Source organism: Scyliorhinus canicula, chromosome 4 (assembly GCF_902713615.1).
Source record: "Scyliorhinus canicula chromosome 4, sScyCan1.1, whole genome shotgun sequence".
NCBI classification, from domain to species: Eukaryota; Metazoa; Chordata; class Chondrichthyes; order Carcharhiniformes; family Scyliorhinidae; genus Scyliorhinus; species Scyliorhinus canicula.
Genome location: NC_052149.1, coordinates 26,421,692 through 27,575,124, shown reverse-complemented (window position 1 = coordinate 27,575,124; position 1,153,433 = coordinate 26,421,692). Strand labels below are relative to the sequence as shown.

Below are 1,153,433 nucleotides of genomic sequence, written 5' to 3'. Positions count from 1 at the left end.
TGGCTCTGTTGCTCAACAGGGGTGGGCAAAGTGCAGGATAGCGATAGTTATTGGGCACTCTATAGTAAGTGGCACAAATAGGCGCTTCTCTGGAATTGAAAGAGACTCCCGATGGTGTGTTGCCTCCCAGGTGCCAGGGTCAAGGATGTCTCTGAATGAACACAGGACATCCTGAAAGGGGAGGATGAACAGCCAGAAGTCGTAGTACACATAGGTACTAATGACATAGGCAGGAAGAGTGATGAGGTCCTGCAGAAAGTGTTCAGGGAGTTAGGCAGTAAGCTAAAAAGCAGGGTTGTAATCTCAGGATTACTCACTGTGCCATGTGCCAATGAGGCTAGAAATATGAGGATAGCGTAGCTAAACACATGGCTAAACCGATGGTGTAAGAGGGAGGGTTTCAGATTTCTGGTCCATTGGGATCTCTTCTGGGGCAGATGGGACCTGTACAAGAAGGATGGTTTGCATCTAAACAAGAGGGGCACCAATATCCTGGCTGGGAAGTTTGCGAGAGTCATGCGGGAGGATTTAAACTAGTATGGTAGGAGGTTGGAACTAGAGCGGTAGCTTAGAAGGTGTCATAACTGAAGGGGAAATAGAGAACAAAAATAAGAGAACAACATCGCCCTCAGGCAGAGCATAAAAAGTGATGCGTGTGAGAAGGGAGGTGGTCAATGCAGGACTGAGGGTGTTGTACCTGAATGCGCGCAGTATACGGAACAAGGTAAATGAGCTTGTTGCACACATTGAAATTGGCCGGTACGATGTTGTGGGCATCACAGAGACGTGGCTTCTGGGGGATCAGGGCTGGGATCTAAATATACAAGGATATGTGTCCTATTGAAAGGACAGGCAGATGGGCTGAGAAGGTGGGGATGCATTGTTAGTATGGAATGAAGTTAAATCAATAGCAAGGAGTGATATAGGATCAGAAGGCATAGAATCTCCATTGGTAGAGTTGAGGAATCGCAATGTACAAGCCCCCTAGCAGTAGTCAGGATGGGGGCAGAAAATAAATCAGGAGATAGAGAAAGCATATAAAAAAAGCAATATCACAATAATCATGGGGGACTTCAATATGCAGGTGGACTGGTTAAATCAGGTTGGTAGTGGATCCCAAGCAAAGGAATTTGTGGAATGTCTAAGAGATTTTCTTTGGAGCAGCTTGTGACAGAACCTACCAGGGAACAGGCAATTCTGGATTTGGTGATGCCCCTTCATGCTTAAGCGATTTTGAAGCACTGAACTGAAAATTGACAGCACTTAACTCTCTTTGATGTGGTTGATGTTTGTAAACATTGTGGTTACAGCAATTAGAGTGAAGAAGATAAATGAAGCAAAGGGTCACATATGTTTTGTGGATGTTGCCAATCACAGCCCACCAGTTGAAATTAAGGATTGGCTTGCAGCTAGAGGATCTGAGGGGTTTAAACACAGGTCACAGCTGTTCACTTTCCAGGAATGGACACGTGGTGCTTCCAGGTGAGTGTTGCAACTGTAATGTTTTTCACTGCCCATGTCTGGACTGCTCTGTAGCTTGATTTGATTTGATTTATTGTCACATGTACCGAAGAACAGTGAAAAGTATTTTTCTGCAGCTGAGGGAACGTACACAGTACGTGTATAATAGACAAAAAGAATAATCAACAGAGAACATTGACAAATGGTACATTGAGAAACAGTGATTGGTGACAGTGCAGAACAAGGGGCCAAACAAAGCAAATACATGAGCAAGAGCAGCATAGGCCGTCGTTAATAGTGTTTTTACAGGGAACAGATCAGTCCGAGGGAGAGTCTTTGAGGAGTCTTGTAGCAGTGGGGAAGAAGCTGTTCCTATGTCTGGATGTGCGGATCTTCAGATTACTGTATGTTCTGCCTGATGGAAGGGTCTGGAAGAAGGCAATGCCTGGGTGGGAGGGGTCTCTGATAATGCTGTCTGCCTTCCTGTAGCAGTGAGAGATGTATACAAAAGCAATGTGGGGTGGCAAGCTTGTGTGATGCGTTGTGCTGAGTTCACCACACTCTGCAGTTTCTTGCGATCTTGGACCGAGCAGTTGCCATACCAAGCTGTGATGCAGTCGGATAGGATGCTCTCTGTCACGCATCTGTGGAAGTTTGTGAGAGTCGATGCAGATATGCCAAATTTCTTTAGCTTATGTAGGAAGTAGAGACGTTGTTGGGCTTCCTTGACTGTTGCATCAACGTGAGTGGAGCAGGATAGACTGTTGGTGATGGTGACCCCCAAGAACGTAAAGCTATCGACCATCTCCACTTCGGAGCCATTGATGCAGACAGGAGTATGTGTCATGTTACGCTTCCTGGCAGAGGTCTCTTTTCTGGGATTGTCATTTAGTTAGGGGGTCCCTGTGGAGGGTCCCTTTAGTTCGAGGATCCCTGTGGAGGGTCCCTTTAGTTAGGAGGTCAATGTGTGAGATTGCCCTATTTTGGGGGTGCCTGTGAGACGTTCCCCTACTAAGGGGGTCCCTGTTGGAGGTCCTCTTAGTTAGGGGATCCTTGTGGGGTGTCCCTTTAGTTAGGAGGTCCATGTGGAGATTGCCCTATTTTGGGGGTGACTGTGAGACATTCCCCTATTTACTGGGTTCCTGTTGGGGGTCCCTTTAATTAGGGGGTACCTGTGGGGGTCCCTTTAGTTAGGGGGTCTCTGCGGGGGATCGCTTTAGTTAGGAGGTCGTGCCACTGAAGGGCTTCATCAAGGTGTCTGTGGAAGTTAATGAGCAGAAAGTGAAATTGCCTCTTCACATTGTTATGGAAACCTTTCAGCATTGTTTGGGAGATCTTGTTTCAGGATGATTAAACTAAAATTAGCTGTTGTGAACGAACGTGTTGATTCTACGCATACTCTTCAACCACTTCTGAGAAAGTATACATGATTAGGGTCAAAGTGAAACTCAAGATAAAGGCATACGGCATGACAGCAAACAGTGTTTGAAAGTGTCTACCATACCCTATGCTATTCGAATTAAAGTGGAGGAAGAACTTGAGAGGTTACTGAAGACAGGAGTCATTGAGCTTGTCACCACTAATGATTGGGCAACTCCGATCGTCCCCATCCAAAGAAGGATGGTTCAGTACGAATATGCAGAGATTTCAAAAAGTCTATCAACCCTGTGTTATGTGCTGATCCCTTTACCCGTTACCACTTATCGAAGATCTTTTTGCAGGACTCTCAGAAGGCCAAACATTTAGCAAAATTGATCTCTGCCAAGCCTATCTGCAAATGAATGCAGCTATTGAGTCTTCCAAACCTAATGAACTACTATTCCAAACCTAATGAACTACAGGGACTGGTTTAGCACACAGGGCTAAATAGCTGGCTTTTAAAGCAGACCAAGGCAGGCCAGCAGCACGGTTCAATTCCCGCACCAGCCTCCCCGATCAGGCGCCGGAATGTGGCGACTAGGGGCTTTTCACAGTAACTTCATGGAAGCCTACTCGTGACAATAAGCGATTTTCATTTCATTTCATTTATTGGGCGGTGAATATAGCCATGGTTAGGAAGTGGGTAGTGGGGGAGGGGTTGGTATGGGAGCGGATGGAGGCAGCCTCTTGTAAAGACTCAGGTTTTGGGCATTGTTGACGGCGCCTTTACCGTTCTCACCGGCCAGGTACTCCACAAGCCCAGTCGTGGCGGCCCTGAGGGTGTGGGGACAGTGGGGACTGTGGCGGCAGCACCTGAGGCTGGAGGGGGCCTCGGTTTGAGCACCAATCAGTGGGAATCATCAGTTTGTCTCGGGGGAGCTCAGTGGTGGCAACAGGCGGAGATTGAGCAGTTTGGACACCTATTCGTTGGGGGGCAGTTTCTCGAGCTTGGAGAAGTTAGTGGAGGAATTTGAGTTGCCCGCCGGGAATGGGTTCTGGTATTTGCAGGTGAGGAATTTTTAACCGTGTTATATTTTAAATAATGATTTATCTAAAATATATATATTACTCTTGAATCCAACAGGATGATAAAATGACCAATAGTCTTCTTGTTGAGAGATGAACTATTTAATGAGTAATAAAATAATAAACTGTGAGTTCTTTTACTCAATACTAAACTAACAATAAAGAATTAAAGTACAATACAGATAATTATATAACTATACACTATTACAACAAACTAGTTCTAACTTCTCTCACTCCAGCTATTCCATGTCTTGCTTGTTCACTGTTCCAAAATCATCCGTCATCTGACTTAGAAAAGGCGGGAACTGTTCTTACAGTATCTGACTGTGAGCCATCTAGTGTTGAAATGACTGTACTACATTTACATACATTGATCATGTATATTGATATCTGAATATCACTACATCCCCTTTTCTTTTTAACATTTTCTTTGAAACATTTGAAAAGAAAATTTACATAAGAAATGCAGTGTAAACAGTATACAGTAATCACTAGATTTTTGAAAAAATTCACAAATTCAGACAATTGGGTTTTCTTCTTCTCCTTGTCGATCTTCTCAACTTCAAAGGTGATGAAGAATTCTCCAGTTTGTTGTGAATCAGTTCATTGGATTGCATTCTTCTTTCAAGTTGTTTAGAAACAGTCTGGTTCAAATCAATATCTGGAAAAATGCGGACAGTATCTTTGACTTGAAGTAGGTTTCCTCTATTTCTTCTTAGAATGGTTCCATCAGAAGTTCTGATCAGTTAAGATCTTGGTAAGAATTGCCTAATTATGTGGGCTTTGTCAGACAAACCTCCTTCGGAAGTCTGAATCTAACTATATCATCATCAGATAGAGCAGACAGTTCTTTCGAATGTTGATCAAAATATCTTTTCTGACTAATTTTCTGTTGTTGCAACCTTTTAAAACAAAATTGTTGTTCTTGATCCGGAAAGTGTAATTGAGGTAATGTTGTTCTCAACACTCTGTTGTACAACATTTGAGATGGAAACAGGCCTGTTGATAGAGGAGATGTTCTGTAATTGAGTAAAACCAAGTAAAAATCAGAATCAGATTCTTTAGATTTGCTGAGTAGCTGCTTCTTGATGTGAACACCTTTCACAGCTTTTTCATTCAATTGCGGAAAGAGTGGGCTTGAAGTGACATATTGAAAATTGTATTTCAATGAGATATCATGCCATTCATGACTTGAGAAACAAGGGCCATTGTCAGACATTACGATACTGGGAATACCATGTCTGGCAAAAATCTTCTTGCATGCCTTTCTGACATTGTTGGATGTGATGTTGTTCAGTTTCACTATCTCAGGAAAATTAGAAAAATGGTCAATGACTACAAGATAGTCTTTTCCAAAAAAGTGAAAAATATCAGCACCAACGTTGATCCATGGTGATGTTACTAGATCATGTGGTTGCAGTGATTCTTTGCATTGCTGACTTTGATGTGATTGGCATGTTGAACACGATGAGATCGTGTTCGCAATATCATTGTTGATACCACGCCAATAGATAGACTGTCTGGCACGTCTTCTACATTTCTCAATGTCTAGATGACCCTCATGTAACCTCAACAGCATTTCAGAACGCATGCTTTGTGGAATTACAATACGATCTTGTCTCAGCAGAATACCATCTACAATAGTCAGCGCAGACTGAATGGATTGATATTGCGGACAATTGCCTTTGGGCCATCCTTCTTGAAGATGGTTGATAACTTTCATTAACATGGTATCTTTCGGTGTCTCAATGTCAATTTGCTGAAATTTGACATCTGATACAGGTAGTAATTATTTGAATAGCTGCAAATGTGAATCAACATCATTGATGGATTCTTCTTGGAGAATGTGAGTGTTGACTGACCCAGATAAAGTATCTGCAATTACTAATGCTTTACCTGGTGTATACGTCAGCGTGAATCATATCTTCTCAATTTCATCATCAAACGTTGAAGTCACGTCATTTAAGTTTTGTTCTATGATGTGTACTAGTGGACGATGGTCAGTTTCCACTGTGAATTTGGGTAGACCATATATGTAGTCATGGAACTTGAAAATCCCCGTGACTAACCCTAGACACTCTTTTTCGATTTGGGCATACTTACACTCAATGTCAGTCATCGATCTTGACACATTGGCAATAGGAACCCAATTATCAAAACGGTCTTGTTGCAGTAAAACAGCGCCAATGCCATTTTTACTTGCATTAGTTGAAACTTTGGTTGGTTTTGTAGGATCAAAGAAAGATAAGCCTGGAGCTTGTATCAATTGTTGTTTCGAATCAGTCCATTCTGCACTATGTTTGTCAGTCCAGATGAATTCTGTGTTCTTTCTGATCAATTGATGTAGAGCAGTTGCTCTTGCGGATAGATTTGAAATTAACTTTCCTAGAAAGTTGACAAATCCAAGAAAACGTAAGACAGCCTTCTTATCTTTGGGAATTTGCATTGCCTTGATGGCTTGCACTTTGTCTTGATCTGGTTTAATGCCTTCAGTCGTTATGTTGTCACCTAGGAATGTGAAAGATGAGGCTGCAAACATGTACTTGGCCTTGTTTAACATTAAACCATAGTTGTCAATTCTTTGAAAAACCTCCTGAAGACGCTTGATATGTTCTTTAGGTGTTATTGACCAGACGATTAAGTTGTCAACATAAACCCAAACTCCTTCTATGTTCTCGGTCATCTGTTCCATTGTTCTGTGAAAACTTTCAGAAGCAGATATGATACCAAAATGCATCCTATTAAAACAGTACCTTCCAAGAGGTGTATTAAAAGTATAAAGAAGTTTGCTCAATTCTTCCAACTGCATCTGCCAAAATCCTTGAGATGCATCAAACGTGGAAAATATTTTAGCATTTGCCATCTCAGCAGTGATATCTTCTTTCTTTGGTATTGGATAATGCTCTCTCTTGATTCTTTTATTGAGATCTTTTGGGTCCATACAGATTCTTATTTCACCTGTAGGTTTCTTGACACAGACTAGGGAGCTAACCCAGTCGGTAGGTTGAGTAACCTTAGAGATTATTCCTTGAGTTTGAAGTCTTGACAATTCAGCTTTCTGTCAATCTTTAAGTGGAGCAGCAACACGTCTAGGTGGATGGATCACCGATTTGGCATCCTCTTTCAGTTAGATTTTGTACTGAGAAGGCAACGTGCCCATACCTTGAAAAACATTTGGGTATTGCTGAAAAAGTTGCTGAACATCATCATTGAATGCACTTGATTGAGAGGTATTCATGAAGATTCTCTATATGAGTTGCAAATTGTTGCATGCTTGTGCTCCAAGTAATGACGAACGAGTATCATTGACAATCTCGAACCTTACTTGTTGTTGAATGTCTCTGTTTGTAATACTTAGATAGCAGGATCCATGTGAAAAAATGGGGTTCCCATTGTAATCATGCAATGAGCATTCTGGAGGAATCATTTCACAATGACTCTTGATCTTGGACAGGTCCTTGGAATTCAAAAGATTCGCTGAGGTGCCAGTATCCAATTTAAAGGTGATTGGAATTGTGTTAACAAACACAATAGTCATCCACTCATTGCTTACTATGTTGACTTTTTGTTCTTCTATTGCTTGAAGATTTTTCTCATACTCTCGATGAGGTAACTTCATTGTTTTAAGATGATCCTTGCTTGCTTGCAGATCATTCTTGATGGACAAATCAACTACACCAATGAAGAAAGTATTTTATATTGTCATCTTCCGTGAAATCTTCTTGAGTATTGATTTCTTCTGTTTTGTCCACAGCTCGTACTTTGTGATACTTTTTGTGTGTAGGAGAAATGTATTTAGCAGTTGATTGACATTGTGAAGCATAGTGGTTGAGTTTCTGACTTTTTAAAAATTGTTTGCCAAAAGCTGGACAATTCCCCTTTAAGTGGGCGTTACCACATCTGTGACACGTAATTACGTTGTCGTCATGACGTAATTGTGATGTACACGCATGCGCAGACTTCTTCTTGAACGTCTTGCATTTTGGTGCACAGTGCACATGTGCAAAGCTCGAAAATGCTTACAGAGGATAGCTTCCATTCCTTACAGATTTCTGCTTTGCTTGCGACACCATTTCAATTTTCTCTGCCTCGTGGTAGAGATTTGTGCTTATTTCCTTTGGATAAAATGCTAGATACTGGCTTCCGGTCTGTTCTGCTGCTGTACATTTGTCAATCACGATTTGTAGAGTTAAATCATTCTGACGAATTACAGCTTCTCTGATATTATCATCAAGTATACCATATACTATTTGGTCTCGCACAAGTGAATCATGCAGATTTTCATAGTTACACATTTTAGCTAAGAGCTTGAGATCTGTGATAAAATTATTCACAGGTTCACCAGTTTTTTGAATTCTCTGAACAAATTTCAGTAATTCTAAAATCTCATTTGTCTGCATTTTACAATGTTCATCAAACTTCGCTATCACTTGATCAAATTTGGTTTTATCTTCATTAGTACTAAAATGAAACAAGTTGAATATTTCAATTGCTTGCTGTCCTACAAGAGATAGAAATAACGCGATCCTTCTAGCTTCTGATGCTGCACTTAATTCACTAGCTTCCAGGTAAAGTTGAAATTGTTGCTTGAACAACTTCCAATTTAAATCAAAATTGCCAGTGGTCTTGAGATGTCTGGGTGCTTGAATTTGGTCCATTGCATCGTTCGTTGCATTGGTCGTTTGCGCCAAAGTTTTCAAAGTTGCGATGTTGCTGTAGTCGAATAGTTGAATCCGTTTCTGCTTTTTTCTTTCTCCCTTTATCATAGAATTTACAGTACAGAAGGAGGCCATTCGGCCCATCGAGTCTGCACCGGCTCTTGGAAAGAGGACCCTACCCAAGGTCAACCCTATCCCCATAACCCAGTAACCCCACCCAACACTAAGGGCAATTTTGGACACTACGGGCAATTTAGCATGGCCAATCCACCTAACCTGCACATCTTTGGACTGTGGGAGGAAACCAGAGAACCCGGAGGAAACCCACGCACACACGGGAAGAACGTGCAAACTCCGCACAGACAGTGACCCAAGCCAGGATTCGAACCTGGGACCCTGGAGCTGTGAAGCAATTGTGCTAACCACTATGCTACCTTGCCGTTCCCCCTTTCTATGCTAAATCTTTGTTAGTCTTTCTTAAAAGATTTATGACTGATCTAAAATATATATATTACACTTGAATCCACCAGGATGATAAAATGACCAATAGTCTTCTTGGTGAAATATGAAGGGCAGGATTCTCCGAAATGGAGGCAGTGTCCACTCCGTCGCAAATGCCATCGTAAAACACCGCTCCCACGTCGAATTCTGGCCCCTACAGGGGGCCAGCATAGTGCTGGAGTGGTTTGCGACACTCCAGCTGCAGATCCCGGCGGGAACTGGGCGGCGCGGGATCCGCGCATGCGCAGTTACACCGGCACCAACGATGACATGCGAAGTGGCGCAGGTGCCAACCGACGCATGTGCGGCAACCTCACAGAGCGCTCCAGCCCCTCACCAACGAGGTTCCGGGGTTCTGGAGCCGGTTGCGCAAGGAAGTAAGCCCGGGGGGGGGGGGGAGAGGCCAGCCCGCCAATTGCGGGCCAGACCCCATCGGAGGCCCCCACCTGGAACGGACCCCCCCCCCCACAAGCCTTCGCGACAAGTACCTGCCGGCAGCGGCCAAGTGTGGACGGCGCCGGCGGGACTAGGCCATTTACGCGCGCCCGCTCGGCCCATCTGGGCCGGAAAATCGCCACTCACCGTTTGCGGCGATTCTGTGAGCGGCCCAGCGCGATTTGCGCAGCGCTGGTTTCAGGGGGTGGGAGAATCGCGGCGGGGTTCAGGGCGGCGTGGCGCGATTCACGCAGCGCCCCGGCAATTCTCCAACCCGGCCCAGGAGGGGGTTGCAGAATCTCACCAGAACTATTTCATGAGTAATAAAATAATACACAGAGTTCTTTTACTCAATCCTAAACCAACAATAAAGAACTAAAGTACAATACAGATAAATATATAACTATACACTATTATAACAAACATGTTCTAACTTCTCTCACTCCAGCTATTCCATGTCTTGCTTGTTCACTGTTCTAATATCATCTGTCATCTGACTTAGAAAAGGCGGGAACTCAATTCTTATAGTATCTGACTGTGAGACATCTAGCCTTCCTTTTAGGAAGGATGTGGAAGCTTTGGAAAAGGTGTAAAGGAGAATTACCAGGCTGTTGCCTGGAATGGAGAGTAGGTCTTACGAAGAAAGGTTGAGGGTGCTAGGCCTTTTCTCATTAGAACGGAGAAGGATGAGGGGCGACTTGATAGAGGTTTATAAGATGATCAGGGGAATAGATAGAGTAGACAGTCAGAGACTTTTTCCCCGGGTGGAACACACCATTACAAGGGGACATAAATTTAAGATAAATGGTGGAAGATTATAGGGGGGATGTCAGAGGTAGGTTTTTTACCCAGAGAGTAGTGGGGGCATGGAATGCACTGCCTGTGGAAGTAGTTGAGTCGGAAACGTTAGGGACCTTCAAGCGGCTATTGGATAGGTACATGGATTAGGGTAGAATAATGGAGTGTAGATTAATTTCTTCTTAAGGGCAGCACGGAAGCATTGTGGATAGCACAATTGCTTCACAGCTCCAGGGTCCCAAGTTCGATTTTGACTTGGGTCACTGTCTGTGTGGAGTCTGCACATCCTCCCCGTGTGTGCGTGGGTTTCCTCCGGGTGCTCCGGTTGTTTCCTCCCACAGTCCAAAGATGTGCAGGTTGGGTGGATTGGCCATGATAAATTGCCCTTAGTGTCCAAAATTCTATGATTAACCTAGGATAAAAGTTTGGCACAATATCGTGGGCAAAAGGGCCTGTTCTGTGCTGTATTTCTCTCTCTCCAGTGTTGAAATGACTGTAATATATTTACATACATTGATCATGTATATTGATATCTGAATATCACTACATCCGGAAGCAGGTACTGTCCTTTCCCCACCTGCCGCCAGAGGACCTGCAGGAGAAGGTGGTGTCAAGAACAGGAGTGGGGGGGGGGGGGGTAAAGTGTCATAAATTCACAAGGAGTTGATGGATTGGGAGGGAGCCCCGATAGTGGCAGGGAAGCCTAAGTGGGAGGAAGTGTTGGGGAGGAGGTGGAGGCTGGGAGGAGGGTGGGAGGAGGCTTTGAGGAGGGTGACTGCATCCTCGTTGTGCACGAGGCTTAGCCTTATTCAGTTTAAGGTGATCCACAGGGTGCGCATGACGGTGACCAGGATGAGCAAATTTTTTGAAGGGGTGGAAGATAGGTGTGGGAGGTGTGCGGGTGGGCCTGCGAATCAGATCCACATGTTTTGGGCCTGTCCGAAGCTTGGGGGATTCTGGCAGGGGTTTGTTGACGTTATGTCGGAGGTTTTGAAGGTGAAGGTGGTCCTGAATCCAGAGGTGGTAATCTTCGGAGTGTCAGTAGACTCGGTGGTCCAGGCGAGAGAGGCCGATGTCTTGGCCATTGCCTCCCTGGTAGCCCGGAGACAGATCTTATTAGAATGGCGGAACTTGGGGCCCCCGAGACCGGGAGTGTGGGTGAGTGATCTAGTAGAGTTTCTTAGGCTGAAGAAGATAAGGTTCGTCTTGGGAGGGTCTGTGGAGGGGTTTGCCTGGAGATGGCAGCCGTTCATCGACTTCTATCCTATCAGAGATAGGATCTACGCACATTTGGTAGTGAATAGTCTTATTAGTGACAGACAGCATGGTTTTGTATGAGGGAGGTCATGTCTCACTGACTTGATTGAATTTTTTGAGGAGGTGACAAAAATGATTGACGAGGGAAGGGCTGTTGATGTTGTCCACATGGACTTTAGTAAAGCATTTGATAAGGTCCCTTATGGCAAAAGATTAAATCACATGGGGTCAGGGGTGAACTAGCTGGATGGATCCAGAACTGGCTTGGCCATAGAAGACAGAGGGTAGCAGTGGAAGGGTGTTTTTCCGAATGGAGGTCTGTAACTAGTGGTGTTCCGCAGGGATCAGTACTGGGACCTCTGCTCTTTGTAGTATGTACAAACGACTTGGAAGAAAACGTAGCGGGTCTGATTCGCAAGTTTGCAAATATTTTTACTAAGATTGCAGCAGTTGTGGATAGTAATGAAGATTGTTAGAAAATACAACAGGATATAGATAGGGTGCAAAATTGGGCCGAGAAATGGCAGATGGAATTTAACCACGACAAATGCGAGGTGATGCATTTTGGTAGATCCAATTCAGGTGGGAGCTATAAAATAAATGGCAGAACCATCAGGAGCATAGAGTCACAGAGAGATCTGGGCGTGCAGGTCCACAGATCCTTAAAAGTGGCAGCATAGGTGGAAATGGTGATAAAGAAAGCATATGGCATGGTTGCCTTCATAGGACAGGGTATCGAGTATAAAAGCTCGAGAATTATGTTACAATTATATAGAACGTTGGTTCAGCCACATTTGGAACACTGTGTCCAATTCTGGTCAGCACACTATCAGAAGGACAGTAAGAAGTCTTACAACACCAGGTTAAAGTCCAACAGGTTTGTTTCAAACACGAGCTTTCGGAGCACGGCTCCTTCTTCAGGTGAAGGAAAGGCTTGTTCCAGAAATGTTTATATAGACACAGTCAGAGATGCCCCGGAATGCGAGCACCTGCAGGCAATCAAATCATCAAAGATGCAGAGAGAGAGGTAACTCCAGGTTAAAGAGGTGTGAATTGTCCCAAGCCAGTTCAGTCGGTAGGCCTCTGCAAGTCCAGGCTTGTTGGTGGGGGCCGAATGTAGTGCGACATGAATCCCAACATGAGATCTCCACATCATATCAGAAGGACGTGGAGGCTTTGAAGAGAGTACAGAAAATGTTTACCAGGATGTTGCCTGGTATGGAGGGTGTTAGCTATGAGGGGAGATTGAATAAACTGGGATTGTTCTCCCGAGAGAGACGGAGGATGAGAGGCAATGTGATAGAAGTTTCTAAAATAATTCTGGGTATAGATAGGGTGAACAGGTGGAGGCTTTTTCCCAGAGCGGAAGTGACAATTACAAGAGGGCACAAATTCAAGGTGAGGGGGGAAAGGTTCAGTGGAGATATGCGGGGGAAGTTTTTTACACAGAGGGTGGTGGTGGTCTGGAATGCACTGCGAAGTGAGGTGGTTGAGGCAGATACGTTAGCATCCTTTAAGGCTTATCTGGATAGGCACATGAACAGGCATGGTATAGACGGATACAGGCGGTTAGTCGAGATTGGACATGTGATCGGTACAGGCTTGGAGGGCCGAAGGGCCTGTTCCTGTGCTGAATTGTTCTTTGTTCTTTGTTTTGTTCTTAGAGAACAGTTAAGGGGCTGGATTCTCTGCTGTCCCGCACTAAAATCACGTTTGGCGCAGTGACAGAGAATTGATGTTTATGCGCGAATCGTACCCGGTGCTTCTCCCATGATTCTCCGGTCCCTGGAGAATCGCTCTCGCGCAGATTACGCGGCGCAGCTGGGGGGCCATTGACAGAGGCTCCCCCAGCGATTCTCCGGGCAAAACTGGCCGGGTTCCCGACGGCGTGGTTCTAACCATGTATTGACAGTCGGGAACTTTGGGTGGCGGCTGCGGACTCAGTCCGCGGCTGCCCTGGTGGGGGGCAGGGGAATCGAGGCTCATGGGTGGTCAGGGCAGCGATTGGGCGGCTCGGATCCGCGGGCGCGCGCCATCTCGGGGGGGGGGGGCCTACATTGTCGATGTCGGTCCGCGGTCCGAGCCTGCCATGGTGCATGGCGGGGTCACTACAGGCTGCCGCTATGCGCACTCCCGACCGGATGTGCGGGGGCCTGTATCTGCAGCTAGAGCTGCGAGAAGCACTCCAGAGCCCTGCTATCCCCCTGCAGGTAAGTGAATCGCTCTTGACTTTTTTTAAGGAAAGTCAAGAGTGAAATGTCAGAATTCTTTTATGCCGGCGTGGGGACACAGCCCCATTTTTGGAGAATCCAGCCCAAGATGTCAGCAGTGGGGGGGGGGGGGGGGTGGGGGGGGAATACAATGGGGAGCTGGGGGGGGGAGGGGGGGGAGGCAGGGTGGTGGGCTGTATTTAGTTGATTTGGTTATTTGCAGCCCTGTTGGCTTGTTTTGTTTTGTGGTTGTGTTTGACGTGTAAATATATAAATGCCTCAATAAAATATTTTTCACAAAGAAAATTGAGAAAGAAGCTCTCAGCATTATCTTTGGTATTTAAATGTTCCACCACTATTCAATTTACTGTCAATTTACTCGATTGACTGACCATCGCTGCTTAACAACAATTTTCCAGCATCCATAGAATTTACAGTGCAGAAGGAGGCCATTCAGCCCATCGAGTCTGCACCGGCTCTTGGAAAGAGCACCTATCCAAACCCACACCTCCACCCTAGCCCCATAACCCTGTAACCCCACCCAACACTAAGGGCAATTTAGCGTGGCCAATCCACCTAACCTGCACATCTTTGGACATCCCCATTCTATCGCAGAAACAATGGAAGAGATGAAAGCTGAATGAGAAAAATTCCGGCATTTAATGGCACCTCAAACATTACAGATCAACATTTCAAAACATGATTTTAAGAGATTTTTTGGCTGTAAGGTTAGGTTGGAGAAGCTGGAGTTCTCCTCAGAGAAATGGGGTTTGAGGGACAACCGGATAGAGATTTACAAGATTATGACATGTTTAGAAAAGGGATATGAGGAAATACTATTCCCATTAGCTAATGGTATAAGGACTAGGAAGCACAGATTTAGGATTTTGAGGCAAAAGATGCGGGAAGGATGTGAGGAAGAACTTTTTTTGCACAGCGAGTGGCCATGACCTTGAACTCGCTGCCCACAGGGGCGGCAAAAGCAAGGATGATGAACTATTTCAAAAGGAAAATGGATGGGCATTTGGAGGAAATACACTTACAGGGCTACAGGGATAGAGCGGGGGAGTGGGGCTGGTGGAATTGTTCCATGGAGTGCTCGCATAGAGTCAATGGTCCAAATGGCCTCCTTCTCGACTGTAAATTGAGTCACTGAGTCATGTGAATGACTCTGTGAAAACAAAGCGAAAAGCAAAATACTGCTGATGCTGGAAATCCGAGGTAAAAACAGAAAATGCTGAAAAACTCAGCAGGGCTGGCAATATCTCCATAAGTACGCTGAAGACAAGCCATACTGACTCGAAACGTTAACTGTTTCTCTCGCCACAGATGCCGCCACACCTGCTGAGTTTATCCAGCATTTTGTGTTTTTATATCTTTAAAGCTTATTACTTCCTTTTCTTTTAATGACCTTGACCAAGGGTTGGATCCAAATTACAAAAAATATCCCTCAAAATAATTCACTAATTAACTTCAGATGCATCTATTTTAGATCAAATCCCAGCAGGGATATCAGAACAATGACCTTAATGATGTTAAATATAACTCCATCTTTATAACTATACAGCAACTATTCCTTCATATTTTCAATAGCCGATAAGCAAGAAAAGGGAATATGGTATGTGGTAAGTTTTTGAGATGAAGTTAACAGATATGCCAGTGTCACACTTTTCAAACATGCAAATTGCTCTGCCAAATTTGCTTTTTTTTTAAAACAAAACTTATTCTCCACCCAAGAGAAAACTAAACTTCTCCACGAGCAAATTATATATACAAACTGACTTCAGTATTGATGTTCTGAAGATTAATTAGCTGCTAATTAACCTCAGCAAAGGAACAGCAGTTAGACACTGGAACCTTAAGGAGATGGACAAAGTTACACACCAAAAATTGTCTATTCTAGCTGTATATGGAGCAATCTAGTCAATTCCATTCCCACTCTCTACCACCCCCACCTCACCATAGCCCTGCCTTTATTTAAAAAACATGTTAGAACAATGAACAAAGAAAAATTACAGCACAGGAACAGGCCCTTCGGCCCTCCCAGCCTGCGCCGATCCAGATCCTCTATCTAAAACTATCGCCTATTTTCTAAGGATCTTTATCCCTCTGCTCCCTGCCCATTCATGTATCTGTCTAGATATATCATAAATGACACTATCGTGCCCCCTCTACTACCTCTGCCGGCAATGTGTTCCAGGCATCCACCACCCTCTGCGTAAAGAACTTTCCACGCATATCTCCCTTAAACCTTTCCCCTCTCACCTTGAACTCATGACCCTAGTAATTGAGTCCCCCACTCTGGGAAAAAGCTTCTTGCTGTCCACCCTGTCCATACCTCTCATGATTTTGTAGACCTCAATGAGGTCCCCCCTCAACCTCCGTCTTTCTAATGAAAATAATCCCAATCTACTCAACCTCTCTTCATAGCTAATGCCCTCCATACCAGGCAACATCCTGGTGAACCTCCTCAGCACCCCCTCGAAAGCATCCACATCCTTTTGGTAATGTGGTGACCAGAACTGTACGCAGCATTCTAAATGTGGCAGAACCAAAGTCTTATACAAATGCAACATGACCTGCCAACTCTTGTACTCAATATCCCTTCCGATGAAGGAAAGCATGCCATATGCCTTCTTGACCACTCTATCGACCTGCGCAGCCATCTTCAGGGTAAAATGGACCTGAACACCCAGATCTCTCTGTTCATCAATTTTCCCCAGGGCTTTTTCATTTACTGTATAGTTCGCTCTTGAATTGGATCTTCCAAAATGCATCACCTCGCATTTGCCTTGATTGAATTCTATCTGCCATTTCTCCGCCCAACTCTCCAATCTATCTATATTCTGCTGTATTCTCTGACAGCCACCTTCACTATCTGCTACTCCACCAATCTTAGTGTCATCTGCAAACTTGCTAATTAGACCACCTATACCTTCCTCCAGATCATTTATGCATATCACAAACAACAGTGGTCCCAGCACGGATCCCTGTGGAACACCACTGGTCACAGTTCTCCATTTTGAGAAACTCCCTTCCACTACTACTCTCTGTCTCCTGTTGCCCAGCCAGTTCGTTATCCATCTAGCTAGTACACCCTGGACCCCATGAGACTTCACTTTCTCCATCAGCCAACTATGGGGAACCTTATCAAATGCCTCACTGAAGTCCATGTATATGACATCTACAGCTCTTCCCTCATCAATCAACTTTGTCACTTCCTCAAAAAATTCTCTTAAGTTGGTAAGACATGACCTTCCCTGCACAAAACCATGTTTCCTATCACTGATAAGCCCATTTTCTTCCAAATGGGAATAGATCCTATCCCTCAGTATCTTCTCCAGCAGCTTCCCTACCACTGACATCAGGCTCACCGGTCTATAATTACCTAGATGATCCTGCTACCCTTCCTAAACAAGGGGACAACATTAGCAATTCTCCAGTCCTCCGGTACCTCATCCGTGTTCAAGGATGCTGCAAAGATATCTGTTAAGGCCCCAGCTATTTCCTCTCTCACTTCCCTCAGTAACCTGGGATAGATCCCATCCGGACCTGGGGACTTGTCCACCTTAATGCCTTTTAGAATACCCAACACATCCTACCTCCTTATGCCGATTTGACCTAGAGTAATCAAACATCTATCCCTAACCTCAACATCCGTCATGTCCCTCTCCTCGGTGAATACCCCATTTTCTCTGACTCCATGCATAACTTTCCTCCTTTGTCCTTGAGTGGGTCAACCCTTTCTCTAGTTAACCTCTTGCTCCTTATATATGAATAAAAGGCTGTGGGATTTTCCTTAACCCTGTTTGCTGAAGATATTTCATGACCCTGTTTAGCCCTCTTGATTCCTCGTTTCAGATTGGTCCTACATTCCCGATATTCTTCCAAAGCTTTGTCTGTCTTCAGTCGCCTAGACCTTATGTATTTTTCCTTTTTCCTCTTAGCTAGTCTCACAATTTCACCTGTCATCCATGGTTCCCTAATCTTGCCATTTCTATCCCTCATTTTCATAGGGACATGTCTGTCCTGCACTCTAATCAACCTCTCTTTAAAAGCCTCCCACATATCAAATGTGGATTTACCTTCAAACAGCTGCTCCCAATCCACATTCCCCAGCTCCTGCAGAATTTTGTATTGTTGGCCTTCCCCCAATTTAGCACTCTTTCTTTAGGACCGCTCTCGTCTTTGTCCATGAGTATTCTAAAACTTACGGAATTGTGATCATTATTCCCAAAGTAATCCCCGACTGAAACTTCACCAACCTGGCCGAGCTCATTCCCCAACACCAGGTCCAGTATGGCCCTTTCCCAAGTTGGACGATTTACATACTGCTCTAGAAAACCCTCCTGGATGCTCCTTACAAATTCTGCTCCATCTAGACCTCTGACTCTAAGTGTATCCCAGTCAATATTCGGAAAATTAAAATCTCCTATCACCACCACGCTGTTGCTTCTACATCTTTCCATAATCTGTTTACGACGAGTCAGAATACAGGAGGGAGATAGAGAACCTGGTGGAGTGGTCTAACAACAACTATCACCAAGAAAGCACAACAGCGCCTATATTTCCTCAGGAAACTAAGGTAATTCGGCATGTCCGCATTAACCCTTACCAACTTTTACAGATGCACCATAGAAAGCATCCTATCTGGCTGCATCACAGCCTGGTATGGCAACTGCTCGTCCCAGGACCGCAAGGAACTTCAGAGAGTCGTGAATACCGCCCAGTCCATCACACGAACCTGCCTTCCATCCATGGACTCCATCTACACCTCCCGCTGCCTAGGGAAAGCGGGCAGCATAATCAAGGATCCCTCCCACCCGGCTTACTCACTTTTTGAACTTCTTCCATTGGGCAGGAGATACAGAAGTCTGAGAACACGCACGAACAGACTCAAAAACAGCTTCTTCCCCACCGTCACCAGACTCCTAAATGACCCTCTTATGGACTGACCTCATTAACACTACACCCTGTATGCTTCATCCAATGCCAATGCTTATGTAGTTACATTGTATATCTTGTGTTGCCCTATTATGTATTTTCTTGTATTTTCTTGAATTTTGTTTAATTCCCTTTTCTTCCCATGTACTGCATGATCTGTTGAGCTGCTTGCAGAAAAATACTTTTCACTGTACCTCGGTACACGTGACAATAAACAAATCCAATCCAATCCAATTTGTACCTCTATCTCACGCTCGCTATTGGGAGGTCTGTAGTACAGCCCTAACATTGTTACCGCACCCTTCCTATTTCTGAGCTCTGCCCATATCGCCTCACTGCTCGAGTCCTCCATAGTGCCCTCCTTCAGCACAGCTGTAATATCCTCTCTGACCAGTAATGCAACTCCTCCACCCCTGTTGCCTCCCTCTCTATCCCGCCTGAAGCATCGATATCCTGGGATATTTTGTTGCCAATCATGCCCTTCCCTCAACCAAGACTCAGTAATAGCATTAACATCATACTCCCAGGTACTAATCCAAGCCCTAAGTTCATCTGCCTTACGTACTACACTTCTTGCATTAAAACAAATGCACCTCAGAGCACCAGTCCCTTTGCGTTCATCATCTGCTCCCTGCCTACTCTTCCCCTTGGCCATGCTGACTTCATGATCTAGTTCCTTACAGGCTTTAGTTACTACCTCCTTACTGTCCTCTACCCTCCTCATTTGGTTCCCACCCCCCTGCCAAATTAGTTTAAACCTTCCCCAACAGCGTTAACAAAAGCACCCCCAAGGACATTGGTTCCAGTCCGGCCCAGATGTAGACCGCCAATTTGTAGTAGTTCCACCTCCCCCAGAACCGGTCCCAATGTCCCAAAAATTTGAACCCCTCCCTCCTGCACCATCTCTCAAGCCACGCATTCATCCTGCCTATTCTTTCATTTCTACTCTGACTACCACGTGGCACTGGTAGCAATCCTGAGATTACTACCTCTGAGGTCCGACTTTTTAACTTGGCTCCTAACTCTAAATTCTGCTTGTAGGACCTCATCCCGTTTTTTACCTACATCATTGGTGCCTATATGCACCATGACAACTGGCTGTTCACCCTCCCCCTTCAGAATATTCTGCAGCCGATCTGAGACATCCCTGACCCGTGCACCTGGGAGACAAAATACCATTCGGGAGTCTCGTTTTCGACCACAGAACCGCCTATCTACTCCCCTTACAATTGAATCCCCTATGACTGTGGGCAGCACGGTAGCATTGTGGACAGCACAATCGCTTCACAGCTCCAGGGTCCCAGGTTCGATTCCGGCTTGGGTCACTGTCTGTGTGAGTCTGCACATCTTCCCCATGTGTGTGTGGGTTTCCTCCGGGTCCTCCGGTTTCCTCCCACAGTCCAAAGATGTGCAGGTTAGGTGGATTGGCCATGATAAATTGCCCTTAGTGTCCAAAATTGCCCTTAGTGTTGGGTGGGGTTACTGGGTTATGGAGATAGGGTGTAGGTGTTAACCTTGGGTAGGGTGCTCTTTCTAGGAGCCGGTGCAGACTCGATGGGCCGAATGGCCTCCTTCTGCACTGTAAATTCTATGACTATAGCCCTTCCACTCTTTTTCCAGCCACGGTGCCATGAACCTGGCTACTGCTGCCTTTCCCTGGTGAGCCATCTCCCCCAACAGTATCCAAAATGGTATACCTGTTTTGGAGGGAGATGACCGCAGGGTACACCTGCACTGCCTTCCTGCTTTTTCTCTGCCTTTTGGTCACCCATTCCCTTTCTCCCTCAGCAATCCTAATCTGTGGTGTGACCAATTCACTAAACGTGTTATCCACGACCTCCTCAACATCGCGGATGCTCCAAAGTGAGTACATCCGCAGCTCCAGAGCCCTCATGCGGTCTAACAAGAGCTGCAGCTGGACACACTTCCCGCACGTGAAGGAGTCAGGGGCCTCGGCCACGTCCCTGAGCTCTCACATTCAGCAAGAAGAGCATAACATGGGTCTGAGATCTGCCATTTTTAATCATCAGCTTAACTTAGTCCAACTATAATATCAAATAATAGATAAATGAAAAAGGAAAAAAAAAAGAAAAATTGTTACCAATCACACGATAAAAAAAATAGAAATAGAAAAACCTTACCTTATTAACACACTTCAGGGAAAAGAAAAACTACTTACCAGTCACCAGCCAATCACTTACCTGCTGGCTGTGACGTCACGTTCCAACTTCTTTCTACCTACCCTTGAGTCTCCCTCTTGATCTTTGCTCGGCTGGGATCCTTACAGTGATTGTTTTATTTGGTTAGAGGAGGAGGTAGGGAGGGAAACACTGAAGAAGTGTTTGAGGTTTAACTGTCACTTGACAACAGCTCCTCCACAAACCACCTTCTGGATACAGTGACCGCAATGCACTGATGCAAATTTTCCCCGCAACAGCCAATCAGCGGCTCCGCTCTGCTGCCCTCTGCCTTCACTTGAACCTGGAGGGTGTTATCTGACTTGCCATGTAAAACAATGCATAGGATCTACACGTATTAAACAATGATATTCAGTCATTTGAACAAGTTAATTAGCAACCTAATTCCATTATTCCAGAGGATTTCCTTAGAATGTATAATTTTTTAAAACTTCATTTTACGGGATATGGGCATCGATGGCTAGGCCAACATTTTTTGCCCATTCCTAGTTGCCCTTCAGAAAGTGGTGGTGGGCTGCCTTCTTGAACCGTGCTAGTCCCTGAGTTGTAGGTACACCCACAATGCTGTTAGAGAGGGAATTCCAAGAACTTGACCCAGCGACAGTGACAGAACGGTGATATATTTCCAAGACAGGGTGTTGAGTACTTGGAGGGGAACCTCCAGGTGGTGGGGTTCCCATGTATCTGCTGCCCTTGTTCTTCTAGATGGTACTGGTCGTGGGTTTGAAAGGTGCTGCCTAAGGAACTTTGGCAAGTTCCTGCAGTGTTGTTAGAGCTGCACTCATCCAGGCAAGTGGAGCTGCATTCCTGACTTGTGCCTTGTCGATGGTGTAAAGACTTTTGGGCAGGGGTCAAGAGGTGAGTTACTCACCACAGGATGCCTTTGACCTGCTCTGGTAGCCACAGTATTTATATGGCTCGTCCAATTCAGTTTCTGTCAATGGTAGCCCCCAGGATGTTGATAGTGGTGGATTCAGTGATGGAAATGTCATTGAATGTCAGGGGATGATGGTTAGGTCCTCTCTTGTTGAAGATGGTTATTGCCTGGCATTTGTGTGGCATGTATGTTACTCGCCACTTGTCAGCTGAAGCCTGGATATTGTCCAGGTGTTTCAGCAATTGAACATGGACTGCTTCAGTATTTGAGGGGTCATGAATGGTGCTGAACATTGTGCAATAATATGTGAACATCCCCACTTCTGCCCTTATGATGGAAGGAATGTCATTGATGAAGCAGCTGAAGGTGGTTGGGCCTAGGACACTCACCTCAGGAATTCCGGCAGTGATATCCTGGAGCTGAGATGATTGACCATCTTCCTTTGTGGCAGGTATGACTACACCAGTAGAGGGATTTCCCCTTGATTCCCGTTGACTCCAGTATAGCTAGGGCTACTTGATGCCATACACGGTCAAATGCTGCCATGATCTCAAGGGCAGTCAGTCTTACCTCACCTCTGGCATTCAGTTCATTTGTCCATGCTTGAACCAAGGCTGTAATGAGGTCAGGAGCTGAATGACCCTGACGGAACCCAAACTGAGCATCAGTGAGCAGGTTATTGCTGAGGAAGTGCTAATTGAGAGCACTGTTGATGACCCTTTCCGTTATTTTGCTGATGATCAAGAGGAGACTGATGAGAGTGTAATTGGAGAGGTTGGATTTGTACGGCTGTTTGTGTACAGGACATACCTGGGCAATTTTCCACATTGCTGTGTAGATGCCAGTGTTTTAGCTGTACTAGAGCAGCTTGGCTAGCGGTGAGGCAAGTTCTGGAGCACAGGACTACTACTGGAATATTGTCAGGGCCCGTAACCTTTGCAGTATCCAATGCTTTCAGTTGTTTCCTGATATTACGTGAAGTGAATTGAATTGATTGAAGACTAGTATCTGTGATGTTGGGGACCTGCGAAGAAGACCGAGATGGATCATTCATTTGACACTTCTGGCTAAAGAGTGCTGCGAATACTTCAGCTGTATTTTTTTCACAGATGTGCTGGGCTCCTCCATCATTGAAGACAGGGATATTTGTGGCGCCTCCTCATCCAGTGAGCTGTTTAATTGTCCACCACCAGTCACAGCTGGATGTGGCAGGACAGCAGAGCTTCGATCTGATCTGTTGGTTGCGGAATCGCTTAGTTCTGTCTATTAGGGGAGGCAGTGGCATAGTGGTATTGTCACTGGACTAGTAATCCAGGGACCCTGGGCAATGCTCTGGGGACCTGGGTTTGATTCCCACCACAGCAATGGGTGGAATTTTAATTCAATAAATGCGTGGAATTGAAAGTCTAATGACAACCATGAAACCATTGTCAACTTGTAAAAACCCATCTGGGTCACTAATGCCCTTTAGGGAAAGAAATCTGCCATCCTTACCAGGCCTGGCCTACATGTGACTCCAGACCCACAGCACTGTGGTTGGCTCTTAAATGCCCTCAGGGGTTGGCAATAAATGCCCACATCCCATGAATGAATAAAATAAAATTACTTGTTGCTTATACTCTGTGGCACGCAAGTAGTCCTGTGTTATGGCTTCACCAGGTTGACACCTCATTTTTGGATGTGCCCGGTGTTGCTCCTGCGCTCTCCATTTATCTCGATAAATATTCTGTGTGTGTAATCAAATTGTTCCCATCAAATTGACTATGATTCCTGAGGAATTGGTAAAAAGAAAATGGCATGAATATCGCTTTCAGAACCACTTTACACACTGCTGCTGCCCAGAGTATATGTCTCACCATGGCAGAATATATCAGTCTAAATGGAAGTGGGTTATCATAGTGAATAGTGACATGCCATTATTAAGCTTAATACGCTCTTCTTCTGGTGTCCTGGTATTATTTGTACATACACAGAAATATACATAGGGAATAGAACCAGGAGGAGGCCATTTGGCCCTTCAAGCCTGTTCTGCCATTCATTATGATCGTGGTTGAATAGCAAGTTCAATACCCCGATCCCGCCTTCCCCCCATATCCCGTGGTCCCGTTAGCCTCGAGAGCTATACCAAATTCCTTCTTGAAATTACACAATAGATCACATTGCCGTTGTTTGCCCTGAGGTGATTCCCCACTGAAAATGTGCTCAGGGATTCACATGGGAGATACAGCCTTGCCATCCATGTGACATTTTCTGGATGGTGATCTCCCTGTTGTTGAACCCAGCAGGATACAGGGCCTTCTTATTTGTCAAGTTTGTCCTGCTGTCAAATTCTCATGATGGACCATAGGTGTCTTTGATAGGAGTGTTCAGAGTTAAAAAAAAAATAAATTTAGGGTACCCAATTCATTTTTTTCCAATTAAGGCGCAATTTAGCCTGGCCAATCCACCTAGCCTGCACATCTTTGGGTTGTGGGGACGAAACCCACCCAAACATGGGAATGTGCAAACTCCACACAGACAGTGACCCAGAGCCAGGATCGAACCTGGGACCTCGGCGCCGTGAAGCTGCAGGGTTAACCCACTGCACCACCGTGCTGCCTGAGTGTCCAGAGTTTTAATATGGCACTTATAACAGACCCATAAATCTGCACCATGCACCAGTGTGGTAAGGAAAATGGTCTGGTTGAGTTTGATTGTAGTCTTTAGTATAATGCCCTGCTGCTGTCAGCCATGTTCATGAAATTGACAGTAGGCAGAACTTGCTTTCTGATTGACGGACAGATATCTTCATCAATAGGGCCACCAATGGAGAGCACAGTACCGAGGTCGGAGACGTTAGTAGATATTCGAGGTTGTTCAATGGGCGACACAGTGGTTAGCACTGTTGCCTCACAGCATCAGGGACCGGGTTCAATTCTAGTCTTGGGTCACTGTTAGTGTGGAGTTTGTGCATTCTCCCTGTGTCTGCTTTCCTCCAGGTGCTCCGGTTTCCTCCCACAGTCCAAAGGGAACAAGCAGTCCAAAGATGTGCAGGTTAGGTGGATTCAGGGCCGGCTCAAGGCACCGGCAACTCGGGCAGTCGCCCGGGGCGCCATGTGCTAGGGGGCGCCAGACTCGGGTCCCGCGCATGCGCAGTTGGGCCGGTGCCAACCAGCGCATGCGCGGTGGCCGCCCCCCCCGCTCGGTCCGCTCCCCCGCTCGGTCCGCTCCCCCCGCCCCCTCCTCGGGTCCGCCCCCCGCCCCCTCCTCGGGTCCGCCCCCCCCTCGGGACCGCCCCCCTCCTCGGGTCCGCCCTCCTCCTCGGGTCCGCTCCCCCCTCGGGTCCGCCCCCCCGCCCCGCCCTCGGGTCCGTCCCCCCTTCGGGTCCGCCCCCCCCCGCCCCCTCCTCGGGTCCGCCCCCCCCGCCCCCTCCTCGGGTCCGCCCGCGCCCCCCCTCCTCGGGTCCGCCCCCCCGCCCCCTCCTCGGGTCCGCCCCCCCGCCCCCTCCTCGGGTCCGCCCCCCCGCCCCCTCCTCGGGTCCGCCCCCCCCCCTCGGCCCCCCCCTCGGCCCCGCGCCCCTGCCCCTCCTCGGCCCCGCCCCCCGCCCCTCCTCGGCCCCGCCTCTCCTCGGCCCCGGCCCCCCCCCCATGGCCCCGCCCCCCCCAAGGGCGCCGAAGTTCAGCTTGCCCGGGGCGCCAGCAACCCTAGGGCCGGCGCTGGGTGGATTGGCCATGCTAAATTGTCCCTTCGTGTCCACAAACGTGAGGTGGGGTTACTGGTTTATGGGGATAGGGTGGGGATATGGGTCTAGGTTTTATGCTCTTTCAGAGGGTCGGTGCAGACTCGATTGACCAAATGGCTTCCGTCTGCACTGTTGTGATTCTATGATTCTATTCTATGATACTGCAAGCACAAACACCAAGACAGGTTAGGTGAGAATGACTAAAACATCTCCCATCTTCTCAAGCACACACATCTCACTTAACCAAATCTTCCAGCAGCCTCACACTCAACAACCAAGCATCAAGCCTATCAAAATGCTGCACATAATCTCCTGATTTTAAGAGTTTAAGAAAGTTCCTCGCTCCACTCTCTTAGAACATAGAACATAGAACAGTACAGCACAGTACAGGCTCTTCAGCCCACGGTGTTGTGCCGAGCATTTATCCTAATCTATGATCACCTAACCTACACCCCTTCAATTTACTGCTGTCCATGTGCCTGTCCAAGAGTCACTTAAATGTCCCTAATGCTATGTTGTTGGTGCCTATGTGCATCACGACTTCTGGTTGCTCACCCTCCCCTTAAGAATCCTGTAGACTCGATTCTAGACATCCCTGGCCCTGGCACCCGAGGGGCAACATACCTTCCGGGAGTCTCGTTCACGACCACAGAATCTCCTATCCATTCCCCTAACCATTGAGTCTCCTATCACTATTGCTTTTCTATTCTCCCCCCTTCCCTTCTGAGCCACAGAGCCAGGCTCAGTGCCAGAGACCTGGCCGCTAGGGCCTCCCTCCTGTAGGTCATCCCCCTCAACAGCATCCAAAACGGTATACTTGTTTTGAAGGTGAACGGCCACGAGGGATCCCTGCACTGTCTGCCCCTTTGTTTTCCTTCCCCTGACTGTAACCCAGCTACTCTTGTCCTGTACCTTGGTGTTTGCTGCCTCGCTGTAACTCTTCTCTATTACCCCATCTGCCTCCCGGATGATCCGAAGTTCATCCAGCTCCAGCTCCCTAACATGGTCTCTGAGGAGCTGGAGTTGGATGCATTTCCTGCAAGTGTAGTCAGCGGGAACACCGGTGGTATCCCTCACCACCCACATCCTACAGGAGGAACATGCAACTGCCCGAGCCTCCATGCCCTCTGATCTTACAGAATGTACCAACCTGTGAACCAGGCTGTTGTTCAATGAACTCTTTTTTTTTAATTGAAATTTTTCAAAAATGTATAACAACAAAACAATAATAATAACAATAATAAACACCCCCCAGACCCGTAACAACGCATATAACGAGCCCCCCCCCCCAAACCCGATGAACAACAAAATAAATTTAAAATAAATTAGATTAACATAAACAATACCCCCCTTCCCCCCCTCCCCCCCCGGGTTGCTGCTGTTGCTGACCTAGTTCCCTATCGTTGAGCCAGAAAGTCGAGGAAAGGCTGCCACCGCCTAAAGAACCCTTGTACCGACCCCCTCAGGGCGAATTTGACCTTCTCCAGCTTAATGAATCCCGCCATGTCATTGATCCAGGTCTCCACGCTTGGGGGGTCTCGCATCCTTCCATTGCAACAAGATCCCCCGCCGGGCTACTAGGGACGCAAAGGCCAAAACACCGGCCTCTTTCGCCTCCTGCACTCCCGGCTCCACCCCAACCCCAAATATCGCGAGTCCCCAGCCTGGCTTGACCCTGGATCCTACCACCCTCGACACCGTCCTCGCCACCCCCTGCCAGAATTCCCCCAGTGCCGGACATGCCCAAAACATATGGGCATGGTTCGCTGGGCTCCCCGAACACCTAATGCACCTGTCCTCACCCCCAAAACACCTGCTCACCCTCGTCCCGGACATATGAGCCCTGTGCAGTACCTTGAACTGGATGAGGCTAAGCCTCGCACATGAAGAGGAGGAGTTCATCCTCTCCAGGGCGTTCGCCCATGTCCCCTCCTCAATCTGCTCCCCCAGCTCCACTTCCCACTTAGACTTCAGCTCCTCTACCGACGCCTCCTCCACCTCCTGCATCACCTGGTAGATGTCAGACACCTTCCCATCCCCGACCCACACCCCCGAAAGCACCCTATCCCTTACCCCCCGCGGGGGCAGTAAAGGGAACCCCTCCACCTGCCGCCTAGCAAACGCCTTGACCTGAACGTACCTGAACATATTTCCCAGGGGAAGCTCAAACTTCTCCTCCAGCTCACCCAGGCTCGCAAATCTCCCGTCAATGAACAGGTCTCCCAACTTCCTTATGCCCGCCCTGTGCCACCCCAGGTACCCGCCATCAATGTTCCCTGGGACAAACCGGTGGTTCTCCCGCAGCAGGGCCTCAACCGAGCCCCCCACTTCCCCCCTGTGTCGCGCCACTGCCCCCAAATCTTGAGGGTAGCCGCCACCACCGGGCTCGTGGTGTACCTCGTTGGAGGGAGTGGCAACGGCGCCGTTACCAGTGCCTTCAGGCTCGTGCCTCCGCAGGACGCCATCTCCATCCGTTTCCATGCTGCCCCCTCCCCATCCATTACCCACTTGCGTACCATCGAGACATTAGCCGCCCAATAGTACCCAGAGAGGTTGGGCAGCGCCAGCCCCCCTCCATCCCTGCCCCGCTCCTAAAAGACCCTCCTCACCCTCGGAGTCCCATGCGCCCAAATAAATCCCGTGATGCTGTTGTTCACCCTCCTAAAAAAGGCCCTCGGAATAAGGATGGGGAGGCACTGGAACAAAAACAAAAACCTCGGGAGCACCGTCATTTTAACGGACTGTACTCTGCCCGCCAATGACAGCGGCAGCATGTCCCAACTTTTGAACTCCTCCTCCATCTACTCCACCAACCTAGTAAAATTAAGTTTATGCAAAGTCCCCCAACTCCTAGCCACCTGAACCCCAGGTACCTAAAACTCCTCACTGCCCTTTTTAGCGGGAGCCTACCAATCCCCTCCTCCTGATCACCCGGGTGTATAACAAACAGCTCGCTCTTGCCCAGGTTCAACTTGTAGCCCGAGAAACTCCCAAACTCAGCAAGAATCTCCATCACCTCCGGCATTCCCCCCACCGGGTCTGCTACATACAGCAACAAGTCATCTGCATAAAGTGACACTCGGTGCTCCTCCCCACCCCGCACCAGACCCCTCCATCTCCCCGACTCCCTTAGCGCCATGGCCAGAGGCTCAATTGCCAACGCAAAAAGCAAGGGGGACAGGGGACACCCCTGCCTCGTCCCACGGTAGAGCCTGAAGTACTCGGACCTCCTCCTATTTGTCGCTACACTCGCCATCGGGGCCTCGTACAGCAACCTCACCGATTTAATAAACCCCTCCCCAAACCCAAACCTCTCTAACACCTCCCACAAGTACCTCCACTCAACCCTATCAAAGACCTTCTCCGCATCTAATGCCACCACAATCTCCGCCTCTCCTTCTGCCGCCGGCATCATTTTCACATTTAGCAGCCTTCGCACGTTAGTGTTCAGCTGCCTGCCCTTCACAAATCCCGTCTGATCTTCATGTATCACCCCCGGCACACAGTCCTCTACTCTAGTGGCCAAGATCTTCGCCAGCAACTTGGCGTCCACGTTCAACAGTGAAATTGGCCTATATGATCCACACTGCAGGGGGTCCTTATCTCGCTTCAGGATCAGGGAAATCAGCGCCCGTGACATCGTTCGGGGCAAAACTCCCCCCTCCCATGCCTCGTTAAAGGTCCGAACCAACAGGGGGCCCAACAGGTCCGCGTATTTCTTATAAAATTCAACCGGGAACCCATCCGGTCCCGGCGCCTTCCCCAACTGTATGTGGCCAATCCCTCTAACCAGCTCCTCCAACTCGATCGGTGCTCCCAGTCCCTCCACCTGCTCCTCCTGCACCCTTGGAAATCGCAGCCAGTTCAAAAAGCTCTCCATTCCCCCCCCCCCCCCCCCCCCCCCACCACCACCGGCGGCTTCGACCGGTACAGTTCCCTGTAGAAGTCCCTGAAGACCCCATTAACCTCTACCCCCTTCCGCACCACATTCCCACCCCTATCCTTCACTCCACCAATCTCCCTAGCCGCGTCCCGCTTGCTGAGCTGATGCGCCAGCATCCTGCTCGCCTTCTCCCCATATTCGTAGACCGCTCCCTGTGCCTTCCTCCACTGCGTCTCTGCCTTTCTGGTGGTCAGTAAATCAAACTTAACCTGCAGGCTACGCCGCTCCCCCAACAATCCCTCCTCTGGGGCCTCCGCATACCTCCTATCTACACTCAGCAGCTCCTCCACCAGTCTCTCCCTCTCCCACCTCTCCCCCCTCTCCCTATGGGCTCGGATGGAAATCAGCTCCCCCTAATCACTGCCTTCAGAGCCTCCCACACCATCCTCACCCGGACCTCCCCAGTATCATTGGCCTCGAGGTACCTCTCGATGCATCCCCGGATCCTCCTGCACACCTCCTCATCAGGCCAACAACCCCACGTCCAAACGCCAAAGCGGGTGCTGGTCCCGCACCTCCCCCATCTCCAAATCCACCCAATGCGGAGCATGGTCTGAAATCGCTATAGCCGAATATTCGGCATCCTCCACCCTCGGGACCAGCCCCCTACTCAGGACAAACAAATCAATACGGGAATAAACCCTGTGCACGTGGGAGAAAAAAAGAGTACTCCCGAGCCCTCGGCCTCCCAAACCTCCAGGGATCCACCCCTCCCATCTGGTCCATAAAGCCCCTCAACACCTTGGCCGCCACCGGCCTCCTGCCCGTCCTAGAACTAGAACGATCCAGTGGGGGATCCAGCACCGTATTGAAGTCCCCCCCCCATGATCAGGCCCCCCGCCTCCAGGTCAGGAATGCGGCCCAACATACGCCTCATGAAACCAGCATCATCCCAATTTGGGGCATATACATTTACCAGCACCACCCTTCTCCCCCTGCAGCTTACCGCTCACCATCACATATCTGCCGCCACTATCAGCCACCACCTCAGATGCCACAAACGCCACCCTCTTCCCCACCAGGATCGCCACCCCCCGGTTCTTCGCGTCGAGCCCTGAATGGAAAACTTGCCCCACCCACCTTTTCCTCAGACGAACCTGGTCCGCCACCTTCAGGTGAGTCTCCTGAAGCATGTCCACGTCCGTCTTCAGCCCCTTCAGATGTGAAAACACCCGGGCCCGCTTAACCGGCCCATTCAACCCCCTCACATTCCACGTGATCAGCTGGATTGGGGGCACCCCGCCCCCCTCCCCTGCCGACTAGCCCTAGCCCATCGACTGCTCACCCCTGGTCAGCACCCCCCCACTGGGCCCATTTCCCATGGCGATAGAACCTCACCACCGACCCCCCCGTCCCACACCAGCTCCTCCCTGGCCATTCCAGCAGCAACCCAGTATCCCCTCCCCCCCCAGGCTAGGACCCCTCCTAGCCGCGACACTCCCTCCATAGTACTCCCGTGAGCCAGCTGACTTCTGCTGACCCCGGCAGCTCCCGCCCTAACTCCGACCCCTCCCGATATGGGGTCACCCCCACCCTGCAGCAGCTCCTTGGCACCGCTCCAGCGCGGGAAAACGGAACTGATATCCGCGCCCCTTGCCTCCAGCTCCACCCCCCTCATCCCGCGGCGCAGGAAACCAGAGGAAAGCCCGCGCTTTCACACTGTCCCACCCCACCCCCCCCAACGCAGCTCCCAAATAGCAGTCCCAACCCATCCACCAACCCCGTACAAAATAACAGACCCCCAACACCCCCCTTAAAACACAAAACCATAACCAACACTATCCGAAAGCAGAAAAAAAAACAGAATAGCCAGCAACAGCATAAACAGTGATACAAAAAAACCCCACAGTCCCACACTCCAAAATCCCTAGTTTGAGTCCAACTTTTCAGCCTGCACAAAGGCCCACGCCTCCTCTGGGGACTTAAAATAGTGATGCCGGTCCTTGTAGGTGACCCACAAGCGCGCAGGCAGCAGCATGCCGAATTTCACCTGCCTGCTGTGGAGCATCTGCCTTTGTCCGGTTGAACCCGGCCCTCCGCTTAGCCACCTCCACACTCCAGTCCTGGTAGATGTGCACTACCGAATTCTCCCACTTGCTGCTCCTCACCTTCTTGGCCCATCGCAGCACACACTCCCGGTCATTGAACCGATGGAACCGTACCAGCACCGCCCGCGGGGGTTCATTCGCTTTAGGCCTCCTGGCCAGTACTCTGTGGGCCCCCTCCAGCTTCAGGGGCAGATGGAAAGATCCTGCCCCCACCAGCGAGTTCAGCATCACGGCCACATAAGCCGGCAGGTCCGACCCCTCCAGCCCCTCCGCGAGGCCCAGGATCTGCAAGTTCTTCCTCCTCGACCGAAACTCCATCTCCTCAAAACGATCTTGCCACTTTTTGTGGAGCGCCTCGTGCATCTCCACCTTCCCCACGAGGGCCGAGACGTCATCCTCGCGCTCAGAGGCCTGCTGCTGCAACTCACGGATCGCTGCACCCTGGGTTGCCTGGGTCTCCAGCAGCTTACTTGTAGTAACTTTCAAAGAGTCCAGCAACTCCACTTTCAGCTCCGTAAAGTAGCGCAGAAGGGCCGCCTGCTGCTCCTGCGCCCACTGCCTCCACTCTTCGGGGGCTCCACCGGCTGCCATTTTGTCCACCTTCCCCTTATTTTCCAGGGGAGCTGCTGCGCTTTTTTCCTTGCCCCACTCCGGATCTGCACCATAAATCCCGGGGGATATTACTCCAGACACCTTCACACACTGGGAATCGTTGAACCAGCGCCGTTTGGGGCCCTTAAAAGAGCCCAAAAGTCCCCCGAAGTCCCGTTCAATTAACTCTTGTTCAATGGCCTCACTTTCCCTGGAGGAGCAGAGTGCTTTATGCAAGGTAACTGTTTCTTTGATTTCTACCACTAAAAGAGCCTGTATAAAGCTGGTCAAGGCAATGAAAAACTAGTCCAGAATAGCTGAAAGGGCATCTTTAGCTGAACAAGTGAAAGGTATAATCAATAATTTTTCTTTCAGGTATTGGTCTTGTAATGTGTGTGGGCAATGACCTACAACTTTCCTGTTAATAGGCTTCCTGTCACACCTTTAGGGTCTAAGCAATAAATTGGCTGGAAGCAAAGTGAAACTCGAGAAGAAGCTAAGAATCTGGTGGAGCTGCAACCAATTGCGATCAGGATAAGAATCTTATTCATTGCTGCATGTTGTTCAGTATTAATTATAGTTAGCCTGAGTGGTAAAGTGATAGATCTTCTGCTCTTGTCCTTCTCACTTACTTTTGCTTCTAATCTTTTTTTATAATTTTCCCTTTCACCTCTGAAAATTGCATCTGGTGTCATTCCTGCTTTTTCTCTTTCTTACAGAAATGGTGGAGGGTGTTCATGACGATTGCCAGCCTTGAGGGTAAGCGAGGGAAGAGGCTTAGACCCTAGCAATGAAGGTACCCAGAGTGAGGTCTCTAAAAAGATATATTCATTTAATCCACCAATGCATATCGGTTATAAAGTGAGTGTTCAGGATACTGCACTATCTTGCACTGGTGCAGACTCCCAGCTCGCTGATACTCACCAGATGTCCTCAGAGCTGTGAGCTCCCTTGCCTCAAACAAATGTCCATCGACTCATGGCCAGGAGTTCACAGATGAAGGAAACACCAACATACAGTGGGAGTTCCTATTATTATGTACTGAAAAGAGTTCATTCGGCATTTCTAGCTTCATTTAGATTGACATTTCATCCTGGAACTTATGTTACGAAGAAACATCTGCATTTCAGCAACGGTTTGATTTAGAACTTGCTGTATTTAATGAAAAGGATATACAATTGGAATGGCTGTAGCACTTCACCGTGACTGTAATCCCCTCCTGTCTATATATTGCGCTTTGGCCTATGTCTCCTGTGTGGAGATAAATTAACTTTGATCCAACTATTGAGAACTTGATTTGGAAGTTAGGACAGGTTTGCAACTTTTGCGGTTTTTCAGAAAGGAACCGCGGCTGGATGGATATTTAATATGACGGATATTAATAGAAACACCTTGAAAACCCAAATTTCCAATGCCGCCTTGTTTTGATGTCCAAAGATTGCGGTTAATAAAATAAACAACCACGTTTTACTCTGATGCATGCTGACTGCAGTCAGGTAGGGCAACACTGGTCAGCGAAGAATAATAGAAGCTGAGGAATGGAGCCTTGTACCGGGTTATTTAATTTCAAAATTAAACACACACCAATAACAAGCTCAAGGGCAGTCTTGGGTTGCATTGAAATTGAACTGGTGGACGCATTGAATCACAGTGGGGGTGGCGCCAGGACTGGTTGAAAGGGGGAATCTGCTCAGATGTTCAATTCAAATGTTTCTGTCCCCTACTTCCTCTACCTGTCCTGTTGGTTCGCTCGACTACACTACAGCCACTCTCACTTCAGCCTCCATTGATTGTCCTGGGCGCAAAATGTGGTGAGAGGGGGGTTGTAATGGTTGTGTTGGCGTCAACTTGGCTTTGAGAAAGAAACTTAACTGATGCCTGGGATAGTGACTCTCGATCAATATTTCCACTGGAGTCCAAGGCAGATGTTTAGAATATTGACTGAATGGATGTTGATTTGAGGTGCGTGTCTGTGCCTCTCAGCCCAGTACAATGCTGAGCTGGCACCCAGTGTGGGCAGCAAGGGTGGAACTGTGCCCCAATTAATGGTTGAACTGCCACTGGTTGAAGGCGGCGCTCACGCCTCTTACCCTGCCTTGTTACCCCTTGGGCGGGATTCTCCCCTACCCGGCGGGGCGGGCTGTACTGGTGCCGAGGAGTGGCATGAACCAGTCCGGCGTTGGGCCGCCTGGAAGGTGCGGAGTCCTCTGCACCTTCAGGGGCTAGGCCGGCGCCGGTGGGGTGCGTGCCGCGCTGGCTGGCGTGGGTTGGCACATGCGCGGGTGCGGCAGCGTGTGCTGGCGCCATCCCAGCGCATGCGCAGGGGGGTTCTTCTCTGTGCCGGCCATGGCAGACTGTTACACTGGCCAGCGCGGAGGGAAAGAGTGCCCACATGGCACAGGCCTGCCCGCGGATTGGCGGGCATCGATCGCAAGCCAGGCCACCGTAGGGGCACACCCCGGGGCCAGATCCCCCTGTGCCCCCCCACCCCCCCCGAGGACTCTGCAGGCCGCCCGCAGAGCCAGGTCCCGCGATACGGACCCGGTGTATTTTACGCCAGTGGGACCTGCCGAAAAAGGGCGTCCACTCGACCCATCGCGGGCCGGGGAATCGCTAGGGGGGGCCACTGCCAACGTCCCCCGACCGGCGCAGCGCGATTCCCGCCCCCGCCGATGAACCGGCGCCGGAGAATCGGGCAGCCGGTGGTGGAGCGGGATTCACGTCGCTCCCCGGCGATTCTCCGGCCCGGCGGGGGGGGGGGGTCGGAGGTTTTTGGTTTCCTAATCAATTGATCTGATCGATTGGAGGCGTGTGTGAGGCCAATGATACATCTGCGCCGCTCGTTTGTGAGAGATTTGGAAGTAATGCCAGCCTTGGGATTTGTTAAAAATAAATCCTCCTAAAGAAACGAGATGCAGAGCTGCGAACTGGGGGTTGGGGGTCAAGGTTCACATGATAGTAGCGGCGGGGCTGGAAGACGCAAGTGCCCAACACAAACTGACACGACTTGCACTCAACTTGCGGAAAGGCAAAAGTGGCTATGGAGTGGGTGTTTAAAAATATTCACTGCTTTCGAAGTGACCAATACAATCGGCCGGAATTGATTCTAATTTATATCAATTTCACTGGTTGAACTTGGTAAAACAAACCAATAGTAACATTTAAATTCATTTCAGGCCCAATCTTTCGTGCCAGCTAAACTGATCATTGCACAATGGAAGCTAAAAGAACACTTCATGGAAAGTAACTCACCCGATCTCCACACCACACCCCCTCCGCCCACGCCACACCCCTGCCACCAAAACAATGTAACTCAGTTTGACCCAGATTGGTGCAAAGAGTAGTTGAAAGTTTATAAATATATACCTTTTCGAACTTTGGTGTCCCCCCCAATTGCTGAAAATGGAAAGACACCTGCCCCGTGCCAGACTCGGCAGTATTTTGTAAACTTTTGGTAAAATTATTCTTTTGTTTACTTAATGGGAGATAGTGATCAGATATGTTCAAAACATTCGAGTCTTGAGCTGTAACTTTATCTCCATTGGCAAAACTACGAACTTTGGATTTCTTGTCCGCTACCCGTTTCATCACATTTTGTGCAACTTTTATATGTCGTCTAGCCAATTCACCTGCTCTATTTAATCGTTCCCTAAAATTTGACTACAAAATCCAATAATGTAATTTCCGATTTCTCACTCACCAATTTTTCCTCAATCAATTTAAGTGATCCTCTTACCTCATGACCAAAAATTAGTTCAAAAGGACTAAATTTGGTTAACTCATTAGGTGCATCCCTAATTGCAAACAGTACAAATGGAATTCCTTTATCCCAATCCTCTGGATAATCGTGACAATAAGCCCTCAACATTGTCTTTAATGTCTGATGCCACCGTTCTAAAGCTCCCTGCGATTCTGGATGGTATGCAGTTGATCTAAATTGTTTCATTCCTAAGCTATTCATAACTTCTTTGAATAACCTTGAGGTAAAATTGGATCCTTGATCGGATTGTATTTCTGTGGGTAGTCCATATCTAGTAAAGAATTTACGCAACTCTTCCACAATCTTTTTAGTTGTAATATTACGTACTGGAATGGCCATTGGAAACCTAGTAGATACATCCATTATAGTCAAAAGATATTGATTCCCACTTTTTGTTTTAGGAAGCGGTCCTACGCAATCAATTAGGACCATTGTAAAAGGTTCCTCAAATGCTGGAATGGGTATTAAGGGCGCTGGTTTTATCACTGCTTGAGGTTTCCCTATCACTTGACATGTGTGACATGATTGACAAAATGTAACTACATCTTTGTGTAGTCCAGGTCAATAAAAATGTTTTGAGATTTTAGTTTCAGTTTTCCTTATTCCCAAATGACCTCCCACTGGTACCTCATATGCAACTCGCAGCACCTCCTTTCTATACCCTACCAGCAATAATACTTGATGAACTTCTGCCCACTTTTCATCCGCCTGCACATGTAAAGGTCTCCATTTTGTCATCAAGCCATCACTTTTACAGTAATAACACTCTGGTATACACTCAGGTTCCTCTTCCGTGAATGCTTTCTGATACATTTGTTTTATTTCTACATCTTTCTGTTGTAACGCCGCCAATTTTCCTGAACTAAAAATATCTGCCTTATCCTCCACCTGTTCTTTTCCAACCATCTGATCAAAAATCATTTCTGATAATTGCACTTCACCTTTATCTTCACTCTCTGATTTCTCCTCTTGCCTTAACCTGTGACTTTGCGACCTTGTTACTATGCAATCTGGAAAAATCCCAGGATATTCGTCCTTCAACACTTCAGTTGTCTGAATTTCCACTGGCTTATCAACCACCATAGGCATCACTCCCACCTGCGATCCAGCTATATCATTACCCAAGATAAACTATATTCCTGAACAAGATAGTTTCTCTATTACTTCTACTACCACTTCACCACTCTTCACTGGACTTTCCAACCTTACCTTATATAATTGAACACTACTCCTCTCACCCTGAATTCCACATATTACCACCTTTTCTGACAACATTCTTCCCAAACTACATAACTCCTCATCTCTTACCATTAAAGATTGACTAGCTCCCATATCTCTTAAAATTGTGACTTCTTTACCTGCTCCTCCTGATACACATGAGTAAACTTTACCCACACAAGTAAATTCTTTAAAGAGATCTGGCATCTTCTTATCAATCACCTCTTGATCAGGCTGTACATTCTTTTGGCCCTCCTTCACTTCACTTGGGTTTTCCTTTACCACTTTAACAAACTCCACTGTCTTATCCTGTTTTACCACATCAGCCTTCCCAGTGCTTTCCTTCAACCACCAACACTGTGACTTTACATGGCCTAGTTTATTACAGTGAAAACATTTGAAACTTTTCATTTCTTTTCCAACCTCCTGGATTTCTTTTTTAATCTGAGGTACACTCGCCTTATTATCTCCCAACAGATCAATTTACCATTACCATTTGAGTATTTCTCATGTCTCCAGTTTCTATCCCTCACAGGTTGAAACTGATGTCGGACACCAAGCTTTGATTTATCAACTAATTCATAATCATCTGCCATTTCTGCTGCTAACCTCGCAGTTTTAACCCTCTGTTCTTCCACGTGAGTTCTCACTACATCAGGAATTGAATTTTTAAACTCCCCCAAAAGTATAATTTCTATGAGAGCTTCATAGGTTTGGTCTATTTTCAAAGCACTTATCCACCTATAAAAATTACTTTGTTTGAGCCTTTCAAACGCCATGCATGTTTGACCAAATTCTTTCTTTAAATTTCTAAACCTTCGTCTGTAAGCTTCAGGCACTAGTTCTGCACCTCAGATGGATTTTTTCCCCTCCTGATATGACTCAGATACCGCCTCCGGTAGTGATGCAAACACTTCACTAGCTCTACCTACCAGCTTTGTTTGAATCAGTAATACCTACATGTTCTGTGGCCATTTTATTTGTTTGGCTACCTTCTCAAATGAAATGAAAGAGGCTTCTACATCCTTCTCATCAAACCTTGGCAATACTTGGACATTTTAAAATAGATTCCCACCAAGCCTTCGACTTTGACGCTCTTTCTCATTATCCTCACAACTATCATCCAACTATACGTTTCCCTTTACGTCTGCCAATTTTAACTGACTGTCATGTTTCATGGCCATTTTCTGAAGTTAAAACTCTCTCTTTATCTTTTTCCCTGATCTCCCTTTGTATCTCCCTTTCTCTTTCTTCTTGTTCTGCTAGGGCTTTTCTTTTTCTCCTTTCTACTCTCTCCTTTTCTTTTTCCTCTCTCTCTTTCTTTTTCCGCTCTCTCTCTTTCTTTTTCTTTTGTTGCTCGCTCTCTCTTTTTTCCCTCTCTTTCGTATTCAAGCTGCTTTAATTCTTTCTCATGTTCCATTTGTTTAATTAGTAACTGAATTTTTGCCATTTCCAATGAGTCAAACTGTATCTCAGGCAACTTTAAATTCTCAGCCATCGCCATAATTACCTCACCTTTTTGCATTTTGTCAGGTAATGTTAACTGCAATGTTTTTGCCACATCTAACAGTCTGCTTTTAGTCTATGTTCGTAAGGTACTGTGTGTGACCGTCTCCAACCCCAAAAACTTCTGAGCCTCTGAAAGAGCCATTGTCCACAACACGCTCCCCACTTAAACTAGAATACCACACCTGAAAAGCAACCACAATATGCTCACCCCTCACTGTCTTTAAGTTCACTAAGCCAATCCAATACATAGATTTTTATCCCCCATGCGCCCCCAATTTGTTACGGGCCACGGTTTAGAGAACCCCAAAGTGTATCATGGAGTTCACCTGACCCACAACTTTTAATAGATTGGTGTATGGGGAGCACACGGTCCACTCTACAGGTGTGGTACGGCAGAAATGGAAAAGTATTTTTTAAAGCAAAACAATGTTTATTCTATGAACTCAAGTTAACCTTTTTAAACATACAGTGAACATCTTAGCAACCATCAATTCAAATACAACCCCCAAAGAATACAACACTAAGTAATCCTTTAAGCTTTCCTTTTAACATCCATGCAACTTAAAAACAAAACATTTAACAGAAGCACGTTAGGTTAAAGTCACTACTCAGAACATTTATAATTCTGAAATCACCAAATGATCAAGAGACAGTCTTTTTATGGCAGAGAGATCACCAGTACTCCTGCTCTGTCTGGCTTCAGCTCCAACACTGAAAACAAAACTAAAACACACCCTTCAGCCTGCTCAAAAATGAAAGCAAAAAGCTGACAAACAGCCCAGCTCCACCCACTCTCTGACATCACAGCAGTAGTAAACACCCATTTCTTAAAGGTACTCTCACTCCAGATATTTATATGCACACCTATTTGTAAACACCCATTTCTTAAAGGTACTCTCACATGACAGAAGCTAAAAGTGTGCAGCTTGTAATTCTTTGGAAAACTGCATAGAAGCCAAAAAGTGCAGCAGGCGGCCATTCAGCACTTTGAGTCTGCACTGTCCCTCTGAAAGAGCACCCTACCTAGGCCCACTCTCCCACCCTATCCCCATAACTATCCCCATTCTGGGCATTCCATTAGACCATAAGACATATGCCATTTGGCCCATCGTGCCTGCTCCGTCATTCAATCATGGCTGATATTTTTCTCATCTCCATTCTCCTGCCTTCTCCCCATGACCCCTGATTAATCAAGAACCTATCTATCTCTGCCTTAAAGACACTCACTGATTTGGCCTCCACACCCTTCTGCAGTAAAGGGTTCTACAGATTCACCACCCTCTGGCTGAAGAAATTTCTCCTCATCTCAGTTTTAAAGGATCGTCGCTTTAGTATGAAATGGTGTCCTCTGCTTCTAGTTTTTCCTATAAGTGGAAACATCCTCTCCACGTCCACTCTATCCAGGCCTCGCAGTATCCTGTAAATTTCAATAAGATCTCCCCTCGTCCTTCTTAACTCCATCGGGTGCAGATACAGTCCGATACTAAGAATGTTTGTTAAACCTGCAGTAGTTTCGTACGATTCTACCATTCTGCATGATCGGTAGTGTGTGTGAAATTCATGCTGTATGGAGGAATATATATATCAATACATTATTTCATGAATTATTTCACGGGAGGGGGGCCTTAAATGGCTACACGAAAATCCACAGTTTTCAAATATTTCCAAGTAATATTGCTGTGTGTGCAACACGTGTGCTTTCCCGGCATTTAGATGTGCAGTCCACATTTAATTCACATTGACACATTAAGTTGCCCTTGCTTTTTTTAATGGCGCAAGTTCAATGGGGCATCTGTTGCAGGATTCAGGCAGCGCTTCAAGCCCTGCCCTGGGGAGACTTTGTCGAATATTTATTGGTCAGAATGATCGACGCCACTCAATCCGGTTGGGCGGGTAGCAGGGAAGCTTTTTCCCTCCCACCCCCCACCTCTCCTCCCCCCCCATTCCCTCCCTGAACCCCCTTTCCCTGTCCTTACCTGGCCCTACAGTGAGTAAAGTGCTGCTGTCAATCATATCAAGAAGTCTTACAACACCAGGTTAAAGTTTCTGTACCAGCTTCCCCGGACAGGCGGCGGAATGTGGCGACTAGGGGCTTTTCATAGTAACTTCATTGAAGCCTACTCGTGACAATAAGTGACTTTTCATTTCATTTCAACATGTTTGTTTCAAACACTAGCTTTCGGAACACTGCTCCTTCCTCAGGTGAACGCCGGCATCTCCACGTCAATCATATCAGCAGTAGAAAAGCAATCCAACCTTGGAGCAAAACTGCTGGCTTCCCTAACCCTAACCCTAATATGTGTGTGGAGGAGGGGGGGGGGGGGGGGCATTGTGATGGGAGCAAACGACGTCGAAGATAGGGCAGGGTGGAGTACAAATGTAATGACATTTAAATTCAACAATGCGGTGATTACGCACGGGGAGAAGGTGTTTACATTGGGTTAGCAGGCTCCAGGAGAATTCCTGCTCTCTGCCATTTGCAGCTACTTTGATTTTTTTTAAATTCTCCTGCAGGAGGAAACTAATTAAGGATTTAAGGCAGACAAACATTCGTGATTGAGGGACGTAAGCCACCTCCTTTATATCAGATGTATTTTGTTTTGAATGAATAATTTCCGTGCTTTTCCCCTTCTTTTCCCTGGGAAGGGCCGCGGCTGGGAGCTGAGAGAGACGCCAGAATGAGTGATTGTGGCGGTTAGACGCCATTCGGCCTGACTTTAAATGGGAGCATGGTGGATATTGGAATAGCTTTCCCCGTTCTTATGTAACTGTTACAGTGGAGCAGCTAAAATCCCCGCACTTTAATCTTTCCCGCGTTTTGGAGATGATGGGCTATACGATGATGGGCTATACAAAAACTTGTTTTTGTCTTGTGACATGGCCCAGAGGGAAATCTGTTTTTTTTTTCCTTTCTGTGTCAGTCTGCAAGGTCGTGTCAAATATCTTTAGGTTGGCCAATTACATTTTTGATCTCACATTGTTCCTTTAATATTAGCATTGTCATTGTGTGTGTTTTTTTTTGTGGGGTGGGGGATGCTCCATAGGTGCGCGAATGGGTTATTCACAACAGGTCTCAGTGCTGTAGCCGGGAATTTTACACGCAAGCGTTGAGTCAGTGACAAGAGAGATACATTTGTGATTTTTACATTGCCTGTGTCAATGCAGCTCCATTGCATAAATCTCCTGTTTTGCTGGCATCTTTTTCTTTGTACGCAGCGAAAAGTTGTAACTCGCCAACTAAGCAACATTGTCCGATTGATTTAAGCATTCTTGAAATAAATAACTTGTGGATTATGGTTGTGGTTTTTTGTTCTTCCTTGCTGATTGACCCGTGCAACATAAGGCAGGAAATCGCCTCGCTACAATGAGAGGAGCGAGGTGAGTGTGTGATCCTTTCAGTCCCCCTCTCTTCCTCCTCCTCCTGTGCAACCTTTGAAGATTTGGGGAGGAAGTCAGACTATCTGAAGCGCTGTTGTGAGGCGGGGCGGGGGGGGGGGGGTTCCGCCCGCGTTCTGCTTCGTGCCTCGGCAGCAGGGGGCGCCCGCGATCCATGTGAGCAGGACATCGTGGCCTGGCCGCTTCTCAACAAGGCTATCCTTTAAATAGCACTGCTGCAATTCAGCAAAGAGAAGCGAAATCCAGATCATATGGACCATTAGCTGACAGTTTATTTTATAAAACGCCACTGTCAGATGTACAGCCCATCGTATATGTACCACGTTGGGGTTATGTTAATAATTAAATGCTAGCGTGCTTCGCGATGGCAGTGAATGCTTGGAGCTAGTGTACCAATTGTTGTTTCAAACATCCAGTTCAACTATTTTAATGTCGCGCGCTTATATAATAAACATGCAAAGAATAAGAAGTTAAACATCTGCAATAAAATACTTAACCCGAGTTTTGTTGATAGAATTGCGTTTATGACATTATGTATTCAGATACAACTTGGTGCACCAGTTTGACAATTCATTACACGATGGAGTTACATTGTTGGTCCTCTCCTGTCCTAGCTACTCACACTTAAAAGGTGCGATTTAATGGAAAGGGGGGGAGGGAGGATTCGATAGTTGAACAGTTTATAGACTAACTAATATTTTGATGGTCTGATCCTTCTTCACTCTCAGTAGTTTGTATGTTCTCCCCAAAGGCTTGTACAGATTGTTGCTGTGTGTTCCTGGTAATTGGAATGGACCCGAACAACCAGTCCATCTTTAACGTGCAATCGATCAGGAACAATCTAATGGGCGATTACCAAGGGAACAGTGACACCAACTTGATTGGGGATTGAAAGGTTTGGGGAACGGTATGGCACACTTTGCGAATTGTAAATTAGACAGTGCCACTCCCCTTAATATTGGCTGGAATAGAAGGGATGCTCCGGGAATACTTACCCTGATGGCTTTGCTGGGCTGGATTCTATGAGACAAATCTTTATTCTAAAATTACAATTTATTGACAGGCACCCAAAGCCAATCTACTTGGATGTGAATTATTTTATCGCGCTTAAAATAGATTTTTGTGTGTGTTTTGTTTATTCGCGATGACTACACGGGGATAAAAACAAATCTGGACAAATGGAATGTGTCTGATAGCGTAATCCAAGGAAGCAAATCATCGAGTTCGCACACTCCAACCAGGGGGACGGGAGGTGGAGAGAATGCCTGTGCACCATGTTTATCAAAGTCATCAATCCACTTCTATGCACAAGATCCCTCGTGGTAGAGGAAACAATATATTAAATTAAAGCCGTGAATATACTGAATACATTCTTGGGTGTGAGGTTTCAGTGGGACTATTTAAGAATCACCGGGCCGATATCAATGGAACGAGACAAAACTGGCCGATAGGTGGCTATAGCTCCACAATGGTTAACATGCGGTGCACATGGGCCCCTGTCTAATAAAGGGCGCCAGGGGGATAAGGTTCTGCTAATTTGTTGCCTATTACGTCTGGAGATCAGGACTCCCTTTGCTGAAATATGCACTCCATGGACTGCAATATATTGTTAAAAATAAGACGTGGCGGTTAATTTCAGCCCAATCCGGAGGAATGACAGCCTCCAAAAGTGGACAAGTGTCAGATCGGAGAAGTTTGGGCTTGGATTTAGCAGCTGGAAAGGAGCAGAGTGTTCCACTGGGGGCTGGAGCTGCAGTTGCAATGTCAGGGTTGGGAGGAGGAGGAGGAGGAGGGGGGGGGGGGGGTGTAGAATGAGAGCTGCTTACAGCCTTGGAGGGCAGTAAGAAGTCTTACAACACCAGGTTAAAGTCCAACAGGTTTGTTTCAAACACGAGCTTTCGGAGCACGGCTCCTTCTTCAGGTGAAGAAGGAGCCGTGCTCCGAAAGCTCGTGTTTGAAACAAACCTGTTGGACTTTAACCTGGTGTTGTAAGACTTCTTACTGTGCTCACCCCAGTCCAACGCCGGCATCTCCACATCATAGCCTTGGAGGGAACATTGATTGATACAAAATGGGGAATTGGGCTGGCCCTGGGGGGGGGGGGGGGGCGGCCACATGCAGTACGGTAGCATAGTGGTTAGCACTGTTGCTTAACAGCTCCAGGGTCCAGGTTCGATTCCCAGCTTGGGTCACTGTGTGCGGAGTCTGCATGTTCTCCCCGTGTCTGCGTGGGTTTCCTCCGGGTGCTCCGGTTTCCTCCCACAGTCCAAAGATGTGCAGGTTAGGTGGATTGGCCATGATAAATTGCCCCTGGGTGTCCCAAAAAAAGGTTGGATGGGGTTACTGGGTTATGGGGATAGGGTGGAGGTGTGGGCTTGGGTAGGGTGCTCTTTCCAAAGGTCGGTGCAAACTCGATGGGTCGAATGGCCTCCTTCTGTCCTGTAAATTCTATGATTTAACCCCCGCCATTCTTTTAATTCCAGACGCTCCCTTTCCCAAACGGATGGAAACAACTTCTACGAAATTCACATCCAACCAGAGGGAGCGAGTTTAATGTTAATGAACTCGGCTGTCTGGGTCATTTCAGATATCAGACACACAGCAATGTTCGCATGCACAGATACCCAGGCCTGGCTTCTGCTCACCTGTGGCCACGTGACTGTCACAAATCTTTTTGCGAAGAATTCAAACAATAAAAATTAAAATAAACACACCATTTGCAGTAAGTAGCCCCCTGCCCCACCCCGGGAACAGTTGAAGATTTTGCTGCGGAATTTGCAAGTGTGACCTCTGCGCGCCAATAAATAAATAATTCATCCAGCATGAAGTTTGACAAATGTCTCTGAGTAGCCAGTCAATTCAGACCTTAAGGGCGATATTTGAGGGCTATTGGCTAAATAAGTTCGCATCTCTAATTTGCATTCCCCCCCCCCCCCCCCCACGTTCAGATTGGAAAGTAATGCATATGAGGACGCATTCCCTGTTAGATCAAGTAAATGTGAAAACAGCAAATAAACAATGGGAACTCAACCTCACAGATTTATTTTAGCTACGGAATCACTAACATGCGACTCCAGGTCCATTCAAACGCGCGATGACACGTCCCAGAAATGTCGAAATCTCAATTTCCAAATCTTTCCAATATCTGGAATCTGAAGTGTCAGATCCCTCGTTCCCACCCACTACTGTCCCTCACCTACCCCCTCCCCGGCAGACACACACACACACACACCCAAAAAAAAACCTCATCCTATTTACGATGCACCAATAATTTAGAATGAGGATGTGTCGGCGTCAGTCCTGATGGAATGGTGCACCCGCTGGTTCAAAACGGTTGTAACTGATGGGGCCTCATTATTGATTTCAAAAGCGAACATGTCCCATTCCGACAGGAGGGAGAAAGAGAGCGAGAGAGAGGGAGGGAGAGGAAAGAAAAACACTCGTTTCTCCAATACCGAGAGGGGTATCGTGCTTAATAAGAAAATGACATATTTGAAATATAAATCCATGTAAATAAACAGCACACGGCGAGGGTTAGAGGCGAATGTTAACTCTATACACAAGAGGAGGCGACTGGATTCTCAACGTGATGAGAAAATTCCCTGGCTGTTATTAAACTTCATTCGGCATATGTTAACGCTCAGTTACAGCTCAAGTCCTGCTCCTGAAGCCATTCGCAGCTGCCATTGACCGCGCTGTTTCGACATTTGAAGAGAGTCCCAAAGGTGCTGGACATTTCCAACTGGGAACTCATGAATAAGAGACTATGAAGTAGACGCGTCAGATCGTCTTCAATTAATCGACTATTAGCATGTTTGGGATCCACGAATTATGTTAAATGGTGCCTAGATCTAATCAGTTCTCTGGCAAATAAGCCCTTCGCAGAGCTGGTACCCTACTGATGTGTGTGTGGTTACAGTCTGCTTTGTGCCAAATGACAACTAGTCATAATTGGAGCACTTTGATTCGATATTTCTGTAAAAGATCTCTGCTGCCATGTAGCCCCCTAAAGCTCAGAGCAGTTAAAACAACCCCCTCCAGCCGCCAAAACAAAAAGAAAAGGTTAGGGGGGGGGGGGGGGGACGTGGACCTTCTACTCAAGGGTCGGTGGAGCTACAGGCAACTCCAGTACACCCAGCCCCCAACCAAAAAGAGAAAGAAGTCAGGAGGTAGAGAACACTCGGAGGAGATTGCCTTTGAAGCTCGGTGTAAGAAAGGGACAAGGTAAGATGTGATTTCACAGAGAGAGAGAGAGGTGGGGTTGTGGGGGGGGGGGGGGGGGGGGATTGAAGTATTAATAACAACCCGGAGTTTAGTCTCCCGTTACTGCTTTCTGTTGTTGTTGGAACCGCTGGTGGGCTGTGTAAGCGACGTTTACACACCAGCCGCCGCTCCTCTTCCAGGTTGTGTCATTGTGTGGAGAGCGCACATTATCGCGGCTGTTTGAAATGTATGATTCCTCAACCCTCCAGCCCCAAAACAAAAAATTGATCAAATCGCACCAGCCACCTTCTATCTATATTTGTGTTCTCTCACTCTGCAGCGAGGACCTGTTCAAATGGGCAATGTGGAAATCATTGCCCCCGAACCGCTCCGGATCATTGCCAAATGCGAGGAGCTGACAATAGGCTGCTGGAAATGCTGGGCTGTGCCGCGAGAGAGAGAGAGTGAGTGAAATGCGCCGACGTTGAGCCGGATTACGCTCGCCTCGAATGAAATGTGAATTTTTTTTTCAAAATCCACTGGCGATGGCTAATCGCATTATTGAAGGGTAATTGCAAATGCTATTCTGACTCGATGCAACGTGGGAATCAATGAACAAAGGTATTTAGCGTGTGGTGTGGCTGGGCTGCTACTGCCCGATATTCCACTGCTCAACATAAAGGGTTTGCCGTGCCCGCCCTGGCTGCCAGGGCTCTGCACAGTCATTTTTTTTGGGAATACCATAGCCTCGGGTGGGGGGGGGGGGGGGGGGGGGGGGGGTGGGGGAGGAGGAAGAGGAGGAGGATGGGGGGGGGGGGGGGGGGGGGAGGGAGGGATGGGGGTGGGGTATGAATATGCACCCAGAGGCAGCGGTATCATACCAAATGGTGCTAGTAAGTGGCTCGCCTGGTTCAGTTTCGATTCACAAGAGCTTTTGTTGAGATGAGCTGTTGCCTGCGTCTGTCAGGATTGAGCTGTCCATGGTGCTGAAACCGCTGGATTCCGCCCTCTCTTCCCCCCACCCCCCTCCTCCCCTCCTCCTCCTCTATCTCTGGTAAGATTTCTATCCACTTTGCTGAACATTTATCGACTCGCCGCGGTAATGTAGAAGGAAGCCAATTAAGTATTTTTGTTGTTGTTGTTGTAAATTGGTATCTTGGCCAGGCGGCTGTGTGAATACATGCGCATTCCATAATCTGTCGTGGTCCTAACTAGCTGGGGTGGATGGTGCCGCTCTCCTCCCAGTGATTAGCAAGGCGTAAGGAAGCAATCTTCCAGATATTTTCCTGTGAGTATCAGGGAAGCATTGATTTCTCAATGTAATGCTCCGATGTAATTGTCGTTCCGATTGTTAAGCCTGGTGTGTCCAGTGTGGTGTGTGCAACCAAGAGGCGCAACATTCCCACGGTCGAATCTGAGTGGCTTTAGCGTTTTAAAATTTGGTGGGGGGGGGGGGGGGACCCAATGAGAATGATTTCGGGAACTTACGGTGGGCAACACTTCTGCAGAAGAGGCTGGTCGACGGTCAACATGTTTGAATTGTGTTCGGTCATTGCTGGCGGAATTCTGCGAGGAATTCTAGATTTAGTGGGAAGACAGACCCCCTTTCAGTCGGTGTTAGAATTGGAGATAAATGAGCCCCTTCGTTGCTGTTTTGTTTTCTTATTTTGCCAATCTTGTCTGTTACGGAGCATTCAGTCAATAGGCATAAATGGTGACATTGCAATGAAGGGTTTTTTTTTTGTAGAATTAAATAACCATTCAAGGTTATTCAAGGGGCTCGTGGCTAGCTGTATTTTTTTCTCCCCTGGGTTTCACCCCTTTCACTAGCTAAATAGAAGAAAATACGGCGGACGCGAGTTGGCGATGGGCTGAGCAATATATATATATCCCCTATCAACCGACATGGAGAGAGGGATTATATTAGTAAATGTGCTTAGAGAAATGTGGTTTTTATCCCCCTATTTCCCTGCGCTGTAATGCAGTCAAGGGTCTCTGTCTGGAGGCCTGGGAGGGTTTCTTCGCCCTAACCACTGGACGATTCATCCTGTCGCCTTCTCTGCACATGTCGAATTGATGGTGGGGGTGGGAGTGTCATTATTCCTAAAATGACTGTTGAATCGTGGTTTTTCTTGACTAAAGTGAAGATTGTCTTCCAATATTTCGAGTCAATGCTCCCATTCCCGACCTTTCATAGTTGTAATACTTCCCCCTCCCTCTCTCTGACCCACACGCAGTTGTTCCTCCCACGCCTTAATTCTTTTAAAGCAAATGTATAATTAGATAAAGGGATTCACAACAAATGAATGAAATTATGTGTCCTTTGTTTTCACCCACCCCCCCCCCCCCCCCCTCCTCCTCCCCGTCCACTCCTCACCTCCCCACCCACCCACCACCACTCCCCTCCCTAGGAACTAAACTGTTGGGCGCCCTTCCGGCTAAATGGTCAAGAGGAATATTAGCTTTTAAGAATGGGAAGTCGAAAAATCGAAGCACGCTACGGACTGCACGACATTGTACAACCGCTTTGGTGCATCAGACAGGTGAGTCATTCAGCTCGGACACTTGGAATCCCTCAGATGGGCTGCGATTTCAAATGCTCTACATCTGCAAAACAGATATCAAATGCACTAATGGTCACAAATTCCGTACCAAGATCATGTACTTCAAAATGCGTTTTATTCATTTCCCTTTGCAGAATGGCACTGATGGAAACTCGACTTGCTGTGTACTGAGGGAAGGACTACTCAGATTCATTCTTTGGATGCCGTCTTTGTTGATAATGGGTGTGGATTTTTTGGCAGTGGCTAGATGTTGCTAGATTTATTCAGACTCTCTTCGGTGACGGGTATTCTTGGGTGTATAATACGGATTACGTTGTTATTGCTTAAGAATACGCGTAGTCGAGGAGAGTACAGTCTTCGGCACTTCAATGGACTGAAAGGCAAATGTACTTTTTTGCAGAAAGGAACTGTGGCTTTCTGATGTTCCACAGCAGCTCGTCATAAGGAATGGTAACGTGATCGCGAGACGTGTACTTTGTTTGAGTTGCAGGTTTTGTTTTGTGTGTGTTCATTTTGTAATATACTCGCTTTGCATCTCAGCAATTGAACATCCTGCCATCGCCACCACCCCTCCCCCTCCCTCCCTCCCACACCCCTCCTCACCTCCTACCAGTACCTCTCTTTAGAGCAATCTGTTAGAGAAACCAACTCCAACGTTTCGTGTCATTCGCTATCAATTCCGAGTGCAACCTTTGCGACAAAAAAAAGTGAGAAACTTTGACAAAAACGTGTTGGCTCCATGTTAAGTGTATTTGGATTTCAGAGCACACGGCGATGCAATGATGCGTTTTGAAACATGTATGTTTTATTTTTAAATGGCGGGGCTCAACAGATTCTAGCTGTCGGGTGAACCTTTCATGTCGTTGCAAGATCAATTTGCTGTTGAGAGCTTACTGCGAACTAATCAGGCGGATAACGTTAAATGATGACAAATGAAGCTGTGGAGCTCAGCAGTAATTTGTAGACAAGTCCAGTAGTCCTGTGTCGTCACCTGAAGATATTAAACTTCAGAGTACAGTTGTGAATTAACAACAGCTGTTTTCTGTCTAGACCGAGCGAATTTTAAACCAGATATTCACCATACCTAACAATGAGTTGCATTTCTTCGATACGAGCCCTCAAATGGAATAACCCCCGTACTTGAAGCTTTATTTTCACAGCGCGGTGAAAATCACTCGCCACAATCGCTGAATAATACATCAGCAGGCGAATATCCAGGAGGGGGTTACATTTGGTTTTGCACCGTCTCTGAGACTCATTTGCCTGCACATTTTCTCCCAGATGCCTCACCTCAAATCATCTTGGCATTTGCTGGGGTAAATAACAGCGGACGCTGAGAAGGCTAATTTGGACAGTAGCAGCCTTTAATCCCGTTTTGCAAACGATAAGCAGACACACCCTTTCATTTCAATCACGCGTCTGTGGGTTCGTCAGAATGATTGATTCTTCCTAACCCCTGCGACCCATGTTTTGAAGGAGTTACATTCTCTCTTTCCTAGTTTGTACCAGAGGGTGACAATGTGTATGGCAGAAAGGAGTGGGATGGATATGAGAGTAAAATGGCTTCTGATAATAGCTGGGAAATTGTACCTCACTCCTCTACACTGAGACCTCATCAGACAGAAATAGGCAATTTCCACCCTCTTTCATATCATGGCAAAAATGTAGCAGTCCCCACTACATGTGCATGCGCTGGAACAGCACAGAATATGGTTCCTCATATTTTATTAAAAGGATATGAAGTTGGCGTTGTGCTGGTAACTGCAGAACACTCGAGATTGTGTGGCAACAGTAACGAGTTGTTTGGAAACTAACTGCTTCAAATGTTTTTGTTTTCCGGGCTAATCTTTTCGAACAGATAAGTTTACCGCTGTGAGAGACAATTGTGTTATGTGGGCAATGAGATGGTCTAGGAACTGCAGGATCAATGTGACATTTGCTACCTGCATTTTCCTCTGGCATTTCCTACCCCGCATTTTATCTATCTGTAAACATATTTGTCCCACCTGTGCTTTCAACGGAGTTAAAGGTAGAGTATATATTAAACTGCTTTAGTGACAGATTTTATCTTGACCCTCTTTAGGGGCACCCGGATTTTGTAGTTGTGCCACACGCAGACCTAATGTGAGCCAAGACTAACTGAAGAAGCAAAGTAAATTGATCCATTAGAATGCACATTAGGATTAATTACCGGGTTATATATACCTCCTTAGCTAATTGAGAGAAAGGTAACTAACATTTCAACCTTGGTTGCTACATCTCCTCCATCTAAACATTGAACATTTCTGCAGCTACTAATGTGTTAACATGGGCCTGGCTACACATATATCAATGGAAACACATCACAGTCACGCAAAATCGCCTTGCGGGGTTCATTTCCAACGTGCAAAGTAGCATCAATTGTACGTTCACAATAGCCAAACTATTAACTGATTAAGTAACGTCCTGCCACCGCCTACTATTGATCGTGCAATGAATTCCAATCTCAGAAGATCGCATTTTGAAACGGGGGGGGGGGGGGGGGCAAGCTATCTTTTTCAGTCAATGAGCTTCGACTTTACTAAAGGGATCTCTCCACATACTATCAGTGACACCTCAGTACTTCCCTACCTACCAATGCCTCCGAAGCCTTTGTCTAATGGCATTGTGCTTCTGAGCAACAAATCTGCCCTGCACACTTCAAAAACAAAAAGGACGCATTTAAAATCAACACGAATTTCCACTAAGGGTCGCAGAGTTATCTGAAATTTGTTAAATGCAGGCAAAATACAATCTATATTGATTCCTCAATTCTATATAGCAAATTGCCAAATGTAGCATTTCGCTAAGGGACACGTGCGAGTATTTCCCATTGTATTATGCACAAGGTTTGGAAAACAAGTAGACTTGTTGCAATTAAATTTAAAAAATAGAAACCGCGATGCAACACTTTTCGTTAACATTTCAAGGCAAACCGGTTGGAAAATATATATCCGCCAGATGAGCACTAATACATCTCAAAAGATAACCATGTTAGCAATTTGTTAAAATCCTCAGGAAAAGAGATGGACTGCGTTACCAGGGATCAGTGAATGATTCGCCTTGGTCCACATGATCTCTTGTCCATTTGAGCTCTCTACTTTGATACTTTGCTTTTGGGAGATACATTTCACGTAAATTATCCCAACGGTATTCAAATGTTAGGACAAAAAAAAATCGCCCGCGAAATAAGATCCCTTTTCCTGGACAGAAAAACAAATTGAGACGACATTGTCAAAAAGCAAATAAAACTACTGAATTCAAAGGGTCCCTTGATGCTTCCGCTCAGAAGTTGCCTGAACCCAAATATCCATTTTTCATCCTTTGCCGGGATTAACACATGACAAACAAACCAACATATTACCATAATTCAGTTGATCTAATAGCTCACCAATATGCCTTGGTTAAAAAAACAGTAGCCGCCCTATTTATAGCATTTCAGAGCAATATAAAACATTTAAACATACTGGAGTAATGCAGAACAAAACATATGAATGCCCAACAAATAACTCTATATATATATATACCTATTAATACTGATACTTATCTATGTGATATCCTACCCACTAGCTCATGTATGCATGAAATCGATCATGCCTCTGTGGATTGTTGGAACTAACTTCAAGTGTCTCGGCTTTGGTGAATAGGAACCAAAAGATAAATGAAATTTTTATGAAGCACATTAGGAAGTCACCTTTCTGAAGTGGCAAGAGCTTTTATTTCAGTGTCAGAACAAATATCACTGCTGCCTCCACATAGTAACGGTAATGATAATTGAAACGAATGTATTGTTAAAAGGAGTGAATGATGGTGAAAGCAGTGCCCTTTGAGGGCTGCTGAACATTTCTACGCCAGGGTATAAATTATGAAATGATTTTCAGTTTATCTTTTTTCAGTTTATTCAAGAGAGACAATGAGTTGGGTACCATGCCCCGCCCCCCAACATTTATTCACTTTTGTTATGGCAAAAAAAAGCATTTATGTCCCATTGATGCGATTGCAAGGTTCAAAGGATTTTCAGTACTACAAAGGTTCACTAGATCAAGCTGAATCAAGGGCCTGTTCTGTTTTGCAAGGTGTCAAATCGCAGTGCCAAGATATTCATTTTTGTCCTATGTACTAAATATTTTAATGCAATACAACTTTCAAAATATTCAGATCACATTGTCAGGGAAAATTAAGAAAGCAAGAGTCATGATTACATTTTAATAAATGAATCCACTTTAAAAAAATATACAATACATAGCACATGACATTCAAACGTTACCGAATTGATGCACAGCAGTTTATGGCATATACATTGCTAATATCATTGATCTTTAATGACCAGATGGGCATTAAAAGCATGAGCACCAAACCAATTCTGATCATAAGAATTGTAATGTCACAGGAATTCTTCTTTGAAGAAAGGTACAATAGAAATATCTATCTAGCTTCAGAAAATATTTGCATGAATGACATCCATATAAATTATGCTTCAAGATTTGAAATAGAAAAATGCAAGTGAAGAATGGCATATGGAGCCTAATTCTTATCTATTGGTCTTTTGCTGAGCAGGTAATGTTCTGATATGATTCCCTGATGCTAAAAGATTGATGCCACAAAGGCATTCCTTTTGAATTTGATATAAATGTTGATGTTATCACGTAATAGGTAGAAAAAGTACATGAATTAATTAACATTATTAGCATATGCTAACTTTACTGATGACAGTTATAACCCTTTGGAATATGAAAGCGGCATTTTATTTATATTCCCACTGGCTGACTCCATTTTCCATGTGAGCAAGATATTAGATCTCCCTGATAGTTATAGTAAACCAATTTGCATCTTTACAGAGACTGGAATCTTTCATTAAAAAGTACAGTGATACAGTAATTATAATATTTCAGTTGGAAATATTTAGCACATTTACAGGAAAATGACTCCCCCTAATAAAATACACAGAATTGTCAAGTTATTTTACTTATGTCAGCTTTGAGTTTCTTGTAAACTGATTAAACCCCTGCCAATCCTTTGCCAAATATATCCATTGTATAATTATCATGAAGACACATTCAGAATTATAGTTGTAGTTTTGTCTTTTTTCTTTAAAAATTATTAATAAAAAGTAACACTTATACAATTTTATTTTGTGTTTATATTTGGCTCCCATTGTCTCAGAATTACATTGTTGGTGGTAATATAAATACATTTTGGAGTTAAATGGTAAAGAACAATTGTTAGCAATGTTCATTACTCTTGCTTATCTTATAATATCAGGATCTGTGGACAAACATCATTTAATTCAGATTGGTTAATGAGCCAATAAGTTCAAAAGTATGACACAAATGTGTAGGATTCGAAGAAAGCAACCACCTGAGCAGACTCTTATCCCTTCTTTCCTTGCAAATAGTACACCACTATGATTAGAAGGGAAATTTAAAAGTGTAATGAATTCACATAATTTCTATCGGAATACAATCTATAAATAGCCTGAAAGACACAAACTTTTTAAAACTGCAAAAAAAGTACTTGGATTTTCAGTTGCCTGGTTTTATTAAGACAAAGCATTTCTAGCAATGTGTTTCTTGTAAAAATGTAATTGAATAATTATTGTAGTTACAAGACTACTTTGAAGGAAACTCCTAATTTTGAACAGATCATATGGATGAAAATGAAATAACTATCATATGTTAAGATGGTTTTTCTTATTCTAATAACATTTATTACATAGCCCTCATTTATCCTGTATGGGAATCAAAATATTCTACTTTAAGAATGAACATTTCTAAAACCCACTCAACATAATTAACAACTCAATAATATACATTCTTTGACTAGCTTCATGAAAAAAAACCTTTTCTATTGCAAAATCATTTGAAATGTATGGAAGAAGGAAGAAAACCTTTCAGATTCTGCCAAGTATTGCAAAGTCACAAGAATAAGAGAACTGATTGACTGAATGGTTCTTTAAAATGTTGGTCCACCCAACCTGGGAAGTTGCTTCACAATATTACTTTGTCCAGTCATTGTCTGTCATCTCAATGTCCTGCTATGTTGCTGCTGAAATTAATGGGTACCAAAGTTTAAACACTGTCATCATTTACACCAATGGGAATATATTGTTTCAATTTTGGACTAATACAGAAAAGATTGATTTGCTTCAGCAAACTTGAAAGCATAAGGATATTGGAATGTTATCATAGCAACAATTATTTTAGTCTTTAGATGTACCTACGGTCAGAATCGATGTTGTGATAAACCATATGATATATAGGTAACCTTCCCATTTATTAATGATAAGCAATCTTATTCTAACATTTAAAGCTTTGTGTGCAGTATCTATCAGACATGCCTAAAGAGTTTGACATTTTCCTCAGGCATAAGGCCTGTTGATTTCACTTCGCTAAAATAAATCAATCCAAAATACTTAGGAAGAATTATTTCCCTGTCTACCAAAATGTTTATATTCACAAAAAGGCTGGCATCTCTGAAAAACAATTCAAAGTTCATGTAGCAGAGACTGTGAATTCTCACCAATCTTGTTCTTGACTTCTACACTTGTAACATTTTATAAATAAGTCAATTAGTCTGGAGAAAAGCACTTCCAATAGGTAAAATGACTTTATCTAAGCCCGCACAGATATACCTGTCTCTCAGGTATCTTGAATTTAATTTCTGCTCTCCTTCCAGAGCTTGCGTTCTTCAATTCAACCTTTAATCCCAATATATATTGAGGATTCACAACCTTGGTTTCCTTTAGTCTCACTGAGCATTCTGGTCTTGGTGCATATGCTCTGCTCATTATTTTCCATTTTCTCATCTTCCAGTTGTCTTCAGTTCCTGTATTTATTCCCACACTTCCATCTGGACGCACATATCCCCTTGCATATATGAAGCCTTACAGGCTTCAACACATTCTCAACTTCTTAGTACTCATGTTTTCAACTTTCATCACAGCCACAATTTATGATCGGATTGCTCATGGATCCCACAGATTACAATTTCCACTATGAACAATACCAGACCCAGATCTCCCCCTTTTTTATCAGGGTCAGTTCAATTGAATGTTTGCAAACACTATGTCCCAAGTTCCAGGCTGAATTTCACAGAAATAACCATTGGTATTGGTTAGGTACATGCTTAAACTCTGGATGCTCCACCTATTTTGTCCCACTCACCATTTTAATAATAACTGAATAAATAAATAATCTTTATTGTCACAAGTAGGTTTACATTAACACTGCAATGAAGTTACTGTGAAAAGCCCCTAGTCGCCACATTCCGGCACCTGTTCGGGTACATGGAGCAGGCGCCGGAATGTGGCAACTAGGGTTAGGGTTTTAATGTTCTACTTTCCTGCTTTGGTTCTCTAGGTACATAATGACGTCCATCTTGTTGCATGGCCCATGCTTTAAAAATTGAGATTGAAACTAACCATTACTTTTGTACAATGTTTCAAATTACACTTGAAACTTGTACATCTGATGTGTTAAATGTAATTTTACCAAGATGTAAATTTTAAATTTAATCTAAATTTAGGAGTATGAGAATCATATCCAGAAATAAAGGAATACTTTGCAGATGGAGTGAGAGAACTAATGAGGAAATGAGTGATGAGGCAGAATAGGAAAATTATGTGACAGCAATTCCACGAGGAAAATAGAAAGCAAATTGGATCTAGAATAAACCTTATGGAAAGAAATGGAGTAGGCTAAAATGAGAGATAATTGCAAGGAAAAGACTGAATTACATTTCTCTCCATGTACTGCCCAATGACAAATCAACTAGCGTAGATTAAAAGTTATAATGTCTATCCTGATCAATTTGGAAGACAATTGCTTGTGTAAGAAGACTTAGCATAATCTATGTATCCAATAACCCTGCTAACAACTATCTCGGAAAATATCCAGTGGATCATATTCATGATTCACCTGAGGAAGGAGCAGTGCTCTGAAAGCTAGTGTTTGAAACAAACCTGTTGGACTTTAACCTGGTGTTGTAAGACTTCATTAAGTGATCATATTTAAAAGCCAACAACCTGAATCTATAAGACAAGATGAAGATGAAAACACAGGGCAAGCAACAACTAACTTGTATCACTCTGTCCCACTTTAAATCCCTGTTGGTATTTTTGAAGCCATTTTTCTTGAACAAACTCCTCCATCATTGCTTCATTTCAGCCTATTGTCAAATATGTATAAAACTAAACTTCATTTTACTGAAATCAGTAAGAAGATCAAAAGCATTATATTGGTAATAATTTTTCCCTTTAAGATTGCTGACATACTGCCTGCTCTAGTGTGATTTTCCCATCTGAAACAGCGATAGTGAATTTGCTTACTCAGATATTCTTTTGTTCTAAAAATATAGCCGTAGCTGTTGAGTGAGACAGATTATTGATGAGAGTTCAAAGAGAATCCCATAATGCTGTAAAATTTCAAGAGAAATGTGATTAACTTTAATACCCTTCTGTGGTTTCTATTTCCGTTAATATTTTTGTATGAATACTTTAGGTGACAACATGAGGAATCAATCAGTAGAAAGATCTTGAGTCACCCGAAGTAGAGCAGCACATTTAGTCTCATTTCAAGTGCGCATGTCCTTTATTATATATATACCAGGGTGCTGATACTGAGTTATTATCAGAATTTGTACATTCTCACTCTCAGAGGGCATAAGCAGAGCTGATAAAGGAGATAAAAAAGATTGCACTGCCAAAGTAACAGGTGGCCCTCGGCTATTGGTTTCACTTTAGTCCCAAATTATGAAGAGTTTTAAGAACTGGAATTAATACTTGCCAAAAGTGCTTCATTAAGTCTCTCCCAAACATTAGGGAGGGATTTTTAGTCCATTGGAACTCAAATCACAGAGATACCGCACAATGTTCTGACCCATCCCCCCCTTGGATTGTTAGCCTCTATTATTTAAAATAAACTGAACTGATATAGACAGGGATGAGGATGCAACTCTTTCATTTTGCAGGAATCCAGAACAATCACTCGGTATGAAACAAAGGAATGCAAATTATGTTGTTAGATCTAATACAGGGTTAATTGTAGGTTATTATTACTCTTTAAAAAATAATTATAGAAGCCGCTCTATTAATGAAAAACACATAAGAATACATCACCTGAAAATACAGCCAGTTTATTCCATGGGAATTGATGAACTGGGGTTTAAAGTAATCTTTGTTCATAGGCATTGAAAAATATGCTTTTTTGGTATAAAATATCCTCAGAATTTGCAAAAGTACAAACTTTGTCAAGTTCTAATTGTTATTGTTTGATTTGTAGATTCCAAAGTTCATCACAGAATCATAGAATTTATAGTGCAGAAGGGGGCCATTCGGCCCATCGAGTCTGCACCGGCTCTTGGAAAGTGCACCCAAGCCCACGCCTCCACCCTATCCCCGTAACCCAGTAACCCCACCTAACCTTTTTGGACACTAAGGGCAATTTATCATGGCCAATCCACCTAACCTGCACATCGTTGGACTGTGGGAGGAAATCGGAGCACCCGGAGGAAACCCACGCAGACATGGGGAGAACGTACAATCTCTGCACAGACAGTGACCCAAGCTGGGAATCAAACCTGGGACCCTGGAGCTGTGAAGCAACTGTGCTAACCACTTTGCTACCATGTCTGCCTGGGTAAAAAACAATTTAAGATTAATTTACTGTAACCACAGCAAAGCTTGGCATCTCTAATTTGTTCATCACAATGTAGCAAATTAATTAGTAAGAGCTTTATTTTGGGGGAACAGACAGCAAATAGCATTTTTTTTCATATTGCTCCTTCATTTGGTATCAATCATTTCTCATGTGCTAATCCTCAACCGCTGATATGCTGTGATCAGCACTGATATGATCTCAAACATCCCGTGACTATTCCACTGGCTGGGTAATTTACCTCAGGACTGGCTGCATCAATGGTGTGGCAAAGAGTAAGATTTGAAATATATTCTTCAAAGATATTTCAATTCAAGTCAGAAGCATTTCTGTCAATACAGTACAAGTCAGAAGGGGCTTTTCACAGTAACTTCATTCAAGCCTACTTGTGACAATAAGCAATTATTATTATAAGCATGTCATAATTATGTTGCAGTGTCAAATGATAATCTTGATTATCAGCCTTGAAATTTGAGCCTAATCAACTACACTTGGATATGATAATGCACCAGCATTTTTATTTATTATAAATAATATACTTATGCCATTACATGTCAAAGTGCTTTACAGATGAAATTCTTTTGAAGAACAGATACTGTTATTGGTGTGAGATATGTCCGTGTTGCATGATGTAAGAATACATAAATATATGTATTACTGTTTTACCATATGTGTTGGTGAATCGTGCACAGGAATTAGAATTAAGATGATTCATCCAGATATATCAATCTTATTGTTGCACAATTATATTATGCTAGCATGTATATAAAAGAAAATGTCAGTCAAAAGTGGGAAAGGCAAGAAGAAACAATATGCTCGTAAAATACAGTTGACTTAGTATGTGGAGAAATAACTACAATTCTGAATGCTACCTCAATGTTATTTCAAAACGGCCAAGTAAAATAATAGAAAATATGCAATAGAAAACATTAAGACTAAGTCCCAGGTAAAAATAATTTTGGATAAAGGAACACAACCTAGGGTGGACTTTGTTAGAGAGGTTTGCTGTCATACCACAGACACTGTCACATCATGAGTCAATAGGTTTGATTTTATTGATTGGATAACCTATAAAGAGAACGGGTACATAAACCACAATGCAGATATTCCATGACTAATCACATTTCTTTGTCTTATTCTGATCAATGAACAATACTCTTTATTGGAGAAGAGGGAGAGATAAATGAAACAGTTCTTTTATTTGATTGTTTGATCTTCCAGGAGCAGCAATAGTGACCCACAATTTTATATAGGGACAAGATCCACTCTTATCCCAAGTAAAACTGTATATATTTATTCCATTAGATGCTTCTTACAAATGTACAACTTGTGCAGTTCTGCCATTGCAACAGTCAACTGTCAAATAGTCTTTATAAATGAATTGAGTGTCCGTCCAGTTTATTCCTAAATAGTAAAACTGCATGCATATTTTGGCAACAAACAATTTAAGAAACTGTGTAACACCACATAGAAAATATGTGACGTCAATAATTGGCTCATCTCGGCAGATGTTATACTACAAGTGTAAGAATTCAAAAACCCAACGTATTGTTCCTCCGTTCCCTGAAGTGTCTCAGGTAATGCACTCATTTGTTTAAAAACTGCAAAGGAAAGATGCCTTTCATGATCTTGAATGCAAGTTGACCTAAAGGATGCACTGGACATCAATGGTTGAAGGTGTCAATGACACGTACATGAAGGCTGCTACTAAAAGTTCCCTCAACTTCAATGCAATTTTTCTGATGCAGCCATTATAGAAGGCGAGGTGTCTCTCAGGTGACATTTAGAATATGTCCAATATTCCCTTGAGAAAACAGCAGATGAAGAAATAATTTTTGACATTTCCGACAAAGTCAAAGGGAGGAAATCACTGTAGTGCACAGTGACTTTTAAAATTTCATTGAGTTTATCTAAAATAAAGAATATAGCCAACATTCAAAGTTGAAGCTTTGAATAATTAATTGAGGCTCTGTGAGTAAAACAATATTGCTTAAAAGCACATAACAAAACTACTTTAGTGAAATAAGCCTCTGCATTTCATTCCAGAAACTCTCGAGACTGAATTTTATTCATAAAAAGAGCTGACTTTAACAAACAGCCCTCTGTTGCTCAGCTCATAACATACAGCAGCCCAAATAACACCTTCTGTCAACAGAGATGAATAAGTCATTATAAAATGGTAGTCTATCCTACAGACAACATTCTTCTTCCCTTTAGATTTCGCAATATACAAATACATTTCTGTGTTTTTTTCTTCCCTTCTCCTGAAGGCATTGATGAATTGCAGGAATATAATTCCACAGGTTCTAAATCAGCTCTCGGTACTTCAAGCATAATCAATTGGTAGTGAGTAACAACATGCTTTTAATCCATGATGTCCATCATGGCTGAACATGGCCTTGTTCAGGGAAAACATTTGCACTTTTTCACCTCCAGTATTGGTTGCTATCAGGAGCCAGAACACAAGTTGAATTCCGATTCACTAACTGAGGGGCCACTTGTAATAAAAACAGAACATGCTGGTAAAACTTGTTTTATTATGTAAATGCCGTTTCTTTCAGTCGACAGTAAGGTACATGCAATCGTCCATAATTTTAATATTTAATAAAAAAATGAGCCACTTTTTCAGATATAAAACCGATCATGTTTCTGAATCAAAAATACTCCTTTGGCCACAAGAAAAAGATACAAGGGGAAAATTGGTCAGTAGAAAATATATCTTAGTCAAAAATACCTGTATGGGCAGATCAATTACAAGCATAACCCTGGTTCAATAAGCAGCGCAGAAGAGCATGCTGGGAGCTGAAAATGAGGTGTCAACCTGGTGACATGACAACAAAGGACTACATCCATGTTAATCAGTGAAACCAGCATGCTCCAGACAGAGCTAATTAACTACACTGACAATGATCAAAACTCCGGAGCACCCTGTCGTGAATGGTGGTTTACAATTAAACCACTAACAGGAAAAGAAGTCTTTATGAACATCCCTAGCCTCAGTCTGACATAGCTCAGCACATGGGCGCAAAAGGTTGAAATATTTTCAACTATTACGGATAACAGTCATCAGTCAATATCTGTCACTCCATCATGTGTTTTTTCAATGAATTCACTGGATACAGCTAAGGCAACAGGCCTCAACCACATCTCAACTGTAGCACAGAAGACCGATGCTTCAGAACCAGCCACGCCCCTAACTAAGCAATTCTGCCACAGCTATAATACTTTCATCTACCCAACAATGCTCAGGTGTGCTCTGACCATAAAAAGCGTGACAAATCCAAACCATCAAATGCCACCTATAAGCCTACTCTCATATACCAGCAAAATAATGTCGGGAATCATCAAGAATGCTTCAAAGCAACACTCACAAATAACATGCTCACTGATATTCGGTTCGGATTTTGCTAGAAACACTGGACCTCATTACAACCTTGGTTCCAGCATAGGCATAAGCTGAATTTCAGAGGAAAGGGCAGAGATGTCTGACTACAAGGCAGTATTTGTGTGACATCCAGGAGAACTAGTAAAATTGAAGCAAATGTGGATCACGGTTTATGTGGCTGGAGCCATGCCTGGAATAAAGAACGATGGCTGTGATTATTGGAGGCAAATCATCTCTCCACTTGGCCGTCACTACAGCAGCTCTACAGGGCAGGGTGCTAGAAGCCAACATCATCAGCTGCTTCTTCAATGATCTTCATTCTATCATAAAGTTAGAAATGAGATTGCTTCCCTAATGTCATCGTAGAAGTACCTTCATCAAATGGACTACAATGGTTAAAGAAGAATGCCCACCTCACCTATTAAATAGCATCTAGAAATGGACATAAATAAACATTTTTCCAGAGATGCCAACATTCAAAATATACAAGAGAAGATCAACTTTTGTTTTTGTTCCCCTTTCGGTGTGCTCTAGATTCATGAAAGTGAGACCCTTCTGTATATGAGATCAAACAATTTGTTACCTTCAAAGGAGTACACTGCACAAGGGATACACAAGTCTCCAATCTAACACACCCAGTTGCTCCTGGGCAGTAAACCAAACTGTGGTGACACTGGCAATAAACGAGTGATGATATCGAGTGGGCGTTTTTATTCCCACCATTAAAATCTTGCTCTGTGAATCTGGAATGCTAACTGAGTATATTGAATACACGTTTTGTGCTGTGAGCTTGAAATGTCCAAAGTTCATGTTAAGCGAGACATGTAGACAATGGAGAGATAATTCCGTGATCAGTTAGTGATGGGAAATAAGTTTGATACTGAATGTATAATAATGTTCCAACGTGGTATGTAACAATTCCTTAGGGTAGCTGTAGTCCCAGGCTTAACTATCTTCAGATGCTTTATGGATGACCTTCCTGCCATCATAAGGTCAGAAGCAGGGTGTTAGCTGATGTTTACTCAGCATTCAGCCTGATTTGCACGTCCTCAGATAATGAAGCAGACTACCATTGTACGCAACAAGACCTACACAATATCTCAGTTGGGCTGATAAGTGGCAAGTAACATTAGCCGCATACAAGCACCCAATCAGTGGCCATTTATTAAAATAAAAAGTCTAACCACCACTTCTTAAGATTCAATGTCATTACCTTCAGCGAATTCTGCATCCACAACGTCTTCCACAATCCTGATTCCAGTTCTCTCCAGCTTTGACAAAAAGTCATCCGGACTCGAAATGTCAACTCCGTTCTCTCTCCACAGATGCTGCCAGACCTGCTGAGATAGTCCAGTATTTTCTATTTCTGTTCATCTTCAGCAATCCACTGACCAGGATTCAACTGCACTACCCGTGTCAATGCTGTGGCTACTGAAGCAGGTCAGTGGCTGAATATTCTGCATTAGATGGCTTTCCCTTTGACTCTCCAAAGCCACTTCCCTGCCTACAAAGCACAACTCAAGATTACACAGAATACTCTCCTGTTGCCTGGATGTTGTTAAGCTCAACAGCACCTATGAAACTCAACAGCATTCTGGACAAAGCAGCACTTGATCAGCACCCCATCCACCACCTTAAGCATTCACTCCTCCCACTAACGTCACACTGTAGCTGGAGTGTGTAATATTCTTGGGACATCACATATTTCCAGGCCGTTTTCAGTAGCATCTCTAGCACCCTACAAAGACAAGGGCAATAAGCGTATGGGAACATCATCACCTCCAATTCCGCCTCCAAGCCACACATCACCCTGACTTGAACTTATATTGCTGATCCTTCATTGCAACTGGATAAAAATAATGGAACTCCCTTTGCAACAGGATTGTGGGAGTATCATCAAAACATGGACTGGTGCAGTTCAAGAAGCCCCAACATTTCTCAATGAAGAATGGGCAATGAATTCTGGACTTACCACCAACACCCACGTCCTGAGAACGAATACAAAAAAACTCAAACCTGCCCAATTCTTTGCATAGTTTGAACAGTAATTGTAGGAACTTGAAGAGTCACAATCTAATGTAAAGAAAGTAGGGCAAGATATTGCAAAGAATATAAATTAGTAGAAACCTATGCCATAATGTTTGTGATATTTTTGTAAGAAATAATAATCGGTTCAGTAAGTTTATAAAATGAAGTTATTGGTTATGTATTTTTCCCTGAGAGAACGATGATTAATAGAAAGTTTTCTTTTGAAACAATAAAGGTAATTATATTCCATTTAATGTTCACAAAAAAACTAAGTGGCTGACAGAAATCCTTTGCTGCCTTGGTGTATCCTGCAAATTATTTTGTTTTGTGCATTAGGAAATGGTATTATGTAGAGGACGGTCCACCCGTTCTTTCATCAAAGTTCTTTCTCCATCTCTCAGAGCAATCCTAAGCCAAGAAAATCTGGAAGCAAAAGAACAAAAGCCACCAATGCCGCTGAGCTGGTTGCCACAGGATGCTTCTTGCCCTACAAACAGTCACTGAGCGACAATGATAGCTCCTCATACAGCACAATTAAGATCTAGAACCCCCAAGGAGGGTGTTTCAAATCTGTGTCCATGTACACTGAGATATTGTCTATTGGTTTTCCAATGCATTACCTTGCTGGCTGGATCCAATGTCTTTTGAAATGGGTGAGGATGGGAAAGGATTCATGGGGAGCACTCTCAGGGCAGTCCTGGTGCTATTATATAAGCTCTCAATTAGTCTTGTAAATGTATTTACTGCACAAATACTCCAGATTTATTAAAATTGAAATATATTGGAATGACACATAAAATATTTCTGTATTATGGCATCATGGTGCCATTACAAGACAGGAGATTATTTGACCTGTGAGGTCTTACTGGAGAGCAGTACATTCAGTCCTATGTCCTGTTTAATCCTCATAGCTCTATAAGTTTATTTCCTTAAAGTGTCCATTCAATTTCCTCTTAAAATCATCATAATCTTCATTGTCTTCATATATAATTAATCATATTTACTGATGATGGAATTGGAATTAAATATTTTAATTAAATATTGTCATAGGCCTCCGGAGTCCCGCAAGGATATTTTTTCTTAGTCCCCTCCTATTTCTCATCTACATGCCATCTCTTGGTAACGTGATCTAAAGACATGCGGGATTCTCCGCAGCCTCACGCCGAAATCATGTTTGACATGGGGGCGGAGAATCAATGTGTATGCGGGAATCGTGCCCGGCGCCACTCCCCGGAGAATCGCTCGTACGCGGATTACACGGGGGGGCCATTGGCAGAGGCTCCCCCCCCCACCCTCCTCAGTGATTCTCCGGGCAAAACTGGCCGAGTTCCCGACGGCATGGTTTTGATCACTTATTCATAGAATTTACAGTGCAGAAGGAGGGTATTCGGCCCATCGAATCTGTGCCGGCTCTTGGAAAGTGCACCCTACCCAAGATCAACACCTCCACCCTATCCCCATAACCCAGTAACCCCACCCAACACTAAGGGCATTGCCGGTCGGGAACCTCAGGTGGCGCCTGCGGACTCAGTCTGCGGCCGTCCTGGTGGGTGAGCGGGGGGATCGAGCACCGGGGTGGGGGGGTCCACATGGGCGGCCGGTGCAGCAATCGGCTGACTCAGATCTACGGCTGCACGCCATCTTGGGGGGGGGCCTACATTGTCGATGTTGGCCTGAGTCCATCATGGCGCACTGCGCAGGCGCTGGAGACCACCACCGTGCGTATGCGCAGACTCCCGACCGGAAGTGCGGGGGCCCATATCGGCAGCCAGAGCTGCGAGAATCACTTCAGGCCCCTGCTAGCCCCCTGCAGGTAAGTGAATCGCTCTTGACTTTTTTAAGGGAAGTCAAGAGTGAAACGCCAGCGTTTTTATGCTTGCACGGGGATATAGCCCAATCTTTGGAGAATTGACATTCATGACATTTGCATCCATATATTTGCTGATAACATCCAGCTCAACCTTACCTCCACCTGTTTGAAACCTCCACTGCCTCTGTCTGTCATTCAGTTTGCTTGTCTGTCATTCAGTCTACTGAGTCGAATTTTCCTCCAGTTGAGTAGTGGGAAAGCCATTGCCTTCTGCCTCCATCAGAAAATCCACCCCCCCCCCCCCCCAACCCCACCCCAACGCCAATTTCATCCGTCGCCCTGCCTTTTCCTCAGGTGAAACCTAGCTGTTTTCATCCAAGGCTGCCTAGTTAACCCTGGTTTGAGCTCCTGACCCCATAAGCTGCCCATTACAAAAGCCACCTACTTTCACCTCTATTATTGCACTTCTCTTCCCTCTGCCTCAGTCACTTTGCGATGGAAAATGTCATCCATGCTTTTGTTGCCTCCAGACGTGACTACTCCAATGCTCTTTTGTCTGCTCTCCCATCTTCTACCTTTCATATATTTGAGCTGATCCAAACGTCTGTTAACTCACACCAAGCTCCGTTCATCCATCATTCCTGGATTCGCTGACCTACATTGGTTCCTGGGTCACCAACGCCATGATATTAAAATTCTTACCCTCATGTTTAAATCTCTCAATTGCCTCTCCTCTCCCTATCTTTGTTCTTTGTTCCAAATCTGCCTTCCTCCAGCTCTTGCCTCTTCTGTATTGCCCAATCTCTTCACTACATGGTGGCTACACCTCCAGCTGTCTAAGCACTAACTCCCTTTCCTAAACATCCTGACCTCTTTATCTTTGTCATTATTTTAAAATCCCATCTGTTTGACCAAGCCTTCATAATATCTCCTACTTTAGCTTGGTGTCAATCTTTGTCCGATTCTACTTACATGAAGCACCTTGTCAAGTTTGCCTAACGGCATTTTAGAAAAGCAAGATATTGTTATTGGTTTTACTGACAGACTGTCACCGCCATTCCTTTTATAACCAATGGAAAATAATTCACAATATAATAAGAACATGACGACTATCATAGTTTGCATCATTGGTTGACAATATTATATGAAAAGTTTTGTTTTAACTCATGAATTACAACCTGCTTTGCTTTATGGCTCTGTCTATTGATAGTAAACTATTTTGAATGCATAGACATTTAAACCAACAGCTTGAAATCTGTTATGCAATGTTATTCACTGACGTCCCAGGTGGTTCAGGCATTCATTTTACATTAATCTGTACAATGTACAGACAGCAAACAGTTTCTTCAGCTGTTGCCCTATGAACATTTCCATATTTATGCATTTAAATGACAAAATGCATAAGTACTGTGATACAACTCATGCAAGTTCATTGAATAATTATTAGCAGTAGACTGACAGAAAAATTATGCAATCATATATTAATTCACAGCAACATACAATTAGCTACATTATATTATGTTAAAAATCAATATCGGAGTTAAAATTACATGTGACAGGTGTTAAAAGCTCACAACATAGTTAGCGGATAATGCTTCGTGTTTTTCAGTTGAGTTTAGCATTCATTCAACTCATATTACATATTAACTATTGTTTCCTGTTCTTTCAGTACTTCTCCCACTTCTTCTCCATCGGTTTCTGATTCTTCAAGTTCATGCTCATATGGTTAAATCAGCCAAGCAACTTCTTGCATTGAGGGATCTGACAGAACATCACAGTCACCCTTCATTGCTCAACTTAACGTGCAGGCCCAGAGGAATGAGTGTACCATCAAGGGATCTTTGGAAATTAACAAATACATGTGTGCATGTGTTATCTCCATCAGAGACTATTTACACTAACAGTACACATCCCTTCCAATTTGGAATATAATTGCATCCTGGGGAAGTGCACACATTTCAGCAGATTTGTTAATAGTTAATTCCAGGTCCTAGGGCTAAACGAGAAAAAAGAAGTGATGGCATGGAAATCCAGCTCTGCTCAGTGTTGATTTCTTTGTCACAAAAATTGATATGGTGATCTGCCCCCCGAAGTAAAGCAGCTGCCACCTGGCTCATACTATTAGATATGGTAGACTAGCTGAAGCTTGCAGTAAAAGCTACAGGGAGCTGATAGATACCAGAATGAAAGAAGGTGAGAGCAGCTGTCACCTACACAGGAAGGCTGTGTTCATTATGGAGTCTGTTTGCAAATCATGCCTTTAGTCCTGACAGAGCTCACGCACTGTTTGTTCGGACAACTGAAAACTCTGGAGATGATGGTCGGATGTCAATTCCAGAACACATAATTGGAACAGACCCGGCCGTATGGGAATATATCTCATTCTCCCCATATCCCCATGCCCTATTCTAACTTGACAACTCTTCAGAGAAATAAAGTTTTTTCCTCGTTGTTAAATGGTGCACCACAGATTCCCCCCCCCCCCCCCCCCATTCATTCAGGGGATGTGAGTCACGAGCATGGCCAGCATTTATTGCTCATCCTTAACTGCCTTTTGGGTGTTGATGGGGAGCAGCCTTCTTGTGCCGCTGCAGTCCCTAGGGTATGACATTAGTATTTAGGCTTGTTGGCTGCCAAAAAAGAAAATTGAGAAAAGAAATTACAACATAAACAGTTCTCACACTGTGAAAACCGGTCTCAGAAATAGTCCTATTTGTTGCGTTTTCCCGCCTTATGGAGGCTGGCCATTGCAGGTCTCCCCTCTCTGTAGGGAACCACTCAGTTGACATCTGCTATGAGACTCTATGGAAGCAACACTGTAGGAGTCCCACGGAACAACATCCTTTCGCGTCATGCAATTCGGAAGCAATGAGGAAAGCTTAAGTTCAGCCAAATACATAGAAGGAGGGGTTAGAATATTACATCCTGAATATATAAAAAAAAGATTTCTGACGGAGCTATTCCATGATTCTATTGTAGATTATATTTTTCATCTAAAAGGAGAATATATATAATGGTGAGCCTCCTTTAGACAGAATAATATGAGAAATAATGGCCTTTGCAGATGAAGGATTGCTAAAGGACTAAATATGGCAACAGGTCACAACATTTTAATTATTTTATATTATTTTGCAGCAGTGGATATTAAGACTTCTGATGGTCTGGCCATACATAGGTGGAACACTTCATTAAGATAACTAAATTGGGCTCCCGTAGAGCAATAGTGGGCTTTGATTAAAATTGACTGTTATTGCATTAATAAACAGCAATCAGGAAACCCAGCAAGAAGGTAAAAGATCTCAGCTTCATAAGGTATCTGTCTCTTTTATCACTCTTGCGGGGCAAGTAGTTGAAGGTGTGTGACCCACCAGGCCCACAAGGAGTCCCAGTCTTAATCACCAGCCTCTCCCAATACCCCGACCACCATCCCAAATTCTAATCTCACCCCAAACCTCCTGGTTACATGGCTCTCCTCCTCCCATTGCAGACTCTCTCCCCACCTTGATTCCCCAATTTTTCTCCACCCTTTCACAATTGCAGCCTCTCTCTCCTTTCCCAATCACAATCCATTTTACCACTCCTGATAGTGATCTCTGTCTTGCAGCCTATCCCTCCCCCACCTTGCTTTCGCTCTCTCCCCCTCCACATCACCCATGTTACACAGAGGCTCATCATGCGGCAAGGTGTTCCCCCCCTAGCCAGGTTTTTTGCTTTTCTGAAAACAAGGCAGGAAACTGATCTGGTAAATTTCAATGAGTTGCTGTTATGACCGGCAGGACCTCTTCTTCTCTGTCCTTTCCACGTTCTTTGCCATTTCAATTTCGCTCACCCACTCCTCACAACTATTGGGGCCAGTGCAACCCAGAGCTAAGATATTCTAAATCTTTTTACACATTAGCTACACGGAGGAAGTTCTTTATTCACCCAAAACTTTCTTCATTTGAGCTTGCGGGGCCCACGTACTTTCCCTCTCCTGCATGGCCTTGCTCGTAAATTTATTATTAGTGTTCTTGGGCATCACGGCGGCGCAGTGGTTAGCACTGCTGCCTCACGGCTCTGGGTCACTTACGTGTGGTGTTTGCACAGTCTCCCTGTGTTTGCGTGGGTTTTGCCCCCACAACCCAAAGATGTGCAGGGTAGGTGGATTGGCCACGCTAAATTGCCCCTTAATTGGAATAAAAAAATAATTGGGTACTCTAAAGTTATTAAAAAATAAATTCTTAGAGTTCTTAATGTGATTATGAAATCAGTCGCCAATATTGGTGGTAACATTCTAATTACTGTGTCCATGGAGCTCAAAACTAGCCATCAGTCTGCACAAACTCACTTGAGGAAAATTGTTCTGTAATGGAAATATATGAGGGTAACAATATTATCACTTACCTATGTGCAGAAGAACCACTAATGCATATGCAAACATTAAACATATATTAAGCAACAAGGGAAACCAGAGGCGGAATTTATCAGCCGTTCACACTGGTGCCACTGACAGCACACGGGGTTCCCGGCGACGAGGGGTGCAGTCAACGGGTGTTCCTGTTGACAATGGCGCGACCAGAAAATCCCACTCATGGGCCACCTCCTTTGCCAAAAGAACAGGCCTGTAATTCCCGTCCCAGATTTCAAAACATATTGGAGTACTTTTTACGTCATCAACAGGAATCTCTGTTGACTGCACCCATCTTCGTCGGGAAACCCATGCGCTATCGATGGGACTGGAGTATCCCGCCAGCGTGTACAGCCGGTAAATTCCGCCCAAGATATGTGCAGTGGGTTTATCAAAGATATAAACAATACATTCAGTGCATGAAGGTATACTTATACCTTCATGTATCCATCTCCACCACATGATTTTGCCTCACATCTCAAAGAAATAAAATGCTGCGTTATTTGGTCAACACTTAAAGTTATTCTTTACATTTTGCATGCACAATAAATAAATTTTAATTTGAAACCGATTGAAAAATTGTTGATAAATTAGTCGATAAATCGTTCAGTTCGTGCATAAAACATGCTGATTGTGAAAAGTAGCTTTGTTTTATAGACAGTAATGTAAATACACTGAATAACCAGTGGTGGCAGATCATCAACAACTGTAAACTAAGTAAACTTAAATTACCCACTTTAAGTTACATCACAAGAAATGCTGCACAAAAGTACAAAAGAAAGTCAATTTTTCCCATGCAGAAATTTGGCTGAGAATTTGACAAAAAAAATTAATCACGTTTCGTTGGATTGGAATGATTTTTTTTCACTTATTGGATTGGATTGGATTGGATTGGATTTGTTTATTGTCACGTGTACCGAGGTACAGTGAAAAGTATTTTTCTGCAAGCAGCTCAACAGATCATTCAGTACATGGAAGAAAAGGGAATTAAACAAAATTGAAGAAAATACATGAGAATACATAATAGGGCAACACAAGATATACAATGTAACTACATAAGCATTGGCATCGGTTGAAGCTTAAGATATGATTTAACATTTATTTCCTCTCAGAGTTCATCCTGTCTGGTAGAATTATGAAACTTTGTGTGATTAGTAGTTTTGCATAGCAGAAAAAGTCACGCTGAGAAGCAGAGCATTCAGAATTGTAAATGGATCAAAGCATTCACAATACTTGAAATTGTTTCTGTTCCTATATGCTATTATCTAGTGATCCATAATCAACAAATTGGAGAGGCTCAGACAATGTAAACATAAAAAATAAATCGGCGATACAGAAATATTTGTAGCACGTGCCTCACCAGGAATCAAATTCAGCTGACTATACACATCCAGAAATATCATGTTATTCTGAATGAATAGCTTTACTATGTCCATAACACCATACGATATAGGAGCAGATTTAGGCCATTCGGCCCATCAAGTCCTCTCCGCCATTCAATCACGGCTGATATGTTTCTCAACCCCATTCTCCTGATATTTCCCCATAAACCCTGATCCCCTTATTAATCAAGACTCCCATCTATCTCTGTCTAAAGACATTTGTTATGGGCCAGGGTTCAGAGATCCCCAAAGTGTGTCATGGAGTTCACCTGACCCACAACTTTTAATAGATTGTGGTTCTGGGGAGCACAAGGGCCGACTTTATAGGTGTGATGGAAACAGAGAACAAAAGTACTTTTAAATTAAAACAATGCTTATTTAGGAAACCAGTTAACACTTTATAAACCCACAGTAAACATCTTAACAACTATCAACACCAATCATCCCCACAGATACAATATTCTATAAGTAACCCTTAATCTTTCCTTGCAACATCCATAAAACAAAAGACCCTTTTCAACACAGAGATCAGGGGCGAAATTCTCCGACCCCCCGCAGGGTCGGAGAATCGCCCGGGACCGGCGAAAATCCCGCCCCCACCGTGGCAGAAATTCTCCACCAACCGGGAATTTGGTGGGGGCGGGAATCACGCCCCGCTGATCGGCGTGCCCCCCATGGCAATTCTCCGGCTTGGGGTCCTGGGGGGGGGGGGCGCAGGGCGATCGGACCCCGGGAGATGCCCCCACGGTGGCCTGGCCCACGATTGGGGCCCACCGATCGTCGAGTGGGGCAGTGCCGTGGGGGCACTCTTTTACTTCTGCCGCCGCCACGGCCTCCACGATGGCGGAGGCGGATAAGAATCCCCCGGCGCACATGCGCCGGTGGTGACGTCAGCGGCAGCTGATGCACCGGCGCAAGCGCGAACCAGTGAAGGCCTTTCGGCAAGCCCCGGCGCCGGGCGGCAGGCGTCAAAGGCCGCTGGCGCCAGTTTTGGCACCAGTCGGCGTGGCGCCATCCACTCCGGCACGGGCCTAGCCCCCAAAGGTGTGGAGAATGCCGCACCTTTGCGGAGGCCCAACGCCGGAGTGGTTGGCGCCACTCCGCTGCGCCGGGACCCCCCGCCCCGCCGGGTAGGGGAGAATCTCGGCCCAGGTTTAAATTCTCTACTGAGAGCAGTTACCACTTTGAAATCACCCAAATGATCTGGAGACAGTCTTGAGATTGCAGAGAGATCCTTATACAGCTGCTTGCTTTTCCTGCAGCTATCCAGCTCTCAAAATGAAACCAAAACACACTGTAGCTGTCTGCTCAAAAATGGAAGTGAAAGACAGCCAGCCCAGCTCCACCCACACTCTGACATCACTGCAGCTATTCGATAAACACCCATTTCATAAAGGTACATCCACTACACCTTTTTAATAAACACCCATTTCTTAAAGGTACTCTCACATGACACATTTAGCGTTTAGGCCTCCACAACCTTCTGCGGCAAAGAGTTCCACAGATTCAGTACCCTCTGGCTGACAAAATTTCTCGTCATCTCGGTTTCAAAGGATCATTCCTCCAGTCTGAGGCTGTGCCCTCAGGTTCTAGTTTCTTCTACGAGTGGAAAAGTCCTCTCCACATCAACCCTATCTAAGCCTTTCAGCGTCTTGTAAGTTTCAATGAGATCCCCCCACATCCTTCTAAACTCCATCAAGTATAGACCCAGAGTATTCAACCGCTTCTCATATGATACGTCCTTCATTCCGGGGACCATTCTTGTGAATCTTCCCTGGAACCACTCCAAAGTCAGTACATCCTTCCTTCGATATGGTGCCCAAAACTACCCATAATATTCCAAGCGGGGTCTAGCCAGAGCCTTATACAGCCTCAACAATACCTCCCTGCTCTTGTATTCTCGCCCTCTTGACATGCATGCTAACATTATATTTGCCTTCCTAACTGCCGACTGAACCTGCACGTTAACCTTAAGAGTATCCTGAACTAGGGCTCCTAAGTCCCTATATGCTTCTGATTTTTGAATCCTTTTCCCATTTAAAAAATAGTCTGTACCTCTATTATTCCAACCAAAGTGCATAATCGCACACTTTCCAACATGTATTTTCTCACTCTTTTGCCCACTCTCCTAGCCTGTCCAAGTACTTCTGCATTCTCCCTGCTTAATTGGCACAACCTGTCACTCTACGTATCATTGTTCCATCTGCAAACCTAGCAACAGTGCCCTCAGTTCCTTCTTTCGGCTTGTTAATGTATGTAATGAATAGTTGTGGTCGAGTCACCGGCTGCCACCCACTAGTCACCAGCTGCCATCCTGTAAAGTAAACCTTTATCCCATTCTGGCCTTCTGCCAGTCAACCAATCCTCTATCCATGCCAGTATCTTGCCCCGAACACCATGAACTCTTATCTTATTTAGCAACCTCCTGTACGGCACCTTGTCAAAGGCCTTCTGGAAATCCAAATAGATCACGTCCACTGGTTCTACTTTGTCTAACTTCCTTGTTACCTCCTCAAAGAATTCCAACAGATTTGTCAGGCATGACCTCCCCTTGATAAATCCGTGCTGACTCAGTCCCATTTTACCGAACACTTCCAATTACTCCGCAATCTCATCCTTAATAATAGACTCAAAAATCTTATCAACAACCGAGGTCAGGCTTACCGGCCTATCTTCTGCCTCCCTCCCTCCCTGTCTTCTGCCCTCCCTTCTTAAACAGAGGTGTTACATTAGCCATTTTACAATCCTCGGGGACCCTCCCTGCCTTCAGTGATTCCTGAAAGATCACCTCCAATTCCTCCAATCACCTCAGCTATCTTCTTCAGGACCATGGTCCATCTGATCTGGGTGATTTATCAATCTTCAGACATTTCAGGTTCCCCACCACCGTCTCCTTAGTGATGGCCACTACACTCATCTCTGCCCCCAACTCTCTTGAAGTTCTGGTATGCCACCGATGTATTCCACTGTGAAGACTGATGCAAAGTAACTATTCAGTTCCCCCGCATTTCTTTGTTCCCTGTTACAACTTCTCTTATTTTCCAGTAGCCCAATGTCCATTCTTGCCTCTATCTTACCTTTCATATGTTGAAAAAAACTCTTCCTAACTTCTTTTATATTACTAGCTAGCTTACACATTTTTAATCTTCTCCCCCCTTATTGCTTTTTTAGTTGTCCTCTGCTTACTTTTAAAGGCTGCCTAATCCTCAGCCTTCCCACTAATCCTTGCCACTTTGTATGTTTTTTCCTTTACTTTAATGCTGTCCTTAACTTCCCTTGTAAGCCACAGTTGCCTTGACCTTCCCTTAGCATGCTCCCTCCTCCTTGGAATGAATTTCTGTTGTGCTCCAGAATAATCCCCATAAACCACTGCTATTGTTGTTCCATCGTCTTCCCTGCTAGACTCCTTTTCCAATCAACACTGGTCAACTCCTCCCTCATAAGATCATAAGAACATAAGACTTAGGAGCAGGAGTAGGCCATCTGGCCCCTCGAGCCTGCTCCGCCATTCAATGAGGTCATGGCTGATCTTTTGTGGACTCAGCTCCACTTTCCGGTCCGAACACCATAGCCCTTTATTCTTCAAAAACTATCTATCTTTATCTTAAAAACATTTAATGAAGGAGCCTCAACTGCTTCACTGGGCAAGGAATTCCATAGATTCACAACCCTTTGAGTGAAGAAGTTCCTCCTAAGCTCAGTCCTAAATCTACTTCCCCTTATTTTGAGGCTATGCCCCCTAGTTCTGCTTTCACCCACCTGTGGAAACAACCTGTCCGCATCTATCCTATCTATTCCCTTCATAATATAATATGTTTCTATAAGATTCCCCCTCATCCTTCTAAATTCCAACGAGTACAGTCCCAGTCTACTCAACCTCTCCTCGTATTCCAACCCCTTCAGCTCTGGGATTAACCTAGTGAATCTCCTCTGCACACCCTCCAGCACCAGTACGTCCTTTCTCAGGTAAGGAGACCAAAACTGAACACAATACTCCAGGTGTGTCCTCACTAACACCTTATACAATTGCAGCATAACCTCCCTAGTCTTAAACGCCATCCCTCTAGCAATGCAGGACAACATTCCATTTACCTTCTTAATCACCTGTTGCATCTGTAAACCAACTTTTTGTGACTCATGCACTAGCACACCCAGGTCTCTCTGCACAGCAGCATGTTTTAATATTTTGCCATTTAAATAAGAATCCCTTTAATAATCCCTTTTGCTGCTCATGTCTTAGTAGTTACCTTTACTTAATTGCAAAAACATTACACCTGATTCCAGATTTTCCCTCTCAAATTGCAGGGTGAAATCTATCATATTGTGCATATTGTGATCATTGCCCCCTTAGGGTTCCTTCACCTTAAGTTTGCTAATCAAGTCTGCCTCATTACACATCACCAAATCCAGAATCGCCTGTTCTCTCGTGGGCTCTACCATAAGCTGCTCCAAAAAACCATCTCATTCACATTCCACAAATTCCTTTTCAGCTACCAACCTGATTTTCTCAGTCCATCTCCATATTGAAATCTGCATAATTATTTGTAATATTGCCTTATGTACCTTTGCTATCTCTTGATTTATTTTCTGCCCCAGATCCTGACTACAGTTAGGGGTCCTGTACATCACTCCCATCAGGGTTTTTTTTCCTTTGCGATTCCTCAGTTGTGCCAACACAGATAATAATAATCATAGAATCATAGAATTTACAGTGCAGAAGAAGGCTATTCGGCCCATCGAGTCTGCACTGGCCCTTACAAAGAGCACCCTACTGAAGCCCATGTATCTACTCTTTCCCCGTAACCCAGTAATCCCCATTTAACATATTTTGAACACTAAGGGCAATTTAGCGTGGCCACCTAACCTGCACATCTTTGGACTGTGGGAGGAAACCGGAGCACCCGGAGGAAACCTACACAGACATGGGGCGAACATGCAGATTCCGCACAGACAGTGACCCAGCCGGGAAGATAATGGGGGTGATTCTCTGAGCCCCGCTCCGAGCCGGAGAATCGGAGCAACCGTGCCATGACGCCCCGACGCCGGCGCGCGATTCTCCGAGGTGCGAAGAATCGGCGCCATTTGCGCTGGTGTGTTTGGCGCGGCGCCGGCTGCGGGCCACTGCAATCTCCGGCCTGGGTGGGCCGAGCGGCCGCTCCGACACGACAGAGTCCCACTGGCGCCATTCACTCCTGATCGCTGCCGGCGGGAACTTTACGGGATAGCTTTGGCGGCCTGTGGGGGGAGAGGGGGGCTCCTTTACCGAGTGGGGGGTCCTCCGTTGGGGTCTGGCCCGCAATCGGGGCCCACCGTTCGGCGGGCCGACCTCTCCCCCGGGCCTGCTTCCTGGCGCTCTGGCCCCTGAAACCGACACCATGTTGGGTTGGGGCCGGTGTGCAGAAGAAGTCCCCTGCGCATGCGCAGGTTGGCGCAGCGCAACTGCGCATGCACAGGTTTGCGCGGTGCCCATTCAACGCCGCGTAAGGAGGCTGGAGCGCCATGAACCGCTCCAGCACAGTGCCAGAATAGGTCATGCCCGGGACCTGTTCACGCCGTCATGAAATGCGACGGCGTTCATGACGGCATGTACACTTGGCCTCCATATCGGTGAATCGCCCCCAATAATTGCTTATTGTCAGAAGTAGGCTTCAATGAAGTTACTGTGAAAAGCTCCTAGTCGCCACATTCTGGCAGCTGTTCGAGGAGGCCGGTACGGGACTTGAACCTGCACTGCTGGCATCGTTCTGCATTGCAAGCCAGCTATTTAGCCCACTGTGCTAAACCAGCCCCTATTCTACATCTTCCGCCTCTATAACTTCACAGTAACTTAATTGCAGTGTTAATGTAAGCCTACATGTGACATTAATAAAGATTATTATTATTAGCGATTGAAGTTCATTTCTTACTAACGATACAACCCTGTCCATTCTGCTCATCTGTCTGTCCTTTTGATAGGACACATATTCTTGGACATTTAGATCCCAGCCCTGATCTCCTTGCAGCCATGTTCAGGGTGATTGTTTAAATAATAGGAGGGAATAACAGTCAGTGTAAAAATGAGGATCATGACTTTCGATATTAATCTTTATTACAGCTTCAGGCCGGAGACAAATTCATAACTGGGGAAGACTTTTGAAAATGGATATCTGATGCTGCGCATAATATTGCAATGCTCTACAAAGTCAGAATAACTCATAACAACTTCATTACCTGTGACCCTGGTATCTGCTTGTCTTTATTGATACTCGCTCAACCTTGACGGGCAACCTCAGTGAATGATCAATTATCTTACCCAAATTGTTTCCTAATCTTCATTCCACTTTTGCTTTTGGACATTCTTTCATCCTATGTGTGAGATATCCCCCATTTTACCTATGCGTCAAGCCATTGGTCAGGAGCATGGTTCAAATTCTTTGGGATACGTATCCTAGGCTGAAGCTTCATTGCAGTGCCGACAAAATGTTGCTTTGTCAGAAATGGTGGCTTTCAGACAATGGCCTTGATTTTCTTTCGATTTTGAGGTGGTAAATAGGGTTAATTATTCTCTTTTTAAAAAGTGCCAATCTCCTTTAGCATGATTGGCCTTATGCAAGTTGAATCCAGGAGGCACCGCTATCCTCTCTGACTCATTTCACCAACCTCCTACCTAAGCAATTGTGATATGCTATAGACATCGGTAGGGATATCTCGCTCAGGTGGACATCATATTGGAGCCATTTTGTTTATTGCTACCAAAAATTGTCAAATTGTCTAGGTATCAAGCTCTATTATTTTGGAAACGCAGTTAATATTTGTACTGCTCGTTTTATTCAGCTCTGTTTAGAGTACTGGAGACATCGATGTTCCTATCAGAATATCTCTACTCGATTACTAGAAAGAGAAAGCGGAGAAAAATATTGGAGGGAGCCAGGTCTTTTAGAGTCAGACTTTATGTCTCTTCCCTATGTACTTATACCAATTCACCAGTGTCTACAATCATGAAGATTTTCCTTAAAATTAATTGGCACCAGTAACATTATTGAAGGGCCCCATTTATTTGGCGTAGTGGGCTAAACAGCTGGTTTGTGATGCAGAACAGTACCAGCAGCGCGGGTTCACTTCCCAACCCGGCCTCTCCGAACAGGCATCGGAATGTGGCGACTAGGGGCGTTTCAACGTAACTTCACTGAAGCCTACTTGTGACAATAACTGATTATTATTATTATTATTTGATTAGCAAAGGACTTCCAAAAGGAGTTGAAGAAGCGCTGAGATGCAAAACACTCATCTTCCTCTTATTGGAGCTCCATTTCTCATGTGCTGCAAGGTGCAGAATATCGTTACAATTCGGGTTGTCCATTCAGGAAAACATGGCTTGATCACGGGTGAGATATAATTGTGGAAAGCAGATTGTGAAATTCCAGAAAATCACCAGCAGCTCAATGGAAGCAGCTGGGGTGTGAAGAAACGAAGGCATTGACTATCACTGGCATCGCATACATATCTGGTCCACTTCGAAGAAGCCTTCTTCCAGGAGGTTGCAATTGCCTGCGACTACCTGATGGGAAAGTATGAACATCCGGAAGGACTGTTGCTGAGCCATGCCAAGTGAGTTTATCCTCTGCCTGCATTCCTGTGCTGGAGTATTGCCTCCTTCAAGCTGGAGTTCTGTGATCATCCCCTCTATACTGTCGAGCAGTAGATAGTTGAGGGAGAAGGTTTCTGCTACTGGCACTGCTTTTGCGCTGTAAGCTTTACTTAAGTTCCTCTTTTTGTTCACAGGCCCAAGATAGAACTGTATAGAGCCTCAGCCCTTGTTCTTGTCCAACAGATTTGAGATTCTTGCTCCCTGTGGGAAAGGGAGTGGGGACTATAGGGAGAATGAGCAAACTGACCACAGCACCGTGGTACAGGGAGTCATTCAAGTGGGGAGAGAGAAGAGAAATGTAGTCATAATTGGGGATAGAATAACTTAGAAACTGTTCTCTGTGACCAGGATCTATTCCCGAATGTTGATTACCTGGTGCCAGGGTTCAGGATACCTCATCTGGGCTGTAGAGAAACTTGGAGTGGGAGGGTAAAGATCCAGTTGTCGTGGTCAATGTAGGTACCGACAGCACAGGTAGAACAAGGGTAAAGGTTCTGCTGAGGGAATATGAGCACCCAGGGGTAAATTACAAAGCAGAACCAAGATGATAATACTCTCTGGACAGTTACCTGAGGCATGAGCTAATTGGCACAGAATCAATAAGATTAAAGAGATAAATGCATGGCTCAAAGGTAGGAGAAATGGGTTCAAATTCATGCAACATCTCCAGTACTGGGGAAGGAGGGAGCTGTTCCGATGGAACTGCCTTCGCCTGAATCATGCTGGGACCAGAGTTTTGGCAAATCACGTAACTAAGGTTATAAATAAGGCTTTAAACTAAATAATGGAGGGAGGGTTTAGCTGCATTGAAAATAAAATCAAAGTTGTTTTCTGCTTATGGGGTCGATGGCGGATTTTTATCATGGGGACTGCACTACGAGGATTGTTTTATCCCTGAGCTGGGCAGTGACATTGCCTGTTTCTCTGTCCTGGGGGAGGACTGCCTGCTATAAATTGACAAGGCTAGCGAACTGGAGTGAGATGGGGCAAGGAACTACAGCAGTTGAACCGGTTTGGTCAGATTTGGCGGGCATAGCATTAGGGCTGGGGCTTGGGTGTAGGGAGGGGATTTGGATCTTGGGTTTGGTTTCAGATTGTGTATTTGTGCGGGACGTTAAGTGGGGAGAGGGGGAGGGGTTAGTTTGCTGATGGTGATGGTCGAACTTTCTTTGTTTTACTCAGGAGAGGTGTGTTTGGCGGCCATTTTAGGAGGGCCTCAGGCCTGTACTCTGTAAAGATTTGCCTCGTGGCTCCTGATGGTATAAATGGTTGATTCTGGGATGAGGAGAGGGTAGGTGGGGTATCCCAGTTTGGTTGATCACCTTGAACGTAAGGGGGTTGGGTGGCCCAGTCTCTGATGGGTACAATGGTTGAACTGGTAAAAGTCTATTCCACCAACTGAGATGATTTGTCTTTGTGGTGAACGTATTGCAGTAACCATTCACCATGTATACATACATGGTGAATGGTTACTGCAATACGTTCACCATGTAACTGTACCAGGCTGTTTCCCATGTGGGCTCCACCTATGGACCATTGTAAGGTATTACCTGTGATGTATCATATTGGTGCCTTTGTGGGCTCCGCCCCAGCTCCTCCCCTTGAGGGGAGGTATAAAGAGCAGTAGCTCTGTAGGCGGCTCTCAGTAGCAGAGCAGTCGCAGGCAGGCACTGTTCTTGTCGATTAAAGCCACAGTTTACATCTACACTCTGTTTTGCGTGAATTGATGGTCGCATCAATTTAATCGACGACAACACCACTATGGAATCTGCCCTCAAACCTGACCGACTGGAACTCGACCCGCAGGCCGCGGAGGCCAAAGGGATTTTTTCGCACTGGCTCCGCTTTTTCGAGGCCTACCTCACCGCCTCCTCCTCACCTTCCATCTCCGACGATCAGAAGCTGAGCCTCCTCCACGCCCGGGTGAGCCATCGAATCTCGGTACAACTCGAGGAAGCTTCCACCCATGCAGATGCCCTCGCGATGCTGAAGCGTCTATATGTAAGACCCGTGAATGAGGTGTACGTGCGGCATCTCCTCACTACTCGCCACCAACGCCCCGGGGAATCGCTGGAGGAGTACCTACGCGACCTCAAAGTCCTTGCGCAAAGTTGCAACTACCAGCCCGTTACGGCCACACAACATATGGACCTCGCAGTCCGGGACGCCTACATGGCTGGAGTCAGGTCCAACTACGTGAGGCAGCGCCTACTCAAGAAGGGTGCCCTGGACCTGGAAGAGACGGTAAAGCTAGCCTCCTCCCTCAAAGTAGCGTTCCAAAGCCTCAACGCATTTCCGTCTGATCACGCGACCCCCTGGTGGACCCCCGACCAAAGAGTACCCCAGGCCTGTGCCGCGCTGCTGCCCGCCAAACACGGGGGGCTACCCTGCTATTTCTGCGGCCAGCATCAGCACCACAGGCAGCGCTGTCCGGCCTGGAATGTGAACTGCAGCAACTGCGGGGAAATAGGACATTTTGCTAAGGTCTGCCTGGCCAGGTCCAAACCCTCAAAATCGCAGGCCCAACCCTCAGACTCACAGACCCGCAGACCCCTTCCTTTTACACATATATACATGGAATTTACAGTGCAGAAGGAGGCCATTCGGCCCATCGAGTCTGCACCGGCTCTTGGAAAGAGCATCCTACACAAGGTCAACACCTCTACCCTATCCCCATAACCCCATAACCCAGTAGCCCCACCCAACACGAAGGGCAATTTTGGACACTAAGGGCAATTTAGCATGGCCAATCCACCTAACCTGCACATCTTTGGACTGTGGGAGGAAACCGGAGTACCCGGAGGAAACCCACGCACACACTAGGAGGATGTGCAGACTCCGCACAGACAGTGATCCAAGCCGGAATCGAACCTGGGACCCTGGAGCTGTGAAGCGATTGTGCTATCCACAATGCTACCGTGCTGCCCAAATATGTGAGAAATATGAGAATGACTAGAACGAGGGTAGGTTCGATCAAAGACAGTAGCGGGAGATTGTGTATTGAGTCTGAAGAGATAGGAGAGGTCTTGAACGAGTACTTTTCTTCGGTATTTACAAACGAGAGGGTCCATATTGTTGGACAGGACAGTGTAAAACAAACTGTGGGGAGTAGGTCTTGCCTTACAAGTCTTATTGACTTCTTTGAGGAGGTGACCAAGCATGTGGATGAAGGTAAAGCAGTGGATGTAGTGTACATGGATTTTAGTAAGGCATTTGATAAGGTTCCCCATGGTAGGCCTATGCAGAAAGTAAGGAGGCATGGGATAGTGGGAAATTGGCCAGTTGGATAACGAACTGGCTAACCAATAGAAGTCAGAGAGTGGTGGTGGATGGCAAATATTCAGCCTGGAGCCTAGTTACCAGTGGTGTACCGCAGGGATCAGTTCTGGGTCCTCTGCCGTTTGTGATTTTCATTAATGACTTGGATGAGGGAGTTGAAGGGTGGGTCAGTAAATTTGCAGATGATACGAAGATTGGTGGAGTTGTGTATAGTGAGGAGGGCAGTTGTCGGCTGCAAAGAGACATAGGTAGGATGCAGAGCTGGGCTGAGAAGTGGCAGATGGAGTTTAACCCTGACAAGTGTGAGGTTGTCCATTTTGGAAGGACAAATATGAATGCGGAATACAGGGTTAACGGTAGGGGTCTTGGCAATGTAGAGGAGCAGAGAGATCTTGGGGTCTATGTTCATAGATCTTTGAAAGTTGCCACTCAAGTGGACAGAACTGTAAAGAAGACCTATGGTGTGCTAGCTTTCAGTAACAGAGGGATTGAGTTTAAGTGCCGTGAGGTGATGATGCAGCTGTACAAAACCTTGGTAAGGCCACATTTGGAGTACTGTGTGCAGTTCTGGTCGCCTCATTTTAGGAAGGATGTGGAAGCTTTGGAAAAGGTGCAAATGAGATTTACCAGGATGTTGCCTGGAATGGAGAGTAGGTCTTACGAGGAAAGGTTGAGGGTGCTAGGCCTTTTCTCATTAGAACGGAGAAGGATGAGGGGTGACTTGATAGAGGTTTTAAGATGATCAGGGGAATAGATAGAGTAGACAGTCAGAGTATTTTTCCCCAGGTGGAACAAACCATTACAAGGGGACATAAATTTAAGGTGAATGGTGGAAGATATATGGGGATGTCAGAGGTAGGTTCTTTACCCAGAGAGTAGTGGGGGCATGGAATGCGCTGCCTGTGGATGTAGTTGAGTCAGAAACATTAGGGACCTTCATGCGGCTATTGGATAGGTACATGGATTATGGTAGAATAATGGAGTGTAGATTAATTTGTTCTTAAGGGCAGCACGGTAGCATTGTGGATAGCACAATTGCTTCACAGCTCCAGGGTCCCTGGTTCGATTCAGGCTTGGGTCACTGTCTTTGTGGAGTCTGCACATCCTCCCCGTGCGTGCGTGGGTTTCCTCTGGGTGCTCCGGTTTCCTCCCACAGTCCAAAGATGTGCAGGTTGGGTGGATTGGTCATGATAAATTGCCCTTAGATCATCATAGAATTTTGGACACTATGATTAAACTAGGACAAAAGTTCGGCACAACATCGTGGGCCAGTCACCACCAGAAGCAGGCAGTATAGCATTCAGGGCAGGACTTTTATCAGGTCCAGCAACTCTTGCGGGAGGGGATCATCGAGGCCAGCAATAGCCCCTGGAGAGTTCAGGTGGTGGTCGTCAGGACCGGGGAAAAGAACCGGGTGGTTGTAGATTACAGCCAAACCATAAACCTGTACACGCACCTTGATGCGTACCCACTTCCCCGGATCGCAGACATGGTTAACCAGATCGTACACTACCGGGTGTTCTCCACGGTAGATCTGACGTCTGCGAACCACCAGCTCCCAATCCGCCCGGAGGACCGCCACTACACGGCCTTTGAGGCAGACGGCCGCCTCTTCCACTTCCTCCGGGTCCCCTTCGGCGACACAAACGGGGTCTCGGTCTTTCAAAGAACCATGGACCGAATGGTGGACCAGTACGGGCTGCGGGCCACATTTCCGTACTTGGACAACGTCACCATCTGCGGCCATGATCAGCAGGACCACGATGCCGACCTCCAGAAATTTCTCCAAACTGCCCAAACCCTTAACCGCACTTACAACAAGGAGAAATGCATTTTCCGCGCAACCAGACTAGCCATCCTCAACTACGTCGTGGAAATCGGGGTTCTAGGACTCGACCGTATGTGCCCCCTCCTGCAACTCCCCCTTCCCCCACTGCCCCAAGGCCCTGAAAAGGTGCATCGGGTTCTTTTCCGATTACACCCAGTGGGTCCCCAACTATGCGGACAAAGCCCGCGCACTAATCAAGGCCACCACCTTCCCACTGGTGGCCGAGGCCCGCCAGGCCTTCAGCTGCATCAAGGTGGACATCTCCAAAGCCACAATGCGCGCGGTGGACGAGTCCGTCCCCTTCCAGGTGGGGAGCGATGCGTCAGCACCCTCATGCACCCTCACCGCCTCTGAAATTTTCCACTCCTTGGTCGAAAAAGAAGCCCAAGCCCTCGTGGAAGCTGTGTGGCACTGGTAGGAGGTTTACCCTCGTCACCGACCAATGATCGGTAGCCTTCATGTTCGATAATACGCAGCGGGGCAAAATCGAGAATGATAAGACCTTGAGGTGGAGGATCGAACTCTCCACCTATAATTACGATATAGTAAATCGTCCTGGGATGCTCAGGACCTGTCCCACGGCACATGCGCCAGCGCACAAGATGACCGACTCCGGGCTATCCACGATGACCTCTGCCACCCGCGGGTCACCCAGCTTCTCCACTACATCAAGACCCGCAACCTGCCCTACTCCACTGAGGAGGTCAGAGCCATGACCAGGGACTGCCCGATCTGCAAATTGCACTTCTATCGACCGGATAAGGCCCACCTGGTAAAGGCATCCCGGCCCTTTGAGCGCTTCAGTATCGATTTTAAAGGGCCCCTCCCCTCCACCAACTGCAATACATATTTCCTCAACATCATTGACGGATTCTCCCGCTTCCCCTTTGCAATCCCCTGCCCTGACATGACCTCTGCCACCGTCATTAAAGCCCTACATAGTGTCTTCACCCTGTTTGGTTTCCCCACGTATGTTCACAGCGACCGGGGATCGTCGTTCATGAGCGACAAACTGCATCAGTACCTGCTCAGTAAGGGCATCGCTTTGAGCAGAACTACCAGTTATGACCCCCGGGGAAACGGGCAGGTGGAGAGGGAGAACGCGACGGTCTGGAAGACCATCCTACTGGCCCTACGGTCTAGGAATCTCCCAGTTTCCCACTGGCAGGAGGTCCTCCCCAACGCACTCCACTCTATTAGGTCCCTCCTAATCGATATATGTGTTTTCTGGAACCCACCTCTTCATTCACCTGAGGAAGGAGCAGTGCTCCAAAAGCTAGTGATTCAAAACAAACCTGTTAAACTTTAACTTGGTGTTGTAAGACGTCTTACTGTGCCTAGAAATGGGATTCTCCGGCCTCACAGCCACGTTTTTCTCGATGGTGCGCTGTTCGCTGGTGGCAGGATTATCTGTTCCTGCCAATGTCAATGGGAATTCTCATTGAATCCAACCCATGTCACCACGAAACTCATGGGCAGGGGTGTACTATCGATGGGACGGAATAATCCTGCTGCCAGCAAACAGCTGGAGAATTCTGGCCAAAAAGGAGGAATTAATGAGTCTTTTTCCAAATGGCAGGAAGTGGCAAGTGGGGTACCATAGGGATTGGTGTTAGGACCCCAGCTATTCACAATATATACTAATGAATTGGTGAGGGAACTGTGGTGGTATGATTTGCATAGCTGTCTGCCATTGGTGCAGAACACCGGCTTACTATTGGCCCTGGTCGGTCATGTCCCTCTCGACCGATTGGTAGAGACCAGTCACGTGACGGCTCTCCGATTGGTCGAGAGGCTGAGTTAACCACGCCTCCAGAGCGAGGTATAAATAACCAGAGCACCCGACGGTCGTCCATTTACTGAAGTCAACCGCAGGGCTAACTTCTAGCTTATTAAAGCCTAACTTTTGTACAGCAACTCGTCTCGCGTTCAATTGATGGTTCATCAATTTAATAAGCTAGAGTTTTGAAGATGGAGTTCCGGATCAAGCCTGAATGCCTCCGCATCAGCCCGCAAACTCAGAACGCTTCAGAAATCTTTCAACATTGGCTGGCATGTCTCGAGGGATACCTGGCGTCTGCAAACAGCCCCCCCCCCCCACACCATGGCACAGAAGCTTCACATCCTCCACTCCAGCGTGGGCACGGCAGCCTACGCGATGATCAGGGGAGAAAAAGATTACGATGCGGCCATGCTAAAGCTGAATGGACAGTTTCTTAAACCAGTCAACAGACTATTCGCCCGACATCTGCTGGCCACCAGACAACAGCACCCCGGTGAGTCATTAGACCAATTTTACCAGGCCCTCGCTGTCCTGGGGAGGAATTGCTCCTGCCTCCAAGTTTCAGCCACTGAGCGCATGGAACTGCTGATCAGAGATGCTTACGTGGCTGGGATGCAGTCCCCCGCTATCCGCCAGCGGATGCTGGAGAAAGACGACCTCAGCTTAACTGAGACACGGACTCTCTCCACCTCCCTGGAGGTCTCCGATTTAAACGCCCGCGCCTATGTCCCCAGCTGCGCTGCAGCACCCTGGGCCTCCTGGCACGCTTCCCCACCGCCATCCGCCGCTCCCGACCTCCCTCAGGCCTGCGCCGCGGGACACCCCGACAAGTCCGTGGGGCCCCGCTGCTATTTCTGTGGGTTTGCGAAACACCCTCGCCCACGCTGCCCAGCCCGCTCCGCCCTCTGTAAGAGCTGCGGGAAGAAGGGCCACTTCTCCTCCGTCTGCCAGGCCAAATCGGTCGCTGCTGTACCGCGCCACGCTGATGTCTCCCCCCCGCCCCCCGGGCCCCTGCGCCCGGCCTGTGCACCTCCCCCTCTCCTCCGGGCCCTTCTGGGCCCCCCAGCGCACTGCGCAACTCTCTCCTCGCCGCCCCCGGGCCCCTGCGCCTGGCCTGCACACCTCTCTGCCCCCGCTCTCAGCTGCTCCAGTTGGCCCGCCGGCACTGCTAACTCTGCCCCCCTCAACCACGAGGGCCCCGTGAGCGCCGCCATCTTCGGGCGCCGACTCCACGTGCGTGTCCTGGGCGCTGCCATCTTGGGGCGCCGACTCCACGTATGGGTCCTGGGCGCTGCCATCTTGGGGCCCCGACTTCACGTGCGGATCCTGGGCACCACCTTCCTGGACTGGCATGCAAGGTTCTGCCAGCTACTACTTGGGCGACGACGACTGCGACGATGGTTCTTCTCTACGGCTCGCGGCCATTCAACTTGACCAGTCGCGACCACGCACGCTCGCCAAAACAACAACGCTGATCCACCTCTACGGCCACGAGACGGGCTGCCTGCTGGACTCCAGAGCACGGAAAGCATCATTCACCCTGCCACGGTAAGACGCTGCGCGCTCCCTGTCCATCCTGTAAAACACAAAATCGGGTTAGCCTCAGGTTTGCACTCCGTCCGCATCACCGGCTGCTGCATCGCGGACCTCACGGTCCAAGGGAAGGTTTTTAAAAATTACAAACTCCTTGTCCTCCCTCACCTTTGTGCACCGGCACTCCTAGGACTGGACTTCCAGTGTAACCTGCAGAGCTTGACCTTCCAATTCGGCGGCCCTATAACCCCCCTCACTGTCTGCAGCCTCGCGTCCCTCAAAATGGACCACCCTCCTTGTTTGCTAATCTCACCCCCGATTGCAAACCCGTCGCGACACGGAGCAGACGGTACAGCGCCCAGGACCGGACCTTCATCAGGTCCGAGGTCCAGAGGTTGCTGAAGGAAGGGGTCATCGAGGGCAGCAACATTCCCTGGCGAGCCCATGTGCTGGTGGTCCGGACTGGGGAGAAAAACCGGATGGTCATCGGCTATAGCCAGACCATCAACCGGTTTACGCAACTGGACGCGTATCCTCTCCCCCGTATTTCCGCCATGGTAAACGATATCGCGAAATACAAAGTCTTCTCCACTGTGGACCTTAAGTCCGCTTATCACCAGCTCCCCCTCCACGCGAGTGACCACAAGTACACCGCGTTTGAGGCAGATGGCCGCCTCTACCACTTCCTTAGGGTTCCATTTGGTGTCACAAATGGGGTCTCGGTCTTCCAACGGGAGATGGACCGAATGGTCGACAAGTACGGATTACGGGCTACCTTCCCGTATCTCAATAATGTCACCATCTGCGGCCACGACCAGCAGGACCATGACGCCAAACTCCAGCAATTCCTCCAAACCGCAAAACTCCTTAACCTCACATACAATAAGGATAAGTGCGTGTTTAGCATCGACCGTCTAGCCATCCTCGGCTACGTAGTGCGTAAATGAGTGATAGGCCCCGACCCCGAACGCATGCACCCCCTGATGGAACTCCTTCTCCCCAATACCCTCAAATCCCTCAAACGCTGCCTGGGTTTCTTCGCTTACTACGCCCAATGGGTTCCCAATTACGCTGACAAGGCCCGTCCCCTCATTCAAACCATGACCTTCCCGCCATCGACAGAGGCCTGCCAGGCCTTTAGCCGCATCAAAGTGGACATCGCAAAGGCCACGATGCGCGCCATCGACGAGTCCCTCCCCTTTCAGGTCGAGAGCGACGCATCAGAAGTAGCTCTGGCGGCCACCCTAAACCAAGCGGGCAGACCCGTGGCTTTCTTCTCCAGAACCCTCCAGGCTTCCGAACTCTGCCACCCCTCTGTGGAAAAGGAAGCCCAGGCCATAGTCGAAGCTGTGCGACATTGGAGGCACTATTTGGCCGGCAGGAAGTTTCCCCTCCTCACAGACCAACGGTCAATAGCCTTCATGTTTGATAATGCACAAAGGGGCAAGATTAAGAATGACAAGGTCTTACGGTGGCGGATCGAGTTGTCCACGTACAACTATGAGATCTTGTATCGTCCTAGGAAGCTCAATAAGCCTCCTGATGCCCTGTCCCGCGGTACCTGCGCCAGCGCACAGATAGACCGCCTCCGCTCCCTCCACGCGGACCTCTGCCATCCAGGGGTGACCCGTCTCTACCACTTCATTAATGAAATGAAATGAAAATCGCTTATTGTCACGAGTAGGCTTCAATGAAGTTACTGTGAAAAGCCCCTAGTCGCCACATTCCGGCGCCTGTCCGGGGAGGCTGGTACGGGAATCGAACTGTGCTGCTGGCCTGCTTGGTCTGCTTTAAAAGCCAGCGATTTCGCCTGGTGAGCTAAACCAGCCCCTTTATTAAGGCCCGCAACCTGCCTTTCTCCATCGCGGAAGTCAGGACAGTAACCCGTGACTGCCACATCTGTGCAGAGTGCAAACCGCACTTCTACCGCCCCGAGCGCGCACATCTGATCAAAGCATCCTGCCCCTTCGAACGTCTCAGCATTGACTTCAAGGGGCCCCTTCCCTCTAACAACCACAACATTTACTTCCTGGCGGTAATCGACGAGCACGCCCGCTTCCCCTTCGCCATTCCCTGCCCCGACATGACCACATCGACTGTCATGAAGGCCCTCATCTCCATCTTCTCCCTGTTCGGCTACCCAGCGTACATACATAGCGATCGGGGGTCCTCAGTTATGAGCGACGAGCTGCGTCAATTCCTGCTCAACAGGGGCATTGCCTCCAGCAGGACGACCAGCTATAACCCTCGGGGTAACGGGCAGGTCAAGCGGGAGAATGGTACCATCTGGAAGACCATACTACTGGCCCTCCGGTCCAGAGATCTCCCTATTTCCCGATGGCAAGAGGTTATCCCTGATGCTCTACATTCTATCCGCTCACTCCTCTGTACCGCAACAAATCAGACACCTCATGAACGTCTTCTTGTTTTCCCCAGGAAGTCATCCTCCGGATCCCCTCTCCCGACGTGGCTGGCCGCCCCCGGACCCATCTTGCTCCGGAAGCATGTGCGGGTGTACAAGTCCGACCCATTGGCGGAACAAGTCCAGTTACTCCACGCTAACCCGCAGTATGCATATGTGAAGTACCCCGACGGTCGGCAGGACACGGTCTCCCTCTGGGACCTGGCACCCACCGGCGTGCGGCCTTCCCCCTCTTCACCACAGACCCCCCCTGTTTTTTTCCCCCAGCGCCCCACCCTGGCCACCCCTTCCCCATCCATGGTGTCTCCACCACCAGCTCGGGTGACGGAGACTGTTCAAGGACCATTGCTCCCAGACTCCAGAATGTCAGCGGAACCACCACCATCGGCTGAACCGACGTCACCTACTCCACTGCGGCGGTCTGCCAGAACGTCACGGGCCACGAAAAGACTGATCGAGTCGGTTTAATTTACAAAAACTCCATGGACCTTGCTGGGACATTTTGTACTATTGTTAATTGTCTGGGCCAGTGGGAAGCCAAAAAAAGAAGAAAAATGTTTTTTTCTCCCTTCTCTGGCTGCTACTCATACCACCAGTTCTCTCCCCCCCCCCCGCCCCCCGGCTCTCGTTCATACCCTCCCCCCCCCGGCTTCTTTCTTCGCAAGTGGTGAATGTGGTGGTATAATTTGCATAGCTGTCTGCCATTTGTGCAGAACACCGGCTTACCATTGGCCCTGGTTGGTCATGTGCCTCTCAACCGATTGGTTGAGACCAGTCATGTGACGGCTCTCCGATTGGTCGAGAGGCTGAGTTAACCACGCCTCCAGAGCGAGGTATAAATAACCAGAACGTCCGGCGGTCATCCATTTACTGTCGTCGACCGCAGGGCTAACTTCTAGCTTATTAAAGCCTAACTTTTGTACAGCAACACGTCTCGATTGATGGTTCATCAGGAACAAAATGTAATATCTCCAAATTTGACGATGACACAAAGCTGGGTGGGAGGTTGAGCTGTGAGGAAGATGTAGAGAAGCTTCAGCGTGATTTGGACAAGCTGAATGAGTGGACAAATGCATGGTAGATGCAGTATAATATGGATAAATGTGAGGTTATCCACTTTGGTCTCAAAAAACGGAATGCAGATTATTTTCTGAATGACTATAAATTGAGAGAGGGAAATTTGCAATGAGACCTGGGTGTCCTCGTACACCAGTGGCTAAAGGTAAGCATGCTGGTCCAGAAGGCAGTAAACAAGGCAAATTGGATGTTGGCCTTCATAGTGAGAGGATTAGAGAACAGGAGCAGAGATGTCTAGCTGGAATTATACAGGGCTTTGGTGAGACCACACCTGGAATATAGTGTGCAGTTTTGGTCTTGTTATCTGAGGAAAGATGTTCTTGCTCTCGAGGGAGTGCAGGGAAGGTTTACCTGACTGATTCCTGGGTTGGAGGGACTGACGTATGAGGAGAAACTGAGTCGGTTAGGATTACATATTAGCTGCAGTTGAGAAGACTGAGGGGGGATCTCCTCAAAACCGATAGAATTCTAGAACTAGACAAGCTGGATGTAAGAAAGATGTACCCAATGGTCCAGAACCAGGGGTCATAGCCCAGGGATAAGGGGTAACCCATTTAGGACTGAAATTAGGAGAAATATCTTCATCCAGAGAGTGGTGAGCCTGTGGAATTCACTGCCACAGAAAACAGTTATGGCCAAAACATTGTGGGGTGATCGAACAGCCACGTTGCAGCTGAAAGACATCTCGTCACGGTGCAATGTGGCCGATAGAACCCGGGAGACCCCACACCCGGGATCTACCTGGCTCGCAATGCCCAGCAAGATCTAACTTGATCTCGCAAGTTCTTGCGATGTGAATTCCGCCCATTATGGGCGGCATAATCTCCACAAACTGGGACCAGACAGAACGGCACTCATGGGGTATCCCAGGGGATTAGAGGCCCTCAGGTGCATGCCCTCTGGGCAGGGTGGCTCCCTGGCAGTGCTGGTGTCACCCAGGAACCCTGGCAGTGCCAGCATAGCCCAGGTAGCACTGCCAGCTGGCAGGAGCACTGCCAGGGTACCAAGCAGGCATTTTCTGTGCTGCGACGATCAGGCTGGGGGTGCCCTGGGCGGGTGTTGGGGGGAGGATGAGTAGAGCGGGTTCGGAGGTTGCGTCAGGGACTCAAGAGATCAGGGTGCCATTTAAAAATGCTTTTCCGATTTCTCGTTCCACTGAGGTTTCCGGCGAGCGGAGCAGCTTAGTGCAGAAAACGGAGCTATGTGTGGCCTCGGCTGCCCGTGCCCCACTGAGGCCCCCTATCTAACTGGGGGCATGTTAAATAGCGTGGTGCTTTCCGATGCTGTGAGAGCCAAGAAACACACGGCTAAACGCACTCGCTATGGGTCTTTGTTTCCATGTGGCTAAATCGCTCCGTGTATGTTTTCAAGAAGTTAGATATGTTCTTGGGGCTAAATAAGGTAAGAGCCCATGGTTTTAGGGCAAGGTACTGACATGGAGAGAGGATTGGTTGACTGTCAGAAGACCAGGAGGATAGAATGAGGATAAAGTGGTCTTTTAAAGTCTGCCAGCCGGTGACTAGTGGTGTTCCGCTGGGGTCACTGTTGGGACCATAACTATTCACGATATATATATAACTGATCTGGTATGAGGAAATGAGGACATTGCTGCTAAGTTTGCAGATGATACAATGACATGTGGAGGGACACGTGGTGTTTTTTAAAATAAATTTAGAGTACCCAATTATTTTTTTCTAATTAAGAGGCAATTTAACGTGGCCAATCTACCTAACCTGCACAGCTTTTCGGTTGTGGGGGTGAAACCCACGCAGACATGGGGAGAATGTGCAAACTCCACACGGACAGTGACCCAGGGCCGGTATTCAAACCCAGGTCCTCAGCACCTTCGTCCCAGTGCTAACCACTGCTCCGCCATGCTGACCTTGGGACACGTGGTGTTGAGGAAGCAGGGAGGCTGCAGAAGGACCTGGACAGGCTGGGAGATGGGCTAGGATGGGAATAGAGGGATACGGACCCAGGAAGTGTAGAAGATTTTAGTTTAGACACGCAGCATGGTCAGCATGGGCTTGAAGGGCCAAGGGGCCTGTTCCTGTGCTATACTTTTCTTTGTTCTTTGTTCTTTGAGAGTGGGCAAAGAAGTGGCAGATGGAATACAATGTGGAAAAGAGTGCGGTTATGCACTTTGGTGGGAAGAAAAGAGGCATAGACTATTTTCTAAATGGGAAAAGGCTCAGTAAATCTGAAGCACAAAGAGGCTTAGGAGTCCTAGACCAGGATTCACTGAAGGTTAACATGCAAGTTTAGTTGGCATTTAGGAAGCTAGCAATGGATTGCTGGCATTCATGCTGAGAGGGCTAGAATACAAGTCTTACAACACCAGGTTAAAGCCCAACAGGTTTGTTTCAAACTCTAGCTTTCGGAGCACTGCTCCTTCCTCAGGTGAAACTGAGGAAGGAGCAGTGCTCCAAAAGCTAGTGTTTGAAACAAACCTGTTGGGCTTTAACTTGGTGTTGTAAGACTTCTTACTGTGTTCACCCCAGTCCAACGCCGGCATCTCCACATCTAGAATACAAGAGCAGGGATGTACTGCTGAGGCTGTACACAGCCTTGGTCGGAGTCCAGTTGGAATATTGTGGGCAGTTTTGGGCCCTGTATCTAAGGAAGGATGCACTGGCCTTGGAGGGGTGTTGCTAAAAGTGTGCTTTACACTTAATTTGCTCTGTTTAATCACCTTGCTCTAGAGTCGCCTGGTATCTTTATGATACCACCACGAGGTTCAAGTTCAAGTGCTGATCAATAACTCAATACACCAGTTAGTAAAGTTCAAATCAAAACACATTTATTATATACACAGTCAATCGCTACTCATGCATAAAATACTATTCACTCGGCTACTTCTAACACTAACAGGCCAATACTTAGCTTTGGAAAAGGGACCCACTAGGTCAGGGGAACAATTGGCCTCTCGTTCGATCCTGAGTCTGCAGGCTTCCAGCTGGTATGGACTAATGGTTAGGAGCGCCTATCTCATAGCTTGTGTTGACTAGACACTTACTTGTTGGTACAGCTGCTAGGGTCTCTGTCAAGGGTTGTTTCGAGCTGCTGGAAGACCCTGCCAAGAAGGACGAATTGAACTTGGGGACTCTACTTTATAGTCCCCAGGGGCTTCGCGCCCTTTTGGGCGGACCCCGTACCTAGTTCCAAGTGATTGGACTGAGTTCTGATCACTTGGATCGATTTCTCCAATACTGGAGCTGTTCCCTGATCGCTGGGCGGTTCCGAAGTGTCCGTTGGCCTTCCTGTGTCTTGGCTCCTGCTGGCGCCAAGGAGTTTGGCTTGGCCTCGATTATCTTAACTGTTTCAATTGTTCCCGGTGATCGCTCATCAATATGTAGATGGCCGTCAGTTTCAGTGCTGTCTGGGTTTTGCAAGTTCTAATATACAGGAGATTTTGCACCTGCTTGTTTTTCTGTCCTTGGCTGAATTTCCCTGCATTCATAGCGAATCTCCATTTTAAAGTCGGGAAGTGGCCAACCTAGGCGGCTACAGGGGGTTCAGAGGAGGCTCACAAGAATGATCCTGGGAATTAAGGGCTCGCCGTATGAGGAATGGTTGAGGACTCTAGGGTCTGTACTCGATGAAGTTCAGAAGAATGAGTGGGGGATCTCATTGAAACTTACAGAATACTGAGAGGCCGAGATAGAGCGGACATGGAGAGGATGTTTCCACTTGTAGGAGAGACTCGAACCTCAGACTGATGGGAAGATCCTTTGAAACAGATGAGAAGGAATTTCTTCAGCCAGAGTGTGGTAAATCTGTGGAACTCATTGCCGCAGACGGCTGTGGAGGCCAAGTCACTGATGTCTTTAAGACAGAGGTAGATAGGTTCTTGATTAGTAAGGGGATCAGGGAGAAGGCAGGAGAATGGGGATGAGAAACATATCAGCCATGATCAAATGACAGAGCAGACTCGAGAGAAGTGAAAACTGGTATTATAGCCTGAGTTAGAGTTAAGCTGCATTGTTTCTATCCTTTGCAATGATGTACAACGCATGCAACGTGCAAAAGGTTGTGGTGTCCAAATCACTGAGTGTCTTTAAGACAGAGAAGCCAAGATTTGATTAAATGTTTCAGCAGAGGCACCAATGACTCCAACAATCAATCGCAGTCAGAAAATTATCTTTCCTTGAAAGCTGGGGCTGAAATATCAAGATCTCTACCGTCATCAGGCCTGAGTGGATAGAATTTCATCGCTTTTACGAGAGAGAGAGTTGGAGAGAGAGAGAGAGATGGGTAGGATGAGTCGGAATAGTTACATAAAGAGGCTGGGGTGGAAGCTGATACCGATGAGCAGGAGAATGATGTAGATCCAAAGACTCATCTTGCATCTAGCCCCAGAAAATGTCAGAAGTGCTTAGGGAAGAGGTATATTCTCTTGAAATTAGCTAATTAATTAATGCATTCGAGGAAACCTTCCCCAACATTTCTAGCTTCCCAATGACTGGCCAAACCGCAGCATCCCCCCTTCCCACTGCCGGCGCATGCGCGATGTGGGTTTCTCTTCCACTTCCGCCATGGCGGAGGCCGTGGCGGATGCGGAGGAAAATAGTGCAGCCAGGGCACTGGCCCGGAGTCTGAGCGGGGGGCCCCGATCGCGGGCCAGGCCACTGTGGGGGCACCCCCCGGGGTTCGATCGCGCCGCTGATCCCGCCGCTCCAGAGGTGGTTCAAACCTCGGCGGCGGGAGAGGCCTCCCAGCGGCGGGACTTCGGCCCATCCGTGCCGGAGAATAATTAAGCCTCAATAAACACTGGCATCCCGCCGGCGCCAGCCATTCTCCGAGGCGGGCGGCGGGATTTGAAGAACGCCGTTTTATGGCGGGTGGGAGAATTTTGAACATGGCGGGAGCGGGATTATCGGCGCCCCCCCGGGCGATTCTCCGACCCTGCGTGGGGTTGGAGAATTTCGACCCCTGTTTGGTTACACAGAGGGAGAATTCAGAATTCTCAGCTGGTACGGGAATTGAACCTGCCCTGCTGGCCTTGTTCTGCATCACAAACCAGCTGTCTTGCCCACTAAGCTAAACCAGCTCCTTTACAACAGGCTGCAAAGCTGAGGGTAACCAGGCCTTGATTATTTGGGGGACCCCAGATATACTTTAGGCCCCAACGGGGCTCTTGTCCCTTTAAGGGGCTGGAGCCCGTCTCCATGAGCCGTCAGCTAATCGGGGAGCCGGCTGTTTGGTGTCAAGCAGCGACACCCGGAGCAGTGGCAACAATGGACACTGTCCTTAGGAAGAAGGTGCGTGGTGTTGGGTGTCACCCTTCATGGGTCTCAGAAGGCCTGACTAGGAGAGATCCCTTGTGCCTGCAGAGTAGCCACCAGAATTTACCAGGCCGTCTCCTCACACGGCGTAGGGCCTACCTGTCACTAATAAAGCGCCCGTCCTTCAATGCAGAGGCTAAAGATTTCACTGGCAATTATGCCAAATGTGTCTCAGGAGTCTAATGAAATTCTGAAGGATTTTTCACACACATGTCCTCTGCATATCCTCCTTTAGTTGCCACCCTCTGGGTGCTGCAATCAGGAGAGCCGTCACACACTGTGTTCTGATGATGGAATCCTCCGGCAGACCAACACATTTTGGGATACAATCCACAGTGCTTGCTCATGAGCTGACTGATGCCCATGCATCCTTTGATCAGCAATTCCATTTTCCTCTTCCATCATCCCTCGTTCCTCTTGACCTCGAATGCACTGTGTAGCATCCACCGTGATCCCTCCTCATCACCAGTCTGAAGCCCCCAGGTGTTCCTCCCGAGGCTGGCATTTAAAAGTGACCTCAGACTGACGGGAAGATCCTTTGAAACAGATGAGAAGGAATTTCTTCAGCCAGAGTGTGGTAAATGTGTGGAACTCATTGCCACAGACAGCTGTGGAGGCCAAGTCACTGATGTCTTTAAGACAGAGGTAGATAGGTTCTTGATTAATAAGGGGATCAGGGAGAAGGCAGGAGAATGGGGATGAGAAACATATCAGCCATGATCAAATGACAGAGCAGACTCGATGGCTCAAGTGGCTTAATTCTGCTCTTATATCTTATGGTCTTAAAGGGATCAGAGGATACGGGGAGAAAGTGGGAACAGATTACTGAGTTGGATGACCAGCCACGATCATAATGAATGGCGGGAGAGGGCAGCACGGTGGCACAGTGGTCAGCACTGCTGCCAAATGGCGGTGAGACGAGGGTTTAATCCTAGCCTTGGATTTATAGTCTTACCCTATAAATGCAGATTCTTACTTTCAATGCAGAGGCTAAAGACTTCACTGGCAATTATGACAAATGTGTCTCAGGAGTCTAATGAAATTCTGAAGGATTTTTCATACACATGTTGATGCACAATCAATGGACACGAAACATAGATGAAGTCCGAACGATAGGCTTTAATACGCAAGAAGTGGACCCGGCAGCAGACGTACAGAAGAATGGTTGACTGCCGGGGTACATGGGTTCTTATACCCCGCCCCGAAGGCGGAGCTACCTTCCTCTCAGCCAGTCGGCTGAGAGGCACATGACATACCTGGGCCAATGGGCAGTGAGTCCTCTGCACCACTGGCAGCTCACACTCCCAGGTACTGTAATACCCCTAGTCATACTACCACATTCACCCCCTGTTGAGAAAGGAACCAGGGGTGGGGGGGTGTACGGGGAATGCGGGCATGGGGAGAGGGAGGTGCGGGGGTGTATGTCCCGTGAGTATGTGAGAGACTGGTAGTATGACTAAAGATGTTAGATCGTACCATTTCATTGATGGCTGCCTGCTGGCCCGCAACAAAATACAGAACACAGTAACTATGTACAGTTTGGGAAATGGGGAGAAAAAAAATAGAGAACAAGCAAAAACAAGAGTCCATCAGCAGATCACATGGATTCGATCAGCCGATCGGGTGCCTTGGATGTCCTGTGCGACTTGTGGAGCTGTGTCGGCGACGTTGGATTGGTGGTCGTCCGTGACTCCGGGAGCGATGATCCTGTTCTTGCGGTTGCGTCCGTACCCCTAGTTGGAGCTAGCGGGGGCCAGGCCGGGGGAGGGTCGTCCTGTCCACTAGGCAGCGTGTGTGAAAGTGTCGGTAGGGCCGGTGGGGGCGCGCCTGCTGGGGGCAGTTGGGGTTGTGGGGGGTTGGGGGGTGCTGGTGGTGGGGGGGGGGGGGGTGGCAGGGATCCGGCGGGTGCCAGGTCCCAGAGGGAGACCGTGTCCTGTCGGCCATCGGGATACTCCACATACGCGTACTGTGGGTTCGCGTGGAGTAGCTGGACTCTTTCGACCAGCGGGTCCGACTTGTGCACCCGCACGTGTTTCCGGAGCAGGATGGGCCCGGGGGTAGCCAGCCTGGTCGGGAGCGGGGTCCCTGAGGAAGACTTCCTGGGGAAGACAAGAAGGCGTTTGTGAGGTGTTTGGTTAGTGGATGTACAGAGGAGTGACCGGATAGAATGGAGGGCGTCTGGGAGGACCTCTTGCCAGTGGGTAGCATCCACCGTGATCCCTCCTCATCACCAGTCTGAAGCCCCCAGGTGTTCCTCCCGAGGCTGGCATTTAAAAGTGACCGAATGGATAATCGTCAGCAAACTTTTGCAGATGCCGGAACATCTGATGAAAGGTCAGTGACCTGAAACATTAACTCTGTTTCCTTCCACAGGTGCTACTTGCCCTGCTATGGTATGTTCTGTTTTAATTTTGAATATCTCTGCCTCTCTATCTCACCCGCCTCTTTGTAATAACACCCAGCAGGCCCACAGCGATATCCTGATTGATCTCTGCGTGGAACTCGTGGAATATGAGCTTCCCCGCTAGTGGGCAGAGCCCCGCCCAGCTGGGGCTCACAATAATATAGTATGAAGGCCGGCCCAGACAGGAACTGGCATGTTAGCTGTCCCAATGGACTTACTCTGTGTGTATATTTACTGCTGTGGGCAGATTTCGGATGATCGTGAAGAAACCAAGTGAGGACACATAGCATTGTATATCCCTGGGCCCATGGAGACAGTGTTGGAGTCATGAGTAGTTGCGAAAATAGTTGTATTATTGGGATGGCTACGTAACATATTCCTTCTGCCGGGGAATTTTTCCAGGGACATGTTGGGCACCGGATCAGCTGCCTGCACCCTCACCAGAGAGGCGGGCAGCCAATTAGGATGAGTAAAACCTCAATTAGGGGTGATTTGGGGGCCTTGCTGCTGATGGAGCTGCCCTCCCCCATTGCATGCAGGGGCTGCCATCTTAATGGAGCTGCCCAGCCTGTGGCAGACAGGGTGATCTTCCAAATAGGGAGCGTAATGCCCAATGACAGGAGAATGAAAGGTGGCACCCAGGGCCCAAACTAATCCACTAAAGGATTTTCACCTCCACTCCAAGCGACCTAACGGCTTCAGCCTTCTCATTTTTTTCATTTGGTCGACACTTGCAAGGGCATCTTGTTGTGAGTAGAGTCCACCTCTCCCAGTGCAGCTGCTGAAGCTTTCAAGCTGTCAATCCACTGATTTAGCCTGATTTTAAACAACAATCATGAAACTGCCTGCCATCCTTGATAGGACAGCAAGTTTGGAGGTGGCTAAATAGAGGGCTGGCTCCAGAAAGACTGTTCCGCTGGTCTTGCTGCTGGCAAGCACCAGTTCGGGACTCTCACTGGGGTCACTAAGCCCAGGGCAGAATACATCCCATAGTATCTGATGTAATTGGTGGCGCACAGAATATCATAAAAAGTCTGCTTCATAAAGAGAAGTGAGAATTTGCCGCAACTGGGAAATGACTGGTCATTATCTCCCAAGCAAAAATTTATCTTAACATGGAGCTTTACAAAGGCAAAAGAAACTGAAAGCAAGTTAAGATACTGAGACCAGAATCTTACGGTGCTCTGCCAGGCACGTACCTGACCCGAACATGCATAAAGTTGCACAAGATGACATGAGGCATGTGTCCCAAAGTCAGTAAGCATGTATCAAATGTTGAAGTTGGCAGGCATGCACGCGAGTCAGAGACACACCCACCGATAATTAAAGGGCCAATTACAGTTATTAAAAAGCCTGCTGGCCAAGATTTTATATTGCCCATGTGATTTTACACTCATTGCTTGGGAAAGAAAAGGCAGGCGGGCATTACATTTTTATCAATTTGTCATCCAAGGGAGAGATTAAAGGGTCCCCAGAACATAGCATGTTCATTTTATTTGTGATTTTGCTGCTGTCATATTTCTGAATTTGCCAGATTTCATTTTGATTGCACTAGCTTTTAAGCAGGAGCCCGGGAACCTCATTTTAATACATTAGCATCTCATTAGCAATCACTCACTGTAGGAATTCCCTGCCTCACTGAATATTCTTCGGCCGCTGGCGTGAGGTCACGCCGGAGCCATTTACATCAGCTTCACATAAAAGTTAGCCTGGCAACTTCACCTTCCAGGGGGATTTTGGAGGGTAGGGCTCAGGCAACCATCACCTTCTAGGGTGTTGAAGGTTATGGGGGCACCAGAGAGGGCACGGGGGGGACAGTTGTGTTCAACTCAGGGTGGGCTTCCAATATCGCAAACTGGGGGGGGGGGGCGGCAGGAGTCACTTGCATGCCCCTGCATTAAAGGCATTTGAAGGCTGGCATGCAGGCAGTGCTTGCTGTGTCCACTCTGCCAGGCTTGGGTTCAAATGACTGCTGAGGGAGTGGGAACTGCAATGTAAGTGGGAGGAGGTGAATGCAGAGGGTCAGCAGTGGGAGCAACTGTAAGGTACTTTGGTTGGGGGGGAGGTTCCATGAGCAGCCAGGCTGCAACGGCAGAGTGAGGGACTCAGGAAAGGTTGCATCTCTGCCTGATGAGACATAAAGACCCTCTCGCTGGAGGGAGAATGACTGCAGTGTGAGTTGAATACCACACTCGAGGCAGCACTGGGAGGACAAAGGGCTTAAGCTGCATGGAAGCTCAAACCCACTTGTCACGGAGGTTTGACTGTCAGGAATTGGTATTCAGTTGGAGGGCTGTGGCTGATGGAAGGATTGTCAACTCGTTGACGAATGAGGGTGCCCTCAAGGGATTTGCTAGTCATGCTAATTGCAGGCTTCACTCGAATCAGCTGTGATACCACAAGTGTCTGCCACAAGAGGCAGTCAGTTGCCTGATTAGCTAGCTCACCCTTCCTTGACTAATCAATTGTGCCAATGAAATCTGCAGAGCTGAATATCAGTGCCACTGATTGCAGCCAAGTTCTTAACCTTTTGGAAGTGTTGGCCCCATGCATTGAACTCAATACTCATACAAGCATTAACATTACAGAGATAACACTGTTGGCGTGATTCTCCCAACGGGAGACTGAGTGCCGACGCCGGAGTGAAACCCGGAGTGTTTCACTCCGGCGTCGGAGGCCGCTCCTTGCACCCTATTCTCCCCGCCACCACCACCGCCCCCCCCCCCCCCTCCAGGGGGCTAGGAGCGGCGGTTCGTGAATCCCAAAAGCCCGGCCTTGACGCTTGCGTCAAAGCGGCGCGCCGGGAATGACGCGGCCGGCGGCGCCGAAGTGACGTCAGCCGCGCATGCGCAGGTTGGAGCCGGCCAGCCTGCGCATGAGCGGTTGCCATCTTCCCCTCCGCTGCCCCCGCAAGACATGGCGGCTTGATCTTGCGGGGCGGCGGAGGGAAAAGAGTGCGTTGTTTACAGACGACGGCCCGACGATCGGTGGGCACCGATCGCGGGCCAGACATCTGCTGAGCACGCCCGTGGTGCTCGATCCTCCCTTCGCCCCCCACAGGCCCCACACTCACCTGTCGCGCTCTTTTTGACGCCGGCAGCGACCAGGTGTGGTTGGCGCCGGCGTGAACCGGTGGGTTTGGCAGTCCGCTCGGCCCATCCGTGGAATTCAGCCCTTATTTCAGCCACATAATTCTTGATATGGAGTGGTGCTTCCCAAGCCATAATCCCCTGGCGACAGACTGGCGACCTGTTCCAGGAATAACTATGCATCGAAAAGTATGAAAGTCTGCCTCAGTGCACCACTTGGTGTGGGAAAATAATTGAAATGAGAATAGATAAGAATGCCTGGAACTGAAAGCGAGTCAGTAACTGTGATTAAGAAACTAACATCGCTTGTCGTAAAAACCCATCTGATCGATTAATGTCCTTCAGGGAAGGAAATCTGCCATCCTTACCTGGTTTGGCCGATATGTGATTCCAGATGCACAGCAATGTGGTTGACTTTTAATTCCCTCTGAAATGGCTGAGCAAGCCATTCAGTTCAAGGGCTGTTCGTGAAAGACAATAAATGCTGGCCCTGCCGTATCCCAGAATTTTTTTTTCAGTCAGCACGTTAGTCATCAATCAAACTCTGGCCGGAATTCTCTGAGCCTGCGCCGGGCCGGAGAATCAACAGGGGAGAATCCCGCCACACCACTCCGACGCCGGGCTGCCAATTCTCTAGCGACCGGAGAATCGTCGCCAATTGTGCCCGCGCGGTCGCTACGGCGCCAGTCGTGGACTGCTGAAATCGGCCCCCGCGGCGATTCTCTGTGCGTGACGGGCCAAATTCCTGCTGAGTTCTACCAAGTCCCACCGGTGTGATTCAGACCTGGTACCACCCGGCGGGAGCCCGGACCCGCGGCCGATGTGGACGTCCTGGTGGGGGGGCGGGCGGTTCTGATTCCGGGGGGGGTCTCCACGGGGTCCAGGCCCGCGATCGGGGGCTTCCAATCAGCGGGCAGCCGCGATCTGGGGGGGGCCGACCTCCTGCCGCGCGGGCCCGCTGTTTGGTCGCTGACATGTTGCTCCGCGCTGGCATGGAGACGGCAACTATGCGCATGCGCAAGCGTGGAGAAGGCCGTGGTGCACATGCGCAGACCTGCGCCAGCCGTGGTGCGCATGTGCGGACCCACGCTGGCCATGTCCGGCCGGCTTTCGGCGCCGGAGCAGCGCACAGCACATCCGGCGCCTTTCTAGCCCCTGAAGAAGAGAATTACTGGGCCTGACGGCCTGTTGGCGCTGGCGTTGCTCGCGCCGGTTTTGACTCCGGCGTCAACACTTGGCCACGATATCAGTGAATCCCGGCCTCTGTCTTCCTCATGATGAATTTTAGCTCGCCCACATTTAGGATTTATCGTGATAACCAGCCAACAGCAATGCAAAGTCAACTTGAGTTTCGCAGGCACGGCTTTCACCAACAATTACTCCTCTCTGGAGAACCTCCTCAACTATACTGATAATAATAATAATCTTTATTATTGCCACAAGTAGGCTTACATTAACACTGCAATTAAGTTACTGTGAAAATTCCCTAGTTGCCATACTCCGGCGCCTATTCGGGTACACAGAGTGAGAATTCAGAATGTCCAATTCACCTGACAAGCTTCTCCTAACGTCTTTCGGGACTTGGATATTGGATCCTTTATCTGAATGGATTTCCTTTGATAGTTGATATATGGTAATATATTTAGTTAACTCCTCCTCAACCCTTTTACCTATAATATTTCATAATTGAACGGCCCTCCTAAATCTAGGTGATGCATCCATATGGTCAACAAATATCGATTTTCACTTTTCATTTCAGGAAGGGGCCCTAGGCAGTCAATTAGGACCATACTAAAAGAATCCTCAAATGCTGAAATGGGTGCTAATGGTACTAGTTTGATTAGCGTGAGGTTTTCCTATCACTTGAGATGTGTGGCATGTATAGCAAAATTCAAATACATCCTTCTGCAGTCCAGGCCAAGGAAAATGTTTTTGTATTTTTGCTTGAGTTTTCCTTACACCTAAGTGACCCCCTACCAGAAAGTCTCCATTCTACAACCCACCAGTAATACCACTTGATGAATGTCTCATCTGTCTAAATATGTAAGGTTCTCCTCTTCCTCATTAATACAGTATTTCTATGCTCTTACTTTTTAGAAATCCAAGCATATTACATCTACTTGCTCCCCTTTATCTCATTACCATCTCAAAGAATTCTAATAAATTTGTCAGGTATGATTTGCCCTTCATGAAGCCATGCTGACTCTGCTTGATTATGTTATGTATTTCTAAATGCTCTCCTATTATTATAACAGACTCCAACGCTATCTTGTAGCGATTTCCTTTAATACAGGATGTTGCCCATCAAGTCCAGGGGACCTATCAGCCTTCAGCCCCATTAGTTTCCCCAGTTCTTTTTCTCTGGTGATAGTTGTTGTATTTATTTTCACCCCCACTTTTGCCTCTTGATTATTTAGTGTTTTTAGAAAGCTGTTAGTGCCTTCTACCGTGAAGATAGTAAGCTGCAATGAGGAAATAAGACATTTACAAATAGATAATGATAAGTTAGGTGAGTGGGTCAAAATTTGGCAGATGGAGTTTGACATGGTTCAGTGGAGATTATCCATTTTGATCAGAAAAATAGAAAGGCAACTTATCCAAATGGATAGAAACTTCAGAGTACTTTGGTGCAGAGGGACCTGGGTGTCTTTGTCCATGAATCGTAATAAACCCATATGCAGGTACAGCCAGTAATAAGGTAGGCAAATTCAATGTTGGCCTTTGTAGCTAAAGTAATGGAATATAAAAGTAGGGAAGTGTTACTGCAACTGTACAAGGCATTAGTGAGACCGCATCTGGAGTACTGTTTACCGTTTTGGTCCCCAAAGGGAGGGATATAGTTGCATTAGAGGCAGTTCAGAGGAGGTTCACTGGATTGATTACAGAGATGAGGGGCTGGATTGTCCGTCTATTTCAGCACGCCGGCAGGATGCTCCGTTAGGCCGGCTGGTCAATGGGGTTTTCCCATTGCGTGCCAGCCCAATGCCATCGGGAAACCCCTGGGCTGCTGGCAAAATGGAGCACTCCGCCGGCAGAGAATCCAGCCCGAGGGGTTTGTCTCATGAAGAGAGATTGAGAAGTTTAGACCTATACTCCCCAGAGTTTAGAAGAATGAGAGTAAATCTAATTGAGGAATGTAAGATGATAAAGCAGACACAGAGCAGATGCTTCCTCTTGTGGGGCAATCTGGAACGAGGGGTCATCATTTCAGGATAAGGGGTAGCAGATTTTAAACAGAGATTGGTAGAAATTACCTCTGAAAGGGTTGTGAATCTGTGGAATTCACTACCCCAGAGTGCGGTGGTTGAGTAAATTTAAGGAGGTAATTTTAACCAGTAATGGGTTGGAGGGTTATGGAGATTGGGCAGGAAAGTGGAGGCTGAGAGGAGATCAGCCCTGATTGTATTGAATGGCAGAGCGGGCTCGAGGGGCTGAATTGCTCACTCCTGCTCTTTGTTCTTATGTTATGTTATTATCTATTCTGGCCTGGACGTGACTCTAGATCCACAGCAATGTGGTGGACTCTTAACTGAGCAGGCCACTTACTTCAAGTGCAGTTTAGGGATAGGCAACAAATGCTGGCAACACCCACATCACATGAAAGAATAAAGAAAATGAAGCTTGTAACAAAGTAATGGAATAATTGTGGGTGACCTTAATCTTCATATAGACTGGACAAATTAAATTGGCAAAGGTAGTCTGGAAGATGGGCTTGTAAATTGCTTTCACAACAGCTTCCTGGAACAATATTTAATGGAGCCAACTAGGGACAATGATATTTTAGATCTAATATTGTGTAATGAGGTAGGGTTAATTAGTAATCTCATAGTAAAAGATCCTCTGGGAAAATAGTGAACATAATACGATTGAATTCCATATTAAGTTTGAGAACAACATATCAGAGCTCAAAACAAGAACCTTAAACTTAAACTGGGCCAAAAACATAGATTTGATAGACGAGCTGGCTAAGGTTGTTTGGATAAATATACTGAGAAGTATGGCTGTAACTAGACAGTGGGAATCATTTAAAGAAATTTTCAACAATAACAAGAACAGAAAATACTGGACAATCTCAAAAGGCCTGGCAGCATTTGCGGAGAGAGAGGGGAGCTAATGTTTCGAGTCTGGATGACTCTTTGTCAAAGAACATAGAATATACAGTGCAGAAGGAGGCCATTCGGCCCATCGAGTCTGCACCGACCCACTTAAACCCTCACTTACACCCTATCCCCATAACCCAATAACCCCTCCTAAACTTATTTCAGACACTAAGGACAATTTTAGCATGTCCAATCCACCTAACCTGCACGTCTTTGGACTGGAGCAAACTGGAGCACCTGGAGGAAACAGCTTATATAGGATCAGATTTATACAGTTGTTGGGGGGGGGGGGGGGGGGGGAGAACGGTGTTGCACGTTTTGGTATGTGGGCAAAACGCGTTTATTGGGGTGTATTAACTTCCAAGTGCTTAACACCACTAGGCTCTGTTCTATGTATTTATTCAGCTTAGGAGTCACCAGGTGCCGTATAGACACCGTCACGAGTATTCCAAGGTCAAGTTCAAAGTAATAAAGACGATACACCGATTAGTAAGGTCCAAACGATAATATTTATTATACAGTTATAATAAATACTCATGCACACACTAAGAGACTAAGCTATGACTAAACTAAAGTAATCAGAATACTTATCTAACAGGAACAGGCAAGGTCAGGGAGCGAGGCCTTCGTCCTGGTCTTGGGCTGCAACCTTCAGCAAGCGTTCTGGTCACTGGGGGTTCTAGCGGGCTTAGTTCGCGTAGTGAGCGTCGTACTGGCACTTACGGTTCGGCGGCTGGTGCTCGACGGCTGGAGTCAGAGTGTATCTTCAAGTTCTTGGTCAGGGCCGGAGCACGGAATAACAGACCTTGATCGAAGTTAAGCCGGAGCACGAAAAACAGACCGGACAACACGAGGTCCCTGTCTTTTATAGGGATCCCATTGTCCTTCCCTCTTCTTGGGCGGGCTTTAACCTTTGGATATCTATTGGGTCAATTCCTCATCGATACTGTTTTAATTCCCCAATGCGAGGGGGTCTCCGTGATGGGGGGGGCGTTTCTTATGCCCTTTTGTTTGGAGGTTTCTGGTGCCTCGATGTCTGGGCCTTGATTCAAATGTGTCCATTCAGAATCAAATGTTTCTATTGTGTGGGTGTTCAGGTCTGATTGCCTCATTAGCATGCAAAGCGTTTTGCCATTTGCACCTAGCTAAGGTCTTCTCACCTGAGCCCAAACTGGTTTCTGCTACTTGCAGAATGCAAAATGCTCTCTTTGCAGACTGCTGTTCTGGCTAAACTGCCTGTTTCCCTGCAGTCTTAGCGCTTGGCTTATTTTGTAGCTCAGCGTCCATTTTAGGTGGCTACAACGGGACGGGGAGCAATGGGAATGGATCGAGGGCCAACGATAGTTAGAGATTGACAAAGATGTTGTGAACAGAAAGACAAAGGGAATGTAAATGGAGGTGATTAAGGCTAAGAAGGGGGCTGATAGTGGCACATAACGAGATTAGAATGTAGAAATGGCAGAACAAAGGTGAGCAGTGTGTCAAAGGGCAACTAGGAACAGGGAACATCTGATCCCAGTGGGGTGGAGGGAGGGGGAACAATGGTGAGGGAAATACAGATTAGTGGAAGAAATGGATATAAATTGATAGAAATAAAAATGGTGAAGGAGAGAGTTCACAGTCTGAAGTCGTTGAACTCAATGTTAAGTGCGGAAGGCTGTAAAACGTGTCTAATCGGAAGATGAAGTGCTGTTCCTCCAGTTTGTGCTGGGCTTCACTGGAACATTACAGCAAGCTAAGGACGGATATGTGGATGTGAGGGCAGGATGGTGAGTTGAAATGGCAAACGATAGGAAGGTCTGGGTCCTGCTTGCAGACGGACCGAAGGTGTTCTGCAAAGCGGTCATCCAGTTTGCGTTTAGTCTCTCCAATGTAGAGTAGACTGCATTGGGAGCAGCGATCACTGCGGAATGCTGACAGGGGGAGTGAGGGGAAGATGTGTTTGATGGTGGCATGATGTTGGAGTTAGCGAAACTGGTGGAGGATGATTCTTTGAATGCGGAGGCTGGTGGTGTGAAAAGTGAGGACAAGGTGGACCCTATCCTGATTCTGGGAGGGAGGGGATGGGGTGACAGCAGAGGAACTGGGCAAGAGAGAGCATGGAGTCAAGATAGGAAGAAATTAGTTCAGTGGGATGGGAACAAGCTGACGTGATGGGGCTACCAGGACAATCCTGATTGTGGAATATAAATCACAACAGTACGAATACAACAGTAGAAACAGTATAAATCTGACCCTATTTCCTGTTCACTTCAGCTTTGACAAAGAGTCATCCAGACTAGAAACGTTAACTCCCTTCTCTCTCCACAGATGCTGAGATTGTCCAGTATTTTCTGTTTTTGTGTCAGATTCCAGCATCTGCAGTCATTTTCTTTTATTTTCAACAATAATATGTCCCATTAAAAAAAACAGAAACACAGTGAGAAACATCCATCTGTGGCTTCTTAGGGAAGCAGTAGATTAAAGGAAGAATCTTTTAGTGTTGTGAAGAAGACGGTAAGCCTGAGGTTTGAGAGCGTTTTAGAAAGTAGCAATCAGTGACCCAAAACTTGACAATAAAAGGAATCAGTAAACTAGTTCAGAATATAAAAGAGGATAGAAGAGCTTTTGTCTGCGTGTGCCTCACCCCCACAAAACCAAAGATGTGCACGGTAGGTGGTTTGGCCATGCTAAATTACCCCTTAATTGGAAAAAGAAGAATTGGGTACTTTAAATTTATTTTTTTTAAAGTTCAGAACATAAAGCGCTTTTACAAGTATATAAAAAGGAGAGCAGCTAAAGTAACCATTGGTGTCTTAGAAGTAGAGAACAGAATAATTATCAGGGGGAAATGAGGAAATAACAGAGTCATTGAACAATTTTTTTTCTGCCTTCACTGTAGAAGACGCACATTAAATGGACAGGATTTTCCATGAAACTCACCTCGCATTTAGCCACGGCAGAGGGGTCTTCTGATCCTGCTATTGTCAATAGGGTTTCCCGTTGAATTCACCCCTTGCCTCCGAGAAACCCATGGTGAGAGTGCGCCATCGGTGGCACCAGAATATCCCGTGAGCATGAACGACCAGAAAGTTCTGGCCAGAGAGTAAATTAGGGGCTGATAAGGGTGAAGAACTTTAAGTAATTATTACCAGCCAGCAAAAGGTATTGGAGAAACTTGAATTATTAAAATCTGACAACCCTGAGGACTTGGTGGCCTACATTTTAGGATATCAAAAGAGCCAGTTACAGAGATACGTTGATCATGAATTTTCAAAAATTCCCAAGATTCTCAAATGATCCCAGTAGATTTGAAGTTCGCAAATGTAACAGGACTATTCAATAAAGGTAGGATAGAGTAAACATGGGACTACCAATCAGTTAGCCTGACATCAATCACCAGGAAAATGCTGGAACCTATGATTTACAAAAGTGTTAACCATAGTCTTAGGAAGTCATACTATAATTAGACAGAGTCAACATGGTTTTACAAAAGGAAATCAAATTTGACAAAGCTATTAGAGTTTTTTGAGGATGTAACGGGCAGGGTAGATAGAGGGGAACCAATAGATGTAGCATACTTAGATTCGATAGGCTACCACATAAAATGTATATTGTACAAGATGAAGACTCATGGATAGGAGGGCAATATATTAGCAAGGATAAGGGAATTGACCAATGGACTGTAAGCAGAAGGATAAAGGGGGCAATTTCAAATTGATAGTGAAGTTAAAACTCACCACTATTCTTAGAACTCCCCCTATACCAAAAAAAAGGTTGATATTCTAAATGGTGAACAGGGATTCTCACTCCCTGACTCCGATGCAGGCTTCTGTGGGTGCTATTCAGGTCAAACTATCTTTTCAAGTTATCCCCCAGTATAACCCATACCTTCACCGAAGAATTTTACCTACTTACCCCTTAATAGGATCGATGTCCTGGGTCCTGCGTTATTAAGGAAGTGAAGTAAGCTAATAACCACTTTTTCAGGTTAAGTTATTTTTATTATTATATTTTTTCTTTTAAAAGCTGAAAACACTTTCTTTACAGAAAGGTAAAAAGATCTTGCTTCTGGATGCTGCTGGTTGGTTGTAGAAACCTTCAGGCCCACCTTGGCAATCGATCTTCTTAAAATCTGGTCTTCTTGAGTTGTATTCGCTGGTGAACTCGGTTGCTGTGTCCTGTCTTTCCCATGCACCGAGCTGTGAGAGCTGGCTCTGCTAGCTATCTCTAAGCTGACTCTGACTCCTGTTTAAATTCTAGTCTCCCTTAGATGTATAACTGTTTAAACTCGGCTGCTTGCCTTGTCTTTCCCATGACCGAGCTCTCTCTCTCTCTCTCTCTGAGTTCTCCTCCCCTTCTCCCCTGTTGCTGTTGCTGTTGCTGTCCTGTCCTCTGTCCTTGTTGCTGCTGCTCCCTGGGTTTATATTCTCTTTCTGAGAGTTATTAAGTTTTAACGACTTTATTGTAAATGGGCTTGTTTCACTTTGATAGTTTAAAAGTATCTTTGATGTAAACATCTTACTACAACTAATTATTCATTTTGGGCATATCGTCTCCTCTCAGATCTGATTAAAAAATGCTTTGGTTTCAATAGTTAACTTTTATTTCTGTGATTTCGAATCGTTTAATTTTCCAATTGTCCCCAGCTCATAACTTTGCCTTTGATTTTGACTTAAATGATGTTTCTCGTAGACAGGTCGTCTCCAATTTCTTTTAATTGACTTGATGTTCGTAGAATTTTACACTTTAAAATTGACACCAAATTCGACTGGGCATCTTCCATCCTTTCCAGCTGTTTACTAAGAGAGTTTATTTCAATTAAGGTGTGAAACTTTGCTTTTAGCTGTATGCTAAAATTTAACTTGGTTATGACTTGAAAGACTTGCCTGTTTTAAACATTCGTCACTTAATGCAATTGAAACTCTCATCCATGCTTTTTCAGATGCTTCCTGAGATAGTTACATTCCATGAAGGTGTGAGCCATTGTTTTAGCTTACCACATGAAACCTGTGTGTTTGCTAAGCCTGTTTGTGAGCAAGAATCTGCATTTTACAACCCTGCTCTTTGCAGCTGCTATTAACCTTTTGTGGGATCTTTCCCTGTACCCTCTCAAACCAGATATTGCCAGACTTCCATGTTTCAAATGACACATTTTTCTGTATTTTCAAGAACAATAGGCTGTAACAAGTGGAATGTCACAAAGATAATTGTTGGAGCCTCAGCTATTTACAATTAATATTAATGGCCCAAATCTTCTGGTCTCCAGATTGACAGAGACCAAACATGTGTTGGAAGATGTGAATCAGGGCCCTGTGGAAGTCATGATGTGCAGACGTACCCTTATGCGTGGCAATAGGAAATGTCCCTGTTGCCTGGGACCCTGCACTCTCCAACTTTAAGACTTGGGACAGATCTGCAGACCATACCTTGTTAGTTACCCAGGAAACGTTGGACAATTTAAACCTGGCCTAACATCTGGGTAACTGCACAGCTGACCCCTCCCCTCCAATCACCCCCACCGAAACTCCCGATCATCTGACAATACCCCTGAAGCCCTTGAAACCCTCGACTGCCCAACTACCTCCCCAACCATCCAATTAACTGACCACACCCCAACAAGACCTGACTACCCCACTGGCCCAACTAACCCTCAACCAGAGACAACCATCCCTCACCTGCCAAACCACCCTCCTGACCATTCCGAACTCCCCCCGATTATACAACTAACCCCCTGATCTGATCACCTCCCGACTACCCGACTACTCCCTCAATCCCACAACTACCCACTCCGACTACCCACTTAATCAACCTTCCCACCACACCCATCTACCCAACTCATTCACCTACCAACGCCATCCACCGAACGGGAAATCAAGAGGAATGTAAAGTTTGGCGATAATATGTCAAGAGGGTACAAAGAGTGTTGCAGATGGAATTTAGTGTGGGGAAGTGAGAAACTATTGACTTTGGTGGTAAGAATAGAAAAGAAGAATATTTTTCAAAGGCGTGACATTTTAAAATGACGATCTTCAGGGAGATTTGGGTGTACCCGTACAAGGAACACAAAATGTTGGCATACAGGTACCACAAGCAATTAAACTCATAGAACTCATAGAATCTCTACAGTGCTGAAGGAGGCAATTTGGCCCATCAAGTCTGTACCGACCCTCTGAAAGAGTACTTCACCCAAGTTCACACACCCGCCCTATCTTTTGTAAGAAGGAAAATAGCATGTTGGCCATTATTGCAAGGGGACTGAAGCATAAGAGTAAGAAAGGAAGCATAAGAATAATAAATCTGATAAGAATAAGGGAAGCACGATGGCACAGTGGTTAGCACTGCTGCCTCACAGCACCAGGGCCCGAGTTCAATTCCAACCTTGGGTGATTGTATGAGGGTTTGCACTTTCTCCCCATGTCTGTGTGGATTTCTTCCGGGTACCCCGTTTTCCTCCCACACTCCAACATTTAATTTGCCCCTTCGTGTGCAGGGATTTGCAGTTTAGGTTAAGAGGTTATCGGGATAGGGCGGGTAAATGGGCTTGGGTGGCATGCTCTTTCAGAGGGACCGTGCAGACTCAATGGGCCGAATGGCCTCCATCTGCACTGTAGGGATTCTATGATTAAGTCTTGCAAAAACTGTTTGGATCTTCGGTGAGGCCACTCCAGGAGTTTTGCAGTTTTGGTCTCCATACCTAAGGAAGCATATAAGCATATATTTGCAATGGAGGCTGTTCGATGTATGTTCAGTAGATTATTTCCTGGGATGACACGGTGATGCTATGATGAGGGGCTGTGTAAATTGGCCCGATAAACGATCTCAAAGAATGATAAATGATCTCAATAGAACATAGAACATAGAACAGTACAGCACAGAACAGGCCCTTCGGCCCTCGATGTTGTGCCGAGCCATGATCACCCTACTCAAACCCACGTAACCACCCTATACCCGTAACCCAATAACCCCCCCTTAACCTTACTTTATTAGGACACTACGGGCAATTTAGCATGGCCAATCCACCTAACCCGCACATCTTTGATCTGTGGGAGGAAACCGGAGCACCCGGAGGAAACCCACGCACACACAGGGAGGACGTGCAGACTCCGCACAGACAGTGACCCAGCCGGGAATCGAACCTGGGACCCTGGAGCTGTGAAGCATTTATGCTAACCACCATGCTACCGTGCTGCCCAAATGAAACAGGATTCTGAAGGAGTTTGACAGGGCAGACACTAAGAGGCTGTATTCCCTGGCTGGGGCATATGGAACACAGGGACACAGCCTCAGAATAAGGTGTTGATCATTTAGGATTGATGTGAGAAAATATTTCTCTATTCAGAGTAATGACACAGCTCCACCAATTTAGGTACAAACCAGGGGGGTGGCATGGTGTCACAGTGGTGAGCACTGCTGCCTCACAGCTGTTAGCATTGCTAGCTCAAAGCATCAGGGACATGAGTTTCATTTCCAGCCTCAGGTGACTGTGTGGAGTTTGCATGTTCTCCACGAGTCTGCATAGGTTTCCTTTGGGTGCTCCGGTTTCCTCCCACAGACCAAAGATGTGCAGGTTAGATGGATTGGCCATGCTAAATGCCTCTTAGTGTCCAAAGGTTAATTGGGGTTACAGGGAGAGGGCGGGGCAATGGGCCGAGGTAGGGTGTTCTTTCGGAGGGTCAATGCAGACTCGATCGGCCAAATGGCTTCATTCTGCATGTAGGAATCCTATGAACATTCTCTGAACGAATGTTTTATTTACACAACATGCTATGTACTGAGTAGTGTAGCCACAATTTTGCCAGTCTACCTCCTTAATCGAACTGAGCAAAAAAAACACGCTCTGCTCACTGATTCTCACACTCTAACTACCCATTGGATGAGCATGTCACATGATCCTTCAGACGATTGCCCCTTAAAGGGGTCAGCCACTACATCTTACACCCTCCAAACTCCTTAATATAAACAATGATAGCTAACTTATACAGTTCCCCAAAATTTACAACAATTGATAATGTTTTTACCAGTCCATCAAAAATTCAGTCTTTCCGGTGGCTTACGTTTCCTCGTAGAGTGGTGCAATTCCCCGGCTGGGGTACGTCTGTTGGGGTACTATCTGCAGACACTGCCACACTAGATCTCTCTTCTGCAACTGAGGCTTCAACATCCTCTGTTTCGGTCAAATCAATGCTCTCACCTGTCGCAGGCTGATTGGTAATTTAATTACCCGGGTAGCCAACAGCACCTCCAACTGGCAACAATGAATTAGGCTGTAACACTGGCCCCTGGAATGCCTCTCCCGTACGCAGACAGTCCACAGATTTCTTAATCTGTCCTGTATACAGACTTCAAGAATTCCTGGAACCCAGCTTGGGCCATTCCCGAAATTCCTAACATAAACCGGTTTATCTATTTGGAAGGACCTTGCATCTTTGGTTGAATTATGGTTCCTCTTCTGGTTGCACAGTTATGAAAATACCAGGCTTAGTCAAGTCTTTAACCATTGACCCATCAATCGCTCTGTGGAGATAGACCTGTGGTCGAACAGGGGGTGGCCCTGTAAGCTAACAGGAATCAAGCTACCTTTGTTTCCAAAGACGCAGGTGGCTGTTTCTTTAAACCGACCTTGAAAGTTTGCATTGCTCACTCCGTGAGTTTATTTCCCATAACAGCCTCCCCGAAAGGCGCCTGAATGTGGCGACTAGGGCCTTTTCACAGTAACTTTGTTCAAAGCCTACTTGTGACAATAAGTGATTTTCATTTCGTTTCATTCATTTCATTTTATTTGATGAGGGAGGATACGGTGCAGTCTGACATATTTCATCCCATTGGATGACATGACACTTTGAAATTTGGTGCTTGGAAAAGCTGTTCCATTACCTGACACGAGCACTTCAGGAAAGCCATGAAGCCCGGAGCATTGCCGAAACTTCTCAGCTATAACGTGGGTGGTTTCGGAGCTCATCTCAAATAGTTCCAACCATTTGGAATGGGCGTCTATCGATAGTAGAAATACCTTGCCAAAAATGGTCCTACATAATCTAAATGGACTCGCACCTATGGCCGATCTGGCCACTTCCAAGGGTGCAAAGAGACTGAAGCAGGCAATTTCTGCTGTAACCGGCATCGATTGCAGTCCTTCACTAATCTCTCAATATCGACATTGCTGCCTGGCTACCAAACCTAGATTCTGGCAAGTAACTTCATTTTTGACATGCCCGGATGGGCACTATGCAACTCTGCAAGGAGCAATTCTTCCCCCACACAGGGGCTCTCCCTCCCCATAGGAAGATGCCATCTTCACAGCTTAGCTTGTCTTTTCTAATATGATATGACTGCAGGTCTTCAGAAATCCTCTCATTTTGCTAACCTACTAATATCTTGGGCCTCTGTTGGTCCACTATTTTATTTGCTGAGCTGACACGGGCAGTAAAGTGTCTGGAAAAGTCATTACCATCATGATTTCTTGCGACACTTGGCGGCGGGTGGGGGTGGGGGGGGGGGGGGGGGGGGGAGGGGGAGCGGGGGGGGGGGGGATGGGAGGTGGGGACTGCGGTGGTATACTCTCTGCCAGTGGAAGGGCATCAGCATTGCTATCTGTGCCCCTGGTCGTTCTTCAAATGTATAATAATAAACTGATGAGGTCAACGCCCAGTGCTGAATCCTGGTTGATGCAATTGGCGGAATAGCCTTGTCCTCCTTGAAAAGACCCAAACGTGGCTTGTGGTCCGTTACAACAATAAAATGTCTTCCATAGACACATGGGTGGAATTTTCTCACTCTGTGCACTACAGACGGTCCTTCTTTTTCTATCTGTGAATAACCTTGGTCACCTTCTGAAAGGGCTCTTGACACATGTGCAACAGTCCTCTCTATGAGATAAAACTGCTCCCACTCCTTATGGAAGGCATTACATATTAGCACTAACTTCTTGGATGCGTCAAAATGTACCAGTCGGCAAGATGCCTGTAATAGTCGCTTGACTTTATTAAATGCTTCTCACTGTGGTCCTTTCCAGAAACATTTCTGGTGCTTCTTTTTTTTTAACTAATTTAAAAAAAAAATTTAGAGTACCCAATTCATTTTTTCCAATTAAGGGGCAATTTAGTGTGGCCAATCCACCTGGCTTGCACGTTTTTGGGTTGCGGGGGCGAAACCCACGCAAACACGGGGAGAATATGCAAACTCCACACGGACAGTGACCCAGAGCCGGGATCGAACCTGAGACCTCGGCGCCGTGAGGCTGCAATGCTAACCACTGTGCCACCGTGCTGCCCGAATCTCTGGTGCTTCTTCAGTAACACATGGAAAGGGGCTGTTAGTACCGTCCCCAAGAATACTTAAGCTCCAAGCTGTTCCTGGAAGCCAATGCCTCTTTTATTGTACTTACTCTCTCCTCCATTGGATGCTATCTCTGGGCATCCATAAGGTAACCGAGGTACCTGGAAAGTGCATTTTTCTCTTTTTATGCAAACTGCCACCACCTGAAACCTTCTTAGTACTTATCAAGATTATCGAAACACACCAATAATCAATACATCATCCAAATACACAACAACATGCGACAAGCCCTGTAATAAACTTTCCATGGGTCTTTGAAATGTCACACAAGCTGACGAAACGTCAAAAGGCAAACCCGTACACTGATGTAATCCTTCATGGGTATTAATAGTCATGCATCATCCAATTCCAATTGTTGATATGCATGACTCATATCCAATTTTGTATATGAATGTCCTCCAGCCAGCCTTGCATATAACTCCTCTATCTTCAGGATAGGATATCTGTCCAGCTTTTCTGCTTGGTTTACTGTTAATTTATAGTCCCGGCAGATGCGGACTGTTTTATTTGGTTGAACAACTGATACTACGGGGCTGCCCATTCAGTGAACTGGACTGGGTGAATGATACCCAGGTCTTCAAGCCTTTCTAGCTCTGATTCAACTGTCTCCAAAAATGCATAGGGCACAGGTCCAGCGCTGAAAAATGTGGGGTGAAATTTGGGTCCATGTGAATAGCTCACAGGTGTTTCAGTCGTCCCGACTATCGGGCCTCCCCCTTATGGGTAGCCAATCTAACTGCTGTGTTATTCAGCCTCAGAAGCTGAATCCCTTCTCGAAGATATCTGTAGATCTTCTTCCCTCCTATGATAACAACCATTCCTGTGTCTACTCCCATTCTTAATTGTCAGTCATTGACCAGAAACACCACTGTAAAGGGGGTTACCTTGCCTGTCTTCACATTATTCATCTGAAGAACATTCCAATCAGTTGCAGAAAAGTCTTTTTCGTTATGCACTGGTGCTGAACTGTTTACTTTATTGCTACGAGGCAGGTTCTGCTTATTATTGCATCTGTGCCTCAAATGGCACTTCTGATAGCACGTGAAGCATTTCATTCCTTTGAATTTGCAAATCTCTGGGGAGTGATTTCACCTACACCTGTAACAATCTATGCTGATCTGAGGTTGTTAATTAATTCTCTGGAATCTCTGAATTCTACCAGCTTCTGTGCTTCCCTGTTTAACCTGGTATCCTTGCTTTTGACATCACTGCTGTCTGCAGCTTCCTAGCCGAACTAGTCAACTGGGCTATTCTGAGGTTCCTGGGCGCCCTTCATAGCACTCTCCATTGTGAATGTTATTTCCAACACTTTTAAAAAATTAATCTCAGTTTCTGCCAGGAACCTCCTCTGTCTGGCCTCATCATTAACTCCACAAACTAATCGCTCCCTCAGTATATCATTTAGTGTTGTACCGAAGTCACAATTTTCTTAAGCCTTGCTATGTAGTTTGCAATGATCTCTCCTGAGGCTGCTCCCATGCAATTGAATTAGAATCATTGCAAAATCATGGAAGGCTTTGGATGGTAGTGGCCTTTTACTAAATTCACGATCTCTATAAACAAGCTCGCATCGGGCACGTTTGGGGATGTAAGACTAAGAATCAAATTATAAATTTGGGTCCCACGTGCGTTTGGCAATGTCATTTTCTTAAACCCCGCTTCCTCAACTCGGTTTGCTCTGAAGATTGCTCTATACCGCAATCTTCAGCCGAGGCATCAAAGGGATCCACTCTACCGAAGACAGGCAAATCTGCAACCATCTTCTATTTTGCAAGCTTGACTTTGATTGGACCAGGTTCTGAGCTGCTGATTTTGCATGCACACTTGCAGCCTTCTTTTGCCTGATCGCCAACTTGGCTCCACCAGTTAAGTATACACAATGACAGTTTATTTACACAGCATGCTATGTACAGAGTAGTGCAATCACAATGTTGCCAGTCTGCCTCCTGGATTGAACTGAGCAAAAGCCCATGCTCTGCTTGTCAATTCCCATGTTCTAACTCGGATTGGATGAGCAGGCCACATGACCCTTCAGAAAATCGCCCCTGAAAGGGACCAGCTACTACACAGAGGTTGTGAATCTTTGGAATTGTCCACCCCACGGCATTGTGGCTTCTCCAGCACCAAGAGTATTCAGAGTATTCAAGGTTGAGAAACATGGGGCGGGATTCTCCCCTACCCGGCGTGACGGGGGGTCCCGGCGTAGGGGAGTGGCACCAACCACTCCGGGGTTGGGCCTCCCCAAAGGTGGGGAATTCTCCCCACCTTTGGGGGCTAGCCCCGCGCCGGAGCGGTTGGCACCAGAAGACTGGCGCAAAAAACTGCCGCCAGCGGCCTTTCAGGCCTGCCGCCCAGCAGCGGGGCTGGCCGAAAGGCTTTCGCCGGTCGGCGCATGCGCCGGCGGTGACATCAGCGACCAGCTGCCGCTGACGTCACCACCGACGCATGCGCGATGTGGGTTTCTCTTCTGCTTCCGCCATGGCGGAGGCCGTGGCGGTGGCGGAGGAGAAAGAGTGCACCCAGGGCACTGGCCCGGAGTCTGAGCGGGGGGCCCCGATCGCGGGCCTGGCCACCGTGGGGGCATCCCCCAGGGTCCGATCGCCCCGCGCCCCCCCCCCAAGACCCCAGGGGCCCGGTTGCGGCGCCGATCCCGCCGCCACCAGAGGTGGTTCAAACCTCAGCGGCGGGAGAGGCCTCCCAGCGGCGGGATTTCGGCCCATCCGGGCCGGAGAATCGCCGCAGGGGCCTCGCCGATCGGAGTGGCGTGATTCCCGCCGCTGCCACTTCCCGGGTGGCGGAGAATCTCTGCCACGGCGGGGGCGGGATTTTCGGCGGTCCCAGGCGATTCTCCGACCCTGCTGGGGGTTGGAGAATTTCGCCCATGATTCTTCATCTCTCAGGGAATCAAGGGAAATGGACAACAGGTGGGAAAGTGGAATTGAGGCAGAAGATCAGCCATGATCGTATAGGATAGCGGAGCAGGTACAAGGAGGAACATAGTCTACTCCTATTTCAATTTCTTATTTTAATCCTCAAAAGCCAGAAATGTTTAATCCATACGTAAATCTGTTTCTGCTACCAGCTCAGCAATCAATCAATCTTCAAAACCTTCTGCCATAGAAGGGTTAAAGCTTTCTTAATACATAACAGCACTGAATGCGTGCTGAATGCAAATAATTGTGTCAAAGCTGTTTTTAGGACACTTTGTAATATTTTCAGGTGTTATAAAAAGGAAAGCCTTTCTTAGTCGTGATGTTGAAAAACTAATTTATTCCCAATTTCCTCATGACCATATTTCAAAATGTTAGTTTTCAAAATGGCTGATGAAAGCTTAACAGCCCGCCATTCTGAGAGTCAGCATGCAACTCATCCTTGCCAATTCTGACAGACTCACAGCCATTTTCTGCTCAATTGAGCATTGATTGGCAGCAGGCGGGACTTATATCCACCTTCGGAAGAAAGTTGTGCCTCGGAGAGCTCTCACCCAATTAGATTGGCCGACAACTCTGCAGCCCCTTCCAGGCACAGCACTGCAGTGGTCAGAAGAGGTACTGCAGCATTGAGTCTGAGCCAAAGTCCCGAACCTCACTCCAGGTAATTACTGGGCATCCTGAGGCGGGAAGGTAGAAGACGCTCTGTGTGGTCGGGAGGGGCGCGATCTCCGTGTCGGAGGTATGCCGGCGAAGAAAGAGAGGGCCGAATCTCCCAGGTCCCAGAGGGGAGAGCACCCCAAATCTTAAGAGGTTTTATGATTAAGGTCACCCTTTTTTCCCACCTGAGATAGAATCATAGAATCATAGAATTTACAGTGCAGAAGGAGGCCATTTGGCCCATCGAGTCTGCACCAGCCCTTGGAAAGAGCATCCGACCTAAGCCCACACCCTATCCCCGTAACACAACCTAACCTTTTTGGACATAAGGGGCAATTTCCCATGGCCAATCCACCTAACCTGCAGATCTTTGGACTGTGGGAGGAAGCTTGAGCACCCGGAGGAAACCCACGCTGACACGGGGAGAATGTGCAGACTCTGCACAGACAGTGATCCAAGACAGGAATCGAACCTGGGACCCTGGTGCTGTGAAACAATTGTGCTAACCACTGTGTTACTGTGAAGACTTGCAACTTCTTCAGTTTCCCACCCTGCTCTGAATGTTGCCTGCCAGCCTGAAAATTGAGGCTGGGTGAGAATAGACCCTTTAACTGACTAGAAAGTGACTATTTAAGGGCCTTAATAGAGGCAAGGGCTGGCTTCCTGCTTGAGTCCCTACCTGCCCCATCATGAAATTACCCTTGGGTCAGGTCGGGCAGGTTCCTCGAGGGCATCCCACTCATGCAAATTACACTTCCCTCCACCTCAGAACCCGCCCGTGGGGGTGGAGAGGGAGCATAAATTTCTGGCCCCTGTTTTCACCTGTGTGCTGAATGTTAGTACTGTCATTTTACAGAGCCATATTTTCAAAGCATAAGTCAGGAAGTTATTATTGGTAATTTTAATGGATGACAATTTAACATGCTTATATGACATCCTGTTTGTTATTTCAGTACAGGCATTAACCTGTCTATTCAAACAATAAAATAACGGCGAGGATGATCGTATGAACGTATGAAGTGTTCATCCATTAATGTGAGCAATAATGATTTTCAGGTCATATTGTCTAATAGTTTACAATTCCTACGAAATTAGCAGGCTGAAATTTTACAATTGCAAGGCAGTGAATTTTTTCAGCATCCAGCAATGGAGATCAGCCATGATCTCATTGAATGGCAGGACAGGCTCGAGGGGCTGAATGGCCTACTCCTGTTGCTATGTTCCTAGGCAGATAAACAATTTGTAAATCATTTCTGCATTGAACTTGAAACATCCTCAACTAAATACTGCAAAAATGTTTGCTGTAAATGTAAGGGTTACAGACATTTTATTTTGCAGGTATGTTTTTGAAAGACTTGTACAGTATTTTGTCATGCACAATCCGGTTGTCCTCTTTGGCAATATTCTGAAATCTTATGATCTTTATAAGAGTGTTACAATTTGCAAAATATGTGGTCCTGTGTTAGCATGAAATGCATTCACTTCATTTATGGAAGTTATGGTTGGCAAACCATACAAAAAAATTACCATATGTGTAGTAAAATATTTCTAAAAAAAAGAAGGATAAATAATTGTTACCTGATAATGTGACATCTCAGGATTAAGTGCCATCTTACAACAATAATAGAAATAATTGTCATGTACAGTTTGGTTTTTGATTGATGGGTATTGTTAAGTTATTGAATTAAGTGGACATTATTATAAACTACAATTATACATGAGCTATTTCCACCTCATCATACTACAGGAAGATAAATGAAAGCTAGACCTACACATCTGCCTCTGAGTCATTAAAGCTTTGAAGGTCAAAATTGTACAACAGGACTAGGAACTATAGAGTCAAAAATTAGTTAAATATCAAATAAATAAAGGAACCTAAATTTTAAATATCTGAACTTGCATCAAAATGATCCAAAGTATATTTTGTAACTATAGATGAATTTCACTTAACTCTAACTAATGTGATTGTAAATAAAAGGTAGATAAAACACGGTGGCACATTGGTCAGCACTGCTTCCTCCCAGCTCTCGGGACCCGGGTTCAATTCTGGCCTTGGGTGACTATCCGTGTGGAGTTTGCACATTCTCCCCGTGTCTGTGTGAGTTTCCTCCGCACACTCTAGTTTCCTATGCAGTCCAAAGATATGCGGGTTAGGTGAGGTTATGGGGTCGGGTGACGGTGTGAGGGAGTGGGCCTGGGTAAGGTGCTGTTTCAGAGGGTCGGTGCAGACTCGATGGGCCGAATGGCAGCCTTCTCCACTGTAGGGATTCTATGAAGATAGTGATTATATTTACCAGTTCAGAACAAATTATCCTAAAGTTGCATTCAAGAGATCACAAATTTAATCCTGCAGTCATAATATTATAAATAGTATTGCAAACAAAATTGATTTAAAAATGTTAAACACATATAAAATATAAATGAGTGTGTGGGAATAATTGCAAAGGAAATAATTGAAACTTTAGGGTTAGGTAATATATCACCAGTTGAAAATCAGAGTTCTTTCAATTGTGCAGGCAATAGTTAGTCTCTATTTAAAACACTTTAATAATAAGCCACTGGATCTTATTTTAACCCATTCAAAACCCACCCACTTGCTGAGTTAAAATAGGGCTCAGCTTCAGTTTTCACAGGTTTGTTGACGTCAACCAGTTTTACATCATCACCATCATCTCTACCAACTCCTCCACTATTGCTAAATTGTCAGGTTGCATGCCTGACATCCAATACAGGATGAGCAGAAATTTCCTCCCATTAAATATTGGGAAGACTAGTGTCATCAGTCCCTTCTGCAAACTCTGTTCTCTCGCTACCAACTCCATCCTTCTACTGAAAACCTTTCTGAGGCTGAACCAGAGTTTGTTACTTTGGTGTCATATTTGAGGCCAAAATGAGCTTCTGTCCATCCATCCATGTCATTACCAAGACCAAGTACTTCAACCTACACACTGGGTCTCAGCCCTTGCCTAAGCACATCTGCCACTGAAACTCTCATCCACATCCTTGATATCTCGAGACTCGATGATCCAAACATCTCCCGGCCGAACTTCACATTCTACCCTCCAGAAACATGAGGGCAACCCAAACTCTGCTGCCTGTGTCCTAACTTGCATCAAATCTCATTCTTCCATTGTGCTTGCTCACCTACATTGGCTCCCATCTAAGCAATACCTTGATTGTAAAATTCCCATCTTGTTCTGAAGTTTGTCCATGGTCACCCCCCTCCCTATCTGTTTAATCTCCTGCAGACACGCATCCCTCCTGGACATCAATCCTTCTTAAATTCTGGTCTCTTGTGTATCCTCTCATTTAAATGCTCTCCACCATTGGCAGCCATGCCTTCAGCTGCCTGGACCTTAAGCTGCGGGATGATTCCCACTCTGAACTCCCTTCCTCTCTTTCCCTTTTTAATGATGTTCCTTGAAACCTACCTCATTCACAAAGTTTAGTCATTTGCCCTAATAATGCTGTTTGCAGTATTGCCTAACCTGGGTTAGTGTCAAATGTTGCTTTAGTATGCTCCAGTGCTATATTAATACAAGTTGCTGTTGTTACTACAATGATTTAATAGATATTGACAGTAAATTGTGTTATTCCAGGTTCTTTGATGGTGGTTTTTACTCAACAGTTTCATTAATTTGAATTTTTCTTCGTTTGATAATGTGCAAACTGTAATCTGTAGTTTCATCAACATTACTGGTAACAAGAGAATCACGATTAAAATATCAATAGGCCAGAATAAATAATTAGTGTGATATCTATTCTACCTGCCTCTTTCTTTTAAATAAAAGACTAATTGTGATGACATGAAACACATCGGCGGAATTTTCCTTTTCTCAGTCTAAATGCGTTGCTGGGTGGGATAGTTGTGTGTATTTTCCACCAATCGGCAGGACAGGTTCTCACCCCGATTTTCAACTTTAAAGTTCATTAATTATACATCGGCAAGCTGTTGGCTGAATCATGTGACCAGTGTGGATAGCGATTTGTCCGCACCACCATTACCTCATATGGTTGACGTTCCTGGCGCCATATTTAAGGAGTGCCCAAAACACATTCACCCTCTGCAGCCCAGCTGTGTAGTCAAACAAAATCAAAGGAAGGCAGACCACCGAGTATCTGGAGCTTAGGTCACCCTTGAAATAAGACTACACATAAGATCAGATGCATGAGGCATTCACACTCTGAGACGCTGGGTCACAAACCAGATGGTGTTTACAAAAGTGGCCCTCCTCTGGAGGCCCAGGGCTTGGAGGACCCCAACCTGCTTTGGATCTCCTTCTGTGGGCCAGGTTCACCCTCCTCAAACAAAATGTCCACCAGGAGAAGCTCGTCTTGTGCACCACCATTCCCTGGTGACTCTCTTCCAGGAGCCTCCGAATGTCCTATTTTCAAGAAATGGAATCAGGAGGGCAACCAGCATGCCTGGGAGGAGGTTATCAGGGCAGGCTGTGCCCGTGGCACACATAAAAGAAACTCCCTGTGGTGCAGAAGGAGAATGAATGATTTAATTTACTCCTCCAGCTTATGTCTACTCATTCTAGACTCACGCTCTCATAAGGGCATCAGGTACTCTAAGGGTTATAGTCCAGAGGGACCTCACTCACTATTAGAAAAAGGGACATCTGCATTGAATGTTTCTCAGTCACACTTTGACATCACCGCCATCTCATGTATCATCCTGCACAAAAAAACACCTTCTGCCCTTAATGGGAAGGGCACAGCACAAACAGCAGCCATGCTTGCTTCCTAAATTCTCTTACAACCCATCCCATTCCATTCCATCTGTCTTCATGGAGACAAAGCTAGCCCAGATCCCAGGCCAGTGGGGGAACACGCGAGATGCAGGAGCTGATTCAATTCGAGGAGGCGGCAGCCGATCTGGCTCAGGAGGACAGGGTTCATTCCTGTGCTGAAGGTGAGAACAGCCTCCCCCAGCAAATCAATATGGATGAACCCTCCATTACTGCAACACTTCATGACCTTCCTGCTGAGGTAAATATAAGGTTGGAATCTGACTACTTGGGAATTAATTATATTTCTCTGTCTTCAAAGCACCAGCAGAAGCAGGCTGTGACCGAAACTCCAGGTAGTCTCTCAGCTACCAGTCTGCCTTGTGCGATAATGCTGAAGACTCACTGAATGTAGAGCCATCACTATGTTCGCCTGCACCCTCCACCAATACAGAGACACACATCTAGGTGGGGCCTAGATCTAGGCCTAAATCTTCTGATCTCGCCCACCTCAGGAATCGTCGCAGGCAGGACAGATAATTTGACGGACTAGCATTGACTCCTGACGATAATTTTCTGTCCCGGGGGATACCGGAAAATCTCACCCCTAGATTGAGCTCGAGTTCACTATCTGGAGAACACCTCAGGGACATGTCTCTCCCGCAGCTATAAGCAGTGACAACCCATGTCTCTAGAATCTGGAGTACTGCTGAACATAAGCCCCCTGCTGAGTCCAAATCAGAAGATAAGACTTATTTTGGCTATTGTACACGTGCTGGAGATGCATTGGCAGCAGGGGATCTCCTTCCATGTGCACCTCCTTCTCAGGAATTCAGGGAGGGACACTAGGGCACCCATAACATCTGTTGGACACCCCAAGGCTCTCGATCCAGGTCACTCCAATAGTACCCAGCTATTCCCAATCCTTTCTGTCTGTCAGTCCATCAGTTCCAGTTGCTCAGACTGAGGAGAGTGAACCTGGCCCACAGCAGGAGATCCAAAGCAGGTTGGGTTCCTCCAAGCCCTGGGCCTCCAGAGGAGGGCCACCTTCGTAAACACAATTTGGTTTTGTGACCCAGCGTCTCAGAGCATGAATGCATCTGATCTTATGTGTAGTCTTATTTCAAGGGTGACCTAAGCTCCAGATACTCAGTGGTCTGCCTTCCTATCTCTCCGATTCATGTTATGTTTAACAAAATCATGTTAGCCACCAGCTCCTTAGGTCATCCAAAGGAGATGTAAGCCAGGGCCTGGGAGTGTAGGTAGATAGAGAAATGCTCTTGTCAGTCTTGCAACACAATTGAACAATGTGTGTCCTCCTTGTCTTAAAAAGGTGACATCTAATGTTGTGGCATCAGCACTGAGCTGAGTTATTTGTGAGTGCGAAAGCACATGCCCTGGAAGCATTATGTTCACTGCAATCAGTTCCAATTCTCAATGGTCACTGAAAGCATTGTGTTCTGGTGGCAAAGACTGTCCAATGCACAGTTGACTCAGACTGTGCACTGGTCTGCTGTTTTCACATCACACAGGTGCACATGCAACATTGGGTGCTGAAGTTTCCAACACTGATCGCTTCATTATCTTTCAGGGTGTTAGGATACCGGACCAGACCCCAACTTTTGTTAGGATTCCGGACCAGACCCCAACTTTTGTTCGGATACAGGATGAGAACCCCAAACAATTTTTCAATTTGCAAAACTGTGAGAAAAGGATACTTCACCTCAGGGATGATGACTCTGACCAATAAGTATATTTTATGTTAAAACCAACTTTAATTTAAACACAGAATTATCTGCATTAACATCAAAGAAAAAGCTTTACAATTATCAGTTAAATGGTTCTTAAATAAGAGGAAAAACTTTAACTTACTATTTATACCTGCCACTAATTCCAATTAAGCAACTCAACACAAGTCAAATGCCACTTACAAATAAAGTTAATAAAACAGTTCACTTGCTTATCTGTGTAGATGCTTTTAGAGAGAGAGACCCTTTCAAGAGGAGATCAAGTCCACTACTGTCTTGTCAGACTCAAAACCTATGGCAAACTGCTGTTCAACTTAAAATCTTATGACAGACTGCAAAATTACACACAGACCTGGCTCCTGTCATCAATTTCATAATCTGTATCCCTCTATGTTCCATGACCTGCTTAGCAAGGACTAAATACAATCTACACCCGAGGGAATCATCCAAAATCTAAACAATGTTCCATTTGCCCTTTATCTGTAATCAAGTAAGTGGTTGGAATGAATGTGTACCTCATTCTTTTACAACACATTCATTACATCTTTAGCAGACATACTGCCTGCATGTATTTTAAATCAGGGCTTTTAATAACATTACTGCAACATATATGGAACAATAATAATCTTTATTATTGTCACAAGTAGGCTTACAGTAACACTGCAATTAAGTTACTGTGAAAAGCCCCTGGAATATATTATATACCAAATTCTTGCAATCATCGCAAGGCTTACAAGTCCCAAGCTGGAGATGTCAATGATTGTAAAGGACTCCCTGGTTACTTCCATGCCTCGAAGGAACAGATGAAATGTGCACTTGTCCCACTGTTTGAACCTTACTCCTGTCGGAACCAAGTGGCAATCAGTGGCCAAAATTTTCCATTTTGTTTTCTAAGTGATGAACCAGGTGAGAAAACCAGGAAGCAGCTCACCAGCTCTCAGTTTCCCAGTGTTTGTAAATAAAATGCTGGAGGCGCACAGCACACCATCACCCCTGGCAGGTCAGGGCCTGATAGAGCTGGCAACACCAGCTTTTCAGAGATCAGCGTGCCATTTTTAAAGGGTGGTCCGATCTTAAAAATTAATTACTTTTTTAAAATCCCCTCACGAAGATGGAGAACCCCTCCCATGCCACCTCAGGGAAGCCCCCCACGAAATGGTACGCTGGGACATGGCCTCCACATGGGGAACCACCTGCATGGAGCTCCCCTCCTGAAACCAGCCCTTCCTCCTCGGTCTACCCCCTGATTCTGTCCTGGGAGCAGTGTCAAGATGTCAGGGGGCAGTGCGATGGTGCCAGGAGGTAGTGACAGGGTGGCAAGGCAGTGCCATGGGATAATACCAAGGTGCCAGTGGGAAATGCCATGGGGCAATGCTGGGGTAGTGCCAGGAGGCAGTGTCAGGGCACCATGAGGCAGGTGGTTCCCTTCACTGTTGCTCGTTCTGGGCGAGTGTGCTTTACACTCAATTTGGCTCTGTTTCGTTCCTTAGCTCTAGAGCCGTCAGGTATCGTTAAGATACCGCCACAAGTTTCAAGTTCAAGTTCAGACCAATAACTCAATACACCAATTAGTAAGTTCAAACAAGACACGTTTATTATAATAGTTATCTACTAATTATGCATATAAAACTACAAGACTAGGCTAATCCTACCACTAACAGGCCAAATATTTATCTGGAATAAGGGAACTGCCGGATTAGGGAACAACGGCCTCTTGCTTTGTCCTGGATCCGCAGGCTTCCAGTCGGTGTGGACTAAAGGGGTCAGGAGTGTCTACTCTCGTAGCGTGCGTTGTATGACACTTACTTGATGGCGGCTGCTGACCAGGCCTCTCCTTCTCAAGGTTCTTCGAGAGCTGTTAAGATGTTCTTGTTGGGAGGGCCGGCTGAGAGAGCTAGTCAAGGAGAGGCTGGCTAAGAGAGAGAGCTGGGGTCGGGGTCTCTGTCTTATACCTCTCCCAGGGTCTCGCACCCACCTGGGACTCTTCCCAATCGATTGATTTGAATTTCCCCAATAATGGGGCTGTTCTTCGATCACTGGGCGGTTCTTGGGGTTTATTGTTTTGGACTTCTCTTGGCGCCGAGAAGTCTGGCCTTCTATTCAATGTAGCGATTTGAGTTAACTTGTTTCCATTGTACCCTGGGAATCACCGGGTATCGCCTCATTAGTATGCTAACTTGTTTTTTTCACAGTGCTGTCTGGTTTCTGCAGCAGTCAGAACACACAAGCGCTTCTGCAAGCTGCTTGCTTTTGCAACATGTCCATTTTCCCTGCATTCTTTGTCATTTTTCATTTTGTGTTGGGCAGTGGCCACCCCAGGTGGCTACACTAACTTGTCCCATTTTAAAAAAATAGTTACAAACCTCGTTGACGTGATGTCACATCATTGCGGGGTGGGGATCCTCATGTGGGTGGACGAGATACAACTTGAAACTCGCTAATAGGTTGTTAATGTATTGAAATGACGTTCCTGACCATCCTAGGTGGGAACCTTGTTACCCAGAGGCAGGCAAATTTGGAAAATGAGATCTCGCCGGCAAGGTTCCCACTTTCCAGTTGTCATGAGATTTTGCACATGTGTCGCCATTTGCGGTCATGGCGAATGCAGACTTTTCTCTAAGCCCTGCCAGATGACAATGGCCATCAAGAAGGCAGCATTGTCAGCAGCCTCCATTCTGCACTCCTCCTTCCTGTGCATAGTTAGATAAAACACATGAACACAGCTTAGCCTCCCACTCCAAAGCTGAATACCCATGTGGAACTCTCGCTGTGCTCATTAAGTATGTGGCATTTCCAGATCGACCCTTGCAGCTGAGGCACTACCTTAAGGATCACAGGTGTCTAATCATCCTCCAGAAACTTGACAGCACAATCATAAATAGAATTAGAGTGGATTGTGCACAGCCATGGGACTTCAGAATCATCGAAGGCACTGGTATGGTCCCTGGCACCCTGGAACAACCCCTTCATTTCATACCCCCCTATCTTGCAGATTTTGAATGTTTGGAAACCTTGGGTGCGATCTGTCGGTCCCGAATGGGGTCACGCGCGGCCGGTAGATGCCAGGAGGGGCCTAACCTGGGCTTCCGATGGCCAGTACACATCATGAGTGCTAACCAGATCTTGCAGGGCTTCGCGATCTCGGTCCCGTTCACAACAGGTGGGACCCAGAATCGCATGTCTAAGTGGGTTTAAGAACCCACTTAACCGTGCTGAAGCTGGGTGTAACCGGCTCCCGGCATCTACCGGCCTCCCCAGGGAGATTCCAGCCGGGCATCATTTATTACTAGTCCATGCAATCCAGTGGACCAGGTGGAATGGCACCTAGGGAGTTCTCCCAGGCCATTGGACATCCCTGGGTGGTCAGGGGCAGGGCAGAGTGGCACCCTGGCTCTCCCCCTGGCACCTGAGCACCTTGGCACTGGCACTACCAAAGTGACCGGTGGCACTTCCTGGCTGGCAGGAGCACTGCCATGAGCCAGTGTGGCAATGCCTCAGTGTCTGGGCGCCAGGGTGTCTCTGCTCAGAGTCAGGGCCTGAGGATGCCATGCCTATGAAAGGAGGAATGGGGGGGGGGGGGGGGGGGGGGGGGAAGGACATGTACGAAGGAGCCTCCAGAAGGTTGGGGAGAATGGGGGCCCTGGAAGGGGGATGGGCTTGAAAATGGGCAAGGGAAGGCCTAAAAAGGGGGGCCCTTGGCGACCCCATAATAGGATGTTCTCACTTGTTGGGGTTTTGGGTAAGGCCCATGTGTTTGGGGGAGTGATACTGCCCATGGGTTGGGGGTGTGGGAGACCCTCAAGCTCACCTAGCGATCAGGGCACCCTTTTAAATGGTGGCCCAATCTCTGAGGAGCCGGTCTGGTCAGCAGGTTCAGCTCCCCAGTGATGAAACAAGTTCTAAGCATGTGCTAAACCATGGAGAAATTCCCCAGGGCCTGGAAAAGCGACTGAGTGTGGTTAGATAGCAGTGGAGAACTCTCCAACAGAGCCAGGGAGAAACTCACTGCCAATCCCACCTGAAATGACACTTAGAAACGTTAGATCACGCCCCTTGTGCTCAGGACGCCTTGTCTATTACACAATGCTACCTGCAAGGTCTCATGGTCCAAATTGCACATATCCTGACTGCTGTACTCCCTTAGATCACGCTTACCTTCTCACAATCTTCTGACATGATAAGCTCAACTCATGACTAACTCAAACAGACCTCAAGCCCTAGTGCGTTGTCGTGTCAAATCACACCATGATTTCACTAAATGTTGAATAAGATTTTATTGCTGTTTTCAGCTGAGCCGTGATCTTGATGTTCTTGTTTGTAAAATGTTTGGGTGGGCCTTGAATGGGCCCCTGAGCCCAGTCACTGACTCATCCCACACGAGGTGGTCACAATGGGAAACCCCATTGGTCGGCTGCAGGATCGGAGAATCCCTCTGGCGACGGAGGCGCGCTGTGCTGGAAAACGCGGCTAGTGGACCTGAGAATCCCGCCCCAAACTTGTAATGTTTTTTATAAAATGTGGAGGCACAGAGTCACAGGACCGCTAATTAGATTTAACAGCAGGAAAAAAATATGAAACATGAAAAGTTGGATTATGATACTCTACTCCAGGGGTGGGCAAACTACGGCCCGCAGGCCGCATGCGGCCCGCCAAAGGTCTTTATGCGGCCCACCAAGTCATTTTTTTTAAAAAAAAAATTTTTTTTAAAAATTTATTATTTTTTTTAAGGTTAATGGGGGGGGCTGTTGGGTTACTTACTGGTATAGGGTGGATACATTGACTTGAGTAGGGTGATCATTGCTCGGCACAACATCGAGGGCCGAAGGGCCTGTTCTGTGCTGTACTGTTCCATGTCCTATATGAGGCGCCCAGAATCATAACCGGGTGAAGTAATTATTTTACTTAATATACTTTGCGGCCTTTAAAATTGTGAATTTCTGAATGTGGCCCTTGCACGGAAAAGTTTGCCCACCCCTGCTCTACTCCTTCTTTAGCTTAACAACTTTAAAGATTTACATGGATTATAAAGTGTTGCATGAAAATATTCACAAGTTGACCTTTATGTGAGCAAAAGAAGCAACTTATTGTTGTAGAGCTCAGGGAGAAAGATGCTAGACCCCTCAGTCTTGCCGGCACACTTTCTCTCTGAGCTGTGGCTTATACTGGGTTATATACACTTTCAAAAGCAGAATTAGTTTGCATTCTCATTTACATACAGCCAATCAATTCTCTTAGTATCGCAGTTCATTCCATATATAGTTATCAATTCTTTACACAGTAGTTTACATTCGTCCAATCAATATGTTGCGCACGTGATTGCATAAGGTCATAGGTCATGAGTTGCCAGTCATAAGGTCATGAGTTGCCAGTCCTGGATTTGAACCCGGGACTTCTCGCAGTTGATTTGACAGCTTAGAATAACAGCTCCTGCAGTCCGTGGAGCATTCGTCATCACTGGCCTATTGTCTTTGGAGGATACATCTGTTAGAGTCGCTCTTAGTCCAAAGTTCACTGTTTCAGCATTCGTGGCAACTTAAAAGCAAGTATTAATTCATATAGTCAAGTATGTTATCAAAGCAGAAAGTTTACACCAACATAAAGCACATCTTAGGCTACATTGGTCTCATTCACACAACATGCCCTTTCCTTTAAAATAAATTTAGAGTACCCAATTCATTTTTTCCAATTAAGGGACAACTTAGCATGGCCAATCCACATACCCTGCACATCTTTGGGTTGTGGGAGCGAAACCCACGCAGACCGAGGAGAATGTGCAAACTCCACACGGACAGTGATCCAGAGCCGGGATCGAACCTGGGACCTCGGCGCCACGAACCAGCAACGCTAACCACTGTGCCACCGTGCTGTCTCAGCCCTTTTAATAATAATAATCTTTATTATCACAAGAAGGCTTACATTAATACTGCAATGAAGTTACTGTGAAAATCCCCTAGTTGCCACACTCCGGCATTTGTTCAGGTACACAGAAGGAGAATTCAGAATGCCCAATTCACATAACAACCACATTGTTCGGGACTTGTGGGAGGAAACCGGAACACCCGAAGGAAACGCACGCACATACAGAGACAACGTGCAGACTCCGCATGGACAGTGACCCAAGCTGGGAATCGAACTAAGAACCCTGGCGCTGTGAAGCAACAGTGCTAACCACTGTGCTACCGTGAAGCCCATCAAACACACAAGATGAAGGGTGCAAGTTAGTGTCTTTGGATTTCTCCTCAGAATCTCCCCAAATGATGATCTCATGAGAGTTTCCAAACTCTACTCCCCAAAACACGCTTTAATATCTTCTCTCATAATAATGCTTTCCCTTAACGGTTTGAAGATGGGCCTGATATTTTGATGTAAGTTTATTGTCACAGGATTCCCATGTTCATCTTTTGGATTCCCATTACATCAATAGCGGGGGGGAGAAGCAATTGAAATGGGAAATCCCACCAGCATAAATCACAACATGGACCGCTTGCAATATTGTGCACTCCTGTCGCCATTCTCACCTGCAGCGAATGGGAGCGCAAAATCGCAGTCACTGGCTTTGGTTCGCTGAGTAATTGGTTGGAGGAGGTTTTTTTGCCCATCCAGTACATGATCTTTAAAAAATATTCATTCAAGGAATGTGGGCGTTGTTGGCTAAGCCAGCATTTAATGCCAATCCCTAATTGCCCTTGAAAAGTTAAAGATGAGCTGTCTTCTTGAAGCAGTGCAGTCATTGTGGTGTAGGTACACCCACATGCCTGGATATTTGACAAGCAGAGATCAATTACAGTGATCAATAGATGCCATCAGTTGTAAGCAATACAGGCTATAGTCTCATGAACATAATGTTACTTGTGTTGCATTGTCCAGGCCAATGTGCTTTATTAATGCATTGTACAATTTTGGGGGATGTAGACAGTAGGTCATGGTGACCAAACTTGTTGTTTTTAGTTGGTCACGCTTAAATCAAACCTCAGTGTCAGATATAAATATGCAAATATATATCCAAATATGTGCAGGTTAGGTGGATTGGCCTTGCTAAATTGTCCCTTAGTGTCGAAAGATGTGCAAGTTCGGTGGAGTTAAAGGGAGAGGGCGGGGGAGTGGGCCCTGGTAGGGTGTTCTTTCATAGGGTCGGTGCAGACCCAATGGACCGAATGACCTCCTTCTGCACTGCAGGAATTCTATGTTTCTACAAATTCAAGTTGGTATTTCAGCTAATTCATAATGCGAGATGCGGATTATAATCAATGTCTCTGTTCAGATTTAGAACTGGTTCATCAATGGGACGATAACGCTGGGCCTTTTCCAACTTTCAGCCTTCAGGATGCACTCGCGAGTAAGAAAAACACAAGCAATTGTCCAAATTTAGAATTGAGGCATTAGGCCTTATTCGCCAAAGTATGTCAGAAAAATGCAAGTACATTGTCCATAATTTTGCATTCATTTGTTTTAATAGATTTTTAAAAATTGAAAGCAACATGTTTGCAACTTTCCAATGTGTACCACCAGGTTGGCAGAATAATTCAGAAAATAGGCCTTCAAGGTGCAAATAATAAGAGAGTTACTTTGACTTTCTTGGCCTGATTCTTCTTCCAAGGCTCAACGACTGTATCGAGTCAATGGGACAAAGTTTGAACATCTTTTCCTCCAGACAACAGAGACTCAGATTAAAGAGCAAAGACGATGGAACTGTGAGTGAGAGATCCAGAATATGTTACATTACTAATGCATTCCTGTTTGTTTCTCTATCTCAATCTGATTAAAAGAACCCACATAACCACATGGTGGCAGCTGGCCTGCTTTCACACAAAAAGATAAAATTGAAAAGAAAGGAACATTGTATATCCCGAAAAAGAGCCTTTGCTGGAGTACACCTGAGGCTGTGCTGAATAAGCAATGATGACAGAAGTAGAGAAAGGAGGAAAAATGTTAGTGTATTATTAAGTCAAAAAGCCTGAAGAAGCTTCATCAAAAGTTTGAATGGTGCAGAAAAGTTTCTGGTTTCTGTGACAAGGAGACATTCATATCTTCTCATTGCTTTAGGTCATTTGTGAATTTAAAAATATTACCATTTCTGCATTTCTCGTTGTCATTGATAAAAGTATTGAAAGTTAAAGGACTCAGCACCAGGAAATTCAAGCTATCATAGAGCCCCATTCCTTTAATAATTGACCTTTAGTTACACAATTACCAGCACATCCTAATCTATTTTCCAAGTTCTCCAATAATAGTGTGGAGTATATTTATCAACTTTGCACTCCCAGTGGGGAGTTGCAATTGAAAGATGCAAGGAGTAGAATCAGGATTGCGGTGCTTATCATAGTATTTATAGTGCAGAAGGAGGCCATTTGGCCCATCGTGTCTGCACCAGCCCTTGGAAACAGCCCACGCCTCCACCCTATCCCCATAACTCAGTAACCCCACCCAACTTTTTTGGACACTAAGGGCAATTTAGCATGGCCAATCCACCTCACCTGCACATCTTTGGACTGTGGGAGGAAACCGGAGCACCCGGAGGAAAACCCACGCAGGCACGGGGAGAAAGTGCAGACTCCACACAGACAGTGACAGTCAGTATTGTAAGTCTTTGTCCAACCATTTATTTTCTTCGTTCTTTCGTGGGACGTTGGTATCACTAGGCATCATCGGATGTACAACAGCACTTAGCCTATAAGAACATAAGACATAGGAGCAGATTTAGACCATTCGGCCCCTCAAATCTGCTCTGCCATTAAATCATAGCTGATATGTTTCTCATCCCCATTCTCCTGACTTTTCCCCATAACTCCTGATCCCCTTATTAGGCAAGAACTTACCTCTCTCTGTCTTAAGGACACTCAGTGATTTGGCCCCCACAGCTGTCTGCGGCAATGAGTTCCACAGATTCACCACCCTCTGGATGAGGAAATTCCTCCTCTCTCTGTTTTAAAGGATCGTCCCGTCAGTCTGAGGCTGTGTCCTCGGGTTCTAGTTTCGTCTACTGGTGGAAACCTTCTCTCCACCTCTACTCTATTTAGGTCTCTCAGTATTCTGTAAGTTTCAATGAGATCCCCCTCATCCTTCTAAACTCCATCGCGTACAGACCGAGAGTCCTGAACCGCTCCTCATATGACAAGTTCTTCATTCCGGGGATCATTCTTGTGAACCACCTCTGAACCCTCTCCAAGGCCACTTGTTGCACATACCCATTTGCCTGTGAACTGAGTGGCTTGCTAGGCCATTTGAGAGGGCAGTTAAGAGTCAACGACATTGCTCGGGGCCTGCAGTGACATATAGGTCAGACTGGATAAGGATGGCAAATTTCCTTCCCTCAATGACATTAGTGAATCAAATGAGTTTTTATGACAATCAATGGCAGTTTTGTGGTCTGCATCACTGGGGCCAGTGTAATTTATTAACTGCATTTAAATTTCATCAGCTGCTGTGATGGGATTTAAGCTCATGTCCCCAGAGCGTTAGCCTGGGCCTACTGGATTACTAAATCCAGTGACATTACCACTACATCATCATCTCCGCCTCCACATTGAATACAACTGCCCACCGGAAGCTTTGGATTGATGCCTTTGCTTTCGCATTTTTTGTCTGTCAATGTGTGCAAATCTTTTTCAAAATTGGAAGTCAACAATATTTACATGACCATCTTCACCCATTCTTTGTTCGTACCTTAAAAATCTTAATTTAGGTTGAGACACGGGGCTGGACTTTCCTTCTGGGACGGGTTTGGTGGAGGCAGGAACAGAGGCAGGCCAACTCCAGTGTGGGCCAATTTAAAATGACCACAGCAGCATTATTGTGGCTGCAGTTTCACTCTGCTGTTACTGCAGAGTGAAGAATCACAGAAGACGTGTTAAATTCCACAACTCGGAACCTGGGGCAGGGCAGCTGTTCACCCTTTTCATAGAATTTACAGTGCAGAAGGAGGCCATTCGGCCCATCGAGTCTGCGCCAGCTCATGGAAAGAGCACCCCCACTTAAGCCCTCGCCTCCACGCTATCCCCGTAACCCCACCCAACTCAACTTTTTTTGACACTAAGGGCAATTTATCATGGCCAATCCACCGAACCTGCACATCTTTGGACTGTGGGAGGAAACCGGAGCACCCGGAGGAAATCCACGCAGACGCGGGGAGAACGTGCAGACTCCGCACAGACAGTCATCCAAGCCGGGAATCGAACCTGGGACCTGGAGATGTGAAGCAACTGTGCTAACTTTTTATAGGGCCCAGCTAATTCGCTGGGGCAACCATGACTTGCTCCATGCTGTCTTCCATCCTTGTGCGCGGCTAAGATTTTCTGGTGCCGTTGAAAGTGAATTGAATTTTGGCAGGAACACCAAAATCTCCGTTGTCCCGCCATGGATGAGAGCAGAGAATCTTGCCCTGTGTGTCCATGACAGCAAGTGCAACCCATTCTCCCATCTGAAAATCCCAACATCCCCATTCGCAAGTTCCTAATCAGCTTTAACCAGTTTATTTGGCCTTCATCACGGATAGGGTGGGATTGCAAAATTGCTGTCCTCCCCATCCTAATGGAAATGGTCAGCATCAGGAACAACATTGGGAACTGTCATAGAACATAGAACATAGAACAGTACAGCACAGAACAGGCCCTTCGGCCCTCAATGTTGTGCCGAGCCATGATCACCCTACTCAAACCCACGTATCTACCCTATACCCGTAACCCAACAACCCCCCCCTTAACCTTACTTTACACTACGGGCAATTTAGCATGGCCAATCCACCTAACCCGCACATCTTTGGACTGTGGGAGGAAACCGGAGCACCCGGAGGAAACCCACGCACACAGGGGGAGGACGTGCAGACTCCACACAGACAGTGACCCAGCCGGGAATCGAACCTGGGACCCTGGAGCTGTGAAGCATTTATGCTAACCACCATGCTACCCTGCTGCCCATGTTGGCTGGCACCTCCATTCGCATCCTTGGTGGGATCTGAAGATTTAGTGATAGCTGAGGGTATATAAGGCATCCCCATTGACTGCAATACTCACCATCTGTCTTTTTTAAAAAGTCACTTTTACGGGATATGGGCTTCGCTGGCTGGGCCAGCATTTTTTGTCCATCCCGGATTTGCCTTGAAAAGATGGTAGTGAACTGTCTTCTTGAACTGCTGCAGTCCATGTGGTTTAGACACACCCACAGTGCTGTTAGAGAGGGCCACAGTGAATTTTGACCAGTAATAGTGAAGGAACAGGGATATATTTCCAAATCAGGGTGGTGAATGACTTGGAGGGGAACCTCCACGGGGTAGGGTTCCCAGGTATCTGTTGCCCTTGTCCTTCTAGATGGTAATGGACATGGGTTTGGAAGGTGCTGTCTCAGGAACCTTGGTGAGTTCCTGCAGTGCGTCTTGTACACGCAGCTGCTACTGTTTGCCGGTTGTGGACGCTTTAGAACATAGAACAGCACCGCACAGTACAGGCCCTTCGGCCCACGATGTTGTACCGACCACTTATCATAATCGATGATTAATCTAACCTACACCCCTTCAATTTACTGCTGTCCATGTGCCTGTCCATGAGTCGCTTAAATGTCCCTAATGACTGATTTGACCAACTCCGCTGGCAGTGCATTCCACACACCCACCACTCTCTGTGTAAAGAACCGACCTCTGACATCTCCTCTATACCTTCCTCCAATCACCTTAAAATTATGTCCCCTCATGACAGCCATTTCCGCCCTGGGGAAAAGTCTCTGGCTATCCATTCTATCCATGCCTCTCATCACCTTGTACACCTCTATCAAGTCACCTCTTCATTCTTCTCTCCAGTGCAAAAAACCCGAGCTCCCTCAACCTTTCTTCATAAGACATGCCCTCCAATCCAGGCAGCATCCTGGTAAATCTCCTCTGCACCCTCTCCAAAGCATCCAAATCCTTCCTATAATGAGACAACCAGAACTGGACACAATGTTCCAAGTGTGGTCTAACCAGCTGAAGCAAAACCTTGCGGTTCTTAAACTCAATCCCCCATTAATGAAAGCCAACACACCATATGCCTTCTTAACAACCCTATCAATCTGGGTGGCAACTTTGTGGGATCTATGTATGTGGACCCCAAGGTCCCTCTGTTCCTCCACACTTCCAAGAATCCTGCCTCTTACCCTGTATTCAGCATTCAAATTTGACCTTCCAAAATGAATCATTTCACACTTATCGAGATTGAACTGCATCTGCCACTTCTCAGCCCAGCTCTGCATCCTGTCAATGTTAGGGGGGGTTAGGGGGGGTTTAAACTAATTCAGCAGGGGCATGGGAACCTGGATTGTAGTTTTGGGGTACGGGAGATTGAGAGTATAGAGGTCAGGAGCACAGATTTGACTTCGCAGGAGGGTGCCAGTGTTCAGGTAGGTGGTTTGAAGTGTGTCTACTTCAATGCCAGGAGTATACGAAATAAGGTAGGGGAACTGGCAGCATGGGTTGGTACCTGGGACTTCGATGTTGTGGCCATTTCAGAGACATGAATAGAGCAGGGACAGGAATGGTTGTTGCAGGTTCCGGGGTTTAGGTGTTTTAGTAAGCTCAGAGAAGGGGGCAAAAGAGGGGGAGGTGCGGCGCTGCTAGTCAAGGACAGTATTACGGTGGCGGAAAGGATGCTAGATGGGGACTCTTCTTCTGAGGTAGTATGGGCTGAGGTTAGAAACAGGAAAGGAGAGGTCACCCTGTTGGGAGTTTTCTATAGGCCACCTAATAGTTCTAGGGATGTAGAGGAAAGGATGGCGAAGATGATTCTGGAAAAGAGCGAAAGTAACAGGGTAGTTGTTATGGGAGACTTTAACTTTCCAAATATTGACTGGAAAAGATATAGTTTGAGTACATTAGATGGGCATTCTTTGTACAATGTGTGCAGGAGGGTTTCCTGACACAATATGTTGACAGGCCAACAAGAGGCGAGGCCACATTGGATTTGGTTTTGGGTAATGAACTAGGCCAGGTGTTAGATCTGGAGGTAGGTGAGCACTTTGGAAACAGTGACCACAATTCAGTGACCTTTACGTTAGTGATGGAAAGGGATAAGTATACCCCGCAGGGCAAGAGTTATAGCTGGGGGAAGGGCAATTATGATGCCATTAGACATGACTTAGGATGTGTTGGTTGGAGAAGTCGGCTGCAAGGGTTGGGCACACTGGATATGTGGAGCTTGTTCAAGGAACAGCTATTGCATGTTCTTGATAAGTACGTACCAGTCAGGCAGGGAGGAAGGGGTCGAGCGAGGGAACCGTGGTTTACCAAAGAAGTGGAATCTCTTGTTAAGAGGAAGAAGGAGGCCTATGTGAAGATGAGGCGTGAAGTTTCAGTTGGGGCGCTTGATATTTACAAGGAAGCGAGGAAGGATCTAAAGAGAGAGCTGAGACGAGCAAGGAGGGGACATGAGAAGTCTTTGGCAGGTAGGATCAAGGAAAACCCAAAAGCTTTCTATAGGTATGTCAGGAATAAAAGAATGACTAGGGTAAGAGTAGGGCCAGTCAAGGACAGTGGTGGGAAGTTGTGTGTGGAGGCTGAGGAGATAAGCGAGATACTAAATGAATACTTTTCGTCAGTATTCACTCAAGAAAAAGATAATATTGTGGAGGAGACTGCTGAGACCCAGGCTATTAGAATAGATGGCATTGAGGTGCGTAGGGAAGAAGTGTTGGCAATTCTGGACAAGGTGAAAATAGATAAGTCCCCGGGGCCGGATGGGAATTATCCTAGGATTCTCTGGGAAGCCAGGGAAGAGATTGCTGAGCCTTTGGCTTTGATTTTTAGGTCATAATTGGCTACAGGAATAGTGCCAGAGGACTGGAGGATAGCAAATGTGGTCCCTTTGTTCAAGAAGGGAAGTAGAGATAACCCCGGTAACTATAGGCCGGTGAGCCTAACGTCTGTGGTGGGTAAAGTCTTGGAGAGGATTATAAAAGATACGATTTATAATCATCTAGATAGGAATAATATGATTAGGGACAGTCAGCATGGTTTTGTGAAGGGTAGGTCATGCCTCACAAACCTTATCGAGTTCTTTGAGAAGGTGACTGAACAGGTAGACGAGGGTAGAGCAGTTGATGTGGTGTATATGGATTTCAGTAAAGCATTTGATAAGGTTCCCCATGGTCGTCTATTGCAGAAAATACGGAGGCTGGGGATTGAGGGTGATTTAGAGATGTGGATCAGAAATTGGCTAGTTGAAAGAAGACAGAGAGTGGTAGTTGATGGGAAATGTTCAGAATGGAGTTCAGTTACGAGTGGCGTACCACAAGGATCTGTTCTGGGGCCGTTGCTGTTTGTCATTTTTATAAATGACCTAGAGGAGGACGCAGAAGGATGGGTGAGTAAATTTGCAGACGACACTAAAGTCGGTGGAGTTGTAGACAGTGTGGAAGGATGTTGCAGGTTACAGAGGGACATAGATAAGCTGCAGAGTTGGGCTGAGAGGTGGCAAATGGAGTTTAATGTGGAGAAGTGTGAGGTGATTCACTTTGGAAAGAATAACAGAAATGCGGAATATTTGGCTAATGGTAAAATTCTTGGTAGTGTGGATGAGCAGAGGGATCTCGGTGTCCATGTACATAGATCCCTGAAAGTTGCCACCCAGGTTGATAGGGTTGTGAAGAAGGCCTATGGTGTGTTGGCCTTTATTGGTAGAGGGATTGAGTTCCGGAGCCATGAGGTCATGTTGCAGTTGTACAAAACTCTAGTACGACCGCATTTGGAGTATTGCGTACAGTTCTGGTCGCCTCATTATAGGAAGGACGTGGAAGCTTTGGAACGGGTGCAGAGGAGATTTACCAGGATGTTGCCTGGTATGGAGGGAAAATCTTATGAGGAAAGGCTGATGGACTTGAGGTTGTTTTCGTTAGAGAGAAGAAGGTTAAGAGGTGACTTAATAGAGGCATACAAAATGATCAGAGGGTTAGATAGGGTGGACAGCGAGAGCCTTCTCCCGCGGATGGAGGTGGCTAGCACGAGGGGACATAGCCTTAAATTGAGGGGTAATAGATATAGGACAGAGGTCAGAGGTGGGTTTTTTACGCAAAGAGTGGTGAGGCCGTGGAATGCCCTACCTGCAACAGTAGTGAACACGCCAACATTGAGGGCATTTAAAAATTTATTGGATAAGCATATGGATGATAAGGGCATAGTGTAGGTTAGATGGCCTTTAGATTTTTTCCATGTCGGTGCAACATCGAGGGCCGAAGGGCCTGTACTGCGCTGTATCGTTCTATGTTCTATGTTCTAATGTCCTGTTGCAACCTGCAACAGCCCTCGACACTATCTACAACTGCACCAACCTTCATGTCGTCGGCAAACTTACGAACCCACCCTTCCACTTCCTCATCCAAGTCACTTATAAAAACCACAAAGAGCAGAGGTCCCAGAACAGCGGGACATCACTGGTCACGGACCTCCAGGCAGAATACTTTCTATCCACTACCACTTGCTGTCTCCTTTTGGCCAGCCACTTCTGTATCCAGAGAGCTAAATCTCCCTGTATCCCATGCCCCCTGACTTTCTGAATGAGCCTACCATGGGGAACCTTATCAAATGCCTGACTGAAATCAATACACACCACATCCATTGCCCAACCTTCATCCATGTGTCTCGTCACATCCTCGAAGAATTCAAGGACGCATGGGAGGCATGACCTGCCCTCACAAAACCATGCTGACTACCTTTAATCAAACTGTTTCTCTAAATAATCATAAATCCTATCTCTCAGAATCCTTTCCGGTATTTTGCTCACCACACACGTAAGATTGACGGGTCTGTAATTCCCAGGGATTTCCCTATTCCCTTTCTTGAACAGGGGAATAACATTCGCCTCCCTCCAATCATCCGGTACTACTCCAGTGGAGAGTGAGGACGCAAAGGTCATCGCCAACAGCGCGGCAATCTACTCCCTTTCTTTCCGTAGTAATCTTGGGTATATCCCGTCAGGCCCAGGGGACTTATCTATCCTGATGCTTTTCAAAATTTCCAACACAGCCTCCTTCTTAATATCAACCTGTTTGAGCCTATTAACCTGGTTCACACTGTTCTCACGAGCAAAAAGGTCCCTCTCTCTCATGAATACTGAAGCAAAATATTCATTTAGGGCCTCCCCTATCTCCTCAGACTCAAGGCACAAGTTCTCTCCACTATCCCTGGTGAGCCCTACTCTCACTCTGATCATCCTCTTATTTCTCACATAAGTGTAGAACACTTTGGGGTTTTCCCTAATCCTTCCCGCCAGGGCTTTTTCATGCCCCCCTTCTAGCTCCCATAAGCCCATTTTTGAGCTCCTTCCTGACTACCTTGTAACCCTCTAGAATGCTTTGAATGTTTGTGGAAGAGATGCCAATCAAGGGGGCTGCTTTGTCCTGGATGATGTCGAGCTTCTTGAGTGTTGTTGGAGCTGCATTCCTCCTAGCAAGTGAGGAGTCTTCCATCACACTCCTGACTTGTGGCGTTCCGGCATCTCCCCTGCGGGAGACACCAGCATGAGCCCCATTACCACCTCCTCCTTTCGGCCGCTGGGCTACTCCACGGGATGGGGGTGCGATAGGGGCTAGCCCCTGCGGCTCCCCCGCCAGCTGGCACTACCAGTCCTGGAGGCCCACTGCCGTCTCGACTCGGGTCTGCGTGCTCACTGCCATGGAGCACAGGGAGTGGACAACTTCAGTCTGGGACTGTGCCACATCACGCTGCAACTGGGCCACCTCCCTCTGGGTCTGTGCCACGTCAACCTGCACCTGGGCAATGCACCTGACGTTCTTCTACCACAGCAAAACTGGCAGCCCACCTGGACTGATTGCAGCCGGTATGGGTGCCGGCATTTGGTGCAGGGTGAGGGTTCGGCTGCCCTCCGTTGGGAAGGGTGGGGTGTGTGGGAAGGGGGTTCGTGCCAGGGGCACAGTGCTGTCTACTCATCCTGGCCCTTCTGAGGAGGTCATTCAGTTTCCTCCGGCACTGCTGAACAGTCTGGACAGTATTGCTCATGGCGCTGACGGCCTCTGTCACCTGCACCCAGGCATGGCGAACAGTGACAGCTGGCAGCTTCTTCCTGGGCCAGAGTACAGGGTGACCCACCTCTCCTCCATGGCAGAGAGCAGGGTCTCGAGCTTGGTGTCTGTAAAATGGAGTGCCGTTTTCCTCACTGCCATCTTGTTGGCTGGGATGGTGTGTGTGGGGAGTGAGGTGTGTCTATGGAACTTCAGCTTGTCAGCCTCCTGAGCTTCAGTCGTGAAACCGACGAATCCAGCACCGATTCTCATTGGAATCGATTGTGTTCCACGCGGCGCCGGTGCTAGCCCCTCAATGGCTGTTGAATTGGTCCAGGTGCGCTGCCAGTGTTGCTGTGGTAGAAGTCCACGAATGGTGCCCCGGTGTCATCACTTACTGTCAGGAACGGTGAACTCCGCTGAGTATGTTTTTCCCTCTTGTTGGTTCCCTCACCACCCGTTGCAGAACCAGTCTGGCAGCTACACCATTTAGGTCTCAGCCAAGACGGTCAGCAGTGGTATTACCTGGCCACTCTTGGTGATGGACATTGAAGTTTCCCACCCAGAGTAAATTCTGTGCCCTTGCCAACCTCAGCGTTTTCTCTGAGTGGTGTTCAACAAGAGGGAGTGCTGATTCAGCAGCTGGTGCGGGGGGCGGGGGGCGGGGGGGGGGGGGGGGGGGGGGTTACATGGTAATCAGCAGGAAGTTTATTTGCCCATGTTGCACCTGATGCCATGAGACTTGATGAGGTCCAGAGTCGATGTTGAGAGCTCCCAGGGCAACTCCGTCCTGACCACCACAGTGCTGCCACATCTGCTAGGTGTCTCACATGTTATCTGTAAGGAATGAATCCATGAGTCTGTGAGGCAGCTCCCCCAGTTTCGGCTCAAGCCCCCAGGGTTGAAGGGCTGGGTTTGCCATTGTTGTTTCCAGTGCCTAGGTTGATGCCAGGTGGTCCGTCTGGTTTCTTTCATTTTTATTGACTTTGCCAGAGTTTTCATACAACTGAGAGGCTTGCTAGGCCATTTCAGAGGGCATTTAAGAATCAACCACACTACCGTGGATCTGGAATAGGCCAGGCAACTGAGAACTGGAAATATCCTTCCCTTCAGGGCATTAGTCATCCAGCTAGGTTTTCTTTTACATTAATCGACAATGATTTCATGGTCATCAATAGACTTTTAATTCCAGATATTTTATTGGACTCAATTTCCACCATCTGCCATGGAGGGATTTGGCCCTGGGTTCCAGAGTACTACCTTGCCCAGTGACAGTACGCCACCCCTCCTTTTGATAATACCATGCACAATATTTTCTAATACCTTTCCTAGAGTCAATCTTAAGTTTGGGTGTCTATATATCCTCGGTCTGCATTGTGTCCTTCTTTAAATAAAGCAAATACAGGAAAATCCACACTAAATTGATCCAGGCTATTAATTTTGATCATTTTAATAATTATTTTAATAATCCCAGCAGCTCCCTCTGAAATGATAATTTGAATTTCACCAAAATACTTATCTGTCTCAGTAAAACGGAAGTTGTCCCATTGTATCGTCAAACCGTCTTTTATATACCTTTTACTGAACTGGAATCTATAAGCAGTACCACAAGTACAAACATGCTTTTACAATGAATTTTTTGAAGTGGATGTGACAGCTAGTTGATCAAAAAAGAAAGGAATCCAGTTCAATATTATCAGGAGAAATAGGGCCCTTTTAATTTAACCTAGAATGGTTTATCCCGAAGGTTCTTTGCAAATTTAATAACCCTGTTGCAGTTAAAAGAGTTTTATCCAGAATCTGGAATTAAGCTGAAAGTCGCAAATTTTATTACAAGCACGCAGGGGATTGCTTCAGCAAACTGAAGCATCTAACATTTCGCATGTTGGATAATTTTACTCTGCAAACGATTGTGAGAAAGTTGAAAGGTCATTTATGATTAAAGGGAAATTTCCATTCTCTGTCCAATTCAAGAAAATGACCTTTAAGCTTCTCTGCAATTATAATGATGACAGAGTTGTCCTTTTAAACCTGTTCCAGCTTAGAGTTTATCTTTGCTTATGCAATGGCAACTTGGAAATTATTGTTGAATGATGCTCGAATGTACACTTTTGGTCTTTCTCTGACTATTTCATTGAATTCTTTGAAATGGTACGCTTTCTTGAGAAATAATGTATGAAATAAACACCGCATTTGATCGTGGTCACATATTCAATGCAGCACAATAGAGTAGATCACATGGAGGTCATATTTTAATGAGGGCTCGCGTTAACAGCTATACTGGCAGAAGAAATGTTTTTCTTTAATTGTAATCTCCTTTCTGACGTCAGCCACAACTGTTTTTCTTTTCATAACTCCTGAATTAAAGTGAAGATTTGCGGCTTCTCTTCGGCGGTTAAGAGATTGATGTTTATGCCAAATGCTGAAGCTAAACCGCCATCTTAGTGGGTGTTAATTGCCCACGACAAGAGAAAGAAAAGTAAATTTCCCTCCACGGATATTACCAACAAAATGGCTGTAGCTGGAATTTAGACAGACTCAAATGGAAGCAAGTTGTTTACGTCTTATTTTCCTCATCCAGCAGCCCGGGATCCATCCATGAATAGGCAGCAAAGCTGGGAAAAATCCTGTTTTGGATTTTCGAAGTGCTACAGTGAGCTGAAATTAGAATACAGCAGTGAGTAAAAACAACTTAGCTCATTCAAATAAAGCCTGTTTTAAAGTATGCTTCAGTTAGTTTAGTAAATGTGGGTCACCCCTCAATGATAATTAAGGAATCACCATGCACCATTCATGCCACACAAATTCCAGGCAATGACCATCTCCAACAATAGAGAATCTGGCCAGCCCCCGTCCCACCCCTGCCCCTGTGATATTACCATTCCCCTCTGTCAACATCCTGGAGGTGACGATTGATTGAACTGAACTGGCCATATAAATACTGTGGACACAAAGGCAGGTCAGAGGCTGGGAATTCTGTAGCGAGTAACTCACCTCCTGTCTCCCCAAAGCCTGTCGTCATCTACAAGTCAGGAGTGTGCTGGAGGACTCTCCACTTGCCTGGATGAGTGTAGCTCCAACAACACTTAAGAAGCTCGACACCATCCAGGACAAAGCAGCTCGCTCGATTAGCATCCCATCCACCACAATAAGCTTTGACTCCCATTGCCGCTGACATGCATGGGCAGCAGTGTGTACCATTAATAAGATGTTCTGCAGCAATTCAGCAAGGTTCCATTGATGGCACCTTCCAGTCACCCAAAAGGACAAGGGCAGTAGATGTGTAGGAACACCACTACCTGCAGGTTTTCCTCCTTGCTTCACACTATCCTGACTTGGAACCATACATATAGCTAATCGTTCACTGTCATTGGGTCAAAATCCTGGAGCCCCCCTTCCTAACAGCACTGTGGGTGCACCTACACCAGGTGATCTGCAGCGGTTCAAGAAGGCTGCTCACCAGCAACTTGTCAAGGACAATTAGGGATGGACAATAAATTCTGGCCTGGCCAATAACAACCACATCCTGTGCAATAATAAATACATAAATAAATAATTAAATCATCTACAGGAAATCTGAAACTCAATAAAACATCTCCAAATCTTTGTGTGCTTTCAGCAACCAATAATATCAAATTTGTGAGGAATTTCTCTTGCTTACAATTGCCTCCAGTTGCATATTGGGAAACAGTATATTATAATGTAGATAAACTGTTATTGTCCTACCTAAACAAACAAAAAGTGCTGGGTAATTTTCAAGCTCAGTAAAATGAGAATACTGCTTATAGTTCCTATTTAATCAATGCTCAGTGGTTGACGTCTTGAACACAAATTCATATTGTTGTTTGGTGTACAGAACTTGAGTATTGCTGAACAAAGGCACACCTTGTTGCAGCTTTTCATCTGCACTCATCAGAACAGTACAAAATGTAAAGGGAACAACTGTTGATACTGCAGAAGAGAAGAATGCTGATTAGTTGACAAGTGGACTCTGATTGGTAGAGGTATTGCCTAGCTTTGTTTAAATTCAAACCAGGCAGGTTGAATCTGATTGGAGAAGGCATTGCCATGAGGTTGAACCAGAAAATGGCTGTTGCCTTTTTGTTTCAGTTATAAAGGCGCAATGTGTGTACATGTCCTCTTGTCTGCAAAGGATAGGGCTCTGTGGATTAATATATGTAGCTTCTAATACATATAAGTGAACCGAACTGTGAGCCCAACTGAGAGGCTTACATTGGCCATTTGTGTAATTCTCAGCACACTCAGAATTGTTCAGTAAATGTTGTCCAATTGTGGGATCACATCTAATGTTGAACACTATGTCCAATTTGCCAACCAATGAGCACTCTCTTCGCATGCAGTACAAATTATTGTTCCCTTTACATTTGTTATTCTTGCAAATTGCCGTGGTGAGTGCAAGATGAAAGGCTTTGACAATATGAGCCTCTTTTCAGCAGTACACAACTTAATTTATGAAGTTATATCTTGTAAAAGCAATTGACATAAATAAAACTAACTAAAGGTTCTGTTGATCACCTGAAGTGAATATTATAAAGGATAGAATCGCTACAGTACAGAATGAGGTCATTCTGCCCATCAAGACTGCACGACCCTCCAAAAGAGCACTCCTACCTAGGCCCACTCTCCTGCCCATTCCCATCTAACCCCACCTAACCTGCACATCTTTGGACACAAAAGGAAAATTTTAAATGGCCAATCCACCTAACCTGCACATCTTTTGGCACTAAAGGGCAATTTAGAATGGCCAATCCACCTAACCTGCACATCTTTTGGCACTAAAGGGCAATTTAGAATGGCCAACCCACCAAACCTGCACATCTTTCGACTGTGGGAGGAAACCGGAGGAACCGGATAAAACTCACGCAGAGACGGGGAGAATGTGCAGACTCCACACAGCCAGTCACTAAAGGCTGGAATTGAACTCAGGTCCCTGGTGCTGTGAGACAGCAATGCTAACCACTGTGTCACCTTCAGCAAAACTCATTTAAAGTATAAAGGAATGAAAAGCCACAAAGATAAAGTGCACCTGGTACACCGCAGGAAAATGGCTGAAAATGGTGGTGTTTCAGAATTCCCATTTTCAAATGCTTTAGAAGAAAGTGGATTGCTATTAAACTAACAGGTGAAAACCAAGAACACCTGACTTTAAACTAAATCAATTGAATAGTTTTATGCCATTTCCTTTCCAGTCACATATCCACTAATGTTTCTGAAATGGAAGTACGTGGAAATGCATAGATCTGGATATTAACAGGGATGGGTTGCCTGAGGTAGGGGGCAGAGGGTGTTGGTGAGGTACAGTGGGAGTCTGGTTTTCCTCACACACTGGGAAATTTTAACTCCAAAGTGTGCAGTTTGTCTCCTTGACAGATTCCCCACAGTATGCTGGCCACAGGCATTGTTTTGGAGGACTAAAGTAACTGGTAGTGTACAAAAAGTGTGCATAATTAATTTCAATTTTTTGCCAATTGTTTTATAAGGAAGGAAAGATAGATAAGGCAACATGAATTTAAAAAGGGGTATGGAAGGAAGTAAGGAGCAGAGTATTTGCATTGAGCAGAAATTGTGGGTACAAATTATGCCCACATTCGCAGCTGTTTGGAATATGTTACTTTTTCTTCCAATTTTCCACTTAAACTCATTCAGATAATAGAAAATCTTCCATGCGCCAGTGAAGCTGGGTGTTTTTCTTTCCTTTTACAATACTTTGAATAATTACGATTTGTTGAAGAGCAGTAGCTTGGTAGTGTTTGATTAATGCACTAAATATAACTAGCAATGATGTTTTTTTCTTCAAAGTTTAACATGGTTAAATATGGTTTTGAATGAGGGAAATGACCAGTCCAACGCCGGCATCTCCACATCGAGTCAGATGGGGTACAGCTGTATTACCTTTCAAGGGAGAAAGGCGAGACTGGATGGTCTCTACTTTACTGTCAGGAGCATTGTGGGTAAAACAGATGAGTTAAGGGCAAGGATTAGCATGCACAATTGTGATATAGTGGCCATCATGGAAACGTGGTTGATGGTGGGGCAGGATTGGCAGCTCAAAATTCCAGGATATAGAATCTTCAGGTAACAGAGGAAGAGTTAAGAGAGGATGAGGCATTGCATTATTAGTTAAGAAGTCAGATACGGCAGTAAGAAGAGATGATATCTTGGAGGGGGCATCAAATTAAGCTCAGTGAGTAGAGTTTCAGAATAAAACAAGGGACAGCCACATTGATAGGTATTTATTATAGACCCCCAGATAGTCAGCGTAAAATGAAGAAGCAAATATGTGCACAATTCATGGAGGTGTGTAAAAATAATAATAAGGTAATTATATCAGGTGATTTCAACTTTACCATCATTAATTGGGCACTCTTCATGTTAAGGGCTTAGATTGAGTGGTGCTCCGAAAATGTATACAGGAGAACCTTTTAGGTCAATGTGTAGAGGGTCCACCAAGAGGCAGTGCAGTGCTGGACCTAATTCTGGGGAATGAAGCTGGACAGGTGGTTGCGGTGACCGTGGGGGAGCATTTTAGTGATAGCGACCACGACAAAGAAATAATAAGTTGCAAAAAAAGGTTTTGGATTGGGGGGGAGAGTGGATTTTAGTAAAATAAGGCAAGGAAAGACCAAGGTAGACTGGGAAAAGTTACTTGTGGGAAAATCTACAGAAGATCAGTAGGGGGAACGAAATAGGGTGGGTACAGGCCCAACATGTACCCTCAAGGGCGATAGGAAGGAGTAACAAGCCCAGAGGACCATGGACAATCAGAGATATTCAGGATATGATGAGAAGGAAAAGAGAGGCAAGTACAAGGGGAACATACAGCAGAGATACTAGTGCAGTACACAAAGTACAGGTCGGAGCTTAAGAAAGCAATTAGGGAGCAAAGAGGGGACATGAGAAAGCTCTGGCTGGTAAAATTAGGGAAAATCCCAAGATATTCTATAAGTAATTCTCTGCTATTCACAATATTCCATGTGCGGCACGGTGGCACAATGGTTACCATTGTTGCTTCACAGTGCCAGGGACCCGGGTTCGTTTTCCGGCTTGAGTCATTTTCTGTGTCAAGTTTGCACATTCTCCCCGTGTCTGTGTGAGATTCCTCCGGATGCTTCAGTTTCCTCCCACAAGTCTGGAAAGATGTGCATGTTAGGTGAATTGGGCGTTCTGAATTCTCCCTCAGTGTACCCAAACAGGCGCCGGAGTGTGGCGCCTGGGGGATTTTCACAGTAACTTCATTGCAGTGGTAATGTAAGCCTTACTTGTGACACTAATAAAGATTATTATTAAAAGTATATAAATGGGAAGAGGATAGCCAGGGAAAGAATAGGGTCCATTAGGATCAAGGGGACAATCTTTTAATAACAATAATAGCTTATTGTCACAAGTAGGCTTCAATGAAGTTACTGTGAAGAGCCCCTAGTCGCCACATTCTGGTGCCTGTTTGGGGAGGCCAGTACAGGAATTGAACCCGCACTGCTGGCCTTGTTCTGCATTACAAGCCAGCTGTTTAGCCCACTGTGCTAAATTAGCAATCTGTATGTGAGAGAGACTGCGAGAATTTTGAGAAAATTGACATAGGAAGTGACAAGGTATTGGAGGTGCTGGCAGGCTTAAGTGTGAACAAATTTCCAGATCCGGATGAATTGCGTACTAAGCTGCTGTAGGAGGTGAGGGAGAACATTGCAGTGGCTCTGGCCCAAATTTTTAATTCCTCTTTGATTATAGGGGAGCTGCCAGAGAACCGGAGAAAAGCTGATGTGGTCCCACTATTTGAGACCGGTTGTAGAGATAAGCCAGGAAACTACAGACCAGTGAGTCTCACGTCAGTGGTAGGGAAAAGATTCTGAAGGAGATAATCTATCTTCACTATGAGAGGCAAGATTTGATCAGGAATAGTCAGTATGGCTTTGTCAAAGGGAGGTTATGCCTAACAAATTTGATTGAATTTTTCGAAGAGCTGACCAGTGTGTAGATGAGGGTTGCATATTCGATGTTGTTTATATGAATTTCAGCAAAGCCTTTGACAAGGTCCCATATGAGAGACTTATAAAGAAGGCAAATGGTTTAGCTCACTGAGCTAAATCGCTGGCTTTTAAAGCAGACCAAGCAGGCCAGCAGCACGGTTCGATTCCCGTACCAGCCTCCCTGGACAGGCGCTGGAATGTGGCGACTAGGGGATTTTCACAGTAACTTCATTGAAGCCTACTCGTGACAATAAGCGATTTTCAATTTCAATTTCAAATGCACAAGGGATACAGAGTAATTTGATAAGGTGGATTCAAAATTGAGTTCGTTTTGGGGCCAGAGGGTGATGATAGATGACTGCTTTAGTGACTGGAAACCAGTAACCAGTGGCGTACCACAGGGATCTGTGTTGGGTCCCCTATTATTTGTTCTTTAGATAAATGACATAGATACTATGGGAGGGGGGTGTGGGGGGGGGGGGGGGGGGGGGGGCAAGGATCAGTAGGTTTGCAGATGACACAAAGATTGGCCGGGTGGTTAACAGTGAGGCTGAATGTCTTGGGTTACAGGAAGATAGAGATGTGGTGATTTGTAGATTGTCAGCTGTATTATAATCTGTATGTAAATAATAATATCTGTATGACTGTTGTAGTTCCAGCATCTGACCACCAGGTGATGTGAGTATGCAGACGCATGACCCAGACAAACTGTTCCAGGAGAAACAGTTAGTAAAGAGTTTGTAGCAGTTGCATATCGAATACCTCTGTAGTATCTTAGTGTAAGTTGGTGTTACACCATTATTTCCAGCTGTATTAGTCTGAGACATTTTAGTAATTCGTTAGTGCAGTGTTAGTAATAAATAACTTTGTTTATCAAACAAAATCTAATGTTCTTTGTTCACACTACAATATCAACATCAGCCCAATCAAAGAACATTACAATCGACAGGTTGGTCAAAGGGACGGATAAGAGGCAGATGGAATTTAAACCTGAAAATTGTGAGGGGATATACTTTGGAGGGAGTAATTTGACAAGGAAGAATTCAACGAATGGCAAGACACTAGGAAGTTCCAAAGAACAAACGGACCTTGACGTGCTTGTCCATTGATCTCTGAAGACGGGAGGCCAGGTTAATAGGGTGGTGAAAAAGGCACATGGGACGCTTGCCGTTACCAATCGAGGCACAGATTACAAAAGCAGGGAGGTCATGTTGGAGTTGTATCGTACTTTTGTGAGGCCACAGTTGGAGTACTGTGTGCAATTCTGGTTGCCACATTATTGGAAGGATGTGATTCACCAGGATGCTGCCTGGAATGGAAAATGTAAGTTATGAACAGAGGTTGGATAGGCTTGGACTGTTTTTGTTAGAGCAGAGGAGACTGAGGTGTACAAGATTATGAGGAGCATGAACAGAGTGGATAGAGAGCAGCTATTCCCCTACGTTGAAGGGTCAGTCACAAGGGGACACATGTTCACAGTGAGCGGCAGGAGGTTCAGGGAGTATTTGCGGATGAACATTTTGACTGAGAGGGTGGTTACGATCTGGAATGCACTGCCTGGGAGGTGTGGTAGAGGTGGGTTGCCTCACATCCTTTAAAATGTACCTGGATCAGAACTTGGCACATCATAACATTCAAAGCTATGGGCCAAGTGCTGGCAAATGGGATTATTAGGTAAGTCAGGTGTTTTTCATGTGTCAGTGCAGACTCAATTGGCTGAAGGACCTCTTCTGCACTGTATCTTCTGTGATTCTGAGAGATAGCCAGAACCGGCAGGCAGCAGGGCGGAGATGGGAGATTTAGGGAAATGAGTGACAGTTGGCGGACGCACAATGGATGTCAGCAGCAGAAGAAACTATAAGTGTGCTGACAGATGAAATGGAAGCTGAGTACATGTTCCTATTCAGCAGCAGGCATTACCGTGTTAAAAGAAATAATCCAACTCCTTTCTAAATGTTAGTGTCCTTGCAGTCAAAAGACCCAGTTTAATTTTGGAGCCAATTTGAATACCTGTAAACATTTAGCCTAAATATCCAATAGCAATTCGTTCATGTAGGATAATGCGTCCGAATTCTTTTGTGGGCCCTGTTTCTGAAGCAAGGGGCTGGATTCTCCGGTCGCCGACGCCAAAATCACGTTCGGTGATCAGCCGGAGAATCACAGTTCCTGACCAAGTAGGGGGCAGCGCCACTTTCGCGATGGTCCGCCCTCTGAAAAGTAGAGTACTCTCTGAGTACGCCACGTCCCATCGACAGCCTCAGGACATTGCCTGAGGCCCGGGCTCTGATGCTCCACTCCCGACCGGCCGAGTTCCCGACAGCGTTGGTCTCGTGTGGCCTCACCCATTGGGAACTCGGCGTGGTGGCTGCGGATTCAGTCCAGCGCCGCCACTGTCGGGAGAGGGACGATCCGCGGGCAGAGGGGGACATTATTCGGGGCTGGGGGCACTGTGGGCGGTGGTTTGGGCGCGCGAGCCGGCCAAAGGGGGGGCACTATTTTGCGGGCCAGGTCTGCGAGCGGCCTCCACCATAAAGTGCAGCACCGCCGCCATTTTTTGTAGCGTAAAACGCCACCGTTCCCACGCAGGCGCAGTGTTTAGCTACGAAAAGCTCCAGAATTGGAGAATCCAGCCCAAGGTTTTTAAAGTGAGGGCAAATGATCACAGAAAATCCAGTTACGCTGAATGCACTTTGCACTGAGAATTCTGCCTACTTTTGCACCTGTAAAGCCAACATCAGTGAGCTGTATTACAAAAAATAGTGGAATTGAGTCTCCAAACTTCCAGGCAAGGTGGTTTTGATTATATATGGGGAGAAAGTGCAAACTCCACACAGACATTCACCCGAGGTCGGAATCAAAATTTGGTTCCCTGGCGCTGTGAGGCAGCAGTGCTAAACACGCTGCTACCCTTTTTTGCTCTATCCTCTTATTTCCGGCACTTGTGAGTCATCATTGTAAACAACAATCCTTTCCCTGACATTGGTCCAAAATTCTAACAAACTAACAATTCTATGGGGCAGCAGGGTAGCATGGTGGTTAGCATAAATGCTTCACAGCTCCAGGGTCCCAGGTTCGATTCCCGGCTGGGTCACTGTCTGTGTGGAGTCTGCACGTCCTCCCCCTGTGTGCGTGGGTTTCCTCCGGGTGCTCCGGTTTCCTCCCACAGTCCAAAGATGTGCGGGTTAGGTGGATTGGCCATGCTAAATTGCCCGTAGTGTCCTAATAAAGTAAGGTTAAGGGGGGGGGGGGTTGTTGGGTTACGGGTATAGGGTGGATACGTGGGTTTGAGTAGGGTGATCATGGCTCGGCACAACATTGAGGGCCGAAGGGCCTGTTCTGTGCTGTACTGTTCTATGTTAAATGCATAACAAAAATGAAATCACATGTTTCACAGCAACCCCAAAAACAAGTCAATAATAGGATGCTGCTGGCTCGGAGAAAAACAGAAGACTGATGCCGATAAAAGGGGAGACGTCAAGGCAAGGTAAGAGTTTCAGTAGGATGGTGGCAAATGGTAATACCACTGGACATGCACTCCAGAGGCCCAGGCATCCTGGTTCAAATTCTAGTATGACAGTTGGTGGAATTCAGGTTTGATTAGTAAACCTTGTCTCAGTAATGGTGATAATGAAACAAACATTAATTGTTGTCAAAAAACAGCCTGGTTCGTTAATGCCCTTTCGGGAAGGAAACTTGCCAACCTCACCTGGGGTGGCCGAGATGTGAATCCGGATCCACTGTAATGTGCTTGAATTTGAAGTGCCCACTAAAATGGCTTGGCATGAGATTCAGTTCAATTGCAATTAGGGATGGGCATCAAATTCACAACCCATGAAAGAATAATTTTTTTAAAAAGTACACTTACCAAGTTAATTAACTCCTTAGGCCTACTCTGAACCAAAAATGAGCCTCTCCTTTATCGTGTTCCAGATGAATACCGATGGTTATGCTCTCATCATACCTGCATGACACTGACCAATTCTGTTGATTTCTGTCCATTTCTGTGGGGCAAGCTAACAACAGGGCAGGATATCGGAGTGTAACTTGAACTTGGAATGATGCACTTTGGGGTGGAGCTCCCAGGTTATGTCCTGACATTGAGATTCCAGGTCTAGTATTTTACTTAGCCGTCAATTTAAAACACTCCCAGTGCTAACAAAAATAAATGCTTTGATAGGAAACATATTCATATTTCATGGGCGGGAGGAGGGGATGACCTGGAATAAAATATAGAATAAGAACATAAGAACATAAGAACTAGGAGCAGGAGTAGGCCATCTGGCCCCTCGAGCCTGCTCCGCCATTCAATTAGATCATGGCTGATCTTTTGTGGACTCAGCTCCACTTTCCGGCCCGAACACCATAACCCTTAATCCCTTTATTCTTCAAAAAACTATCTATCTTTACCTTAAAAACATGTAATGAAGGAGCCTCAACTGCTTCACTGGGCAAGGAATTCCATAGATTCACAACCCTTTGGGTGAAGAAGTTCCTCCTAAACTCAGTCCTAAATCTACTTCCCCTTATTTTGAGGCTATGCCCCCTAGTTCTGCTGTCACCCGCCAGTGGAAACAACCTGCCCGCATCTATCCTATCTATTCCCTTCATAATTTTAAATGTTTCTATAAGATCCCCCCTCATCCTTCTAAATTCCAACGAGTACAGTCCCAGTCTACTCAACCTCTCCTCATAATCCAACCCCTTCAGCTCTGGGATTAACCTAGTGAATCTCCTCTGCACACCCTCCAGTGCCAGTACGTCCTTTCTCAAGCAAGGAGACCAAAACTGAACACAATACTCCAGGTGTGGCCGCACTAACACCTTATACAATTGCAACATAACCTCCCTAGTCTTAAACTCCATCCCTCTAGCAATGAAGGACAAATTCCATTTGCCTTCTTAATCACCTGTTGCAATTGTAAACCAACCTTCTGTGACTCATGCACTAGCACACCCAAGTCTCTCTGAACAGCGGCATGCTTTAATATTTTATCGTTTAAATAATAATCCCGTTTGCTGTTATTCCTACCAAAATGGATAACCTCACATTTGTCAACATTGTATTCCATCTGCCAGACCCGAGCCCATTCACTTAACCTATCCAAATCCCTCTGCAAACTTCCAGTATCCTCTGCACTTTCGCTTTACCACTCATCTTAGTGTCATCTGCAAACTTGGACACATTGCCCTTGGTCCCCAACTCCAAATCATCAATGTAAATTGTGAACAATTGTGGGCCCAACACGGATCCCTGAGGGACACCACTAGCTACTGATTGCCAACCAGAGAAACACCCATTTATTCCAACTCTTTGCTTTCTATTAATTAACCAATCCTCTATCCATGCTACTACTTTACCCTTAATGCCATGCATCTTTATCTTATGCAGCAACCTTTTGTGTGGCACCTTGTCAAAGGCTTTCTGGAAATCCAGATATACCACATCCATCGGCTCCCCGTTATCTACTGCACTGGTAATGTACTCAAAAAATTCCACTAAATTAGTTAGGCATGACCTGCCTTTTACGAACCCATGCTGCGTCTGCCCAATGGGACAATTTCTATCCAGATGCCTCGCAATTTCTTCCTTGATGATAGATTCCAGCATCTTCCCTATTACCGAAGTTAAACTCACTGGCCTATAATTTCCTGCTTTCTGCCTACCTCCTTTTTTAAACAGTGGCGTCACGTTTGCTAATTTCCAATCCACCGGGACCACCCCAGAGTCTAGTGAATTTCGGTAAATTATCACTAGTGCATCTGCAATTTCCCTAGCCATCTCTTTTAGCACTCTGGGATGCATTCCATCAGGGCCAGGAGACTTGTCTACCTTTAGCCCCATTAGCTTGCCCATCACTCCCTCCTTAGTGATAACAATCCTCTCAAGGAGCATATTCAATTTTGATTCAGAATTGGACTGACAAAGTAGGCTGCCAACAAAAAGCAGATTGTACAGTTTCAACTCTCTGATTAATAAAGGCCATGCCACACCTTTTGAATCGGAAATGTGCATCTGTGCAAAGTATTGCTAACCACTTTAACCTTCACAGTGACCCATAGGTGCAATTTATGAACCTGCGAAAAATGAATTCAGCTGCCATATAACTCAATTAAGCTATGTTAAAATAATACTGTTCATCTATCAGAGATACGGTACTTTAAAATGACCACATTATGAAGATGTACCAATAATACAGTAGTACCACATGAATGACTCTGCATGTGTGTGAACTGCTTTGCTGCTTTTCATTGCAAGTAAATTGCAAGTGAATTGGGGCAGCACGATAGCACAAGTGGATAGCACTGTGGCTTCACAGCGCCAGGGTCCCAGGTTTGATTCTCTGCTAGGTCACTGTCTGTGCAGAGTCTACACGTTCTCCCCGTGTCTGTGTGGGCTTCCTCCGGGTGCTCCAGTTTCCTCCCACAGTCAAAAGACGAGCAGGTTAGGTGGATTTGTCATGATAAATTGCCCTTAGTGACCAAAAAGGTCAGGAGGGGTTATTGGGATAGGGTGGAAGTGAGGGCTTAAGTGGGTCAGTGCAGACTCGATGGGCCGAATGGCCTCCTTCTGCACTGTGTATTACATAGAACATAGAACAGTACAGCACAGAACAGGCCCTTCGGCCCTCAATGTTGTGCCGAGCCATGATCACCCTACTCAACCCACGTATCCACCCTATACCCGTAACCCAACAACTCCCCCCCCTTAACCTTACTTTTATTAGGACACTACGGGCAATTTAGCATGGCCAATCCACCTAACCCGCACATCTTTGGACTGTGGGAGGAAACCGGAACACCCGGAGGAAACCCACGCACACAGGGGGAGGACGTGCAGACTCCACACAGACAGTGACCCAGCCGGGAATCGAACCTGGGACCCTGGAGCTGTGAAGCATTTATGCTAACCACCATGCTACCCTGCTGCCCCTAAATATTCTTTTTGTTTTGAACCAAATTCTTCATTTGCATTATGAACTATGGACACCATGGGATTTGAAGTGTTCACGGCGTTATCTAATATTCTAGGATTTATTTTAATTAGAATGCCAATCCAATAATTACAGAGTTAAAAACTAGATAGAGAATTAGATTGAATGATTACATTTCCTTCACGTTTTCTTGATGGAGTATTTTGTTACAATTAAAGATGAAACCGTAAGTACATGCAAAGGTTAATTCATTTAAACAAACTGACACTTGGTCTAACCTGACAAGTGTTTACATATTTTTATCTGCAACATTTGAAAGCACTGGATGTACATCCGCTCAGGAAATTTTACTATAAATTATACATTGCAATTAATCCTTGGTTTACCTTGTCACTTTTATCCTTTTCACCATTGACATTTTCCTGCATTCGGGACCTCAGTGTTTCCCCTTGATGTCTCAATGAAGCAAAATTTTAATTTAGAAACTACTGTATTGGCAAATTCGAACCTCTGCACTATGGCTATATCTGAATAAAAATAAATCATACCGCTGCGCACAATTTCTGCACATTGTCAGTTTTATTGTGGTCACGGTTTTGGGTTGGCATTTTTTCCTTCATAAGTTCCCGTGTCCGTATTTATAGTGGAAATTTCTATGTAAACTTGTCATGTTTTGTAATTGTGCAATCTTGCCACCAGGTGATGTTGTGGAGTGACTGTTCACTCTCTTACACTGGGTCTGTTTCACGATTGCAAAATGGAGTTCAGGCTCCTCTGTTAAATTTGTTTGCGACTTATCACAGCGTACACCTTGAATGTTGTGGACACTTTTCTCAGGTAGTCAGCAGCCATTATGGCTGGAAGTTATCTCCACAGGTGTCCTTATTAAAGGAGTATGTAACTCGGAACTGAATTATTAGGATATAACGTTGTTAAAAATGGAAGATTAAGCTCTCTCCTTCTCAGTTTTTCTCCTGTCCCAACTTCCCCTCACTTTTGCCTACATTGTTCCTCTCCCCATCATTTTCATGCTTTCCCTCCTCCTCTGTTAATCACACTCCCTCTCCCATCCATTTCTTATCCTTCTAGCTCCAATCCATTGTCCTTCAATGTCCTCTATTCCTTCCTAGTCTGTATCTGTCCTCTAGCCACTTACTATACTTCCCCTCCATCTATTTCCCTGCCCTCACTCCCCCAGCCTCAAATTTTCTCTTGCTTTGACTCCTCTCTACCCATTTGCGCCTCCCCTTTGGCCTACTCCTTTGTGCCTGCCCTATCTCTAACTTCCCCAGTCTCTCACTCCCTCCTTTCCAGCATCCAATTTTCCAGTGTTTCTCAGCCCTAACTCTGACCCCACTTAAACTCTTTCCTCTTCCCATTGGACTCAGCTACCTCATCCCTCTCTCCTCTTCTGGACTCTAATGTCACCTTCTTCCTTTGGCCCAGGTTCAATTATTCCCTGCTATCTAACTCCACTGGACCTAAAGTCACCATTGAGACTTCTCTAATCACAGGCAATCTATTAGTTTATGCAGTGAATGAGAACAGTAGTTATTTATATTGATACAGCTAATTAAATGAGTGCTTGACTAACTTGTGACCATCAGAAGACTTTCATTATTGCATTTGAATGATCATGCTGATTTTTGTCAGTGAGTGAATCATAGAAGAATCAGAGAATTCCGACAGTGCAGAAGGAGGTAATTCGGCCCATTGAGTCTGCACCGACCCTCCTGTGGTGAATGTATTTCACCTAATGCATGAGCTGTCTGTACTGTCTGTATAATGATATGACCCATGACCTGGAAGTGATGATACGGGCTACTTCCAGGTACTGTACATATATAGTCCAGCCACTTGTGGGTGGCACTCATTTGTACAGCCGACTCTGGCAGGCAAGTTCATGGATATTAAAGCCTAATGTTCACTCGTTCTCACGGTCTCACAGTGAATTGACGGTATAACACCTCCAAAAGAGCATCATACCCATGCCCACCCTATCCCTTCAGCCCCGTAACCTCAGCTAACCTTTGAACACTAAGGTGCAATTTAGCATGGCCAATCCACCAAACCTGCACATCTTTAGATTGTGGGAGGAAACATGCAGTGTGTAAGAAAGAGAGATAACGAGAGAGGCAAAGACGTGGGGATTAACGTGGAGGTGGGTGGGATGTGTTGCTCGTTGTGTTCTGTCTTTAATTGGCTCTGTTTATGGCGGTTAATATGGTCGCCTTCCTTAATTCTAATTACGTTTGCTTAAGAGTCGCCAGGTATCTTTCGATACCGCCACAAGGTTCAAAACTGAATACTGATCAAAGACTCGATACACCAGTTAGTAAGTTCGAAATCAATGCTCATTTATTATTATTTTTTTTTTTTTTAATTTAGTGTATCCAATTATTTTTTTTTCAATTAAGGGGCAATTTAGAATGGCCAATCCACCTACCCTGCACATCTTTGGGTTGTGGGGGTGAAACCCACGCAAACACGGGGAGAATGTGCAAACTCCACACGGACAGTGACCCAGAGCCGGGATCGAACCTGGGACCTCGGCGCCGTGAGGCAACAGGGCTAACCCACTGCGCCACCGTGTGGCCCCAATGCTCATTTATTTACACACACAGACAAATATACTCATGCACAAAACTCTACCAACTAAACTATCACAACTACTAAAGCCTATACTTAGCTTTGGGCGCCCACTCAGTCAGAGGAACAATGGCCGTTGTCCGGTTCTGAGGCTGCTGGGGTTGAGCTGATACGGAATAGTAGCTAGGAGCATCTGTCTCGTTGCGTGCGTTGACTTTGGACTTACTTGTTCTGGTGCAGCTGCTAGGCAGGTCTCTCCTTGCTGAGAGCCAAGGCCAAGAGAGCGATTCTCTCTTGGGGGCTTCTTCTTATACCCAAAAGGGCTTTGTGCGCTTTTGGGCGGGCCTTGAACTTGGCCCCAATTAATTGGACCGCATCTTGATCATTCCTATCGATTTCCTCCAATAAAGAGGTGGGTGCCCTGATTGCTGGGCGTGTCCTAGGCGGCCGTTGGACTGCTTTGTTCTAGTCTCCTCTGGCACCGGGGTGTCTGCCTTAGTATCGTCTACTTAAATGTTACCTTTTTGTCCCCGGAGATGGCTCATTAGTATGGTAATGGCTTTGCAGTATCGGTCTTGTCTGGGAGCTACAGCTCCAATCAACTGACAAACCTTGCACCTGCTTGCTTTCTCAGCATTGTCCATTTTCCCTGCATTCTTTGCAAAGTGTCCATTTTGTAATTGGGACGTGGCCATCCCAGATGGCTACAGATGGTGGGTGTGGGAGGACACAGAATCCAGTGGAAAATTTAGCAGACCAGCAACTCCAATTTCACCAAGCCACACTAATAATTATTTCATTTCCAGGTTTCCTGTCTCCAGGCTCTGTGAACGGGTGTAATGTATATGTGCTTGGTGAGCTCGAGAGCCTGATCGAACAGCCTCGTAGAGCCCGACTGGGTGACGCGACGAGGTCGCTACATCTCACGAGAGGCCTCTTGCGGGATTTACGACGCTCAGTACACCTCAAGAGACCTAACGAGATTTCGCCTTCACTGAGTGGGACCCAGATTTGCATATTTAAATGAGCAGTTAGCTTCACTTAAATATGTCTACGCTGGAATCTCCCAAGGCCAGGGATCGAACACACATGCATGGGAAAACTCGCCGTGGCGCTGTTTAGTTCTGGTTTCCATAACCGTGTGACAGGACTGTCCCATGCAGTTGGAGGCCCCTGGGTTGTCAGGCTCTGGGCAGGGTGGCACCCTCGCATCTTGGATGCCGCCCGGACACATTGGCACTGCCAGCCTGGTACGCAGCCCTTATGAGGTGGGGTGAGGAGGGGCTCTAGGGTTATTAAGTTGGGGGGTTTGAGATTGGTGCAGCATTTAAAAATTGCACCCCGATCTTTTCCTGCATTGATGAGCTGAGCTCATCAGCGCAGGAAATGAAAAAACTGCGGACTTGGCGGGGCTATCCCTGCTGAGGCCGAAAGATTGTGGGGCACAGCCCCGGGAAACACCCCATTAAACGTGCCCAAAATAGGACTCTGTTTCTTTTCCATAAAAATCATGCCCCTCTTGAAACAGCCAGTGCAAAAATCGCGTTTGGGGAAGTCAGGTTCAGGAAGGAGCAAGTAAAAGTTATTCAAGGTGGACACAGGCCATGCAAGGGCAGCATTGAGATTTAACAATGCTTCCATTGAGTTACTGCTGGCAGACAAGAGGAAGATGATACTCCCCATCAATGTGAGGAGGAAGATACCACACAAAGATATGGTTGGAGGTAGCTCAGACAGTGAGCAGCAGGAGCATTTTATCCCATTCTTGGATGCAGTAGAGAAAGTGGCTTCTGGCTGAAGCAGATCAGGAAAAGTGAGTACAGTTACTGCTTGACATAAATCCATACAACACCAGCCCCCACTCATCATCGTCACTCTGATTTGGCAAGCACATAGCGTCACATCATTCCCCACACCTACATAGATTTCAGGAACACGCGTCTTTCGTTCTCTCGGTCCTTCTTCAGTTTTCGCTTCATTATTCACCCCAAACCTGATGATGCAACTGTGTCACAGTCACCCTTATCGGAAGCACTGAATTCATGAAACAAATAAACGGAGTACGGTCACTCGGTTTGTTCGTTTCGGAGACGAGGACACAAAATGCAAGGGAGTGAACTACTAATTGTGTGCGTTTGACAGATACAGAGAAGGATGCTCTGGAAATAAGTGCCACCTTCTGCATTTCCCTCAGTCAGAGATAGTGAGATTGGGAACTCATAGATACCTGGTGACGGAATTAAAACTGTCTCTGAAACACACGTTGACTTGATTTCATAAATGACTGAACAACGTGAAAGCTGAGCATGCTAATTGGCAAGATTTTAACTCTGTCAGGACTAATTTATATCCCTTTCCTCTGTTCCTCCAGGGCCTTCGCGAGAGGAGCAGCAGCCTGTGGACACACCTGTGATGATTCCTCAGAGAAACCCAATCAATCTGAGCGAGCATCATCACAGGACATACAGCTATGCATCAGTACAACCACTCACACTTGGCTGGCTCCAGTTTGTCAGTTAGTTGGTGATTCACAATAATGAGTGAGCTTGTGCAGATATGGATGGGAGGGGCAATACTTATTTATTCATTCACAATGATATTGACAAGGTTGTCAAAGCCCGTGTTTATTGCCGAATCCTAAATATCCTTAAGAAAGCAGTGGGAGGCCATTTCTTGACAACTGAGTGGCCCGTAAGTGTAAGAGAGAGTTACGAGTCAATGGCATTGCTTTTGGAGCCAGATATAGACCAAACCAGTTAAGGCCGGAAGATTTCTTAACCTAAAGGATATTATGAACCAAAATAGATTTTTATGAGAATTCAGTAGTTACCTGGACACCATTGCTGGCATCAGCTTCAAATTCCTCATTTATTTAATTAATTGAATTTCAATTCCCCAGCTGCCGTGCTGGGTTTTGAACTCATGGCCCCAGTCATTAGTCCAGGCCTTTGTATTACTCAGCTTGTAATGTGCTGGTGTTCTTGTTATGTGGAAAGTCTGCTTCAAGGAGATTGATTCTCTCCAAGCTGTGCTCAGCAGAACACCTGGAACCAACATTGGAGAGGCGATTGATAGAGATAGAGCAACAAAGTTTAGTGGTAAATGGGGATGTGACACACACACACACTCTCTACAGCATTGGAGTGGATACAGCTGTCCAACTGCATGGTAGCATTGTGGATAGCACAACTGCTTCACAGCTCCAGGGTCCCAGGTTCGATTCCGGCTTGGGTCACTGTCTGTGTGGAGTCTGCACATCCTCCCCGTGTGTGCGTTGGTTTCCTCCGGGTGCTCCGGTTTCCTCCCACAGTCCAAAGATGTGCAGTTTGGGGGATTGGCCATGATAAATTGCCCTTAGTGTCCAAAATTGCTGTTAGTGCTGGGTGGGGTTACTGGATTATGGGGATAGGGTGGAGGTGTTGACCTCGGGTAGGGTGCTCTTTCCAAGAGCCAGTGCAGACTCGATGGGCCGAGTGGCCTCCTTCTACACTGTAAATTTTATGATAAATATAAATGGATTGGGGCTACAGGTATTTGCAATTACCTGCAGCCCCAATCCATTTATAATAAAGTCAACCATGGACAGGGTGGTACCTCCATGGAATTTCACCTGAGTGCATGCCAGACATGACCAAGCTGCCCAGGACATATCTGCTGTCTTGATCAGGATATACTTGACTTTACAATCTATCGCAGACCTGTGCCAACCTGCTCCCCAGGAGAGTGGGAGAAGCGAAGTGGTGCTTGCCTAAGAAAGGAGTAAGGGCAAAAGGGAGCATGGAAATGAGAACACCACTCTTAAGACCTCACACAGGCCATACCACTCTAACAATACTCAACTTGCTACATCATCTCCTGAAGGCCTGGTCTGCCCTGTGCAGGTGGAGCAGCCTTGGTGAATGCTGAAACCCAGAGGACACAGGCCAAAAGCATCTCATTCATCAGAGCAGGATTGTGAACTGCCAGCCTCTACCTCCACATAAGCCTGAAGGGATATGTCATGTAGCAGTGTTAAGAAATATCAGAAAAAGCAATTGTTTATTCATCTACTGCGTGCACATGGGTGTTTGATAAACATTATGTTTCTAAGTTTCCTTTTTTAACTACGGCGCATAAAATTTAATGATTTGCAATAGGTCTGCATCTTTCCCATTATTGAGTCGTGAGAACAACCCACCCTTTTAATTGTTCAATGATGAATAAGCTTTCATGACAGGATGTGCAATGGGTGTACACTTGGTTGAATGATTCTTTTATGCAAAGTAAGATGCGGGGTGGCAGTGGTGTTAGGAGGGTGGGTGGGCAGAGGATTTTATTTTTTTTATCTTTTCTTGTCTGACTGACTAAGTGAATCTTTGAGCTCTGAGGGTATCCCCTTGGCATCCCCAGTAACAATCTCTGCAGCTGGAGCTGGCAATGAACCATTACTCATCATTCTCCTCCTCCACGTCTTCAATGGTCCCCTCATTTGAAAATGCTTGGTTGTCCTGCACCTTTAATCCTTGTTGCTGCGCAATACTGTGCAGACCAGGGCCGGCTCAAGGCACCGGCAACTCGGGCAGTCGCCCGGGGCGCCATGTGCCAGAGACTCGGGTCCCGCGCATGCGCAGTTGGGCCGGTGCCAACCAGCGCATGCGCGGTGGCCGCCCTCCCCCAGGGCGCCCCCCCCCCTCGGTCCGCCCCGCCCCCTCGCTCGGTCCACTACCCCCCCCCCCCCCTCGGGTCCGTTCCCCCGCCCCCCCCTCAGGTCCGCCCCCCCTCGGGTCCTCCCCCTCTCGGCCCCGCCCCCCCTCTCCCCTCTCGGCCCCGCCCCCCCTCTCCCCCTCTCGGCCCCGCCCCCCCTCTCCCCCTCTCCCCTCTTGGCCCCCCCCCCCCCCCCCCCCCCAAGGGCGCCGAAGTTCAGCTTGCCCGGGGCGCCAGCAACCCTAGGGCCGGCGCTGGTGCAGAGCACAATGATTCTGGAGACCCTTACTGGCGAGTGCTGAAGAGCACCGACAGGCCTGACGAGGCACCTAAAACACAGTTTCAGGTTGCTTGCTTCATTACACATTTGGTGATCATGTGGCTCTTGTGCTTCACTGGTGGATCGGGCAAACCTTGAGTTGCTATCACTTGCCTCCTCAGAGCCTATTCTCAAGTTGGTTTCCTGGAATGAAGAGGTCTGGACTGTTGGCAGTTTATAAGCATCACAGCCACTGCCTCAGGGATCCAACACACACATCCATGAACTTTGTCTCAAGGTTGTGCACCAGCCGTACATTGATGGAGTGAAAATGCTCGATGCATTTTCTTGTTTGTTCTGGTGGTCCGCAGATTGCCATTCTGTGGGAAGCCAGTCAGAGAAGCAAATATGATGGCCCACTCATTTTGGTTATTGTTGTCACAGGGATGAGTTGACATAAGGTAAAATCCCTGGAGAACAATCCATTCCTGACCTGCCTCGTACCTTGATGTGCCATCAACTGAACCCCTTTGGATGGTGGTGCTCTGGAGAGTGCTAGTGGCAAGAAGGAGGTCTGGGATGACTTTGACAGTAACAAACAATGCATTGTTGCCAGATCCAATAGACAAAAATTCTTTTTGAAGGAGGCTGCCAATGTCTGTTGACACCGGTCATGTCAATTTGATCATAAGTGGGTACTATTCCACAGGTAAGCCCAGGTATTGGGGCCTCTCCCTCTGCAAACCCTCTGTCAGTGCCTCTGGTGATCTCAGCGCCTGTTACTCTCCTGTCTGCTGTTTCCCACTCTGTTCTCAGCTTTGCCATTATCCACTCTGTAATCATCTTTACCGTCCTCCACTTTTCTCTCCTTTCTTCTGTTCTGCGCTCTCTTCTCCTTCCTGCTGTTCACCACTCTCTTTTCATCTTTGCTGCTCATCACCTCTTTACTGTTTTCCACTCTGTTCTTATCTCTGGTGCATCCGCAGCTCCCCCCCCCCCACAGCATAACAGTTCTGCGGTGGATGGTGGTTGTATCCCACTTCTGATGGCACCCTTTGTGACCCTCACCCTGATGTACATTTGAAAGCCCTGAAAGGTCTTCAATATATATATATTACCACGAGAACTTGGCTCGAAGCAACTGAGAAAGCATTTGTAAACTCCAAAACCTTTGTTCATTTTAGGGAATCAGAAGGTTTAACATTCACGTGAGTGCTGGGAGTGTGACCAGATAGACTGGCCTCCGGAGCCGGAAAAAGGTCAATGTCATGCACCGAACTGCACGAGTGAGTCGTAACCAACGTTCCCCCCCCCCCCACTCCGCACCGCCCCAGAGACATTTCCGCCCCCATGCGACCATCCACCCCCAAATCTGCATGTGAATCCCAACTCTCCCTCCACCCCCCTCACCCTTCAATCGCCCCCAACCCTACCTCACTCCCCCCACCCACCACAGTGAACCAGTCGTGTGGCCAATGATGCCCTCTCTGTGTCTCCTCAGGAAAAAGCTCTCCCACAATTGCCGGGATAGGACCCAGACTGGCGGTGGTGTGCCAGACATAAGAATCGTCACCCCCTTTGAGGAACAGGCTCTTGAGGTGACTGGGGTGGACGAGGGCAGAGTGGTCACCAATGCAGAGGCTGGCAGACACCACAGAGATGAGGAACCACCAGGCTCCACCTGGAGGACTTGTCAAACGTGAGTTGTTATTGCCTTACTGACTGATCCATCCCTGCCACTGACCACATGTCCATTTTCCCGCAGGTCCTCCTGCCGACAGCGCCAGTCCATCCTGGGTGACCCTCTCCAGCCTCCCAGGAGGCCGCCTCGGAGGAGAGCTCCAAGGATGCCACCATAATAGTCATGGCACAGCTGTCATCCCACCCACCAACAGTGCAGATACACACACCTTGGTGGGAAATGTTAGTGGTCAGGCTTCTGGGGCACAATCGGGTGAGCACCACACTGCTGCTGATGCACAGCAGGTAGAGGCATGAAACCCCAGGCGGGGCATCAGTCGGAGGTCTGCTGCATCTCTGGACCCAGGCTGGGTCCCAGCCAGATGCTGAGCCTGTGGAAGAGGGTCACCCTCTTCCTGATGGAGATATTAGGGTGCGCTGGGACATTCAGAGGGAGATGTCAGTGACACTTCAGCAGGTCCATAGCTGTTTGGAGGAGTCCCAGAAGCTGCGGGCGAAGGAGATGTCGCCTGTAATGCGTGGCACCGAGGCCAACACTGCTGGTGGCCACAGTGGAGAGAATGGTACCCGATGTCGGCACCATTATTGAAAGTTTCCAAGGCATAGCGCAGTCGATGACGGCCATGGCTGAAGGACTCGACAGAATGTCCGCCTCGCTGGGGGATGTCACAAGTACCAGGCTGATCTCTTGATGAGGTTCTGCGAGACATGCTTGTTTGCTTATTGTCATGTGTACCGAGGTCCAGTGAAAAGTATTTTTCTACGAGCAGTTCAAACAGATCATTAAGTACATGAAAATAAAATTTAAAAAAAATAAAATATATAATAGGGCAACACAAGGACACCAGCATCGGGTGAAGCATACAGGGGTGTCATATTAATCATCTCAGTCCACAAGAGGGTCACGTTCTCAGATGGGAATGACCGAGGCATTGCAGAGCATGTCCCAGTCACTGATGAGCATTGCCAAAGGCGCGGCACGATGGTGTAGACCATGGGGAATTGCCAGGGTTGGCAGAGCCAGGTGATGCAGGGGCAGCCTGTGCTCAAACCAACTACCCCTCCATCCCAAAGTGCACTCCAGGGCCCTATGGGCACTAAGCAGGAGGAGGGGGCGCCTGGTGCCAACCCAGACCCGTCCAATGGAGTGGAGATGGTGGTCACCAGCTCCCCCGAGTTCCACCCCACTGATGAGTCCATGCCTCACAGTCAGACGACAAGTAAGCCGGGGCCCTCAGGTTCCAGAGCCCCCACAGGATGCCCACCAAGGGCATCGAAGGCCACAAGACATGGTAAGCAGTTGGCTGCCTCCACCTCAGATGTGCATCCTGGGGACACACCTAGACGTAGTAGAACATAGAACAGTACAGCACAGAACAGGCCCTTCGGCCCTCAATGTTGTGCCGAGCCATGATCACCCTACTCAAACCCACGTATCCACCCTATACCCGTAACCCAACAACCCCCCCTTAACCTTACTTTTATTAGCACACTACGGGCAATTTAGCATGGCCAATCCACCTAACCCGCACATCTTTGGACTGTGGGAGGAAACCGGAGCACCCGGAGGAAACCCACGCACACAGGGGGAGGACGTGCAGACTCCACACAGACAGTGACCCAGCTGGGAATCGAACCTGGGACCCTGGAGCTGTGAAGCATTTATGCTAACCACCATGCTACCCTGCTGCCCCTGAGCTAGTGTAGAGCTAAGGAGACAAAGCACATCGAGGATCCCTGAGGTCACCGGGGGAAGGGGGCACAGGGTAGGTTGTGGGGAGGGGGGGGGGGGGGTGGAAGGTGGGGGGTGAGGGGCAGGGGGGTTGCAGCACCATCAGGAGAGTGGGAATTGTTACACACAATAAACACCCTTGCGCACAACCAGTATGATGCCTTTGTCACCTTCTTCTGCAATGCGGGCCCAACCTCTAAACCCTTGGCCCATCTCTCCCAGTGGCACTCACCCACCTTCCAGCCGTGGACTCGTCCCCGGAGCTGTGACCCATCCCCATGGTGTTCGAATGTTAGCTGCTGCATGTGTGGTGTTGCCTCCCGCAGTGTTCAGGCACAGTGTCCAGGCATCAAGGTGTGATTGGGATGCTAGGCAATGACTCCCACATGTTGCATAGCATTCCTACCCACTGGAATCCACTTGGGTTGTGTGAAGTGCTCACGTAACCACGATTGCGAATTCCCTGTTAGCGATAGCCTTCAGCCACATGGCCAGAGGCCTCGGCAGTCGATGGGGGTTATGGATGGTCGGTGTGGCAGATGGGCAGGGACAAAGGTTGCCCCTGGAACGGATACACACATCCAAGGGTTGGCATGGTGGTCCACGGGCAGTTGACCCCGCTTGACCCACCAGCACCTCCCACCCTCCCATGGCAGCCCACCCCTGCGGAGGGACTCCCACCCCCTGCTGAGAACTGGGGTGGCAGCCCAGCAGCCCCCCCCCCCCCCCCCCCGGCTCTCTGCCTGTGAGCAAAGATGGCCACTCACCTCCATGGTCCCCATGGAAGACCCTCCGCCAGGTTCACGTTTTTCAAAAGGAGTACTAATCGGCGCCAGAGTTACCACTTGCTGGGGAGGCCGCTGAATGATAGAAGGCCGTTGAATACGGGATCATTCTTGTTAATTGTTTGGAAATAGGCCTTAAGTGTTGATAATTGGTTTCTCGCCACGCTATGGCGAGTTCCCGATTTCACCCAAGGAAGCGGCCTGTTGCATCGCAAACTGTTTGGCGCCTGGCGCAGTCCTCTCCCATTATGCACAATCTTGTTTTGTTCGAGTGAAAGCGCAAGGAGGCCTATTGCCAGCCACGGTTCAAGGTACAAAAGACTCCATTTACATTCCCTTGTCTGTGCCTTAACACTCTTCACAGTTCTCTAAATATACAAAGGAAGTTCACTTCTTTGATAACAACCACAGTGTATAATGAATAAAAGCAAATTACTGCGGATGCTGGAATCTGAAACGAAATAGAAAATGCTGGAAAATCTCAGCAGGTCTGGTTGTTAATATTTATAATGAAGTCAGGGCAAAGCCCATACGACTGAGCTGAAGACAGCAGAAAGATAAATCAGAACAATTGCTGTAAAGCTATGAACAGACGTTCTTCATACGCTGGAGAGAAAATGCTGGAAAATCTCAGCAGGTCTGGCAGCATCTGTAGGGAGAGAAAGGAGCTAACGTTTCGAGTCCGATGACTCTTTGTCAAAGCTAACAGACAGAGAAAGTGGGAAATATTTATACTGCGGAGTGAGAATGAAAGATGAGTCATAGCCACAGAAACCCAGGGAAACCGGGTGCTAATGGCCACAGACACCAAGGGGAAAGAGTGTTAATGGCAGTCCCCAGAGAGAACAAAAGATGTGAAAGGCCAAACAGCAGAGAAACTAACATTAGAGGATGAACTGTAGATGTGGGGGGAGGGGAAGGGGGAAGCAAAGAGGAGAAAGGTTATAGAGGAGACCAAATTGGAAGAGGTGCCAGTAAAACGCTGCTTAACCTGGAATGAGTGTTTTGGGCCTGGGATGTTAAGCATTCCAGGTTAAGCAGTGTTTCACTGGCATATCTTCCAATTTGGTTTACTGCATTCGCTACTCCCAAGGTGGAAGGCTGCTGAGCTTTGATTGACGACATGTCGAAGACTGCAGCGAACATCATTGAGGTCCCATTACAAACTGCAACATTTCAGTGTGAGCTGGGTCGAATTGGCCCAGCTGGTTGTGTGGGACTAACCAGGGCATTAGTGGAAACAGCTGATTGGGGGCGCAACACACTGGCATCCTGAGTGAGGACATCAGGTGCCTTTCTCATGTGCCAGGGTCATTTGCCTGGAACTCTGCCTCAGCACCTCTATTCCTGACTGAGAACAGGAATTCCTATCAACACTCGGCACCACAACCTTTAGTACTCATGTTAGCTCCTTTGGCAGAATTGTAGGTTGCCATGGAAACTGTCAGCAGAGACTCCATCATGGTAAGCACCACTATCATGTTCATGGAGGTGCCTACTGGTTGGACAGAATGATTCCTATGCTTTGTGTGAAGCATTTCCACAAGTTGAATCGAACTCCTTTATACTCTGAGCTACTGTCCACAAACGTGCAGGTAGGTTATTCAGTTACTGAGCATTTCCTGTTGCATTCCTATCAACATTCTCCAATTGACGAAGCCCCCAAAGTCAGCATTTGAATTTTCTAAGCAGAGCTATGATAGTATCTCTTTGCCTGGCAAGTTGGCGCATGTGGCATCTAATCCCACTACCTTAGTTCCTATGTACCTGTGACTGACGATTCACCATCTGGTGTCACTTCCTCTAACCTATCTGCTTGGCAGCACAAGGTTTCAGACTCCAAGCAAGGCCAGATTGACTAGCACCTCTCCTTGAAGTCGCACAAGGACTTCAACATTTTCAGCAAGTGAAGTAAAAGAGATGGACAAGGATTCACTTTTGATTTGAAGGGAGTGTTGAGAGGGATGGGTGACTGCAGCTCCAGTTTGTCATGCAAAGTGTTCAGGGTGATAAAGTAAAAAGCAGGAAAGAGGCGTGGGTGCAAAGAAACTCTACAGGATGTTCCTCCACTGTTGCCACTCACCATAACCTTAACATTTCTCCTGCTCATTATGGTGAGCATGTTTTCTTCCAGAAGGTAAAGGGTGCAGAAAAAATTCCTCCAGGCACCATCTCCTAAAATAAGATAAAAGAACATAAGAAATAGGAGTAGGCTCTATGTCCCTTGCAGTCCGCTCCACCATCCAGTAAGACAATGGTTGATCTGGATTTAGTCTGCACTCCGATTTACTGCCTGTTTGCCATTCCCCTTGTCTCCCTTTAAGTTTAAAAATGCTTATCTGCTGCACGTTGAGTGCAATCTTCTCCTGGAATAAAATACCAAAGGTGTTAATGACACCATTACAAGATACTTTGAGAATGTTCCTGAAATAGTTTGATAGTTTGTTACAGAGCAAGTTATCGTGGAGTTTCTTTGTACTCCTCTGGAACTATACCTAGCACTACTGTTCACCTGTATGTCTTCGATCATCGCCTACAACCATCTGCTGATGGCCGGATGTGTCTCCATTGATATGGGAGTCATGATCACGGTCTTGAGTCCTCGTGCTGTGCCTGCACCACACCTGATGGTTGGAGGTGGCACACCAACTATCTATGATATTGTCCACAGGCATATCCCTCACCGAGAACTCTGCCTTGGCCTAAAAATTGAGGCTAGGTGAGAACCAGCCTCTAACTGGTTAATAATTAGCCATTTAAGGGTCTGAATTGGGGCAAGAGTGGGTGTCAGTCCAAGGCCTCGCCTGCACCATCAGAGGTCGGGATAGGCAGGAATCCAGCAGGAAGCCCATCTGTGATATTCTATGCTCACCACCCCCCACCCCCAGGCTAAAATCATGCCAGCGGGCGAGGGTAAAATTTAATCCCTGATGTCGCAAACAGGAACGATTAGTATTCAGGGAAAAACACCAGTTTCAGAAGGTCGAAACTGGATAAGAAGTCAAGTCAACCTGCTCTATTCTTAAGCAGCCCCAAGAGTCCAGCCGAAGGCCTGAGTGGATTGGATTGTAACTTTGATGTCTCTGATTCGGAACATCTCGATAAGTAAGACGAATTACCTCCCTAAGGAATGTAAAGTACAACTTCTGCCCCATCTTCTGTGTCTATTGAGATTAACTGGCTTGAGTCTGAGTGGAAGAAGCAAGGCCAAATAGTTAGGTAGCAATTTCCCTGTTGTCCAATGAGTTATATTTGCTCGTCTGAGGTGAACAGGCTTTAATGTGAACTAGTGATCATTTGTTTTAGCACTCAATGCAACATTAGACCCTATTCACTTTACCAATCCCAGTCTGACGCTAGTTTCCATAATGATTACATTTTGCTGTTCGAATTATTTTTGTTTTCATAATGCACTTAACTGTTTAAATGCACAAGTCATTTCACTTTCAGAAATATGTGTTTAAAACTTTATTGGACGTTTAATATTTTTTTCACCATATACAGCTTGTGAGTTGTCACCGATTGCAGTACAGCTGTCAGGCAGCAAAATTTCAAATGTGATCCTTAATAGTAAATGAGCTAAAAGCATAGACTAAATGTGGTATAATTTAGCTTCACTTTCCCACATTCAGTTCTGACGATCAAAGGTGTCTGCAAATTACTCAACTACCATAGTCGTTCCAGATATAATAACACGGCTAGTTCAGGCAGGATTTTGTTTTCACATTAAAGAAGCAATGAGTTTCAGATAATAACGCCTTAGAACTTTCATTCAACAAAGAGCACAAAGACCCCGATGAAGAGGCTCAATGGAAAGCGAGAACCATCAATGTCCTCTGCTGCACTCGTAGGTTGACAGGCTGCAGTTGAATGCCAATTTAATGGATATGGATTGAAGAGTCACCCATTTAACACATTCAATTGGTGGCACTGGAAAATTCACATCTGATTTGTGAAACGACATTTGGATCTAACATGAGGTAAGGTGATGTTACTTGGGCTTGAAGTAGATATATTGAATGGGTGGAGAGAAGGTTTAAATCTCCAGATCTTCAGCATTTTAGTTCTCCAGTCTAGAATGTTGTTGCAATGTTTAGGATTGATAACTGTATAATGATATAATGGCCGCGATCATCCGGAAGAATTTCCAAGTGTTGTAACGAGCGGGAATCGCTGCAGGTTTCCCAGCGTTCGACCCAGCAAGGCCTGCAACACTATTCAATGTTAATTGGTCCATTTTATGAGGTCTCACGGGCTTCCCGTCCCAAATGCCGGCTCGCCAGCTGATTTCCCGAGACCATACTCGCCAGCCCCCACCCCCTGCTAACAACGTTGAGCAGCACTTAAGCTGCACTTTCTCAGCCAACCCCAGCCAGCTTGCAACAATGGCGCTGAGGAGACCGGCACTCAGATTCAGGGATGCTGACCTGGAGAGGCTTCTAGATATGGTGGAGGCCAGGAGGGATGTCCTGTTCCCTGAGCTTCCCGGAGGGTGATCCACAAGGCAGCCAGTGCTGCCTGGGACAAGCTGGTGACAGCAGTGGAGAGCCTGGTGCACGACGACGGCACCATGAGTGAAGGTGTCCAAGGTGTCATGCAGTCGGTTACAGCCATGACTGAGGGTCTTAGCAATATGTCTGCCTCACTGGGGGGTGACACCGAATACCAGGCCGACCTTGATGGGGTTCTGCGTGGCATGTTCTCAGATGGGAATGGCTGAGGTGCTGCTGAGGTTGTCCCAGTCACAGGTGGGCATTGCTGAGGAACTGCAGAGCATGGCCCAGGCACTAGGGGATATGCCCGGGTCACTGAGGAGCATTGCCGAGGGCGTCAACACGATGGTGAAGACTATGGGGAACCACCAGGGCTGGCAGAGCCAGAGGATGCAGGGCAGCCAGGGCTTGAACCGCGTGCCACTCCGTCCCAAGGTGAACCCAGGGCCCTATGGGCACCAGCCAGGAGGAGGAGGTGTTGAGTGTGAACCCGGGCCCATCCTTGGGGCAGCGAAGGTTCCACCCACCTGAAAAAGGCTGCGTCTCAGAGTCAGCACACCCCAGATGTAGTGGTAGAACTAGGAGGGCCAGTGACCTTGTGCATGACTGAGGGCACCGGCGTGAGGGGAGGGGTTAGGTAGGGGTGGGGAGGGGGTGGGGTTGGGGGCTGTTGAGGTTGGGGGGGTAGCATTATCATGAATGGGGTATTGTACAGCACATTAAACAACTTTTTGCACTAACATTATGATGCCTCTGTCACTTTATTCCGTAAAGCGGGCTGACCCCCGGATGCTTCGCCCATCTCTCCAGGGAACCCCCCCTTCCCGTAGCACCCACCCACCCTCCGGCCGTGGTCATGTCCCCTGGAGCTGTATCCCATCCCCTGGGTGTTTGGATGTTGGCTGCTGCATGTGTGGTGTTGATTCCCACACAGTGTCCAGGCATCAAGGTGTGATCGCAATGCTAGGCAATAACTCCCACATGCTACATGGCCCACCAACCCACGGGAACCCACTTGGCATGTGTCAAGTGCTCAGTTAACCACAATTGCCAATTGTCTATTAGCAATAGCCTTCAGCCGTGCAGACCGAGGCCTCAGCAGTCGGTGGGGGTTATGGATGATCAGTGTGACAGACGGACAGCGACAGGGGATGCCCCCGGAATGGGGTTGGGATTCAGAGATTGGCATGGTGATGCTTTGAGCGATTGCCCCCCACAGTTGTTTGGCTCCTGGCGCAGTTCCCGATTTTGGCCTCTCCCGCTATTCGCCGGCTTTGTAATGCTTGAGTGCAAGTGTAACAAGGCCGGAAGATCATGCCCGATATTATCCAACTGCTTTCAAATCCTTGCATGCAGATTGATGCATTTATAAAGTACATGACAAGCTACATTAAAATATGGAACAAGAGATGAGTTTGTCAGGTGCCAGCTGGAGCTAACCTTCAAGTCGGAAGGTTACGGATTAATTTCCTACTGTTTAAACTTGAGCGCAAAATATAGATTGTCAAGTTAATGTAGTTCTGAGGAGGTGTATTGCACTGTAAGAGGTTAGGTTTTTAGGAGGTGATGTTAAAACATCAAAACAGATTATCTGCTTATTATCATTGCTGCCTGTCAGACCTTGCAGTGCACATATTGGCTGCCATGTTCCCTACATTTAACAGTAACAACAATCCAAAAGTACCTCATTGGCAATGAAGTGCTTTGGGAATTCATGATGCTGTGATAGATTCTATTTAAATGCAAGTTTTCTCTATATTGGGAAGGCATTTCTTTGCTGGTGCAATGCTTTTGAAATACATATGTGAAGCCATATGGGTTCTTTTTGTGTAACTTTCAATGTTTCTGCTTACATTATCCAGCTGAAGAACAACGCAAGGCCACAGAAACATGTCCAAAGATCAAAAACACGTCCATAAATCCAAAAAGAATGCCTTTCACAATTTATTGCTGGTACGTGCATGTTAAACGCGGGTTAGCTCCATCTAACTGAGGCATTGTATAACCCAAATTTACATCAAATTAATTTGTTTTAGAATTATAGCGACTGTTACTTTCTTGGCAAATGTAAAGCCAATTTTCATGAGTAAGGTTTACTAAATAGGAGTTACCAGTTTATCTGTTTTTGATATGTGATGAATATAGGAATTTCAGATTTATTGAGCAAAGTTCTCCATTTGGGAGATAAGGGCGCGATCCAATGGCCACGCTGCGCCTGAAAAGCAGCTCACCGAGGTGCAGCGTGGCCGATAAAAGCTGGGAGACCCGGCTCCCGGGATCTACCTGGCTTGCAACGCCTCGCGAGATCAAACTTGATCTTGCGAGACGTTGCAATGTAAATCCCGCCCATTGTGATCAGGTTCACTTTTTGGCAAATCTGCATATTCGAGCGAGACAGCTCGTCTCACTGTAATGTGCAGATTCCAGAAGTACCTGAGGTTTTGGGATTCATCCCCTTTGTATTGGAGGCTGCAAGTGAGTGCGATTCAGCACTGGTCTCCACAAACGGGGACCAGATGGAAAGGCACTTGGGGGGGTCCCCCAGGAGATCGGAGGTCCCCAACTGTATGCCCTTTGGGCAGATTGGTGCCTGGGTGTCAGCCTGACATGGCCAAGGTACTAGATGGCACTGTTGGCATGGGCACTGCCGTGGTGGCATTTGTTTGCATGTGTACGATCGGGCTGGGGGTGCCCTGTGTGGGTGGCCGGGGGTGGGGGGGGGGATGATCGATCTCTTTAGGGAAGCTTGGGTGAGTCACCATCTCTGTTCCCCTGATAACATTCCTGTTCCTCACTCCTCATATCACCTCCCACTCCCATAGAGGCCAATCAAAATCCACCTACCTACAACTCCCTCACATCCCACCCTGCACCAAATCCCAACACCTGTATCATCCTCTCTGGCCAGGTGGCTTGCACATGCATGCCACCAGATGCAAACCACCCGCGCCCCCCCCCCCCCCCATGTAACTTGCCTCCTTGCGTCTCACAATTTCCTTTATGTGTCTTCTGGAAAAAACGGCCCACAACAGAAGGGAGTGGTCGAAGACTAGAGGGGATGTGCCAGATCTCGGAGCTCTCACTGCTGCCGAGCAGAGGGTGATAGCAATATACAGGGAGGGTCAGGAGTGAGTGGGCTGTCTCAAGTCACAGGGCGAAATGCGCAGCAGGCAGCCTCCATGTCTGATTGGGGTCACACCGAGAAGGAGTAGCAGGCCACGTAAAATAAGAAAGTTAGACATCAGTAAAGTTAGCACAGGTGCAGCACATAGGTCAGAGGTTGGGGTCAAGGCACAATAACTGTGTATCGTCACGATTAAACACATTTTCGCCAACATTCCGACCTGCCTCAATCCTCTGTCTGATGGGTGTGAGGGACGGGCCGGACCCAGTTGGAGGGTGTGCCGGGTGGGGGAGGGGTGGGAGGCTGACGGTGTGCGTGTTGCAGGGCAGGGCCCCAGGGACAATTGAATGTTCCACCTGGAGTCACCTTCAGAGGCAGCAGGGAACGGAGCCATGAGTGTGAGGCCACCTTGTAGGACAGCTTACCCAGTGAGTAACACAACACCGTTCACCATCTCCATGACCCCAACCCCCACCACCACCACCCCAAAGAATATATAGGCCCTAAAGATGGAACGGCCAGCAAACATACAGGGGCCACCCGAGTGGACAGTGGAAGGTGATCCTGAGGCAGGAGTAAGACTTTGTCAAACAATGAGGAGCACCAGAGCTCATCTCACCGCAAGACTGGTAAGTAATTTTTCTTTTCATTGTCTAATTTATTTATTATTTTTTTCTTTCGTTTTTTGGAATTGTAGTTGTGTAAGTTAACCTAAGATTTAAGACATGGCAGGAGATCCCAGACCTGTGTCATGCTCCTCATGTGCGATGTGGGAGCTCAGGGACACGTCCACTGTCCCTGGCTCCTTCACGTGCAAGAAGTGTGTCCAGTTGCAGCTCCTGTTAGACCGCTTGACGGCTTTGGAGCTGCGGATGGACTTACTTTGGAGCATCCGCGATGCTGAGGACGTCGTGGATAACACGTTTAGTGAGTTGGTCACACCGCAGGTGAAAGTTACTGAGGGAGATAGCAAATGGGTGACCAAAAGACAGAGCAAGAGTAGGAAGGCATTGCAGGTGTTCCCTGCGGTCATCTCCCTGCAAAACAGATATACCGCTTTGGATACTGTTGAGGGAGATGGCTCACCGGAGGAAGGCAGCAGCAGCCAGGTTCATGGCACCGTGGCTGGCTCTGCTGCGCAGCAGGGCAGGAAGAAGAATGGCAGGGCTATAGTGATAGGGGACTCAATCATAAGGGGAATAGACACAGTTCTGCGGATGCAATCGAGACTCCAGGATGGTATGTTGCCTCCCTGGTGCAAGGGTCAAGGGTGTCTCGGAGCGGCTGCAGGACATTTTTTTTTGGGGGGGGGGCAGTGGAAGGTGAACAGCCAGCTGTCATGGTGCACATAGGTACCAATGATATAGGTAAAAAAGGGGATGAGGTCTGACAAGCTGAATTCAGGGAGTTAGGAGTTAAACTAAAAAGTAGGGCCTCAAAGGTAGTAATCTCAAGATTGCTACCAATGCCACAAACTAGTCAGAGTAGGAATGTCAGGATAGATAGGATGAATGTGTGGCTCGAGAGATGGTGCAAGAGGGAGGGATTCAATTTCCTGGGGCATTGGAAGCGGTTCTGGGGGAGGTGGGACCAGTACAAACCGGATGGTCTGCACCTGGGCAGGACTGGAACCGATGTTCTGGGGGGGTGTTTGCTAGAGTTGTTGGGGAGGGTTTAAACTAATGTGGCAGGGGGATGGGAACCGATGCAGGAAGTTGGAAGATATAAAACAGGGACAGAAACAAACGGCATTAAGGGGTAAAGTGTAAGGCAGAGAAGGCATAGTCAAAAATCAAAAAAGGTGACAGTTCAAGGTACAGTGACTGAAGGGAGCACAGTGAATAAGCCCATTAATACTAAAAGGAATAAAACGGGAAGTAAAAGCATAAATGGTAAGCGATGCGGCAGGTTGGTACATGAAGATATGGGTTCAACGACTAGGAAAATTAGGAGAAAAGTTAAGAGGAAATATAACTTAGGAGAGGTTACTGATCGAGGTGTTAAGATTTAAAACAGAGGTATAAAAGCCAACATAAGTGTACTTTAGCTGAATTATCGTAGAATTCGGAATAAGGTAAATGAGTTGATAGTGCAAATCATCGTGAATGACTATGATTTAGTGGCCATTACTGAAACATGGTTAAAGGATGCTCACGACTGGGAGTTAAATATCCGAGGGTATCAAACTATTTGGAAGGACAGAGTGGATGGCAAGGGAGATGGTGTAGCTCTGTTATTTAAGGATGACATCCGGGCAATAGTAAGGGATAACATCGGTGCTATGGAGGATAAGGTTGAATCCATTTGGGGAGGAAATCAGGAATAGTAAGGCAAAAATGTCACTGATAGGAGTAGTCTATAGGCCACCAAATAGTAACATTTTGGTGGGGCAGGCAATAAACAAAGAAATGACTCATGCGTGTAGAAATGGTACAGCAGTTATCATGGGGGATTTTAATCTACATGTCAATTGGTTTAACCGGGTCGGACAAGGAAGCCTTGAGGAGGAGTTTATAGAATGTATCAAAGATAGTTTCCTAGAACAGTATGTAATGGAACCTATGAGGGAACAAGCAGTCCTAGAACTGGCCCTGTGTAATGAGACAGGATTAATTAATAATCTCATAGTTAGGGATCCTCTCGGAAGGAGCGATCAAAATATGATAGAATTTAACATACAGATGGAGGGTGAGAAGGTAAAATCAAACACTAGTGTTTTGTCCTTAAACAAAGGAGATTACAGTGGGATGAGAGAAGAACTAGCTAAGGTAGACTGGGAGCAAATACTTTATGGTGAAGCAGTTGAGGAACAGTGGAGAACCTTCCAAGCAATTTTTCACAGTGCTCAGCAAAGGTTTATACCAACAAAAAGGAAAGACGGTAGAAAGAGGGAAAATCGACCGTGGATATCTAAGGAAATAAGGGAGAGTATCAAATCGAAGGAAAAAGCATACAAAGTTGCAAAGATTAGTGGGAGAAGAGAGGACTGGGAAATCTTTAGGGGGCAACAGAAAGCTACTAAAAAAGCTATAAAGAAGAGTAAAATAGATTATGAGAGTAAACTTGCTCAGAACATAAAAACAGATAGTAAAAGTTTCTACAAATATATAAAACAAAAAAGAGTGGCTAAGGTAAATATTGGTCCTTTAGAGGATGAGAAGGGAGATTTAATAATGGGAGATGAGGAAATGGCTGAGGAACTGAACAGGTTTTTTGGATCGGTCTTCACAGTGGAAGACACAAATAACATACCAGTGACTGATAGAAATGAGGCTATGACAGGTGAGGACCTTGAGATGATTGTTATCACTAAGGAGGTAATGATGGGCAAGCTAATGGGGCTAAAGGTAGACAAGTCCCTGGCCCTGATGGAATGCATCCCAGAGTGCTAAAAGAGATGGCTAGGGAAATTGCAAATGCGCTAGTAATAATTTACCAAAATTCACTAGACTCTAGGGTGGTCCCGATGGATTGGAAATTGGCAAATGTGACACCACTGTTTAAAAAAGGAGGTAGGCGGGCAGCACGGTGGCCTAGTGGTAAGTCAGCTGCCTCACGGCGCTGAGGTCCCAGGTTCGAATCCCGGCTCTGGGTCACTGTCCGTGTGGAGTTTGCACATTCTCCCCGTGTCTGCGTGGGTTTCGCCCCCACAACCCAAAAAAATGTGCAGAGTAGGTGGATTAGCTACGCTAAATTGCCCCTTAATTGGAAAAAATAATTGGGTAATCTAAATTTATTTTTAAAAAAAGGAGGTAGGCAGAAAGCAGGTAATTATAAACCAGTGAGCTTAACTTCAGTAGTAGGGAAGATGCTGGAATCTAAAATCAAGGAAGAAATAGCGAGGCATCTGGATGGAAATTGTCCCATTGGGCAGACGCAGCATGGGTTCATAAAGGGCAGGTCGTGCCTAACTAATTTAGTGGAATTTTTTGAGGACATTACCAGTGCGGTAGATAACGGGGAGCCAATGGATGTGGTATATCTGGATTTCCAGAAAGCCTTTGACAAGGTGCCACACAAAAGGTTGCTGCATAAGATAAAGATGCGTGGTATTAAGGGTAAAGTAGTAGCATGGATAGAGGATTGGTTAATTAACAGAAAGCAAAGAGTGGGGATTAATGGGTGTTTCTCTGGTTGGCAATCAGTGGTTAGTGGTGTCCCACAGGGATCAGTTTTGGGCCCACAATTGTTCACAATTTGCATAGATGACTTGGAGTTGGGGACCAAGTGCAATGTGTCCAAGTTTGCAGATGACACTAAGATGAGTGGTAAAGCAAAAAGTGCAGAGGATACTGGAAGTCTGCAGAGGGATTTAGATAGGTTAAGTGGATGGGCTAGGGTCTGGCAGATGGAACACAATGTTGACAAATGTGAGGTAATCCATTTTGGTAGGAATAACAGCAAAAGGGATTATTATTTATATGGCAAAATATTAAAACATGCTGCTGTGCTGAGAGACCTGGGTGTGCTAGTGCATGAGTCACAAAAAGTTGGTTTACAGGTCCAAAAGGTGATTAAGAAGGCAAATGGAGTTTCGTCCTTCATTGCTAGAGGGATGGAGTTGAAGACTAGGGAGGTTATGCTGCAATTGTATAAGGTGTTAGTGAGGCCACATTTGGAGTATTGTGTTCAGTTTTGGTCTCCTTACCTGAGAAAGGACATTCTGGCGCTGGAGGGTGTGCAGAGGAGATTCACTAGGTTGGATTACAAGGAGAGGTTGAGTAGACTGGGACTGTACTCGTTGGAATTTAGAAGGATGAGGGGGGGATCGTATAGAAACATATAAAACTATGAAGGGAATAGATAGGATAGATGTGGGAAGGTTGTTTCCACTGGCGGGTGAAAGCAGAACTAGGGGGCATAGCCTCAAAATAAGGGGAAGTAGATTTCGGACTGAGTTTCGGAGGAACTTCTTCACCCAAAGGGTTGTGAATCTATGGAATTCCTTGCCCAGTGAAGCAGTTGAGGGTCCTTCATTAAATGTTTTTAAGATAAAGATAGATAGTTTTTTGAAGAATAAAGGGATTAAGGGTTATGATGTTCGGGCCGGAAAGTGGAGCTGAGTCCACAAAAGATCAGCCATGATCTCATTGAATGGCGGAGCAGGTTCGAGGGGCCAGATGGCCTACTCCTGCTCCTAATTCTTATGTTCTTATGTAAGTCGTCATCAGCCTCTATCGTGTGGACAAGACCTGTGTGATGACTACGGCAATAGTGTTTTTGAAAAATCCTGGTTTGCAAGTCAGCTAGGCTTTTGGTGAGCCAGTTAAACATGTAATTAAAACATCATACAAGTTTGGGTTAATGGATTTTTGCTTATATTAAGAGGGTTCCTTCCAGAGTAGTTAATTAGAGATATTGTGGTCAGTTTAGTGAGATGCTGTAATTAATGGAAGGAGTCAGGGATTGAAGCAGTCAGTGGTGAGGTTCTGTTTTAGTCTGTGGCTGGAAGGCAAACTAAGGGGTTTCAGATGAAATACAGACAGAGATTCTGCATTGTTCTGAAAGTGCTCAGCTCTATCTTTTCAAACAATCTCAAAAGACATCTCTGACAAGCAAATATTCCTGAGGGCTAATTATTTTGGGATCAGAGATGGTTTTGTTGTTTGAGTGGAAATAAAGATAGCAGTTAAGGGTTGATAATAATACTAATCTTTATTGTCACAACTAGGCTTACATTAACGCAGGAATGAAGTTACTGTGAAAAGCCCCTAGTCGCCATATTCCAGCCCCTGTTCGGGTTCACTGAGGGAGAATTCAGAATGTCCAAAGTACCTAACAGCACATCTTTCGGGACTTGTGGGAGGAAACTGGAGCACCCGGAGGAAACCCACGCAGGCACAGGGAGAATGTGCAGACTCCACACAGACAGTGACCCAAGCCGGGAATTGAACCTGGGACCCTGGTTCTGTGAATCAACAGTGCTAACCACTGTGCTATGTGCCGCCCAATGTGCTATTGTGTCACTGTCTTGATTAGCAATCTTTAAGGGGCAATGGTAAGCTACTTTCTTGTGTAATGTTAAATAAATTTTAATGTTAAAGATATTTTAATACTGTGTTAATAATAAAGTTTGTTTTAATACACCATATCCCTATTTGGCATGAAATCACTCCTGGAGTGAGGCATCCTTTCCTCAAAGTCTTACGAAATGAAAATAAAATGTTGGAGTTTTTGTCTAGTATCCCAGCCACTGTTGGGGTCTAGTCTGGGATCGTAATAGATAGTATAAGCCAAATGGATACAAGTTGGTCATGACATCAGGGGAACTCATCTAACATTTTGACAGTGTCATGGCGTCTATTCCATCTAGATGATCAAACAAACGAAACCTCAATTTAGCAGATTATCTGAGGTAACATTTTTAAAAATGCTGTACTCCTTTAGTCCTACTCTCAGCCTAAAGTGCTCAATACCTGGAGTGGGGTTTGAACCTTTGGTTTTCTGCCGGACGTGCTGTTAGGTAATTTTCACATTCTGAACTCTCCCTCTGTGTACCCGAGCAGGCACCGGAATGTGGTGACTAGGGGCTTTTGACAGTAACTTCATTGCAGTGTGAATGTAAGCCTACTTGTGACAATAAAGATTATTATTAAGTTTTGATTTGATATGATTTATTATTGACATCCATCATCATGAAGTTCTTTGAAAGGTTAGTCATGGCACGAATCAACTCCAGCCTCCCGTATTGCCTTGAACCACTAAAGTTCGCCTGCCGCTGCAACAGGTCCACAGCAGACGCCATCTCCATGGCCCTGCACTCAACCCTGGAACACATAGATAACAAAGACACCTATGTCAGACTCCAATTTATCAACTACAGCTCAGCCTTCACCACCATCATTCCTACGAAACACATCTTCAAACTCCGTGGCCTTGGCCTCGGCTCCTTCCTCTGTGACTGGTTCTTGAACTTTCTAACCCACAGACCACAATCAGTAAAGATAGGCAACAACATCTCCTCCAGGATCATCCTCAACACCGGTGCCCCATAGGGCTGTGTCCTCAGCCCCCTACTATACTGCTTATACACCTATGACTGTGTGGCCAAATTCCCCATCAACTCTATTTTCAAATTTGCTGATGACACCACCGTAGTGGGTCGGATTTCAAACACTGACAAGAGAGAATACAGGAATGAGATAGAGAATCTGGTGAATTGGTGCAATGACAATAATCTCTCCCTCAATGTCAACAAAACAAAGGAGATCGTCATCGACGTCAGGAAGTGTAGTGGAGAACATGCCCCTGTCTACATCAATGGGAACAAAGTAGAAAGGGTTGAGAGCTTCAAGTGTTTAGGTGCACAGATCACCAACAACCTGTCCTGGTCCCCCCATGACGACCCCATAGTTAAGAAAGCCCACCAAAGACTAAGGAAATTTGACATGTCAGCTACGACTCTCACCAACCTCTACAAATGCACCTTAGAAAGCATTCTTTCTGGTTGTATCACAGCTTGATATGGATCCTGCTCTGCCTAAGACTGCAGGAAACTACAAAAGGTCTTGAATGTAGCTCAATCCATCATGCAAACCAGCCTCCCATCCATTGACTCGACCGATAATTCCTGCTGCCTTGGAAAGGCAGCCAGCATAATTAAGGACCCCACGCACCCCGGACATAGTCTCTTCCATCTTCTTCCGTCAGGAAAAAGCTACCAAAGTTTGAGGTCACGTACCAACTGACTCAAGAACAGCTTCTTCTCTGCTGCCATCAGACTTTTGAATGGACCTACCTCGTGTTCAGTTGATCTTTTCTCTACACCTTGCTTTAACTGTAACATTATATTCTGGAATCTCTCCTTCCTTCCCTCTGTATCGTATGCATTGTTTGTACAGCATGCAAGAAACAATACTTTTCACTGTATACTAATACATGTGACAATAGTAAATCAAATCAAAAGACTACCTAAGAACAAATAAAGATGCAAAATGGAAGGCAGCATGGTGGCTCAGTGTTTAGCACTGGGACTGCGGCGCTGACGACCCGGGTTCGAATCCTGGGTCACTGTCCATGTGGAGTTTGCACATTTTCCCCCTGTCTGTGAGGGTTTCACCCCTACAACCCAAAGATGTGCAGGTTAGGTAGATTGGCCACGCTAGAATTGCCCCTTAATTGGAAAAAAAACATAATTGGGTACTCTAAAAAAAAAAATTTTTTTTAAAGAAAAGAAGATGCAAAATGGGCAACAATGAAATGTGCCATATAAATTAACGATGTGCAGTGGTAAAAATTCCACTTGTGTCACGAGTACCCCAAGGGAAGGTTCTTGTCATGAAGAAGAAGTATTGGAAGAATATGAGGTCATTGCTCAGAGTTGAGAGAACTAAACTGAATTGCTTTATACCAATGAGACCCCATATTCTCATTTCCAAAAGACAGAAAGCAGGGAGTAGATTGCGGTTATGTTTGCATCCTTTCCCGGTCAGCAAATAATTGTTTGCTATCAAGATTGTACTATAAGGTGGAGCTTGTATAGAATCTACAGCATGGAGACTGGCCCTTCAGCCCAAACTGGTCCATGTCAACCAAAAAGCCCATCTAAGCTAACCCCATTTGCCTGCAATAGAATCAGATATAGATTATGGTTTATCTCTGAGCACACTCAAATTGGACGAAACCTAATTAAGCCACCATGAAATTGTGAAGGTTTTGGCTGGTACCACAAAGGAGGCACGAACGAATTGGTGTTCCACAGTGGTGGAGGCAGCCCGCCGTTTGCGGGATCTTCTGGTCCCGCTGCTGTTCATGGGATTTCCCATTAAATCCACCCCCTTGCCACTGGGAAACTCCGGGGTGGGGTTCGCCATTGACAGACTAGGGGTGGGCAGCACAGTAGTTAGCACTGCTGCGTCACAGCGCCAGGGGCCCGGGTTCAACTCCTGCCTCAGGTCACTGTCTGTGTAGAGTCTGCACGTTCTCCCTGTGTCTGCGTGGATTTCCTCCGGGTGCTCCAGTTTCCTCCCACAGTCCAAAGATGTGCAGGTTAGGTGGATTGGCCACGCTAACTTACCCCTTAGTGTCCAAAAGGTTAGGTGAGGTTAATGGGTTATGGTGATAAGGTGGGAGGGGGTGGATTAAGAATCCAGCAAAGGAGGACCTAGAAATTGATTTAGTGGGGAAAAATAGAGTATGAGAGTGAACTTACAACAAGTATAAAAGTGGACTGTAAAAGCTTCTATCATTAATGAAAAAGAAACATATCAGTGAAGGCAAATGTAGGACCCTTACAGTCCAAAATAGGAGAATTAATAAATGGCAAACAATGAAATGGCAGAGCAATTCTGTCTTCACATAAAAAGCGACTGACTTCACAGGAATGCTAGGAAATCAAGGGTGTAGTGAGAAGGAAGATTTGAAGAAAATTGGTAAACACAATAGTGCTGGAGAAATTAATGAGACTGAAAGCAGATAAACCTCCAGAGTCTGATAATCTACATCCCAGGGTACTAAATAGTGGATGCATTGGTTGTCATCTTTCAAAGTTCTATAGATTTTTGAACAGTTCCAGCAGATTAGAGGGTGAAAAATGTGACTTCACTATTTCCAAAAAAGCAGGCCTTGTTGAGACCACATGTGAAGTATTGTGTGCAGTTTTGGTCTCCTTACCCGAGAACGGATGTACTTGTCATTGAAGATGTGCAGAGAATGTTCACCAGACTGATTCCTGGGATGGCAGGATTGTCATGGGAGAGGAGAGATTGAGTCGGCCAGGCCTATATTCACAGGAGTTTAGAAGAATGAGTTTCGAACCTCATGAAACATATGAGGTTCTGACAGGGTTGGACAGTCTGGATGCGGGCATGATGTTTCCTCTGGCTGAGGGTGGAGTGGGAGGGTCACAGTCTCAGGATACGGGGTGGGCTATGCCTTCAGTCACTGAATATATTTAAGAAAGAAATAGGTTTCTAGACATTAAAGTTGCCCAAGGATATGGGGGAGAGCAGGAATATGGTGTTGAGATGCACAATCTACCTTGATGGCGGGTTAGGCTTCAAGGGCCAAATGGCCTACTCCTGCTCCTATTTTCAATGTATCATTCAGGCTGGCAGTAAGGCCACCCTGCTGACTTTATTTGGCTGATACAAGAATGAATCTTCAGGGAACTCTTGATAGAGATGCTTTACCTCCAATTGTATATATAAAGGGAACAAAATGACCATACCACTGAGCTGGACAAAGGCGAGAAAGCAATGGAGGAGAATGATGTGGTCAACTGTGTCAAGAAATCAGGGAGGATGAGGAAGGTTACTGCATCAAGATCATCGCAGTTAGAATGACATTTGGGACTTTGATGAGACAACCTCTTTGCTGTGGGAGGCCATACACCTTATTGGGGCTGAGGTTCAAACAGGGCGATGCAGGGCAGAGTTTCTGAGAGGAGAAAATGTGGCTAAGGACCTTGGGCCAGAGGAGTTGGAATTCACAACCACCTTTAAGGATATCCATTTCAAATTTCTTTTCTCCTGTGAATTTAATTTACGATTCTCTTTCGTAAATTAGAGACAGATATGGTATCGTGCTGGGAAGATTGACAAAAGCTTGATGTAACCGATGCCTGAAGATTGGCTAATCAATGAACAGTGACTGTATGCTTTACCCCCACAAAATGTATTTTTCCAATCACAGATTCTCATTGTAAGAATAACCTTGGCTCTGTTCCTGCTAGCGAACCTACTTCCATGCAGACCGATGCACTCTGTCAACGCTTATTACAATGTAATAACAATGATCACAGTTAGGAGATGTCCTTTGTGTTTCTGAAGCTGTGTTTCATCAAATATATCCTGACCCATCTGTACATCATTCTTGTTATGCGGTAATCAATAGCTGCTAGTGAACATGCTCCATAACAATCTTCATCATAAACCTCAGAGAAGCGTACATGGTCTGGCAACAGCTATGAAGCGGATATTTGCAGGATTATTCTTCTAGAGAGCGAATCTGTTAAAAACAATATCACAAGGAAGGTAAATATTCATATTCTATGTCCACAAACATTTTTTTTAGTGTGAGCCCTTTGATATTTTTAACAAAGAAACCGGCCTTGATATTTCCAGTACCTTAAATGCCAATTATAATGAATCATTATGACAACCGGATCTGGCTATGCTCGAGCTTTTTACATGCTGCTATATACTGACAGTTTTAAGATTATTTAGAAAATCATTTGTCTGCTTAAGATATCAGTTCAGTTTTACAGTCTTGGTGTGAGATGGGTGTATTAGAGCCCACTGTTAAAGGCTAATGGTTCCTTTATCTGTCGATCTACGATCAGTGACAGTGTAAAATTGAATCAAAAGCTGCATTGAAGTATCAGAAATATTCTGTTCATTACATTATTTGACTTCCCATCCTCAAACTTTTCATTACTCATCATTTTTCAGATGATTTTATTGCACTGAACTCCAGTAAGATGGTCCTTCCTCGTGAATATTACTGTATGCGTTGACATACATCGTTTCCGCACTGATAATGATGCAAACAATTCTGTTACATTGCAGAAGCACACGTGGATCTTATGTAGATTCTGATGAGTTGGCGGTCCATGAATGATAATATAATGACCATGTGACATTTCAGATATTGCACTGTTGCTTGAGAATTTTGATATGGGGGGGGGGGCGGGGGGTTGGTTTTGCCATTTGTTTCCATCAGTTTCATACTCAGACTCTGGTACAATCTGGACATCATTGGTGGATTTGCGTAAAACATCAAGAATATTAAACTTCATAGGTGAGCTACACACAAAATCTCTTCTCTTCAGCTTTTCCCCAATCTGTTGTGCCAGTTCAAGGTTCAATTCACTCAAACCACAAGACTCAGTTACAAAACAGGATTTGTCCCTGAAATTGTCTGTTGAAATTGCAAACCATTGCTTATTATTCTGCTCAGGAAGGCTCTTCAAATTAAACTGATGTTCTTAATAGAATAGAATGGTAGAATTATTTTTAAAATTCTAATTTGGTAAGAAACTGACAAGTTAATAGCAATAAAATTATGAACTGGTTCAGTACAATGTTTAATTCAAAAGTCATTTTAAATCAGTTTACTCGGAATGGGCACCCTTTCTTTTGGATGACAAGCCCATTTTCAATCATATTACCATATGTTGACCACATTACCACTTTTAAATACATAAGGAATACATTTTAGTGGAACGAAAATGCAAAAAGTTATTATTTTCTATTATGCTGACTGATTATACAAATAGTTTTTGGTGGAAACCTGAGGGAGAACGTGTCAGCACAACTTTGTGTGCAATTTCATGCAACCTTTTGTAACCTTGAATGGTTACAATTGAAGATTGTGCTCAGCGCCAGTGCAAGTTAGTGGTAGGCACCAGTCATCCAAACATCACAAAAGTTATAGTTTATATAGAAGATAGCAGTTATTAAATTATTGAAAATTTTGTTTTTAAAAATTCATTCAAGGGTGGATATTGGCGAGGGAAGCATTTTTGCCCTTTCTTAATTACCCTTGAGAAGATGGTGGTGAGTTACCTTCTTGAACTTCTGCAGTCCACTTGCAGGAGTAAAGAAATTAGCTCAAAAGTGGCCGTGTGTTGTACCAGTTTTCGTATAAAATGGAATTGTGAAACGTTGTTCAACTGCTTCTACTCAAGCCCTTCTATTTTTCATAAGACCATAAGACATAGTAGAAGAATTAGGTCACTCGGCCCATCACGTCTACTCCGCCATTCAATCATGGTTGATGTTTCTTCTCTCCATAACCCCGATCCTCTTATTAATCAAGAACCTATCTATCTCAGCCTTAAAGGCACTCAGTAATTTGGACTCCACAGCCTTCTGTGGCAAAGAGTTCCACAGATTCACCACACTCTGGATGAAGAAATTCCTCCTCATCTCAGTTTTAAAGGATCGTCCCTTCAGTCTGAGGCTGTGCCCTCGGGTTCTAGTTCTTCCTCTAGTGGAAACATCCTCTTCATGTCCACTCTATCAAGGCCTCTCAGTATCCTTTTTTTTCTTTTTTAAATTTAGAGTACCCAATTACTTTTTTCCAATTAAGGGGCAATTTAGCGTGGCCAATCCACCTAGCCTGCACATCTTTGGGTTGTTGGGGTGAAACCCACGCAAACACGGGGAGAATGTGCAAACTCCACACGGACAGTGACCCAGGACCGGGATCGAACCTGGGACATCAGCGCCGTGAGGCAGCAGGGCTAACCCACTGCACCACCATGCTGCCCGGGCCTCTCAGTATCCTGTATGATTCAATCAGATCCCCCCTCAACATTCTAAACTCCAACGAGTACATGCTCAGAGTCCTCAACTGTTCGCCATATGATAAGCTCTTCATTCCGGGAATCATCCTTGTGAACCTCCTCTGGACTCTTTCCAAGGCCAGCACATCCTTCCTTAGAAAAGGGGCACCAAACTGCTCATCTACCTCATGTTCCTTGTTGACCTGCTCCAGGGCCCAAACTGCTCATCTACCTCATGTTCCTTGTTGACCTGCTCCAGGGCCCAAAACTGCTCATCTGCATCTTGTTCCTTGTTGACCTCCAAAACCAGTCAGTTTCCACCACATTGCCAGCTCTGCCTCACTTCCACATCACTTGATCCTTCCATTGTCAGATACTGGAATAAGCACAAATTTGCTAAATACTAAATACCAGAAAGACCAAAATTATTAGGTTTACCAGACTGATTCCAGGGATGGCGGGACTGTCATATGAGGAGAGATTGAATAGGTTGGGATCGTTCTCACTGGAGTTCAGAAGAATGAGGGGGATCTCATAGCGACTTATACAATTCTAACAGGATTAGACAGGGTAGATGCAGGGAAGATGTTACCAATGATCGGTATGTCCAGAACCAAGGGTCACAGTCTGAGGATTCAGGGTAAACCATTTTGGACAGAGATAAGGAGGCGTTTCTTCATCTAAAGAGTGGTGAGCCTGGGGAATTCATTACCACAGGAAGTATTTGGCGCTAAAACATTGAATATATTCAAGAGGAGACTAGATATAGCACTTGGGGAGAATGGGATCAAAGGCTATGGGGAGAAAGTAGGATTAGGCTATTGAGTTGGATGATCAGGCATAATAGTGATAAATGGCGGAGCATGCTGGAAGGGTCAAATGGTCTCCTCCTCCTCCTATCTTCTATGTATCTATTATCTTCAGCCTCAAACTGAATTCCCTCATCAATGAATCTATTTCTCTCCCTGGCAACTGTCTGAGCCTGAACTAGACTGAACACCACTTGGTGTCATATTTAACCCTGAGGTTAGCTTCTTCATTCATGGAATGTGGGCGTCGCTATTTATTGCCCATCCCTAATCACTTGAAACGACTGGCTTTTCAGAGGCGGTAACCTGTGGATCTAGAATCACGTGTTGGCCAGCCCAGGTAAGGGTGGCAGATTTCCACCGCTAAAGGATTTTTACAACAATCGGCGAACATTGTCGTTATTATACTTTTATTTTATTCCGGATTTTTATTGAATTTACTTCACCATTTGCCATAGTGGGATTCGAACCCAGATCTTTGCCCGGAATCTTTGGATTACTAATCAAAATGACAATACCACTGTGCCATCGCCTCCCCATAATAACCACACATCCACACCTTCGCTAAGACCACATTTTTGCAGCTCCATAACGTCATTTGTCTCCAACCTGCCTCAGCTCATCGACAGTTGACAGCCTCGTTCATGCTTCTGTTACTTGTAGGCTTGGCAATTCCGATATTCTCCTGGCTGACCTTCCATGTTCATCAACTTAAAATCATGTAAAACCCTAACCCCTGTGTCTTAACCCATATCAAGCCCTGTTCACCCATCACTCCTGAGCTTTGGACCAACATTGGCTCCTGTTGAAGCAATAAACAGCTCGCTTTTAAAATTCTCACTCTTGTTTTCAAATATCTTCACCCTTCCCTCTGTCTGTAATCTCCTCCATTCTTTCAACCCTCTGAGGTCCTGCTCTTCTGAAATTCTGGCCTTTGGACCACCCCCAATTTTAACCACCTCACCACGGCAACAGTGCCTTCAGCCGCCAAGGTCTGAACTCTGGAATTCTATCCCTAAACCTCTCCACTCTCTCTCTTCTTTTAAGACATTCTTTAAACCTATCTCTTTCATCTGCCCAGTCATATATTTTTTGTGGCTCACTGGGACAACACTGAGGCACCAGATGAATGCAAGTTGTTGTTGTTTTCTGCAGTGTTTTATTTCTCGGGGGAAAGCCACAGGTAGCATAAACCTTAATTGTTACTCCATCATTCAATAAGAAGGTGATGTCAACCATTTAAAAAAAATTGTGTATGGCATCATCGGTGGGTGGTTGGGGGGGGGGGGGGGGGGCGGAAGAGACCACAAGAGTCAACTGAAGAAGTGGTTCACAGCAGACCTGGTATCGCAAATATGGTAGAATCCTATTCCATGTATGATGAATATGCCATTTGAGTCATCAGTATGGTATAAGACTCACGACATGTTTTCAAAATCAAAGGGCCTCTTTGATAGAACCCATGTGAATCTCAGGCCCCTGCGTATTAACGGAAAAGCATTTCAATTTTAAATGTGCACTTGTTCATCACATGAACTCCAAACTACAGGTCAATGTTCCTTTCTGCCAATGCAATCATTTAACGGCAGCTTGCAAAGCTGGGAAAAGAGGACAGATGTTTACTATGGTAGATTTGGAACTTGGAACACAGAATCCCTATGTGCAGTGGGAGTCCATTAGGCCCATCGAGCCTGCACCAACCTTCCGAAAGAGCTGCCCACCGTAGCCCACTTCCCAGCCCTATCACGGATACCCCACCCAACCTGCATTGACGGACAAGCGACTCTCTGCAAGCTCTTGCCCGCAGATCCTTGTCCTACACCTTTTATAACCGTCATTACCGTACGTTCTAAAATTATTAATTATTATAACATGTTCTATGTTTTCATGTATGGAATGATCTGTGAGTTGAACAATACTTTTCACTTTACCTCGGTACATGCAACGATAAATCAAATCAAATCAATTTAGCACGGCCAATCCACCTAACCTGTACATCTTTGGACTGTAACCCACGCAGATACGGGCTGAACATGCAAACTCGTCGTATATCCCATGTAGTCCCTGGTAAAAGAATTAAAGTGATGCCAGCCTAGTTAGGTTCTCATCCAGTTTCTTTTTGAATACGTGTAGTAATTCTATGCTCACTGCATGACGTGATAATTTGTTGCAAACCCTCTGTGAAAAGAAAGGTTTGTTGACATCTAACCTAGCACTGTGTCTACATTATTCATTCATATCTTTGATCCTCCCTCAGATATTTATCAGAAACCCCCATAACACAGATCAAATCTAATCCTTTCATTATTTAAAAAAAAATCAAACCTTTTCAAAGTATCAGCTAAAAGTTTTGTTTTAGTATCTGATCATCTTGTTAATAAATTGTAGAACTCTATTTGCTTTTGCCTTCTCAAATAATCCTTGCTCTGAACTATACTTTAACATCTAGGTCTTTCTTTGGTTCAACGGCCTTAAGTCCACAACCCTGTGTGGTGTACACATATTTGTCATTAGCCCCACTCATCTGCATAACATTGCATTTATCTCTACTAAAACATATCTCTCAGATACAAGCCCATTCCCCCACTGAAATGTTTACAATTATCCAAGGTTCCAATATATGGACATTTTTTAATATCATCTGCAAGCTTGCAAATAATTCCCCCGATACCTTGATACAGATTATTGATAAATACTGTCTTATGATCCCAGTCTATGTTACTACTTGTCAGGAAGGTCCGGGTTGGCACCGCCTGGCATGGGCACTGCCAGGGCCCCAGGATGGCAGTGCCAAGTTGCCCGGGTGCCAGGGATCGGACACAGGTATGCCTTGTCCTTAAGAGAGGCTCAAGGACCCTGTAAGTGGTATGTTTCATGCAGTGGGGGGGGGGGGGGGGGGGGGGGGGGATCCAAGACCACGGTGGGGTGGTTGAGGGGGGTCAAAAGATCAGAGCCACATTTAAAAATGGCCCCCTCAATCCACGAACACTGAGCTGAGCTCGACAATACAGGAAATAATGTAGGTGAGGCCTCAGCGGGCCGTTCCTTGCTGAGGCCTAAAAAGCCGGCAAACTACCGTTAAAAGTCAGTACCTCTCTCGCCGCTGTAGGCACCGAGAAACACCCCGCTAAACCCACCCAAAATGGGACTGTTTCTGTCCCATGAAATCGCGTCCATTCCCTCTCTCACTGGCTGAACTGAGAGAGCTGTTCTCTCTCTAGCTTCCCCGTTCCCTCTGCTATTAATTCCGCTTAAACTAAACTCAAAAAAACCTCCCTTCTCTTCAGGCTGCTAAGCAACAGCTCATTCTTTCTTCAATGCTCTTATTTACTTTTCACACCGTAAACTCACACAGAAACACTAATTAAACTCGCTTAAATCTATGCCTTATTTCTAAAATACAACAATACAAGAACAGATCACTTAAAACTACATCTGGTTCCTGACAAATATGAAGATCAATATCCCTGATATAGATCCATGTAGGATCCTCCTAGTAACATGGCAGAACTAATCTAATTCCTTATCCAACCCAAAATAACACGAGTATTCCCAATAGAATGAATTTTTTCAAATAGCCTATTCTCTGGTCTTCTGTAGTTCTTTTTCAAAAGACTTTTAAAAATTTAGGTACAAAGTACCTGGGTTAGATACACTCACCAGCCCATCAACTCCATCAGAACATGCAACCAGGTTAGTGGGGCATGACCATCTTTTCCAAAAGTCGTTTGAGAAGTTCGAACAAAATATTTCTACGTCTAGGTTGTCATGCAAAGTAACTCTAATGATTCCTTCAAGCAATTTGCCTTCATCCAAAGTCAAACAAAGAGGCTTGTAATTTTCTGGACGGCAAGGCAGCATAGTGGTTAGTACTGCTGCCTTACTGCTCCAGGGTCCCAGGTTCAATTCCGGCCTCGGGTTACTGTCTGTGTGGAGTTTGCACTTTCTCCCCGTGTCTGCATGGGTTTCCTTCAGATGCTCTGGTTTCCTCCCACTGTCCAAAGAACTACAGGTTAGATGGATTGGCCATGCTAAATTGCTCTTCGTGTCGAAAAGGTTAGGTGGGGTTACTGGGTCGCGGGGCTATGATGGGTGTGTAGGTTTAAGTGGGGTGCTCTTTCCAAGGGCCGGTGCAGACACGAGGGGCTGAATGGCCTTCTTCTGCACCACAAATTCTATGATTCTGTGATCTATTTCCGTGGGAACAGCTCCAGGTCCCAAACAACAGCAAGCTGTTAAAATTTGATTTGATTTAGATTTATTGTCACGTGTACCGAGGTACTGTGAAAAGTATTGTTCTGCATTCAGTCCAGACAGATCATTCCACACATGAAAAAACAGAGAACATATGATAAATACACAATGTAACCTACATAGACATAGACATTGGGTGAAGAAATATTGCAAGGGGTTTGCTGAGTTCAACTTGAGCATCTTGGGTGAATGCAGACGTGATATTTAACTGCTGTACAATCCAGTCAAAGTGAGCGGGATCATCACTGAATGCTACATATTTCACAATTTAGAAATATGAAGAGTGGAAGTATAACGGTCTGAGGAGGAGCAGAAGACTGCAATGCCTAGAAAGAGGAGGAGGTTGAACTAGAAGGAGCAGATGTGCAATAGATTGCATTAATAACCATTATTGCCAGTCAGTCACATCTCCTACCAGTGCTATACAAAGGATGGTGCAACATATCCAGTGTGAACCAGGTGCACAATCCTATTGCATTGAAAACACTCGACAGCAAGGTAACACAAGGCTAATATTTCAGCTCTATGATCCCTTATTAGACCAGGAAACTAACCTTAGCTTCTTGCTGCTTGACCTGCTGAATATTTCCAGAGTTTTCCACTTTCATTTTAGATTTCTAGCAACTGTAGTATTTTAATTTTTTGTTTTGTCTCTCATCAACTTGCATTGCCCTTAAATGCTGATTCAGAGCTTGTAATTTTCTGGTGACTTTATTCAACAATTAGTAAATTTTAAAATGCATCGGTATTTCTATAATATTATGTTTTCCAAATTCTAAGTCCATGCTTCATATTGGTGACTTGACATGAAATACTTGCCCTGATCATAAACTTATGAACGTTTTGAGCAACCTTTGCTGGCAGGTTTCCATTAATTACTGCATTTCTATTGTGATTGTAGTAGCCTTGAAATCTCATCTGAGTGATAGGCCATAACATACGCTACACCAATTAAATTGTTCTTATCTGGGCGGCACAGTAGCAACATAGAACATAGAAGATACAGTGCAGAAGGAGGCCATTCGGCCCATCAAGACTGCACCGACCCACTTAAGCCCTCACTTCCACCCTATCCCCGTAACCCAATAACCCCTCCTAACCCTTTTGGTCACTAAGGGCAATTTATCATGGCTAATCCACCTAACCTGCACATCTTTGGACTGTGGGAAACCGGAGTACCCGGAGACACAGGGAGAACTTGCAGACTCCGCACAGACAGTGACCCAGCGGGGAAATTGAATCTGGGACCCTGGCACTGTGAAACCACTGTGCCATCCATTTGTGCTACCGTGCAACCACTGTTCTTCACAGCGCCAGGGAACTGGGTTCGATTCCAGGCTTGGGTCACTGACTATGCGGAGTCTGCATGTTCTCCCCATGTCTGCATGGGTTTCCTCCGGGTGCTTCGGTTTCCTCCCGCAAGTCCCGAAAGACATGCTGTTAGGTGAATTGGGCATTCTGAATTCTCCCTCAGTGTACCTGAACAGACGTCGGAGTGTGGCAACTAGGGGCTGTTCACAGTAACTTCATTGCATTGTTAATGTAAGCCTACTTGTGACACTAATTAAGATTATTATTATTATTATATTAGTTCCTCTTTGTACTCTGGTATTTCTTCATTCCTTTCAAAGGCTCGGCTAGAATGGAAAGCTGGCTGCTTGAGATCAAGCTTGAGATCAAGCTGAAAACAGGTTTGTTTTCCTGTTTTGTGTGCTAGGTCACCCTGCCAGACTGTCCACTTCCACACTGTGATAGTATTTGTTGGCTCAATTCCTTCCTTGTGACTTAATTTTCACTGGAAAAATATATATTTTAGACTTTACTTTCATGTTTGAGGGATCCAGGGCTTTTAAAAAATCTGTGGACAGAGTTTTTCAATCTCTGGATGTTATATCAATTTTATAATATTCTTTATGAGTGACACAAGTAGGCTTCCGTTACACTGCAATTAAGTTACTGTGAAAAGCCCCGCGTCGCCACACTCCAGCGCCTGTTTGGGTACACTGGGGGAGAATTCAGAATGTCCAATTCACCAAACAAGCACGTCTTTCGGGACTTGTGGGAGGAAACCGGAGCCCCCGCAGGAACCCCACACAAACGTGGGGAAGACATGCAGGCTCCACAGACAGTGATCCAAGCCGGGAATCGAACCTGGCGCTGTGAACCACAGTGCTAACCACTGTGCTTGCGGTGCTTTGGGAACGTATTTGCAGACATGGGGCGAAATTCTCCGATATTCGTCGCAATGCCAGGGACCGGCGGGCAAAAACGGCGCTGATGACTTAGGCGTCGGGGCCCGCTAAACAGCGCGTATTCTCCGATCCCGAAAGGACCAGCAGCGGCATAACATTTTTCGTGTCGGTTTCAGAGAGAGAGAGATGGCAAACTGCGAGTGCAGGCGGGTTGGGGGGGGGGGGGGGGTGGGAAGAGAGAGTTATTCTCCGGCCATCCGGGCCGGAGAATAACGAAAGCTCATAAAACCGTGGCATCCCGGCGGCGCCAGCCATTCTCCCAGGCGGGCGGCGGGATTTGCGGAATGCTGATTTATGGCGGGTGGGAGAATTCAGGTAGTGGCGGGAGCGGGAATACTCGGCGGCCCCTGGTGATTCTCCAACCCTGCGTGGGGTCGGAGAATTTCGCCCACGCTGTGTAATCACGATGCACTCACCGATATCTTTAACGTTAACAGCGAAACTAAATCAATCTAAATAAAAGCTTTCAGTGACTACTTGACATGTTAAACCTGATGCTGTTATTTGTGCCAACATGGCTTATACCTCACATGTCCATGGCCTCACTGTGATAAATCAATGCAAATATGCAGCTGTTTTGTTGTGTGCTTTAAAAAATAGAGTGCAACCTTTCCCCTTACTGAACAAGGTTTACCTGCTGTGCATTGGAGCGCCGACTGTGGGAGGTTGTCAGCAGAGTGTTGCTGCGCCATTGACAGGATCAGTACTAATTGTAGCATCACGCGCCCCTCAGTGACTGCTCTCGCCTGCAAGAAGTTTCTCCTACTTCAACTTCACTTCGCGAGCGCAGCGCGATGTCCCGAATGCTGAGCTTTGATTTGCCAGATATTGAGGTAAGGGTGCTCGATAATCCATCAAGGGGTTTCGCTGCGACCTCAGATTGCAGTGTTTTTGCGGGTGTCGTTTACCACGGAGCAACGCCCCACTCTGTTCCCGAAAGTTTGGAAGGAACGAACCAGGCGGATGTTTTGGGTCCCACTCACGAATCTCCGATCAGAAGTGTCCTATTGACTTGTTAGGCGGAATTCTCCGACCTCCCCCATCGCCGGGGCCAGCGTAAATCCAGCCCCCGCCGAGCCTCCCACGGCGATTCTCCGGCCCACGATAGGGTATTTGGGGGGGTATGGGGTATTTTGGGGGGGGGTGTGGGGTATTTTGGGGGGGGTAATTTGGGGGGGCGCGCGGGGTATTGGGGGAGCGCGGGGTATTGGGGGGGCGCAGGGTATTTGGGGGGGTCCCGGGGTATTTGGGGGGGTCCCGGGGTATTTAGGGGGGGGGGCCAGGGTATTTGGGGGAGGGGGGGTGGGCCCCAGGGTATTTGGGGGGGAGATGGGCCCCGGGGTATTTGGGGGGCGTGTGGGGTATTTGGGGGGGGAGATGGGCCCCGGGGTATTTGGGGGGGGAGATGGGCCCCGGGGTATTTGGGGGGGGGGCGGGCACCGTGGTATTTGGGGGAGGCGTGAGCCCCGGGGTATTTGGGGGGGCGGGCCGAGCCTCCCACGGCGATTCTCCGGCCCACGATGGGCTGAAGTCCCACCGCTGTCAGGCCTCTCCCGCCGACGTGGTTTAAACCACCTCTGGTGGGGTGGGGGTGGGGCGCGGGCGGGGTAAATTTGGGGGGGGGGAGTGTGGGGTATTTGGGGGGGGTGTGGGGTATTTGGGGGGGGTGTGGGGTATTTGGGGGGCTGTGGGGTATTTGGGGGGTGTGGGGTATTTGGGGGGGGTGGGGTATTTGGGGGGGGTGTGGGGTATTTGGGGGGGTGGGGTATTTGGGGTGGGTATGGGGTATTTGGGGGGTGTGGGGTATTTGGGGGGGGTGTGGGGTATTTGGGGGGGGTGTGGGGTATTTTGGGGGGGGTGTGGGGTATTTTGGGGGGTGTGGGATATTTTGGGGAGGGTGTGTGGTATTTTGGGGGAGGTGTGGGGTATTTTGGGGGGGTGGGGTATTTTGGGGGGGTGTGGTATTTGGGGGGGGTATTTGGGGGGCGCGCGGGGTATTGGGGGCGCGTGGGGTATTTGGGGGGCGCGGGGTATTGGGGGGGCGCAGGGTATTTGGGGGGGGGTCCCGGGGTATTTGGGGGGTCCCGGGGTATTTAGGGGGGGTGGGCCCCAGGGTATTTGGGGGAGGGGGTGTGGGCCCCAGGGTATTTGGGGGGGAGATGGGCCCCGGGGTATTTGGGGGGGGCGGGCACCGGGGTATTTGGGGGTGGGGGGGCAGGCCCCGGGGTATTTGGGGGGGGGCGTGGGCCCCGGGGTATTTGGGGGGGCGGGCAGGGTCCCGGGGTATTTGGGGGGGGCGGGGCGGGCCCCGGGGTATTGGGGGGGGGGGGGTGGCAAAAGGCAAAACGGACGTTCTCTGCAACATCAGATGCCACTGGTCGTGTCGAAGCTGGCCCTATCTCCTCTGCTCCCTTCCACCTATGTGCTGCCATGTCCTGCAAGAGAGAATGCTGAATCTCTGGTTGTATTGCATCGTGTTTGGGTAAAGTGCTTCCCATAGTTCAATGGCTGTAAGTAGATGGAGGTAGTGGGAGGTGGGTGTGAGGCTAGAAGTACTGGAAAGCTTCGGAGGGTGAGGAGGGTTATATGACTGTTGGGCCTAATTCCCGAGTGTCAGGGAGTGCTGCTGGGGTGAGAAATTGGGTGATCCAGTGCTTCGAACATTGGCATTGTGGCAGGTAGGGGGGCGGGATTCTCCCCTATCCGGCGTGAGGGGGGTCCCGGCGTAGGGGAGTGGCGCCAACCACTCCGGGGTCGGGCCTCCCCAAAGGTGGGGAATTCTCCGCACCAGCTGCCGCTGATGTCACCAGCGGCGCATGCGCGATGTGGGTTTCTCTTTCGGTATGGCGGCCGCGGAAGAGAAAGAGTGCACCCAGGGCACTGGCCCGGAGTCTGAGCGGGGGGCCCCGATCGCGGGCCTGGCCACCGTGGGGGCAACCCCCCGGGGTCCGATCGCCCCCCCCCCCCGGGGTCCGATCACCCCCCCCCCCCCAGGATCCTGGGGGCCCGCTCGCGCCGCCGATCCCGCCACCACCAGAGGTGGTTCAAACCTCGGCGGCGGGAGAGGCCTCCCAGCGGCGGGACTTCGGCCCATCGCGGGCTGGAGAATCGCTGCAGGGGCCTCGCCGATCGGAGTGGCGTGATTCCCGCCGCCGCCACTTCCAGGGTGGCGGAGAATCTCTGCCACGGCAGGGGCCGGATTTTCGGCGGTCCCAGGCGATTCTCCGACCCTACTGTGGGTCGGAGAATTTCACCCAGGTGATGTCACATAAAGGTGCATCCACTGATGTTCACCACATGCAGGAAGTCATCAGACTTGTTGTGGGAGGTCCTCAGCTCCAGATTAAGGAGTTGACCCTTCTTTGGCCGCCTGCTTTCTCTGCCCTCTGTGGGTGGTCCTTGAGGCCCTCCTCGGACCTAAAGTATCACTCCTCCTGTCCACCTGCACCTCCAACATCATATTCACGGTAGCATGGTGGTTAGCATCAATGCTTCACAGCTCCAGGGTCCCAGGTTCGATTCCCGGCTGGGTCACTGTCTGTGTGGAGTCTGCACGTCCTCCCCGTGTGTGCGTGGGTTTCCTCCGGGTGCTCCGGTTTCCTCCCACAGTCCAAAGATGTGCGGGTTAGGTGGATTGGCCATGCTAAATTGCCCGTAGTGTAAGGTTAATGGGGGGATTGTTGGGTTACGGGTATACGGGTTACGTGGGTTTAAGTAGGGTGATCATTGCTCGGCACAACATCGAGGGCCGAAGGGCCTGTTCTGTGCTGTACTGTTCTATGTCTATGTCTATGTCTACTCTGGTGTTCACTTTGCAGTAGGTTTTATCACAACAATGTTTTTGTGCAGCTTCTCATTAAGATAGAGCCTGCCTTTAAGAATGGGCAGAATGGCTGAACCACATGGTCTGCAAACAACGCTATTAAGCCCTCCTGCTGTGCACAGAGGCCTCGGTCAGCAGCATTGGGGCTGCTTGGGTTAACCAATTTTGAGCCCAATGGGCGGGATTCTCTGACCCCGCGCCAGGTCGGCGAATCGCCGGTGGGCCCTGCGAATCGCGCCCGCCGCCCCAACACGATTCCCCACATTGGGGCCGGCATGGTTGGCACGGCGCCGGTTGGGGGCCGCTCTATGCGTCCCCCCACCCCCGCGATTCTCCGGCCTGGATGGGCCGAGCGCCCATTTTAAAAAAAAAACCCGAGTCCCGTCAGCGCCGTTCTAACCTGCTGTGAGCCGCTGGGACCTTGGCATTGAAGGGTCGGGTGGCGATCTGTGGGGGGGGGGGGGGGGGTGGGGGATCCGGCCCGGGGGCTTCCGATGTGGCCTGGCCCACGCTCGGGACCCACCGATCAGCGGGCTGGCCTCTCTGTCTCCTGGCCTCCTTTACTCTGCGCCGGCCCCTGTACTCCTGCGACATGTTGGGTCGGGGCCGACGCGGACAAGGGAGACACCGCGCATGTGCTGAAATCGCGCCTGTTGGACGGCGCATGTGCAGGTTCACGCCAGACCCACTGCGCATGTGTGCCCATTCCATGGCCGGATCAGCAGCTGGAGCAGCGTGAACCGCTCCAGCGCCCTGCTGGACCTCTGAAGGGGCTAGAATTTCTGATGCTGGGGCCATGTCGACGCCGTTGGGAAATGCGACGGCGTTTCCGACGGCGTCAACACTTAGCCTCAGGATCAGAGACTCCTGCCCAATATCTTTTGTCTGAGCATGGCCTCATTGGGAAATTCCTAACAATTGATTCTGTTCACAGTACATGTAGGTCCTGTTTTTGGTAATTTTGGGTAATGAACATTTATTAGTTCATCAGTCATAGAATAGAATCTTAGAATCTCTATTGTGCAGAAGGAGGCCATTTGGTCCATCAAGTCTGCACCAACCCTCCCTCCGTAAGAGTGGCTTACTTAGATCCACTCCAACCTACACATCTTTGGACACTAAGGGACAATTTTCTAGCATGGCCAACCCACCCAACCTGCACATCTTTGGACTGTGGGAAGAAACTGTGAGTGTCCGGATTAAACCGATGTAGACAAGGGAATAACATGCAAATTTCACACAGTCACCCAAGGTCAGAATCAAACCAGAGTCCCTGGCGCTGAGACAGCAGTGCTAACCACTGTGCCACCGTGCCGCCCATAAACTAAAGGCTTAAAAGTCAGCACCTCAGTTCTGTCAAACTCTGGGGCTACTCTGATGCCGATTTTTATTTTAACATGCAAATAGGTTGTTGTGAAATTTCTGTTTAAGCAAGTTTCACTTTCTATGAACAGAATTATGACATTCTGGGAAATGGGTATGTTGGATATGACCCAGGTTTTCTTGCCCTTTCCCGTTTCAAAGTTAAACTTTTTTTTTCAAACGTAAACTTTAACTAGAATCAATAGAAATGGTCTTAATCCTGACCTAATCAGGTGTCCTATCCACAATAGCCAATCGGTGAAAACATGAGAGTCCACCCGATCGCTGTTGTTGTCATTTGATGCGAATTACATTCGTTATTTAAACAGTGAATTTAAACAATCCATTTAATGTTTAATGAATTCCAAGGCTCCTTGAAGTTTTGTATTCAACACTATAAAGGGATTAGACTGAATGCACTTTGCAAGAATATATTTACAGAAACTTTTATTATGCATTGGCATATATCCATATTCACTTGCAAAATGTACCAGGTCATAGTACAGTTTGCATGGTCAGCTATCAGGTTAAGTATAATATAATCAAATGGAATTTAACAACTTTCTATTCTGCCCTCTGTAATTTATTTTTTTCACCTCTGATGAAAATAAACTTCTCATCTTACTTATGTAGCTGCTTTATATCGAAAGGAAGGTCAAGGACTTCGCATGATTCACCCACTGAAGCCTTTGGCAGATCTTTTCTTTGCGTAAAAAACATATTTGAAAGCCTTGACTCTTTTCTAAAGATTACTTTGGGCCCACAGAACTGAAAAAAATGTCTTTTGTTTGCTCCAAATCAAGTAATCAGGGAACACTGACTCTTACCAGTGCACCAGGCCTTGGAACCATAAGCGATTACCTGGAGTTTTCAAGCTTCAAGTGAGAGTATGGGCAGCACAGTAGCACGGTGGTTAGCACTGTTGCTTCACAGCGCCAGGCCCCGGTTAGATTTCCGTGTGGATCACTGTCTGTGGGGAGTCTGCACATTCTCCCCGTGTCTGCATCGGTTTCCTCCGGGTGCTCCGGTTTCCTCCCACAAGTCTCGAAAGTCGTGCTGTTAGGTGAATTGGAAATTCTGAATTCTCCCTCAGTGTACCCGAGCATGCGCCAGAGTGTGGTGACTAGGGGATTTTCACAGTAACTTCATTACAGTGTAATGTAAGCCTACCTGTAACAATCATGACGATTATTATTAGAACTTGCACTCTTTGTGGGTATTCATGGTATTTTTCTTGTATTTGGTGTATAAGATTGGATATCCCTGTACTTCACTGTGGAATAGCTGCATCTTGCCAGTGAATCAGTGATGTGCAACCTAGGCGAAAGAGTGGGCCGCATGACTAGCCCTCCTTCATCTCAGTGGGCTGCATGATTGAAATCAGGCTTGTTCACTGGCCATAATCCCATGAATAAGATTTAATACACTTAATACACATTGAATACTTCATAACAAGTTAGAAAGTGCTTACTATATTAATAGAGCTATAATCAACTTCAAATGGTCAAAGCAAAATAAGTGTTTGCACTTTGGACTCAGTGGGAGCGCACAGCTTTCACAGTCAATGTTGTGTGCAATCAGCATGCACCTCACTTCACATACTCTAGCTTCACAGGCATATCACTTCAGTCATACTGGTAGGAAAAATCTACGTGGGCAGGCTGCCCACCACTGGTGATGCTGATCTGATGTTCAAATCAGTTTCCATTTTCTAAAACCATACTTGATGGCTTTTTTAAACAGTGAATTCAACATTTTGATTTTAGAAAAAATTGGTTATCTGGGGCAAAATAATGTTTCTTACAGTAGGTTTAAAGAATCTCAATGACACATTTCGAGATCTTGCTTTACTCCACATTGATAAGGGGCATCCTTTAATCACACTCTTCCCGCACACCCTGCTTGCTGCGTACCATCTGTATGCCCGTCCGCCATTACTAACTTGAAAACTCAATCTCTTTTTAAAAAAAATTTTTTTTAGTTGGATTTGAACTAAACTTGATGAGGTGTTTACGTTTATCAATGGTGATTACTTTACAACATTATGGAAGATTAACCAAAACCATATATGCAAATGCGTGGAACAAAACTCGAAGTATTTTACAATTATAAGTATTCGATGTTTCCTATAACTGAATGGACAAGTCGATATCAATAAATAAGATGAACTTTGGGTGGGATTCTCCGAGCCTCTGCCCTGAAATCGCGCTCCGCACGGGGGCGGATCGGTCGGAGAATCATCGCCAGTCGCGTTCGGTTGACACTGTGCCGGTCGGGGGCCATTGAAAGAGGCCCCCGTGGTGGCAGCTGGCAGCTGGCCGAGTACCTGCCGACGTGGTTCACTCATGGTTCAACCCGGCGGGTGCTCGGAGTGGCGGCTGCGGACCCAGTCTGCGGCTGCCCTGGTGGGGGCAGGAGGATCCATCACTGGTGGGGGCCTACAGGACGGCCAGGCTTGCGATTGGGGCCACCGATCGGCGGGCATGCGCGATCTGGTGAGGGCCTATATTGTTGCGGCCGGCTTGCTGTGTTGCACGGACCTGCAGCCGGAAATGCAGGGCATGGTATTGGCAGCCGGAGCTGTGTGGACTATTCCAGGCCCTTGCAAGCCCCTTGCAAAATGGAGAATCACTCTGTACTTGCTAGAAAAAAGTCCAGAGTGATTTGTGTCCGTTTTCTCGTGGGCGTGGGGACATAGCCCCATTTTCAGAGAATTCCGCCCAGGATTTCCTTTTGCCAAAACTAGTGCAGACTTTGCTACTGTAAATTATTCCCAGCTCAGTACAAACTTACAATTTTTACTGCATTATACAACGGGAGCGATTCTCCGGCTGTGTTGTGTACTCGAGCGCAACACGGCCGGAGAATGCCTGGCGAGGCTTGCAGCGAGGCTCCCAACAGCCTCTGTGCCTCCAGGATTCACCGAAGTCCCGTGAGATGTCAGAGTTGGAACCCTGCCCCAAATGGGCATAACCAAATGATGCTCGTGGACGTAGGTTGTAAACCTACTTACGGCCTACTTGCGCGGGATCCAGCAGCCTCCTTTGATTCTTCGGCCTTCCCAGAGAGGCTGCAGCCAGGCGACAATCAGTGCTGGTTCACACAAATGTGGACCAGGTGCAACAGCACCCTGGGGTCTCCCAGGCAACCAGAGACCCTAGGATGGTCAGAGTAAGTGCAGGGTGGTTCCCTTACCCACCCCCTCGAACGTGGGTACCTTGGCACAGGCCAGCTGGCACCTTGGCACTGTCAAGATGCCCGGATGGCACTACCAAGGTGACAGTGCAAGGATTCCTGAATGCCAGGGTGGCACTGCCAAAGGCCAGGGGGTGAGGGGTGCCATGCCCATGAAATAAGGGTGGAAGGGTGTTTGAAAAGTGGGGGAGTGCAAGTCAGGTAAGTAGGGGCTTCTGGGATGTTGGATGGGTGATGGATGGTGGCCACAGAAGGGAGGGAGTGCTGTAAGGGAGCTTGGGGGGGGGGGGTCTGAAGAGGGAGGACCCCATTGCGGGTGTCTCACTTGGGGTGTGGGGAAGTGTCCATGTGTGTGGGGGGAGGGGTGACATTGCCCATGGGTGAGGGGTGTGGGGCGAAGATCGGGTCACCCTTTCAAAATGGCGGCCCAATCTCAGAGTTCAGTTCCCCAGTGCTTAGAAAAATTCCAAGTGTGGGCTGAACAAGTGAGAAACTTCCCAGAGCCCAAAAAAAGTGACTTGAGTGTCATTGAATAGCGGTGGGGAACTCGCCGGCAAAGAAATTCCCTGAACAACACGGCACCAATTCACTTCGACATTTTTCGGGAGAATCGCGCCCAAATTATCCAAACCTGTCAATGTCAAGTGGGAACAATTAGCTGATAGAAAAAAAATCAGTTTGAATATTATTGTCTGTTTATCAGTCAATTATACAATATTGGCAGTGGAGGAACCGTTAAGAGTCTCATCTGCTTGCTCACCTTAAATGTTCAAGACCCTGTGGCATTATTTGTATAATGTCAGAGTTCCGGTCAATATTAATTCAATGAGCCTCATAATGTAAATGGAAATATCTTGTTTCAGAATCATAGAATATTACAGGACTGAAGGAAGGGCCCGCTTGATCTGGGTTGCCTGTGCGGGAGCTTTGAAAATGTTGTCCAGTTACCTTCCACATCCATATATATCCACACGGACCCAAAAGAGGTTACCTTCAAAAATACATGTCCAATGCATTTTGAAAGCACCTGTAGAATGTGACTCTACCAAGACCCGCTGTGTAGGGGGAAAAACCATCTCTGCATTCTCTCTTTAGTTCTTTAACTACTTATTGTAAATTTATGGCAGCTGTATTGCCTGGAGAAACTGTTTTTCTCTCCTACCCTCGATCATCATTTTGAATACCTCTATTGGGTATCTCCATTACTTTTTCAGCTCGAAGGAGTCGGACGGTGTTGCTACCTCAGGGAGAGATTCTGGCTGCTTTTAAAATTATTATTAAAATATTTAAAAGTTTTTAGAACAGTTTTAAAAAGTGTCATAAATGCTTAAAATCATTTTTTTTTAATTAGAGACATGTCACTGGGCTAAATATAGGCCTGAAGGGACATGCTTTCAGCTCAGAGGGGAGTGGGGGGGGGGGGGGGGGGGGGGGGTGGCTTTGCTAACATTGTGCAAAGATCTCATGGTTTGCCCCAAAGCTAGGACTTGCTGTAGCTATGGAGAGGGTATCAGTCGATGTTTTGTACAATCCACAGCAAACACCAATGTGCCTGTCCATTTCGCTAGGCTGTCTCTGTCCTTTCATAGTTTTACTCTGTGTTTGCCCCATTTTCAAGGACCTTTTGAAATTGTGCGACATATACCCAAGCCCAGGTCGTTTGTATATAATGAGAAAAGCAATGGTCCTAATGATTCTGAAGGATCTTCCTTTTCTGCAGTCAGAAAAACACATTTTCACCACTACTTCCTGTGGTCAGTTATGTACAAAGTTACTACCATCCTTTTTTTATAGAATTTACAGTGCAGAAGGAGGCTATTCGGCCCATCGGGTCTGGACCGGCCTTTGCAAAGAGCACCCTACTGAAGCTCATGTATCTACCCTATTCCCGTAACTCAATAACCCCCACTTAATATTTTTTGGACACTTAAGGGCAATTTAGCATGGCCAATCTACCTAACCAGCACATCTTTGGACTGTCGGAGGAAACCGGAGCACCCGGAGGAAACCCACGCAGACACAGGGAGAACGTGCAGACTCCGCACAGACAGTGACCCAGCCGATAATCGAACCTAGGACCCTGGAGCTGCGAAGCAATTGTGCTAACCACTATGCTACCGTGCTGCCCCTTTCAATACCATGTGCTTCTACTTCCTGAATATGTCTGTGGTGTGATACTTCATCAAATGTCTTTTGAAAAGCCTTCATGAAAAAACACAATTAGGCTAGTTAGAGACAATTTGCCTTCAAAGTAAGAATTGAATTTTGTCCTTCACAGTCATCACCATGGATGATAAACCGATTTGGTCGGGAGTTACCAGGGTTATTCCTTTCCCGTTTTGTTTGAAGGGTGGGGAGTGCAACGTTTGCAATATTTCAGACTTCTTGCACCTCTCGCATATCCAAGGGGGATTGAAAGATTGTGGGCACAACTTCTGCTATCTCCACCCAGCTTCCGTCAGCAAAATAGAATGGACTTCATCTGTCCGGGTGACTTTGAGTTTTTTTTAAGCGTATCTTCAGGCATGCACTTTTTTTTTTCCTTTTGGGGAATAGTGGGGAAAGGATTCCCAAGCTCCTTTACAACCCGTTGTGTCGCATCATGAATGCTCTTTCCATGATGAACAAGTCTTGGCTTTGGACTTGAACTCGGAGCTTCTGGTCCAAGGGCAGGGATGCTACCACTGTATCACAAGACCCGAGTGATCCAAGCTAACGAGTGCTTGGTTTCTATTTTTATCCTATCCAATTTCTCTACTCCCACTGGGCCATGATCTAATGGCCTCGTTGAGCCAGACTCGGTGATGCGTCAAGGCCATTAAATCTCACGAGATATGCAATGCTCAGGACACCTTGCGAGATCTCATGTGATGTCGCGATTGTGAGTGAGATCCAGATTAACATATTAAAGTGAGCCAATAGGCTCATTAAGTATGTTGGCCCCTGATTCTCCAAAGGCCCGGGAATGAACGCCCAAGCCTAGGGAACCTCGCCAAGGCGCAGTTTGCCATCTGTCCACACAAATGTGAACCAGTCGTAACAGCACAGGAGGGGTCTCCCAGGCCATCAGAAGCCCCCAGATGGTTAGGCTCTGTACATGGTGGTATCGGGGCACTGCCATTCTGGCATTGTCACCCTGGAACCCTGGAAGGGGTGCTGCCATGGTGCCAGGCTGGCAGTGCCTGGTGTCAGGTTGCCTGCCAAGGATCGGACCTGGTGGTGCCCTGCCCTTAAGAGATGGGGTGAGGGGAGACTCGAGGACCTCCAATGAGGTAATTTGGGGTGTTGGGGATGTTCAGAGGCCACAGTGGGGAGTCTGGGGGGCTGGGGTCGCGAGATCGGGGCAATGTTTAAAAATGGCGCCCTGATCTCTTCCTCTACTGATGAGCTGAGCTCACCAGTGTAGGAAGTGAGGTCCAGTGCAGGAAGTGAGGTAAGTGCGGCCTGGTGGGTGCTGCAGACACCAAGAAACACCCTTCTATACATGCACAAAACGGGACTCGTATTTTGGGCGGTAAATTGCACCCGTTAACTTTGACCTCCCTTTGTGAAGGCAGATGTAATGAACTCATTTAGTACCTCAGATGTGGCCTAGCTCTGCCTCCACAAAAATATTTCCTGGTTTTGTTTCTAATTGACCCCACCATTCCTTTAGCTAGCCTTTATCTGTTCTGTGATGTCTGTTTAGAGGCTTTTTATGTTGCTCACTAATCGTTTCTCATAATGTCCTTCTATGTTTCTATGTCTTTGCCCTTCTATGTTTTTCCATTTCCCTCTGCATTCTGTACTTTGGCTGTTTACTGATTCTAACCTGACATTTATCATAAAACTTGTGGTTCCGTCTCATTTGAACTTTATTTTCTTTGTCATCACGTGAGCTCGAGCTCTGGATTCTCCATCTAAATTCCTTTTGGGAATACGCTTGGTTTGGACCCTAAATATCTCCACCTTTTAGGATTCTTCCTGCCCAATCTTTGCTTCCAGTTCATTGGTGTGGATCACTTCTCAAATCACTTAAGGTTGCTCCCTTCCATAGAATCATTACAGTGCAGAAGGAGACCACTTGGCCCATCGAGTCTGCACTGACCCTTTGAAAGAGCACTCTAGGACTTCCGGGTGCGGCTATGACTAGCTAGGTCGCACACTTGGAAGCTCCTGCGACAAAGGTGTTTTCGGGCCAACTGGAGGGCCCCAAAGGTGCAGTAAAGACGAATCCCGGTGGGGGAAGGTCCCCTGAGGAGAATTAGACCGATTTTATGGTCGGTACCCGGAGTGGAGCGGCAAGAAAAACGGCAGCAGCTCCCCAAAAAAAGCGGGGGAAGAAAATCAAAATGGCGGCCGGCGGCGCATCGGAGGAATGGAAGAAATGGGCGGAGGAGCAGCAGGCCGCTCTCCTCCGTTTTTTCACGGAGCTGAAAGTGGAGCTCTTAGAGTCCATGAACGCGACGGCCACCAGGTTGGTGGGAGCCCAGGCGACCCAAGAGGCGTCGATTAAAGAGCTGCAGCAGGAGATGACCGCGAGGGAGGAGGAGGCCACAGTCATCGGGGCAAAGGTGGAGGTGCACGAGGCACTCCACATGAAGTGGCAGAGCCGCTTCGAGGAGCTGGACACTCGGATGAGGAGGAAAAATTTGAGGATCCTGGGCCTGGAAGAAGGCCTGGAGGGGTCGGATCTTCCGGGATATGTGGCGGAGATGTTGAGCTCCCTGATGGGGGAAGGGGCCGGTCCGGCGCCCCTGGAACTGGAAGAGGCATACCGGGTCATGGCCAGGAGGCCTAGGGCAAACGAGCCCCCGAGGGCGGTGCTGGTGCGGTTCCAGCGGCTAAGTGATCGAGAGAAGGTCCTGAGGTGGGCAAAAAGGGAGAAAAGCAGCAAGTGGCAGAACTCGACGGTAAGGGTGTACCAGGACTGGAGTGCGGAGGTGGCAAAGCGGCGGGCCCGGTACAACCGGACAAAGGCGGTGCTACATGCGAAAAAGATCAAATTTGGAATGCTGCAGCCGGCGCGCTTGTGGGTCACCTACAAGGACCAACATCATTATTTCGAGTCCCCAGAGGAGGCCTGGACCTTTGTACAAGAGGAAAAGTTGGACACGAACTAAAACCTGGGAGCACCGGCGGTCGTAGCCGCCTGGGGACTCTTGATTGAGCAAATGGCCCTTTTCTTTTTCAGGCCAGGTCGGAACTGGGTAACAGTTCCGTGGATTGTCTGGGGTGTTTTTTCTCGAACGGTTGACTTTTCTGAATATCTTGAAGGTTTCGAGTTGTTGGGTGTTTCTGTATATTTGAACTGTTGAAATCTCTATTGTGGGTTGTTGGCTTCTTATGGGGTGTTTCTTCCCGTTTCCAATTTCCCTTAGTTATTTACCCCTTTTACCCTCTTCCTTTGGGTGCTTGGGGGGGTTTTTTTGTTCTTTCTTTCTTTTCGGGTTATGGTTATCTGCGGTTATTTATACTGTTTGATGGAGGGTGATGGTTGAGCACACTGTTAGTTGATAGCTAGTTAATTATTTGGTTATTTAAGTATGTAGTTAAGTATTTATGTATTTATTTGCCATTGGGTATTTATATCGTTAAGTTGGGGAGACGGGACGGGGGGGAGTGGGTTGATTATGCGGGTCTTTCTTTGGGGTTTTAAGGGGATCTTTCACGGGCGCAGATGGGGTGAACCGGGAGGAGTCGGAATGTGGCAGGAGCAGCCGGGTCAGCGGAGACCAGCTGACTCTCGGGAGTACGATGTTGGGTACATCGCGGCTAGGAGGGGTCCTAGCCCGGGGGGGGGGGGGGGGGGGGAAGGGGGGGGGGCTGGGGGGGGACACCGGGTTGCTGCTGGAAAGACCAGGGAAGAGAAGGGGAGAGCCGGGGGGGTGGGGGGTCAGAAAAGGAGGGATGACCCGGGGCGAGCAAGGGACAAGACATGGCTAATCGACAGGGAGTAGGGACGGGTCGCTCAGCGATCCGACTGATCACGTGGAACGTAAGGGGGCTGAATGGGCCGGTTAAAAGATCAAGGGTCTTCTCACACCTGAAGGGACTGAAGGCTGATGTAGCAATGCTGCAGGAGACTCATTTGAGGGTAGCAGATCAGGTCCGCCTGAGAAGGGGGTGGGTGGGACAGGTGTTCCACTCAGGCTTGGATATCAAGAACCGGGGGGTGGCGATTTTGGTGGGAAAGAGGGTGTCGTTTGTGGCGGCAGAGGTGGTGGCAGATAAGGAGGGCAGGTATGTGATGGTGAGGGGTAGGTTGCAGGGAGAGAATGTGGTACTGGTAAATGTGTATGCCCCGAACTGGGACGACGCGGGTTTTATGAGGCGCCTGTTGGGCCTCATCCCGGGACTGGAGGCAGGGGGCCTGATCATGGGAGGGGACTTTAATACGGTGTTAGACCCTGGGCTGGATAGATCGAGTTCCAGGATGAATAGGAGGCCGGCAGCGGCAGAGGTGTTAAGGGGGTTCATGGAGCAGATGGGAGGGGTAGACCCATGGAGATTTGGTAGGCCTAGGGCGAGGGAGTATTCTTTTTTCTCCCACGTCCACAGAGTGTACTCTAGGATCGATTTTTTCGTATTAAACAGGGGGCTGATACCGAGAGTGCAGGACACGGAGTACTCGGCCATTGCGATATCGGACCATGCACCACATTGGGTGGACGTGGACATGGGGGAGGCGCGGGATCAACGCCCGTTGTGGCGCCTGGATGTAGGGCTGTTGGCGGACGAAGAGGTGTGCAGAAGGGTGAGAACGGGCATTGAGAACTATCTGGGTACGAATGACACCGGTGAGGTGCAGGTGGGGATGGTCTGGGAGGCCTTGAAAGCAGTGATTAGAGGAGAGCTGATCTCCATAAGGGCACACAGAGAGAGGAAGGAGAGGCAGGAAAGGGAGAGGCTGGTGGGGGAGCTCCTAGAAGTAGATAGGAAATATGCGGCGGCACCAGAGGAGGGGCTATTAAGGGAGCGGCGTAGCTTGCAGGCCAGGTTCGACCTACTGACCACTAGGAAGGCGGAAATGCAGTGGAGAAGGGCGCAGGGTGCGGCGTATGAGTACGGGGAAAAGGCGAGCAGGATGCTGGCACACCAGCTCCGTAAGCGAGATGCAGCCAGGGAGATTGGGGGAGTGAGAGAGAGGGGTGGGGACGTAGTGCAGAAGGGGCAAGAGGTGAATAGGGTCTTTAGGGACTTCTATAGGGAATTGTATAGGTCTGAACCGCCGAAGAGGAGAGGGGGAATGAAGAACTTTCTCGACAAATTGGGATTCCCCAAGGTACAGGAGGAGCTGGTAGAAGGGTTGGGGGCGCCGATAGAGCTGCAGGAGCTAATTAAAGGGATAGGCCAGATGCAGGCGGGGAAGGCGCCGGGGCCGGATGGGTTCCCGGTGGAGTTTTACAGGAAATTTGTGGACTTGGTGGGTCCAGTGCTGGTGAGAGCCTTTAATGAGGCGCGCGAGGGGGGGGTTCTGCCCCCAACAATGTCGCAGGCCCTGATCTCCTTGATTTTGAAGCGGGACAAGGACCCGGTCCAGTGCGGGTCCTACAGGCCCATCTCCCTCCTAAATGTTGATGCCAAGCTGTTAGCAAAGGTCCTGGCAACCAGGATAGAGGACTGTGTGCCAGGGGTAGTCCATGAAGACCAGACGGGGTTCGTGAAGGGACGCCAACTTAACACAAATGTCCGGAGATTGTTAAATGTGATTATGATGCCAGCAGTGGAGGGGGAGGCGGAGATAGTGGTAGCGCTGGACGCGGAGAAGGCATTTGACAGGGTGGAGTGGGAATACTTGTGGGAGACGTTGGAAAGGTTTGGGTTTGGGGAGGGATTTATCAAGTGGGTAAAACTGCTCTATTCAGCTCCGATGGCGAGTGTGGTAACAAACGGGAGGAGGTCAGAATATTTTGGGCTCCATCGAGGTACTAGGCAGGGATGTCCCCTATCCCCCTTACTCTTTGCATTAGCGATTGAGCCGTTGGCGATGGCACTGAGGGGTTCAGGGGGGTGGAGAGGACTGACAAGGGGAGGGGAGGAACATCGGGTCTCGCTCTATGCGGATGATTTGTTGTTGTATGTGGCAGACCCGGAGGGGGGAATGCCGGAGGTAATGGGGATACTAGCGGAGTTCGGGGACTTTTCGGGGTATAAATTAAATCTGGGGAAAAGTGAGGTCTTTGTAATACACCCGGGAGACCAAGGGGAGGGAATTGGGAGGCTCCCCTTCAAAAGAGCAGTTAAAAGTTTTAGGTACTTGGGGGTGCAGGTGGCAAAGAACTGGGGGACCCTCCACAAGTTGAACTTTTCCAGACTGGTGGAACAGATGGAGGAGGAGTTTAAGAGGTGGGACATGGTGCCGCTGTCGCTGGCAGGGAGGGTGCAGTCAGTTAAAATGACGGTCCTCCCGAGGTTCTTGTTTTTGTTCCAGTGTCTGCCCATCTTCCTCCCCAGGGCCTTTTTCAAGAAGGTAACGAGCAGTATCATGGGGTATGTGTGGGCACATGGCACCCCGAGAGTTAGAAGGGTCTTTTTGGAGCGGAGTAGGGATAGTGGAGGGCTGGCGTTACCCAACCTTTCAGGATATTACTGGGCGGCAAATACATCAATGGTACGAAAGTGGATGATGGAAGGGGAGGGGGCAGCCTGGAAGCGCATGGAGAGGGCGTCCTGCGGCAACATAAGCTTAGGGGCACTGGTAACGGCACCATGGCCGCTCCCTCCCACGAGGTATACCACGAGCCCGGTGGTGGCGGCCACCCTCAAGATCTGGGGGCAGTGGAGGCGACACAGGGGGGAAGTGGGAGGTCTGATAGGGACACCACTAAGAGGGAACCACAGATTCGCGCCGGGAAATACAGAAGGGGGATTCCAGAGCTGGCAGAGGGCGGGTATTAGACAACTGAGGGACTTGTTTATAGAGGGGAGGTTTGCGAGCTTGGGAGAGCTGGAGGAGAAATTTGGGCTCCCCCCGGGGAACACGTTCAGGTACCTCCAGGTGAAGGCATTTGCCAGACGGCAGGTAGAGGGGTTCCCCGCGCTTCCCGACAGGGGGGTGAGTGATAGGGTGCTATCAGGGGTCTGGGTCGGGGAGGGGAAGATCTCGGACATCTATAAGATTATGCAGGAGGGGGAGGAGGTACCAGTAGTGGAGCTGAAAGATAAGTGGGAGTTAGAGCTGGGGGAACAGATAGAGGACGGGACATGGGCAGACGCCCTGGAGAGGGTCAACTCGTCGTCGTCATGTGCGAGACTAAGTCTCATTCAATTTAAGGTACTGCATAGAGCCCACATGACGGGGACAAGGATGAGTCGGTTTTTCGGGGGTGAAGACAGGTGTATTAGATGTTCGGGAAGCCCTGCGAATCATGCACATATGTTTTGGGCATGTCCGGCACTGGAGGAGTTCTGGAAGGGGGTGGCAGGGACGGTGTCGAGAGTGGTGGGGTCCAGGGTCAAGCCAGGATGGGGACTTGCGATCTTCGGGGTTGGGGTGGAACCGGGGGTACAGGAGGCGAGGGAGGCTGGAATATTAGCCTTTGCGTCCTTGGTGGCTCGGAGGAGGATCTTGATTCAGTGGAGGGACGAAAGGCCTCCGAGTGTTAACACCTGGTTAAACGACATGGCAAACTTCATCCAATTGGAAAGGATCAAATTCGCCCTGAGAGGGTCGGTGCAGGGGTTTTTCAGGCGATGGCAACCCTTCCTGGACCTCTTAGATCAGAGATAGAAACTGAGGCCGTGACAGCAGCAACCCGGGAGGGGAGGGGAGGGCGGGAGGGGGGGGGGGGGGGGGGAGGGGGGACAACAACGAAGGAAGTACGGTAGCGGTGGTGGCACGGGCAAGGCCTGCCCGAGGACACTGCCAGGAATGATAAATTGGTCTGACTGCCGGTTCGCCGGCGGGGGGGGGGGGGGGGGGGTGGGGGAGACGCGAGGGTAGGGGGTGGGGGGGACTTTCTTGTTAAGTAGGGGGGTTTGACTTTGTTTTGCTATACTTTAAATGTAAATGTAGGGGGGGTTAAAATGTTTGTATTTTGAAAAATTTCTTCAATAAAAATTATTAAAAAAAAAAGAAAGAAAGAGCACTCTATGTAGGCCCACTCTCGCACCCTATCCCCGTAACCCCATGCATCGATCATGGCTAACTCACCTGACCTGGACATCTTTGGACTGTGGGAGGAAAGTGAAGCAGGCACATCACATTAGATCTCGCAAGGTGTCCTATCATACCTATCATACCTTCATGGCAAATCATGCGTCCACGGCCACATGATGTCAGAATGGTGCTATGCACGACCCTGTCTCAGAAGGCATGCAGCTTGCAAGCAGCACTCCGAGGAGAGCAGGGTGGTGCCGGGGGTATACACGGGTGAAGAGTGTTTCCCGATCTGCTCGCTGCATGTAGGAACAGCCTTTAAATATGCCGCCCGGATAATCGAAGGACTGAGCTGAATTTGGGATGGACGAATCAGAGGCTGCCCGCCATTGACATGGAATCCCTGCCTGCCTTTTTCAACTAAGCCTCACACAATACGGCATAAAAATTCACAATCGCCGATGGTGGGCTCAACCTCGCTTTTCCCGCCTGACTTCAGACTTTGCCCATATCTGAGAAAATCTCTGCCATGATAATGAAGGAAAATCCACTGTAAACTTTCAGGAATTCTTCCTTTTTGCTTATTTTGTTTTGATTTTTATTCTAGATTCTAATAATTGATGTCCCCTCCTATTATTCATACCTGCTGAGAAATAGTGAAGTGAAGGTGATAGGCTTATGAGACAAAAATACTTGGGGCCCGAGCCAGGCATTTTCCCAGAAGGAAGCGTGGAGAATACCAAGCTAGAGTTATGGAGAATACGAGCTATGTTTTCCATGGCACCAGGTCACTGCACTTGAAAAGTCATTTGTCTTGTGAGACACGTTGAGATATTTTGACATGCCATTTATATAAACGTTGTAACCCTTGTATGTACATATTGTATACATCTCAGTATATAGTGGTCTTGGCACTGCTATCGACAAGCTTGATAAATTATCTTTTAAAAACAATTTCTGCTGTAAGGATGAATGGGATTTTAGAAATAAATCTGTATGATTTGACTATTTCTGATGAAAGAAAATCCAGACTGCTGAAATCCACTTATTATTTATTTCTTACTTCCTCTGCATGTCCTGATCTGACACCCTTGTTTCTCCAATCAGATGTAGCACACTGAAGCTCGAAATTAAAAATCAGTGCATCTTCTCCGATATTTATTGTGAAGCACGTCAATGTATCGTAAATGAAGTGAGGCAATGAATACGAATGAACAAATAAAGTGTAGTTTGGTCAGTATGTCAGCCACTTCACAACTGAATGCATTCCTTGGGAACTTTTGTGAGGGCCACGAAGAATCCAGCACAAGTTGTAGAACAGAAAGAAATAGCATTTATTTACAACAACATATATATACAACAGCAGCAGTAACTCCCTTGCTGCTCACTCCTCTCTAACTGGCCATACTGGCCAGCTCTATTTATGCAGAGACCTGCTAATAATTTCTCAGGCCCCCCTTATTGGGGAAGCTCATACTCCCTAAAGATTGTGGGATTTGCCATTAGTCCCCAGCGAGTGGTTAGCAGGCAGCTTAGAACAGGAACAAATACTTTTTGTTGGCAGGATATCTTGTATCCCTTGATCAAGCATTGTCAAACTCGGGGGCATGACCCACAGGTGGGTCGCAGGCGGGAGTTGGGAGGGTTGCGGAGCTCTCCGTCGGAGCCCTCCCGATCGCGCAAATCCGCGCCCAACAGCCGCAGCAGCCGGCTTTTAACAATGCCAGCTGCGAGTGGCCTTCCGATCATCGGCACGCATGCGCAGTGTGGCTGCATTTTTTTTGTATTGTCGCAGCCTTTTTTTTTAAGTTTTGGGGGCCAAAGGGGTCATTGGGGCCAAAGGGATCCAAAACCACTTCCTCCATTTTTGTCAGCAACAAACAAGGTGAGAGAAAATGATGGGTTGCGTAGGTAGGCCGGCATGGGCCGCAAAGGTCGGCCGGCATGGGTCGCAAAGATAGGCCGGGGTGGGTCGCGAAGGTCGGCCGGGGGGGGGGGGGGGGGGGGGGGTCGCGAATGTCGGCCGTCGTGGGTTCCGAAGGTTGGCCGGTCGGTAAAAATGGGTCCCCGGAAAAAAAGTTTCAATAACACTGCACTAGATTGGAAGTGATTTCACTTCATAATGGTCATCTCCTGCATTTCTCTGAACACATTCGGAGCAGTGGTTTGAGTTTTGGGCAATGCGAGCTGCAAGAACTTCAATGATCTATCCATAAACCAACGCCCAAAAGTGGGAATTTATTTTACAATTAAAACTAAGAGCACATTGAGATATTTTGTACAGTATTAGAAAAGGTGAAGAAAGGTGCCATGATTTCACTTTCTGTGAGTATAGATGTAACCACTTTCAATTTCTGTTTCAAATGAATGTCAGCCTAGATTGTTTCCATTAGCAACATTTGGTTGCATCTTTGGCCTGATGAAATTTCGCCCATTTAAAAATGATGCCCTCCTGACACTGGCTAATTTTTCCTGCCTTAGCATTTACTGTTTTCAGTGGAGTCTCCTATAGAATTCTGCCTGAAACGAGTGGACAGGGAAAGGGTAACTGGGATGTGGTACAGCGTGCTCCGATAAAAGACGAAAATGTAAGCAATTACAAAGCTTGACTGACTTCAATCGACTGTACGGGTTATGATGACAATGAATATGCCCACACAGGTAACACTGGGAAATTGGATGAAGGAATTGGAAATTAAAAGGCACAGTAGTATGCTTCTTCCAACAAGGAAGTGATTGGACTCTGTTCCACGAAAGGATTAATACGTGACGAGTGGCACAGTGGTTAACACTGCTGCCTCACAGCACCAGGGACCTGGGTTCAATTCCAGCCTTGCGTGACTGTCTCTGTGGAGTTTGCACGTATTCCCTGTGTCTGTGTGGGTTTCCTCCGGGTGCTCTGGTTTCCTCCCACAGTCCAAAGATGTGTGGGTTAGATGGATTGGCCATGCTAAAATTGCACCTGTCCACAGATGTGCAGATTAGGTGGCTTGACGGTGTTAGGGTGGAGGAGTGGGCCAAGGTAGAGTGCCCTTTCACAGGGTCGGTGCAGACTCGATGGGCCAGATGGCCTCCTTCTGCACTGTAGAGATTCTGTGGTTCTATGACCCACTGTCACAATGCCAAAGTGCATGTCTGTTGGAGACGGGGGAACGATAATGGGAAAGCATCATGCTCAAAGTTACAGTGCCTACTCCGACTAATGAAAAAAAAATCAGGGTGGCAATTGGCAATGCTGTACCAATGGCAGAGCTTATGACAGATCAGGGTGTTGCATGCAACATGTTTTTGCAGCGGTGTGGTACTGGTTCCTCCTGTTAGACCTGCTGATCCAGTCTTCTTCCACAAAGTACAAAGAGCTAATAAAAATCATTGTGACTCCTATATAATCCCTCTGTAGAATAATAAAGGGAAAGATTCTCACAGGAAAACAGCAGAAAGGTTGATATTGAAATTATGTTTTGATCTGCTGAACTCTCTGGTGTTACAAGATGGTTCATTGTCACTCCTGCTGCCCTAAAAGAAAAAATATTTTGTCTTTAAGGTGCAGCCTGGTAATGCTGGATGCCCATTTCACATGTGCACGATTAACATCCAGTCAAAATAGAGAATACAATTGGTATGACTCACTGGATAGTACCATGTTATTACTGCCTTATTTACATACACATGTAGGCCTATCAGCAGAAGTGGTGATGCTGGAGAATATGTGGGAAAAACTAACGAGTGCCCACACCACATTCCATCTCCTCACCATATTCTCTCTGCCCAAAATTGGGTGGTGCTCAGATTTCATTTCACCCCGTCTATTTCGCTTGGCAGTGAGATAGTTTGATGATGCTTTTCTTCCCCCCTCGTTAGTGATGAAAATGTAATTAATATTTACCCTCGGAATAATTGCCATCAGAGATAGTGATTAGCTTGTTCAATTTAATCCAACTTGGCTACAGCTCATCAAGTTCCGATCCAAGATGCTAAAATTGAAATCAATAATACAAATGGAAACCTGTACCCACTGCAGAGCAGGTGTGTGCTTGGGTGGTAGTGTGTCCCTCTTTTTTTTCAACATCCCCCCCCTCCCCCCCTCACCCTCCCTGTATTGGAGGAACAGCTTAGAATGCAAAATTGACGGTAAAAGGAAATGGTTTTGATCTCGTTGGATCTGGAATTTAAAGATTCCTTTTTTTTGTCAGGTGTCCGGAAAGAAATGCTGACATTTTCAGCAACTTGCATCATCATTTTGGTGTGTTTTTTAAAAAAAAAGTATATAATATAAATAAAAGATGACCACTTTTGAATATGTTACAATGGTCTTGTCTTCATTGAAGTGGCATTGTTCAATTTACTTCAGGATTTCCGTTGCAGAGCATGGGTGAATTGTGCAAAAATGACATATTGATCACACATTGTGAATGTTGCATTAGCTCTCTTGTTTCTCCTCCTTGCTCTGCTGAAGTTGCAAATCCACAGTTGTTGGCAGTTTATCATTGTGGCATGTGTGTTTTTCCTGTGAAAATCTTTCATCCGACAACTTGGAAACATTTTAGATCAAGATAACGATGCTGGAAGACCGGGTGCTTAATGGCACTGAACGTATTATAGACAACCTACTGTGAAAACGGTAGGCCCAGAACCCCTACTGGAGAAGGAGCTGTTTAGCATTCTGTGTGTGCCTCTGTGAGTTGTTGCCAGCTAGCTGTGTTTCAGTTGCGTTGAAATTTTACCACAGCTTCCTATTCTCCGCAGTCGCTTACTACAGTCTGTATTCTTGGTTATTTTGGACAGCAGTTTGTTTCTCTCTCACACACACACACATAGCAACTGCTGTGCATACTGAATTTGAGAGGCCTCGTGCCACTGATTGAAAAGTGGGCGGCATGGTAGCGCAGTGGTTAGCACTGCTGCCAATGGCGCCGAGGACCCAGATTTGATCCCAGCCCTCGGTCACTGTCCGTGTCATGTCTGCGTGGGTTTCGCCCTGACAACCCGAAGATGTGCAGGTTAGGTGGATTGGCCACGCTAAATTGCCCATTAATTGGAAAAAAAATAATTGGGTACTCTAAATTTATTTTTAAAAAAAAGAAAAGTGGAGGGGAGTCCTTCTGACAGCCCGTCCAAAATGGATCCCTCTGCCAACACTACCAATAACCGATAACCTGACGATTCATCCAAAAGGGGGCCTGATGACCTTAACTTTGTTTCTCTGCATAGGTCTCGCTGCCTGACCTGCTGAGTATTCCCAGCATTTTCTATTTTTATATCGAACCATTTATCTCATGGCTGTTTATAGGACCTTGCTGTGCATAAGCTGGTGGATGTATTTCTTTACATTTTTAAAAGTTGCAATGCTTCAAAAGTAATTCATTGGCTGTGAAGTGCCTTAAGGATGCGAAAGGTGCTAGATAAGATTTTTCCACCTTTCTATTTGTAATGCATGCACATTTGATGAAAAGGAAGCACTTATTTGATAACGGGTGCCATGCCAAGGGTGCCATGGGCCCGCGATCGGTGCCCACCGATCGCGGGCAGCGGGTACTTACCCCGCGCACACTTTCTCCCGCCGCCGCCCTGATGGATCCATCCGCGGGGCTTCTGCGGGGCATAACGGCCCGTGCATGCGCGGGTTTCACGCACAAGCGCGATGACGTCATCCGCGCATACGCGGGTTGGAGTCGTCCAATCCGCGCCTGCGTGGCTGACGTCATCTGACGCGTCAGCCGTCGCTAACTCTGGCTAGCGGGCTTAACAAAATTCGTTAAGCCCGCGATGCCGGAGTTCACGGCCGCGCGATACTAGCCCCGACCGGGGAGCTGAATCGGTTCCCGGTCGGGGTGGGCGGAGGCTGGCGTCAAACGCGCCCGTTTTTGACGCCAGCTTCCCGAGTTTTCGTAACTCGGGAGAATCGCGCCCTGTGAGTATGGGCTAGCCTGAAGAGAAACTCCGCAGGACCTGAAAAAGTGCCTAAGTGTGGTTAGATAGTAGTGGCAACTTGCCGACAGAGCTGTCGTAACAACTGTGGACTTTCATGCCATTAAAACTGGTGTGAAAGGGCCACATATTCCTCACCCTACAGGGGGCTAGCAGGGACCCGGCATAAAATCGCTGCAGATACGGGCCCCAGCACCTCCGGGTCGGAAGCCGCGCATTCGCACGGCGGCGGCCTCCAGCGGTCGCGCTCTGCTCCATGTCGGACTCAGACCGTGGAGCTGGACATTAAAAATAGACCCTGACCGCCAGCCCAAATATTGCCCGGCCGCGTATAAGCCCGCCCCATGCCCTCTGGTCGGCTTGCCCCCGACTAGGGCGGACGTGGACTGAGTCCGCAGATGCCACGCTAGTTTCCCGACCAGCAGACCAATGAATGGTCCACGCTGTTGGCCGGTCAGGGGCGGAGAACGGCGGAGTGGGCCTCCAGCAGGTAGGTGATCTCCGAGTACATCGCTTTCCGGGGCCCACAGAATCGGGGAACCGGCGCCGGCCGCGATTTCAGCATCGGGGTGCGGAGAATCCAGCCCATGAAGAGAGTTATCTTCAAATTCAGAAGTATTGCACCTTTAAATGGAACAGTAAACCTGATGGCCCAGTTTTTCCCACCTAAATAACAGTCTGTTATTTATGCACAAATGGGACAGAAACCTGAAGTGAAGAGAAAATATCGCTTAATTAATATAAATATTGCTGTTTGTGTCACATCCTTCTGCTGTTAACATTGTGGAAACAGCATCTCGGTGTCCGGCTTGATACTTATGAAATAGCATGAAGTTGCTGTATTTGGGCAATAAATACAAACTAAACCCGCCACAGGAAGTTTTGTCCATTTCGATCCAAGCATCCTTTTAACCCTGGGAAACACGGAAAGTCAACAACAAGTTCCTTGTGACAAATGCCTGTCAAAACGGCAGGCTCCGAACTGCCACCATGAGCGTGCTCCTTGATAAATAGGTTCAGACCTGCTACGGCTCCTGTGCAACCGATCGCGACCACTAGGGATTCAATACAAACCCCTTTCGCACTTAATGGAAAGGCACAAACAATGCTGTATATTACCAGGAAGTAACTGGTGGACTAATCACCTTAAACGCAACAAATGAGGAGGTTATCACTTGGCCTGGGGGAATTGCATTCCCTAAATATGTGAAAAACAAATTATGTGTTAATTGTTGCTCAAATAAACATTTTTCTGGGAATAAAACTTAACTCTAATAAATGTGGAGCCCAATCCATCTTGTTTCAGTTGTTGGAAATTTATAAAAGGTAACATTTATAATTTAAAGTATTTGTTTACTTTTCCTTTCTGTTTCTTTTTGCTCCCTCTCTTAATCCAATCTTTCTTTCTTTTCTGTTTCTTGTACCAGATTTGGCAATGTGTTCTCTCACTTTAAGTTACACTTCATTCTCCATTCTTCCACTGCCACCTTCACAGTCCATCAATTGAATTGGTTTCAGAAGATTACACGGATGCTTGCTCTGTTTCCCTCACTGCTCCATTATCGCTCACAATTTCAGCAACTTGCCACAGAAAATTTTAAAAATCCGAAGTATCAGGGACAAAGATAAATGGATGTGCTGTTAGCTGCCCTGCTACAGCAAAATATGGTGCAAAGTTCCCTGACCAATTATTTTGCACTGTGGTTGGACCGAACATTGTGTGATAATCTCAACTGCCCACCAGACTCTGCTTCCAGTCTCTTGGGTTAAAATTGGATTCCTCCTGCATTGTCTGAATATTTCACCCTCGACCGGAACTGTTCATTGGCTACAATTGTCACTCATAGGAATTGTCAATGTTACAGTAACACCATGCCCTGGTTATTTTTCTTCTCTGCCAATGGCTAGTTGTTTTATACCTCAGTTCCTTTCTCTACAGATTTTTATTTTTATTCGTTCATGGGACGTGGGCGTCGCAGGCTGGGCCAGCATTTATTTGCAGTTAAGAGTCAACCACTTTGCTGTGGGTCTGGAGTCACATGTAGACCAGACCAGGTAAAGATGACAGATTTCCATCCCTAAAGGGCATCAGTGAACCAGGTGGGCTAACGACAATCAACAAGGGTTTCATGGCCACCTTTAGACTTTTAATTCCAGATTTTTATTGAATTGCAATTTCACCACCTGCAGTGGCGGGATTTGAACTTGGGTCTCCAGAGCATTACTCTGGTCTCCGCTTTACTCGTCTAGTGACAATACTACTATGCCGAATTCCTCCCAAATTCCTCTGAAATTCGCCTTCCTTAGAACTGCTCTACTTTATTTCCATCCCTCCTGCTCCTCCCTCATGGTGCCTTCCCCTTCTCCTCCTATAATCATAATAATAATCATTATTATTGTCACAAGTAGGCTTCCATTAACACTGCAATGAAGTTACTATGAAAATCCCCTAGTCGGCACGTCCCGGCGCCTGTTCGGTTACGCAGAGGGAGAAATCAGAATGTCCAATTCGCCTAACAAGCATGTCTTTCGGGACTTGTGGGAGGAAGCCGGAGCACCCGGAAGAAGCCCATGCAGACGTGCAGACTCCGCAGACAGTAACCCAAGCCGGGATTCGAACCCGGGTCCCTTGTGCTGTTCAGCAACAGTGCTAACCACTGTGCTACCCTGCCACCCTCTGCCCTTTCCCTCTCACCACCTTTTTACTGCATTCAGCCACCACCGTTGCTCCCCCATATTGGTTCCGTTTGGCCAGATCTTTGTTTCCGAAGCGGGTATCTTAAGTCGAGAAAGTTCCTGACTTGGTGCACCCGTCGTGACAAAAAGTACCTCAAATGGCATGATTTTCATTTAGGGATGAGGGCAGGAATGGGAATGTGGGTTTGAGTTGAGCCCATTGCCAACCCCCACACCCGGACACAGATTAAAAGGTTGCCACGTGTCGAGGCAGGATGTTCAAAATCTGGGTCCTCTGAGACTTTATCTCAGTTGTTTTGTTGAACGTTGGACCCTCTGTGCCTTACCTATCACATCCTCTCACTCTGCGACCCACTTATCATGCCCATAAATGCCAATTAATTCCAACCTATGCATCATCACCCACCCAGATCGCCTCTCATATTTTCCATGCCAGCCCATATGCACCCATCCATCACTAATAGCTCCTCATACCCTCCATGCCAATTTATGGCACTCTTTTCCCCCCCCTCCCTCCCCCAACCCACCCTGGTGGTTCCTTATATCATTCAGTGCCATGACACGATCCCCACCTACCATACTTTGCTTTATAACACCTGTTGCAACTCACCTAGTATCCACCACAAGTGAATCTCAGTGCTATGCTGAGATTAAATAAAATATTATTCTTATTATATTCATTACAGACTTCACTATATATAAAAATACCAATCAATCCATTTAAATCCTCTCGGGTATTTAATCCTTATAAAAACAAATATTTGTATTCATAGCCCCACATCAAAGAGCATTTGCTAATCCTTTAATAATCTCATTGAGCTGTCAATCTGCCTGTGAGTTTGTAATGCCCCAATGTGATAACAACTTGGTTGTGGAAAGCTAGGTTGTGGCAAGTAGCCAAACATTAATAATGCCATGATGACAGTACTTGAGTTATGTCAACAAAACAGCTATAGAAGCTGCAAGAAAACGTTTGGCTGGAATTTTCTGATTGTTCCTGCCAACAGGATCTTCTGGTCCTGCTGATGGCTAACCCCCGCCAATGGTAGGCCACTTCCATGAAAGAGGCCACAGCCAGTGTGGAAAATTCCGCCCTTTTTATCAACACTCCGACACAGGCAAGGAATTTTTTCTTTCTCAATATTTAAAGGGGTGGCCATTTAAATAACTTGACAGCTTGATAGATCTATGAACCTTCTCTGTCCTTTGAGAGCACTTACGATTTCTCTAAATATTTGTAAATCCCACACTATGGAATAAGATTCAATGAAAATGGGATTTGTTGAACAAAGCATTGAGTAAAGATGGCCTTTCTGAGTTCAGGCTTTCCTTGCATGGCTGTCATGTCTCGCCACCTTTCTACAATCTGGCATGAATAGAAATGGGCATGGGAAAACTAGATCAGGGTCCCACCCACCATTTTGGAAGGTCCTTGGAGCCTCCAGGAAAATCTGGCCTATTATGACTTTTCCCACTACCCTCCCTCATGTTCCACCAACCCCGCGCCCACCAACTCTGCTTAATGTTCTCTAATTGGCCTAGGCCACTTGTGCGCAATGTTACCAGAGGTTGACTAGTATTTATTTATTTACATCTCTTTGCTGTAGAGTTTCTCAGCTTTGGCCTGTCTTCCTTGGTTACATTGCAGAGAGAGGTTACTTTGTGCTTAATTGCATACAATATTCTACTAACCTGTGGCAGATTATCATGTTACAGTTCAGTGTTCCAAATCTTTTCTTCCTTATTTGTATGTGTATCTGCATACGTATCAAGGAAACCAGCAAAACCTAACAGAATCCAGTTGATGACAAGTAATGGCACAAAGTACAATTGTACATAGATTTATAGGTTAATTGGTCGGTGTACCTAATAAGAACAAAGCAAATTACAGCACAGTAACAGGCCCTTCGGCCCTCCAAGCCTGCACCGACCATGCTGCCAATCAGAACTAAAACCCCCTAACCTTCTAGGGACCATATCCTTCTATGGCCATCCTATTCACGTATTTGTCAAGACGTATTTGTTAAAACTCGCCATCATATCTGCTTCCACTACCTCCCCCAGCAGTGACTTCCAGGCTCCAACCACCCTCTGTGTAAAAAAAAAAACCCACCTCGTACATCTCCTTTAAACATTATCCCTTTCCCCTTACACCTATGCCCCCTAGTAATTGACTCTTCCACTCTGGGGGGAAAAAGCTTCTGATTATCCACTCTGTCCATGCCTCTCATAATCTTGTAGGTCGCCCCTCAACCTCCACCGTTCCAGTGAGAACAAACTGAGTTTATCCAACCTCTCCTCATAGCTAATGCCCTCTATATTCCTTCACTTGTATTTGAGGAAGGACAACTCAAATATATGAAAAAGTGAAGCACGGTTTAAGCATTAAATGCATAATTCATTCTGATGTTTGACTCAATATTAGGACATTTTGAGCATTTTGCCGTTCACATTAAATATGGCCAATGCATCGTTCTGAAATCTAAAATGGAGCAAATGTCCTTTTTATGGAAAAAGTCTGCTTTATCATTTGGAAATGTTATTTTTCTCATATTTGTAAACATATCCCCCCCCCCCCCCCCCCCCCCACCTTCCCAAGTCTGAATATGTACTCTGTAGGTAGGAGGACAAAGAAGTTTATTTTAATGGCTCAATTGCTGATAAATACAATGGGATTTTGTTTTTATTCCAGTGAGGGTTGCAAGCGGTAAATCAGGAATACATTACCGTACATTTCATCCAACATTATATTCCACTCCGCCCAGTCCAACTCGTGGGTACAATTTGAGATGTATCCTCTTAAAAAGAAAACCTTGTGAATTTTGGTATCATAGGGGTACATGCTGGTTAATAGAGTAACAAAGCTAAAATAATGCTGGCATTATATAAGAAATAATTGGATACTATATTGCGGACTTTAGATACTTGTGGATTGATGAAACAAGTTGGGCAGAATAATCTCCCTCATTCTTAATTACCCCATGACATGTTTTGCAATACTCCTGAAGAGATGCTTAATCTCCTGTATGGAGCCTGCATGGATACTATCATTATGTATGTCCTGGAAATAAGTTGAGCAATTTATCATGGTAATTCTCTTGTAGAAGAGAAATCGACTATGTAACATGGTAAATTTATTGCACTATAAGGTATGCTCAGTATTTTTCCAGGCTAAAACTGGTTATTGTTAAGATATATTATGGTTTGTGGACCAGTTTCTGTAATCAACATGATAATATAGTCCGCCCTCAATGATTGCATTGATGAGACTGAATTGAAACACTGGGGTGCATTTTACTGGTGACTTGCTCACAATGCCCCCCCACCCCCCCACCTAAAAGACAGCCAGCACCTTGCCAACCCAGAAATCCAGCTGTCTCGCAATAGTATTACACTGGGGACAGCCTTGTTAGGGTGAGAATGGGACATCTGGGAGGATGTTCCACCCAAAAGAGATGCCGGCCAATCAGATTAACCGGTAGCGCTGTGGACCCCAGAGTGCCAGAGAAGGCCACAAGCAATCCCAATGAAGAAGAGATGTCTCCCAGACTTGGGGTAAGTCCAGGAATTTTGGGTGGCCCAAGCGAGGGGGGTGGTGTGGGATGCTGGAGGGAAGGAAGAATTAATGATCTTCGGTGATGGGGCATGTTGCCACAATAGGCACAGGGGACCCCCCCTTTCCTGCCCTTGTCTTGCCTTCCCCGGCAGACAAGGAAATTGTAGTGGAGGTGCTCTGAGGCCCTATTTGGCTGTTAATTGGCAGCTCCATGGACTCAATTTCCCTAAGGGTAGATGGATTGTCCAATATTTTACCCAACCTCCTGTAATATGTGTACAGGTGGCGGGCGGGCTGACTATCCATTTTATTTTACAAGTCTGAATTGAAGTAGGGGGTACTTCATACCGTGCTGTGGTGGCACGGTAGCACAGTGGCTAGCACTGCTGCTTCACAGTGCCACGGACCCAGGTTCGATTCCCGGCTTGGGCCACTAACTGTGCAGAGTCTGCACGTTCTCCCAGTGTCTGCGTGGGTTTCCTCCGGGTGCTCCGGTTTCCTCCCACAAGTCCTGAAAGATGTTCTTGTTAGGTGAATTGGACATTCTGAATTCTCCCTCTGTACCCAAACTGGTAGTGTGGTGACCAGGGGATTTTCACATTAACTTCATTGCAACGTTAATGTAAGCCTACTTGTGGCAATAATAAAGATTATTATTATACTTCAGCTAGTCAATGGATGCGGGGATCCTGTATCTAGTCTTGAATATGGTTATTCACAACAATATTTGCTCTCTCTCTCCCTCTCCCTCACTCCCTTTCTCCTTTGGCAGTATTTTGTGTGGTAAAATTTAGCAAGCTTTATCATCCCCTCATTTAAAAATAAGATCAGTTGATGTTTTGAATGGATCATGGTAAACCAACTGCCTGACAATTTGCATAAATTTCCAGTCTTAAGTCAAATTAGTGTTTGCTCAGGGTTACAATTCTTTGATATGACTTGGAGCATTTTACCATTAATTGAAGTTAATTAATTGAAGTTAATTGTTTATTTTTATTGTTTAGTGTCCCAGTGTCTGAGGTTCATCCAACTTCTGGTGCTTCATCAATGATATTCCCTCCATCATAAGATAACTGAGAATATTTGCTGTTATATGCAGCGTGCAGTATCATTTGCAACTCCTCTCAAAATGAAGTAGTCTGTGCTCACACGCAGCAAGACCTGGACAACATTCAGACTTGGCAAATAACATTCAAACCACACAGGTGTTAGGCAATGACCATTCGCAACAAAGTGTGTCTAACCATCTCTCATTGACATTCAGAGGCATTACTATCCCCGAATCGCCCATCATCAACATCCGGGGACCACCATTGATCAGAGCTGCATGAAAGCACTTGGGATTGGGGGCTGTGTACTGAGACGGATAGAAAATTAATTGGCAGGCAGGAGAGGAAGAACAAAGAACAAAGAAAAATACAGCACAAGTAGGAATAAATGGATCTTTTTCCAAATGGCAGGCAGTGACTATTGGGGTACCGCAGGGATCAGTGCCAGGACCCCAGCTTTTCACTATGTCAATTATTTGGATGAGGGAACTAAATGTATTGTCTCCAAATTTGCAGATGACACAAATATAATCCTAATCATTAAGGGTGAGGGTGAGCTGTGAGGAGGATGCAGGGGATGCTTCAGACTGATTTGGACAAGTTCACCGAGTGGGCAGATTGTCAGATGTAGTCATAGAGACTCATGCTGGTCCTCATAGTGAGAAGGATGACTTTCTCCAATTATTCAGGGCCTTGGTGAGACCGCACCTAGAATATTGTGTCCGTTTTGATCTCCTTTTCTGAGAAGGATGTTCGTGCTGTAGAGGGAGTGCGGGGATCCTGTATCTAGTCTTGAATATGGTTATTCACAACAATATTTGCTCTCTCTCTCCCTCTCCCTCACTCCCTTTCTCCTTTGGCAGTATTTTGTGTGGTAAAATTTAGCAAGCTTTATCATCCCCTCATTTAAAAATAAGATCAGTTGATGTTTTGAATGGATCATGGTAAACCAACTGCCTGACAATTTGCATAAATTTCCAGTCTTAAGTCAAATTAGTGTTTGCTCAGGGTTACAATTCTTTGATATGACTTGGAGCATTTTACCATTAATTGAAGTTAATTAATTGAAGTTAATTGTTTATTTTTATTGTTTAGTGTCCCAGTGTCTGAGGTTCATCCAACTTCTGGTGCTTCATCAATGATATTCCCTCCATCATAAGATAACTGAGAATATTTGCTGTTATATGCAGCGTGCAGTATCATTTGCAACTCCTCTCAAAATGAAGTAGTCTGTGCTCACACGCAGCAAGACCTGGACAACATTCAGACTTGGCAAATAACATTCAAACCACACAGGTGTTAGGCAATGACCATTCGCAACAAAGTGTGTCTAACCATCTCTCATTGACATTCAGAGGCATTACTATCCCCGAATCGCCCATCATCAACATCCGGGGACCACCATTGATCAGAGCTGCATGAAAGCACTTGGGATTGGGGGCTGTGTACTGAGACGGATAGAAAATTAATTGGCAGGCAGGAGAGGAAGAACAAAGAACAAAGAAAAATACAGCACAAGTAGGAATAAATGGATCTTTTTCCAAATGGCAGGCAGTGACTATTGGGGTACCGCAGGGATCAGTGCCAGGACCCCAGCTTTTCACTATGTCAATTATTTGGATGAGGGAACTAAATGTATTGTCTCCAAATTTGCAGATGACACAAATATAATCCTAATCATTAAGGGTGAGGGTGAGCTGTGAGGAGGATGCAGGGGATGCTTCAGACTGATTTGGACAAGTTCACCGAGTGGGCAGATTGTCAGATGTAGTCATAGAGACTCATGCTGGTCCTCATAGTGAGAAGGATGACTTTCTCCAATTATTCAGGGCCTTGGTGAGACCGCACCTAGAATATTGTGTCCGTTTTGATCTCCTTTTCTGAGAAGGATGTTCGTGCTGTAGAGGGAGTGCACCAAAGGTTTCCAAAAGTGATTTTTAGGACGCTGGGACTGACATTTGAGGTGAGATTAAAATTGATTATGATTATATTCGCGGGAGTTTAGAAGAAAGAGGTGGGATGTCATAGAAACCCAGAAAATTCCAACAGAAATTCATTTTCATTCAGAACTAGACAGGGTGGACGCAGAAAGGATCTTCCCAATGGCAGGGGAGTCCAGAATCAAAGGACACAGGCTAAGGATACGGGGTAAACCATTTAGGACAGAGATGAAGAGAAATGTCATCACCCAGAGAGTGGCAAATCTGTTGAATATTCTACCACAGAATGCCTTTTAGGCCAAAGCATTGTGGGTGCGATCCAGTGACCTTGTCATGCTCGACTTGATGTCGGGACGAGGCCATTGAATCCCATGGGAGACCTTTCACAAGATTCACCACACTCAAAACGTCTTACGAGATTCAACAAAATTTCACGAAATGTTGCGATCTGGATCTCGCCCTCACTGGACATGATTGGCATATTTAAATGAGCTGCATAGCTTGGTTAAATATATGTTCACCGTATTCCCTCGGTGTCCGTGACTCAATAGCCTTGCCTGGGAGACCTCATTTAGTACTGGTCCACAAACATGAACCAGATGTAACAACATTTGGGAGGTCTCCCAGGCCATTGGAGGCACCAAGGTAGTCAGGACCAGGGCAGGGTGGCACTCTGGCCCTCGCTCTGGCACCTGGGCACATTTGCACAGCCAGCCTGGTACCCTGGCAGTGCCACTCGGGCACCCTGGAAGTGCCATCATGTCATTACTATTTTGCAGGTCTGGTGGTGGCTGGGTGCCAGGTTGGATTTCCAGGTATCGGGTCCAAGAGGGGAGCCTTGCCAGGAAAAGGGGGCGGGGGGGGAGGGGTTGTTGTGAGGAGGGGTGTTTGGATGCTCCCCTGAGGGTGGGGGGTCAAAAACATAGAGGAGAGGCTGGAAGTGAATGGTGCCCTGTGTGCTTTCAAGAAGCGGTTAGATGTAGCCCTTGGGGCTAAAGAGATCAAAGGATATGAGGAAACAGGTTACTGAGTAGGATGATCAGCCAGGATCATAATGAATGGTAGAGTAGGTTCGAAGGGCCGAATGACCTCCTTCCACTCCTATTATCTGTTTCTATGACAAGTCATGAGCATGACATCATACTCTGCAAATGCCGGGATGAATGCATGTCCCACGAAATTCAAGAAATTTGATACCATGCAAGACATAGAAATCCACTTGATTGGACCTCACCCGACACCTTAAACATTCACTCTCTCCTCCACCAGTATGCATCACAGCAACCCACTAAGATTTCAACAAACCCGTGACCTCTTCTACCTGAAGGGCAGGGCAGATGACACATGGGAACACCACCACCTGCAAGTTCCCTTCTGATTCTACACCCCATTCTGACTTAGAACTACATTCCCATTTCTTCACTGTTGCAGTGTCAAAGCTCTGGAATTGCCTTCCTCCCAGTCCTGTGGGTGTAACTACACCTGATGGACTACCGAGGTTCAAGAAGACGACTCGCCACCACCTTCTCAAAAACAATTGGACAAGCACAATAAATGATGGCCTCGCATGTAACACATATAATTAAAATAAAAATGAAATTTTTTCAGCATTAAAAACATATTTAATTCCTTTCTGCCCACATCTACCTCTGTTCTGGCTTGCTTTCTGATTCATAATGAGAGGCAGTTCTTTTGGATTGGTATTTACCAATCCAGTCAGGCCTTGGTGTAGTTGGACTGTAAGGGAAACTGAGACCTCGCCACCAGAAACTACATCATGATTGGGTCTGCAAGCGTGTTGATCCCGTTGGCCATCACTTCCACTCGTAAAAGGATGGGCTTCATCTCAAAGCAAATCCAGGTATCAAGTTAGTGCGACACCGCATCCTTCTCCTTGATATCGACCACCTGTCTGGCTCAATTATGCACTAAGTGTTTTATTGTCTGTACCCATCAGCCATTTTCTGGGCATCTCTCTATTAAAGTATTCGTCTGAGTCCTCGACAGTAGAACCCGCATGTTCAAAAAGGGGAGTAGAGATAACCCCGGTAACTATAGGCCGGTGAGCCTAACGTCTGTGGTGGGTAAGGTCTTGGAGAGGATTATGAAAGATACGATTTATAATCATCTAGATAGGAATAATATGATTAGGGATAGTCAGCATGGTTTTGTGAAGGGTAGGTCATGCCTCACAAACCTTATCGAGTTCTTTGAGAAGGTGACTGAACAGGTAGACGAGGGTAGAGCAGTTGATGTGGTGTATATGGATTTCAGTAAAGCGTTTGATAAGGTTCCCCACGGTCGGCGATTGCAGAAAATACGGAGGCTGGGGATTGAGGGTGAATTAGAGATGTGGATCAGAAATTGGCTAGTTGAAAGAAGACAGAGAGTGGTAGTTGATGGGAAATGTTCAGAATGGAGTTCAGTTACGAGTGGCGTACCACAAGGATCTGTTCTGGGGCCGTTGCTGTTTGTCATTTTTATAAATGACCTAGAGGAGGGCGCAGAAGGATGGGTGAGTAAATTTGCAGACGACACTAAAGTCGGTGGAGTTGTAGACAGTGCGGAAGGATGTTGCAGGTTACAGAGGGACATAGATAAGCTGCAGAGCTGGGCTGAGAGGTGGCAAATGGAGTTTAATGTGGAGAAGTGTGAGGTGATTCACTTTGGAAAGAATAACAGGAATGCGGAATATTTGGCTAATGGTAAAATTCTTGGTAGTGTGGATGAGCAGAGGGATCTTGGTGTCCATGTACATAGATCCCTGAAAGTTGCCACCCAGGTTGATAGGGTTGTGAAGAAGGCCTATGGTGTGTTGGCCTTTATTGGTAGAGGGATTGAGTTCCGGAGCCATGAGGTCATGTTGCAGTTGTACAAAACTCTAATACGGCCGCATTTGGAGTATTGCGTACAGTTCTGGTCGCCTCATTATAGGAAGGACGTGGAAGCTTTGGAACGGGTGCAGAGGAGATTTACCAGGATGTTGCCTGGTATGGAGGGAAAATCTTATGAGGAAAGGCTGATGGACTTGAGGTTGTTTTTGTTAGAGAGAAGAAGGTTAAGAGGTGACTTAATAGAGGCATACAAAATGATCAGAGGGTTAGATAGGGTGGACAGCGAGAGCCTTCTCCCGCGGATGGGGGTGGCTAGCACGAGGGGACATAGCCTTAAATTGAGGGGTAATAGATATAGGACAGAGGTCAGAGGTGGGTTTTTTACGCAAAGAGTGGTGAGGCCGTGGAATGCCCTACCTGCAACAGTAGTGAACTCGCCAACATTGAGGGCATTTAAAAGTTTATTGGATAAGCATATGGATGATAAGGGCATAGTGTAGGTTAGATGGCCTTTAGTTTTTTTCCATGTCGGTGCAACATCGAGGGCCGAAGGGCCTGTACTGCGCTGTATCGTTCTATGTTCTATGATCTCGCCCTCCAGTGAGATGACACTTACTCCACCCTTATCCTTTGCAGTGGCTGTGCGTAGGAATCTAGCTGCAGTGAAGGGTTATAAAAAGATTGATTCTATGGATTAAAAAATGATTCTATAAAGTAGGGATTAATTTTTTTAAAAATTTAGAATATCCAATTCATTTTTTCCAATTAAGGGGCAATTTAGCGTGGCCAATCCACCGAGCCTGCACATCTTTGGGTTGTGGGAGCGAAACCCACGCAGACACGGGGAGAACGCGCAAACTCCACACGGACAGTGACCCAGAGCCGGGATTGAACCTGGGACCTCGGCGTCGTGAGGCAGCAGGGCTAACCCACTGTGCCACTATGCTGCCACGGGATTAAAAATTAAAAGCCGAGTTCATCTGCTGGTCAAGGGTTCAGGAGTTCATAGATGTGACTGGGTGTAATTGTGTGTTCAGGGACACCAACAGCTGTGGCGTGGGATATGTTGGGGGCGATTCTCCGCTCCACGAACCAAGTACCCGCGCCGTCGTTAACGCCGTTGCGTTTCACGACGGCGCGAACAGGGCCCAGGCACGACCTATTCTTGCCCCCACAGGGGGCCAGCACGGCGCTGGAGTGGTTCACGCCACTCCTGCGTACGGCGCTGCGCCAACCCGCGCATGCGCAGTTGGGGCAGCTCAATCCTACGCATGCGCGGGGAACTTCTTACGTGCGCCGGCCCCGACGCAATATGGCGTGAGTGTTCAGGGGCCGGCCGCGGTGGAATGTAGGCCCGGGGGGGGGAAGAGGCCGGCCCGCTGATCGGTGGGCCCCGATCGCGGGACAGACCCCTTCGGAGACCCCCGGTGAAGGAGTCCCCCCCCCCCCACAGGCCGCCCCCCCCCCCCCCCCCCCCCCCCGAGCGTTCCCGCAGAGTTCCTGCCAGCAGCGACCAGGGCTGGACGCCGCCGGCGGGGTCCTGTCGTGTCAGAGCGGCCGCTCGGCCCATTTGGGCCGGAGAATCGCTGCTCGTCGTTTGCGGCGACTCTCCGAGCGGCCCGGCGCGATTTGTGCACCGTTGGTTTTGGGTGGGGGTGGGAGAATCGCATGTGGGGATCAGGGCGGCGTGGCGTGATTCGCGCGGCGCCCCGGTGATTCCCCCACCCTGCGGAGGGAGAATAACGCCCGTTATATCCTCTAACAGGCAGTTCCTGAAAAAAAATAGGAAATGGCCGCTGCAACTCATGGATACCTCACATGGATGCAAGGCATCGATAAATTGTAAGATACCACATCCTCACAATGGATAACTTTAAATCTGATGAGACTGTGGGATAATTGTTGGATATGGGATGAAGTAGAATGTGTGAATGTGGAGGATTGGGTATGAGGTAAGGTTTCATCTGCGCTGCTGACCACAGACTCCACCATGACCATTCCAATGATGGATCCATTGGGGTGAGGACATATAGCTGTGCCTGTTCCTCTCTGCTTAGGCAGGTTCCTCTGGTTGTGTGTTGTCAGTGTGTGAGAGCTTTAAGTTGTGGGTATGAGGATTGCGGTAGTGCCAAGTGTGAGAGTTGCGGGGAAGCTGTGAATGTTCAATATGAGGCCTCCTAAATGGAGGTTGTTTGGACATGAATGATGCGGGTATTGTGCAAGGAGCAGTACGTGAGGCGAATGGTTCAGCTGGTGGGATATGGCATTTGAGGATCAATTCACTGACTTTGGCAATTCCTGATAAATTTACCTGCGATTATGGGGCTATCCTGCAATATGTTCTTCTGCCCTCACTGAATATTCATACTTGGTTCACAACAGATTTACAAAAACTAGAAGCAGCAGTTGAGGGGAATCTGCCAAGGGCACCAAGGTAAATATGCCCCCCCCCCCCGGGGGGCAAAACCCCCACCCAGCAGTGCCAATGTGATGGCAGTGCCCGGGGTGTGGCCCTTTGGAAGACTTCCCTTATGTGTGGTGGTGATGGGAGGAGTGTGACCCAATGCTTGTGTGGTGGTCGGAGGGGGAGGGGATACACCTATGTTTGTGGTTTGGTAGGGGGAGGGAGTACACCTATGCATGGGGGTTGGTGGGGAGTACCCCTATGTGTGAGGGTTGGTGGGAGCATCTATATGCGTGGGGGGTGTTTTTGGTGCACCTCTATATATAGGGGGGTGGTGGGAGCACCCCTATGCATGGATGGTCTCCCTGGTGCTTGTGTGTGTGTGTTTGGGGGGGGGGGGGGGGGCTGTGTCCATGGGAGGAGTTTATTTTTATTGCAGATCGAGGCGCACTTTAAAGATGGCAACCCGATCTCTCTGGAGCCAGTGTCGTCAACTCTCAGGCCCCGCCTCACCAAAGTAATATCGAAAACTGTGCCCCCAATGCAGCTCGAGAGCTGCACGTCGGGTTTCTGGCCTCAACTGGCACTCGTTGTGCATATATGTGGAATATTCCATCCTTTATTTAAGGAAGGACATAATTACGTGAGAAACAATTCAGAGAAGGTTCACGCGATGATCCCTGGGATGAGGGGGCTATCATACAAGGAAAGATTGGATATGCTTGGCCTGTATCCATTGGAGTTTAGAGGATTCAGAAGTGATTTTATTGAAACATGAATCATCCTGAGGGGACTTGACAGGGTGGATGCTGAAAAATGTTTCACCTGACGGAGAGACTAGAACTAGGGGACACAGTTTAAAAATATGGGGTCTCCCATTTAAGACTGACATGAGAAGAACTTTTTTTATATCCAAGGTCATGAGTTTGTTTAACTCTGTTCCCCACAAGAGTGGTAGAGGTATTTTTGAGGTTATTAAGGCTGAATTAGATAGATTCTTGACTAACAAGGGTACCATGGGCAATAATCTTTATTATTATCACAAGTAGGCTTACATTAACACTGCAGTGAAGTTACTATGAAAAGTTCCTAGCCGCCGTATTCCGGCACCTGTTTGGGTACACTGATGGAGAATTCAGAATGTCCAATTCACCTAACAAACACGTCTTTCGGGACTTGTGGGAGGAAACCGGAGCACCCGGAGGAAACTCAAGGGGAGAATGTGCAGACTCCGCACGGAAAGACCCAAGCAGGAATCAAACCTGGGACACTGGCGCTGTGAAGCAACAATGCTAACCACTGTGCTGCTGTGCCGCCGCGCTGGGACCACAGTCAGATCAGCCATTATCTCATTGAATAGAGGAGCAGGCTTGAGCGGCCCAATGGCCTATTCCTATTTCACACTATCGTATGTTAAATTCGGGGCGTATTATGCCAATATTGAGCATTTCTCACATGAAAATCACTTTAATAGTGACTCACAGCATCTATTCCAGCCACTGTGCATGTCCTATTTAAGAGGTGCAGGTTGGCTCTGAGTAGCGCAAGCTGCTTTTAACTCCTGCACGATTTGTGCGCCCCTTGCTCGGGCATGCAGCCATTTAACAGCGGGCTTGCATGAGCAGCAATAAGTACCGGATGTCCTAACATCATGAGCCCCGTGCCTGTTTTCAGGCCATGTCCATTTACAATTTATTTCTGACATAACTAGCATAATAATAACCTTTTATTGTCACAAGAATGAAGTGACTGTGAAAAGCCCCTAGTTGCCACCTTCCGGCGCTTGTTCGGGTAAGCTGGTGCAGGAATTGAACCCGCGCTGCTGGCCTTGTTCTGCATCACAAACCAGCCGTCTAGCCCACTGAGCTAAACCTGCCCTAACAGCATTCTGCAACAACATCCAGTTGTTGTAATTCAGCAAGCAAACCTAGTCGCTAATCTGATCAATTCAAGAAAACGTGTGGCATAATAGAAGTGCCAGCCTGATAATGGACCATCTTTAACCAACACAATGCAAGGTCATCTCGTTGAGAAAGCAGTCAGAATAAGGATGAAATCGATGAACTAAATTTAGCTTTTAAATTTTGCTACCTTTTTTCTACATTTTCTGGAGATTGGTTTGCAGGCAGCATGTATTATTTAGTTTGGGTTGTACCACACATGGTTCAGGAAGTGCTAAAGCAGTTGCTATCAAAGGATCTTCTTCCCTAGTCACAAACCCCCTCGTTCAGACGGGGTAACATTATGAGGCACTGTGCAGGTGGGAGGCCTGCAGCGTGGCTGTCAGCAATTTTGACACTTAACCAGTGGTAGGTTTGGCATGCTGCCTGGCAATCAATCATAGCTGGTTGCACAAAGGATATAGCTGGAGGCAGTCGGTAAGCAATTTGGTAACGATTATATGCCAGTCACGTCACCGATGAGTTGGGCAGAAAAGGTTGCTGTTGGATAGGATGTGGATTAGGATTCTCTGGATGCAGAGCGCAGCTTACAAACCTCTTTATGATCCTCACCTGTGGTATACACTGAAATGTCATTCATCTGCCTACTCTAACAGCATGTGTTCTTGCAGTTGGCAGATAGATTCCTCATGGTGAAAATTATAATCCGCTTGTATATAGAAAGCCCAATATCAGCTGCAACAATATTGTGACCAGCCAAGCATAGGCTTGAGTGTTAATTGATAATTGGCACATTTAGCTTCGTCGTGTAGTCAGAAACAGTTGGTGGTTTGGTTAATTAAAAAAAGAAAACTGAGAAATTAGTTTTTCAGTGCAGTAATGTGAAAATGCAAATTTAGAATTAACGTTCTAAATCATTCAACTAAAGTGGCTTCAAAATATCTTTAAAATATATAATTTAACAATAGTGCCTGAGTGTTATTAATTAGAATTGTTCACACTTTTGGCTATCATGTGATTTTAAAAAAAAAACGTCCCAATAAAATGCAATTAAATACATTGGTGCTTGCAAACTGGGCTGGATTTGCTGGCGGGCGTCCGGACCCTGATGTCGCGCCCATATGGGGGTTCTGCGCCGGCCCATGTTGTCAGCTTGCCTGCTGGCACAACGGTCCAGGAGGCAACATCCTAATTCGCTCGGCATCTTATTAAAAATAGCAGGTGAGTTCCTGATGCTGGAAGCCCAATCAGAGGCCTTCACAGCGATGACAGGCTAGCAGCTCCACCAGGATAGATAGGAAATGCTGAGACGGGCAGGCGTGTACCCTCAGTTTCCTGCATTATAATCCTCAAATAATTAGGCCTGAACCCAGTATGGCCATCAGAATGAAGGATGAACTCCTCTGGAGGAGTAGTGATGGACGTGGTTGTGGTCTTTTCTTCATGTGGCCCCATCAGTGGGGGACAGAAGTACCTGGCCTGCCGTTGGGAGGCAGCCTTGACTGAGCTGGCATCCGCTGCAGAAGGCAGGGAGAGATGGGGAAGGGGTGGTGACACAATACCGGCACCATCACAAAATGGCACCTAAGTGGAGTCTTCCTTGCCCTACTTGACTATTTTCTCCATGGAGTGGGCAACAAACCCAGTTTATCCCTGGAAAAGTTCACAGAAGGGAGGGAGTCATCCTGTCGTAGATCCCCATTGCATTCCATCCCACCCACCTCCAACCCTGTCTCCACAACCCTGCAAAATTCCATCCAATGTACACCCCAAAGTCAGCAGCCTGTCTTCAGATTTGATTGCTCAAGCCTCCAGATCTCCTTCCTATGAGTCAACAAAATACTGTTCAAAATGGGGTTTGGATTGATGAGTTTTCCTTTAATTAAATTGAGGTAATCTCTGGCGATTACACTTGGGCAGCACAGTTTGCTGCTTTAATCACCATTTTTTTGTTGCCCACCCACAAATCCTATGTGCTTAAGGAAGGACTGAAACAAATGTGCTCCAAATTCTCCTGCAGCCTGTTCCAAACAGCAGAAATCGATTAGGCCATAGTTTCCACCTGCTGATTGAGGCTGGTACTTCCTTGAAATAGAAGATACAGACAAATGAACATTTTTGCAAATGAATGTTTCTGAGCACGTTTTGTTTTGCCTCATTTCATTTGCAGGTTTGTGGTCTGCTTATTTATTTTCCTCATTTGTCGAACTCCTCAGACCATGGGCGGGATTCTCCGGTCGCCGGCGCAGAAATCGCGTTCGGCGATGAGCCGGAGAATCCCCATTCACAACCGAATCGGGGACGGGGCCGCTTTTGCGATGCGCCTTCCCCCTCCAAAGCGGCGTACTCTGAGAGTATGCCGTGCCGTATGGACGCTCTCAGGACGTTGCTTGAGGCCTCCTCCCCGATGCTCCGTCCCCGACTGGCTGAGTTCCCGACGGTGTCGGTTGCGTGTGGTCTCGTCTGTCAGGAACTCGGCGTGGCTGCTGCAGACTCAGTCCAGCGCCGCCACAGTCGGGTGAGGGCTGATATGCGAGCAGGGGGGACTTTGTCTGGGGCCGAGGGAACTGTTGTGGGATGGTCCGGGGCGCGCGAGCCGGTCAAAAGGGGGCACTATTTTGCAGGCTGGGTCGGCGAGCGGCCCGCACCGTGGTGCACGGTGCAGCCGTTGCAGGCCACGGCCAGGTGCTTGCGCGGCCACGGACCCAACAATTCTCTGGGCCGTATCGGCAGCTAGAGCTGGGTGTTCTACGGTGCTCGGCTGCTAGCCCCCGAGCCAAACGTAGGATCGGTGGCCGTTTTACGCCATTTTCTTCTTTCGTAAAATACCACCGTTCCCACGCCTGCATGGGGACATAGCCTCAAAATCGGAGAATCCTGCCCCCTGTGTCAGGTACAGCTGAGAAAGGAGGTGGACTATCTGGAAGTCAGTCCAAACCGAGCTGATCTGGATTGCCCATGCAATAATATGGTCACGAAACAAAATGTCCTTCTCCCCATGCGGATACATCTGACCTTGGATAGGAATGCAATGGAGTAAATGAACGTTCTGCATCATGCTGCTGTTTGGTTCCATTGTATTGCATCCATACATCCCATTATTCATCGCTCAGAAAGAGAACACCTGCATTTTTACATGCAGCTTAATCACATCATCAAGGTATCTTGACGTGTCTCCCAGTCAATTAATTGTCTACTTCTACCTTTTTTGGCAAACATGCCAGCCAGTTTGCACTTGCTGTGTGTTCTGCTTTGGAAATGTTTCATTTTGGGCATAAATAACAGTGTATATGCATTTAGGTGTGTATTATGAAGACAAGTAAAATGATAGAGTCCAACCCGCTTGAACGGATGGATGCAGAATTTACTTTCAACTTTAAATGAAGACAAGCCAGGCTGCCAATTCAGTCTGCACACCGTAACCTACAGTTCTAACTCCCGGAATCTCATGGAGACCATTCGGGCCGTTGAGTCTGCACCGACCCTCTGAAAGAGCACCCTACCTAGGCCTACTCGCCTACCCTATTCCTGCAACCCTATAATGTAACCTACCCACTTTAGACACTAAGGGGCAATTCAGCATTGCCAATCCACCTAAGCTACACATCTTTGGACACTAAGGGGCAATTCAGCATGGCCAATCCACCTAATCTGCACATCTTTGGGCTGTGGGAGGAAACCGGAGCACCTGGAGGAAACCCACGCACACACGGAGAATGTGCAAACTCCACACAGACCAGAGTTGATCCCAGGTCCCTGTGAGGCAGAGTGCTAACCACTGTGCCACCGTGCCGCCCTAACCTGTCCTGAAAATCTAAACATTCACCATCATAATGATCCAAGCCCCATAACCAAATGTGGTTCTTCAATTACAATCCTAGCATTCATAAACAAAATATTCAGTACCTCTGTATGCTAACCATAAAAAAGAGAAAGAGTTGCGTCTATTTAGTGCCTTTCATGACGCATGATGTCCCAGGATACTTTGTGCTTTTACAGAGTCTTAAGCAGTCACTGTTGTAATGTAGGAAATTCAGCAACCAAGGGTGCAATCTAAAGGAAAAAACAGTCAGCTCTGGGTGGGATTGGGGAGGATGTTTCTGGCGCGAGGTAACGGCACTCTGTTCTTTTTTTGGGGCCTCAGCAGGGAATGCCCCGTCGAGGCCGCGCTCAGTCACATTTCCTGCACGGAGGAGCTCCGCTCACCAATGCAGGAAGAGATCGGGGTGCTATTTTGAAATGGCGCCCTGATCCCTCAAGCCCCAACCGCCCCCCCCCCCCACACCAGCACCAACTTAGCTATAAGGGGACCCTCACCCCCCCCCCCCTCACCCCCCCCTCCGCTCACCCCCCCCTCCACTCACCCCCCCCTCCACTCACCCCCCCCTCCACTCACCCCCCCCTCCACTCACCCCCCCCCTCCACTCACCCCCCCCTCCCCTCTCCCCCCCCTCCCCTCTCCCCCCCCTCTCCCCCCCCTCCCCTCTCCCCCCCTCCCAGTGGCGTGCAGAGGTCTGGTGATGCCCGGGGCAAATCTTGATTGTTTGCCCCAAAGCCCCACGTAAATATTTCATTAAATATCACCAAAAAACCTATAGAAAACGTAGTTGCACCCGTTCTAGAGCTATTCACTGACCTCTTTATCTTTAGAACATAGAACGATACAGCGCAGTACAGGCCCTTCGGCCCTCGATGTTGCACCGACATGGAAAAAAACTAAAGGCCATCTAACCTACACTATGCCCTCATCCAATAAACTTTTAAATGCCCTCAATGTTGGCGAGTTCACTACTGTTGCAGGTAGGGCATTCCACGGCCTCACCACTCTTTGCGTAAAAAACCCACCTCTGACCTCTGTCCTATATCTATTACCCCTCAATTTAAGGCTATGTCCCCTCGTGCTAGCCACCTCCATCCGCGGGAGAAGGCTCTCGCTGTCCACCCTATCTAACCCTCTGATCATTTTGTATGCCTCTATTAAGTCACCTCTTAACCTTTTCTCTCTAACGAAAACAACCTCAAGTCCATCAGCCTTTCCTCATAAGATTTTCCCTCCATACCAGGCAACATCCTGGTAAATCTCCTCTGCACCCGTTCCAAAGCTTCCATGTCCTTCCTATAATGAGGCGACCAGAACTGTGCGCAATACTCCAAATGCGGCCGTACTAGAGTTTTGTACAACTGCAACATGACCTCATGGCTCCGGAACTCAATCCCTCTACCAATAAAGGCCAACACACCATAGGCCTTCTTCACAACCCTATCAACCTGGGTGGCAACTTTCAGGGATCAAAGTACATGGACACCGAGAGCCCTTTGCTCATCCACACTACCAAGAATTTTACCATTAGCCAAATATTCCGCATTCCTGTTATTCTTTCCAAAGTGAATCACCTCACACTTCTCCACATTAAACTCCATTTGCCACCTCTCAGCCCAGCTCTGCAGCTTATCTATGTCCCTCTGTAACCTGCAACATCCTTCCGCACTGTCTACAACTCCACCGACTTTAGTGTTGTCTGCAAATTTACTCACCCATCCTTCTGCGCCCTCCTCTAGGTCATTTATAAAAATGACAAACAGCAACGGCCCCAGAACAGATCCTTGTGGTACGCCACTCGTAACTGAACTCCATTCTGAAAATTTCCCATCAATTACCACTCTCTGTCTTCTTTCAACTAGCCAATTTCTGATCCACATCTCTAAATCACCCTCAATCCCCAGCCTCTGTATTTTCTGCAATAGCCGACCGTGGGGAACCTTATCAAACGCTTTACTGAAATCCAATACACCACATCAACTGCTCTACTCTCGTCTACCTGTTCAGTCACCTTCTCAAAGAACTCGATAAGGTTTGTGAGGCATGACCTACCCTTCACAAAACCATGCTGACCATCCCTAACCATATTATTCCTATCTAGATGATTATAAATTGTATCTTTTATAATCCTCTCCAAGACTTTACCCACCACAGACGTTAAGCTCACTGGCCTATAGTTACCGGGGTTATCTCTACTCCCCTTCTTGAACAAAGGGACCACATTTGCTATCCTCCAGTCCTCTGGCACTATTCCTGTAGCCAATGATGACCTAAAAATCAAAGCCAAAGGCTCAGCAATCTCTTCCCTGGCTTCCCAGAGAATCCTAGGATAAATCCCATCAGGCCCCGGGGACTTATCTATTTTCACCTTGTCCAGAATTGCCAACACTTCTTTCCTACGCACCTCAATGCCATCTATTCTAATAGCCTGGGTCTCAGCATTCTCCTCCACAATATTATCTTTTTCCTGAGTGAATACTGACGAAAAGTATTCATTTAGTATCTCGCTTATCTCCTCAGCCTCCACACACAACTTCCCACCACTGTCCTTGACTGGCCCTACTCTTACCCTAGTCATTCTTTTATTCATGACATACCTATAGAAAGCTTTTGGGTTTTCCTTGATCCTACCTGCCAAAGACTTCTCATGTCCCCTCCTTGCTCGTCTTAGCTCTCTCTTTAGATCCTTCCTCGCTTCCTTGTAACTATCAAGCGCCCCAACTGAAACTTCACGCCTCATCTTCACATAGGCCTCCTTCTTCCTCTTAACAAGAGATTCCACTTCTTTGGTAAACTACGGTTCCCTCGCTCGACCCCTTCCTCCCTGCCTGACTGGTACGTACTTATCAAGAACATGCAATAGCTGTTCCTTGAACAAGCTCCACATATCCAGTGTGCCCAACCCTTGCAGCCTACTTCTCCAACCTACACATCCTAAGTCATGTCTAATGGCATCATAATTGCCCTTCCCCCAGCTATAACTCTTGCCCTGCGGGGTATACTTATCCCTTTCCATCACTAACGTAAAGGTCACCGAATTGTGGTCACTGTTTCCAAAGTGCTCACCTACCTCCAGATCTAACACCTGGGCTGGTTCATTACCCAAAACCAAATCCAATGTGGCCTCGCCTCTTGTTGGCCTGTCAACATATTGTGTCAGGAAACCCTCCTGCACACATTGTACAAAGAACGACCCATCTAATGTACACGAACTATATCATTTCCAGTCAATATTTGGAAAGTTAAAGTCTCCCATAACAACTACCCTGTTACTTTCGCTCTTTTCCAGAATCATCTTCGCCATCCTTTCCTCTACATCCCTAGAACTATTAGGTGGCCTATAGAAAACTCCCAACAGGGTGACCTCTCCTTTCCTGTTTCTAACCTCAGCCCATATTACCTCGGAAGAAGAGTCCCCATCTAGCATCCTTTCCGCCACTGTAATACTGTCCTTGACAAGCAGCGCCACACCTCCCCCTCTTTTGCCCCCTTCTCTGACCTTACTAAAACACCTAAACCCCGGAACCTGCAACAACCATTCCTGTCACTGCTCTATCCATGTCTCTGAAATGGCCACAACATCAAAGTCCCAGGTACCAACCCATGCTGCCAGTTCCCCTACCTTATTTCGTATACTCCTGGCATTGAAGTAGACACACTTCAAACCACCTACCTGAACACTGGCACCCTCCTGCGAAGTCAAATCTGTGCTCCTGATCTCTATACTCTCAATCTCCCGTACCCCAAAACTACAATCCAGGTTCCCATGCCCCTGCTGAATTAGTTTAAACCCCCCCAAAGAGCACTAACAAATCTCCCCCCAGGATATTGGTGCCCCTCAGGTTCAGATGTAGACCATCCTGTCTATAGAGGTCCCACCTTCCCCAGAAAGAGCCCCAGTTATCCAGAAATCTGAATCCCTCCCGCCTGCATCATCCCTGTAGCCACGTGTTTAATTGCTCTCTCTCCCTATTCCTCATCTCACTATCACGTGGCACGGGCAACAACCCAGAGATAACAACTCTGTTTGTTCTCGCTCTGAGCTTCCATCCTAGCTCCCTAAAGGCCTGCCTGACATGCTTGTCCCCTTTCCTACCTATGTCGTTAGTGCCAATGTGGACTACTTCTTGGGGCGGCTCCCCCTCTCCCTTAAGGACCCGGAAAACACGATCCGAGACATCACGTACCCTTGTACCTGGGAGGCAACATACCAAACGTGAGTCTCTCTCGCTCCCACAAAATCTCCTATCTGTGCCCCTGACTATTGAGTCCCCAATTACTAATGTTCTACTCCTTTCCCCCTTCCCTTCTGAGCAACAGGGACAGACTCCGTGCCAGAGGCCCGTACCCCATGGCTTAGGGTACCTGCACAGACTGCTTCTTCCCAGTCCCTCTTACAGTTACCCATCTATCTCCAGTCTTTGGTGTAACTACTTCCCTGAAGCTCCTATCTATGACCCCCTCTGCCTCCCGAATGATCCGAAGTTCATCCAGTTCAAGCTCCAGCTCCAGGTCCCTAACACGGTTTTTGAGGAGCTGGGGTTGGGTGCACTTCCCACAGATGAAATCAGCAGGGACACTGACGGCGTCCCTCACCTCAAACATTCTGCAGGAGAAGCATTGTACTGCCTTCCCTGACATCACCTCTAGATTTAAAAAAAACAAGAAGAAAAAGAAACGAAGAGCTTACATGATATTCCCTCAAACCCTGCTCCCGGTGAAAGGTAAGCAAATTTAAAGGCACTCACTCACCTTCACGACAGGCCCCAAGCTGCCTCTATGTCATCTCTAAGGTATAGGACGGCTGCCTGAGGTTAAATTGCGCTGTAAGAGTTAGTCAATTTCCCCTTAGCGCTGGGATTCTAGGGATATTGTTCTCTTCTTCAGTCATTTTGCTTTGCAGCAATGGGTGAGATGTTATGTCTCGAAAGTTGTGCCTCCCTCCTCTGCAACCCCCATGGAGAAGGATAAGAGCAGCAACGTCATGGAAATACTGTTATGACCCTTGTGGAAACAAACTACAAACAACCCAACTAAGACCAATATACAAAACTTCACTTTTATATTAGCAATCACACCAAAATCAACGTAAATTAAACATGAATTAACAGGAAAATTGCAATAATATGACCGATAAATTACACATAGCAGATACAAAGACATATCTCACACATTTCTCAGTCAGCCCATTCAGCACGTATCACATTCATTTCAGCCACAATATCCTTCAAAACGTTGAACTTCTTCAAATCAAATTCCATCTTCATTTCTCTAAAGCTTTAGTACCAAGTCTCATCAAACAACGGCATTACTTCACCCAATTTCCACAAATATAATTTTCACAGTCGACACATTTCCAGATCCCTTCTTCTTCACAAAACCCTGGTCATGTGGGGCCTGTTTGTGCACTATGCCAGTGCATAAAGGGTCCCCAAATCCAGATATAAAGCTCTGTTCAAGATCCGAGCTCCAGCAGCTTGCAGTCAAGTAGAACATAGAACATAGACCAGTACAGCACAGAACAGGCCCTTCAGCCCTCGATGTTGTGCCGAGCAATGATCACCCTACTCAAACCCACGTATCCACCCTATACCCGTAACCCAACAGCCCCCCCCCCTTAACCTTACTTTTTTAGGACACTACGGGCAATTTAGCATGGCCAATCCACCTAACCCGCACATCTTTGGACTGTGGGAGGAAACCGGAGCACCCGGAGGAAACCCACGCACACACGGGGAGGACGTGCAGACTCCGCACAGACAGTGACCCAGCCGGGAACCGAACCTGGGACCCTGGAGCTGTGAAGCATTTATGCTAACCGCCATGCTACCGTGCTGCCCCTGTCTCTGAGAATCTCCCATTTATAGGACCCTGGGCTTTAAGTATAAAGGGTAAGAGGGCAAAAGTTAAGAGGCCATGATGAATCTTCATAAAATACTGGTTCTGTCCCAAATGGGTGCCCCTGGCCCAAATGTCAAATTCTGGGCACGACAGTTTAGTAAAATTGACAACTATAGAGAGGGTGCAGAGAAGAGTTTAAAATGGATCAAAAGATAAAGATAAAGAATAATAAAACTCACCCATGGTGGCATTGATTGCCGTTGATTCGGGAGATTTCGCGCCCTTTTTGTTCACCAGGCGCGCATGCGCGCTCCGGCCGACCGCGGTGCGCAGGCGCGCTCCGGCCGACCGCGGTGCGCAGGTGCGCTCCGGGTGACCGCGGTGCGCAGGCGCGCTCCGGCCGCCCGCGGTGCGCAGGCGCGCTCCGGCCGCCCGCGGTACGCAGGCGCGCTCCGGCCGCCCGCGGTGCGCAGGCGCGCTCTGGCCGACTGCGGTGCGTGCTCCGTTCTCTTCACGCTGCTGCCCCCATCCAATCGATGCCCGGGGCCAGCGCACCGTCGCCCCCCCCTCTGCACGCCACTGCCCCCTCCCCTCTCCCCCCCTCCGCTCACCCCCCCTCCGCTCACCCCCCCCTCCGCTCACCCCCCCCTCCGCTCACCCCCCTCCGCTCACCCCCCCCGCTCACCCCCCCCCGCTCACCCCCCCCCTCGCTCACCCCCCCCCTCGCTCACCCCCCCCCTCGCTCACCCCCCCCTCGCTCACCCCCCCTCGCTCACCCCCCCCCCTCGCTCACCCCCCCCCCCTCCGCTCACCCCCCCCCCCTCGCTCACCCCCCCCCTCGCTCACCCCCCCTCGCTCACCCCCCCCTCGCTCACCCCCCCCCCCTCGCTCACCCCCCCCTCGCTCACCCCCCCCCTCGCTCACCCCCCCCTCGCTCACCCCCCCCCCCTTCGCTCACCCCCCCCCCCCTCGCTCACACCCCCCCCCCCCCCTCGCTCACCCCCCCCCCTCGCTCACCCCCCCCCCCCTCGCTCACCCCCCCCCCCCTCCCTCGCTCACCCCCCCCCCCCCCCTCCCTCGCTCACCCCCCCCCCCCCTCGCTCACCCCCCCCCCTCGCTCACCCCCCCCCCCCTCCGCTCCCCCCCCCCCCTCGCTCCCCCCCCCCCCCTCGCTCCCCCCCCCCCCTCGCTCACCCCCCCCCCTCGCTCACCCCCCCCCCCCTCGCTCCCCCCCCCCCCTCGCTCACCCCCCCCCCCCCCCCCCTCGCTCACCCCCCCCCCCCTCGCTCACCCCCGCACCCCATCTTATAAGGGCAGGGCATCCTTGAGCCAAACCCTCAGCATGGGCAAAATGCCAGTTTAGCACTACCAGCCTGGCACCATGGCAGTGCCACCTGGGCTGATACAGGCAGGGTCACTGCCAGGGTGAAAGGCTGTTAGTGCCAAGGCGTCCAGGTGGCATCGGCAGTGCCAGGGTGCCATGCTGCCTGGAGCATAACCACCTGGGAGCCACCGATCGCCTGGGAGACCACCCCCCAGCGCCGTTCCACCTGGGACCCTGTTTGTCCCCAAGGTGAAGGGATTGTATCTCACCGCCTCGGTAAATCCAGTAAGTACATATTGAAGTGAGACCAGTTGCTTACTTTAATATGCTAATTTGTCAAATACAGAACCTGCTCATTGTGGGCTTGGTCCAGATCGCGACATCTCGCGAAATCCCTTATGACCACTCGCGAAATTTACTGGCGGCGTGACAGTTAGATTGCGCTCCAGATTTCACATAGAAAGCTCCCAGAAAGAGCAATGTGATTCTGACCAGTTTTTTTTGGTGATATTGGTTAAGAGACGATCAGCGAGGAGACGGGGGGGGGGTAACGCCCTGTTTTTCCAAAATCGTGTCATCCAATCTGCACCCACCCCAGAGAGCAAATGGGCCTTCAGGTTAACATCTCACGTGAAGGACTGCAGACTGGATTGTCCGTCCCTTCACGCTGGCACAATCCTCCGGTCCTTCCGAAGCCCCCCCCCCCCCCCCCCTCCCCTCCCCCCTCCCCTCCCCTCCCCTCCCCTCCTCTCCCCTCCTCTGGAAAACACGCGGTAAGGGAGAGGGGGCTGTTGTATCCCTGCCTGCGTCTCTGACCCTGCAGCGCTGCAGCAATGCTGTAGTGGAGCGTCGCCCTGGAATTTTGTGCTCGGGTTCTGTGCGACTTCACTTCACAGCCTGGTGACTCGGACGCACGAGTGTTACCTACTTGCACCATAACGTAACACACCTCCTTCCTCCGATAAAAACCCGACTTGCCGATGAAAAGGAGGAAAGAAAATAGCCCAGCAATGCAGTGAAGGAATTCTCTTTTAAAAAAAAGAAATCCTCCGCCATTTTTGATGCTGACCAGTTTTTTGATTGTCCTGGCGTGCATAGTCCACTATCTTCACAAGGCTCTTTCAGCCTCTTTAAGTTTCCTGACTATGGAAGGCATTTAGTCCACGAAAAGCCATGTCTTTGAAACAGCGAAGGAGCAGCTTTGCTACTCCCCAAGGCCCAGAACTGCTGAAGGAAATCTCTATTCTCTATTATGTACAAAGTGTTCAAACAGAAGAAAGGAAGCATGGCCTGCCTTGAAGGAGTTTGTGTGCTTGAAATATGTCCTGTGGGCTGCATCATCACTGCAGCATTTTATCTGCTGCTTTGCGTTTCAGTGCTCTGAAGTGAAAATGCATGGGGCACACTGATGGGGCAAAATTTTACCTGCTCCCCTGGGCAGTAAGCTGCTGGGGCCAGATCACACACCCTTTCATAAAACCCGCCTAATTTTCAATCCATTGGCTTTGATGAAGCGAAAATATGGTGAGCTCTATAAAGGGAAAGTCACATGGCTGCCACATTACTGGCCAGGGTCGTAAGGATAAAATACTAGCCGGCAGTCGTGAACTGTTGCATTACTATTCAAATCCTGAGTTAAAAATGGAATCTCTCAAATATTTACCTGAGTTTACAGAATGTTAATTCTGTACAAGATGTGCGAAGAAGATGCCACCAGCAAGCAATTGCACAGAAAATACAAATTTTGCTGTATTTGACACATTTTGCTTCCCTGTATTGTTAGCATTGGATTTTGTTTTGAGTGGAAGTTTTATTATGTGCTTCTTAATGGTGCTCAGGCGGTATCTCCTGAACATGCAACGGCTGAATGTTTAATGCTTCCTTCTCTCCTTGTGTTTGAAACCATAAAGATGTGCACACAGCCAGAGCTTTGTCCCAGTTGTGGTTGGCACATGGAAAAAGCCTGCCCGCTGCATAACTTGGAAGTATCTAGCTTCACTTTACTTTTAGACACCATTCTCTGGCTGATCTAGCATAACTGCAACTTGAAGTGGCCTTCATGTTGCAGTGTTTTGGATACTAATACAAATTGCAGTGTGTAGCTAGTGGCGATGCATATGCTAAGTAGTGATAGCACTTGGAGGTTAATTTGATGGAACAACACTAGTTTATCTCTCCAGTTTGTTTGACAAATGGGAGACGTTAAGTATGGTGATGTGAAGTAAATATTTTGCATCCTAATTTATGGCATTTGTGTGAGAAGGTGGCATAATACCTATGGCACAATTTCAGGGCAAGGTATTTAACATAGAAATGTTGTACAATGTTTATGCTTTTGCAAGAAGCACCCACTTTATTTTGTCCCCATAAAGGATGTATACCTGTCACATTTATTTTTCACAGCATTTCCTTGAATAAAGGATTGACTGATACCTGAAGCTCTTGTTAAAATTGAGGATTTGTTTTGAATCAGTGATGAGGAAGTTGCAGCAAGGGCTCAGATTTTGCGGTAAGAATAGCGATGAGGCCACCAGTGCTCAATTATTAAAGAGTCAATCAAGATAGCAACTTCCCAGGTCTACTGCATTTAAATGTGGCCCGCTGTCCCTAATTCTCCACAAAGGTTTACCACACTGGAACTTTGCAGGAAGATTCAGTGGTCATAAAAATGGAGCATAAAGTTGTGGTACTTAACCAATAGATAACCTATAACCTTGCCAGAAATCATTGGGGATTGTCCTTTAAAATATAAGTGAATTTGTAATGGTGTGATAAGTCTTAAGTATGACAAATTAATCTTGCGATCACAGAAAATTTATTTTTACAAGTGTGGAGTACCAATCTTGGTTTTTACTTATTGTTGGAGATTTTAAAAAATAATAAAATTTTCAACTTTTTTTCTGTTTCTTTCTTAATCTCATTTTTCTTTTCCTTTTTTGTTTTCTGTGCAAGATTTTATATTGAGTTACATATTCTAACTTACACTTCCTGGGGTTTAGACTCTGTGTGTCTTAGTTTGTACTTTTCAAATTGATTGGTTGCTTGCCTTGTCTACATGGGCCCAGGTCCCCTGCACAGGGCATCCCACTGTTTCAGGCTCTCGGTGATAGATGGAGACGTACTGCATGGTGCCGAAGGTGGCGGAGGAGCCTTGAAATTTTAAATAGTGTCCCTGAACACGACATCTACTTTTCCAAGGGTGGGACTGGAATCTGCCCTGAGGTTCACGCAGACGTGATTTATGGAGGCAGCTGGCCATTTAAATCATCAGCTACCTCCCCTGAAGTGGGATTTTGGTAGGCCGGGAATGTGAAACCTGAAGTGTGTAGATGAGACCAGGTAGGAGCTAGTTTGGATTGCCAGGGTACCCTTTGGTGAGGTAATTACCCCTTTGTATCGGATCAAGGCATATTTGGAAAAGATAATGGGCGCGATTCACCGATCGCGGGACTAAGTGTCCCTGCTGTCGTGAACACCGTTGCCGTCTGTTCATCCGCTGTCGCAGCGTCTGAATGGTATCGCCATTTTAAAGGTTGGGTTTGCAGAGCTTGGCATTCCCCTTTGAAAATCTGGGACTGTTACAAAAGCCCACTGGGCAGCTGCGAACATAATGAGCGGTGAGTGCTGTTCAGTTGTCATTAACGGCACAGGCCAGGCCAATATTCTTGCCTGGCTGGTTGCACAACCTCTCCTCCTCTTTATCCAGATGTATACTGTCAGTTTAATAATACAACTCCGATGTTTGGTTGTTTCTTTCGTTTGCCAAGTCCAGCAACAATAAGACAGTAGAAACGAAGGGGCGAGGGAGCAGTGCGGAGGTTGATCCAGTATTCAATCCGTGCACACCAGCATATCCTGTATACCAGCTCAGGAATGAAGAACAGTGACAGCTAAACTTCAAAACCAAAAGTAATCAAACCCAGCGAGCTATAAGAGGGCGATGGGAAGGCCAATGGGATAAGTGCAGGTGGTGGAGGCGAGGTTTATTTCAGAATTCAAATTTTACCATCTGCTGTGGTGAGATTAGAAACTGGCACCCCAAAGCATTGATCTAGGTTTGTGGTTTACCAGTTCCGTGATATATACCACTAGGCCGCAGGAGGAACCCAAAAGGAGCTCTGCGCTGCGCCACCTTTGTCGAAATGGTCTGGCAATACGACGGCAAAGTGATTGGAACTGAACTTAATAGGGACCATGTTTATTTTCAGACCGGTTGGATTACACCAGATGGGGAGAAGTATTTGGAGTTTAAGCAGTTAGACCAACTCCGCCCACTGGACTGAAAGGTTTTGAAAGACGCGTGCAGTCAGTCATAACAGGAATTAAGCAGAAAGCAGAAATCATTCAGCGGGAAGGAATAGAATCCAGAGCAGGATTGGAACAAGCTCAGTATCGAGTGAAAAATTCCCAGTGGAGCAGAAAATTGAGTGTGCAGAAGCAAGACAAGTTACTTGAATAGAGACAGCCCTGCAGTGAATATTGTGGTCGCAGAAAGTGGCAGTGAGATTAAAGTTCAAAGGCCATTGGAGAAAATGACTTTTGTCTCAAGAAATGGTGGCTTTCTTTCCTGGACTGACAGTCGTGTGAAGCTGAGAGACGAGCGGTACCCTCCAGTACAACACTGAAACTCAGCTGGGAATGGCTGCTCCAGATCCGGCTACCATTCCTGTTCTGCGCCTGGTTTTCTCTGAGCTGCTCATCAGACCATCTCCCTCACCGTCACTGATCCTGTAGGTGGGAGGGATGGACGACATGGGCTGCAAACGATTATGGACGGGTTCACCGTTTCGTGTCCAGCTCGCTACCGCTGCAAGCGAGGATGGAGAATTTGGTGCTGGGGCAAATCTTCATTCACTACAGCGGGACCGGAGATTCCCGCCGGTGTGAGGGAACAGAGAACCCCGCTGGTGTGAGGGAAGTGGAGAATCCCGCCGGTGTGAGGGAACGGAGAATCCCGCCGGAGCGAGGGAACGGAGAATCCCGCCGGAGCGAGGGAACGGAGAATCCCGCCGGAGCGAGGGAACGGAGAATCCCGCCGGAGCGAGGGAACGGAGAATCAATATTAGACTTGAAAGAACTGAGTGGCAAAGCAGCGTCACACTGGTCGGGCACACAGCGTACTTCAGCAGATGAATGCAGCCCCAATGACAGAGGAGTCCAGAAAATCAATCATTAACAGAGTTGCGACCATCCAAATGAAAACCATAAGCCCACAGACTCGGGTCATTAAATGCTGCAAGTCAAAATATTTGCTGACTATTTAAGTTGGGCTTTAAGCACATTACGAATGAATGCAACACTCAAGACATGCAATAGCAGCATTTTTATTTAATAAAACATCCCAAAGTGCTCGACAGAGGTGTCACCAGATAAAACTGGATGTTGAGCCTGTGGGCGGGCTATTAGATGGTGAAAGTGTGGATTATGAGATGAAATTGTAGGGAGGTTGATGGAGAAACTTCCAGGGCATGGAGTCTGGGCAGCTAGATACAGAACTGGCTCGGTCATAGAAGGCAAATGGTTGCAGTAGAAGGCTGTTTTTCTGAATGGAAGGTTGTAACTAGTGATGTTCCACTGGGGTCTGTTCTGGGGCTCTGTTTGTAGTATACCCTACTTGGATCAATATCTGTGCAGATTCTGCACGTTCTCCCCATGTGTGCGTGGTTTTCCGCCGGATGCTCCGGGTTCCTCCCACGTGTCTTGAAAGACGTGCTTGTTAGGCCATTCTGAATTTTCCCTCTATGCACCTGAAAAGGTGCTGGAGTGTGACAACTAGGGGTTTTTCACACTAACTTCATTGCAGTGTTAATGTAAGGCTACTTGTTAATGGAAGGCACCTAGGTTGGTGGAGTGGCAGATAGTGTTGAGGATTGTCAGAGGAAACAGCAGGACAGGGGCTGGTTTAGCTCACTGAACTAAATCGCTGGCTTTTAAAGCAGACCAAGCAAGCCAGCAGCATGGTTTGATTCCCGTACCAGCCTCCCCGAAAAGACGCCGGAATGTGGCGACTAGGGGCTTTTCACAGTAACTTCATTGAAGCCTACTCGTGACAAGTGATTTTCATTTCATTTCATTTCATTTCACATAGATTGGAGACTTGGGCATAGAAATGGCATATGGAGTTTAATCCGGACAAATGTGAGGTAATGCATTTTGGTAGGTCTATCATAGAGGAGAAATATACCGTAAATGGCAAAACTCTTTGGAATATAGAAAGTCAGAGAGATCTGGACGTATGGGTCCACAGATCTTTGAAAGTGGCAACACAAAGCTGGGCAAGGTAGTGTTATGGGCCAGGATTTAGAGAACCCCAAAGTGTATCATGGAGTTCACCTGACCCACAACTTTTAATAGATTGTGGTATGGGGATCACACTGCCCACTCTACAGGTATGGTACAGCAGAAATGGAAAAGTATTTTTTAAAGCAAAGCAATGTTTATTCTATGAACTCAAGTTAACCTTTTTAAAACATACAGTGAACAACTTAGCAACCATTAATTCAAATACAACCCCCAAAGAATACAACACTAAGTAATCCTTAAGCTTTTCTTTTAACATCCATAAGACTTAAACAAAACCTTTAAACAGAAGCACATCAGGTTAAAGTCACTACTGAGAGCAGTTATTAGTTTTAAATCACCAAAGGATCGATTTACAGTTTTTAGATTACAGAGAGAGAGAAGATTACCCTTTCTGGCTGTGACTGCAGCTCTCCAGCTCTGAAAACGAAACTAAAACACACCCTGCAACAAACAGCCTAAAGCGAAAGTAAAAAGTTGACAGACAGCCCAGCACCACTCACACTCTGACCACACTGCAGTAATAAACACCCATTTCCCAAAAGGTACTCTCACTACAGATATTTACATACACACCCATTTATAAACACCCATTTCTTAAAGGTATTCTCACATGGCAGTAGTCAAGAAAGCTTATGGAATACTTGTTTTAATTGGACGGGGCATTGAGTATAAAAACTGGTAAATCATGCAACAGTTTTATGGAACCTTGGTGAGGCCGCACTTGGAATATTGCGCACAATTCTGTTTGCTACCAAAAGGATGCAGAGGTTTTGGAGAGGGCACAGAGGAGGTTTACCAGGATGTTACCTGGTCTGGAGGGTGCTAGCTGTGCAGAGAGGCTGAATGGACTCAAACTGTTTTCATTAGAATAACAGAGGTTGAGGGGTGACCTGATAGAGGTCTACAAGATTATGAGGAGCATGGATAGAGTGGACAGGCAGGCACTCTTTCCCAGCGTGGAGGGGTCAGCCACCAGGGGGCAAAGTTTAGAGGATGTGTGCAAGGCAGGTTTTTTTACACAGAGGGTGGCGAGTGCCTGGAACACGTTGCCAGGGGATGTTGTGGAAGCAGATACATTAACGGTGTCCAAAAGCCATCTTGACAAATACATGGATAGGATCGGTATGGAGGGATATGGCACAAGGAAGTGCTGAGGGTTTTGGCCAAGGTTGGTATCATGACCGGTACAGACTTGGAGGGCCGAAGGGCCTGTTCCTGAGCTGTATTGTTCTTTGCTCTTTGAATGGGGAGTTGAAAATTGGGTTTGCATGCAAAGTTGGAAGAATCGGAGGGTTTCCAGGCTGAAGGGGATTATGGAAATGGGGAGGGCCATGGCATGAAATGTTTTATGGGAAAACCAGGGGCCAGTACAGGTCAGGAAGTACAGATGGATGTTCTGGACTAAGAGTGGGTTAGGGTACGAGTAGTAGCGATTTGGTGAAATAACGTTTGGGGTGGGTGGAGAATGGGAGACTGGGCAAGAGAGCATTGGAACATTCCCATATGGAGGCGACAGAGGTATAGATGAGAGTTTTAATGACAGATGGGCTAAAAAAAAAAATGCAGATTTAGAAATAGGGAATGTTTGTGTGTACTCGGGACCGAAAGCTCTGCTTGAGGTCAGATCGGACCACTTTCACTGAGAACAACCTTGTTCAGCTTTAGGCAATGGCTGGGGAAAGGGAAGGAATCGGTGGTGAGGAAACGGAGTATCTAGACCAAAGGTGATGGCATCTATCACCTTCCTGTTAAATTAGATGAAATTTCAGCTCATCAAGGACACTCTATCACTCGCCTTTTATCGTCTTGTCATTTGCACTTCTGTTTTAGCTCTCTCTATACATCCATCTCCATTTGTATCTCCCTGCCCTGAAATCATCCGAATTAAAGTTTTACGTAACATTGCCACCTTCTTTCCATCTGTGTTCGCTGGGAGCGCAAATAGCAACGCTGGCCCTCAAATCTCCGATTCAACCCCCCCCCCCCCCCCCCCCCCACTTCACCACCACCAGTGAATTAATGAGATTCCCACCCTGGATGGTCGGGAAACAAATTTCAATACAGTAATGGATCATTAATGGGCTTCCCCAGTGTATGGACCCTTTGCATTACGCGTTCCCCTTTCACCAATGTCAGCGAGGTTTAATTCCGGAGAGAAAAGCTGGTGTGCAGGGGTGATCTGCACACTGGTCCAGCACTTAAAAAAACAATGGAAAATTTTGCTCTTGATCTCTTCCAATGTTTTCTCATAATGGTGACATTTGTAACATAAAGGACAAACCTCTTCCCTGCTTTGCCTTTGACCAACTAAATATTTCAAGGGTTTTTTGGTGACCAGGTCAGACAGTATGTAGGATATGTTCTCACCAGAGCCCTTGTACAGTTTGATCACTATGTCCTCTGAGTTGAATTCTACTGCTTGGCTATGTATTTAAGCATTCCCTTTTTTAGATGTTCACTTGTGGTGCCATAACCTCTAGGGTTGTGGGCCAAGCGCTGGAAAGTGAGATTTCTGATTTGTGTAGTCAGACCTTTGTTGACCAGCATGGACAAAATGAGCCGAATGACCTCCTTCTGTGCTGTAAACATCTATGAATCTTATCCAGCAGCACTTGCTTAGCAATAAGCTGCTCACTTGGGTTCCAGCAGGGCCACTGATCTCCTGACCTTATTACAGCCTTGGTTCAAACATGGATAATAAAGCTGAACTCCAGGGGTGTGGTGTGAGTGACTGCCCATGACATCAAGGCAGTATTTGATCAAGTATGGCATCAAGTAGCCCTAGCAAAACTGGAGTTGATGGGAATTGGGGAAAACTTTCTGCTGGTGGGAGTCATACCTGGCACAAAGGAAGATGTTTGTGATTGGAAGTCAATCGTCTCATCTCCAGGACATGACTGCAGGAGTTCTTTAGGGTCGTGTCCTAGGCCCAACCATCTTCAGCTGCTTCATCAATGACCTTCCTTCCATCGCAAGGTCAGAAGTGCAGATGTTTGGGGATGACTGCACAATGTTCAGCACCATTTGTGACTGCTCAGATACTGAAGCAATCCATGTCCAAATGCATTTGTGACTCCTCAGATACTGAAGCAACCCATGTTCGATTCCCGGCTTGGGTCACTGTCTGTGTGGAGTTTGCACTTTCTCCCCGTGTCTGCGTGGGTTTCCTCCAGGTGCTCCGGTTTCCTCCCACAGTCCAAAGATGTGCAGATTACATGGATTGCCCTTAGTGTCCAAAAAGGTTAGGTGTGGTTACTGGGTTACGGGGATATGGTGGAGTCGTGGGCTTAAGTGGGGTGCTCTTTCCAAGGGCTGGAGCAGACTCGATGGGCCGAATGGCCTCATTCTACACTTTAAATTCTATGTCCAAATGCACCAAGACCTGGACAATATCTTTTAGGAGTTGCGGAATCGTAAAACCTTTATGGTGCCGAAGGAGGCCATTCGGTCCATCGGTCTGCACTGGCTCTCTGGAAGAGCATTTTACCTCGTCCCACTCCTCTAGCTTATTTTATTAACTAGGCACATTCTCTCTTCGCAAATACCTTCTGAATAACTTGATGAAACCTACCTCCACCATCCTCTTGGAAAGTCTGTTCCACACTCCATCTGCTTTTGCTTCCCATCACTTATACTCCTTTTGCCAATTATTTTGAATCTGTTTTTGATGCTCTCTTGAGTGGGAGCAGTTTCTCACTATTTACCTTGCCCATTCCCCTCAGGATCCTGAATACCTCTATCTAGTCTCCTCTCAACCCTCTTCTCCAAGGAAAAGAATTCCACCCTCTCCAATCTACCCTCATAGCTACAGTTCTTTATCCTTGGAATCATTCTTGTGATGCCTCTCTCCAATGCCTTCACATCCTTCCTCAAGTATGATGTCTAGAACTGGATGCAGTACTCCAGATGAAGCATAACTAGTGTCTTAAACAAATCATACTCTTGTACCCAATGCTGTTTTAATAAAGCCTAAGATAGAAATGCTTTATTAGCTGCTCTTTCAAACTGCCCAGCCACCTTCAATGACTTGCATATATAATATATATATAATATATATAGTGATATCCCTCTGTTCCTGAACCTCCTTTATAGTTGCACAATTTATTCTATACTCTATTCATATTCTTCCTGTCAAAATGAATCACCTCACACTTCCCTGCATTGAACTTGTTCTGTCACTTGCCTGCTAATCCACCAACATGTCTACATCCTTTTGAAGTTCAAGGCTTATCCTCATCACAGTTGACAACATTTCCAATCATCATATCATCTACAAATTTTGAAATGATGCCCTGCAAACCATCTAAATCATTAATATATATTGGGAAGGGCAAGGGTTCTAACATTAGCCCCCCGAGGAACTCCACTGCAAACCTTCCTCTAATCTGAAAAACAACTATTTATTTCTGCTGTCTGTTTCCTGTCACTCAGCCAAATTCTCATCCAAGTGCTATCTTTCCCTTTTATTCCATGAGCTAGAATGTGCACAAGTCTGCTGTGTGGCACTGTATCAAATACCTTTTGAAAAACTATATACACCACATGCGTGCAGGTCCACAGATCGTTAAAAGTGATAGCACAGGTGGAAATGGTGGTAAAGATATGACATGTTTTGTGAGGGCCACTAAGAATCCAGCACGAGTTGAAGAATAGAAAAGAAATAACATTTATTTCCAATAACATATATGCACACAACAACCGCAGCAGCAACTCCCTTGCTGCTCACTCCTCTCTAGCTGGTTCCAAACAGGCCAGCTTTATTTATGCAGGGAATCTGCTAATGATTTCTCCGCCCCCCTCAATGGGGAAGCTCATACTCCCAAAGGATTGTGGGATTGCCATTAGTCTCCAGCCAGTGGTAAGCAGGCAGGTTATAACACCATGCTTGCCTTCATAGGACGGGGTAGAGTATAAAAGCTCGCTAATTATGTTACAGTTATACAGAACGTAGGTTAGGTGACATTTTGAATACTGTGCCCAGTTCTGATCATCACACTACCAGAAGGATGTGGAAGCTTTGGAGAGAGTACAGAAAAGGTTTACCAGAATGTTGCCTGGTATAGAGGGTATTAGCTATGAGGAGAGATTGAATAAACTGGGATCGTTCTCTCTAGAAATATGGAGGCTGAGGGGCGACCTAATAGAAGTTTATAAAATTTTGAGGTGTATAGATAGGTGAACAGTTGGAGGCTTTTTCCCAGGGCGGAATTGAAAGTTACAAGGGGGCACAAATTCAAGGTGAGGGGGGACAGGTTCAGTGGAGATGTGTGGAGGAAGTTTTTTACACAGGTGGTGCTGGAGGCCTGGAATGCACAGCCAAGTGAGGTGGTTGAGGCAGATACGCTGGTGACCTTTAAGACGTATCTCGATAGACACATGAACAGACAGGGTATAGAAGGGTATGGGCGTTTGGTCTCGATAGGACACGTGAACGGCATAGGCTTGGAGGGCCAAAGGGCATGTTCTGTGCTATATTGTTCTTCATTCTTTGCTTTTTATTATCAACAGCATTGCCCTTATCAAACTTCTCGTTTGCCTCCTCAAAAAACTCTCAAGAAGTCTGTTAAACATGGTTTTCCGCCTAATGAATCCATGCTGGCTAGCCTCAAATTATCCTGCACTTGCCTAAGTGACTATTGATTTTTTACCCCGGACTATAGTTTCCATAAGTTTCCCGACCATTGAATTCAAACCGATTGGCCTGTGGTTGTCGGTTATATCCTTGCACCCCTTTTGAACAAGGGTGTAGCAGCTATAATTCTCCAGTCCTCAGGCACCACCCCTGTGTCTAAGGAAGACTGGGAGATTATCACTCTGCAATTTCCACCTTCATTTAGATAATGCCAACAGCTGTGACAAACATGGAAGATGTTCCATGGTTTAGGTGCTTGTTTTTTATGCAGTGGATTTTTAGATTGACAACACAGTTTTAAAAAAAACCTGAGTGCGTCCCTCAAACTGCCTGCTGTAGGATTACTTTGTACTTCCCGCAAAGCCAAAAGAATATATTGGAAAGCAGCCAATCGAGCCAAGTCTGTTGAGTGTTTTCCCAGATGCTTATGTCTATTAGTAATCATTGAACCTACACAAATGTTAGAGACAATTAACATGTATCACAAGGCTTTGAAGCAACAATACAGTTTAATTGGGTTAGCCAGGTTTTGACAGCCCTTGTCATGGGAGCATGTATCTCAAAAGGTACAGGAGCTGTATGGATATAAAGAGTGGACACTGAATATAGCAGGCAGCTGATGTAGTTGTAACATTTGATGAAAAAAAAATGGCCTTGTGGATAGGATTCCTACTTAATTCTGGAAAGTACTGCAAACAAGGTATATTGTGTAGCTATTCTCCTTCCAAGTCTATTTATTTGCTGTTTGACTTTACTTGTGAAATCTTTCATTCATGGGAATTCGACTGACTGGTTTGTCATGAGCAGTTTCAAAGGTGCTGTGTTATTTGTGCACAGCAGATTTAAAGCCTTGTTCATGAATGGGTTCAGTAACTTGACTGCTGCTATTTATTTCTCTGACTGATCATCTGTTCATCAACCCTTTTGGTAGTTCTTCTTATGAAAGAAGTTAACTGGTTGCTGAATTGCACAGGCACTAGGAATATATATTTTGAAAATAAATTTAGAGTACCCAATTAATTTTTTCCAATTAAGGGGCAATTTAGCTGGGCCAATCCACCTACCCTGCACACCTTTGGGTTGTGGGGGTGAGACCCATGCAAACATGGGAAGAATGTGCAAACTCCAGACGGACAGTGATCCAGAGCCAGGATCAAACCTGTGACCTCGGCGCCATGAGGCAGCTGAGCTAACCACTGCGCCACCGTGCTGCCAGGAATGTATTGATACATTAAAGCTTGCTCTTTCAATGAAAAGGTGCTTTGCAGTACTGCCAATACATTGGTAAGTGTAATATTCTTGATGAAGGGCCTGATTTACATTACAAGACCACCTGCAGCTAAAGCCATAAACGATTTATTAACATTAACTATGGGCTAGGGCGGCATGTTGACGCAGTGATTAACATTGCTGCCTCACGGCGCTGAGGACCCCGGTTTGATCCCGGCCCTGGGTTACTGCCCGTGTGGAGTTTGCACATTCTCCCCGTGTCTGCATGGGTCGCAGCCCCATAACCCAAAGATGTGCATGTAGGTGGATTGGCTACGCTAAATTGCCCCTTAATTGAAAAAAAAAAGATTTGGGTACTTTAAAAATTGAAAAAAACATTAACTGTGGGCCAACTATGTACAAAACAACGGATGAATAACAGTAGTAACCTGCACAAGCAACCTCTCGCATTCAGCTCTCCAGTCAGTCTCCAGTCACCCGACTCTAACATTCACTTATATAACAATGAGACCCCTAGTGGTCAGTTGTTGAATTACAACACAACCATGATATCACTACAGTAAGCAGCACTGGAAGTTCCTATCTATGGCAAAGGTACTTTTAGCTTTAAGTTTACCAACAAATCTTCTTGCAGCTGAATAGAGTTCCAGAATTGCTCAATGAAATACAAGCATCAGCCAAACTTCAACTTCAGTTTTACACTCCAGTTCCTGCCAGCCACAGCCGCTCTGAAAACTGGTTAAATATCTGTCTGCACTTCAACCGCCCCACAGTGCGTGGGAGTATTGCGACACAGCAGCACATGTTTGTGGACGACCTTTGCAGGGTTCGGAAAATTTTAAATCTCACTGATTTTAATCGAGGAATGAATACTGCCTCTGAAATGCCTGTTCTTTATGTACATGGAAGGGGTGGGAGAATGGGGGCAGCGATATTGTCATGGATGCATGTTGTATGAGCGCTTCTAGAGCTTGACCAGCCATGGTATTTTTATTCCACAATATTAATTTAAATATTGGTTTTCCTGATAACATAATGCTTTGGACACCTCAAGACTAAATTTGGCAAATGCGATTGAGCATAGCCAGAATATATCATAGAATTGTGGGTATTGTGCAAATGAATGGGCGGAAAATTTGGCAATGTGCTGGCTTTCCATAAACTCTTATGGAAGTACAGTATCTTGCAGAATTTATTCTTATGTACTTTACAAAATATAACACCAAGGGCAACTTAATTTCTGAGACATGAATTATGGTGCTTTGTGATATACTGCTATATAAAATCATCCTTAACTGTCAGAGCTACCCCACTACCGTTGCCTTGTTTCCTGTACTACCAAAATATTTAATGGGTACAATTCTCCCCCCCCCCCCACCCACGTGGGTGGGAGAATCGCTGGGGCGCCGGGCGAGTCCCGCCACGCCGCCCCGGCACCCGCACACGATTCTCCCACGCCCCCCCCCAAACCGGCACGGCGAGATTTACGGCTGGCCGCTTGATGAATCGCCGCTCGCCGTTTGTAACGGGCGAGCGGTGATTCTCCGGCCCTGATGGGCAGAGCGGCCTGCCCAATACGACGGGTTCCCGCCGGCGCCGTCCACACCTGGTCGCTGCCGGCGCGAACAGCGCGGGAACGCTGGGTGGGCGGCCTGTGGGTGGGGGGGGGGCGATCCAGCACCGGGGGGGCGCAAAAGGGGTCTGGCCCACGATTGGTGCCCACCGATCGGCGGGCCAGCCTCCCTGAAGGAGGACCTCCTTTCCTCCGCCGCCCCACAAGATCAATCCGACATTTCTTGCGGGGCGCCTGCGGGGAGGACGGCAACCGCGCAGGCGCGGATGAAGGCCCGGTGTGCGCAACTGACGCGGCGCCGCTCCTAGCCCCCCGGGGGGTGGGAGAATAGGGGGCGAGGAGCGGCCTCCGACGCCGGAGTGAAACACTCCGGTTTTCACTCCGGCATCGGGACTTAGTCTCCCGATGGGAGAATCTCGCCCCAGTATCTTTTGAATATTTTTTTTTTTTTATAAATGTTTTTATTCAGTTTTCGTATTTTATATTGAACAAATTACAAATTGTTAGGAGAGAGAAAAAAAAAAAAAACAAACAAAAACAAACACGCAAAAATTAACATACATATTTACAGGTAAGCATCTTCGTAGTAGTAACTGCGCCCCCCCCCCCCACCCCCCCCCCTCAACATGTTTATTTAGCTTGGTTTTGGGCCTTAGCTAGCCATCGAACCCCCGTAACGAACCTGTAGCCCCCCCCCCCCTCCCGCTACCTTCCCCCGACTATTCTTCCTCTTGTACATTGGCCACAAATAGGTCCCGGAACAGTTGCATGAATGGCTCCCACGTTCTGTGGAAGCCGTCGTCCGACCCTCGGATGGCAAATTTGATTTTCTCCATTTGGAGAGATTCCGAGAGGTCGGACAGCCAGTCCGCAGCTCTGGGCGGTGCTGCTGACCGCCAGCCAAACAGGATTCTACGGCGGGCGATCAGGGAGGCAAAGGCAAGGGCATCCGCCCTCCTCCCCAGGAATAGATCTGGCTGTTCTGAAACCCCGAAGACCGCCACTATCGGGCATGGCTCCACCCTCACTCCCACCACTTTGGACATTACCTCGAAGAAGGCTGTCCAGTACTCCACGAGTCTGGGGCAGGACCAGAACATGTGGGCGTGGTTGGCCGGGCCTCTTTGGCACCGTTCACATCTGTCTTCCACCTCCGGGAAGAACCTACTCATACGGGTTCTTGTTAAGTGGGCTCTATGTACCACTTTTAGTTGCGTCAGGCTGAGCCTTGCGCACGTGGAGGTGGAGTTGACCCTATGCAGTGCTTCGCTCCAGAGTCCCCACCCGATCTCCATCCCCAGGTCGTCCTCCCATTTCCTCCTTGTTGCGTCCAGTACGGTGTCGTCCCTATCTACCAGTCGGTCATACATGTCACTACAGTTCCCTTTCTCTAGGATACTTGCGTCCAGTAGGTCTTCCAGTAGTGTCTGTCGTGGCGGTTGTGGGTACGTCCTTGTCTCCTTTCGTAGGAAGTTTTTGAGCTGCAGGTACCGTAGCTCGTTCCCCCCAGCTAGCTGAAATTTCTCTGTCAGTTCGTCCAGTGTTGCGATCCTGTCGTCCGTGTATAGGTCCCTGACTGTCAGTGTCCCCCCGTCCTGCCTCCACCTTTTGAAGGTGGCGTCGGTCAGTGCTGGTTTGAACCTATGGTTGTTGCAGATGGGAGCCCTGTTCGACATTTTGGTCAGGCCAAGTTGCTGCCGCAGTTGGTTCCAGGATTGGAGGGTGGCTGTCACCACTGGGCTGCTGGAGTGTTTTTTGGGTGGGGATGGGAGTGCTGCCGTGGCGAGGGCCCGGAGGGAGGTTCCCATGCAGGAGGCCTCCTCCGCACGCACCCACTCAGCTTCTGGCTCCTGGATCCATCCCCTTACTCGCTCGGCTGTTGCTGCCCAGTGGTAGAATTGTAGATTCGGGAGGGCTAACCCTCCCCTGGTTTTTGTTTTTTGTAAGACCTTCTTTGGGATCCTAGCATTTTTACCCCCCCATACGAACGCCATGATGAGTTTGTCCAGCGCTTTGAAAAAGGCCTTGGGGATGTAGATCGGAATGGATCTAAACAGGAAGAGGAACCTGGGCAGTACGTTCATTTTGATCGTCTGAACTCTCCCCGCGAGGGAGAGCGGGAGTGTGTTCCATCTTTGCAGGTCCTTTTTAACTTCCTCCGTCAGGCTGGTGAGGTTCCATTTGTGGATCCCTTTCCAGTCATGGGCTATTTGGATCCCCAGGTAGCGGAATTTATGTCGGGCTTGTTTGAACGGCAGCCCCTTTAGTGCTGCCCCCCCCCCCCCCCCCCCCCCCCCCCTTGCGGGTGTAATGGGAAGATCTCACTTTTGCTCATGTTGAGTTTGTAGCCCGAGAAGGCTCCAAACTCTTTCAGGAGCGCGATGATTCCGTCCATGCTGCTTTGTGGGTCCGAGATATAGAGGAGCAGATCCGAGATATAGAGGAGCAGATATCTTTTGAATATTAAGGTCCTAGCATTGGCGCTGCTCCCAATTTCTCCAATACTGCTGTTTGTGCCCTATGAAATCATAACTTATTTCTTCCACACAAATCTTCATCAATTATTTAGAGATATGACAGTTTATTCATCTTTGGCTGTCTATCATCTCCAATTAACAATAGTTGTGGTTTCTCATACGACTACCAAGGCAGGTAGCTCATGTTAGGATTTCCCAAATTGATGGACTGGCCTTGTTAAAAATGTTCTGTGAAATGCGTGATTTACCCCCTGGGTATTGGGTGCAGGATGAAGCCTGACCCGCTGATGTTAAAACGACATGGGGACGGGTGAGTGCTGAGGCGGGCTGGGTAGGAGGATGGCCTTGGTTTTCTGGGACTCAGTCCCAGATGTTTGAAACGATCCTAGACCCTCTGGTCTTCACTCCTCACATCGGCTGACTCACCATTTCCTCTCTTACCTCTATGCCAATGTAAATGTCAATCCATGCTGCCCATAAATGACCCATGGCCCCTCATACCCCCATGCCAACTCAAGGCTAACACACGCAGTATGCACTATGGGCAAACCTAAGGAGCAATGTGAATCCATGTAATCCTTACAATGCAGAAGGAGGCTATTTGGCCCATAGAGTCTGCACCGACCATCCGAAAGAGCACCCTACCTAGGCCCACTCCCCAGCCCTATCCCCATAATTCCATAACACCAGCTAACCTGCACATCTTTGCACACTAAGCGGCAGTTTATCATGGCCAATCCACCTAACCTGTACGTTCTTTGGACTGTGGGAGGAAACTGGAGCACCCGGTGGAAACCGGCGCAGACACAGGATGAATGTATAAACTCCACCCAGACCAGAATCAAATCCGGGGCCCTTTTGCTGTGAGGCATCAGTGCTAATCACTGTGCCAATGTGCCACCTATAATATGCCACCTATGAAGATGAAGAAAAAACTTTTATAAATCTAATGCAGGCCTCCGTATACAGACTTATCATTTATGAAAGTATCAAAACATTTTAATCTCCCAGAGTGCCTAATCTCTTATCAAAACAAATAAGCTTCTATTCATGGGCCAAATCTCTAAATAGCTTCTTTGAGCTGTCTACCACCTGTGAACTCAGAGCCCCCTGCTGAAATTCTGCATTTTTATTACCTTAGACAGTGAATAATAGACAATTTGATTTAGGGAGGCATCAGAATTGAGACTGCGTTTTAGCAGGAATCATTGAATTGCAATCAGAAAAAAAACACTTTTTATTTCCAAGACCTTTAGTGCTCTACTGTTGAGAAACTTGAGATAGAACCAGACCCATGCAGTTCTTCTCTGAGTGTTCAGAGTGAGACACCTGCGTTTTAGTTTTTGACTTTTGTCTAAAAATGTTAAAGCTCTTTAGATTTGAGGAATGTTTTTTGGAAAATGTTCCTGTTTTCTCGGCTGTCGCAAATATTTTTAAGGTTTAGAATTATCTTGTAGACAAGTAGCAATTTGTCGGACGACTGAAAAGAGTTCCACAGGAGTTCCCAAGGGGAGCCGTATTGGACTCGAAACGTTAACACTCTTCCTCTTTCCACAGATGCTGCCAGACTTGCTGAGTTTTCCCGGCATTTCCCGATCTCCAGCGTCTGCAGATTTTAGCTTTTCACTTCAAGGAGTTGTTGTTCCTATTATAAACAAACTTCAGTCCGGGCGTCAATTTAAAGACAATTTCAACCCTGGAAATTAAGAAATTACATCCATAGCGTGGATTATAACCAGTTCAAATGCTTCATGCAGATGTCACTGTTGCTTTGTTATTGTGGCATTCTGCCAATAGCATGTGACTCCTTCCGGCTCATCCCTGGATTCAATTTGAGTTTCTCTTTGAAATTTCAACCATTTGTTGTTTTGTTTTCATAGAATTTACAGTGCAGAAGGAGGCCATTCGGCCCATCGAGTCTGCACCGGCTCTTGGAAAGAGCACCCGACCCAAGGTCAACACCTCCACCCTATCCCCATAACCCAGTAACCCCACCCAACACTAAGGGCAATTTATCATGGCCAATCCACCTAACCTGCACATCTTTGGACTGTGGGAGGAAACAGGAGCACCCGGAGGAAACCCACACACACACGGGGAGGATGTGCAGACTCCGCACAGACAGTGACCCAAGCTGGAATCGAGCCTGGGACCCTGGAGCTGTGAAGCAAATATGCTATCCACAATGCTACCGTGCTGCCCTTTGCACTTTGTTTGCTTATATCAGTTCCAGCTTTGCTGATATTCCCTTCCAAGGATAAGCAGAATGAATTGATCCTTGCGACTTTTAATTTTTCTGCCCAACTAATCGTGGAACTCTGAAAAAATGAGTGGGTTTGGAATTCTGATAGTAACGTTTCTTTAGAAAAAATCCAAGCCGTTGATTACCTTTGTAATGCGCGTAGGAGAAGGAATGAATTAAGATTTATTGGAAATTTTACACCAATTGGTACATTACTTCTTTGGACCACACATTAAAGTACAGATGCATTTTTTCCTACATAGGTCAAACAGTCTAGGGTGGCAGGTTCCATTTGTGAAACAGTCTTTTGTTATGACCCTCTGGCAGGTTTCCTGGTTACCTTTTCTTTTGTTACCTGTCCCACCATTGATCAGAACTATTAAATTTGAAATTTTTGATGGGCTGAATGGCCGATGTCTGCTCCTGCATCTTATAGCCCAGAATCAGAGCTACGAACTGCTCATTAGGAGTTAGAACACACAGACTTGTGAAAATTAGTCTCTGTATAAGGCTAACCTTTGCATGTTATAGTAATTTTGATTGAGCTATATTGACTGAGAATGCAGCAAATTTTGAGCTTCATCCTGCATTTTGAAATTTCTCAGTAGAAATTTTATAACAATCTTTATTATTGTCACAAGTAGGCTTACATTAATACGGCAATGAAGTTACTGTGAAAATCCCCTAGTCATCACACTCTGGCACTGTTTGGATGCACGGAGGGAGAATTCAAAATGTCCAATTCACCTGACCAGCACGTCTTTCGGGACTTGTGGGAAGAAACCGGAGCACCCGGAGGAAACCCACGCAGACACGGGGAGAATGTGCAGATTCCAAACATACACTGCTGTGAAGCAACAGTTCTAACCACTGTTCTACCCAAAGTGAGGTACAAGACATGACATGGCTGGATAAGCAGAAATGGGAGAGTGTTGATGTTAGCTCTATCCAGCATTTAAAAAAAAATCTCCCCATTCACCCTAATGCCTTCTTTGCGGTGGACGACCCAGGGACAGGTAACAATTGTTTATTCACGATACAAGCATGGAGAGCCCTCCCCCAGAGAAACCTCTGAAACAGCAGTCTGCTCTAAAGCAGCATACAGATCTCACAGGGAGATCATTCTAATACAGCTCTCTCCTCTACGTTGCAGATGCACACTGTCCTATCAGTACACAGAATATTGTTTAATTTCCAATCTTAATTATTAAACCTTTCACCCAAAAGCAGGACTGTTACCACTCCTAGCCAAAGATATCCAGAACGAGTAAACAACCTTGCTGGCGAGTTCTGCAGCTCTCACTTCCTTGGAGTGTATAAAGATCACAGGGTATAAGCATTTAACTAGCATGTGATTCTTGCTCTATGCAGGGGTGTTACCTCGATCCCCTCTTTCCAAAATCTCTTCATTCAATGTAACAGTTAAGAACCAGAACTTGCAATCGAACCTACTGCATCATCTGAGAAAAAGTGAGTGCGCAAACTAAGTCATGGCAGTTTGAAACCAGCCATGACCTATTGGCATCACATAGTGTGTTTGTTTATTTTCCAACTTTCTGCAAATAGTGAATTCCTTCCCATATTTATGTGCTTGTAGGGAGATGCTGAGAAGGCACGTTTCTTGCCATATTGGGAAGACGTGAAATATATAATGGCCAAGCGTGGCCAACTGAAACTCACCCAGACATGTGGAGTTGTCTTTGAATGACTGTTGTTTAAATAGATTCTTTGTAAAACCAGATTGATTGTCACGGCGAAGAGTGACACGTGGCAGTTGTGTGGAAAGGGGAAGAATGAGCAGAAAATAGACTTTGTCCTCTGGAGAGAAACAAGAAGTCATTTACAATCTTTGACAGGAGGCTCAAGAGAACTACAATTGTGCCAAATTTACAGCATAGAAACAGGCCGTTTGGCCCACCTGGTCTATACCTGATACTTCTATGCTCCACATGAACTTTCTCCCACCCTTCATTTCACAGTTTCGGTAGAACTTGATGATTTCTCCCTTATATACTTATCTGGATTCCACTTATGCAATTTTCTGTAACCAAACTATGTGGTAGCAAAGTCCTTGTAATGCTAGAAGTTACAATTTTTATAACAGTTTACATTACAATTGAAATAGAATTAGAAGAACTTGTGGTTGGTAGCATGTAACATTATTAATTTTAATTAGACTGCACTTCCTTTTTCTCAAGAACTATTTTGACATTTTATTATTTTTCATATTCCAGTCCTCCCTGTACAGTGCCTTTCATTTCCATTAATACTACAAGTGTAGGTCTATTTTCTGTTGTATGAAAGTAGCTGTGTATATTTTTAATAAATGTGTTATACACTTGAATTAAAGACAATGAAAAGGCAGATTTTTTTTTGCAACCTGATATAAGTAACGTGACACTGAAGGAAAATTTGGATAAGGCTCAAAAACAGAGGTGGGAGGGAAGCGTTCATTCATTGTAAAGCGAACAGCAAGTAAAGCATGAAACCCAGCACTAAAGGTGTTGCTGAGTGCCTCCCTACTGGCCCAAGTTAATGCAAGGCTAGCACCACTTCATTTAATTCACTTAAAGATAATCTGCACAAATTTAAAGTTAGTCGGCATTTTTTAAAGGGGAAATGCACTCTGGTGGCATGAGGTGCTGGGACTGGTTGTGGAAGAAAGCATGAGCAGGAAGTAGAGTCAAAATAGGGGGCTCACGAGAGACAATAGAAAAGCTGTGCAACCTGATAGCTATCACTGTCAATGCAAGCAGTGCAGGCTGGAGGACCTGGATGTCGTGCAGGAAGAAGTTTAATGACTTTGCACGAGTAACTAAGTGAATGCACTTTTCAAATCCACCTTCCATTCCAAGTCTTCCATTCACCACTTCACTTTTCCTCACCTCCTGACATTCTCCGCAAGTATGACTCATTTCATGTTCACAACTCTACCTCACACTCGCTTGGTTAGCAGTGCTGCATGCCCCACATCTCTCAGCTTACACACTGCCAGCTATTCAACCGTGACAACCACATTAACTAAACACATTTCTCATACTCACTGATCAGTATCTTTCTCTTTCAAGTCAAGGTGGCGCATAACTACACAAAACTGGATTGTCCTCCACAGGCCAGGCAATGAAGAAATGCACAAGGATAATTAGTTGAATATTATATGGAATATTGTTTTTTTTTAAAACAAAGTTGGCTTGGAACATTTGTTTTGTGGTGGTGGCTTTCATTTCAACATTGTGGCTAAAAATGATAACTATCAGGGGCGAATAAGGTGTGGGGATAATTTAAAATTTTGTTCGCTGATACCATATTTGGATGAGGTGGTCACAGACATCTCCACCATAAAAGTAGTATGTTGGTTGCCTCCTCTTCCTGCCTCCCGTCCACCTCATCAGCTCTCCATTTTGTTGGTTGCAAAGGCAGTTCCCTCGCGATGACAAGATTAAGCAGGATACAGCAGATCACAATAAATCATGATACACGCTCCAGCAAATACTGTAGAGCTTGACTGCAAAACCATTGCTTCAATACCCCAATGCTCCAGCACCACGATGCTCTGACACCCCAACGCTCAGTGATGTTGTGTGGTAGCATAGGTCTCATGACATGGGTGGGTTGCTCACTGGATTTATGAGTCAGGGTAGTTAGTAAATAGCCCATGCCACATAGCAGTCACCGTCTGCTTTGTCACGGAAACTCAAATACTCAGAACAGTGGACTGGCGCAGAATGAAGGTATCTTGACTGTTGCCAGGATACCTAGCTTTCAGCTGCATGAAGTGCTGAGCAAACCGCACAGACAGGGGATGGGTTCCTCACGATTGCAGGACACAACTTCATTTAAACGTGGCGCCTGCCAAGTCACATGTGTGCGCCGCGGGAGAATCTGTCATCCTGGCAGAGCCATGTACATGCTCTCCCTGCTTCTCTCTGGTCTGACAGGACATGATGTACTCATCTCTCCCAGCATAGAGTCAGTCATTTCCCTTTGCAGCAGTTGGAGATGTCACCTACTGTAGTCTGGAAGATCCTGAGGAGAGGAAATTCATGGCCATGGTCATCTCCCACTCATTGGCAGTAAAATCCTTATCCTGTCCTGAAGCAGCAGCTCTGTCTACAGGAGGTGGCAGGTTTCCATGACCAGCGTCTTTGTAAAACAGACGGTGTCCACACTCCCCAGGCTTGGGTTCCAGTAAGAGAAATACCCCCTGGAGACACTGAGTGGATTAAGCCTCACGCTGATACCTCTTCCCTTAACTCCTGTTCCTTTTGTGTGCAGCTTGTCCTCTTCTCTTTTAACCTCTGTTCAATCTTCCTGACATGCTACAAGCCACATGGGATGGTAACTATAGCACTGAGAGCACGTGGTTTGATGAGAACTCTTGGAAGTCAGTCCCAAGGCATTCAGCACATGTAGTACCACTCACTGCCTTCCACCTTTGGCAACTTTAACCAGTTCAGAAACCAATTTCACTTGTACAAACTCAAAACAGAACCAATAGAAATTGGTAAACAACTAAATTGAAAGTAGTCAATGATCCCTTTCAATTTTGTAAGTAGGTGGTTCCTACTGACTGCTGGAAGTATGTTCAGCTGTTTGTGTTTAAGAGAGGGCATTAGCAAGAGCAAAGAGGTTGAACATGTCAGTGCTGGGGCCAGATCAGCATTTCAAGCTGGCTGAGGCCACAATCTGCCTGTTCCACATATGTCTGGCATACCATCCTAATGCTTGTGCAAACACCCTCACCAAAATTGCATCTGCTGCAGGCCATGCCAGAAGTGAGTGAGTGAGTGAGTGAGTGAGTGCGTGCTTGCCAGAACTCATTTTGGTGCCAAACCACCCATCGCGCCTTCAGCTGTAATGGAGCTGAACTTTGTGGTCATCAACTTTACATAGATCTACACTTCACAGCTGAACTCAATGTCCTGTGCTAACTGAAAATCCTGTAAGTGGTGCTAAAATATACTTTTGTAACTTTTAGGTTATAAAAGAAATTGTGTAAAAACTATAAATTCCTGATATTCATTTCCTATCCAGCTTTATGACTATCTTGAATATTCACCAGAAAAGAAATTTGTACAAATTGTCAGTGAAGCTCAATTCAAATATTTTATCTATTTTTAAAGGGTCATCTGGGCATTGTTTGTACGAGTTTGTGTTTATTCTTATTCTTGCATCGATCCTTTTGACCACTAATATTTTGTGTGTCATTTTTTTACTTTGAGTTTTGAGAAACCCCTTCTCACAGCAATTTACCTTTTCCACTCCTGGCATCTGATGACAGTATGAAACATTCTTGAGTTGAATATTACACGAGTCTGGTACAGAATTAAACTCCTTACCTTGCCCCAGCAATATGTGATTTTTAATCTCTGCTTCACAACCCACTTAGTGATTATTCTGCTTCACATTGCAACCATGCTTTGGCCTTTTGGAATAAGATTCCCACTTCACTCCCAGAATTGAATTGCAGCCAGATTTGTGCTAAGAACATGAACTGACTCATAAGTGGGTCTATTTTGAACACACTCATTTTCCGTGGGTTCATTCCAGCTAACGTGTGCCGAGGTTTTCATTCCAATGTTCTGCCTTGATATTAAACCCAGATTCCAGTCGAGCATGGCTTTTCTATCCCTCTTCACCACCTGATCTGTTTCATCTTTTTCTCTGGAAGTTTTATTGATGTTTATCTATCTTTTAATTAGGTATTTCATGTGGGAGGTATGTTGGAAAATGAAAAATGAAATGAATGAAATTAAAATCGCTTATTGTCACAAGTAGGCTTCAAATGAAGTTACTGTGAAAAGCCCCTAGTCGCCACATTCCGGTGCCTGTTCGGGGAGGCTGGTACGGGAATTGAACCGTGCTGCTGGCCTGCCTTGGTTTGCTTTCAAAGCCAGCGATTTAGCCCAGTGCTAAACCAGTTCAAGTCGGCCGAGATTTTGCTGGAGGATTGTACATTGTGGCATGTCTTGTCAGTTAGTTGGTTCTGTGCAAGTTTAGATTATTAAAAATGTTTGTCTGCAAAGCTGCTGGAAGTATGGGCTGTTAAAGGAGTGGCGAAGGTCACTGGGTAAGAACTGTGTCTCCTCAATCAATGAGATTTAAAAATTGAAAAACGAACAGCAGGAGGATTGGGAAGGAAGATGAATCAGAATGGGTGAATTAAATGTAGAACCAGGCACAGAAAGAGGGGAAAATTCTGATTTGACACAGAGAGAGAGAGAGAGTGAAAAGGGGCAGAAAGGAGAAAAAAATATAAAACTTGACATTTTTAACATCATCAGCAACAATTAACAACCACACCTTTCATTGAAATGCCACACCTTTCATTGTTCATTTATTGGGAAAGTGAGATTGATTGACAGTCATTAAGAATTACCACATAGTTAAAAGAGTATTTAAGCTGTTCGTTGTGAGACTTAGCAGTTTTTGGGGCAGCATGGTGGCGCAGTGGTTAGCACTGCTGCCTCACGGCGCCGAGGTCCAAGGTTCGACCCCGGCCCTAGATCACTGCCCGTGTGGAGTTTGCACATTTTTCCCATGTTTGTGTGGGTTTCACCCCTACAACCCAAAGATGTGCAGGGTAGGTGGATTGACGATGCTAAATTGCCCCTTAATTGAACAAAATGAATTGGCGCGGGATTTTCCAATCCCGCGGCAGAGTGTATACGCCGGCGTAAACGGCAACGCGTTTTACGATGGTGTGAACGGGCCGCTCCCACAACTAATTCTGGCCCCTACAGAGTGCACCTCTCCAGCTGCAGATCCCGGCGCGAACTGTGTGCCGCGGGATCCGTGCATGCGCAGTTGTGCCGGCGCCAAGGAGGACATACGCAGTGGCACCGGCATCAACGCGCGCATGCGCAGTGGCCTCCTTCAACGCGCCGGCCCCAATGCAACATGGCGCAGGACCATAGGGGCCGGCGTGTCGGAAAGGAGGCTCCCAGCCACCGAAGCCGGCTCGCCGATCGGTGGGCCCCGATCGCGGGCCAGGCCACAACCGAGGTCCCGCCGGGGTCAGAGCAGGTTAGAACGGCGCAGTGGATATGGTGATCCATTAAAATCCCCGTTGACTTTGGGGGGACTGGAAGATACCGCACGTGGGTGGGGCCGGAAAACCCAGGCCACGAAATAGAAATTTGAAAAGTTGAACATTCGGAGATGGTGCATAATTTTTTAATGAGAAACAATACATCATCGGGTCATTTAATTACATGAAGTAACAAAGAACAAAGAAAAGTACAGCACAGGAACAGGCTCTTCGGTCCTCCAAGACTGCGCCGGCCATGCTGCCCGTCTGAACTAAAATCTTCTACACTTCCGGGGTCCGTATCCCTCTATTCCCATCGCACTCATGTGTTTGTCAAGATGCCCCTTAAACGTCACTATCGTCCCTGCTTCCATCACCTCCTCCGCAGCGAGTTCCAGGCACCCACTACCCTCTGTGTAAAAGAACTTGCCTCCTACATCTCCTCTAAACCTTGCCCCTCGCACCTTAAACCTATGCTCCCTAGTAATTGACCGCTCGACCCTGGGGAAAAGCCTCTGACTATCCACTCTGTCTATGCCTCTCATAATTTTGTAGACCTATATCAGGTCGCCCCTCAATCTCCTTCGTTCCAGTGAGAACAAACTTGAGTTTTTTCAACTTCTCCTCACAGCTTATGTCCTCCATACCAGGCAACATCCTGATAAATCTCTTCTGCACCCTCTCTAAACCCTAGTAAGAAGTCTTACAACACCAGGTTAAAGTCCAACAGGTTTGTTTCAAACACAAGCTTTCGGAGCACTGCTCGTGTTTGAAACAAACGTGTTGGACTTTAACCTGGTGTTGTAAGACTTCTTGCTGTGCTCACCCCAGTCCAACGATGGCATCTCCACATCATCGCTAAAGCCTGCACATCCTTCTGGTAGTGTGGTGAACAGAATTGAAAACTTTACTCCAAGTGTGGCCGAACTAAGGTTCTATACAGCTGCACAATGACTTGCCAATTTTTATACTCAATGCCCCGGCCAATGAAGGCCTTCTCCACCTATGTTGCCTCTTTCAGTGACCTGTGGACCTGTACACCAAGATCTCTCTGACTGTTAGTACTCTTGAGGGTTCTACCATTCACTGTATATTCCCTACCTGTACTAGACCTTCCAAAATGCATTACCTCACATTTGTCCAGATTAAACTCCATCTGCCATCTCGGCGCCCAAGTTTCTAAATGATCTAAATCCTGCTGTATCCTCTGACAGTCCTCATCGCTATCTGCAATTCCACCAACCTTTGTGTCGTCCGCAAACGTAGTAATCATACCAGTTACGTTTTCCTCCAAATCATTTCTATATACTACGAAGAGCAAAGGTCCCAGCACTGATCCCTGTGGAATGCCACTAGTCACAGCCCTCCAATTAGAAAAGCACCCTTCCACTCCTACTCTGCCTTCTCTGACCTAGCCAGTTCTGTATCCATCTTGCCAGCTCACCTCTGATCCCGTGTGACTTCACCTTTTGTACCAGTCTACCATGAGGGACCTTGTCAAAGGCCTTACTGAAGTCCATATAGACAACATCCATCACCCTACCTATGGTGACCTCTTTGAAAAACTCTTATCAAGTTAGTGAGACACGACCTCCCCTTCACAAAACCGTGCTGCCTCTCGCTAATACGACTCCTTGTTTCCAAATGGGAGTAGATCCTGTCTCGAAGAATTCTCTCCAGTAATTTCCCTATCACTGATGTAAGGCTCACTGGCCTGTAGTTCCCTGGATTATCCTTGCTCCCCTTCTTAAACAAAGGAACAACATTGGCTATTCTCCAGTCCTCTGGGACATCACCTGAAGCCAGTGAGGATCCAAAGATTTCTGTCAAGGCCTCAGCAATTTCCTCTCTTGCTTCCTTCAGTATTCTGGGGCAGATCCCATCAGGCCCTGGGGACTTATCCACATTAATATTTTTCAAGACGCCCAACACCTCGTCTTTTTGGATCTCAATTGACCCAGGTTATCTACACACCCTTCTCCAGACTCAACATCCACCAATTCCTTCTCTTTGGTGAATACTGAAGGAGTATAACATAGAAACGTAGATAGAAAATAGAAGCAGAAGGAGGCCATACATCTCTTCTAGTCTGCTCTGACATTCATTATGATCATGGCTGATGATCGTTCAATACTCCGATCCCAACTTCCCTCCCATATCCCTTGATCCCCTTAGCCCAAGAGCGATGTCTATTTCCTTCTTGAAATTATACAAAGTTTTCACCTCAACTACTTTTTGTGGTAATGAATTCCACAGATTCACCACTCTCTGGGTGAAGAAATATCTCCTCACCTCAGTCCAAAAAAGGTTTACCCCTTATCCTTTAATTATGACCCCTAGTTCTGGACTCCCCCACCATCGAGAACATTCTTTCTGAATCTACCCCGTCTAATCCTGTTAGAATTTTTTAGTTTCTATGAGATCCCCCACGCACTCTTCTAAACTCCAATGAACATAGTTCTAATCAATTTAATCTTTCCTTGTATAACAGTCCTGCCATCCCTGGAATCAGCCTGGCAAATCTTTGCTGCACTCCCTCCACAACAAGAACATTCTCAGATAAGGACACCAAAACTAGACACAATGCTCGAGGTGTGGCCTCACCAGTGCCCTACAAAATTGTAGTAAAACATCCCTATTCCTAATCTTAAATCCTATCGCTATGAAGGCCAACATACCATTTCCGTTTTTACTGCCTGTTGTACCTGCGCACTGACTTTCAGCGATTGATGCACGAGGATACCAAGGTCTCGCTGAGTATCCGCCTCTCTCAATTTACACCCATTCAAATAATAATGTGCCTTCCTATTTTTGCTACCGAATTGGATAACTTCACATTTATGTACATTATACTGCACCTACCATGCTTATGTCCACTCCCTCAGCCTGTCCAAATCCCGCTGAAGCATCCTTGCAGTTCACTCTCCCACCCAATTTTGTATCATCTGCAAATTTGGAAAAACTACATTTAGTTCCCTCGTACAAATCATTAATATGTAATGTGAACAGTTGGGGTCCTAGAAGAGATCCCTACGATACCCCACTCGTCACTGCCTGCCAATCGGGAAAAGACCCATTTATTCCAACTTTTTGCTTCCTATCTGCTAACCAGCTTTCTGTCCATCTCGAGATACTACCTGCAATCCCATCCGCTTTAACTGTACATAGTGGGGACATAGCTTTAAATTGAGGGGTGATAGATATAGGACAGATGTCAGAGGCAGTTTCTTTACTCAGAGAGTAGTAGGGGTGTGGAACGCCCTGCCTGCAACGGTAGTAGACTCGCCAACTTTAAGGGCATTTAAGTGGTCACTGGATAGACATATGGATGAAAATGGAATAGTGTAGGTCAGATAGGCTTCAGATGGTTTCACAGGTCGGCGCAACATCGAGGGCCGAAGGGCCCGTACTGCGCTGTAGTGTTCTATAGTAAACTGCTTTGTGAGACCTTGTTGAACGCCTTCTGAATTATATAATAGGGACATTTTTTGAGAGTTTAAAAATTATTTTAAGAACTCTTGAATCTTTATACTTGCTATGGGATTGATGAGGTGTGTCCTACTTAGAAGAAATCAGATCACCTAATCTGACCAACCAATTACCGTTCTATTGTTTGCTTTCCAAGTGAGGGAATGAGTCATCAAGTATCACCTACTCACTAATGCTCACTTCAGGTTTGCTTAGACTTACTAAAGCGTTTGGCCACAAGGCAGCACCTGGTTGAGTATAGCACTAAGATGTTGGAGGATAAGTGGTCAATGGAAGGGGCGATTGTGCCAAAAGGAATTCACTCCATTGACCAGAGTTATATCGAATCCAAAAGAAGATTTCTATGGCCAACCGTTGCGGGAATCATTGCAGGGGTTTTCTGAGGAAACATCCTTGACTCCATTATCTTCAGTTTTTTTCATTGTCACCATTTTTCTGCTCAAAGCCTGGGTGGCTGTTTTCTGACAATTAGTCTTTACCTCTATTCACGGACTTTGAAGATAAAGCAGTCAATGTCAGCTTGGAAAGCATCCAGGCTGAGACTGACAATTGATCGGTGACAATTCTGCCAGCTAAGCGCCAAGCAGTGGTAAAGTTTACACAACAGGATGTCCCTGGATCAACGCCAGCTAGGCCCGGACATGAGCAAGCTGAGGGTTGAAGCAGGGTAAAGGTTGCATAGTCTCCTCCACAGCTATGTATCCAGCAGCACTCATCTCGATGGGCATAGACAAACCACTCACAAAGTACAATACCATCTTGGACAGAGGCACTAACTTGATCAATACCTCTGCCACTGAACCCAATGTACACCCGGTCCATTAGTAACAGGCAGTAGGCTGGATTCTCTGCCACCCCCACCCCCCGCAAACCGCTTGTGTCTCGGTGGCACGCTGGTGGCTGGATACTGTGCTCCTGCCACTTGTCAATGGGATTTCTTATTGAAGCCATCCCAGGCTGCTGCAAATCCCACTGGCGAAGGTGCACTCCCAGCGGGAAAAGTGAATCCTGATGACTGTAGAATTCCAGCCAGGAGCTGTAGTAGGTACAGGACATGTTACAGAAATCATACCCGAGGAGATCTGAAGAATCCTCTTTCAGAAGACATAGAAAAATGCAAGGAAGTAATATTGTTGGGTTGAGATTTTAGATTAAAATGAGTGACACAGACTGAACACCCATTTAATGTTTTATGGTGGTTTTTAATGATATTTCATGAGTGGCTACATTTATAAAGACTTGCCAACTTTGCGACTGAAACTTGACAAGCTGAAGGAAAAGAAAAAGCTCTTGCAACCTCTTTCCTAGTAAGTCAAGAACAGGGTAAATGCAGCAATCAAACAGATGGCACTCTCCCATATGCTCCTACAGAGATGGAGAAAATCTGCAGCTACCTTCCACCTCCACATAACCTTCTGTTACAATCTTGGGTCTTTTGTATAACTGTAATTTCTCTTAATGGCTCAATAGCATTTCCCATGAGCGCCCCTCACTCCCTACAATTGGGGAACTGTAACCTTCAGAAACCCACTGAAAAATGTACCCAGTGCATTCACAATTGCCCTACACACAATACAATGGCGAATATGAACTCAGACCAGACTACATCTGTTAACATGTTTATAATTAAATGGAAATATGAAGTAATACAGCAAAGAAAGTACAAGCTACTTAATATTATAAAACCAAGAAAATACAAAATAAGGTTTCATTCGGACAGTTGCCCTTTGTAAGAACCTCTTGTGAAGAGATTTTCAGCTTAAATACACCCTGCTTTACTGTCAAGGAGAGCCGAGATGCTTTTACCACCTTGCACTATGGTATTTGCATACCATATCACATAGGCTGCTCGGAAACCAGGAATTTACAGAGAGCCCCCCTTCTGATAAATCTAAAGAAAATGCAAGACATCCAGCTCTGTTTCTGCACTTTTAAAAATGAGTTTTTAGACTATGATGTTTAACTGTTTTTATGTGGAGCACCAAAGTGTTTTTCAGGAAAATGGGGGTTTTACCCGTGAAGCAGTGATGCCTCTTTCAGTCTGCAAATATTCACTCCATTCACCTACTTGCAAATAAATGGCTCTTTTATTAAATGTGCTACCAGCAATTCATTATGGCAACAAAAAGAATAGATTTGTTTCTGCTTACTGGCATTACCTGCAGTTTACATCAGTTCAGCTGGCTACAAGTTAAATTAGTGAATTAATCTGATCAAAGTTCAAAAATCCCTTTTGAGTTACCGAACACAACTTTTTTAACACTGAAAATCCACTTTCCCAGACTCTAATTAAAATGAAAGTCATCACACCTTCTTGCAGTTCTGAGATTGATTCACAGATCCTAGGCTTCAATTCACAGCAGATCAGATACAAAGGTGAGTGTCATAATTCAGGTATTCACATTTTATTCTTTGCTGATAATGGAGAATAATATAGATTGGAGAATATAATGGAGAATAGGGAAATGGTGGAGAAGCTGAACAATTACTTTAGTGTCTGTCTTCACAGAAGAAGATACAAAAACTCTCCCAGAAATACTAGGGAGCTGAGGGACTTGTGAAAATGAGGAACTGAAAGAAATTAGTATTATTAAAGAGGTAGTACTTGGAAATTAATTGGATTGAAGGTTAATAAATTCCCTGGATCAGATGATATACATCTCCAAATGCTGAATGAGCTGGTGTTATGTTGAGCCAGTCAGCTCTCAGATTGAAATCTGTGTTGGCTGATCATGATCCATTTTTTTGTATTGTAGTAATGTGGTGGGATAGCTACTGAACACAAAAGCACAGAACTCCAGTGATGACTTCTAAAATTTGAAGGATTAAAAATATTCCTGCAAAGAAAAGATAAAACGCACAAAAGGTAGCACAGTGGTTAGCACTGCTACTTCACAGCGCCAGGGTCCCAGGTTCAATTCCCGGCTTGGGTCACTGTCTGTGCGGAGTCTGCACATTCTCCCCATGTCTGCGTGGGTTTGCTCCGGTTTCCTCCCACAAGTCCCGAGAACGTGTTGTCAGGTGAATTGGACATTCTGAATTCTCCCTCCGTGTACCTGATCAGGCGACGGGGGGACTTTCACAGTAACTTCATTGCAGTATTAACGTAAGCCTATTTGTGACAATAATAAAGATTATTATTATTATAAAGACATAGTTAGCGAAGATCTCACAAGGTTATCCCAAAAATGCCTTACAAAAGGTACACAATGAAATGAACTTTTTGGCAACAGCTAAACTGTAAAGCCCAGGAAATGTACCCAAATCAAGGAATTTCTTTTCATTGCATACAGAAGTACATTCTCCGACTTCTCAGAACCATACGCGCTGAAGTAGTTTTCCAAAAGCAGATTCAGAAAAACAGCTTCACAAGTTGCTTTTCTCCATTCCCGTCTTTCCCAGTTTTTCAGCAAACTCCAACACAAAGAAGCTGGTCTTCAGTGGGTTACCCCCACCGGAATTCCACTCTAACTGAAAACCTGTCCTCAGAAATAGTGTTTTGGACTTTCATGTTTGCTTTCACAAAATCCTTTAAAATTGGGTTTCCGAAATATTAGGACCTTTCCTTCTCCTATATTACCTCTATTTTTGGATTAATACAATTTTTAATAAAATGTCTGCCCCTGTTTACTCACGACTCCTGTAAGCTGCAAATGTTCCTTCTTTTTCTCCTTTGAAGCTCTTAAGTATGCAATAATTACACAATGTCAACACTTAACCCCTTAATCTAAATGTTCAACCTACCTGTAAACTAAACCCACCATAAGACCTCATTACAAATATAAAGAGGTAATAACTTTACTGTTTCACTCCTTGTATACGCCAAAGACAATTTGACTCTGAAAATCTCTCCTTTTCTTCACCTTGTACACGCACAGACAGCTTACCTTACCTACACAGAATCTATGCATAACACACAAATATTGGTGCGTAGCTTTCTCAGAGTGGCAATCTTCGGCGGATTGCCACTCTCGACAGACTTGCTCGGCTGAGATTACAAAACTTCCTTGTTCAGGCTGGGCGAGACAGCAGCAGCGAAGCGTGCCCCCAGCTGCATCGAAATGGAGTACCTGAGTGGCAGAAAAGTGAGAAATACTGGTTTTTACAGCACTAACTTTAAAGGGACAAATAAAAGGTACGTTGGTCAGGGAGGGGAGGGGAAGTGGGTGTTGAAATGGTGCAGGGAGGTGGGAGTGGGTGATCAGCCGGAGATTGGGGGGGGGGGAGGTGGAGGTGTTGGTGCCAGACTGGAAATGGGGGGGGGGGGGGGTGTTGTTTGCAGGTTGGACCAGAGAGAGAGAGGAGGGTAGATCGGATCCAAGTTGCGATCCCGGTGGAGGCCTCCACTGTGGCCTGGCCCGCAATCGGGGCCCACCGATCGGCGGCTGGCCTTTCGGGCTGGGGGCTCTTTTGTTCCGTGCCGGCCCCTGTAGCCCAAGCCATGTTGCGACGAGGCTGGCGCAGAGAAGGGAGCCATGGCGCATGCACGCATTGGCGCCCGTCCTGCTGCACATGCGTGCATTGGCGCCGGCCCCACTGCACATGCGCAGACTCGTGGCACCCATCTGACGCTGGGGATCGGCAGCTGGAGTGGCTTGGGTCACTCCAGTGCCATGCTGGCCCCCTGTAGGGGTCAGAGTCGTTTCTCCTGAGGCCATGTTGACGTCGTCGAGAAACGCGACGGGGTTTATAACAGCGTCAACAGAGAATCCCGGCCAATAGTTTTTTCAATACTGATGGCATCAAGGTATATGGGATAGTGGGGAAAAATGGTGCAGAAGTAGATGCTCGGCCGTGATAAATTTGAATGGCAGAGCACGTTAAATGGTCTGAATGGACTACTTCTGCTCCTATGCTGTGCATGCCCCACCCATATATGCACACCAGCAACTGGCTTTGAAGAGGCCATTGGGGGTCAACTCAGAAACGGCCTCTTGACACTGACTTCAGGTAGCGATGTAACCACTGTGCTGGCGTTGGAATACCATTTTGGGTGAGGTTAAAATTCACCTTCCACATCCTGACCAAACAATTGCTACCACTATCCTTCCAATCAACTACTCTCATCCATTAACAGGCCACAATTACATGTGCATTCATTCTGTACACGTGAGGACAAATGGTTATCTAAACTTCTGGACTCCTGAAGCTATTTATGTGTAATTAAAGAGATTTATTCCCTTCAACAAATTGACTATTTTATTTCTTGGATTAGAGACAAAAGAAGGAAATATTTTAAAAAACACTAATTATGTTTTGAGCAAGTTCAAGCCAATTTTTCTTGAACTAGCTTTGTTCTCTCACCATGTTGCATTTATTTATTTCCTTCTGTTACCAACATCTGATGCAACATGTGTGAGAGAAGTAAATTGTTCTGCCTCAATTTTAAAAGCAAGGTTCAAGATTTTCTCCCCTTTTAGATTTATTACATTGCTTTATTTAAATAGAATGCAGAAAACATTTCCCAATGATTGATGGTGACTGTACTAGCTGTCTCCTCTTTAGCTATAAATATGTAATCTGCAAGCTTTGACTGAGTATTTCAAACACAGCCCAGGAAACCAGATGCTCAACACTATCAAACTTAAAATGGTTCAACCGGGGCCTCTGTGAACAAGAAAAGGTGGACAGAAATGGCAAAGATCCTAAAATATTTCAGTTTGGAGAGCTACTTACCTTCTGCTGTAGACTAATCTATGAAGGGCAAATAATAGCGAGCTGCAGTTACTGATCGTAAAGGGAAAAGCTGCTTATACTGCCACCAGTAGATCTTGTAAATACCCTTTTGACGCATTACCTCGAGGAAAGCTACTTTCACTGCATTGTATGTAAAATAATTAAATTTGATTGATTCAGGATGGCTTTCTTCAAATGTTCCTGGCATTTGAAACTCCAGCAGTGGCTGTCGGTTTAAAATAACGTGAAAATACTCCACTTTTTAAGATCTATTCTTTCATGGGATCTGGACATTGCCAGCAAGGGCTTTATAAAAAATTTAGCATGCTCAATTATTTTTTTTTTCAATTAAGGGGCCATTTAGCATGACCAATCCACCTACCCTGCACATCTTTGGGTTGTGGGGAAGAGACCTACGCAGACATGGGGAGAATGTGCAAAATCCACAAGGTCAGTGACCCAGGGCCGGGATCGACACCGGGTTCTCAGCGTTGTAAAGCAGCAGGGCTAACCACCGTGCCATCATACCTGTCTTTGTCACACCATAGCACAATTGCTTCACAGCTCCAGGGTCCCAGGTTTGATTCCGGCTTGGGTGATGTTTGTGCGGAGTCTGTACATCCTCCCCGTGTGTGCGTGGGTTTCCTCCGGGTGCTCCGGTTTCTTCCCACAGTCCAAAGATGTGCAGGTTAGGTGGATTGGCCATGATAAATTGCCCTTAGTGTCCAAAATTGCCCTTAGTGTTGGGTGGGGTTACTGGGTTATGGGGATAGGGTGGCAGGTGTTAACCTTGTGTAGGGTGCTCTTTCGAAGAGCCGGTGCAGACTCAATGGGCCGAATGGCCTCCTTCTATTCCAGAGGGCAGTTAAGAGTCAACCACAATACTGTGGATCTGGAGTCACAGGTAGGCCAGACCAGGTAAGGGTGACAGACTTAGAACATAGAACATAGAACAGTACAGCACAGAACAGGCCCTTCGGCCCTCGATGTTGTGCCGAGCTACTTAAACCCACGTAACCCGTATACCCGTAACCCAATAATCCCCCCATTAACCTTACACTACGGGCAATTTAGCATGGCCAATCCACCTAACCCGCACATCTTTGGACTGTGGGAGGAAACCGGAGCACCCGGAGGAAACCCACGCACACACGGGGAGGACGTGCAGACTCCACACAGACAGTGACCCAGCCGGGAATCGAACCTGGGACCCTGGAGCTGTGAAGCATTGATGCTAACCACCATGCTACCGTGAAGGACTTTAGTGAACCAGATGGGCTTTTATGACGATCAGTGATGGTTTCATGAGGCAAGTGAGTGCATTGGAGTTCAAGATTGGCAGGAAAAACAGTAAATAATCAAAAAGTGGTCCTTCAAAGAGGAGATAGTTTGGATATAGGCTAGACACATTGCTGAGGGGGGGGGGGGGGGCGGCACGGGCACGGAGTGGTGGGGGGAGTGGAGAAAGGAAGGGTATCCAATGCCAGAGCGCCGTATATGATTAAAGATGTAGAGATAAAAATGAAATCGAAAAAGAGGCTTATAATAAATGTCAGGTTCAAACTTCATTAGAGAACCAAGCTGAATACAAAAAACACAGGCAAGAACTGAGAAAAAAAAATAGATAAGATGCTAACAGAAAAGAGAACCCACAATTCTGTTATAAACTCATGAATCTTAAAAAGGTAGACAAATGAAGGGTAGGGTCAATCCAGGGAACGTAAAAGAGGTGGTCTTGTGGAGGCAGAAATCGTTGTTCCCATCTGTCTTTTTTAACCAGGAGGATGCTGCCAATGTCACAGCAAAGGAGGAAGCAGTACAGAAATAGGATATAATTAAAATAAAGAGGAGGTAATTCAAAGGTCGGTTGTGCTCAAAATGGACAAAACACTGTCCAGATAGGCTGAGGGAAATTATGAAGGATCTGGTTTTCTAATCCTTCTTAAATATGGGGTGTTCCAGAGGGCAGGAGGATTCCAGATGTTATACCTGTTGAAAGGTTTTGTGGTGTCTCAGTGAGTGGTCTGGAGGATTGTATGATTGAACATAAACCTTGTTGTGGTGACTCATAACCATATATACATGGCCAAGCTACGCTGTCTCCATGCCGGTTCCTGAAGACTCTCTCTCACACAGGCTATCATGTGACTTTCCACATCGTATTGTGGGCAGTTCCGTTTCCCTAATCCCACATTAACCCTTTCACTGCCTAATCACGAATACATTGCACCTCTCCTCAAGTTCCTACCCAAATACATCAACAATACAGTCTTTGCTTTCCACCCATTCTACCCGCCCGCCCTCCACAACTGCCATTTCTTTTGTTCCATCCTTTCGTTCCCTTCTTTACTTCTTTCTTTATCTTCCTGTGCTTGCTGGGTACTGGCAGGTCCCATTGTTCTGTTGGGGCTGTTTTCTTCACATTATTCTCTTCACAGATAACCTTAAAAAGAGAGGTTTCAGCCATCAATTTGATTTTTTTAAGTATGGGAATCAAATGGGAGGTGATTTTTAAAAACTGCCTGTTTAAAAACGTTTCTTTCATTCCATTGAGTTCAGCCACTGTGTGTTATGGTGTCAGCAATGGGCCCGTTGCTGCAGATTCCTTTCAGCTGTGCTCTGGATGGGCTCACCTGATTGCTACCGATTTTAAGGTCATTTCTGCTTTTTACTGTATTTTACTCACACGATTTGTGATCTGGCTAGGTTCTTTGCCTTTACATTTACTCGGATTCTTCTTTTCATCTGCACAGTGAATTACTTTTCTGCCTTTCAGCCTTTTAAAAAAAAACTTTGCTCAGCCTTCTGTGATCTGGCCAGGTCCCTTGACTCTACCTCTGCATTCAATCAGGTCCGGCTTTTCATCTGCACAGTGGATAATTCTTCTGCTGCCTTCCAGCTTTTTTCCCTTTCATTTGAATTTTGTTCAGCCTTTTGTGATCTAGCTCGGTCCTTTGACTCTGCATTTGATCAAGTCTGTAAAGGATCTCCACAGTCCCTGGTGGAGTCCTTCAGCCGCACATTTGCAATATAACTTTTTAGGCAATATCCAACTGTGTCCTCAATTAAAGCACATTTCACTCTCAGTCAGGCTTAAGTTTCTTTAGTTTTTTTATGCTTTTGAGAATTTTAATTATTTTTTTTGGAAATCTTTATTGCTACAAGTAGGCTTACATTAACACTGCAATGAAGTTACCGTGCTGGTTTAGCTCAGTGGGCTAGACAGCTGGTTTGTGATGCAGAACAAGGCCAGCAGTGCGGGTTCAATTCCTGTACCAGCTTACCCGAACAGGTACCGGAATGTGGCGACTAGAGGCTTTTCACAGTAACTTCATGCTTGTGACAATAAAAGGTTATTATATTATTATTACGGCGCCTGTCTGGGTACACAGAGGTAGAATTCAGAATGTCCAGATTACCTAACAGCACATCTTTTGGGACTTGTGGGAGGAAACCAGAGCACTCGGAGGAAACCCATGCAGACACTGCGAGAACGTGCAGACTCCGCACGGACAATGAGTCCCGAGCTGGGAATCGAACCTGGGATCCTGGCGCTGTGAAGCAACAGTACTAACTACTGTGCTACCGTGCCGCCATTTGGAATCCTTCTCCAGCTTCTCTGGGACTTCAGGATCCATTCTTTAATGCCATCATGTTGTAAGGCTGTTTGTTGTCTCAGTAAGCCATCTGGAGGCTTGTTTAGTTGAACATAAACGATTTATTGGTAATCTGTAATAACATATGTCACCAAGGTACAGTCCTACATGGGTGCTGGCTCCCTCCAAACTCTTCAAAACACTGTCTACCATCATGTGATTCTATATATTGTTGATGGTACTGTTTTCCCCTGTCCCAGATTAACGCTTGCCCTAACACCCTTCTCCCACAATACCTTGTTCAAAAGAGGTGAGAGAAATAAACCTAGCTACAGATAGGCCTGTCAACATAGAAACATAACAAATAAAAGCAGGTTAGGCCATTCGGCCCTTTATGGCTGAACATCCAACTCAGTAACCTGTTCCTGCTTTCCCCCAATACCCATTGATTCCCTTAGTCCCAAGAACTATATCTATCTCTTTGTGAAAACATACAGGGGCGATTCTCCAATATTGGGCCCACGTGTTTGCGCCGTTGTGAACGCCGTCGTGTTTCATGATGGCGCGAACCGGGCCTGGGTACGACAGATTCATGGCGCTGGAGTGGTTCATGCCACTCCAGCCGCCTCAGACGGTGCCAAATGGGCGCCGCGCCAACCCACGCATGCGCAGTTGGGCCGCTCCAATCTGCGCATGCGCGGGGGCCTTCTTTAGCGCACCGGCCCCGACCAACATGGGGTTGGTGTTCAGGGGCCGGCCGGGGTGGGAGAGGCCGGCCCACCGATTGGTGGGCCCCGATCGCGGGCCAGACCCCATCGGAGGCCCCCACCAGTGAAGGAGGCACCCCCCCCCCCCCAAACAGGCCACCCCCGACCGTTCCCGCAGAGTTCCAGCCGTCAGCGACCAGGGGTGAACGGCGCCGGCGAGACTCAGTCGTATCGGTGTGGCCGCTCGGCCCATCCGGCGCCGCGGCAAACGCGCCGGCGTCGTGACGTCGTGGCGCGGTTGCAGCGATTCTACGGCCCGGCGTGGGTTAGCCTCAAATGCTTTCTGTGGTAGAGAATTCCACAGGCTCATAAATCTCTGGGTGATATAAAGTTCTTCTCATCTCAGTGCTAAATGGTCTACCCCGCATTCTCAGACTGTGACGCTTGGTTCTGGACTCCCTCGCCATCAGTAACATCCTTCTTGCATCTAACAGGACTAGTCTAGGCTATTCTGGTAAACCTTCACTGCACTCCCTCCACTGCAAAAACACCCTTCCTCAGATAAGGAGAACAAAACTGCAGACAATATTCCAGCTGTGGTCTCACCAAAATCCTGTATAACTGCAGCAAGACATTCCTGCTCCTGTACTTAAATTCTCTCACTGTGAATGCCAACATACCATTTGCTTTTTTCACTGCCTTCTGTACCTGCATGCATACCTTCAGTGGCTGATGTACAAGGACACCGAGGTCTCGTTGCTCATTCTCCTCTCTCAACCTATAGCCATTCAAACAATAATCTGCCTTCCTATTTTTGCTGCCAAAGTGGATAACCTCACATTTATCCATATCACACTGCATCTGCCATGCATTTGCCCACTCGTTCGACTAGTCCATGTCACACTAAAGCATCTCTGCATCCTCCTCACAACTCGCCCTCTCATCCAGACTTGTGTCATCTGCAATTCTGGAGATATTACATTTAGTTCCCTAATCTAAATCATTAATATGCATTGTGAATAGCTGGGGTCTTCACATTGATCCCTGCAGTATCCCACTGGTCACTGCCTACAAATTGGAAAAAGACCCGTTTATTCCTACTCTATGTTTTGGTCTACCAACCAGTTTTCTATCCATATCTATAGAATCTGTACAGGCAGAAGGTGCCAATTCGGGCCCATCGTGTTTGCATCGATCCTCTGAAAAAGGACCTTACCCAGGCCCATGTCCTATGTCCTATCCCCATAACCCCACCTAATCTGCACATTATGGGATTGTGGGAGGAAACCGGAGCACTTGCAGGCAACCCCGCAGACACGTGAAAAATGTGAAATTCCACACAGTCACCCAAGGCTGGAATTCATAGAATTTACAGTTCAGAAGGAGGCCATTTGGCCCATCAAGTCACCATCAGCCCTTGGAAAGAGCACCCTACGTAAACCCACACCTCCACCCTGTAACCCAATAACCGCTCCTAAACGTTTTGGACACTCATGACAATTTAGCTTGGCCAATCCACCTAGCCTGCACATTTTGGACTGTAGAAGGAAACTGGAGCACCCGGAGGAAACCCACGCAGACACGGGGAGAACGTGCAGACTCCGCACAGACAGTGACCCAAGGTCGGAATTGAACCTGAGACCCTGAAGCTGTGAAGCAACTGAGCTAACCCCTGTGCTACCATGCCATTCGGATCCTTGGTGCTGTGAGACAGCAGTTCTAGCCGCGGTCCCCCCCCCCCCCCCCCCAACTATCCATCTCCATACACTACCCCCAATTCCATGCATTTTAATTTTGGTCACGGGGAAACGTTTAGAGACAATAATCTGGGAGAAAATGAATACACTTGGAAAAATACGAGTTAATAAATAAAAATTAGCACGTATTTGTTAAAGGCAAGTCATGTTTGACTAACTTAATTAAGTCTATTGATGGAGTAATGGAGAGGGTTGATGAGGGTAATGTGGACACTCAAAAGGCGTTTAAGTGCCATGTAATAGACTTGCCAACAAAATTGCAGCCCATGGGATTTGAGTGACAGTGGCTGCATTGATGCAAACTTGGCTCAGGGACAGAAAGCAGAGTCCTTATATTCAGACTGAAGGGGAGTTTGCAGTGGTGATCCCTTAAGGTCAGTGTTGGAACAGTGATCTTTTTTGATGTGTCTCAATGAGCTGAATTTGGGTGTGAAAGGCATCATTTCAAAGTTCACCGATGACATCAAACCTGGAAAAGTAACAAACAGTGGCAAATGTACTCAGGGAGGTGAATGCGCAGATTGGTGAAATGGGGAGAATCATGGCAGATGAAATTTGACAAGAGAAGTGTGAAACACGACATATTGTTGGGAAGAATGAGGAGAGGCGATACAAACTAAATGTTACAGTTCCCATACCAGCCTCCCCGGACAGGCGCCGGAATGTGGTGACTAGGGGTTTTTCACAGTAACTTCATTGAAGCCTACTCGTGAAAATAAGCGATTTTCATTTCATTTTCATAAAGGGATGCAAGAACAGAGACCTTGGGATACACATGCACAAATCTTAGAAGGTGGCAGGATAAAGTGAGAAAGTTGTTATTTAAAATTAAAGCATATGCGATCTATCAATTTGTTAAATATTGTTTAAAGACAGGGAATTTATGATTAAGCTTTAAAGGACATTGGTAAGGTTCCAGTTAAAGTACTGTCGCCAATTCTGGGCTCCACATTTTAGGGTGTATCTTGATCATTATAAAGGTTACGGTGGAGAGTTACGAGAATGGTGTCAGCGATGAAAGAGCCCAGTTACATGGAGTGACTTGAGAAACTGGGGTGGCTCTCAGAGTGGAGAAAGTTAAGGGGAAGTGAGGACACACATTTAAGGTCATCAACAAAAGAATCAGAGACGACACGAGGACATTTTAAAAAAAATTACTTTGCAAGTTATGATGCTCTGGAGTGCACTAGGTGGTGAAAGCAGATCCAATGATTGTTTTAAAAAGACAATTTGATAAATACTCTCGGCGGAAATTTAAACGACAATGGGGAAAGAAGTGGGGAAGCAGGTCCAATTGAACCAGCAGAGGTAGGGTCGACGGAATGGGCCCCTTCTATGCTGTTTGATTCTACTTGTATCCTTGATAGCACGAACTAGCTGCATGCAGGCATTAGCTTATCTGATCTTCTGTTGGGTGGGTCTGCTTGTCAGACAGCATTCAAAGACCAAATGCAATCAATAGTCACTGGGGTATAGCTCAGAATGTACAAACTCTGCCATTTGTATTTGAGTATTATTTTGAGGCGATCCGTATTTGTTGTCACAATTTCAATGAAGCTACAGTGAATTTCAGCACCGTCTGTATTAACTTGAATGCACAAACATTGTTGAACCCATCACCCATGTAGCAAAGCAGCAGTTGCACTGCTTGGAGTGATCTGGTTTGCTGCTTCTGCACAGCTTGGTTGCTTTTGTACAGTTCAGCAAGTAGAGCAAGTTCTCTCCCCTGCACGCTTCACAATTTTATAATCTAACGTATGTATGCAGTGAAGAATGGACAGAATTCTGCAAGCCTGCTCTTTGGCATACCCACTTCATGGAATATGCAATGAAGAAATTATTTCAGTGAATAACGTGCGTTAGCATTCTGCAGCTCTGAGTCCAAAGTACAAAATTTCAGTGCCCATGAAGATGACTTACTTTCCATTCAGGGGAATGGTTCTGATGCTGTGCTAGCACATGCCTGTTTTTATTTTTGACAACTTCTCAATGCTTTGAGGGGTGTGGCTGGAGGGTGAACTTGTATGAACCTGAAAGGAGTTGGCTGTCTACCTTTGGACAAGGTTTTCTATCTGGATGTCTGTGATCTGCCGGAGAGCATTGAGCAGAATTTTTCCAAGATGGAGGACTGTCTTTGTTCGTTCTAGGTGGTTTAACTTTCGGGGTGCAAGTTACAGCTTTTGTGAGGGAATCCTGTGCGAGGCTTGAATGTTTGTTCTTTTGCGATTACCTGTAGAAAGTCAAATGTTAACTGGCACCCTGGGCAAAGTTTTCCAATCCCACCAGTGGCGGGGTGTTAAAATTAATTTACGGGCGTGGGTATCGCTGGCTAGGCCAGCATTTATTGCCCAACTCTAACTGCCCTTGAGAAGGTGGTGGTGAGCTGCCTTCTTGAACCGCTGCAGTTCATATGGTGCAGGTACAGCCACAGTGCTGTCAGGAAGGGAGTTCCAGAATCTTGACCTAGCGACAATGAAGGAACAGTAATATATTTTTCAGTCAGGATGGTGAATGGTTTGGAGGGCAACTTCCAGGTGGTATTGTTGCCATGTGTCTCCTGCCCCTGCCCTTCAAGATGGTAGTGGTCATGGATTTGGAAGGTGCTGCCTAAGGAGCCTTGGTGGGTTCCCGCAGTGCATCTTGTAGATGGCACACACTGCTGCCAGTGTGCGTCGGTGGTAGAGGGTGAATATTTGTGGAGGGTTGCCAATCAAGCGAGTTGTTTTGTCCTGGGTGTTAACTTTTTGAGAGTTGTTGGAGCTGCACTCATCTAGGCAAGTGGAGCGTATTCCATTACCCTCCTGACTTGTGCCTTGTAGGTGGTGCACAGGCTTTGTGAAGCCAGGAGGTGAGTTACTTGCTGCTGGATTCCTAATCTCTGACCTGCTCTTGTATGTCAATGGTAACCCCCAGGATGTTGTTAGTGGGGATTCAGTGATTACATAGAATTTACAGTGCAGAAGGAGGCCATTCAGCCCATCGAGTTTGCACCGGCTCTTGGAAAGAGCACACTACCCAAGGTCAACACCTCCACCCTATCCCCATAACCCAGAAACCCCACCCAACACTAAGGGCAGTTTTGGACACTAAGGGTAATTTATCATGGCCAATACACCTAACCTGCACATCTTTGGACTGTGGGAGGAAACCGGAGCACCCGGAGGAAACCCACGCACCCACGGGGAGGATGTGCAGACTCCGCACAGACAGTGACCCAAGCCGGAATCGAACCTGGGACCCTGGAGCTGTGAAGCGATTGTGCTATCCACAATGCTACCGTGATGGTAATGCCATTGAATGTCAAGGAACTATGGTTAGATTCTCTCTTATTGGAGATGATAATTGCCTAGACTTCTTCAAATGGATCCTCACCATCCTCCTCTGAGGTGGCCTGGGATTGGGGTTGATGTTGGATGTGCTGGACTGTCAGATCTCAGCGGGTATTTGTGGCTTCTGCACTGGCATCATCAGCCACCCACTGAAGGGAAAGCCGCTTGTCTCCGAGGAACCTTCTGCTACTCTCCCTCAAAGACTTCCAGGATCTGAGAGCACCAAAGGATTTAGTTATCCCCTGGAACCAGGCTCACACCTGCATGATACATTTGGCACTGCTGCAGACGACCTGCATATTGAGGAAGTGGAATCTCTTGCGTTTATGAAAGGTGCCCCATGCCACAATGGGGAATTCGGAGCCACATGAGTGCAGTCAATTCAATTCTGCACTTGGGGCAGGCCAGCTATGCAGCTGAATCCCATGGCCCTGGCATCTTTACTAGCCTGGCCGTGCAAAGAGCACATCGGTTACCTCCCTGATGCACTGATGTGCGGCAGACTATGAGATTATACAGAAGAATTCGGTGCTGCCCTGAAATGAACCAGTAGCGTGATTATAACTTTTCGGGCCACATGCAATGAGTGACCTTCCTGCCAATGTGACGCCAACTTCTGCATCACATGGCACCGTTGGTCTACCGTCCTTCAGATAAATGCAATGGCTGCCGGCTCTGGTTCTCCCTCATCTGGAGACATGACATTCACCTCCATTCAACCCATACCTGGTAGTGTCAGCTCTGAGCTACCTCCCTGTGTGGCCCTGTTCGCAAAACTCAGCCACCCCCTCCTCTGCAGGGTGCAGCTCTTGTCAATGTGAAGCTGCACATTGATGTCGTTCTTGGCTCACCGGCAATGAAGAGTACAGCGAACTCTACCAGCTTCACGATCATCACAATCTAATAACTGAAAGGGAGGATGCAGAATTTGAGAAATGAGCAATCCTGTCAATCCCCTGACCCATTACCCTAAAACGGCATGGGATAGCTACCCATGGAGATTCCTTCATATGAGGGTCTACACAATGAGCTCCACTCCCTTACTCTCACACACAACTGCCATGTCTCCACACGAGCCTCTCCTAACTCTGTATGACAGATGGTGTCTTGGATAGCCTGAGCGGCCCTCAGAATTCACCCAGGGTGAGGACTGAGCGCACATGTATACATTGATTGGCCACTTGTGCTGACATCCCCTGGGGGAAGGGGGTTGGGGGGACGACATTGGGAGACCACCCCACTGCTACCACACATGTCACATCAGGACTGCCTGGTGAGCTTTGTTACCTTTGCCTCTTGTATTGGGGGTATAAGCTGCATCACCTCTCTCATAGAAAGCTGAGTGCAAGCCATTGTGTTCAATGTTTGGGGCTCATCTCCGAAAGGGTTAACTAGTGGTTGCCAACTATTTTGAAGAAATCAAATAAACTAAAGGACAAATTAAAAGGGACAGCCCCTTGGAAAGGGATACTGCCTTAAACAAAAACAAGTTACAAATGAAACCTAAAACTTCCAATTGAAAGGTGATTAATAGGGGCTCAGCGGGTATGGAAGACCTCGATAGTGCCCATGGACACCACATGTTCCCTCTCCAGGGACATCCAGCTGCAAATGTAGCTGCGGTAGAGGGGCAGACAGTCAGGTCGGCCAACCGCCTAAGTCACCTTCTGCCTGGACCTGTTTATGGCAAGTTTGGCCAGGCCCAGGAGCAGGTTCATGAGGGAGTCCTTCTCTCACCCCATCCCCCTCCACACTGGGTGGATTAGTGGGTGTCTATCAATGGTAGCATCATCCATTACAATACTGACTTGAATGGGCACAATTGACTCATCCAGGAAGGGTCAAAAAAGTTATTAGACAAGTGGCTTCCTCCTGTGACAAGCAAGGCTCACGTGATTATTTTCAAGCCTCCAGATTGCACTCAACGTGATCATTAATTTTAACCTACTTTCCCCCAGCTGTAGTGTTTGCTGCTTGCTCCTGCTGGTGGCTGCAAATGCCTGGAGGCTGCGCTGCTGCTGTTTCTTTCCTTTTTCTGCAGCCTGAAAGAAGGACACTTTTTTTAAAGATACTTGGGTTCTGGAAGACCGGGTTCAGGGGTACGTATGGGTCCAGAAGGCAATCCAGTTTGAAGTAAGAAGACGCTGCGGGACCTGGTCCGTGACATTGATCCAAATGGACCACCTGCTAATGTCATTTAGGAAATGCTTTTGACTACTGATGCTACTTTGCTGGTGCAGTAAATGCTGCATGTAACTGGCATGTCACCACAGATTAAAATGCTGGAATTCCAGGATATTCAAGGTGGCTGGGTGTACAAGATGGAAGGCTTGTATGATACACTACCCTTGAGAATATTTTGTTTATTAAGCAGTCAACTGTAACAAAGATATGAAAATCAATTTGAGCACCAGTGGAATATGTGGATGCCAAGATTTGGTTCCGGTGAGATTGGGCGGTTTGGGAGGGGCCTGCACAGCTGCCACTCCTGGACAAAGAATGGCACTGATATGTGGAGCAAGTAATGCGTTAATGGACAGATCATTTCTGCAGCAAAGATCTGGACATGATTGCACATTCTCAGGCTTATCCTCCATTTCTGGTGAGGAATCTGCCAGGGGTGATACCCTGTTTGTTTGTTTTTGTGAAAATGAGCTGCTACAGCTTTGTTTTGGTACCAATATGGAACAGAGATGTTTCCTTGTTGATTAGTGGTGTGATATGTGGAATGTTACATAGTTGATTTTCATATCTTTGTTACAGTTGACTGCTTAATAAACAAAATATTCTCATCGGTAGCAGATCATACAAGCCTTCCATTTTGTACACCCAGCCACCCGTGATAACATCTCTGGCCTGTCTTCCCAGATCACTTGCAGTGCCCATCCACACTCATGCCCTACGGCTGTCCCTAGCAGCCTGAGGGTGGGGGAGAAATGTGAGTGGTGTCATTGTCCTGTCAGTGGCAGGGCCCTTCTGCCTGATGGAATAAATCATCACCCCCTATCATAGTCCTCCACATTACCCATTTGATCTGGCGTGTCACCAAACCCCACCTTGGGACATCATCATCGCCCCCTGTGCTGACTTGGTGGCTGTCACCCCCTTACAGCTGCCCACCGAGAAAGGCATTTCCTCCCAGGGATCATCGCTTAAACCCCAGCAAGAGTGACCCGAGATGAGCAAAGCACACACTAATGCCCCTGCCACACCCATTGAAGACCAAGAGCACCACAATAATGGAGGCCTCAACTAGGTTAACGAATGTGAGAAAAGCTCATATTTTAAAGTTTGTATTTAATATTTTTGCTGTGATTACAAAGGCAGAGAATCATTGATCTTTGCAGGGGTAATGTAACCATTTGTCACAAGACATAAGAATGTGGCTTTTGGATTGAAGTTGGTATAGCTAATGGGAGGGGGACAAGTTTGTCAGATGCTTCTGGAACATCCAAGGTGGGCAGATGGGGTTCAGATTGCTCTTAAAGGACTCTTTCTCTAAAAGGCCTTGTACCATTATTAGCAAGTGGAAAGCTTTGTCATTGACTTTATCCATGAGTGGCATTCAAGAGATGTTGGTTTGTTCAATTGGATGGAAATAACTGCCTCATGTCTTTTTTGAGTGTCCTTCCATGGCTCAGATCTCCCCTGCAATTTGAACACTGCATTTCTTGATTGTTTGCTTTTTTAGCTGACCTGTCAAATGTTACCTCTATGTCCGTCTGACCTAAAGAGGAATACTCTGTTTTGTTTCATTCCTCTTATCAGCATTTTGAAAGGACCAGGTCTAAATAAAGCTGTTTTCTTAATATTCTGCAGCTCCAAAATCTTGCCAGAAATATTTCCTCTTTACAGGCCAATTGCCAACCTTTTAAGAACTGTAGGATTTAGAGCCATTTCCCAATTTAGAAAAAAAAATAGGCTATTATCCAGTTTAGTCAGTCTTTGCAAACCTTTTATAATGAGTTTGTTCCTCTATTTGTTTTCCTTGATGCACCCTGTTGCTCACGTAACATTTTGCAGTTGTGAACACTATTACATTTTTCACTTGCATTTTCTAATGGTATTAATGCATTTCAGTTGTAGCTTTGATGAATTCTACATCTTTGCTGCTTTCCTTAGCATGCTTCCTTTCCTTTTGATGATTCCAGAGGACGTGCGTTGCACCATCATTTTTGTGAGGAATATACATATTGATCCTTTGATGCGATTTGAATTGACATGTGCATTCACCTGCCATTACAAATTAAAACTAGGCCATGTGATGCCTCCCCCCACCACTTTTTTTCAAATGTGGCTTTGAATCTTTTGTTTGAAATCCTAAACTCACATTCTACAAATCCCAAGGTTCAATCATTTGCACACATCTTGCTGAATTGATGGAGGATTGACATTTGTCCCCATTGCATCCCAAAATAGATTGACAGTGTTCACTTACCTCTGCTTCAAAATAAATAATGCAAATCATCTTTATCTGTACTTGAACTGATTGGCCTACTAATGTAACTAGTGCTGGCGAAGTGTAAAGATCCCTGTAGTGCCAATGACTTACATAAGAAATTCAAACTTTCAGTCAGTAGCTGAAAGGATTACTCAACATTTCAGATTTTAAGACTTTTACTGTTACAAACAAGCGAGGTGCAATACTTACTAAACATGATTTGTGTCAGCAGATTATATTTTAAAGTTCTGAACATAGCGTTCCCTTCTTACTTTTAGCACAACTGAAAATCCACTTCACTGATACATAACACAGTCCCTTTGATAGACTTCTGGAACCAGTCCAAAGTGATTCTAATCCCCAAGTATTTACTTCTGTTCTTTTCCTTTACCAGTCTGGTAACTTTCAACTCCAGAATTGTCTTTCATGATGTGGGGTTTTTCCTCGTTATTCTCCCTCTAGTTAAAGCTGGGCGAATCTTCCAGCCTTGTTTCAAATTCTCCTAAATCTTTTCAATTTGACCGCAAGTTCCGACCTATATTCCTGCATGGTGTACCATAGAGAATTTAGGCCTCTGCCTGCTCCCCCTCGCCTAGATCCTGGAGACTGTATCTGTAAGTTTTCAGGGATATCTTAGAAACCCTTTTCGTCTCAGAAATCCATCACCAAGGCAATATTAATCACATGGGCATTGTATCCAGGTAGAAATGCTGATTAGCTATCTTTGAGACTCCAACTATCCTTTATCTTAGAAGCAAATGGACATTTTAAATCAAAACTGTCCAATCCCAAATTCTCAACATCTTCCTGGGACTTTGGAGACGAGAGGTTTAACCACTGTAAACCCAAGCACTGCCACTATGGTCTCCCAAGTGTGACCAGTTTCCACCATCTTTCCAGCAAAAGAGCCTGGGCCTACCCTTAATCTTTAAAAGATGTGTCATCTAAGCCTGCTTTGTGGAGTGGCAGTTGGCATGGCCATCGGGGGTAGCAGCATGGTTGGGTAACCTGTACGACTTCCTGCGGTTGGAGAAGATAAAGTATGAGTTAAGGGTTCTGCAGGGGTGTTTGAGAAAAGGTGGGGGATGTTTGTGACCATGTTTGAGAAGCTGTTTGCCACGGGTTGGGGGGTGAAAAAGGGAATAAAATCTGTACAGAGTGTATAATTGTTTGCTGGGAAGTATGTTTCCTGGGGTGTTTTTTTTTACTGTAATCTGTTTTGATACATGTTTGTAATAAAATATATTTTTTAAAATCGAAGCCTGTTATGAGGCAGACACTGGAGCAGGTCACATGACTCCCTCTATTTTATCCTAAGTTAAAGTCACAGTCCCAAAAGAATCTTATAAACTTAGAAGGCAGACACAAGGCACAACAGCGCCTATATTTCCTCAGGAAACTAAGGAAATTCAGCATGTCCATACTGACTCTTACCAACCTTTATAGAGACACCATAGAAAGCATCCTATCTGGCTGCATCACAGCACGGTATGGCAACTGCTCGGCCCAAGACCGCAAGAAACTTCAGAGAGTCGTGAACACAGCCCAGTCCATCACATGAACCTGCCTCCCATCCATTGACTCCATCTACACCTCCTGCTGCCTGGGGAAAGCAGGCAGCATAATCAAAGACCACTACCACCCGGCTTACTCACTCTTCCAACTTCTTCCATCAGGCAGGAGATACAAAAGTCTGAGAAAACGCACAAATAGATTCAAAAACGGCTTCTTCCCCGCTGATACCAGACTCCGAAACAACCTGATTAACACTACACTCATATATGCTTCACCCGATGCCGGAGTCCATGTATTTACATTGTGTACCTTGTGCTGCCCTATTATATATTTTCATTTATTTTATTTTCATGTACTAAATGATCTGTTTGAGCTAGTCGCAGAAAAATACTTTTCACTGTACTTCAGTACATGTGACAATAAACAAATCCAATCCAATCCACAACCAAGCCAGAGGCTGGGAATTCTGTGGCGATTAACTCAACTGCACATTCCCCAAAGCCTGTCCGCCATCTGCAAGGCATGCGTCAGGAGTGATGGAAACTCTCCACTTGGCCTGGACAAGTGAAGCTCCAACAGCACTCAAGACTCTCGATACCATCCAAGGCAGAGCAGCCTGCTTGATTGGCATCCCATTTACCACATTAAACATTCACTCCCTCTACCACCAACACACTGCGACGGCAGTTTCTACCATATCAAAGGGTGCACTGCAGCAACTTACCAAACCTCCTTCATCAGCACCTTCCAGATCCTAGATCTCCATTGCAAAGAAGGACAAGGATAGCAGGTGCATGGGAATACCTACCACCTTCATGTCCAATCCACACATCACCCTAACTTGGAACAATATCACTGTTCCTTCATTGTTATTGGATCAAAGTCCTGGAACTCCCTTCCAAACAGCACCATGCAACATATGAACTGCAGATGGCTCACTATCATCTTCTCAAGGACAATTTGGGATGGGCAGAAATGCTGACCTATTTTTTTTTTTAAATAATTTTTATTGAGAAATTTTGATTTTATACAACAATAACGCACCTTAGTAAAATACCGAAAATAACAATAATATTAACAATCATATACATTCGCCCCATCCCCATGAACAACCCAGCATTTTAACAACAACGCAAATTAACACACTATAAAGTTACAGAATAAACACTACAATAATGCCCCCCCCCCCCCCCCCCCACCCCCCGGGTTGCTGCTGCTATTGACCCAGTTACCTATCTCTGAGCCAGGAAGTCCAGAAAAGGCTGCCATCGTTTATAGAACCCTTGTATTGATCCTCTCAGGGCAAATTTGACCTTTTCCAATTTTATAAATCCCGCCATGTCACTGATCCAGTCTCCACGCTTGGGGGCCTTGCATCCTTCCATTGTAACAGAATCCTTCGACGGGCTACTAGAGACGCAAAGGCCAGGACACCGGCCTCTTTCGCCTCCTGCACTCCCGGCTCCACCCCAACCCCAAAAATCGCGAGTCCCCACCCTGGTTTGACCCTGGATCCAACCATCCTCGACACCGTCCCCGCCACCCCCTTCCAGAATTCTTCCAGTGCTGGGCATGCCCAGAACATATGGGCGTGGGTCGCAGGACACCCCGAACATCTGGTGCACCTGTCCTCACCCCCGAAGAACCTACTCATCCTAGTCCCGGACATATGGGCCCGGTGCAGCACCTTAAATTGGATGAGACTAAGCCTCGCACATGAGGAGGAGGAGTTGACTCTCTCCAAGGCCTCCGCCCAAGTCCCATCCTCTATCTGCTCCCCGAGTTCCTCCTCCCATTTAGCCTTCAGCTCCTCCACTGACGACTCCTCCACCTCCTGCATTACCTTATAGATGTCAGACACCTTCCCCTCTCCTACCCACACCCCCGAAAGCACTCTGTCCATCGTCCCCTGCGAGGGCAGCAAAGGGAATCCCTCTACCTGCCGCCTAGCAAACGCCTTTACCTGCAGGTATCTGAACATGTTCCCCTGGGGAAGGCCAAATTTATCTTCCAGTTCCCCCAGGCCCGCAAACCTCCCGCCAATAAACAGGTCCCTCAATTTGCTGATGCCCGCCCTTTGCCATCCCCTGAATCCCCCATCCGTGTTCCCCGGGATGAACCGATGGTTGCCACCCAGTGGAGCCTCCATCGAGCCCCCTGTTTCCCCCCGATGCCGTCTCCACTGTCCCCAGATTCTTAGGGTCGCCGCCACCACCGGGCTCGTGGTAACCCTCTTGGGGGAGAGCGGCAACGGTGCCGTTACCATGGCACCCAGGCTTGTACCTCTACATGACGCCATCTCCATTCTTTTCCACGCCACCCCTCCCCCCTCCATCACCCATTTACGCACCATTGACACATTGGCTGCCCAATAGTACCCCAGACGGTTGGGCAGCGCCAGCCCGCCTCTATCCCTTCCTCGCTCCAGGAATACCCTCCTCACTCTCGGAGTCCCATGTGCCCACACAAAGCTCAGAATACTGCCGGTCACTCTCCTAAAGAAGGCCCTGGGGATAAATATGGGCAGGCACTGAAAAAGGAACGAGAACCTCGGAAGCACTGTCATTTTGACGGACTGCACCCTCCCCGCCAACGGCAATGGCAGCATGTCCCACCTCCTGAACTCCTCCTCCATCTGATCTACCAGTCTAGTAAAGTTATGCTTGTGGAGAGTCCCCCAGTCCCTGGCCACTTGCACCCCCAGGTACCTAAAGCTCTCCCCTGCCCGCCTAAGCGGGAGCCTACCAATTCCTTCCTCCTGGTCTCCAGGGTGCACCACAAACACCTCGCTCTTGCCTAAGTTTAATTTATAACCTGAGAAGGTCCCAAACTCGGCTAGTAACTCCATCACTCCCGGCATCCCTCCCACCGGGTCCGCCACATACAGTAACAGGTCGTCGGCATACAACGACACCCTATGTTCCTCTCCACCTCGCACCAAGCCTCTCCACCTCTCTGAATCTCTCAATGCCATCGCCAGCGGCTCGATTGCCAGTGCAAACAACAAGGGGGACAAGGGGCAACCCTGCCTGGTCCCTCGGTAAAGCCGGAAGTACTCCGACCTCCTCCTATTCGTAGCCACGCACGCCATCGGGGCCTCATATACCAGCCTTACCCATCTAATGAACGCTTCACCAAATCCAAACCTCCCCAACACCTCCCATAGGTACCCCCACTCCACTCTATCGAAGGCCTTCTCCGCATCCAGCGCCACCACTATCTCTGCCTCCCCCTCAATCGCCGGCATCATAATGACATTCAGCAATCTCCGCACATTCGTGTTCAGCTGCCTTCCCTTCACAAAACCTGTCTGGTCCTCATGCACAACCCCTGGCACACAGTCCTCTATCCTGGTGGCCAGGATTTTTGCCAGCACCTTAGCATCCACATTGAGGAGAGATATGGGCCTGTATGACCCACACTGCTGGGGGTCCTTGTCCTTCTTTAAAATTAACGAGATCAGCGCCCGTGACATCGTCGGGGGCAAAGTCCCCCCTTCCCGCGCTTCGTTGAGTGTCCGCACCAGCAAGGGGCCCACTAGGTCCACAAACTTTTTATAAAATTCCACCGGGAACCCATCCGGCCCCGGTGCCTTCCCTGACTGCATCTGCCCGATCCCCTTAACTAGCTCCTCCAGCTCAATCGGCGCACCCAGCCCCTCCACCTTCTCCTCCTGCACCTTCGGGAAAGAAAGCCTGTCAAGGAACCTCTCCATTCCCCTCCTCTCCCCCGTTGGCTCCGACTGGTACAGTTCCCCGTAAAAGTCCTTGAAGACCTCATTCACCTCTACCCCCTTCCGCACCACATTCCCACTCTTGTCTCTCACTCCAGCAATCTCCTTAGCCGCATCCCGCTTACGGAGCTGATGACCCAGCATCCTACTCGCCTTTTCACCATGTTCGTACACTGCCCCTTGTGCCTTCCTCCACTGTGCCTCAGCCTTTCTAGTGGTCAGCAAATCAAATTTAGCCTGCAGGCTGCGCCTCTCCCCCAACAGTCCCTCCTCTGGTGCCTCTGCATACCTCCTGTCCACCTCCAGCATCTTTCCCATCAGTCTATCCCTCTCACTCCTCTCGCTCCTCTCCCTGTGTGCCCGGATGGATATCAGCTCCCCACGAATTACTGCCTTCAGGGCTTCCCAGACCATCCCCACCTGAACCTCCCCCGTATCATTCACCTCAAGGTACCCCTCAATACTTGCCCGGACCCTCCTACACACCTCCTCCTCCGCCAACAACCCCACATCCAACCGCCACAACGGACGTTGGTCTCGCACCTCCCCCATTTCCAACTCTATCCAATGCGGAGCGTGGTCAGAGATTGCAATGGCCGAATACTCGGCCTCCTCCACTCTCGGAATCAGTCCCCTACTCACCACGAAGAAATCTATCCGAGAGTAGACCCTATGTACGTGGGAGAAGAAAGAGTACTCACGTGCCCTCGGCCTCACAAACCTCCATGGATCCACTCCACCCATCTGATCCATAAACCCTCTCAGTACCTTGGCCGCCGCCGGCCTCCTACCCGTCCTAGAGCTGGACCAATCCAGTGAAGGATCCAACACCGTATTAAAGTCCCCCCCTATGATCAGGCCTCCCGCCTCCAGATCCGGGATCCGTCTCAACATACGCCTCATAAAGCCCGCATCGTCCCAATTTGGGGCATACACACTAGCCAGTACCACCTTCTCTCCTTGTAGCCTGCCCCTAACCATCACATACCTACCCCCCTTATCCGCCACCACCTCCGATGCCTCAAACAACACATTTTTCCCCACCAGAATCGCCACTCCCCGGTTCCTCACATCCAACCCCGAGTGGAAAACCTGCCCCACCCATCCCTTCCTCAGGCGGACCTGGTCCGCCACCCTCAGGTGGGTCTCCTGAAGCATTGCCACATCCGCCTTTAGCCCCTTCAGGTGAGCCAGTACCCTTGACCGCTTCACCGGCCCATTCAACCCTCTCACATTCCAGGTGACCAACCGGATCAGAGGGCGTCCCGCCCCCTTCCCCCGTCGGCTAGCCATAGCCCGTCGACTGCCCGCCCCAGGCCAGCGTCCCCTGCTCGACCCCGTCCCCATAGTGAAATGCTGACCTATTGAGCAACATCCCATGAAAGAATATTTTTTTAAAATCATACTGCACCCTTTCCTTTTTGATAGGAGACATACATAACATTTCTGGACATACGTTACACGGCAAAGCTTTATGCTGGTTGTGGCATTCTGTTGCTGTGGGAATTTGTATCACAAAACACTGGCATCCTATTCCAAATTCTCTCTCTTCCTGACTGTGGGAAGCCAGGCTTTCATGTGACTAGTTGAAGATGGGGCTTGCGTATTGGGGAGTTGGAAATTCTTGACTTGGTTCATGTGGAAATGGCTTAGACTCTGATACATAAACCCTGGGCCAGATTCTTCGTTTCTGAGGCGAAGTGCGGAGGATCTGTGGCGTTTTACATGGAAATAACCGGTGGCGCCCCCTCACCGACCCTGCAACCGGTGAGGGGCTAGCCGCTGCGCCACGTAAAACTCCTGACCTCCACAAAATAAAATGGCCGGGTCCATGGCTTCACATGCGTATGGCGATGACCTGCAGTGGTCGTACCGTAAAACATGGTGCTGGCTGTGCGCAGACCCTACCTGCCAAATGGCCCTGGCCACCCCCCCCCCCCCCCCCCACCCCCACCCCCAAGTTGGCAGCATGGCTCCCGCCCGATTGAGACAGCGCTGGACACAGTCCGCAGCTTCCATGCCCGGCTCCCGCACGGCTGAGACCACACGTTAACTGCACGGTTGGGAACCCAACCCATCGGGGTGGAGCATCGGGGGGAGGGCCTTCAGGTGACACGCTCAGGCCGAGATGATGCCATTTCAGAGGGGTGGAGCATACGAAACCTGCGTCAAACAGACCCCACCCCAATTTCGGCGTCAAAAGGGATTCTCCGCTTCATCGCCGATTGTGAAACGGGACCCGGGGAACAGAGAATTCCGCCCCCTTATTCCCATGTTGCAAATTCTCCAGAGGGTTCAGTAACTCTTGAGAGCAATTGAATTATCCTCAGAAACGTGATTTAAAAATCTGTTCAAGACGTCATTAGAGAATAGACTGACCTTGAAGCTCATTCACTGTAGCAACCACCCATAGTGTTGTTTGCAGTGATTATCCTTGCCTACAGCCAGTTGAAAATCACTAATTGTGTAACTTGGTGCTAAACTCTAGTTCTGCACATACTTTCGTGTACCTGTCCCATTTTAGTGAGGCCTGTGGTTTCATGCAAATGTCCCAAATCAGTTTGAGGAACTCTCTCTTCCCTTTCCTTTCCCCCACACTGTTTCCATTGGTACATGTTTCCTGATTGTGAAAAGCTTCTTCAATCTTCCCTCATTCCATCAATGTAAATGGCTATACAGTCTCGGTCTTTCGATAGTATTTTGTAATAGAACGAGAGGATGCTCTTGCATTGGACAGTTGGGGCTCAATATTTACAGGAAGGTAGGACGGGATGTGGGTGAGTCCAAAAGTGGCTAAAGAACCTAGCAAGGCCAGCGATGGGGCGATCCTGCGGATCTTCCTACTGAGGGGCCAGCCAAATGGGGAGGCTGGCTGACAGGTGGGAGGGAATTCCAGCAGCAGGAGGCTGTAGGTATGATTCCTGCTGGGAGAGGCATGCGTGGTGGAGTTAGGCTGTCGGGATGAGGTAGAAAGCGAAGGTTGATGATTGGGGCTGGAGGATAGAAAGTTTCAATTGGGAGGTGGGATGATAGAGGCAATACATCAGGAGGATTGGAGGTAGAGGCTGGAGATCAGGACCTGAGGTTTCTGAAGGCTTCCCTGCCATGCCTGGGTGGATTACAATATTATTCAATTTTACATTCCGTCTGAAAGGGAGAAGAATGGGTCTAAAACCAAAGAGAAAATACAAAGAGAAATTATCAAAGCTCTGATAAGCCGGGCAGCACGGTAGCATTGTGGATAGCACAATCACTTCACAGCTCCAGGGTCCCAGGTTCGAATCCGGCTTGGGTCACTGTCTGTGCGCAGTCTGCACATCCTCCCCGCGTGTGTGTGTGGGTTTCCTCCGGGTGCTCCGGTTTCCTCCCACAGTCCAAAGATGTGCAGGTTTGGTGGATTGGCCATGATAAATTGCCCTTCGTGTCCAAAATTGCCCTTAGTGTCCAAAATTGCCCTTAGTGTTGGGTGGGGTTACTTGATTATGTGAATAGGGTGGAGGTGTTAACCTTGGATAGGGTGCTCTTTCCAGGAGCCGGTGCAGACTCGATGGGCCGAATGGCCTCCTTCTGCACTGTAAATTCTATGAAATCTATAAAGGGTCATCTGGACTCGAAACGTTAGCTCTTTTCTCTCCCTACAGATGCTGCCAGACCTGCTGATTTTCCAGCGTTTTCTCTTTGGTTTCAGATTCCAGCATCCACAGTAATTTACTTTCATTAAGAATGGGTCTAAGACGAGTATTTTAAACTTAAATAAGGACAGCTATGTGGGCATCAAAGCTGAGCTAGCTGAAGTGAACTGGGACACTAGGCAAGGGGGTAGATCAAGAGAGAAGCAGTGGCAGACATTTAAACAGATACTTCAGAATAATTCACATAAGTATGTTCCTCGTATGAAGAAAAGTTCTGAAGGGAGGACCCACCAACGATGGTTAACTAAAGCAAAGCATCAAATTGAAGGAAAAAGAATACAACTACACTGAACAGCTCATTTAAATACCCGAAGGCCGGATTCACTCGCCGCCCAGGACTTACTGGCAACACCTGGGGGACCTGACTAGGGTGGCATTTAGTACTGGTCCGCACAAACATAGACCATGTGATGGCACCTGGGGGGGTGGGGGTCCTCCCAGGCCATTGGAGACCCCCGGGTGGTCGGGTCAGGGCAGGGTGGCACTCTGACACTCTGGTGTTGTGGTACTGCTAGCCTGCAACCTGACACTGGCAGTGTGCCTGGGTGGCACGCCAGCCTGGAACCATGGCAGTGCCCAAGTGACATTGGATAGCGAGGTGTTTTTCGGCAATGCAGCCACCAAGAAACACGCGACAAAACGCGCCGTTCAGCGGATTTTACTGGAGTCCGCTGAATAGTGCCCTATTAGCTCCTAGAATCCCTACAGTGCAGAAGGAGGCCGTTGGGCCCATCAAGTCTGCACCGACCCTCTGAATGAGTGCCCCATTCCCCTGCCCTATGCCCGCAACCTCACCTAATTGTTAGGCACTAAGGGGCAATTTAGCTGGTGTGGCCAACCTGCACATATTTGGACTATGGGAGGAAACCGGAGCACCCGGAGGAAACCCACACCGACGCGGGCAGAAAGAACAAACTCCACACAGTCACCCAAAGCCGGAATTAAACCTGGGTCCCTGGCACTGTGAGGCAGCAGTGCATATCACAGTGCCACCCACTTAAACAGAGTGACTGAGGAATTCCGAGGTGCAGAGCGATCTAGGTGTTCTCATGCATGAGTCGCAATAGGTTAGTACACAGGTAGAGCGTGTAATCAAGGAGGCTAATGCAGTGCTATTCTTTATCATGAGAGGAATCCAACATACAAGAAAGGATGGTGTGCTTCAATTATGCAGAGCATTGGTGAGACCATATCACAAATACTGTGTGTAGTTTTAGTCTCCTCATTTAAGGAAGTTGTAAATGTGTTGGAGGCAGTTCAGAAGAAGTTTATTAGATTGACACCTGGAATGAGCGGATTATTTTATGACGATAGGTTGGAGAGTCTGGGCTTGTTTCCACTGGAGTTTAGACGGAAGAGGGGGTGACTTGATTGAAATATCTAAGATCTTGAATGGTCTTGACAAGGTGGTCGTTGAAAAGATGTTTCATCATTCTGGGTGAATGCAAAACCAGGGGACGTTATTTTAAAATTAGGGATCGCCTTTATGGGACAGAGAGAATGAGCGATTATTTTCTCTGAGGGTTGTGCGACTTTGGAACTCCCAGCTTCAGAAGACGGAGGAAGCGATGTCACTGAATATAGATTCTTGTTCGGCGAGAGAATGAAAGGTTGTCGGAGGTATGTGGGAATGTGGAACTCTAAACACAGACAGACCAGCCATGATCTTATTGAATGGAGGAGCAGGTGCGAGGGGCCAAATGGCCTACCTCTGCTCCTATTTCATATGTTTTTATGGTCGTAGGCGCTCCTGTGTCTGGGACACAGAGTTGTGAGAGCACCAGTTGTTTTGAGGAATTGGGGCTGCTGCTGCTGCCCTTTGGAAGGCATGGGGCTGGATTCTCTGGTCCCCGTGATTCCTGGCGGCACGCCGCTCCCTTGCAATGGGATTCACTACTCCCACTGCTTGTCAGTGGGGTTTTCCATTAAAGCCACCCCAGGAAACCCAGGGGCTGGGATACGCTGCCGGCAGTAACAGGAGCCGGAGAATTTCGCCCATGATTTCTGATCATGTGAATCCACTCAACTTTCAAATCAGGGGTGGGATTCTCCCACAATCGGCGGGCTGGCCTGTCGCTGGTGCCCAGAACGGCGCAGACCACTCCGGTGTCGGGCCACCCAGAAGTTGATGAATTCTCAAATTCTCTGCACCTCCGGGAGCTAGGTTGGCCCCGGAAGGGTTGGTGCTGCACCAACCTGCGGTGAAGGGCCGCCGTGGTCCCGTGCATGTGCAGAACCGCCAGCGTGTTCTGGCGCATGCGCAGAACCGCCAGCGTGTTCTTGCACATGTGCAGGGGGTTTCTTCTCCGCGCTGGCCATGGCTGAGCCCTTCAGAGGCCGGCGCAGAGGGAAAGAGTGCCCCCACAGCACAGGCCCGCCTGCAGATCGGTGAGCCCCGATCGCGGCCCAGGCCCCCCGCATGCCCCCCCCCTGGGCCGGATCCCCCCCCCCCCGAGGACACCAGTAGACGGCCGACAAGCCAGGTCCCGCCGTGATGGACCATGTCCATTACACGCGGCGGGACTGGCTGAAAACGGGAGGCCACTCGGCCCATCGGGGCCCAGAGAATTGCTGGGGGGGGGGGGGGGGGGGGGGGGAGCGCTGCCAACGGCCCTCGAGCGGCGCGGCATGATCCCCGCTCCCACCTGAAAACTGGCACCGGAGAATTCGGCAGCTGGCGTCGGAGTCGCGGGGTGGGATTCACATCTCTCCCCCAGCGATTCTCTGACCTGGCGGGGGGTCGGAGAAACCCGGCGCAGGTTTCCAATTGAAGTGTAGGATTTAAATGCTTTAATGTAACAGCCCAGTCACTCAATGGTCGTTCACACAAATATTTTACAGGCATACTTGTGGTGTTCGGTTGGGTTCCATGAATTTTACTTTTGACCCCTCTCCAACCAGTTATTTTTGTTTTAATTTAGAGTACCAAATTAATTTTTTTCCAATTAAGGGGCAATTTAGTGTGGCCAATCCACCTACCCTGCACATCTTTCGGTTATGGGGGCGAAACCCACGCAAACGAGGGGAGAATGTGGAAACTCCACACGGACAGTGACCCAGAGCCGGGATCGAACCTGGGACCTTGGCGCCGTCAGGCAGCAGTGCTAACCACTGTGTCAGCGTGCCACCCTTTGGGAATTGTAACGTTTATAGAACAGTCAACACGAAAAGTACAAGATGTTCCTGTGCGAGAAATCTGTTGTCAGCGAATGCAATATTCCTGTCAATCAACGGATTTTCTACAATGCAAAATTAATTATCAAAGTCGATTACGCTGAAGTCAATTTGTGATAATTATACTGTGTTCAAATTACCTTATGTTCTAACAGTCCAATTGTCGACAAACAGTGGCCATTCTGGACCCTCAGTGTAATTTGGAATGTCTTTTAGAGTCTTATTTAAAAATTTGAGCCCAGCCTTCATTTTGATTCCTTGTCTTTTCATTGTGCAACTCTGGAGATTTTTAAAAAATCTATAAAAAGAACTGCACTTTTTCTGTTATGAGCTTAGGTTGACACGGGGTGATATTGCATGTGTCAGGAGATCAGCTTGATAAAGGTCACATATGGCCATGAGACAGAAAATCCTGTTAACTGTTGTGTTTTTGACAAATGTTTTAATGGGTATTTCAGGATATCGGGAGGTTTGGTGACCACAACTAAAATTAATAAATTCCACAGGTATATAAATTGCTCCCTGTAATTGACAGAACTTCGAAACTGAAATGAGAGTTTGACCATTGAACGGGGCTGTCATTATCCAAAGTTTTCTCGTGATTGACGATTGCATTCCAAATATATGCAAATCAAAACATCCCAGGTTGTAGGCCTATTTTTTTATGCTTTGAAATGAAGGAGGCTGGCAACAATAAACATCTTGGTGGGAGTCCATTTTGCAAATCGTTGAGTCAGTTATAAGATATCAAAGTAGCTGGCGGAGCACATTTTCATTTGAACCAATTCCTCACTGTCTATGTACTAAAAAAAATTGTGGCCTGGAATTGACATTCTGTTGCGATGGTCTGCTCAATTCGCTCAATTTCGGCATAGCACTCAATAGTTCATGGAAATTTAAACGCAAATTGTATTCAAGGCAAATTGCGTTTGGAGAAGCCACTAAACTGGCCACACCCCTGGGTGAGTTAATCACTATTGTGAGTTTCCATTAAGGGCGCTCATTTGTCAACCTTCAAAGAGGTGCCAAAAATGATGATGTAAGGATACTAAGAGGTATGCTTTGAAAGTCTTTGAATGATTTTTAAATCACTGAGGAATTGACGATTGTTCCTCAATCAAACTGGAAAGTAACTTTGTGCGTGTTCCGAAAAGTTATTTTCAGTCATTTGGAATCAGGCTCACAGGCAGCAGGTTGACACTGTTTAAATCCAGTTTCATTTGTATTAGTCAAACTTTACCAAATTACAACACAAACATATCAATGAACATATTTGAAAACAATATAAAAAAATATGTTTTGAAACCCTGCACAATTGAGCTGGTTCATTGTAGACTTTGAGCTGGGCAATAAGTAAATTAGTTAGGACGGAATTTTTATGGGGGTGGGGGGGGAACTGTCATAATATACATCCATGTATATAATGGAGTGCAGACAGAGGGCACCAGTTTTCCAATGCTCTCTGGACCCAGCCACTGAGACAGTCTGAGCTCGTGAGCATAGCCAGTGTAAACACCATGTGGTAGCTAGTAAGTCTGGTCAGGCTAGCCTCAGGTCTCCAGTCAAGTCAGCATAGTGTCAACCCACAATTGAACATGTATAATAGTTTAGATGTTAAATAAAATCGTGTTGCATCTCATCAAGTGTTGGAAGTCTGTCTCTCGCTACACTGCATCAAAGGCAGTCCACATTGACCCAACCTGCCAACACATCAGGATCTTTCCAAAATGGGCTCATTTCTGGGCACCGGTTATGCTGGAAATGTAAATTTTGCACAAGGGGATCTTTCCAAAATGGGCTCATTTTTGGGCACCAGTTATACCGGAAATGTCAATTTTGCACAAAGTAGAACTTCTGCCCTATTTTGGAATAAAAATTGTTCAAGAACACATTATTTTTCTTCTGAATAGGTGGTCGTTTTTATCTCACAAAAATATACCCTTATTTGTTGTGTAAGGATCATCCTGATTAACCCCTGCCTGATCCCCTTTCCTCCTTTCAATTTCCGTAATTTTTTCCCAATTATCATTTTTTGTCCATGGTGGATTAATGCCTTTAAGATCAAGCAGTTTACCTTTAATTTAAAAACAGGAAACTCCATCAGGATGTGCTGTTTGGTCTGATATCAGTGATGACCTGGACTGACTGGCTTGGCACGTGGCTAATGAGCTGTTGCAAATGCCGGGTTCTTCTCAGGGACTGGTTCTGCTGTTTCTGGAATGTTCCTCAGTGAGACCAGCTTTTTACTTTCATTTTGATGTCAGAAGCCTGGTTAGTCAAAGCTCTGATTTCTCTCTCGTTGAATGTCTTCTTTCTAAAGAACAGAGGTAAAAAAACACTCTCTCTGAACAGCCAGACTGAACTGCAAGGAAACCAAAATCAAGACACCAGCTGAGGGCAAGTTTCAGATGTTTAAAACTCTTTTACAATCTTGTTAGGCGAACTCTGTTCTTATCTCAGTAAGGTAGTTGGTTACACTGGTGGAGTTGGAAACAAGTATGAATTAAACAGGCCTAAGGCTGTTTGACTGATGAAGGCCTAGGTTAATAAACGTTAGTGATTTTCAGAGGAAATCCTACTGTCTGGGAGTACTGGCTGAATGCAGATGCCAGAAGACCATCTTTGAAACTACACCGGTGGCTTTGATCCCTATGCATCCTGGGAGTACAACAACTTCAACATCAGATGAAAGGACACTAATCCTTCCTTTCATATTTATTCCATTAATATTCCCGCCCTCCCGTGTGTGTGTCTGTTTTGTGTGTGTTTGGGTAGAGGGTGCGACTGTAAAAGGGGGAATAGTAGATTAATTGGCCATTATTCCATTATAATTAATGCACATTACAACTTTGTTCTGTTATAAATAAACAGTTATTCTGTTCAACCTCTGCAAATTTTATACAAATTATTGGTTAATTCACTTGTGTTGGGACTCCGGGGTCTGTGGGTCTGGAATCGACCGTGCACTAGCCGAGGGTGTCATAACAGTAGGTTTATTTCTCATTGTGGAATTTGTGTGTTAATCGAGGTTAGAGATACTTGGCTAGTTTGGAAGAAAGTAATTATTTTTCTCACTGCGCATCACAGTGAATAAATCATGCATTTGGGTTTAAATGAAAATCAAGGCAATTGCTGAGGAAAGCTGTGCACATTTCATAAAAGAGTCGTGACTGGGTGGAGAGAGGACTTTCATCCATTAATTCTGGTTGAATTTAAATACCAGTGACAGAGCTGACAAGGAGACATTAAACTGCAACAACAATAACTTTAAGTTGTAAAGAACCTTTAAAGTAAAAAATGTCCTAAAGCCATTAAGAGGTACAATCAGACAAAATGGAGGTCAAAGCAAAGGAAAAGTCATTCAGGAGGGTGACCAAAGGCTTGGTCAAAGAGAAGGGTTTGAAGGATGCTCTTAAAGAAGAGGGATTTGGATAGCAGAGGGATTTAAGGGGGCAAATCCAGAAGTAACTAACCATTAGCACAACCCAGTTCCCTCTAAACTTACTTTAAACAATTAATGAAGAAATATGTTTTTTCGACATATTTACATTTGGTAAATTTGTCTTCTGATGATTATTCGTTTCCAAGCAAAGACGATTAGAGTTCAGAGTGGGAAGAAAGGTGACAGGCAATTAAAATAGAAATTAATAATTTGAAGCCTGCTGGTATCAAAAGTGATTGCCTGTCCAATCTGTCAAACCCATTTTAATTTTCTCCTTTAACTCTGCACTTCTCTTTATTTTCCTGAGCAGCCGTTAGCATATGAACTCCCCTGTCTTTCTCTATTGCATCACAGAATTGCTACAGAGCAGGAGGAGGCCATTTGGCCCATTGCATCTGCACCAGCTTTCCGAATGACACTTCCCCACCATCTTCCCGTAGCGTTTCAGATAGCAGTCAATTGAATGCCTCAATTGACCTTCCTTCACCACTCAGCCAACACATTCCAGACCTTAAGCACTCCGAGCATGAACATTTTTTCCTTGTATCGCTTTTGCGTCTGTTGCGAATTTATTAAAATCTGTACTCTCTCGTTCTCAATCCACGCATTAATGCAAAACAGATTCTCCCTATACTGTCCAGAAACCTCAAAATTGTGAATACTATCATCAGATCTCCTCTCCGCCTTCTCTTCCCCAAGGAAAATAGTCCTAACTGTCTTCAAAATTGAAGTTCCTCAAGCCTGAACCATTTTGGTGAATATTTTCTGCACTTTATATTATTTCTCCATGTCCTTCCTACCAAAATTAGTCATCTCACATTTCTCCACATTGAACATCATCTGCCACCTGTCCATCCATTCCACCAACTTTTCTATGTCTTTTGAAGTTCTACACTGCCCTCCTCACTGTTTCCAATGCTTCCAAATTTTGTTTGGTCCTCAAATTGTGAAATTGTGCGCTGTCTCTCTCTCTCAGGCAATGCAAGGATCCCTACACTGATCCCTGGAGATACCCACTGCAAACCTTTGTCCAGCCCAAAAAGCATCCATTGACCGCGACGTTCTGTTTTCTGTCGATTTTGTATCTATGTTGCTGCTGCCCCTTTTTATTCCATGAGCTATAATGTTTCCTACAAGTCTGTTGTGGCACTGCAGCAAATGTTTCCTGGAACGCCATGTGCCCCATATCAATAGCTCTTACCCATTAACCCTTTTGTGTTACTTCAGAAAAGGTTAGCTAAATATGATTTTCCTTTCGGAAAATTGTGGCTTTCTTTAATCAACCTGCATTTGTCCATGTGACTATTAATTTTGTTCCGAATTATTGTTTCTAGACGTTTCCCTACCACTGATGTTTACCGGCCTGTAGTTGCTGGGTTTATCTTTAATAAGGATATAATACTTACAGTTGTTCAACCCTTTGGCACTACCCTGATTATAACCAGGGGCTGGTTTAGCACATGGCTAAATAGCTGGCTTGCAGTGCAGAACAATGCCAGCAGCGTGGGTTCAATTCCCGTACTGGCCTCCCCGAACAGGCGCCGTATGTGGCGACTAGGGGCTTTTCACAGTAACTTAATTGAAGTCTACTTGTGACAAGAAGTGATGATGATTATTATTATTATAAAATAGACTGAAAACATACAGCCAGTGCCACTGCAATTTCCACTCTCACTTCCCTCAGCATCCTTAGATGCATCTTATCAGGTCCTGGTCCTTATCCACTTTAAATAAGACAATCTATCCAATACATCCTCTTTATCGATTGCGGAACCCTGCCAGTGTCTGAATTACCTCATCTTTCACCATGGCCTGGGTAGCATCTTCTTCTTTGGCAAAGGCAGATGCAACTCATTCACTTAACACTTCATCCTGTCTCTACGTCTAAGTCACTTTTTGGTTCTCTAATCTGCCCTACCCCTCCTGTTACCACATTCTTATAATTTATATGCCTCTGGAAGAGTTTGGAATTGCCTTCGATGCTAGCGGCCAGTTTCTTTTCATGCTCCCTCTTTGCTTCTCTGATTTGATTTGAAGCTCCCCGTGAACCTTCTATATTCAGACTAAATTTCAGTTGTGTTCTTCACCTGAAATCTGTCATAAACACACTGGGCAACAAGGTAGCATAGTGGCTATCACAGTTGCTTCACAGCTCCAGGGTCCCAGGTTTGATTCCTGGCTTGGGTCACTGTGTGGAGTCTGCACGGTCTCCCCATGTGTGCGTGGGTTTCCTCCGGGTGCTCCGGTTTCCTCCCATAGTCCAAAGATGTGCAGGTTTGGTGGATTGGCTATTCTAAATTGCCCTTAGTGTCCAAAAATGTTAGGTGGGGTTACTGGGTTACGGGGATGAATGGAGATAGGGTGGAGGTGTGGGCTTAAGTAGGGTGCTCTTTCCAAGGGCTGGTGCAGACTCGATGAGCTGAATGGCCTCCTACTGCACTGTAAATTGTATGATTCTACTTCGTCTTTATCTTAATTCCTATTTCCTTTGTCATCCAGGGAACTCTGGATTTGTTTTCCCCACCTTTCCGTTTTAAAGGAGTATACCTTCATTGTTCAGCTACAGTTATTTTTCATGCCGATCACTTAAAATTAGTTTTTTTTGCAGAATTATAATATAATAATCTTTATTGTCACAAGTAGGCTTACATTAACACTGCCATGAAGGTACTGTGAAAAGCCCTTAGTTGTCACATTCCGGCGTCTGTTCGGGTACACGGAGGGAGAATTCACAATGTCCAAATCACCAAACAGCACGTCTTTCAATTACTGAGGTATTAAAACACAGAGCCAGGGCACTTGTCCCAAACACTCCCATGTTGTAGAAGAACAGCAGTCCTAATCTCAAGTGCCCACACTGTCCCTCAAAATCATTTATTATCCTGCCTACTTGGGTATTAACTGCAAGTTTGGACACGATTCCCTCCAGCCCTATAAACACCCCTTTTATGTACAGAGTAAACAGAAGCAATTCCAGAACGTAACTTTCAACAACTTAATTTTTAGGGCAGCACGGTAGCATGGTGGTTAGCATAAATGCTTCACAGCTCCAGGGTCCCAGGTTCGATTCCCGGCTGGGTCACTGTCTGTGTGGAGTCTGCACGTCCTCCCTGTGTGTGCGTGGGTTTCCTCCGGGTGCTCCGGTTTCCTCCCACAGTCCAAAGATGTGCGGGTTAGGTGGATTGGCCATGCTAAATTGCCCGTAGTGTCCTAAAAAGTAAGGTTAAGGGGGGGGTTGTTGGGTTACGGGTATAGGGTGGATACGTGGGTTTGAGCAGGGTGATCATTGCTCGGCACAACATTGAGGGCCGAAGGGCCTGTTCTGTGCTGTACTGTTCTATGTTCTAATTGCCCTTATCTCCTGCTCCAATTTTCTATCTTACTTACCAGTTCTAATCCAATTTATTACCCTCTCCCTCTTAACCTACCCCTTAACTTCCTCTAATAGTTTGACTGCTTGTTACCTTGCCAGGTGTACCAAAAGTCCACGTAGATCACATCCACTGCACGTCCTTATCTACCATATCTGTAACTATCTCAGCATCACATACTAGCCTAGATACCAGTTAATGTACGGCTTCCACAACCATGAGTGAGGTAATGTGGAGGAAGCTAATGCAGTCTGACAGAAGACAAGTGTCTACATTCTATTAGCTTTAAATAATAATAAAGCTACAACGAATGATAGAGTGAGTCCTACGCTGGATCAGAGCATGAAGCAGGAGCAAACTATTTATGATCGGCAACATGGGCTGTCCAACGGGGAGCTGAAGCCTTACCGTCACTACTGGCAGAAAATGGTTTCCATAGGCAAAGCGTTCTCAACCGTGCACCCATCTGTTGTCTGATGACTCATTTGTACCTTCCTCACCTTTTATAAGTGTAATGAATTTCTGTGATAGACAGAGGAGGGGAAGGTGAATTTCCATGTGGGGTTGTCTTGCCTACTGCTAGAACTTCAGTGGAGAAGTGCCAGAATCTGGAGAAAAAGAAATTACAGAACCATATTTTTCTGCTGCTTTTCTGCTGTTTCTACAGCTCAGCAGGAGTGCTCCTGTGAAAATGCACCCCCCTCTGTTTCCTTTCATGGATGAGTATGCTCAAAGCCATGAAAGTATACAGTGTAGCAGTTCATGGAACAATCATCTGTCCCCTCAATATAACTTTAAAATCTTAACCAAACCTTCAAAGATGATGGACGTGATCTAACAGCCGTGTCGTGCCTGACTCGGGACACGATGCAGCCAGTAAATTACCCGGCTCGCCACACCTCCCGAGAACTAATGGGATCTCGAGATTGGATTGGATTTGTTTATTGTCACATGTACCGAGGTACAGTGAAAAGTATTTTTCTGTGAGCAGCTCAAACAGATGAGTTAGTACATAAAAATAAAATAAAAGCAATAGAAAATACATAATAGGGGGCAACACAAGGTACACAATGTAAATACATAGACACCGGCATCGGGTGAAGCATACAGGAGTAGAGTATTAATCAGGTCAGTCCATAAGAGGGGCGTTTAGGTGTCTGGTAACAGCGGGGAAGAAGCTGTTTGTGAATCTGTTTGTGCGGGTTCTCAGACTTTTGTATCTCCTGCCTGATGGAAGAAGTTGGAAGAGTGAGTAAGCCGGATGGGAGGGACCTTTGATTATGCTGCCTGCTTTCCCCAGGCAGCGGAAGGCGTCGATGGATGGGAGGCAGGTTCGTGTGATGGACTAGCTGTGTTCACAACTCTCTGAAGTTTCTTGCAGTCTGGGCTGAGCAGTTGCCATACTAGGCTGTGATGCAGCCAGATAGGATGCATTCTATGGTGCATCTGTAAAAGTTGGTAAGAGTTAATGTGGACATGCCGAATTTCTTTAGTTTCCTTATACTCCTGAGGAAGTACAGGCGCTGTTGTGCTTTCTTGGTGGTAGCGGCGACGTAGGTGGACCAGGACAGATTTTTGGTGATGTGCATGCCTAGGAATTTTAAGCTGCTAACTGTCTCCACCTCGACCCCGTTGATGCAGACAGGGGTATGTACAGTATTTTGCTTCCTGAAGTCAATGGCCAGCTCTTTAGTTTTGCTGGCATTGAGGGATAGGTTGTTGTCGCTGCACCACTCCACTAGATTCTCCATCTCCCTCCTGTCTTCTGACTCATCGTTATTTGAAATCCAACTCACTGTGGACGTGACAACAGCAAACTTGTAGATGGAGTTGGAACCAAATTTTGCCATGCAGTCGTGTGTGTACAGGGAGTGTAGTAGGGGGCTAAGTACACAGCCTTGCAGAACCCTGGTATCGTGGAGGAAGTGTTGTTGTTTATTCTTATTGATTGTGGTCTGTGGGTCAGAAAGTGAAATATCCAATTGCAGAGTGAGGAGCCAAATCCTAGGTTTTGGAGCTTCTATATGAGCTTGGCTGGGATTATGGTGTTGAAGGCGGATCTGAAGTCAATAAAAAGGAGTCTGATGTAGGAGCCCTTGTTGTCAAGATGCTCTAGGGATGAGTGTAGGGCCAGGGAGATGACATCGGCCGTGGACCGGTTGCGGCGTTATGCGAATTGCAGTGGATCAAGGCATTCTGAGAGTTTGGAGTTGATGCGCTTCATGAACAACCTCTCGAAGCACTTCATTATGATTGATGTCAGGGCCACCGTACGGTAGTCATTGAGGCATGTTGCCTGGTTTGTCTTTGGCACCGGTATGATGGTGATCTTCTTGAAGTGGGTGGGGCCCTCAGAGCAGAGTAGGGACAGATTAAAGATGGTCGCAAACATATCTGCCAGCTGATCCACGCAGGCTCTGAGTTCAAGACCAAGGATCCCGTCCGGACCCTTCGACGTCCGAGGGTTCACTTTCAGGAAGGCCGATCTGACTTCGGAAGCCGTGATGGTGGGTATGGGTCCCAGGCCACAATGAACAAGGTCTCCGGGTGTTCTGTTTAATTGTTGTTTATAACTGTAGTTCCTCCAGTGCCTTCTTCACTTCTGCCTGGGGTGGGATGTAGACCGCTGTGATAATGGCTGAAGTGAACTCAAGTGGAAGGTAGTATGGGCGGCACTTCACGGTCAGGTATTCCGGGTCCGGGATGCAGTAAGTCGCCAGGGACGCCACATCCAAGCACCAGGGGGAGTTGATGAGGAGGCAAACCCTTCCACCTTTTGCTTTGCTTGATGATGCGGTGCGGTCCGCTTGATGAATTGGGAAACCATCAGATTGTATGACACCGCAGTCGTGATCTCAATACCGGCGACAATGGGCCGGCCCTAAGTATGCATATTTAAGTGTGCAGTTGGGCACACTTGAATATGCACTCACCGGATCTAACCAGCAGCTGAGATGCAATCCCCTCGCTGAGGAGACCTTAGCCCGGTGTCGTTGAGCACTGGTCTCCACAAACCGCGACCAAGCAGAACCACAGTTGGGCGAGTCTCCCAGGCGATCGGAGGCCCCTGGTGCTCAGCCTCTGGGCACGGTGGCAGCCTGGCACAGTCAGCCTGGCACTCTGGAAGTGCCACCTGGTGGCCAGGTGGCACTGCCATGGTGCCCAGTTGGCACTGTCCGGCTGACAGGGCACAACGAGGGTGCCATGCTGGCAGTGCTAAGGTGGAATTTTGCCCACACTAGGGATAGGACCACGGGGATGCTCTACCCTTAAGAGGTGAGGTACAGGGACCCCAGAAGAGATAAGTTGGGACGTTGGGAAGGTCTGGGGATCACATTGGGAGATTGAGATAAGGACGCCATTTAAAAATGGGACCCTGATCTTAACCTGAACTGGCGAGCTGAGTTCCTCAGTGCAGGAAATGAAGGTAAGTACTGCCTCGGCGAAACCTGTCTGCTGAGGTTGAAAAAAATCAGAGTCCCGTTCTATAGTGGGCTTATTCTCACTGCTACAAGCTCCAGGAAACACACCCATTAGATCCACCCACAACGGGACTTTATTTTTTGTTAAATCGCGCTCATTATTTCCATTATTAAATGACACGAGGGATACTACTTTACTGATTTCTTGCACCATAGAATCCCTGCAGAAGGAGACCATTTAGGCCATCGAGTCTGCACCAACCCTCTGAAAGAGCTCCCCACCTAGGCCCAGTCCCCGCCCTATCCCCTTCCCGTAACCCCACTAACCTGCACACCCTTGGACACAAATAGCCAATTTTAACATGGCCAATGCACTGAGCCTGCACATCTTTGGACATGGCCACATTTGTTCTGTGAATGCCTGATGAAGCTACAAAGACTGGTGAAATAATGAGAAAAACAATGACGCCCCAGCTAGACATGATACCATTGCCACTGAAGAAAATCCTGATCAGTGGGAAGAGTAGAAACATGTACATTTGCTATCGATCCCCTCCACACCCATCTCCTGCACACTCCCAGCAGTTTGGGATATTTAGGATGATCCCAGACGACCACTGGAATTCTGCTCACCTTGTCCATGTTCAGCTCAGTGGAACCAACACTTGATTAAAGGCAAAAGAAGCAAAACAACAAAAGTAATCAATTGCACAGAGATCCTTCACTTGTCTGGGATGTTCAGGAAGTCAGGAGGAATTGATTTACCACCATAATGTAGGGAATTAAGACATTCTGGCCACTAAATGCAGCCACCAGTGCCCGTTTATTGAGCGCTAACTAATTACAAAACTATATGCTCTGAAGATAAAACAACTGTGTTTAACTGAAGGTGGGAGGTTGACATATATCCAGCTGGGAACTATGCTGTCTGCCTGTATTGGGAGTGGAACAAAAACTTGTGTGCAGTGAATGCCCATGCCTGAGTCCATATGACCTAAGGTCAGGGTTGGTTTGCCCTAAGGCAGCAGGTGCCTCTCAAAGCTTCTATCACACAAGCCAGACCCCACAGTCAAACTACACAAGCCACCACTTGCTGCCCACCACACCTCCTTTTTAATGCTGCTTACTCGATTTCTCCTTCCCAACCCCATGATTTCCCCCCTTCCTCAGAGTATGATCATTTTTGCTGTCCGCCACCATCCCGGGAATTTTTCATGGCACCATGAAATTTGCTTTGATATCTTTTGTCCCAAATGGCGTTTTATTTTTGTTTACCGTTCATTAAAGGTTGACTACAGAAGTTTGAATTGCTGTCTGACAGTTTTTAAGAAGGAACGGTGGTATAGATCAGCGTTTCCCGAACTGAGTTCCGCAGAACCCCGGGGTTCCGTCGGACTCGCCCAGGGGTTCTGTGAGTAGGTCTGGCCATTTTACATTTGGAAAAATGCTGTCCTTTTTGCTTGTCCAATCGAAGGTGGTTTTCACATTGCGTTGGTTACTGATGGGCATCTTGTACATGGTACACTCAGCTGCCACTCACCATCAATGCTGGGGGAGTGAATGTTTGTGAATGCAGTGCCAATCAAGTGACTGCTTTGTCCTGGATGGTGTTGAGCTTTTTGAGTGTTGTTGGAGCTGCACTCATCCAGGCAAGTGAGGAGTATTCCATTACACTCCTGACTTGTGCGCTGCAGATGATGTGAAGCTTTGGGAGTCAGGAAGTGAGGTACTCACTGCAGAATTCCGAGCCTCTGACCTCCTCGTGGATCCACAGTATTCTCTTTCTACACGCCAATGAAGAAGCTTGGAAGCACTTCCATGTAGAGAGCACCATCACACATTTACTTCCAAGTGGTATGAATCACTCTTTTCAATCCAGGTGGTCTTAGTGGCTCCAAGCGCCATCATAAAGTGTTACTGCAAGTGTTCCAGAATACAGTCCACGACATTTAACTGTAAAGTATGTATTATTCTGGTTTAATCTATGAACAACACAGAGCACCCTCCAGGCTGAAAAGAATGAAGAACACCACAGAGTGCCTTGGATAGCTGTAGTTAGATGACACAAAGTGTAATAATCTGCATAGAACACTTAGGGCGGGATCGATTTTTTTCCCTGTGTGGCTCGAGGAGTATGAGTTCCCCCACTAACTAAGGGGCTGATAACCATGTTGTATAAGGTTAGCCGGATAGGAACCGACTGACACAGAGAGAGGACGCGGGGTGGTTTAACCGGGCCCCGTATAAATAGTTGTTCTTATAAATAAACGTCTTCTTTTGTTTGCTTGTCTGACTCTCCTTGACTTTGTTGAACAAACGATTTCCTTTTTACTTTTAAATTTATTGTTAATTTTAGGAAGGAAAGATAGAGGGAGGTAAGGTCTTCCTTAATTTTGAGGTCAAGAGTGAGTAGGAGATGATGCAATGGCTGACATTTTACAACACTTCCCACTGGCAGGAACTTCCAGTCATGCCACTGGTGACCCCCTCCCTCCTCCTCCTCCCTCCGTGGCGTGTTACCTGACAACAGAGGGTGCTCGCAAAACCTCGTAGACACTGGCGGGGCTGTAGGTTCCTGCCGCTGACCAGTTGCGGCCCACCTCCGCTGGCCGGCAAATATGCTGCGGCGGGGGCATGAGCTAGGAAAATCCCGCCCAGACTTTTCATTCCAATGTGAGAATTGAAGGAGAAAGAACATGTTGGTCATTTAGAACTCAGCACACCTCGATGTTTGACTTTTGCTTTTTTTTTGGGAAAAAGAAATTGCGATTGACACAGAAAGCTGTTACAATTAAATGTTGTACAGGTTGAAACATAAATATAGAAAAAGCAATGTATTCCAAACAGCAGAAAATCAATAATTAGTTGCTTAAATTTAGCAACTAATACATTCACCTGTGATCTCTATTTATCACAATGGATGACCTTTGTTGCATTAACTTGGAGATTTTCATCTCTCTTGGCAATGTTTTACTCTATTCAAAAAAAAACATTTACAGCTACTGTTTAATACATACATACATGCATTTCAAAGTATTGTGGTCTCGTTTTATATGTGCAGGATGCTGTAAGAGAGGGTCAGCAATGAGGTTTGTTAACCATTTCCCAGAGCCGAGATGGACCATCCGGAATTTCTCCCCCATAAAATTTAAATTCAGTTCTGCAGAACATTTTGACAGAACAGGGATTATTTTTATGCAGCAGTTTGTTGCATAGATCGGAATCCCCCCCCATCACAGTGCCAACCTGGGCAGGGAAAGTGACGTGTAGCCCTCTGGCTGTGCTGCTGGCTTTTCCCACCAAATCTCTTAGAAACTCTCAGGGAGGAAAGAAATCCTGGAGGTGAGCCCCACAATGTTATGCTGGCAGGGCGAGCTCTGAATGAGCCCACCCAGCCAGAAACCTCGGCTCTTTACAGATCTGGGTACCGTTTTTAAAGGGCGTCCTGACCTTCAATTTGTTTTTGAAAAAAGGAACCCCACAACTGACACGAACCCCCCTCCCCCACCCCTTATGGGAACCCTTCCCCCACTCCGAACCTCTCCAAATGGAAGCTCCTCCCAGCTATGCCAGTGACATTGCCCAGTACCCCCCCCCCCAACCTTGGGCTGTACTTAGCTGTACGCACCTGCCGGGCTCAATTCACCAGTTCCTTGTTGTAAACCCCGCCATAGTTGTAAATGTATGCTGATAGGGTTCCCGACCTTTCATGGCAGGAACCCATGACGTCATTGGCAGGGATCGGGGACAATCTCAATGGGAAATCCCGCTGCTGTAAAAGCTGTTCTGGGACTTCTGCTGGATTTTCCTCCACCCCCCCCCCCCCCCCCCCCCCCCCCCCCGACCCCACTCCTGCCAAAAGCAGGGGTGGAAAATACGCCCTCCCATAATTGGACTTCCCAGTGACTATTGGGTGAAAGAATCACATCCATCGGAAGGGGCAGATTTCCAGCATAGTGATGGTACGGGAAGATTCCAGGTTCCGGCAGGATTCTCCATTTGGGAGATTGTTCTCTTGCCAGAGCTGAATTGCACATGATATGCGCTCACCTTACCCCCTCCACGCTGCCCCCCACCCCCCACTCACCCATGACCGAAAATCCAACCTGCAGGTAAACATGTTTAAAGGTCACCTTTGCCAAGCTGAGAACCCTCCTGACTTGGCAAAGCTGGTTCACCTGTGTCTCTCCAGGAAGACTGTCACTGACCTATAGACCCATGCTGCTGAGACCCACGGGCTTGGTAAGCACCCAATGGCAGTGGTGCCGAAAATAACTGGCTGTAAACGCCTGTGTCTCCATATCTTTCTGACTAAATGTGTGGGATCTCACAGTCTATAGTCCACCAGTGTGCTGAGGAAGTGGCCAATGCCCTGTTTCAGCTTTACTGATCTAGGCGCGAAAGAGGGGAAATCCATTGGATTCGCGGCCAACACTGGATTCCCCAAGGCGCCCGGTGTGAGGCATTCCGCACACATGACCATCGAGATTCCTAGGGACCAGCCATCATCAATAAGAAGGAACTCCACTCAATGTATAACTGCTCTGTGATCATGGAAGATGGACTCTTCAGGCTGTGCGCAAACCTCATGGGTAGCAGCCTCCTAGAAGGCAATCTGGAATATCTGGCAGTACTTTAAATATAGAACTGCCAGCTGCCAATCCTGACCTGGCTGTAACATTCTGACCATATTGTTCAGCCCATAAAAGTGAAAGGAATTTTCTTGAACTGGGTATGCCATGCCTGAGCTCGATCTACCGGATGACAAAACTAGATGTATAGATTGGAAAATGTCCCTGTCAGCAGTACTAACGCTCATTGTCATGATGTTTAAAAAAAACATCTTGGACTGGAAGACGTTTACTTTATGCTAACTGGTCTGCAGGATGAAACAATGGCTGTTGACCAAAAAATTCAGGGAGAGGAAAGTAAAATTTAGAATTTGTGAAAATAGACTCTTGCAATATTGATTACTATGGTTACAGGAACCATTAGAGCAAAATTAAACGGACGTATGAGCATAAAGTTGATCTTATACTGTAGGTCACATTAGATAATGGGAGGCAGGATTGGTGAAAGGGTGACCTTAGGAAGACACAGCTCCATAAGTTGATTTTAAATTGGGAGCATTTGTTTGGAGCTTCTTGGTCTCCTGCGCAAACCTGGTTGAAATCCGCTATCTTTCTGATGGCTGGGAATGAGTTGTCAGGAGGTAGGAGGCCATAGTCAAGTTCCCAAAGGAACGGTTCCTGCCACAAAGATAAGAGTGGTTAGATAGCTGGTCAACAGGCCACTGGAGTAAGTGCAAGGAGAGGTTTCCCTGATCAGGCCTGAGAAACACTCATGCCCTCTTGGCGCATAAGTTCACTTCACTGGGATTTTTCGGGCCCTCATTCGAGGGCTGCAGGCAGGTTTGACTTGGTGAGGAAACCCAAACTGCTCATCTTGTTCAGTCCTGGGGTTAACAATATAGTCAAGCCCCGATGCTGTAATCTGCATACTTGAAGAAGTTCCTTGCCAGCTTTGCACCGATGCCCATGCCCCCCCCCCCCCGGAGACCTCGGGCGAACGCTGTTCAGCACTGGTCCTCACAGATGGGGACCAGACAGAACGGCACTGCTGGGTGGTCTCCCAGGGCTTCTGAGGCCCCGAGGTGCTTGCCCTTTGGGCAGGGTGGTTCCCTGGCACTGCTAGTGCCACCTAGGCAACGTGGTAGTGCCAGCCTGCCACCCTGGCAGTGCCACCTGGCATAGGCACTGCTGGGTATCAGATTGGCACAGCGAAGGTGTTATGGGCTGGCATTTATTTGTACACGTGCGATCGGGTCTGCGGTGCCTTCAGAATGTATTGGGAGGATGCCGTGGGGGGGGGGGGGGGGGGGGGGTGGGGATGGTTCCCTCCTGTAGTTTGTTCGGGCTGTGGAGATCGGGACGCCATTTAAAATTGATGGCCTGATCTCTCGCTGCCCTGGGGAATTCCGGCGAGCGGAGTTCTCCACTGTACAAAATTGGGCTATGTGCAGCCTATGCCGCACGTTCCCCATTCAGGCCCCGTGTACAACGTGAGTTATGTTGAATAGCCATGTGTTTCTCAGCACGGGAAACACGCTTGCTTTGGGACTTTGTTCCCTTTTGGTTGAATCGAGCACTTTGCTTCATGCTGTTTCTGTGAGGCACCTTGGGATGTTTTATTACATTAAAGGTACTACGTAGATATAAATTACTAGTGTTGTTGAGGCATGTAATATTGTTTTAAATTACCTGCCATACAATTGAATGGTCTTGTAGGTATTTTTAAGTTCACTGATGGCAAAACAATTAAACTTTAATTATTTGTACTTCATGTGTGCAAGAGCACACTTTTCTCAGTTGATTTATTCCCATACAATTTGTGTTCTGTGAAAATTGCCTGACTGTTCATGGTGCTGGTTATGACAGATAATTAATTTCTGGACTGAATATCCTGTGCCATTTTTGCAACAAAATATTCTCTCACCTTTTGGTGAAGGTCAATAATACTCGAATAAACTGCGCCATGGTGTTGAACCAGGTGCGACAAATTACTTTTAGATTGAGACGAGCCAGTGACTGTTGACAGATTTTACTTCAAATTTTAACATTGCTCTCACCATCCACTCACTTTTTAAAATATAAATTACATTTCACTGTAGTGACCTTTACTACCATTCCCCTCCACAATGTTGTCTTTTGATTAAATGGTGGTAACTAATGAAATAAGTGGGAAAATTGATGGGAAAACTAAATCAGGGGCGAGATGTATCGGCCTCGCCGTGCCCGACTCTGGACGTGACGGGGCCGGTAAATCTAGCGTGATTTACCGATCTGGTCATGCCTTGCAAGATCAAATGAAGCCGGGACCCATATTTATATATTCGAATGAGCAGTTAGTCTCACTTGTACACGTCTACGCTGGATCTACCCAACGCCCGGGACCTAACAGCCTTGCCTCGGAGACTCTGAGCAGGCACCGGTTGGCACTGGTTTCCACAAACGTGAACCCGGCATACCGGCACTTGGGAGGGTCTCCCAGGCACCCGGATGCCATGTGGGCACCGGCACTGCCACCTAGGCACTGTGGCAGTGCCTGGCATCCTGTCAGTGCCACTCTGACAATGCCAGGGTGCCCAGTTGGCACTGCCAGACTGGCAGGGGCACAGCTAGGGTGTCAGGCTGACAGTGCCATCATGCCCATGCCAAGGATCGGGCCTGGGGGAGCCATGCCCTTATGAGGCGGGGGTGGGGCTTGATGACCCCCTTGTTGGTGAGTTGGAGCACTGGGGGTGGTCTGGACGACGCGGTGGGATTTGGAGAAAAGGCGCCCGGATCTCTTCCTACACTGGAGAGGGTGCAGGAAATGGGACTAAGTGCGGCCACGGCGGGACGTTCCTCGCCGAAGGCCAGAAATGAAGCAGAGTCCTGTTTAATAGTGGGATCGTTCTTGGTGCTGCCAGCGCTGGAAAACATCCGACTAAATGTGCTCGACATGGGAATCTGTTTTAATTCTGTTCAGTCGTTCCCCAGATGTAATGAAATTTATTTTTTGTCACTTGCTGATATTGTGGAAGTAGATTGGCAAGTTTAATAATATACCAGTGCGGACTAATAACTCAGAATATAAGGATTCTACACGTCTATACCAAGGGTACTGGATTCCCCGTTGGCGGGATCCCCAATAGCCGGCTGTCGGGATGGAGAATCCCACTGACAGCGGGGCGCGCCGCAACACAAAACGGGTGCGGCGGGACGGAGAATCCCGGCTAGGGTGTTTCAATAGGAGTGTTGTTGACATACCTTCCTTGCATAGCCTGGCCCGATAATCTAAACATTGTGCTCTTGATCTCATCAAACTATTTCATTTCTGCAAAGTACCACTCCAGAAATATATAATTGTTAAATTGTGCCATAAAATCTACTGTACAAGTTGTACTCTGCGCTCGTTCTCCTGGTCAGCATTTGTTACAATTTTAAAATAATATTTATGACCCTTTATATTCATGGGACATAAAATAGACTTGAAGGTTTAACTTGCATACCAAATTACATTTTTTTAATAACCATTCAGTTTTAAAAATGACTTTAAATTACAATTTGATGACAGATGACATCAATGCTGCTGTAATTTGTACTTTCTTTCATTTCAATAATATATTTTAACTGCTGCACCTACCTTAACCCAAAAACATTTCGCCGTACTGTGGAGAATTTACTAATTCAGCAGAAAGTTGAACAAAATTTTCATTATGCACGAAAATTAAACAGAACCAATGTTTTTCATTACTTATTCCCATTTCAATCTTCCTTCCCCACAACATAATGGAGTCTTTATTTGCTTATGGCCTCTTGCTGATATCCTAAAGTAGTTGAATTTCCATTGTTCGCCCTAAAAGTTGAAGTCACCTTTTTCTATGTCATTGGAGAACTTGAAACAATTAGCTGCCACAAAATGAAGTTGCTGTGCTGTTCGATGCCTGGTGGTTACTTCAAATCCCTGTTTGAGCTTTGAAATAATTGCACTCATTGTATTAATCTTCATATCTGCAGTGCTGTAATGTCAAGCCCCCCTGCTGCGTTGCCTTTAATTTTCTGCTAACCTTTTTAAAAGAAGAACGACAAGTTGCCCTTTACTGCTCTTGATTTGTTGTCGCTGTGTAACCCTGCACTCCAGCTGTACATGCATGTACATTGTTTTGGCCAATGCTTTGAGGGGAAATGTTTGTCCATTTTGAAGGCTTCTAAAAGAATATGTCAGATGGAAAGTTAATTAACTATATACAATGAAAGAAAAAAGATTGCGCATTTATATAGCAGTTTTCACAACCTCTGGATGGTCCAAATCGCTTTACATACAATAATGTACAATTTTGGAAGCATTATCTGTTTGTAATATAGGAAACGTGACAGTCAATTTATGCACAACAAAATTTTACAAATAGCAACGTGATAAATGCCAGATAACGTTTTTGTGATTTTGATTGAGGGCTATATATTGACCATGAGTTAGGTGGGGTTACAGGGATAGGCTGGGGGAGTGGGCCTAGGTAGGGCACTCTTTCAGAGCGTTGGTGCAGACTCGATGGGCTCAAACGCCTCCTTCTTCACTGTAGGGATTCTATTATCTATGAAATTGTGGATAATTTCACTGTTCTAAATTGAAACAGCATCATGGGATCTCTTCCATCGTCCATCCAGGGTCTTGGTTTAGTATCTCATTGGGCACTCCGATCATGCAGCTCACCTTCAGTCCGACACTGGAGCTAGGTTCACCACTCTGAACTGCGACTTGAACCCACATCCTTCTGACTCGAGGCGAATGCCAGTACCAGGTCTGACACAGGGACGGAAAATGCTTTGAGGCAGGGACACAATGGTGTAGGGGTGGCAGAGGACGAATGGACAAGTTGCAGAAGATAAATGGACTCTGCTAAATCTTTTCAACTATTATCTTTGATACCTGCTGTCAGAAAGAACTCACTGAAAATAATGTACCCATTTCATCTTTGTAGTTTTTATAATTGTCACCGGAGGTTTAGTTGAGTGTTTGGGTCATTGTTTAAATAATAAAGACAGTATGGTAGAAAGATTTACGTTAAAGACCATAAGACCACAAGAAATGGAACAGGAGTATGCTGTTTGGCCCCTCGAGCCTGCTCCAACATTCAAAAGATCATGGCTGATTTGACATTCCACATGACCACTTTCCTGCCCTTTCCCCTGAACCCTTGATTCCGTTACTGATCAAGAATCTATCCACCTCAGCCTTAAATATATACAAGGGGCGGAATTCTCCGCTCCCCACGTGGCGTGGAAGAATCGTGGGAGGGCCTCCCGACATTTTTTGCGCCCCCCACGGCGCCCCCGCGATTCTCCCCCCCCCCCCCCCCCCTTCTCGGAAAGATATGCGCTCGCCATTTTTCATGGCGAACGGTGATTCTCCGAGCCCGATGGGCCGAGCGGCCGGCCCTTCACGCCCGTTTCACCACGGCAGCAACCACACCAGGTCGCTGCATTTGTGAAATAGGTGCTGGATGCCCGTTTGGGGCATCCAGGGGCCCGATTGGGACGGGAGCACCGCGACTGTGCGCCGGAGGGGACAGGCCCGCGATCGGTGCCCACCGATCGTCGGGCCTGCGTCCAAAACGGACGCACTCTTTCCCCTCCGCCGCCCGGCAAGATCAAGCCGCCATGTCTTGCCGGGCGGTGGTGGAGAAAGACGGCACCAAGCATGCGCGGGTTCGTGTCGTCTGCGCGCTGATGTCATCCGTGCATGCGCGAGTGCCGTTCGGACGTAATTTCCGGCAGCCGAGGTCGCGGCCGGGAACGACGGGGGCCCGCTCCTAGCCACCCGGGTGGGGGTGAATTAGGTGTGGGGAGCGGGCCACGAGGCCGTCGTGAACCTCGGCCGAGTTCACAACGGCATCCACGATTTTGGCCACCAACGGAGAATTCCTCCCACGGACTCTGCCACCAGAGCTCTCAAAGGCAAGGAGTTCCAAAGACTCACAACCCTCTGCGAGAAGCAATTCCTCCTCAACTCAGTCTTAAAGTTTTATTGTCTTTGACTATGCCCTCTACTGGTCCTAGACTATCCCACGAGGGAAAACATCCTCTCAGCATTTACCCTGTCAAGTTAACTGGATATTTCTTCCCAAGTGCCAAGTTTTGATGCGTCTAAATTAGCAGTGTGGTCACAAGTTATTGATCAAAGTTACTTTGGCAAATTGAATATATTGATCTGAGAATGATATCGCTGCATGAAAACGTCTTTTCAGTTATTATTGGAGATTTTATTGATATTCCAGATTTTTGTTCAGGATTTTACTGAATGCTACTGGTAAAAAGAAATGATACAATACATTTTTAAAGAAGAAAGTAAGCTGAAAATAGTTATTATTTACTTATGAGTTAAACTAACATGAGACATATACTATTTTTTGTTGATTGATATATTCGTATTATGGTTCAGACTTTGTTTCAACAAAATAGCAGAACAATTTCAGAATATTATGTTAAATATTTATACACTGGTATCCCGTGGTGTCATTTCAAGATCCTTGTTTTTTTTTGCACCCCAAACTCTTGGCTCTGGTTGCTGTATGTTAATCAACCACTTTAGCAAACCAGCCATATGTTATTTGTCACTTGGATTTAAATATCCACAGGAACCAGTCGGAATTTGTGCCTGAAAATGTTTTGAAATTCACCTTACAAAAGAATTACATTTCCTGTGACTTTGGAGGTAATTTTAACTTATACCTGCCTGGCAAGAAACTAATGCCAAATATTGCTCCCCACCCAATTTTAACTTGCATTCACCACAATGGAAATTCCAGCCAGTTGCTTGTTCTGGTCCAACCAGTTGTCCTACTACAAAAACCTCTTGAATTCTACTAAATCAGTGATTTTGGAGCTCAAATACCCCACTTCTGTATAAAATAAAAATACTGCAGGTGCTAAAAAGTAAAAACAGAAAATTCTACAAAAACTCAGCAGGTCTGGTATCATGCCACTTCCGTGTCTCATTGGATCTTTATATAATTTTGTTCCGAAGCATTGACTTTCTTTTGCGGATCATACTTCTTTCTTGTCACTTTCTATTCATTCTATGGATGTGGCCATCATTAGCAAGACTGGCATTCATCGGCCATTTTGGCCTTAGATGGTAATGGTGGGCTTGCTGTCTTGAACTACTGCTGCTTTTGTGATGAAGGTGATCACCAGTTTCACTCAATTGTGAGTATTTTTTTAGATCACTTCTAATACTGCAGGACTCCACCATGAGCGAAAATATGAACTTGCTACTCAGAAGCGAGGAGGCTATTATCTTGCCAGATGGTCCATGAAGCTAACCCTGAAATACTTATTACATTTTGGGGGAAATTCTCAGCTTGGGAGACTTTAGTGTTGACTCCGGGACTGAATTGTGTGGGGTTTGAGTTCCCGTTGAGGACGTTAATTTTGGAGCTAATGGGCCTGCACTCTGTCCACATGAAGCTGGAGTAATTCTCATTCCCGCCGGCATTATGTTTGCTGGGGTTGGAATTGGCGCTGGAGAACTTGGCGAGCAGGAGCTGCTCATAAGCACCCCACTACCCACACACACTCATTCCAACCAAGAAATGGTTTCGCAAAGCGCTACCCCCCCCAGTTCACTGATGCAGAGCTGGACAGGATATTGGATGCGGTGGAAGAGAGGCTGGACACCCTCTTCCCCAGGGTGGGCAGGAGGCTACCATTCGTGGATGCCAACCGGGCCTGGGCAGAGGCCTGGTATCACTCCTGTCCTTCATGCTTAACCCCCCCCCAGAGGCCAATCAAAACACACCTACCTGCATTCCCTTTGCATCCCACCCTGCGCCAAACCCGAACACCTTATTGTCCTCTTTGGCCAGGTGCCTTGCACACTCAGGCCACCAGCTACAGACCCCCATGCAACTCGCCTCCATCCATCTCACCATGTTCTTAATGTGTCATCCAGGAGACAACCCATAACTGCTGGAAGTAGGAGAAGACGGGCCCTCACTGCTACCGTGCAGAGGGCAGTGGAATTAGCCGGGGAGATGGTAGCGAGTGCTTCCTCCCAGACGGAGATCGGAATGGGATAACCAATTGAGCCCCTAATGCAAAATAATGTCCCTAAAGCAAGTGAGTCCCCTTACCTGCGAGACCACTCCTTCCCGAAATCTCAGCACGTGTATTGTCTATTGTCTTGCAGGATCAGCAACAGACAAAGTGGGCCCAACTGGCCTCCCCCGCCCCCGGCCACAGCCCCAGCACACCCCGGAGGATCAGGCCGGGGAAGGCACTGATTTCTCAGCACTGCTTCACCTGCATCCTCCACCTTTGCAGCAACTAACATTTCGGTGGGGCATTTTAATAAAGAGGCTCCTGGGTCACACATGCTTCAGTACACCAGGTGGAGATAGGAACTCCTGAGGGAGTGGACGATCGGAGGGCTGCCAGGAACCAGCTGTCGTCCAGAAAGGTGTCACGTTTCTGGAAAGAATCATCTCATTACTGGTAGAGTTGCACACACAGTGCCAAGATTTGCAGGTGGGGGTGTCAGCAACCTTCCAGATCCTGCAGTGAAGCTGGATGAGCCCTACCGCCTTCAGGCGCAGGAGCCTGTGCCAACAATGCATGGTGCCCAGGCCAACACTGAACAGTTGGCATCTGCGGTGGATCATGGTGGGATTTGAGAGTTGGATTTTCTTGGTTCTGTCGCGATCCGATGCCGGGCTAATTTCCAAGTCAGAAACCCGGAATCGGCCTTTGTGGGCAAACTATTGCTCATGATCTTCCTGGAGATTGTCCATTAAAAATCCACCTCTTGGAGCCTGGTCTAACTCGGGACGCCGGGTGAACCAGGGAAGCAGGAAACAGTCTGGGATTTTTGCAGTTATTATGGGCCAGGGTTTAGAAAACCCCAAAGTGTATCATGGAGTTCACCTGACCCACGACTTTTAATAGATTGCAGTTATGAGGAGCACAAGGGCCTACTTTACAAAACCATGTTTATTTATGAATCCAGTTAACACTTTATAAACCCACAGTAAACATCTTAACAACTATCAACACCAATAATCCCCACATATACAATATTCTATAAGTAACCCTTCATAAATTCCGTAACAACATCCAAAAGTCCAAAAGACCCTTTTTACAGAAATACAGCAGGTTTTAATTCTCTATAGAAACAGGTATTACTTTGAAATTACCCAAATGAACATTCTTTAGCTTGTAGAGATATCCATACACATCTGTTTGCTTTCACTGCAGCTCTCCACTCTGAAAACAAAACTAAATCACACAGACACCCACCAGCTTTTTGCTCAAAGCGAAAGTAAAAGCAGTGTCACAGCTCAGCTCCACTCACACACTGACATCACTACAGCTATTTGTTAAACACCCATTTATTAAAGGTACATCAACTACAGCTATTTGATAAACACCCATTTCTTAAAGGTACTCTCACATGACACAGTGATGTCCAGGATGCAGCCCCATCAGGAGATAGGGATTCTGTCGGTCTTTACACAGCAACGCCCCAGAAATGAGATGTGCTGGCTAGGTGACCTGTTTTAGCTCTGGGAAGGATAAATGTGAGGCAGAACACTGAGGAAATTCCCTTACTCCTTTTTGAATAGAGTTTGCTTATAGCAAACAGAAAAGAGTAAACAAGACTTAACTTTAATTTCTAATACTGTAGGACACCATCGTGGGCTCAAACATGAGCTGTTCTACTCAGAAGCGAGGAGGCTATTATCTTGTAAAATGATCTGTGAGCTAAGCCTAAAATATTGTTTTGGGGCAGTACAGTGGCACAGTGGTTAGCTTTCCTGCCTACAGCGCTGAGTACCCAGGTTCGAATCCCGGCCCTGGCTCACTGTCCGTGTTGAGCTTGCACACTCTCCTCGTGTCGTGTGGGTTTCACCCCCACAACCCAAAAGATGTGCAGGATGGATTGGCCATGCTAAATTGCCCCTTAATTGGAAAAAATAATTGGGTACTCTAAAATTTAAAAAAAATATTGTTTTGTGTTTTAAATTTTGTTTTCCTCATTGATTTTCGACAAAATGGGCATTTTCTTCCAAACTGCTGTCGCTGTCTGTATTAAATTATAAATATTGTAACTGATATTAATTCTAACATCTGAAGGTAAATGGCGAGAAAGTTCAATTCTCTACACTTGGCCCTGTTGTCATTGTGACCAACCTCCCACTTTACACCCTCCCTAAACTTGAGCATGTCTGAAAATGTGAGCATGTCTAACGCTCCATTCCTAACGTGCATCCAGTCCTGGTCACCCAGCAGCCCTCTGCTCACGGAGTTGCATTTATTGAATATCCAGCAAAACCTTGATTTTAAAAGTCTTATCCTTATTTTAAATCTCTTCATAGCCGCGTCCCCTTTAATTACCAGGTCCCAAGCTCTGAATTCCCTCTTGAAACCTCTCCCCAGAAATTCCATAAATTTAGATTTAGACTCAGGTACATATTTATTGTCACATTTACCAAGGTACAGTGAAAAATATTGTTCTGTGTAGAGACCAGGCACATCGTTCAACACATGAAAACACAGAACATACGATAAATACATGAGGTTACTTAACGAACACAAACATAGACAGCAGGTGAAGTATATCGGGTGCGATTCTCCGCCCCCCACGCCGGGTGGGAGAATAGCGGGAGGGCCTCCCGACATTTTTCACGCCCTCCCGCTATTCCCCCCCCCCCCCCCCCCCCCCACGCCCGACCCATGCCACGAATCGGCGAGCGGCGATTTTCCTGGGCCGAGCGGCCGGGCCTTCACGCCCGTTTCAACACGGCAGCAAACACACCTGCTCGCTGCATCGTGAAACGGGCGCCAGATGCCCGTTTGGGGCATCTGGGGCCCCGATTGGCACGGCAGTACCACGGCCGTGCCAAGGGGGGCATCGATCGTGGGCCGTGTGTCCGTAACGGACGCACTCTTTTCCCTCCGCCGCCCCGCAAGATCAAGCCGCCACGTCTTGCGGGGCGGCTGAGGGAAAAGACGACAACTGCACATGCGCGGGTTGGCGTTGTCCAACCTGCGCATGAGCGGCTGACATCATCGGCCGCGTCAGCCGGCGTGACGCTTGACGTGCGGCCTTGACGACTGTCGTCAAGGCCGTGACGCACGGGGCCGCGCTCCTAGCCCCACCCGGAGGTGGGGGGGGGAGAATCGGCCCCGGAAGTGGGCGTGAAGGCTGCCGTGGGATGGAGAATCGTAAAGGCTGCCGTGGGACAGGCCGTGACCCACGGCAGCCTTTACGATTCTCCGTGCTACAACTGTAGAGAAGATACGAAGAAAGATCAGTTCCGTCCGTAAGGTCAGTTCAATCCACAAGAGGGCCATTCAGGAGTCTGGCAACAGCAGGGAAGAAGCTGTTTTTGAATCTATTGCGTTTTCTCAAACTTTTGTATCTTCTGCCCGATGGGAGAGGTTGCAAAAGAGAATAACCCGGAGAGAGAATTGACCTCTTTGACCAAGCTTTTGGTCAAATCTCCCTTGTCCTAATATCTCATTACGCCTCAGATTGTTTTACTGTGTTAAAGGTGCTATACAAATGCAGGTCATTAGCTTTCATCACTGATTGGGTGCGGCGGACACCTGGGTTGTGCAAAAGACATACCTTGAAGAAGTGCCACCTCTATTGAAAACAGAAACTGAAGGTTGAAATAATTTATACACTGGGAATTGGAAGGATCATACAGCCCTCCTGAAGCTCTCACAAACAAATTTCTTATAAGCTGAAGTTATACTGCATATATCAGTCTTGGAACAGCATGCTATATTATGCAGCCAGAAACTCTGAGTTACCCTGCTCAGTGCACAACACTTAAACTTGCCGAGTATGGCGCTTGAATACATGTGCAGAGGTCTGTTTCCCCAGACAGCTCATTTTTAATGTTATACGAGCACAGGCAGGAACATGTTTCTGCCATAACATTAAAAATCAAAGTAAGTTGATAAATTTTCCAGGAGGTTTAACGGGCTTTTGAAATAGCGCTTTCCAAATGGCTGGTGCTGTACAGCGGCTGGGCGAACGAGATGCGGTGTGAAGCCCCACATGGGAGGTTATCTCAAACTTTTGATCAATGCGTTTGGAAGTAAGACTGCTAACTTCACTCCTGAGTGAGGTTGCTACTCTTTTATTTTTATTCGTCTGCAACCGTTGCTACTTCACACCAATATAAAATTGTTACTATAATTGATGGGCTGAATGTTTGCCACAGTGGTGGTCAAAACTCTGCCTCCAGTGACTTCCTGAAGTCCTGGGGCTGGATTCTCCAGCCCGCCACTTTTCTGCCTCGACTCGCCGGCGGGATTCTCCGTTACGCCGACCGATCATTGGGGTTTCCCATTGTGGGGCAGCCCTACGCCGTCGGGAAACTCCTGGGCGCCGGCAAAACGGAGAAAACTGCCCCAGATTTTCACATGGGAAACTGTGCCAATGGGAGCAGCAATGACATTAGGCCAGGTTAGAGATCTCGGAGCAGCCATCACCAAGGCTGCGGTTGTCCAGGAGGCGCAATCTGCTGATTGCACGGTCAAAGTCTTTCATACACCCGAGGGAAGTGAGATGTGACATGAGAGCTGGAGGTCTAGCACTTGAGGCAGGGCAGACCCTTCCTTCATCAATGCTGTCCTGGGCTTAATGCTGGAGGTTGTGAGGGAGAGGGGGATGGTTCACTTTCCAGAGAGTGGCAGGAGGGCACCACCTCATCATGCAGCAGGGACAACTTCTCTATTCACCCTCTTCCCCCAATTCCCACCCCGCACCCTCCTGCTCTTCCCTTGATAAGCTTTCTCATTTTGGGATCTCACCATCTTCGAGGCCCAACTCTCTCTGGGTGGCCATGCAATCGAGAATACAGCAGGCCAGCACAATCCCCAAGGCCCTTTCAGGAAGCCATTGTTGGATGCCAACTGATTAGTCCAGGCAACAGAATTGTATCTTCAGGACCAAGTGGCTTGCTCAGTGGTTGTCCTGCTGAGCTTCTGGCTCTGGTTTCATCTCCTCTGTGCTTCTATCTGGGGCTAATGCAAAGTGGTGAGCAGCCATCACTTTGTAAGCTTTCCCTTATCCCCAAGGATCATTCAGACACTTTGGGGGCTTGGTATGTGGATCGGACATGGCTTGGCAGAGGATGAAGGAGCCAAGGCAGCTGTCAGCAAAGCAAGCAAAAATAGGGGAAGCACCCCGGGAAACACCCCAGGAAACATTCTTCCCAACAATCAACTACACAGTTTGTACAGATTTTTCTCCTTTTTCATTCCTCCCGCGACGAACAGCTCCTCAAACACTGTCACAAACATCCCCCACCTTTTCACAAACTCCCCTGCTGAGCCCCTTAACTCATACTTTATCTTCTCTAACTGCAGGAAGTCATACAGGTCACCCAACCATGCTGCTACCCCTGTTGGCGATGCCGACTGCCACTCCAGCAAAATTAGTCGCCATGCAATCAGAGAGGCGAAGGCCAAGACATCGGCCTTCCTCCTCTCCATGAGCTCCGGCTTCTCTGAAACCCCAAATATCGCCACCAAAGGGTCCGGGTCCATTCCCTCCTCACTATCCTGGCCAAGACTGCGAACACTCCCGCCCAGAATCTTCCCAATTTTTCACAACCCCAAAACATGAGCGCATGATTCGCTGGCACCCGTCCACACCTCTCACACTCATCTGCTACCCCCTGAAAGAACCCACTTATTCTCACCCTGTGCACCACCTTAAACTGTATCAGGCTCATCTTGGCACAAGAGGAGGTCCCATTTACCCTTCGCAGTGCCTCACTCCATACTCCCCTATTGATCTCCATTCCCAACTCCGCTTCCCATTTCTCCTTGATCTTCACCACCCACTTGCCTCCCTGCTCCCCCAGCTACTTATATATATCCCCAATTCTTCCGTCACCTTCCACATCCAGAAGCAGCAGTCGCTCCAGCAGGGTTAATCCCTGCAGTCTAGTGAACCCCTTCCAGACCTTTCGTGCAAAGTCCCTAACCTGTAGATACATGAACTCACTACCCCTCGGCAGCTCTACCCTCTCCCTTAGCTCCTCCAGACTGGTGAACCCTTCCTCCAAATACAAATCCCTCACCTTGATCAGCCCCACTTCTCTCCACCTCCTGTATACACTATCCATCCCCTCCGGCTCAAACCCATGATTCTCGCACAGCGGCGTTAGCACCGACATCCCTTCCACCCTAAAATGCCTCCTCAGCTGATTCCATATCTTCACCGTGGACTACACCACTGGGCTCCCTGAATACCTACTCGGAGTCATTGGCAATGCTGCCATCACCATAGCCCTCAAACTAGACCCGTTACAAGATTCCTCCTCCATCCTAACCCACTCTACCCCTTCTCGTTCCCAACACCGCCGCATCTTGTCCACATTCGCTGCTCAATAATAACGAAGCAAGTATGGCAACGCAGGGAGCAGGGAGGACCATGCTGCCTCTGCCTCTGTAGCAGGGTCCTCCCCACCCTCGGCACCTTCCCCGCCCATACAAAATCAGAGATGATTGTGTACGCTTTCCGAAAAAAGGCATTCGGTATAAAGATCGGGAGAGCCTGAAAAATAAACAAGAACCTCGGCAGAATATTCATTTTCACCGCTTGGACCCTCCCCGCCAACGTTAAGTGCAGTATATCCCACCTCTTAAGATCCTCCCTGGCCTCTTCCACCAGCTTCATTAAGTTCCACTTATGGAGCCCCGTCCATTCCCTCGCTACCTGAATCCTCAAGTACTTAAACCTATCCCTTGCTACCGTAAATGGCATCCCCCCTAAATGAGCCCACTGTGCCAGCTCATTCACCAGGAATACCTTGCTTTTCCCTACATTCAGCTTGTAACCCGAGAACCCTCCCAACCTCCCCAACAGGCCCATAATCCTTCCCATACTCTCCAACGGATCCGAAATATATAGCAAGAGGTCATCGGCGTAGAGCGACACCTGATGCTCCCTCTGTCCCCTCGTTATCTCCTGCCACTCTGCCGACCCCTTGAGAGCCATCGCCAATGGCTCTATGGCCACGCAGACAGCAGCGGCGACAGCGGACTGCCTCGTACCCCCGTGTAAGTCAAAGCTTCGTGAGCTCATATCATTCGTCCTCACCCTCGCTCTTGGCGCCACATACAGCAACCGCACCCATGCCACAAATCTCGGCCCAAACCCAAACCTTCCCAAAGCTTCGAACAAGTACCGCCACTCCACCCGATCAAATGCTTTCTCCGCGACCATGGACACCACCACCTCCGGTACCAGAGCTCTCGATGGATTAATCACCACATTCAACAGCCATCTTATATTACTCGTGAGCTGCCTGCCCTTCAGGAAGCCTGTTTGATCTTCTGCAACCACCCCGGGTCACATCCTTCATCCTCCCCGCCAACAACTTAGCCAATACTTTCACATCCGTGTTCAGTAGTGGTTATGGGTCTATATGACCCACATTCCACCGCATCCTTCCTTTTTTGGGGGATTCGTGTGATTATTGCCTGCTTCATCGCCTCCAGCAACTCCCTCTTCAGTGTTTCATTAAACGCCCCCAACAGATGTGGTGCCAGGACCGCCGCAAATTCCTCATAAAATTCTGCCGGGTACCCATCCGGCCCAGAGGCCTTCCCCGACTTCATACTCCTGATACTATCCAGCACCCCCCCTCAGCCCCAGGGGCACCTCCACCGCCTGCCTCTTGGCTTCCTCCACCTGGGGAAATTCCAGCTCATCCAGAAACCACCTCATGTCCCCCTCCTCTCCTCCTGGGTCTGCCTCATACAGTCCCTGGTAATACTCTCTAAATGCCTCATTTACCTTCGCTGGCTCTGACACCACATCCCCAGCCCCAGTCCGGATCTTCAATATTTCCCTGGACGCAGCCTGCCTCCGCTGCTGGTGCGCCAGCATGCGGCTCGCCTTCTCCCCATACTCGTACTGCACCCCTCTTGCCCTACGCAGTTGCCCTACCGCCCTCCCCATTGTCAGCCTGTCAAATTGCCCTTGCAACTTTTTCCTCCTCGCCAATCCCTCCACGGTGGGCACCCTCGAGTACTCCCTGTCCACCTCCAGTATCTCGCTCACTAGACGGTTATGTTCCGCCCTCCTTTCCTTATTCGCATGAACCGTAAATGAGATAATTTCCCCCCAGACCACTGCCTTCAGTGCTTCCCAAAAAATGCCCGCCGACACCTCCCCATTCTGATTGAACTCCACATAATCCCTAATCGGCAACTGCACTTTATCAGAAAAAGCTCCATCCACCAACAACCCCGAGTCAACCCTCAACTCCGGCCTCTGCTCTCGTCCCGTACTGAACCAAAATATCCAGCCAGTGGGGTGCATGGTCCGAGATAATTATCCCCACATACTCTGCCCCCTCCACCCCAACCAAAACCTCCTGACTCACTGCAAAGTAATCAATCCTCGAATACACCTTATAGATGTGTGAAAAGAAGGAATACTCCCTTCCCCCTGGGTTCTGAAAGCACCATGGATCCACCATACCCATCCTCTCCATAAACCCCCCCAGCTCCCTTGCCATTCGTACCCTACCCATTGACCTGGGGCTTGATCTATCCACCCTCGGCTCCAGGACACAGTTAAAATCTCCTCCCATGATCAACTGGTATTTGGCCAAATCCGGGATTGCTGCCAGCAACCCCCTCATAAAACCCACATCATCCCAATTTGGGGCATACACATTTACCAACACCACCGGTGCCCCTTCCAGTACCCCACTCACAATCGCATATCTCCCACCTGGATCCCTCACCTCCTTCGCACTCACAAATCCCATTTTTTTGCTCATTAAAATCGCCACACCCCTCGATTTCAAATCAAACCCCGAGTGAAAAAGCTGCCCAACCCACCCCTTCCTTAACCTAACCTGGTCCTTCACACGGAGGTGTGTCTCCTGCAAAAAGACAACCCCTGCTTTCAAGCTCCTGAGGTGCGCGAACACCCGCGACCTTTTAACCGGCCCATCCAGTCCCCGGACATTCCACGTTACCAACCTTACCGGAGGCTTGCGCCTCCAATCCCCTCTACCGTCCGTCATCTTCCCCACTTAACTCCTGGCCCTTTAATTCCACTGAACAAATGAATTATTTGTCCTTTGGTAAACATTGATTTTTGCTGTTCAGTAACTTCATCTTTTTTGGCAAACTTCATCATTAACTTCTTGTTGTCAGACCCGAGATTCATTTTGTAGAATTATGAACAGTCATGCACCTACATCTGTCGATACCAATTGTCTCAAAGCATTTAAACAGGAGTCATACATTTTATTTTTTAAACCTCTTATGAAAGCAATTCCAGTGCTCAAGAATTCTAAATAAACCTTTGGATACAATTTGCATTGCGATTGCTTCAAATTTCTAATGTTATTTTTAAAATGTATTTGTAAAGCTATTCGTACGATTTAAGCAAATGGGAGTAATTTACTGAGAAATTTCGAAATGAATAGAGCAAAACTAAATACTGGGGGAGGGTTCAGTTGCATGGAAAATTAGAAAATTGAAGGTTAAGGAGAAGGTAGGAGAGCAGGTTAGTGATGAGGCTGATTGGTACGAGAAAATAAGAAAAAGTGACAGACCGTGTGAACGTCATATTGCACCAACAAATCATACAAGAGCAGGGAAATTTGATAATAGAATACATATAAAAGCTTTGGGCATAATTCAACACCCAAAAAACAGAGTCTCGTCTTGGGCATGTATAGAGAAGTATGTCTCGGCATCTCCCGTGGAGAGAACGAGCCGGCTATCAAACAGGATGTTTTTTTTGGCCTCGGTTGGGAATGCGCCACCAAGGCTGCACGTATCTCATTTTCTGCACTGGCGCGCTCAGCTCGTCAGTGCAGCATAATATCGGGGTGCCATTTTTAAATGCCGCCCTGATCTCTTGAACCCCTTTGTACACCACACAGCGGCTTCCGGTTTCCACAATTCCCCAACTTACCTCTTAGGGGGTCCTCGAGCCCCTTTTTACCCCACCTCATAAGGGTAGGGCATCCCTGGTCCTGATCCCTGGCGCCTTGGCACTGCCAGTCTAGCACCCTGGCAGCGACAACCCGGCACCCTGGCAGTGCCAGGTTGGCACTACCAAGGCGGCACGGCTAAGGTGCCTGGGTGGCAGCAGGAGTGCCAGGGTACGACCCTTCCCAAAACCCGACACCTGGGGGCCTCCGATGGCCTGAGACCCCGCACTTGCAAGTGCTGTTACTCCTGGTCCACGTTTGTGTGGACCACTGTTAAACTGCGCCATACCATGGGTATTTGTTCTCGGAACCCGGGAGAATCTGGTGCCAACATATTTAAGTGAGCCTAATAGCTGACTTAAATATGGAAAACTGGATTTCGTCCAGTGAAGGCGAGACCCGAATCACAAAGATCCCATTGGATCTAATGAGGCGTTCCGAGCATCACACCAGATTTAATGGCCTCGTCGCATCACCGAGTCAGGCGCGATGAGGCATTTTCTGAATGCACAATGCATTTGGAATAAAATCAATGAGTTAACGTTGCAAATAGAGACAGAGGGGTCTGAAGGCCATTAATTAGACATGGTTACATGGATACCAGGTCTTGAAGTTGACTATCCCAGGGTACTCAGCATTTTGGAGGATAATCAGAAAGGAAAAGGAGCTGGTGTAGCTTTGCAGGTAAAGGAAAGGACCAGTGCAGTAATGAGAAATGATGCAGGCACTTGAGATCTTTTTTAAAATGTGTTCGTGGGATGTGGGCGGTACAGGCTGTGCCAGCATTTATTGCCCATCCATTGAGGGGGCAGTTAAGAGTCAACCACATTGCTGTGGGTCTGTCGTCACATGTAAGCCAGACCAGGTAAGGATGGCAGATATCCTTCCCTGGAGGATATTAGTGAATCAGGTGGGGTTTTATGACAATGGTTTCATGGTCAGCATTAGACTCCAGATATTTTATTGAGTTTAAATTCCATCACCTGCCGTGGTGGGATTCGAACCCGGGTCTCCAGATCATTATCCTGGGTTTCTGGGTTACTAGTCCAGTGGCAATACCACTATACCACCACCTCCCCTTAGTGGAATCAGTCTGAGTAGAAATAAGAAATAGCAAAGGAAGGAGGTCTCTAGTGGGAGTAATCTATAGGTCCCCAAACAGTAGTTCCGTAGTGCAGAACAGTATAAACCAGGAAATACTGGGGGCTTGCAAGAAAGATATGGCAACAATAATTGTTGATTTTGATGTGCATAAAGACTGGATTGATCAAATTGACAAGGGTAGCCTCAAGGAAAAGTTAATTGAATGTATTAGAGATTGTTTCTTGGGGCAATATGTTGTGTAATCAACCATGGAGCAGGTATTCTGGATTTGGTATTGTGTGATGAGGAGGGATTAATTAATGACCTCATAGTTAAGGGTCATCGAGGGAAGAGTGATCATAGCATGACAGGTTTGAGGATGAGAAACTGTAATCCCACAGTAGCGTTCTGGAGTTAAACAAAGGTGGCCACATAGGCATGAGACAGATTTGGCCCTAGTGACTGGGCAGGAAGACTAAAAGGCAGGAGCTATTCAATTCCTCCCAATGAAAATATATTCCAGAGAGGAAGAAATATTGGAATAGGGGTATAACATCGATGGCTGAGCAAGAAAGTTAAAAGATAACGTAAAGACAGAAAAACTAAGACATACCATATTGCAAAGGCCAGTGGCAGGATGGAAGATTGCAAAACTTGTCAAAGATCAACAGAGTTACTTTAAAAAGTAATAAAAAGAGCAAAGGAAAATTCTGATAGAAAACTCGCACAAAATATAAAAAAGGATAGCAAAAACTTCTATAAGTATATAAAAGAGAAGAAAGTAGGTAAAGTGAATGTTAATCACTTGGAGGATGGCACCAGGGAGTTAATAGTGGGGAACACAGAAATGACAGAGATACTAAATCAATATTTTGCCTCAGTTTTCATAGTGGAGAACACGAGAACATCCCATGAATAACAGGTAACACAGAAGTAATAGAAAGGAAGTAATTTAGAACAATCATCATCAATATGGAAAAAATACTAAACAAACTATTGGGATTGAAGGCAGACATGTCCCCAGGGCCTAGGGTCGTGACAGAAGTGGCAGCACAGATAGTAGATCTATTGGTTATAATATTGCAAAATTCCCCGGATGTGGCAAAGGTTCCAGTGGTTTGGAAAAATGCTAATGCACTGTCATATTCAAAAAGAGAGGAGGCAGAAAGTAGGAAACTATAGACAAGTCAGTTTAACATCTGCCATTGGGAAATTGTTAAAAACCATTATTAAGGAAGTAAAAACAGTACATTTAGAAAGTCAAAATGCAATCCATCAGACAGCATGGCTTTAAGAAGGGTAAATCATGTTTTACCAATCTGCTGGAGTTCTTTGAAGGTGTACCAAGTCAATGGGCTGCACGGTAGCATAGTGGTTAGAACAATTGCTTCACAGCCCCAGGCTCCCAGGTTCGATTCCCGGCTTGGGTCACTGTCTGTGCGGAGTCAGCACGTTCTCCCCGTGTGTGCGTGGGTTTCCTCCGGGTGCTCTGTTTTCCTCCCACAGTCCAAAGATGTGCAGGTTAGGTGGATTGGCCATGCTAAATTGTCCTTGGTGTTCAAGTTGGCCCTTAGTGTTGGGTGGGGTAACTGGGTTGTGGGGATGGGGTGGAGGTGTGGGCTTGGGTGGGGTGCTCTTTCCAGGAGCTGGTGCAGACTCGATGGGCTGCAGTCCCTCTGCAGACTTCCGGTATAATCTGCACTTTTTGCTTTACAACTCATCTTAGTGTCGTCTGCAAACTTCGACACATTGCACTTGGCCCCCAACTCCAAAGAACAGTGCTAAACGTGTTCTGCACTGTAAATTCTATGAACGCTTCTATTCTATAAGTGGATAAAGGGGATCCTGTAGATGTAGTGTATCTGGACTCCCCAGAAGACATTTGATAAGGTGCCACACAAAAGGTTAATACACAAGGTAAGATCGCATGGGGTTAAGGGTAATTTATTAGCTTGGATAGTGGACTGGCTGACTAACAGAGGTAAGAGAGTCAGGATAAATGTGTCATTTTCTGGATGGCAGGATGTAACTAGTGGGGTGCCATAGGATTCGGTCTTCTGGCCCTAATTATTTACCATATATATCAATGCAGGGTTAGAAGGTACTATAGCCAAATTCGCAGTTGACACTAAAATAGGATCTACTAGTGCATGCATCACAGAAAATTAGCATGCTAGTACAGCAGGTAATGAGGAAGTGAAATGGAATTTTGGCATTAATGGCTAAAGGAATAGAATATAAAAGTAGGGAAGTGTAGCTGCAACTGTACAAGGCATTGCTGAGAGCAAGTGGAGCTCCCCATTATACAAAATGGGGCTCTGTGTGGCCTCAGCCACACATTACCCTTTGAGGCCCCTTATACAGTGTGAATTGCGTTGAATATCCATATGTTTCTCAGAACTGTGAGCGCCAGGAAACACGCGGCTAAACGTGTTCGCTATGGGACTTTGTTGCCATTTGGGTGAATCGCGCCTAAGGGGTTTGTCTTATGAAGAGAGATTGACCAGTTTAGACCTCTATTCTCGAGAGTTTAGAAGAATAAGAGGAGATCTAATTACGATATATAAGATGATAAAAGGTATTGACAAAGTAGATGTGGAACAGATGCTTCCTCTTGTGGGGCAATCTAGAACGAGAGGTCATGGTTTTAGGATAATGGGTAGTAGATTTAAAACAGAGATGAGGAATAATTACTTCTCTCAAAGGGTTGTGAACTTGTGGAATTCACTCCCCCAGAATGCGGTGGATGCCTGGACAAATTTAAGAAGGAGACAGATAGATTTTTAATTAGCAATGGTTTGAAGGGTTATGGAGAACAGGCAGGAAAGTGGAGTTGCGGCCAAGATGAGATCAGCCATGCTCATATTGAATTTTCGGAGCAGGGTCGAGGGGCTGAATTGTCGAATCCTGCTCATGGTTCTTATGTTCTTATGTACTGTAAACTTTACAGTCTTTAAAGTGGAAACCTATGCTAATATAAACATCTGGTTTTTAATAGAATATACTCACGCTTAATCCACGAGTGAAAACTTGTGCTTCTCTGCGATCAACAGCAACAACAAAGGCCGATAAAGCTCATTGGAAACGAAACGCTAATAAAAATTGCTCAGTAAGTACAGCTTCCAAATGCAAATTTAATGATTCAATCAGTTGTGCTGCTGAAATATTAACTTATAAAGCATGGGTTTGTGATTTTATTTTTACAGAAGAGCATAAGAGATATGTGTGTCTGTGTGTGTATATAAAATATACATATCTATGCATTGTGTTGTGGAGCAGATTATTATATAAAATAATCACAAGAGCCCCGGTACAGAACAATCGTTTATTTTGCCAACAAGTTGGGATGAGTAAGTCTAAAGCAGGATCCTATCCAACTGAAAAGCCATGATATATACAGTGAAAGACATGTAGGCAGTACATTCCTTACTTTCCAACATTGGCTCTTTTAGGTTCATTTTAAACAATTTGTAGATTTTCCCAAGGCAGGGTGTCTGTTATTCCAAGAATTATCTGTTTTCCCATCTCTTCAGAGGCTCCTGCTAATCTCGGCCTAACACTGCTAGCATTGTTTGCTGAGTAAGTTCTTTGGGGTAGTACAGAAGTCGCCAGGCAATCAAGCTACAGATATGGGTCTTGAAGACATCTGAGGCTTACTGATATGAGCTGGTTGATTAACTATGTGAGCATCCAGCTAGCGATGCCTTTGTGTCCTTGCCACATCTACATGTTAGCTGGATGATATTTTATTTACCGTGAGTGTGGCATTTTACTTAACCATTCTTAATAAAACAACATAGGTTTCAAATCCCTCTAAATGTCCCTATAGTAAGTTACATATATTCCCTAGTCCCCTTTGATGTAATCATTTAACTCCTGTAAAGATCCCTTGGTAAACCATATTCTGTTGTCTGCCCTAATAAACCGTTGTAATAAACCATACTCATTATTTCCCTGCTACATATTGAAACACAGCAGAGGGCAGAGTTGAGAAGGGACTAGGGTCTCCTTGCATGTGTGTTTCATTTCCTCCAGGTCAAAACTACCCAGCAGGTCACCATGCACTGATTCCCAGAAGGCATCACACTGAAAGGGAGCAGTGACGGGTACAGAAAGATGAGGGGGCTTGAACAGAGGGCGTCCTTCTGTTGCTGCTGGTATACAGAGCAGCCAGCTTCCAATTGGCTGGTAGCTCTATGAGACAGAGCTTCCTCCAGTGGACAGACAGAAGTCCCGCCTCGTATTAATTAAAGGGCTGTTGCCTGACAAATCAAAATGGGTTAAGCCAGCTAAGTGGAGACGGACACGCCCCCGACATTTATGCTGGAGTGCATGGAGCCTGCCCTCAGCAATTAATCCTGCCCTACGAGTTAGTACACCATGGAACTAAACAAATTATCCTGCTACTGTAACTTCAGTTCTAATATTCTCAATTGGAAACTTCTCACATTCCTTCCCATTATTTTCCCTTCAGTGGTAAAGCCAAATTTGAATATTAAGCTAACAAAACCTTGTTTGAACACGATGTGGCGATGCCGCGTTGGACTGGGGTGAGCACAGTAAGAAGTCTGACAACACCAGGTTAAAGTCCAACAGGTTTGTTTTGAATCACTAGCTTTTAATATGGGTTTGTCAGAAGACAAAACACGGGACACAACTAATAGTACCCTTCGTCATCTAGTACTTCCCTGGAGCGGAGAAACTACGACACCTTCTTCGCAGCCTTCAACATGTCATCGATGAAGCCGAACATACTGCCAAGGCCACCCCCACTACTTGCCTTCAAACTACCGATCAACCTCAAACAGAACATTGTTTGCGGAAAATTACCCAGCTTTCAGGAGAACAGCGACCACGCCACCACACACAACCCTGCCAAGGCAACCTGTGCAAGATGTGCCAGATCATCGACATGGGTACCACCATTACACATGAGAACACCACCCACCAGGTACGCAGTACGTACTTGTGCGACTCAGCCAACGTTGCCTACCTCATACACTGCAGGAAAGGATGTCCCGAGGCATGGCACATTGGCGAGACCATGCAGACGCTGCGGCAACGGATGAACGGACATCGCATGACAATCGCCAGGCTTGAATGTTCCCCTCCAGTTGGGGACCACTTCAGCAGTCAAGGGCATTCAGCCTCTGATCTTCGGGTAAGCATTCTCTAAGGCAGCCTTCAGGACGCGCGACAATGCAGAATCGCCGAGCAGAAACTGCTAACCATGTTCCGCACCCATGACTACGGCCTCAACCGGGACCTTGGATTCATGTCACATTTCATTCACCCCTCCACCATCTGGCCTGGCCTTGCAAAATTCTACCAACTATCCTGGCTTGAGACAATTCACACCCCTTTTTAACCTATAATTAGCCCTCTCTCCAGTCACACCATCTGGACCTGTAAAGACTTAATTACATGCAAAGACTTGCATTCAAAGTATCATCTTGCATCATTGAATTTGTCTGTATATGTGGTTGTGGAACCCACCTCTTCATTCACCTGAGGAAGGAGCTACGCTCCGAAAGCTAGTGATTCAAAACAAACCTTTTGGACTTTAACCTGGTGTTGTAAGACTTCTTGTTTGAACACTACTGTGTACAGAGCAAAAAATTGTGATCCAGATTTTGTGGTAAAAATAACGGCGAAGCATATAGCGCTCATTGTTGTAAGGATTAAATCAGATTGCAATGTAACTCACACAAGTATGCACAATTAAGCACTGCAGTCAGGAGGTTGCTGCCCAGGTCTCTCGCTCCTCCAGAAACAATGCTATACCAGTATCTCACCCAAAGCATTGAAACACCTGGGTGGTATGAATCTGTTATGTGTGCATGATAGATACCCATTAAATTTGCCAAAGGAATATAGGGACTTCCCATTTGAGTGCAAGTAAACCTTTAATGGCAGTACATTACTGTCCAAACAAGTTCTTTGGTCACTGAAATTAACTTATATAAGTGTGGAGACTCATTCCTTCGGATTGTAATTATTGTTGGTGATGTTATGTAACTTTTTATTTCCATCTCTCAACTCCACTTTTCTTACGCTCTCTTTATTTCCCTTTATGTACAAGATTTTACAATGAATTAAATATTCTAACTTACACTTCCCAGATCAGAGTCCACATGCCTCAATAAGAGTTCTTTAGTCTGATTGGTTCAGGATGTATATCATAGCTTTCTCTGTTCACACAGATCCCAGATCCTCTGTAATGGGCACTGCACCAAAATGGATTTCTGAGCACCACAAGTTCCAATTCAAACTCTAATGCATGGCTGGAACTATTTACTCATCATTGACTAGAAAATCTGAACAACAATGGTCTTCCTAGGTTCCCTTCTTCATTTTTTTCCATCCTCAGCAGGGCAGCACACTGGTTAGCATTGATGCTTCACAGTGCCAGGGACCCAGGTTCAATTCCGGCCTTGGGTGTCTGTGTGGAGTTTGCACTTTCTCCCTATGTCTGCGTGGGTTTCCTCCTGGTGTTCAGTTTCCTCCCACAGCCCAAAGACGTGCAGGTTAGGTGGACTGGCCATGCTAAATTGCCATTTAGTGACCAGGGATGTGTGGGATAAGAGGGGTTATGGGTTTTCAAGGATAGAGCGGGACCCTGATTAGGGTGCTCTTTTATTTGGGCAGCAGGGATGAGCCATAATAGACTCCTTTTGCACTGTAGGGATTCTATGATTCCCGCTAATTGAACATCAGGCCTGCCACACTTTGACGTGGAGAAATATATTCATTGGTGTAGTATATCTAAGTCTTTCAGACTGAAATTGATTCTGAAATATGGTAGATTTAAATTCCTCTTTGTGCTATATTTAATGGACTTGTTTAGATGTTGACATGAAATTCCAGTCTGTGCTATTCTAACCCAGTCCTGGATTTGTTTTGTTTTAAATGAATTCATGGCTGTATTAAACTAGTGTAGACAGGGACTGATCGCTCATCAGCACGCATGAAAGAAATCAAACTGTGAACTGTCTGATAGTCTAGTGTCCGATGTTGTTACCTCTGTGTTTGAACTTTTAAAGTGATCTGTACCAGAATATCTTGGTATCAAATAAGCCAGCGGAAAGCTCAGTTATATTTAGCCACTCCAAATTGCCAATCTGAATTTCAAGGACATAATCAGAAAGGCTTGCGTAAACAAGGGACTATTATATAGAGTTGAACTAGATTCAGATGTACACAACTCTGTTAGCTGGTGCAGGAAATAGAAATGTCAAACTTATACGGTGGGGAATACGGCTATAAAGTGATGAAACAGGATTATTCACTGTGCTTTGTTTCCCATTACTTGACTTCCCTCAAGTACATGAATAGAAAGATCACCTAAAAACATGTTATTTTGAAAAAGCACCACTGCAGGGTTTATTATGCTCACATATTGACAGGCACTTAGCTGGATTCAAGTATATACATGCTTGTAATTTTTTGCCATCACCCAGAGAACAGAAGGGTTTAAACTTGAGGAAATGTGAACATATAAAAGCTCAAGCTAATCTTACTGCCCATCATGATCTAGATTCGGAATTAAATCACTGACATCAGGTTTCAAGCTGTGCCGAGCATGTGGTACCACAGTGCAAGGTGCTGACTTCTGTTTTATCCTTGCCGCTGTACCCAGAATCTTCACAGAGCTGCTGGAGTAGCCTCTCACTAACTCAGTTAAGATCCACATTTAGACAATAACTGCTAGAACATGCAGAAGCAGAGGACTGTGGGTGCTGAAAATCTGACACAGAAACAGAAAATCCAGAAGACTCTCAGCAAGTCAGAGAGAGAGGGAAAGAAATTTAGGCTGATGACTTTTCCCTTGAACTGAGCAAGGCAGCGATGTCATTGGCTTCCATCAGGTTCAGAGATGGGGAAAAGCAGGAATGGAGAGGGAAAAGAAGACGAAGAAGGGGGAGTCTGCGATCGGGTGGAAGGCTGCTGATATTAAAGGACGAAAGGGGTGTTGGTGCAAGGCAGAAGGGGATGGCAGAGAAATAAAAGATAGATCAAGAGCAGTGTAAATGATAATAACAAAACCATTGCCAACAGTTGGTGTTGGAAAAAATAGGAGCGCTGAATTGAAGGATGAGGATCAGAGCCTTATTAATAATTTTGGAACCTTGCACGGGGTTGCTAATGCATATGTGTTTTATAAATCAGGAATGTGCATCACTCGAATGGGAAGTTGGTGGCATAGTGGTAATGACACTGGGCTAGTAATCCAGAGGCTCTCAGAACATGGGTTCAAATCCCACCACGGTAGCTAAAGAAATTTGAATTCAATTAATAAATCTGGATTCCATTCCTTGTCATGATGACCATTAAACTACCATTGATTGTTGGAAGAAACTCTTGTGTCCATTAGGCAAGGAAATCTGCCATCTTTACCTGGTATGGCCTACCTGTGACTCCAAACTCACAGCGTGGTTGACTTTTAATGGCCAAGTACGAATGTGGTGAATAAAGAAGTCTTACAACACCAGGTTACAGCACTTCTATTCCCAAGTAAGCCATTGAGTTCATGGGAAATTCGGGATGGGCAAAACATGCTGGCCCTTCCAGCGATGCCCACATCTCACAAATTAATTTTTAAAAACCTATGTTAAGAGAACCAATCAACAGACCAGTGCCGAGGTGCAAAGACACAACAGGTGGCTGAGTTGATTGGAGAGGTGGTTGGAGGTGTGGACGCAGAAATGTGGGGGTAAACAATCCAAGAGTTTTGTGTTGTCTATCGCTGATACAGCTATCATGATTTTCTGGAGGGCTAATGCTTTACATCTAGAAGCGGGTCAGAATGGGCACCTGTCTCTGGAATTGGGGGTAGATTGGTGTGACAAGTGGCACAGGGTTATTGAGCTGTAGAATTGGTGGTAACCAAGGTCTGTATAAAGGTAAGGAAGTGTTGTTCCACCTATATAAGGCATTGATGAGACCACACCTGGAGTATTGTGCACAGTTTTGGTCCCCTTATTTGGGTAAAAATGTAGTGGCAGCGGAGGAAGTTCAAAGGAGGTTCATTAGGTTGATTCCAGAGATAAGGAGTTTGTCGTATGAAGAGAGATTGAACAATTTATGCCTGTACTCTCCAAAGTTTAGAAGAATGAAGGTAGATCAAATTGAGGTGTACAAGATGATAAAAGATATGGATAAAGCAGATGTGGAGCGGATGCTTCCTCTTGTGGGTCATTCTAGAACGAGAGGTCGTAGTCTCAGGATAAGAGGTAGCAAATTTTAAACAGATTTGAGGAGAAACTGCATCTCCCAAAGGGTTGTGAATATGTGGAATTGGCTACCACAGAGTGAGGTGGATGCTGGAGCAGTGAGTAAATTTAAGGAGGAGTTATACAGATTTTTAATTAGTAATGGGTTGAAGGTTTATGGAGAGTGGGCAGGACAGTGGAGTTAAGGTCAGGATGTGATCAGTCATGATTGAATGGCAGAGCAGACTCGATGGGCCAAATGGCCTAATTCTCCTCCTATATCTCATGAACTTATGTAGGCACATAATTCAGTGGCTGAATGGAGCCCGTGGCACAAAAGAGTAGGCTTAAAAGCAGAGAATTGTTCAACCTGTGGTGGAGGAAGAGACTGAATGGAGAGACAGAAAGAGGAAAGTGAGGAGGGAATACAGTCAGAGTTGGTGAGCCAATGAGGGAGGGGGCTTAAGAAGAAGTGGGTTGGAGCAGAGAGAAAAAGCCAGAAATTGAACAAGAAAAGAGGAATTAAATAAAACATTTAAAAAATATTTCAGGGCAGCCCGGTGGCGCAGTGGGTTAGCCCTGCTGCATCACGGCGCCGAGGTCCCAGGTTCGATCCCGGCCCTGGGTCACTGTCCGTGTGGAGTTTGCACATTCTCCCCGTGTTTGCGTGGGTTTCACCCCCACAAACCAAAGATGTGTAGGGTTGGTAGATTGGCCATGCTAAATTGCCGCTTAATTGGAAAAAATGAATTGGGTACTCTAAATTTATTTTAAAAAAATATTTCTCTTATTTTTTTTCTTCGGGGGTGGCGACAATGTGCAGAGAGGCACATGTTTAAGCCAGTTGGAGCTGGATTTTTCTAGTTGGGTCGGTATCCTGACATTGGCCTAAATTCTGGGTTGAGGACATGAAAGTGGCAATGGCAGGATGTCAGTGGTGATCTTACTGGAGGCAACCATTTCAGCAGCTACCTACAGGAGCCCTGTCTAATTCAGGATAGTTGGTGGACCAGAAAGGCTGGAGGCTCAATTGGAGTGCTCACATCGATGACCAGCTGGGAGAGGTGGATACCCCTGAGGCAGTTAGGCAACACAGAGGGCACCTCAAAATGGAGCAACATTGCAAAACAGTTAAATCATTAGTGGCCACAGTTGTCAGACCATCATTGTTAACTGTATCAGAAACAGAAAATACTGGAAGTTCAGCACAGGAACAGACCCTTGGGTCCTCCAAGCCTGTGCTGATCATGATGCCCTAAACTTTAAAAAAAAAACCTTCTGCCCTTACCCGGTCCTCTCTATTCATGTACCCATCCAGATGCCTCTTAATGTTGCTAATGTGCCGCCTTCCACCACATCCTCTGGCAGTGCTTTCCAGGGACTCGCCACTCTGCACGAAAACCTACCCCACATATCTCCCTTAAACTTTCCCCCTCTTACCTTGAACCTGTGCCCTCTTATAGTTGACACTTCCACCCTTGGAAAAAGCCTCTGAATATCCACCCTGTCTATGTCTGTCATAATTTTGTAGACCTCTATCAGGTCTCACCTCAGCGTCCGTCTTTCCAGTGAAAACAATCTTGGCTTATTCAACCGCTCCCCCGAGCCAACAGCTCAATACCAGGCAACATCCTGATGAACCTTCTTTGCACTGGAGGGAGCTAATGTTTCAAGTCTGGATGACTATTTGTCAAAGCTGGAAGGACTGGAAATAGGTTCAGATTTATCCATGGTGGGGCTGGATAGGGGCCCAGCGATAAGTGGAGTTTGACAAAGATGTTGTGGACAAACAAAAGGAATATAAATGGGGATGATTAAGGCTGAGAAGGGTGCTGATAGTGGCATACAAAGAGATGGAGGAACAGCACCTCATCTTTTGATTAGGCACGTTACAGCCTTCGGACTTGTTGTGAACTCTCTCCTCCACCTTCATGCCATTTTTATTTCTATCAATTTATCTTAATTTCTTCCATAGATCTGTTTTTCCCTCACAATTGTCCCCTCCCCCAATCCACTTGGGCCATCTGTTCCCCTTTGACACACTGTTCACCTTTGTTTGCCATTCATACATTCTAATCGCTTTTATGTGCCACTATCTTCTTGTTTTCAAGAAGCCATGAGATATATCACTTGAGGCAAAGGGGATGAAAGGATATTGGGGGGGGGGGGGGGGGGGGGGGGGTGGGGAGCGGGGTGCAATTCGGCTATTGAGTTAGATTATCAGCCATGATCATAATGAATGGTGGAGCAGGCTTGAATGGCCTCCTTCTGCTCCTATATTCTATGTTTCTTTATAAATAGTTGCAGACTGATAACTGTAGTTGTTGGATTAGGAGGTGTATGCTTGCAAAATGTAACTGTAAATGACGCTAAAAGTTTGGAAAGTTTAGCTCTATCTCTGGCCTTCACCATTTAGCTTTCTGGATTATAACAGCCTCCCAGGGTGACGTGTGACCATAGCTTTGGCCATCACATCCCAATGGGTCTGTGCTGGAGTAATCGAGTGCAGCTGTAGATGGCCCTCCCACCACCCCAACCCCCTATGCCTGTTGCCACGAGACTGCCTTCAGCTACTGCTGGGCTCTGGCCTCAGCAAGGGGACCATCTGCCATTGGGAAGATCCCCATTGTGCCATCGGCTTTCCTCAAATTATCTTATTAGTCTGCACAATTAGCGACTTGCCGCTGGCAGGCATGTGGCCTCTGTCATGTTTACTCTACTTCTCACAAAGCCACTTAGAAAACACACCTCCTTGGAACTGAGAAGATTCCATTCACTGTGTCATCAATGGTGGCCAAACTTGTCAGCAGATATACTATTTAAAATCACTGAAAGAAGGAGCACATCTGGGCATTACCAGTCCTACAAAATTCTCATTAAACTATGAACAAGAGGAAAGCTCACAAATGTAGCCAGCCCATTTTCCACGGTGTTAAACATGGGAAATCAAGATAAAGTGTAATCGTCAGGTGAAGTCAGGTTGGAAGGTGGATTAATTAGACCAGGACACATAGACACAATTGAGTCCTCAGGTTAAAATAATGGATTATGACACCCTGGGCGGGCGTACGGTCAGTTCCAGCCCACCCCCCCCCCCCCACCCACCCCCCCACCCACACAACCCTGGGTCGTAACATAAGTGAATTGACAAAGAACTTTTAGAAACTTGTCGAGATTTTGGCCCCAGACTGCTCCAATGACATGTAGACACCAGATTTGTAAATAAAAACCGTAACAAATTGTTTATTAATAACAAGAGGAAAAGATGAATATATGAAGAAATCACAGAACACTGGTCTAACACTCTACCTAATCCCGAAACCCCATCCCATCCTCCACCCAGACACAGGCAGTGGAAATGGGGTGGTCGGAAGGTTTAAAATGAATCAGGGATTAATAGGTATGAGATTGTTCTTTGTAGCCAGTGATCTCCTAATAATGTATTCAACCAGAACCTGCAGGCTGTAGATTGCTCTATAAATCACAGGCAGAGAGAGAGAGATGCCTGGATCTCTTCACAGGAGAGCAGACAAAAATGGCACACTTCAGAAGATCCGCCTTCTTTCTGGAACGTTCTGACTGGCCCCACCAATCACAGGCCCAAATAGGAAAATGCTGCAAATTGTACAATTTCCGATTGGCTGCTTGCCAAGTCTATCAAATCAACCTCACCGGTTCTACCACAGAACCCAAAGGGTGTGTCATGCCCTGGTCCATCACGATTGGGGTGCTTGAACTCCGCTTAAAATCTGTAGTTTAAACAGAAATCCCAGATGGTGCAGCAGCGAACCAGAACACTAGATCAAAGCAGGCAGCATGCTGGGGACAAAAAGCGGAACACAGGACAGACAAAAGGTTTGACAACAGTATCTTTAACAGTCCCAATTTTTATATTCCCAGGAGAATGGGAACTGCCTATCCAAATGCTTTCGGCTTCCTCCATCAGGAGAGGGTATCATTATAATAATAATAATAATAATAATCTTTATTGTCATAAGTAGGCTTACATTAACACTGCAATTAAGTTACTGTGAAAAGCCACTGGTCGCCTGTTCTGGTACACAGAGGGAGAATTTAGAATGTCCAATTCACCTAACAGCATGTCTTTTGGGACTTGTGGGAGGAAACCGGAGCACTCGGAGGAAATCCACACAGACATGGGGGGAATGTGCAGACTCCGCACAGACAGTGACCCAAGCCGGGAATCGAACCTTGGATTCTGGGGCAGTGAAGCAACCGTGCTAACCACTGTGCTACCGTGCTGACCCATTATGGTGCAACATGTTTACATGGACAATCTCCATAATAAATCCGGTCATGGACTTATTTGGGGGGGGGGGGGGAATTGACAGGAAGTACACAGAAATGTAAGGCTGTTTTTTAATAATAGATGCCCACTGAGAAGGCCAAGAAGGAAATAAATGTTAGTATGATCTTATGATTAGAATGGATGCGCCACTCATTGCATTCAAATATATTTATAAGTTTGAATTAAGTTGGTCCTAAAAAACAGCAAGGAATACATACATAAAAACGTACATAGAAAATAGAAGCAGGAGGAAGCCAGTTGGCTCTTCGAGCCTGCTCCTGGATGATCATCAAGTTCAATACTCTGATCCCGCCTCCCCGCCCCCCCCCCCCCATGTCTCTTGATCCATTTAGCCCCAAGAGCTATATCTAATTTCTTCTTGAAGACACACAACGTATTCGCCTCAACCAATTTCTGTGGTAGTGAACTCTACAGATTCATGACTCTCTGGGTGAAGAAATTTCTCATCACCTCAGTCTAAAATATTTGCTCCTTATCCTCAATCTATGACCCCAAGTTCTGGACTCTCCCAGCATCGGGAATATTTTTTCTGAATCTATCCTTTCTAATCCTGGTAGAATTTTATACGTTTTTATGAGACCCTCCTCCCCCACCCTCTCACTATTCTAAACTCCAATGAATATAATCCTAAACGATTTAGTGTCCCCTCATATGAAGGTCCCTCCATCCCTAGAATCAGCCTGGTAAACACTCCCTCCATAGCGAGAACATCCTTCCTCAGAGAAGGACACCAAAACTGCACACATTACTCCAGGTGTGCCCTCACTCAATGCCCTACACGATTGCAATAAAATGTCCCTATTCCTCTACTCAAATCCTCTTGTTATGAAGGCTAACATACCATTTGCCTTCTTTACTGCCTACTACACCTGTGCGCTTACTTTCAACAACTGATACACGAGGACACAAAGGTCTAGTGGGAGTATCCACCTCTCCCAATTTACAACTGGCAGGGTGATAAAGGGACCCCAGTGACAATTTATCTTGTTCCTGGCAGTCATGTTAACGAGGTATTGTTTCCTGGATCTTCTGAAAGCCACATAAACGGTGATCCTAAGATAGCTCAAAGCAAAACTTTATTCGGCTTCCTTTTAAGAGATGAGCTACGTATCTGCCAGTAGGATTTGAATTAATTGCTGAGTTTTAGCACACAATGCAAATAGCTTCTTTCAAATTAATTTTAAACAAGTTTTGCAAAAAGATACTTTTTATAATTTAAAAAAATCTGGCTGGAGAATGCATTAAAGATTTCAAGCCTCTGGCTACAGTAATCCTTTGAAAGCAGCAGCAATTAGATTATTGGAACCATTTTGATTTCCTTCCAAGAAAATGGTGTTATTTTTCATCTGCACACTTCTGAAGATCCAGCACGAGTATGCATTTTAATTGATATGGAAAATTATTTAAGCATTCTAAAAATGTTGCTTGTCAAACGTCTTCTGAGGAAAACGGAAAAGCATTAAATATAACATTTTTATTGAAAATACAGCTGAGAATTCATAAAGGACTCCGAGGTAACAGTTCTGTTCCTCCTTAGAAGACGAAAGTCATACAGAGATATAGATTGATCAGCAGGTTTGTAGACCCATTTGCTATGAAATGTAATTCTATACAGTTACAGCGCATAGTAAATGAGACTATTGTTGATTGTGTGTAAATCATTTACTTCCCAATGATTTCATAGATGACATCCAATTGAGAGTTTTGATATATCAGATTTATTTGGCAAATGGTGAAGTAATGAGCTAGAAAGGTGTTCATGAGTGGGGCAAATCCTATTTCTTATGCTTCTTTATTGTTGGATGCAAATAATACATGATGAATGAATAAAACATTTGTTTTATTCATTAGCTATGTATTTTTATGTAGCTTTAATGAGGGCTATTAAAAATGCGGAGGGCTCATTTATACTCATTAGGTTTTGTGAACTGCATCTAGTTACATAGAAACATTCAAGGCTATAATAGACCACTTTGGTCAGTCGCAGCACTGAATTTTCGAGGCAGGCGGCCTTGGAAAATGGCGGCATCATCGTGCGACTGGATGTACTACCTCCGTTTCTAGCATCACCAGTTTTCATGAGAGGGGTCGGGTAAGACTGTGCTCTTTTTAAGTCTAATTAACAGGATTAAGGGCTGGTTAAAAGCCCATCTTCGGAAAGTTTTGGATTTTCATGGAGTGGCTGGTGTCAGGCAAACATCCAGTCTGCTGTCGACTGGCTGAGGGCAGCAAAGAGCACGTTGGGGTGAGTTAAGGATGCCAGCCGTTTAAAAAGGTGCGAGTGTTCATGCTTTTCAGAGGTGAAAGGGCTTAACCCCTTCACAGATAAAGTTGCAGCAGCCCATCTCAGGTCAGGGGAGGAGGCAGCATTAACAACGTCGCCAGTGCGGGGAGTCGTCCCCCTCATGGCATCGCATGGGCATCAGGGCAGTGGGCTAGGCTGTTTGAACTCCACTTGAACACCAGGAAGGTTGCAGATGGAATTGGGATGCTGCAACCTCAGAAATCAAGGGTATTAGCAATGAGGGACAAAATCTTGCAAAGGGAGCGCAGAGCGCCAGACGTTAGGAGGCCAGAAGAGAAGGGAAGAGGAGCATTAATGGGATGGAGACATTACCTTGAGCAAAGGATCTACTAGCAGAGGTGAAGTTACAAGGGCATAAGTGAGAACCAGTGCTGAAAGAAACTGAAACTTCAGGAAGAGGAAATATCTCCTCTCCTTTCTGGGTACCTTTGGAACAGGCCTTCGGCTCCCCTGTGACATCTTCACAGAATACCTACAGTGCAGATGAAGGCCTTTCAGCCCATCGATTCTGCACCCAGTCCCTCGCAACCCCTTAACCTCACCTATCCTTTGGACACAAAGGGGAAATTTAGCATGGCCAATCCACCTAACCTGACATGGGGAGAATGTGCAGACTCCACCCAGGAGTCCACCGAGGTCGGAATTGAGTCCGGGTCCCACGCGCTGTGAGGCAGCAGTGGGAACCACTGTACCGCTGTGCCACCCTTTTTGTTTTCCTGTGGTGCAGTGGAAAGCTTTGGCACAAACATTCTCCCTTAGGACAGTCAGCAACCTCAGTGACAGCTGCTGTGGATGTCTGAATGAGTCCACACATCATCTGACCCACCTCTATTCCTGCTCCCATGAAAAACTGAACTTCAGCCAATTTCCATCGGAGGCGGGTTTCTGTTACAGAAACAGAGCTGGCTTCTTTCCCACTTCTGCCCCTAAAGTTCAAAGCATGTTTCCTTGCACTCTACTTCTTGTATCCTCAATTGCGTTTTTGGGTCCAGAAAATGGTCGGGATGCATCCTGAAATTAGTGACCTGTGAACCTGTACTCCTTCTTTGTTTTTCCATTTGGTTGCCAGTTTGAAAATTTGTTTGATCGATAAAATGTTGAACTTCCACCTGTTCACGCCACCATATATAGCAAAAGCAGGACGATTCCAATTGGCCAATTATCGCCCAAAAAAACTCCTCTTGATCATCGGCAAATTGTAGTCAACAGTGCTGTGATGAAGGATTACTGTACCCTTAACACCATGTCGGCGATGCCCTTCTAAGACCGGGTTTGGAACCCTGGGGGACTCCGCCTCTGGCTCCGCCCACCAGGGAGCCGTATATAAGGTGGCGCCCTGTAGGTGGCACTCAGTAAGCACACGTCTCTGTAGCTGGCTAATTCTCTGCTTATTAAAGCCTTCATTTATCATTCCACACTCTCATGTCATTATTGAGGGTACTACAATTTAATAAGCAGAGAACGTTAGAATGGACACCGGTCTCAAGCCAGAAAGGCTCAACCTGGAAGCATGGACACCAGAGGCCAAAAAATGTTTAAGTACTGGCTCCGCTGCTTCGAGGCCTACCTGGAATCTTTGGCAGATCCCGTCGAAGGGGCTTGCAAGCTGCGCCTACTCCACGCCCGGGTGAGCCATAGAATCTCCGCCATGATCAGAAGGCGACCACTTACGACGAGGCAATCGAGATCCTGCGAAAGCATTTTGTCAAACCCATAAATGAGGTACATGCAGGGCACCTGCTCTCTACCTGCCGGCAGCGCTCAGGAGAAACGCTAGACGAGTACATGGAAAAGCTCACCGCGCTCGCCAGGAACTGCAACCATCAGGACGTGACGGCGGAAGTCCACATGAACCTGCACATCCGAGACACCTTCGTGTCCGGCATCCGTTCGACCTATATCAGACAACACATCCTCGAAAATGGAGCTAAAGACGTTCAGGACACGGTAACGCTCGCCACCTCACTGGAAGTGGCCCTCCATAACATAGGCATGTACCCCGTGGGCCCTGCGAGCCCCCCTCTGACTTCCCCAGTCTCGGCCACGCTACGGGCCTGTGCCGCGCCGCGACCCGCCCAGACCGGGGGCACACTGTGCTATTTCAATGGGCAGGGCCAGCATCCACACCAATTGTTTTGCGAATCTCGCGATCCAGGGCGCCGAATACGCTCGTTTCAAGCTCTATATCCACCCTCACCTCTGCGCCCCCCCCTGCTGCTCGGTCTGGGTTTCCAATGCAGCCAATCCTGACCCTGAAGTTCGGCGGACCCTTGCCCCCCTCTCACGGTATGCAGCCTTGCAACACTGAAAGTTGCATCCCCCTCACTATTCGCGAACCTCACCCTGACTGTAAGCCCGTCGCCACCAGGAGCCGACGGTACAGTGCCCAAGATATGACCAGCTTTTCCACTTCCTCAGGGTCCCCTTCGGCATCACAAATGGGGTCTCTGTCTTCCAGAGGGCAATGGACCAAATGGTGGACTAGTACGGCCTGCAGGCTACTTACCCGTACTTGGACAATGTCACCATCTGCGGCCATGATCAGCAAGACCATGACACGATCCTTGAAAAGTTCCTCCAGACTGCCCGGGCCCTCAACCTGACCTACAACAAGGAAAAATGCATTTCCCACACAACCCGACGAGCCATCCTCGGCTACGTCATGTAAAACGGGGTCCTAGGTCCTGACCCCAACCGCATGCACCCCGTTAAGGTACTTCCCCACACCCGTAGCCTCAAGGTGCTCAAACGGTGCTTGGGGCGTTTCTCCTATTCCGCCCGGTGGGTCCCCAAGTACGCGAACAAAGCCCGCCCACTCATAAGACCACGACATTTCCCCTGACGGCTGAGGCCCGGTCGGCCTTCAGTCCCATCAAGGCCGACATCATCAAGGCTGCAATGCACGCGGTGGACGAAACCAACCCTTTCCAGGTAGAGAGTGATGCGCAGACATCGCCCTGGCTGCAACCCTCAACCAGGCAGGTAGGCCAGTAGCATTCCTCTTCCGGACCCTCACCGCCTCTGATATTCGGCATTCTGCAGTCGAAAAGGAGGCACAAGCCAATGTGGAGGCTATGCGGCACTGGAGGCACTACCTAGCCGGTAGGAGGTTCACCCTCATTACCGACCAACCGTTGGTCGCCTTCATGTTTGATAACGCACAACGGGGCAAAATTAAAAATGATAAAGTCTTGAGGTGGAGGATCGAACTCTCCACCTACGCGTACGATATTAAGTATCATTCAGGGGAGCTCATTGAGCCCCCAGATGCCCTGTTCCTGCGGCACGTGCACCAACGCGCAGGAGGATCGCCTGCGGGCTATCCACGATAACCTCTGTCACCCAGGGGTTACCCGGCTCATCCACTTTATCAAGTTCCGCAACCTACCTTACTCCACCAAGGAGGTCAAGGCCATGACAAGGGCTTGCCAGATCTGCGCGGAGTGCAAACCGCACTTCTACCAGCCAGACAAGGCTCGCCTTGTAAAGGCCTCTGGGCCCTTTGAGCGACTAAGTGTGAACTTAAAAGGCCCCCTCCCGTCCACCAACCGCAATATCTACTTCATAACCGTCATCGACGAGTTCTCCAGCTTTCCATTCGTGGTTCCCTGTCCCAACATGACCTCGGCCACCGTGATAAAGGCACTGCACAGCATCTTCACCCTGTTTGGTTTCCCCGCTTATATCCACAGCGACCTGGGTACATCGTTCATGAGCGATGAGCTACGTCAGTATCTGCTCAGCAAGGGCATTGCCTTGAGCAGAACGACCAGTTGTAACCCGCGGGGAAACGGGCAGGTGGAGAGGGAGAACGCGACAGTTTGGAAGGCTGTCCTTCTGGCCCGACGGTCGAGAAATCGCCCAACCACCTGCTAGCAGGAGGTCCTACCCAATGCCCGCCACTCCATTAGGTAGCTCCTCTGCACGGTCACAAATGAGACCCCTCACAATCGCCTGCTGCCTTTCCCAGGAAGTCCACCTCTGGGGTCTCGCTTCCACCTTGGTTGACGACTCTGGGACCTGTTCTTCTCCGGAGGCATGCGAGGAGCCACAAGACGGACCCCCTGGTCGAGGGACCGACTGCTACATGCGAACCCCCGATATGCCTACATTGTGCACCCCGACAGAAGGCAAGACACGGTTTCCCTCCGGGATCTGGCACCCGTTGGTTCCCCCACTGACGCCCCCCCCCCTCCTCGCGTTTCCCTACAGGATCTGGCACCCGTTGGTTCCCCCACTGAGCCCCCCCCCTTCCCCCTCGCGTTTCCCTCCGGGATCTGGCACCCGTTGGTTCCCCCACTGATGCCCCCCCCCCCCCCCCCCCCCCCGGCCCCCACACCGCCGGTAGACTCAGCTCTAGGGGACTTATCAGCCTTTAGCCCCATTAGTTTCCCTAGTACTTTGTCTCTTGTCATGGTTATTGTATTTATTTCCACCCCCCCCCCCTTCTGCCCTTTAATTATTTAGTATTTTAGAATGTTGTTAATATCTTCGACCGTGAAGACTGATGCAAACTATTTGTTCAACTCCTTTGCCATTTCCTGGTTCCCCATTATTATTTCCCCAGTCTCATTCTCTGAGGGGCCAATGCTCACTTTGACCTCTGTCTTCCTTTTTGTATATTTAAAGAATCTCGCGCTGTCCGTTTTTATATTACTTTCAAGTCTACCCTCATAGTTTATCTTCGCCCTCTATTATTTTTTCGTCAGATTTTGTTGTTTTTTAAAACTTTCCCAATTCTTTGGCTTAATAACTTGCTTGGTTGACCACTGTTGGTTTATTCCCTTCCTTGAATCCTTCTTTCTCACTGGGATACAACTTTGTTGTGCATCATGAACTATTTTCACAAACGTCTGCCATTGCTGATCAACCATCTTTCCTGCTAAACCCCTTACCCAGTCCACTCCAGCCAACTCTGCCCTCATTCCTTTATAATTATCCTTATTTAAGTGTGGCACAGTTGTTTCTGAACTTTCTGAACGACTGTTTCCCTGAACTACCCCCTTATCCCTTGATGTTTTTAATAGGTAGATATCTATCAATCTCAGTCTTGAACTTACCCAACAACTGACCCCCTCTGGGGTTGAGAATTCCAAAGATTCACCAGAGTGAGCAAAGAAATTATTCCTTATCTCAGTCCTAAATGAGTCTTATTCTGAGACTGTGTCCTTTGGTTCGAGACACTTCCACCTTCCACTTCCAGAAACTGAACTGGACTAGTCTTAAAAATAATGTGGCTGCAAGACCAAATTCCAAGCTAACTGGGGATTGTGTGGTGGGTAACGCACCCTCTGACTCCTCAGAGCCTGCCTACCATCTACAAGGCACAAGTCCAGTATGATGAAATACTCTCCACTTGTGTGGATGAGTGCAGCCTCAACAATGCTCAAGATGTTCAAACCATCCAGAACAAAGCAATCCATCTATCATCTTATACATTCATTCTCTCTACCATTGACACACAATGGCAGCAGTGTGCACCACATGCAAGATGTAATGCAATATCTCACCAAGACTCCTTTGACTCCTCCCAAACCCACAACGTTACCATCTAGAGGGACAAGGGCAGCAGAGGCATGGAAATATCACCACCTGCAAGATCGCCTCCAAGTCACACATCATCCTGACGTGGAACTATGTCAATATTCCTTCACTGTTTCTGGGCCAGAATCTGGCATTCCCTTCCCAACAGCACTGTAGTGTACTTACATCTGATGGACAGCAGCAGCTCGAGAAGACAGCTCACCTTCTCGAGGGCAATTAGGGTAAATGAAGTGACGCTGACATCCCAGGAAATAATAATACAAAATTAGTTATGTATCAAGTATGAGGGACTCAAGTGGTGCATTCTTACTGAAATGTTAACATTGCTGAAAAGCAATGTGGATGATGGCCAGGCTTTGGGAAGTCAGACAGAGAATTATTAGGTGCGAAATTCCTTTCCTTTGACCTAGTATTAAATTAATGCAAGAAGAGGAGAGGTAGGAGTGCCCAAAGCAAACAGAATCACTGACCTAGTCCATCAATGCTTTGATTTAAAATGTATATATTTTTGGCAAGTTCTTCAATGTTTTCTCCCTTTCCTCTCTCTCTGTTAGCACCTCCCAGATCTAAAAACCTTTGAGATCACTGTCTTTCCATTTCTGGCCTTGTACATCCCTAGTTTCTACCGTTAGTAGGCGAGGCCCTAAGTTCTGGAATTTCCTCCCTGAACCTCATCACCTCACGACTACCCTTTCGAGCTTAAAAGAGACCTTTTTGGCCAAGTTTTTAGTCGCCTATTCTAATGTGCCCTTTATTTGGCTTGGTGTCAATACCTGCCTGAAATGTTTCCTGTGAAGTACCTTGGGACATTTTGCTATGTAAATATAAGTAATTGTTGCATTCAGGACTTCCCGGCCGGGTAATTTATAGACATAGAACTGCTACAAAAAGTTTAATTTCTCACCCCAAAGTGTGTCACACAGTTACAGCCACCCAAGGAAGCATCCTGAGTCCACATTTGAAACAGGTGTTAGACCACTTATTTGCATTTGCAAAGAGACCAAATCAGGTTCCACATCAACCTTGAACAAATTGGCCGGCCTTGGCTGCAGCTGCTGCTAGACTAGCTGCGCTCAGTAAAGAACCGGTCTGGATTTTTGCTCCTGGGTAAGTGCGCAGAGCCGATTCATTTCTTGGCTTTGCAAACCCGAGCTGGGAAAAAGAGGTCCAGAAGTTGGGATTTTCATTTCAGGGGCTGGGGCCGATGACATTGGATTAGAAGTCAGACCCGTCACCCCTAGGGCTAAGTGCAGAGGCGGACAGACTGGAAGGGCTCCCTCTGTGCCCTGGCACTGTGTGAAAGAACAAAGAAAATTACAGCACAGGAACAGGCACTTCGGCTCTCCAAGCCTGCACCCACCATGCTGAACAAAAACCCCCTATCATTACAGGATCCCTATCCCTCTATTGCCAACCTATTCATGGATTTGTCAAGACACCCCTGAAAAGTTACTGGCGTATCTGATTCCACTACCTCCCCTGGCAGCGAGTTCCAGGCTCCAACACCCTCTGTGGAAAAAACTTGCTTTGTACATCTTTAAACCTTGCCCCTTGCACCTTAAACCTATGCCCCCTAGTAATTGACTCTTCCACCCTGGGAAAAAGCTTCTGACTATCCACTCTATCCATGCAACAGTAGTGAACTCGCCAACATTGAGGGCATTTAAACATTTGTTGGATAAGCATATGGATGATAAGGGCATAGGGTAGGTTAGATGGCCTTTAGTTTTTTTTTCCATGTCGGTGCAACATCGAGGGCCGAAGGGCCTGTACTGCGCTGTATCGTTCTATGTTCTATGCCCCTCATAATCTTGTAGATTTCTATCAGGTCGCCCCTCAACCTCCTTCATTCCAGTGAGAACAAACTAAGTTTATTCAACCTCTCCTCATAGCTAATGCCCTCCATAACAGGCAGAATCCTGGTAAATCTTTTCTGTACCCTCTCCAAAGCTTCCACATCCTTCTGGTAGTGTTGCAACTAGAATGGAACACTATATTCTAAGTGTGGTCTAACTAAGGTTCTATAAAGCTGCAATATGACATGCCAATTTTTAAACTCAATGCCAAGATTGAAAGAATAAAACAAAAACACCCTCCTGCCCCAACCTTCACCCTACATATGCCCCACCCCCCACCCATACCACCTAATGCCTCTGTACCCATCCTCATGGACCCCCACATCCTTCATGCCAACTTGTGTCCCTCATACACTGTGCCAATCCAGTTCCCACTCATTCCCATGGTCCTTTATAGCCCCCATGTTAACTGAGTGCCAACTTATGCTCACCACCCTTTTCCTTTACTCGCTCCATGCCAACTCACCTAGTATACACTATGGGCAAACCTCAGGAGCCAAGCTGAAGCAAAATAAAATTGCTTATTGATGTTGTCACTATTTTTTAAAAAACCTATCCGTTTGATGAAAATAAAACCTTTCCATGCATGTAAATTCCTTCAACTAATCAAACATTTCACTCAAATGCCTGATGGGATTTATCCTAGGATTCTCTGGGAAGCCAGGGATGAGATTGCTGAGCCTTTGGCTTTGATTTTTATGTCATCATTGGCTACAGGAATAGTGCCAGAGGACTGGAGGATAGCTAATGTGGTCCCTTTGTTCAAGAAGGGGAGTAGAGATAACCCCGGAGCCTCACGTCTGTTGTGGGTAAAGTCTTGGAGAGGATTATAAAAGATACGATTTATAATCATCTAGATAGGAATAATATGATTAGGGATAGTCAGCATGGTTTTGTGAAGGGTAGGTCATGCCTCACAAACCTTATCGAGTTCGTTGAGAAGGTGACTGAACAGGTAGACGAGGGTAGAACAGTTGACGTGGTGTATATGGATTTCAGTAAAGCGTTTGATAAGATTTCCCACGGTCGGCTATTGCAGAAAATACGGAGGCTGGGGATTGAGGGTGATTTAGAGATGTGGATCAGAAATTGGCCAGTTGAAAGAAGACAGAGAGTGGTGGTTGATGGGAAATGCTCAGAATGGAGTTCAGTTACGAGTGGCGTACCACAAGGATCTGTTCTGGGACCGTTGCTGTTTGTCATTTTTATAAATGACCTAGAGGAGGGCGCAGAAGGATGGGTGAGTAAACTTGCAGACGACACTAAAGTCGGTGGAGTTGTACACAGTGCGGAAGGATGTTGCAGGTTACAGAGGTACAAAGATAAGCTGCAGAGCTGGGCTGAGAGGTGGCAAATGGAGTTTAATGTGGAGAAGTGTGAGGTGATTCACTTTGGAAAGAATAACAGGAATGCGGAATATTTGGCTAATGGTAAAATTCTTGGTAGTGTGGATGAGCCGAGGGATGTCGGTGTCCATGTACATAGATCCCTGAAAGTTGCCACCCAGGTTGATAGGGTTGTGAAGAAGGCCTATGGTGTGTTGGCCTTTATTGGTAGAGGGATTGAGTTCCGGAGCCATGAGGTCATGTTGCAGTTGTACAAAACTCTAGTACGGCCGCATTTGGAGTATTGCGTACAGTTCTGGTCGCCTCATTATAGGAAGGACGTGGAAGCTTTGGAACGGGTGCAGAGGAGATTTACCAGGATGTTGCCTGGTATGGAGGGAAAATCTTATGAGGAAAGGCTGATGGACTTGAGGTTGTTTTCGTTAGAGAGAAGAAGGTTAAGAGGTGACTTAATAGAAGCATACAAAATGATCAGAGGGTTAGATAGGGTGGACAGTGAGAGCCTTCTCCCGCAGATGGAGGTGGCTAGCACGAGGGGACATAGCCTTAAATTGAGGGGTAATAGATATAGGACAGAGGTCAGCGGTAGGTTTTTTACGCAAAGAGTGGTGAGGCCGTGGAATGCCCTACCTGCAACAGTAGTGCACTCGCCAACATTGAGGGCATTTAAAGTTTATTGGATAAGCATATGGATGATAATGGCATAGTGTAGGTTAGATGGCCTTTAGTTTTTGACTTCCCACGTCGGTGCTACATCGTGGGCCGAAGGGCCTGTACTGCGCTGTATCGTTCTATGTTCTATGTAAGCCAGCTGTTTAACCCACTGTGCTAAACTAGCCCCTATGAAGCGGGTTCATTGAATATTTTTAAGGTGGAAGTGGACAGGAAGTGGACATCGATGTGTGGAACTTGAAACATAAACAAATCGGCCACGATCGTATTGAGTGGCAGAGCAGGCACGAGGGACTGATGGGCCTTCTGCTTCTATTTTGTATGTGCGTAAGACTTATTCCTAGTTCCCTGCCAGCACCAACTTCTGGGCCTATGTCGCAGTGTTGCTCTCTTGCACTATTCTCAGGAGTGATTTTTGCATTTCAGGCATTTAGTAACTGTGGAACAAGGATTTATTGAACTATGTATAATACTCTGCCCATGACAGTAACTCTCTCCCAACCCAGCCCCTGCTGGGAAAGCTCAACTACTCCGGGCCCTGCTTGGGCCGGCTTTATATGTGGGTCTAACGAGCTCCACCTGGGTGGCATCTGCCCCCTACCTGGGAAGTTTATACTCCAAGTGTAACAGAGGAAGCACCATGAGAGGGAAATGGAGAAGACTATGGGTCCATTTCCGTATAATCCCATGGGGCGATCGACAATGGTTCCCCTGTGGTCCTCATGGAGGTTATAACAAGGTCAGCTGCAGAAAATGCCTGTGGTGCACCACAAACACATCACTTTTTTGGTCTTTAAACACTTACAGTGACATAGCTCCCAATTAAATTGGGTTTCTTCGTACAGTACATCATGCGGACGTGATCATTGGGAAACGTCATCATTTTTCCATGACATTTAGCACAAGATAAAGAGTTCGCTAATGAAGAGATGTGGAGAACAGAATCTAATTTTAAATGCAAGATTAACAAGAGTGGTTATGGTCTGGACGAATAACTTGCAGAAATCTTCCAGCCTTGATGGGTTTAAAAACTTTATGCTAATGTGTAGACAGTTACAATTGGGTTCTGAATCTGTGAAAACTATTCTGGAAACAAGGTGTCAAGTGGGAAGTTAAGAAATTGGGTTTTTTTGGAATCAGCCTGTGGTTTCTTCGGATGTTTTTACTGAGGCATGGTAGAAAGGTGTAATGATAATGCAAGGTGCTTGTCAGTTGATTGAAGTAGGAGGCTTGCTGGTGTAGTTTGCGACTAATTATAACTTTTCCATTTTGTTTTATGTCTAAGTCCTCACAATAGCGTAGAAAAATCGCAAAAGCTGACAGCTTCAAACGAGCTGGCAAGGGAGGATGATATCTCGATGCTTGAAACAAGTAGCTTTTGCAACTTAAATTGTCGGCATATCCAGCAATCTATTACTTATATTAGATAGAAATAAATACACAAGGGCATAAATGCCTGAAGCAAAATTTGGAGGGACCACATTAGTGGCATTTAGGGCACCCAAAGAGCTGCTTCTCTCCAAAACCGTGAAGTTTAGTGTTAAAAGAGATGCATTCTGATAAATTCTAAGCACGTTTCCATTCAAATTCGATAGATTTTGTTTTTAACCTTTGTTTAAAGTTTTATTTAAGGAAAATATCGTGACATTTGGATTTCCAATGACTTGCATTTATTTATAAAGGCTTTAAAATAGATAAACAAAATTCAAGTTGCTTTGTGGAGTTGTAAGGGGAAAAAATAGATAGTGAAACATGAGGAAGAGAGAGCAGGACTCTTTAGAAATGTCTTGAAAAGGAGAATGAGCAAAAGCAATGGAGGAGTTCAGGCAGAATCCCCCAAACCTGAAGTTGCTGAAGAGTCAACCACTCAATGGCTGATGGGTGAGAGGCACAAAAAGTTGAAATCAGAGGTGTTGGGGAGGATTTATAGTACTTTGAGAGGAAAATGGAGAAGACTATGGGTCCATTTTAATTTTGAGGCATTGCAGGATTTAGAAATCAACACGAATAGGAGTATTGAATGAGTGGAGATTCTTGTGGGGTAGAATTTTTTAAAATTCATTAATGGGATGAGGGCATTTCTGGCTGGGATAGCATTTATTGCCCATCCCTAATTGTCCTTGAATAGGTGGCCGTGTGCTGCCTTTTTGAACTGCTGCAGTTCGTGTGTTGTAGAAACACCCACGTTGCTGTTCGGGAGGGAGTTCCAGGATACGGACCCAGTGACAGTGAAAGTACGGCGATATAATTGCAAGTCAGGATGGTGAGCGACTTGAAGGAGAACTTGCAAATGGCGGTGTGCCGATGCATCTGCTGCCCTTATCCTTCGAGGTGGAGGATGCCATGGGTTTAGAAGGATAGAATACAGATTGAAGAAGGAAGGATAAGAATGGCAGAGTTTTGGATGAGTCAACATTTATAACTATCGGCTGAGGCACTGGTGGGAGTTATCCACTCGATTGATTCAGTAGGTTGAAGAGTAGTTCCACCAGTGGCTTCAGGTATTAGCAGTGCTTACCAGTGGATCCGGTAGACCAAATGAGCCAGGATGTAACGATGGCGAAGACCAAAAGCAGTGATGACCAGAGAGCCAGGGAATCAGTGTAGGTTTAGGAGTTGGTTTAAGGAATAGCTGTTGTAATCTTCAGTTGTTTAACTGTTCTTTGTTTGATTATGTGAATTTGTTCACTATTTAGGCCCACTGGGCTTGATCAATTAACCCTAAGCGTGGATACAGAAAAACAGGTAAACAAACTGTTAGAAGCTGCTGGAAGCTGGTGCTATTAGCATGGAGCAGACATTTTAACGCACTCTGAATACATTCCGGTTACACACATATACTAGCTGGTGTGCCATCTCTATATAGCTCTGAGATATAAAATATATACCTGCCATAGTATGGTGTGGGGTACAAAATAGGTGTAACTTGTCCAGAGCAACAATTTCTTATGAATTAATGGCTGCACTGCTTCTTTGATCTTGCAAAAATGGCATTCAGAGCACAGCCAGGTTTTAAGAAGAAGCTGCCTTTGATGAATTGGTAATAATTTGGCGTGTCATTTGTCACTTAGAAAAATTGATCCTGCTCTTTTCAATTGGCCACATAAAATGTTCTTTGTCAGAGGAGGCAACTAACTTCATCTAAAAGATATCAGAAATGTGTAAGTTCCAAAAGAGAAGTCTTAAAATTTCTCCTTAATCTCTAAAAGGTAATTAACATGACAGCTTTGATTGCTCAGCGTTACTGATCGACCCTATTTCTTTGGTTTCTAAAGGACTCGACCCAAAGTGTTCCATAGAGTACTTTCCTTGCATGTGCACTTGTATCTATCAGTTTGTTCTTAATGCTGCATTTATCAATCACCTTTTTAAAAGGACCCACTCAATTACATTGGAAGGGAGTCAACTTCATTTGGATAAGATTAATTAAGGGGAAAAACTACATTTCTTTCACTTGGTAGTCGTATTAGAGGCGTACCAATTTTATATTTGTGTCCTGAAATTATATAATCAGATGAAATCACCATCGGCACCATGCATTTCTATAATGTCTTCATTGCAGTCAATTAAATAATGATGTCCATGTGCTTCTGAGTGTATCTGTTCTTTGATCTTCTTTAGATAATGAAGAATAAACATTATTTTGCATCCTCTCAGTCCCAGAGACAACCCTCCCATTCCTCTCTGAATGATCTGTAGTTGCAGTGATGGGCTGAATGTTAAGCTCTTTCTAGTTTTAACTGAAGCTGGAAGTTAGCTGGATGATTGACATATTCCAGGAAGGGGTTTACATTTTTTTAAATGCCACTGAAGCTGCAAGCCACACTTTCATGAAGCCTTGGACCTCTTACTGCTGTCACCCAGGTTTCCTGAGCTCTGGGGGATCCGGCAACTTCCTCACCGCGAGGACCTGGTGAATTTGGGAGGGGCGGTGTAACTGTCTTCACAAACCCTGTGGATTCAGATACCTATCCGAGGTACCATCGTGTCCGGAACCCAACGTGGCAGATGAAGCTCAACCTAGATAAATGTGAGTGATTAATTTTGGAAGGTTGAATTTGAATGCTGAATACAGGGTAAAAGGCAGGATTCTTGGAAGTCTGCATGAACAGAGGGATCTTGGGGTCCACGCACATAGATCCCTCAAAGTTGCCACCCAGGTTGATAGGGTTGTTAGGAAGGCGTATAGTGTGTTGGCTTTCATTAACAGGGGGATTGAGTTTAAGAGCTGTGAGGTTTTGATGCAGCTTTATAAAACCCTAGTCAGACCACACTTGGAATATTGTGTTCAGTTCTGGTCACCTCATTATAGAGAGGATGTGGATGTTTTGGAGACGGTGCAGAGGAGATTTACCAGGATGCTGCCTGGACTAGCGGGCATGTCTTATGAAGAAAGGTTGAGGGAACTAGGGCTTTTCTCACTGGAGAGAAGAAGAAAGAGAGGTGACTTGATAGAAGTGTACAAGGTGATGAGAGGCATGGATAGAGTGGATAGCCAGAGACTTTTCCCCAGGGCGGAAATGGCTGTCACGAGGGGTCATACTTTTAAGGTGATTGGAGGAAGGTATCGGGGAGATATCAGAGGTTGGTTCTTTACACAGAGAGTGGTGGGTGCGTGGAATGCACTGCCAGCAGAGGTGGTGGAGTCAGAGTCATTCAGGACATTTAAGCTACTTTTGGACAGGCACATGGACAGCAGTAAATTGAAGGGGTGTAGGGTAGGTTAGATTAGGGTAAGTGGTCAGCACAACATCGTGGGCCGAAGAGCCTGTACTGTGCTGTAATGTTCTATATTCTATGGTTGCTCACTTCCCTACCCACTACTGGGTCAATTGTCCCTTCCCTCTCCAAATCCACTCTCCCCCCCCCCCCCCCCCCCCCCCCAACCCTGGTATCTCTCTCTGGTTGACCACTCGCCCATTAATACTGCACTATGTGATGGTGGAGGAGTGGTGGGCTTTAATCCCAAGTGGTGGGTTTCCTCCCTTGCTACAGACTTTCATAGGAGGTCTTGTGGCACAGTTGATAGCTTCCCTGCCTCTGAGCTAGAAGCTCTGAGTTCGAACCCACTCTAGGACCTGATGGCCAAGGAAGGTGCATTCATAACACAGTCAAACTTGAGTTTGTCAACCTAAAAATCCTTCCTAACATGCCACTGGCTGGTAGTGAGAGCTGGAGAGACACCTGGTCAGCCATGATTGATGTGGAGTGCCCCCCCTCAAACTTCGTCCCTGGTGATAGACTAGCGACCTGTTCTGGGAATTACTAGGTATGGAAACAGATGAAAGGCTGCCTCAGTGCCCCACTAAGTGTGGGATGAGATTAGAATAGACTTTCTGACTGACCGGCTCCCTATAGGTCTGATTAGTGAAAATCACATCAACATGTCTGAATGTTTGTTTACCATCTCATCTGCATTCAAGAAGAGATCATTGCAATGCTTCCCACAACCATTAATCAGGACAGACTTGGACATTACTTTCTACTTGTGGGGGATGGAGAGATATTCAAAGTATTAATATAACCATATTCATTTGTTAATCTGTTATTTCCCATATAATGGCTTAATAATAATTTACACAGTGTAAAATATTCCTCACGGTTGTGGAAAGTTTTTTTTGGCTGTAACAAAACGACCGCACATTTTGGTATTGAATTCCAGAATTGAATGGAATATTGATCCTCTGGAATAGATTCTTGTCTGTACTTCAAACCCAATGGACGATGCAGACATCCTCATCAGATTGTGTTAGTCCAACTGGCAGTGAGATAATGGTTGCTCACAACCCAAAGGACGTTACAAAGGTCTTGATTTTCATTTATGAGAGACATGTGTACATTGATCCTGAACTAGGTGATTGCAATTTGCTGAAGTGAAGCGACTGAACTCAATATTGCTTTGAGGTGAAAATCAGAACAGACATTAGTGCCTCTGGCAATTCCTTGAATTCAAAGTGGAAAAATTACGAAACAAGCGTCGTTGTACTGTTCTCTTGTGAAAACAAACATGACTGATTGATTGTCTACCAAACTAAATATTACTGAATCCTGAAATTCATATACTTAAATAGTATGGGGACTAAAATCAGACGTTTGTCCAGGAGGAGTTGGGTTATTCATGTATTGCCTGTGAAGCGAAATTCTCCATAAATTTCAGGTACTTGAAAGGTTTTTTTCCCTCTTGTGTTGGAAAGTAAATGACTTGTGTGTGGAAATATATTTTGTGCATGTGAAATGGCCTCTGCAGTCTGTGAATAATCTTGTGTAAACATGATGGGCGGGATTCTCCGACCTCCCCGCCGGGTCAGAGAATCGGCAGGGGGGGGCGGCGTGAATTCCCTCCTGCTGCTCCCTGATGTCGGCTGCCGAATGTTCCGGTTTTCGGGCGGGGCGGGGATCACGCCGTGCTGGTCCGGGGCCGTTGGCAGCGCCCCCCCCCCCCCCCCCCCCCCAGCAATTCTCCGGGCCCTGGTGGGCTGAGCGGCCACCCATTTCCGGGCAGTCCCGCTGGCATGAGATGGACATGGTCCATCCTGGCGGGTCCTGTCTTGGATGGCGGCTACCGGAGTCCTCGGGGGTGGGGGGGGGGGGGGGGGGGGGGGTGGGAGGATCCGGCCCCTGGGTGGGGCGGGGCTCCACGGTGGCCTGGCCTGCAATCGGGGCCCACAATCTGCGTGTGGGCCTGTGCCGTGGGGGCAGTCTGTAAGGCTCCGCCATGGCCAGCGTGGAGAAGAACCCCCCCTGCGCATGCGCAGGAAAGACGCCGGCGGTTCTGCGCCTGCGCCAACTCGCACCGGCCCTTAGGCGCCAGTTGGTGCCACGCCAACCCCTCCGCTGCCGGCCTAGCCCACGGAAGTGCGGAGTATTCCGCAACTTCTGTGCGGCCCAACGCCGGAGTGGTTCACGTCGCTTTTGACACCGGCGTCGTGCCTTCCGGCCAGTTGCGGGAGAATCCTGCCCGATAGTTATCTAAACTATCCTAAATATAGACTTGTTGAAACCAGGGTCTGGATTCTCCGCCCCGCCGCGCCACATTTCCGTTTCATCCCGCCGGCAGGATGCTCCGTTATGGTGGCAGGCCAATGGGGTTTCCCATTGTGGGGCAGCCCCACGCTGTCAGGAAACCCCCGAGCTGACGGCAAAACGGAGCATCCCGCCGGCAGAGAATCCCGCCCCAGGGGCGCAATTCCGCCACCACGGACACAATGGGTGAATTGCACATGACCCCCAAATCGGGCTCTGCACTATGCGTAAAACCTTCCACGAGTCACCCGACTCACTGTGCCCGGCGAAATCTGGATCATGCTCTCAATGGGTGTGAATCAGAGAATGATATTAAATGAGCCTTAAATACCCGGATACTGTTTTCACTCGGCGCCTGGGGATCAACGGCCGCACCTGGGAGACCTCGATAGGCAAAGCTGGGGGTGGGGCAGGATTAGAAGATCTTCTCGTACCGGAGGGGTTGCACCCTACCGATTTTTGCTCAATGAGAGGCAGGACACCTCCATTTTAATGCACCCTCTCAAAAACTTTTGAAAAAGTTTGAATTGAAAAATGGTCACTGCCCATAGGCTAACATTGCTTTCTTTAATCTTTTCATGGGATGTGGTTGTCACAGCATTTGTTGCCCATCCCTCATTGGCTTGCGAGACCATTTAAGAGGGCAGTTAAGAGTCAACTACATGTAGCCCAGACAAGGTTCCCTCGGACAGATTTTCTTCCCCAGTAGTGAACCCGATGGGTTTTACAACAATCGACAATGGTTTCTTGAGCGCCATAGACTTTATTTCCAGATTTCTATTGCATTCAAATTTCACTATCTGCCTTGGTGGGATTCGAACCTGGTTCCCCAAATTACCCTGCATGTCTGAATTATTAGTCCAATGACACTATCACTATGCTATCGGCTCCCCATAGAGGGGTGAGACTCTGAATAGGATAGCCCAGGACGGCAGCTGTGGCCAGAAAGTGAAGAGTGCCTTCATGCCTGCTTCGAGTGACGCCCCACCCACACCCTGGTCTCCCTGCTGGTGAGGAGCCTGCAGGCCAATTGTATAATTCCAATCTGCCTCTGATAATTGGCCTTAAACTTACCTTAATTAGTCACCTGCTACTTGCGCATGGATAGCCTTTCCACCCACGATCTCGCTCTGGGAATGTGGCCCATGGGCAGCATGATGCTGGCACACTGACATGCTAGTCAATAGTGAAAGGTTATGTATCTGCCCACCTCCATTCTCATCAAAATATTCCGTCCCTCACTTTTTAAACCCCCCCCCCCCCCATCTGAACCAAACCCCAACCATTTCTGGAGGTTAATATTTCCCACATGTTCCAACTTGATTAAAAAAAGCAAATGCATTTGATCTGGCCCTGCAATTGCTTCAAAATAAAGAATACAAAGCTGATTTGCTGCACTACATCCTAATTAATTGTATTGTATATAATTGTTGATTATGTGGGTAATTCTGTAAAAGCCACGTGGAAATTCTGTAAAAGCCATGTGGACAGAACTTTAGTTACGACTAGACGTGACCTGTATCAGGTATTTAAAAAAAAAACATTTTAGCTCCTTGTCAGTATTACCTCATTAAGGAAAATGATTATTCCTGAATATGTCTTAGTTAAGCAGATTATTAAAAAAAAAGCAACAGCCATGCTCCTTAGAAATTGATTTTAGGATTTAAGAATGTAATTGTTGGATTAGCCATGAAAATGGGAAAGCGTTATTGTCCGAAAAAACAATCGCAATGTTGAAGGTGTTTTTCAGTTTGTGAATCCTTTTTTTTAGATATTTAGATTGAAGGTGGCAAAGTAATTAGACCCTTTTTCGAAAAGTAATGCTTGGAGCTTGAATATACGCAGTAACCACATGGCAGACACAAAATCGTGGATGCCATTTACACATAATTTCTTTTATCAGAGTGCTTCACACATCCGTCACTTGTTCATTAAGCATATTATTCCACACTTTGATCAATATTCGTGGTGAGAAGGATACAGATAATATGGATACAGACCTAGCCAAACATTTAAGTACAATTAATTCGGATGTAGTGCAGCAAATCAGCTTTGTATTCTTTATTTTGAAGCAATTGCAGGGCCAGATCAAATGCATTTGCTTTTTTAATCAAGTTGGAACATGAGCTAAGGGCAACTGCATGCTTTGTAGAAAGAACTGTTGCCCCCAAATCTACCCAGTGGCTGAAACTGAGTGAAGAACACCATTTCACATGTTACAAGAGTTCAGTTGGTTTCCAGACAGAGCTTTGAAGTTTTGTGACTGGAGGCTGTGCTATCAATTTATCTGAGACAACTTCTTCTTTCATGAAAAAGTGTGGAGCATTCTGACAAACTAAGGAAGTGCAGTGCAGCATAGTTCAGATGCAACTTCATGCTCACAGGTTTCTCCACACATACCATTTTCTTTTGGGAAAGACATTATAGGGGGATGAAACTCTTTTCCAATAGGAGAAAGTATTTTTTTCATGCGCTTCTGACCGGCTGTTTATTCAGTTCCCAGATTTTTCTCTTGGTGGCAAAGGAATGACACTCACAGTCCATCATCTTGACAGTGGCCTATGGACTTTTGCAGGGTTTTCAGTGAAGATTTCCTCCAATCCGGTGTCTATGCCAACACAATGTCCTCTACAGGAGTTCTATGGCATTTTTCAACAGGGAGTGCGATAGTGAGACTCTTCGACAGATCAGGTGGAAGTATTCTCACTGAGCCCTGCACCTGTCAAATGAGAAAATATAAAGCAGGAAATATAAAGTGAATTTAAATGATATACAGAAAACAAAACATTGAGAGATACAGATGAAATTAAGGGAGTAATATAAATGAGACAAACTGAAAAGGTTTTAAATATATTTATTTTTATTTATTTTAAACGTCCAAAACTAATTTTCTTTAGAGGGAATGAGACCGCATTCTTGTAAAATTGATTTTATAAAATTTATAAAATTGAACAACCAGAGATTTCAGAGATAATTATCAATCATTCGCCCCTAGATGCACCAGCCCCACTTTGTCATGCATTCTTCTTGCAGAGCCAATGGGCAAGTCCAGGAGGTTCATGCCATTGCAGTCAGTTTAATGCTGAGTCTAACAGCAAGGACTGTAACAGCCCATCCTGTGGAAGAGCAGAGTATCTCTGAACGCAACTTTTGGATTGCCTCACCAATATTCTCAATGCAAATTTTGGACCAAATGACATTGACAGAAACCTACAATTCAACTTATCCCTTGCCTTACTAAGCTTACATGCCAATGCAGAAGTGAAAGAAATTTATCCAACTGCTGCTAAAGAAAATTGTAACACTCAATTGTTCCCAAATATAATACAATAATCTTTATTGTCACAAGCAGGCTTACATTAACACTGCAATGAAGTTACACATTCCGGCGCCTGTTCGGGTACACAGAGGGACAATTCGAATGTCCAAATTACCTAACAAGCATGTTTTTCGGGACTTGTGGGAGGAAACCGGAGCACCCGGAGGAAACCCACGCAGAGACAGGGCAAACGTGCAGACTCTGCGCAGACAGTGACCCAAGTCGGGAATCGAATCTGGGACACTGGCGCTGTGAAGCAACAGTGATAACCACTGTGCTACCGTAAGCTATGTGAAAACATGTCATTACATTAAAAGTGCAATGGAACTTTTACTTGGCTTGTAGGTATACTCTATAGCCAGGATTTTTAATCATCCATGGAGGAATGATTAATGCAGACACGCTTTGGAAATTGCATCCACAGAAGGTGTGCCAGTACCCATGTGCTTCAGGGCATAGTGCTATGGAGCCAAAATATACTTCCCTCAAATTAACTGCCTATCAAGCTCTTTGGGGAGTTTGCTATCGGCCTGGGCAGGGCCAGAAGGGAATCCTGAAATTTCAGACTGGCAAATCCAAATGGTCTGGTCCACATTAATGCACAGTGCGCATTGGGCACAATGCGGGCAGCCATTCAGTCATGTTAATGCTGCAGAAAATATTTTGGAAAAAATAGTTAATTGTGTCAAAGTGGGTGTCGTACCTTCTCATTGGCTGGTTGGTTACCTTTGTGAGCCATGCGGCTTCTGGCCCTGTGATGTCCGGCCTCCAATTACAACCAGGTGAGGAAGGGTGAACTCTGACGTTGGATCTAACAGGTCCGGAAATGATTCCTGGGGGAAATGTTCCTGACTCCAGATTGAAAAAGAAGCCCCGTATCACTCCACATCTATTGAATGAAAAAGTACATAAAATACTGTAATAGAAAACCGGGTACAGACAGATTTTTAAAAGAAGCATTTTGTATTCATCCTTACAGTATAAAATCCCACTGAAATACCAGAAACTGAAAATAATTGAATGGCTGGAACATATTGCACTCAATATAAATTTTAATATTGGTAAGGGAGAAAGCAATAGTACTTAACAACAAATGAATCTTCAGGAGCTGACAGAGTATTGAAAGACATGGGTGAGGAAATTGCAGAGTCAGAATCTTGTCTCAAGGTAACGATATGGATTTAGCAAGTTATATCGGTTGTCTGGAAAGCTAATGAGAGGACTTGCTCTACTTCTGAACAAATACAGAGTGTTTGAATTGTTCCGTGAAGTGTCCGACAGCAAGTTTATTTTGAATTTGATCAATAATTATTCAAATTTAGGAAGTTCTGTCCACTGTTCCTATGGATATTTCAGGAATACAATTACTCTACATTATTTGTCTGGAATTTTATACCAGCATGGATGCTGAAGTAATGAAAATTAAACCAAAGGAATGAAGTATTGCGTTACTAAATTATGTACAAAAGTTATTTCCATTTAGGATCCAACTGTTTATTGTTTTCCTTATGAGGAGCTATATTGATTTCTAGTGTATTTGAAACAAATGGGTGGACTACCCGCTTGCTCACCCCTCTGGTCTTGAGCTGTCTAACTTTACAAGTAGGCTGACATGCAGTGATAATAAGCTGGGGGGAGGGTCTCACGTGAGCTGAGAGCAGAGCTACTGCCGCTCAGGGAAGAGAAGTCCCACCCTCGAGAGCTGCCCGTCAAATCTGGTTGGCCGGCAGCTGAGTGGTCCCAACAGCGCCAGAACCCAATAGTGGCCATTGCTGGGATCACAAACAATCCCAAGAGTAAAGATCATGGATGCTGGACCTCCAGGTGAATCCAAGGTTTTTGGTTGGGGGGTGCGGGAGAATCAGGGAATGGAGGGAAGAGAGTGGAGGTGTTGGATTCTGGCGGGTGGGGAGGCCTAAAGAGAGTTACCATCTTGTGGAGGGGGGGGGGGGGGGGGGGGGGGGGGGGGGGGGGGAGAATTGAGGAGTACAATGCAACACTCACCACCCCCTCCCAAATTCTAAAAAGGTAACTTCCTGCCAACCTTTTAGCCCAACGTTGCAAAATAATGGCTGGACTTGGCCGTTCGCCCTTCTCCAGCTGCACTTATTATTGTGGCGGATGTGGAAATGGTGAAGTCCTGCAATAGGCTGAAGGTGGGTAGACTGGCAGACACGTTGCCCACCCATCGTATTATGGGGGACAGCTTGGAGGTGGGTGTGAAGATAGGGCTTGTTCTATTTTATGTCCCCACCCACCTGCAAATACCCTGGGAGGTGTGGATGTTAACCCCCCCCCCCCAAAGGTCTGATGTTACTTTATGATTTATCATGGACTAGAGAGATCTTGGAGAGGCATACGGTAATGTCAGTAACCAAACTAATTATGAGGAAGGATGTTTTGTTCACTATCGTTGATATGTTCATAAAAAGCACACCTCTATATCAAAGTTTGTGAATGTATGTTTGAGGGAATTAGAAGCTGGGATTGAGGGACCCACATGACAAAAAGGTTATAGAAGCAAAGGCTCAAGTACAAAAGATGATTTACGAAGATGATATTGGAACCGAGAGTGTACAACTACCAGAAATGAATGAACAGATTGGGGTTCTGTTGTTTAGAAAAGAGAAAACTGCAAGGTGACTGGATAGAGGCCTTTAAATGCATGAAGACGTTTGTGAACAGAGATCTGGAGAAGATTCCACTGGGGAGATCTAAACTAAAGGCCATAAATATAAGATAGTCACTCTCACCCCAGATCTTCCATAAAGTAGCAATCGCCATCAGATTGCTGACCTGCTCAAACGTTCCCATGCTCCAATGCTGCTCCGCATTACTTGCCAGATCTTATGAGCCTGATTTCTCCAAAACTTCCGTGTGCAGAAAGTAGGGCGGCAGATGAGTGAGGTGGCTGGTGGGTGGGGGTGACTGGTGGGCCAGGTGGGTGGTTGGGTCAGGAAGTGGGCGGGTCAATGGGGTAGCCATATCACGGGGAGGTCGACTTGGGGGTGGATTGGTAGGGTGCGGAGTCAATGTGTGATGGGAGGTTGGGGTCAGATATGTAGCTAGGAGTTAGTCGGATTTTTCTGTCTAAAGGTTCCTGGGTATTTATTCAGTTATGTCTGACAGAACTGAATGATGTCTCCATTGGAGACATTCATGGAGAGTCCTCGGGAGCGGAGTATTGTCCATTCGAAGTTCAAACTTCCATGTTGAGATTTCCGCGGGGTCCGTCCTGGCGGCCATCTTGGGTCATACTTCCGACCTCCAATGATCCGGTGGCTCTAAATCAGGGCCAATAAATCCAGTCAGGAATTCAGGAGAAAATGGTAGGAATGTGGAACATGCTATCATAAACCCAAGATGAATGTATGGAATCCTTACAGTGCACAAGGAGGCCATTGGGCCTAACGAGTCTGCACCAGCCCTCCGAAAGAGCACCCTACCTAGGTCCACTCCCCCATCCTACCCACGTAATCCTAGCAAAGCTGCACACCTTTGGACACTAAGTGACAATTTCCTCCCACCTGACCTGTGGGAGGAAACCAGAGCACCCGGAGGAAACCCACGCGGACACGGGAAGAACGTTCAAACTCCACAGACAGTCACCAGAGGCCGGAATCGAACCCGGGTCCCTGGCACCGTGAGGCAGCAGTGCTAACCAGTGAATCACGCAGAGCCATTTTCAGGGAAGCTAAGTATATGATCCCTCATTAATTGGGGCCGCAATTTAACTGGAGTAGTTCTAAATGTCACATCGGCCATAATTTCCAGGGTGCTTCCTGACCTGGCAAGACCGCGGCCCATATTTAACGGCACTCGGTGCTGAAAATTATCTTCCACGAGCTTCATGGCGGAACTGGACATCTCGTCAGCTGATTCACCAGTATCGCACCTGGCAGCTCCCTACTAACAAGGAGGAGCTGCTCATAAACATTCCCTCAGAACTCACACCCAGGCAGCATGCGTCTATGGAATCACGTAGACCTGGTCCACGCATCAGATTCGCCAACCTGGCCAGGCTGCTGGCCAGGGCACTCTGTACCCCGAGGGGGTCAGACGACCAGCAACAGGGCTGCCAAAACCACCTGGGAGGCAATGGCAGCGGCTATTAGTTCGGGCAGCGTGACCAGGAGGACCCCTGTCTAATGTCAGAAGAAAACCAAATACCTCCATCACACCAGAATAATCGCCCCATGCCCAGGAGCAGTGCCCACACATTCCAACTGCCATAGAACCCCCCTCCCCTCGATGCATCCGGCATCGTGCTCCAGGTTTTCCACTGCGGTCACCACGCTAGCAGTGCTCACTCAGTGCCACACAATGTCGGCACCAACTCCTGCGCCTGTAGCCTTTGGGACCTCTCATGTCGACTATGCACTCTCTGGAATGTCACTGATATCCCCTTCTGAATGTCATGGCCATGCCCTAGCGTCTGCATCAGCTTTGGGATAATCTTTCCCAGAGGCTTACAGGGAATCAGCTGAGTACTGGGATCCAGAAGACCTCTGACTGCTGACTCCCATGGATGTTCCTGCCTCCACCTGATGTGCATACTAACTGTGTGCTGCTCACCAGATGGTGCCCGAGATGTTTGCCCACTAATGTCGCCCACCGATGTATGTGTCTCTGCGCTGGTGCAGGGCAGATGTAACCGCTGTGATGCCTCGAAGGGTTCCCTTGGATGGCGTGGGCAGCGACCCCGGATGGCCCAGCTCCACCAGTTAGAGATCCTGCGAGAGATTGGGCACATGGTCAGTGAGAGGGAAGTATCATTTGTCTGACATGAACAATTCACTTGAGACAGGTCTTTTGAGTAAAGGGGCAGTAGATCAAATCCCTTGGGATGCAGAGCAACCTCAGTGTAAGTGTCCGGTCTCTCCTTGGCCAACCCTGCGATCTCTAGGGTCTGTTCTTCATAGGGGGTGAGGACTCTGATGCCCGGAATCCCGCTGCCTGCCTGGGCCCTTTCCTGACTGTTTTGTGCCAACTTCTCCTGCAGGGACAGAGAGAGGGCATTGTAAGCTGCAAGCTTGCGGGGGAGGTCTATGGCGGGTGCATGTGTGGGCACCGCTCCTGGGCATGGGGCTGGTATGTGCCAGGGTGTGTTGGATACAAGCATGGTGATTGGGTGTAGGAAGTGGTTGCAAGGTGCCAGCCTTGGTGTGTGGGTAGCTGCTGGAGGTCAGGGGAGTGACAGGCGGGATTGATGGTAGGGGGCTGGTGATAACTTAGCCTTACGGCCTGAGTCATGAGTGGTGGTGTCCAAGGCTCGGTTCAGTCAGCTGCAACCATGGTTGAGGGTCTCGACATTATGTCCCAGTCACTGAGGGACATGTCCCAGACGCAGGTGGGCATCACCGAGGCACTGCAGAGTACGGCTCAGATGCAGGTGGACATTGTCGAGGCTCTCTAGAGCATGTCCCAGCCACTGAGGAGCATTGCCGAAGGTGTCAACACCATCGCGCAGACAATGGGACTCGTACATCCCCCGGAGCCCGGTGTTCTAAGACCCAGGTATCATAAAAACAATTGTCCTTCTTTCCTGCTACATAAAAGGAAGGAAACAGCTACAACAGCCTCCAGGCATCTGCAGCCACCAGCAGCAGCAAGCAGCAAACTCAACCTGCAGCTGCGAAGTGCTCTCACAACTAACAATGTGAATTACTTATGAGCAATAGCCTTCAGCTGTGCAGCCAGAGGCTGCTCACAGTCAAAGGGAATTAAAGTGAACTTCAGCAGAAAACAACAAATAGGGCTCGATCCTGAAATTGTCTGGGAGAACAGACAGGCAGCAACAGTAGTTGCCCTAATTATGGGTATAGACAATATTGGAGGATGACCTGGCCTGCAGACAGCGAGCCCCTCACTGCTCCCTAGCCCAGGGGTGATCCCTGACCTCTGGTACCCAGCCTTCCGCTCAGGCCTCCCCTCCTCAGGTTCCCCCCCCCCTGAGCACTGGAGCAGTAGTTCCAGTGTCTCAGGGTTGCATGCCAGGGATTGGAAATGGTTACTCCCCTCCTCAGCTCACTGCTTTTAAATAGGAGTGCTAAATGGCGCTTGTGTGACCTATCACTGGGGAGCTGGTTAGTTCCCGGGAGGCCGTTAGATTGGGCTGCCATCTGGCTAACGAGATGGAGATTGCTCTTAATTGGTCTCAATTGGTGCCTTGCCGCATCTGGGCGGGATCCGGAACCTGTCAACTGGAACGGGCCGGTTAGATCGTGAACCAATCTCTGCCCAATGCGGATCCCAATTTCGTCCTCTCCCATGATTTTACTGGCCTGCACGGACCTGCACTGAATGCAACATGGCTGTTAAATTGTGTGTAGAATATGTTGACAGGAAGAAACAAATTAATGTCGGAGGACACTCATGTGGAGCATAAACACTGGCACATTATGGAGGCTGAATGGCTGGTCTCTGTACTGTAATTTTCATGTAATCTTCTGTATTGTGTAAGGTTTGGAAACCAACAGGTCTAGAGTGGGACGGGTAGAAAAGATGAAAGGCATATCCCGCACAATGAAGGAAAATGAAGTGTAATGCGGCCATGTTGCGTTCTCATTGTGCTGACAGGTTATGTAACATCTGTGCCTGCTCACTTTACATTATGAAATCAAAGAAGGGCTCTTGAAATTTTGCTTGTGAATATTGATGCGGAAATGGTGCAGTCAGAGAATTAGCATTCTGTGTTCAAAATCAGCACCAACTCATCGAGTACTTTTTTCACCTTTGCATACAAACATGGGGCAAAATTTCCTTTCTGCTTTATTCCCACATACGCTTGACTTTCTGCTCTGACCAGAGATCAAATTGAGGTATATAAAATGATAAAACGTATGGATAAAGTAGATGTGAGGTGGATGCTTCCTCTTGTGGGGCATTCAGGAATGGGTGGTCATAAAAGGTAGCAAATTTAAAACAGAGATGAGGAGAAACTACTTCTCCCAAGGGTCGTGAATTTGGTGGATGGTGGGACTGTGAATGAATTTAAGGAAGAGTTAGACCGATTTTTAATTATTAATGGGTTGAAGGGTTGTGGAGAACGGGTACTGCGTTGGAGTTAAGGCCACGAGGAGGTCAGCCATGATCATATTGATTTGAGCAGGCTCGAGAGGCTAAATTGCCTGCTCCTGCTCCGAGTTCTTCTCCTGCCTTCTCCCTTTATCCCCGTCCCCTTATTAATCTATCCCTGTCTTAAAGACACTCAGTGATTTGGCCTCCACAGCCTTCTGCAACAGAGTTCCACAGATTCACCACCCTCTGGTTGAAGAAATTTCTCCTCATCTCAGTTTTAAAGGATCATCCCTTCAGTCTGAGGCTGTGCCCTAGGGTTTTCCTACTATTGGAAACATCCTCTCCACGTCCTCTATCGAGGCCTCTTAGCATACTGTAAGTTTCAATAAAATCCCCCCTCAACCGTCTAAATTCCAACGAGTACAGACCCAGAGTCCTCAACTGCTCCTCATATGACGAGCTCTTTATTCCAGGGATCATTCTTGTGAATCTCCTCTGGACTCTTTCCAAAGCCAGCACATTTTTCCTTAGATACGGGCCCAAAACTGCTCTCAATACTCCAAATGGGGTCTGACCAGAGCCTTATACAGCCTCAGAATTAGATCCCTGGTCCTGTATTCTAGCCCTCTCGACATGAATACTAGCATTTTCCTTCCTAACTGCCGACTGAACCTGCACGTTAACCTTAAGAGAATCTTGAACTGGGACTCCTAAGTCCCTTTGTGCTTCTGATTTCCTAAGCATTTCCCCAATTAAGAAAACAGTCTATGCCTCCATTCTTCTTACCAAAGTGCATAACCTCACACTTTTCCACATTGCATTCCATCTGCCACCACTTTGCCCACTCTCCTAGCCTGTCCAGGTCCTTCTGCAGCCCCCCCTGCTTCCCCAATACTACCTGTCCCTCTTCATATATTTGTATTATCTGCAAACTCAACAACAGTGCCTTCAGTTCCTTCTTCCAGATTATTAATGTATATTGTGAAAAGTTTAGGTCCCAGCACCGACCCCTGAGGCACACCACTGGTCATCGGCTGCCATCCTGAAAAAGACCCCTTTAACCCCACTCTCTGCCTCCTGCCAGTCTGCCAATTCTCTATCCATGTCAGTATCTTACCCATAACACCATGGGGTCTTAACTGATTTAACAGCCTCCTATACAGCATCTTGTCAAAGGTCTTCTGGAAATATAAATACCTTATGTTCTAAGAAATAATTATTCTGCCTAGTTCTACCTTCCAGCTCTTAGTCTGCAGCCCTGCAGGTAACAGCACTTCAACCACAAATCTAGTATTTTTGATTAATAAGGGGATTTCTTGATTAGTGAGGGGATCAGGGGTTATGGGAGAATGGGGTTGAGGAACATATCAGCAATGATCGAATGGCGGAGCAGACTTGATGGGCCGAATGGCCTAATTCTGCTCCTATATCTTCTGGTCTTATGGTGAGCATTATATTGAACTGGTTGGTTTTCAGATGCCCAGCATCCAAGTGAATATAATTGTGTGAACTAAGTTAATTAGGGGATCATGATTGATTGCTGACAATTTTCAGATAGACTGTTACACTTGTACAGTCACAATCGGAAGATGATGTCAGGTCAATGCAGCTCTTGTTTTATAATGTTTACAGTTAACAGTAACTTCAATTTATATAGCACCTTTAATGTAAGAAGATATTTGAAGATGCTTCACTGCAGCACAATTGGACAGATTTTGGTTCTGAGTTGAAAAAGGAGATATTGGGATGGATGATTAAATAAGCTGCTTCCAATGCATTTACATCCTTCCTTAAATCAGAAGACCAATACTGTAAACAGTACTCTAGGTATGGTCTCACCGGCGCTCTGTGGAGCTGAAGCATAAGAAAAAGAAAGAAAGAAAGAAATTACAACACAGGAACAGGCCCTTCGGCCTTCCCAGCCTGCGCCGATCCAGATCCTTTATCTAAACCTGTCTCCTATTTTCCAAGGTCTACTTCCCTCTGTTCCCCACGCGTTCATATACCTGTCCAGATGCTTCTTAAATGATGCTATCGTGCCCGCCTCTACCACCTCCGCTGGTAAAGCATTCCAGGCACCCACCACCCTCTGCGTAAAAAACTCTCCACGCACATCTCCCTTAAACTTTCCCCCTCTCACTTTGAAATCGTGACCCCTTGTAACTGACACCAAGCTCCTTACTTTTGGATTCAATTCCCCCCACAATAAAGGTTAACATTCAGATCGCTGTCCCAATTACTTATTGTACCTGCAGGCAAGCTTTCTGCGACTTCGGCAGTAGGACACACAAATCATGGCCCATCGCCTCTTCAAAGAGCAATTCAGTTAGTCCCAGTCCCTGGCCTTTTCCCCATAGCCCTGCAGTTTGTTCCATTCCCTTTGGAAAGCCACTATTGAATCTGTACCTTCCAATCTATCAGGCAGTGCATTCCAAACCCGAACCACGCTTTGTGTAAAAAAAAAGACTTGATTCCTCCCTTAATACAGTTAATACATTGTCAATACATTGCAGACTGGAATATTTAACTGATAATCTGGATTAAGGATTATCAATGCCTTTGGTATTACGGCATTTAAAAAAAAATTCACTGGAACAAGCGGCCAGGCTTTGGCTTTAATGTATTTTCTGAAGAATGAGAGAGTCGAGGGAGATAAAACTGGAAATAATGCTTGGACATAATGATGTTGTGAGGGATGATTCTTTACCAAGGTTAGGATTTTCAAAGACAGGGAAATCTAAAAGATTATTCTTTTCTTCAGGAGAACTAGCAATTGTACCACTGAGATGCAAAAGGTGTAGGGCGAGATCAATCGGCCACGTTACGCCCGAAAGGCGGTGCGGCGCGGTCGGTAGATGCCGGGAGATCCCTCTTCCGGGATCTACCCAGCTCGCTGCACCTCGCGAGATCTAACACGGGATCACATTTTAACAAATCTGAGATGTAACCAAGGTGTTGGATCTAACCCCTTCCTGGCTGTGTTAAAACAGTAGTGTTAGAGGATTGTGGACAGCTTTGGGTCATAATAGTTTCTCACCAGGTCCATAAGCTCGTCGAACATTTTAGTGTCCGGCGTCGCTGGATAGGTGGCTTTAGAAAATGCTAGCGTCGGGGCCCTGCAAGCTGTGAGGAGGATTACCTATTGTCTCTCATCCCCTTCAATGCCTGACACAAAGAAAATAGCGTATGCGCTCGGCATACTTGCCCCAGTCCTCTACGTTTGTATCATGTGACTCAAATCTTCCAAAGAAAGGCACTTCCGGGTTTGTCATTTTCCTTTTACCTGAGTTGTCTTCTGAAGTTTAAAAAAGGTTGCTCAGAAGCCCATGCTTGATCCTTATCGCCAATGTAATAACTCCAGGAGGGCAGGTTAAAAGGCAAAGCAGGTTTAATCTCTGACACAAATAAAGTCGCAGCTGTGACGTACAAAATAAATGTCCCAGTCCGGACTATCGGGAACTACCAGTCCGGGTCTGGGGGGTCTATATTTAAAGCCCCCCTGGTGAGCTCCTGTTGGGCTGGCCTTCACCCAGTCAACACAGGAACGCGTATTTTACGAAGCCCACGTAGATCAATCACAATCTCCCATGTCCTTGGTGAGGGTTATAACAATAGGGTAAAATCAAATTGCTGCGGGTGCTGGAATCTGAAACAAAGACAGAAAATACTGGACAATCTCTGCAGGTCTGACAGCATCTGTAGAGAGAGAAGGGATTAATGTTTTGAGTCTGGATGACTCTTTGTCAAAGCTGGAGATAACTGGAAATAGGGTCAGATTTATACTTTTGTGGGGGGGGGGGGGTGGTGGGCTGGATAGAGAACCAGCGATAGTTGGAAATTCACAAGGATATCATGGACGGAAAGACAAAGGGAATGTAAATGAGGGTAATCAAGGCTAGGAAGGGTGCTGATAGTGGCAAATTAAGAGATCAGAATTTGTTCAAAGCCGAACAAAGGTAAAGCAGTGTGTCAAAGGGCAACTGGGAACAGAGCAACGTGGAACGGGATTCCATTGCTAATTGGGCATTAGTTAGAGGTAAAAGCTGAATGTTTCAACAGCAGATGGCTGAAACAGAGATAGAGTCGGGCAATATTATAAAGGTCGAGATAGGTTGTTTTACTGATCATGTTGATATTGGTCAGACGTGAATCAGAGTGTCAAATATGACACCAAGTTTGGGAACAGTCTGATTCAGCCTCAAGAGTTCCCATAAAAAGGGATAAAGTTCGAGACTCATGAATGGTGCTTGTGGCTGGGTGAAAATAGCTTTGGTCTTGAAATATTTAATTTGAGGAGATTCTTGCTTATCCAACATCCTCCAGTGGCGCAGTATGGCCGTTGAAAACCAGGAGACCCCGCTCCCGGGATTTAACCAGCTTGCAACGCCTTGCGAGGTTCAACTCGATCTTGCGAAATGTTTCAAGGTGAATCCCGCCCACAATGGATGCGATCACTTTTTAGTTAGTCTGCATATTAGAGCGAGGCAGTAAACCTCGCTCTAATGTGCAGATTCTCAAAGTACCTAAGGCATTGGGATTCAGTCCATTTGCCTTGCGGACCTCGGGCGAGTGCCATTCAGCACTGGTCTCCACAAATGGAGACATTGGAACTGCACTCGTGGGGGTCTCTAAGGTGGTTCAAAGAGCCCCAGCTGCATGTCCTTTGGGCAGGGTGGTACCCTGGCACTGCTGGTGCCACCTGGATACCCTGGCAGTGCCAGTCTGGCACCCTGGCAGCGCTACCTTGGTGCCAGCCTGGCACTACCAAGATGCCTGGTGGTACTAGCAGGGACACTGCCAGGTGCCAGGTTGGCACTGCCAAGGTGCGAAGCTGGCATTTCTGCGCGAGTGATTGGGCTGCGGTTGTCCTGCGTGGGGGTGGGGGGAGATCGCCCCTCCCATATTGTCTTTGGACTTGGGGGGGACGTCGGGGATTCTTTTGGTGGCCTCCGAGGTCAGGACAACATATAAAAATGGCATCCCGATCTCTCGCTACAACTGGGAGATCTGGTGAACATAGCCCCGTTTTTACAATAGGGAGCTATGTGCAGTCTCGATGAAGAATGGACCCTGAGGGTCACTAGAGATAACAGTGCAGGGGCTGGAAGAGGAGCAATTGCAGGTGGTTCTCTGGCTATGATTGGATAGATAAGAATGGAATCAGGAAAGTATCGACCCATCCAACTGGATGACAGCGAAGCGGTGTTGGAGCCGGATGGTCTGGTCAACACATATTTGAACATATGGAATAGGAATAGAAGTAGGCCATACAGCCCCTTGAACCTGTTTCACCATTCTATAACATCATGGCTAACCTATTTGTGTTTCCACATTCCCCCTAACCTTTGATTCCCTTGCCCGACAAGAATCCATATTCATCAAATGGCGCTCCCACATCGGACTTCTGTGGGATAACATGTTCCACACCCTCGGTCTCAGGCCAATAACTGTGTAATCATCCTCTGGAGATTGATTGTAACCATGATGAATTTTATATTTTTACTGATTCCTGCTTTGTTTTCCCTACAAGCCGACCCAGAGGAACTGTATCAGAGCCCTTACTGAGTTCCAAATTGGAAAACAAAAACCTTCTCCCGAATTTGACCTTCGGTGAATAATGGAGGAGGAGATGGCAAACATGCTTCTATTTTTGTTCGGTAGTTGCTTGGGTTAATGGAAGTCAAGTTTATGTTCTGGTAAAGATGAAGAAAATAAGATTGGGAGCATTTTTCTATTATGAAGATAGTGATAAGCCAGATGCGGCAGGTCATTGTGATTGCTATGCACAATTCATGAGAAGTCATGATTCAGCAATATACAAATAAATGCAACAATTCATCCAGTGTCACCCAAGCGGTTGTGGAGGAGGAGGAGGTGCAACAAGGTGCAGTAAATCTGAATATTCCTGAAATTATTCTGAATTCACTGTGACCTCGTTGTAACCTCACCTATTTTGCTTTCTTCTGCTTGTGAAATGTTTTCGTTAAATAATGTGCTACTGCTTTCTCTTGCAGTCTTTTCTTTCACCCCTCTGTTCAGTTCCTTGCATGGTTTACTCTTTGTGTGCTATATCTTAAGTCCAGTTCTCCCTTTGCACTCTGCTTTTCCAAAATGTTTGCCATTTTCTTCTGTTTCTGTTTTCTGTTTTTTTAAAACAAACATTCACTCAAGGATAAGTAAAGCAACATCTATATGGGGATTTATAAATACCTGACATTTATCCTGATATTCAAAACTATGTGTAAGACATGAGTATAATCACTGTTATTGTATGGCTTTTTTTTTGTTGTTTACTTTATCTTTTAGATTCCTGTGATCTATCTGGTCCTCGGGATATTTACATCTTTCCCGGAGTACAAATACTTATTCAGAAGCAGCTAGTCTTTCCAAGTTACCAGACAAATGCCTTAGGGAAGACAAACTATTTAAATGAAAAGTAAGCAGAGCATAAATGTTTATTTCATGTTTCATACATTAAGGTTTGCATTAGAATGAGGTATTTGCAATCAGATATCAGTGGCTAGCTTCTTGTGTGCATCCCTCTCATACATGGTGAGTTAGTGATAAGATTTCCATGACAACCACATTGTGAATAAGATTGACTTTTGGCAGGTTTATAATGTCAGTTTTGATTATGCAACGGGAGCACTTGACAGAATATGTGGCTTGCAAAAGGATCTGTTTTAATATGTGAGTATGAAAGTAAACACTTACACGAAAAATGTCTTTACCTGGTTTATTCCAGAGCTATGAGAAGCGGGAGAATAATTTTGATGACATCAAACACACCACTCTCAGTGAGCGAGGAGCACTCCGTGAAGCAATGAGGTAAGTCCAAGTCGCCATGGCAACAATCACCGATTGGTAAAGAAAAAAGCCATTCTTTATTACTGGGAGGAAGAAATGAGTTCATTGCCACCATTCTGATCTTTTCTCTAAGGTATTAATTTGTCAGTCGAGCATCTTCCCTTGGGGCTTGCTTAGGTTGCAAGGATACAGCTAGTTCAGCTTGTGTGTGCAATCAGAATTTAAATAATGTTTTCACTTCAGCTCCCTGCCTCCACAAGACAAAAAAGCTTTTTTTTTGCTGGTCTTCTGCCACTTAAAAGGAACTCAATCATTTTAGCCCAACTGCTGATTGGAACAGTGACATTTTCTTCACCCTGGGAATTCTTTATGTGTTTAGAAATATTCTAGTCTCAAGTAATTTTGCCGGAAATTTTATCAGATCCAGTGCTCTGAATCATAAATTTCATAAAAAGAGGATTATTCACATTTAAGCTGCAATATACCATTTTTTATTAAACTTATATACATGTGGATGATATTGTAACTCAAACACCAAAGTGGCGAGTGATTCATAGGTTATTTGGTTATTTAGTTATTCAGTGAAAGTGATATTCAGTGCTTTAATGTATAGATCGATGTTTAATAATCAGTGTATTGTCACTTCTTTTCTCAAGATTTTACTTAACTGCAGATGTTAGTTTGAGGCCGAATTCTGTCAAAACAATGCACAGCCTCCGTTGAGCAATCATACTGATTGTTTGGCATGCTTCTCTTTGTAAGGCAAGGAGAGGTTGGCACGTGTATTGACTTTAATTGATTTATGCCCATCTACTGGTCAAGTTGTGAAATGAGTTGAGGAGTGAGGAATTGTTTGGCCAGCACTAAAGGGTTTTTCTTTTGAAAGTTCTCTTCGGTTAGCATGACTACGAAAGGTGCAGTGGAATTTCAAAGCATGTGTGACAGTACAGAACTTTTTTAAAAAGTCACACCACTTACCCAAACTCATTGCAGCAAGTCACTGATATGACCATATTTTTTATTGTTGACGCGACCCATTGCATTCATATAACTATTATGGTATAATTGGCCCATAAGATTAATAGTGCAGGTAAGGTGGGATATTTAGAAACTCAGCATAGATTGTGTTAAATTTTATAGCATTGGAAATGACTCACCTATAAAATGTTATGTTAATGATACAAATAGATCTGTCAGTGATGATATTAACAATGTTAATTCATGTATCAAAAATTGTTTCACATTTTTGGTGTTTTATTTTCATTTTGTAATTGTTAATCACTTTTGTGTCTGATTTTATTTTTTGCAAAGATAGTAAATCTGTGCCTGATACTTTTTGCCTTATCGGGAGTGAAATCCAACTTCAGCAATAGGCAAAATGGACAATAATGAATAGGCAGTTCTTTTTCCACGGTATATGTCATCATGGTCAAGAAAGTTTGGAAGGGTGTAAAACTGATTGCGATGACCTTGTAACCATTTTGTGGTATGGCCAGATTGGCACGTTGCCAAATTTGAATATATTTCTCGATTCTCTTCCTCGACGCTGGGAGGGTCAGCAGTTTACTCCAAAGGCAGAACCTTCCAGTAGCAACGATTCTGGTAGTGGCGGGATCAGAGGCACTTCCATCCGTAAGCAAAATGGCTGGCAACGTTCGGTCACGTGGTGGGCAGCAAATTAGCTATTCGTGCGTGTGGAGCGCGGTGACTCATGAGGTGGAGATGCTGCTGCCATAACGCATGGTGTCGACGGTCTGGGCAACACATTTAAATGGTATGGCATTCATTCTCTGCAAGCCAGGAGCTGTCTGAGAGGAGGTTTTGGGAACTGTAACTGCTGCCACTTTCTCACCACCTATTGATCCCTGTAAGTGCTGCCACCCCCTCTCCACCTGTCCCCTGATTCCCTGCAACTGCTGCCACCCCCTTGCCACCTGCTGCCATCTGTTGATCCCCGGAGGTATTGGCACTCTTACATAAGTGGAAAATATCCGAGTGCAGACAAAGAATGGTCACACTGTTCAGCAACTTCTCCCTGCGGGTTCCCATCCAGGCCATTCAGGAGGTCATGCTTCTCAGGGGTGGCAGTAGGAGGCCCTCCCCCCGTCCTGATTACTTTTAATCAAATTAATATTCTTATCCTTGGCATCGGCCAAACTGTGGTCTCCACCCACCCCACTATGATGAAATGAATAAAAATCGCTTATTGTCACAAGTAGGCTTCAAATGAAGTTACTGTGAAAAGCCCCTCGTCGCCACATTCCGCCGCCTGTTCGGGGAGGCTGGTACGTGAATAACTCTGTCCTCGAGGGTCACCGTTGGGAACTCTTCTTGTTAACATGGCAATGTTCGTGCGTGCTAGTGACTATGGATCTGGATTCATCAACCTGTACCCTCCCTCAATCATATTTTCCCTTCCTCCATCATCCGTGACTCTCACTTCATCATTTTTGCCCGACCTTCATTGACCCTTGACTAACATCCATCATGTTTGACCAGCTATCACTGACCCTTGAAGCTACCCCGGCACAATGGAACGCCCCCTGTTACCCTTGACCTACCATCCATCATCCTCAACCCTCCCCCTACCATTCTTGACCTTTCCTCTTTTACCCTCGACTCTCACAACCCGTATAACCCTTGATCTCTGAGCAATCATGTTCGACCTACTGTATTATGAATAGATCTTCCCTTGTATAGTCCAGCCCTCGCAAGACTTTGTCAAACTAGCATCTCCCTCCCTCCCTTGTTTGCTTATTACTTCATTGGAAAGGTTGCATTTTAATGAGCATGCACGACATGCAGGACGATTAAAAAGAGGGTTATGCGCTTGCCGTCAAGAAGCTCAATGCGCCCTTCAATTCCATAGTTCAATCCCACCATTGGCATAAGTAAGTGCCTGTGCCCACCTTGCTTTGCGCTCCCATGAGCTTCACAAGACTTCAATTGCCTTTTCACTAGATTACCAACTGCAGTTGTACATTCAGACTTTTTTTGTTTCAAAAATGAATAAGTTATACCTCCATTCTCAGGAGAAAACTGAAGTAGACGGTTAGCATCTCTCTGACTAGGTTCTAAGTGTTGGGAAGAACATGTATACATTGCCGATGTGGTGCCAAGTGTTAATATTCTAGTGCTCAGTCAGAATGGTGCAAAAATTTGGGTCCATTTTAATTTTGAGGATTTTTTTGCATGTTTGAATATGGCCAAAACATCACCCCTTTAATTTGCAAGGGGGGTGAGCAGCAGGCAGCAGCTTTTTTAAACCAAGAAAATACTCCAAACTTTTTTAGAAAAAACCTTCTCCCATCTCAATAGAATTGTTTACCTTTTATTTTTTCATCTTATTTATTTGCCATATTATTTGCATGCCTCCTGCAATGTTTGTGAGACAAAACAAATGGGAAAAAATATCAGGAGCCAGGGATTAAAAGGAAAGTAATTTAAGTTTCTGCAAGATCTTTGTTTTGCGTGGGTGACCCTTCAGGAAAATCAGGTTTACAGGGATACGGAAAGAGAAAGGGCTGTCGACACCATCTGTCAATTCCATTCCACAGACCATGTGCAATATGCACCCTTTTGGATCCTTCCCAATTCATTAAACAGCCAGTCTGAGTGTAATATCCACAAGTAAAGCATCCGGCATGATATGGTACTTAATGCCTACATTTTGAAAATCATTCTCTGAAAGTGATGGAATATTTATTCAACAGCACAGTACATTATTCAACTGGTTGTATTCATCAGGTTGTATTTCCTCCTTCCCAACAGGCCTGGAATCCCATTCTGTAGTATTTTGTCATCTATGCCTGTACTTATTCTTATGACCTTGGGCGGAATTCTCCCAAGCTCTGATCGGTGCGTTCAATGGCGGAAATATGGTGGTATGCTCGGAAACTGGATTCTCGCCGGCATTAATTTCCCACCGGATTTTCAGCTGGTGCCCGCCATGGCTGGTTGTAAAACCCGCCGGACGCCCACGTGAGACTCATTTGCATCCAGCTAATGGGATACCGCTGATATCCCGACTTCCATCCATGCCCAATTATCCGCGATGAGGGTCGGAGAAGGCGCCATTCCGAAACACGTCTGGAACAACTGCAGATATCAAGAATCGCCTGAACCATATCTGGGGCTGCCTCAGGAGCTTGGAATGGAGACCGGCAGCAACCCTGGATCCGGGGACACCACAGCAGTGATGGGAGGGAGCATCTACCGGTGCATCTTCCACATTCAGTGTCATTGAGGTAGTTCATCTTCCAGAACCGGAATGTTTCTGGAGATTTGTCTTCATTCACAGGAAGTCCATTATCCAGTCTCAGAGGTCCATATACTTTCCTGGAAGCCCACCTTCTTTCTTCAATAGTGATGTTGGGTGCCTTTTCAATATGGCATCTGGACACGACAATGAACCATCTGTCCTACACAGCAATGGAATATGAATGAAATGAAATGAAAATTGCTTATTGTCACAAGTAGGCTTCAAATGAAGTTACTGTGAAAAGCCCCTAGTCGCCACATTCTGGCGCCTGTTTGGGAAGGCTGGTACGGGAATCGAACAATATTGCTGGCCTGCCTTGGTCTGCTTTCAAAGCCAGTGATTTAGCTAAACCAGCCCATTACAGCGAGAACATTGCGAGTTTTCTCTGGCATGGCGGGTAAGACTCCATGGGCTGGATTCTCCGCACCCCGATGCGGCCGCCACGGTCGGGTCGAGCTGATCGGATGGCAGGGGGGCCTCATTCGGGACTGGGCCTTTATTGTGCGGGCGGTCCGGGTCAGGCGCGCGGCCGATTGGGGGCATTATTTCCGCGGTCTGAGTCTGTCATGGAGCGGCCTCTAACTCGGAAGTGCGGGGGGCCGTATTGGCAGCTAGAGCTGCGAGCTCCATGATGGATGCCTGCTAGCCCCCCGCAGGGCTGTGAATCTGTGGCCTTACGACACCAATTTTTGTGGCGTAAAAGACCACCGTTTTCATGAGGGCGTGGGGACATAGTCACTGAAATGGAGAATTCAACCCCATGTTCCTGCACTTAGCACGGGACTTAGATCCAGGATGGGAGAATACTGCCCAAGAGTTCATTTTGTCCCTATTTCTCACAGCATAGCTTCTGTTCAGAATGAACAATTAAGTTTTAATTGTGTGGACTACATATTAGTATCTCTCAGACTAGGTTCCAAGGATTGGGAAAAATCTACTGGGCTGGATTCTCTGATTCTGAGGCTGTGTCCCGTGCATCTGTCTAGTTTTATGACAGAAAAGTCGGCACTGCCCCGCACCGATGCGCCACCTGGCCCGCCACGTAAAATCCACAGTGTTCCCTGCAGATACGGGCAGAGAATTGCCGGGTCTGTGGCCTTGCATGTGCACGGCGGCGACCTGTAGCGTTTTCACCGGACAACATGGTGCCGGCTGCGCGCGGATCTGGCCTGCCATACAGTGCCCCCATGTAACCCCCCACAGTTAGGAGGGGTTATTGGGTTACGGGGATAGGGTGGAAGTGAGGGCTTAAGTGGGTCGGTACAGACTCGATGGGCCAAATGGCCTCCTTCTGCACTGTATGTTCTATGTTCAGTCCCCCCAGTTCCCACCGAATCCCCCCGGTCAGCGTAATGGCTCACCACCCCCCCCCCCCCCCCCCAACTGTGGCGGAGCTAGACACAGTCCGCAGTCCCCACGCGAGGTTGACAAAAATTCAAAGCATAAGTGATCCATGCTGTCGGTAAGTCGGCCCATGGGGGGTGGAGCATCAGGTGAGGGCTTTCATGGGACGTCTTGAGGCCGTCCCAACTGTGTGCAGCGTACTCATCGATGATGATGTTTTGGAGGGGGCGGAGCATCTGAAGACAAGCGTCGCCCCCAATTTTGACATCGAAAGGGATTCTCCACCCAATCTCTGAATGCGATTTTGGCGTCAGCATTCGGAAAATCCAACTCCTATTCTTTCAGAATGTGTGAGAATTATTAATATTCTAGTGTCCAGTCATAAAGGTAGACAAATTTTGATCCATTTTAATTTCCAGGATATTTTGCATGCTTGATTATGACTGAAACACTCTGTATTTGCGGTATCGTTCTACTTTTGAATATGGATACCAGGTAATGTTCGGGGTCCTATTGCAGATTGTTGAGCTTGCTAATGGAATGGAGAACAGCTTGGGATTTGATCTCCCTTGTTTTATCAAATCTGTAGGTGCAAATCGTCTCTGATTATGAAATTAGTTATGTAGCGATGGTCCTTGTTCACATGTCAGTTCTCCACCAGTAAATTAAAAATGTACTTCATAAGATAGTGGGGTTGATTTCCTGCTGAGTGGTGGGGTGTGGTGCTGATGTGAAAAGGGAATGCAAGGTCTACAAACTTGATCCGACATCCAGATTTCTGGGCAGCCTCTAAGCCAGTCTAAAGTGCTGATTTGCGAATTTATGCACAAGCATCATTAAAGTTCTGATTTCTATGCTGGCGAATCACACAATGGCGTGATTTCTTAATTTTCTTCACGGGAATGCTGTGAGCTTGGCTTTGTAAAATAAGGCGGACATCTTCTTTCCATCAGGGAGTGATTTGCAGTGCTGGACTTTCTGGTGCTACAATTTAAATCGTTAAGATGGATCTACATTGGAAGTAGAAGAAAATGAAAAGATTGATTGCATTGTGTTTCCGACCTCTGCGAGAGCTAATCAAACCGTAGGAATCCAACTAGCTCCAGATACACTCAAACTGTTGTTAGGAATTTCTGAATCTTGAATAAAGTTCACCATTTTGGAAATTAACTGGGGTTCAAATGAGCAAATCTATTTGTTTAAGCGGCTGTACGTCTTCCTCCAGCGTTTTCGGCAACTGATTGAAACTTGCAACCTTACTGTTGAGAGAAGCTTGGTGTATGATTATGGCTGCGATTGGCTCTTAACCACTTTATGTTTTCTGACTGTTTTTGAAAAGTAAGTTATCAAAACAAAACTAGACCAAAATTGTACTTTTTTTTTCAACACTCGCAGTGATGCCATTCCTATTTACGTTTGTATCTCCAATATTTGTAAGCCACCCAGCCAGAATGCTGTGCATTGGGGTCCCACTGCAGAGACTGAGCAAAGCTGACATTTCAGAGGAGGCATCTAAAGAATCAAACTGAAGTCCCATATGTCCACTCGGATGGGTATAAAAGATCCTCTGGCAATATGTTTGTAGAAGAGCAGCAGAGTTCGGCAATCTTAACAAATCGGAGCAGAAGTGGACGATCTGGTCCTTCAAGCCTGCTCCACCACTCAGTATGATCAAGAATAATAACCTGCCTCAAGTCCGCTCTCCCACCAGCCCTCCGCATACATTGATTCCCGAGACCAATAATGTGCCTATCCCAGTTAATATATTGAACGATGAAGTATCCATAGCCCTCAGAATGGACAGTTCCAAAGATTTGCAATCCTTTGAGTAAATAAATTTCTCCTCCTCTGAGGAGTAATTATTTTTCCTGAGACTGTGCCCCCATGTTTTTGATTCTTCAGCCAAGGCAAGCATCCTCTCAGCGTTGACCATTTCAGTGAGATCACCCCCCCCCCCTCCCCCGGGGCCATTCTTTTAAACTCCAAAGAGTTTATGCTCAATTTACTCAGCCTGTCATTATCGGACAATCCTCTCAACTCGGAACCAGTCGAGTGATCCTTTGCTGTGCTGTCTCCAATGCAAGTACATCCTTCATACGATATGGAGGCCAAAGCTGTGTGCACGGTACTTCAGGTGTGTTCTCACTAACGACCCGTACGGCTGTAGCAAGGCTCCCTTATTTTTGTACTCTAATTGCTTGCTGTACCTGCCTGCTAACTTCGTTTTATGAGAACACGCAAGTCTGTCTGAAGATCAACGTTTAGAAGCTGCAGAGATAATAAAGATATTCTGGGTGCGACACGGCCGGTGGATGCCGGGAGAGGTCCCCCCACAGGGCTTCCCAACAGCCAGTGCTTCTCATGAATTCTACACGACCTTGTGAGGCGTCGATCAGGCGATGGGGGTGACATTGCCCGTTGGTGGATCCTCAAGCCCATTTGGAGTTCATGGCACCCTTTCAAAATGGTGGCCTGATCTCTAAGCTGGACTGGCCAGTGGGTTCAGCTCCCCAGTGATGAAAATAATTCAAAGTGTGGCCTAGCCTGGTGAGAAACTCTGCAGCATTCAAAAAAGTGATTAAAGTGTGTTTGGATAGTGGTGGGCAAATCGCTGACAGAGCCAGGGAGAAACTCCCAGCAAAACCCACCATAGATGACACTTACAAACTTTTCCATTTGATTGCGCCCTCTGTTTCTTTGATTTTAGTACAAAATGCCAGTGTCTTGGCCACTACGTATCCCTTGTTCACTAAAACATCATGGGCTGGATTCTCCGTTCCGGAGGCTAAGTGCCGATGCCAACGGAGGATCCGTGGTGCTTCACAACGGGAAAATAGGTGCGAAACCCTCACAATTCCGCTACCATTGAGGGGCTAGCACCGGCGCCGCGTGAAACACACGAGGAATGCGCGGAAAATGGTTGGAGAATAACCCGGCCCGTGCTGCACATGCGCAGGGCTGACGATCTGCAGACGCGCATACGCCTACACCCCCCCCCCCCCACACACACGGTTGAGCCGGAAAAGATGGCGCCGGCTGTGCTAGACCCCATACCCGCCCACCCTGACCCTACAACCCACCTCCTGGTCACGCCCCACCATTCCCCCAGCCCTGGCAGAAGCCCTCCAGACAGCGGCATGGATCCTGTCCTAGCTGTGGACACTGTCGGCACACGTTCTCTCTCTCTCTCTCTCTCTCTCTCTGCAGCCGCCATGTGAGGCTCACGGCTGTTGAGACCACATGTGGTCCGTACCGTCGGGAATGCAGCCCATTGGATGTGGAGCATCGCGGGTCGACCCACTAATGACATTCCAATGGGGTTACTATTCCACACGGCGCGATCTCGATGCGCCGAGTTGGAAGGGGGGGAAGCATCGCGACCTGGCGTCAAATCGGTGGCTACTGCGATTTTGGCATCGGGAGCCATCCGCCGCCAGATCGCCATTCCTGATTTTGCCGACGGGCAATGGAGAATCGCACCCATCTCTCTGTCTTTGTAGGGTCTTTGTGTGTTTCCAACATCACAACAAAAATACCCACATTGGCTTTGGGATGTCATGAAAGGTGCCAAATAATTGCAAGAATTTGCTGCTTTCTTTCTTTTAATAACTGCATCCTTTTTGCAGGAGTTGATCGCCGGAAATCCTCAAATGTATTTGATCTGCTCAAAGTGAGACTAAGCCCATAGTTTTACATAAAGCAAAACCCATGGGGCTGGATTCTCGCCGGCGTGGGAAGTGGTGCTTTACGGCAGAACAAATTGGTGCAAAAGCTGCACCGATTCTCCATCTGGCGGGGGGGTAGCAGGCACGAAGTGTAGAGCCCCCGGCTTTAGCTGTGGTTATGGCCAGAGAATTGCCGGTCAGTGGCCACGCATGCACACGGCGGCGGCCTGAAGCGGCCGCACCGTGTAACAAGGCGGCGGCGGCGGCTGCACTTCGACCCGGCCTACCACATACTGTTCCCCTCTCCATCTCCGGACCACCCCCACCAGTGTCCCCAGAACCCATCAGAGCCCACCCTGCCCGTGGAACAGCTACCCCCACCGGCTGCGGCGGCGCTGGACTCAGTCCGCAGCCGCCACGCCGACTTCACAAAGACTAATAGCATGATTGACCCATGCCGTCGGGAACATGGCCCATCGGGGGCAGAGCATCGGGGGAGGACTTCAAGTGACGTCCTTCGAAGGGGCGGAGCATCGCAAAAACTGCGCAGCCACCGATTCCGGCGTAAATGGGACTCTCAGGCCAATCGGCGTAGGTGATTTCGGCGTCGGCGACTGAAGAATCCCATGCCTGTTCTCCAGAGCTATGCTCACAAGTAAGGCAGAGAATTCCAAAAAGTAAAAGCACAATTTTATGTCCTCCACATATTGGACTTTGAGGGGTAATCTTTGATGGGGCAGCTCGGCAAGGTTGGGGAATGATGTGGAGGAGGGGGGCAGTACGGAAGGAGAAAAAACCCTCTGAAGAATCATACAGCAGCTGTTGGGAACAATCTGCCAACGGCATTCTATGGAACAGTTAAATCTGGGCAATAGTGTTCAGTAAATATGTGAAAATAGTTCCATCTGGCAAACCTTGCATATGTTATCAATTGGAACCAATGACAGAATCTTTTTTTTTTAAATTTAGAGTACCCAATTAATTTTTTCCAATTAAGGGGCAATTTAGCGTGCGCAATCCACCTACCTTGCACATCTTTGGCTTGTGGGGGCGAAACCCACGCAAACACGGGGAGAATGTGCAAACTCCACATGGACAGTGACCCAGAGCCGGGATCGAACCTGGGACCTCAGCGCCGTGAGACTGCAGTGCTAACCCACTGAGCCACCGTGCTGCCCTTCGATGACAATCTAAGAAGTAGTCATTGAATGGGGAGAAAATGACTTTCACCATTTTCCTTGGGCTTTTTATCTGTTACAATCTTAATATATATGTAATATATATGTAAGGGTGGCATAGTGGTTAACACTGTTGCCTCACAGCGCCAGAAGCCCAGGGTCGATTCCGTCCTTGGGCGATTGTGTGGATTTTTCACATTCTCTCCATCTCTGCATGGGTTTCCTCCGGATGCTCCGGTTTCCTTCCACAGTCCAAAGATGTGCAAGTTAGGTGGATTGGCCATGATAAGTTGCCCCTAAGTGGCCAAACGTTAGGAGGGGTTAGAGGGATAGGATGGGGGATTGGGCCTCGGTAGGGTGTTCCTTCGGTGGGTTGGTACAGACTTGATGGGCTGAATGGCCTCTTTCTGCATTGTAGGGATTTTATGATTCTAATACTGCTGCTGTTTCTTGCTGTGTTGTTTGCAGACCGATTGATTTACCCATTGTAATTCAATTTGGAAATTTCTGGAGACCTGAGGTGGTACTTAGCCTATGCAGAAATTACTTCATCATCTTACCCTCAGCAGCCACCTTAGCAGCCTTTTAATGTCCATTTGTAAAGAAAGAAAATGAAGTTCTAGAAAATTCTTACTGAATACAGCCGCTGTTCAAAGTTCTGACTATGACATGCCTTTATTGGGCTTGACATTCTGTCAGAATTGGAAAACAAGTGGGAATAGTTTTTAAACAAGTACAGAGACAAGAGAAGGGGAGGGGGAAAAGAACGAATGGGATGTCTGTGATAGGGTGGAAGGTATCAGAGGCCAAATCTCAAAAGGGATAATGGTGCAAGGCAAAAAGAGATGGTAACGGGACAGGTAAAGAAGCAAAAAAGGGGTGTAAGCGAGAATATCAGAATCATTACCAGTTGCTGCTGTTCAATAAAAATAAAAGTGAAAAGGACATGGATGTCATCTGTTGAACTTGCATCATGGGATGGCTTGGAGAGTTTTGATGCAGGAGTGGCCCAGGTGGCACAGAGGAAATGGTGCCTTTTGTGTGTTGGGGAGACAAAAATGTATTTGACAGTCCAACAGACGGTTCTACAGACACGGGCAGCATAGCGGCACAGTGGTTAGCACTGCTGCCAGGGGCCCAGGTTCAATTCCAGCCTTGGGTCACGCTCTGTGTGGAGTTTGTACATTCGCCTCGTATTTGCGTGGGCTTCCTCCGAGTTTCCTCCCACAGTTAAAAGATGTGCGGATTAGGTCGATTGGCCATCATAAGTTCCAGGTTCGTGCAAGTTACATTATGTGGTTACGGGGATAGGACAGGGTGGACGGGGGAGTGGACATGGTAGAGTGCTCTTTTGAAGGGTCAGTGTAGACTTGATGGGCTGAATGACCTCCTTCTGCACTGTAAGGATTCTATGATTTTACAGTTGCAGCATGGACGAGGTGATAGAAATGGCAGACAATAATCCATTGAATGTGGAGGGCGGTTTGGTGGAAGATGAGGATAAGGGGATCCTTACTGTGGTTCTGAGGGAAATAAAAGGGATGAGAGGAGAAGTACTCATGGAACCAAAATAGGTGAGGGCTCCAATCAGCTACGATGTATAGGGACCCTTGGTTAAGGAAGAGCAAGATTTATTGGAAGTACTGGAATAGAGGGTGACATTGTTAGAACAATACAATGGATTTGGAAAAACTGGGAGGATGGAGTGGGATCCTCAATGGGAGTAGGGGGCAGGATTCTCTGATCCTGAGGCTAAGTGTTGACACCTTCGGAAAGGCCATCGTGTTTTCCGATGGCGTCAACATGGCCTCAGGATCAGCAATTCTGGCCCCTACAGGGAGCTAGCACGGCACTGGAGCAACCCTTGCTGCTCCAGCTGCTGATCCCGGCGTCAACTGGGCGCCGCGGGGTCCGCGCATGCGCAGTGGTACCGGCGCCAACGCGCGCACGTGCTGTGGCTCCCTTCTCCGTGCCGGCCCCGACGCAACATGACGAAGCGCTATAGGGCTGGCGTGAAAGAAAGGAGACCCCACAGCCCGAGAGGCCGGTCCATCGATCGGTGGGCCCCGATTTGCGGGCCAGGCGACAATGTATGCCCCCCCCCCCCCCCCCCCCCCCCCCCCGCCCGGGTTGGACCCAACTCCCCCACCACAGGCCGCTCCCGGATCTTTCCATGCCGAGGTCCGGCCTGCTAAGAGCAGGTTAGAATGGTGGGGCCCCATAGAGCTGTCCCCAGCTTGCGCTGCGCCGACCATGCCGGTGTCAACGGCACCGATTCTCTGCGGAGAAACGCGTCCCATCGTCGGGGCAGTCGCAGCGATTCTCCGGCCCGGCCCCGGGCTGAGAGAATCCCACCCAAGGTGTGAGAAACTGTAGTAAAGGTAGCTGTAGGAGGCAGTGAGCACAGAGCCAAAATTCGTCAATTAACTATCTACAGACATGAGACATGGGCTGGATTTTCCATTCCCCTTCCCTGTCCCATGCGGCGTGTTTTGTAGTGGTGGAGGCAGCCCGCACTTGGCCAGCAGTGGGATCAGACGGTCCCACCACACAGCCCATGAGGTTTCTTATTGTTTGCACCCTCTGTTGTCAGTTCCCCAGCAGTGGGGTTGGCTATTGGTGGACCGAAAGATCTTGCCGGTGCAGATAGCTGGAAAACTTTGGTGAAGAAATTGAAGCAGGGAAAGGAAGAGTTTGAGGTAAACAACGTGAGATGATGGAAGAGTGGAAATTGAAAGCAAAGTTGATGAGACGTTCTCGTATGGGATGAAAGCAGAAAACGGCTCTGATGCAATCTCCAGATACTGGGGAAAAATGTGAGGGAGATGACTCGGACAGGACTGGAACAAAGAATGTGCCAAATACCCCACAAAAAGGCAAGTCCCCAAAGGAAGCCCTTTGTACGGTGCAGGTCAAAGTCAAAAGAGTAGTTTTAGCCAGGCGAAGGATGGGCCTTCATTCGAGGAAGAAGTGGAGAGACCCCCAGGCTGTCCTGGTGGGATGTAGTGGTACAAGGCAATTGGACTTCCACGGTGAAAAGATGATGATGGAGGCAGATTCAATAACAACATTCAAAAGGGAATTTGATATGCGCTTGAAGGGAAAACCTTTCCAGGGATACTGGGAAAGGGAGAGGTTATGCGACCACCTAAATTGTTTTTGCAGAGAACTGGCACAGACTCAACAATCAAAATGGCTGCCTTCTGTGCTGTAACTATTCAGTGATTCTAGGTTCAGGCTAGGGGAAAATGTGAAATAGGTGATTCTAAATAGTCTGCATAAAGTGTTTAATCCAATGGATGATTCCTAGTGGATCCCTCATTTCAATTCATCCCACCAGCGATCGACATTGCTTCAACTGTTGAGACACAAAAGCCCTGAAATTTCCTCTGCACCTCCCAATCCTCCTTTCAAGCTTTTAGGTCAAGCTATTGGTCAATAGTCCCAATGTCTCCTTTGGCTCACAGATCTCTTGTCTGATTAAGCTCCTGTGTGTTTCTTTGGGATGTTTTACTATGTTAATAGTGTTACAACAGTGCAAGTGTTCTGTTGTTATTGATTGTGGAAGGTTTGAACTAGCAATAATGTGAGCTTTATCAGCACTTCCCTGCATTTGCCCCCCGCCCACCCCCCAACCGCCCACGGCAGGTTTCCCCACTCCAAATGCAGCAAGCTGTTAACCGCTGGTGGGGTCTTCTGGTCCCGTCGAAGTCTAGGGGTTTTTGTGTGGCTCACCTGCACCATGGCCGAGGTGCCGGGGAACCCCTGGGTGGGGTTGAATTCTGTCGGGCTGGACAATCCTGGTAGCGGGTGGGTCCAGAAGATCCTGCCCCAGGAGTGAGATTATCTGTCCCCATCGCTGCCAAGGTGGTGCGGTCCTGTAGAACGTCAGTGGCCATTTGGTTGGGTTGCCGAATCTCCCGTAGCCGATCCCACCATAATGGGGCTGGAAGACCTCGGCCCAAGTTTTGAACTGTTTCCAATAGCTGGGGTGTGTATGTGGAATACCCCATCAGATCAAAGCAACTAACTTGGCATCAATTTGAAGAATGAAGAAACTATCACCAAGTAGGCAACTACACCGTAGCCTTCTCGGAGCACAATAGAAACACCATTGGAACTTAACCAACCCCCAGACATACAAACACATCTGTCCAGCATGAATCCAACCAGAGGTTTTACCCTGCCTGGAACATCAACATTAAATTAAAACTATACCTTATTTCTAATGTTTACCAATACAAATATAAATCCCTTAAAACTACCTTTGTTTTCCCTACACATACCTAAATTTAATTAGAACATTATTCCCTATATCCTTTCAGAGTATGTTTTCAAGGAGGCAAACTGCAATCTCAGTGCAAATAACAAAGATTATGAAGAAATATGCTTCACATCATCAAATTTTTCCACATGCCAAATATTGAGAGAAATGTGCTATGAATTGATATATTTGTTGGACTTGAAACCACCACTGTATTAAAACTTGTGTTTTTTTGGCCTGGATATGAATTCCTGTTCCACCCAGCCTCACTGGGAAGTTTTTTTTTGGAAACAATCTATATTACCTGTTCAGTTTTAGCCTGCCCCCACTCCTCATGCCCCGCTCAGATGTTTAAAAGGGCACTTGGGGAATTTAAGAATAAAATGAATTCTGGTTAGAAAACAATCTCCAGCAACAATGGGTAAAACTGACGGCTTTTCTTAAATCTCCTGAACGACAAACATTTAATTGCATGCCCATATACGGCCCTTATCTCTGAAGGCAGGAAAATAAAAATGGTTATTTGCTAGTCATGGAAATGCGTTCATTTGTCAGTGCGAGTACAGCATTACTAATTTAGAAGCCTTCCATGTCCTGACTGCAAATGTAATTTCCAAACATTTCTTACAGTCATAAACACATCCAGATGTGGGTACTGCGACCATTCTGCTACCGATTAATGACATATTCAGGTTTATGGTTGGCCAGTGAGTTGATTATTTGCTTGGGAATTGTGGGCAAGCTACAGATATGCACATCCGTTTTCGACCATTAATTTTGAATGAATTTCTGTTTCAAACATTCAGTGGTGAGAAAATGGCGACCAACCATCGGATATTAACATCTGAAAAAAAGTTTTCTTCCACACAGAGAATTTAGGCCAGAATTCTCCAAGAACGATGGAGAGGCTTTAATTAGTGGTTTTAGGAGCTACACTTGAGAATTTCCATATGTTATCACAAAGCTCAAAGGGGAACCGAGAAGCAAACCAGTTAACCTAACATCTGTCCGGAGGAAGATGTTTGATAACATTAGATGAGCATTGATAGCTGGAGAGAGCAACGGCCAGAAGGATAAGTTAGCATGCATTTAAAGCAAGAGCTCAGAGCTCTCCCCCACCGATCTGATGGAACATGGAAGCAAGCAAACTGGCAGATAAGAGTTTTGTTGGACAACACTGATTGAACTGCCAGAGAACATTTGGTAAAATTGCCTGTCAAGAGATTTTCCGAGAAAATTGAGGTTCGTGACATAAAAATGAACCAGTTGGACTGAAATTAAAAACAGAAAACGCTGGATAAACTGGTCTGGCAGCATCTGTGGAGAGAAACAGAGTTAACGGGCGCGATTCTCCGGCCACTTTGTGCTCAAGCAAGAGCACAACGCGGCTGGAGAATCCCGGGAGAGGCCTGCAGCGAGCCTCCCGACAGCCACCATGCCTCGCGGGATTCACCGAAGTCCCGCGAGACGTCGGGGTCGGAACTCCATCCCAAATGGACGTGACCAAACGGCTCTCCCGGAAGTAGGTTTTAAACCTACTTACGACCTACCTGCCGGGATCCACAGGCCTCCTTCCATTCCCCACCCTGGGGACCTCCTTGGCCACCGGAAACCCCAGGGTGGGCAGGGTAAGTGCAGGGTAGCTCCATGGCCCTCCCCCTGGAACGTGGGCATCTTGGCCCTGCCCAACTGGCACCTTTTACAATGCCACCCTGGCACTGCTAGGTGCCCAGAAGGCACTGCCAAGCCAGGAACACTGCCTGGGGACCAGGGTGGCAATGCAAGGGTGCCCGAGTGCACAGTGGCTTTGCCAAGGGCCAGGCCCGGGGGGCCCATGCCCGTGAAATTAGGGTGCAGGGGATGTTTGAAGGGTGGGGGATTGCAGGCTGGTAGGTAGGGACCTCTGGGAGGAAGGGTAGGGGTTATGTACGGCCTTGAGGGGCCTGAAGAGTGGGGACCTCCAAGGACCCCATAGTGAGCTGTCCACACTTGGGGGTGTGGGGTAGTGTCCATGTGTGTAGGGCTGATATTGCCCACGGGTGGGGAGTGTGGGGGACCCACAAGGTCACTTAGAGATCGGGACCCCTTTCAAAATGGTGGCCCGATCTCTGAGTTCAGAGCCCCAGTGCTAAAAGAAAAATCTAAGTGTGGATTAAACCGGTGAGAAACTCCGCAGGGCCCAAAAAGTGACTCCGTGTCATTGAATAGCGGTGGGGAACTCGCCAGCAGAGCCGACGGGAAACTCCCTGAAAACCCTGCCACAAATTAACTTAGAAATCTTTTGTGAGAATCGCACCTGACATTTTGGATCTAAATAATCTTTCTATAGAAGGATCTGTTCTGTAGAATGATCATTTTGATCCAAATCGTTAAATCGGTTTCTCTCCACAGATGCTGCCAGACCTGCTGAATTCATCTAGCACTTTCTGCTTTTATTTCAGATTTCCTGCATCCACAGTATTTTGCTTTTAATTCAGCTGGATTGAAATTATTACCAGGAAAACCATGGTAATAAACTGATAAAGCTGGTGCAGTTCTCCCTTCACTTTGGGCATGCCAGCTGTGTGCTTTTCTGCCTAGCGAAAGCGATGACAGCAAAAGTGACTTCATTGCTTGTAAAGTGCTTTGGGACAATGTGCAAGAGTGCTACGTAACTGCAAATTTGTTCTTTTGGAAATTTTCCATGCATGGCTTGTCACCACTGTTGCTCTGTTTCGGTCCCAACAGCGTTGCCAATTTCCTTAAATCGATCCAATGACCACACAACCAGTTAGTTAGTTCAAAGATGGTTTATTTACATACACAACAGTTATCTCAACATGCAAACACAATATCTACTGTGAGTTAAACTACATCTATCAGCTATAATAACCTGTACTTAACTTCAGGGCGACCGGCACTGTGCAAATGGATAAGGCCTTTATCTGGATTTCACTTGGCTGGTTCGAAGAAAGTGGCTCTGTCTCTGCTGGGCTCATCTGTCAGGTAGCGATTGTTGGTCTTGAACTTAACTGGCTGTTCCTGCTGCAATTGGGCTGGCACTGGATGGGTCCAAAAGAGATAGAACACATGGCTGTATCCTCTTTCATCTCTCTGGGATTTTCCGCTCTTGGGGACGGTCCTTAACCTTGGACCCAATAGTTCGACAGGGCTGTGATCACTGTCTTTGATTTCAGCCAATAAAGGGGCAGGTGCCTTGGTGGCTGGGCAGGTCCTTAACGGTCATTGACCTTGGCAGTTGTGCTTTCTGAGTAAAGGGAGTGGCGCCGATCAGTCTGTGGCTGTACTGGTCGCTTGATTGGAGTTCTATTGTCCTGGGAAAATGGGCCATTGAAATGCAAACGAGCGGGGGTTTCGATCAGGTCTGGTTACCTGTGTTTTAGATACACATAGACTTTGTATCTGTCGGAGTCCTGGGTTGGCCATAATTCCCATGGTCCTTTGCAGGTGGCCATCTTGGATGGCTCCACTTCCTTCGGGAGGTTAAAATCAATTGGGTGAATCCGAGGTGGCACAGATTTTACATGGGAAACATTTTAAGTCTCCCTGCAGCCCCTTCTTTCTGTGTAAATGGGGCAGTCGCAAGATGAAAATTGCAAAACATAAATCTGCCATTGGCTTCCTGCCCAGGGTCCATCCAGTTAAGTTTCTGAGTGGGCCTCCGCTCAATCACATATGAAATATGGCAACAGGCCATTCATTCCGACCAGTCCATGTAGGTCTTTAATGCTTCAGCTGGCAATGAGCTCGTTGTTCTGCAAATCTTATGTAGCATTTATTCAAGGCCCTGATTTTGGTCCCCATTAATGACTATTGAAAAGTTGCCAGTCCAGGCTGAACAATGGGGAATGGTAATTAGGTATGCAAGCAAACCTGCTGCATGTTTTGCGGCAGTGGAGGCAGCCCGCCAGTGGTTGGCGGTGGCATCTTCTGGTCTCACTGTGGTCAACGGCTTAACTGGTGAATGTATCCCTCGCCGCTGTGAAATCCATAGCGGGTGTTGCTTCACCGGTGCGACTGGGAGATCCCACTGGCGTGAATGGTCGGAAAGTTCCGGACACTGCTTTTTCCTGTTGCTTGAAAATCTTTTGCAATTTCTTTTGATAGTTCGTCATTCCCATAACATGTTCAAGAAGCTCAGGTTGGTATTGACTACTGCAGAAATTGGGAATGATTTTGGCTGGTGGAAGAGAAGTAACAGCGACGACAAGTAGAGAATATCATGAATCTGCAGGGAGTTGATGGAGGAGGCGAGCAGTTTGTAGATGTCCATACACTACCCTGTGGCTCAAAGTCATCAATCTCCAGTTCTCCGAGCTCTCATCCTGAAAGGAGCCTGGTGCTTCTTCAGTGGAGGCTGTCACAGATCTGTATCATCTCTCTCAATAAGATCTATCCCACTGTCACAGCCACAGTGCATTGTCTGATGCAGTCAAAATATCAATTAACCTGAATTCTTCCAGGCAGCTAGATCTGCTGTGTGATTGTCACCAGTGCATCGTGCTGGTCCATGGTTGCTGTCCTGCATCGCACATATTCTCTGGGCCGACACGGTATGTCAGAGACTGCTTAAGGACTAGGGCGAGCCCCTCCAAACCTTCGCTTATGACACTTCTCCAAAACCCATGCTCATGAGCTGAACAGTGATACAACCAGAACTGTGGCCTACTAGAGTCTTCCTCAAGCAGACTGTTGGAGTACTTGAGCTATCCTTCTGTTGCCTGTGGTGATATGCATCACTGTAGATACACAAGGGGTTAATGTAAGTGCACGTAGACTAGCTAGACACTAGAGGGAGCACCAGAGACATGACACACAGACACTCAACCAAGAGGTCAGTAAGATAGGACACGACCAATGGGCATTCACGGTACACACAGAGGTGACACGACCACAGGGGGGCATTACACCAACCCATATATAAAGGACATAGCACACGTGATCTTGCTCTTTCCAGTGGAGACACTCAGTGAGTACAGACGCAGGGTTGATTCAACATCACACCCACCACGTGGATTGTAGCAGACTGGTTTGTCAGTCTGAGTAGCTATAGAAGGATTAACAGTAGAGGCGAATCCGAGTCGGAGAATTATTAATAGTTTAATAAACGTGTTGAAGTTATCTCCACGTCTGAACCTTCCTTTGTCAGAGTGAACATCAAGGAAGAAGCTTATGCTACGCCAAGAGCATAACACAACATGGTACCAGTGAGTGACTGTTAAATCCATATAGTTACAACTCAGCAAACAGTGACAACCAGCAACGGCACCCAGGCAAGATGATGTTCAAGATTCCGGTTCCACAGCAGCTCAGGTACCAAGGCAATCTCAGTGAAAACTGGCATTGGTTCAGGCAGAGATTCGAGATCTACCTGGTAGCGTCCGACCTAGATGGCGTGGCAGATGAAGAGAAAATAAAGCTTCTACTTACCATTGCAGGTATATATTCAAAGGGGCAAAAACAAGAGTGATTTCCAGGCAGCCCTGGACAAATTCCAAGAATTCTGCGAGGGACATACAAGAAAAAACGGTAAAGGAGGCGCCAAAACTCACCACGTGGTAGGCTTGCAGCAGAAATCTGCAGTTTTGAATTGCAGCCATCTTGGTAAAGGTGCTGCACATGCACAGTGGAGAAAAAGGCCCCAGGTAAAGGAACTGCGATCTGAGCATGCCCAATCGCTTCCTACGACCTACGTCAGATGCATCGTGACGTCAAGAGGCCCCAGACCACGCCCACTTAAAGGGGAAATGTCCCAAAACACAAAAAAAAAAATTTAAAGCCTTAAAACCCGATTCTTTCACCTGGAATGACAGCACAATGCCTGAAATTCGACCAGTAGCTGAAAGTAACCTCCGCAGAACCCTGCAACAAGCAGTTAACACCACCCAAAGAGATGATACAGTCCTTGAAGACTGTGACTCAGACCTTGAATTCTTCTTTGGACATCGCAAGCCCAATGCCAGCTCCGACACAAAACGTGATGATATGGTCTTGGAAGACAATGACTCAAACGAAGATTTCACCTTGGGAGGTGGCTACCCCAATGCCAAATCCGAACCACAACTAGACGTGTTGTACATTGACGACCTCGACAATGAGTTCTTCGGATTGGGGAATCTTCAGCCCAGCATATACGACATCCCGACTCGTGAGTGCAGGATTATGCTGCAGCCTGTCACCAAGAGACAGAGAGCGGTACAAGCCCACAGAGATCGACCTGCTGCCACACAGAGAGTGGTCCACGCACCACCAAGGGTCCCAGCCTCCACACAGAAAGTGATGAAAGACTCCACAGCGAGCTCGTGGACAGACTCCAGGACAGAAGCAATGCAAGACTCCAGAGCGCAGTCCTTGCATGAACAAGTAGTGACTCGAGTGACACAAGCCTCCACAGCGATCTCATGATCCATGATTGAAGGAACGCAAGACTCCAAAGCGCAGTCCTTGCATGAACAAGACCATGAGGGTCTAGCAACCTCCTCTGAGCAACCAGCAGCAGTCGATGCAAGTCTGCCACGCTCAAGTGAACAACAGAAAGACTATGACAGTCTGCCATGCTCAAGTGAACAGCAAGAAGACTATGACAGTCTACCACGCTCCAGTGAATAAGAAAAAGACACTGCGGCTCTATCCACTGTATGTAAGACAAGTGACGACGGCATCCCACTTCCCATACCAGATGTGCAATGTGACAGACCTCAGCTAGAATGTACAGAGGCACTCGACGATCACAGTGAGACCACTGGTGACTCCGGTGACACCACGTTACTTCAAACCTCATTCGCTCGAGCCTCTCCACAAGCAAATGCATTCCTGAATGTTTTGACTCCTGACGTGGAGCATCAAGAAACCTCAGCTGACTGAAGTGAACCTGAAATGATCCCGGACGGGGAGCATCGACAAGCCAAAACTGAATCAGCTGACACAGACCAGACTCCAGACGGGGAGCATCAACAAATCAAAACTGACTCAGGTGAAACAGACCAGACTCCAGATGGGGAGCAACCACAAGCCAAAGCTGATTCATGTAAGCTGGACATGACTCCAGAAGGGGAGCGCCGCAAACTCAGTGACGGCATGCTCACGGTGACAGCAGATGCCACAAAGCACGCTGACACGGGTAACTGTGTGAAGGACTCGTATTATCCAAAGAGTGTGGTCCTTGAGCGCAGCAAACACGGCAACAAAACCAACCAACACTACATCACAACCTATGAAAACCATATCAAAGACAATGACACGACGCATACCAAAGGCAACATCGTTGACAGCAAGCACGACAAAGACTACACCAATGGAACTAAGACTGGTACGACATGGTACAACGCTGCCCATGAGGGACACTGTTACTGCCCAGCTCAGTACAATGACATACCAAACAGAATGATGCATCTTCCCAATTCACGTGTGCTGCGCTACCAACAGGCAATCTGGCTTTCAGGACAGATGCCATCCAACATCGCTATCACAAGCATCAGAAGAAAAAAAAGACTCCAAATCAGACAACGAAGTGATTTGACCACTTCTTGGTTCCTTATGCACAGGGACACTGATGGCGTTCACAAGGACATGCCACCATCAAAATCACCAACTCACCAACCCAACAAGAAAGACATTCGACCATGATAATTGATGGGTTTTGGATTCATACATCTGAGTTGGACTTATTGTTTAATGATCACTGTTATAACTTTCACAGAGCGTCGCTTGTCTACCTGTTTTTTTGTTCAATTTTCTTTATTCAATTTTCTTTAACAGTGTACAGAAAATATGTAACACGCAAAAAGGGGGGATGTGGTGATATGCATCACTGTAGATACACAAGGGGTTAATGTAAGTACACGTAGACTAGCTGTACACTAGAGGGAGCACCAGAGACATGACACACAGACACTCAACCAATAGGTCAGTAAGATAGGACACGGCCAATGGGCATTAACGATGCACACAGAGGTGTCACGACCACAGGGAGGCATTACACCAGCCCATATATAAAGGACACAGCACACCTGATCTTGCTCTTTCCAGTGGAGACACTCAATGAGTACAGACGCAGGGTTGATTCAACATCACACCCACCACGTGGATTGTAGCAGACTGGTTTGTCAGTCTGAGTAGCTATAGAAGGATTAACAGTAGAGGCGAATCCGAGTAGGAGAATTGTTAATAGTTTAATAAATGTGTTCAAGTTATCTCCACGTCTGAACCTTCCTTTGTCAGAGTGAACATCAAGGAAGCAGCTTATGCTACACCAAGAGCATAATAAGGCATTGCCTAGATAGGTCTGTATGAAATATTGTGTAATACAGCCCAGCGTTAAAGTTTACAATTGCTGCATTTTCTACTCATGGATACATGAGTTCAAAAGAGTTATAAAGCTTTCGCTTTGGCAAGGAAGCAGGTGTGAGGTCTCAGTGCTTCAGAGATTTATTTCAGAGCCATTTGTTCAGCCCCTTAATTGCTGCTGTGTTTCGACTTGCTGTTACTGACAAGCTCCTGAAAGCCAGGAAACACATGTACCCACAGTAAAACTTGAAAGCCCTGTTAAAATAGTTGTCAATTACTGTTTGCTGTTGTTAAACTGGCAAAGTGCAACCTTGGAGGTTTTCTTGCACACAGCCAAATGTGTGCAGTCAAATGCTTCAGCTGATGGGTTGGAGCTGTTCAATCAATATGCTGTCCATTTCAGCAGTCTTAACCACCCTCTCTCTTCCAAACCCACTTGCTCTTTGGATTTTACATTTCTCTCCTTGATGCCAACTTGTTTACCATCCTGGCCTATTTTCTCCCCGTCCGATTGATGTGTTAGGCAGGTTGTTTCGAGGTTTACTGCAACTGGATGCAGTGAAGCTAGAAGCAGACCGTCTGACACAGGAGATGATCCAACAATGTTTTATTTAACTAGTGGACTGCTGTACATGTTCAGCTGTGGGTTCACACTCTACTAATCTAACTGATGACCTCTTACTGGCTTGACCAGACTTGCCAGCTACCGCATGGTGATAGTGCTCACTAGCTTGTGCACTCTGACTGTCTCAGTAGCTGGGTCCTGAGAGAGGGAGAGTCTTAATGCCCTGTGGGCTTTATGGTGGTGGTGTCCTGTCTGGTGATTGGTTGTTCTGTGTTGTGTGTTCATTGGTCATCCTGTGTGTCAATCACTGCCTGTCTCCATGTCATTATATACATGAGTGGATATTATGACACCGATCGCAAGACTTTTCTTGCCTATCTTGTTTCACAATGCGGTGACCAAACTAAACCAACAGTTGGGCAGCACAGTGGCGAAGTGGTTAGCACTACTGCCTCACGACGCCGAGGTCCCAGGTTCGATCCCGGCTCTGGATGACTGCCCGTGTGGAGTTGGCACATTCTCCCCGTGTTTGCGTGGGTTTCGCCCCCACAACCCAAAGATGTGCAGGGTAGGTGGATTGGCCACGCTAAATTGCCCCTCAATTGGAAAAAGTGAATTGGGTACTCAAACTGGTTTAAAAAAACTAAACCAACAGGCGTGAATTCAGCAGAAGCTACACATCAGCGTCTGGTAAATTGTACCCGAACACATTAAATCCTAAAGTATCCTGTGAATTAACAACTGTGGCCAAATCATTATCTGTGGCTCTCATACAAATCCACAAGCCATTTATAAGTGAAAAGTATGAGATTAAACCAAATATTAATCCTATGTCTATTTGTATACACAACTAATGTGTCCAGCGCCTGTTTAAAAAAAATTTGCCAGCCTCCACAGCAAATAATATTCAAAACTAATGATCAGCTTTGTTGTAAACTGGAACATTATGAAAATATGCTGCAAGCCAGACAAACAAGGAACTCTTAACTCAAACCTCAGAAACATATTTGAATTGGATACCGAGCATGAGGAGTGTTTATTCTGATCGAGCATTAATTTGTACGACAAATTGCATTTGTATCTAAATGGTCATAAATTTGAAAATACTCTAGCCACTGAAATGGATTTTCATATATCCAGGAGGTGTATTTTATGCATCATAAAGTCTATTTGTAAGTATTTGAGGGACCGCAAACACTAAGCACTAAAATAAGAGTGAAAATAGGGAAAATATTGCCCCCTTTGTCTACCCACTTAACAACCAAAAGGCAAAAAAAGCAACTTTGAAAAAGACGTATTGATACTATTTTACGATTGATTCAAGAATAACATTTTGGTGAGCATCATCAATTTGACTTGGATTGTTGTGGTGAAGTTGACATGAATCGCTTGATTAAAAACAGCTGTTTTTTTTTACTATAATTGGAATTATCTGTGGTCCCTGCAGTGTTGCAGTGATGTACTAATCAGCACAAGACCATAATGCAGTTTTCTGTTTGATCTAATAAGAAAAGCACAGCAGGAACTATAATGCTTCTCTTGGATAATGTATTTTATCCAACATACAAACTATGGTTTTATTGGAGAGAAAAAAATGTAATTTGGCTCTTTTCTGACTGGTTTATTAAAGAGGATAAAATAATCAGAATTACAAAATGTGGACATTTTTGCCAATCGTGTTTTTTTTAATCTACTTCTTTGTTTAAATATTTGCTGTGTAATAGTTTCTAGTATGGCATTGGAGAAAAATATATTCACGGTAAAACCAAATGGCTATGGCGGTTCCTCCTCACCTATTGCACTTTACTGCTTTTTATTTCTCGTCTTCCTTCTTTCTACGCATTTTTCTCTCTTGCTCATTTTCTTTCTTAATTTACTTCTCATTTTGCACTTTTTTCCTTCTGGATTTCTCGCTCTCTCTTTTTCCCCCCCTCTTCTGTCCCTTTCTCCCTCTTTGTCCACCTCCTTTCTCTTTCTCACTTTCCTTCCTCTCCTTTTTCTACATTCTCTCTCCCCATATCCATTCGTTTCTATTGTTTACTTTGCCTTTCTTTCATTACTTCTATATTGCGATCTTCTTCCTCTCCAGCTCTCTCATATGTCCTTTCTGTCTCTGTGTGTTTCTTGCTTTATCTTCTTTCTTGGTTCCTTTCTGTCTGATGCTCGCTCTCTCACACACCACCGTCTCATCCTCGCACTTCTGCTCCTAATTTCTTCCTTCCTTTTTTCTCTGTCTATCCTTACATGCTTGGACTATTTTATTTCCATCTCTTCCTTTTCCTCCTTTCCCCATTTCCCTTGCATGGGTATCCAATCCCATCCTCGGTGCACCTTGATCATTGTTTCCTCCCCTAGCCAAAGTTATATGCCTCTACCACAGTTCTAAGAGTAGACCAGGAAGCACGGTGCGTATAATGGAATACCAGGGCGGTGATATGCCCTTAAGTGGCCTTCCTTTCTTCACTGGTATTTTACCAACAGCAGGGGAGGAGTTGGGGGTCCCAGCCACCCTTGGGTCAGTTGAGGCCCTCACATGCCCACACCACATGACATAGGCTGTCCACACCAGATGACAATGACTCCCAATCCCCGCTGAACCTCACCCTCTTCCCCTGGTCTCTTCATCACCGCACCTTCTCTTCACCAGGGCCAGCCTGACTGGCATAGCTGCCCACTTACCTTGAAGTCTGACCTCCAGTGACCCTCCTGCTCGGGGACTGGCCAGTGGTATGGTTAGGCCTGCAGAGCTGCCAACCCTCTGACTAGCCAGCAGCTTTTGAAGGTGCCTGGGGGGGGGAAGGGGGAGGTGCCGGTGGTGGTGGCAGAAGCCACAACCTCCTGCAACTATTGGCCTGACAGTAAAATTGGGTCGTGGACCCCTGGGCCTGCTCATTCCTGATTTTTCAGCCCATGGGCAGAACGGTGGCACAGTGGTTAGCACTGCTGCCCCACAGCTCCAGAGACCCAGGTTCAATTCTGGCCTCAGGTGCCTGGCTGTATGGAGTTTGCACGTTGTCTCAGTGTCTGCGGGGGCCTCCTCCAGGTGCTCCGGTTTCCTCCCACAGTCCAAACATGTGCAGTTTAGGTGGATTGGCCATGCTAAATTGCCCCTTAATGTCCAAAAGGTTTGGTGGGGTTACTGGGTTACAGGTTAGGGTGGAGGCGTGCGCTTAAGTAGGGGGCTCTTTCAAAGGGTCGGTGCAGACTCAATGGGCCGAATTACCTCCTTCTGCACTGTAAATTCTATGATTCTACAATTCTATGATTGTATGGGTGGGGCCACTGTCTCCATATAAAATTTAGCCCTGTGCTTCTCTCTTGAGCTCTCTTTTCCTTATGCAACCTCTTTTTAATCTTATATACCCACTCTCTCTCATTATCATTAGCTCCACTCTATGTGTCTGTTTTTCTCTTTCCCTGACTTCCTAATCTGTGTTATTCTAAAACTAACAAATGTTAAAGGTACCTGTATTAGTAGGTAGAGAAATGACATGATAAAAATGGTTCCATATTGAATAAGCTTAATATTCTTATATATATCCAATAAATTTTAATATCTTCTTTGGCTTTGGTTGTTTATTAGTCAGCTCAACGAATTTCAGTCTGAAAGCCTCAAGACCATTGTAATAGATGTAGCTGAATGGTCCATGCTAGAATTCATCTTCTTTAATATTGAGCCAGAACATGTGCAAGTCCTTTGACGATTATCACACCATTGTTAGTATTTAAGCCAGACTTGCGCATTTAAGCATGTATGTGATAGCACCTCAGCATTCTGTTTTCTGAAGATGCCAGTTTACGCTCCCGTACATTTTCATCTGCACCCTGGCACTATACTCAAGTGGCTATTCTTCATGTTGTGTTTGGAATGAACAGCGATCAGTATTGTGGTGATATGCCTATGGGCCACATCACAGTTGAATGGTGTGAAACCTCCAACCAGCAGATGGAGGTACAGACACACCATGCGGTCATAAGACCGAGGTTATGTGACCTGGGGACCTGTATGTGAAGAGAGGCTCATCTGGCGAGCTCCAGAACACGAGGTAGAGGGTAATAAGACGTACATGTGACAGGTCAGCAGAAGTTGTAAGTTCCAGAGGAGTAATAAGACTCCATGATAATGTGCTCCGTATCAGATTGCCATCCTACTGTGCAAGACACAATAGAAGGATCTTGGTTGGACAGATCAAAGTGTTTGGTGAGTTCATGTTAAAGTACAAGGGTCCAAACACAACAAGCATCTTTCTCAATCCAATATGCTGCAGATGAAACTCCGAAATGTATGAACTACTGAATCCCTGTTCATGCCAATGACTGTTAAATGAAAGGTGACCATCAGGCATGTCATTGAGCAGATAAGAAAGAGAAGAAATCGCATTTATATGACAGAGTTCAATCCTCAGAACATCCCAAAGTGTTTTACAGGCAACAAAGTACTTTTTATGCACAGACACTATGGGCGAAATTCTCCCAAAACGGGAGAAATCGTCAAACTGCCGTAAAACCCGGGCGGGTTTTACGGCATCGCGCCCCTTCCCGACGGGGGACCGATTCTGGTCCCCCGTCGGGGCTAGCAGCCCGACGTCGGAGGCTCCGACAAGTCGGGCTTAACGAAAATCGTTAAGCCCGCTTGTCGGATTTAGCGCCGGCTGACGCGTCATATGACGTCAGCCGCGCATGCGCAGGTGGGAAGACTCCACCCGCGCATGCGCGGGTGACGTCATCGCGTTTTGCGCGAAATCTGCGCATGCGCGGTCCGGGTTGCCCCTCAGCCGCCCCGCGTATTGATACTGCGGGGCGGCGGAAGGACAAATAGTGCGCGGGCATCGGGCCCGCTGCCCGCGATCGGTGGGCACCGATCGCGGGCCCATGGCACCCTTGGCACGGCCGTGGTACTGCCGTGCCAATCGGTGCCATGGTTATTTTTTTCCAGGTGGTCACGACGTTTTTACGAACGGCAGGACCAGGTGTGTTTGCCGTTCGTAAAAAGGTCGTAAAGGGCTGGGACTTCGGCCCTTCTAACAGCTGTGAATCGCTGCCGGCCGTAAAAAAACGGAGGCAGCGATTCGTGTCGGGATTTCGGCGGGGGGGCGGGAGAATAGCGGGAGGGCGTCAAAAAAGTCGGGAAGGCCCTCCCGCTATTCTCCCACCCGTCGTGGGGGGGGGGAGAATTTCGCCCTATAGGTTTAATACAGAGCCAGCTTTTGCATTGGAACAAATAGGATTATACCTGCGAGGGAGGAGAGAGCTTGTTCAACAAATCTTTCCAGCGGAAACAATATACAACAAAGTACTTATCTCCGTTATGGTATAACCCATCCTTTAAAGGATCTGCAACAAGAGACTTTCAAGAATTCTAAAAATAGCTAAACATGCTAATTAGAGATGAATTGTAGATGTGAATGGATTTGGAGTTAGCTCTTTGCTATTTGTGAGTTATAATGGCAGATTTTTGTATAAATTTTGAACCGTCATGCAACACATCCATAATGTGGCTTGATTACATCTTCTGTTCAGATAGGTTTGCCACCTTCTTTTTGTGTAAGTCAGCCAGTAGTAGGTAGCGGCAGCTGGTGCACAAATAAAATGGCGGCATCATGAAATAGTGATTTTACCTCGAAAATTGTTTGCACCTTTTTTTGAGCAGGAGGCAAGGCAATGACTGCCATAAGTAAGCTGATGAGTGAGTGGACCACATGATATTGGACCTCAAGTAATGAGAAAGTAACCAGCCTTCAGTGGGAACCAGACATATACCAAGGACTCAATTTTCACCAAGTCAGAATTGCTCGGAAGCCCCTTACAAATGGCAACCAGGACTCGAATCCCCCCCATGCAACTCAAGACTGGGAAACTATGAGGCATTGTGGCCCATCAGCAGCAGCAGAATTGTACCTAACCACAATCTGTATCCTCCATGGCGTGGCATATAACCAATCTACCAAGCTTAGGGATCAACCCTGGTTCAATAAAGAGTGCAGGAGGGCATGCGAGGCACACGTACAAATGAGGTGTCAATCGGATGAAGCTACCACACAGGACGACTTGCATGCCAAACAGCGGAAAGAGCATTCGTTGGGCAGTGCCAAATGATTCCGCAACCAACAGATCAAATCTAAACCGTGTAGTCCTGCCTCATTCAGTTATGAAAGTTGGTGAACAATTGAACAGCTAACTGGAGGAAGAGGCTCTGCAAATATCCCCCATCCTCAATAATGCGGGAGCTCAGCACATCAGTGGAAAAGATAACGCTGAAGCATTCGCAACCACCATCAGCCAAAAGTGCCATTTGGATTATCCAACACGGCCTCCTCCTCAGTTCCCCAACATTACAAGTGTCAGTCTTCAGTGAACTTGATTCACTCTACGTGATATCAAGCTGAAGGCACTGGATTCTGAAAAGGCTATGGGCCCTAACAACATTCCAGCAAAAGTACTGAAGACTTGTGCTCTAGAATTGGCTGCACCCCTAGCAAAGCTGTTTCAGGAGAGCTACAACATTGACATCTACCCGGCAATGTGTAAAATTGCCAGATAAGTCCTGTATCCAAAAAGCAAGATAAATCTAACCTGGCCAATTACTATGCCATCAGCCCGCTCTTGATCATCAATAACATGATGTAGTCATCAACAGTGCTGTCAAGTTGCACTTGCTTAGCAATAATCTGCTTACCGATGCTCAGTTTGGGTTCTGCCAGAGGCACTCAGCTCCTTAGCTCATTATAGCCTTGGGTCAAACTTGGGCAAAAGAGCTGAACTCCAGAGGTGCAGCGAGAGTGACTGCCCTTCACATCAAGACAGCACTTGATCCAGTGTGGCATCAAGGAGCTCCAGTAAAGCTGGAGTCAATAGAAATCAGGGGGAAAAACCTCCGCTGTTTGGAGTTATACCTAGCACAAAGGAAGATGATTGTGATTGTTGGACGTCAATCATCTCAGCTCCAGGACATCACTGCAGGAGTTCCTCAGGATAGTGTCTAGTCCCAACAATCTTTAGCTGCTTCCTCAATTACCTTGCTTGCATCGTAAGATCAGGGGCGGGAGGGCGGGATTGTCCCCTACCCGGCAAGGTGGGGGGTCCCGGCGGGATGGAGTGGCGTGAACTACTCCTGCGTTGGGCCGCCCCAAAGGTGCGGAATCCTCCGCAGCTTCAGGGGCTAGGCCCACCCTGGAGTGGTTGACGCCCTGCCAGCTGGCGGGAAAGGAGCTTGGCGCCATGCCAACTGGCACCGAAGGGCCTCTGCCGGCCAGCGCGAGTCGGCGCATGCACGGGAGCGCCAGCGCGTGCTGATGTCATCCCCGCGCATGCGCAGAGGGAATCGCTTGCATACCGGGAATGGCAGAGAACCACGGCCAGGCCGGCCCGCGGATCGGTGGGCCACGACCGCAGGCCAGGCCACGTGGAGGCACTTCCTGGGGCCAGATTCCCCCCGCGACCCCCCCAAGAAACCGGGAGCCCGCCCGCGCCGCCAGATCCCGCCAGTAAGTGACCTCCTCTAATTTACACCGGCGGGACCAGCAAAGAATGGGCGCAACTTCGGCCCATTGTGGGCCGGAGAATTCGGGCAGCCCCGGGGCCCATTGAGTCGCGCTGGACCCCGCCATTCTCCGAGGGGCAAATTTTGGGGGGGGCGGGAGAATTAGGAGGACGGTGGGGGCGGGATTCACTCCGACCCCTGGTGATTCACCCACCCGACAGGGGGTCGGAGAATCCTGCCCCAGAAGTGGGAATGTTCATTGATGATTGATGATTGCACCAATCCCAACTTGGATACTGAAGTAGTCCAGATCTAGTCCAGTCCAGTCCAGATCTCATAGTTAGGGATCCTCTCAGAAGGAGCGATCACAATATGGTGGAATTTAAAATACAGATGGAGGGTGAGAAAGTAAAATCAAATACTAGTGTTTTGTGTTTAAACAAAGGAGATTACAAGGGGATGAGAGAAGAACTAGCTAAGGTAGACTGGGAGCTAAGACTTTATGGTGGAACAGTTGAGGAACAGTGGAGAACCTTCCAAGCGATTTTTCACAGTGCTCAGCAAAGGTTTAGGAAGAAACAGGGAAAATCGACCGTGGATATCTAAGGAAATAAGGGAGAGTATCAAATTGAAGGAAAAAGCATATAAAGTGGCAAAGATTACTGGGAGATTAGAGGACTGGGAAATCTTTAGGGGGCAACAGAAAGCTACTAAAAAAGCTATAAAGAAGAGTAAGATAGAGTATGAGAGTAAACTTGCTCAGAATATAAAAACAGACAGTAAAAGTTTTTACAAATATATAAGACAAAAAAGAGTGGCTAAGGTAAATATTGGTCCTTTAGAGGATGAGAAGGGAGTTTTAATAATGGGAAATGAGGAAATGGCTGAGGAACTGAACAGGTTTTTTGGGTCGGTCTTCACAGTGGAAGACACAAATAACATGCCAGTGACTGATAGAAATGAGGCTATGACAGGTGAGGACCTTGAGAGGATTGTTATCACTAAGGAGGGAGTGATGGGCAAGCTAATGGGGCTAAAGGTAGACAAGTCTCCTGGCCCTGATGGAATGCATCCCAGAGTGCTAAAAGAGATGGCTAGGGAAATTGCAGATGCACTAGTGATAATTTACCGAAATTCACTAGACTCTGGGGTGGTCCCGGTGGATTGAAAATTAGCAAACGTGACGCCACTGTTTAAAAAAGGAGGTAGGCAGAAAGCAGGAAATTATAGGCCAGTGAGCTTAACTTCGGTAATAGGAAAGATGCTGGAATCTATAATCAAGGAAGAAATAGCGAGGCATCTGGATAGAAATTGTCCCATTGGGCAGATGCAGCATGGGTTCGTAAAAGGCAGGTCATGCCTAACTAATTTAGTGGAATTTTTTGAGGACATTACCAGTGCAGTAGATAACGGGGAGCCGATGGATGTGGTATATCTGGATTTCCAGAAAGCCTTTGACAAGGTGCCACACAAAAGGTTGCTGCATAAGATAAAGATGCATGGCATTAAGTGTAAAGTAGTAGCATGGATAGAGGATTGGTTAATTAATAGAAAGCAAAGAGTTGGGATAAATGGGTGTTTCTCTGGTTGGCAATCAGTAGCTAGTGGTGTCCCTCAGGGATCCGTGTTGGGCCCACAATTGTTCACAATTTACATAGATGATTTGGAGTTGGGGACCAAGGGCAATGTGTCCAAGTTTGCAGATGACACTAAGATGAGTGGTAAAGCGAAAAGTGCAGAGGATACTGGAAGTCTGCAGAGGGATTTGGATAGGTTAAGTGAATGGGCTCGGGTCTGGCAGATGGAATACAATGTTGACAAATGTGAGGTTATCCATTTTGGTAGGAATAACAGCAAACGGGATTATTATTTAAACAATAAAATATTAAAGCATGCCGCTGTTCAGAGAGACTTGGGTGTGCTAGTGCATGAGCCACAGAAGGTTGGTTTACAAGTGCAACAGGTGATTAAGAAGGCAAATGGAATTTTGTCCTTCATTGCTAGAGGGATGGAGTTTAAGACTAGGGAGGTTATGTTGCAATTGTATAAGGTGTTAGTGCGGCCACACCTGGAGTATTGTGTTCAGTTTTGGTCTCCTTACTTGAGAAAGGACGTACTGGCGCTGGAGGGTGTGCAGAGGAGATTCACTAGGTTAATCCCAGAGTTGAAGGGATTGGATTATGAGGAGAGGTTGAGTAGACTGGGACTGTACTCGTTGGAATTTAGAAGGATGAGGGGGGATCTTATAGAAACATTTAAAATTATGAAGGGAATAGATAGGATAGATGCGGGCAGGTTGTTTCCACTGGCGGGTGACAGCAGAACTAGGGGACATAGCCTCAAAATAAGGGGAAGTAGATTTAGGACTGAGTTTAGGAGGAACTTCTTCACCCAAAGGGTTATGAATCTATGGAATTCCTTGCCCAGTGAAGCAGTTGAGGCTCCTTCATTACATGCTTTTAAGGTAAAGATAGATAGTTTTTTGAAGAATAAAGGGATTAAGGGTTATGGTGTTCGGGCCGGAAAGTGGAGCTGAATCCACAAAGGATCAGCCATGATCTAATTGAATGGCGGAGCAGGCTCGAGGGGCCAGATGGCCCACTCCTGCTCCTAGTTCTTATGTTCTTATTAGGTCCAAATGCTGCCAGACCTCAACAATATCAAGGCTTGGGCTGGCAACTGGCAAGTAGTATTCATGCCACACAAGTGTCAGGCAATGACTATCTTTAACAAGATCAAAGCGAAACATTTTCCCTTGATATTCAATGGCACTGCGGCCACTGAATCCCCCACTGTCAACATCCTGGGGGATACCGCTGACCAGAAACTGCACTGGATGAGCCACATGAACACTTGTGTCTATAGAAGCAGGTCAGAGGCTCAGAATCCTGCAGCTGGTAACTTGCCTCCTGACTCCCCAAGCCACCATCTATAAGGCACGAGACAGGAACATTTTGGAATGCCCTGCATGTGCCTGGATGACTGCAGCTCCAACAACACTCAAGAAGTTGGACATTATCCAGGGCACAGCAGCCCATTTGATTGGCACCCCATCCACAAACATTCACGCCCTTCATCACCAATGCACAGTGACAGCAGTGTGTACCATCTACAAGCTACACTGCGGGACCTCACAAAGGTTTCTGAAACAGCACCCTCAAAATCCATGGCTGCTACCATCTGGAAAGGCAAGGACAGTAGTCACATGGCAGTTCTGATGGACTACCAATTGGGGCAGCACGGTGGCACAGTGGTTAGCACTGCGTCCTTACAGCGCCAGGGACTCGGGTTCAATTCCAGCCCTCGGGTGACTGTCCGTGTGGAGTTTGCGCTTTCTCCCCGTGTCTGTGTGGGTTTCCTCCGGTTTTCTCCCACAGTCAAAAGATGTTCAGATTTAGTGGATTGGCCATGCTAAATTGCCCATTAGGGCGGGGTTGCAGAAATAGGATGGAGGATTGGGCCAAGTAGGGTGGTCTTTCAAAGGGTCAGTGCGGATTCGATGGACTGAATGGCCTCCTTCTGTACTGTAGGGATTCTATGATTCTACGAATTGGAAGTTCCCCTCCAAGTCACTTGCCATCCTAACTTGGAAATATATCGCCATTCCTTCACTACCACTGGTCATATTTCTGGACCTACCACCCTTACAGCTCTGAGGGTCCACCTGCACCATATGGACTGCAGTTCACAGCCACCTTCTCAAGGGCAATTAGGGATGATGAATAAATGCTGGTCCAGCCCGCAGCACTCCCATCCCATAAATGATTTTTTAAAAAATCCTTCCATCAACCCTTCCATGACCTCTCATGTCCACTTGGCAAATCTATGCCAAATTGAGGCACACCTATGCCCATCAACTCACTGTCAAGAGCCATGAACCCTGCAGTGACAAGAAGCTGTTAAAGAAAACTTCAAAATGATTCTTTCATAATATTTCCCAACAAAGTAATAAAAGTGCCAATCATTGAGAGCTTTCAAAGTTTTAATAGCTGAAACTGAAAGCACTTGAGACCTCTTACTTTTAAATGAATAAATATTGTGAAATTGACAGAAGAGATCAGGGAGCCAGGCAATGTTTTCTCTGGGGCTCAAGTGTTTCAACGGACAAATTGGTCGCTGGACTCTGAGCCAAACCTCATTACGTCTTCTTGGCTGAGAGACCAGACAGCCATTTGAGTAGTAAAACACCTGAACGCCAAACAATTTATTGCTTGGTTGATAGTTCTGGCTCGCTGATCTCTGATTTCACAGTGTTTATTTACACACGATAAAATCAGTTTCAAGTGCTTGCAATTTCAGCTATTGAAACTTTAAGGATCTGGATGATAATGTTACTCTCCTATGCAAAAAGGACTTTTTTTAACGACAGTGGAAAGTTATAAATGAATGGCTTTTTAAAAGGTACATAGGTTTATGCAGGGTTTTGTGATTCAGTGGGTATGGACGTGTCAGAGCCTGGCACATGGGGGTCATATTGCTGATATTTAGGATCACAGCTTGCCAGAAGTAGCATGAGGGGCAATGGGGGTTATATTCCTGATAGCCAGGTGCATAGCTTGGCATATGGGGCAAGAGAGATTGCATGGGGTGGGTACCGGGCATAACGTGGCATAGGGCTGAGTGGAGGGGCATGAGTTGGTCTGGATGGGGCACGGGGAAGGTGAGAGGTTTAAGGGGTGAGCGCTGGGTGGCCTTTCTGCTTTGATTGTAACTGATGAATTCCCACCGCACTGAGGTGAGGCTGTTTCACAGCTCACTTCGGCATCATGCAGCCCCTGTGTGCACCTTCAATTTTTTCTCCCAGGTCTGCATCCACACCTCCCCCACAAGGAAGATCCTGGGGGGGGGGGGGGGATTCACCCTGCCCAGCTCCGCGGAGCGGGGAATTGGCGCTGGCGCGTTTGGCGCGGCGCCGGTTGCAGTACGCTCTACGCGGCTGGGCCGCCGATTCTCTGGCCCAGATGGGTCGAGCAGCCGCTCTAAAAAGGCAGAGTCCCACCAGTGCCGTCCACACCTGGTCGCAGCCGGAGGGAATTCTGCGCACAGGGTCAGGGGTGGCCTGTGGGGGTGGGGGGGGGGGGGGGGGGGGGGGGGGGCTCTGACCCTGGGGGTGTCTCCGATGGGGACAGACCCGCGTTCGGGGCCCACCGATCAGCGGGGCCCTCTTGCTCCCAGGGCCTATTTTCTTACGCGTCGGCCTCTGAATTCCCGCACCATGTTGACTCGGGGCCGGCACGTTGAGGGAGGCCACCGCGAATGCGTGGGTTGGCACGGCGCACAGTTGACGGCAAAATGGGAGGCTGGAGCGGTGTGAACCGCTCCAGTGCCGTGCCCGCCCCCTGTAGGGGCCAGAATCGTTACTCCCAGCGGCCCGTTCACACCGTCGTGAAACGCGACGGCGTTTCCAACAGCGTGGTCACTCTGCTGTCGAATGGGAGAATCCCGCCCTCCAATCCTTACGGTCATTTTCTCCTGAGGTGGGCAGGAAAAGCCCACATTTTCCCAACTTCCATTCCCTGCCTTGAAAATAAAAATCCAGGCCCACAAGTGTTAATTGTATCAATTGAGGTTAAGCACATTCAGTCGGAGAGCATTGATTAGATAGTACTTGTGCAAATATGAAGAGACACTTACTGACACCAGAGTCGAGTATAATCTGGAGATTAGGTACCTGTAATGTTTCACTAGGTAAGGAAATCTATTTCAAGTAAAGACTGGCTCCGATTTCTTCTTTCACCAAATTGCTAACACTAAGAGGCAGTTGACCAGTCACAGGGGGAGCAAAGTTAGGCAGGTAAAGATACTGGCTGAAGGCCTATCGTAAATCTGGGGACATGGGTGATGGGGATTAGTGAGAGGCAATGATGTGTAGCTGGCAGACGTGTAGTTTTCATGTGGGCCCAGGAGGAGCCAACCTGGACTGTCTGGCTCCACTATACCAGACGAGGAGAAACATTTTGTTTCCACTGGTCTTTCTACACATGATTTGTTTTTAAGTTGTAATATTTTGTGTCTGTTTAAGGAGCAAAGTCTTTATCTGAAACAAATTTAGTTAAGTGTGGCTTGTGTGGCTGATTGATCTCCTCACTGACCATGACATTATATACAATTATTCACTGAAAGAAATTATTCTTCAATGATCTCCAGTTCATGTTGTGATCCAGAATATATTGAATGTTGGGGGAGCTGGCTATTAAATCATCGACAGTGATCAAAGAGAAATATTGTGAGGTATTGATAGAATCTTGCTGCTTTTAGACTCTTTTTACCATTTCTCACAGTGAGTCTTTGCTGTGGGTTTGAGATTCCACCTTGCATACAACCCATGTACATGAAGCTTTGTCTATTTAGTCAATGTTCCACCCTTTTATCATTCCAAATGCAGCACAAAATCCTGGTACTTAAAGCAGGTGTAAATGGCCAGGTATCAGCAGGCCAAACCCACATCGTGGAATCATAGAATCCCTACACTGCAGAAGGAGGCCATTCGGCCCACCGGGTCTGCACCAACCTGTAGTGATATGCATTAGCAAGTATGTATGTAAATTTGTTTAGCCTCCGTCCACTAGGTGTCAGGCAAGTAAAACACATGACGCTGTAACCTAGGGGGAGTCAGAAGGAGAATTCATCATGGTTATTTATGTTTGTAATAGTTCTAGTTTATTAGCATTAGTTTCCAACACACAGTTTGTTGTACAGTAATAAAATCGGCTAGTCTTGAACTATTTGTTCTTTAGTACGCTGACTCAATAATTGTCTCTGTACAAGAACATAACAGTGACCCTCCAAGGCACGCCCTATCCGGACATTAATTGGGAAATTCATCATGGCCGATCCACCTAACTTGCACATCTTCGGACTGTGGGAGGAAACTGGAGCACCAGGAAGAAACTCATGCAGACACAGGGAGAAAGTACAAACTCCACACAGTCACCTAAGGTGAGAATTGGATCCGGGTCCCTGGCGCTAACAGTCCTAAACCTTAAGCTTCATTTTAATTGATCCTTGCTCATGTGCATCAGTTGTTCCTGAACGTACAATTGGGAATGCTTTCTAAAATTTTAACCTGACTTATACGTACTCCATAAAAATATATAGAAAGAAAATAGACATAAGGGGCTGGATTCTCCCAAAATGGGACGATGTCCCCATGCCGGCGTAAAAACGCTGGCATTTTACTCTGGAGATTCATGGGAAAAAGTGGAGCTGAGTAATTCACACAGCTTTAGCTGCGGATATGGTTCTCAGTCCACGCATGTGCACGGCGGCGGTCTCCAGCGGCCGCGCCGAGCGCCTTGGCGAACTCGGAACACGGAGCCACATGTAAAAACTAAACCCCCTCCCCGATCAGCCGCGCACCCGGAGGTCTGACCACGCGGATCTGTCCCCCGGCCGCCTATAAGGCAATAAGGCCCCTCCTGGTGTCCGCAACCGCCACGCGCATCCCTATTGGCAATACCAGGTTAGTTCCATGCCATCAGGAACTCGGCCGGTCGGGAGCGGAGTATCGCTGGGCTGGCCTTTGGCAATGGGCCCCCAGCCGCGTGGAGTACTCCGCGATCACGCCGATTCTCGGGACCCAAGAATCGGCAGACTGGCTCCGGACCTGATATCGGCGTGAAATTAGATTCTCCGTCCCCGTGCCGAAATCTGCGGAGAATTCAGCCCAAGTTATAAGGAACAATTGTAATTGAGGAAGGAGGTGTGCATTGAGTACATGGAAAGGAGGGGAGTGCATGATATAGCAGAAAATGAAGTGATTAAGAGAAAAAAATTGAGGAAGGCCAGAAGAACTGGGAAATTAAATCATCTGCGAACATAAAATAAAATAGTAAAATATTTTACGGGCGCACCAGTAAAAAGAATTGAACGACTTGAATGGTCACAGGACCATTAATTAATAGACAGGATAGTACCACAAGTAACAGCAGAGAGAAATATTAACTAATTATTTGGCTTAAATATTTGCCTGAGGAAGGAGCAGTGCTCCGAAAGCTAGTGTTTGAAACAAACCTGTTGGACTTTAACCTGGTGTTGTAAGACTTCTTACTGTATCTTTTATAAATTCAAAGGTTCTTTTCACCCACAAACTTGGAAAAAAACAAATTGACTCACTGAAAATATTAATGCTTAATCGGGTTAGTTTATTTGTACCCACAATTACAGATTGAACACAGGCAGAGATTTGAAATGATAACAGAAAATGATTAAAAATTTAACAGAAGACAATTAAAGAAAATAATAATAAAAATAGCAGCTGCTTTGATAATTTGCTCCCAGCAATTCAACTCGTCACTGATACCCAGCATCAGAACACTCATATAATATATATAACATAATAATCTTTATTGCCACAAGTACATTAACACTGCAATTAAGTTATTGTGAAAATGCCCTAGTCGCCACATTCCGGCACCTGTTCGGGTACACAGAGGGAGAATTCAAAATGTCCAATTCATCTAACAAGCACATCTTTCGGGACTTGTGGGAGGAAACCGGAGCATTGGGAGGCAACCCACGCAAACACGGCGAGAACGTGCAGACTCCGCACAAACAGTGACCCAAGCCAGAAATCGAACCTGGGACCCTGAGGCTGTGAAGAAACAGCGCTAACCGCTGTGTATATGTTACTTTCAGCAAGTACATACTTTGTCCATATCTAGCTCAAATATTTTATTAACTGCGGTCATACAATCACTAGAAATGGCCATCTTGTGTGGTTATAGATTATTCTCCCAGTGATTCATCAGGCCTCTCGGTCTCTCTCTCCGTGTCTCTGTGTCTCTCTCTCTCTCTCTCTTTCTCTTTCTCTGTCTCTCTCTCTCCTGTCTCCCTCTCTGTCTCCGTCTCTGACTCTCTCTCTCTCTCTCTGTCTCTTTCTCTGCCTCTCTCTCACTCTCTCTCTCTCTCTCTGTCTCTCTCTCACTCTCTCTCTCTGTCTGTCTCCCTCTCTCTCAGATCTCCCTCCAGTGATTAGCAGAGTCTTACGCCTTCAATTGCAGTGCAGGTCTCTGAAGTATTTAATCTTTTATGCCTTTTTCAGGGGATAAGGTTGGGGTTAGTTTGTCATACTGGCAAGCTGTGCCATTCCATATGAAGCTTATTTTAAAGGCACAGTCCCCAGTTACATTCTGCATCTTTTGTATAAACCTTGAGGAGGTTTCTCATCTTTCTTTCACTTTCAGCATTTTTTTTTAAATAAAAATTTTAAATAATTTTTATTGAAAAGTTTTGAATTAATACAACAATAACGCACCATAGTAAAATACCAAAAATAACAATAATATTAGCAATCATAAACATTCGCCCCACCTCCATGAACAACACAGCATTTTAACAACAACACAAATTAACACAATATAAAGTTACAGAAAAGAAACTACAATAAGGAACCCCCCCCCCCCCCCCCCCCCCCCCGGTTGCTGCTGATACCAAGATACCTATCTTTGAGCCAGGAAGTCCAGAAAAGGCTGCCATCGTTTATAGAACCCTTGTACTGATCCTCTCAGGGCAAATTTGACCCTTTCCAATTTTATAAATCCCACCATGTCACTGATCCAGGTCTCCACACTTGGGGGGCCTCTCATCCTTCCACTGTAGCAGAATCCTTCGTCGGGCTACTAGGGACGCAAAGGCCAGGACACCGGCCTCTTTCGCCTCCTGCACTCCCGGCTCTACCGCAACTCCACTTTCAGCATTTTTAAATGCCATCCCGATCTCCTTCTGCACTGAGGAGCTCTGCCATTTTTAAATGGCATCCGATCTCTTGACCCCCGGACATGGTCCTCGGGTACTCCCACACTTGCAGCACAGGGAAAATTCCAATGTGGCACTGCAAAACTGTCAGGCTGGCTGTGCCCCTGCCAACAGGCAGTGCCACCTGGGCAGTGCCAGCTGACATCCAAGTGGCACTGCCCAAGTTCCAGGGTGCCACCCTGCCCAGTGGGCAAGCACCTGGGGACCTCCAATCCCCTGGGAGACCCGCCATTAGTACTGTTGTGTCAGCACTGAACGCACTCACCCGAGATCTCCAAGACATGGGGGTTAGATCCCACTCCTTGGGTACATTGTGGGAATGCATATTAAGAGGGAGACCAGCTGTCTCACTCTAATATGCAATCTGCTCATAAGTAATCCCGCCCACAATGGGTGGGATTCATAGAATTGGAGAATTTACAGTGCAGAAGGAGGCCATTCGGCCCATCGAGTCTGCACTGGCCCTTGGAAAGCGCACCCTACCCAAGCCCACACTTTTTTTACAACGCGACGTCTCTCAAGATCGCGTTAGATCCCAGAGAAACGGGGAGATCCCGGAAGAAGGATCTCCCGGAAGAAGGATCTCCCGGATTCTATCGGCGCACGGCTAAGCCTTTCCGGCAGTAAGCGGCTGGTAGATTGCGCTCTAAAGCTCCTAGGCTGGATGGATTGTATCCACAGGTTTTAAAAGAATCCAGGGAAGAGATGGTAGAGGCTTTCCTGCCCATATTTAATCATTCATTAGAAAAAGGTATAGTGCCAGAGGACCGGCAAATAGCTATTCCATTTTGGAATGGGGTCGGTACATACCCAGGAAAGAACAGTTAAAACCGGTAGAATGAAAAATGATGAAATCCCTGCGAAAAGTGTGGATAAAAGAACATCTCGGAAATAAAAAATATAATAATTGTTAGCATGAACTCCAAAGGGAAAAATCCCTCTTGACCATCCCGATTGAATGTTTTGAGGAGGTAACAGCGAGAGTAGACAATTTCAATTTAATTTATTTGGATACCCTATAATAGATTAACGAATAATGTCAGAGAATACAGAGTCAGAGGACAAGTGGCAGAATGGATTGCGAGCTGACTTCAAATCGGAAAGCAGAGAGTGGGAGTGAAGGGTATTTATTCAGAATGGCAGACAGTGGGGGAGTGATATTCCAGAAGGATCTGTGCTGGGACCACTGCAGTTCACAATTTGCATTAACAATGGACTTTGGAACACAATTTCTAACTTAGTGGCTAACTCCAAATTAAGTGCGACAGTCAATTCTTAGGTGAACTGGAACAACCGACAGGATAATAAACTTGCAGAAAGGGAAAATAATTGACAAATGAAGTTCAGCACATGAGGTGATACATTTTGTGAGGAACACTTATTATTTGGAAGGTGTGGGGCTGGATAGAGGAATAAAGGGATCTCTCTAAGCATGTACATCAGACCTTCAGAGTTCCACTACAGGATAGCAAAGTCATTTTAAAAGTTCAAACCAAGCACCAGGCTTTATTTATAGAAAATAAGAATTGAAAAGTAGGGAGGAAATGCTAAACTTGTTCCGACCCTTGGTTAGATCACATATATGAGTAGTGTGTGCCGTTCTGGTCAGCAGATTATAAAATGGATTTAGTAGCACTAGAGAGTGCAGAGAAGATTGGAAAGTATGATACAAGCATTGCATAGCTATACAAATCAGGAAAGGATGAACAGGCTGAGACAAAAGAAAGCTGGGGTGACCTAAACGAATGTCTTTAAAATTTGAAAAGGTTTTGATACAGTGGATACAGAGAGAATATTTACCCTTGCGGCGGTGAGGATAACTAGAGGTGATCAATATAAGATGGTCACCAGGAAGTCCAACAGAGAATTTGAAAAAAACAAACATCTTTACCCAAATAGTGGGGACAATGTGGGACTTAGTGCCACAGGGAATGGTTGAGATGCATTGTTTGGATGCATTTAAGGGGAAGCTAGTGAAGAATATGAGGGAGAAGGGAATAGAGGGTTACAATGATGGGACGCCATGGTGGCACAGTGATTAGCACTGCTGCCTCACTGCACCAGGGACCTGGGTTAAATTCTGACCTTGGGTGACCAGGAAGAGTTTGCACATTTCCCTGTGTCTGCGTGGGTTTCCTCCGGGTGCTCCGTTTTCCTCCAACCGTCCAAAATTGTTCAGGTTAGGTGGATTAGCCATGTTAAATTGCCCCTTAGTGCCCAAAGCCGGTTAAGTGGGGTTGCGGGATTTGGGCAGGGGAGCAGGCTTTGGTACGGTGCTCATTCAGAGGGTTGGTGCAGACTTGATGGGCCAAATCTGTACTTTAGGGGATCTATGTTTCTATGAATAATAGATTTAGATGAGGAAAAATAGAGGGGAAGCTCAAATGGAGCATAAAGACTGGCATGCTTTGGTTGGGCTGAATGGCCTGTTTCTGTGCTGTATACTTTGTGTAATCCTATGTAATGATGTAAATACAGAGGTTATCAGATTTGGGATAATTTTGAATCACAATTAAAAGACCAGAAAGATTATTTTGTTTTCTGCCGTGTCTGCAACTCCAGTTAAAATGTTGGAAACCCCACCCTGCTTCTCCCCAGAACAGCACAGGAAGTTATGCTGTAACTGGAGGTTACTCATATTTCAGAGTCAGTGGCCAGTTTTGTGAGTTGAGTTTCAGTTGATGTGGTTTGGATGTAACAGATCGAGGAAGCGTGGGTGGACTGCAGTTACACGCACAATCATTTATTCTCACATTTCGGCGATCTTTTAAGGCGCATGATTTGTTTACTCCTGTGTCACAGGTCTAACCAGGGCACAAATGTGGAAGCACTCTTGGTTGGGATAGGTATAGAGGGATACGGCACTCGGACGCATTGAGGGATTTGGCCAAGGGTGGTATCATGGTCGGGACAGGCTTGGAGGGCCGAAGGGCCTGTTCCTGTGCTGTATTGTTTGTTCTTTGTTCACTCCAGGCTTTGTACCTTGTAATGAACAATGTCTCATTTGAATAAGCTTCCTGTGCATGATCAACACACACAGGTGCCTCGCTGAAAGCTACTTGACTGAATGTTGAAATATTGGCTGAGCCAATAGCTCATGAAGGGCTGCTGCTCACTCTTAAGGCCAATTGCCTGCAATTATTTTGTTGAAGGCTGAAGAGACCAATAAAATCGGTTGCATCACATGAGTTTTGCGGTCAGTGCCTTCAGTCACTGAACGTTTTGTCGGCGGCATGTGATGTACCATCAATTCGATTCAAGACACATTTAGGATCTGAACTGTGGCTTTAATCAGCTAGTTGTTAGCCCGGTGGTCGACTAAGAGAATGACCGACTGCCGGGAACTCTGGGTACTTATACCCCGCCTCGGAGGCAGGGCCTACTTGCCTCGCGACCAATTGGAGAGCAGTCACATGAGTAGTCCCAACCAATCGGACGAGAGGCACATGACCAGCCAGAGCCAATGGGAAGCCAGTGCTCTGCACCAACGGCAGTGCTCATATCCATACCACCACAGCATGCTTTCTCAAGTAAACTGGTTACAAACCTTTGCTTTATTTCTGACCAAAGAATAGTGCAGCACGGTAGCGCAGTGGGTTAGCTCTGCAGCCTCACAGAGCCAAGGTCCCAGGTTCAATCCCGGGTCACTGTCTGTGTGGAGTTTGCACATTCTCCCCATGTTTGCGTGGGTTTCGCCCCCACAACCCAAAAGGTGTGCAGGCTAGGTGGACCATTGGCCACGCTAAATTGCCCCTTAATTGGAAAAAATGAATTGGGTACTCTAAGTTTATTTATTTTTTAAATAAAAAATTCTGACCAAAGAATATATTTGCTCATAACTGATTTCACCCAACTTGCATGGACCAAAATTCAACAGACCCCAAAATTGACTGGCCTACTGAATGGATGTCCCTACACCTTAAATGTATAAAAATATTTTGCAACATTCCAGATTCTGTCTGTGCCCCATACATAGAAATGTATGAAATAAATCAGATGAAAATGTTCCATCAGTAGCTTCAGAGAATATCTGGCCTCAGCCACAGGACAAAATAGGTAACTGTGACTGCAATCTAACAGCACTGGCCTCCAGAATCAATCTGCTGTTACCGGCAGTACAGGCCCACTAATGAATGCCACTGCATGTCTTCATTGTGACAAGCAGATATTGCATATTCAAGCTCTTTCATATGGATCAATTGACTTGGTGAGAGAAATGTTGGAAAAGAGCATGCAGCAAGGGGGCACTTATGATTGATGGGCATCATTGCATGATTGAAGACGTGCACAAGGCACTGTAGGTAGTCAACAACGGCTGCATTCAGAAAACCGTGAAAAACTATTAGCTTGTACGTTTTCTTTGTTTTCCACAATGAATCGTTTTAAAGTAGACAAAAGTTGTTAGTTTGCTCTGTAACAATAAGCTGATGTTATCCATTGCCATGATGTTTTATTGCCTGATTGGGATATGGCCATATTCTGTCTGACTACCACAAAATTCATGTCGCCTTGCACACCTGCAGAACAGGATGTGCTCGGAGAAACTCTTCATCTCTTTGTATTGCAGGAAACATGGGCAATATTCCGAATTAGATGAGAATTCACTGCAATAAAATATAAACGTTTGTTTTCTATTCATGGTCACATCTGTTCTGTCCTTTTCAAGTGCACTTAATGTAAGCACACATTCATTTAAAACAAAAAGCAGTTTTAAAGCCTATCTTTAGTCTGAGCCTTTCTCCCAAGAGGGAGAATATGACGCAAGGCTATTTGATCTTTCAGACAAAACTGCTTAGTTTTTAATCCTCGTTTTAAGAGCTATCTTTGTTCAGTCATTATTTTGTGACAACTGGATTTTACCCTCGTTGGACTGCACCTTTAGTGTTGTTGCAGCATATTGTTTTACCTCTATCCCAGTGCCAAATGTATAATAATAATGCTGGTTATTTTGCAGCAATGCGGGAGTGTTGGCACTTGTAGCAAGACCACCAATTTTGAACTCGTAATTCGTCCCTTTCTTGCATTTATCTGCAACTGTTGGAGAAACTTGCTAAAAAGGTGAAATATTTGTTCAAAGGAAAGTAACTTGCTCGACCATAATTTTGTTTAAAATAATTGATCAGTGCTGAGTAGTCTGTCATCTCTCTTCACTCATTGGGAATCTCAGGGGCTTTCAAAGGCCATAAACAAATCTCAATGCATGTATTCGAGTACATGTGCTTAAAGGTTTACCATCATCCAATCCATGGTACTGTAAAAAATGGCAATACACCTGTGGCTATTTGCTTAAATTTCTGCTAAAAATGTTGTACCAATTAACTCAGTGTAAGAACTGCATTAACTTTCTATCGAATATCATTGTTCAGCCTACAGCTAGCAGTGTTGTGAGCTCCCACTGCAGGACAGTATTCCTAACACAGGGGTCTCTAACAATCAAGAATTGTGGCTGTACAATGAATTACAAAACTCTCTCTCCCAGTGTCAATTAATCTTGGAAAAGTGGTGATAACTGTATTAAAAAGGCCGAAGTTCTGCTCTTAACTGATTGCTTTACACATTGCAGGTAAACTAATGATTCAAATTCAGTAGTTCGACAACTTCAAGCTGTTGAAATATAAATCAGTCGATCAAATTTGAAACACTATTTGAAAGTCAGGGGGAGGACAGAATTGCATTAATTTGTTATGCCCTGCACACCTGAGTAACGTGCTAGCTTTCACAGTGTTGGTTTGGAGTGGCTGCTTGGGCAAGGATTAAGTTTCAGCTTGATTCAGTTAGTGGATCACTTGCCTCTGGGTCTCGGACATTCTGGAATCGATTTCCCTACGGGTTTTAGCACAAAATCTCGGCTGACACTTTAATGCAGCACTAACAGAGTGCTGCACACTAGGAGATGTCTTCCTTCAGCTGGGGAGTTAACTGACAGCGAACTCAGGGAGATGTAAGAAATATGGTCATAAATTAATAGCTGTTTGGGGTACATGCTGTACATAAATTGACTGCAGTGTTTGCAAATAATAGCAGTGAGTGTATTTCAGTGGCTGTAAAATGGTTTAAGATGACCTGAAGCTACAAAGGAGTGCTATGTAAATATAACTTTGGGCAAGATTTTCCGCTCCTTCCCGATGGCGGGATCTTCTGGTCTCACTGAAGGTGACCCCCCCCCACCCACACGCACACACCCACAATGGTGTGTTCTCCGGTGGTGGGTCAGGCAACCCTCGCAAAGCACAGTAGACATCTACAGGACCTGAGGATCCCACTGATGGCAAATTACGAGACGGGGGGAGGGGGGGAAGGGGAGGGGAGAGACAGGATCCTGTCCTTTGCTTTTTAATTTATCATATTTACTTATTTATTTCTTGCATTGTTGGACTGATGACTCCTATTGGATTGTAATGTTTCTATGTAAACCTCTGTTATGACTTGCAGGCTACGATGGCAATGTTATTTGTGTTCTATTAGCACTCAATGGACAATTATTTATTGGGTAGTAAATCTCGCACAAATGTAAGTTAACAACAGACAATAAGCAATATTGCCCAAATAGAAATGTAACAGTTTACCTAATAACTGAAAAAAAACAGGGATCCTCAAAAGTCATTACTGTTTTGCATTCTGTTTTGACCACGACTGTGTTACAATTAATGCGTTATCATGCTTCTATGAAATTCCTTAGTCCACTGTTTTAATGACAGTAATTCATTTATTTTGAAGAGGTTGGCCCCCTTGATAAAGTAGCAAAGGCAAGAATGCGATACAAGTGCTTTAACATATTCGTGACTGATGTTGCAGAGTGTGCTGTATGGTTTTAACATCAAAATAAGGGTACTATTCAAGCCCATATGGGTTGGAGTTCCCTCTATGAAAAATATTTGCTTCCAAAGTTGGGATGGAACTTCTGATACCGTTCGATTTATTTGTAAATAACTATTTGCTAAGATATTGAGAGAGGTTGAGGGAGTGAGAGTCCTTGGAATGCATGTCCACAGGTCCTTGAAAGTGACAGGGCAGGTGGTCGAGAAAGCACATAGAATGCTTTCCTTTATTGGGCGAGGTAATACAAAAGCAGGGATTTAATGATGGAACTGTATAAAATGCTGGTTAGGCCACATCACAAGAAGGACATAATTGCTCTTGAGAGAGAGTGCAGAGGAGGTTTACCAATAATGTTGCTAGGGTTTGAAAATTGCAGCTGTGAGGAGACATTGGATAAGCTGGGGTTATTTTTCTTGGAACAGAGGAGGCGAAGGGGGGAGGCCCAATTTCAGGTGTGCAAAATTATGAGGGGCCTAGATAGGGTAGACAGGAAAGTCTTGTTTCCACTAGCTGAGGGGGTCAATTACCAGGGGCCATAGATTCTTTTTATTGATTTTGTTTTGTTTTGATTTTCTTTAGGGAGTGATATATCTTAATTTCACAGTGAGGCAGAGAGAGCAAGTGAACAGTAGGCTTTATTCATCATGAACTTGCCTAGCCAGAGTCAGTAGTACAGATGAATGCCACCCACAAGAGGCCAGCTTATATATGGCCCTGGTGTGGGCGGAGCCAGAGGCGGAGCCATACCGGGGTTACAGTACAGTACCTGGAAGCAGTTCATATCACCACTTCCAAGTCACAGGTTAAAGGTTATGGTATCATGCATACATTATGGTGAATACATTCACCACAGGGAGCATAGATTTAAGGTGATTGGTAGATGGATTAGAGAGGACGAAGAAAGATTTTTTACCCAGAGGGTGGTCGGAGTCTGGAATTCACTTCCTAAATTGGCGATTGAAGCTGATGTGCTCAATTCATTTAAAAGGTACCTGGGCCTGCACCTGAAGCGATGTAACCAGGTTCTGGAAAATGCATTAAACTGAGTGCTCGTTTCTTTTTCCTCTCTTTTTTGGCTGGTGCAGACACGCTGGGCTGAATGGCCTTGTTCTAGGTTCTGTGGTTCTAAAAATATATATTTAGGATTTGTAATCATTACGTGGTTTTAAAAACTAGATATAATTCTTAAAGTTAATATGTGAATAGATAAGTAACTTAGATGAAGGTAAATGACTGTTAATGAATTACCTGGTACAAGATGCACAACTTTCTATGTAAGTACCGAGGGCAAATGAGAACCCAGAACGAGAATTAGCCAAACATGCCAGGAAGTTAGAGTGTAAGACCACCTCCTAAGTTACTGAACACAATCAGTAGTTCTTTCCTTCTCATTTTATTTAAAGAAAGAGACAGCCTCTTACCCCCCAAATAACCGCCAAAACAAGCAAGTATTCTGATGTGGGATTACCTTGTGCCTGCTGCTTCCAAAGCGGATAATGTGGAAACATTATGGCTGCCTTCTAATTTAAATGACTATAGAGTGCAGCAAGTGCGAAGCATCTTCTTGAGTGGCTGCAAATCTGAGCAGGGTTGCAAAATCTTGAGAAGGTAGCATCAGTGAAAGCAGGTTTACAGAACTTAACAACAGACTGCGTAAAGGGCAACTGCATTCTGGCTGGGCAGGTGCAGGAAGGCATTCGATTGCTGATTCTGGCCTGGGAAAGACAGAAGAATGCTGCAACAGAGTGGAGGAGGGGGTCCAAGATTTTCCAATGTTGCATTAGAGGCTTTGATGTAGGAGGTGGAGAGAAGGGGAGGTTTCATCTATCCACAGGGGGCTACGATGCCTCCCAAATAAACTTTGCAAAGGCAGTGAGACACTGCAGCCATGGCAGTCGATGTGTTGTTCCTCGTGTCTTAATAAAGCTCGCAGTCTCAAGTGTGGAGAAGATGCTTTATTGTGAGTTCGTTCAGTTTCCAGAGCTCGACCTAGAACTACCTTCCAGTGCTAACTACGAGCTGTGTGTCCTGCTTGCCAGCCCGCCTGCTGTGAAGAGTGTGTCCTCACTTCCTGTCCTGATCTATTTATATGGCTCTCCCGTGCTCCCTCTAGTGGTCGCTCAGTTGTGTTGCATCTGGTTAACTTGTGATCACCACATCCCCCTTTTTCTCTTAACATATTTTCTGAACATCGTTAAAGAAAATTGTACATCCTGTCCCAGTGTATTTATAGCTCTCCCGCTCGTGTTTGCTCTGTTGTTTTTTTTTTTATCTGGTCAATCTACGATCACCACATCCCCCTTTTTCTCATTACATAGTTTCTGTACATCATTAAAGAAATTTTATACAAAACAGTAACTTATGATATGCGTATCTATACAAGTGATGATGCTATTGCCTTAGTTAACAAAGCCAATGTATTTATATGTCCAATCTTAATAAAAACATTTATGAGTCCAAACTTGATGAATTTGTTCAGAGCTTTTTTTTTTCTTTTTGTTGTTGATGACGTGGTGATATTGATATTGCAAGTCCGCTGTGAATGTTGTTGGTGTTCCTTGTTATCTTAAGTACCCAATGCGTCATCCCGAGGTGTCTGCATGGTCACATCACTGATGTCGACTGGCATGGACTTTTTTCTGTGCTTGTGGTGTTGATTTATTGTCTCATCCGCCTTGGATGCTGGTGTGCTTTGCCATTGTGTACAAGTTGTTGTTTCATTGCTGTTGTTTCTGTCGTTCCTGTTTTTGTTGTTTCCGTTGCCGTACTTGTCGCTGTTTTTGTCGTTTCCGTCTTTGTTGTTGTCGCTATCTTTGCTCCTGACTTTGTTGTGTTTGTTGCCATTCTTGTTGTTTCTGTCTCTGTCGTTGTCGCTATCTTTGTGCCTGACGTTGTTGTTTGTCTTGTTGCGCTTCATGTTGCTTTTATTCTTGCTGTTGTCGTTCTCGTTTCTGCTGTGCTTCTTGCTATTGTTGTTTGTCTTGTCGCGCTTCATGTTGCTTTTCTTCTTGCTGTTGTCGTTCTCGTTTCTGCTGTGCTTCTTGCTATTGTTGTTGGTCTTGTCGCGCTTCATGTTGTTTTTGTTCTTGCTGTGTTTCTTTTGACTTTTGTTTTTCTTGTTATACTCTATGAGTGTCCCGAGTGGATAATTTGAGTCATTGAGCATTCCGTCTCGCGAGTGGTGCGAATGATCTGATGTTGCATCGGTGCAGGTGACATCAATCAGTTGTGGAGAATTGGATTCCGCATCTTTGCTTTCTTGGTGCTCGTCTTCTCGCGAGTGGTGCGAATGATCTGATGTTGCATCGGTGCAGGTGACATCAATCAGTTGTGGAGAATTGGATTCCGCATCTTTGCTTTCTTGGTGCTCGTCTTCCGGAGTCAAAGTCTTCTCGATTACATTTGACGCGGTGTCTGTGGACTCTCGGCGCTCCTCTTCTGGAGTCCAAATCTGCATGATTTCAGTTGACGCGGTTTCTCTAGACTCTTGGTGCTCCGCTTCTGGAGTTAAAATCTTCATGATTTCTGTTGATGTTATCTCACTGGACTCCAGGTGCTCCTCTTCTGGAGTCAAAATCTGCATGGTTTCTTTTTGTTTGATGTCTCTGGACTCCAGGTGCTCCTCTTCTGGAGTCAGAATCTGCATGGTTTCTTTTGGCGTTGTCTCTCTGGGCTCCAGGTGCTCCTCTTCTGGAGTCAAAATCTGCATGTTTTCTTTCGGCATCGTCTCTCTGGACTGTTGGGTGGCCCGACTCTGTGCTTCTGTACAGACAAGCTGAGAACTGTCAGTCTCACTGTGATCCTGTACGTCGAGTGCGAGCACCTTGTCACTGTTTTCGCTCTGTGCTTCGGTACAGACAAGCTGAGAACTGTCAGTCTCACTGTGATCCTGTACGTCGAGTGCGAGCACCTTGTCACTGTTTTCGCTCTGTGCTTCGGTACAGACAAGCTGAGAACTGTCAGTCTCACTGTGATCCTGTACGTTGAGTGTGATCACCTTGTCACTGTCTTCACATGCAGTGGGCAGAGGTGCATTGTCTTCTTCTTGTTCCTGTGAGCGTGTTGGACTTTCATAGTCCGCTCTTTCTTCTTGTTCCTGTGAGCGTGTTGGTAGACTTTCATAGTCTGCTTGCGGTTGCTCAGGTACAGCGGGTTTACCTTCATGGTCTTGTTCATGCTTGGTGTCCGCCCGGGAGTGTTTGCTTGCATCCCTGTTGGCGTCTTTCATCACTCGCACTGTGGAGCCTGTCATCGCTCGCTCCGTGGAGTCTTCCTGTGCTCTCTGTGTGGCGTCGTCTTCGTCTTGGGTATTGCTGTCATCTAATGTATCGACGAGCTGCCATGGCACCATGGTGTTGGATTCATCCACCATGAGTAGATTCGTGTTGAGCTTTGCAACGGTGTCGCTGATGCTGTGATCAGCATGTCCAAATAACTCCTCCATGTCTGAGTAGTATTCTTTGAAAGCCATTTCATCTTGGTTGGCTTCTTCTACCACGAGTTGATTCGTGTTGAACTTTGCGACCGTGTCGCTGATGCTGTGATAAGCATATCCGACTGACTCAGCTGTGTCTGAGTAGTATTCTCCGAAAACCAAATCATCCTGGTTGGATTCTTCTACCACGAGTTGATTCGTGTTGAACTTTGCGACCGTGTCGCTGATGCTGTGATAAGCATATCCGACTGACTCAGCCATGTCTGAGTAGTATTCTTCGGAAACCAAAGCATTTTGGTTGGATTCATCTACCACGAGTTGGTTCGTGTTGTACTTTGCGACCGTGTCGCTGATGCTGTGATAAGCATATCCGACTGACCCAGTCAGGTCTGAGAGGTAATCGTCGAAAAACAAATCATCTTTTGTTGTTTCGGAATTCTTTTTGTTCGCTTCACTGTGTGTGGTGAAGGCAGCTTTTTCCAAGGTTTTGTGCAAGTTGTTTTTCACTGTTGGTTTAAGTTCAGGTGTTTTTCTGTGTTCTGAGGCAAGAAAATTTGGTTTTACCACTTTAAGTGTCTTGGTTTCAATTTTCGGGCATTTCCCTTTTAAGTGGGCGTGGTCAGGATTCTCAGACTTCATGACGTCACGCGTAGGAACGACTTGCACATGCGCAAATCGGCTTTCTTTCCTTGTGCGGTTCGGTGTCCATTGCGCATGCGCGGCTTGCGCATGCGCATGACGGTCCGCGACGAAGACTTTTTTTGACAGCGCATGCGCGGCTTGCGCATGCGTATAACGATCGGCGCCGCGATCTTTTGTAAACTGCGCATGCGCGACTTCCGGTTCCGGCGCATGCGCGACTTCCGGTTCCGGCGCATGCGCGACTTCCGGTTCCGGCGCATGCGCAGACGCGATTTGTAGTTCTTTGCTTACCAGAGACTGCAAAATGTGCTCCGACGCCATTTTATCGCGGATTTCAGCGTTTTTTCTTTCTAAAAGTTGTAAGTTACCTTTTCTTTCCGATCTGGACTGGATTTCAGCGTTTTGGCTTTGTGAAAAATTCATGTTATTTCTTCTTTTTGATCTGTACTGTGCATTCGCGATTTCCTGATCTTTTTGTGATTTTTTAAGTCTTGCATCACTCAGTCTCTGTGCAGGTTGGACTGTGAGCATGCCTTGCTGTTCAAATTTCTCACAGTACTCTTCAAATTTGTTTAGTAACGTTTGTAAGCTGTTCCTGTCTTCACCTTTTGAGTGTTTAAATCCATTATACACTTTCCTATTGACAGGCCCTTCGATGAGAATTGCTATTTTAATTTTGTCTGAGGCGTCTGCTACATCATTAGCTATGAGATAAAAATCGAACATTTGTTTAAACCTTTTCCAGACATTTCTTACATTACCAGTCGTGTCCAGCTGAGGTGGGTATCCATGCCACATCCTCGAATTAGCGATGTCTTCCCCAGTCAAATGTCCAGTAGGAGATTTCCATGCCATTTTGTGCTTTCTGTATCTGCAGCTGAGTTGTCCTGTAGTAAGCGTCTGAAATCACTGCTGGTACCATGTGTTGTTCCTCGTGTCTTAATAAAGCTCGCAGTCTCAAGTGTGGAGAAGATGCTTTATTGTGAGTTCGTTCAGTTTCCAGAGCTCGACCTAGAACTACCTTCCAGTGCTAACTACCAGCTTTGCTTGCTGTGTGTCCTGCTTGCCAGCCCGCCTGCTGTGAAGAGTGTGTCCTCACTTCCTGTCCTGATCTATTTATATGGCTCTCCCGTGCTCCCTCTAGTGGTCGCTCAGTTGTGTTGCATCTGGTTAACTTGTGATCACCACAGTCGATAGCAGGACTGGTACCTGAGAACCTGAATGTAGTGTCGCATAAAGTTCAATGACTGCACACGAGCGGTCAATGTCGATGAACATGTCATCAAATGCAATGTACCAGCAAAAGCCTTGTGCATTGCTCGATGTACCACCCCCCCCCCCCCTCCACACCACTCATCCACAAACAATCTCCCTCAATCATGGCTTATTCCTAACATTCAGGCATTTTTTGTTGTGGATGAGGCTAACAAGTCCAGCATTTGCTGCCCATCACTAATTGTCCGATAACTGATTGACTTGCGAGACCATTAGCCCTATGCTTAGCCCCCTCCTGTACTCCCTATACACACATGACGGTGTGGCAAACTGTGGCTTCAACTCCATCTACACGTTTGCTGATGACAAAACCGTAGTGGGTCAGATCTCAAACAATGATGAGTCAGAGTACAGGAGGGAGATAGAGAACCTAGTGGCATGGTGTAATGACAACAATCTCTCCCTCAATGTCAGCAAAACTAACGTACTGGTCATTGACTTCAGGAAGCAAAGTATCGTACACACCCCTGCCTGCATCAATGGTGCCGAGGTGGAGATGGTTGACAGCTTCAAATTCCTAGGTTTCACATCACCAACAATCTGTCCTGGTCTGCTCACGTCAACACTACGACCAAGAAAGCACAATAGCGCCTATACTTCCTCAGGAAACTAAGGAAATTCAGCATGTCCACATTGATTCTTACCAATTTTTACATCCATAGAAAGCTTCTTATCTGGCTGCATCACAGCCTGGTATGGCCCAAGACCGTAAGAAACTACGGAGAGTTGTGAACACAGTCCAGTCCATCACGCGAAACCTCCTTTCATTCATTAACTCTGTCTACACCTCCCACTCCCTTGGGAAAACTGGCAGCATAATCAAAGACCTCTCCTACCTGGGTTATTCTTTCTTCCAACCTCTTCCATTGGGCAGGAGATACAAAAGTCTGAGAAGACATACTAACAGGTTCAAAAACAACTTTTTCGCTGCTGTTACCAGACTCCTGAATGACCGTCTTATGGACTGAACTGATCTCTCCACACATCATCTCCACTGAGTAGTACTACATTCCATATGCTTCAGCCAATGCCTGTGTCTATGTATTTACATTGTGTATTTATCGTTTGTCCAATGTTTTTTCATGTATGGAATGATCGGTCTGGACTGCACGCAGAATATTTCACTGTATCTCGGTACACGTGACAATAAATCAAATCCAAATCCATTTTCGGAGGGCAGCTAAGAGCCAACCACATTGTTGTGGGTCTGCAGTCACATGTAGTCCAGACTGGGTAAGGATGGCAGATTTCCTTCTCGAAAGGTCAGTGGCGAACCAGATGGGTTTTGATGACATGGTCGCCTTTACTGAGACTAGCATTCCATATCCGATTTTATTAATTCGTATTCCACAAGATACCATGATGGGATTTATACCCCTGTCCTCAGAGCATTATTCTGGGCCTCTGGGCTACTACTCAGTGACATTACCGCTACACCACTGCCTTGCCCATTATCCACCCCCCCCCCATCAAGACAGTGGATACTAGCATTCAAAGGAATTTGCAGGGTCACAGCAGTTCAGCAATCTGTACTCTGACGCATCACTAGGATTGTTGACCCACTGCCCTGGGAAACCTGCTGGCCTCTCTCTCTTTCTCTCTCTCTGAGGATCACAGCATTCTTCCCCCTCCACCTTGCCTGTCAGCTACCCAGCCAAGGCTGGTAAGACCCATATTGAGATGGCGCAATCCGACACTGGACCATATAGGGCCGGAGCTGCTTGAGGTTGTCCTGGAAAGGTGATCTGCAATCTCACCCACTGAAAATCAGCAACCTTTCACTGGCCACATTGCACCCGCTTGGCTAACATTGCATTGAAGCACTCCGATGGATAAATATATATTGAAGACAGGCACAAATAGAATGCAGTAGGATGATATGTGATATTTGAAGGCAGTATAAATTTACAAATTTAATTTATAAATTTGGTTTGGAATGTTTGTTTTGTTGCTCTTATTTTTGCACTGGGACTAAATGGGTTCTGCGTTGGTCAGACAGAGAAAAGGTGAAAGGGGGGAGGGGGCACATTCTGGCCTTTCCTGCCAGTGGGATTGTTCGGTCCCACCAAAGACGACCCCCTGCGGTGGTTCCCCAGTGGCGAGATGGCGAGCCGTGCAAAGCACCATTGGCATTGGTGGAACCAGAAGATCCGCAGGAAAGCAGGCTGCAGCGTACTGGAAAATCCAGCCCAAAATGTGGGAATGTTGATGAATGCGGAATTGGGTTGAGTATATTGGTATCTCCATCAGGTAAACCACTCATAGATCATAGAATTTACAGTGCAGAAGGAGGCCATTTGGCCCATCGAGTCTGCACCGGCTCCTGGAAAGAGCACCCTACCCAAGGTCAACACCTCCACCCTATCCCCACAACCCAGTAACCCCACCCAACACTAAGGGCAATTTTGGACACTAAGGGCAATTTATCACGGCCAATCCACCTAACCTGCACCTCTTTGGACTGTGGGAGGAAACCGGAGCACCCGGAGGAAACCCACGCACACACGGGGACGATGTGCAGACTCTGCACAGACAGTGACTCAAGCCGGAATCGAACCTGGGACCCTGGAGCTGTGAAGCGATTGTGCTATCCACAATGCTACCGTGCTGCCCAGCTAGAAAGGGCGGTGTTAGTTGTCTTTTCAAAAATTCTTCCATAGGACATGTGTGTCGCTGGCTAAGCCAGTATTTATTGACCTTGAGAAGGTGGTGGTGAGCAGCCACCTTCCTAAACCTCTGCAGTCTATGTGGTGTAGACACATCCACAGTGCTGTTCGGGAGTTCCAGGATTTTAACCCAGCAACAGTGAAGGGATGGTGATGTAGTTCCAAGTCAGGATGGTGTGTGGTTTGATGGAGAACCAGCAAGTTGGTGATGTCCCCATGAATTTGCTGTCCTTGTTCTTCAAGGTAGTAGAGTTACTAGTTTGGAAGGTGCTGTCAAATGAGCTTTGGTGATTTGTTGCGGAGTATCTTGTAAATAATACACACTGCTACCACTGTGCATCGGTGCTGGAGTGTTTAAGGTGGTAGATGGGGTGTCAATCAAGTTGCTGCCTTATCTTGGAAGGTGTCGAGCTCCTTGAGTGTTGTTGGAGCTGTACTCATCCAAGCAAGCGGAGAGTATTCCATTACACTCCTAACTAGATGGTGGACAGGCTTTGGGGAGTCATGTGGTTAGTAATTCTCTGTAGAATTCCCTGCCTCGGATCTGCTCTTGTAGACTACATATTTAGATGGCTGGTCTAATTCACATCAATAATAAATTCCAGCATGTGGATAGGGGGATTCAATGATGGAAATGCTGTTCAATGCCTCAGGAAGAAGGTTAGATTCTCTCTTGTTAGATGGGTCATTGCCTGGCACTTGTATGGCACAAATGTCACTTCATAATTGTAAGCCCAACCTGGATATTTTCCAGGTCTTGAGGCATATGCATATGGACTGCTTCAGGATCTGAGGTGTCACGAATGGTGCTGAATATTGTGCAGTCATCAATGAACATCTCCGTGTCGACCTTATGATGGAAGAAAGGACATCGGTAAAGCAGCTGAAGATGTTTGGGCCGAGGACACTACTCTGAGGAACTCCTGCAGTGATGTCCTGGAATAAGATGATTAACCTCTAAAACCCCAACCATCTTCCTTTGTGCTGGGTATGACTCGAGCCAATGGAGAGCTTCCCTCCTGATTCCCATTGACTCCAATTTAGCGAGGGATCCTTGATTCCATACTTGGTCAAATGCTGCTTTGATGTCAAACAGAGTATGAACCTACGGCCACATTATTAGTTGCTGGAAAGGCTGTTAGATCACGGGGCGCTGTTGGATAGGGGGTTGCTCCCATTAATTGTATGGAGATTGGGCTTAATGGGTGATTATTGGTCTCTCACCATGCTACAGCGGCATCCTGATTTCGCTGTCAAGGGCGGGCAAGTTAGATCACAAACAGATTGGTGCACGGCGAGGTTCGCGATTTTGGCCTCTCCCATTGATAGGATGTGTGTGTCATTGGCCAGGTCAGTATTTAGCAACCTTGAGAAGGTGATGGTGAGCCGACCTCTCGCTTCAGCACAATGCGACCATTAAATCGTGCCCTTGGGCTAATGGATTTTTGTTTGGATTAAGGGGGTTCCCTGTGGAGTACTTAATTAGAGACTTTTGTGTTCAATTGGTAGGAAGATTGAACTAATGGGAAGAGCTACAGTACTAGGCATTTCTGCAGAAGTTCTGGAGATCGAAGTCAAACATGAAGATAGTTTTTGAAGACTTCAGCTTGAGATCCTGCATTGTTCTGACAGGATTCGGGTCTATCTCTTACAACAGTTTCAAAGAACATCTCTTAATCAAGTATGCCTGTGTTTGTTAACTGTATTTAAAAGTGGATTGAGAGCTGAGATGGTTTTGTTGTTTGAGTGGGGATAAAGATAGCAGTTAAGGGTTATTGTGCCACTGTGTTGATTAGCATTGTTTAAAGGGTAATTGTAAGTTATTTTGCTGTGTGACATTAAAAATATTTAAATACTGTGTTAATAATCAAGTATGTTTTAATACACATGGGGCGGGATTCTCCGAAATGGAGGCAGAGTGTCCGCGCCGTCGTGAACGCCGTCGCGTTTCATAATGGCGCGAAATGGGCACGGGCACTTCCGATTCTGGCCCCCACAGAGGGCCAGCATGGCACTGGAGCGGTTCACACGGCTCCAGCCTCCCTTCCCGGCGCCAACTGGGCACCGCGCCAACCCGCGCATGCGCAGTTGGGCCGCACCAACCCGCAAATGCGCGGGGTACTTCCTCAATGCGCTGGCCCCGACGCAACACGGCGTGGCGGTTCACGGGTTGACCGCATAATAAAATAGGGCCAGGGCTGGAGAGGCCGGCCTGCCGATTGGTGGGCCCCGATCGCGGGCCAGGCCCCCCCCACCGGTGAAGGAGCGTTTTTACCCGCCCCACGGGCCGCCGCCCCCCCCCCCCCGACTCAACGCGCAGAGTTCCCGCCGACGCCATTCACACCTACTCGCAGCCGGCGGGAACTCTGCCGTTTTCGCACGGCCACTTGGCCCATCAAGGCCAGAGAATTGGCGGCCCGGCCGTGCGGTGCAAATGGTGCCGATTCTCCGCTCCTCGGAGAATCTCCTGCCGGCGACGGACCGGCGCCACGGGAAAAAATGGCGCAAACGGCAATTCTCCCATACGGCGGGGCATGGGAGAATCCCGCCCCATATCCCTATTTTGTGTGAAATCACTCCTGGAGTGAGGTATTCTTTCCTCACAGACTTACAAAATTAACATAAAATATTCGGGTGTCTGTCCAGTATCCTAGCCACTGTTAGGGTCGGGTCTGGGATCACAATAATGTGCAGAGCTTGGTGGAGGTGTTAGCTGAACACTGAGCTTCAAAATCTCAGGGTTAACATCAAATCTGAGGTCACCAAAAGATGTGTTGAGCTCAACTAGCAGCAAATGTGCACACATTGCGGACACTGTTTTGGAGGCAAAATGGTGCTCATAACACCAAAAATGTAATCCATCGAAACCTGACATTGCTGAAGGAGGCCACAGTGTCCATTGAGTCTGCACTGTCCCTCTGAAAGAGCACAGTACCTAGGCCCACTCCCCTGCCGTATCCCCGTCACCCAGTAACCCTATTTAATCTTTGGGGATATTTAGCATGGCAAATCCACCATCCAATAAGCAGTAGGAGTCCAAATTCCCAGCCAAACCCTTTCCTTGCATAATGTAAGAATAAAATCCATTGATAAAAATGTAATGGTATTCTGGATTTTAATTCAATACATATGAAGTATGTGGGACCGGTTTAGCTCAATTGTCTGGCCAGCTGGTTTTTGATGCAGTGCGAAGCCAACAGCATGGATTCAATTCCCGAATCGGTGCAGGTTATTCTCAAACTTGCCCCGCGCCTGAGATGCGGTGATCTTCAGGTTAAATCACCGCCAGTCAGCTCTCTCCCTCAAAGGGGAAAGCAGCCTCTGGATATCTGGGACGATGGCAACTTTACTTTATATCAAATATAAAAGCAAACAATTTTAAAAAGATAACGTTTACATTGGATGCTTTATACAATTTGTAGAAAAGCTGGCAGCCACCTGAATCAAAGCACTGGGGACAAGGTGCTTAATCAAATGTGAGGCAGTATGGTAGCATTGTGGATAGCACAATCGCTTCACAGCTCCAGGGTCCCAGGTTCGATTCCGGCTTGGGTCACTGTCTGTGCGGAGTATGCACATCCTCCCCGTGTGTGCGTGGGTTTCCTCCGGGTGCTCCGGTTTCCTCCCACAGTCCAAAGATGTGAGGGTTAGGTGGATTGGCCATGATAAAATTGCCCTCAGTGTCCAAAATTTCCCTTAGTGTTGGGTGGGGTTACTGAGTTATGAGGATAGGGTGGAGGTGTTGACCTTGGGTAGGGGGTAGGGTGCTCTTTCCAAGAGCTGGTGCAGACTCGATGGGCCAAATGGCCTCCTTCTGCACTGTAAATTCTATGATAAATTCTATGATAATTCTTCCAGTCAGCCTGGGAGAGCAGAATGGTATTCAAAATGAACTGGGCCCTGACCTAATCTGACAAACATGCCAAACTGACGGTCAGAATACTCAGAGGAGTGGGGTTTGCACATTCTCCCCGTGCTTGCGTGGGTTTCGCCCCCACAACCCAAAAAAAGATGTGCAGGGTAGGAGGATTGGCCACGCTAAGTTGCCCTTAATTGGGTATTCTAAATTTATTTTAAAAAAGAATACTATGAGGAGGTCCGACGGGCAAATTCATTTGTGGAGAATGGTAGTATGGCAGACCAATGTGGTCAGTGGGTTGAACAATGGTAACTGGCACACTAAAATGCAAAGATATGCGATCCAGTGGAAGGTGGTCCAGATTACATTAAAAAACAATTCTCTGAGGGTCCCCCCACTTGACCATCATAAATTTGTTTATTGAGGCTCCATCTGCCAGAGGTCGGAACAGTTTCCAGATCATGAGCCTGCCGTCAGGGGCGAAAGTCACTCATTGCAATTTTCCCTGGGGAACCCCTTTAATTCGCCTAAAGACAGGCCTGCCAACCAATTCCTCATGAGACAACCCTCCCAATCCAGGTATTACAGAAACACGGCCGTGTTTCACGGCAGCCTCCGCGCCCCCTCCCGGGACCCGATTCTCCCCCCCAGGCGGGGCTAGCAGCGGGGCCCCGTGAACCACGGCATCGCGGCCTTAGCGACCGTCGCTAAGTCCGCGCGGCAAGCGTCACGCCGGCTGACGCGCACGATGACGTCAGCCGCGCATGCGCGGATTGGACGGCAGGGCCATCATCTCCCTCAGCGGGGCGGCGGAGGGAGAAAGAGTGCGTCCGTTACGGACGCACTGCCCGCGATCGGTGCCAACTGCCGTGCCAATCGGGGCCCTGGATGCCCAGAACGGGCATGTTGCGGCCATTTTTATGACGGCAGCAAGCAGGTGTGTTTGCTGCCATAAAAACGGCCGTAAAGGCCTGGGAACTCGGCCCATCGGCCTGGGGAGAATCGCTGTTCGGCGTAAAAAATGGCGAGCAGCGATTCGTGTCGTGGGGCGGCCGTGGGGGGGTGGGGGGGGGGAATAGCGGGAGGTCGTGAAAAATGTCGGGGACGCCCTCCCGCTATTCTCCGACCCGTCGTGGGCAGCGGAGAATCGCGCCCCTTATTTAAACTGCTTCCTTCCTTCAATAATGAGACCAATACTGTACCCAACAGTCCAGATGTAGTCGCACCAATTCCCTGTATAACTGAAGCATATCCCACTACTTTTAATGTTCAATTCCCCTCACAATAAATGGTAACATTCTGCTAGCTTTCCTTTGGCTTTTTGTAATTAAGGCATTGGGATACCCAGATCAGTCTGCACTTCACTGCTCTGCAATCTCTCGCCATTTGGATAATATGCTTCTTTTTTATTCTTCCTGCCAAAATTGACAATTTCATATTGTCCCACAATATACTCAATTTACCAAGTCTTTGCCCACTCACTTAACCTTTCTCTTTCCGTTTGTAGCATCATTGTGTCCCCTTCACAACTTACTTTCCTGCCTATCTCTGTGGCATCAACAAATTTAGCCACCATTGATGTGGTCCCTTCGTCTAAGTTATTTATATAAATTGTAACATGTTGAAGCCCTATCACTGATCCCTGTGGCACATCATTCATTGCATCTTGTCAGTCAGAACAATACTCATTTATGCCTACTCTGTTGCTAACAAATCTTCTATCTATGACAATATGTTATCCCCTACATCATGAACGTTTATTTTTCACAATAACCTTTGATGCAACACTTTATCAAATGCACCTGATCAAATAGAACTTAAAAAATGGATCCATGATCCTTGAGGCTGACTTCAAAATCCCAGTTGGCCCCCTTAAATTAAGTTGTCCTTAATAATTTACGTCAGCTACCGGTCAGAAATAGCCCAGAGACGTAATGGAACTGGGGAACCTGAACACTTGGGACACTTCCTACTCTTGCCTTCAGATGTGGAGTTTGTTTTTTTATGATGTTGAGATTCTGGCATTGGACTGGGGTGAGCACAGTAAGAGGTCTTACAACACCAGCTGAATTCACCTGAGGAAGGAGCTGTGCACTGAAAGCAGTTGATTCGAAACAAACCTGTTGGACTTTAACATGGTGTTGCAAGATCTCTTACTTTGTTTTTTTAGGAATGTTCCAGTCTTGTTAGGGAACAGTAACCTTTAGTTGAAAGTATACAGCTTGTCTGCGTGGGTCTCACCCCCACAACCCAAAAAGATATTGGGCGGAATTCTCCACAGGGGGCCGAATTTGTGAAGGCCGCCGTGAACTCGGCCGACGTTCACGACGGCCTCGGAGCCCGCTCCCCGCACCTAATTCACCCCCACCCGGGGGGCTAGGAGCGGGCCTCCGTCTTTCTTGGCAGTGACCTCGTCACGCTGAGAATGTGAAGTCATCCGCGCATGCGCGGGTTGCCGGTTCCAACCCGCGCGTGCGCGGATGACTTCATCGCGCAGACGGCACGAACCCGCGCATGCGCGATGGCCGTCTTTCTCCTCAGCCGCCCGGCAAGACGTGGCAGCTTGATCTTGCCAGGCGGCGGAGGGGAAAGAGTGCGTCCATTTTGGACGCTGGCCCGACGATCGGTGGGCACCAATCGCGGGCCTGTCCCCTTCCGAGCACAGTCGTGGTGCTCCCGTCCCAATCGGGCCCCTAGATGCCCCAAACGGGCATCTGGCGCCCATTTCACGAATGCAGCGACCAGGTGTGGTTGCTGCCATGTTGAAACGGGCATGAAGGGCCGGCTGCTTGGCCCATTGGGCTCGGAGAATCGCCATTCGCCGTGAAAAACGGCGAGCGCCGATTTTTCTGAGCCGGGGGGGGGAGAGAGAATCGCTGGGGGGCGTAAAAAATGTCGGGAGGCCCTCCCACGATTCTCCCTCGCCACGTGGGGAGTGGAGAATTCCGCCCATTGACTATGCTAAATTTCCCCTTAATTCGAAAAAAGAATTGGTTTGGGTACTCTAAAATTTTTTTTGAAGTATACAGTTTGAAATCCCAGTTAACCATCAAGGGAATAAAGCCATAGATTCCATTGTTTTAAACAAACAAAATAAACTTTATTGTACACAATCAGAAATGTAAAACAATCTACAATATTCATCTTATGCTCTAACATTCAGAATTTATATAAGGTAAATATGAATTAACAAGCAACCTATGGTCGAACACAGCAGACTGCATATTAAATGGCAGATGTGACCAAGACAGATCCCTCGGATTTTTCAGTAACCTACCCAAATGTCAGTGGCCACAGTCTAAAAAGCTTGTTAAACTCTGTCTCCCTGAGAAGGGATTTAAACTTCATTTTCGAAGAGCTAGCCTCTCAACTTTCTCAAAATCTGTTCTGACTCAGAGTGCCTGAACGACTGTCTACTTCCAAATGGTTTAGTCAGTACTTTTGGGACTGCAATCCATTAGATTCACAAAGCTGCACTCCCGCTTTAATTGCCAGCACAATTCTAATTCTTTTGCAGACCACGAACTTCATTAAAATGGCACTGCATTGGGTTCCTTGAACTCTAGTTTTCCAGCTGCACCTAGCTATAAATGATTCCCAGGACTTCTCTGAGCCCTAACCACCTGGCATGGAACCATTGACCTTCTGCCACTACCTTCTCATCTCCCCAGGACTTCCCTGACCTCTAATTGCCTGGAGCCTGGTAGTAGTTCCCTGGGATTCTCTGTCAGCTGCAAACCATACAAGGTCCAAACTGCAACCCTCAGCTGCACTGAACAGCTCCTCCGGCTTTTCTGAGCCCTAAATGCCTAAAGCCAGCTAACAGCAGCACCTTTTTGGTGTGGAGCCTCTTTCCCTGCTGCAGAACACTCAAATGAATTGAAGCCAAATAATCTCCTTAAGCTCCATCTACCTTCATGATGACATAGCCTTTGAGGGTTCATTGAATGCTTTTAAGCTTAATTTATTTTTAACTCCCAAAACATCTCTCTGGACTGTACTTCTTTGCAAGGTCTGCAGACATTATGGATGGGATTTACTGTCCATTTTCATGGACAGGATCTTCTGGTCCTGCCGACGCTGACCCCCACTATGTGTTCCCCGGTGGAAGAGTGTAATGAACGCCAATTGGCTTTATTGGTTGGCCAATTGGAGTATGAGCTCCCTCAATGATAGCTCATTGAGGGGGCCCATATAATCACCTGTGTAGGCTTTGTGAGCAGTCTTAAGTTGACTGGACTGCTAGCAGCACTGTTTGTAGCTGCTCCTGTAATATCGTTAATGTAAATAAATATTGGTGTGGTGACGGAACTCCTGCCTCCCATGGATTACTACACAGAGGGTGCAAACAAAGTTGACCGCAGCAGGACTGGAAGATCCCACGGCCGGTCAATGGTGGACCATCTCCCCCACCGCAAAACAGGGTGCAGAAAATCCCGTCCCATGTTTTCAGCTGAGTAAACCAACCTGCTGTTCTGTAACTCTTACCTTTCTAGCTGGCCACAACCTAATGGACTCCAAGCTATTTTAGTTACATTTATCTTATTTTCTGCATTTAAACATTATCCTTCCCAGAACTAAACACTAGCATGAACTAGATAATTTATCACAGGAAGCATTTTCTAACTCCCACTGCAGAACAATCCAAGTTAAGTACTTTGTTTATTTGAACCAGACCTTTCATAATTTTAATGACGTCAATCGTGTCTCTTTCAAAACCATTGTCTTATTTGAAACTAAATTTCTGTAACATTTTTTGCCAAATGTTTTCTTCAATGAACATCGTCGTCTGCAATACCAGGTGAATAAAATCTTGTGACACGATGTCGAAGGAGCTTTCCTGCTGACTGGGACAAAATGTCTCCCTCAACCAACAGCATTAAAGCAAATTATCCAGGCTTTACCTCACTGCTGTATGTGGGACCAGCTGTGTCAACCTGCCCACCATGACTACACTGCAAAGGTATCTCGCTGACTGTAAAGCATTTGGGGACATCTTGAGGTCAGAGAAGGATGATATTTAAATATATCCATTATTCTACCTGCCTGGAATAATCTGGTCGCACGGATATTTAAAGCATCAGTGACCTTGGTAGTACCCTCCTCGCCCTTGTGTTAGGCTGCAGGTTGTGTTGAATTACTGTGACTACGTCTTTGACGGGCCTCTGATTGGTTGCTGGGTGAGATGGAGGTGGAGAAGTGATTACATTTTGAGACCTCCAGATGTGATAATTCTTCTTTTTCAATTAAGGGGCAATTTAGTGTGGCCAATTGACCTACTCTGCACACCTCTTTGGATTGTGGGGGCGAAACCCACGCAGACACTGGGAGAATGTGAAAACTCCACACGGACAGTGATCGAGGGGCCGGGATCGAACCCAGTCCTCAGCGGCATGAGACAGCAGTGCTAACCACTGCGCCACAGTGCCGCCCCCTCCTTTTCAAAGGAAAATAAAGCATTGACACCAAAGAGAAAAATCTCAGCAGGTCTGGCAGCATCCGAAGGGACAGAAAAGAGCTAACATTTCGTATCCAGGTGACCCTTTGTCAAAGCTAAAAGACCGAGGAAGTGGGAAATATTTATGCTGTGAGAGAATGAAAGATTAGTCATAGCCACAGAAACCAAGGAAACAGGCTGCTAAAAGCCACAGAAACCAAGGGAAGGAGTATTGGCAGTCTCCAGAGAGAACAAAATGTATGAAAGGCCAATAGCAGAGAAGCTAACATCAGAGGGTAAATTGTGACAGATGTAGATGTGGGGGGAGGAGAAGGGGAAAGCAAAGGAGAGAAAAGGTAAGGAAAGGGGGATAAGATAGGAGGGGATAAATATATATAAAGAAAGAAAGAAATGGTAAAGGTCATTTAAACTGAAATGGGATGAAAACAAAGGGGTCGAGGTGGGGAAGAGCTAATCATCTGAAGTTGTTGAATTCAATGTTGAGAGCGGAAGGCTGTAGCGTGCTTAACTGGAAGATGAGATGTTGTTCCTCCAGTTTGTGTTGAGTTGCATTGTTCCAGTGAAGCTCAACGGAAACTGGAGGAACAACGTTTGGACTCAAAACATTACCTCTTTTCTCTCCCTATAGATGCTGCCAGACCTGCTGAGATTTTCCAGCATTTTCTCTTTGGTTTCAGATTTCAGCATCCGCAATAATTTTCTTTTATTTAGGAAGCATTGAGAGTTGACCTCTTGCAAATAGGGACCAGGTTCTTCAGTAATGGCCGATGATACCTACACAAAACAATGGTTCACTAGCAGGGATTATTGACAATGTGAATGACGAAGCCAGTAGCCTTATTGAGAACATAAATAGAGGGTTGGGGGGAATGTTTCAGATTGGACTTCGGAAGGAGAGGACCTTATCATATGCCCCAAAGAGGCTACTTGGCCAAAGGTGTGCGATATTTCTTCGAGTCGACAAGAAAGGCCAAGTGGACGGTGGAGTTACTAGCAGGGGATGAATCAATGCAGTCAGGAAGATTTGTGTAGAGGACGGTATTATTGCTCAATGAGTCTCGTAGGTTCCGCACTTGGATTGCATAAATTTGTATTGGATATTTATAATACTAAAAATCCCAGTTGTTTTACCTATTTATTTTACACTTTTGGAAACGTTTTTCTGCAAATAAAATGACAGACTAGCAGACATATTCAAAGTGACAATTTAATTTACTGAATGCTTGTGGCTTAAACCCTTTCTGTGCTCTTGTTGGTGTTAGCTTGCTGTGATTCTTACACTTCCTTTGCACATGTAAGTTATTCACAAATTACTACCGTGTGAAACAGTGTTGTTTGATCATTGGGCCAACTAATGAGTGACCTGTCATTCAGGAAGCCGATACCTGGGCCCAGCACTAACTCTAATGCATTTGCACTTTCTTTGGGCTTGTTTTTCTTTCTGATACAATGCCTTGCAGCATCTTATGCCGGACTGTGAGATGGCCCAGAACTGCCAATGACATTACTGTCACCCAGCTGCTTCTTTGCTTTTTCCTGTCTGCCATTACCAACAGTTGTCTCCACCCCCCACCCCCCTCCCCCCACGGCCCCCTTAATGTCATCTAACATGTTTGCTTGTAGAACAATGGCTCTCTGCTAAATTGAATGATCCTTACTTGATTGTTGTTTGTAAGTGCTGTATGAATGTTTTTGTGCAATTTTTGACTGACTTTGCAAGCTTGGACGCCACAGTATAGATACTGTCAAATCAGTTGGCATCTCCCACTCATGTCTGTCTAATCTTCAATCCCAAGGAGTAAAAGTTTGATTCACTGCCAGTCCAGTTCAACCACTCTAAATTTCACTCTTCTTAGTTAGATCTTTCTACTATTCCAGGATTATTCTGGCAGGAAAGGGCAACTCCTTTTCCTGGTAAAAAGATTTTTTTTCTCCCTCTTCCACGTCAAGAGCTCATGGGCTGGATTCTCTTATTTTGAGGCTATGTCCAGAGCATGTGCCTAGACTTACAACTAAAAAGTCGGCACCATCACCGCACCGATGCTCCACCCAGTGGGAGGCTAGCACCATGCCACGTAAAGCCCTAGCTTTACCTGCAGATATGGCTGGAGAATTGCCGGGTCCGTTGCCACGCATGCGCACGGCGGCGACCTGCGGCAGATGCCCCGTAAAACATGGCGCCGGCTATGTGCGGACACAGAAAGTGCCCCCCTGTAACCCCCCTCCCCATCCCCGGACCATCCCCCAAGCCCCCGCCGAATCCCCCCACCCAGCCAGCAGAACACCTCCCTTTGCGACTATGGTGGCACTGGACACAGTCCACAGCCACCACGTGAGGTCCCCGAAAACTGAGAATACATGCGCCCCACACCATCGGGAAGTCGGCCCATTGGGGGCAGAGCATCGGGGGAGGGCCTATAGCTGACGTCCTCAGGCTGCCCGAACATCGTGCAGCGTACTCACCGATGACGACATTTTGGAGAGGGTGGAACATCTGAAAACAGGCAGCGCCTCCGATTCTGGCGTCAAAACGGATACTCCGGCCAATCGCCGAATGCGATTTTGTCTTCAGCAAACGGAGAATCCAGCCCCATTAATTTATTCGAGATTAGAGGTGTTGGGCCAGACTTTTGTCGCCCTGGGGAAGTGGGAGTAAGGTGCAAATCACTGGATTTAGTTTATTTTTGCTGGAGAAAATACTTTTCTTCTGCCTTCCTGATCCTGCACCATTTGTGTGTGGTATTTTTGCGTGGTGGGGAAGGCCTTGGTTTCAAAATGCACACGGACCACTTCTGAGGCCAGGGATGCCATCCTGAAGACCGTGAGAAACATGATTTTTCTTCCCCATGCTATTTTAATGTGGTTTTGGAAGTCCCAAAAAAGTGCACCACCTTGGAGAGTTTGTGGCCACTGGGGGATGCCAGCTAAGGAGTCTGGCACATTCTGGCAGGTCAGTGTTAAATGTCACTTCAAACACCCCAATTAGATGCTGTATCATAATATAGTTGTATTTTTAATGCAGTGATTCATCATTAATGGCATTTTCCCCATAACAGATAAATTGGCCATTGCATTGACCACCATTGTGTAAGTGTTGACTTGCATTATAGTGTTTTTCCCAATGGAGAAATTGCCATGATGCATTCAAAACAGGAAACACCTATGCTGGGAGATTCTTCTGTTAGTTTTGGACTGTGATTAAAATGAGTCAGAGTCAGCATGGATTTATGAAGGGAAAATCATGCTTGACAAATCTGTTGGAATTCTTTGAAGAGGTAACCAGTACAGTCGACCAGGGGGAGCCAGTCGATGCTGTTATTTTGGACTCTCCGAAGGCGTTTGACAAAGTCCCGCATAAGAGACTATTGTGCAAAATTAAAGCGCATGGGATTGGGGGAAATGTATTGAGGTGGATAGAAAACTGGTTGGCGGAGAGGAAACAAAGAGTAGGGATTAATGGGTCCTTTTCAAATTGGCAGGCGGTACCCAGTGGGGTACCATAGGGATCGGTGCTGGCCCAGCTATTCACAATATATATTAATGATTTGGATGAGGGAACAAAAGGTAACATCTCAAAGTTTGCAGATGACACCAAATTAGGTGGGAGGGTAAATTGTGACGAGGATGCAGGGATCCTACAGCAAGATCTGGACAGGTTGGGCGAGTGGGCAAACCAATGGCAGATGCAGTATAATTTGGATAAGTGTGAGGATATTCACTTTGGAAGCAAAAGCAGGAAGGCAGATTACTACCTGAATGGTTGTAAATTGGGAGAAGGGAGTGTGCAGTGGGACCTGGGTGTCCTTGTGCACCATTCGCTGAAGGTAAGCATGCAGGTGCAGCAGGCGGTAAAGAAAGCTAATGGTATGTTGGCCTTCATTGCAAGAGGATTTGAGTATAGAAGCAGGGATGTGTTGCTGCAATTGTACAGTGCCTTGGTGAGGCCACACTTGGAGTATTATGTGCAGTTTTGGTCTCCTTCTCTGAGGAAGGATGTTCTTGCTCTCGAGGGAGTGCAGCGAAGGTTTACCAGATTGATACCAGGGATGTCGGGACTGTCATATGAGAAGAGATTGGGATGGGATTATTCTCGCTGGAGTTCAGAAGAATGAGGGGGGGAATCTCATAGAGACTTATAAAATTCTAACAGGACTGGACAGGATAGATGCAGGGAAGATGTTACCAATGATAGGTGTTTCCAGAACCAGGGTTCACAGTCTGAGGATTCAGGGTAAACCATTTCGAACAGAGATAAGGAGACACTTCTTCACACAAAGAGTGGTGAGCTGTGGAATTCATTATCACAGGAAGTAGTTGATGCTAAAACTTTGAATATATTCAAGAGGCGGCTGGGTATAGCACTTGGAGAGAATGGGATCAAAGGCTATGGGGAAAAAGCAGGATTAGGCTATTGAGTTGAATGATCAGCCATGATCGTGATGAATGGCGGAGCAGGCTCGAAGGGCCAAAAGGCCTCCTCCTGCTCCTATCTTCTAAGTATCTATATGTATCTATGTACCTTGATGGCTTACTTTGAAAAAAATAAACCTGCTGCGGTAAATAAAATCTAACCACCTGCTCCATTCCATTGATTACAAGCGATGTGCTTTGAAATGGAAAAGCCACCATTTGTTCTTTCTGATTCAGAAGGATCTGGAGCTTAAAGCTAATGCTTTGATAGTGTGGCTATTATGAATACTTGGCTGTGTTCCAAAATCTGTTGGTGTACTCTCTTAATAGCTCCTCCGGGGACTGATTGTCAGGTTTCAGAGGTTGCAATAACATAATCTGTCCATGTGGTTCTTGAATACACGTTTGATTATTTACACAATAGAACAGTACAGCACAGTACAGGCCCTTCGGTCCACAATGTTGTGCTGACTATTTAGCCAAATCTAAGATCAACCTAAACGACACCCCTTCAATTTACTGCTGTCCATGTGCCTGTCCAAGAGTCGCTTAAATGTCCCTAATAACTCTGACTCCATCACCTCTGCTGGCAGTGCATTTCACGCACCCACCACTCTATCTGTAAAGAACCTAATTTTGACATCTCCCCTATACCTTCCTCCAATCACCTTAAAATTATGTCCCCTCGTGACAGCCATTTCCTCCCTGAGGAAAAGTCTCTGGCTATCCACTCTATCCATGCCTCTCATCACCAGTAATGTTCCCTAAAGTGATTCACTTAGTTTTCGAAGGTACTGCAGTTTTTCTCTTTGCAGTACAAATGGCAAATTTTTGAAAGTGAGTTTTATTGTTACAAGGTTTTACTTGCACTCATTGCTGTTTCATGGTACCTGAGAACTATATCTGGTGGATACTGGGTGAGTGGCTATGGAGAGTACATGAGGGGACATTGAGGGAGTGTGAGGGGAAATGGAGGGAGTAAGGGGAGTGGGGTGGAGGAAGAGATCTACATTTGCAGAAGAACGATGTTGGGAGCTAGGCTGCTGTACCCAAGAACTGATGCAGACCTTTGAGCCAGCCCGCCACTGTACCCACACTCACGGTTTAGCTCACTTGGCTAGATGGCTGGTTCATGATGCAGCAGTAAGGCCAACAACACAGGTTCAATTCCCGTACTGGCTGAGGTTATTCATGAAGGCCCCTTCATCAATCCTTCTCAATCTTGCCCCTCGCCTGAGGTGTGGTGATCCTCAGGTTAAACCATCACCAGTCAGCTCTCCCCCTCAAAGGGGAAAGCAGCCTATGGTCATCTGGGACTATGGCGACTTTACCTTTCCTGCCATGTACCTCCTCATCATCCTCAAGCTACTCCAATCTCCAGTTACTATTGCAATTTGTAGATTGGTAGATAATCATTTTTAAAAATTCATGGAGGTAAAGATAAAAGTAAAGATATGCTTTGCCTTATTTTTGAAACAGAAGTTTCAATGCTCTAAAGAAAAAGGCCTTTGGGCATGAAGACATCTCTACTGAGCAGTTTGAATTATTCACAATTGGTCAGCTAAAGTCACCGTGTGGTACAAAATCAGAAGCAGACCACCCAAATGGAGCAACAATACACTGAACATGCTGCATCTACTAACTGTGTTACTCCAATTCGTTGCAAAGAAAACATTGGGCTGGATTCTCCGTTTGGGAGACTAAGTCCCCATGCCGGCGTGAAAACGGTGATGTTTTACATCAGGAAAACTGGCGCAAAACGGCCGCTGATTCCCTGCTCCGGGGGGGGGACTAGCAGCCAGGCAGAGTGGAACTGCCAGCTCTAGCTGCCGATACGGCCAGGAACATTGCCGGGTCCGTGGCCACCCTGTGCTTCATGGTAGATGCAGTCCGTGGACCCGCTACACGAAAATAGTCCTCCCATACGGCCGGCTCGTGCGCCCCGGACTACCCCCTCTCTCCCCCCACAGTGCCCCCAGCCCCGAATAAAGTCTCCCCTACCCGCGGATCGGCCCTCGCCCAACTATGGCGGCGCAGGGTTGAGTCCACATCCGCCACGCTGAGCTCCCGACGGGTGAGACCATGAGAGTCCCACACTGTCGGGAACTTGGCCGGTTGGGGACAGAGCATTGTGGGGTGGGCCTTCGGCATGCCATGGATATGGTTGCTCCAAGAATACGCCGCTTTTCACGGGACAGAGTATCGTGAAAGCGCCTCCGCCCCAATTTTGTCGGGGATTCTCCACCCTGTCACCAAATGTAATTTCGGCGTCAGGGATTGGAGAATACAGCCCATTGTTCCAAGTAACAAAAAAGGCAGCACGGTGGCGCAGTGGTTAGCACTGCTGCCTATGGCGCTGAGGATCCGGGTTCGATTCCAGCCCTGGGTCACTGTCTGTGTAGGGTTTGCGCATTCTCCCCGGGTCTGCATGCGTTTCACCCCCACAACCCCAAAGAAAATGTGCAGGTTAAATGGATTGGCCATGCTAAATTGCCCCTTAATTGGGAAAAAAAAGACAAGTAACAGAAATGTCTCACCATGAAATTAACATTGATTGATTACACATGTTTAAATCTGTACACTTAAATCACTAAGATTCTCTACCAGCCCGCTCCTGCCACACAAACTGTCCCCCACTGCCAAACATCAAGATCCACGGTGAGCCCTTGGACAATGTGGATCATTTCCCATGCCTCGGGAGCCTCCACTCAGTGCGAGCAGACATTGACGACGAAATCTGACATCGACTCCAATGTGCCAGTGAAATCTTCGGACACCTGAGGAACAAAGTATTCAAAGACCAAGACCTCAAATCCAGTACCAAGCACATGGTCTACAGAGCAGCCGTGGCCCCCAGCCTCCTGTATGCAACAGAAACATGGACAATGTACAGCAGACACTTCAAATCCTTGGAGAGATATCACCAACATTGCCTCCGTAAAATCCAGTGTGAACGTCCTCTCCCAGGCCAATATCGCCAGTATCGAGGCACTGGTCACGCTTGACCAGCTACGATGGGCGGGCCACATTGCCCATATGCCCGGCACAAGACTCCCGAAACAAGTGCTCTACTCAAAACTCTGCAATGGCACATGATCAATAGGAGGGCAGAGGAAACGCCCTAAATATATGCAACATCCCCATTGACACATGGGAAGCACTTGCCTTAGAACGCACAAAGTGACGAAAAAGCATTTGCAAAGGTGCCAATCACCTTGAGTGTCATAGGGTGGAGTATGCGGAGGCCAAGTGCTAACAGTGGGAGTGGAGTGCAGAATCCAGAGCAATACGGATTGGACTGTTCAGCCAGCGCAAACCCCACCTCCCCGGAATGGAAGCTAGTCATCCTTGATGCTGAAGGACCATTGTACACTAATAAGGAAAGACTTCCAATTTATTTTGAAATGAGAAATGAAATGAAAATTGCTTATTGTCACGAGTAGGCTTCAATGAAGTTACTGTGAAAAGCCCCTAGTCGCCACATTCCGGCACCTATCCGGGGAGGCTGGTACGGGAATCAAACCGTGCTGCTGGTCTGCTTGGTCTGCTTTAAAAGACAGTGGTTTAGCACCAGCCCCTTTTTGTGTCATTTACAGCCAAACACCATCCCAAAGTAATAGGGCTGGTTTAGCTCAGTGAGCTAGACAGCTGTTTTGTGATGCAGAACGGTTTTGTGATAGCAGCACGGGTTCAATTCCCATATCAGCTGAGAATTCTGAATTCTCCCTCTGTGTACCCGAACAGTCACCGGAATGTGGCGACAAAGGGCTTTTCACAGTAACTTCATCGCAGTGTTAATGTAAGCCTACTTGTGACAATAAAGATTATTTTCCTTACCTTTAGCCAAGCAAGTACTTTCAAGGTGTTGTATCTGTTGTAAAGTACACCAGTCCCTTTATTTAATAATGGTCCCTGTGAAATGGAAGGTAGTAAACATTATTCATTATTCAAATGAGGGGGAGGGAAAGCAGGGAATTCCAGGCCAGTTAGCTAGCATTAGCAAGGAAAATGCTGCAATCTATCATTCGGAATATGATAGCAGGACGCTGAGAAAATCATAACATGATTAGGCAGAGCCCATGTGGACTTGTGAAAAGGAAATCGTGTTTTGACAAATTCCTTGAGCTTTTTTTGAAGTTTTATCCAGCAGGGTAGAAAAGATACAACCAGTGGATAGTCTATTTGGATTTTGAAATAGTGTTCAGTGAGTTGCCACACAAGAGGTTGTTCCGCAAAATTAGGGATCATAGCATTAGGGATTGTTTATTAGCATGGGTTGAGGATTAATTAATGGAGACAAGAAAAACAGGAGAAACAAATGGGTCATTTCTGGTTTGGCACGCTGTAACTGGTGGGGTATCAGAAGGGTCAGTGCTTGAGTCTAGGATATTTACAATCTGCATGAGTGAAGGCGATATTGAATATAATATATCTACGTGCGCTGATGATACAAAGCTAAGTGAGAAAGTAGCTGTGAGGACACTGTAGAGGTTAGAATCATAGAATTTACAGTACAGAAGGAGACCATTCGGCCCATCGGGTCTGCACCTTGGAAAGAGCACCTCCACCCTACCGCTGTAACCCCACCTAACCTTTTGGAAACTAAGGGGAAATTTAGCATGGCCAATCCACCAAACCTGCACATCTTTGGACTGTGGGAGGAAAACGGTGCACCCGGAGGAAACCCACGCAGACACGGGGGAGAAAGTACAAACTCCACACAGACAGTCACCCAAGGCCGGAATTGAACCCGGTCCCTGGAACTCTGAGGCAGCAGAGTTAACCACTGTGCCGCCCAGTTTATAAGGAGCTTATCGAGAAATTAAGTGAGTGGGAAAAATATCGCAGATGGATTAGAATGTGTAACAATATGAAGTTAATGACATTGATAGCGAAAATAGAAGAGCAGAATATTTTTTAAATGGTGAAAAATTGGGAAATGTTGGTAGTCGGTATGGCCTAGGTGTCCTTGTTCATGAATCACAAAGTTAACAAGTAGTTACAGAAAACAAGTCGGAAAATAAAGGGCATATTATTCTTTGTTACAAAAGGTTTGAAGTAAATTAGTAAATTCTTATTGAAATTCTATAGTAAAGTGGCCATAGTCCCAGATGACCATAGGCCACTTTCCCCTTTGAGCGATAGAGATGACTGGTGGTGATTTAACCTGAGGATCACCACACCTCAAGCGAGGGGCAAGATTGAAAAAGCGGGACTTTCAGTACAGGAATTGAACCCGAGTTGCTGGCCTCACTCTGCATCACGAACCAACTGTCCAGCCAACTGAGCTAAACTGAACTGAACTGATCTATAATTTTGTAGTGCCTTGGTAAAGCCACACCTGAAGTACAATCGATAGTTTTTGTCTCTTTACCTATGGAAGGATATACTTACTTTAAGAGGGGGGTTCAATGAACGTTCACCAGATTGATTTGAAAACTGGGGGATTGTTCTAGATTGAATAGGTTAGGCCTAAATTCCCTCGAGTTTCTAAGAACGAGAGGTAATCACATTGAAACATTTGAAAGATAAACTTGCTTGGCAGGATGGATGATGAGAGGATGCTTCCCCTGGCTGAGGAGTCTTGATCTTGGGGGTCACAATCTCAGAATAAGGGTTTGGCCATTTAGGACTGGATCAGAGTGGGCTCAAAGGCCTATTCCTTCTTATATTTCTCATGTTCTGATGAAAGGTGGCAATACGTCTGCAGCACAGCAAGATCCCAAAAATAGGAATGAAATAATGTGATTTTAATGGTGTTGGTTGAGGGAGATCTCTCATGTTATTAGAGTCATACAGCACACGATATCTATGCTGACCATTAAATAGCAATCGATACCAATCCCATTTACCATAATCTACCATGTGTTGCTGATTTACGTGCTTGTCCAGATACTGCTTAAATGTTGTGAGAGTACCTTCCTCCACCATTCTCTCAGGCAGCACATTCCATATTTCCACCACCGTCTGGGTAAATAAATGTTTCCTCAGGTCCCCTCTAAACCACTTACTTCTTATCTTAAACCTTTGCCCTCTGGCCTTAGGCATCTCTGCCATGGGGAAAAGTTTTTTAAGATCTTCCCCATCTATGCTTCTCATAATTTTGCATACTTCGATCAGAACCCCCAACAACCTCCTCTGCCTCAGGGAAAACAAACCCAGCCTATTCAGTCTCTCCTCATAATAATTATAATAACAAGTAGGCTTACATTAACACTGCAATGAAGTTACAATGAAAATCCCCTAGTTTCCACACTCCGGCACCTGTTCAGGTACACTGAGGGAAAATTCAGAATGTCCAATTCACCAAACAAGCACGTCTTTCGGAACATATGGGAGGAAACTGGAGCACTGGGAGGAAACCCACGCAGACACTGGGAGAATGTGCAGACTCCGCACAGACAGTGATCCAAGTCGGGAATTGAATTGCTGAAACTGTCCATCCCAAGCAATATGCTGGTGAATCTCGTCTGACCTTCAGTGCATTTACGTCCTTCCGATGGTGTGACAATCTAAACCGCACACAATATTCCATCTGTGGCCGAACCAATGTTTTGTAAAGGTGAATCAAGACCTCCCTGCTCCTATATTCGATGCCCAGCTAATGAAGACAAATATTCCGTATGCCTCCTTCACCGCCCTATCTACCTGTGCTGCCACCTTCAGGGATCTGTGGGCTTGTACAGCAAAGTTTCTTTGTTCCTCAATACTCCCTAGTACCGTTCATTGTGTATATCCTTATTAAACCTCCCAAAATGATTCACCTCACGAGTATCAGAATTAAATTCCATTTGCCGTTGTTCTGCCCAACTTAGCTGATCAATATCAGTCTGTAGCCTCAGACTATCCTCCTCACTATCAACAACACCACCAATTTTTGTGACATCTGCAGACTTATTAATGATAGCTTTTACCTTCACACCCAAGTCGTTAATGTATATAACAAACAGCAAGGGTCCCAGCACCGATCCCCGTGGTACACCACTGGTCACAGACTTCCAATCGCAAAAGCAAACTTTGCTTCCTATTAATAAGCCAACTTTGGATCAAATATGCCAACTTGCCTTGGATCCTTGGGAACAATGCCGCTAAATATTTTAGATTCACCTGAGATGGCAGATGGGGTCTCGGTTTAAGTTTCTGTCCAAAAGCTGGCATCTCCAGCTTGTGGTACCCCCTCCTTAGCCTAGATTCTGTGTTAAAGTCACTATCATGGGTATGAAACCCACAACGTTATCATAGAATTATAGAATTTACAGTGCAGAAGGAGGCCATTCGGCCCATCGAGTCTGCATCGGCTCTTGGAAAGAGCACCCTACCCAAGGTCAACACCTCCATCCTATCGCCATAACCCAGCAACCCCACCCAACACTAAGGGCAATTTTGGACACTAAGGGCAATTTATCATGGCCAATCCACCTAACCTGCACATCTTTGGACTGTGGGAGGAAACCGGAGCACCCGGAGGAAACCCACGCACACACGGGGAGGATGTGCAGACTCCGCACAGACAGTGACCCAAGCCAGAATCGAACCTGGGACCCTGGAGCTGTGAAGCAATTGTGCTATCCACAAGGACACCGTGCTGCCCTCACAGATGGCGGCGTTACCCATTGAGCCACGGCTCATGTCTCAAAGTTTAACTCTCATGGTGACATCTGACAGCACGGTCAGCGATGCTTTTCTTGCACAGAAAATAACAAAATTACGCACCCCTTATTTTAATGTGAATGTTTTTCTGATTTTGGGGGTGGAGGTCAAACATTTAATCCATCCTTTCGAAATTGGTTTGGTTCTCAAAATTAGAACAGAGATGGGGTTGAGTCAATTTGGAAAATAAGTAATTCTTAGGAATTTTGATATCTGCTGCAGAAAACCCTCCCTCCACCCCCAGAAATCCGACTCTCTGGTTCATGTTGACCCAGCAGTAAATTAAATATGCTAAAGAAAAAGCATGACAGTAACAAAATTACCAAATGAAAATGAAGACTTTTGATAGGTGCATTACTGCAGGTAATCTTTGCGCAGGTCAAGGAGACACAGTCTGAGTGAGACACATCCAGAGTGGGAATTGGAACTTGGTAATTTGGTGCGGTGAGGTAATTCGGTGCAGAGTGGGAGAAGGTGCTTTTTCCCGACCGTTTTGTTCTCTTTCTTCTGGCCTGTAACTTTTAATCTGCAGGGAGAGAACCAGAGAGCATCTGAGAACCAGAGAAGGGAAGTGATTTTTATTTTTATTTATTTTTATTTTTGTTAACTTTTCAAATTGTGTGGGCCGGGGGGGAGAACTGAAGTGACATCACAGTAAAGCTGTGACCTGATTGGCTGGTTGGGAATCTACACTAAATTTAAAAATTAAGCATTGTTAAACTAATTAAACATAATTACTGAATTACTTGATTATAATTTAGAGTGGTATCTAAGCCAGAGATCGGAGAATACTGTATTTAGCTTTCGCATTTATAGTAGAAATCTATTGCTAGGAAACATATAGTTAACAGGGCAGCACGGTAGCAGGGCAGCACGGTAGCATGGTGGTTAGCATAAATGCTTCACAGCTCCAGGGTCCCAGGTTCGATTCCCGGCTGGGTCACTGTCTGTACGGAGTCTGCACGTCCTCCCCGTGTGTGCGTGGGTTTCCTCCGGATGCTCCAGTTTCCTACCACAGTCCAAAGATGTGCGGGTTAGGTGGATTGGCCATGCTAAATTGCCCGTAGTGTCCTAAAAAGTAAGGTTAAGGGGGGGGGTTGTTGGGTTACGGGTATAGGGTGCATACGTGGGTTTGAGTAGGGTGATCATGGCTCGGCACAACATCGAGGGCCGAAGGGCCTGTTCTGTGCTGTACTGTTCTAAATCTAAACAGTAACTTTAAAAAACAAAATTTTTAAAGTTGGATTTACTAATTAATTGACGCAATGTCAATTAGAGGGGTGCAGTGCTCTGACTGTGAGATATGGCAGGTCCGGGAGGCTTCCAGCATCCCGGATGGCTTCATGTGCAGAAAGTGCACCCAACTGGAGCTCCTCACAGACCGCATGGTGCGGTTGGAGCAGCAGTTGGATGCACTTAGGAGCATGCAGTTGGCGGAAAGAGTCATAGAACAAAGAAGAACAAAGAAAATTACAGCACAGGAACAGGCCCTTCAGCCCTCCCAGCCTGCGCTGATCCAAATCCTTTATCTAGACCTGTCTCCTATTTTCCAAGGTCTACTTCCCTCTGTTCCTCGCCCGTTCATATATCTGTCTAGATGCATCTTAAATGATGCTATCGTGCCCGCCTCTACCACCTCCGCTGGCAAAGCGTTCCAGGCACCCACCACCCTCTGCGTAAAAAACTTTCCACGCACATCTCCCTTAAACTTTCCCCCTCTCACCTTGAAATCGGGACCTCTTGTAATTGACACCCCCACTCTTGGAAAAAGCTTGTTGCTATCCACCCTGTCCATACCTCTCATAATTTTGTAGACCTCAATCAGGTCCCCCCTCAATCTTCGTCTTTCCAACGAAAACAATCCTAATTTACTCAACCTTTCTTCATAGCTAGCACCCTCCATACCAGGCAACATCCTGGTGAACCTCCTCTGCACCCTCTCTAATGCACCCACATCCTTCTGCTAATGTGGCGACCAGAACTGCACGCAGCATTCCAAATGTGGCCTAACCAAAGTCCTGTACAACTGTAACATGACCTGCCGACTCTTGTACTCAATACCCCGTCCGATGAAGGCAAGCATGCTGTATGCCTTCTTGACCACTCTATCAACCTGTGTTGCCACCTTCAGGGTACAATGGACCTGAACTCCCAGATCTCTTTGTACATCAATTTTCCCCAGGACTCTTCCATTGACCATATAGTCCGCTCTTGAATTAGATCTTCCAAAATACATCACCTCGCATTTGCCTGGATTGAACTCCATCCACCATTTCTCTGCCCAACTCTCCAATCTATCTATATTTTGCTGTTTTCTCTGACAGTCCTCGCTATCTGCAACTCCACCAATCTTAGTATCATCTACAAACTTGCTAATCAGACCACCTATACCTTCCTCCAGATCATTTATGTATATCACAAACAACAGTGGTCCGAGCACGGATCCCTGTGGAACACCACTAGTCACCCGTCTCCATCTTGAGACACTCCCTTCCGCCACTACTCTGGTCACACCCATAGTGCAGGCAGAGAAATGGGTGACCACCAGAAGGGGCAGGCAGTCAGTGCAGGAACCCCTATGGTTGTCCCCCTCTCAAACAGGTATACCCCTTTGGATACTGTCGGGGGGATAGCCTATCAGGGGAAAACAGCAGCAGCCAGAGCAGTGGCACCATGGCTGGCTCTGATGTTCAGCAGGGAGGGTCAAAGCGCAGAAAAACAATAGTCATAGGGGACTCTATAGTCAGGGGCACAGATAGGTGCTTCTGTGGACGTGGAAGAGATTCCAGGATGGTATGTTGCCTCCCTGGTGCCAGGGTCCAGGATGCCTCTGAACGGGTAGCAGGCATCCTGAAGGGGGAGGGCAAACAGGCAGAGGTCATTGTACATATTGGTGCTAACGACATAGGCAGGAAGGGGCATGAGGTCTTGCAGCAGGAGTTCAGGGAGCTAGGCAGAAAGTTAAAAGACAGGACCTCTAGGGTTGTAATCTCGAGATTACTCCCTGTGCCACGTGTCAGTGAGGCTAGAAATAGGAAGATAGAGCAGCTAAACGTGTGGCTAAACAGCTGGTGTAGGAGGGAGGGTTTCCGTTATCTGGACCACTGGGAGCTCTTCCGGGACAGGTGTGACCTGTATAAGAAGGACGGGTTGCATCTAAACTGGAGAGGCATAAATATCCTGGCCGCGAGGTTTGCTAGTGTCACACAGGAGGGTTTAAACTAGTATGGCAGGGAGGTGGGTACCGGAGCAATAGGTCAGAAGGTGAAAATGTGGTGAATGTATAATGCTTAATTCACACTATGTATCATTGTTTCCCTGTGGGCTCCGTCTGTGAGCCGTTGCGCAGCTCTGCCCACAGGGGGAGATGAGGAGCTTGTACAGGGCTCCACCCTTGGCTCTGCCCATGGCTCCGGCCATGGCCCCTCCCTCTACCAGACGTATAAAGTGCTGCGGTCTTGTGAGTCTGCCCTCAGTTCTTCTGGTCGCAGGCAGGCTCAGTTGTAAGTCTATTAAAGCCACAGTTTACTTTCTCTCGTGTCTCGAGTGAATTGATGGTCACATCAGAAAGCATTGAGGGAGAACTAGGGAATCATGCCAGTATGGCTCTGAGGAAGAACAGACAGGGTGATGTTGCTGAAAACAGCGGGCCTGGTGGCCTGAACTGCATATGTTTTAATGCAAGAAGTATTACGGGTAAGGCAGATGAACTTAAGAGCTTGGATTAGTACTTGGAACTATGATGTTGTTGCCATTACAGAGACCTGGTTGAGGGAAGGACAGGATTGGCAGCTAAACGTTCCAGGATTTAGATGTTTCAGGCAGGATAGAGGGGGATGTAAAAGGGGTAGCGGAGTGCACTACTGGTTAGGGAGAATATCACAGCTGTACGACGGGAGGACACCTCAGAGGGCAGTGAGGCTATATGGGTAGAGATCAGGAATGAGAAGGGTGCAGTCACAATGTTGGGGGTTTACTACAGGCCTCCCAACAGCCAGTGGGAGATAGAGGAGCAGATAGGTAGACAGATTTTGGAAACGAGTAAAAACAACAGGGTGTTGTGATGGGAGATTTCAACTTCCCCAATATTGACTGGGACTCACTTAGTGCTGGGGGCTTAGACGGGGCAGAGTTTGGAAGGAGCATCCAGGAGGGCTTCTTAAAACAATATGTAGACAGTTCAACTAGGGAAGGGGCTGTACTAGACCTGGTATTGGGGAATGAGCCCGGCCAGGTGGTAGAAGTTTCAGTAGGGGAGCATTTCGGGAACAGTGACCACAATTCAGTAAGTTTTAAAGTGCTAGTGGACAAGGATAAGAGTGGTCCTAGGGTGAATGTGCTAAATTGGGGGAAGGCTAATTATAACAATATTAGGCGGGAACTGAAGAACCTAGGTTGGGGGCGGATGTTTGAGGGTAAATCAACATCTGACATGTGGGAGGCTTTCAAATGTCAGTTGAAAGGAATTCAGGACCGGCATGTTCCTGTGCGGAAGAAGGATAAATACGGCAAATTTTGGGAACCTTGGATAACGAGAGATGTTGGCCTCGTCAAAAAGAAAAAGGAGGCATTTGTCAGGGCTAGAAGGCTGGGAACAGGCGAAGCCTGTGTGGAATGTAAGGAACGTAGGAAGGAACTTAAGCAAGGGGTCAGGAGGGCTAGAAGGGGTCACGAAAAGTAATTGGCAAATAGGGTTACGGAAAATCTCAAGGCTTTCTACACGTACATAAAAAGCAAGATGGTAGCCAGGGAAAGGGTTGGCCCACTTAAGGATAGGCAAGGGAATCTATGTGTGGAGCCAGAGGAAATGGGCGAGGTACGAAATGAATACTTTGCATCAGTAGTCACCAAAGAGAAGGAATTGGTGGATGTTGAGTCTGGAGAAGGGTGTGTAGATAGCCTGGGTCACATTGAGATCCAAAAAGACGAGGTGTTGGGCGTCTTGAAAAACATTAAGGTAGATAAGTCCCCAGGGCCTGATGGGATCTAAGCCATAATACTGAAGGAGATAAGAGAGGAAATTGCTGAGGCCTTGACGGAAATCTTTGGATCCTCACTGTCTTCAGGTGATGTCCCGGAGGACTGGAGAATAGCCAACGTTCCTTTATTTAAGAAGGGTAGCAAGGATAATCCAGGGAACTACAGGCTGGGGAGCCTTACGTCAGTGGTAGGGAAATTACTGTAGAGAATTCTTCGGGACAGGTACTACTCCTATTTGGAAGCAAATTGACGTATTAGCGAGAGGCAGCACGGTTTTGTGAAGAGGAGCTCGTGTCTCACTAACTTGATAGAGTTTTTCGAAGAGGTCACAAAGATGATTGATGCAGGTAGGGTAGTGGGTGTTGTCTATATGGACTTCAGTCAGGCCTTTGACAAGATCCCTCATGGTAGACTGGTACGAAAGGTGAAGTCACACGGGATCGGGGTGAGCTGGCAAGATGGATACAGAACTGGCTTGGTCATAGAAGGCAGAGAGTAGCAATGGAAGGGTGCTTTTCTAATTGGAGGGCTATGACTAGTGGTGTTCTGCAGGGATCAGTGCTGGGACCTTTGCTGTTCATAGTATATATAAATGATTTGGAGGAAAATGTAACTGGACTGATTAGTAAGTTTGCAGACGACAGAAAGATTGGTGGAATTGCAGATTGCGATGAGGACTGTCAGAGGATACAGCAGGATTTAGATCGTTTGGAGACTTGGGCAGAGAGATGGCAGATGGTGTTTAATCCGGACAAATGTGAGGTAACGTATTTTGGAAGGTCTAATACAGGTAGGGAATATACAGTGAATCATAGAACCCTCAAGAGTATTGTAAGTCAGAGGGATCTTGGTGTACAGGTCCACAGGTCACTGAAAGGGGCAACACAGGTGGAGAAGGTAGTCAAGAAGGCATACGGCATGCTTGCCTTCATTGGCCGGGGCATTGAGTATAAGAATTGGCAAGTCATGTTGCAGCTGTATAGAACCTTAGTTAGGCCACACTTGGAGTGTAGTGTTCAATTCTGGTCGCCACACTACCAGAATGATGTGGAGGCTTTAGAGAGGGTGCAGAAGACATTTACCAGGATGTTACCTGGCATGGAAGGCATTAGCTATGAGGAGCAGTTGAATAAACTCGGTTTGTTCTCACTGGAACGACAGAGGTTTAGGGGCGACCTGATAGAGGTCTACAAAATTATGAGGGGCATAGGCAGAGTGGATAATCAGAGGCTTTTTCCCAGGGTAGAGGGGTCAATTACTAGTGGGCATAGGTTTAAGGTGCATGGGGCAAGGTTTAGAGGAGATGTACGAGGCAAGCTTTTTACATAGAGGGTAGTAGGTGCCTGGAACTCGCTGCCGGAGGAGGTGGTGGAAGCAGTGACGATAGTGACATTTAAGGGGCATCTTGACAAATACATGAATAGGATGGGAATAGAGGGATACGGACCCAGGAAGTGGAAAAGATTTTAGTTTTCTCATTCATTCCTAACTGAATAAGAGTATAGTTCTCAAATAGGACTTGATATTGTTCAATTAATTGGAGGAAATGAGTAGTGTACTAAGACATTGATTAGTGCTGAGCAACCTCTTTGGCCCTGCAAAGCTAAGCTTAGAAGTCTTAAGTGTCATTCCTTCCATTCCATGATTAAATATTCCATCGTTAGAAGTGACATAGATTTTTAATTTTTTTTAACCATTTCTTTGTAGCACTTTAGTTCTAGCTTGATCTTGTGGGGAGAATTTTCCATTTCTTTGAGCAGGTTTCGACTTGGGCAGGAAATGCAGTGTGCTGCCCATTGGCACCACTGCCAACGGTGCAGCCAGTGACTGAGAGCTGCTGACTTCTGATTGGCTGGCAGCTCTCCAGGGTCAGGAATTTCCAGGTTTTGTGTGGCAACTAAATGTCCCTTGTGGAGCTGGGAGCCCCAGGGCAGGCTGTCAATTAGTGTCTTAATTCCCTTGCAGCTCCCAGAGATTGGGTTGGCAGGGGTGCTGCTAGTTTTGGTGATGGATATAGAGCCTCTGGCACCCTCATAAATTCCACCTAAAGATAGAGCAGTGAAGGCAAAAGCAATGGAATAGTTTAAGGCAGGGCTTGTGGTGTCTCTGTTACAGAAACTTCCTGAAACTCGACATAGTCTCCTCTGTCATCCACAAAGTCTCCTCTGTCATCCACAATGACATTATTGTTACGGGGAGAAAGCCTGTTGTGTACATACAGTACAAACACTAAGATGGCAGCAGTTTTAAAGAAGGCTCGTGTGTGGCCAGGCAAATGGAGTCTTGAGTTCAGTGCTCAGTCATTCTGGAGTGGCCCTATTTGGCTTGGCCTCATCAACTGTAAACTTAGTTGATGAGGCCAAGCACGGTTTCACAGTGGTTAGCACAGTTGCTTCATAGCTCCAGGGTCCCAGGTTCGATTCCTGACTGGGTCACTGTCGGTGCGGAGTCTGCACGTTCTCCCCGTGTCTGCGTGGGTTTCCTCCGGCTCCTCCGGTTTCCTCCCACAGTCCAAAGATGTGAGCGTTACGTGGAATGGCCATGCTAAATTGCCCTTAGTGTCCAAAAAATGTTAAGTGGGGGATACTGGGTTATGGGGATAGGGTAGATATGTGGGCTTCAGTAGAGCGCTCTTTGTAAGGGCCGGTGCAGACTCGATGGTCCGAATGGCCACCTTCTGCACTGTAGATTCTCTGATTCTATGAAACTCGGGGGTACTGAATGCATTGCTCATCTTCCTAATTACCCCGATTAATTAGATTGGTTTGTCAGCTCGTACCTGGTCTGTGAGTGCGTAGTCTCACCCTGTTGAAGCTGTTGCCCCTTCGCTGGAATGCCCTACACAGGAGCAGATTGGGCCAGCAATAGCAGGCAGTCTCCTTGGTCTGGAACTTTCAGGTAGTGGAAAGATGGGAGGATATCAAGGATGGCCAAGTATCTGCCGATGAACTGTGATTACCCGGGATCGGAGAACTTCCTAAAACTCTGCATTTGCCTTATCTCCATTCCCCTGAGTATACCAGTGAGACCTGGTACTGACAATGGTCTGGAGGACACAGTCAAGTCATATCATCAACTTAAACATCATTATTGGACGTACGAGTGCTGGGGAGGGTGCAAGAAGATCTAAGACTCTTTTTTTTAAAACATATTCTTCGGCTGTGATGTGAGCACCACACTATAGCAACATGGGTTATTATATTGTTATGCAATTCTTTTTTCCTTTCTTTTTAGCAATGCATAAGCAATTGTGCCTTCTATGAATTTAAGCAATTGTGCCCTCGGTGAATTTTAGTAAGGACAATAAAGTGTTTTGAAGTATCAAAGAGACAATTGGATGCTACAATTGGGGAATATTACAATCTTCTCCAAATGGATAAATTATTGTAGACTAAATGCTTTCCTCGTCAGCAGTTATCTTGTGAAGCGGAAGTTTGAAAAAGTATGAGTCAATATTGAACTTTGAGTATAACTTAAGAACATTTGACTGTATATTCCTTCAGTAAAATGGGGTTCAAAGGTAACTGGATTAAATTATATTTTATATTTTCAAGTACAGAGGTAAGAAAAACAAACGTTTTCAACTTGTTCAAGGCATGTGCGAGATGTGGAAAAGAGAAAATCTGTGGCACAGTGGTTAGCACTGCTGCCTCACAACGCCAGTGACCTGGGTCCAATTCCAGCCTTGGGTGACTGTCTGTGCGGAGTCTGCACCTTCTCCCCATGCCTGTGTGGGTTTCCTCCGGGTGCTCCGGTTTCCTCCCACAGTCCAAAGATGTGCAGGTTAGATGGGGTTGTGGGGGTGGAGTGGGTGAGTGGGCCTTGGTATGGTGCCCTTTCAGAGGGTTGGTGTAGACTCAATGGGCTGAATTGCCTCCTTCGGAACTATAGGATTCGATAATAACTGACCCTGTCCTAGATTAGGAACTTGTGATTGTATGAAAGATTCCGGTTAGCAATGGTTGAATGGTTGATGCACCTATCTGTGGAAGAGAATATAACAGGAGTATCAAAACTATTGAAGGCAGAAACGGAAATTTGTTCATTTGTCATGCTTGTCACTGAGGAAAAAGCAAGAGCAATATCAATCTGCAGTATTTGCAGGGAGCAGATCCACTTTCATAAAAGCATAGATTTAGTGTACTATATGTTGGAACTGCTCGTGTTTTATTTGCCTGTAATGTGAGCATTTAATAATAAAGGGAAAAAAAAACCCTGCACCCTACCTTTCAAATACGTCACTAGCTGGAATTTTAAACCCTTCTAGGGAGCGGGATGACAGGGCAGGGGCACACAAATTTGTGTGGCATGATGGGTTCTTCAGTGCATGTCACCTACCTGCCTCCGCTAATATTTTACCAGCACCTTGCTTCTCCTTGGGCCATTGAATGGCCACTTATGAACCTTTTCCCGCCCTTATTACCACTTTACCTGAAATACCGTTGGGAGCAGGGCTGCCAGTTTATATACCCTGTGGATTCAGGGGTGGTTTGGGCACCCTGTGACCCATCAAAGGGCCGACCCAGTGACTAGGGCTGACCCCCGCTAGAGGAACCTACCCTCGTATCTTGATAGGACCCCAGACCACGCCTTCCTTGTGGGGGCCTGTCTGACCTGTCTTGGGGAGCCCGCCTAACTCCGAGCTTGCACCGCTGCTCTTAGTTTAAAGGTTTCTGCAATCCCAATAATGACCACTGCTCCCGAAGGCGCTGCTGGAACTGAGAGCTGCCACATTTATCGGCAGAACATTCAACGAATTACATGAATAACTTATAATTCAGTACTGGCTTCCAGGGCAAACAGAGGCTGACTTGCCCCTAACATTCCAGCCAGTAGGCGGGGCCACTGCCTCCATGTTAAATCCTGGCCACTGTTTTTCTGGATGGTGGATTCTGCTTTGTTTAAAGTTATATTTTTCATGGGCCCCTCAGGTTGATTGAAATTGGGTTCTGGCTATCTTCATTTTGGGGTATACTCACCTCTGTAGTGTGTACTCCATTGTCTGTGGTCCCAGATGAAAATCTGCAAGCAATTGGGGTGGCATGGTGGCACTGTTGTTAGCATTGCTGCCTCACAACACCAGGGAACCTGGGTTAAATTTCAGCCTTGGGCGGCTGTCTGTGTGGGGTTTGCACATCTCCCCACGCGGGTTTCCTCCGGGTGCTCCGGTTTCCTCCAACAATCCAAAGGTGTGCAAGTTAGTTTCAGGTTAGCCTTGCTAAAATTGTTCCTTAGTCTCCAGGGTTACGGGGATAGAGCGAGGGAGTGGGTATGGTCAGGTGCCTTTTCAGAGGGTTGATGCAAACTCCTTGTACCGAATGCCTCCTTCTGCACTGTAGACATTCTAGGATTCTAATTTGTGATAATAATTCAGGCTTACAAATATATAATTAATGGTTAAAGTTATATTTACCAGATATAATAAAGTTGAGTTGCAAAAGTTGCAGTGGTATGTGCTCTGCATGCACATTTTGTTTCATGTAAGCTTTAGGATAGTCTTGACTTTTTTTTGCAGATGTTCATGTATATGTTGGGAAACTCTTTTATTCTCTGTGGAGTCGTGGAATGTGTCTTCTATAAACCTTAATCTTATGGTATGGGTTAAATGTAATTTCTGTCATGTATAGAAATAAAAGTGCCAGATATAGTTAAGCTAACAGGGTATCCTGTAAATAATGTATCGGGTAGAGTCAGAAGACTATAATTTAAAGAGCAGTAAATGAAAAATGTGGGCAATCTAACCAGATTATTCTGTGCTTCGAAGGCTTTTGTCAGTGGTGTCTGTGAGGTCTACAGGGATCAAAGGATATCAAACACCATATAACAGCTGTCTGATATTTGATAAAAGACAGTAGTTGTGGTAAGTAACATAATGAACCTGAAAAGAAAAACCCTCCCAGAGTATTGTTGGCATGGTGTGGTTAGACCACAACTGCTGGGGTCAGCAGATGGAATGAGGGCTTTCGGCGTCATTGACAGCGACAGGTAATGCTCACTCATTTTGCCACAGCAAGTCAATCATCTCACTTGATTACTTTCACAGCAGTATGTGTTTTTGCTTCCCCAGAGTACTTTTTTTTGTTGGATGAAATAAATTCTCAGGACAAATCTGATAATAACCTTTAACAAAGCAGGCAGGTTCAATTAGACATTGACTGGATGGTTACAAGGGGGATCCATGCCATTAGGTCAAGGAGCTTGTGCTCGTCTTAATTCAGAAACCTGCAAAAATGGATGCTGTATTCATAGAATAATTCATGAGCATATTGCTAAACTAAAAGAAGACCTTTAGTTGAGGTTGGGGGATTTGACTTAATCGATAAATGGTAATATATACATTGTGATAACCAGGAATAAAAGAGTAAGAATAAAAGAGTTTCTCAACATATACATGAACATCTGCAAAAAAAAGTCAAGACTATCCTAAAGCTTACATGAAAGAAAATGTGCACCCGCTACAACTTTTGCAACTCGACTTTATTATATCTGGTAAATATAACTTTAACCATTAATTATATATTTGTAAGCCTGAATTATTATCACAAATTAAAATCATAGCATGACTACAGTGCAGAAGGAGGCATTCGGTTCAAGGAGTTTGCATCAACCCTCTGAAAGGGCATCTGACCATACCCACTCCTTCGCTCTAGCCCTGGAGATTAAGGAACAATTTTAGCAAGGCCAATCCAACTAACCTGCACACCTTTGGATTGTTGGAGGAAACCGGAGCACCCGGAGGAAACCCGCGCAGACATGGGGAGATGTGCAAACCCCACACAGACAGCCGCCCAAGGCTGAAATTTAACCCAGGTCCCCTGGCGCTGTGAGGCAGCAATGCTAACCACAGTGCCACCATGCCACCCCAATTGCTTGCAGATTTTCATCTGGGACCACAGACAATGGAGTACACAGTACAGATATAATAACATAATAATAATTGCTCATTGTCACAAGTAGGCTTCAATGAAGTTACTGTGAAAAGCCCCAAGTCGCCACATTCTGGCACCTGTTCGGGGAGGCTGGTACAGGAACTGAACCCACGCTGCTGCCTTGTTCTGCATTATAAGCCAGCGATTTACCAGCAGATGCACACAATGGTTTGAGTTTGCATTGTTTGACAATCAGGAAAGTTTACATTTCTTCAGCATGGTAGCATTATGGTTAGCACAGTTGCTTCACAGCTCCAGGGTCCTAGGTTTGATTCCCGGCTTGGGTCACTGTCTGTGTGGAGTCTGCACTTTCTCCCCGTGTGAGCGTGGGTTTCTTCCGGGTGCTCTGGTTTGCTCCCACAGTCCAAAGATGTGCAGGTTAGGTAGATTGACCATTCTAAATTGCCCTTAGTGTCCAAAAAAGATTAGGTGGGGTTACTGGGTTACGGGGATAAAGGAGATAGGATGGAGGTGTGGGCTTAAGTAGGGTGCTCTTTCCAAGGGCCGATGCAGATTTGATGGGTTGAATGGCCTCCTTCTGCACTGTAAATTCTATGATTCTATGATTCAGATACGGGTTCACACTGAGCACAAAACTTTTAATTTAATCTGTAAAATTGTGACTGCAATCTGGGGCAAAAGATACATGGGTACATGTTGCAGGACGAATTTTCAGATGGTAGGAAAAGGGCCTCATTGTTGGGCTGTGTATGAGTTTGAAAATTGAGGTTTCAATATTACTTGTTGCATTCTTTCTGCACCCGTTTTGAAAATTAGTCCATTTTTGGCGAGGAGAATGTTAGCCTCTTCTTTCTACATGTGGCAATCCTTCTTTGGTTGACCTCGGGGTGAATTTTTGGATTCTGAGATTTTGCCCACATGATGAATTACATCAAAAAAGCACATCTGCTGGGGTTTTACCAATGGGATCTTCTTCAGTAGACCTTGTTGACAGCAGAAGGTCACTACTCATTTTTTTTCTGCTATTTTTTTTCTCCTTGCAGGTACCCTTGGTCTCATTGGCTTCCATATATTTGGTTGTTTTTTTGTATTTTTATGTAAATTTCTCCTGCCGTAGTTTTCTCCTTCATTTGTGTTATCTGCTGGTTTTAAAAGGGGACCTCATATAACGTAAGGCGCTTTTCATCACAACGTACAACTGAGAGGAAAAGGAAGCTTGTATTCAGCCAATAAAGGCAAGTGCAAAGAAACCCTCAGGACATTGAACCACAGGCGACACTAACTCAGGCCTGGCAGCTCAATGTCTCAGAGGAGTATTCTCTTTGCAGCCTCCATTTCATAAAAGACACATGTTTTGGCTCAGTAAGAAGTCTTACAACACCAGGTCAAAGTCCAACAGGTTTGTTTCAAACACGAGCTTTCGGAGCACTGCTCCTTCCTCAGGGATTCACCTGAGGAAGGAGCAGTGCTCCGAAAGCTCGTGTTTGAAACAAACCTGTTGAACTTTAACCCGGTGTTGGAAGACTTCTTACTGAGCTCACCCCAGTCCAACGCCGGCATCTCCACAACATGTTTTGGCAGCCACGAAGGACACGGGGAATCATCAATAGACCTCCCTGTGGGCTGTGTGGAGTGTGAACTTCCTTATTGAACGGGAAGTGGGAAACGAGCTGCTGAAGTTTAAAACCCGCTGCTTCAACCGAGGCTGGTGTTATGCAGGTGCCCGGGCTTGGATTTGTGTGCTGTAGGCCCAGCTGCGGCCTTTTCTGTTATGTAAATAAAAAGGTGCGGCTTTGGAAGTCTAGCGTTGGCGGGATTGTTACATTGGAGAAGGATGGGATTAGTGAATTATTGCGGGAAATTTATCCCAGGTTAGGGCTCCCCACTGACCCCCCTTGTATACCCTACTACGGAAGTGCCAAAGATAGTCTTGGAAGGGACCAGAGGTGGAGGCTGACAATAAAATTGAACAACAACTGCTGTCATCCAACTGACCCGTTTTGATCCTCGGAAGGAACTCATTTTGACATGTGATGCTGCCCCTTACACTTCCCCCTGTCCAATTCACCTAACAAACACGTCTTTCGGGACTTGTTGGAGGAAGCCGGAGCACCTAGAGGAAACCCACGCAGACACGGGGAGAACGTGCAGACTCCGCACAGACAATGACCCAAGCGGGAATCGAACCCAGGATCCTGGTGCTGTGAAACAACAGTTCTAACCACTGTGCTACCGTGCAACCCATGTAGGACAGGAAGCAGAGCTTGAATGATGGGCTTCCTTCAGGTGCATAGCTGTAAATCAAACCCATGTGATAGTGCTTCAGGCAAGCTTAGAGGCCGTTCCTATATGTCTGCATGCAACCACAGGTTGCCCTGTGTGGTGAATGTATTATGCCAATAATCCACCATTGTATTTGTACCTGTGCTGTTGCACTTGTATTTGTATCTGTGCTATGCCGTTGCCCTTGTGGGCTTCTCCTATGGGCCATTGTATGGCATTATCCATAGGGAAACATGTTGGAGCATAATGGGCTCCGCCCATGGCTCCTCCCCTTGAAGGGAGGTATAAAGAACAGTCGACCTGTAGGCGGTTCTCAGTATTGGATCAGTCGCAGGCAGGCACTGTTCTAAGTTGATTAAAGCCACGGTTTACTTCTACTCATGTCTCGAGTGAATTGATGGTCGCATCACCCTGTTTTACTTTCAACTTCTATTCTGCGGTGCCCTCTCTCTTATTGACCTGCCCTGGCATCCTGCTGCTGTTTTCAAGGCCTCTGATCGACCTCCATATTTAAGAGCTTGTCCACAGCTCTTAATTACATAGCGGGCCCACATCCTGGTCATTATTAATTGATGGCTCTGGGGAAAATTACCGAGGGATTGTTTTGCCCTCAGAAAAATCCTGCCCTCAGACCTCTGTGTTCCTGGCCCCACAAAAGTAAGTTTTAAAACTTGAGTTTCAGGGCCTCTGCTTTTTTCTCTCAACAGTTGACCTCCCAGTCGGTGCACAAAATAATTAATAAACCACGGAGGGTTTTACAACCCCCATGAGGACTGTGGGGAAACAATCATTATTTCCCTGTGGGACACTGGAATGCGTGCTCCCTCGGTAGCGGGCAGAGGCCAACCACCTGGGGCTCGTTAGTAGCAAGATGTAAAAGCAGATCCAACTCGGGGCCTGACAGAACAAATCCTCCCAGCCAGGATCACACTGGGAGTGAGATGCTGCATTAAACAGACTGTTGTAAATATGTAAATCAATTCATCTTCGTTAAGCTTCCTTATGAGTTATTATAGAGAACCCAAGTGTGGCATCAGCAACCCAACTAGTACATTATAATAATGTCAATAGACCTGCTCAACTTTTCTCGAGTGTCCTTCCCAGTTTCTACTTGCCACTTGCCAGCATACACAATGTATAGTTATAGTATAACCTATATGCGCATTCAATAAAATAATTGTTCATGAAATGTGGACATAGCACCATGTCACGCTCATGCAATATTGATCCATGGCTGGATTCTTCCCCAAAGAATCCCTGTTGGCTCAGGCTAGAAACCCAGTGTGAAGCTTGCAGGTTGCACAGCCGCTTTTCTCACCGTATGGAACAGCACTCTATGCATTCTCAAAGGGGAAACGAGATTCACATAGTCAGCTGGAGGGGAGGGGCCTCAGAAAGCCCAAATCCCCTGAATTCCGAGTTCAGGAGCCCTCCCTCCCCCCAAAGCGGACACTAAAACACTCCACTGATACAGGAAACCCCCCACCCACACATCCCATGGACAAAAAGACCGACCATGGATAAGGGGAACTCCCCTGCCGCCCCCCCCCCCCCCCCCCCCGACCCCAACAGGGACATCGTGACCCCACGTGCAGAAGGGTAACTCCTCCCACCCTACATAGATGTGGGGAAATCAGAAAGCAGAAAGGTAAGCAGAAAGGCATCCACCCCATCCCCAAGGATAAGGGGAACCCCCGCAACAAAGCCAGGTGCAACTGCCAGGAGACACTGCCACAGTGCCAGGTGGCAATGCCTGGGCATGTCCCTCACCACCCGGAGGCTATACCTACCTGCGTGCCCCCGGCATTGGGTCACCTTGACTGGTTTTCACTTTTAAAAACAGCTATTGATTTGTGCCAGCGTAAAGTCATTCCAGCTGAGTGGGTAATTCGGATGAGGGCAGAAGTCACGACATCAAGCCGCTAACGCAATATTAATTTATGCAAATCAGGCACATGCCTGTCCTGGGCGTGAACCTGATTATGTCACTGCCAGGGACGGGGAAGATCTCAATTGCGCAAATCTCATTTTATGGTCTCTTGCGAGATTTAGTGGCCATTACGGGGTTTGCGCCCATGGCAAATGCAGCTGCAAGTATAAATTCAAAATGGACTCTATCTCAAAACAATACAAAGAACGGCCGCATTCCTGAAACAAAACAGAGTTGAAAGATCATAGAACATAGAACATACAGTGCAGAAAGAGGCCATTCGGCCCATCGAGTCTGCACCTACCTACCCAAGCCCCCATTTCCACCCCATCCCCGTGACCCAATAACCCCTCCTAACCTTTTTGGACACTAAGGGCAATTCAGGTGACATTTTTTCTTTCCTGATCAATATATATGGAACTACACAAGGCCCGAGAGCTAACATTCATTCCTGGACGAGACATTAAAATGCAAAACAACTTTCAGGACATCTTATTAAGAAGTGATTAAAATGCTACATACCTTTCCTGTGGTTAATGACTGCCATAGCTTATCCAAGTGAATAACAATAAGGTTAACAATATCTCTTGCAGCCTTTTAGAGTTTGGAATGGAATTCCAAAGAATGGATATGAAAAAAACGCTGTTGTATCACAATGCTATAGGAAAGAGTGAAACTCGGATCCCAGTGTTTGACAATGGACAAGTCGTCAGAGACCATTTCTGAGGACAATGATGAACAGATACTCTGGTCGCCTGACAGAAACTGTTCAAAAGTGATTTAACCAAAAAGTTTTGAAGTGTGGTAGCAAGTGGGAACTGCCGCGAGCTTCCCAACCCTCGGCCCAGCGAGGCCGTCATTGCTATAAAACATTGATGGGTCCACAGGTATCACGCCACAACAGGAGGGAGAGAAGGGCGACGGGGTGCTGGACATCAGATCCCATGTGGGCATAGCCGAGGTCCTGCGGGACATGTCCCATTTTCAGTTGGGCGTAGCTGAGGTGCTGAAGAGCATCTCTCGGTCATTGAGGAACGTGTCCCAGTCATGGATGGGCATTGCTGGAGCATGACCCAGTCACCAAGGAGCATCGCCGAGGGCATCGACACTTTGCGGCAGACATTGTGGTGCCGCCAGGGCCTGCAGAGCCAGATGACACAGGGGCAACTGGAGCATCATCCAGTTGCCCCTCCATCCCACAGTGAACCCCAGGGCCCTATGGTCACCGACCGGGAGGAGAGGATGCTGGGTGCCAACCTGGAGCCACCCTATGGAATGGCGAATGCGGCCACCTTCTCCCCTGATACCCACCACATCGACAGTCTCAATGGCAACAGCTGGAACAGGGTGGCTCAGGGAGGCATGTGCTGGCAGAAAGTGCGGCAGGGGCCTCCAGCCCCAGAACCTCAGAGGATGCCCACCAGGGCATTGAAGGCCACAGGATGTGGTAGGCAGCAGGCTGCCTCCACCTCTGATGTGCATCCTGGGAAACACCTAGCCACAACAGTTGAGTATGGAAGGTGAAGCAGGTCGGGGATTACTGGAAGGGCATTGGGGTGGGGGGGGGGGGGGGGGGGGAAGGAGGGTTGGGTGCATTGTGGGGAGGCGGGATGAGTGGCGAGGGATTGGAAAGGGGGGGTCGTCACCATCGGGGGATTGGGGCAGTTGGGGGCACATTTGTTAAATGGTAAAAATCCCTGACCTTGACCAACATCTGCAATGCGGGCCGAGCACCAATCCCATGCCCCATCTCCCCAGACACAAAAGTCCTGGAGGCCTTTTCACCCACCTACCCAACAACGGGGGCCTCTGCGCACCGAACCCCTTAACCCTGTGCCCTAGGCACCTGCACGGAACGTTACCTGTACCGGGCGCTGGTCCCCTCCTCAGTGTACACATCCACTCTCTGGTCATGATAATCACCCCTGGTGCTGGGGCCGAGCCCCTGGGTCTTCGGATGTTGGCCTCTACGTCCATGGTATTGCCTCCTGATGTGTTCAGGCATAGAGTCCAGACATCACTGATTGGGATACTTGGCAATAATCCCAACATGCTGCATTGCACGCCTACCCACTGGAATCCACTTGGGAGGTGTGAAGTGTTCACTTATCTACGATTGCCAATTGCTCATTAGCAATAGCTCTCAGCCGTGCGGTCCGGGGCTCCACTGTCAGTGGGACTTATGGCTGGTCGGTGGGGCAGGTGGGCACATGCTGGGGTTGCCCTAGAACAGGACCACATCACCCAGGGGTTGGCATGGTGGACCCATAGGTGCTGAGACACCCATCACCCGGCCCTTCCAGTCCTGCCAGCTCATGGGCCACCACCACGCCCCCCCCCCCCCGCCCCCGATGCTGGCACATTCCAGGGGCTCCCACACCCCATCTCCCACCTCTTCCGAGTACTTTGGAGCTGCCCCTCCAGTGCTCCTGGGCACATTGCCCCGGAGCGAAAATGGCTACTCACTACCTCGGGTCCCCGCAGCAGCCCTTCTGTCAGCTCCACGTTTTTACAAGGAGCACTAATCAGGGCCCATGTGACGAGCTGCTGGTCAGGCGGTTAGCTAGGGGGTCGCTCCCGTTAATTGTATGGAGATTGGGCTGAAGTGGTTATTATTGGATTCAAGCCACTCAAAGGCGGATTCCTGATTTCACCAATGGGAGCGAGCCGGTTAGATCGGAAACAGATCGCGCCCAGCACAGTTCTCGGTTTTGGCCTCTCTCGCAATACATCATGCTCTCACTTAAGCGCAACACAGCCATTAAATTGCGCTCTAGGTTTCTGAGAAGGGACTTTCAATAAGGAAAATTTTTGAAGGAGCAGGGGAGAAAGCTTTTGATCAGCAGAGGAAGAGAACCCTGCCGAAAAGTTATCAGCTGGTAGAGATTTCAGGTTGGCATCAGCCTATCATTTCAATAACAAAACCAGATTATTGCTGCAGGGGTTTCATCTGCACCTCAACTGAAGTTAAATAGGCGAAACCTACAATGTTAGGCAGTAAATCATCCATCTTTATGAGGGCAGCACAGTAGCATAGTGGTTAGCACTGAGGCTTCACAGCACCAGGGTCCCAGGTTCGACTCCCCGCTGGGTCTCTGTCTGTGCAGAGTCTCCCCATTCTCCGTGTCTGCGTGGGTTTCCTCCGGGTGCTCTGGTTTCCTCCCACAGTCCAAAGTGCAGGTTAGGTGGGTTGGCCATGCTAAATTGCCCTTAGTGTCCAAGAAAGTTAGAAGGGGTTATTGGGTGAGGGGATAGGGTGGAAGTGAGGGCTTAAGTGGGTCGGTGCAGTCTCGAAGGGCCAAATGGCCTTCTTCTGCACTGTATGTTCATCAACCTCCAGATACTCTCGGCAGGGGCTACATCCCACCGCACCAGTTTCCTCCGGAGTTCCTGCCAGCTGATGTGCTACAACAAGTGTGGTGTTCCCCAGAACAGGACTACTATCACTGAGGAGATATTCTCTGTGATGGTGGATGATGCCGGTAAAAGCAGTGTCGAAAATTCGGTGCCTTCCTCGGAGCTGCGCTCCAGGGTGTTCTGAGGATCTGGATGGGTGGCTGCAAACCCAGACAGCTCTCACACGTCTGATGGGGATCCTGTAAGATAAAAGATATGGGGCCAGATCTTGGAAAAGAGTCCTGTGGGAGGATGGACTTCCATGAGAGGGCGAGATCTGAATTGCATTGGGATCTCATGTCCTAACCGCATGCCGAACTCCTTGTCAACCACTGCTCTCATCCTCGGCCTCCCCTGTGAGTTCCATGGACCTTTCTTCAAAGAGGGCGTGGACCCGAATCTCAGAAAAGCCCCCGCCCGTCTTGTGACATTTCCTCTGATTGTGGCCTGCTTTATTCTTGGGCGCACAGAAAGGACATAGTGAGACACCGGCACGCCAGTTTTATGGGGAGATTTCTAGCTGGTGGCATGTGTGGGCAAGCCACCTGGCCGAAGAGGGCAGGACATGTGTTGAGGGTTCCTGGAGCATGGGTTCTGAGGGACATGGTGGGAGGTGGGATGTTACTGGAATATAGGGGATTGGGGACAGATGTGAGGGGTCAAGGATGGGAGCGATGCCAGAGGCACATAGGTGGCTATTCACCGAGCTGCTTGAAGGAGAGTGTTCCTTCTGGCATTGCATGCTGCACGTGGTGAGGCTGGCAGCGCTCACTGCCACCTGCTGCCAGGCTTTATTCATTTTGGATGGCTGCTGTCTCCGCCCCATCCTGGGAAAGAGGGAGTCTCTCCTCTCTCGACAGCATCTAGCATCCTGTTAATGCTGGCACAGCAGGTCTTTTGGCTGCCATCTTGTTGGCTGCATTGAGAGTGTGGGCTGTGTGGGATACTTAAAAGCTACTCCAGCTTGTCAGCCTCTCGATGGGCTTTCCGACCCCAGCCAATCAGACGCCTGGAGATTTGGAACTCGGGTGGGATGCACGTTGCTAACGTGCTGGCCGATTAGAATGCCATGAATTACATCTCACCGGCGCTCCTAGAAGCAGATCAAACCTGTCGCGAATCTCTGCTGGTGAAGCACGTAGGCTCCGGAATGGAGAATCCCACCCCACATCTCAGGAGAAGCAAGCGTGAGAGTGAATGTTTAGACTTTTAAGACCTAAGTGCATACTACCACTTCTATAATCACCATCAATTGTGTGTGTCTGTGTCTTAATGAGTCTGTGACTGGCTATGGTTGTGAATACATTCTGGGTGTTGAGTAATAAACATTTATCTTTCTTTCATTTATCTTCTTAACAGTTACAACACTTGAGGTTAAAAATACCACCTCTCCCCTCTCTGTAACGATATTTAAGAATGAATATTTGTCTCACCATATTTGTTACTTTCAGAACCTCAGTTAATGAAAAGCATTAACCAGACCAGTGCGGTGGTATGTCCAAAATGCTTTTGATGTTGATTTTTTTTTTAAAGTGTCAGTTACAATTTGAACAAAAGATAATCTAATTTGAGCAACAACTTTTTTGGCAACAGAATTAGTGAGAACATCATGCATTAAAATTAAAATGCTATGGCTAAGTATTGTTCCGTGTGCCATTATAAATTGCAGTGACCTATAGCAATTTTTTAAAACAAATTTGTCTCCTTTTGTGTCTGCATATTCTTTTGTTGACATTTGCTAAGCAGTTGCAAGGTTGAGCCAAGAGATAAATAGGCTCCCAGAATGAGACAGTATCATAAACTACCTCCAGTGTTATTTGTAATCGAAAACGAGAATGCTAATGCACATTTTTAGCTGACAACGGAAAATCCTTAATTCTTGTCTAATAAAAAGGATGTGGACCGAAAGTGCTACTGTGCGGTACACTTAAGTATTGCCTACGAATTAGGGAGCTAAAAATGAAATGTTGATTGCACTGTCAAATTTTCAAAAATAGTTGTAACTTTGGGAGGACATTTTAAATTCCCAATTGTTTATTGTTCTCTTCTCTGTTGGTGCCTGAGAGTGCTACAATTCTCGGTGTGTTGGAGCTAATGCACGCACCGATGCTGCATTTAAGTTGTAATAATTCTGTGCTTTCACATTAATGGAGTGAATGCTGCTTTGCCTGTGCTCCTCAAATTGCTCCTTGGGGTAAACAAGTCCAATACACATCCCTGACATTGATTTTTTTTGTTCATGGAATATTTAAGCAGCAATTAATGGGAAATACTGTAATTTACTCGAGTTACTTGATTCACATTCACACGTTAACTTCACACAATTGACACTGTCATAAAAGGGCTAGAGGACAGTAGCAGGATTCAAGGAGCGAGCAGGCCGATATAGATTAGGAACATTGCAAAAAAACAGTCAGGCGGAATGCGGATGGAGCAGGAGACAAAAGTCGAGACATAAGGTCAGCCATGACCTTACTGAATGGTGGAGCCGGCTCAAGAGACAGTGTGATCTACTTCTGCTCCTATTTCTTACATTCTTGCAAGTAATATTTCTGAACACAGCATTTTGACCGCAACATCAAGGCATTTGTTGGTCATTTTGAAGGGGGGAAAGGAATAATGCAATCTGAGGCTACAGTTCACATGTGATACAATCTCTGACCCATTTCAATCCCTGGGACCAGATATGTATCCAAAGAACAACATCCAGGCGTCACTCTTCGTAATCGTGAGAGCGGCTGTTCTATGAAACTGTGCTTTCTTCCAGTACATGTCAGATTCAACAACAGTATGAAGCACTTGCTGAAGAAGCATGACTATTTTGTTTTGAATTGGGGAGTGGGAGCAATGCACACTCCAAAGACAGTGCACCCAGAATCCAGGGGCACACTGATCTTGAGAGCGGGTAGAATCGTACAATCCCTACACTGCAGAAGGAGGACATTCGGCCCAGCAAGTCTGCACCTACTCTTGGGAAGAGCACCCTACCTAGGCCCACGCCCCCACCCCATCCCCATAACGCCATCTAACCATTTGGACACTAAGTGGGATAATTTAGCATGGCCAATCCACCTAACCTGCACATCTTTGGACTGTGGGAGGAAACCGGAGCTCCTGGAGGAAACCCATGCAGACACGGGGAGAACGTGCAGACTCCGCACAGACAATCATCCAAGGCCAGAATTGAACCCGGGTCCCTGGCGCTGTGAGCCAGCAGTGCTAACCGCTGTGCCACTGTGCCATCGGGAAAATAAAGGCCTCGCGGTTACGTGTTGAATCAGGATGTTGGGTATACCTTGGAATGGCGAACGCCCAGCTTTCTCCACTTGGCACCGCACCACGATTACTGTTTTTGCATTCCTGGAAATATTCAAAGTCAGTTTTGTCGAGGCACTTGTTATAATTACAGTCAGATGAACCTAAACTCTTATCCTTGTGCTGCTTCATGTACCACTTATTCCTCAAAAAAATCAGACTGTTCAGTGCTGGAAAATCCATTTGTGGCTGCTCACAGCTTTGCTCCCAAAATGCACAGAAATTCCTTACCCACGAAGTGGAAACTCTTCTGAGAGAGGAAATTAGACCGGTTAATGTTCTTTCTTTCAAGGCACCATGATACATCATGTACTTTTTTTCACATTTACGCACATGCATTTCCTGAAACCCTAAGTAATGCTGCGCCTTTATTATTTTCTAATTGCACATTAGAATTTGCATCGCATTTTTGGTCAGAGGATAATTTATTGCCAAATAAAGAAAAAAATAGGTCAGCACTAATGTCACTTGATCATCATCAACCACAAGAGCTTAAAACCTACCCACCGTGCGTTCCTTAACAGCAGCTGATATTTTACTGGGGCAACATAGGTATAGCACTAGTGTAATTACCTAGCTGTCAGTATGATAAGTGGGATTAATGCCAGGCTGATGCACTTTAGTCTGCAGAGTGGTTAGAGAATTGCAAGATGGGATTATTATTATAGGTGCTTGTCTGTACCAAGGTAATCACAGCAGTGGAAAAATGGCTGCAATTTACTATAGCATTGCCCTGCATCATTAACATTTGACATTTTCAACAGCTGTTTATTTGTGAACCAGTTCAATAATAAAGGTAAAACAAATTGGTAAAGACTTTTGCTGGCATGCCGCTATTGTATGCATCTTATTACAATGCACCTAAAATATCAGTTTGACCAATTCTAATTACTCATTTTGATTATTGAAACAATGAATTGATATTTGGGCTTATTAAACAGAAGGCCTCTCCTGGCACAAGGATGGCACAGTGCCATGCACTGGTGGACCCGAGGATCATGCCCTTGAACCCCTGTCCCCTCTGGGCCACTGCCAGCTGTGGCATCACTGAGAGAATCGAAAGGGCATTTTTCAATGTGACGTTCCAAAGAGAAGGAATTTAAACAGAGCCGTGAGACTTTCATACTCTGCCCTTACAATCTGCTTAATGCTGCTCCCACTCTATGTTTGTCTGCCGAAGGTGGAGGAGGTCAAAACTTAAGGCCATAAATATATATATACTTTTTGAAAAATATTTTTATTCAATATTTACACCAACAGTACCCACGCCTCCCCCCCCCCTCCCCCCTCCCAAAACCCTTTGGCAGTAACTAGGTCTCCAAAATGCAAAATGAACAACCCCATCTGTGGTGGAACCAATCATCTGCCCCCCGAGAACAAATTTCACCTTTTTTAAGGACAGAAACTCCAATAGGTCCCCAGCCACACACAGGTGCTGGGTGTGTGTGTGTGTGTGTGTGTGTGTGTGTGTGTGTGGGGGAGAAGCTGACCTCCTCCCCGACAGGATCTTCCTGCGTGCAATCCATGAGGCGAAGGCTAAAATGTCTGCCCCATTCTCGTCTGCAACTCCGGCCGGTCTGTTAACCCGAAAATGGTCTCGAGGGGACCTGGCGCCAATTCCATATGCCGAACCTCGAAAATGGTGCTAAAAAGTGTCCCCCAGTATCTCTCCAACGTCGGGCTGGACCAGAACATGTGGACGTGGTTGGCTGGGCCTCTCCTAGACCATTCAAGGCTATCCTCCACCTCCTCAAACAGCCAGCTCATCCTTGTGTTTGTTACGTGCGCCCTACGCACCACTTTTAGTTGAATCAATTCCAGCCTCGCACAATAATCTTTCTTAGGGGCATAAATATAAGTTAATATTTAGCACAGCTGTGCTCTCAGCATGCTCCAGGAGCTAGTGCTGGGGGAGATGAAGGATAATGCTGGTGCTCTCTTGCTGCAGCTAAATTGGGGTGGCTGCACTGGCCGAAGATTCCTGCAGAATGTGGAACTCACTATCATAGGCAATAGAGGGGATGAATAACTTGAATGCAGTTAAGAGAAGACAGATAACTATCTGAGGGAGAAAAGGAAAGCTGGTTCTGGTGATGTGATTAGATTGAAAGGGGCAGGAGGATGTTCATCCTGTCTATTAGTACCAGCATGAGCCATTTGGTTTGGATGGTCTGTTTCTGAGCCATACATTCTGTAAAATCTTATGTAACAGAGACCATTGACCCTCTCAACCCAAGAAAATATAAGCTTCCAAAGCTGTCTTTTCACGTCACTGATTTTCTAGCGGCCCAGCAGTGAAGTTACAGAACTGAAAGGGAAGGAATCAGCCAAGGAAGCTCAAGCCAGGCCACTTAATGCAGCTTCTTTTTTGGGGGGCTGGCTCCAATTCTTCCAGAAGTGGAGGCTCCTCATTTTGTTTCTTGTGGAAACAACCACAAAAAAAGGTGGATTTGTGGGATGATGCTGGAGACGATTGACTTCAGGCTATGGAGTTCCTGCAGGAATCTTTGGCCAGCGCAGAGGCCTCGCTTTGGCTTCAGCAAGAGGCAACAACCGTATCCATCACCTCCCCCAGCACCGCCGCCCTGCTGGAGCAGACGTCACATTGCTGCTAAATCTGGGGCAGACGCCCACCCAAATTGTGTACATGATCCTGGCCACTGGATTTCAGACAGGCCCAGGGATGCCTCCGTGGGACAGACAGAAGTTTTTCTGTGGCCCCAGGAGGTTGCCTCAGTAACGCGCAGGCCATGGTTCCCTGATTAATTAGTAATTCAGTATTTTACACAGCAGTGTTGGTCTTTTGCTGAAAGCACGTTTTGGCAATTATGCTTTCCAGACAGTGGATAAATTAAAAAACAAACTTACATTTTGGCATGCTTTATCACAACAATGTCACTTGTATTCTGCAAAACCAGCATCTGAATAGCCAAATCAAATATGTATAAGTACTGAACCCTGCTAATAATGGCTGGGTCGATGACTAGTTGAATAAAGCTGTAATGTCTGGTACATGTAAATTTAATAATGCAGTACTTTGATTTTTTTTTGGCCAAGTGTTGGAAATTGCAATGTTTTTCATTTCACTTCTGCATGATTTGAAAAAGCATTTAGCCATTCAGCACTTCATTCTAAGCATTTTGTTGACAAGATTATCCTGCCAATCATTGTGGCAATATGAAAGGTGAGTAGAAGCCTGAGACATTGAACCATCTGCATATATTATTAGAATGTTTGCTGCTTTCTGACAAAAGGTACAAATTAGTAGTCAAAACGAGTAAAATTGAATTCCAGTACAAATTTGCATTGCTGAGACATCCATAATATCATTGTAACACCAGCCACTGAGGCATATGAAGGCCATTCTATCAGAAATTGCATGCTCTCATCTTTTTAAGGTTTGATCAGATAAATATCTTTATAATCCAATTTTTTGCAAAAAAAAAAGATTGTTTGCTCTTCTCCACTCCCACTCCTCCCTCTTGTTAAATAATCCAGCATCGCTGACAATCCAGGCTGATGGAGGGAAACGATTATTTGAGTAAGTGACTGCAGGTTCATCCACAACATGGGGCCAAATTGCTCAGGAGAGGTTCAAGGAAAATGAGACACCAGCCATTCAAATACAGGGCGCGATTTAACCATCATGTTGTGCCTGCCACGGAGCTGGATGCACCGGTTTCATAGCGGGAACGGTAAATCGAGATTCGTGCCAGACGCGAATCAGTTTACTATCTAACCGGTCCGCTCCCGGTGGCGAGTTCCGGAGCTTACCAAATATGTTATGCATATCATTAATCCTAATTTGCATTAATTTCCATCTCATTTGCGAGATTGAAGCTGAATGTAATGGCCTCCTGGGAATTAACCCACCGTTTAATACTTGTTTCAAAAACCTGAAGCTGGCGCTGAGGGGGTGAGCAGCCTTTTCCATTTTCGGGCATACAGCTCAAGGGAACTGGAGCTGCTGCCTCAGTGCTGCCCCCTCAGTGAGGTTGGGCTTCGCAGGGGCTCGAAGAGTTCCAGGTTCGGGGTCGCCCCTGGGCCAGGCGGGCTGATGAGATTTACATCCGTGAAGCCTTCAAGCCATCTTTAAATATTGTGGAGACCCATAACAGGGGCAACCACAGCTGCTGTGCGTGTCTAACCAACCAAACACTTCCAGGGCAGAGTTCAGTTCTTGGTTACATGCTGAAGTTATTTTAACTTCCTTTGACTGTGAGCAGCCTCTAGATTCACAGCTGAAGGCTATTCCTAATAAGAAATTGGTCTTGTTAGTTGTGAGAGCACTTCACAGCTCCAGCTTGTGTTTGCTGCTTGCTCCTGCTGGTAGCTGCAGATGCCTGGAGGCTGCTACTGCTGTTTTCTTCCTTTTCTGCAGCCGGAAAGAAGGGCAGTATTTCTCAGCTACCTGGGTGTGGAATATTGGGGTCAGGGGTGCATATGAGTCCAGAAGACAATCTGGTTGGAAGCAAGAAGACGCGGCACTGTGGCACACTATTGCTTCACAGTGCCAGGTATCCCAGTCAATTCCCGGCTTGGGTCACTGTCTGTGCGGAGTCTGCACGTTCTCCCCGTATCTGCGTGAGTTTCCGCTGGGTGCTCCGGTTTCCTCCCACAAGTCCCGAAAGACGAGCTTGTTTGGTGAATTGGGCATTCTGAATTCTCCCTCGGTATACCCACACAGGCGCTGTAGTGTGGTGACTAAGGTATTTTCACAGTAATGTCATTGCAGTGTCAATGTAAGCCGCCTTGTGACACTAATAATGATTATTATCGAATGACACTTAGAAATGTTTCCGTTAAATCACGCCCGCAACTTTGAGAAAGATAGTCAGACTCTCTCCGGGCACTTTTAACTTGTAAAGTTTTGACCTGAAACACTACCTCTAGCCACAGATATTACTGACCCACTGAATGGTTCCAGCAGCTTCTGGGTTCAGTTTCAAGATTTTCAGCATCTACTGTATTTTGCTTTTTAAAAAATTAATACTTTTAACGTTTGGCTCACTGCAAGGAAGGAACTTCCGTTAGCGGGCTGAGTTGTGTATGAGATGAAATTCCCACCCCTTTGTGTGTGTGCGTCCGAAATAGGAAAACCGGACCAATACTTACCTTTCCTGTCGGACCACACATACAAGGTTCTGTGAGCCATTGACCACACCTGCGTGCCACATGCTATAAAGCCGTGTCATGGTAACAGCGTATCTATGATGTATGCCATTATAATGATGCAGAAATTCCAGGAAACTGTGGCTTATGCCATGGGATGCGCCTTGTGAAGATTTGCTGGCACTTTTGCACGGCTCCACAGAGATTATCACTGAAAAATTGAACACCTAATTATCATAACTTCATTAGAATCAATGACAAGATCGAGTTTGCTCAATTACTGCGATCAACACAACCGCTTAAAATATTATAGAATGGCTCTGGAAGGATCTGAAGCAGTAAAGAACTCCGTCATTCAGTAGCTTCCTTGAGGGTCGGGCTTGTTCGGAGAACCTTAAAAATCCTCAACCTCAATTAAACAATAAACTAGGTCCTCTGATTTTTCCCTGAGTGACATTATTTTTATTTGAATATTAATGAGCTTATGCACTAAATGTAGTTCACAATTGATCATGAAATGTGCTTGGGATTGTATGCAGTTTGGAATACAACCCAAAACATCTGGTCCCTATTTAATGTTTTTTTAAAATATATACTATGCTTTAGATTTAGTATATATTTATCAATCAAATTCAACTGAACTTGGGCAATCTATCCATTCATATTGTGACCCATTTCCACTTGAGCAGATTGGAGCCAATGCCCCTAAATGCTCTGAAATGACCTATTCTGTTCTGTGTCAGGCTCAGGCTATGTATCAGTCATTAGTCACAATGCTCTCAATTTCCCTCCCCCTGTTAGCAGTGTCAGCTGTGGCTTCGCACTCTCACTTCTGAGTCAGAGGTTTGTGGGTTCTAGTCACAAAGATCATGGCTGCCACTCCAGTGCAGAACTCAGGGAGTGCTGCACAGTTGGAGGTGCTGTCTTTCAGGTGAGGCACTGGACTGAAGCGAAGGTGAGGGAGGCAGTGTCATAGTGGTATTGTCGCTGGATAGTAATCCAGAGATCCAAGGTAATCTAATCCCTTCAGGGCAAGTGGAGGAATTTGAATTCAATAAAACATCTGGTATTAAAAGTCTAATGATGACTTTGAAACCATTGTCGATTGTCACAGAAACCCATCTGGTTCACTAATGTCCTTTAGGGAAGAAAACCTGCCGTCCTTACCCGTTCTGGCCTTCATGTGACTCCAGACCCACAGCAATGTGGTTGACTCTTAAATACCCTCCGGGATGGGTAATAAAGCGATGCCCACATCCCATAAAAATGAATAATGAAAAGAGCCAAGGGGCAGTATTTTAAAGAATAGCTGGGTGGAAGGGATGTTATTTCTGGTGTATTTTATTAATCCCTTAACCAAAATCGCCATAACTGATTATCTGATTGTTATTATAGTTGCTGTTTCGTGAAAGTTTGCTGCGTGCAATTTGGCTGCTACATTTTCTACAAACGTAGTTCCACTTCAAAATTGATTAATTAGCTGTAAAGGGCTTTGAGATATTCTGAGGTCAATAAAGGTCCTTTTACAGTGCTCACTGGAGGATATTTCAAATAATTTTTCCAAACATTGCGGCAGAGATTCATCACAAAGGGGGTGAGGGGACACAAAGGCCTAATTGATGGCGTTCAACACGATCATTACCATTGCAAGTGAATAATAATTTTCACCAGTGACACGGGTTTGAGAGAACCTATGGGGCAACAGTGGGGAGGGAGGGGGAACTTTAAGAAACTTGAGATATCTGCGTCCTTTTCTTTATTCATTGATGCAGCTCACCCCAATTACAGGACTGGCATGACCCAAATTAATATAACAAAGAATATAGCTACTTAGTTAAGGAGCTTGGTGCTTCTCCCAAGGCTTGTCCTGACTCATGAAAAATGTGTTTGTATGCAGTCCTGGTGCATTTCTTGCAGGGTTGAAGTAGTTGCTGAAATATTACCTCTACATTAGGCAGTTTAATTGAGGACGGTATAAGCATTTTGTCCTCATTTTTAAATTCCAACTGTTAAAAATCCACCCGGCTGTTGGCCAACGTTTAGCAGCTCAGCAGCTGCTTCCGATTGACACCTCAGCTTTTTTTACTTGGAAATGCACAAGTTTTATGCCTCTTCCCTCCTCTGCCATTACTGTTAGTAAACTCCTGTGATTCAACCAACTATACCCCTCTGCTTTCCAAAAGGTTAAATTTTGCAGTTTAGTTATAAATACAGTCCCCGCCATATGACCATGTTCAAAAAAGATTGTTCCTTACGTTGTCCAAAAAGCAATAACCATTATCCATTTTGCATCGACATCAAAGTTGCATCTTACACGCTTTGTTTATTTTCGACAGGTACAGCTGCACCGAGAGTCTCTCCACAATTTAGTTGAAGGCAAAAACTGAGAGAAAAGGAAACTGTCCACTTCTCAGGCACTCAACTACTCTCGAAGACAACTCCAACAACAGCTTGCATTCATATCACATCCATAGACACATTACTGGATGTATAAAATGACCCCCTGTCCCACATGCCTTAGGAAACCAGATTGCACACAAATGAGAAAGACCATTGATAGCCATCACCAGCTTCCCAATGGCCAAATGGCTTTAGCTGCAGCTGCCAATAACCTAGACAGCAATAAAGTATCATGGCACAATTCATTGCATACTGCTGCAGAACCCTGATCTCCGGGTTGGCAACTTTCTTTCCCATGTTAGTAAAATGCCAAAAAGGGTTTTGTTTTACCTCACAACATTGGGAATGCTATAACGGGTGTTTAGGAAGTTCTCAAGATGACCTGTCCACTTTGCAAATATGTCTCCAAAAACAAATGGAAGGATACTACACCCATTGTGAAAGTCGAGCATTGTGAAAGTGCGAGGTAGAAGCACTACAATTTTACTTTCACTTTAGTCTGGGCAGGCCTTGGCACCACTTTCGTGATAATGGTCACCAGGGGCCACATTTCTTTGGATACCAGTATGTAATACCATTTCAGTAATGGCATTCAAAAATATTCTTAAAGTCCAGTATTGCTACCTTCAAAATGCAGATTTCAGACCATCTATGACAAGTGGTGAGAGCGATTAGGTTTTATCTGTATATTGCCCATAATACAGCACCACCCTGTTATACCAGCCAATGCACAGAGCTGGGAAACTGTGTTGATGTGAACACACTTGTATTTAAGCAGTGAGGTTTGTAACAATGTGAAATCTCAGTACAACATAGAAATAAGTGCGGAGTGTATGGCTTTAAATTGGGAACTGTATTATATATGTGCACCCTTGTCCAGTCACCCCTAACATCTAGTACTGCCTCGCCTTAAGAGTGCATGATCAACCTGTAATAGAGATATTTTTCTGGCTGAAGCATGAAAGACCTCTGGTTTCAGTGCAAGGTTTTTATTCGCCAAATGGTTTACTAGATTGTCAACAGTTAACTATTTTTGTTAATATTGTATTTACACTGTTGTACTTGAATTTTCCCCCACCCCAGCCCAGGGAGTGGGCTGGTAGGCAGGTGGTGGTGTAACATTTGGTGGAATGGCGGGGGGGGGGGGGGGGGGGGGGGGCGCACTGTGCCTGTCACCTTACCACCTCTGCTAGTATTTTATTCATGGAAGTGAAGGTTTCGGGGGGCCCTTGGACCAATTGATAGCCAATTTAGGGCTCCTCCTCCTCCTGCTGCTGAAATTCTATCATCGGCAGAGGTGCCCACACCATGTGGCGAGTTGACAGCTTTACCGTGGTAGCTTGGCGATGGGCTGAGGACTGCCCCAGTTGAATGGATTGGCTCTACAGAATTGTCCCTCTCGCCTCCCTATTTCCACCCCGCTAGCCAAACAGGCCTTGGCGAGTGTGTGCACTTACCTGATTCTCCAGCCTCCATTGATGCTCTTTGCCGAGGAATGTTGCAGTCCCAGCATTGGCCACACTCCCAGTGGCGCTGCTGAGACAGAAGAGCTGCCACCGTGTGATTGGCCGTCACATTATGGAGCTGGTGTTCATGGGGACAGACCTCAGGCAAATAACTGCCGAACAACTGTGCTATAACCCCAATGGAGGTCCCAGGATCAGGACTATACGATATTCCACGACCTCCCCAGAACATGAATTTCCCCTTTAAGGCAGGCAGGCCTTCCCCTTTAAGGGGGCGGGGTTTCCCCTTCACAAGGAGAGCCCCAGTTGTATAAAAATGGCGGCCTAGTTGCCGGTCAGCGAAGGAGACCCTTAGGGGTGTAGAGGAGTGGAGGTGTATTGTAATTGTATCAAAATAAACCGTGTTCTGTAATTTCTACTTTCGTCTCGGCATTCTATCTACTGTGGATTCAACAGACTGCAAAAACCAGTTGTAGCTCTCAAGGCTCGAGAAGGGAGATCAGCCCTGACAAAATGTTAGTGAAGGAAAATTCAAAAAAAGCACTACATACCACGCCTGTTATGACCGTAATATGTTGTCTTAATTCCTTCCTTTAAAAATAAAACAGTGCAAAATACTGGGCTGCCAGAGGTCTTGCTCAATGTGCAGTGGCCTTATTTATCTACTGAATTCTCCTTTCTGTGCTGCCTCAAGTGAGACATCAGATATCCTGACTTTTCCTGTGGCGACTACTTTTGTTCTTCCCCTCAGAGCCTGACCTCCTGCTGATGGAGGCTGAGTCAAAGCCAAACAACAATGACCTGTGTGTAACTCAAACTGCTGGAAGAACTTGTCACCATGACAACATTCACAGCTGTCACAAGTCCCTGGAGAACATAACCCAGAAGCCACATGCAGTATCCCACCAGATGTCTCCATTTGAGGTTTTCAAAAGGTTGCAAGTCTTGCCCTCCACTGTGGTTTCCGCAGATCGTTTAGTCTCTTCCACTGGCTATTTGTCTCACTATTCACTTTTCTTACCCCTTTCTGAAAAATACTTAATTTTCACGATATGTGACTGAGCGTGAAGACTTGGAAAAAAAAATGAGGTTGCCGTGTGCTCGGCGATATTAAGGATGATTAGTTAGCGACTTGATCCATAGATAACGCACCCAGAAGGTGTGATTAACAGCGCAGAAATAATTAAAGGGAAAATCAACTCGACCAAAATAGCTGAATGATTTCTATTTTAAAAAAGACCTGAAAATTCAAAGACAAATTGTTGAAATTGATCTTTAATATTTAAAATTGTTAACTTTCTTTTTGCCCTTTCTGCATATTTCTATATTTGTACCTGTTGACATGAACAGCTACTGTACCAGTGCATTCTTAAATTTGACAATACACTTCATTTTTAATTGGTTTAAAATTAAAATGAATTCCACATTTATTAGTCCAATCAAACATAATTGCTTATGTCGGGCACTTTTCCTGTTTTCTGGAAACAGTACCCCTTAAAATAGAAGGAGAGAAAGGTTGGAGAAGATGTTATGATGAGGCTGAGATCACAATTAACAAAGACAAAGAACAGTACAGGACAGGAACAGGCCCTTTGGCCCTCCAAGCCTGCACCTATCACGTGTCCCATCTAGACCAATTGCCTGTGTCCTTCTATATCCCGTCTGTTCATGTATCTATCTTGGTAAGTCTTAAAGGTCGCTATCGTATTTCCCTCAACCACCTCACTCGGTAGTGCATTCCAGGCAATCACTACCACCCTCTGTGTAAATAACTTCCCCCGCACATCTACACTGAACCTATCCCCCCCCCCCCCCCCCCCGCCCCCTCACCTTGAACTTGTGCCCCCTTGTAATTGTCATTTCCGCCCTAGGAAAAAGCCTCCAACTGTTCACCCTATCAATACAGCTCATAATTTTATAAACTTTGATCCGGTCGCCCCTCAGCCTCTGTCTTTCTAGGGAGAACAATCCCAGTTCATTCAAGATCTCCTCATAGCTAATACCCTCCATGCCAGGCAACACCCTGGTAAACCTTTTTCTGTACTCTCTCCAAAGCCTCCATGTCCTTCTGGTAGTGTGGTGACCAGAATTGGGCACAGTACTCCAAATGTGGCCTAACCAACGTTCTATATAACTGTAACATAATTCGCGAACTTTTCTACCCAATGTCCTGTCCGATGAAGGCAAGCATGCCATTTGCTTTGTTTACCACCATTTCCACCTGTGCTGCCACTTATAATGATCTGTGGACCAACAAGCCCAGATCTTGTTGTGTCTCTATGCTCCTGATGGTGCTGCCGTTTATTTTATAGCTCCCAAAATCCCTTGGCTCTACCAAAATGGAACACCTCGTACTTGGCCGGATTAAATTCCATCTGACATTTCTCAGCCTACTTTTGCAGCCTATACATATCCTGCTGTATTCTCTGACAATCTTCATCACTATCTGCAACTCCAGCAATCTTAGTATCATCTGCAAACTTGCGAATCAGACCAGCTATGTTTTCTTCCAAGTCATTTATATATATTACAAACAACAAAGGTTCCAGTACTGATCCCTGCGGAACACCACTAGTTACAGACCTCCATACGGAAAAACACCCTTCCACTGCTACCCTCTATCTTCCATGGCCAAGCTAGTTCTGAATCCACCTAACTAATTCACCCCTGACCCCGTGTGATTTAATCTTTTGCACCAGCCTGCCGTGAGGGACCTTGTCAAATGCTAGACAGTCCATGTAGACAGCATCCACAGCCCTTCCCTCGTCAATCATTTTTGTTACCTCCTCAAAAAACTCAATTAAATTAGTGAGACATGACCTCCCACATATTAATCCATGCTGTCTGTCGCTAACAAGACCATTCACTTCCAAATGTGCATAGATCCTGGGTGGGATTCTCCGAGCTCCGGGCCGGGCCGGAGAATCACCGCAACTGCGCCACGCCGGCTCGCGATTCTCCGAGGAGTGGAGAATATGTGCCATTTGCGCCGGTGCGTTTGGCGCGGCGTCAGTCGCGGGCCACTGTCCGCGGCCAGACCGCCAATTCTCCGGCCTCGATGGGCCGAGCGGCCGCGTGGAAACGGCAGAGTCCCGCCGGCACCGTCCACACCTGCTCGCAGCCAGCGGCAACTCTGCGTGCAGGGTCGGGGGGGGCGGCCTGTGGGGGCGGGGAGGGGGCCTCCGATGAGGTCAGGCCCGCGATCTGGGCCCACCGATCGGCAGGCCGGCCTCTCCTACTCCGGCCCTATTTTGTTATGCGACTGGCCCCGAACCCCCGTGCCATGTTGCGTTGGGGCCGGCGCATTGATGAAGTCCCCCGCGCATGCGCAGGTTGGCGTGGCGCCACTCTCTTGCACGGGTTAGCGCGGCTCCACTGCACATGCACGTGTTGGTGCGGCACCCAGTTGCCGCCGAGAAGGGAGGCAGGAGCGGTGTGAACTACTCCAACGCCATGGGGGCCAGAATCAGTAGTGCCTACGCCCGTTTCGCGCCGTTGTGAAACGCGACGGCGCGGACACTCTGCCTCCATTTCGGAGAATCCCACCCCCTATCTCTGAGAATCTTTTCCAACAATTTCACTATCACTGTCAAGCTTACTGGCCTATAATTACCCCGGTTATCCTTGTTACCCTTCCTAAATAACGGGACAACATTGGTTATCTTCCAATCCCCTGGGACCTCACCTGCGGCCGACAGATTTCTGTTAGAGGCCCAGCGATTTCATCTCTTGCCTCCCTCAACAATCTGGGATAAATGCCATCTGGCCCTGGGGATTTGTCTACCTTAATGCCTTTTATTTTATTTTTATGTTTTTGTTTTTTTTAAATTTGGAGTGCCCAATTAATTTTTTCCAATTAAGGGGCAATTTAGCATGGCCAATCCACCTAGCCTGCACATCTTTGAGTTGTGGGGGCGAAACCCACGCAGACACGGGGAGAATGTGCAAACTCCACACGGACTGTGACCCAGGTCCAGGATCGAACATGGGACCTAGGTGCTGTGAGTGTGTGACCTGCAAAGAGGGTGAATATGGCTCATTAGCATATTCAAAGGTTCTCTGGTGTAGCACTGGACGTTCTCAGGAGGTGGAGAGAGGTCTTCTATCCACAGAGGGCTATGAGGCCTTCCTGACAGACAGCAAGCAGGCAATAGGAGCAGTCGGGCACCAGTGCAGATTCAAGCAGTGTCACCGATGACCTGGATGTAGTGAATGAAGAATTTTAACAACTTCACATGAGTGGCCAAGGTCAGTGAATGCTTCAAGTACCATATTCTGACAAATGGAACATTAACCTCACAAACTTCTCCATTCACCACCACCGTCACTTACCTAACAACATTGTCTATGAAACATGACTCATAATGAACATTCAGAGCCTTACTTCATTTTGACACACTTAGCATTGTGACAATCATCACACCCACATCTCTCAGCTTCCGCACACTGCCAGTTATACAGCTATGGTACACACATCACCCAAACATATTACACCATACTCATTGGTACACTGCCCTCTCTGCCAAAGAGGGTACCACATAACTGAAGACAGCCACATCTAACCAGCATGGATGTAAGTATTGGATTGGACTTGTTTATCGTCACATGTACCGAGGTACAGTGAAAAGTATTTTTCTGTGAGCAGCTCAAACAGATCATGTAGTACATGAAAAGAAAATACATAATAGGGAAACAAAGTGTTCTCAGACTTTTGCATCTCATGCCCAATGGAAGAAGTTGGAAGAGTGAGTAAGCCGGTGGGAGGGGTCTTTGATTATGCTGCCCGCTTTCCCAGGGCAGTGGGAGGTGCATATAGAGTCAATGGATGGGAGGCGGGTTCGTGTGATGGATTGGGTGGTGTTCAAGATTCTCTGAAGTTTCTTGCGGTCTTCGGCCGAGCAGTTGCCGTACCAGGGTATGATGCAGACAGATAGGATGCTTTCTATGGAACATCTGTAAAAGTTGGTGAGAGTCAGTGTGGACATGCTGAATTTCCTTAGTTTCCTGAGGAAGTATAGGCGCTGTTGTGCTTTCGTGATGGAAGCGTCGAAGTGGGTGGACCAGGACAGATTTCTGGTGATGTGCACACTTAGGAATTTGAAGCTGTCAACCATCTCCACCTCGGCCCCGTTGTTGCTGATAGAGGTGTGCACAGTACTTTCCTTCCTGAAGTCAATGACCAGCTCTTTAGTTTTGCTGACATTGATGGATAGATTGTTGTTGTTACATCAGTCCACTAGGTTCTCTTTCTCCCTCCTGTATTGCTGCATAACCTCATTGTCATGGAGGAGACAGCATTCACTATCATTAGAATGGCCATGGCTGGTGGGGCTGAAAATATACAGAGTGATGCTATGTTCCCACCTAATTCACCATCCTACACCCCACTTACCCCTCATCCTGCAATGTATTTTGAGATACAACCTCTTCCTTTCCCCTCCACCGATGTTGGATGGTTTATTTAATAAAATTAGTTTGGGATGGCAGTTGTTGGCTTTTATGTTCACATTGTGGCCAAGAGGACATGATGATTGTTAGTGACAGAGGGAGACTATGGAATGGGACTGGTGTAAAAGGAGGATTTGGGGTTGGGAACATAGGGCGGGATTTTCGGCCCCTTCACAGCAGCGGGATTCTCCAGTCTCTCTGCCGTGAATGGAAGATGTAGCTGAGTGCCAAATTCCCCATCCTCGCTAGCAGGGCATCTCCTTTGTCAAATGGGAAATGCTCCTTAAAAACCCTCGGTGGATAAAGAGTCTTGCTGTTAACCGTCCATGACCCTCTGTGTGGAGTTTGTCCTTTTCTCTGTTGCCTTTAAGGTGTCAGCTGCAGTAAAGAGTTTGAAAATCACAGCACTGGCATCAAGTCAATGTTATACATTGGCTGCCATCGCTGACGTGTTGCCGTATTTCCGATACCTTCTCCAACCGCTGCACACCAATGCCTGCAGTGAAAAGATGAATGGGCCCACTGTCATATTATTGATCCACTTTGATGTAAAATCTCTAGTGCTTTCTAAGGTCGGGAACATTGACCAAGATTTTCCCAGCGTGGTTGGAGCCCCAACAACGGGCCAGAAAGCAAAGGGCAAACCTGGTTCAGACATCTTTGGGACTGGTTTGGACATCTGGCAGCTAATTCATTTGCTGTCAGGACTCCAATCCCTTTAAAGGCTGAGAACCTGTTCCCAAGAGCTGCTGGGCAATGGGAAAACAGGCAGCTCAGCAGTTACTGTGGGGCAACCGGGAGCGATGGCCACTGCTGGTACTGCACCTGACTGGAACAGGCCCACACTCTTCCGTTCCAGTCAGGTAAGTGAAGTTTGGGTATGTCGTCAGGCAGGTTCCAGCAAGTTTTGTGGACAAGAGATTGGTGCCTTTCCAGCATGTGTGTGTGTGTGTGTGTGTGTGTGTGTGGGGGGGGGGGGGGGGGGGGGGGGGCAAAGTGTGCCTATTCAGAAAGATCCATCGCCGCTGCTAAAGTACCGGCAGTGGCTGGAAGAGGCCCTCTTCTGGACACAATGGTGCAATTGGAGTTAGATAGATAGATAGAGAAATACAGCACAGAACAGGCCCTTCGGCCCACGATGTTGCGCCGAACTTTTGTCCTAGGTTAATCATAGAATTTTGGACAATTTGTCATGGCCAATCCACCCAACCTGCACATCTTTGGACTGTGGGAGGAAACCGGAGTACCCGGAGGAAACCCACGCAGTCACGGGGAGGATGTGCAGACTCCACACAGACAGTGACCCAAGTCGAAATCGAACTTGGGACCCTGGAGCTGTGAAGCAATTGTGCTATCCACAATGCTACCGTGCTGCCCTTAAGAAGTTAACCTACACTCCCTTATTCTACCCTAATCCAAGTACCTATCCAATAGCCGTTTGAAGGTCCATAAATTTTCCGACTCAACTACTACCACAGGCAGTGCATTCCATGCCCCCACTACTCTCTGGGTAAAGAACCTACCTCTGACATCCCCTCTATATCTTCCACCATTTATCTTAAATTTATGTCCCCTTGTAATGGTGTGTTCCACCCGGGGAAAAAGTCTCTGACTATCTACTCTATCTATTCCCCTGATCATCTTATAAACCTCTATCAAGTCACCCCTCATCCTTCTCCGTTCCAATGAGAAAAGGCCCAGCACCCTCAATCTTTCCTCGTATGACCTACTCTCCATTCCAGGCAACATCCTGGTAAATCTCCTCTGCACCTTTTCCAAAGCTTCCACATCCTTCCTAAAATGAGGTGACCAGAACTGCACACAGTACTCCAAATGTGGCCTGACCAAGGTTTTGTACAGCTGCATCATCACCTCACGGCTCTTAAATTCAATCCCTCTGCTAATGAACGCTAGCACACCATAGGCCTTCTTCACAGCTCTATCCACTTGAGTGGCAACTTTCAAAGAACAATGAACATAGACCCCAAGATCTCTCTGCTCCTCCACATTGCCAAGAACCCTACCGTTAACCCTGTATTCCGCATTCAGATTTGTCCTTCCAAAATGGACAACCTCACACTTGTCAGGGTTAAACTCCATCTGCCACTTCTCAGCCCAGCTCTGCATTCTATCTATGTCTCTTTGAAGCCGACAACAGCCCTCCTCACTATCCACAACTCCACCAATCTTCGTATCATCTGCAAATTTACTGACCCACCCTTCAACTCCCTCATCCAAGTCGTTAATGAAAATCACAAACAGCAGAGGACCCAGAACTGATCCCTGCGGTACGCCACTGATAACTGGGCTCCAGGCTGAATATTTGCCATCCACCACAACTCTCTGTCTTCTATCGGTTAGCCAGTTTGTTATCCAACTGGCCAAATTTCCCACTATCCCATGCCTCCTTACTTTCTGCATAAGCCTACCATGGGGAACCTTATCAAATGCCTTACTAAAATCCATGTACACTACATCCACTGCTTTACCTTCATCCACATGCTTGGTCACCTCCTCAAAGAATTCAATAAGACTTGTAAGGCAAGACCTACCCCTCACAAATCCGTGCTGACTATCCCTAATCAAGCAATGCCTTTCCAGATGCTCAGAAATCCTATCCCTCAGTACCCTTTCCATTACTTTGCCTACCACCGAAGTAAGACTAACTGGCCTGTAATTCCCAGGGTTATCCCTATTCCCTTTTTTGAACAGGGGCACGACATTCGCCACTCTCCAATCCTCTGGTACCACCCCTGTTGACAGCGAGGACGAAAAGATCATTGCCAACGGCTCTGCAATTTCATTTCTTGCTTCCCATAGAATCCTTGGATATATCCCGTCAGGCCCGGGGGACTTGTCTATCCTCAAGTTTTTCAAAACGCGCAACACATCTTCCTTCCTGACAAGTATCTCCTCAAGCTTATCAGTCTGCTTCACGCTGTCCTCTCCAACAATATGGCCCCTCTCATTTGTAAATACTGAAGAAAAATACTTGTTCAAGACCTCTCCTATCTCTTCAGACTCAATACACAATCTCCCGCTACTGTCCTTAATCGGACCTACTCTCACTCTAGTCATTCTCATATTTCTCACGTATGTGTAAAAGGCCTTGGGGTTTTCCTTGATCCTACCCGCCAAAGATTTTTCATGCCCTCTCTTAGCTCTCCTAATCCCTTTCTTCAGTTCCCTCCTGGCTATCTTGTATCCCTCCAGCGCCCTGTCTGAACCTTGTTTCTTCAGCCTTACATAAGTCTCCTTCTTCCTCTTAACAAGACATTCAACCTCTCTTGTCAACCATGGTTCCCTCACTCGACCATCTCTTCCCTGCCTGACAGGGACATACATATCAAAGACACGCAGTACCTGATCCTTGAACAAGTTCCACATTTCACTTGTGTCCTTCCCTGACAGCCTATGTTCCCAACTTCGGCACTTCAATTCTTGTCTGACAGCATTGTATTTACCCTTCCCCCAATTATAAACCTTGCCCTGTTGCTCGCACCTATCCCTCTCCATTACTAAAGTGAAAGTCACAGAATTGTGGTCACTACCTCCAAAATGCTCCCCCACTAACAAATCTATCACCTGCCCTGGTTCATTACCAAGTACTAAATCCAATATGGCCTCCCCTCTGGTCGGACAATCTACATACTGTGTTAGAAAAGCTTCCTGGACACACTGCACAAACACTACCCCATCCAAACTATTTGATCTAAAGAGTTTCCACTCAATGTTTGGGAAGTTGAAGTCGCCCATGACTACTACCCTGTGACTTCTGCACCTTTCCAGAATCTGTTTCCCAATCTGTTCCTCCACATCTCTGCTGCTATTGGGGGGCCTATAGAACACTCCCAACAAGGTGACTGCTCCTTTCCTATTTCTAACTTCAACCCATATTACCTCAGTAGGCAGATCCCCCTCGAACTGTCTTTCTGCAGCTGTTATACTATCTCTAATTAACAATGCCACCCCCCCACCTCTTTTACCATCCTCCCTAATCTTGTTGAAACATCTATAACCAGGGACCTCCAACAACCATTTCTGCCCCTCTTCTATCCAAGTTTCCGTGATGGCCACCACATCGTAGTCCCAAGTACCGATCCATGCATTAAGTTCACCCACCTTATTCCTGATGCTTCTTGCATTAAAGTATACACACTTCAACCCATCTCCTTGCCTGCAAGTACTCTCCTTTGTCATTGTTACCTTCCCCACTGCATCACTACGTGCTTTGGCGTCCTGACTATCGTCTACCTTAGTTGCTGGACTACAGATCCGGTTCCCATTCCCCTGCCAAATTAGTTTAAACCCTCCCGAAGAGTACTAGAAAACCTCCCCCCCAGGATATTGGTGCCCCTCTGGTTCAGATGCAACCCGTCCTGCTTGTACAGGTCCCACCTTCCCCAGAATGCGCTCCAATTATCCAAATACCTGAAGCCCTCCCTCCTACACCATTCCTGCAGCCACGTGTTCAACTGCACTCTCTCCCTATTCCTAGCCTCGCTATCACGTGGCACCGGCAACAAACCAGAGATGACAACTCTGTCTGTCCTGGCCCTTAACTTCCAGCCTAACTCCCTAAACTTGTTTATTACCTCCACACCCTTTTTCCTACCTACATCGTTGGTACCAATGTGCACCACGACTTCTGGCTGCTCACCCTCCCCCTTCAGGATCCTGAAGACACGATCAGAGACATCCCTGGCCCTGGCACCCGGGAGGCAACATACCTTTCGGGAGTCTCGCTCGCGACCACAGAATCTCCTATCTATTCCCCTAACCATTGAATCTCCTATTACTATTGCTTTTCTATGCTCCCCCCTTCCCTTCTGAGCCCCAGAGCCAGACTCAGTGCCAGAGACCTGGCCGCTGGGGCCTTCCCCCGGTAGGTCATCCCCCCCAACAGCATCCAAAACGGTATACTTGTTTTGAAGGGGAATGGCCACGAGGGATCCCTGCACTGTCTGCCTGTTAGTTTTCTTTCCCCTGACTGTAACCCAGCTACTCTTGTCCAGTACCTTTGGTGTGGCTACCTCCCTGTAACTCTTCTCTATGACCCCCTCTGCCTCCCGGATGATCCGAAGTTCATCCAGCTCCAGCTCCAGTACCTTAACACGGTCTCTGAGGAGCTGGAGTTGGGTGCACTTCCCGCAGGTATAGTCAGCGGGGACACCAGTGGTATCCCTCACCACCCACATCCTACAGGAGGAGCATGCAACTGCCCTAGCCTCCATCCCCTCTTACTTTACAGAATTAGCTGCCCTGTGGACCAACTGGACCTCCGCCCTCCGACTCTGCTCCCAGTCAGCTGTACTCTAAACTCCTGGTTCCCTTCACGCTCTTTGATAAATATAGGAAATTAAATGAAAGGAGCGCCTTACTCCCTCCTCACCTAACTCCCTCAGTCACCAAACTCTCACTGTAGCACTCAAATGCCACAAGCTCAGCACTCAGTGCAAACAAAGTCTGCACTGTATCTAGCCCCTATTTATACTGTGACTCTAGCTTCTAAAAACTGGCCTAATGCAATTAACTAATTAACAAGCTCCAGCTGCAAGTAAGTCCAAGTAGAACCTTGTTTAAAGCTGATTCAAAATTCACCTTCTTATAGACCAAACAGCAACTTTTAAGTTAATTAACTAAATAAAAGAAATACTAGACTTTAAATAACCCTTATACTCCCTCAGTCACCAAACTCTCACTGTAGCACTCAAATGCCACAAGCTCAGCACTCAGTGCAAACCAACCTTTTCACTGGAAAAGGCTGTGATAGTGGGAACGAAAGGGGCCTTTTCTCGCTTTTGTATGACCACCCTTCCCTGCAACCCCACCATTCTCAATACCATACCCCGCCCTCTCACAACCTCCCAGTCTGACCCGAAAGCGCTGTCAAACTCCAGCCCATTACATCATGTAAAATGAATGTAGATGTAAGATTAGAATTTGTATTGTCCTGCACAAGAGTAGGATAAAGTGAAAAGATCTTCCTAAAAGCTGGCACAGTGTGCTAGGCTGATTGACTGGCTGGTACAATTTTATGAATATACTGAAGTCTTGCTTTGGGTCTATTTGTCTTTTATTTCCTGTAATGATACAATATTTTGCCATCACCCTTATTTTGACCTTATTTACAGCTTCATTGATTTTTAAAAAATCAATAAGCTTATTGAATCCCTTGCTCCGAGAGCAGTTCTATATCATAATAAATGATTCATGAGCAGTATGTCAAACACCAACCTGATTTTAGTATACCCTATATTAGTCATTTACCGATATGTGTTATGTTGTAAAGTTGTATCTAATTTGACAATATTAACACACTCTATCTGTTCCTATGTATATTCTGAAGACTCGTCTCATTACGAGTCAAAACTATAATCAATATTAAGCTAACGTTTCGGCACTGTGCTTGTGGGATACGTGCACAGCAATGTACAATGCACAGTATGCACAAGGAAAGCAATTGAATATATGATAAACATTGCACATTTGATTTATTTGTAAATAATGACATTTTGTTTTAATCTGGAGCTGCATACAATGGTAATAGTCACAGACAGGCTAATGAATCGTCAAACCTCACTGTATTAATGAATTTAGTAACTTCACCAATCATTACATCTGATTGTAATGCGCAAGGGTTGTGCAATGTTTAATATTTTCCTTGTTTCCCTTTATGAGACATTCATTCTGATTTTAATGTTTTGCTCACAATCAATACAAGACTAATATCCAATTTTTAAAAATGTGTCATTCTGATGTTAGCTGACTTCCGTTGACAGCACTTTTATGTTTTAGTGAGAAGGTTGCGGGTTCAAGTACTACTCCTGGACTGGAGTATAATCTGGATGACACTTCAGTGTAGTGGTAAAGAACTACTGCATTGTTGAAAGCGTCATCTTAAATTGAGGCTCTGTTTGTTCAGGTGGATGTAAAAGCTTCCATGGAGTTATTTGAAAAACTTCACAAGATGTCCTGTTGTCCAGGCCTCCATTGCTCCCTTAACTGACAAGAAGAAAAAAAATTGCTTGTAATTTATTCTTTCCGTTTGCTCTGTGTGGGATCAATCTGTGTGCAGTTGTAGTACGAAAATAGGTTCATTAGCACCCATTTTTTTTTAATGCTTTGAGTGCCCTTATGATTCCAAAATGGCAGGTACACATTTGGGGTGAATCATACTGGATTGGTGAGAGTGTCAACATGTCCAGCAGTCAGAAATAAGCAGAGCAGGTAAATCATGATGTCAATCAGTATTAGATACTGACTTGACACCAGAAGTGACATTTTGGAGTGCAGCGCTGTGGTTAATAGCCCTATTTCACCTCGTGCAGCTGAGCACCGATTCAATAGCAGGAAGGACCACTCTCTCCTTCCTCTCCCCCCCCCCCCCCCCCCCCCCCCCCCCCCCCCGACCACCCCATCCAGGAATAGGCCATTCAGCCCCCCCCCCGACCACCCCATCCAGGAATAGGCCATTCAGCCCTACAAGCCTGTCCCGCCATTGAATGAAATCATGGCTGATCTGTGACCTACCTCCAGATACCTGCCTTTGGCCCATATCACTTAACAAAAATCTAACAACTGATCTAGCTTCAACTGTTGTTTGTGGGAGAGAGGTCCAAACATCTACCCTTTGAGTGAAGAAGTGCTTTCGAATATCTCTCCTGAATGGTCTCGACTTAATTTTTAGACTATGCCTCTAGTTTTAGAATCTCCAACCAGTGGAAATAGTTTATCTTTGTCTACCCTGTCTTTCCCTGTTAATTTCTTGAATTCTTTGATCAGATCACCCAATAACCTTCTCAATTCTAGCAGAAACAGGTTTAATTTGAGTAATCTCTCCTTGTAACTCAACCCCTGTATTCCAGGTATCATTTTTGTAAATCTATGTTGCACTCTCTCCAAGGCCAATATATTCTTCCAATGGTGTGGTGCCCAAAACTGCTCGCAGTTCTCCAAGTGGAGTCTAACCAGAGTTTTGTATAGCTGCAGCATAACCTGTGTGTATTTATACTCCAATCCTCTTGATATAGCATTCCGTTAGCCTTTCTGATTATTTTGTGCACTTTTCTGTGGCATTTTAAGGATCTATACATCTGAACCCCCAAGACTCTTTAGGCATCCGCTGTACTTAACCTCTTTCCATTTAGAAAGTACTCTCTTCTATACTTTTTTGGTCCAAAATGGATAACCTCACACTTGCTTACATTGAATTCCACCTGCCACAATTTTGCCCATTCGCCTCGTCTATCAATATCACTTTGCAATGTTATGCTGTCATCTAGGCTGTCTGCAATGCCACCTAACTTTGTACAGTATCATCATTGGGGCAGCACGGTAGCATTGTGGATTTCACAATTGCTTCACAGCTCCCAGGGTCCCAGGTTCGATTCCTGCTTGGGTCACTGTCTGTGCGGAGTCTGCACATCCTCCCCGTGGGTGTGTGATTTCCTCCAGGTGCTCCGGTTTCCTCCCACAGTCCAAAGATGTGCAGGTTAGGTGGATTGGCCATGATAAATTGCCCTTAGTGTCCAAAATTGCCCTTCATATTGGGTGGGGTGACTGGGTTATGGGGATAGGGTGGAGATGTTGACCTTGGGTAGGGGGCTCTTTCCAAGAGCTGGTGCAGACTCGATGGGCCGAATGGCCTCCTTCTGCACTGTAAATTCTATGATAATCAGCAAATTTGGATATATAACTTTCCATGCAATCATCCAAGTCATTAATGAATAATGTGAATAATTGATGCCCCAACACAAATCCTTGTGGTGCACCACTAGTCACCTCCTGCCAATTAGAGTAATTACTCATTATTCCCACCCTGTCGCCTACGAATGAACCAATTTCCTAACCATGCCAATAATTTAGCCTCAACTCTGTATATTCCCACCTTAGTTAACAGTCTCTTATGTGGGTCTTTATCAAATGCCTTCTGAAAGTCTATGGGCGGGATTCTCCCATTCGGCGGCAGAGTGCCCACGCTGTCGGAAACGGCGTCGTGTTTCACGACGGCGTGAACGGGCCGCTGAGAGTACCGATTCTGGCCACTCCAGGGGGCCAGCATGGCACTGGAGTGATTCACGCCGTTCCAGCCTCCCATCCCGGCGCGAACAGCGCGCCGCGGGATCCGCGAATGTGCAGTGATGCCGGTGCCAACCCACGCCTGCGCGTTGGCTTCCCTCAACGTGCCGGCCCTGACGCAACATGGCGTGGGAGGTCAGGGACCGGCGCGTAAGAAAATAGGCCCGGGAGCGAGAGGCCGGCCCGCGGAGAATCGCTTGCCAGCGTCGGGGGCAGTGTGGATCGGTTGTGGGGATTCTTCGGACTGGCCCCGGGCTGGGAGAATCCCGCCCTATATAAATAACATCCATAGACATTGCCCTGTACCCTATCTTAGTCACCTCTTCAAAAAAATTCAGTAAGATTAGTCAGGCCTGACCTTCCCTTCACAAATCCATGCTGGCTCTCCCTGATCAACCAGAAGTTTCCGAGGGGTTCAGTTACCCCATCCTTGATTATAGACTCCATTAATTCTCATCACTGTAGAATCCAATGGGCAAGAAACACTCAGGATGCATGGCAGAATACAAAGAAAATAGATTTATTAAGATACACTACTAAAGTCCCACACCCCGAAGGGTCACGTCCCTGACTTGCACCAAAACCGGGGTTTTTATACTGTGGAGCCTTCCCTATTAAGGGGGAAGCTCCACCCCCAATTACTGGGGCAGTTCATACACTTATGAGTTAATGGGAATCAGATGGTGCACACTCCCTTACTGCCCCAGGGGTCATAACACCCACCACAGATTTTAGACTAACCAATCTGTAATCCCTGGTTTCCCCCTTTCGCCCTTCTTAAAACATGGAGTGACGTGAAATTTTCCAATCCAGAGGGGCTACTTATAATTCTACAAGTTTGGTGCTTTGTACAGTTATTTAAAGTTGCAAAAGTCACAGGGAGTGGTGCGGTAGGTGCTGAAGGACCTTTTGCTGATTTCAAGGCTTCTGTATAAGCCAATTATGCCCAGACATGGGCACACTTGTGGACATTCCTCTTGGAATACAGCATGACTTAAAGAATGACCAGGGGCCACAGAGAGCAGAGCAAGCTGCTGGAAGGGAGTCTTCGAGCCATACTACCCTCCGAGATATCTGCACTCATCTAATTCTGGCCTCTTGAGCACTCTGTTTAGTTGTACCACCACTGAGGGTTGTACCTCCAGCTGCATGGGCCGTAACCTCTGGAAGTCCCTCCTTAAATCATCTCTTCACTTGTAAATATTCCTTAAAATCGATCTCTTTGACCAATGTTTTGGTCATCCGCCTGAATATCACCTGATGTGGCCCAGTGTCAAAGGTTGTTTTTTCATGCCTCTGTGAAATGCCTTGTGACATGTTATATAATCGGTGCGTTTTAAACACATGTTATTGTTATCGCTTCCCCTGGTTGTGCGCCAGCCTATCCTGTATGAGAAAGGGAAGCGTCACGCGATCTGCATGTGTGGCTGTCATGTTTGAATAACCGGCAGTTTATGTAAGCCGTGAGATGTGGGTGTGTGGGTGAAGTGAAGCATATGGATGTTGAAATGAGTCCTAACTGATGGAAAGAGACTAATTAATAGAGATTATCGGTGGGTGAGAAGGGATGTTGTGAATTGAGCAGCATATGAGGCTCGTGGTGTAGTTGATGGGATACAGCATTTGAAGATGCATTCACAGACCTTGACCGCTTTTGCGACCTCTTGTGTCACTGAATCCCCGTGCCCTGAGAGTTTGTCACTTAGTATTGATCTCCACAGTTAACTGCTTTTTGAGTATTTAAATGGAGGATCTTCTGACCTCCTTCAGGTATTGAACATGTCTCCTCCTTTTATAACTTCCCCATCAAGACCTATCTGGCAGCGCCAAAAAGCCTTGGAGCCCATTCTTTCCCATACTGGGTCATCCTTCAATGTTTCACAGATCACAATTGACTCTTTACGATTGGCAGCAACTATTTCAGCCTAAATGCACCTTCTCTATAAAAGGTGCAGACTAACTTTAAATGTTATAATGTTAAATGTCATTCACCTGAAGAAGGAGCCGTGCTCCGAAAGCTCGTGTTTGAAACAAACCTGTTGGACTTTAACCTGGTGTTGTAAGACTTCTTACTGTGCTCACCCCAGTCCAACGCCGGCATCTCCACATCATAACTTTAAATGATGCGGGTTACTCACACCCTTTGATTGCAGGCAATGGGCAGCATGGTGGCACAGTGGGACAATGGTTAACATTGCTGCCTCTGCAGCAGGGCCTCTGCAGGGACCTGGGTTTGATGCCCGACTTAGGTCACTGTCCATGCGGAGTCTGCATATTCTCACTGTGTCTCTGTGGGTTTGCTCCGGGTACTCCAGTTTCCGCCAACAAATCCCGAAAGACATTAGGTGAATTGTTAGGTGAATTCGACATTCTGAATTCTCCCTCAGTGTACCTGAACACACTGCTCCGTAGAATGCCGACTAGGGGATTTTCACAATAACTTAATTGCAGTGTTCATGTAAGCCTACTTGTGACACTAATAAAGATTATGGGCGGGATTCTCCGACCCCCCGCCGGGTCGGAGAATCGCCGAGGGGCGGCGTGAATCCTGCCCCGCCGGCTGCCGAAAACTCCGGTGCCGGGGATTTTGCGGGAGCGGGAATCGCGCGCATCGGTCGGCGGCCGTTGGCAGCAGCCCCCCCCCCGGCGATTCTCCGGCCCGTGATGGGCCGAGTGGCCGCCCGTTTTTACGCTGGTCCCGCTGGGGTAAATTATAACAGGTACTTACGGGCGGGACCTGGCTGTGCGGGTGGCCGCCGGGGTCCTCGGGGGGTGCCGGGGGGGATCTGGCCCCGGGAGGTGCCCCCACAGTGGCCTGGCCTGCGATCGGGGCCCACCGATCCGCGGGCAGGCCTGTGCCGTGGGGCACTCTATTCCTCTATGTCGGCTGCTGTGGACCTCCGCGATGGCCGACGCGGAGATGAACCCCCCCTGCGCATGCGCTGGGATGGCGCCAGCACACGCTGGTGCTTCCGCACATGCGCCAACTCGCGCTGGCCAGCGGAGGCCCTTCGCCGCCGGTCGAGCCCCTGAAGGTGCAGATGATTTTGCACCTTCAGGGCGGCCCGACGCCAGAGTGGCTCATGCCACTCCTTCGCGCCGGAGTTGCCCGCCCCGCCGATTCCTGTGAATCCCGCCCTATGTATGTTAAGTAGGGTGCTCTTTAAGTGGATCGGTGCAGACTCGATGGACCGGATGGCCTAGAACTTTAGGAATTCTATGGTTTTATAGCTAAAATTGAAGGTTGAAGTCAGTTAAATAAGCAGGTAGCACAATATATATAAACTGGTTGCTTTGCAGTCAACAGACGGGTTAATTCCACAGAGCGATCCTCACAGTTGTTTTTGGAGAAGGTCCAATTGAGTCCCCACGATCTTCATGCAATTTATTTGTATGCCAAAGATTTGGTGGAAGAGCCCTGTTTTATTCTGGTTCTCACAACATGCACAGTGATGCAACTAGTTGTTGGTGATTTATGACCGGGCCAAACACCTTTTCATAGAGATGCCCCTCGAACATAATGTAAAGTTTAAAGGGTGTTACAGTTTTAATTAATCCTACTGATTACTGTTTTTAACTGATCAATTATCTGGAGCCCATTACTTTTCATCTGATTGAAAATTGTAGATTAATTGCCTTTATCCGCTCTTCAAGACTTGATGCCAATTATGTACATGCAGAGAATTTCAGGTGGACTTTGAATGATTGGATTAATTGACTGGAGTAAAATAAGAACACATCCACTATATCATTAGCATATTAACAGGTACATATGCATATCCAGTTGTCAGTTACTAATTCCCAAATGAAGTGTTTTTCAAAAAATATACTGCAACTGTTTGATTGCTCATGAAAACAGATCTTTTCCAGAGAACTGCATGAGGCACAAAAGGAAGCCCACTCACTATTCAATATTCATACAGCATGTCACTTAAAATAATGCATGGTCATTGCTGTTTTATTATGTACCACTGGTGCCACCTTTTCAGTGTTTCATGTGCGATGTCTTAACTGTTAAAGCTTTAATAAGGTGGACCTTTACAGCCTTCCTCCGAAAGGCAGTTCATTGCATACAATTGAACAGCTCGCAGAGCACATTTCAAGAAAATGCAATTCCTATTCCAGTAAAACATTTTAAGATTGAAGAAAAATGTATTTACAAAGAAATGTTAATATTGTAAATCAGAAATGGAATACCAGTACCTCTTTTTGCATATGTTTTAAAGAGTTTATTTCCCTATTTGTCAAATGTAACCTTGAAGCTCAGAATGTATAACTTACAAATGTATGAAATAAGATCAGAAGTCGGACATTTGGCCCACCAAGCCTACTCCATCATTCACGAAGATCATGGTTAATCTGTATGTATTGAGTTCCATATTCCGCATCTACCCACTCCCCGCAACCCCCGGAGGAAACCCACGCAGACACGGGGAGAACGTGCAGACTCCGCACAGACAGTGACACAAGCCGGGAATCAAACCCAGGTCTCTGGCGCCGTGAAGCAACCGTGCTAACCACTGTGCTACCATGTCTCCTATCCACTGAGAGTTCCAACATGCACAACTCTCTTGAGAGAACAAAAATTCTCCTCATCTCTGTCCTAAGAGGGTGACCACTAATTTTTTTAAATTGTGCCCCCCCCCCCGTTCTGAACTCACCCACAACAGGAAACATCTTTTACATGTCCATCTTGCCAGTAATGCCCAGGATCTTAGATGCTTCAATTAAATCACACCTCTCTCTTCTGAACTCCAGTGGAAACAAGCCCAGCCTTTCCAATCTATCCACATAAGATAACCCACTCATTTCAGTTATCAATCAAGTAAACCTCCCCTGAACCACCTCAAATGCCTTTCCATTATTTCTCTATTTATAATCTATATTTTAACAGTGTGGATAAACTGTGTACTTGATTAATATTATTCCTGTGATTAGAGTGACTACTGTATGGGGGGGGGGGGGGGGGGGGGGAATATGTTACCACAAAATAATTATACAAATGATTAAGCTATTTAATACTGACTGAGTGTTAGATTATTTTTATTATACAATACACATTATCTTGAATAAACATGCAAGACTTGTGACTAAAGGCTTTGATCAGACTCTGTAACATGCCAGTTTACTAAATAATGTATATTAGTTTTATTAAATATAAGGCGTTAGAACATAAATTATTAATTTTACATCAAAAACATGGCATGAAAGTACGTTAAAATATTTTATTATACAGAAATCTTGTGGCTCACCCATTCTTTACTTATGCTACATTAATGCAGACTATTACATTGAACATATGCCAGACAATCCAAAAATATGAACAAGTGGATTCCAGTTTCAACTGTGGTCCTGTAGATTAAGTGAAAATAAATCAACATGTTGCATAAGGTAGGAAAAAGAAAATAGCATTCACCCACTCACTTCACCTCATCAGGTCTGCATCAGAATCTGCATTGCCCATTATCTACCACCTTTGCATCAAGCCTATTTTCATTCACTGGCTGTGAGTGGGGAACGTTGGCTTTAAATTGAATAGAATACATTTCTCTAAATGGCAATTATTTCATAAATTAAAGCCAAGTCAGTTTGAATCCAGTTGGTGTTGATTCATTTTGCTCCTAAATCCTGTTGAAATTGAGGAATTTGAGTCCAGTAGGTATGAGTCAAAATAAGACGGAATCCAAGAAAAGAGGTTCAGAGAGGGGCAAGCAAAGTAAGAAGGGAGGATAAGGAGTTTTATTTTTAGAAGCTGTTGGACAAATGTCAGCTTTTCCTAGCTTTTCAGATATTTTTTTAATACCAAAATATCTTAATCAGCACCCATTGTCTTTGATAAGTGAAGATAAACTTACAAGGAATCACAATTTCTTTCTCATTCAATTCCTTGTCTCAATTATCTTCTCATATTGTTCTGGTTCACATAACCCAGGCGTTGCAATATAATGCTGCACAAATTATCTTATTTCATACAGCTATGGAGAAGCCAATTTTTGTCTCGACTGGCAGATAAAGCTCCAGCATTTGACTGCTTCGGATCTGTTTGGTCTTCTCGGGGCCTGATTTTCGTGAAGGAGACACAAAGTGTGAGGCAGGAAAATTCCCAACCACACAAACCCATCTCCTTTAAGGAGGCCGCAGCCTGCTGTTTTTTTCCTTCCAGGGAGGTGGGGGCTGAATAGATTCAGTCCGCTACCTCTGGAGGCAGCCCTGAGGTGACAATGGAAGCAGGCAGATGGTGAGGCCTGCAAGCCAGAAGACCCTTTTCCATTTACTGGGGCTCAGTCCAGTTGTAATCATGACTGTCAGGCCCTCAAGCCCTCATCACCCACCGCTTCCCCACCCATCCTTCATCCCCCCTCCCCCCCCCCCCCAAATATCTCCATGCCTTCCAATATCCCCATGCTTCTTCATACACCCCATGCATCGTCCATGCTTACTCTTCAAGTATCCAGAATGTGCAGAACCGATGAGCCATTGGCAAGTCTTTGAAATAATCCTGAAACTGACAACACAAGGAGAGACTTTGGGGAAAAAAGAACTGTTCTGCATTCAACTTCGTAAAAGGGTATATTAGCCACAGACACTTATAGTAGCAATGCCAGAAGCTTTCATCCACTTCAAATCTTGAATAAACACACTGGCATTGAAAAAAACAAGTCAATGGTAGTAGAGATGTTACTCAAACAAAACTTGCACTCCCCTCTGAATTTCAGTCCACATTGCATGCTTGATGCAAAGGTGGTAGAATCTTCATCATTCTTGGAACTCAGCCAAGTTTTCATGAGACAACCAGGAAAACATTTTTCTGACCATCTGTTCAGCCTGCTTCTGTTCATTCCAATTGATTAATGGCATCGTTATGAATGCTTACACTCAGTATAAAGGTTGATGATTTAGGACTGAGATTAGGAGAAAGCATTTCATTCAAAGTATTGCGAATTTTTGGAATTCTCTATCCCCGAAGAGTTGCGGATATTCCATCATTGAACTCCAAGATCAGCCATGATGCTTGTGAATGGCAAAGCAGGCTTGGTGGGCCATACAGCCTGCTCCTGCTCGTGTTTATTGTGTTCTTGTGAATGGTGATTGGCAGTGGAGCAGGGAACATGAACCTCCTGTCCACTCTCAAGATGACAGATTCACCCTTCCATCATTGTCCCTCTTACCGGTGACTTTGTTATCACTTGTCATCCAGATGTTCTAGACTGTGCAGTTTCAGCCAGGCCTCCTCGGTCCAAGAGCTGTTCAAGGCCGTCTTCAGTCTTGTCCACTGAAAGTAAGCAGCTTCCCACCAGACCTGCAGCAGCCAACTTTAGTGTCTTTGCCCAGGAGTATGAGGACAAAGACCCGTGGAAAATTGGCATTAATTGAAAACACGAGTGATTCATTGAGTTTTATGTGCAATGTGTCATTATTACAATCATAAATCTGGTTTGTAATCTTCACCTTGAGGTGGATTTTACCTTTGCATTGTGGCCAAGATCTCACTATGATGTCAGTGACAGAGGGTGGGATTCTCCCATCTGCAGGCAGAGTGTTGACGCCATCGTAAAAACTGGAGAATTTACCGACGGCATCATCGGACTGCTCTGTGTAGCGATCCTCTGCCCTACGGGAGGCCAGCATGGCACTGGAGCGACCCATGCCACTCCAGCTGCCCACACCAGCATCAAATGGGAATCGATGGTCTGCGCATACGGGCTGCGACCAGCGCGAATGCATGCATGCGCGGTAGCTTCCTTCTCCGCGCCAGCCCCGACGCAACATGGCGTGGGGCTACAGGGGCCAGCGCAGAGCAAAAGAGGCCCCCACCACGAAAGGCCGGCCCGTCGGTCGGTGGGGCACGGTGGAGGCCTCCCCCACCCCCCTGGGCTCGGGACACCCCCCTGCAATTTAGCATGGCCAATCCACCTAACCTGCACATCTTTGGACTGTGGGAGGAAACCGGAGCACCCGGCGGAAACCCACGCAGACACGGGGAGAACGTGCAGACTCCGCACAGACAGTGACCCAGCCGGGAATCGAACCTGGGACCCTGACTCTGTGAGCAACCGTGCTAACCACTCTGCTACCGTGCTGCCATGTGGGTTAAATACAGCTGTTATTATGGCGGCACGGTAGCAGAGTGGTTAGCTGTGTTGCTTCACAGCGCCAGGGTCTCAGGTTCGATTCCCAGCTTGGGTCACAGTCTGTGCCGAGTCTGCAAGTTCCCCCGGTGTCTGCGTGGGTTTCCTCCGGGTGCCCCGGTTTCCTCCCACTAGTCCCGAAAGAGATGCTGTCAGGTAATTTGGACATTCTGAATTCCCCCTCCGTGTACCCGAACACGGGTACCGGAATGTGGCGACAAGGGGCTTTTCACAGCAACTGCAGTGTTCATGAGCTTATTTATGACAATAAAGATTATTAAAGATAATTGAATTAAATTACAAGCACTGCCCTCTAATTATGACTGCTTCCAGAATATCGGGCGTTGATTTGCAGAATTCTTTGCCATTGGTCACAAAGCATCCAGATATTGAGATGGTGGAATGCCTTTTGGCTCTGGTTTAGGGCAGAGTTGTCACACGGCAACCGCAAAGTGACATGCATGTCGTCATTACCATGCTATGGCACGCTACACCATGGAAAAACCAACATTCCTACTGAAGCCACATGCATGTTACACCCAGAGGTGGACTTACACTTTTGGGGGCCCCACGCTCTCCCACTTTGCAAGGCCCCTGCTGGCTAGCTGGCCTCTGCTCTCGCCCTCGCTGGTCCGGTTGCTGCCCAGAGCTGGCCTCTGGCTCTCGTTGAGTCATCCTGCTGGCTGCTGCTCCCTGGAAGCCACGACTCTGACACTTGCCAGGCCTTTGTGCCTCCTGACTGCTCACCTATCAGTGGGGTGGCCGAGCCTCGAGGACTGCGGGGGCTGTACTCCTGGCTGGCTGCCACTACGTGCTAGCTTCAACTGGCCTGGCCTCTGTTCTTCGTTTGGCTGGTTGGTTGCCTATGTTCCTCAGCCCTGGCCTGGCGGTCGAGAGTCTCCCTCGGAGGTCTGTTGGTCAGCACCTCCGCCTTGCCTCGCTGAAGGTTTCGCAGGCTTGCACCCCCGATGTGAAAGCGACCTCATCGTTGTCTCAGGTTGCCCAGTGGGCCAAATGTCAGAAAGCTGATGGCTGCTTCATTCAATGAAAGTACAGAAACATCACACAAGTTCAGGAGATCCATGTCTGAACTGCTCTCAGTACCCACTACCTCGCAACGTTTGGCAAACTGTTTTACCACTTTAAAGGGGAACTCACCAATCAAATCCCGATGTTGTTCTACATTGCATGCTGATCGGCTCAAGATTAAGCCTATCAGCGAATTCAGAGCTACCAGTCTCTGATTGGTGCCCTCACACCACAGACACCTCTCAGCATGGAGCCCCCTCACTGGCCGGAGCCCCATGCTGCAGCAATGTGTATTTCATTGCAAGTCTACCTCTGTTCCACCTAAATAAAAGTGAAATATTGCAGATATTGCTGGAAATCTGAAATAAAAACAGAAAATGCTGCAAAAACACAGCAGGTCTGGCGATGTCTGCGAAGAGTTAAACAGAGGGCAGGATTCTCCGGCCACGTTCGCCTGCCGACCGAAGAATCAAAAAGGTCAGTGGAGTTCTCCATTGTCTGCCTCTCGCCCGTGGCATTCTTGCGGCGGGCGGGGCCGAAGAATCCAGCCCTAAGTTAATGTTTCAAGTCCATACAACTCTTCTTCCATTAACTTAAATATTGAGCCCAACGCAAACTGAAAGAACAACACCTCATCTTCCGATGAGGCACATTTGAGTTCAACAACTTTAGACTGTGAACTTTACCCTCTATCTTGAATCCTCCTTTTGTTTTCTGTTACTTGGTTCCGCTGGCTTGTGCCAACACAATTCTATCCCTCCTCCACATGGCCACTGTCCCTTGTTCATTTTTTTGTCCCAGTGAGCTATGACCTTTGTTGTCCTATTAACACATTCTGCTGTATCCTACCCGTGCCACTATTAACATTCTTCTGTCCCTAATGGCATCGTTATCTGCCCCGATGTCTTCTGTACATGACATCTTTGTCAATCTCTCCTTAGAGTCATAGAGGTCTACAGCACAGGAAAGGCCCATTGGCCCATTGCATCTGCACCGCTCATAAACAACCACCTAGCTATCCTTTCAGGCAGTGAGTTCCGGACTCCTCCCTTCTGGGTGAAAAAGTGTTGCCTCACACCTCTTGCCTTTGACCTTAAATCTATGCCCCCGGCCATTGACCCCTCCACCAAGGGGAAAGTTTCTTCCTGTCTACTCTATCTATAGTTTATTCTATGATTTGAATTCTCCCCACCTTCTGTTCCTTCCACCTCTGACGGTTTATGGTCTATGTTCCTATTCCAAACCATGCTGCATTCTAAGGGTCATAGCTGGGAGAAACTGGTTTGTGCAGAACCCTTGATTTTAGAACCCTTGAAGTCAGAAAACATACCACTCCCTGTAGTCCTCTGCAACTTGAAGGAACTTTGGAAAAACCTAAATAATTGTCAAATCAAAGCCTGGCCAGACAAATTCAATTGGGAAATTATCCAGTACGTGTATGACGATCCCTTTAGACAGTGCAGTTGGAGTACCCTTCTTGCTGTTGAACATTTGTACAGCTGTGTGAGGCTAAGAGGAGGCAGTAGCTGCAGCATTGAGCTCCAAAGTGGCACTACTGGAATCAAATCAGCAGCAGCTATTCACCCTCACCAGTATGATACCCGGCATAATTTGCACTAAAACGCACCAAGGATCCTCGAACAGCACCTTCCAAACCTGCAACCTCGACCGCAAAGACAATGGCAGCAGGTTCCTCTCCTGACTTGGAACTGTATCACCGTTCTTTCACAATTGTAGGGTCCACGCCCTCCTAAAAGGCACTGTGGGTGTACCTACACCACACGGACAGCAGCGGTTCAAGAAGGCAGCTCAGCACCACCTTCTCGAGGAGAATTCGGGATGGGCAGCAGATGCTGGCCCAGCCAGCAATGCCCACATCCTGTGAAAGAATGAAGAACAAATTGCGTGTACGACACCTTTAAAAATATACAATTAACGGGCCTAATTTCTCACCCAAAATGTAAGAAGGTTCAACACATGAGACAAAGTGAATACTCAAAATAAAGCCTTCTCAAATAACTAAGAGGCATTTCAAACTTATTTCTTGGAGGTAGGGGGTATTGATTATTCACAATACCCACAGGTAATAATAACCTTTTCCCAACGTGACCATGACACAGAGCTGGGAGTTGAAGAGGCTGCTACACCAATCAATCGCCTCGCACCTACAGTACTCAGTGGGGCAATTACAAATCCATTACTCTGGCCCCAAAGGTCTGGAAACCAACTGCCCCAGGAGATAAGCTGGGCAGAGGCAGGCTTTGCTGGTAGATTTTGATTGATGATCTACAGCAAAGCTGAAATTCACCCCAGAGATATTCTCTCCTTTTTCTTTTTGCTTTCCTGGATTCTGTCCTCTCATCCTGTCTGGGATAAAGTAAAAAAAAATATTGATTCTGCATTATTTAATTCTCCAGTAAGCAAATACTAGTGGTCCCCTCAATCGCACCTAATTTCTGAATCCATGATTGAACCTCGAGCACCAACAGTGGGAAACAGGGCAGCTGTCATATTTAATTTGGAGCAGGATCACATATCTTACGGCACCGATGTTGTTCTGTGTATTGCAAAACTGGTAGTCCAGTCACGCAATCCACCAAAACCGATTTGACTTTTTAATATCCATTTGGCTGTAATAATTTCCAAAGCTGGGCAATCCTCATTTGTGCCGGCTATTCCCAAACCAACAACTTATTTTTCTTCATTGCATGTAAAGTTCTTCTTTCATGTACAAAACCAGTTATAACCGCTCGACCTTTTTAAGCCGTGTCCAATTTTATAGCGACTTTACTCCAAGTCAAGATTAAAATTTTCTCTTGTGTCACTTGTTCCGTGTGCTGCTATTATTCATTCAATAGATGAGGGAAAATCCATGAACGGTAATTGTTTCGTTGAAATGACTCATTTTGTGGAAAGTATGAGATAAATGATAGTTCAAACTTTATTTAAGCTACACAATTGCAAATTCTTTATCTCCTCATTCTCAGGCGTCTCTGGTAACGGCACTAATGTGTCGCATCCCGAGTGGGCTGAACTTTATGCCCCGCTGACGGGTTTAAAGGTGGAGGGTTTTGTAAAATGTTGCCCCCCCCCTGACCTGTCCCAAATATTGTGGGGAGGATCGCGGAGGTGTCGGGTGGCTGTTCTACCATTTTGAGATCCTTTGAAAGCCTCATCGCAGGGGGCGGCAGTGGGGAAGTGGGAGACCCACTTCAGTCAGGACACCTGACAGCTTTAGCTGTGTGGGCTGGTGTTGCACAAAACCTGCGGGACCTTCTTTAGAGGTCCCCTGGGCCCAGCTGAGGTATCCCCCCCCTCTTCTAAGTGCTCACCTCACCTTACTTTCCCCCTTCTCCCCTTGACCACTCAAACCCAGTCAGCCATCCCTACCCCCCAGTGCCTGCCAGCTTGGCCTTGGCGATTTCCTAAACTTGCCTGTGAGTCTGGGCTCCATGTGTTCCTCTTGTTTGAAGATTGCCTGTAATCACAGCAGTGGCTAGAATTCAGGCCTGCCGCCGCTGGGACGACAGAGCTATGGCCATCCAACTGGCCAGCAGTTTTCTCAGGCAAGGTCTCCTTCAGAGATAGGGGAATGTCTCGCAGTGATCTCAGCGTTAAATTGTTGAGGGCAGCCAGCAGTACCGTGGGTTCCCACCCCCCCCCCCCAGTACCCCCTAACCGCCTATCCCCATGACGTTTGAGAGGGGGGTGTCGGGCAGGGAACACCCCCCCCCCCCCCCCCCCCCACACACACCCCCCCCTCCCCTGTAAAATCCAACTGAGTGCTTCCATCGAAACCTTGGATAGTGAGATGAGAGAGGGTGCAGTGGGAGGAAACATGCGGAGCAGACCTGCGAGATGCATTTAGCCATTGAACCAAATATTTACCAAGAAAAATGGAAAATTCTCAACACCTATCTATAATGATGATAATCTTTATTGTCACAAGTAGGCATAAATTAACACTGCAATGAAGTTACTGTGAAACGCCCCTGATCGCCAAATTACGCTGCCTGTTCAGGTACACAGAGGGAAAATTCAGAATGTCCAAATTACCTAACAGCATGTCTTTCAGAACCTGTGGGAGGAAATCGGAGCACCCCAAGGAGACCCACGCAGACACGGGGAGGACGTTCAGACTCCGCACAGACAGTGACAGTCGAACCTGGGGCCCTGGAGCTGTGAAGCAACAGTGCTACCCACTGTGCTGCCATGTCGCCCATTCATCTACAGTGCCAATTTCTTGATTATTATGGATCTTGGTCATGTTTAAAGTTGCACCTCTTTGTGTGTCCACTAAAATTGCTCGAGAACACACCCAGATGCTGCTTTTCAGCGATATAATTGAAGCAGCACATTAACAAGGGACCGCATGGTCTCCATGTTGCTTAGAAACAAGATGTTTCTTGTTGTACAAAAAGATCTGTCCTCACTGTTCTGTAAAAAGAGAGAGGGGAAGTGCTTTAAGTTAAATTGGATGGCAAAGCAAGCAACTTATGTTGAGGTTTCCAGAGAATGAATTCCCCTAAGAACAGAGAGACCTTAAATCTGGCTTACCTGAAAGTATACTATTGCTGCACAGATGTCACACTTTGCCATCTGGTATGTGGAAACCACAATAGCATGTGGCTTACCATGGAAAAATAGGTACGCCAGAAAAAACTCTTTGTTCCCCTTCCATCTAACAGTCTTGCCCTCCCCATGGATTGCCTGTGGTTAAGTTTTACCCAATGGTGGAACTCACTCTCAGGTCCAGGATGCAATGAGAAATTAATGCAATAATCCTCAAAGCTAGGCTCCACTCTCTATCCCCAGTGTTGTTACCGCACCTGGAAAAAAACCCTTAAATTACAAATCTGTCACCCAAATGATTCAATCTGTGCATTTGAAGTCAAGATAGGTAACAATCGAACCTCTTTCACCACGCACAGGTACGTTTCATTCTGGATGAATTCAGCAAATTAATTGTCTTTTGGCGTTGCCTTTATCTCAGTTGATTTTAAAATTTGTACAATAAAGAAGCACACAATGCCAAATCTGAAAAATGTGTATCCAATAAACAATAAAGCATTTGCCATTCTGCCACTCCAGTGAATTCAATTGGTCCATTAGGACAAAGAATTAGGAGTCCTTCAATATTTTTGTAGAATAGTGAATGGCAATTCCAGTTTTCATATCATTGATTGAATTCTTGCATTTAAAATATTTCTGTACCTACTGCCACATGCAATTATATGTCCTCCAAAATGTCAAGGTACTCCACTTTCCACTGCCACCCAATAACTTCTGTATAAACCTCCGAAAGAGTTCCAAGACTTTTTTGCTTACGAGCATTTCTAAGTGCAGAACAAGGCCAAAACTCTTCTGGATATTCAGGTCCCCTACTTTTATCTTTTCCACTCACATTGAAAGTGGGCAGAGCAGTAGCACAGTGGTTTGCAACGTGGCTTCACAGCGCCATGGACCCGGTTTCAATTCGCGGTTGGTTCACTGCCTTTGCGGAGTCTTCACGTTCTCCCCACGTGTCTGTGTGTGTTTCCTCCGGGTGCTCCATTTTCCTCCCACAAGTCCCGATTGGTAGGTGAATTGGACATTCTGAATTGTCCCTCCGTATACCCAAACCAACGCCGTAGTGTGTTAACTCGGGGCTTTTCACAGTAACTTCATTGCAGTATAATGTCAGCCTACTTGTGACACTAATAAAGATCATGAAAGTAACCATTGTGGGGGTAAGGACAGTTTGTTTAAGTACAGAGCAAGCAAGTTAACACCCTGTCGTGGCTAAAGTTAAACTCAGAAATGTGTACTGAATGCAACATTCATGTTGTTAGTACAACAATAACACAATCAGAAGAAGACACTTTTAGCTTTGAATATTTTTTTAAGTTTAAAGTCTTATTTTAAACATAGAGCAGCATTCTCCATTCCCTGCCGCTAAGATCTGGGGCGCAATCTTCCCAAAATGGAACTAAGTCCCCGAGCGAGCGTGTTTAGCCGTGTGTTTTCCGGCACTCGCAGTGCCGAGTAACATGTGGCTATTCAGCATGACTCGCTTTGAATAAGGGGCCTGAATGGGGAATGAGTGGCCGAGGCCGCACATAGCCCCGTTTTTTACATTGGGGTGCCCTGCTCGCCGGAACTTCCCATTATAGCAAGAGATCGGGATGCCATTTTTAAATGGCATCCCGATCTTTGAGGCCTCCAAAAAAAATCCCTGACTTCCATTTCCTCCCCCCCCGCCCTCAGTCCTAACACAACATGGGAGGGCCCCCTGCCCACATCCATCGACACTGATACCAGGCAACCCTGGTCAGACATGCATGCGCAAAAAATACCAGTCTGGCACTGCCAACCTTGTACAATGTCAGTGCCCCTGCCAGCTGGTGGTGTCACTGGGGCAGTGCCAGGTTGGCACCCAGGTGGTAGTGATGGTGGCAGACTAGCAGTGCCATGATACCCAAGTGGCACCAGCAGTGCCAGGCCACCACCCTGTCGAAAGGGCATACAGCTGGGGTCCTTTGATCCCCACGAGTGCCATTCCGTCTGGATCCCGTTTCTCGGGCCAGTACCAAATGGCACTCGCCTGAGGTCTCCGAGGCGAAGGGATTGAACCCCAAAATCTCAGGTACCTTGGAAATCTGCACATTAGAGTAAAGCTTACTGCCTCGCTCTAATTTGCAGATTTGCTAAAAACTGATCCCGCCCACAATGGGAATTGAATCTCGCGAGGCGTTCCGAGCCGGTTAGATCCCGGGAGCAGGGTCTCCTGTCTTTCACCGGCCACGCTACACCGCAACAAGATGCTTTTTCGGTGCAGCGTTGCCGGAGGATTGTGCCCTTGGAATCCCGATCAGTCGGATGAATCCCGCAAAGGCCCAAAAACGGGATTGGCGCCATGCAGCAGAACCATCCCCAGCCTCTGGTCCCACACCGCTGGCCATATCAGCAAACAGCTGAATGCATTAATTTGCATGTGATTAACGGGGTGGAAGCCCGAATCTCCACACCCCCCCCCCCCCCCCCCCCCCCCCACCCAACGGGAACTCCTGGACTACCCCTTCCAGCTTTGGACAATCTGAAGATCACTTTTGGCATAGTAATCTCAGGCAGCCCTCTTTTCAATATCATTATCCTTGTCTGACTTGCTTAAACTTTGAAGTGGCCTTCTCACCCTGAACTGATTTGCCTGACTGATGAGCAGATCAGGCAGTTCATCGAAGACTTTCCTTTTCCTCACATCTGCTCCCTCAGTCCTATGCATTTAAAACTTCTGCTTTTTTAAGTGTCTGAGCCTTTCGAGCCCACAACTCTTGAAAAGCCTTGAAATCCTTTGGGATCCTGTGAAATGCTTATCATTCGTTCAATTTCACCGTGCAGTACTTTAACTAGTCTTTGATTGACAGCTTAATGGTTTAAATACAGCAGGAAGTAGGTGTGTTTATTTATCTCTCCCTTCAAGCTTGAATCCCTCCTTCAAGCTTGAATCCATCTGAAGTACCCTCCATTGCTCCTAACCGCAATGCTTACAAACATTTATAAACAACCTTGTTCTGACTGACAGCTGCTGACCACTTTTGCAATTGTAGAAAGCACTTGGCATTGAAGGCGGGGGCCTGAAGGAGGGACCTGGAGCATGGCTGGTGGCTTATGGGAGGGGTCTGATGCGGGAGGCTGAGGCAAGGACTGGGGGGGTCAAATGGGGGGTTCGGGTCACCCTCATGCTTGTATGGTGCATGGGGGGAAATGGTGACCCGTTATTGCCATGGTGAAGGTGAGGGGATAGTCCTCCTTGCTGAGAGGTTGGGGTGCTTCCATTGTAAGTGGCGAGGGGGGTCAATATTTGCATTGTGGGGGGTGGGGGGGAGTGCATGGGAGAGGCTGGCCTGCTTGTGGACTCTAGGATCGGGGTGCTTGTTCAAAATGGCGCCCGATACTGGTAAGTGCAGGGCAACCGGCGTACAGGCCACTATGCATTATTTTGTACAGCAAAGGTCTGTGAATGCCACTTCGGCGATGCTCCTCGTACCAGCGGGGCACAGTCCAGATTCTCTGTTGGCAGGAGCTTTTTGTCTCTGGAACAGAGAATCCCGGCCATCGTGTAACTAGTTAGTAGTTACCGAGCTGTTTATATTCTAGTGCTGATGTGATGCTCAGTTCAAGGGCAGGATTCTCCGCCCCGCCGCACCCGTTTTCTGGTGCGGCATGCCCCTGCCGGCAGTGGAATCCTCCGACTCGGCAGCCAGCCTATAGGGTTTACCATTGTGAGCACCCCCATGCCATCGGGAAATCCGCGGGCGTGAGTTCACTGCCGGCAAAACGGAGGGTTCCGCCAATGAAGAATCCAGCCCCAAATGCTTTTAAATGCCAGAACTTTTAAGTGGTTGCTCCAAATGATTGTATCAAAATTGTCCAGCTTATAAACCTTCACTAAACCATCTTTGTAGCGTGAGAGTCAACGGTGACCAATTCAGTTTAGGTCCAAACAAAAGGTTAAGACTCCTGTCCCTTGCAAAATGTTCCTAAGGTGCAGACAAACTTTGAGATAACTATCTTGACTCCCAACACTAACTTTGAACAGAAGATCAAACTGATTGCAGAATTTGTGTGTGGACTGAGGAGTGTAAGCAGTAAAATCCTCGTACTCATACATTGACCTAGAATTTCCTGGAGCTTGTCCGTTCATTGGACTTCTTTCCCTTGTTGTTGAGTTTGGAAACCTCTCGCAGTGCGATGGCGATTGCAATAAGAGAGAAGAAAAGAGAGAGAAAGGATAGATGAGAAAAAAAATGTTTAACATTTTTATTAAAGGCACACCGCATTCCTGCAGGAGGGAGACTCCCACAATTCAGCTGTTCCCTTCTGGGTCAGACAGGCTGGGTGGCACTGGAGGAACATGAATATTGCCATTAAACTCACTGCAGAAAAAGAGGGCTTTTTAGCTGGCAATTAACAGGCAAATAGAACAATTTCTTGAAACAGGTGCAGAGACTGAGGCTGAGCTGCCATTTTACGAAGCTAATGGTGGAGGGCTCAATTAATTATTCAGATTCGAAATTCAGACGGTATGATTTCCTTGCAACAACTTGAAAGACCGAATGGCCTCCGGTTTTGTAAATATTCTATGTACATTTTAATGAGGCCTTGCACATTAATCTTGCTATTAATTAGGCAGCCTGTTCTGGCTCATTGTATTATTGAGTTTTCTCTTGTATTTATCTAATAAATTTTGCAATTCCCGCTTCGTATCAATTCTAGGTGCTGGTGGCATTGATCCCTTCATAATTACTTAATCTTTTTTTTCAGAGACAAAGGAAGATCCCTCCCCTTGTGCACAAAGTGACATTTTAGTCAGGCTACTTTGTGTAACATTAACAGCAGTTCACAAAATTACAACAGATTAATTAGGAAACAACAATTGAGCTACTGAGGTGAATTGAATCAACTAGACTTGCTGCAAATTCTTTATATCTATTCGGCATTAAGTTCAAACTCACACAAGACCGTGGGCATCCCGACTGATGGGTTTGAAGGCTGGGGACCGGTAGGGGGTGGGTGCTTAAATCCAGTGGGCGCAGCCTGCCATTGCCTTCCTGCCTGCTTCTGCCCCCAACGCAGTTTTCAATTTTATCGGTGATGGAGTGGCGCCAGGTGGCCCACTCACCAGCATGCCAATTGAAGCCTTTCAGTGGAGAATTAGGATGTCTCCCATTTACATTCCTTTTGTCTTCTGTCCACGACATCTTTGTCAATCTCTACCTATCGCCGGCTCCCTATCCACGCCCCATCCCCACTACAGTATAAATCTGACCCCATTCCCAATTCTCTCAAACTTTGACAAAGAGTCATCCAGACTCGAAACGTTAGCTCTCTTCTCGCTGCAGATGCTGTCAGACCTGCTGAGTTTGTCCAGTGTTTTTTGTTTTAATTAGGATGTCATCCTGCTGCTACGGCTGCAGGCCTTTAATAGACGTGAAGCAAATTTCCCCATCACTGGTCTTTGCACAGGCAGCTGAAGGCATGGGCTGGAGGGGTGGGGGGACTTCCTTAACAAGCTCTCTGGGTTAATTGGAAGGCTCATCCAAAGTGTTACCCATCCTGGGTTTCCCTACCCCGCTCCATGCCCTTTCCAACTTTGCCCCACCCTCCTCATCCTCACACCCCCTCTTCCCCCTCCTCGCCAAGACGGCTAACATGACCCCTGCGACAACCCCAAAAGCTTGACAGTTCTGATCCAATGTCGCATAGCTTCTCCTGATCCAAGAGCTGCTGGCCTCTGAATGGCTAGTAGCTATCTGTGGCGGGACTTTCCCTGGGGGATGGAAATCCTGCCTCCAGTCTACTCCCACTGCTCCCTCTCCACGACCCACTCTCTAGTCCCTCCCTACTTCCCTCATCCCCTAATTACCTGGTTGTAAATATGGGTCATTTGCTGAAAGATTTAGAAGGCTTTTCATCGCTGGCTTTGGAAGCATCAGGTACAGACAAGGAGCAGCAGTGAAAGACAGCGGCAGAAGTACAATTGTGGCAGCGTTGAAGAGGAAATTAAGGGAGTGAGGAAAAGTGGAGCTATCTTTAACCTGACCCGCCTCTTGGGCAACTGATAGGGTTGGGTGTAACTTTGGCTTTACAACCTCCACGATTGAAACAAAGCCGGACAGAGAGCAGCATTCCACCCATTCGGCCTAATTTTCATGAGTCGCTGCACAGTTTTTGGGAGATTTCACCACTCAGAAATCCTGACAGAGGACAATTTCCCTGGATGGTCAAGCTTTTATCCTCGGGAGATGGATGTTAAATGGAGTTGGGGCCGAACCCCCAAGAACTGAGTGGAGTCAAACCAGAGGGGATGCTAGTGCCAAGGTGGACTGATTAACGAGCTGTAATAAAATCAAGGAACAGCTCTATAGCCCTCACGCCCCCCACACACATGCTGCTCTTGCTCATCCATGCCACCTAATGCCCTTCTACCCACTGTTCATTGCATCTCTGCCCCTTCATGCTAACTTAGCGCCAATTCATAACATGCCATTATCCCCACTCATCCATATAACCTCATAGCAGGTACCAAATTATGCCAATCCATGGCCCCACACTCACCACCCTTTGTCCTTAAACTATTCATGCTAGTTCACCCAGTATCCACCACAGGTAGATCTCAGGGGCCAAGTTGAAATAAAATAAACAAAATGTGATGTATTTATCACTGACCTAATTGTATTTTTTAAAACACTCTCATTGACAAAAACTCGTTCAATACATTTAAATCCTTTTGAGTATTTGATCATTTATAATGACAAGCCTTTGTAACTATAGCTCAATTTCAAAGACAGCTCATCCGTTTATGAACACTTGGAGTTATCAGTCAAACTGTAGACCTACAGACACCCCACGCTAATAATGATAGGTTGTGGAAGCAGTCAAGCATCACTAAACCTATAATGATAATCCTCAGGTTTATGTAAACAAACATTTATTGAAATTGCAAGCACCGATTTTGTTTTTCAAAAGTAGGAGTCGCAACAGATTGATTTTTATTCAACATTTAATGGGCAGAGGATTTAAATGACTTGCTAGTTTGACGGTTTGACAGTTCCACAGAGCTTATGCATCTTTTATGCACATAAACATTGGCCATTAACAATCCCTAAGAGGTAACTGAATCTCTCCAAAGGGGTACCTGACTCAAAGAACTTCCGTATGGTTAGATCATTTTTTCAAATGTCTAAAATTCACAAGTCATGTTTTGGGAGACTGGGTGACAAAAATTTATTCTGTGACAAGGCAGTTGGGCCTTTAAATGCACTTCTGCCTCTGACCCATGAATATGTGAAATGCCTTCCCCTGCTCCTGCCGATTCTACCCCCCCCCCCCCCCCTCTCCATTTAAAACACTGAAGCATCTATTGGCCAGTACAGATGTTCTTTTTTTAAAAAGAAGTAACAACACTATTTAATTAAAACACAAAACATAGTTAATATTTGATGGAGCCAGTTTGAGGACACTTGAAATTCGTAACGGGAGAAAAAGTACAGTGAACCAACAATGCAAGTATAGGATACTCCTAATTTTTAATGCAAATGAATAAGGAACTTTGGGCCATAAAATGCCTTAATCCCATTTACTCTATCCCTGAATTTCCTCAATTGTTTCTGCTGAATCTGCAAAACCTTCATCAAAACCCTCTGGCACTTGTATAGTTCATCCATATACAACAGTGCAGCTCAGGCAAAATTCCTGAATTTGTGTTAGGTCTTAACTGATTGGAATTTTTACACCTGGAATTTTATCCGCAACAGGATTTAAAACCCTAGTTCTGATGGTGTCTTTCCTCCACATTTTTAAAATCTTTTAAAAAATAAATTTAGTGTACCCAATTCATTTTTGCCAATTAAGGGACAATTTAGCGTGTTCAATCCACCTACCTCGCACATCTTTGGATTGTGGGGGTGAAACCCACGCAAACACGGGGAGAATGTGCAATCTCCACACGGACAGTGACCTAGAGCCGGGATCGAACCTGGGACCTCGGCGCCGTGAGACTGCAGTGCTACCACATTTTTAAAATCTTTAGTTGAGACTTAAAATAGATTCCCTGAATTTGGAATGCGTCAGAATGATTCCCATTAGAACTATCTAAGATTGTTTTTCCTCAAACATTCTTCCACTTTAATGTTCATGCACAAAGAGGGCCTTGAAGGAATATGCCACAAATTGAGTGCTTTACTCAAAGCCCTTGATTATTTATACTGATAGCCATGCATTTTACTTTGCTTTTCCAGAAATGATGACATGGCCCACTGAAGGCTTGCCCTTTCTGATCAGCCCACTTCAGGAGATTCTGGGCAATATTTTTGATTTTTCTTCCCCTTTATTATCTTGAGGATGTCGATGCAATCCTACGAATTTGCATTTGCTAACCAGTCAAATTGGTCATTCAGTTTATTATCTTATTCCCTAATGAATGTCACTAATATGGATCTACGGCTGAAAAATATTGCTTTTAATTTGCTCCTATCTGCCAGAATTTCCTTTTATATCTTTGCTGAATTTTAAGGCTGCAGGAATAATTCATTTTAAGGTGATTGAAATTTGTGGCTTGTTGGAATTTTTCAGTTTTTCACTCAAGTGTGAACCTTCTTCTTCTTGCTCAGATGGTAAGAAGGGTAAGTTTATCATGCCTGGGTCGAAGCTATTTTTAAAAATTGATGCTTTTTGACTAGGTTCCTTTACCTTCCAGGTGCCTGAAGTGTGCTGATGCTCCTTGTCAGAAGAGCTGCCCCACTAATCTGGACATAAAGTCATTTATCACCAGCATTGCAAACAAGGTAGGAAATGTCTCGTATTTAGATCCATCTGTAAAGGATAAATGATGTGAAGTGGGGCTTACCGAATTCAAATCCCTGACACATAGCTGCAACCAGATCAGGAGGTTGGATTTCAGATGCCACAGAATGGTAATGGGGTGGTAAACCCCAGGTCAAGCCCATTCGTTTTACTCCTGTTATATCGAGGATTAAAACATTTTGCTCATGATGTTCAGAATTCACATTGACTTGTAAACCTTGTGGTATTAAAGGATTTACTTGTGGATGGAAATCTAACCAGACATGATTCCTTCATTTACATGAGAAGTGTGGATTGCATGTTCCTTCACATTTATTTGCCCATGCTGATAGCACATGCGAAATCTAGAATATATTAAACAAATCCTTGATTCAGAGCGTTCCAGTTCAGAATGTGATTAAGTGTTTGGAAACCACTGATACAGCCGACAATAATGTAAGTGGAAAAGCAAAATGCCAAAAGGACTATTTTTAAAGTACCACACCCCTTCCCGAAATAATGCCATAAACCCAACATCTTGCTTTTCAACCCACAAAACTCTGCTGGCTCAACTCCAGTCCTCTGTAAATACAATCTTGGCCAGCCAGGAAAAGTAAGAATGATTCCGGTGAAGACTCCCAGGCAGTTTCTTTTCTGCCTCTCTTCAGCGAGCTTAACCATTCTTTCAACCTTGACATCAGGTGACACAAGTGCACTAACACCCACCCACTGTCCCACCACTTCTCGCAAACTTTCCACTTCTTTAGTGATCTGTTCATCATTTAGTGTTGAGTGATTGAAAATTTCCTCTCATTAAATTCTGGCCTTCCCTCTTCCTTTTCTAAAACTGATGCCCATATCTTGACTTGCACCAAGTCCCATTCAGTCTGACTTGCATTGGTTTTCGTTCAACCAATCAATAGATTTTTAAAAAAAATTACTATCCTTATTTTTGAATCCCTTCATGGTTTCACTGCTATCACTGTCGCATCCTGCAACCCTCTGAGTTTTCTGTGCATTTTCCACTTCTTCTACCACACCATTTTGGGCAGTACCTTCAGCTATCTAATCTCTCTACCTCTCCAACTCTCTTTCCCTTGAGGTGATCCTTAAAATCTACCTCTTTGTCTTATTCTGGTCACCGGTTCTACGTCTGCAGCTCTGTGTCAGTATATCTGGTTACGCACTTGTGAAGTGATTTGCAATGTTTTATGGTGTTAAATGTATTTAAGTTGTTCCTGTAAAAAAACACGAGCTTGAGTGCCAGCAGTGGCAGCTCGAGAGTTTGAATTGGTGTCGGATTGTCGAAAACCCATTTGGTTCACTAATGAAAAAATGAATGAAAATCGCTTATTGTCACAAGTAGTCTTCAATGAAGTTACTGTGAAAAGCCCCTAGTCGCCATATTCCGGTGCCTGTTCGGGGAATGCCCTTTATCGAAAGAATTATATTCTATGTGTGACTCCAATCTTGGCATATCCCAATCATTCAGTTGCCTCCTTGAAGAAAAACACCGATTTGTTTTTTTTTCCCTGTTTATTTATTTTTTATTTATTCTACATAGGGATAGGTCGTCGCTGGCAACATCGGCATTTGTTGCCTATCCTTAACCTGAGTGGCTTTCTAGGCCATTTTAGAGGGCAGTTACGAGTCAACTACATTGCTGTGTGTCTGGAATCACATGTAGGCCTGACCGGGTAACGGTGACAGATTTTCTTCCCTGAAGAACATTGGTGAATCAGAGAGGTTTTTCAGCAATCAATGATAGTTGTTATCGTCACCAATCCTGAGATTAGCTTTGTATTCCAAATGTATTAATGCCCTTTATTAAAAGAATCCTGATCTATGTGACTCCAAGCCCACTCCAATGTCCTTGCCTTTTAGTTGCCATCTGATGTGGCCTAATAAGCCCCTCAGTTCTATCAAAATGCCACACTGTGATTTAAGAAGAATGTCCATCGCCACCTACTTGGGGCAACTAGGGATGGACAATAAATACCAGGTTAGTCAGTGATACGCACAATTCAAGAATGATTTAGAAAAAAAGCAGCTTGGGCAGAGTTTGGCTTTGCAAACATTTATTGATGGTCAAAGAAGCGTTGGAAAGCTAGATAAAACTGAGCTCCTTGGAGGCAATTTCACGGAAGAGGTGTAGAAGCTCTATTTGAGGTCAAAGACGTTAAGGAGGCCAGGAATACTGATAAGAGAATGTAACCATCAAAGGTGAGAGGTATAAGCTTTCAAAAGGAATGAAGAAAGCATTACTTTGACAAATTGAAAGAAGTAAGGTTTGTGTTTGCTCAGTTGATTACCTGTAAGTGCTGCTGTATGGAATTTATTTTAAGGCGCATTACTATTTGCATGGTGGTACGGTAATTTTAAGTCAGTTATATTTTCTGTCTGTATATTCATGAGTTCACTGTGTATCACGAACAGCATTTCTGACTCTTGTAGTGGTAGATTTGATCTACTATTTTTTCACATTTGGAAAGCTATCTGTTCAACCAAAATTTTAAAAGGTTCTTCTTACCTACCGTGACTTTTGGAACTGCAGAAAAATAACTTCTGCAGCAGGTCAAAGTAAGAAAAATTCCTAACAGTTTACATGTGATCCAAAGAAGAGTTTTAGCACTTGATTATTACAAGGAACTCATGACGCCACCCAGTTAATTTTTTTGAAGAATTATCAGGAACATGACTTTTCGATATATTTTTTTTCTCATGATATCTCCGAAACAATGACAACGTTATAAACCAGGGACGCTGAAAGAAAATCTGCTGGGTGGGATTTTCCTGCCCCCTCCTGGCAATTTCCCGAGGCAGAGGAGGTCCGACATCGGCCGGTGGCGGGATCGTCCAATCCTGCCGATGAACAAAGAAACGTACAGTGAGGGAACAGGCCCTTCGGCCCTCCAAGTCTGCGCCGACCATGCTGCCCATCTAAACTAAAATCTTCGACACTTCCGGGGTCCGTATCCCTCTATTCCTATTCATGTATTTGTCAAGGTGCCCATTAAAAGTCACTATTGTCCCTGCTTCCGCCACCACCTCCGGCAGTGATTTCCAGGCACCCTCGTACATGTCCTCTAAACCTTGCCCCTCGTGCCTTAAACCTATGCTCCTAGTAATTGACCCCTCTACCCTGGGAAAAAATCTCTTGACTATCCACTCTGCTTATGCCCCTCATAATTCTGTAGACCTCTATCAGTTACATTTTCCTCCAAATCATTTATATATATTACGAAATGCAAAGGTCCCAACACTGATCCCTGTGGAACAGCACTTGTCACAGCCCTCCAATCAGAAAAGCTGGGCAACGCGCCGCTGGAGCGTCACCAATTGGAGGGACCAGAAGTTCCCACCAGCAAGAAGGGGGGATAATTTTGGTCAGTGACTCAACTACCACCTTTGCTGAGATTTGCCACTGCAAAAGAATTAAATCTTTGACCTGCCTCACCTTTTACCCATTGTGCAGGAGTTCCAATTTTTTAATAGGTCTGATGATGACCGGGCAGCACGGTGGCACAGTGGTTAGCATTGAGGCCTCACGGCGCTAAGGTCACAGGTACAATTCCGGCTCTGAGTCACTGTCTGTGTAGAGTTTGTACATTCTCCCCGTGTTTGCGTGGGTTTCACCCCCACAACCCAAAACCATGTGCAGGGTAGGTCAATTGGCCATGCTAAATCACCCCATAAATTGGAAAAAATTAATTGTGTACTCCAAATTTATTTTTTTTAAAAAGGTCTGATGATGACCTATGAAACATTGTATTTGACACATATTCAACATTAGTACGAATGCAAAGAATTGAAGAATTGAGTGTTGGGAATTCACATCACTTCAACTGGGCAGTCAGCCAAACATTTTCGTCATATTAACCACAGTGGTCACAACACCTCACCATGGAGCCCAGGCAACTTGCCACTTTTCCCTGCGGCTTTTCCTTAGCCACGATAGCTTCTTGTATTGGGCTTCGACACGCTGGACGGAATTTTCCCCAAAAGGTAACGACCTGTAATTTTGAACGGGAAAATCAGCATGAATTGTGCCGTCTATTCCAGCACGACTTGCAACACAAACTTCCTGCAATCCGTCATTATTTTGTAGGGGGCATGGTTTGCATCGGCTCTGAGAGGGACTGAGCCTAAAGCCACCGGAAGGCCAGTTTGACAGAGATCGGACGCCTCTCAGTGACAGTTCAGGGCTCCTCTCCCCGCCTCCCCCAATATCACCAGCAGCGGGACTTCACTGCCACTCCAACTCCCCAACATTCTCGGGGGCATCAAACCCCCCCTCCCCCCCCCCATACAAAGGGTCGTTGATATCTAGGGCCCACCCAGTGGGTCTCACTTCAGACCACACCCTTCTCGCCGGTACTAGTGCCCCCGCCACAAGTGAGCGACACCCGTTATGTGGTCACTAAACGCCCGCCCTTCATTCCCTTCCCTCAATGCCCTGCAACCTGATGGCACATCCCTCATACCCCGCCGCTATGGCAGCAACAACATGGCATTGCCCTGGCATGCGGGCACTGCCAGGGGGCAGTGCCATTGCACTACCATGCCATGTCCTTAATCACCCGGGGCTCCACTGTCCTCTGAGCCTCACAACATCGTCATCATGTCGGGCCTACAGTGATGGCAACCAGTAGTTATTCCCGCTGGCCTCATGCTGTGCTTGCGAGGGGGGAAAGTACCTGGAACCTGGAAAACCTGGCTTGAAACTGACCCAGCATATATAAATACTGATCTAAATATGTTAATCTGGCTCATACCCAGCATCACACATTGAGCAGCAACTGGGGCTCTCCCGCTATTCTTCCGACATGGCCGGAGAATCGCCCCCACTGTCTTTCTCCCAGATGAAACCCCTTCCATTTCCATCAGTCTTCAACTATGCAAATAAATAACTTATTTTATTGCAATCTTTGCGTTGGACGGGATTTAGCGACTAACCCACTGTGTGTATTTCGGCAGTGGAGGTGCCCCCCCCACCGGGGATTTCTGCTCTCGCCTTTGTTAACGGGATTTCCCGTTGATTACATCCCTCATCGCCGGGAAACCTGTGCGCCTTTGGTGGGACCAGAATATCCCGCCGGCGTAAACATTAGGAAAGTCCCACCCATAATTACCATGTAGGGGCTTCATTTCCCCTCTTCAGTGTTCATCACTCTTAAGTCACTTAAGATTCTCCTTGCATCATGTATTCCTCAGCACCCACCCTGTTTTCTGTGCTTATATTGGGGTCTGTGCTCAAAATTATCCAAAAGTGTCAATTGAACACTGCGCTCGTACACCTCTCACAACTTGGGGCACATTCCTCTATCTTCAGACCTTTCTTAGTTAATCAAAAACACTCCCAGCTTAAGCATTATGGCTCTTCATTTCATCTCTCAAACCCTTCACTGAGCGTACAATTTACAGATATATTAATTGGTCCATACTTGCATCACCTCACGCTTAAAGTTCATTGTCTAAACTTTACCATCATAGTCTCATGCTCTTTGCTTTTCTAAAGGCAGATCCTTGGACTTTAGAAATTTAATATGGAATTTGACCTTTTCCTGCCGTGGAAAACTAACATTGATCCCTAACATTTACTTTTATGTTCCCTTAGAGTTGTACGTGTATGTTTGTTTCTTTTGGAAAAAAGAAAAGCACCTTGCCATCCAAATATTTCAGAGGAAGCAGTTCATACGATGGCAATAAACGCACCAAACACTCATGAGTATTAAAATATGATTTAATCCCACAGCTGAACACTATATTCATGTGACAACATTTCAGCGTATCAGGGAATTATCTACAGAGTGCACAAACTTTTATTGTCTCCATTTCGCTATCAAATAGCAGCGGTTGCACCTCTGAAATATTTCTTGACTCAAATGCTTTGGGGTGTTGCAAGAGCATGAAAGTTGCCATAATAAATGCAGGTTCTTCGTTCTTAAAAATGCATGCACGTTTTCATGGAATCATAGCATTTTCAGTACAGAAGTAGGCCATCCGGCCCATCGAGTCTGCAGCAGCCCATGGAAAGAGCACCCTACTTCATCCCATGTCCCATCCCCGCAACCCCCCTAACCTTTTGGACACTGAGGGGCAATTTAACATGGCCAATCCACCTAACCTGAACATCTTTGGACTATGGGAGGAAACCGGAGCACCCGGAGGAAACGCATTCAGACACGGGGAGAAAGTGCAAACTCCGCACAGACTGTCACCGGAGGCTGGAATGGCTGTGAGGCAGCAGTGCTAACCCCTGTGCCACTGTGCTGCACATTTTAATATACAAGTGTGGGTTTACATCCTCGGTTTATTGTCCAGTCCAGTGATACGGTTGTCTTCTTGAGAAAAACACCAATTTTTGTTTTCACATTTATTTATTCCACCACGGGATGCCACTGGCCGGGCCGGCATTGTATCCCATCCCCGGTTATCCTTGAACTGAGTGGCTTTCCATGCTATTTCAGAGGGTGGTTGAGAGCCAACCACATTGCTGTGGGTCTGGCTTCACTTGTAGGCCAGACCAGGTCAGGACGGCAGATTTCCTTCCCTGAAGGACGTTAGTGAACCAGCTGGGATTTTGTTTTCAACACAGCAGTGGATGATAGTTGTCATGGCCACCATTCCCGAGCCTAGCTTTTATATTCCAGATTCATTATTTGAATTCTTGTCCTCAAGAGCATTGCCCTGGACCTCTGGATTACTAACCCAGTAACATAACAATATTCCACCGTTTCCTCAAATTAGTTTGCTGATTTGATCTGTGGCTGATTTAACTTCCCTCTCTTTATGATGTATCAACTTAAGCAATTCTTTTTTCACAGCAGTTTATTAATCCAGGCTTTGTCCTGTGCTGGTACTGTTTTCATTAAATATTTTTGTTTTAAACATAGTGGATTAATGTGTCCGTCCAGATCATTTATGTCTGATAAACAAATTTGATTTTTCTATGTTTCACTGAAGCTTCTGTTTGTATTGGTCAATAGAACTACTACGGAGCTGCCAAAACCATTCTGTCTGACAACCCCCTCGGCTTAACTTGTGGGATGGTTTGTCCAACCTCCGACCTCTGTGTAGGAGGATGCAATTTACACGCATCGGAAGAAGGGGCAATTAACATCGGTGGACTGCAACAGTTTACCACAGAGGTATGCAGAAAGGATCTCCATATTACACACATCTTTGCTCGGTGAACCTTTCCAAACTTGGGTTGCTATAAATTTATATTCTCACTCCTTAAGAATCAATTTTTTTGAAAATAGATGATTATTTCACAGGTGCATAATAGTGACCTCCGCTTCTTGAAAGGTTATGAACATTCTCTAACGTCATTTTGTTACAGGGGTTTAGATCAAACAGCCTTGAATTTTTACTATAAGCTGAGTGTCTTATTCTATAGTCACATTGCAGGAAATGATTTCCGATATGCATTCCATGCCATTCATAAAAAAGTGTAAAGTATGTGCAGCGGGCACAGAAATCCAAGGTGATGCATTGCTTTATTGATTGGGTGGCAAGGTAGCACAGTGGCTAGCACTGTTGCTTCACAGCTCCAGGGTCCCAGGTTAGATCCTGGCTTGGGCCACTGTCTGTGCGGACTGCACGTTCTCCCCGTGCCTGCGTGCGTTTCCTCCGGGTGCTCCCGTTTCCTCTCACAGTCTGAGGATGTGCAGGTCAGGTGGATTGGCCATGCTAAATTGCCCCTTGGAGACCAAAAAGGTTTAGGTGGGGTGACTGGGTTACGAGGAGAGGGTGGAGGTGCGGGCTTAAGTAGGGTGCTCTTTCCAAGGGCCGGAGCAGACCCGATGGGCCAAATGGTCCCTTTCTGCACTGTAAATTCTATGATTCCATGATTCATCTTTAGTTGCAGAATGGCTAAACCTAATGAACGAGTAACTTTATGAAGTTAATGTAAGAAAAAACTGACCTATGAAAACTCGCACCAGTTTTTCCTGATTGATCAGTGTTTGAGGTTTAGCTAGCTGACTAGCTTTGATTGTATATATTTCCCACTGGCTCGTTTAAAGCTGCAGAAATAAAGGCTCGAATGTGATCAGGGTGCTTCGATACGGTAAAAGTATTTGTCTTTTTTTCTTGGAAAAGTTTACATTGAGTAACACGGATGGTGTAAGTTTTGCGTGCAGTCGCAGGTAACTTTTCTGTTGAAAAAAAGAATCCTCTATATATTATTTTGGTGAACCGTTGTTTAAATAGTCTGGCTTCACTGGATAGTAGGAAAAATCAAAATACATGTAATGCACGATTCTCCCAAAAAATGGCATAGGGCGGGATTATCCATTTGGGAGACTCAGGGCGCGATACTCCCAGCCTCACACCATGCCGGAGAATCGCCGCAACCACGCCACGCCGCCCCAAAGCCGGCATGCGATTCTTCATGATATGGAGAATCGGCGCCATTTGCGCCAGCGTGTTTGGCGCGGCGCCGGTCGTGGGCCGCTGTACGATGCCGGGCCACCAATTCTCCAGCCCGGATGGGCCGAGCGGCCGTGCGGAAAAAGCAGAGTCCCGCCGGCGCCGTCCACACCTGGTTGCTGCCGGCGGGAACTCTGCGCGAAGGGTCGGGGGGGGCGACCTTTGGGGGGGGGGATGGGGTTTGGCCCGCGATCGGGGCACTCACCAATCGGCGGGCCGGCCTCTTGCACCCCCTCGGGCCTCCTTTGTTGCGCGCCCGGCCCCAGAACCCCCGCGCCATGTTGCGTCGGGAGCGGCGCGTTCCATAAAGCCACCGTGCATGCCGGGTTGGCGCGTCGCAACTGCGCATCCGCGGGTTGGCACTGCCTCCAGTGTGCGCCAGGAAGTGAGGCTGGAGTGTCGTGAACCCCCTGTGGGAGCCAGAATCGCTAGTGCCCGCGCCGTTTCATGCCGGCGTTAAACACGACGGCATTCACGACAGCGCGGACACTCTGTCCCACGATTTGAGAATCGCACCCTCAGTTCTCTCGCCGGAGCTGAATTGCAGCTGGTTTGTGTTGCCGCTGGGAGTGCAAATCAGCAAGTAACTCAGTGTTCCATGTCATGCAAATTTATGTATGCTGTGGAATATGAGGGATGCCCAGGGAATCCCGCTTTCGGGCCAACACCTTGAGTGGGCAGCCCGATAAGCGAGGTCCTGCCGCTGGCCATCTGTTTCACTCTCTCCAAGCACTGAGTTCATTCCAATCACTCAAGCATGTGATTTCACTGTACTCACTTCACTTTGATGTTGTCAATGTTTCCAAACTTTGGGATTGCGCCACTTCGGCCACTGAGCCGTGAATGAATCGAAACTGCAGATCGTTTGTAGAAACTGTCAATCACAGAGCTGGAAGAAAACTTGTTTTGTTTAGCTGAAACAAGTTCAACTGTGTATAAATCACAATCACTAGAAAGCGATGAAAATAGAACATAGAACATACAGTGCAGAAGGAGGCCATTCGGCCCATTGGGTCTGCACCGACTCACTTAAGCCCCCACTTCCACCCTATCCCCGTAACCCAATAACCCCTCCAAACCTTTTTGGCCACTAAGGGCAATTTATCATGGCCAAGCTATCTAACCTGCACGTCTTTGGACTGTGGGAGGAAACCGGAGCACCCGGAGGAAACCCACGCAGACACGGGTAGAACGTGCAGTCTCCGCACAGACAGTGTCCCAGCAGGGAATCGAACCTGGGACCCTGGCGCTGTGAAGCCACAGTGCTATCCACTTGTGCTGCCCTGGCTTGCAGCTAATATGTCTGTGGAAACCAGATGCAGGTCACAGCTGCTCTGCTTCCAGGAATGGACAGTAGAGCTGCAAGCTAAGTGTTACAGCTGTAATTCCTCTCACTGCCATGCCTAGTCTGTACACTAGTTTCCAGAGAGGGGACTCTTTTCTAGGGGGAGGGGTGATGCACTACGACGAGACGAGAGTAGAGAGTAATCGAGGCTTTATTACGCAAAGATGTGGAGCCTCCCACAGCTGCTGCCGAAATGGTTGCAGCTCGGAGAGCCCACACATTTATACTCCGCCTACCGGGTGGAGCCAGCAGGCAGGGATCTACCCCCGTACCTGTAGTACAGGGGCCTTACCGTAATACCCTCATATGCAGTATACACAATACAACAGTGGTGACTACCACAAGGTGTCTGTAGGGCGGGGTCACTTTCATCAAAAGGACCCTATGGGGGTTTCCTTTTTATAGGGGTCCCTGGGGAAGTCCAATTATTACAGGGGTTCTTGTGTGGGGGGGTCTATTTGAGGGGCCGATCTGTTGGAGGGCCTTTTAGGCAGGGGTTCCCTCTGAGGGGCCTGTGATGTTTGGTAGGACCTGTACTACAAGTGCGTCGGTAGTCCCTGCCTGCTGGCTCCGCCCAGTAGGCGGAGTATAAATGTGTGTGTCCTCCATGCGGCAGCCATTTCGCCAGCTGCTGTGGGAGGCAATCAAGCCTCAGTTGTATCCAACTCTCTTCTTTGTGCAATTGATTGTGCATCAATTTATTGCTCTAAGATTTTCAAAAGATGGACCTCTGTATCAAGCCGGATCGCCTGCAGCTGGATCCGCAATCAAGCGATGCCAAAAGGGACTTTCAGCACTGGCTAGCTTGTTTCGAGGCATACATCAACTCGGCGCCAAGCCCTGTCTCGGAGGCTCAGAAAATACAGATACTGTACTCAAGGTTGAGCTCCAACGTCTTTCCGCTGATCCAGGACTCGCCAAACTACGCCGAAGCCATGACGCTTCTCAAAGAAAATTACGCTCAGAAGACGAACACGCTCTTCGCCAGGCACGGACTCGCCACTCGCTCTCAACTCCCTGGTGAGTCCATCGAAGACTTCTGGCGGGCCCTAATCCCACTTGTCCAGGACTGTGACTGTCAGGCCGTTACGGCCATGGAACATTCAAACCTCCTTATGCGGAACGCTTTTGTTACGGGGATTGGGTCGGACCTCATACGCGACTGTTAGAAGGGGCCATGCTCGGTCTCGCAGTGACAAAGAAGCTAGCGCTCTCTATGACGGTTGCCTCGCGCAGGCCTACACCCCCAGCCGCGCGGCCCACCCCTCCTACGCATCATGGACCCCCCAGACGGCCGCCCCAGCAGGGGCCTCACCCAGCCAATATGCCTGCGCCACGCGCCAGCCAGCAAACCCCGGGGGTTCCCAATGTTACTTTTGCGGCCAGCAGAAACACCCCCGCCAACGCTGCCCAGCCCTTGCTGGCCTTTTTAAGGCTTGCGGTAAGAAGGGGCACTTCGCCGCGGTGTGCCAGGCCCGTGCAGTCGCCGCTATCGCCCCCAACACCCTCGTTTACGGACAATGAGCGCCGCCATCTTCTCCCCCTCAGACCAAGTGCGGCCAGTGGGCGCCACCATCTTCTCCCCCTCAGAACACGCGCGGCCAGTGGGCGCCGCCATCTTCTCCCCCTCAGACCAAGCACGGCCACTTCCCCTCCGCGCAACACGTGCAGCCCATGGACGCCATCATCTTGTTCAACCCCCGCCACGTGTGGCCCATGGGTGCCACCATTTTGTTCTCCTCAAGATCTTCAGGCGCCGCCATCTTGTCTCCCCCACGGCACATGGGCACCGCCAGCGTTCCAGGACCTGTGGCCCCCAGGCTCCCCATCATCCGACACCAGCGATGACCGACCATGACTCGCCTCAGTGACACTCGACCAGTCTTGACCTCACAACCTGGCCACTGCATCGACCAACGTGAAAATCAATGGACACATGGACTCCGGGGGCACCGAAAGCTTCATCCAGCCGGATGCGGTAAGGCGCTGCTCCCTCGCGGTCTACCCCGCCAACCAAAGAATCTCCCTGGCCTCCGGATCACATTCCGTGGCGATCCGGGGGTACTGTGCGGTCACACTCACGGTCCACTGTGTAGAATTCAGCGGCTTCCGCCTCTTCATCCTCCCTAACCTCTGCGCTGCCCTACTACTCGACCTGGACTTCCAGTGCAACTTCCAGAGCCTAACCCTGAAATTCGGCGGGCCCCTACCACCCCTTACTGTGTGCGGCCTCGCAACCCAAAAGGTCGATCCGCCTTCCCTCTTTGCTAATCTAACCCCGGATTGCAAACCCGTCGCCACCAGGAGCAGACGGTACAGCACCCAGGACAGGACCTTCATCAGGTCCGAGGTCCAGCGGCTGCTTTGGGAAGGCACCATCGAGGCCAGCAACAGCCCCTGGAGAGCCCACGTGGTAGTGGTCAAAACTGGGGAGAAACACAGAATGGTTGTGGACTACAGCCAGACCAGAAATCGGTACACGCAGCTCGATGCGTACTCCCTCCCACGCATATCTGATATGGTCAATCAGATTGCACAGTACCGGGTCTTCTCAACAGTAGACCTTTAATCTGCCTACCTCCAGCTCCCCATTCGTAAATCGGACCGTCCATACCTGGCTTCGAGGCAGCCGGTCACCTCTATCACTTCCTCAGGGTTCCTTTTGGCGTCACCAAAGGGGTCTCGGTCTTCCAAAGGGAGATGGACCGAATGGTCAACCGGTACGGTTTGCGGGCCACCTTTCCGTAACTAGACAACATCACCATCTGCGGCCATGATCAGCAGGACCATGACGCCAACCTTGCCAAATTTCTCCACACCGCCACTCTCCTCAACCTCACCTACAACAAGGAGAAGTGCGTGTTTAACACAACCCGCTTAGCCATCCTCGGTTATGTGGTCCGGAACGGAGTTCTGGGGCCCGATCCCAACCGTATGCGCCTGCTCATGGACCTCCCCCTCCCCCACTGCCCCAAGGCCCTCAAACGCTGCCTGGGGTCTTTTCATACTACGCCCAGTGGGTCCCAAACTATGCGGACAAGGCCCGCCCACTCATACAGTCCACCCATTTTCCCCGATGGCCGAGGCACAACAGGCCTTTGCCCGTATCTGAGCCGATATCGCCAAGGCCAGGATGCACGCAATAGACGAGACACTGCCCTTTCAAGTAGAGAGTATCAGACTTCGCCCTAGCCGCCAGACTCAATCAGGCAGGCAGACCCGTGGCATTCTTTTCCCGCACCCTTTATGCCTCAGAAATTCGGCACTCATCCGTCGAAAAAGAGGCCCAAGCTATTGTTGAAGCTGTGCGGCATTGGAGGCATTATCTGGCCAGCAGGAGATTCTCTCTCCTCACTGACCAACGGTCGGTAGCTTTCATGTTCAATAACACACAGCGGGGAAAGATCAAGAATGATAAGATCTTGAGGTGGAGGATCGAGCTCTCCACCTACAATTGCGATATTTTGTATCGCCCCGGCAAGCTCAACATGCCCCCAGATGCACTATCCCGAGGTACATGTGCCAGCGCACAAGTAGACCAACTCCGGGCCCTGCAGGACAGCCGTTGTCACCCGGGAGTCACATGGTTGTACCATTTTATAAAGGCCCGCAATCTGCCTTACTCCGTCGAGGAAGTACGGACAATCACCAGGGACTGCCAGTTCTGTGCAGAGTGCAATCTGAACTACTACCAGCCGGACCGCACACGCCTGGTGAAGGCATCCCGCCCCTTTGTGAGCCTCATCGTGGATTTCAAAGGGCTCCTTCCCTCCGCCGACCGTAACATGTATTTTCTCAGTGTGGTCAATGAGTACTCCAGATTCCCCTTCGCCATCCCATGCCCCGACATGACGTCTGCCACCGTCATCAAAGCCCTCAACACAATCTTCGCTCTGTTTGGCTTTCCCGCCTACATCCACAGTGACAGGGGATCCTCATTCATGAGCGATGAGCTGCGTCAGTTCCTGCTCAGCAGGGGTATTGCCTCCAGCAGGACGACCAGCTACAACCCCCGGGGAAACGGGCAGGTGGAGAGGGAGAATGGGACGGTATGGAGGGACGGTATAGAGGGCCGTCCAACTTGCCCTACGGTCCAGGAACCTCCCGGCCTCCCGCTGGCAGGAGGTCCTCCCTGAAGCACTATACTCCATTGAGTCACTACTGTGCACCGCCTCTAACAACACACCCTGTGAACGTCTTTTTTGCCTTCCCCAGGAAGTCCACATCCAGGGTGTCACTCCCAACTTGGCTCGCAGCTCCAGGACCAGTCCTGCTCCGTAGGCACGTGCAACTCCACAAGGCGGACCCGTTGGTGGAGAGGGTGCAATTGCTCCATGCAAACCCCCAGTATGCCTACGATGTACCCCGATGGCCGCCAGGATACTGTCTCCCTCAGGGACCTGGATCCAGCAGGTTCCACACACACACACCCCTCCGGCGTGTCGCCACCCTGCCTTCCCCCAGCACTCCCAGCAGCAACCTCCCCCCAGGACCATCCGTCCTCCCCCTGCCCATACCCGAGGATGAAGAGGATTTCGGCATGCTCCCGGAGTCACTGAAGATCAGACCAGCACGGCATCAGCACCACCACTGCATTGCTCCCAGCGGCACATCAAGGCCCCGGACCGGTTAAACCGGTCATATTTTTTTTCCTCTCCAATATTGTAAATGTATAACTCATTTGTTGTATATAGTTCTCCACCACCCCCACCGGACTTAATTTTAACAGGAGGTGAATGTGGTAAACCACTGTTGCACCTCTATTAGGTGATGTATGGTAGGACCTGTACTACAGGTACATCGGTAGTCCCTGCCTGCTGGCTCCGCCCAGTAGGCGGAGTATAAATGTGTATGTCCTCCATGCGGCAGCCATTTCGCCAGCTGCTGTGAGAGCAATAAAGCCTCAGTTGTATCCAACTCTCGTCTTTGTGCAATTGATCGTGCATCAGGGTCTACCTATTGCAGGGATCCCTATGGGTGGGGTATATATGTGGGTGGGAGAGGTCTAATAGAGGATGCGAGGGCAGGCAATGCAATATTGGGAGGTGGGGGTGGTTCTCAGATGGTCTCTACCAGCATGGCCCTGGCATGGTGGACCTCGCAGTGGGCCAAGAGGGGGAGGGTCACCATGCCTGGGCCTCGCTGGCAGTGACCACAAGTAATCCAAGTCCATCTGATTCCGGGCACTGGGACCGGGGAATCATGGGAGCCCGGAGCATAGGGCGCCAGTCCTGCTAAATGGCTCCGCTGGCGCGCAGCGTGGACCTCGCTCCTGCCGTCAGGGGAGGTTGGAGCATTGTGATTGGGTTGGTACTCCGCATCGATCCCAATTTTGCCCCGACGCCTGATTCTCCATCCCTTCGGGGAACGCGATCCAACCGTCCCAGGATTGAGAATCCCAGCCTAAGTGTCATTTTAGCCGTGTTTGGCGGGGTGATTTCTGCCGGGTGTTGGGCATGATCCAGACTAGTCTTCACCCGCACTTCAGTTAGTTTTTTTTTAAACCTGAACCGTTTCTCACTGATAATCCCACACTTGGAATTTTTTCTGCATTGGGGAAATAAAGTCAACGGCAAAACCAGCTCCTCAGAGATCGGGGCTCCCACATTCTGACCCCTCGACCCGGAGGGGCAACCTCCCCCTGCCCCCATCACTAAACATCGGAGCGTACCCCACACCACCCCCCCCCCCAACACCACCCCCACCACAACCCAGGCATGGGGGTGACCCAGTCCCCCATCCATCCAGTTGGGCATCGAGGCATCAGCCCCCACCCACCCCCCCCAGAGTGAGCATAACCCGCTGGTGCGCCGCTGAGGGCCTCCCCATCTTTCGGGCCTTCCTTCATCACCCCACTCTTCATAACTCCCTCCCCTTGCCTTTCCATGGACATGGCCTCCATCAGGCCCTGCCCCTTCGCAGCCCAGCAGCCTGGCAGTGACAACCTGGCACCTGGTCACCCTAGCAGTGCCAACTTGGTTCCCCCATAGAGCCAGGTTGGCACTGCCTGGGTGCCAGGGACACTGCCAAAGCAGTGTCCTGTCCTGACGCCAACTACCCAAGGGTTCCAATAGCCGCCGAGCCGCCCCAACATGGCCATCACACCTGGTCTCCGTTTTTGCGTCATTGTGGGGCAAGTCTGGTGTGGCCGGTGACTACCGGGAGCATACGGCTTCAAATGGGCTTGTGCATATTTAAATTAGCATAATCGTTCATTTAAATATGATTGCCGTATAAATATTAAATATGGTCCAGATTGTGCGGGTGTAGCAGGTGGGTTGCATCGAGCACGACTCGGCACCTGGCGCAAAACCTGTTTTGGGCCTCTCCCGCAGAACGCGGTGGGACTATTTCACCCATAATCGCTATAAATAGGGCAATCACAACACGGGGATTAATATTCTGCAATTGCTGAGTAGCCACTTTAGCCATTGGAATTACTACACTTAACTCGCACTTTGCCTATTTGGCCCCAAAAAGTGTAATATTGTGCACAACAGGATAGAAGTTAATGTTGACAACATGACTGAAGGAGTGCTTATCACATTCATCCAAATTTAACTCTCTACTTTAATGGAGATACTAATGCATTTAAAATAAACTGGTTAAAGCCTGTGACAAATCATTTAGGTGGAGTACATTAAGAATTCACATACTAATAATCAACGAAAGTAATTTATACCCTGATATATTTTGACAGAAACTAATTTCATTGTAAATTCCAGGAAAACATGAGGTTAGACAGGCCTCACGGTAGCATGGTGGTTAGCATCAATGCTTCACAGCTCCAGGGTCCCAGGTTCGATTCCCGGCTGGGTCACTGTCTGTGTGGAGTCTGCACGTCCTCCCCGTGTGCGCGTGGGTTTCCTCCGGGTGCTCCGGTTTCCTCCCACAGTCCAAAGATGTGCGGGTTAGGTGGATTGGCCATGCTAAATTGCCCGTAGTGTAAAGTTAATGGGGGGATTGTTGGGTTATGGGTATACGGGTTACGTGGGTTTAAGTGGGGTGATCATTGTTCGGCACAACATCGAGGGCCGAAGGGCCTGTTCTGTGCTGTACTGTTCTATGTTCTATGTTCTATGGTGCAATATCTCTGCTGCTTAGAAAGCCGTACACATTTAAATAAAGGTCATAAGATGGTTCAGTCATAATAAAAAATCTCTGCATGAATTTTGTAGTAGTTTGTGGCAAGATTGAATGTATTTATCTAGTTTATTATTGGTTATACTTGTGTTATTGATGGCAGGGGAAAGAAGATAGCTTTCTGCAGAATATGCTGACATAACATGTGATGGAGTACTTCACACCAAAACCAGTGATAGTATTAATGACAACTGTAAGGTGTCTGTTATTGCAGACGTGGTGCTTTTGACAGTGAACGTCTGTCACCTAATGCCGGTAAAGTAGTGATGATTGTGGCTGCCTATTGTGCAGCTAGTGTGTCTGCATGATAAATGTCAGATTCAGTATTAGAAATATAGGCTTACATAAAGAAAGAAGATTAGCCTTATAATGGGTGTCATGGTTGTGATAAATCCAGTAGCAAAATGAATAGTGTTTAGAGAACAGGTACAAGTAATAACTTGGACTTGATTTGTGACTTTAGTCTGTCTTATAATAAGGTTTGCATAATAAGGTTTGTATTTCTCTTAAAACGGGATAGGCATAGTAATGAAGCATTTTAGTTTCATTGCTTGATTCAACTTACTAAATTTGTGCCAATATATTTAGGGCTATCAATTGCTCATTTTGATGCAGCTACATAGTCTGGTAGTCTGAGGAAACGGTGGCGTCGTGCTCTTGTTGCTGGACTAGTAATCCAGAGACCCAGGATAATGATCTGTGGGACCACGGCAGGTGGCAGAATTTAAACTCAATAAAATATCTGGAATTCAAGGAAAAGTCTCATGATGACCTTGAATCCATTGCCGATTGTCAGAAAACCTCATCTGGTTCACTAATGTCCGTTAGGAAAGGTAATCTGCTGTCCTTACCTGGCCTACATGTGACTCCAGACCCACAGCAATGTGGTTGACTCCTAACTGCACCCTCAAGGGCAATGAGGGATGGACAATAAATGCTGGCACAGCCTGGTTTAGCTCAGTTGGCTGGACAGCTAATTTGTGATGCTCGTGTCAATTCCCGTGCCGGCTGAGGTTACCCATGAGGGCTCCGTCATCTCAACCTTTACCCTTGCCTGAGGTGTGGTGATCCTCAGGTTAAATCACCACCAGTCAGCTCTCCCCCCTCAAAGGGGAAAGCAGCCTATGGTCATCTGGGATTATGGTGATTTATGTGCATTAATTTTGGAAGATTTTTATATCAACGCATCTTTAATATAAAAGCGATGGACTCATAAAGATATATGTATATATTTGCATGCTTCATAAATTGAGTGTAGATTTTGTGAACCAAAATTAATTACCTGGCAATTACCCTGTCGGTTAGAATTTTGGAACTGTCATCTATTTAAAACACCCCAAAACAAATGTTATGTGACTATCTCCACATTAGAGAACAAAAGCATTTAATTTCTGATTACGCCCTCCATATTAACACCTCCATTATTAATATGGAATATAAAAGATATTAGTTAATGTGATGCTATTGCAGATTTTAATTTTGTTGCACTGTGATGTGACTTTTAAAATCTGGATTCTAATTCCACAAACCTGGTATCCACTGAAGATTTTCTGTGCTTTTGTTTATTGGATTTATTCTAATATCGTACTACAGACATAATTTTAAACGTGAAAGCTACAGGTCGGGATTTCTAACAGTAATTACATTTAGAAAAGAAGCTAGTGTTTTTTATGATGAGGTTGTCGAGCATAAGCATTTAATTTTTCAGTGACCTGAGACCTCCAGCTGCCCTCCAAGCGCCCCCCACCCCCCTCGGGCCTACGCTGATACAGAGATTGTGCCCCTCTGTCCAAGGATCCCCTGTTCTCTTGCCCCTGGAACCTTTGGTATTTACCTGAAGTGCAGTCCTGGGATCGAAGCTCAGGTATGCCACTACAGTACCTCTTCCAGCCACTGCAGCGCTGTGCCAGGAGGGATAGGGAGAGCTGTCAGCCAATCTGAATTGAGTGAAAGCACTGCTAGCGAGGACTTCCATCCAAGTGCAGGTGGAAGACTTGCCTCCTGCCAATCAACCCTTAATTGAGCGTAAAATGGCAGTGGACGTGTCAGAGTCAGCGGGGATACGTTCTCCACTGACCGTCAGGATGGGGGGCGCTGAGGCCTCACCATCCTGAAAATACAAGCCTATGTTTTACAGAAATAAGCCTATAAATGTGTGAAAGAAGTATGATGCTTCATTGGTAGTACTCACCTCTGATGATGAACTGAGAGTGAATCACTCAGCTGCAATTTGGGTTTTGGGAGTTTGTTCCGGGTCTCCAAAACCTAATCTTACTTCCTGAAGACTCTTAGCATTTAAATGGACATTAACAATTCCAAAAAGAACAGGGAGTTTTAATTCATATTCTCACCAAACAGTATAACCAATCATTACAGTGCAACCTTTGTTGCTATGTGGCTCTGAATGGATCCAATGCTGCTTTTATCCAGTAAAATGTAAGTTCCCTAAATTGAACCTTAGGATTCCCAAAAGCCATAAATCACCACTGTTTATCTTAATGGCAAAGAATCTGCTGTGGTAATAATGGCGAGGCTGTGTGTTCATATCACTATTGTTATTTAAAACAGATATCAACTTGTTGTATCTACATGTGCAAGGTTAAATTTGAAATACCAGAAGTTGTCTGTGACCCCCCCCACTGCCTCGGCAGACAAAATAATTTAGAAATTGCTGCTTTGATTTAACTTTAACGATTTACATACTATTCTTGCTGTACAGAGTAATGATAGTTATGTTTTGCTCAATCAGGAGTAACAGTTTTTAACACCATGAAGTCTTAATTATCAATGAACAACTGGTCTAGCCCTGAAAACGTAATTTTATAAATTTGCGTTTTTTTAAATTCTACTTTGAACCATGCGCATATACCAATCTTTATTTTGCTTTCAGTACAATGATGAAATGGGATTGATATTCTTTGCTTTATACATCTTGCTTTATTGTCCATGAGAATTCGTCAATCTAATTCTCTAATCTACCGACTTGCTCAGTTGCTGAAGGGCACAGAACCTTGTAACTGATGTCAGAAAAGAAGTCGTCTAAACTCTTGAGCCTGCTAAGTATTAGCAGACAGTTTTCTTGGGTCAACAGTGTACGCTGTTCATTCACTTCTGACCAGAAAATCCAGACTATCACTGTTTGTATGATGTTAGATTGAATTTTCTAGGGCTTCCTGGAGGAAGCAGAAGCCAGGGTGACAACAAAAAATTGGGAGGGAGGGCAGTGGTTGAATTCCTGCAACCTTGTCACCACCATGGCATTTTGCTAGCAACAAGGATGGTGGAGGACACCCCCTCACCCAGAGGCTAGTTGTTTCATTTAAATGACCAAATAATGGTCTTTCCCCACCACCACAGGCATTTTCACTCGTGACGGATGAGCCCTTCACCATATGGGGCGAAGGCCTGGTGAACACTGGCCATATTGGCCATCTCACTGCAGGCCTCGGGGGAGAGGACCCTCCTAAGTGGGACTTCTGTGGCCCACAGAGGGTCTGCTGAGTGGTAATGGCCACCATGGTGGCAACAGCTTACCTGCCTCTGCCAACCCCTTCACCCTCACCGGGGTCTGCCTGAATGACCCTGGTAACTCTGACCCCAATTAACTTCTTCCGAGAGGGGCGTCCAGATTGCTTTTCCCAGCTGGCTGCAATCCCAGCAGCCCTTGCTCTCGGAGGTGCAGCTGAGATTGTCTCGGATTGGCTGGCAGCTATTGGAGGCGGGATCTTGTCCCTTAAAAGGCTGGGATGCCCCGATGCCTCCGGTAGGAGCTCATTCGTTGCCTGATTGCCACAGAATCCAGTTGGGATTCCAAAATGGCTGAGGTGCGGTTGCCCTGGTGTGCCAGCCTGTTAGCAGGAACCGCCACACCAAATTCAAGCACCTTGTGTGCAAAATTCCTGCAATGTTTGTTTGATGTACTAAAAAGTGCATGTTAAGGTGTGATGATTGCAAATTTCTCATCTAGATTGTGGAGTACTACATTGAATACACAATATTATGTATAGTTTGGGGATTATGAACATATGTTCTACCATGGATTACTTCAAACCATGAATATAATTAAACTGTGTGTATTTATGCAAGTTTTGCAGGTTCTCGTGCTTGTCTTTTCAAAATGTTTGCTTTCTTATTGATGCAAAACAGATTTGAAAAAGAGGAAAAAAATGCTGGTCACTTCCGATTTGTTTTTTTTCTGACCTTGATAAATCTCGCCTCCCCAAGGACAGAAGCCTGGATTTACATTTAGCTGTCACCGACAAAAATACTCCTCCCTGATTAACCTCCAATTAACTACCGAAATCTCTGTTTATTCCTCTTCCCCAGTAGGAAGCTGCAGCCTTAGAGCGTCTCATTTATTGCTGGACATCTTAACCAGGGGTAGGATTTTTCCCCCAGCCTTTAGCATCAAAAATCAGCTGGGGTCAGAAGCCTGCAATTCTGTGGGGAAAAATCACCCAGCTTTGATTTTCTCTGAACTGGCCAATTAATGGTCAGAGGGTGGATTCGCTGTCCAATTAAAGATGGTGAATGGGCTCTCGGAGTTGGAAGGATAATGGATGCCCTCCAACCCTGAAGAAGCATTCTTTGTCTCTTCAACCGAGAGCCTATTCATCATCTTTAATTGGATGATGGTCCCCACTTTCTGGCCATTAATTGGAGGGAGAGAGTCAGTGACTCAAAATGGAGGTGTTAGAGGGTTTCTGCCTCCACTGCCTTTCAGGCAGCGAGTTCCAAATTCCAACACCCTCTGGATTAAAAGTTTTCCCTCACATTCCCTCTAAATCCCTAAGGTGTGCTGGGGATGTGACAGGGGCGATGTACCCCAGACGGGCTGGAATGGTCTAGTGGTGATTCTGCAAGACAAAAGGCAAGATCTTGGGTGACTCACTTGCTATTGGGGCATAACTCAATATTGGGAGCTCACTTGGTTGTCGCATGCTGACTTCCGCCAAAGTGACAGCCCTCTCCTGCACCTCCCCGGCTAACTCCATCACCTTCTGCTCAGCAGGGGTGAGAGCCCTCAGGTCTCGGATGTCCCCTCCGGTATTCTCCCACTCTCTCTGTTATGGGCCGCCTTTTCCTAGCGGACATATAAAGGACACGGTGAGATGCATAAAGGCGAGTTACATGGGGATCTGTAGCTGGTGGCATGTGTGTGTCAGGCACCTGACCAGAGAGGACAATATAGGTGTTGGGGTGTGGTGCAGTGTGGAATCTAAGGGAGATGCAAGCAGGTGGCTTTTGATTGGCGTGTGGGGGTGTGATGTAAGGGACAGGAGTGATGCCAGGGAAGCAGAGGTGGTGACTCGCCTGGGCTGCCCTAAGGAGATCATTTGTCTTCCTTTGATAGTGTGTGCTGGTCTGCCTGTTGAGGCTGACAGCACTTACCGCCTCGGCCACCTCTGCCCAGGCCCGGTTTACGATCGCGGGCTGGAGCCTCCTGTCCACCCATTGGAAAGAACCTGCCCCGCCTCTTCCCCACCGCATCCAACATTCGCTCGCGCTCCAACTTGGTGAACCTCAGGGCCGCTCTCCTCTGAGCCATCTTCTTGGCTGGCATAAGAGAATGTGGGGAGTGGAGTGCTAAAAGCAGCTCCAGCTTGTCGAGCACTCTAGCACCACTTCCGGCCCCAGCGAATCCGAAGCCGGCAGGAATGAGAATCGCTCTAGATTCATGTGGCCAGAGTGCTGGCCCATTAGCATGTCCTGAATTGCTCCAAAAATAGCACTCCCAACGGGAACAGAAACCACTCACAATTCAGCCCCGGCTTCAACATCTAGCCTCCTAAACGGAGAATTCCGCCCTAGGTCTTAATAGGCCTTTAAAGAGCATTAATTGGCTATTAGACATTTGCAGGCAGGTAGCTCTCAAGCCAGGCCCCACTCCCTCAATTTTACCCCCAGGAAAATAGCTCTGGGGCAGGATGGTGCTGAAAAATCAGCACACTGATTGCCAGAAAAATTTAATGTCCGTCTGCCTCGATGTTCGTCGGGCCAAAATATCCAACCCTAGATTTTCCAGATGCCAGAGTGCATTTGAGCCATGCAACGGGAATCAGCTTACATTGATTGATTGATTTATTGTCACATGTACCAAAGTATGGTGAAAATTATTTTTCTGCGGCCAAGGGAACATACACAGTAGACAAAAAGAATAATCAACAGAGTACATTGACAAATAGTATATTGACAGTTGGTTACAGTGTGGAACAAAGGCCAAACAAAGCAAATACATGAGCAAGAGCAGCACAGGGCGTCGTGAATAGTGTTCTTACAGGGAACAGATCAGTCCAAGGGGGAGTAGTTGAGGAGTCTTGTAGCTGTGGGGAAGAAGCAGTTCCGCTGTCTGGATGTGCGGGTCTTGTCGCCACCTGGGGTGGCCACGTCCCGATTACAAAATGGACACTTGCAGAGAATGAAGAGAAAATTGGACAATGCTAAGAAAGCAGGCAGGTGCAAGTTTTGTCTGTGGGTTGGAGTTTGCAGCTCCCAGACAAGACCGATACTGCAAAGCCTATTGCATACTAATGAGCTATCTCCGGGGACAAAAGAGAAACATTTAAGCAAATGATACCAAAGCAGACACCCCGGCACCAGAGGAGACTAAAACAAAAGCAGGCCAACGGTCACCTAGGGCCCACCCAGTGATCAGGCAGCCACCCCTTTATTGGAGAAAATCAAAAGCGATGATTAGGATATGGTCCAATTAATTGGGGCCAAGTTCAAGGCCCGCCCAAAAGCGCGCAAAGCCCCTTTGGGGTATAAGAGGAAGCCCCCAAGTGAGAATCGTTCTTCTTGGCCTTGGCTCTCAGCGAGGAGAGACCTGCCTAGCAGCTGCACCAGAACAAGTAAGTCCAAAGTCAACGCACGCTACAAGATAGACGCTCTGAGCTACTATTCTATACAAGTTCGATGCCAGCAGCCTCAGAACCGGACAACGGCAATTGTTCCTCTGACTGAGTGGGCACCCAAAGCTAAGTATAGGCTTTTAGTAGTAGTGATAGTTTAGTTAGTAGAGTTGTGCATGAGTGTAATTGACTGTGTACAAATAAATGAGTATTGATTTTGAACTTGCTAACTGGTGTATCGAGTCTTTGATCAGTATTCGGTTTTGAACCTTGTGGTGGTATCGAAAGATACCTGCTGACTCTTGAGCAAGCATAATTAGAATTAAGGACGGCGACTATATTAACCACTATAAGCAGAGCCAATTAAGGAGAGAGCATAACGAGCAACAGTCTTCAGACTTCTGTATCTTCTACCTGATGGAAGGAGGCAATGCCTGGGTGGGAGGGATCTCTGACAATGCTGTCTGCCTTCCTGAGGCAGTGGGAGGTGTATACAGAATCAATGGGAGGATGGCAAGCTTGTGTGATGCATTGGGCTGAGTTAAGCACACTCTGTAGTTTCATGCGATCTTGGACCGACCAGTTGCCATAGCAGTCTGTGATGCAGCCGGCCAGAATGATCTCTTTGGCACATCTGTAGATGTTTGTGAGAGTCAATGCAGACATGCCAAATTCCTTTAGCTTCTGGAGGAAGTAGAGACATTGTTGGACTTTCTAAACTGTTTCTTGACATTTTAATACCTAAACATATTCAAGTGTGGTTCTGAAACATGCAATAGACTTTCTGTGGCAGTTAATCACTAGCTTTGAAATAAATTCTAAGAGCAGTTTCAACTATGGCCAGGCTGAGCATCAATAATAAAATTAGAGTTGTCCTTTGGGAATAGAGCTCCTGACATGTTTTCATTCTTTCACAGAATGTCGGCGTCACTGGCTGGACCAACATTTATTGCCCATCTCTAATCTCTAATTGACCTTGAGTAGGTGGTGATCAATTGCCTTCTTGAACCACTGCAGTCTTTATGGTGTAGGTACACCCACAGTGCTGTTAGGGAGGGAGTTGTGTGGCATGCGTGTTACTTGCCACGTAACAACCCAAGCATGAATCTTGTCCAGGTCTTGCTACATATGGACATGGACCACTTCAGAATCTAAAGAGTCATATATAGTGGTGTATATTGTGCAGTCATCAGTGAACACCTCCATTTCTGTCCTAATGAAGAAGGGAAGGTCATTGATGAATTCGCTGAAGATAGTCGGTCCTACGATACTACCCTGAAGAACTCCTGCAGCAGTGCCCTGGAACTGAGATGATTGGCCTCCCACAACCATTTTACTTTTGCTAGGTATGACTCCAACCAGTGGAGAGTTTTCCACCTGATTCCCATTGACTCCAGCTGTATTATGGCTCCTTGATGCCACTCTAAGGGTCCTTATTGTTTATTCCCTTATTTTCCCATTTATTTTATTTTGCCATTATTATTTTTGATCCATGGATTCATTAGTGGAAATGTATCTGTAAGGCAAGCAGCAGAATTTAGAAGTTAACGGAAAGAATACTGCTAGTTTGAAAAGGAGGCCTCAGACCTGTTGGCAACAAAGAGAGAGCAAGATGGGGTGGGATTCGGTTTGGCTGATTGGCTGGTGGCCAATGAATAAGCCCAAAAGGCCGCACTCTGCCCGGTGATGATTGGATCCTATCCCAGTGGAATGCTTTTCAGAGTCCTGAGAAGTTTCAGTTTGACTCCTGTCAGTTTTAGAGTCAAGACCGTACTCTCTTTCCTCTGTATTTCTCTCTAAAAGGCCTGTGAGTGTTGTGTTGCTGAACCAACAGGAGTACCTGAATTAATCTATCTACAGGAAAACCAGAACAGGCTGTAAATAAAGACCAGAACTTGCTACTCTCTCCTTGGAAAGGCTGTGACTGCTGTACTTCTGAAGTTGCAGAGAACCTGGATAAATGAATGTACAGAGAAGGCCATTGCAGGCTGTGGATAGAGACTTTCACTTGCAAGCTTGCTGTGAAGGAAGGTGTGCTGAAAATCATCATCTGAAACAAAGACTCCTTTTTTCCTTTTGCTAATTATTTTTACCCCTTTCCACCCCTCTGTGTTTTCCTGTCTTGTATTTGTGTAGCGGGTGGGGGGCAAGTGAAAGCAGGGAATTAGTAATTAGTTAACCAGTTGTATTTGCTGCATAGTTCATTATAGTTCCTGTTATAAATAAACTATAATTGGGTTTAAACTTGCAAACCTGGTGACTGTAAATATTGGGCACCCAAGGGCCAAAGACTTTGGGTATTTTCATAAGAATTATTGATTAATTCACGTGTGTTGTGACTCCAGGCACGTTGTGCTGGAATAGACTCGTGCACTCGCCCAGGGTCTCGTAACATCACACTCAGTTGAAAGCAGCCTTGATGTCAAGGGCAGTCTCTCTCATCTTACCTGTGGAGTTCAGCTCTGTTGTCTATGTTTACACTAAGGCTGTAATGAGGTCAGGAGGTATGTGGCAGATCTTAAAACTAAGCATCAGTGAGCAGGTTGGTGCTGATTAAGTGCGACCTGTTAGCACTGTTGACAATAACTTGCATCACTTTGCTGATTACCAAGAGTAGACTGATGAGACAGTAATTGGTTGGGTTGGATTTTTCCTGCATTTCGCCCAGTTTGACCAATTTTCCACATTGCCAGGTAGATGCTAGTGTTGTAGTTGGACTGGAACTGCTTGGCTCAGGTCGTGGATAGATCTGGGGGACAACTCTTCAGTGCTGTTTCCGGAATATTGTCAGGGTCCATATATTCCGTGCCTTCAGCTGTTTCTTGCTATCACCTGGAGTGCATCAAAATGGGTTGAATATTGGTATCTGTGATGCTGGGCACCTCTGAAGGAGACCAAGATAGGTCACGAACTCGGCACTTCTGCTGAAGGTGATTGCAAATACTTCAGCCTTGCTTTTTTGCACTGAGATTCTGGGTTCCTCCATTATTGAGGATCGGGATGTTTGTGAAACCTCATGCTCCAGTGAGTTGTTAAATTATCCACTACCATTCATGGCTGGATGTGGCAGGACTGCAAAGCTTCGATCTGATCCATTGGTTTGGGGATCACTTAGCTCTGTGTATTGCATGCTGATTCGCTGTTTGATATGCCAGTAGCCCTGTGTTGCAGCTTCACCAGGTCGGCATCTCATTTTCACATTTGCCTGGTGTTGCTCCTGGCATGTTCTTCTGCACTTTTCATTGAACCTTAATGATCGAAAGAACCTGAGAAGTAATATAGCACATGCTTTTAATTAACAGTTCTTGGTAATTTTTTTGAACAGCAGAAATATCAAGGTGAACGTAGATCTAAAAAAGTTACAGTGTAATTTTAGAGGGTTGTTGTATTTGAAAGAAATTCGAGGTAGTTGTTCTGGAATTCTCTTTGAAACCTCTCTACCCCTCATTTCATAGAATTTACTGTGCAGAAGGAGGCCATTCGGCCCATCGAGTCTGCACCGGGTCTTGGAAAGAGCACCCTACCCAAGGTCAACACCTCCACCCTATCCCCATAACCCAGTAACCCCACCCAACACTAAGGGCAATTTTGGACACTGAGGGCAATGTGGCATGGCCAATCCACCTAACCTGCACATCTTTGGACTGTGAGAGGAGACCGGAGTATCCGGAGGAAACCCACGCACAGGGGGAACGTGCAGACTCCACACAGACAGTGACTCAAGCTGGGAATCGAACCTGGGACCCTGGAGCTGTGAAGCAATTGTGCTAACCACTATGCTACCGTGCTGCCCCAACCTGCTCACTGATGCTTAGTTTAAGTTTCTCTGTCACGGATGGTCCTTATACTTACTGCTTTGACCAAAGTTTTGATCACGTGATCTGTTATTTCTTTTTGTGGCTCGGAAACACATTTTGACTGATTAGGAACACGGGAACAGGCTATTCAGCCCCTGGAGCCCATCCCGCCATTCAATGACTTATGGCTGATCTGTGACCTAACACCACATTACTGCCTTTGGCCCATACCCCTCAATATTTTTGCTTAACAAAAATCTACCTATCTCCGATTTAAACCCTCCTATGAAGTGCCTTGCTAGTTAAGGACAGTATCTCAATACAACTTGCTGTATTTTCAGTAAAAGAAGGGTGAGATTTATTGCAACTGTGAAATGGGATTGAGTCCGCTCTTCGACCGATATCCACATTGCTTAATACTGAGTTGATTGGTCTGAGTCACTGTACTGTCTAGCACTGTACTTAGTAACAGGAGAACTCTTGCTGGTTTAGGTCTACACTGATGCATGGGCTAGTGAACGTTATGGTTCATTTTCAATGTAGTACGGTGAACCAGTGGCACTGATGGTTCTCTTTTATGGATGAAGGAATTAGGAATAAGTTGATCACAATGTCCAGAAAGCCCAGTGGAGCTACCTGAAAACCTTAGAGATGTGGGGCTGGATTCTCCATTTTGGGTGACTGTCCCCACGGCAGCGTGTAAACAGTGGTGTTTTACGCTTGGAAAACTGGTGCAAAATGGCCACCGATTCCCCGCTCCAGGGGGGGCTAGCAGCCAGACAGTGTAGAGCTCCCAGCTCCAGCTGCCGATACAGCCCGGAGCATTGCTGGGTCCGTGGCCTCGCATGCGCACGCCGGCGGCCTGCAGCGGCCGCACCGTACTTCATGGCGGACGCAGCGCGTGCACCCGGCCCGCAAAAATAGTCCACCCCCTTCGGCCAGCCCCGAATAATACCCGCGGATCGGCCCTCCCCTGACTGTGGCGGCGCTGGGCTGAGTCCGCAGGCGCCTTGCTGAGTTCCCGACGGATGAGACCACACGTGTCCCACGCCGTCGGGAACTCAGCCGGTTGGGAACGGAGCATCGCAGGGCGGGCCTCAGGCAATGGCCTGAGGCCGTGGATAAAGCATGCGGCGTACTCCTCCAGTACTTCCCTTTTCAGGGGGCGGCGCATCACGAAAGCACGCCGCCCCCGATACTGTCATCGCGACGATTCTCCGCCCCATTGCCAAACGCGATTTCAGCGTCAGGGATCGAAGAATCCAGCCTCCAGTTTCAGAGTCTTGCTGGTGTGAAACTGCCTACTGCAGAATGTCTCTCAAATTTTGCTTCAAGTGTCTGATTTCCAACCTTACTCCCAATTTACAGTGCTGCATTAATGTCAGTATGCACCCAATAGTGTTTGCACAACTGAAGTCTGAGAGCTCAAATGGACATGAAGTCACAATTGTTTTTCACCCTAGTAGCAACTTATTGCCACAGAGGGATCACAGGTTATTTGACGGACTCATTCAGTTCCAAATGGGACTTGCCTCTAAATAATCATTAATGGAATTATCGGGCAGCACGGTGGCACAGTGGGTTAGCCCTGCTGCCTCACGGCGCTGAGGTCCCAGGTTCGATCCCGGCTCTGAGTCACTGTCCGTGTGGAGTTTGCACATTCTCTCCGTGTTTGCGTGGGTTTCACCCGCACAACCCAAAAGATGTGCAGGGATGTGACACTAATAAAGATTATTATTAGGTGGATTGGCCATGCTCAATTGCCCCCTAATTGGGAAAAAAATGAATTGTGTACACTAAATTTATTTTAAAAAATTAATGGAATTATCAAGATAAGCAGGTTCCCCGGAGGTACGGAGACCTTGCGATGGAACCTGGTGAAACATGCAATTTCTGGGGAGGCCGAGGGTAACAAGGGCACTTTGTTCATTCAGATCAAATATTTCTTTCATGCTTCGGGACTTAGAAGTTGCTGCTCGTTCCCTGAACCCAACATTCAAAGCATCATTTACATGCATGAGGTTACTTCAAAGCCTTTTGACCTCTGATGTTTAACCTTTTGAATGAATCAATAGGTTTGGAGAAATATTAATATAATGAAACCTACAGAGTTGCTCCTCAAGATACTTTGAATAATTCATCAGTTTGTGTGTATGTGTATGCAAATTGAGATGGAAAATATTTGTTCAACATACCATGTCTTTGCATAAATGCAACCAGTTTGGTTCCTGCTAAACAATAGAGATCAATTAGAGATTTTCAAATGTCTTTTATAATAATAATAATCTTTATTGTCACACGTACGCTCACATTGCAATAAAGTTACTGTGTTTTGATGAAGCAGTAAAACAAACAGCAAGTTTTCAATGTTTTCAATTTCAATCTTTTTTCTCTCTCTTTTACTTAGGTGTTCAAAGAGATGAAAATTCCTCAGATTCGGAATCCATCACTTTCCCCTCCAGGAGAATTGCCTGCCAGCTTCCACGCTAAAATAGCCCTGATTGGGTGTGGACCTGCCAGTATCAGCTGTGCTTCGTTTTTAGCTCGTTTGGGCTATTCAGATATCACAATATTTGAAAAACAGGGCTATTTTGGAGGCCTGAGGTATGTTTTGCCTCACATAGTTAAACCAGGGAAAAAGTTGCGCAGTCTGCATTCAGTTCCCTATTGCGCTTCTGTCGCTTTCTGTAACCAAAACTATGCATTACTGATCTGAGCAACTTGCAGTGAACAAAAAATGATTCACTTTGCTTTTCTTCCACCTCAAGAATCTAGTGTACTGGAATTAGGAAAGAAACTAATCTCCTTCTCACCCAATTCTAATATACACCCATTAATTTGGAATTGTGCAAAGAGCTGCAAGTTGCACCGTATCACATTAAGAGTGCAATGTTCAAATTGCACCCATTTTAGGATGTTCGTAAAATGAAGACCATGATGTAGTTGCATGGTATTATGTTAAATTAAAATCATATTTTCTTTTGTTTGATTTTGTGTTTTTCTGAAGCTTGCATGTGCAATACAGTATCATTGAAGAAAGCAGAGCTTCGTGTATACCCACATGAAGCACTGCTGACCAATCTCCCAATGCCAGTGACATTTTGGAGGATTGGAAAGAGCAGATGCGCTTGTTTTTCTCCCCTGGTCACTTAAGACTGCGGTTATACAGCAGCTATCAATCCGAGACCCATCCGTGACAGCTGCAACACACAGATGGCAGAATAGATAAAGAAATCTGCGCATGTGGGCTGCGACACATGAACAGAGCTCCATTCCTCCAGTCACCAATGTTTAATGTTGGGAAAGAAAGATTTGCTTTCTAAAAATGTTGAACAGGTTCCATGTAAAGCAGCCTTTTAGAAAATAGTTCCCAAGGGCCCTGTGGATTGCTTGTGCAGTTGTAAATGCGACTTTTGATGTCACGCTGAAACTGATGGAACTCAGTGTTATCTCCACTCTTGAAAGGAGTCTTATACATTGCTTTGTCACACTCTCCAGCTCAGACCACTTTGTATCAGGGCAAGAACACAGGAATAGCTATCAAAATGTAGACACCGTCGACCTTTTTACTTTAAAACTTCGGAATGGGTGCTCATTTTAAACTGCGCTTTTAACGTGGGCTTGATGTCTGAGAGAATGCCATACAAATGTCAAAAGTGCAATATTAAACCCTGTTATCATTGCAGTTCTGCAAAACCTTCTTCCTTCACATCAAGGCAGAACCAAAATCCTTACAGATCTGTGAAATGGTGAAACATCAAGTTGCCTTGAATTTGAACGATTGCAATGCCCGCAAATGATTTGTAATAGCTTTCAGAGTGAAGTATGGTATTGAAATCCTTCTGATAGCCGCTCGCAAATGCTGCACTTGCATACTTCCATGAGCATCCACTGCAGTATTAAATGAGTGAAAAACATAGATCAGCCCTGTTAAATTAGGACACAGCACATTTTTAGCAAGGGAGGTATATTCAGCTGAAGTGTTTCACAGGCGCAACATTGAGGGCCTCAAACCTCAGCAGCATAATTTTGGCCAGGGTGTCATTCGATCAAAGGCGGTCTAATGTGAGGTATTCTGCCACACCCGCTGCCAGGATCGTCTGGTCCTGTCGAAAGTCAATGGACTATTGTCCGGGCCCTCAAATCACCCGCGGCTTGTCCAACCACGACGGAGCTGGAAAATCCCAACCATAGTATTCAGGTAATTCTGAAGGTGGGGCGGAGGTTAGACCTCTTCAAACAGAAGAAGGCTAGTTCGACATCAGTCCTGAAAAGCCATGGATTTAATTTTAAGACTCCTTTGGCCTTGATTCCCAACATCAGATGAAATCATTTGACTCTATCTAACCTCTCGAATCCTTTAACTATATAAAAACATCAATTTGATCAGGTCTTATGTCATTTGCAATATATCCCAGCAGCTTCACCTATAATGCAAAGCTTGTTATCACACTAAGTACTCACAACAGTTTTCCTTTGCTGTGTGGTCAAATTTAATTGCAGTTGTTTGGGGCTGTTCTTGCCATCCCTGACCCCCGATCCCACCCAGCCCAACCCACTTCTCCAAAGCAAGCTCCCACTGAACCCCACTTTCCCCAGCTGCTGCTGTTTCTTTTTTTTCCAACTCTAAATAATTTGCCGTGTGATAACACATCTCTGTATATAGTTACGGGCCAGTGGGCAGCCACCGTTGGAGAGGTATAATCCCATATCACTAGTCATACTACCAGTATCTTGTCCCACCCGCACTGGACGCATACCCCCCCCCCCCCCCGCCTTCTCAACGAGCACCCCCCCCTTCCCCAACAAGGGGTGAATGTGGTAGTATGACTAGAGGTACTACGGTACCTGGGAGTGTGAGCTGCTATTGGTGGAGAAGGCTCGCTGCCCATTGGCCCAAGTGTTGCTTTCTCATCGGTCAAGACGAAGGTAGCTCCGCCCACGAGGTGGAGTATAAGAACCCGTGTTTCCCAGCAGCCATCGTTCTTTCTGTACTTAAGCTGCTGGGGAAACATCTTGTAGATTATAGCCTTCGATTCGGACTACTCCTTCGTTTCTGTGGTTATTGATCGCACGTCAGCCACATTACCCAAATACATTGCATTACATGAACGGATACACTTCCCTCTTTCTTGTAAGAGAAGGTGGTGCCAGCTAGAGTAGCAGGGCCTAACTGGTGGGGGTCAGTCACATCTGGGTGTTCTTATCCCAAACCAGAGGGAACGTCCCATCATCATTGGCATGGTCATTGCTGAGCCTATGGCCAGCGCTGCTGCTGCTGAAAGCAGAGAGGAAGAGTATGCTCATATCCAATCCTCTTCATTCCCTTCACCCGACAACCTCTTTTGATTCACAAGCTGCAGATGGGGCAGCAATGTGATTATTGTGGTTGAAACGATGCACAGACCTGTGACTGTTTTACTGTCAATGTCAACAGGCAATTAGCAGCAATGCTGATGTTTTTATTGATAGTTCATATCGACTCGATAAGACGATCAAGGGCCTTGGACGTCCTCTGCGACCTGCGGAGCTTCACCGGAGATGATGGAGATGCGGGCGTCCATGACTCCCGGAGCGATGATCCGGTCCTCGTGGAGGCTTCCACACCCTTAGACGGAGCTGGTGAGGACCGGGCCATTGTGTGTGTGTGTGGGGGGGGGGGGGGGGGGGGGGGGGGGCGTCTAGTCCTCTAGGCGGCACAGGTGAGGGGGTTGGCGGGGCAGGGAGGGGAGCGCCTGCGGGGAGCAGTTGCGGTTGGAGGGAGGGGTGGGGGGGCTGGTGCCGGGGGCGATGGTGGGGATCCGGCGGGCGGCAGGTCCCGTAGAGAGACCGTGTCCTGTCGGCCGTCGGGGTACTCCACATACCCCGGATGCAAGAGCAGCTGGACCCTCTCGACCAATGGGTCCGATTTGTGCGCCCGCACGTGTTTCCGGAGCAGGGTGGGCCCGGGGGCAGCCAGCCAGGTTGGGAGCGGGGTCCCTGAGAAGACAAGAAGGCGTTCATGAGGTGTTTGATTGGTAGACGTGCAAAGTAGTGACCGGATGGAGTGGAGGGCGTCTGGGAGGACCTCCTGCCAGCAGGAGACTGGGAGATTTCTAGACTGTAGGGCCAGCAGGGCGGTCTTCCAGACCGTACCGTTCTCCCTCTCGACCTGTTCATTACCCCGGTGGTTATAACTGATCGTCCTGCTTGAGGCTATGCCCTTGCTGAGCAGGAATTGACGCAGTTCGTCACTCATAAAGGAGGACCCCCTATCGCTGTGAATGTAAGCGGGGAATCCGAACAGGGAGAAAATGCTGTGGAGGGCTTTTATGATGATGGGTGTGGTCATGTCGGGGCAGGAGATGGTGAACGGGAAGTGGGAGGAAGTACGTGTTGCGGTTGGTAGAGGGGAGGGGACCTTTGAAGTCCATGCTGAGGCGTTCAAAGGGACGGGAAGCCTTTATCAGATGCGCTTTTACGGGGCGGTAGACGTGCGGCTTGCACTCCGCGCAGATGTGGCAGTTCCTCGTGACTGTCCTGACCTCGATGGAGCAGGGCAGGTTGCGGGTCTTCACAAAATGAAAGAAGCGGGTGACCCCCCGGGTGGCAGGGGTCCACGTGGAGGGCTCGGAGGCGGTCCACTTGTGCGTTGGCACAGGTACCACAAGACAGAGCATCGGGTAGCTCGTTCAGCTTCCCAGGATGATACAAGATGTTGTAGTTGTAGGTGGATAACTCGATCCCCCACCGCAAGATCTTGTTGTTTTTTATCTTGCCCCTCTGTGCATTGTCAAACATGAAAGCCACCGACCGTTGGTCTGTGAGGAGGGTGAATCCTCCAGTGTCGCACAGCTTCTACTATGGCCTGTGCTTCCTTCTCGACCGAGGAGTGGCGGATTTCAGAAGCATGGAGGGTTCGGGAGAAGAAGGCCACGGGTCTGCCCGCTTGGTTGAGGGTGGCTGCCAGAGCTACGTCGGACGTGCCGCTCTCGACATGGAAGGGGAGTGACTCGTCAATAGCGCGCATCGTGGTCTTTGCAATATCCGCTTTGATGCGGCTGAAGGTCTGGCGGGCCTCCGTCGACAGGGGGAACGTGGCTGTTTGGATGAGGGGACAGGCTTTGTCGGCGTAGTTGGGGACCCACTGGGTGCAAGACGAGACAAAATCGAGGCAGCGCTTCAGGGCCTTGGAGCAGTGGGGGAAAGGGAGCTCCATAAGGGGGCGCATGCATTCCGAGTCGGGGCCTATCACTCCATTTCGTACTACGTAGCCAAGGATGGCTAGGCGGTCGGTGCTAAACACGCATTTGTCCTTGTAAGTCAAATTCAGGAGTTTTGCGGTTTGGAGGAATTTGCGGAGATTGGTGTCATGGTCCTGCTAATCGTGACCGCAGATGGTGACATTATCGAGATACTGGAAAGTTGCCCGTAAACCGTATCGCTCGACCATTCGGTCCATCTCTCTTTAGAAGACCAAGACCCCGTTTGTGACACCGAAGGGAACCCTTAAAAAGTGGTAGAGCCGCCCGTCCGCTTCGAACGCAGTGTACTTGCGATCGCTCGCGCGGATGGGGAGCTGGTGGTCAGCGGACTTGAGGTCCACCGTGGAGAAGACCTTGTACTGTGCGATCCTGTTGACCAGGTCGGATATACGGGGGAGAGGGTACGCGTCCAGCTGCGTAAACCTGTTGATGGTCTGACTGTGGTCTATTATCATCCTATTCTTCTCCCCGGTCTTTACCACCAGAACTTGGCTCGCCAGGGGCTGCTGCTAGCCTCGATAACTCTCTCCTTCATAAGCCGTTGGACCTCGGACCTGATGAAGATCCAGTCCTGGGCACTGTACCGTCTGCTCCTGGTGGCGACAGGTTTGCAATCCGGGGTGAGGTTTGCAAACAAGGACGGGGGATCGACCTTGAGAGTCGCGAGGCTGCAGACAGTGAAGGGAGGCATAGGGCAGCCAAATTTAAATGTTAGGCTCTGGAGGTTACACTTGAAGTCTAACCCCAAGAGTGCAGCCGCACAGAGGTGGGGGAGGACGTAGAGTCTGTAATTTTGAAACACCCTCCCCTGGACCGTGAGGTCCGCTATGCAAAACCCCGTGATCTCCACTTAATGAGAGCCAGAGGCCAGGGCGATTTTTTGCTTGACAGGATAGACGGGGAGAGCACAGCGTCTTACCGTGGTAAGCTGTACGAAACTCTCCGTGCTCCCGGAGTCCAGTAGGTAGGTCGTTTCATGCCCGTTGAGCAGGACCTTCGTTGTTGCCGTAGGGAGGATGCGGGGTCGAGACTGGTCCAGAGTGACTGAAGCGAGTCATGGCAGATAGTCGGAGTCGTCATCGGACGGTGCGTAGTCACCTGCGGGGTCCTCGGACCCGATCCAAGATGGCGGTGCCCATCGATCGCACATGGTGGGGGGTGGACAAAATGGCGGCGCCCGTCCCCCGCACGTGGCGTCGGAAGCACAAAATGGCGGCGCCCGGCGGTCTCACATGGCGTTGGGGGATGGGGGCAGCGAGGTTCGCGGGCCGCACAGGGCCCTTGGAGAGAGAGGAGGAGGAGTCCCGCGGTCACTGCCCGGGACCGCAGCGACCGCCTTGGCCTGGCAGATGGACAAAAAGTGGCCTTTCTTCCCGCAGCCCTTGCAAGTTGCCGATCGGGCTGGGCAACGTTGTCGGGGTTGTTTCGCCTGGCCGCAAAAATAGCAGCGGGGCTCCGCGGGTTTTTCAGGGCGTCCTGCGGTGCAGGCCTGGGGGGAGTCCGAGTCCATGGGGGAGAGAGAGGCTGAATTCCATGCTGCCCAGGGGGCCGCCACGCGGTCGGGGGTGTATGAGCGGGCGTTTCTGTTCGCACCATCTAGGGAGGTAGCGAGGGACCGTGCCTCCGTGAGGCTCAAGGTTTCCCTTTCTAATAGTCTCTGGCGGATCTGTGGGGACTGCATGACTGCAACAAAAGCGTTCCGGATGAGTTCAGTGTGCTCACTAGCCGACACTTGTGGGCTGCCGCAGATCCTCCCCAGTACGAGGAGGGCACGGTAAAAATCGTCCAACGATTCACCAGGGATCTGCTGCCTCGTGGCCAGTAAGTGCCGAGCGTAAACTTGATTTACCGGCCGGATGAAGTGTCCTTTGAGCAGGTCCATAACCGTGTTGTAGTCGTGTCCTCGATGAGCGTGTAAATGGCGGTGCCGACGCACAAGTGGAGGATGTGTAGCTTCTGCTCCCTCGTCGGTACGTTTTCCGCCGTACTACGGTAGGTGTTGAAACAAGCCAGCCAGTGCTTGAATGTGGCTGTTGCATTAGCTGCACGGGGCCTGAGACGTAGACACTCCGGCTTGATGCGGAGCTCCATCCTTTAAAATCTTGTAGATTAAATTGATGCGCGATCAATAACCACAGAAATGAAGGAGTAGTCCGAATCGCAGGCTTTAATCTCAAGATGTTTCTCCAGCAGCTTGAGTACAGAAAGAACGATGGCTGCTGGGAAACACGGGTTCTTATTTTCCGCCTCGTGGGCAGAGCTACCTTCATCTTGACCAATGAGAAACCAACACTTGGGCCAATGGGCAGCGAGCCTTCTCCACCACTAGCAGCTCACACTCCCAGGTATCATAGTACCTCTAGTCATACTACCACAGTGGCTCCCTTGGTTGAATAGCTAGGAGTCTGTGCAAGTTGTAACTTGTTGGTTTGAGGTTTGCAGCACTGCATCCGTGTCCTTACAACTTCTCATGGGGAAGGGCATGCTGTTCTGTCGGTCCCACACCAGTTATTGGCTCCCCTGCCTTTGCAGAATCTAGAGGGCCTCCAGGAAGGATGATCATAGCTCTCGACCTCTCCTCCTCCATCAAGGTGTCAAGTGCAGCATCACCTGATAGGGTGGCATGGTGGCACAGTGGTTAGCACTGCTGCCTCACAGCGCCAGCTAACCAGGTTCAATTCCGGCCTTGGGCCACTGTCTGTGTGGAGTTTGTACATTCTCCCCGTGTTTTCATGGATTTCCCGCGGGTGCTCTGGTTTCCTCCCACAGTCTAAAGATGTGGAAGTTAGGTTGATTGGCCATGCAAAATTGCCCTTTAGTGTCCAGGAATGTGCAGGTTAGGTTGCAGGGTTATGGTCATTTTATGAGCCGAATGGCCTCCTTATTCACGTAAGCATTCTATGCTCAGAGAACCTTCCAACATTCTCCTTTCTCTGGTGCACTGTAATCCGCTCTTTTTCCAACTTGGGCTGTTCTACCAAAAACACTTTGAGCACCTACTCCAGCCAGAGTGTACGGCTTTTTTTTATGAAGTGCAGGTTGGCTTTCAGAGCCGAGAGCCCCACACAAACCTGGGCCTCCTCCGAAGGCTTGCAGCCAATCAATCGGTGCATTTTACTCTGGTTGCATTCAGAAGTCATGCAGGTTAACAAGGAACAGGAACAGGCATGCTGCCTAAATAGAAAGCAATAGACGTGGGTTAATTCCTGCACCACAACACCAATCCCCCCCCCCCCCCCGCCCCAATTCCAAACAAGTCCACCACCACCTCCCCACCCCTGCCTCTGTTTTCAGGAGCTATCAAGTTTTTCCCCCCCGAAACTGCACACAATTCAAACTGAAAAGTGGAGGGAGTCACGCGTTTAGAAAACTGTGGGAACCGTTCGATAACCACTGGAATCTATCGGCAACCTTTCAAGGTTATGATGTTGTGGCCATAATAAAGGGTAAGGTCCCCGAGGCCCCTAGAAGACAGAAGTAGAGACACAATAATGGAACTGTGCAAGACACTGGTGAGGCCACAACTGGAGTATTGAGTGGTCTCGACAGGAAAGATGTAATTGCTCTGGAGAGAGTGCAGAGTTTCACTATACTGTTGCTCGGGCTGGAGGATTAAAATTAGAATTAGAACAGTACAGCACAGAACAGGCCCTTCGGCCCTCGATGTTGTGCCGAGCAATGATCACCCTACTCAAGCCCACGTATACCTATCCCAGTAATCCAACAACCCCCATTAATCTTATTTTTTAGGACACTAAGGGCAATTTAGCCTGGCCAATCCACCTAACCCGCACATCTTTGGACTGTGGGAGGAAACCGGAGCACCCAGAGGAAACCCACGCAGACACGGGGAGGACGTGCAGACTCCGCACAGACAGTGACCCAGCCGGGAATCGAACCTGGGACCCTGGAGCTGTGAAGCATTTATGCTAACCACCATGCTACCGTGCTGCATAATTGGCTGATTGAAGCCACGAGGAGAGATTGGAGAGGTTGGGGTTGTTTTCCTTGGAACAGAGAAAGTTGACCGGTCACATGACTGATGTGTACAAAATTGAGAACGGTAAAGATTGAGTAAACAGGAGGAACCTATTTCCTATGGCAGAGTTAAAAAAAAAACAGGGATCAGAGATTCAAGCTAAGTGGCAGAAGGATTAAAGGGGACATGAGGGGAAATCTTTTTATGCAGAGGGTGGTGGGTGTCTGGAATTCGTTGCCTAAATTGGTGGTGGGGGCAGAGACACTAAACTCTTCTTAAAATAAGTACCTGAATATGCACCTTAAGTGCTGTAAGATGCAAGGCTATGGGACGTGTGCAGGAAGATGGGATTAGAAAGGGCACCTGGGTGTCTTTGGGTCAGCATGGACAAGATGGGCCGGGTGGCCCCCTTCTGTGCTGTAAGTTTTCTCTGGTTCGAGGTGCGGTTGTGAGCATGTGACAGCCCAGCATTTTGATAGTTTTGAAGTAGATGGTGCTGCACCAGATACTGGCAAGGATGGCATTCATCTGTACCACGCTAAAGCCCACTGGTCAGCACTGCAGAAGGCCTGCAAGAAAATGCAGCCAAGTTCCAAGTTACGCGACCGTTTACTGCCTCTGCAAACATGCAAGCTTTGTGTTGCTGGTAGTCACTGGTGAGCTAGCAGCAGATGGCGAAGCTTGGATCCTCCCCTTCTACTGATTCACAGCGTGAGAGGAAAGTTACCACAAGTCATTCCCTGCTGGGGTTTCCAGAGCCTGCAAAAGTGGTTAGTGACAGCTTGGTGGGTGGGCCCAAACAGGCAAAGTGGATCACCTTGGCACGTCTTCTTAAATACAATACCGTGTAAAACACGACATACTGTGATTATGCTGCTTCTGGGGAGCCTTCCAGCATAAAGGTGAAACAGGTACTCACTTCTAATGAAGACACCACCTCAGGCTGCTGGCATGACTGGCATTGGGAAGAAAAGCCTCTACCAACATGTGCCAGAATGGGATTTGCGACTTCCCTCTGCCGGTGTTAGCGTTCAGGAGAAGGCAGAAGGGCTCAGAACACCTCACGCGCCACCTGACCTGCTGGCATCCTTCCAATCGCCCCCTTTTCCTCCAAACATGTCTCCTCCAATGTTTTCTGGTTCAACCCTCCAGGTGCCAATAAAGGAAGCAAAATGAATCTGCATCAGATACAAAGACCCGGAAGAGCCCAAGTGCCAACCGAAGGCAAAAATAACTACAAGACGTGGACAAGGCCACCATGGGTGAGACTGGAAAATCTTGGTCAGGGGGTTTACCTTCAAACCCTACGTGCTTTCTGAATATCTTTCTGCGGATGCAGTTCAACCTTGTTCCCTGCCAGGTTTTATTGGCCTACTCAAGACTCTGGCCGGGATTCGCCGAACCCCGGCGGGTCGTAAAGTCCCCAGGGGAGGCACGAATGCCGCCCTGACGCCGGCAGCCCTATTTTCCGGCACTGTTTTTCTGGTGGTGGCGGGATTCCCGCCAAGCTGGTCGGGGGCCGTTGACAGCGGCACCCCCCCTCCTCCCCCGGCTATTCTCCGGCCCCGATGGGCAGAATGGCCATCCAGTTTTGGCCAGCCAGTCTCGCCGGTGTGAATTACTCACCTTACGCATGGCGGGACCTGGCAGGTGAGTGTGATGGGGGGGTCCTCGGTGGGGTGGAGAACAGGGGATCCGACCCCAGGGTGTGGGCCCCACGGTGGCCTGCCCTGCGATCGGGGCCTACCGATCTGCTGGCCGGCTTGTTCCGTGCGTGGACCTCTTTCCTCCGCGCCGGGCCCCTGTTGGGCTCCGCCATATTGCTCGGGGGCCGGTGTGGAGAAGAGAAACCCCGCACATGTGCTGAAATACGCAGGCCGGTCTGCGCATGCGTGGAAATACGCCGGCCGGCCTGTACATGCATGAGATCACGCCGGCCGTTCCACGCATGCGCAAACTCGCGCCGGCCTTTTGGCGCCAGCTGGAGTGGCGCCAACCCATCCGCCGTCCACCTAGCCCCCGAAAGTTCGGAGAATTCCAAACTTTTGGGGGCTGTTGACGCCGGAGTGGTTGGCGCCAGTTTTCCCGCCAGCGTGTGGTCTTAGTCGCCAGAAGGGAGAATCCCGCCCTCTGTGTCCAGCAGACACTTTCTAAATATGTTTATGAAGCTACATTGAGGCTTCATACACCTGCCCTACTCCTGACCTAAACAGAGAGCAGGGAGGTAATGCTGAAAACTGGCAGTCCTTCCATCAGATTGCCTTGCCTTCATTGGCCCATTGCAAATCTGGGTGATTTCAGGATATAGATTGACTCAATAATGTCAACAGAGCAAAAATGCATGACATCATATCATCAGGAGAGGAGGTTGCATTGTAGTATTGTCACTGGGCTGGCAATCCAGAGACCCAGGGTAATACTGCGGACCCAGGTTCCAATCCCGCCACAGCAGATCCCATAAGCAACGGATCAGATCTCAGTTCTGCAGTCTTGTGACATACAGTAGTGAATGGTGGTGGACAATTAAACGAGGAGGCTCCACAAATATCCCCATCCTCAATGATGGAGGAGCCCAGCACGTCTTTGCAAAAAAGAAGGCTGAAGTGTTCGCAATAATCTTTAGCCAGAAGTGCCGAGTGGACGATCCACCTTGGTCTCCTCCAGAGGTCCCCACCATCACAGATGCCAGTCGACAGCCAATTCAATTCAACCCACATGATATCAAGAAACGGCTGGAATCATTGGATGCTGAAAAGCTATGAGCCCTGACAATATTCTGGCAATCGGTCTGAAGGCCTGTTCTCCAGAACTTGCTGCACCCCTAGCCAAGCTGTTTCAATACAACAAAACACTGGCATCTACCTGGCAATGTGGCAAATTGTCCAGGTACGTCCTGTACACAAGAAATAGGACAAATCCAACCCAAACAATTACCATCCTATCAGTCTACTCTCAATCATCAGTAGAGTCATGAAAGGGGTCTTCAACAATGCTATCAAATGACACTTACTTAGCAATAACCTACACACCAGTTGCTCAGTTTGTGTTCCATGCATGGTCACTCAGCTCCTGACCTTCTTACAGCCTCAGTTCAAACATGGACAAAAGAGCTGAACACCAGAGGCGAAATGAGTGTGACTGGCCGTGACATCAAGGCAGCATTTGACCGAGTACGGCATTGTAGCCACCGAAGTTGGTCACTTCCCGACCCAAAATGGCGATTTACAAAGCACGCAGGGAAAATTGGACACTTTAAGAAAGACAAGCAGGTTGCAGAATCTCCCTGTGTATTCTGCCTGCAAAGAAAGCAGACAGCACCGAAACCAACAGTTTGCATATTAATGAGTGATCCCCGGGAATAATGGATACAACGATTAGCTACATTTGGGACATTCTATAGCAGGTCAGACTTCTCGGCACCAACGGGAGTCTGAAACAAAGAAGACAAACAAGCCAGGAAGAACCGCCCCGCAATCGAGGGACAGCCTCAGTATTGGGGGGATTCATACCAATCGATTGGTATGAGATCCAATCGATTGACAGTAAGCCCGGGGTCCTATAAAAGTCAGGTCCCAAGTTCAGTTCACTCTCTTAGCCGGCCCTCCCAGCAGAACACCTTTGCAGCAGCTCTCTAATAACTTGACCGTTGTGGCGCTAACAATTATACTCAAAGCCGAGAGACTAGTACAATAGAGGCTTTATTGCTGTACGATGTTGTCCCTCCATCTGCAACAGTAGACTAAGGGTCTGAGCAGCTCTCATACATTTATACATAAGCTCCCTGTGGGCGGAGCTAGCCGGCAGGGGCTGACCGGAGGAACCTGTATTACAGGTACAGGCATACATCCCCCTACTGCAGTACACATAACTACAGTGGTTATCTCACCACATTCACCCCCTGTAAAAAATGAGTCCGGCGGGGGTGACATGTAACTCTAATACAAAGGATGCTATTTACAAGAGGGTCCAACAAGGAAAATCAAGAGTCTATCCGGTTAGCAGGTTACAGGTTGAGCCGAATCGGTGGTCGGACGTTCCGCTGTGATCGGCGTAGCTGTGGTGGTGACGTCAGCACAGGCGGTGATGGCCCCGATGGTGCAGGTGCTGGCGGTGTTGGTGCTGGCTGCTGGCGGGATGACTCCGAGAGCAAGCCGAAATCTTCCGTGTCCTCCAGGGTGGGCAGGGGGATGAGGGATGGACCTGATGGGGATGAATAGGGGGGCGCTGGGGTTGGCGCAGGAAGGGGTATGGGCATGGGATCAGCACCTGAGGGAGCCAGGTCCCGGAGCGAGACTGTGTCCTGGCGGCCGTCGGGGAACTCCACGTAGGCATACTGAGGGTTGGCGTGGAGAAGGCGTACTTTGTCCACCAGGGGTTCCGCCTTGTGGTGCCGTACATGCCTACGGAGAAGGACTGGGCCCGGAGTCGTGAGCCAAGTCGGGAGCGACACTCCGGATGTGGACTTCCTAGGGAAGGCAAAAACACGTTCATGGGGTGTACTGTTAGTTGCGGTGCACAGTAGTGACCGAATGGAATGGAGCGCGTCAGGGAGGACCTGCTGCCAGCGAGCGGCTGGGAGGTTTCTGGACCGTAGGGCCAGCTGGACGGCTCTCCATACCGTCCCGTTCTCCCTCTCTACCTGCCCGTTACCCCGGGGATTGTAGCTGGTCGTCCTGCTGGAGGCGATACCCCTGCTGAGCAGGAATTGACGCAGCTCATCGCTCATGAATGAGGATCCTCTGTCACTGTGGATATAGTCGGGGAAACCGAACAGGGCGAAAATGGAATCCAGGGCCTTGATGACGGTGGCAGACGTCATATCTGGGCATGGGATGGCAAAGGGGAACCTAGAAAATTCATCGACCACACTAAGGATGTAGGCGTTGCGGTTGGTGGAGGGAAGGGGCCCTTTGAAGTCCACGCTGAGGCGTTCAAAGGGGCGGGATGCTTTCACCAGGCGCGCGCGATCTGGCCGGTAGAAGTGCGGCTTGCACTCCGCACAGATCTGGCAGTCTCTGGTGACTGTCCGTACTTCCTTGACGGAGTAGGGCAGATTGCGGGCTTTGATCAGATGGTACAAGCGAGTGACCCCCGGATGGCAAAGGCTGTCGTGCAAGGCACGGAGCTGGTTCACTTGTGCACTGGCACATGTACCTCGGGAGAGGGTGTCTGGGGGCTCGTTGAGCTTGCCGGGGCGATACAAGATCTCGTAGTTAAAGGTGGAGAGCTCGATTCTCCACCACAAGATTTTGTCATTCTTGATCTTGCCCCGCTGCGTGTTGTTGAACATGAAGGCTACCGACCGTTGGTCAGTGAGGAGAGTGAATCTCCTGCCGGCCAGGTAATGCCTCCAGTGCCGCACCGCTTCAACGATTGCCTGGGCTTCCTTTTCGACAGAGGAATGCCGAATTTCGGAGGCGTGGAGGGTGCGTGAAAAGAATGCCACGGGTCTGCCGGCCTGATTCAGCGTGGCGGCAAGGGCGACATCTGAAGCGTCGCTCTCTACTTGGAAAGGCAGAGTCTCGTCTACGGCGTGCATCCCCGCCCTGGCTATGTCAGATCGAATGCAGGCGAAGGCCTGTTGTGCCTCGGCCGAGAGGGGAAAATGTGCGGACTGGATAAGTGGCCGGGCCTTGTCTGCGTATTGCGGGACCCACTGGGCGTAATAAGAGAAAAACCCAAGGCAGCGTTTGAGGGCCTTGGGGCAGTGGGGAATTGGGAGCTCCATGAGGGGGCGCATGCGGTCGGGATCGGGCCCCAGTAGTCCGTTTTGGACTACGTAGCCAAGGATGGCTAAGCGGTCTGTGCGGAACACGCATTTCTCCTTGTTGTACGTGAGATTAAGGAGAGATGCGGTGTGGAGGAATTTATAAAGGTTGGCATCATGGTCCTGCTGGTCATGGCCGCAGATGGTGACATTGTCGAGGTACGGGAAGGTGGCCTGCAATCCGTACCGGTCAACCATTCGGTCCATTTCTCGCTGAAAGACCGAGACCCCATTCGTGACGCCGAAGGGAACCCTCAGAAATTGGTACAGACGACCGTCCGCCTCGAAGGCAGTGTAGGGACGGTCCGATTTACGGATAGGGAGCTGGTGGTAGGCGGATTTCAGGTCAATAGTAGAGAAGACCCGGTACTGTGCAATCTGATTGACCATATCAGAAATGCGGGGGAGGGGGTACGCGTCGAGCTGCGTGTACCGGTTGATGGTCTGGCTGTAGTCCACGACCATCCTGTGCTTCTCCCCGGTCTTAACCACTACCACCTGGGCTCTCCAAGGGCTGTTGCTGGCCTCGATGATACCCTCCCGAAGCAGCTGCTGGACTTCGGACCTGATGAAGGCCTTGTCCTGGGTGCTGTACCGTCTGCTCCTGATGGCGACGGGCTTGCAATCCACCGTCAGATTGGCAAAGAGGGAGGGAGGCTCGACCTTGAGGGTCGCGAGGCCGCAAACGGTGAGGGGAGGTAGGGGTCCACCGAATTTGAGGGTGAGGCTCTGGAGATTGCACTGGAAATCCAGGCCTAGTAAGAGTGAAGTGCAGAGGTCGGGGAGAATGTACAGACGGAAACGGTCGAATTCCACACCCTGTACAGTGAGTTTAACCAGGCAGAAACCCAGGATCGGGACAGATTGGGAACCGGAGGCAAGGGAGATCTGCCGGTCGGCGGGATGGATCGCAAGGGAATAGCGCCTTACCGTGTCCGGGTGGACGAAGCTCTCGGTGCTCCCGGAGTCGATGAGGCAGGAGGTCACATGGCCGTTGACCAGCACCGATGTGGAAGAGGGTGCCAGGTTGCGAGGACGGGACTGGTCGAGCGTAACGGAGGCGAGCAGTGGTTGGTCGGCGGTTGAGTCAGATGAGTCCGACGAGGAGCGGTAGCGACCCGTGTCCCGTGATGGCGGCCCCTGGAGACGAGATGGCGGCATCCGCAGTACCTGTGGGTAAAATGGCGGCGTCCATGGAGCGCACGTTATGGGGTTGGAACAAAATGGCGGCACCCATGGAACGCACATGGCTGTGGTGGATGAAGAGGGCGGCGCCCATGGGGCACACGTGGCGGGGGCGGCAAAAGATGGCGGCGCCCACTGATCGCACGTGGGGTCAGGGGAAGCGGACGGCGGGGCCCATTGAGGGAGCGGCTGAGGTGTGGGGACCGGCGGCGCGATAGCGGCGACCGTCCGGGACTGACACACCGCTGCAAAGTGGCCTTTCTTGCCACAAGCTTTGCAGGTCGCTGTGCGGGCCGGGCAGCGTTGGCGAGAGTGCTTCTGTTGGCCGCAGAAGTTACAGTGGGGACCCCCAGGGGGTGCGGTGCGGCGGGCAGCGCAGGCATAGTGCGCGGGGGCGGCTGATGGGGGGGCCGTTTGCGGGGTCCACGAGGGGTAGGACGGATGGGCCTGGGGAGCCGTTTGCGGGGTCCACGAGGGGTAGGACGGGTGGGCCGAGTGGCTAGCGGAGTAAGTTTGCGCACTACGGGAGGCGGCCGTCATGGAGAGCACCAGGGCCTTTACGGCCGCGAGGTCGGGGGCGAACCCTTCCAGCAGTCGTTGCCGGATGGGGTCCGATGCAATGCCTGTAACGAAGGCATCGCGCATGAGTAAATCAGAATGTTCCGTGGCTGTGAGGGCCCGGCAGTCTCAGTCTCGTACCAGAGGTATAAGGGCCCTCCAGAAGTCCTCAATCGACTCACCCGGCTGCTGGACGCGAGTAGAAAGTTGATGCCTCGCAAACAGGGTGTTCGCCGATGGTGCATAGTTCTCCTTGAGCAGTTCCATAGCTGCGGTGTAGTCGGTCGCATCTCGAATGAGCGGAAAGACGCTGGAGCTAAGTCTGGAGTACAGGAGTTGCTTTTTCTGAGCCTCCGTCGGGGGAGGGTCTGCTGAAGAGATGTAGGCCTCGAAGACTGCAAGCCAGTGATCAAAGTCTTTTCTGGCGTGAGGCGAATGCGGATCCAGCTGCAGACGGTCAGGCTTAACTCTGATGTCCATGGTGACTGGGAAATCATACAGCAATAAATTGTGGCGCTAACAATTATACTCAAAGCCGAGAGACTAGTACAATAGAGGCTTTATTGCTGTACGATGTTGTCCCTCCATCTGCAACAGTAGACTAAGGGTCTGAGCAGCTCTCATACATTTATACATAAGCTCCCTGTGGGCGGAGCTAGCCGGCAGGGGCTGACCGGAGGAACCTGTATTACAGGTGCAGGCATACATCCCCCTACTGCAGTACACATAACTACTGTGGTTATCTCACCACAACCGTGAGGAGAGGCCTGGCCAACAGCTACACCGATAAGTAAGTGTCTAACCAACGCACGCTACGAGAATAGACACTCCTGACCCCTTAGCCCGTACCAACTGGGAAGCCTGCAGTCTCAGGACAGAACAAGTGGCCATTTAGTCCGCTAGTGTTAGTTGTAGGAGTATCAATTTACTGTGTAAATAATAAATGTGTTTGATTGAACCTTACTAACTGGTGTATTGAGTCATTGATCTGAACTTGAACTTGAACCTCGTGGTGGTATCATAAGGATACCTGGCGACTCTAGAGCTAAGTAATAAAACAGAGCCAATTGAGTGCAAAGCGCACTCACCAGAACGAGCAACAGCATCAAGGAGTCTGAGCAAAACTGGAGGCAATGGGAATCAGGGGGAAGACTCTCCACTAGATGGAGTCATACCTGGCACAAAGGAAGGTGGTTGTGTTTGTTGGAGGTCAGTCATCTCAGTCCCTGGGGACCACTGCAGGAGTTCCTCAGGGTAGTGATCTAGGCTAAACCATCTTCAGCTGCTTCATTAATTACCTTTCTTCCAACATAAGGTCAGATGTGGGGACGTTTGCTGATGATTACACAATGTTCAGCACCATTCATGGCTCCTCAGATACTAAAGCGGTCTACGTGCAAATGCAGCAAGGCCTGGTTAATACCCAGGCGTGGACTAACAAGTAGCAAGCAACATTCGCATCACACAAGTGTCAGGTAATGACCATCTCCAAAAAGAGGGAGAGTGAAATTCTCTATTTGGGAGGATTTGGGCTGGATTCTCCGATTTTGTGGCTATGTCCGGAGCATGTGTCTAGATATGACCAAAATGTCGGCGGCGCCCCTGCACCGATGATCCGCCTGGTGGGGGGCTAGCAGCCGCACCACTTAATGCCTCCGGCTTTACCTGCAGATATAGATGGAGAATTGCTGGTTCCATGGCCGCGCATGTGCATGGCTGTGACCTGTGGCAGTCGCGCCGCACAACATGGCGCCGGTGCGCTCGGACCCTGCCTATCAGATAGTACAGCCCTGCAGCCCCCGTCACCACCACCGGACTACCCTCCCCAGCACCCTTCAAAGCCGACCCGGCCAGCGGAACGGCTCCCCCCCGCCCTCCCGACTGTGGCAGTGCTGGTCACAATCCGCAACCGCCACACGAGGTTGACGAAACCTCAGACCGTAAGTGATCCATCCGTCTGGAAGTTGGCCCATCGGAGGCGCAGCATTGGGGGAGGGCCTTCAGGTGATGTCCTCAGAATGTTTCTGGAGATCCATCTTCTTCCTCAATGGATCCATCTTCCAGCTTTCGAGTGCTCCGGAGATCCATCTTCATTTTCAGGAGGTCCATCTTCTTCCTTCAATAGTGGGTCAGTGAGGTTAGACTTTTTTTCAAAATGGCGCCCGGATAGGACAGTGGACAATGCAGCCTCTGGCCTGACCCGCCATGGAAAATGGCACAAAACACCCGTTTGCATAATTAATGAGGTTAGGGCCAGATGATTTGGAGTGTTTTCCCACCAGCCTCTGCAATGGGACTTATTCCCCAGATGGGAGATATCCGCCTCCTGTGTCAAGGAGCTGAATTTCACAGCCTCTGTCTCACACCACTGGGGTCAATTCTAGAACAAGCATTTTGTACCTCGAGTTGTGAATCATTAGGCAAATAAGTTTAGACATGAAGATTCAGCACCATTTACATTTGTTACTCTAGTTTGCAGTGCTTACTAGAATGTAGTTGTTTTACACCGGCAGATGAAAATTACCTCTTCAATTGGAAACAATGAGGTACTACAGTAGCACATAATACATTTGTTTATACCATTGGAATAAACTTTCATGATGTACAATTTTTGTACAAACAATCTGGTCTGAAATGACGTTTTACCAGCAATTTACTACAATAGTAAAAAAACTAAAAATAACGGTATGCCGATATCACCATTTCCCAACACCTTAAACGTTTAGTTCATCATCCAGGTTAATATTTCCGTTCGCATGCAGCAGTGCACAGAATACATTTCAATTCAAATCTGTGTTTCGCATTCAATAAAACATAGTTGAATGCAAATGTTTTGCATTCAATAAAATGTAGTTCTGTCGAACAATAATTTGGGATTTGCTATCGGTAACAGACATGGTTAACACATTCATCCGAACCACTTTTGGCCTCTTCAGAAAGGTGATAGCACATTTAAAATAAACAAATTAATTTCTTTATTAATATACAAGGCAAAACACTTTCACACTAACCCGCTACTACGATCACATAGCATAATTCGTCCCATCAATATGTTCGTAGAGTGGAGTTCTGCTGCTTTGCAATGCTCTATATAATCAAAATGTGACTGAACACATTATCAAGGATGGGTATTGTGTGAAATGGAAAAAAAATCACACTAGCGCTGTTGGGAATTCTCATCTGCTTTGATGCCAAGTCATGCTACAATTGAACAGACAGTATTTTATTTTAAAGCTGGCTTTCTTCTACTTAGCTGACCTTGGGAGTGCTTGATGGCTACACACTGGCAGGTGGAGCAGAAACCAGAGGAAACAAAATTAAGATAATTGGCAAATGAGCTAAAGGGAGAATAAGGACTTTTTTTAAGCAATGAGTTGCTACAATCTGGAATGTGCTGCCTGAAAGAGTGGTGGAAACAGATTGTAAAGGAACTTTCAAACGATAATTACTTGAAAAGGAAAACATTACGGGGTTATGGGGAAAGAGTAAATGAGTGGGACTAATTGAGTACCTCATTCAAAGAGTGCACAGCATTGTATGATTCCAAAGCTTGGTACATAACACAGAAAAGTGTTGGATTTTGCATCAACAAAATATCTCGGAGAAATGGAAGTGTTGCTGTCTCAGGGAATCAAGGGATATGGGGAGAAGGCAGGAAAGAGTTGAAGCCCAAGATCAGCCATGATCATATTGAATTTTTTTAAAACTTCATTGATGTGATGGGGACATTGCTGGGTAGGCCAGCAGTTGTTGCCTCTCCTTGAATTGCGTTAGTGCTGCGACATTTCAGAGTCAACCGCATTGCTGTGGGTCTGGAGTCGCATGACCGGCCAGGCAACATAAGGGTGGCAGATTTATTTCCCAAAGGGGCATTAGTGAACTAGATGGGTTTGTTTTTTTAACCCCAACTAACAATTGTTTCATGCTAATCGCAAGACGTTTAATTCCAGATTTTCACTGAATTCAGATTTCACTGCCTGCTGCGGTGAGATTCAAACCTGGGTTCCCAGAGCATTACCCTGGGTCTCTGAGTTACTTGGCCAGTGGCAATACCACTGCGCCAATACCACTACTCCACTGCCTCCCCTGGCAGAGTAGGCTCGATAGACCATATGGTGTACTCCAGCCCCTGTCTCTTCTGTTATCATCCGACGAACTCAAAGTTTCAACAGCACCTGCTAAAAGTTGAAAAAACCAGCCTCAGAGCTGCTACAATGAGAACAGAAATGTAAGAGTTTTTAAAACAGTGGAAAGTTGAAAGTTATAATAATAATATTTATTGTCACAGGTAGGCTTACATGAACACTGCAATGAAGTTACTGCGAAAAGCCCCCAGACGCCACATTCCGGTGTCTGTTTGAGTACACAAAGGGGGAATTCAGAATGTCCAATTCACCGAACAACGCGTCTTTCCAGGACTTGTGTGAGGAAACCGGAGCACCCGGAGGAAACCCACGCAGACACGGGGAGAGCATGCAGACTCCACACAGACAGTGGCCCAAGGCGGAAACCGAACCTGGGACCCTGGCATTGTGAAGCAACAATGCTAACCACTAAGTTACTTCCTACAATGTGCCCCCCCCCCTCCCCCCCCCCACATATGCACACATATGCACCCTTGTCCACTGGCTTAAAAACTTTTGCATCTCTGACTTCCTTCTGTTCTGATGAGAGGTCACTGACCTGGAATGTTAACTCTGTTTCTCTGCACAGACGCTGACTGATCGGCTGAGTAGTTCCAACATTCTTTGTTTTAATTTCAATATTTTATTCTCGTATCATCAGAATCTGTTTCCGGGTGGTACAAGTTAATTTAACAAACTAAGGCAATGATTCATATACGGGTTTGACTGTTTGAAGCATGAACTTTAAAGATGTATTTTTTAATATCATCGGCATGTATTTTCGAAGTTCTAATAAAAAGAGAGAGTGAACTTTCTAAATTAAAATTTAGATTTCAAGAGATGTAAAATCACTTTACCACAAACCGTCCGCCTTGCTCAACGGCAAATGATTTGAAACATTTGAAAACAAAAACAAACGTGATAAATGTGGGTTTGCATTCGAAGAAACCTTTTTTGCAGTCATCAAGGAACCATGAAACATGTTTTTCTTTTTTTTCCTGCAGCACATCTGAGATACCTCAGTTCAGATTACCGTTTGATGTTGTCAAGTTTGAGATCAAGCTGATGCAGGACCTTGGTGTGAAGGTAATGGAACAACGCAATCAGCCAGCATGCAAAGAGATGTAGGACGGCTTGAAGTTTACTGAAGATTAACAGCGAAATGTCACAGACATTAGTAAAGTGCAATTAAAAGTCGCAGAATTGTCGCATTTGGGGAGGATAAGCGCTTTGGATCTGAGCATTTGTCTGTCTGTCGTTTGAATGCCACCCAGTATGGGAAAAGGCAATCAATAGTTCCGTCCTGGCTTGGCAGCGTGTGATTAATTATCTGAACCAAACAATTTCTTAAATTGCTCAGACTGTTCAGAATAATTAAAATTTGTTTTTCTTCGGCGAAGCTGCATTCGATGCTTTGTTTTGCATTTTAACGTGTCTGATTATGGGGAAGAAAACAACAGAACTTAATACTTTAAAAGGTCAAAAGAAATCTAAATTCAAATAATAGGAAGATGATCAAAACCTGAACTTTTCGCTGGCGTCTGAAAAACAAAACCACAGCCATCATTTTTTTTCCACAACAAATTTAATAACGGGCACCTGTACCCTAATGAGGTGAATATTCTCCACGCATGATACAGTCAATTATTGCAATGGTAAATTCTACATTTTTAAAAGAATTGCAGCAGGATGGCTCAAAAATGTTTTTTGAAGAAATGAGCGCAACTGCTTTTATGATGTGAACAAGTTTCACGTGTTTTTATTTTAAACTGGTGTATGTGAACACAAAAGCACAAGACCATCATTTTTATTTTTTAAACCTGTTAGATTGCCGTTGGTAAAGGTTTGGGGATTGATGGAATGACTCTGGAGTCCTTGAAGCAAGATGGATACAAAGCAATCTTCATTGGTATAGGTCAGTGTACTAACTGTATTGATATTCTTGTTTCCTTCATTAGCAATATTCCATTCAACTTTAAGATGTAATAGGTTTCAGTCCACAAGTGTGCAATTTAATGTCCACTTTTTACTGGCTAGGCCACCATTTGTTTCCCATCACTAATTTTCCTTGAACTGACTGCATTACTAGGCCAGTTCAGAAGGCGGTTAAGAGTTAACCATGTTGCTATGGATCTGTGAGTCATGTGGAGGCTTCATGAGGTAAGGATGGCTGATTTCCTTCCCAAAAGGGGATTAGTGAACCTGATAGCTTTTTACAGAAAAAAATCAATGATAGCTTTATGGTCACCATTTCTGAGGCCAGCTTTCAATTCCAGATTTTATTAACTGCTAGCTGCCATGGCAGGATTTGAACCCAAGTCCCCAGAGCCTGGATTTCTGGATTGCAAGTCCAGTGACATTACCGCGATGCCACCATCTCTCCATAGGCTTATTATTTTGAATTGGGATTAGATGGATAAAAGTCACACAATGAATGTTTCACTTCACAAGTAAATGAATCAATTGAAAGTTAAGGCCTAGATTTTTCTCCCTGCATTGGAGAACATGAACCCAACTTCTAAAAATGTCTGACTGAACATCAGATTTTGGCTCAAATTCCCCAGTCATTGGGACTCTCTTTTCCCGCTGGCAGCACACCCCTGTCCGTGGGTTTCCCGGCATCATGGGGTGGCTTCAATGGGAAATCCCATTGACAAGTGGCGGGAAGAGGGAATCCCGCCTCCACCGAATGGCGCGCTGCCGAGAAACAAGCGGCTGGGGGACCGGAGAATTCCACCCCCTTATTTCCAGGGTGGTGGGGTTCACTTGGAGTTGAGCTGGGCGAACCCGGAAGGATTGCGGAGGAAGCCAGGTGAGAAGGTGTGGCTCGGTGGGTAACCTGCCATGGTGTTCCGGCACTGTGTTTAGGTTTAATTCGGAAAAACAGAAAATCATGAATTTGCCTTTCCAGACCTCACACCTCCCTCACCCCCCACACACCTCCCAAGCCAACCCATGCCACCTCATACCATATTCCCAACCATATATCCCTTCACAGCCCTTAAGTCAACTTAGTGCCATCTCACACCAACCCATGCTCCCAATCACCACCCTTTGCTCTTACACCTGCCATGCACACTCACCCAGAATCTACAATGGACAAACCTGAGGACTCATTCAGAAACAATATAAAACACATTTCCACGTGTATCTTGCAGACTTTAATTAAGAAAAATACTCCTGATCACAAACACCCATTTACTATATTTTCATTACTTCTACAACATAATAACTTACAATAACACACATTTCATTCAATTGCATAATCGCTTTTAAAAGCACGCAGAGGAATTCATACTCCCACTTCAAAGAATCCATTACCACTTGGAGCTGTCAATTAAACTATCACTACTTTATTACAACTGTCATAATGGATATTTGTGAAATCAGTCGTGCAACAGTAATCCAGTAATAGAAGCCCCGAGGCTTAAGTCAACAGGCAAAGTGAAATAGCAAGCTATTATTTTCCTCATAGTTTTTTCAAAGACTTAAAGGAAAGGAGTTTTAAATACCTTGACAGCTTGACAGCCCTTCTTAATAGATCATCTTGATACTTTTGACAATTGTTTTTGACAACTCATCTTGATAATTTACCGTAATAATTTGGACAGTTATTTTGACAGCCTCTCTTGACATTTTATTTTGATATTAGGAACAGTAGTTTTTGACATGTCCAATGAACTTCACAGTTTCAGTGAATTTATCGACATTTTACACATATTCCTGTCTAGTTTAGATCTCAAAAGAGTACCTCACATCCCCTAAAGTGTACGGAACTACCCCCAAAGGACATATTACTTCCCTCGAAGGTGTCACAGGACTATATCTGAAGGGGTACCTCATTTGTCCGAAAGTCTATCCTAGCTATCCAGATGAATCCCCATAAACCAAATGTGCCCCGACCAGATCTAATCTGCACACATTGGCTTTCAGACACCCTCTCATACTAAAAGTGCACATATGGGATGTAGCTGCTGATTTCTATGGACAACTGGCTCCGTGAAATATGCGCAAATCCTGATCAGGGCCCATTCCTGGTCTTGCGAAAAACAGTAGGTACTATAGTTGGGGGAGGGACTTCCGGATTCTGGCCTCTTCCACCATTTTCACCACGATGGATATGTTCCCTCCCTCCATTATGCTGAAAATTCAGATCTAAGTATGAAGTTTTAACCAACAAATATCTGGGGTTGGATTCTGCGCTCCCAGACTTCGAAATCGCGTTCGGGGATGGGGCAGAGTATTCGTTTTGGTGCTGAAATCGGGAGCGGCGCCGGTTTTTCAATTCTCCCCCCCCCCCCGCCCCCCCGAAAACCGGCATACTCCTGGAGTGCGCCGCACTGCTTATCCACCATGTCAGGCCATTGCCTGAGGCCCACCCTGTGATGTTCTGTTGTCAACCGGCTGAATTCCCAACAGCGTGGCTTACGTGTGCTCACACAATCCGTGATCCTCATAGTCGGGGGAGGGCCGATCGGCGGGCAGAGGGGGACTTCATTCTGGGCTGCGGGTAATGTGGCTGGGCGGTCCAGGGCACGCGAGCGGCCGATGTGGGGCACTACTTTGACGGTCCAGGTCCGCGGGCTGAGTCCGCCATGGAGCACGACGTGGCCACTGCAGGCCGCCGCCCTGCGCCCCTTGCAAAATGGGGAATCTGTGGCCTTTTGGCAACGGCGTGGGGACTTAGTCTCCGAAACGGAGAATCCAGCCCAAAATGTGTGTTTGATCATTCTACACATTTATAAGATCCCCTTCAGGTTTAATAATGCAAACAGTTGATACTGTTTTAGATATTGTAATCTAAGTGAAGGTTCAGTCTTCTACTGTTGCCTGTTTTGATGTGTTCCACAGTAGCACATCTGTATCACAAAGTCTCTGAATAACATCAATAATGATTGTGGGCTTTAGAATATTAGCATATCCTTTTAAAGAAATCTTTGGAAAGGCATTGTTCAGACATTCTCATATTTTAAATTCACAACCAATGAGCTCATTTATTTAAAAGAACAAAAAAGATGTAGAAATCAATCACCGCATTCCGGACCGCGGATGAGCGGTATTTCGAGGGGGTTAAAATTGAAAAATAGGAAAGCTATATTAAATCTCTTTCTAACCTTATTAAGATCACATTTGTAGCACTATGTGCGATTCTGGTTTATATGATAAGAAAGATATAGAACCCTGGAGAGTGCGCAGAAAGGAATTACGCAAAGATACGTCAGGAAAAGATTGTCAAGCTCTTTTCTTTTGTAAAAATGTTGAATGTAACTAAATACTGGCAAGTCATCTGGATCTGATGGCTGCAGTTAGGGTCGTAAAAGAAATAGCTTCAGAGGTAGTCAATGCATTGGTCTTAATCTTCTAAAATTCTCCAACTTCTGGAAAAGACCCAGCAGTTTGGGAAAATGCAAACATAAGACCTTGATTCAAGAAAGCGGGAAGCCTATTGGCCAGTTAGCCTAACATTTGTCATTGGGTAAATGCTGAAACCATTATTAAGGAAGTAATAGTAGGAGATTTAGAAAATCATATTACAATCAGGCATGGTCAACATGGTTTCGTGAAAGGGAAACTATGTTTGACAAATTTATTAGAGTTCTTTGAGGATGTATAAGCAGGTTTGGTAAAGGGGAAACAGTAGATGTGCACTTATATTTCCAAAAGGCATTTGATATGGAGTCACATAAAAGGTTAGTATATTAGATAAGAGCTTGCGTGTTGGGAGTAATATATTAAAAAATGGATAGAAGATTAGCTCACAAACAGCAAACAGAGTGTCAGGATAAAGAGCTCATTTTTAGATTGACAAACTCTAACTAGTGAAGTGCCACAGCTATTTGCGATCTATATTAATGACTTGGATGAAGGGTCCAAGTGTTTTGTAGCGAATTTTCAGACGATGCAAAGGTAGGTAAGAAAGAAGTTGTCAGGATGACACAAAGAGTTTGCGAATGCTTAAGTGAGTGGGGGAGAAAATGGCCGAAGGTGTATTATATGGGCAAATGTGAGATTAGCCACATTGGCAGGAAGAATACAAAGCCAGATATTATTTAAATGCTGAACATTGTGTAATCATCTATGATCATCTCCACTTCTGATCTTGTGATGGAGGTAATTGATGAAGCAGCTGAAGATGTTTTAGCTAAGGGCACTACCCTAAGGAACTCCTGCAACAATGTCCCAGAACTGACCTCCAACGATGACAACCATTTTCCTTTATGCTAGGTGTGATTTCAACCAGTGGTAAGCTTGCCCCCCCCCCCCCCCCCCGATTAATTGACTACAGCTAGGGATCCTTGCTGCCACTCTCTGTCTGGTGCTGCCTCAAGGGCAATCACTCTCACCTCACTTTTTGGAATTAAACTCTATTGTCAATGTTTGGGCCAAGGCTGAAATTAGGTCAGGAGCTGAGTGACCTTGGCAGAGCCCACACTAACCCTATATCCCTTGACATCTTTAATATCTCAAAATCTATCAATCTCTGTCTTGAACGTGTTCAATGACTGAGCCTCCACAGTTCCAGAATTCTGAAGATTCACCAACATTCTGAGTGAAGAAATTCCTCCTTGCCTCAAACAGAGTGGATGCTGAAAGGATGCTTCCTCTCCTGGGGGAATGTAATAAGGGGCACAGTTTCAAAATAAGGGGTCTCCAATTTACTTGTGAATGAAGAGAAATTTCTTCTCTGAGAGTGTTATTAATGATTGAAATTCTGTGTCCCAGGGAGCTGTGTAGTCTGGGCCATTGAATTTATTCATGACTAAATTAGACAGGTTTTTGATCATCAAGATAGTTATAGGGGGACAGGCAGGAAAGTGCAGTTAAGGCCACAGTTAAACCAGCCAAAACCTTACTAAAGAGCGGAATAGACTTGAGAAGAGCCAACTCGCCCACTCTTATTTCTAAAATGAACAAAACCACCAATTGATGGAAACATTCTTGGACTTGAGTATTTTTCCATTATGCTGCCTGACAGGTTTCTTTCAGACCTGTGCAACACTTTTGCAATATCCAGTAAAGGCTGCTTCCTATGGAATAGTTTACTGCTTTTTATCTTTTCAGCACTCTGGGAGCTTGAAACCTTGATTTTCCAGAGTACTTACAATGTGCCTTCAAGAAAATCTTGTAATTCTGGAAGGGCTGCAGCATCTGGCCAATTTACAAATTAAACGTTGGAGTGATGAGTTGATTTCTATTTTGCAAAATCTTTTAATTGATCTAATTATAGGTATTTTTTCATCAATTCGGCTCCTTATACCACTGCAGCTTTTCTCAAAAACATTTATTTCCGAGGTCATTTTGAGAAAAAATAACGGGTGAATTTCCTCCTGCTGGGTATTTTAAGTAAGAGGTTCGTGATCCACCTCTTTGCAAAATGTGACGCAAGAAATTGTCCACCTTCCGAATGTCTTGTTTTTGAAATCATACATGTGGGGCGGGATTCTCCATCCAGGGCAGCCTTGTGGATAGCACAATTGCTTCACAGCTCCAGGGTCCCAGGTTCGATTCCGGCTTGGGTCACTGTCTGTGTGGAGTCTGCACATCCTCCCCGTGTGTGCGTGGGTTTCCTCCGGGTGCGTGAGTTTCCTCCGGGTGCTCTGGTTTCCTCCCACAGTCCAAAGATGTGCAGGTTAGGTGGATTGGCCATGATAAATTGTCCTTAGTGTCCAAAATTGCCCTTAGTGTTGGGTGGGGTTACTGGGTTATGGGGATAAGGTGGAGGTGTTGACCTTGGGTAGGGTGCTCTTTCCAAGAGCCAGTGCAGACTCGATGGGCCGAATGGCCTCCTTCTGCACTGCAAATTCTATGATATCCAGTGACGCCGGAATGGGGAAACCCGATCGGGTGGGCAGAATATTGCGTCCCAGCCGAGAAATGAGCCGGCGGCGGATGCCCGATGGAATGCCACGCTCTGGTGCCTTGACAGTGGCATGAATGCGCTCCACGTGGCACACCGGCGCAGGCATGCAAATTGTACAGTAAATCTATTGGCATATCATTAACTAGCCAGGCCTGGCAATTTCCGGGTCCCCCACGGCACTCCATCTCCGCCAGGAGAATTACCGACGGCGAGGTTCACTTGTGGTATTTACAATTGGAAACAGGTGTCATGGCTCCGGAGGGAGGGAGAGGGAGTACGTAAAATGTCCAACATCGCTATAGTTTGCTGCCAGTTGGTTGTGCCTGGGCTTCTGCCAGGGCTTGGGGGAGTAGCGGAGGGGCCAGGAGGTAGGCCATGGGGTCGGGGTGGACAGGCACAGACCACCATTGCTACAGTCTGCAAGGCAGCCATGCGACTGTGCATGCCGCTGACTGCCCACTGTGAAGTTAGTGGCACGGGTCATATGGGTGCATCCCCAGAACATCCTCCCAGGTACCCTCTGGCCCCAGTCCACCCATCAATGGGGTGGGCATGTTCCCGTGCAACTAGTGCCATCCTCTTGGCTGGAATGGGGGTGCGTGGGACGTGGAGCGCCTATATGCAGCTCCTGCTTGTTAGGTACACATGTGCCAATCCCAACCTCGGCGAATCTCACGCCAGCGTTTGTTGGAATTGCACTAGTTCCACGTGGCACCTGAGCTAGTCCATTAGAATGCCCTGAATCACTCGGGGACTGGCGCCGCTCTCGGGGCTGTAGAACTCACACCATTCAGTCTCAGCGTCAGCACTTAGTCTCTGAAACGGAGAATTCTAACCATGTAATTATTATCTTGATTTTTTTTTCTCTGCTCTGCCAACTCTTTGAAAAGTGTTTGTAATGCATAACTCACAAAATGTGATCTGTTGTTTGCAGAGGTTGTCAGGTTGGTCCTGCATGTGGTGGGCTATGCGGACTGGTTGCAGGTTTCGATACTGCAATGCAGATGGGTGAACATTCTTGCACCTCCTGGCTCTGCATTTGGGTAATCATCCCTCCTTAAACTTCCACCCTTTCTCTGGAGGTTTCTTTAAGGACCACTAATTAAACCAAATGTAAACTTGGTCACCCTGATGGTAATCAGTCCAGCAATGACTGCATGTAGGCAGCCCAGATTTGGAAAAGGGTCCTGGAATAGACTCTACGTTCCTTTTTTGCAAATGCATAGAGACTAAAGTCTCTTTCAGGCACAAGTACTGAACGTTCATACTTCAGCCTTTGACATCCTCGGCATTCCCGTCACAATGCCACTAATATTTTGGACATGTGGGAGCCCACTGCAGACTCCTGATGAGATGCATGTCTTTTGGATGAGATGGTAAACCGTGGGCCTGTCTACACTTTTGGATGGATGTAAAAGTTCCTCTGGTGCAATTTCAAAGATGAGCAGGGAGCTCACTGCAATACCCAGGCCAACATTTACTCTGGTCATTTTGTTTGCTACAGTGGATGGGAGCTCAATACGTGCAAATTTCATTGGCTGCGATGCACTTTGGAATATCCCGAGGGCATGAAAGATGCAACATAAATATATGTCTTTCTTTTAAACAGCCAATTATCAACACTTTCCTACACCGCCGAGTTAAAACTGACAGAAATGCTGCAGGACACCAGAACCAGGGGTAGAAAGATAGGCCCTGTTTCTGGGCCGCTTATTTCACCTCCAATTGACAATTCTGATTCTTTTTTAAAACCGGGTCTTTCAGATCTGGGGCTCATCTGAAGGGCAATGGGAATTCCATTTAAAACAACAAGCCCTGGCCCCTCCGAGCCCCAGGCCCTGCCTTTTGGCACCATCTGCAAGCACCCCCACCCACCCATCTTTCCCAGGTCCTGATGGGCATAATTTTAAGTTAAATTTGATTCATTTGATTTTTAATGCTCAGTCGCGCCTTACACATTAGCAGGAACATGAGCAGAAACATACAACTAATTGTGATAAGGATTTGGAGAAATGCATGTTTCTTCTTGCATTGTGTTTAATGCAGGTGCACCATTAGGTGGAAGCAAAGTCACCATTTAATGTTTGCAGCCTCATTACGTTGTGTACATTTGCACACAATTCTTTAATAATGTTGATCTCGTTTCAGAATTAGCGATATCTGAAAGCTTTGCTGCATTCTTGGCATCTGTTCAAGAAATTTGAAAAGTACCACTGTGAGGCAGCATCATGTTTTTATTTAATTTAGAATAGCTATGATTTCTAATTAAAATTGTGAGCCAGTCAAAAACCATGCTGCTCATTGTAATGTTTTCCTTAAAAGACCTCATCCTGTTAAACTTTCAAATTAAAATCTGGACTTATTTTTAACATATTTATGTCAGGATGTGTACAGAAAAATATTGATTGATCTGACAATTTATATGGTTTGGTGTACTGTGCAATAGACTACAGTATCCTAATAAGTTAAAGAATTAATTACCCAGTGTGGAGTTCAGGACATTTGATTAACAATGAAAATCAGACATTCTTTAATTCGGGACAAACGATTAGGCCAGGAAATAGCCACTAAATAAAAGTTTAGAATCAAAATTAAATGTCTTATTCTTCTTAGGAGGAAAGATGTTATGGCATTGATGCATTACTTGATTAATGAGTGGTAGTCTCAAAGCTGCTGGAGAGATTTGTAAGAAATGATTTATTATTCAGTTGGTATTACCTCTTTGCTCTAAATTAGAGATTTAAGCACCTTTGTTTGAATTAACTAAATGAAATGCAACATGTGACAAATGGGAGTGCAAATCTGTTGAAAGGTTTGTCAGATGCAGATAATGTATGTAGTTTAAAAAAAATATGCTGTCAATGGGTCTTCCTGTGGTTCTTTATTAAAATCAACAGGACTGGATTATTGGCATCTATCATCCGAGCCTGAAAATTAACATTCGGGGACATGTGCTGATAACCGGTGTTCAAAACAAAATCATCTGCGAAGGAGCAGGACATGTGTGTTATTTTATTATATTCTAAATTTGGGCTCTAGTCGGTTGTGTAGGTCGTGAATAAACCTGTGCTCATTTGTGATGTCTCCAAAGCCGAGCTGTATGTGCAGGGCATATTTTTATTATGCCCATATTTTAGTAAAGAAGGCCAAGATCATGTAATTTCCAAAAGAAAAAGAAGGGACATGTTTTTATATTGCATCTTTCACAACTTCAGGTTGTCTCAAAGCTTTCTGTAGCCAGTTTACTTACCGAAGTGAAGTCGCTGCTGGAATTGCCGGGAAATGTGACATTCATTGTGTGCATAGCAATGTCTCGCAAAGAGTAATCATTTACGCGAACAAGATAATCAGTTGTAGTGATGTTGGCTGAGGGATCAATATTAGCCAGTACTTCAGGAGAAATACCCCACTCCAATTTGAGTAATGCTATGTGGATCTGTTGCATTCACCTTCAAGGCCAAAAGAGGCTCCAATTTAATCTCGCACTTGAAAGGCACCACATCAGATGGTGCAGCTTTCCCTTGGTATTGCACTACGTCTGTCCAGCTTACCTTCTCAAATCTCTAGAGAGGGACTTGAACTCACATCTTTCCAGCTCGGGGATGAATACGCTGAGCTAATGCAGGTGCCTAACTAACCGATCTTTCTTTCTGAAATTTTTTTAAAATTCCAATTTGCCATAGAATTTACAGTGCAGAAGGAGGCCATTCGGCCGATCGAGTCTGCACCGGCTCTTGGAAAGAGCACCGAACCCAAGCCCACACTCCACCCTATCCCCATAACCCAGTAACCCCACCCAACACTAAGGGCAATTTTGGTCACTAAGGGCAATTTAGCATGACCAATCTACCTAACCTGCACGTCTTTGGACTGTGGGAGGAAACCAACGCACACACGGGGAGAACGTGCAGACTCCTCACAGACAGTGATCCAGCCGGGAATCGAACCTGGGATCCTGGAGCTGTGAAGCAATTATGCTAACCACTATGCTACCGTGCTGCCCTCAACTGTTAACAATTAAACATAAAAAGCACGTAACATTTATAAAATAAAACCAACCAAAAATAAAACCATCCCCCCCCCGAACAACCACCATCCCATTTACATTGGGGAACTATGTTCCCCAGCCCGATAGAGTACACATAAAATGCCAGCTTCGTACCTTGCCAGTGCCACCTTGGTAGTGCCAATCTGGCACCTTGGCAGTGCCATCTGGGCACCTTGGCCATGCCAGGCTGGTACCCAGTTAGCACTGCTAAGGTACTCAGGTGGTGCCAGCAGTGCCAGAGCACCACCCTGCCCAAAGGGCATGAAGCTGGGGGCCTCCCTTCACCTTGGAGATTCCCACAAGTGCCTTTCCGCCTGGTCCCCATTTCTGGGGTCCAGTACTAAACACCGCTTGCCCAAGGTCCCTGAGGCAAAGAGATTGAATCCCAAAGCCTCAGGTACCTCAGGAATCTGCGCATTAGCGTAAGACTTACTGCCTCGCTCTAATATGCGGATTTGCCAAAAATGATCCCACCCATTTGGGCAGGATTCACCTTGGACTGCCAAGGGGCCAGGTTGGCACTGCCAAGGTACGAAGCTGGCATTTTATGCATGCTCTATCGGGCTATGTGAGGAATTTGGAGCAGTTTACATAGTTCCCTTTGTTGGTATTTCCTCTAGCGCTGTTCATTATGAATGCCTAGCTGAGTTTCAAAAGCTACAATTATCTCATCAGCTTTTCTGAGTTCACAATTTGATTGACAGCTGGAGAGGCTATTAAAGGAATTTGATATGAACAGAAGTGTGTTCATTTTTATAAGAGATTATCCAACCAAGGAAATGTAGATACTATAATGTTTTCATCAATTTGAGTTTTATTTTCAGTATCCCACTAGTAAGAACTGTAGATTTTTAAACATATTTTTTTCATGTCCATTTAGCACCTGAGGTCTTTGCATGCTGGAAACTGGGTGAGTTAGCATTCAGTTGATATGAGGGAAGGTAAGTGGGACATGACCTGGCATTCAGTTGTCATGGGGTGTATTCGAGGCTATGCAAGGCGACAGGGTGAATGAGGGGTAAAGGTTTGAGGGCCTAAAACCTGCAAAGACTACTGGGACTAAGTTAGAAGGCTCCCCTCAGCACTTACCAGTCCCTCCTGCATCCATTTTTGGGGTTGGCAGGCTGAACTTCATACTGCACTCAGCCCCCACCCACCCAACACTGGCTCCGCTGGCACAACCCAGGAGCGAAAATCTCGAGATGCAGGGCACTTTTTACCGAGGTGGGCTCTGCAAGGAGGATTTCCTGACCCGAGCTCCCTGACTCACAAGGCAAGATCTGGCCCCGTCATTCGAATTTTCAGGTTTCTTTATTAAATGCATGGCAATCTAGTCATACTCTTTTAAGTTGAATGTAAAATAATCTGTATTTTGTTTTGCATACATTTTTGCTATACATGCATTGGCCTGGCACAGGAAATGCCATATTCTGGTTGGTAGTTACAACGTGATTTATAAAGACTTAAAGCAAGGAGGTCATTATGACTAAATTAATTCAAATAGGCTGTAATACCATCAACAGCTTGAAAGCAGGGAATAACTTAACGTGGCATGTTGCTTGCCAACCAGAATATCACAAGATTTCAGAAGATCAAGTATGTTCAGCTTTGTTTCCCATTTTAATGATTACAGCTAATCAGAAAAATCACTATTATTTCCGAGTACAATATTGTACTAATTCTAGTATTATCAGCTTTCCTCCAACAATTACAAAATGGCAGGACTGCAGCACAACCAGTATGTCTTTACGTCAGACTCTCGTAATGCAGATTTTTCTTTTATCTATTATCGCACTTTTTTTTTAACCGTTCTTGGGATTCTTGCAGTTGATATTGTTCATTAGATGCCCAAACGCACCAATGTCTCAATACGCTGGCTCAAAAATTTGCATGCATTTGCATTGATAGAAACAGTAGCATGTCAGTTGCATAGCAACAGATAAGGGTGCTTTTTTTGTACATGATGTAATATGCTATAAAGTGATCACACGGAGAGAATTTTGGACTCGATTTTTAGGCGCACTGTTTTTATTTTGAACAAAAGTGATTTTGATAGTTTCCCAACCAGAAGCAACTTCCCTGTATATTTCTTTTTGCCTGTCAAAATCGCTTGTTCGATCATGGCAGTAAGGTAGCACGGGACAGTAAAAGCAAAGTACCGCAGGTGCTGGGGATCTGAAATAAAAGCAGAAAGCTCCGGGAAAGACTCAGCAGGTCTGGAAGCATGTGTGGAAAGAGAAAAACAGAGTTAACGCTTCGGGTCCAAAATGTCTTTTCTTCGAAACTCTGTTTCTCTCTCCACAGGTGCTGCCAGATCTGTTTTTATTATAGGTAACACTGTATGATGGCACCGGTTCAATTCTCGCAATACACTGAATCTCCATCTGATGTCGTGGGAAGGTGTCAAATGGAAACCAGGTGGCTTTCCACAATAGCACTGTATCTTGGATGGGAAGCACATTGCTTGGCTTAAATTCACATCTATCTTAGTCATTTTTTTTCATGTATAATAATGCCAACTAATGCATTTTTATATGAGAGTTGAGACACCAGAGTGACTTTCCTTATTGGGAATGTTTAATTATGCCGTGATTATTTAAGAACCTTGCACAATGTTATCATTTGTTTACACTTAATGAAACTTCTCCAAGCGGTTTGACAGGGAAAGCACAGATGCGAAAAGGGGATCAATGGAGAAAGAAGGGGAGGAGGTTTGGAAGACTCGGGGCAAGATTTTTGCCCCTCCCCGACGCGTGTTTTCCTGTATTGGAGGTAGTTCCCATTGGGCGGCAGCAGCATCGTCCGGGTCTGCCCAATGTCTACAGTGGTTTTACGTAGCTCGCCCGCCCCACCCCCGCTACCGGGGACTGCCACAGGGGGGTCACCTTCAGCAGGACAGGAAGATCCCACTGACGGGTAACCCGGAAAATCCCACCCATGGTCAACAAGATTTGAAGATGCTTTAAAGGGGAGAGAATATTGAGGGTTAAGAAGATAATTCCAGGTTTATGGTGACTGAAATCTTTGCGACTAGTTGGACAGAATCAGAAGAGTAAAGGGTGTAGGATACAAACACGAGGGTTGGACTTTTGCCCCCCATCCTCCCGCCGAGTGTGATTTTGGCAGGCGGGAGCACAAAAGACATGAGGGGTGCAAGTCCACCACCATCCTGCCCATCCTTGAGTTGTCCCCCAGAGCACAGGAGGTGGGCAGCTGCCGAAATCAGCAACTTGCCTGCCAAATTTGCATCAATAATTAAGGATCAATTGAGCATGTTAACAAGCCAATTCACCCATTTAATACACTGGTGCCGCCATAAAATGGTTGACATGGGCAGGCGGGTGGAAGTGGGCAAAAATAGTTGTAAATGTGGGCAGAAAAGGAGCACATGGGTTGGGGGGGGTGGGGTGGGGGAGCGGGAGGTGCCCCTTGCGCATCAGGAGCAACCCAACCAAGATGTCACCTCCACCCCTCCCCACCATCTCACACTTGAAAGGCACCACATCAGATGGTGCAGCCTTGCCTGATCTTCAAAATGTGCCCTCCCACCCCACCTCTTGACCCCCTCCCTGCTCTGTCCGATTTCCTCCACGTCCAAGACCCCCACCTGACCAGGTTCAGGATGCCATAGTTGCCTTCCTTGAGGGCCTGCTTGAATTCCCAGCAGCACCCATTGCTCGGTTCTGGTGCTGCTGGGACTGCTGGAGCTGTCGGCCAATCAGTTTGGCTGGAGGCTCTCTAGGGCAGGACTACCTCACAAAAATCCTACTCCCGGCCTGTTTAGCCCACTGGCATGTTATGTCTGTGGGGTAGGCTTTTTTCCCAGTGCACTGGCTGCTGGCTGACTCTTGCATCAGAAGAGCAAGCAGTCGGCGTAAATCCCACCGACTCCCCCCAACCCCAACAGGTCCTCCCTAGCCCCCACCGCCATCTCCAGTGTCGAATCCAGCCCAAGAAAAATACACATCTTGGCACAACTTAGGTGATGACAGTATTTGAAGATGGGCACTGTAGGCACTGGAAATGGGATCTGCCCAAAGTTATGGATGAATGGCTCACATATATTGTTATCTCTAATATTTTTAGATTAATGATTACACTGATTGAATGATTTATTAATCTGTGACAATACTAACTTGGCTTCACTGATATACAAATATATAGTCGAAAACGAAGTGCCGAGCAAGCAAGCTATTTATTAATTACGCATCCAATTAGTGCATTATGGATGATTATATTTGGGCTGTCATCCTTGCTAACTCGCTCATCTCTAAGCCAAGGTTGTGGGGGGTTCAACATTTACCCAAGAGGTTAGGACAGGATTTTGCCCTTTGCTTTGGGACGCTGGTATCAGGGTCACATGGGGGTTATAATCCCGCACTCTGTAAGCAATAATCACCTGGCAGCGATTTTCCCTGAATTGTCCACTTTGGTGATCAGAGGGAAGGCTTGCAATCTAACTAAGGACAGTGGATGGGCTCTTAAATCAACACTTAAGGAGCAGTAACCTGCAGTTAAGTAAAAGATGGCTTTTCCATTTTGAGATGCCCTTCAAAATATTAAATTTAAAGATATCTTCGACAGCCGGGCCACCATTGTGAAAGGACCTGGGCAGGAAGATAAAACCTTGTCTCCTTTACTCATTAAATCAAAATGTATGAAGCCTGATGCCACACTAAAGAATTAAACCTGGGACCCTAGCGCTGTGAAGTAACAGTGCTAACCATTGTGCTACTGTGCCGCCCGCATGATGAAGTCCTTGGGAACCGAGCTCTTGTCAGCCCACAGCTCCAAAAATGTACTCTGTAACACTGCTGTGGGGCTGTAATGTTTCTGAGTTCCTCCTCCCTTCCATTTCCTGGTTTATTGTATTAAGTTGATGCTAAATGTGATGGTATCCCAAAACCCAGAAACGGTAACTCGGAACACCGATTCTTAGTGGTGTATATTTTCAATTTCGTTTACTGTGAGAAAAGATATACAAACCAGAGAGGAATTGTCCCAGTCAGTTGGTGATCAATTAATAAAGGATATTTATTAACTTAAATGAAAAACACACGATAAGAAGGACTATAATGCACTACAACAGTACACTTAACTACACTGATGGCTATACACACACATAGGGCACGATTTACTAGCCGCATCCCACTGGAATTGGGACACTGCCAGTAGATCCTGGGAGAGTCCTCCCTTGGGATTCCCGATGGTAGTTGCGCCTCGTGAGATCTACTAGATCGCATGGGACGTTGTGACCTGGGTCCCACCCACAATGGGGCCCGCCCAGATTTCATGCCCTCATAATTTACCTCCTTTAAGTTTAGAAACATTGGGCGCGATTCAGCGGACTTAAAACTGGCTGGTTGGGTACAGTCAGTAGTTTGCCTGTTGCAAACAGCAACACTCATAAAACACACTGGTAACAGAGAAATTGTTTGACAGTAATTAAAACCTATCACATGTTAAAGATTCCCTTGCATGTGCATTACCAGCCCTAACTCTTTCCATCATTTGTGGTAGGTAGTGCCACAACTTCATACTCTTAAATTGTTTTCAATGCCAAACTTATTGCTGAAGTATCTGTGTAGTGAAGCTTGTGGAGAAACAGGGTTATTCGGACAGCGGTATTTGTATCTTTGGGTAAACTCGGCATGTAAGGACTCCAGAAGTTGCTGCCCCATTTATTTCATCAAAATAGTGGGTGCTTTTAGTCTCACTGTTATTCATAACGCAAAATATGGGCTAATATAGCCCTTGCTAAAAAAACATTCCATTTCCCTATTTTAAGTCCTTTCAAATGTTATCAGAGAAATTAAGTTAAATTTAGAATTTTTTCACGTTTGATCAAGGTGCGCATACATTTTCCAGTTTTCTGTAGATGCTACCACAAATTGCGACACATAAATCAACCCTTCATATATGACATCTTTTTCCAAGCCCCAAAACTCCTTATTTTGCATATACTCTGTGTACAAGTCAGCATCCCCCTCTCCCCCTGGCCTCCCATTTTCAGCCGTGACATGCCATATTCACACTTGGAGTTAGCCTCTATTATTTTTATCCCCCACCCCAATTGCATGCTTTATTTATACAATATGGCAGCACGGTAGCACAATAGTTAGGGTCCCAGGTTCGGTTCCCTGCTGGGTCACTGTCTGTGTGGAGTCTGCACATCCTCCCCGTGTGTGCGTGGGTTTCCTCCGGGTGCTCCGGTTTCCTCCCACAGTCCAAAGATGTGTGGGTTAGGTGGATTGGCCATGCTAAATTGCCCGTAGTGTGCTAAAAAGTAAGGTTAAGGGGCGGGGGTTTGTTGGGTTCCGGGTATAGGGTGGATACGTGGGTTTGAGTAGGGTGATCATGACTCGGCACAACATCGAGGGCCGAAGGGCCTGTTCTGTGCTGTACTGTTCTATGTTCTATGTTCTATGTAAATCCTGAAAGACGTGCTTGTTAGGTGAATTGGACATTCTGAATTCTCCTTCAGTGTCTCCGAACAGGCGCAGGAGTGTGGCGACTAGGGGAACTTCATTGCAGTGTTAATGTCAGCCTACTTGTGACAATAAAGATTATTATTATATACTTTATAACTGAGCCCAAGGGATCAAGCGGGCAATACAGTTGTGCTGCAACAATGCAAAGGGGTTTAAGATATACCCATTCTTTGGGCAGGATTTTCTTGGCCCTCCTGGTCAGCGGGATCTTCTGGCCTTGCTGAAGTTGTCCCAGTTGTAGGCTTTCCTGCGGCAGGATGGCCAAGCCATGCAAATTGCCATTGAAGATCCCACCGGCGACCAATTGGCTCCAATTGTCAGATGCCAATGACAACCCACACCGCGCTGGCAGTTCGCTTTGATACTTGCCGTGTAAGTCTTCCTGCATTGGTGCAGGGAACTTTCAAGGTTTTAAAAGTCAACTCATTAGCTGGCTTTTATGATAAATTTGTAAACGGATAGCAATTCAAGCTTCGGGTATTTTTTCAGGAAACGCAATATCACTATTTGAAATGAAAATCATTTATTGTCACGAGTAGGCTTCAATGAAGTTACTGTGAAAAGCCCCTAGTCGCCACATTCCGGCGCCTGTCCAGGGAGGCTGGTACGGGAATCGAACCGTGCTGCTGGCCTGCTTGGTCTGCTTTAAAAGCCAGCGATTTAGCCTTGTGAGCTAAACCAGCCCCATTTATGTGGCTCATAAAATAACTCCCCCCTCCACAGATGTTTCCTTTTATCAGTATAAGACTGAAAGCACCACATAACCATATCACATAAGAGATGCCAGACAATGGGAACAATGTTAAACTTGCTTAACCAGCACTATTTATTAAGCTATGGTACCATTAAAGCTCTTTTAATGATGCATTGTATGTGTGTAACATTAGCTGATCTCGTAGTGAGCCTTAAGGATGTTTCATTGAGCATTTTAGAATGGCAATAAGCCAAAATATATTTAGATTGAGTCCAAATGACACTCCAGTAATGAGGTAATGATTGATGACTGCTGTTTTGGTATAAAATCTATCTTGATGCAGAGAGAAATGCACAGCCAGCTGTTCTGCTAAGTTTTATCAAATTGTATTCTGGAATCTGATTAGTTGTATGCAGGGCTCTCTTTATTTCTGTTTCCAGACATAACTATAATTTATAAATATATGCATGTTTGAAATTTTCACTTTATTCCGGGAAGCTATTAAAGGAAAAATGTTTACTTCTGGTAGAATTTATGGATGTCTTTGGAAAACAGAAAAGCATTTGTTCTACAAAATGAGCAGCAGGCAAATTGAAACAAAGGAGAGTGCCTTAATTAAAACACGCATCCAATGGTGGTGCTTCCCATCTAACCAAACAGTTAGACTCTTTTTAGTCCTTTTGTACGTGGGTGGCAGCTCTTTGAATTAATTATTTTGTAAAGTAAAATTGATTAAAGAACACCGAATTTCATCTTACATTTCAATCTCACGGATGTTTTAACAAAAATAAAGTTACGTTGTGAGTTGCCAAATGAATGGTAATTTTACAACTTGGGCTTATCAATAAAAGTGGCCCAAAATGCATCGAGGATAAGAAGAAGAAATGATAGTTTAAATGCATTCTTTCCTTGAATTACTGAATGAATTAATCTTTCCATTCGCACTGCAGACATAGAAATCTATAACGCCCTTTAGAAGTGAGCCTCGGACTGACGGCCTGTGTTGTTTCATTCGTGGTCGGGAAATTAAAATTGATCATACCAGACACAGGGGAGTACATTGTAGTATCAGAGCTCAATCTGGTTAACGAGGATAGGGCATGGCTTGTGTTCCACTCAACTGTGCGCTTACAGGTTACAAATATTATTGATTGTGAAGGTTAGAGTTTTCTGGGAGGCCGTGTCATGATTTTAGAGGGGCTCAACCAGGGACTGGCTGACTACGAGCCAGATGGAACAGGGTTATCCTTACACCTGGGAAGAGGGATTTATGCTTATGGGAGTAGGGCAAACCCGTCACATAGAAGTAATGAATGGAGCTGTGATAGGTTGCTTTATCACAGGTCAAATAACTGCTGCAGAGAAAAGACTTCTAATTACCACCCTTGCTGAAGGAACTGTTGTAAAAAAAAAATGCATTAATTGGTTTTAGTCTGAGCTATGCATTACAGGCCAATGCCAGAAACTCTTCAAAATTTAATTTAGCATTATGTAGATTTTTAGCGTAATAAGGCAATAAAATTGTATGCTGGTTTAGTGTTGGGGGTGGAATCTTGTTGAAGCATCAGGAGCCTCATCAGCTGCCTGCAGAGCTGGCTGGAGACACGGGCTGCCTCTTATCACGGAGGACCGCCAATCATGCATGGCAAGGCCAGTAGTGGGCATTCCCCTGGAATTAAGTAGAGGGTGGAAATCTCGCCTACCAAGGGCTGCTGGCCAACAGCTCTCATGCTCAGCAGTGCAATAAGGGTCGCCGCAGCTGCTGCCTGAACGCAAGAATCTGGACTTCCAGAATCGTGGAGCGACCCATGCCACAGGCAGGGGGCTGGAGAGACAGTGTAGGGTGCACAGGTTGGGAGTTGCTGTGGGATGCAGGAGGGTTAGCAGCTAGGGCAGGACTGGCTCTCAGTGGGCACCCCTTTCCAATGTTGAGTCCCTCAATCAGGTACTGAGTGCCTTTACAAAGGTAGGGTACCCCTGGGCCCAATCCTGGTGTGGGCAAAATGCCAGCCTGGAGCCGTCGCAGTGCAAGCCTGGCACCCTGGCAGTGCCATGGTGCCAGCAGTGCCAGGCTGCAACTCTGCCCAGAGTCCAACTATCAGGATCACCTGGGGGTCTCCCCCCCCCCCCCCCCCCCCCCCCCCAGGTACAGTCCCCGTATGTGGGGGCCAGTACTGAACAGCGCCAGGTGGGGTCTCCTTGGCGAGGCGAGTAGATGCTGGGTGGCCGTTAGTGACTGGGTCCCATCCATTGTGGGTAGTTCGTGATGCATAATGGCCATTGGGAAACCCGGGGAGGCCTCTTCGGGCCAGCCGTGTCCTGTCCCGGTTCTGTGGGATTCGGCTGGTAGATCATGCCCTTAGTCATTTTTTGGAGTTTGGGTAATTTCTCACTGGTAAATCCCACACTTAGAATTTTAGAATTTGTTTCTGGATTGAGAAACAAAAGACGTTAGCATGACTGGCTCCTCAGAGATTGAAGCATCATTTGGAAAGGATCCCCCACATCCCTCACCCATGGACATTGTGACACTCCTGCAAACATAGTCAAACCCCCAACCCTAGGCCCCGGAAGGGCATCCGCCTTCCCCCTTCACTAAAAGTCCGCGTGACGCCTCTCCCCCCACCTGCCACATCACTCAGACATGAGGGTTACTCAGCCCCACACCCATCCATCATGGTAGGTATTGGAGAATTTCCCTCCCCTAGCCCCCCAAGTGAACACACCCCACTATGGGTTCACTGAAGGCCCCCCACGTTTAAGGACCTCCCCCACTTTCAGTCCCCCTTGTTCAATCTCCACCCTTCATCACCCCCTTTCCCCCCTTCACCACTCCCTCACCCTTCCTACCCCTCATTCATCCTCCCCCTCATCGGCATGTCACCCCTTCGGCCTTTCCTAGGCAGTGCCAATCTAGCACCATGCAATGCCAGGTTGACACTGTCAGAATGCCAGGGGTACAGCCATTCCCTGCCCTCGACCACATGGGGGCCTAAATGGTGGCTCAAATGCTGATGGCAAAGCAGCCTTCTGCAGAATGAAGGCACAGTGACTGCTGCCATACACCAGCTTGGTGCTGGGAGTTGAATCCCTTTCAGTTCCAAAATGGGGCAGAATTGACATGCAGAGTCTGTAAAGCCCAGGTACATTCTGTCAGAGACACCATGCACCATGAGGAATTCTGCAATCCGAGCAAAGCCAAATGCTTACTCTGCCTGTTTATCTCTGACAGTTTTTAGCTTTCTTAATTGAGTCACTCAGTGACCTCCTTAATGCAACAGTGGACGGCAGCTGGGGGACATTGCAAGCACCACCAGCTACAGCCTGGAAGAAGCCAGGTACATAAATGTTGATCAACATAGTCACCTTCACAGCCACTGTTGTCCCGACCCAGCTCAGCCATTTCAGTGTCATAAAGTTATACGGTGGAGGATATAAATAAGATTGAAGTGATCCAAAGACATGGTCCCCGATTTTGTATGAATCATTATGGCAGATACACCAGTGTCACATCATGGATCATTGATTTGGAATGGGACTCACTCCAACAGAGGAGGGAGATAAATAGACTGACCGTGTTCCAAAAAATGTGGAATAGACTTGGGATTTGGCAAAAACAAGTACCTGGTGCCCACCAGCAATGGCAAAACCTGAGGTATATAATCATCCACACAAAGACCATTCGTTTCCGTATCAACAATCTTTCTCCCCAAAGACAATCTCACAATGGAACAAGCTGACAAATTAGTCACCACCCCACCAATTGAAATGTTCAGGATCTGTCCTTCGTTTATTTCCATTAACTTTCATTATCAGGGCTATAATCTCAGCTCACTGGCCTATAATTACCCGCTCTCTGCCTACCTCCTTTTTTAAACAATGGTGTCACGTTTGCTAATTTCCAATCTGCCGGGACCACCCCAGAGTCTCGTGAATTTTCGTAAATTATCACGAGTGCATTTGCAATTTCCTTAGCCATCTCTTTTAGCACTGTGGGATGCATTCCATCAGGGCCAGGAGACTTGTCTACCTTTAGCCCCATTAGCTTGCCCATCACTACCTCCTTAGTGATAACAATCCTCTCAAGGTCCTCACTTGTCATAGCCTCATTTCTATCAGTCACTGGCATGTTATTTGTGTCTTCCACTGTGAAGATCGACCCAAAAAACCTGTTCAGTTCCTCAGCCATTTCCTCATCTCCCATTATTAAATCTCCCTTCTCATCCTCTCTAAAGGACCAATATTCACCTTAGCCACTCTTTTTCGTTTTATATATTTGTAGAAACTTTTACTATCTGTTTTTATATTCTGAGCAAGTTTACTCTCATAATCTATCTTATTCTTCTTTATAGCTTTTTTAGTAGCTTTCTGTTGCCCCCTAAAGATTTCCCAGTCCTCTAGTCTCCCACTAATCTTTGCCACTTTGTATGCTTTTTTCTTCAATTTGATACTCTTCCTTATTTCCTTAGATATCCACGGTCGATTTTCCGTCTTTCTACCGTCCTTCCTTTTTGTTGGTATAAACCTTTGCTGAGCACTGTGAAAAATCGCTTGGAAGGTTCTCCACTGTTCCTCAACTGTTCCACCATAAGGTCTTTGCTCCCAGTCTACCTTAGCTAGTTCTTCTCTCATCCCATTGTAATCTCCTTTGTTTAAGCACAAAACATGAGTATTTGATTTTACCTTCTCACCCTCCATCTGTGTTTTAAATTCCACCATATTGTGATCGCTCCTTCCGAGAGGATCCCTAACTATGAGATCATGAATCAATCCCGTCTCATTACACAGGACAAGATCTAGGACTGCTTGTTCCCTCGTAGGTTCCATTACATACTGTTCTAGGAAACTATCGCGGATACATTCTATAAACACCTCCTCAAGGCTGCCTTGACCGACCTGGTTAAACCAATCGACATGTAGATTAAAATCCCCCATAATAACTGCTGTACCATTTCTACATGCATCCGTTATTTCTTTGTTTATTGCCTACCCCACCATAATGTTACTATTTGGTGGCCTATAGACTACTCCTGTCAGTGACTTTTTTGCCTTACTATTCCTGATTTCCACTCAAATGGATTCAACCTTATCCTCCATAGCACCAATGTTATCCCTTACTATTGCCCGGATGTCATCCTTAAATAACAGAGCTACACCATCTCCCTTACCATCCACTCTGTCCTTCCAAATAGTTTGATACCCTCGGATATTTAACTCCCAGTCGTGACCATCCTTTAACCATGTTTCAATAATAGCCACTAAATCATAGTCATTCACGATGATTTGCGCCATCAACTCATTTACCTTATTCCGAATACTATGAGCATTCAGGTAAAGTACACTTATGTTGGCTTTTTTACCTCTGTTTTGAATCTTAACACCTCGATCAGTAACCTTTCCTAAGTTATATTTCCTCTTAACTTTTCTCCTAATTTTCCTTGTCGTTGAACCCATATCTTCATGTAACAACCTGCCGTGTTGCTTACCATTAATGTTTTTACTTACAGTTTTATTCCTTTTAGTATTACTGGGCCTATTTATTGAGCTCCCCTCAGTCACTGTACCGTGTACTGTCACCCTTTTTGATTTTTGACTATGGCTTCTCTGCCTTACACTTTCCCCCTGACTGCCTTTTGTTTCTGTCCCTGTTTTACTACCTTCCAACTTCCTGCATCGGTTCCCATTCCCCTGCCACATTAGTTTAAACCAGAGTTCCCTAGAGATGTCATTGGCTGTAAAATTGAGCTCCAAAATGGCACTATGCTGGAGTTAAATTAGCATGAGGAAGGTCTAACACCTTCAAAAGCAACGGGGAAAAATCTCAGAGAACAAACTAAACCTTCTGACCAACCTGACTTGGCATTCGCCCATTTCCATGGACAAATACGATATGCTTCTGGGATTGGTGAGCCTGACTCTGTCACTCTTGCCCCTTCCGCCTCGCTAATAGTAATAATAGCTAGCGTGAAAATTGGGTCTAATGGGGGCCTTTAAACCAAGGTGGGTCTGCTGAGTTTGGAAATGGCTTGTTTGCATTCTTTTTGGCTTGAGGGTCTTGTTACTCATCCTTTTCTGCCCTGGCTACATCTGCCTTCGAGTGACTTAAATATTCTTCACCCCGGTTTCAACTTTGCATCAAGGCCTCACTTACCGTAGATCTTAAATTCTCACTGTATAGCCTAGAATTTCTGGTCTCTGAATAGTTGTACAACTGGATAGTTGTAGAGGTAGCCCCCGAGATGCGCTAGAAGTCCAGACGCACTGACTATGAGCGAACTGCCTGGGAGGTTTGGACTACCCTCCTGACACTGTGCTAGAACCCTCCCTCCCTGATCACCCGGCTACAATCCTCCCTCCCTGACCACCCGACTATGACCGTCCCTCCTTGACCACCAATAGTGCTGTATTTTGAGGAAGGACTCCGACAGCGGGTCAGCTCTGAATTTCTGAAGAGGCCTGCCTGATTTGGACGTTTGGCTGAGGCATGTAGAGTTCCGGTGCAAGGTAAAGAAACAGGAGCAGAGTGGCAGTCCAACACTGGTTGCCACTCCTCATAACATTCAGCCCCGTGTCTTCCCCTTTCCCTCCATGACCAGCTCCGGGTGGAGGAGTTCCAGCTTCCGGCTCTTGCGCTCTGAAATTTTCTTCCCAACTTCTTGCTACTTGTCTTGTCTTCCCCACTTCCAACTCATTGTGCCCTGCACCTCCACCTTGGTGTGTTTCGTTATATGAAAGGCAGAGCAGAAATGCTTGACATCTTTGGTGGGTGGGAAGTACACGGCAGTGGTCAGTGACTTGTGATAGAGCTGCGAAAAAGGATGTGTTGATTTTCTTTCACATGTTTCTGTCATGTATCTAGTCTAGCCTGGCTTAGTTACAGAAGGCAGAGCTGGCAGTAGAAGGGTGTTTTTCTGAATGGAAGGTTGTGATTAGTGATGTTCCACATGAATCTGTGCTGTGACCTCTGTTGTTTGTAGTGGACATAAACGACTTGGAGGAAAATGTAGCTGGTCTGATTAGTAATTTTGCGGGTGACACTAAGGTTGGTGGAGTGGCAGATAGTGTTGAGAATTGTCAGAGGATACAGTAGCCCATAGATAGGTTGGAGACTTGGGCAGAGAAATGGCAAATGGAGTTTAGCCAGACAAATGTGAGGTAATGCATTTTGGTAGGTCTAACATAGAGGGGAAATATACAGTAAATGGCAAAATTCTTAGGAATATAGAAAGTCAGAGAGATATGGGCGTGCAGGTCCACAGATCATTGAAAGTGGCAACACAAGTGGACATGGTAGTCTGGAAAGCTAATGGAATGCTTGCCTTCATTGGATGGGGCATCGAGTATAAAAACTGGCAAGTCATGCTACAGTTGTATAGAACCTTGGTAAGGCCGCCATTGGAATATTGCGCACAAGTCGGGTCGCCACATTACCAGAAGGATGTGGAAGCTTTGGAGAGGGTGCAGAGGAGGTTTACCAGGATGTTGCCTGGTCTGGAGGGTGTTAGCTATGCAAAGAGACTGAATAGACCCGGACTGTTTTCATTATAACGATGGAGGTTGAGGGGTGACCTGATAGAGGTCAACAAAGTTATGAGGGGCATGGACAGAGTGGATGGGCAGGCACTCTTTCTCAGGATGGAGGGGTCAGTCCCCAGGGGGCATAGGTTTAAGGTCCATGGGGCAAAGTTTAGAGGAGATTTGCGAGGCAGGTTATTTTACGCAGAGGGTGGTGAGTGCCTGGAACACGTTGCCAGGGGAGGTTGTGGAAGCAGATACATTAATGGAATTCAAAAGGCATCTTGACAAGTGCATGGATAAGATGGGTGTAGTGGGATACGACACTCGGAAGTGCTGAGGGTTTTGACCAAGGGTGGAATCATGACCGGTACAGGCTTGGAGGGCCGAAGGGCCTGTTCCTGTGCTGTATTGTTCTTTGTTCATTATTCTTTGTTCTTTAGCTTTGTCTTCTGGTATGATTACCCATGAACACAAGGCAAAGTATGCTTGACTAATGTAGGAGGACTGATCAGCCATCTCCGTAAAGTGCACAAACTATTCTTTGTAAAGTATGGGTTTGTAATTGTTCAAATCAATTACTGTAGGTGCAATAATGGATCATGTTTCTAATTTCCCATGTAGTTTTAAATGCCTGCGCTATAGAGTCAGCGATATTTAATTACTGATGGTGTTCTGTATCCATTTCCTCAGTGTTGCAGTAGGTATACTTTGCTGTCCTTGAGATTTCCGACTTCTCTCTTAGTAGCTATCAAGATTTAACTTTGAGATTTAGCTTGAAATAATCACGACAATTGTACCATCTTTAATGCTAAATCTGAAGCTAAATGCTGAAGTACAACTTTTAACCCTGACAATTTCATCAAAGTGAGCCTGTGGTGCATCAGATGTAGCGGTTGTGATTATTTTTCATGTCAAGAGGTTAGAGTGATGCAAAATAGAATCAGTGAAGCTTGCAGTTGCCTCTAATTGTCCAAAATTTAAAATCTTCTGAAAGTGGCAATGAAAGTATAGAACGGCAATTATAAAATGTCACTTGACAAGAAGGCCTATGATACTGGGAGACTAAAAATGTATCTGGAGCACTTTATTCTGTTGTGCCAAATTGCGACTGTATTTAAAATAGAAACAAAAAGAGTTTATTAATTATCCAACTTTTGTTTTAGCGAAAAGGTTTGATGCACTCAGCATGAGAAAAGAAATACTCATATTTATATAATTGATGAAATAATTAAAATGTCCACACAATACATCACACAATCAATAAGCACATTTGGTGGCCATTTTGCAGCAGCCTAATACTACGGACTGAATTCTCCCAAAATGGGGTGATGTCCCTATGCTGGCGTAAAAACGCTGGAATTTTACTCTGGTGATTCCTAGAAAAAATGTACAGCTAATTCAATGCCCTGCAGGGGGCTAGCAGGGACCTGGATTAATTCACGCAGCTTTAGCTGCGGTTATGGGCCCCCGCACATCCAGATTTGAGCCCGCACATGCGCAGACAGAAGAATTAGACCCCCCCCCAAATTGGCTGCGGGCCCAAGCATCTGACCACGCGGATCTAAACCCCAGTCGCCGATAAGCCCCCCCCCCCCCCCCGGTATCTAATCCCCCCCCAACCATCAATACCAGGTTCGTTCCACGCTGTCGGGAACTCAGCCGGTCGGGAGCGGAGGATCGCTGGGCTGGCCTCTGTCAATGGGCTCCCAGCCATGTGGAGTACTCTGCGATCACGCCGATTCTCGGGTCCCAGAGAATCGACGGACCAGTGCTGGGCCCCATTTCGGCTTCAAATTGGATTCTCCGTCCCTGTGCCGAACGCGATCTCGGAGCGGGGCTGTGGAGAATCCAGCCCTACATCTCTGTGACAAACAAGCAATTAATGTGGGCTATTTTGAGGAAAGAATGTTCCCTGAAGACATTCAAGGAGTTTTCTGCCGCTCTTTGACTAGAGGCACCGGATCATTGACATCCATCTGAGCAGGACAATTAGCAGACAAGCAGAGTGGGGGAGAAATATCACTGCAGCCTGCTGCGCAAACCACTGGCAGCTCAGTAGCTGGAACTGAGAGCAGGTACTACGACATTGGACTGAGTAGTGAGGAGAAGCTTCAACAGAGGTATCAACCTGGTCTGCAGGTGGTCAGAGAAACGCAAGGTAAGATATTGTGTGTACAACCCAGTAGCCAGCTTCCTGCCAATGACAACGCCCTAGGCCTTTAGAGACTGCACCTTTCAAGGCAGACAGTCTGGTACGTTTGCGCTTTGGTTCACAATGTCCAGATGGCTCAAGCGCCCCAGGGCAATCCCCAACCTGCAGCCATCAAGGTCACCTTTGCCCCGAATCTTAATGCATTTGGGTCATTTCAGGGAAGAGCCGCAGATCTGGCTGGCATCTCTCAGTCGGCAACTCATCACAACATCAGGCACGTCACAGGTGGCGGCTGGGGGAGCAATATCCTTTCTGGGACTGACGCAGGTACTCCGGGCATTGGGATTTGTGGATTCTCTCAGGTCCAGGGAGTCCTCAGTTACACCCATTAGCCGCCAAGGCACTAACAGACCAACCAGCCAGATACCTGAACAGAAAACACTCAATTCACTGAATGTCCAGTGGCCTTTGGCAACAGGAAGTGTATTCGGTAGAGGTGCCCAGTTCCAGGGTATCTGTCATGATTCCTTCATCCTCTGCGAGTCCCAGGTGTCAGATTTCTTCAGACCAAAACCCAGACTCTCTGGGTGGCTGCTGGAGACTGAAGAGGTGGCTCCTGACACCCGTTCGATACCCAGACACAGGAGAAGAGAGGCACTACAACCAGAGTCACCTACTTATGTGAGCCTGCATTGAGCAGGCCATCGGCATGCTGAAGATGCTCTTCCATTGCTTTGACCATGGTTGCTGTGTCCAATACGAGCCAGTCAGCCTGTCCCATACTGTGGTCACATCTGCTGCATGCTCCGCAATGTGACTGTACCAAGAGGCCTGGAGCTGGATGAGGAGGAGGGACTGACCATCACTCTTCTTTGGAGAAGGACAGCGAGGAGGAAGCGCACTTTGATGGAGGCCCTACAGAGGAGCCCAGTGGTCACACATTGGAGGGAGGCTGCCAATGCCATGCCAAGTCACACGGTGATCGGCAGGTCGGCATGGTCATAAGCACCACACTGATTCAGAAATGTTTCTACTCTGGGCTCCCAGGCCTATGGCAGATGACTACAAAAACTCAACTTCCATCAGAGAGATGCTAGCACAGACCTGGATAATCCCAGACATGAAGCATGGGGTATCCACCACAATCATGGCCCCACATCACAGACAAAATACAAGACATGGTCCCCTCCCCAACCCCCTCCATTCCCCCCTTTTCCCCGGCTCCTTCTCCCTCACCTCTCTGCGGGGCCCTTCGCAGTTCATTAACACACAGAGAACTGATAAATATCATCAAACAATTTTATTGCAACAGTGCAAATTAAATGGGAAAGAAACTGCGATAACCTCAGTCAGGTGACCTATCAAGTAGAACTAACAGTGCTGCAAAGTGTTCCAGCACTTTCATGCCACTCTGATATGCATGACACTGAGCCGTCCATGTTACAGAAAGTCTTGCTTTTTCTATGCATCCCAGCTTCTGCATTCTCTCAGAATGGTGCTGCATATGGCTCTGCCAAGAAGGTGGCCACTCACTAAATGGAGGAGCTCATACAATGCATGGGCTCCTCCATTGTTGGTCCATAGGTCTGCAATTCCCGTGGGATCTCTGAAGATAGGGATGTAATCTGCCTCTAACGTTCCTGAATGACCCTTCTTGTGACGCCGAGGCCCAGATGAACATGTAAAGGTTATCTTCCATCCTCACAGAGGGATTGCCCACAGCTGACAATGCTTTACGCTTCCCTTCCTGCTGACCTGTGACGTATTCCTTACTCTGTGCTCCTGTTCTAAGCTAGCGGTGACTGTCTGTGCTGGTAGATGTGGCAAAGGTATGATGTGACAGTGCTCGCTCTGCAGAGTCTTGCTTATTGAGGAGGCTGGTGATGCCTGCACTGTTCCACTCAATGGGTCGCTACAGCCTCCCTTTAGGAGGCACAAGAAGATGAGGGTGTTGATGAGAACCTGACCAACTCAGAAGGTTCATCAGTTCACCCAAGCCCAGAGAGGAGCACGGATGATGAGCTACAATGCACAATGGGCAGGAGCCTCCTCCATGCCCTTCCTCTGAGAACTGAGTATCAAATGGGTTCTGCTCTTCTCAGCTTCCAGCCTGATCTTTGCTAGTAGCCTTTCACAATGACACCACAACAATGTCCAGGCCTCCTCCCCATGAGCAAGCGCAGGCCTGGCACTGCCACTCCTGCCCACACCTCCCAGGTATTGTGAGCTCTCTTCTCTTGTGAGCCAGGTGATGAGAGAATGATGAATGAGTAGGCTTCCTTCCCTCGACTCTCACAGCATGACATTGGCCGCCGGAACTGTTGCACTCCTCAACAATGCCCCCTTCTCATTTTGATCCTAGATGTGAGGGTGACTGACGTCTCAGTGATAGAATTGGGCATTCGCTCTCCAATGTTAAGGAGCAATCTAGGCCTGCAGTCTGCTGAGCTGGTGTGCATGCTGATGTGTACAGAGAAGAAGGTCACCTGAAGGAGGAGCTGCGCTCCGAAAGCTCGTGTTTGAAACAAACCTGTTGGACTTTAACCTGGTGTTGTAAGACTTCTTACTGTGCTCACCCCAGTCCAACGCCGGCATCTCCACATGATGTGTACAGAGTTAGAGGCCAATTACGTGGTTCCCGCTCTCCACTCACCTTCCCAGATCTTACAAAGTAACTGATGAACCAACAGCACTGGAGCCACATCGTCCGACTCACTGCACAACTTCTCACCCCCTCTGTCAGCTCCAGCATGCCTTTTTCATCTCCTGGGGAGAAGAGAGCGCGGGGGATAGTTTTCGACTGGAGGACAGGTACCAAATCACCCTTCTGTAAACCACAGCCTCAGTGAGGACCCCCGGACAGGAAGGGTACCCCGGAGAACCATCCGCAAAGCTTGTGGCTGCCGCTGCTCGTCGACCCCTTTCAGCGCTGGCCTCATCCCAACCGACTTCCCGTGCAGGCATTTCCGCAGTGAGCACGATCATAACTCATGAGTTACTAGGTTTTCAGGGCAGCAGGGTGACGCAGTGGTTATCACTGATGCCTCACGCGCCGAGGTATCAGGTTCGATCCCAGCTCTGGATCACTGTCCGTGTGGATTTTGCACATTCTCCCCGTGTCTGCGTGGGTTCCTCCCCCACAACCCAAAGATGTGCAGGGCAGGTGGATTGGCCACACTAAATTGCCCCTTAATTGGAAAAAAAATGAATTGGGCATTCTAAATTTATTTCTAAAAAATAAGTTACTAGGTTTCCTTTTAATTGCAAATGATGCCCATCAGTACAGAGCTCCTGTGTAATTTAATAAAATAAGCCATCCACCTCAATTTGTCTTTGTTCATCACAGTGACCGGAAGTCCACATGAGTCAGACAAATCTGATTACCAGTAAGATGCTCATTAGGCGTATGTCATGTAAAGTCAGAAGTAAAATGCTTCCTGGAAATGCCTAAGCTTGGTGGGTTGAGTCATGCTTAATAATTTGCAAAACGGGAGTGCGTGCAATGACATTACTTGATGGAACTCTGGAATGAAATCCTGACTTGACGCTAGGAAAGAGGGAAACCAAATAACCTGAGGCTCCATTCAACGATTGTATTGCCGTTTGGGCTTGGCTCATTATGGAGTTCACCTCCTGTGGGTTGTGAAGCTATATCTGTAAAATAATCGCTTTAGAAATCTCATGTCGGACTCTGATGTCAGATTCAGAATCAGTTTCCGACGTCTAATAGATGGCATTATAACTGGTATTATGCTGCATGTCATTACAGGAAAGAACTGGCGTTCAACATACAAATGATGTGTTCTCTTGCTATCATTTTTTAATGTGATATTTCTTCACAAATGTGGAAACACAAAGGTCTTTATAAACAAAGGTCGTTTTAGATAAAGTATCTGAAAAGGAAATGGCATGTGCGAATGCTGTGTCACTGGCATTTTCAACATCTGCAAGGCATGAAGGATTACAAAATAATTCTGTTTGTTACAAAATTGCAAAGGGCTCCACAGATTTCATTCTTGGTGGGTTGTCATTTCATGGAGCGATCTGTGTTTCAACAGGTTTACCAGAGCCAAAGATAGATTGTATCTTTGAAGGCTTAACAGTGGAACATGGTTTCTACACATCCAAGGATTTCCTGCCTCTTGTTTCAAAAGCCAGCAAGCCAGGTAGCATTTTCTGTTTAATTTAATTGAAATACTGCATCATTTGCTTCACTTGTAAGGAGGCCTGCTCACAATTAATTTTATTGAAATAATTGCGTTAAAATAAGTTGGCTTTAAAAAAAATTGGGGCACTGCTTCTTAGGTGGGAAACATAACGGCCGGGATTCTCCGAGTTGATCCCGCCACCTTTGCCAGTGAATGAATCCCACCGGAGTGAATGGACGGAGAATTCCAGCCAATAACAATTATTGATGGGCTGGATTCTCCGATTTTGAGACTGTGTCCGGAGAAAGTATCTAGTTTTACGATGAAAAAGTCAGCGCCATCCCCTCACCGAGGCTGCGTCTGGTGGAGGGCTAGCAGCTGCGCGACGTTAAACTCCTGGCGTTTCCGACATAAATGGCCGGAGAATTGCCGGGTCCGTGGCCGTGCATGCGCACGCCGATGACCTGCAGCGGTCGCGCCGTAAACATGATGTCGGTCGCGCGCAGACCCAGCCTGCCAAATAGTGCCCCCCTGTACCCTCCCTCACCATCCCCCATCAGTCCCTTCAGCCCCCTGGCCAACGGAAGGGCTCTCTTCCACCCCCCCCCCCCCAATTGTGGCAGCGCTGGACACAGTCCGCAGCCGCCAAGCGAGGTTGACGAAAACTCAGAGCACAGGTGTTCCGCGCCGTCGGAAAGTCGGCCCATCAGAGGGGAGCTTCGGGAGAGTGCCCTCAGGTGATATCCTGAGGCCCTTCCCACAGCATCCGTCGTGCTCCTCGATGACACCGTTTTGGATGGGGGGGGGGGAACATCCGAAAATAGGCGCAGGCCCTGATTTCGGCGTCAAAAGGGATTCTCCACCCGATCGCTGATTATGATATCGCCGTTGGGCATCGGAAATCCCGCCCTAAGTGTTTTATAATTTTGCAATCAGCTATTTTGAATTTTCTTTATGCAGCATACAAATGCTTTTAATCCTTTCATTATTTTATAATGGAAGTGTTCATAGCATGAACTTCTATATTGACAACTGTTATAACCTGTAATGTCTTGTTAACCTATGATTTGTCAGACTTGTTTGCACATTCTAACAAATCTATTTATATGTATGGAAATATATACTGCTTAATCATAATGATGTATAGTCTTAATAAAAAAAAAGATTCCAAAAATTCAGTTTAATAGTGTAACGACATCGTCCTCAAAACATTAGGGCTAACTAAATGCATGATCGCGTAGTAAAAAGACATTATGATCACAGACTAATAGTATTTTTCTGATTTATTTAGATTTTGAGAGTTTTGATTGCTTCATTGTAATGTATGTGATATCTGACGCTGAAATCTGAACCATTCAATGTAGCCTGCAGTCATCCAGGGAAGATAAAATAATAGACCTCTTTGCTGAGGGTGCTGGGTGTGAAATTATGTATATGAATACATTTTAAAAAGGAATAAAAATGCCCTGCAATGAAACAGAATAATTTGATAGTAATATGTCTCATCTCTACTCTCTGTTGTGCAATTTTAGATGGCTATAAATACCTCCCTGTGCCTTTTGTGATGCTTGGTGTAAATAGCACATTTCTAAGAAAATGCTGTCTTTTTTTTTTCCTCCCAGGGATGTGCGCCTGTCAGTCTAGTCTGCCATCATTACAGGGCACAGCTCTTATACTTGGTGCTGGAGACACTGCCTTCGACTGCGCTACATCTGCATTACGCTGTGGAGCTCGTCGTGTGTTTGTGGTTTTTAGAAAAGGATTTACCAATATCAGGGCTGTCCCAGAGGAGGTAAAATTCAACAAGCTTTAACACTCAGGATTTAATACAATTGGGCTTGCCAGATGGAGCATAGATTGCAAGGTATCAATCTATTAAGTTGTGTGTCCTGTCACTCAATATCTCAGGCTCAACATTCGACAATTTACTTGTTGTTTGTATAACAGCTGTATTCCAGATTTGACATTCCTAATTCCTTTCCCAACATTTATTAGGCATGACAGGAAGTTTTCATAAGACAGAAAGTAGGTAAAATGCTGCTAGCTTAATGACATGTTGTCTTATGAATGAACGTGGCCATTTTATATTTCATTATTTATCAATGTCATAAAACTTATGGTAGTGAACAATTACTGCATTCTTAAATTGAACTTGGAAGTAAGAACTATCTAAATTAAAACAGAAGTCTATGATCACAAGAACTGCAGAAAGTGTATTTCAATGAAACACTGTCGAAGTTGAATTTAGATGTAATAGTTTTTATTACAAGTGGTGCCTTCCAAATTAATTGTTCTGCGAGACCCATCCTACCTATTCTGTGAAATTGTTCTGCTGCTTTGGCAAACATTCACTATAATTTCAGTGAGAGCCCACCAGAACAACACAAATCCTTCGAGCACCTGGAGCCACTGGGTCCTATCTTGTCTTGGCGATTTCTGCAGCTGCCTTGCACACCACCCCTTACCAGTGTTGTGTGACAAGGCTTTGTGATGCAGTCAGGACTTCCCTTGGCTCTGACTTGGGGTATGCTGTCTCCTGCATCATCAGGTGGCACAGTTCTCAGTTCACCGGAGAGAATTTCTTAATAGCACCTCACTAATGTTTCACAGTTACAAACACTGACTGTGTGTTCACCTGAAGCCTTTCCTGCACCCTTGCCTTGTCCCAGTATGTCCATTTATTCATGGCCTACTAATGTTCTTTTTATCCCTTGAACTCCTTTCAATGAACGTCGGATCCAAACTGGACATTGTTGTTCAAGCATAGCCTGATTTTTTTTTATTATATGTTTGTATTATCTCCATGGATGCTCTCAGTGCTATCTCTCTTTCTCTTTCTCCCCATGAATGATATGAAATAAAACAATTGCGCTGAATCAATATACTGTGAGGCATTCAAACTATTAGAAACATTGGAGTGGAGGAAAATCAATATTATTAGCAACAGCGCTCTGCTGCCATTTTGCCATGATGCAGGCTGTCAACCTTGACAACCACTGCCAACCCAATTCATAACATCGTCAATATTTGGTCAACTGCCACTGGGACCCAAAGTTGAAAAGCACTTTTGGATCATGAATCATTTCTTCTCCTGTGGACCATTATGATGAGGTATTTTCCTTTTGGGAGAAACAATTATAGATCAAGTCAATTGGTGCCTTGCTTAGAAGCCCCAGAGGTCATGGTCAGGATTTACTGGCGTCACGTCACCCGATTTGGGGTCGCGACGAGGTCAATGAATGGATTTATGACACTGGCGATATCTCGCAAGATTCAATCGAACCTCGCGATACTTTGCAATCTGGATCTCGCCCTCACTGGGCAAGATCCAGATCAGCATATTTAAATGAGCCATTGGGCTCATTTATATATGTCTGCGCCATATTCTCCCAGGGCCCGGGAACTAACAGCCTCATCAGCAAGGCCTTGACCAGGTGCCGTTTATTACTTGTCTGCAAAGATGTGAACCAGTCGTAGCGGCACCTGAGGCGGGGGGGGGGGGGCTCCCAGGCCACTGAAGACCCGTGGGGGTCGGGTTCTGGGCAGGGTGGTACCCTGGCACATCTGGCACCCTGGCACACCTTCTGGCACTCTGGCACCTTGGCACTTCCACCCAGGCACCCTGGCAATGCTACTGCCAGTGTGCCCAGGTGGCATCACCAGGCTGGCAGGTGCACTGCCAAGGTGCCAGGCTGGCACTGTCACTGTCCAGGTGCCAGGATGTCCATACCAGTGGTCGGGCCCAGGGTGTCTTGCCCTTAAGATGTGGGGTGGGGTTCGGGGGGGGGGGGGGGGGGGTGCTTGAAGATCCTGGAAGAGGTACGTTGGGTATAAGGGCGGGGGTGTCAAAAGATCCAGGGCTGCCTTTAAAATGGTGCCCCAATCCTCGAGTACTCTTCCTGCAAGCTGTACTCGACGAGGCGTTCTTTGCCGAAGACAAAAAAAAACAGCAAAATGCTGTTGAATAGCGGGGTATTTCTCAGCTCTACAGTCATAGAGAAACACCCCTTTAAACGTGCAGAAGGCAGTCTCTGATTTTTTTTTCCCGTTAAATTGTGCCCCATGATATTGGTAGGGACCTAGGAATTGATTTCACTTCTACCTTGCAGTTGAACAAACATTGATTGAAAAGGAAGGAGAGTCATGAGCATTAGCTGTATGTTACTGTATGGAAGTAAAGTTGTATTGGAAAGAGAATAATATGAAACTGAGCTTTCTAAAGAAAATAATAACATGCACAGGACATTTATATACGGTAATTCATTACACACTGAAAATGTTCTTTTTGAAAAAGGATAGTCTCATATCATTTGCAATGGTTTGTTCCATTATTACAATTATATTAGAACTAATTTGCTTCCATATTCGATAACTTGTTAAAAGTATCTACTTCTGTTAACCATCTGACTGAAGGACAATTTGACAGGGAAGCTATTGATCTCTATAATGTAATTCAATTTTTTTAACACCAGCATTTATAAGAATGTGGCACAATAATTATCCCTTTGGATGATGAGCAATTTTACATATTATAAACATCCATTGAACAAAGCCAGTGAAGAATTGATCAGAGACAAATTATTTGACGTAGAGTATTTTCGACAATTGGTCTGTGTATAAAACTTCAGCTTTATTATTTTAATCTGACAGCCATTTGCCCAGAGCTACAATTTCCTATATTTCCATATACCGAGTGCTACTGCCTAATAAGATTTAAAGTAATAAATAATGAAATTAGACTATTGACAATACCATGAAACCCTCTTATTGTCATTTCTAATTTATCAGCCACAAAAGTAACCAATAACAAAATCACAACGAACAAAAAAAGGCCCACTCATCTCACAGAAAGGAAATTTTGGCAACAGAAAATTATAAATGCTATGAAAATTGGATAAAAGTAAATGGGACCAAAATCATCCAGTCTCTGAATTGGCATAGACTGGACGTACAACTGAGTTGTGCGCCGCGACCCTGTGGATTTCCTGACACACTGACGAACATGCCCAGGACGTTTCACCTTACGACAGGGCAATTCCCTGTTCCCAAGACCCTCGCTAATGTCTCTGACTCTCAGTTAGAGTCAGAGACTTGGGACAGTTCCAATGTACTGACTCGGTAGTTACCCAGGCAATGTTGGAGAAAAACGTAGTCTAACTCCTCGGTAACTACAGAACTGACTGTAGTATAAGGGGTTATCAGATCAGACATGCTAATATACGATGTAGATGATGATGCAGCACAGCCATCAGTCAGTCATGTGTTAGACTTGACAGAGATAATGATGACCATCCCCGGCCTTACCCCACCCATTTGACTTCCTCAGGGCCTGAAAAGAAGCCAGCAGTGGGAGTTATGGAAACGCCATTTTCTCTGGTATTGAGCAGCATCGGGCCTTCACAAAAAGAGAAAAAACTTCAAGTTTGTTCCTTTCTTTATGCCATAGGTCCAGTAGCATATGATCTTCTCGTAAGTTAGGGGTTGGAGGAATCCACCGTGGACTTTGATACCATTCCTAAAGCCTTTAGCCCGATGCAAAACTTAGTAATTGATTTGGTCTGGTACAGAAGAGAGGCTGAACCCTGAGAAAGAAACCGCTCTAGTTTGGTGCAACTCCAAGGCTTCACATGACGCCATTGACTGGGTAGGCCCACAAGCAGTGGCTCCACCCACAAGAAAGTCCATCAAATCAGGTGAAAGAATAGGAAATACCATGCCGGCAGCCATTTTGAGATGCTTTCATTGTCTCGTGAAAATCCAGTTTAGACCCTAGGACTGCCCAGCAAGGGGTGCAGAATACTTCTAAGTGTGACAAAACTGGCATTTCAAGTGTTTCTGCAAATCCACAACTTTAAGCCAGGTAAAAGACAGGAAAATATCCAAGAGATGGGAAATCAAGATAAAGCTGAAACTACAGAGACATCAAATTCCAAGGTCTGGGTGACATAAACCTTCGAATTAAATGCAGAATAATTGTTCCACTTCGCTGCAAGGGGCGACAGATTATTGATTCCATCTATGTTCTTCACAATTAGCATAATTCCTCATGGAGTGCCAATGCTGGCATACTTCTTTTGATTTGGAGTTGAGGACCAAGGGCAATGTGTCCAAGTTTGCAGGCGACACTAAGATCCTAGGGGTGCACATCACCAAAAATCTATCCTGGTCCACTCATGTCGACGCTATCACCAAGAAAGCACAACAGCGCCTTTACTTCCTCAGGAAACTAAGGAAATTCGGCATGTCCACATTAACCCTTACCAACTTTTACAGATGCACTATAGAGAGCATCCTATCGGGCTGCATCACAGCCTGGTATGGCAACTGCTCAGCCCAGGACCGCAAGGAACTTCAGAGAGTCGTGAATACCGCCCAGTCCATCACACGAACCTGCCTCCCATCCATTGATTCCATCTACACCTCCCGCTGCCGGGAAAAAGCAGGCAGTATAATCAAGGATCCCTCCCACCCGGCTTACTCACTTTTCCAACTTCTTCCATCGGGCAGGAGATTCAGAAGTCTGAGAACACGGACGAACAGACTCAAAAACAGCTTCTTCTCCACTGTCACCAGACTCCTAAATGACCCTCTTATGGACTGACCTCATTAACACTACACCCGTGTCTGCTTCATCCGATGCCAATGCTTATGTAGTACATTGTATATATTGTGGTGCCCTATTATGTATTCTCATGTATTTTCTTGAATTCTGTTTAATTCCCTTTTCTTCCCATGTACTGAATGATCTGTTGAGCTGCTTGCAGAAAAATACTTTTCACTGTACCTCTGTACACGTGACAATAAACAAATCCAATCCAAGATGAGTGGTAAAGCAAAAAGTGCAGAGGATACTGGAAGTCTGCAGAGGGATTTGGATAGGTTAAGTGAATGGGCTAGGGTCTGGCAGATGGAATACAATGTTGACAAATGTGAGGTTATCCATTTTGGTAGGAATAACAGCAAAAGGTATTATTATTTAAATGGCAAAATATTAAAACATGCTGCTGTGCAGAGAGACCTGGGTGTGCTAGTGCATGAGCTGCAAAAAGTTGGTTTACAGGTACAACAGGTGATAAAGAAGGCAAATGGAATTTTGTCCTTCATTGCTAGAGGGATGGAGTTTAAGACTAGGGAGGTTATGCTGCAGTTGTATAAGGTGTTAGTGAGGCCACACCTGGAGTATTGTGTTCAGCTTTGGTCTCCTTACCGGAGAAAGGACGTACTGGCGCTGGAGGGTGTGCAGAGGAGATTCACTAGGTTAATCCCAGAGCTGAAGGGGTTGGATTACAAGGAGAGGTTGAGTAGATTGGGACTGTACTCGTTGGAATTAGAAGGATGAGGGGGATTATTATAGAAACATATAAAATAATGAAGGGAAAAGATCAACCATGAGCTCATTGAATGGCGGAGCACGCTCGAGGGGCCAGGTGGCCTACTTCTGCTCCTAATTCTTATGTTTATGTTCTGGGAATCCTAGAAAAAACATATGTGCCCACCATTGCGAATGACTCACCGTCTTTCATGGAATCTTCAACCTTTTACCTAGAAGCAGCGGACCTTCAGACTACAGCAGTTGAGGAATTTGTTCAGTCAGCAGCGTGTTCCTGTCTTTCATCGGCACCAACCACTAGGCCCCTGGTGGATATTTGAGTTCTGAGTCTCTCAGTTCTTCACGAATTAAGGTCAGAAGTGGAGAATACAGATGGCACTGCACTGGATCGTGACCATCCCCATGGAGACCTGCTGGACCTGAATTGGCAGTTCTTAGAGAATGAGGAGGAAGAATCTCTTGCAACACTGAGCGATCTGTAAGACGTAGAGGTCCTAGAGGATCATTCATCCTTCAAGTTGATGGACGCATGAAAGTCAATTGACACCCTTTCCAGCTGAACGTCTTCTTCACTCCAGAGCTAGAGCTCAGCCCAGAAGTTGCGGCAAAATCTTTAGCACTTCTGAAGCTGCAGAACCCTGTGCAGAAATCTTCTCCCTGAGATAATTGTGGGCAGGAAATTACACTCATTGCAGATGATGAAGCCGTCTTGTCTCCATCGTCGCAGCAATTTTTCCCATTGCCCACAGTGGAGCAACTTCATACAGAGAGAAGTGTGGCTCTCTTACCTCGAGTGTAGACAGAAATCATTCCTTCACCTTTTTTCTTGTAGGAATTGTCATTTTTTTCCCCTTCATCATTAATTTAATTGAAATCTTTGATCATCAATACTTTTTCACTCTTTGATGCTGCGGCAAATGATACATCAATTATAGTCTTCCCTGGAATTAATCATTCCCTGTCTGAACGTCTTTCTCTGTGTGCTTCGCACGAACAGCGAGTTCCTCAGGAAGTCATCAGTATTTCTTTTCTAGTCCCAGAGTATCTAAAGGTCGACGCTCCTTAGGCTTCTCTCTTGCATCAGTCTTTTGTTAATGTCTTCATTATGCATGCAGATTAATTATCCTACAACCTACCCTCTGCTTCCCAGAAGTGCTGCTAAAGTGCTGTCCAATTTTGTCGATGGTGATGCCCCATTAGAGGCAGAAGGAAACCTACATGTTTCCAAGATGTCTCCCCTCAGGGCCGAGAATACTGTGGGAGATTAAATCCCCCAGGGCTTGGCGAGGGGAGGAGTAGGAGTTGGATTTGAGTAGAATCTGTAGTTGTAAAAAAGGAGTTCCAGAAATGCAACGTGAAGTAATTAAAGATATAGGCAGAGATTTTCTGGCTTGTCCATCGCTGGGTTCTTCCAATCCTGACAAAAGTCAATGGGCTGGCCCACTGAATCCACCTTGGCCTGTCCCTGCATGGCAGGGTTGGAAAGTCCCAGCCAAAGTTTCATGTTGTTGTTGAAAGTAAGATAGTATTCTTGGGGGAGGTGAAGTATAAAGGGTTAACAGATGGGATATGTTAATGTATGACATAAATGGCAATGTACCACTGACATCATTCAGTGATGTGTTAGACTGTCTGGAGAGAGGTTGGAACACCATGCCTAGGAGCAGCATGCCTACCCTATAACCTGTTTAGAAGTAGTACTAATGAACAAGTGTTCTGCAGATACCAGAGTATGATTATAGTCTGTCTACTAAATAAGTACCACCCCTACAGCCCAGGATAGAAGGACCATCTCCGAATACTGACACCAATTATTCACACTGATTCCCCCCCACCTCCCCACATTCAACTGGACCACCATCCTCGTCCACCTATCATCCTCACCCACCTACCACACCACCCACCTACCACCTCGCCCACCACTCTCTATACCTATCACCCTCGCTCATAGAACATAGAACATAGAACAGTACAGCACAGAACAGGCCCTTCGGCCCTCAATGTTGTGCCGAGCCATGATCACCCTACTCAAACCCACGTATCCACCCTATACCCGTAACCCAACAACCCCCCCTTAACCTTACTTTTATTAGGACACTACGGGCAATTTAGCATGGCCAATCCACCTAACCCGCACATCTTTGGACTGTGGGAGGAAACCGGAGCACCCGGAGGAAACCCACGCACACAGGGGGAGGACGTGCAGACTCCACACAGACAGTGACCCAGCCGGGAATCGAACCTGGGACCCTGGAGCTGTGAAGCATTTATGCTAACCACCATGCTACCCTGCTGCCCCAATCTTCTACGCAATCCACCGTGGCACAGTGGTTAGCATTGCTGCCTACTGAGGACCCGGGTTCGAATCCCGGCCCTGGGTCACTGTCCGTATGGAGTTTGCACATTCTCCCCGTGTCTGCATGGGTTTCGCCCCCACAACCCAAAAAGATGTGCAGGATAGGTGGATTGGCCACGCTAAATTGCCCCTTAATTGGAAAAGGTAATTGGGTACTCTAAATTAAAAAAAAAATCCTGTTTGCATTTTCCAAGGGTGCAGAAGAAAACGATCCGACAAAAATAGAGTAAAGATGACTACAACCAACTCTTCACATCCCAAACCTTTTACTTACATCTCCTTCGGTTTTATACTGTGCAGCTAAAAGTAAAGTTGCCAGAGTCCCAGCCGAACATCATCTGCTTTCCCCTTTGAGGGGGAGAGCTGACTGGTGCTGATTTAACCTGAGGATCACCACACCTCAGGCAAGGATCAAGGTTGAGAAGGCAGGGCCTTCATGCATAACCGCAGCCAGTACGGAAATTGAACTCGCACTGCTGGCCTCGCTCTGCATCATGAACCAGCAAACAGAGCTAAACCAGCCCCCATGCAGTTACACTGTACCTGGTAGCCATGGAGAACTCATTGTTAGATGTTTTTATAGCAGAAACATCATTGAACCCCATGAACCTCCATTGTGCTATGTTTCAATTACAATTGAAGTCGGTATGTAATCCAGTACTTAGTCTAATTGGTCAGTACTTGCTATCTGTATCGAGTACAAGCAGATCTGTAACATTGCTTTGAACAATCCCTCAGCTTTCTAGACTGCTGCAAATCCTATTTTAAGCTTGTCACATTTTTGCCTTTATTCTTGAAGAAATCAGTTGCTCCTTCTGGGTTTCAGCTGAAGCCTTTGAGGTTCTGTATCCACTTCCTTTACAAAATTGGTTTACTTTCTCTCTCAGCTGCTCAGATTTCTATTTCGAGTCCCCAGTGATTGGTTTTGATGGAGAAAAGAACTTTGGGACCACTGGTATAATCTTCTGACGGAAGGAATGAAAGCAGCGTCAATGTGAACTAATGTCAAGAAAAGAGCAATATGGGCTTTTCCCCTTTCAGAGCAAAATCACCTGCTGAGATTCCTTGGCTGCAGGGCTGGATTTGAGTAAGGAATATAACCAGCACTAGAAGACGTGTTTTCATACCAGATGACAATAAAATGGAAGAATCTAATGAAGGATCTTTCTGCTGTCAGGTGATAACTGTTCACACAAGACCCACACCATGCGCCATACAGAATTTTGTCCTCTTTATTCATTTATTGTATCTGGGCGTCTCTGATTGGGCCAGCATTTATTGCCCATCCCAGTCAGCCACATTGCTGTGGATCTTGAGTCACATGTAGGTCAGACAGGGTAAGGACGACAGATTTCCTTCCCTAAAGGACATGAATGGACCAGATGGTTTTTTTACAGCCATCAACAATGGTTTTATGGTCATCTTTAGATTTTTAATTCCAGATTTTGTTTATTGAATCCAGAACTCACCATCTGCGGGATTCGAACACAGGACCCCAGAGAGTGACTCTGGGTCTGTGGATTACTAGTCCAGCGACAATACCACTACGCCACTGCCTCTCCAATAATCTCGATAATCTGTGACAGATAAAGTCGGCGCTGATCTTTGGGAGCACTTTCTATCAGGAAGCCAACTCTTAGCTGTTGCTAATTTGTCCTAAATCCCTGCAAGGCGAAGTAGCCAGATTTTCCGGCTGTGGGAGTCGCTGTTGCACGGATCGCCATTGCCGTGTTCGGAATGGCAGCAATTTGCGGAGCAATGTGGCTTTCCCTGCAATCAGATTGCACCATAATGGCCAGCCACAAGCTCTGGGGCTCAGAGATTCATGAAAGCAATCAAGACATGTGTTCAGACTGCTCAGCTGGACACTTTATCTTGGCAGTAATAGTGCAGGCAATTCCTGTGTAAATAACTACCATCTACGCCTCACTGCACTATGGGTGAAGAAACTGCAACAACTATGCTCCATCACAAATTAAGAATCACAGTACCTCATGCTGTCACATCCCAGTAAAGCGATAAGATTGTGAAGACAAATCACAAGGTTAAGGCAGAAGTGAAGGATTATGCTGCTTGAAATGCCCATGCCCGGCCTAGAGAAATCAGGCTGGGTGATCATGACTTGTGAAGAGAACAAATTCAAACTATTTGTCTGCTCGATTTGCTGACTTGCTTCAGCTGTAACAACTCAAATAGACCAGAAATGTGTTTTTCAAACACTACCGTGACTGGATCTCATCATTACTGGTATACGTGCCGGCTGGAAACTATCAATTTTAAGAGTCTCTGAACCAGATATCGCAGCCAACTGTCTATTTGCAACACCTCTTTTGGAAATAGACAAGACGTTATACCTAGACTGTAGTTTTCATTGAAATTATGGATGATTTATTTTGAAAGTTTTTCTTTTCGAAAAAGTCAGTCTGGTTTTACAGGAAGGGTTGGGTGGCGTGTACCTGTGCAGACACTAGAGGGGGAACTTTGGAGTTTCTGTTGCTGAACAACAACCATGCTGGCATCATAAACTTGCAGGAATCTTTGCCATGGACCACCATTGCGGAGTTAAATACGAGCCCCAACCCCCAAAATGGCAGATCCAGTCACCCGACATGGATTTATGCCTGGATTTACCCAATTAGAGGCTAGAGGATATGCTCATCATCCAATTATGTCGGCTCAGAAGGCGGCGGATCACTTGGAGGCCCACCAGCATGGAAAGAATTACTGCCTGCCATTGCAGCTAAGGGATAAAGAGGTTGCCTCTGTCTTGAGGCCCCTCTCAGCAGTTTTGAAAGGTTTTGAAATAACAAAATGGTCACAGTTGCCGTCCCGCCGTTCTGAAGGGGTGTCCCAAGCACTGAGCCGTCTGTGGCCACTGTTACGTCCAGGTAGGTGAGGAAGGGCCTCAAAGTCTCCCTGGAATGCAAGTACCCTCAAATCCTCCATCGCCCGTCCACCTCCAGGCAGCTGCCACGCTCCGGACTCTGTGAGGACTCTACAGACTGACGGGCTAGGAATTCCAGTCAGCTTCTGATCAATAGGCCTTATTTGTAATTACCTTGGTAAGCTAGCCCCTGCTTGCAGGTGGTTAGCTGCCCTGACCTCGAACCAACTTTCCAGAAAATGGCTAGTGAGCGAGGTGATGTTGAAAAGCAGTCACGCCAACTGGCTGCATGAAGGAACAAGCCTGCCTCCTCCGTTCTTGCCTCCATCGGCATGCGAAAATTCATCCCTCTCTGTTTGGAAGGCCAAACAATAATTGGAAGGATGTTAGCTCAGAACAGTTTTAATGTGTTGCATGCGTTCCACACCACACTCTTAGGGGTAAGACATGGCAAGAGAACGCTAAGCCATGGTCTGCTCTTCTTGCTCCCTGTGGGAGACCACATCTAGTTCCCAGAACCAGAATGTGTGCAAGACGTGCCTCCAGTTGAAGCTCCTGGAAGCCTAGGTTTCAGAGCTGCAGTGGCACCTGGGGACATTGGGGAGCATCCACGAGGCAGAGAGTATATCGTGGATAGCACGTACAGAGAGGGGGTCATCACACTGCAGGCTCAGACTCCACAGGCAGGAAGGGAATGGGTGACCACCAGGCAGAGCAAGAGGCTGAGGCAGGCAGTGCAGGAATCTCCTGTGGCTATTCCCCTGAAAAACCACTATACCGTTTTGGATACTGTAGAGGGGAATGGCCTCTCGAGGTTTAACAGCAGCAGCCAAATTTTAGCACCATGATTGGCTTTGCTGCACAGGTGTGGGGCAAAAAGCATGGAAATGTAATAGTCATGGGGATTCAGTTGTGAGGGGAATAGATAGGCGTTTCTGTGGCAGCAAAAGAGACTCCAGGATGGTTTGTTGCCTCCATGGTGCGAGGGTTAGGGATGTCTCAGAGCAGTTGCAGGACATTCGGAATAGAGAGCGTGAACAGCCAGTTGTCATGCAACACATTGGTATAAACAACATAGGTTAAAAAGAAGATGAGGTCCTAAATGCAGAATATACGGAACTAGGAAGCAAGTTGTAAAGTAGAACTTCAAAGGTAGTTATCTCAGGATTACTGCCAGTGTCACGTGCTAGTCAGATTAGAAATAGCAGGACGTATAGGATGAATTCATGGCTGAAAAGATGGCGTAAGGGGGAGAGTTTCAGATTCTTGGGGCATTGGGACGACTGATTCTGGGGAAGGTGGGATAGTACAAGCTGGACAGGTTACACCTGGCAGGGACGGATGGGGGGGGGGGGGGGGGGGGGGGGGGTTACTTGCTGGAGCAGTTAGGGAGGTTTAAACTGAAATGGCAAGGGAATGGGAACCTATGTCAGAATTCAGAGCAGGGGGAATCAAGAACAAGAGAAAAAGACAGCAAGGAGAATAAGAAAAGTGATAGGCAGAGAAATCCAGGGCCAAAATCAGATAAGAACATAGTAAAAAATAGTCGGGACAGGACAAGGAACGTTAAAAAGACGAGCCTTAAGATTTTGTACCTGAACGCGCAGAGTGTTTAAAATACAATGGATGAATTAGTTGTGCAGATAGATGTAAAGGGATATGATATGGTTGGGATTATGGAGATGTGGAATCTGTATGGGTCGAGTTAAGAAACACCAAGGGGCAAAAAACATTCGTAGGGGTGTTTTACAGACCACCAAATTGTCGTGGTAATGTTGGAAGTAGCATTAGACAGGAAGTCAGAGATGCATGTGATAAAGGAACATCTGTGATTATGGGTGACTTTAATCAGCATATAGATCGGGTGACCCAAATTAGTCACAGTACAATAGAGGAAGAATTTCTGGAGTGTATAGGGATGGTTTTCTGGACCAATACATTGCGGAACCAACAAGGGAAACGTCCATCTTGGACTGGGTGTTGTGCAATGCGAAAGGATTAGTTGGCAATGCATTGACCATAAGATGATAGAACTTTTTATCAAGATGGATAGTGAGGTAGTTGATTCTGAGACCAGGGTCCTGAATCTCAGTCAAGGTAACAATGATGGTATGAGGCATGAGCTTGCTATGACGGACTGGGAAACGTTACTGAAAGGAAGGACAGTGGACAGGCAATGGCAGACATTCAAGGAATGAATAGGTGAACTCCAAAAGTTGTTTATTCCTATTTGGCACAAGAGTAGAAAGGGAACTGTGGCCAAACCATGGCTTAGAAGGGAAATTGGAGATAGTATTAGTTTCAAAGAAGAGGTATACAAATTAGCAAGAAAAACCAATAGACCTGAGCATTGGGAACAGTTTAAAATTCAGCAAAGGCGAACCAAGGGATTGATTAATAAGGAGGAAATACAATATGAAAGTAAGCTAGCGGGGAACATAAAAACTGACTGTAAAAGTTTCCAATGGTATGTAAAGAGAAAAAGATGAACAAAACTGAATGTAGGCCCCTTACAGTCAGAAATGGGGGAATTCATAATGGGGAACAAAGCAAATGGCCGAGAAACTAAATTCATACTTTGCTTCTGTCTTCACAAAGGAAGATATGAAAAATGTACCGGAAGTTCTGAGAAACACAAGTTTCAGTGAGGAGCTGAAGGAAATCAGTAGATAAATGGTTTTGGGGAAATTCATGGGATTGAACAAAGAACAAAGAAAATTACAGCACAGGAACAGGCCCTTCGGCCCTCCCAGCCTGCGCCGATCCAGATCCTTTATCTAAACCTGTCTCCTATTTTCCAAGGTCTACATCCCTCTGTTCCCCGCCCGTTCATATATCTGTCTAGATGCATCTTAAATTATGCTATCGTGCCCGCCCCTACCACCTCCGCTGGCAAAGCATTCCAGGCACCCACCACCCTCTGCGTAAAAAACTTTCCACGCACATCTCCCTTAAACTTTCCCCCTCTCACTTTGAAATCGTGACCCCTTGTAATTGACACCCCCAATCTTGGAAAAAGCTTGTTGCTATCCACCCTGTCCATACCTCTCATAATTTTGTAGACCTCAATCAGGTCCCCCCTCAACCTCCGTCTTTCCAACGAAAACAATCCTAATCTACTCAACCTTTCTTCATAGCTAGCACCCTCCATACCAGGCAACATCCTGGTGAACCTCCTCTGCACCCTCTCTAAAGCATCTACATCCGGTAATGTGGCGACCAGAACTGCACGCAGTATTCCAAATGTGGCCTAACCAAAGTCCTATACAACTGTAACATTAGCTGCCGACTCCAGGACCTGATAATCTTCATCCCAGAGTATTGAAGGAAGTAGCCATAGAAATAGTAGATTCATTAGTGGTCATTTTCCAAAATTCTTTGGACTCTGAAATGGTTCCTACAGATTGGAGGGTAGCTAATATAGGCCCACTATGCCAAAAGGGAGGTAGAGAGGTAACGGAACCATAGACCAATGAGCCTAAAGTCGATAGTAGGGAAGTTCCTAGAGTCCATTATCAAAGATTTCATTGCATACCAATTGGGAAGCAGTGGTATGATCAGGCAAAGTTAGCATGGATTTGCGAAAGGGAAACCATGCTTGATAAAGCAACTGGAATTCTTTGAAGATGTAACTAGTAGAGTTGACCAGGAAGAACCAGTGGGTGTGGTTTATTTAGACTTACAGAATACTTTCGACAAAGTCTCAGATTACTAGGCAAAGTTAAAGTGCATGGGGTTGTGGGTTGTGTCTTGAGATGGACAGAAAGCTGGTTAGCAGAAAGTTGGAATAAGTTGGTCTTTTTCTGATTGGCAGGCAGCGACGAGTGGATCTGTGCTAGGAACCCAACTGTTCACATTTTTTATTAATGATTTAGACGAGGGAACTAAATGTATTATCTCCAAATTTACAGATGATGCAATGTTGGATGGGAGGGTGAGCTGTGAGGACCCAAATCCCACGGAGGACCCAAATCCGTCAGCGGCTGCTAGAGAAAGAGACACTAGGCCTCAAGGAGGCACAGGCCCTTGCTAGCTCCCTGGATGTAGCCTCCCGAAACACATGCACGTATGTCCCTGACCGCACGGCAGCCCCTTGGGCAGCGTGGAACCCGCCCGCGGCCGACCCCGAGGCATCCCCCGTCCCCCCACAAGCTTGTCCCGCTGTTATTTTTGAAGGCAAGCCAAGCACCCGCGGCAGCACTGCCCGGCCCGCTCCTCCACCTGCAAAGGGTGCGGCAAAAAGGGCCATTTCATGGCGGTATGCCAGGCTCTGGCGGCCACTGCCGTCTCCAGGGGCGAACCGGGGCCGCCACCACAACTCTCTCCACGGGCCACGTGCGGGCAGTGAGCGCCGCCATCTTCTTTTTCCCGAGCCACGTGCGGGCCCCGGGCACCGCCATCTTGTTCCCCAGGGACCACGTGCAATGCGTGGGCACCGCCATCTTGCCCATCCGCAGCCATGTGCGACCCGTGGGCGCCGCCAACTTGGCTGGAGTCTCAGGACCCCGATTCGGATGACCACACACCGCCCAAGGAAAATCTTCAACTTTTACCATGACTCGCCTCGGTGACCCTGGACTAGTCTCGACCCCGAACGCTCTCGACAGCGACGACGACCGTGCTCATCAATGGACACAAAACATCCTGCCTGATCGTCTCCGGGAGCACAGAGAGCTTCATATACCCCAGCACAGTAAGGTGCTGTTCTCTTCCCATACACCCAGATAATCAAAGAATCTCCCTGGCCTCCGGGTCTCACTCTGTAGAGATCAAGGGGTTCTGTGTAGCTAACCTCACGGTCCAGGGAAGCGAATTAAAAATTTTCCGACTCTATGTCCTTCCTACGCTCCTAGGGTTAGACTTCCAATGCAACCTCCAGAGCTTAACCTTTAAATTCGGCGGCCCTATACCCCCCCCCCCCCCCCCCCCCCATCTCACTGTCTGCAGCCTCACGACCTTCACAGCTCCAGGGTCCCAGGTTCGATTCCAGCTTGCGTCCTCCCCGTGTGTGCGTGGGTTTCCTCCGGGCGCTCCGGTTTCCTCCCACAGTCCAAAGATGTGCAGGTTAGGTGGATTGGCCAGGATAAATTGCCCTTAGTGTCCAGAATTGCCCTTGGTGTTGGGTGGGGTTACTGGGATAGGGTGGAGGTGTTGACCTTGGGTAGGGTGCTCTTTCCAAGAGCCAGTGCAGACTCGATGGGCCGAATGGCCTCCTTCTGCACTGTAAATGATAATCTATGATAATTCTATGATAATCTATGACCCTCAAGGTCAACCCGCCTTCCCTTTTTGCAAACTTCACCCTGGATTGCAAACCCGTCGCCACCAGGAGCAGACAGTACAGTGTCCAGGACCGGACCTTCATTAAGTCGGAAGTCCAGCGGTTACTGAAAGAAGGTATTATCCAGGCTAGCAACAGCCCCTGGAGAGCTCAAGTTGTGGTTGTACAGACCGGGGAGAAGCACAGGATGGTCATCGATTATAGTCAGACCATCAACAGGTATACGCAGCTCGATGCGTACCCTCTCCCCCGCATATCTGATTTGGTCAATCAGATTGCATAATACAAGGTCTTTTCGACGGTGGGCCTCAAATCCGCCTACCACCAGCTCCCCATCCGCCCAGACGACCACAAGTACACTGCATTCGAAGCAGATGGGCGGCTCTACCACTTCCTGAGGGTTCCCTTCGGTGTTACAAATGGAGTCTCGGTCTTCCAACGGGAGATGGACCGAATGGTAGACCAGTACGGTTTGCGGGCCACGTTTCCGTGCCTCGACAGTCACCATCTGCGGTCACGACCAGCAGGACCACGACACCAACCTCCGAAGATTCCTCCATACCGCAAAAATCCTTAATCTCACCTACAACAAAGACAAATGCGTGTTCAGCACCGACCGTCTAGCCATCCTCGGCTACGTAGTGCATGATGGACTTAAGAGACCCAGATCCCGAACGCATGCGCCCCCTCATGGAGTTTCCCCTCCCCCACTGCTCCACGGCCCTGAAACGCTGCCTTGGATTTTTTTCATATTACGCCCAGTGGGTCCCCAATTATGTGGACAAGGCCCGCCCACTAATCCAATCCACGGGTTTTCCCCTGCCGCCAGGCCTTCAGCCGCATAAAAGCGGACATCGCAAAGGCCGCGATGCACGCAATCGACGAATCCCTTCCATTCCAAGTCGAGAGCGACGCGTCCGACGTAGCTCTGGCGGCCTCCATCAACCAACGGGCAGACCCGTGGCCGCCTTCTCACGCACCCTCCATGCTTCAGAAATCCATAATTCCTCCATTGAAAAGGAGGCTTAGGCCATAGTAGAAGCTGTGCAGCACTGGAGGCATTACCTGGCCGGCAGGAGATTCACACTCCTCACTGACCAACGGTTGGTTGCTTTCATATTCGATAATGCACAGCGGGGCAAGATAAAGAACGATAAGATCTTACAGTGGAGGATCAAGCTCTCCGCCTACAACTATGAGATCTTGTATCATCCCGGGAAGCTAAACGAGCCTCCTGATGCCCTATCCTGCGGTACATGTGCCAACGCACAAGTGGGCCCTCCTTGAGGACCTCTGCCACCCGGGGTCACTTGATTCTTCCATTTTATCAAGACCCGCAACTTGCCCTACTCCATCGAGGAGGTCAGGACCGCCACCAGGAACTGCCAAATCTGCGCGGAGTGCAAGCCGCACTTCTACAGGCCAGAGAAAGTGCACCTGGTAAAGGCTTCCCATCCCTTTGAACACCTCAGTATGAACTTCAAAGGGCCCCTCCCATCCACCGTCCGCAACACGTACTTCCTGAACGTGATTGATGCATACTCCCGGTTCCCATTCGCCATCCCCTGCCCTGACATGACCGAAGCCACCGTCATAAAAGCCCTCCATAGTATCTGTACACTGTTCGGTTTCCTCGCCTACATACACAGCGATAGGGGGTCCTCCTTCATGAGCGACGAACTGCGTCAATTCCTGCTCAGCAAAGGCATTGCCTTGAGGAGGACGACTAGTCATAACCCCCGGGGAAACGGGCAGTTAGAGAGGGAGAACGGAATGGTCTGGAAGACCGTCCTACTGGCCCTACGGTCCAGGAATCTCGCAGTCTCCCGCTGGCAGGAGGTCCTCCCTGATGCACTCCACTCCATTCGATCATTACTGGGTACCAAGACAAACTAAATACCTCATGAACGTCTCCTTGGCTTCCCCAGAAAGTCCACCTCTGGGACCTCGCTCCCAACCTGGCTGGCAGCTCCTGGACCCATCCTGCTCCGCAAACACGTGCGAGCGCACAGGTCGGACCCATTGGTCGAGAGAGTCCACCTCCTTCACGCTAACCCTCAGTATGCCTACGTGGTGTACCCTGACGGCCGACAGGATACGGTCTCCCTACGGGACCTGACGCCCGCTGGATCCCCACCCTCCCTCCCACCGGCGCACCCCATGGCTGCCCCCTTCCCAGGTGGATCAGTTCTCCCACTGGTCCCATCTAGGGGTGATGAAGCTACCGAAGAAACCAAAGTCACGCTCCCGGAGTCACAGATGCCCGAGCCGGCGCCTGCATCACCGCCGAAACTGTGACGTTCACAGAGGACGATCAGGGCCCCCGATCGACTAATTGCTTCATTTTGATATGTACATGTAAATAAATACTGTAAATAGTTGTGACATGTAACAAGGCAAAACACTGTACCACCAACGGGTACCACTAAAATCTCAACCTCTACCACTGTATAACGCAAGACCACCACCCCGGCCGGACTCTTTTTTTAACAGGGGGTGAATGTGGTAGTCGGTATTAGGGGTATCACGGTACCCAGGTTGAGGCTGTAAGACCATTGGTGGGGGGAGGTACCTGAGACAGCAAGATCATTGGTGAAGCCTGCCTACTGGTTCCACCCAGTAAGGCGGAGTATAAGAGTCTGTGTCTCCCCAGCTGGTGCATTCTGTACCTACGCTACTGGGGGAAACATCTAGTCCAATTAAGCCTTCAACTGTCATCCAATCTCGCTTCTGGAGTCATTGATCGAGCATCAGATGGGTGTAAATTAAGAGAGGTGAATATTCAGCAAGACCTTGGTGTTCACGTGCATCAGGTGCTAAAAGTAAGGTACAGCAGGCAATAAAAAAGGCAAATGGTATATTAGCTTTCATAGCATGAGGATTTGAGTATAGGAATAGGGATGTTTTACTGCAATTGTATAGGGCATTGGTGAGGCCACACCTGGAGCATTGTGTGCAGTTTTGGTGTCCTTATCTGAGGAAGGATGTTCTTGCTCTGGAGGGAGTGTAGCGAAGGTCTACTAGACTGATTCCTGGGATAGCGGGACTGTCATATGAGGAGCAACTAAGTCGGTTAGGATTTATTCATTGGAGTTCAGAAGAGTGATGAGAGGGAATCTCATAGAAACTTATAAAATTCTACCAAGATTAGACAGAGTAGATTCAGAAAGAATGTTCCCGATGGTGGGTGAGTCCAGAACTAGGGGTCATAGTTTGGGGATAAGGGGTAAACCTTTTGGGACTGAGGCGAGGAGAAATTTCTTCACCCAGAAAGTGGTGAATCTGTGGAATTCACTACCTCAGAAAGTTGTTAAGGTCCAAACGTTGTGTCATTTCAAGAAGAATTTGGGACTAAAGGGATCCAGGGATATGGGGGAAAGCGGGATCTGAGTATCGAATTTGATGATCAGATGTGATCATAATGAATGGCAGAACAGGCTCGAAAGGCCGAATGGCCTCCTCCTGCTTCTATTTTCTATGCATGTGTCTATGTATATTGGCATGGAGGTCAGAGTCGCCCTGAGCTTAACAATGGTGTTTCTGTCTTCTGTACTTATCTATTAGGTGGAACTAGCAAAGGAAGAAAGATGTGAGTTTTTGCCTTACATGTCACCGCGAAGAATTATTTTGAAAGGTCAGCGCGTTTCTGCAATTGAGTTTGTTCGCACAGAGCAAAATGACGCTGGGGATTGGATTGAAGATGACGATCAAGTTATTCGTTTAAAAGCAAACATTGTCATCAGTGCATTTGGCTCCGTTCTCTCCAATTCTTCAGGTAAGCAATTTATAAACTACTGCACTTTCTTTCTAAATTGGTTTCTGAGAAGCTTTAAAAAGAATTAACACCAAATTATGATATTTGTTTTTCCTCAGGCGATATATTGCTAGATTGCACCTCCACAATTAGGATATTACTAGTTATCAGTTGAACTGTATTTTCTTCTTTAGTGCCATACTCCACCACTGATGCTAGGTTCTGCACTAAATGAGAACTACTGAACCCATGACTGAAATAAAAAATAGGAATCGCTGGAAATACTCAGTAGGTCAGGTAGCATTCTATGGAGAAGGAAACCGAGGTAATGTTTCTGATCAGTGACCTTCCGACAGAACATGACTGTGAAGTTTGCATTAGGTAATGAACCCTCGACAGGCAAACCTTTTCCTTGCAGTTAAATTCAATAACCCCAAATGTTTTCCAAACAGAAGTTCTTTGTTCAGCCATTTCTTCATTGGCCTCAGCCTGTTGGACCTGCAGAAAGGTTGTGACATTGGGCACTAAATAAGTTCCATTCATAAATCCTCTCGAACAAATAAGGCCAGAATTTTCGCGTTAACCGTTTTTCGTTGTCTAATATTTACTCAAAATGATTGTATGTACAGAATTATTAAAACAATGATACAAGTAATGCTCCATGGACAGAATTTAACATTGACCGTGCGCCTGACCCAGAATCGCATGAAATTGTGGGAGAAGAGGTGGGGGGCGCATCTCAATGTTGTTGCGCACTGGTGCAATCTTTCGGTCAGCAGGTGCACGTGAGAGTCAGCCGTGCGCGCGCCGACAATCACGCAGGCAATTCAGCCATTAAGGGGCCGATCGAACGCAATTTTGCATGGCTCGTCTGCTTCTGCGGTTGGCGAGTGGGCCGATTGGTCAGGCGGTCTTCACGCTTTAGCTTGAACCTCGACCCAGGACGGGATAACTTGTCATGGGTTGAAATAAAATTTAGAAAGGTGCTTGGAGACTGAGATCTGTGCATGATTGTGCTGCCTGGACACTTGTGGTATAGTTTTAACATCAATATTTATTTTTTGTGGGTCAGCAGCTCCCAGAGACAGCATCGCAGTGGCTGTCCCTCTGAAGGAGCACCAAAGGGACAAAGGGAACATTGAAACAGGAGTCGTCCATTCAGGCCATTGATCATGCTTCCACTATTGGATACGATCATGGCTGACCAGACACTTTGATGCCTTTCACACCCACTGTCCCCATAACCCTTTACGTCATTGTTAATCAGACATCTATCAATCTCTGCTTGAAACCTACTCAATGACTGAGCTTGAACAGCCCTCGGGGGGTAGAGAGTTCTGAAGATTCACAACCCCCTGTGTAAAGAAATTTCTCCTCATCTTGGTCCGAAGTGGCTTCCCCCTTATTTTGAAATTGTGCCCCCTGGTTCTGGACTCTCCAACCAAGTTAAACACCTTATCTGCATCTACCCTGTCTACTCCTTTAAGTTTTGTAGGTTTCAATGAGGTCACCTCTCATTCTTCAAAACGCGAGAGAGTAAGGGCCCAGTTTGACCGCTCTCTTCTTAAGACAGTCCCTCCATCCCCAGAACAAATCTGATGAACCTTCGATTACCCTCTCTGGTAATGATATTCTGTCTGAGATAAATGAACCAACACTACACAGATGCGGTCTAACCAAGCTCCTGTACAATTGAAGCAATACCTCACTAATCCTATACTCAAATCCTCTTGAAATGAAGGCTTTTAACCCTCCTAGTAGCTTGCTGCACCTGCATGCTAGCCTTCAATGACTTATGGATAAGGACACCCAGGTGCTTTTGTATATCTACACTTTCTAATTTCTTACCATTTAGGAAATACACTGCACATCTGTTCCTTCTACAAAAATGGATTACCTCACATTTTTTTCATATTCTATTTCATCTGCCATTTTCTTGCCCACTCATTAAGTCAGTCCAAATCCTCCTCTAGCCGCTTTACATCTTGCTCACAACACACATTCCCACCTAGCTTTGCAAACTTGGGAATATTACACTGAGTCCCCACATCCAAATTATTCATGTAAAGTTTGAACAGCTGGGGCCCAATACCCTTGCAGTACCCCACTAGCCACAGCCTGCCACTGTTAGAATGACTTGTTAACTCCTATTCTTTGTTTTCTGTCTGTTAGCCAATCCTCAATCCATGGCCGTATGTTGCCTCCTCCTATCCCACGTGCTATTATTTTGGTAATTAACCTCCTACAGGAGACTTCATCAAAAGCCTTCTGAAAAGCCAAATATACTGCATCCACCGACTCTATAAAATGCGTTAGTAACACCATCAAAAACCTCCCAAGTTCATCAAACATAATTTCCCATTCGTAAATCCACGATGACTGTGGCCACTCGGATCATGATTGTCCCAGCGTCTATTTATCACATCCTTTTTATTGGATGCCAGCAATTTCCTTACCATCGAAGTGAGAAATGCCAGCCTGCACCCTCCCTTTCCTGGGCACACGCCCTCCTTGGGCAGCGCTCACAGCCTATCACAGAGCGTGTTTCATGCTGGTGGCCTTGAATCAGAGCCAGCCAGAGTGTAATTGCACTCTGGGGCTAACCGGGAACGCATTTTGCGTCTGTTTCATGCCCACCGAGTGCGCACGCCCGATGAGCGAAAAACTCAGGCCCATGAATGAGCGCAATTGAAGGCAGCTTCAGCGGCTGAGCAATATTGTTGCGTTTTATGTGTTATATTTGCTTTACGCCAGAGTTTTCTTATGCTTGACATGTTTATTGCACTGCTTGCACAGTGTGGCTTAAACGGCAGATGGAGGTTTCTGAAAACCCCCAGAAAATCCATGATTAAATGTAAGTCATGTCTGACCCTCAGTTTGTGCCGATACAATACACTCACTCACACTTGCCGTGTAACTGATTTTCTTTTTCATTCATCTAAATTCCCTAATAACATAACCAAGCGTCAAATCGTCTCGGTAGAAATAATGTGCAACACATTTATTCCAACCAACTGTTCCTGGAGTAAAGGGGTCAGGATCTGTTCTGGGACTTTCTCACCCCCCCCAGAATTAAGACTAATAAAAATAACGAAAATATTCAGAGACTTGTTTGTCACTTATTAAAAGAAATATTCTAAAAATGTTGTTCGAAGCATTTTAATTAGAAAATGCCTGGCATTGTTTTTTGTAAATTTTCCTTAACGACCTTCTGAATGATTGGCCAACATTCCCAAGTGAGTAGCTGTTCTAAACATTGTTTTACTGTAGCATTGCTTATCTTTATTTGCCAGGTTTCTCTAATGGGTGATGCGATGCTGATTGTTGTGGAGCAGAAATGCCTGTGTCCTGATAGGTTGGTTGACGATAATAAATCCATGATAATGTCACACTTCAAAGTAATAAAAAAAAAATCTAAATTGTGCAACTGTGCCAAAAATTGCAATATGTAAAAGTACATAACGGCGATGACTCTTAAGCAATAGCTGTTAACCCTCTATTGTCGAGCTTATTTCCTTTCTATTTGAGTTGTCCCTAATCTTAGAAGTGAATCGTGACATTTTGGGAGGGGGTGGAGGGGTGGGGGGGGGGGGGGTTTGAGGAGATGAACGGTGTCAAATTGCAGTAAAATCATCTGTACACTGTCAAAAAAAAAACATTAATGAGCTGCTAAAGCTGAAATTACAAAGACTTCAGAAATTGGTTAAACATCACAGCCATTAAACTGTTTACTGAAGCATTACAGATACACTGCAGCTAATGAGCATCTCTGCTATTTAAACAAGTGCAAACTGAACACACATTACATGGATGCATAATTAGTTAAGGCGTTTTGCATCGATAAGAATTTTAGCCTTTCATCAGCGTTTAGTTTTTTCAATACCTCACACACACACAATAGTTATTTCAATCAGTCTTTTCTAACGAGTAGATTTGAGCCCCAAGTCTTTCCTTCATTTGTCTTCAGTTGTTTTCCCCACTGAGGCCCCATCTCTTGTTCCATGTTTGCTGCCATGAAGGGCAACAATCCGGATTAGGATCAAATAAGCACGCTCCACATTCCGCAAGAGATGTATTGCCGGTGCAGTCCCTGCATCAGTTAGCAGGAAGCATGGGGCCAGTATGGCAATTATGGCGCAATGCCACTGGGACATCTGCTCCTTCAGCACTGAATATAGCTGCACATAAACGACAATACAGGGTCGCCTCATTTGAATATTTAAATTTTCGCTCATTGCTCATTACTTTGAGTTGAGAATTCCTATGCTAGCTGCATGGAAACGATTTCGATCCCTGGGTGTGGGAGAGCAGGGGAGAGAAATTGGCTGAATAAAAAGGCCCCAGCAGATGCCAGTGGAAAGTCAGGCTAACTGGGAATGAAATTTCAGAACTTGACCTCCTGAAATGGATGTTGAGCAACCAGTGGCCTTTTCTGGTATCATTCACATTGCAAATTGCTGCTAACTCACTCGGAACCGCCAATATTACCATGTACTCAGGCAATTAAGTACAAAGTAAATCTCAGAACCCCATGTTTATACATACGGGACATCACGTTTTGGTGCTTCAGATAACATTGGCTTTATATCAGTTTCCGCATTTGTGGGCAGCACGGTAGCATGGTGGTTAGCATAAATGCTTCACAGCTCCAGGGTCCCAGGTTCGGTTCCCGGCTGGGTCACTGTCTGTGCGGAGTCTGCATGTCTTCCCCGTGTGTGCGTGGGTTTCCTCCGGGTGCTCCGGTTTCCTCCCACAGTCCAAAGATGTGCGGGTTGGGTGGATTGGCCATGCTAAATTGCCCGTAGTATCCTAAAAAGTAAGGTGGGGGGGGGGGGGGTTGTTGGGTTACCGGTATAGGGTGGGTACGTGGGTTTGAGTAGGGTGATCATTGCTCGGCACAGCATCGAGGGCCGAAGGGCCTGTTCTGTGCTGTACTGTTCTATGTTCCATGTTCTATATCTGCTGGAAAGTAAATTCAGGTGCAGCAAATCTTTGCTGTTCTAACACCGATAGCAGAAAGCTAATGCTTATGAAAGTTAGTATGGCAGGCAGATTGGCGTGGCATTCTTCACTGAACGTCCCATTGCAACTCTGAAATGTCAAAATGTTTAATGTATATATATTCTGATGATTTGAGGTTTAGTGCTACATGTATTTTAATTGAACCTTTGACCTTGAGTGTTGCATTATTATCGGTGACAACCTGTGGACATCAAAGTGTAAAATCAAGTTTGCGTGTAGCCCGTCCAGTTGTTTTGAATGATTCCATAACATGATTAGCAGAATATCTTTTTCTGTTGCGCTCCCTCATCCACCAAAAAAAGACAGATCATCTGGTCATTCATTTTATTTGCCTTTGCCCAGTAATTGTCGCTGAACTCTAAAAGTGGCTGATTGATCATGAAGGTTTTGGAGTGTTATGTGGATATGATGAAACTATTCCCCTGGAGGGCCCCGGATGACTTCAGCTGTCCTGCTGTAGGGAAACTACTCCCTCTGTGGCCACAGAAGATAAAACTGAAGTGGTTACAGGCAAAGGGGATTCCGACGGGCTCAACACCCTCAGAGAGCCCCGAGTGGAGGTCCTAGGAGTGTCCAAAGACTGCTCCTCATCCATTTGGGTGTTTGAATGCCTGCCTTGTTGATTGAATGGGCACCTGGAGGGAGGTCATGATGCCCTGTACTGCCATCCCACCCCCACCCCTTCACGTAGCCACAGCAAAAGCTCACCAATGACTAGAGTGCAGTACTGAGTGCATCTCTGGCAGAAATAGGCATTCTGCTGGACCAGGTTCTCCATGCCATCTGCCACTTTTCCCATGGAGACTTTGATGCTCGCCACTTCAACAGAGAACAGGTTGACGGACTCCTTCGCCTCATGTGCCACCCTGTTGAGGGCCTTCAACACCTCTGCTTGATACTCCTCTGCCACTTGCAGCTTTCCAGTGAACTTGGCTGACCCTGCCTCCTTCTTCTACGGACACCTGTCCATTTGGTGACCACCTGGTTCATCAACTTAATCAACTTGATGTTCACTCATCTGTCAGGATATTATACCACCCCTCTCAAATTTTTATGTGGAAATTAAAACCAGATTATAGAATCACAGAATTCCTACAGTGCAGAAGGAGGCCATTTGGCCCATCGGGTCTACACCGACCCTCTGAATGAACACCGTACCAAGACCCCCCCCCCCCCCCCCCCCCCCCCCCACCCTATCCCTGTAACCCCATAACCCCAACTAATCTTTTGAACATGACGGGCAATTCAGCATGAGCAATCTACCATGACCAATCCACCAGCACATCTTTGGACTGTGGGAGGACACCGGAGTACCTGGAGAAAACTCATGCAGATACGAGGAGAACATACAAACGCCACACAGGCGGTCACCCAAGGCTGGAATTGAACCGGGTGCCTGCCGCTGTGAGGCAGCAGTGCTAACCACTACACCACCGTGTCTGAACTATTCTAGTACCCACCGAGGTGTGTGTCTCTGGGCTGGTGGACCCAGTCACCTGGTTGCAGGTAACTGCTATCACGCCTCAATAGGTACATTTTCTTCCTCTTCCCCAATGTCCTCGGTCCTCTGGGGGTTGGATGCACTGCTGGGTGGGGTGTCCTCTTGTTCCCTTTCCCTCTTCCAGCTGACCTCTGTCAGTGAGAGAGGAGAGAGCAAGTAACTGCATGTGCTGCCTCCAACCTGGAATAATGCATGGCCCTTTGGTTTCTATCTGACATGCATGGATTCTTACTGGGTGGAGCCACCCTTCTCTTGCGGGATCGGTCTGGTTCATCCCCTGCCAGTTAGGTTGTCCACTCCTCAAAGTCAGTGCACTCTTGAGGTTAGGCCGGTCTCTCTCTCTCTCTCTCTCTTTCTCTATACACCTCTCTCTCTCTCTCTACACCCCTCTCTCTCTCTCTCTCTTCACCTCTCTCTCACTCTGCATCTCTCCCTATCTCTACACCTCTTTCTCTCTCCCCCCACTCTCTCTCTCTCCCCCTCTCTATCTCCCTCTCTCTCTCCATCTCCCTCTCTCTCTCTCTCTCTCTGCACCTCTCTCTCTCTCCCCCTCCCCTCTCACTCTCTCTGCACTACAGTTTGCCAAGTGTTCTGGGGAGCACCCTCCAGAGTAATGAGCCCATACAGGTAAGACTCTCAACGGCATTCAGTGAGGCGAGTGTGAGAAGTTGGGGTTCACTTACCCAGGTAGAGGTGATAAAGTCATTCATCCATTTGCAGCATTGCAGGGGGGTCCTGAGCACTGGCATCCCCCTCCCTTCCAGAGCCTTCCTCCCCTGCAGGGTGGTGTGATGGTTCAGCCTCCTCCTTCCATCCTCTGGGTTGAGGACGTCCCTCCTAACCTTCGCTACATTGAGAAAAACTTTCATGGATGCGTCGCAGGATCTGGGGGCCAGAGCTCCCTGCAATCGGTGAGCCATCTCCTCCTTCAAAGGTGGATAAATTGATGTCTGCGTGCATTTTAAATATGGCACTCGGATATGGTGGCATGGTGCACGCCATTCAGCCCACCCCACTGCAAGGAAACATTGGAAACCTCCAACTGCATAAGTAATGAGGCCAGCTTCGTGCCATAAGGCACAAATTTCCACCAACCTCCATGAGAGGAAACATTCCCAGTTCAGACCCGTGGCACGGGATTTAGTTCCAAAATGGAAAATTGCACCACATGTTTCTGAATAGAGGAAGATTTTTTAAAAAGCAGAATCACCAACAACCAGATAGTTAAGTGGAAGACGAGGATAGTTAAGTGGACGACGAGGACACGCTGTTCTAAGATTCAGAATGCAGGACATTAATTAGTTATTTTGTTTATGTTACCAAGACCACATACTGATGTGGGGAAGCATTGTGTCTTCATTATTTTATATAATAAAAATTATTATAACAAGTTGTTGTGATTGAAGCCAAGGAGTCTGATTATAAATTTCATAGAATGGATCCTTGCTGAGAGTGAAATCAACTGAATGATTTGTACCTGCCCTTTCTTTGCCTTTGAAAAGACTGGGAGAGATAGATGAGTGAAAAATATGAATGTCCAGTTAAGATCACAAGAGGGTACTATTGTTACACTTGTGGGTTATACTATCATATTGTTAGATAGCGAACAATGGAAATTCAGGCGAAGGTGATAGATACTCCTAACATTTACCAGAATAAGCAGTGCTACTGTGTCAAAGGAATATTGAAAACAATGCTCTAAGTTATAACAGCATGTGGGAGATGGTGGAAACAAGTGGGTTCCTGACCAATCATATCTGCATTTATGTCTGCAACTCGGTGGAACCTCGGGCTGGATTTTTCCAGGCACTGTTTTCCACCTGTCCCCCCACCCCTCCCCACCACAAAGGTGGTAGTGAGCTGCACACCAAAACACCGGCTGACCTGCAGCCATTTTACACTGGAAGTAGCATTAATTACCCACGGTCAAGACTTCTATCTGGGGAAGAAGTCCCACCGGGAGAGCTGTCAGCCAATTTCTGTAGTCCCAGCAGATCCAGGTTTGAGTAGTGCCCAATGTTGGAATGACAGGGTAGTCCCCGAACAAGAGGAGCCTGTATCTGCTGGTATCGGCAGGGCCTGGCTGGTATTCAGAGACGGTGGCAAGGCCGGGGGAAGAGGACTAAAGGCAGGTGTATGAACTTCGGTGTGTGTCTCCAATGGGCATAGGGGACTCGCAAGGTAGGTCTCCCCCTCAAACACTTTCCTGACATCAGCCCACAACGTATATGCTGCTGGGCTACCCCCTATTGGGATTCCCCCCCCCCCCCCCCCCCTCTTTGCGAGGAAGTCCATGTGTTCTGTATAAATCTCCTCATGCTCTTTTGTATCGCCCAACCATCTTCTATTAAGCGGTTCGCAGGTAATTCAACCTATCAATTCCCTATCTGTTATTGGTGAATCTTCTGGTTCTCCCTTCCTCTTCACTTCTTTTCTGTATATTTCTTTCAACCATGTTTGTCCGCTTATTTACCTTACTGTTTTCAGTGTTGATGAAGAATGAACATGCTAGAAGTGATAATCTGCCTTCCTTCTTTTCAAATGCTAATTGATCTAATAGATATTTCTACAATTGCTCTTTGGTCAACTGACAAGTGTCCCAATTGCCCACTCTGGGAGGGATTTTAACTCACTCAAAAGCCATTCAGTTACACAGAGCTAAAGATGATAGATTCTGATGATAGATTCCAGAAACCTCTTCACAGCTAAAGCCAAACTGGCAGGTCTGTAGTTTCCTAGTTCTTTTTTCTCTCTTTCCTTCCTTAACTAGTAAAGTAACATTTTCAGAGTTTCTCAATTGGAAAATTATGATTAACCCATTTGCAATTTTCTCACCCTGTTTAATATGCTGGAGTAGATACTATCGGATCCTGCTCATGAATCCCATTATTTTCTACATTACTAAATTTTACTTGTAATAAATAAACTGTCACTTATTTGTTTCTGTTCCCTAACATCACTGGTTTCCTGTTCTATTCCTGTGAAAATAGATACAAAGCTTTGATATTCTTTATTTTCCATTATAGTCTACATTAAAGATTAATGTGGGTTAGGCTCCAGCCTACATTAATCTTTAATGGACCAACATGCCCCTTTACCACTCTGCTTGGCTGATATATTCATAAAATGATTTACTATTAGCTAATATTTCCCTTCCATGTATATTTTTCTATTCACTCTTGAGTCTCCAATTGCTTCCTTTGTATTCCATTGTCACATGATACAGCTCTCCCATTTCTCTGGGTTTCCACTTTTCTTTGCACTTGTGTAAAGGCCTTTTCTTTCAGATTTCCATTGGCCCGTACCTATAGGCTCTGGGGCATCGTAACCCAAAGATGTGCTGGGGAAACACCAGAAAAGGATATCATGGCAGTTGCCCAGGAAGTCAAACTTCCGTCGGGCAATTACCCTACAATGGGAACTATATGAAAATACAATACAAATCACAAACTTTGGATGGTTGACTTTCTTACAGAAATATTTACCCAGATAAAGTTAGAAGGATTATAGTTCTTAAGTACATAAGATATAGGAGCAGAATTCGGCCATCCGGTTTATCGAGTCTGCTCCGCCATTCTGCCATGGCTGTTATGTTTCTCATCTGTTACGTCCAATGTTACAGGCCAAGAGCTGGATTGCAAAATCATCCAGAGCATCTCCTCCCTAGAACACATGACCTACGAGCAGGAGTAAGCAATTTAGCCTTCTAACTGCTGGGTAACTATTGTACTGGTCACCCATGGAATCTCCCTGACCACAGGTCACCACTACCGCCTGCCACAGGATAGTCCAACTACTCCCACATCTATTTCCCCGACCACCCCTGACACTTTCGTAACACCCAGACCCCCCCACCACCTCATAGGAACCCTGACTGCCCTCCCCCCTCTGCCAGTGGCCAGCTCCTGACTACCTCACCCCGCACCCCCACTGACAGCCCCCCCCCCCCGAACCAACCAATCCTTCCTTAATCCTACCTGCTTATCTTCCAAACTTACCTTCTCCAAGTGGCTTGACATTTAAACTTGCTTCATAGCAGCTAATGGTGTAAAAAGGGGCATCCTTACCTCCGACTCCAGCACTCGACACAGGGCCTCAGGAACCTGTTGCACAAGATAGTTCTTACCCCACCTAAGTCAGCAGGTCGGGTGCGAAAGGAATGGCTGGATTTCAAAGTCAGAAACTAGGAGCGAAGTGACACTCTAAAGAAGTTCATACCCAATCTCAATTATGGTGCTTGTTGACCATGATGAAAATGAAAAACTGAAATGAAAATCGCTTATTGCCACGAGTAGGCTTCAATGAAGTTACTGTGAAACGCCCCTAGTCGCCACATTCCGGCGCCTGTTCAGGGAGGCTGGAACGGGAATCGAACCGTGCTGCTGGTCTTCCTTGGTTTGCTTTCAAAGCCAGTGATTTAGCCCTGTGCTAAACAGCCCCGAGCAACCATTACCTATTGCAACAAGTGGTGTCCTTCACTTTTATAAATGGATGCAAAGTTTTTATTCAGCTGATGCGTCTTTATTGGTGACGAATCCTGTTGGGCGGAAAGTTTATTTCCTGTTCGCTAAATTGCAAAATAATGATAAGCATATCTCAGTGCAAGTTATTTTGCTGAACCACAAACAGTAAGCATTGAGCGTTGCTTAGAAGAAACCAAAGTGTTTTTATTTGGCCGTTGAATTGTCAGGGGCTTTGATAATTACCAAAGAAAACAATCCTTTTCATGTTAAATGCCACAATTTTCAGGGACGTTTTGAAGGAATCTCTTATCGGCAACAACAAAGAAATGGATTCAAACTAAATGTTCAGTGATACGTGAAATTCAAGTGTGCAAAACGACATGAAAATAAAATAGAGAGAAATGTGACCAGTAAAAGCTAAACATTTCTTCACGTCAATTTTGATTCAGTGGAGATTGAGCAAATTTCAGAACCAGTCAAATAAATGTTTTGAGTGTGCAGTGAAACTAAGCTAAATGGACAGGTAACTAATATAAGAAAGTATGACAGCATTCAAAGCTGCAACACAACACTACTTGTGTGCCAAACAACAGAGGCAGCATGTGATAGACAGAGCTAAGCGATCCCACAATCAGTGGATCAGATCTAAGTTCTGCCACATCCACATGGATGGTAGCAGACAATTAAACAACTCACTGGAGGAGGAGCCTCCACAAACAATCCCAATGATGGGAAAGCCCAGCACATCAGTGCAAAACAACTCACTGGAGGAGGAGCCTCCACAAACAATCCCAATGATGGGAAAGCCCAGCACATCAGTGCAAAACATAAGGCTGAAGCATTTGCAACCATCTTCAGCCAGAAGTGCTAACTGGATGATCCATCTTGGCTTCTGCCTGAAGTCCTCAGTATCGCAGATGCCAGCCTTCAGCCAATTTGCTTCACTCCACAAGATATCAAGAAACAGCTGAAGGCACTGGATACTGCAAAGGCCAACTGTCCGGCAATAGTACTGAAGACTTCTGCTCCAGAACTAGCTGCGCGCTGAGCCAAGCTGTTCCAGTGCAGCCACAACGCCGATTTAGCACCGTGGGCTATATAGCTGGCTTTTAAAGCAGACCCAGGCAGGCCAGCAGCGTGGGTTCAATTCCCGTACCAGCCTCTCCGAACAGGCGCCGGAATGTGGCGACGAGGGGCTTTTCACAGTAACTTCATTGAAGCCTACTTGTGACAATAAGCGATTTTCATTTCATTAAATTTACCCAGCAATGTAGAAAATTGCCCAGGTGTGTCCTGTCAACAAAAAGCAGGACAAATCCAACCTGGACATTTACTGCCCCATCAGTCTACTCTGGATCATTAGCAAAGGGATGGCAAGTGCCATTTCCTCAGAAATAATCTGCTCACTGACGCTCAGTTTGGGTTTTGCCAGGGTCACTCAGCTCCTGACCTTATTGCAACCATGGTTTAAACATGGTCCAAACTAAGAGTTGAGGTGAGAATGACTACCCTTGACATCAAGGGAGCATTTAACTGAGAGTGGAATCAATAGGTGTAATGACTTAGGCCAGGCCTTTGAAATTGGCCAATTAGAATACGGGTTCCCTGATTAGTGGCCCAATCAGGGAGCCCCTTTCTCTGCATATAACAGGGAGGGTCAGATCCTCTGCACTAGACAGTAAGCTGAATACACCTGGTTGTTCAGCTGTTGGTTTTGTCACTAAAAGGCATTCTGATTAAGGGACTTCTGCCTCCGTGAACTTATTACAGGTCGGGATGCAGTAAAACGAGAGTCATTGGGAGTCGGAGGGAAAAGTCTCCACTTGTTGGCATCACACCAAACACAAAGGAAGATGGCTATGGTTGTTAGAGCTCAATCATCTCAGACCCAGGACATCACTGCAGGATTCCTCAGGATAATGTACCAGATAAAATCATCGTCAGCTGCTTCATCAATGAACTTCACTCCACCGTAAAGTCAGAAATGGGGACATTCACTGATGATGGCACAATATTCAGCATCATTTGTGATTTCTCAGAAACTGAAGCAGTCCATGCCCATATGTAGCAAGATCTGGACAACATCCAGGCTTGGGCTGCTAAGTATCAATTAACATTCACTCCACTCAAGTATCAAGCAATGACCACCTCCAACAAGAGAGAATCTATCCATCGCCCCTTAACATTCAATGGCATTGCCCCCACTTTTAACACCCTGGAGATTACCTTTAATCTAGTTCAACCTCTGGTCAGCCATATAAATACTGTGACTACCAAAGTAGATCATAGGCGAGGAATCACCTCCTGACTCTTCAAAGCTATCTGTAAGACACAAGTCAGGAGTGTGATGGAATATTCTCCACGTGCCTGGATGAGTGCAGCTCCAACAGCACTCGGGAAGCTCAATATCATCCAGGACAAAGCAGCTGCTTGACTGGCACTCTATTTACCACCTTCAACATTAACTCCCTCCAACACCAATGCAGAGACATCAATGTGTACCATCAGGCATCAATTCACCAAGGCTCCTTCAAACCCATAATCTCTACCACCTCAAAGAAGAAGTTCAACAAATGCATGGGAACACCAGCATCTGCAAGCTCCCTCCGAGCCACACACCAATCTGACTCGGATATTGTTTTCCTTCACTGTCACTGGGTCAAAATCCAGGAACTCTTTCCCCCTGCACACCATAGAACTATGGGTGTACCTACACCACAAGGACTGCAGCAGTTTAAGAACGAATCTCACCCCCACCTTCTCAAACGCAATTAGGGATGGCTAATAACTGCTGGCCTTGCCAGCGATGCTCATGAAAGAATTAAAATACATGAAATGTGCAGAAATGAAGCAGCCAGACTAAGAAATGGTTCATTGGCACCAAACACATAAACTTGAACAGAATGAAATGTTGCCCATTAATAAAGTGGAAAAGGGAAATGACATGCCTTTAAATATTGACCATTCTGTTACAACATCGACTCACGTTACTCAGGCTATGAATAGATTGTAGTCTGTATGTCCTTAAACTGTAATCATTCCAAGAGCACCATGAATAGATTATTAGTTTATAATTGATTCATATCGACAGGACTATCATGCTGGTTCCTTTAAAAATTTTTGAGGGGTGTGCATAACAACCCCTTAAATCTATTGACCATAGGAAAAAGCTTCAGGATGTTAGCGTGGCTTAATTAGGGAGGACCATCCAGGAGGAATCAAACTGTTTGCCTTGCAACCTTCGTGTAACCAAACAATTCTGATCTGGTTGAACAACTGGTGCATCACTGTTCAGGTTTTCATAGAATCCCTACAGTGCTGAAGGAGGCCGTTCGGCCTATCGAGTCGGCACTGGCCCATGCTCCAATAGAGCACCCTACTTCGGTCCTCACTCCTAGCCCCGTAACCCATCCACCTTTTTGGTCAATTTAGTATGGCCAATTCACCAAACCTGCACATCTTTGGTGTGAGGAGGAAACCAGAGTCCTCAGAGGAAACCCACGTAGACATGGGGAGAATGTGCAAACTCCACACAGTCACCCAAGGTCAGAATCAAACCTGGGAACCTGGCGTTGTGAGGCAACAGTGTGAATTACTGTGCCATCATGCCGCCCACTGGAGTGAATCCCTAATTTAAAATCAAGACCATAGTAAGTCCAGGCTCTTCCCTCAAAGGGAAAAAGGGGTGTGTCAAAATACACTTCAAAAAAATCCCTCTCGTTCTCCTAATCTCTAGAGAATACAGACCCAATCTACTCGGCCTGAGTAGTGGGCTGAGTGGGCAGCACGGTAGCATAGTGGTTAGCACAAATGCTTCACAGCTCCAGGGTCCCAGGTTCGAATCCCGGCTTGGGTCACTGTCTGTGTGGAGTCTGCACCTTCTCCCTGTGTGTGCGTGGGTTTCCTCCGGGTGCTCCGGTTGCCTCCCACAGTCCAAAGATGTGCAGGTTAGGTGAATTGGCCAGGCTAAATTGCCCTCAGGGTCCAAATTGCCCTTAGTGTTAGGTGGGGTTACTGGGTTATGGGTGGAGGTATGAGATTGGGTAGGGTGCTCTTTCCAAGAGCCGGTGCAGACTCGATGGGCCGAATGGCCTCCTTCTGAACTGTAAATTCTATGAAATAGGACAAAACTCTCTTCCCAGTGAGCCTTTGTTGTACGACCTCCAAGGCCAGTACATACCTCTTTAAATGTGGAGAAGAACTGGAGACTAAACCGGCACACAGCATTGCCGATGTGGTTTCATCAAAGGCCTAGTTAAGTGTTTCTATCAATCTTCAGGGAAGGCAGTAGCGTGATGGTATTGTCACTGGACTAGTATACCAAAAACCCAGGGTAATGCTCTGGGGACCCTGGTTCGTATCCAAAAGAACAAAGAAAAGTACAGCACAGGAACAGGCCCTTCGGCCCTCCAAGCTTGTGCCGACCATGCTGCCCGTCTGAACTAAAATCTTCTACACTTCCGGGGTCCGTATCCCTCTGTTCCCATCCTATTCATATGTTTGTCAAGATGCCCCTTAAATGTTACTATCGTCCCTGCTTCCACAATCTCCTCTGGCAGCGGATTCCAGGCACTCACTACCCTCTGTGTAAAAGAACTTGCCTCGTACATCTCCTCTAAACTTTGCCCCTCACAATTTGTCGATGCCCCTCATAATTTTGTAGACCTCTATTAGGTCGCCCTCAACCACCATTGTTCCAGTGAAACAAACTGAGTTTATTCAACCTCTCACAGCTAATGCCCTCCGTACCAGGAAACATCCTGGTAAATCTCTCTGCACTCTCTCTCAAGCCTCCACAGCCTTTGGTAGTGTGGCGACTAGAATTGAACACAATACTCCAAGTGTGGCCAAACTAAGGTTCTAAACAGCTGCAATATGACTTGCCAGTTCTTATACTCAATGCCCCGGCCAATGAAGGCAAGCATGCCATATGTCTTCTTGACTACCTTCTACACCTGTGTTGCCCCTTTCAGTGACCTGTGGACCTGTACACCTAGATCTCTCTGACTGTTCATACTCTTGAGGGGTTTACCATTCACTGTATATTCCCTACCTGCACTGGACCTTCCAAAATGCATTACCTCACATTTGTCTGGATTAAACTCCATCTGCCATCCCTCCGCCCAAGTCTCCAAACGATCTAAATTCTGCTGTATACTCTGACAGTCCTCATTTCTATCCGTAATTCCACCAACCCCTGTGTCGCCTGCAAACTTACTAATCGGACCAGTTACATTTTCCTCCAAATCATTTATATATACTACGAACAGCAAAGGTCCCAACACTGATCCCTGTGGAACACCATATAATGACCATGAAACCATTGCCGATTGTAATAAAAACCCATTTGGTTCACCAATGTCCTTTAGGGAAGGAAATTTGCCGTCTTTACCTGGCCTGGCCTACATGTGACTCCAGACCCACAGCAATGTGGTTGACTCTTAATTGCCCCATCAAGGGCAATTAGGAATGGGCAATAAATGTTGGCCCAGCCAGCGACGCCCACATCCCAAGAACAAATACAAAAAAGTAGCCTCCTCTGTCCTATGCTAATGAAACCTTTTACAATGCATCCTGTACCCTTTTTCAGATTATTTGGGCAAAAAAGATAAGGGGCTGAATTTTATGGGGGGTTAAGGCCCACCCACTCTCAAACTCCCTGAAGCGATGTCAATCCTGAACCAACGTGTAACTGAGGCCATACCAGAGCGATAGCATTCCACGTATGGCCATAAGAAGATGGGGGCAGCTCTTCTTTCCCTCGGTGTGAGGAATCTCTTCCCTCAAGAGCTGTCAGAAAATCTGATTGGCGTGCAGCTCCATCAGTCCCAGGAGCAGCACCAGAAATCAGTAGTGGGTGTCGCTAGGATTGCAGGTAGACATTGGGATGAAGAAGCCATGGCCTCTGGAGCGAGTTCAGCCTGGGGTTCTGCAGGGATTGGGGAGTCGAGGGAAAGCGGCAAGGGGGATGGAGGGGGTGGGTTTTGGTGGTCAAGTGGGAAGTGACAAAGTGGGAGTGACATTTTGGTGGGGCCGTGCCCTCAAAGCACACATGACATTCCCCTGAAAAATGTACCCCTCCCCCTTCCAACCTTTTAACCAGTTGGGTTGAACAAGTGGCCTTTGAATTCCTACCCGCCTGCCAATGTGAACTGTATGACGATATGGGCAGTGAGATGTCCAGGTCAGTACGCTTCTCAACAAACTCAATTGCCTGTTCAAGGTGTTTTAAAAATGGTAGGCATGTTGCTAGTTTTGGCACCCTTCCACCTTTTGCTTTATGTGGACTGGGTCAGGGGTGGATGGGAAAGCGATGGACTAGCCTCCGCTCGTATTTTACATGCCAGCTACCTCACCACCACCACTGTCTGTTCCCCATCCTCCCCACCTTCCCCTCATGTCAGAAAGATGCTTGGTGTAGGGGCTGTAAAATTCAAAGAGATTGAAGAATCCTGATCCGCCAGCGAGAAGTCGGAAAATAACTTTATTTTCAACAATCTTTTATTTTAAACTTAATTCTTCAAGTCACAATAATTGTTATTGCTTTCTTGCAAAAGTGAAATCACAAGCATAATTACAGTGCCCAATGTTCATCTGCATCTCTCTCCATCTCCCTCTAACAGTGCCTCGTTCTGGAGCTAAATACAAGTCTGTAATAGCCTCCATTTTTAAAAGCTGAGATAGATTTTAAAATTCTTCATTTAAATGATGTGACAAATAAACAAATGGACAAGTATTGTTGCAAGGTGAGAAAGATGTACTTGCAGTTGGACAAGGAGAGGATCACGTTGCCACATACTGGGATAATCTCTCCGTTCTAACGACAGAGTTATGGGATGTCCATATCATTTTGTTGAAGCTCCATGCACAGAGACACTGGATTGTTGGGGGGTATCTTGCATTTGTGAAGGTCAACAATTGTCGATACTTTCGTAAGCTGTATAAATAACTTGTAGTGTGGTCTTATAAAATATAAATATGCACTGCACCAAATAGTATTGACTCTTTTAATGCAGATGCTTAATTCTGCCTATTACAGCATGAAGCATTGTTGAAATAATTGAATGTTGGATTCCGGTACAAAGCTGCATTCAAAGGAAAACCCACATACTAATTAAAAATACATTTATTGTAATTTTTGATGTTTGTTTTCCAATTTGAGACATCTGAACAAAATAATAATGGGGAGAAAAAAATAAACCATGTCCTTGGGGACTACAGTCTGAGCAATTAGCCAAGGAATTGATTATTAGGAATACTTGCAATTTGCTTTTTGGCATTTTTTGTTCATTCACTCGAGCAACATCTGAATCCCAATGTTAAATTCTTTTGTTTTGAGGAGAACAGGGCAAAGATACTAAACACTGCAAAGGGAGATTGTCATTAAAATGGATTTGCAAGGCTGTTTGTGACATTACAAGTTGACCTTGTGACATTCGAGGCCCTGTAAAAACACTTTAAATCTGAAATGTTCAAGCTTATGTGGAGCTTACAAAATTAAAAGCCAGAGGCAAGATCTGACAAATTCAACTGTGGCCTGAAATTTGGTTCACTTGTAACAAATCCCTTGGGGTCGGATAAAAACCGTGTAGTCCAGTATTGAGAACCCTCCTGTGATCTCCATGGATATTACGGTGCTGGTCTGCGAAAGGAGCTTCAGAAAAGCTGTTTATTTATATCTCACAGATTTAGTTCTATTAATATCCACAGCAAAACATGTTCCATATGTGCAATTACATATCTTTTGCACGGTTACTATATTTCTCATTGTCTGTGTCTCATTGCTAAAATTCACCTTCCCTTACCCTGGCTTAAATAGAATCATAGAAGTCCTACAGTGCGGAGGGAGGCCATTCGGCCCATCGTGTCTGCACTGACCCTCTGAAAGTGCACCCTGACTATGCCCACTCCCCTCACCCTATCCCCATCACCCCACCTGACCGGCACATCATTGGACACTAAGGAGCAATTTATCATGGCCAATCCACCTAACCTGCACATCTTTTTGAGGATACCGAAGCTCCTGGAGGAACCCACGCAGCCACGGAGAGAATGTGTAAATTCCACACCGACAGTCACACAAGGCATGAATTGAACACAGGTCCCTGGCACTGTGAGGCCAGCAGTGCCAACCACTGTACCACCATTCCACCCATGCCTGATCTATTGCCCAATGTTTATTTGTCTGCATGCTTACCGTCCTCTTTAACTATTTCACAATTAGTCTCTTGTGTAAAGTTTCAGGCCTGAATTATTGCTCCTGACAATTCCTGGCTTCTCAATCCCAATCCAGGGAAAAAATGCCCGAGGGCAGTTTGAGGGTGAAAGGGTTCAGCAACTGCCAGATGTGGATGTGTGCCAGATGCAGGCAAGGGCTGGGAAAATGGTCAGCCTCGGTATACTGGCAGTTTGTCAAAGTTAGAAAGACTGACTGGGCAGCACGGTAACAGAGTGGTTAGTACCATGGCTTCACAGCACCAGGGTCCCAGGTTCAATTCCTGCTTGGGTCACTGTCTGTGCGGAGTCTACACGTTCTCCCCGTGTCTACGTGGGTTTCCTCCGGGTGTTCCGGTTTCCTCCCACAAGTCCCGAAAGACGTGCTTGTTAGGTGTATTGGTCATTCTGAATTCTCCCTCTGTGTGTACCCGAACAGGCGCCTGAGTGTGGCGACTAGGGGATTTTCACAGTATCTTCATTGCAGTGTTAATGTAACCCCACTTGTAACAATAATAAAGATTATTATTATTATTGATGTTTATGCAGACAAGAATGTTCATTTGTTGCCTTTAAGCCCCCAAAGGAGTTTCCTGTCTTTGTCATTTAAAATGATGGTGGGGGGAGGAGGTGGCTGGCAGCACGGTGGTGCAGTGGTTAGCACTGCTGCCTCATGGCGCCGAGGTCCCAGGTTTGATCCCGCTGGGTCACTGTCCGTGTGGCGTTGGCCCATTCTCCCCATGTTTGCGTGGGTTTTGCCCCCACAACCCAAAGATGTGCAGGGTAGGTAGATTGGCCACGCTAAATTGCCACTTAATTGCAAAAAATGAATTGGGTACTCTGAATTAACAAAAAAAATTAAATGATAGGGAAGATTTGACACATTACGCAGATCGCCTGTATTACTGTCAATTATTAAAACACCTTCTTCCCTGCTATTACCAGACTCTCTTATGACCCTCTTGTAGACAGAACTGATCTCGCCACACATCTTCTCTGCTGAGTAGTACTACACTCTGTATGCTTCACCCAATCTCTATGTATTTACATTGCGTTTATCGTAAGTCCTATGTTTTATTTCATGTATGTAACGATCTGTCTGGACTATACGCAGAACAATACTTTTCACTGTGCCTTGGTACACATGACAATAAACCTCAATCCAAAACCAAACCTAATACTTCTAGTTTTACCACCGATCAACATCTTCCACCACCAAATCGTTAAACTTTATTACGAGAAACTCAGGCTGATATGGGTTTTAGGATTCAAATTTTTAAACTGCACAAAAGCGTAACTTTAATTAAGGGATGGCAATGAAATTCATAAAGATAAATTGACTGGAACTTTGTGGCTTATACTACAGGCACCTCCACATATTCAATATCCTGCATATTAGATGATTCATGTACATAGATAATGCACTCTTTAAAAAAGGAATTGTGTGACAATGGCAGTACAAGCAAGAAGGGAAGCACCATGCAGTAATTAGATTTAGCCTACAAACCAGCCAATAGTTTATATTAAGAAGTCTTACAACACCAGGTTACAATCCAACTGGTGTGTTTGGAATCACTAGCTTTCGGAGCATAGCTCCTTCTTCAGGCGAGTGAAGGAGCGCCCGATGAACGGGCTACGGTCCGAAAGCTAGGAAAATCACACCTTGAACAAGATAATGTTTTGCCATTCTTTTTTAGCTTAGTTCATTAATTAAATAGTGGTGACAATTTTGGAAATAAAGCTGTCATCTGAAAAGTTGATACAAAAGATTTGACACAAATTCAATTAAACTGATAAGTAATATAAGACACAAAATCAACATTAAAGATGAGCGACAAATAAACTGCACAGTAAATTAATAAATAACAAATAAATGACTTTGATCACCAGGATTCCAAGACTCAAGGTGAAGTTCTGTACTTTGGCTGCGGAAAACTCTGAGGTTGTTTGCAACAAGTCTATGTCTTGTAAATATCCGATAGACAGTAGGGTCGACAAAGTGCCTGTCATCCCAATTTTAACCACAAGTATGGTTTATTGAGCTTCAACTTCGAGACTCTCCATTCACTACCTGCTAATGATAAGAGATTGATTATCAAGCTTGCTCCACTTGGAAAGTTGTCACGAAGTTTATTGTTGTAAATAAATTGTAGCACACCTTGGGCGAAATTCTCCCAAAGGGAGACAAAGTGCCGACGCCGGAGTGAAACCTGGAGTGTTTCACTCCTGCGTCGGAGGCCGCTCCTCGCCCCCTATTCTCCCCCCCCCGGGCGGCTAGGAGAGGCGGCGCGTCAATCTCGCGCGCCGGGCCTTGACGCTTGCGTCAAAGCGGCGTGGCCTGAATGACGTGGCCGCCGGCGCCTAGATGACGTCACCCACGCATGCGCAGGTTGGCCGGCGCCAACCCGCGCATGCATGGTTGCCGTCTTCCCCTCCGCTGCCCCGCAAGACATGGCGGATTGATCTCGCGGGGCGGCGGAGGGAAAAGAGTGCGTCCTTCAGAGACGCCGGCCCGACGATCGGTGGGCACCGATCGCGGGCCAGATCCCTCTTAAGCACGTCCCTGGTGCTCGATCCTCCCTCCGCCCCCCACAGGCCCCATACGCAGCGGTTGCACGATGTTCACGCCGGCAGCAGCCAGGTGTGGTTGGTGCCAGCGTGAACCGGTTGAACTTGGCAGGCTGCTCGGCCCATCCGGGCCAGAGAATCACCGCTCGACCAGAGCGGCGATTGTCCAAGCAGCCTGTCGCAAAACGCGACACGCCGTTTTGGGGGGGTGGGAGAATCGCGTGTGGGTGCCAGGGCGGCGTGGCATGATTCGCCCGGCACTCCCGCAATTCTCCCACCCGTCATGGGTGTCGGAGAATCGCGCCCCTTGACTAGCAGAACAGTCCATTGATAGCATGTTTTGGAGGTAGCCAAATGTTTCACACAGGTTGACACCATTCATGTAGACATTCTCTCCATAGCCCAAATTTACGCAGAGTTGTGGGGATTCCACAGACTTTCCAAAATGCTGGTTGTTATCTGCATCTGGAAGTCCTGCCCCCATTTCCAAAACATTTAATTTTTGCTGGTGTGGAAAGAGGGGCAGGACTCGCTTCACATGTGGGGGAAATCCAAACTCAATGGGGCCACTTGAACTTAGTGATGAGTTCAAACAGGCCCCATTTGCGTCTGCAGCAAATGCCTTACACCACAGTGGGAGTGTTACAAATCTTTAGAGTAGTCATAAATGAGCTTGAAGGATGATAAACAACAAAACTTTCAAGTTGCCAAATTACTAAAAAGCCCAGCCGATTAAAAATTGAAATAACAGATTGTCTGTGTCAGAGAGAGGTAGATCACTCGAGCTTTAAAGTTATTACAATCCCTAACTATTTAAGAAATTAAAAAGTAATCCTGCCTGTGTCTGTGAGAGTTGGAGCAAATGTTACAATATATATGTGTTGATATAATCCTAAGGACTGTCACTATATTATTATTAATGTTTGGGTGCATTCCATAACTTATCATTATCACAGTGGATTGTAACTTGTAAATTCATAGTTTGATTGACAGCTCAAAGAGGTTATTAAAGGATTTGCTGTATTTCACAGAATCACTGAAGAATACATTGCTGAAGAGGCCCTTCAGTCCATCAAGTCTAACCTTTGAAAGACAGCTGATTTGCCTACCCAATCCCATTTGCCAGCATTGGCCTAAAACCTTGAATGTTATGACGTGCCAAGTGCTCATCCAGGTACTTTTTAAAGGGTGTGAGGTACCGCGTCTCTACCAACCTCCCAGGCAGTGCATTTCAGCCTATCACCACCCTCTCAAATCCTCCCTAAACCTCCTGCCCCTCACTTTGAACTTGTGCCTCCTCGTAACTGACTCTTCAACTTAGGGGAACAGCTGTTCCATAGCCACCCAGTCCATGCCCCTGATAATCTTGTACACCCTCAAATAGGTCGCCCTTCAGTCTTCTCTGCTCCAGCGAAAGCAACCCAAACCTATCTAACCTCTCTTCATAACTTAAATGTTTAATCCCGGGCAAAATCCTGGTCAATTGCCTCTGTACCCCTCCAATGCAATCAAACCCTTCCTGCGATGCGGCAACCAGAATTATACACAGTACTCCAGCTGTGGCCTCACCCTAAAATGGCCATCCTGTGGGGTTCTGAATGCTTCGTTTTATATATGAGATTAGGTAGTTCTGGGGATTTAATTATCTTGAATGGTCCTTCAAGAATCGGAGTGTTCTGTATAAAATGAAGCCTGCAACATATTTAGACGTTTGTTTCATTTCAACATGGCTTCTGATGTCTCCCCATAGTGGACACTGTGTGAGTTGGCATGGAAGGAGTAATGGCAAAGGGTGTTGGTTGCATCAGCATAGGTTGGTATGAATTGGCATTAAGGTGGCATGGGGGCTTTACGGGTCCATGCCGATAGGGGGCATGGGTTGGCATGATTTGTCATAGAGGTGGCATGTGGAGTGAAAACTGAGGGCGAGAGGGCCTGATATTAAGCAAAAAACTGGACGAAGTACCAGGTAATCGAGGTGCGCCTTTTAAACACCTTGCCGTGGCATTCGGCAGCGCTTGTAGCCATTTTTGTCCAGGGGCAGCGGAACCAGCTACCTTCCCCACCTGTGCCCCTGGAATGAAGATCTGGCTGTTTGGGTGTGTTTCTCCAGAGGCAGGTGTAAGATTTTGATCATATTAATTGGGATTTGTTGTTGGCCTGGAGTAACATCTATGGATTTTATTTCCAGCCACTTTTTAAATGGTTCCATTTGGATTTCTATTATTTGGGGCACTTTACAGGATGGCAACTGAGAAACTACATTTAATCGATTTTATTACTTTAAAGGTACCATAAAGTCTGGCTTTGACCAGTTATAAATTGTCTTAACTTTATTGTGGGCAATTAAGAGTCTTTCTTATCAGTTTTGAAGAAATGAGTGGAAGGTAGCTTACTTCAGATGACAGTATCTTTAAACAAAACTCATGCATTGATTTAATTCATTAACCACATCAATAGAGTAGAACATCGATATTGAAGGGAAACATTTCTTCATGTTTTGACATTAGAGTATAAAGTGTTATTAACATTTGTTCTAACTGGCTTTCATATCTGTGGGACTTGGGTTAAAATATATTGAAGAGGGGCAGCACGGTGGCCTAGTGGTTAGCACAACCGCCTCACGGCGCTGAGGTCCCAGGTTCGATCCCGGCTCTGGGTCACTGTCCGTGTGGAGTTTGCACATTCTCCCCGTGTCTGCGTGGGTTTCGCCCCCACAACCCAAAAACGTGCAAGCTAGGTGGATTGGCCACGCTAAATTGCCCCTTAATTGGAAAAATGATTGGGTACACTAAATTTATAAAAAAAAAATATATATATTGAAGAGGATGTAGCATTGTAACTGCTGTGTATCTAAAGGAAATGTGCCCTTTGTTCAAAAATGCAATGTAGACTATGGGAACTCAGGGAACAAAGGATGGACATTTGTCTTGAGTCTACATGACTCTAGTTGCAGAGGTGGGGTAATAATACCAGGGGCGGGATTCGTCGACCTCCCCGTGAGGTCGGAGAATCCCCGGGGGTGGGGGGGCGGCATGAATCCTGCTCCGACGCCGGCTGCCGTATTCTCCGGTGCCAGTTTTCGGGCGGGGGCAGGGTTTACGCCACGCCAGTCGGGGGCCGTTGGCTGCGGCCACCCCGGCAATTCTCCGGGCCCTGATGGGCCAAGTGGCCGTCAGTTCCTGGCCAGTCCCGCCGGCGTGAAATGGACATGGTCCCACAAGGCGGTACCTGGCTGGTAGGCCGTGTAATGGAGTCCTCGGAGGGTCGCGGGGGGATCCGGCCCTGGTGGCCTGGCCTGCGATCGGGGACCACCGATTTGTGGACAGGCCTGTGCCGTGCGGGCATTCCTTCCGTGCTGGCCTCTGTAGGGCTCCGCCATGGCCGGCGCAGAGAAGAACCCCCCTGCGCATGCGCAGGAATCACGCCAGCTGGTCTGCATATACGCGGAACCACGCCGGCGGTTCTGCGCATGCACCAACTTGTGCCACTTCTTTGTCGCTGGTTGGCACGCTCCAACCCCTCTGGCGTCAGCGGAGGATTTCCCAATTTCTGGTTGGCCTGACGCCGGAGTGGTTCGCGACGTTCTTGGCGCCAGCGTCGGGCCATTGCTCCAGTTGTGGGAGATTCCCGCCCCATGTGTCTATGATTTGCAGCCTAAGCTAATGGATGAGGTGAATTTGGATTATTCCAAGTAAGGGATTCTGGAATATTGAGAAGTGGGGATAAAAGTAGGAAAATCAGAGTCTTTGTTGGCACAGATTTCTGTGGTATTATTCTTCCAAGACACAGTTCACAAATCACTTCAGAAACAGAAGAAGGGAAAGACATTACCTTCTGGCAACTGTCAAAGAATCCCAGGAACCTGAGAGATAAGAGACTTCCATGTTAATTTCACAGGCCTAAATTTCTTGTTTGGTGTGTGCACAAAGTTGGCAGGTTTGGAAGTGGATGTAGAATCTGCTTCCAGGTGAGATTGCATTTTCAACACAAATTCTCACTGGGTGGCCAATTAAGGACCGCTCAGCATGAAACGCACCTTCCGGTTGGCCTCACAGTGTGGGTTCGCATGGGAACGAGTAGGGCATCGGGTCTAATGGTACCCACAAGGACTTTCGTAACTTAAATTAAGCTTCAGTAGCTTTTTGTCTATGAATTGATCGTGACTGAAACTTTCACTGACTCAATGTATTTGTATATAGTAGTTCTGAAATATGCCTTGAAAAGCTGCAGGTCCTGCCCAGCATCTATGAGTGATCCAACTAAAGGTTGTGGTGTGCAGTGAGGAAGCTGTGGATGGGGGAAGGAAGGAAAGATTTGCGAGGGGGATCCTTTCGTCCACTTGCGTCACTGAAGAAAGAAAAAATAATGCATAAGCCCTTCTCCAACACCTTTCATGACTTCAGGATGCCCCCGAATGCTTCACCACGTTTTAAAGTGCGGTCACTGCTGTGATGTAGAAAATATGCCGGCCTGCCACTTTGCACACAGCAAGCTACCGTAAACAGCAATGTTGGATCTTTTGGGCACACTCCAATGGACTGAAAAGCAGCTCTCTGCGGCGCAGCGTGGCCGATAAGAGCTGGGCGACCCTGTTCCTGGGACGACCCGGCTCGCAACACCTTGCAAGATCCAACGCGATCTCGCGAGACATCACGATGTAAATCCCGTCCATTGTGATCATTAGATCAAGAAAGCTAGCTTCACTCTAATGGGCAGGTTCCCAAGGTACCTGAGGCTTTGGGATTCATCCGCTTTGCCTTAGATAAGTCGGGTGAGCGCCATTCAGCACTTGTCACCACAACCGGGCATCAGACGGAATGGCACTTGTGGGGGTCTCCCAGGGGATCGGAGGCCACCAGCTGCATGCCCTTTGGGCAGGGTGGTGCCCTAGTGCTGCTGGTGCCACCTGGGCACCCTGTCAGTGCCAGACTGGCACCCTGGCAGTGCCACCTGGATGCCATCCTGGCACTGCCGAGGTTACCACTGCAAGGTTGGCACCACCAAGGTGCCAAGCTGGCATTGTGTGTGAGCATGTGATCAGCCCGAGGAGTGGGGTGCCTTACATGGTTGTTGGGGCTTGCAAGGGCGGGGCCGGTGACCGTTCCATAGTATGTTCAGGCTGGCGCCCTCTCATAGTGGGTTGGGGGGGGGGTGGTGTTGGGGGTTTTTGGGGGCCTCAGAGATCGGATCTCGCGCTATACTGGGGAGTTCCAGCAAGCAGGGCTCCCCAGTGTTCAAAACGGGGCTGTGCCTGGCCTCGGCCATGCGTTCCCCGCTGAGGCCTCTTATACAATGCGAGTCATCAGGAATCACGCAGCTAAACACACACGCTGTGGGATTTTGTTCCCAGTTAGTTGAATTAAGCCCTTGCGTCCATTGAGGCTAGATGTGGTCTCAGATTAATATCTCACACTAACGCTGGCACCACTGACAGTGCCACACTCTCTCAGCACTGCACTGGGACTGTAAACCCACATTCTCAACTCTCCAGAGTGGAACCCAATAACCCGCTGAACTACAGAGAACAGAATGCCCCAAAACCCACGCCATCAATCTGATTCAACTGCTAGTTCAACAGGTCCCGACTTCCCAGTTGATGTGGCGCAGCTCAGGTTAGTGGTTGATGTAGGTTGCTAGTGGGGGAAGAAGGGATGGGGGGGGGGGGGTGTTGCTGGAGCTGCAAGCAAAGTGTGATTGTTCGCTTTTGTAGTTGAATCTTTTCTTTACAACAGTTTTCAATGATGCAGAGGTCTGGTCATCTTGGTACATCCACACTGGGTCAGTTGGGACACACCCAGATGACTCACCTGCAGTATCTGTATGCTGGCTGGTTGTGCAGGGTTGGCTCCAGGGGAGTCAGAGAGCCCAAACCCTCAGCTCAACCACACCACCCATATCATTGCAGTGGCAATATCCCCAATGGCCAATGATTTTCAGGTCCAAAGTTACATTACTCAGGCAGGTGCCTATAACTGCATGAACTCATGCGAGGAGACATCGGGCGTGCTTCATGGCACCATTGCACACTCACCCCAATATTTCAGTATTTCACATAATCAGGTCATTTAGCTCATTAAGTGGCCAATTGGACCCAATTTGGCGTGGCCCATCTGTCTTTGCGGTTTGGTGGGCAGGCCGATTGGCCAGGTGGCCGTTATGTTTTAGCTGCAGCCTCAATTCAGGATGAGTCGAAATGTCAGGGCTGAATTAAAATTAAAATAGGAGTCTGGGGATTGAGGTTTGTGTTTGAATGTACTGCTTTGACACTCTTTGCATCGTTATTCAATCACAAGTTTATTTTTTTTACGGGTCAGCAGCCTCCTCAGATAGCTCTGTAGTAGCTGTCCCCCAGGGGGCAGCACTGAGCTTTTCCCAGCGCACATTTCATGCTGGCTGCCTGTTAATTGGCCAGGTGTTAAGTGTTCATTTCTAACTCCTGTGCATGACCTAACAAATGCAATAACTAGTATAAATGAATCAAGTAGAAGTTATTAAGCAATATTTTACATAAACTTAACAAAACAAGAGTGGCCAGAATTTTGCAGTTCTCCGATGGTCACATGCCTAACCTGAATGCGGGGGTGGGGTAAGTGGAGTCAGGCCTGGCTCCGAGGTGGTGGTTTGGCAGGAGATCCACAGTTAGGCCAGGCCTTGGAAATGGAGTTGGGAGGTCGGCAGTTGGCCTGGGGGGGGGGGGGGGGGGGGGGGGGGGGGGGGAAGGAGGTCGGCAGTCAGGTGCTGACGTGAGGGAGGAGGTGGGGAATCGGGTTTTGGCATTGGGGAGTTTCCTGGGATGAGGTGGCTGGGGGCGGATGGGCAGAGTCATTTGGGGGTGGGGGGGTGCCATCATCGGGGTGAGAAGACCCGTGGGTGGGGAGGGTGCAGGGAGATGGGAGGTAGTCTCAGGGCGGGGAAAGTGTAGTCAGGGAGGAGCTAGGGGGAGTTCCCTCGGGGTTCAGGTGGTCTGGTCAGAGTCCGACAGTGGGGGTCGGGGCGAGTCAATGGAATAGTCACCCAGAAGCCATAAGTGGTTTTAATTCTTCTAACTCTCTGGGTAACTATTGATGTAAGACACTCGGAATAATCCAAAATTTGTGATTTAAATTACTCAGAACAAGTTTGCACTTCCCAGGCAATTGCCATGTTTTCCCTACCTAGGAACGTCCGGGGTGGGGAGGGGGGGGATTCCCAGCGCATCTTGGGTGCTCTCCAGCTACACAGCGCTGCTGCTGGAAGGTTATGGCCTAATAATATTGTTGCGCTGTGATGTTTTCTGAGATAATTTTATTATAAATCTTTAACCTCCAAAAGTTATTGCTTTGTAATTTATTGGTGCCTGAACGCTTCACCAAAATTGTTATTTATTTTTAATTTTCAGTTTTCATTTAACACCCTCTTGACCATGATGTGCTGTATGGTTGCCCACTTCGGCCAGCCAAAGCACGGGTCCTGATTTTCGGACCATTCCGAACTCCATTTGTCATCCCAGTACAAATCAACCTGATTGACTGCCTGTAGATTATAAATTTATTGAAAGAAAAAATTGCCCCTTGTCTCTGCGCCTACAATTATAGTTTTGAGTTGTGAATTCTGTGAACAATTATTTTGGTCGTCTCAGTGGTTTCAGCGGCGTAGGCCTAGATTCGAAAAAAAGCAATCTGCGTAGCTGCTGGATTCTGAAATAAAAAGAGAAAATGCTGGGATGTCTCAGCAGGGTTCTGCTGAAAGCTCATTGACCTGAAACATTAACCCTACCGACCTCGGTCCACAGATTCGCCTGATCAGCTGAGTGTTTCCAGAATTTCCATTTTTATTTTCACAAGCTCTGAATCTAAGCCAGGTCCTGCAGCATTCTTTAGTGCTGAATCCATACATTAGCACGGGATTCATTTACTGTCAACCCATTGCTTCAGCCGTTTCCCTGTCAGCCCCTGCTTCCTCTATCTTATAATTTATTGCCAATACACTTTGGACACACAATCTGCTCCTTATTCTCCCAAGCCCTGCTGAATGAACAGTGCGCTGAATCACATCTTTTGTATACTAATTGTTGCAGTTTTAATCATCTGTAAACATTACCAGTAATTTTCTACGTTCATATACGTTGGTATTGATCACTAAACAGGAGAGCGACAGCAAGATCGTTTGTAAACAATCCCCATTCAGATGATAGAATTAAAATGTATGTATCACTGTTCAGCACTGGTCCCTCTGTGTCCTTTCAGCAATATTTTACAATTATCCTCCGTACAATTGCTTATGGGATTTGTCATGCTATGCAGACATACAGATAATGATATACAGACAGGCACAGCCAAACAGCTAATGAACACAGAGAAAAGGACATAACCAATGAGCAGGCAGGACACTCATGGGTGGTATCTCACTATAAAAGGCACGAGGCACTCACACTCCGCCTCTTTCCACTGATGAATGTCTACAGAGTGAGTCAGGGTGTATGTACAGAATCACACCTCCAGCACGTGGCTAGGAGCTAGCCTGGTTCAGTCAGACAGAGTAACCACACTTAGGTTAGCAGAGAGTCAAACTCATAGAGAACTGTGCTAACTGTGCTACTGGTTCAATAAATCAGATTGAACTAACTTCAAGGTCTGGAGTATCTTTTGGTTAAAACTGCATCCAGTTGCAACTTGTGTTATCCTGGGTACATAACACAACAGGATTGTTATATCCTTGGACTCGAGCTTTAAATTTAAGGTAAATTAAGGAGGTCATCTGTTCTGAAGCCTGCATGACGGGTAAGCCTAGGTGGTTTGAGTGTTGGAGATCAAAGCAAGGCTTAATTTGTATTTGGAGGAAGGTGCAAGGTCTTTCCACCTGGAGACAATGGTGGCAGTCTCGGAGCTTACAATGAGTAAAATGTCCTAGAAAGGTGTTGAAGGTACTGGGTTGTGAACAATTGTGCTGTAAATAGTTCATTCATTTCTCAGATGAAAAGGAATTGAGGTCTAGGATAACGAATTAGCATTTCTACCTAGATACAAGGCAGATGAGTTTCATGGTTCCACGAGAAAGAGGGCAGAGAATATCATTTTTGTGATCAGGTTACAGCCTTCCCTACAAATCAGTGAATGCATACAACAGTCAAGAAAGCAGAAGCTGGTTGGCTTTGCCACAGCTAGAAGTAAGCTAGAAGGGAGATAGTTTTTGGTTGAACATAGGCATCTTGTGGCCATCTATTGGTGGGATCCAGATTTGCATATTTAAGTGTGCAGCTAAGCTTACTTAACTATGTCTATGCCAGAACTAACCAGCCCTTGGGTCTATCGGCCTCGCTGAGAAGATCCCAACCATGCTTTGCTTAGCACTGGTCTCCACAAGTGGGGACCAGGCGGAATGGTACTTGGGGAGGTCAGCCAGGTAATCAGACATGTGGATGGTTGGCCTCTGGGCAGGGTGGCACCTTGGTACTGCTGATCCCACCCAGGCAACAGATACAAGACTGGCAATGCCACCTGGGTGCCATCCTGGCACTGATAGGGTGCCCAGGTGGTACTACCAGCCTGGCCGGAACATTGCCAAGATTTCAGGATGGCAGTGCCCAGGTAGGATTTTGCCCATTCTGGGGATTGGGCCCGGGAATGCCCTGTCCATATGAAGTGGGGTGCGGGGTGGGGTGGGGAGGCTGCGGTTTGAGCTCAAGGACACCCCAAAAGGTGGGTTATGGTGTGTGTGGGTGGGGTGGGTGGGGGGGATCTGTGGTCACATCGGGGAGTTGAGATCCGGAAGTGCCCAATCTTTTCCTACACTGGCGAGCAGAGCATCTCGCGTTCCCGGCTGAGGCCCGAAAAAAATAACAGAGCCTTGTTTGATAGCGGATTGTAGTGCCAGGAACGACTTTGCTAAACCCACCCATCGCACGCCCACTATATCTCTCAATGGCAGCACAGTAGTTAGCACTGATGCCTCACAGCGCTAAACACCCGGGTTCAATTCTGGCCTTGGGTGACTGTGTGGAGCTTGCACATTCTCCCCGTGTCTGTGGGGGTTTCTTCCAGTGCTCCGGTTTCCTCCCACAGTCCAAAGGTGTGCGGGTTAGGTGGATTGGCCGTGCAAAATTGCTGCTTCGTGTCCAAATCTGTTGAGAGGGGTTGCAGGGATAGGGTGGTGAGGGAGTGGATCTAGGTAGGGTACTGTTTCAGTGGGTCACTGCAGACTTGATGTGCCGAATGACCGCCTTCTGCACTGTGGGGCTTCTATGGATTCCTATAGATTCTACGCATCGCCAATCAACCTAACCAGCACATCTTTCTCTCAGCATCCATCCTGTCCGGATCTTACATGTATCAATAAGATCACCTCTTGGCCTTCCAAACTCCAATGGTTACAGGCCTAACCTGACCCCTTGTTAATAGGATGGCCAGCACAGAGGTGGTCTCCCAATTAGCCATCACCGGGAATATCGTGATGTGGGCTCAGTGCCGGGAGATGCAGGCTTGGGACCACCATTTGGCTCGAATGTCAGGGTCCTGTAACCTGCTGTAAAATCCCGCCCTTGGTCCAGAAACCCTTTCTCCCAGAAATGGCCCAGAAAGGGGAATATTTGAATGTGAAAATCAACAGAGACCACAATTTGAACTCTGATTCCCCGACTTTAGTTTTTCAGGCAATTGATATGTTCCACTCAAGCTATGTGTTCTTCGTGAATTAGATTCACAGTGCTGACTAGAGGGACTAGAAATTATTTATAATTTGTAATTTGCAGAACACAGTTGCCTAATAGCATTTCTTTGTCAGGTAATCTCTCGAGTTCCATTTGTGTATTCAGTCTCCCAAGAACGTCACTCCCTAGGTTCAACAAATAGACGAACAAGCTTTGGATTTGAAGGAGGCTAATGTTATTTTCCAGATCACTTCCTTATTTTCTTTTCTAATTATCTTTACGACAGTGAAAAAGGCCATGACCAACATCAAGTTCAACAGATGGGGCTTCTTGGATCTTAATACCGAGACCATGCAGACTAGCGAACCTTGCGTGTTTGCAGGTGGCGACATCGCTGGCTTGGCTAACACCACTGTAGAATCTGTGAATGATGGAAAACAGGCCTCATGGCACATTCACAAATATTTACAGGTGAGTGAGTGACAACTCTGCAGTTTCTAGCCCTTTGCTCGCTCACTACTTTACAGATCAGTTGACTCTGAAATATCTCTCAGTGTGGCGTGTCAGTCTGGTTGCATCTGGGTTCTGTTAAGTAGTGGAATTTATTTTATCAAATGCATCAGAAAGCATTTGTTTTTAGTATGATTCAATCATTTAAAACATAAAGTTAACAGTGCAGACCGAAATTGAAATGTTTGAAGCGAAATGAGTTTGTGCTGGTGGAAGGCTAAGAAGTTATTTGTTTGATTAATTTAGTCCCAATATTGTTACATACTCTTGTATCTTCTGCTACATTGGTTACAATGAATCAGAGAATATGCTGTCAGCAACTGTCTCTCTCATTCCCAGTGGAGATGGCATTCTGCTACAGATTTGCTTCTCTCCCTGTCTCTGCCTCCTTTTGCCTTCCCCATTCATTTGATGTTCCCTTTTCCCAAGGTTCTTCTTTCTTGTTGTGCACTCAACAGATCACTCTCAATTTCTCTTCTTCCACCCACTCAACAGTGTATTTACTTTATTTTTTCAGTCCCCCACCACCCATCCGCCGCACTCCGTAATATTTCCATCTTGCAGTCCAACAGGATGTGTCTCTGCTGTCTTCACTCTAGTTCACTACCTCAAAGAATGTCTATTTTATTTTCACTTTCAAGGCTCTTTCTTTATTCCCTCTTCCCTGCCTCGGAAAAACACCTGCGCTGATTTTTTTTTTGCTGTTTCTTGGGATGCTTATTAAATATATTTAGCATTCGCATGCAATGTAAATTATTATTCCCTTTACAGTTTGGTATTCTTGCAAATTGCTCTGATGAGTGCAAGACAAAAAGCTTCGACACAGTGTTTCTTTTCCAGCAATAGTTAGCATTTCTGTTTCACTTCTAGCCCTTTCTCTCGCCGTTGGTATTCCTCTTCTTGACATTTCTCTCGCCCTCTCCTTCCCAGCAGAATCTCACCATGTCAGCATTTCTGGCTCTTTTTCTTTAAAAGAAAATGATCTCTGCTGTTATTTCTTCATTAACCGATAAGGACTGATTCCAGCTTCACCCAAAATCTACTGCTTTTCTGTCAGTTTCAGCTCAGACATGCTGCCTTTTCAGAGCAGTCACGTGGAATTACATGAAATGTCCAGCTCAGAATGGCCATCTGGCACAACTTATGCTCCACCTTGACTTTCACTCATCCTTTTTTAAGTAACCATTTGAACGTAAGCTCCTCTGTCATTTGATCCAACTAACCAAAGTGGTAGCAAGCTCCACTTTCTCGATAAGCAAGTTTCTTCTGAAGTCCCTGCTAGATTTATTAGTCATTCGTATATTTAGTGCCTCGAAGTTCTATCTCCCACGCATCTTTTTTAAAAAATGAATTCTTGGCTGGCTGGGCCAGCGTTTATTACCCACGCCTAATTGCACTAGCTAGGCCATTTCAGGGGGACAGTTTAGAATCAACCACACTGCTGTGGATCTGGAGTCATTTCTTTCCCTAACGGATGTTTGTGAGCCAGATGGGTTTTTCATGGTCACTCTTTGACTTTTAATCCCAAATACCTCTACTGAATTCAAATTTCACCATCTGCCCTGGTAGGATTTAAACCCTGGTCCTCAGCTCATTACCCTGGGTCTCTCGATTACTAGTCCAGTGACAATATCACTCCGCCACCACATCCCCCTTAAACACTTCTCCACATTGATTCTATGAAACTCTTTCATAATCCTAAATTCCTTTATCAGGTCAATTCTCAGCCGTCCGTTTTCTAGAGAAAAGAGTCCCAGCCCGTTCAATATTTCTGCTGATGGGTATAACTTCTGGTATCATCCTTGCATCTTCTGCAGTGCTGTTATGTCCTTTTTATGATATGGATACCAGAACTGTGCACAGTAAAGGTGAAGTCCATAGGCTGATTTCCCCCGTGAGGGGGAGTGCTGACTCATGGTGATTTAACCTGAGGATCACCACACCTCAAGCGAGGGCACGGTTGAGAACGAGGGGCCTTCATGAATAACCTTAGCCGGTTCGGGAACTGAACCGCGCTGCTGGCCTCACTCTTCATCACGAGCTAGCTGTCCAGCCTACTGAGCTAAACCTGCTGGTGGTCTGACCTCATTTACTGTTCCTTGCCCGCTTTTCAATTATCTTGCTCTAGAAATGAACCCCAGAGCTTGTTTTCTTGATTTGTGATGCTCGACATGATGAAATATGAGAAATTAATCAACCAGTGAAGGGCCGGAAGATCTTGGAGGCGAAGAAAGAGGATGCAAGATAAAGGAGAGAGGTGTACATATGAACGGGTCACAGGATTCATTCATTTAATCTAGAACTGAAGATATCACTTTGAGTGCTGGAATCACTTTAGTCTCTCACAGAATGTCTTGGATTTTACTTGACGTTGGTGGTCCCGGGGGCAAGCCCACTTCCTTTGAATCAATTTTAAATTGTTCAGATAATTGGCAGCCTGCAGCCATTGCTTCAGTACCTTTAACGCTAAAGGTCCTGCATCTGAGAGCTGTGAACTAATCAGAGGGCTGTCAGCTTAACAATCCCCTCATTGAGAACGGGAGTGGAATTCACTGCCAGGACTACAACAGTTCACCCCAGCAGGAAGGCCGGAGTGCTGGAACGTGGGGGTAGATGGCAAGACAAGGGATGTGGTCTTCGAGCTGGGGCAGCCCTTGCTGCTGAAGCACAGGGCCTAATTGGGAAGTACTCTCCTTCCCAAATATAAAGGGTGGTGAAAAAATATTCTATAATGTAAATACCCAAGGAGAAGGGATTTTGAAAGGAAATGTTTGCTTGCAGATTAAGTATTATAAATTGGTAAGCAGCATGAATTGCAATTACATTGTGAATTCTACTTTGTTTCTTCAATAGTAAGGTGTGTAGCTCGCTACCACCTTCTCAAAAGCAATTAAAGGTGTGCAGCAATATCCATATCCTGCAAATGAATTAATAAATATATAATCATTTAGTGTTAGTCGCACAACATATTGCTTCAATTAATTTGCCACATTGCAATTGTAGCAGGAGGGTTGTGGGTGTCTCCACAACTTGCACTGGACCCCTTGGTTGCCGTGGTAGCTGTCAGCTGGGTCCTCATCCAACAGGTGTTGTTGTTTGTCGAGAGCGCCCGGTTGGGGAATCGAGAGAGGGAGCAGTTTCTTTGGCAGGCTCAAGGAATGGGGCCAGGGCCCACGAGTGCAGAGGCTGAAGCGTGCGCAGGATGAGAAGGTGTTTGAAAGCATGAGCCAAGATCTATGTAGGTGACTGAGGGACTGGTTCTGGTGAATAGAGTATACATTCAGCTACTCCAGACTAATGAGGACAGTCTCAATAGCATGGACCCCCCACCCACAACGTTTGAGGAATCCTGAGATGCTGAATTGCCCTGGATGTTCATGCTCGGGATGGCAAGATTACCTGTCCTCGAGTGGAACTAGCAACGGAAGTGCTACAAGTGCGCCGGCCCTCAACTTTTTTTTGCTGCGCTTCAAATACAGTTTTAAGCCTAAATCCTATTTTGCCAAGAGTCGGGATAAGAAGTAAAAAAAAAAATGTGAGGTTCGGCATCACAAGTCTTCACTCTGGCAAGCCAATTCCTACCTCCTATTGTTGAGTAAACAAGTCTGCAACACTGCAGATTCGAAACATGGAGTTGAACTCTCAACGGTTTCTTTTATTCGGAGTGTTGGGAGCCTGTTTGTTTCAGAGAAGTTTTGTCATGTGTGTACTTACGTTTGGTGCTAGTAGAATAAAGAACTGGAACCTTTATTTGTTCAGGGTGCTTCTTCCTGCTTTAACACTCTCACATGCAGGGTTATGGGAAATGTGAGAAATTCTGATTCACGTCCAGGATTACCACGAGCAAAATCACATTGAAGTCGGTCAGTTTATTTTAATATAATTTCATAAACTAGAAATCAAGACAGTGACAGTCACTGCTGAGTGAGAGGGGGAGAGTTGAATGCCATGTTATTAGAGGAAGAATTAATGGGACCTCAGTGTTTAATAGCCCCATGGAGAGTTCTATTTAAATAATAATTTATTTTAATATTACATTATTCATACTTATAAAGCAGAACATACAATGGGGAATTTAGTCAATATTGAGTTATAAGGTCTTCCTCAGAAAAGCCACAATTCTGATCTTTCCTCCTTCCTTCTTGTAAATGTCCTGTTAGGCCTGTGGCAAATGATTTTCATTTAACTGTTGGGTGTATTTTACTCCGATTAAATATGTTTACAAAAATGCAATGAATTTTAGTTTGCAAATTTTTGCCAACCTTTACTTGTGACAAGGGATTTACAGCAATGTGAACAGTTGATTGATTGATTTGATTTATTGTCATGTGTACCAAGATACAGTGAAAAGTATTGTTTTGCGTACAGACTAGATAAATTATTCCATATATGAAAAAAAAACATAGGGCATTCATAAATACACAATGTAAATACATAGGCACAGGCAGCAGGTGAAGCATACAGAGTGCAGTACTATTCAGTCGAGCAGATCATAGAATCGTAGAATTTGCAGTGCAGAAGGAGCCATTCAGCCCATTGATTATGCACCAGCCCTTGGAAAGAGAACCCTACTTAAGCCCGACCTATCTCGTAACTCAGTAACCCCACCTAACCTTTTTGGAACTAAGGGCAATTTAGCATGGCCAATCCTACCTAACCTGTAGATCTTTGGACTGTGGTAGGAAACTGGAGCACCCGGAGGAAACTCACGCAGATATGGCGAGAACGTGCAGACTCCGCACAGACAGTGAATGACCCAGCCGGGCATCAAACCCAGGTCCCCTGGTGTGTGAAGCAACACTGCGACCCATTGTGCTACCGATGTGTGAAGAGATTAGTTCAATCCATAAGAGGGTCATTCAGGAGTCTGGTAACAGCGGGGAAGAAGCTGTTTTTGAACCTGTTAGTGCGTGTTCTCAGATTTTTGTATCTCCGGCCCGATGGAAGAGGTTGGAAGAGAGAATAACTTGGGTGGGAGGGGTCTTTGATTATGCTGCCCGCTCTCCCAAAGCAGCGGGATGGGCAGACAGAGTCAATGGATGGGAAACGGTTTTGCATGATGGACTGGGGTGTGTTCACGACTCTCTGTAGTTTCTTACAGTCTTGGGCCGAGCAGTTGCCATACCAGGCTGTGATGCAGCCAGACAGGATGCTTTCTATAGTGCATCTGTAAAAATTGATAAGAATCAATGTGGGCATGCCAAATGACCTTCGTGTCCTGAGGAAGTATTGGCACTTTTGTGCTTTCTTGGTTGTAGGCATCGTCGTGGGTGGACCAAGACAGATTGTTGGTGATGTGCACACATTGGAATTTGAAGCTGTCAAGCATCTCCACCTCGGCACCATTGATGCAGACAGGGTCATGTACGATACTTTGCTTCCTGAAGTCAATGACCAGCTCTTTAGTTTTGCTGATGAAGAGGCAGAGATTCTTGTCATTACACCATCCCACTGGGTTTTTTATCTCCTTCCAGTACTCTGACTCATCGTTGTTTGAGATCAGACCCACTACGGTCGTATCATCAGTCCAGGTTTGCATTTGATCATGCTGTAGTGAGTTAATGTTACCTGCCAGTAAATATATTAAGAGGTGAAATGTTCTGGGCAGGATTCTTCTATTCGGCGGCAGAGTGTCCACGCCGTCGGAAACGCCGTCGCGTTTCATGACGGCATGAACGGGCCACTGGGAGTACTGATCCTGGCCCCTACAGGGGGCCAGCACGGCGCTGGAGTGGTTCATGCCGCCCCAGCCTCCCATCCCGGCGCGAACTGTGCGCCGCGGAGTCCAGACATGCACAGTGGAACCGGCGGCAACCCACGCATGCGCGGTGGCCTCCCTCAATGCGCCAGCCCCGACGCAACATGGCGCGGGAGTTCAGTGGCCGGCGCGTAGGAAAATAGGCCTAGGGAGAGAGAGGCCGGCCCGCCGATTGGTGGGACCCGATCGCGGGAAAGGCCACATTGGAGGTCCCCCCCCCCGCCCCCCGCCTCACAGGCAGCCACCCGACCCTGTGCGCAGAGTTCCCGCCGGCTGCAACCAGGTGTGGACGGCGAGGCAGGACTCTGTCTTTTTAGAGCGGCCGCTTGGCCCATACGGTCCAGAGAATCAGCGGCCCGGCCGCGTAGAACGGCCCACGACCGGCACCGCGCCAAGGGCGCTGATTCTCTGCTCCGTGGAGAATCACGTGCTGGCGTCGGGGCGGCGTGGCCTGGTTGCGGGAATTCTCCGGCCCGGCGCGGGATTGGGAGAATCCCACCCTCTATTCTGGAGAGTTGAGTATGGTGGCGGATGGGAAATCCGCCATGATTGTCACTGGGCAGAGGGGCAGATGTTCACATCAGATTTTCTGATTTTCAGCTCCTTAATTAAGCATCAATGAGGAGCTTGTTGAACCACATGGCAGGGTGGGCAGTGATTCGTCCGCCCCGCCGTTACTTCATGAAGTCGAAGGTTTTGTCACCATATTTAAACAGCACTCAGATTGGCATTCACTCACTGCAGGCCAGGTGTGTAGTGAACACCTGCATTACCATGGCGACCAAACAAAAATCCTTGGCTCCATCGTTCAGCAAGGTCACCTTGTGATTCTCCTACAGTCTGTCCAGCTAAGGTGGGAGGTCCTCTTTTGAGGGATGGGAGCAGGAGGTCCTCCAACCTGAGTGGGCCGGCCTGGGAGTAGACTCATGGTAAACAATATAGGACTGCCCAGCTGTGCAGGAAGTGACTGAATGATCTGATGCACTCTGCCAGGGTAAGTAAAACTTTGATTCATTCCAATCTCTCGTTCTCATAAGAGCAACAGGCAGCCTAAGAGTTGGAATCTACAGGAAGTTATGCATGACTAACAGATGGTACTTTAGCACTGAATGTTTGTCAGCCACTTTAAGCTCATTATCTTATGTAAGTTTCTGCACAAACGGTATCTTAATCCCTTACTGGTGAGGGCTGAGCAAGCACAACAGGCATGCATGATTCTAAACTGCTCTTTCATCCATAGTGTGCACAGTAAATCCATCTGTCTTCATGGAGGACAAGATCTCCCACAACCAACAGGAGGGAGTGAAGACAGGAGGGGACCCCAGAGTGGAAGACAAGAAGCAAGCAATAGAGCTGAATGACAAGATCAGAGATCACTCCTGTGTGGAGAGCAAAATTGGCCTCCTGAACAGGACATTGAGGGTCCATCCAGTGTACATCGACCACACGCAGACAATGACTGTAAGATATCTCAAATGTAGGAACCTGCTGAATCAATCACTATTTAGCTCTTCTCTCTATTGCAGCCAGCAGTAAGAAAAGGTGGCGGAAGATGCCAAGCAGGCTCCTCAGCCCCAGCCCCCCCAGAGCAGCTCAAATAACAAGGCAGAGGAACTATCCGAGGACATCCTGTGACTGAGTTCACTTGTGGCCTTCACCAGCACAGATAGACTCACCTCAGTGGGTCCTAGTTATAGAGTAGGCTCAGGTTCACAATCTGGTGCTCACTTCATCTACACAGGTCCACAGCAGGGCAGAGGTAGAGACAGCCGAAATCGCTAATACTCGAGGACTGCTGGAGGCCAGGCCCCTGCTGAGGCTGAGTCCAACTGTGAGTCTCTGCAATCGGCCCTGAGAGAAATGTCAAGAGATTCAAAGACGGGCAGGTAAACATCAGGCAGAGTTGTCATAGGCCACCACCAAGCTGCAATAAAGGATGGTTGAGTCCACGTTCTGCCTGATGTCGTGGCTCCAGCGTGCGAGCAAATCAAATTCTCCATGGGAATGGCGGTGGCCATTTTGGAGACCCAGAGCCAGCAGCTTTTGCCGATGTGCGCCAGACCATCGCTCTAGCCATGGGTGCATTCCATAAGTGGCTAAGCGAGAGGGGAACCTCGACCTCCTCCGGGCGTCCACCTTCTTGTTGAGGAGTCCTTGAGCAGTCAGGGAGGGGCCATTGGACGCCCAAAAGGAGGAGGAACATCAACCAGACTCCCAGAGGCATCCATCCAGTACACTCCAATGGTGCCCTGCAACCTCCAAATTCCCTCTGCCATCACTCCATCAACTTCAGCAGATCAGGCTGAGGTGGGTGCACCTGCCCCAAAGCAGCTGACTCTTAACAAGCCGTGCCCATCCAAGCCCGCCTCGAGAGGATACCGCCAAAGTTGTCTCAGACAACAGGACAAAGGAGTTAACAGGCTGCCTCTACACTCTGCTGAGGATGACGGCTACACCTAGGTTTAAAGGGGAATTGAGAAGTGTTTGCATTTTTAAACATCCAGTTATGGGATGAGGGCATCGTTGGTTGGGCCAGCATTTGCTGCCCATTCCTAGTTGCCCTTCAGAAGGTGGTGGTGAGCTGCCTTCTTGAACCGCTACAGTCTCTGAGGTGCAGGTACATCCTCTGTGCTGTTAGGGAGGGAATTCCAGGATTTTGACCCAGCCGCAGTGAAGGAACGGTGATAGATTTCCAAGTCGGGATGGTGATTGACTTGCAGGGGAACTGTCCAGGTGGTGGTGTTCCCAGGTATCTGCTGCTCTTGTCCTTCTAGATGATAGTGATGATGGGTCTGGAAGGTGCTGCCTAACGCACAATTGTGGCACTGGTGTTTGTTCACTGTGCATAACCTGCAATATATATTTTGTACTAATCCCTCTCACAAGGCCACGCTTCATTCAAGGGCACAAAATGAACCCCTTCAACCGTTCCCCTCAGTTACGTTAAGCCTCACTCAATCTCATGACAGTGAATCGCCTTTAGTCGCATAACTGCTTCATGAACGAAGGCGCATTCTATCTGAAAATGATGGCTGGACAAGACACATATCACCATTACATCTCAGGCAGACGTTATGTGACCTCATGAGAATTGCTCATCAAGATTAGTAAGGAAATTGCTTCCAGTCAGTGATTTTTGCAAGAAGGGAATGAGTATGTGGTGTTTGTGCTCACCCTGATGAACCTTTGATCATAGTTTGCTCATGAACGGCTGCCTAGCGATGCTTCCTGGAATCCGGCTCTATGGTCAATGAAAGCAAATCGATACGGAATTCATTAAATGACTGTGCACTCATTGACTTAGGTTTTCAGAAAGGATTGACATTTGTGAGATGGACAATGTCGTTGACTGTCATGGTGTGAAACTGATTCTGCTGCAGATCTCCTGAGTGCTCAGCAGTATCAATGCAAGGAATACGTTCTCATTGACTGCTGTGTCAAACCTGACTGGTCCAAATCTCTTGCGAATGGCAAGGCAATGCAGCTCGTAAACCTAGCAGGCTTCCGATGAATGCAGGGTCATTAGAGTTGGTCAGTGATCACACAATAGTCCTGTTGAACCTCTCTCTGTGAGGACGATGATAACGTAATTTGCAACTTTGGGTGCATGCTGCGTCCTGATGTCCAATGGCATCTTGGGGTTCAGTATCCAGATGCTGCCTCTGCATTCAGCATGCTAGAGAGCTGGAGGTCAGAGAGATGGTGCTTGAATGTAACTCCCTCCTGAAATGATTTAGTGCTAATGATTGCTGTTAATTTGTTGTCTTAGAGCCACCTTGCTATGCTGCTGTCATACTGGCCATGAGTATATTCATCTGGAAATATTGTTTCAGCCTGCTTGTACAACTTGCCCTCACCTTATTCCTCCTGGAGGCTTGTAACTATGAGGTTGTCATGGACACATATACCATTTAGTGCCACTTAGTGCCTGTGCAATGGCATCCTGATATGGCTCGCCTGAATCTTTGCCCTCTTCAGATTAATTGTCTTTAAAGTGGTCGTCATCTGAGAAGACGTCCAGCAACTCAATAGCTTCCTGTGGGAACATATTCCCTTTTCCAGAGTCAGGTTGTGGGACTCACCTGTGCGGTGAGTATTGGAGAACCCTGCCTGAGCAGTCTAAGCATCTGAAATGCATCTTTATGAGGCCAGTAGTTTGTTTGGTTAAGGACCTTGTGACTGAATGTACAGCATTGAAACTCTACGCAGATGCACTCTGTGGACGACGAATAGACATCATTAGCCATGTCAACTCCCTCAAATATATGGCACCTGCGAGTGAATCAAAATGTACTAGACATGTGAGCTGCCTGGGTACCTAGCACAAAAATTCATGGGGCTGGATTCTCCACTCACCAACGCCAAAATCGTGTTCGGTGCCGGGGCGGAGAATCCAGTTTCACGCATGGAATCAGGGCTGGCGCCGGTCCAGCGATTCTCCACCCCCCCCGAAAAGCAGCATACTCAGGGAGTATGCCGTGCACAGTATCCACCAACGGAGGCCATTGCCAGAGGGCCCCCCCCTGCTATTCTCGCCCCCGACTGGCCGAATTCCCGATGGCTTGGATCTAATCTCGTCCCGTCGTTTGGGATACTTGTGTGGCAGCTGCGGACTCAGTCCGTGCCTGTCATAGTTGGGAGTGGGCCGATTGGAGGGCTTCATACAGGACTGGGCCTTTAATGTATCACGCCATAGTCGGCGTAAAAGACCACAGTTTTCACAACAGCTTGGAGACATAGTCCCTGAAATGGAGAAGCCAGCCCATGATCTTTTTTCTGTGCTCACGATTTATTTTTGTCCACCTGTGGGATGTTGGCTAGGCCAGCATTTATTTCCCGTCCCTAATTGTTCTTGAGAAGGTGGTGATGAGCTTCCTCGTTGAAATACTGCACAGTCCGTGTGGTGTAGATACACTCACAGTGCTGGACATTCAGAGACTGAATTGATTTTGATGAATCTCGCAGGCTGCTACCAGGGAGCTCTCAAAGCCACATGTATGCAGTCGATGGTGCCCTGCACTTGTGGAAATCCTGAGATCACAGTGAATCCCACAGCTTTGGTAGCCTGGCTTGTTTCATCCATATGGAACTGCACGTGGTGAGCTTAATTGAAAAGGAAATTTGTCCCTTGCAGGCCGGTAGCCTTCTCTGTGCATTTGTGTGTCACCAATAGTGAGATTTTGCAACGGTCACCAGTGGAGCTCTGGAAGGACCCATTTGCAAATAAGATCAGTGTGGCAGTAACCGGTATTGGATGCACTTCAACATCAGTTGTGCCTATATCTCACAGAGAATGTGCCAAATATGATCTACCATATCCTTTAACAATTGAAGGCATCTGCAGTCTTTCACTCATCTCCGTGCATGAGCTACACCTTCAGTAGACTCTTGGTTTCACCAAATATCTTTGTGGACTTGTTCCCACCTCATCGGCATCCTGGTCTTCCTGGAGTTCCATTGACTCTTGCTCCTCTGGGCGACAGTCTTCCCTGCGTTGTGCCAATTGGTGACGGGTCCTTCCTCCCCTCATTCTAATCAAAGATAAGAAGAAGGCAGTGTTGCCTGAAGCCTACATTCTCCACTGCTCCTTGTATCTGTGAATGGATACAATTCAGCAGTCACTGCTACTTCCTGCGGAATGGTCTCCCTCCATATACAAGGCAGGAATCCAGTCACTGTCCCTTGACTTGCCCTCAGTCTGCATATCACATAACAAAACCACCCCACGCAGGCCGATAGTTTCCTGGAGGATGACACCTGGCTGATTCTTCCCTTCGGAAGTGACTAAGTTTTCTGAATTAGTCAAAAGACACATGTTCTAGGAGCCACAGTCAGCCTTCTGGTGGTTGTCCACTAGTGGCCTTGAGAACAACTATTGATGCTCAATCCTTGCGCTTATGCCCTGACTGCCAGCATGGTACCTTAAATGCCATGACCGGTGCGCGAGATACATTGAGGCTCATAGGGCCCATGCTGCCTCTGCACAGCAGACAGGGTTGTTAATCTTTTGACCTTAGATGTATTCTCACATGCCTCTGTCAGGGTCAGATGCCGGTTAAGACCAACTGCACCACAGCAGCTAAACCTAATGGATTCTCGCCTTAATAATGGAGCCAAGCACATTCAATGTGCTTTAGACCCACAAGTGTTTATTAAAAAATTAATTCAAGAGAAGTGGACCTTTTTGGCTAGGCAAGCATTTATTGTCCATCCCTAAAAGAAGGTGCTCTTGAACTGCTGCAGTCCATGTGGTGAAGGTACACCCACAGTGCTGTTCGGGAGGGACTTCTAGGATTTTGACCCAGTGACAGTGAAGGAACGGCAATATATTTCCAAGTCAGGATGGTGAGGACTTTGGAGTGGAACCCCCAAGTGGTGGCGTTTCAAAGTATCTATTGACCTTATCCTTCTAGATGGTAGTAGTCATGGTCTTGGAAGGTTCTGTCTCAGGAGCCTTGGTGAGTTACTGCAGAGCATTTTGTAGATGGTATACACTGCTGATATTTGCTTATGTAAAGATGAGATGTGATGGTTCAATTAGGGCGCTTGAGAGTTACAAGTTAGCTCGGAAGGCTCTAAAGACAGAGCTAAGAAGAGTCAAGCGAGGACATGAGAAGTCTTTGGCAGGTAGGATCAAGGATAACCCTAAAGCTTTCTATAGATATGTCAGGAATAAAAGAATGACTAAGGTAAGAGTAGGGCCAGTCAAGGACAGTAGTGGGAAGTTGTGTGTGGAGTCCGAGGAGATAGGAGAGGTGCTAAATGAGTATTTTTCATCTGTATTCACACAGGAAAAAGACAAAGTTGTCGAGGAGAATACTGAGATACAGGCTACTAGACTAGAAGGGCTTGAGGTTCATAAGGAGGAGGTGTTAGCAATTATGGAAAGTGTGAAAATAGATAAGTCCCCTGGGCCGGATGGGATCTATCCTAGGATTCTCTGGGAAGCTAGAGAGGAGATTGCTGAGCCTTCGGCTTTGATCTTTAAGTCATCTTTGTCTACAGGAATAGTGCCAGAAGACTGGAGGATAGCAAGTGTTGTCCCCTTGTTCAAGAAGGGGAGTAGAGAAGGGGAGTAGAGAAGGGGAGTAACTATAGACCAGTGAGCCTTACTTCTGTTGTGGGAAAGGTCTTGGAAAGGTTTATAAGCGATAGGATGTATAATCATCTGGAAAGGATTCATTTGAATAGAGATAGTCAACATGGTTTTGTGAAAGGTAGGTCGTGCCTCACAAACCTCATTGAGTTTTTCGAGAAGGTGACCAAACAGGTGGATGAGGGTAAAGCAGTTGATGTGGTGTATATGGCTTTCCGGAAAGCATTTGATAAGGTTCCCCACGGTAGGCTATTGCAGAAAATACAGAGGCATGGGATTCAGGGTGATTTAGCAGTTTGGATCAGAAATTGGCTAGCTTATAGAAGACAAAGGGTGGTGGTTGATGGGAAATGTTCTGACCGGTGTCCAGTTACTAGTGGTGTACCACAAGGATCTGTTTTGGGGCCGCTGCTGTTTGTCATTTTTATAAATGACCTAGAGGAGGGTGTAGAAGGATGGGTGAGTAAATTTGCAGATGACACTAAAGTCGGTGGAGTTGTGGACAGTGCAGAAGGATGTTACAAGTTACAGAGGGACATAGATAAGCTGCAGAGCTGGGCTGACAGGTAGCAAATGGAGTTTAATGCAGAAAAGTGTGAGGTGATTCATTTTGGAAGGAATAACAGGAAATCAGTGTACTCGGCTAATGGTAAGATTCTTGGTAGTGTGGACGAGCAGAGAGATCTCGGTGTCCATGTCCATAGATCCATGAACGTTGCCACCAAGGTTAAGAGGGATGTTAAGGCATACGGTGTGTTAGCTTTCATTGGTAGAGGAATTGAGTTTCGGAGCCATGAGGTCATGTTGCAGTTGTACAAAACTCTGATGCGGCCGCATTTGGAGTATTGCGTGCAGTTCTGGTCGCCACATTATAGGAAGGATGAGGAAGCATTGGAAAGGGTACAGAGGAGATTTACATGGATGTTGCCTGGTACGGAGGGAAGATCATATGAGGAAAGGCTGAAGGACTTGAGGCTGTTTTCGTTAGAGAGAAGGTTAAGAGGTGACTTAATTTAGGCATACAAGATGATCAGAGGATTAGATAGGGTGGACATTGAGAGTCTTTTTCCTCGGATGGTGATGTCCAGCACGAGGGGACAAAGCTTTAAATTGAGGGGAGATAGATATAGGACAGATGTCAGAGGTAGGTTCTTTACTTAGAGAGTAGTAAGGGCATGGAATGCCCTGCCTGCAACAGTAGTGGACTCACCAACACTAAACGCTTTCAAATGGTCATTGGATAGGCATATGGACGATAAGGGAGTAGTGTAGAGGGACTTTAGAGGGGTTTCACAGATCGGCGCAACATCGAGGACCGAAGGGCCTGTACTGCGCTGTAATGTTCTATGTTCTATGTTCTATTGTGGGTCAGTGGTGGACGGAATGAATATTTGTGGAGGGGGTGCAAATCAAGCGGCTGTTTTGTCCTGGACAATGTCAAGCTTCCTGAGTGTCTGTGGAGCTGCACTCATCCAGGTAAGTTGGGAGTTTTCCAACAAAATCCTGACATGCAGGTGTTGGGCAGGCTATGGGGAGTCAGGAGGTATGTTGCTCAACACAGGATTCCTAGCCTCTGACATGTCCTGGTAGCCATAGTTTGTATCTGGCTAGTTTGGTTTAGTTCAGTAATTGGCTGGAATGGATTTGTCCTGTTTTTTGTGAACAGGACATACCTGGTCAATTTTCGGCCGGGTAGATGTCAGTGTTGTAGCCGTACTGGAAGAGCTTGGCTCAGAGCATGGCAAGTTCTGGAGCACAAGTCTTCAGTACTATTGGCAGAATATTGTCAGGGCCCATCGCCTTTGCAGTATCCGGTGCCATCAGCTGCTTCTTGAAATCACATGGAGCTGAAACCTGACATATGTGATGATGGGGACCTCTGGAGGAGGCCGTGATTAATCATCTACTCGGCACTTCTGGCTGAAGATTGTTCATAGAAACATACAGTACAGAAGGAGGGCATTCGGCCCATCAGGTCTACTTAAAACCACGCCTCCACCCTATCCCCGTAACCCAATAACCCTACCTAACCTTTTGAACACTAAAGGGCAATTTGGCACGGCCAATCCATCTAAACCTACAAATTTTTGGACTGTGGTAGGAAACTGGAGCACCCGGAGGAAACCCATGCAGACAGGGGAAGAAAGTGCAAACTCTAGACAGTCACCCGAGGCCGGAATTGAACCCGGGTCCCTGGAGCTGTGAAGCAGCAGTGCTAACCATTGTTCCACCGTTCCGCCTTATCTTTTACATCATTGAAGATGCCGATATTTGTGGCGCCTCCTCCTTCAGTGCGTTGTTTAAATATCTACCACCATTCACGGCTGGGTGTTGCAGGATTACAGAGCTTCGACCTGATCCGTTGGTTGTGGAATTGATTAGCTCTGTCTGCCACTTGCGTAGCCTGTTCAGTACACAAGTAGTTTCGTGGTGTAGCTTTACCAGGTTGAAAGCTCCCAGGTTGAAAGCTCCTTGCACGTCGTCCTGCACCCTAAAATGAACCAGGGCTGATCCCCTGTCTTGGTGGTAATTATCCAATTCTGCTGCTCCGCCTCCCAAACAAGTCTCTTCAATATGCCCTTGACAGCATGGCCTCAGCCCCAGGACAGTCTTAGACTCTGTCTTGGATAATCTGTAACGCTTGACCCAGGAAAGTCTTTCACTGCTCAATTCTGTTCCTGAACCAGCCATTAGTCTTACTTGGCTCCATTCCATCCCCTCCCATTTTCAGCTCCCACTTCTCCCCCTTATTCCTGCCTCGGTTTCTCCTCTCCCATGTGCAATCCTGCTCCCTCCTGCAATTCACCGTTAGTCTCACCCCTCCCCTCCCTATTCCATACTCCCAGTTCTGCCTCAGCTTCCCCTTTCACTCCCATGTCTCTCTCCCTCCTTCCCCCCACCCCTCACCAGTCCTGCCTCTGTTTCCCTCCCGCTTACTGGTATTGCTTCCCATGCCCAGCCTTGTGCAGCTTGTGATTCCGGTACCTGAGATTTTGGGGCAATGCTCTTAAAGAGAGGCAAAAACAGCTTTGACATACCTCAGAGTTATTGTTGAATTGAAGGTCTGCGCTTACATGAAACAGAGCGTTCCAATTATCCGCTGGTGGAGCATTTAATTCGGAGGAGGAATGTCATTCCAGCAAGATTGCTTTTTGATAAGCATTCAAAGGTCAGCGCAAAACCCTAGGGTGGCACGGTGCAGCAGTGGTTAGCACTGCTGCCTCATGGCGCCGAGGAGACGGGTCCCAGCCCCGGGTCACTGTCTGTGAGAATGGCACATTCTCCCCATGTCCGTGTGAGCCCCATCCCCACAACCCAAAAAGATGTGCAGGGTAGGTGGATTGGCTAGACTAAATTGGCCCTTAATTGGAAAAAAAATTGGGTGCTCTAAATTTTAATTTAAAATAAGTCAGCGTAAAACCCAAGCCACCTTTATCTTGCAGTCAAAGTCGGGAGAACAAAACTCGAAGCTAATTTCCTGCCGGTGGGAAACTAACATTTTCAAATGCGCCCACATGCTGGGCTCCCACCTGCCATGATTCTTGCCAATGGCAGGAGTGGAAAATTCTGCCCGGCACTTTTATTTTGAAGGCAAATCAACAGTTGTTGCAGTGCTATCAGTGGCTCAATATCAAGTTAACAAGATTCAACGCAGTGGTGGGAAATGTGTTTCCTTTATATTTAGAATTTTATTTCCCTCAACAGAAATGTTCAGTGATGTGCAATTTTTAAAACCAAAAAGCAGTAATTAATGAGAAAGTTCAACAAGAGTTGAATGTGTTAATTGTGAATTTTCTTCCGCTTCTTCTTATTTGTGCCTCAGAAGTGTTTTGCCACCTGCTTGCTGTCTAGCGCACTGCTATCTTAAACTGTTGGTTTATTTTATCAGGATCGTCATAGAAGCTATCCCTCAAATAAACAATTCATGATCCATATGGGTCAGACTGTTACTAGTACAACAACCGCCAGAGAGTGAGATTAAAATATGGAAGATTGATCCATGTTCTTGTTTATAAATTATTTAGATTTCATAGAATTTACAGTGCAGAAGGAGGCCATTCGGCCCATCGAGTCTGCACCGGCTCTTGGAAAGACCACCCTACCCAAGGTCAACACCTCCACCCTATTCCCATAACCCAGTAACCCCACCCAACACTAAGGGCAATTTTGGACACTAAGGGCAATTTATCATGGCCAATACACCTAACCTGCACATCTTTGGACTGTGGTAGGAAACCGGAGGACCCGGAGGAAACCCACGCACGCACGGGGAGGATGAGCAGGCTCCGCACAGACAGTGACCCAAGCCGGAATCGAACCTGGGACCCTGGAGCTGTGAAGCATTTGTGCTATCCACAATGCTACCATGCTGCCTAATGTCGTTGCCCTAATGCTGGCCTATTGTTCAGTTAGTGATCTCCCTTTTCCCGTCCATTCAGCAGGAATGCTGATTTGTGTATTGCTCATTACCGATAGACGTGGTCTTGTGGCACAGTGGTAGGGTTTGAGTCCAACGCTAGAACTTGTTGGCCACGGAAAGAGCATTCATAACGCGTTTCAACGGATGATAATCAGCTCGGGAATCCTTCCACAACTTCCCTCACGAATACCCAAAGGGACAAACAATGATTGGATAGGAATTTGATGATTGTCACGAGTACCAAGGTACAGTGAAAAGTATTTTCATGCGTGCAGCTCAAACAGATCATTTAGTACATTAAAAAAAAGAAAATACGTACACAATTTAAATACATACGGTACAAAAATGCTGATAGGGAGGTTTTTGAAGGCAGGGTATAGATGGAAAGGAAAAAATATGTTGCAGTGGGGTGTTTCAGGGAAGGGTCAAAGTAGCTGCTGAGGGAAACTTTGGACGGAACCAGCTACTAGATGGTTCGATTAGTCTTAAATTCAGATGGTCAATTTGCACGTCAGGGCGACGACGGACCTCCACCAGATTATCCTCTAGCTTTGCCCTGTTTAGGCATAATTTGCCACCTTTCATTTCCTGTCACATTCGCACGGGCCGTACCTCTCTGACGGAGTGGATGAAAGCCGGTGGTCTGAGGGATCCCACTTTGGTTGACCTTCATTTCCGTTGCACCGTGGGATTTAGTGGCACCCTTTGACTCATGCTCATGTTAGACTCCTTGGTGAGGTAGTGACTACCAATGATAGGGTTTAAAACGTGGGGAGTGAGACATCGGCAGGTTTTATTGGACCTGAGGATGTCAGAGGAAATCATGACGGTAGAGAGTGAGGAGGCCATGAAGAGATTTGGACGCAAGGTCAAGAAAAATAGGTAATGGGAAGCCAGTGGAGTCTGTCAAGGACAGAAGTGCTCGAAATGGAGACTCCAGTTTAGATATGGACACAAGCAAGTGCATTCTGGATGACCTTTAGTTTACAAATGGGTGAGGCAGAGAGAAGTTGGAAAAATTCAACTGCAAATAACATTGTGGGTTAAGGAAAAGCAAAATGCTGGAGATCTGAAATGAAAAACTGAAAATGCTGAAAACTCTTCAATGTTACGAAGAAGGTTCCTATTGGACTAAAAATGCTATCCTTCACCACAGGTGCTGCTGAACCTGTTTGTTTTTTCCAGTACTTTCTGTCATAAGTGTGGGCGTTTGGATAGGGTCAGCTTTAGAAGAGTCCGGGTGGGAAATACATCAGAGGTGAAAGAAAGCAATTTTGCTTGATTGGATGTCGATATAGGAAGCTGGACATAGACTAGGTTCAACACCACCCATCTGGCCCTAAGGTGACAGCTGGGAAAAGAGAGCAGGTAGTTACTTGTAGCAGCCAAAGAGGATAGCTTTGGTTTTGCGAACATAAGATGGATTACGCTAAGTATTAATATCAGTTAAGTAACCAAAGATGATGGAATTAGCTATGGGGTCAGAAGAGGATGTATGTAGAAAATATGTAAATATTGACTCCAAATGCCCCAGAATATCGCCAAAGGTGTTGTACAAATGATGAAGAGTAAGTGCTGAGGATGTAATTCAGTGGTGCTCCAGAGGAAATGATCTAACCTTGATAGGAAAACCCATTTGTGGTGTCATTGGGCTGGGTTTCTATGGAGCCATGGATACTCTCTGGAGGGATGCAAATTGCAGCCTGGAGCCGATTCTGGGATTCCTGATCCCCTTCCCAGTGTTTCTGATTTGCAGTTGAGCCTTCTAATGGTGCGGCATGATTTGGGATGTAAGCCCACATCCTGCCTCCCGACCTGATTGACTTGATTGTGGGGTTAGGCATGTCCTAATGCACCACAGTTGTACAGTTGGGCCAGCTGTTTCAACACTCAGAATGTATAGTGATGCTTGGCTGAGAGGCTGTAAATTCATTAGATTGTGGAAACAGCTGAACCCCAGGAAAAACAATGCTTAATGCTCTCTGGTCACTTCTGTCAGTTACACCGTGTTTAATTACACAAGCTGAAGAGGCTTCAAGAGCTTGCAGTTTTAGCTAATGATACTTTAGTGTCTGAATTTTTTACACTTTTATTGACCTGTAGCAAACAGGAGTTGTTTTTCAGAAAGTGGAAAGTTATCAATAAATTACTTTTCTAAATACTTTTTTATACATCCTATTCTCACTATATGGTTCATACGCTATTCAGTGTCTAGTGGGTGAATGTACATGGAAGTGCCATCGCTTGGCATTGGGGGCATGAGAAGCTATGGCAGGGTAGCTGCAGGCCAGACCTTGGCATGGGGTACATGACAAACCATGGAGTGGGTTGGAGGGCATGAGGTAGCATATAGCGGGCATTGGGAGTGTGTTGGGTAAGAGGGTGTGAGGAGTGAGGACTAGATTGCCTCACCTTTTGCCATTGTAACTGGGATAAAGTCCCACAGCACCGACAGCCAGCCCAGCACCTGGCACTCCCTGTTTCTGCTTTCAAAATTATTTTCCAGGTGGGCTGGCACTACTACAGCCCGCACCCTGCCCGCCCACCACCACCACAAACACCTCGTAATGAAAGTCCCGTCCTTCCCGGACGTTTCTCCAGAGGTGGATGGGCCAAGCCTGGAATTTTCCCGACTCCTGCTATCTGTCTGGAGAATGAACATCCAGGACATTATGTCTATAGTGTGGCAAGGTGGAATCAGTAATAAAACATGAGGGATAACAATGGTTTTGAAGATGTAGACATTGAGCCAGAGATTAAGAACAGGTTAATGTTAGAGATCATAGGGCCAAGAACGAGAAGGAACGTACAATTGCTTCTCGCAAACAAAGCCAATAGAAAAGCTGTCAACATGACAGTAAATGAAGGACAATAACTAATTAACACAGAAATTCTGAAATGCCTCATTGAAGACAAAAAGCATTAATAATCTTGTTCATAAAAAATTGAAATATTTTAAACCATTAATTGTGACTTAGCCAGTATTTCGTGCTGCTCTCACAGGCCTGGGCTAATGCCAGATTTTCACACAATTAAGTTCACTCGTTTAAGTTGTGCTGTAACGGGAGGTAGTGGATGGATACCAGGAGGGCGATTCTCTGACCACGTTGCGCCCGGCACAATTCCCGTTATGTTCAGATGGGAGAGCCAGAAGACGGGATGTATGCAGACGCAAAGTGGTTTCTGATGTTCCTAGCTCGCTCCAGCTGGCGTGATCAGGATGTTACCCAGAAAGGGTGAAAAACTGATCACCGCTAATTTGCATTCATTTTAATCACATTAGTGAGGTACAGTGGCCTCCAGGAATTTTCCTGCCCCCTCCCCCTCCCCCTCCCCCCGATTCCGCCGTGGGAAGTCACCTGGACACGAATCACTACTGGTCCTTAAATGTTAGGAACCAAGCACCACGGGCTCTAAGCAAGGAAGTGAGTATCCCTCTCCACTTCCCTTCAGGTGGCACAAGGACACAGTAGCCACTGCCTAGATGCTTTTTTTTTGGGGGGGGGGGTGAGAGGTGGGGCCCTCCAAGGGAGCTGAAGCTTGGGGAACTCGGGCTGTGCTGGAAGAAGTCAGGTCAGGGGTCTCAAACCAGGATGGGGGTCACTGGGTCTGTGCAGCCTTGCAGCCTGTTTTCTTGCATGTTTGACATCCCATGACAGGGCAAAACCTGTCCTAAACTCCTCTCACAGGACAGAGCCATTCTACAGCTTGGTTCTTGGAGAACCATATCACTCCCCTTGGAGTTTTACTCTGTGGTTACAATGTTGCAGTATGCCTGCTTGTATCCCTTTGTTCTTGGTTGTTTACATTCAATTTCACACCCCATTGATTTTTATAAGCCTCTTTATTGACGGCTGAAGGCTATTTCAAAGGAGGAGTTAGCTTTGATTGTTTTTAGAGCATTTAACAGTCCATTAACTCTGAAGTACTTCCTAGAAAGAGCAGGTGCTCTGACTGACAGCAAATGTTTGGACTGGCTCTTTTGCAACCGCTGGGGCCTGAACAGCACGCCTGCACTGGAGGTTCTTTTCCACTCCAGAAGCAGCTGGCACCACTCAGGCATTAAAGTAGAAGGATTCCTCAATGAGGATCTTCTTGAAGCCAATGTTGAATTTCCCTGGATGGATGTGCTGACCATTCCACAGGGTTCAGAGGCCTTTGTAACCCCTGGGTTGTCAGGGACATGGTTGTCCAATGCCCTGGCACTTCCCGCTGGCACCGTGGCAGTGCCAACCTGGCAATGTCGATGGCTACCATGAGGGCACTGCCAAGGGGTGGGGCCTGAAGTGGGGGGGACTGAGGGGTAGGTGCCTGAAGGAGGGGACTGAGAAGGGGGGGAGGGGTATGCTTTGGTGACCCCATAGCGAGGTGCCCCTCACTTGTTTGGGAGCCCTGATGACAGTGATTGGGAGGTGATGGCCTTTGCTGGCGAGAAGGGGTGTGTGATTTTTCTGGTGAGAAGGCGGGGGTGATCTGTGGGGTTATTCTGAGATTTGGATGTCCTTTAAAAATTCCAAAATCTTTGGGTCCCACAAATCACATTTTTGGCTCAAATTACTCCTGGCACCAAAAACATTTCTAAATGTGGATGGATTGCGATCTGGATTGCGCCGACTAACCCGATGGGTATAATACTGTGTTTCTCGCTCAAGACACCAGAAATTATTTGGCAGAATCGCAGCCCAGCTATTAATGATCATAGAATTTACAGTGCAGAAGGAGGCCGTTCGGCCCATCGAGTCTGCACCAGCTCCTGGAAAGAGCACCCTACCCAAGGTCAACACCTCCACCCTATCCCCATAACCCTGGAACCCCACCCAACACTAAGTGCAATTTTTGACACTAAGGGCAATTTATCATGGCCAATCCACCTAACCCGCACATCTTTGGACTGTGGGAGGAAACCGGAGCACCCGGAGGAAACCCACGCACACACGGAGAGGATGTGCAGACTCCGCACAGACAGTGACCCAAGCCGGAATCCAACCTGGGACCCTGGAGCTGTGAAGCAATTGTGCTAACCACTATGCTACCGTGCTGCCCCGGTAAGCGTAAAGTTTTCCTAAATCCTCGAGCTAAAAGACCCGAAAACAGGAAATCTGAAGGTTTCTGGGGAGCAAAAACAGCAGGTTAGCCAAGGGACCTAAAAACCCCCCAGAAATTAACTTAAGTTTAATATAAACAGTTGCTTAGGATTATTAAGTACTGTCTACTACGAGACTGAGCCGCTCAGTCACGGAGTCTCAATCATTCCATTTTGACCTCATCTGCCACTATGTCCTTCAGTCGCCAATGGCTGTTGGAGCGAAATAATCTGTCAGAGTTCTCACTTCTGTTTGCAATCCAGCACCAACTTATGAAACGTGTTACATATTGATATTAGGAAAAGACAGGATACGGCTTGGTCGTGATGCCACCTCGTGAAATACTCTGCCAGCTCTCACTGTCATGTTCAGGTTACAAGTTGCCAGCAGGATGATCTTTCGGAAGGCTGAAGGTGCCAGTGGAGCCATAGACCAGCAGAGATAATTTCACTGTACATCACAGCAATCGCCTTCTCATACTTTTCAAGACTTTCCAGAGCACGAATCACTCGAACAAGCAGCTACGGTAAGGTGGCAGGGCATGGCACCCAGACAGAGAAGAAGAATCCAACATTGTACGGATGTCCCAGTTCTCCTGAAGACTGAAGAGGAAAGATACTGCTATGTGCCTGTTTCAGGAACTGTCAGGAATCGCAGTCCTGCTGCTGGAGAGAGTTGGCACTGTCGCTAAGTGCCAACCCTCTGTCTTTCATGGACTACAGAAGAGGGTGAAAAAGGGCAGCAACACACTCTTTGCTTTCTTAAAGGAATGAGCTTGAGTGAAAAAAGAGGATTTAATTTGGCATCTTGCACTATGGATGCATTCAAACATGACCGAGTCTGCAGGTCTCACATGTAGAAACACCAGACTAGGACGTTCTTCTTTGCAGTTACCACTGGAGCACATGGCAGATTCTTTAGCCTCTGTAGCAGAGCACCAGCCACCCTGGTTTCAAGGCTCTCTCTCTCTCTCTCTCTCTCTCTCTCCCCCCCCCCCCCCCCCCCCCAACCCACCAGCACTTTTCTCCAACAAACTGGGATCCTTTCCAGCATTCCAGCATTCGCACACTCCAGGACCCTTTGCGTGCTGACCGATTCCAATCCCACCACGCCCAAAAGCTCAAAAGTCTTGAATATTTCTCTTCCATATTCTCAAAACTCCTCTCTCCAGTGGTGTTAGGCCCCTGTGTCACCCTCATCCTCTGAGATGTCAGAAACCATCACAAAGCACGACTAGGTCCTGAAACTCCATTCGTGCTGAGAGATCCATTACCCGGAGAGTGCTCCAATACTGATCTGCCAGTATCCCTGATACTAAATCTTGGTGCAACATCCACTTCTGCCTCGCTCTGAACGATATCACAGGAATTAACGTTTCATTTTCGGATTTTATAAAGACCCTTAAAACGTAGCCCAAATTACTCTCAAGACACTACTATCAGATGTGATGGACTGACCTTTCTCAGGGGCGTCATGGCCCCAGTGTCAGGCTCATATGGAGGTCCGCAGCCTGTTCAGACATCAGCACGCCCTCTGGTGTAACCTTCCAGGAGGCTGCGACCATGCAGCCGACTGCTATTTCTGCCAGCCCAATCAGAGGGCCCGCTGCAATGTTGGGCTGGCTGCTCCATGGGAAGTGGTGCATGCTCCCAAGGCAAGCAAGCGAGTGAGTGCAAGGCCATCTCAATATCGCACGTCTTCGGTTTCCCACAGAAGAGGTTAGAAACGAAAGAGGCCTGAAGCCTGTACTGCTGTTGTGTTGGAGGGGAAACCTTTCCACCGGCCTATTCACTGTTGGGGCTGCGGTCTTTCATCCCCCTGGCCCCATCTTTGGGGCATGGAGCCTCAGGCTCTGGTCCCCTGACCTGCCACTGGGTGGGCTGCCTCCAGACATGGTAGAAAGGGGATGGCACTCTAATGCAGGTAAAATGTCAGGTGCAAAAACGGCCCTTAAGCGGGTCTTTAATTGGACTAATCAGCCACCTGCCTCCATGAAGCAGGCAGCTGACCAGGCCCTTGGCAAATTTCTCAAGAGGTGGACACGGATTGTCCTGACCCTGTATTTTCCCACTGGGCGTGGAAAATTTAGCCTGATGGTTCTCATGTTTTTTTACCCAAACGTTAGAGCTCTGAATGAATAAGGGGAGAAAGTTAAAAATACAGCAGCATGTTTACGTTTTGTTTAAAAAGCTTCTTCGGGGAAACCTGAAACCGAATCCTTCCATTTAATTTAGTTTCTTTTCACCTTTTCTCCTTCTTGGGAAGAAAGCTCTGCCGCCTTAGCATAACTGAGTTAATTTGCCGGTTAATTATTGAATTAAGACTTTCTGTATCAGTTGAAAGGGGAGCTAAGAATTTATTTCCGGATTAAATTACCTCTTGTACAGAGCAGGGAGAGAAAGATTACAGATCACTTTGCTTTTACCGTAATGGAAAATGGAAGAGGATATGAATCAATGGAGAATATCTCAACCATTTTTGAGTAAATTGAATGATGCATATTTAGAACAAATGAACTGCTTTGTAATAACTGAATTCAAATCCTCCATGATTCTTTGAGCACAGATTGAAGGTGAAATAACTTGCGCTTATATAAACAGCATTGAGTATTTAATTCACGTTAAATAAATTGACCTTTGATACTTTGAGCGCCTGAACATGAACTATGACATTTGTCTCATCGTGCCTGGTGAACTATTGCATTTATTGTTTCATTAGCTAACAGTGTACAGTGTAAGGACAAGTAGGGAGCAAACTGCATTTTGATATTAATACATGTCGTCAAGTTTCCAATATTTTTAGCGCTGGAACAGACTACTGGTGTGAGTCATGCACCACTTCAGAGGTATGTTGGGACCAAGAGGACTGGAAACAGGTCCAGGTTTCAAAAACAGAATAGAGTTCCACATCTTTCACATGATCTTTCTGACTAAGTGTCTATCCAACTCTCTGGTGAAGTTTTCATAGAATTTACAGTGCAGAAGGAGGCCATTTCGGCCCATCGAGTCTGCACCGGCTCTTGGAAAGAGCACCCTACCCAAGGTCAACACCTCCACCCTATTCCCATAACCCAGTAACCCCACCCAACACTAAGAACAATTTTTGACACTAAGGGCAATTTATCATGGCCAATCCACCTAACCACATCTTTGGACTGTGGGAGGAAACCGGAGCACCCGGAGGAAACCCAGGCACACACAGGGAGGATGTGCAGTCTCCGCACAGACAGTGACCCAAGCTGGAATCAAACCTGGGACCCTGGAGCTGTGAAGCAATTGTGCTATCCACAATGCTACCGAGCTAACAATGCTAAGTGACATAATCCAATTCAATCAGTTTCTTGGCTAATCCACCCCAAATATTGATCACCCAGTGTGTGATGTAGTTGATGAGCTCAGCCTCATCTTTCTTTATTGTTGCTCTTGGGACCATAGGAGACAGTTTCCCAGAATTAGACTTGCTGATATTTTTAACAATCTTGAATACCTTTGTGGTAATACATTTGTGGAAGAAGCCAAGTTTCACAAAACCAAATACTTCAATGTAATAATAGTATTATCCCTCTGCCTGCAACCATCTTCTTCATTGCAAAGTATCTCTTATTTCATTTTTGCTTCTTTGTTTCTATTAGGTATCAGATGCTATAACAAGGTAAAGCTGGAGGGGAAGTTTCTCATTCTCTTCCAACACCTAGTGATGCACTAAGGCAGACTGCTATCTGTTTCCATAGCTAGTAATTCCCAAAACAGGTTGCTAAGCCTGTTGCCAGAGGCTTACAGGTTAAGGAGCGGCACTCCACATTAAGTATGGTTGACCAGGAGTCTCTCCTCACTCTTACCACCAGCCATTATGTTAGAAGAATTTTTGCCAGTTGACACACTCAACCTGTTTGGCTGCATTATGAAGACACTTTCCTTGGCCATCAAATCCTGAGGTGGGACTCGAACCCGCAACTTTGGGCTCGGAGGCAGGGCCGCCACCCACTGCGCCACAAGACCTGCAGAGGGAAAGTTAGTCATGTCAAATATCTGAAGCATTTTGCCCCAAATAACAACAACTTGCATTGATATAGTGCTTAATTTAAATAAAACATCCCAAGGCACGTCACAGAACATAGTCAGGAAAGAAAAACGACACTGAGCCATAGAATCCTTACAGTGCAGAAGGAGGCCATTTGGCCCATCGTGTCTGCACTGGTCCATCTTCTGAGAGAGCCCCCTACAAAGGCCCAATCCCCCGGCCTATCCCTGTAACCCCACCTAACCTTTGCACACCGAAGGGCAATTTAGCGTGGCCAATTCACCTAACCTGCACATCTTTGGACTGTGGGAGGAATCTGAAGCCCCAAAGATATGCGACAGGTGACGAAAAGAGGTGGATTTTAAAGTGTGACTTATAGGAACAAAGGTAAAGAGATTAAAGAAAGAGATGTCAGGAATAAGGACCTGGCCAACTGAAGACGCAGCCACCAGTCGGGAAATAAAGGAAATCAGGGCACGAGGCATGAAAAGACATGGGTAAATTGTTCTGGCTTGCCAACAGTCAAGTAATGGATTTCCAACGGTTTATTACATTCTTCAGCATTGCAGTCCAGCAAGTGATGGTTAATTCAGACATAAACATACAAATTATAACACTCTTGATAGAGCAGTCTCTTGGCGTGGGGGGAGGGTTGCGGTTCCACAGAAATAAACAGTCTCCGGCACTTCACCAATGGTGTAGCGTGTTGACTGTATAGATTGACATACAATGTTAAAAATCCGGCCACCGCATCTTGTGAGTTTGGTGGAAACTTTGAGACTTTTTCCGTATGTGCTCACTATTCTGATGTTTGCATTGATCTAGTATGTCCAACAGAGTGATTGGCTGAAGGCATTTATTTGTGTGCATCACTTTCCTGAGCTGTCATCGAAGAGATGGAGGTAATAACAAAACTTAAGATGAGAGAATCAAAGGTGTCTAGTGAGGATAGGAATGCTGCAAAATAATGAGGAGGATAATTGTACATTTGTGAATATAGACTGAGGTTCTCCAACTGGCTGGAGCTTCAGGTCCCACTGACGTCAAGCCCCCCACCCCCAACCCCCGGCCACCATGGATACCCCGGTGATGGAAGGTGCGAGTTATGAGGGCAGCATGTGGCGCAGTGGATAGCACTGGGTCTGTGGCGCTGAGGACCCGGGTTCGAATCCCGGCCCAGGGTCACTGTCCATGTGGAGTTTGCACATTCTCCCCATGTCTGCCTGGGTTTCACCCCTGTCATGAAATGCAAACATGCAGCTAATGAACACATAGAATAGGACATGACCAATGAGCAGTCAGGACACTCAGGGTTGGTATCTCACTATAAAAGGGGTGAGGTACTCACACCCCGCCTTTCCACAGACCAACATCCACAGAGTGAGACAGGGTGTATCCTCAGCATCACACCCCAGCACGTGGCTTAGAGCAAGGCTGGTTCAGTTAGACTGAGTTACCACATTTAGATTAGTTGAGAGCCGAACTCATTGAGAACTGTGCGAATAGTTCAATGAACACGTTGAACTCACTTTCTAAGTCTGGAGCATCTTACTCAAAACTGCATCAAGTGGCAGCTTGTGTTATTCCAAATTACGTAACACGACAACCCCTACAACCCAAAGATGTGCAGGTCAGGTGGATTGGCCACACTAAATCGCCCCTTAATTGAAAGAAAAAAAAGAATTGGGTACTCTAAAAAAAATTTTTTAAAGGTGTGAGTTGCAATGTTGGGACCGGAAGATCCTGCTGCCTACTGATGGCAGGCCACCCAAGTCACCACAAAACACCCCACGGGGTGGGGGGTGGCAGAAAATCCCACCCATAGACTTGGACTTTGGCTAAGTCACAAGCCCATTCTGCATTCACCGACATTGGATGTTGCATCCATGAGATTTCTTCAACACCTCTTGGCCATCAGTCGATTGCAAAATCCTTACATCTGCAGACATCCTTCCTGTTATTTTAACAGATGGAAAGGCTGGTGTCGTTTCAACAAAAAGGGAACCAGATGTTTTGATGGGTTGCCTTGAATGAAATGAGCCCATCATTGTAATTGTCTTCCTTAATGGGGCAATAAATGAGCCATTTAGAGAGGCCAAGAACTTCACATAAGAACTTGAACGGCGGGATTAAAAGACACAAAAGTCAATTCAATTAATAAATTCAATTCTGCAATGTTTTTTCTTTAATTTGTCCATTCAAAATTTCAGTTACTGAGTGAAGAAATGGCAGGAGAGAAACGTGTTGATGAACTGTGTGAGCGTAATGGCCAGATTGTACAGATTGGTGGGTTTAGAGTTGACATTTCTGTTCAGAGCAATGATGCTGTGAGCAGAATTTGGATTGCGTACTCTCAGATGTGCAGTCAACCTGATTTTCCAGGATGCATCGCATAGTGCGGTCGGCGATATTAGATATCTTCCCTTCCCGAGGAGAACCTGTCAGGAGCTTCTAGACTTTATTTGAACAGTCAGAGGCCAAATGCCAAAAGTTTCACTTCAGAAGTAAAACTCATCGATAGAGCATTTTTATTTCAGAAACAAATGATGCGTGCGATGGAGAAAGATAACTTTGGATTGCCTCCTTTATCTTGTGTTCCACGCACCTTAAAACGTGAGAGGGAGAGGGAGACTGTGATCCGAGGTGAGAGAGTACATAGAGAGAGAAAGAGAGACAAAAATGTGTTGAAGGAGAGAATTAGTGTCCTTCGTTATGCAATGTCATTTCAGTTTTTCAACAAAGGTATTTTGTGAGAACGTCAGTTCATTACCTTGCCCACATTTTTTTAGCACAGAAATTGTCAGACTCCTTTCACGAGACAGAGGGGGACAAAGCCAAAAATCGAGAGAAAGGAAAGCCAGAAATGTATTTCGCTATTACAACGGGAGTGCGAAAAAATATTGACTTTTTGAAAACAAACGAAGCTGAGAGGAACATGTGGGACTATGGAGTGGGAAGGGGAGGAGGAGTGGGAGTGAAAGAGGGAAACTGGTGGCGGATAAGGGGACACATGGGGCGGGATTCTGCACAAATCATCGGGGCGGGAAAAAACAGCGCAAAACCTGGCGGGAACCACTCCAGCGTCGCGACGCCCCAAAGGTGCGGAATCCTCCACACATTCAGGGGCTAGGACAGTGGCAGAGTGGTTTGCTCCGTGCAAAGGGGCTTGGCGCCACGCCAACCGGCACCAAAGGGCCTCCTCTGGCCGGCGTGAGTTGGCGCATGTGTGGGAGCACCAGCGTCTGCTGGCGTCATCACCGCGAATGCGCGGGGGGGGGTTCATCTCCGTGTCGGCCATCGCAGATCGGTACAAGGCTGACGCGGAGGAATAGTGTGCCCCCACGGCACAGGCCCGCCCGCAGATCGATGGGCCCCAATAGCGGGTCAGGCCACCATGGGGACACCCCCCCCCCCCCCCCGGGCCAGATTGCCCTGTTCCCCCCCCCCCCCCCCGAGGATCCCGGAGGCCGCCCACGGAGCTGGGTCCCACCAGTAAGGACCTACCTTTATTTACGCCGGCGGGACGCTCGTTGAATGGGCGGGACTTCGACCCATCACGGCTCGGAGAATTCGGGCGGCCCCGGGGCCCATTGAGTCGCACCGGTCCCTGCCATTCTCCGAGGTGGGTGGTGCGACTCAAGCGGGTCCGATTTTTGGGGGGTCGGAGAATTTGGGGGACGGCGGGGGTGGAATTCACGCCGACCCCCGTCGATTCTCCGACCTGGTGCGGGGTTGGAGAATCCCGCCCCTGGTTTCTCATCATCTGCTGTTGTGAAGATTGAGAGGAACTTTGGGCTGCAGATGGAAGATAAGGAGCGCAGTGAGTGACAGTCGGTTGAAGTAGAAAGGAAGGAAAATGGGTTAGTTCGGGAAGAGCTGAATCAAGATGTCTCTCTCATGCGTTCCACTGCTGGGGACCTTTCTTAAGTGTAGGCTGAGAAGTGGATTGGTTGTCTAATCCACAGAGGCAAGCAGGTAATGAAGATGCTTAAGGCCCCACAATTAGGGGTAAATGTGTGGCCTCATCGGTATTTTGCCACCAGCACAGTTCCCCTTCCTCTGCCAAGTGTCGAGGCTCCCAGCTCAATGGATGCCACTTGGAGGAGTTCTGTCTCTGCACCCAGATATGTCACACTTCTGAAGGTGCTTCCAATTTGAGGCAGGTTCACCTCTCCTGTGGTACAACCGAGCTCTTCTGCTGCTGGTCGGCAACATGGAGCTGTTGACATTGGGAGTCTGACCACCATCCCAGACAGGGCAGCGATTGTGAGGGTGGCTATTTGGGAGGCCACCTCCCAGAAAATTGTGCCACCAACCACCTCCGACAAATATGGCCCGAGACCCCCATTTAATTCCAACATTGGGTTTCTGAGGCCTGTGCGAAAATTCAGCCCCCTAAGGAACAATGACAAAAACAATACTCTCGGCTTTGAATGAGATGCCATGGGAGGTCAACAAGTAACAGAATAAAATAGAACAAAATGCGACTGGATCCTGAACTTTCTAACCCACAGGCCGCAATCAGTAAGGATAGGCAACAACACCTCCTCCACGATCATCCTCAACACCGGTGCCCCAAAAGGCTGTGTCCTCAGCCCCCTACTATACTCCTTATACACCTATGACTGTGTGGCCAAATTCCCCTCCAACTTGATTTTCAAATTTGTTGATGACACCACCATAGTGGATCGGATTTCAAACAATGACGAGACAGAATACAGGAATGAGATAGAGAATCTGGTGAACTGGTGCGACGACAATGATCTCTCCCTCAATGTCAACAAAATGAAGGAGATTGTCATCGACTTTAGGAAGCGTAGTGGAGAACATGCCCTGTCTACATCAATGGCAATGAAGTAGAAAGGGTCGAGAGCTTCAAGTTTTTAGGTGTACAGATCACCAACAGCCTTTCCTGCTCCCCCCATGCCGACACTATAGTTAAGAAAGCCCACCAACGGGGCTGGTTTAGCTCACTTGGCTAAATCGCTGGCTTTTAAAGCAGACCAAGCAGGCCAGCAGCACGGTTCGATTCCCGTACCAGCCTCCTCGAACAGGCGCCGGAATGTGGCGACTAGGGGCTTTTCACAGTAACTTCAATGAAGCCTACTCGTGACAATAAGCGATTTTCATTTTTCATTTTCAACGACTCTACTTTCTCAGAAGACAAAGGAAATTTGGCATGTCAGCTACGACCCTCACCGACTTCTACAGATGTACCATAGAAAGCATTCTTTCTGGTTGTATCACAGCTTGGTATGGAGCTTGCTCTGCCCAAGACCGCAGGAAACTACAAAAGGTTGTGAATCTAGCCCAGTCCATCACACGAACCAGCCTCCCATCCATTGACTCTATCTATAATTCCCGCTGCCTCAGAAAGGCAGCCAGCATAATTAAGGACCCTATGCACCCCGGACATACTCTCTTCCATCTTCTTCCGTCAGGAAAAAGATACCAAAGTTTGAGGTCACGTACCAACGGACTCAAGAACAGCTTCTTCCCGACTGCAATCAGACTTTTGAATGGACCTCCATCGTATTAAGTTGATCTTTTCTCAACACCTTGCTATAACTGTAGCAATATATTCTGCAGTCTCCTCTTCCTTCCCTATGTACGGTATGCATTGTTTGTGCAGCATGCAAGAAACAATACTTTTCACTGTGTACATGTGACAATAATACATCAAATCAAATTTAGTAATCCCTAATCAGAGATACATGAAATCATGAAATCACACAAAGTTAGACTTAAACAAGAAAACTGTGTTCTGTGTTCATTGATGTGACGTTTAGGATTTGACTCATTTTTGGATGTCCAAAATTATTCGAGTTCACGATCATTGGGCTCGGACACCCTGTATATTTTGAGTGGTCAGTGAATTCAAGACGCCGATTCATGATATGGTTTCAAAATGTGTTAATAACTAACATAGTTAAAAACAATAACTAGTTGAACAGATAGGAAACCCAGACAGTGCGTCAGATGTGCTTTGAACCCACAATCACAAGTACATCTGCTCAAAACAATTAGCAATTGGCGACAGCATGGTGGCACAGTGGTTGGCACTGCTGCCTCACAGATCCAGGGACCTGGGCTCAATTTCGACCTTGGGTGAATGTGTGAAATTTCCACTTTCTCCCCGTGTCTGCGTGGGTTTCCTCCGGGTGCTCCATCCAAACATGTGCGGCATAGGTGGATTGGCCATGATAAATTGCACCATAGTGTCCAGGGGTGTGTAGATTGTGTGGTTACGTGCATAGTGCGGGGTTGTGAGGCGAGATAGGGCTCTCTTTTGGAGTGCCGCTGCAGACTCGATGGGCCAAATGGTCTCCTTCTGCACTGTAGGAGAACTGTGAACCATGAACAACATAAGATATTGGGGCGATTCTCCAAAATGGAGACCAAGTGTTCGCGCTGTTGTGAGCACCATTGCGTTTCACAACGGCGCAAAACAGGCATGAGGACAACCGATTCTGTCCCCCACAGGGGGCCAGCATGGCGCTGGAGTGGTTCACGCCACTTCAGCCTCCCTTCCCGGTGCCAAATGGGCGCCGCGTCAACCTGCGCATGCGCAGTTGGGCCGCGCCAACCCGCGCATGCGCGGGGGATTTCTTCAATGCTCCGGCCCCGACGCAACATGGCGCGGGGGTTCTGGGGCCATAAGCGGAAGAAAGTAGGCCTGGGGGCGGGGGGGGGGGGGGGGGGGGGAGAGGCCAGCCCGCCGATCGGTGAGCCCCGATTGTGGGCCAGACCCCATCGGAGCCCCCCCCCCCCTTCCCGGTCTAGGAGCGCTTTTCCCCGCCCCACAGGCCGCTCCCCGACCCTTCGTGCAGCGTTCCAGCCGGCAGCGACCAGGGGTGAACGGCACTGGCGGGACTCTCCCATTTCTGCACAGCCGGTCGGCCCATCCGGGTTGGAGAATTGGCGGCCTGGCCTCGTGCAGCGGCCCACGACCGGCGCCGTGCCAAATGCGCCGGCGCAAATGGCACTGATTCTCCGCACCTTGGAGAATCGGGCGCCGCCGTCGGGGCAGCGTGGCGCAGTTGCCGCGAGTCTCCGGCTCGGTGCAGGGCTCGGAGAATCGCGCCCATTGACTTTCAACTCATTCAGGATTAAGGCCGGAAGTTGAACTTACATAGACTCAGACTCTGCAGCAAATATTAAGTACAAAAGTTAATACTTCAAATGACAAAGCTGCACACTCACTGTTTCGTCTGGGATTTATGTCTAGCACATGGCAATTTCTGAAACGACATAGAACTTATTTATACTTTTCTACAATTTCTCAACACTGACTAAAACACACCCTTCAGAAAATCAATACCGCCTTCAAATGGTGATTTACAAAGAGAACACTAAGCCCCATTCCCGGTTTGTCCAAATTGAAGTTCTCCATGCTCAGCAACACGATCCAGGTAGTCGATTTCCAATACAAGGAAGCAGCAACATATGTCTCGGATCTTAATTCTGAATATACTTTAGCGTCACTTTCAGCAAATGTATTTCTGATGAGATTCACGCTGTCTCCTCATTTGTGTACTGGCTTTGCTAATTACCTCAGCAAGCTGCTTCATCATACGTATTACCTGCTATGTCTGAAGATCTGTACACTTTGTAGAATGATTCCTTCTTGTATTAGAGACTGCACATTTCACCCAGATGCATAGACAGCGTGAACAGATTTCTGTTTTGATCATAATTAGGACATTTCTATCAGTAAGTATGCATTCCACCAACAACCCTACTAAAAGCACCTACCCAGCTATACCACATGAATGTATTGCTGCTGCGATTTGATTAGCTTCTCCTCTGACCCAACCCCACCTCTCCTGTTTCCCGCCCTAACTTTGTAAACCTTGCCACACAATCAACTGATGTGACAATTGTTATGGCTACGAACGCTTTTTGTTGATAGAGAGAGCGCCACGCATCAATCTTTAATGATGATTTTCTTTGCTTCTCACCAGTTCCGTACCAGTTCTGTGTATAAATAGGTATTGAAGATTGATGTTTACTTTCACCTTTTTGGTAGGATAACGCCCAGTGATGCAGAGATTAGAATGAGAACTATGAACACCCAACAACCAAAATCAGTGCCAAAATAAGATTCTAATTTGGGGGACAAAAAGAAAGAGGAGAGAATGCTAACATTAGCATAGTACTGTTACCGCAGCAATGATAACGAGGATAACGTTTTTTTCTGCGGGGAGGAGTCATGCTTCGAATCCAACCATGGCATTATGATTCAATAAAAATCTGGAATGAAAGTTTGTAATGATAGCCAAACGTCTGACTCCAGCAGTCGACAAGCAGCAGTATGGCTGATTCTCAGCTACCATACAGCCACAGCATTGTCTCACCCTTTGAAGAGGCCCATCAGCCATTCCGGTATTTACAGGCCTCTTTCAATCCCAAGTTCCAGCACTTGGTCCATGCCTTGCAGACAGGGCATGCCTCTAAGTTTATGTTTGCAGCATTTTGCTTTTTGGTAATACCAAATACCCGAAAGTGTAATTGAGTCCTCCCAGCTCCAGGCCTGCAGGGTTGTTCTGTTCTTCATAGTGAGGGCTAGAAGAGTCAAGATTCTTGTCTAGCTCTCCACCCTGCAGCCACTCCCTGCTTCTTTTACCTTCCCATATAGGGGTTTACTTCACTTGGCTAGACAGCTGGTTTGTGCTGCTGAGCAGCGCAGGTTCAATCCCCGTACCAGCCGAGGTTTTTCAAGAAGGCCTCGCCTTTTCAATCTTGCCCCTTGCCTGAGGTGTGGTGATCACATGCTGTTTAGTTTGGAGGTTTCTGTGGGGCCCTGTGGTGACCCTCGGATGAACTTTGGGGGCAACTCCCTGAAGCAGTTACCCCCTTGGCCCACCACGTCAGGCTCACATTTGGTAAGACCTGTAGTAATCCCCGCCCATGTGATTCATTTATGGGTGCATAATAGCACAGTGGTTAGCACTGTTTCTTCACAGCGCCAGGGACCCAGGTTTGATTCCCGCTTGGGTCACTGTCTGTACGGAGTCTGCACGTTCTCTCTGTGTCTGCGTGGGTTTCGTCCGGGTGCTCCGGTTTCCTCCCACAAATCCTGAAAGACGTGCTCTTAGGTAATTTGGACATTTTGAATTCTCCCAGAATGTGGCATCTAGGGGCTTTTTAGTGTTATTGTAAGCCTACTTGTGACAATAAAGATTATTATTAACTCCTGAGACCTGAGGGGAACTTTCACTGCCCCTCTGTGCGACACCAGAGTGAGCAGCGTGGTTGGAATTTTGTTACCAAACTGGATAGGTTAAACCAGGAAAGATTCTGGGCGGGATTCTCCCACAACTGGCTGGATGGCCCGACGCCAGCACTAAGAGTGGCGTGAATCACTCCGGCGTCAGTCCGACTGGAAGGTGCGGAATCCTCTGTACTTCTGGGGGCTAGGCTGGTGGCGGAGGGGTTAGCGCCACGTCAACCGCCGGTGTGGTTCCGTGCATGTGCAGACCGGCCAGCGTGTTCCTGCGTATGCGCAGGGGGAGGGTTTCTCCGTGCCGGCCATGGCAGAGCCCTACAGAGGCCAGCGCGGAAGGAAGGAGTGCCCCCATGGCACGGGCCCGCCCACAGATCGGTGGGAACCGAACGCGGGCCAGGCCACAGTGCCCCCCACACCCCCCCCCCTCCCCGAGGACTCACCTAGCTGGCCAACAAGCCAGGTCCCGCCATGATGGACCATGTCCATTTCACGACAGCAGGACTGGCCAGGGAACGACAGCCACTCGGCCCATTGGGGCCTGGAGAATTGCCAGGGGGGGGCGTTGCCATTGGCCCCTGACCGGCGCGATGTAAACCCCGCCCCCGCCCGAATACTGGTCACGGAGGATATGGCAGCTGGTGCGGAGCTGCGGGGCGGAATTCATGCGCCCCCCCTCCCCCCCAGGGATTCTCCGACCCAGCGGGGGGTCAGAGAATCCCGCCCCCCAATTCAGCCAACCAATCTTATTTCTTTCCAGGGCTTTGATGGTGGCACAGCGACACACAGAAGTAGATCATCGGTGGTCACCATAGCATGTCTGCTTCAATTCTTTGTCCCAGTTGTTTTAGAAACAGTTAGGATCTCTTCCTCCCCCCAACCCAATCCTCATGCCCCCTCCATGTCACCTCACACCCCCGTGCCAACTTTGCGGTCCCTCACCAAGTATCTACTATGGGCAGACCTCAGGAGGCATGTGGTGACAAAAATAAATTATCATGCTAATAGAGCTCTTACCCACATACTCTTCATATTGAAAGAAAACTTTCTCATTCATGAAAGCACATCAAAGATTTGAACTTACCTGAAGTGTTCGATCTGCTGGAAAAACAAACAAAAACGTAGCCGAACGCATTGTGACAATTCAATCTTTACTTCTAAAAATATTGAAATAAAAGTACAGCTTGGATTCAGAAACGAGCAGTTATACACACTTGCTCCCTCTGAACACTGAAACCTGTGTAAACCTGCGCTACCAATGATGTCACTCGTGCATGCTCACACTTGCTAAAGAGATCAATACATATAATCAAATCGGAAGATGCTTACTATAACACTCTATAACAACATGAAAGATAACTAATCCATTAATAACCTCTTTAAACTATTAATCAAACAGTTAACCTCCCCCCACTGCACGGATAAGTGCTTTTATAGCGATCAAACTCAGCCAAGCATTCATAATGACCTCAGCTCCCAGGAAATGCGCTCTGTTGAAACTGCAGGAACAGATGGTAATGTGTTTCGTTAACCTACTTCAAATGGCCTGTAAATCAAGGCACTCCAGCAAAGGGTTTTTTTAAAACTGGCAACTTCAGCCTCTTGTTTTGTTCTTTAAAGAACAAGGCTTGAAATATCTTCAAGTCATGACATCTAAACAGACTTTCTCTGCCAACATGTACTCCATAAATTGTTGATGCCCAAGCTGCGGGGGAAGGTTCTTGGAAAAGTGAAAATAGGGTCAGTTTGAACTCAGCACTAATTTCAGTGGCCCCGCTTCAGTTTTGCCATCTGTGTGATTAACACCGTGCCTCTCCCACCAAACTCCAATTTACCTGTCCAACTTCATGAAATCCCAACTCTATGACTTTCACCCCTTCCTCTCCCTGCTGTCGTCTTGATGCTGAAGAAAGATCACAAGCTGTGTTCTTGGCCATGGCCCAGGAACTGACTTCTAGTTCCTGACAGTGTTTCCCGTTTTACTGAGGTGGTGCTTTCTAGAATGTAAAGCCAACTCCCTCGTGATGTCCAGGAACTTGGCTGTAGACCTTGTCTTGCAAAAGTAGATTCTTACTAACAGCTATTCTGGCACACTGCCTTCCATTGCAGTCGAGCATTTTAAATACATAGAGCAGGTTTCTTAGCTTTGTGCTAGGAAAGCAATTATGGAAAACAGACTCCATTATCCTTCTCTCCCTCCCCCTTGAAAGACTTTTCAGATCTCAGGCCCTCAAAGCATTGCCACATCCCAGTTTCAGACAGCACCTTTCTTCCACAGTGCATCTGTGAGACCACCAGCCTTTGCTTACCTGCTTTGCACTTCGCCTACCCATATCCACTCTTCCAAGCCCTTCCACCCACATCTTCCTCCTCCAAAATCTCCAAAACGATCGTGGTCCCAGACACCACAATCCCACTTCCAGAGATCCTATTTTGAATGTATTGCAACTCTCCCCCCAGTACCTTTACAACCTGATAGCCCTATTTCAGTGTTTTCTTTTCAACACTCTCCTTACTCACTACCACTTCGGCAGGGGCCATTTTCACCAAACTGGTCACCCATATACCTCATTTGTGGATGCACAGGCCCCATTCACATGCAAAGTGAGCCAGGGAAATGGCGCACCCGCCATTGACATTGTTTTAATAGTAATAATCTTTATTATTGTCACAAGTAGATGGGTCAGTTTTTGTACAGTGTGTGCAGGAGGGTTTTCTGACACAGTATGTAGAAAGGCCAACAAGGGGCGAGGCCGCATTGGATTTGGTACTGGATAATGAACCCGGCCAGGTGTTAGATTTAGATGTAGGTGAGCCCTTTGGTGATAGTGATCACAACTCGGTTATGTTTACTTTAGCAATGGGCAGGGATAGGTATATACCGCAAGGCAAGAATTATAGCTGGGGGAAAGGCAATTATGATGCTATTCGGCAAGATTTAGGATGTATAGGATGGGGAAGGAAACTGCAGGGGATGGGTACAATCGAAATGTGGAGCTTTTTCAAGGAACAGCTACTGCGTGTCCTTGATAAGTATGTACCTGTAGGCAGGGAGGAAGTTGTCGAGCAAGGGAACCGTGGTTTACTAAGGAAGTTGAAGAACTTGTCAAGAGGAAGAAGAAGGCTTATGTTAGGATGAGACATGAAGGCTCAGTTAGGGCACTTGAGAGTTACAAGTTAGCCAGGAAGGACCTAAAGGGAGAGTTAAGAAGAGCGAGGAGAGGACTCGAAAAGTCATTGGCGGATAGGATCAAGGAAAACCCTAAGGCTTTCTATAGGTATATCAGGAACAAAAGAATGACTAGAGTAAGATTAGGGCCAACCAAGGATAGTAGTGGAAAGTTGTGTGTGGAATCAGAGGAGATAGGGGAAGCGTTAAATGGATATTTTTCGTCAGTGTTTACACTGGAGAAAGACAATGTTGTCAAGAACACTCAGGTTCAGTCGACCAGGCTAGATGGAATTGAGGTTCAAAAGGAGGTGTTAGCAATTTTGGAAAATGTCAAAATAGATAAGTCCCCTGGGCCTGATGGGATTTATCCTAGGATTCTCTGGGAAGCCAGGGAGGAGACTGCAGAGCCTTTGTCCTTGATCTTTATGTCGTCTTTGTCGACAGGAATAGTGCAGGAAGACTGGAGGATAGCAAACGTTGTCCCCCTTGTTCAAGAAGGGGAGTAGAGACAACCCTGGTAATTATAGACCTGTGAGCCTTACTTCGGTTGTGGGTAAAATGTTGGAAAAGGTTATAAGAGATAGGGTTTATAATCATCTTGAAAAGAACAAGTTGATTAGCGATAGTCAATACGGTTTTGTGAAGGGTAGGTCATGCCTCACAAACCTTATTGAATTTTTTGAGAAGGTGACCAAACAGGTGGATCAGGGTAAAGCTGTTGACGTGGTGTATATGGATTTCAGTAAGGCGTTTGATGAGGTTCCCCACGGTAGGCTATTGCAGAAAATAAGGAAGTATGGGATTGAAGGTGATTTAGCGGTTTGGATCAGTAATTGGCTAGCTGAAAGAAGACAGAGGGTGGTGGTTGATGGCAAATGTTCATCCTGGAGTTCAGTTACTAGTGGTGTACCGCGAGGATCTGTTTTGGGGCCACTGCTGTTTGTCATTTTTATAAATGACCTGGAAGAGGGTGTAGAAGGATGGGTTAGTAAATTTGCAGATGACACGAAGGTCGGTGGAGTTGTGGATAGTGCTGAAGGATGTTATAGGATACAGAGGGACATAGATAAGCTGCAGAGCTGGGCTGAGAGGTGGCAGATGGAGTTTAATGCGGAAAAGTGTGAGGTGGTTCACTTTGGATGGAGTAACAGGAAGGCAGAGTACTGGGCTAATGGCAAGATTCTTGGTAGTGTAGATGAACAGAGAGATCTCGGCATCCAGGTACATAAATCCCTGAAAGTTGCCACCCAGGTTAATAGGGCTGTTAAGAAGGCATATGGTGTGCTGGCCTTTATCAGCAGGGGGATTGAGTTTCGGAGCCACAAGGTCATGCTGCAGCTGTACATAACTCTGGTGCGGCCGCACCTGGAGTACTGCGTGCAGTTCTGGTCACCACATTATAGGAAGGATGTGGAAGCTTTGGAAAAGGTTCAGAGGAGATTTACTAGGATGTTGCCTGGTATGGAGGGAAGGTCTTACGAGGAAAGGCTCAGGGACTTGAGGTTGTTTTCGTTAGAGAGGAGAAGGCTGAGAGGTGACTTAATAGAGACATATAAGATAGTCAGAGGGTTAGATAGGGTGGACAGTGAGAGTCTTTTTCCTCGGATGGTGATGACCAACACGAGGGGACATAGCTTTAAATTGAGGGGTGATAGATATAGGACAGATGTCAGAGGCAGTTTCTTTACTCAGAGAGTAGTAGGGGTGTGGAACGCCCTGCCTGCAACAGTAGTAGACTCGCCAACTTTAAGGGCATTTAAGTGGTCACTGGATAGACATATGGATGAAAATGGAATAGTGTAGGTCAGATAGGCTTCAGATGGTTTCACAGGTCGGCGCAACATCGAGGGCCGAAGGGCCCGTACTGCGCTGTAGTGTTCTATGTTCTATGTTCTATGTAAGTAGAATATGTTCTATGTCTATGAACATTGACAATGTAATGAAGTTACTGGAAAATCCCCTAGTTGCCACACTCCGGCGCCTGTTCAGGTACACTGAGGGAAAATTCAGAATGCCCGATTCACCTAACAGCATGTCTTTCGGGACTTGCGGGAGGTAAGTGGAGGAAACCCACACAATTAGCCCCGTGTTAGGTTGCCAGGAATTCAGCTCAAGGTCAATTAGAAATTCTTAGCGTTGAAAAGTCCTGCTTTAATTCGGTTCCTGCCTATTTGGAGTGGATTATGCTAACTTCCTGGAGTCATTCCAAGTGCTCAGAGCATGCCTGGAATAGTTGGGGGGGGGGGGGGGGAGGGGGGATGTGTGCGTGCGTGCGTGCATGTGTGTGTTGCCAGATGAATATTCAGTGCAATGTTACGTTGAGGCAGGGTGTGCCGATGACATACTGGGACCAGGGCACCACACATAATTTGGTTCTCACTATAACATCATGTGCTTAGTCTTTATTTTTATATAACACTTTGAATTTATATTATTAATATAGTTTTATTGGAAATAATCCAATTAGTGTGTGCAAATATTGGCCATCAGCCTTTCTCTCTGCATTATCCATGTCTTTCTCTTTCCCACTGCCTCTTGGGTATTTCCAATTAGACCGTCAGCCTTGAAAATTAACATTGCACACTAAGAAAATCACTCAATCTCTCTTTCCTCGCTTCTCTCTATCTCCACTTTGTCTCATCATGCTACCCCACCCCACCTCTCGAGGCATTCCATCTGCTGATTAAAATCTTCTCCTTGGTGTCCTGAGACATTGGCACTGGATGTGCCAAGTCGGGAGAATTTTCGGCTTTTCCAACCCGGTTTCGAAACACTGCCCGACTGAATGGCAGATTTTCATTCAGGGGTGGTCGGGTCCCCTGGGTGTCAGACCAGGCAAGCCCGGAATCAGTGTGGGGGCTGCAGGATTTAAGGTCAGCTGCGTGCAAGGCCTGCCTCAGTACTCCGGCACTGTGTTGAAGTTTAATAAGAAAGCAGAAAAAGATAAAACAGCCTTCCAAGCCCTTGCACTCCCCAAACCCCATCCATGCCAACCTATGTCAACTCATGCCCTCTGTCTAGAAGCCACCCCCCCCCCCCCCACCTACCCCATGGCCCCTCATACAAATGTACATGCAGGTGAACATACAAATTAGGAGCAGGAACTTAGAAAATAACAGGAGGATTGGGCAGCGTCAACGTGGATTTACGAAAGGGAAATCATGTTTGACAAACCTGTTTGAGTTTTTGAGGATGCAACTAGTAGAATAGATAAGGAGGAACCAGTTGATGTGGTGGATTTAGATTTCCAGAAGGCTTTTGGTTAAGTCCCACACAGGAGGTTTGTGAGCAAAATGAAGAGACATGTGATTGGGGCTAATATACTGGCATGGAATGAGAATTGATCAACAGACTGAAAACCGAGGACAGGAATAAACGGGACATTCTCAGGTTGGCAGGTTAGGACTAGTGGGGATCAGTGCTAAGGCCCCAGATATTCACAATCGATATTAATGACCAACATATTTCCAAGTTTGCTGAGGACACAAAATGAGGTGGGAATGTGAATTGTGGAAAGGATGCAAAGTGGCTTTAGGAGGATTTAGACAGTCTAAGTGAGTGGGCAGATGGAATATTAATGTGGACACATGTAAAGTTAACCACTTTGGGAGGAAAAAGATACGAAAAATATTTCCTAAATGGTTAGAGAATGGAAAGTGTTATGTCCAAAACTAAACTGGGTGCCCTTGTTCACAGGTCGCTTAAAGCTAACGCGTAGGTGCAGCAAACAATTAGAGAGGCAAATGTTATGTTTTTGCTTTTATTACAAGAGCATTGAGTACAGGAGTAAAAATGTATTGCTGCAATTGGCTCGAGCCTTGGTGAGACTGCACTTGGTGGAAGGATTTACTTAACATAGAGGAAGTGCAACAACGGTAGTCTAAACTGAACCCTGGGAACGTGGAATTGTCCTATGAGGAGATATTGAGGATACTGAATCTATATTCTCCCCAGTTTAGAAGAATAAGAGGTGATCTCATTGGAGCACACACATTTCTTACAGAGCTCATAGAAACTACTAGCAGGAGTAGGCCATTCGGCCATTAGAGACTTCTCCGCCATTCAATATGATTTTGGCAGATCCACTATCTCAATGCCATATTCCCATTTTCACACCATGCCCCTCGGTGCCATGACAATATAAAAAATCATCTCTCTTTCTTGAATACATTCAGTGACTTGGCCTCCACAGCAGACAATATTTGGAAAAAACGCTTCAACACTGCCTCGAGATTCTGCAAATGTTCTTGGTCCTTGGCCCCTGTAACTGACACACCGTCTAAGTAAACCGCGACACATGGCAAACCACACAGAAGGTTCTCCATGACGTGCTGGAAGACTGCACACGCAGAGGAAACTCCAAACAGGAACCGTGTGTACTTGTAGAGTCCTTTGTGTGTATTACTCGTGATGTATTTTTATGAGGATTTATTGAGCTCCAGCTGTAGTTAAGTGTTGTTCATGTCCAGTTTTGTGAGCGTATAGCCACGGGCCAATGGTGCGTACAAATCCTTACTGCACGGTAAAGAGTAATGGTCCAGTCTCAAAGCCGTGTTCACCGTCAATTTATCGTCTCTGCAGAGGCAGACTGTCTTATCCGGCTTCATCACGGGGTCCACCAGCATCGTCCAATCAGCAAAGCTCACAGGCCAAATGATGCCCAAACTTTCTAAACACCAATGTTCGGTCTCAGCCTTCTCCATAGCATAGGGAACCGGATGGGCACGAAAATATTGAGGCTGGGATTCTGGGTTCACCTGTACTTTGGCCAGAGCCCCTTTTATGGTATCCAAACCAGGTTGGAAACCTATGGGAATTTAGACAGCACCATAGACAGACCATGAAATCCCACCTGGAGGACATGCTGCCAATCCAGCTGCAGCTGGTGTAGCCAATCGCGGCCCAACAGGCTCGGGCCATTTCCCTGCACAGTAATGAGGAGAAGGCACACCGATTGGCGTCCATAAACCGCCGAGTGAGGATGGTCCCCATGATATTTAGTGGTTCCCCTGTATAAGTGGCCAAACGAGCCACCATACTAGCCAAAGACAAAGTATACACTCCTCATCTGATGAGATCAAAAGCGCTCTGTGCCACCACAGAAACGGACGCCCATGTATCCTGGTCCATTTGGAGCATATGACCATTCATTTGTATCAGAACATGAATAGGGGCCACATGAGTGCTGCCAAACTGTTCAGCTGCATTTCAGCCTCATCCCCTGCCTCTTCTGGGTCAAGGCCTGGCCCGGGGCTGACGTTATCCTCAATCGGGATGGTTTGGAGCATTGGCGGTCCTGCCATCTGTGGGTACTCCTGGACCGGTGTCCACATGTCGCACATGGGCTGGAATCGCCTTCAGCTGGATTGGATTGGATTGAATTTGTTTATTGTCACGTGTACCGTGGTACAGTGAAAATAATTTTTCTGCGAGAAGCTCAAACAGATCATTTAGTACGTGAAAAGTAAATAAAAATAAAATACATAATAGGGCAAAACAAAGTACACAATGTAAATACATAGACACCGGCATCGGGTGAAGCATACAGGAGTGTAGTATTAATCAGGTCAGTCCATAAGAAGGTCGTGTTCTCAGACTTTTGTATCTCCTGCTCGATGGAAGAAGTTGGAAGAGTGAGTAAGCCGGGTGGGTGGGGTCTTTGATTATGTTGTCTGCTTTCCCCAGGCAGTGGGAGGTGTAGATGGAGTCAATGGATGGGAGGTTTGTGTGATGGACTGGGCTGTGTTCACGACTCTCTGAAGTTTCTTGCGGTCTTGGGCCGAGCAGTTGCCATACCGGGCTGTGATGCAGCCAGATAGGATGCTTTCTATGGTGCATCTGTAAAAGTTGGTAAGAGTTCATGCGGACATGCCGAATTTCCTTAGTTTCCTGAGGAACTATAGGCACTGTTGTGCTTTCTTGCTGGTAGCGTTAACATGGGTGGACCAGGACAGATTTTTGGTGATGTGTACTAGGAATTTGAAGCTGTGAACCATCTCCACCCCTGTTGATGCTGACATGGGTGTGCACAGTACTTTGCTTCCTGAAGTCAATGATCAGCACTTTAGTTTTGCTGGCATTGAGGGATAGATTGTTGTCGTTGCACCACTTCACCAGATTCTCTTCACCATATTCTCTATCTCCCTCCTGTATTCTGACTCGTCGTTATTCGAGATCCGGCCCACTATGGTCGTATCGTCAGCAAACTTGTAGTTGGAGTTAGAACCAAATTTTGCCATGGAGTCATGCGTGTACAGGGAGCAGATTAGGGTGCTAAGTACGCAGTCTTGCGGGGCCCCGGTATTGAGGACTATTGTGGAGGAGGTGTTGTTTATTTTTACTGATTGTGGTCTGTGGTTCAGAAAGTCAAGGATCCAGTTGCAGAGAGAGGAGCCAAGTCTGAGGTTTTGGAGCTTCTATATGAGCTTGTCTGGGATTATGGTGTTGAAGGCGGAGCTGTAATCAATAAATAGGAGTCTGATGTAGGAGTCCTTGTTGTCAAGATGCTCTCGGGATGAGTGTAGGGCCAGGGAAATGGCGTCTGATGTGGACTGGTTGCAACGGTATGCGAATTGCAGTGGATCTAGGCGTTCTGGGAGTATCGTGTTGATACGCTTCATGACCAACTTCTCGAAGCACTTCATTACGACTGAAGCCAGGGTCACCAGACGGTAGTCATTGAGGCACGTTGCCTGGTTTTTCTTTGGCACCGGTATGATGTTGGTCTTCTTGAAGCAGGTGGGGACCTCGGAGTGGAGTAGGGACAGGTTCAAGTTGTCCGTGAACACATCTGCCAGTTGGTCCACGCAGGTTCTAAGTGCATGACCAGGAATCCCGTCCGGACCCTTCGCCTTCGGAGGGTTCACTTTCAGGAAGGCCGATCTGACTTCGGAATCTGTGATGGTGGGTATGGGTGTGTCTTGGGCTGCTGGGGCACTCAACAGCAGATCGATGGTTTCCTGTTTGAACCAAGCATAGAATGCATTGAGTTAATCGGGGAGGGGTGCGCTGCTGCCAGAGATACTGCTCGGCTTCGCTTTGTAGCCCATTATGTTGTTTAGGTCTTGCCACAACCGAAGCGAGTCTGTAACACTAATCTGTCACTCTAGCTTGGTCTGATATTCTCTCTTGGCATCCCGGATAGCATTGTGGAGGTCTTACCTGGATTTCTTGTTCAGGGCAGGGTCGCCTGGCTTGAACGCCTCAGACCTGTCCTTCAGTAGGGAGTCAATCTCTCGATTAAGCCATGGTTTCCAGTTGGGGAACATATGTACTGCTTTCGTTGGCATGCAGTCATCCACACAGTTGCTGATGAAGTCTGTGACGGTGGTGGCATACGCATTTAGGCTGAATCCAGGGACACCCACGTCTCAGCGGCTGGCTCTTTGCCCAGAGGCCAGAGTCACTGCCACGTTCGGTCCAGGCCACGGGATACCAGCTGAAAAGTTAGGGAAACTTTGCCCAAAAGCTTTTTCTGAGTTTCCATATTATTATACAAAATGAAATGAAAATTCATGAAATGAAACTGCGGGCCAAACGATCACGGAGCATATCGGACAAAACAGTTCATACTCAAAAAACTCGGCTATCTTCTGTAAGTGAAATACAAACTCAGTTACCGTCTCACCGGTAGAACTCGCCGCTGTATGAAACCAGTATCTTTGAACAATTATTAACGGGGCGGTTTAAAGTATCGCACCATCAGTCTCATGAGTAAGTTGAATGTTTGCGTATCGGCATCGCTGGATACGTGAGATTCCGGATCACCCTGAAAATATGTGATCCACAGACCGGCAACAGTATGACCATCTCTGTGATATTGTTGGCCTGGAAGATATAACATTTAGCATATTGGTTCCTGTCTTCAACACCGGCATCAAATGCATCTAACCCATTGTGCATTCTGGCTGGAGGGGAGATTGGGGATCGCTTCGGGGGCCTCGGAGATCAGAACGCCATTTAAATAGAATGTCCCAATCTCTGGGGAGTTCCAGAGAGCGGAGTGCCCCACTGTATAAAACAAGGCTATGTGTGTCCTCGGCCGCACGTTCCCCATTCAGGCCCCTTATACAATGCAAGTAGCATTTCCAGGACAGAAGCTCCAATGCAATGCAAGTGAGCAGTTTCAAATTCCTAGGGGTGCACATCACCAAAAATCTATCCTGGTCCACTCATGTCGACGCTATCACCAAGAAAGCACAACAGCACCTTTACTTCCTCAGGAAACTAAGGAAATTTGGCATGTCCACATTAACCCTTACCAACTTTTACAGATGCACTATAGAGAGCATCCTATCGGGCTGCATCACAGCCTGGTATGGCAACTGCTCGGCCCAGGACCGCAAGGAACTTCAGAGAGTCGTGAATACCGCCCAGTCCATCACACGAACCTGCCTCCCATCCATTGATTCCATCTACACCTCCCGCTGCCGGGGGAAAGCAGGCAGCATAATCAAGGATCCCTCCCACCCGGCTTACTCACTTTTCAAACTTCTTCCATCAGGCAGGAGATTCAGAAGTTTGAGAACACGGACGAACAGACTCAAAAACAGCTTCTTCCCCACTGTCACCAGACTCCTAAATGACCCTTTTATGGACTGACCTCATTAACACTACACCCTGTATGCTTCATCCGATGCCAATGCTTATGTAGTACATTGTATATATTGTGTTGCCCTATTATGTATTCTCATGTATTTTCTTGAATTCTGTTCAATTCCCTTTTCTTCCCATGTATTGAATGATCTGTTGAGCTGCTTGCAGAAAAATACTTTTCACTGTACCTCGGTACACGTGACAATAAACAAATCCAATCCAATCCAATCCATTGAATATCCCTGTGTTTCTCGGTACTGCGAGGGCCGGGTAACACACAGCTAAACGTGCTTGGTGCGCGAGTTTGTTCCCCTTTGGGAGAATCGGGCCCGTAGAGTGCCACAGGATACTAGGGCCTCGACAGTGGTTAGCAATGCTGCCTCCCAGCACCAGGTACCTGGGTTCAATTCTGGCCTTGGGTGACTGTGTGGAGTTTAAATGTTCTCCCAGTGTGTGCGTGGGATTTCTCCGGGTGCTTCGGTTTCCTCCCACTGTCCAAAGATGTGCAGGTTAGGTGGATTGGCCATGTTAAATTGTCTCTTCATGTCTAAAGATGTGCAGGTTAGGTGGGGTTACAGGGATAGGGTGGAGAAGTGGGCCTAGGCAGAGTGCTCTTTCAGAGGGTCGGTGCAGACTTGTTGGGCTGAATGGCCTCCTGCTAAATTTGCTGATGACACAAAGATAGGAAAGAAAATGAGTCGTGAAGAGGACATAAAGATTTTGTAAAGGGATCTGGAGAGCTAAAGTTAAGTGGGAAAATATTGGCAGATGGAGTATAATGTGAGAAAATATGTACATGTCAACTTTGGCAGGAAGCATAAAAAGCAGCATATTATTATTCAAACGGTGAATGGTTGCAGAACTCATGAAGTACGGGGGAACCTGTGTGTGTCCTAGTACATGAATCACAACAAGTTAGTATTCAGATACAACAAGTGATTAAAGCAAATGGAACGCTGTTGTTTACTGCAAATGGAATGGGATGGAAAAGTAATTATGTTTTGCTACACTTGATTAGGTTATTGGTGTGATCACATCTTGAGAATTGTGTACAGTTTTGGACTCCTTGGGCTGGATTCTCCGATTCTGCACCGGCGTGGGAACGGTGGGGCTTTACGCCAGACAAAATGGCGCAAAACGGCCACTGATTCCCCGTTTTGCTAGCAGGACGGCAGCGTAGAGCACCTGGCTCTAACTGCCGATACGCCCCGGAGAATTGCCGAGTCCGTGGCTGCGCATGCGTATGTTGGCAGCCTGCAGCGGCCGTGCTCTGTGGCAGAGGCCGCTCACAGACCCGGCCCTCAAAATAGTCCACCCCTCCGGCTCGCTCGCGCACCCCGGACCCCCCCCCCCCCCCCCCCAACACAGTGCCCCAGCCCCGAATAATTTCTCACCCTTGTCCACGGATTGGCCGTCTCCCGACTGTGGCAGCACTGGACTGGGTCCGCAGCCGGTACGCCGCGTTCCCGTTGGGTGAGACCATCGCCGTCGGGAACTCGGCCGATTGGGGCCAGAGTATCGGGGGAGGCGGGCCTCAGGCAATGCCCTTTGGAGGGAGCGGAGCATCGCAAAAGCAGCACTGCACCCGATTTGGTTGGGAACCCGGATTCTCCGGCCAATCGCTGAACCCGATTTCGGCGTCAGTGACCGGAGAATCCAGCCCCTTATTTTCGAAAAGCAATAATGGCTGGAATTATCCGTTTGAGATCTTTGTCCTCCTGCTAATCCAGAGACGATTCCCTATCCCTTGCCATGCAAATTTATGCATGGTGGGGACTGTGAGGTATTCCCTCATGAACCCCGCTGGGCCCCCTCCCCCCGTGCAATGTAATTGCGCCAGCCCCCCCCCCCCCCCCCCCCCCCCCACCACGGGATTTTCCGGCTCCCCCCTCCCCCCAGAGTACGAGGGTGACCCAACATCCCACCAGAGACCCCCTATTCGAGAGACCACCCCATAAGAGAGCCCCCATTACAGAGACCTCCCCCGAGGAGAGACCGTCTCCATAAAAGAGACCCCTGCTTTGAAGCCCCCAGTACAGAGATCCCTGACTGGAAGCTCCCATTACATATACCTCTGCCTGGAAACCCCCATTACAGAAATCAGATGCCCAGCCTGCTGGCGTTAGGTGCAAACCTCGATGTCGCTGCCCAAGGGGGACTGGAGTATCGGAATCCCATTTTATTGGCTATGCTGGATTCTCTGCCACATCACTACTAGTAGCAGGCAGAGGAGAATCCGAGTCTGGATCCAGCACTGGAAGCCATTCAGACTAGGTTCACTCAATTGATTCTTGGAATGAATCCCATGATGAAAGATTAGCCAGGTCCAGCCTGTACCATTGGAACTTCGAAGAATGAGAAGTAATCTTATTGAAACATACAAAATCCTGAGGGTTTGACAGGTTGAATGTGGAAAGGATGTTTCCCCTTTGTGAGAGACTGGAACCTTTTTTTTAATTCATACATGGGATGTGGCTATCACTGGCTAGGCTAGCATATTGCCCATCCATAATTGCCCTTCCGAAGGTGGTGGTGAGCTGCTTCTTGATGTGGTGTAGGTAGACCTGCAGTGGTTTTTAGGGAGAACAAGGGACACAGTTTAAAAATGAGGCATCTCACATTTAGGACAGTGATGAGGGGAAATATTTTTCTCTCAGGGTCGTGAGTCTGTGGAACTCGCTTTCCAGAACAGTTGAGGCAGGGTCATTGAATATTCTTAAGGCTGAATTAGATTGATTTCTGATAGACAAGAGGATCAAAGGGTTATAAGGGGTAGGAAGGAAAGTGGACCTGACGCCACAATCAGATCAGCCATGATTGTACTGAATGGTGGAGCTCATTCGAAGGGCTGAATGGCCTACTCCAGCTTTGGAACCAATGGGTTGGAGATACGATGCAGATGGGGCAGGGGAGATGCAGCGAAGAGAGGAGGAAGAATGGCCAGGGGAGGGGGAAGGGAAAAACAGTGGGAAAGGACAGCAAAATGACAAGAAGAGGGAAGTAAGACAAAAAGAGGTCGCCAAAAATTCAAAAGACCATAAGACATAGGAGTGGAATTAGGCCACTCGGCCCATCGAGTCTGTTCCGCCATTCAATGATGGCTGATATTTTTCTCATTCCCATTCTCCTGCCTTCTCCCCATAACGCCTCATCCCCTTATTAATCAAGAACCTATCTATTTTTGTCTGAAAGACACTCAGTGATTTGGCCTCCACAGCCTTCTGTGGCAAAGAGGTCCACAGATTCATCACCCTCTGGCTGAAGAAATTCCTCCTCATCTCTGTTTTGAAGGATCGTCCCTTTAGTCTGAGATTATGTCCTCTGGCTCTTGTTTTTCCTACAAGTGGAAACATCTTCTCCACGTCGACTCTATCCAGGCCTCGCAGTATCCTGTAAGTTTGAATAAAACCCCCCCTCATCCTTCTAAACTCCAATGAGTACAGACCCAGATTCCTCAACCGTTCCTCATAGGACAAGCTCTTCATTCCAGGGATCATTCATGTGAACCTCTTCTGGACCCTTTCCAAGGCCAGCACATCTTTCTTTCGATACTGGGCCCAAAACTGCTCACAATACTCCAAATGAGGTCTGACCAGAGCCTTATACAGCCTCAGAAGTACATCCCTGGTCTTGTATTCAAAGGAATTGAAAGAACTGATTTAAATGAAAATGGGTAATTTACCAAAGCAGCCATCTAAGAAATATGGAGAAACAGCAACAAATAACTAATTTAAAGAAAGTTGATTATGGTGGGGATAAAAGAATAAAATAAATTGGGGAGAAAGTTAGCAATAAAAATGAAGTATGGCACTCAGATTGAAAGGGTCTGTATGCATTGGCAATATTAATTAAATAAACATCCAAGCTTCTGTCAACAAAATTAATTAAAGATAAGAGATTCTCTGGGGGAAATTAATTAAAAGATCGGACCTTCTCTGGGGAAAGTAATTAATTCAAATAAGAGATTCTCTGGGGAAAATGAATTAAAGATCAGGGATTCACTCGGGTAGTTAAATACAAAGCCAATGATCAGCTCATTGGCAGGCATGGGGAAAGGCAGTGCCGACAATTGGCTTCTTCCTCTGATTATGGAAGATTGACCAAGAATGATGCCTCATGGGTAATGCAAGATCAATAAGGCGTGTGGGATGGATGCGGGTTCACCAATAAAGGGAGCTCTGTAGTCAGCCGTGGCAAACAAAATGGTGGATAACAGCCATTTGACAATGCTCTGGAGCAACAGCATCAACACCACTGTCACTAAATAGGAGAGGGTGGCAAGTGGGAAGCATATGAAGCTGAACCCGAACCCATCAAATTCAGCAAAAACAGGAGACAGGGAACACAAAACCACTGATTTCACTGCTCCCTAAGGCAAGGTGCCTTTAGTTTCACAATTTTATGTATACACGCTGTGGTGAATTTTAAGTACAGCAGTTAAAATAGGCAAAACAATAATAATAATCTTCATTGTCACAAGTAGGCTTACAGTAACGCTGCAATGTGAAAAGCCCCTAGTCGCCACGTTCTGGCGTCTGTTCAGGTGGGGGGTGGGGGGGGGGGGGAATTCAGAATGTCCAAATTACATAACAGTACGTCTTTCGGGACTTGTGGGAGGACACCGGAGCACCCAGAGGAAACCCACACTGACATGGTGAAAACGTGCAGACTCCGCACAGACAGTGACCCAAGTCAGGAATTGAACCTGGTAACCTGGCACTGTGAAGCAACAGTGCTAACTACTGTGCTACCATGCCGCCCTACACAATCTATTATCACTGAATCATAGAATTTTACAGTGCAGAAGAAGGCCATTCGGCCCATTGAGTCTGCACCGGCCCTTGGAAAGAGTACCCTTCTTAAGCCCACCGTTCAACTCTATTCCCGTAACCCAGTAACCCCACCTAACCTTTTGGACACTAAGGGGCAATTTAATATGGCCAATCTTGCCCATCTTTGGACTGTGGGAGGAAACTGGAGCACCTGGAGGAAGCCCACGCAGATATAGGGAAGAATTGCAAACTCCACCCAGTCATCATAAAATCAGAAAGTGCTGGAAAGACTCAGCAGGTCCAGCAGCATCTGTGGAGAGAGAAAGAGTCAACATTTTGAGTCCAATATGACTTCTTCTGAACTTGGTTCAGTAACTGATACCATGTGCTTTGACTTTGCGAAGTAACCTTTGATCTGTCTTTTGTCTTTTGGAAATCTAAGTGCGTCATATTTACAGATTGCCCCTGATCCGACTTGCTTATTTCCTCAAAAAAAATCTGCAAGCAAAATTTTCCTTTCACAAAATAATTTTGACGCTTCCTGATTTGATTATGATTATCTAAATGTCCTGCTATTATCTCTTTAAAGATAGGTTATCACTTTTTCCCTTGGACAGACATATGTTAGGCTGACTGACCTACAGTTTTCTGATTTCTGTCTCCCTCTTCTTGACTGGAGGTGTCAAATATTTGCTGGGACCTTTGCAGAATTCAGGGAATTTTGGAAGATCACAGAATTGTTACAGTACAGGAGGCCATTCAGCCCATCGTGCCTGCACCAGCTCTCCAAATGAGCCTTATCATAGAATCATAGAATTTACAGTGTAGAAGGAGGCCATTTGGCCCATCGAGTCTGCACCGGCCCATGTCTCCACCCTACCTCCGTAACCCAGTAACCTCACCTAACCTTTTTGGACACTAAGAGCAATTTATCATGGCCAATCCACCTAACCTGCACATCTTTGTACTGTCGGAGGAAATCGGAGCACAGTGGTTAGCACATTTGCTCCACGCACACATGGGGAGAACGGGCAGACTCCGCACAGACAGTAACCCAAGCCGGGAATCGAACCTGGGACCCTGGAGCAGTGAAACAACTGTGCTAACCACTGTGCTACCATGCTGCCCAGTTGATTGATTTAGTGACCTTCCCTCTGCCTTTTCCCGGTACCTTTGCACATTGCCTCTATTCAAATAATCATCCAATGCCGTCTTGAATGCCTCAGTGGAACCTGTCTACACCAGACAGTGCATTTCAAGCCAGAATGTCTCGCTGTGTGAAAATCTTTCTCGCTGATTACCTTTGCTTCTTTTGCAAATCACAACCATTGCATCTACTATCTCTTCAAACATTTATTTCGAGACATTAAGATGGAAGTCCAGAGGACTTGCCAGCCTTTTATTCTAATAGTTTTCCCAGTACCCTTTCCTGAGTGAGCACGTATACTCACAAATGGGCCGAAGGTCACCATTTCCGTTGCCCAGTTTACCTTAAATTACCTAGTAAGGATAAGGTATCTAAAAGATTTGAGCAACAGGTGAAGCTTAATGTTTCACGGTGCTACAATGGTATTTTCCACTAATAGGAAGCAGCCATCAAGCCGAAACACAAGAAACCAAAAGTTAGGAGCAGGATTAGGCCATTTGGCTCCTTGAGCTAGTTCTACCATTCGATAAGATCATGGCTGATCTGATTGTGGCCTCGACTCCACTTTCCTGCCTGTCCCCCATAATCGTGACTCTCTTGTCAATCAAAAATATATCTAACGCAATCTTGAATACATTTGATGACTCAGCCTCTATTGCTGGCTTGAGATGGATGTTCCCTACACTGACGATCCTCCAAGAGAAAAGCATCCTCCTCAAGAAACCCACAGGGCGCGATTCAGCAGACTGAAGTTAAAGTCTGTTGTCGGGTGCATTTAGCGGGGTGATTCTCGGTGGCTGCTGTGCCGAGAGACATCCTTCTCTCCAATGGCATTTGCCGTTTTCTTTGGCCTCGGGGAGTTTCTCCCCGCCAAGGCTGGGTTTAGGTCAAGCTCATCAGCAGAAAAGGCTGCTCGCAAATCGGGGTGCTATTTTGTCCTGCAGCCCCGACCTCTTCAGCACCACCCCTTCACCGCCCCAACCTCAGGGAGCACTCCCCCCCCCCCCCCGGCAACCAGAGAATCGGCGGCAATCGCGCCGGCGCGGTCGCCATAGCGATTCTCCGCGCTCAACCGGCCGAGTGCCCGCCAAGTTCCGCCGAATCCCGCCGGCGTCGTTTGCGTGTGGTTCTACCCGGCGGGACTTCGGCGTTCTGGCTGCGGGGTCCATCCTGGTGAGAGGGCGGGGGGAGCCGACTTCGGGTTGGGAGCTTCCACAGTGGCCAGGCCCGCGATCGGGGGCAACCGATCGGTGGGCGCACTCATTCTGGTGGGCGGGCCTCTGCAGGACTCAACCATGATTCCCGGGGGGGCAGCGTGGAGATGGCCGTGGCGCGCATGCACGGACCCGCGTCGGCCATGGCACGCATGCACGGACGCGTGGCGAACATATAGGGCCGGTGTTCAGTGCAGGAGCAGCACTCCGGTGCCGTCTAGCCCCCGAAGAAGGGGAGAATGACAGGGCGTGGAGGCCCGTTGACGCTGGCGTTGCTCGCACCGGTTTTGACTCCAGCGTCAACACTTGGCCGGGATTTCGGAGAATCCCAGCCCATATGTTCAGACATATGTTTGTGTGATTTCATATATTTCAATAAGACGAGCACTCATTCCTCTAAACTCTAATGAGCATCAGCCTAATCTACTCAACCTTTCCTCATAAACTCCCTTTTCAACCCAGGAATTAGTCAAGTGAACTTTTTCTGAACTACTTCTCATGCAATTATATCCTTTCTTAAGTAAGAAGACCAAAATTGTACACATGACCCCAGTTGTGGTCTCACTAAGGCCTTGTACAACCATCACAACACTTATCTACTTTTATATTCTATTCTCCTTGCAATAAATGCCAACACTTTTTTTGGCTTCATAATCACTTGCTGAAAAGCAACATCTTGTGATTCATGTACCAGGACACCCAGATCTCTCTGCACCAGAAAGTTCTGTCATCGCATTCCATTTAACTAATATGCACCTTTTCTATTTTTCATGCGGAAGTGGGAAAGTTCACATTTTCCCACATGATATTCCAACTGCGAATATTTCAGACACTCACTTAACCTATCTACAAACCCGTTGTAGAATCTTTACCTCCCCTTGACAAGTTACTTCCCTACCTATCTATGTGTCGTCAGAAAATCTGGCTACCTTACATTCAGTGCCTTCATCCAAGTCAATGACATGAATTGTAAATAGCTGAGGCCCCAGCACTGATTCCTGTGGCATTCCATTAGTTGGGGCTTGCCAACCCGAAAATAACCCATTTACCCCTACTCTCTGTTTCTAACAAGGAACAAAGAAAATTACAGCAGGCCTTCCCAGCCTGCGTCGATCCAGATCCTTTATCTAAACCTGTCCCTTATTTTCCAAGGTCTACTTCCCTCTATTGTACCCGCCTCTACCACCTCCGCTGGCAAAGCGTTCCAGGCACCCACCACCCTCTGTGTAAAAAACTTTCCACGCACATCTCCCTTAAACTTTCCCCCTCTCACCTTGAAATCGTGACCCCTTTTAATTGACACCCCCAATCTTGGAAAAAGCTTGTTGTTATCCACCCTGTTCATACCTCTCATAATTTTGTAGACCTCAATCAGGTCCCCCCTCAACCTCCGTCTTTCCAACGAAAACAATCCTAATCTACTCAACCTTTCTTCATAGCTAGCACCCTCCATACCAAGCAACATCCTGGTGAACCTCCTCTGCACCCTCTCTAAAGCATCCATATCCTTCTGGTAATGAGGTGACCAGAACTGCACGCAGTATTCCAAATGTGGCCTAACCAAAGTCCTATACAACTGTAACATGACCTGCCGACTCTTGTACTCAATACCCCGTCCAATGAAGGAAAACATGCTGTATGCCTTCTTGACCACTCTATCAACCTGTGTTGCCACCTTCAGGGTACAATGGACCTGAACTCCCAGATCTCTTTGTACATCAATTTTCCCCAGGACTCTTCCATTGATTGGCCATGCTAAATTGCCCGTAGTGTAAGGTTAATGGGGGGATTGTTGGGTTACGGATATACAGGTTACGTGGGTTTAAGTAGGGTGATCATTGCTCGGCACAACATCGAGGGCCGAAGGGCCTGTTCTGTGCTGTACTGTTCTATGTTCTATGACAGTCATCCTCGCTATCTGCAACTCCACCAATCTTAGTATCATCTACAAATTTGCTAATCAGACCACCTATTCCTTCCTCCAGATCATTTATGTATATCACAAACAACAGTGGTCCGAGCACGGATTCCTGTGGAACACCACTAGTCACCCTTCTCCATTTTGAGACACTCCCTTCCACCACTCCTCTCTGTCTCCTGTTGCCCAGCCAGTTCTTTATCCATCTAGCTAGTACACCCTATTAGCTAACCAATATTTTAGCCTCGACAATATGAGCACTTATTTTGTGAAATAACCTTTAATGAGGCAGCCTTTAGAAATCTAAGTACTCCACATCTGCAGCTTTCCCTTTTCCACCTTACTTGTAACTTCTTGAAACAACTTTAATAACTTAGACAAGTAATATTTGACTTTTACAAAACCCTATTGACTTTGCCTGATTTTTATGATGTTTTCCTGAGGCTGGGATTTTCTGGTTCTTCCCACTGGCAGGATCTGCCAAAGGCGACCACCACCGCACCTCCCTAGCCCCCCACACCCCCCAACCCCTGTGGACGGTACCCTGGTGGGACCGAACGACCCCACCGGCAGCCAATGGCGAGCCTCCTCCGCTGCCGGAAAACCCATCATAGGGGTCGGGGGCCAGAAAATCCTGGCCTAAATGTCCTGCTATTACATCCTTAATGGATTCTAGCTTTTCCCCTCTGACAGATGTAAGGCCGGCTGACCTATTGTTTCACACTTCCTGTCTGCTTCCTTGAATAGAGATGTCACATTTGCGATTTACCAATCCGCTGGGACTTTTGCGGAATCTGGGGAATTTTGGAAGACCATAACTATTGCACCTACTATCTGTGCAGCCATTTCTACTCAGATCCTAAGATGAAAGCCATCCAGTTCAGGGGACTTGTCAGCCTTTTGTTGCAACAGTTTTACCAGTAATGTTTTCCTCCTGATGTGATTATTTCAAGATCCTCCCTCCTTTTTAACCTCTTGATTTTCTGCTATTCTTGGTATTTCTTTTTGTATCTTCCACAGTGAAGACAGACACAAAATACCTGTTTTACACTTCTGCCATCTCCTTGTTTCTCATTATTAATTACCCTGTCTCACCCTCCAAGGAACCAATATTCCTTTTATTATAGTTTTCTTTTTAAAATATTTCTGGAAACTCTTATTTTTAGCGAATTGGTTCTCATACTCCCAATGTTTCCCTCCAATTTAATACTATCCTTAACTTTCTTAGTTAACTACAGATAATGCATCCTTCCCATAAGAATGTTTCTTGCCTAATGGAATACATCTTTGCTGAGAGTTATGAAATATCTCCTGAAATATGTGCTGCTGCTCTTCTATTATCCTATTTTCAAGTTCTCTTTAACCAACCTTTTCTTCATGCCCTTGTATTTAAATTTAAGATGCTAGTCTGATACCCACACTTGTCACCCTCAAATTGAACGTGAAATTCTGTTCTGTTATGTCACCTAGAGGTTCCTTTACTGTGTGGTTATTAATTAAGTGAAAGCGTGTTCTGCCGACAACACAAATGAGTTATGTGGCATATGAATTCCAGTGCTGGTGTGATGCCAGGTTGGTCATGCGTCCTAGCGACATGACAAACGGCATGTCCCCTTGGCTGTTTGCAATGGGCAGAATCCTTACCGTACTTACCAGCCCATGCTTGCAAAACTCAGAACATAATGTCTAATGTTAGATGTGATTTAATGATCGGATCGTACTTAGTGAATAATTCCGGATCGGCTCAGACTTACACTAACAACCCATTTAAGATGATTAGTGGAGCTTGTAATATAAGCTTGCAAGAAGTTACAGATATTTATAACAGGAACCTATCCTCTGCAGGTAAAAGGAACATGACCAGACATTGCTCATTTTGAATTCATGGTTCCTTGGTGCTTTCTACCTACTATTCTTTTTTGCCTACTGTGTATGTACTGTGTACACTTCCTTGGCTGCAGAAAAATACTTTTCACTGTACATGTGACAATAAGTCAAATCAAATCGTCAGCCAATCAGCCATTAACTTGCCAACCAATCAATACCCTTTTCTCATGCAGTGTAACTTTTCTCATGCAGTATAACTTGTCGCTCCCGTTGAAATTTAGCACTCTAGTATCTGTTCTGATGAGTGCAATATAGAAAGCTCATGAAGTATTTATTTCAAGTATTTTGGGTGTTGGTATGACATAGTGCAATAAATGAAAAAATAATTTGTCTCTAAATTTAAAATGAATGCAAAATTTACTATGTAACAAATTGCTCTTTTCAACTTTAATGTTTTTGTCATTTCCTTTTTTTCAATTTGCAGTCTTTGCATGGTAGTCACATTTCTGAGGAGCCTGAACTCCCCCTTTTCTACACGCCTATTGATCTGGTGGACATCAGTGTGGAGATGGCTGGTTTGAAATTTCTGAATCCTTTTGGTTTGGCCAGTGCCCCTCCAACAACCAATGCAACAATGATTCGAAGAGCGTTTGAGGCGGGTTGGGCCTTTGCTCTGACAAAAACATTCTCCCTCGATAAGGTAAGGGTAATGCAAGACAGAAGAACCAAAGTCAAATTTACCTATGCGGCTGTCATGAAATATATAATTATTCTAACACCGACGATACTTTTTTTTTTATTTTTTGAATTTTTAATTTAACACAAATTTATAACATTTCCAGAGAAAAAAATGGCCCTGTGCAAAGAGCCTTAACATAGTGAAAACGAACAGTGTGAAAGAATAAACATGTTAATAAAGCACTTCCCCCGCCAGCTCTGTTTGCCCATGCCACCAGTGTTCAACGAAACTAATGTGGCCCTAACCCCGCCCCCCCCCCCCGCCCTCCCCTGCCCCCCGAGACCTGACCTGCCAGGTCAGCCCTGCGCTTGGCCCTAGCTCGCCCCGCCCCACCTCCGACTCTCCCTGGTGCCCCCTGACCTACACTAGCTACGCTGACCCCTGCCCTTGGCGCCTGCCTGTCTAACACCGACGATTCTTAATGGCACCAGACAATAGTTACGATAAATGTTAGGATTATGTCTTTACAAATATATTTTGCTGTTTATCTTCTGATTATGTGGAAAAGAACAATATCATAAACTAAAACATTGCACCTCAAGTTACTCAGGAATTTACACAAATCCTAGGTTATCAAATTAATCTTGATTAACATTGGTTAGGCCCCAGCTGGAGTATTTTGTTCAGCTCTTGAGCGCCACTTTAGGGGAAGGCTGCCAAGGCCTTCGAGAGGGTGCAGATGCAATTTACTATAATGGCATCAAGGATAAATGGATTGAGTTGTGCGGAGAGGCTGGAGAAGTTGAACCTGTTCCCTTTAGAGTAGAAGTGATTAAGAGGAGATATGACAGAGTTGTTCAAAATCCTGAATTGTGTTGATGGAGTAAATAAAGATGAAATTGTTTTGAGTGGCAGAAGGGTCAGAGACCAGAGGACACTGATAAAAGCACATTGACAAAAAATACTCAGAGGTAGCATGCAGAAACCATGGGCGGGATTCTCCGCAAATGCGGAGAGTTGTAAAGGCTGCCGTGAAACTGGCCGTGTTTCACGGCAGCCTCCGCGCCCCCTCCCGGGACCCGATTCTCCCCCCCCCCCCCGGTCGGGGCTAGCAGTGCGGCACCGTGAAGAACGGCATCGCAGGCTTAGCGACCATCGCTAAGCCCGCGCGCCAAGTGTCACGGTGGCTGACGTGCACGATGACGTCAGCCGCGCATGCGCGGGTTGGACGGCTCCAACCCGAGCATGCGCGGATGACATCATCACGCATATGCGTCAAACTCGCGCATGCGCAGGCCGTCATGCACCTCAGCCGCCCCGCAGACTGATCCTGCGGGGCGGCAGAGGAACAAAGAGTGCGCGGGTATCGGACCCGCTGCCCGCGAACGGTGGGCACCGATTGCGGGCCCATGCCACCCTTGGCGCGGCCGTGCCAATCGGTGCCATGGTTGTCCAGGACGGCACTTTGCGGCCGTTTTCACGAACGGTGAGAGCAGGTGTGTTTGCGTTCGTGAAAACGGCCATAAAGGCCTGGGAACTCGGCCCATCGGCCTGGGGAGAATCGCTGTTCGCCGTAAAAAACGGCGAGCAGCGATTCGTGTCGTGGGGCGGCCGTGGGGGGGGGGAGGGGAGAATAGCGGGAGGTCGGGAAAAATGTCGGGAAGGCCCTGCCGCTATTCTCCGACCCATCGTGGGCAGCGGAGAATCGCGCCCCATTTTTTTACATAGCAAGTGCAGTGCACTGCCTGAATGTGTGGTGGAAGCAGATTCAATAGTCACATTCAAAAGAGACAGAAACATTTGTCGGAGAATGGGAAAAGATCATTTGGACGAATTGGAGAGATCTGCCAAAGAACTGGAAGAGACAAGATGGACTGGATTTTACCCCAGGCTTTGGGACACCGAGCCCACACATGCTGGCATGTGCCCACCGACATGTTCTTCCCTGAGGTGCTCTCACATTGCTGTTGGCCCAATCAGAGGGCCAGAAGCCCCCACAGCCCCACTGGGAGTGGTGGGCGCCTCTGAGACAGGTGGGAAGTGTTCATCAAAATCACCATTGGTGAGGGAAGAAGCCAGGGGACCCCCTGGAGTGGAGGGGTAACTTCTCTGGAGAATTGTTTTGGCTCCAGATGCATTACCGACCTGCACCCCCTTTATTGGGACACAGAGCATCCGGTCTCCATTGAGTAGGTGGTCTCTACATACAGCAGGGGCAGCTTAGTTGGCAGCAAGATGCCTGTGAGTCTGCATAATCGTCCCTATGTGGGCCTTTTATATAAACATGAGCTCCCTCCTTGGTGGTGTGGGCACCCAGTTTGATTTTCCACCTTCCCAGGGTTGTGGGAATGTATGAGGCAACCATCCCAGTCTGGTTGTACCCTATTTCCCAAGGCCCTGTGCCTCCAACTCCAGTCCAGTGGTCTGAATGGCCCTCTTTTTGGGTTGTATCATTGTATGATATTGTTTGGATACTATTCCAGAAATGAAAATAGCAAAGCTGAGCCAGAAAACAGAGAGCTCAAAAAAGATAAGAAGAGAAGAGACTACTTTCAATGATTTTGATTTGGTTTCAAATATCAATAGCACTTGGCTTACTGTATCAGCACCAGTAATATTTTAATATTGTAGATATTTCATAATGATTATGGCAACTTTAGGCCTTTTCTGATCAGAAGGGAGAATAGTTCTGTCTGCGTGAGATTACACTTCTGTGTTTTAAATCGTGGACAATCTAGATAGGAATAAGTTAATTGTTCTCAGATTGCATTTGAAATGAACTCAGATCATCTTTCTGGGGGAACTTAGATAATCTTTTGGGGCAATTTGTGGTATATATCCTGTATTTTTACTTTGAAATATGCATCCTAGAAAAAGCCAAACAACTGGGAGAGTTTTCTTCTGCTGTCCATTCGTTAGGTTTCTGCGATGAGAATGTTTCTGTTTCTGAGCATTAACATCTCAGGGCTGAGTGTAAATATATCCCAAAGAGCGTTTATGAAAAAAACTGAAGGCTCCGTCAACTTCTCATGTTGGAACCTACCCATTTCCAGACTTAACAAAGGTCGGGTAGGAGGCAGGGAGGGATATGATTGACCGTCTGCTTTCAGGAAGTTCTTCAGTTGCTGAAATCTTCTCAGGCAGCTTTGTAGATTTATTTTTATGGTACATAACTCACATTGGCCTGTTCACATAGCTCAGGAAACCTGGCAGGTAAAAGGCAGTGAGAAGGACTTGATCCACAAGGGGAATGCCTTGACAGCAACCAGGGACCAGGAGGAGCAGGAGGGTTTTCTCCAGTCCCAGCAAGCTAACTGGTAAATGCCGCACGATGCAGCTTCCCCAGACCACCATCTTGAAGTCTCACTCAGCCCTGCAACCATCTTGTCTTCATCCTGACCACCATCTCACTCCTCTTGGATTTAAATTTGAGATGTTGGCTAGGCCAGCATTTATTGGCAATCTCTAATTGCCCCCGAGAAGGTGGTCGTGAGCTGCTTTCTTTTTTTTTTAATAAATTTAGATTACCCAATTATTTTTTCCAATTAAGGGGCAATTTAGCGTGGCCAATCCACCTACTCTGCACAATTTTTTTTTGGGTTGTGGGGGCGAAACCCACGCAGACACGGGGAGAATGTGCAAACTCCACACGGACAGTGACCCAGAGCCGGGATCGAACCTGGGACCTCAGCGCCGTGAGGCGGTTGTGCTAACCACTAGGCCACCGTGCTGCCCCTGTGAGCTGCTTTCTTAAACTGTTGCAGTCCACGTGGTTTAGGTACACCCACAGTGCTGTTAGGGAGGGAGCTGCAGGATTTTGATCCAGTGATCCAAGGAACAGCAATATAGTTCCAACTGACGAAATGGTAACCCCCCCTCCCAAGATTGATAGTTATCATTAACCAGAAACTGAACTGGACCAGCCATATAAATACTGTGGCTACAAGAGCAGATCAGAGGCTGGGGATTCTGTGGGGAGTAACTCACCTCATGTCTCCACAAAGCCTGTCCTCCATCTATAAGCCACAGCTGGGAGTGTGATGGAATACTCTCCACTTGGCTGGATCAGTGCTGCTGCAGCAACAATTAAGGTGCTCAAGTCGCCATCAGTGGCTGTGCCTGGGCCCTAAGCTCTGCAATTCCTAACCTCTGCTTCCCTATCTCTCTGCCGTTTAAAACTTGACTCTTTGGCCAGCCTTTTCTTCGTCCGTCCTAATAACTCTTTATGTGAGTTGCTGTCGCATTCTGTTTAGTAACAGTCCTGTGAAGCAGGACTTACGTTAGTGCCACTATATAAATGCAAGTTGTTGTTGGCAGCTACTGGTTGCTCTCTCTCCATGCTCAACTCCCCGACCATCGCATTGACTGCCTGTGTGCCTGTTCCATTTTGTCAAAGTCACCCATATTATTGCCCTGGCAGCGAGCCCACCCCATTTGCTTATGCCTCATTTGGGCAGACGTGTTGCTGAAACGTACCAGCTGGAAGCCCGCTTATCTTTTTCAGTCAATTAAATAATGGAAATTGCTAGCATTTGAAAGGATCTGGCCCAATTAAGCACATGAAATCAAGAATAGCAGGTGTGGATTAGTGTGGATAAATGTAAGATAGTGCATACTGCGGGAGGAAACATGTACACAAAGAAAGGGCGTGCTCTGAAATAAATCAGCGGAGATTGCGGAAGCAGGCAATCTGATCTGATCAAGTGTCTCCTCTTGAAGGGGTGTCACTGTTGATATTACTAGGAAGGGGTGGTATTGAATGGAGTGCCCCACTTCCTGTTATGCTTGATTGATATGATATTTCAGTCTCAGTAAAAGGTAACTAAATTCATTGGTGACATCAAACTACAGGGTCCTGCAGACCTTGAGGGCTCAGCCAAGTTCTTCACTGTTAGGATGCAGATGGAGGCCATTTGGCCGACCGTGTCTGTACTGGCTCTCCAAACAAACATCGTGACTCAGTGCAATTCCCTTGCCTTTCTCCCATACCCCTGCACATGGTTCAATACAGTAATCGTCTAATGCCCTCTTGAATGCTTCAATTGAACCTGACACCACCACACCTCTAGCCAATGCCTTTCAGATCCAAATCACTGGCTGTGTAAAAAAGTTTTTTTCACGTGACATTTGCTTCTTTTCTGTGGTGGTATGATTTGCATAGCTGTCTACCATTGGTGTAGAACACCGGCTTACCATTGCCCCTGTCGGTCATGTGCCTCTCGACCGATTGGTTGAGACCAGTCATGTGACGGCTCTCTGATTGGTCGAGAGGCTGAGTTAACCACACCTCTATACCGAGGTATAAATAGTCAGAACGCCTTACTGTAGTCGACTGCAGGGCTAACTTCTAGCTGATTAAAGCCTAACTTTTGTACAGCAACTCGTCTCGCGTTCGATTGATGGCTCATCATTTTGCAAATCACTTTAAATCTGTGCCTTCCAGGAAGCTAATCGGGGCACGTTTTTCATCTAACTGACTGGTGGCAACTACAATTAGGTACTAAATACGAAAATTAAAAATAGGACTGAGTACGCCATGAAAGAGATTCGCATTTTGCAAGGTGAAAGTTGAAAGGATCTAGAGCTGTTTGTTGACTTATCACCATATCTAAACCGTATGTGACAGGAATAAACTCAACAAGCTTTGCAAGTTCAGTTAAGCTCAAATCCCCGGACACCTTGTTGAAGCTGAACAGTGCCTTGACCAGGCCACAGAATCCATAAAGTTTTCTGGTACCGAAGATGCTGGGCCACCTGAGACCTTGAGGCAGTGGAAAGCAGAGCATTGCAGTTGCTCCTTGGAGTATAACAGAGAGCTCAGAGTAACCTCAAGCTGTGTTTTGCTTTCTGCATTAGAATTTACGGTTCCGAAGAGATGGAACAGTTCCTTCTTAACAACAGAGGACTATATTATGCAGCACCTAGTTCGAATAGCCTGTACAATTTTGAAATCGATTTCCACGTAATCCTGAAAATAAAAGCAAAATACTGAGGATGCTGGAAATCTGAAATGAAAACAAAAATGCTGAAAAGGTCTGGCCCGCATCTGTGGAGAGAGAAGCAGTTCACGTTTCGAGTCCGTATGACTTTTCGTCAAAGCCCTTATTCCATGTAACCCCCAATTCTTTTAATGCGCCCTTTTACAAAATCTCCTTTTATAAAACACTGGAAGGGTGAGGGATACCCTTCAAACGACAACTGGATATATCAACTGAAAGGAGAAATTGACGGTCAGTGGGGAAAGAACAGGGGAGCTGGCTAATTGGACAGCCAAAGTACTAGCGCAAACAGTACTAGGGCAGCAGGGTAGCATGGTGGTTAGCATAAATGCTTCACAGCTCCAGGGTCCCAGGTTCGATTCCCGGCTGGGTCACTGTCTGTGTGGAGTCTGCACGTCCTCCCCCTGTGTGCGTGGGTTTCCTCCGGGTGCTCCGGTTTCCTCCCACAGTCCAAAGATGTGCGGGTTAGGTGGATTGGCCATGCTAAATTGCCCGTAGTGTCCTAATAAAAGTAAGGTTAAGGGGGGGGGGTTGTTGGGTTACGGGTATAGGGTGGATACGTGGGTTTGAGTAGGGTGATCATGGTTCGGCACAACATTGAGGGCCGAAGGGCCTGTTCTGTGCTGTACTGTTCTATGTTCTATTCTATAAACAGGTTCAACTGAATGGTCTCCTTCTGTACTTTGATCTCCTTCTGTGCTTTGGTATATTTCCTAGTCTAAACATTTTGTGAATACATAACCCAGTGGATAAGCTGTGTTGCCATAATGGGAACAATCAAATGAAAGCAATGTAATAATGTGGTGTGAGGCTGATATTTGCAAGCCATTTTCTAATGCTTGTCTGTCGTGATTGTGGTGTCCGTCTCTTTAAGACAGTATGGCAGACAAGGGTCATCTGGCTTGAGGGACCAATGGGGACCAAGAGAAGGTGATGACCCCTGAGGGTGGAGTCCTCTCTTGGTCAGAATATATCTGGAAGCCATGGCTCCAGCACAGGCCCCGTGCATAGTTTCCCTTTCTCAATAAATGCAATTTGTTCCTAAAGAAGCCTGAAATATCTTGACGATGCCTGAAGTGCAACTACATAACTTCATATTGGCGGCAAGATGGATAAATTGTGATGGCGCAGCCTACCTGTGAGCATCCTATTTGATTGAAGTTTTGAAAAAGGGATATTCACCTGAGTGCCTGTTTTTTAGGTGATTAGAGTCAGAGGGAGCTGTCGAGGTGGTGCCAGACCCTGAGGGGCAAACAAAGTAGTGAGCCCAGTATGGTCGGCGAGTCAAGAGGTTTGAAAAGGGCAGCGCGATAGCATAGTGGTTAGCACTATGGCTTCACAGCGCCAGGGTCCCAGGTTCGCTTCCTGGCTTGGGTCACTGTCTGTGCGGAGTCTGCATGTTCTCCCTGTGTCTGCGTAGGTTTCCTCCGGGTGCTCTGGTTTGCTCCCACAGTCCAAAGATGTGCAGGTTAGGTGGATTGGCCATGCTAAATTGCCCTTTATGTCCAAAAAGGTTAAGTAGCGTTACGGGATTACGAGGATAGGTTGGAAGTGTAGATTTAAATGGGATGCTCTTTCCAACGGCCGGTGCAGACACGATGGGCCGAATGGCCTCCTTCTATACTGTAAATTTATGAAAAGGTATAGACAAGTAAAATGGAGACATTAGCCCTCGAGAGCAAGTAAAACATAAGTTTAAAAAAATTGAAGAGCTGCTGCAGAGTTGTTTTGAAGAGAGAGAGAGAAAAGAGACCAAAGAGCAGCGTTTAAAGTAAAAAGGGGGAAAATGCACTAAGATAACTGCAAGGCCTGTCCCAGGAGGGCGAGAAAATGGAGGCTGAGATGCTCACCTCCCGATCCAAGCAGAGCCGGTAGGGAGTCCGGGTAGCGATCCCTGCACTGGTGGACTGCAGGCCGTGAGGCTCTGAAGTTTTTCAAAGAGAAGGGGCGGCATTCTCTGTCAGCCGACGCCAGAATCGTGAATGGTGATATGGTGGAGAATCGGTTCTGAGGCTGAAATGTTGGCGCTTGCCGATTTCGTGCCAAATCGCAATTCTCGACAGCGGCGTCAATGCATTCCAGAACGCATGTACAGTAAACATTGTTCGCATTCGCCAGGGCTTCCGCGATTCTCCACCTCCAATGGGCCGAATTCCTGATGGCGAGGTTCACTTGTGCTTTTAAAAATCGTGAAACAGGTGCTGTGGCTGCTGAGAGGGACAGTAAAGTGTCCAACGTCGCCATAGTTTGCTGACAGTTGAGCCGCTGACCGGGGGCTCCTGGAAGGGGGGGAGGGAGTAGCGGAGGGATGGCCAGGAGGTGGGCTGTGGAGTCGGATTGGACAGGCATGGAACAATATTGCCACAGCCTTCAAGGCAGCCATGCAGTTGCACATGCCGCTGACTGCCCACTGTGAACTTAAGGCCATGAGTCGTATGGTTGGCCCCACAGGTCACCCCCCCCCCCCCCCCCCCCCCCCCCAGGTTCCCCCTGACCCCAGCCGACCCAACAGCTGCATGGGAAAGCTCCAGCGCAACGAATGCCAACTTGTTGGCTGGGATGGGGACTGAAGTTTAGATATTCGGCTGCAATATGTCGACCTCCTGAGTGTCAATCGTTAATCCGGCACCGTTCCTCATTGGAGTCGATTGTGTTCCACGTGGCGTTGGTGCTAACCACTCAATGGTTGCTGAATCGGTCCAGGTGCAGCGCCAGTTTTGCTGTCCTGGAACACCACAAATCCTGACCCGGCATCAACACTTAGGGCGCGATTCTCCGCACTCACGCCGGTTCGGAGAATAGCGGGCCGCGCAAATTTTCACGGCGACACTGGTCCGACGCCCTCCCGTTATTCTCTGAACCCCGCACAAACTGCACGTCGGCATTCCCGGCAAAGGCCTCAAACGCGCCCCCGACACGACCAGAATCGCTACTTATTGGCCCCCCGCTATTCTCCGGCCCGGATGGGCCGAAGTCCCGACGTCATCACGCAATGTTTTCACGCCGGCCAACACACCTGCTTTTCAAGTTCGTCAACCAGTCGTACTGGCTGACGAGAGCTTCGAGGAGGTGAGCGCACCGCTCAGCGCACTGCTGGAGTCTGGCCACAACGGGGAAGGCATCTCCGAGAACGGGAGGGGGTCCAGAGCGGGAGGGAGTGGGGGAGACGGAAGGGGGGAGTGGGGGAGACTGAGGGGGGAGTGGGGGAGACGGAGGGGGGAGATGGAGGGGGGAGTGTGGGAGACGGAGGGGGGAGTGTGGGAGACGGAGGGGGGAGTGGGTGAGATGGAGGGGGGAGACGGAGGGGGGAGTGGGGGAGACGGAGGGGGAGTGGGGGAGACGGAGGGGGAGTGGGGGAGACGGAGGGGGGAGATGGAGGGGGGGAGTGGGGGAGACGGAGGGGGAGTGGGGGAGACGGAGGGGGGAGATGGAGGGGGGAGTGGGGGAGACGGAAGGGGGAATGGGGGAGACGGAGGGGGGAGTGGGGGAAACGGAGGTGTGGGAGTGGGGGGGTAGGGAGAGAGTGAGCGAGTGACCCGTCCAACCCCGGTTACAAAGTGTCTGCCACCATGCCATGGCGTGCCGGTCTCGAGGACACGGCCGCTGGTTGCCCTGTGGCTTACGGCCACAGGCCACTGACGCACCGGTGAAGAGGACGTAGTTAACTGCCCGTTGGATGCAGAAAGTGACCAGGGGTTAGGCTGCCCGCGTGTCAGCAGCGCGACCAGGCCACCGGGACACACAGGTATCCCGTGGCAGGCGGCTGCCGAGGTGTCGACTAACCTCCGTCTAACATGTCCCGTTTCTCTGCCCCCACCACCCTTCTGTAGGTTAGCACAATGTATGGGAACAGAACGGCTATGTTCTGCGCAGTGGTTGGGGCTGCTGCACTGCATTTGGAGATGCAGCAGCATCCACAGCCACAACCCGCAGTGGATGCAGGGCCAGCTGCAGCAGCAGAGGGAAGGGCCGAGGAGTTGCCAGTCGTCGAGCAGCATGGGGGGGAGGAGGAGGAGGAGGGGGAGGAGGAGAGAGTGAGGGTGCAGCCACGGCACCAGAGGCGACGACCAAGGCCGAGAGTGTACCGTGCCCGGATCTCTTTCCTAACAGTGACAGACATCACCTGCAGGAGGAGACTCCGGCTGCGTAGGCGGACGGTGATTAATATCTGTCACCTCGTGGCGCACCTCGCCCCACGTGGAACGGGGGGAGGACACACGATCCTGGTTGCCATCAAGGTGACGGTCGCTCTTAACTTCTATGCGACCGGCTCCTTCCAGTCTCCGAGCGGGGACCTCTCCGGGATCTCCTAGTCATCGGTCCACAGGTGTATCCGGGATGTGACCGACGCCCTCTATGCCATCGCGGACCGCTACATCACCTTTCCCGAGGACCGAGCAAGTCAAGACTCACGAGCTCGTGGATTTGCCAGCGTGGCCGGGATACCGATAGTGCAGGGGGCAATCGATTGTGTTCACGTCCCCATGCGCCCGCCTGCAGGGGACAAGGAGGTGTTCACAAACAGAAGGGGGACATACTCCATGAATATCCAGGTGGTATGCGACCCCCACATGAGGATCATGAACGCCTGTGCAAGGTTCCCAGGGAGTGTGCATGACTCTTACATACTGGCGCAGTCGTACATCCCTGCGATGTTTGAGGGGCGTCCCCCCCGGCTGAGGGGCTGGTTGCTAGGCGACAGGGGTTAGCCGCTGAGGTCTTGGCTGATGACGCCTATACGGAGGCCTCAGACCAATGCGGTAACACAATACAACGAGGTCCATGCAGCAACCAGGGGTGTGGTGGAGCGCTGCCTTGGCCTCCTGAAGATGAGATTCAGGTGCCTGGACTGCTCCGGAGGGGCCCTGCAGTACCAGCCCGACAGGGTCGCTCGCATTGTTGTGGTCTGCTGTGTACTGCACAACATCGCGATGCAGAGGGGAGATGACCTGCTGCAGGAGGCGGAGGGAGAAGCCAGTGGCAGTGGTGCCAGCACAGAGGAGGAGGAGGAGGCTGGCGGAGTGGCGGGCGCAGCACGCAGACACGACCCAGGTGCTGGTGATGTCCAGGAGGCGGCACGACGGACCCGGCAAGGACGGCGGGCACGCGACGCCTTGGTGGCAGCACGGTTCACGCGTCGTATGTAACGTCCCCGCTGAACACCAAACCACGACCTGCATCGCTAGTCGTGCAGAGGGTCAACACACAACTGCCACCACCACAGCCCCCCCCCCCCCCCCCCCCCCCACCCCCTCTCAGTGTACACTGCTCCACTTAGACATCACCCTTACCACTGGGTCCAGACGGTATGGTACAACATCGATGGCTGTGACAGTGGGTGTGATCAGTGCCATGTGGAATGATGACAGCCCGCTCTGCGAAGAGCTGTGAGCTCAGAATCGTTAGAGAGAGTCTGACCCATGGCAATAGCTGAACCATCCACCTTGGTGGCCGCTGAGATCGTCACGGACACTCCATCATGTGCCCGCGTGGGCTAGCTGTGGGAGGGGGGGAGGGGGGGAGGGGCACTGCACACCCGGCACCGAAGTTTCACCACTCGTCAACCCCAGCGACACTCGGTCACCATCACGATTCCTGTGGCTGTGGAACAATCACACGGTATTACAAGTAAGGTGGAACAGTGCGTTTAATGTGAACAAACATTTACAGGTGCCCTAGCCCCTACAACTAAACTGTGCCCTTCACCCGTGCCAACTTACTCAGTGTCTATCTTTGTTGCCTTACGGGCCCTACCACTACGTCTAAGTGATTCCCCAGATGATACAGCAGGAGTGGAGGAGGACTGCTGCGAATCGCCCCCTTCAACTTGTTTCTCCTTCGGCAAGCGTTTCCTGGGGCGACCCGGCCTTGATGGGCCAGGCTGCTCTGCGGGCGTCTCGGGTGATGTTGTGCCACCTTGCTCTGCCTGCTGCCCACCCGATGCACCAGGGATGGGACGGGGGGAGGCCGAGAATTCCGGGACGTCCCGTGATGGAGTTAATGGGACGGGCCCCGAAACCTCCTCCTCCCTCGGGGAGCCCGGTGGCCCCCGGGCCTCACTTTGGGACAGAGGTGCGAGCGGGGAGGTGCCCCGTCGCGCCACCGACACCTGGCGCTGCCAGTCCTGGAGGCCTGCAACGGTATCCACCAGGATCCGAAGGTTTGCAGAGACGGAGTCCAGGGAGTTAGACATTCCCGCCAGGGACTGTGCGACCTCAACCTGTGAGTGCACGACGCCATCCAGCACGTGTGTCAGGCGGTTGATGCTCTCCGCAACTGACTGCTGCGACTGGGCCATGACCTGCTGAGACTCGGCCAAGGCCCGCAGCGCGCCGGCAATGTCGTTTTGGCTCTGGCGCATTGCTGCCTGTGAGAGGGCAACCCTGTCCAGGGCCGAGGATGGCGCCTGCACGTGAAGCCCAACGTCTTGCATAACCTGACCCATGGCCAAAACCGTTTCACCCATTGCCTCCACCGCGGATGCCACCCGTGCGGTGTTGGTCTGGGTTTCTGTCATGAGCGGCACCACTCCCTGCCCCTGGACGCGGTTCGACTCCTCTAACAGCGTCTGCAGAGTCTGGAAGACAGCCCTCATCCCGTCATTGTGTCCCTGGGTTTCTTGATGCAGCGGCTGTGCAGGTGGGTTGAGAAAGTCCAGGAACTCTGAAAACGTCTGGGAGCCAGCTGGTGCTGGGCCTGGCCTGGCCTCCGCCAGTCCAGGCCCTCGGCTGCTCCGACCTCCACCTGCTGTACCTGCTCAGCTGTGATGTGCGACCTAGACTGTGACCCAGGAGCCTCATCACTAAATAGCCCAACCAGGGTGAGTGTCTCTGGGATGGTGGATGGTGTGGGAGAAAGCTGTGCCGCAATCTCGAGGTCGTCTTGGGTGGATGCCTCCTCTATGTCATCGGCCCGCTGAGAGGCCGCAGGGCGTTTGCAGGCCATTTCTTTATCTTGCGGTGTCGCCGCCCTCTGGGCGTCCTGCTCCACAGATTCTGTTGGGGTGGATGGGACTCCCCGCTGATCAGGCACCCTCTGTCGTGCGGCCCCGGGTGAGGTGGGGGCAGATGCCTGTGTCCGTCTGGAGCCAGACGGCCCTGGTCGTTCGGCATCACGTCCTAGGGAAGAGAATGAAACGGGTTATTTAGAGACGCTCGGCCGGGCGCTGGACGGTCCCAGTGGGCAGAGTGTGAAGGGACAGAGGATGGGGGAGGTATCCCAGTGGGCAGGGTGTGTGAAGGGACAGAGGATGGGGGAGGTATCCCAGTGTGCAGGGTGTGTGAAGGGACAGAGGATGGGGGGGGGGGGGGGGGGGGGGTGTTTGTCATGCAGGGTTGTCTCACTTATTGCAGCTCCGCCAACCTCGCATTGCGCGATCTCCCGAGTAGCAGATCCGCCAACAATGTCCACGGCCCTCTGCTCAAAAGTGGTGAGGGGCCGCAGGATGGGCGAACCCCCTCCCGTCTTGTTCCGCTCACGGGTGTTGTGAGCGGTCTTGTCCTGTTGGGGGAGGGGGTATAGGTAGATTATTACAATACGGCAGGTATCAGCAGTCCGTTCAGATATTGGTACAGTTTGGGGGTCAAGTTGTAATAAGACGATTGCATCTCTCCACGGGGGCCAGAGCGCTGGGTCTGTGACAACTTTGTGAACCACCCTCAACTCACTCTGCCACAATCCCCCTCCACCCCCCATGCCAGGGGGGGAGGTGGGTGATTAAGTAAAGGGGGGGGAGGGATGGTTGTGACCCGGGGCACCCTCTTGGCACTTACCCTGGCAGCTCTGGTGAGGTCGTGCATCTTCTTCCGACACTGGTCAGCTGAACGAGGGGTCTGCCCCACAGCACTGACGGCAGCAGCAACCTCACGCCAGGCCTGGCGCACCGCGCTGGCAGGGTGACGATGCCCTCTACGTGGGCAGATGATGCCCCTCCTCTGCTCGATGGAATCGAGCAGCATCTCCACATCAGCCTCCACAAATCGCGGGGCTGCTCTCCTCAGCTCCGACACCTTGGACTACAGTTTCTGTGCTCGCCCGCGCATTTTTACGGCGTCGGGCGGCGTCACGTGGGCGTGTTTGTAGCGTCGCCGTGTTCCGGCGTCATCGCGCACGTGATTGACGCGGCTCCGTTCCTAGCCCATTTCCCGGACGTGAATACCTCGGGAAATGGGTCGTGTCGGGCCGTCGCAAAACTCGGCCGTTTTCACGGCCAACTTCGCGATGTTCCGCGGGTGCGGAGAATCGCGCCCCTAGTCTCCGGAACGGAGAATCCAGCCAAATGTCTCCATTTGTTTGAAAGAAAAGTAAAGTTGAATTTGTTTTTAAATGGCCCGAGCAGGCAGAGCTGGATCTTGCAGGAAAGTGAACGAGGAAAACCAGGCACATCAAAAAAAGGAGAAAAAGAACAGAATTTCCAGACAGCTAAAAGAAATAAAACGGCAGAAATCACTGAGAAAGTCTTCTAACAAAAAAAAGCGGCGGTTTCAAAAGGTTCAGAAGGAGGAGCTGCAGGTTCCCACCAAAACTTCAAAAGTGTGGGAAAAGCACAGAGAACCGACGGCTGCTAGCAGTTTTTAAAAAAGATAGCCTTAAAGCGGTAATGCATTTAAAGTTGTACAACATTTAATGCAACAACCACAAGGGGGAACTAAATGCAAGGATAGGAAAATCAGAGAAGACCCCAGATAGAGGACAACTCTCCAAAGGAGGTCCATAAGCAATGCAAGATCTCAAAGTAGGCAATGAAGACCTCAAAGGAGGCAATTTGGATCTCCAGGAAGAGAAAAGGCTGGAGTTCAGAGGTGCTAATAAGGCCTCAAGGAAGATACGACGCCAAACTTAGAGAGGGTAGTAAAACATCCCTGAGAGGGCGAAGCCCTGAAAAATCACAGGGAGAAGGCACGGACAGTACGCAAAAAGAGGGCAACAGAGGACCCTAATAGACTAAATGAAGAGTTGAAGGCAACAAGACTCAGTTGCATTCTATCCTTCTGTCGTATAATGAGAAATTCTTTGAAAGTTTTAGGAATGAACTACAAGCAAACAATAAAACTGTAATCAGTAAGAAAGTAAGACAAGGTACAGCGGAAGAAGAACTAAGAGTGAAGAGAAAAGAGTTGGATAAACTTAACCAAAAACTACAGCAGATAGAAAATGAATTAAAGGTTTGTGACGCGAATCTAAATGAAAAGCAGCCCAGCTACATCGAAGCGAAGGAAAGAAAGAAAAAAAGCAAGCACAATGAAGAAAGTGACAGTAGTTAGGAAATCTATTAAGGCCAGCAAGAAACAAGGTGAAAGTAGCTGGGAAATCTGTTAAGGCCAGTGAGGAACAGTACAACATTCACCAGAAAGCGGTAAGGGAACTGCAGTTAGGGCGTTTGATAGCGGAGTCGGTCTCGGCACTGCAGGCTCTGAGAAACACCTTGCTATTCGCGCCCAAAACGGGAATTTTTTCCCGTTAAATCGCGCCTGTTATGTTACATGTAAGCCTTCTCACCCGTTATATCCCTTCCTGTTATCACACATTGTGACTCGCAGGAAATTCCAAATTACGGGAGGAATTCTCCGGCCTCGCTTGCCTCGTGTTTTTTGGCGGCAGGATTCTCTGCTACTGGCGCTGTCAATAGGACTTCCCATTGAAGCCATCCCACACTGCCAGGAAACCCACGGGTGGAGGTGTGATGCCGGTGGGCGTGGAGAATTCCGGGCAAGATGTTTCTGTTCCTGGCAATTCAAGCCTTGTACTTCTTATCAATTAGTCCTCGCATCTTATTGCCAAGGCAATCAGTTACCAGCAGCTCTGTAGTCTCTTCCTTAATTGTGTATCTCTTGCAGCACCAGTACGTCTCCTTCTAGCTCTCTTTCCACCTTTCCATGCTAACCTTAGAGCGATAGACAGTGGGAAACACTGTTGGTCTTAAAGAGGAGATACTGAGGTGAACTAAGGATGGAAGATCATTTTCAACAGGATGAAGACGTGCACGTTAGTTAGCTATGCAGGGATTGGCGTGGACCACAGTACAAATGTTGTGGGAATGGGAGGGGTTGTGTACTATACAATGATGTTTTAAGCATTGGTGGTGGTTGTGTGTTACAGTTTACTCAGGGAGGTTGAGTTGCTGAGGCAACATGCCCCTTTTACACGCATGTTGCAGTTTGGAACTATGCATAGTGATTCAACTTCAACTTCCTTCCCATCACACGATTTACCAGGAATCTCCCCCATTATTACAATGTGCCATTGGTGTGTGAGGCAGTGGCTTAGTGGAATTGTCATTTGACTAATAATTCAGAGACTGGGGGAAATGCTGTCAGGACCTGGGTTGGAATCCCACCACGGCAGATGGTGTCATTTGGTCTAACAATGACCATGAAACCATTGTCGATTGTCATTAACACTCATCTGGTTCACTAATGTCCTTTAGGGAAGAAAATCTGCTGTCCTTACCTGGTCTGGCCTGGCCAAGATGTCACTCCAGAGCTACAGCAATAATGACCTCTGAAATGGCCCAGCAAGCCACTCAGTTCAAGGGCAATTAGGGATGGGCAATGAATGCTGGCCCAGCCAGCAATGCCCACCTCCCATGAATTTTTTTTAAAAAGGAAAGAAAGGATCTACAGGTTGATAGTCAATTTGTTTGGCCGCATTATGTACCGTGGACGCAAACACAGTGCTTCTGGTTCAGAGGTAGGGATGCTACCCACTGCAGCACAAGGCCTCACTTAACCACTGGAGTGGAAAAAAATTGAAGGAAATTGAGAGGTGGCACTGAAATGGATTGGAGAATTGATTCAAACCGCAGCAGCTGTACTCAGAAAGAATAAGGTGGGGAATGAGCAATTAGCGAAAGTAGAGATAATTTACTGTGTTCAAAGAGTGGTGTGAGATTGGAGAACCAGTTGTAGTAACGTGGGAAATGAGAGAAAGCAGCGTTCAAAGTTTTTTATTTGGGGTGGCAGAAAGAGATAATTGGCTGTAGGAATAAACAAAACGAAATAGATTCCGAGAATGCTGATAATAGGACTGGGGAGAGCAATAAAAGAAGCGGAAGAAAGCAGCAGTATTGTTGGTGAGGGGAGTGATGCCAGGAGACCGGGAGGACTAGTGAGACAAGAATAGACAGGATTGAAAAGTGTAGGCGAAATCCTGTGGTTTGGCACAGAATGAAAATACACAGAGATTATGGAGAGAAATAAAATACATGGGCATGCTAATAGGAAGTGGGATATTTTTAAATGGCGCCTTGATCTCTGAGGCCTCCCCCAAGCGACCCCCGGCCCTGGCACCCATCTGCTGGTGTCAGGCTGGCACTGCCACACAGGTGGCACCAGCAGTGCCTGGGTGCCACACTGTCCAAAGGGTATGCAGCTGGGGGCCTCCAATCGCATGGAAGACCCCCACGAGTACCAAAGAACAAAGAAAAGTACAGCACAGGAACAGGCCCTTTGGCCCTCCAAGCCTGCTCCGACCATGCTGCCCGTCTAAACTAAAATCGTCTACACTTCCAGGGTCTGTATCCCTCTATTCCCATCCTATTCATGTATTTGTCAAGATGCCCCTTAAATGTCATTATTGTCCCTGCTTCCACCACCTCCTCCGGCAGCGAGTTCCAGGCACCCACTACCCTCTGTGGGAAAAACTTGCCTCGTACATCTCCTCTAAATCTTGCCCCTTGCACCTTAAACCTATGCCCCCTAGTAATTGACCCCTCTCCCCTGGGAAAAAGTCTCTGACTATCTGCTATGTCTATGCCCCATATAATTTTGTAGACCTCTATCAGGTCACCCCTCGTTTGTGGGGACCAGTACTAAACGGTGCTCACCCGAGGTCTGCAAGGAGAAGGGGATGAATCCCAAAGCCTCAGATACCTCAGGAATCTGCACATTACAGTGAGACTGTTGCCAATCGGCACCGGAGAAATGTTGCCAATTAGTAATGATGCTCTTTAGAGTTGCCAGGTATCAAATGATACCACCACAAGGCTTTAACGGATATCAATCAAAGGACCACACAACCAGTTAGTCAGTTCAAGTTCAAAGATAGTTTATTTATACACAAGGATTACTTCGACATGCAACACAAAACACTACAAGTTAAACTACACCTAACAACTCCAATAACCTATACTTAACTTCAGGGCAACCGGCTCTATGCAAATGGACAAGGCCTTTGTCCGGATCTTGCGTGGCTCCGTGGAAGAAGTGACTCTGTTTCTGCTGGACTCATCCATCTGGTAGCGATCGTTGGCTTGAACTTGTCTGTCTGGTCGTTATGCTGCACTTGGGTTGGCATAGGCCGGATCCAAGAGAGACCGAGCACATGGCTGTGTCTCTTCTTATCCCTCTGGGATTTTGCGCTCTTTGGGGTGGTTCGTAACTTGGACCCAATGATTCGACAGGCTTCGATTTTGGCCAATAAAGGGGTGGGTGCTTTGATGGATGGGCGTGTCCTTAGCGGTCATTGACCTTGCTGTTTGGGCTCCCTGAGTAAAGGGAGTGGCGTTGATTAGTCTGTATCTGGGGAAATGGGCTATTAGAGTGCAAACAAGCGGAGGTTTCGATCGTGTCTAGCTATCTGGGTTGCAAATTCACACACAAGCTCTGAGTCTGTCTGAGTCCTGGGTTGCTATAATTCCCATGGTCCTTTGCAGATGGCCATCTGAGATGGCTACAAGACTAGCTGTCTCGCTTTAATATACAGATTTGCGAAATAGTGATCCTGCCGACAGTGGGTGGGATTTACATCGCAATGTCTCGCGAGACGGGTAGACTCCCGGGAGCGGCATCTCCCGGATTTTATCACCCACCGTGTGCTGCGGTGTGGACATTCGATCGTGTCCTGGATCTTCCATGACCTCCATAGCATGTCCACCATCTATAAGGCACATGTCAAGAGAGTGATGGAATACCCTCCACCTGCTTGGATGGGTGCAGATCCTACAACACTTAAGAAGCCTGACACCTTGTAAGACAAAGAAATCTGCTTGATCAGCAGCCCACCTGCCACCACACGCGTTCACGCCCTCCACCATCAGCCTGGCGTGGCCGAACCGTGTACCATCTACAAAATGAAATGCAACAACTGGCCTCTCCGACAGCATCTGCCGAACCCACGACCTCGACCACCTAGAAGGACGAGAGCAGCAGAGACAGGGGAACACCACGTGCTGAAGGTCTCTCTCCAAGTCGCACCAACCTGACACAGAACAAAACTGTCATACCTTCACTGCCACTGGGTCAAAATCTTGGACTAGCTCTGTGAATAACCTGCACCACACCCGAGCTGCAGCAGTTCAAGAAAATTTAAGGGCAATTAGGAATGGGTAATGAATGCTGGCCTTGCCAGTGACGTGTTCCCTGCGAATGAATGAAAACAATTCTGCATGTGAAAGCTCCGCAGTAGATGAACAATATACTGAACGATCTGCATCTGCCTTAAATTAAATGTCAAACACAACTTTCAGATGGACCAAAGTTTGGGCATAATAACGCATAACGTCGAGTGTTGGAAAGGCAAATTTAGGACTGATACCAGGATGTGCAGTGAGACCGAGTTTGGGTTGCTATCTAGAGGGATTGAGGGCAGAACACTTTAGGAATTAGTCAGATGCTGTAACAGGAGGATAGTAGGCCTGGTTTTCTGAAAAAAATCAAGTGGGCTCTACGGCCTTCTTCATTCTAACCTGTACTACAAAATAAGTTGGGTGTTGTCCATGTTCAATCAGGTTATATCCAGCTTGCGTTGCTCGTCCTCCCTCTCTGGGAGATGGCAATTTATGATTGCATAATTCAGTGAGTACTAAACAGAAAGTATGTTAAATACCAATTGCACAACAGTTGGTAATGCAGACTTATCAGTGTTGTATAAATGTAGATGGCAAACATCTGAATTATACGTTACCACAAGAAGTTGCTTGAGATAATTTTTGATATGCCAATTTTCAAACTAAAATCTATCAATCTGCCTACGTTGTTATTAACTGGGGCAAATTGAGAGCATCACAACATCTGTGAACTATAATACTCTGACATTTTAAATTTTGATCATTTTTATCTGACAAAGGTTGTTTCTTCATCAATGTACTATAATATGAATTAGTAACATTGCAGAATACACTTTTGATGAAGTGTGATTCGCATTGCTCGCATACGAAGACAAAATGAAATGCTTACCAAGGGACCTAAATGAGAATTAAAGCTCTGCCTGAACATCTGCTTGAAATTTTATTATCCTATCCTACAGACATGGTTACTCCCTTGTCGTGCAAGTAGATTGACAGCTGAATACTGCGGTAATTTCTGGCTCGAATATGTTCGAATGAACTTTGCTTTTTTGGGGGGAAATTTAGTACATGTTCTTCAGTTCTTTTTGATAAATTTGTGACATTTGTATAAGAGAGACTGAATGGGTGGAGGGTATAATATACAGTTACTGATTATACATGGCCATCTTGCATTGAAATGCCAGCTCGTATCTCAGTAAACAGAAATGTTATTATTCTTTCATTATTTGTGCTCTATGTAAAAGGTGTACGAGTTATGAAAGGGCTTCTTGGGGATATACTAAGCAGGCTGTCAAATAGCAGAAAAAGCAGACGGAATTGCTTTGCACCAGTAATTTGACCCTTGGTAAATTAATTGGGTTAGATCTTCGGTTCAAATGTCTACTCTGTAACATTTTTTTTAAGACCCTGAATTTTAAGATGACAAAGAACCATATTTTCTCAAATTTGACAAAGAAAATTAGATGTGAGTGAATGGCGGAGCACCATCAAAAGAAAGCAATTTCCTTCAATTTTTATTGCAACTCAGAGACTTGCTCCCATGCTGAAATATGTTTGTAAAGTTAACCCACCGAAATGAAGCTTGTTACGGACTGCTAATCATTTGTTAAAGGACACTTCATTTTTTAAAAAGAACTGTGTCTGGTGGATGGGTGATATAAATATAAAAGTTGGGTTTATTAACTACAAATGTATGAAAGAAAGGCGACATTTCAACAGCGCATTAGTGGATAAATATTACAGTCGTATTTTCAGCCCCACAACATATGTGCAGTCACCGTTACCAGCCATTACATCCTGAGGAGAGAGAGGTCAGTCATGGCTCAAACTACCTCAGGCATTTGTTCGGGTTCAACAAAGAGATTGCGACTCAGGTGTACCATCTGGTCCTGCAGGAACAATCAGCCATCCGCGCCGCACTACCAGTTGCCACCTCTGCCCTCAGATTAAATGCTCCATTTATGCTTTTTCACCATCCCTCGTTGCATTAAATAGGTAATTGAACTATGCTTCAACACCTACCACCTGCACACACGTTAAAAATGGCTACCAGCAGGAGAGATATCTGCAGATCTTCTAACTTGCTGGCTTTCCCAACATAACGAATATGCTTGAATGCATTGTAGCTATTTCTGAATCCAAACCCAATCTGCACTGAAATACTGGCATTGTGCAAATGGTCGGCAACCACGGGCCAAAATAATGCACTTTTCCTGGGAATTTATACTGTGCTATCATTCGGAGGCAATTAAGTTTAGATGGTGAGCTAGAGAGGTGACTCCTGGAGTTGTGGCTTGTTTTTGCATCACGCTGATGGTATCTTTGCACAACCTGTTTATGAATAGAAATTAGGGACAAGAGTAGACAGCAATGAATCTATTCTGTCATTGAGCAAGTGTTTGGAGTGTTCAGGCATTGCTCCAGATTCATGCAGAGCTGAGTGGTGCTAGGCTTCTTACATTGTGAAAGACTGAAATAGAGTTTCCGTAGGATATATCAAATGATGCACAGTATTGGCCTGGACAGAAGCTTCACCATAAATTTCGATGAAGAGCAACTGGATCTCAATTCACAGGGTGGACTGCACGGCGGCATCGGGCAAGGTGAAGGGTGAAGTTTTGCCTCCTCGTCAACTCGTCCTGGTGCTCAGACGTGGTCCTGGTGATCTACTGCTCCTCGAATCTGGAATATCTGTGAGTGAAGTGCTGCCCATACGACCTTCCATGTGAGTTCACTCCTGCCATCATCAGAGTGGTCTATATCCCACCCCAAGCGGAAGTGAAGAAGATGCTTGATGAACGCTATAAATAACAGTGAAACAGAATACCCGGAGGCCTTGTTCGTCGTGGCCAGCGACATCAACCAGGCCAACATTAAGAATGTACTGCCAAAATTCCACCAAGTCATCTCCTGTCCCATCTGGGGCCCCAACATCCATGACCACTGCTACGCAAACATCAAGAGTGCTACCGATCCATCCCCCGACCACACTTAAGAAAATCGGACCATAAAATGGTGCTCCTTCTCCCGGCGTATAAGCAGCAAATTAAGCGGGGGAATCGGGTTAAGAAGGTCGTGCATTGCTGGTCCGAGGCAACAGAAAAGCTTTTATGCGACTGCTTGGAGTCAGTGGACTGGTCCAGGTACAAGAACTCAGTGGCCAATCTAGACGGGTATGTCACCACTGTCACAGACTTCATCAGTAAGTGTGTTGAAGATTGCATTCCGAAGAAGGTAGTACATGTGTTCCCGAACCGGAAACCATGGTTCAACCGAGAGGTCCACTCCCTACTAAACTCCAGATCTGAGGCGTTCAAGAGAGGCGACCCTGACCTATACAAGAAATCTAGGTATGATCTCCGCAAAGCCATCATGGACGCCAAGAGACAATACCAGACTAAACTAGAGTCACAGACTAACGACACAGACTCGTCGGTTGTGGCAAGGCTTAAACAACATAACGGGCTACAAAGCAAAGCTCAGTAGAATCTCTGGCAACAGAGCATGTATTCCTGATGAACTCAATGCATTCTATGCTCGTTTCGAGCAGGAAGCCATCAAACCGTTGCCAACTGTTCCAGCAGTCTCGGACACACCCATACCTACTGTCACAGCCTCCGAAGTTAGATCGGCATTCTTGAAAGTGAACCGACAGAAAGTAATAGGTCCTGATGGAGTCCCTAATCGTGCACTCAGATCCTGCACGGACTAACTGGAGGGTGTGTTCGCAGACATCTTCAACCTCTCCGTTCCGAGGTTCCACCTGCTTCAAGAAGACCACCATCATACTGGTGCCAAAGAAGAACCAGGCAATGTGTCTCAATGGCTACCATTCGGTGGCCTTGACATCTATTATTATGAAGAGCTTTGAGAGGTTGGTTATGGACACATCAACTCCATACTTCTAGACTATCTTGAGCCATTGCAATTTGCATACCGTCACAACTGGCAGACGCTATTTCCCTGGCCCTACAGTCATCCCTAGAGCATCTCCACAATGGCTCCTACATCAATTTCCTATTCATTGACCAGAGCTCCACCTTCAACATCATAATCCCAGTCAAGGTCATATCTAAAGTCCAAAACCAGGACTTGGCTCCTCCCTTTGCAACTGGATCCTTGACTTCCTGATCCACAGACCACAATCAGCAAGGATAAACAATGGCTCCTCCTCCATGATAATCCTCGCAAGGCTGCGTACTTTGCTCCCTATTATACTCCTTACACACATACAACTGTGAGGCAAAATTTGGTTCCAACTCCATCCACAGGTTTGCTGCTGATAAGACCGTTGTGGGTTGTATCACAAACAATGATGAGTCAGAATGCAGGAGGGAGATAGAGAACCTAGTGGCAAGGTGCAACGACAATGTTCTCTCCCTCAATGTCAGCAAAACTAAGGAGCTGGTCATTGACTTCAGGAAGCGAAGTGTATCAATGGTGCCGAGGTGGAGATTGTTGACAGCTTCAGGTTCCTAGGTGTGCACATCACCAAAAATCTGTCCTGGTCCACCTACATCGATGCTACAATCAAGAAAGCACAACAGCGCTTATACTTTCTCAGGACGCTACGGAAATTTGGCATGCCCACATCGACTCTTACCAATTTTTACAGATACACCACAGAAAGCATTCTTTATGTCTGCATCAAAGCCTGGTATGGCAACTGCTCGGCCCAAGATTGTGGGAAACTACAGAGAGTCGTGAATATAGCCCCACTGTCACTTAAACCCGCTTCCCATCCACTGACTCTGTCTACACATCCCGCTGCCTTGGGAGAGCAGGCAGCATAATCAAATACCCCTCCCATCCGGCTTATTCTCTCTTCCATCAGGCAGAAGATACAAAAATATGTCTTTCTCCACCCACGTCGATGCTACGACCAAGAAAGCACAACAGTGCCTATACTTCCTCAGGAAACTAAGATCTTTGGCATGCCCTCATTGACTCTTACCAATTTTTACAGATACACCATAGAGAGCATCCTATCTGGCTGCATCACAGCCTGATGTGGGAACTGCTTGGTCCAAGACTGTAAGAAACTTCAGAGAGTCGTGAACACAGCTCAATCCATCCCACACAAACTGCCTCCCATCCATTGACTCCATTGACTCTGCCTGCACCTCCCGCTGCCTTGGGAAAGCGGGCAGCACAATCAAAGACTCCGTCCACCTGGGTTATTCTCTCTTCCAACCTCTTCCATTGGGCAGGAGATACAAAAATCTGAGAAAACCTACTAACAGGTTCAGAAACAGCTTCCTCCCTGGTGTTACCAGACTCCTGAATGGCCGCCTTATGGACTGAACTGATCTCTCTATGCATCTTCTTTATTGTGCTAGCACTGCACCCAATGTCTATGTACTTACATTGTGTATTTATCATATGTCCCATGTTTTTCATGAACGATCTGCCTGGACTGTATGCAGAACAATACGTTTCACTGTAACTTGGTACACGTGACAACAAATCTAAATTTAAACAGATCGTATGGAAAACTGAAAGATGCTCATATCCAAAAGCTACCAGTAGCAAGTCAATATACCTGAATAAAATGGTGGTTAGGCCACAACTGGAGTGCTGTGTGCAATACTGGGCACCACATTCTGGGAAGGAGGCACTGGAAAGGGTAAAGAGGAGATTTACCCAGAATGAAAATGAAATGAAAATCGCTTATTGTCACGAGTAGGCTTCAATGAAGTTACTGTGAAAAGCCCCTAGTCGCCACATTCCGCGCCTGCCCGGGGAGGCTGGTACGGGAATCGAACCGTGCTGCTGGCCTGCATTGGTCTGCTTTAAAAGCAGATTTAGCTCAGTGAGCTAAACCAGCCCCGAATGCTGCCTGGGCTGGAGAGTCTGGGCTATGAGGAAAAATTGGGTAAGCTAGAACTGTTATACTTGGAGCAGCGAAAATTGAGAGTGGACCTGATACAGGTGTACAGGATTGCGAGGGGCATAGATTAGGTGCATAGTAAGACACTTTTTCCATTAGTAGAGGGGTCAATAACCAGGTGGATAGGAAGGCACTTTTTCATTTAGTAGAGGGGTCAATAATCAGGGGGCAAATATTTAAGGTAAGAGATAGAAGGTGAAAAGGGGAGTTGATAAGTTTTTCACCCAGAGGCAGGGTGAGAGTCTGGAACTTATGGCCTGAAAAAGGTGGTTGAGTCAGAAACTCATTTAAGATGTATTTAGATATTTACTTACGTGTATAGCCTCCAGGGCTATGGAAAATGGGATTAGTATAGTCAGATCTTTGCTGACCTGTGTGGACACGATGGACTGAATGGCCTCCTTTTATGCTGTAAATATGAAGCGACAGCAGGAAGGGAGATGGCTCAATGCTCAGTCAGTCACTTTACAATTGACCACTATAGCCGCGATTTAACAGGAAAAACAGAGTCCCATGTTGGGCATGTACAGGGGGGTCTTTCTCGGTGCCTGCAACATCGAGAACAACCCCGCTATCAAAGGAACTCTGTGTTTCTTTTGGCCTTGGCCAGGAGTGCCCTGCCGGGACCGCACTTACCTGACTACCTACACTGATGAGCTCCGATCTCTCGATCCCCCTCGGACTCACCAGCATGGCTTCCAGACCCCCTGTCCAGATCCTGACCACCCAGGGGCTGTTGATGGTCTGGGAGGCCCCCGGGTGCCATTGCGCCTGGTCCACGTTTGTGTGGGCCAGTGCCAAATGGCATTCATTCCCGGGCCTCGTGAGCATCGGGTGCCAACATATTTAAATAAGCCTAACTGCTCACTTAAATGTGTAAATCTGGATCTCAGCCAGCAAGGGCGACATCCAGATCACAACAAAGAACAATACAGCGCAGGAACAGGCCCTTCGGCCCTCCAAGCCTGTACCGGTCATGATACCAACCTTTGCCAAATCCCTTAGCACTTCCTTGTGCATATTCCTCTATACCCATCCTATGCATGTGTTTGTCAAGATGTCTTTTGAATGCAGTTAATGTATCTGCTTCCACAACCTCCCCTGGCAACATGTTCCAGGCACTCACCATCTTCTGCCTAAAAAACCTGCCTCGCACATCTCCTCTAAACTTTGCCCCACGGACCTCAATAAGGTTCTATACAACTGTAGCATGACTTGCCAGTTTTTATACTCGATGCCCTGTCCAATGAAGGCAATCTTTCTGTATGCTTTCTTGACTACCTTGTCCACTTATGTTGCCACCTTCAAAGATCTGTGGACCTGTATGCCCAGATCTCTCTGACTTTCTATATTCCTAAAAGTTTTACCATTTATGGTATATTTCCCCTCCATGTTAGACCTACCATAATGCATTACCTCACATTTGTCTGGATTAAACTCCATTTGCCATTTCTCTGCCCAAGTCTCCAACCTATCTATGTCCTGCTGTATCATCTGACAATCCTCAACACTATCTGCCACTCCACCAACCTTGGTGTCATCCGCGAACTTACTAATCAGACCGGCTACATTTTCCTCCAAATTGTTTATGTACACTACAAACAACAGAGGCCGATCCCACGCACCGATCCCTGTGGAACACCACTAATTACAACCTTCCATTCAGAAAAACACCCTTCTACTGCTACCCTTTGCCTTCTGTGACCCAGCCAGTTCTGTATCCATCTTACCACCTCACCTCTGATCCCATGTGACTTCACCTTTTTTACCAGTCTGCCAGGAGGCACCTTGTCAAAGGCTTTACTGAAGTCCATGTAAACAACATCCACTACCCTCCCCTCATCAATCATCTTTGTTACCTCACCAAATAGCTCGATCAAGTTAGTGAGGCACGATCTCCCCTTCACAAAACCATCCTGTCTAATGCTTATGAGTCCATTGGTTTCCAAATGGGTATAAATCCTGTCCTGAGAATTCTCTCCAATAATTTGCCTGCTGCCGACGTGAGGCTCACCGACCTATAGTTTCCAGGATTATCCCTGCTACCTTTCTTAAACAGTGGTACCACATTATCTATTCTCCAGTCCTCTGGGATCTCACCTGTAGCCAATAATGAGGATACCAAGATGTCAATCAAGGACCAAGCAATTTCCTCCCTTGCTTCTCTCAGTATTCTGGGATAAATCTCATATGGTCCAGGAGACTTATCTACCTTAATATCTTTTAAAAGACTCAATACCTCCTCCTTTTCGATATTAACATGATCCATACTGTCCACACACCCTACCCAAGAATCAACTTCCACAAAGTCCCTTTCTTTCGTGAACGCTGATGCAAAGTATTAATTTCGTATCTCGCCCATTTCCTCTGGCTCAACACATAGATTCCCCCCATTGTCCTTACGTGGTCCAATCCTTTCCCTGGCCACCCTCTTGCTTTTTACATATGAATAAAAAACTTTGGGGTTCACCTTAATCCTACTTGCCAAGGACTTTTCATGACCCCTCCTAATTTCCTGCTTCAGTACCTTCCTACTTTCCTTGTACTCCTGAAAGGTTTCGACTGTTCACACCCTTCTATACAACGTCTTGCGAGATCTCGTTATATCTTGTGAGACCCTCTGAGTGTCAAAGTCTCATGAGATTTAATGGCCTTGTCGCATCACCGAATCAACCGGGACAAGGTTGTTCGATCGCACCCTATATCTCTCTAATAGAAAAGTTAACAATTGTAGAACTCTTAATTACTGCTTAACTGTGTATTTTCAATTTGATCAACATTTGGAATTCAAATCAAAGATGTGGCTGGGATTCTTTGTGGTGAGTCTGCCCTGCCCTGCTACCGCTGCTAGCCAGGACGGAGAATTTGGCCGTGCCATTTGCTGGTGCTGGGATTCACTGCTCCCACCGCTTATCAATGGGATTTCCTATTGAAGCCACCCCATGTTACTGGGAAACCCGCAGGTGGGGGTGTGCTTCTGGCAGGATCAGAGAGTCCAGCAAAGAGCCAGAGAATTCTGATCGATATCTAAAGTGACAGGGCGCAATCTTCCCAAAAGGGAACAAAGTCGCCAAGTGAGCACATTTAGCCGCTTGTTTCCCAGCACTTGCAGTGCCGAGAAACACATGGCTATTCAACAAAATTGCTTTTGGCCGAAACGGGGAATGCATGGCCGAGGCCGCACATAGCCCTGTTTGTTTAGAATGGGAGCTCTGCTCGCCAGAACACCTCCAAGGCCCGCAAAAAAATCCCCGCCTTCCCCCTCCCAGCCCGAACGCAACATGCAAGGGTCCCCCACCCACCCATACACACTCCCTACCTGCACCCCCCATCCCCGCATGCAACCCCCATCCCCGCGTGCAACCCCAGCCCAAGCACGCATGTGCAAAAATACTGGTCTGGCACCCAGCTGGTACTGCCAGAGTACCCAGGTGGCACCAGCAGCGCCAGGGCGCCCTTCCCAAAGGACACCACCCTTCCCAAAGGGCATTCAGCAGGAGGCCTCCGATCCTCTTGGAGACATCCACGAGTGTCGTTCCATCTGGTCCCTGTTTGTGGGATTGCATGAGGGCATGTGCCCCAGCGAGCTGCTTTCCGGCACAGCGTGGCCATAAGATCGTGCCCATAATTTTATTATTCAGTGCAAATGATGGTGACGGTGAGTTTGCAATTTATATCCTTCTATGTGCGACGTATTGATGCGACCTGATAAGATGTGCTCCTGAGTAAAGGGAGTAGCAGTAGTGGTTGACTAATGCGCAAGCGACCTATGATTTGTAAGCATTGGTAGCGGACTAACTCTGATCTACCTGCATCTATGCCAGGAATTGCCTGTGCTGTCAGCATGAAGGACTGTTTTGCCGTGATTTTAAATAAGAATGAAGTCCCATTATGAGCACGTTTAGCCATGTGTTTCCCGGTGCTCGCAGTTTGATAAGGGGCCTCAACAGTGATAGCGCAGCCATACTACGCGTAGCCCCGTTTTGTACTCTGAGGAGTTCCACTCACCGGAACACCAGCGAGAGAACGGGATGCCATTTTAAAATGGCATCACAATCTTTGAGGGCCCAGAGCAACCCTCAAACCCCCGCTCCCCCAAAGGCCCAACACACTATGGGAAAGTTCCCAACAACCCAGAGTGCCTGGGTGCCACTCTGCCAAAAGGGCTTGCACCTGGGTGCCTCCAATCCTCTGGGAGACTACCACAAATTTCATTCCATCTGCTCCCCATTTGTGGAGACCAGTTCTGAACAGCACTCGCCCAAAGTCTCCAGAGCAAAGGGGATAGATCCCATGCCTCAGGTACCTCGGGAATCTGCACATTACAGTGAGACTAGCTGTCTCGATGCAATATGCCGATTTGCTAAAAGGTGATCCCGCCCCCAATGGGTTTGATTTTGTGAGGCGTTGCGAGCCGGGTAGATCGCGGGAGCGAGGTCTCCTGGCTTCTGTCAGCCACGCTGCGCCAAGGCGATCTGCTTTGCCGTGGATATAAAACTGCGCCTTTTGCTTTCTAAAGGAGTGCCCACAACCATTTCTGCGAAGCAATACCGTGGCCCAGAATTGGGGCTCTCATCATTGCCTTGTGAGTTCTTACAGCTGTCTCAGTGGATTCCAGCGCTTACAGTTATCTCCTCATACACCCCCCCCCCCCTCCCCCCAAGTGGGTCTCCACAAGGTTTTTGAATCTCCTCTTGATTGAGACGGTCGCAATTGCTTAAGCTGGCCTTGAATACTTTGAGACCTTGTATTGCAAAGCATACATAATGGTGAGATATTGGACAATGGCTGATTAGCAATGGTCACCATTGCAACTGCAGAAATCTGAATAGCAGCCAACATTGCAGTCAGTTGTCCATCCATGTATTGCACTGCTGTGGGTAGAGACCCCAGTGCTGACTCAGTAAGAGCCATATTTTGTAGCAGTCTTATTTGTGTCTCTTTCATGTCACCAAAGGAGGACCATTCAGTATTCTGCACTTCTGCCTTGTAGCTGCTCAGTCCTCCATCTCCCATATCTTATATTAGCTCAATCCCTCACAAAATAAAGCACATTAAGGTTAAATCTTCATTGAGAACGTGTTCAGCCATTTGCCTTTTAAATATTTTTATGTCTGAAAATAAAATTTTCATTTTACACTGGTAGGTCTTATAATAATAATAATCTTTATTGTCACAAGTAGGCGTACATTAACACTGCAATGAGGTTACTGTGAAAAGCCTCTAGTCGCCACACTCCGGCGCCTGTTCAGTTACACTGAGGGAGAATTCAGAATGTCCCAATTCACCTCACAAGCACGTCTTTCGGGACTTGTGGGAGGAAACCAGAGCACCCGGAGGAAACCCATGAAGACACGAGGAGAATGTTCAGTGTCCGCTCAGACAGTGACCCAAGCAAGAATCAAACCTGGGACCCTGGCGCTGCGAAGCAGCAGTGCTAACCACTGTGCTGTCGTGCCGAGTTGACCGTTCTGACAGAGCGCTGCACGGACTCTCATTAATCCTTATCCCTGGACACTGAGCTGATCACATGGCCCCCTGTGCCTAACATTTGAAAAAGTGCAAAAGCTACAAAATACATTCTGGGCCAGGGTTTGAGGAAGAGGGCAAGCAGTCCCGATGTCAGCGACCTTCCAAAAAACAAAAAGGAGCTGATGAGAGGAATTTCTTCTTTGCTCTTCTGCCGGATCAGCCAGTTTTGTGGGCCTGCAGCTATCCAGTGCCACATTTCTCTGCCCACACAGGAGGGAATCGAGATTATGTGGGTGTCTGTCAGCATTAAGCAGATTGCCTCCAGCAAGATCGAGCACTTGGAATACCCATGGGGCACAAATCCCAATCTTGTCAGAACCACAGCAGAGGAGTGAGATTGTGGGTTTTCGGGTGCAGAATTTATAATTGTTAATGAGCAAATTGATTGCTTGAGGCGTGTGAAAGCAACATTAGTGCGTTTGTTTCTGGATTGCTCGATTTTTCTCTTGCTGCCTTCAACTAATTTGGATTTCACAGGAATTCCGACAGGGAAATTGCACACACCTGCCAACTTGATTTGGATTTCTTCACTCCAGTAGGAAGGAAAAAGAATGTGCCTATAATAAATATACATGCACAAGGAGCAAGCAGAACTCTGGCCGGTTACACTTTAGTCTTTTTGCTCGCTGGATGCTTTGAAGCTAATGGAGCTATTATGGCATAATAAATGACATTAAATTGATAAAAATCTATACTTGAAAGAGCAGACATCGGAAATGTATCTGTTATCGAATTATCATGTAGGTTAAATATATCAAAAGCTCCCTAGAATTTAAGAGCCCGCTTAATTCTAAAGTCATTTTATGGGTTGAGATTCAAATGGCCCCTACTGTGTTTTAAATTATGCAAGAGAATAGCCACAATGTGAAGTTGACTTCATCGCAGCAATGTGAAGTTGACTTTAACACACTGTGCAATACTTCAGCAGTGATGGGTGGGAGACAGTAACATATTAAAACCACTGGATACCTGACTGCTAAATGTAAATATTTCAGGGATTGAGCAAGGATGGCAGAGCAGAACATTTATATTTATGTACCTGTTTTGCGGCGTTCCCTTTGCAACCTTTGTTTTTACTTCATCATCATCAATGTGCAGCATAGCAATGCTTAATGGTTTGAAGTCACGTTCCGCAATTCCTGCCTTAAGACCTAGGTTTCATTCCTTTGTATTTTACTGCAATCTATCCTTTTCAGTTCATGTGAACCATGATTCCTCAAGCAATCCAGAGAATGAGTTGCCTTTGAAAGGTTTGAATCCTGGGAAAGAAAATTATTAATTGCACAAGGCAAAGTGTATTGTAAACTCCGATCTGGGGAGGGGGGGGGGGGGGGGGGTACGGTACTTCATGTCACTGTAATGTTCTGGACTGCAGGCAGCACAATCCACTGTTTAGTGTTGGAATGTGCAAAGCAGACATGGCTGTCACAGCAGTCAATAAGAACTGAGAGGTGCTGACTAATTGCCTGCTAATTACACAGTAAATTGTCTAATTAAGCTGATGGTTAATTAGGGTGTGCTAGCACACCAGCCTTGTGGAATTTTTGTCTGATGCCTGAGAAGTGCCTTCCATGTAATTGGCACACTAGGAGAGACTGGCAGAAAACATAGCTCGAGTTAACACGGAGGCATTTTGTGACAGAATCAGGGTGTAGTTCAAACAAAGAGTTGTCATGAGCAGTTGAGCTCACACTGGATACCGGAAGCTAATCTGTGATCTTGGGCAACAGGAATATTTTCCTCAAAATCAGACAGCTGTGTCATTTTACGCGGCTTTTAGTGAATCGCTATTTTCATGAAATCTGACATTTTTGCGTCACTATGAATCTCCAAAAAGCTAAATTGCACAATCACTAAGTTCTGATACATAACCTACTGTTGTATAAACATGCCCATTACAGTAATTAAAATCACTGGCAGTATTTTACTTAGTATACCCGAAAAAGACTAGGGGAACGATTTGACAGCCAAAAAGCAGAGTCCGGGGCGAGTTTCTCCGACCCCCGCAGGGAGAATCGCCCGGGACCGGCAAAAATCCCGCCCCCGCCGTGGCCGGAATTCTCCGCCACCCGGGAATTGGCCGGGGGCGGGAATCACGCCCCGCCGATCGGCGTGCCCTCCGCGCCAATCGGCGAGCCCCCTGCGGCGATTCTCCGGCCTATGATGGGCCGAAGTCCCGCCGCCATGGTTTGAACCAACTCTGGTGGCGGCGGGATCAGGGGGGGGGGGGGGGGGCGCGGGGAGATCGGACCCCAGGGAGTGCCCCCACGGTGGCCAGGCCCGTGATCGGGGCCCACCGATCGGCGGGCGGGCCAGTGCCGTGGAGGCACTCTTTTTCTTCTGCCACAGCCACGGCCTCCACCATGGCGGAGGCAGAAGAGAACCCCCCTATAGCGCATGCGCCGGTGCTGACGTCTGCGCTAGCTGACGCACTGGTGCATGCGCGAACCAGCGGAGGCCTTCTGGCCAGCCCCGACGCTGGGGCGAGTGTCAAAGGCCGTTGGCTCCTGTTTTGGAGCCAGCCGGTGTGGCGCCAACGATTGCGGCGCGGGCCTAGCCCCCAAATGTGCGGAGAATTCCGCACCTTTGGGGAGGCCCGACGCCGGAGCGGTTGGTGCCACTCCGCTATGCCGGGACCCCCCTCCCCGCCGGGTAGGGGAGAATCCTGGCCCTGTTTTGAGCCCGTATAGCAGGGTCCTTCTTTGCGCTTGGAGCACCAGGCCCGACCTCGCTATCAAATGGTACTGATCTGGCCTCAGTGGGGAACACCCCGCCAAGGCCGCACTTACCTAATTTCCTGCACTGACAAGCTCAGCTCCTCGGTGCAGGAAGCGATTGGGGCACCATTTTTAAATGCTGCCCTGATCTCTCAACCCTTCTAGGACACAACCCCGTGGCGTCTGGAACCCACCTCCGACCCACTTCCCAACTTACCTGTTAGAGGTTTCCCACCTCCCCCCTCTCCCCCCATGCCACCTCTTAAGGGCAGGGCCCATTTGAACCCTATCAGTGGCATGGCAGCCTGGCACCTTAGCACTTCCAGCATGGCACCCTGCAGTGGCCTACCAGCCTGACTGTGCCCGCACCAATGTGGCAGTGCCACCTGGGCACCCTGGCAGTTCCAAAGAGCCTAGGTGGCAGCGTAAGTGTCAAGGTACCACACCGCCCAGAGCATGACCACCCAGGGGACTCCAAAGGCCTGGGAAACCCCGCAGGTGCGGTTACACCTGGTCCAAATTTGTGCAGACCGATGCCAAATGGCACCATGGCGACGTCTCTCAGTCATGGTGTTCGTTCCCGGGCCTCGGGAGAATACTGAAATGAGTCTAATGGCTCATTTAAATAAGTAAATCTGAATCTCGCCCAGCGAGGGCGAGATCCAGATTGCATTGTCTTGCAAGATCGCGTTAGATCTTGCAAAGCGTTCCGAGCATTGCAAATCTCTTGAGAGGCTTCGCGCAAGCTTTAACGGCCTCCTCGCATCACCGAGTTGGGTGCAATGGGCCATTCGATCGTGCCCTAGAATTCCAGAATTTGATGAATTTTAATTATGTAGAACATATAGTGCAGAAGGAGTCCATTTGGCCTATCAAGTCTGCACCGACCCAATCCCTCACTTCCACCCTATCCCCATAGCCCAGTAACCCATGCTAACCTTTTTGGACACTAAGGGCAATTTTATCATGGCCAATCCACCTGACCTGCACATCTTTGGACTGTGGGAGGAAACCGGAGCACCCGGAGGAAACCCACGCAGACACGGGAAGAACGTGCAGACTCCGCACAGACAGTGACCCAGCGGGGAATCGAACCTGGGAACCTGGAGCTGTGAAGCCAACGGCGCTGAGGCGCTAACCATTATGCTACCGTGCTGCCCAATTGTTATTTTCTGAAGAAATATACAAGAAAATATGTATAACTTGCTTGTCCTGGACACAAAAGCTTCAATGTTTTATGATTTTATGATTTACTTTAATAGCTTTTGCAATATTATTAAATGTTACATTAATATTAAATATTTAGAAGTCAATATTCACCCTCAGCAAACACACATTTGCATATTTTGCAAAATAGTAATTGAGGTAGATATATATTTACATATTGTGCTGCAAGATATCAGAATAAAAATGTCTCCTTGCAGCTAGAATATGCCTTGAGAGCAACCGTTTTCACGATATTGCCTTTTGAGCTTCTTGCAAGCAGGCAAACAATTAAATACTTGAGATCAAATTGCTGAAATCCTTTACTGTTCGATAAAATTGAGATGACATGATGTCAGTCTGTAATGGCTGCAAGTTCAGTTACATACCTCGTTCTCCGTTCAGATCGGGTGAAGTTCAGCCTGAGGTATTACTTAAGGAAAATATGCATTGTGTCCAGTTTCATGTGTTAAACCACACTACAATGTCAAATTTTGGTGGCATGGCCTGCATGTGAATTCAGGCCATTGCTACGTTTGCATGTCATTTTGCAGGCATTCCTGGCAGCTGCACATGTAATAGCTATTTGTGTGCCCCCTTGTCAAAGATTTAAAAAAAAAACTTTTTAAAATAAATTTAGAGTACCCAATTATTTTTTCCAATTAAGGGGCAATTTAGCGTGGCCAATCCACCTATCCTGCACATCTTTTGGGTTGTGGGGGTGAAACCCACGCAGACACGTGGAGAATGTGCAAACTCCACACGGACAGTGACCCAGAGCCGAGATTCGAACCCGGGTCCTCAGCGCCGTAGGCAGCAATGCTAACCACTGTGCCACCGTGCTGCTCTACCCCTTGTCAAAGTTGGTTACCCAGGAACAGTGCAGGAGTCTGGTCTCCTGCGTAGTTGACAACGCAAAATTGTTTTGAAAGGGAACTGGAGAAAATTATGTACTTGTTGATCAACTTAATTAATTGCTACAGGAACAAAATTATTAACATCTATTGTAAAATAAATATCCATATTTGGGATTCTTACATGGCCCTGTATCTGCCAGTGAAAGGTACATTTATTTTTACTGAGAAAATAATCAGAAATCATTGCTGTGCAATGAAAAGAAATAGGATTGTCCATCTTCAGCCTCATCGGTCACCCTGTTGCCAGTCCAAATCACTCCCTTCTGTTCAAGACTTATCTCGAATGTTCAACTTAGTCAAATGTGTGAGTTGCCTTAGGAAGGGCAAAAGGTTCTGGCAATTCAAGCAATATGTGTCAATGGCGCTCGAACACCAACTTTTTAGGCCCTCTTTGTGGGATGTGCTATTAGCATGCTGCTTGGGCCTAAATAGTGATGGGTCTTCTTCCTGAATTGCTTCAGTTATTCTTTGCAGAGAATATGACCTGGAGGCTCATTACAAAGCCACTTCAGAGAGAGCTTCAGAGTCAACCAAGGCAATGTGAGACGAGTCTCGCGGAGGCCACACTGAGGAAGGATGGCAAGTTTCCTCCCCTGAGGGGCATGAGTGAACCAGTTGGGTTTTTACAGCAGCTATTTGTGCCAGCTATTTATTTCAAGAATTAATTCAAGTTTCAAGGTCCCTGATTTGGGTTTTAAATTGTTGTCGCAATGTTGTGCTGTGTGGGAAATGGTCAACTGGCAATGGTTTTCCCCTTAGCGGCCGGAAGGCAGGCTCACCGTCCATTTCAGGATGGCGGCGGACTCTCAAAGTTTGTTCCAATTGGAGGCTCCCCCAGCACTGAAGAAACTAAAACAGAGAGGTGGCAGCTCAAGATGGAGGTGCCCCCTCTCCAGTGTTTTGAAATTTTAACTAGAAGAAAATCCTCAGCAGTTGGGCCTGCTATTGTGGGGATAGCCAGGGAGGGCCTGAAAGCATGCCTGGAGTGCTGCCCACCCTGACCTTCCTCCGGAGGGCCATGTCTGACCAACTAGCTTTTTCCTTAATGGCCTGGGGAGCCCTGAGGCTGACTGGAAAATTCCCATCTACCTCTGACGATAGGTTCCAAGTAGCTATGGCACCCCTTTAATCGGCAATTCACTACTCACAAGTGGATAGCCCTGCCCTGAGGGAAAAATTACCGGAGATGCGATGTTGCCAGCAAAACAGCAAGCCAGCCGATGGCATGAATTTTCACGTCTAACTGCCTGTCTGCTCGTAGAAACATGGAAGATAGGAGCAGGGTGAGGCTATTCGGCCCTTTGAGCTTGCTCCGCCATTCATTATGGTCATGGCTGTTCATCCAACTCAATAGCCTGATCCCACGCAAGTCGGGGCATAAAAATCGACCCAAATTCTTTGGATTATTATTACAGGCCTCGAGATTCATAATCCAGTAACATAACTGCAATACCGGTAATTCCTTTCAGGGAACATTCTCTTACAGCTCACTAATGGTCTGTGTATTCAAATTCAGAAATCTTAAAACCGGCTTCGCAATGTTTCTTGAAGGAAGTTTTAAACAAGTAGAGAGGATATATTGAGCTGGGCCAATGATGATGAATCAAGTTGCTGTGAATTATTTTTTGGATCGGTGCTGTTTGCAATCTAACAGAGTGACCTAGCTGCAGGATTGAAAGCAGAATTTCTACAACAGTTGACAACAAACATTGAACCTGGTTGTAAAACCTGGACCTGGAGAAGGACAACAGCTGGAGAATATCACTTACTTGGAGTTAAAACTAACTAATCCCAAAGGTACAAAAATATACATTTTAATGGCATTGGTAACAGTAAAGGATCAAGGAGGACACTCAGCAGCAATTATGAGTCAGTCTTTAGAATGGCATTGCAATATGACATGGCATTTAATAAATCTAACAGAATACTAAAATCCATTGCAAAGAACATTATGTTTATTCTGCATAGTGTGTTAGCGATGATATCCTCACGGTAATGCCGACAAATTTGGTAATTATGCTGCCAAAGATATAGGTTATAAAAACAAGAACAGGAGTAGTTTAAGATCTTTAACATGATACATTTGTAGTTATCTTCCAAGATTCTGTAGACTCTGGATGGTTCCTACAGATTGGAGGGAGCTAATGTAACCCCATTATTTAAAAAGGGAGGTAGAAAGGAAACGGGGAATTATAGACCAGTCAGCCTGACATTGGCAGTGGGGAAAGTGCTTGAGTCCATTATGAAAAGATTTAATACCAGAGCAATTGGAAAACAGTGGCTGGATCAGCCGGAGCCAACATGGATTTGCAAAAGGGATATCATACTGGAAATCTTCGAGGATGTCACCAGAAGAGTTGATGAAGGAGAGCCATTAGATGTGGTTTTCAGAAGATTTTCGACAAAAGTCCCGCATAAGAGATTTAGAGTGTAAAATTAAAGCGTATGGGATTGGGGGTAATGTATTGAGATGGATAGGAAACTGGTTAGCAGACAAACAAAGAGTAGGAATAAAGGGGTTTTTGTTAAATGGCAGCCAGAATGCAGTACCACTGGGATAGGTGCTAAGACCCCAGCCATTCACAATATATGTCAATGATTTAGATGAGGGAACTAAATGTATTATCACCAAATTTGCAGATGACACAAAGCTGGGTGGAGGGTGAGCTGTGAGGAGGATGTAGAGATGCTTCAGTGTGATTCAAGTGGCCAAATACATGGCAGATGCAGTATGATATGGATAAATGTAAGGTTATCCACTTTGGCAGCAAAAATAGGAAGGCAGATTATTAACTGAATGGCTACAGATTGAGAGAGGGGAATGTGCAACAAGACCTGGCTGTTCTTGTACACCAGTCGCAGAAGGTAAGCATGCAGGTACAGCAGGCGGTAAAGAAAATAAATTGTCATTGGCCTTCATAGCAAGAGGATTTGGGTACAGGAGCAGGATTACAGATTACAGATCAGGAACAGGCCCTTCGGCCCTCCCAGCCTGCGCCGATCCAGATCCTCTATCTAAACCAGTTGCCTATTTTCTAATGATCTGTATCCCTCTGCTCCCCGCCCATTCATTTATCTGTCTAGATGCATCTTAAATGACGATATGGTGTCTACCTCTACCAGCTCCACCGGCAATGCGTTCCAGGCACCCACCACCCTCTGCATAAATAACTTTCCACGCATATCTCCCTTAAACTTTTCCCCTCGCACCTTGAACTCGTGACCCCTAGTAATTGAGTTCCCCCACTCTGGGGAAAATGCTTCTTGCTATCCACCTAGTCTGTACCTCTCATGATTTTGGAGACCTCAATGAGGTGCCCCCTCAACCTCCGCCTTTCTAATGAAAATAATCCTCATCTACTCAACCTCTCTTCATAGCTAGCGCCCTCCATACCAGGCAACATCCTGGTGAACCTCCTCTGCACCTTCTCCAAAGCATCGACATCCTTTTGGTAATGTGGCGACCAGAACTGTACGCAGTATTCCAAATGTGGCCGAACCAACGTCTTATACAACTGTAACATGACCGGCCAACTCTTGTACTCAATACCCCCTCCGATGAAGGAAAGTATGCTGTATGCCTTCTTGACCACTCTATCGACCTGCATAGCCACCTTCAGGGTACAATGGACCTGAACACCCAGATCTCTCTGTACACCAATTTTCCCCAGGGCTTTTTCATTTACCGTATAGTTCGTTCTTGAATTGGATCTTCTAAAATGCATCACCTCGCATTTGCCCGATTGAACTCCATCTGCCATTTCTCCGCCCAACTCTCTGACAGCCCCCTTCACTATCTGCTACTCCACCAATCTTAGTGTCATCTGCAAACTTGCTAATCAGACCACCTATACCTTCTGCCAGATCATTTATGTATATCACAAACAACAGTGGTCCCAGCATGGATCCCTGTGGAACACCACTGGTCACAGTTTTCCATTTTGAGAAACTCCCTTCCACTACTACTCTCTGTCTCCTGTTGCCCAGCCAGTTCTTTATCCATCTAGCTAGTACACCCTGGACCCCATGCGGCCTTCACTTTCTCCATCAGCCAACTATGGGGAACCTTATCAAATGCTTTACTGAAGTCCATGTATATGATATCTATAGCCCTTCCCTCATCAATCAACTTTGTCACTTCCTCTAAGAATTCTATTAAGTTGGTAAGACATGACCTACCCTGCACAAAACCATGTTGCCTATCACTGATAAGCCCATTTTCTTCCAAATGTGAATAGATCTTATCCCTCAGTATCTTCTCCAGCAGCTTCCCTACCACTGACGTCAGGCTCACCGGTCTATAATTACCTGGATTATCCCTGCTACCCTTCTTAAACAAGGGGACAAAATTAGCAATTCTCCAGTCCACCGGTACTTCACCCGTGTTCAAGGATGCTGCAAAGATATCTGTTAAGGTCCCAACTATTTCCTCTCTCACTTCCCTCAGTAACCTGGGATACATCCCATCCGGACCTGGGGACTTGTCCACCTTAATGCTTTTAGAATACCCAACACATCCTCCCTCCTTATGCTGACTTGACCTAGAGTAATCAAACATCTATCCCTAACCTCAACATCCATCATGTCCCTCTCCTCGGTGAATACCGATGCAAAGTACTTGTTAAGAATCTCAACCATTTTCTCTGACTCCATGCATAACTTTCCTCCTTTGTCCTTGAGTGGACCAACCCTTTCTTTAGTTACCCTCTTGCTCCTTATATATGAATAAAAGGCTTTGGAATTTTCCTTAACCCTGTTTGCTAAAGATATTTCATGACCCCTTTTAGCCCTCTTGCTTCCTCGTTTCAGATTGGTCCTACAATCCCGATATTCTTCCAAAGTTTCATCTGTCTTCAGTCGTGTAGACCTTATGTATGCTTCCTTTTTCCTTTTAGCTAGTCTCACAATTTCACCTGTCATCCATGGTTCCCTAATCTTGCCATTTCTATCCTTCATTTTCATAGGGACATGTCTGTCCTGCACCCTAATCAACCTCTCTTTAAAAGCCTCCCATATATCAAATGTAGATTTACCTTCAAACAGCTGCTCCCGATCCACATTCCCCAGCTCCTGCCGAATGTTGGTATAGTTGGCCTTCCCCCAATTTAGCACTCTTCCTTTAGGACCACTCTCGTCTTCATCCAAGAGTATTCTAAAATTTAGGGAATTGTGATCACTATTCCCAAAGTAATCCCCGACTGAAACTTCAACCACCTGGCCGGGTTCATTCCCCAACACCAGGTCCAATATGGCCCCTTCCTGAGTTGGACTATTTACATACTGCTCTAGAAAACCCTCCTGGATGCTCCTTACAAATTCTGCTCCATCTAGACCTCTGACACTAATTGTATCACAGTCAATGTTGGGAAAATTAAAATCTCCTATCACCACCACCCTGTTGCTCCAACATCTTTCATAATCTGTTTACATATTTGTACCTCTATCTCATGCTTGCTGTTGGGAGGTCTGTAGTACAGCCTCAACATTGTTACCGCACCCTTCCTATTTCTGAGCTCTGCCCATATCGCCTCACTGTCCGAGCCCTCCTTCAGTACAGCTGTGATATCCTCTCTGACCAGTAATGCAACTCCTCCACCCCTTTTACCTCCCTCTCTATCCTGCCTGAAGCATCGATATCCTGGGATATTTAGTTGCTAATCATGCCCTTCCCTCAACCAAGTCTCAGTAATAGCAATAACATCATACTCCCAGGCACTAATCCAAGCCCTAAGTTCATCTGCCTTACCTACTACACTTCTTGCATTAAAACAAATGCACCTCAGAGCACCAGTCCCTCTGCGTTCATCATCTGCTCCCTGCCTACTCTTCCCCTTGGCCATGCTGACTTCATGATCTAGTTCCTTACAGGCTTTAGTTACTACCTCCTTACTGTCCACTACCCTCCTCATTTGGTTCCCACCCCCCTGCCACATTAGTTTAAACCCTCCCCAACGGCATTAGCAAAAGCATCCCCAAGGGCATTGGTCCCAGTCGAGCCCAGGTGTAGACCATCTAATTTGTAGTAATCCCACCTCCCCAGAACCGATCCCAATGTTCCAAAAATCTGAACCCCTCCTACTTGCACCATCTCTCAAGCCACACATTCATCCTGCCTATTCTTTCATTTCTACTCTGACTACCACGTGGCACTGGTAGCAATCCTGAGATTACTACCTCTGAGGTCCGATTTTTTAACTTGGCTCCTAACTCCCTAAATTCTGCTTGTAGGATCTCATCCCGTTTTTTACCTACATCATTGGTGCCTATATGCACCACGGCAACTGGCTGTTCACCCTCCCCCTTCAGAATATTCTGCAGCCGATCTGAGACATCCCTGACCCGTGCACCTGGGAGGCAACATACCATTTGGGAGTCTCGTTTTCGACCACAGAACTGCCTATCTACTCCCCTTACAGTTGAATCCCCTATGACTATAGTCCTTCCACTCTTTTTCCAGCCCTTCTGTACAGCAGAGCCAGCCACGGTGCCATGAACCTGGCTACTGCTGCCTTCCCCTGATGAGCCATCCCCCCAACAGTATCCAAAACGGTATACCTGTTTTGGAGGGAGATGACCGCCGGGGACACCTGCACTGTCTTCCTGCTATTCTCTGCCTTTTGGTCACCCATTCCCTTTCTCCCTCAGCAATCCTAATCTGTGGTGTGACCAATTCGCGAAACGTGCTATCCACGACCTTCTCAGCATCGCGGATGCTTCAAAGTGAGTCCATCCGCAGCTCCAGAGCCGTCATGCGGTCTAGCAAGAGCTGCAGCTGGACACACTTCCCGTACGTGAAGGAGCCAGGGACATCAGCCACGTCCCTGAGCTCCCACATTGAGCAAGAGGAGCATAACACGGGTCTGAGATCTCCTGCCATTTTTAATCTTAAACTTAACTTCGTCCAACTATATCAAATAATAGATAAATGAAAAAGGAAAAACAAGAAAAATTGTTACCAGTCACACAAATAGAAATAGAAAAATCTTACCTTATCAGCACACCTCAGGGAAAAGAAAAACTACTGCCCAGTCACCAGCCAATCACTTACCTGCTGTCTGTAACGTCACGGTTCAACTTCTTTCTACTTCTACCTGCCCTCGAGTCTCTCTCTTGACCTTTACTCGGCAGGGTTCCTTACAGTGTTTGTGTTTTTTTGGTTAGAGGAGGAGGTAGGGAGGGAAACACTGAAGAGGTGTTTGGGGTCACTTGACAACAGCTCCTCCATAAACCGGATGCAGTGACTGCAATGCACTGATGCAAATTTGAGGAAGGGTGTGCTTGCTATAGAGGGAGTGCAACAAAGGTTTACCAGACTGATTCCTGATGTATGAGGGGAGATTGAGTCAGTTAGGATTATGTATTAGCTGCAGTTTAAGACAAGATAGATGCAGTTTTCCTGATAGCAGGGCGGCACCCAGAACCAGATGTCACAGTCTAAAGATACGGGGGAAACAATTTAGGACTGGGATCTTAGAATCTACAGTGCAGAAGGAGGCCATTTGGCCCATCGAGTCTGTACCAGTCTTTGGAAGAGCATACTTAAGCCCATACCTTCACCCCATCCCTGTAACCCAGTAACCCCACCTACTCTTTTTTGGTCACTAAGGGGCAATTTATCATGGCCAATCTACCTAACCTGCACATCTTTGGACTGTGGGAGGAAACCGGAGCACCCGGAGGAAACCCACACATGCACAGGGAGAACGTGTAGACTCCACACCGGCAGTGCCCCAAACTGGTAATCGAACATGGGCCCCTGGAGCTGTGAAGCAACTGTGCCAACCACTGTGCTACCGTGCTGAGGAGGCGCCTCTTCACCCAGAGAGTGGTGAGCTTGCAGAATTCGCTACACCAGAAAGCAGTTGAAACCGAAACATTGTGAGCGTGATTGATCGACCCCGTTGCTTCAAACGCGGATCCAGTGTGAATGGCGCGTGAGCCCCAAATTGGGCTCCGTGCCAGGCCGATCGCGAGCCCCCCAACTCACCCTGCCCAGCGCAATCTGGAGCTCATCCTCGCTGGGTGATATCAAGTTCTAAATATTTAGATGAGCCTAACAGCCCCTTTAAATACCTGGACGCCAGATTCAACCGGTGCCTGGGACTCACCGGCTGTGCCTGGGAGATCTCACCAGGGCACCATTTAGTACTGGTCCATACAGCACCTGGAGTGTCGCCCAGGCCATTGGAGACTCCTGGGTGTTTGGGGAGGGGGCAGGATGGCACCCGAGCTTCCCCCTGGCACACAGGCACCCTGGCACATGTGTGCCATGGTGGCACTGCCAGAGTTCCCAGATGGCATTGCCAGGGTTTAGGCATGGGGGGGTGCCTTGCCAAGAAGAGGGGGTAAGGGGGGGTTCCTGGGTTTGCTCCCAAACGTTTCGGGGGGAGGGGGGGTGCAATAAGGGGTGTCAAAAACGGGGGGGCCTTGGAATTGGTTGGAGGGGGTGTGGTGATGAGATTAGGGCTGCCAGACAAAATGGCAGCCTGCTCTGCGAGGCGGCTTTCCTGCTGATGAGCTTCTAAACACACCCTCGGAGGGGAGAAACTATCCGAGGCCAAAAGAAACGGCAACATCAACGGCGACATTTACTTAAGTCTGCTGAATCATACCCGTTATGTTTTCAAGAAGGGGTCAAAGTGACCAAAGGATTTGGGGGGAAAAGCAGGAACAGGTCTCTGAGTTGGATGATCAGCATGATCGGAATGAATGGCAGAGTAGGGTCTATTATTTATTCTCCCAAGATAAACCAAAGGAAAATAAGATTTTCATTGGTAAAGCATGTTGTCAGGAATTGAATACAGAATTTCATCGGTGATTGACAACAGAAAATTGAACCTCTTTTTAAAATGGAGAAGGACGGCAACTGGAGAATATTGTTTCTTTGTGAGTAAACCTAACTGATCCCTACAGGTGGAAAATATTAATTTTGATTACAAATTAGATGTTCCTAACTCAATAACAGTGAAGGAGGAAAAAATGCTCAGCTGCGAGGAAATATAATGCTTACTTTTAATAAACAAGGAATGTAAAAGAGTAGCCGTTAAGTTCTTTGACGCATGAACATAGGGGGCTGAATTCTCTGTTTTTGGGACCATGTCCCCACGCCGTTGCAAAAGTGGTGGAATTTCACGCCAAAAAATATCACGTAAAAAGGCCCTTCAGGGGCTACCAGGGACCTGCCGTGTTTCTAGCAGATTTTGCTGCAGATTCCCCGCACTTCCGGGTCGGAGACCGTGAATGCCCATGGCGGTGGCCTCCAGCGGCCGCGCCGTGCTCCATGGCGGACTTGTACCGCGGAACTGGACCGTTTGGCCGCTCGCCTGACTTTGTCCGCCCGCACAAACATTTCCTGGCTGCCTCTAAGGCCCCCCCGCCCTTCAATCCGCCTGCCCCCAACCAGGGCGGCCGCAGACTGAGTCTGCAGCCGCCATGCGAGTATCCCGACCGGCTGGATCATATAGATCCACACCATCGGGAATTCGGCCGGTCAGGGGCAGAGCGGGCCTCTGGCAATGGCCACAGGTAGGGCCTACATGTTGCTTTTTGGAACCCGCAGAATCGGGGAACTGCCGCCGATCCCGATTTATTGTTCCAAAATGTATTCTCCGCCCTGGCGCCGGCCGCGGATTCAGAGTCGGAGTGCGGAGAATCCAGCCCATGAACTAGGAAAAAGAGTAGGCCGCTCGGCCCCTCAAGCTGCAGAGCTGGGCTGAGAGGTGGCAAATGGAGTTTAATGCAGAAAAGTGTGAGGTGATTCATTTTGGAAGGAATAACAGGAAGACTGGGCTAATGGTAAGATTCTTGGTAGTGTGGACGAGCAGAGAGATCTCGGTGTCCATGTACATAGATCCCTGAAAGTTGCCACCCAGGTTGAGAGGGTTGTTAAGAAGGCGTACGGTGTGTTAGCTTTTATTGGTAGAGGGATTGAGTTTCGGAGCCATGAAGTCATGTTGCAGCTGTAAAAAAACTCTGGTGCACCTGCATTTGGAGTATTGCGTGCAGTTCTGGTCGCCGCATTATAGGAAGGATGTGGAAGCATTGGAAAGGGTGCAGAGGAGGGAAGATCTTATGAGGGAAGGCTGAGGGACTTGAGGTTGTTTTCGTTAGAGAGAAGAATGTTAAGAGGTGACTTAATTGAGGCATACAAGATGATCAGAGGATTAGATAGGATGAACAGTGCGAGCCTTTTTCCTTAGATGGTGATGTCCAGCTCAAGGGGACATAGCTTTAAATTGAGGGGAGATAGTTATAGGACAGATGTCAGAGGTAGGTTCTTTACTCAGAGAGTAGTAAGGGCTGGAATGCGCTGCCTGCAACCGTAGTGGACTTGCCAACATTAAGGGCATTTAAATGGTCATTGGATAAACATATGTATGATAAGGGAATAGTGTAGATGGACTTTAGAGTGGTTTCACAGGTCGACGCAACATCGAGGGCCAAAGGGCATGTACTGCGCTGTAATGTTCTATGTTCTAAATGAGTGACCCTTATTTTTAAACAGTGACCCCTAGTTCTAGATTCTCCAACAGGAGGAAACATCCTCTCCACATCTGCCCTGTTAATACCCCTCAGGATCCTAAAAGGTTTCAATCAAGTTGCCTCTTACTGTTCTAAATTCTAGTGAACATAGACGTAAACTCTCCAACCTTTCCTCAGAAGACAACACGCCCATTCCTGACATTAGCCCAGCAAACCTCCTAGCTGCTTCTAACGTTTTTACAGCTATCCTTGAATAAAGAGACCACAGTACTCCAGATGTGGTCTCACCAGTGTCCTGTACAACTGAAGCATAATCTCCCTACTTTTCTAATCAATTCCCCTCACAAAGAACATTCTTTTAGCCTTCCTAATTACCTGCTGTACCTGCATACTAGACTTTTCTATATAAAATTCAAACTCAATGGGCCAGATTTTGTGATCCGTGGGAAAGCAAGACCACTTGCTCCTGACCTCAAACAAAGCATCTCACTAAGATCTAGTGATGTTTCTGGCATGGATTCCCCCTTTCCTGATGGGAGTTTAAATCTGGCGCCAAGTCAAGTGAATCGCCATCACCATTATGAAATGAAATGAAAATCGCTTATTGTCACGAGTTGGCTTCAATGAAGTTACTGTGAAAAGCCCCTAGTCGCCACATTCCGGCGCCTCTCCGGGGAGGCTGGCACGGGAATCGAACCGTGCTGCTGGCTGATTGGTCTGCTTTATAAAGCCAGTGATTTAGCCCAGTGAGATAAACCTGGGTGAACCATTAGATAAACCATTAGTGATGTCAGCAAGCAGAGTGACCAGACGCTCATAATAAAGTATTCTCATAGAGTTCAGAACAGTAAGTTGGGAGCATGAATAACTTTGTTTTTAATTTCAATGTTTCAGATGGTGAAATAAATGATCATGATCGAATTAAGAGCAAAGCCCGCAACCAAACGTTAAAATGTATATATTTTAATGAGGAAATTTTGCATTCCACAAACATAAAATTAGTTTTTCAGAGCCAATGGGGATGTTGAACAGTAACTTTGAAGTTAGTATTCAGTTAAAAACACAGTTACATCTCATATGACAATTGTAACTTTTTCAGCGCTTAAACACTACAAGAAGAGAAAAACTTAAATTCATGTCCCCTTTTCACTCTCACCGGATGTCTCAAAGCACTTCATTTTACTTTATTCTATCAAAGGATGTGGCCGTCGCTGGCAAATACAGCAATTGTTGCCCATTCCTAATTGCCCTTGATTTGAGTGGCTTGCCCGGCCACATCAGAGGGCAACTATCTGGAGCCACTGAGGCCAGACGAGATATGAATGGCATTAATGAACTAGGTGGGTTATTACAACAATTGACAACAGTTTCATGGTCATTATTACGGAGGCTGGCTTTAAAATCCAGGTTTTATTAAGTGTATCCAAATTCCACCAGCTACCCAGACTCTGCGTTTAGTCCAGTGACATTGCCGCCACCACTTGACGCTCGTTATGTGGGAAGGCCAGTAACCAAGAACAACCCCCGCACCAACGGCAACATGATGATGACCCAGTGTGATAGCTGACGGTAAGGATACCAAGTAGGCAGGATAACAATTAGATTTATTTACTCGACCCATAATATTACAATTCCACTGCTCCCTGGTCAGAGTTTATATCCTGCGAAGTTCCTCCCAATTAGGTGGGAGGCTCAGCTCCCCCAAAACACATGGGAAGTTCATACTCCCAAGGTGTAGGAGGGGAACCGTGTACAATATAGGATTTGGCCGCTCCAGCACTGCAGCACTCTCTCAATACTGCACCAGAGCTTTACCCTTGATTTGTGCACAAGGTAGTGGAGTGTGACTAGAATCGGGAACCTTGAGTGAGAGTGCTACACCAACTGAGCCATGGCTGATACTCCAACTTGAAATATTCATGACAACATTGATTTTAAGCTTTATATGCAAACCCCAAAACGTGTTTGCACTTAAATCAGGCCGAGTGACAAAAAGCTTTGGACGCATCATGAGGAAGATTTGCAAACTTTGAGGAAAAGATGTTAAGGTAAACATGGAATCAATCACCTTGTAGATTATATGATAAATGAACAGTACAGACTCTTCACAGGATTGTTGCAGAACATTATTAGAATGGTTGAGATTTTGAAGATCTTTTTGAAGAATAAAAGATTGGGTTTGGAACATGTCATGATTGCGAGGTGGAATGACATTTGAGGTTTCCTTGGATTCTTAAGGGGCTGGTTTAGCACAATGGGCTAAATAGCTGGCTTGTAATGCAGAACAAGGCAGCAGCGTGGGTTCAATTCCCGTACCGGCCTCCCCAAACAGGCGCCGGAATGTGGCAACTAGCGGCTTTTCTCAGTAACGTCATTAAAGCCTACTTAAGCGATTATTACTATTATTAAGTTCTCGTGTTTACCGAGTCGCATTGTTATTTCACCGTGACATCTTTTAGGAGAAGCAAAAATGGTTTGCATCCTTGTTGATCAAATTAGACCAAATTTCATCCTATTTTCAAATCACAGTATGTTTTATAGCAGGAAACGTTGATGTTTTGAAGGAAAGAATCATCTCTCGGGACATTAGAAACAATATTTTCTATCCAGCCACCTGTGTTTAACAAAATGGTGATAGATTGGCATTCTTCCATTTGCAAGGGATAATGGAAATGCAGCCTCAGAATATGGTGAGGTCAGACAAGATTATCCTCGCACTTCTTCTGATTGATGAACAAGCTGATTTTAGAAAGGTAGGGCAGAATTCTCCCATCCCATCCATGGGGGCTTTGATGGCATGTGGGTGCAGAGAATCTAACGAGGGCTGAGAACTCAGAAACCCACAAGCCTAAAATCACATTGCAGTTGTCCCAATTGTGGGATAATGGCAGGTCGGTCTTCCCACTGACTGGTTGCACAAATGCCATTTGCATCTCATGACTGCTCGTTGGCACCCCATAATGTCTTCCAATCTTGCATCAGGCCAGCGTGACGTTACGGAGTCTAAAACCTCATTACTAAAGAGTGGCGTGCACGAAGCAGTCCTCAGTTCACAAGAGTCTTCGGGGTGAGTGCAACAACCATTCTGCCATAGTGCTTCATTACCCCGATGTGCTGTTCACCACTCTGCTGGGGCAGACTGGTCCCTGCCGTTCATCTTCATGCGAGGCGATCTTCGGGGACAACACTGTGCTGTGGACCCTCCTGTGTCACCTTCTCAGATCAGTACTGTGTCTAGAGTTGGGGAGAACAGGGGTCTCCTTCCCTCTGGTGCCACACAGCAGTGTCTACCTGGACAACACTGTGCTGCAGGAATCATGCAGCCATCGCAGCACAGATCTGACTTGTGACTGGGGATGGAATGCGAAGTGAGGCCAAGGGCGGGGTGAGAGGTACCTGACCTAGACAAGGAGGGCAGTGTGGAATGAGGGCTGTGCAAGGAGCAGACGGAAAGATGAGGGGCAAGGAGGTGGATGAAGAAGAGGAACACTCAACAACCTGGGATACATTTCATCTGGCCATGCAGGTTTACCTACTTTTAAGCATGACAGACTACTCAGAACCTCCTCTCTGTCAATATAAATTTATCCCTGATTTCTGTACCCACACAGGCTCTTTCACTAGTGAACACTGACACAAAGTATGCATTTCGAACCTTACCTACATCCTCTGACGCCGCATACAAATTATTATTGTGGTCCTTAACAGGCCCTACTCTTTCCCTAGTTATCCCTTTACCCTTAATATACTTGTAAAACAATTTAGGATTTACCTTTATTTTACGTGTCAGTATCCTTTCATGCCCCCTTTTTTGTTTCCTAATTTCCTTTTTTAAGTTTCCTTTTTCATATTCTATACGCCTTTGAGGCTTCTGATGTTCTGAGCCCTCAATATCTGCCATAAGCCTCACTTTTTCTCTCGGAATGTTAGGGAACCTATTGAACACTCCCAGCAATGTGATTGCTCCTTTTTTTGTTTTTAAGTTCTACCCATATGGCACAGTGGCACAGCTGCCTCACTATGCCAGGACCACGAATTCGATTCCGACCTCGGGTGACTGTCTATGTGGAGTTTGTACGTTCTTCCGTGGTCTGTGTGGGTTTCATTCGGGTGCTCTGGTTTCCTCTCACAGTCCAAAGATGTGCAGGTTAGGTGTATTGGCCATGCTAAATTGATCCCTAGTGTCCAACGGTTAGGTGGGGTTGTGGGGACAGGGCAGCAGATTGGGCCTAGGTAGAGTATTCTTCCAGAGGGTCAGCGCAGACTCGATGGGCTGAATGGCCTCCTTTTGCATTACAGGGATTCTATGGTCATTTGAAAAGCCTTCGAAGATGTCGTCCCACCTTACTGCTGTAATTGACTCCCTGATCAGAATCGTGAATCCCCCTTCCTCTTTTACCTCCTTCCCTGTCTCGCCTGAACATCTTGTGTCTTGGAATATTGTGCTGTGAATCCTGTCCCTCTCTCAACCATGTCTCAGTGACAGAAATTACATCATTCTTGCATGTTTTAATTTGTCTCAACTCATCTGCCTTGTTCGTCAGATTCCTTGCATTAAAATAAATACCATCTAATCTTTCCAAACTTCCTTGTGACTTAACTGGTCTAGAAATTCTGTGCCTTCCTGACTCACTTAATGTTTCTTCAAATTTTTGTAGGGCATCTATCCCTGCTGTGCCTTCTCTCAGAATCTCAAACACCTGCCAAACGCTCGCCAACAGCACTAGCAAACCTCCCTGCAGGATTACTGGTCCCATTTCATTTCAGGTGCAAACCGTCCACCTTGTACAGGTCCCACTGTCCCCAACAACAGTCCAAAAATCCCAGAAATCAAAAGCCCTCCCTCCTTCTCCAGCCATGTATTCATCTGGGCTAATCTCCTATTTCTATACTCACTAGCACTTGGCAACAGAAGTAAGCCTAAGATTGTTAAATTGCCCTTAGTGTTCAAAGAAAAAAGGTTAGGTGGGGTTACGGGGATAGGGTGGTGGTGTGGGGATAGGGTGGAGGTGTGGGCTTAGGTTGGGTGCTCTTTCCAAGGGCCAGCAGACTTAATTGACCAGATGGCCTCCTTCTGCACTGTAAATGTTATTATATCGTTGGTACCAATGTGTAGGACTGTATCTGTCTATTTGCCCTCCTCTTTCATTATGCCCTGGACACACAGAAAGCATGAATGAAATGAAAATGAAAATCGCTTATTGTCACGAGTAGGCTTCAATGAAGTTACTGTGAAAAGCCCCTAGTCGCCACATTCCGGCGCCTGTTCGGGGAGGCTGGTACGGGAATCGAACCATGCTGCTGGCCTGCTTGGTCTGCTTTAAAAGCCAGCCATTTAGCCCAGTGAGCTAAACCAGCATCATGCCCCACTTTGCATTTTTCCAAAGTAGCAGCCACCAGTTCAAGATATATACTCACATACTGACGAGTGGTGGCATGAATATTAATTTATCAGGATTATTTTTATATCCAGATATTTCACAAAGTCTTACTGTTCTTATTGAAAATCATTTGACTGGGTGACAACCAAATGAGCAATGATAAAGAGCACGCATCAGCATCAATTGGAATTTTACTGTCCAAACAAAGATTATTCAAAACCTTAATCTGGATTGAAATTTAATTAAAGACCAAAGGTTCATCACCAATCCAAAGAACTGAGGGGGTACGGCACAGTCATGTTGCACACTTGTGTTTAGAGAAAGTATTGTGAAATTAATGTTATTGTTGGTGCACTAACTCATGGGGAGAGAATTTTGCATTATACCACTTGATGCATTACTCCTCCTATTTCATGCCCTAAGAAGGTGTTGTGCCATGAAAACAGTAGTAGTTTTGAGTGATCTGTATTTGCATTATTAAGTATTTAGCAAGAAGACATAGTTTTAAGTGGGTTTAATTTAGTATTGCTGTGCAAGGAAGGGTAAACCTATAGATAGATTCATGCTAAATGTTTGTATGTATGGGGGTTTAGTTAGCTCAAACTGTGCTTCTGTTGTTCTTACAGTGGATTACAGCATGAAAAGTAAACAAGATGTGAGAAGTCACTGCTTGGTAACCAGGGGTACCGTTAGGGTAGGAAGGCTTATCGAGTGTAATTTTAGCTGAATATAGCAGTTGGATATAGGACGCTACAGAAGAAACATCTCTCTCAGCTTTGCTAGAAGAAAAGCCATACCATGGAGTAAGAAAACAAGTAATTAAGACATGGGAAACCTGAAAGGAGAGGTGAAAAACCTGGGCTGGGATTCTCCCCTACCCGGCGGGGCAGGGGGTCCCGGCGTACAGGAGTGGCGAGAACCACTCCGGCGTCAGGCCTCCCCAAAGGTGCGGAATTCTACGCATCTTTAGTGGCTAGGCCCGCGTCGGAGTGGCTCCCGCATCGCCGACTGGCGCGAACGGCCTTTGGCCCCGACCGGCGCCACGGCGTGAGTCCACGTATGCTCCGGAGCGTCAGCGGGCGCTGACGTCACCCCGGCGCATGCGCGGTGGAGGGGGTCTCTCCCGCCTTCGCCATGGTGGAGGCCGTGGCGGCGGCGGAAGAAAAAGAGTGCCCCCACGGCACAGGCCCAGCCGCCGATCAGTGGGCCCCGATCGCGGGCCAGGTCACCGTGGGTGCACCCCCCAGGATCAGATTACCCCCCCCAGGACCCCGGGGCCCACTCGTGCCACCTGCTCCCACCAGCACCACAGGTGCTCTGATTCCCGCCGGTGGGAAAGGCCTATCAGCGGCCGGAATTTGGCCCATCGCGGGCTGGAGAATCGCCGCAGGGGGCCCGCCAATCGGCGCGGCATGATTCCCGGCCCCGCCGATTCCCGGGTGGCGGAGAATTCCGGCCACGGCGGGGGCGGGATTTACGCTGACCCTGGGCTATTCTCCGACCCTGCGGACAGCATTAGGAGGCTGAATGCTGAATGCTGGAGTCTCTACTTTTAAAAATCACAGAGAGGATTGTGAGTGAGGGAGGGAGGGAGTGAGTGAGTGAGAGGAAGTTGGGCCAGCAGCTGCTTTGCTCTATGGAGCTTGTGTTGTGAAGCAGGAGGGACAAATTCAGCCATGAAATCTCCAGGGGAACGGCCAGAAGCTTGGAAAAGAGTGCGTGTCGCTTGGCGGTGGAAAATCAGGCTGTGGAAATTCACACCCAATGGACCTGAGTGTGGAGGGTAGGGAGGCGGGGGGGGGGGGGGGGGGGGGGGGGGGGTCGTGGGGTGAAACAGTGGAAAGAAAATAGTGCCAAAAAATGGACCGCTATCCCAATCCCATCTCGATTTGGCTGCAGCTGGAACTGTGTGCGATAGCGATCCTCTTAACCAAAGGTGAAATTAGATGCTACTGTGATGCATCTAACTGTGTGGCAAATGGGCTGCAGGTGCAAAGCGGAACTGTCACCATTATTTTCAAGGACACCGGAACCCCCAGAATACAAACTCTCCCTTCAACTCACGGTTGCTTACACACTCTCAAATTCGGCAAATATCTGTCATGGACAAAAGATCCCAGAATCACGTGGGAACCTGGCCATTGCTGGAGCGCTATCACGAGGCTATGTGCAATTATAGAGGGCTGCAAGACGTTCGTTCACATCCTGGAAGTGAGAGCTCAGATCAAGGAGCTCGGTATCATCCGGACTCCAGCAGGAACCTGATCTGCAGCATGCCAAAACTCACTGTTGCTCGTAGTGCTTTCTCTTTAATTGCTCTGTTTCAATAACCTTTGCTCTAGAGTCGCCAGGTATCTTTCTGATACCACCATGAGGTTCAAGCCAAGTGCTGATCAATAACTCAATACACCAGTTAGTAAGTTTCAAATCAATACACATTTATTATACACACAGTCAGTCACTACTCATGCATAAAACTCTACTTACTAAACTATCACTATTACTAAAACCTATACTTAGCTTCGAATGGCCCACCAGGTCAGAGGAACAATGGCCTTTGTCCAGTTCTGATTCTGTTGGCTTCGAGCTGGCACGGAATAGTAGCTAGGAGCGTCTATCTCGTAGCGTGCGTTGATCTGAGACTTACTTGGTTGATGCAGCTGCTAGGCAGGTCTCTCCTCGTTGAGAGCCATGGCCAAGAAGAACGAACTGAACTTGGGGACGCTATCTTATAGATCCCAGGGGTTTCGCGCCCTTTTGGGCGGACCCCGGACTTGGTCCCAATTAATTGGACCATGCCCCAATCGTTCTTATCGATTTCTCCAATACTGGAGGTGTTCCCTGATTGTTGGGCGGGCCCTATGTGTCCGTTGGCCTGGTGCTCCTGCTGGCGCCGGGGAGTCTGACTTGGTCTCGATTGTTTTAATGTTGCTTTTTGCCCCTGGAGATAGCCCATTAATATGTTAATGGCTATTGGTTTCAGTTCTGTATGGGCTCCGCAAATCGTAATACACAGGAAACCTTGCACCTGCTTGTTTTCTCTGGTGTTGTCCGTTTTTCCCTGCACTCCTTGCGAGTGTCCATTTTGGAATCGGGACGTGGCCACCCCAGGTGGCTACATCACGTCCTTGAAGGAGCTCTGATTCAGGGTTGCAGTGATTGCCCATTGTGGGAGGCCTCGTTTTAGTTTTGCTGATCATGCTGGCCTTGTACATGCTGCGCAACGAGAACAAAAGATTTCAAGTCCAGCGGCGGCAGATGCCTCATTTGCATCATAGTTCCCATGGGTACCATTCCCCAAGGTGGCAAAGTTAGATTTGGATTGTATGATGCCTGTGACTGGCGACGAGAACTGCAGCATGACCTTTGATAAAATCAGGCACTCCACGCTCCGTTACGATCAACTTCTCTCCCTGGGTCACTGGGGGTTGTACAGCGGACTCGGAAAGTTGGAGTTTGTAGAATCCCGAGTTTTAACTTGAGCTGCTGGTGGTTCGATTCTGCTGGACAAGTGCACTTTATGTAAAAAAAAAACACAATCGTGGACTTACTGAGAACTGTAAAAACAAATACTGAAAAGACTGAACAAGGGGTCGGATTTTAAATATTGTACACGTTCGAGTCCTTGAATTCTAGAATCATAGAATTCCTACAGTGCAGAAGGAGGCCATTCGACCCTTGTTTCTAGAAACAGCTCCGAGAGCTTGGAGAGAGGGGAAGAAAAGGAAAAGGTTGATTTTGTTTTTGTTTTTTTGAGTTGGCAGAAGTGGAGGTAAACCGATGTCTACTTTATGCTCCTGCCCTTTGTATGTTTCCTGTTCCAATTATTGTAAAGATCGGAAAATATATTTTTTCTCCAATTCTGATCAGGTATCCTAGTCTTACTGTCGACCAAGATCCCAATAAAATGCATTCTTTGGAGGACTAGCTCCAATATTAAAACATTGAAAACAAAGTGTACAAGATTATGAGGGGCATGGACAGGATGGATGGTGAGCCGCTGTTCCCCTTAGTTGAAGGGCCAGTCACGATTGGATATATGTTCAAGGTGAGGGGCAGAAGGTTTGAGGGGGGTTGAGGAAAAACCTTTTCACCCGGAGAGTGGTGGCGGTCTGGGATGCACGGCCTGGGAGGGTGGTAGAGACGGGGTGCGTCACATCCTTTAAAAAGCACCTGGATGAGCACTTGGCAGATCATAACATACAAGATTATAGGCCCAGTATTGGCAACTGGGATTAGGTAGGTAGGTCGGTGTAGACTCGATGGGCCAAAGGGCCTCTTCTGCTCTGTGTAAAGATGGGTTGAGTGGCATTGGTCATTGGGCTCAGAGTGAGGCTACATTTTTTAGAAACTATTGCCGGGATTCTCCTTTCCAGGGACTAAGTCCCTACGCAGGTGGGAAAACCGGCGCCAACGACTCCAGCGTCAACGGGCCCCCCAAGGTGAGGAATTCTCACCTGTCCCGGGGGCTAGGTGGACGCCGGAGGTGTTGCTTCCGCTCCAGCCAGAGAGGAAGGCCCGTCATGGTCTCGCGCATGTGCGGAACTGCCGGCGTGATACCGCTCATGCGCGGGGGCCTCTCTTTTCCACGCTGGCCATGGCGGAGCCCTCCAGGGGCCGGCGCGGTCGGAAGAAGTGCCCCCCCCCACAAACAGTCCCACCCACAGATCGGTGGGCCCCAATCGCAGGCCAGGCCACCGTGCCCCCCCCCCCTCCAACCCAGGGGCGCATCGCCCCGCGCCTCCCCGAGGACCGCCCACGCTGACTTACCTGCCAGGTCCCGCCGTGTGTGACCATACATAACCCATGCCGGTGGGACTGGCTTCTCGGCCCATCGGGGCATGGAGAATCGCCAGGGGGGGCCGCTGCCAACGGTCCCCGACCTGCGTGGCGTGGGTCCCGCCCCGCACGAAAAACGGCGCCGGAGAATACGGCAGCCAGCATCGGGGGTCCGGGGTGGGATTCGCACCCCCCGGGATTCTCTGACCCGGAGGGGGGCCGGAGAATCCTGCCCATATATTTGTGAAGCTATAGGAGGGACTAAAGCAGTATTGTATGTTGATCAAACATTGCATGTTTCATTTTTAATAGATCCTTGTTGTTGAAATTAATTAGAATTTCTGCATTGCAGAAGGAGATCATTGAGCCGATTGAATCTGCACTGACCCTCTGAAAGAGCACCCTGCCTAGGCCCACTCCCCCACCTAACTGTCCTGTGACTCTGTTGCTCTATGCATTTAAAAGTAAAAGTTACAGAAAAGTTACAGGGCTGGTTTCTCCGTTCCTGCATCGAAGTGCTGATGCCAACGGAGGATCCGCGGTGGTTCACGGCGGGAGAATCGGTACTGTACCCGCACCGATTCGGGTATCAGTGAGGGGAAAGCAGTGGCACCGCATGAAACACCCATGGAGCGCATGAAACACGGTGGGAGAATCCTCTGTTCCGTGCTGGACATTTGCAGGGCTGACCAGCTTCAGCTGCGCGTACTCCTACACCCCCCACACGCACTGATCGCATCAGGAAATATGCTGGCCGTTATCCTAGATCACGTTCTCGGCCAACCCTACCCAAAGCCCACTTCCTGGCCACCCGCCACCCCTCCTCCCAGCTCTGGCAGAATACCTCCCGGCCAGCGGCACAACTCTCGGCTGAGTATGATGGTGATCGACACTGTCCGCACGCCCTCTCTCTCTCTCCCTGCAGCCGCCATGCCAGGCTCACGACCGCTGAGACCACACGTTGACAGCGCCGTCAGGAACTCGGCCCATTGGAGGCGGAGCATCACGGGGGGGGTCCAATAATTACATTCAAACGGGGTTGCAACTGCGTGCGGCCGCGGCTCGATGACGCCGATTTTAAGGGAGTGGAGCATTGCGACCTGGCGTCTAACTGCGCCTATCACAATTTCAGCGTCAAGAGCGATTTTCCGCCCGGTTGCCGTTCCTGATTTTGGCGTCGTGCAGCACAGAATCCCGCCCATGATATCTTGAGTCAGGTTCCACTCTGGGATCTTGCCATCCAGTTATAACACCAACTGGGATCCAAGCAGTTGGCAATCATGGACTTCCATTGACAAAGTACTGCTTTATGCAAAATGGCTGACTTGAAAATCTCCTTTTTACTGTTGGACATTTTGGAAATATTTACAGGCTGACAATCAAACTCTTTGGTCATGTTGTGAATGCACTTGCCCTGGGACCTGAACCCAGAGGACAGATCCAGAATGCAACCAATCCACCTCAGTGTCAGCAGCAGAAACTACACTAACAAATTTCTCTACACAAACAAATAACTGAGTTAGACTTGGAGATGTTGGATGGTTCAGACTTGAATAACCCCCTAGAACTGTTAGACAGAAAAATCCTAGTTGAACATCTGGGGTAACTGTACAATTGAATACCACTTACTTCCCCTCAACTCTCCATGTACCCACCCTGAACCTCTGGCTTCCCCTCACCTGACATGATTAGCTCCCACCACCTGCCTCCTTCACTGATCCCTCCCCCCTCAACTCATCATCAAGTCCTAACCTGACGTGACCTCTTCATCCTACCCAAATGCCACTCTACCCAGTTGCCACCCTTACCAAGTTGCCTCGCCCACCCAGCGGCAGTCATTCGTGAACACACTAGAAAGCTGCTGAAAGGGGACATTGTTTTGGCCCGGATTTCCTTTCCTGATGTCTCCGAGATTCCCTGCACCAACTTCTGCGGATCTGCAGGATCCTCCATTGGGAGTTTGGCCAGTAAAATCGCAGGAAACTACTGTCTTGCCTGATCGGGGCCTGAAATACGGGTTCTGACCCTAATCAAAAGATTTGGGCCAATAATTTTCCAAATTAGGCCTACTTGCAACAAAGGCCCAAGTGCAGTGAAGGCTCTATTTACATTGAATGCTTTCTTCTCCCATGCTGGCACTTCAAACAAAAAGCCTATCTTGTCAGATTCAAACTGAAGTAGTAACTGTCCCTGTTTTAAAGATAAGATTTAAAATAAATTAGATGACAGACAGCATGGCACAAGGAACCTTTCCTTTTCTTAAAATGAAAAAACTGACAACTTCTGAAAAAGTGTATGGAAAAGATCCAATTTATCTGGGTGAGAAGGAGATTTACACTATATTCCCATTTAGTTAGTAATTGGAAACTGTTTGTGTCTGCAGCTTTCAGCTTGAGGGAATAAGGTAGACTGCCAGATTTGAATCCATAGCACCACTGGGCCGGCACTGTGAATCATAGAATCATAGAATTTACAGTGCAGAAGGAGGCCATTTGGCCCATCGAGTCTGCACGGGCTCTTGGAAAGAGCACCCTACCAAGCCCACACCCCTACCCGATCCCCATAACCCAGTAACCCCACCCAACACTAAGGGCAATTTTGGACACTAAGGGGAAAATTAGAATGGCCAATCCACCTAACCTGCACATCTTTGGACTGTGGGAGGAAACCGGAGCGCCCAGAGGAAACTCACGCACATACGGGGAGAACGTGCAGACATTGACCCAAGCCGGGAATCGAACCTGGGACCCTGGAGCTGTGAAGCGATTGTGCTAACCACTATGCTACCCCGTGCCGTGGAAGCCCAGAATTTCTAAATATGCAGCCAGACCACTTCTGATGTGGCCCACGCACTTTACCTGCGAAGGCCCGGGTGCATTCATGCCATGTAAGCACTGAAAACATAACGAGGGGACAGATTGTGATGTAAACCAGCATCTAAATGCTCAATTGGCACACAAACTGCTATTTTGGACCAAACAGTTCTGTTAATGCTCTCTCATAGATAGATAGAATGTACAGTGCAGAAGGAGGCCATTCGGCCCATAGAGTCTGCACCGGCTCTTGGAAAGAGCACCCTACCCAAGGTCAACACTTCCACCCTATCCCCATAACCCAGTAACTCCACCCAACGCTAAGGGCAATTTTGGACACTAAGGGCAATTTATCATGGCCAATCCACCTAACCTGCACATCTTTGGACTGAGGGAGGAAACCGGAGCACCCGGAGGAAACCCATGCACACACGGTGAGGATGTGCAGACTCCTCACAGACAGTGACCCAAGCCGGGATTCGAACCTGGGACCCTGGAGCTGTGAAGCAATTGTGTTATCCACAATGCTACCGTGGTGCCTGTGACTCTCCTAGTCACTATCACGCCAGATAAGAATGTGTCCAACTGCAGAAGGGACACCACCCTAATCCCAAAGTGCTTTCTAAGGGGATCACTGCTGGGCTTCTAGCTGAGATACTTTTGAGTTTCTTTTGCAGCTCCTCAAAGAACTATAGTAAATTGGTCAGACGTGATTCCTTTGTCATGAAACTGTGCTGACTCTGCTTGATCAGATTATGACTGCTATTCTTTCCTTAATAATCGATTGTAATATTTTTCCAACAACTGAATTTAGACTAACTGATCTGTAATTTCCTGCATTTTGCCTCCTTCCCCCTTTTTGAACAAAGGTACCACATTGGCAACATTTCCAATCGTTTGGCACAGTTACACCCTGTAAATGAATTTTTAAAACTGATTCCAGAATCCAAGAATTTTTGGAAATGACTACAAATGCATTCACAATCTCTGTAGCTACCTCCTTTAAGATCCTGGGGTGCAAACCATCGGGTCCGGGAGACTTGTCAGCTTTTAATCCCATTAGTGTGCCTATTACTAATTCTCTGGTGATGGTGACTACTTAATTCCTCCTCTGTATTTTTTGACTGTGACTGGGATGGTTGTAATATTTTCTACAGTACCTATTTAACTCCTCTGCCATTCTTTTGATCCCCATAATTATTTCCCTAGTTTCTTTCTCTAAGGACTCAATACTTTATTTTACTTCTCTTTTCCTTTAAATATACTTTTAAAAAAGCTCTTATTGTCTGTTTTTATGTTTCTCGTGAGCTTGTCTTCTTAGTTTATTTTCTCCTTCCAAATGTTTTTTTTTAGTCTATCTTTGCTGCATTCTGAATCTATCCCACTCTTCTGGCCCACCACTAACCTCTGCTACCTTATATGTTTCTGCTTTCTACTCAATACCATCCTTAACTTGGTTATCCAAGTGCTTCCTCCACTTTGGGATGTATTTTTTGCTGGGAGTCATGAATTATTTGCTTGTTGCCATTGCTCATCTACAGTCTTACCTACTAATCTAAATAGCCAGTTCATTTTGGCCAATTCCATCCTCATACCTTTCTAATTCCCCTTCGTAAAAGTTTAACACTGATATTTCAGTCCCAATTTTCTCTCACACAAGCTGAATGCTAAATTCTATCATATTGTGATCCTAAGGGATCCTCAACCTTGAGATCATTTATTAAAGCTACCTCCTTGCAAATTACTAGATCCAAAATATCCTGATCCCTAGTTTGCTCCGTAACATATTGCTCCAAATAACTGTCCCGAATGCACCGTATGAATTTATTTTCTTGGCTGCCATTTCCAATTTGATTAGCCCGATCTATTTGAAAACAGCAATAGTGAACCTTTCCCCCACAACCTCCATCAGCTTCTCCAAAAGGATCTCGGTTTTGAATCTTTACTTGTGCTGGGAAAGAAATTCAAGCCTTCACCCCCAACACCTGTCTAATTCAATATAAGGAAGTGACCGTTCATAAATTATCGGTGAATAAAACGTTTTGATATCCTCACAAAGCTTGATTGATGGTTTGAATGTTTTATGCATATTTTTCCTTCCACAATTCTGAATTGATGGCAATATAACTGAGCTCTTTGCCTAATTGCAAAGCTAATAAGTACAGCGAATGCCCTCTTTAGGAAAATGCAGATGACCTTCTTTCCTCGTTGAGAGAAATGTACCAAGTTCAGAAATTACCTGTTCAACTAACAATGCGTTGCCATTGATTCAGGCACCAGATGCAAATGCCAATTGCTGTCATCTGATAAATGAAAAACCGGGAATGCCAACTCTTTATGAATCTAAACCTCAGGAGATATTCCTAGCTTTATTGCATATTAGGCGAGATCCATAGTTCCTTTTTACTCTTGTCATTGGCAGCAAATCATTTCAACTTTTCCGCAGCTGAACAAAGGTTCCATTGGCAATTATCAGTCGTCTTTCTACCATAAAACAATACAAATCCTCCAGAAAGATTGACGTTTTCTTTAATATTTATCAAGAATGTTTGTAGCTTAAGTGTGCAAAGTTCTCTGGCTGTCAGTTACTGAGCGCTTTTTGAAAATAGATCTATCTTAATCAGGCTGACACTGGTTGATCTTCACTGTGGCTGTCAGCCCAAGCAAGCTTTTAAATTTAAAAATGATGTTGAATGCTGTGGAGTTACGAATTCCCATTACTCATCTATTCACTGTGGTCTCAGCCATCTTTTGGATGAGGTGTTAACCCGAGATCCTAAATGTCACCTGAAGTGGCAGTGAAATAGCGTATGGTACTATTTTGAAGAGGAACAGGGAAGCTCTCCCATGTGTCCTAACCAACATTCATCCCTTAATCTGTTATCACTAAAACAGGCAACCTGGTTATTAATCCAGTTGTCTGTGGGACTTCACCCCGAGCATATTGGCTGCCACATTTCTTACAGTGCAGACATGAGTACACTTCAAAAGCTTTTGTTGATTAGGAAGCAGTTTGCTGCTTCCTGCCACTATATAAATGCAAGCCGTTTCTTTATCATGACATGACCTAAGAAAAATTAAAGCCTCCTCCAGGCTTGCTACAGTTGTAACCATTTTTTGGCTTGATGGGGTTGCTGGTCACTAGAATGTAAATGTTAGGCTCTTTCAAGTGCAGAGAGAATTCAGAAACCAACTTGGCAACAGACCATCCTTCTACTTACAAAAAATTGGCTCAGTTCGCTAGGCTGTTTTCCACTCTGCGATGATATCGACCTGGTTAGCTGACCACAGGAACCCATGTCTTGGCCAGCACTCAAGCAATTGCAACACCTCCACTGGTGGTGCCTGAAAAATCCTCTCTGAAAGAGCTGCTGATTCAGACTGATTGTGACACCAATCACAGGCTTTGGAGTGGGCTTGTGACAGCAACTTTCTTTCCATTAGCAAAATATCAAAGTATCAATCTAAATCACCCCCTATTGAGTTCCTTCAAGGAATCATTCAGGGTTATTATTTTACAGTGAATGGTCTGGATCAATATATGGCCCGCCCTGTGGATAATGGATCCTGCAGTTTCACTGATGCCAGATGTGAAAAGGCATATGTCCGACAGAATCCTCACCTCAATACTTAGTGAAATCAGTGGCCAAAAACCTGGGCTGATTCAGCATCTTCCATGGGTGGTGTGTAGACAGCAGTGAAATGCAGGGCATCCCGGATGTAACTACACACCACATTTCATGGTTGAAAATATCAGGGGCGGAAGTCTCCGGAGCCCGACACCAAAATCGGGAACGGCGATTGGGCGGAGAATGGCTTCCGATGCCGGAATTGAGGCAGGCGCCAGTTTGACGCCAATTCGCGATGCTCCACCCCTTCCAAATTGACATCATCGGGACATGCGGCGTGCGCGGCTGTGATGCCATTGGCGTCTCATCAGCTGGCCCACCCGCAATGCTCCGCCTCTGATGGGCCGAATTTCTGACGGCATGGGTGGGCTGTCTGGGGTCAGGGTGGTAGGGTACCCGGTCCAGCAGGGCCAGCGCCATCCATGTTTCACAATCTCAGACTAAAGGGACGATCCTTTAAAACAGATGAGGAGGAATTTCTTCAGCCAGAGGGTGACGAATCTGTGGAACTCTTTGCCACAGAAGGCTGTGGGGGCCAAATCACTGAGTGTCTTTAAGACAGAGAGAGATAGATTTTTAATCAACAAGGGGGATCAGGGGTTAGGGGGAGAAGGCAGCAGAGTGGGGATGAGAAAAATATCAGCCATTATTGAATGGCGGAGCAGACTCGATGGGCTGAGTGGCCTCATCATGTTCCTATATCTTATGGTTTCCCGGTGCGACCAGTTGTGGGGGTGGTGGGGGGGGAGGTCGGGATAGGCGTGCGTGACTTGCCGTTGAATTCCGGAAATCACTGCAGCAAGGTTGCCCCATTTCCCAGTTGGTGGTCAATTCCAGCTTCTCAGCCCTGCACGTGTGTGCCCCGGTACTCGACCGTTCTCCGCGCATGGTGCCAGTGCTAGGCCTTCATCGGCACTGGAATCGGTGAGGCATTTGCGCCGATTTTCCCATCGTGGAGCACCGTTGATTCTCCGTTGATACTGGCACTTAGCCTCAGAAACGGAGAATCCAGCCCCAAGTTTTGTGTTTGACCAGCAAATGAAAGGAATCAACTTGTTTTTGGCGACCCAGTAGAAGCAACTCCACAAACACTTAAAACCTTCTCATGAATAATAATATTTGTAATTTTAATAAAAAGTGCGTGACGATAGCCTTTAACTTTTCATGCACCAAGACTCAAAAAAAAACAGAATTCCCAGCTGGTTGGCAGTGATCTTTTTAAAGCATCAATTCTGTATTCCCATTTGTATTATGATAATAAATTCCACTCTGCGACTAGCGAAAGCTGCAAATAACCCAGCTAATGATCTCAGCTAAACACAAGTAACTTGGCTAATATCTATTAGCATTGTTACAGGACTGCACTGTTCTGTAGTTTTTTTTTTCATGCTTGGGATGTGGAGTCGGTGGCTGGGCCAACATTTGTTGTCCATCCCTAATTGCCCTTTGACTGATTGGCTTGCTAGGCTATTTCAGTGGGGGCAGATAAGTGGGCATGGCGTCACATGTCGGCCAGGCCAGGTAAGGGCGGCAGATTTCCTTCCTTGAAGGACATTAGTGAACCAGATGGATTTTTACAACAAGCGGTAATGGTTTCATGGTCAGCTTGAGACTTTCAATTCCAGATTTTTATTGACTTCAAATATCACCATCTGCGATGGTGGGATCCGAACCTGGGACCCCAGAGCATTACCCTGAGTCTCTGGATTACTAGACCAGTGACAGCACCACCAAGCCACAGCCTCCCTATGAGTTGGTTCCCAAAGCTTTCGGTGAGTGTGCTTAAAGGAAACACATGTCCTCTTCCCAAAGAAGCCCCCCTCGACCTGTAAGCGAATGTTGTCCCTCGAGCTTCTAGCTCTTCTGCCACCACCATTGAAAATTCACTGGTTCCGCCATTGACCATAGCTTACAACCCTGAGCATGGGCCCCTTTTACCCTGCGACTGGGGTCTGATTGTACAAAACAGGAGAAATAAAGTCATAATCAAGCTCCAGTGAAAGCAGGAAAAAGATCTGTATCCCACAAGTGGCATGACAGCTGCATGGAAATAGCAGCTTACTCTCTTGCTTGTGTCCCAGTGATGAAAATCATTTTGTATAAAAGTTCAGTTTTCCTTAACCCCATCACGTGAACTTTATTCTGCAGCCTAACCTTGGAGCCACCTTCCACATGCTTTCCTGCGCGTTCTGTCATCTGCAGATAACACTGTGGAGTGCTGGCAGGAGGATATGAAACTGCAGAAAACATAAAGGCATTTTTCACAATATATTCTGAAAACCCTGACTCCATTGATCTCCTGGCTTCCAAGAAATTCTCTGGCTAGCCGAGAATAGGAGTACGATTGATGATGGGGGCAGAGATAAGTCAGATGTTTCTATAAATGCATGTAATGGGCAGAAACGATAGACTGGGTATGTGGAAATTCTGAATATCTGCCCCTAGTGTGTGCCATTGATAAACAAATGGTCCAGTGAGTTTGTCGATATACAAGACCTGTAATAAACATACATTTAGAAGGGCAAGGGCAGCAAGTGTGTGGGAACACAATTACCTCTCGGGTCCACTTCAACGAATGCCCACAGCTGGGAGACCTCACCATGGCGCCATCTAGCACTGGTGCACACAAATGTGGACCAGGCGTATTGGCATCTGGGAGGGTTTCCCAGGCTATCGGAGGCTCCGGGGTGATTGGGCTCTGGGCAGGGTGGTACTCTGGCACTCCTGCTACCAGCCTGACAACTTAGCACAGCCAACTGGGTACCTTGGCAGTGCCACCCAGGCACTCTGTAAGTGCCACCCTATCAATGCCAGGGTGCCAGGCTGGCAGTGCCAAGGTCTTGGGTGCCAGGTTGCCCGTGCCAGGGACCAGGCCCGGGGGTTCCCTGCCCTTAAGAGGTGGTGATGATGGACTTGAGGACCCTTTAAGAGGTAGATGGAGGTGTCGGGGGAGTGCGGAGGCCAGAGTGTGGAGTCTGAGGGGGAGGTCATGAGATTGGGGCACCATTTAAAAATGGGGGAATTGAGGACCGCACAGTGGCGCAGTGGATAGCACTGGGAGTATGGTGCTGAGGACCTGGGTTCGAATCCTGGATCTTGGGTCAATGTCCATGTGGAGTTTGCATATTCTCCCTGTGTCTGCGTGGGTTTCACCACCGCAACCCAAAAAATGTGCCGGTTCGGTGGATTGGCCATGCTAAATTGCCCCTTAATTGGAAAAAAAATAATATTTGGGTACTTTAAATGTCCAAAAAAAAAATGGGGGAATTGAGGCGTCGCCCAGGCCCCCAAAAAGTCCTGCTGATAACAGGGTCATTCACAGCACTGCAGCAGCTGAAAAACACCCTGGCATTCTGTTTTTTAGGCATTAAATCGTACCCATCACTTCTGTCAGCCAAGACTCGCCAATACCCCAGACTTACTTTCAACCCAGCCTCCATACTCTCCATTTCTTTGGGTTCTGGCTGTCATCCTAGCAATGAACACCACTTGGACCTGGAACTTATGGGCCTACAGATCTGCCAGCCAGCCAATGTTTCGGCAGCTCTCTAAGGCAAACATTCCTCAGCAAATGGAGGCAGAGGTCTCAACTTTAGTCAGTTAACACCGCGCCAAATATTGAATGGCTGAGGGAAGCTGGTAACCATATCTAGTGATGATTGAAAAGAGACCCCATCAGTGTCATGCAGATCATTTGCTTGAAAGAGGAAATCTCACAGAGGGAGAATATGAGAAACCTCCTATAGTCCAAATTCCTCCAAGAGTCCCAAGTGAAAGTCAGAAATAATCATAGAATCACAGAATTTACAGTGCAGAAGGAGGCTTTTTGGCCCATCAAATCTGCACCGACCCTTGGAAAGAGCACCCTCCTAAACCCACACCTCCACCCTATCCCACCACTTCCACCCTATCCCCGTAACCCCACCTTACATTTTTTGGACACTAAGGGCAATTCAGCATGGTCAATCCACCTACCCCTGCACATCTTTAGACTGTGGAAGGAAACCGGAGCACCCAGAGGAAACCCACGCAGACTCAGGGAGAAAGTGGAGACTCCGCACAGACAGTGACCCAAGCCGGGAATCGAACCTGGGACCCTGGCGCTGTGAAGCCATTGTGCTAGCCACTATTCTACTGCGCTACCCACAAGAAAGTGAAAGTCCAAAAGAAACTCAACATTTGACAGTATCACAGAATCCAGCTGTAGAGCAAAGTGAGTTGAGGTCTTTGATTAAGACAAATCAATCAATGTCACAGTCCCAACCATGAAGTGGAGTTGGTAGTCAAAGCTAAAGTTCATATTTGACACAGCCAGAGATGTTGTGAGAGTGGAACTTTATGAGATGTTGTGAGAGTGAAATAATATTTTTGTTAACTAGTTCCTGCTCTTGAGGAATTTTTATAATTTTAGACACATATATGTTTTGGTTGTGATTGAAGGACAAAAAACAACTTGTTAAATTACAGATATTGTTGCTGTTGGTTTGGTCATAATGTATTTTGTGAAATTATGTATATGTACTGTTTTAATGTGATTTTTAAGTGGGGAGGGAATATAATATGGTGTAAAGCCAAGCATTTTGTTACACTTCCCTGTATGCGCCCATCTCTGTTGGGGTGCAAGTAAAATTGTTCAATGATGAGCATAAAGATGTCAGTCTTTAGGGTAGGCTCTGGCGAAGTGGTATCGTCACTGGACGAGTAATCCAGTGACCCTGGTTTATGCTCTGTGGACCTGGTTTCGAATCCTGCCATGGCAGATGGTGAAATTTAAACAAAAAAAAAAACCTGGAATTAAAAGTCTATTGATGACCCTGAGTTCATTGCCGATTGTTTTAAAAATCCATCTGGTTCACTAGTTCCTTTAAGGAAGGGGAGGTCACTGACTTGATTGAGTTTTTTGATGAGAAAACAAAGATGATTGATGAGGGGAGGGCGGTGGATGTTGTTTACATGGACTTCAGTAAAGCCTTTGATAAGGTGCCTCATGGCAGACTGGTACAAAAGGTGAAGTCACTCAGGATGAGAGGTGAGGTGGCAAGGTGGTTACCGAACTGGCGCGGTCACAGAAGGCAAACGGTAGCAGTAGAAGGGTGTTTTACTGAATGGAAGGTTGTGATCAGTGGTGTTCCACAAGGATCGGTGCTGGGACCTAAGTTATTTGGAGTATTCATAAACGATTTGGAGGAAAATGTAGCTGGTCTGATTAGTAAGTTTGCGGATGACACCAAGGTTGGTGGAGTGGCAGATAGTGTTGAGGATTGTCAGAGGATACAGCAGGACATAGATGGGTTGGAGACTTGGGCAGAGAAATGGCAAATGGAGTTTAATCCGGACAAATTTAAGGTAATGCATTTTGGTAGGTCTAACATAGAGGGGAAATATACAGTAAAAGGCACAACTCTTAGGAATATAATGAAAAATGAAAGTATAGAAAGTCAGACTAAAGTCAACTGGGCATACAGTTCCACAGATCTTTGAAGATGGCAACAGAAGTGGACAAGGTAGTCAAAGGAGCATAGGGAATGCTTGCCTTCATTGGATGAGGCATTGAGTATAAAAACTGGCAAGTCATGCTACAGTTGCATAGAACCTTGGTTAGGCCGCACTTGGAATATTGCACACAATTCTGGTCGCCACACTACCAGAAGGATGTGGAGGCTTTGGAGAGTATGTAGATGAGGTTTACCAGGATGTTGCCTGATCTGGAGGGCGTTAGCTATACGAAGAGGCTGAATAGATTTGGACTGTTTTCATTTGAACGATTGGAGGTTGAGAGGCGACCTGATAGAGGTCTACAAAATTATGAGGGGCATGGATAGAGTGGATGGGCAAGCACTCTTTCCCAGGGTGGTTTTGGGTCAGTCACTAGGGGGCATAGGTTTAAGGTCCGTGAGGCAAAGTTTAGAGGAGATGTGCGAGGCAGGCTTTTTTACACAGCGGGTGGTGAGTGCCTGGAATGCGCGGTCAGGGGAGGTTGTGAAGGTAGACACATTAATGGCGTTCAAAACGCGTCTCGACAAATACATGGGTATGATGGGTATAGAGGGATACGGCACAAGGAAGTGCTGAGGGTTTTAGCCAAAGGTGGTATCATGGTCGGTACGGGCTTGGAGGCCGAAGGGCCTGTTCCTGTGCTGTATTGCTCTTTGTTCTTCTTGGAAGGAAATCTGTAACCCTTACCTGGTCTGGCCTACATGTGACTCCAGATCCACGGCAATGTGGTTCACTCTTAACTGTCCTCTGAGGGCAATTAGGGATGATCAATAAATGCTGGCCCAGTGAGCAACATTCACGTCACATGAGCAAATAAAAAAGAAAATCTTACTCAAAGTATGTAATATACAACAGGCCATTACGCACAATCATTTTCTTGCACCCTACCCCCCATCCACCACTGAGTCTCTCAGAAAATACACCCCCCACCCCACCCCCCCTTTTTCTGACACCAGCTTTTTTTTCAGTTTCAACCAAGTTTTGCGCTTGAACTGAGGATGCCAGAGCTGTTATATAACTGTTCAAATCTTGAAAGGGTTTGAATGATTTAATCATTTATGGAGGCTTCCATGGTTAAAAATCAAGGATTGGAAATAATGCCAATGGAAAACCAATGGAAATACTTCCGCTGAGACTGACTTTAATGCACCAAACAAATGGGATTTCCACTGGGGGTTCCGCCAAATTAACAGCTACCGAAGGGAAAATCCCTGGTGTTAAATTTTTTTTGCTACATTCCAAACTTATGAGAAAATGAATGAGGCGAATACCGGCTCTAATTTCTGTATGCTCTTGGTAAGTACAATCGTGTTTGATATGGGAATATGTGATGTGTATGAATGTGGATAACTAATGAGTCAGCTTCTTAAAACATAGTCACCGTGGTGAAAATGCTATTGTAGATTCAAATTCCCAGCTAAAAATCAAATGTGCATTTCAAGATTGCTTTCTTCTTGGAAGCAAGACAATGATGTACCTATTACAATTTTTGCTGCTCGATTATGCAATCAAGTTAATGGTTTTAATATAGATTAGCTGGCTCTCGTCCAAAGTAAATTACGATAATTAAATTGAGGTAATAGAAAATAATTTAAATTCATAATGACAGCCCTGCTTGGAAATACTTGGCTTGGTCCTCTACAGCACATATTCTTTTCTCTTCATTTTTATGAAATCTCTTTCAAACATATATTGATGCACTGTACATTGTGTCCGGTTTATTTCATTTCCTTTACGCATCCATTTCCAGTTTGATATACTTCTACAATTTTGTCTATCACCATTTCTTAACTGGCAAGCGATGTGCTTTGCACTTTTTCGGATTTCGATTTGATTCTATTATTGTTAGATAATGGATCAGATTTTAACTTTGGATCAGATTTGAGTTAGTCATTGAGTTCAATTCAAGACTCACCTGCTGTCGTTAAAAACAGGAGACGCAAAGTACTTTCATTTCCGGACCTTATTACAAGCTTGGTGGGTTTTGCCACGGAATTTCCTGACCTAATAGAAAACATGGGACAAACTTCCACCAGGCACGTCAATTCATCAGTTACGTGGATCGATTGGACAAGCTGGCCTTGTTCTCCTTGGAGAAGAGAAAGTTGAGAGGAGATTTGATAGAGGTGTTCAAAATCATGAGAGGCCCGGAGAGAGTAGATAGGAAAGAAATACTGGTCCCATTGATGGAAGGATTGAGGGCGCGATTCTCCGCCCCCCACGACGGGTCGGAGAATAGCGGGAGGGCCTTCCCGACATTTTTCCCGCCCTCCCGCTATTCTCCCCCCCCCCCCCCCCCCCCCCCCCCCCCCCGCCCAACTCCCGACACGAATAGCTGCCGCCGTTTTTTTACGGCCGGCAGCGATTCACAGCTGATAGATGGGCCGAAGTCCCAGCCCTTTACGCTGTTTTTACGAACGGCAAACACACCTGGTCTGGCCGTTCGTAAAAACGGCGGGAACAACTCGCTTTTTATAACCATGGCACCGATTGGCACGGCAGTACCACGGCCCGATGCCCGCGCACTATTTCTCCTTCCGCCGCCCCGCAGTATCCATTCGCGGGGCGGCTGAGGGGCATCCCGGCCCGCGCATGCGCGGGTTTCACGCAAATACGCGATGACGTCATCCGCGCATGCGCGGGTTGGAGTCTTCCAATCCGCGCATGCGCGGCTGACGTCATATGACGCGTCAGCCGGCGCTAACTCCGGCAAGCGGGCTTAACAAAATTCGTTAAGCCCGTGATGTCGGAGCTTACGGCGTCGGGCTGCTAGCCCTGACCGGGGACCAGAATCGGTTCCCGGTCGGGAAGGGGCGCGCTGGCGGCGGGTTTGACGCCAGCCTTGCGATTTCTCCCGTTTTGGGAGAATCGCGCCCTGAGAACCTGGAGTAACCCTCAGAAGACCCACGAGGATGACCCGATTGATCTCCCCATAGGGCTTGTGGAATACGAGTTTACCCGCTGAGGGGCTCATACATTCAACCCTTGAAAGCCGTCCCAGTTTGCGACTGGCATGATTGGTAGTCCCGGTTGGGACCTATGTGCTGGATGCCGCATTGGGGCCTTTTCGTTTGGTTATAAATAGACCTCCATTTGAATCACCTTCATGGACCACCTGACCTTTTGTAGAACCAAAGGTCACCGATTTCAAATTTAGGCTCTTGGTTGACCTATCATAGAATCATGGAATGGTTAGATTACAGAAATGAGGCCATTCAGTAGATTGTGGCTCTGCCAGCTCTTTGCAAGAGGAACTAAACCTACCTTCCTCCCACCACCCCTCCCCTCTTTTCCCCACCTGCAATTACGTTCTCTTCATACAGCAAGATTGCACATCGTAAAGACAGGTTGCGTTATCTTCTGTTTTCTTTCATTTCCAAAGAGCTGGAAGAGTACTGTACTGGTGGAGAAAATGAATTGGATTTTTCAAGGAATCATTTGCAGTCTACGCTCCGACAGATCAATGGATGAGATGAGCTCCAGCTTCATGGGAGCGGCAGTGGTTTAGATGGCATGGTATATGTTGACCTCTTTCAGAGTGTCAGCACATTTGCTCCTTCAGTTGATACTCATGGGAGTGGCAAAAAAACAGCTGGGCCAGAATGCCCTGTTACAAGCTGAAGTGGAGCAATCCACTGCCATTGGGGCTCAAGAACCCAGCAGCTGCCACCCACGATAATTTCCTCAGTTCTGAACGACAGGAGATTTCCATCAGCTCTGTTATGGCCTTTGGGAAGGACTGCATAGTGTTAATAGAATGAAAAAACCTTGTGTTGGGGAAAGCGTTCTGGGATGTATACTCTGATATTAAGAGTATTTATTTGAATTTCTACTTGTAAATCAGGTCATCATCATTTTAGCATTTGGAAGTTTGGTGTATGGGCTCATTTCATTACAGTTAGTTAGTCTGCATTGTCTGAATGTCAGCGATGTAGAGGCTCACTCCCTAATTCGAACACTCTTTAGTGCAGAGTAAAGGGAATGAAATTGATTACAATGACTGTTTATGCTGAGGGTCTTTTTTTGATGCTTTTGCTGCTGATAAGTAAACTGATCTCAGACCCTCTGGATCCCAGGCATTGGTACCACCGTTCCACTTTCTGGTTCTCTCTCACCTCCGCACAATTCTTCGGTGGTTGCTTTGTTGTCTTTAATTCAATTCCACCTGCATAGCTCATGTTATATAGATGCGGTACAGTGCAATACAAGGCCCACTTCGTCGAGGGCATCTTACAGGAAGCCTCCAGAGTGATCAAGACACTGGAACTTTCACTTCAAGGTGTTTTGTTCGTTGATGTTTCTATGTATTATGGTACCAATTTAGGGCAGCACGGTAGCATTGTGGTTAGCACACTTGCTCCACAGCTCCAGGGTCCCAGGTTCGATTCCCGGCTTGGGTCACTGTCTGTGCGGAGTCTGCACATTCTCCCCGTGTGTGCGTGGGCTTCCTCGGGTGCTCCGGTTTCCTCCCACTGTCCAAAGATGTGCAGGTTAGGTGGATTGGCCATGATAAATTGCCCTTAGTGTCCAGAAAATTGCCCTTAGTGTTGTGTGGGGTTACTGGGGTGTGGGGTTATGGGGATAGGGTGGAGGTGTGGACCTTGGGTAGGGTGCTCTTTCCAAGAGCCGGTGCAGACTCGATGGGCCAAATGGCCTCCTCCTGCACTGGAAATTCTATGTCTATTTCTAATACTGCTGAAGTGTGGTGGTGTTGCAGAGGGGTTTCAGCAGTCAGTATGTTCTTTGTTCTCCCCCCCCCCTTCCCCCCACCACTAAGCAGCCATGCTCTGACATTTCTGGAAGGGGGTAATAGCATGCGGGATGTGCAAATATCTCTGGATGTAAGCACCGTAGCAGCATCCAATGAAACTTGCACAGACTTGCATGACACTTTGATTGTGATCACGTTAGACATTGGTGTAACGATGGTCTTCACTGTGAGAAAAAAAACTTCCGCTCATCTGGTGTCCTGATATCTGTTGCCATCCATTGGGAAGGTTTTCTGTTGATCTACTATGGTGAAAAGAGCACTGACTGGCTGGTTGATGCAGCCACACAGACTTGGAAATGCGGGTGAGGTTTCCAAAACATTCTGGCTTTTTGTCTGAGGTGAGAATGCATAGGGCCGTGATGCCTCTCGTAGTTACTGATTGAATGTGGGCCTCTAATCCAGCAGGCAGCGCTGCCTGTGTGGTCAAATACAGTTTCCTCATGCACAGCTCCTCTGAAATGTCCGGGAAAGTGATTTGTGGCTTGCAGATCTTGTGGACGGAGGTAAAAGCAAGAACAAACCTTCATTTGCATAATAATCTCAGGATATTCCAGATCATTTAACAGCCAATGAAGCATTTATGCAAAACACTGTCGGAAACACGGCAGTCGGGCTGTGCGCAGCAAGCTCCCACAATGAGGAACGATCAAACAATCTGTTACAGCGACTTTGGTTAAATGATAAATATTAACCTGGACACCTGAGAGGGCAGATTGGGTTTAACAACTCATCTGAAAAACCACAGGTGGAACCGAGCACAATGGGTGCCACCCTGGCACTGTTCGGGACCAGGCCCTGGAGGGCCTTTCCCCTGAGAGGGATAAGGAGGGGTTAGGGGACCAAGAAAAGGTTGGGTGGGGTGAAGGAGGGGGTCCCAAAAGCAGGGGAGATGGGCCTGAAAGGGGGAGGTGGTGTAGATCGGAACAGTCATTCAAAATTGCGTCCTGATCTGCGAGAAGCCAGAAAAGTACCTCAGCCTGACCTTGATGGGGAGGAACTCCCCAAGGCCCAAATAAACCGCAAAGTGCCGGAGACTAGTGGCGTGAATCTCAGCGCTGCAGCCATTGAGAATCACGCCTCTAAACGTGCCCAAAAGCAGGCTTCGCTTTATTTCTGTTGAATGGCGCCCCACAACTCTGATGGTGCACTGTGTTAAAAAGGTGCTCAAGTGTTTGCAGTGGGGGAAGGGTGGGGGGGGGGGGGGGGGGGCACAGTGGCGCAGTGGTTAACACTGCTGCCTCACAGCGGCAAGGATCCGGGTTCGATCCTGGCCCCGGGTCACTGTCCGTGTGGAGTTTGCACATCCCCCCCCCCCCCATGTCTGTCGGATCTCACCCCCACAACCCAAAGATGTGCAGGATAAGTGGATTGGAGAAATGTAAAAAAAAAAGAAAAAAAGTGTTGGCAGTGGAATACAGTATGAACCCTGTCTCAAAGTCAAGAGTACGACCATCGAGCCATGTGTGACACCTCACAATCTGCCTCCATTACTTGCCTGCTGTGCTCTAACAGAGCCAGCTGCGGCTCATCCAGGTTGTTCGGGCTGCTGCTGCTGCTCGTCTTTCTTCAACTGATTTTGTCCATCCAAGAGATAAAAATGGCTCCCATATTTAGCTGAAGTGCTAGGTCAGAGTAAGGCACACAAAATCAAAAAGTGGAAATCTCCGAGATTTGAAACGCCTTGGCAACGCAGTCATCCAAAAGCACAACGTTTCTGTTAATCCCAATGAGTGCAAGTGAGGTAAAAACAATCAGCTTCTCGGGTCGGGGGAGAGAAACTGGAGTAAGATGGCTGACCAGGCCTTATCATGGATGAACAAGATTGAGTGGCTAACCTATGAAAGGTGTGAAAGGAATCCATGAGTTCATCTCAACTATTGAGAGGCACACAGGCAGGTGGTTGGTTATGGATCAAGCGCGCCCATGGCTATCATTGTCTTCCGGGATAATCTTAGCACAGTTCTGAGTTTTGACTTGAGGTAGCAGGTGACACTGGTACTTGTTCTGATGAAGCCAGCTCTCACGACGAAGAGCTAAGCCAGTTGTACAGCAGGTACATCTGAGTTTTCAGCGTTCTGATTTAAGTGAGCAGAGCTGGGCAGCACGGTGGCACAGTGGTTAGCACTGCTGTCTCAGAGAGACGAGGTCCCAGGTTCAATCCTGGCTCTGGGCCACTCTCCGTGTGGAGTTTGCATATTCTCCCCGTGTTTGCGTGGGTATCGCCCACAACCCAAAAGATGTGCAGGATAGGTGGATTGGCCACATTAAATTGCCCCTTAATTGGAAAAAATGAATTGGTACTCTAAATTTATATTTTAAAAAATATTTTAAAAAGTGAGAGGTACTGAGAGCCGCTCTTGAGAATGGACATGGCTGGGAGGACAATCATCGATTCGCTGGGAACAGAGATGGTGAAGATGGAGTCATTATGTGAGTTAGCCACGGCGGCCATAACATGATAAGTGGCCGTCAGGAATTTGCAGGATAATATTATTTGCGACTGTTTGCCATGGATGGCTGGTGAACATAGAAAGATTGGAGGACGGACTGGAACATTAGTTAAACTTAACAGATCATTCATACAATACAAGTAAGCGAGGGCTAATGGCAGCAATAATTGACATGGTTTACCTCATCAGTTCTGAAAGTTACTTTAAAATTGAGGATACAAAACTTAATCCAAGATGTCAAGTTAAAAATTAATTTTAAAATGTCACTGTGGCGATTGTATTTGAATTATCTAGAAACTGCTACAGTTTTGCAGAAATAAATATATGAGAAACATCAATTTTGAATCAATGGGCTTGCTCTTTATTATGTGGTTATTTGTTGATGGCAGTCTTTCTTATTAACATTTGCAATGTTGTCAATGGGAAACTGAAAATAACACTTTATTCATAAATATTGCGAGTTGTAAATTTGATTTCCTGTCTACTTAAAAAGGTCCCTGAGAACATAACTGTCCTGGATTCATCCGATTTAAAATATTGTAATGTGCACCTTTTCAATAAAAGCTAAATGCCAATGGTCTGGTAATTTGAGGCTTTTTTTGGAAAAATTTTTTATCTAATTCTGACTGACATTCGCCTTTTAAATTACTTGTAGATTTTTAATTGATTAAAGTTTCTTTTTGGAGGCACTGATATCATGTGTGCAGGTCTGCGGGAAATATCTTGTCACAGATGAGTAAGGGTAAGATTAAAAACTCAACTGCCAGCCGCTCAGTACTCAACATGAAGCATGTCTTCAGGCTTTGACTTTTCCCCTTGGTGTCATTAGCATTTTCATTTTGGGAAAAAAAAATAAGGGTCTGTAGTGCACGCCGTAAAAAAAAAATTCAACCTGTGGTTTAAATTATTGATTTTTCGAATATTGAAGCAGTATTTCAAATGAATTTTGTCAGACTTTGGGGAGCAGATTTCAAAAAGTAATTTGATATAAAGAAATGCTTGTATATCTCCCAGATACCCCATCAAAGTGTGCTATCCTGAACCATTTCCTATCTGGGTAATAGTAATTGAGGATTTGAGGTATATCATATTTTGATCAATAGCAGTATTAGAAAGTTTCAGAGCCAATGAAAAATATAACCAATATGTATGTTCATGGTTCTCAACATACCATGACCAAATTCAGCTTACCAACTGGGAAAAACGAGTCAAGGTGAATGAGCAGGTTTAAATTGTCAAACCTGAACTTATCAGTTTTGAAATATTAAATTTGAGTCCAAATAGATTGAATGTTCCTAATGAAGAAATTAATTTTCATTCAAGGAATAATAAGTGTGAATCTGATCTCTCTCCCTGGTTGTGATCTGGATTTGGCAGCTCTCCGCTGGTGTTATTTAAGGTGGGGCGGCTCGGACAGTGCAGCATCTGCCGTCTCCCCAACCACCCTCGACCTATCTCCCATTCTACAGGGCATGGTGGAGGCAATGATCCCTTATTGTCACAAGTCGGCTTCAATGAAGTTACTGTGAAAAGCCCCTAGTCACCACATTCCTGCGCCTGTTCGGGGAGGCTGGTATGGGGATTGAACCTGCGCTGCTGGCCTTGTTCTGCATTATAAGCCAGCTGGTAAGCCCACTGTGCTCACCGATGCCTCGCCGATGGGCCTCTTGAGGCCCTTACTTGGCCAATTAATGGCCAGTTAAGTGCCTCACCCCACCCCTGTTGTTATTTTACCCACAGCAGATTGAAGCCCAGGTCAAGTGGGTTGCCTGGCAGCCTATAGTGGATGAGCTGGGGTTGGGAAGAAGAGGGTCTGGTTTACCATAGCCACCAGAGGCGTCCCTTCCAGGGTTATACCCATCGCCACCCCCCACCCCACCCCACCCACGCTCTAATCATTCTCTCTGCGGCCTCTCGAACCCTGTTTCCCCCCACCTCCTCATGCCCCTCGTTGGGGCATGTCAGACAGCCCCTGCGGATCATAGAATAGAATTTACAGTCCGGAAGAGGCCATTCGGCCCATCGAGTCTGAACTGGCCCTTGGAAAGAGCACCCTGCTCAAGCCCACGCCTCCACCCTATCCCCGTTACCCACCTAATCTTTTAAATACTAAGGGACAATTTAATGCGCCAAGCCACCTAACCTGCACTTCTTTGGAAGGTGGGAGGAAAGCGGAGCACCCAGTGGAAACCCACCCAGACGCGGGGAGAATGTACACACTCCACACAGACAGTCACCCGAGGCCAGAATTGAACCCGGGACCCTGGAGCTGTGAGGCAGCAGCGCTAACCACTGTGCCACCATGATACCCTTCGCTTAGCTTCAGCCGGCTTTCACAACCTCCTCTTCTTTGGGTTCTGGCTGCAGTCCCAGCTGTGCCAGCCACTTGGACTTACCAATACCAATTGGCTGGCAGCTTTTTTAGGTGAAACTTCCTCCCCAGGTGAGGCATCCTGAGCCAGTTCATATCCTTCCGAGCGTTAAATGGCTACGAGGCACAGACTTCAGGGGAAGGCATCACATATACTGCAGCCCCCTCTCTCTCTCTTTACTCTCTGCACCTTGATTAATAAAGTCACATCTCGACCAAAAACATCAGATCTAAAGACAGGAAATTAAACTGCCGTAAAGTCATTCATCATGCCCCAGAAATCAAGTTGAAGTTGGATTCGATTAGATTTGTTTTATTGTCACGTGTACCAAGGTACAGTGAAAAGTATTGTTCTGCATAAAGTCCAGGCAGATCATTCCATACATGAAAAAAAGCACAGTGCATACATAAATGCACAATGTAAATCTATAGACAAAGACAAGTAAGTACCAATGAATGAGGAGGCCATTTGGCCCGTCATCCTACTGTAGAAATCAATGATCTTACTGTCCCTGGAACAATTTCAGAGCCTTTTGCTCCACTAGGGTAACGGCAGACCATTAATTATTCTGTGTGAGATGTTTCTTGATATCAACACTGAATTCATCTTCTGCTAATATATATTACATATTCCAAGCTTTTAGTTTACATTCAAATTTGTGCTTCCATTTGAAACAATGTTCTGGACTAATTGTTTCTATTCCACTCAGTATCTTTAAAACTTTCCTAAATCCCGACTCATTTGGCTCCAATAAGGACAAAGTTTCCTGATACTTGGTCAAAGCACTCTCCTTAGATCTGTCGCCCTTCTCTGCACACTTCTAGGGCTTGTGCTTCAGTCATCATGAAGGATACTTGTTTCAGACAGTTCCACTTCAGACTGAAGCTCTCCGAATTTGGCAGTGGGTATTTTGTTTGCTTTGTGTGTTGCTGTTTTGCACAAAGATGACATGGAAAGCGTTGAATCTGTCAGTATCTTTTCTAGCCTCTCCCATAATTTATTCAACAAATGATTCAATGTTTAATAAGGCTGGGGGAGTCCAAAGTAAGCAAAAGTAAACAACATTTATTTTACAACTACAGGTTGAGCATACCTTACCCGAAATTCCCAAAACCCCAAAATTCTGAAATCCGCACATTTTTTGAGTGCGTCACACATACGGAGTTCCTAACGCACGCTGCACATGCTCAGTTCCTAACCTTCTGCACATTGCAGTTCCCAACGTTCTGCACATGCGCAGTTCCCAATGTGCGTCACACCTGCCCAGTATGTTCCAAAATCCCCATAATTCTGAAATCCGATGCACACCCGGCCCCACGTATTTCAGAGACGGGATGCTCAACCTATGTACACATGAGTACTGGTAGAACCTCACAAGATGCCCTCTCTCTTGTTAGTTGGTTCCAGACTGGCTGACCTTTTATACAAGTACGGGTAAGCTACCCTGTCCCCAGCGGGGGAGCTTGTACTCCTTAAGGAGCACGGGGAAAACAATCATCCTCACATCGTATATCCCTTCCAGGTTATTACACAATGTATCCTTCATTTTCTTTGCTTCCAGTATTTAATACTTCTGTATTCCCGAGCTGGTTTAGACTTTTGGGATTGGGTTTTCCGAAAATTACCCTCCCTGCCTTGGGGTTTCCCAAGTGGTGGGTTCTTAGTTCGGAGGGGATGAGGAAATGGATGGTTTTGGGCCCACCACCCTCATATGCAAATCAGATGTAACAACAGTGGCTGCCCAGTGCGATCACTAGCTAACGAGCATGATTGCCTACCTAAGAAACTCTGTTACTGGTCATGGGTTCTGTGAATTCTTGCGAGGCTGATGAGCCTGATCCTAGAGCCGAATCTTCGACCGTACACTTGGGAAGTGTTTCTGGGCGGCGGGATCAGTCCTTGCACTCAAAATCGCTGGTGCTCCTTTCCTAGGCTCCTTTTCCAGACCGCCTCTTGCCACCGGGTGTCCTCAAAGAATTGTATCCCTTCAAGGGCCTCACGGTAGCATGGTGGTTAGCATCAATGCTTCACAGCTCCAGGGTCCCAGGTTCGATTCCCGGCTGGGTCACTGTCTGTGTGGAGTCTGCACGTCCTCCCCGTGTGTGCGTGGGTTTCCTCCGGGTGCTCCGGTTTCCTCCCACAGTCCAAAGATGTGCGGGTTAGGTGGATTGGCCATGCTAAATTGCCCGTAGTGTAAGGTTAATGGGGGGATTGTTGGGTTACGGGTATACGGGTTACGTGGGTTTAAGTGGGGTGATCATTGCTCGGCACAACATCGAGGGCCGAAGGGCCTGTTCTGTGCTGTACTGTTCTATCTATCTATCTATCTATCTATCTAATCAGAAGGTTCCTCTAAGCGGGTCTTTTCCGAGCAAGGGTCTCCCAGGCGTTGATGTCTATGTTGTATTTCGTGAGGTAAGCCTTCATGGTGTCTTTTTGAATGCCTCCTTTGCCTTCACTTGTTCGGGAGCTTTCCTTGAGCTGGGCAAATATGGTTTGCTTTAGCAGTTGGGACTCCTAAGCCAATGGCGGGCCCGGCGAAGTTGGTTTTGGATGATCATGGCCTCGATGCTGGTGCTCTTGACTCCTTCGAGGACACTGACAGTATGCCTGTGCTCCCAGCTGATGCTGAAAATCTGTCTCAGACACTATTGGTGGTACCTCTCCAGAACCTTGAAGTGGCGTCTGTAGGTAGTTCAGGTTTCTGAACCGTATAGAAGAGTGAGAGGATGACTGACTTGGTGTCAGCACAGATATTGCAGTCATCAAAGACTCCTGTCCTTTGGCTTCTGAAGGAGGTGCTCATGGATTGGGTACAATATTGGATCTCCGCGTCCATGTCAACCTTAGAGAAGAGGTTGCTCTCGAGTTATGGGAAATATTCCTGTGTGGTATAGTTTCTCCATGGAGTGGCACGGTAGCACAGTGGTTAGCACTGTTGCTTCACAGCGCCAGGGTCCCGGGTTCGATTACCGGTTTGGGTCACTGTCTGTGCAGTCTGCACATTCTCCCTGTGTCTGCGTGGGTTTCCTCGGGGTGCTCCGGCTTCCTCCCACAGGTCCCAAAAGACGAGCTTGTTAGGTGAATTTGACATTCTGAATTCTCCCTCCGTGTATCCAGACAGGCGCCGGAGTGCGGCGACTAGAGGCTTTTCACAGTAACTTCATTGCAGTGTTAATGTGAGCCTACCTGTGACACTAATAAAGATTATTATTATAATGGAGAGCAGGACCAGATTTTGCCCTGCGGTGGATCAATAAAGGTCTTGAGGCTTCTTGAAGTTGAGGTTGAGACCGATTCTTCTGCGAAGGTGGCAAGCATGGTTTGGAGATTTTCTACTGAGAGAGTAGAGATGGCAATGTCATCCACATACTGAACTTCCACAAGTGATGTCGGTCTCGTTTTCTTCTTGGATTTCAACCGGTTGAGGTTGAAAGGTTTCCTGCCCATCTTGCAGACCATGTCCACTCCATTGGAAACTTGTCCTTGACCAGGTGAAGGATGGTGGGAATGAAGACGGTGAAAAGGTTGAGGGTGATGACACATCCCTGCTTGATTCCATTCTTGACCTCAAAGGTTTCTGCCTTATTTTCGTCAGTGAGGACTGTCACCGATATCTTGTTGTGGAGGATTTTGATGAATTTCCCTTGTTTATTACAGGGTGGAGACTGTTGTATATAAGGTCGGCCTTGCCTCCAGAGAGAAAAGACTGATTAAACCTATCCGGGTCTTGTGTGTATATATATTTCTGTTGTGAATAAACCAGTACTTTATTTTTACTTGACTAACTCCGTTGCATTTACTAAAGTGCTATTTCCTCCAGCTCATGGGGCCAAATGGCCTACTCCTGCTCCTAATTCCTATGTTCGTTTCTTCAGTTGTGTTCTTGTGTTGTGTTCCGTTCTTCCTCAGTGTTTGTTCTGTCCCTCATCTGCAAATTTGGATCCTGGGTTGCTAAGTTACAATCCTTAATTTCATAGGGTTACGAAGGAGTCCACACTGAGTAGTTCAAAGAAACTTAGTTTATTTACAATCACCATTATATACATCACGTGATAGATCCCAACTGGGTCTACCTTGCCAGCGCCGAACTGGCCAGCTTTATATACCCTCAAACTATACATTGTTCAGAGGCCACCCCCCGACCTCTTAACGGGGGAGCCTGAATTCTGCAAGGTTCACGGGGAAGTTATTGTTCCCACCTCGTATGGTACTTGCAGGTTCTAACACTGAAAGTAAACGGTCATTAACAGCTGGCACAGCAGAGATCCCTGTCAAATACTGTTTTCTACATTCCTCCAATCTAGCAGCCCTTTACGCATATTCTTTGCTTTCTTTTTATTAAATCAGTCTGCTATCCATTGAACTATTTGCCCCCTGACTCCACAAGCCCTAACTTTGCTATGAGTCGGCCCATACCTGTAACAACACACTTGCAATTTCATGCTTAGTCCTCAACTCTAAGATCCTGGACACTCTCTCATAATAAGTATTTAAAACAATGCATAATTTTCATATCAATCCTGTTTTCTATTCCTGTACAGACGTCAGTGACCTGGCATTTGTATGCCTTTACTTCTCCCTGGCTTGTGGGGCAGAGACTTTTCATAGAATTTACAGCGCAGAAGGAGGCCATTCGGCCCATCGAGTCTGCACCAGCTCTTGGAAAGAGCACCCTACCCAAGCCCATACCTCCACCCCTATCCCCTGTGGTGAATGTGATTCAAACCGGATTATAATCTGCACTACCTGTCCTCCAGGGGGAGTAGCTCTGGGAATGCTCAAGTTGTATGGGGGCTTCTCCCTTGGCTCTGCCCAGGACTCCTCCCCCGGAAGCTGCTGTATAAAAGCTCAGTGCCACATGATCAGCCGGCCAGTTCACCGAAAGTTCAATGGCTAAACAGCTGGCTCTGTTGTGAGTATATTAAAACCGCTATTCTAATCCTACAAGCACGTGTCCGTAGAATTGTTGGTTCCAACATCCCCATAACCCAGTAACCCCACTCAACACTAAGGGAAATTTGGGACACCAAGGGAAGTTTAGCATGACCAATCCACCTAACCTGCACATCTTTGGACTGTGGGAGGAAACCAGAGCACTTGGAGGAAACCCATGCACACACGGGGAGGATGTGCGGAGTCTGCACGTCACCCAAGCCGGGAATCGAACCTGGGACCCTGGAGCTGTGAAGCAATTGTGCTAACCACTATGCTACCGTGCTGCCCCAGTGATCTTGAAGTGATCTTGAGATATAAAAGTTCAGAGCAGTAGACACAGGCCTTCATTGCAATAAAGAGAGCAGTGTTGGAAGATGAATGTCAATTGAAATCTTTATTCTACACCTCGTGTTATGCAGTCCAATTGGAGCTTTTGAAAAGCAAACCGTTCTGACTCAGGGCTCCTCAGGGACTTCTGTTGCCTATAAATTTCCCTGGTGGGGGTGGGATAATATATGGAAAGCTACATTCTTTTTGGCACGTTGCCTGGTTTTCTTCCTTCCAGCTGGTGTTGCCCTTGCTCTTCGATAACAGTGCCATAGAGTAGAATAACCATGCAGGTTTCAGTGAAGGGTACAAAAATGCAAAGAAAGGTTTGAAAAAAGACTTGCAAATAGTAGAAATTAGCAAGCAGACCTTCCAAACTTGCAAACTCCTCACTTCTACCTTGAGCAGATGATGTAGGCACGTGCTGCACTGCGATATTTGGGCTATCCATAGTGAAAAAGTTAGCGGAAGGAAGATTAGTGAACTCCCATCCACAGCGCTTTTAGCTGACAGACTTACATTTGCAAATAAGCTCAGTTGGTACTTGGTGAGCAGGTTGCAGAAAGAACGAAACACATAGGGCAGAATTCTCCGCTCCCGATAAAAATTGGGATGGCCGTCCTGAAATCGGCCGAGGTTCACGACGACCTCCCCGCACCTAATTCACCCCCAGCCGAGGGGCTAGGAATGGGCCTCCGTCTTTCCCGGCCGTGACCTCGTCGCGCCGGAAATGATGTGCAAACCGGCGCATTTGTGAGGTCATCTGCACATGCGCGGGTTGCCGGTTCCAACCCGTGCATGCGCGGATGACTTCATCGTGCAGACGGCGCGAACCGTGCATGCGCGGTGGCCATCTTTCTCCTCAGCCACACGTCTTGCCAGGTGGCTTGATCTCGCCGGGCGACGGAGGAGAAAGAGTGCGTCCATTTTGGACGCTGACCCGACGATCGGTGGGCACCGATCGCGGGCCTGTCCCATCCAGAGCACAGTCCTGGTGCTCCTGTGCCAATTGGGCCCCTAGATGCCCCAAACAGGCGTCTGGCGCCCGTTTCACAAATGCAGCGAGCAGGTGTGGTTGCTGCCGTGGTGAATCGGGCGTGAAGGGTCGGCCCATCGGGCTCGGAGAATCGCCGTTCGCCGTGAAAAACGGCGAGCGGCAATTTTTCCGGGGGGGGGGGGGAATCGCTGGGGGCGCCAAGGGGGTGTAAAAAATGTCGGGAGGCCCTCCCACGATTCTCCTACGCCACGTGGGGAGCGGAGAATTCAGCCCACAGAGGCAGAGCATCAAAAAGGCAAGTGGCACTAGTTTCTTAAATCTGACTTTACCAGATAAAACTCTGACACCATTTCAATGTTTCCAAGGAAGAGTGAAAAACAAAGTAATGCTCAAAGGGACTGCAGAATCGAGAATTGGTGCCACATGTTACTTTCCTATCCTCCGACCTCTGCAATCCTCAATTGCAACTCCTAAGGAGATTGTTGACTTTACTCTTAAATTTCAAATGCGTCACAAATCATTGGTAGACGTCATTGTACTTTCATTGCGAATCTAGCTCACTAAGTTTTAACTCCGCAAGCATTTTTTGAGCTTTCAGTTAATTGTTTGCCTCTGATTGGTATTTTGGCAATTGCGATGAGCTGACTGACTGATTCATTCTCAGTGGAGCAAGTAGTAAATAAAGTTTGAGCCATCTCCAGCCAGAAACTGGTAAGCAGGGCTTGACATTTTTTTAAGGCAACAATTGATGACACATTTTCCAAATTCCATTGGACAGAAGTACATTTCAAATATAGCCCTTTTGTTTACAGTTCATCAATCACCATCTATGTTTTTTTTCATTTTTTGTTTGCTTGTCAGCCACAATTGACATTAGTTGATGACCTGGGTGCATCATGCTTTTACTAGTATTTTCAATTGTTAACAAGTAAACGGATCATTGCGACCACACTGTGAGACCAAATGAATTAAGAGCAGGTCCCACATGTCAGCTCTGCCATTCAAATAGATCACGGCTGATCTAATTTTAACCTCAACTTCACATTCCTCGATAATCTTTCACCCCCTTGCTTATCCAAGAATCGATCTACTTCTGTCTTAAGGATATTTAAAGACTCTGCCTCAAACACCTTTTGAGAGCGAGAATCCCAAAGTCTCACAGTCCTCTGAGGCAAAAAAAATCTTCATCTCTTGTCTTAAATGGGTGACCCCTTATTTTTAGATAACGGCCCCTGGTTCTAGATTGTGCCAGAAGAAGAAATATCCTCTCCGTATCCACCCTGTCAAGTCCCCTCTGTTTCAATCAAGTCACTTCTTGCTCTTCTTTTTTTAAAATAAAAATTTAGAGTACCCAATTCAAGTTTTCCAATTAGGGGGCAATTTAGCGTGGCCAATCCACCTTCCCTACACATCTTTTGGTTGTGGGGGCGAAACCCACGCAAGCACGGGGAGACTGTGCAAACTCCACACGGACAATGAACCAGAGCTAGGATCGAACCTGGGACCTCAGCGCCGTGAGGCAGCAGTGCTACTTCTTGCTCTTCTGAAGTCCAGTGGATACAAACCTAGCCTATCCAGCCAATGCCTGGTGTTAATCTGGCAAATCTTCTCTGAAATACTTCCAATGCATTTACATTTATCCATAAGTAAGGCAACCAATACTGTCCCCAGCACTCCAGATGTGGTCTCACCAATGCCCTGTATAACTGAAGCGTAACAACCTTATTTTGTATTTAATTCCTCTTGCAGTAAATGATAACATTCTATTCACTTCTTACTTACTACAAATTACTTACTGCACCTGCAGACTAACCTTTTACGATTCATGCACTAGGACACCCAGATCCCTCTGCATATCAGAGTTCTTCAAACTCTCAACATTTAGACAAAGTACTTCATTTTTATCTATCCTGCCAAAATGGACAACCTTTCTGATATTGTACTCCATTTGACAGATCTTTGCACACTCTCTTAACCTATCTGTTTCCTTTCTTAGCTTCCTTATGTCCTCGTCACAACTTCCCTACCTAGTTTTGTGCCCTCATTAAATGTAGCAACCATTCCATTGATCCCTTCACCCAAATCATTTATGTAAGTTGTAAAGAGTTGAGGCCCTAGCACTGATCCCTGTGCTACATAATTCGTCACATCCTGCCAACCAGAAAATGCTAATTCATGCCTACTCTGTTTCATGTTAGATAGCCAGTCTTCTATCCATGCCAAAATGTTACCCCCAACAACTTGAGCTTTTATTTTTCAGAATAATCTTTGACATGGCACCTTAACTAATACCTCTGGAGAGCTGGTTCCCCTTTATGGACAACATTTGTTACTTCTAGAAAGAACTCCAATAAGTTGGTCAAACAAGATTTCCCTTTCACAAAACCATGTTGCTTCTGCCTTATTATCTTAAATTTATCCAAGCACCCTGTTATAACATCTCTAATGATAAATTCTAACTTTTTCCCACTGACCGATGTTAAGCTAAATTGCCTATAGTTTCCTACTTTCTGTCTCTCTCCCTTTTTGAATAAAGGAGTTGTATTAGGTATTTTCCAATCTGACGGAACCTTCCCCAAATCTAGTTAATTTTGGAAAATTAAAACCAGTGCATCAATTATCTGAGTAGCCACTTTCTTTTCAAGACCCTAAGATGAAAACCAGCAGGACCGGAGGATGTGTCAACCCAAAGTTGAATTTCCTTGGTGATTGTAATTTTCTTGAGTTCTCTCCCCCCCCCCCCCTTCCAATTCCTGATTCGCAGCCATTTTTGGGACATTACTTGTATCTTCTTTCATGAAGTCAGATGCAAAATACCTGTACAGTTCATCTGCCTTATTTTCCATTATTAATTCCCGAGATCATTTTCTATTGGACCAATGCTCACTTTATCAAATCTTTTTTTTCTTTTTTAATTACTTATAGGAACTCTTACGATCTGTTTTTATATTTCTAGCTAGCTTTCTCCGGAATCTCATTCCTTATTAATATTTGAATCATTCCTGATTGTTTTTTTACATACTGTCCAATCTTCTGTCCTGCCACCCAACTTTGTGCAATTATATGCTTTTCCTTTACGTTTGATATTGACCGGAATTCTCCGTCCGTTCACTGGTGACGGGATTCTCTAGACACACCGGCAGTGCAGCCCTGCCCACAGGTTTCCTGCAGCGTGGGGTAACCTCAATGGGTATTCCCATTGATAGCAACGGGAGCAGAGAATCCCGTCACCAGCAACCGGCGCACGGCCTCCTGCCACCGAGAATCACATGGCTGGGAGGCCAGGGAATCCCGCCCATTGTCTATAATTTTAGTTTCCCACAGATGGAGGGTCTCCCCTTAGAATTTTTCCTTCTCGTTGGAATGTATCTATTCTGCATATACTGAAATATCCCTTTAACTGTTTGCTATTGCATCTCTACTGACCTACCCCTTAACCTAAATTGCCAGTTCACTTTAGCTATCTCTGCTTTCATGACCTCATAGCTGCCCTTATTTTAAAATACTGGTCTTAGACCCACTCCTCTCTCCCTCAAACCAAAGAGAAAATGCTGGAAAATCTCAGCAGGTCTGGCAGCATCTGCAGAGAGAGAAAACAGCTCACATTTCTGCTCACAGCTTTGACAAAGGGTCATCTGGACTCGTAACGTTAACTCTTTACTCTCCCTACAGATGCTGCGAGACCTGCTGAGATTTTCCAGCATTTTCTCTTTGGTTTCAGATTCCAGCATCCGCAGTAATTTGCTTTTATCCATCTCTCCCTCAAACTGAAAAATGCAATCATATTATGATCCCTGCCTTCACTATAAGGTCATTAATTAATCCTATCTCATTGCAAAATATTAGGTATAGTATAGCCTGCTCCTTAGTTGGCTCCAGAAAGTGCTGTTCTGATAAATTACTCCCAAAACATTCGATGCATTTGTCATCTCGGCTGCCTTTGTCCTTCTAATTTATTCAGTCTATATGTAAATTAAAATCTCCCATGATAATCCCCATACCTTCTGACAAGTTCCTATTATTTCTTCTTTGATACTCCGTCCTACAATGTGATGAGTATTAGGGGGCCAGTTCACCACTCCCACAAGTGACTTCTTGGCTTTATCATTCCTCATCTCTACCCATACTTCTATCCTAGTTTCCCCAGCATGGGTCATCCCTTTGTACTGTCTTAATGCCATCTTTAATTGACGGAACCACCTGTCCACCTTTTCTTCTATCCTTCTTAAAAATCACATATCCATTGAACATTCAGGTCCCAATCTCTGCCATCCTGCAGCCATGTCTCTGTAAAGGCAATTAGATCGTACTTATTAATCTCTATATTAGATTGTATTTATTAATCTCTATTTGCACTTCCAACTCTTGTTTTGAATGCTCCATGCATTTAAACACAGATCCTTAAGTTTTGTCCTTTTATTATTTTTGAAACTTCCAGCCTTAGCTGTTGATTTCCTCTAGCTGTATACGATCTATCCCTTCCTGTCACGGTCTGTTTATCATTTCCGATATTAATACCTTCCTCCCTTCTCTTATCTCTTTGATATACCACATGTGTCCACATTTGAACCCTTGGTGCTATTATTTAGTTTAAAATCTTCTCTACTTCCCTCATAATGTGATTCACAAGAACTCTGGTCCCAGCATGGTTCAGCTGCTCATTTGCAGTTTCCCTTTGGTGTCACTCTACTGCTGTCCAACCGGTGTCATGCTACTTAGTTCTGCTATTGGCCCACTGCCCTAGTCAGTTTAAGGCACTCAGCAAAGATTCCCATGTCTGACGCCTGCTTAGTTATCATCCAAGTGATCTTCCGTTGGTAAAGAAAATAATAAATAGCTTACATTTGAACAGCTTCTTTCATTGTCTTGGGATGTCCCACAGCCCGTTGGGTGTATTGAACGTGTCACCGCTGTTATATTGTCGGAATTACAAACCTGTGCCTATATAACCAAGCTTTGGAATTCTGTGTCGCCAGTGGAAAGCTCCAGACTCCAGCTGGGCTCTGGCCAAGAAGATAATATTTAATCCTGCAGAGCATCACAACTAATCGGAGTATTTATATATTGAACAATTTTCCAGTCCTAAATATGGGATTGTTTGTCTAGATGCAGAGAGCACCCCCCCACCCACCCCTCGCCCCCCCTTCCCTCTCCCCCAAAGAAGGTAATCTAAGTGCCAAGTGCCTGAAATAAGCATGAAGCAGAGATTAAATCAAAGCTGCACAATTCTATAGGCCCCGTGATGGAACATAGTTTAGTGTTTCCAACAACAGGTCCATTATAGCCCTGCATAGAAAGTACAGTCAACTTAAATTTTATTTTTTTAAATTTAGATTACCCAATTATTTTTTCCAATTAAGGGGCAATTTAGTGTGGCCAATCCACCTACTCTGCACATTTTTGGGTTGTGGGGCGAAACCCTCGCAGACACGGGGAGAATGTGCAAACTCCACACGGACAGTGACCCAGAGCCGGGATCGAACCTGGGACCTCGGCGTCATGAGGCAGCAGTACTACCCCACTGCGCTGCCCCTGATTGCAACAGATATAACCCAGGCTTTTAATAATATTACTGCAACATATATATATAATACAATCGATTATATTTTTTAAAAATCCTGCATTCATCACAACCTCCATTCACATCTGGATCTTAGAAGAATGGTGGACCAAACTCCCTAGATCGTAAAGCAAGTCCAATGATTCAGCTCTCTTCCTGGCTCATCTACTTCCCATTAGTAGATAACTGAGCAAAAAACAGCAAACACTTGACTATCCATAAGGTCAAAGATAGAATTAAAAACTGAAAGCCTGTGTGCTGCCTGTAAGCCAGTACCCCCCTCTGCCAAACTCAACAAAGAACATGGCAGCCAATGAGAACCATTTACTGCATTTCAATCGCAACTGCCCGCTGCCTGCCATCCACGTTCAGATCAATCCAGTCAACTGAAAATGATCGTTATTATTTTGGATCTGGCTACAGATGTGAAAAGACAGTTCAACACAGGTATCCTATGGTAGACTCTGCATACAACTAAAGATGCAACAGCCTTTGAATAGTTGCTTTGGTGTATGGAGATATCAAATAAAGAAAATGGCACATTATTTCTTCAATATTCTTCATTCTTTCTTCACCACAGACCTAATTGTCCAAGCTCTTACCTTCTGCATTTTATGTGAGGATTGTTTATAACACTTACTTTGGGTATTTCCATGTACTGCACTTCATGGAATCATGAATTGGTCCATCCTATCCATGCTGGCTCTCAACAAGCACAATTGTTTCCAGATAGCAGTTGAAACATCGCAGCATATTCCAGACCAATGCTTTAGGAGCATAGAATGCATCATTTTGGAGTTGGGATGACTGAAGTATTTCTTAAACTCTATAAGCAGCTGGTATGCCCACATCTGGAGTATGCATGCACAGTTTGGGAGATATACAGCTTATAGAGGGGGTGAAAAGATACCAGGAAAATGGAAGGCATGAGGGAAATATCTTATGAGGGGGGTTTAAGAATTCTTGGATTACAATCTTTAGAGAAGAGAAGATTGTTATTTGATTTAGTTGAAGTTTATAAATTGATACATAGCCTTACTACCTCTAAGCCTGAAAAGATTTTTACTCAAAATTACAATATTTTGCATAGGGAGATGGTCATCAGTATCAACCTGGTTCATGTCTTGATATTCGTAAACAAAAAAGAAGACTGGAGGATAGCAAATGTTGTCCCTTTGTTCAAGAAGGGGAGTAGAGACAACCCTGGTAATTATAGAACTGTGAGCCTTACTTCGGTTGTGGGTAAAATGTTGGAAAAGGTTATAAGAGATAGGGTTTATAATCATGTTGAAAAGAACAAGTTGATTAGCGATAGTCAGCACGGTTTTGTGACGGGTAGGTCATGCCTCACAAACCTTATTGAGTTTTTTGAGAAGGTGACCAAACAGGTGGATGAGGGTAAAGCGGTTGATGTGGTGTATATGGATTTCAGTAAGGCGTTTATTAAGGTTCCCCACGGTAGGCTATTGCAGAAAATAAGTAAGTATGGGATTGAAGGTGATTTAGCGGTTTGGATCAGTAATTGGCTAGCTGAAAGAAGACAGAGGGTGATGGTTGATGGCAAAGTTCATCCTGGAGTTCAGTTACTAGTGGTGTACCGCAAGGATCTGTTTTGGGGCCACTGCTGTTTGTCATTTTTATAAATGACCTGGAAAAGGGTGTAGAAGGATGGGTTAGTAAATTTGCAGATGACACGAAGGTCAGTGGAGTTGTGGATAGTGCTGAAGGATGTTATAGGATACAGAGGGACATAGATAAGCTGCAGAGCTGGGCTGAGAGGTGGCAGATGGAGTTTAATGCGGAAAAGTGTGAGGTGGTTCACTTTGGAAGGAGTAACAGGAATGCAGAGTACTGGGCTAATGGCAAGATTCTTGGTAGTGTAGATGAAGAGAGAGATCTCAGCATCCAGGTACATAAATCCCTGAAAGTTGCCACCCAGGTTAATAGGGCTGTTAAGAAGGCATATGGTGTGCTAGCCTTTATCAGTAGGGGGATTGAGTTTCGGAGCCACAAGGTCATGCTGCAGCTGTACATAACTCTGGTGCGGCCACTCCTGGAGTACTGCATGCAGTTCTGGTCACCACATCATAGGAAGGATGTGGAAGCTTTGGAAAGGGTTCAGGGGAGATTTACTAGGATGTTGCCTGGTATGGAGGGAAGGTCTTACGAGGAAAGGCTCAGGGACTTGAGGTTGTTTTTGTTAGAGAGGAGAAGGCTGAGAGGTGACTTAATAGAGGCATATAAGATAGTCAGAGGGTTAGATAGGGTGGACAGTGAGAGTCTCTTTCCTCGGATGGTGATGACCAACATGAGGGGACATAGCTTTAAATTGAGGGGTGATAGATATAGGACAGATGTCAGAGGCAGTTTCTTTACTCAGAGAGTAGTAGGGGTGTGGAAAGCCCTGCCTGCAACAGTAGTAGACTCGCCAAATTTAAGGGCATTTAAGTGGTCACTTGGTAGACATATGGATGAAAATGGAATAGTGTAGGTCAGATAGGCTTCAGGTGGTTTCACAAGTCGGCGCAACATCGAGGGCCGAAGGGCCCGTACTGCGCTGTAGTGTTCTATGTTCTATACATAATTGTTGATACTTGAAAGGCTTTGCCTGCTTTTGTTGTGAATGCTGAAAACGTAGTGAGTTTTAGAAGATTTGTTAGAAACATAGTGTGATTTCTATGTATGTGTTGTCTGATGTTGTTGAGCATGTTTTTAATACTGTGCCATTGTGCTTCACACTGTATGGCAATAATGATAAATAAGTAAATACAAGACTCTGGACCAAGTGCTGGAAATTGGGATTATAATAGATAGGTGTTTGATGTCTGGTGTAGACATGATGGGCAATACTGTAAAACTGCATTGCTCTCTGGCACTCCCTTGCCCTTTTCCCATCGCCCTGCATTTTTATTTTTCCTCTTTGAATGCTTATCCAATTCCACTTTGAAAACCACAATTGAGTCTCTCGCTCTCAGGCAGTGCATTCCAGATCCTAACCATTGTCTGCATAAAGAGTTTTCCCTCATGTCTTCATTGCTTCTTTTGCCAATCATCTAAAATTAGTAACTAATGGAAACAGTTTTCCCCCGTCTGCTATGTCGATATTCCTCATTATTTTAAACCCCTTCATCAAATCTCCTTCCAATCTGCACCCCTCCATGGAGAACAGTTCCGCTGCTTCAATTTGTCCATGTAATTGAAGTTCCTCATCCCTGGAACTATTCTAATAAATCCTTTCTGCACCCTCTCAAATGCTTGTCCTCCTTCCAAAAGGGTGTTGTCCAGAATTGGGCGCGATCAAACAGCCGCATTGCACTTTAATCTACCCGGCTTGCAACACCTTGCAAGATCTAAAGCGATCTCGCAAGACCTTATGATGTGAATCCCACCCATTGTAGACAGGATCACTTTTTGGTAAATCTGCATATTACAGCCAGCATCTAGTCTCACTCTAATATGCAATTTCCTGAGGCACCCGATGCGTAGGGATCTACCTCCTTCGCCACAGAGACCTGGGGCGAGTGGTGTTCAGTACTGGTCTCCACAAACGGGGACCAGACGGAACAGCACTTGTGGAGATCTCCCAGGGCATCGGAGACCCCCAGGTGCTTGCCCTCTGGGCAAGGTGGCACTGCCAGGATGACCAGATGTGACTACTAGCCGGCAGGGGCACTGCCAGGGTGCCAGGTTGGCACTGCCAAGCTGGCATTTTACTTGCAGTGGCTCTCAGGACGGGGATGCCCTGTGCGGGTGTTGGGTCGGGTGCACGGGAAGGGCCTGGGGACCCTCTCATAGTGGGTTGGGGCTTAAGGGGGGTTGGGGTTGCGTCAGGGGCTCCAGAGATCAGTACACCATACACTGAGGAGTTCTGCTAGAACAGGAAGCTATGTGCGGCCTCGGACGCGCGTTGCCCACTGAGACCCCCTGTCTAACCGTTAAATAGCGGGGTGCTTCTCGCCGTTGAGAGCGCCAAGAAACACGCGGCTAAACCCGCCCGCTATGGGGCTTTATTTCCATTTGAATAAATCGCGCCCAGTATTGCAGTTGAGGCTAAACCAGTGTTTTATAAAATTGCTTCATAACTTCCTTATTTCTGTACCCTATGCCTCTATTTATAAAACCTGGAATCCCAACTGTATTGTCAACAACCTCGCAACTTGCCTTGCAACTGTCAATGATTTGTGCATATATAACCCCGGGTTCCTTTGTTCTGGCAGCCTCCTGTCTTTTTACCTTTAGTTCATATTGTCTCTCTTCATTCTTCCTGCCAAAATGTATGATTTCACACTTTTCTGCGTAAAATTTCATCTGCCGCTTGTCCACCCATTCTACCAGGTGGTCTAGGTCCTATTGAAGTTTCTCTCTATCCTCCTCACAGCTCACAATACTGTCAATTTTGTGTCCTCAGAAAATGTTGGAACTGTGCTCTGTAAAAGTCTGGGTCAAGTAAAATAGTGGCCCGCTGGGAATGGACCGCTGGGGAACCCCACACTGCACATTTGCCCCATCCCCCAAAAAAACACCATTCAGCACTACTCTTGTTTCCTATCACTCAGCCAACATACTGTTACTCTTCCTCTTATTCCAAAGGCTTCACATGTGTGCTGCTGTATTATTATTTCGGGACATGACGACCACAAAGAAAATTATTGTTACTTCAAGTGAGGACACACAGCCATTCAGCACGTTTAAAAAATATTGTACTTATCACATTGATTTATGCCTGGTTTAAGATTGGACATACAGGATCATGAAAGGCATATATTACTTGTTTTCTTGAAGATCTCTGCATCATCTTCCCAGTTAAAAATATGTAGTGTGGCCACATGAGGGTGCTGTATGTATATACATTTTATAAAGGTATGGGAAGGATAGAGGTCACAAGGTTCAAGGTTAATGGACCTTAAGAACGCAGTTGTCTCTAATTCTTGTTTTTCCCATAATGGCATGCTAACTTCATCTGTTTCCAGTGTAAAGGATAACTTCCTTTGATGAATGAAGAACTTAAAGGTGAACGATCTGGCTTTTATCAATACGGTTCAGATCATTTTTAATCGTATGTTGATTTAGATTTAGATCAGACTTATAACTCTAAGCATTCTATAGTACAACTGCTAAATTTTTGCATGAGTCAACTGGCCTTTTAATGTTTAGAATGTGCAAGGACTAGACATCACCACGAAACGTAAGCCACTCGTGGTGCAGTGTTTGAGTTATGGATGGCTATTAGATTATCTTAAATAATTGATAAACAGCATCTGCTGGTGGAGTACAGCTAATGAGGCGTGGAGTGTAATATTTTTGTCAAATACGTTTCATTTTTAAGATACAAAACTGGATCGCAAACAACTGGATTTAAAGTTTGACACAATATTCCTTTTCATAAAATGCAACTCAAGTTTGTACCTAGCATTCCACTTAGGTTGCAACTCGACCTGCATTGCATAAAGTACTAAAAGCATGTCGCTGTATATTAACAGAGATGCTCTGATTTTTCTGTTGCATCTATTTATAATGATTAATGCCTGCTCCTTTTTCAGTCACTGTAATTATATGCTATAGCGATTTACTGTTGGAAATGAATAATCTAACAGCTTTGTGGAATTCAAATTGCTGATGTTATCAGTTATATCAGTTCTTCAATTTCTAAATTGTTGTGATGTCTGAGAATGAACAAATAGATTCTTTTAGCAGTGAATTAGTAGAAGATTATGCTATAATATAACCTCATCTGCTTTGGTTAAGCAACGGAACCTAATGGTATTCAAACTCAGAAAATAGGTGCTCCAGAGTTTTATACAAAAATTGAAGCAATCTCAAGCTTTATTGGTTTTTCAGAAAAATATTCCCATGTCTTTTAAAGTATAAAAAAAAATACTGCCCATTGATTGGATAAATGGATAGTACATGAGGTTTTCAATTGTAATTGGCCCAGATCAGGGACCTGGGTTTGATTCCAACTCGGGTGTGTCTGTCTGTGTGGAGTTTGCACATTCTCCCCATGTCTGCCTGGGTTTCCTCCGGGTACACCGGTTTCCTGCCACAGTCCAAAGATGTAAAGGTTTAGGTAGATTGGCCGTGCTAAATTTCCCCTTAGTGTTCAAAGGTTAGTTCAGGTGATGGGGATAGGGCCTGCGTAGGGTGCTCTTTCAAAGCGTCAGTGAAGACTCGATGGGCCAAATCGCCTCATTCTGCACTTTAGGGAATTTATGATTCTGTGGTCTTCTGAGGAGCAGCAATCATCGTCAGGTTGTCGCTTCGCTCAAACATTCCCCAGCTTGCTGTTGGCTCCGCCTTTCTTCCAGGACCTTCCGAGCCCAGCATTGCCAGAAATGCAAAGTACAGGTTCCCTTGGAGAGCTCCACAGCAGCGCAGTAAAGTTGGGAGAAGACAGAACATGCTCATTTTCTATGACATCAGCTGACATATGGTAAATATAAAAGGCCAGTTTGAAAGTTGGTGAACGGATGAGTGGATGACTGTGCGAGGTGGGTAGTTAAGTGGGAAGGTGGGTGAGCCAAGTGGGTAGTTTGATAGGGTAGGTGAGGTTGGTAAGTGGGTACAGATAGGGCTGAAATGGTAGGGGGAAAGGGTGTAAAATGGGTAAGGTGGCAGGTGAGAGAAGCATTAGTGGATGAAGTGGTAGGTGGGTAGGATGGCAGGTGAGTGAGGTGACAGGTGGATAGGATGGCAGTTGTGTGAGATGGTCGGTGAGTAGGGTACCACGTGGGTGAGATAATGTTCCAGTCTGGGTGATAATCGTGAGATCAGTGTGAGTGATTGAGGGTCAGTTCTGTAGTTCCCCAGGATTTCGATGAAGATTTAATCTGTCCTAATCTTAGGCAGGTAAATCCTCTCAGGCCACAGGAGAGGTGTCAAAGGACTGGAGGACAGCTAATGTGGTGCCATTATTCAGGAAGGGAAGTCAGGGAAAAACAGATAATTACAGGCAAGTGAGTCTAACATTAGTGACAGGGAAATTATTGGAAAAATTCTGAGGGACAGAATTAATCTCCAATTCGAGAGGCGAGGATTAATCAAGGATAGTCAGCAAGGCAGTGTCAGTGGAGATCAAGTCGAACAAATTTGATTGAAGTTTTCAAAGAGGTCACCAGCTGTGCAGGTGAGGGCAGTGCAGTTGATGTACTCTACATGGACTTTAGTAAGTCTTGTAACAAGGTCGCATATGGGATACTCATCAAGAAGGTAAGAGCCCATGGGTTCCAGGGCAATTTGGCAAATTGGATCTAAAATTAGCTTAGTAGCAGGAGGCAGAGGGTGATGGTCGACTGTAGTTTTTGTGACTGGAGGCCTGTGCCCAGTGGTGTACCGCAGGGATCAGTGCTGGGCCACTTGTTGTTTACAGTGGAGGTCGGTCACCAACAATCTGTCCTGGTCCACGACCAAGAAAGCACAACAGCAACTATACTTTCTCAGCAAACTAAGAAAATTTGGCATGTCCACATGGACTCTTACCAACGTTTACAGATGCACCATAAACAGCATCCTATCTGGTTGCATCACATCCTGGTATGGCAACTGTTCGTCCCAAGACCGTAAGATACTACAGAGTTGTGAACGCAGCCCAATCCATCACGCGAAACCGACTCCCATCCATTCAGGGCCGGTGCTAGGAATTGCAGGCCCAATTAGAAAAGTGATGGCGGGGCCCCTACTCTACAAAAGTAAAAATTTATGTATGTTTATATTTCGTGTAGTATGCTCGTCTTTAACCAAAAAAAAACATTAAATGCTTGATATACTAAAATTTTGAAACTTACTTACCCGGGCGGAAGGATTTGGCGGCGCAGGGCTGAAGGATTTGTCGACGGTAATGCGGTGCGTTCCCCAAAAGTAAAAACTACCCTATAGTTCCTCTTAGAATACAGAAAAGGCTTCAAACGGTAACTCTGTCGCCGCTGGCGCGGGGCCCCCTTAAGGTGCGGGGCCCAATTTGATGAAATTGGTCAAATAGGCTTAAAACCGGCCCTGCATCCATTGACTCTGTCTTGAGAAAGCACGCCTTGGGAAATGAGCAGCATAATCTAGGACCCCTCCCACCCGGCTTATTCACTCTTCAAACTTCTTCCATCAGGCAGGAGATCCAAAAGTCTGAGAACACACATTAAAACAGATTCAAAAACAGCTTCTTCCCTGCTGTTACCAGACTCTGAAACTACCCTCTTATGGACTGATTTGATCTCTTCGCACATCTTCTGTGCTGAGTAGTACTACACTCGATGCCTGCATCTATGTATTTATATTTGCCTTATGTATTTTTCTCATGTATTGAGTGATCTGTCTGAACTTTATGCAGAACAATACTTCTCACTGTACCTCGGGACACAAGACGTTAAACAAATCCAATCCAATCCAAATTTAGCTCAGTGGGCTAGACAGCTGGTTCATGATGCAGAGCAAGGCCAACAGCACGGTTTCAGTTCCCGTACCAGCTGAGATTATTCATGAAGATCCGTCTTCTCAATCTTGAGGTTAAATCATCACAGTCAGCTCTCCCCCTCAAAGGGGAAAGCAATCTATGGTCATCTAGGATTATGGCAACTTTACTTCCTTACTATAGTGTACATTAATGATCTGGGCATGACGTAGGAGGTATGATCAGTAGGTTTGCAGATGACACAAACATTGATAGTGTGGTAAATAGCAGGGAGGAAAGCCTTAGATTACAGGATTATAGAGATGGGCTGCACAGATGGGCAAAACAATTGCAAATGGAACTTAACCCTGTATAGAGTGAGGTGATGTGTTTAGGGAGGACTGACGAGACAGGGGAATACACAATGAAAGGTAGGACTCGCAGAGGACCAGAGGGACCTTGGGGTGCATGTCCAAGGATCCCTGAAGGCAGCAGGATAGTTAGATAAGATGGTTAAGAAGGCATATGGGATACTTGCCTTTATTAGCTGAGGAATAGAATATAGGAGCAGGGAGGGTATGATGGAGTTGTATGAAATACTCGTTAGACCACAGCTAGAGTACCGTGTGCACTTCTGGTTGCCACACTATAGGAAGGGTATGATTGCACTGGAGAGGGTGCAGAGGAGATTCACCAGGATGTTGCCTGGGCTGGAGTGTTTCAGCTATGAAGAGAGGCTGGCTAGGCTGAGGCGGTTTTCTTCAAGAGTAGAGAAGGCTGAGGGGGATCTCATCGACGTGTACAAAATTCTGAGGGATATAAATAAGATAGATGGGGATAAATGTTCCCCTTAGTAGAGGCGACAATAACCAGGGAGCACATATTTGGGATAAGGAACAGGAGATTTAGAGGGATTTGAGGAAAAGCATTTTCACCAAGAGGGTGGTGGAAATCTGGAACTGGTTGCCTGAAAAGGGTGATAGAGGCGGGAATCCTCACAACATTAAGGAGCATTTAGAAGAGCCCTTGAAATGCCATTGAATACAAGGCAATGGATCCAATGCTGGAAAATGGGATTGGAATAGATGGGTGTTTGATGGCAGGCACAGATACGCTAGGCTGAAGGGCCTCTTTCTGTGCTCTAAAACTCTATGGGCAAAATTTTCTGCCCTCCTCACAGTGTGTTTTTTAGAGACAGGAGGCAGCCTGCCATTGGCTGGATTTCCCCTTGAATACACCCCACCCCACAGGTAAACCCGTGGCAGGGGTGCGTTGTCAGTGGGACCAGAAGGCGTGAACAGCTGGGTAATCTCACGCTATGACTCTACGGCAAACTGTCTCAAGTCTCCAACTTTTGCCTTCGCTGGGAGCCCCATGGAGGGTCGCAAAGAGCAGGGTAATTGCCCATCAGAGATTGAAACTTCCTGGGCAATTCCCATGTAGTTCAGTACGTCACAGGGTCCCAATGTGTATCTGAATTGTACATCTGGGGCTGGATTCTCTTGTTCCCCAGCCACATGTTGCTCGGTGGTGCATGTTCGCTGTCAGCGAGATTCTGTCTTCCCGTCGCTTGTCACTTGTCAGGAATTCACATTGAAGCCACCCCACGCCGCTGTGAAACGGCGGGAAAAGTGAATCACAATGGCTGGAGAATTCTGGCCCTGGTCTCCAACGTCCCAGAGACCAGAATATTTGGGCCATATGGTCTGTTTGTTATCCTCATGAGACTCGACCTATTGCAACATTAATAGCACCTTGCCAAAAATAGAAACAATTAAGGCCTGGATAAGATTTCATGTTCGGATGCATTAGGTAAGATATTTAAATAAGATGGGCGGAATTCACCGTTTGAGAGATTAAGTGCTGACGCTGGGATTGAATCGTGAGAGTTCTACGGCCCCAATAGCAGCAATTCAGGACACCTAAATGGGCTAGCACCGGCGCCACGTGGAACTCGTGTAATTCGATGGGGTCGGGATCGGACTGGAGAGCCTGCCAATCAGGGGCTGCATATAAGCACTCCACTCCCTACACACCCTCACCCCAGCTCATAAGATGCACTGGTTGCATGTGAGCACGCCCATCCCGTTGATGGGTCGGCTGGGGCCAGAGGGAACCTGGGTGGGGTGGGGGTGGCCTGGGGAGGAGTTCCAAATAGGCAGTCAGCGGCATACACAGCCGCATGGCTGGCAGGGAGGCCACCCTGACCCCTCGGCCTGCTTCCTGGCTGCCCTCACTACTCCCCTCGACCCTGGCACTCGCCCTCCCCCCCCACCCCCAGCCAGTGGCGCAACTGTCAGAACAATATAGCGATATAATCCTTCATCTCTGGATGGTGGGGGGGAGAGGATGGGGATAACGTGGTATGAACGGTGAAGGTCAGAAGGCCTAAAATATGAGTAAACAACTGGGACAAGGTCCCAGAGAACTGAGAAGACGATTTTCTTTTTTTTTATAAATTTAGATTACCCAATTATTTTTTCCAATTAAGGGGCAATTTAGTGTGGCCAATCCACCTACTCTGCACATTTTTGGGTTGTGGGGGAGAAACCCACGTAGACACGGGGAGAATGTGCAAACTCCACACGGACAGTGACCCAGAGCCGGGATCGAACCTGGGACCTCAGCGCTGTGAGGCGGTTGTGCTAACCACTAGGCCACCATGCTGCCCTTAAGAAGACCATTTTCAACAGTCCATCTTGGCAGACCCTGTGGTTGCCTCTGACACCCGCCAACTCGGTTTTTAATACCATAAGTGAATCTCACCCTCGGTAACTTCACCTGGCAGAGGCGGAGCATCGCGGGAGGCCCGGAGAATGTTGGGTCAGCCCCGTTAATGATATGCCAGCGGCCTTTGCTGTACAGTTTGCATGCTCACTCTGGCATGTGGCGTGTAACGCGTTCAAACTGCTGTCAATGACCGGAGCATGACATTCTGTCGGATGCCGAGCGCCAGACTCAATTTTCGACTGACACGCAATCCTCCGCTCGATCGCATTTTAAGATTCTGGCATCGCTGGACGGAGAATCCTGGCTGATATTTCTTAATTTCTACACTTTTAGAACTTAATTTTAACTACCTTATTGTTTCCATGTAAATGACAAAAGTGAATTGAGGAAAAGAGCTGTCCAATTTGGCTCCTGGAAAGGGTGTGTATGGCCACCCAATCTAGTCCGCAATTCATGGTCGGAATGCCTGTGGGAAAATCTATCTCCTTAAAAGAGACCTTTTTAAGTAAGCTTTTGGACACTTGTCCAAACCTCTACTTTTGCTTTTCATCTGATATTTCCTCTGCATCTGTGAAATGCCGTGAGACAATTTCCATGTTAAAAGCTCTCCATAGGCGCAATTGTTCTTGACAGCTCCTGCCATCGGCACAAGATGAGATGCCATTCATTAAAAAGATCACACATGCAGTAGGCAACTGAAGCACTTAGATTAGTATCCTACCACACAGCCATCTACCATTCAGTTCCTCTCCTTTTACAATTTCTGCATCGTCTAGAACTGCCAATGATAAATGAGTCGCTCTTTGAGTAATAGGCACACATGACTGTTGTGATGCATAGCATCTGCACATTAACAGCTTAAGCCTTTTTTGCAACGCTAATATGTTCTTAACAGGTGCACGCAGCAGAATATGGCTAAAGTCAATTGTCCTCAGCATATTGCAGAAGTTAGAAGTGGCAAAGAATTATTATTTGCTTTTCTGTTGCTTTTGCGACTTTGCTGGTGTCAAGATTCTAATAACTCTGTTTATACAGACAAAAGAAAATGATAATGTGTTCCATGACATCTTGGTCATTTAATCTCATCCTCCCTCCAAACTATTCCTGATCTTCTGTTCCGCTCCACCTGCCCCTCCCCTTTTATTCAACAGCACAAAACCCAGTGCACTCCTACCTTTATGACGTTCTGAGGTAGAGACAGATTGGGTTCTATTTCTCTCTCCACAGACCTGCTGAGTTTTCCCAGCATTTTCTGGTTTTATTTCGTATCTCCAGTTATTCTTCTACCCTGATCTTTTCCATGAACCTCCAAAGTGGTGGGTGGGACCCGGATCTGAAAGTCTAGCCTCCATTTCTAACAGATCAAATGTTTACCTGTAGGGGAAAGGGAGTAGGCCGTGACCCTTGACGGGTGGAGAAGCTCTGTAGAATTGTCAAGATGTGAAGTTATTTTAGTCTTCAACCCTTTAAAAAATGTAAAATATAGGCTGTTTGTGTCAGTAAGAAGTAAAAGAGAAACTGTCTATCAGTTACAAGGGCTGTTTGTTGGCATTCTAAGACACAACATCTGTCATTATTAATGCTTGGTTGCTTTGGACAACCTATAACTATCTCAACAGATGTCATAAGTTCACAATTTGATTGACAGCTGGAAGAACTGATTAACGGATTGGCTGTGAGGCGATGAATACAAGCCTGTTTGGTTTTATAGAAGATTAAGGGCGCGATTCTCTGCTCCCCACACGGCGTGGGAGAATCGCGGGAGGGCCCCCTGACAAAATTCACGCCTCCCCTCGCGCCCCCCGCGATTTCCCCCTCCCCCCACCCCCGCTTGGAAGAATCGCCGTTTTTCACGGCGAACGGTGATTCTCCGACCCGTATGGGCCGAGCGGCCTGCCGTTTGCGGCCGTTTCACGACGGCGGCAAACACACCTGGTCGCTGCCTTCGTGAAATGGGAGTGAGAAGTCCGTTTGAGGCTTGTGGGTGGCCTAGAAAGGAAAGAGCACAATGACTGTGCTCGGGAGGGGACAGGACCGCGGTCGGTGCGCACCGATCGTCGGTCCGGTGTCCAAATCAGAAGCACTATTTCCCCTCCGCCGCCCCGCAAGATCAAGCCGCCACGTCTTGCGGGGTGGCTGAGGGGAAAGACAGCCACCGCGCATGCGCAGGTTCGTGCCATCAGCGTCATGACGTCAGCCGCGCATGTGCGGGTTGGAGCCGGCCAACCTGCGCATGCGTGGCTGACATCATTAGGCGCGCCGGCCGCGTCATTCTCGGCGCGACGCCCCCGCGGCCGAGATCTACGGAGCGCTGCTCCTAGCCCCGCCGGGAGGGGAGAATAGTGGACGAGGAACAGCGTCCGAGGCTGTCGTGAAACTCAGCTGAGTTCACGACGGCCCTCTCGATTTTTCCCGGGAGCGGAGAATTCCGCCCTAATTATTGAAGGGGATTTAACATTTTTGAATGGGATTTCATGACTGGGAGATTTATTTTAATATATGATATCTGTAAGAGATATTTGGAACAGTATTTTCTTTCATCTTAGCATGACTCCAGAGGTCTGCCATGAGTTGGTGTAGACCATGCCAAAGCAAAGGATGGGTCAGCATGAGTTGTCATTAAGTTTGCATTGGTGGCTCTAAGAGGCTACAAGGTTAGGGGGGGCATGGGCTGGCCTTGATGGTATGAGGGCCCATGGAGGGGTATGTGTCGGGGAGACAGATAGGCATGGAATGGTTGAGGGGCTATTGGAGGTAGGTGGGAGGCATGAGGTGGGATGGGGGGAAGAGCATGGGGATAAAGTGGTATGAGTGGTGAAGGTCAGAAGGCTTAAAATAAGAGTAAACACCTGGGACAAGGCCTCAGAGAACTGAGGTGACCATTTTAAACAGTCCGTCTTGGTAGATCCTGTGGTTGCCTCTGACATCCATCTATGGGTGGCACGGTGACACAGTGGTGAGCACTGCTTCCCTATGTTCGATCCCGGTTCGATCCTGGTCCTGGGTCACTCTCCGTCTGGAGTTTGCACATTCTCCCGTGTCTGCGTGGGTCTCACCCCCACAATCCAAAGATGTGCAGGATAGATGGATCGGCCATGCTAAATTGCCCCTTAATTGGAAGATTTATTTTAAAAAGAAACTTGTCTGGATGGCTGGCCTGACTGCATCCATGTCCCGAGAACAAAGATCCCACCATTTGAGGGAATTTCTCCGGAGGCAGGTGCGAGATGGGAAATTTCCGAAGGCTAGCCACTTTGACAGTAAAACTCTGGGCCTTAATGTCAGGGATGGAAACATTACCCGGGACCCTTATCCTAATCACAATATAGCTTCACCCGCAGGAAATGCATGTGAAGACTGGATGGACTCAGCTAGGGTGGGCTCCTTATTCAAATAGCTTTTCAAAATTTACTGACAAGAGTCAATAGAAAAAATAACTCTTAAATTGGCCAGAATTAAAATATGTAAGGAAGAGAAAATATGAGCCAGTGTAATGTGATCCAAGCTAAAATACCATAAGACATAGGAGCAGAAGTAGTCCATTCGTCCATCGAGTCTGCTGCACCATTCAATGAGATCATGACTAACCTGATATGATAATCCTTGACTCCACTTTCCTGCCGTATCCCCATAACCCTCCCCATAAACCTTGAATCTCTTAATGATGAAAACTCTGCCCATCTCAGCTTTCAACATGAAAATGAAAATCGCTTATTGTCATGAGTAGGCTTCAATGAAGTTACTGTGAAAAGCCCCTAGTCGCCACATTCTGGCGCCTGTCCGGGGAGGCTGGTATGGGAATCGAACCGTGCTGCTGGCCTGCTTGGTCTGCTGTAAAAGCCAGCGATTTAGCCGAGTGAGCTAAACCAGCCCCTGTAATGTCTCAACCACTATTAACCTCTGCGGAAAAGAATTACATAGATTCACTAACCTCTGAGAGAAGAGGAGTTTTGTCCAATGTGTGCAGGAGGGTTTCCTGATACAGTATGTAGATGGGCCAACAAGAGACAAGGCCACATTGGATCTGGTACTGGGTAATGAACCAGGCCAGATGTTAGATTTGGAGGTTGGTGAGCACTTTGTGATAGGGTCCACAATTTGGTTAAGTTTACTTTAGTGATGGAAAGGGGTAGGTATATATTGCAGGGCATGAGATATAGCTGGGGGAAAGGCATTTATGATGCGATTAGGCACGACTGAGGATGCATAGGATGGGGAAAGAAATTGCAGGGGATGGGCACAATTGAAATGTGGAGCTTGTTCAAGGAACAGCTACTGCGTGTACTTGATAAGTATGTACCTGTCAGACAGTGGTCGAGCGAGGGAACCGTGGTTTACAAAAGTAGCTGAATCACTTGTCAAGAGGAAGAAGAAGGCTTACGTAAAGATGAGACGTGAAGGTTCAGTTGGGGCGCTTGGGAGTTACAAGTTAACCAGGAAGGACCTAAAGAGAGAGCTGAGAGCCAAGAGGGGACATGAGAAGTCCTTGGCAGGTAGGATCAAGGAAAACCGTAAAGCTTTCAATAGGTATGTCATGACCTCCTCATCTCTGTCTTAAATGGGTGACCCCCTTACTCTGAGATTATGTCCTATAATCCTCGACTCGCCCACAAGGGGAAACACTTTCTCAGCATCTACCCTGTCAAGCCCCCAAGAATCCTATATGTCTCAATAAGGTGGCCTCTCATTCTTTGAAACTCCAATGAGTACAGGCTCAACATACTCAACCTCCATATTCGGGATCAACCCAAGTGAACCTTCGCTGGACTGCCTCCAACACCAGTATATCTTTTCTTTGCTCTTACTATTGAATTGAAGAATTGTTGAGTCCATTGGTGACAAAAACATGTGCCAGGTTTGTTGAGTTGCAGTTTGATGAATGCCATAGTCACTTTCACCAGTGTTAGGGGCTGAGATAGTTATTACAGAACCACCGAAATGTTAAAGCACAGAAATAGCCCTTCAAATTTGAGCCAATGTTTTACTCCACATAAACCATTTAATCTCATTCCACTCCTGCAATTGTTTATTTATTTTCCCCTTTCCCTTTGTCAAATTATCTGATTCTTTTGGAAAATATTTATGTACTGATATCAGGAAGACTGCAGACTTAAAAATGGCGAACAGTATCCGGATGCAAAAATCCCATCTGCCATTTCTGACAGATTCAATTTTTGCTATTACAGGGAAGGGGGCGGGATGTGATTTACACAAGAGGCAACCTCAAACTCAGCAGGGCCAGTTGATCTAAGTGCAGAGTTCAGACAGATCCTATTTTGGCTCTAAGGGCCATAAACCCATAAACACATTGATAGAGTAGATATAAACACACTTAGAGTTTGTCATGGTCTTAGGTTTTTAAACCTTTTGACCTTTAAGCTTGGAAAGAAAAGATTGAATTTGTCAGTGAGTCGAAAAATAAAGCCTCTACTCTACTGCTTTGATTCACAGGTCATCTGGTGCAGTTTAGAAAAGCACCATTACCATCTGTTTGTGCAGTTCCAATAGAGGTTTTGTTGAACTTTCCCAAAGGCTATTATTGTGTCATTATGAATGTTTGAGTTTCAAAATCTACAATTATCTCAGCAAAATATTCTGAGTTGGCAATTTGAAGAAGCTATGAAAGGATTATCTGTCTTTGAAGTGCAGTCTGAATCGAAGTTTGTTTGCTTTTATTTAAAAAAATAACCACTTGAGGAGATTTCAAAACTTTGAAGAAGGTACACAAATATAATTTTATTCATTCTCAGGTGTGTACAAGAGAAAACTCTATCAGGTTGTTAGATCTTTATTGTTTTCATCCTTGCATGGCTCCTAAGTCTGCCCATGGTGGATACTAGGTGAATCACTGGGGATATGGGACATGGGAGGGTGGCTGGGGGGGCTTGAATTGGTATTGAGAGGCCATGGTTTAAGGGAACACAGGTTTTCAGAAGGATGGCTTAACAAAGTCCCAGAAAACTGTGGAGGACCATCTAACCAGCCCGCCTCAGTAATCACCCACCCGCATGGCCGCCTAGAATTTGCTTCCGGGGCTGACACTGCCCATCCTTGTCTCCCCAGAGAAAAGATTGTGCCTAATGAGGCCCTTTAAATTGAGGTGTGTTTACCAAGTCAGGAATTTTTCTGACTCGACTGAGTGCAAAGATTCAGCCCAAAGTAATTATGTTATCCAAAGAGTCTCGTTCTTATCTTAATTTAATTTCTGATCAAACCATTTTATGAATATCGGGGTGATCCTGTGTCGGGAGGTGGCGATATTCAATGCGCCGGAAGCTCCGTGAGTCCAGGTGAGTAGAGAGGCTACAGTATTGGCCTTTGCCTCCTTGATAGCCTGGAGATGGATCTTGCTGTGCTGGTGCGACCCGGAGCCGCCAAAGGCGGAGGTATGGTTGAGTGACCTGGCAGAATCCCTGCGTTTGGAGAAGCTCAAGTTCACTTTGCGGGGTTTGGAGGGGGGATTCACCCAGAGGTGGAAACTGTTCATTGATTTCTTCAAGGTGGATTGAGGGGTCAGCTGGGTGGCGGGAGGGGGGGGGGGGGGGGGGGGGGGGGGTGGGGGTTGGAGTGTGGGAGGCGGGCGAATAAAGGGAAAGAAGTTGGCAAGGCGGGATGTAGTAGGGTGCTGGTATTGGGTGTGGTTGGGGGCTGGTGGTTTCTGTTCATGTGGATGTTTGGTCTTCTGATATTTTTCATGTATATCTGTAAAATGCCTTGATTAAAAATATTTTTAAAAACATTTTATAAAGCACCGGAATCAAGCAACCTAATTATTCATCATGATCTATTATCTTGAAGACCTTGATTACGTTATTCACTTTCACTGGATGCATTGCTGATGGAAGGGATTAATATTGGTGCATGAGGTGCAAAGCAAGCGGGCTGCTTTGTCCTCGATGACATCGAGCTTCTTGAGTGTTGTCGGAGCTGCACTCATCCAGGCAAGTGGAGAGTATTCCATGACACTCCTGACCTGTGCTTTGTAGATGGTGGACAGGCTTTGGGGAGTCAGGAGGTGATTGTTCGCCACAGAATGCCCAGCCTTCTGACCTGCTTTTGTCGCCACAATATTTATATGGTGGTCCAGTTCAGTTTCTGATAAATGATAACTTCCAGAATGTCAAAACTGGGGAATTCAGCGATGATACAACCATTGAACATCACAGGAAGATGGTTAAATTCTCTCTTGTTGGAAATGAACTGGCATTTGTGTTGCCTTGTTTTTTGTTTTACATTCTAAAACATACTAAGCCAGAGCATAGTGAAAGTATTGACAGCTTGAAATACGCCATTTGGCTTAATAAGTCCAAGATGGTGTTTACGCTCTACTAAAGCCTCCTCTCAATACCCTGCACCTAACTTCATCAATGAAGCCTTCTGTTCCTTTTTCCTGTTAAGTGACTATCTAGTTTCCCGTCAATGCATCTACACTAGTGGCTTTGGAGCGCCGAGAAGCACCACGCTATCTAACGCCCATCTGTGTTGTTCAAGGGCCTCATTGGGGAAGGCGTGGGGCTGACAGCACCCGGTTTGACCCAGCAGTGCCAGGGTGCCACCAAGCCCAGAGGGCATGCACCTAGGGGCCTCCGATCCATGAGTGCTGTTCCGTTTGGTTCCCGTTTGTGGAGACAAGTACTGAACGGCGCTCGCCCGATGTCTCCGAGGCAAGGGGGTTAGATCCCATGCTTTAGTTAGACTTTGGGAACTCATATTAGAGGGAGACAAACTGTCTTAATCTAATATGCAGATTTGCCAGAAAGTGACCCCGCCCACAATGGGCAGGATTCATATTGCAACATCTCGCGAGATCGTATCACCTGCTTATGTCAGAGAATACAAAATGAGTCAAAATTGATGTGACTCTGTACATTCTGAAGCATGAGACCTTTCTACGCTTTGTGTTTCCACCAACCATTTTATCAAATGTAAGAGGCATTCATTTTACGCATCTCCTACTCAATGTAGAAATCAGTATAAGAGCTGATTTATTTTTAAACAAGTATCAAGAATTGTATAATTTACATTCCCACAAGCTGTATCAACTCAAAAAATATGAGGTACGTGCTGATCAAATGACACAATAAAGTTGCTTCCAAACGCACACGGAAAAGCTAATAATAATAAGATAATCGTTTATTGTCACAAGTAGGCTTCAATGAAGTTACTGTGTAAAGCCCCTCGTCGCCACATCCCGGCACCTGTTTGGGGAGGCCGGTACGGGAATTGAACCCGCGCTGCTGGCCTTGTTCAGCATTACAAGCCAGCTGCTTAGCCCACTGTGCTAAACCAGCCCTTAATTGCATGGAGATGTAATTCTACACAAATGAGCCATGAGGAAATGGTGACCAATAGTTGAAAAAGATTGATGGAGGAAGGGTTTTTTTCCCCGAATGCAGTGGCTCAGGTTCCTAATCCCGGTCATGTCTGGGAGGCAGGTGTCATCTGCAGTCTGTAGCATCACCTGACAGGTGGCAGAAAAATCAGAGGACATGTCATGCTAATGCCTTCAGGGAGCTGATAGCAAGGCCACTCACAGTGCCCTTCAAACAAGGACACTTTTGACTGCAGTCAGGTTAACCACAGCGAATGAAACTACAAACAATAAAGGGGAAAATCTGCCTGTGTAACTCAACAATGATTCGGGGAATATATTTTGCTGTCAAGTAACTTCCTTTCGAAACAATTCATCCACGCCTTGGCTACCTCTACAGTCAACTTTTGCTGGCTGGTCTCCCATATTACACTCTCTGAACATTTTTTAAAACAAATTTAAAGGACCCAGGGCGCGATTCTCCGCAAAGACGGAGAGTCGTGAAGGCTACCACGAAAACGGCCGTGTTTCACGGCAGCCTCTGCGCTCCCTACCGGGACCCGATTCTGCTCCCCGGTCGGGGCTAGCATCGCGGCCCCGTGAACTACGGCATCGCGGGCTTAACGAATTTCGCTACGCCCGCGCGCCAAAGTTAGCGACGGCTGACGCATATGATGACGTCAGCCGCGCATGCGCGGATTGGACGACTCCAACCCGCGCATGCACGGATGATGTCATCCGCGCATATGCGTCAGACCCGTGCATGCGCGGTCCGTAATGCCCCTCAGCCACCCCGCGGACTTATCCTGCGGGGCGGCAGAGGGAGAAAGAGTGCGCGGGAATCGGATCCGCTGCCTGCGATCGGTGGGCACCGATCGCGGGCCCATGCCAAACTTGGCACGGCCGAGGTGCGGCTGTGCCAATCGGTGGCATGGTTGTGCAGAACGGCACTCTGCTGCCGTTTTCACGAACTTGTATAGCACGTGTATTAAAATTTGTGAAAACGGCCGTAAAGGCCTTGGAAATCGGCCCATCGGCCAGGGGAGAACGTTGCTCGCCGTAAAAAAATGGCGAGCAGCGATTCGTGTCGGGGGGGCGAGCGTGGGGTGGGGAGAATAGCGGGAGGGCGTCGGACCAGCATCACCGTAAAAATTTGCGCCGCCCGCTATTCTCCGCCCCGTCGTGAGTGCGGAGAATCGCGCCCCCAGTTTTTTTTTCAATTAAGGGGCAATGTAGCGTGGCCAATCCACCTATCCTGCACACCTTTGGGTTGTGGGGGTGAGGCCCACGCAGACACGGGGAGAATGTGCAAATTTACCCTCTAAACTTGAAGTCATCCAAAACTTTGCTGCCCATGTCTTAACTCACAGCATGTCTGGTTCCCCTATCACCACTGATTTATATTAGGCCCGAGTCAAGTGCCATTTAGAATTTAGAATTCTCATCCTTGGGTGGAATTTTACAGCCCTGTCAGGTGAAGGAATGGCCAGAAAATACGGCAAACTGTTCAACACTCCATTGACTTCGGAGGGACTGAAAGATCCTGCCAGTGGTGCAGGCCATAAAATTCCATCCCTTGTTTTCAAATTCCTCAAAGGCCTTGCCCCTCCCTTTCTCTGTAATCGACTTAAGGCCCACAAGCCTCCAAGATATTAATGCTCCTGCAATTCCAGTCTCTTGTGTATTCACAATGGAAATTGTTCCATCATTGGTGGCCGTGCCTTCGGTTGCCTGGGTCTTAAGCTTTGGAGTTCCCTCCCTGCACCTCTCCACTTTTTCCAGCTATAAGATACTCATTAAAACCCACACCTTTGACCAAGCTTTTGGTCACCTGTCCTAATATCTCCTGATGCGACTCGGTGTCATACCTTGCTTTATATTGCTCCTGTGAAATGGGTGGGGATGTTTCATTACATTAAAGGCACTATAGGGATGTCAGTTGTTGTTGTTGAAATACTCAGCAGGTGAAGCGACATCAGTGGAGAGAGATATGTTTCCTGGTTGATGACCTTCAATGAAAATTTGGGCTGAACTTTCCCAGTCCTCCGGAGTTGGGTTGACACGCAGGATTGATTGAAAATATGTGAGCAGGATGAGAAAGAGGCTGTTGGATTGCTCCTCGTATACATTCCTATTTCCAAGCATTCTTGATGGGTCAAATCGGCACCAGTTAATGACCTAGCTGTAGCAAGTAGCTAATTAGGACAATTAAGTGGCCATGTTGATGAAAGTTAGTGACGCCGCTAGGATCTACCTGACATTAGATAACCCCCCCCTCATACACCACTGAAGCCAATGCCCAGTGCGTGCCTGGATTCTAATGGAGTACCATTGCCACTCCCTATGACCCTCATCACTGTGCCATATGAAGGGGTGAAGAACATAAGGAATAGAAGCAGGAGAAGACCACATGGCCCATTGAGCCTGCTCCGCCATTCAATAAAATCGTGACTCATCTTGGGCTTCAATTGGAGCCCAATTTAAACTTGTTAATTATGTGGGCCTAAATGGACACCAATTTCTACACAACAGGACAAAGGACGGCAGGGCAGTGCGTGATATGTGAGAGACATGTTCCCCACAATTGACTTATTGAACCACATCACCATCTCCATCCATCCCACACCACCCCCATCATTGCACTCATTGCTCTCCTCAACTGTTGTGGGGGGAATTAACATCAAGGCGAATGAGGGAGCAGGAAATCTGAAAGTTTCCATCAGTTGCTATTATTTGTAGTGAACACTTGAAATTATTGACTGGGTGTTGTTGCTATTATTTTAATGAGCTCCAGTGTCAATGATGAGCTCCAGTTCATGTCAGAACACCATATAAGCACTCTATTAACAATGTAGTTATACTATCCTACCCCTGTCATATTTGGAGGTGTTAATCAATGAATACGAGGTTCATGAAGAAAAAGCTACTCCTGTGCAGGTAAATTGTAACATACAAATTTATTTTACACAGGCACGACACGCATCCCCTTTGTTATTATCCCTACAATTATTTCGGCTGATTGTTCTTTTTCAATACATTAATAAGTCCCTTTCATTTGATACTAATTTTAATCTATATTTTATAGGAGAGTGGAAGATTGCCCACAACATATTTTTGAGGTTATACATGTCCGCACATCGCTGCATATTAAAGGGAATGTGTTATATTTAGCAAGTAGGTTTTTTTCATCTGTGGATAATTCATAATGCTTTAGTTACACAATCTGGCCTGAGGAAAAAAGCAACAGCATTTCTCTGTGAAAGTTGTGGTTTGTCATGCTTTTTTGAGCTGCTTGTGCATGTGTGAAAACACAAGCTGTGACCTTGCTGATCGGATCCGGAACACACTCTTTGCCTGGAAAGACACATTTTTATGCGCAAACATTTATTCCTGTTCCATTTCTGGTGTGCTTAAATTATGATAGATACAGATGTATGAAAACTAAGATTGCAGTACAAATACAGTGTTAAATTAGGGGGGATGTGCGGGGGGTGGGGGTGGGGGGGGGTGCTCAGAGCAAGTAACAGAACAAGGAAAAAAAAGAAAGGGGGGAAGGGCACGGGGCAGGAGTGGGGGGGGGGGGCAAATGCACATAAGAGAAACACGGGAGACAGGCAGAGGGAAGGAGAACAATAAGAGGCCAGTTTGCTGGCAAATTAACTCCTGCACCACAATGTATATAAACCACTGTAAATATGTGTTTTGGACAAGTCTGGCAATGTAACGTCTGCAAGGGAAATATTTTTGTTAAGGGGGGGCTATTGTTACAGTTGTCAGTTGGAACCTCTTCGTTTGATGACATATGTGTTGGTTTGGTTTGGCCCTGTGAATTCGCGATACAGGATGGGTACCCCTTATAACAGAAATTCCGCAAACCGACAAATTCCAAAATCCACACTTTTTTCGAGCGCTGACGTGATGTCACGAGTGGAGGATCCCACAAGGCTTTGGGGGAAGGTTCCCGGGCGACACGCAATTCCCAACTTGCTGCACAGTGCAATTCTCAACGCACCGCACATGCGCAATCCTCAATGCGTAGCATAGAACATACAGTGCAGAAGGAGGCCATTCAGCCCATCAAGTCTGCACCGACCCACTTAAGCCCTCACTTCCACCCTATCCCCGTAACCCAATAACCCCTCCTAACCTTTCTTTTGGTCACTAAGAGCAGTTTATCATGGCTAATCCACCTCACTTGCACGTCTTTGGGCTCTGGGAGGAAACCGGAGCACCCAAAGGAAACCCATGCACTCGCACATGCGCAGTTCCCAACGTGCCACACATGCGCAGTTCCCATCGCACCACAGATGCAAATTATATTCCGAAATCCACAAAATTCCAAAAGTCCGACACACACTCGGTACCAAGAATTTCGGATAAAGGATGCTCATCATGTACAAAATGTTAAAAGCGCAATAAAGATACTTTTAAAATAAATACAGTGTAAAATTTGCTTTCTCAGTGCTTTGTGACAATTTTTTATATGTTAGAAATATAATTTCACAATTTCATCGCATGGAATTTGTAAGCCGGATAGATATGTTGCTCTGTGCTGTTTTCTCTACAAAGATCTAAGTAAGCCCTGTATTTGATGTTCAGTAAATGAGGTGAATAATTTAAGTATGGTTGAGATAGACTGGAATATTTAGGAATATGTGGTAATGGCCGTCACAGCTAAGTATTTTCCTGGCCAGTTTAAAGACTACAGATAGTTCATTTTATATGAGAATATATTCAGTTACCAAAGACCATATGGTGTTTTGAAAATAGATTAAATAGTTTGACGTTTCTTTTTAAAGTAATTGCCACTGATTTTCACTCACCACTTTTATCTATACGGCTTTCTTCTCTGTTGATGGAATTTGGCTTTTTAATCTGAGGAATTGCAAATAAACTTAACGTGGCTTCAACAAACACTTTAAACCACTTACCATGTAAATCTAGTGTGAAAATTATTTCATCCTATAAAATGGCAGCATTTGACAGATACAAAGATAAATAATCCTATATTATGGTAACTGTACGCTTTATCAAACATATGCAAATCAGTACTAATTAGCACTAATTAAGGTTATTTTTGCCTATCTCTCTGGAAAACTGTCTAAATGTTATGCAATCTAGTTAGCACACTGATTATCCTAATTGTTTTATATTGCTTGCTTCTTAATTAAAATATGTAAATTGTGGTTAATTGGTAAATAGTAAAAGAGTTAGGTTTGACTCATCAGCAAAAAACAGGTTTTATGCACTCAATGGGTCGCAATAGATTTTACGGAAAGTTAGCAAGCAGTGTTGATTTTTTTTAAAATAATTCCTTGTGTAACTTAATTATTGGCCAGCTAGCCATAACATCAAATATTTAACGATATAAAGGAAAATGAAGGACAACAAGTGACCAGCTGAACCATCAAACCTGTCCTGTGTTGGCAGGTGTCAGTCACATGATAAACTTCATTACACTCCTCCCCACCATTGTTTATTGAGGACTATGGGGCTATAGGAAGGGTTGCACTAGAGAGGGTGAAGAGGAGATTCACCAGGATGTTGCCTGGGCTGGAGAGAGCTATGAAGAGAGATTGGCTGGACTGGCGTTATTTTTCTTGGAGCAGAGAAGGCTGAGGGGATATAAAATTATGGCAGACATAGATAGGAAGGAGGTTTAACTACTCTGCTTTGGGGAAAAATAACCAGGGGGCATAGATTTAAAATCAGTGGCAGGAACTTTAGAGAGGATTGGAAGAAAAACCTCTTCACCCAGAGAATGGTGGGAATCTCACAACATTTAAGAAGCATTTAGATAAGCACTTGAAATGCCATAGCATACAAGGCTACTGACCAAATGACCATAAAATTCTGTGGTGGTTTTGGTGAGATAAGAGCAAAATGTCTTTGCAAAATTGTGAGGATCATAGTGTTAAGTGAGAACATTTCTGCTTTCCACAGAATCTTCTACTTCAGGTTGGAAGTTGTGATTTTGCATTCATTATTTACTGGCACGCCCATGCATGATATACATGACAAATCTGGTCAAATTTCCCCCCCCCCCCCCCCCCCCCATTTCCAACTCCATTGCACATTATTTCTGTCAGTATAACCTTGACAGAGATAAATGCGACCTATCCTCTCATGGACAGACCCATTTGGCAAAATTCAAGATGTAAAAATATAGAAAATAGGAGCAGGAGCAAGTCATTCAGCCCTCCAAGCTTGATCCATCGTTCATTATGATTATGGCTGATTATCCAACCAGTAACCTGTTCCCGCATTCCCCCCATATCTTTTCATCCCTTTAGCCCCAAGAGCTATATCGAACGCTTTCTTGAAAACACTCAGGGCTGAATTCTCCGGTCCCCCAGCCTCGTGATTCTCAGCGGCCTGCCATTCACTGGCAGCGTGATTCTCTCTTCCCGCAGCTTGTCAATGGGACTTCCATTGAAGGCACACCATACCGCTGGGAAACCTCCAGACGGGGTGCGCTGCCAGCGGAAAAAGAGAATCCCAATGGCCAGAGAATTCCGGACACAATGTTTTGACCTCAACTGATTTGGGGCTCACCACTCTCTGGGTGAAGAGATTTCTCCTCATCTCTGTCTAAATGGTTTACTCCATATCCTTATACTGTCTAAATGGTTTGCCCCATATCCTTAGACTGTAACCCCTAATCCTGGACACACCCACGATCAGGAACATCCTTCCTGCATCTACCCTAAATTGGTCCTGTTATAATTATATAGGTGTCTATAAGATCCCTCCTCATTCTTCTAAACTCGAGTGAATATGATCCTACCTGACTCAGTCTTTCCTTATATGTCAGTCCCGCCATCCCAGAATCAGTCTCATAAACCTTTGCTGCACTCCCTCAAGAGCAAGAACACCCTTTTTCAGATAAGGAGACCAAAACTGCACACAATATTCCAACTGTGGCCTCACCAAGGCCCTGTATAATTACAGCAAGACATCCCTGATCCTGTATTCGAATCCTCTTGCAATGAAGGTCAACATACCATTTGCCTTCTTTACCACCTGTTATACCTGCATGTTTAGTTTCAGCAACTGGTGTGCAAGGACACCCAGCTCTCTTTGCACGTTCCCCTCTCTCAATCTTTGGCCCTTCAGATAAAAATCTGTCTTCCTGTTTTTGCTAAGAAAGTAAATAACTTTCCCACTCACTCAACTTGTCCAAATCACACTGAAGGATCTCTGCATTCGCCTCACAGCTCATCCTCCCACCCAACTTTGTGCCATCTGCAAGTTACATTTAGCTCCCTCATCTAAATCATTAATATATATTTTGAATAGCTGTGGTCCCAGCACCGATTCCTGTGGTACCCCATTCGTCACTGCCTGCCATTTGGAAAAATGCCAGTTTATTCCTGCTCCAAGAGACCTATTCAGTTGACTTACTGTCTGGGAAACGTTTGTCAATTTCTCTTCAAAAATATTGGGAAATGTTCGCTCTTTCCTTTTGTTTGCTTTGTGAGCCATTGCACTGCCGGAATTAGGCACTTTCTGGTTAGCAGCACATTTTTGACTCACTGACAGTAAGTGACATTATCAAGCGCATGGAGTTGCAAATGGTGTAGCATCAAAGAAGAAGGATGTCAACCTACTGCCACATTACTGACCCCTTCTTCACACCCTCCCCATCCCAAAATGAATCCTACTGATCTTCTGAGGTACTGAGGGAAGAAGTCAGCCTTCAACAGCTTCAATTCACTGACAATGACGTGTGCCACTTTCTGCCAAATCACCTGTCATCCCATTCAGGTAATGAAAAGCTTATTTCAGTGATTGGAAAGGCAGCACACTATCAGCCTCTACGCTACTGGCTCATTTCAAGCTGTAATTAGGGATCTATGCAGCATCACTCAGTGATCTGTCTGCGTATACCAGGTGACCGACACCATCTTCAGGAGGGCTGGGGAATTCCCTCATTCCAGAATGGCTCAGAGGCCATAACACAAAATTAGTTTTCAGTTTGTATCGTGGATTCCCCAAAGTTCAAACATTGCACTATGGGGTCTTAGAGTGGAGCTTGTGAATCTACTCCCGAGAAAGGAATTCCATTGTGTAAATGTTCTGTAATTCGCTGCGGTCAGATGTGCATGTCATTGGAAAGTTGTTCAGAATTGTCATGATGTGTTCAATTTGAGGATATCCAGTTGCCAAGCTCTATTTATGGAAGACAGAGAATGTTTTTGGATAGCTCCTGTCTGAAGAGGAATGGCCCTTTCTTTCCTATGGTTAGTGAACCTGTTTTAGCTGCTGAACCCAAAATGGTACAGTAACACCCACTAATTCATTAAAGTGATCATTGAGGGGACTACTGGCATTCTGAAAGCAAGGTTTCACTGCCTTGATCACACTGCTGTACGCTCCTATAGAGTAAAGGATTAACTCTAATGATGGCAACTGCGCATGTGTGTAAGGAGCTCTGGCACCGTGAAGACTCAAGGGAGATGAACTTAAAGCAGCGTGGAGAGTTGTTCCAGTTATGTCTTATTTAAACTTTGTAAATAGTTCTCAAGTAAATGAAGGTTTTTCAACAGAAGACCATCGCCTCCAGCAAGATGTCTTCTAGGGTAAGGGGCCAACAAATCCAAAGATAAATCTACAATAACAAAGCTCCCAAGCAAAACCTTGCATTGTGATTGAGGCTATGTTTGAAGAAAAGGCTGGAAATGTGGACCCAGGAGGAGGTGTGCTGACTGCTGAGGGAAGTAGATCTCAGCCACAAGTGGGATCACTATTCAGAAGGCTCATCATTCATAGGCAGATCATCAGCAGGATATTTCCCTCCAATTAAAATGGTGCCTTTAACCATGTTGTATTGTAACATCACTCCATTCACTCCGTATGGAAACAGCTTCCTTCTTGGGCCTCATTATCCCAACTAGGATCATTGAATAACAGGCCAAGTTTTCAGTTTCTCCTGGAACAATATTTGCAACAGCAAGTGTTCTCAGGCATGGCAAGATAACGTTTCAGGTGGTAGCAGAGATCAGATGCAACCAGAACAAGTGTTGAAAGAAATAGAAGGAGATGCTGAACTCAGCAGGTGTGGTAACATCTGTGGAGAGAGAAACATCGGGTGGAATTTTAAGGATGGTGAGTATGAGTCAGCGCACAATGCGCTACCGCTGCCATTTAACACTCCTTGAGCGGGTTTGGCAGTGGGCGGGACTTCTGTCCTCCCTTGGAAGGAAGTCCTGTCTGTGAGAGTTGTCAGTCAATCATATTGGTCACCCAGTCTCCAGCCCTGCCAGGCACAATGCTGCAGTAGCCAGGAGCGGTACTGCAGTGCTCTGTCTGGGAATAAGCCCTAGGATTTTTGGAAAAGACCCTGGGGGGTCGGGAGGGGGGCTCAGGGCATCAGGTGGTAGGCCAGGGCAGGAGGGAGGACCAGAGCTCAAAGGTCCCGGAGCGGAGGGCGCCCCAACTTCTTCATATTGAAGTCCTCCCCCACCCTGCACCTTCCCGTCAAAGCTGGATAAAAGTTTCCTTCCTTTTTTACCACCCTAAAAATTGAGGCTAGGTGGGAAAAGGACCTTAAAGATGGATTTCCCACCTGAGGCCCTGTCTGCCCAAACATTAAATTGTGATGGGTGTGTTCCGGGGAAGGGGGAGGAGGCCAGGGCAGGGTCCCATCCATTCACAATTGCACTCACTTCCCCCCTACCCCGCCACCTCACAAAGCACCTTGGGAGGAGGGTTATATTCTGCCCATTGGGCTCATGTCGCAGGTTGCTGACCTTCCATTTGAGTTTTTCCAGAATTTTCTGCTTTCAGTTCAGATTTCTACCATATTTTGATGTTTGTTTTGTATTAGAAGGACTCTGGGACGTAGGTTTGTGTTATTGTTTGATGCAACATGGAAGGAGGGCTTATGAGGGGGATATAAAACGTTGGTTCCAGGTGGAAGAATTGGAAAGTTAGTGCTCAGTCCTGCACTGTGAATGATGGCTTACCATTACATTTAAAAGGAGCATTGTGCCATTTCACTGAAATGACATTTTGTATGCCTCCTTTCAGCTTCTCCAAATAACTTTTTGACTGGCTATTCAAGTCATTATCACCCTTTTTTGTCGTTTCTAATTCCTGACTGTTGTTCTTTGCCTCCAGTGGAGTCAACAGAAATGAAAGTCAGGTATGCTGTATTATCGCTGAGCTCTCCAGACTGTCCCATTTGTATTCCCATCATAATTGAATTGGATTTCCAGTGTATCTGAACATGGGAATAGTTTTGTAACAAGTTCCTATGTCTCCTACTTCAATGGCTGTATGGGCACATTCATTTTGAATGCATATCGCACATCATGATTTTAATATTTTCTGACAAATATATTGGCTGGAATTCTCTGGCCATTGGGATTTTCTGTTTCCCCCCCGGCAGTGCACCCACGCCTGTGGCGTGGGGTGGCTTCAGTGCAAAACATCATTGACAAGTGGCGGAAGTAGAGAATCCCGCCACCAGCAAACGGCGCACCGCCGAGAAAAACGCGGCCGGGGGAACTGGATAATCGAGCCCATTATCTTTTACGAGACTCATTTAACTTGAGACATTTAAATAATGCATAACAGTAAAGAAGTCGACCTTCAATAAAGTGGAGCAGAAATTATTTCGGAGCTAATATTGGTGCAAAGCATCTTTGTTACAATTTTATTATGTAACAAAATACTTTGTATTTTTCTTCTGTAATTTTAATCAATGCAATATGTTTGTGAGCATATCACTAGTTACAGCATTAATATTATCGTTTTTCTCTGTGTAATTTTAATCCTCAAGATCTTTTGTTTCTACCACTAACAAATTAACTTTTTACTATGATTTCCCAAGTAAGGTTAATGTTAAGGTTAATTTAAAAGTTAAAGTAGTAATTCTACATGTTATTTGGCCCTTTAACTGTCAAATTACACCACTGAAGTGGATTGTATCACAGTCTCTAACCTCTGAAATGTATGCAGAACATCAGCATATTGGGAGATGTATAATTAGCTTTTTCATACAAAACAGGTTCAAAATCATTTTCATCTTTGAATGCCTGCAGGTCTTTGAAGTGATTGCTAATGTTTGAACTTTTCCCTGCAATTTTATTATATCCCTTTATCTATAATTTTTGACATCATGCTAATGTCGCAGTATATTATCCATAGTTATATAGTATATAGAATCTTTTGAAGTGTTGATTTTTTTTTAAAATGTACTTGACTTAATTTTCTTATGTTTCCCCTGTTGTTTTTTTCAACTAAGCACTGATTAGATAAAAACTTGTACAGTTATTACACACTAACGGTTATTAGCATAGTAATGCAAGTGTTTTTTTATGGTACAACACCCAACAGGTAAATCTAAAGATACATTTGCTCTTAATGTTTCTTGTCCAACTATCAATTGTGGGATCTTCATAGTATTAATTAAGGCATAGCGCAGCAGATCGAAGCACTTTATATCTCAATGCTGCTTATTACTGTACACTGGTTACATGAGCTTCCAGCTGTGAATCCACATGATACTGTGGGCCTGAAACCCAGACAGTTCAATGAAAAAGTCACAAATTTGCCTGCAACTTAAATATTCCACAACAGTGTCCATGAAGTTTTGCTGATGTCAAACATCCACTTACACTATTAAGGCAAATTTAACAGTACCTTAAGAAGGAGCTAAAGATTGGTATCCTTCAATACAGTCTCTCCCACCCTGTCCCTATGAACCCAGGACAGCAATTTCACATGCCACCATATTTTCACACAAGCCAAGGGCAGCACGGTAGCATTGTGGATAGCACAATTGCTTCACAGCTCCAGGGTCCCAGGTTCGATTCCGGCTTGGGTCACTGTCTGTGCGGAGTCTGCACATCCTCCCCGTGTGTACGTGGGTTTCCTCCGGGTGCTCCGGTTTCCTCCCACAGTCCAAAGATGTGCAGGTTAGGTGGATTGGCCATGATAAATTGCCCTTAGTGTCCAAAATTGCCCTTAGTGTTGGGTGGGGTTACTGGGTTATGGGGATAGGGTGCTCTTTCCAAGAGCCGGTGCAGACTCGATGGGCCGAATGGCCTCCTTCTGCACTGTAAATTCTATGATAATCTATGAAATTTGTGGAGGGGAAATAAAGAGACCAAATTAAAATGAGGACGTGAGAATTAATTGCACTGCCTGTTGAATCGGCTAAAAGGCTTTTTTTTAACATTAATGATGGATTGCTTCTTGGCTGATGTGCATGTTATATTTAACAGGATATTGTGACCAATGTTTCTCCAAGAATTATACGTGGAATGACTTCTGGTCCTGTCTATGGTCCAGGACAAAGCTCCTTTCTGAACATTGAACTGATCAGTGAGAAGACATGTGCATATTGGTGCAAAAGCACGACTGAATTAAAGGCTGATTTCCCAAATAATGTGAGTACCATAATTAGTTGAAACTGTCCCTTGATAGTTGATCCTGTGTTTATTTTACATGAACTGAAGTAACATTTAAATATGAATTATTATCTTGGATTACAAACTGTGATTATTTTTAGATTTCTTTACACTTACTTTTAAACATAGTCAACTGCCAGATTTCAGTTTTCCAGGTACTTTGTCTTGTAAGCAATACAGTAATCAACTCCCATAGAATCATAGAAAAATATTGCACGCAAGGAGGCCATTGGCCCATCTTGTCCATGCCAGCCAGAGGACACCCAGGTGCCTTTTCAAATCCCACCTTCCTGCACCCGGCCCACAGTGCTGAAGCTCACAGCACTTAAGGTGCAGATCCACGTACTTTTTAAAGGAGCTTAGGCTCTCTGCCTCCACCACCAACTCGGGCAGCGACTTCCAGACTCCCACTCCCCTCTGCGTAAAAAAGTTCTTCCTCATGTCCACTTTACACCTTCTGCCATTTATCTTGAATCTATGTCCCCTGCTTCATTCTCCGCCAAGGGAAACTATTTTATACTGTCCACTCTATCTCTTCCCTCAAAATTCTGTGCACCTCAGCCACCTTTTTCCAAGAAAAATAACCCCAATCTAACCAATCCTACTCATAGCTACACTTTTCTAGCCCTGGCAACATTCTTGTAAACCTCCTCTGCACTCTCTCCAGAGCAATTACGTCCTTCCTGTAATGTGGTGACCAAAACTGCACACAATACTCCAGTTTGTCACCTCACAAGTGTCATATACAATTCCCTCGCCAGTGTCTTATACAATTCCAACATCATATCCTTGCTTTTATGTTCTATACTTCTGCCAAAGAAGGAGAGCATTCCATTTAACTTCTTTGCAACAACAACAAAAATTACTGGACAATGTCTGGAGGTCTGACAGCATCTGTCGAGAGAAAAGGGAACTGATAATTCGAATCTGGATGACTCTTTGTCAAAGCTACCTTCTTTACAACCTTGTCTTCTTGAACTGCTGCCTTTCAGGACCTGTGCACCAATATCTCTCACTTCATCTACCCCTCTCAATATATTTCCATTTATTGTGTACTCACTAAAATTATTTGACTTCCCTAAATGCATGACCTCACACCTCTCTGTGTTAAAATCCATCTTCCAATTTATCATTCACTCTACCAGCCCATCCATATAGTTTTGGAGATTATAGCTAGCTATATTCTCTACTCGGCTAATCTTTATGTCATCTGAAAATTTCTCTGTTGCGACCACCCACATTCATGTCTAAATTGTTAATATATAACACAAACAGTAGGGTCCTCTGTGGAACACCACTTGAAACAATTTTCCATTTGCCAGGGCATCAGTTGACCATTATCCTTTGTTTCCTGTTGTTGAGCCAACTTTTTATCCAGTTTGCCACATTGCCCTGTATCCTATTGGCTTTTACTTTTGTGACCAATCTGCCATGTAGGACCTTGCCAAATGCCTTGCAATAATCCATGCACACAACATCCACTGTATTATCTTCATCAACCCTTCTTGTCACTTCCTCAAATAATTCAATCAAAATTATGAGGCAAGATCTTCCTTTAACAAATCCAAGCTGACCATCCCTGACTAGTCCATGCCTTTCTGTATGGCAGTTGATCCTACTCCTCAGGATTGATTCTAAGAATTTGCTCACCACCGACGTAAGATTAACTGGCCTGTAAATGTTTGGCATTTCCTTGGATCCTTTTTTAAACAATGGAACCACGTTTGCATTTCTCCAGTACTCCGGTACCCCCCCTGCATCTAGTGAGGATGGGAAAATCATCCTCAGAGCATCTGCTATCTCCTCCCTGACCGCCTTCAACAGCCTTGGAAACAATCCAGCTGGCCCTGGCAAATTATCAATTTTCAAGGATTCCAATGCGTCGAGTACTACCTCTCTCTTTATGAGATTATCCCGTCCAATATCTCAGTGTTCCTCCTGGACTACTATCATTCATTTCCTTTGTAAACACGAAGAGAAAATATTCATTTGAAACCCTTCCCATGGCCTCTACATCTACCCACAAGTGCCTTTCTTCACCTCTGATAGGTCCACTTCTTCCTTAACTAACCTTTTACCATTAATATATTGATAAAATATTTTGGGGTCTTCTTTAAATTTAATAGCAAATCTTTTTCCATACCCTCTCTTTGATTTAATTATTTCCTTTTTTACTTTGTCGCTTCACTTCCTTTACTCGTCTAGGCTATCTGCAGTGCTTAGTTCTTTATGCCTATCACATGCGTTCTTTTTCTGTTTGATCTTCCCCTGTATTCCTCTAGTCAACCAGGGGCATCTAGATTTGACAGTACTACTCTTACTTTAAGCAAGGGATATGGACAGGATAGATGCAGGGAGGATGTTCCTGAAGGTGGGTGTGTCCAGAACCAGGGGTCACATTCTGAGGATACGGGATGGACCATTTAGGACAGAGATGAGGAGAAATTTCTTCACACAGCGAGTGGTCAGCCTGTGGAATTTGTTACCACAGCAAATAGTTGAGTCCAAAATATTGTGTGGTTTCAAGAAGCAGTTAGATACAGCACTTGGGTGAAGGGGATCAAAGGATATGGGGGAAAGCGGGATTAGGTTATTGAGTTGGATCATCAGCCACGATCATAATGAATGGCGGAGCGGGCTTGAAGGGCCAAATGGCCTCCTCCTGCTCCTATTTTTTTCTATGTTTCTACATCTACTTTGTACATTTGGGATCTTGCTTTTTAGTGCTTCCTGTTGGTTTTCCACTGATTTATCCTCCAGCAATGCTGGACGAGCACCTCAACCAAGTTCCTTCTCATCCCTGCAAAATTTGCTTTCCCCAGTTCATAGCCTTCACGCCTGCTTATCTCTGTCCTATTCCATGATTTTCACAGTAACTTCATTGCAGTGTTAATGTAAGCCTACTTGTGACAATAATAAAGATTATTCTTATTATTATACTAAATCAAACTGAATTGTGATCACTATCCCCATTGTCCCAATAGCAGACTGTGTTTTCAGTGAATTCATTATTACTTTAGACACAAAATAATCTTGGACTTAATGCCGGAATTGAGTGTTGGAAGGATTCCAAGACACAAATTATTTTCTTGATGGTTGGTTTATTTACAATATGCAGCATTGCATATATCTTCCTCTGACCTCCCAACCAACCCAGTGTCCCAGCAATCCATTTCAAACAATTTTGAGCCAAACAAAAAGGGAGTTGGTAAACCATCTAACTCTTATATTGTGCTGGACTGCTGCGTGCAACACCCTCTATGTCAAATTCCCAATGGGAAAAGGGAAGGACTTCCACATACACATGAAATCACAGTTAAGAAACTGGGTCGTCTGCATCTATTCTATGCCCAAGGCAGGTCATGCCCACAGCGCCAAGACTCCGCTATGGGTAGGACCAGGAGCCAGGTCCCGAAACCACCCCAGGGGAAGCAGGGTTTGAATCCTATGTTGTTGGCACCAATCTGATTCACAGCGGTCATCCGCCAACTGGGCATCCCCGGACCTTTCTTCCCCCCCACTCCCCCAAGAGTATAGCAATTAAACAAACTAATTAACAAATAAACATTCCCTTAAAGGGGCTCTGTAACTAAACTCAAAATCCATCAATGAAACTTAGCAAATTAAAATAAAATGTCATTTCCAGGCCTGATCATGCATTTCAGCCCCTCTGGCATCCACCTATTGTGGAAGACCTCAGGCATACTGATGGGCATTTGGTGCTCCTTCTCCAGTGTCACCAGGACATGAACATAGCCGTGGAAGAGGGCAGTCAGGATAGATGACACCCTCGACTGCCCGCTGCGTGGACCTGTTGATTGCCACATTGACCAGACCCACTTCAGGCTACAAGGATGTCCTCTGCCTACTTGCCCCCCACCCCTCCTCCATGATAGGTGGCCAAAGATCAGGAGTGTGGGGCTGAAAGGCAGCCAGCACTCGAGAAGCAGCCCACTTAAATAATCAAAAAGGTGTTGCCACCTCACACACATGGACCACGGACTCCTAAAGGCTGCAGAATTTACAGCCAGCCTGGGAGTGTGTGAACCATCTTAACCTTTTGCTTGTAAGAGAGTTGAATACAACACCCTCTATGTCAGGACCCTGATGGAAAAGAGCGCCCTCTACTGAGGACTGCCGGGCAGGTAAGACAGCAGGACATGACACCATGGTGCGTCTGGGTGGTTGATGAGGACGAGGAAGTGAGAGGAGTGCAGCAGTATCCCGTACAGGAAACCCCTCCACGCCAAATGAAGAGGCACAGAAGGGATGCCCGCGAGATGGCTCAAATGTAGGGCTGCGTCTCCCGAAGGATCAATGTGAAAGTCCATCGGAACAGATAGGAAAGTCCCCTTTTGAGTGCCAATGAAAATAAACAAATGGACAACTGAACTCATTGATAGCATGGTAACAACAACAGTTCCTTTTTATAGTTGGTCAAGATACTTAATCAATCAATACCCTCCACTGTTTGTCCTTAACCGTAACAATACAATTGACGTAATGGGTGGGATATTTCACCCCCGACTCTCAGGGGAGTGTTTTCCAGTGGCACCAGCATGGACTGGTGGCAGAATCTTCCAGTCTCACTGCTGCCAACGTGCCTTCCCATTGTTTGCACTCACCACCACCAGGGAACCCACGGCAGGGACTTGCCTTTGGCGGAACCGGCAGCAATATACCAGCCAACATTAACTGTGAGAATGCACATGTTCTTCCTCTTGGTATCATGGAATCCCGACAGTGCAGAAGGAGGCCACTCAGCCCATCAAGTCTGCACTGACCCTCTGAAGGAGCACACTACCAGGCCCACCCTCCTGCCATATTCCCGTAACCCCACCAAATCTGCACATCTTTGGACGCTAAGACGCAATTGATCTTGGCCAATCCACCTAGTCTGTACATTTTTGGACTATGGGACGAAACCGGAGCACCCACAGGATAACCACGCAGTCATAGGGAGAACGTGTAAATTGCACACAGTCACCCAATGCCAGAATCAAATCCGGATCCTGGGAGCTGTGAGGCAGCAGTGCTAACCACTGTGCTGCCGTGCCGCCCTCTGGTTTCTCTCTGGATTGCACAGAGCATTTTCATAAGGTGGTTATGTCACTTCAGAAGATAATCAATATCATTCATACCAGACACTGTTGTGACTTCAGTTGTAGCAGTCAGTCAGTGAATGGGTTAAACAGACACAGGCTTTTTAGTTAGCTTCCTCTGATTCATTACAGAATTTTCAAATAAATGCTTCTCAGAAGGATTAGCGACCAATCCCTGCTGGATCCAATTCCAGTCCAAGCAGCTTTGCATATTCCTCCTTTTTGGCTGCGTTTGATGTAACTGGTTTTGTAGCAACTACAATGCTTGTTAGTTTTGAAATCATGTAAAGATATGCTAAAATATACCCTTGTTATGATTTGAAACATGACCAGTCAAGTTCTACTATGCTGAACCTATGCGTACACAGGGATGAACATTTTGGGCACCTGCTTAATAATCACTAGAACTTGTCTATGTATTGGGAAATACAGTCATCTATCTACCTGTTGTGATCGCAGATGGTGTTATAACTGGACGGGAAGATCCCAGAATTGAAACCTGGCTCAAATTACTGTAATTCTTACTTTTCTTTATAAAACGTGGAGGAGCAGTCACAGGGCTAGTTATTAGTTTTAACAAGAAGAAGAAAAAAAATTTATTGAACATGAAAAGATTGAATTATGATACAGTACTCCTTTACCCGCCCCTCAGCTTAACAATTACACATAGATTTTAATATTAACCTGGACTACAAAGTACATCTTAACCTACAGTTGTATCATTAACACACAAGGTCCCTTTTAAAAAAAATAAATTTAGAGGACCCAATTTATTTTTTCCAATTAAGGGGCAATGTAGCGTGGCCAATCGCCCTAGCCTGCACATCTTTAGGTTGTGGGGGTGAAACCCACGCAAACGCGGAGAGAATGTGCAAACTCCACATGGGCAGTGACCCAGAGCTGGATTGAAATTGGAACTTCAGTGCCGTAAGGCAGCTGTGCTAACCACTGTGCCACCATGTTGCTCATACTAGGGTTCCTTTTGAGCACACAAGATGACTGTGGGAAAACACACTCCTCGTTGAACCCAAGTGACATTTCTCCACAAAATGACTCCAGATGATTCTCATGCCGTGAATCGCCTTGTCTCCCTGAACGTCGGCTTCCACATGAGTGATTTCAAATTTTTCTCTCAAAAGTCATACTTTCAAATCTTCTATGAAATTATGCTTTCCCTCCACTACTTCCATCAAGATTTTGCTTTCAGCTTTTAAACCTCTCTTTTCAGGTTTCCTTTGTCTTAACGTTTTTTATTCAAACTTTTATTGGTCTCGGTACCAGTTTCAAATAATGGGCATGATTCTCCGCAGCCCCGTGCCGAAATTGCGTTTGGCACAGGGACGGAGAATCGATGTTCACGCGGGAATCATGTCCTGCGCTGCTCCCAACCAGAGAATCGCTTGCATGCTTGCTGGGGGGCCATTGGCAGAGGTCCCCCCCCCCCCCAGCGATTCTCCGGGCAAAACTGGCCAAGTTCCCGACGGCGTGGTTGCAACCACATCTGGCCGGTTGGGTACCTCAGGTGGCGGCTGCGGACTCAGTCTTTGGCCATCCTGGTGGGGGGCGGGGGGATCAAGCACCGGGGGGGCCTTATGGGCGGCCGTGGCATTGATCGGGCATGTGAGATATAGTGGCCTGGGGCCGATTGTTGGGACCTTCTTTCCTTGTGCAGGTCCGCCGCTGAGTCCGCCATCGCGTTTGGCGTGGCTGCTTGAGGCCGCTGCCATGCGCATGCACAGACTCGGAACCGGAACTGCGGGGGCCCATATCCGCAGCTGAAACTGCGAGAAGCACTACAGGGCCCTGCCAGCCCACTGCAGGTAAGTGAATAGCTGCTAATGCTCTTAAGGAATCTCCAGAGTAAAATTCCAGCATTTCTACGTGGGGACATAGCCCCATTTTGGAGAAAATTGCCCAATGTCTCCCAAACTGCAGCAATTACTCACAGACCTCAGTACTACCGCAGGTTTCATTCTGGCCTCTCATAATCCAATGTCTTTTCAACTCTCCGTGACTTTATTGAACAGCAATCTGTTCTGGTTCCAAGTTCCTTCTGTTCCATTAACCCCAGACTTCTTGTGAACTTATCTTCATTTCTCTAGTTTCCTTAATTAGCCTTTAGATTTCTGGCATCTGTTTTCATCGCAATTACTCCATTGTATAGCTTTTCTTCTAGCAAGGCTGAGAGAGATATTCCCGCTTTCAGCTTCTAAAACCAACTGCTTCTCACAGAACTGTGAAAGCTGTCCCCTCTCTCTTTTTCTATCTCCAACTGTAATTCACTAAAACTTTAAAAATTCCCCATCTTACAAGGCCCCAGTTGCGAAGCAACCACTGCTGATTTATTTACCCTTCATGTCTTCGTCCTCTAAATTACTCGGGAGTGATGTTATGCAATCACTGTTGGAATTGAAATCAGTTCCTACACTTACAAACACTTTTGTCCAGCATGAATCTAACTATAGGTTTTAGTCTTTCAGGCACAGAAACATTAAAGAAAACACACTTAAAGCTATTTGTGTAATTTAGCAGCCACATTGCAGCCGGCACAGATCCATGCACAGTGGTTATATCGTGGGAAGGTCGAAATCGGGATCCGTTCCGGCATGAATCGGTTTGCGATCTAGCTGGCCTGCTCCCGTTGCGAGTTCCAGCCCCCGCTCAGATGGGAAGAGACACCATTTCAGACCTATTGAGACCAAACTCCATCTCATTAATGAGATAGAAGTGCAATCTAACAGCCCCCCTGGAACTAACCAGCTCCCCAGTGAGAGATCTTGCGGGCGCTGTTTAGCGCTCCTATTATCAAATGGGAAGCTAGTGCAATGGCTGCTCAGGGCAGCTGAGGAGTTTAGTAGCCATTTCAGCATTTGCGGTGCCTACAGGCCATCCTCCACTATTGTGTATATCCATAACTGGGGCAACAACAGCTGCTGTCTGTCTACCCTACCAGACACTTCCAGGACAGAGCCCTATTAATGGTTATATGCTGACGGTCACCTTTAACTCCCTTTGGCTGTGCGCAGCCTCTGGCTGCACAATTGAAGGCTATTTCTAATAAGGAACTGACATTGTTAGTCATGTGATCACTGCTCAGCTCTGAAGTTCATTCTCGTGGCTACACATGCCATGTCTCAGATGATGATTATTGCCTGCCTTCCAATCAAACTGCGAGGCCTGGATACTTTGCCTGAACAATAGAAGCGTCAATAGAAGAGACAGCAGCCAACAGTCAAACACTTCAGAGCTGGGCTTCAGCACTGTGGATATAGAATTCCTACAATGCAGGAGGAGGCCATTCGGCCCATTGAGTCTGCACTGACAATTCAAAAGAACACTCTGTCCATGTCTACTCACCCATCCGCCCAGCCCTATTCCCGTAACCCCATAACCTAAACTGCAAACCCCTGGACACGGAGGGGCAAGTTATCATGGCCAATCCACCTAACCTGCGCATCTTTGGACTATGGAAGGAAAACAAAGAACCCCGAAGAAACCCCCGCAGACACGGGGAGAACATACACACTCCACACAGACAATGACCCAAGGCTAGAATTGAACCTGCATGCCTAGTGATGTGAGGCAGCAGAGCTAACTACTGTGCCACCCTCATTAAGGACCATAAGCTCTTGCTCGCCCTTTGGGACTCCTCCAATCGGCTGTGCGCTTGAACATCACCTCTGACATTACTTCCTGAATGTAATGGTCGTGCCCGAGCATCTGCATCGGGATAACCTTGCCCCGAGGATCAGCATCTGACTGGACCCCAGGTGAGGCCTGGGATCCAGCAGGCTTCCAACTGCTGACTCCCTTGAATGTATCCAATTGATGTGTATCAGCAACTGTGTGATGCTCAACAAATTGTGCCCCAGAAGCCTGTTCACTAATGTCGCCCATCGAAGTGTGTGTCTCTGCCCTGGTGGTAAAGTAAAGTTGCCATAGTCCCAGATGGCTGTACCCTCTCTAACAGGTATACCGTTTTGGATACTGTTGGGGGGCATAGCCTATCAGGGGAAAACAACAGTAGCCAGAACAGTGGCACCTCAAATGGCTCTGTTGCTCAGCAGGGGAGGGAAAAGTGCAGGAGAGCAATAGTTATTGGGGAATCTGTAGTCAGGGGCACAGATGGGCGCTTCTGTGGAAATAAAAGAGACTGCAAGGTGGTGTGTTGCCTCCCTGGTGCCAGGGTCCAGGATGTCTCTGAACGAACACAGGAGATCCTGAAGCAGGAGGGTGAACAGTCAGAGGTCGTAGTATCTACACATAGATACTAACGACGTACGCAGGAAAAGCGATGAGGTCCTGCAGAAGGAGTTTAGGGAGTTAGGCAGTAAGCTAAGAAGCAGGACCTCTGGGGTTGCAATCTCAGGATTACTCCCTATGCCATGTGCCAGTGAGGCTAGAAATAGGAAGAGAGTGCAGCTAAACATGTGGCTAAACCAGTGATGTAGAAGGGAGGGTTTCAGACTTCGGACCAGTGGGATCTCTTCCGGGGCAGGTGGGACCTGTACAAGAATGACGGGTTGTATCTAAACTCCAGGGGCACCAATATCCTGGCTGGGGGTGCTATTGTCACTCAGGAGGATTTAAAATAGTATGGCAGGGGAGGGGGGGGGGGGGGGGGGGTGGGAACCAGAGTGTTAGCTTAAAAGGCGTCATATCTGAAGGGGAAATAGAGAACAAAAATAAGAGAACAACATCACCCTCAGGCAGAGCAAAAAAGGTGACGAGTCTGAGAAGCGAGGTGGTCAATGCAGGACTGAGGATATTGTACCTTAATGCGTGCAGTATACTGAACAAGGTAAATAAGCTTGTTGCGCACATTGAAATTGTCCAGTACGATGTTGTGGGCATCACAGAGACGTGGCTTCTAGGGGATCAGGGCTGGGATCTAAATATACAAGGATATGTGTCCTATCAAAAGGACAGGCAGATGGGCAAAGGGGGCGGGGTTGCATTGTTAGTATGGAATGGAGTTAAATCGATAGCAAGGAGCGATATAGGATCAGGAGGCATAGAATCTCTGTGGGTAGAGTTGAGGAATTGCAAAGGTAAAAAGACCCCCATGGGTGTTATGTACAGGCCCCCTAGCAGTAGTCAAGATGTCAGGCAAAAAATAAATCAGTGATAGAGAAAGCATGTAAAAAAGGCAATATTACAATAATCATGGGGGACTTCAATATGCAGATGGACTGGGGAAAATCAGGTTGGTAGTGGGTCCCAAGAAAAGGAATTTGTGGAATGTTTAAGAGATGGTTTTTTTGGAGCAGCTTGTGGTGAAGCCGACTAGGGAACGGGCAGTTCTGGATTTGGTGATGTGTAATGAGGCGAGCGGCCGCAGTCATGCGTATGCACGGCCAAGGTCCCAGCAATTCTCCAGGCAGCATTGACAGCTAGAGCTGGGAGCTCTGTGCTGCCTCCCTGCTAGCCCCCAGCAAAACAGGGAATCGGTGGCCGTTTTGCGCCAGTTTTACTGTTTTCACGCCGGCGTGAGGACATAGTCTCCACATCGGAGACTCCAGCCCACTAAATGCATGCTAATACCATTTTTCTATGCCCCCACCGGTACAGGGCGCAAACCTTGTTTTCACCACCAAATAGAAACCGAATCATGGCATGCGAATAGGCGCCGAGCGCAGACCTCGATTTTGGCCAGATGCCCGATCGCGATTAGCGTTTCCGGCGTCGCGAGGCGGAGAATCCTGCCTGGAGAGTAAAGGGTTAAAACTAGAAGTATACATGATGCTGATGTAATAATGATGTAAGATCGCATCACAGGGCAGCACAGTAGCATAGTGGATAGCACAGTTGCTTCACAGCTCCAGGGTGCCAGGTTCGATTCCCGGCTGGCTCACTGTCTGTGCGGAGTCTGCACTTTCTCCCTGTGTCTGCGTGGGTTTCCTCCGGGTGCTCCGGTTTCCTCCCACAGTCTAAAGATGTGCGGGTTAGGTGGATTGACCGTGATAAATTGCCCTTAGTATCCAAAAAGATAAAATGGGGGTTACAGGGAGAGAGTAAATATGTGGGCTTGAGTAGGGGGCTCTTTGTAAGGACCGGTGCAGACTCAATGGGCCGAATGGCCTCGTTCTGCACTGTAAATTCTATGACTGAGAAGAGAAATCTGGATGGAGGAGGAGCTCCAACCTTGTGCAGAGGTCTCAAATATGCATCTCCACATCATGTAAATAAAGAACAATGGTTTTAGTAAAATACAGACTCAAGCAACATACTTTGGGTAAATAGATCATCCCAAAAACCCTCATCCAGACCTCCACCACACAACGAAACAGTAAATTATCTTTGCACTTTGAATGATGGGAGTAAAGCATTTGCTTCTGATCTAGCCAAATTCTGATCCAGCAGTGACTAATTCTTGGGCCTGCTTTCAATGAAGATTTTTGGGCCATTTGTGTGAGACTCACTGCTTTAACAATAACTGCACATGAGCAGGTTTGGAAAGCAAGCAACCTGATATTTGTAATTAAGCCTTTCTAGTCAACAATTGCGCGATAGTTCTTCTACCACATTGAATTGGTGGATATGATTTATTTCATTGAAGCAGCTTGAGACTTTTGAAGTGTTCAGACTTCGAGGACCATGGGGACCCTCTGCATCAGGTTACAAATGAAGCCGGGGAATGCTTTTCCATTCCTCAGCTGATGAAAGAACCGCCAGTGTCCCTGGGCAAGTGTAACTCAAAAGCAATTGAGTTGTTAAAGTATTTTATGTTTCACTGATGGAGTAATATGCAACTGTTTGTATACAGAATCCTCATAGTATAATTATATAATTGGAAAACGTTATCAAAATTTCTGATTTTAAAGCAGACACTCCTCGTTAGCTGGATTTTAAACTACCTGTTTAAAAGAAAGTCATGAGGTTGATTGAATGTGCAAAACACAGTCTCTTTTTGGGCGTGTATAGCAGGGATTTTCGCAGTGCCTGCGTCCGTGGCGAGGAATGCCCCGCCAAGGCCGCACTTACCTTCTTGCAGGGGGAGATCGGGGCGCCATTTTTATTGGCTGCCCCAATCTCTCGGCCCACCTCAGACACCCCAATATGGCCTCCGCGTAGGGGGTCCTCGAGGCCCCAACTCACCCCACCTCTTAAGGGCAAGGCGCCCCCAGGCCGATGCCTGACGCCCATGCACCTTGGCACTGCCTGCCTAACACCCTCGCAGTGCCACCTGGGACCCCCAGATGCCAGCGGGAGTGCCACGGTACAACCCTGCCCAGAACCCGACCACCCAGGTGCTGTTACGCCTGGTCTGCATTTGTGTGGACCAGTACTAAACGGCGCCATAGCGAGGTCTCCCAGGCCTGGGCGTTAGCTCCGGACCTCATTTCAATATGCTAACCAGGATCTCGTTATGTCTCATGAGGCGTTGCGAGCGTTGCAAATCCCGCGAGAGGCCTTCTGCGAGATTTAACAGCCTTGTTGCATCACCAAGTAGGGCGGGAGGTGGCCATTCAAACATTCCCCATTGCTATCACTCTTCTGTTTTGCCCCAGGGGGTTCCTTTTTTCACAGCCGCTGTGTTCTATGTATGTGTCGGGAAAAATCTTGAAACCATACGCGAGTCTTTTGTATTCTTTTTTCCCCCTCATCACGACTGATGTGACTGCTTTTGCAATCTTCTAACTAAACTGTAGCGACCTGTTTTGAACGGTAAGCCTGACTGGAATTTTGACTCCTGTTCCTCGCTATGTAGCATTATGCTTGATCACTCACTGAATTGTTTTCCACTGAGTTACTCATAGTTTTCGGCATAATTCAGTTTCACCACAGGAGTGACTTTATCAGTGCGTTTCTATTTGTCAACACTTGGAACGTTTATTTTTGTTCAGTCGCCAACTGAGCAATATTTTACCAAGTCACTAATTACAGCAGGAATGGTGTATATTTCTTTTGCAGTATAGTTCTCAAATTTCCTTTCATGTTTATAGAATTATCGAATTATACCTCCTGAATAAAAGCTAATATTATATTATGTATGCCGCCTGCATTGTTACATATTACTGACATATGTGAATGTAAATTGAAATTTTTTCCACTTAAATGCTCCCCTACAACATCTCCAAATATTTAAAGCCAGTGAACATGGACATCATTGACGACATTACTTATCTCCCAGATAGTTTGACGTGCTCATGCTTGCATGAAATTATATGCCTTGATGTGCCGCAATGATGTGGAGACAAAACTAGACAATGAGGACGATTTGTACCTTGGAGGTTCATCCCAGACAATTTACTTACACCAGCAACTTTGAGCTACCTGCTCAGACCAATTAACATCTAAAATTCCAATCGGCTTATCTTCAGCTTACTGATTTTAAGCTCTGCAAGGATAAAAGTTTTGTTAAATGTCTTTTCTTTTCACATTTTTGTAACCTTTAACGGTGGTAATTTGCTGAGATCCAGTGCATTCCTTCCATCTGATCTGTGTTATCTTTGGAGCTGCGCGCAAATGATTTGGAGGCTTCTTTTAAAATGCAAGCCAGACAAAATTGAAGGTCAAAGATTAATGTTTCTCAAAATTATTCGTAAAAAGCAAGATCTTACATAATGGGAAGAAGGCTTATAGGTCAACGCTGTCAGCCGTTCTGCTTTGATTGTCTTTATCATTCCACAGAATCTACTTATTACATCGGCACAGAAAGAATAGATTTATGGGCTGAAGATACATTGTCCTCAATGTTTAATATGTCCATATCCACCTAGATTGACAGTTTCTGCAGACGAGAATTCCCAAAGAGACCTAATGTTTCTGGTGTTGGTAGATGGCTTCACTTACTTCATTCTTCTGTTAATAAATTGATAACAAGATAATTCCCATACCTTTCTGCAACCCGACAGGATTTGGAACTGCTAACCCTCTCATTAATTGTATTCTGGAATAGGTAGATGCAAGGGAATGTAACATGCCCCACATTTGTGACTTACTGAAACAGCGGGGAAAAAAAACTAAATTCGATACATTGGCAAAGTGGAGTAAAATAATGTACATTTGCATCAACTTAAATTAATTTAACAATGTTCTTTTCGTCTGCCTCTGTAAGAATGTGGCCCACTGAATGACATTGTATTAAAAAAAAACATTTTCTTACCTTTAAATACAAGAAGCCGCAAGGGGATTTTCCTTTATGTTTTATGCAAGCAAGTCATAAATTTTTGGTCCTTTAGTTTATTCTACCATGTTTATTCTGCTGCTGCACTGATCGGGGGGAGGGGGGGAATGATTTTCTGCTCCCTTTTTTGGCAAGCGGTATCTGATGTGTTAGGTAGGTTGATTCGATGTGGACTGCACTTGATGCAGTGAAGCTAGAAACAGACCTCTAACACTGGAGAAGTTCCAACAAGGTTTTATTCAACGATAGAACTAATGGGCGAAATTCTCCGACCCCCCAGCAGGGTCGGAGAATCGCCTGGGGCCGCCGAAAATCCTGTCCCCGCCGTGGCAGAGATTCTCCACCACCCAGGAATTGGCGGGGGCGGGAATCACACCCGGCCGATCGGCGTGACGTCTGCGCCGATCAGCGAGGCCCCTGCGGCGATTCTCTGGCCCGCGATCGGGGCCCCCTGATCCGCGAGCGGGCCAGTGCCGTGGGGGCACTCTTTCTCTTCCGCCGCCGCCACAGCCTCCGCCATGGCGGAAGCGGAAGAGAATCCCCCAGTGCGCATGCGGCGGTAGTGATGTCAGCGGCAGCTGATGCTGACGTCACCACCGATGCATGCGCGAACCGGCGAAGGCCTTTCGGCCAGCCTGAAAGGCCGCTGGTGCCGGTGTTGGCGCCAGTCGCCGTGGTGCCAACCGCTCCGAATGGGCCTAGCCCCCAAAGGTGCGGAGAATACCGCACCTTTGGGGAGGCCCGACGCCGGAGTGGTTGGCGCCACTCCCCTACACCGGGACCCTCCGTCCCGCCGGGTAGGGGAGAATGCCGCCCAGTATACATATTCAGCTGTGGGTCGATATACTATACTGAACTGACTGGAGACCTTGTACTAGTCTGACCAGACTTACTAGCTACCGCACGGTGTTTGCATTGGGTAGCTTGTGGACTCTGACTGTCTCAGTGGCTGGGTCCAGAGAGAGCGGGAAACCTAGTGCCCTCTGGCTTTATAGTGGTAGTGTCCTGCCTGATGATTGGTTGCACTGTGCTGTGTGCTTACTGGTCATCCTGTGTGTCAATCACTGCCTATCTGCACTTCATTATGTACATGAGTGGATATTATGATAGTATCGGCAGCAGGAGCGGAAAATCCCATGGGAAGACCAAAACGTGATTTACCCCAGCGGAATTTCCCGTTGGGTGGGTGGGGATGCCGTTTGGGGTGAGAACCGAGGGGAGTCCCCAAAATGGCTTTTACGCCCTTAGGATTTCCCCAATTGGTTGTCCCCACAGCCCCGCTAGTGATGTAACGGGGTCACCGCCGTGCAATGAAGGAAACCCCATTTAAATACCTTTCAATATAATTGGCGAGCCTCCCCTCTGTAACATCCCCGTCAGCTCGGTGGGTGAATACAGCCCCCAAAGGGAAGAGGATCATACCCAGGCTGCAGCCTGGCACTGTTCCCTTGCAGTGCCAGGATGTTCGTGGGGAAGGAGCCAGTGGTTCCATCTCTGTAGGGGTGAGGTGCGGTCCGTGTCTTAGGGGGGAGCAGGGCATTTTCCGTGTCCGTGGGGAGGTGTAAATTCCGTAGTGAGGGGGGCGGGGGAGGGGGGGGGGGGGGGGAGAGAGGGGGCGGTGGTGTTCCGAGTCCCTAGGACAGGGAAGGGGTCTCCACGTCCATGGGGTGAATTGTTTTTATTACATCAGGGCCATTTTTTCTCAGAAGTCTAAGTTGCTGACCAGGCAGGAGGGCTCTGAATGTTTTTTCCCTCCAAAGTGTTAAAAAATTTAATGGGAAAAGTCAGCGGCGCAGTCGACAGGCTGCACAATGTTTTACCCAGCTTGACACTTCGAAAACAAATCAAAAAGATTCCACCCGCCCATTATGTGAATTAATAAACTTCACAAATGAAATGAAATGAATGAAATGAAAATTGCTTATTGTCACAAGTAGGCTTCAAGGAAGTTACTGTGAAAAGCCCCTAGTCGCCACATTCTGGCGCCTGTTCGGGGAGGCTGTTACAGGAATCGAACCGTGCTGCTGGCCTGCCTTGGTCTGCTTTCAAAGCCAGCGATTTAGCCCTGTGCTAAACAACCCCTGCTGATGTGCACAGATTATTTGTCACAAATATAAACACTCCCTAGCATGTAACTTAATAGTGTCATGCAATTATAAAAATGGCAGGAATCAAAAAGATTTCATTCATCATAGCACAGGTCTTGTCCTTCCATATCTCTCTCATCCCCTCCAACCTCTGAGATCTTTTAACTCTTCATTCTAGCCTTTTGAGAATCTCCAATTTTAATTGATCCAGCATTCGAGGCCATGCCTTCCTCGGCCTTTCCACCTTTCTTTCCTCCTTTAAGACTCTGTTTTGAGGAGCCTGGCACTCTAACCTCACCGCCATCTGGAAGTTAATACTTTTGCGTACTGCACTTTCCCTTTAAGAGTAATGTATTATAATTTAGATGGGGGCCTGTGATTATTGATCCATTTGAAAAGGGATCCTGCAACCAAAAAATGTTTGAGGCCACAGTTGTGGAGAATATTGCCACATGTTAGCTTCACTGCAGTCCATCGAGCTGGATACCTGCTTCTTCAGAATCACAAGGGCTTGCTTTTGTTCTGATCCAGAAGGTGGAAGCCCTGATTAATCTGGTAATGTAAGGGGCGGTTTTCTGAATGTTTGCTTTTGGCAAACTCCCCCACAAACCCCCACTGCACCCCCCCCCCCCCCCACCCCCCAACCCCGCGACTTTTGATCATTTGGCATTCGATATGTGCTTCTGATGGTGATGGCTCACACCAGGAGGGAATACATTTGCAACATTATCTGTCCAATGGTAAAGTTTGTCTTGGTTTAATATAAACAAGTGGAGGACAGAAGATGAAAAAAAATTTGTAGATTAAAACGATTTACTGAACTTAAAGTGCAACCAATGGTAGCAAATTTACATGTGTTCTGCAATGCATGCAATAAAGAGTGCATGACAATAGTGAAATGAGGCGCTGCAAATTCTTCCCAGCTCAATACTTCTTCACACTTGAGCTTTGTCAAGCATTTTTCAAACTGAATCTTTCGTGTTTTACAGGTCTTTTTGGGCCTGCTTTTTCAATCTGGATCATTGATGTATTACCTCTGCACTTAGGGTTCCCAGATATTTATGAACTTCCTTTGCAACAATGCACCAGCAACTGCTGGTGGTTGTATTTTCTGCATGGAAATAAACTCTGACGTTTAACAAACTGTCAGTAATTTTGGCGACAAATTGGAAAACTTTACTTTGTGCGGCATGCCTATGTAGATGTCATTTTTCTTTCTCTCACAATTTACAACCTCTGCAGTGTAGGAAAAATTAATTCTCCCCAAGTCAAATGAGTCACTTCCAATAGTTAATGCTGTAGAATCCGCTTAACTGCAGGTGATTGATTAGTGTTTTCACATTTAATAATTGCTTGAAACTAGTTGAAAATACGCCAACGTCGCTTTGTTTTTCCCTTCTTGTTTTGAGTTCTCTTACTGCAAGCTGACCCCCATCATCACAATTGTTACAGATCCTACAATATCCAATTACATAGAGGAAGGGAACTGATGTATGTCCTTTCATAAATTTTCAGAAGTACAGGTTGCTATTGCCAGTAATGTTTCTGTGACGTCCTTAGATTCCTCTCTAGACTTTGAGTAATAGATTGCATTGAAACTGAAATCAGGCCCCAAAGTACAATTCTTTGGCCTTGACCAGTCACAAGAGCCACTCTCCTGACCCATGTAGGTTATTGACACGAGCCATGAAATCTTACGGGTTAATATCAGCTTCCTTGACTCAAATCATAGTTCCCTGAGCATGAATCATTCAGCCTGGCCATGCCTGTTTGAACAAGGAGAGTAAATGGATAGCTCCTTGGAGACTGTAGTTATGCACCTTTATTGTCACGGTCTTCAGAAAAATGTGCCATTCGGTGTGCATCCGATTCAAAGAGATTCCTGTTATTACAGCACAGAATCTCTCGGACGTTAATGCGTAAGTGACTCGCATCATATCCTTCCGGCAAGACAGAATTTCCTGTGTCTTTCTGTGTCGCTCTGCTACCCTCACTGAGACAGTGAGAAATTAATCATCAGAGTTCCCCATAAACTCAGCAATCATAGCAAATTTGCCGCTTTGATCACTGCTGCCACTTAGACTGAACCAGAACAGAGCTGCTGACCTGGCAGTGACATGATTTATAGTGTCGGAAAAGAATGAAAAGATATTTGTATATAGTTCCAGCAACCTCAAACAGCTACTGGCATAGTTAAATGTTAAACTTAAGTTCATGGTGATTGATGTATTTAACAGAATAAACATAAATTGTCAATAAAAGTCAGAAAGGCTGATTACAGTCAGAGGTCTCAGAATCATAGGATTTACAGCACGGAAGGAGGCCATTCAGCCCATTGAATCTGCATCGGCCCTTGGAAAGAGCACTCTACTTAAGCCCACACCTCCGCCCTATCCCCGTAACCCAGTAACCCTACCTAACCTTTTGGGGCGCTAAGGGCAATTTATCATGGCCAATCCACCTACCCCGCACATCTTTGGACTGCAGGAATAAACCGGAGAACCCGGAGGAAACCCACGCAGACACGGGGAGAACTCCGCAGTGACCCAAGCCGGGAATTGAACCTGGGACCCTGGAGCTGTGAAGCAACAGTGCTAACCACTGTGCTACCGGGCCGCCGGTGATACTATTAGCTTCAGGTTTTCAATTGTCAGATTTCTCCAAGGCTGGAAAATACAGCACCTACTCCTCCCTCTCCCTCCCCAGCAAAAAGTTTGCCGAACATCCTTTTGATAGCTACCTTACATGTCTACTGTGGGTCAAATTAAGCATTGGCTTGGAATACGCAGTCCTGGTGGGTGGCACTGGCTGAACAGTAGGTCTCCAGGAATCTTCTCAAATTTGGAACACTGGACTTTCATCGAGTTTTTTAAACAGCTCCTGTCAAACTCCCTTTGTTATTTTTGTCGACCAGGAACTCTTTTGCAGCATCTTCCATCATAAGGATCGCAAGGGTTCCTTGGCCAATTGGTACACCTGTTAGACTTCATAGCTAGGATGATGCAACCATGCCTGGCAAGCAGATAGTGGACTCACAGAGTATCAGTGGAATAGGGCCCAGAGGTTGCCAACTTACTCCGCCTACCATGAACATCAACCCCAACTCCAAGAAGACAACAAGCAACAACTTGCATTTATATAACAACTTTAATGAAGCATCAGCTCGCAAAGGTTGCTGCATGGTAGCCGTGTCAAGCTAAATTTGACAGCGATCTATCCGAGGGAATAAGGAAACAAAAACTTGATCAAGAGGTAGACTTAAAGGAAAAGAGAGAGGTGGACAGATTTAGGGAGACAATTCTGGAGCTCAATGCCAAGACGGCTGAAGGAAAGCATCGCTGCCATTGGTGAAGAACATTGTGGGTGTGCAAGAGCCCAGAATTGGAGAAGCAGGGAGATTTAGGAGGGTTACAGAGCTTGAGGAGGTGGCAGAGATATCGAGAGGAGAGGAGAGGCCATTGAGGGATTTGAATACTAGGAAGAGAATTTTAAAATTGCGGTGTTGCCAGATTGGGAACCCATGTACGTTCGCGGGCACAGAGGTGCTGTATGAATGGGATATGGTGCGAGTTGGCATTGGGACAGGCTTATGCACCAGGCTTGCGAAGGGTGCAAGGGCTGACCAGGGCTCCATCTAACCTTCTCCTAAGGTTTATTGAGTCAGGTTTCATTCTGGATTATCAGAGTCAGCAGTAAACAGATGGCCGTTAAAAATATTAATAATCTTTATTATTGTCACAAGTAGGCTTACATTAACACTGCAATTAAGTTACTGTGAAAATCCCCGAGTCGCCACACATCGGCGCCTGTTTGAGTACACAGAGGGAGAATTCAGAATGTTCAATTCACCTAACAAGCACGTCTTTGGAGACTTATGGGGGAAAGTCACGCAGACACGGAAAGAACGTGCAAACTCCGCATAGACAGTGACCCAAACCGGGAATCGAACCTGGGTCCTTGGCGCTGTGAAACAACAGTGCTAGCTACTGTGCTACCAAAATGAACCAAAAATAAACTATCACTAATACTGTAGAACCTAATTAAAATAAAGCGTCTTTTGCAGAAGATATTGAAAAATACTGAATGTGGAATTTTGTGATGAAGCAATCTGACTATTTCAAGAATTGCAGGAGGTGGAATTTTCTGCACACGTTAAATGGTGCTTTGAAATAAGAAAATGAGATCCAGCAACAGGTCAATCAACAGTGAAGTCTGATGAAGGAGCCCAGATTAAATATTACACTCCTCCTCTTTCATACCCACTTCATTATTTTCTGGGACATCTCTTCAGATTTCCTGCATGCATGATTTTTTAATCGCAAAAGCATTCTGATGTGTATCTTTGTTTCATACCTGGAGAATGGATGTGTAAAGGCTGTATACATTCTCCCTTCCTCCTATCGAGGTATCAAGGGCCAGGGTTGGCAGAAAAAGTGAGAAACGCGCCCAAACCAGGGAAACCTCAGAAACCCTTTAACTCCTTGGCCTCTGCCACGTGGGGCAGAAAGTGGCAGTCTGCAGGAGGGAAAGTCAAGTGCCACGCACTGGCACAAAGGAAAGGAAAAATCTGCAGGACAATGGGGAAAGAGCAGAAAGTGGGATTAATGGAAAGCCCCATCAAAGATCCAGCTCTGGAACGGTGGGCTGGTATTTGGCTCTGGGGATGAGAAACAGAGGTCCGGACTGCTTCTGGGACCCATACACGCACCCCAAATCGTGGGAGCAACAGTCACTTGTGATTTTCAAGGGCACATCCCCTTAATTGGCCCAAATTCGGGTTCCCCGTCCAATTACGGGGCAGGTTGTTAAAACCAGTGGGTCAACCAGAAGGCTTCCAGCTTGGGATAAGCAGCAGGCTGAAAATGGAAGGTATAGAAGAGAGCGGGCGCTTCAACATGGAGGCATCCTCTGTCCAATTTGCTAAAGCATTCATTTAAAAGGATTCATTTAAGGGCAGCACAGTAGCATAGTGGTTAGCACAGTTTCTTCACAGCTCCATGGTCCCAGGTTCAATTCCCGGCATGGGTCACTGTCTGTGTGGTGTCTTCACGTTCTCCCCTGTGTGTGTGTGGGTTTCCTCCGGGTGCTCCGGTTTCCTCCCACAGTCCAAAGACGTGCAGGAAGGGTGGATTGGCCATTCTAAATTGCCCCTACAGTACAAAAAGGTTAGGTGGGGTTACTGGGTTACGGGGATAAAGGGGGATAGGGTAGAGGTGGAATTTTGGGGCTTAAGTAGGGTGCTGTTTCCAAGGGCCGGTGCAGACTCGAGGGGCTGAATGGCCTCCTTCTGCACTCTAAATTCTATGATTCTATGAAAAATAGATTCTGCAGCCAGGCCACCAGTGCGGGTTGGGAGGGTTAGGGGATGGGTTGTTGGTGGGAAAGGACTCTTCTACATTCTACACATTGCAGGGAGACCTTTGGCTGTTCCTGCAGCCGGGCAGGCAAAAAGTGTTTCTCGGTCTGCCTGGAGTATTGGGGTCCCTGGCCTACTGACAGTTGCCCAGCTCCAGGGGTAGCTAAAAGCCCAGTCCGGTGAACAGCCTCCTCCTGCGCTGTGCGACTCTGAATCAGAACTATTTGAACCCGAGCTGGTGCCATTTTTCCTTCTAGTGACCCTAAGGAAAGAAATCACGCCCTTGTATCCAGGACTAATTTAAGATTTTGATTTGCAATTTGGAAAAAGGTCAAAAGTGGCCAGTATTCTTCACTGCAGTCAGAAGAATGCTGAGTTCTCACTAGGCAGATTTAGCAGGTTAGCCTCAAGGGCAGTAATCACTTTAGAAAACAGGAAGGTTAGCTATTTAGAGGGTGACTTGCACTGCAATATGGAAGATAAAAATTACCCACGCCCACAGAACAGAGGAGTTGGAACATTGATTTAAAGGCAGCAGAAATAATTAATTTGCAGTGCATCGGGAAAGTGACCAAGTAAGCAAGTGAGTCACATCACCAAAACGGAATAACCTATCTGCTAAGTCAAATCTGATTATTTTGTTTAGAGCACTAAACTCAATCGCTGCACAATGTTGCTGGAAAGCATACAACATATCTACAGAAGGTGAATTTGCAATAGCAATGCTACCCCGTGGCATTTTGTATCAAGGACTGAGCAAATAATGGCAGTAAATTAGTCTGAAGCTCGTGTGTTCACAGAATGCTTCCAGCGCAGAAGGAGGCTGCTATCCTGCTGTGTCTGTGTCGGCTTTCTGCAAGGGCAACTCAGCCAGTCCCACTCCCTCTCACCTTTTCTCCGTAGCCCAGCAATCTGCTTCTCTTAAGATAATTATCCAATTCTCTTTTGATAGCCACTATTGAACCTGCCTCCACCACACTTTCAAACAGTGTAATCCACATCCTAACCACCTGCTGTGTAAAAAATGAAAACGTTTTTAATCATGTTGCCTTTGGTCCTTTTTGCCAATCACCTGAAATCAATGTCCTGTGGATCCTGACTCTTCCAACAATGAGAACCGTTTCTATCTACTCTGTCCAGGCCCCTTTTCGATATTGAACACCTCTATCAAATCTCCTCTCAATCTTCTCTTCTCTGAGGAAAACAAGCCCAAGTTCTCCAACCGACCCACACAATTGAAGTCTCTTATCCCTGAACACCCTTTCTGGTCTCTCTCTATCTCTTTCTTAATGTCTGCAGATCCTTCCTAAAGTGTGTTAGAACATAGAACAGTACAGCACAGTACAGGCCCTTCAGCCCACGATGTTGTGCCGACCATTTATCCTAATCTAAGATCAACCTAACCTACACCTCTTCAATTTACTGCTGTCCATGTGCCTGTCTAAGAGTCGCTGCTGAAATGTCCCCAATGAGTCTGACTCCACCACCCCCACTGGCAGTGCATTCCACGTGCCCACCACTCTCTGTGTAAAGAACTTACCTCTGACATCTCCCCTATACCTTCCTCCAATCACCTTGAAATTATTTCTCCTTGTGACAGCCATTTCCACCCTGCGGAAAAGTCTCTGGCTATCCACTCTATCCATGCCTCTCATCACCTTGTACACCTCTATCAAGTCACATCTCTGCCTTCTTCGCTCCAGTGAGAAAAGCCTTAGCTCCCTCAATCTTTCTTCATAAGACATGCCCTCCAGTCCAGGCAGCATCCTGGTAAATCTCCTCTGTACCCTCTCCAAAGCATCCACATCCTTTCTCTAATGAGGCGACCGGAACTGGACACAATATTCCATAAGACATAGGAGCAGAATTAGGCCACTCGGCCCATCGAGTCTGCTCCGCCATTCAATCATGGCTGATATTTTCTCATCCCCATTCTCCTGCCTTCTCCCCATAACCCCTGATCCCCTTATTAATCAAGAACCTATCTATCTCTGTCTTCAAGACACTCAATGAATTGGCCTCCACAGCCTTCTGCAGCAAAGAGTTCCACAGATTCATCACCCTGTGGCTGAAAAAATTCCTCCTCACCTCTGTTTTAAAGGATCGTCCCTTTTATCTGAGATGGTGTCCTCTGGTTCTAGCTTTTCCTACAAGTGGAAACATCCTCTCCACGTCAACTCTATCCAGGCCTCAAAGTATCTTGTACGTTTCAATATGATCCCCTCTCATCCTTCTAAACTCCAATGAGTACAGTCCCAGAGTCCTCAAACGTTCTTCATACGACAAATTCTTCATTCCAGGGATCATTCTTGTGAACCTCCTCTGGACCCTTTCCACGGCCAGCACATCCTTCCTTAGATATGGGGCCCAAAACTGCTCACAATACTCCAAATGGGGTCTGACCAGAGCCTTATACAGCCTCAGAAGTACATCCCTGGTCTTGTATTCTGCCCTCTTGACATGAATGCTAACATTGCATTTGCCTTCTTAATTGACGACTGAACCTGCACATTAACCTTAAGAGAATCATGAACAAGGACTCCCAAGTTCCTTTGTGCTTCTGCTTTCTGAAGCATTTCTTAATAACCCTATCAACCTGGCTGACAACTTTGAGGGATCTATGTACGTGGACCCCAAGATCCCTCTGTTCCTCCACACTTTCAAGAATCCTGCCTTTAACCCTGTAGTCAGCATTCAAATCCGACCTTCCAAAATGAATCACTTCACATTTATCAAGGTTGAACTCCATCTGCCACTTCTCAGCCCAGCTCTGCATCCTGTCAATGTCCTGTTGTAACCTGAAACAACCCTCAACACTATCTACAACTCCCCCAACCTTTGTGTCATCGGCAAACTTGCTAACCCACTCTTCCACTTCCTCATCCAAGTCATTTATAAAAACCACAAAGAGCAGAGGTCCCAGGGCAGATCCTTGCGGGATACCACTGGTCACCGACCTCCAGGCGAAATACTTTCCATCCACTACCACTCGCTGTCTTCTTTCAGCCAGCCAATTCTGTATCCAGACAGCCAAATTTTCCTGTATCCCATGCCCCCTAACTTTCTGAATGAGCCTACCATGGGGAACCTTATCAAATGCCTTACTGAAATCCATATACACAACATCCACTGCCCGATCTTCATCAATGTGTCTTGTCACATCCTCAAAGAATTCAATGAGGCTTGTGAGGCATGACCTGTCCCTCACAAAGCCATGCTGACTATCTTTAATAAAACTATGTTTTTCTAAATAATCATAAATCCCCTCTGTCAGAATCCTTTCCAGTATTTTGCTGACCACAGACGTAAGACTGACGGGTCTGTAATTCCCAAGGATTTCCCTATACCCTTTCTTGAACAGGGGAACAACATTCGCCTCCCTCCAATCATCCGCTACTACTCCAGTGGAGAGTGAGGACGCAAAGATCATCGCCAATGGCGCAGCAATCTCCTCCCTCGCTTCCTGTAGTAACCTTGGGTATATCCCGTCAGGCCTGGGGACTTATCTATCCTGATGCTTTTCAAAATTTCCAGCACTTCCTCATTCTTAATATCAACCTGTTCGAGTCTATTAACCTGGTTCACACTGTTCTCGTGATCAACAAGGTCCCTCTCTCCAGTGAATACTGAAGCAAAGTATTCATTTAGGGCCTCCCCCATCTCCTCAGACTCCACAAGTTTTCTAGACTATCCCTGATCGGCCCTACTCTCACTCTGATCATCCTCTTATTTCTCACATAAGTGTAGAACACCTTGGGGTTTTCCCTAATCCTTCCCACCAGGGCTTTTCATGCCCCCTTCTAGCTCTCCGCAGTCCATTTTGAGTTCCTTCCTGACTACCTTGGAACCCACTAGAGCTGACTCAGATCCTTGCTTCCTCAACCTTACGCAAGCTTCTTTCTTCCTCTTCACTAGAAGCTCCACTTCTCTTATCATCCAAGGCTCCTTCACCTTACCATTCCTTCCTCGTCTCAGTGGGACAAAACTATTCAGCACTCGCAGCAAGTGCTCCTTAAACAATCCCCACATTAGTGTCGTGCATTTCCTCAAGAACAATTGTTCCACTTTATGCTCCTCAGTTCTTGTCTAATAGCAGTATAATTTCCCCTCCCCCAATTAAATACCTTCCCATACTGTGTGTTCCTATCCCTCTCCATGACTATGGTAAAGGTCAAGGAGTTGTGGTCTCTGTCACCGAAATGCTCTCCCACTGAGACATCTGACACCTGGCCTGGTTCGTTGTCGAGCACCAAGTCCAATACGGCCTCCCCCCTCATCGGCCTATCTACATATTGAGTCAAGAATCCTTCCTGGAGACACCTGACAAAATCTGCTCCATCCAAACATTTGCACTAAGGAGGTTCCAGTCAATATTTGGGAAGTTGAAGTCACCCATGACAACAACTCTGTTACTTCTGCACTTTTCCAAGATATGCCGCCCAATCTGTTCCTCTATTTCTCTGCTGCTATTGGGGGGTCTATAGAAAACTCCCGATAAAGTGACTGCTCCTTTCTTGTTTCTGACTTCCACCCATACTGACTCAATAAACAAATCATCCTCAACTACCTGCTTTTCTGCAGCTGTGGTGCACTCCCTAATTAACAGTGCCACTCCCCCTCCTCTTTTACCTCCCTCCCTATTCTTCTTAAAACATCTAAACCCCGGAACATCTGACAACCATTCCTGCCCCTGTGAAATCCATGTCTCCATAATGGCAACAACATCGTAGTTCCAAGTACTGATCCATGCTCTTAAGTTCCTCTCCCTTATTCCTGACACTCCTTGCATTGAAACAGACACACTTTAACCCATTCCACTGAGTGCAACTTTGCCCTATCAACTGTCTATCCTTCCTCACAGACTTGCTGCATACTATTTCTGCCTGTTCAACAGCTACCCTATCCTCTGATCCATAGCCCTGGTCCCTATCCCCCTGCCAAACTAATTTAAACCCTCTTGAAGAGCTCTAGCAAACCTCCCACCCAGGATATTGGTGCCCCTCCAGTTTAGGTGCAATCCGTCCTTCATGTACAGGTCCCACCTTCCCCAGAAGATATCCCAATGATCTACATATCTGAAGCCTTCCCTCCTGCACCAGCCCTGTAGCCACGTGTTCAGCACTCCCTCTCTGGTTCTTACCTCACTTGCACGTGGCACCGGTAGCAATCCTGATATCACTACTCTGCTTGTCCTGCTCTTTAGCTTCCAACCTAACACCCTAAAATCACTTTATATATCCTCATCGCTTTTCTTAGCTTTGTCATTGATGCCTATGTAATCACGACTTCTGGTTGCTCACCCTCCCCCTTAAGAATCCTGTAGACTCGATCCGAGACATCCCTGGCCCTGGCACCAGGGAGGCAACATACCTTCCGGGAGTCTCGCTCGCGACCACAGAATCTCCTATGTTGTTGAGAATTGGATACAATACTCCAGATGTGGCTGAACCATTGTTTTATAATGGTTCACAATAACCTGCTTTTGTATCCAATGCTCTGTTTTTAAAGCTCAGCATCCCAAATGCTGAACCATTTTCTCAACCTGCCTTGTCACTATCACTAAAATTGTGCTCTGCACATGCAGGTCTGTGTCATTAATGTAGATCAAGAAAGGTAGTCATCTTAGTACTGACTTCTGGGGAATCCCACTGATACACCTTCCTCCAATCTGAAAAACAGCCTTCTACCTCTGCTGTGGGTGGAATTTACAGCTTGTCCCCCTCCCCACGGCATGATTTGTGGCAGCAGAGGGGACCTGCTATTGGTCGGTGGCGGTATCTACTGGTCCCGCAACTGCCAATGGGGTTTCCGCAAGATCCTGCTGGCGGGAATTGCTAGAAAGTTCCGCCCAATGTTTCTGGTCAATCAGCAACTTTGTATCCATGCTGCCTCTGTCCCTTTTGTGTTATGTGTTGTATTCTCTATTCTGATTTACCTGGATGGCTCGGATGCACAGTGTTGAATAAAGAACACAAAGCTTTGTTAACGAACAAAACTATAAATTTATTACACTATTAACTAAGATTTGATTACATTCCTAATGCAGAAGGTTATTATATAAAACAATGATATCTCTAACTTACAAAACTCACAACTGCTCTCTGTGCCTGACTGTCTTACAGCTCTCTCCTAACTCTTAACTCCTAATTATCCAATCAAATTCTAATCCCAGAATCCTCTAGTCACATGATATTTACATGACTGTTCTGTGGTTCCTTCTAGTGGTATGAATCATTATCATTAACTTGTTAGTCAATATACATTTAGCTCACTGGGCTAAATCGCTGGCTTTTAAAGCAGACCAAGCAGGCCAGCAGCACGGTTCAATTCCCGTACCAGCCTCCCCAGACAGGCGCCGGAATGTGGCAACTAGGGGCTTTTCACAGTAACTTCATTGAAGCCTGCTCGTGACAATAAAGCAATTTTCATTTCATTTAATTTCATATCATGACATTTTGGACTTTACTTTTGTTGACAAGCCTGTTTTGCATCTTATCAAATTCCTTTTGGAAGTCTATGTACACCACATCAATTACATTACCCTCATCAACATTTACCTCATCAAAAACTCAATCAAGTTAGTCAAAAACAATTTGCCCTTAACAAGTTTTTGCTGGATTTCCTGAATAAATACGCCTGCAACCAAGTGCCTGTTAATTGTGTTCCAGATTATTGTTTCAAAGAGTTTTCCCACCACAAGGTTAAACTAACCGGCCTGTAGTCGCTGGACTTCTTTATGTGTTCTTTTTTGAACAACCCTTTACTCTTTACATCGCTTTAGAAGATGTTGGATTCATTTTTCTGTTAACTGCTAACCTCTTCCCATAATCTCACTTTACTTTTCTTATTTCTTTTTTCACTTTCCTCTGAGCTTTCTTTATTCTAAAAGAACAAGTGCAGCAGGTGCCTGGGACATCATTACCTCCATTTTCTCCTCAAGGCAGCACTTGACAAAAGCCCTGCCAAAATTGAAGTCAATAGGAATCAGGGGGCAAGCTCTCCACTAGTTGGAGTCATACGTGGCAAAAAGGAAGGTGGTTGTGGTTGTTGGAGGCCAATCATCTCAGCCACAGGGTATCACTGCAGGAGTACCTCAGGGAAATGTGCTAGACCCAACCATTTTCGGCTTCTTCATCAACGATCTTTCCCCCAATGTAAGGTCATTAGAGTGGATTTCCTTTGATGATTGTACATTGTTCAGTACCAGTTGCAACTCCTATGTTATTCAAGCAGTCAATGTCCACATGCAGCAACTCTTGGACAACATTCAGGCTTGGACTGATAAATGGCATGTAGCATTCACACCATATAATCGCACGGCAATGACCATCTAATTGGTCAATGCAGCACAGTGATTAGCACTACTACCTCACAGTGCCAGGGACCTGGGTTTGATTTGGGTCTTGGGTCACTGTCTGTGTGGAATTTTCACATTCCCCTGTGTCCATGTGGGTTTTATCTGGGTACTTTGATCTCCTCCCACAGTCCACAGATGTGCATGTTAGGTGGATTGGCCATGATCAATGTGCGGGGATAGGGCAGGGAGACGGAGAGTGCTCTTTCAGTGGATCAATGCAGACTGAATGGCCTCCTTCTGCACTGTATGTATTCTATGGGTCTCCAACAAGAGAGAATCTAACCATCTTCCCTAGTCATTGAATGTAATTACTGTTGTAATGGTATTGACTACAGATCATATCTGTTAATGAAGTCTTCATAGTCTCCTGTATGTTAACAGCAAGTCTCTATTTATTACAAGTGCCTTCTTACATCACTGTGTGGACAGTACTCTGCTACTCAACTTTAACCCTTTAAAAACTATACCCTTATACTACAATTACCATCTCTGAACGCCCGAGCATCAACATTCTGCATGTTCCTTAACTAGACCGGCCATATGAATGCAATGGCTTGCAAGAGAAGGTCAAAGGTTAGAATAATAGTTTTACAGTACAGAAAGAGGCCCTTCGGTGCATCATGTCTGTGTTGGCCATCAAGCACCTATCTATTCTAAACTAATTTCCCAGCACTAATAGAACATAGAACATTACAGCGCAGTACGGGCCCTTCAGCCCTCGATGTTGCGCCGACCTGTGAAACCATCTGAAGCCTATCTGACCTACACTATTCCATTTTCATCCATATGTCTATCCAGTGACCACTTAAATGCCCTTAAATTTGGCGAGTCTACTACTGTTGCAGGCAGGGCGTTCCACACCCCTACTACTCTCTGAGTAAAGAAACTGCCTCTGACATCTGCCCTATATCTACCACCCCTCAATTTAAAGCTATGTCCCCTCGTGTTGGTCATCACCATCCGAGGAAAAAGACTCTCATTGTCCACCCTATCTAACCCTCTGACTATCTTATATGTCTCTATTAAGTCACCTCTCAGCCTTCTCCTCTCTACGAAAACAACCTCAAGTCCCTGAGCCTTTCCTCGTAAGATCTTCCCTCCATACCAGGCAACATCCTAGTAAATCTCCTCTGAACCCTTTCCAAAGCTTCCACATCCTTCCTATAATGTGGTGACCAGAACTGCACGCAGTACTCCAGGTGCGGCCGCACCAGAGTTTTGTACAGCTGCAGAATGACCTTGTGGCTCCGAAACTCAATCCCCCTACTGATAAAGGCTAGCACACCATGTGCCTTCTTAACAGCCCTATTAACCTGGGTGGCAACTTCCATAGCCTTATATCGTATAGCCTTGTATTCCTTGCATTAAACGCTTCTTAAATGTTGTGAGGGTTCCCGCCTCTACCACCCTTTCAGGCAGTAAGTTCCAGATTCCCACCATCCTGTGGGTGAAAAAGGCTTTCCTCAATCCGTTCTAAATCTCCTGCCCCTTAACCGTATATCTGTGTACCCTGGTTATTGATCCCTCTATCTACCCTATATATGTTCCTCTTAATTTTGTATAATAAGGTCCCCACCTCAGTCTTCTCTGTTCTAAGGAGAACAAGCCTAGCCTAACCAGCCTCTCTTCATAGCTGAAAATTCTGAGATGATTAACTCGCCTCCTAAATTCCCAAAGCCTATCCAGCATCTGCAAGGCACAAGCCTGGGGTGTGATGGAACATGCTCCACTTGCCTGGGTGAATATGGCTCCAACAACACTGAAGCAGCTCAATACAATGCAGGACAGAGTAGCCTGATTGATTGGCAGTCCATCCACCATCTAAAACTTTCAATGCCTCCACCATTGACACACTGTGGCAGCAGTGAGGAGGCATTGCATCATCTCACCCAGGCACCTTCGACAGTGCCTTCCAAACCCACAACCTCTACCATGCAGAAGGACAAGGACAGCAGACACATGGGACCACAGCCATCTGTAGGTTCCCCTCCAAATCCACACACCATCCTCACTTGAAACTGTATCAACGTTCCTTCAGCGCCGCTGGGTCAAAATCCTGGAACTCCATTCTAAATAATGTGGATGTACTTACACCACATGGACTGCAGCAGTTCAAGCTGGTTCACCACCATCTTCAGAGGGGCATTTAGGGATGGACAACAAATACTTCCCTCGTCGGTAACACATCCATCTTTTGAATGACTGAAAGACAAATTGATTTTAAGACCTTTTTATTCTCACAACATCATTAATAATAAGCACAAACTAAGGGTGCAATCTATCAGCTGCGCTGCACCCGAGGGGCAGCATGGTACAGCCAGTATATGCCAGGAGATTCCCCCTTCCGGGATCTACCCGGCTCCCCACGCCTCCCGAGATCTAACGAGATCTTGTGAGACGTCGCAATGTGAATCTCGCCCATTGTGAGTGGGGTCACTATTTTGCGAATCTGTGTATTAGATCTGCACATCTAGTCTCACTCTAATATGCATTCCCATGATCTACCCCAGGGGTGGGATCTCATCCCCGTGCCTCGGACATCTCGGGTGAGTGCTGCTCAGTACTGGTCCCCACACATGGGGGTATCCCAGCTGGCAGGGGCACTGCCAGGATGCCAGGCTGGTAGTGTCAATGTACCAGACTGGCATTTTTTACACGGCGGGGTTCGGGCTCTTGGGTTACCCTGGGCAGGAGTGGTGAGATGCGGGGGGGGGGGGGGAGGATCCCCTTTATAGGTGAGTTGGGGGTTCGGGGGTCGCGTCGGCGGTCGAGGGATCGGGACGTCATTTCCCTATACTGTGGAGTTCTGGTGAACGGAGCTCCTGAGCACAGCAAACTAAGTACAGCCTTGTTGGGGAGCTCCCTGCTGAGGCTGCGAATAGAACTAGAATTCCAATAGATAGCATGGTGTTTATTGGTGCTGCAAAAGCTGGGAAACACCCGGCTAACCGTGCTCGTTACGGACTCTGTTCCCATTCAGTTAGATCGAGGCCTAAGATTGCACGTTGCAAGTTAACTATGTCAAATGAGGCTTTGGCAATAACATTGGCACTAGAGGCACTCCTTTGGCACTACTTGGGAGGCAGTGGTGTAGCGATATTTGGACTGGTAATCCAGAGACCCTGGAAAATGCTGTGGGAACTCGGTTTCAAATCGCACCATGGCACGTGTAAAATAAACTGGAATTAAAAGTCCAATGATGACCCTGAATCCATTGCCGATTGTCATAAAAATCCATCTGGTTCATTAATATCCTTCCTGGAAGGATATCTGCTGTCCTTACCTGGTCTGGTCTTGACGTGTTCCATATATTCTACAAAAAGGCAGCCATCATTAGGGCCCATGTGGCTACACATAGCAACACGTTTAATTTGGAGGAAGTAATTGGAGTTGGACAAGAAAATGTTTAGAGTGAGACCAGGGGCTGGTTTAGCACACTGGGGTAAATCGCTGGCTTTTAAAGCAGACCAAGGCAGGCCAGCAGCACGGTTCAATTCCTGTACCAGCCTCCCCGAACAGGCGCCAGAATGTGGCGACTAGGGGCTTGTCACAGTAACTTCATTGAAGCCTACTCGTGATAATAAGTGATTTTCATTTCATTTCATTTTCATTTCAAGAAGGTCAGCTAGGCAGGGGAGAGTGGTGGTGGATCGGGTCTGGTTGGGTTTAAGCTCAAAGAAGAAATGGAGAGCCCTGGGCACATCCTGCTGGGAAATGGAGGCGTAGTGGGATTGGACATCCATACTGAAGATGAAATGGTTAGGGCCAGCAAACTGGAAACTGTTAAAGTTACGTAGGGTATTGGAAGAAACACAGATGTTGATATGAAAAGACTGCACAAGGAGAGAAAAAAATGGAGTTGAGATGGAAAGAAATAAATTCAATGGAACAGAAAACAGACTGAAATACTGGGCTGACCAGGGTAGCCTTGTCTATGGATTTGGGGAAGAAGGTTGAAGAGGACTCTCAGTATTAGGGGATTATGAGCTTGACATATTTAGTTTTTCATTAGAAATACCCCAAAAAGGTGGTTTACAAGCTACAGATTACATTTGTTGGTGTAACTTGATCTTTTCACAGACATTATTTGTTAACAATTCTGTAACAGATATTTAATCAAATTTCTTTTTTTTGTAGATTATTATTGCCAGTCTCATGTGCACTTACAACAAGAATGATTGGACAGAACTTGCAAAAATGGCCGAGGTAGGTCTTTTAGTTGTGCGTTTTCTATTTCACGACAGAATCAGTTCCAACAGTTTCACTGAGATTCACATTACATTTTTGGGAGGTAAAATAATTATGCAAGAACAATGAATATTTAGCGCTATCTGCAGTTTTACTTTACACATACCCGTCAAAATGAGATGAATTTTCATTTAAGCAACTACTGATTTAGAGACAGGTTGGGAAGGACAATTCATTCCAGCAAACGATTTGGGCAAGGTTGGTATTTCACTTTCTTAGTTGCCTACAGGTATGGTGGAGTTGAAATACATGCAGTTCAGGTGCTATTCTTTGCCATAAATTGGGACTCTTATTTTACCTTCTAATAAGAATTGTTGGTGGGAAGTGTCAGAAATACGACTATATTATTGCTAATTACTCACTGGTAAACACTTCAATAAGAACTGAATAAAAACTTAGAAACAAAATATCAAACAATACATTAAAAAGTCAAGCACATGGCAAAATGCATTAAGCACATAAGAAAATCACTTTATTGCAAACAAACAGGTAGATGATTCAAGAATTCAGGATCAAAGATCTCGACTACAAGGTCTTAATTTTGAGGGAATTCTTATCTCTGGTTTGACCCTCATTTACGTTCATTGGCCTCTAATTCTCAGCTGAGACTTCCTTGTTTGTTCAAATGAATGTCTGTTCCTTAGAGGATAACTTGTTAATCAAACATTGGACATTTCTCAAGATTGACTGGGGCCTATCAAAACTAGCTTAGCATCTGTGTGCGCAGTCTTAGGAAAAGTACTGGATATGTTTTCTCACACGTGCTATGTTTCATAGCTTGGTGGAGACATTAAGAATTGATTAGTTGATTAGACAGAGAACAATACATTCTCAGTGCTGGAATACAATGGGTAATTCATTGTATGAGACAATGACGGAAATAGTCAAGACACTTTTAATATTTTGCATATTTAGCTATATGCATTCAACTAGCACCTCTATGAATAAAACTATGAATAAAACTAGACTCTATCACGTTTAATACAACGGAATAGCTATTTCTGAGCGCAGTTAGACGAGTTAACCACCTTCACAAGGGCTGGACTGCAGTCATGTACAGGCCAAACCAGGTTAGGACAATTGATATCATTCCCTAAAGAGCACTGAAGAACTAGTTGGTCTTTTATGATATTTAAACAGTTTTAAATTATGCCAGCTTTCTATTTCTAATATTTCTTGAAGTTGAATTTAATTTCAGCAACTTTCTGACAGATAATGGTTCTGTAATTTTAAGGCTCATCATGTTTGAGAATATGCCAGCTCTTATGCAGAAACATCAAATGTGATCCAATGTGATCCAATTTCCGGATCTGGTGATGAATGTTACCATATTATTCTGATATGATTTATTAGCTATATTGTCATGTGTAGGTTTATGTGCATAATCAGAATGTCATACCACTTGCTACTGCTACAGTCAGTGTAGCAAGCAGTCATGTATCAGTCCACCAGCCACATACAGAACTGCAAGAAATACATTTGATGAAGTTCCAGCAATTGATTCTAAAAGTCTGATTATTTTGAACTTCTGGGCACCACATGGCATAAGTCAGTTGTGTTGTATTAACGTTCAAGTGGCTTCCCGCGGATGCAAAGAGATGAAATGGGAGCACGTAGCAAGACTGAGTGAGATTAAGGGTTTTACTGAGGACCAGGCCAAAAAAGATGAATTGTACAGACAGGTACCTGTGTAAACAGGTTCAGAGCTCCTTGAAGATGGAGTCGAAGGTGGAGAGAGTGGTGAAGAAAGCATTCAGCATGCTAGGTTTTATTGGTCAGAATATTGAATACAGGAGTTGGGCCGTCTTGTTGAAGTTGTACAAGACATTGGTAAGACCACACATGGAATACTGTCTTCAATTCTGGTCACCCGATTGTAGAAAGGAGATTGTTAAACTAGAAAGAGTTCAGAAGAGATGTATGAGGATGATACCAGGACTTGATGGTCTGAGCTTTGAGGAGAGGCTGGATAGGCTGGGACTTTTTTCCCTGGGGCGTAGAAGGCTTCAGGGTGATCTTCTAGAGGCCTATTAAATAATGAGGAGCATCGATAAGGTAGATAGACAACATCTTTTCCCAAGGATAGAGGAGTCTAAAACTAGAGGGTATAGGTTTAAGGTGAGAGGGGAGAGATACAAAAGAGACCGGGGGGGGGTGTTTTTCACACAGAGGGTGGTGAGCATCTGGAACGGGCTGCCAAAGGCAGTGGTAGAGGTGGGTATGATTTTGTCTTTTAAAAAGCAGTTAGTTACGTGTGCAGGATGGGTATAGAGTGATATCATAGAATTTACAGTGTAGAAGGAGGCCATTCGGCCCATTGAGTCTGCACCGGCTCTTGGAAAGAGCACCCGACACAAGCCCACACCTCCACCCTATCCCCATAACCCAGTAGCCCTACCCAACACAAAGGACAATTTTGGACACTAAGGGCAATTTAGCATAGCCAATCTACCTAACCCGCACATCTTTGGACTGTGGGAGGAAACCGGAGCACCCGGAGGAAACCCACGCACACACGGGGAGAACGTGCAGGCTCCGCACAGGCAGTGACCCAAGCCGGGAATCGAACCTGGGACCCTGGAGCTGTGAAGCAATTGTGCTAACCACTATGCTACCGTGCTGCAAAATAAGGGCAGAATGAGGGCAAGTGGTACTAGCTTAGTGATAGAAACTGGGCAGCATGGACAAGCTGGGCCAAAGGGCCTGTTTCCATGCCGTAAACATCTATGACACTATGGCTCACTGTGGTGAATGGAGGGCCAAGGGTTAGACAGGATTTTGAAAAACCCTTTGCATGCAACTTGAGGGGGAACATTTATTCAGGGGAGCATGCCGAATCAAGTGAGATTGGAAGTGGAATGTGAGTGGCAAGGTATATGAAGAAGTGATCAGAGATGGCCTTGCCTGTGAAATGAAAATGAAAATCGCTTATTGTCACGAGTAGGCTTCAAATGAAGTTACTGTGAAAGTCCCTAGTTGCCACATTCCGGCGCCTGTTCGGGGAGGCTGTTGCGGGAATCAAACCGTGCTGCTGGCCTGCTTGGTCTGCTTTCAAAGCCAGCGATTTAGCCCTGTGCTAAACCAGCCCCTGTAGTTGAGATGATGGGAATAGAGATACTGGGTGAAATGGTCGGGTCACAGGTATGGCCATGCACTTTGGTAGACAAATTCTCATGGAGGGACTGAGTAACGGAATACTGCCATTAGTTTTCCTTTTTCATGGAGGTAAAATTAAAATAAAATGAATGTCATTGTTCTCCTGTGATGTACATCTGCTCACAATAATGTGAAATAGTAAGTGATTGATTTTGTACATTTTATTTCTTGTTGCCACACGGATGTACAAATCCTGAGATTAGCGTCTGAAATATGAGGTCCAATTTTAATCCCTGGTGTGTCTGGGTCAGGTGGGAAGTTAACAGTTTTGAACCTGAACCCAACCTGCCTCGAACCTTCTGGTCTATCAGAGGCGAATCTTCCAAAAATCTGCACTATCAGCTTTATCTCCTAGTAGTCACTGTTATTGACTGCATATTCTCATAATCATGATCCTTAATATTGTGAGCCATTTTTTCTGTGAACCTTGCAAACTATGGTACAAAATCTCAGATTTAAAAGGGCTTACTGAAGGGAAATTAAATTAAACGTTATTAGTAATTGGTTTTGTGATCTTAAGCTCTCGATCCATTTTAAACATGTTTGGCCCAATTGACCGTGAAATCTGTTGCTAAATTCTGGCTTAACACGAGCTTTACTGTCTGAATGCTGACTATGATGAATGACTTTATCATGCAGCTTGTTCCTTTGCTTTCCGCAAGGCACAAAATGTTTATGATTTTTCACACCTCTGATGGCTAACAGTTTGAGAAAAATAATAAATTCACACTGGAACCACATGTGCAGCTTTATGGGGATATAATATTTATGTAATTCCCTGCTCAGATGTGATTTAAATTTATTTTAGTCATTTTTGATACAGAGGCCTAGAAATCCTTGGCAGCGCACCCATTCATCCAGGTGAAAAATGGGCAGCAAAGCATCCAATATGGCGAGCGGCACGTCCCTGCTTATTCACGCCAGAAATATGTTGCTCGCTTGGGCTGCTGCTTCGACATCCAGACAGCAGCCTGTTAATTGGCCATTGCCGATGTAGATGGGGGAACACAAGAGCAAACCAGGTGCTCTCTGAAGACTCTGAAAATTGTCAAAAATAAAAGTTGGCAGGCAATCATTGAGGAGGGGCTAACCCTGCCACCAGAAGGCTGCCTCTTGAGAACTGGTGGGCTTCACATGCCAGCATAAGGTTACTCCGGTAACGGAAAGATCCTATCTCCATTGGAAAATGGCCGCTGGAGAAGCACTACTTGAGGCGAGAATGCGGCAGGAGTTGTCCCAACATAGAACATAGAAAAATACAGCACAGAACAGGCCCTTCAGCCCAAGATGTTGTGCCGAACTTTTGTCCCATATTAAGAACAAATTAATCTGCACCCCATCATTCTACCGTAATCCATGTACCAATCCAATAGCTGCTTGAAGGTCCCTAATGTTTCCGACTACTTCCACAGGCATTGCATTCCATGCCCCCACTACTCTCTGGGTAAAGAACCTACCTCTGACATCCCCCCTATATCTTCCACCATTCACCTTAAATTTATGTCCCCTTGTAAATGGTTTGTTCCACCCAGGGAAAAAGCCTCTGACTGTCTATCTATTCCCCTGATCATCTTATAAACTTCTATCAAGTCGCCCCTCATCCTTCTCCGTTCTAATGAGAAAAGGCCTAGCACCCTCAACCTTTCCTTGTAAGACCTACTCTCCATTCCAGGCAACATCCTGGTAAATCTCCTTTGCACCTTTCTCCCTCTTTCTGCTCTGCTGCCGCTGCTGCACCCCCTTTTATACCCTATATAATCCATCAAGCTTCTCCCTCTGAAGAAGTCATATGGACTCAAAAGGTTAACTCTGTTTCTCTCTCCATAAATGTTGCCAGACCTGCTGTGTTTTTCTAGCTTTTTCTGTTTTGATTTAATCCGTTTAACCTTTTCCCAGGGTAACTATCCTGCTAAGTAAGTCGGAACCATCTGAAGTCTTGGCATTACAATTGGAATTTCGGAGCGTTCCAGATGCAGGGCGGTTGCCTCCCTGGGTAATCCCCAGGCAATCCTTGCATGGGGACCTCGAAGGGGTCCCCAACACACCTTCTGAGGTACCTCTAGGGTATGACCTCCGTATAATGGAAAATCTGGGCCATCGAAAATTAGTGATTTTTGTTTCCTCTGACAGCATTTAAGTTAAATGAAATCATTGGTATTTATAAAAGAAAATATCTGTTGCCAAGTGATTTTAAGTCATTTACGGATCATTTTACTGCATTATAATTCAACGATATTTTCCTTAACTGATTCTCACTTGATTATAAAATTCAGTAATCCAATAAACGACACGCTTTTTGAGCATGAACACTGCTTACAGCAAAAATGTGACATCAAAGTTACAAAATACAGAAAAGGGATATGAGATTTTCTCTTTATTCAAACTTTGCATCAAATCGAAGTGTGAGGCCAGCTGCTCAATCTTTCAACCTACAAGGAAGATCTAATTACTTCTGGCATATGTTGATGTAACCTGTTCTGTTCCACAAAACAATTTGGGATCTTGCAATAGTGGTCTCACAATGCACTCAAATTCTTTACCCTTAATAGGATTCTGGTGCCGATGCCTTGGAATTAAATTTATCCTGCCCACATGGCATGGGGGAAAGAGGAATGGGCCTGGCCTGCGGACAGGTAATTCAATTTTTTTCACCTTTTGCATTCCATTGAAACTTGCTGTTTCCACCATCATTTCAGATGTGCCTTAGGACTGTGGTTAGGACTGAGGTGGATTCCAGATCGAGCCTGCAGGCCTTGAAGGCTCAAGCAAAACATACAGCTTTATTTCGAAGATGTTAACACTGCAGGCTGTGAAGTTAGACTGCCCATTTGCGTGCGCCAACGGGCGAGATGACGTCACGCAATCGTTCTCTTAAAGTGTCCCTGTTCAGCGACAAGGCTGCTTGTGAGCAAATTACCGGAAACACCGGGCTAAATTCTCAGCCTCGCGCCGGCGGAGCAGAGTTTCTGGTGAGGCGGAGAATGCAGCGTCGGTCCATTTCCAAAGCTCTGGGCTCCCACAGGCGTCTTGAGATGCGTGCGGCAGAGGCATAGAGTTTAAGAGCAGGGAGGTTAAGCTGAAACTGAATAAAACTTTGATTAGACCACAACTGGAGTATTGTGTGCAGTTCTGGCATCCACATTATAGGAGGGATGTGACAGCTCTGCAAAGGGGTATAGAGGAGATTTACCAGGATGCTGCCTGGGCTGGAGAGTTTTAGCGATGAAGAGAGATTAGGTAGACTTGGATTGTTTTCCTTGGAGCAGAGGAGACTGAGTGGGGACATGACTGAGATGTATAAAATTATGAGGGACATATATAGGCGGGGATTCTCCGAGCCCTGTGCCGGGCCAGAGAATCGGAGCAACAGCACCACGATGCCCAGATGCCGGCGCGCGATTCTCCGAGGTGTGGAGAATCGGCGCCATTTGCGCCGGTGTGTTTGGTGTGGTGCCGGCCACGGGCCACTGGAATCGGCGGGGCCGCCAATTCTCCGGCCCGAATGGCCGCACCGACACGACACAGTTCTGCCGGCGCCGTTCACCCCTGGTCGCTGCCGGCGGGAACTCTGCGGGAATGCTCATGGGGGCGCCTGTGGAGGGGGGGGGGGGGAGGCTCTCTCACCGAGGGGGGGTCACAGATGGTGTCCAGCCCGCGGTCAGGGCCCACCGATCGGCGGGCCGGCTTCTCTGTCGGCGGGCCTCCTTTCCTCCGCCGGCAATGTTATATCCCTGCCCCATTTTTGTGCGGGGCGGCCTGGGGGAGGACGGCCACTGCGCATGCGCTAGTTGGCGCCTGCCCAACTGCATGTGACCCAAGGCACTGGGTCTCTGACGCTGTGCCGAGGCCCCGCCCCGCAAATTGCGCCACGCTCCTGCCAGCCTCACAGAGACCCCAGAATGGGGTCTGGGGACGGGCGCCGATGCCGGAGTAAAACACTCCGGTTTTTACTCCAGCGTCGGCACTTAGACTCCCGTTGGGAGAATCCTGCCCATAGAGTTGACAGGAAGAAACCGTTCCCCTTGGTGGAGGGATCAATAACCAGGGGACATAGACATAGATAATAATCGTTATTAGTGTCACAAGTAGGTTTACATTAATACTGCAATGAAGTTGCTGTGGAAATCCCCTAATCTACACACCACAGCACCTGTTCAGGTACACTGAGGGAGAATTCAGAATGTCCAATTTACCTCACAAGCACGTCTTTTGGGACTTGTGGGAGGAAACTGGGGCACCCGGAGGAAATCCACGCAGTCGTGGGGAGAATGTGCAGACTCTGCACAGACAGTGATCCAAGCCGGGAATCGAACCTGGGACCCTGGAGCTGTGAAGCAACAGTGCTAACCACTGTGAGATTTAAGGTAAGGGGCAAGAGGTTTAGAGGGGCTGTGAGGAACATCCTTTTTACCGAGCGGGTGGTGGGAGTTTGGAACTCACTGCATGAAAGGGTGTTTGGGGCAGAGTCCCACATAACATTTAAGAGCTATTTAGATGTGTACTTGCATGCCAAGGCATACAAAGCTATGAGCCAAGTGCTGGAAAATAGGATTAGAATCGTTAGGTGGTTGTTTTTGACTAGCGCAGATGCGATGGGCCGAAGGGCCTTTTCGGTGCTCGATTACTCTATGGGGGGGGGGGATAGGGAAGGGTGGATAGAACCACCACCTGTCCCTTACATGGCTGTCGATAGAGAAGAGAAGAAGCCCTGCAGTTAATTGGAAATTTAAAAAAAGACAATTCGATAGAGGTGCTTTGTTGGAGAGAAAAGAACTATCGCAGTGTCCCCCAACTCCAGCATGCCACCTTCGCCAGACTTGTCTGGCGAATGACACAATAACTACTATTGGCATCGAAAGAAGGGAACGCTTCTTGACTGCATGAGTTTGACAAGGTCACGAGCAATGCCCCACATTCTGGCCTAATTATTCTTTTATATAGAATCATGGAATCCTTGCAGTACAGACAGAGGCCATTCGGCCCATCTAGCCTGCAACAACCCTTCGAAAGAACACTCTGCACATGTCCACTCACCGATCCACCTCATCCTATCCCCGTAACCTACTCTGCACATCCCTGGACACTATGGGGCAATTGATCATGGTGAATCCACCTAACCTGTGTATCTTTGGACTGTGGGAGGAAACCTATGCAGATACGGAGAGAACGTGCAAACTCCACAAAGACAGTGACTAGAATTGAACCCGGTCTCTGGCGCTGTGAGGCAGCAGTGTTAACCACTGTGCCACCGTGCCATCCTCATTTGTTTTTTTTAAAAACAATCCTTCTGAGGGGTAAGATTAGATATACGGAGAGCAATTCAGCGAGAAAAGCATCGCCATTTTGGGTACGAATAATGGGATGTTTCCCGCAGCCTACAACACCCCCCAATCAAATGAGACTTTGGTTTTTTTGAGGGCCTCTGTGGGAAATACCCTGCCGAGGCTGCGCTTACCATCATTTCCTGCACTGATGAGCACTGCCATTTTTAAATGCTGCCACAATCTCTCTACCACCCCCCACCACGGCCTCCAGACCCCCCTCCAAACTTACCGTTTAGGGGGCCTTGAGCCCCCCCCCTCACCCCCCTCACCCTACCTCATGAGGGCATGGGCAACCTGCCACTCAGACATCCGCCTGGCACCCTGCCAGTGCTACCTGGGCACCCTGGCAGAGCCAAGGTGGCACTGCCAGGGCACCCAGATAGCAGTGCCAGGCTGACAGTGCCAAACTTTCCTCGGTGGCATAGGGGGAACCAGGGGAGTACACTGCCGCTGATCCGGGACTTGGGTGACTCTGGTGCAGACATATGTAAGTGAAGCTAACAGCTCACTTAAATAGGCAAATCTGGATTCCGCCCAGTGAGGCATCCCGATCGTATTAAATCTTGTGAGAGAATCGTGGAACTGACAGTGCAGAAGGAGGCCATTCTTTTTTTTTTAAATTTTGAGTTTGGCCCATCGAGTCTGCACCGGGCCTTGGAAAGAGCAGACAAGCTAAGTCCACGCCTTCACCTTATCCCACAACCCAACCTAACCTTTTGGACACTAAGGGGCAATTTAGTATGGCCTCTCGCAAGATTTAATGGCCTTGTCGTGTCACCGTGTCAGGCACAATGAGGTGTATGATCGCGCCCGACTATTCACTGCATACTTTCTTGTTACTCTATGCTTGGCTGGTCAAGGCCACTTAAAACACACAAAGTACACATGAACAGACAATTATATAATAATAATAATCTTTATTAGTGTCACAAGTAGGCTTATATTAACAGTGCAATGAAGTTACTGTGAAAATCCCCCAATCGCCACATTCCGGCGCCTGTCTGGGTACACAGAGGGAGAATTCAGAATGTCCAAAATTACCGAACAGCATGTTTTCTGGGATTTGTGGGAGGAAACCAGAGCACCCGGAGGAAACCCATGCAGTCACAGGGAGAACGTGCAGACTCCGCACAGATAGTGACCCAAGCCAGGAATCGAACCTGTGACCCTGGCGCTGTGAAGCAACAGTGCTAACCACTGTGCTACAGACATTTCGGGTGCTTTCGCAATGTTCAGCATTTGATTTATCAGGATGCTGGAGAAAAATGCTCGTTAAGATTAATGAAGTGTAATATTTAGTTTTGTCATGTGCTACACTAGGAACTAGCTTTATTCCTAGTTTTGAATTTAAGAACAAATACTAAGCATCGTTAAAATAAAAGAGCCCTTTTATTAACCTTTTGGGTCTATTTGAATGTATTTAGATGAATGATAACTGCCAGCAATAATCTATTCCATGTGCCATCTGAAGGCAGAAACTAGTTTTTCCTGTCAATGCCCTCCCGTAATCACATCCCATCCCATCGCCTTTTATTTTCCGATAATCCCATTGTTTATTTATCAGCTTCCTTCAGCCCTGTGCTGAATCCTCTCGTGGTGCGAATCTCAGCATTTCAACTTCATCCCTGCTCTTCAAATGTCACTGGAAAATCTAAAGAACAGCTGCCTTTAATGGTTTCAATCTCCGTCCTTCATATATTGACTGTTCAGGCCTCACTATTTCTGCCTGAAGTAAGCTTTCACATCTCTACTGCTAATGGAGCCTCCAAGATACTTGCTGGTAGACTTTTGTCTCAAGGAGCTTCTCAGCTAATGCGCTTGCTAGCTCCCCAAAGTCAGAAAGGAGATCCACTCCATTTGGCAGGACTGGGCGGGGGAGGGAGTGGCGGAGTGGGTGATGCAGGCCTTATTAACTTAGGATCAGTGAGCTGCGAGCAGAAAATGAGTGCCCTGGGAAAGCCCTGAGCCACTGTTGCTTCAGGTGCCCTAGCCGGCCTGTGAGCAAGCAGGTAGGCCGGGAGAACAGATTTTGGGAGGGGGAGGGATCCACTTTGGCATTAGCTCTCATTCTGCTTTCTTCTTGGTCCCACAAAAACAAAGTCTGGCTGACCTGTTGGGCTTTTCCTCAACTGCAGAACAGCTGATACTGGGCAGTGTGTTTGCAGTGAATGTCCCCCTCTATCCTGTTCGGAATGGCCTCAGACCACGATTTTGTGTATAACAGCATCGTCCACGTGACTCAAGTGAGGAAGACCGCAATAGCCACATGGTCAGCAGGCAGGAGGCCTCAAATTTACCTTTGGGCCTATTCTTCCGTACAAAACACTTTGGGCGAAATCTAACAGCCTCACCCGACTGGGGACATGGTCCGACCGATGAATTTCGCGAGAGGCGCAAGATGTCGCGATCTGGAACCTGCCCATGATGTGCGGCACCTAAATTTGAATATTTAAGCATGCGGTTAGGCATGCTTGAATATGGACTCACTGGATCTAACCAGCGCCCAGAATCGAATCCCCTCACCGAGGAGACCCCAGCCAATTGCCGTTTACCAGTGGTCTCCACGAACCGGGCAGAATGACACTTGTGGGTGGGTGGGAGGGGGGGTTGGGGTGGGGGGGGGTCTCCTTCCCAGGCAACTGGAGGCTCACCCAGGTAGTTGGCATCTGGGCAGGGTAGCACCCTGGCACTGCTTATGTCACCTGCGAACCTTGGGTGCCAGCTTGGCACTGCCAGAGTGCCTAGGTGGCACTGGCAGGCTGGCAGGGACACTGCCAGGTTGCCAGGCTGGCAGTGCAAGGTGGCATTTTGCCCATACCGGGGATCCGTGCCTTGCTCTTATGAGGTGGGGTGCGGGGGAGCTCGAGGATCCCCAAGAGGTACATTAGGATGTCCATGGGGGGGTGTCCGGGTGTCAGGTTGGGGGCATTGAGTGATCTGGGAACCATTTAAAAATGGTCCCCCGATTTCCTTCTGCACTGAGGCGCTCTGTGCAGGAAATGAAGGTAAGTGCGGCCTTGGCTAGGCATTCCCTATCAAGGCCCAAATAAATAACCGAGTCCCATCCAGCACTACAAGCATCAGGAAACATCCTGTTAAACCCACCCACAATGGGACTCGTGTTCTTTCGTTAAATTGCGCTCTTAATCTCCATTGGGCACAAGACTGTTCACTAACTAATGATGCCTCCAGATATGGAAACCTTTTTTTGCCACTTCTCTTGTGTTTTTCGCCCATACCGGTTCAAACTTTTGTTCGGCGATTCTTCTCTCGGCCCCAATCAGCAGCGACTCTCTCTGGGATCAATAATATGAGCTCACAAGAGTCAGCGCAATTACAGAGCTCCACATGCCTGTGCAGGAATGAACTGACTTTACCCAATAGCACACAGTCAGCTGACTTGCCTATTTTTTCTGTCAGCTTGTGCTTATCACTAATGATGATTTGGAGACACAGTCAAATCTTCATGCACCACGATTCAGGCTGTCTGTAGAGCACAAGTTCAATGAAAGGCAGGAGCATCCGAACGAGTTACGTGGCTCAGGAGCAGTCACAGCAGGGTTTGCAAGAAAATACTTTTTTAAATTGGGACATCCCTTTCATCACTTATTTCCAACACCTCAAGTGCCCTCTATGTTGGACAGCCACGTTGTGATGTATTCAGCAACCTGGGAGCATTGCAGACAGTTCTCATTGATAATATGGGGGAATGAGTCAAGCACACTGGGCATTCAGGATCAGATGATCAGTGCTCCTCATGTTCTGTGATAAAAGTGTTGTATGAGCACGAAAAACTCCCAGTTCAGATATGTTGCGGTTAAATGCGTCAAAAAGCGTTCTGCAGCCATATCCTTAGTGAGCTAGTGTGAGGCTGTTTTGTAACCCACACTAAAAATTCCCCAAGCTCTCTGATGGAAATTGCTAATTAATTCAGAATTAGAGACACACAATGCCCACTGGAAAGTGGATTGAGGCTAACCAATTCGTTTCACATGGAACCCATACACCGAGGGAAAATAGCACACGCGCATCCCATCCACCTAGGTTAGTTTTGACACCAAATCCTCGACGTAAAGCAGCAACAACTTGCATTTGCACAGCGCTTTTAACGCAGCAAGGCTTCCGAGGCACTTCACAGGAATGTTATCAAACAAAATTTGATACTGAGCCATATAAGGAAATGAAACAGATGAGCAAAGGTTTGGTCCAAGTGATAGTTTTTAAGAAGCCTCCTGACGGAGAGGAGAGAAAGATAGAGAGGTGAAGGGGTTGAGGGAGGAAATTACAGCGTTGAGCGCCGCCCCCCCCCGATTTCCCTCCTTCTCCCCTGCTCCATTCTTCCCTCCCCTCCTCCATTCCTTCCTCCCTCCCATTTCCCTCATCCCCCCAATCCCGCCTTTCCCAATCCCCTCTCCCCAAACCTCCTCCTCCCATTTCTTTCCTTCCCCCTCCCCCACATTTCTCGCACTCCCAGCTCTCCCTCTCCATTCCCCCATATTTCCCTCATTCGACCACCATGCTCCACCTTCCAAGGATCTGTGTAACATGGGCCTGTGTCAGCACTGTCAAAGGGTCACAATACAAGGCAGGAGAGTGATGATAACTTGCTGTGAGGAAAGCTCTGGTGTCCCTCACTTTCTGCTGAAGCCAGACTCCTGTCTTTCTGCTGGCTGCGTGCTCACACCCATCTTTTGAATGGGGTCTACATCGGGATTGTTTGATTTTGGACAACTGTGCCTCGGGGGGCGGGGGTAGAGGGGAGCGAAAAGCAACAGGGGGTGGGGATGCAGGCATGTCGGCTGTGAAGATTAACATGACAGGGACTGCACATGTATCAGGTTTTAGATGTTTTGATTGTGAACATGTGACATTTCCATTCCTTCGAGCTACAGATTGTGACCCCCCCCGGGTGCCCACTTAGCGATCCTCACTCTTCTTGATCTTTCGTGGTCTATTGCTACATCCAGGTGTGTCCCCAGGATGCACATCAGAGGTGGAGGCAGCCTTCCGTTTTCTCTACCCTGTGGCCTTTGACGTATTTGGTGGATGTCCTCTGGAGGACCTGGAGCCGGAGGGCCCCGGCCGACTTACCAGTGCAACAGGCGTTGCTGCACCACCCTGTTCTGCCCGCTGCCCGTGAGATGCGCTGGAATCAGGAGGGGAGATTTGGAAGAACTGGAAACCGCCATCATTGTCTTGATGACAGACCTCCAGCGCTTCCTCCTCCCTGACGGCGCCTGAAGGACCCAAGCACCAGGCAGGCAACACAACCTTCGGGATTCCCGATCCTGGTCACAGAGAACAGTGTCAATGACCCTAACTATACTATCCCCGGTTTTCTCTCCCCCCACTTGAATGGCTCCCTGTAGCATGGTCAGTTTGCTCATCCTCCCTGCAGTCTCCATTCCCGTCCACACAGATAGCAAGAATCTCAAACCTGTTGGACAGGGCTAAAGGCTGAGGCGCCTGCAACCCTACCTCCTGGATTCCTCTACCTGCCTCTCTCACAGCCACACCCTCCTGTCCCTGACCGCTGGCTGAATTTTGGTTAGTTATTCTAAGACTGCCCCCTGGGACAGTGTCCAGGTGCCGCTTCCCCTTCCCGGATGTGTTGCAGCGTCTGAATCTCAGACTCCAGCTTATCAACTCTGAGCCAGAGTTCCTCAAGCAGCCAACACTTACTACAGACGTGCTGACTGGGAAACTCAACAGGGCCCACCAGCTCCCACATCATGCAGGAACAGCACATCACCTGACCCTCCATCTCTATTTTATTTAATTTTTTTTTTAGTTTGGTTTTTAAACCCTAATTTTTTATTTTATAAACTGTTTTTTTTATAATCTCTCCTCATTACCTCTGTCTGGAGCTTGGCTCCTACCTGGGCCGACTTTTATGGCAATGAATTAGCCTGCACCCCTCAGCTGGGGAGCTCGTACTCCACGAGGCTCATGGGGAGATTAATCGGGTAATTCCCGTGGGTCTCAGGGGGTTATGGCAGAGGCCACTCATACGACCCACTCACTAGCCTAGGTGGTCCATCACTGTCATAGAGGGATCAAGAGAGATGGTGCCAAGGTAGAGCTGGGTACTTTCAGTGTATGTGTTAAACCTGACGTGTGTTCCCAAGGAGCCGTATGTAGATGAGAAATAGGAGACCCAGATCACTCCTTGGGGGGGGGGGTGGAACTCCAAAGGGACATGTGTGGGAGTTGTAAGAGATGCAGATGTTTCTTTGGCAATGATGGGATAGACAATAGAATGAGAAGTGGGCAGTCCCATCCTCCTGGGCGATGACAGGTCAAGAAGGGTGGGGAAGTAAAAGAAAGACTTTGCATTTCTATACCACTTTTCATGACCAGAAGATGTCCCAAAGAACCTTACATCCAATGAAGCACTTTTGAATTGTAATCACTGTTGTGATGTAGAAAATGTAGTCGTCAAAGTGTGCACAGCAAGATCCACAAGGAACAAGACAATAATAACGAGAAAGCCTGTTTTTGCGATGAACATTGGGTTAGTCACTGGGCATAGTTCCCTTGCTCTCCTTCGCAATAGTGCAACGGGAGCTGTGACATTCAGCTGAGAAGGCAGATAATGCTTCGGTTGAAGGCCTCACCCAAAAGATGGAAGGGGATAGTTTACCCAGGCCTCTGTCGCTTGGGACCTCATCCATGACAGTGCTGCGGTTGGAAGTGAAATCCCAGTTGGAGAAATTCAAACAACATGCTCTGGGAAAGGTGGACACGGGAGATGGCAGCACATTCAAGAGCTTTGGAGAGGCCCCCCTGCTCTTTGCACCCCCCCCTGCCCCCTGCTCTTTGCACTGGCGATTGAACCGCTGGCCATGGCGTTGAGGGAGTCAGGGAAGTGGAGGGGTCTGATGCGGGGGGGGGGGGGGGGGGGGGGGGAGAGCACCGGGTATCGCTGTATGCGGATGACCTGCTGTTATATGTGGCGGACCCAGAGGGGGGAATGCCGGGGGTGATGGAACTGTTAGCGGAATTTGGGGGCTTCTCGGGCTATAAGCTGAACTTAGGAAAGAGCGAGGTATTTGTAGTGCACCCGGGAGATCAGGAGGAGGGAATTGGGAGGCTCCCCTTCAGGAGGGCAGTGAAGCGTTTCAGGTACCTGGGGGTGCAGGTGGCCAGGAGTTGGGGGGCTCTTCATAAGCTTAACTTCACCAGACTAGTGGAACAGATGGAGGAGGAATTTAAAAGGTGGGACATGGTGCCGCTATCGCTGGCGGGCAGAGTGCAATCCGTCAAAATGACGGTTCTCCCGAGGTTCTTGTTCCTCTTCCAGTGCTTGCCCATCTTTATCCCTAGGGCCTTTTTTAAAAGGGTGACCAGCAGCATCATGGGATTTGTTTGGCCGCATGGCACCCCAAGGGTGAAGAGGGTCTTCTTGGAGCGGAGTAGGGATGGGGGGGCTGGCGTTGCCCAACCTCTCGGGGTACTACTGGGCGGCCAACGTGTCGATGGTGCGTAAGTGGGTGATGGAGGGGGAGGGGGCAGCATGGAAACGGATGGAGAGAGCGTCCTGTGGGGATACAAGCCTGGGGGCCCTGGTAACGGCGCCGTGGCCGCTCCCTCCCACGAGGTATACCACGAGTCCGGTGGTGGCGGCTACCCTCAAGATTTGGGGGCAGTGGAGGCGACATAGGGGAGAAGTGGGGGGCTCGATGGAGGCTCCGTTAAGGGGGAACCATAGGTTCGTCCCGGGGAACATGGATGGGGGATTTCGGGGATGGTATAGAGCGGGCATTAGACAGCTGAGGGACCTGTTTATCGACGGAAGGTTTGCGAGCCTGGGGGAGTTGGAGGAGAAATTTGGGCTCCCGCCGGGAAACATGTTTAGATATCTGCAGGTAAAGGCATTTGCTAGACGGCAGGTGGAGGGATTCCCTGCGCTCCCCGCGAAGGGGGTGAGTGACAGGGTGCTCTCGGGGGTCTGGGTCGGGGAGGGGAAGATATCCGATATCTACAAGCTTATGCAGGAGGTGGAAGAGGCATCAGTAGAGGAGCTGAAAACGAAGTGGGAGGGGGAACTGGGGGAACAGATCGAAGACGGGACGCGGCTGATGCCCTGGAGAGGGTAAATTCTTCCTCCTCGTGTGCGCGGCTTAGCCTCATCCAATTCAAGGTGCTGCATAGGGCCCACATGACTGGGACGAGGATGAATAGGTTCTTTGGGGGTGAAGATAGGTGTGCCAGGTGCTCGGGGAGTCCAGCGAACCATGCCCATATGTACTGGGCATGCCCGGCATTGGAGGAGTTCTGGAAGGAGGTGGCGAGGACGATGTCAAGGGTGGTGGGATCCAGGGTCAAGCCAGGATGGGGACTCGCGATCTTTGGGGTTGGGGTAGAGCCGGGAGTGCAGGAGGCGAAAGAGGCCGGTGTGCTGGCCTTTGCGTCCCTAGTAGCCCGGCAAAGGATTTTGCTACAGTGGAAGGACGCGAGGCCCCCAAGCGTGGAGACCTGGATCAATGACATGGCGGGCTTCATTAAGCTTGAGAAGGTTAAATTCGCCCTGAGAGGATCGGTGCAAGGGTTCTTTAAACGGTGGCAACCTTTCCTCGACTTTCTGGCTCAACGATAGGGTACTGGGACAGTAGCAGCAGCAACCCGGGGGGGGGTGGGGGGGGGACGTTGATTATGTTGGCTTATTTTATTTAAATTTGATTTATCTCATTTTAATTTATGGTTAAGTTCTCTTGTTTGGGGGGGGGGGGGGTGGGGGAATGTGATACATGTGATGTTACGGTATGGGGGGAATTGTGGGTGTTATGGGGCTGTTAGTTGCATATTACTGCTTTTTGCTATACTTGTTGTTATATTTTCTGTAAAAAATTCCAATAAAAATTATTTTCAAAACAAAGAGCTTTGGAGAGGAAGGGAAGGGGTTGAGGGGGTGGAGCAGGGCAGGAGTGGTAGCTTGCAAGGACAAGAGGGGTCGAGGTAAATAGCACACTGCACGGCTCGGTGCTCATCAGTTCGTTTCTTATTTAAAAAGGGCTTCCATTGGCCGAGAATCAATGTCTAAATGCTGCTGGTGCTGTGTTAACCCTGCAGCGGCTCCCTCAGCATGCCACGAGCTAAATGAGTAAACTTCTCCATGGAATTCTTAGGGTTAATTAATATTTATATTGGCAGTCCCGATCTAACGTCAGCTACACTTCGGTCAAATTGTACCATTTATTGTCTCTGGTTCTGATACAAGAGCATTCCAAAGATTCCTATTGTGTTTGTGGAATGATTAATGGTGGATTTGCTGGCACGGCAACAGCAGGCACACTATAAAAGAAACGGAATTCATTCCACTGAGCGTTTTCGAGATGTTTCAACACGAGAGGTCCTATCCAAATATTATTAGGTTATATAAATATGACAAAATCCTCGGTGTCTCTCGGCAGTTGACGATTACTGCCTTAATTGTTGACAGACTCATTTGAAAAGAAACGTCTGGATGTTTTAGTTACTTAGAAAATAGGTAGAATTGTCTTTGAGTCTTAAGTTCTGTCAAACAGCTAATTTATTAGTAAACGAGCATTTGGAAGAAGTATTTAGTGCCAGCTGTTTGGTTCATTATGATTTTTCACAGCTTATCCTTGGAGTAATTCACTTTTAGCCATTATGAATGAAATGCTAATTTCATGTGGATTTATCTAATCTACATTTTAATATTAAGGGAAGCAGATTTTTCTGTAGAAATATACATATTTAGAATAATGGGAGTGTACAATGCATGATTTAAAATTTAAGATGACAGGTCTGAGTTTCTGTTTTTAAAAGTAATTTTAAATGTATTAATGCGATAGGACTGAAAAGTTCTTCTGGTGCGATTTGCCATTGCAAACGCTGGCTTGCAGAATTAACGTTTTACCGATATAATATTAGACCATGTCACGGGTAGAAAAATAAGATTAAAAAGAAACTTTAAAATGGCTGCCAAAATGTTCTGAACACATCAGTTTCATTTGTATGAACGCAAATGTTTGATGGATTCTCCCGTCGCTTTGACAGATGAGAGTGATGTGTTGGGCAGGCTGAGTCGATGTGGACTGCACTTGATGCAGTGTTGCGAGAGACAGACCTCCAACACTTGATAAGATGCAACACGATACATGTTCAAATGTGGGTTGACACTATGCTGACTTGACTGGAGACCTAGTACTAGCCTGACCAGACTTACGAGCTACCACATGGTGTTTGCACTGGCTAGCTCACGACCTCTCACTGTCTCAGTGGCTGGGTCCAGAGAGAGCGGGGGAGACTTGGTGCCCTCTGGCTTCATAGTGGTAGTGTCCTGTCTGGTCATTGGCTGTTCTGTTTTGTGTGCTTACTGGTCATCCTGTGTGTCAATCACTGCCTGTCTGCACTCCGTTATATACATAAAATTAAAAATTGAAATGAAAATCGCTTACTGTCACGAGTAGGCTTCAAATGAAGTTACTGTGAATAGCCCCTAGTCGCCACATTCCGGCACCTGTTCGGGGAGGCTGTTACGGGAATCGAACCGTGCTGCTGGCCTGCTTGGTCTGCTTTCAAAGCCAGCGATTTAGCCCTGTGCTAAACAGCCCCCAATAGATGTATCTTATGACATCTCCCCCCCTTTTTTTAGATAATAAATATTAAGGTGCGTGTGGATGTGTATATGTGCGTGACTATATACAGAATGCGCTAAAATTAACTTATATACATAGGAAGGTGTCGTTAGTGCAGATATAGGGCAGATGAAACGGTAAAACGATATTTACAGAGGTCAAAACGATGAGGTAACAAAATTGTGCAAAAGTTGAGTCTATAAGTTTAGTCTCTGTGGCGGGCGACGAATTCTGGTTGATCGCCGCAAGGATGGATCAGGGGCCGCCTGCACTTGGATAGGCGGGACCACTGCCAATGTGGTGGTCGCAGGGGTCGGCAGGATTGCTGGTAGATCGGTGGCCTCATGGTCGGGCACGTCTGGAGGAAGCATTGTGTGTGGCGGGGCATCGCGGTCAGGTGGCGGGCGTGGAAGTCTGCGCAGTGCCCGTCTGTTGCGTCGTAGAAAGGAGCCATCAGCCATGCGGACGAGGAACGATCTCGGGGCCACTTGCTTGACCACCACAGCTGTGGCTGACCAGCCGCCGTCAGGCAACTGTACATGAACACGATCAGTTGGGACCAGCTCTGGGAGATCCGTGGCATGAGCGTTGTATGCTGATTTCAGTTGGGCCCGAGACTGTTGCATCTTTTGTACGACCGTGAGGTGGTCAAGGTCTGGAACATGGATGGCTGGAACCGTGGTTCGCAGAGTGCGATTCATGAGCATCTGCGCTGGAGACAACCCAGTGGACAGTGGGGTTGCTCTGTATGCCAGCAGGGCCAGGCTGAAGTCAGAGCCTGAGTCTGCAGCCTTGCACAGCAATCTCTTGACGATATGGACCCCTTTTTTGGCCTTCCCGTTTGACTGCGAGTAGTGGGGGCTGGAGGTTACGTGACGGAAGTTGTATAACCGTGAAAAATCAGACCATTCCTGGCTGTAAAAACAGGGACCGTTGTCACTCATCACCGTGAGTGGTATCCCATGCCTGGTGAACGTTTCTTTGCAGGCATTAATCACTGCCTTCGACGTGAGGTCGGACAGTGTGACCACTTCTGGGTAACTGGAGAAGTAGTCAACCAGGAGGACATAGTCACGCCCCTTGGTGTGGAAAAGCTCGACACCGACTTTGAACCATGGGAAGGTCACTATCTCATGTTGCTGCAAATTTTCTTTGGGTTGAGCTGGCTGAAATTTCTGACATGTGGGGAAGTTGAGGACCATGTTGGCAACATCCTGGCTGAAGCCCGTCCAATAGACTGCCTCCCGAGCTCTGCGTCGACATTTCTCGACCCCCAGGTTACCCTCATGGAGTTGGCCGAGCACCATAGCTCGCATGCTCTGAGGAATCACGATCCTGTCGAGCTTCATGAGGATGCCGTCCACCACCGTCAGGTCATCCTTGACGTTGTAAAACTGGGGACACTGTCCCTTCTGCCAGCCATTTGTAAGGTGCTGCATCAAATGCTGTAGCAGAGGATCCTTGGCCGTTTCCCTCACAAATTTGGATAACCCTCTCATCAGAGGCCGGAAGGTTGGAGGCACACAATTGCACCTGCACGTCTATTTGCCAGACAAAGTCAATTTGTTCACACGGTGTGGTAATAGACCTGGAAAGGGCATCTGCAACAATGAGTTCTTTGTCTGGCGTGTAGACAAATTCAAAGTCATAGCGGCGTAGCTTGAGAAGGATTCGCTGTAACCGAGGCGTCATGTCATTTAAATCCCTCTGGATTATGTGGACTAATGGTCTGTGGTCCCTCTCTACTGTGAATTTTGGGAGGCCATACACAGTCGTGAAACTTGTTGATTCCCGTTAGGAGGCCCAGGCATTCCTTCTCAATCTGAGCGTACCGTTGCTCAGTGGGCGTCATGGCTCTGGAGGCATACGCAACTGGAGTCCAGGGCGAGGACTCATCCCGTTGGAGGAGCACTGCCCCAATACCGTCCTGGCTCGCGTCAGTGGATATTTTGGCCTCCTTGGTTGGGTCGAAGAACGCCAGAACCGGGGCTGTGGTGAGTTTTGCCCTCAGCTCACGCCATTCTTTTTCATGAGCGGGCAGCCACTGGAATTCCATCGACTTTTTGATGAGATGGCGGAGGGCTGTGGTGTGGGACACCATGTTGGGAATGAACTTCCCGAGGAAGTTGACCATCCCTAGAAAGCGGAGGACTTCCTTCTTGTCCTCTGGGGTCTTCATGGCATTGATCGCCGAAACCTTGTCAGCATCTGGCCACACGCCTTGCTGCGAGGTGTGGTCACCAAGGAATTTGATTTCTGATTGACCAAACGAGCACTTGGCCCTGTTGAGTTGGAGACCATGCTCATGGATTCAGTGGAATACCTGCTTGAGGCGAGCGATGTGTTCTTGGGGAGTTGTGGACCAGATTATGACATCGTCAACATACACTCGCGCACCCTCGATACCCTCCATCATCTGTTCCATGATGCGCTGAAATACCTCTGAAGCAGAGATGATGCCAAAAGGCATCCGGTTGTAGCAGTAGCGACTGAATGGGGTATTGAATGTGCACAGCTTGCGACTGGATGCATCCAGCTGTATTTGCCAGAATCCCTTGGAGGCATCCAGCTTCATGAAGAATTTGGCATGAGCCATCTCGCTGGTCAACTCTTCACGTTTTGGTATCGGGTAATGCTCCCGCATGATGTTGAGGTTTAGATCCTTGGGGGCGATGCAGATCCGAAGCTCCCCTGACGGCTTCTTGACGCAGACCATGGAGCTGACCCAGTCCGTGGGTTCTTTGACCTTTGATATGATGCCCTGGTCCTGGAGATCCTGTAATTGCTGCTTGAGGCGGTCCTTGAGGGGTGCCGGCATCTGACGTGGTGCGTGAATTACAGGGGTGGCATTTGGTTTGAGCAGGATTTTGTATCGGTATGGGAGCGTGCCCATTCCGTCGAACACGCTGTGGTACTGCGTGATGATGTCATCAATTTCAGCCTGGACGTTTTCATCAGGAGGCCTGTGAGGATGACATGGTGTGGACTCGCTGAACCAGGTTCAGGAGTTTGCTGGCCCGAGCACTGAGCAGGGATGCTCTGTCAGGTCCTACGAACAGAGAGTTCAGCAAAAAAGAAAAAGTTTACAGTCTCGGTTGATGCTTCATGTGTGATAGGCCAAATTTCAGTTTGCAGAACCAATTGCAAATACTGCATCGGAAGTCGTATGAAGAGTTGTGGAGTGGGGACCGGGAGAGAGAATGGAGGTATTGGCTTTGTGCCGCCATTATTGTCCTGCAGGCATTCAACTTTATTCTCATCAAATGTTGAAATTGTTTGGTGACAGAGTCTTCTGCGTTTGTCCAAGGTTTGTCTTTCTTCCCCCGTGTACTAGGTTTCAGCTTGCAAGCTCTGAGGTTGGCTTTCAGATTGTCTTTATATGTAAGTTTGGTATGTCCTGTGGTGCGGGCTCCCACGCTCAGCTGGTATGTGTGAATCTTCCATGTGAACCACATGACTCACCCAGCGAAGCTGAGCTCTGGTGAGCATGTCCTCGATGCCAGGTACGCAGAGCCCTTTGCGAGAACCTCCGGCGTTGCCGATTTTGTCCTGTCACTTGATGTTGCAAATAGATCTCAGACAGCAAAGTTGGAATGCTTCCAGTTGCCTAATGTGATGCTGGTGTGTTGTCTGAGCCTCACACCCTATGGTAGTAATGTAAGAGTCACTGTCTGGAAGGCCTTGATCTCTGCTCCGAGACAAATACCATGGTCTCTCCACAGTCGGTGAGTGAGCCTACCACAAGCTGAGCTTGATTTGACCAGGTGATGGTTAATTTTGATTTTGTCACCCAGAGTAGGAGGGGATATTCCCTAATGTGGCAAAACTTTTGCGTGCTGTTGATGGGGACTTTGGGTTCTTGGAGTATGTCACCCAAATATTTATAGCAAAGCTTATTCTTCTTTTCAGTAAAGACGTTTACTTCTTGTGTACATAAAACCATAAGATACTCAGAACTAAAATATTTCTTTAAACAGTGCATGTAGATACTTCGACATTGATAGCTTGTTTAAAACAAATCCTTTTTCTCATTACCCATTCAATGTAGAACAATTTAACTGCTCGATTGCCATGGTGGATATTTGTCCCCACTTTTTTTTTTGAGTATATCAGAAATTAGCAGGCAATGTTTCCAACTTTTAAAAAAGTTTTGGAAACAAACGACTGTTCAAAACATTGCACCATCCTTCACACACCACGTAAAATGGTACAGCAGCATCATGCACATATTGATCAGTATAATGCATATTGTGTGGGCAATTGATGCATTGAAGCATTGGGTAGATAAACCTGTTTCACTTAACATTCTGCACCTGCATGTTGGCAAACTGAAGTCACACCAGCTTGAATTGAAGTGAGCAGCAGGATCAGGGGGGGATTTTGTTTAGGATTTAAAAGAATGGTTGCATACCATTTTGAATGCTTTGTTACACCGTCTGATTCATATCCAGTTGGGATTAGAATGTTTTTTTGTATGTTTTTTTTGGCAAGTGCATACAACAAAAATATATATGTCATAATAAATTACCTTGTTTTTTCATTCACTGTTGCCAGTTTTAATTCTGCCTGTATGGTCCCACATTCCAAAGTATAGCAGAGCAGAAATGTCTTTCTTTGTCCATGGAGTTCCCTAATCCTGGGGATGGCTTCCTATTTATGTTATGCAGGACACCATAGGCTACATTTTATGTGTTGGGGTTGGGGAGTGGACTCCTTCCCCTGGAAGTAAAGTTGGCAACCCACCCTGCAGTGGGCAGATAAAATTGGCTGAACATTGGGACATCTGCCCTTCACTGAGTCCCACCTTTGTATTGGTGGCAGCTCCAGCTGTCCTGGCAGCATCCAGAGCTCATTAGTGGCACGACAGGACACAAGCCAGGAGTGTAATGGAATACTCTCCACGTGCCTGGATGAGTGCAGCTCCAACAACACGCAAGAGGCTCAACACCATCCAGGACAAAGCAGCCCGCTTGATTCCTCCCCCTTCCACAAACATTCAAACCCTTCATCACTGACAAATAATGGCAGTTGTGTGTACCATCTACAAGATGCACTGCAGTAACTCGCCAAGGTTCCTTTGACAGCATCTTCCAAACCCATGACCACTACCATCAAGAAGGACAAGTGCAACAGATACCTGGAAACCCCACCACCTGGAGGTTCCCCTCCAAGTCACTCACCACCCTGACTTGGAAATATATCACCGTTCCTTCACTGTCACTGGGGCAAAATCCTGGAACTCCATCCCTGACAGCACAATGGGTGTAACTACACTTCAAGGACTTCAATGGTTCAAAAGGCAACTCAGCACCACCTTTTCAACGGAAACTAGGGATGGTCACTAAATGCTGGCCGAATCAGCGACGCCCACATCCCGTAAATGAATTGACAAAAAACCTGCAGGAACGGCAACCAGTCCCAAGGGGAAGGCCCAATGGATCCCGAAGTCAAGCGAGTACAGGTTATTAAGCTGTGTTTGGCCAGCTTGGCTGGGGAAGGGGAGTGTGTGTGTGTGAGGGGGGGGGGGGGGGGGGGGGTGGGGGGGGGGGGGGGTTGGAGCAGTGCACTTTGGAGACCAGGCAAGTGGAAAGGGAGGAGGAGGTGGGGGAGGGCCGCCCCGCTCTAATGCTGAAAGGGCACCGTCTGAAGATAGTACACCCTTCCATCCCGCCCTTTTTTTAAAACAAAATTAGCACCAAGTGCCCACGGTAACCATATTTTCTTGTTAACAAGCCAATTGACTGTTAATTATTGACATGTGGCGGGTGCGCTGCTGAGCTGGCCAGCTGCCCACCTATTGGGAGTGATCCCGAGGCTGGGTGATGGGCTGGGCACCCACCCAATCTTGCAACTCACGGTTTTCCTATGGAATTCAAAAGCAAAAGGACTCATTAGCCAACTCAAAAGATGTGCAGGTTAGATCGGATTACAGGGATAGGGCGGGGAAAAGGGCAGAGGCAGCGGACTCCTGGTAGGATCGGTGCAGCCTCATTGGGTTGAATGACCTCCTTCTGCCTTTTGGGGTATATGGAATTATTATTACCCAATTGGATGCTGCGTGACTATCTGCCAACCAGTTCTTTTTTCACCGGTTTTCATTTTTTTCATATCTGGTAAAGAGAAATGTTCAAAGAAAATTGTTTTTTTTTAACATCCTGAAGATATTCCTGCAAAGCTGCACAAACCTGGGGCAGCACGGTAGCATAGTGGTTAGCACAGTTCCTTCAAAGTTCCAGGGTCCCAGGTTCTATTCCCGGCTTGGGTCACTGTCTGTGCGGAGTCTGCACGTTCTCCCCATGTGTGCGTGCGTTTCCTTCAGGATGCTCCGGTTTCCTCCCACAGTACAGAGATGTGCAGATTAGGTGGGTTGGCCATGCTAAATTGCCCTTAGTGTCCAAAAAGGTTAAGTGGGGTTACAGGGATAGGGTGGAGGTGTGGGCTTGGGTAGGGTGCTCTTTCCAAGGGCCGGTGCAGACTTGATGGGCCAAATGGCCTCCTTCTGCACTGTAAATCCTCTGACCTATGACTTAAACCAGTGTCCTGAAGATTCATCTTCAATTCCTGGAGACTGCCGGTCAATCCTGGAGGAATGGCAACCTTAGTTCAGCCAAAGGTTCTAAGGTTGGGATGCTTTTTTTCACTGTGCCCTTGCTATTGGATCCCAAATTCAAATAGCAACTGATCGATGTTGAGTTGGCATTTTAGTGCGGGCTTGTGGGACCCACATTGATCCTGCTCTGCAAGGACAATATTCTGTAGGTGTAATTGCTGACTGTGTAGATATGGGGCAGGATTTTTACAGGCTAGTGGGGGCAAGAATGAAGGTGAGTGGGTGTGTTTGCTGTCACCATCCCACTCCAGTGCCATTTTTCTAGAAGCGGGATCGAGGATGGGAGGGCTACCTACCTGGCCCGGCAACTGTGGCCATTTTACATTCAAATTTGTCAAATTTCTGAGAGGATGCTTCAAGATGAAGGTGCAATCTCTTTCCCTGACCTGTGACGGCAGCTGAAGCTCCTTCCATGCTCCAGGGTTTCCTACTTACCCTGGAGCTTCCTGAGCCCGTATGCTGTCCTTAATTGGAAGGCAAACATGTCCCTTTGGCCATTAACTGGCCAATGACGGGAAAATCGCTGCAAGGCAACACAGCCGGGGCTCCCATTTTAACCCGATATGCATCCTGACCCGAAACCTTGTCATTGAAGTGAAGAGCACAGCTTACCTGGCTTACAACCCGAGCCCAAAAGCGCATGATGGTCAAATACTAGCTAAAGCATTTGATAAAATGCAAACTGCTCGTGACATTGGTAATAATCACGCTACACATGATGATATCAATAGTGCATTCAGCCCCACCATCACCAAAGTTACTCCTTTAAATCGACAAATGTGAAAGTGCTCGCTGTCAGGAACAAGAAAATGGCCTGCTGGATAGAGCATTCTAGATTCTGCGATTCCTCACCACCTGTGAGGAATGGGCCCTGGAGGTTACATGGGTGGCCGATGACAGAGCGGTCACCTTTGTGGAGGCTGGCGCAGAGGTGAGGATCCATCGGGCCCAACCCAATTGACACGCATGAGTTGTTATTGCCATAGAGAATGAGCTATCCCTCCCACTGATCACATGTCCAGTCTCCTGTAGGACCTCCAGGCAAAGGCGCCGGCCATCCGAGTTGGTCAACCCCCCCCCCCCCCCCCCCCCCCCCCCCCCCCTGGTCTCCCATGAGAATACCTGTGAGGAGAGTTCTGAGGATGCCAGTATAGATGCATCACAGCGGTCATCCCCACCCTCCATCAGCACAGATACACGCACCTTGGTGGTCAGGCTTTGGGGGCACATTCTGGTGAATACCACACAGTTGTTGATGCACATCAGGTGGAAGCAGGAATGCCCAAGTGAGACAGCAGTCGGAGGTCTGCTGGATCCCTGGACCCAGCCGGGTCCCAGTCAGAATCTGAGCCTCTGGAACAGGTTTACCCGGAGCTGATGCAGATGCTAATGTGCGGTAGTGATATTCAGAGAGGGACGTCGGTGACACTCCAGCAGGCCCATAGCTGTTTGGTGGAGTCCCAGAGACGACCAGGGCAGGAAATAGCACCCGCAATGTGTGGCACCGAGGCCAACACTGCTGGGATGGCGATCGCAGTGGAGAGCCTGGTGCATGATGTCAGCAGCATGAGTGGAGGTGTGCACCATATGGCGCAGTCAGTGACGGTCATGGCTGATGGCCTCAGTAGGTTGTTTAACTCACTGGGAGACATGATCCAGTACCAGGCAGACCTTGACGAGGTGCTGCGGGACATGTTCCAGTCTCAGATTGGAATAACCATTGATGTGACCATCAATTCACTAGAGACACCATTGGAAGTAAACTGTGGTTTTAATAGTCTGACAACTGAGCCTGCCTGCGACCAGAAAAACTGAGAGCAGGCTTACGGCTGCAGCAAAATGTACTTCCGGTAGTGGGAGGGGCCATGGGCGGAGCCATGGGTAGAGCCCTGTACAAGCTCCTCATCTCCCCCGATGGGCAGAGCCGCGCAACGCTCACATACAGAGCCCACAAGGACATAATACAATGCAAGGCAATGCAGTGTGAATTACAATACAGTATGAATTCACCACAGCCATGGTGCTGGAGAGCTTGTTCCAGTCATAGGTGGGCATTGCCGAGGCGCTGCAGAGCATGTCCCAGTCACTGACGAGCATCGGCGAGGATGTCAACACTATGTTGTGGACATTGGGAAGCCGCCAGGGCTGGCAGAGCCAGATGACGCAGGGGCAACCGGGCTCATTCCAGCTGCCCCTCCTGAGGTGAACGCCACGGCCCTAAGTGCACCAAGCGGGCAGAGTGAGCGCTGGGTGCCAACTCGAATCTGTCCCATGGAGTGGTGGCTGTGGCCACAAGCTCCCCAGAATTCAGCTCCTCTGACGACCCCAAGAATTTTGACTAATCAAGGCAAGACATATTTGAAGAGGATTTAGCACATGTCGGAAATAATGCATCAGTAACCAAGTTTCCAATAAGGTACAATGAGGTCCGCACCTGGAACAGTGTGGCACCGTTGGGCATGTGTCCCCGTCAAGTGCGCCAGGGCCCTGTGGCCACAGAACCCGCAGAGCATGACCACCAAGGGCATTGAAGACCACGGGACGTGGTAAACAGCTGGCTGCTTCCACCTCCGATGTGCATCCTGAGGATACAGCTACACGCAACAGTCGACCAAGGAAGGCTGAGCACGAGGAGGATCACTGAGAGGGCACTGGGGAGGGGGGGAGAGGAGGACCTGAACTCCTCCCTCTTCCCCCCGCCCCCCACCACGCAACACACCGCGTGCAGGTGATGGGTGTGAATGAGCACTCAGCAGACGGGCAGGGGTCAGACTATGGCATAGATTGAGGAGCACCAGCGCTCAGCTCTCTGTGGGTTATCATTACTCCCTTGCCCTCAACAGCGACCCGCGGACTGTGCTGACAGTCCCAGCACCCTGGAGTGATGTGACACATACCCTGGAGGGTAGGAAATGGTGGGGGGGGGGGGGGGGGGGAGGGTGTAGCGATGATGGACCAGGCCACATCCTATGTGAAGCAGGCAAGGATGAGGGCCTCCCTGGCCCTCAGGGCTTGCTGGACGCTCTCAGCTTCTGCCTGTCCTCCAGCCTCCAGCTGCCCCTCCGGTTCCACCCTGAGATCATCCACCAGGTACTGCTGGTCCGGCTCATCCTTGTTGCCACCATCGTCCTCCTCCTCGGAGGTGGGAACATGTTCCTCATCCTCCACCTCCAGCACGTCACCCTGCCGCTGCGCCAGATTATGGAGGACACAGCAGATCACCATAAAGCGGGGAGCATACAGGGGGGGGGTTACTGCAAAGCACCACCAAAGTAGTTGAGGCATCAGAACCACATTTTGAGCAGCTCAACGACAGCGCGGGTGGCCACATGGGCCTCATTGTTTCATCGGATCTTCGCATCCGTCTCCATCCTCCGTACTGCCGTCACTAGCCACGTCCTAAGTGGGTACCCCTTAGTCCCCCGGCCAGCCTGGGAAGGTCCTCGGAGAGGCTGGAGGTATCTGACTGCCCCAGGATGTACCTGTCATGTATAATCCCTGGGAAGTGTGCACAGACGTGCATGATCTTAAGGTGGTGATCGTACATGAGCTGGATGTTCAGGGAGTGGAACCCCTTTCTGTTGATGTAGGCACTCCCAGATGGCCCGGTGAGCCCAAGGCGACATGCGTGCTATCTATCAGCCCCTGGACTTGGGGCATCCAGGCGATGGCGGAGAATCCTGCTGCCTGGGCACCTTGTTGGGCTTGGTCCAGGTGAGAGATACCACACAGTCCTCGCTCGAGCCCTGGAATGATCCCAAGGCGTAAATATTCAGGGCTGCGATGACCTTGACAGCCACTGGGAGCGCAGGTATCCTCCGCCTGCACATGATGCCAAGTCTGCAGGATAAGTTTTGTCTTATCACATTGCTTCAGTGATGTCATTGTGTGGGTGGAGCTGGGCTGTGGCTCTGTGAGCTTTTACTTTTGCTTTGAGTTTTTGACCGGTTTGAACTGCCCAGGTTGAAAGAAAGGTCTTCATTTTAAAACCTGTTTCCTGACTGCTTGATAATTTAAAAGAGATAATTGCTTTCTGGAAGGAAATCAAATCTGTTCTTTTAAAAGGTGTACAGAGTATCAATAACAAGTCCTATACCAATAAGAATGCCGTGTGCTGGACCACACCTTTGAAAAGGGGTTTCTGGTTTTACTTGGATTTTGTTGTTGAATTGGAACAGTTAAGGGGAATTCAATAAGGGTTATACATAGATTACTGTAGCTGTGTGGGGTCTTTATGCTTGTAGTTGATAAAAAAATGCCTTGCTGTGTGTGTTTATACAAATGTTAACTAAATTCTTCAAATAAAGCTTGTTTTTGTTTGATTAAAAGTGCCTAAGGAGTCAGTTGATTAAAACCTGAAAGGCAGGCTCTTGTGCTCAGCTTAGCCAAATTCAACACAAAGGTTGTCGGTCAGGTGGATTCCACAATATATTGGAGTTTTAAATCGTGGCCCATAACACTTTACAGTGCCAAATTGTGCAGCGCGCAGCAAACAACAATAATCTGTGAGACCCTTCATGGAGTGTACTGCAGTGCTCCGCCAGATCTGACCAGGCATTCCAATTGTAACTTTTAGAACCCAATGTTGCTGTGGGCCTTGTCAAAAAGGATGTTTGTTACCTCCTGGATGCATTTAATGGAAGCTTGAAAGATCCTGTAGAGGTCCCCAGTGGACTTCTCGAAAGAACCAGTTGGGCCCAATACAGCATGCTACATGCGCGCACCTTGTCCACACCTCAAATATCCTGCACACCATATTGGTTAAGGCACCAAGTCGTTGTTAAAAGTACCCACTGAAACTGGATTGGCATCCATTGCTTATGCCTAATGCCTGCTGCAGGCTCCTTTAGTGCCATTGTTTTGCGACTGATTGCAACAAGAACTCTGCGTAGCAGAGAGTGCTACTACTAATGTGATCATAGCAATGGGGGTGGGGGGGCGTCCACTGTTCCTAGCTTCACATTGGAACCATCGCCATGCTCACGCTTCCCCAGTTGCCCTCCCTCACCAGGTGGCCATTTTCAATTAGCTTTAGCATAATGTGGGTCAGTAAATGCAGCGCCTGCAGTGATCCAAGGTGGAAGATAAGAACAGGAATAGGCCATTCAGCTCCTCAGGCCTGTTCTGTGACTCAGTTAAATCAGCCATGATCCAGCTGAGCAACCAATGAAGAAGGGAATTGGTTAAACCGAGTTGCTCTTCTACCCTGGCTCCATCCCTTCCTGTGGTTGAGCACTCACTGTAAAGGCTCACAAATGAATAAATGGCACTTAAAGTGTGATTAGTGTACATGCAATTGTAACCAAGAAGAGAATCCAAGCTATCAAGAGACAGGAAAAAAAAATTGGCAAGAGAAGAAAGGAGACGATTTAGTGTTTTTCCTTGTTACGAGAACAAAGATGAAAGACGTCATTATTTTAAAAAAGACTTTAATATCTAAATAGATAATTCAAAGCAACTGATCTGTGCCAGTCAGCATTAGCTACAGTCAGCAAGTAGTACTATTATCGCTGTAAATTCCATTATAAATGGAGGCTGATTCATTCGGCTTATTCTGTACACAAGAAAAATGTAATTGCATTAGATGATATTATTACGGCTCTGCTGTTTGCTGCTGTGATCTGAGGATCAAATAATGAGATGGTTACAGTGCCTTCAGTGTCGCACGCAGCGCAGGCAGATTGGCAGCATTAAGCTGTGCCAGTCTCTCTGCACAGCTTTATCAGATTAGTTTCTCATCTAGTTCTGTAACTGACCCATTTGAACAGGATCCAAAGCTGGTTCGAAACATCTGCCGTTGGGTACGACAAGCTGTTAAGATTCCATTCTTTGCCAAGCTGACCCCAAACGTCACCAACATTGTAAACATAGCGATGGCAGCTCAGGAAGGTAAGGAGCTGTAGCGGGGACGGAGTGCGCGTGGATCCAAAATGCTCGTCGGAGAATTATTGTTGTTCTCAATCCGTTTCTGCGGCTGGCTTCCATAATCTTGTAAATCGCTTAAGCACGTCAATTTAAAAACAAATGCACCTTTTCCTTGGTTTGCTTTGATTGCCCTTCTGCATCACTAACTTTGAAATGGTCGCTGTAGCCTATTCTTTAGCTATTAACGTTTGACTGGGATTGTGCTGTATCTTTCGGTGGATTGGAATTTAATTAACTGCTGCCTTCCCTCACAGGTGGTGCAGATGGGGTTACAGCGACCAATACAGTCTCTGGGCTGATAGGGGTACTCGCAGACGGTACACCAGTGCCAGCTGTTGGTAGAGACAGGCGAACCACATTTGGTGGTGTGTCTGGTGAGTATTGCCCTCATCACTGTACAGTGTTTCTTCCGAAAGGCTGGGGGGGGGGGGGGGGGGGGGGGGGGGGAGAGACTGGGAGGCCCTTGCAGCAAACTGTAATATTATCTCCATCAACATTGCTGGTCACCACAGCTCATCGTCACGACAGATGGAGGAGATTGAGTGTGAAATGCCCATTTCTTTTACAAGCGAAATACTGCAGTGAAGTGAGTAGGGAAGAGTCACTGTAGGATTAAAAAGAAAAGTACTTGAAGTCTCTGTTGCAGAGTTGATGTTTCTGTCCTTTCACATTTTTACTTAACATGCATATTAGATACACAACACACAGTTAGACATTGCCTTCATCATATGTATTGTGAGCCAGAAGAACCATTATCATCATCTACATGCTTTCATTTTTGTTAAAATGCTGACTCCTCGCACTTTATTATATTTGCTTCTAATGAACTACTTTGGTTATTTTATTTTTTTAAACTGGTTGGGGTGAATAAAATGGAGCAAAACATTTTTTAAATTTTGTTATTTGAGCATGGCTCATCTCCCACCATGAGCTTATTGCTGTTAATGGAGGTGCTGTATGTGTTAAACTGTGATAATCGATCTGACGTTGGTTGTTGCCTGCCCAACACAAACCTTCAGTGTTCAAGTTTGCCTCACGATAGCAGGGCAGACAATGGAAAATGCCAAGTACTGGCTTTGAAGTACTCCACAGCCGTGGCTTGACATTTCCACAGAATAGAAGTTTATGAGATGCATTATTTTACACTTGGGAGTCCCTGCCGTTTTTCCAGGAGGTTTTGCATTTACTGACTGTCTCAAAAATGGGGCAGCGATTTAAATCTTTGAACCACATTGTCTCCATCCGTCTTTGAGAATAAACATTGCTTTTAGTCAGCATATAAAACAAAAATCAAATATAGATACTGTACTTCACCGTCATGCCATGCTTTTTCCTGTTTAATGTGGCAGCACATTCCAGTTAGTTGTCCTAACTGCTGGTCACATTATTGACTTACATGGGACCAGGGTACTGTACGTCAAATAATTTTTTTTTAAAACACTAGAACGAAACTAAGAGCTTGCCACTGTCAATATTTCAGTTTTATTTTAAGTATTTTCCAAAGGCCAGACCTCTGAATCTCAGGGGCTGCAGCAAGCACTGAGCTGTGAATTTAACCATAGGGTAACTGTTAATGATAAGGAAACATTCCAAGATGAGGCTGCTGTAATACAGTCATTGAATTAGGCTATCAATCACCCTAGTCTTCGGGGAACAGGAAAGGAGACAAAATAGAGAAAGGAAAATTAGGGAAGGTGGGCATGACTCGAATGCAATTCTTTATCTGATAACTGCACTGTATTCTGCAGCTCTTGAATTCAACCATACCTTAACACTGCTGGGATTTTAAGAGTTGTGTTTCAACTGTATTCTGTTTATAGATTAAGGGAGTAAATAGCCACAGTTAATAGAAAGAAAGCAGAATCTAACCTAGTTTTTTCCTTTCCAGAACTAGACTCTTTGGGGGAATTGTTTTAGTTTGTATTTAAGCAAATTTCCAGAAAGATTCGAGACATGTACGCCGGGAGCTAAATATTGACAATCCCACACTGGCAAGCAAAATGGAGCTGGCTGAATTAACACAGTTCACGTCCTTGCAGTCATGTTGCAACCCAAGCATGAAACTATTATCTCACAACATTAAATTGAAACCCATGCGTAATCTTTCCCTCGAGTTTGGTAGTAAGGACGAAATGGTTTGGTTACATTGTACGTCTGCACCAGGGATTTATCAAGCACTTTAGGCCGTGTACACGTGTGAAATTATCTTTTAAGACAAAATGATTTCCGGCCTTTATCACTTCTATTCCCTGTTGAAAGAAATTACAGGTAACCTTTTGCATAGCACATCCAGTTTTTTGTGGGGCAGGAGGAAAATGAATTCAGCTGAATCCGTACAATCTATAGAATCCCTACACGCAGAAGGAGGTCATTCTGCCCATCGAGCCCGCACCGACCCACTGAAAGAGCACACTACCATGCCCACTCCCCCGCTCATCCGGGTAACCCTACCTAACCTGCACACCTTTGGACTGTGGGAGGAAACCGGAGCACCTGGAGGAAACCCACGCTGACACGTGGCGAACGTGCAAACTCTGCACAGTCACCGAAGGCCAGAATCGAACCCGGGCCCCTGGCGCTGTGAGGCAGCAATGCTACCACTGTGCCACCGTGCCGCCCTTTAGCATACTTTACCTTGGGATATTATTATTACATCTCTATGAAGTCTTCAGCTGCAGCTGTGAAGATCACAATCAGTACATCTTTCAGAGGTGAGTTGGAAGATATAAGGGGGCGATGTTTATGCCGCGTTGTGCCCAGCGCATATTCCGCTATGCCAGGAGAATAGCGGGAGAGCTATTAAATGGGGTTCATACCAGGTGCCGAACAGAATGCGATGCCCCGGCGTGCTTCAGCTGATGTCATCTGGTTCACGCCCTTGCTGGGAGTGAACCAGATTAGCATATGTAAATCAGCATTTAAATATGCCTGATCAGTTTCAAGCCGGATTTTCCCAGCTCCCGGTCTTCTCTCCACTCCCCGCCCCCCGGTCCCACCGTGCAGCATGAGGCAGGCAGATCTCCACCACCGGAGACCAGGCATGATGACCACTCCGGGACCTCAGATGCCATTGGAGCCCATGGCTGGTTGGTAGCATGGCAGAGCAGCATGCCCTGGCACTGTACCTTAATCCCTGATACCCTGGCAGTGCGAACATGAAGGGGACAGGGGCAGGAAAGAGGCAGGGGCATGAAGGGGAGGATTAAGGTTGGAGACCATGAAGGGGAGCATATTTGCCGACCCCCCATAGGAGGATGTTGCTCACCTTAAGGGGGGGGCATGGTTATGCTGATTGCGGGGTGTGGAGGAGGGTACCTGATTCCAGGTAGAGAGGGAGGGGTCTTTGCTGGTGGGAAGGATGGAGGCGGTGTGGACCTTGCGCTGTAACTTTGAGAATGGGGTGGCGTTTAAAAATGGCACCCCGAAAATCTGTGAAGCTGGTATCCTCGGGTCTCACACAACACTTTTTCAGCACACTTCACCCCTTGCTCCAAACAAATGATGACGTGTGGGTGGATTGGGGTGAGAATCATGCCACTGTTCTGGTGCGGTTCACACAGATTTTCCTTTCTGAAATGACACTAGTGTGATCGGGCGCAGGGGGGTGGGGGTGGGGTGGGGAGGTCGGGATCATTTTGTGGCCGAGGATGCTACACTATAGAGTACAGGTGAGCAGAGCTCCTCAGTGTACAAAACGGGGCTATCTGCAGCTCGGCCTAGCTTTCCCAATGAAGCCCCTTATACAATGCGTGCCGCATTGAATAGCCATGTGTTTCTCAGCATAGCGAGCTCCGGGAAACACGTAACTAAACACGCTCACTACCGGACTTTATTCTCATTTGGTTGAATCAAGCCCATAGTCATTCTGCCTGAGGGAGGTCATTTCAAGGATTATGTTATTTGAGGACCTAGTCAATGGCTGAGCATTTAAAATAAATCCCCTTTTCTGCATATATTCTGCATAAGTCATACAGTTGATTGATCCATCTCTTATTTTGCCCATCCATGAACACAAATATATTTAGATTTGGTTAAAACAGGGCAGCACGGTGGCCTAGTGGTTAGCACAACCGCCTCACAGCGCTGAGGTCCCAGGTTCGATCCCGGCTCTGGGTCACTGTCCGTGTGGAGTTTGCACATTCTCCCCGTGTCTGCGTGGGTTTCGCCCCCACAACCCAAAAAAAATGTGCAGAGTAGGTGGATTGGCCACGCTAAATTGCCCCTTAATTGGAAAAATAATTGGGTAATCTAAATTTATTAAAAAAAAGATTTGGTTAAAACACACCTGAATATAAATAACTTCAAAATCGTGTAAATGTCCTAATTTTAGTGCCAAAAGTGACCCAATTATTTTAATTTACTTTTGTTCCCTCGGCATGACTCGTGTTCAAAGTTACAGATAGCTTATTGTACCGGAAAGTATGAAGCAAGGCTCAAATGTACGACTTGATTGTGGTGAAAATCTAGTCTGAAAAAAGTAACTGATTGAAGCTGTTAAGCTAATAATTAAACTAGAATTGCTGGCACCTTAAAAGTGCTTGATATGTTTGCTTTTTGAATCAAATGTTTGGCTTTATCATTGTCTGTGCCCCACCAAGTGAAACCCTTACATTTACATCTCCACCATTCTTCAAGAGCAGGAAACAGGACAATTCCTGTCACGTCACAGCCCCCTTGAATACCAACTTTTAGTTTTGCCTTCATCGCCAGATGGCCTACCGGTGACTAGTTTAGATGATCCCTATGTGGGTTTCAGCATGAATATCAGTTGCGAATGGGATTCAGACTCTAGTTTTATAATCCAAAGCTTGAGTGATATAGCCATTAATCTCTTAGCACATTTTATTTAATGTTCCTTTTATGACTGAAAGAAATGGAAATGCAATTTTCCTTCTAGTTTAGTCAGCGTAACAATGGGCGAATTATGAATTTTATTAAGTCTCCAAAGCGAGGTTCACCATAGACACTTAATGGTGCACAGAATTGCTTACTTTATCTGCCGTCATTATTATTTCCATTCCACCTGCACAATTCTCTCCTCCTTTCTAAGTGTATTGACTTATACGAGGGCATTTTCATTCCTACTTCGTACCTCATCGCAGTGACTGTTCTTCATGTGTGAGACAGTGTGCGTCTCGGGAGCACCATTGATGAACGTGGTCCGGTCCACATGGCACGTGCACTGAATGGTTATGAAGAGTGGCAACCCTTGTCGATGTTTACCCCTCTCTACCCGAAGGACACTCTGATGAACGGTAGCGTTCCCACCGCACCCTGGATGAGATCTGTTTGCCTCAGAACTAGTCATGGACTTAACCAGGAAATGACCCCAGGACGTTTGAACTCCGTAGTGTAGCATTTTCCATAACTTAGGACTTGTCCATAGGATTGCGTAGAATTCAACGCACAGAAATATCTTGTTTGGCCCAACAGATCTATGCTGATGTTTATACTCCATATGAACAACCTCCTGCCTTACTTTATCTCAACCATCAACATATTCTTCTATTCCTTTCTCCATCATTTACTCTGTAGTGTCCCCCTTAAATGCATCAATGCTATTAGCCTCAACAGCTCCCTGTGATAGTGAGTTCCAAATTCTAGCCACTCTCTCGGTAAAAATGTTTCTCCTGAATTCTCTATTGGATTTATTAGTGACTCTCTGCTACTTATGACCCCAAATAAGTGCAAACTTATTGCCTATTCCCACTTTATCGAAACCTTTCATAGTCTTAAAGGCCTTTATTAGGTCACCCCTCAACAATCTCCGATAAGACCATAAGGTATAGGAGCAGAATTAGGCCATTCGGCCCATCGAGTCTTCAATCATGGCTGAAATGTTCCTCATTCCCGTTCTCCTGCCTTCTCACATAACCCCTGATCCCCTTATTAATTAAAGTAAATCATGGATAGAAAAGGCATATAATAAAGGCACTATTGCAATAATCATGGGGACTTCAATATGCAGATGGACTGGGAAAATCAGGTTGGTAATAGATCCCAAGAAAAAGAATTTGTGGAATGTCGAAGAGATTTTTTTTTAAGCAGCTTGTGACAAAGCCTACAAGGGAACCGGCAATTCTGGATTTGGTGATGTGTAGTGAGGAGTGAGGCAGGCTTGATCAGGGAACTTAAGGTGAAGGAACCCTGATGGGGCAGTGGCTACAATATGATGGAATTTACCCTGCCGTTTGAGAGGGAGAAGCTAGAATCAGATATGGCGGTATTACAATTGAATAAAATAATTACAAAGACATGAGGGAGGAGCTGGCCAGAGTTGATTGAAAGGAGAGCCTAGTAGGGAAGACAGTGGAACAGCAATGGAGGGAGTCTTTGTGGTTATTTGGGAGACAAAACATAAATTCACCCCAAAGAGGAGGAAACATGTTAAGGAGAGGACAAAGCATCCATGGTTGACGAGGGAAGTCAAGGACCGCATTGAAGCAAACGAAAATGGTGGTGAGGATTAGTGAGATGCCAGAGGATTGTGAAGCCTTTAAAAGCAAGCAGAGGACAACTAAAAAAAAGCAATAGGAGGGAGAAGATGAAGTATGAGTGTAAGCTAGCTAGTAATATAAAAGAAGATATGAAGAGTTGTATTCAATATATAAAAGATAAGAGAGAGGCAAGAGCAGACATTAGACCACTGGAAAATGAGGCTGGTGAAGTAGTAATAGGAAACAATAATAATAATCTTTATTGTCACAATTGTTACATTATTATATTACTATTTATATTACTATCTATATTATTACTATTGTTACATTAATGCTGCATTGAAGTTACTATGAAAAGCCCCTAGTCGCCACATTCAGTGCCTGTTCGGGTACACAGAGGGAGAACTCAGAATTTCCAAATAACCTAACAGAATATCTTTCAGGACTTGTGGAAGGAAGCCGGAGCACCCAGTGAAACCCACGCAGACACAGGTAGAAGACTCCGCACAGAAAGTGAACCAACCCGGGAATCGAACCTGGGACCCTGGTGTTGTGAAGGCATAGTGCTAACCACTATGCTACTGTGCCACCCACATGAAATGGCAAATGAACTGAATAGTTACCTTGCATCTGTTTTCATGTTGGAAGTCACCAGTGGGATACCAGAACTTCAGGCGAATCAGGGGGCAGAAGGAGAAGGTTCTGGGGAAAGAAACTGAAAGGTTTGAAAGTGGATAAATCATCTGGACCGGATGGATTACACCCCAGGGTTCTGAAGGATACAGCTGAGGAGATTGTGGAGGCATTGTGGTTATCTTTCAGGAATCACTGGGGGCAGGGAGAGTCCCAGAGGACTGGAAAATGGCTAATATTACACCCTTGTTGAAGGGAGGGAGGCAGAAAATTGGAAATTATAGGCTGTTACCCTCATTGGTAAGATTTTAGAGTCCATTATTAAAGATGAAATCGTGGAGTACTTGGAGGTGCATGATAAAATAGGACTGAGTCAGCATGGCTTCGTCAAGGGGAGGTCATGTCTGACAAGTCTGAGTTCTTTGAGGAGGTAAGGAGGAAGTTAGATAATGGAGAATGAGTGGACGTGATTTATTTAGATTTTCAGAAGGCCTTTGACAAGGTGCCATATAAGAGACTGTTAAATACGTTAAGAGCCCATGGTGTTACAGGTAAGATACTGGCATGGACAGAGGATTGGCTAATTGGCAGAAGGCGGAGAGTAGGGTTAAAGGGGTCTTTTTCAGGATGACAGCCAGTGACTAGTGGTGTCCTTTGGGCTGGTGCTGGAACCACAATCTTTCATAATATAGGTTAACGATTTGGAAGAAGGAACCGAGGGCACTGCTGCCAAGTTTTCAGATGATACAAAGGTAGGCAAAGCGACAAATAGTATTGAGGAAGCAGGCGGGGGGGGGGGGGGGGGGGGGGGTTGTTGCAAGAAGGACTTAAGATTTTCTTAAGTTAATTTGCAGGTTCAGATGGCAGTTAGGAAGGCAAATGCATGTAAATCTGGATGAAAATGTGAAAAAGGAGGAATAAAAATATTTTTTTTTAAAAAGAAGGCAAATGCAATGTTAGCCTTCATGTTTAAAGGGATGTATTCTGGGCTGTATAAGGAATTTCTTCAGCCAAAGGATGGTGAATCTGTGGAACTCTTTTCCGCAGAAGGCTGTGGAGGCCAAATCACGGAGTGTCTTTAAGATAAAGATAGATAGGTTCTTGATTAATAAGGGGAACAGGGATTATAGGGAGAAGGCAGGAGCATGGGGATGAGAAACACATCAGCAATGATTAAATGGCAGAGCAGACTCGATGGGCCAAATGGCTTAATTCTTCTCCTATGTCTTATGGTCTTATAATCAAGAAATCCCTTTATTAATCAAGAACACCAGACTTGTGCTTGAGGTGTTGTTATCTACAGGGCTACAGACCAAGAGCTGGAAGGTGGAATTAGACAGAATACTTCTTTCTTTGAACATAAGAACTAGGAGTAGGAGTAGGCAATGTAGCCTCTTGAGCCTGTTCCACCATTCAATACGGTCATGGCTGATCTCATCAAGGCCTCAACTCGACCGTCGTGTCCTTTCTCCGTAACCCTTCAACCTATTACTAATTAAAAATCTATCTAACTCCTCCTTAAATTTACTCACTCTCCCAACATCCACTGCACTCTGGGCAGTGAATTCCACGGAATCACAACCCTTTGAGAGAAATAGGTTCTCTTTAACTCTGTTTATAATTTGCTTCCCCTTATCCTGAGACTATGACCTCTCATTCTAGAATGCCCCACTCGGGAAAGCATCGGCTCCAAGCCTACTTTATCCATACCTTTTATCATCTTATGTATCTCAATTTGATGTTCCCTCATCCTTCTAAACTCCAGAGAGTATAGGCCTAAACTGCTCAATCTCCCTTCATATGATAAACCCCTCATCTCTGGAATCAACCTAGTCAACCTCCTCTGAAATGCCTCAAGTGCCACTACATCTTTCCACAAATAAGGGGACTAGAAATGTCCACAATACTCCAGGTGCAGCCCCCTCAGGGCAGATACTTTCAACATTTCCAATAGAAACTTCCCATGACATATTGAGCGCCTTAAGTTCCTGACTTAGAAACAATCAGGTATTTTGGGTCATGCTCCTTTTATTGTGCCAATCTTACTGAAAGTAGATATGATCAAAAGGGGATTAGTGTTCAAAAGTGCTAAGCCACTGTTTACCCATGTTTAGTACAGATATGATGATTCCTGACCTTCAAATCTTGGATTAATAAAGATCAGCAAAATATGAATTTAGGAAGGCTGCAGCTGCACAGTCAAATAGAAGCATGAATAATTCCCTCCAATTTCAGCTCAAGTTATTGCATTAAAGAACTGGAACGTGTAAATGAGCCAGCAAAACAGATGCAGAAACAAATAGCACAGTGGAGTTTATTTGTCTCAGTGGATGGGTGTTGGGCCATTTGTGGTCATATTGCACAGGAGGAGGAGAAAAGCAACATAGGAATGCGGAACCATGTGAAACACATGCCTCACAGCGAATGTGACCACAGGATCAAATCCATAGCAACTGGGCCAGCTCCCGAATATGATGCAGAATGCATGAGGAAAGCTAAGCTTGCCAGGGAAACTGCGACTGAGCTGTGATGCCTGGTTTGCAAAGTCTTGGAGGAATAGTTAGACATCTGCAATAAACTACTAATAGCAGAGGGGGTCCCCAGCATGAATGCCTCAGAGCATTTCTATGTGATCACATCGCAGGGGGTAATGTAGAAGTTCAGTTACATCCTCTAGACAACCACTGTTTTCTTTTGTGAAAGGATCACAATCTACGAAATGTAGTAAACTTAATTTTTTTTTCAGTTTTGTCGTCATACTATTTTGCAAGCTTGATGCATGCTGGTACCTCTGCCTCTTCGGAGCTTCTCTTTGCTGGTAATGCGTGTCCCCGACCCGTGATTGCACTTCTATTTGGAAGAATGAGTTGCTAAGTAGCTGCTATTTGGCATGCTGAAGGAATTCTAGGAGGCCACAGACTTATCTCTAACAAACCTGTGACCGCGAGAAACACCTGATTTGTTGAATTTTCTGTAGGTTCAGAGGTAATATGCATTCAAACTTTCTAGGACTCAAAACATAAGTTACAAGAAAGATAAGTAGAACAGACAGACACGCAAACAGACACACATAGACACCCACCTCACACAGACACACACACACACTCCAACATTAGATTTGCAGCTGAGTGGACCAATACATCTGGGGTTTTTGAAGATCTATTGATTTCCCTTTCAATTTCGCGTCTACAACCTGTTCTACGATATGACTTCAAGTTGCAAATCTATATTGATGGGCAGTTTGACCTCTCCATGCCCTCTGTATTGTCAGACTACTTGCTTGGCATTAAGTCCTGGGCCAAGATATTTCCTCTAATTGAACATTGGGAAGATTCAAGCCATTGTGCCTCCTGCTCCAAATTCCATTCCCTAGCTGCCAATACCATATCATTTCCTTCAGGTTGAACCAAACTCTTCACAGCGTGCGGTATGCCTGAGCTTCTGGCCCTATGTACTGTCCATCACAAAGACTACGTGCTTCCACACCCATAATATCGCCCATCTCCTCCCTTGCATCACCCCATCTGCTGCTGAAAACACCATTCGTACTTTAGTTGCTTCCTGACTCAACGATTGTAATGCTATCCTGATCTTCCATACATTTACTCTCATCCAATAATCTGATAGATTCATCATGAATTCTACAGCAATCACGCAGATTAAAATTCAGGTATTGGCTTCCCAGTGCTATTTCAGGTGCTCACTTATCCAGCTTCACTACACGGTTGACCTGGAGGATTATTTTTGTTAGGCAGCTCACTGTCTGTGCGGAGTCTGCACGTTCTCCCTGTGTCTGCGTGGGTTTCCTCCGGGTGCTCCGGTCTCCTCCCCCAAGCCCTGAAAGACGTACTTGTTAGCTGAATTGGACATTCTGAATTCTCCCTCCGTGTGCCCGAACAGGCGTCGGAGTGTGGCGACTAGGGGATTTTCACAGTAACTTCATAACAGTGTTAATGTAAGCCTACTTGTGACACTAATAAAGATTATTATTACTATAATTGGCACTAAATTCCAGTTTTCCATCCCTTCTGTGCTCACTGGTCTGGATTGGTTCTCAATCCACCAATGCCTCAGTTTGAAAATATTCCTCGTCATGTTCAAGTCTTGCACCTTCATACCTCACCCACTTCTTTCATCCTGCAATAGGCAATTGTGCCTTACAGCCATCCATCTAGTCAGTCACCCGTCCTATTATCAGCTCTGTGTTAATGTTTGTTTGATTCTGCTCCTGTGAAACAGTTTGGAATATTAAAGCTGTATAAATGCAAGTTGTTGATTATGCTATTTTCAGTTTGTAGGTTTAAATGTAGCACTGTGCTGCCTAATAAAAATAATCCTCCAGGTCAACCGTGTAGTGAAGCTGGATAAGTGAGCACCTGAAATAGAACTGCGAAGCCAATACCCGAATTTTAATCTGAGTAATTGCTGCAGAATTGTCTGTTGCATGGTACAAAAAGCTTGCTTCAGAACCACGGAATTCTAAGGACTCCACACAGACACACTGTGCACCTGTGAAAATTGTTGCCCCCTCACCCCAAGACACATCTGGCACATTCAAGTGGAGGAGAAAGACTCTTAAAGTTGGCAGTAGCACTCAGCCATCACAGATTTGGATGGGGTTGACTCACATGCACAGCCCTCGCAGCCAGAGACCTCCCAGCAGACTGTCATTTCAATCCTGCAGCCAGCCAACACACTTACTTCTTTCACAAGGGACTCACTCAGGAGGAGTGGCAGGTTAAGTGTCACACATCTGAAACAAGCACATACACCAACATGTGCCAATTCAAGCAGCCAAGGCTGACACTATGTCATAATGAAAATACATGCTTTGAACTTGACTTAAATATTGTGCTGAATGTTTATTTGTCATTTTGATCGCACTAGAGCAGGAAGCCAGCATTGGATAATGAACATTTGAAGATCGGAATATGAAAGTGTGGGACAAGCTGGTTTGGACACAGTTATTTGGCATATGTGATTTTGCTTCTTTAAGATATGATGCAGCTGAGGCACTCTTTGGAAGGCGTCTAGAGTTAAAGTAAAGCTCATCTGTCTCTCTCTCTCTCGATGCATTGATATTGCTGATAATTTGTCATTGGCATTTTCACTCTCTTAATTTTGCCAACCATCGAGCTACATGCTGAGATCTCCATTCGGGGCAAACCATTGGAGCAGACAGCAATTGACAATTATTCAGGAAATCCTTAGGGTGAGAAATTGTTCTGTAAGACTGTCCTTGATCAGTCCAGACATTGAAGCGCTACTTCAAGATATCAATGGCATGTTTGATCATTTGTGGTTGAAACATGAGCTTTGTTGCACTTGTTCTGGCTGATTTATGTGTTTCATAAACCTTGGCTGCCATTCATCCATCTTTATTTCCCTTTGAATAAAGGCAGCACAGATAAAGGCTTTGTAAGAAGAACAAGATATCCAACATGTAGCAATTTAAGAGAGGGTTCCTTAAATAGGCACGATGCCGCTTATTTATGTACGTTAGCACCCTAACACCTGGTTCTCGGAAGCTGACAAGGGCACTTGAAATTGGGTTCAGAAATATTTTGGGCGCCCATGGGCATGAAAGTCATCACCATAAAATTAATTTCCAGGTCCTGGAGAAACTATTCATCCCAGTCTCTAATGGAATAAGGAGAGTCACACTATAATTATTATAGTGCCTTGGTGAGACCACAACAGGATTAGTGTGTACAATGTTATTTTCCTTAACTAGGGAAGGATGTACTTGCATTGAAGCGAGTGCAACAAAGTACAACAGACTGATTCCTTGCATAGGGGATGGAGGAGGGATTGAGTAGATGAGGCGTTTATTGCTGGAGTTTAGAAGAATGTGAGGTGACCTTATTAAAACGAACATAATTCAGAAGCGACTTGGTGATGTGCGATCAATAAAAACAGAAACGAAGGAGTAGTCCGAATCGAAGGTTTTAATCTACAAGAAGTGTGCCCAGCAGCTTGAGTACAGAAAGAACGATGGCTGCTGGGAAACACAGGTTCTTATACTCCGCCTTAATCTCGACCAATGGGAAGACAACACTTGGGCCAATGGGCAGCGAGCCTTCTCCACCAATAGCAGCTCACACTCCCAGATACCGTAGTACCTCTAGTCATACTACCACACTTGGCAGGGTAGATGTTGGCAGAATGTTTCCCCTGACTAAAGAGTATAGAAGTAGGGACATACAGTGGGATCTTATTGGGCGGCATTTACCGGAGCCACTGAAGTCAGTGGAACTTTGGCTGGCTCAACGCGTTATCTGGTCCAGCCCACGGACAGGCCAGAGAAACCCAGCCATAGTCGTAGAAAAACGTGTCAGTTATATTGAAAACTGAGTTGAGGAGAAATTGCTTCACTGAATGAGTTGTGAATCTTTGGACTCCTCTACCACAGACAGAGCATAAGATCAGAAATAGGTACAGGAGGGCAGCACGGTGGCACAGTGGTTAGCATTGCTGCCTACGGCGCTGAGGACCTGGGTTCGAATCCCGGCCCTGGGTCGCTGCCCGTGTGGAGTTTGCACATTCTCCCCGTGTCTGCGTGGGTTTCACCCCCACAACGCAAAGATGTGCAGGATAGGCGGATTGGCCATGCTAAATTACCCCTTAATTGGAAAAAATAATTGAGTACTCTAAATTTAAAAAAAAAGAAATAGGTACAGGAATCGGTCCAATAGCTGCTCAAACCTGCGCCACCATTCAATAAGATCCTTTTGTTCTGATCTTGGTGAAATCTCCACTTTCCTGCCTGTGCACCATAATTATTGATTACCCACAAGTTCAAAAATCTGTTTACCACACCATTGAATGAATCCAACAACAGCCTCCGCAGTTATTTGGAATACAGCATTCCAAAGATTGCTGACTGTCTGAGATAGGAGATGCTTTCTCATCTTCAGCTTAAATGGGTAACCCCTAGGGCAGCACGGTGGCCTAGTGGTTAGCACAACCGCCTCACGGCGCTGAGGTCCCAGGTTCGATCCCGGCTCTGGGTCACTGTCCGTGTGGAGTTTGCACGTTCTCCCCGTGTCTGCGTGGGTTTCGCCCCCACAACCCAAAAATGTGCAGAGTAGGTGGATTGGCCATGCTAAATTGCCCCTTAATTGGAAAAAATAATTGGGTAATCTAAATTTATTAAAAAAAAAAAAAAAAAAATGGGTAACCCCTTGTTCTAAACCTATGCCCCATTGTTCCAGACTCCCCCATGAGGGGAACATCCTTTCAGCATCTACCCTGTCAAGCCCCCTTAGGACCTTATGAGCGGGATTCTCCGTCGACTGACGCCGAAAGCGGGAAAGGCGATTGGGCGGGGAATCAGTTTTGACGCCGAAATTGTGGCGGGTTCAGACCAAATTACAATTCTCTGGTGCACCAAAGTGGCAACAATGTGTTCCACTCCGCATGTAATGTAAACGCCGTTGGTATGTCATTAGCGGGCCTGACCCAGTATTCTCGGGGGGCCTCCACGATCCTCCGCCTCCACCGGGGGGAATTCCCAATGGTGAGGTTCACTTGTGCTTCCGGGCACTGTAGCTGATGAGGGGGAGAGAGGGGGCATGGAATGTGTCTAATATCGCCGTAGTGTGCTGACAGTTGTGCCGGAGGTTGGGGGGCTCCCAGGGCTGGGGGAAGTAGCAGGGGTGGCCAGGAGGTGGACTGTGGGGTTGGGGTGGACATAGCACACCATTGCCGCAGCCTGCCAGGCAGCCATGCGACTCTGCATGAGGCTGACAGCCCACTGTGATCTTAGCATCACGGTTCATACGGTTCCCCCCTCTCCCCACCCAGATCATCCCCCTTAGTACCTTCTGGCTCCAGCCGACCCATCAACGGGATGGGCATGCTCCAGTGCAACCAGCGCCATGGCTGGGATGAGTGTGTGTTGGGAGTGGAGTGCTAATAAGTGGCTGCAGCTTAGCAGCCTCTTGGGTGCCAATCCAGACCTTGGCTCGCGAGTCCAATTCCGACCCTTGCTTTTGAGTGCCAATCCCGGTCCCAGCAAATCCGACGTCGTTTTCCATGGAATCGATCGTGTCCCATGTGGCGCTGGTGCTAGCCCCCAAAGGTGTATTGGTCCAGGTGCGGTGCGAGTCTTACTATCGTAGAAGTCGACAAATCCTGCCCTGGCATCAACACTCATCTCAGGAATGGAAAATTCGGCCAATCTGTTTCCATAAGATTTTTCCCAATTTTAATGTGTCTAGGTCTACCTTTCTCAACTGTCCCTATAAGACAAACCCTTTATCCCAGAAATCAATTGAGTGAACTTTCTCTGAACTGCCTCCAATGTGGGTGTACTCCTTAAATAAGGAGCTCGAAACAGTCTTGCCAATCTCTTGTACAGTTGTGGCAAGACTTGTGTGCTTTTATACTTCATCCTTCTTGCAATCTCAGCCAACCTTCCATTTGACTTCCTGATGACCTGCTGTACATGCATGCTAACACTTGTGTTTCTTGTACGATCCCTCCGTACTACAGCATTCTGTCATCTCTCCATTTCTTTTCTTCCAGAATGATAAAACCTCACATTTACTCATATTATACTCCAATTGCAGTATGTTTGCTCAATCACTGAATCTATCTATATCCCTTTGCAGTGCTTTTTCCTCCTCATAACTTGTTTTCCCATCTCATATTGTACCTTCAGCATATTTGGCTGCAATATGCTTGGCCCCTTCTTCCAAATTATAAATATAGATTTTAAGAAGTTGAGGCCCCAACACTGAGCCCTGTGGAATACCCCACAAGTTACAGTTTACAAAGCTGAAAATTACCCATTTATCTCAACTCTCTATTTCCTGTGAATTAGCCAATCCATGTTAATATATTACCCTAAGAAATGTGAGCCCTTACCTTGTGCAGTAATCTGGGGCGAAATTCTCCGACCCCCAGCAGGGTCGGAGAATCGCCTGGGGCCGCCGAAAATCCCGCCCCCGCCGTGGCAGAGATTCCCCTGCGGCGATTCTCCGGCCCAGATGGGCCGAAGTCCCGCCGCTGGGAGGCCTCTCCCGCTGCCGAGGTTTGAACCACCTCTGGTGGCGGCGGGATCGGCGCCGCGACCGGGCCCCCGGGGTCCTGGGGGGGGGCGCGGGGTGATCGGACCCCGGGGGGTGCCCCCACGGTGGCCAGGCCCGCGATCGGGGGCCCCCCGCTCAGACTCCGGGCCAGTGCCCTGGGTGCACTCTTTCTCCTCCGCCGCCGCCACGGCCTCCGCCATGGCGGAAGCAGAAGAGAAACCCACATCGCACATGCGCCGGTGGTGACGTCAGCGGCCTGTCACCGCCAGTGCATGCGCCGACCGGCGAAAGCCTTTCGGCCAGCCCCGCTGCTGGGCGGCAGGCCTGAAAGGCCGCTGGCGCCGGTTTTTTGCGCCAGTCTTTTGCGCCAGTCTTCTGGTGCCAACCGCTCCGGCGCAGTGCTAGCCCCCAAAGGTGGGGAATTCTCCGCACGACCCCGGAGTGGTTGGCGCCACTCCCCTACGCCGGGATCCCCCGTCACGCCGGGTAGGGGAGAATCCTGCCCCTGTTTTGCCTTTTGGAAATCAAAATAGATTACACTGTTGCGTCTCAGTATTCCACCCTGCACCCTACCTCCTCAAAGAACCCTGACAAATTTGTCAAACATGTTTTCCCTTTGCAAAGCAAAGTTTGAAAATATAAAAATAAACGCAATGCAACGTGACATTTACACACGACATGATAAAATATATCACATTTATAAAATTTTAAAATACAAGAAATAAATAAAAAGAAAACCGCTCATGTGCTGGGTTATAATAACTGTGCAGCAAATTCGTGTCAGCAGGGATCTGGCATTGAAACAGAAGCAATGGGCGGCCTGTGATTTTCTAAATGCCCCGTGACTATTTCCTTAATAATGGATTCCAGCATTTTCCCATTGGCACACATGAGGTGAATTGTCCTATACTTTCATGCTTTCTGTCCCTCCTTTCATGACTAGAAGTGTTACATTTGCAGTTTTCCAATCTGCTGGACCCTTTTCAGAAACTGGGGAATTTAGGAAGATTTGGAAGAATCTCGGCAGCCATTTCTTTGAAGTGTTGTCCAATACGTCCAGGGGACGGGTCAGTCTTTAATCCAGCCTTTGCTGGTCTCAAAACTCTTCCCAATCTTCTATCCTGCCTCTGAGCTTCATAGCATTGAATGCCTTTTCCAATTTGATACCATCCTTAACTTCCTTAGTTCGCCACAGATGGTTCAATTCCTCATATAATCTTTCGTTCTGAATGAAATGTACCTTTGCTGAGAATTATGAAATATCTCAAATTTCCGACATTGCTTATCCACCATCTGAACCTTTTACCTTTTTTTCCAGTCCATTTTAGCCAACTCTGTCTTCATTCCATTGTACTTTTTTTTTTTAAATTTAAGACACTAGTCTCAGAGCAACATTCCTCACCCTCAAACGGAACCTATAATGTGAAAAAAAATGTAATACTTGTAAGTCATATAAAATTAAAGTGGCACTTTATTGAGCTAATTAATTGTACTAAGATACCTGTAATCACAATCAAAGCGTTTTAAAACTGTCAAATTAATTTTCTTCTGATGCAAAGAACACATCAAATTCATTATGAGTTACTTTGGCTATGGCATCATCAAGAAGAGCCCACTCTGGATCAGGGATGGTGCTTTAGTTTTCAGAAGCATCCCTCCACAGCAAAGCATCTTCCTCTCCACCCATTGAATTGGACATTCTGTATTTTTTTGAATGATATGACATTTGGTGCACTAATCACACCGCACAGTTTGACAATGAAAATGCATAAAACATCAGGCACCCGCATTTAATAATATAATAATCGCTTATTGTCACAAGTAGGCTTCAATGAACTTACTGTGAAAAGCCTCACTTTCCGGCGACTGTTCGGGGAGGCCGGTACAGGAATTAAACCCGCGCTGTTGACCTTGTTTTCCATGTCACAAGCCAGCTGATTAGCCCACTGTGCTAAACCAGCATTTCCACTCTTCGCAAAGTATTTTCCTCCAGGCTGTTTAGCACTGGGCTAAATCGCTGGCTTTGAAAGCAGACCAAGCAGGCCAGCAGCACGGTTCAATTCCCGTAACAGCCTTCCCGAACAGGCGCCAGAATGTGGCGACTAGGGACTTTTCCCAGTAACTTCATTTGAAGCCTACTTGTGACAATAAGCAAATTTTAATTTCATTTCATTTCATCAGCCATCCACCCATTCCATTCAATTCGTACATGATCCTTGCGTGACTTGCTGAGTTATGTATCAAAAGGATGAACTATGGATGTTAGACCCACAGACAGACACACACACACACACACCCACCAGAATAAGAGCAATGTGGATGTGACTTTGTCACAGTCACCTCTTGATCTGGCCAGTTGCATGAATCTGAATGCATCTCACATTGTTAAGCTTTTATAGGCCACCAGGCTGCTTATTCCGCATGTTATCGATCCATCACTTCAATCCATCCTCATGTATCCGACTGTTTTGGAAATGCACTAAAACATCAGCAGGAAACTTGAAGTTTGGCGTGGTTTTACATTGGGAAATGGCAGTCGGCTTTAATTTTGTTTTGTGGCAGGTTAGGAAAGCTGTGAATCTTGCCTTCCCGTCCACGGATCGGCTGCTCGGCATACAGACATTCATGGGCATTTCATCCATGTTACCAGTCCGACTTACTGTATACAGGTGTTGTAGGCGCTGTCTGGTGGTGAGTCATTGGAAAGTGGTAATTTTGGCGTTCCCTGTGCAACCTTGGTCTTCTGCCGCAACACTAGACTGTTCCATTCCATAAAGCAGCAGCTCCAGCAACTAGCTGTTGGCCTGAACTGTTTGCTGGACTCATGGTTTGATTTGGCCCACTTTAAGTGCATTGCATTTCTGGTCAGGATTTTCAAGGACCCATTCCAACACCTGCCACTCAAGATCAGGCCTGATCCCTGTTCTGTTGCCCCATTTGGCCTCAGGCATCTTCTTCGGAGTGGACTCCTTCCTCCGTTCGTGCACCGGGTTTTCACCGACATCAAATTCTCTCGCTGCAGCACAGTTATTTGATGAGTTCGCAAATGTTACAACTATTATTTCATTTTCATTTTCATATTAGCTTGAAAACAGCTCTGTATTTCACTCATTCTGCTGGTGGATCTATTCTTGTTTTCATTAGAACGACGGAGGTTAAGGGCTGACCTGATAAAGGTCTACAAGATTATGAGGGGCATGGATAGAGTGGATGGGCAGGCACTCTTTCCCAGGGTGGAAGGGTCAGTCATCAGGGGGCATAAGTTTAAGGTTCATGGGGCAAAGTTTAGAGGAGACGTGAGAGGCAGGTTTTTTACGCAGAGGGTGGTGAGCGCCTGGAACGAGTTGCCAGGGACGTTGTGGTAGCAGATACATTAACCATCTTGACAAACACATGGATAGGATGGGTATAGAGGGATATGGCACAAAGAAGTGTAGAGGGTTGGTATCATGACCGGTACAGGCTTGGAGGGCTGAAGGGCCTCCTGTGTTGTTTTGTTCTTTGTTTGCCACTCGCCATGCCATGTGTGGTCTTCTCTCTGTGGATGTGTCTTAAACTCCCACCTACTTTCTTTGCAACATAGCCTGTATCGCCCATCTGGGCTCATGCGCTGGCATACAGAATTAAGGAAGTAGAACATGCATTGTGCATTTCTGGGTTTAAAAATTGAGACGGGCCACTCTTGCAAGCGCAGCATTTCACAGCTGAAAAGGGGGCGGTCAAATTATATGGCAAGTGTATTCAGAGGCATGATTTTTGGCTGCAATGGAATTATTCTATGTGCCGTATCAACTTATACATGGTGATAAATGGTATGTCTGCAGGGCCTTGTGAGCTACTCACCAATGCGAGCCTAGGTGCAGCTCTTTGAAGCCACCTATGGGCACCAGGTAGAATCACAAAGTGCGACTCCGTCTTGTACCGAGCATGATTTCTAAGCTTCTTTGCTGCAACTAAAAGCAGAACAATCCATCTTTCTATCGTTAATTTCGTAGCACTGACTTGTCACCTCTGTCATTTCAAAAATATTTTTTAACAGCACAATTGTCGATGAGTGCTGGGGACCCAGATTAAAATCCTGCCCTTGATGACATTGGAGTGGAGCTACTCCTATTGAGAGGTTCCTGCCCAGATTTCTGGACTAAATTTTCCAGTTGTGCCTTCCATTATGGGCTGTAAGATAAAAAATTGGCAGGGTGATTTATCCCATCTTTCTGTGAAGATGTTGTGCTCCTGTTGTCGATATGGAGCAGAAAGTGGCACTGAAATTTCCCAGCCCAGACAGGCTGGGAGGTGGGAGTGCTGGAAAATATGCAGGGCAAAAGTATTAGCAGGGGAGGTGGGAGTCTTCCTGCAGCTCGGGCATATTGGCATAGCAACAGGCACCTCAGTGGCACGGCAGGCAGCCAATTGAGCCATTTAGATGCCCAATTAATTTCTCACCCTGGCAGGCATTTTGCCCATATTGGGAGAGGCTACCTCCACTTGTGGAGGACACCTGGCAGTGGTTTTCGAGGATGGGGGTAGCCCTTCTTGATGGGGGCTCTGTGACCCACCAAGGGGTCACCAGCGGCCATGCCCAGGGCACCACTGCCATTACAAACACTGCAATCCTTAATCACCAGAGCCTGCCTGCTTGCCTGAAGCCAACACTCCTAAAAAGCCTTGCCCGTCTTCAAGGACACCTCAGTCTTGAGGCACCATCTCCATTATGTTGCATTGGTCAGTACTAGACATGATGCTGCTGGCCCTGAGATTGGGTTGGTAGCTCTAGGGAGCGGGCCACCATTCATTTTCTGAATGGCAGCCCTGCCTGTTAAATGGCCCTCTTTGCCAAACCGTCACTCAGACGTTTGGGTGGAGCAGTGCGGACTTCTACTTTCATTCCCAGCGGCGGAATTTAATTACCTTCGCAAAATTCAGCTCGGATATGGGATCGCAGTCGAAATAATAAAATAAAGAGTCTTATAAGAAAATAGGAACTAAACAGACACAGAGCCACTGTTCTATTCTCTATTTTCATCACCATAACATTTTGCACTGTGGGCGCGATCCTCCGGCCACGTTGTGATCTCTCTTGAGCGCAACGTGACCGGAGAATGCCGAGAGAGGCTTGCAGCGAGCCTCCCGACAGACCCCGTGCCTCCTTGGATTTTCTGAAGTCCCACGAGACGTTGGAGTCGGAACACCGCACCAATTGGCCGAGACCAAATGAGCCTCACGGAAATAGGTCATAAACCTACTTACTACCTACCCTCACGTGATCCAATGGCCTCCCTTGATTCTTTGGCCTCCCCTGGGAGCCAATTAGTGCTGGTTCAGACAAACGTTGACCAGGTGGAATGGTACCGAGGGGGGGGGGGGGGCACCGGGCCACCGGGCCACCGGGCCACCGGAGGCCCCACGGAGGTCAGGGTAAGTGCAGAGTGGCCCCTGGCCCTCCCCCTGGAATGTGGTCACCTTGGAACTGCCCAGCTGGCACCTTGACACTGCCGCCCTGGCACTGCTAAGGTGCCCTGATGGCAATGACAAGCTGGCAGGAGCACTGTCTGGCTGCCAGGGTGGCAGTGCAAGGGTGCACAGGTGCCAGGGTGGCAATGCCAAGGGCCAGCAGGTGAGGGGAGCCATGCCCAGAAAATGAGGGTGAGGGGGGTTTGAAAGGTGGGAGAATGCAGGGCAGGTACGTGCGGGCCTTTGGGAGGTTGGTGGGGTGATGGGAAGGGGTCCTGAAGGGGAGGGAGTGCTGTAAGGGGGCTTGGGTGGCCGGAAGGGGGATGATCCCAGGGACCCCATAGCGGAGTGTCCTCACTTGGGGGGGTGATAGGGAGTGTACATGTGTGGGGGGTGACATTGCCCTTGTGTGTGGGGAACCCACAAGCTCACTTTGAGAACGGGACACCCATTCAAAATGGTGACCTGGGCTGGATTCTCCGCACCCTGACGCCGAAATCGCGGCCGGCGCCGGGGAGGAGAATCCAGTTTCCCGCTTGGAATCAGGACCGACGTCGGTTCCCCGATTCTCTGGGCCTCGAAAAGCGGCGTACTCTGAATTGCCTATCGGCGGCCATTGCTGGAGGCCCGCCCCACCATTCTCCGCCCCGACCGCATGGATCTAGACATGGTCCTGCCGGTGTAGATACTAGCGTGGCGGCTGCGGACTCAGTCCATGGCCGTCATGGTTGGGGGCGGGCCGATCGCAGGGCAGGGGCGCCTTATACGGCAGCGTGCTAGTTTTGGGCGCGCGGTCCGGGTCGGGCATGCAGCCAATCGGGGGCACCTTCATAAAATCATAGACGTTACAGTGCAGAAGGAGGCCATTCGGCCCATAAGATTTGCACCGGCTCTTCGAAAGAGCACCCAACTTAAACCCATGCCTCCACTCTATCCCCGTAACCCTGTAACACCACCTAAGCTTTTGGACATAAAGGGGCAATTTAGCCTGGCCAATCCACCTAACCTGCACATCTTTGGACTATGTGAGGAAACCAGAGTACCCAGAGGAAACTCACGCAGACACGGGGAGAAAGTGCAAACTCCACACAGGTAGTCTCCCAAGGCCAGAATTAAACCCGGGTCCCTGGGGCTGTGAGGCAGCAGTGCTAACCGCTGTGCCACCGTGCCGCCCATGATTTAGATTTGGGTTGCTCACCCCTCTGGAACGTGGGAACTCCAGCCCTCCCGCGACCTTCCCACCACCCTCACCCCCTCCCCGGATACCAAGATCGCCCCCTCAAAAACTGCCAGGGCATTCACCACCCTCCACCCCGGGGACCCTTGGTACCTACCTGAAGAGCAGTCCTGGGACTTGGGCTTAGGCATAGCACCGGAGGTCCTCTTCTGGCCACTGAAATGCTGTGCCTGGAAGGGTGGAGAGCTGTAGGCCAATCTGATTCCGTTCAAAGGCAGGCAGAGTCCCACGTGCTGCCAATCATTGCTCAACTGAGCATAAAATGGCAGTGGGCAGTTGAGTCTCCATATGGCAGGCACCAAGTGCTCACCACCCTGAAAATTCAGGCCCATGAGCCATCTACGGATATTAGTTCCCCCCGACAGAAAATCCAGTCGTACTCTTATAGAGACGGGAGAAGCACAGATTAATTTAAACAATTCAGATGCGGCTACATAATTACTTTGAATTAATGATTTTGCAAACTGATGTTAGCAAGCTCAGAGATTGAACATTGTGAACAGTGGTTTCAAGCTATTTGTGCTTATATGAAAAGATTGTTTCCAAATGAACCATTACTCAGTTACCAGACTGAGAACCTATTACTGCTCTGGAGAACACAAGGTAATCATTGGCATTGATGAACTCAAGTCACCTCAGCATTTGTGTTGCTTGGCATTTAATGAATTCTTTGTTGAGCCCTGAATCATATTTGTCATCCAGACCATATCAAGCAGAACGACAGCAAGCCTAAAATTAATTTTACTCTTTGTATTCTGAAAATAGCATTTCTAAGAATGGAGATTTGACCCTCAAAGCCTGTTGTCAAGGCAATGTTTTGGCCTCTAAAAGGAGCATTTTTCAACGTCTTGTACTCCTGGCAGTAAGTGGCAGAATCCATTTGAGCATATAAAGCATAGAAATTTGACCTTGCAGTGCCTCTTTTGAGGGCTTTAAACAGTGTTCCAAAGCCAGGAAGTAGGCCGGAAGCCCATGTTCATCACCAGCCCATATTGGTAAGGACCAAAAAATATATGTGCAGCGCCCATGCCTGAAACAGGTGGTTTTGACTTTGCTGGTGCAAATAAAAGATCTAATGCTTGATCGCAGCCCCTGTTGCAAGATCGACTAGGCCACAACTAAATTTTGAAATTAAACTTATTTTAATACCAGAGCCAGAAGAGGCTGTCAGCTGCATCCCGCGGCACTTCCTTCTGATCGCTGTCGTTCTCCTCTTTCCTTCCTCCCTTGCTCCCTGTGGTGAACGTATGCTATTACAATTCACCACTGTACTGTGTTGTGTGATGTTGATGCCCTTGTGGGTTCCGCATGTGGCTCCGCCCCCTCGGGGGTGGTATGTAAACCTGTAAGTCTGTAGGCAGCACTCAGCACAGAGCAGTTGCCGGCAGGCACAGATCTCGCGTATTTAATTGATGCAACCACTGTTCACTTCTACTCTTCGTCTCGTGTGAATAGGTCACATCACTCCCCTCACTCCCCACCTCACATTCTGACTGCCACTGCTCTTTCATCTCCTCCCATCGCCATCACTACCCTCAACTCTTTTCCGCCCCCACCCACTCACACCCTGAATTTCTGTGACTCCTTCCCCTCTAGTCACCCTATTTCTTGACAATGTTGCAACCCCTGCTCCTCCCTCCACCTGGCCCGATCACCCTACTGCATCACCAGGTCCCCCCATTCCTCAGTCCCCTGAGGGTCATGTTGCTGGTGTGGAAGCCCAGATCATCAAGCCCGTTTGGCCTGGTAATCTCTGTGGCAGCTCTGTGGGAATCAGACCATGAGCTCAATATCAGGGCAACTCGGGCCTCACAATCAGGTGCCCCCCCACCCCCATTTTTTCCCATGCCATGGGTAGAATCTTCCACTCTGAAATCTAAGGGCGGGCGCAGAAGTACGAGTGATTTCCGCTTGGGAACAGATGGCTGAACACATGGGATCTTGCGCATCCATATGGAGCATGGCAATCTCATGGTGGGTGTGGGCAGGAAGTCCCCCTTTCCCGTCATTACCTCAATAGGTCAAATGTCTGGGTACTCAGACAGTCTCCCTCCATTCACCCCTTAGCATGCCTCCCAGCATCCACTCTGCCCTTCTGGCTACTCACCACATTCCCCACCACCCTTACCCCGCAGTGTTTGCGCAGCTTATGCTGCAGGCACCCGATATAAGAGAAGTTAGGAATGCTCCCAAGAAGGCAAAGCAGCGTTTACTGACCTCAAAGTCGAGGAAGAGGTGAAGCTCGCCGGGTGCACGCTTCTTACACAGTCGCAGAACTGAATGTTCTGATTTCCTTCTGGCAGGGAACTTAATTTGGCGGGGGTGCAGAATTCCGCGAGGCGGCCTTTTAATACGCTTGCAAATGACATGGTAATGCGCGCAAAATAGGTCCCCAGCAGCATCCGCAAGGAAGCTCGACCTGCCTTTCAAGTCCTGAGGAGAGAATCCCAACAGTTCATCCCGACGTTAGCAGACTGATGTTTGGCCTTGCGTTCTGCCAGCCGCATCTCCTGCTGTTGGCGGGACCTAAAGATTCTGCCGCAAAGTTCTAGGCCCCGTTGTACCTGAAAGAACAAAATGAAAACCCTTCCTTGAGTTTATTCTTTTTAAGTGTTGACAGTAAACCTAATGTTGTGCTCCGATGCTCTCTTTTTCACTTGGATTCCTGTGGGATCATGTGGTTAAAGAATTGACCCTTTTACCTCAGTGTTTTGCCCGTATAAGGAAATTGCATCTGTATGTGATTTTAAAAAAATAATAATACATAATATACTCGGAATCAGCCAACAGTTATTAAATGATGATCTATTTTTAATTTTGTCACAGTTATGAATTCTTTTCTGTGATCATGGTTTTCAAACCACATGATTAAGGAGGCGAAGGCTTTCTCCATCTTGCTTTCCCTTTTCTCCCACCCACTAATTGAGCTGACATCGGTAATCTCCAAACGTTAGTAGAAACAAAAAGTAATTTGAGGAAATGTTTAAATACCTTGGGTGCCAGTAAAATAACCTTGCGGCAGATGTCGTCAAGTTTAATGAAATCAGATTCCCCACATGCTCAGAAGTTGCACATTTCGAAGACCTTGAGAGCAATTTTCTTAGTGGGTTATTAATTTTGGAGGAAAAGAGTCATTCACAGTTTTTCATTAAAAGAGGTGTTTACCCCATATGTCAGCATTTTTGATTCCCGCAGGCAACAATGACCTTTTGGTTTCTTTTCCGCCTCCACTTTATATCTGCTCCTTTGAAGTTTATAGAATGCAAGATTGTTGAGAGAAGGCATAAACCGTCAATGCTTCTTTTAAAAGCTGCCTGTGATCAGCAGGTTCAAAAACCGAGGCAGAAGGCAAGGTGACTCTTCAGGAAATGCATTCTTTCTCCTGCCTCTTTGTCACCACTTTCTGCCCTTGATCACAACACCATATTTCACCCAGGTGCAGTATATTTTAGTCAGCACCCGTAGCTCAATCTCATATGATGGGTGTATCTAAACACATGCCTCAAAAGGAAGAGGGCAAGCGATGTTGTGTACTTTTGAGTGTTAGCATTGCCAGGTGTACCACTTACCCTCCATGGGCGCGATTTAATAAAAAAAAGAGTCCCGTTTTGGATGGGTTTAGTGGGCCGTTCCCGTCGCTTGTTTTGAGCCTCGGCGGACCTGAGGGGCTCCTCTCGTCAGTGCAGGAAGAGATTGGGGTGCCTTTTATAAATGGCACCGAATCTTTTGACCCCCCCCCCGATGTGAACCCCGGACCAGCCCAACGCCCAACTCACCTATTGGGGGTCCATGAAACCCCCCATTACGGGCAGGGGAGGGCAACCCCGAGCCTGATCCCCAGCACAGGCAAAATGCCACCTGGGCACCTTGGCACTGCCAGCTTTGCACTCTGGTAGTGCCCCTACCAGGCTGGCATCTAGATAGCACAGTGGGTAGCACTGTTGCTTCACAGCTCCAGGGTCCCAGGTTCGATTCACGCTTGGGTCACTGTCTGTGTAGAATCTGCATTTTCTTCCCATGTCTGCGTGGGTTTCCTCCGGGTGCTCAGGTTTCCTCCCACAAATCCCAAAAGATGTGCTTGTTAGGTAATTTGGGCATTCTGATTTCTCCCTCTGTGTACCCGAACAGGAGCCGGAATATGGCAACTAGGGACTTTTCACAGTAACTTCATTGCAGTGTTAATGTAAGCCTACATGTGACACGAATGAAGATTATTAAAAAGGTAGCACTGCTAAGGTGCCCTGGTGGTGCTGCCAGTGTGCCAGGCAGGCAGTGTCACAGTACCTGGGTGGCAACTGGGTCTTCTACTGTGATCGTTGATCCCGGAGAAGACCCATCCCTGCCCAATTTTGCACTTAATACAGTGAGCCTTTCTGAAAAAAGGTGATGTGGACGAAACTCGAGCACCCGGAGGACAATGACAGTAGATGAGAGTATAAAATGAAAAGTGCAGCCTATGTTGGTGCAAAATGCCGTGAGGTGGAGGATGTGCAACTTCCTCATCTCCTGCATACTCTCTTGCCCAGTGTTCCAAAATTTCAAAAGCTTCTTTTCCATAGAAAGAAATTTCAGGTTAGAGTGTCCTTGTCCTGTAAGTGACGTGTGTGGGGTTGTTTTCCCTGCAAAATGTTTCAAATATCAAGATGTGGTGCAGTAAATAACCAAGTATTGACTTAAAGCCCAGTGTGGGTGTGATGTGCAAGCAGCAGACACCAAGATCCAATTGAAGGAATCTTTCCGACCACACGGATGCATTGATGTTGCGTAAAATCCCATAGTTGGACATCAAACAAATGATCAGATTAGTGAGCGAGCTAAGGGATACATATTGGTCCGCCCACTCAGGGTGGAATTTAAGTGAGGGTCTCCTCTGCTGGCTAGAGAACCTGCAAGATCCCCACATCACCTTTTTTCAGAAAGGCTCACTGTATTAAGTGCAAAATTGGGCTGGGATGGGTCTTCTCCGGGATCAACGATCACGGTAGAAGGCCCAGACACTGAGAGCTGCTGGTTAATCAGAGGCCAGCAGCTCTCCATTAGTCAGTAGCACCACCTACCGAGGCCCAGCATTGCCAAAGGACGCAGGCCACAGGTGAATGATGGTGAGAGGGAGATCATTGGGTTGGGAGGGAAGGGTAGGGTCAGCAGTAAGGGCAGAGGGTGGCTCTCAGCATTCTCCCCTCCCCCTTCCCTCACTATTTGGGATGTTGCATCCATCGATCAGGCACCAAGTTACTTTGAACAAGGAACATTAAACGCTGGAATCCCACATGCAACTTGACAGGGTTTGCTTTTCAAGCTTCCCGGATGGCGAATACCCTAACTGCCACTGGGTGAATATCAGCAGTGGCAAGATAATGCCCACTAAAGGGCTCAAATGGCATCAGGGTGGGATGGTCATCCATGGGCAATCCCACCCAATGCTTAACTGAGGCAACAGTGGAAAGGCGGTGCAGACCCCACATGTCACCCTCCTGCCCCCCACCCCGCTACCAAACTCGCCAAGGGGGTAGGGCATTCAATTTCATGAATATTAACATTCACAAAAGAGCTAGAGGAACATCACAGTTTAACATATCCTCCAAATGACAACACCTCCCAACACTGCAGCAATTCTGCAATTGCACACTGACGTCTCAGTCTAGATTGCGTGTGTAAATCTGCGGTGTGGGGCTTGAAACCTCAACCTTTGAATGCAAAAAGAAGAATGTTACCACTGAACCAAAGCTGACACTTGAATGAAGGTGATGACAAATGGCCACCTGGCATGGGGCGGCAGCAGAGAGCAAGATTTCCCCTGGGATCATCCGATCCAGCTGAAAATCGATTAACCTTTGGCTGGGCGGCCATATCTCCCACAGGCTGGTCCCCTCAGTGCCAGAAAATCCTGGCCTGTGTCTCTCTAACCCTCTGGGTTAGAATTTATTATGTATTTCAGAAGGGGCAGAAACTAATTCTGTTCCTTGTTGCCCTGTTTATCAATAAACCCTTCCAATCACGCTTCCAAACACCACCAAGGTGGAAACACCCTGACAAAGTGGGCGAATGCAAAATCGAGACTATAACTTTTTCTTCAAAATCTAAATTTCAAAAATCCCGATGCCTGCCCTTAAAGCTCCCACAGGACTTTAAGTTCTGTCACAGAACATGAATTCCCAGCAATAAAGGGCAAGATTCAAATTACAGATGTGTTCTTTGCCTGAAGCTCACTTAAAATCATCGAATCATAGAACACCTACAGTGCAGAAGGAGGCCATTCGGCCCATTGAGTCTGCACTGACCCTCTGAAAGAGCACCCTACCTAGGCCCACTCCCCCGTCCTATCCCGTAACTCCACCTAACCTTTGGACATTGAGGGACAATTTAGCATGACCAATCCACCTAACCTGCACATCTTTGGACTGTGGGAGGAAAACGGAGCACCCGGAGGAAACACGCAGACTCGGGAGAGTGTGCAAACTTCACACAGTCAGTCACCCAAGGTCAGAATTAAGCCCGTGGCCCTGGCGTTGTAAAGCAGCAGTGCTAACTACTAAATCGCCCCATTCTTACACTATTAAAATTAATTGATCATGAAAATTTGTGCAAGATCAATACAGTATGGGTCAAGTAGGAATGATTTGGGCCTTCCCCAATGAAATGGTATCTGCGAAGAGAAGAGGTATTCTTAAAAAAAATAAAATGGCTGCCATTTCCGATAACCTTTCTCCGTATGGGAATACGTTGCTTAAAATCAATAACTTCGCTTCCTGCAGTATAAGCAATTTAACTTCTTTAATTAATTCCGGAAAAACAGATATGTTAATTACGGCCACCCAAAACAACTGGAACTGCATTGTTATGATTTTACTGCTTGTCAGTTCCATGTGAGGTCAGTGTGGATGTATAAATTAAATTGGCATCATCGCATGCTGTGACATATGAAGCCACATAACATAATTTATGTGCATTAGCAAGAAGCAGAACTCCTGCAATATCACACTGCATTAAAATGTTCATTTGAATTATGGCATTCATTTTGGAAGGAAAGATATAAACATTTCTCTGAACATTATTTTTGTTAGCAAATTTTAAAAATAATATTGTTGGCCTCGAGGTATGCTGCAAGGGCTCACAAAAGTTCAATACATTTGTAACTCGTAATTTTTTGGGAGAAAGATGTACTTTGATTTCAGCTTTTTCTACATTAATCCACACAAAGGTTCTTCATGCATGCAGTGCAAAACATAATAATATTCTTTCTTAGCGTCACAAGTAGGCTTACATTAACACTGCAATGAAGTTACTGTGAAAATATCCTGCTCGCCACACTGCGACGCCTATTCGGGTACACCGAGAAAGAATTCAAAATGTCAATTCACCGGCCAAAGCAAGTCTTTCGGGACGTGTGGGAAGAAACTGGAGCGCCTGGAGGAAACCCATGCAGACACGGGGAGAATGTGCAGACTCCGTACAGACAGTGACCCAAGCTGGCAATCGAACCCGGGTCTCTGGTGCTGTGAAGCAACAGTGCTAACCACTGCGCTACTGTGCCGTCGTTAAGTTTAATAAAAAATAATACATTGCAGATCATCGTAATGCAAACACTGTAAATGTTGGTAATTACTTCTATTACTATACCATGAGATTCGTGCTAATGTACGATCTTTCTTTCCAGGGAGTGCAATCAGGCCAATAGTTTTACGCGCCGTATCTTCTATTGGACAGGCTTTACCGGGGTTTCCAGTTCTAGCTGCTGGAGGGATTGATTCAGCTGAAGCAGGACTACAATTTCTGAATTGTGGTGCCTCTGTATTGCAGGTAAATTTTATTTAACCATTGGAGTCTGTTCTTTCAGAATGATTGCTGCTGCACTTTTGAAAAGTATACGAGGTGCGTTGTCATGCTCTAGAATCTTGGTGTTAAGTCATTGGAGCAGTCACTGTGAATACAGCAACTGTAAGGGAGAGTTCTATTCATTTATCAGTTTTGAGGTACTGCAAGCAGAAGAATATCAAGAGAGACTGCCTGGGGCTGTTTCTCGTTAATAGACAGTTTGCCCTCTACAATCGCAGCCAACACCAGTGGTATTGTTTTTCTGTTGTGGATTTTGCTTGGTTTTTAATCTTTCCATACCCAATCAATTTGTCTAACAAAAGGCGGATGGGTGTCCCAGGTTTGTGAAGTCATGGAGCAAGATAGAGTTCACAGTTCTGGGGGACAGGATTATTTTTAGAATGGTGATCACGAAGGGAATTGTGGAACATTCCAGTCCAGTCGTGGCAGAGGTGGCATGAGAGATGCAGAGCCAATAATAATAATAATAAGCTCTTATAGTCACAAGTATGAAGTTACTGTGAAAAGCCCTGTTCACCATCGTTGAATAATCGGACCATAGAATCTGTACAGTGCAGAAGGATGCCATTTGGCCCATCAAGCCCGCACCGGCCCATGGAAAGAGCACCCTACTTAAGCCCATGCCTCCACCCTATCCCCGTAACCTGACTTAACCTTTTTGACACTATGGGGCAATTTAGCATGGCCAATCTACCTAACCTGCACATCTTTGGACTGCAGGAGGAAACTGGAGCACCCGGAGGAAACCCACACAGACATGGGAAGAAAGTGCAAACTCTAAACAGTCACCTGAGGCCGGAAATGAACCCGGGTCCCTGGCGCTGTGAGGCAGAATAAACTTCTGCTTAAAATGTAACAACTTATATTTATATGGCACCTTAACACAATGACGCGTCCCACAGGAGCGTTATCAAACACATTATGACACCGCGCCAGAAAACAGGTTAGGTGATCAACAGCTTGATCAAAGAGATAGGTTTTAAGGAGTGTTTTAGAAAAGGGATGTGAGATAGAGAGGTGGAATGGTGCAGAGAATCGCCCACCAGGGAATGGAGTTTGGAGTGGAAGGGGAAAAAATGCCTTCAGTCTTCCAATGATTAATTGGATGAAATATCTGCTCATCGAGTGCTGGATGTCAGATAAATAGTCTGATAATAAATAGCCAAAGAATGATTTAAGAATCAAAAAAAAAAAGAAAATGACCACATTGTGACAATATGGATATTGTATGGTAAATGAAGGGTTAACAATTTTATGTAAATGCATCTAACCACCAGATGGTGATCAAGAGCAGTCACGTAGATCACGAGACACCCTTGATTCTGGGAGAAGGTGATTGGGCCGGATAGATAGTAGTCGTGTGTTCAGGAGATCTGTAGATAGAATTGTAGTTTGGTTTGTTTTGCAACCTTTGTATCTTAGTAAGATGCTCAAATCTAGTTATAAGTAGTGTTAATAAATTAGCTTTGCTAATCAACATAGCTTGATGTTCTTTGTTGAACACTACACATCAAAGCTGTCCTTATCCAGAAAGCAAAGATCTATAGTTCTATAGTCCAATGGAAGCAGATTCAATAGTAACTTTCAAAGTGGAATTGGGTAAATACATGAACGGGGTTAAAGGTGACAGAGCTGTGAGGAAAGAGCATTCAGTGGAGTGATGTCAATTGGATAGCTCTCCCAAAGGGCCAGCACAGTCGAGATGGGCTGACTAGCCAGAGTCCACTGCTGTATCATTTCATAATTCTAACCAGTTGAATGCTTTGGGAAGTAAAGGGCTTTTAGAGTCAATCTGTCTGGATGGTATGAACTTAATGGCCTTCCATATCCATATGCTATTGTCTGCTGATGACAATAAATTTATGAAGTTGGAATTCAAAATGTTATTTTTCCTGGTTTTGCAACAAATCTATCCCTTTATATTGTGGACCTTTCTATTCTAAATTTAATGAAAATGTTTGCCAGTACATTTGTAGGACCAATTATTCAAAAGCTTTGATGAGACATAGAAGGTTGAGTGAAGGATTGTGGGTCCCCACCTGACTCTGGGAGAAATTGCAGGGTGGGGACCCACACATGCTGCCTCAGGACTCGGAGGGCCATTTCTGAGGAAGGTTTTGAGGCCAACTCCAAGACCCCTGCCAATTAAGGGCAGTGAGTGGGCTCCCAAGACAGGACAGCTAATTGGGGCCCTCCAGTATTCACATATTAGCAACTCCACAGGTAGAGATGTGTAAAAGAAAGGGCATCAAATGATGGAGATGCTCTTGTTTAAAGCTGCAGCCTTTTTCAAAATGTGGATTGCAGCGAGAACTTTCTAGGCCATTATTTTGGAGCGAGAATCCCTCCACAGGACAGCTTACGGCTTCAACTTCGGACATTTTGATACATCAACTGTGAGAGGAATTGGGGGGGGGGGGGGGGGGGGTCGTTTAAAATGATGCTAGAACATTGAACTCCCACCCTCCCCCTCCCTCCACTGTGTGGCGATGGTTCCATTATTCAGCCAGGATTCAGCTACTATGTGAAGCCATCCATCTGACTGGAAAATTCCAGCCAACCCTGAACATTGGCCTGAACAGGCCCTTCAATTGCCTAACAAGACCAAAAATGGCCCTCTGAAAGAGCCATGCTGGGAAACCACTATACCAACCACTGTGAGAAATTGCGGCCTAGTCAACCTCCAGTTCTACCTCTACAGCAGTGTTAATGTTCGGCCCATAACCATCAGGTAGAACTACACTGTGATAGGGCCTTCTTTAACAATACAGAAGTGAGGTGACAGTGATAGAGGGATTATGTCTAATAAAACACCAGTTTGCCCTCAACTGGAATATTGTGACCAGTTCTGGGCACAACATTTGAGAATGTGAAAGCTTTGGAGAGAGTAGCAGGAGAGATTTGGAGAATGGTTCCAAGGGTGAGGAACTTCAGTTATGTGGATAGATTTGAGAAGATGGGGCTGTTCTCCTTGGAGAAGAGACAGTTGAGGTTAGGATTTGATAGAGCTACTCAAAATCATGAGGTGACGAGACTGAGTAGATAGGGAAGAACAGCTCCCATTGTTGCAAGGATCGCGAATCAGATAGCACAGATTTGAGGTGATTGACAAAAGAAACAATGGCGACAGGAGGAAAAGATTTTTTAAGCGGTGAGTGGACAGGATCAGGGGAAAAAAGGGGGCTGGCACTCAGTGAATTGCTCTTACGGAGACTCAGCACAGACACAGTAGGCTGAATGGCTTCCTTCGGTGCTGTGCCCATTCTTTGATGCGATTTGATGCGTATTTAATTTTATTCGCCTTGTTTTACTGGGACACGGTTGACAATTTTGAACCCTGGAATCTTGCCAATGGCCCAAAGGCGGATTTCAGTGAGAAGACTAAGTGGCAATTACTGCTGCTCAAAAATCTTTCTTCCTGTTTTTCTCACAAGCTTGTTTTTTATTAATGCTTCTGCTTATAATTGATATTGCTGTTTGTTAGGAACTCTTGCAGGTTGGCACTTTGGATGCTTTGAGGAGGAGGAGGAGGAGGAGAGCGTGGCAGAAGTGCATGGTTATTACATGAATTCTTCTTTAAAGTGATAAACTGAAAGTGCTCTGTTATTCAGGCAGTTGGGAATAACTAAACCACTCTCTGGAAGTCAAGTTCAGGAGTAAACATGTCCTCCAATAACTATTGGTGGTGTGCCACATTTTGCATTGAGCTCCCTATTATTTCTGAACAGTGGAATGCTAGCAAAAAGAAAGAGCCACATTATTTTAACTTACTGTAGTTCTCAGGAGCTAATTTTGATTTGAACAGGGAGGATGTATTACAAAGCGGTTTACTTTTAAACATGCTCAACAGTATGGAGGGATGGTCAATATTAGGGTTTGGATTTTTAAGCCGTGCTGATAGTCAGCATAGCTTTGTGAGGGGCAGGTCATGCCTCACAAGCCTTGTTGAATTCTTTGAGAATGTGATGAGACACATTGATGAAGGTCCAGCAGTGGATGTGGTGTATATGGATTTCAGTAAGGTATTTGTTAAGGTTCCCCATGGTAGGCTCATTCAGAAAGTTAGGGGGCATGGGATACAGGGAAATTTGCCTGTCTGGATACAGAATTGGCTGGCCGAAAGAAGACAGCAAGTGGTAGTGGATGGAAAGTATTCCACCTGGAAGTCGGTGACCATTGGTGTCCAGCAGAGATTTGTTCTGGGACCTCTGCTCTTTGTGGTTTTTATAAATGACTTGGATGAGGAAGTGGAAGGGTGGGTTGATAGGTTTGCCAATGACACGAAGGTTGGGAGAGTTGTAGATAGTGTCGAGGACTGTTGCAGGTGACAACATGACATTGACAGGGTGCAGAACTGGGCTGAGAAGTGGCAGATGGAGTTCAACCGAGATAAATGTGAAGTGATTCATTTTGGAAGGTCGAATTTGAATGCTGAATACAGGGTTAAAGGCAGGATTCTTGGAAGTGTGGAGGAACAGAGGGATCTTGGGGTCCATGTACATAGATTCCTCAAAGTTGCCACCCAGGTTGATAGGGTTGTTAAGAAGGTGTATGGTTTGTTGGCTTTCATTAACAGGGGGATTGAGTTTAAGAGCCGCAAGGTTTTGCTGCAGCTTTATAAACCCCTGGTTAGACAACACTTGGAATATTGTGTCCAGTTCTAGTTGCCTCATTATAGGAAGGATGTGGATGCTTTGGAGAGGGTGCAGAGGAGATTTACCAGGATGCTGCCTGGGCTGGAGGGCATGTCTTATGAAAAAATGTTGAGTGAGCTCGGGCTTTTCTCACTGGAGCGAATAAGGCAGAGAGGTGGACTTGATAGAGGTGGACAAGGTGATGAGTGGCATGGATAGAGTGGATAGATGAGACTTTTCCCCAGGGTGGAAATGGCTGTCACGAGGGAACATAATTTTAAAGTCATTGAAGGAGGGTATAGGAGAGATATCAGAGGTCGGTTCTTAACACAGAGAGTGGTGGGTGCATGAAATGCACTGCCAGCAGTGGTGGTAACGTCCGTCATTAGGGACATTTAAGCGACTCTTGGATAGGCACATGGACAGCAGTAAATTGAATGGGTGTAGGTTAGGTTGATCTTAAATTAGGATAAGTGGTTGGCACAACATCGTGGGCCGAAGGGTCTGTACTGTGCTGTACTGTCCTATGTTCTATGTTCTAACTGCCAAGCCTGTTATTTTCCGATGACCCCTTTCCATACCTGATGGTCTGCACCAACTCTTGGATTGATGATTGACTAGTTTGTCTGACTTTGGCATTGAAGCAGTCAAAGAGTGGAGGTCATCGTAGAATTTATCCTTGACTTCAGGGTTGGTCATGGTAGAGGCATGCACATTGACGAGTATTCCTTGGCTGTTGCTATGCAGGGGGAGTTTAAGTGCTATCAGATAATTATTAACACCCTTGGAAGGCAAGTCACGTTTGAAATTTTGCAATTTATTTTATAATTTATTTCATTTAATATTGTAGAAATTTAGCAATGTAAAGTATTTCAACTTAAGAGGGTACAATGTTCGATTTGTTTTTTTGAAAGTTCTACAGAACCTAACTACAGTTTTAACAGGGATTTCTGTGGAAACTGGTGTTTTACTTAAAGATTTTTTATTTTCAGGAACAAAGCCACAACTTTTAGTGAGAACTTAGAATTAATGCGAATTCCCAATTATTTACCAAAGGAATGAATCCATTAAATTCTGCAGATTATAACATAGTTTTACTGTACAAGAGTCAACAAAGCAAAGATGAAATGGTATCATTTTTATTTCCCTTTAAATAATTTTTATTGAATTTTTCAAAATACAAACATTTTAACCCCCCCTACATTTACATTTCAATTATAACAAAACAAAGTCAAACCCCCCTACTTAACAAGAAAAAAAAAAAAAAAAAAAAAAAAAAAAAAAAAACCCCCCCCCCCCTACCCGCGCGTCCCCCCCCCCCCCCCCGCCGGCGAACCGACAGTCAGACCAACTTATCATTTCAAGCAGCGTCCTCGGGCAGGCCTTGCCCGTGCCACCGCCCCTACCGTACTTCCTTCGTCGTTGTCCCCCCCCCCCCCCCCCCCCCCCCCCCCTCCCGCCCTCCCCTCCCCTCCCGGGTTGCTGCTGTCATGGCCTCAGTTTCTATCTCTGATCCAAGAGGTCTAGGAAGGGTTGCCATCGCCTGGAAAACCCCTGCACCGACCCTCTCAGGGCGAATTTGATCCTTTCCAGTTGGATGAAGTTTGCCATGTCGTTTAACCAGGTGTTAACACTCGGAGGCCTTTCGTCCCTCCACTGAATCAGGATCCTCCTCCGAGCCACCAAGGACGCAAAGGCTAATATTCCAGCCTCCCTCGCCTCCTGTACCCCCGGTTCCACCCCAACCCCGAAGATCGCAAGTCCCCATCCTGGCTTGACCCTGGACCCCACCACTCTCGACACCGTCCCTGCCACCCCCTTCCAGAACTCCTCCAGTGCCGGACATGCCCAAAACATATGTGCATGATTCGCAGGGCTTCCCGAACATCTAATACACCTGTCTTCACCCCCGAAAAACCGACTCATCCTTGTCCCCGTCATGTGGGCTCTATGCAGTACCTTAAATTGAATGAGACTTAGTCTCGCACATGACGACGACGAGTTGACCCTCTCCAGGGCGTCTGCCCATGTCCCGTCCTCTATCTGTTCCCCCAGCTCTAACTCCCACTTATCTTTCAGCTCCTCTACTGGTACCTCCTCCACCTCCTGCATAATCTTATAGATGTCCGAGATCTTCCCCTCCCCGACCCAGACCCCTGATAGCACCCTATCACTCACCCCCCTGTCGGGGAGCGCGGGGAACCCCGCTACCTGTCGTCTGGCAAATGCCTTCACTTGGAGGTACCTGAACGTGTTCCCCGGGGGGAGCCCAAATTTCTCCTCCAGCTCTCCCAGGCTCGCAAACCTCCCCTCTATAAACAAGTCCCTCAGTTGTCTAATACCCGCCCTCTGCCAGCTCTGGAATCCCCCTCCTGTGTTTCCCGGCGCAAATCTGTGGTTCCCTCTTAGTGGTGCCCCTATCAGACCTCCCACCTCCCCCCTGTGTCGCCTCCACTGCCCCCAGATCTTGAGGGTGGCCGCCACCACCGGGCTCGTGGTATACCTCGTGGGAGGGAGCGGCCATGGTGCCGTTACCAGTGCCCCTAAGCTTATGTTGCCGCAGGACGCCCTCTCCATGCGCTTCCAGGCTGCCCCCTCCCCTTCCATCATCCACTTTCGTACCATCGATGTATTTGCCGCCCAGTAATATCCTGAAAGGTTGGGTAACGCCAGCCCTCCACTATCCCTACTCCGCTCCAAAAAGACCCTTCTAACTCTCGGGGTGCCATGTGCCCACACATACCCCATGATACTACTCGTTACCTTCTTGAAAAAGGCCCTGGGGAGGAAGATGGGCAGACACTGGAACAAAAACAAGAACCTCGGGAGGACCGTCATTTTAACTGACTGCACCCTCCCTGCCAGCGACAGCGGCACCATGTCCCACCTCTTAAACTCCTCCTCCATCTGCTCCACCAGTCTGGAAAAGTTCAACTTGTGTAGGGTCCCCCAGTTCTTTGCCACCTGCACCCCCAAATACCTAAAACTTTTAACTGCTCTTTTGAAGGGGAGCCTCCCAATTCCCTCCCCTTGGTCTCCCGGGTGTATTACAAAGACCTCACTTTTCCCCAGATTTAATTTATATCCCGAAAAGTCCCCGAACTCCGCTAGTATCCCCATTACCTCCGGCATTCCCCCCTCCGGGTCTGCCACATACAACAACAAATCATCCGCATAGAGCGAGACCCGATGTTCCTCCCCTCCCCTTGTCAGTCCTCTCCACCCCCCTGAACCCCTCAGTGCCATCGCCAACGGCTCAATCGCTAATGCAAAGAGTAAGGGAGATAGGGGACATCCCTGCCTAGTACCTCGATGGAGCCCAAAATATTCTGACCTCCTCCCGTTTGTTACCACCCTTGCCATCGGAGCTGAATAGAGCAGTTTTACCCACTTGATAAATCCCTCCCCAAACCCAAACCTTTCCAACGTCTCCCACAAGTATTCCCACTCCACCCTGTCAAATGCCTTCTCCGCGTCCAGCGCTACCACTATCTCCGCCTCCCCTTCCACTGCTGGCATCATAATCACATTTAACAATCTCCGGACATTTGTGTTAAGTTGGCGTCCCTTCACGAACCCCGTCTGGTCTTCATGGACTACCCCTGGCACACAGTCCTCTATCCTGGTTGCCAGGACCTTTGCTAACAGCTTGGCATCTACATTTAAGAGGGAGATAGGCCTGTAGGACCCGCACTGGACCGGGTCCTTGTCCCGCTTCAAAATCAAGGAGATCAGGGCCTGCGACATTGTTGGAGGCAGAACCCCCCCCCTCGCGCGCCTCATTGAAGGCTCGCACCAGCACTGGACCCACCAAGTCCACAAATTTCCTGTAAAACTCCACCGGGAACCCATCCGGCCCCGGCGCCTTCCCCGCCTGCATCTGGCCTATCCCTTTAATTAGCTCCTGCAGCTCTATCGGCGCCCCCAACCCTTCCACCAGCTCCTCCTGTACCTTTGGGAACCCCAATTTGTCGAGAAAGTTCTTCATTCCCCCTCTCCTCTTCGGCGGTTCAGACCTATACAATTCCCTATAGAAGTCCCTAAAGACTCTATTCACCTCTTGCCCCTTCTGCACTACATCCCCACCCCTCTCTCTCACTCCCCCAATCTCTCTGGCTGCATCTCGCTTACGAAGCTGGTGCGCCAGCATCCTGCTCGCCTTTTCCCCGTACTCATACGCCGCACCCTGCGCCCTTCTCCACTGCATTTCCGCCTTCCTAGTGGTCAGTAGGTCGAACCTGGCCTGCAAGCTACGCCGCTCCCTTAATAGCCCCTCCTCTGGCGCCGCCGCATATTTCCTATCTACTTCTAGGAGCTCCCCCACCAGCCTCTCCCTTTCCTGCCTCTCCTTCCTCTCTCTGTGTGCCCTTATGGAGATCAGCTCTCCTCTAATCACTGCTTTCAAGGCCTCCCAGACCGTCCCCACCTGCACCTCACCTGTGTCATTCGTATATCATTTTTATTGACTGAAACAGTTCCTGCCTTCTCCTTAAAGCCAGATTGGTTTCTATTCCTCCAATTTCCCTGTGGGTTTACATTGAAGATCTAATGGCCGTAGCTGCCAATGTGATGCATGCCCCACTGCCAGAACCGTCGCTTCTCTTATTTAAGAAACCGTGCAACCTTGTATGTGTAACCTGATTGGGATGCTGTTTTGAAATCCCTCCCTTATCATTACCTTTCTCAGATTCTTCTAACTTCATGGATCAAAGTCAGCTGCCAAACAACATGGGCTGGATTCTCAGTTTCTGAGACTAAGTGTTGACGCCAGCGGAGCATGTGTGGACTTTCACAACAGAAAAATTGGCGTGAATCCCTCACGGTACCGGTGAGGGGCTAGCACCGGTGCCGAGTGAAACTCCCGCGGATCACGGCGAAAACGGCCTGGAGAATGGCTGGGTCCCGGCCGTGCATGTGCATGGCTGACAACCTGCACCGGTCGCGCCATAAAACATGGTGCCGGCCGTGCACAAACCCTAACCTGCTAATCGCAACCCCACAGCCCACTCCCAGGCCGCGCCCCAGCCCGCGCAGAAACCACCCTGGCCAGCGGCACGGATCCCGGCTGAGTGTGGCGGTGCTGGACACCATCCCCAGCCGTCACGCCAGGTTCCCGACTGCTTGGGACTGCACATGGTCCACGCTGTCACGAATTGTGCCAATTGGGGCGGAGCATCATGGGTAGGCCAACAGATGATGCAGCAACAGAATTGAAATGGCGTAAGGCACGATAATGCCAGTTTGGAGGGGGCGAAGCATTGCAGATCACCATGAAACTACCGCCAGCCTTGATTCTGGCGTTATAATCCATTCTCTGCCCAATCACCGATCACAATTTTGGCGTCGGGCTACGGAGAATCCTCCCCATTTCTTTCTGCTTGGAAAATTGATCAAATTTTCCAAGTGTCCAAAATTTTAATTAATATGCTTTGTGGACAAATTGATACAAATTAAATACCGCAGTTTTAACATTCTCTGGAAAAGTTCTTCTGAAAAACTAGAATAAACATCCATTGTTTTCCTAGTCAAAACACAGCAAAATAAGAGTCCACGTGATCTTTGGCATGCTTAACTTTCCAGCCACTTTTTCTTTTATAAATTTAGTGTACCCAATTAACTTTTTTCCAATTCAGGGGCAATTTAGCGTGTTCAAAGCACCCACCTTGCACAACTTTGGGTTGTGGGGGCGAAACCCACGCAAACATGGGGAGAATGTACAATCTCCACACAGGCAGTGACCCAGAGCTGGGATCGAACCTGGGACCTTGGCGCCTTGACGTAGCAGGGCTAACCCACTGCGCCACCGTGCTGCCCTAGCCACTTTTTCAAACGATTTAAAATATCTCTCCACTCTGTCATCGGTGAGTTTAGTGATGAGGCATTTGGCGTGTATTCTAAAGCTAGCCCCAAATATAGACTAACCTATATCGGGAGCACTTCCTCAACAATCACCCTCACCTGCATTCGAGGCAGCAACTTCACACACCTATTTTGGGTTTGGGAAAGCAAACCACATCTCCCCCAAGGAGAATGACTATTAAGAGATTACCTTTTCGCAGATAGTCTGTTAAATCATTTGTTGGCCAAGTTATGAGCGCGATCTAACGAGAGAAAAAAAAGTCACACAAAAGTCCTGAGCGAGACTAGCGGAGCTGTTCCCGACGCTTGTGGGGTGGGAAGAACCCTGCTATCGATCAGCTCTCTGTTATTTTTCAGGCCTCAGTGGGGAACGGCGTGGCCCACTTAAGGACAATGCCCATAGTAGCCCTTGCAGGAGGGTACCGGATGGGGGCCGTTGAGCATACCGCTGGCATGGGTAGCGGTTCCGGTTCCGCTGGCAGCAGGAATGTGCGCCAGGGCCAGAGGCCTCCATGATGCCGGGCGTGGGATGGAAGTGGGACATCAGAGCGGTGAGTGTTGGCCGAGCTGGGATCCCTAGCCCATGCCCACTCCCAGTGCCCGCCCATCTCCTCCCACCTCCAGCGCCCCCTTTGCGCCAGCCCAGACCAGCCCATCCCTCATACCCTGCTGACAGAGCACTGAGGCAGGTTATTACATTGCACATATGTGTTTATCGTGAACAAGTGAACACGCATATATAGATATATATATGACCACCGTTCTAGCCTCACAGACCATAATGCCATGCTTAGGTGGATCTCCAGGGGCTACATCAGGAGTGGAGGTGGCCTGCTGCAATTCCCGTCCTGTGGCCTGGGTCCCCTATGGCGGTTCTCTTCCAGGAGAACTGGGCCTGGATGGGCCCGGCTGCTGCTTGGGTGTTCCAGGTGGCATGGTAACACCCTGATCTGCCCACTACCCATCAGATGCACCAGGGATAGGGGGAGAGGGAAGTCTGAGGCGCTGTGGTGTTCCAGCAGCTCCCTTGCGTGAGTCACCAGCAGGGACCTCATCACCTCCACCTCCCTCGGGGTGCCCAATGGCCCCGGACTATTTCATAAGATTTGGGTGCAAGCGGAGCTAACCTATGCAGCTCCCCTGCTGCCTGCCGCTGCCAGTCCTGGAGGCCTGCTCCCACCCCGATCAGGGTCTTGATACTCGCGGCCAAGGAGCATAGGGAGAGCACCACCTCCCATCTGAGTCGTGCCACATCAGCCAGCACATGGGCAATGCCGCTGATACCCTCAGCTATGGCTGAGGTTAAGCACCGCTGGACTGTCCAGGTGGCCCTCGTACATGGCTGCCTGTGTCAGGGCAACCCTCCCTGTCCTGGGCCTCAGTCACTGCCTGCACAGAATGCCCCAGGCTTTGGACATCTTGACCCATGGCCGAATCCTGCGCCACCAAGGCCTGAACTGCAGACAGCATCCGTGCAGTGTTGACCGGGGTAGCATGCATGGTCAGGACTACCTTGTGCTCCTTCAGTCGGCTGGACTCCTCCAACTGCACCTGCAGGTGCTGGATGATTTTCAACAACCCCTCATGTCGTCCCTGGCTCTGTGAGTGCATCTCAACTATAGATGGCACCACCCGTTCCTGAACCCGTCTGGATGGCAGCTAGTCCCTGGGGTCGGGCTGCACTCCGACCTTCCGCCCCCTCGGGGGTTCCTACCTCCATCTGTTCTACGTGTGTGGTGCGCACCAGATAGTGCCCCAGGAGCCTCTTCGCGAACATGTCTAACCGAGGTGAGTGTCTCTGGGACGGTGGAGGGTGTTGGAGGCAGCTGTGACGGGAAGTCAGTGTCCTCCCTGGACTGGTGCACTGGAGTGTCCCGGGCTGCTGGTCGAGGGCTCCTGTCGCTGTGCATATCCTCCTCCTCCTCACTGCTCTCCTCCTGGGATTGTGGTTGGGGTCAGCGGTGGAGAGCACCAGAAGGGCCCGCCTCATCGCCAGCAGATCTTGCAAGACATGATGCATGAGTGGGTCATGGCGGCCTGGTTGCAGGGTGGTGGGAGTGGAGGGGGGGGGGGGGGTACGATGGGGGTGGTGGTGGTGGTGGTGGAGTGGGGTGGGGTGTGCGACTGGTGGTGGTTGTAGTGATCTGTACATCTGTACATACATCTGCACATACACCTGGGACTACAGACAGATGTAACAGCCACAGCATCACTAGAGGGCAGAATCAGAGACGGGTATAAAGGGTCCAGCCCAAGGGAAGATCCGCCACTTTCAGAAGCACAGAGCTAGTCAGCAGCAGCAGCAGAGACAGCTCAGCATAGGCAGCTTACCTTAGCTTCAATGGTCATACCTCTTGACTGTATTATATCTAGTTAAGCTCTGGAAACAGAACAAACCCATTGAATAAAGTATTTGTGTTAACTGGAAGTCTACAATCTTTATTCAGACTTAGATAATAACATAGTGGTATGGGGGGAGGGTTGTGAGACAGAAAACGCACTATGTTAGACAGTCGGACGCATGGAGCACATGGGGTGGGTAGCTCGTGGCCTTTGTGGCCAGGGTACCCGGTCATGGCAGCTGGTATGGGTGCTGGCAGATGGTGCAGCGTGGGGGTCCGGTTGCCTATCAGGTTGGGAGGGTGGGGTTACGGGTGTGTGGGTCGGGGATTAGTGTCATGGGTGCAGTGCTGTCTACTCACCCTGGCCGCCCTGAGATGTTCATGCAGTTTTTTGCAGCACCGGCGGTCGGTTCTGTTGCCCACAGCACTCATGGCTTCTCCCACCCGGTTTACAACGGCAGGTGGCAACCTCCTTCCCACTCCGGGGTATATGGTTGCCCACCTTTCCTCCATTGCATCCAGCAGCGACTCCAGTTCTGTAGCCACATGGGGTGGCCACGTCCCGATTCCAAAATGGACATTCACAAAGAGTACAGGGGAAATTGGACAGTGGTAGGAAAACAAGCAGGTGCAAGGTTTGCCTGTGGATTGGAACTTGCAGCTCCCAGACAGAACTGATACTACAAACCATTAGCATAGTAATGAGCTACCTCCAGGGACAAAAGAGAAACATTTTAGCAATGGGTACCAGGGCAGACTCCCGGTGCCAGTGGAGACTAAAACAAAGGCAGGCCAACGGTCACCTAGGCCCCCCCCAATGATCCCCCAATTTATTGGAGAGAATCAATACAAACGATTGGGACATGGTCCAATTAATTGGGGCCAAGTTCAGGAACCGCCCAGAAGGGCGCGAAACCCTTTGGGGTATAAAGAAGAGTCCCCAAGGTCAGAGCGCTGTCTTCTTCTTCACCTTCATCTTGGCCTTGGCTCTCAGTGACGAGAGGCCCGCCAAGCACCAGCCAAGTAAGTCTAAGGTCAACGCACGCTACGGGATTGGCGCTCCTAGCTACTATTCTATACCAGTTCAAAGCAGCAGTATCAGAACCGGACAACGGCCATTGTTCCTCTGACTGAGTGGGCGCCCGAAGCTAAGTATAGGCTTTAGTAGTAGTTGTAGTTTAGTGAGTAGAGTTTGTGCATGAGTAATAATTGACTGTGTGTGTAAATAAATGTGCATTGATTTCAAACTTACTAACTGGTGTATCGAGTCATTGATCAGTATTCGGTTTTGAACCTTGTGGTGGTATCAGAAAGATACCTGGCGACTCTTGAGCAAAGGTAATTAAAACAGAGCAAATTAAGGAAAGCATAACGAGCAACAGTTCAGCATTGGTGAACTACGGTGCGTCTTTCCTTGCTGCTATCCTGTTGGCTGGGATGAGTGTGTGTGGGGAGCAGAGTGCTTATATGCAGCTGCAGCTTGTCAGCCTCTTGAGTGTCAATCCCGACTCCGGCAAATCAGACACTGTTTTCCATTGGAATCGATCATGTTCCACTTGGTGCTGGTACTAGCCAATTAACGATTGCTAAATTGCTCTGGGAACGTGATGCACTATCAATTACCACAAAGACGAGAGTAGTGGACTAATCGAGGCTTTATTGCGCAAAGATGTTGTGCCTCCTGTAGCTGCCACCAGAATGGCTGCAGCACGGCGAGCACACACATTTATACGCTGCCTATTGGGCGGAGCCAGCAGGCAGGGATTTACCCATGTACCTCTATTATACATGTCTTACCGTAATACATGTAATACTGCTAGTGGTGACTACCACAGAACGGTGCCAATTTTGCTGTTGTAGAAGTCCACCAGTTCAGTCCCCCTGCATGAACAATTAGCTTTTGAAACTGAGAATCCCACCTAATATTCTTCTTTCAATCGCAGGTGTTGTGCTATTACCTCTATCATGTCTACATTTTTAGCCCCGTCTGTTAACTCTAATTTCAGCATTTCTGTTAATGCTGTGAACCTATCCTTGATGAATTGTTGCAAATCACATGGGGATAAACCTTCCCTCTCCAGAAAAGTTACAGCAATTGACAAAGCCATCATGCTTTTCAATAAGTATGTAAAATTCACTGTGAGATTCAGTTAGCCTCAGGTGTAGCAAATATCAGCATCTGTTTCCATCTGTGGATTCAAATCGTGCAAAGATTCCTAATTTTGTTACGATCTTGGTCCAGACAAGTCTCGTTTTTTTAAACTGGGTGAAATTCAAAACCCTGAGTACTTAGTAAATTAGTAAATAGTAATTTGTTTGCACACAATTTGAGGATTGCTGAAAAAAAGAGACAAGCTATGGAAGCTTTCCATCTCCCATTCATCAGGACAGCTCACAAGATAAAGCAACAGTAAAGAGAACAACAATCTAATTAGAACAGAGTGCTGATTGGTTGGCAAGTGCATTTTGGTTGGCATGGCCATGGAGAATGCATCAGCGAACAGTTAACTGCCTTGCATTTGTTCAAATTCACCCCAAGCAGGTCAACTCTGATCGATTAAATCATTGCCAAGTGGAATGAACGAGGGGATGGTTGTCCCAAATCTAGTTGGAAAAGGCACAATGCATGAACATGCTCCTTCTATCTGTGAAAGACCCATATGTGGCTGCTAGCATGTGCAAGTGAGCCCCTCTGCAATGCCTGATTGATCATCTGAAATAGGTTTTAGTGTCATTCTTAGTACAATCAGGATTGGTCAGCAAGTGCAATCTCTGGAGCTGGTTTAGCACACGGCTAAATTGCTGTCTTTGAAAGCAGACCAGGGCAGGCCAGCAGCACGGTTCAATTCCTGTACCAGCCTCCCCGAACAGGCGCCGGAATGTGGCGCCTAGGGGCTTTTCACAGTAACTTCATTTGAAGCCTACTTGTGACAATAAGCGATTTTCATTCATTTCATTCATTCGTAGAGTCACATTTAACATTGGACACAATGTTTTGAGTTTTGCAAGCACGGACTGGATGGGTATGGTCATTACTTTGCGAACAGTCAAAGGAATGTCCTGCTCTATACGATTCACAAAATTATCAGTCAGACTCATAGTGTGGCTCATATGCATGCTCGAAGCCACATATTTGTCAACACTGTGATAATCAAGGAAACACAAGCAGAAAGGCTAACTTTGTTTATTTACGATACAAAAAAGTAAAACCGTTATAGAATTTACAGTGCAGAAAGAGGCCATTCGGCCCATTGAGTCTGCACCAGCCCTTGGGAAGAGCACCCTACCTAAGCCCATGCCTCCACCCTGTCCCCGTAACCCAGCAACCCCACCCAACCTTTTGGACACTTAGGGGCAATTCAGCACGGCCAATCCATCTAACCTGCACATCTTTCCGGAGGAAACCCATGCAGACATGGGGAGAAAGTGCAAACTCCACACAGACAGTCACCCGAGGCTGGAATTGAACTCTGGTCCCTGGAGCTGTGAGGCAGTCGTGCTAACCACTGTGCCACCGTGCCGCTTACAGCTAAAATGTCCCAACATGGGACTACCAGCACTGCCAGTCCAGGTTAGGGCCGGCATTTAAAAGGCTCGGTTAATGAGTCCCAGCTGGGCGGGCATCTGTCTGCTACCACATAGAGATCTAAGTGATCCTCCATGATCCTTGTGGGGGTTGTAACATCCAACTACGCCCCTCCCCCCAACCCCAGGTTTGAATGTTTCCATTCACTCCCCAGACGCCAGGGCCTCCTTTGCCTCTTCGCATGTGGCTATGTGTCTACCGTCTTTGGGGTTGGGTTAGGGGGCATATAGCAAATGGGGGATCGTCTCTTCTGCAACAAGCATCGAAGGGCCGCTATTGGGGGCTCTTCCTCGACAGTTCGCCCCTAGCTCAATAATCTCATTAAAGGACTTTGTGTCTGGGGCTGCTGGGTAGTTCAGGCTTTTAGTGATGCTGAATGTTGGGGCTCGGCAAGTGGCCAAGAGAATCACCTTCTGTCGATCTTCGCCTTCAATGTAATTTGCCTGAAAGAAGTATTGCGTTCTTCCGGCATACTGGGGCCAATAAAATGGCTCTATTTCACCATATATATAGCATTTTCGGATTCTCTGTCCTTTTCTTACTGGAATCGTTTGACTATGGACAGGCAGTCCCAAATCTTTTTCTTGCACAGGTTCTGGAATGTGGCAACTAGGGGATTTTCACAGTAGCTTCATTTCAGTGATAATGTAAGCTTAAATGTTACAATAAAGATTTTTATTATTATTCATTCCCAAATATAATAAATCTACAAGATTGCATGGTTTAAAATAGAAGATTATTTTACTATATATGAGTTAACAACGTAAACGCTAAACACTATCTATCCTATACTCTAAAATCCTGAATTACCAGGCCAAACACAAATTAACAGGCAAACTGTGGTTGAATATAAACAAAAAGTTGCATACTAAATGGAAGATACAACGAAGACAAATTGGCTCAACTGCCCATTCAAATATTAGTGATCACAGTGAGGTACAAAATTCTTCAAACTTAGACTTCCTCAGAGGAATTTCAACTCCTTCTGGGTCAGGACCTAATCAAATCCCCAGATAATAGCAGTGAAAAAACATCTTGATTCGCGCGGGTCTTCACTTCAATGGCACTCATCCGCAGAATCTGCTCAACTCAAACTGGATGGTGTAGATCCAACATCACTACCTTCAAGTAATAGAAACAGCTGCAGCAACGTATTCTCTTTGCTTATTCTCAGCTTTTGGATCAATCTAGCCTCTTCTTTTTAGTCTTCTTCTGCTTGTCTCTTCTGTTGTGGTGGACTCTACAATAGCTACTGCTGCTTGGGCTGACCTGTGACCATTCATGTCACTCAATAAGATTTAGATTTGATTTCCAAACGTCAGTTTGCTGCTGATTTTCTGAAACGACTGGGAAGTTCAGTGTCATTTCTGTGTTTACCGTTTCTGCTTCCTTTTCAGTTTCGCAAGAACACAAGAAATAGGAGCAGGAATAGACCACACATATATTGCGCCTGCTCCAACATTCAATATAATCATGGATGACCTTGGGCTTAAACTCCACTTTCCTGCCTGTTCTCCATATGCCTTGATTCCCTGAGACCCCAACTATTATAAAGTCCGGAAAGGTGTCCACACCAAGCCAAACGGGTTGGATCAAAAAGAAAAAGGTTTAATGCAACAGAAGAAGAGTACAGAGGAGTTGCTCGACTACAGAAGCCACTCACAGTTCATGGCCCTCCGTTTTATACAAGATAGACCATAGACCATAGAATTTACAGTGCAGAAGGAGGCCATTCAGCCCATCGAGTTTGCACCAGCACATCTAAAGAGCACCCTACTTAAGCCCCATGCCTTCACCCTATCCCCCGAACCCAGTAACCTCACCTCACCCTTTTGGACACTAAGGGCAATTTAGCATGGCCAATCCACCTAACCTGCACTTCTTTGGACTGTGGGAGGAAACCGGAGCACCCAGAGGAAACCCACGTGCACACGAGGAGAAAGTGGAAACTCCACACAGACAGCGACCCAAGCCGGGAATCGAACCTCGGACCCTGGAGCTGTGAAGCAACTGTGCTAACCACTGTGCTACCTTGCTGCCCCATGGCAGGATGTAGAAGGGGGTGCCCCCTTTGGGAATATCAATCCCCAGTCTCAGAAGTGTCCCATGACCTGCTTAAGGTTTCATTAGTGTCCCGTGACTTGCTTAAGCCCAGGGAATGACACCAACCTGAAATATTTTCAACATTGGAGCATTCACAACTCTCTAGTTGTGGAATTCTCTGGTGGAGAATTCCAAAGGTTCACAACCCTTAGAGAGATGGAATGTCTCCCCAGTATAAGCCCTAAATGGTCAGCCCCTTATCTTGCCACTGTGCTTCCTGTGTTTCAGATTGTGGTAAACAACTGTTGCACCTATATTAGGTGATTTATGGTAGGACCTGTAGTACAGGTACGTCGGTAGTCCCTGCCTGCTGGCTCCGCCCAGTAGGCGGAGTATAAATGTGTGTGTCCTCCATGCTGCAGCCATTTCGCCAGCTGCTGTGGGAGGCCACACATCTTAGAGCAATAAAGCCTCAGTTGTATTCAACTCTCGTCTTTGTGCAATTGATCGTGCATCACAGATGCCCCTACCCAACAAATGGAAACAAATCTCTACCCCTTCAAGCCCTCTTCATAATTTTGTTGGTCACGATGAGATCGTCTCTTGTTCTTCTAAACTCCAGTGGGTATGAGCCGAATTTACTCAGCCTCTTATCACAGGACAGCCCTTCATACCAAGGACCAATTTACTGAACCTCCCAGGGCGGTACGATAGCACAGTGGTTAGCACTGTTGCTTCACAGCTCCAGGGGTACCAGGTTCGATTCCCAACATGGGTCACTCTCTGTTTCCTCAGGGTGCTCCGGTTTCCTCCGACAAGTCCTGAAAGACATGCCGCTAGGTAATTTGAACATTCTGAATTCTCCCTCTGTGTACCCGAACAGGCGCCGGAATGTGGTGACTAGGGGCTTTTCACAGTAACTTCATTTGCAGTGTTAATGTAAGCCTACTTGTGACAATAAAGATTATTATTATCCTTTCTTAAATGTGGAGACCAAAACTGCACACAGCACTCCAGCTGTGGTCTCACCAAAACCCCGTACAACTGTAGCAAGGCCACTGTCAGTTAAGTTTCTGTTTTGAAGTGGAGTCTGCATCAAAAACATACAAGTTAAATTTAAAAGCATATATTCCCTTAGAGTACGTGTTAGTGACCAACCTGTGTCCTGTGGGCAGATTGGTCTCTCATCCCCCCTGTTTTAAAATTGGAAGTGAGTGGGAAAGATTTTTAACATAGCAACTTCGCACCAACCCAATCTGCCCATTATTGCGGGTTAAAATATATCGTATGATTCCTGTGGCTGAATAACACTCAGATCCATTGCAAGGTCGGCAAGATGTTCTTTGCATTGATGTTCAAATTTTTATCACTGTAAAAATCCTTTGAGATTCGAGCATACAAAAGCTAGCAAGTGCCTTAAAAGGAGTTCCGATCGATGTGGTGGCACAGTTGTAGACCAGATGAAAGGGACTGATGTTAGAATTGCCTGAAAACTACTGAGGAATTCTCGGTTTGATTTATTTTGGTATTCAGTTACATTAGTACTAAATCTGTTGTGTAGGAAGTCCACCTTTGATGTTTTTGGGGCAAAGTGATTTGAAGCATAGACAGACATTCCAGCTGAGCTCATAACAGACTGTTTAGCCAGTTTATTGGACTAAAATAAAGAGATGTTCCAATTAGCAGATCAGCGTGAATAGAGAGAAAATCCACAATAATGAGTTGTATCAGAAAAGCTGGTATATTATCAGAGGATTTTCACTTGAATGACAAAAATTTAATTATCTGGTTACCTTTTTAACAAACAAAATAACTGCAACTGGTGTTTAGCACACTGGGCTAAATCACTGGCTTTGAAAGCAGACCAAGGCAGGCCAGCAGCAAGGTTTGATACCCATAACAGCCTCCCTGAACAGGTGGCAGAATGTGGCGACTAGGGGATTTTCACAGTAACTTCGTTGAAGCCTACTCGTGACTATAAGCGATTTTCATTTTTTCATTTAATTTCTTTGTGCCTTTTTTTAAAATACATAAATTTAGAGGTACCCAATTATTTATTTTCCAATTAATGCTCAATTTAGCGTGGCCAGTCCTTCTACCCTGCACATCTTTGGGTTGTGGTTGTGAGACCCAAGCTGACACGGGAAGAATGTGCAGACTTCACACCGACAGTGACCCGGGGCCGGGATCGAACCCGAGCCCTCGGTGCCGTGCTTTGTGCCTTTTTTGTTATTGTGACAATGTATTAAGCCTAATTTGGGCAGAAAATGTTTATTACTTACAAATTCAGACCTAAAATATTTATCCATCTTGTGGATGAAGCAAGTTAAACAAAATTGTCTGTGTAGTTAGCTGAGGGGCAGCACGGTCACACAGTGGTTAGCATTGTCGCTTCACCGCACCAGGGCCCCGGTTCGATTCCTGGCTTGGGTCACTGACTGTGTGGAGTTTGCACGTTGTCCCTGTGTCTGCGTGGGTCTCCTCCGGGTGCTCCGGTTTCCTCCCACAAGTCCCGAAAGACGTGTTTGTCAGGTGAATCGGACATTCTGAATTTTCCCTCAGTATACTCGAACAGGCGCCCGAGTCTGGCGACTAGGGGACATTCACAGTGACTTTATTGCAGTGTTAATGTAAGCCTACTTGTGACACTAATAAAGATTATTATTATTACTATATTATTATTATTACTGTCAACTCCAGTATGATATCAAAGGTTTGGTTGGGTGAGCAGAGAAACAGCAAATGGAACTCAATGCGGAAAAGTGTGAGATAATGCATTTGGGTAGGACAAACAAAGGAAGGGGCTACTCAATAAATGGGATGAGAATGAGAGGGATTGAGGGAGCGAGAGACCTTGAAGTGCATGTCCACAGGTCTTCCAAGGTGGCAGGGCAGGTGGACAAGGTGATCAAGAAAGCATAAGGAATGCTTTCCTTTATTGGGCGAGGTGTTGAATACAAAAGCAGGGATGTAATGATGGAACTGTACAAAACACTGGTCGGGCCACAACTAGAGTTTTGTCTACAATTCTGTTCACCACATTACAGGAAGGACACAATTGCTCTGGAGAGAATGCAGAAGAGAATTACAAGAATGTTGCCAGAGTTTAAATATTGCAGCTGCGAGGAGAGATTGGATAGGCTCGGTTTGTTTTCATTAGAATAGAGCAGGCTAAGGAATGACCTAATTGTGGTGTTCAAAATTATGACGGAAAGACTTGTTTCCCCTAGCTGAGGAGCCAATTACAAGAGTGGCATAGACTTCAGGTGACTGGTAGAAGGATTAGAGGGGATATGAGGAAAAGCTTTTTCAATGAGAAGGTGATGGGTATCTGAAATTCACTGTCGAAGGTATTTGGATCTGCATCTGAAGTGCTGTCACCTGCAAGGCCATAGACCAGGTGCTGGAAATTGGATTAAAATGAGCGGCTAGTTTCTTTTTCTCTCTTTCTTGGCCAGCACAGACACGATCGGCTGAATGGCCTCTTTCTGCACTGTAACATTTCTATGAATCTATGGTTATACCACTGTTGTGAAGATCTAGCTTTTGATCATAGATCATGGAATTTACAGTGCAGAAGGAGGCCATTCGGCCTATCAAGTCTGCACCGGCACTTGGAAAGAGACCCTACTGAAGCCCACACCTATCCCCGTAACCCTGTAACCCCACCTAACCAATCCACCTAACCTACATTTCTTTGGACTGTGGGAGGAAACCGGAGCACCCGGAGCAAAGCCATGCATACACGGGGAGAAAGTGCAAACTCCCCACAGTCACCCAAGGCTAGATTTGAACCTGGGTCCCTGGAGCTGTGAGGCAGCAGTGCTAACCATTGTGTCACCATGCCACCCGTTTATCCACCTCTGACAGAAAATTGGTTATTCGGAGTCTCGACACACTGCACTAACTGCGCCAAGGACATTTCAATAATCTTTATTATTGTCACAAATAGGCATACATTAACACTGCAATGAAGTGACTGTGAAAATCCCCTAGTCGCCACACACCGGCGCCTGCTCGGGTACACTGAGGGAGAATTCAAAATGTTCAATTCACCGAACAAGCACGTCTTTTGAGACTTGTGGGAGGAAACCGGAGCACCCGGAGGAAACCCACGTAGAAATGGGGAGAACCTGCAGACTCCGCACAGACCGTGACGCAAGCCAGGAATCGAACCTGGGCCTGTGGTGCTGTGAAACAACAGCGCATCACAAAATGCTGAGTCAGAGCAAGATAATCTAATTGACAGTCCGGTCTGTCAAAATCTTTGGAAGAGATTACGTTAAAACGTATGACCTGCGTTATTCATTGTCAGGAGACACAAGAACCACTAATATCATCTTCCTTTCCGTTAAAGCCGTGACAACATCTTGGAATGGACCACTTTGAATATAAATGTTCTTGATTGTAGTAGACTACTATTCAAGATGGATAGAAGCCAAGACACTGCAGGGCCACACCTCTGACTTTATTTGTGAGAATTATGTCTTAAATGCAGATAAATGAGGGCATCTGGTTAAGAAATTACTAGACATCTCAAGTGAAGCAATTCACACTGTCTTGGAGTTAACACAGCTGAACACAAACCTATGTTTGTTGTACAAATGCAGAAGATAAAAGCAGAAAACTTAAACAATGAATGTCCCATCTCTGCATTTCTAATGTAGCCAGCAGGTCTACATTTACTTCAATACAATATTGAAGTTGTGCGTGTAGTTTCCAGATCAAAAAAGGCAAAACTAGGTTGGAAACAGGAGACTTTATCAACAGGATCTGTAATTCTGGGAGAAGTGGAGTCATAAAACTCCATTAGATGTATAAAAAATCCATTTAGATTACAGGATCAAAGATTGTGTTATAGGTAAACCTTTTTTTTACATTTTACCATGATTCCATGACTCTAATTGGACCTGTCTTAGTGGTAAAAATTGGGTGGCATGGGCATGTTGGCCTGTTTTCATGCTGTAAACCTCTATGACACTGTGGGGTAAATGGTTCCTTTGTTTAAATTATCTGTGTGTGATTGCTGATGGAAGCAAACTGTTTCTGTTTTGTAAAACAGACAAAAGCAGGCAGTTACAGCTTGATTGTGGTGTAGAATTGGAATGGGTGTGGAGTTGGAATTCTTTGAAGATGTAACGAGTACAGTTAACAAGGGGGAGCCAGTCGATGTGTTATATTTGGACTTTCAGAAGGCTTTTGACAAAGTCCCGCATAAGAGATTATTAAGCAAGATTAATGCTCATGTGATTGGGGGAAGTGTATTGAGGTGGATCGAAAACTGTTTGGCAAAGGGGAAACAAAGTGTCGGGATTAATGTGTCCTTTTCAAATTGGCAGGCAGTAACTAGTGGGGTGCCACAGGGATTGGTGCTGGGACCCCAGCTATTCACAATATATATTAATGATGACTTCCGGTAGAGCTCTGTAGGGGTAAGACGTGCATGGGGCAGCTCCCGCTAAAGGACTAAACTTTCAGGGATTTTTTTTGTTTTGTTTGTTTAGTCCCGGGGGTATTTTTATTCTTGTTGAAAGAACCCACGCAGCGCTCGCCTGAAGGTACGAAGAAAAAAAAAGCCGCAAGGGACCGGTACGCCGGTAAACTGAGGCCTGTGGGAGAAATAAGCCTGAGAGAGGAGCCGGAGAATATAAAAATAAAGGTGCGCTAGGAACCGGAGCTGGAGGCTCAGAAGCGGCTGAGGAGAGTCGCACCCCCGAACAGAACTAGTGCCTAAGAGTGCAAGCCTGGGAGCCTGGCCGACCGAGCCACTCACCCCCACCGCCCCCTCTGTGAGCCTGCCCAAACGAGCCCCCCACCGCACAGCAGAACGTGGGTGGCAGAAGAGAAGCAGCAGCCCGGACCGCGAAGCCTGAGACTCAAGCCCTCAGGAGCGGGGCTAACAAGCAGGGGAGAGAGAGGGGGGGACACCCCCCCCCCCCCCTGCCCCCGCAACGGACCAGCAGCGACCACATGGTGAGCGGCGAGACAAAGAGGGACTCCTGTCCGCACCAGGAAACTTCTCTCCCAAACCCTCCTCACCCAGTGAGAAGGAAGGGGGAAAAAGAAGAGAAGAAGGGGGGAAAACAAAAGTAAATACATAAATAAATAAAGAGACAAGGAAAGAGAGAAAGGAAGGAAGGGAGGAAGGAAACCAACCACAACCCCCTCCCCCAACAAAAAAAAGGGAAACCCAGACCCAGCGAGAGCAGAGGAGCGGGGGAAGTGAGAGCAACCCCTGGCCAAGGAACAGCAGCGGGGAAAGAAAGAGAGACGGACAGATGGCTGGAGGGAAGAAAAACACCAAGGTGAAGGGACAGCGAGATGCAAGCAGCAGCAGCAGCGAGGGTAAGGCACATGAGTGGCAGACCCACAGGCAGGCGGCCCCACAAGATGAGACGGTGGTACAGGCGAGCCTGAAAGGGAAAACAATGGCGTGCCAAGCAACGGATCGTGAGCAGGACGCAGCGACCAGCATAAAGGAGGCATTCTGGTCGGAGCTCCAAGCTCAAACCTAGCTTTGACAAAGAGTTATCAGACTCGAAGCTTTAGCTCTTTTCTCTCCCTACGGATGCTGCCAGACTTGCTGAGATTTTCCAGCATTTTCCCTTTTGTTTCAGATTCCAGCATCCGCAGTAATTTGCTTAAATACATGAATAGGATGGGAATAGAGGGATACGGACCCAGGAAGTGTAGAAGATTTTAGTTTCGTCGGGCAGCATGGTCGGCACAGGCCTGGTGGGCCGAAGGACCTGTTCCCGTGCTGTACTTTTCTTTGTTCTTTGTTCTTGGTAGGAGATGATATTCAGTTAGGTCTGCACTTCAAACAGCGAAAACACTAACAAGAAATGCGGCTAGCGCTCAGTCTCAGTTTGGATTTTGTAACGAGTAAAAGTTGTTGGAAATCCACAGCGGTCCTCGTGGAGCTTCGTGGCAGAACGTGTTCAGCAGAATTCACTTGGGCAGCTGCAGGAAGACGATTTGGTATCTGCTGGCAACCCAAGCACGTTACTGAGGCATCTACAGTCGTGAGGTCTGTGAAGAAACGGGTCGCTTGGTGACATAATCCTCCCTCAGGGGACAACTGGAACTCTAAGGACAGTTATATGAATGCCAGAGGATAGTTGCATACTTTGGATTAGCCTTAGAGAAGGGATTAGACCTTCAAGATTGGTGTATTGTTTATAGAAAGTCTTGGAGGATGTAGAGTAAAACTTGAGTTTGTAATATACGTAGTTGAAAACGAAAGTGCTTGCTTAATTGTGCTTACTTTGTTTAATTCTTTTTGATATCCAATAAAGTTTGTTTTGCTTTGAAATATGGAACCCTGATGCGTAGTTCTGTCGGTTAATTGCTCGGTATTTTGATTTCTTCTTAAACATTAGCGATCCCCAGCAGGACCATAACACCATGTAACAACCTTAACTATGGTGTCCAGGGAGGTGGAGTAATATTCACTATCACAAGTGATAGTGGGGCACAAGTGGGGCAGCACGGTAGCATGGTGGTTAGCATAAATGCTTCACAGCTCCAGGGTCCCAGGTTCGGTTCCCGGCTGGGTCACTGTCTGTGTGGAGTCTGCACATCCTCCCCGTGTGTGTGTGGGTTTCCTCCGGGTGCTCCGGTTTCCTCCCACAGTCCAAAGATGTGCGGGTTAGGTGGATTGGCCATGCTAAATTGCCCGTAGTGTCCTAAAAAGTAAGGTTAAGGGGTGGGGGGTTGTTGGGTTACGGGTATGGGGTGGATACGTGGGTTTGAGTAGGGTGATCATGGCTCGGCACAACATCGAGGGCCGAAGGGCCTGTTCTGTGCTGTACTGTTCTATAAGTACAATGATGTCTGGATATGGAGTATCTATGTCAGGAAAGCATTAACAGGCCGGCTATTTTTTTTCTCCTGAATAAAGAAAGCTGACCGAATTGAGGCCTTTCAAATAATGAAAGGTTTTGATCGAGAGGATGAAGATAGACAGTTTCCTTTTGTGGAGAAGAGCATAACTAGAGGCCATCAATGAAATATAGTCATCAAAAAATCCAATAGTGTCCTACTGTGAACTACACCTTCCCTTGGGGTCTATAAGAGAGAGCAGGATCCAGAGACATTGTATCACTTCCTTTGAGGATGTATACCGTGTCTCATCAGTATATAACACAATTAGAATTAACCCCTTATCCTAAATCTCCTCCTAAGTCTATGGCTTCAGTGGACTTTTATTATCGATTTCTACCCAAACGGGACTTCAGCTCCTTCGGGGGGGATTTGGGTATCGAGTCCTGCAGGTGATCTCTAAGATTCTGCTGGGCAGAAGAGAAATTGGCAAATAACTACGGTCCTCCAATCTTCATGTCATCTGGATTGGTAAATGAACGAGGCAAGTCACTTCTGGTGTGGAAATCAATAAAGGTCTGTTCAGTCTCACCATGCCATTATCTGCTTGGTTGAGGTAGGACTGTGGACGTGGTCTGTTCGATTACTTGGCCATAGAGAGCTTGGTCTCTGACCCAAAATGGCTATCTTGGTTGGAGGCCTAGCAGTTGTATGTTTTGTTTTTTTTTTGTTTTTTTTTGTTTTTATAAATTTAGATTAGCCAATTATTTTTTCCAATTAAGGGGCAATTTAGCGTGGCCAATCCACCTACTCTGCACATTTTTGGGTTGTGGGGGCGAAACCCACGCAGACACGGGGAGAACGTGCAAACTCCACACGGACAGTGACCCAGAGCCGGGATCGAACCTGGGACCTCAGCGCCGTGAGGCGGTTGTGCTAACCACTAGGCCACCGTGCTGCCCTAGTTGTATGTTTTGTAACGTTCGTCATAGTTCCACATCTGGCTGCAACAACTGTCATCCTCTGAGGGATGGGAAACAAATGCTGGCCCAGCCAACGATGCCCACACCCCATGAATGAATTTTTTAAAAACCTTGGGCGCGATTCTCCGCTCCCACGCCAGGTGGAAGAATCACGGGAGGGCCGCTCTGGCACTCCCCGCAATTCTCCCACCCCCCCCCCCCCCAAATGGCATGTCGTGTTTTGCGACACGCCGCTCGGAGAATCGCGGGCCGCCGATTTTCACGGCGACCCGCGATTCTTCGATCCGGATGGGCCGAGCGGCCTGCCGTTCCCGACCTGTTCACATTGGCGGCAACCACACCTGGTCGCTGCCGGCGTGAACATGGCGCCAAAAGCTGTTTAGTGGCTTGTGGGGGTCGGAGAGGGGAGTGAACACCACGACCATGCTCGGGAGGGGACTGGCCCGCGATCGGTGCCCACCGATCGTCGGGCCGGCGTCTCAAAGGGACGCACTCTTTCCCCTCCGCCGCCCCGCAAAATCAAGCCGCCACATCTTGCGGGGCAGCGGAAGGGAAGACGGCATCCGCGCATGCGCGGGTTTGAGCCGTCTTGACGTCAGGTGCACATGCGCGGGTTGGAGCCGGCCAACATGCGCATGCGCGGCTGACATCATTAGGCGCGCCGGCCGCGTCATTCTCGGTGCGCCGGGCCTTGACGCCAGCGACAAGGCCCTGTGGCCGAGATTTACGGCACGGCCCTCCTAGCCCCCTGGGGGGGGAGAGATTAGGTGGCAAGGAGCCGTCTGGAGAGGTTCACGATGGCGTCGGGCCTTGCGGAGAATTCCGCCCCTTGTACAGAGAGTGGGGAGAGTAGGGAGTTGGATTCTCAATCTCTTTCCCAATAATAATAATCTTTATTATTGTCACATGTCGGCTTACATTAACACTGCAATGAAGTTACTGGGAAAATCCCCCAGTCGCCACACTCCGGCGCCTGTTCGGGTACACAGAGGGAGAATTCAGAATGTCCAATTCACCTCACAAGCACGTCTTTCGGGACTTGTGGGAGGAAACCAGAGCACCTGGAGGAAACCCACGTAGTCACTGGGAGAATGTTCAGTGTCCGCTCAGACAGTGACCCAAGCAAGAATCGAACCTGGGACCCTGGTGCTGCGAAGCAACAGTGCTAACCACTGTGCCACCCTACAAGTTCACATGGTGCTGAACCATTTTGTGGTGGAGTTTAATGGTAGCTCAGAAGTGCAAGTTAGATTGTTTTTGTTTTTAGCAGTGCTTCCATGTATGAACTCCTCTTTCAGCATCACTGTTGGCTTGAGTGTATGTTACTGAACTGGTACTTTCGACAAATCCATTTGATGTCATTATCTCCTTAAAGTAAGGATTCCTCGTATTCCAAAAATCTCCCTCAGCAACGTAATCATTTCTTCAGAGGTGTGGCCCTGCAGGTTCGTGGCTTCTACCCACCTTGAATAGTAGTCTACTGCAATCAAGAACATTTATATTCAAAGCAGGTCCGCTCCAAGATGTTGTCCTGGCTTTAACGGAAAGGAAGGTGACATCAGTGGTTCTCATGTCTCCTGACAATGAATAACGCAGGTCATACATTTTAATGTAATCTCATCGAAAGATTTTGACAGACTGGCCTATCAATTAGAATATCTTGCTCAGACTCCGAATTTTGTGATGACCAAATGTCCTGATACGGTTAGTGCAGTGTGCAGAGACTCCAAATGACCAGTTTCTTGTCCTAGGTGGGTGAATCATAAACTTATACTCAGACGTCCTCTCTGTTCACAGTGCTGTCTGAGAATAGGATTGTGTGGCATGTTTTCTGGCCATCCTTTGACACAGTACTCTCTGACCTGAGCATATTCTTCATCAGATTTCTATGCATCTCCGATCTTATTCAGTTGTTGCTGGCAGAGTTGTGGTTGCCACCAATGCAGAGGTTTCTACTTCTTCAACAAGGACAAAGATGTGCGGGTTAGGTGGATTGGCCATGCTAAATTGCCCGTAGTGTCCTAAAAAAAGTAAGGTTAAGGGGGGGGTTGTTGGGTTACGGGTATAGGGTGGATACGTGGGTTTGAGTAGGGTGATCATGGCTCAGCACAACATTGAGGGCCGAAGGGCCTGTTCTGTGCTGTACTGTTCTATGTTCTATGTTCTATGACAACATCACTTTGATCAGGTCTTGCCACTAGGATGCCTGCTGTAGTGTGTTGTTTTCCTGGAATATAGTCTGCCTTTGTACAAAACCTCATCGCCTTCAGTCTGAATCGTACCCGTGGAGATATTCTTGCTAATTTCTTAGAATGAGGACAGTTTAAACTAATATGGCAGGGAAATGGGAACGGATGCAGGAGGTCGAAGGGAAGTAAGATGGGGACAGAAACAAAAGGCAGCAAAGGGAAAAGTGGAAGGCAGAGAAGCCGAAGACAGAAATCAAAAATCACATGACACCATAATTTTAAAAAGGCATTAAATGTCAAAAACACAAGCCCGAAGGCTCTTTGTCAATGCGAGGTGCATTTGTAATAAGGTTGATGAATTACCTCCGCAGACTATTATTAACTGATATGATGTAATTGGGGTCACGGAGACCTGGCTCCAGGGTGACTAAGGATGGGAACTCAACATCATGGACGAGATTCCTAATCCCGCAGCAGAGTGTCCACGTTGTCGTAAACGCTGTCGTGTTTTACGACGATGTGAATGGGCTGACCCGACGACTAATTCTGGCCCCTGCAAGGGATCCGCGCATGCGCAATGGTGCCGTCACCAACGCGCACATGCAGTGGTTTTCTTCAACATGCCAACCCCGATGCAACATGGCGCAGGACTACAGGGGCCGGCGTGTAGGAAAGGAGGCCTCCAGCCAGAGAGGCTGGCCCACCAATCGGTGGGCCCCAATCGCAGGCCAGGCCACATCGGAGACCCCCCCCCCCCCCCTCCCCCAGAGGCCGCCCCCTAACCCTTCCATGCCGAGGTACTGCTGGCTGAGAGCAGGTGTAGACGGCGCCGGCGGGACTCAGCATTTTCATGACGGCCGCTCGGCCAATCCCGGGCCGAGAATCGGCGGGCCGGCTGCATAGAGCGGCCCCCGACCACGCCAGCCCCAATGGCGCCGATTCTCCGCCCTGCGGAGAATCGCGTGCCGGCGTCAGGGCAGCATGGCGCGTTTCGTACCGGTCGCGGGGATACTCCGGCCCAGCTTTGGGCTGAGAGAATCCTGCCCCATATTCAATATTCAGGAAAAATAGAAGGAAAAGAAAGGGAGGTGCGGTAGCATTGCTGGTTAAAGAGGAGATTAACGCAATATTAAAGAAGTTCTTTGTTTAAGAAGGGTAGCAAGGATAATCCAGAGAACTACAGGCCGGTGAGCCTTACGTCAGTGGTAGGGAAATTACTGGAGAGAATTCTTCGAGACAGGATCTACTCCCATTACGAAGCAAGTGGACGTATTAGCGAGGGGCAGCATGGTTTTGTGAAGGGGAGGTCGTGTCTCACTAACTTGATAGAGTTTTTCGAAGAGGTCACAAAGATGATTGATGCAGGTAGGGCAGTGGATGTTGTCTACATTGACTTCAGTAAGGCCTTTGACAAGGTCCCTCATGGTAGACTGGTACAAAAGGTGAAGTCCCACGGGATCAGGGTGTGCTGGCAAGGTGGATACAGAACTGGCTAGGTCATAGAAGGCAGAGAGTAGCAATGGAAGGGTGCTTTTCTAATTGGAGGGCTGTGACTAGTGGTGTTCCACAGGGATCAGTGCTGGATCCTTTGCTGTTCGTAGTATATATAAATGATTTGGAGGAAAATGTAACTCGTCTGATTAGTGAGTTTGCAGACGACACAAAGGTTGGTGGAATTGCGGATAGCGATGAGGACTGTCAGAGGATACAGCAGGATTTAGATCATTTGGAGACTTGGGCAGAGAGATGGCAGATGGAGTTTAATCCGGACAAATGAGAGGTAATGCATTTTGGAAGGTCTAATGCAGGTAGGGAATATACAGTGAATGGTAGAACCCTCAAGAGTATTGAAAGTCAGAGAGATCTATGTGTACAGTTCCATGGGTTACTGAAAGGGGCAACACAGGTGGAGAAGGTAGTCAAGAAAGCATACGGCATGCTTGCCTTCGTTGGCCGGGGCATTGAGCATAAGAATTGGCAAGTCATGTTGCAGCTGTATAGAACCTTAGTAAGGCCACACTTGGAGTATAGTGTTCAATTCTGGTCGCCACACTACCAGAAGGATGTGGAGGCTTTGGAGAGGGTGCAGCAGACATTTACCAGGATGTTGCCTGGTATGGAGGGCATTAGATATGAGGAGCGGTTGAATAAACTCAGTTTGTTCTCACTGGAGCGACGGAGGTTGAGGGGTGACCTGACGGAGGTCTACAAAATTATGAGGGGCATAGACAGAGTGAATGTCAGAGGCTTTTCCCCAGGGTAGAGGGGTCAATTACTCGGCGGCATAGGTTTGAGGTGCGAGGGGCAAGGTTTAGAGGAGATGCACAAGACAAATTTTTTACACAGAGGGTAGAGGGTGCCTGGAACTTGCTGCCGGAGGAGGTGGTGGAAGCAGGGACGATAATGACATTTAAGGGGCATCTTGACAAATACATGAATAGGATGGGAATAGAGGGATACGGGCCCAGGAAGTGTCGAAGATTTTAGTTTAGCCGGGAGCATGGTCGGCACGGACTTGGAGGGCCAAAGGGCCTGTTCCTGTGCTGTACTTTTCTTTGTTCTTTGACATTCGCACGGATGATGCGGAATCTGTATGGGTGGAGCTGCGGAACACCAAAGGGCAAAAAACGTTAGTGGGAGTTTTGTACAGACCACCAAACAATAGTTATGAGGTTGGGGAGGGCATCAAACAGGCAATTAGAGATGCGTGTATTAAGGGTACAGCAGTTATTGTGGGTGATTTCGATCTGCATATTTATTGGGCTAATCAAACATGTAGCAATGTGATGGAGGAGGATTTCCAGGAATGTAGAAGGAATGGTTTTCTCAACCAATATGTCAAGGAACCATCCTGGCCATCCTGGACTGGGTATTGTGCATTGAAAGAGGATTAATTAGCGACGTTGTGGTGCGAGATCCTTTTGGGAAGAGTGACCTTAATATGATAGAATTCTTCATGAAGATGGAGAGTTAAGTCTGAGACAAGGGTCCTGAACTTAAAGGAAGCTAACTTTGATGGTATGGGACATACATTGGCTAGGATATGCTGGCAAAGGATACTTTAGGAGTTGATGGTGGATAGGCAATGTCAGACATTTAAAGAACACATAGATGAACTTCAACAACTGTACATCCCTGTCTGGTGGAAGAGTAAGACGGGGATGGTGGTTCAACCATAGTTAACAAGGGAAATCAGGGATAGTGTGAAAGCCAAAATGGAGGCATATAAATTGGCCAGAAAAAGCAGCAGGCCTGAGAACTGGGAGAAATTTAAAGTTCAGCAGAGGAAGGCAAAGCGTTTAATTCAGAAGCAGAAAATAGATTATGAGAGTAAGCTTGCAGAAAACATAAGAAGTGACTGCAAAAGCCTCTGTAGATACGTGAAGAGAAAAAGACTGGTGAAGACAAATGTAGGTCCCTTACAGTTAGAATCAAATGAATTCATAACAGATAACAGAGATGGTAGACCAGTTAAACAATTACTTTGGATCTGTCTTCACTAAAGAGTGCACAAGTAACCTTCTGGAAATACTAGGGGGCAGAGGGTCTAGCATGAAGGAGGAACTGAAGGAAATCCTTATTAGTCAGGAAATTGTATCAGAGAAATTGATGGGATTTAAACCCGATAAGTCCCCAGGGCCGGATGCTCTGCATCCCAGAGTGTATAAGGAAGTGGCCCTAGAAATAGTGGACGCATTGGTGATCATTTTCCAGCGTTCTATAGACTCTGGAAGAGTTCCAATGGACTGGAGGGTAGCGAATGTAACTGCACTTTTTAAAAAAGGAGGGAGAGAGACAATCGAGACTGAAAGATCGGTTAGCCTGACATTGGTGTTGGGGAAAACGCTGGAGTCAATTATTAAGAATGAAATAACTGAGCATTTGGAAAGTGGGGGCAGGATCAGTCTAAGTCAGCATGGATTCACTAAAGGGAAATTGTGCTTGACAAATCTGGAATTTTTTGAGGATGTGACCAGTAGAGTGGACAAGGGTGAACCAGTGGATGTGTATGTGGACTTTCAAAAGACTTTTTGCAAGGCCCCACACAAGCAAAATTAAAGCTCATGATATTGTGCGTAATGTATTGATGTGGATAGAGAACTGACAGGAAGCAGAGTGGGACTAAAAGGGTGCTTTTCAGAGGGGCAGGCAGTGACTCGTGTGGTACTGCAGGGTTCAGTGCTGGGACCCAGCTGTTCACAATATACATTAATGATTTGGATGAAGGAATTGCATGCAATATCTCCAAATTATTATTATTTGTCTCCCTTGCGACTAAAGGGATCAAGGGGTATGGAGAGAAAGCGAGAGTGGGATACTGAATTTGCATGATCAGCTATGATCATATTGAATGGTGGTGCAGGCTCGAAGGGTTGAATGGCCTACTCTCCACCTATTTTCTATGACTCCTTGTTAAGGGCTTTACTAATGATAATAATAATCTTTATTGTCACAAGTAGGCTTACATTAACACTGCAATGAAGTTACCATGAAAATCCCCTAGTCACCACACTCCAGCGCCTGTTCGGTTACACTGAGGGAGAATTCAGAATGTCCAATTCACCTAACAGCAAGTCTTTCGGGACTTGTGGGAGGAAACTGGAGCACCCAGAGGAAACCCACGCACAGGGAGAATGTGCAGACTCCACTCAGACAGTGACCCAAGCCGGGAACCTGGGACCCTGGTGCTGTGAAGCAACAGTGCTAACCACTGTGCGACCATGCTTCAAACTAAGGGTTTGATGTCTATCCTGAAGTGGACACCAAGAACATAATTGGCAGAATTCTCATAAACGCGTGCAGCAGCAAATGCGTCTTTCTCTACCTCTGTTCAGTGTCTGTCAGTGCACGAGATGGGTCGTAAACTGGTCTACACTTCCCATCAGTCTGCATCGGAAAGAATACAGCACAGAGTCCTGTCGAAGATGCATCTACAGCAATAATAGTGGGTAGCATTGGGCCATGGTGAGTTCAGCTATCAGGTGACAGCAGCAACTCTTTAATTTTCTCAAAACAATTCTCTTGTGCTTCCTCCTTTACCATGAATTGTCTTGTCGTAACAGCAATTGATAACAGTCAGATAGGGCAGAAGATATCCATTCTGGTTTGCCTTACCCATAAATCTCTGAAGTTCAGTGACAATCTGAGGAACTGGAAATTCATTTATTGCTCTTGTCCTCTGTGGATCAACACTGACACCGGATGGATCCACAATATGTACCAGGAACCTGACAATTAGCTGCAAGAATTCACAATTGGTGTTGAGTGTAACCCCTGCTTTGTTAGGCATTGTAGCACTGCTCTCATTCCAGTGTCATGTCCTGTCTGAGTAGATCCATGGATCAGGACATCATGCATTTGACGTACGACTCTATTTGGTCCTTCCAGGGTGCTTGACACTGTCCTCTGGAAGGTTTATGGTGCTGACGTGATGCCAAAGATTAATCTGTTGAAACAAACCCTCCCAAATGGTGCAATGAAGGTTGTGAGAAACCACGATTCTTCATCAATGAAAAGCCACAATGTGCATCCAGCTTTGTGAAGGCCTCCCTTTCCCAATTTTGCGAAGCCCTCATCCACAGATGACGTGAGATGAGATTTTGTGTTTAACTGTTTTGTTCAATTGTGTGTCATCTACATAAATTCTGATAGATCCATTGAGTTTCAGTACAAGCCTGTTGATTCTATCACAAATGAAATAACCCCTGCTTCAACATAGAGCCAATTTCCTTCTTTACCTTTGAGAAGGTGGGTGAGAAAGGTTTCTGGGTGTAAAAAGGCACATTGGCTGCATTTTGGGATGTGGCGTGGTGTGTGGTATGCTGCGATCTGCTACCCTGGCCCCATGAACAACTCTAGAAATTCAGCTCTGAATATTTTATGCTGATCCCCTCAATTTTCCAATTCCTCTACTCTGCAAATCAGGGGCGAAATTCTCCGACCCCACGCAGGGTCGGAGAATAGGCGGAAAGCGGCGTTATTTCCGCTCCCGCAGGTTTTTCAATTCTCCCGCCGGTCATAAACCGGCGTTGTGCAAATCCCGCCGGCAGCCTGTGAAAACAGCTGGCGCCGGCGGGATTTCATTTTTTTTGCACTGACCTTAAATCTCCGGCCCGGATGGGCCGAAGTCCCGCCGACGTGGCCACGGGTCACGTCGGCGAAAATCACAGTTGATTTAAAACGGCGTCAACCGTTGATGATGGCTGACGCCGTTCAGTGTCGGGGGTGGGTTGCGGCATCGGGGGGGGGGGGGTGGGTTGCGGGATCGGGGGGGGTGGGTAGCGGCATCGGGGGGGGGTGGGGGGTGGGTTGCGGCATCGGGGGAGTGGGTTGCGGCATCGGGGGAGTGGGTTGCGGCATGGGGGGGGCATCGGGGGGTGGGTTGCGGCATCGGGGGAGTGGGTTGCGGCATCGGGGGGGTGGGTTGCGGCATGGGGGGGGCATCGGGGGGGTGGGTTGCGGCATCGGGGGGTTGCGGCATGGGGGGGCATCGGGGGGGTGGGTTGCAGCATCGGGGGAGTGGGTTGCGGCATCGTGGGGGGGCATGGGGGGGGGCATCGGGGGGGTGGTTTGCGGCATGGGGGGGCATCGGGGGGGTGGGTTGCGGCATTGGGGGGGTTTGGGGGCAGCGGCGTGCAGAGAGGGGGGGCGATGGATGCCCGGGGCCAACGCACCGTCGCCCCCCCCCTCTGTACGCCGCTGCCCCCTACCCCAACCACCACCCCCTCACCACCCCTACCTCCCTCCAACGCCCCTACCCCCCTCCCCACCACCCCTACCCCCCTCCCCACCACCCCTACCCCCCCCACCGCCGCCCCCATCTCTCGCAACGCCGCAACCCCCCCCCTCAACGCCGGGTCCCCCCCCCCCTCAACGCCGGGTCCCCCCCCCTCTCAACGCCGGGTCCCCCCCCCTCTCAACGCCGGGTCCCCCCCCCCCTCAACGCCGGGTCCCCTCCCCTCAACGCCGGGTCCCCCCCCCCCTCAACGCCGGGTCCCCCCCCCTCAACGCCGGGTCCCCCCCCCTCAACGCCGGGTCCCCCCCCTCCCCCCCTCAACGCCGGGTCCCCCCCCCCCCTCAAACGCCGGGTCCCCCCCCCCCCTCAACGCCGGGTCCCCCCCCCCTCAACGCCGGGTCCCCCCCCCCTCAACGCCGGGTCCCCCCCCCTCAACGCCGGTACCCACACCCCGTCCCCCTCCCTCTGAAGGCCGGTACCCACACCCCCCCCTCTCTCCTCCTCCCCCCTCCTTCCTCCTCCCCCCTCCTTCCTCCTCCCCCCCTCCTTCCTTCCTCCGTCCCCCCCCTTCCTTCCTTCCTCCGTCCCCCCCCCCTTCCTTCCTCCCCCCTTCCTTCCTCCGTTAGTGGGGGGGGGGGTGCGGCGTTAGTGGGGGATGGGGGGTGGGGGGGGGTGCGGCGTTGGAGGGGGGTAGGGGTGGTGAAGGGGGTAGGGGTGGTGAGGGGAGGGGGTTGGGGTAGGGGCAGCGGCGTGCAGAGGAGGGGGGCGACGGATGCCCGGGGCCAACACACCGTCGCCCCCCCTCTGCACGCAGCTGCCCCTACCCCAACCCCCTCCCCTCACCACCCCTACCCCCTTCACCACCCCTACCCCCCTCCAACGCCGCACCCCCACACCCCCACCCCCACCCCCCACTAACGCCGCACCCCCCCCCACTAACGGAGGAAGGAAGGGGGGGAGGAGGGAGGGAGGGGGGGAGGAGGAGAGAGGGGGGGGGAGGAGGAGAGGGGGGGCGGTGGGTACCGACCTTCAGAGGGAGGGGGACGGGGTGTGGGTACCGGCGGTGAGGGGGGGGGACCCGGCGTTGAGGGGGGGACCCGGCGTTGGGGGAGGGGAGGGACCCGGCGTTGGAGGGGGGTAGGTGTGGTGGGGAGGGGGGTAGGTGTGGTGGGGAGAGAGGTAGGGGTGGTGGGGAGGAAGGTAGGGGTGGTGAGGGTGGGGGGTTGAGGTAGGGGTGGTGAGGGGGGGGTTGGGGTAGGGGGCAGCGGCGTACAGAGGGGGGGGCGACGGTGCGTTGGCCCCGGGCATCCGTCGCCCCCCCTCTCTGCCCGCCGCTGCCCCCAAACCCCCCCCCAAATGCCGGAACACACCCCCACCCCCCCCAAATGCCGGAACACACCCCCCCCCCAAATGCCGGAACACACCCCCCCCCCAATGCCGGAACACACACCCCCCCCAATGCCGGAACACACCCCCCCCCAAATGCCGGAACACACCCCCCCCCCCCCAAATGCCGGAACACACCCCCCCCAATGCCGGAACACCCCCCCACCCAATGCCGGAACACACACCCCCCCCCAATGCCGGAACACACCCCCCCCCCAAATGCCGGAACACACCCCCCCCCCCAAATGCCGGAACACACCCCCCCCCCAAATGCCGGAACACACCCCCCCCCCCAAATGCCGGAACACACCACCAACCCACCCCCCCCCCCCAAAATGCCGGAACACATCACCAACCCCCCCAAAATGCCGGAACACACCACCCCCCCCCCAAATGCCGGAACACACCCCCCCCCCCAAATGCCGGGTCTGTCTCTCTCCTCCTCCTCCTCCAAAATACGCCGGGTCTCACCACTTCCGCAGCTGGAGAAACTGACGCGAATCGCGTCAGTCAGCTGCTGGCCCCTCCGGGAACGGAGAATAGCGGCCTTAAAGAAGGCCCCGACGCCGGAGTGATTAACACCGATTTTTTTCGCAGGCAACCCGCGTTACGAAGGGCTACGGAGAATCCAGCCCCAGGTGTCAGGCTTTCCTGTTTAAGAGTGGGTCAGGATCACGTATAACGTTTCAGTGATTTGAAGGGTTGGACTGAGTTGTCCTCTCGGAGGTCCTCCGAACCTCCTGGCTCGTTGTTGTTTTTTGCATGATGGCTGAAGAAAACATTTCTCCAAACCACGTTTCAACATCAGAAAGAACCAAAACTGCCGCATCTGTGTGAAACTTAAAAGGGAGTCTTGGTTCCCTCTACTTGGATATCGGGGACGCAATTTAACGGGAGAAAAATCAGAGTTCCATTTTGGGCGCGAATAGCTGGCTGTTCAGATGCCGAGAACAACCCCGCTATCAAATGGGACTCTTTTTTTGGCCTCGGTGAGGAACGGCCCTCCAGGGCCATACTTACCTTCATTTCCTACACTGACCAAAGAGATTGGAGCACCACTTATAATTGTCGACCTGATACCTTGACCCCTCATCGTAGCCTCCAGCCCCCACATCCCCCAATGCCCCAACTTACTTGTTAGGGGACACTTGAGCTCACACCCCACCCCATAAGGGTAAGGCACAACCAGACCCGATCCCTGGCATGCACAACCTGGCACCCAGGATTGCCAGCCTGGCACGCTGGCAGTGCTATGCCAGCCAGGGGCACTGCCCGGGTGTCTGGATGCCTGCATGGCAGTGCCATGGTGCCCAGGTGGCAGCGGGAGTGCCAGGGTACATAGATACATAGAACAGTACAGCACAGAACAGGCCCTTCGGCCCTCGATGTTGTGCCGAGCAATGATCACCCCACTCAAGGCAACGTATCCACCCTATACCAGTAACCCAACAACCCCCTCCCCCCCCCCCCCCCCATTAACCTTATTTTTTAGGACACTAAGGGCAATTTAGCATAGCCAATCCACCTAACCCGCACATCTTTGGACTGTGGGAGGAAACCGGAGCACCCGGAGGAAACCACCGCACACACGGGGAGGACGTGCAGACTCCGCACAGACGGTGACCCAGCCGGGAATCGAACCTGGGACCTTGGAGCTGTGAAGCATTTATGCTAACCACCATGCTACCGTACTGCCCTAAGCAGAGCCCAATTATCCCGGAGGGCCTCCATTGGCCTGGCAGACCCCCGCATGTGCCGTTCTGCCTGGCCCATGTTTGTGTGGACCAGTGCTAAAAGGCATCATGGTGCAGTCACCCAGGCGCAGGAGTTAGTTACCGGGCCTTGGGAGAATCCTGCGCAGGCATGTGTAATACGTAAATCCGGGGCGGGATTCTGTAATTCTGAGGTTAATGGTGACGCCGTCGCAAACGCTGTTGCGTTTCTCGATGGCGTCAACACGGCCTCAGGATCAGCAATTCTGGCCCCTACAGGGGGCCAGCACAGCACTGGAGCAGACTATGCCACACCAGCTGCTGACCCCGGCGTGAACTGTGCGCCGCGGGGTCCGCGCATGCGCAGTGGCACCGGCGACAAAGTGCGCATGCGCAGTGGCTCCCTTCAACGTGCCAGCTCCAGAAGAAAGGAGGCCCTCAGCCAGAGAGGCCGGCCCGCCGATCGGTGGACACTGATGGCGGGCCAGGCCACATCGGAGCCCCCCCCTGGGGTCGGACCCCCCCTGGGGTCGGACCCCCCCTTCCCCCTCACAGGCCGCCCGCGGACCCTTCAACGCCGAGGTGCCACCGGCTGATGGCAGGTGTGAACGGCACTGGTTGGTCTCGGGTTTTGTACGACGGCTGCTCGGCCCATCCCAGGCCGAGAATTGGCAGGGGGGTCGCGTAGAACCCTGACCAGCGCCGCGCCGGCGCCAAAGGCGCCAATTCTCTGCTCTGCGGAGAATCGTGTCCCTGCAGCGGCGCGGCGTGGCCGATTCGCGCTGGTCGCAGGGATTCTCCGGCCCCGCCCCGGCTGAGAGAATCCCGCCCCCGATTCCCACGTTCCGAGTGTTGCAAATTCCGCGAGAGTTTCTGTCGCCAGGTCGGGCGTGATGAGGCCATTCGATCGCGCGGGCTCCAGTGGTTTCCTGTTGGTCCCTGTATCTCTCCAAGGAAAGACATCTCTAAATCATTGAAATTTTCTATTTTTGCATCTTGCTTCCTTTCAAAGACTTTTCTTTTTTCCTATTCTGTTCCAGCTTCTCGCCGCAACACCCAGCCTGACGTGACGCTTCTTTCTGTAAAAATGGCACTTGGCCTCTTTGCGGGACGATTTTCGCACCGGTGATTTTTCTGGTACACCAATGTTCGTTCGCCTGGGTGTTTGATGGATGCCACCCCGGCCTTCTCTGCTTCGGTACAGCCACCTCTCCACTTTTAAATGTAACATACTCAGTCATTTTGGGATATCGTTCTCCCTGTCACCCAAATTACTGATCGATTTTGCTTCCTGATTGTCTGCTCGGCTAAATTGCCTTTGTTAAAGTTAAATCATTTCTCAACTGCAAGTGGTCAGACAATGCTTCATCCAAGTCTCCGACAACAATTCTATCCCTGATTAGTTCATCTTTTAACCTGCCATATCACAGTTCTCTGCAAGCCTGTACAGATCATTGAGAAATGCATCAGTGCCGTCCTCTTGTCATGGGGTGCACTTGATGAATTTAGCCCACTCGACAATGGTATTCTTTCGCAAATTGAAATAGGCATCGAGTGCTTTTATTACTTGGTCGTACATAGCTTTTCCTTCATCGACCTCTAGGTGGATTAGGATATCACCTGCACAGCCAGGCTTCTACCTGGTTGAGACCTGGTGGCACAGTAGCACATGAGCGGTATGGCAGCACAGTGGTTAACACTGTTGCTTCACAGCGCCAGGGACCCGGGTTCGATTCCCGGCTTGGGCCACTGTCTGTACGGAGTCTGCACGTTCTTCCCTCCGTGTCTGCTTGGGTTACTTCCGGGTACTCCCGTTTCCTCCCATTGGACATTCTGAATTCTCCCTCCATGTACCCAAACAGGCGCCATAGTGTGGCAGTTCGGGGATTTTCACGGTAACTTCATTGCAGGGGAGGTGGTGGCGTATTGTCACTGGACTCGTAAACAAGAAACCCAGGGTAATGCTCTGCGGGCGTTGGGTTTCGTTCCCACCACTGCAGATGGTGAAATTTGAATTCAATAAAAATTTTGAATTAAAAGTCTAATGATAACCATGAAACCATTATCAGTTGTCATTAAAAACCCATCTGGTTCACTAATGCCCTTTAGGGAAGGAAATCTGCCAGCCTTACCTGGTCTGACCTATGTGTGACTCCGGACCCGCAGCAATATGGTTGACTCTTCACTGCCCTCTCAAGGGCAATTAGGGATGGGCAATAAATGCTGGCACTGCCAGCGACGTCCACATCCATGAACAAAAGGGGAAAAAGTGTTAATGTAAGCCTCCTTGTGACGGTAATAAAGGTTATTATTATTACGGGTTAGCTGAGCACTTTTCCATGCTTGCTATTTCTTTCGCTGCCACCATATCATATTCTTGTTCTCGTTATACGAGCACGGGATATTCACAGAGCCTGCTGAGGATAACTGGATTGGAACACAATTTATTCCACCAAGTAATTATGCTCATTCAGAGAGCCATTGCAGACACATTGCAGCCTCATTCTGCGCTGTAACAATTCTGTGATGCTGTGAGCTGCATCTCACCATGAAGGCTGACAAGAACCAGCAAGACCAGGAGACATTGCATCCCTTCCTGTGACAATGTACACTATGTCATTAACCCCTTACCCGACAGGAATTAACCCCTTACCCTGCAGGAAGTTGGTTGAAGCGAATAGTACGGGTGTATTTAAGGGAAGCTGTGCAAGGATATGAGGGAGAAGGGAGTAGTATATGCTTACCATGATAGGTTTAGATGAGGAAAATGGGAAGAGGCCTGAGTGAAGCATTAACATAGCATGGACTGGTTGGCCTGTTTTTGTGTCATATATCCTATACATTTAATTTTCATATTTGTCTGGAAATGCACATTGGGAATCTGTGTGCATTATTCTTCCCAGAAACCACACCCATACCTGCACCTCATCCCCACTCCCATCCTTTTCACAATTTCTGTGAATTAAATTGAAGAACGAAAAACATATACATATATAGATGAGCATGACCATTTCTGATACCCGCTCCCAGTTGGTGAAGGCCAACACTGGGGGAGCGCATTCATAATATCTATCTCAGTAAATATAAGGTGGGAAGGTGAATTTTCCAAGTAGCTTCATTCTGCCAGCATGAATCTTTATCAAATTGAACACAGAGGTTTTTTGCGCTATGTGGCTTATTTTGTGCTGAGCAAATCCGTGCCTTTTATTCGCCGCACCATCAATTAGCCGAGGACGAACTTTTGAAAATCGCAGTGATGGGTTCCGCACTGGATTTTGCATTTCCCTCGCCTCCTCCTTCCCTGTGGCCCGGGTGAGCCCGAGTAGAGCGAGTGCACGATGTACCGGGCTGAACGGGCCTGAAGAAGTAGGCTTCCACTTGCAGCAGGCGAAGCATTCGGGGAGCAAAGTAGTTCGGGGACTCCCACGAGCACGCCACAATTTGAAGGAGAAAGATGAGCAGAGACGTGGCCAGCGAAGGCAGGTGTCATCGCACCTCAGTTGTTCTGTCTGCATCCCTCATTATTCTCGGACCCACCTTGGCAGTTGAAACCTGCCAACCAGGGTATCTCAGATGAAACAAAACACTTCCAAACCACCACAGGGAACATATGCTGGACCAGGCAATCTGCTATTGAAAGACACATTAAGCAAATGACAGCTGGAGTCTCGCATTCCTGTGGGATAGGATGCATCAGCTGGATAGATAACAGAACTCTGACTGGGTGGCAGCGTTCCCAAAATCACAGGAAATTGTTGATGGCAAGCATGTAACCATCCAGGCTTTTCCTATCAACCCCAAGGGCTGCTTGAACAGAAAGGCCTTTCATTCCATCAGTGCACAGGTTGTGTCAACCCACAGAAACTTAATCATGCAGCTTAATGTCCTTGGAGAATGTATTAAGGCTTCATGAGAGAACCTGGACCAGATTTCCAAAGGCACACGGGATCAGTTACCGATGCGGGTAGAATTTTAAAATCGTAGGTTGTCTCAGGACCGTGACTTGTACGGGTCAGGTTTGAATTTTCAAAGGGGGGAGTAGAAAACCTGGAAACCCACTCACCTCTGCTTAATGAGCTTGCTAAGGGGCCTGTCTATTCACAATTGCAATTTTTAATCTTCCATACGATGAATCTGAACAGTCTGGTGTACATTAATGCACAGCTATCAGGTTCACTGAGGGGCCCGTTGTGGTGAATTATCAACCTCAGTAATTCACACTGGGGGCAGCACGGTGGCCTAGTGGTTAGCATGACCGCCTCACGGCGCTGAGGTCCCAGGTTCGATCCCGGCTCTGGGTCACTGTCCGTGTGGAGTTTGCACGTTCTCCCCGTGTCTGCGTGGGTTTCGCCCCCACAACCCAAAAATGTGCAGAGTAGGTGGATTGGCCACGCTAAATTGCCCCTTAATTGGAAAAAATAATTGGCTAATCTAAATTTAAAAAAAAAAAAAGTAATTCACACTGTATTGTACCACATGTATTGAGCCTGTACTCTGTACCGGATTGTGTGTAATCGCGCGGCCCTGCCCATAGGGGGAGATGAGGAGTTTGTACTGGGCTCCACCCTTGGCTCCGCCCATGGCTCCTCCCCCAACCGGATGTATAAAGATCAGTGCTGTGAGCCTGCTGCCAGTTCATCGCGAGTTCATCCCGTCGCAGGCAGGCTCTGTTGTAAGACGATTAAAACCACTGTTCACTTCTAACCACGTGTCGCGTGAATTGATGGTCTCATCACCCGTCAGAAACTTTCTCTCCATTTATTTAAAGCTGAACTTCCCTAGACGCCCTAGCACATGCATCGGGGCTTTACTGCAATCTGCTTGGAAACTCGCATTTGCCTGGGCTCTGCTGCTCCTCTGGGGAAACTGTTTCCTTATCAGAGCAATGGCAACCCCAACATGGCTCCTCCCTGACTCTACCACTGGTGTTAGATATGCAGCTGCTACTCTCTGGAGGCTCTTGGCACCTCTAATTTGGAACCAAACTTACCTCCGAGCAAATTGGGCCATTTAAATCTTTAAAATAGTGTAGATGCAGATGACAGGGGTGGAGGGGGGTTTGGACCCATGATTCATCTGCCTGCAGTGTTCCCAACCTCACTTTGAAATTCCACCACCTTCTGTGTGGGATTCGGCCTTCTGAACCAAACTGATAGACAGGATTTGCGATATGGACAAAGGTGCATGGCCATCGCATGATTCTGCCACTGATTGCTACTGGCTTGGATTCTCCACCACCCACCCCTGGTCGCGGAGTTCCCAATACAGCAGAGAATTGGGCGTCTGAGAAAAATCAGAATTGGCACCAGGTGCCAGCGGGCACCAGTCCATTTAGAAACATGGAAAATAAGAGAAGGAGCATTTGACCCTCTGAGCCTGCTCCCCCATTTATTATGTTCATGGCTGATCATCCAACTCAATTTCCTAATCCCACTTTCCCTCCATATCCTTTGATCGCCTTTAGCCTGCTATATCTAACTGCTTCTTTAAAACAGGCAATGTTTAGTCCTCAACTACTTTCTGTGGTAACAAATTCCACAGGCCAACCACACTTTGTGTGAAGAAAGTTCTCCTTATCTCCATCCTAAATGGTCCACCCTCGTATCCTCAGACTGTGACCCCTGGTTCTGAGCATCGGGAACATCCTTTGCGATGCTCCAGTCCCTTGTTGGCAGCAGGATCGGGTTCATTCCCGCACACCAGTGGGAAGATGCAAATGTGTTCTAATGACCTATTTTCACCCACTTAGCGGACGGGCAGCAGGGACTCTGGGCCAGGAATCAAGTGGGTGGTATTCACTACAAGTAACACCAAACGCGTACCTGATGTTGTGGACCTCGCGGTGGGCTGAGAGGGTAACTCCTTAAGGGGGTTGGCCCCAAAGTCCATCCGAGGGTCACTCCCACCCACAATGAATACCCTCCCACCACAATGCACAATGTGCCCACCCCTCCCCTACCAGATGTCACCCCACCACCCTTAGACCCCCTCAAACAGGAAATCCCCCAGATACCCTTTCAATAGAGAGAGACCCCACCCCTCATCCCCCGCCCACAGAGACCCTCTAACTAAAAGGACCCCACAGAGACCGCTTAACTAAAGGGGCCACAGAGGTGAACGGCTGCAATGGCATCCATCACTGCTTATGTGGAGGGTTTCCCTTCCATACGGTGGCACAGTGCTTAGCACTGCTGCCTCACAGCGCCAGGGTTACAGGTTCAATTGCGGCCTTGGGTGACTGTGTGGAGTTTGAACTTTGGCCTCATGTCTGCGTGGGTTTCCTCCGGGTGCTCCGGTTTCCTCCCACAGTCCAAAGCTGTGCCAGTTAGGTGGATTGGCCATGCTAAATCACCCTTAGTGTCTAAAGATGTGCAGTATAGGTGCGGTTATGTGGATAGGGCAGGGGAGTGGACCCAGGTGGTGTGCTCTTTCATATTGTAGGTGCCGACTTGATGGGCCGAATGGTCTCTTTCTGCACTGTAGGGATTCCATGATTCTTGGCTAATCGGCTAATCGGGCTTCTTTATTTGCAGGGTTCAATGAAAGCAACCAAGAGGCCTCAAAGTTGGGTGGCTGCCTGCCTGCCTCAACGGCCCCCCTCTCTCTGAGCCTTGGGAACCCACCCATCATGCTTAATAGGATGGTCGACACGAGGGTAACTAGGAGACACCTTCCAGAAAGTTTCACTGATGGGGGCACTGATAACATCAGTGAACTGGGTCCTCACACCTGCCAGAAAGTCCAGCCAAATAAATTCTAAATCCCTGCAGATGATAATGAATCTGTACAAGATGCGGGCACAGACACAACTGGAATACTATGTTAAATGCTGGTCACTTAATGATAGCAAGGGTACTATAGAGGCATGGGTCGTTTAGTATGTCCGAGGCTGAGATAGATTTTTAATCCGTAAAGAAATCAAAGGTTACAGGGATAAGGCCGGGTGTTGGGGATTATCATAACAGATCAGTCATGATCTCATGGAATGGCAGAGTGGACTCGATGGGCCGAATGGCTCCTCTGTCTTATCTTCTTATGGATACTAGGTATTGGAAGCAATGCAGAAAAAGGTGATTAAAACAAATCGTTTAATGCGTCTGAAGTATGAGGAGAGTTTGTAAAGCCTGACATTGTTTGCTTTGCGGATAAGAAGGCTCAGGGGAGAGATGGTTCAAATAATCAGGGTTCTTACAGAAATTGAATAATTTGCACAATATTGGCCCACATTCTGGAAGCCATTAGGAGGGAGAAAGGCACAGGTAGAGTTGAGATTTAACTATTTTGCCCTGAGGGCGGTGAATGCGTGAAATAAAATGCCTCGGGAGTGAAAGGATGTGAGCGTGGAATGTGGATAAATTAAGGAGGAATTGGATAAGAATACACAACTGAGAGGCATTTGTTTTTTGAACAAGTCGGGTGAACAGTGGAGTATTTTCTAGTCCTGTACTTTCCTATATTCCTGTGACTTCCTCGATTATTTCAGCGCATTTTTGTAAGTGGTGATAATGCATTTAAAACACGTCAGCACACTATTTCATAAAGCTGCATTTGCAAATGGCACACTACAAATGGATTTTAACAGGACATGACTTGAGCAAATCTGCAGGATAGAAGCAAAGGTTTGGTGTATCATTTAGCATCCTTAATAAGGATCTTTTTGCCTGCCCCCCCCCCCCCCCTTCAACAGCCAGCATTATATGTCTGAAAATACACATCATAAACAAATAAAAGTAACTGTATACACAACATTAAATAATCTGTGTTCTTCCAGATATGCAGTGCTGTTCAGAATCAGGACTTCACTTTGATTGATGACTACTGCACTGGATTGAAAGCGCTGTTGTATTTAAAAAGCATCGAAGAGCTGCAAAATTGGGATGGACAGAGTCCACCCACGAAGCCTCACCAGAAGGGAAAGCCTGTGCCTAAAATTGCTGGTATAACTGGTCAGGTATGATCTTTAATTGGCCTATCTTTCTTTCTCGCGTTTTCTCTTTCTCCCTGACTCCACCTTTTTTTAAAAATCCTAATTTAAGATTGTTATAAACTAACTGGATTTTTATACGTAGGTCTGTGGTGCATGGGGAAGATAGTTATAACATCCTCAGGAGTCCCGAGAAGGTTAAACAACGGAGGTTTATTCAGGCTAACAAAAGTAAAGGCCGCAATGCAGCATTCGGCCACCAAAGTCCCAGCTGGGACTACCGATCATGCCGATCCCAATCCGGGCCGGCTGGTTCACGGGTTTCAGCTCCTAGACCTTTCCCTTTCTCCGGGGGAGCTCGTATTCCACGAGCCCCAAGGGGAGATCAATTGGTCATCCCCTTGGATCCCGTGAAGGTTTTACACTAATGTAAAAGGATACGCCTTTACTTCAGGGACAAAGATGATGTACATGTTAACTGTAATTATTTAGGGTTTAGTCAAGGCTTTCAGCCTTATTATTGTACTACCATATTCGTATCTGCATTTTAAAGAGCAATTAATTTTCAGCCTTCATATTGTATTTTTTTATAAATTTAGAGTACCCAATTATTTTTTTTCCAATTAAGGGGCAATTTAGCGTGGCCAATTCACCTAACCTACACATCTTTGGGTTGTGGGAGTGAAACCCACGCAGACATAGGAAGAATATGCAAACTCCACACGGACAGTGACCCAGGGCCGGGATTCAGCGCCATAGGCAGAAGTGCTTCCCACTGTGCCACCGTGCCGCCCCAGCCTTTATATTAGAATTATTTAATATTTATTGACTAGCTTTAACAATCGTGAAGAATGTGGGCCGGGACCAGGTCGGAGAATCCCCGGGGGGGGGGAGAATCGTACCATGCCGCCCCGACGCCGGGATCCCCATTGACAGCGACCCCCCCCCCCCCCCCCCCACCGGCCCGGCGATTTATCAGGCCCCGATGGGCCGAGTGGCCAACAAGTTCGGCCACGTCCCGCCGGCGTGGGGTACTCAGGCCCCACACGGCGGGACCTGGTAGGTGAGTTTGCAGAGGCCATCCTGAAGGGGGCACGGGTGGGGCCCGACCCCGTGGGGGGACCCCCACAGTGGCCTGCCCCGTGATCAGGGCCTACCGATCGGCTGGTGGGCTGGTTCCATGGGGGCCTATTTTACTCCGCGCCGGGTCCCTGTCGGGCTCCGCCATATTGCCCAGGGGCCAGCGCGAAGTAGGGAACCCCCGCGCATGCGTGGAAATACGCTGGCCGCAGCGCGCATGCGCAGAAATATGCCGGCCCTTCTGCGCATGCGCGGGCTGTTCCACGCCAGCTGGAGCTGCAAGGACCACTTTGGCACCAACCTAGCCCCCTAGGAAGGGGAGCATTCCCCATTATCGGGGACTGTTAACCCCGGAGTGGTTGGCGCCGCTTTTCACGCTGGCGTGGGGACATAGTCCCATTATTAGGGAATCCCGCCCATAACCTACCAATATGGCCATTCCATCGAATTCTATTTTTGATACAGCAGTTAAGAAGATTGTGAATAAATTAATAAAATGAAGCAGAAAGGAATGTTACTAACTGCTGCAATACAAAATCAGCATTCATTGGAGTTTCAACCCATTCGGCCAATGGCAGGACGCCTCCTCCTCCGGACATGCTTCGGGGAGGGGGGGGGGGGGAGCAAAATCACACCCGTAGAATGGATACAGCACAGAATAGCACAGAAAGAGGCCATTCGACCCCTCATGACATTAGTCATTCAGTTGGGTTTTAGCAGCAATCTGCCACATTTTACGGTTATTGTTTCTGGTAACGACCCCCCCCCCCCCCCCCCCCCCCCCCACCAGAAAAGTATCAGATTTATTGAATTCAGTTTCCCAGCTTGCTCCGGTGAGATTGAAATTTATGACCTCTGGTTTGCTGGTCCAATGCCATATCCCACTACTCTCAGCTGCAGAGCGGAGCTCGCCAAAGGACCTCATGAAATTTTGAAATATCTACGATTCTGTGATGGACCCCATTAAAGTGATTTAAGAGGGTTACAGTCACATATATTTCTGGGCGAAGAATATTACTTTGTCTTTACGGGTAGCTGGAGTGCCTTTATTCAGTGTTTCCATCTACCTGATGGCTTTAAGGAAAACATAATCAAATGGTCTATAATTCGACAATTAGAATTCGGTCTAAAATTACTTCTGTTGTCGCCTAAACCACAGCTCCATCTTCACGTCATCACTTGGCCAGCCCGGAGCTCAATTTTAGACCATTTTAATGATGTGCAAAGTGCCGCCAATGCACTTGACTTACCAAACCTCACACAGCCTGCCATTAAATTGTCAATAACTTTGCGCACTAAACCTTTTACCCTTAATCTCTTACGGCGGAAGCAATTAGAGGATACTCCCAGTCAGCCATAATTAATTATATTATTTTCGATGTTTACATTTATTTTTAATTTACAGAAAAATAAGTTGCAAATGTAGTCCCAATATGGTTTGGCCATTGCATTGCCTGATTCAAAACAGATAAATTGGTCTTAAAAACATACCTCGCATGACAACACAAAATATGAGTGACTGTCTCAGTAGTGCAAGATTTACCAATCTACACAAAGAGAATTATAATTGATTTGTCTGAGGTAACGTCTCTTTCTTGATTCAGCGGCTATTATTTATTACAATGGAATAAATGGTGATTTGTTGCAGGTATTTCACATTTGAACAGCACAAGCCTGAATGTCTCGTCGTCGCCCTGCCTTGTCTCATTCTTCCAGAAACCATTTATTAGCAGCTCACTGATATTACTCCAGAGATTTGTTTGCAATTAATGTCCTAGAACGATTCTTCTGGCATTTGCCTGAAACACCAGCCCTGTGTGTTTCAACAAAAGGCTTCAGCCAACATCACAGATGAGCTGTAGATGAAACATTCTGTTCGCAAACTGCCAGAGACACACAGTGGATTTTCTGGGATACGGCTCGAACTGAATCAGTGCGTTCAGATTGCAGCTTGTAATGAATCTCGTAAAGATAATAATTGTCAGTTAACAACATTCTTTTCAAATGTTATTGAATGTTGCTCACAGACAGAATCGAGCTCATTTTGAGATGCATCAGGGGCTTGACTTGGAAGTGCTTGCATCAGTACTAATGTTACCAATAATCTGTATGGATTTGGATGCCAGGGTTCAATGTTATTGTGAAATAAAAACAGAAAGTGCTGGAAATGCTCTGCAGGTCTGTGGAGAGAGAAACCGAGTTATTGTTTTGAGTCAAATGTGACATCTTCCAAATTAACTGCTCTGGACTGAGAACCTCAGAGTAAGGGCTCATCTGTTCAGAGATAAGCAAGAATTTCTTCCCTTAGAGGGTAGTGATTCTATGGAATTTTTTACCTGGAAACCAGGGGCTGGTTTAGCGGGTTAAATAGCTGGCTCGTAATGCAGAACAATGCTCGCAGCGCGGGTTCAATTCCCGTACCAGCCTCCCCGAACAGGTGTCGGAAAGTGGTGATTAGGGGCTTTTTGCAGTAACTTCATTGAAGCCTACTCATGACAATAAGCAATTATTATTATTATTATTGCAGAGGGCTGTAGAGGTCAGGGGCGAAATTCTCCAACCCCCCGCAGGGTTGGAGAATTGCCCAGGACCGGCGAAAATCCCGCCCCCGCCGTGGCCGGAATTTTCCGCCACCCGGGAATTGGCGGGGCTGGGATTCACGCCCTGCCAATCGGCGTGCCTCCCGCGGCGATTCTCCGGCCCGCGATGGGCCGAAGTCCCGCCACTGAGAGGCCTCTCCCACCGCTATGGTTCCAACCACCTCTGGTGGCAGCGGGATTGGCGGCGCAAGCGGGCCCCTGGGGTCCTGGGGGGGGCGCAGGGTGATCGGACCCCAGGGGATGACCCCACAGTGGCCTGGCCCGCGATTGGGGCCCACCGATCGGCGGGCGGGCCAGTGCCGTGGGGGCACTCTTTTTCTTCCGCCGCCGCCACGGCCTCCACCGTGGCGGAGGCGGAAGGGAACCCCCCTACCGCGCATGCGCCGGTGGTGACTTCAGCGACAGCTGATGCACCGGCGCATGCGCGAACTGGCGAAGGCCTTTCGGCCAGCCCCAATGCCGGCCGACGGCCGTCAAAGGCCATTGGTGCTGGTTTTGGTGCCAGTCGGCGTGGCGCCAACCACTCCGGCGCAGGCCTAGCCCCTCAATGTGAGGGCTTGGCTCCGCACCTTTGGGGAGGCCATATGCTGAAATGGTTGGCGCCACTCCGCTATGCTGGGACCCCCCACCCCGCTGGGTAGGGGAGAATCCCGCCCCAGGTCATTAAGTAGGTTCAAGGCTATGATAGACAGATTTTTAATCAGTAAGGGAATCAAGAGTTATGGCCATAAGCAAGAAAGTGGAGTTGTGCATTAACATATCAGGCCAGTCGGGATCTCATTGATTTTGCGGAGAAGACTCGATGGGCCGAATGGCTTTTGCCCCTCCATCCTATGGTCCTCAGACCGCAGCCATGCCAAAATTGCGGCATTCCTCCAATTCTGGTCTTTTGTGTGTGCTTGAATTTCCCTCAGTCCCCTATCAGCAGCCGTTCCTTCCTTGCGCCGCCAATCCCGCCGCCACCAGAGGTGGTTGGAACCATGGCGGTGGGAGAGGCCATCGGCCCTAAGCTCTGGAATCCTCTGCCTTAAACCTCTTCACCTCTCCACTTCCCTGTCCCTTTGATATTATCATTACAACCTACATCTTTGATAACCTGATATTTCCCCTTGTGGCTCTGTGGAAACTTTTGCCAATAACATTTCTGTGAAGCAGCCTGTGATGCTTTACCACGTGAAGGATGCTACATAAATGCACGCTTTGTTTTATGTCAGTGGAACTTTCTTAATCATTTTGTATGTTTTTAATTGGTCCATCAAGAATGTACATCATTCATAGGTATATTTTCATGGGTATATTTTCCAAGGCATTGCATGCCTTGATTTGGACGAAGGAATTGCATGCGCTATCACCAAATGTCCAGGCGACACTAAGCTGGGTGGCAGTGTGTGCTGTGAGGAGGATGCAAAGAGGCTGCAGGGTGACTTGGACAGACTAGCTGAGTGAGCAAATATTTGGCAAATGCAATATAATGTGGGTAGATGTGAGGTTATCCACTTTGGTGGCAAAAACAGGAAGGCAGATTATTATCTGAATGGTGGCAGATTAGGAAAAGGGGAAGTGCAACGAGACCTGGGTGTCATGGTGGAACAATCGCAGAAGGTTGGCATGCAGGTACTGCAGGCAGTGAGGAAAGCAAATGACATGCTGGTCTTCATAACGAGAAGCTTTGAGTACAGGAGTATGGATGACTTGCTGCAGTTATACATGGCTGTGGTGAGACTACACCTTGAGTATTGTGTGCAGTTCTGGGCCGAAATTCACCGAAGTCCATCGTGACGCCCATTACCGGCGGGCAAAAATGGCGCTGGTGACTCCGGCGTCGGGGCCCGCTTATAAGCCCTAAATCTCCCGTCCCGAAAGGGCCAGCAGCGGAGTGACGCTGTACGCGTCAGTTTCACCCGCTGCGGAAGTGGCGCGTCGGTTGACGTCGGGCGACATCATCAACGCCGCCCGGCGTTGGAGGGGAGTAGGGGTGGAGGGGGGTAGGGGTGGGGGGGGAGGGGGGTGGGGTGGGGGGGTTAGGGGTGGGGGGTAGGGGTGGGGGTAGGGGTGGGGGGGGGGTGGGGGGGTAGGGGTAGGGGTGGGGGGGTGGGGGGTAGGGGAGGGGGAGGGGGGTAGGGGTGGGGGGGGTTAGGGGTGGGGGGAGTGGGGTGGGGGTAGGGGCAGGGGGGGGGGGGGTGGGGTGGGGGGTAGGGGAGGGGGGAGGGGGAGGGGGAGGGGTGGGGGGGAGGGGAGTAGGGGTGGGGGGGTGGGGGGGAGGGGGGTAGGGGTGGGGGGGGTGGGGGGAGGGGGGGTAGGGGTGGGGGGGGTAGGGGTGGGGGGAGTGGGGGGGGTAGGGGTGGGGGGGGGAGGGGGTTGGGGGGTAGGGTGGGGTGGGTGGGGGGAGGGGGGTAGGGGTGGAGGGGGTAGAGGTAGAGGAGGTAGGGGGGTCGGGGTAGGGGTAGAGGTGGGGGGGTAGGGGTATGGGGGTTTCTACGCTGTGAATTATAAAGGCAGAACCCAGAAACTTTGCCAAAAGTTTTTCCTTCTCTCTCCGCGCGTTTTTCCTGTTGTTGTGAAACTGACCTGAAATCGCAGAGGCTGAAGCAGAAATAGACAAATCCAGACACATCTCCCACCCCGGGATCCCAGCATTTCCCTCTGCATCCTAACCAGGCAATATTCCTGGGTTTAGGCAGATTGCAATATACTCACCAAAGCCCTGCTCTCAGCCAGAGGACGGACGGAACTCCCTCTCTCTGTCTCTCTCTCTCTGTCAATCCCCACAATCTCCCTCTCTCTCTCTCTCTCTCTCTCTCAAACAAAGACAAGGCAGCTGGGAGGAAGGGGAGCCTTGAGGAAGATCTGCTGATGCCCCCATCCAATGGATGCCCGGGGCCAATGCACCATCGCCCCCCCCCGCACGCCGCTGCCCCTACCCCATCCCCCTACCCCTACCACCCCTACCCCCCCACCCCCCACCCCCCACCCCCCACCTCTACCCACCCCCACCCACCCCTACCCCCCCACCCACACCCCCCTACCTCTACCCCCTACCCCCACCCCCACCCCTACCCCCACCCCTACCCCCACCCCCACCCCTACCCCCACCCCCACCCCTACCCCCCCACCCCCCCTACCCCCCCCCCTCCCCCGCACTCGATGTAGGTAACTGAATGGTGTCAACCATCATCAATGGTTGACGCCGTTATAAATCTACTTAGATTTTCGCCGACGTGACCCGTGGCCACGTCGGCGGGACTTCGGCCCATTCGGGCCGGTGAATAGAAAAACTTTAAAAAATAATGGCATCCCGCCGGTGCCAGCCGTTATCCGAGGCGGCCGGCGGGATTTGAAGAACGCCGTTTTATGGCGGGTGGGTGAATCTTTAAAATGGCGGGAGCGGCAATATCGGCGCCGCCGGCCGTTTCTCCGACCCTGCGTGGGGTTGGAGAATTTTGCCCCGGTCTCCTAGTTTGAGGAAGGACATTCTTGCTATTGAAGGTGTCCAGCGAAGGTTCACCAGACTACTTTCCAGGATGGCAGGACTGACACATGAAGAAAGACTTGATCGACTGGGCTTGTACTCTCTGGAGTTTAGAAGAATAAGATGGGATCTCAGGGAGACATATAGAACATAGAACATAGAACGATACAGCGCAGTACAGGCCTTTCGGCCCTCGATGTTGCACCGACATGGAAAAAATCTAAAGGCCATCTAACCTACACTATGCCTTTATCATCCATATGCTTATCCAATAAATTTTTAAATGCCCTCAATGTTGGCGTGTTCACTACTGTTGCAGGTAGGGCATTCCACGGCCTCACCACTCTTTGCGTAAAAAACCCACCTCTGACCTCTGTCCTATATCTATTACCCCTCAATTTAAGGCTATGTCCCCTCGTGCTAGCCACCTCCATCCGCGGGAGAAGGCTCTCGCTGTCCACCCTATCTAACCCTCTGATCATTTTGTATGCCTCTATTAAGTCACCTCTTAACCTTCTTCTCTCTAACGAAAACAACCTCAAGTCCATCAGCCTTTCCTCATAAGATTTTCCCTCCATACCAGGCAACATCCTGGTAAATCTCCTCTGCACCCGTTCCAAAGCTTCCACGTCCTTCCTATAATGAGGCGACCAGAACTGTACGCAATACTCCAAATGCGGCCGTACTAGAGTTTTGTACAACTGCAACATGACCTCATGGCTCCGGAACTCAATCCCTCTACCAATAAAGGCCAACACACCATAGGCCTTCTTCACAACCCTATCAACCTGGGTGGCAACTTTCAGGGATCTATGTACATGGACACCGAGATCCCTCTGCTCATCCACACTACCAAGAATTTTACCATTAGCCAAATATTCCGCATTTCTGTTATTCTTTCCAAAGTGAATCACCTCACACTTCTCCACATTAAACTCCATTTGCCACCTCTCAGCCCAGCTCTGCAGCTTATCTATGTCCCTCTGTAACCTGCAACATCCTTCCGCACTGTCTACAACTCCACCGACTTTAGTATCGTCTGCAAATTTACTCACCCATCCTTCTGCGCCCTCCTCTAGGTCATTTATAAAAATGACAAACAGCAACGGCCCCAGAACAGATCCTTGTGGTACGCCACTCGTAACTGAACTCCATTCTGAACATTTCCCATCAACTACCACTCTCTGTCTTCTTTCAACTAGCCAATTTCTGATCCACATCTCTAAATCACCCTCAATCCCCAGCCTCCGTATTTTCTGCAATAGCCGACCGTGGGGAACCTTATCAAACGCTTTACTGAAATCCATATACACCACATCAACTGCTCTACCCTCGTCTACCTGTTCAGTCACCTTCTCAAAGAACTCGATAAGGTTTGTGAGGCATGACCTACCCTTCACAAAACCATGCTGACTGTCCCTAATCATATTATTCCTATCTAGATGATTATAAATCGTATCTTTTATAATCCTCTCCAAGACTTTACCCACCACAGACGTTAGGCTCACCGGCCTATAGTTACCGGGGTTATCTCTACTCCCCTTCTTGAACAAAGGGACCACATTTGCTATCCTCCAGTCCTCTGGCACTATTCCTGTAGCCAATGATGACCTAAAAATCAAAGCCAAAGGCTCAGCAATCTCTTCCCTGGCTTCCCAGAGAATCCTAGGATAAATCCCATCCGGCCCCGGGGACTTATCTATTTTCACCTTGTCCAGAATTGCCAACACTTCTTCCCTACGCACCTCAATGCCATCTATTCTAATAGCCTGGGTCTCAGCATTCTCCTCCACAATATTATCTTTTTCTTGAGTGAATACTGACGAAAAGTATTCATTTAGTATCTCGCTTATCTCCTCAGCCTCCACACACAACTTCCCACCACTGTCCTTGACTGGCCCTACTCTTACCCTAGTCATTCTTTTATTCCTGACATACCTATAGAAAGCTTTTGGGTTTTCCTTGATCCTACCTGCCAAAGACTTCTCATGTCCCCTCCTTGCTCGCAATATAGGGCGCAATTCTCCCAAAGGGTGACAAAGTGCCGACGCCGGAGTGAAAACCGGAGTGTTTCTCCCACCTGCTATTCTTCCACCCCCAGGGGGCTAGGAGCGGTGACGTGCCAATTTCACGCGCCGGGCCTTGGCGCCCACGTCAAAGCGGCGCCGCCTGAATGACGCGGCCGGCAGCGCCTAAATGACGTCACCCGCGCATGTGCAGGTTGGCCGCCGCCAACCTGCGCATGCGCGGTTGCCGTCCTCTCCGCAGGCGCCCCGCAAGAATGGAGCATTGTTCTTGCGGGGCGGCCGAGGGAAAAGAGTGTGTCTTTTAGAGATGCCGGCCCGACGATTGGTGGGTACCGATCGTGGGCAAGACCCCTCCTGAGCAACCCCCTGGTGCTCGATCCTCCCTCCCCCCCCCCCACAGGCCCCACACGCAGCGGTTGCGCGCTGTTCACGCCGGCAGTGAACCAGTCGGATTAGGCAGGCCGCTCGGTCCATCCGGGCCAGAGAACCGCCGCTCGACCGTTAGAAATAGCGAGCGGCGATTCTCCGAGCGGCCTGTCGTAAAACGCAACACGCCGTTTTAGGGGGGGTGGGAGAATCGCGTGCGGGTGCCAGGGCAGCGTGGCGTGAATCGCCCGGCACTCCCGCGATTCTCCCACCCGGCGTGGGGGTCGGAGAATCGCGCCCATAATATCCTGATGGGGCTGGACAGGCTAGATGGGGGAAGAATGTTCCCAATGTTGGGAGCGTGCAGAACCAGGGGTCACAGCCTAAGAATAAGGAGTAAGCCATTCTAGACTGAGATGAGGAAGAACTTCTTCTCTCAGAGAGTTGTGAACTTGTGGAAAGCTGATGTGGGCAGTTCGTTGGATATATTCAAGAGTAAGTTGGACATGACCCTTTCAGCTAAAGGGATCAAGGGTTATGGAGAGAAAGCAGGAGTGGGAAACTGAATTTGCATGATCAGTCATGATCATATTGAATGGTGGTGCAGGCTCGAAGGGCTGAATGGCCTACTCTCCACCTATATTCTATGTTTCTATCTTTCTACGCGTAGATGTACATCCATATATATTTTATAAAGCTATTGTATGTTTGAATTGCACAGAGCTTGTGCAGAGGATGAATTGATGCATCATCAAGGTTTTTTGACAAATAACATTGCACTTCTTACTCGAGCTGTTCCAGTAACAGCTGCAAGTGGAACACAAAGGGGAGTGATGAAAATTGTTGAGAACCAGCACAGCAAAACAAAAGCTGAGGAGGATGCAGTTGAGAATGATTCAGCTTTCATTCATCCATAAGACAATTGTAATGTATAATGTATTCGGTTGTCCTTTCAACATCCTCACAAGCTTTCTGTTAGCCAAATATTTTGCATTCAAGTAAGCAATGCATAAAGTTATAAAATGGCCTTGTTGTCTGAACAGAAACAGGGGGGGGGGGGGGGGATTTTCCCATCGGGCGGCTAAGTAGTCGACGCCAGCGTAAAAACGGGAGTGTTTTACTCCAGCGTCGGCGCCCGTTCTGGGACCCCATTCTACGGCCCACAGGGGGCTAGCATGGCGCTGGAACGGCCCATGCTGCTCCAGCTGCCGATCCCGGCGTGAACCAGGCACCATGGGGTCTGCGCATGCGCAGTTGGGCAGGCGCCAACTAGCACATGCCCAGTGGCCTTCTTCCACGCGCCGGCCCCGACGCCAAATGGCGAGGATACAAGAGCAGGCGTGGAGGAAAGGAGGCCCCAAGCCAGAGAAGCCAGCCCACCAATTGGTGGGCCCCGATCGCGGATGAGGCCACTACGGAGGCCCCCCTCCCGGGTCGGACCCCCCTTCCCCGCCCCCCCCCCTACAGGCCGCCCCAGATCCTTCAACGCCGAGGTCCCGCCGGCTCAGAGGATGTTAGAACATCACCAGCGGGACTCGGCTTTTTTGTTGACGGCCGCTCGGCCTATCCAGGCCGGAGAATCGGCGTGCCGGCCCGGGCCGGAGAGTCAGTGCATACCCCGACCGGCGCCACGCTGACCACGCCAGCTCCAATGGCGCCAATTCTCCACAGCGTCCCGATATCGGGGCAGTGTGGCGCGATTCGCACGGTCCGCCGGTGATTCTCCAACCCGACGGGGGGGTCGGAGAATTCCGCCCAGGTTCTTCTGATTCAGTGCATTTACCATTTTACAGAAGGAAAGACGCAGACTGCAAATCAAACTACTCACCAACTTAAAAGAAAGTACCACACTGGCTACTGACTAGAATCAATGAACTGCGTAGATGGCACATTAGCTGGAGGACAGAAAAGTTCTCCCGGGGTGGGGGGGGAGATTTTCTGCTTTCGGGGGGCAGGAATGGCATGGGAAGGCGGGGGAAGGGAATCCTGTGTCAGTTCCAGGACAGCTTTTACGGCAACAGCACTTCCACAATTGATTGTCCCTGCCCCCCACCAATGACAGAATGGGCATCCCAACACTGAACATTGCAAACCTTACTTGAATACATTTAAATGTCATTATCAGGCCTTTACACCTAATTGAGTCATCCAGTACAGAAGAGGGCCTTCGTCCCATAAAGCCTTCGTCCCGTAAAGGGCCTTAAAGGAACAAAGAACAAAGAAAAGTACAGCACAGGAACAGGTCCTTCGGCCCTCCCAGCCTGCGCCTACCATGCTGCCCATCTAAACTAAAATCTTCTTCACTTCTGGGGTCCGTATCCCTCTGTTCCCATCCTATTCATGTATTTGTCAAGATGCCCTTTAAACGTCACGCACAACTACACTATTCCCAGTTTCTAGTATTTGGCCCTAGCCTTGAATGTTGTGACATTTTAAGTGCTCACCCCAGGTGCTTTTTAAAGATTGTACGATTTCCTGCCCCTATTACCCACCCAGACAGCGAATTCCAGGGGCTGGACTCTCCGATTCTCTGACTATGTCCCCATTCAGTGTGGGAACGGTGGCGTTTTATGACAGAAAATAATGGCATAAAACGGCCATCGATCCTCCGTTTTGCTGGAGGCTAGCATCAAGGCAGCATAGAGCACCTGGCTCTAGCTGCCAATGTGGTCCAGAGAATTGCCGCGTCTGTGGCCGCGCATGCGCACGGCGGTAGCCTGCAACGGCCATGCCATGCAGCATGGTGCTGGTCGCTCGCGGACCCGGCCTGCAAAATAGTGCCCTCCCTTTGACTGGCTCGCGCGCCCTGGACCACCCCCCAATAGTGCCGCCAGCCCCTGACAAAGTCCCCCCTGTCCGTGGATCGGCCCTCCCCTGACTGTGGTGGCATAGACTGAGTCCGCAGGAGGTGGGCCTCAGGCAACATACGCCACTTTGGAGGGGGCGGAGCATCACCAATTCGGTCCTTACCGGGGATTCTCCGGTTAATCGCCAAACACGATTTCGGCAGCGGCGACCGGAGAATCCTGCCCAACCCTCCACCCTCTGGGTGAAATAATTTTTCTTTAAATCCCCTCTAAACCTCCTGCCCCTCATCTTAAAATTATACCCCCTTGTTTTGACCCTTCAACTGAGGGGAGTAGCTGTGATCTATCCACCCTGTCCATATATCTCATAATCTTTTAAACCTCCATCCGGCCCCCCTTAACCTTCTCTGCTCTAAAGAAAACAACCCCAGCCTTTCAAGCCTCTCTTCTTAGCTCAAATGCTCCATCTGGGCAACATCCCGATGAATCTCCTCTGCACCCTCTCCTGCTGTACCCTCTCCAATGCAACACATTCTTCCTATCGTGAGGCAACCAGAACTGTACACAGTACTCCTGCTGTGGCCGAACCAAAGTTTTGCACAACTCCAACATAACCTCTTATAATTTATGCCATGACTGATAAATGCACGTGCCCCATATGCCTTCTTAACTACCTCATTAACGTGTCTTGTCACGTTCAGGTATCTTTGGGCAAGCATACCAAGATCCCTCTGTTCCTGTGAGCTTCCTAGTGTCCTGCCATTCGATGAGAACTCTGTCGTCTTGTTATTCTTTCCAAAGTGCATCGCCTCCCAGTTTTCAGGGTTAAGTCCCATCTGCCACCCATCTTTATCTTTCTGCAACATAAGACCTTCTTCCTCACTATTAACCAACCTGCTAATCTTCATGTCATCTTCAAACTTACCGCCCCCCCCCCCCCCCCCCCCCCCCCCCATGTTTATACAGGGGCTGGTTTAGCACAGGGCTAAATAGCTGGCTTTTAAAGCAGACCAAGGCAGGCCAGCAGCATGGTTTAATTCCTGTACCAGCCTCCCCGAACAGGCGCCGGAATGTGGCGACTAGGGGTGTTTCACAGTAACTTCGTTTGAAGGCTACTTGTGACAATAACCGATTTTCATTTCATTTCATATATCATGAACAATAAAGGACCAAAGGACCCACCACTTATCTCTGTGGTACGCCATTGGACACCAGTCTCTAGTCACACAAACAGCTTCCTACCACCACCCTCTGTTTCCTACCACTAAGCTAGTTTTGAATCCAACTTGCCAAATTACCCTGGATCCCATGAGCTTCTTGATCAGGCTCCCATATGGGATCTTGTCAAACGCTTTGCCGAAATTCATATAAATTACATCAACTGCACGGCCCTCATCAACACGCCCAATCACCTCCTTGAAAAATTCAATGTCATTCGGATGCCACGGTGGCACAGTGGTTAGCACTGCTGCCTCACAGCACCAGGGACCCGGATTCAATTCCGGCCTTGGGTGACTGACTGTGTGGAGCTTACACTTTCTCCCCGTGTCTGCGTGGGTTTCCTCCGGGTGCTCTGGTTTCTTCCCACAGTCCAAAGATGTGCAGATTAGGTGGATTGACCATGATAAAATTGCCCCTTAGTGTCCAAAGATGCATAGGCTAGGTGGGATTATGGAGTGCGGGCGGGGAGTGGGCCTAGGTAGGGGGCGCTTTCAGAGGGTCAGTGCAGATTTGATGGGCCGAACAGCCTCATTCTGCACTGCCACTCAATTAGATCATGACTGGTTTGTATCTTACCTTCTATGGTTAGGCATGATCTCGCTCTGACAAAGCCATACTGACTATTTCTGATCAAAACTTGCCTCTCCAAGTGGAGATTAATTTTCTCCTTCAGCATTTTCTCCACTAGTTTCCCTATCACTAACATGCATCTCACTGATCTGTAATTCTCTGGTTTATCTCTATCACTCTTCTTCAAAAGTGGAACCGTATTAGCTATCCTCCAATCCTCTGGCACCTTCCCTGCAGAATTAAAAATTTGGGTGAGAGCCCTCTAATTTCCTTCCCTGCCTCCCAAAGCAGCTTGGAATGCAACTCATCTAGACCTGGGGATAACTCCACTTTTAAACCCGTGAAAACCTCCAATACCTCCTCATTCCCTATGCCGAATGGTTCAAGAACTTCATAGACCCTCTCCTCGCATTCTGTACTTACATCCTCCTTCTCCCAAGTGAAGACAGATGTGAAGTATTTGTTTCCCACCCTACCAATATACTCAGGCTCTACGCACAGATTGGTCCCTAATGGGCCCTACTCTTTTCCCTGTTTGTCCTCTTCTCCTTAATATACTTATCGAATAACTTGGAATTCTCCCAAATCTTACCCGCCAGTGATTTTTCATGCCCCCTCTTTGCTCTAATAATTGCTTTCTTAAGTCTCCCCCCTGCACTTCCTATACTCCACTCATCCTGAATATTTCTTGATATCTAGGGTGCTCTGGGATTGTGGCTCATACATTTCACCCTAATAGTCTCCCAAAGTTAAATTGTCCATGCCCTCGTGACGTGAATCACGACAGATTCCCCTTGATGTGCACCTGCCAATCAGAACCTGCTGAAGATGCACAAGTGAGTGCAGCCCCAGGGCACTGCCCCCTGACGCCGCCCCTTACTTTCTTTTCACCAAGAGGCTAGGCAGTATGGCAGAGGAAACAGCTCTTGAGGTTGATGCTTCCACCCCGTTTTTCCCACCGACTGCGCCACTCTGCCAAACAATGAGAAAATTCTGCCCTGTTTCGGACATTCTAATCACCTTGTTCCTCTGCATAGATCCGTTTCCGCAAATGTTAGTACAGTAGCGAGCACCTGGTGCAACAGCAACTTGTTCAACCACTGCATTTATTTCCTCTGTGCCCTTTTCTACTTGTTTAAGTAGCCCCAGGGGCAGTAATCTGGGCTCTTACAAATGAGCCTCTTCTCCGTATTCAAAGGACAGTGGTTTATGGGGGGGGAAACATTTTCAAGACTGAAATGCATAGGGCGCGATTCTCCCAGAGTGGGAGAAATCGTAAGGCTGGCGTCAAATCCGGGCGGGTTTGACGCCAGCCCCCCCCCCCTCCCCGACATGGAACCGATTCTGGTCCCCGGTCGGGGCTAGCATGCCGCCGCCGTAAACTCCGGCATCGCGGTCTTAAAGAATTTCGTTAAGCCCGCTTGCCAGAGTTTGCGCCGGCTGACGCGTCATATGACGTCAGCCGCGCATACGCGGATTGGAAGACTCCAACCCGCGCATGCGCGGATGACGTCATCGCGCATTTGCTCGAAACCCGCGCATGTGCGGGCCGGGATGCCCCTCAGTCGCCCCGCGAAGTGATACAGCGGGGCGGCGGAGGGACAAAGAGTGTGCGGGCATCGGACCCGCTGCCCGCGATCGGTGGGCACCGATCGCGGGCCCATGGCACCCTTGGCACGGCCGTGGTACTGCCGTGCCAATCGGTGCCATGGTTTTAAAAGTCGGGACTTTACGGCCGTTTTTACGAACGGCCAGACCAGGTGTGTTTGCCGTTCGTAAAAACAGCCGTAAAGGGCTGGGAACTCGGCCCATCGGACAGCTGAGAATCGCTGCTGGCCGTAAAAAAACGGCGGCAGCGATTCGTATCGGGAGTCGGGCGTGGGGGAGGAGAATAGCGGGAGGGCGTCGGACTAGCGTGGCCGTAAAATTTTACGAGCCACGCTATTCTCCGCACCGTCGTGAGTGCGGAGAATTGCGCCCATAGTTCTTTTTGGATAAGGGTGTCAAGGGATATGAAACTAAGATAGGTAAAGGGGGTGGAGAAGACGAGACACAAAGCAGTCATGATCTAATTGAATGCCAGAACATGCATGCATGAAGGGTTGGATAGCCTACCCCTTTTCCAATGTACCAGCCTCGAGATACACACCATTAGGTTTTAGTTAGCTGGATGAAGGACAGATGCTGAATACAATTTCTCTGTCTGGTCGTTGTGCTATGACTGAGGCTGTGGTTACTTACCTTTCAGAAATACATATTCTTTCTGCAGTTTTGTTGTCAAGCACACCATTACTGCTTGATAACTCTTTCAGGGACATATTGTAGAACACCCCCAAACATAGCTATTGTTTGAGCATTGATCATTTTGTTCATTTACTCCAAGTTCACGTCTCCAACAACCGCAGCCATCTTCCTTTGTGCTAGGTACGACTCCAAACTTGACAGAAAATGCTGGAAATATTCAGTCAGTCTGACAGTATCCACCGGGAGAGAAAACAAGGGTTAGCAGTTCCTGAATTGTTCCTCTTCATGGAGACTGCCAGAACTGCTGAGTATTTCAAGTATTTTCTGTCTTTATTATTAACAACCAGATAAGCTGTTTTAGTGGGATGAGGGTTAAATGGTGGTCAGAAAGCCCCAGGACATGACTTGAGGAGTTCCTCAAGGGAATGTCCTAAGCCAAAACATCTTCAGTTACTTCATTAAGATGGGGGAGGCGGTGGCATAGTAGTATTGTCACTGGACTAACTGGACTGGTAAACATGGGACCCAGGTTAATGCTCTGGGGATTTAGGTTTAAATCCCGCCACTGCAGATGGTGAAATTTAAATTCAATAAAAATTTTGAATTAAAACTCTAATGGTAACCACGAAACCATTGCCAATTGTCGTAAAAACCCACCTGGTTAATTAATGTCCTTTAGGGAAGGAAATCTGCCATCCTGACTTGGTCTGGTCCACAGGTGACTCCAGATCCACAGCAACATGGTTGACTTTTAATTGCCCGCTCAAGAGCAATAAGGGGTGGACAATAAATGCTGGCCCAGCATGCGACCCCCACGTCCCATGAACAAATAAAAAAAAATGACCTTCCATCCATCATAGGGTTATATGTTGGGTAATTCACTGACAATTGAGCAATGTTCAGCACCATTCACGTTTCCCCAGATACCATATCCAAATGCAGCAAGACCTGGACAATATCCATGCTTGGTCTGACAAGTCACACCACACAAGTGCCAGGAAATGACCACCTCCAAAAATAGAGAATTTAACCATTGTCTCTTGACAGTCAATGGCATTGTTGCCCGTTTCGGTCCCAACAAAGTCACCAATACTGTTGCTAATATTAATGATAATGTTGGTGAACCACAAGCCTTCCCTTATATCGATCAAATTACCATACAACCAGTTAGTTAGTTCAAAAGATAGTTTATTTACATACACAGGAGTTACCTCGACATGCAAACACAATATCTACTACGAGTTAAACTACACCTATCAGCTATAATAACCTATACTTAACTTCAGGGTGACCGGCACTGTGCAAATGGATAAGACCTTTATCTAGATTTCACTTGGTTGGTTCAAAGAAAGTGGCTCTGTCTCAGCTGGGCTCATCCCTCAGGTAGCGGTCGTTAGTCTTGAACTTGGCTGGCTGTTCCTGCTACAATTGGTTTGGCACAGGCCAGATCCAAAAGAGACAGAACACATGGCTGTGCTCTCTTTTATCCCTCTGGGATTTCACACTCTTTGGGGTGGTCCTTAACCTTGGACCCAATTGTTCGACAGGGCTCTGATCACTGTCTTCGATTTCGGCCAATAAAGGGATGGGTGCCTTGGTAGCTGGGTGGGTGCTTAGCAGTCATTGACCTTGGCAGTTGGGCTTCCTGAGTAAAGGGAGTGGTGTCAATCAGTCTGTGGCTGTACTGGTCGCTTGATTGGAGTTCTATTCTCCTGGGAAAATGGGCCATTGTAATGCAAACGAGTGGGGATTTCGATCAGGCCTGGTTACCTGTGTTTCAGATACACATAGGCGCTGTATCTGTCTGAGCCATGGGTTGGCCATAATTCCCATGGTCCTTGGTAGGTGGTCATCTTAGATGGCTACAGCATTGCCATCACTGAATCCTCCACTATCAACATCTTGGGGGGGGGTTACCATTGACCAGAAACTTTACTGGACTAGCTACATACATACAGTGCCTATAAGAGCAGGTCAGGAGCTACGATCCTATGGCGAGGAACTCACTTCCTGACTACCCAAAACATGTCCCCAATCTACAAGGCACAAGTCAGGAGTGTGCTGGAATACTCACCCATTGCCTGGTGAGTGCAGCTCCAACAACACTCAAGAAGCTCAACACTAGCAGTCCACTTGATTGGCATCCCATCCACAAATATTCACTCTGTCTACTACCGACAAACAGTCGCAATAGTGTGTACCATCTACAAGATGCACTGCAGGAATTCACCAACACTCTTTTGACAGCACCTTCCAAACCCATGACAACTGCTATCGAGCATAACAAGGGCAGCAGATACCTGGGAACGCGACCATCTGGCAGTTACCCTTCCAAGTCACACCATCCTGACTTGGAAATGTACCATCGTTCCTTCACGGCTGCTGGGTCAGAAACCTGGAACTTCTTCCCTCAGAGTACTATACCACAGGGGCTGCAGCAGTTCAAGACGCAGCTCGCTGCCACCATCTCAAGGACAGTAAATGCTGGCCTAGCCAGCAACGCCCACTTCCCGTACAAATGAATTTTAAAACACAGTGATAGAATTTCCAGCAACTGCAGTATTTTCATGGTATTATTTGGCTGTTATATACGTAAAACCAAAGCAAAGCCTTATCTTCGATTAAAATAAATCCTAACCGTACTTTTGGGTGTGTAGAAGAGTAGCATATTTTACCATTGCAACAGTGCCTTAACGCACAAAAAGAAGTTCTGTATTGGCCGTAAAGCACTTTGAGATGTCCTGAGGCTGTGGAAGGATTTTTTTTAAGTGCATGTCTTTATTTTCATATCCACTGTTTGCTGAGGTGGCCAAAAACAGAAAGTACGTTGGCTTAGATTTTGCAGTGGTAATAAAACTGTCAGCATTTGTTCTCATTACACCTCGCTAACTGGCTGCAACTTCTGGAGTCCACACATGCACAGTTAAACACGGAAATCTAGAAAGTGCAGTTAGTGATTGTATGCCTTTCCATAGAGTAGGCTGTTAAAGTCACCACCAACAATCCTCCCTCCCCTGGACTAAAGACAATGAGAAATCACTCAACTGATGAGAACTTGCCCTTTTACTCTAACAGTTTTCATCTTAAAAACTGTTGAAAAAGTCACCTTTTTGAATGAAATGTAATTGGGTATTTAATGGCATACTTACTTCATAATTATTGCTATAAACCTTTATGGCCTTGAAAAGTCAATGTTACACTTGTGGAATGGTAAATTTCCCCCTTATGATAAAAAAATCCACATGTTTTTAATTTTTAGATGAAATTTGTTTACCTGATTTCAGATTTTACTTTCATCCCCTGTGTATTTTCCATTCACCTATTGTACTGTCTCTAAAATTTAATTTAAAGTGAGGGGCAATCAGTGCATTTTGCTTCCTGGCTCACTGTCTGGGAGAATGCTTAAGTGTAATTGGCTGCTTGCATTGCCTGATGGCATCAGCATTGCTGAATGTCTGCTGATCCCTTGACTTGACAGCAGATTTGAACGAATGTTAGGAAAAGGGAAAGCAAAGCTACTGCGATCAGTCAATAACTCCAATATGTTGCTTCATGTGACTTTGAGATGACAGTGGGCAAACAAGATCAATCTGCATTTTGTCTCCACAGAAGGTGATTGACCTGATGTGTATTTCTGACACTCTATAGTCTAGTTTAACATTTACAGGGCTTTTTTATGCTGATTTGGAAAAATGAAGCCTGCTCTTTGTAACATGGACTAGCCTGATTTAGTCCTTTGAGGTTATTAGATCTGTACTTTGGTTAGTATATCTTATGTGTCACCGCACTTTATACACTACTTGACAGATTATCAAACTGAGCTTCATGCAGGATGTAAATTATCTTTTATGCATTTAGTTTTGTAGATGTTTCTTATCAAAGGTCAGTTTTCTTGCAGATACAAAATTTTTTAATGTTTGTTGTGTCCAAGCAAATACAGAGTACTGAGTTGAATTCAATACAAATTACAGCTCTTGATATTTCTTCTCATTGAATTCACGATACAGGAAAGTTGAAAATAAAACAAAATGGCCGTTCAAAACGATAATGCAGAAAAATAGCTTCAGAAGTTTAAGACAGATGATTTGGGCAGCAGGGTAGCATGGTGGTTAGCATAAATGCTTCACAGCTCCAGGGTCCCAGGTTCGACTCCCGGCTGGGTCACTGTCTGTGTGGAGTCTGCACGTCCTCCCCCTGTGTGCGTGGGTTTCCTCCGGGTGCTCCGGTTTCCTCCCACAGTCCAAAGATGTGCGGGTTAGGTGGATTGGCCATGCTAAATTGCCCGTAGTGTCCTAATAAAAGTAAGGTTAAGGGGGGGGGTTGTTGGGTTACGGGTATAGGGTGGATACGTGGGTTTGAGTAGGATGATCATGGCTCAGCACAACATTGAGGGCCGAAGGGCCTGTTCTGTGCTGTACTGTTCTATGTTCTATGTTCTATGATTCCGGAATGAATTGTTCAAACCGGCAATACTTTTTAAAGACTATTGCTGTCACTAATGTCTTTCCCCTTTCTGGCTGTGATTGGGTTAAAGTTATTCAATTCAATTCGGTTAATTCAATTCGATTAAGATATCTGTCCATCAAATATTAATATGAGGTGATTGAAATACGTCTTTCTTAACCTTATCCGTTGTCGTGAAAACAGTTTCTGGGAATATTGCCCAAAAAACTTTGACTTAGCCAAATGTGTCCTTGGTCTCATCTAGCTTCATGATCTTGATGTTTCTCATGAGAAACAGCATTTTTACTGTCCTGTTTGAAATGTGGGTATTTTAACAGACCATTTGAAGAAGCCATTTTAAATATTGGGCCACTTATTCCTTTAACTTGTTACATACTAAAAAGGTAGATTTGTACTAAAAAGGTAGATTCTATCAGAGGTATTTAGGAGAAATGGTTAAAAATGCACCAATAGGTTCTCAATGCGCACAAAGAAATTCCGACACATTAATGCATATTTAGGATGTTTTCTGTCTGTAACGCTCAGACCAATTTCGGCTCCAAAATATTCTTTGCAATTGATTCTTTCGAGTTGGAAGCCAACTGGAAATATTTTGCAGTCAACTTAAAAGATGGAAGAATTTGCTATTTTGATGCCCTCAGACAGTGTTTTTCTTCAAATTTTTCCCATTCTTCTGTTGGCAACACTTACCACACAAAAGTGAAAATTGGTCTTTGGCTTCACCTCCAGTATAAAATGGTAATGTCCTATAGGCAACAGCGATCATCCAGAAATTTGGGCAGAATTCTCCCATTTTGACAGTAAGAGCGCAATTTAGCGGGCCCATTACCCATGGGTGCAAAACCCTGTAATGGCCACTCAATACCACGAGAGGCCAAAGACAGAATTTGTGGCGGTGAGATTTTGGAACACGAGGTTCCCAGCGTGTAATCAGGTTCATGCCCTAAACATGAATTTGAATACATTACAATAAACTTAGCGGGCTTAATGCCACATCTTCAGCACTCATCAAATCTTCCCACCCACTAGACGGAGGTGGTGATGGTAAGGTAGAGTGCAGAGAGAAGACCAGGAGCACTTAACCTGGCAGAACAGAGTAGGTCATTCATCTTCTTGAGGCATTGCACTCCCGTCTTTCCATGCGGGCTCTGGGCACTGACGCTGCGAGCAACTTCCAGGTGGGGTTCATGACTTTGCTGGAGGATCTACTGCCAGTCCAAGGATATGTTGTTTCCTGTCTCTCCTCCAGGCCATCCAGCATATTGAGGAGGGCCCCCTCCATGAACCAAGAAGCTGGCTTCCTAGCTGCCATTCTCCTGCTATAAACGCAAACAATTTCTGTGGAGTCCTTTAAATGCAGCCCCCACTGCATTAAAGGGTTCAGATGACCCCCGGGATGGGCGAATGAGGCGCTTCGCACCATTAGGCGTGGCTTTTTTCTCGTGGAGAAAACCATTTTTGCTAAGTGCCTAAAAATTGCAGTCGGATCGTGCCATCGGGACCTAACGGGGATCACACCGGTTGGCACTGCCATTTTGGGGGAAAATCCCACCCTTACTGCTCTGGCAAAGGGGGGAATGTAGAGTGTATTCCACTGCAGCGGCCAGCGAGAAAATGTGCCAAATCTCCCAGCCCTAACCTCAATAAATATGCACCCAGAAGTATTCGGTGGCAGGCAGGCTTGGTTGTTGCATCATCTGCCATTGTGTCTGGATGCCGTGTTGCAAAGGTGTCCAACCTCGCTGATCCACAACCGACGAAGGAAGTTGCACCTGGAAATGACGATGAATTTCTGGGAGCACCCTTGAGACTGGAAAATGGACCTCCCGAGAACGATGGTGGATCTCCAGGAACAATCTGAGACTGGAAGGTAGATGGACCCCCGCCAGGACACCAGGGCCGGGATTCTCCCCTACCCGGCGGGGCGGGGGGTCCCGGCGTAGTGGAGTGGCGCCAACCACTCTGGCATCGGGCCTCCCCAAAGGTGTGGAATTCTCTGCACCTTTAGGGGCTAGGCCCACGCCAGAGTGGTTTCCGCCACGCCGACTGGCGCCAAAACCGGCGCCAACGGCATTTGGTGCCCGCCACCTGGCGTCGGGGCTGGCCGAAAGGCCTTCGCCGGTCCGTGCATGCGCCGGTGCGCCAGCGGCCACTGACGTCACCTCCGGCGCATACGCGGTAGGGGGGCCTCTTCCGCCTCTGCCATGGTGGAGGCCGCGGTGGTGGCGGAAGAAAAAGAGTGCCCCCATGGCACTGGCCCGCCCACCGATCGGTGTACCCCGATCGCGGGCCAGGCCACCGTGGGGGCACCCCCCAGGGTCCGATTGCCCCGCGCCCCCCCAGGACCCCGGGGGGGCGCTCGCGCCGCCAATCCCGCCGGCACCAGAGGTGCTCCAATTCCTGCCAGCGGGAGAGACTTCGGCCCATCGCGGGCCGGAGAATCGCGCGGGGGGCCCGCCGATCTGCGGGGCGTGATTCCCGCTCCCGCCGATTACTGGGTGGCGGAGAATTCCGGCCACGGCGGGGGCGGGATTTACGCCGACCCCGGGCGATTCCCCGACCCTGCGGGGGGTCGGAGAATTCCACCCCTAATCTGGATGGTCAACCTGCCGGTGCTCCCCCGGCCCACTGCTGTGGGTCCAGTGCTGCAGGGCGGCCTCCATCCTGAGCTCTGGAGGCAGCACCAGGCATTGTTCAGATGAGTCCAGACATCGGCAATCCACGTTGTTCGAAACATCTTTCATGCCGGTGTGTTTTCCAGCAGGATTCGAGGAGAATTTGGTGTGGGGTGTGAAGCTTTCCACTGCATCCCTTTAACAGGATGCAAATGATGTTCGCACCGGCCTCAGGCTGGTTTTCCCACCCGCCATGGCAGTACCAGCAGAAGACCCCACTGTAAACTGACACCAGCATGAAACTTATTTCTGAGCATCCTGTCATACTTGCCCCCCTCCCCCACCACCACCACCATTGAACCCACCAGCGGAGGCTTGGGAGGATTCCACCCTTTGTTTGAATGCTTATTGATCTGCTAGAACGTCGTCAAGTAATGCTGGTGCGGATTTTCTTTTGACACTATTGACCATAATAACCACCTGCCTTCCATGCACCTCTGTTTCCATAAAATTATCAGGAATTAAAAGTCTGCTCGATTGTTTCTTCGCTAATTGTGGAATTTCGGTGCAGATTCTTGTGCCACCACTGTAGCCAATCGGCTTAGAAAATTCCCCTTTTGCCGGTCTTGTGTTATTGCAAGAAAGGCAGACTTTTTTTTAGCTATATTCTATTTTTCATTCTTTGTTGGCTCTAATTCTTTTTTAAATTCCACAAATCTTGTGGAGTTTCCATTTCTATAAATTGCCTTTAGATTACATTTGTGTCCTTTTTCTTTCCATGGAACTGAAGCACCAGCCTGGTTTATTTTTCCTCCAGTAATTAATGTGTGCATGTATAAAACAAACCAGATCTGTGTTAAACTCACGCTGTTCGTTTTTTTTTGTTGACAATAGCAACTAGAAGGAATTGAACCTGTCGATCATTTCTAGTAATGTGGGAAGATAGTTATACTGTATGAACACGATTTCAGGCTTTGATGATACATGTCCAGTGTAATTATACGATACGTTGCGTTACATTGAGTGTAGGGTGAATGGGAATTTGAAACTCGAAACACAAACAGATCAGCCATGATTATATCAAATGGCAAAGCAGACTCGAGGGGCCGAATGGCCTACTTCTCCTATTTAGTAAGTTCATGTATACATTTACAACAGTGATCGGCCATTTGACCCAACTGGTCTATGCCAGCATTAATGCTGCATGCAAGCCTCCACCCTATCCTGCTTAATCTAATCCTATCAGCATGATTTATGAGGGGCATGAACCCCCTCTATGGAAATAGAGGTGCATGGAAAGCAGGTGGATAGGGAACAGCTGCTCCCCTCAGTTGAAGGTTCAGTTACGAGGGGACATAAGTTCATGGTGAGGGTTGGGAGGTTCAGGGGGGATTTGAGGAAAATATATTTTACCCAGAGGATGGTGACGGTCTGGAACGCACAGCCTGGGAAGATGGTAGAGGTTGCCTCACATCCTTCAAAAGGTACCTGGATGAGCACTTGGCACGTCAACATTCAAGGCTATTGGCCAAGTGCTGACAAACGGGATTAGGATTGGCAGATCAGATCCCTGTGATGCGTCGGTGTGGAGCCAATGGGTCGAAGGGCCTTTTCTGCACTGTATTTTTCTGTGATTCTGTGACCTTTTTATTGCTCCTCTATCATGAACTTTCCCTCATGTGGTTTTCGAAGCTTCCCATTAAATACATCCAAGACGACATCTTAGTCATGGGTCTTCTACCGGGACCTTATTGAAAAACCGTATTACCCTTGAATATGCTTTCTGTTCCTTCTTCAGTGGGCAGCACGGTAGCATGGTGGTTAGCATAAATGCTTCACAGCTCCAGGGTCCCAGGTTCGGTTCCCGGCTGCGTCACTGTCTGTGCGGAGTCTGCACATCCTCCCCGTGTGTGCGTGGGTTTCCTCCGGGTGCTCCGGTTTCCTCCCACAGTCCAAAGATGTGCGGGTTAGGTGGATTGGCCATGCTAAATTGCCCGTAGTGTCCTAAAAAGTAAGGTTAAGGGGGGGGGTTGTTGGGTTACGGGTATAGGGTGGATACGTGGGTTTGAGTAGGGTGATCATTGCTCGGCACAACATCGAGGGCCGAAGGGCCTGTTCTGTGCTGTACTGTTCTATGTCCTATGTTCTAAATCAGTAAGGTTGTTAAAGCATGGCCTTCCCTTAGAAATCTATGCTCACTGATCTGCTACATTTTTGATTTATAAATGTTTTTCTTTTACATCTTTGTGGAAAGACTTCTTTATCATTATGACCACCAGTGTTAAGCTACCTGGCCTATAGTTCCTTGGATTTTCTGCCACCTTTTAATTTTAAATGAAAGAATGAGACTGGTCACCAAACCTCTGGCACGATTTATTTTTCTATTGAAACGTTATTGGACATCTGCTATCTCTTCCCTAACTTCATTTAATATGTGGTGATGCGATCTATCTAGGTTTTGCCCTCTCTAATCCATCCTGACCATGGATTTGATCATTTCCTTTTCTAACATCGTGTACATCTTGTTAATCTCCCTGGCAAATAATTAGGCAAAACATCTATTTAATAGTTGTTCTTATGTGGCAGCATGGTAGCACAGTGGGTAGCATTGTTGCTTCACAGCTCCAGGATCCCAGGTTCGATTCCCAGCTTGGGTCACTGTGTGCGTAGGGTCTGACTGTTCTCCCTGTGTCTGGGTGGGTTCCCTCCGGGTGCTCCGGTTTCCTCCCACAAGTGCCGAAAGATGTGTTAGGTGAATTGGACATTCTGAATTCTCTCCCCTGTACCCGACCAGGCAGCGGAGTGTGGCGACTAGGGGCTTTTCACAGTAACTTAATTGCAGTGTTAATGTAAGTCTACTTGTGACAATAAAGATGATTGCCTTACGTTGCATATTTTTGGAGTGGTTTAAAAATTAGCTCACAATTTTCATAGATTTCATAGAATTTACAGTGCAGGAGGAGGCCATTCAGCCCATCAAGTCTGCACCGGCTCTTTGAAAGAGCACCCTACCGAAGCCCACACCTCCACCCTATCCCCATAACCCGACCCAACACCAAGGGCAATTTTGAACACTAAGGGCAATTTAGCATGGCCAATCCACCTAATCTGCACATGTTTGGACTGTGGGAGGAAACCGGAGCACCCGGAGAAAACCCACGCACACACGGGGAGAATGTGCAGACTCCGCACAGACAGTGGCCCAAGCCGGGAATCGAACCTGGGACCCTGGAGCTGTGAAGCAATTGTGCTAACCACTATGCTACCATTTTGCTCCCTTAGGGGGTAATCACTGCAGAAACACTTAGTTGGTGGATGAAGGGAGTGTCACATTTTTCAAGGGTTGCAGCATTGTCCTTTCAGGAAACAGCTTGATGGATTTTGGAATCTGGAAATATTCTGTACTTCTCGAGCTGTGGTCGGGTTCTGATTCAAGTCAACCATGTGCCTGACAGATTATGCACATCACCAATACCACTCATTAAAATGGCCACAGTTCACCAGTTCCAATACCTTCAAGGAACTGAGAAAGACTTATTATGCAACCAAGATCCTGCTGTCATGCAGAACATGAGACTGGTCCAAGGCAGCTTTGGCTTAATGAGGCTATGCGAGTGTTCCCCCTGCATTGAACTACACGGCAGTTCTTGGGCATCATGCTTTTTTGTTCATCCATAAGCCTGGAAGCTTTTGTACCAGTGTTTTTTTTTAAACTTTTACATATTTTACATTTTATCCATTTTGCATAGCAAAAAAAAACATAGAACAACACAAACTCTTCCAGTTGAATTAATAGCGCCTGAGCAAAGAGATACATTAAGGTTTACAAATTTAATTATGGCATACCACAGTACACCTTGTACAGATAAATTACAGTGGCTTTTTTAAAGCTAGTTGTTTGACATCTTCTCTAATTAACCATGCACATTTTGTTTCTCAAGGATTACATCTAAGCTTTTTTTCACGCAGATTACTATCACCTTCCACTAACTACCTGAAGTGGAAACTGGGGAATCATTGAGTGTGACTGATACAGTAAATCCCCAACATGCATCACATCTAACTCGTTTCACATCTGAGAGATTTCAGTTGTAGCCCTCAGGGAACTGACTGCATTTTGCAGCTTGCAGCATATGACCATGTTTTCCGTCGCACTTAAAATTTAAAAAAACCTCAATTTTCGAGAGAATAGGAATAAATTAAGAGCTCAGTGACTGTAGACTTCGAAGCATTTTCTGAATAAAGTCTAATATCACACTTTAAAAACAATGCACATAGCCTCGAACACACCCTCGCCTGTGACACGTGATGCACTCTGCAAATAGCATACACCAGGGGTGGGCAAACTACGGCCCGCGGGCCACATGTGGCCCGTCAAAGGTCTTTATGCGGCCCACCAAATCATTAAAAAAAAAATTTTTTTAATTTTTTAATTATTTTTTTTAAGGTTAATGGGGGGGGGGGGGCTGTTGGGTTACTGGTATAGGATGGATACGTTGACTTGAGTAGGGTGATCATTGCTCGGCACAATGTCAAGGGCCGAAGGGCCTGTTCTGTGCTGTACTGTTCTATGTCCTATATGAGGCGCCCAGAATCATAACCGGGTGAAGTAATTATTTTACTTAATATACTATGCGGCCCTTTAAAATTGTGAATTTCTGAATGTGGCCCTTGCACGGAAAAGTTTGCCCACCCCTGGCATACACTTTCACCTGTCACAGTCAAACTAAAACATTGGATTTGGGCCTAATATTCACTATGCAATGGTAAATGAAGAAATTATTTCAAGGAATACGTAGCATAATTGTTCATATATGGTGTGCATTCAGTTATGAAGTACATCTATGTTCCAGTCCTGTTTGTCAAATGGTGTGTGCATTAAACGATCTGTGCAAAATTATAGTAATTTGCTCACAGTTCTTTTCGAATCACTGAATGCTTTGTTTGATTCTGAGAGTGTCCTTTTCTGATATTTTAATCCATTACATTTAGGTGGTTCCAATAGTCTTATAAAAACATTTGCCTTGGCATAATGTAATCGTAGGGTACAAATTGTTTTGAACAACCGTGTTCAAGTATTTAAATTAATTTCTATTTCCCTTAGCCTACGCTTTACTATATTATCAATTTGACTCTTTTAAGCGAATATTGAACTATTGAATAAACCAAAATTGAAAAAGAATCATTATATCCTGTACCTGTAATCTAATTTTCTTCAAAGGAATATATCCTGGATGTGGATCTATTATCTTATTTATAAAAAGTAAAGGCGCCATAGTCCCCTCTCTCCCCTCTCCTTTGAGGGGGAGAGCTGACTTGTGGTGATTGCACGCTTCAGGTGAAGGGCAAGGTTGAGATAATTATGGATAACATCAGCCGGTACAGGAATTGAACCTACTCTACACCCTAAACCAGCTGTCCAACCCACGGAGCTCAACTGTGACCCAGAAGTAGGCCTCACCGTGCCATCCGCCTGTTTTGCTACTATCTTGCCCATCTTCACACTGAGGACACTTTTCATGTGTAGTGTGGCACTGCCACCATGCTAATTGGAAATGAGCTACACACCCAACAGTTCAAAACTGGGCATCCAAGAGTAACTGTGGGCCATCAGCAACAGCAGAATTGTACTCCTGCAGAATCTGTAACCTTATGGCCCGACATATCCTTCACTCTACCATTAGCTTTATAAGCTTGGAGGCCAACTCTGGTTCAGTGAAGACCATAAAACATAGGAGCAGAATTAGGCCCCTCGGCCCTACATGCCTGCTCCGCCATTCAATCATGGCTGATATTTTTCTCATCCCCATTCTCCCTCCTTCTCCCCATAACCCCTGATCCCCTTATTGATCAAGAACCTATCTATCTCTATTTTAAATATACTCAGTGATTTGGCCTCCACAGCCTTCTGCGGCAAAGAGTTCCACAGATTCACCACCCTCTGGCTGAAGAAATTCCTCCTCATCTGTGTTTTAAAGGCTTGTCCCTTTAGTGTGGGATTGTGTCCTCTGCTTCTAGTTTTTCTTACAAGTGGAAACATCTTCTCCACGTCCACTCTATCCAGGCCTCACTGTACCCTGTCAGTTTCAATAAGATCCCCCGTCATCCTTCTAAATTCCAATGTGTATAGACCCAGAGTCCTCACCCGCTCCTCATACAACAAGCTCTTCATTCCAGGGATCATTCTTGTGAACCTCCTCTGGACACTTTCCAAGGCCAGCCCATATCTTCCTCAGATATGGATCCAAAACTGTTCACAATACTCCAAATGGGGTCTGACCAGAGCCTTCCATAGCCTCAGAAGTACATCCCTGGTCTTGTATTCGAGCCCTCTCGACATGAATGCTAACATTGCATTTGCCTTCTTAACTGCTGACTGAACATGCAGGTTAACCTTACGAGAACCGTGAGCAAGGACTCCCAAGTTCCTTTGTGTTTCTGATTTCCTAAGCATCTCCCCATTCAGAAAATAGTCTATGCATCCATTTCTCCTTCCAGAGTATAGAGTGAAGAGTATAAGGAGATCATGCCAGGAGCAGAACCATTGCTTCACAATGGGAAAATAGATGGGGGCTATTCACACCGACTTATGAGATAACTGGTTTATGCAACACTCTTTGTTACATTTTGAGCTCAGACACAGCGGACCTGGGATTCCATTGAATTTTGAGTTCCCCCAATTGTTTTTTGTATTAGTATGTTCATTCATGGGGGGGCAGGATTCTATCAACTTTCCAGGGCCTTGAGGTAGATTTGAGTTTCTGCAAAGGTCATCTGACCCTCAGTAGCCATCCTGTTGGTCTTTTAATGTCCATTTTTAGAAATAAAAGGCAGTTGCAGAAAATTCTAGACTGAATGCAGTCCAAGTTTAGAATTGTGCTTTGGGCTTGACAACTATCAGTGGATTACCCCACCCCCCAGAATATGCAAATTTCCTTATCAGGGAGACATAAATATGACTGTTAATGGAGAGCAGCCTTGATACATCTGCAGCAGACCACCATACTGCAGTGATGCGAAGGATCTTATAGAGTGGCCTTTGGGAAACCAGGGCTATCTTTCTGAAGGAAGGTCATCAACATGAAGCATTAATTGAATGACCATGGGCCAAGGGCCCACCCTCGAATGGATATACCAAGACTAAAGATCAATTTATGGAATTCACACCTTGTATTGTTCATGGACATACTGGAAACTCAAAACAACGGACTCCCAGACTCATTTTGTCTGGACTCGATAGATAACACAGAGAGCTGCATAAACGTTGACTCTGTTTTTCTCTCCTCAAATACTGCCTGACCTAACACGAACATATGAAATAGGAGCGGAGGCCATTCAGCCACTCGAGCCTGCTCCACCATCCAGTAAGATCTTAGCCGATCTCTCTGTTTGGCTATTTCCAGCATTTTCTGTTTTCATTTCTACTTTCTGAGCTGCATTTTTGCCATGTGAGTCCAAATCCTCAATACAGTAGCTGGACAGCAATGAAGCCATGTTACTACCAGAGTTGCTGTTGTGAATATTGAAGGCACAATGATGCAATGCTTCTCTGAAAGAAAAATATTATTGCTGCCGGAGATCTGAAATAAAAACAAAAAGGGCTGGTAAAGCTCAGCCGATCTCGCAGCACCTGTGGCGAGAGAGAAAAACAGAATTAACGGCAGCGTTTTCGGGGCCCGCCCGCTGCTGGGATTGTCAGCTCCCGCCGAAAGTCAATGGACTGCTGACTAGGCTGTCGAATCTCCTGTGGAAGTGCCACCGCAACAGGGCTGGAAGATCCTAGCCATCGCTTTGAGTCCAATATGCCTCTTCTTCAGAACTGGAGAGAGGTAGAAATGTGATGAGTTTATGCTGTTGAAAAAGGTGGGCAGCGGGGCAATATGGTATAACAGGAAAGGTCAAAGACAGGTTAGAAGCAGGGTGATTAAATACCAAGGATGTCATGGAACGAAAGGTAAAGGGAATGGTAGTAGTAAAGAAACAAGGGGCGCAATTCTCCGCTCCCCACGCCGGGTGGGAGAATCGCAGGAGGGCCGGGCGACTCATGACATGCCGATTCTCCCACCCCCCCGCTCGGAGAATCGCTGCTCGCCATTTTTCACGGCGACCGCCGATTCTCCATCCCGGATGGGCCGAGCAGCCTGACGTTTCCGACCTATTCACGCCGGCGGCAACCACACCTGGTCGCTGACATTGTGAACATGGCGCCAAAGGTTCGTTTGTGGCTTGTGGGGGGCGGAGAGGGGTGTGAGCACCGCGGCCGTGCTCGGGAGGGGACTGGCCCGCAATCGGTGCCCACCGATTGTCGGGCCGGCGTCTCCAAGAGAAGCACTCTTTCCCCTCCGCCGCCCCGCAAGATCAAGCCGCCACGTCTTGCGGGGCAACGAAGGGCAAGACGGCAACCGCGCATGTGCGGGTTGGAGCCGGCCAACCTGCGCATGGGCGGCTGACGTCACTTAGGCGCCGCCATCGCGTCATTCTCGGCGCGCCGCCTTGACGCAAGCATCAAGGCCCGGCGGCCAAGATTTACGGAGCACCGCTCCTAGCCCCCTGGGGGGGGGGGGGGTGACTAGGGTGCGAGGAGCGGCCTCCAAGGCCGTCGTGGAATTCGGCCGAGTTTGCGACAGCCTTCCCGATGCCGCGTGGGAGGATGTGCAGACTCCGCACAGACAGTGACCCAAGCCGGAATCGAACCTGGGATCCTGGAGCTGTGAAGCGAATGTGCTATCCACAATGCTACCGTGCTGCCCAGGAGAACCCTAACATGATTCTGGCAGGAGGGGAATGGGTGAGAACAGATGTGACTCAGTCAGAGTTGAGGACCATGTCAACCACAGTGAGGGGGAATACTCAGTTCAGGAAAAGGGAAGACACAGCACCATGTTGGAAAATATTATCATCAGAACAGATACGCTGGAGACAGAGGGCACAATTTAGCTAAATGGGAATTAAGTCCCATAGCGAGCAACGCGATCAATCATCACTCAGGTTAGATGAGGACCTCAGCGGGGAACACGTGGCCGAGGCTTCACATAGCCCCGGTGCGACCCACGACTGCCCCACTTCCCATGCCCCACCTCACAATGAGGGGACCCCTGGGCCTCCCCACACCCCCGCACAGGACACCTGCTGAAGTGCAGTGTCCTGGCATACACCTCCTGTGACATCATTTCGGGATGTTTCCTTTGGCAGTGTACTCTTCGGGGTGGGTCATTAATTTGCTGCAATACCTGTCAGAGAGATAGTTCACATTGGCTTACATATGTCAACTAACACACTAAACTTTGCTCAAGCATTTGAAGCAATCATTGAGGCCTGTAAGGATGAACATTGCATCAGGGAGACTCTTAAACAACACTGCTTAATATACATTGCAAAATCCAAATGTACTTTAGCTCTGAATCAGGAGAAACCTCCTGATTAAAGAGTCAAAAAATTTCAAGTATGCTCAATGGCGGCAGCACAGTGGCGCAGTGGGTTAGCCCTGCTGCCTGACGGTGCCAAGGTCCCAGGTTCGATCCCGGCTCTGGGTCACTATCCGTGTGGAGTTTGCACATTATCCCCGTGTTTTCATGGGTTTCGCCTCCACAACCCAAAGATGTGCAGGCTAGATGGATTGGCCATGCGCAATTGCCCCTTAATTGGAAAAAATGAATTGGGTACTCTAAATTTGAAAAAAAAATGCTCACTGGCAAGAGGAGGCCCCAAAAAAAGAACCTGAGAAAGGAATATCCGCGACCTGGGGTCCAAGGACCGACCCCACCTTTTGAAAACTGCCAAAAGAGTGATTGAAGATGCGGCTCTAGGATCGGGCACATCAGCCATGCAAGGGTCCACAGAACCCGTGACAAGTAACACTGACTATCTTAGATGGACAATCATACTCATTAGCGAGTGATCACCGCATTCTATCCATTATAATTCCTTTAATGGAATTAACAGCCTTGTGACAAACCAAAGTTTAAAATATATATATATTTTCCTTTCACTTTATTAACAAATAAAAAGGTGTCAAAACTTGCCTGACATCAGAGCAAGCGGTCCCAGTTAGCGCTGTCCTTTGATTTTCCATTGAGCAGCTCTAGTGCAGCTCATGGCTTCAAGCGGGGGAACAAAAGTGGGAGTTTAAACAACGCAAGTGCCCGTACATCCGCACTTACAGGTCATCGCGTCGCGTATGTGCGGCAGGCCAGCGACGTAAGAGGAAGTTACAGGCCAATAATACTGTTTCCCTCTGCATAGATGCCGCAGACCTTCTGAGTACTGTCAGCACTCTGTTTTTCTTTCAATCTTTATGTTCTCTTCACAACTTTGTGATCCAAAACATGGAGCCATATATTTCCCTTATTTGAATTCTTTACCCTGCTTTTATACCCTTTTCTATTGTGAAGAGTGTTACTTTACTAATATTACATATCATCACTATTGCAATGTACCTTTCAGGAACTGCAGCAGGACATCACTAGAAAGACGTGTGTCATGTGATCCATTGCAATAATCTCATTAATGATTCTGAAACTATCTGCCACTTTCTCAGAATGATCACCTGCGGAACCTCTTACACAGCCTAACATTCAATTTCTCTTTGTAACTGCTGCCATATACTTGATGTTTTCAATGTTCAATCAATTAACGCACAAAAATGCCTGTTTTTCCAGACCTATCTTGTGCAACGATATGCTTGATTTCGCAATTTGAAGTATCAAATTGCATTTCAGTGTTCTCCTCAATTTTGAGCGCAGTGGTCTCTAATTGTCCGTAACCTTTACACGTTCCTACTTGTGATGCTGTTTCCTTACCCATGCCAGCAATTTATGCTTTCTCAGAATGCAATTAACTAATCGGTAAGTGCCAAAAAATATTTCAGATCCGGCGCATTTGTCGGAATTGTTTCAGCAGCCTTGGCCACTAGCCCCAAAATTTTAACCATCCTAAACAAAACGATACCTATGTTCACATTGCTTATTTTAGAGTGTATATTACATCAGGAGGTGAATGGCACAAATAGAAAAGATGTTAGAAATATCCATGTGCCAAATGATAAGTTGGTATCGCAATTCCTGGAATTTGCTGGAACTTGTGATTGTAATGATGGTGAAATTGTAAGTGCCCGCTGTCTTTATGGTCTAAAACTGACAGCAAATTCTGGCAGCCCCACATGGACGATTTAGAACTGAGATGAGAAGGAACTACTTCTTGCAGAGGGTGGTGAATTTGTTGAACTCGCTGCCCCCGTAGTGCGGTGGAATATGTGTCATTAAATGGTTTCAAGAAGGAGATAGATGTATTTCTGATTTTCTTTTTTTAATGGGTTAAAGGGATATGTGGAGCAGGTGGGGGGAGGAATTTGAGACCAGGAAGAGATCAGCCATGATCTGATTGAATGGCAGAGCAGGCTCGAAGTGCTGAAGTGCAGAATTGCCTATTTCAGCTCCTAATCCCTATGTTCCTCTGACACACATGAATATCTGGAAGTTGCTTTCCGCGATGCCATGCCCCACCAAAGGTTGACCTGTTGCAGTCTTTTCAGTTGCAATCAACACAAAATTGGTGATTTTATGCAAACTTCGATATTGTGCACACTATTATCACTAGCAAAGGAAATGAAAATATTTGTTCGATCAGCAGTTTTTAACGGTGCACTAAGTCATAATTACTTCTGACCAACCTCTCTAGCCCTGAAAAACAACTACTTTTCCAAATGGGGGAACCTTATTCCCTCAGATTAATTGCATGATTTTATTGCTCATAATTAATTGGTTTTATTTAAAGATGCGGGCCAGGATTTTCTGTTTCAGTGACTAAGTGGTGATGTCGGGACTGAATCGTGTGAATTCTACCGCCCCGAAAGCGGCGCGGGTCCCAGAACGATTCAGGACATGCAAATGGGCTAGTACCGGCGCCACGTGGAACAAGTGGAATTCCAACGAACGCTGGTGTGTGATTCACCGGGGTCGGGTTTGGCATGTGAGAGCCTGACGAGCTGCAGCCGCATATCACCACATGCTCTTATTTCAGCCAAGAAGATGTCAACCTGAAGAGCAGCCCGAGGTTCTCAGATGCCAAGCTGGAGACCCTGCTGGATGTAGTGGAGAGGAGGTGGAGCACCCGATGTCAACCGGACCTTGGTGCAGGTGGCAGAGGCCATGGGAACCGTGGCTTCAATGCCAGCAATGCTGGCAAAAGCTGCAAGACCTCCTCAGGCTGTCAGGGTGAGTCACCAGCTCCATGCCCTTGGCACTAACCCTGTCCCATACCCCCCACACCCATAACCCCCCCTACCATGTGACCCCACACCAGGTGGACTGGTGGGCAGCACTGGGCAAGGGTGAGCAACCCCCAGGCCAGCCAGGGTGGGTCACCACCATCAACATACCCCTGGCACTAACTCCCGTCACACACACCCAGAGCACACTCCCGCCCAGAGGGTGACCGGCAGGCCACTCACACACCACCCTGCAGCACATGCCAATACCCATGCCCTGGCCTTGGCTGGGAGGGCACCAGTCGTAAACCCCCAGTGCGTTTGTCTCTGAGTGTCTCATACTGTGCATTATCAGTTCCCCCCCCCCTCTCCAAGGAGAAGGCAGCTCACAACCACAGGGAGAGAGAGAACACCGGAGGAGGCCTACCAGACCTGCGACCCCTCACCATCACAGAGCAGAGGGCATTGAGACCGGTTGGTGGGATGGGAGAGAGGGCAGTCGCCGAGGTGGCGGTCGGCATTGGGGAACCAAGTGAGCCCACAATGAATAGCGATATCCCTATGGCACGTGGATCACTCCCACGGACCTTCTCCCCCCCCCCACCCCCCCACACCATGCATACCCACGATTTAACCATGGGTCCTGTCGTTTGTCTTGCCGGGTCACCCGAGAACAAAGCAGGTCCCCAACACCTGGCCACAATACCGAGACTCATCCAGCGATGCGGCTGGACTTGCCTTTCGCCCGCGTCCCCAGCCGCAAGCCCACGACACCCCATAGGACACATCCAGGGATGACACAGACGTCAAGTCACTGCTGTCACCAACACCCTCCACCATGTCAAAGACACTCACCTCGGTTAGGCATGTGAGTGAAGACCCTCTTGGGACACTATGTGGTGTGCACCACACACATGTAACGGTACATCAGGTGGAGGTAGGAACCTCCGAGGCGGCGGACAGTCGGAGGGGGGCCCGACCCCGGGACTAGCTGCCATCCAGATGGGTCTTGGCTTCTGGAAAATGCTGGAAATGCAGACACAGAGCCGGGGACTACGGGAGAGTTTATCAGCAACCATCCAGCACCTGCAGGTGCAATTGGAGGAGTCTAACTGCCTGCAGGAGCAAGAGGCGATGCTGACCATGCATGCTACCCAACAACGCATGGATGGTGTCCGCGGTGGAGGCCTTGAGTGCGGCGGTATCAGCCATGGGTCAAGATGTCCAAGGTCTGGGGAACTTTTTACGGGGGGTGGCCGAGGCAGAGGACAGGGCAGCCATGTTGCAGGCAGCTATGTACCAGGGCCACATGGACATCATTGCGGTGCTCCAGAGCATGGCCTAATCAGAGTGGCCATGGTTGCGGACATCGACAGCATTGGCCTTGTGCCAGCTGACTTGAACCGAACACAGAGACCTGGCACAGTCACTGAATGATGTGGTCCAGTCCCTTTGCTCCATGGTTGCAAACTTTGAGATCCTGGTCTAGATCAGAGTGGGCCTCCGGGACTGGCAGCACCAGATAGCGGCAGAGCCCACGGTGTTCACTCCGGCTGCACGCCCGTCCCAATGAGTAGCCTGGGGGCCATCTGCTAGGAGGAGATGATGGGGTCCGCGCTGGTTACTCCTGCAAGGGAGGGGCTGGAACACCGCAGCATCTCTGAGTGTCGTCCCCCCCCCCCCCCCCCCCCCACCTGTCCCTGATGTGGCAGATTTGCTGAACGTTCTTCCTGGTCAGCAGGAGCCCAAGTGCTCCGCCATGTAGAGACACCCTCGCTATTTCCTCACGGTTTCCTGCCTGTGTCAGCAGCGCCCTTCTCCCCTCTTGGCTCTCTCTTTGGGCCTGCAACATCAGGAGCCCCGCCATGAACACTGAGTGTTGAGGTGGGCAATGAGGAGGTCTCCTCCAGAAATATTGCTGAGCCAGTCTCATCGCCGGCAAGTGCGGGCTCGGGACCCCCATTTAGTTCCATGTCAGGTTAATGAAGCCTGCGGGGAATCCAGCCCTTTACTTCTGTAAATAAAAGCAAATTACAGCGGATGCTGGAATCCGAAACAAACACAGTAAATGCTGGACAATCTCAGCAGGTCTGACAGCATCTGTGGAGAGAGAACAGAGCTAACGTTTTGGGTCCGGATGACTCTCTTACATATTAGTTGTGCAAAATACTTGGTAATCATACTTCAGGAATTATCAGGACAAAGAGACTCATACTTTCAGTTGGATATTGAGTAAGATCTTCCTAAGAAAATTTAACTAGCTTCTCTTCTGAAACATTTTATCACTAAACCCTGATTTTAATCACTCTTTCTCTTATAGTGATTTCTCATCCCATCTTTACTTTTTTCAGAGTTCATTAATGTATTCAAGTGTTATCAGTAAGGTGGTCTGAAATCACCCTAAATCTGAATATCAAATGGAAGAAACATTCATCAGCAGGATGGCACAGTGGTTACCACTGCTGCCCCAATGCGGCAGGGACCCGAGTTCAATTCCGGCCTTGGGTGACTATCTGTGGGGAGTTCTCCCCATGTCTGCGTGGGTTTCCTCTGGTTGCTCCGGTTTCTGACACAGTCCAAAGATGTGCAGGTTAGGTGGGGTTATGGAGATTGGGTAGGGGAAGTCGGACTGGGTCGGGTGCTCTTTCAGAGGGTCGGTGCAGTCTCAATGGGCTGAATGGAATCCTTCTGCACTGAAGGGATTCTACGAAAGTCAGTGCCCAATAATCCCAGTGGGATATTTGGTTCATGTTGAACTGGACCAGGCCTGTCAAGCATTAGGACAGTGCCTGAAGTTCAAAACCAAGCATCTCAAAGCAGCCAGTGTTGTCTGGGCTAGCACAATATTGGGCTGGCTTCCAAACAAGTCAAGGTAGGACCAAGGACAGCAGATGGACTTTTCTTACTTTGTAATTAATCTCAGGGTGGGATCCAGATCTAGCCCTAAAATTAAGGGAGTATTATGTAAAGATGTATAATTGTGGCATCGTGGTAATGTCACTGGACTGGTAATCCAGAGGCCTAGGTTAATGCTCTGGGGACACTGGATCAAATGCCACCATGGCAGCTGGTGGAATAATACATTTGGAATATAAAACTTGAGTCAGTAATGATAGCCATGAATCTAAAATCAAATTGTTGCAAGGACCCATCTGGTTGACTAATGTCCTTCCCCTGGCAGCAATTGCTGTCTTTGCCAGTCATGCCCACATCCAATGAAAGAATGAAGAAGAAAATAGAAAATAAAATACATGTGAGATAAAAGATACTGAAGGAGAACCAATCGCAGCAATTAGTTTGGGGGGTGGGGGGTGGGCAGGAGGGGGGCTGGTAATCTACAGATCGGCTTAATAGGTGAAAGGAGGTGGAGAATGAAATATGCATACAAATTAGGCGGTAATAGAATAATAATCACAGAGGATTTCATCTACACTGAAATAAGAAAATGGGGCGGGATTCTCGCTGGATTTCCTGAGCACCCGGATTCTCGGCCCCCTCCGGCCGGGTTGGAGAATCGCGGGGGGCGGCATGAATCATGCCCTGACGGCGGCTGACGAATTTTCCGGTGCCAGGGTTTTGGCGGGGGTGGGAATCACGCCGCGCCGGTCAGCAGCCGCAGGCAGCTGCCCACCCCGGCGATTCTCCGAGCCAAATGCCGTGCCTTTTCGGCCGGTCCCATCGGCGTAAATCAAACCAGGTCCGTACCGGCATGACCTGGCTCCACAGGCAGCCTGCTGAGTCCTCAAGGGGGCATGGGTACGGCCCGCCCCGCCAGGTAGGGGAGAATCCCGCCCAACGAGTTTCTACATTGTCCTCCTTTCCAATGCAATTTGGAAGATTAACAAAGGAGGATTTCCCACTGGATCTCATAATGGGGAATGAACAAGGACAGATAAGGGAAATAAAAGTCGGGGAACATCTCGACAATAATGACCATAATATAATTCATTTTAAGATAATAATTGATTTTTATAAATGATCATGTTAAAACCCGAATAATCGATTGGAGGAAACCTAATTTTAGAGGCTGACAACAGAATAGAGAATAATGATCATAATATAATATATTTGGGCAGCACAGTAGCACAAGTGGCTAGCACTGTGGCTTCACAGCGCAAGAGTCCCAGGTTCGATTCCCCACTGGGGCACTGTCTGCACATCCTCCCCGTATATGCGTTGGTTTCCTCCGGGTGCTCAGGTTTCCTCCGACAATCCAAAGATGTGCAGGTTAGGTGTATTGGTCATGCTAAAAATTGCCCTTAGTGTCCAAAAAGATTAGGAGGGTTATTGGGTTACGGGGATAGGGTGGAAGTGAGAGCTTAAGTGGGTCGGTGCAGACTCAATGGGCTGAATGGCCTCCTTCTGCACTGTATGTTCTATGTCTAATAGAACGTAGGAAAATAAAATGAGGAACAATGTTGAAAAACACTGTTGTAGAACAGCAACGGGAAACATTTAAACCTGTGTTCAACAGGATTTAGGAAAATATGTTCTGTCGAAAAACAAACTAAATGCTGATGAGACACCACAGATGTTGAAGGGCTAAGCGATAAATTGAGGATAAGGAGGGGCTACACACGAAGCACATGGAGAGCAGAACAAAAATGACAAAGGAGACTATTAATTTAACGGGGAGATGATGGCATTGTGGTAATGACACTGGACTAGTAATCTCTCGAGGCCCAGACTAATCCTGTGGGGACAAGAGTTCAAATCCCACAGTGACAGCTGGTGGGATTTGAATTCAGTTAATAAATCTGGAATTGAAAAGCTAATCTCGGTGTTGATGACCTTGAAACTATCATCGATTGTTGTAAAAACCCATTGTGTTCATCGGTGCCCTTTAGGGAAGGAAATCCAGCGCCCTTACCTGGTCTGGCCTACACGCAACTCCAGATCCACAGCCAATGTGGTTGATTTTCAACTGACCTCCGAAATGGGCCCGTAAAACCACTCGAGGGCAATCAGGAATGGGCACCAAATCTTGGCTTTGCCTGTGACACCCACATCTTCTGGAAGAGTAGAGAACAAAAATAGACTCGGAGAGAAATCAAAATTCCCTGCCTCCAAGCTGGAAAATTAAATAAACAAGGGCGGCACGGTGGCACGGTGGTTAGCACGGCTGTCTCACAGCTCCAGGGACACGGGTTTCAATCCGGTCACTGTCTGTGCGGAGCCTGCCCGTTCTCCCTGTGTGGGTATCCTGCGGGTGCTCTGGTTTCCTTCCTCAGTCCAAAGATTTGCAGGTTAGGTGGATTGGCCATGATAACTTGCCCCTCAGTGTCCAGGGATGTGCAGGTTAGGTTGTGGGGTTTTGGGTATAGGGTGGGGTGGACATGGACAAAGTGCTCATTCGATGGGTCGGCCCAGACTCGATGAGCCGAATGGCCTCCTTCTCCACTCTAAGGATTCTATGATTCTATTCTATGAAGGAACATGAAGCAAAATAGTAAAATACTGTACAAGCATGTCAATCAAGAAAGGAAAGTCACAATACGAATTGACCCACTAGTGAGTGGGTGCGAGCAGGATGAGATTAAAGGCAGCAATAGCAAAATCACACACATATTAAATAATTACCTTGCTTCAGTATTACCACGGAGACAGATCAGGTGGGCATGACAGAGGAAGATAAGATTAGAAACAATGTAACCGCATTTAAAGTAAAAAGAAGAGAAATATTCAGTAAATTAATCAGGCTTAAAGCATATAAAAGGCTTGAATATTCAGTAAATTAATCAGACTTATAACAGGTACAGGCGGATTCCATCCACATATTTTAGAAGGATCCAGGCAAGTGATGCCAGAGGTGTGCATTAACATATTTAATAGTTCACCCTAAACATGAGTAGTGCCAGAGGACTGGCAGATGGCTAACTTTGCACTGACATTTAAGAAGGGAGATAAATTCTGTGCAGAGAACTGTGGGCCAGTCAGCTTAACATCGGTGGTAGGAACGCGAATGGAACTAAATTGACTGAAGGAAAAAAATAGTAAAACAACTAGAAGCTAAAGTTATGACAATGAATAGTCAGCATCGGTTTCAAAAGGGAAAGACTTGCTTGACCAACATCATTGCATCCTATGAGGCGGAACCAGAGAGAGAACACCAGGGCAATGAAGTGGCCATCGCATATCTGGAACTCCATTGTACAATATACCACATAATTGAAGACGAAAAAAGCTCATCACATGGATTCGAGGACAAGTAGCTCAATGGATAGCTAACAGGCTGCAAAATAGAAAACAGAGGGCATGATTCAACAAAGAAAATTATATGTCCAGTTTCGGACATGTTTAGCAAGATGTTTCTTGGTGCATTTGGTCTTGACGGGGAATGCCCCATCGAGGCCGCACTTTCATTATTTCCTGCAGTTTGTTAGTTCAGGAAGCCTACTCGCGGATCAGGGCGCCGTTTTTAAAGACAGCCCCGATCTTTTGCCCCCTCCCTCAGCGACCCCACTGCGCCCTCCGGATCACACACCCCCTTCAGCCAACTTACCACTTTCGGGGTCCTCGAGCCTACCCTCACTCTTAGAGCACCTTGGCACTGCCAGCCCGGAACTATGGCAGTGCCCCTGCCAGCCTAGCCAGGGTGCCTGGGTGGCAGTGACAAGGTGCCAGCCTGACAGTGCCGAGGTGCCAGCAGGTGTGTCAGGGTGCTGCCCTGTCCCCAACCAACCGGGGCTCTCCAATGGCCTGAGAGAACCCCCTCAGGTGCCGTTACAACTAACCCACGTTTGTGTGGACCAGTATTAAACGGCACCCTGGCGAGATCTCCCAGGCCCGGCCATTAGGTCCCGGGCACCAGGAGAATCCAGCGAACTCATATTTAAATGAACCTAGTGGCCCAGCAGGTTTGGATGAATCGGGCGAGACATCTCGAGCGCCGCGAATCTCGCAAGAGGCTTCTTGTGATATTCAGCGGCCTCGTCACAACATCAAGTCGGGGGGAACGAGGAGTTAAATCACGTCGACAGGTTGGGGTTGGGGATGTGGGTCATCAATCCTGAAGAGGACTGTGGCAAATTTTTTAAAAATCAATAAATAGGAGCAGGGCTTCCCACGTGGCCCATTCTGCAAATGTCCCCTCCTCTCCCCATGGCCCCCACCTGTGAGCCCCACCCTTCCCTAAAATCATCTTTGGCCTGGGTCTGTTATTAAGAACCATTTAACTCATTCAATCTCATTCTTAGGGATGTAGCTGGAGGAGTAGGCCATCCACCCCCTCAAGCCTGCTCTGCCAATCAGCTGGATTATAGCTGATCTTCTGCCTCAATGTAATCTTCTCTCACTATCTCTATATCCCTGGATATTCCTGATGGTGCAACTCTGGAAATGTATGCCTCAGAAGGCTGTGGAGGAGGGGGGGGTCAATGAATATTTTTTAAAGCGGAATTTCTTGTTGGGCTTGGGAGTCAAAGGTTTGTGGGCAGCACGGCAGCACAGTGGTTAGCACAGTTGCTTCGCAGCTCCAGGTCCCAGGTTCGATTCCCAGATTGGGTCATGGCCAGTCTTATCTCTAGTCAGCCACTCTATGCTATTTAGAGAAATTGTGAGGCCTATGGCCAGCCACGTGTGCAATTTTCCGCTCTCATCCTCATGCTGTCGACAAGTTCTTAAATCTCTGATCCTCAACTACTTGCACCAGAATTCTGAGTCAGTGGAAGAATTAAACCCTCCATCATTTCACTCTTTCAAGTCAGCATGGATTAACGATATATTCAGTTCCATGTTGTCTTAAACATACCTTTCTGAAATTTAGAAAGGTTTTAATTATCCCATATGAAAAGACTAATTTGCAATTTCACATCTACCATAACAGAGGGGTTTCATAGTGCATTGTGCCTGTCTCCAATCTTTACTGGACAAACCTAAAACTAAATTATTCACCCATTCTCTCCGCATCGCACTACAACTTCCTCAGTTTCAAATTTAAAAAAAAAATTTTTTTTTTTACATGTTTCCAATTAAGGGGCTAAATTGCCCCTTAATTGGAAACATTTTTTTTAAAAATCCACCTACCCTGCACATCTTTTGGATTGTGGGGTTGAGACCCACGCAGACACGGGGAGAATGTGCAGATTCCACACGAACAGTACCGGAACGAACCCGGGTCCTTAGCGGCGTGAGGCAGCAGTGCAAACGACTGTGCCACCTGCAGCCATCTAAGATGGCCACCTGCAAGGGGCCACGGGAATTATGGCCGACCCACAGCTCAGACAGATACAGAGCGAATATGTATCTGAATCACAGGTAACCAGGCCTGATCAAAACCCCCGCTCGTTTGCATTTCAATGGCCCATTTTCCCAGGGCAATAGAACTTCAATCAAGCAACTGGTACAGCCACAGACTGATTGGCGCCACTCCCTTTACTCAGAAAGCCCAACTGCCAAGGTCAATGGCCGCTAAGGACCCGCCCAGCTACCAAGGCACCCATCCCTTTATTGGCCGAAATCGAAGACAGTGATCAGAGCCTATCGAACTATTGGGTCCAAGGTTAAGGGCCGCCCTAAAGAGCGTGAAATCCCAGGGGGATAAAAGAGAGCACAGCCATGTGTTCTGTCTCTTTTGGATCCGGGCTGTGCCAAACCAATTGTAGCAGGAACAGCCAACCAAGTTCAAGACCAACGATCGCTACCTGAGGGATGTCCCCAGCAGAGACAGAGCCATTTTCTTTGAACCAGCCAAGTGAAATCCAGATAAAGTCCTTATCCATTTGCACAGTGCCGGTCACCCTGAAGTTAAATACAGGTTATTGTAGCTGATAGGTGTAGTTTAACTTGTAGTAGACATTGTGTTTGCATGTCGAGGTAACTTTTGTGTATGTAAATAAACCGTCTTTTGAACTAACTAATTGGTTGTGTGGTTATTTGATCGATATAAGGGGAGGCTTGTGGTTCACCAACATTATCATTAATATTAGCAACAGTATTGGCGATGCTGTTGGGATTGAAAATGGGCAACACACCGTACCACCCCTTGTTTCAAATATTTATTTACTTTTCCCTTCACAGAAGTGCTCGTCTCTGCCTCGAGCATTCTCTCTGATAAAGAATTCCATGCCCCAGCAACACTCTGTGTAAAGAAAAATTGCCCCAGCCACTCTCTTCATTCTCCCAGCGTCAATTCGTGACTGACTTCGGAACCAGAGAAAACCGTCTACTTATACTCTCCAAACTTTTCGGAATTTTTTTTTAGGAAACACCTGGATAAATCCCCTGTTAATTTTCTCTGCTTTTGGTGCAAGTAGCCAGCATGCCCATCCTCTCCTCAGAATGACAATACACTTATCCCTAGATCCACCCTGGTGAGCCTACATAGCACAGCCTTTTATGCTTTTATATCCCTGTTTTCATAAACTATGACAAGTCTGTGAATAACATGAGGCAAATGAATTTTACTCACGCCAGTTCAGAATCACTGCTCGGAGCATCTCAGAACTTTCCGCGCAATGCGTGCATCTTCATCTTTTGCGAGGCTCACCATGTCTGTAATTGTTTTCTGCCATCTTAGTTCAATGTCTCCTCACTCAGCAGTGGTGGCATGCTCCCTGAGATGGGTGAGAGGGCAGCAGAGTGGAAACGCTGTACACGTATAAAGAACCTCCTGAAGCATTCAAAAATGTGCTCAGTAGTAGAAGGGTGCTCAGGAAATTCAATTTAAACTCTAAACAGGTTTCAAAACATCCATTATGTAAATAGATGGCTACGGCTGTGTCTGTGGGGGCTTGGGCATCATCCAAATGGTTAAAAAGAAAACAACTGTGCAGTACACCACAAAAAAAATCAATAAGCTTACTGAAAAGCCCTTTAAGCAATGGTTCAGATACTATCCAGCTCTAGTGCTGCGGTGCATATTGTTTGTGAAAAGGACCTGCTGTTCTCTTAGACTTTCATGCAGTCTTAGTTTTCACAACTCGAATGAATTGAAAACCAGTTTACATTGCCAAGGAGGCTCCTGTTATCCTAGTGGAGGAACAAGTCTTGGTACCCTATGTCCACAATGCAGATGGGTATTTTGATTTGCATGGCTAACCTCAGGGTTGAAACAAAAAAGAGATGTATAACCTTCCCATTGGACTTCCGTGGGAAGATTATTGATGTTTTTCAGAAAGTAGTGATAGTCCTTTTTTTAAAATAATTTCCTTAAAATCTCGATGGTTTCTACCCTGAAGCTGCTCCATAGCCGCCCAGCATATTGTGAGCTTCCACGTCAGGCACGCTGTAGGTGTCCAAATGTAAACATCACAGAAACATGAAAAATAGGCCAGGAGCAGGAGTAGGCCATTTGGCCCTTGGAGCCTGGTCCGCCATTCAATATGATCATGGCTAATTATCTGACTCAGTAACCTGTTCCTGCTTTCCCCCCCCTAACCTTTGATCACTTCAGCCCCAAGTGCGATATATAACTCCTTCTTGAAAATATGCACTGTTTTGGCCTCAACTGCTTCCTGTGGTATTGAATTCCACAGGCTAACCACTCTCAGGGTGAAGAAATCTCTCCTCACCTGAGTCCTAAATGGTTCGTCCCGTATCCTTAGCCCTGGTTCTGGACTCCCCCGTCATTGGGAACATCCATCCTGCATCTACCCTGTCAGGTCAAGATGGGATCAGGTGTAATTGTGGGTCAAAAAAAAAAATCTGTTGACATTTACCATCAGGGTTCACACTTGAGTTGGAGGGCAGTCAGAATTTGTGGAGGCATGCCACACCAAGGAATCAGAACCTGTAGAGGAAATCCAAGAGGAATTAAATTGACAGCATTACGTTTGTGCAGATGCTATCCAGCATCGAATCCAAATGGCTCTTCCTTGTGTGACACCAGATGGTGAAGGACCAACATTTCTCGCTCTCACTGTTCTCCTGAAACTTTCATTCTCGCCGATGATGGTTATGTTTTGTAGAGTCTGGTTCGGCCTCTCTCCAAACGTTTAACAGGTAAATTGCTGGTAGAATAGCAGAGGTAACCCTTCCCACGCAGTACTCATAATCATTCCACTGGAATAAAAAAACTTTTTTTTAATGTAACACACAGAGACTGTGATTCATGCCAAGTCCATTCCATCCACAGTCTGTTTAGTTATGGATTGTACCCAATTTCATGCAATGTCTTTAGTAAAGCTCTGACTAAATTCTACCACCCCTGAAAAGTTAAATCTAGCAAACAACACAATACCTGTCGAATCGTCTAACCCAGTGTTACATTTAAAGAGCTAGATGCCTCCCTTATCCTGAAATTCCAGGATTCCAGCATCCAGGAATTGTCTCAGTCCACACAAGCCACCGAATATTCATAAGGGTAGCAGGGGCATTGGAATAAGTTCCAGGATGTCGACTGCCCTGTCCTTTTCTGAGCCCCAGGTCTTCCTGGCCCAGCTGGTACTACCTGGTACACCCTCTGCCAAGAGTTACGAGGGATTGTCAACGTTGGATCCAACCAATTCTACAGCAGTGACTGCGGCAGAACTATGAACCCAGAAGACAACATCTAGCTGGTGCCAGGGGAGGATCCTCTGGGAGGAAGCTTTGTGCTCCCTTCAAACATGTGTAAGGAAAGCATCACCTCATGATTCCCTTTTTTTCAGCCAAATATGATCAATACAAACAATTCTTATCAAGACAATAGCGTGAACGGGGTTAGCACCACTGGTGATGGCCGGCATAGTGGTTAGCACTGCTGCCTCACAGCGCCAAGGACCCAGGTTCAATTCCGGCCTTGGGTGACCGTGTGGAGTTTGCACGTTCTCCCCATGTCTGCGTGGGTTTCCTCTGGGTGCTCCGGTTTCCTCCCGCAGTCCAGAGGTGTGCAGGTTAGTTGGATTGGCCATGCAGAAATTGCCCCTTGGTGTCCAAGGATGTGCAGGTTAGGTGGGGTTATGGAGCTATGGGGATAGATGGGGAGTGGACCTAGATAAGGTGCTCGTTCAGAGGGGCGGTGCAGACTAGATGGGCCGAATGGTCTCCTCCTGCACTGTAGGGATTTATTCTATGGTGTGGTGATGCTGACAACTTTAATGACTGGCTTAACCAAAATGCCAACAACGATGGCATGTTGTTGTGATCAGAAATTTGGAAGACCACAATCACCTACACCACTCGGCATGATACTTAGCCAACAATGACAACTCTCAGGGATAGAAATTTGCCTTGGGCAATGGCGCAAGACGGCTGTCCATTATACGAAGAGCCTGGTATTCAGTTCCGCTGCAGGCAGTGAATTGAATATGATGCACTGGGTATAACAGGTGACCAACCTGATACCCGCCTGCTTTGTACGACCACCCAAGATTAATTTCTACCATTTATTCTGCCATCATTTTTGATAATTTTTTTGCTTTTTATTTTAAAACAACAGTTGGTACAGAATGCTTTCATTGAGGGTGTAGCTAGCACAATACGATTGCTAGAAAGAGTGGACAAAACTCCGGATCTGCTACTGGTAAAGTACTTCACCCACCCAGCCAGCAAACACCAGGGCCGGGATTCTCCGAAATCCCGGCCAAGTGTTGATGCTGGCGTCAAAACCGGCGCGAGCGACGCAGGCGTCAACGGGCCTCCAGGCCCAGTCATTGCCCCCGTACTCGGGGGCTAGAACGGCGCCGGTGTACTGTGCGCTGCTCCAGTGGCAAAAGCCGGTCCACCACGGGCAACATGGCGGACCCTACAGGGGCCCGGCGCGGAGGAGCATAGGCCCACCCCGGAATTAGCATGCCCGCCAATCGGTTGACCCTGATCACGGGCCTGGCCGCCGTGGAGGCCCCACCCGGAGTCCGATCCCCCCCCCCCCCCAGGACGGCAGCCAGAACGCCGAGGTCCCGCCGTGTAGGACCATATGCAAACGATGCCGGCAGACCTCGAGGGGCACATGGCCCATCGAGTGCGGAGAATCACTGCGGGGGCCGCTTTCAACGGCCCCTGACCGGCGCCGCGGCGACCGCACCGGCGCGATTGCCACCAATTCTCTGGTCGCCGGGCTCGGAGAATCCCGACCCATGTCCGGAATTCTCCAGCCATTGCGATTCACTTTTCCCACCGGCAGTGCACCTCAGTCCCCGGATTTCCCGGTGGTGTGGGGTGGCTTCAATGGGAAATCCCATTGACAAGTGGCGGGAAGATAGGATCCCACCGCCAGCAAACGGCGCGTCCCGAGAAACACGCGGCTGAGGGAATTGGAGAATCTGGCCCCTTATCTCAAAACGCCCAATCTGGACCGACATTTGACATTTCTACTGCTGAGCTGAGGAAGGACCTGTGACACAACACCCAACAACTCCACCCAAAATCAACATTTGGTTGATGATCCCGTGTTGGAAATCCCAGGCATAGATCTCCCCTGTGGTGAATGGGTCAAACTGAAAAGTTTTTGCACTGGGGTCGGACCCTGCCGGAACAACCTCTTCCGCTGGCGACGCTGTGACTCACCCCTGTGCCGTTGTGGCGAAGTGCAAACTATGCTGCTTATAATCGACCCGCAACCTGACCTGTGCTTCAGTGACGCTCTCACTGCCCTACAGCAGGCTGATGAGGAGGCTGTCAATTGGCTGAAGAATTTCAGATTTGACATCCTGCTGTTCAGCGCTGCATATGATAGCAGTAGTAATTGGGAGTGTGTTCAGGACGAGTGATTCTTCAGTAAAGGGTTGAGTTTTTGTTTTCAGAATCAAGAATTTGGGTGTGCACCCAATTAACAAGGCCCTTGATCTTCCTTCTCTTTCATCTTCTCATTGACAACAAAACTCTCCTTTTTCTCTCATCATTGACGACTGCAAAGACCGGATAAAACAAGAGGTACCATTCACGTCAGGAGGGTGGAAGACATTCTGAGCCCGTGGGATGGTGGCCGCACACAGAAACATTATGAAGTCTAGACTCTCTCTCTTTCTCCGCGCCCCCCCCCCCCCCTCCCCTCCCCCACACCCACTCTCCCTTGCTTGAGGCCCTACATCTCTTCCTGGAAGCTCTGAAGCTTAAGAAGAGCCTCTCTTCTTAACAGTGCAAAAAAATAACCTGGGCCCTTCCATTCCCCCCACCTTCCACCTGAAATCCATCCCCCATACCCACCACAATCATTGCCTCTGGAGAATCTTGACTGAGGAGGTGGCACAGTTCTTCCATAACCTCTTAACCACTGCTGTGCAATCAGTTCCAGACAGTTGTGCCTAGAAGGAAAAACCTGCACTGTTGGCTAAGCGCACTTTAATGTGCCACCTGAGGTCAGATCAGCTTGTTCCTCGCTGTTACTGGCCATGCTCAGACGTTTGCAGCGCTACTGGAGAGCTTAATCCAGTTCCCGCAAAAGATAAAATTCTGTCGGCTGCGGCTAAGCTACCCAGTGGCTTGTTTGTCTTTCCATCCAAGCAGTTGAAACCTGCGCTGCAGACTCAGATTGACATGAGACAAAATTTGAGTTAAATACCTATTATGTCAGCGATAATTAATTTAACAAACCTGAGGCATGCCTTCAATTGCTATCAAGGCAACTTCCTCCCAACAGTAATTTGGCAGCAGACAGTAAGAAACCATCAAGTATGCATCCTTGTGTATGATGTTCAACAGTACAACAGCTTGCGCTCGTGTCTTATCTCTTAATGTAGTAAAAGCAACTCGGGGCAATTCACAGGAACATCGCTAGAGATAATGTGATACTGAGCCACACAAAGTGATATTGCGCTAGATAACCAAAAGCTTGATCTTTGAGATTTATTTTAAGGAGCAACACAAAGAAAGACAAAGAGAGCCGTCGTCCATTGTGATGCCAACAATAATTCCCAGCTTATGTTTTCTAACCATTTACCTCGATGTAATTATATTTCAGCCAACTTTGAAAACTGCATTTGGTACAGAAGAATCTGAAATGTTTTGAACCGTGTATTCCTTTTATTCAGAGCATAAACTGAAAAGAAAAGTACAAATTTAGTCGATCCTTGCTGCAGAAATATCACCGTTGTATTCAATGGCCGATGCATCAGCTCTCTGTACAGCAGAACACGCTTGTATTGTAGTGCTCCTTACATCAAACATTTTGCAAATCAGCCTGTTGATGTTATGTTAATTTCTATCGACAAACTAAACGACCAACAAAAGAAAGCCAAGCTGCTACTTAAGACTTGCTTGCTTCTGCGCCATGCACTAGATGTAGAGGGTAAGTTCTGGAGGTCAAAGGTATACTTGGCAAATAAAATGTATATCAAATTAGAACCAAATCTGAAAAGAATGTTATGTGTCCCTGTCACTGAAGTGTATCAGTCGAACTTCTGAAACAGTTCATTGGAACATAGAAACAAGAGGTCATTTAGCTTCCAAGCCTGTTTCACAGGTCACAAGAGTCTTATTTATCAGTGCAACACTTTTGTGACATTCCCCTTTTTAGAGCGCCCGCTCGGCCCATCCAGGCCGGAGAATCGGCGCTCTGTTATGCGGGATTCTGGTGGTGGGTCACCTTTGTACTGTGGGGGTTCTGGCGTCAGCAAATCTCTGTTATGGGAGCCTCTAGTGGGGCTCTGTTATAGTGGGCATCTGTTGTGGTGGGGCTCTGTTATAGTGGGCATCTGTTGTCGTGGGGCTCTGTTATGGTGGGCATCTGTTGTGGTGGTGATCTGTTATGGTGGGCATCTGTTGTGGTGGGGATCTGTTATGGTGGGCATTTGCTGTGGGGGATCTCTGGTACGAGGCTTTATTATATGGGTCTCTTGGGGGGGGGGGGAGAGGGGATTGGGTCACCCTCATATTGTGGGGGGAGGGGGTGACCCAGCGAATCCCATTGCGGGGGGGGGGGGGGGGGCGGGGGGGGTGACCCAGCGAATCCCATGGCGGGGGGGGGGCTCTATTATGGGCAGTCTCTGGTTTGGGGATCTTTGGAGAGGGGCTCTGTTATGGGGTCAGGTCATCATCATACTGTGGGGAGGTGAGGTGACACACCAAATCCTATGGTGCGGGGGGGAGCTGAAATTGCGTTACGGGGGTGGAGGGGGGACAGCCGCCAGATCTCGCTATCGGGCCGCTCGCTCAGAAGTACGCTCTGGTAGCGGTATTCATGACGGAATCTCTTGCACTTCCCACCAGGCATAAATTTGCATGGCAAGCGGTAGTGAATCGCCTCTGAGCACTGCACCCAGCCCGAGCACAAATCAGAGGCGATTCATCTCCGGTGAGATAACATACTCTTCTACACGGAGATTCCAGACTCTTATTTTCGAACATAGAATATACAGTGCAGAAGGAGGCCATTCGGCCCACCAAGTCTGCACCGGCCCACTTTAAGCCCTCACTTCCACCCTATCCCCGCAACCCAATAATCCCTCCTAACCTTTTTGGACACTAAGGGCAATTTAGCATGGCCAATCCACCTAACCTGCAAGTCTTTGGACCTTGGGAGGAAACCGGAGCACCCGGAGGAAACCCACGCAGACACGAGGAGAACGTGCAGTCTCCGCACAGACAGTGACCCAGCGGGGAATCGAACCTGGGACCCTGGCGCTGTGAAGCCACAGTGCTATCCACTTGTGCTGCCATGCTGCCCATTCACTTATGCCATGGTGCCGTTACCTTATGGTGATTTTTAGTGAATTGTATGAAGCTGGAGCTTTAGGAATAAAGTCCCAATCAATGATGGAGAGGCACATGGTCATGGCAGGCTCTATAAGTTTTTTGTTGTATTTACTCTGCTGCAAGTTGCTGGATGTGTGAATGGGTAAGAGAGCTGCAAGGCCAGCATCTGGGGCCTACCTCATGAACACCATGTCTGCTTAATGAAAAATATGGATAGAGAAAGGGACATGGTGAACAACAGCCTGAGAAAAAGGTGAATTAGAGTCACACTAGAAACAGTAAGAAAAATAAAGAGAGGTAAACAACGATTGGATTTGAAACCAGAAATTTTTTTAAAAGACCTGGAGGAAAGGTAAAAGAAAGGCAATTTATTTTTTTAAACCTGTCGAAATAATTTACCACCTCCAGGAATATGGGGCGGGATTCTCCCATTCGACGGCAGAGAGTCCACGCTGTCGGAAACGCCGTCACGTTTCACGATGGCGTGAATGGGCCGCTGGGAGGACCAATTCTGGCCCCTACAGGAGGCCAGCACGGCGCTGGAGCGGTTCACACTGTTCCAGCCTCCTATCCCGGAGCGAACTGTGCGCCGCCGGATCCGCGCATGCGCGGTGGCCTCCCTCAAGAAAATAGGCCCAGGGAGCGAGAGGTCGGCCCGCTGATCGGTGGGCCCCCCGATCGAGGGCCAGGCCCCATCGGAGCCCCCCCCCCGGGGTCGGAGACACCCTCCCCCGCCCCTCCCCCCCAGGCCACCCCCCGTCTGCGCGCAGATTTCCTGCCGGATGCGACCAGGTGTGGTCGATGCCGGCAGGACTCAGCCTTTTTAGAGCGGCCGCTTGTCCCATCCAGGCCGGAGAATCGGCGCCCTGGCCGTGTATAGCAGCCCGCGACCGGCACTGTACCAAACGCGCCAACGCCAATGGCGCCGATTCGCGGAGAATCGCGTGCCGGCGTCATTGGGCAGAGTGGCCCGGTTGTGGGGATTCTCCGGCCCGGTCCCGGGCTGGGGGAATCCCGCTATAGCTTCCTTTGTTCCTGTTCTTGGCCGCCAAGGTTGAGTTGACATTTTAGAATCATGATCATATTGTTGACAGGGCCTTGACAGAATGAAATACCAGTCGTAAATAGCTCCAACCATTCGTATTGATGGTGCACATCCCACCATTCCCTGATACTCATGGGGACATGACGGTGAGTTCCTGTTTTTCCAAGCCAACGGTGGAGAACGTTTTTCAGCAATTTGTGGCAATTCTCAACCCATGGCATATTTCCTCCTCGCCAGAAATCGCTGTGGTTGCCGTAATGGCGGGCGCCGTGAACCCGCTTGCATTTTTCTAGCAATTTCCGGGCCACTGCATTTGCTGTTTTAAGGATCTTTTCTTATTTCTAAAACATGTTGTCCATCTGTGGACCGTGTGCATTTTTTAAAATGTTGTCCTCAGGATGTGAGTGAAGTCGGAAGGGCCGTATTTGCTGCCCAGTTCTGGTTGCCCTGAAAAGGGGGTACCTCATAGTCCATGGGCTGGATTCTCTGCCGACGGGATGCTCCATTTTTCCAGCAACCCAGGGGTTTCCCGACGGCATGGGGTTGCCCCACAATGGGAAACCCCATTGACCGGCCGGCGTAACGGAGCATCCCGCTGGTGGTGTGAAACAGAAATGTGGCGCGGTAGGGAGGAGAATCCAGCCCCATGTATCTTCAGTATGGGTTGTGTCTGCAGCCTGTGGTATGACTGCATTAATGGAGTGTGTTTTGTTTCTCACTCCGATCTCACCAGATTTCAATCGACATTACAAGTTGGAAATTGAATTCAATGGTGAACTGCTCTCATGTCACAAACATAGCCATCGATAAAAGCACGGAAAGTTATATCATCGCAATGTGATTAAGCTGCCAGTGCTGCAGAGAAATCTACTCATCTAGTGGCTTATTCCTTGATGTGTAAAAATCATGGGGGCCGATTTACCTCACTTGGCTGGAAGGCAGGTTCGTGATGCAGAGCAAAGCCAGCAGCATGGGTTCAATTCCCGTACCAGCTGAGGTTATTCATGAAGGCCTCGCCTTCTGACCTTGCCTTTCGCCTGTGGTGTGGTGATTCCTCAGGTTAAATCACCACCAGTCAGCTCTCCCACTTTAAAGAGGAAAGCAGCCTTTGGTCATCTGGGACTATGGCGACTACCTTACCTTAATAATTATGTCAATTCACGTCAGAAAGACAAGAACATCTTATATTTTACACTTTTAATTAATTAGTAGAATGGATATTTTTGAGCGACCTCATGAAAGGTCTGGCTCTTATTTTCTGATCGTCCTTAGCCAGCAGAAAATGCTTCTATGTACCCTATTAGTCCCGCTTCCTATCTTCAAACCTTCCAAACCCCAAACAATACAATCTGCTTAGGTGGTTTGCCTCACTTTAATTTTACAGCCAAGAGGCCTTTAATTATTATGAGGCGGACCTCCCCTACCCTCTAGGAGCAGGTCCTGCCTCGTAATGCTGTCAGAGGCAGCCAGCTTTGCAGTGCCAGCAGCATAGCCAAGGGCAATGGCCAATGGAAGTGCTGGGGCTAGGCCAAGGAAGATACAATCAGCAATGGACTCAGACATTTCAAGATCTCACAACAGACCTGTTACAACCCCCTAAGGGGCCAGAACCTACATTATATCCGAAGTTCCCCTCCTTTACCTTCGAGTGCAAGCTCTCCAGGTGATGGGGGAGGGGTGGCGGAGCCTCTTCCTGCTTGGAGGAACTCCACAGGATAGAAACTGTGCCCTGGGAGCAGGTCAGGGAGGGAGACCCTGCGGGGAGAGGAATAGAGTGATTAGTCTATTGTTAGCTGTAAATAAACCAAATTGTATCCTGCCTACCTGGCCTTGTGAACCTTCAGTTAGCAAGGCCCCAGTGAGAGAGGTGGAGGGGCAGGGCAGCTGGCAGCAGGCATGGCATCAATGACACGGCAGCCTTTTTTATGGGTCCATCCACCTGTCTTCCCACACGTGGGTGACAGATAACAAGTCAAGTTGAGCACAAATTGAGTCTAACCAGGATTTTGTGTCGCTGAAGCTGTATTTTTAACCCCTTGTATTCTAGTCATCAAGATATAGAGGCCAGAATTCCATTAGCTTTTTAAATTATTTTTTGTACCTGTCCCTGAGAGTTAAGTAATCTATCTGTATATCTAAATCTGCTTGGACCTCCACTGTATCTTGTGTTTCAACACTTAGAAAGTATTGTCTTCTCTCCTTTGTTAGGCCCACAATGGATGACCTCACATTTGGCTGCATTGAAAACCATTTGTCACAGTTTTGCGCATTAACTTAATCTTGTAACGTTGTGTAACAAAGTCTACTGGCTATAATGCTGCCTGTTTTTGAGTACTGGCTTTCTATCCCATCTTCTACGTCATTAATGAAAATGTAAATAGTGGAGACTTCATCACAGATCATTGTGGGACACCAGTGGTCACATCTTACCACCTCGGGTACCTGCCCATTATGTCTCCTACTGTCTCAGCCAATTTCTCAACTAGTTCAATAGTTTGTCCTTACGTCCAGATGTTTCATCTTTAGCCAGCGGTTTCGTCTGAGGGACTTTATTGAATGCTTTCTGGAAATCTGTACAAATAGCATCCATAAACATTCCCCTGTCTACCTTTTCAGTCACCTCCTCAAAAAAAACAATCCATTTAATCAGGCACGACCTATTCTTTACAAACCCATGATGATTCTCTGTGATCAGCTGAACACTTTCAAAGAGTTCAGTTACCCTAACTTTAATCATAGACTCCAGTAATTTCCCTGACAACAGACAATAGGCTAACTGGCCCATAAGACCTCAGCACTTTTTTTAGATATCAGAATGATGTGCAATTTTCAAATCTGATAGTTCCAGAATGGCAGATCATAGTTAGGGCATCTGCAATGTTCTCACCTACTTTCTTGGAAATCCAGATATGGAAACCATCTGGGCCTGGCGGCTTGCCCTTACTTTCATTAGTGTCGTTATTTTCTTCATTAATGTGAAGTTGCTTTTGTCAATCAGGGTGAGTATCTATCACTGACTCAAAATTAGTTTCCTCAGGCTGTGTGGCATATTATCCTCTTCCTCTACTTTAAATACTTTAAATGCTGAAGAAAAGTATATTTAACATATTGTTTATTTTTTTTTCATTTATAATGTGCGCGATTTAATGCCCTGTTTTGGGCACGTATAGCAGGGTGTTTCTTGCCGCCTGCAGAGCTGAGAATTACCCCGCTATTAAACAGGATTCTGTTGGTTTTTTGGCATCGGCGAGGAATGCCGAAGCTGCACTTACCTCACTTCCTGCACTGATAAGCTGAGATCAGGGCACCATTTTAAATGCTGCTCTGAGCTCTCGATTCTCCTCAGACATTCTACCGTGGTCTTCAGACCTGCGCCCCCAATGCCCCAACTTACTTCTTATGGGGTGCTCGAGCATCCCCCCCCCCTCACCCCACCAGTTAAAGGCAGCGCATCCCCAGGCTCAATCTCTGGCACTGCCAGCCTGGCAGATCCACCCAGGCACCCTGACAGTGCCAGGGTGGCACTGCCAGGGTGGCTGGGTCGTAGTGTTAAAGTGCCAGGTTGGCTGTGCCAAGATGCCCAGGTTCCAGCGGGAGTGCCAGGGTACCATCCTGCCTCAAGCCCGACCACCCCGGGGCCTCCGATGGCCTGAGTGACCCTCTAGGTACTGTTACGCGTGGTCCAACGAAGGCACGATCCAGATCGCGGCATCTCAGGAAATCTGATGAGATCTTTCGAGGTGTTCCGAGCATCACAAATATCACGAGAGGCCTCTCGCGAGATTTAAGGGCTTTGTTGCGTCATCGAGTTGGGTGCATCGAGGCCTTTCGATCGCGCCCAATATCCACATTATCAATTTTCCCGTTGCTCTTAGCCGTGCTAATTTCCTAATATAATTGTCAAAGTTGTCTTTGTTGATTTTGATATCTCTTGCAAGTTCCATCTCTTACTCCCTGATTGTAGCCCTTTACTATTGTCTTACACCCGACTCAAGTTCCCTTTCCATTGAAATTGAAAGCTCTGGTCAGTGTACACAGTTTAACAGTGACATGTATCATTGCTCACATTAGCAAATACTTAACTATTCTCCACTCGTGCAACAATCAATCAGCAGAACTACATAGATACATGCCATTGTGTAGAGGACATAGAATATTTCTGTTGTATAATGAAAACAACATAACTCCAATCATTCTTGATGAACTGAAAGAGTTCCGTTTGGATTATTCATACTATTGTGTGTGGCTAAGAAACAAATGCAAAATAGAAAATTATACATAATAAGTACTATCTGCTGACAAGGGAAGTACATTATAAGTCAACCGTAGGTTTGCCAGTGAGGCTGTTTTCATAAGACTCAATACTACGGTTACAGTTGGAAGTTGAGTCAATTTCAGGAGTAACCAAGCAACTTCGCCTAATAACAATTAATGCCAATTAACTGCCCCATTAATCATTGTTGTCTGTGAAGCTGTTCCCCTTGGGAGAATAAAGGGAAGCAGTTCATTACCCCCTGTTTTGATTTAACAATGCTTTACCCATTTAGCAAATTTCCCAGATTCCTTTTCCTCGATATTTAACCCTTAAATCTGCTGCTAATCTGAGAAGCTTGATTTTACAGAACCTAGGATAATTTGAACTCTTTGGAAGCCTTAAAATTGTAAAATATTACCTTTATTTAATTCTTAACCAATTATGCTTTTCTCGAAAAGGAGTCAAAAAGAACGATTTGTATTTAAATAGCAAATTTCTCGACCTCAGTATAACATAGGAATATAGGAATTGGGAGCAGCAGTAGGCAATTCAGCCCTTCGAGCCTGCTCCGCCATTCAATCAGATCATGGCTGATCTCTTCCTGGTCTCAAAGCCACCTCCCTACCTGTACCCCATATCCCTTTAATCCATTTTTTATGTCTTAACATACTTTGTAGCCATTGAAGTGTAGTTATGATTGCGGGCTAAATATGACATAGAATGCTGGGAGGAACCCATTGTTCTTCCAATGTTGCTGTGGAATCTCTCATATTCACCTGAGACACCAGAAAAGGCCTCAGTAATAACATCTGAAAGAAAGCACTTCTGACCATGCAGCGCTCTCTCGGTGCTGCATGAAATGTCAGCTTATTCAAAGAGCCAAGAATTACTGCAAGAATGGACATGACATGATGCAGCCAGCTTAGCCGGGACAGACCTGGTTGCAACATGTTTGTGGCAAGACCTCCCGTTCTGACTTGTCATAGTAACAGCGCCATAGTCCCAGATGACCATGTCATAATATACATCCAGGTATATAATGGTGTGCAGACAGGCAATAATTGACACAGAGGATGACCAGTGAACACACAGAACACAGCAGCCAATCACCAGACAGGACACGACCACTATAAAGCCAGAGGGCACTAGTTTTCCCGCTCTCTCTCGGGATCCAGCCTCTGAGACAGTCAGAACTCGTGAGCAGCAACTAGAACAAACACATGTGGTACTAAGATAGTCTGGTCAGGTTAGCCTCAGGTCTCCAGTAAAGTCAGCATAGTGTCAACCCACAGTTAAAGTATGTATTATAGTTAGGTGTTCAATAAAATCGAGTTGCATTTCTTCAAGTGTTGGAAGCCTGTCTCTCTCACCACTGCAGTAAACGCAGTCCTTGTAGACCCAGTTTACCCAACACATCAGACCATAGGCTGTTTCCCTGCTTTGAGGGGGAGAGCTGACTGGTGGTGATTTAACCAGAGGATCACCACAGCTCAGGTGAGGAGGGCAAAGTTGAGAAGGCTTTGAGAAGGCTCATGAATAGCTCAGCCGATATGGGAATTGAACCTGTGCTGCTGGCCTTGCTCTGCATCATGAACCAGCTGTTGAGCTGAGCGAGCTAAATCGGCCCCTATATAATGATATAAGCATTCTGCTGAATGGAACCCGCGACACTGAACCAGCTGGGAAGCTGCAAGAAGTAGTGGCAGATTGAGAGAGTCAAGAAAAAATGAAGACCAGGTTTAGATAGCGTGACCTGCCCCCACTATTGACTGGTAGGACCGACCGCAACATAAAATGTAAAGAGAACTTTTCAAGATGGTTAATTGGAACCAAATTATAAAAAATCTGAATTGTCACATTGTGTCTCCCCCCCTCCCACTCTCCTCCCCCCCCCCCCCCCCCCCCCCCCACCCATAACCCTGTCACCCACACCTGGAAATGCAAATGTAAACAAGCATTAATATACCAGGAATGAGGAAAGTTCATTCAGCTCATCAAATATGATCCCTCTTGTATTGTAAGTCTTCCATCAGATCGCCCAACTGTATTTTGAACAGCCAATGATTTTACCTCTGGAAGGCTAATCAAAATAATCATCCTATCAATTTTGTTCAATGCTCGAAATTATGTGAATTCTAAAAGTCATATATATCTGTCATTAAATCGACATTATTATCTCCTGATAATGAGTGATATGCAAAATCTGATTCTGCCTAGGAGAGCATTAGTGAGACACTTTGATTTACTTCCTGCAACCAACACTTTTGTACATTGACGCATCAATGTGTTATGCAAGTGTTCCTAGAGTGACAAACGGATAATATCACAAGTTGGCTGCACCCTCTTTGCAGAAGCTTTCTTTATTGTATCTTAAAACTAAGTGTGTAAATAATTTTGAAGTATTGAAACACATGGCTAATACCAGAACCTTTGGCTTATAATGCTCCTGACAGTCACATTATGGTCCTTTAATGTAGCCTCAACGTAATATTTTAACTTATGAGCATCTCAATTAGCTAAGCATTGGCTGAGAATATTTTTAATCGTACTGAAGTTTCCTTTCTTCACTGAGGGTTGTGAAGGCTTCCCCAGTTTAGGGTTGTAGTGGTGCATCAGATGATTAATTGGGCTGTCAACCTCTAACTAGCACCTAATACTTTTCAGAAGACGGACGGAGGTTATAACTGAAAATGTCCATAATCTGCAGATGGGCTGGATTTAGCACATCTGGAGGGACCAAATACAGCAGCAATAAGACCCAAGAGAAAAGAAGTGGCTGGAATATCCCACATTACCAGAACGAGTGCATCTCTGACAAAAGCTTTGGTTATGCTAAGCGAGCAACAGCAATCGTGTAATGTGCCCAGTTTTCGAATTCCCAAATCTCCTAACGGCAAGAACCCAGAGGGAATCCTGTCCATGCAATTTCATGTTCCCCATTCCTGCCTGAAAACCCACCAGGGTGGATGGGAGGGGGGGTGCATAAAAATCTGACCCGTGTGTGTCCGCATGTGTGTACATGTGTAAGTGCATGTGTGTAAACAGTGATCAATTTCCATCACTACATGGATTGCATACCTTTATTTCATGTACAAATTGTGAAAAGCCTATAAACCTCACAAAGTTTATCAACTTGAGAAATGGCAAACAAATTGGAGGGGGGGGGGATAAATACATTTGTCGAGTTCGGCTTCAAGCGACGTAGCCAGTATCGATTCCGCAGGCAGGCAACACCACAGGTTGCTGCTATCTGTGCAGCCTCATGTCATTCATTAATTATATCAAATGTCTACATAGCAGCACTGAGAGAGCACATTTCTCCCTCAGAGTGTCTTTCCTATTCCACTTGAATCAGGAGTTAAATTCTGAAGACTTCTCAGGTAAATAGAATGGTGTATTCTCATAGTCCGTGTTTCATTGCCAGTTAGAAAATAGAGCCTTTCTCAATAGATATCTGAGAAACAGAAAGAGGAACACAAAGGGTACAATTTAACAGCCTCGTCACGAGATACGTGATGCTCGCGACACCTCCCGAGATGCCACGATCTGGATCTTGCCCTCGCTGTGCGAGATCCAGATACACATATTTAGGCTCATTTAAATATGTCTGCGCCGGATGCTCCTGGGACCATGGAGGTTGTTGGACGTGAGGGTGGAAATCAAGGGTTTAAGAGGACAGTTTGCAACAGAGGAAAAAGGCACTTGTTAACTTAGAATTCCAAGATTATCCTGGAATAGTGAGCAGTTTTTGCAGACGCATATGGTGCCCAATATTGATTTGTGTGGTCCAGCGGTGGATGGCTCATCGAATTTTCCGCCTTGGTCTTTCAAGTCTGCATTCTTTGGACTAATTTGAATGGCGTTGAGGACCATTCTTATCATAATGGAACCAGCGAGGCCATGTGAGATGGCAAGGTCGTGGCGATGGCGGCTGTGAATCTGCATAGGGAATTTATTTGGAGGGAGAGGATAAGAGTGCAAAAGGGTAAGAGGCATGTCAACTGGGAGAGAAAGCACGATGAGTTGAGATGGTAGCTGAAATCACGAAGGTTGAAAGGTGGCACAGTGAAGAGGCTGAGAGAAGAAAGCAATAGAGATACTTGCTGAGTGATGGTTGGGTGGGCGGTACAGAACAAATATTTAAAATGAGAGTTCAGACGGGTGGAGCAAGGTGAGCTGCTCACAGGAGAACATTTCAGAGGATTAAGGGGACAGGCCAAGATGTGATTAAGTGAGCCACACCGTCGGCTGTGGTCAGGTGAGGAGGCTTCATCGAGCCAAAGCATGTCGGAACCTCCTCAGCCAGGTTTATGTCAAAGCCATAATGACGGTGCAGTCATCCACAATAAGCTTTTGGATAGCAAGGGCCATGTTCACATGTGGAAGATATTCTGGAGGGAGATGCTAAGAGGGGTAATGAGAGGTGATCCATTGACACAGTTTATGCTGACCACATTGGAAGGAGTAAGTTGGGTGGGGAATTTCTCCTCAACTCCCCTCTGGACATTCTACCAGTTACTTTAAATCTATGTCTTGTTATTCACCTCTCCGTGAAGGGAAATAGCTTTATCTTATCCATTCTATCTCGGTCCCATATAGTTCTATATACACTTCAATCAAATAAGCACCCCCAGCCTCCTCTATTCCAAAGAAAACAATCCCAGCCTAAACAATCTTACCTCATGGCTTAAATTTTCCAATCCTGACAACATTCTTGTGAATCCTTTCAATAGTATAATCAGATCCTACTTGTAAATGTGGTGACTGGAACTGTACGCAGTACTTTACCTGTAGCCGATCCTGTATTTTATTCGGTTCAAGCATAACGTTCCTGCTCTTAAATTCTATATGTGATGAACATAAGAACATTGTCGTATTTTATCATTTGTATTTTTGCAGTAATGTTTTTAAAAGCCAAGGTTAAAATGCTTGCAAAGGGGCAGCACAGTGGTGCAGTGGGTTAGCCCCGCAGCCTCACGGCACCGAGGTCCCAGGTTCGATCCCGACTCTGTCCGTGTGGAGTTTGCACATTCTCCCCGTGTTTGCGTGGGTTTCGCCCCCACAACTCAAAGATGTGCAGGGTAGTTGGATTGGCCACGCTAAATTGCCCCTTAATTGGAAAACATTAATTGGGTACTCTAAATTAAAACAAAATGCTTTCAAAGAGTGTGTCTGCAAGAGCTGTGATTAACAGTGAGGTAATCAGTGATTTTTAAAGGTAAGTGTTTTGCTAATAGACATTAAAAGCCATTTGACCTGTTTGCAGTTAGAGAGCTCATGAAATGTTGCAACAGTTTGAGCGTAGCTAAACAAATTAAGGCAGATCTTGTAACAAGAGACAAAAGAATGTTGTGTGCTTTGAGTGCAGCTGGTGCAGCTAATGTGAGGGGCCAGGTCTGTCTGGACAACGGAGTTGCTTTTAGGGCTCGAAGCTGAGCAGAAGGTTTTCAGCTTGGTCCTAAAAAAGTTTTCTCTCTCTCTCTCTCCAAGGGCTCGCCACCAAGGTAAGCAAGTAAAAGGTGGTTGTCAGTTCTATCCGTAAGTGGTATTTGAAATATGTGGGTTGCTTAAATGTAGAGGCAGGTTTCAGCAAGCAAGTTACGCTGTTGCGCCTGTTAACTGTAAAGTTGTTTATTTGTCACTAATTTGCTTAACTCTGTGTTCAAATTTAGTTTGTTTTCATATAAAAGCTGGCTACTGGTCAGTGTTGCCATGCATGTGGTGCAGTGACATTTCCTCAGAGTTTTCCCAAATAGTTGGGTTCTAATCCATGACCTTAACTAAAACTGGAGTCCTGGTCTGGACCCACTGCAATGCTTCGACTAATAAAGCAAAGTATCTCCCATGCCTTCTCAACCCATCTATTCAGCGACCTTCGGAAATCTATGAACATGTAATTCAAGATCCCACTACTTCTCTATCATTCTCAGATTCCTAACATTTATTGTGCATACTCTTTCCATGTTTGCCCTTATCAAATGAAGTACCTCACACTTATTGAGATTGAATTTTATATTCTGCCCACCTGAACAATCAGTCCATTGATATCTTACTGCTTTCTTCCTCGCTATCAACCACACAGCCTATTTTTGTATCATCTGCAAACATTATAATCATGTCCACTATATTTAAGTCAAGATCATTAATGTATACCATGAAAAATAAAGGACCTAATACTCAGCCATGCAGAAACCCATTGATAGAAAAACTCATGCAATAATTATGCTTTGTTTCTTACTGCTGAGCCCGATTTAGATCCCACTTGCCACTGTTATTAGATCCTATGGGGTTTTACTTTTCTTACAGGTATGGCATGAGAGGCTTTGTTAAAGCCTTGCTAAAATCCATGCAGACGACACCAAATACAAAAACCTCATCGACCCGCCTTCAGTAAGTTGCCTCTTCATAAAGTTCAATCAAGGTAGACAAATAAGACATTACCTTCCCTTAATAAAGGACGCTGACTGTCCTTTATTCATTTGTGCCTTTCCGAATGACGATCAATACTGTCACTCAGAACTTTTCCAATAGTTTTCCCACCACTGTGGGTAGGCTGACTGTAATTCAATAACGTCCATACTCCCAACCTCTTTAATCTGTTTTCCTTGGAAAAGAGAAGGTTGAGAGTAGTGTTGGTGGAGGAATAGAAAATCATGTGATGTCTGGACTTAGAGGGCAAGGGAAAAACTGTTCCCACTGATGGAGGGATTGAGAACCAGAGGGCAACGATTTAGGGCAAATAGCAAATTGAACAATGAAGACATGAGGTAAATCTTTCCCACACAACAAATGGTTGGGATCTTGAATGTCCTGCCTGAGCGCGTGGTGGAGGCAGGTTCAATCAAGGCATTTAAGAGGGAATTGGATTATTATCTGAAAAGGAAGAATGTTCAAGGCCACGTGGAGAAGGTCGGGGTAAATTGCTCCTTTGGAGAGCAAACATAGACAGGCCGAATGTCGTCCTCCTGCACTGTAACAATTCTGGGAATCAGTGATAATTATTCAATCTATATCTTTGCTTCCTTTTCAAACAACTATACTATAGCAGTCCTCTAGTCTTCTGCCACCATGCCTCTCACCAGAGAAGATTGGGAAATGATAACCATTGGCACTATTACCTGAGAAAAAAATACATCTCAATCTTAAGAGCTCCTATTTTCCTACCACACACGACCGTTTGGGATGCAGATTTTCAGGTTTTCCCGACCGTGTGAAAAATTGCTTCCTGATTTTACTTCTGAATGGCCTGGCTCGAATTTTTAAATTATCCCCTCTGGCGTTTTGATTTCTCCACCAGAGGGAATCGCTTCTCTCTACCCCTTTGTTAATTTACAGATGGCAAAATCATGGACGGATCTGTGGAATTCGATTCCCAAAGCATCAGGACAACACGCAGAATGCCATGTAATTAAAAACGGAATTTGAATGATTTAGTCACTGTACATCTGTGGTCCTGTTGTTGTATTCTCTGTGACATGTTCGCATGTAGGAACAGAGAAACAGGAGTAGGCCATTCAGCCCCTTGAGCCTGTCCTGCCATTTAATGAGATCATGGCTGATCTGTGGCCTAACCCCATATACCTGCCGGGATCTAAATCGTTTGCAACCTTATTGCTATCACACACACCCACACACCCGTCAGATATGGCTCCCCACTGGGAACAAAGAAATTGATGAACCTGCACTTCACTGAGCTGTCCAATGCACATTTTGAGACTTTTTTTTAACATCTGTTTTCAAACAACGGAGATTGAAATCTATCCCTTTGAGTGGCAACAGTTCACTAATCTTATGTTTAAAATATCCTGAGCCAGTTGCTAGCCCAGCTGATAACGGTGCTGGGGGCGGGGGGGGGGGGGGGGGGGGGGGGGGGGGGGGCGTCCGGGGTTCATAACGCATTGATTTATTTAAAAGCCTGATGGTAGATAATGAGGTGAATGTTTAGTTGTTGGCCAGTCCTCTAGCCTGGGAGAGCCCCCTTCCAAAGGCAGCAATGCTTGAATTCATAATGAAACTATTTTTTGGCAGGTCCACGTTGAGCAGATTGAGCCTGTGCCTCAGAAAGTAGCTGCTCCATCACTGGATGAACCTAAGCTGATTCCTGATGGGTCACTTTTCCCCAGTGGAAACCTACTGCACATTCGTTGAAAAAAATATTATCCATTTCACTCCAGGTGGAGTCATTGTGGGAAAAGGGGAAAGCCAGCAATCTCAGTTTTATTCACCCCGTTTTAAATGTCCTTTTCTGTCCTCCATTAAAGTGAACAAAATACTTTGTTGGAACTGTTACAAAGTAGGGCAAACTGCAGCCTTTTGAATTTTCTGGTCTCTGTTAGTGTTCGATATTAAACATTACACATACGTGCCAATTGTCAGGACAGTAAATGTACAGCTTCTAGTAAAAGCAAAGGTAATTTAATCACTGCACTTTGTACTTGGCTGTCTTTCAGCATTTGCCCAGTTTCGGCCCTTACCTGGAACAGCGCATGAAGATTGTAGCAGAACATAAACTGAAACTGAAGGAAATGAATGAAGTGGTCCAGGAACCTGATGAAGTGCCGTATACAGTCAAGAAACCCATTCCAAGGGTTCAGGTAACAAGAACAAAAATAGCAAAGAGCCTGCAGTTAAATACCATCTTTCGTGTCGACGCACGATATGCTTCACAGAGATGTGTGGAAAAATTGAACAGCAAGCCAAAGAGTGAGGTATTAGGAGGCGGTGACCATAAAGCTGCTGGAGGAGCTGGGCTTTAAGCCGAGTCTCAAATAAGGAGAGGCAGGCAGAGGAGTTTAGAAAGAGAGCACCAGAATGTGGGATCTAGGTGGCTGAAGACATGGTTGCCAATGATGGGGAAAGAAGGTAGGCGGGTGTGCAATAGGCCAGAACAGAGTTATGGGGGGGGGGGGGGGGGGGGGATTGTACGGTTAGAGCAGGTTTAGAGGAAGAGAGAGGATCAAAGATGAGAATTTTAAATTTGAAGTCCAATTTTACATTTTGGAATTTAGGTCAGTGTAGACATGAATTATAGGTGAGCTGGACCTGCTGGGAATTACATTGCTGAAAGCAGAATTTTGGAATGGTTGAAATTCAAGGCAGTGGAGAATGGCAGATCGGAAGTGCATTGGAATCAAGTCTGGAAGTGACTGAAGCATGGATTAGATATTAAGCTGTACATGCCAGTATTATGGAGGTGAATGCAGGCATTCTTTAAAATGGGGAGGATCAGAAATCAGAAACATGGCTCAGGGTCAAATAGGACACTGAGGTTATCAGCAATCTGGTTCAGCCCGAGTCATGAGGCAGAGAGTGAATGGACATCAGTAACAAGGGCTCAGGGTTTATTGGAGCCAAATTCAATCGTTTTGGCTGCACCAGCACTCGAGGAAATTGCATCGCAGCAAAGACTGGCCTAAACAGAGAGAGTGGAGCGGTCGAGAGAGAGGGGATGGAGAAGTGGAAGCTGCTTTCATGTCTCTGATTGGTGTTGTCAAGGAGAAACACATCTAGGAGGAACAAAATCAAAAAATACTGGACAATCTCAGCAGGTCTGACAGTGTCTGTGGAGGGAGAAACGTTTAGAGTCTGGATGACTCTTTACAAAGCTAGGGAGGACTGGAAATAGGGTCAGATTTATACGGCGTGATGGGGGTGGGTGGGGAGGGGGGGGGGGGTGGCTCAGTGGGGCTGGATAGAGGGCCAGCAAGAGGTGGAGATTGACAAAGATGTCATGGACAGAAAGGGAATGTAAATGGGGTGATCAAGAAGGGTGCCGATAGTGGCACATTAATAGATTAGAATGCGTTAATGGCAGAATAAAGGTATGCAGTGTGTCAACGGACAACTAGGAACAGGGAATGGATGGCCCTAGTGGGGTGGAGCGGTAGAAGGGGGGAACAATGGTGCAACGAAAATGTTTGGATGGAGGAAATTAAATGAATTAATCATAGAATTCCTACAGTGCAGAAGGAGGCCATTCGGCCCATCGAGTCTGCACTGACCTTTTGAAAGGCCCAATCCCCCACCCATTTCCTGCACTCCACCCTAAGGGGAAATTTTTATCATGGCCCATCCACCTAACCTGTACGTCTTTGGACTGTGGGAGGAAACCAGAGCACCCAGAGGAAACCCACGCAGATACGAGGAGAATGTGCAAACTCCACAGACAGTCACGCAAGGTCGAAATCAAAACTGGATCCCTGGCACTGTGAGGCAGCAGTGCTAACCATGCCACCCACAGAAATAAAAATGGGGTGAAGGTGGAGGAGGGAGTTCACAGTCGGAAGTTGTTGAACTCAATGTTAAGTCCGAAAGGCTGTTCCTCCAGTGTGTGTTGGGCTTCACTGGAACACTGCAGCAGGCCAAAGACGGACATGAGAGCAGTACGGTGAGTTGAAATGCCAAGCGACAGGAAGGTCTGGGTCCTGCTTGCGGACAGACCACCCAGTCGGCGTTTAGTTTCTCTAATGTACGGTAGACCACATTGGGAGCAGCGAATGCAATAGACCAGATTGAAGGAGATGCACATTAGGAAGGTGGGGGAGCCAAGAAAGGGATCTGTGGAGACTCATGAGTTGTGGCGGGCAGCAAGTATCCAATTTTGGTGAAACTCTGGCTACAATCAGAGAGGTTAGAATGGGCAGAAGCAAGTTTCGCCCCATCATGTGTGGAAAACCTAGGATTAATGTTGGCGGAGGATGGTGCGGGCCACCATGTCAAAAATATGGCAGTGGATTTTGTCATTTGTAACTTTGGTTCGGGAAGTTTGGACATTGCCGCATCGTGGAATCCTGTTTTGAGAGATCTAGACAGGATTGCTGGAATTAATTTGGGAAACACATTTGCGGACCCTTGAAAAGAAAGTGAGGTAGGACATTTAGCAAAAGTTTGAAAGTACAAAAGCATGCTGCAGGAATTGTTTGAAGAGATGGGTGATGATAGCCAATTTCAAAAAGCGAGTTTCACTTACCGGACAGGTGGAACTATTTGTAGTGCTGGTTACTAGGAAGAAAGCGTGTTCCCAGCACTTCTGAAGTTCGTAAGATACTTTACTGATTGTTAAAGGGGGCAAGCGGTTTAAGGGGATGGTTGATAGTTGCGAACAAAATTCCTGTTCTCCAAATGATACTGGACTCAAGCACGGGTTTGGCAGAGGAGAGTAGGTCAGATAGACATGTCTCGGATGTAAACAATGTATGTTCCCCCTTATTCTACTTAACCTAATGGGAAGGGGTGGGGGGTGCATTTTGACCCTGTAAATTGGACTGGTTTAAACTCAAATGGGAGGTTACAGCGTTAATAATCTGAATCCGGATTCCAATCCGCCTAACTCCAGTCTTTTTTAATGTATTTTATTTCAAGAGCATTCAAAAGTACAAAGACATGAATCAACACCCCACAGTTCATCTGTGCAGGTTTTTCACCTTTTCACTTCTCCGTCCTCCACTGCCAACCCCCCCACCCACCCCTGTGACAAACATTGCCATGAACAGTCCCCATCGTGTCTCAAAGCCCTCCATTAACCCTCAACTCGAACTTGTTCTTTTCCAGCCAGAAGACGTTGTACACATCCCCCAGACAGACCGCCACCCCCGGTGGAGTTGCCGACCGCCAACAGAATCCTTCACTGGGCAATAAGAGAGGCGAAAGCCACAAATGAAATGAAACGAAAATCGCTTATTGTCACAAATAGGCTTCAAATGAAGTTACCGTGAAAAGCCCAAAGTCGCCACATTCCGGTGGCTGTTCGGGGAGGCTGGTACGGGAATTGAACCGTGCTGCTGGCCTGCCTTGGTCTGCTTTCAAAGCCAGCGATTTACATTGGCCTTCCTCCCTTCCATCATCTCCGGCATTTCCGATATGCCAAAAATCACCACCATAGAGTCCGGCCCGGCCTCTACCCCCACAAACTTCGATATCGTCCCAAGTACCCCTTCCCAGTATCTCTCCAACTTCTAACAGCCCCAGAACATATGTACGTAATTTGCTGGTCCTCGCCCACACTTCTCACACTCGTCTCCCACCCCCTGGAAGAACCCACTGATCCTCGCCCGAGTCATATGCACTCTCTGCACCACCTTACACTGAATCAACGTTATCCTCACACACGAGTGGTTGAATTTACCCTGTGCATCGCCTCACTCCACACTACCCATCCTATCTCCACCCCACCTCCCATTTATTCTTAATCCTCAGGGCTTCCCCCCTGCTACCCCAGCCATATGTAAATATCACCGATCCTGCCCTCCCTTCCATGTCTGGGAGCAGCAGCGTCTCCAACAGGGTATACCCTGCCAGCCTGGGAAACCCTCTTCATTCCGTCTGCGCAAAGTTCTTCACATACCTGAACTTGCTTCCCTTCGGCAGCTCCACCCTCCCACAGCTCATGCAGACCTGCAAACCTCTCCTCCAGGTATAGATCACTCACCCTCACTAGCCCCACCTCCCTCCACTTCCTATACATGCCGTCTGTCTCCCCCGGCTTAAACCTGTGAGGCTGGATTCTCCGCCCCGCCGCGCCACATTTCTGCCTCGACCCATCGGCGGGATTCTCTGTTACGCCTGCCGGTCAATGGGGTTTCCTATTGTGAGGCAGCCCCACACCGTCTTGCAAAGCTCCCCCAGGAGCCCCATCTCTGCCTCCAATGCCACCACCCGATCGCCGTGGTCGGGCATCACCCTCTCCATCTCCCGAATCGACGACCCCTGTGCCTTCAGACATTTCTCAACTTGCTCCATTGATCCTTTCAGGCGTGTTACCGCTCCCTCGACAGCCTCCGACCGATCCTCATGCATCTCCTTTGGTTGCTGGCGGAACTCTTCTCTAATAAACGCCATCAGCTGCTCCATCTGGGGCTTTCCAACTTGGGACAACCCTTCCCACTTTTCCATCTTCCCAATTGCTACTGCGACACAGGTCTGCTCCAATTCCTTAGCCAGGTCCTTAACCTTTTTCTGCTGGGTCTGGTAGCCACACCTTCAGCTACACTTTCCTGTCGAAATTACCCCATTTTCAGGTAAAAAGAGCACAAACCATCGCTTTTCAGATGGTGCTGGCCTGTGTGTGACCACTCACTCCATGGCCGCCACTGGAAGTCCCCAGTTCCAGTCTTAACAAAGGAGGAAGGAGTCCATCAACCCACTTCCCGGATGTGGGTTGGCAATTTAAATATTACATCAGGACGGTATGCTTCATGTTGATGCATACTTTTAAATTTAATTCGGCTGTCCATGTTTCCTGTGTCTCGTGAAACCCAGCATCCATAGGGAGGCAAAGACTTTGGGATTCAGGATGCCCAGGTGGACTTTCCACTTCCCCGCTGGATCAAGTTTGTCTCGTCCACACATTTTCTACAATTGGACACTCTCCACTCTCAAACCTTCTGGTCTCTCCTCATCGCCCTTTCAATTCTTGGCTCTCACTCCACACCCCGCCGCTGATCTCCCGGTCCTCCGACCTCCAACTCCCTTCCCCCGTGGATTTCTAACTGCAATAACCTCCCCATCAAAGCTCCCCAAATCCCAGCCTCTGATCCCACAGGGCTCTGATATCCAACCCCACTGGCTCCAACCTCTGGGCTCTCACTCCTCACTTCCCCCACATAAATACTGTGACTGCAAGAACAAGTCGGGGACTTGGAACTCTGCGGCGAGTAAAACTCATCTCCTTACCTCCCAAGGCACAAATTGGGAATGTAATGGGATACTCTCCACTTGCGTGGATAAGTACAAATCCAACAGTACTCAAGGAACTCGACATCCACTCAAGGCAGAGGAGCCCGCTTTATTGGCACCCAAACCACCAGGTTAAATCCCTCCATCAGTGGTACACTGTTTACTATGTACAAGATGTACTGCAGCATCTCATCATGGCTCTTCTGACAACACCATCTAAACCTCTACTGCCTAGAAGGGCAAAGGTCAGCGGGCACCTGGGAGCGCCAACACCTGCAAGTACACTCCAACCTATCTCGCTATTCTTTCTTAGTCGCTGGGTCAAAGTCCTGGATCTCACTCCTAACAGCAGTGTATGTGGACCTACACTACAAGGTCTGCAATGGTTCAAGAAGGTGGCTCACCACCGCCTTCTCAAGGGCAATTAGGGATGGGAAATAGGTGCTGGCCTAGCCAACAATACCCACATTTCACAAATAAATAAAAAAATCTACCCTCCCAAATGGAGTGTGAGATAAAAGTTGCAGCAAAGTTTTAAAAACAAAATGGAAAAGTTCAGTCAAAGAACAGCTACATTGATAAAATAGTTAAGAAAGATCAGATTTGTTTACTTGAATTTCATTGCTGTCAGAAATAAAGCCTTTTTTTATTCAAGTGTAAATATTCCAAAGGTCAAATATTAGAATACTGACCATTCTGTTCATGAATTGCACTGTGCTGTACTTGCTCACACATTTCTATCTATGTTTGCCAATCCAAATTACATTGAATATTTCTCTTGTCCTTATTCAGGAAGTAATTGGCAGAACTCTGCCACTTATTGGACCCTATGGCATGCTGAATAATAAGGAGCATGTAGTAGCTTTGATTGATGAAGAAATGTGTATTAACTGCGGAAAATGCTACATGACTTGCAATGACTCTGGTTACCAGGTAAGAAGGCTTTAATGATGAGCACAATGTGTATTATCACATCCGATTTATGGGGGGCGCGATTCTTCGCTCCCGTGAAAAATCGTGAAGGCCGTCGTGAAATCGGCTGACTTTCACGACGGCCTCGGAGCCCGCTCCTCGCACCGAATTCACCCCCACCGGGGGGCTAGGAGCGGCGCTCCGTTATTCTCGGCCGCGGGGCCTTGACGCTGGCGTCAAGGTGTCGCGCCGAGAATGACGCGACGACAGCGCCTATGTGACGTCAGCAGCGCATGCGCAGTTTGGCCGGCTCCAACCCGCGCATGCGCGGCTGACATCACGACGCTGACAGCACGAACCCGCGCATGCGCGGTGGCTGTCTTTCCCCTCAGCCGCCCCGCAAGACGTGGTGGCTTGATCTTGCGGGGCAGCGGAGGGGAAATAGTGCGTCCGATTGGGACGCCGGCCTGACGATCGGTGGGCACCGATCGCGGGCCTGTCCCCTCCCGAGCACAGTCGCGGTGCTCATTCCCCGAAAGGCCACCTACAAGCCCCAAATGGGCATCTCCACACCCGTTTCACGACGGCAGCGACCAGGTGTGGTTGCTGCCGTCGTGAAACGGTCGCGAACGGCAGGCCGCTCGGCCGATCCAGGTCGGAGAATCGGCGGTCGCAGCAAGGGGGGGCGTGAAATTTGTCGGGGGGCCCTCCCGCGATTCTCCTACGTGGCGTGGGGAGCGGAGAATCGCGCCCGGGATATTTGTATGTACAAATTGAAATCCTCGTGGATCTATCCCAAGGAAATCTTCAGCAAGCCACAGTTTCTTGGGACCTGCCAAACTGAAAACTTTATAACCTAGAGTTGATAAATTCACAGGGAAAACGCACGGATAAATCAACAGAAGTAATTATTCACTTAAATAACAAACAGCTGAAGTTAGATCCTTTAATAGCATGAATGCTAATTTCATTTGGGACTACGCCATTAGTTGCTGCTTTTAAACATATTTTTAACCAATTTACTGACAGACGAATTGAGCAAAAGGAATGCTGTTAAATTGAGAATGCTTTCTCTTTTATTTATCCTGCACAGACCATTGCATCAATCCTATAATCTACAGGGGGAAAGTCACAGTCCCTATAGGAATGTTTGTTTTGCAGCTACCACGAGCCCTCTATCCCTCTGCATTGTTAATGCGGTTTGATTTACTCAAAACTTTTTATATCCCACCTTCCCTCCTCTTCCCTCCGAAGGGATCGAGGCCTTTCTGGGGCACTAGCCAATAATTGGAAGCTCGTTCATTGAATACGGCACAGAAAGAGGCCGCATTGCCCATTGTGTCCACGCTGGCTGAAACCGCCCCCCCCCCCATTTCTACTTTCCAGCATTTGGTCCATAGCCCTGCAGGTAACAGCATTTTAGACACGTTCTAAAGTTGATGAGGCTTTCTGCCTCTCCATTTCTGGCAGTAGGTTCCTTGGTCCCTAGCACCCCTCCTTACCTCCCCTCGAATCTTTCTACCAATCACTTTAAATCTATGCCCCCCCCCCCCTAGTCACTGACTGTTGGAACCAACAATTCTACGGACACGTGCTTGTAGGATTAGAATAACGGTTTTAATATACTTACAACAGAGCCAGCCTGTTAGCCGTTGAACTTTCGGTGAACTGGCTGGCTGACTCTGTGGCACGGATCTTTATACAGCAGCTCCAGGGGGAGGAGTTCTGGGCAGAGCCAAGGGAGGAGCCCAGTACAAACTCTCGAGTACTCCCAGAGCTACTCCCCCCCTGGTGGTCAGGTAGTGCAACTGCACTTACAATATTGATACATGTATCTACTTGGAACAGAGTGACATTGGTAACTATAATGCCATGTGAATCTCATTCACCACACTGACCTCTCTGCTAAAGTAAGTAGGCCTTTCCCATCCCCTCTATCCAGGCCCCTCGCAATTTTGTACATCTTAATCAAATCTCCCCTTAGCCTTCCCCGTTCCAAGGAAAAGAACCCAATCTTTCGTCATAGCTGCTGTTTTCAAGTCCTGGCTACATCCTCGTAAATGTTCTCTGTACCCTCTCTAAAGTAATTACATCCTTTCTGTAATGGGGTGACCAGAACTGCACACACTGTGGTCAAACTAATGTTCCAAATATTTCCAGAATAATCTCCCTGCTCTTATATTCCATGCCTCGGGCTAATGAAGGAAAGTATTCCGTATGCCTTCCGAACTACCTCATCGACCTGTCCAGCTACCTTCAAAGATCTGTGGGCATTGACTCCAATGACCCTCACTTGCTCTACACCACTCAGTATCCTCTCATTTATTGTGTAATCCTTTGCCTTGTTTGCGGCCTCTCACATTTCTCTGGGTTGAATCCCATTAGCCAGTTTTCTACCCATCTAGTCAGTCCATTGATATCATCCTGCAATATCTACTATCCTCAATATCAACCACATGGTTATGGTCACCTGCAAACATCTGCAAACAGGCAGCACGGTAGCATTGTGGATAGCACAATCGCTTCACAGCTCCAGGGTCCCAGGTTCGATTCTGGCTTGGGTCACTGTCTGTGCGGAGCCTGCACATCCTCCCCGTGTGTGGGTGGGTTTCCTCCGGGTGCTACGGTTTCCTCCCACAGTCCAAAGATGTGCAGGTTAGGTGGATTGGCTATGATAAATTGCCCTTAGTGTCCAAAATTGCCCTTAGTGTTGGGTGGGGTTACTGGGTTATGGGGATAGGGTGGAGGGGTTATCCTTGGGTAGGGTGCTCTTTCCAGGAGCCGGTGCAGACTCGATGGGCTGAATGGCCTCCTTCTGCACTGTAAATTCTATCTATCTATCTTGATCATTCCCCCTACATTTATATCCAAATCATTAATATATACCACAAAAACAGGGGATCTAATACTGTGCCCTGCGGATCACCGCTGAATGCAAACTTTCAGTTGGAAAAACACCTGTCAACAAATGCCCATTGTTTCCTGCCACTAAGCCAATTTTGTATCAAGCTTGCTGCATTCTCCTTGATCCCCATGGGCTTTTATTTTTTTTAACCAGTCTTCCACATGGTACCTTGTCAAAAGCCTTGCTAAAATCCATGTAGACCATGTCAGTGGCACCATCACATCGTTCCTCCTTGTTCCGTCAAGATGGTCAGATGTGACCTTCCCTTAACAAATCTTTGCTGACTGCCCTTGATTAATCCATGTCTTTCAAAATGGCGGTTTCCCCTGCCCATCAGTATTGATTCCAATAATTTCTCACGACCAAGGTTAGATTGACCGGCCTGTAATTACCTGGTCCCTGATTCCCCTTTTTGAACAAGAGTACAACATTAGCCGACGTCAAATCATGGGCCCTACTCTGCCCTTAGTTATCCTCTTCCCTTTAATGTATTGATAACGCAGCTTTGGGTTCACCTTGAGTTTGCGTGCCAATATCAAGCTCTTTGCTTTCTTAATTTCCTTTTGGATTTCACTCCTCCACTTTCTCGATTTTCATAGAATTCCTACATTGCAGAAGGAGGACATCCAGGCCTTGGAGTGTACACGGACCCTCTGAAAGAGCACCCTACCTAGGCCCACTCCCCCGCCCTATCCCTATAACCCCATAACCCCATCTAACCTTTAGACAATTTAGGGATAATTAAGGGCAATTTAGCATGGCCAATCTACCTAACCTGGGCAGCAAGGTATCACAGTGGTTAGCGCAGTTGCTTCATAGCTCCAGGGTCCCATGTTCGATTCCCAGCTTGGGTCACTGTCTGTGCAGAGTCTGCATGTTCTCCCTGTGTCTGCGTGGGTTTCCTCTGGGTGCGCCGGTTTCCTCCCGCAGTCCAAAGATGTGCAGGTTAGGTGGATTGGCCATGCTAAATTGCCCTTAGTGTCCGAAAAAGGTCAGGTGGGGTTGTGGGGATAGGATGGAAGGATGGAGGTCCGGGGCTAGAGTGGAGGTATGGGCTTAGGGAGGGTGCTCTTTGCAAGGAGCAGTGCAGACTCGATGGGCTGAATGCCCTCCTTCTGCACTGTTGATTCTACGATTCTATGATTTTTGGACTGTGGGAGGAAACCCCGGAGCACCCGGAGGAAACCCACACAGACACGGGGAGAATGTGCAAACCCGACACAGACAGTCACCCAAGGTTAGAATTAAACCCGGGTCCCTGGCATTGTGAATGCTACCCACTGTGCCACCGCGCTATCATGTGCCACTGTACTGCCATGAAACATTGAGTTCTCAGTGTCTGACATTAACTCCTTTTCCAATTTATCCGAACCGGCAAGCTTCCTGACATTCAGGGAGCTCCTTAGGTAGGTGCCCAACTCTTTTACTTTGTGGGAACATGTTGGCACTGAACCACTTGGTTCTCCCCTATGAACACCTCCTACTGTTCTGATACTGATTTACCTTTGAGAAAGTGTTTCCCGTCCACTTTTGCTAAATCACTCCTCTGCTTAGTAAAGTTGGCCGCATCCCAATTTAGAACTATAATGCCTGTGCTTCCTTTGTCATTTTCCATAATTCTCTTAAAACTAACTGAGTTATGATCACTATCACCAAAATGCTCTCCCATTGCTAATCCTTGCACATGCAAAGATTCATTACCTAAAACTAAGCCAAGATTTGCACCCTTGCTTGTTGGACTTGTTGCATACTGGCCAAAAAGGTTCTCCTGAATGCACCTTAAAATTTTTGCTTCCTCCACTCTTTTCACATTAAAACTGTCCCATTTAAATGATGATTTTTTGTTTGTAACCTTCGATAATGAGTGTTGTCAAACTGTTCAACTACTTGGCAGTTCAGTCAAACTTGACCATGCCTTCGTACATATTTCTGCTGGAGAAAAATGCCAGGGTGAACGACATGGTGCAGGACGCCGTTCCTACAGCTCCTGGGCATGGCGCATGTTCGCCCCGATATCAGGGAACAGCAAACTCAGGAGGGTACGAAGTAGCCGACCTATGAGCAACTCCGCCGGAGCCACTCCAGTCACGGCGTGTGATGTGGTCCGTTTTGCGACTAAGGATCAAGCCAATCTCATGTCTATGCATCCGGAAGTCTGTTTTCGGAGCCCTCATTTGACCGTCTGGACTGCCCGCTCAGCCATTAGACGCCGGGTGGTAAGGGGTCGTATGCACATGCCGAATCCAGTTGGCTTTATGAACTCCGAGAACTCCTCACTGGTAAAAGAAACCCCGTTGTCTGTGACAGGGACTCGGGGATGCAATGCGTCGAAAAAAAGACACGCATTTCGAGACAGTTGCACGAGGGGTGATGGTCGTCATCATGTGGATCCCCAACCACTTTGAATGGGCATCCACCAAAAGGAGAAACGTCAAGCCCATGAACGGACCAGCGAAGTCAGTGAGAATCTGGGCCCAAGGATGGCCTGGCCACTCCCAAGGATGAAGCGGCACAGTGGCAGGTAGGTTCGGCGCTCTTGGCGAATGGGACACTGTTGAACCACCTTCTCGATGTTCGCATCAAGTCACGGCCACCAGATAGAGCTCCTCGCCAACATCTTCATTTTAGACACCCCTGAGAGTCCATTGCGCAGGTCCTTGAATACAAGCTCATGGCCTTTTGCTGGGACTACAAACCAGAGCAGGATACTGTCTTCTACTCTGAGCTCAGACATTCCGGAGAAGAATGCTGCTGGCATCTGTCGATGCTGGCCACCAACCAATACCAGATGCTGCACCTTGGCGAGGAAGGGGTCAATCTGGGTCCAGTCGCAGATGCGCAATGCGGTGACTGGCAGAGGGTCCAGGAAATTCTACATGGTGACATCCTCACCCGCCAAGGATGGGGGTGGAGGGCAAGGCCTTGGTCAGCAGAGTCAACAACCGGCTCTGCGCGTCAGTGTGCGCAATGTGGGTCCCAGGGTGATACTCAAAGGAACATTCATGTGCAGCCAGCAATAGGGGCCATCACTGGATTTGTGCTGATACAATGGGCAGGATTGCTTTGTCATCAAGGAAAAGGCTGAGCAAGCGCTTATGGTCCATAATAATGTAGAAATGGTGGTCGTATACTTACTGGTGGAATCTTTTCACGCCGAGTACGACTGTCAGACCCTCCTTCTCGATTTGTGCTCGGCTTCGGTCAGTATCCGAGATGTAAAAGCGATTGGCCTGTGCCAACTATCCCGCATCCAATGGGCCAAGATGGCCCCAATCACATAAGGTGACGCATCACACGTGACAATTAAAGGCTTGCCCGAGTCATAGTGCATCAACACACCCGAGACAGACAGTCTTCTCTTGACACGCCGGAAATCCACCTCCTGGGCCGCACCCTAAATCCAGGCCTGGTGCTTCTCCAAGAGCAGATGTAGAGGGGCCAGTATGGCCCCAAGATTCAGGACAAATTTCCTTAATAGTTGACCAATCCTAAAAACGAGCGGAGCTCTCTCGTGTACGTCGGGGTGGGAGCCAACTGGATGGCACGCACCTTCTCTGCAGTCCACTGGATAGCCCATGTGGACCATCTCTCTGGCGTGAAACACTTTGGCATACGCCAAATTCCAAAACACGTTGCAGCACTGCCTCAAATGCTTCTGGTCAATTGTCCAAGTGTACCGCGACACGCAGCAGGCCTCGCAGGATATTTTCCATGACGCACTGAAATATCACACGTGCCGACGAGACCCCAAAAGGCAACTGGGTATACTTGTAGAGGCCCCGTTGTGTATTTATTGTAGCATATTGGCGAGAGGACTGTGGTCCAGTTCAAGCTGCAGCTACGCATTGCTCATGTCCAGTTTAGTAAACGAGCACCCACCAGCCAGCTCAGCATGCAGGGTGTCGATGCGAGGCATGGGTTAGCAGTCGTGTCATGAGGCGGCATTGGCTGTCAATTTGTAATCCCCGCAGAGGCGGACCATCCCATCCAGTTTCAGGACAGGAACCACTGGCGCTGCCCAGTTGGCGAAGTGTAAGGGCCCTGAAATAAACCTGAACTTTCCAACCGGTCGAACTCGGTGTCCACTTTCTCCACCAAGGCACAGGGAACTATACTTGCCAGGAAAAGGCACAGCTGAGCCACCGGGTCTATCTGTATTTTGGCCACGGCTCCTTTGATGGTTTCCAGACCGGGCTGAAAAATGTCTGGGAACTTCCTGAGCACCTCGCACAGTCCACCGGATCCAACCAGCAGAATGCGCTGCCGGTCCAAACACAAGTGGTCCAACCAATCATGCTCCAGCAGGCTGGGGCCATCACCATGAGTCACAATGAGGTGGAGTTGAGCTGACTGATAGCCATAAACAATGGGGGTCAATGCTGTCGCCATGATCTGCAGTTGCTCTTCTGTATATGTGGTCAAACGAGCTGCCATGTCTGTCAAAACCAAGGTTTAGACACTCGTCATATGCGGTCAAAGGTGCTCTGGGTCACCACGGACACTGCCGCCCCAGTGTCAAACTGCATGTGCAACATGTGCCCATTCACCTGCACTGGGACCCGAATGGAGGCTACACGATGTGCTGCCGGCAATGTAACTGCATCGCAGTTTCTTCGTCTGTTTCATCCAAGTAAAAATTTTGATCCGGAAGTAGACATCTACCCTGGCCGGGGCTCTTAGATCATTGAGACCCCCCCCCCCCCCCCCACCCCCCCCCCCCCCTGTTGTCTGTGGTCGGACCTGGGCCGTCTCGCATGGAAGCGTATCTCCGTTGGTGTGCACTGACTGAACATCATCTGTCAGGTGGTTTGGGACGGGGTTTAGGGTGGCTATCACAGGTGGGACCATGTCCCAGATGATTACCTCCATGCCATGTATCTCCTGAACCCCAAGCTCTCCCAGGACAAGGAAATCTGCAGTGCCTGTTGGAGGTTCAGGGAAGGCTTGGCCAAGAGCCTCTTTTGCGTCTCTGTGTCGCCGATGCCACAGACTAGGTGATCGCGCAACATCTCAGACAGTGTAACCCCATATCGCAGAACTCGGCAATTTTCCTTAGCCGAGTCATGAACTTGGTGACTGACTCACTCAGGGCTCTCTCTGCCGTGTTAGACCAATACCTCTGGATTATGATGGATGGTTTTGGGCGGAAATGCTGACCGATGAGCTCCACCAGCTGGTCAAAGGTGAGGGTTTGTGGTACCGCAGCATACATTAGGCTCTGGATAATCCCATAAGTATGGGCACTGCAAGGTAGGCCTGTCCAAAGTTCCCGGGTGGACCTGAAATTCAGGAGCCATGACATCTCAGAGCTGTTGACCAATCAGAGTGCCCCCCCCCCCCAACGCAAAAATAACATCAGAATCATATTTAACACAATACTGGTGTGGCTGCTGTAGAAACATACTTGTCATTGATCAACATGAGCCATTATGCCTCATGAATGTACTAATCAGGGGCCTAAACCCATTCTGGAACTGTATTTTCTCTGAGCGAGTGGTTGTCCGGCCTGCTCGGCTCAGGATTACCCAATCTTCTTCTTGTTCATTCTTAAAGGCAAATGAGGTTGGGTTTCCGTGCGTATGTAGGAGACGCCTAAGGCTGATATGTGCCTGGAAGGTACTGTTACAAATAGGGCAGGTTACTGTGACAATTGAGTTTTGGGCATGTTCCTGGCTTGGGATTTCCTCTCCTTGCATGTTGCCTCTCTTTTTGACATTTGTTTGCTTTCAAAGGAGGCTGCATCGTTTTTTATTTGGTTGTGTCACGTGCACAGATCCTGGACGAGCTTTTCCCAGGACTCAAAGTTAAAATCAGGACTCCGAAGCTGTCATTGGCAGGGAGGGTACAGACGGTGAAGATGACGATCCTTCCGAGATTCTTGTTTGTTTTTCAGAGCCTCCCAATCTTCATTCCCAAGGTGTTTTTCAGGAAAGTGAATGCAGTGATCTCAGGGTTTGTGTGGGTGGGTAAAACCTCGCAGGCGAACAAGATGCTGCTGGAGCGGGTATGGCGAATATAGCGATGGTCAGGAAATGGGTAGTGAGAGAGGGGTCTTTATGGGAGCAGATGGAGGCAGCCTCATGTTAGGACAGGTTCCCACCGGCCAGGCACTCCACAAGCCCGGTAGTGATGGCAGTTCTGAGGGTGTGGGGACAGTGGCGGCAGCATAGGGGGCTGGAGAAGGCGTCGGTGTGGGCACCGACATGCCGCAATCATTGGTTTGTTCCGGGAGGGAGGCTGGATGGGGGGTTTCGGGTGTGGCAGCAGGCGGGGAGTGAGCGGCTTGGGGACTTGTTTATAGATGGGGGCTTTCCGTGTTATGAAGAGTTGCAGGAGGAGTTTGAGCTGCCCGTTGGGAATGGGTTTCGTTACTTGCAGGTGAGGGACTTTGTGCGGAGGCAGGTATCGACTTTCCCGCACCTGCCGCCCCAGAGCCCACAGGATAAGGTGGCGTCGAAAGCGGGAGTCGGGGAGTGGAAGGTATCGGAAATCGATAAAGAGCTTATGGCGTTGGCGAGAGCCCTGATAGGGGAGGTGAAGTGCGTCGGACGAGGAGGTGGGTTGGGAGTTGGAGGCTGGGTTATGGGAGGAAGGCCTGAGGCGAGTCAACGCATCCTCGCCGTGTGTCAGTCTTAGCCTGATACAATTTAAGGTAGACCACAGGGCGCACACGGCTGTGGCCCAAATGAGCAGGTTCTTTGAAGGCATGCAGGATAGGTGTGGGTGGTGTGCGGGTGGGCCTGCGAATCATGTCCATATGTTTTGGGCACCTCCGAAGCTTGGGGGATTCTGGCAGGTGTTTGCTAACATCATGTCGGAAGTACTGAAGGTAAGGGTGATTCCGAGTCCAGAGGTGGCGGTTTTTGGAGTGTCAGAAGACCCGGGAGTCCAGGGAATGAGAGAGGCTCCCTGGTAGGCTGAAGATGGATCTTGTTAGCATGGAGGGACTCGGAACCCCCAAAGTCAGGGGTATGGGTTACTGACATGCATGAGGGGGGAACGGTGGCTCAGTAGGGGTTAGCACTGCAGTCTCACGGTGCCGAGGACCCAGGTTCGATCCCGCCTCTGGGTCACTATCCGTGTGGAGTTTGCACATTCTCCCCGTGTCTGCGCGGGTTTCGCCCCCACAACCCAAATGATGTGCAAGGTAGGTGGATTGAACAGGCTAAATTGCCCCTTAATTGGAAAAAAAAATTGGGTACTCTCAATTTTTTTTTAAATTGACATGGCTGGGTTTCTTGGGCTTGAGAAGATCAGGTTCGCCTTGAGGAGATCGATGCGAGGATTTGCCTGAAGGTGGCAGCCGTTTATCAACTTATTTGAGAAAAATTAAGCTGGGGGGGGGGGGGGGGGGGGGGGGGGGTAAAAAGGGAAAGCATGTAGAGTTGGGTAAGATGGGGGCAGGTTGGGCGGGAATTGGGGATGGGGAGTTGTTTATGTAAACCATGTTTGCTGGGTTTTGTTTGTTTGGTGTGTGGTTGCTTATTTTGTTAAAATTTATAATATAAATGCCTTAATGAAATATTTTTCAAAAAAAAAGAACTCCTAAGCGAAGCCTTCAGAGTTTTTTTTCTTGCTTTATTTCACCGCCACGAGGGTGCACCCCAGATTCTAGCTCTCCATGGAAGATTCACTTTGGTCAATTAGTGACGGCCATTCTGACTACATCATCAGCTCAACCCAGTTGTGACTGCCTCGATATGGTCTGGATTCTTGGCATACCAGCACGGGTGAGCACCTCAGTTTCTGGTATTTTGTTCTGCCCTCTGATCTTTAGATGCTTCCTAAGGCAGCTCAAGTGAAAGCGGTTGAGCATCTTGGCATGACTGGTATACAGTCCAAGTCTCACACGCGTAGAGCAGGGTGGGCAGGACTATTGCTCGACAGACCTTCAGTTTGGCAGGTCGACTTATTCCTCTTCATTGCCAAGTTGATCTTCGTACTCCGCCAAAGGCTGCATTTGCTTTGGCAATTCTTGCATGTGTCTTGTCATCGATGGAGAGAGAGAGAGTGCTGCCAAAATAAGTGAACTTGTCCACTGCTGACAGATATTCTTGATGTGGAGGTACCAGCGTTGGACTGGGGTCAGGATGCACAACAACGCAGAATCGCCAAGCAGAAATTTATAGCCAAGTTCCGCACACATGAGTACGGCCTCAACCGGGACCTTGGATTCATGTTGCATTACATTCACCCTCCCCCCCCCAAATCTGGCATGGGCTTGCAAAATCCTACCAACTGTCCTAGCTTGAAACAATTCACACCTCTTTAACCTGTGATTATTCCTCTCTCCAGTCGCTCCATCTGGACCTGTAGACTTAATTACCTGCAAAGACTCGCATTCAAAGTATCGTATTGCATCTTTGACTTTGTCTATATATATGTTTCTGGAACCCTTCACCTGAGGAAGAAGCAGTGCTCTGAAAGCTTGTGATTCGAAACAAACTTGTTGGACTTTAACATGGTGTTGTAAGACTTCTTACTGGACAGATATTCTGATCGTGGTCTGTAACCTTGGGCTGGTTGCAGCCTAATCTGTGGTCCCTAACAAGGCTGCTGGAGGTTGCCAACAAATGGTTAAGTTTGTTGAAAAATACTTGCCTCAATGTGGAACTGAGGGCAGCAACACTCCCATGTTCATCCTCGCTTCACTGGCCAGCTGCCTGGAATTGCACAGTATGCCTATGTAGTTCACCAGTCATTAAAACGAGAACCAGGGCCCAAAATCAATTGAGCCAAAAGGCATTTCTGTTCCAGTGGAGAAAATGTTCCCTGAACCCCACTTGTGCCAGCAGGCCAATGGAAACCAATTTCTACCTCAGATCGTCTGTTGTTCAGCTCTCATAGCTCACCACATGAACCTATCAATCATTGACAACTTTTGAGGTTGGAGGGAATTTCCTGCACTTGACCACAGACATGTTGCTGCAACAATATTGAACCATTCCCATCAGGACACAGGTTTTGCCAGCCAGGAATTAAAAATTTATCTCCTCAACACTCCGACAAGCAACCTGGGAGAAAAATCAAACATTAAACAAAAGTTTTTTTTTATCATTTTGTTTGAAAGCTTTTGTTTATTTGGTGTTAGCATACTGGAGATGGATGAAAAGGTTGTTTTACTGTAGGAGATCATACAGCTGAACCTCCAGGAATATGCCCATCCTGAGTTGGCAACTCTACCACTGCACCTTTCTGCTGTTTCAGTGATTCCATGACCCAGTCTCAATCATTCTCCCTGGCAACTCACTCCAGCTCTATCTACCCTCCTTGTTCAAAAAAATATATTTAAAGAAATATATATATGCAATGCCCTTTGCGACTCTGAATGTTTTCCCTCTTATCATTAACCTCAAGACACATCGATAAAAGATGGTTTGAGGTAGCTTCAGAAGCTTTCACATAAAAGATAACAAAGATATTTAATTGGCCTTCAGAAAAGTCTGATTCATTTTATTAAACCACCATTTTTGATTTTCCTGCAAGCTTCACAGCTTGTATTTGAGATGATGCTGTGTGTTCCGTCGCTATAGTAACAGCCGAGATTACGGCAAATGATCACCACAATATTGCTACCTATCTGCCTTCAGGACAGGAAAAAAAAAAGAAACTTTTAATTTCAATTTAAATTAATAGAAAAAGGTGCACAGTAAATAAGCATGGCGAAGAAGAATAAGGTTTTTCATCTTCCAGGGGATGATAATTAGGCTTGGCTTTGGCCGATTACAATTAAAATTCAGATTTGTGCCTCCTGTGGGCAGCAGCCCTTGGGGTAGTGGGAAATTCATTACTTCTTTATTACGTTCTCTCCATATTATTTAAGTACCCAGACAAACTCTTTGCTGTGTGGTGATTCAGTGGAGTTTTGCACTGCATTTGTTTCTGCCACGTTTAATATGAAAGCAATGCAGAAATGGGGAGCAGTGAAAACTCCAATGTAGACTCGAAGGCGTGTAGTCCGCAGCTGCTGACTTCAATCATATTTATTGATTACAATATAATTCACCAAAATGGTTGCAGTAAAAGCAAAAATTTTAATCAGGACTGATTGTTTAATTTGTGTTGATGTTCTTTCGAGTATATTAATTACACAGCATCAGGAAGTAATAGCAACAGTGTAACTCATTACACCTAAACCAGTATTAGCTCGCCTCCTTTATTTATCTTCCTGCATTTGGCGCATACAGAACATGTATTCTTAATCTGCGTTGTTACCCTGGGAATCCGGTGGCTGTGCTCATTAAAGTCATTTTTCAATACATTCTAAACGTAAGCCTGATTGTACATATTCGAGCATAACTCATCTCTTAGGGTGGGTAAAGTCTTGCGCTAGCACGTTAAAAAGGGATCCGTTTAAGTTCATTAAAACGATATGAGTTACTAACTTGGTACCACAATTCCTGCATGCGCTATGCTAAATAGCAGCCTTGCTGTAATGCTTGAAATGACACTGCCCCTGCACGCTGAGTGACTGATCTCGCTCTTATCATCAGGCGCTCGGCAACAGGGGGAAATTGAGATAAAATAAAGAGTTATTGGTATCAGCACCTAACCCGCAGAAACAGATCAAGCTGCTTAGCTCCCTTGCTTGAAGAAGACTGCCTGAATACTGCAGAAGCGAAAACCAATAAAACTTGGGAATAACTGGGACTGGTCCGCACTGGGGTCCCATTTTGAGACCAGTTTGGACCAATACCAGTTATCTCCAAGTTTTACTGTTTCTGTTTTCCTTCTGAAGGGGAAACTAACTAACAGTCTAGCCACGAGCTCTCTCAGAGTCAATTCTCTTTCTCTGGTGCCTGTGATTGTCTATTAACATCTTTACATCCTCAAGCGGCCAAAGAAATCACCTGAAACCAAATAGGACGTAAAAATATTACATCTCCAGCAAGCTGAGACTTTGCTGATGAAACATTCTGCTAAATTTGTGGGAAATGTTGGTAGCTGGTTGCTCATTACTTGAAACTAGATAATCCAGATTACTAATAACAATTATTTTCTTAAATCAAGACAGCGGATCAATGGCATGAATCGACTAATTAGAATTTGTGAATCAGAAGTCTGTCCTTTTCCTGCTCATCTCTTCACTCTTGTTAATAAAGAACCTCAAAACATGAGAATGGTTCTGCTCCAATTTACTGGTTACCAAAAAAAATCTACGTTATGTGATTTTTAATTAAAGTTTATACATGAGAGGATCTCAGATAAAAATCACATAAATGTCACCTTAACAGATGGTTTGCAGCTGCTGTTTTCAGAAAGTACCGAATTGATGGCAAGAGTTACAGGTTATCTAGTGGGGCAATATCTGTAGCTTGATCAGAAGCATGTTGTGAAAGGAGGGAATCTTCACTGTAATACAACAGCTGTGGCACTTCCATTGTCGAATAATAAGGACGTGAGAGGACAGAGAAAATTCATCATGCCCTGGAGAGGTCAGGTTTTTCTCGCACATTAGGGATTCCAACGTATAGCTAACATCTGAGACCCTTGTTATCAATGAGACATTTTCCTATTGAAACCGCGTACAGTGCTGCTGTTATATGATTATGCAAAACAATCACAATCAATGTGATCGCACGTACGCCGCAGGCTTCTTCTCTGGCCTTTCCCCTCACATCGCAGCAGTCACATCAACCTGTCTGAGCAACTTGCCAATATACTTCCTTTATAGCCATTTATCAAACAAATGAAAATTTATCTGCCGGAAGAATTACATTTTTTTAAAAATTCACGTCGTTTGCCAGTGTTAAAATATCTAACATATATTATTAACGCATGGGTAACCAAGGTGCACATTTGAGAGCTTAGGCATAAATATTCAGCCCAAGGCCTTTTGTTAACCTGTTAATTCTCTTTCCCTTCCCAGCCTACTAGACAGTTTTAACGAAAACATGTGGCCACTTAATTTTATTGTTCCAAAGTATATCTATTTACAATTTCAAATCAAATTTTAAGTATTGTACTTGCTTCACTATAAATTGCACTGAAGTGCCCTATAAAATGGGACCTACACGACCTAATAAAACACAGGCAACTAATTTCTATAAAGTATGTATCGTTCTGAAAATGTTAGTCGCTCTATTTAATGTGCTGACTTTATGGTGTTCTTGTTTATACAGTCTGATCAAGCTTAAGGGAATCTTTGCACTCTCTGGCGAGATATGGCACTACCTTCCCACAGGGGAATCAGCATAGTCTGCACGGTACCGTTTTGAAGCAGTGTTATGCAAACAGAGCTTTAGCCTCAAGTTTTTTTAACACTCGTTAGCATGGGTCGTGTGTGCTTGAGCTGCACACCTACACCAAGGATACAACAGCACTTTTATAAGGGTTGTAGAGGAATATGGGTAACAGGGGATGCAATTGTGTAGTGGTATTGTCACTGGACTAGTAATCTAGCAACCCAGGGTAATTTTCTGGGTACCTGGGTTCGAATCCCACCTCGGCGGATGTTGAAATTTGAATTCAATAAAGATCTGAAATTAAATGTCTAATGGTGACCCTGAAACCATTGCCGGGTGTAGTAAAACCCCATCTGGTTCGATAATGTCCCTCAGGGAGTGAAACCTGTCGGTCTGACCTGGATGGGCCTATATGTGACTCCAAATCCACACCAATGTGGCTGACTCTTAACTGCCCTCCAAAATGGCCTAGCAAGCCACTCAGTTCGAGAGTAATTAGGGATGACAAAGGGAAACCAGAAGAAAAATAAGCACAAGAGAAATGTGAACTTGTACTGCTGTGAAGAATGTAGCGAATGCTCTATTTTCACAGCAATGCAAACGGGCAGCAGTGTTCTCAATGCCTGCCATGTAATCGGGAAGTCGGAGGCTCTCACACACACATCATCAAGCAATGGTTACCAGCTGGCCACTCTCCACCAATGTGGTTTTATCGATTGAAGAGAACGGGAAAAAAGTAATCATTAAAGTGTTAACGGTAGCACAGTGGGCCTGTCAGAGCCTCTTCCAATTTTAACAATTTACTCTTCTTTTCTGGAGCTCAGCATGAGCTGCTTTTCTATGAGATTCAATGCCCTTTGTCACTTTGTCTGTGCTTTTTCACTCAAAGTACATTTATTGATGCTTTTTTATTAATCTACCACAATTTTAAATTGCGTCAATCAACCATATGAAGGGCTGGGCCAGCTTCATTCTGACAATTGGGGTCTATTTGTGGCTGATGTAATAATCCCTCTAACTGGAATGGAATATTAATATTCTGGCATGATTTAGGGTGGTGGAGGAAGCAATGGTACCACGAGCAAAGACTTGTTTTACACAGTAAGTGGTTAGGATCTAAAACGACCGAGACTGTGATGGATGCAGGCTTTCGAAGACTTGTATAACTTTCTGAAGAGAAATAACAGGTGCGGGGGGGGGCACGGCCATGACAGGCCGAATTGTATCCTTCGGTGATTGCCAGTAGCCGAGAAGACAATGCTAAATACGCAGGGCAAAAGAGCAACAGGAGGAGGAGAAGTAAAGACCCCTGACCTTCTGAAAGCAAACTGGATTTAAGAGGCAGGATATTGTTCCGTGGTGCAAGTTCAGTTCCTGCTCAAACCCCCTCTGCTGCCCATCTTCTCAACCAACCTTTAATGAGAGAAAATTTTCGAGCCAGCTTACAATCACTTCTCCCCACTTTATCCTTCATGTTCTCAACACCCTTTTTGCTGTGTCAAGATTTTTCGCCTTCATTAAAACAACTTGGTTAAAGATACTGGCCGCCGTTTAATTCCCAAAAGAACAGAGGCCCGTTTTGGGCACGTATAGCAGTGTCCTTCTCAGTGCCTGCAGCGCTGAGATCGAGCCCTCTATCAAAAAGGACTGTTTTCTTTTGGCCTGGGTGAGCTTGTCAGTGCAGGAACAGATTGGGGCACCATTTTTCAATGTCGCCCCAATCTCTCGACCCCTCTTGGACTCCCCACCGCAGCCTCTGGACCCCCCCCCCCCCCCCCCCCCCCCCCCCCCACATGCCCCAACCTACCTCTTCGGGAGTCCTTAATCCCCCACTCATCCCACCACTTAAGGGCACCCTAGGGCCCAATCCCTGACACGGGCAATCTGCCACCCAGGCACCATGACATTGTCAGAGTGCACTGCCATGACACCCTTTGGCACTGCCAGACAGCCTGGGTGACAGTGCCAAGGTTTACATCTCACAGTGCCAAGGTGCCCAAGTGGCAGTGGGAGTGCCAGGATACCACCCTGCCCAGAGCCAGACCACCTAGGGCCTCTGATGGGCTGGGAGATTTCCCCAATTGCTGTTAGGCCTGATCCACATTTGTGTGGACCAGTGCTAAATGGCACAATGGCGAGGTCTCCCAGGCAGGGACATTCATTTCCAGGCTTCAGGAAAAGTCAGGCGCCGACATATTTAAACGAGCCTAATGGCTCATTTAAATATATCAATCTGGATCTTGCCCAGCGAGGGCACTCAGTGCCTGATCGAGGAACTCAGCATTGGGCAAGTCAGGGAAGGGGGGGGGGGGGGGGGGGGGGGAATGGGGTGATGGTTGTCCCACTGAGAGACAGCCAATCCTAACCTGCCTTCCTGTCATCACTCACAGGTGGACTGGGTCAGTCGGCAATTGTGGGCCTCAGGCAGGTGCATTACCAGGAGCAGCCACCACCTCCCAGAGGTGCACAGGCCCTGATCTCTGAGTGGTCAGCAGTGGAGATTATTCCACCACGCTCCCAACTTGGACCTTGTCGGTGGTGGACATGCTTTGGGGAGTCATCACAGGAATCCTAGCCTCTGATCTCCTCATAGCCACAGTGCTCAGATGGCTTGTCCAATTCAGTTTCTGTTCAATGGTAACCCTTAAGGTGTTGATAGTGGGGGATTGAGCACTGCTGATGCCATTGAATTCCAAGGGGTGATGGTTAAATTCTCTGGTTGGAGATGGTCATTGCCTGGCATGTGTGGCATGAATTTTACTTGCCACATGTCAGCCCAACCCAGGATATTGGCCAGGTCTTGCTGCATTTGGACATGGACTGCTTCATTATCTTAGGAGTCGCAAATGGTGCTAAATATTTTGCAGTCAGCAGCGAAAATCCCCGCTTCTGACCTTATGATGGAAGGAAGGTCCTCGATGAAGCGGCTAAAGATTGTTGGGCCCAAGAGGCTACCCTAGACTCTATCCTGAGGAGCTACTGCAGTGATGTCCTGAAACTGAGACGTGTGACCTCCAACAATCGCAAACATCTTCCTTAGAGCTCGCTTTCGACTGTTTTATTTCCTAAAAAATCAAATGTAGCATTTTCTACAAATCCCGTTTTTCAAAAGAATGAAGGAGATTGGTGGGGCAGGAACTTTTTCCTCTGAATTTGTCACAAAAATAAGCATGAAGTATACTCCTGACTTGCCAAAATAGAGAAGTAAATGAGGCTCAATTGAAATTGAAGACAACAAAATGATCGACACAACATAAGATCAAAAATAACTGGAAAACCCACCTCTTGGTAAATGGAGGGGATTTTGAAAATATGAATTGGGATATCTGGGCCCAAAATGGTATTTAGCTACTGTTAAGCCACCCTGGGGAAGTGTGCAGTCAATTCCTGCCCCACGTGCCGCGGGAACACAACACAGGTGAACTAACCAATAACTCTTGTAAAAATTCCCGAAATCTTTGGCCCTTAACTGCTCAATAGTAAGAGTCACCAGGTTTGTAAGTTGAAAAACAATTGCTGTTTATTTATAGCACAATGGTGAAACACACAGCAGATACAGTTGGTTAAATATTATTAAGTACCTAAATCCTGCTGTGACTTGTCTACCCCCACCCTCTACGTACACACGATAGACAAACACAGAGAGGGGGAAAATGGAAAAAAACATAAATGAAAGAGAAAACAGTCTTTGCTTCAGATGATGGGCAGGCTTTCTCCACAGTAAGCTTGGGAATCACAGTCCTTGTTTTGCAGCCTGAACTCTCAATTTTCCTGGGGAGACAGATTCCCCGTTTCATCAGACTTTCATCTCAGTTTGTGGCATGCCTTCAGGGTCGATTTTCAGGAATCCAACACCTACAGGCTTACTGGGCAGGGAGAGTTCACTGGATCTTTTTTTGAAGGGGCTTAGCACCCATTTTCTGGAGAGGATTTTGCTGGACCTGTCTCCTCCACTGCCAGACTAAAATAGAACCGCGTGGCTTTGCGAAACATTCCAGTGGGGCCGGCAACACAGTGGTTAGCACTGTTGCTTCACAGCACCAGGGTCCCAGGTTCGATTCTAAGCTTGGGGCACTGTCTGTGCGGAGTCTGCATGTTCTCCCCGTGTCTGCGTGGGTTTCCTCCGGGTGCTCCGGTTTCCTCCCACAAGTCCCGAAAGAGGTGCATTTTAGGTAAATCGAACATTCTGAATTCTCCCTCAGTGTACCCGAACAGGCGCCGGAGTGTGGCGACTCGGGGATTTTCACTGTAACTTCATTGCAGTGTTAATGTAAGCCTACTTGTGAGAATAAAGATTATTATTATTATATCCAATCACCACCTGTTGCCGAGCAGAGCACAGCCTTCTGTGCGCATTCATTGGCCACCAGCCACATCAATCAAACTGAGTCCCAGCCAATCTCTGTTATTGGTGCAGGTCCACAATTTAAACCAGCACAGCCTTCTGGATCCTTCTATTTGAATTAAAGGCATAGGCCATGGCTCTCTTCTGCTTGGATAAAAATGGCAGGCTGCCTTAAAGACACATGTTTATAAATCATCCACAGATTAAATGTATGTAATCCAGTTGTGAAAAGTTAAAATTAATTAGGAATTAATGAAATTAAGTTAAAGGAGAATTGCCAGTTGAATACTGCACTAAAGGTTATGTTACCTTTGAAGTTACTTGAAAGTTTTTAGGAACTGTACTTTTCCATTACATCGTGGATTTAAGCTCAAGTCTCCACCTGCAATACTTTATTGCAGACTAAGTATTTCACCCTGTCAGGAAGGACCAGGTAGTATATTGAGGGGGAATAAATCATAGACTTGGTCTGACAGAATGGATTATGATGGCCAAAGTCAATGAGAAGAGAATGTCAGAACGATCAATTGAATAAGTTTTTCAGTCTTGAGCGGCATACCTGAGGTGACCAGCAGTGCCAAAAAAAAGGACGAAGAGCGTCCGTCACATCAGTTGCAGATGACCAAGTGACATTAATTTACTATACTCTTATTCTGGATTCCTACATCTAGGTTTTTCAATTTTTATCCCCTATGTCTCTGACTCTTTCTGCACTTTTTTTTTTTAACTCTCCACTGTCCACATGGTTTTGTGATTTTTTTTTAACGTGTTTTTCTCTGCCCAGTAAACACCAGAATGTGAGGTCTATCGCAGTACTTCCTGTTTGCCCTTTAGGCAAAGGTGACCATGTTTTGCCTCCTCAACTCAGTTGTGACTGTTTCAATATGGTGTGGACGCCTGACACACCAGCTATGATATGCACTCAGTGACTGGTATTTTGTCCTGCCACCTGATCGTCAGAAGCTTCCGGAGGCAGCGCGCGTAAAAGTGCTTGAGCTTCTTGGCATGGTGTTGGTGCACAGTCCATGTCTCACGTTTGTAGCGCAGGAGGAGCAGGACTATTGCCCTCTAGACCTTCAGTTTGGTAGGTAAACTCCTTTTTGTTCCCTGGCTGATGTTCGAAGTGTGCCAAAGGCTACTCTTGTAAGTGTCTCGTCGTTGATAGAATCAGCTCGAGCCTGTGCGCTGCTGTGATGATTGAGCTTCTTTGTTCTTTGTACCCATTCCTGCCAGCTTCTGGTCATGGACTGAAAGCTTAGGCTTGAGATCGGACTTTCCTGGAGCAGGCTGATACATTAACACAGCTTTCTTCATGCTGATCGTAAAAGGTGGAAGCAGGCGCCTGTATTGAAGAAGAGGCCCATGCCTCGTTACATGTCCAGCTTTGAACCGGCAGCTAGTGCACAGTCATCAACGGGCAGAAAATCACCAGGCAACCATGGTCTTTCACTGCAGATTCCTGTCCATGCAATATCTGATTTCACTGCCAGGGTCACACCATCAGAAAGCAGTGCGGAGAAAAACATTCTGAAATGGATTGGTGTAGCATGAAGGCCTGTTTAACTCCACCAGTAAGTGGGAATGGGTTTGAAGGACACATAAGGGATAGGGTCCGGCTGCGTTTACTTACTGAGAACTGGCACAAGCACAGCAGGCTGAATGGCCTCCTGTGCTGTAACCATTCTGTGATTTTATGATTCTGTTCAATAACTCTATGATGGAATCTTGAATATATTGAGAATAAGCGCGGCACCAACTAGCAACAGTACTCAGGATTCACACGTCAAATGGGGAAGATTCATTCTCAGAGCAGGAGGGTGGCAATTGAAAGACCAGTTGGAAGATGACTAGATACCTCCTCAGCTTCCGAGCTGGTAAGAATGGTCAATTCCGACATGTTATGGCCGACCTCTGGCCCAGAACAGCACCAATGCCTGTATTTTTCAGACTTGGGGACTGCTCTTTGGTGTGCGTGTTGTATGTCGATTGACTCCCAGGAATGCTTCCAAACTTGAAATTGAAATGACAAGAGGTCAGAGGAAAAAATGCCAACTCTTCTCCATCAGAATTTTCCTTTGATGCTCTGAAGAGCCAGAAGTGAAGGAATATCAGGTTCCGATCCAACTTCCAATCCCTTTGTTATTCCCACTCTAGAATCCTTCCACAAGAAAGAGCTGAACTTCAGAGCTCCTATCTTTTTAAAAAAGGACTTTCACTAGTGTGGCGAAGGATGAAACATCCAATAGCAAAGAATTTGGATGGGATTCTCCGGTCTCTGACGCCAAAACCGCGTTCGGTGATCGGCCGGAGAATCTACGTCGGCACTGAAATTGGTGGCGGGGCCGCTTTTGCATATCGGCAGCTAGATCCGGGCTCTTCGCTGCATGGCTGCTAGCCCCCCACCAGACGGGGATTGGTGGATGTTTTGCGACGTTTTTTCATCTCAGAATCCAGTCCTATGTTCTTGCTGTTTCCCCCCTGGCTATGGTGATGCTCAACGAGACTGCTGACAATCTTGGCATTCATCTGACCTTGAAGCTGAGTTTCTGACTCTACATCCTCACCATCATAGAATCATAGAATTTACAGTGCAGGAGGAGGCCATTTGGCCCATCGAGTCTGCACCGGCCCTTGGAAAGAGCACCCTACCCAAGCCCACACATCCACCCTATCCTCGTAACCCAGTATCCCCACCTAAACGTTTTGGACACGAAGCACAATTTAGCATAGCCAATCCACCTAATCGCACCTAATCATCGACCGCTTCTACTTCTGCAATACTTCAGCCCATCTGCTGCTGAAACCCCCACCGTTACCTCTGACATGACTATTTGAATGCTCACCTATCCAGCTTTCCACAACTTCGATCCCTCAGAAATTTGAGGTCATCTAAATATCTGCAGCAAGCGCCCTGATTGGCATCAAGTCCTTTTAACCCAGTGCCGGATGTTGTTGATTTACATTGGCTCCTGTCAGGCAGGATCTTCCAATCTCCACACACATGAAAAATGAAATGAAAATCGCTTATTGTCACGAGTAGGCTTCAATGAAGTTACCGTGAAAAGCCCCTAGTCGCCACATTCCGGCGCCTGTTCGGGGAGGCTGTTACGGGAATCGAACCATGCTGCTGGCCTGCCTTGGTCTGCTTTCAAAGCCAGCGATTTAGCCCAGTGTGCTAAACAGCCCCTAAACATGAAGGAATTATAGGTCTGGTACTGAAGCCCATAAATAAGTTCCCGCCTGCATCTCTGAACGTAACTCTTTTCCAATAACAGGTAATTACACTGTGTGCAAAACCAACTTGGCTAACACTACAAAGTGGGTAGAGATCCTGGGCTGGATTCTCCGCCCCGCCGCGCCACATTCCTGTTTCAGCACGCCGGCGGGATGCTCCGTTACGCCGGCTGGTCAATGGGGTTTCCCATTGTGGGGCAGCCCCACGCTTTCGGGAAACCCCCTGGGCTGCCGGCAAAATGGAGCATCCCGCCGGCAAAGAATCCAGCCCCCTATCCTTCACCCTGAGGAATCAAATCTCCACTGGAAAAGTGTAAAAGACATGGCTAACCACAGAAGCTAAGCAGAGTATTTGATTAATAAAGGCTTACAATGTTGCCATAAAGACTAGTAAATCTGAGAGCTGAAATCAGCAAAGGATAACCAAGGAACAGATAAAGAGTATGGATGAATGCAGATAAAATAGATAGATAGAATATGAAAGTAGATTTACAAAAAAATATAAAAACAGATTGTCGGAGCCTTTACAGGTATTATTTGATTATTTTTAACTCAAGTATTTCACTCCCCTCAGAGCTACTAATGGGGATTGTGCAATGAACTTTATTGGAGAGTAATTGAAAAGGCTTATTATTTAGGTCCAGCAGCAGCCTGAGGTTACAGGGTCTGAGAATATTAACATATAGGCCTGAGAAAATAAACTTTTTGAAAAGCCTGAATGTGAGGCTGAGATTAGTTATATACATTTAACACGGGATATGAATTCAAAAAGGTTCGAATGGTGGCAGTAAATCTGAACTAGTTAGGCCACAAATGGAGCATTGGGTCCAGTTCTGGTCCGCACATTTCAGGAAGATATGTGAGGGCCCTTGAGGAGGGGAGATTTACCAGAATGTTTCCAGGGATGAGGGATTTTAGCTACAAAATTAGGTTTGAGATGCTGGGGTTGTTCTCCTTGGAGCAGAGGAGGTTGAGGAGATATTTGATGGAAGTGTACAGCAGACAAAGGAGAGCTGTTCCCAGGAGCTGATGGCGTAAGTGCTTCTTCAGGTGCCATGTTTTACGATGTTGTCGATCACGGCTCTCCAACCTCCATGGTCCTTAGTATCAGCCAACATCTTGGTGTTGTTCTCAAATCTTTATACCAGCTCTGCTTCTTAAACTTTCAATGTATTTTCTCCTTTGTCTTGCCACAAGGACCAGGGGTCACAGTTTTTGCAAAGAGATACAGGGGAAAGTAAGAATGAATGTTTTAAGGAGTGAGTGATAATGATTTGGGACTTGCTGCCTTTGAGGGTGGTGGAAGCGGAGATGATCAATGATGCCGAAAGGAAATTGGATGGGCACTTGAGGGAAATAAACTTGCAGAGATACAGGGATAGGGCGGGTGAATGGGACCGACTGGATTGCTCTGCAGAGAGCCAGCATGGACTCGGTGGGCTGAATGATCTCCTCTTTGCTGTATTGGCTCTATGTCTATCATGGGGAAACTATCATGGGGAATAAGCAAATTACAGAGATGTTAAACAAATGCGTGATATAAATTTTTAAGCCCAGATGAAGGCAGAAAAGGAGAAAGATATGGCTTGAAAGTACAGGAACTGGTTGGTATACCTAATTCACAACCTTACTACCAACATTCCACAGTAGGCAGAGTACTGATCGTACTCAAAGACCCGCATTTGAAAAACTCAGAACATAGGACAGGATTCTACATTCGGGAGGCGAGGTTTTCCCGCAGGAGTAGAATCGCTCCTGGTCTGCACTGGCACTCGGAGCAATGCCCAGGAGCGATTTCCTTTCCCTTGCCATGCAAATTTAAACATCACGGAAGCTTCATTGGAATCCTGGTATTGGGCTGCCATTTTGAGCGGGCGGCCTGATACCAAGGTCCAGCAACTGGACCCCCTCACCCCCACAATTCAAATCCTGCCCCCCCCCCCCCCCCCCCCCATCCCCCTGACAAGTAGGGGCATCCTCCCCCACCCACCACCAGGGGAATTACTGGTCGCTCGCCCCCCACAGCACGCACGCATGAGGGTGACCCGACCCTCCCACCAGCTCCCATCAGATCCCTAACAGAGAACGCCCCATCAGAACCCCCATCAGTGACCTCAGATCAGTGACCTTCCCCATCAGAAACCCCCCCCCCCTCCAGAGACCCCTATATCAGAGACTGCCCCCTCCCCCCCATTGGAGACCCCTCCATTTCAGAGACCCACATATCAGATACCACCCCATATCAGATACCACCCCATATCAGAGACCCCCCATATGATAAACCTCCATATCAGAGACCCCATATCAGTGACCCCCTATCAGAGACCCCATATCAGAGACCTCCATATCAGAGACCGCTGTATCAGAGACCGCTGTATCAGAGACTGCCCCACATCAGAGACCGCACCCCCCCACACACACACATCAGAGACCCCTATAACAGACTCTCCCTATCAGTCAGCATTATCTGGAAGCTAAAGAGCTTGAAAGTGAATGGAAGCTTTGCAGATCAAAGAATCTGAGGGGGTTTAAAGCCGTTCAATGTGTTTTGGAGTTCTATGAAGTAACAGCTGCTGCTTTCAACACATCTATCTGAGGTGTAAGCGGCTTATAAGTGAAAAAGCAATGATTTTACACAGTATCTGCCTGGACTGCTCTTTAGTTTCCCGGCAGGGGTGACTGAGGGGGGGGGGGTTCTCTGATGGGGGGTGGACTGGCAGGATTTGTGTTGTGTGGGGTAGGGGTCCTCTGATGGACTTTGGGGGCACCATTGTAAGGCACCTGCTTGATCCCGCCGCAGAGCCACGCTTGAAAGCACCTGCACCAATCCTTGCAGAGAGGGCTGAAGTATCACACGAACGTGGAGAATTGGAGTTCCAGCCTGTTAATCGGATGCAAATGGGTTCAAATGACCGATTTGCATCCTCCGCCAGCACAGAGTGTGTAGTTCGCTGCTGTCGCCAGCGGAGCATCAAAACAGGTGTCTCCCCGTTTTTGTTATACGCTCAATTCTCTGCCGGATCAGGAACTCCATTACCACCAGTGGCGGACAGTGGAGAATCCGCGCCATAATGTATAATCCACCCCATAATGTCTAATGTCAGATGTGATTCTACAATTGGATAGTACTTACTGAACAATTCCAAGTGTGCTAAATGTTAGCCTCACAACCAATTATATATTATCATTCGCGCTTGCAATTTATTTACTTATGCTTGCGAGAAACTACATATATTCATTGGCAAAGACCTGTCCTCTGCAGAATAAAAGGAATGTGTCCAGATGTTACACTTTTTTTGAATAAACAAAGCATGAGGAACAATAGATCCTTGGTAGGCAGCACGGTGGCCTAGTGGTTAGCACAACCGCCTCACGGCGCTGAGGTCCCAGGTTCGATCCCGGCTCTGGGTCACTGTCCGTGTGGAGTTTGCACATTCTCCCCGTGTCTGCGTGGGTTTCGCCCCCACAACCCAAAAATGTGCAGAGTAGGTGGATTGGCCACGCTAAATTGCCCCTTAATTGGAAAAAATAATTGGGTAATGTAAATTTATAAAAAAAAAAAAAAATAGATCCTTGGTGCACTTGCTATGGCAACTTCTCCACCATTCAGAATCAAGCGCTTTCTCATGTGGTATAGGTGAAAAATGAAAATGAAAATCGCTTATTGTCACGAGTAGGCTTCAATGAAGTTACTGTGAAAAGCCCCTAGTCGCCACATTCCGGCACCTGTCCGGGGAGGCTGGTACGGGAATCGAACCGTGCTGCTGGCCTGCTTGGTCTGCTTTAAAAGCCAGCGGTTTAGCCTGGTGAGCTAAACCAGCCCCTTATTGTTCCATTGGAAAATTAGCATTCAATGAGTACACAATGGAAAAATTCAGCAGTATGTATCTTTTTTCAGCAATATTCAAGTTCTGTACTAACAAGCAGCTATTTAAAACATTGTTACTTGGCACTGATTGCAATGCGACAGTCAATGTGGCACCTCAGGATATATGTTCACTTAACAATTAATTCATAACTCTTTACAAGTGATATAACAATACAACAGGGATATAATAATGGGGCATTAAAAAATTTAAAACATAATTTTCAAACCAACACAGATTTCCAAAAGGGGAATTGTATTTGACAAACCTGTTTTCATTTTTTGACAGTGTAAATAGCAGGGTAGAAAAGGAGGAACCAGTGAATGTGTTATATTTGGATTTTCAGAATGAATGTGTTAAGGTACCACTCGCGATAGTTACACACTATTGGAGCTCTTTGGATTGGGGGTAAAATTCATTATGGATTGAAGATTGGCTAATGGACAGAAAACAGACAATAGGAATAAGCGGGTTATTTCCACAATAGCAGTGTGAACTTAGTGGAATTCTGCATGAATCAGCAATTTACAAACTTTACCAATGATTTAGATGAGGCGACTGAGTGTACTGTATCTACGGTTGCTAAGGTAAGAAAGCTAGCAAGCAAAGTAAGCTGTGAGGAGGATTCAAAGAGGCTACAAATAAATATAGACTGGTTAAATGTTTGGGGAACTCGATCCCGGCTCTGGGTCACTGTCCGTGTGGAGTTTGCACATTCTCCCCGTGTCTGCGTGGGTTTCGCCCCCACAACCCAAAAATGTGCAGAGTAGGTGGATTGGCCACGCTAAATTGCCCCTTAATTGGAAAAAATAATTGGGTAATCTAAATTTATAAAAAAAAAAAAAAAAATGTTTGGGGAAGAAGGTGACAGATGGAATATTGTGTGAGTAAGTGTGAAATTATCCACTTTGATCGGAAGAACAGAAAAGCAAAATTTTCTTAAAAGATGAGAGCTGCGATATGTTGGTATACAAAGGAACGGTAGGTCCTTGCACATGAATGGGCAGCACGGTGGCACAGTGGTTAGCACTACTGCCTCACAGCTCCAGGGTCCCAGGTTCAATTCCAGCCTCGGGTGACTGCGTAGAGTTTGCACGTTCTCCCTGTCTCTGCGTGGATTTCCTCCGGGTGCTCCAGTTTCCTCCCACAGTCCAAACATGTGCAGGTTAGGCGGATTGGCCATGCTAAATTGCCCCTTAGTGTCCCAAAGGTTAGGTGCGGTTACTTGGTTACGGGGATAGAGTGGAGGAATGGGGTAAGTAGGGTGCCCTTTGCAAGGGCCGGTGCAGACTCAATGGGCCAAATGGAATCCTTCTGCACTGTAATTTCTATAATCTATGATGAATCACTAAAGTTAGATGTATAGCATGCAATTAGAAAGGTAAATAGCGTGTTGGCCTTTATTACAAGGGATTTACAGTATAAGAGTAAGGAGGTCATGCTGTACTTATATAGAACTCAGAGTGATTACCTGGAGTACTGGGCTGGATTCTCTGCCACATTGGAACTCCTACAGGCAGAGGAGAATCCAGCATCGGGCAGAAAACTGGCAGCAATCCCGTTCCGATGCTCTGGTCCCCCACTGGCTTTGGAATCAAGGTTCACATGACATGCCAGCTGGAGAATGCAAATAGGTCAGTAAAACCCACTTGCATTCTATTACCGGACCGGGCACCAAATATTCCAGGCCCTCGGGATTCTCTGGTCCTCAACTCCGGGAATCACGTGGGCGTGAATTGCTGCAGGTCTTGACAAGTGTGGCCCTGATACAGTGGACCTTGTGGTGGGCTAAGGGGATAACTCTTCAAGGAGATGCCCCGAAGTCCATCGAAGAGCTACCCTCCCTCCCACAATGCAAGACTTGCCCACCCCACCCCCACCAGACACCCCCCCCCCCCCATCAGCCCACCAGAGACCCCCTAATTACAGAAACCCCTACCAGAGACCCTCTCATTAAAGAGACCCCCACCAGACACCCTAGAAGAGAGATTCCTGTCTGGAAGCCCCAAAAAGAAAGACCTCTGTATGGAAGACCCACAGAAAAAAGGACCCTGCCTGGAAACTCCCCAGAAGAGAAACCCCTGCCTGGAAACTAGAGAGCAGTCCAGACAGAGGCAGTGAAAGAAAATCACTGCTTTAAATCTCACCTGTGCAATATACCTGCTGGCTCAGGCAGAGGAAGCAGCACCTATCAATTCCTGGAAAGAGAACACCAGTCAGTTGGGTTTGAACCCCCTCAGTTCTTTGACCTGCAAGCCTTTCATTCATTTCTCTGTGATATTGATTTTACTAGGCCGTGATTGACAGCTTCCACACACCCAGCTGTCAGCATTGTTCCGTTCATCTCCTTACATGCTTGAACTGTTTTGAAGTAGTCACCTGTGAAACTAACCACAAAATTGATAAACATCAAGCTATGAGTGACAGCTCCTGGACCACATCAATTAGAGTTAAGTGTTTTCCAAGAATTAGGGGGTCTCTGGTGGGGGTTTTTGGTGGGGCATAAAGACATAAAAACACAGAAAATAGAAGCAGAAGGGGGCCATTCGGCCTTTCGAGCCTTCTCCACCATTCATTGTGATCCTGGCTGATAATCCAGTTCAATACCCTGATCCCGCCTTCTCCCAATATCCTTGATCCCTTTAGCCCCAACAGCTATATCTAGTTCCTTCTTAAAATTACACAACGTTTTGGCCTCAACTTCTTTCTGTGCTGGGGAATTCCACAAATTCACCACTCTCTGGGTGAAGAAATTTCTCCTCGCCTCAGTCCTAAAAGCTTTACCCCTCACCCTCAAACTATGACCCATAGTTCTGGACTTCCCCACCGTTGGGAACATGCTTTCTGAATCTATCCTGTCTAATCCTGTTTGTAAGTTTTGACAAGATGACCACTCACTCTTCTAAACTCCAATGAATATAATTATATTTGCCTCCCCTCATACGACAGCTCTGCCATCCCAGGATTCAGCCTGGGAAATCTTCGCTGCACTCCCTCCGTAGGAAGAACATCCTTCCTCAGATAAGGACACCAAAACTGCACACAATACTCCAGGTGTGGCCTCAACAATGACCTATACAACTGCGGTGGGGAAGGAGTGGCGTAAACTTTGGGAGGGGTTGCGAGGGGTTGAATTGTGTTGCAGTGGGGGGTGGAAGAATTGCGTTGCTGGGGTGAGAGGGGGCCCAGTCTCCAGACCTCGTTATCAAATCACCCGCACAAAATGGTAGCCCAATAGCAGGAGTCCCAAGGGAATCCCTCATAATCCTCGCCATGCATAAATTTGGGTAGCTAAGGATTGGGACTGGCTTCCTGATTGGCGCTCCCAGCGTGAGCACAAATCAGCTGCTGGATTCCCCTTTCCTGAGACTAAGTGTTGATGCCGGCGCAGGATTTGTAGACTTTCACGACAGCAAAATTGGCGCCGAACTTGGACCAATTCAGCGACTGTGGGAGGGTTAGCACTGGCGCCACGTGGAACATAATTGATTCCAATGGAAAACGGTGCAGGATTCGCTGGTTCCATGATTGACACTCAGGAAGCTGACAAGCTGCAGCCACATGTACGCTTTACAAACCCCACACATACCATCCCAGCCAACAAGATGGCACTGGTTGTGCTGGAGCGCACCCATACAGCTGATGGGTTGGCTGGGGCCAGAGCGCACCTAGGCGAGTGGCCTGGAGGGACACCTGTATGACCTTTGGATCAGAAAAAGTAACCACTGTTTGTCCTGATTCCAATCTTCCAGACCACAAACAAACATGTCTAAACATCCGAAAAGAGGAACGATGAAAGAAAATTTCAAACCTGTATCCAATAGAGACTGGGAGGTGGCTCAGCAGCTTCAGCAACTATACAGTTTTTATCCTCATCGCCAGTTTTGTCATGGCCACGAAGAGTCCACACTGAATTTGTTAAAACAAAACTTACTTTCTTTTGCACTACTATTATATACAGCTCCAGTAGTTGTCTACTGGGTCCTCTCTAGTTGGTGTATTACTGGCCGACTATTTATAGATAACCAGTGATTGTTAACAGTCCCCTGCTCCCTTATTGGGGGAGCTTGTATACTACAAGCTCCATGGCATAGTTAATCATCCCCAGCCTGTAATACGCATGTGGGTTATAACAGGATGGTTCCCCTGGGTGAAGATTCTAGAACTAGTGACCATAGTCACAGGATAAGGGGTAGCTACTTTTTGAATGGGAGAGCTGCCTCCAGGAACCCGATTACTTACTCCTGCTCTTATTTCCTGTGTTCTTATGTTCTAATACTGATAAGTAAGCATTAAACGCTAAAAGGGATAACCCTTGCTATCAAGCACACATAATATTTAATCGTGATTTTTGAAAAAGAACCATAGCTTGTAATATTTCAGGGTCTCTCTGGCTTTGAGCCATCTAGCTGACACCTCCTGAGTTCAAAGCTGCATGCTATTGTTGGCTGACAACAGTTCACATGAAGTAATTTGTCAATTCTCTGTGAGTGGAGAATAGTGGAATACTGAACCATACAGAGAAACATAGATGCTACAAAGCAGCGTGGATCCTCAGACATGAATTCGACATGCCAGTGTCTATTGTCACAGTACAGAACATCTGTCACATTTATTTCAGTTCCGAGGCTTGTAACAGTTAGGGCGCGATTCTGCGCTGCCCAGGCCGGGTGGGAGAATCGCAGGAGGGCCGCTCTGGCACCCCCCCCCCAAAATGGCGTGTCGCGTTTTACGACACGCCGCTCGGAGAATTGCGGGTCGCCGTTTTTCATGGCGACCTACGATTCTCTGGCCCAGATGGGCCGAGCGGCCTGCCATTCCCGACCTGTTCATGCCGGCGGCAACCACACCTGGTCGCTGCCGGTGTGAACATGGCGCCAAAGGTGAGTTTGTGGCTTGTGGGGGGCAGAAAGGGGATTGAGAACCACGGCCGTGCTCATGAGGGGACTGGCCCGCGATCGGTGCCCACCGATCGTTGGGCCGGCGTCTCCAAGGGACGCACTCTTTCCCCTCCGCCGCCCCGCAAGATCAAGCTGCCACGTCGTGAGGGGCAGGGGAGGGGAAGACGGCAACCGCGCATGCGCGGGTTGGCGCCGGCCAACCTCCACATGCGCAGGCTGACGGCATTAGGCGCCGCCAGCCGTGTCACTCTCGGCGGCCGAGATTTACGGAATGCCATTCCTAGCCCCCCGGTGGGGGGGGAGAATAGGTGGCGAGGAGCGGCCTCCGACGCCGTCGTGAAACACTCCGGGTTTCACGACAGCGTCGGGCGTTGCGGAGAATTCCGCCCTTAGTGTCCGTGATATAGTTTACAATAGGTTTACAAATCCACAAGCTAATTAGTAGTTCAATTTAATTGGCTGAAAGGGAATTTTTAGTCCTAGTTTTTCAAATGAAAGGTTGTAGGTTTGTCTTGGATGGGAGTGTAAGATGGGTGACAGCCCATTTTCCACTCAGCCTAATTTTATTTGCCATTAGCTTCAATGGAAAAGGGTATCGGGCGGGGTGCACAACAAGCTGCCAATTTTACCATTGCCCCAGCTTCTGTTGCACCACAAGACAGCCACATGCTATCAAACATTTCTCATCAAAATCATTTTTTTGCACATCCCATTTTGGTTCTGCAGCTATGGAATGACAATGAAATTCAGCTATGTCTTAAATTGTAATACTTCAGAGACGGTTTGCATTGAAATTGCCACATGAATGGAGGCCATTTGGCCTATCATTCATGTGCTGACGCTAGCTACTCTAATTCCCATCTCCCCGACTTTCCGCGTACCCATGAACATTTTTGCTTCTTCAGTTGTTCAATTCCACCACCAAATCCACCTCCCCATTCTCCCTTCCCCCACCTCCTCTCCCGCTGTCCTGACTGCTGAAATGGTCGCGACTGGTGTGACTGTTCCGTGGTGATTCTCAGTGTCACAGCAGGACTGGTGTGCGTTGATATGGATGTTACGTCCACACAACTCAGATTCAACACCGAGACAACATTTATGAAAAGTGAATTTAATTAGAACAGTATAGTCACAAAGTGACCAGTTTACATCTCGGACCCACAAAGCAGCATGGAAGGAATCATCGGGCTCCTGAAAGAGTTTGGTGCCTTTACGAGCTACAAACTCAACATGAGCAAAAGCAAGATCTTCCCGGTGAACCCGCAAAGGGGAGGGGCAGCGCTGGGGGGGACTGTCGTTAAACAAGCCCAACACAAATTCTGCTACTTGGGGATCCAAATTGCTCACCACTGGGCGGGGGTTCACAAGTGGAAACTAACCAGTCTGACAGAAGAAGTCAAAAAGGATCTACAAAGATGGAACACACTCCCACTCTCCCTCGTGGCGAGAGTGTAGATGATCAAAATGAACGTGCTGCCCAGGTACCTCTTCCTATTTAGATCCATCCCGATCTATATCCCCAAGGCCTTTTTCAGCTCACTGGACAAGTTAATCATGGCGTTTGTATGGGGGGGGGGAAGAATGCTAGGATCTCAGAGACGGTCCTACAGAGAGCAAAGTCCAGGGGCAGGCAAGCCCTCCCAAACCTACATTCCTACCACTGGACGGCGACAGCAGAAAGAGTAATGGTATGGATTAAGGAACCAGAAGCCGAGTGGGTGCCTGTGGAGGAGGCCTCCTGCAGGGGGACCTCACACTGGTCCCTCGCCACTCCCATCCCCATCCAAAAAACACTCCAGCAGCCTAGTGGTGGTAGCCCTCCAGACCTGGAACCAATTACAGCAGCAATGTCCAACAAAGCCCCCATCTGTAACAACCATAGGTTTGTGCCAACGCTCACTGATGCCACCTTTAAAAGGTGGAGACAGGCGAGGGGGACAGTGACAGTCGGGCACCTATACACCGATGGCACTGTCACAACACTGGATGAACTGACAGAGAAATCCCAACTAGCTAAGGGCAACAAACTCAGATACCTGCAGCTTTAAACTGCGTACGGAAGGAGACAAGAACGTACCAACGACCACCGTGACAGGCACTACGAGAGGAATTACCAGACGCAAGCATTCTAGGTAGAGGAAACTGTAGCGACATGTACAAATGACTGGTAAAGAGAGGAGACATTGTACTGGAAGCGATGAGGAGAAAATGGGAGGAAGACCTGGGGCTCAAAATAGGGAGGGAACTCTGGACGAAGCACTACATAGGGTCAACTCCACCTCCACGTACGTAAGGCTCAGCCTAATGCAACAAAAGGTGGTAAATAGAACCCACTTAACAAGAACCCAAATAAGTAGGTTCTTCCCGGAGGCCGAGGATAGATGTGAATGGTGCCAAGGGGGCCTGGCCAACCACGCCCACTTGTTCTGGTCTTTCTCCAGACTTGCTGGGTACTGGACAGCCGCCTTTGAGGCAATGTGCAAAGTGGTGGGGATGAGGGTGGAGCCATGCCGAAAGTAGCAGACTTCAGGGTATCAGACCCGCCAGATCTCTTCATGGGGAGGAGGGCGGATGGCCTTGCCTTTGCCTCCCTGATCGCCTGCTGTATAATCCTGCTCAGCTGGCGGTCAGCAGCATCACCCAAAGCTGCAGGCTGGCTGTCTGACTAATTGGAATTTCTCCCAATGGAGAAAATCAAATTCGCCATCTGGGGGTCGCAAGATGGCTCCCTCAGGACATGGGAACCATTCACCCAACTGTGCCGGGACCTGTTCGTGGGCAACAAACAAACAAACAGATAAACAAGTAGCCAAGAGCCAGGGGAAGGTAGCCAAGTCATGAGAGAAGAGAGGGAAGGGAAGGAAGACCCGCGGGGGGGGGGGGGGGGGGGACAGTGCAAGAGGGAGTAGCCAAACACAACTGAAAAGAAAGAGGAGCTGTAGAGATGGGGGCAGCGAAGGGGGGGAAAGGAAGAAGGAAGAACAAGAGGCAGAGAATAATAGAGGGGAGCCAGAGGGGAGGACACAGGAACGACAACAACCATAACGAGCACAGCAGGGCAACAGAGAGTAAGAAAGTACAGGAGGAAGGAAAGGCAGACAGCCGAGGCAGAGGCAAACGCACAACAACAACAGCGAAAACCGACTGGGAGAAGCAAGTAACATCAGGTGCGCCGCCCAGGTGCCCCACCCACTCAGTTTGGTTTTGTTTTGCTTGGTCTGTTCGTATTTTTTTGTTACACACAGAAAATAATGATGGAGAGAAAGCCCCCCCCCCCCCCCCCATGACATGTACGATGAAATTGTTGTAGTGATATTTATATATAGAGATATGTAAAGGGTTAATGATTACATCTTCATGTAACACAACCTCTTGGGGGCAACACAGGATTCACTATATATGAGAACTCAAAGCATCTTGGGTCTCTTCCAACCAGGAGTGAGCAGACAGCAGAGTGCTAGAGATATAGATCATAGCATAGTTAGCACGTGTAGTTCAAATTAGTTAATACTTTAATATAGATTACTTGATTACTAGTTATAGTTCTGTAGAGTGTGCAAACTCAATATTAATCAATTTGTTATTCAATAAATCTGTTTTTTTTTTAATAATATTTTTATTGGGTTTTTGAACAAAGTATCTTTACCGTTATGTACACAGAATAAGATATATATATATCTAAAAGGGAAGGGCATACCAAACATACCAAAAAAAAAGTAATAATGAAAAAGAAATAAAAAATAAAATAAAGTAACTGGTAAGGTATTAAGCACCAGCTCAACAGCAGCAACTCTGTACAATTGGCAATATTATTTACAACACTTAAGTAGGCATCTGTTTGTGGCGGGGGGGGGGGGGGGGGGGCACTGGGGAGGTACATATACATTTGGGTGCCGGAGAGACAATTACAGAGGGCAATACTCGAATGGGTCTGGTGTTGTCACTTGCTTCTCCCGGACGGGTTTCGCTGCCGTTGTCGTCTTGCGCTCACCTCCGCTTCAGCCGTTTGTCCCGTCTTTTGCCTGGATTCTCTTTGCTTTCTGTACCTGTAGATGCCAAGTTTGTTCTCGTTTCCCATATCCTCCTTCCGGCTATCATTTCCCTGCCCCCCCCCCCCCAACTCGATTCTCCTCTATTATTCCCTATCTCTTCACTCCCCCCCACCATTCTGTCCCCTCCTGTGATTCGCCTTTCTTTCCTCTTAGGTTTAGCTGTCTCCACCCCCCCCCCCCCCCCCCTCCCCCCACCCCTCTCCCGGTCTATCTCTCCCTCTCATGCCTTGGCTACTTTCCCCTGATTCTTGGCTACCTGGCTATTCTTCTGCTTGTTGGCCCAAACAGGTCCTGGACCAATTGGGTGAATGGCTCCCACGTTTCTGTGGAAGCCGTCGTCTGACCCACGGATGGCGAATTTGATTTTCTCCATTTGGAGAGATTCCGAGAGGTAGGACAGCCAGTCTGCAGCTTTGGGTGGTGCTGCTGACCGCCAGCCGAACAGGATTCTACGGCAGGCAATCAGAGAGGCAAAGGCAAGGGCGTCCGCCCTCATCCCCAGGAATAGATCTGGCTGAAGACCGCCACTTTCGGGCATGGCTCCACCCTCATCCCCACCACTTTGATCATTGCCTTGAAGAACCCCGCAAGTCTGGGCAAGACCAGAACATGTGGGCGTGGTTGGCCGGGCCTCTTTGTCACCGTTCACATCTGTCCTCCACCTCCGGGAAGAACCTACTCATATGGGTTCTTGTCAAGTGGGCTCTATGTACCACTATTAGTTGCATCAGGCTGAGCCTTGCACAAGTGGAGGTGGAGTTGACCCTATGCAGTGCTTGGCTCCAAGTCCCCACCCTATCTCAATCCCCATGTCCTCCGCCCATTTATTTTGTGTTGCGTCCAGTATGGTGTCGGCCCCTTCTACCAGTCGGTCATACATGTCGCTACAGTTTCCTTTATCTCATATGCTTGCATCCAGTAATTCTTCCAGTAATGTCTGGCGTGGGGTTAAGAGTATGTCCTTGTCTCCTTTCGTAGGAAGTTTTCGAGTTGTAGGTACCTTAGCTCGTTCCCCCTGACTAGCTGGAATTTCTCTGTTCGTTCACCCAGTGTTGCGATCCTGCCGTCCGTGTATAGGTCCCTGACTGTCAGTGTCCCTCCGTCCTGTCCCCACTTTCTGACGGTTGTGTCAGTCAGCGCTGGTGTGAACCTATGGTTGTTGCAGATGGGAGCTTTGTCCGACATTTTGGTCAGGCCAAATTGCTGCCGCAGTTGGTTCCAGGACTGGAGGGTGGCTATCACAACCAGGCTGCTGGAGTGTTTTTTGGGTGGGGATGGGAGTGCGCTGTGGCTAGGTCCCGGAGGGAGGTCCCCATGCAGGAGGCCTCTTCCGTGCGCACCCACTCGGCTTCTGGCTCCTTGATTCATCCCCTTAGTCGCTCCGCCATCGCAACCCGGTAGTAGTATTGTCGGATTGTGAGGTTCAGCCCTCCCCTGGACTTTGTTCTCTGTAGGACCTTCTTTGGGATTCTAGCATTCCCCCCCCCCCCCCCCCCCCCCCCCCCGATACGAACGCCATGATTAGTTTGTCTGATGCTTTGAAAAAGGCCTTGGGGATGTAGATCGGAATGGATCTAAGTAGGAAGAGGTACCTGGGCAGTACGTTCATTTTGATCGCCTGGACTCTCCCCGCGAGGGAGAGTGAGAGTGTGTTCCATCTTTGCAGTATATTTTTGCTTCCTCTGTCAGACTGGTGAGGTTACATTTGTGGATCCCTTTCCAGTCATGGGCTATTTAGATCCCCAGGTAGCGGAATTTGTGTTGGGCTTGTTTAAACGGCAGCCCCTTTAGTGCTGCCCCCCCCCCCCCCCCCCCCCCTTGCGGGTGTACTGGGAAGATCTCGCCTTTGCTCATGTTGAGTTTGTAGCCTGAGAAGGCACCAAACTCTTTCAGGAGCGCGATGATCCCGTCCATGCTGCTTTGTGGGTCCGAAATGTAGATGAGCAGTTCATCTGCATAGAGTGAGACTCTGTGCTCTCTGCCGCCCCTTCGGATCCCCCTCCAGCTTTTTGCTGCTCTGAGCAGGTGAATCCTGTTCCAAGCCCGAACCGCTCCAGTACCTATATGAGGTATTTCCATTCGACCCTGTCGACGGCCTTTTCTGCGTCTAGGGAGACGATTATCTCTGGTGTTCTCTCCCCGGAGGGGGTTATTATCACGTTCAGCAAGCACCCAATGTTCAAGGTAAGCTGTCTACCTTTGACAAAGCCCATCTGGTCCTCTGCGACCACCTCCGGTACGCAGTCTTCCAGCCTTCTGGCTAGGATTTTGGCCAGTATTTTGGCATCTGCGTTCAGCAGTGAAGTGGGTCTGTATGACCCACAGTCCGTTGGGTCCTTATCTTTCTTAGGTATCAGCGAGATTGAGGGCTGTGCTAGCGTGGGTGGCAGTGTGCCCCTAGCTAGCGAGTCTGTGAACATCTCCCGCAGGTGCGGGGCCAGTGCGGTTGCAAATTGTTTGTAGAAGTCCGCCGGGATACCGTTTGGTCCCGGCAATAAATCTGTTTTGCTTTAAGTTGAAGATTGGTGGTTTCTTAAGAATCACACCATCAGACCATTGTGAATATATAAAGCAAAGAGTAATAATATGTTACCAAAGGAGCTAGTTTAGCACACTGGGGGGCTGGTTTAGCACACTGGGCTAAATAGCTGGCTTTTAAAGCAGACCAAGGCAGACCAGCAGCATGGTTCAATTCCTGTATCAGCCTCCCAGAACAGGTACCGGAACGTGGCGACTAGGGGCTTTCCAAAGTAACTTCATTGAAGCCTACTTGTGACAATAAGCGATTTTCATTTTTATTTCATTTCAAAGAGTAATATAACAATTGTCTCTTTGCAGCGCCGGCCCTAGGGTTGCTGGCGCCCCGGGCAAGCTGAACTTCGGCGCCCTTGGGGGGAGGGGGGGGCCGAGAGGGGGGGGCGGGGGGGGACCCGAGGGGGGGGGGCGGGGGGAGCGGACCGAGGGGGGGGGGGGCGGGGGGAGCGGACCGAGCGGGGGGCAGACCGGGGGAGCGGACCGAGCGGGGGGCGGACCGGGGGAGCGGACCGAGCGGGGGGCGGACCGAGGGGGGGGCGCCCTGGGGGAGGGCAGCCACCGCGCATGCGCTGGTTGGCACCGGCCCAACTGCGCATGCACGGGACCCGAGTCTCTGGCGCCCCCTAGCACATGGCGCCCCGGGCGACTGCCCGAGTTGCTGGTGCCTTGAGCCGGCCCTGCTCTTTGTTGCTTCTCTGTTTATACACTTCCCTTGTTTTTATTTTCCCACCCCTTGGTTTTTTAGTTATGTAGTGTTATTGTTATTTCTTTTTGGTTTCTTTGTGTGTACAACTGTAAATATACCATGTATAAAAAGTGACCAGTTCATGAAAAGTGTGCAAAGGGAACAAGGAATCCATGTTCAACATGTTTATTTCAGTGCTGTAGCTCTCCAACAACAAGCACAGTAATAATTTAAAATGTCCAAATCATCCTGGTATGCAGGGCCACATTTGTGAATTGAAAATAATTATTACATGCAGATAAACATATATTCATTGTTGTGTTCTGCTGCTTAGAATAACACAGGCTGCTACTTGATGCAGTCTTAACTAAAGGATGCTCCAAACTCTGAAATGAGTTCAATGTGTTTATTGAACTATTAACACAGTTCTCAAATGTGTTCGACTCTCTGCTAATCTAACTGTAGTAACTCAGTCTAACTGTACCAACTTGCTCTCAGCCACGTGCTGGGGTATGATGCTGCTGATCAACTCGTCTAACTCTCTCAATGTCAATCGGTGGAAAGAGGCAGGGTGTGAGTGCCTCATCCTTTTTACAGTATTTATGTCATGTCCCCATGTGGTGATGCCACCTCTGAGTGGCCTGACTGCCCATTGGTTGTGTCCTATTCTGAGTGTTCATTGGTTGCATGTTTGCATATCATGACATTCATGGCTTACTTAAAGAATTGGGAAATATTGCAATTTTCCTTGAAAAGGAAGTTCCAGTCTGGAACTATTTAACTGCAGAATCACGGTAGCACAGTGGTTAGCACTGCTGCTTCACAGCGCCAGGGTCCCGGGTTCGATTCCCGACTTGGGTCACTGTCTGTGCGGAGTCTGCACGTTCTCCCTGTGTCTGGGTTTCCTGCGGGCGGACTGATTTCCTCCCACAAGTCCCGAAAGACATCCTGTTAGGTAATTTGGACAATCTGAATTCTCCCTCCGTGTACCCGAACAGGCACCGGAGTGTGGCGACTAGGGGATTTTCATCGTAACTTCACTGTAATGTTAATGTAGGCCTACTTCTGACAATAATTAAGATTATTATTATAAATTGAGGTGCTCCTCTTTTTCTGATAATTATAATATTTAAATATAATTACTCTAATCTGACAATCTTTATGAGTTTTTACCTTAACACTTTCTGCGCTGAGAATTAGTTGCAACACTTTGGACATGATCAGACTGTGAATGCAGCAGCTAATATAAATTGCTGTGCATAACGATACTCCAACATTTTCAAACGGATCAGTGAGTGACATTGTTGCATCTTTGTGACAATCTTGTCAATGATTCTAGTTCTGGTTCTCAGTTAGCTGGATGTAATTTTGTAAGTTAAGATCGATAGCGGCATAACTAAACAAATAAATGAATGCTGATTTTGAAACCATGTGCAAGGGCATGTATCAAGCTAGCAAAATTTTTAAAAAGTGGTTTGTACCAGCGTGCACCGTTTCTCAAATAGCCTATTTAAGTCCATTCTACAATTTATCGGTATTAATTGTCAATTAGTCAACAATTCACATTATAGATGAATAATATTGTATGGTTCGTTAATGGTCTCCATTGTTTTGTCTGGCTATACCTCTGTGAAGCACCTCGGGATCTTTTTTCTTTTGATTTAATAAATTTAGACCACCCAATTCTTTTTTTCCAATTAAGGGGCAATTTAGTGTGGCCTATCCACCTACCTTGCTCGGCATTTTGCGTTATGCAGGTGAGACCCACGCAGACAGGGGGAGAATGCGCAAACTCCACACCGCAGTGACCCGGTGCCGGGATCGAACCCAGGTCCTCAGTGCAGTGAGGCAGCAGTGCTAACCACTGCACCACTGTGCCGCCTGGGATTTTTTTTTTTCTGTATTAAATGTGCTTTTTCAATGTCAGATGTGTGTATCCATTCCAATTTCTTTAACATTTTTTTATAATTCTCTTTTCTAGGCCATAACCTTTGACCCCGAGACGCACATTCCTCGAGTTACTGATGACTGTACAGGCTGCACTCTTTGCTACAGTGTCTGCCCCATCATTGATTGCATTAAAATGATTCCCCGTTTAACACCTTATGAACCAAAGAGAGGTATTCCTTTGGCAGTCGGGCGAGTTTGTTGAGTTGACATGGGCCCGGTAGTGAAACATGACTGAACATCCATATCTACCTAAAAGCATCGATTTAGCCATTTATGATATAACATGACAAATTGCTGTTATTTCCAAAATATTGATTTTTACTTACTAATCCTAGTTGCTGCGACCTTGCGTTCTCCTGGTAGCCAACTGCAATTGAATAAAGGGGTTTGCATTTTAAGAACTGCTGTATGTTAATAGCCGATAAGCGATACATTTAACGTCAAGCTTGTAAAAGGCAATGGCAACATTGGCTTGCAATGTGCACACCCTTATGTGTAATTTATATTCAACTAATGATTTCCACAATTTGCTTTCACTGTGCCTGCATTCGTGGGTCTCTATAGTAAACAGGCAACAGAAAATGAAAAACAATCATCCCCTCCTATTATTTTATGAGAGTAATTTCAGATAGTAAGGAGTGCATTTAATATTGAGGAACAGAGGCATTCCCAGCCCAGTAACATACATTTCTTCAGTATGTGAAGGACTGTGCCATTATATTGATAAGGATATCTGCCTTGAGCATCCCTTTGGAACCTCCTGTTTTCCAGTTAACTCACCTAGATCCATAGAATCGGCAGACTTCTGCCAATACGGTTAATTCTCATAAATTGAATCAGGTCCTAGATTTTTGTAAATCTATTATCAAACCAATGACTGGAAAAATTTAATTCTAAAGCTGCTGGAGGAAACTGAAGTTTAAATTTGCTCTGATGAATACCATAGTTTTCTGAAAAATATCTGTCGGAAAAACAACAGTTTTCAAAGTGGATTAATTGAGAAACCGAGAGATTTATTTTTCAGCACGATGTAAATTAACTTGAAATGACAAATATTTTTATACAGCCCAGCCAAGCAAATTATATTCAGTGGAAATTTTCTATCTTGTCTATCCAATGATTAATTCTTATTAGTCTGGTTTAAATGTTGAATTTACTGCACAAACAATTCATTGTTGTCAATTATCAATGTAAAATAAATTGAAACAATTGTTTCAGCAGCAGCTTATGAGTTGCAGAGATTTTGGGCCGAATTTTCCGTTTTGGTTCAGGGCTCTGACGCTGGGCCCCAAACCAGGACAGTATCAGGAATAGTCACGTGACATCTGTCTTTTCTCGATTATTTTTCCCCAGAGGGTAGTGGGTGCCTGGAGATCGCTGCCGGAGGAGGTGGTGGAAGCAGGGACGATAGTGACATTTAAGGGGCATCTTGAAAAATACATGAATAGGATGGGAATAGAGGGATATGGGCTCCGGAAGTGTAGAAGGTTGTAGTTTAGTCGGGCAGCATGGTCGGCGCAGGCTTGGAGGGCCGAAGGGCCTGTTCCTGTGCTGTACTATTCTTTGTTCTTTGGTCTATAAATGGCCAGAAGGCATGCTCGCCATCCAGTTATCCACAGCGGGTGCACCTTTGAGGCGGACAGGCCAAAATGAGACCTTCCAGCATGGAAGGAACTGCAGACTGACATCAAAGTAAGAGAGAAAGAGGGTGCCTCCATCCTGTGGCACCCTCACAGCATTCCGAAAAAAAAGAACTAAAAAATGGCCACAGCTACAGGACCAGCAATACGATTTGGAAGTCACCCTCGACTTGGTATTTTCATGGTTGCCACCTTCTGATATCTTATAAATTGACGACACATGGGGCGGGAGGGGTGCAATTTTGAGCCCCGTTAGTGGTCTGTGGGATCGCCGATGCGGGTTGAAAATCCGCTCATGCGATTCTCTCCAGAGAGATTGCGTTTCCCAATTTTCCACACCCCTCTCCGGTGACATCGCGAAGTTCATGTCTACAAAGGGCAAGAACCTCATTTTAATGTTGATGAATGTAATTACCCAGCCACTCCTTCACCACATGATCACCCCTCCCTCACTGAATATTCAAACCTCGCCAACTTGGCTTCGCGGCAGTGAGGTTTACAGCAGCTAGTTGAAGACATGAATAAGTTTAGAGGATGCCCCCAGGGGCGCAAAGGTGAGCATAGCCCCCCCCCCCCCAGAGGCCCTGGCGCATTACATTGGCGCATGTTGGCTTGGCCAAGTTGGCACGGTGCCAACCTGGCATTGCCAACCTGTGCCAATGGGCAGTGCTGGTGCAGGTCCTCTGAGGAGCCACATTCGGGTGGGGTTCCCGTTATGTGTCGTGGGAGAGAGCGCGAAGGGGGGAGAGGGCAGTGAAGGGGGTATTTTCAGGCATGGTTGGGGGAGTGGGCAGTGAGGTGGAGGGGGGAACGCCAACTATACTTCTGTACTGGGGGGGGGGGGATTGAACTTCAGTTCTGCTCGGGGCGCACGCACTTCAAAGATGCGGCCCGATCTCCGTGGAGCCAGCCTTGCTGGCTCTATCAGGCCCCATCCTGTCAGAGTGAGAGTGGAATTCAAGCCCAATCTTTTATTTTACTCAGAGATGCTCAAGATCTGGAGTGAAAACCGGTCTGTGCAGCTGGAGAGCTACACGCCGGTTTTCCGTCTGAATCTGACACTTTGAAAACACTACGGCAAGGTTCCATCCAATATAATTTGGCCCAGTACACATTGTTAGAGGTTCAGTGTTGTGCTGGTACAGAGCTTCAGAAACTGCTTCCTTATATTTTAAAGCAACGTAATTCAACAACAATGAACTACTTTAAAATGAAGCTATGTGAAGATTTGGTTTTGTAGTTGAGTATATTTCATAGGGCTAAGTGGGGTAAGAAATATGAGGCAATAATTTTTTTATTCATTTACGGGATGTGGGTGTCGCTGATTAGACCAGCAATTATCGCCCATCCCTAGTTGCCCTTCAGAGGGTGGCGATGAGTTGCCTTCTTGAACCGCTGCCGTCCTTTTGGTGTAGCTACACCCACTGTGCTGTTAGGGAGGGAACTCCAGGATGTTGCCCCAGCGACAGTGAAGGAGTGGAGATATTGTTCAGGGTGGTGAGTGACTTGGAGGGGGACCTCCAGGTGGTGGGGATCCCAGGTATCCGCTGCTCTTGTCCTTCTGGATGGTAGTGGTCGTGGATTTGAGAGGTGCTGTCTAAGCATCTTGTGGATGGTACACATGGCTGCCACAGTTCATCGGTGGTGGAAGGTTTGAATGTTTGTGGAAAGGGGAGCAATCAAGCGGGCTGCTTTTCCCTGGATGGTGTCGAACTTCTTGAGTGTTGTTGGAGCTGCAACAATTATCTTCTTCACTACCGACTTCAAGTTTTTCCCCAGGATGGAACAATGAAAGGTTAGGTGATAACGAGAATTAGAAGAACCTTTTGAGTTCATAGGGCTAAGTGGGGTAAGAAAGTGGAGAGTATTCCATCACAGCTTGACTTGTGCCTTATGGATGGGGGACAGGCTTTGGTGGGGGGGGGGGGGGGGCTCAGGAAATAAGGTACTCGCCGTAGGAGTCCTAGTCTTTGACCTGCCCTGGTAGCCACAGTATTAATGTGGCTAGTCCAGTTCAGTTTCTGATCAATGATAACCTGCAGGATGTTGATTGTGGGGGCTCAGCGATGGTAAGGCCATTGAACGTCAAGGAGAAAGCACGTGTGGAATGCAACCAATCAAGGAGGAATAATTCAGATTGTAACACTAAGATTTTGACCTAATTCTTTCCATTATTGGATGTGTTGTTATTATTAACCTTTGCGCAACAATTTAATTAAATTGGGGGTTTGCAAATGACAGCTGCTTTGTGGATTTCTATTTTGAATAATTTGTTTAATAAATATATCAATAATTACTTGTCCTCTCTTTCATTATTTCTTTGTACCGTTTGGTTGTATCTTGTTCAAAATAAATAAACTTTATAAAATTCTATGCTGTTTTGATCATCCTTGCTTTCATTAACCAGCCAACATTCAGAGAATCACAGTATCATAGAGTTTGCAGTGCAGAAGGAGGCCATTCGGCCCATCAAATCTGCTCTGGCCCTTGGAAAGAGCGCCCTACCTAAGCACACACCGTTACCATATCTCCGTAACCCAGTAACCCCAGTCAATCTTTTTGGACACTAATATTGTGAATAACATTCATTTAATTGCTGATTGTAAGGTCTTGCAGGATGCAAATTGATTGCCATGTTTGCTGGCACATCAGTAACTTCACTTGGAAAAAGTAATTCAGGTGAATTCCTCAGACTTTGGGCAGGATTCTCCGGTCTCCAATGCCAAAATCGTGTTCGGCCGGAGACTCCCTATTGGCGCCGTAATCGGGGGCGGCCGGCGCTTTTGCGATGCTCCGCCCCCTCCAAAACTTGCGGATATGCCGCACGCCGTATGGACGGCCTCAGGTCATCACCTGAGGCGCTCCCCCGATGCTCCCCCCCCCCCCCCCCCATGGGCCTAGTTCCCGACGGTGTGGGTGACTCATGCTTTTTGTTTCGGGAACCCGGCGTGACGGTTGTGGACTGAGTCCAGCGCCGCCACAGTCAGGGGGCGGGGTGTACCAACTCGTGGGCAGGTAGGGCTTTGGCAGGGGCTGGGGGTTCTGTTAGGGGGTGGTCCGGGAGTGGCGCGTCTGGCCAAAGGAGGGCACTATTGGCAGGCTGGGTCCATGCGCGGCCGGCGCCATGTTGCACGGCACAGCCACTGCAGGTCGCCGCTGTGCACATGCACAGCAATGGACCGGGGCAATTGTCCAGCCATATCCGCTGCTAGAGCTGAGGGTTCTACGCTGCATGCCTGCTAGCCCTCCACCAAACGGAGGATCAGTGGCGGTTTTGCATTGTTTGTTCGGGCACTGTTCCCACGCCGGCTTCAGCATTTAGTCTCAAAATCGGAGATGCCAGCCCAGGATGAGGCGCCATATAAAGAAATGCATTCTTCTTTATTTCAAAGCTTTAAGGCAAAAATATTAGCTCGGTATGACCGTAGAATTAAAATTCATCGTGTGCCCACGTGCTTCTATCACATCATCAGTTGGGTCTTGTGAAGAGTTAGTTTCAGTGCATCAAGTAATGTATCACCTTTCTCTGACCTGGAAGTGCTGGGGCCAGTATCCGCAGAAAAAGCTGTGAGATTCACTCCGGGTCCATGCTAGTCCCCTGCAGGGCTTGGAATGCGTTTAACTTTTTTTGCAGGAATTTCAGGAGTAAAACTCCACCATTGTTACGCTGGCGTGGGGACATAGTCTCAACAATGGAGAATCCAGCCCAATATCTTTGCATCGTCAAAGAAATACTGCTCTCAGTACATCTTTAATAATTTAGAAAACTTATGTCAGGCATATTTAGATCAACTCTTTTATGTTATAACAATTAAAGAGCAAAATAAGGGTACAAAACTGTACATTCGATCCTAAATAATTCATCAGTTTGCATCCACTTTTACTTCAATTGCATACCATTTAAATTAAATGTTTTGTTATTTCCAGTTTCTAACATCGAGTCAGTGCCGTTACAAATTGGAAGTATGGTGGTGACAATAACATATTCCAAAGGTCAAACTGTAAAGGTTAATGAAATGTTTCAGAATGAACCATCAAGTGTTGGTGTAATGAAATGTTCTGTTTAGTGCTGTGCAGCTCTGAGTTTGCGAACAGGTCCCAGTCAGCAGTACGGTTTAAAGATGGTGTCATACACATCACAAATTCTTCAATTCGCCGGATCACAGAGATAATTACAGGTCCTTCTGACCTTCCTAATCCATCTTCATGTCACCCCATTGTAGCATCCACTTATTTCTTAAATGCTCCTGCGCTGTTCTAATTTCCACAATTTCACCGCCGTTCTTGTGAAAATCTCTCGATATTGTGGGCGAGCGCGCGGTCAATCCCAGCTGCACGTCCCCGGAGTCACAACACAAGTGAATTAACCAATAATTCTTATAATTCTTCTAAAAATCTTTGGCCCTTGGCTGCCCAATAATTAGTCACCTGGTTTGTCAGTAAAAACAAAATTGGTGTTTATTTATAATCAGAATGATGATGAAATGTGCTGTAAACACAATTGGATAACGAGACGCTAACCTTTAACTGTCCCACCCTCTACCCATACACACAAGACAGACAAACAAACATGGAGGGGGGGGGGGGGGGGGGAAGAGGGAGAAAAAGGTAAAAAGATAAGAATCTTTTCTTCGAATGGTGGTTGTTTAACACGTTTTTCTCACAGCACACAGGTTGATCAACGTCTCTGGTTTACAGCTGGTAATGGTATTCCTTGATGAGTCATTCATACAATACAGCACTTATAGGCAGCAGGCATTCTATTTCTTATCAAACAGGGCCTTCAGCGTAAGGTTAGCACCAGGCCTCCATCTTGGCCGGGATGGGGGTGGGGGTTTCCACCAGTTTCCACGAGCTGGTGTGTCACTGATTAGGAATCCCAATTTCAAGATGGTCAGCAAGAGGGCGAGGAGTGAGTTGAGGAGAAACTTCTTTACTCAGAGAATAAGGAACAAAGAAACTTTGTCCCTCGCACCGGCACGGTAGCACAGTGGTTAGCACTGTTGCTTCCCAGCGCCAGGGTCCCAAGGTCGATTCCCAGCTTGGGTCACTGTCTGTGCGGAGTCTGCACGTTCTCCCTGTGTCTGCGTGGGTTTCCTCCGGGTACTCCGGTGTCCTCCCACAAAATCCCGAAAGACGTGCTTGTGAAATGAAATGAAATGAAAATCGCTTATTGTCACAAGTAGGCTTCAATGAAGTTACTGTGAAAAGCCCCTAGTCGCCACATTCCGGCGTCTGTCCGGGGAGGCTGGTATGTGAATTGGACATGTTGAATTCTCCCTCAGTGTACCCGAACAGACGCTAGAGTGTGGCGACTAGGGGCTTTTCACAGTACGATTTTCACAGTAACCTCATTGCAGTGCTAATGTTTTTTTAAAATATTTTTATTCTCCTTTTTCACTTTTTCACATTTTCTCACGAATTTACACCCACCAACAATAAACAATAATCAGCAACAAATACATCAATCCCCATAACAATAACAAGGGTCAAGTATTCCAACAGGTCCCCCCGCCACGCCAGGCCACAGGGTGGAGAGACTGCTCTCCATCCCAGCAGGATCCGCCTTTGGGCGATCAACGAGGCGAAGGCTATGATATCTGCCTCCGCACCCGTTTCCAACCCTGGCTGGCCTGACACCCCGAATATGGCCTCCCGGGGACCCGGGTCCAACTTCACATGCACCACCTTGGAAATTACCCTAAACACCTCCTTCCAGTACTCTCCAAGCTTTGGACAGGACTAAAACATATGAACGTGATTAGCGGGACCCCCGCCCCCCCCCCCCCCGCACCGCTCACACACATCCTCTACTCCTTCAAAGAATCGGCTCATCCTCACCCTCGTTAGGTGAGCTCTATATACCACCTTCAGCTGTATCAACCCCAACCTCACGCACGAGGTGGAGGCATTCATTCTCCGATCACCTCACACCAGACCCCCCTCCTCTATAATCTCTCCCAACTCTTCCTCCCACTTTGCTTTGAACCCTTCCAGTGGTGCCTTATCCTCTTCCAAAATAGCTCCATACACAGCTGACACTACTCCCTTCCCCAGTCCCCTTGTCATCAACACCTCCTCCAGCAATGTGGAGGCCAGTTCCTCCGGGAAGCTCTGCATCTCCTTCCTGGCAAAATCTCGAACCTGCATGTATCTAAACATTTCTCCCTGCTCCGGCCCATACTTCGCTTCCAGCTCCCTCAATCCTGCAAACCGACCCCAAAGAAACAAATCTTCTAGCGTCTTAATCCCCTTCTCTTCCCATTTCCCACCTCCCTGGCTCAAATCTGTGGTTCCCCCGAATCAACATTTCCCTTGACCCTGCCCCCAACCCGAAGTGTTGGCGAAACTGCCTCCAGATTTTCAATGAAGCTATTATTACCAGACTCCCCAAGTGTTTCCCCAGAGCTATCGGGAATGGCGCTGTTGCTAGTGCTTTCAGCCCCGACCCCCAGCGCAAACGCTCCTCAATTCTGACCCACTGGGAATCAACCCCTCTGACCCAGCTCCGCACCTTCTCCACATTCGCCACCCAGTAGTAATACATCAGGTTCGGGAGACCCAAACCCCCTGCCTGCCTTCCCCTCTGTAGCAGCACCTTTCTCACTCTGGCCACCTTCCCTCCCCATATGAACGAGGTAATCCTTCCCTCAATCTCCCTGAAAAAAAGCCTTTGACAGGAAAACAGGTAGGCATTGAAAAATAAATAGAAATTGCAGCAACACATTCATTTTAACCGCCTGTACCCGACCCACCAGTGACAGAGGGAAACCATCCCACATTGCCAGATCGGCTTTCACTCTCCCCACCAAACTAGTGATGTTGTATCTGCGAAGCCTCCCCCACTCCCGGGCAACCTGCACCCCCAAATACCTAAACTGAGTCCCTGTCCTACGGAATGGCAGCGCCCCCACCCCTGCCCCCACCCCAGGCCGAGACACCACAAAATACTCACTCTTGCCTAGGTTTAGCCTGTACCCCGAGAAAGACCCAAATACTCGCAGTAGCTCCAATATTCCCCCTATCGACACACTCGGTTCCGACACATACAGCAGCAAGTCGTCGGCATATCAGGACACCCTATGCTCTATCCCCCCCCCCCCCCCCCCCACACTATTCCTTTCCATGCTCCCGAACTTCTTAATGCAATGACCAACGGCTCAATCGCAAGTGCAAACAGCAGGGGGGACATAGGACATCCCTGCCTAGTCCCACGATGGAGAGAAAAGTATCTCGAGCTGATGTCGTTTGTGCGGACACTCGCCCTCGGCTCCTTAAATAATAGCTTTACCCAGTTCACAAATCTTGGGCCAATTCCAAACCACTCCAGAACTGCCATCAGGTACCCCCATTCTACCCAGTCAAACGCCTTCTCGGCGTCCAATGCCACAACCACCTCTGTTTCCTTCCCTTCCGCCGGTGCCATAACGACGTTCAAAACCCTCCTAATGTTCGAAAAAAGCTGCTTCCCTCACACGAACCCCGTCTGATCCTCACCTATCACCTTCGGGAGGCACTCCTCCAGCCTACCCGCCAGTACCTTCGCCAATACTTTTGCGTCCACATTCAGAAGTGATATTGGCCTATACGACCCACACTCCGTCGGATCCTTATCTTTTTTTAGCAACAGTGAAATCGATGCCTGCCCCAAGGTTTGTGGCAACATCCCTTTCCCTATCGCCTCTTCAAACATCCCCACCATCAGGGGTGCCAGCTTAACCCATCCGGCCCTGCCACCTTCCCCGACTGCATCCTCCCAATCGCATCCTTTATCTCCTGCTCCACTATTGCTTCTTCTAATGTAGCCCTGTCCCCCTCCCCAAGCCTCGGATACTCCAACCCATCTAGAAATTCCTGCATCTCACGGTCTCCCCCGGGTGGCTCTGACCTGTACAACCTCTCGTAAAACTCCTCAAAAGCCTTGTTAATCAACTCCGGGGTCACCACCAACTTCCCTGCCCTAACCCTCACCTGGAGGATTTTCCTTGCCGCTGCTTCCCTCCGGAGCTGCCCCGCATAATCTCCATGTTCATAAACTGCACCCCTTTCTCGTCTCAGTTGGCGCAGTGCCTTCCTGGTGGACAGACAGTCGAAGCTCGCCTGTACTTCCTTCCTCTTTTCCAGCTTCGCTGGGTCTCCATCTTCTGCATAACTCCTATCTACCTCCAACATCTCATCTATTACCCTCTGCCACTCCAACCTCTCCTCTTTGTCCACCCTGGCCTTAAACGAAATAACCTCACCCCTCACCACCGCCTTTAGAGCCTCCCAGACAACTGCCTTCGACACCTCACCCGTACAGTTGAAACCTACATATTCCTTAATTACCTTTTCAATTTTCTCACAGAACAATTGGTTCCCCAAAAGCCCCGCATCCAGTTTCCACCCCGGCCTCTGCGCTACCCCCTTCTCCAGTATCATATCCACCCAATGCGGAGCATAATCTGACACTGCAATTGCCGGGTATTCCGACCCCTTAACCCCAGCCAGCAAAGCCTTCCCCACCACGAAAAAGTCGATCCGCGAGTATACCTTATGGACTGCTGAGAAAAACGAGTACTCCCGTTCCCTTGGGTGCAGAAACCTCCAAGGGTCCACCCCTCCCATTTCCACCATTAGCCCAGCCAGCGCCTTCCCCCCCCCCCACCCCTGATGGGACCAGCGAGCGTGGCCGTGACCTGTCCAACCGTGGCTCCTGCACCAGGTTCCAGTTCCCCCCCAACAATCAGTCTGTGTGTGTCCAAGTCGGGGATGGCCCCAAACTCCTTCTTTGCGAATCCCACATCGTCCCAATTGGGGCCGTATACACTTAACAGCACCACTAACCTCCCCTCCAACGCTCCTGTCACAATCACATATCTACCCCCCTGATCTGCCACCACCTTCTCCATCTGGAAGCATACCCTTTTGCCGACCATTACCGCTACCCCTTGAGCCCTTCCGTCAAATCCAGAGTGAAACACCTGACTAACCGAGCTCTTTTTAAGTCTCACCTGGTCCTTCACCCTCAAGTGAGTCTCCTGCAGCATTGCCACATCGGCTTTCAAACTTTTAAGATGCGCAAGCACCCTTGACCTCTTGACCGGTCCTCCGAACCCTCTCACGTTCCACGTGACTATCCTAACTGGGGGTCTCTCTCCCCCCAATCCTTCTTATCCACCATCATCATACCACCGGGCCCTGCCCCATAAGCCTGACCCGCCCCATCCATTATTAACATCGAACCCCTTCCCCCCCTCCCAAGAACCCCCCCTACATTTCCTCTTGAAAAAACATCTCCCAGCATCAATCCCTTTCCCTCCCCTTGCTCACCTGGTAGGCCCAGTGAAACCTGCTAACCAGGCTCCAACGTCCGCAGTCCTCCTCTCACTGCACCTCCGTTCACTAGCCGACTTTAGTTAGCTAGTGATGCACAATCAATGGACACAAAACGTAGGTGAAGTCTGAAACGACAGGCTATAATTAGCAAGAAGTGAGCCCGGCAGCAGATGTACAGGAAATGGCCTGGCCTAAGGGAAACACGGGTTCTTATACCCCGCCTCGTAGGCGGAGCTACCTTCCACTTAGCCAAAAGGGATAAGAGGAACACGATACCTGGGCCAATGGGCAGCAAGTCCTCAGCACCAATGGCAGCTCACACTCCCAGATACCGTAATACCCCTAGTCATACTACCACATTCACTCCTTGTTGAGAAAGGAACCCGGGGGGGGGGGGGGGGGGGGGGGGTTGTACGGGGAATGCGGACATGGAGAGAGGGGGGGTGTCCCGTGCGAGTATATAAGAGACTGGTAGTATGACTAGTGATGTCGGATCGTACCTCTTCAATGGTGACTGCCCACTGGTCCGCAACTATGTACAGGGTCGAGTCAAGACACAGTAACTATATACAGTTTTGAGAACAGAAACAAACTAGAAAACAAGCAAAAACAAGAGTCCATCAACAGTTCACATAGACTCGATCAGCCGATCAAGTGCCTTGGACGTCCTGTGCAACCTGCGGAGCTGTGCTGGCGACGTTGGAGTGGTGGTCAGCCGTGACTCCGGGAGCGATAATCCGGTCCTTGCGGCTGTGTCCGTACCCCTAGTTGGAGCTAGCGAAGGCCAGGCCGGGGGAGCGTCCCTCCGTCCACTAGGCAGCGTGTGTAAAGGTGTCGGTGGGGCGGGGGCGCCTGCTGGGGGCAGTTGGGGTTGGGGGGGGGGGGGGGTGGTGCTGGGGTGGTGGCCGGGATCCGGCGGGTGCCAGGCCCCGTAGGGAAACTGTGTCCTGTCGGCCGTCGGGATACTCCACATACGAGTACTGCGGGTTCGCGTGGAGCAGCTGGACCCTCTCGACCAACAGGTCCGACTTGTGCACCCGCATGTGTTTCCGGAGCAGGATGGGCCCGGGCATAGCCAGCCAGGTCGGTGTCCCTGAGGAAGACTTCCTGGGAAAAACAAGAAGGCGTTCGTGGGGCGTTTGATTAGTGAATGTACAAAGAAGTGACCGGATTGAATGGAGGGAGTCTGGGAGGACCTCTTGCCAGCGGGAGACTGGGAGATTTCTAGACCGTAGGGCCAGCAGGACGGTCTTCCAGACCGTACCGTTCTCCCTCTCGACCTGTTCGTTACCCCTGGGGTTGTAACTGGTCGTCCTGCTGAAGGCGATGCCCCTGCTGAGCAGGAATTGACGCAGCTTGTCACTCATAAAGGAGGACCCCCTATCGCTATGAATGTAAGTGGGGAACCCGAACAGGGACAAAATGGTGCGTAGGGCTTTAATGATGGTGGGTGTGGTCATGTGGGGGCGGGGGATGGCGAACGGGAAGCGGGAGTACTCGTCAATCACGTTGAGGAAGTACGTGTTGCGGTTGGTAGAGGGCAGGGGACCTTTGAAATCCATTCAAAGGGGCAGGAAGCCTTTATCAGATGCGCTTGTTCAGGGCTGCAGATGTGGCAGTCCCTAGTGAGTGTCCTGACCTCCTCGATGGAGTAGGGCAGATTGCGAGTCTTTTAAAAGAGTTTCATATCCAGTTATAATCTATTACAAAGTTAGCATATTTTTCATTGTACAAAATACTTTAGCACAGGTGCCGCAGGACAGGGCATTGGGAGGCTCGTTTAGCTTCCCAGGACGATACAAGATGTCGTAGTTGTAGGTGGGCAGTTCGATCCTCCACCGCAAGATCTTGTCGTTTTTTATCTTGCCCCTCTGTGCGTTGTCGAACATGAAGGCCACTGACCGTTGGTCTGTGAGGAGGGTGAACCTCCTGCCGGCCAGATAGTGCCTCCAATATCGCACAGCTTCTACTATGGCCTGTGCCAGACAGCGCTTGAGGGCTTTGGGGGAATGGGGGAGAGGGAGCTCCATCGGGGGCGCATGCGTTCCAGGTCTGGGCCCATCACTCCGTTTCGCACTACGTAGCCAAGGATGGCTAGACGGTCGGTGCTAAACACGCATTTGTCCTTGTTGTAGGTCAGGTTCAGGAGTTTTGCGGTTCGGAGGAATTTTCGGAGGTTGGTGTCGTGGTCCTGCTAATCGTGACCGCAGATGGTGACATTATCGAGATACGGGAAGGTGGCCCGTAAACTGTATTGGTCAACCATTCGGTCCATCTCTCGTTGGAAGACCGAGACCCCGTTTGTGAAACCGAAGGGAACCCTTAAAAAGTGGTAGAGCCGCCCGTCCGCTTCGAACGCAGTATACCTGCGGTCACTCGCGCGGATGGGGAGCTGATGGTAGGCGGACTTGAGGTCCACCGTGGAGAAGACCTTGTACTGCGCGATCCTGTTGACCAGATCAGAGATACGTGGGACAGGGTACGTGTCCAGCTGCGTAAACCTGTTGATGATCTGACTGTAGTCTATGACCATCCTATTCTTCTCCCCGGTCTTTACCACCAGCACTTGTGCTCACCAGGGGCTGTTGCTAGCCTCGATGACCCCTTCCTTCGGAAGCCGCTGGACCTCGGACCTGATGAAGGTCCGGTCCTGGGCACTGTACCGTCTGCTCCTGGTGGCGACGGGTTTGCAATCCGGGGTGAGGTTTGCAAAGAAGGACGGGGGATCGACCTTGAGGGACGCGAGGCTGCAGACAGTGAGGGGGGGCATAGTGCCGCCGAATTTGAATGTTAGGCTCTGGAGGTTACACTGGAAGTCTAACCCCAGGAGTGCTGCCACGCAGAGGTGAGGGAGGACGAATAGCTTGTAGTTTTTAAACTCCCTCTCCTGGACCGTGAGGTCCGCTATGCAGCACCCCGTGATCTGTACTGAGTGAGAGCCGGAGACCAGGGCGATTTTTTGCTTAACCGGGTAGACAGGGAGAGAGCAGCTTCTTACCGTGGTGGCGGGGTGGATGAAACTCTTTGTGCTCCCGGAGTCCAGCAGGCAGTTTGTCTCGTGGCCTTTGAGCAGAACCTTCATGGTCGCTGTGGAGAGGGTACGAAGCCGCGACTGGTCCAGCGTGACTGAGGCGCGTCATGGCAGATATTCAGAGTCGTCATCAGGCAGGGAGTAGTCACCCACGGGGTTCTCGGTGCCAATCCAAGATGGTGGTGCCCGTTGGCCGCACATGGTGGAGGGTGGACAAAATGGTGGCGCCTGTTCCCCGCACGTGGAGTCGGGGGTCCAAAATGGCAGCGGCCGGGGGTCGCACGTAGCGGTCGGGGCGTAAAATGGCGACGCCCGGGGATTGCACGTGGCGGTGGGGGTTGGGGGCAGCGAGGTCCGCGGGCCGCACGGGGTCCCTGAGGAGAGCGAGGGGGGAGTCCCGCGGTCGCTGCTTGGGACCGCAGCGACCGTCTTAGCTTGGCGAACGGCCACAAAGTGGCCCTTCTTCCCGCAGTCCTTGCAGGTTGTAGAACGGGCCGGGCAGCGCTGACGGGGGTGCTTTGCCTGGCCCCAGAAATAGCAGCGGGGCCGCACGGGCTTTTCGGGGCGCCCTGAGGCCCAGGCCTGGGGGGAGGATCCGAGTCCGTGGGGGAGAGAGGGGTCGAGTTCCACGCTGCCCCGGGGGCTGCCGCGCGGTCGGGGGCATACGAGCGAGCGTTACAGTTTGCGACGTCTAGGGAGGAGGTGAGTGCCCGTGCCTCCGTGAGGCCTAAAGTTTCTCTCTCCAACAGTCTTTGACGGATCTGCGAGGACTGCATACCTGCAACAAAGGCGTCTCGAATCAGACGTTCGGTATGCTCAGCAGCAGATACCTGTGGGCAGTCGCAGTTCCTCCCCAGCACGAGGAGGGCACGGTAAAATTCATCCAGTGACTCACCAGGTATCTGCTGCCTCGTGGCTAGTAGGTGCCGAGCGTAGACTTGGTTCACTGGCTGTATGAAATGTCCTTTAAGCAAGTCCATAGCCTCGTCGTAGTCTGTCGTGTCCTCTATGAGCGTGTACACGGCGGTGCCGACGCACAAGTGGAGGATGCGCAGTTTCTGCTCCCTCTCCGGGACGTTTTCCGCTGTGCTCAGGTAACTGTTGAAGCAAGCCAGCCAGTGCTTAAATGCGGCTGTTGCATTCGCTGCGTGAGGGCTGAGTCGATGACACTCCGGCTTGATGTGAAGCTCCACCCTTTAAAATCTTGCTAATTAAATTGATGCACAATCAATGGACACAAAACGTAGGTGAAGTCTGAAACGAAAGGCTTTAATTAGCAAGAAGTGAGCCCGGCAGCAGACGTACAGGAAATGGCCTGGCTGCAGGGGAACACGGGTTCTTGTACACCACCTCGTAGGCGGAGCTACCTTCCTCTTACCCAATAGGGATAAGAGGCACATGATACCTGGGCCAATGGGCAACGAGTCCTCTGCACCAATGGCAGCTCATACTCCCAGGTACCGTAATACCCCTAGTCATACTACCACAGCTAGCGTGGGTGGATCTCCCCACCAAGATTTTTTTTTTTTAAATTTAGATTACCCAATTATTTTTTCCAATTAAGGGGCAATTTAGCGTGGCCAATCCACCTACTCTGCACATCTTTTTTGGGTTGTGGGGGCGAAACCCACGCAGACATGGGGAGAATGTGCAAACTCTACACAGACAGTGACCCAGAGCCGGGATCGAACCTGGGACCTCAGCGCCGTGAGGCGGTTGTGCTAACCACTAGGCCACCATGCTTCCCCCCCCACCAAGATATATCGTCCCCTCCCAACCAGTCCCAGAGCAAGAAAAAACATAAACAACAATCCAACCCATACAATTCACTAAAATAAGATATAACCGTTGCAACACAGAACGCCAATCAACCCAACCATTAACTTGAACTCTATAACAATGTAAAGAGAAGTAAATTACAATACACATCAGTAAACAGAAAGCTGTAGCATTTATACATTTTCCAGCTCCCCAATCACAGTCCACGGTCTCTCTTCCAGCTCTGCTATTGCAGTTCTAATGTAAGCTTACTTGTTATTTTTATTATTACTATGTCCCCATAATAATTGACTCTTCCACTCTGGGAAAAAGAGTCTGACTATCCACTCTGTCCGTGCCCCTTATAATTTTGTGGACTTCTATCAGGTCGCCCTCAACCACCGTCGTTCCAGTGAGAGCAAACAGAGTTTATTCAACCTCTCCTCATACCTAATGCCATCCATACCAGGCAACATCTTGGTAAACCTCTTCTGTACCCTCTCCAAGGCCTCCAGATCCTTCTGGTAATGTGGTGACCCACAATGATTATCTTCCCTTGACTGTCAAAGGCATCAATGATTCTCCTCCTATCAACATCAGTAACTGAACTGAACGGGACCAGCCAAACAGATCCTGTGGCTACGAATCAGTGGGAATTTTACAGCAAGTAGCTCACATCCTGACTCCCTAAATTCTTTGCACCATCCAAAAGGTGTGTTATGGAATAATCCTTGCCTGGATGTGTGCGGTTCCAACAACACTCAAGAAACTCACCAGCATCCAGGATGAAACCACCTGCCTGTTTGATACCCTATCCACTACCTTAAACATCCACTCCCTCCATCATCGATGGATAGTGACAACAGTGTGTGCCATAGGCAATGTGCACTGCAGCAACTCACTAGGCCTCTACCACAAAGAAGGGCAAGGAGAGCATATTCATGGGAACACCACCATCTACAAGTCCCCTCGAAGCCATACGGCATGCCTACTTGAAGTGTGCCCTCACTGTCGCTGGTTCATAACCCTGGAACTCCCTTCCTAAAAGCACTGTGGGTGTATCTGGACCAAATGGACTGCAACGGTTCAGAAAGGCAGCTCGCCACCACCTTCTTTTCTTTTTTCTTTATAAATTTAGAGTACCCAATTTATTTTTTCCAATGAAGGGGCAATTTAGTGTAGCCAATCCACCTAACCTGCGCACCTTTTGGGTTGTGGGGGCAAAACCCACGCAAACACGGGGAGAATGTGCAAACCCCACACGGACAGTGACCCAGAGCCGGGATCAAACCTGGGACTTTGGCGCCGTGAGGCAGCAATGCTAACCACTGCGCCACCGTGCTGCCCCCACCACCACCACCACCTTCTTGAGGACAATTTTGAATGGACAACAAACGCAGGCCTTGCCAGCGATACGTCGCGTGAAAGGATAAGAAAATCTCCTTTAGGGAAGGAGACTGACTAGTGTTACCCAATTTAGCTGAAATGTGACTCCACATCTACAGCAATGCATTTCACACTTAGCTGTCACTGAGACAGCTGAACAAGCCGCTCAGTACCACTCAGAAGTGAAGAAATCATCGGTCTGTAATATGAAAATAGCAAGAATAAGAAGAGAACTAGCAAAAGATGATGAAAAATGGGTGGCTTGTTTAACTGCAAATTTGTGCTGATAAATAAACATTTCCAATGTGGTTACCTTTTGAAATTATCAAGAACCATTCACGCCCAAAAACCTTTGTAAAACGCAGTTTATAATCGGATTGTTCCACTGCACTTGACGAGAGTGCTAATTGAGTCAAATGGTGATCATACCACCAGTCTTCCTCTATCATATATCACCGGGTACTGGTCCTCGGCAGTAGTGCGTGAAATCAATAGATTTGCACAAATTGACAGAAACTGTGTAAATTACATCCAGGATAACACGGCAGAAACAAGGCAGCGACACATGGAGGAATACAGCTGACGTCACAAACTGGAAGAATGAAGTTGGTATGATTCATCAACGTTACCTCAATGTTGACATGTTACATTATTGAAACACTCCGGATTGTGTTACTGTACATGATACACAGAGCTGGATCCTTCTGTGTTTTGAAAGAAAGATTTTAGCCAGAGGGAAGGCATTATGACAGACAGTGACAACAACAGGCTGCCACAATTAAAGCACATGATGAATTGAAGTGCAGCAATATCACATAAGACCATAAGAAATCGGAACAGGAGTAGGCCGTTCGGCCCCTCGAGCCTGTTCCACCATTCAGTAGGATCATGGCTGATCCGACGTTCCTCACATCCACCTTCCTGCCCTTTCCCGGTGACCTTTGATTCTCTTACTGATCAAGAATCTGTCCGTCTCAGCCTTAACTACACACAAGGGGCTGGATGCGGCGTTTGAGAGACTGACTGCTGGCGTTGGAACTGAATGGTGGGACTACGATGCCGATGGGGGTGCGACCTCCGGAACAATCCAGGACATGCAATGGGCAAGCTCATGCGCCACATGGAACTACTGCAGAAGCAGTGTCGGATTCGCTGTGGTCAGGAATGGCAGTCGAGAGCATGACAAGCTGCATATAAGCATTCCAATTCCCCACACACTCTCATTCCAGGCAAGAATATGCTGGACACGATTTGGAGAGTCAAGAGGTGAGTTACTTGCTGCAGGATTCCTAGCCTTTGACCTGCTCTTGTAGCCACCGTGTTTAGTTGGCACGTCCAGTTCAATTTTGGGGAAATGGTAGCCCCAGAATGTTGACATTATGGGATTCAGCAATGGTAATGCCATTGAATATCAAGGGCCAATGGTTAGGTTCTCTCTTATTGGAGTTGGTCATTGCGTGGCATCAAGAGTGGATATTCTCCAGGTCTTGCTGCATTTGGACATGGACTGCTTCCGTATAGGAGGAATTATGCATGAAAGTTGTTCAGTCATTAGCAAATATTCTCACTGCTGAGCATATGATGGAAGCAAAGTCATTGAAGAAGCAGCTGAAAATGGATGGGCTGAGGACACTACCCTGAGGAACTCCTACAGTGATGTCCTGGAGCTGAAATAATTAACCTTCAACCACCAAAACCATCTTCCTTTGTCCCATTGAGCGTGACTCCAACCAGCAGATGGCTTTCGTTCTGATTCCCATTGATTCAGGTTTCAATTGGGGCTCCTTGGTGCTATACGCGGTCAAATGTGCCTTGATGTCAAGGGCAGCCACTCTCAGCTCACCATGTTTTGCTCCTGCATCACTCCCTCGCCAGGTGCCATTTCTTGCCCATCTGAAAGTAGAAAGGCACGTGGGTGCGGCAGGGTGGGAGGAGTTGTGGGGCGATAGGCGTGCGGTGGGGTGGTGATGGGGAAGCAAGAGGTGAATGGTCACACCATCTGTAACTTGTAAACTAGAAGAAATTGTGGGGGAGTGGTGGGAACAGGATGTGATTAAGTATGAGGATACCTTCCTGTTCAGCCCCACCATGGCCTGAGCAAAGGCCTCTCAAATGGTGGCAGGCCCTGCCTCTTCCATCGGGTTGAAGAGCTGCAGCTCCACCTGTTTGTTAGCTCCTGTTGCCCCTGCAAGAGAGTTGGAAATGTGTCAGTGAGTGTGGTGTCATATGTTTGGAGGACGTGGCTGTCATGGTTGAACAGGTGCAATGTGTGCGTGCCCTGAGAAGCAAGTTTCAAGCTGCACCAAACACTCTGCCCTGTTGCACGGTGGCACAGTGGTTTGCACTGCTGCCTCACAGCACCAGGGACCCGGGTTCAATTTCGACCTCGGGTATCTGGGGGAAGTCTGTATGTTCTCCCCGTGTCTGCGTGGGTTTCCTCCTGGTGCTCAGGTTTCCTCCTACAATCCAAAGATGTGCAAGTTAGGTGGAGCGGCCCAAGTTAAATTACCCCTTAGCGTCCAAAAGGTTTGGTGGAGTTAGGGGGTTGTAGGGCGATGGGCCTAGGTGGGGTGGTCTTTCAGAGGGCCGGTGCAAACTCGATGGGCCAAGTGGCCTCCTTCTGCACTGTAGGGATTCGACGAATATTCATTCTTCTGAAAGTGCAGTCATTTCCCCAGGCACTTTGAGTACCTACTGCAGTGAGAATGTTCTTCCCCATTAAAAGGTGCAGGTTAGCTTATTAACTGGTGCTAGCCTCACAGAAGTTTGAGCCTTGTGCTAATGCGTGCAGCCACTCAACAACACATTGGGATCTGGACTGCATGCTCCTGTCATTCAAAGACGCAGGCAACAGAGTTGACCTGCATCAGAAGGAACGGACACATATATTCCACATTGCGATTTCCTCCCGTTTTTGGAGGCTGTTGAATTTTGCTCCCCGAGTTTCCCAAAATGAGCAGATGGATCGTGGATTACCTCAGTTTTTCACACTTATTAAGTACAAAGCGTTACATATTTTCAGAATTGGTCACAGACTGAAAAGACAACTCGGTGGTTATGCCAAGAAATGTGTGTCATAAATGGTTTACAAATGAAGCAGATGTCCAGGAATTATGTAACTTCTGCCCCCCCCCCCCCCCCCCCCCCACCTTCTAGTTTTCTCCCTTGACTGAACACATTAACATATTCCTGTTGACAATTCCATTGTTACTTATCATTCTTTAGTACTTTGCCCAGGGTAGTTAGTTTTCATTTGAGTCTCAACGACCAGTGTCAGCAGGATATTAGACTTGGGGTATGACAGAGTCAAGCCTGATCCTCTCTTTGTGCGCACCTTGCGGGCGAAATTTTCCAATATTTTTCAGATTGTCCCTTTCAGTGAGAAAACCATCTCTCCATGTGCACAGCCGAGATTTCTCTGCAGATTCGCTGGTGCGCTGTGGACTGGAACCTGGGAGTGAAGGGGTGGTCAGAGACACATGTTGAGGGCTGTTTGAAAGAAGGGGAGTCATTATGGCTCCCACATTATGCTGTGTGAGTCATTCCTGGCGCACAGCATAATGTGGGAGCCAGAATTTAAAGGCAGTCCTCAGACAGTGCGCATCATACTACATGGCTATGCCTGGCACGCATGTCTTGATCCTGGTCCAGGGTGGAGGAGGGGTTCTGAGCAGTGTTGGCCATGCATAGCATGGCGTGCAGAGCGTGGCCAGTCCCTCACATATTTGGGTTCTGGTGGCTGGTGGTACTGGCAGCAGATAGCACTGTCATAGTCAGGGGAGGCATCTGCAGCTTGTAAGTGGGGAGCTGGAAAGTAAGAGGGGGTAGTCAGGGGTCTCATGGAGGGGTCTGGTAGGTCACTACGCAAAGGATGAGGTCGACATGGGGGCATTGGAACAAGATGGTTCAGGATGGGAACGATGGGCTCCAGGGTCAAAGGGGGAGGAAGTTGAGTGATCAGAGAGAGGGAAAACTGCACATGATGCTCCTCCAGGATGCTAATAACCTTTGTTAGTGTCACAAGTAGGCTCACATTACACTGCAATTAAGTTACTGTGAAATAGGAGAGACTGAGGTTGATAGCACATGACTGTACTCATCCAGATCCAACCGCCTCTGTGAATGTGCTGTGATGCCTCGAGTGGTGGGCAAGGACAGGGAGGAGGAGTGAGGGGTGGATACCTGTGATCCTTCAGGATGTGCTTCAACTGCAAGGGAGGACCTGGGGATGGAATGTTTGTAATAAATCGACACGAGGGCTTCATAATGACTCCCTAGCTTGCCAATGCCAGGAGATCATTGATGGGTAAGGTGCAAATCATATCTCCCATGTATTTTTCCAGAGACACAGGCAGAGTGCGGACTGCAGGCAAAACTGTCTTGTTGATGGCTTTGATTAAACTGAGGAGAAGAAACGCCTGTCACTGTCAGGCAGGGCTAAGGGAGAGCCTCGCCCTGAGCAACAAGGGCCATTGGGGCCACATGGACACCCAGATGCTGAGGAGACGAGACCTATTCCACAAAGGTGTTTGTGCAGCCCAAGATATACTGCAGTCACCTCTCATAATGGGAGTTGAGCGAGAGATAGTGCTGCCGACCCCTTCACTCATCACGGGATGTGATGGCTCACGTCTGGCACATTCTTCACCCTTGTTATACAATTCTCCAGAACACTGGCCCTTCACGTCGGAGGAGACAAGCATCTCCTCCATCCCTCCACGTGACAACTCATGACTACTTTGGAGTGCCAGGTTGTGCAGACTGCAGTGATAATGCGGGATGCCCTCTGGGGAGAGTACTAGGAGGATCTGATGCCACAGGGATTGGGATACCATGCATTTCCCGTGCTTCTAAAGGTGTCGGTCGCAAGTGTTTTGGCAGCGGCTTGTTCCAAGGCTCCAATGGGGATCTCCACAGAATTTTACAATCCTCTGTTCATAAATGCACAAGGGAGGTCACCAATGTCCTTTTCATTAAAGCACACAACTACATCCGGTTGGCCCTGGATGAAGCTAACCAAGCTGCAAGAGCAATGGGATTTGCAGCGATCTCTGACTTCCCACAAGTGTAGGGTGCCATAGACTGCACACATGAGGCCATACGAGCTCCCTGCAGCAGGACTGTAAGGGGTCAGGTCTGAGAGCCACGTTAACGCTCCAAACCTGTTTTCCCAGGAAAATATTCTAATAGCCTGGTGGTGGTCCCTTTGATAAAAATTTGGAACCAGCTGAGGAAGCACTTCAAGTTGGGATGGGGGTCAGTGCTAGCACCGTTGTGTGGGAAACATAGGTTTGAACCCAGTAGGATGGAGGGGATGGGATGTATGAGAGGTGACGAAGGGAGGGAATAGGACGAGTGAGGGACCTGTATCTAGAGGAACGGTTTGCGGAATGGGCGGAGTTGTAAGAGAGATTTGAGTTACCAAGGGGGAGTGAGTTCCAATATCTACAGGTACGGGGCTTTGCACAGAAAGAACTACCCGTGTTCCCCTTCATTACCAGAGTACACGCTTCTTGAAAAGCCGCTGATTCCTGATATTTGGGAATGGGGGAGAATTTTGGATAACTATGGATGGGTGGGAAGGAAAGAAATGGCACTTGTGGATAGGATATGGGGGGGGGGGGGGGGGCGGTGACAGTGGCAATCGCACCCTTGATTGCCCAGCAGACGATACTGTCAAATTGTCAATCGGCAGCACGGATGGGGGACGTCCAGGAGTTTCTGAGCTTGAAGAAGATCAAGTTTGGCCTGAAGGGCTCAGAGGATGGGTTCTGCGGGAGATGGTATCCGTTCTTATCCATGTTTAAGGAATTTTTTGTCACAGCGGGGGAAAGGGAGGATATATAAAGAAAAAAATTGTACAAACTGTGTATGTTAATGGTGTGTGTGGATGTTCTCTGTAATTAGTTTGAGTTTGGAATAAATACATTCTAAAAAACAATTTAGCAATGGAAAAGGCTCCCACTCTCTCAATGCGCAGCTGATCTGTGATAACCCAGAACAGATGATGCAGGTTTGTGCGTGGAATCCCAGGAGCTCACATACTATTACATCTTGAGTCACCCGCGGGTGCCACAGACCTTCAAGCACCCTCAGCCCATTCAGGGTTGGCTCATCAGTAATAATAATAATAGCATATTGTCACAAGTAGGCTTCAATGAAGTTACTGTGACAAGCCCCTAGTCGCCACATTCTGGCGCCTGTTCGGGGAGGTCGGTACAGGAATTGAACCCGTGCTGCTGGTCATATTCTGCATTACAAGCCAGCTGTTTAGCCCACTGTACTATACGAGCCCCTGATAAAGGCAACGTGCAAAAAACATGGTTAATGATGCCCATTCAACAGCCACAGAGTGCTTCAGAGGAGAGATACTGCAACGCAGTCCTCGATTAAGCAGACCGTTGGCATATTGAAGAGGTTTTTCAGATGTCTGGACTGGTCAGGCAACATTTCCCAGTGCTCTCCCCAGACGGTGTTGTGTATCATTTTGGTTTGCTGTGCTCCACACAACCTGGCACTCAAGGGGTGGGGGGTTGAGTTGCCACGTGGAGAGATGGAGGAGCTCCAAGTCTCCTTGCTCTGAATGACATCGACAGGGATGACATCAAAGAGGGTGAGGATGATAGGTCTCCACAGGAAAATGCCATTCCACGCAGCAAATGTGTCAATGGGACCTATATAGTGGCACGGTTGCAGGGGACAAAGAAGAATAGCTCATACAAGTGCATTTCACCTCTCCCTTCGATGCAGGGTAGACATTAACACTTCCTTTGTTATCTCAGTGAAGGAGCGATTCCAATGACGTGAAGGATATCAGTCTCAGAATTAGTAGTCACAATCTTGTGCAATGATGGTTTCTATCCTTGGAACATTTGGCAGCCTCTGGAGCTTGTGGCCATTCTGTAACCAGCTAAGAACTCCAACGTAGCTCAATCTGAAGTAAGTAGGCATGGTACAGGCCTTTAAAGCATAATATACAGGCCTTTTAATATTTCACTGCATATGGCAGCCTTCAGCAAGCAGGAACAGCACAGCAAACATCAATCCACTTATGGCAGTATGTCCGGATCACTGCGATGCACCTCAAGGAGGACAATTATCAATCACTTGTTATAGCTTGGCTGTCGGAGGACCCATCTAAATCTGAACAGCAGCAACTCCCTAAAGACCATCTCTCATGCATCAATGATGCTAAGTCCTCACCCCGATGCAGCAGGAACTATCGTTTGTCCAACAAGTATGAGGTGCTTGCTACCTGTGTGGATGAGGAGGAGGACTGCAAGATGGGTGCGTAGACTGACCATTACAACATGATGAATGATGCCATTCAAATGGGACGAGCGAAGGGGAATGTGGTTGTGATAGGAGACAGTGTGGTGAGGGGGAACAGAGACTGTTCTCTACAGTGAAGAGCGTGAGTCCAGATGGCCGTGTTGCCTGCCTGGTGCCAGGGTTAAGGACATCTTCTCTGGGCTGGAGAGGAACTTGCAGTGGATGGGGAATATCCAGTCGCCATGGTCCATGTAGGTTCCAATGGCATAGTTAGGATTAGGAAAGCAGTTCTGTATGTGGAGTATAAGCAGCTCGCGGCTAAATTAAAAGGAAGAACCTCAAGGTGAATAATCTCGGGGTTATTACCTGAGCCACGAGCAAACTGGCACAGGTAAATAAGAATAGGAAGATAACGGGGTCAGGGGTTATGGGGAGAGACAGGAGAATGGGGATGAGAAAAGTATCAGCCGTGATTGAATGGCGGGAGCAGACTCGATAGGCCAAGTGGCCTAATTCTGCTCCTATGTCTTATGGTCGGCTCAAAGACTGATGTGGGACAAATGAGTTTAGATTCATGGGGCATAGGCACCAGTACTGGGGAAGGTGAGAGATGTACCGTTAAGAAAGTCTATACTTGAACCATGCTGGGACGGTGGGACCAGTGTTCTGGTGAATCGTAGGGAGAGCTTTAAACTAAACAGTGGGGGAAGGGATCATGTGAGAGAAAATGTAGCAAAACAAGAGGAAAGAGCAAATTAATGATCAGGGCAGCAATTTGGTTACTGAGTTCCAGACTGTGACAGGAAGTGGCAAAACTTACATTTGGAAGAGTGTACCAGCAAATAAAGCTAAAAACGATAAAAAGACAGAGTTTAAGGCCCTGTACACATAGCAATTGGAATAAAAGGGATGAATTGTTAGCACTGATAGAGATAAGGCATTGCAGAGACATGGCTGAAAGGTGACCAAGGCTGCGACCTGAATGTTGAAGAGTTTTGTGACAAATCAGAACCACAAGACGCTTGGAAAAGTTGGTGGAACGGCTCTGTTAATTAAGGATGGCATTAATTCAATACCGAGAGATCTTTTAGCTTGAAAGAGCAAGATGTGCAATCAGTTTGTGTGGAGATAAGAATTAGCAATGGTAAGAGGTCACTTATGGGAATAGTTTATGGACCCCGTCCAACAACAGTTACATTGTTGGACAAAATACACAGGGAGAAATAAATAGTGTGGGTCAGAAAGGTACCATGACAGTCATGGGTGACTTTAATCTACATGTCAATTAGGAATATCAGATTGGCAAAGGTAGCATGGAAAATTAATTCATACCGGCCTCCCCGAACAGGTGCCGGAATGTCGCGTCTAGGGGCTTTTCACAGTAACTTCATTGAAGCCTACTTGTGACAATAAGTGATTATTATTATATTTTTGCACAATTTCTTTGAGCAGTACATTCTAAAGTGAACCAGGGAGTAGGCTGCCCGAGACCTGGCAATGTGTAATAAGACAGGATCAATCAATAACCTCATGTGAAAGGAGCCTTGAGGTGACATCGCTCACAACATGATAGAATTTCATGCTCAGCTTGAAATGGAGAAGTGTGGGCCAACGACTAGTGTTTTAAACCTAAACCTATGGGGCTATGAAGGCAGACTTGACTAAGGTGACTGGGAAGCTAGGTTAAAAGATAGCACAGTACTAGACAAACTAATCATGGCATATGTATGGGGCGGGGGGGAGAATGCTAGGATCCCAAAGAAGAGGGTCAGACGACGCCTCCCACAGAGCGTGGGAGCCATTCACCCAATTGTTCCGGGACCTGTTTGTGGCCAACGAACAAGCAGAAGAATAGCCAGGTAGCCAACAATCAGGGGAAAGTAGCCGAGGCGTGAGAGGGAGGGATAGACTGGGGGAGGAGGGGGGACAGCAAAACCTAAGAGAAAATAAAGGCAAACTATAGGAAAAGGGGAAGGGGGCAGAAGGTGGGGGAGGGAGAGGAAGAGTGAGGAGACAGGGAACAATAGAGGGGAACCAGGTGGGAGGGAGGCAGCGGAAAGATAGTCGGATGGAGGGCACGGGAAATGATAACAAACTTGGCATCTACAGGAACAGAGAGCAAGGAAAATCCGGACGTAAGACAGGACGAATGGCTGAAGCAGAGGCGAACGCAAGACGGCAACGGCAGCGAAATCCGTCCGGGAGAAGCAAGTGACAACACCAACACCAGATCCATTTGAGTATTGCCCTCTGTAATTGTTTCTCCGGCATCCAAATGTATATGTACCTCCCCAGTTATCCCCCCATACACACACACAAACAGATGCCTACTTATGTGCTAAAAATAATATTGCCAATTGTACAGGGATGCTGCTGTTGAGCTAGTGCATAATACCCTACCAGTTATTTTATTTTATTTTTTTGGTTTGTTTGTGTGTGCTCTTCTCTTCTCTTCTATATATTTATATTTTATTTTGTGTAGATAACGGTAAATATACTTTGTTCAAAAACCCAATAAAAAACATTTATAAAAAAATAAAGATAGCGCAGTACAGTTAGACAGACTTTCAAGGAGATAATTAATGATGTGGACAAAAGCTTTATTACAGCGAGAAGGAATGGCACTTTGAGAAGGATGCATCAACCATGGCTAAATCAGGAAGTTAAGGATAGTATTAAATTGAAAGAAACAATCGATAAGTCTGCAACATTTAGTGGTATGTCAGGGGATTGGCAGATTTCAAGAACCAGCAAAGAATGACTGAAAATAATAATAATAACCTTTTATTGTCACATGTATGAAGTTATTGTGAAAAGCCCCTAGTCGCCTGTTTGGGTAAGCTGGTATGGGAATTGAACCCGCGCTGCTGGCCTTGTTCTGCATCACAAACTGGCAGTCTAGCACATTGAACGAAACCAGATACTAGAGAGGCAGAAAACAGAGCACGAAAGAAAGCTAATCAGTAATATAAAAGCAGTAAAGGTTTCAGTATGAATGGGAAAAGAGTAACTGAAGCTAACCTTGTCCCTCTAGAGAGCGAGTCTGGGGAATTGATGACAGTAGAGGACATAGAAAATTCCCGAAAGATTCTTAAAAATCAAGAGATGATAGGGAGCAAAGAACTTAATATAATCACCAGCACCAGGGAAAGAATGCCAGGAAAATTATTAGATCCAAAAGCTGAAAAGTCTCCAGGACCAGACAGCTTACATCCTAGGGTATTAAAAGAAGTGGCAGCACAGATAGCAGATGAATGTGTTACAATCTTCCAAAATTGCTGAGCTCTGGAAAGGTTCAAGTGGATTGGAAAACAACTAATATAACACCTTTATTCAAGAAAAGAGGAAGGCTGAAAACAGGAACAGTTATTATATATATATCCCATTATTAAGGAGGTTATAGTAGGATATTTAGGTAATTATTATTTGATCAGGCAGAGCAAACATGGCTTTGTGAAAGGGAAATCATGTTTAACTAATCTGTTGTAGGTTTTTTGAGAAAGTATCATTCAAGGTGGATAAAGAGGAACTGGTAGATGTGATGTACTTGGGTTTTCAAAAGGCATTTGATAAGGTAACCGCATCAAAGGTTACCACAAGATGAGATCACATGGTATAAGGGGGTGACATAATATCATGGATAAAGGATTGGTTGGTTAAGAGGGAGCAGAGAGTAGAGATAGATGGATCTTTTTTGAATAGTCAAGCTGGAGTGCACAATGCTCAGTGCTGGGGCCTGAATTCCTTGCAATCTATATCAATGACTTGTATGAAGCAAGCAAATGTATGAGAGCTAAATTTGCCGATGATACCAAAAGAGTTTAAAAGATAAATTGTTCAGAAGGGGTCGTCAGTCTACCAAGGGATATAGAAAGGTTAGTGAGTGGGCAACATGTGACACATGGAATATCACGTGTGTAAATGTGAACTTAGGGCGGCACCGTGACACAGTGGTTAGCACTGCTGCCTCACGGTGTCGAGGGCCTGGGTTTAATTCTGGCCGCAGGTCATTGTCCGTGTGGAGTTTGCACAATGTCCCTGTGTTTGTTTGGGCCTGATCCCCACAACCCAGAAGATGTGCAGGGTAGGTGGATTGGCCACGCTAAATTGCCCCTTAATTGGGGGGAAAAGGTAAATGTGAACTTGTTCACTTTGGCAAAAAGAATAGAAAAGCAGTATATGATTTAAATGGAGAACGATTTCAGAACTTGGTGGTACGGAGGGATCTGGGTGTCCTGGTACATGAATGACATAAATTCAGTGTGCAGGTATAGCAAGTGATTAGAAAGGCAAATAGAATGTTGTTTATTGCAAGAGGAATGGAATACAAAGTATCCTGCTGGATTCTCTGTTGGCAGGATCCTCCGTTTCAATGGCAGTGCACTCACACCCACGGATTTCCCGACGCGTGGGGGTGCCCACGAGACGGAGAACACTGTTGCCAGCAGGGGAGCACCGCACCACAAAACGAGTGGGGCAGGATGGAGAATCCCTCCCACAGAACATTAACTACAGCTACATAGTCTTGTTGAGATCACATCTGGAACACTGTGCGCAGTTTTGGCCTCCTGATTTAACAAATGACAAATCCTTTATAAGCAGTTCAGAGAATGTTCGTTGGACTTATTCCTGGGATGAATAGAGGTTGAACAGATTAGGGTGACTCCCATTGGAGTTTAGAAGAATTAGAGGGGATCCTGAGGGAACTTGATTAGGTGGATACCATGAGAATACCTCCTCTTGTGGGGGAGACTAGAATTGGCGGTGTAGTTGATATATGCAGGTCTTCCTTTTAAGACTAAGATGAAGAGAAACCTCTTCTTCAAACAGGTCATGGATGTATGGGATTCCCTTCCCCATGAAGTAGTGGTCTTTGAATTTATTTCAGGCAGAGTTAAACAGATTTTTGATAGACGGGGGAGTCAAGGGTTATCGGGGGCAGACAAGAAAGTGGAGTTGAGATCACAAACCGATCAGCCATGAACCTTTGAATGGTGGAACAGTCTCGAAGGGCCGAATAGCCTACTCCTGCTCCTCCATTCAAATCCCACCTTGTTGACAATGAGGTGCCTGATGTGAGATCAACCAACACCAAAATGGCAGTCATAGTGTTGGATGCGTGTAGAAATAAATCTTTCAAGGAGAGTATCTAAAAGTTGTGGAACAATTGGATGTTAGAAGAGGGGGGAAGACATTCATTAAAGGTTAAGCACCCTCAGGAGCAACGTTGTGCCGTAGTTATGTGGAATGAACTTGATTCCAATTTGTCAAAAAGTGTGAAACATTGAATCCAGTCAACAATATTGAGGGCGATTACTTAGTGGATAATGATGTGTAAGTTACCTATAACAATGATGATAAACCTATGAGAAAGATTCACCTGACGATGCTATACAGCCAGACTAATGGGTCAAATTGTTCAGTGATTCAGATATGATCAGAGAGTTGGATGAAATGTAGATAGTTTGTAAAATAGTTTGCTGTGTTATGAACAAATAATGTTAGAGAATGTAGATGCGTTCTTTAGAGTTGTTGGTTTTTACTTTACTCCAGTGATGGGCAACCTGCAGCCTGGGGGCTATATACCCCCCCCCCCCCCCCCTACGTGGGTTCGGAGTGCGGCCCGTGAGACATTTTGTTGGCTGTTGCCCACGTGTAGAGCTACCACACTCCGCTAATTTCCGTCTGGCTAGATTTTTGTTTCCTATGGGTGTGACCGAAGTATTAAGCAAGGACAAGTGAAGTGAGGTGCATACTGATTGTGCACAGTATTGGCTATGTTAGCCATGAGCTCCCTCTGCATCCAAAACGTTAAGATTTCATTTGATTTTACTATTGGCGTTGAGGATAGTTCTATTGTATAGAGAGTTAAGGATTTTCTGTAACTCATTAGGAAATATTTGGCATGTATTATAATGTATTTAATCTTATTCATGGGGTGATAGTTCAAGAACAAGCCCGATTTCAATCTTGTGGCCCACTGAGATGAAGGAGGGCCACTCAAGTGGCCCACTCACTGGCCTAGGTTGTCGTCACTGCCTTATTTCATTATGATGGTGGGTTTTGGGCCCAGATAAAGCACACATGTCGATCCCTCAAAATCACTACCCATGTAAAAGACAACCCCCCTAACATTTGGCCTAAAAAGTTGGTCTCAAAAATGTGACTTTTACATGACTTTATACAATATTTATTCTTAATTAAAATATATGAACCAGTGCCATTAGAGGGCAGTGTTGATCATAATCCCATTAATTTATCAGCTATAAAAGAGCATCCATATTCCAGCTGAATCAATATCCATTGTTTAGAATGAACACTAACAGATCTATCTAATATGTATGAATTTGTGCTGAAATCCCAAGTCTCAAGCTGGAACTTCAAAGTGTGAATAAGAAAATGTCAATCCATTGTTAGAGTCGCACAAATAACAAAGGCCCTAAGGTCCCTGTGGGTGCACTGCACTAGTGAAAATATCATTGAGCCAGATCCCATCTCAGACTGTAGGAACAAATTATGTTATGGAGCATATTAATCAAAGGCGCTTCAGAGGCATAAGCCCCAAAACACTGACCAAAATGTCTGGTGCGGCCTACCCCAACAAAGAATCTTCTGTTTTTGCCTTCAGCTCCCAATGGAGATAATCTATCCCTACTGAAATTAATTACCTTTTTGTAGGAAACATTTATGACTTTCTAAGGCTCTCAACAGGGGTCACGCTGACTATCAGCTTCCCCTAAGGGCTTAATAGAGCAGGTTTATTAGACTTGGGGTACACACCTTATTCGAGAAAATCCACTCACATTCTCACTACTAGAACTTAAAAGAACACCTTACTCTGGGCCCCTGGAACATCCTTGCATCCTCCCCAGTCACAGGAAACTGCAGAACCATTGTTATCCGAGTAAAAGACTGGCATATTGCTGCAATGACAGGGGTCACCGTGCATCCAATACCAAATGGTGAGATGTTGATTCAATTTATGCCAGTACTGAGTTTACAGTTTTCAAGCTCAGTTGCTCTGTGGCAAGGAGGCACAGAGTGAACGGCTAGCTGGCAAGGTGGAGACAGAACTGGCTAGGTCATAGAAGGCAGAGAGTAGCAATGGAAGGGTGCTTTTCTGATTGGAGGGCTGTGACTAGTGGTGTTCCGCAGGGATCAGTGCTGGGACCTTTGCTCTTCGTAGTATATATCAATGATTTGGAGGAAAATGTAACTGATCTGATTAGTAAGTTCACGGACGACACAAAGGTTGGTGGAATTGCGGATAGCGATGAGGACTGTCAGAGGATACAGCAGGATTTAGATCATGTGGAGACTTGGACGGCGAGATGGCAGATGGAGTTTAATCCAGACAAATGTGAGGTAACGCATTCTGGAAGGTCTAATACAGGTAGGGAATATACAGTGAATGGTAGAACCCTCAAGAGTATTGACAATCAGAGAGATCTTGGTCCACAGGTCACTGAAAGGGGCAACACAGGTGGAGAAGGTAGTCAAGAAGGCATACGGCATGCTTGCCTTCATTGGCCGGGGCATTGAGTATGGCAGCAGGGTAGCATGGTGGTTAGCATAAATGCTTCACAGCTCCAGGGTCCCAGGTTCGATTCCCGGCTGGGTCACTGTCTGTGTGGAGTCTGCACGTCCTCCCCCTGTGTGCGTGGGTTTCCTCCGGGTGCTCCGGTTTCCTCCCACAGTCCAAAGATGTGCGGGTTAGGTGGATTGGCCATGCTAAATTGCCCGTAGTGTCCTAATAAAAGTAAGGTTAAGGGGGGGTTGTTGGGTTACGGGTATAGGGTGTATACGTGGGTTTGAGTAGGGTGATCATGGCTCGGCACAACATTGAGGGCCGAAGGGCCTGCTCTGTGCTGTACTGTTCTATGTTCTATGTTCTATGTTCATGTTGCAGCTGTATAGAACCTTAGTTAGGCCACACTTGGAGTATAGTGTTCAATTCTGGTCGCCACACTACCAGAAGGATGTGGAGGCTTTAGAGAGGGTGCAGAAGAGATTTACCAGGATGTTGCCTGGTATGGAGGGCATTAGCTATGAGGAGCGGTTGAATAAACTTGGTTTGTTCTTACTGGAACTGGAACAAAGGAGGTTGAGGGGTGACCTGATAGAGGTCTATAAAATTATGAGGAGCACAGACAGAGTGGATAGTCAGAGGCTTTATCCCAGGGTAGAGGGGTCAATTACGAGGGGGCATAGGTTCAAGGTGCAAGGGACAAGGTTTAGAGGAGATGTACAAGGTAAGTGTTTTACACAGAAAGTAGTGGGTGCCTGGAACTCGCTGCCGGAGGAGGTGGTGGAAGTAGGGATGATAGGGGCATCTTGACAAATACATGATTAGGATGGGAATAGAGGGATATGGACCCCGGAAGTGTAGGAGACTTTAGTTTAGACGGGCAGCATGTTTGGCGCAGGCTTGGAGGGTCGAAGTGCCTGTTCCTGTGCTGTACTTTTCTTTGTTCTTTGTTGTTGTTCATATCAAGAGAGGGCATGCCATCAAGTAGATATCTACTTGAACCGACTGCAAAACAGAAATGCACAGGCTTCGGAGAACATGGTACAAGGTGATGGGCTAGACAGACCAGAAAGTGACAAACTAGTGAGACAAAAAGTAGCAGTCGAACAGATGTTCTAATAACAGAAACCTCAGAAAGCATGCATGGAAGAAATGCATTCAAAACCCATTTTCTCCATTTTGCTTTTCATATGTCCAGCATTTACAGCCTCTGTTAGTCCTGAGTACATTATTTATGGTTAATAGGTTTCCTTACCATTTGCACTTTGCTTTCTGCTCCTTTAGGCTAGTTCTTCACATTGCACCTCTTAGTATAGTCTGAAAGGGTTTGTGCGCCTAAGCAGGGTTTTGTTACCATCCTGGAAAAGCTCATGTTTGGGGAAGTGGGTAACAAATGCTTTATGAGGCAGGTGATCACATTCATTTGGAGTGGCACTCGGTAGCTTTTATGTATTTTTGTCCTATGTATTTTCACGAATTTCTGTCATCTGAATAGGCAGCGGCTGGAGCACAGGGAGCAATGTGCCCACTAATAATCAAAAGTGTGATTGAGCTTTGGCAACAGCCTGCACATTCAATCATGAAGGAGTCCGAGTGAATGTGAAGAAAACCACCATTGTGGCTCCGACGCATAGATTGTTATTCACAGTCGTAAAAAATCTGGATGCACATTGCACAAAAATGAGTGACCTGTTCAATACAATGAGAAAATGGAAACTAAGAGAGGTTTGTGTGGTGGTATCGAGAACAGGAAGACTCTGGTTAAGCTTGACGCAGGAGGAGAATGACAGGATAAAGAATGCATTCATGCAAACATCAGAAATACATGAAACTAGCGGTGTACAACTTTTTCATTTAAACGAGAGATCAGCAGTCAGAATCAGTATGGCACAGGAAACAGAATTTACTTGAGTTGGACTATCGTAGTCCTTGCCTATCTAGGCAAGGCCTAGATTTAGGCCCAATTAAAATTGGGTACTTTAAATTAAAGAATTCGCCCCATTAAATTGGATATCCTAAATTAAAGAATTGGGCATTTTAAAATCATACAGCAGTCAAAACTCAAGCAGTTCTGTTGAAATTCAGACTTGACCAAAGTCAAATACACAACCAACAGACAGGCTGCCAGAACATGTCTGGGCCTGTCCCATCAATCACCTTTCAAAGGTCATTGCACTCTACTGAGACCCAACAGGAGATCATCGCACCCCATTGAAATGCGGCGGCTTATTGTTAGAAGCCCAGATCAGGCCAGACTTTCTGTCACCTAGAGTTCCTGCCATTACCTTATATGGAAACAGATCACATGTGATGTGTTGGCTTGTGTAGGCTTGAGAGATGAACAGACACTTCCAACACAGGTGAAGGTTCAACTCAATTTTATTAACTACTTCTAACTAACTAACACACAATGACTGTGGGTCTAAATAATTCTAACTTGAACTAGAGACCTAAGCCTTGTCCGAACCAGTTGATTCTCTCAGCACGTGTTGGCTGCAGTGTGTGTACATGTTGATTGGTCCCTGTCTGCATCCATCAGTGTGTGTCTGCACCATGATATATTGGGATATATTATGACAAAATGTAAGAAACAACATGGAGATGGACACCTGGGAGTGGGGGGTGGTGGGGGGTTGGGGGGGGGGGGTGTGGTGTCCCACCGGGTATTGGGACCCCCTCCCGTGACCACATTGGCCGGAAGCCAGAGAACTTTCTGGAAAGGCGAGGCGAGAGGGGGATAAAGGTACGCATCTCAGACACACCAGCAGCAAAGACTCGGTGTGTGAGGTGACCTTGACCAGATCAGAAGGAAGGAAGAAAGCAAGGAAGAGATCGCCGGCGAGAACCACCTTTGTGAAGGTGGGCCAGAGGAATTCCAGCAATCAGATCCACAGTCTACCAAGCCATCTTTGCGAGTAGTATACTAATCTGCGGTATCCTCTTGTTTTATGTGGGTAATTTAAGAGTTAATAATATTATTATTAATAAATGTATTGAACCTTTACTTGTGTTTGTCCTTTGTCCACCTTGCAACTAAGGGCACCTGGGTAAAACTTTGCTTGATATGCTGGTCGAACTATCTGAGATTTAGTAGATATAACACTATGGACTCAGGATAAAGGGACAGCAATAGTAAGAAAGCCTTGTGATTGACTTCCTTCACCTCCAAAAGTAATTAGACTTTAGAAACTGGGAAGACAGCAGCAGAACTGGAAAGGCATGTTCCCGAGGTCCCAGTATTAAAATAGGACAGAACCTTCATCCAGATAATTGGTTCTGCTGACCTCCCCACTATTTCAGATCTATAAGCCTACTTTACACATTGGATTGGATTAGGAAAGAACAGCGATCGATTAATTTATTGTCACTAGACATAATTACTATCCAGTTACACAACAACATTTTGTTCTCCTTCTCCGTCTAACATTAACATTTACACACTGTAACATAGTTGCCCACACACCTCAACATGTACTCCAGGCAAAAGGAGGGGGCTATGAAGTTAAAAAGCAGAAAAAACAATCTCTGCTCCTCCAATTACAGGAGGAGCTGAGTCATCTTCATTGCCATGGTAATCTGATTAAGGAGATTAATACTAAGGACAATACACCACAATATTTAATTAGATTCATTAAATGTGACCTACCCTTTGAAGTGCTTTGGTTACCTGCAGACTCAACTATTTCTCCTGGACATGTTTCCATCTTCCACCCTTTATAAACTTATAGCACAGCTCTTCATCCATATACTAAGCCTCACAAGATCCTCTTCATTTATTACCTCTGTGTTTGCTGAGATACATTGGGTAGATTTTTTTGTGGAGGAGGAAAACACGCACCCAACATGAAAGTTCATGAAATAGTAATGCTGTTGGGAACCTATCCCATCGTCATTGAGCACTTGCACGATATTTCACTAGGCAGGCACAGGAGTGGATCAGGCACGGCCTGGTACACAGGCACCATTGGTACTGCCAGGTTTGCACTGCCAGGGTGTAAAGGGACACTGCCAGGTTCAAACTGCCCAGGTGCCATAGGACAGTGCCTGGTTAGCAATGGCAGGGGTGGGGCCTGAAAGGGTCGGGCATTAAGGGACAGGGCATGAAGCGGGCGAGGGGGGTCCTTGGCCTCTTGACTGGATCTGACGGACGGAACGTCTGAGGGATGGAAACAAAGGATGAGATTCATTCGGCATTTCACATAGGCTATCATCTCAGCACATGCTGGCCATCGTGATTGGCCTCAGTTGCATTGAAGTTTCTCAGTGACTGGAGAATAAATGACATTGTTCTAAAGGAGCAGAGCTTCCATCATCACCTTTATCCTGAATGTCACATGCCTAAGCCAAATGGGCTCTTGCATTCCTCAGAGACACCAGCCTTTCCACGGCCTGATCACCTTCCCCATTCGCTCGCCCTCCAGCTCCACGATTCCCAGCTCATGGCTGGTGAGGATCGCCAGGTTTGGCACCCCACGACCAGTGGCAGATCACGCCAGATCATTGTGGCCTTTTATCTCCTGGAAGTTTGTGTAGAGCTCCAATGAGCGCTGAAACCTTCACCTCGAATGCCATACTCAGTCAATGCACCCAAGAGACTTAAGAACGTTACCAGCCCCTTGAAGACCTGAATCTTTGATGGACCACGGGCTGCTGTTTCATGTCTCCAGCCATAGAAGGCACCAGCGTATATATATGCTATGAGACTACACACAATCCACACACTTAATCGCTACCATGGATGGGCACCCTCCTTGGTGCCCCATTCAGCACAATGACCATTCACTACTCATCTGTGCCAGGCGCAGAGGGTCATTCAACCTTTTCCAACACTGGATCCAAGTTCTCCGGACAAGGTCATGGCTGCTGATCTCTGCTGCCGCCTCAGTCCATGCCCTCTTAGTGAGGTGGGGTGGCCACCTCCTCCCATCACTCGGCATCAGCACGCCCATCCTCGCTGTGACTAACTCAACAAGGACGCGGAAAGGGCAGCACAGTGGGGTAGCACTGCGGCCTCACGGCGCCGAGGTCCCAGGTTCAATCCCGGCTCTGGGTCACTGTCCTTGTGGAGTTTGCACATTCTCCCCGTGTTTGTGTGCATTTCGCCCCCACAAGCCAAAAGATGTGCAAGGGTAGGTGGTTTGGCCGCGCTAAATTGCCCCCTAATTGGAAAAAAATGAATTGGGTATTCTAAATATATTTTTTAAATTTAAAAAAAATAAATAAAAGAATAAAATAAATAAAAACAAGGATGTGGAGGCAGTCACCTGGGAAACGGGGCCCTTTCAGGCTGCCGAACACCCCTCACTCCTGTTGCTGCTATAGCTCTCACGAGTATTCATCTGCGGCCTGTGGAGATGGTTTTTGAAGTTCGCGGTGGGCCATTATTGGACACGGCGCCCTCGATCGATTTGGCCGTGATTAAGCGTAATATCGCAGGTTTCAATTGCATTCGGCAGGACCGGGATTGCCTCCACTTCGAGTTCTGCTCACCGAGTGTGCATGTCCAGGGTGAAATTCTACCCATTGCCTCCTGCCCCACAATTGCTTTTATCTGGTTACACAGAGAAGGAGGCCTGTTTGTGTCCCTTCCGTGCTGTGTGCGCATCAATTTTTAAATTCTGATCCTTGCATTCAAATACTCCTTATCTCTTTATCCGCCTCCAACCCTCCAATCCTCTATTAAACCCAGCTGCTTGTTCTTTTCCCACTTACTTTGATGGTTGTGCCTTCAGTCTGCTAGGACCTAAGCTCTGGAGTTCCATCCCAAAATGTCTCCACCCATCCTTCCTTCAAACCTACCTCTTTGACTTTTCTCACCAGCTGTCTCACTGTGTCCTGAGGCAGGAATTTCCGGTCTCACCAAAGTCAACCCCCGCTGTGGGTTCCCAGCGGCGGGATGGACGAGACATGCAAAACACGGTTGATTTCAGTGTGATTCGGCAGCCAATGGCGAGCCACCTCTGCCACGGGACAACCCCTAGGGTTGGGGGGGGGGGGACTGGAGAATTAGCTTGGTGTCTAGTTTTGTCTGTTTTTTTTACTTGCGGGATGTGGCCATCGCTGGTTGGCCAGCATTTGCCCACCCCTAGTTGCCCTTCAGAAGGTGCTGGTGAGTTGCCTTCTTGAATTGCAGTCCTTGATGTGTAGGTACACCCACTATGCTGTTAGGGAGGGAGTTCCAGGATTTTGCCCCAGCGACAGTGAAGGAACGGCGATGTATTTCCAAGTCAGGGCGGTGAGTGACTTGGAGGGGAACCTCCAGGTGGTGGAGTTCCTAGGTATCTGCTGCTCCTGTCCTTCCAGAAGATGGGTTTGGAAGACATTGTCTAAGGAAACTTGGTGAGTTACTACAGCGCATCTTGTGGATGGTACACATGGCTGCCACTGTTCATC

At 47.1% G+C, this 1,153,433-nt stretch overlaps 1 protein-coding gene and 2 long non-coding RNA genes across 8 annotated transcripts; 2 read left to right on the top strand and 1 right to left on the bottom strand.

Moving 5' to 3' along the window:
• The first annotated feature begins 45,795 nt into the window (after positions 1 to 45,795).
• LOC119964439 lies at positions 45,796 to 49,320 on the top strand. Of its 4 annotated transcripts, XR_005460297.1 has the most exons (4): positions 45,796 to 46,194; positions 46,514 to 46,637; positions 48,585 to 48,716; positions 48,872 to 49,320. It is a non-coding gene; the product is annotated as an uncharacterized LOC119964439 (long non-coding RNA). The 4 variants fall into 4 exon arrangements; XR_005460300.1 differs by lacking the exons at positions 45,796 to 46,194; positions 46,514 to 46,637 and adding an exon at positions 46,711 to 46,794; XR_005460298.1 differs by lacking the exons at positions 45,796 to 46,194; positions 46,514 to 46,637 and adding an exon at positions 47,081 to 47,227.
• Positions 49,321 to 198,668: 149,348 nt separating this feature from the next.
• Positions 198,669 to 1,116,858, top strand: LOC119964436 (dihydropyrimidine dehydrogenase [NADP(+)]-like). Of its 3 annotated transcripts, none has more exons than XM_038793913.1 (23): positions 198,669 to 198,848; positions 348,214 to 348,324; positions 394,588 to 394,670; positions 541,359 to 541,446; positions 548,434 to 548,595; positions 571,424 to 571,620; positions 592,878 to 592,959; positions 593,701 to 593,788; positions 624,696 to 624,803; positions 626,408 to 626,577; positions 646,201 to 646,411; positions 679,072 to 679,256; positions 738,029 to 738,244; positions 859,413 to 859,577; positions 892,768 to 892,836; positions 898,584 to 898,667; positions 924,341 to 924,461; positions 924,752 to 924,871; positions 954,948 to 955,090; positions 1,002,192 to 1,002,371; positions 1,068,314 to 1,068,457; positions 1,074,330 to 1,074,470; positions 1,115,139 to 1,116,858. In XM_038793913.1, the coding sequence occupies exons 1-23, from the start codon at positions 198,810 to 198,812 to the stop codon at positions 1,115,307 to 1,115,309; spliced, it is 3,078 nt and encodes a 1,025-aa protein (XP_038649841.1). In that variant the 5' UTR covers positions 198,669 to 198,809; the 3' UTR covers positions 1,115,310 to 1,116,858. The 3 variants fall into 3 exon arrangements, with proteins under 3 accessions (XP_038649841.1, XP_038649842.1, XP_038649843.1); XM_038793914.1 differs by lacking the exon at positions 198,669 to 198,848 and adding an exon at positions 274,044 to 274,169; XM_038793915.1 differs by lacking the exons at positions 198,669 to 198,848; positions 348,214 to 348,324 and adding an exon at positions 394,155 to 394,278.
• On the bottom strand, positions 380,157 to 381,665 carry LOC119964438. Its single transcript, XR_005460296.1, has 2 exons — positions 381,526 to 381,665; positions 380,157 to 380,216 (listed from the first exon to the last, which is right to left on the bottom strand). It is a non-coding gene; the product is annotated as an uncharacterized LOC119964438 (long non-coding RNA).
• Positions 1,116,859 to 1,153,433: the final 36,575 nt, after the last annotated feature.

Coding starts and splice junctions, on each gene's coding strand:
- LOC119964436 (XM_038793913.1), top strand. CDS start 198,810: ATGTCCCGAATGCTGAGCTTTGATTTGCCAGATATTGAG. Junction 571,621..592,877: donor GGCTATTTTGGAGGCCTGAG/GTATGTTTTGCC, acceptor TTTTTCCTGCAG/CACATCTGAGATACCTCAGT. Junction 1,074,471..1,115,138: donor GCAATGACTCTGGTTACCAG/GTAAGAAGGCTT, acceptor TCTCTTTTCTAG/GCCATAACCTTTGACCCCGA.